Consider the following 860,366-nt stretch of genomic DNA (forward strand, 5'->3'; position numbering starts at 1 on the left):
AAAGAGCCGGCAGACAGGCTCTTAAGTCCAGTGGCTGCTCAAAGCATTCGCCCACAGCTGTGGTAGCTCCTGCACCTGCTTGTTCCCAGTCTTGCTCCCACCTTGTTCCACCCCTGATCTGGTCTTTCCCCAGTCTTGCTTTGCTTCAAGTAACAGGCTTTTGACACTCGGCTCCGATTCCTGTCTTTTTTTATTCTGGCATTTGGCTTTTGACTCTGGTTCTGACCCTGAGCTCCAATTCCTAGCCTCCGACTCCAGCTCTGACCCTGAGCTCCAATTCCTGACTACATACTCCTGCTCCAACCACTAGACATAATCACCATGTCCTGGTCTGTAACACAGATATAGGTGCCATGCGTGAAGATGTTGGCATTGCTTCAATTGTGTGATTTTTCACTTTTTAATTTTCATGTGTATAAGGTTTATTTGTTGTATGTATGACACTGAGAAAATGAAATTAAAATCCACAAAGAAAGGGAACAATTGGTAATGTTTTCCACTACCAACATTGTGACATCAGACTACATGCATGTCTGCTATAAAGCTGTACAGGAACACAAAGGGCCTCCTGCAGGTAAAAAAAAAAGGTGGGGGGCAGAGAGGTGATTAGAGGAAAGAAGTAAACAGGCCATGGTGGGTTACACAGCCTCTGCTGTCAACAAAGTGTACATCTGTGACTGCAGCCAGCATAATCCAGTTGATTTAAATACCTAACTGTAGTACTATGGGGTGGAAACGGGTATCTGAGTGCGAAGTAATTTTTAGATAAAATTGCTAAAAGAACACCAACCAAATTATTAAAATTGATAACTGGGAGAAACAACAATAAAACAGATGGAATTATTAACTGATTGTCAGGTGACTAGTTCAGGGAAACTAAAATCAAAATAACTGTTTTTGTAGAAGTGCAATGAATTTTATATACTTGAACTTCAGTAAAATATTTGATAAGGTGCCACATGGGAAATTAATAATTAAATTAGGGAAGATGGGGATCAGTACACGAATTGTAAGATAGGAACTGGCTAAAGGGGAGATCAGCCTTATTTAATATTTTTGTTAATGACATTGGCATAAAAAGCAGGAGCATGCTGATGAAACAAAGCTGGCAGCATAATAGAGAAGGAGATCGCAATATTATACAGGCAGATCTGGATGACCTTGAAGACTGTAGTGAAAGAAATGGGATGAAATTCAATAATACAAAGTGCAAGGTCACTTCGGGTCTAATAATAATAATTTCTGCTACAAGCTGGGGACTCATCAGTTGAAAGCAACAGAAGAGGAGAGAAACCTGGTTGTGTAGGTTGATCGCAGGATGACTGAGCTACCAGTGTGGTGCAACTGAAAAAGGCAAATGCTATCCTAAAATGTGTCAGACGAGGCATTTCCAGTAGAGATAGGGAAGTATTAATGCTATTGTACAAGGCACTGGTAAGACGTCATTTGGAATACTGTGTACATTTTGTGTCATTCATGTTAAAGAGTAACTGGAAAGAGCTTGGCTTGTTTAATCTAGCAAAAAGAAGTCTGAAGGGTATATGATGGCTCTCTATAAATACATCTGGCTGGGGGTGGGGGCAATACCAGGGAGGATGAAGAGCTATTTAAGCTAAAGGACAATGTTGGCACAAAACCAAATGGATATAAATTGGCCATGAACAAATTCAGGCTGGTAATTAGAATTTTTAACCTTGTTCTCTAAGTTCCTGCACATGGATCCCACTTAGTTTCCATGTGCCCCAGCACAGGAGTTTGAAGCATTTTCATTAGTAGTATCCAGTAGGAGTCTTGCATGCATCCTGCATGTGCTTGTGTTCGCATAAAGGTAATTCTTATAACTGACTCCCATGACAGATATCTGTACTGTCTGGGTGAGGAACATCTCACTACGTGTGAGATTTGCAAGTCCTTCAAGAAGTGCACACAAAAGGAGAGAGAGTCCAGATTGAAGCTTTTTCTGATGGAACGCTCCATGAAAGCTACTTCAGACTCAGAGGCTTCTGTTTTCACAAGTCTCTCTCCAATGCTCCTGTCACCAGAAATGTGACACCTAATTCTGGAGCAATTAAGTAGACAAAAAAGACTCAGGAAGGTTCTCCAGAGAGTCAGGGACCTTTGCTATCCAAGGACTGAGTGTCTCTGATTCTGTTTCCCAGCACTGAGCTCTGTCTCTGCTGCCAGGAGTCTTCAAAGGAGGAAGACTTCAAAGGAGCCACTAGTGCTGGGGATTGCAGAGCGGCTAGTGCAGACGAGCTCTTCCTGGTGTGGGAAAAAGAGGGACTAGGACCTGCCATGCTGCACTGCAGCACAGAGCTAATAGAGAAACTACCCCCTTCAGCTGAAATATCTCCAGGAAAGAAGAATCATCTGCGTTCCTCCTCTTCAGCACCATCTTCAGCAGCACTGCCTCTCTCAGAATCATAGTGCTCAGGACAGTCTTCTGCAGAGCTTCCCTTGTCAGCCTTGATCAAAGCCTGCTCGGCACCAGCAGCTTCAGCTGCAGAGGAAGCTTCAAAGCAAAGAGAGGCACCTACAGCATCCTCACTACAGGGACCTTTTACAACTACATTTTCAGCTCCAAAAGCTTCTTTTGTATCTTCACCAAACTTCAGGGTCACTCCAGAACCTCAGTCACCAGTCTGGGAGGTTTCCCCGATCTCAGTGCCAGACAGATCCTCTCTTCAAAAAGAAGTGAGGGTACCTCTAATGAAAATGTCTTTGAACCAGTATGTCAGTGCAATTAAGGATTTGAGTACCACTCAAATCATTCAATCTCTTGCCATGGCTTCTGCATTAGAGGTTTCTTCCTCCAAAGTCTCTGATTCCTCTGCAGACTCTGACAGAAGCCCTCCACAAAAAGGGAAATCACATGGATGGAAAGAAATTAAGTCTAGGGAGGCATATGGAAAAGAGCCTCCTAATAGTCCTGAGGATGCTAATTCTAACTCTGCTGCTTGGTTCCCTCCAAACTGGCCAAACATCCCTTTCTCCTATAGTCCACAACCTTGGCCTTCATGGCCTCAATAATCACAATTTCAAGGACAAGTTCTCCCACAATATACAGGATCTATTTGTGAGCCACCTGCTGTAAACTTTTTTAATTCTAATAACTCTACTGGTCAAGTTCAAGATGCAGAGGAACAACAGATTTCAAGTGATGATGAAATACCAGCCCATCAGGACAGTCCTTCTGATCCTGTACTTCATTTTTCTTCCTTGCCTTATAAAAAACATTTCACAGACTTCAGCTGATGATTTTACCACCTTTCAGAAAAGCATATGGCAAAAATACTAGAAGTTCCTTTGGAGACAGTTGAGGAACAAGCATATAAACTTTTTGATACTCTACAGCCAGCATCCTGAAGCTGGGCTGCATTTCCTATTAATGAAGGGATACTGGATCCAGACAAAGATCTTTGGGCTTCCCCAGCTTCCATTTCAGCTAATGCAAAATGCACAGATTGTAGATATCAGGTGCCATCTAAAGGATTTGTGTATTTTTATGCTCATCTGGCTCCATCATCACTGGTGGTTGCTGCATCCAATGAGTCATCAAAAGAGTCTGGGAAATCTACCCTTAAAGAGAAAACCCAAGACAATGCATTTGGTTGGGGGGGGATTTACTCTTCCTGGGTTTTACAGATCAGCATAGCAAAATATGATTATCTGCAATGGGATAGACTGAGAGTTTAAGCACAGGTTACCTTCGGAATGTAGAGGTGAGTTTAAAGCTACTTGTGAATAAGGGCAGCTTATTGCCAAAACCTCTCTTCTAGATGTATTATATGCTGTTGATTCGAGTGCTCATTCAGGGCAAGTCTAAACTACAAAATTAAGTTGACCTCCATTACATTGATGTACAGCCACCACAGAAATTAAACTGCTTTTGCATGTCCCCACTACGCTCCTTGTGTTGGCAATGCACATCCTCACCAGGAACGCTTGCACCAATTTAACTGTCAGTGTGGGGCATTGTGGGACGGCTTCTGAAAGGCAAGCAACAGTCAATGTAAGCAACAGTGTGTCTATACTGACACTGCATCGACCTAACTACATCGGCTTAAGTACTACGCCTATCACTGAGGTGGAGTTATTAACTCTGTGTTGTGGGCGAATTACATTGGTGTGAGCTGCATTTTAGTGTAGATGCTTACAGAGTTGGGTCTCTGTAGGCTGCCTTATGTCAACCTAACTCTGCAGTGTAGATCAGGGCTTAGTGCATCACAATACATGTAGTCAACACTCATGGTTATCTGTCAGTTTTACCAAAAGTAGTGCAAGCGATTATTGAATATTTGTCAGTCAGTGGTTCAAATCTATTCTGTACCAAGGCTGATGAATCTCTGTGTTCATTAAAAGATTTGAGAGCCACATTCAGATCATTGGATTTATACACTCCTCCTTTCAAAAAGAAATAGTTTTGTCCTCAAGCTTCACTCAGATATAGGAACACTCAGTATCCTCCTTATTCATATTCACAACAGCAGAGACCTTCTAAACAATCTGTAGAAGGAAGGCTAAATGTTGAAAGAAGTCAGCTCCACTATCCTCTTCTGTAAGTAATCAGTCGGATCAGACACAAAAACATCAAATTTGATGTGATGGTCGAGGATCTTGGACTAATTTATAAAAGTGTTGTATATCCTTTACTTCACCCTTTGGTTCCCATCTATCTTATTTCCTGGAGACTTGGATGGCAATCACCACAGAGCAATGGGTCCTTCAAGTGACTAGGGATGATTCTGCTGTTCAATTTCAATCCCTCCTCCTTGCCACTCTCCTTCCTGGTCTCTTTTCAGGGACCACTCTGAGAATGCCAAGCATCGGGAGATAAACTGGTCAAATTCAGAGGAATAGAATGAGTCCCTCAGGAGTATATTGGAAATGGTTTCTATTCTAACTATTTTTCATACCAAAAAAGAAAGGTGGCTTATGTCAGATTCTAGATTTCAGGAACCTCAACAAATTCATCTGATATGCCAAGTTCCACAGGGTAACTCTCGCTTCGGTCATCCCTACACTGGATCCCATGGATTAGTCCATTACACTCGACTTACAGGATGCTTACACACACACAATATTTGTTTTATGGCTCTGGGGAGTCAGTACCAATTCACAATTGTGCAGTTCGGAATTTCATAAGCACTGAGGGTGTATAGAAAGTGCCTATCAGTAATTGCAGCCCATCTGTGCATATACAAGGGTTGTATATTCCCCCACACAAGCCAATCATCTACGTAAGGGAGAAGTTGTGAACACAGATCGTAGTGGCAGTATAGAAAGTGATTAATTTATTTCCATCCCTAGATTTGAGGATTAACTTTAAAAAGTGAAATCTGATTCCGTCACAGTCCCGAGTTCATTGGTGCTCTCTTAGTCTCAATAGCAACGAGTGCATTCCTCCCACCATGTGGTTTTCAAATTTAAAAAAAAAACTGATTTTCCACTTCGCACTTACCCTCAAACAATAATAAAGAGGTGCCTCATACTTCTTGGTCATCTGGGTTTATGTACATTTGTAACTAGGGCCGGCTCTAGCTGTTTTGCCGCCCAAGCAAAAAAAAGGACGGCCAGAATGTGCCGCCCCTTAAAATGTGCCGCCCCAAGCACATGCTTCCTCTGCTGGTGCCTAGAGCCGGCCCTGTTTGTAACCCCATTTGCCAAGTTACATATCACTCCATTTCAAGTGTGGGTCAAGTCTGTTTACAGACCAGCAATCCCTGATATGCCAATGAAAGTGCTGATTCCAGATCAAATTCTATCCTCAATGGAATGGGATATGATAGAGGGAACTGTAGGTGTGGAAATTCCATATACCCTCTGATTTGTGTCTAAAACTTTGATAATAAATGTCTCCAAGATGGGCTGGGGCAGGGCCGACTCTACCATTTTTTGCCGCCCGAAGCCAAAAAAAAAAAAAAAAAAAAAGCCGCCCGGACTGTGCTGCCTCAAGAATGGAGGGAATTCCACCCCTTAGCATGTGCCGCCCCAGGCACGTGCTTCCTCCGCTGGTGCCTGGAGCTGGTCCTGGGCTGAGGAAAACATTTATATCATATTCAGGCTCATGGCCTCTGGTCTCATCTAGAATCCACAATTCACATAAATGTACCAGAACTAAGGGCAGTGACATTAGTTTGCAAAGCATTTCTACCTATCATAAAGAATTCTTCAAGTTCTCACAGACAATTCCACAGCTACCTATTACTTAGACGGGATGGCACAAGATGAGGCCTTCTTTGACAACAAGCCATAAAGCTTTGGGTATTGTGCATTCAGAATCACACCAATCTGACAGCTCTTTAACTCCCTAGAAAGAAAAATGGTCTAGCAGATTCACTAAGCAGGAAAATGCACATCCTATGAATGGGAATTAAAAAATTCAATACTAAACCAGATTTTTTAAAAGTGAGGGCTTCCCCAAATAGACTTAATTGTATCAGTTCAAAACAGGAAATGTCCTATATTTTGCTCTCAAGAAGGAAAGAGTCCAGGATTTCTAGCAAGCACATTCACAACACTCTCCCAGTTCTGGATTTTTCCCAAAACCATGTGTTCTCCAATGTCCAGCCCTAAGAGGAATAATAAAATTTGTTCCTCTAAAGACACAAAAACATATCACAAATCTTATTAACCTAACTGGGTGTAAATATATCCTTCCCTTTAAACACTGCACTGTTGTTTATGGTAAAAATGAAGTGAATTTATTAACAAAATATACATAGGATTAAGTGAGTTCAGGTATAAAGAACGAAGATAGTTACAAGTAAAACAGAATATGTTTCTGTCTAAAATTTAATATAGCCGGCTTTATTCAAGATGGTTTCTCTCACCAGTTTACCAGCAATGGCTGTCTTTCCCTCAGCCAGGACCTCCTAATTTCTCTTGTTGTCAAGGTACAACAAGATACTAATTTCTTCATCTTAGATGAAAGATCTTTACCTAAGCATGTGTCAAGGCTGCTTCCCCACTCTGAACTTTAGGGTACAAATGTGGGGGCCTGCATGAAACTTCTAAGCTTAACTACCAGCTAAGATTTGGTCCGCTGCCACCACTCCCAAAGTGCTAATTCCCTTCCCTGGGTAGCCTTGAGAGACTCTTCACCAATTTCCCTGGTGAATACAGATCCAAACCCCTTGGATCTTAAAACGAGGAGAAATTAACCATCCCCCCTCCTTTCTCCCACCAACTCCTGGTGGATCAAGATCCAGCCCCCTTGGATCTAAAACAAAGAAAAATCAATCAAGTTCTTAAAAAGAAGGCTTTTAATTAAAGAAAAAGGTAAAAATCATCTCTGTAAAATCAGGATGGAAACTAACTATACAGGGTAATCAAACTTAAAGAGTCCAGAGGAATCCCCTCTAGCTTTAGGTTCAAAGTTACAGCAAACAGAGATAAACACTCTAGCAAAAAGGTACATTTACAAGTTGAGAAAACAAAGATCAAAACTAACACGCCTTGCCTGGCTGTTTACTTACAAGTTTGAAATATGAGAGACTTGTTCAGAAAGATTTGGAGAGCCTGGATTGATGTCTGGTCCCTCTTAGTCCCAAGAGCGAACCACCCCCAAAACAAAGAGCACAAAAACAAAAGCCTTCCCCCCACCAAGATTTGAAAGTATCTTGTCCCCTTATTGGTCCTTTGGGTCAGGTGTCAGCCAGATTATCTGAGCTTCTTAACCCTTTACAGGTAAAAGGATTTTGGAGTCTCTGGCCAGGAGGGATTTTATAGTACTGTACACAGGAGGGCTGTTACCCTTCCCTTCATAGTTATAACAGCATGTTTCACACACATATTCGATTCCAGAGACTTTGATCTCCTGCTTGGTTGAGGAACTCATCTTACACAACTTGCAGCTTGTGTCTGTCTAGTGATAGATGCCAAAAATGGCTTTTGTCCTTGCTTATATCTCCCAAAGCTCAGTGACTTTGTTTCAAGAGGCAGGATGACCTCATGCTGTTCTTCCTTTCCTGTGGGCTTCCCATCCCCCTATATTGGGTGGGCAAACTTTTTGGCCTGAGGACCACATTCGGGTTGCAAAACAGTTTGGAGGACTGGGTAGGGAAGGCTGTGCCTCCCCAAACAGCCTGGCCCCCGCCCCCTATCTGACCCCTCCCACTTCCCACCCCCTGACTGTCCCCCTCAGAACTCTTGACCCATCCAACCCCTCCGCTCCTTGTCCCCTAACCATCTCCTCCCAGGACCTCCCGCCCATAACCGCCCCTGGGACTCCACCCCCTATCCAACCGCCCTGCTCCCAGTGCCCTGAGTGGTCTGACACCTATCCACACCCCCACCCCCTTGACAGGCCCCCCAGGACCCTATGCCTATCCAATCCCCCCTGTCTGAACATAAGAATGGCCATACTGGATCAGACCAAAGGTCCATCCAGCCCAGGATCCTGTCTAGCGACAGTGGCCAATGCCAGGTGCCCCAGAGGGAGGGAACCTAACAGGTAATGATCAAGTGATCTCTCTCCTGCCATCCATCACCACCCTCTGACAAAGAGGCTAGGGACATCATTCCTTACCCATCCTGGCAAATAGCCATTAATGGACTTAACCTCCATGAATTTATCCAGTTCTCTTTTAAACGCTGTTATAGTCCTAGCCTTCACAACCTCCTCAGGCAAGGAGTTCCACAAGTTGACTGTGTGCTGTGTGAAGAACTTCCTTTTATTTGTTTTAAACCTGCTGTCCATTAATTTCATTCGGTGGCCCCTAGTTCTTATATTATGGGAACAAGTAAATAACTTTTCCTTATTCACTTTCTCCACATCACTCATGATTTTATATACCTCTATCATATCCCCCCTTAGTCTCCTCTTTTCCAAGCTGAAAAGTCCTAGCCTCTTTAATCTCTCCTCATATGGGACCCGTTCCAAACCCCTAATCATTTTAGTTGCCCTTCTCTGAACCTTTTCTAGTGCCTGTATATCTTTTTTGAAATGAGGAGACTACATCTGTACACAGTATTCAAGATGTGGGCGTACCATGGATTTATATAAGGGCAATAAGATATTCTCCATCTTATTCTCTATCCCCTTTTTAATGATTCCTAACATCCTGTTTGCTTTTTTGACTGCCGCTGCACACTGCATGGACGTCTTCAGAGAACTATCCATGATGACGCCGAGATCTTTTTCCTAATTAGTTGTAGCTAAATTAACCCCCCTCATATTGTATGTACAGTTGGGGTTATTTTTCCAAATGTGCATTACTTGACATTTATCCACATTAAATTTCATTTGCCATTTTGTTGCCCAATCACTTAGTTTTGTGAGATCTTTTTGAAGTTCTTCACAGTCTGCTTTGGTCTTAACTATCTTGAGCAGTTTAGTATCATCTGCAAACTTTGCCACCTCACTTTTTACCCCTTTCTCCAGACTGCCCCGACCCCATCCATACTCCTGCCCCTAACCACCCCCTGGGATCCCACCTCCATCCAACCCCCCTGCTCCCATTCCCCTGACTGCTCTGACCCCTATCCACACCCCCACCCCCTGACAGGCCCCCCAGGACTCACGCTTATCCAACTCCCCCATCCCCTGTCCGCCCCCCCGAACCTCCACCCCATCCAACCGCCCCCTGCTCACTGTCCCCTGACTGCCCACTAGGACCCTCCACCCCTTATCCAACCCCCTGGTCCCCTTCCATGCCGCTCAGAATAGCATGTCTAGCAGCCACGTTGCTCGGCAGGAGTGTGCCACTCCGCTGCCCAGAGCGCTGCCTGCGCGGTGGCGTGGCTGTGGGAGAGGGGGGACAGCGGGAGAGGGGCTGGGGTTAGCCTCCCCGGCTGGGAGCTCACAGGCTGGGCAGGACGGTCTTGCGGTCCGGATGTGGCCTGTGGGTCGTAGTTTGCCCACCTCTGCCCTATATGATTACTATGTTAATGGGGCATCCATTGTTTCTGATTCCTCAATGCTTAATTTATGTATGAGACAGGTGGATAGGTGTGACATTCCCTACTGTCTGGATAAACTATACAATGACTCCATAATTCCTTACATAGTGTTAATCCATATACAGTATTTCACAATGATATTGATCACCAATATGTCATTAGCTTTCAGAAAAGACCTCACTCTATTCACTTTTATAACACAGTACTATTGTATACAGTCAGTTGGTTTAGTTGCTTATCACTTGAGGCTCTAGAAGGGCCGGAGCACTCAAACAGCTCAGGAGTTTTCAGAACCAGCTATGCAAATATTCCTGCCATATAGTCTTGTAGCCGGACCGTCTATGCCTAATTTGTATGTGGAAATGAGGCATCCACCTAAGATAATGAAGGAAAACCCAGCATGTAAGCAGGGTATTTTCAGAGAGTTACTCAGTCTCTCAGCAGAGGCAGGATGGTTGCTGTTGGCACAGAGTGCACAGGGCAGGGGTAAGGCCCGGTGTGATGGATGGGGTTGCTAGGAATGCATCCAGGGCAAAAAGTCCTATTTTCTAATGATGGAATTGATGCACTGAGCTTGGAGGCAACCCCTGCATTATGACCGGCTGCTTGGACTGTAGCTGTGGAACTCAATTTATTGTATAGTAAGTAACCTCTCATTCTCCTTCAAGTGTATGGTGTTATAAGTGCTCCACTGTAGGAGACTCTGAAGTAGTAACCCAGTGTGGAGTGGGGTGCTGAGGAGGTAAATCCAAGATAGTTTGGAGGACTCTGTTACCAAAGTTGTGTCAGCCCTGGAAGCAGGTAAGATTGAAGTAATGCTTGGTGAATGTTGAATGAAGGACCAAGTTGCAGTCCTGCAGATTTCTGCTGTGGGAACATCCTTCAGAAGGGCTAAAGATGTGGATTGAGCCTTAGTGGAATGGGCTGTCCTCTATGGGATGTGTGTATCCTAGTAACTTCATAGCAGGTCAAGATACAACCACAATCCCACTTGGACAGTCTTCAAGTGGAAATTTGCTGTTCATTTGGCAAAGGATATAAAGAGTCTGGAAAAGGACCTAAAAAACTTAGTATTGTTGAGCTAGAAGGCAAGAGTCCTCCTGAAGTCTAGTGTATATGGACTAGCTTCCTCCCTCGAGGATAAAATACCAGAAGACTAATCTTCTGATGGATATGAAATTCTGATGAGACTGGGAAAGAAGCAAGGGGAGGGAGGTAGCATGGCTCTGTCATGGTAGAAGATAGTGTGTGGCAGGTCTGCCATGTATGCCCTGAGTTCCCCATTCTTCTGGCCATTGTGATGGCTATCGGAAATAAAGTCTCGAGGGAGAGGTATAAGAGGAAGCACATAGCCATTGGCTCAAAAGGTATTGAGTACAAAATGAAGGTCCTATGGGGGAGCAAAGTTTCAGATAGGAGGAAATAAATTGTGTAAACCCTTAAGGAATCTAAACATGGTTGAGTGTGCAAAGACTGAAGCCCCTTCAGTAGGTGAATGGAAGGCCATGATAGCGACTACAAGTACTCTGAGATCATTGACAGATCTTGTGTCTTTTAGTCCGACAGGTAATTTAGGATCCTTGAAAGTGGGGCTTCTGAGGCTTGCAAAGAGTGGTGAAAGCACAAGGAATGGAAACATTTCCACTTTTGCAGTTAAGTCTTGCAAGTAGTGGGCTTTCTGCTAGACAAGAGAACCGACTGAATGTTAGGAACTGAGCCTTCAGAGTTGAGGGATTGGGATGGTTCAGGGAGCCTGAGGTCAGTGACAGGAGATTTTCCCCAAGGGGAAGATGGAGAGGGGATGTTATGGCAAGGTGAAGGAGGTTGGAGGACCACACTTGTCTTGGCCACAACGGTGCTATGAAGATAACATACCCCTCCTTGTCGTAATCTGAGCAAGTTTTGAGGAGTAGATGTATAAGCGTAGAGTAAGATGTGGAACCAGCATATTAGCAAGGCATCTCTCAGGGAGTGATGGCCATATCCTCCCTTGTAGCTGAAAGAGCGACATTTTTAATTGGTTGAGGTTGCAGAGGGGCCCCAGGTTTGGCAGATGCTGTGAAAGAAGGAGTTGTTTAACTCCTGCTTGTGGTCCTGCTCAGGGATTCTGCAAGTGTGTTCTGAAGGCTGGGTAGATTACCTGCTGAGAGTTCTATCTGATGGAAGATGCACGAGTCGTAGTCTTGTCCAGAATTACCCAGATAGAGGCCTTCTATGTTGTGAAGGAAGTGGTCACAAGCATAGTGGACTGCCCTTAGATTTAGGATATAGACGTGGAGCGCTATTTCTTGTAGGGACCACTTGCCCTATGCTGTGGCTCCTTGTGTACACACACACACACCCATTGTGAGGATTTTTCATGGTGGAGGACATAAGAATGGGTTTCCCACGCAGACCTTCAGTGGGTCTTCCCACCGCTGGAGAGAGTCTAGTACCTGCGTAGTCACCATGATTCGTTTGGAAAGACTGAGTCTGTTTAGGGTGTTCATAGACCTTAGTCAGGCCTGAAGACATCTGAGATTCAGTCTCACATGTGGCTTAATGATTGTGGAGGCCAACACATGTCTCAGAAGTTGTAGACAAGTCCTTGTAGTTGTTTGGGTGCTGTGCTGTAAAGATCAGTTTGGACATAGTGGAGAATCTTTCCTTGGAGAGTATCAGAGGGGTAGCCGTGTTAGTCTGGATCTGTAAAAAGCAACAGGGAGTCCTGTGGCACCTTTAAGACTAGCAGATGTATTGGAGCATAAGCTTTCATGGGTGACATGCATCCGACGAAGTGGGCATTCACCCACGAAAGCTTATGCTCCAATACATCTGTCAGTCTTAAAGGTGCCACAGGACTCTCTGTTGCTTTTTTTCTATGGAGAGTTAGGTCCCGATGGTTAGGGAGTTTAGCATGGCTTCAATTAAGTTTACCTGCTGGACTGGTATTAGTGTAGACTTCTTTAGATTGGTGCAAAGGCTCAGGAACTAAATAAGACTAGGACCTTGGTGGTTGCTGACTGGGCCTCTTGTGTGAAGTGGCCCCCTGAGAAGCCACTCATCCAGATATGGAAAGACTGTGTTGCCCCACTGATTCAAGTGAATTACTACTGCTGAGGGCGCCTTGGTAAAGACCCTCGGAGCTCTGGAGAGTCCAAAGGGGAGGATATAGTATTGGTAATGTTCCTAGCCTATGACCAAGCATAGAAAGTGATTGTGGGTGGGGTGAATAGCTATATGAAAGTAGGTGTCCTGGAGGTGAAGGGAAACAAACCAGTCACCCAGATCTAGGGATGGGAGTATGGTGGCTAGTATTACCGTCCCAGTGAACAGAAGCAGCAAATGCAAGTTTTTCAAGGGGGTTGTCCCGGTGAAGGAGGAGAGACTACATGACCTTTAGGGTGAATTTGTTAGTTTGTTTGTCGTGTGCCTGCTTGATTGAAGTTTAAAATGTAGTCTCTTGTGGGAGTTGTTTGTTGAGTCTTGAAATGGAGCCCTGCACAGATACAAAATTTCTGTCCGCTTCCTATGTGTGATCTGCAAACATGGTCCGTGTATATCCGCATCCATGGTTTGCATATATCCTCATCCACAGATATAAAGTGGATATCTGCAGATTTGCAAGGCTCTAGATGCAAAATTTGGATCTGCATCCATCTGCGATCTGCAAACATTATCCGTGAATATAAAGCAACTATCCACAGATTTGCAGGGCTCTACCTAGAAGCCTGGTAGGCAAGGCTGAGAGCTTCCTAACGAGGCTATAGCCTGCTATCCTTTGATCCCTAACCCCTTAAGAATTCCTTGATGAGGGGCAAGGGCTAACTCAGGGAGAACAGTGGTTTAAAAAGCCAGCTCAGAAGCGACCAGAGGAGCTAGTGAATAGGAGCATCAAATGGGAATTTTGTGGGGGAGTTTAGAGACGGCGCATGAGAGCCAGATACACCTCATAAGCATTCTCTAAACTTAGGCTAATAACCCCCTCCCCCAAAAAAACACTGGAAGAGTAAAAATAATTCAGGCAGAAGTCCTGGAGCAGAATGGAGGCTATCCAGTTTATTGCACTGAATGCAGCATGTACGATTCCCTGCCTTGTAGGGAGTTAGCATACATGTGCTTTTGGTGCAAGCGACTCTTGGCCTTCAGAGACCGTGAACAGGCTCTCGAGACCAGAGTGGCTGAACTGGAGGAGATAAGTGAGACAGAGAGGTACATAGAGGAGATTTTCTGGGGCACAGTAGAGTGGTCCCACCCCCAGTCTGACAGCCTCTGTGATGTTGAGGGGGGATGAAAGTCTTGGGGAAGGAGAACATTAAGCTAGAGTGGAGGGAAACGATCCCACAATTGAGGCTCTCCTTCCAGATAATGTCATGGTATCCTCTCACACTGAGGATACCCCTTCAGGGGAGGGGAACCTAGTTATTCGGAAGAGTCAGGTAATTGTCATAGGGCATTCAATTATTAGAAATACTCATAGTTGGGTTTGTGGTGACCAGAAGAACTGCAAGGTGAATTGCCTGCAAAATGCAAAGGTTGTGGACCTCTTGAGACATCTAGACAGACGTGCAGTGCCGGGGAGGAGTTGGTGTTCATGGTACATGTAGATACCAGTGACATAGGGAAGGATAGGAGAGAGGTCCTGGAGGCCAAATTTAGGCAGCTAGGTATGAAATTAAAGTCCACAATCTCCATGGTAGCATTCTTTGAAATGCTTCCAGTTCTACTCACAGAGCCAGTTAGACAGGCAGACTTTCAGGGACTTGGTGTGGGGATGAGACAATGCTGTTGGAAGGAGGGGGTTAGGAACTGCAAAACCTTTCGGGAAGGAAAGGCTCCACCTAAACCAAAACAGAACCAGATTGTTGGCATGTGAAATTAAAAAGGTCATAGAGGAGTTTTTACACTAATGACTTGGGGGAAGCCAACATATGGTTCAGAAAGACACATCCCTTAGGGGAGGATTTATTAAAGGGCATACTCGATATCTTAGTAAAGAGAAGAGGGTAGAAGTTGATGAAGTGCAGATAGGAACTAAGAGAAACAGTGAAATGGAAGAGTCCCATTCAGTTATATCACATGAAGGCAGACCAATAATAACAAATTTTAGAAGTGCTTGTGTACAGATGCTAGAAATCTAAATATTAAGATGGGCGAACTTGAATGCCTGGTGTTAAATAAGGATATTGATAAATAGGAATCACAGAAACTTAGTGGAATGAAGTTAATCAGTGGGACATGGTCATACCAGGGTACATAATGTATAGGAATGACAGAGTAGGTCATGCTGGTTGGGGAGTGTTACTACATGTGAAAGAAAGCATAGAGGCAAATATAGTAAAAATCTTAAATGAATCAAATAGTAAGAGAGAATCTCTATGGATAGAAATTCCATGCTTAAATAATACAATATAGCAGTAGAAATATACTGACGAGGATGGTGATGCTGACTGTGAAATGTACCAGGAGATTAGAGAGGCTACAAAAACAGAATACCCAATAATACTGGGGGATTACAACTATCCCCATATTGACAGACATGTCATCTCAGAACAGGATGCAGAGATAAAATTTCTATATACCATTAATGAGTATATAGAAGCAACTAGACCTGGAACCCACAAGGGGAGAGGCAATTCTTGATTTAAACCTAATTGGAACATAGGATGTGGTCCAAGAGGTGAATATAGCTGAACGACTTGGTAATGGCGACCATAATGTAATTACATTTAACATCTTTGTAGAGGGGAAATACCAAAGACACCCCCCCACACACAATAGCATTTAACTTCAAAAAGGGGAATGACATAAAAATTAGAAGGCTAGTTAAATGGAACAATCAGAAGAGAGAAATGCCTGCAAGCTGCATGGAAACTTTTTAAAAACACCATAATAGAGGTTTAAACTAAATGTATACCCCAAATAGAAAACAAAACAGTAAGAGGACCAAAAAAAAAATGCCACCATGGCTAAACCACAGAGTCAAAGAGGTAGTTACAGGCAAAAAGGCATCATTTAAAAATTGGGAGTCATATCCTACTGAGGAAATAGAAAGGAGCATATACCCTTGCAAGTCAAGTGCAAAAGTATAATTAGGCAGGCCAAAAAAGAATTTGAAGAGCAACTAGCAAAAGGTGCAAAAAACAACAGCAATTTTTTTAAGTATATTGGAAGCAGGAAGCCTGCCAAACCGATCAGTGGGGCCACTTATTGATTGAGGTGCTAAAGGAGCAATCAAGGCCATTGCAGAGAAGCTAAATGATTTCTTTGCATTGGTCTTCACTGCAAAGGATTCCCATACCCTAAGCCATTCTTTTTAGGTTACAAATCTGAGGAACTGTCCCAGACTGAGGCATCAATAGAGATGGTTTTGGAACAAATCAATACATAAAACAATAATAAGTCAGCCAGACCACATGGTATTCACCCAAGAATTCTGAAGGAACTCAAATATGAAATTGTGATGCAACCTATCACTCTCTGGTAATTAGCTAATGTGACAACTTTTAAAAAGGCTGCAGAGGTGATCCTGACAATTGCAGACTGGTAAGCCTAACTTCAGTACCATGAAAATTGGTTGAAACTATAGTAAAAACAGAATTATCAGACACACATATGAACAGTGTGTTGGTGAAGAGTGAACATGTTTTTTGTAAAGGGAAATCATGATTTTTATAGATCTGTCATATCTCCCCTCAGTCATCTCTTTTCTTAAACTGAACAGTTCCAGTTTCCTCATGCCTCACCGATCTATTAGAATTCTTTGAGGATGTCAACATGCAGTGTGGACAGCGGTGACCAAGTCTATGTAGTGTACTTGGACTTTCAGAAAGCCTTTGACCAAAAGTTCTTAAGTAAAGTAAGGAATCATGGGATAAGAATAAAGATCCTCTCATGGATCAGTAACTGGATAAAAGATAGGAAACAAAAGGTAGGAATAAATGGTCAGTTTTCACATTGGAGAAAGGTAAATAGTGGGGTCCCACAGGGATCTGTACTGGGACCAACATACATGATCTGGAAAAAAGGGATAAGCAGATGGCAACATTTTCAGATGATACTAAATTATATAAGAAAGTTAAGTCCAAAGTTTACTGCAAAGAGTTACAAAGGGACCTCACAAAGCTGGGTGACGGCAAGAAAATGGCAGATGACATTCAGTTGTTGATCATGCAAAGTAATTTATACTAGAAAACATAATCCCAACTATACATACAAATGATGGGGTCTCTAAACTAGCTGTTACCACTCAGGAAAGATCTTGGAGTCGTGGATAATTCTCTAAAAACATCTGTTCAGCGTGCAACCGCAGTCAAAAAAGCTAACAAAATGTTAGGAATCATTAGGAAATGGATAGATAAGAAATATCATAATGCCACTATAGAAATCCATTGTACACCTACACCTTGAATACTGCATGCAGTTCTGTTCACCCCATCTCAAAAAAGATATATTTGAATTGGGAAAGTTACAGAGAAGGGCCACAAAAATGATTAGGCATATGGAACAGCTTCCATATGAGGAGACTGGAACTGTTCAGTTTAAAAAAAGAGACGACCGAGGGGAGATATAATAGAGGTCTATAAATTATGAATGGTGTGGAGAAAGTGAACAAGAAAATATTCTTTACCCCTTTCTACTTTCACTGGGAGGTCAGTAATACAGCCAGCAGCCACTTGACAACATTGGTATGTTAGTGAATTTGCACAAAGCATGAAAAACACCAACACTTAACAGGCTCACCATGTGAAGGTTGTCTTGGTTTATTCCAGAAAGACGGGTTCAAATTGAATCACATCAGGACATCTCATGGGAGATGTGGACAACCCCTCTTTAAATGGAAAATGAGGCAAACACCTGTATGCGAGTGTGGTCACCAGGCACAAACAATGGAGCACATATCTGAGTGTCCCCTTCATTCTTTTGCTGGGGGCCTGAAGGACATTCACTAGCTCCTTGCTGCAGCAATGTGCTGGCTATCAGATCTAAATATAAATTTGTAGTCATTGCTGCCTACCCAAGCCATACAAAAGAAAATTATTTGCCCCTTCACATCAGACACAAACCATGGGTCACCCAATGAAATTGATAGGCAGTAGGTTTAAAACAACAAAAGGAAGTATTTTTTCATACAATGCAGTCAACCTGTGGAACTTGTTGCCAGGGGATGTTGCGAAGGCCAAAAGTATAACTGGGTTCAAAAAAAAAATTAGATACATTCATGGAGGATAGGTTCATCAATGGCTATTAGTCAAAATGGTCAGGTATGCAACCCCATCCCTGAGTGTGCCTAAACCTCTGACTGCCAGAAGCTGGGATTAGATGACGGGGGTGAATCACTCAATAATTAAAAAGAACAGGAGTACTTGTGGCACCTTAGAGACTAACAAATTTATTAGAGCATAAGCTTTCGTGGACTACAGCCCACTTCTTCGGATGCATATAGAGTGGAACATATATTGAGGAGATATATATACACACATACAGAGAGCATGAACAGGTGGGAGTTGTCTTACCAACTCTGAGAGGCCAATTAAGTAAGAGAAAAAAACTTTTGAAGTGATAATCAAGCTAGCCCAGTACAGACAGTTTGATAAGAAGTGTGAGAATACTTACAAGGGGAGATAGATTCAATGTTTGTAATAGCTCAGCCATTCCCAGTCCTTATTCAATCCTGAGTTGATTGTATCTAGTTTGCATATCAATTCCAGCTCAGCAGTCTCTTGTTGGAGTCTGTTTTTGAAGTTTTTCTGTTGTAAGATAGCCACCCGCAGGTCTGTCATTGAATGGCCAGACAGGTTAAAGTGTTCTCCCACTGGTTTTTGAGTATTATGATTCCTGATATCAGATTTGTGTCCATTAATTCTTTTGTGTAGAGACTGTCCGGTATGGCCAATGTACATAGCAGAGGGGCATTGCTGGCACATGATGGCATATATCACATTGGTAGATGTGTAGGTGAACGAACCCCTGATGGTATGGCTGATGTGATTAGGTCCTATGATGGCATCGGGCTTTGTTACAAGGATAGGTTCCTGGGTCAGTGTTTTTGTTCAGTGATGTGTGGTTGCTGGTGAGTATTTGCTTTAGGTTGGGGGGTTGTCTGTAAGCGAGGACAGGTCTGTCTCCCAAGATCTGTGAGAGTAAAGGATCATCTTTCAGGATAGGTTGTAGATCTCTGATGATGCGCTGGAGATCTACAACGTACAAAGTGTACTTGCTTTTCTTTTGAAATCCAGTCACTGATAAAACAATTGGTTTAAAAAGAAAATACTTTTACCATAACTCTTGTGTAGCACTTTCTATCTGGAGCTCTCAAAGTGCTTTACAAAGGAGGCATATATCATCATTGCAGTAGAACAGTTGTGAAAACTGAAGCAGGGGCCTAAACCCCAGACTTAGATTCTACAAGGGGACAACACACTGCCACACAACCTTATCTCCGTGGTAACATTGTTTGTTTGGGTTCTGTTTTTGTTTTTACCATTAAATTTCCTAGTTTTTTGAACAGGGAAAGATCTGTTGCTGGTGGGAGTTAGTAGAAATTTAGGCAGTTGTATATATCATTCCTGCAACTTGCACCCTGAGTCAGTCAGCCTTCCCCTCCCATCAGCTGGGTCCCACCAGCCCTGATTTGGCCCCACCTCACCAGCCATGTCCCTGAGCCATTCACTGTGTTCCCCTCTACAACCTGGCTCTCTCCCCAGTACTGTACCCAGGACCTCCACCGTCATCAGGAAACGTTTCCTTGGTGTCCTCATTTCCTGGTATACAAATATTTCGATTGCTGTTACTTCCCCCCCTTCCATAACCCGACTCACAAGCAGTGCCTGGAGCGAAGAGCAACTATGTTACAGTGGAGTGGTGGTCCTGGTCATGTTTCACAATGGTTGGCAGGTGAAGTTTGTCACAAAGCCAGCAAGAGAAATCACAAACAGGGTTTCTGTTCCAAAATACTGACAGTTTTATGGTTGAGACAAAGATCCTCTGACCCCTGTCCAATAGATGCACCCTAGTTCAGAGAAACAGTGAGGTGTTTTGAACCAAACTACCATAACCCTTTGTAACTTTGTAGGTGAGCCAAAGTCCCACTATGTTTTGTGTTTGTAATTCTTTGTCTTAAAGTTCATCTTAGGTTCAACCTAAACTGACCCTAGTCCTTTGTGTTAAACTAATCAGTTTGAACCTCTCTAGTTTGGCACCCTCAGGATCTGACCGGTGCCAAACCAGAGAATTTGCCAAACCACAGGAAGTCAATATTATAGCGAGCGGGTCTCTCTTTATTTTTATCTCACCAAGGCAAATAAATGGAACAATGCTTGCAACACCGCCTAGCCAAGGCTTACCGGCTCTCTTCAGAACAAAGTGTAAGTGTTGTTACACAATTTTACTGTACTGGCACAAGAAAATAAGTAGATAAATCATAAAATAATATGAAAAAGAAATAGATAATAATAATATAGGTAAATCTATAATTTACTCACCTAAAATTATGCCTGAATTTCACTTCCAAAGTAATATGACAAGAACTGCTAACTCAAATTACATTTGAGTTACATTGGGGTCTCTGCTGTAGGTATATTCGGGGTAGATGAAGTGGAGGCAACAGGATTTTTGACTGTAGAGTGCTGCTCACCACTCCTCTTCACTACCTTTAACCAATCTTCCAGCTTGGCTTGTCTCATGTATTTTGGTTTTTCTTTAATGAGTTTTTCTTGTATCATATAGAGAGACATGATCTCTTGCTCATAAATGAAATGTCTTTGCTCCAGTCCTTCTATTAAATTTGTTGCCATCTGAATGCATTTATCGATAGAATTTTTTTCTGTGACATCCTCATCATCTTCATCACCATCACTGGCTTCTTCGTTATCTTTGTTTTTTCCCTGCTGTACCATTTGCACAATTTCTTCATGCGTCATTTGACTAACAATTGGTACATCTTTGTTGACTTCCATCCAGTCTAGTAAATTTTCCTCTCCCAAATCCTTGGTTAGCTCAAGCACTACAGGGTGGGACATACCACTGGCATACTCCATTAACAATTTTTTGGTTTTCAAACACTTGAAATCCAGTGAACTCGGACTCGTCATTGACATCAGGACTGTCCTAAAACATTAGGACTGGACACAATTTGTGCCATCTATTCTTCAGAGTAGATGGAGTTACTCTTTCCCAGGCTCTAGCTAGTGTCCATATAATATTCTTGAGGTTAAAGTCTTTCCTAAATGTTGTCAAACTCTTCCCATCATTAAGCAATACTAGCAATTGGTGCATAAACTTGGGCCTGTACATATACTTCAGGGATCATAAGATACCCTGATCACAAGGCTGAATCAGTGAGGTACAGTTTGGCAGTAAATACAGTCCCACCACATTATCTTTGACAAGCAGCTCTACTTTAGGGTGGGCAGAGCAATTGTCAAGAATCAGCACAATTTGGCACTTCGGATCCAGACCTATCGAGGTGCAATGGGCTCTTGCCTCCAGTACAAAATATTTCTCAAACCACTCAAGACTAGATTAGTCGTTATCCATCCCTTTTTCTTGCCAAGGTATATCACTGGGAATATTTTCACCCCTTTGGATGCCCTTGGGTTCACACTTTTTCCAATAACCATGAGCTTGAATTTGTATGTGCCTGCTGCATTGCTACAACCAAGGACAGCTACCCTGTTTTTCGACTTCTTCGTACCAGATGATGGCCCCTCTGCATCAGAAGCCAACTTTTTTTTTTTAGGCATACAACGCCAGTAGAGAGCAGTTTCATTGGCATTCTATACCTGCTCTGGGGATAACTTCTAATTTACTGTGCAAATTCGTCAACGTACTTAGCAGCAGCTTCTGTATCTGCACTTTTTCTCACCGCACACATGATGTAGATGAATGCCATGCCTGTTTTTAAATTTCTGAAGCCATCCTTGCAAATAGTCACACTCATGCTGCAGGTTAAGTTCTTTGTGGAATATTTTTGTTTGTGCCATCATCATCTCACCTGAAATGCTAACACCTTTGTTCCTACGAAGATTGAGCCAATGTATAAGCTGCTTTTCCCCTCCTTCAATGTCTTATGAACAATCATACTTTTTTTTATTGTCACTTTTGGCAAAAAAAATTAAGCTGGTCTCTTAGAAGACATATTTAGGGGTAAATTAGAGCCAAATAACAGCACAGAACACTGAGAACCAGGACTGGTGGGACTTTGCCGGACCGTGGGAATCTTGGCCCCACCCACAATAAGTGGACACCCGGCTAACTAAAATCATGCTGGACCACGGATGTTTCCGGACCAGAGAGTGCCGGACTAGAGAGGTTCAACCTGTAATCAGGAAAAGGTATGTAACCAATCAGTAGGATTGTACTTAATCATCCACTTTGCTTTTACTTAGCTGACCTAGTCCAAATGCCCCAAAAGGGACCACTTCTAATTAATATGGGGGAAATGTTTTCTGTGATTAATAAAATGATAATCTATCAAAAGATGCTTTTAGATTATGAGTCATAAAAACCAGATACTGAAAACAGGTTCACAGTCAATAGGTCATTTTTCCTTGATCTCTTTTCTGTTAACACCCATAATACATTAAGGAATGCCTAGTCCTATAGATTTGTACTGTCATGGACAAAATAATGTGCTATACCAATTTTCTTTATCCATTTTATCAATTACTAATTTTATCTATTATAGTGCATTTATGAGTATCCCTTTTGACTGTGAATCTGTTTTCAGTATCTGGTTTCTATGATTGCATATAAAGCAGATATCCGCAGATTTACAAGGGCTTTAGATATCAAATTTGGATCTGCATCCATCCGTGATCTACAAAAATGGCCCACAGATATCTGCTTTATATGCGAGGATCATATCTGCAGATCATGGATTGGATGCGGATACAAATTTTGTATCCGCACGGGGCTGTACAGATGTGTTCTATAATCAATGTAACAACAAACCATTATGTGATGTGTTGATTAATGAATGTCTAAAATATTAGGAGCTAAATATGGTAACAGATGCCATTGGCTTATTGATTAGGTTGAGACTATTCAAAATAACCAAAATGACAGCAAAACCAATCCTGGGAAAAAAGCATAAGAGGATGTTCCCTGTTCTAAACTGGTATATAAAGGGTGAGTTTTTGGAAGATAGAAGTAAACTGAAGTACACTGCCCCATCACTTCTCCATTAACAGATATTGGTATGTATCTTTCCTTTCTGTATTCTGTAGAGTGCTGTATTAAGTATTGACTGACTGTCATACTTAAATAAAACTTCAGATGAGTTTATTATTTCACATCATGTCTTACTAAATCTGAGCATACAACAGGTGTCAGAGTTTGTAATGTTTCTATGCCATCCAGTACATTTTCTGGGCAGTCATGAGCCCTGCAATTTCCCAATTAATGTTCTTCCAATTCTTATTTATAGCTTTCAAATTTTCACTGTAGCAACTATTCAGACACTCAGCCAAACCAAAGAAAACTACTTCAAGTGTCTCCACTTAGGATTCTCCAGTGAGATAACTATCCTGCCATGAGAACTTATCCTTCAAAACTCTGCACCCTTTAGTAGAAGTCTTATGTACCCAAAGATTTAGGACCTTTCTGGCTAAGTGCATCAAGCTACAAATAGTCAAGGATGGTTACAAAAACTCTGAAATCACTTTGTTTTTAAATGTATTTCATGCGTGTGATCATCATGATATTGAAATGAATATGTAATATGGGTTTGTTTCTTGCAGCTTCTGCTGGATTACCGAAAACTTTTTTCCCCCAAAAAAGCTGTATTGGGGAAATAATTAACTGTAATAAACATCAACATGTTTATTGGTACATGTTGGCAGGTAAGGCGAGGGTTTCAGCATATATTCTGTTGTTTTCTTAATACATTAAGTATCTTCAACCACCCCACTTGTATTTTTTTTTAAGTCACATTATCTTTGTGCTGTTATATTTCCCGTCCCCAGTCATTGACTTCACTTGATTAAAAAGTTATAAGTGATCTAATTAATTCAAAGGAAATTTTATCTCCAACAATAAAAAACAAACAGATTTTTCTAAACCACAAAACATTGCAACTTAAGAAAATTTGAGCTACGTGCCTATGTAATTGTTGAGTTTGGCTTTCCATGCTTATAACATAGAATCAACCTCAAGAGTTCTTCTAGTCCAGCCCCCTGTACTCAAGGCAGGACTAAGGATTACCTAGACCATCCCTGACAGATGATTGTCTAACCTGCTCTTAAAAATATCCAATGACAGAGATTCCACAACCTCCTTTGGCAATTTATTCCAGTGCTTAACTAATTTCTGCAATTTACATGTCAGACCTACAAAATAATGTCCAGTTACTTTGCGGACAGATACTGCACATTTGCAATTACATAAATGTTTTCTTTTGTGAACAATACTTGGGAAAATCTTTTGAGGGAAAAAAATAGCACAAGTTTTGGAATACAAGAAGAGTAACACATTCTAAAGGAATGAATAAAACAGTCAGACTTAACCTGCATCAATTTTCTGCTAACTTTTCTTTGGAAGGCATGCAGTATTTTTTTCATGTAATAGAATAGAATCATAGAATATTAGGGTTGGAAGAGACCTCAGGAGGTTATCTAGTCTAATCCCCGGCTCAAAGCAGGACCAACACCAACTAAATCATCCCAGCCAGGGCTTTGTCAAACCGGGCCTTAAAAACCTCTAAGGATGGAGATTCCACCACTTCCTTAGGTAACCCATTCCAGTGCTTCACCACCCTCCTAGTGAAATAATGTTTCCTAATATTCAAGACCTCCCCCACTGCATTTTGACACGATTGCTTCTTGTTCTGTCATCTGCCACCACTGAGAACAGCCAAGCTCCATCCTCTTTGAAACCCCCCTTCAGGTAGTTGAAGGCTGCTATCAAATCCCGCTCACTCTTCTCTTCTGCAGACTAAATAACCCCAGTTCCCTCAGCCTCTCCTCGTAAGTCATGTGCCCCAGCCCCCTAATCATTTTTGTTGCCCTCTGCTGGACTCTCTCCAATTTATCCATATCCCTTCTGTAGTGGGGGGACCAAAACTGGACACAATACTCCAGATTTGGCCTCACCAGTGCCAAATAGAGGGGAATAATCACTTCCCTCAATCTGCTGGCAATGCTCCTGCTAAAACAGCCCAATATGGCGTTGGCCTTCTTGGCAACAAGGGCACACTGCTGACTCATATCCAGCTTCTTGTCCACTGTAATCCCCAGGTCCTTTTCTGCAGAACTGCTGCTTAGCCAGTCGGTCCCCAGCCTGTAGTGGTGCATGGGATTCTTCCTTCCTAAGTGCAGGACTCTGCACTTGTCCTTGTTGAACCTCATCAGATTTCTTTTGGCCCAATCCTCTAATTTGTCTAGGTCACTCTGGACCCTATCCCTATGGTCCAGTGTATCTACCTCTCTCCGCAGCTTAGTGTGATCTGCGAACTTGCTGAGGGTGCAATTCATCCCATCATCCAGATAATTAATAAAGATGTTGAACAAAATCAGCCCCAGGACCGATCCCTGGGGCACTCTGCTTGATACCGGCTGCCAACTAGATATTGAGCCATTGATCACTACCCGTTGAACCCGATAATCTAGCCAGTTTTCTATCCACCTTATAGTCTATTCATCCAATCCATACTTCTTTAACTTGCTGGGAAGAATACTGTGGGAGACTGTATCAAAAGCTTTGCTAAAGTCAAGATATATCACGTCCACCGCTTTCCCCATATCCACAGAGCCAGTTATCTAATCATAGAAGGCAATCAGGTTGGCCAGGCATGACTAGCCTTTGGTGAATCCATGTTGACTGTTCCTGATTACCTTCCTCTCCTCCAAGTGCTAGAATATAATAGAGGCATCGAATATAATGGAATCTTCATCTTATAAATGATGGGCCTGATCCCCCAGCACTGGGATTATTTGGAATATTAACATTAACTTCAGTGGGATCAGGATTGAGATCTTTTTTTATTTCAATTTCCCACAGAATCTCCTGTGCTGCATATTTAGCCACTGTAATAAATGTATTTGTCAGTTACATGACAAATGAGTATAAATTAAAAATATTACCAAAAAATGCTGTAAATTAACTTTAGTTCTCCGTTATGTTGTTGTGATATAATGTATCCCGTATTCACACACTATTGTAGTAATCTTTGTACAAAACATGCCTTGCAAGATATCATTTGAAAACTCATCACTTGATGATAAGTGATATCAGGGTAGAATGCATATCGCAATATGTGTAAAGTGATGAACATAAGATGAAATCATGACTAAAGTGTGTTTCCCAGATAAATCTGGGGAGAGGCTAAACCAGTTTCTCAAAGACAAAGGGCAAGCTGATGCCCCAGCCAGGTGTCAAGAACACTGATGGACTATCACCTATCAAATGGCCATTCTTTGGCAAGAAAGGGGGGCAGGGAGAAAGAGGTCTGCATCTTAGGCTATGTCTATTCTACTGCTTATGTTGAAATAACTTATGTCACTGCAGGTAGGGGTGTGTGTGAGAGAGAGTGACATAAGTTATACAGACATAAGCGCTGGTGTAGCCAGTGCTGTGTCAGCGAGAGAGCTTCTCCCACCGACATAGCTACTGCTGCTCACAGGGGCTGGAGTAGTTAAACTGAGGGGAGAGCTCTCCCATCAGGTTAGAGCGGCTACATTAGAGAGCTTGCAGTGGCACAGCTGCATCGGTGCAGTTGTGATGCTGTAAATTCTCTAGTGTAGCCATGCCCTTAGCAAAGAAACAGTATGAGGTCTCCTTCCTCCACCAGACCCCGTCTCTTGGTTCTCAGCTGGAAATGCTTTTCAAAGAGGGACCGAAATTATAAAAAGGAATGGCAAACATCCCCAGACATCCCTCTCTCTCTCCCTATCCATCTCACTCTCCGCACTTGAGAAGACAAAAGAAGCCGCCATTGGACTCTGGGGGGAGGGGACCTAACCTGAATAGTTTGGTCAGTAATACTGTTGAAAGTATGTGGTGAGAAACTTTGCTTTAAATCTAACATAGCTTGTTGAATTAGAGGAAGTGTTTTGTCTTTATTTTTCTTGTAACCATTTCTGACACTTATGTCTCTTCGCTTCTACTCACTTAAAATCTATCTCTTTGTAGTTAATAAATTTGTTTTATCTAACTCAGTGTGTTTAATTTAAGCTGTCTGGGTAACTCTAAGGTAACAAACTAGTGTATATTATTCCCTTAAAGGAATAACAGACAGTACAGTTGAACTGACCAAGGGACGGCTGGGCAGTACAGCACATACATTTCTGGGGGGAAATGTGTTGAAATAACTTTTGGACTGGGAATGTGTTGGGGTCACCCTGCAGAAGTAACCAAGGCTGGTAAAAGCCAGAGTATAACCCAAGTGTGACTGGCAGGTTGCAGTTACACATAGACCCTCTGGGTGTGGCTTGCATGCTGGAAGACTTTGTGAGGCAGCAAGACATTTTAAGGCACCCAAGTGTGACAGATTTCTGTTACCAATCTGCCTGAGGCATTAGGTGATCAAGCTGAGGCCACAGGATCGTTAGGGGAGGAGATGAAGGAGCACACCAAGTGACTAATTTTAAAGCTTTATTAATAAAATAACAGCGGTGAGTGCGGGGGATCCCCACATCACTCAAAGGAATGAAGAAAGCGTTAGTGCCCGTGTCCTAACCCACTTTCATACTCAGACATGCATAACTCAAGGCTGGCCAAGCCTGGGTGTAACGTAAGAAGAGGAGGAGGAAGGGTGGAGTTCTGTCCTGTGCACAGGCCATCCAGGGTCCTCTGTTGATCTCCGACTTGCTTTGGCTCTCAGGAGGGTTTTTAAGTCCTGGGTTCTTTTGGGGGCGTTTCATTCAGGGACCTCTGTCCCCCGTGCTCTTTGTCCCAGTCCAAACTGGCTTTCTGCGGCTTCCTCAGCTTTCCCAAAACACACCGGCTTCAGGGATGCGAGACTTTGTTTTCCCCCCTCGCTGGCCTTCACTGTCTCGCTAGTTTTTGCAGCCCCTGCAGTTCTGTTCAACTGAATCCTCCTTTCTACAGCTGGTCGGGGTTGGAATCCAGGCCTCCGTCTTTCTTGGCAGGCAGCTGAGAGTTGGTTGTGTGCTGTGACTTTGGGCTGGAGTCAGCGTCTTATCTTTGGTCCTAGCTGGAGCGTCAAGTTATCCCATTCCTTTCTCCCTTCCTTCCCCTTCGGCCTCTTGCAACCTGCAAAGGAATCTTTCACTCCACACTCACATCTTTAACCCTTCCCAAAATGCTTTCCGATGCCTGCAACAGCGTTAGCAACATATAATGTTGATCTGCCTCCCCAGGGGACCCCCTGAGGGAGGGGGCCATTGGGTTGTGACACAAGGTTGCACAGAGGCGAGACACAGTCCCTCACTGGTCTAGATTGCACCCGGTATATGAAAGTTATCTAATGTATCCACAAACAGCAACAACAAGCCATATATTTTCACTGAGCAATGATTTATATTTTTTTTAATTCAACAACTAATTACAACCCTATAGTAAAATTCCACCTTCTTTTGTATTCAAGCCATCACAGCTCATACTGTGTACAGATATCTTTTATATAGATACAATAACTCTTCACTTAAAGTCATCCCAGTTAACGTTGTTTCATTGTTACATTGCTGATCAATTAGGGAATATGCTCGTTTAAAGTTGTGCAATGCCTCCTTCTAAGGTCATTTGGCAGCTGCCTGCTTTGTCCACTGCTTGCAGGAAGAGCAGCCCATTGCAGCTAGCTGGTGGGGGCTTGGAACCAGCGTGGACCGGCAGCCCCCATATCAGCTCCCCGGTCCCCTAAGTTCCCTGTGCAGCAGCTGCCCAGCAGGCTATCAGTTGCCGACAGTTCAGCTGTCCCTTCCCCCACTGGCATGTGCTGCTCCTGCCCTCTGCCTTGGAGCTGCTCCCCAAGACTCCTGCTTGCTGTGTGGGGGGGAGGAGAGGAAGAGGGGGGCCCGTCAGGGTGTCCCTCTCCCCCCTGCTCTTGCACCCCACTTACCCCATCTTCCATAGAGCGGGGGGACACACGACAGAGCTCAGGACGGAGGGAGCTTGCTGGCAGCAGCTGTGGTCTCAGCAAGCTGATCTAATTAACAAGGCAGTGTACTTAAGAGTAGGGTCAGCGTACTTAAAGGGGAAATGGGCATCTCTCTCACACACGGTGTGTGTCTCTGTCTTTGTCTGCAATGCTGTCTCCCCTCCCTCCATTCCTGCTGCCTTGTAGAGTGTGAGAGTTAACCATTGAGGGCTCATCCAATTGCTAGTTCATCATTTAGCAGTAAGGCATTCCCTGGGAAATATCCCACCCTCTGACTCCTCCACCTCAACCAGGCTTCACAATCATCATCACTGTGTACCAGGATTACATTGATTGTTTAAAACTTATACTGTGTGTGTGTATATGTATGTGTATATATATATATTTTTTTTTTTCTTTTGTCTGGTGAAAAAAATTTCCCTGGAACCTAACCCCCACATTTAAAATAATTCTTATGGGGAAATTGGATTCCCTTAACATCGTTTTGCTTAAGTCGCATTTTTCAGGAACATAACTACAACGTTAAGTGAGGAGTTACTGTATGCCTTATAACAAATCTATGAGTTGTGAAAATATATGATAATCGCTTAACTGCAACACTTGACTCCATCATCACATATCCATTTTCTCTGATTAGCAGACCGGGCACTTCCATTCGGCAAAAGATAGAAAGGTTGAAGTTGTGCACACCAGGAAACAAGCCCTACAAATCTTTGAACAGTATCATGGCAGTCCAAGGGCTGGACATCAAGGAATAGTCAAAATGAGAATTGCACTGACCTCAAGATACTATTGGCCAGGAATGATAAAAAACATCCCAGACTGGGTATGTAAAGTAATTAAATAAAATGCTGAAATATTTAGTTTAAATGTAAATACAAATTTTAAATTTGCAAATAAAGATATTTATACTTTTTGTGTCCAAGTGTAAACTCAGTTCCCTTGCAATAATATTTTAATACATGAATGCTAATGTCATATTATTCACTCCAAACTAGGTTGAGAGATGTCTGCATTGCCAGAAAATGGGAAAGGAATTAAATTTGGATACCACCTTGAAAAGCATAAAGGTGGATTTTGGAGGGGTAGACATCTACTACCTATCTTTTGAAATTTTTTTTGCATCCTTTCCATTGTCGATGCATTAGGAATTGTCTCAGTGCAGACTACATTTATGTGGTACAAAGTCTTATTCCTTTCCATAGAAAGCAGTAAGGAATCTTTTAAAGAGTGATAATTGTTTATCATTATCCATGCTGCTTATTGCTACACAATGAGGCATGACGTAGTGCAACAATGACCTCTATTGCTCTTTGGCATGGTGTATTTCTGTAGGTTATTCTTGTGTCATTTTTCCTACCCCTATTCCTATAGTTCTTTTGTTTTGTTTGTTTTTGTTTTCAAAAACAGAAATTAGATTCTTATTAGGTGGTTGGGGAAACCACATTACAGTGTTTACTCGCAAAAAGAACAGGAGTACTTGTGTCACCTTAGAGACTAACAAATTTATTTGAGCATAAGCTTTCGTAGGCTACATCCCACAAAAGCTTATGCTCAAATAAATTTGTTAGTCTCTAAGGTGCCACAAGTACTCCTGTTCTTTTTGCGGATACAGACTAACACAGCTGCTACTCTGAAACCAGTGTTTACTCTGTTTACTCTATGTGGGCTTATTGCAGGGGTGGCCAAACTTTTTGGCCCAAGGGCCACATCCATATATAGAAATTGAATGCCAGGCCATGAATGCTCGCGAAATTGGGTTTGGGGTATGGGAGGGCAGGAGGGCTCTGGGGTGGGACTGAGGGGTTCGGAGGGCAGGAGGGGGATCAGGGCTGGGGCAGGGAGTTGGGGCATGGGACGGGGTTGGTAGGCAGGCTTCAGGCAGCGTTTACCTCAAGCAGATCTCAGAAACAGCGGCATGTTCCCCCTCCAGCTCCTACGCAGAGGCGCGGCCAGGCATCTCTGCGTGCTGCTCTGTCCGCAGGTGTTGCCCCTGCAGCTCCCATTGGCTGCAGTTCCCAGACAATGGGAGCTGCAGGGGTGGCGCTTGGGGTGGGGGCAGCATGCAGAGCCCCCTGGCTGCCCCTACGCGTAGGAGCCGGAGTGGGAGGGGACATGCCGCTGCTTCCGGGAGTCGTGTGGAGTGGGGCAAGACCCCAACCCTGCTCCCTGCTGGAGCGGGGCAAGCCCCAGACCCAACTTCCCGGTGGGAGCTCAAGGGACGGATTAAAATGTCTGCAGGGCCGTATGTGGCCCCCGGGCCGTAGTTTGCCCACCTCTGGCTTATTGAGAATATTTAATAAGAGAGATCCAAAGTAACCTGTACCTAGGACAATAGGCCTTGGGAATTGGTGGGAGTTGATGTAATTAGGGCCATTACCAGCAACAAACAAAGGATACCAGTATATCTTGACAGTCATGTATTATCTCCCAAAATGGGTGGCATAAATCAGCACATGAGGTGGGAAAGAAAATCTGTAAAATTATAAATTGATTTGGATGTCTACGGTGAATATTGACGGATCTTGGTTCTGAATTCAGTAATGAGGTAATGACTTATTTTTTAGATTTTTGTTCACTATTTCTTCAACCACACTATCGGGTCATAGATATTTGACACTGACTATGGGCTTCATTGTCTTCATGATTTTTTTTACTGTAAATTGTTGATGACACATTTTTCTGTCTCCTTACCAATTTTTTTTATAACAAACTGATTGCAAACTTATTTTTCCATGTAGTCATTCTAAAAGATAGAATAGGAAACCATAGTAATTACGTGTAAAATCAATTTAAAATAGGAGAAGGAACATACATGCAGACATTTCCAAAGGAAACTTTATGGCATAATTTTATTCTTTCACTTTAACCTGGCCCTTTGTGGGGAAAAATGGGGATATAACATAGCTTCATCAGCTCATACCACCCACAAACCAATGGACTGGATGAAAACAACAAATCCATCAAATTTTAGAGGGGGAAATTTCAATACTAAATACAAGTAGCATGCACCAGGCCATTAGCTACATATTGGTAATACCTCTTCAAGATCAATTTATTACATTGCAACTCTTTTTATTGTATCAAATGTGAAATTAAAAATAATCAAAGCTCTGCACTGTGATGTCCTCCTCCTCAGACCTTCTTGATTCCATATAACCTGTCTCAATCAAGACATCATGTTAACTATTTGTTTTCACAAACTAATCAATCACCATTTCTTACAGAGCACTGTGGAAGTTGGTTGATAACACTGGGAGTAATTGGGATGAATTTTTTTATAACATTTTCTTTTCTTTTAAATTTAAACTGCAAATGAGAACAAAAATGTCATCCTTTCAACTGTAGTATGGCTTTGAAGCAACATTTCCAGACAAGGGCTCAGAGAATTATACAGTAAGTGTATTTAAATACCATCAGTACTTAAGTACTAAGTAGTAGCAAACACAGTGCTATGTAGGGGAATGAGTAAATACGGTAAGCATGTACTGAAATTGGGAAATACAGTTGTAGCCAATTAGTTCATTTAATCATCTATTTATTATTATGTCATGTGGTCTGGTCAATTCATATGCTATTTCATACATAATCAAATAGATTTAAGTTACTAGGCCATAGTCTTAAGCATGCTTGACATGAGTGGGTGATTTAGGAATAACCCTACACCAGTAAGGTCATGAGATTACTGCAAAAGATGTGCCAATAGGTAATGTTATGAAAAAAACAGATTTAAATTAACTGCAAGCTGTTGTCCAAGATCATGAGACACCTGATTGTAACATCATGGAAAGTCCTGTCCTGACTGCAGGGTACATGTTATGCATAGATACTAATGAGAATAAGAGGAACTAAAAACAAACTATGTAAAATGAGGCACCCCAATATTCATGGGGTGTGGAAGTACAGATAAGGAAAAGAGGGTTTTCTGTAGAATATCTTTGAGGATGTGAGTATGACTAAATTCTTAGTCATTGCATGCATTTTTGTAGGATTTACATGTGCATGGGTAATTGTAACTTTACTTATTGCTTTAATAAAACTTGTAGTACCGATAAAACTTGTGAGTATATCTGTGGTCACTATCCTTGGACTTTGTGCGTTTCTAAAGTCTCCACATTTGAGAAGCGCACCAGAGGTAATGTTCACTTTGAGCTTGAAACTGTAGCAACAGGAGTTGAACCCATGATAGTGTAATACAAAATTACTAAATTCAATTTAAATAAAAAAAGGCTACACAGTGTAATCTAGATTGCATGGTTTGCCTAATTGACAAGTACAACTGCATTTTTCTTTTTTCAAAGAACACAGACTGGAATGCAAAATGATGTATTATTTCTTCCTTACAATGCACCAGGTCACTGGGTTATTGCAGTAAGATGTTTTCTATTGTTATACTTTGGGATTGTATCCACTAATGTAGTACTACATAATAGGATTCAAATACAGCTGTGATATAATTTCTTATATTTTGTGGGTTTTCAATAAATTTAATAGATACAAATGAAAATGGAACTTCAATGTAAGGCTTGAAATGCTGAGGACTGCAGTTTAAAAAATAAAATGCTAGTCTAAAGAATTTGTTGTTAGATTGGTAATGTATATTTAAAAAATACACAAAGAAATTCACAATATGATTTTCTCTTGTGTATTAGTGAGATATTACACAAGTATCTGCATGCAATGTTTTGGAAAATCATTATAAAATTGTTGAAATTATATTACCAATAACGTATATATTTTTAAATTATATATTTTAAACTTGCATATAACATTCATGGAATCAAAAGAATTGTTAATAATTGAGCTCTTGTGTGATGAGTCAAGAGATGTGAAAGAACGTTCTTGAGGAACTGGAGGTGATTTTTAGGTACTTATTTTCATACTTTACAGGTAGTGTTAGTGTGAAACTATTTTCAATAAAGATGATATAGCAACAATGAAGACAATATGATCCTGATAGCTACAAATAAAAATGGAAACAACACATTCTTGTACTCACTCTGTTTAGTACTGGACATTGACTGAACTTGTAGGTTTTGAGCATGGACTAACTACTTCATTGAATGTGGACCCAAAATACTAGCATTTAGCATGAGTGTGAAGGTGGTGTTAGCAACACATGCCATAGCAAATCAAATGATATATTGCATACGACTCTATACCATAATATGAAACAGTGTGTGTGTGATATATATACTATGAGCATGAAGTAATTGCAACCATTCATTAAATAGAAAAATAAAGGAGTACTAAACATCTAGAGTACCTGTAAGAAAAAATGAAACCCACTTATAAAGTTGGCTACTATATGCCTTATACATTTCAGATTGTTCGTCTACCGAGAAACTGGAAAATCCATATTGGGACTCTGGAAAATTAAAATTGTGGAACACAGGAGACAAGCAGATGGGCACAACTGTGGGCCACTCATTCTAAAATTATTCAGTGTAAAATTTTGATTATTTCTTAATGATGTGTAATTATGATGTGTTTTCTAATTAAAAGTGTTAGTTTGTAGAAATGTATTTAGAGCATAAAGATATCAGTACTATGGAAACCACACAAGAGACTCTAACTATATATAGAAGAAAAATCACAATTCTTTAATGAAAGTCAGGTAATAACTTTGTTACAAGTACCTAGTGAGACCAGAGTATATGGGAAGATAACAGGCAGAGTGGAATAATGTCATATCACAAAGTTATCTTAATACACATACAGTAGGATATGTTATAGGTTTGGTTCTCTAACGGTCTCTCTTTATGATTAGTGAAAAATGGGGAGTGGGTAGATGGTTGACATTGAAAGAGCAATGAAATCTAATTGGATATAGTTATATCCACCAGCAGTCAACTAGAAGTTTGAGATACATAGAACCAAATATAATTTAAAATATGACCCCCAAAAAGAAAAATATTTGCAAATCAGTAACCTAATACTTTAAATAATTGACATTCATGAATAAATCAAGATTTCTATTTAGAGTTTTGGTCATAAAGTAATCATCATTTGATTACATTATATTGATTTTGCAGAGCGCATGAAGGAGTACTGCATGTCCTGCGCCTTGTCATACACAAAAATTAAAATGAAGATTGCATGCTGGTAAGAAACACAAAATTGCATAGTTAACACCATGTTTGAACAGATAAGTAAACAGAATACTGTATGATTGTTTATAGCACAAGAATAAAAGTCATGGCCCAAGATCCATCCAGTTGCACATAGGCCTGATGGAATAGCTTCGCTAAGGATCAGGATTGTTGTAATAATTCCTCATTAGTAAATATTTCCACTGCTGCTGACTAAGTTTCACTAATGATTATATGTTCAAGGAATATTATTTTATAATTGTATGAATTAATTGAAATTATATTTAGCATAATTAGTTCTGTCATAATTTTCTCATCTATTACTTATCAAAGGTACAGTTTGACTCTTGTAAGAGGTAAGCATATGTGCCCTACCTTCCAGAGAGAACCAGTGAAGACATCCTAAGTGATAAGAAGAAAGCACGACTGCAGAAAACGTGTATAGTTGGGATGTTTACAAAAGATTTATATTGTATGATTATTTTCTTAAGGTCAATATTTTTATTTTCTTGTTGGAATACAAATGTGTAATAGAGAAGTTAAATTTTAATGTTCATTTGAGTAAAGGAACAATATATGTTAATCACTGTTTCTAAAAATGGGTTTAGATGCTTGATTTTGAAATAATGTTAAAATGTAAAGTAAGCTATTCTTGTTTATATACCTTGTTATAACAAGTTTTCAAAATTTGAAAAATACCTAGATAGTAGCAAATTGTGACAAGACAGCACAACCATCTATCACAATTTGCTACCTCTGGATTAGAGGATGGGAACGGTGGAAGGTGACAAATTGTGAGAGGGCAGCAAAACAAAACCTCCCATAGGTGTCAGTAACTACTACCAATAGCAAAATGTGATGACAGCAGTTTTAGATATTACAGCGGGCCAGGGTCCCTGCTGTGCTGTGCTGAGACAAGCCGAACCAGGCTTTTTGAGAGTCTGTGCCGGACTGAGCTGAGACGTGCTGGGGTGGGGTCTGTTCTAAGTTGTGCTGAGCTAGGCTAGATGGCGGGGCGGTCTAGTCTTTGCTGTGCTTAGCCAGGTTGGGCAGGGGTATGCGCTATGCTGAGCCAGGTGTGATGTGTGTGTGCTGAATTGTACTGAGCTGTGTTGGGTGGGGGGCTATGCTTGGCTGTGCTGAGCCATGCTGGGTTGGGGTCTAAGTTGGGCCGTGCTGAGCTAGGCTGTGGGCCTGTGCTCAGTTCTACTGGGCAAGCTGGGGCTGTACGGAGCCATGCTGGGTGGTACGAGGTTGTAATAAGCCGGGATGTGCATGGGATGCATTCTGGGCTGGACAGGGTTGGGGAGGGGGTCTGTGCTGAGGGGGGTCCATGCTGGACGATGCTGGGCAGGGGTTTGACATTGGCTGTGCTGGGGTCTGTCCTGACCCACACTGGGGGTGGGGTGCTGAACAAAGCTGGGCAGGGGCTGGGCTCCGGGGTGTGTGTGTGTGTGTGTGTGTGTGTGTCCCTCCAGGCTGGACTGTACTAAGACACGCCGGGTGGGAGCTGGGCTGAGACCAATAGTGGTCTGTGTTGAGCCATGTTGGGTGGGGGTTTGTGGTGGGCTGAGCTGTGAGAGCCGGGATGGGGGTGGGTGCATCCCGGTCTGGATAGAGTGCTGTCTGTGCTGGGCTGAGTCAGGTGGCAGGCTGCGCTGGGGGCCGAGCTGGAGGTCCATGCTGAGCTCAGCCAAGGCAAGCCAAGCAGGGGTAAGAGGGCGGGTCTGTCCCATGCTGTACCGAACCTGGCTGGATGGGGGTGAGATCTATGCTGGGCTATGCTGAGATGGGCTGCATGACAGTAGGGTCTGTGCTGGATTGTGCTAAGGGCTGGGCTGAACTGGGCAGGGGTCCGTGCTGCGCCAGGCTGAGCAAGTGTCCGTGCTGTACTGCGCCATGCCGCGTGGGGAGCTGGGCTGGGCGGGAGTCCGTGTTGTGACGGGCCGGGCGAGCTCCGAGCTGTCAGGGGCTGTCCCCGGCGCTCGCTCCTTGGGCACCGCCGGGTACCGCTAGGGGGCGCTGGCCACCCCCTCCACCCCCCGGGGCTGGGCCTCTGCTGCGGGGAGAGCCGCGGCCGGGCCGCGCATGCGCCGTGCGCGGAGCCAGGCGGCGGCGGCAGCGATGGCTCTGCAGTGACGGTTGGCTCTAACGGTTGCTATTGACATTGCGGCGCGCAGCGGCCAGCGGATTCTGCCGAGCGCCCAGCAGGGGAAACGATTGGCTCCGCGCAGGAGGCCGCGGTCGCGGCGCGGTGATGCGGCGGTGCTGAGGCCTGGTGCATCCGCCCCCTCTCCTGCTGTTGGATCGGGAGTCGCGGTCCGGGCCGCCGCCGCCCTGCGCTGGGCTCGCGGTTCCTTCCCGCCCTGCGCCCCCATGCGGGGCCCCTGCTAAGCCGCCGGCGGGACGGGTGAGGGCGTGTGGCCGACAGGAGCAGGCCCGGCGGGCGGGCGGCCCGGCATGGCCCGCAGCCTGGAGTAGCGCCGCCGCCGGGCCCGCTGCAGGCGGAGGAGGAGCCTCGCGGCCGCCGGACAAGCCAGGCCCCGGCCCCGTGACACTGCCGGAGAGGGCCGGGCGGGCCCTGCGGGGCGACGAGCGAGCCCGGCGCAGCGCGGCCCTTCGCCCCGCCCAGCCCGCGCCGGGCAGCGCCGCGGCCTCCGCGCCCGGCTTGGGCTGCCGGTCGGCTCCAGGGGCCCCGGACCCCCGCTGACTCTCGGCCGGCGCGGACTAGCCGCTGCCCTTTCTTCTCACCCCGGAGCCGTGGGCGTTGGAGCGGCTGCGATGAACCCGGTGAATGCCACTGCTCTCTACGTGTCAGCGAGCCGCCTGGTGCTCAACTACGACCCCGGCGACCCCCAGGCCTTCTCCGAGGTCACCAAGCTCCTGCCTTACTTCCGACAGTCCCTCTCCTGCTGTGTTTGCGGTGAGGAGCTTTCTATTGTTCGCTGCACAATGAATTCGGGGCCTTGTGTACCCTTGGGAACCAACAGCGCTGAAGCCCGATTATTTTTACACCCATTTAAATGGGAAATGATAACGCAAATCTTACCGTTGTTTAACCCCTTTCCAGGGGTATGGGGCACCTCTATAAGGTGTGACACCTGTTAGGAATCTGTATAGCTTCCAATGAAGTTAATTTTTTTTCCCCCACTCCTATTGCATATTTTCCAGCAACTCCAAAATTGCTCATCTTGTCCCTCAACAAATTGCAGAAATGTAGAAAACATTCCAAGAATGAGTGTGCTGGGAACAAAACCCCTCTAATTTTTGAGGTCTTATAAAATACCCAATAAAGGATTTACCATGAAAGTTTCCAACTCCACTGGAAAACATGCAGATATAAAAACAACAAGGAGTCCGGTGGCAACTTAAAGACTAACAGATTTATTTAGGCATAAGCTTTCATGGGTAAAAAACCTGCATCTGAAGAAGTGAGTTTTTTTTTTACCCATGAAAGCTTATGCCCAAATTAATCTGGTGCCACGGGACTCCTTGTTGTTTTTGTGGATACAAACTAACACGGCTACCCCCTGATACTTGACATGCAGATATAGAAACCTTGCTAATTGAGTCCAAATTTTTTAAGTATAGCTTTGTGCAAAAAGAAGCATTCAATACCTCAGATCATTGTATATAGTATCTTGTAACCGCTGTGTCCTGTTACAGAGAAGCTGAATTTGAACCAAAATGTTTTGGCAACAGGCATTGGAACCAAAACATTTACACGTGGGTGTACAGTATTTCCCTGTCTACTTGATTTGCAAAGCAATAGATGTGGCAGGGCAGTTCCAGCAGTGGCTGGGTGCACTGAGTGAGGGGATATGATGCTGTTGGTGGAAATGGAGCTGGTGGCATTCTTGTGTGGATAGATTGGGAGAATGTGCAAGTTGTGGTAGGTTTGTATTGTTAGCTGGGAATGGAGAGTACAATTCTCAGCTGCCTTAAAAATTAGTTGCTCTTGACTGTCTTAAAAGACTTCTGGAAAGTGTGCAGTACTGGGCAAAAAAAACCAACAACAACAACCGAACATTGGGATGCATAAAGACAATAATACAGAAAGCGTGCTATTATAAAATCAAAGGTATACTGTCTCCTGAAATACTGTGGGTCAGTTATGGTCAGTCTACCTCACAAAGGATATAGCTGAAAAAGAGAACACTTAGCGGTGGGTGATAACAGTGATTAGAAGTAGTGGGAAAACTTTCATTGACAGAACAGGAAAAAAAAATTGGGACAGTTTTTTAGAAAGGTGATGAACAAGGGGGGATGTGACAAAAGATACACAAAGTGCAATGGTATAAAGAAAGCAGACCAGGAACTCTTATTCTCCTTTTCTCATAATGGAAGAACAAAGGGACAGTCAGTTAAATTGAAAGGCAGCAAATTTAAAACTGACAAAAATTTTCACATACAGATGCTTCCCAGGTTATGCAAACCCAATTTACGGAAATCCGGACTTATGGAAAAAAGTTCCATAAGTTGCCTCTCCTTTTTTTTTTTTTTTTTTTTTTTTTTTTTTTTTTGCATATTTGTCGGAGACATGTTCCTGACTTGCGCAAAATTCGACGGAGTCAGGGAGCTTCTGTAACAAATAATTACCCATAGAGTTCATTGCCATAAGATACCATTGTGGCCAAGAGTGTAACAGGATTCAAAAAAGAATTGGACATTCATATGGATAACACAGACATATAGCATTACAGCAGTAAGGATTAAAATAGGCAAAAAATATTTGGAAGGGGTATAATCCCTCCTGCTTTTGGACAGAAATCTAACTCTCACAGGTGGGGTTTAGAATAAAATGCGGATAGGTTATTCCATAACTTCCTACTGTGTCGTTTCTTTAAAACATCTGATACTGGCTGTTATTGGAGACATGATACTGGTCTGATTCAGTATGTCAGTTCCTGTGTTCCATTTTATTTTGCTAATTCAGATCCTTATCCTGCAAAGGCTTATTATGCTTAACTTTATTACCAGGAGTAGTCCCATTGAGCTACTCCTGGTAGTGAAGGTAAGCACATAAATGGGTAATTCAGTTTGATTTCAATGAGGCTACTCAGGATCAGGGCCTTAGCTGATAAGTCTTCTCAGTTAGTCTCAGATGGTGCTTCTTATGTAGGAGCTGCTGGCTCTTCCTGTGAGGGTATGTCTGCAGTACAGCACAGCTACAGTGCCATGGTGTAGACGTTTTGTACATCAACGGCAGGGATTTTTTGGTCAATGTGTAGTTAGGCCATTTCACTGAGAGGTGGTAGTTAGGTTGACGGAAGAATTTTTCTATCCATCTAGCTGCATCTGTAGAGTGGGTTCGGTCAACCTAACTGCATTGCACATAGCTTGAAACATTTCACAGCCCTGAGCAGTATAGCCACGGCCGGTGCAACCACTAGGCAAACTAGGTGGCTCCCTAGGGTGCCAAGATTTGGGGGTGCCAAAAAGCGGTGCCCCAAATTTTTTTTCACATTCCCTTCACAGAGGTGGTCCAGGGCAGGGTTTGCCTTGAGGGGCTCGGAAGATGCTGTGCAGGGAGCGGGTTCCATTTGCGGCTCCAGTGGGGCGGCCAGGGGCGTGGGGGGAACCCGGTGGTGAAACTGGGCGCTCCCAGCTGTTACCTGCTTTCTGCTGTTTCCCGGGCTGCAGCTGGTAGGAGCCAGGCCCCACATACGCCACGGTGCCGCCCGCGGGCCGAGTCAGCACCCACAGAGCCCGGTTATACATGCCGGCTGGCCCCGCACCTCGAGACCCACCGTGTTGGGCCCCGCGGTGTCCAGGGCCGGCGGCTGCAGTCACCATGGACACCGTGGGGCCCAACACGCCAGCCCTGCCACCTCCACAGCCGTCGGGCACCCACCCTACAGGCAACACTCCCCTCTCCCCCCAGACCCTTTCCCCTGTAACCTGCCCCGCAGCACTCCTCTCTCCCCTCAGACCCTGCCCTCGGCACCTGCCCCGCAGCACTCCCCTCTCCACCCATAGAGCCTCCCCTTCCCCCCTCAAACCCGCCCCGCAGCGCTCCCCTCTCCCCCCAGACCCTTCCCCCTGCAACCCGCCCCACAGCGCTCCCCTCTCCACCCACAGAACCTGCCCCTTAGCACCTACCTCTGCGGGCGTCCTCTGCAACCACGGGCCCTGCTGGCTCCCTCCGCTGCGCCCCACATCACTGCGCCCCCCCTGCCAGCCCCGAGCCGCCTCCTCCCCAAGCCCCCGAGATCTGTGCTCTGATCCCCAAAACAGCCCTTTCCAGATCCATGGGGGGGAGAGGGGGGACAGGAGGGACTCTAGCCACGTGCAGGAGACCCAAGGCCATTTGTTTTCATTAAATATTTAGACTAAATAATGAAATTAATACATTTTCAAACTGAATGTGTATTAATTCTAATGAACAATGCCACATTATGCAGTATTCATTTTTGAAAGTTTATAATAAATGATGCTCTGGGGGGATGGGAGGGGGAAGGGAGGCTCAAGGTGGAAGTTTCGCCTAGGGCGCAAAATATCCTTGCAAAGGCCCTGAGTACAGCTAGGTCAAACTAATGTTTGTGCCTTAAAATCATACAAATAAGAGGTTAGGTCAGATTGACTACTATCCCTACCCCTGCCTTCAATACCGAGGTAGGATTGTTTATTATAGTACAAATACTGCACCCATCTGTCTCAATGTTCTATTTAACCCTAGTAACTAACATTATATGATTCTTCTCCAGCCCCTCTGCCTGATGGTTTGACTCTGTTCTCTACCTCATTGGTTCTCAACCAGGGGTCTGGGGCCCCCTGGGGAGCTGTGAGCAGGTTTCAGGTAGTCTGCCAAGCAGGGCTGACATTAGACTTGCTGAGGCCCAGGGCAGAAAGCCAACACCCCATCGCATGGGGCTGAAACCTGGGGCCCCGAGCCCCGCCACCCGAGGCTGAAGCCAAAGCCTAAGCAACTTAGCTTGTCGGGGCCCCCTGTGGGGTGGGGCCCGGGGCAGTTGCCCTGCTTGCTACCCCCCTAATGCCAGCCCTGGCTTTTATATGCAGAAAAACAGTTGTTGTGGCACAGGTGGGCTGTGGAGTTTTTATAGTATGTTGGGGGGTGGGGGGGCTCAGAAAGAAAAAGGTTGAGAATTCCTGCTCTACCCCTTGACCTCCCTTAAGCCTTCTATCATTTTTCTTGCTCATGCTTAATCTCTTTCATCAGGCCCCTTTACTTTTGTCTTCCCATATGCTATTTCTCTTCCCTTAATACCTCCTGTCTTTAACTACTGTCCCATCTCCCTCCTGCCCTTCTTAACCAAGCTGCTTCATTTATTTTCATTGCCTTGACTTTCTCTCTGCTAACTTTCTCCTTGACCCTCTGTAGTCTTGTTTTCATGCCCTCTGCTCCAGAGATTGCTCTTTCTTAGGTCATCAGTGGTGAAGTTCAAGAGCTGTCTTTTCTTTTCCATCTTCTTCCTCCTTGCCTCTTCTGTCTCTTTCACTGTGGTAGACCTCTGTTTACTTGTCTCCATGGTTATTTTATCTCATAGACTGCTCCTTCAGTGTTTCCCTTGGTGGTTCCACCTTGGTGGTTCATGGGTTTTCCACGAGCTCCCTGTTCTCCTTCCACATCTCTCCCTTGGATTAATTCATCTATTCTCTCGGCTTCATATACCTTATCTACAATTATAGCTTCTAAATCTCTCTACCCCTGACTTCTTCCACTTCTGTTCAGTCTCATTATTATTATTTGTACTACAATAGTGCATAGAGGCCCCAACATAGTTCAGACCTCACCCTCCATTTTGCTAAATGCTGTGTGTTTGTATAGTAAGAGGCCTCCTTGCCACAGAGAGAAGGCCCCCCTTGAATCTACAGACACTTAAGCATGTGAATAGTCCCGTTGAGTAGGAAAGCTTACAATGTGGCAATCACATTGTGTCAGTCATCAATTTAAACTCACTATGACCAAAAGACCTTGCCATCCCCTTTTCCCTACCTGCCATTCAAGTGTTCACTCCCTCTCCCACTTTTCTATCATGGCAGAAAATGTGTGATCTGTTTCTTTGGCCCCTCCAACTTTGGTTTCATTTTTCTCATTTACTCCCTGTATCCAGTTTGTTGCTAAAATCTATTACTCCTCAGTAGTTTGAGCAGTGGCCTGCTAAACCCAGGGTTGTGAGTTCAGTCCTTGAGGGGGCCATTTAGGGATATGGGGCAAAAATATGTTGGATGATTTAATTGGGGGTTGGTCCTGCTTTGAGCAGGGGGTTGGACTAGATGGTCTCCTGAGGTCCCTTCCAACCCTGATATTCTATGAATATATCCAAAATCTGTGTGTTCCTTTCCATCCCTACTGTCACGGCCCTTGTCAATGCCTTAAAGGGGACCTAAAAAAGATTAAACAAAACAAAACTGGATTTGTGCTGTTTTTGCTGCTTTATTAATGTGTAGTGATGGCCTGAATTCTCCCAACTACTTCCTGCCCTTCCCACCAAAAAAAAATTATGCTTTTTGGTTTTTGTTTTTTAATTTAGGAATGTCAAGTATGATTTTTCCCTGGGTTTTTTTTCTGGAAGACATCAGAGTGTTTCATGGATGTGTATTGTAATCTCATTTCCTTATTGAAGAAGTGGAGTTGGGCAGTTAATGAATCTTTAACAGAGATGTACTTTCTCCAAAATATTAGTCATTGAAGTTAAATAGGTATTAAAGATGACTTTAAAATAACTTTATAATTGGAGTTGTTTCCTTTTTAGGCAATTTTAATTATTTTTAACCTTTTTGTTGGCTTTTTAAATTAGAAATATCAGGAGAGTAAATCTGGGATGAGAAATAATGAGAAAATATGAGAGCTGTGTTTGAGCTCCTGACTCTAATTGAATGGGCAATGGATGTTGGATCTTTAACAAATGCTTCCTTTATCCAAAATGTTAGTAATTGGAGTTAAACAGGCATTAACAAAAAACAAAGAATTTTAAGCAGTCTATCTTGTCTACATGCAGAAATTTTAATGAAACTGGTTCAGCAACTCATTTTAAAACCCCATTTAATTTAGTTAAACCTGTGCAAACTCCTGTATGGGCTCTGATGTAGGTTTAAACTGGTTTATGTAGATTTAACTTATTCCTGATCTTGTGCTCCAGGCACACATTCTCCTTTTAAGCCTTCCTCTAAACCAGAGGTGGGCAAACTACGGGCCACATCTGGCCCGCAGGATCCTCCTGCCTGGCCCCTGAACTCCTGGCCTGGGAGGCTACCCCCAGCCCTCCCCCGCAGCCTCAACTCGCTCTGCAGCTGGCACAATGCTCTGGGGAGCGAGGCTGCGAGCTCCTGGGGCAGCGCAGCTGCAGAGCCTGGCCTGACCCAGTGCTCTGTGCTGCGCAGTGGTGACTGCAGTGTGGCTGTAATGCCGCCAGCCACTGGCGCTCTAGGCAGCGCAGTAAGGGGGCAGGGAGTGGGGGGGTTGGATAGCGGGCAGGGGAGTTTGGGGTGGTGGTCAGGGAGCGGGGGTGTGGATAGGGGTTTGGGGCGGTCAGAGGGCGGGGAACGGGGGTTGAATGGGGGCAGGAGTTCCAGGGGGGCAGTCAGGAATGAGAGGAGGGATTGGATGTGGCAGCGGGGGGCACTCAGGGGCAGGGGTTCCGGGGGCGGTCAGGGGACCAGGAGCGGGGTGTGTGTGTGGATGGGGCAGTGGTCCTGGGGGGGCCGTCAGGGAACAGGGGGCCCTCCATACAATTTCCGAAACCCGATGCGGACCTCAGGCCAAAGAGTTGGCCCGCCCCTGCTCTAAACCCACATTGTTCCACAATCCTTCATTCAACTGTAAAAACAAATTGATCATTTCATTTTAAAAAAACGTATCTACTAAAATAAGAAATTAGTATGATTCATACTTTACCTCCCAATCTGTTTTGTGGAGTCTGTGCTTTTTGTCTGCTTCCTTTTCTCCAGTCCCTCTTTTTGCCTGTGTGTTGTTGATTTTAGATTGTGATTCTGTGATGCGGTGGAGCTCTGTTCACTTAAGTGGGGCTTCAGGTAGATCTAATGTCCCCCTGTACAGAATGTGTTGCCAGATTAGGGCCTTGGTCATAAAGTCTTCAGCGTCAGAATTTATTTTACTGTGTCAGTAAAGTGGTGCGCACATTTTGGATGCAGCATACAAAATAAAGAACAGTATTGCAGGGGTCGGCAACCTTTCGGAAGTGGTGTGCCGAGTCTTCAATTATTCACTCTAATTTAAGGTTAAATTTTAATGTTTTTAGAAGGTCTCCTTCTATAAGTCTATAATATATAACTAAACTATTGTTGTATGTAAAGTAAATAAGCTTTTTAAAATGTTTAGGAAGCTTAATTTAAAATTAAATTAAAATGCAGAGTCCCCCGGAAAATCAGCTCGCGTGCCACCTTTGGCACATGTGCCATAGGGTTGCCTACCCCGGTATATTGTATAGTCTAGTAGTTTTAAAGGTCCCAAGTCTTTAAACCATGATTTGAGGACTTCAATGGCTCAGACATAGGTTTGATAGAGGAGTGGGTGGGTGAGATTCTGTGGCCTGCGTTGTGCAGGAGGTCAGATTAGATGATCATAATGGTCCCTCTGACCTTAAAGTCTATGATTCTAAGTGATAGGACTTCCCGCACTTCCCTTGGGAGATTATTCCACAGCTTAATATATCTCACTATCAGGAGACTTTTCTTGAAATTTAACGTAAATTTCACCTTTTAAAATTTTGTTCTGTTATGCTTGCTTAATTCTTCTGATACCACCCTAAAGATATCCCATTTAACATTCTAGGTTCTTCCAAAACAGAAATCTGTAAAAGGGCAAGCATATACAGTGGCTGAAATCAGTTTTGAGGTATAGTAATTCCTTAAAGCAGAAGAAATCTCACATTCTCTTGATAATACTTTTAAAACCGTCTTAGGGCTTGTCTGCAGACTGGTTTATGGAGGTGTGCATTGCAGAGAGCTCTGAACCACCCTGTGTATACCCTGCTGGCACAACTAAAAGGTATTTAGTGTGCACTAGGTACCTTTTAGTTTGTGCTAGCAGGTTCCACACAGGGCACAGTGCTATGTGTTAGAGTGCTGTGTACACCAGTCTTGGCAGAAGTTTTTGGAGCCACATAGTGGTGGCATGACAATTAAAACTCTAACACAGGCCTGGTTTGTTAGAAACATTTCCACTGGTGTAACTATATTGATGAACTTACACCAGTACAAAGCCCTAATGTAGATAGGTTGCACCAATGTAAGTTACAAGAGTAAACTGTATCAGTGCATGGCCTCTACACTGTGGGTTTGCTACAGTGTAATTGCATGTATGAAGTTACACTGATGCACATCTGGAGTGTAGACATGATCATACAGTGATAATTACTTTTACAGCGCTATAGGTGAGCATGATGCTTTTACAGACAAATGCAAGAAGACTCTTCTCTAAAGAGCGGGTAATGTAGAAACAAACCACTCCAGGCTTTCTGTGAGGCATTGGTGCATTCCTTAGATGTGTTTGGGGCATAAAAATTAAGCTTACTAATGCACACCCTCAGGTCTCTTGCTGTTAAAATATGGTTTGTTAATATTACAATTCATTCGAAAACAAAGTTTTGTAAACAGTTATGCAATATATTCTTCCACTATGGAAAAAGTAGTTCTTCGAGTGCTTGCTCATATCGATTCCAATTAGGTGTGCGCGCGACGTGTGCACGATCGTCGGAGAATTTTCTACCCTAGCAACACCCAGTGGGTCGGCTGTGGGTTCACCTTGCCGCTATTTCGGCCTTCCACCCAGGAGAACTCACTTCCTCGGTCTTCTCTAACTCGATAGTCGTTAGATTCCTCAAGGGCTTAGACCGGATATACCCACAGCAACGCCAGCCCGTTCCGACGTGGGATCTCAACCTGGTTCTCTCCAAGCTCACAGGGCCTCCGTTCAAGCCATTGGCTACCTGTTCACTCCTGTACCTATCCTGGAAGACAACCTTCCTTGTAGCCATCACCTCAGCAAGGCGCGTTTCTGAACTCAGGGCGCTTATGTCCGAGCCCCCATACACGGTTTTCCATAAGGACAAGGTGCAGCTTCGCCCACATCCTGCCTTTCTTCCCAAGGTGGTCTCACCGTTTCATGTGAACCGGGATATATTTCTCCCGGTCTTCCATCCTAAGCCACACGCTACTCGCCAAGACCAGCGTTTGCATTCTTTGGACGTACGCAGGGCCCTGGCTTTCTATATTGACCGCACAAAGCCGTTTAGAAAGACAACACAACTCTTCGCTGCAGTGGCCGACCGGATGAAAGGCTTACCGGTCTCCTCACAATGCCTGTCCTCTTGGATCATGTCCTGCATTCGTGCTTGCTATGACCTGGCCGGTGTCCCGACGCCGCGCCTCACCGCTCACTCCATGAGGGCCCAGGCTTCCTCGACTGCCTTCCTGGCTCAAGTCCCGGTCCAGGACATTTGTAGAGCTGCAGTTTGGTCGTCAGTCCACACATTCGCAGCTCACTATGCGCTGGTGCAGCAATCCAGAGACGTTGCTGCATTCGGGTCAGCGGTTTTGCACACAGCAATGTCTCACTCCGACCCCACCACCTAGGTAAGGCTTGGGAGTCACCTAATTGGAATCGATATGAGCAAGCACTCGAAGAAGAAAAGATGGTTACTCACCGTTGTAACTGTTGTTCTTCGAGATGTGTTGCTCATATCCATTCCAAACCCGCCCCCCTTCCCCACTGTCGGAGTAGCCGGCAAGAAGGAACTGAGGGGGCGCTGGGTCGGCTGGGGTATATATCCAGCGCCATGAAGGCGCCACTCCAGGGGGCTCCACAGCCGACCCACCGGGTGTTGCTAGGGTAGAAAATTCTCCGACGATTGTGCACGCGGCGCGCACACACCTAATTGGAATGGATATGAGCAACACATCTCAAAGAACAACAGTTACAACGGTGAGTAACCGTCTTTTCCTATTTGAAGGGAAAGGTTATAAGTGCTTTTTCTACTGCTTTAATATATTTTTTCTAACTTTTTTTCTAGATAAAGATAATTTGTACCACTTCAGGGCTCGTTCAGAAGTTTAGCTGACTTTTCAGCATCAGCTTACCACCAATTTATAACTCTTACTTTTACAAAAACTAAATTTGGAAAACTTTAACTTTCCCGGTTAAACTTTTATACTAGAAAGTGAGTTAGCTTAACGTGGCCACAAACTGCCACAGAAATACTATCTTAGCACTTTGCAGGGAGAGACAGTTCTAAAGGTGAACTGTAAAGGATTTTTTTAAAAGCTGGGCTTGTATCCTTTTTTTTACTTTCGGATGTATAAAGAATGCCCAAAATGTTGATTGTTTATTTTACGGATGTTTTCTGTTTTTGTTTTTTTTAAACCTTAAAAATAACAGGAATGACAGGTTTGGCTTTCCTTGGTTTTGCTTGAGGCCTCCGGGATGCCAGCCTTCCATTATTAGTGATATAAAATAGCTACATAATATCTGTTTTAGAATTACCCTGAAAAACTGTCACTGTGGTGCCCTAGAGTATTTGTTCTTGTGGCGATCATTATAGGGGGAAAAGTCATTTTCATGCAGTTTTTGTCTCTGTCAGTGGCTTTCAACCTTTCCAGACTACTGTACCCCTTTCAGGAGTCTGATTTGTCTTGCATACCTCAAGTTTCACCTCACTTAAAAACTACTTGCTTACAAAATCAGGCATAAAAATACAAACATGTCACAGTTCACTATTACTGAAAAATTACTTACTTATTTTTACCATATATTTATAAAATAAATAAGTTGGAATATAAATACTGTACTTACATTTCAGTGTATAGTATATAGAGCAATATAAACATGTCATTGTATGAAATTTTAGTTTGTACTGACTTTGGTGATTTTTGTGTGTCTGTTGTTGTAAAACTAGATAAATATCTAGATGAGGTGATGTACCCCCGGAAGACCTCTGTATACCCCCAGGTGTATGCATACCCCTGGTTGAGAACCACTGGTCTAAGTGGATTAGGCTGTGTGTTGAAACTTTTACAGGTTAGCTAGGATTCCAGATCATGTAGCGTTTAGGGTTCAGGCAGCATCTCCATGTTAGTCTGGTACATGGAATTGCTTTTTTCTGCATTTTTCTCTTGTTTCAGCATCCAGGGCTGAAGTTATCTTTGGGAGGGCAATTCTGCCATCCTTGTTTAGTTAGAACAGCTCAGTCCACCTTCCCAGGTGTACTGCTCACTAAACTCCCACATCTAAAAATATGCAAAGGATATCTTAGAGGAAAGGTTACGTATCACTAACTGGAGTTCTTCAAGAGTTGCCTGGAGTTCTACATTAATTCACTGAAGTCTAATTTTTAACTGAAAGGATGAAGGCAGTTGGGGCCATACAATCCTTATACGTGCTCACTTCGGCAGCACATATACTAATAACCTCTGCTCTGAACTTTCAGGGTCATGAAGATGTTTGTGTGGCTCCCATATGGTTCCAAGTTCCAAGGCTCTCAGGTGCCTGGAAATGGAAGGGGGAGGTGTCCCACAGGTGGGAATTGGCAGAAGCAACACATGCAAAGAACTCCAGTTACTCATACATAACTTCAGTTAAGTGAATGCAAATATTGGGCTCTCCCTTATGGTTGTGGATGATTCCTCACAGAATAAAGACTAACCCTATTAAATAGAGGTGGTTAAGTGGAGTCCTAGAACACTGCATTTATGAGCATTCTTCCAAGTGGAATGAAGGCTGAGTAGTCATTGAACTAGATCCTAGTGTTTCCTTTCACATTAGAAAAGCAGCCTGGATTGGTTCAGAGTTTGACAAATACTTTTCATTGACATACATTTTTCTTTTTTTCCCTTCCATCTTCACTGATGGAAAATAGCGTTGTCTGGTTTTCAAATACTGGCAGTTTTAAACACATTTTACCATTCCTGCCCTTGAAAATGTACACGAGGAAATACCAAAATACACCTCTTTCAAAGTTTGTGAATAATGTGACTTCTGTGGGCAGGTAGACAATCGCCAGTGGGATCAACAGGATACCTATATATGGCCCTCCATTGCAACTGCCCTTCCTCCATTTCCCTGATGATCACCAGCATAATTTATAAAAATCTCTCCACTGTAGCAAATAGGGGAATGTTTAAGTAGTTTTTTTTTAAAGGGAAAAAGTTGTGATATTTGGAAAATGTACATATAGTTGCTATATGGGAAAGAGGTGGCAGAGGGGAGATGGAAGAGTTAACTTTTGTAGGGTTTAGCCCCTTTTCAGAGGGACTCTTTTCCATAGAAGACCTTTTGCAGGAATTTTAGCTAAGATTAGCCCTAGTCATGAAGAATCAGCTCCTGGGCTTTACACTTGGGAAAACTCCTTGTTTAGGGTTGCTTGCTGTATATCGCATAGGTCTTGACTACACAAGAAGATTATACCAGTTCAGCTTAAATTCGTTCTAAACCAAAAAGTTCTTCCTTTGGCTCAGGATAAGAAGGTTATACCAGTTCAGCTTAAATTCGTTCTAAACCAAAAAGTTCTTCCTTTGGCTCAGGAAAAGTAATCTGGAGGGAGGATTGACCATGCTTTTTCCAGCTAATATAAAATAAGCGTTTCTGCTGAAAAACTGTCTGTACACTGGCTGAGGTCTGGTATGGAATTAAAATGAACCTAAAACTGAATTGTAGGTTGCCCTCTTGCACTCCAGAGATCCTTGCTGGGGTTCTCAGGTTCCTCCTTGAGGTGCTGGAGACACTGAGGCTGACCATGCCGACAGACATCCATACCCACACAGATGATTCTTCTTTTGGATTGACTCAGGAATTAATGCCTGCCATATGTGTAGCTGTTGTAGATGGTTGCTGCCTTAATCCATGGCTGGCCACATTTTGGTTCCTGTATCTGAGATGAGACCGATGTTTGATAATGCAGGATTATACCATTGTAATGGACTGACCATTACATTCTATAATTTGAGATTGAAGTATTTCTGTCCTGTTGTGGAGACGGGAGCTGAAGAATCTGTTTTTTGTGGAGACGGGAGCTGAAGAATCTGTTTTGAGGAAAGGATTCTTTTCCGTCTAAACAGCTAGAGCATAAAATAAACAATTATTTAAATAATACTTGGTCAGATTTAGCAAAAGACTATAGCCATCTAGTAGTCTCCTTATTTGGTTCATTAGTAAAACCAGAGTAAAGAGCAAAGCCCAAGAAGAGGGCATTTGGGGGTCACTGTATTGATTATCATGGACAGAAGATGAAGCCCCACCATTGTAAACCGTCAGCAACCATGAATCATATTACCCCTTTTAAGATCTATAAAATCTAACCAATTCCATCAGTCTTCTCTGGCAGGTCACCAAAACAGATCATAATCTTCCATCTCCTCTGACTTTGTCATAGGACACCATAACTTTTCTGGGTGGTGAACTGCCTGGCTAATCCAAGAAGCCAACACCTTACAAGTTTTTGGCAATGAATTCAATTTTAAACCCCTCAGCTCTAGATTTCATTCCGCACCATCATCTTGGTCTATGTTGAGTTCCTGGATATTTTAACCTTTTAGTAATACTGAACTCCATCTCTCTTCTCCCATGCATTTTAGGAGAGAAGTTTATTTATTGTTGTAATATTGTGGAGATAGCTATTTAATTTTGATGGAATGAGAACCCTTTTTGTTTTATGCGATTTCAGAGTACCCAGATAACATGACGCAAACCTTGAATGCCTTAGGAGTCATTTTAAAGTACCGGTATTTAAATCTCAAAAAGTATTTACTTCATTTAAAAGTTTCAGAACATGTTCTAGCTGTCAGTAGGACAGCCATAAACATTAATTGAATGCATTAACTACATATAGTGCTTTGAAATCCATAACAAAAATAAATTAACGTTGCTAATTACAACAAATGTATGAATTTTCAGAGATTTGATTATACATAAAGAATGAAGAGGTAAACTGCTTTTGAGCAAAAGGGTGACACAAGTCAACTTCAGATCAAGAATGTATTTAATGACTTAAGTCAAAAACAGTTTGAATTTTCAAAATAAATTTCTCTTGTTATCAGAGTAAATCTGGCAAATTTTAAACTAATTTTGCCAACCCAAAAATTAGATGTTAAATCAATATTGAATGGCTTTCTAAAACAGGGATTGGCAACCTTTGGCACGCGGCTTGCCAGGGTAAGCCACACCCCTCGGCCCACGCTGCTTCCCGCAGCCCCCATTGGCCTGGAGCGGCGAACCGCGGCCAGTGGGAGCCATGATCGGCCAAACCTGCGGATGCGGCAGGTAAACAGACCAGCCCGGCCCACCAGGGCGTTTACCCTGGTGAGCTGGGTGCCAAAGGTTGCCGATCCCTGTTCTAAAAGCTAGAGCATGTGAGCTTGATTGAGAAATCACTGGGTGAAATTCTGTGGTCTGTATTACGCAAGAGGGCAAGTTAGATGACCATAATGATCCCTTCTGGCTTTGAAATTATGAAAAAAGTTAAAGGAGTGCAAAATTAGGCTTTATAGTGACAACTGATTGCAGTCTTAACTGCAAGGATAGATTTACTTAGTTGGGAACAGAGAATATTTCTGCAAAGTATGAAGAAAATCAAATTGTATTTTTGTGGTTGTAGTTTGTGGCCCAATGCTGTTCCCACATGGGGTATGAAAACACCAGAATTTTTATACCCCTAAAAAGGAGACAAGCCAGACAGAGACTTCATGAAGTCCATTAGGAACTTTGGTATTGCTAATCAATTTTATTTTGAAGGTGCTCAGATATTGGGTTCTTTTATTATCAAATCTTGAGATAGTTTTTTTTTTTTGCCATTGACTTCAGTGGGAGCAGGCTAGGTATTATATTTTAATGGCCATATTGCCTGTTTGTTTGCAGCTTAGAAATAACATAGATCCTTCTATAGGTAATAGATATTTCTTTAGATCAGTGGGTCTCAAACTTTTTTACTGGTGACCCCTTTCACATAGCAAGCTTCTGAGTGCGACCCCCCCTAATAAATTAAACACTTTTAAATATATTTAACACCATTGTAAATGCTGGAGGCAAGCAGGGTTTGGGGTGGAGGTTGACAGCTCGCGACCCCCCATGTAATAACCTTGCGACCCCCTGAGGGGTCCTGACTCCCAGTTTGAGAACCCCTGCTTTAGATCAAGCTGCATATGTTTGTTATTTTGGAGCGTGGCATGTGTCCTGTCTCTCCAGGTTTGTGAGTAGTTGCTCCTCTATAGCTAATGCTTTGATAGGGTCACAGAGTCTGGTCTATGCCCCAGCCTATATCCAGTCTCCTGGGAGTGACTCCTTTAGTGTGCCAGGCCCCAAGGACCCACATGGTTCCACGGACAAGCATGTGGCCCCCAAGATTCCAAGACTGGACTGTCAGCATCAGCAATCCCTGTCTCTCTCCATGATTCCCTGCAGAGAATCCAGCCAAGCCAGACCTCTTGCAGGAGGTTTATACTGTACCCCTTCAGTGCATGTCTACACTTAAAATGCTGCATTGGTGCCATTGTAGCACTTTAATGAAGATGCTTTAAGCTGATGGGAGAGAGCTCTCCCATTGGCTTAGTTAATCCACCTCTCTGAGAGGTGGTAGCTATGTCGCTGGGAGAAGCGCCGACAGCGCTGTCTATGCTAAGTATTAGGTCAGTATATCTACGTCACTCAAGGGTGTGAATTTTTTCATATCCTTGAGCAACGTAGTTATACCAATATAGGTCTGTAGCCCAGATGTCAGTGAGGATTTACAGCACACAGGCAGCCTTTTCAAAACATTGTAACTGTTTATTAGTCCCTTGGCACACAGGGTCTGAAAGTCCTTAGGTCAGCACATAGAAATGAAGGTTAAAGCATAATCCATTCTGGTTAACCTAGAGCCCCAGCCAAGCTGTAGTGAACCACATATTCAGGCTCTGTCTCTCTGTTTGACCTTTTTAGTTACCAATGAGAGAGCTCCCAGCTTCCTCCAGAAACCAGCACTTTATTCCTCCACTTCACACCTTCCATTCCTTTCTTTTCAAGCTGGAACCTTTGCTCAGCTTCCCTGCTGAGAGGTAAAGGAAATTCATCTCCCTCTGGGTCATTGGTTGCTAGGTGTCCATGTCCTGGGGATTGGGTTTCCCATTGTCAGCTCAGATTTTCCATTTATATGGGGTTGGTATTGGCCAGTCCTTTTTAATGATGCATTCAGGCTCAGATGCATACACACACCTGCAACTCCAAGCTTGTCCTGAGAGCACACTAGACTGCTTTTCCCCCACTGGGTAGCCATGCAAAATATAGGGGAAACTGAGGCACACACAAGCCCCATTAGAAAACCACAGAAAATTCCCACTTACTCTCAGATGCATGCAAGTTTTTATGATTGTCTCTATTCAAAACTTGCACAGCATCTTCTCTCAGAAACTGGATAAGAGCTTTTCAAGAATAAAATTCTTAAAACAGCTCCTATTTGAACTTTTTAATAGTGTGATTATCTAGTCTGACTTCCTCTATAACACAGGCCATAGAACAGAGATCTCACACTCAATTTACCTTAGCGCCAGTGCCAGTCCTCAAATCCTCCCAGTGGGCCAATAATGTCACTGAAGATGGTGTTCAGAAAATAAAACATTTATATTGTATTTTTTATTTTTTATTTCTTAGAAATAAAAAAAGTCATATAACTATACAATTATTCCCCTGCCAGAGAGTTTTTAGTGTTTGCCAGACACCTGACAACGCTTCAGTTCTGTCAGTTTGTTGATGTTTGGCCTCAGTGACTGAGTAGTTGAAGACTTTGGATTGCAGCAAGGTGTGCATCAGATAGTTGTTTGGTATTTTGACTTGTTTATATTCATTGTGGAAAAAAGTGATGCTGCCTTCATGGCTGACTCTGGCTGGTGACTAGTGATGTCCGTTTCCCGCAGCCAATGGGAGCTGTGAGGGGCGCAGCGCCAGTAGCAGACATTGCCAGCAGCATGCCTGAATGCGTCTCTCCTCCGTGGGCCGTAGTGGGGAGGTTCTCAGGCCACAGATGGCCCGCAGGCCGGCTTTGAGACCCCTGCCATAGAACTTCCCCAGAATAAGTCCTAGAGCAGATCTTGTAGAAAAACATCCAATCTCAATTTTAAAAATTCTCAGTGATGGAGAATCCACCACAACCCTTGGTAAATTGTTCCTGTGGTTAATTATTCTCACTGTTAAAAGTTTACATCTTCTTTCCAGTCTGAATTTATCTAGCTTCAACTTCCAGCTATTGGATCATGTTATATTTCTCTGATAGATTGAGGAGCCCTTTATTAAATATTTGTTCCTGTGACAATTTGCCACTTACCTCTCCTCTCATGAATACCTCCTATCTGTTGCGTATGAACCTGTACTCTCTCTCTGCTCCCAGCACCCCCTGTCGGCTGTTAAGTTCGTCAGGCTGGTCTTCAGTGACTCAGCCCTCCGGTTAAGTCACGCATAGTTTAATGCATGAATGAACAAAACCCCTTCCGGGGTAAAAGGTCCAACAGGGCCTGTCCCTGTGCCCTTGTTACTGTCTTTGACTCTGTCTCTGGGCTCAGTTTTTAGCCTCTTCCTGTCTAGCTTTCAATCTGTCCCTGTCCTGTTATAGAGCAGTGCCCCCAGGGCCTTCTCACTGGAGACTGATTCCTGCCCTTCACTTGGGCCTCTAAACAACACTTCTCCCAGGGACCCTACAGATAGCAGTCACATGCTGCTTCCTTTAATTTTGTTGCTGCTACTATTCCTTGGGCCACTTCCCACATAGCCCCTTTCTTTTTACCTCTTGTGGCCATTCCTCCACCTAGGAACATGTCGTCACTTCCAGGATGCCATGTGGAGCCAGATAGGAAGCTTGCCAGCCCCACGCCAACCGGAATACAAAACCGAACTTTCTATGAAGATTAGAAATGCCAGTTTATAGTGCTTTCCAGTTGGTACAGGGTCAGATAACACAGCTTTTACTGGTTTTAGAGTGGTAGCCGTGTTAGTCTGTATCAGCAAAAACAACGAGGAGTCCTTGTGGCACCTTAGAGACTAACAAATGTATTTGGGCATAAGCTTTCGTGGGCTAAAACCCACTTCATCAGATGCATGGAGTGAAAAACACAGAAAGCAGTATAAATATTACAGCACATGAAAAGATGGGAGTTGCTTTACCAAGTGTGTGGGGGGGTCAGTGCTAATGAGGCTAATTCAATTAAGGTGGAAGTGGCCTATTCGCAACAGTTGACAAGAAGGGGTGAATATCAAAGGAGGAAAATTACTTTTGTAGTGCTAACGAGGCCAGTGCAATCAAGGTGGACTTGCCCATTTTGAACAGTTGACATGAAGGTGTGAGTATCAGCAGAGAGAAAATTACTTTTTGTAGTGACCCATCCACTCCCAATCTTTATTCAGGCCTAATTTGATGATGTCCAGTTTGCAAATTAATTCCAGTTCTGCAGTTTCTCGTTGGAATCTGTTTTTGAAGTTTTTTTGTTGAAGAATTGCTACTTTTAAATCTGTTATTGAGTGTCCAGGGAGATTGAAGAGCTCGCCTACTGGTTTTTGAATGTTACAATTCTTGATGTCTGATTTGTGTCCATTTATTCTTTTACATAGAGAGTGTCCGGTTTGGCCAATGTATATGGCAGAGGGGCATTGCTGGCACATGATGGCATATATCATATTGCTAGATGTGCAGGTGAACGAGCCCCTGATGGTGTGGCTGATGTGGTTTGGTCGTATGATGGTGTCCCTTGAATAGATATGCAGACAGAGTTGGCAACAGGGTTTGTTGCAGGGATTGGTACCTGGGTTAGTGTGTTTGTTGTGTGGTGTGTAGTTGCTGGTGAGTATTTGCTGCAGGTTGTGGGGCTATCTGTAAGCGAGGACTGGCCTGTCTCCCAAGGTCTGTGAGAGTGAGGGATCGTCCTTCAGGTAGGTTGTAGATCCTTGATAATGTGCTGGAGAGGTTTTAGTTGGGGGCTGTAGGTGACAGCTAGTGGCGTTCTGTTACTTTCTTTGTTGGGCCTATCCTGTAGTAGGTGACTTCTGGGTACCCTTCTGGCTCTGTCAATCTGTTTCTTCGCTTCACCAGGTGGGTATTGTAGTTTTAAGAATGCTTGATAGACATCCTGTAGGTGTTCGTCTCTGTGTGAGGGATTGGAGCAAATGCCGTTGTATCTTAGGGCTTGTCTGTAGACAATGGATTGTGTGATGTGGTCTGGATGAAAGCTAGAGGCATATAGGTAAGTATAGCGGTCAGTTGGTTTCCGGTATAAGGTGGTGGTTATGTGACCATCGCTTGTTTCCACTATAGTGTCCAGGAAGTGGATCTCTTGTGTGGACTGGTCCAGGCTGAGGTTGATGGTGGGGTGGAAATTGTTGAATTCCTGGTGGAATTCCTCAACGGCCTCCTTCCCATGGGTCCAGATGATGATGTCATCAACGTAGCACAAGTAGAGTAGGGGTGCTAGGGGACGAGAGCTGAGGAAGCGTCATTCTAAGTTAGCCATAAAAATGTTGGCGTACTATGGGGCCATGCGGGTACCCATAGCAGTCCCGCCGAATTGAAGGTATAAATTGTCTCCAATACAGCTTTTATTGTATATTGTTGGGTTATATTTAGGTTGTGATCTACTGTAACTCCCAGATCCTTTTCTGCAGTACTCCTTCCTAGGCAGTCTTTTCCCTTTTTGTATTGTGCAATTGATTATTCCTTTCTAAGTATAGTACTTTGCATTTGTCCGTAGTGAATTTCGGCCTATTTAATTGAGACCATTTCTCTAGTTTGTCAAGATCATGTAGAACTCTAATCCTGTCCTCCAAATTGCTTGCAGTCCCTCCAAGCTTGGTGGTATCTGCAAACTTTATAAGAATACTTGCTGTCATTATCCAAATCATTTATGAAGATATTGAATAGAACCAGACCCAGGACAGATCCTTGCAGGACCCCACTCAGTATGTCCTTCCAGCTTCATTATGAACTACTGATGATTGCTCTGAGTGTGGTGTTTGAGCCAACTGTGCACCCACCTAATACCAAAAGCCTTACTAAAGTTGAGATGTCTGACATCTACTACTTCATCCCCTATCCACAAGGCTTGTTATCTTGTTAAAGAAAGATAGTTGTTTTTTTGACATAATTTGTTCTTGACAAATCCATGTTGACTATTACTTATGTATGACCTTATCTTCTAGGTGCTTACAAATTGATTGTGTGATTATTTGCTCCATTATCTTTCTGGGTATTGAAGATAAGCTGACTGTTCTGCAATTCTCTGGGTTGTCTTTATTTCCCTTTTTTTTAGATAGGTATTATGTTTGCCCTTTTCTAGTTCTCTGGTGTCTCTCCTGTCCTCCACAAGTTCTCAAAGATAATTGCTAATAGCTCAGAGATCTCTTCTGCTAGTCCCTCAAATATTCTAGGATGTATTTCATCAGGCCCTGCTGATTTGAAGACATCTAACTTGTCTAAGTCATTCTTAACTTGTTCTTTTCCTACTTTAGCCTCAGATCCTACCACATTTACACTGATGTTTGCTATGTTAGTCGTCCAGTCGCTATTGACTTCTTTGGTGGAAATGGAAACACTTTTGCCAGTGTTGCATTTTATGTCATTGTCTTTCCCTCCTCATTTAGTAATGGGCCTATCCTGTCCCTGGTCTTCCTCTTGCTTTGCATGTATTTATAAAACGCTTTCTTTTTACCCTTTAAATATGACTAGTTTAACCTCGTTTTGTGTCTTGGCCTTTCTAATTTTGTTCCTATGTGCTTATGTTGGGGTTTTTTTTATATTCATCCTTTGTAAATTTACCTAATTTTTCTCTTCTTGTATGAATCTTTTTTTGAGTTTCACATCATTGAAGATCTGGTTAAGCCATGGTGACCTCGTCCCGTATTTCCTATCTTTCCTATGCACTGGTATAGTTTGCTCTTCTGCCCTTATTAATGTCTCTTTAAAAAAACTGCCAACTCTCCTGAACTTTTTTTTCCCCTTTAGACTTGCTTCCCAATTCTGAATTTGCTGAAGTTTGCCTTCTTGAAGTCCATTGCCTTTATTCTGCTGATTTCCCTCCTACCATTCGTTAGAATTATGCCATGCCAATAAATGAGGGCATCATTGAATGAATCATGGACCTGCAATTTCCTTCCCTCCAACATGGAAAGGGGAATATTGATACTATCAAGTGGTTTAAGTTGTGGAAGCTTTTTTCTGCAGGAAAAACTACTGCACCAATGTTCTGGAAATGAGCGTGGTCCTATTAGTACTAATACCTGGTATCCTAAAAAATGGACTTGACTCAAATGGGTGGTCAGGCCGCCATGTTTTACATAAATAAGTAAAGCGGTTTTGCATTGTGCCTTCAGTCAGTCAGCCGTGAAGGTTTGGCAGTGAGCTCCATCCCACAGTTTTTCCTGCTTTCATACCTGGCAGGGTAGGGGGTGGGAAATCAGTTGGTTTGTGCAAGATCCTCACAAGTGGATCTGTTATTGATGTATCAAATCTTTCTCCAGTGGGAGATGCCAGCAATTTATTTGCTACCAACCTGAGTAAGTATCTGCCAGCCATCAGCTTTTCATGCTGAAAAAATACCAAGTTAGGAAGGAATGCCTTCACCATTCACGTTGACAACTCCTTTACCATCTATCCACTGGTATTTCTAATTGCAAAGGTTCTGTTTTAACTCAGTAGCACAAACTCCCTTTCTCCTTAGAGCGTTTTCATCCCCTCTCCCCCCAGGTTGTCCCTTACTTGATTAGCTAAATTCTTGATATTTTGATTGGTTTAAGCCTCATATTTTAAGAGGTATTCTTATTCCTCCTGTGTGTGTCTTTTTAAATGTCTAGTATTGTCTGTTTAATACAGGGGTGGGCAACTATGCCTCGGGGGCTGCATCCAGCCTTCCAGAAGTTTTAATCCGGCCCTTGAGCTTCTGCTGGGGAGTGGGGTCCGGGGCTTGCCCTGCTCCAGCACTCCAGCTGGGGAGTGGGATCGGGGGCTTTCCCAACTCCCTGTGACTCCCGGAAGCAGTGGCATGTCCCTCCGCTGCTCCTACACATAGGGGCAACCAAGGGGCTCCACACGCTGCCCCTGCCCCAAATCCTGCCCCGCAGCTCCCATTGGCCTGGAACTGTGGCCAATGGGAGCTGCAGGGGTGGCACCTGCGGACGGGGCAGTGAGCAGAGCTGCCGTGTAGGAGCTGGAGGGGGGACATGCTGCTGTTTCTGGGAGCTGCTTGAGGTAAGCGTCACCCGAAGCCTGCACCCCGACCCTCTTCTGCACTCCAACCACCTGCCTAGCTCTGATTCCCCTCCGAACCCCTCGGTCCCAGCCCGAAGCATCCTCCCACACCTTGAACTCCTCATTTCTGGCCCCACCCCAGGACCTGCACCCCCAGTCGGAGCCCGCACCCCCTCCACACCCCAGCCCCCAATTTCGTGAGCATTCATGGCCCGCCATACAATTTCCATACCCAGATGTAGCCCTTGGGCCAGAAAGTTTGCCCACCCCTGGTTTAATATATTTAAAAAAACAACCTGTGTTGAGCATTGGCCTTATTTATTACTGCCTATACTAGTATTTTTGTCTTGCTTGTTTTATTTTGCAACCTCACGTGAGCTACTTATTCTCCAGGACTGACACAGAGGATAACATACTCTCATCCATAAAGTTAGTTTAACTCTGCTTCTCTGAAGAGGTAATGCAGGACTGGTAGTTGCCAGTGTCTATTCCCTAATTGTATGGAGAAAAGCGTGAGGTGTTGCAGGGTGGATTTGATTTAATTCACTAGTCAGGAAAACTTGATTTAATCATGGTTTTTACATAAAAGTGCATTCTTGGTTGTTATAACCTTATTACATATTCTTCACAACTCAGAGATAGATGTAGGTTTCATTTTTAGAAGGTACACATTATACATTTTTAAAGTGATTTATTTTGAAAACTTTTCAGCTTAGTTTTACAGCTATATCAGAAAATAAATGATTGTTTGGTTATTTCATTTACCAGAGGTAATTGAAGCAGATATTTATGAAGTCACTGGGAGGTGAACTATCTCCAATTCAACAGGTTAATCATTAATATTTGGAGGATTTTCTTGCCATGCTGTATTAGGAGGAGAACGTCACCATACAGACATTTAAATTGTTTTATTTAACTAGAACAATGTTATGTATTCTGGATTTTTTTTTCTTCAACAGCAAACATATAATATTTTAAAAAAACAAGCATATGAATTTTTGAGTTTAGTTAAATATTCAAGTTTTTTAAAATCAGGTTTGTTTTTGTTAAAATTGTTTTTAACTAATATAGTTAAATGAAAAAATATATATATATTTTAAATTAAATTGACTATGTCAACCAGGTCAACATGAGAAACTTAAAATATTGGCTTCTGCAGCTAACTCAGTCATCTTCACCTTCATTTTCCTGTTTGTTCATAATCTGGAAAAGAAAAACAAGCTTTCCTGCTTTTTCAGGTCCCAAACGATTTCTCAATTTGGAATGAATTAGTCCAAAGGAAGAAAATATTCTTTCCACCCCGGCAGAAGACTCTACTGCTGTTAAAAGTGAGATCATCATTTCAACAGTTTCTGAATCCAAGTGCTTAAGTGGCTTCCACTAGTTCACTGGTGTGACTTTCTTTAAAACATCTTCAGCTAACATATATTTCTTGAATGATTCATCCTTAGCTCTGAAGTTTATTATAGTTGTCGTTATGGAGGGATGATTGCTGGATGTCCACGTCATAGCCAACTTCTCTTCTTCAGCAGTTAAGGTTTGACCCTGGTACCGAGTATTGAGAATATTTGCAAGAAAATGAGCTTGAGATAGTGCTTGTCCCATTCGTTTTTTTAATGCTTGGAATTTAACTCCGTCATTGCATATTTCTCTTTTTAAGATCTCACACCGTTCCTTCCAAATTTCAACAGCATCAGCAATAAAACAGCTCTTTCCCCTGCATTTTGTTCAAGGCTACAGAAATAGGCTTCGGGTACTCAGCATGTGTTCAATATTTGTCTTAAGCCCAATGTTGAGATCTTTGGCTGTGACAGTGCCATCTATTTTTTCGTGATTTTGTTCACAAACTGTCATCAGATTAGGCCAATTCTTGATATAGTGCTCAAAACAGTCCACTACTGAGTTCCATCGCACTTCTTGTGGGAGAGTTAGCTTGGTTCCTCCCACTTTCTTCAGAGCAACTGCTGCAAAGTGGTTGTCACAGATGTATTTTGTAATTTCAACAGTATTAGCCTTTATTTCTGAAACACTGAAGTCTTTGGCTAGGAGGTGCATCAAGTGAGCACTGCAAACATATGTTATTAGCTTGGGACTCTCTTCTAAATAATTTCTTCTCATCGTGGATACATTTGCAGCATTGTCTATGACCAAGCTGCATAGTAGACATTTGAATTTTTTTTCACAGTTATAGTTTTTACTGCTACTTCTTGTAAGTATTCTTCTGTGTGTACATTTCCTGATATATCAATTGTTTCTGTAAGGAATTCATTCCCTTCTTCTGTTGTAACACAAGCACGTACAACAGGATCATTGTGGACATTGCTCCACCCATCAAGACTCAGGTTAACAATTTCACACTCTAGACCTTTTGCACACTGCTCAATTTCTCTTTCAGACACTTTATCCAGGAATTTGCCTGCGACATCTGCTCTGTTGGATGGACTGTATCCTGGTCTTAATGACTGAACCATGTTAATGAAGTGTGGGTTCTCAGTCATACGGAAAGCAGAGTTTGTTGCATAAAGAAACCGGGCAATTTTTTCATCAATTACCTCTTTTTGTAATCTGCTGGTTCGTATCACAAACTTGATTATGGTTGTTTCTGGATGATGGAGATTTTTTTTTTTCTTTTTGCTACAGGCGATATACTGTGGCTATGTGACTGACATTCATGATGTGACTGAAACACTATCATTGGCAGATAATTCTGAAACTATAGAAAATGGTGGTGATCTTGAAGGTGGACAGTCTTCAGAATCCTGTATGTTAAGGATGGATTCTCCTAAACAAAATAAGTCAGTGTAGTTATTTAATTATTATTACCATACTGCTCATTTAATATTATTCATTGCATTTACTGACACTCAGTACTATTTTAAAGGTGAAGTTGTAAAAGGAAGATCTGCCTATTTCAGCTATTTATTTTTTATCACAACTGCATCTAAAATGATAGTACCATAGAGTAACAATTATATTTTTTGCTCAAACATGAGAATTCAAGATTAGTCCAGAAAGAAGACAGGCAGTCCTTAAGAAAGAAGTATGAAATAAAAAAGTTTACCAACCTGAATATCCTGCATGTTCAGACATGTTCCTTTCACCATCTTCAACGCAGCTTCCTGCTGAGAAGGAACACTTCTCATGATGTTGTTTCATTTGGGCAACCAGGCCTTGCATTTCTTTGTTGCACTCTTTGCATTTTGCATGCATGCCTGTCTTACTCACAGGTAGAGGAACTTCAGTAAAATATTCCCAAACAGGGTCTCTTTTACAGCCTGCTGCCATTATAGGTTTTCCCTTCCAGTGAGAGAATGGTATGGTAGATCTCAAATCAGTGAAGGCTACACTCAGAAAGACCTCAAGACTTCTGGAATATGCTGCTCAAACAGTTTCACTTTTGTTTCTACTGCCTGTCCTTGCCTTCTCACATTTATCTCCAGACTTCTTCTTGTCCAGATCTATTCCGCCCCCAACAATCCTCTATTCGTTGAACTTTTTGAAACTGCACTTTTAGAGAGAGGTAAGGGATTGACTCTGTGTACACAAATTTGCAGAGGGACAATAGAGTTGAGGTCTGTTATTTCTCACCTCTACATATTTATTTATTTAACAGCTTGTTAACAGCAAAAATGTTTTTATCTCTGGAGACACAAATTCACAGTTTGAGAACTGCAAAACTAAGCATCTCTGATGGTATCTTCTAAACTGAGCACTGAGTCCCATTAGGTAAATAAAAAGATTAACCTAAATAATCTATACAGAAGCCCCTGGTACCCCATAAAATTGGGTCCCTAATCCATGAACTACTGGAACTCATTTACAAAAATGTTCTTAAACATTATCTGAATATATTGTCTCATACTATAGAATTAGAATTTATAATCCCTATTCTATGTAATGTATCTTAATTAAAACTCTCTTTAGATAGGTTTTTTCCTCAACAAGCATTTTATTAAAAAAAAATTTGATTAGTTTTTTAAAAATCATTGACTTTTGCCCACCCTGGATTTAGGTCAGATATTAAGAAAAACTTTCTAAATCTAAGGGTAGTTAAGTACTGAAATCGCTTACCAAGAGAGGTTGTGAAATTTCCATCACTGGAGGTTTTTAAGAACAGGTTATACAAACACTCCTCAGAGATGGTCTAGTATACTTGGTCCTTCCTCAGCGTGGGGGGGATGGACTAGAGACCCCTCGAGGTCCCTTCCAGCCCTACATTTCTATGATTCTGTGATTACAAAGTAAATGTATCATTTGACATTCCCATAATGCATTGCATAGTGCTGCTTGTTTCTTTAATTTATAACAAAATAAGGCTCCCATCCTGTTTTTTGTAGTAGGCAGACCAATGCTCTCATGCAGAGCCCCAGTGAAGTGTTTGGGGTTCCCCATGGGTGCAGCACTGTATCTGCATGCTGCCTGAAGGAGGATTGAGGCTACAAAATTGTACCTTTTTTATATAACCTGAAGGTTGCGCTCTGTAGAATGTGAATGTGCCATGTGGGCTGCAGATACATCAAGTAGGCAGGATGTTGGACAGTTCTGACTTAAGTAATTTACAGGTTTTTAAACTCATATACATGCTTTCTGAGATGTATTTAACTGAGGAAAGTCAAGTCATCATTTGGTAAAAGAAAATATATCTATGGCCTTGGCTACACTTACCAGCTAGTTCGACGGCTGGAAATCGAAGTTCTGGGTTCGACTTATCGCGTCTAGTCTGGACGCGATAAGTCGAACCCGGAAGTGCTTGCCGTCGACTGCGGTACTCCAGCTCGGCAAGAGGAGTACCGCGGAGTCGACGGGGGAGCCTGCCTGCCCAGTGTGGACCAAGGTAAGTTCGAACTAAGGTACTTCGACTTCAGCTACGTTATTCACGTAGCTGAAGTTGCGTACCTTAGTTCGAATTAGGGGGGTAGTGTAGACCAAGCCTATTAAAATTATTTTTTTCCTTTAAGTGAAACTGGTATGTAGACAAATTCTTCAGTTCTGCTTAACATTTCACAGTGCCTTACCTTTTGAAGTAGAAACTTCTAGTTTAGTTCAATATAGTTTTTAATTCAAATGGGGTACACGTGGTGTTTCAGTATTGTTGCGACTTTCCTTAAAGATTTAACAGAGTATTAATAATTGTCTTTGACAAGTCTGAAATGTTATCATTAGGAGGGTTTCATCAATGGCCTGCTGATGGTTCAGCTCTGTTTCCCATCCACCCATTGTCAGCTTATGGAAAGTGGAGTGGTGTTGGCTCAGAAAGCAAATTGTTAAAGCCATTCTAGGCTTTTATCTGGACTTTTATCCAGATTATCTCCTTTTGAGATGTGATCTCTAGTGAATTAGTGCCATGCTTATGAAATCAGCATTTGGAAAAGATGACATTTGTATGGTTATCTGGACCTTATTAATCTTTTCTTGTTAGCCATATATTCATCTTTCAGACAGACCTCTCGGCATCTGTAAATGACCTCTTCGTTTGCCTGTTCCTGTGTTGTTTATACTATTTTCTGAGTGTGTGTGTGTGTGTGTATCTATATCTATATCTCTCTCTCTATCTGTGGCTCAGTTTTGCTTTCAAAATGGCAGAAACTTGTTTTTGTTTATAATATTGATTTTGCTCTGTATAACAGAAATCCCAGGACTCTCATCTCTCTTCTTTAGAAGAAATGTTCTCTAAAGATACCACTTCCTCAGGATTCTCTCTTGAGTTTCATATTCCAGTGTAAATGAGGGAAACTCCCCTAAATCGTAGAAGTGTGGGCCACTGAAGCACCTGTACGGCTGCTCCGTGGCACTACCCCAGTGTTTCTCAAATGCAGTCACCAGGGGCTTTTCTTGAGACCGCAGGCTCCTGGGCGGTGATGGGAAGGGGGCAAAGCAGCGGCTCCTACCCTGGGGCTGTCAGCATGGGTTGGGCCCTGCCCCAATCTGGAGGCACAAATGCCAAAGGAGTAGGCAGCCAGTATGAGTTCCCCATCTTCCTGGGGGCAGTGAGGTTCAGGTTTCCAGCTTCAGCCCTTGGGCGGTAGGCTCCAGCCTCCAGCTGCGGGGTGGCGGGCTCCAGCTTCAGGTGCATTCCCCGGCCCCCAAACATCCTCCCCATTGCCCCTAGCCCCCACTGCCTCCCTACCCACCTCTCCATCCAGGGCATAATTTGTCCCCCGGCTTGCTGGGGTTGAGTAAGTCTGCTGTGAAAAGTGGTATTTGTATGTTTGTTGATATTACTTTTCAGTGCCTCCCAACTGGCTAACAGACTTACTAGCTTGCAAGTCTAAAAAATAGAAGCAACCAAAAAAGCAAAAGAAACAACCAGAAAACACAAGAACATGCAAAGCAATTTATTTGTTTCTTTTCTGTTTAGCTCCAGTAAAGAATACAGGTCTGTCTCATCTTATGCGGGGTTCCGTTCCGTGGTTAGCGCGTAAAGCGAAAACCGCTTATAGCCAAAACCCCATTGAGTTTTTAAAACCCAAAACCAATGGCGGGCGAAATCGCTCGCACTACAGGTATAGTATTAAAACTGTTGTTTTTCTCTTTTTTTTGTTTTTGTTTTGTTTTTGCCGACTGCGTAAAGTTGAAATTGCGCATGTTAAGTGCGCGTAAGATGCGACAGACCTTTAGAGACAACTACATTATTTTTATTATTGAGTCTGCAAACAAAACCCTAGATAAATAAATTACAATGATTTTGACATGTATGTGTGCATATTTATTTGTTTGTCCTAAAGCTAATTCAATATTTTAGGAAAAATTGTCAGAACGGCCAACAGCAAGATTGATGGCTGCATTCTGAGGCCACCAAAAAATTTACTGAGAGAACCCTAACTACAGGTATGTCAGGGGCCTTAGAATGCTATGTCCCTTTCCAGCCACAGTGCACAAAGGAACTCTTGGGAGCAGCTGCCTAACCGTTCTAACTATAGCTCTATAGCCCTTGATGCTTATTCTACTTCAATTAATTACATTTTCATTGATTTTGTTTGTCTGAGTCCTGTGCTTTGGATGATTTTGTTACTCTTTCCTGGTTAGGTAGTTTATAGCAGACCCCTACCATGACATCACTCTTTTTTTTACCTCTTTTGTCTTTACTCAGAGACTTTCAACAAGTTTGTTTCCTATATCCATCTCAGCCCCAAAGCAAGAGTATACATCTTTGTTATACACCTCTACCCTGATATAACGCTGTTCTCAGGAGCTAAAAAATCTTACCACGTTATAGGTGAAACCGCGTTATATCGAACTTGCTTTGAGCTACCGGAGTGCGCAGCCCCGCCCCCCCGGAGCACTGCTTTACCGCGTTATATCCGAATTCGTGTTATATCAGGTCACGTTATATCGGGGTAGAGGTGTACAAGGCAACACTGTGACACTGCACCCCATATTCTTCACAGTGATATTATGATAGGATTATGGCAAAATTATGATGCATTTTGTACAAGATAAGTCATGCAAGATGTCATTGGAAAAGTTATGATTTGCTGAATATGATTATCCTATTTGTATACATGTATCATTTTTGCATCTGAAGTTATAAGTACTGAATATGTATCTGTACTTCAAATGTAGTTACACTTAGGTAACGCCCACTAGACAAAATGCTTTCAGTCTCAATAGCTGGTGGTAAAGGGCCTATTCAGGTTAATGGGCCATTAGAAAGAACAATAGGCCTCAGGAGAAGCTTATCTCTAAGGCTGCCTGTCTGTCATGGACCTCCACTCGGTGTGGCTGGCTCCAGGCTACCTCTGGGCCAGCCGCACTGGCTGCTGCTGGGGCAGTCTCGGGCCACAGTGCCCCCCTCTTCCCCCAATAGCAGCAGTAGTTTGGGTGTGTGAGGGGGCTCAGGGCTGAGGCAGATGGTTGGGGTGCAGGGCAGTGCTTACCTTGGGGGCAGCCGGCATGTCCCTGAACCACCTAGGCAGAGGGGCTGGGAGCTCTGCACGCTGCCCCTGCCTGCAGGCACTGCCCCCGTAGCTCCCATTGGCTGTGGTTCTTGGCCAATGAGAGCTGCAGAGCTCCCCTGGCCTTCCCTCCCCCTAAGAGCTGCAGGGACATGCCAGCCACTTCTGGAGAGCCGCACGGAGCTGGGTAGGGAGCTTGCCAGCCCTGCCAACCCTCCCCACCCCCAAGTACCAGTGGGGGTCCTGGGCCACGTGCCACCGCCTGCCCCTCCCAGCACCTGCACCACCACCCCTGTTGCTCCCCTAGCACCGCGGTGCCCCACAGCACCCCAGCCCAAGTTTTAGTTAGGGGTATATAGTACAGGTCATGGACAGGTCACAGTCCATGAATTTTTGTTTACTGCCTGTGACCTGTCCAAAGGGTGACTAGATAGAAAGTGTGAAAAATCAGAATGGGGGTGGGGGGTAATAGGCAATTATATAAGAAAATGCCCTAAATATTCGGACTGTCCCTATAAAATTGGGATATCTGGTCACCCTACCTGTCCATGACTCTTACTAAAAATACCCATGACTAAAATGTTGCCTTACTTATCTCCCACCTGGTGGGCCTTCCTGAGATCGCTACAGACACCCTGTGAATGATGGCTGTTGCGTCTCTACAAGGACATGTGACCAGGCTACGTGATGCTGGACTCTATCTTAGGATGTCAGTATTTTTCCACAGACTGGTCTGGGAACCAAGCTTTGGAACAAAGGGTTCCTGCCATATGCAAAAGCTATATAAGGCAGTCATGACATCTGTGGTTCTTCACTCCCCGCATAAGAAGACTCCGGGAAACACTTGAGGAACAAATACTGAACTGGGGGAAGTGCTGGACCCAGGCTAAAGGAATTTCTAGCCTGTGTATGAAACACCTGGGGATTCCAAGCTGCAAAGCCAACTGTAGCTTGTGCCTTAAGAATCTACAAGTCTGCCTGTACCATCAGTTAGGGTGAGAGATTGGATATGAATAGCAGATTATCTAGTATATTAAGCTTAGGTCGCATTTTTGTTTATCTGCTAGGTAATCTGCTTTAATCTGTTTCCTATCACTTATGATCACTTAAAATCTATCTTTTGTAGTTAACGTGGTTTTGTTTTAATCTAAACCAGTGAGTTTTGACTGGAGGGGGAAGGGATAGCTCAGTGGTTTGAGCATTGGCCTGCTAAATCCAGGGTTGTGAGTTCAATCCTTGAGGGGGCCATTTAGGGAACTGGGGTAAAAATCTGTCTGGGGATTGGTCCTGCTTTGAGCAGGGGGTTGGACTAGATGACCTGCTGAGGTCCCTTCCAACCCTGATATTCTGTGATTCTGAGTGCTTGGGGAAAATCTCTGCTTGGTTACCACAAGTGTGCATTGCTCTCTTCACAGTGAGGGAGAGGCAAACCGGGCATTATACCCATATACTGGCCAGATTTGGCCACGGCAGGACACTACTGTTCTGGGGTCCCAGACTAGGAAGCTGGTGGTTAGAGAGCCTGTGTGTAACTGCAGCTGGGTGTATCCCTACCTGTATGAATGCTGGTGAAAGTGCAGGCTGGAGGGCTTTGCAGCTTGTCACAACAGTACAGTGTGAGAGGGAACCCAAGCTGGTGGGCTAGGGGGCTCAGTGGTACCCCAGTTCCAGGTGGCACCCCAGGGGGATCCCGTCACAGTGGCGTAGTTGTACAGGATCATATGCACAGCTGCTTGTTCTGAGTGAGATTTGCACTTCATACGCTGGTGGGGATTTTAAGTGAGATTTAAGTGGTGGTGGCTGGAGATCAGTCAGAAGTTACCAGTTTGTTATTTTCTGTTTTCTTATTTCGAGAGAGGGAAGTAGGGACAGAAAGGCAGGAAAATGAGTGAATGAAACTAGTAAGAAGCTGGAGCAGTGCAGATTGCAGGCAGAATAGACAGAAAAAGAACACATGAGACTTATGTAATTAAAAGAGCTGGAAATTGAGATAGACAAGAAGCTGCACACCGAAGAGCCATAGAAGCAGAGGATGCTAAGCAAAAAGCTGCACACCAGAGAGTTTTGGAACTGAAACAGATAGAGGCTGACAAAGAAATGGAGATCCAGAAATTAGGCCTGGAGGAAAAAGAAAAAGAAAGGAAGCACCAACTGGAGTTGATAGAGAACCAGAACCCCCCCCACACACACACCAATGAGTCCCACCTCTCCAAAAATCCACAAATGGGAATGGTTATGTCCTGCATACAGTGAAACGGGATATTGCTGAATATTGTATCACCTTCAAGAGGCTGTGTGTACTTCATGAGATTCCTGAGGACCAACATATGCCCACTTTGGTTGCAAAGTTGTCTGGGAGAGCTCTGGATATATTCAATAAGATGCCAATTAGAGATACTTCAGATTATGGTAAATTCAAGGAAATCTATTTAAAACTGTTTCAGATTACACCTGAAACATCTAGAGTAAAATGTAGAAGCCTTAAGAGGGGTGCTGGGATGAGTAATGTGGCATATGTAAACCAGATGAAAGATTTGATGGAAAAGTGGGTAAAGGGAAAAGGTGTTACAAGCTTTGAAGGAATGTGTGATCTTGTTGCTCAGGAACATTTTCTGAGTATATGTAGCGATGATGTGAAACAGTGTTTATGGGATTAAAAAGATGAAAACTTGATGAACTGGCTACTCTAGCTGATCAATTTGAGCAAACCCAAGCATCTATTGCAGGAGTAGGCAACCTATGGCACGCATGCCAAAGGCAGCACACAAGCTGATTTTCAGTGGCACTCACACTGCCTGGGTCCTGGCCACCGGTCCGGGGGGCTCTGCATTTTAATTTAATTTTAAATGAAGCTTCTTAAACATTTTAAAAACCTTATATACTTTACATACAACAATAGCTTAGTTATATATTATAGACTTATAGAAAGAGACCTTCTAAAAACGTTAAAATGTATTACTGGCACGCGAAACCTTAAATTAGAGTGCATAAATGAAGACTCGCACCCCACTTCTGAAAGGTTGCCAACCCTGATCTATTGCAAACAAACCACAGACAGAGGAGTTTAAACCTGGTGGGAAGCAGAGTTCCCGTTTTACTCTTGGGAAGAAGGAGAGTGGAGGGGAGTCTGGGTGCTCACCTCCCCAAATCCATTCCTCTAGTCCTCGTTCCAAATCTCCTGTAAAAATAGAGGAGCCCAGAAGGTGCTATCACTGTACTTCCACTGAGCACCTGAGGAATAAATGCCCCGTGCTGGGTGGGAACAAGCCGCAAGCAACTCATGGAAATGCTGCTACCCTGAGCACAGAGGCACTTCAGGCACAATTGCCACTTACCATACAGGGTTGTCCAGCCAGGCATCAAGCACATAAAGGCTGCCAGGATTAATGGCAGAGAACACCAGGGGTGGAAAGACACGGGGTTGTGCAGGAAAGTTACCGCCAGGGCAGATGGCAGAGCTTTTATTAGTGGGAGGTTACAAAATCCTTGTGCATATAGAAAATGAGGATTTGGAAGCTGTATTGGCTGTGGCTGTGGTAAATGATAACCCGACTGCTTTGAGAATGATTTCTTCCATGTAGCTTGGGATGTCAAGGAGAAATTTTATGCTGGAACCCCAGAGGTAAAGAGCAAAGTCTCAGGAACCGCTGGAGGAATGGGAGAGTGTCTCTTTAATTCCTCTGCAGCAGTGGAAAACTGTATGCTTCCAGGGGTGGGTGTGGTTGAGGCCAGCTCCTGCCACCTGGTAGCTAAAGGCAGGGTCTCTTTGGGGGGGGGGAACCCGTCACAAACACCTCTCCTTTTTTTCCCCCTGCCTGTCCTTCCTCAGCAAGATGTTCCCTTCTGTAGCAATATTCCAGTCATGTGTATTATCCCGCCAAGTCTCTGTGATGCCAGCTATGTCATAGTTGTGATTATTTACTAGTATTTATAGCTCTTCCTATTTATTCCTCATACTTCTTGCATTAGTATACACATCTAAGATACTTATTTAATTTCCACACTGTTCCCTCGTTTCTCCTTTGTCCTTGCTATAATTGCCTCATGCTTCCTTTAGATTCAGACCCTTCACCCATGTCTCCATGTTTTTGGCTTACCTGTGAGCTTTTGTCTCCTGACCCTGTTAAATCTAGCTTAAAGCCTTCTTCACTAGTTTAGACAGAGTGGAACAAGGAATTGGGAATAGAAGATTGTTAGAATACCAGTATCTCCTTTCTTTCACTGAGAGAAAAGGCAACAGGAACTATGTTAAGAATTTCCGTCTTCTGCTAAAGAGGTTTTCAGGAATCTCAGCATAACTGGATGGCACCATTGCCACAGTTCTCTCTTCCCTACTGGGAGGGTGAACTCTGGGTGAATAGAAGTTTTGTCATTTGATAAAAAGTTACTTTCAAGGACTATATTGCCTCCTTAAGAGGAGAGGAATGCTCAACTTTTTTGTCATTGTCTGAAGGTGTAGGAATTTTTAAATTCTGGTAATTTTGTGGAGGCATCCATGGGGACATTTAGGTCAGATTTGTATATTTTCAGTGAATATTGAGGCTATGTTTTCCAAAAGAACTTGTTGGGAGGCTTAGCTTGTATTTGCCCTATAGGGTAATTTGTCTGTCTGATTAGTAACAACACTTTTGAAGTCCAGACGCCAACGGAGATTGACTTTGTATTGATGCAGTACTTGGGGTTCATGAAGTATTATCTGTGATAGGCTGCAGACACCTCAAAGGGAAATCAGAAATTTAACACATTAAAAATGAGCAGTTGGTTTAACTGATTGTGTACTGTGTTGTATTATAAAACTATGTTGAGTAAGGTCTTTTTCTGCAAGCTTCTGATGTTCTGAACTTGATGGTCGTTATGAGATGTATACAGACTATGGTTATTAATTTATGTATTTGTGAATATAGAAAGCTATGCTCATAGTCTATGGGGCAGCTTCAGCTGTATCTCACAGTAGAGTGGTGAAGCAGTCAGATAGGGAGGGGCACCTTCCAAACCAGTTGTTTACACAACCCCAATTTAAAGGACCCATATATTGTCCAGCTCAGGAAAAGAAAATGATGGACCATTAGAGTTAATGGGGAGACATTGAGACATCCTGGCTAGAATTTACCCCACTCTGAATAATCATGAGTTATCATGCCAGGAGAGAGAGAGAGAGAGAGTTTTTTTAAAAAAAAAAAGGGGGGGGGAATCAGTTTCAAGCTTCCTTTTAAAAAGAAAGTTGTCATCCAGAAACTGAGGGACAGCCTCTATGAGGGAAGCTGTCCATGAACGTAGGGTCCCCCATATAGCTAAGGGTATGCTGAGAAACTGCTGAAAGGCAATAAATAACTTGTATTTTTATCTTCAAGTATCAACACAGGGAGAAGATATGTGATAGTAGGGGGCTCTATAATCTAGCAGACAGAAACATAACAAGATCCAGATGAAGCTGGATAAATTCAAACTGCAATATTTTCCAGTCTGAGTCCTTGTGGTTCTTCTCTGAACTCTTCCGGTTCTTCTTTGAGTGGTTGCAGACATGTATTCCATTCGTGTGTGAGCACCCAGCACACCAAAGCCAGGGAACTTTGCCTAGGAGTACCTGTAGAAGTGGCATTTAACATAAGAACGGCCATACTGGGTCAGATCAAAGGTCCATCTAGCCCAGTATCCTGTCTTCCAGCTTAGAGACTAACAAATTTATTAGCGCATAAGCTTTCGTGGGCTACAGCCCACTTCCTCAGATGCATATAGAATGGAACATATATTGAGGAGATATGTATACACACATACAGAGAGCATGAACAGGTGGGAGTCGACTTCCACCTGTTCATGCTCTCTGTATGTGTGTATACATATCTCCTCAATATATGTTCCATTCTATATGCATCCGAGGAAGTGGGCTGTAGCCCACGAAAGCTTATGCTATAATAAATTTGTTAGTCTCTAAGGCGCCACAAGTACTCCTGTTCTTTTTGCGGATACAGACTAACACGGCTGCTACTCTGAAACCTGTCTTCCAACAGTGGCCAATGTCATGTGCCCCAGAGGGAATGAACAGAACAGGTAATCATCGAGTGAGCCATCCCTGTTGCCCATCCCCAGCTTCTGACAAACAAAGGCTAGGGACACCATTCCTGCCCATCCTGGGTACTAGCCATTGATGGACCTATCTTCCATTAATTTATCTAGTTCTTTGTTGAACTCTGGTTTAGATTTGGCCTTCACAACATCCTCTGGCAAAGAGTTCCACAGGTTGACTGTGTGTTGTGTGAAGAAATACTTCCTTTTGTTTGTTTTAAACCTGCTGCCTATTAATTTTCATTTGGTGACCCCTAGTTTTCTTGAGTAGTTTTGTATCATCTGCAAATTTTGCCACCTTACAGTTTATCCCTTTTTTCAGATCATTTATGAATATGTTGAATTATAGTGGTCCCAGTACAGACCCTGGGGACACCACTATTTACATCTCTCCATTCTGAAAACTGACCATTTATTCCTACTCTTTGTTTCCTATCTTTTAACCAATTTCTGATCCATGAGAGGACCTCCCCTTTTATCCCATGACAACTTACTTTGCTTAAGAGCTTTTGGTGATGGAGCCTGTCAAAGGCTTTCTGAAAATCTAAGTACACTATATCGACTGGATCCCTCTTGTCCACATTCTAGTTGACCCCCTCAAAAAATTCTAGTAGATTGATGAGGCATGATTTCCCTTTACAAAAACCATGTTGACTCTTCCACAACAAATTATCTTCCTTATACCCCCTTCATGTTTTAATCTGTCTCTCAGTGCTACTTCCCTCTGAACTGTTTCCATTTTGACTTCCATAATTTTAATCTTTGATTTTCAGTTTCTGTTTTAACCCTTCCCACTTTGTACAGCTGTAGCTCTCTTGGTTAGTGCATTAGGGACATTGCATAGTGTGTCACCATATTGAGATGAATGTGGTGTTTATGGGGCAATGGTGATACTGTTTTCCTTGACACCGTGTTTTCTAAAGGCTGGGTTAATGGGCATAAACAGATCAGATTATGTTGAAATTTTGCTCTGCAATATGGAAAACTTCTAAACCCAACATTGTTTTAAAACTGTGGGTACAGCAATTGTAATGAGTCTAAAATCTCACAGTTCATACTGTTTGCACACCTTTGATTTTTCTCATGACCTTGTTCATCACTAAACACTATACAGGCAATTCATACTGCTGTAAATTAGGAAGTCCCTCTTATGTTACCCTGAAAGCCTATGCCAGTTGGTCTGCTGTAATAACCTTCTTTTCTTTTTCCTCTTAGGAAATTTGCTACAGGATCCTATTGCTCCCACCAACTCCACGTGTCAGCATTATGTCTGCAAAACTTGTAAAGGCAAAAAGATGATGATGAAACCATCATGTAGTTGGTGCAAAGACTATGAACAGTTTGAGGAAAATAAACAGTTGAGCATTCTAGTGAACTGCTACAAAAAACTGTGTGAATACATAACACAGACTCCATTGGCACGAGACATAATACAAGCAGTTGACTGTTCTGCAGATCTTTTGGCTTTGCTCAAAGATGGATCACCACTCCATGAAGACACAGAAAACATTTCTGATGCAGCCATGCCTTTGTGTTTGACACATTCTCCATTACCTTCAACCTCAGAACATATTAATGATCCTCAAGCTAGTTTTTCTTCAATACCTGAAAGTACACATAATATTGATATTAGAAGTTCTGTTATCAATGGATTGCCCAATTGTAATGGGCTTTCAGTGGATAAACTTGGAGTAAATATTCCTTCCCCTGAACATGCAAATACAATTGATGTGTGTAGTACTGGAGAGTACATAAAAACTGAGGATATCTCTAGCAGTCTTCAGCCTGTGTGTGACACAGTTTCTACTAGTGACTTGTGTACATCAGGCCTTGACATCTGCAGTTTCAACGAAGATATAAAACCTGGCTCGCTATTGCTTAGTGTTGAGGAAGTTCTCCGAAGCTTAGAAACTGTTTCAAGCACTGAAGTCTGTGGTTCTGATTTGCAGCCCAGCTTGGAAGCCACCATATCCAATGGTCCTTTCCTGCAGCTTTCTCCCCCACCTCTTAGCCATAATGTTTTCATGTCCACAGGTGCTTCTCCTCATGGGATCTCATGTACAGCAGCAACACCTAAGGTAGTTAAGTTAAACCGGAAGCGATCTCGATCAGAAAGTGACAGCGAAAAGGTTCAGCCACTACCCATTTCCAGCATCATCTGTGGCCCAACGTTGGGAGCATCAGCTCCAGTAACAGTAAAACAGGAAAATAAAATGTCTTTGCAGCCTGTAGCAACTGTACCCAATGGAGGCACTACTCCCAAAATAAGTAAAACTGTACTCCTGCCTAATAAAAGCATGAAAAAGAATCTAGAACATGCCCCCAAGAAATCTCACCCGAAAGCCAAACCAGGAATACTGAAAACAAAAGACAAAGCAAAGGAAAAGGTTGCTAGCAGTAATGTTATGCCAGGAAGTCCGACAAAAACTGCATATAAAAAGCCACAAGAAAAGAAAGGGTGTAAATGTGGTCGCGCCACCCAAAATCCAAGTGTTCTTACATGCCGTGGCCAACGCTGCCCTTGCTACTCTAACCGTAAAGCCTGCTTAGACTGTATATGCCGTGGCTGCCAAAACTCATATATGGCTAATGGGGAGAAGAAGCTGGAAGCATTTGCAGTGCCAGAAAAGGCCTTGGAACAGACTAGGCTTACTTTGGGCATTAATGTGACAAGCATTGTGCGCAGTGCCAGCACAAGCACCAGTGTAATTAATGTGACAGGGTCACCAGTAACTACATTTTTAGCTGCCAGTACACACGATGATAAAAGTTTGGATGAAGCTATAGACATGAGATATGACTGTTAAATCATATTTTTTTTTGTCTTTTCCCTGCCCTTAGTAGGGGAACTGCTACAGTTTTAAGGCAGCTATGGTTCTGTTTAACTTGCCGAAGCTCCTGCCTATAGATCACTTGTATCAAGTGTTTTTCATTGCTATGTTATGTGTGTTAGTGTCTGGGAAATAGTTTGCAGATAATGGAGGAGTTACCCTAAAACTATGTCTTTAGATCTCACAGCACCTCATAGTTTGAGATCAGATGCTGATGTAAATGGTTTTAATACAAGATGACCTTTGGAAAGGAACATATTAACCTCATTGTACCAGTTAATGCTTTGTGCTCAATTAAAACTTCCGATTAAATGTAAGGAAGTGGTATCTAGTCAGTCTATCAAAGTTGTGCTAATTTATGATGTGTGAAAGTAACTGCCAAATACACTGCCATAGGGAGTCAGTGTTGCTAGCAAATCACATCCCATTCCTGTTGAAAGTACAGTATTAACGGAGGACTGCAGTCTTTGAATGACACATCTTTTTTGATTATGAGCGTTGGTTATCTAGAGCATGGAACAGTACAAATCAGTAATTTCATGGAAAGAAAAGTTGTCCCTCATTGGAATTTGCCCAGTTACTTCTTAGCCATCAACTGGAGTCAGTTGTAAAGTGGCTGTCCCTCCAGATCCTGCTCAAGTTTCTGTGTAATCGCTTCATTCACTTTTTCTAAACAGCCTGCAGGTGGATGTGTGACTGGTATATTTTATGCCCTGTGGCACTAACTCCATTCATCTTTGGCATGTTGCTGTTCACTTCATCAGGAGAGGGGAAACAACTGATAAACAAAGAAGGGCCAAATACCACATATGTAAACCCATTGATTTCAGTGGGAGTTGCTGCAAGTGGTATCTGAGAAGAATTTGACCCTAGGTTACAAATATCAAAAATAAATCTGGGCTGGGTTAAAATCTTTGTCCATTGGTGCCCCCCAATACATCCTGGTTTATACAGCCTTTACCCACCATTGGTTTCTCTTTTCTTCACTTAAAGATATAAATGAGGTTAACACTGTATTGTGATACACTTGGGATCTATTTACTCTAGGAAAATAGCCCATTGTTACTTGCTTCCCCTCAGTCAGGAAAGAGAACTGATGGGTAAACAGGATCAAGTTATTTTCAGTACTCATTCGGTAAAGTATGCAATACAGCATCTTCCACCAAGTGTTCAGCTCACTCGTCTACATTCAGTATGCCCAACTGGTTGATTTCCTGTTAATCCCTGAAAATAAGGAAATCGTTCAAAGAAGGCTTTTTGCATTTTGCACAACATTACAGCAGTTTTAAGATTTTTTTTAATGCCATTCTAAAGAAGTCAGACTTCCTCATGATGCAGAGGTATCTCTTTAAATGGCACAGCACCAAAAAAAGATGGTCTGACTAGTATACAAAGCATTATCCTTGTAATTTAAAGGACAATTACTATTTATAACAGCATGTCTAAAGAGAAACAGTGCTTGAATTTTTCAAATTCCATTTTATGGCAGCCATATTTTTATTAATTAAATGAAATCTCCAATGAATTATGACATAATGGATATGTTTTGATTGTGCACAAAGCATGTACAATGATGGTTACCTGTCTAAGAAATAAGCAAAAACTTTTTGGACACAAATCAAATGACACCACCTTTTGTTTTTGTAGTGTACTATGGTGTCATTTTCTGTGAATGTGGTCAGATAATTTTTTTCGTTTTGTTTTGTATTGCCCCCCGTCTTTTTTTGTGGGGTCGGGTAGGGTGGGGTGTTAAAGCCATAGGAAGAAAAATGTGATGTATGTGTCCAGTCTGTACTATTTTGTTTTTGTTTTGCAAGAAGAGTTGAAAAATATTTTTGATAACGAGAGTAAATGGTGGAAAATGCTTCTTAGTATTCTTGTCTTTATTTGCCAATCCAAGTACCTGAATTCCCTGTTTTTAACCCTTATGAGGCTTAATGATGTCCTATTAAAACATATTTAGTTACATTTGTATGTGATTTTGTGTGTTGACCAAGAGACTCCTACCATTTTCTACTTTGGTGGTTTGACTTTAACCTACTCATGTAAATCTGTGTTTATTATTCCACTACATGTAAGTAAAGTAATCAAGTGACAAACAGATTTTAGTGGAGTTTGAGCAACATGGGTAGTAGCTTCTGAACACTTCCGCAAAGCTGTTAAGTTTTGCTGAGATTGTTGTTAGTACATTTATTTGTACTCTAAACTATATACTTCAGTACACATTCCTCAATGTAGGAGTAGTTTGGAATTATTTATTTTTTACTGTTGCATTAAGTGAGGTTCCAGTTGTTGGAGATTTAGGTGAAGTGTTTTTTGGAAGCATTGATAGGAGACCCCTGATCATTAATGTAACATTGCTAAATGGTAAATTCAGGTTGTTTTAAAAACAAGTTTCCTTTTATGCTACCACGTTCTTTAAATGTGTATTAAAATGTAAATTGATTAATAAATGTTAGTTTTCTAATTCTATTTTGTAACTGCTGGGGGCATCAGTGTGGCATGTCTGAATGCTTTTTAGTTTTCAGAAGAAAATTACTTGTTTCTTCATAATTTAAAATTAGCTTTTGTTTCTTTTCATTTTCTGCCTCCCCTGTATGTTGAGTAAATTAAGCAGTGGAAAAGGATTATGAGTTTGGAGGAGAGAACTGCAGTGAAATTGGTCCTATCTTTCTAGGATCATTTAAAGCAACCTAAATAGTAGCATAAATGATCTTTACCTTCACGCTGGCTGTTTTTTGCCTATCTACACTAGTGAGTACCACAGTTGCTATTACAAGTGGCGCTGCCCCCATGGAGTGGTGCAATAGTGGGAAACCTTGAAATCTTTGCTAATGTAAATAAGACCACTTGGGGCTACCCTGCATTTGGTACATGTGTGCTCTTTTTCTCTCTCTCCTCAGAGTTTTTGAAGTAATGCATTACTCTTGCAAACTTTCTTCAAATTCTCTATAATTTTAGAACTGCATCAGGAACAAAATGTAGCTGGTGAAGGACCACTATCCTCAAAGATATTTCTGATGTAAGTTGCTTTTTAGCTGGGAGTATGCTGCACAAATTGGAAGATCAAAAACTTGCTTTCAAAAATTGGATCAGTAACTTGTCTGTCCTTTTCTGGGATGTGTAATATTTCTCTTGGAAAGGTCCAGTTCATCTGGTACAAAATTAATGTGGTGTTCACATCCATACCATCTGAATACAAGAGTGAGAATCCTTTGTCAAGGAATAGACACATTAAAACGTTTTCCATGCACCAAACTACTATATATATATATATATAAAATATAGTCCAAGTTGCAAGCGCATCTAGTTTGGCTATACTTTCAATTTATTATTTTTACAGTAACAAAAGTATGCTTCATGTATGCTTCAAAAGTATGTTTAAAGAAACATAAAGAAAAAAGGTCCCTGCCCCAATGGTCTTACATTTATCTAATTGTAGACCGGCACTAAGAGGGAGAGAAACAAATAGGATAGATGAAGTAATAAGTAATTTGGGCACTTGCACGTCATGAAATTATGTTGTGTATAAACAACTTCGGAGTGTTTTTTCACCTTGTAGCTGATATGGCAAAAGTGAGTTTTAAGAGGGATTAAAATAAGGTAAGGATGGTGGCTTGATAAATGGATATTGGGAATATGTTCCACACTGGAGGGACAGTGTGGGGAAAAGAATGTGTGGGATTAGGAGAAAGAAACGAAGGGAGATGTTGAACAGAGATTGAATTGCAGGGGGAGGAGGGGGGCTGGGTCTCATTATTTTTAGGGTCTAACCAGCTTTTGATTTATTCAAAGGCTTGGGGCGGGAAGGGTGATTTGGCCCCCTTCTCCCTTTGTGGCCAGCAGTAGAGTCAGGAGCTACCAGGAGATCAGCAGCAGCAGGTGCTGCCACCCCATGGTAGGGGGAGCTGGAGTGTAGCAAGGAGAGAGTCCACAATCACAACTGGTCCTCCTGTTCAGACTTGGTACTTCACTGATGTATCCCAGGCTCTGACACCCCACTCTGGAGAAGCCCCTTCACCCCAGCAAGAAGTGATAGGTGCTGTCTGGTGCCTTGGCCAGCTGCTTGACAGAGATCAGTTCCCACCACTCGTCCAGCAACAAGGCTGAGGGAAAGGGGGTTAGAAATTAGGTGAGCTGGGGCCAGAGGGGAGGTTGTAGACCTGTTGAATTGGGAGGAGAGGGGACTTGGCATCTACATGGGGGAAACTGGATAGAGAACTGGTAGTCGAGGGTAGAAGGGGTGCTGTGGTAGGTGCAGAAGTGGGAGTTACGTGTGGGGAGCAGGCAGGGCAGAAGGTGGTGGGTAATGGGTAGAGGAGATGGGGTGTTAAAGGTAGGGGAGGCAGGGGCAGAAGGTGGGGGGTTATGCAGTAAGGACAGCCAGGGAGAAGAGGAGGGTCAGAAAGGGGCAGTTAACAGGTAAAGGAAAAGGGGGCAGTTTAGGAGTAGGGAAGGCATTGGGGCAGAAAGGGGAGTTAGGGGCAGAGAGGAGAAGGCAGTCTTGCTGCAGCTGAATTCAGCTTTGCAGCACCACGGTGCTAATACAGGAGTCTCCAGGGGATACTCTGGCACCTCAGTCCAGCTGCCTCCAGGGCCATCCACATTCATTAAGGGCTCCATTCATTATGGTCAACCCCTACTTTTCCCCCCCAGGATTCGATCATTGGTATTGAGGCTGATGACATTTTGACATTTGTAGATCAGTCAAAGGTGGGGGAATGCCCTGGCAGACTGAGTCACGGATACAGATCAAGTTGCAAATGAGCAAGGTCCCTGAACATGTGAATGAGAAGTTTTGACCTTGATGATCAGGGTAATGGGAATTGTTGCAGGCTTAAAAGATGTGGGCAATGTGATCTGAATGACATTGAATGAAAGGATTTTGGGGGAACATGAGGGGAACATGCAATCAATAATCCCCATGCTATGACACCTCAGTAGAATGAATTACTTTTAATTTGAAAAACAGACCAATGCAAAGTAAAACAGCAAAGGTAAAACCATGCAGCACAAGCGATCTCCATGCTACCTCTTTGAGTTTCAGAACCTTTGCTATTAAGTCTCTACTTCCTGCAAACATCACCTAATTATATATAAAAAGCAGGTTAAAATACATACAGATTAAATTGTAAGCATTGTTTAAATCTATAGTTCTTACAGTAGTTTGTGTTCTTTATTGGAGCTCACTTTTGATTGCGTGGATTTAAGATACTGTGATTTTTTAAAAAAAGCATATTTTTCAAGTTGCCTGTACAAGTGGTATCCTCGGTACCGTGCAAGCATCGAAGCCTGACATCCACAATGCTTGCAGTGTGCCCACCATCACTGGTACCATTGACCCCAGTTATGGCAATCTCAGCTATGACATTGGTACCAGTGTCCTTTCCGGCACTGTAGGAGTTCCAGTACTTGAGGGACATCTCATTGTTGGAAGAGCCAGAGTCCCCGTTATCAGGTACTAAGCATCTTTTGGTACTGAGACCTCATTCTCTGAGTAGCCATTCCATGTCACAGGACTCTCCTCCAACCTCATTGGATGCCCCCATGTGGAGGAAGAGGACTGCTAATCAGTCTTCTTGATTTCTGAGGTGTTCTCCTACATACCCCTTTGGGAATCTGCCTTTGTGCCAGGAGGACCTTGCAGGTCATCAAGGATGGTGGAACCAACCTTGTATGCCACCCCTGCTTCCTTATGAACCCCGCAGTGGCCATAGTGGGACCCGTGGGCTGCCTATTGACAGCACTTTAACAGACCACAAGTACCATCCCTCAAAGAGACCGGGATTTCACATTCTCCCTCTACCCATCCATGACAGAAGGAGACATTTCAAGAGCAGGAGGCTAGGACATATGAGGAAGTCATCTCTGAGACTCCCATTTCATCATCACCAGATGAAGCAGTTATTTTTCCACCACCTTCCATGTCCAATGACTTCAGGCAGTTTCAGGACCTCACTAGAAGGCTACCTGACATCCTACAGATCCCTCTGGAGGAGGTCAAAGATCTGCAGCACAAGTTGCTAGATATTTTGCAGTCGGCAACACCCTCCTGAGTAGTGCTACCTATTAATGAGGCTCTCCTGGATCCAGCTAAGACGGTATGGTAGATGCCAGCCACTGTTCCACCAATATGCAGTTGTGAATGCGCCGTAGTTGTGAATGAACAGAGTAGGCAGCACATTTTGAGAACTACCCCTATGACAAGGACCAAAAGCAACTGAATGTCTTTGGACCAAAATGTTACTAGTTCAGAACTGTGCAATTCCAGATCACAATCAGGCTGTCAGCCAAATATACATTATTGAGGCCAGGTCTACACTACCACTTACTTCCCCATATCTTATGTCTGTGAATAAGCCAAGCCACCCCACCCACCCATCCTGAGTGACATATGTTCCACTGACCTAAGCACTGGTATGGACAGTGCTATGCCCGCCGACATAGCTACTGGGGGGAGGGATAGCTCAGTGGTTTGAGCATTGGCCTGCTAAACCCAGGGTTGTGAGTTGGATCCTTGAGGGGGCCACTTAGGGATCTGGGGCAAAATCAGTACTTGGACCTGCTAGTGAAGGCAGGGGGCTGGACTCGATGACCTTTCAAGGTCCCTTCCAGTTCTAGGAGATAGGATATCTCCATTAATTTTTTTTATTGTTATTTTTTATTTTTTTGAATTACCACCTCTCATGGAGGTGGATTTATTGTGCTAACGGGAGAGCTTTCTCCCATCAGCATAGAACATCTTCACCAGACGCGCTACAGTGGCATGGCTGCACCGACATAGTGCTTCTAGTGTAGACTAGCCCTAATTAAAACAAGCTTGTGGCTTTTATGGAACAGCAGCTACACAACTGCAGGAAGCAGTTCCAGTCCGTAGTTGTGGAGGGCCAGCTATTGGCCAGAACATCTCTCCAGGCATCCCTAGCTGCTGTGGACACTGCTTCCAGATCCATGGTGTTAGCAGTGCTCTGGGCATCTTGGCTTCAACTTTCAGGGTTTCTGAGAGATTCAGAACACTGTGGAGGACCTCCTCTTTAGTCTAAGCTTTTCTCAGAAACCATGAATGACTCCAGGGCTACCTTGCGTTCCTTGGGCATTTACACATCTATGAACAAGAAACGTTTCAGCAGGTCACAGAGATCATACCATGCTCGGTTCTTGGAGTACCACAGACATGCAGAAACCCCTGGAAATAGAGACAAGTTTCAGAGGAAGAGAGCCACTCAACCGCCCTCCATGACCACTCAGGCACCATCTAAACAGCAGTTTTGATAAGTTGGTTGAGGCTTTGAATCCTCCCACTCCTCTGACTTTACAGTTGCAGGGATGGAGTTCTACTCAAAATACTTCCTAGTGCCAAAGAAGGATGGAAGTTGGAGGCTGATTTTTAGATCCAAGACAGCTGAACAAGTTTGTGAAGACTCAAAAGTTCAGGATGGTGACTCTAGCAACTATAATTGCTTCACTAGAGGAAAGGGATTGGTTTTCATCCCTCAATCTACGTGACTACTATTTCTATAATACTATACATGCATCGCACAGGAAATACCTAGTTCACCATAGGCCAAGATCATTTCCAGTACTGAGTGCTTTCCTTTGGCCTATATTGGCCCAAAGGGTGTTTTCAAAGGTTCTAGCAGTAGTGGCAGCTTACCTTCTGGAGGAATCAGAGTAGCAGCCGTGTTAGTCTGTATCCGCAAAAAGAACACGAGTACTTGTGGCACCTTAGAGACTAACAAATTTATTTGCGCATAAGCTTTCGTGGGCTACAGCCCACTTCTTCAGATGCATAGAATGGAACATATAGTAAGGAGATATATATACATACAGAACAGGAAAAGGTGGAAGTAGCCATACCAACTCTAAGAGGCTAATTAATTAAGATGAGCTATTATCAGCAGGAAAAAAAAACTTTTGTAGTGATAATCAAGATTGCCCATTTCAGACAGTTGACAAGAGGTGTGAGGATACTTACCTGGGGAAATAGATTCAATCTGTATAATGACTCAGCCATTCCCAGTCTCTATTCAAGCCTAAGTTAATGGTATCTAGTTTGAATATTAATTAAAGTTCAGCAGTTTCTCATTGGAGTCTGTTTTTGAAGCTTTTCTGTTGCAAAATTGCCACCTTTAAGTCTGTTACTGAGTGACCAGAGAGACTGAAGTGTTCTCCTACTGGTTTTTGAATGTTATGATTCCTGATATCAGATTTGTGTCCATTTATTCTTTTGTGTAGAATGTCCGGTATGGCCAATGTATATGGCAGAGGGGCATTGCTGGCACATGGTAGCATATATCACATTGGTAGATGTGCAGGTGAATGAGCCCCTGATGGTATGGCTGATGTGATTAGGTCCTATGATGGTGTCACTTGAATAGATATGTGGACAGAGTTGGCATCGGGCTTTGTTGCAAGGATAGGTTCCTGGGTTAGTGTTTTTGGTGTGTGGTTGCTGGTATTTGCTTCAGGATGGGGGGCTGTCTGTAAGTAAGGACTGGTCTGTCTCCCACGATCTGTGAGAGTGAGGGATCATCTTTCAGGATAGGTTGTAGATCTTTGATGATGCGTTGGAGAGGTTTTAATTGTGGGCTGTAGGTGACGGCTAGTGGCGTTCTGTTGTTTTCTTTGTTGAGCCTGTCCTGTAGTAGGTGACTTCTGGGTACTCTTCTGGCTCTGTCAATCTGTTTTTTTCACTTCAGCAGGTGGGTATTGTAGTTTTAAGAATGCTTCATAGAGATCTTGTAGGTGTTTGTCTCTGTCTGAGGGATTGGAGCAAATGCGGTTGTATCTTATAGCTTGGCTGTAGACAGTGGATTGTGTGGTGTGTTCTGGATGGAAGCTGGAGGCTTGTAGGTAAGTATAGCGGTCAGTAGGTTTCCGGTATAGGGTGGTTATGTGACCATCGCTTATTAGAACAGTAGTGTCCAGGAAATGGACCGCTTGTGTGGATTGGTCTAGGCTGAGGTTGATGGTGGGATGGAAATTGTTGAAATCATGGTGGAATTCCTCAAGGGCTTCTTTTCCATGGGTCCAGATGATGAAGATGTCATCAATGTAGCGCAAGTAGAGTAGGGGCGTTGGGGACGACAGCTGAGGAAGCATTGTTCTAAGTCTGCCATAAAAATGTTGGCATACTGTGGGGCCATGCGGGTACCTGTAGCAGTGCTGCTGACCTGAAGGTATATATTGTCCCCAAATGTGAAATAGTTGTGGATGAGGACAAAGTTCAGCCACCAGGTCTACTGTGACGTTATCGGGGATACTGTTTCTGATAGCTTGTAGTCCATCTTCGTGTGGAATATTGGTATAGAGGGCTTCTACACCCATAGTGGCCAGGATGGTGTTTTCTGGAAGATCACTGATGGAGTGTAGTTTCCTGAGGAAGTCAGTGGTGTCTCGAAGATAGCTGGGAGTGCTGGTAGCGTAGGGTCTGAGGAGAGAGTCCACATAGCCAGACAATCCTGCTGATAGGGTGCCAATGCCTGAGATGATGGGGCGTTCAGGATTTCCAAGTTTATGGATCTTGGGTAGCAAATAGAATACCCCTGGTCGGGGTTCTAGGCATGTGTCTGTACAGATCTGTTCCTGTGCTTTTTCAGGGAGTTTCTTGAGCAGATAGTGTAGTTTCTTTTGGTAATCCTCAGTGGGATCAGAGGATAATGGCCTACAGAAGGTGAAGTTAGAGAGCTGCCTAGCAGCCTCTTGTTCATATTTCAACTTATTCATGATGATGACAGCACCTCCTTTATCAGCGTTTTTGATTATGATGTCACAGTTGTTCCTGAGACTGTTGATGGTGTTGTGTTCAGCATGGCTGAGGTTATGGCTCATCTTAATTAATTAGCCTCTTAGAGTTAGTATGGCTTCTTCCACCTTTTCATGTTCTGTATGTATATATATCTCCTTACTATATGTTCCATTCTATGCATCTGAAGAAGTGGGCTGTAACCCATGAAAGCTTATGCGCAAATAAATTTGTTAGTCTCTTAAGGTGACACAAGTACTCCTGTTCTTCTGGAGGAAGTTATTCCTGTCTTCCCACAGTTCGGCTGTTCCTTTTGAGACAGTGTTATCAACCTAGAAGACCCTAGCTCTCTTCCAAGAGTTAGCCATACAGCTGAATGTAAAGAAATCCACGCTTGTAATGGTACAAAGGATACGGTTTATAACTGTGTATTTGGACACACTGACACCCAGAGCATATGTCCCTTTAGACATATTTGTGACCCTTTCAGGACTGGTAGGAACAATTCAGGGAAGCCCTTGGACCATAATAAGGAACTGTCTTCAACTTCTTGGCCATATGGCAGCTTGCACTTTTGTGACCAGTCATGCAAGGCTACACCTTTGCTGATCCAAGGTTGGTTGAAAACTGCTTATTCTCTGACCAGGGACACCTTGGACAGGTAGGTGGCAGTCCCCTTGAACATGAAGAACTCTCTAAACTGGTGGAAGGAGCAATTCCATGTCTGTGTGGGTGTCCCTTTCTGTCACCCAACCCCATCAGTGACTCTAACAACTGCCGCATCCCTGTTAGGGTGGAGAGCCCACTTCAACACCATGACAGTTCAGGTCAGATGGACAGCTCATGAAACCAGTCTCCACATCAACCTATTAGAGCTCAAGGCAATAAGGAATGCTTGCCTCTATTTCCTGCCTCTCATCAGGGACAAGATGATCAGATTCATGATGGATGACATCCTGCATGCTTTACATCAATAACCAGGGAGGAGCAAGATCCCCCTCCTTGTGCACCAAAGCAATAAAACTCTGGAACTGGTGTATAGCCCCCCCACATCCAGATTTCAGCAGTCTACTTCCCAGGCATCTGGAACACCACTGCCAATGCGCTCAGCAGACACTTTCTCCATGACTGACATTCAGGTCCTCCAAAACATATTGCAGAGATGGGGACTGCCAGAGATTGATCTTTTTGCCACCTCTGAGAACAGCAAGACCCCGCTCTTCTGTTCAATGGGAGCCTGGGTCACCGCTCCCTTGGAGATGCCTTCCTTCTACTATGGAAGAAGAGTCTGTTCTATACCTTTCCTCCAAAGCCCATAATTTGAAGAGCAGTGAACAAGATCAGGCAGGGGAAGGCCAGAATTATCCTTGTAGAACATACTTGGCCAAGGCAAGCTTGGTACCCTTATCTGCTTCACATCTGTGTCCACCTGCTGACCAAGATTCCTACCATCCTTCATCTATGGGGCTACTATTTCTGCTCAAAGGCTTTGAAATGGATATTGGGTTGCATCTCTACTAACTGTGGTATGTAACCTATCACTTAAATCAGCCTCTGTACTACCTGACTGGGGGGTCAGCTAATGTACACTGATTTTTTTTAAAAGGCTCCAGAGGGGATCCTGGCAATTACAGGCTGGTAAACTTCAGTACCAGGCAAATTGATTAAAACTATAGTAAAGAACAGAATTATCAGAGACATAGATTGGGGGTGAGGGATAGCTCAGTGGTTTGAGCATTGGCTTGCTAAGCCCAGGGTTGTAAATTCAATCCTTGAGGGGGCTATTTAAGGATCTGGGGCAAATATCTGTCTGGGGATTGGTCCTGCTTTGAGCAGGGGGTTGGACTAGATGACCTCCTGAGGTCCCTTTCAACCCTGACATTCTATGATTAACTTGATTTGTTGGGGAAGAGTCAACATGGTTTTTGTAAAGGGAAATCATGCCTCACAAGTCTATTAGAATTAATTTAAGGGGTCAACAAATATGTCAACAAGAGTGATCCAGTGGATATAGCATATTTGGACTTTCCAAAAGCCTTTGACTAGGTTCCTCAACCAAAGGCTCTTAAGCTAAGTAAGCAGTCATGGGATAAGAGGGAAGGTCCTCTCATGCATCAGTAACTGGTTAAAAGACAGGAAACAAAGAGTAGGAATAAATGGTCAGTTTTCGGAATGGAGAGAGGTAAATAGTGGGGTCTTCCAAGGATCTGTTCTGGGACCAGTGCTGTTGAACATATTCATAAATGATCTGAAAAAAGGGTTTAACAGTGAGGTGTTAAAGTTTACAAACAATACAAAATTACTCAAGATAAGTCCAAAGCTGACTGCAACGAGTTACAAAGGGATCTCACCAAACCAAGTGACTGGGCAGGAAAATGGCAGATGAAATTCAGTGTTGATAATTTGAAAGTAGTGCATGTTAGGAAACAATCCTAATGATACATACAAAATGATGGGGTCTAAATTAGCTGTTACCACTCAAGAAAGAGACCTTGGAGTCATTGTGGAGAGTTCAAAAAGCTAACAATGTTAGAAACCATTAGGAAAGGAATAGATAAGACAGAAAATACCATAATGCCACTGTATAAATCCATGGTATACCCACACTTTGAATATTGCAGGCAGTTCTGGTTGCCCCATCTCAAAAAAAGATATATTGGAATTGGAAAAATTAGAGAGAAGCCCAACAAAAATTATTAGGGGCATGGGATAGCTTCCATATGAGGAGAGATCAAGAAGATTAGGACTGTTCATTTTAGAAAAGAGATGAAGAATGCGGGATATGATATAGGTTTATAAAATCATGAATGGTGTAGAGAAAGTGAATAAGGAAGTGTTGTTTATCTCTTCACGTAACACAAAGAACCAGGGTCACCCAATGAAATTTAATAAGCATCATGTTTAAAACAAACATAAGAAAATACTTCTTTACCCAATGCATGGTAAAGCTGTGGCCCCACTGATTATTTAGTAGACTTCCTGCGTCTGATGTGATTAAAACAATTTTTGCTATTAGTTTTTGTGTTTTTTCTAGTTGTTCTTTGAATTCTTTTTTGGCCTGCCTAATTATGGTTTTATACTTTATTTGCCAGAGTTTATGCTCGTTTCTATTTTCCTCAGTAGGATTTGACTTCCAATTTTTAAAGAATGCCTCTTTGTCTCTAACCACCTCTTTTACTTTGCTGTTTAGCCATAGTGGCAATTTTTTGGTCCTCTTACTATTTTTTTTATTTTTTTTTTCAGCATACATATAGTTTGAGCCTCTTTTAGGGTGGTTTTTAATAGTTTTCATGAAGCTTACAGGCTTTTCACCCTTGTGACTGTTCCTTTAATTTCCATTTAACTAGCTTCCTCAGTTTTGTGTAGTTAACCCCACCACAGTATAATTTTTGTTTGGTATTTCCCCCTTATGAGGATGTTAAAAGTAATTACCTTATGGTCGCTATTACAGAGCAGTTCAGCTGTATTCACCTCTTGGACCAGATCCTGTGCCTAGATCCCTGCGTGGGTTTATTTTTAATCCTGCTCCTGCTATTATGGCAGCAGATCCTGTGGGATCCTGGTCCCGCTGCAGGGCTCTACTATGTGCCACTTAGGACGAAGTAAAAAATCTTGCTTCTCAGTCTCATCGGTGTCCTGTTCTTTGTTGGGTCATGCACTGCAACTCTGTTCCTTTCACCTATATGATAATGAGGGCAGATGTGTTGCCAGCACCATGGGCTTCTGGGGTTCTTCTTGGGGACAGCAGGTGGTTACTATACTCATACAAATAGAAGGGAAATTAGTGGCCAGCCTAGTGGATTTGGGATGTGCCTAGCCATGGCTGCAGGAAACTTGGTGGGATTTGAGTGCCTTTGCCTATGCAGAGAGGACTTCTGCGTGATAGCTCCCCTGTGAGTGGGAAATCAGGGGCTGACTCATTGTCCAGGCCCATTTTTGTGCAGTGAAACTGGGTTTCTCCTGAGGGCACCTAGGAGAATCAGGCAGGCTCATGGCTGCAGAAAAGGAGATTCTGGAAATGTCATGTGGGTCCTGGGGAGCTGAAAGGGTTGCACAGAGAGAAGACAACAAAGAGCATGACCTGGACATGGCTCTCTGCCAATCTGGTACATACCTCCCCAATGTGCACCTGAAAATCCCTTCATCCTTTTTGAAGGTTTTTGCTGGGAAATGCTTGCTGCCACATTGAGGAATGTGATGATGTCCCATCTGCTCATAAAGGCGGTGGGAATGGCTCTCTGAGCTCACAAAGGAACCCTGGGAAAAGCCACACCCAGGAAGATTGGAGGTGAAATTTGTTGTTGCTTAGTTGGTTATCTGTATTATAGTAGCACCCAAGGGACCCGCATTTAGGGATCAAGGCTCTACTGCACTAGGCTAAATCAAACCCCCAAGAATTGTGAAATTGTGGACTCTACATAGCATATGAACTGTGCTTTCAGAACAGCTTGTTTACTAAGGGTTGTCTGATTTCAGCTTCTTTGTTAAACTCCCATACTTGTGAACATGTTTTCACAAGTGCACTGGTAATACTTCAAAAGTTGATACTTCACTTTACCCTCTATGAAAGGCAGGCTGTTTCAGAGGGGATATTAGATTTTTTTTCTGTTGTTTGAGCCTCAATGTTGCAAGTCAAGTAAGCTTTGTAATTGTTTTCTTGCCTCAGTAAGTTGGAGAGAGAAACTCCAAAGACTGACTATGTGTTGTTGGGAAAGCCCATAGCACCTGTTGAAGGAATTCTGCATCTACTGACCTAGGTTTTCATGTAGCAATATTTCACATTAAATGAAATATTAAATGAAGCAGATGAAAGTTCAGCCAGTAGCTACTTTTAATTTTCTAGAAAAGACTGGTGCTTGACTGATGAAAAAGTTCTGCAACCGCTTCCCTGTTGGCACTTGATAAATGTTAATAACAGCCCATTGTTTTGTTTCATTAGTGTTTAAAAAGGTTATTTCAATTTAAAGTGTCTTCCCCTTCAGCCAGAGGAAGGGGAAAATATGATAGAAGCAGTAATCTGAAAATGAACTAGTGTATGTCTTCCCATCACTAAAGAGACATTGAATATAATGGTTGTAAACACAGGGCTGGGACCTGGGAATTTTACTCTAGGCCCTGATACTGATGTAAGCAGGGTCTGAATGAGTTCTCCCCTGACAGCTAGTTGAGGAGGGGAAAAGGCTTCAGGACCACACTGTATTTACCTGAACACACCCACTCTGCCTTGGTATCCAGCAGACAGAACTGTGTTGCCAAAGTGATCAACTTTGGCTGGTGTTGGGTTACAAATCACTATAGTGTTGAATGCAGGGGTAATGAAATGTTATCCATACTGTATGAGAAAAGGGCAGCTGAACTGTGCTTAGCTGGTCCTCGGGTGCCAGATCCCTGTGAAGGGTAAGAGGGGTTGGGGACAGATGTCCCTGCCGGGAAGTGGGGCTCTGTCTAAGAGTCCTAAGCATGGTTTAACCTACCCCTCCCCACTGTTCAAAGATAGAGCCAATTAAGGCCCTATTAGGAGTATTTTGTTTTGTTAAGTGATCACTAGACCTGAAACCACTTCTTGTGGGACAGCGTTTCTGGACAGCCTGCTTCAGCAATGAAGTTCCCCCACTAAGAGCTGGGTGGAACCTCAAGAGGTGACCTGCAGAGGTTACAGTAGAGAAGCAGGTGGTAGCAGAAGGTGACAGTGTGCAGCAGAGTGGCTGGCAGGGCAGCCAGCAGAGTGGAATGGTGGCCAGTGGGGCAGCCGGATGGTGGGTCAGGTTGGGCGGCTGGCAGGGCGGCTAGCGGAGCAACGGATGGTTGGCGAGACGGCAACACCAGAGCAAGTGCTTGGATGGTGTATCAAGCAAGGTACTTTCTCTCTCTTCCCTGGGTGGGAGGTGAACTCATACAGATGCACCTCTAAATTCTGGGTCTTCACTGACCAAGGACAAGCACTGTGAGTGGAATGTGATGAGGGAGCAGAGAGGAGCACAGTAAAGGAACTTTGAGTTGTAGAACTCAAGAACCTGAGGTGAAAGACACTGCCCAACGTACTCTGGGGTGGGTGTTTTGCTCATGGTTTTATGTTTATGAATCCTGCTAGCAGCGTTTTCCCTAATTAATGTCAGGTGACTTCCCTCCTTTCATTAACTTTATTTTCTACACTCAGAATCTGTGCTTGCGAGAGGGGAAGTATTTGCCTCTTACAGGCGCCCATGGGTCGTGTAATTTTCCCAGGTTATTAGGTGGGGGCTTGTCAAGGCTGAATCCCCACTCTGTCACTCCGAGTGCAGAAGTGGGGGCCTGCAAGGATTCTAAAAATGAATACTTGCCACTCCAGGCTTGTATTACACTCCCAAGGTTACAGCTTTTCTCTGACCTGGGCTTGGTAAATGCTGCCACCACCCAAATGCAAAAAAACCCAACAACCTTTGAACCCAGGAAGGAGCACTTGGGAATTCCTCCCTGTTGGGGGTACCCTCAAGCCCTCTCTCTCTCACTCACTCACTCACACACACACTCACTCACTCACTCACTCCCTCCCTCCCTCCCTCCCTCCGGGGAAGAGCTGAGAAAGAAAACAAAGGAAATTAGCTGTGGCTACCAGCTAATCAAATAACATGCACAAAGCTCTTAGGACACCAAAACTCCAATCCTGTTCTTAAAAAAGGTAAATTTTATTAAAAAGAAACAAACACAAAAAAGAAAATACATCTGGAACTTAGACTTTTGCTAGATTTTAAAAGAGCAATTCCAAAAATCAAGCACCCAAAATAGCTTTCTTGGGAGTTGAGTTTAAAGATTACAAGCAAACAAAAGCATCTGGGGTTAGCACAGAGGAGTCCACAAGCCAATAAGATATAAAAGAAATAACCCTAATCGTGTCTTTTTAGACATTCCCTAATTTTACTTATATATCTGAGGCTACAGATAAGTAGGTTCGAGGTATGAATTGATAATCTATAATCATACCTGGCTTAAAGCTGGTTACAGAATTACTGCCCATGTCCCTGCAGCCCAGAGAACAACAGACAAAAGGAAAGTTTATTTTCCCATTTTAAAAACTTCTAGCCCTCCCATTGGCTCTTTTGGTCAGGTGCCCACTTTTTTTTCTTTACCTGAGGGACTTTTTAACCCTTAATAGATAAAGCAAGTAAAGAACAGCTACCAAGAGGGATTTTATAGCTGGCTGGCTGGGTGTCCATTGAAGGGAGCTATCCCCCCCTTTATTTATCACAGGACTTGAGCTGGTTCTGTGTTGTATTGTTGAAAGGGAACCCCTCAATATTGAACCTGGCCTTGGTTGCTGCTGACTCCACCTGACAGAAGAGTTACATTAATTCCATTGAGGGCTTTGACCAAGTTATTTAACCTGTCTGCTGCTGTTTCCCTTCTGTAAAGTGGAGATAACTGCATAGAGATGTTCTGAGAATTAGCTGCTCTTTGTGAAGGAGTGTAAATGCAAAACATGCTGCAGAAAAGCCAAATATTACTATAATTATGTGTGATCGTGGCACTTGAAGAAAGAATAATCGCTACTGTTCGCCTACGTGAAATCTACCTGAAATAGATATTAAATGGAATCTTGTACTTAAAGCAAGGATTCAATTTTGTGTGTGTGAAAAGTGTGTAAGCAGAGTCTGAATCAGCTCTCCCCTGACATCTAGTGATGAGCTGTGGAAGAGGACTGCAGGAGCTGATCTCATTTGCATGGGCACACCCACCCTGCCTAGGTGCTCAGCATGATGGGATTGCTTGCCCAAATGGTCACTTTGGCTGGTGTTGGATTCCCAGTCTCCTTGTTATTGGGGCAGGAGTAATAAAGGGTTGTTGTTCTTGTTGTGTGCATCCAGAGCAACAGAACTTTACTTGGCATTTCCCGATTGAGGGACTCGCTCTCTACTTAACGGCACTCGCTAGGCAGGGGACATGGGTTCCAAAGTCCAGTGAGTTGAAAGAGGGTGGGGAAAATACAGGTAATTGGTGGTGTGGGCCTTGCCTAAGGACTCTAGACACCATTTGAACTTTCCTCTCTCCACTGTGTAATAAAAGAGCTAATTTAGACTCAGCTGAGAGTCTTGTTACATACTACAGAGCTGCAATCACTGATACCCAGGCCTAAGTATTAGCCCTGCTTTGGGACAGTGTCTGATGCAAGAGACTGCCCCGTGTGAATCAGCAGTGAGGCTCCCCCACTGAGAGCTGTGTTAAGTGTGGGGCCCTGGAGACATCTTGGTGAGCAACTGGCAGAGTGTGCCAGAGCAGAGCCCCACAGAGAGGGGCAGCAAGTGAGTGCCTGAGCAGCATAGCGAATAAGGTGCCTCCTTACCTTTCCCCCCCCCACAGGGTGGGAGGTGAACTCTGTAGATGCACCTCGGAACACTGGTCTGCACTGTCCAAGGACAGCAACTGTGAGTAGGGTGCAGAGGAGGGATGAGCACATTAAAGGGACTTTTGGGTTGCTGGACTTAAGAATCTAATGGGAAGAGGACACTGCCCAACTTACTTGGTGGTGGGTCTTTTGCTCATGGTTTATTTTTATAAACCCTGTTTGTGGTGTTTCCCCAAATTAATGCTGCGTTATTTCCCTCCTTTTATTAATTTTTTTTTGCTACACTCAGACTCTGTGCTTGCGAGAGGGGAAGCATTGCCTCTTAGAGGCACCCAGAGGGTGGTGTGTAATTGTCGTGAGCTGGTTTCATGTTGTATTATTGAAAAGGAACCCCTAGATACTGAACCCAGTCCTTGTTACTGCCAACTCTAACGGGCAGAAGGGTTACAATTGCAATGTGTATATCCTCCCCCAGAATTACAGGATTTACTTTTGTGGCATCAAATGAATTTTCAGAGAACTGACAAATAAGCCATTTATTAATATGATTTGAAAGACCCCTTTTTAATTAAGAAATTTAGCACCCTATGCCAGACCTCTCTTTTGTCCCTGGTGATCTCAGCATAGGCATAATCTGCATAGAAATTGGCAGAGGTGTAAATTCTGTGTAGCTCTTGTGCAAAGGGCTGTTTTTGAAAACAGATATTCAGGATCAACTGTACGTTTTTTCTGTTTTTCTTCACAGCTGAAAGTTTCTCCTTCAGCCATCTCCTTTGGTTAGTGTCTGTGATCCCAAATTATCGATTTTTAAGGACACTAGATTTTTTAAAATATTTCCCCCTTATGTTACAGGGCAGAGTTAAAATTGTTTGGGTGCCTTTATTATGTAGTTCCATTCCTTAATAGGTTTGGATTTATTTTAAATTTTATCCAAATTTCCATAGCTTACATCATCTATTTTTGGGCTAATTATAACATCCCTTTACAGGCTTTTACTTTAAATTAGCGGCGTATGTACTTAACCTGAACTTAATCTTAATGCATTTGTTTGGGAATTTCCTTAAAAAAAGTCTTACATAAATGGTAAAAAAAGAAACCGAAAGAGAATGGTTCCATTTATTATCATTAAGGCTGTGAGTTTGTCATGGAGGTCATGGATTACGTGACCCGTGTGACTTTTGCAGCGGCTGGGCAGCTCAGGCAGCCCCTGCACCAGTCGCACCAGCCGCTGCTGGGGCAGTCTCGGGCCACTGGCTCCCTCCCCCCCCACTCCTCCGTGCAGCAGAGTTTGGGTGTGGGTTGGGGCAGGGAGTTGGGGCACGGGCCGGGGTGAGGCAGGCTCTGAGCGGCGTTTACCTTGGGAGCTCCCCAGAAGCGGTGACATACCCCTCGCTCAGCTCCTAGGCATAGGCATGGCCTGGCATCTCTGTGTGCTGCCTCTGTCTGCAGGCACCGCTGCACAGCTCCCATTGGCCACAGTTCCTGGCCAATGGGAGCTGCGAAGTCAGCGCTCTGGGAGGAGGCAGCATGCAGAGCTGTCTGGCCATGCTAGGTAAGCTTCACCCAGAGCCTGCCTCACCCCATCCCGTGCTCCAACTCCCTGTCCCCTCCCATACCCAAACTGTGCTGCAGCTGGGGAGGGGGAGGTGCAGAGCCAGGTAGGGAGCCTGTCAACCGTCCCCCCCCCCCCAGCACTAGCGGGGGTCCTGGGCCACGTGCTGCCACCCCCCCCCCTAGGACCTGTGCTGTCCTCCCCCATGCAAGATTTAGTCAGGGGTATATAGTAAAAGTCATGGACAGGTCATGGGCCATGAATTTTTGTTTACTGCCCATGACCTGTCCGTGACTTTTATTAAAAATACCTATGACTAAAACATAGCCTTAATTATAATCAAATAGTTTCTAATGATTTGAAGATATGCAGTATCAACCTTCAGTCTTTTCTAAAATTTGAACGTACAGGGCTTCATTGGAACACCGTGGCTGCTTCATGCTGCTGTGGAGCAGTTCAAAGCACCCAGAGCATTCTGGCATTAGTTGGCAGCAGCTTTGTATCATCTCAGCAGCACAAAGCAGCCAGAGTGTACACCCCAGTATTCCCCTCCCATCTGTGCTTCACATGATCCCCCTACTCACACCTAGTGTTCCATCCTGTCCTATCCTTTTTTGCACAGTTTTTCCTTCTTCCTTAGCCCCCAACAGTCTTCTGTGTGTACACAGCCTCATTTCCCTCTCCCTCCTTTTGCCCTGTTGACTAGATCTAATAAAAGAGGCAATTTTTGAAAAGAACTATTCAGTATTAAGGGTAATTTTTTGTAACCATAATTCTGCATAACTGAGATTTTTCTTCAGCAGAGATTGGTGTATCAAATCTTCTTATCTGGAAAGCTTCTCAAGCAGTGCTTAATTTGTGCCAGGGCTAAGCCCGGCAGTTCATAGCTCTGGCACCTCTGGGCTTCCCATGTCAGTTTTGAAAATAAAAAAAATTGCTTGAGCCTTGGCATCTTTTTCATTACGAGTTAAGCACAGCTCTCAAGAAATTTCCCTCTTCTCATGGCCACCATCCCCCACTGCTCCCAATAGGACTAAGGCTACAGGCTGCCCTTAGCAGATATAGCTACTGTCTTCTGTTTGTCCCAGTAGGAATGAAGACAAATTGTCCACAGGAAATACGGTGGCCCTATGTTATCAGGACGTAGAGAGGAGCCAATGAATGAAGGTGATGGTAATCTTTGGTAAGGGAAGATGTGGCCTCAGCCCCATGAGAACATATGTTACTAATAAATTAATGATTGTTGCATAGTATCACTAGAGGGCAGAGTTAAGATTGTTTAGGTACTTTTACTGTACATTTCCATACCTTAACATTTTTGGATAGTTTGAGGATAACTTAACTCTGAATTTCTTCAGGATGTAATGCATGCTCTGGGGATCATTAGAAAGCCCTGCAATGTTTTAACCTAAATTACTCATATACACTCAATCTTCTGCTTATTGATTATTTATTTATGAATTATTGGTATTGCAGTAGTACCTAATGGCCTGGGCCTCATTAAGCTAGACACTTTAAGGGCAGTGACAGATTTTGCCAGATGTCTGTAGTTTACAATATATGTCTAAGATTATAGCTAACACGCGGATACAACAGATGGGAGGAGCATTAGGAAATGGAGATAATTTAGGTTAGCATGAGAAGCAGCACTCATAGCACGTCAGCTGCCCTAATTGTTGATATTTTTGTAGGCATCACAGCAGAGAAGAGTTTCAAGGAGGACAGTACGGTGGCATTGTCAGTATTTGCAGGGAGTTCCTTCTATCCATGTGAGAGAGTGCAAAGGTGCTAAACCTGAATTCTGTCTTAATGTGGTTTTTTTCGTCTGTAGTACTGTAGCTGTACATTGCCCTGTACAGTGAGTAAAATACGCTTAACAAATAAGCGTTTGAAGAGCTTACAGTGTAAAGCACAAGAGGGCACCTTAATTTGTGTGTTGTGTTTGGGGATATTTTCTGTTTCCAGAATGAGCAGGACATTTTTAGATGAGGCTTGATGGAACTCTTTAGATGTTCGTTTAAACTGAGTTAATTTGTCAGCCTGGTAAAGTTAAAGGGTACAGAATAAATAATACAGAAATGATGGCCTTGAATTAATTTGGTAATGACTACTGTGCAAGTTGCATGCAATTTTATTATGTTTAAGCATTAGATGTTAGACCATTATTGCACATGGAGACTTTATAGAATTTGTATGGCAAGACAAGAAGGAAACAAAGTGCAGTCACCATATTTAATGAGCATGCACAATAACAATTTGCAAAAAGACTTTTTATAGAAATTACCTTCTTGCAGTTACACATATGAAGAAAAAAAAGATCTTGAATTACAGTGTATAAAATAAAGCACTTTGCTTCAAGGAAGGATTTTTTAAAAAACTCCTAAGTGTCTACCGACCACTCGCCACTTAAATATTGACAGATACTAGTTCCATGTCTTCCATTTTTCTAGGATGAAAGGTCTGAGATAACTAATTTGTCGGACTTGTCTGCAGTTTCAGAGGGAGTTAAAAGTTCATCTGTTTCATAGTCCTCTTCAAATGATCTGCAATGAGAGAACAATGATACTGTCAAAACATGTAGAAACATGTTTTTTGGTTGTAAAAATCTAATGTTTTCAGATACAAAAGTATCTGAACGTTTATGCTGCATTTTAATTGCTATCTGCAGTTCTATTACTTTAACTTTTGATACTGTTGATTTTTGCAGTCCCACCCTCCAAGAGATCAACATTTTAAAATAAAGATGCAATAGCAGAGAGGGATGTTTGGGGAAGATTTAAATATGAACCTGTTTTTCTTGTTAAAATCTACAGATGTCCTTCAAATTGCAGCACAAGAAAATTGTGACTATGGTTCTCCTGTATTTATGTCTACACAGAGCACTGCTGTCAGTTATGTGCCTGTGGTCATAGAATCTTCTTTTTTAGTGGTAATAGTTGGGGACATGTGCCTGACATTCCAGTTCTTTTCACCCTGGAGCCAAGGTTAGGAATAATCTCACCCTCTCTAGCAGTCACCAGTTCCTCTCTCTGCTGAAGCAGTGAGGAACCCTCCTCCAGGTGAAGATTTCTGTTTTGTGAAATAGATTTAGTTTTAGGATTTTTATTCAATTAAAAACACTTCTGTTCTAATGTTGTCACTTTTTCAGTGCTGTCATTCTCATTTCAACAGGTGCTCCTCTTGGCGCTGATGGTGCTCATCAGACACCACTGCCTTCAACATATAGGGAAATTTATCTGGCCGTGAAAGATTGTAAAGCTGGGTTGTGGACCCTTCTTATGGAGGAGGCCTTGGCTTTGACTCGCTCAGAAACTCCCCTGTGCCTCTGGAGAGTCTTGGCTTAAGTGATGCTTTGAAGCCCACTAAAATGCTGAGATCTGAGACAATTCTCTCAAGCAATCACACCATCATGTCCCATTCTCAAACAGCTGGAAGTCTCAGCATCTAGCTCCTAGTATTAGAGCTCAGTGGCTCTGAAAAGTCCCTTAGTTCTAAAAGGAGGAGCTATGGTAGAGTTTACGGTCAGGCTGGTCAGTATCCTGGTTAGCAGGAGGAGCGCTATCAGAGCTTCCTAGTCCTACCCATAAGGAGACTCCTTTGGGTCCTTGGAGGCTCTGCCTGAAGTTTCTGCATCCTCTTTAAAAAGAGCCCAGGGTGCCATGCAATTTAAATTCTCCCTATGATCTTGGGTCCCTTCAGTACCAGAAGCAATCCCTGACACTGTTTATATGGAGAGATACCTATCTCATAGAGCTGGAAGGGACCCCGAAAGGTCATTGAGTCCAGCCCCCTGCCTTCACTAGCAGGATCAAATACTGATTTTTGCCCCAGATCCCTAAGTGGCCCCCTCAAGGACTGAACTCACAACCCTGGGTTTAGCAGGCCAATGCTCAAACCACTGAGCTATTGTACTGCCCCAAATCTTAGAACAGAGAGCTTTTGGCAGCAACCACATGGCTGCCTGCGTGATGTTCCGCACTGTGTATGGCACCACAGGATAGTGGCACATCTTGACCAGGCAGAAGCACAGGAAGTACCTCAGGTTCATACTGGACAGCAACCATCCCAGTACAAGATGCTGCCCCCAGGTGTTCAAGTTGTTATTATTTAGCATCTAGGAGCCCCAGCATGCAAGACGCTGTAAAAACATAGAGCACAAAGACAGTCCCTGCCCCAAAGAGCTTACAAGCCAACAGTGGTCATAGCTCACCTGCTTTATCCCTGCCTACACCTCTCACTGAGCCTCCTCTTCAGAGGGGGCAATACACACCCTCCAGCAGACATCTGACCTCTTCCAAACTCTGGCTGAGGATCAGCAAAGAGAAATCTACTCTAGTCTATGTACGTCTTAACACTGCTCGAATGGCCAGCACCTTTTGGGAGCTGGTTTCTGTCTCTCAAAAGACAAGGGGATAGTCCTTAGTCCAGGGGTAGGCAAACTATGGCCCGCATCTGGCCCACCAGCTGTTTTAATCCGGCCCTCAAGCTCCTGCTGGGAAGCGGGGTCTGGGGCTTGCCCTGCTCTGGTGCTCCAGCCAGGGAGCAAGATCGGGGGCTGCTCTGTGCAGCTCCCGGTTGCAGCAGCATGGTCCCCACTCAGGCTCCTACGCATAGGGGCAGCCAGGGGACTCTGCTCTGCATGCTGACCCGGCCCCAAGCGCTGCCCTTCAAGTTCCCCTTGGCCAGGAACCGCGGCCAATGAGAGCTGCAGGGGCGGTGCCTGTGGATGGGTCAGTGTGCAGAGATGCCTGGCTGCACCGCCGCATAAGTGCCAGGGTGGGGACTTGCTGCTGCTTCCGAGAATTGCCTGAAGTAAGTGCTGCCCAGAGCCTGAACCCTCAAGCCACCACCCCACGCCCCACCCTGCCTTCTGAACCCCTTGGTCCCAGTCTGGAGCACCCTCATGCGCCCCAAACCCCTCATCCCCAGAGCCTGCACCCACTGCCCTCACACACATCCCTGCCCCAGCCCAGAGCCTCCCTTGCACCCTGAACTCCTCATTTCTGGCCCGCCCCCCAGCCAGAGCCCTCACCCCAACCCAAATTTCGTGAGCATTCATGGGCCGGCATACAATTTCTATACCCAGATGTGACCCTCAGGCCAAAAAGTTTGCCCACCCCTGCCTTAGTCAGTGTTCCTTGCTATGTAGAAGGAACTGGCCAAGGAATGCCCTTTCTCAGGGTTCTGGGGTTAATAGCAACATGTTCCTTTGTCACACCTTAAACAAAGCTCAGGAGGAGACCCTGTCAGAGTTAATGGAATCATGTGTATAACCAGGCTGAGAGCCTCTGGACAGGCTAGTATGACCTCCACTAGACACCTGTGGAGTGTGACTTTACTTGAGGGTTGTAGGGCAACTACATGGAGCTAGGTCCCTACTTTTAGTCACTACTTTCTTAAGCCAGCTTCTAGAGTGAGCTGAGTTTGGGCAATTTGATGTTCTAAACATTTATATAACACACTTCCTCACCCATCCTGCTTTTGGAAGGCATTACTAACTAGTCTGCTACAATGAGGCTCCTTGGAGCCATTCTCATGAAGGAGGCAGGTTACTTTTCACCACTTCTATTCTCCAAATGTTGGCCATCTATAGAATTGGTTTGAGCTGAGATCACCTTAGTAAGGATGACCTTTCAGATCCTAGGAATGAAGGAGTAGGTGATATATGGTAGTATGCCTCACCCTGCCAATAACTGCATGAGTGGGTCTGTGTCCTGAGGATTCAGTGACAGTTAGCAATATTTCACCTCAAAGGTATTATTTCCAGTTGCAGGAGCTGTTAGGACAGATGGCTGGCTCTAGAAGTAACCACTCTACTAGAGAATTCAGTCTAAGGCCTGGTCTACACAACGTGTTTAGGTCGAATTTAGCAGCGTTAAATCGAATTAAGCCTGGACACATCCACATGATGAAGCCCTTTTTTTCGATTTAAAGGGCCCTTTAAACCCATTTCTTTATTCCACCTCCGACGAGGGGATTAGCGCTGAAATCGGCCTTCCTGGGTCGGATTTGGGGTAGTGTGGACGCAATTCGATGGAATTGACCTCCGGGAGCTATCCCACAGTGCTCCATTGTGACTGCTCTGGACAGCACTCTCAACTCAGATGCACTGACCAGGTAGACATGAAAAGCCCCATGAACTTTTGAATTTCATTTCCTGTTTGCCCTGCGTGGAGTGCACAGGTGACCACACAGAGCTCATCAGGACAGGTAACCATGATGGAGTCCCAGGATCGCAAAAGAGCTCCAGCATGGACCGAACGGGAGGTACGGGCTCTGCTCGCCATATGGGGAGACGAATCAGTGCTAGCTGAACTCCGTTGCAGTAAACGAAATGCCAAAACATTAGAAAAAATCTCAAAGGGCATGAAGGACAGAGGCCATAACAGGGACGCACAGCAGTGCCGCGTGAAACTTAAGGAGCTAAGGCAAGCCTACCACAAAGCCAGAGAGGCAAACGGATGGTCCGGGGCAGAGTCACAGACATGCCGCTTCTACGCGGAGCTGCATGCCATGCTAGGGGGGTGCAGCCACCACTACCCCAACCCTGTGCTTGGACTCCATCAATGGAGAATCACGCAACACGGAAGCGGGTTTGGGGAACGAGGAAGATGATGATGATGAAGACAATGACGATAGCTCACAGCAAGGAAGCGGAGAAACCAGTTTCCCCAACAGCCAGGATATGTTTGTCACCCTGGACCTGGAACCAGTAACCCTCGAACTCACCCAAGGCATGCTCCCAGACCCTGAGGGCACACAAGGGACCTCTGGTGAGTGTACCTTTGTAAATATCACACATGGTTTAAAAGCAAGCGTGTTTAATGATTAATTTGCCCTGGCAATCACGGCCAGTACAGCTACTGGAAAAGTCTGTTAACGTGTATGGGGATGGAGCGGAAATCCTCCAGGGACATCTCCAGAAAGCTCTCCTTCATGTACTCCCAAAGCCTTTGCAAATGGTTTCTGGGTTTCTGGGGAGGGCTGCCTTATCCCGTCCGCCATGGTAGGACACTTTACCATGCCAGGCCAGTAGCACGTAGTCTGGAATCATTGCATAACAAAGCATGGCAGCGTATGGTCCCGGTGTTTGCTGACATGCAGACAACATCCATTCCTTATCTCTCTTTGTTATCCTCAGGAGAGTGATATCATTCACGGTCACCTGGTTGAAATGGGGTGATTTTATTAAGGGGACATTCAGAGGTGCCCGTTCCTGCTCGGCTGAACAGAAATATTCCCTGCTGTTAGCCACGCGGTGGGGGGGAGAGGTGAAGTGATCATCCCAGAGAATTGGGTGTGGGGGTGAGGGGAGTTAGTTGGGTTTGTGCAGTCCCTCCTTTTACATTGCAAACCCATTTTAAATGGCCAACCCAACGGGTCCTTGGTATGGGAAATGAGGGCGCTGCTGTTTGAAACCATTCCCACATGTTATGAAGGTTAAAAAAGCGAAAAGACTATGGCTTACCATGGCTGCCTGCAACCCAAATTCTGTTGCCTGGCACTGCGTGAGTGATCTCTCACACCAAACCGACAGGCCCCTCAATATAAGAGGAAAAATGCGACCTTGTAACGAAAGCACATGTGCTGTGTAATATGAACAGCAAAATTTAACGTGAAAGAGTGTACCCATTGTTCTCTAAAATGGGTCTTTTTAACCACCTCTCCCTTTTCCTCCACCAGCTGCAAATGTTTCTCCTTTGCAGAGGCTAGTGAAGATTAGAAGGAGAAAACGGCGGACTCGGAATGATATGTTCTCGGAGCTCCAACTGTCCTCCCACGCTGACAGAGCACAGCAGAATGCGTGGAGGCAGACAATGTCAGAGTGCAGAAAAGCACAATATGAACAAGAGGAGAGGTGGCGGGCTGAATCGCGGGCTGAAGAGAGCAAGTGGCGGGCTGAAGAGGATAGGTGGCATCAGATTGCTGACAGAAGGCAAGAGTCAATGCGCTGGCTGCTGGAGCATCAAACTGATATGCTCCAGTGTATGGTTGAGCTTGCAGGAAAGGCAGCAGGAGCAGAGACCGCCGCTACAGCCCCTGTGTAACCAATAGCCCTCCTCCCCAAGTTCCTCAGCCTCCTCACCCAGATGCCCAAGAATGCGATGGGGAGGCCTCCGGCCACCCAGCCACTTCACCCCAGAGGATTGCCCAAGCATCAGAAGGCTGGCCTTCAATAAATTTTAAAGTTTTAAAGTGCAGTGTGTCCTTGTTCTTCCCTCCTCCCCAACCCCTCCCGGGCTACCTTGGCAATTATCCTATTTGTGTGATGAATTAATAAAGAATGCATGAATGTGAAGTAACAATGACTCTATTGCTTCTGCAAGTGGTGCTCGAAGGGGGGAGGGGAGGGTGGTTAGCTTACAGGGAAGTAGCGTGAACTGGGGGGGGGGGGGGAGGGGGGTTTCATCAAGGAGAAACAAACAGAAGTTTCACACCGTAGCCTAGGCAGTCACAAAACTGGTTTTCAAAGCTTCTCTGATGCGCACCGTGCCCTGCTGTACTGTTCTAACCGCCCTGGTGTCTGGCTGTGCGTAATCAGCAGCCAGGCAATTTACCTCAACCTCCCACCCCGTCATAAATGTCTCCCCCTTACTCTCACAGATATTGTGGAGCACACAGTAAACAGCAATAACAATGGGGATATTGGTTTCGCTGAGGTCTATCCGAGTCAGTAAACTGCGCCAGCGCACTTTTAAATGTCCAAATGCACATTCTACCACCATTCTGCACTTGCTCAGCCTATAGTTGAACAGGTCCTGACTACTGTCCAGGCTGCCTGTGTACAGCTTCATGAGCCATGACATTAAGGGGTAGGTTGGGTCCCCCAGGATAACTATCAGCAATTTCAACATCCCCAATGGTTATTTTCTGGTCCGGGAAGGAAGTCCCTTCCTCCAGCTTTTGAAACAGACCAGAGTTCCTGAAGACGCGAGCATCATGTGCCTTTCCCAGCCATCCCATGTTGATGTTAGTGAAACGTCCCTTGTGATCCACCAGGGCTTGCAACAGCATTGAAAAGTACCCTTTTCGGTTTATGTGCTCGCTGGCTTGGTGCTCTGGTGACAAGATGGGGATATGGATTCCGTCTATCGCCCCACCACAGTTAGGGAATCCCATTGCCGCAAAGCCATCCACTATGACCTGCACGTTTCCCAGAGTCACTACCCTTGATACCAGCAGGTCTTTGATTGCGTTGGCTACTTGGATCACAGCAGCTCCCACAGTAGATTTGCCCACTCCAAATTGATTCCCGACTGACCGGTAGCTGTCTGGTGTTGCAAGCTTCCACAGGGCTATCGCCACTCGCTTCTCAACTGTGAGGGCTGCTCTCATCCTGGTATTCTGGCGCCTCAGGGCAGGGCAAAGCAACTCACTAAGTTCCATGAAAGTGCCCTTATGCATGCAAAAGTTTCGCAGCCACTGGGAATCATCCCACACCTGCAACACAATGCGGTCCCACCAGTCTGTGCTTGTTTCCCAGGCCCAGAATCAGCGTTCCATGGCATGAACCTGCCCCATTAACACCATGATTTGCACATTGCTGGGGTCCGTACTTTCTGAGAGGTCTATGTCCATGTCAATTTCTTCATCAATCTCGTCGCCGCGCTGCTATCGCCTCCCCGCCTGGTTTCGCTTTGGCATGTTCTGGCTCTGCATATACTCCAGGACAATGCGCGTGGTGTTCATAGTGTTCATAATTGCCGCAGTGATCTGAGCGGGCTCCATGATCCTAGTGCTATGGCGTCTGGGCTGAAAAAAGGCACAAAACTATTGTCTGACGGAGGGAGGGAGGGGCGAGTGACGACATGGCTTACAGGGAATTAAAATCAACAAAGGTGGCTGTGCATCAGGGAGAAACGCAAACAACTGTCGCACAGAATGCCCCCCCCCCAAAGATTGAACTCAAAACCCTGGGTTTAGCAGGCCGTTGATTTCACGAAGGGAGGAGGAAGCAAATGAATACAGAACAAATCTGGTCCATCTATCTTTTACATCTTAGGCTGGCAGCAGACAGTGCAGCATGACTGATAGCCATCGGCATCTTCTGGGTGCTTGGCAGAAGATGCTGCATTATGACTGCTAGCCATCATCGTCAAGTGCAATAGGACTGCCGGCAGGACTGAGTCTCCAGGAGACAAAACATGTCTGCCCAGGCGCCTCTGACCGAACTCACTGAGGAGTCCGACAACGATGGATACCAGTCGTAATACAACATCTACTGCCAAAAGGCAAGGCGCTGCTGCTGTATAGCAATGCAGTCCCACGTCTGCCAGCACCCAGATAGCCGATGACGGCTACCAGTCATACTGCACTGTCTACTGCCAAAAGGCAATTAGCTGCTGCTGTGTAGCAATGCAGTACCACGTCTGCCGGCATCCAGATGACACATGGTGACGCTGAGCTGAATGGGCTCCATGCTTGCCGTGGTATGTCATCTGCACAGATAACCCAGGTAAAAAGGCATGAAACGACTGTCTGCCATTGCTCACATGGAGGGGGAGGGACCTGACGACATGTATCCAGAATCCCCCGCGACACTGTTTTTGCATCATCAGGCATTGGGATCTCAACCCAGAATTCCAATGGACCTCGGAGACTGCGGGAACTGTGGGATAGCTACCCACAGTGCAATGCTCCAGAAGTCGACGCTAGCCTCAGTACTGTGGACGCAGTCCGCCGACTTAATGCACTTAGAACATTTTATATGGGGACACACACAATCGACTGTATAAAAACAATTTCTATAAAACCGGCTTCTATAAATTCAACCTAATTTTGTAGTGTAGACATACCCTTAGACATCTATGAGTCAAAGCAGAAAGACAGAATTTCCCTCCAGTGAATGAAGAACTTGGATTGATTCCAGAGTCAAGCCAGCTCCTTTGTTCTGGTGTCAAGGGATGTGAAAGCAGCCATAAAACCAAACAAAAAATCACCTCACAACAGCCTTACACACACACAACAAATGGAAAAATGGGGAAACTGATAGCAGTGTATGTAAATCAGAAAGTAGGAATTGTAGAAAATTGATAAGGGAAGCAAAAGGACACTATGGACAAAAAAGTTTTTCAAGTACATAAGGAACAAAATTGGTCCATTACTAGATGAAAATGGTAGAATTGTCACTAATAATGTAGAAAAGGCTGAAGTGTTCAATAAATATTTCTGTTCTATATTTGGGAAAAAAAGGATGATGAAATACTTACCAAAAGAAACTCAGTAGGATGTTAAACAGTGCTTATTAAAGATAGATATTTTTAAATTAGCAGGGCCATATAACTTGCATATAAGAGTTTTAAAGAGCTGCCCAGTGCACACTCTGTGCTATTATATACTTTTTTCAATACATCTTGGAACACTGGAGAAGTTCCAAAGGACTAGAAGAAAGCTAATGTACCATAATTTAAAAAAGGTAAATGGGATGACCCAGATAATGATAGCCTGTCAGCAGGATTTGTTCCTGGGCAAGATGCTGACTTGGTACCACATGACATTTTGATTAAAAAATTAGACTGATATAAAATGAATAGGGCACACATTAAATGGATTAAAAACTGGGACAGGTCTCAAAATGTAATTGTAAAAGAGGAATCATCATCGAGCATGTGTGTCTCTAGTGGCGTCCCACAGGGATTGGTTCTTGGCCCCATACTATTTAATATTTTTTATCAATGACCTGGAAGAAAACAAAATAATCACTGATAAAGTTGGCAGATGAGACACAGATAGTGGGAGTGGTAAATAATGAAAAGGACAGGTCACTGATACAGAATGAGCCGTATTACTTGGAAAACTTCTTGGCTATAAGGTTCCATTGTTGAAGGTGATCGCAGTATCCAGGAAGTTGATGTGAGTGTGGGAGGGTTCCAGAGAGAGTTTAATGGATGGCTGGTGGTTGTTGAAGTTGTGGTGGGAGTAGTTGTATGAGAGAGTTTAAGCCACGTGTCAAGAGGATGAAAATATCATCAAAGTATCCCAGGTATATAACTGATTTTGTGGTGCATTTGTCCAGAAATACTTCCTCAAGGTGGTCCAGGAAGAGTTAGGCATTGGAGAGCCATCCTAGTACCAAGGCTATTCCTATGGTTTGGACAAAGTGTTTGTTATTGAGTGTTACATTGTATCCTCATCCATAACAATTTATTTCGGTGGATATCTGAGTGTTGTCCATTGTCTTGTAGATATTTGAGGCAGGCAGGTATGTCATCATGGTGAGGAATGTTGGAGTACAGGGAAATGACATCCATAGTGGGAAGGATGATGTTCTGAAAGAGTTGTTAATGTTGCGGAGTTTCTGGATGAAGTCAGTTGTCTTGGAGGAAGCTGGCCTTGTGTGTGGTGAGTGGTTTGAGGATGATTTCTTTAAGTCCTGATATTCTTTCAGTAAGCGTGCCATGGCCAGATATGATGAGTCTGCCTGGGTTCCCTTGTTTGTATATCTTGGGAAGCATGTAGCAGGTCCCTGGTGTGGGTTCTTTGGGGATAGGGGTGTAGTGTTTCCCTTGAAGTTGTTTGGGGAAGGATTTGATGATATCCTTACATTTCTGGGTGAATTGTGGTGTGAGGTCTTTTGAATTCTTTACAGTAAGTGGTGTTGGAGAGTTGTCAGTTGGCCTCATTAATGTAGTCGGCACAGCTAAGCACTACAATGGCACCTGCTTTGTTTGATCACTATCTGGTGATTAGGTATCAGGAACTATATAGCTGTCCTCTCAACAGTGGAGAGCTTGTGGTGGATGTGGTGATTAAGGATTTCACAGTAAATTTTTTCCTCCCAAGCAATCAATGCAATGATCAAGTGTGAGATTTCATCCACTGTTGGGGTCTCCAGTCATATGGTTCTTTTTTCTTATGACTGACGATGATAGTTGTGGGGGGTGATGTTATTATTGTGAAAGAATTCTTTGTCCTCATCGCCAAAGGAAAACTGCACAACACCTTCAAAAGATGAGCCTGGGATCTTAAATTCATAACTTTGCTAGACACTAAAAATCATGGTCTTAATAAAGAGACTGGATTTACGGTTTATTATAACAGTCTGTAACCCCCCTCCCCCCACTAACTCCCTTTTTGTCCTATGACTAAAGAGGTGTTAATTGGCTACTTCACCTTGAATGAGTCTCTTACAACAGTGGTTCTCAACCAGGGTTAAGTGGAGGTCTTCCTGGGGGAGGGGAGGGTGTACATCAACTCATCTAGATATTTGCCTAGTTTTACAACAGGCTACATCAAAAGTGAACGGTTTCAGAGTAGCAGCCGTGTAATAAATTTGTTAGTCTCTAAGGTGCCATAAGTACTCCTGTTCTTTTTATAAAAAGTGAAGTCAGTACAAACTAATATTTCATACAGTGACTTGTTTGTACTGCTCTATATACGATACACTGAAATGTAAGTACAATATTTATATTCCAATTGATTTATTTTATAATTATATAGTAAAAAGGAGAGAGTAAGCAATTTTTCAGTAACAGTGTGCTGTGACACTTTTGAATTTTTATGTCTGATTTTGCAAGCAAGTAGTTTATAAGTGAGGTAAAACTTGGGGGTACGCAAGACAAATCAGACTCCTGAAAGAGATACAGTAGCCTGGAAAGGTTGAGAGCCAATGTCTTATAATATATGTTAACTACTTATGCTAAACAATCCGTTCCACCTTGTATTTAGCTGTGACACTCGGGAGTACATTTCCCAGACCTGAAGAAGAACTCTGTGGAAGCTCAAAAGCTTGTCTCTTTCACCTACAGAAGTTGGTCCAATAAAATATATTCTCTCACCCACCCTGTCACTCATCTAGACTGACATTCCACTTTTGACAATCATCCAGCTGGTTTTGATTATGCCCTTTAGATCACAACTGCCATCTTCTAGTAATACTTCAAGGTCTCATTTTCTATCTGCCTGGCATTTCTATACTAGCACTGTAATACATATATACTCTTATTCTGAAACAAACAATGAAGATTATTTTTTACCTTCTAGCATTTGCTTTAAGTATCTGCCTGTTGATCTGAAGTAAGCAAATGCTCCCCTTCTCTCCCTCTGTGGCCTAGTTTAAGGCAGTTTTTCGATATACAAAATGTGTGGGATTACTGAATGTAAGATAGCTGCGCAAATGTCAACACCTACCCTTCTTGTAACTGCTCATTTCCAGATTCTTCAGCAACAAGAAGCTCATACTCCTCTGCAGCGTATCTGTCCCAGTCTGAGGGCTCCGGTCCATCATTTTCAACATCCTAAACACATCAGAAAAGCAAATTAAATAGGAATGTCCTTACTTATCTACAAACTTGTTTTGCAAAAGCTTCTCACCTATCTATAAACACTGCATTTCTGCAACACTTACTGTTGGGGTTTGAAAATTCCTTAAGGAAAACAACTCAATCAAAGTTTAGTCTCTTAATCAAAGAAAAACAGTTTAAATTATGGACTAGTCAAGTTCTTTAAACAAAGCCCAGAGTAAACAAATATGTTTTGTATTAGGCTTTAAATCTCGGACACAGGTGGAATACTTTGCCAACCATCTTGAACAATAACATTCCAAAAATGTCAAGTAAGAATAACTGCAAATCTGAACTGCTCTGACAGGACATACTGTAAGAGCAAGGGAACTCTGCCTAGTGACTGGTTCTCAGAGCATTCCAGGATTTAGAAAATGTTGACACTCCTTTGAATTGCACCCACAACCAAGCACGCAGCTTTTGCAGAGCTTGGTGCACAGGGGCAATATGCTCAGAGAACTCCTCTCCATGTATGAGTTGGGCCATGCCTTTCACCCTAGCTGAGCTTTTCAAGAAATATACAACGCTGGCCCCAAGTAGCAATGCAGCAGTGTGTCCTAGAAGTAACAACGTCCTGGGTCACTATGGCACAATTCCTCTCCCTCCTAGGTGTGCACTGCCTTCAGATGTGTGAGGTGCTGTGCAAACACACAAGAGACAATACAGATGGGAAGGAATTTAGACTGTCTTATTGATAAGGACGTGCCCAAAACAAACCCTTGCATTAGATTAGAAGGAGGACCAGTTCTATCATAGTTAAGATTAGGAAGCCCTTTCTGTTTAAAGGACATCTCTAAGTGAACTAAACTCTGCACAGCTACTTGGCTTGCCTTGATAATTGGTGCACACCTAGGGTGTGTGTGATGGGGTTATTACTAGGACTGTCAAACGATTAAAAAAAATAGTTGCGAATAATTAGTTTTAATCGCACTGTTACACGATAATAGAATACCAATTTAAATGTATTTATAAATATTTTTGGATGTTTTCTACATTACAACACAATACAACACGTACAGTGCTCACTTTTGTCAAGGCTCCTTCCCCACTCTGAACTTTAGGGTACAGATGTGGGGGCCTGCATGAAAACTTCTAAGCTTAACTACCAGCTTAGATCTGGTCCGCTGCCACCACTCCCAATGGGTAACTCCCTTCCCTGGGTAGCCTTGAGAGAGACTTCCACCAACTCCCTGGTGAACACAGATCCAACCCCTTGGATCTTAAAACAAGGAGAAATTAACCATCCCCCCTCTTTTCTCCCACCAACTCCTGGTGGATCCAGATCCAATCCCCTTGGATCTAAAAACAAGGAAAAATCAATCAGGTTATTAAAAAAGGCTTTTAATTAAAGAAAAAGGTCAAAATCATCTCTGTAAAATCAGGATGAAAAATAACTTTACAGGGTAATCAAACTTAAAGAGCCCAGAGGAACCCCCTTTAGCCTTAGGTTCAAAGTTACAGCAAACAGAGGTAAACACCCTAGCAAAAGGTACATTTACAAGTTGAGAAAACAAAGATAAAACTAACATGCCTTGCCTGGCTGTACTTACAAGTTTGAAATATGAGAGACTTGTTCAAAAAGATTTGGAGAGCATGGATTGATGTCTGGTCCCTCTTAGTCCCAAGAGCGAACAACCCCCAAAACAAAGAGCACAAACAAAAGCCTTCCCCCCACCAAGATTTGAAAGTATCTTGTCCCCTTATTGGTCCTTTGGGTCAGGTGTCAGCCAGGTTACCTGAGCTTCTTAACCCTTTACAGGTAAAAGGATTTTGGAGTCTCTGGCCAGGAGGGATTTTATAGTATTGTACACAGGAGGGCTGTTACCCTTCCCTTTATAGTTATGACAACTTTATATTTGTTATTACAAATATTTGCATTGTAAAAAAGCAAGCTAAAGAAATAGTATTTTTCAGTTCGCCTCATACAAGTACTGTAGTGCAATCTCTTTCTGGTGAAAGTGCAACTTACAAATGTAGAATTAATATTTTTGTTACATTGTTTTCTTTTTGAGTGTAGTTATGTAAAACTTTAGAGCCTACAAGTCCACTCAGTCCTACTTCTTGTTCAGCCAATTGCTAAGACAAACAAGTTTGTTTATATTTATGGGAGGTAATGCTGCCTGCTTCTTATTTACAATGTCACCTGAAAGTGAGAGTAGGTGTTCACATGGCACTGTTGTACTATAAAGTGAGTCCTGTACACTTAGTATTCTGTTGTTGTAATTTAAATCAGTATATTTGAAAATGTAGAAAAACATCTAAAAAATTTATAATTTAAAGTGGTATTCTATTATTGTTTAACAGTGCAATTAAAACTGACTAATCAGGATTATTTTTAAAATCTAGTTATTTAGTTTTACGTTATTCACTTGAGTTAATGGCGATTAATTGACAAACCTAGTTTTTATGGATCCTAATTTGGGGTTATTTGACCAATGAGTTACTGAGAGACAAGAGCCCTCCTATCTCTCCTCCAAAAATATTTTTTATTAAGGGTGACAATGTCTACTAATGGTCTACACCAAGACACTGTAAACTGAAACCCAACCCGTGGCAGAAATCTGAAAATGAACTGTGTAGGCTTGTTGCTACAATCTGCCTGTCAAAGGGTTGTTTGTTTTTTTTAAGTTAGGGGAAATGTAAGCTGAGTATAGCAGAAAATTCAGAAGGTGCTGATACTGAGCATTCAAGTGGACAGCGGAGACAATGAATGCAGTGAGGGGCAGGGCTACCTGCTTGCCTGTCAGTCCAGCAAACCAACTCTCTGCCAGCAATGGACAGGGCAAACACTTGGAACTTGGCCTTATACCCAAACCCTGTACATCAGTGGTCTCCAACCTTTTTATGCTCAAGATCACCTTTTGAATTTAAGGCCAGCCCAGGATCTACTCTGCCCCTTCCCCAAAGCCCTGCCCCACTCATTCCATTCTCTCCTCTCTCCGTTGCTCACTCTCCCCAACCCTCACTCACTTTCAGCGGGCTGGGGCAGGAAGTTGTGAGGGGTGCAAGCTCTGGGAGGGTGTTTGGGTGCAGGAGGGGGATCAGCTGGGGCCCAGGGGGTTAGGGTGCAGGGGGATGTATGGGGTGCTGGCTCTGGGAGGGGAGGTCAGGGCTGGGGCAGGGCCTTGGGGTGCTGGCTATGGAAGGGGGCTCAGGGCTGGGGGTGTGGCTTCCTGCTGGGCAGTACTTACCACAGGCGGTGCAGTGAGATTAAGGCAGGCCCCAGCCCCACGCCGCTCCTGGAAGGGGCCAACACACCTCTGTGGCCCTGGAAGGGGGGCACGTGGCTCTGCGTACTGCCCCTTTCTCAGGCACCACCTACAAAGCTCCCATTCACCACAGGTCCCCACCAATGGGAGCTGTGGGGGTGGTGTTTGCAGGCAGAAGCAGCATGCGGAGACCCCTGCCTGCCCCCCGGGGTTGTGCTGGCTGCTTCTGGGAGCAGTGTGGGGCTGTGGCAGGGAGCCTGCCTTAGCAGCAGCCCCACTACACCACCGGAGATCGCAATTGACTGGGAGCCCCAGGCTCAACAAGTTGATTGCAATCGACAGGATGGTGACCACTGCTGTACATGAATGAGCTACATTTTGTTTCTGTTGCCAGAGAATGGGTGTGGTGGATGGAGTGCCCATCAAAAATATGCATTGGACAAGACCAACAAGTCTGTCTTCAAGGCTGTAGAGAAGCAGTTCCCAGCCTACTGCTTAGGGGATACACTGCCAGATGGGAATGGGAATTGGTGTGGCCAGCCGCTGGACACTATCATGTTCATGCCCATACAGCACCTGTTTCCTAGAGCACGCTGTTTTAGTTCCAGCCTCTTTCCATATCTGCTGCTTTTCTCTACAACAAGCCAAACTTCACTGTCCCTAAAAACAGTTTTGGGGCAGCAATGTTTGGAGACCTTGCTTTATACCTTCTGTATTGCAAACGGATCCCGCTGTTCATTGTCCAGGTACTTTTCTAAGTTAAAGAAGGTGTTGTAGAATACATGAGCCATTCTGCATCTCTTCAGGTCTCGCAGCATCACCCTTCCTGCAGAAAGAGCACAAGTTATTTTAGTAGCACGTTCTTAATTAGTGAGTGATATGACCTGTCGGGGTCATCCCCCCCCCCGAACTCTGGGGTACAGATGTGGGGACCCACATGAACGATCGCCTTGTCTTATATTCTACCAGCTTAGGTTAAAACTTTCCCGAGGCACAAATTCCTTCCCTTGTCCTTTGACAGTATTGCTGCCACCATCAAGTGATTTACACAAAAATTCAGGGAAGGATCACTTGAAATCCCTTCACCCCCTTTCCTGGGGAGGCTTGTGAATAATATACCAACCAGTTGCCTCAGCAATGTGAGAACAGCCCAGACCCTTTGTCTTCAGGACACTGAAATTAATCAGGTTCTTAAAAGAAGAACTTTTAAGGAAAAAAAAATAAAAGAATCACACCTGCAAAATCAGGATGGAAGGTAACTTTACAGGGTAATAAAAAGATTTAAAACACAGAGGATTCCCATGTGGGCTCAGCTTCACAGTTACAAAAACAGGAATAAAACTACCTCTGTAGCACAGGAACATTCACAAGCCAAAACAAAAGATAACCTAATGCATTTCCTTGTCCTACTTACAATTCCTGTGGTTTTAGATGGCTTATTCCAGGTATATTTTCAGGACATATTGTACTTGCATGGCTTCTCCCGCCGGAGAGGGAACAACAAAAAATCCTCCCACCCCAATTTGAAAGTATCTTCTTTCGTCATTGGTCCTTCTGGTCAAGTGCCAACTAGATTATTTGAACTGCTTAACCCCTTACAGGTAAGGCAATCCAGTACAGCTGCCTAGGAGGGATTTTATGCTACTGCATACATAAAGGTTGCTACCCTTCCCCCTATAGTCATGACAGGACCCATTTAGCACAGGTCTTTTCTAATTTAGGATAATACCATTAGCGTGTGTTGTTTTTTCAGGCTGCCAATGCCCATTTATTAGACAAGCAAATCGATCTGTGTCTAGCGTGGACCAAGGACGAGGAAGCATCTCATATGACTTCCGTGGTTGTTTTGCATTCTGCTTCCTATATACAGATTTCACATAGCATTCATGCCTGTCTAAAAGAGCACATCTTGAACTGTGTTCTTACGTTACTCAAGACCCAGACAGGAACTATGTAATAAATAGTTAGCACTATAATCCCCATATTACATGACACGCTGGCCCTTGTAGAGCATGCCAGCATGTGCAGCAACTTCATTTCATTGGTCCTAATATGGTTTTATGATTAGAGGTATGTGGGTTCTTCCAGTAGAATTATTGACTCAGGCTGTAGTAAGATTGGGCTAGTTTTGTGTTTCCTGTGGGAGCTTATCAGATAGCGTCAGTAATGGGTAGTACTTGAGTCATATTTATTGACAGGCAATTGCTGTAAACAGCTCCTTACCAGACCTGTATTTCCCATTTACTGATTTTTTGCAATTCCAGGATAATTGGCTGAAGTCCAGATGGTGTTTTGCCGTCTGTTTTTTGTGCTAGGGCTTCCTACAGGTTCCACTTTGACCAATTTTTGCTCATACATATACTCATGAAACTCATCCCAACCAAAAACAATGGCCAGCATTGCTTTTTCAATCTGAGCACAGTTCTTTTGTGTTTTAGTCAGTGCTTTAGAAACATGTGTTGCTGGGCGATCATCTTGCAGAAGGACATTATCCAGTCCCCTCAGTGTATGTGGCTTCTGCCCTGCTGTTTGGTGTAAGGTTCTTTTCTTTGGCATGGTCCAGAACGTTACACATTGTTCCTCTCATTGTGTTGATTAAAATTAGGCGATCATCATGGTTACCTCAGCCAGATCGCTCCATTGCAGGACAAGCCGCTGAGGGAAATCTGAACAGAAGGTACTTCAACTGTAACGGTGATTTGAAGGTGCAGAGTTTTGCAGTGAACCTTCCACTACCAGCTATACTTTGATCCCCATCTTAACCTACAATGGACCTTTTAATTCACCCTCCCCCCTGTTAAGCAAGACTGAATCTAAATAATAATTGAAATATATATTACAACCACCAGGTAATCCATCATTTAATTGGATATGTGTGTGTGTGTGTGGGGGGGATTCGCCATCACTTGAAATCTTTAAATGAAGATTAAATGTCTCTTTCTAAAAGAGAGCACATCCAGCTGGGTTAGAGTCCAGGAGCCTGGTGACATGCCATGGCCCATGCAATGCAGGAGGTCAGATTTGATGGTCATAATGTTCCCTTCAAGCGGTAAAACCTATGAACGCAAGAATTTACACCAGGTCTTGGATTGTAGTGCTGTGCCTAAACTTTCTCTTGGGGGTGTGTGTTTGCTTGTCACCCAGGCCTACAGTAGCACAAGTCATCCATAAGGTCAGCAAAAGCAAGTTAACCCATTTGTTAATGGGTTAATAGAGACAAGTAGGGAGCTAGTGAAGGCCAGTTCACCGCCTACGGGGCTTACCAAATGGGTTAAACTGCTTCTGTTGATCTCATGGTTGACTTTTCCACCCCTCCCAGAGAGGTTTTGCACAAAGGCAATTTGTGAGACATTTTAGCTAGGCTAAGGAAAAGGAGAGGTTACTCACCTCGTACAGTAACTGGAATTGTTTGAGATGTTTTTGTCCTTATGGGTGCTCCATATTAGGTGGCTGCGCACCAGTTTCCCTTTGATTGGAAACTTTTCTTAAGCTGTGTCTGCAGGTCCAGACCAAAGGTCTATAGGGTGGGGCAGACCTGCTGCCAGTCAAGTTCCTTCTCAACAATGACATACAAAGTACTCTGAGGTGGAGGGGAAAGAAGGCGGGTAGTGGAGTACCCAGAGAAGGACAAATCTTGAAGAACTCCAGTTACTGTACAAAGTTAGTTACCTCACTTTCTTTGTGTTTTTGCCCCTGTGGGGACTCCACGTTAGGTGACTCCCAAGCAGTACCTTGATTACGGAGAAGGATGCTGCGGAGATGAGTTCAGAGAACAGCCTCACCTAAGGCTGTATTTTAGCTGGAGATATGAATAACATGAAAAAGTGTGCACAGATGACCAATTGGCAGCTTTGCAAATGTCTATAATGGGTATGTTTTTAAGCAGTGCTACTGAAATGGATTTAGCTCTGGTGGAATGGGCCAGTGCCCTAGGATGAGAGTGCATTCCAGAAGCCTTGTAACATGCTAAGATGCATTCTGAGACCCATTTTAGATAGTCTGTGTGTATGGAGAGAGAAAATCCCTTCATTCTCTTATCTGTCCCTCAGAGATGGGGGCTTGAAATTGGTCCTTCTGGTCCTGTGGCAGATGGTCAATAAATTGTGCAAATTTGGTGTAATTGGTGTAATAGTACTTTGCCAACAAGGCGTGATAGTTGGTGACACTGAACTGTACCTCAGCCAAGAAATAGCTCTTGCTTCCAAGAAGATCAATGCACTTGAGCTCTTTATCATGAGGAGCTGATCTTTCCTGGTGGTGTCTGCTCCTTTCATTGACCACACGTCGACCACAGGAAATGGGTGGTAGGGTGAGAGGAAAGGATATTCAGAGCCCTTGGCTGGAACATAGTATTTTTTATCAGCCCTCTTGCACCTGGGTGGGATGGTGACAGGTGTCGCCAAGCCATAAAATCTGGCAGACAAGAGGATGTCATGAATAGGCAGCGCTATTTTACCTTGAGATGTGGTGTGGAGGATATCTGCCAAAGTGTGTTAGGGCTCTTGTATCTCTTTCAGGCAATCTGTAGAGTCTTGGCCACCCTCTTCATCAGGTCCTGGAACAATCTAAAATAATCCACATGGGATGGTGGAGGGGGCATAACTGCTTCATACAGAAATGATGAGGATTATTTGTTGGAAGGAGGTGCTTCCTCCTCTGCTCTTAGCTACTGGTCCTCCTCAAAGTCTCCTTGAAGATGTTTGGGATGCTCCATAGTAAAGGGGCTCCCTGGGTACTGAAGGCTGCTCCTGCTGATGGGCCCTTGTATGTTAGGGTACGCTATAGAACCAGAGAGGGCCCCAGGATTCCAGAAAACCCATTGTGGTCAGGGTATGGAAAGGGAGCGGGACTCCAAGCATGCTCCTGCGAAGGTTGGCGGGGCTAGTGTCCAGACCATCATCACCAGGATACAGGGAGGGAGGCTGGAAAGAGAAGGTGGCTGAATCTTGGATGAAGATGTCATATTCTGAAGATGTAACAACCCCTGTGTCCAATAGACAGGCTAGGGATGTCAGTACCAGCATCCGAGTAGGTGCTGGTATCCGAGTCAGTACTAGTGGCTGAGCTTTTGTGGGAGGATGCACTGATACTGACTGGTAGGTTTTACAGGCGGATAGATCAATACTGACAGTGACATCCTCCCCATACCTCTTAGTAGAGGGGATTCATGCTCCTCTGTCACACAGAGGTCTTTGTGAGATGAAAGAGGATGGAACCGGTGATCCACGGCAGTAGTCCTTGAGGTAAGGTGAGTCAATTGGTACCAGAGACCACATGGATATGTGGTCCACATGCTCCTTATGGCTATTTCCCTCAGAGGATGCCAAAGTTGGGGCCAGTGCTTTCTTTGAGGAGTCCCCGTGTTTGGAGGGCTCTGAAGATACAGAAGCCAGAGCTGAGTGGGGTTGCATGCCAAGAGACTTCTTGGTATGTGGAGTGCTTGGTAGACCTGATGGAGCCAGAAGAAGCAGAAGCCTCAGTAGTACCTGGAGAGGGATGTGAGGTCTCCTTAGTCCCTGGTATCTGGGGTGAATTTCCCTGTGCTTAGACTGGTTATCGGGAAACTGAGATCTCTTCTGCTTAGAATGTTTGGAGGCTTCAGAAGTTGTCCCTTGGTCTTTGCTTGCTGGAACTGAAGTTGTCTCTGGAACACTGAGAGGCTGAGGCCTATGTATGGGGGAATCAGATCCCATGGTCTCAGGGAACACTCCATAAGGAGCAGCTTAAGTCTGTCCTCCTTCAGCTTCTTTGATCTGCTCTGTAATCTGGAGCAAACCGTACAGTTTGATGGGACATGGAACTCTCTGAGGCAGTAGAGGCAGCTGGAATGCTCTTTGCTGAGGGGGAAAGACCTGTGGAAGGTCTGGAAGGGTTTGAAGTCCAGAGTTTTGGGCACAACCTGCAGAAGGGAGACTATGGGGAAAAAGGCCGAGGGTAGCAATGGCCCTTCCACTGCCAATGAAGAAAAGGATGGGGTAGAGCCCCAGGCAGTGCCATGTCTGAGTGGTGACAGAGAGGGACTGTGCAGGCAGTGTGCACCACCTGCAGAGCTCATAGCTCAGCTCTGCACAGGCCCTTTGTGTGGGTGAGGATAGTGCCAGAAGAGCCTGTGGGGGAGGGGAGTGGTATTGGTGCTGCATAGTAGCCAAGAATGGCTCCACAGGTGCCCTCCAGCCTGGCTGGGGCGATCCCCCTCTCTGTAGAGCCAGGCGCACAGGCCCTGTCCAGAACCTGGCCTTTCGGAGCTTTAGACACTCAACCACCAGGCCTGACTCATTTGGTACAGAGCTTATGAAATGTCCGCATTGCCTTTCTGCCACTCTTACCTAATGGACTATTTCATTGCGGGGTTAATGGGCTGTCATACTTCTCTCAGCAGTGTCAGAGGAGAATTTCTGTGTTTTTTTTCTCTCTCTCTATTATGTGTTTGCCCTAATCTATGATACATGGAATGGCATGACATGAGCAGGCTGTAGCCCATCTCCTCCTTGTTATAAATCAGAAATTAAAAAGGTAGCCCTGTTAATCTAGCAAGAGTTAGTCACCATAAACCCCTTACTCCTTGGGGCTTGATTGTTACCGCTTGTGCAGGGATGTGCAAGCAACCTTCTCCTCCCCCATGTCCAACCACTGAGCACGGACATGGGCCACGTAGGCGTAGTGGGGAGCGAACCCAAATGAGCTCTTAAAATAAAAACAGAGTGAGCATAGGTGTGAACTTGGCCTCACTAAACACCTCCAACAGGCTGGGGTTTACAGCAGCTCTTACCATCACCGTCTGGCTTCACCAGGTCGAGCATTTGGCACAGTAAGTCATGGAATGGCAATGGCTCGATACCCATCGCTTCCATCCTCTCACACTGTTCCTCATAAAAATACTCCAGTTCATACATAGACAGCACGCCGTCTCCATCCAAATCCAGACAGCGGAACCAGTATTCGATACTAAGGAAGAAGAAGAGAATTAGTCTTTTCATGTTGGCAGCATTGCAGAAACCAGCAATATTATCTTAGCCACCAGAGATCGGAGCAGTGCAAGGTCCTCTGTCCTGTACCATATTCACCATGAATTGCAGAGTAAAAGCAGAGTCTGACAATACCCTCAATTACCCAGGGTCAGGCATTTCCCTATTCTTCAACTGGCCTTCAGTGCTAATGATGGGGAGGGGGCTGGAGCAGCTTCTAGGGGTTTGGCCAGCGCTAACCAAGCACCAGTTAAAGTAACCTCTCTGTATAAGTCAGCTAGAGGCAGATCCTGCTGCTTCTGCCCTAAGCACTACATGGATCAGTTTACTCAGTAGGTTTGGTGTCTGCACAATGGAGGGGAAGCACAGTGACTGGTATTAATGAATGTACTTGGGCCTATGTTTCCCAGCAAAGGCCCAGCATTCTGTGTTTGCTGTGTCCTGGGGTATGGGCACTGCTCCCTAGTCAAAGGTGGGGTTGTCCAAACAGGCTAATTGCCTGCGGTGATCTCTACACTTGGGCTATTGACTATCTCTGGGAAACCCCTGGCAGGAGCTAAAGCAGGCCTGGAATGTTTAAAATAGTTCCCTGTGCTCTTTTATGCAAAAGGCAAAGCTCTCAAATAACTGCTGTGGCTTTAGCTACGGACAGGCCAGGGGCAGGACTGATGGGACTCCAGTTTTTACTCCCCTTCGCCAGTCACTGTCCTAAACAACTCAGTGATTCTGTGTGAGTGGCAGGCCACTGGAGAGGGGAATGCAAGGATAGGCTGTGTAGTATTCTTCCACACCTGCTAGTTCACACATCTGCCAAGTGCATGGAATCAGTGGACCACTGGATTGCAATTTTTGTCATGTTCCCCCCAGCCATTCACCACAATATGTAATCCCAGTTCTGAAAGGCATGTCCCATATCCTCATTGTTTCTATAACTGAGTCAGTAGTAGGCAAGTATCTGGCAGGAGGGCAATGGAGTGGTGGCAGTCAGGGGAACTTTTCTGTTCTAGCAGCATCCTACTGAGTCTCCCTCTTTTTTCCCACCTCCTTCCCACTCACCCAAGTCAGTGACCTATACTAACAGTGTACAAATCACTGCAGGAAACACCTCTCTGATAAGCAGCATCCTTAAAAAATCAACACACATCAGAACCCCAAAAGTCAGGGTCCTCTGCTCAGGGAAAATCACTGAGACAGCAACACATGTTCCTTAGATTAGTGCAGCTCTTTAACACCACATTGACAACGTTTGCATAACACTCTGGGATGGAGCTAAGCCCCATTCTCGGTCTGTGCTTTCCTGCCACGTCCTCTTCCCAGGGTGTGGCAAGAACAGGAGTGGCACTAAATCCTGTGTAAGAGACAGATGCATTATTGGACAAGGGTGTCTGGAACGCACTGGTTGCCAAAGCCCTCAAGCTCACTCACTTCACAGCCAGAGGGATGGATTGTGGTTGGCAGCTCTCTGGGAGGGCAAAGTGGCCTCCTGCCAGGCACTGCTGCCACCAGCTGGATGCTGACCTGGCGGCAGAAGAAAGCTGACATCCACCACAAGCTGTGATCCTTATATGACATCAGGAGAGGGCTCAAGTGAGAGGAGCTTTTCTGGGGTGATGTAGGCATGTAGGGGCTGGACAGTCATGTGGGGAAGCAAAATGGTTTGCTGGTGCCCAGGTCCTCCACCCTGTCCTGCACAGCAGCCTCCATGCCAGAGAGAGCTCTGCCTGCCTCCCTGCAACTTGGGAGCTCCATGATGGCTGGAGGCCCCATGCCTGCTGGCAGCGTTTGCACATAGTCCTCCAGGCAGGCAAGGTGAGGAAGGGCCCTGCTGAGGAAGGTGAAACAGGAGGCACTGAATTTGGCAGCTGGGGGTGAAGACACAGCCACTTCAGCCTAAACCATGCGGGGGGGAGGGGGGAGAGAGGGGGCGGCGCCTTCAGTAGGCAGTTGGGAGCATCCACTGCTGTTATGGCTCAGGTAGTGGCCTTCCCTTACCCTTGGAGGGGTGCTGGGACATGGGGCAGCCAGGGGCCTTGTCCTCTGCCCAGGCATAAGTCGTGCTGAGGCCAGCAGCAGGGCCTGCCTGCCGGTGGTGATGATGGCATGGAGCAAACAAATGAAAGCTTCTCTCACCTCCTCAGCCCTGCTCCCTGCCTGTATCCTTAGGCAAACATGGGGCAAGGGACAGAGTGGAATGTTGTGGGAAGTTTTGTAACCACCGATAAAATCCAGGGGCAAGAGAAAAGGTCACTTTAAAAGTAAAAAGTCTGTTTTTAACCAGTTTTCCACTGGCAAAGGCAAGTTATCTGTGCAGGGTGATCCAGCAAGTCAATGCCTTACCTCCCACTGCAAGCCAGGCTCATCCTGGTTCACAGCCTTTGCACTAACGAGAAGGTCCCAGTCTCCTGTAATCCCATAACCTTTCTGCATGTGTCTCTCCACACCCTTCTAGAAGTCCTACCTTGTGGGGCTCCTTTTGTCTTCTTCAGCAATGAGGAGCCACACGAAATCTGCATAGCTCAGCTGTCCCTCTTTCTGCGCTTCATTGCCTCTGAAAGACCCAAAGCACCTTCTAAATTATAACATGAACACACAGCCAAAAGCACAGTCAAAACACCCTCTGGGGAGCGAGTTGAGAATTTTCATACACCTGGAAAACACCCATGCTTGTTCTTTTAGGCCAGTAGGAGTGTGTTAGTATTGGTCGGCCCCTCCTATACCTGAACTTGCTCAGGGGGGAGAAGTGCTCCTGAGAGCAGATACTGCATTTGCAGTCCTACTGTCACTGCAAAGACGAAGTTGATTTTGAAGTACTTCCCCCTAAAACAGTTAGGAGCTTTTATTTTAAAGGAGCTTTTGTAATTGTGCCCTCCAGCTGCCTGACACTGGCACTGCTGTAGGACTAGGAGACACACACATACATGAAGTGTACACACCTGTCCCCTCTCCTGTGGCCCACAGCAATGCGTTTGGGAACTGTGCTAATTTGACAGGGTTTTATTTATTTTTAAAATCACCCACCGGTCCCTCTCTTCCTTTTCAGACTGGCACTATCCTGTGACGGAAACGCTAGCACCTTGCCCTCTCAATGGGATGGGGAATGTATGAGAATACCTTGCATTTCTACCTAAGGCTGACAGGATTCCTGTTCTAGTTTTTGCTTCCTTCCATTTCTCCCTTTAATTCTCCAGCCAGGGTGCTATACCTTACCTCACCACTGCTCCACTGAATATCCTCTCAATAATCCTGGTTGATAAAGCTGGAAATGAAGAAAATGAAGCATCAATACATAGGCACTGTTAGCCTCATGGGCTATCAGAGCCCTGTGTGTGTGGTCAATCTGTATGAAGTCGTTATCACACAGCTAAAAGGACGGGCAACGAACACAGCCTGCGTGGCCATTTTAGTACAGCCCAAACTTTAATAGCCTTGCAAACAGTAGCAATTAACCATCCAAGTCTCTCTCACTCTCTGTTGCTTCCTGGCCTGGCAACAAAACTACTGTCCCCTTAGAATGTGGCAGCTCCAGATTATCCAGCTATAAGCCCTTGGACACTTGCCCTATTAGTGCTGTTAGCGCTACTGGGACTTGTGCCAGAGTGCGGTGAGCACTTGTGGCATGAGGGCATGAAGGCTAGCTCAGCATGTTTAGCTCAACAAAAGAAACTCAGCGTCTTTACCTCTATGGTGAAACATTGAAACCCTGCACCCCCATAACAAGAGCTGGGTGAATACTGGTGTTTTTGGTTTGCTGGCAATGCTGAATAATTGGAAAAATATTTCATTTTGGGTGGAAATTTTCAGTGAATCAAAAAATCTGAGCTGGGTCAAAACACACTATGCAGTTGAGCCATTTCTAAAAACACGTCTATTTTTGTCAGTTCAATGAACCAATTCAGTGAACTCGACATAAATTTGCAGAAGGGTTGGATCGCCCAAAACTACATTTTTTCTTTTAGCAGATTCATTATTTGCTGAAAAAAAGGTCACCGAGCTGCATGCACAGCCCTGCCAGGGACTATCTATCTCTCCCCACCGTCATCCCACAATTTAATGGTAGTGGCTGTCAGGATTTACCAGGTTACTGTGATTATTTTTTACAACACTCAGGCCTGGTCTACATTGGAGGGGGTGGAATTGATCTAAGTTATGCAACATCAGCTACGTGAATAATGTAGCTGAAGTCAATGTACTTAGATCTACTTCTACAGCTGACGCTCTCCTGCTCTCCCGTCTGTGCCTCTCACCTGGTGGAGTACCGGAGTTGACGGGAGAGCACGCGGCAGTCGATTTATTGCATCTAGACTAGACGCGATAAATCAACCCCCGCTGGATCAATTGCTGTCCGTCAATCCAGCGGGTAATGTAGACAAGCATTTACTGCAGAACACTTTCTAGCACATAGTGAAGTACTTGCCTAAATAACTGGCCCTCACCTACAGCTCTCACAGTATGCCAGCACAGTCCATTCGGGGCGGCAGTATCCTTTATTCATGCAGGGTGGCTTCACCCCATGCAGAAGACTGCTGAAGGACTAGCACTACTTAGGCAGCCTGAGTTCAACAGCTGCTCTTGGCTAGTGCCATAAGGTGGCAGGGCCTGAAAAGCAGGCCGGTTGCAGAGGGGAGTGCAGGCTACAGCCTATGGGCAGCCGGTATAAGTGCTTTGGGGAGGCTAAGAAATGCTGGATGTGGCGTACCTCCCTTTGGAGGCACGCTGGCCCACCGCCTTTGGCGCGTCACCCGCGCCCCCGCTCCATCTCTTCCCCTGAGGCCTCCTTGCCCGCCACTTGCTCCTATCTGCCCTCTCCCTCCCAGTCACTCACCTTTATGGCAGGAGGGGGCAGAAAGGAGTGAGAGGTGAGGGGAGCTTGGGAGAGGAGTGGAGAGATGGGAGTGGCAGGCAGGGGGGCCTCAGGGGAAGAAGCAAAGTGGGGACAGAAAGAGGCAGAGTGGGCGGGGAGCAAAGCCTCGGTAAGTGGAGAGGCTGAGCAGGAGCAGGGCCTCTGGGGAAGCGGGGGTGGAGTGTGGATGGGGCCTCGCGGGGCGGAGGCTGAGCTGGGGTGGGGTCTTGGGGTGGAGCAGGGGGCAGGGGCCATGGTCCAGGCACTGGGGCCCCCTGCCCCACAAATCTAGGAAGCTGCCAGCACTTGCGCCCAGCCTCCCCAAACACATATATATAGTATAATTAGATTTTCAGAAAGCCTTTGACAAGGTTCCTCACCAAAGGCTCTTAAGCAAAGTATGCTATCATGGGCTAAGAGGGAAGGTCCTCTCATGGATCAGTAACTGGTTAAAAGATAGGAAACAAAGGGTAGGAATAAATGGTTGGTTTTCAGAATGGAGAGAGGTAAATAGTGGTGTCCCCCAGGGTGTACTGGGATCAGTCCTAGTCAACATATTCATATATGATCTGGAAAAAGGGGTAAACAGTGAGGTGGCAAAATTTGCAGATGATACAAAACTACTCAAGATAGTTAAGTCCCAAGCAGACTGTGAAGACCTACAAAAGGATCTCACAAAACTGGGTGACTGGGCAACAAAATGGCAGATGAAATTCAATGTTGATAAATGCAAAATAATGCACATTGGAAAACAAAATCCCAACGATACCTATAAAATGATGTGGCCTAAATTAGCTGTTACCACTCAAGAAAGAGATCTTGGAGTCATTGTGGATTCTCTGAAAACATCCACTCAACATGCAGCTGCAGTCAAAAAAGCGAACAAAATGTTGGGAATCATTAAGAAAGGGATAGGTAATGAACAGAAAATATCATATTGCCTCTATATAAATCCATGGTATGCCCACATCTTGGATACTGTGTGTAGATGTGGTCACCCCATCTCAAAAAAGCTATATTGGAAAAGGTTCTGAAAAGGGCAACAAAAATGATTAGGTAAGACTGGGACTTTTCAGCTTGAAAAAGAGATGACTAAGGGGAGATATGATAGAGCTCTATAAAATAATGATTGGTGTGGAGAAAGTAAATAAGAAAGTGTTATTTACTCCTTCTCATAACACAAGAACTAGGGGTCACTAAATGAAATTAATAGGCAGCGGGTTTAAAACAAACAAAAGAAAGTATTTTTTCACGTGACACACAGTCAACTTGTGGAACTCCTTGCCAGAGGATGTTGTGAAGGCCAAGACTATAACAGGGTTCAAAAAAGAACTAGATAGGTTCATGGAGGATAAGTCCATCAATGGCTATTAACCAGGATGGGCAGGGATGGTGTCCCTAGACACTTGATGATTACTGTTCTGTTCATTCCCTCTGGGTCGCCTGGCATTGGCCACTGTCAGAAGACAGGATATTGGGCAAGACCCAGTATGGCCATTCTTATGTTCTTAATTAATGAGTCAGGGGAGGCAGGGAGTGCTCCCACCAGTCCTGGTTAAATCACAGGCTTCACAGCCTTATACACCGAGAAGCTGTAGTAGTGGAGAAAGGGAAGTGCAGGCCGGACAAGGTCCCTCTGTCACAAAACCAGATGGGATTCCCTTCTGGAGCCACAAGGCCCATAACAGCCTTTCCCCTCTTCCAGCCAAGAGAGAATGTGCATCAGTGCACCTTCCCAGAGTAGGCCTGGACCCCAGGCAGGCACCTGGGCTAGCACTGGAGAGAGCTCAGGGAGAGGATCCAAGGAGTGAGGCTAGAGGTCACTGGGTGAATGAATAAGGGAGGGGGGAGGCTAGTGCACTACTGGAAGGGGCAAAAGCTGAGGATTAAATGCACTTAAAATGTGAATGTGTGGCGAGGTAAAGAAAGGGTTGGGCAGGATTTGGAGGGGATGGGTTATGTACATAGATATTTAAATTGGCTCCTTCTGCTGGGGCCACAGGCTACACAGCCTCCCATTGGGAGATGCCTTCGGCATGGAAACTAAGGCCCATTCCTGGCTCCACATCGCTGGGGGAGAACACTCCTCCCACCCCTAGACTGAGTGCTTGGCTCCTGAAACTTGTGTCCAGCCTGAAGTTAAGTAATGCTGACGAGCTCTCTTACTGGTGCCTTTCCATTGGGTCTAATTGTAAGCTGGTGTTGTTTCCACAAGCTGAGAGGCAAGACTGAGCACCTGTTGCTTTGTCCAGAACACTACCCCCGTGATTTAGTGCTCCCGCTAGGTACATGGAAGATGCGTGGGTTGCAGTTGGTGCTGTTGTTGGGTTTATGGAGGACCACCAAGGAGACTGGGATCCTGAGCTTGCATAAGAAAATGTAGCAGCTCCCACACCAACCGCTCCCACCCCTGCAGCTGGGACATGTCTGAGTTGCCCTCACCTCAGGGCCCTCCATGTGTTCTTGGGATCCTGTTCCTAGGTACAAAGCTTCTGCAGGGCCATTTCCAACTCCCCACTCTCAACTATCACTTCAGTCTCTTGCCTCCCGCTCCACGGCAAAGTATAGAGCCAGCTGCTTGTCCCTCTTGCTGTTTTCCAAGCTGTACCTCCTCTGCTGAACCGTATTGTCCGCCTGTGGCCAGAGGCCAGGGGATTTAGCATCATTACAGACCCCACTATGTAGAAGCCCTTATCGTCTATTGCAGCTCCCCTTCCCCCAGCCCTAAAATGGCTCTGTCAATTAGCACCAAGTGAAGTCCAGCACGGCCCCAGTTACATCGCTGTGGCACCAAATTTGCCATTTAAAATATAACTTCCCAGCAAGGCAAGGCTTACCTTTTCCCACAACTTTTACAGGTTTCTGTTACCACCTTCCTCAGCACATGTCCCAGCCTGGGGGATCAACTCACCTTGATCATTGTATCTAGCCAGATCCTTCTGGCTGATGTAGAGGTCATGGTCAGTGTCCAGCTCCCAGAATTTACAGTAGATGACATAGAAGTGCTCATAGGAGAAGTAGTCTGTGATTTGGTTTATGTCATCCTCTTCCTCCAAGAGGGCAAGAGTCTGAAATGGCATGAGTTGGATGGGACGTTAATTCTACACTAGATAGGGAGATGCCAGCAATTGCCTGAGTACCAGGGCGCTGGCACAGAGGGCGAATTACACATTGTGAACTAATCCACCTCTGAAATGTAACCCTTTTCCATTTTCCAGCTGATATGCAATTACATTAATCATTTACCAGAGGAATGAGCAAGGAGGAACAATGAATGACAGACACCCTTGTTCAGAAACGGATCTCCTGGCATGTGAGTATGGATGTCTGCATACAAAATGCTCATCCCCAGAGAGTCCTGTAAACACCACCACTTTCATGTGAGTGTTCAGGAATAATGAACACAAGCAGGGCGGGGCGGAGGGGGCACCAAACAGCCATCTGTAATTGGCCCCAATGTCTGCATACGCTGCCTTCTATCAGCCTGAGACACTCAGTGACATTCGCCACCACGAGTCCTCAAATCTCAGTAGGAACTGGGGCACATCCCTTGCCAGAAAACAATGAGCCCTGGAGCAACATCATCCTGGTACAGTACTTTTGTTCCCCATCCCTTTCCTGTTTCTCTTCCTTCTCTTCCTTCCCTTCTCGTCAATCACCTTTCTCCCTCTCCTCTCAAGGCTTTGTGGTCTCAGCACCTCCCAACATTTTGCCTAGGGCGGCAAAAAAGCCAGAGCCGACCCTGGATTCCTCCCAGACTTCTGAGTCTTTTGAACAGTTACACTTTTGATTGTGCCTCACCTAAGTGTAATTCATCCTGCCCCTTCCCTGCTGCCCAGCACCATGGACACCATGTGCATGGAAGGAAAAGTTACTTACCTTGTACAGTCACTGGAGTTCTTCAGGATGTTTGTCCCTGTGGGGCTTCACTTCAGGTGTGCCTGTGCCCCATGTGTCTTCAACCAGACATTTGGAAGCAGTGCCTGTTTAGTCCACACATGTGTCCTAGCTAACCTGGTGCCTAAAACTGAGGGTACATAGGCCATGTCAGACAAACCACCTTCAGTTCCTTCTCTGCCGCAAAGGCAAAGACTCCAAGGCAGAGGAGAAGGAGGGTGGTTAATGGAGGAACTCTAGTTCCTGTACTGTATAGGGTAAGTAACCTCTCCTTCTTCTTTGAGTAGTGAGCCTATGGGTGCGCCATTTCAGGTGACTTCCTGCTACAGGAAGTGGGTGCTTCGGACCCCGGTCTCAGACTGTCGAAGAACTGCAGTACCAAAAGCAGTGCTTGCTCTACCTGTCTGCATTAGTGTGCAATGTTTCAAAAAGGTGTGAACTGAAACACACACAGCAGCTTTGAAGATTTCTGCATTGGGAACATTCTTCAACAGAGCTACATTCGTAGATTGGGCTATAACACAAAAAGGAGGCTGAATATTAGCGGCCTCACAGGAAGAGGGCATGCAACCAGAAAGCCACTTGGAGAGTCTTTGGGTTGGGATGGGGCCCCTTTAACTTTGTGTGCTAAAGAGACAAACAATTTGGGGGAGGGCTCTAGGGGGTTTAGTCCTCTCCAAGAAGAAAACCAACACTCTCTCGACAACCAAGGTGAGAAAGGAGGTGTCTTCTCAAGTCTGGTGAGGTTTAGAGTAAAAAATGGAAATTGAATGTCCTGATTGATTTGAAAGTCTGAGGTTACCTTGGGCAAAAAGCAAAGATGGGGTCAGAGAGATACTTTTTCCCTATAAAAATGGTATGGGGGGGGTTCAGTCATTAGACCCCCTAACTTGCCGATCCCTCTAGCTGAGGTGACAGCAACTAAAATGCAGACTGCATGGATAAGAGAAGCAGGAAACATTTAGCTTCTAAGGGTGATGGCTTCATCAGCTAATTGAGGATGAGATTCAGGTCCCATCCTGGGGCAGATTGCCTGATATGTGGGAAGAGATTCATTAAACATTTAATGAATTGAGATGTGGTGGGGTGAGCAAATACTGAAACTCCCTAAACAGGGATATGAATGCTGTGATAGCTGCTAAATGGACTTTAACAGAATTCAGAGACAGTTCTTCAGAACTAAAAGGTAAACCAGAATGTGAGCGGGGGAGAATCAATATGGGACAGACCCTGCTGGGTACACCAGTGGTGGAATCTCTTCCATTTCTGTTGGTATGTTTTCCTCATGGATGCTTTTCCACGTATAGTAACACCTCTTGTGCCTCTTTCAAACAGTCCATGTCTACCTGAGAGACAGCTAGCAGTCAAGCCTTGAGATGCAGTGCTCCAAAGTTGGGGTGAAGAACCTTCCTTGAGTCCTGGATCAATAGGTCTGGTACTAGTGGTAACCATAGTGCAGGACAAGAGGAGGGGCGAACCAAATACGAGAATCATATTTGTCATGGCCAAGCCTGTGCAATTAGAATGACTCTGGCTTTGGCCTGATTGATTTTGTTTAGGCCTCTGAGGAGTAATAGCATTGGGGATAGGCACAGAGGATGGATTTCTTCTCCATCAAAAAATGAGGAAGGCATGTCCCACAGAATGACAATCCAGACCTACTCTTAAGCAGAATTTCTGGCACTTTCTGTTGGTGGCAGTAGCAAAGACATCTATTTCCAGAGCCCTCCCGTGAAGGAATATCCCCTTGAGAATCGCTGAGCTCCCACTCACGATCCTGGCAGAAGTGCCTGCTCAGGTTGCCAGCTAAGGTGTTCTACGGACCTGGTAAGTATGTGGCTGAGATGAAGATCTGATGGAATAGGCACCAGTTCCACAGCTTCAGTGCTTCTGCACAAAGGGAGGGAGCCCTCACTCCTTCCTAGTTATATATGTAGGACATGCTGGCCCTGTTGTACATCCTGACTCTGATGGATTGGCCTTTGATCACAGGTAGGAAGCGTTTGCACTCATTCGGATCACTCTGAGCTCCAGCAGGCTGATGTGGAGAATCGATTCTTGAGTAGCCCATTTGCCTTAAATGGTCTGACTTTGAATATAAGCTTCCCATTCTACTGGAGATGCGTCTGTTTCAATGGTTGCAGAGTGAAGGGGATTCCTGTACACACCTTGTCAAGGTCTTTCCACCAATTGAGTAAGTTCAGAACCTCTCAAGAAGCTGACACTAACTTGCCCAGACTGTGTTTGTTGGGAGTGTAAATGGTTTTCAACCTAGCTTGGTAACAGCAAGGATATAACCTGGCATGTAGTGTAGAAAGGTGCAGGGAGCCATAACCCAAGCCTTGTAAACAAATCCTGGCCATTGTCTCCAGGTTCATTTGAGCCTGAGAAATGAGGCTTGTCAGTGTGATAAATCTGTCTACAGGTAGGTAATCTCTGGACATTGTGGTGTCCAAGGTGGCTCCAGTATATGCTGTTCATTAAATTGGTGTCAAGGTGTCTGAAGTCCCAGAACATCAAATGGGCTATGGTCTTTATGACTGCAGAGTGAACTTGGCTGTAAGAGTGGCTCTTGAGGAGCCACCTGCTGAGATGGGGGAAGACGACCATTATGACTGTGCTGCCACCACTGCCTGGAACCTTCATAAAAACCCTGGGGGCGGCAGAAAGTCCGAAGGGGAACACTCAATATTGAAAGTGATGCTGACCAATCATGAATTGCAGGAATTGCTTGTCACCCAGGTGTATCACAATAAGAAAGTACACATCCCGGAAGTTGAGGGCTGCAAATCAGTCCTCCAGATCTATAGATGGTTTTATTGCTGCCAGTGTCACCATCCTGAGTTTCTGTCCCTGGATGAAGTTCTTCAACACTCTGAGACCTAAGATTGGTCTCCACCCACCCTTCTTTTTGGGAACTAGAGAGTACTTGGAGTAGAACCCCTTTCCTCTGCTGGCTCGAATGGCTCCTATGTGAAGAAGGGATTGAACTTCTTGTCTCAGAAGACATTTATGAGATGGGTCCCTGAAAAGGGATAGGGAAAGGGAGTAGGAATGGAGATTAAATTGATGGGAGTAGCCCGAGGTTACGAACTCCAACACCATCTGTTCCCAAGAGCTTTGAAAATGGGAGAGACAGTTCCCGAAGGGTTGGGCTGAGGGATAGGTGGTTCCCAACCCATGACCAAGGCATTAAAATGGATGCTTGCCTGCTAAGCAGGGCTGTGATGTTGTCATGGCAGAGGTTAAGTTCTTCTCTTTTGAAACCTAGGTTTTTTCTTAGGTGATTCTGATGATCAATGGTAAACCAGGAACTGAATGGGGTGAGACCTCTGTACTCATAGATTCATAGACTTTAAGATCAGAAGAAACCATCATGATCATCTGGTCTGACCTTCTGCAAATTGCAGGCCACAGAACCTCACCCCCACTCCGTGATAGACCCCGAACCTCTGAGTGAGTTACTGAAGTCCTCAAATCATGATTTAAAGACTTCAAGTTACCGAGAATCCACCATTTACACTAGTTTAAACCTGCAAGTGGCACATTCCCCATGCTGCAGAGGAAGGTGATCCCCCCCACCCTCCCCAGGGTCTCTGCCAATCTGACCCAGGGGAAAATTCCTTCCCGATCCCAAATATTGCGATCAGTTAGACGCTGAGCATGTGGGCAAGACTCACCAGCCAGACACCTCAGAGTTCTCCCAATCTAGCGTCCCATCTCTGGCCATTGGTGATATTTGCTGCTAGCAATTGCAGATCAGCTACCTGCCATTGTAGGCAGTCTTATCATACCATCCCCTCCATAAATTTATCAGGCTGAGTTTTGAAGCCAGTTAGTTTTTTTTGCCCCTACTGCCCCCCTTGGAAGGCTGTTCCAGAACTTCACTCCTTTGATGGTTAGAAACATTCACCTAATTTCAAGCCTAAACTTTTTGATGGTCAGTTCATAACCATTTGTTCTTCTGTCCACATTAATGCTTAACTTAAATAGCTCCTCTCCCTCCCTGATATTTATCCCTCTGATGTATTTATAGAGAGCAATCATATCTCCCCTCAGCCTTCTTTTAGTTAGACTCTTCTTGTAAGGCAAGTTTTCCATTCCTCAGCTGATCCTAGTAACCCTTCTCTGCACCTGTTCCAGTTTGAATTAATCTTTCTTGAACATGGGAGATCAGAACTACACACAGCATTCCAGATGAGGTCTCACTAGTGCCCTGCATAATGGTACTTACACTTCCCTGTCTCTACTGGAAATACCTCGCCTGATGTATCCTAGGACTGCATTGGCTTTTTTCACAGCTGGATCATATTGGTGGCTCATAGTCATCATGTGATCAATCAATACACCCAGGTCTTTCTCCTCCTCTGTCACTTCCAACTGATAGGTCCCCAGATTATAGCAAAAATTATTTTTGTTAGTCCCTAAATGTATGACCTTGCACTTTGCACTATTAAATTTCATCCCATTTCTATTACTCCATTTTACAAGGTTGTCCAGATCTTCTTGTATGATACTCCAGTCCTGCTCCGTATTGGTAATACTTCCCAATTTTGTGGCATCCACAAATTTTATTAGCACACTCCCATTTTTTGTGCCAAGATCAGTAAAAAAAAAGTTAAATAAGATTGGTCCCAAGACCGATCCCTGAGGTACTCAACTAGTAACCTCCCTCCAGCCTGACAGTTCACCTTTCAGTATGACCCATTGTAGTCTCCCCTTTAACCAGTTCCTTATCCACCTTTCAAATCTCATATTAATCCCCATCTTCTCCAATTTAACTAATCATTTCCCATGTGGAAATGCCTTACTGAAATCCAGGTAGATTAGATCTACTGCATTTCCTTTGTCTAAACAATCTCAAAGAAGAAGATGAGTTGGTCTGGCATGATCTACCTTTTGTAAAACCATTTTGTATTTTATCCCAATTATCCTTAACCTTTATGTCCTTAACTACTTTCTCATTCAAAATTTGTTCCAAGACCTTGCATACAACTGAGGTCAAACTAACAGGCCTGTAGTTTCTCGGTTCACTTTTTTTCCTTTTCTTAAAAATAGGAACTTTATTAGCAATTCTCCAGTCATAAGATATGACCCCCGAATTTACAGATTCATTAAAAATCCTTGCTATTGGGCTTGCAATTTCATGTGCCAATTCCTTTAATATTCTTGGATGGAAATTATCTGGGCCCACTTATTTCATCCCATTAGGCTGTTTGAGTTTGACTTCTACCTCAGATGTGGTAATTTCTACCTCCATAGCCTCGTTCCCATTAGCCACCCTGCCACTACCTCTTCATTAGTCTTATTGAGAATTGAGGCAAAGTATTTCTTTAGATGTTGCGTCATCCCTAGCAGGGCCGGCTCCAGGCACCAACTTGGCAAGCTGGTGCTTGGGGTGGCCACTCCAGACAGGGGCGGCAGGTCCAGCTATTCGGCGGCAATTCAGCGGACGGTCCCTCACTCCCGCTAGGAGCGAAGGACCTTCCGCCGAATTGCCGCCGCAGATCGCGATCGCGGCTTTTTTTTTTTTTTGTGGCTGCTTGGGGTGGCCAAAACCCTGGAGCCGGCCCTGATCCCTAGATTATCTTTAATCTCCACCCCATCCTCAGTGTTTAGTGGTCCAACTTCTTCTTTCCTTGTTTTCTTTTTATTTATATAGCTATAGAACCTTTTACTATTGGTTTTAATTCCCTTTGCAAGGTCCAATTCTGTGTGGCTTTTGGCAGTTCTCACTTTATCCTTACACTTTCTGACCTCCAAGATGTAATTTTCCTTGCTGATGCCTCCCATCTTCCATTCCTTGTAGGCTTTCTGCTTTCTCTTAATCACCTGAGATGTTTGCCCATCCAGCTTGGTCTGCAACCCTTCTCTATGAATTTTCCCCCTTGCTTGGGATGCAGGCTTCAGATAGTTTCTGCAACTTTAACTTAAAGTAATTCCAAACCTCCAACACATTCACAGCCTTGAGTTCTTCAATCCAGTCCACTTTCCTAACTTATTCCCTTAATTTTTTATAGTTAGCCCTTTTGAAATCAAGGACCCGTCTCACAGATCTTTTTTTGTTTAGCCTTCCATTTAGTTTAAACTGAATTAGCTCACAATCACTTGAACCAAGGTTGTCCCTTACAATCAGTTCTTCTATGAGGTCCTCAATACTCATCAATACCAAATCTAAAATGACATCACCTCTTGTTGGTTCAGCAACTATTTGATCAAGAAATCTGTCCGCTATCACATGCAGGAAAATCTAGGCCCTACTATTATTAGCAGCACTTGTCCTCCAATCTATATCTGGGAAGTTAATCCTGTAATCACACAATCTCCAGTAGTATTTATTTCATTAAAAACATTAAAGAGGTTTCTATCCATATCCAAATCAGATCCTGGGGGTCTGTAGCACACCCCAAGCACTAGCTTTCTTCCCTAAAGTGATTTTGGCCCAAACAGACTCAGTCTCATCCATTCCATAACTTCTAATTTCTTTACAGTCTACCTCATCGTTAAAGCTGTGACCTGCTGAATTTTTTTTTATTTGCATGATGTACATACTGACAGAGCAGAGGGTAGCTCTTGAACCCTTCAAAGAATGTAAGCACTTGTCAGCTGACTTGGTGAACAGCTTCAAATAATATAATGGGAGATTTTTAGTGGTGCTCTGGACCTCTCTCAGGATCGCTGATGATTACAATCAAAATGCATGGTCCATAACAATAACTGTAGATATAGAGTGAGCCATCGTGTCAGCTGCACCAGGGAGGCTTGCAATTATGTCCTAGCTAGCAACTTTACCTCTGTGTTTGCTCTCACTGTTCTTAAGGTAGCTGGTCAATGAAGGCATTTCACTTCCCAAAATTGGTGTAATTATGTTTCATGAATTGGTAACTCTAAATTGTTGTAGATGAATAACTTTTGCTGCTAAACAAGTGTAATTGTCGCTGATCATTGTCATGTGAAATGGATCTAAAGGGGTGTTGCCTGTTCCCCTCATTCACAGAACCACTAGTGAGTTTGGGGCTGGCGCATGAACATGAACTCAGAACACTTAGCAGGAACTTAATACTTCTTATCTGGCCTGGTGGGGATATAATAGCAAATTGTTTTAGGCAATGGAGGAAGCAGTATGGAAAATGTCTATTAGTTTCTGCTAGGTGTCATGGATCTCTTCCAAAGGAATTTAGAGGGAATCAGCAATTCTTTTAATGAGTTCCTGGAATTGCTTGAAGTCATCTGCATACACAGAAGAAGAGGCATGATAGCCTCCTCAGGTGAGGAGAAAGAGCTGTTGGTCTGAGACCTAAGCTTCTTATTCAACCCTCTTCTCCCCTTCTCCTCAGAGGATTCCTCCTGAGGAGAGGACTGAAGTGGAGGGTCTGAAGGAATGGAAGATTTTCTTCTTGGATGCTCCTTGAGAGTGTAACTGGAGGCCGTAGAGAACTGCTCCCTATCGGCTGCCCACAGATAAACACGATCACTGGGGAGGGGACTCAGTGCTCTTCTTTTTCAAAGGTTTAGAGGTATCTTATGAGAAGACCTTCTGGACGAGCGAATGGCAGTAGCTGAAGTCGATGGCACACTCTGCATATCAGAGCCCCAGTGCACAGAGGGATGTCATAGCCTGGGTCTGACGAAGCCTGCAAGGAGCGCTCCATGAGGAGTAGTCTGACTTCAATTTCCCTGTTCTTTCTTGACCTACTCTCAAAGTCAACACAGACTGTACACCTGGAAAGGATGTGGGTGTCCTGAAGGCAGCAAAAGCAGCTAGGATGCCATCATTAATAGGGATAGCACTGGCAAGTTAGGCAGGGATTAAATCCAAGAGATCTTGGCATATCCTGAGAAAATAAACAAACAGAACTTCTACAGCGAGAAGTCCCCTCAGAAGCGGGGTGGGGAATGAGGCAGTCTCACAAACAGGGGCAGCAGGTTTGTATAAATTTTGGTGGTGCCCAGAACAGGTCCAAGTCCCACCCCTCACATGTCTGCCTTGTAAGCTGATACATATTTTTTAAAATAATGTAAAAATGTGAGGGCTCTGGGGTGGGGCTGGGGATGAGGGGTTTGGGGTATGGGAGGGGCTCAGGCAAAGGGTTGGGGTGCCGGGGTGAGGGCTGTGGGGTAGGGCCAAGGATGAGGGGTTCATGGTGCAGGAGGGGGCTCAGGGCTGGGGCAGAGGGTTGGGGTGTGGGGGAGTGAAGGTTCTGGCTGGGGGTGCAGGATGTGGGGTGGGGCCGGGGATGAGGAGTTTGAAGTGCAGGCAGGCTGCCCCCAGCTGGGGCCAGAGAGGACTCCCCCCAGCCCTCTCTCCCCCGGCAGCACACTCACCTTGCACCACTGTCACTGCACCTGCTCCTAAGGCCCCTCTCAGATCCAGGAAGCCCCCTCACCTCCCCTGTGGTGGGTGCGGGGAGGGGGCTGCCATCACATGTGCGCCTCCTCCCCTGCTGCTGCCCCTCATTGTAGCCTCACTGGGGGTGGGGGATGGGGCTGTTCCTTGCCCAGCGTGGGGCAGGAGCAGTGACTGTGGACAGGGGGGCCCTCTGTGCTGGTGGAGGGTCCCACCAGAAAAGGGAAGGGTCCATCCGTCTGAGGCAAAAGGGTAGGGTCAGGGTCAGCCTGCCCTTGCACTCGTGGTTGGGAGGCGCTAGGACCCTGTGGCGGTAATTGATGCCAGGAGCCAGAAGAGTGGAGTGCAGCTCAAAGCTGCAGGGGGCAGCCGCCCGCCACCCAGGGTGCAGGCAGGGACTCTCGGGGGAGGCGCGTGGGGGCAACAGGCAGGCCAGGGGAGAGACTCGGCCCCGAACATTGGTGGAACTGGGCCCCCGGGTCCTGAATATTGCTGGAGCACAGGCACCACGGGCCCATATAACTTGCTGCCCCTGCTCACAATAAAGAACCCCCAACTAAGTTATAGTATTTTGTAATTGATACAAACTGTTAAACTAACTATTAAACTGTAACAACGCTAAATATTTACAAAAGAGCTAAAATTAAACTAAGGCACTGCAAGTTGTGCTTGGGCTCAGGCCAAGGGGAGTTGAGAAGGAACTGAAAGGGGTTCATCTGACACTGCCTTATATACCCTTAGGACAGAAGTTTAGCTAGGGCACATATGTGAACTGAACAGGCACTGCTCCCAAAGGTGCATGGAGGCCATGCACACTGGAAGTAGAGCACTCAAAGGGACATTACTCGACAAACAAATAAATGGGTTCCCAGGAACAATTTATAACCTCTGAATACAGCCTCCCTCACTGAAGAAGGTGAAGGCAGAGTGGGGTTAGCATGGTTGTGTTGGTGATAGATTCACCTGAGCAGCCTTAACTAGTTTTCAACCTAGTATTTTGCTGTGTGGAATATAGAAAGAACTAGGCTCATCCTTTCAGAAAGAAGCCAGATCTAAATCTTTGTCCTCAATGCAGCGTTAGTGAATATGTGTTATAGGGATCCTACCCTGGGCTAGGCCCTCACTAACCTCCTGCAGTCTCTCTTCAGAACTGGAGTCTCTGGAGAGGCTATAGGAACACAAATATTTTAGAATATATACTCTTCTTATATTAAGCCAAGAAAATTACATACTTGCAAAAAGTTACTTTTCCTCATCTCTGTTAGGGTGATTTTCCCAGACCAGGATCTATTGACCATGTAGAATATTCTCTGTATAACCTACAAAAAGCAAACAAATGAATAGTTATCTTAAAGACATGCACTGCCTAAATTATACCAGTTTGTAAATCTGAAGTGAACTTATTCATTTGGTTTAAATGATTAAAAGAAATTTTTAATTTACAATTTTGATTTACACGACAATGGGCAACCCTCAGATATCCACCCCAAATGTATCACCAACTCATCCACTTCATCCTCACCCATAACAATTTTACATTCAACAACAAACACTTTGTCCAAACCATGGGAACAGCCTTGGATTCTAGGGATGGCTCCCCAAAATGCCATCTTCTTCATGGGCCACCTTGAAAAAGAATTTCTGGACAAATGCACCAAAAAAACAGTGATATACCTGAGATACATTGATGATATTTTCATCTTCTGGACAGGCGACTTAAACTTCCTCACAGATCTCCACCACAATTTCAACAATCACCCCTTGTCCATTCAACTCTCTCTGGAACACTCTGACACTAGCATCAATTTTATGGACACCACAATCAGCTTCAACAATGGAACCCTACAGACAACTATATACAAGAAACCCACAGATTATCGCACCTACCTTCATAGATCCAGTAACCACCCCAAACACACCAAGAAATCTGTTATCTACAGCCAAGCACTCAGATACCACAGAATATGCTCCAAGGAGAAAGTCTGGGATGTACACCTTAATATACTCAAAACAACCTTCAAACAAGGACACTTACTCAGAGAACCTGCTTTAATTCAGAAATAAATCCCCTCTGACCATGCACCCCTATTCGTCACCTACCACCCCACACCGGAACTCATAAGGGGTATCATCAAACAACTACAAAGCAACTGGATGGGAACCACATACTGAAATAATTTTTTCCTGAACCCCCGCTTCTGGCCTTCTAACAACCACCCAACCTCTCCAAGCTCCCAACAGACCTTTTGATAATAAACTGCTGATGCACAGCAAGCAGGGATGCCCAAATGAAAAGCATAATTCTGGGTACACATATCATACGTTAACAATGGACGTAGCAGAGACAGATTATCTGGCTGTATGTGGCATAGGCCATTGGTCATGTGTTTATGTCATTCAGTTCCCACTCTGACCTCTAGTAATCTGGAGGATGAATGACATGGAGGAGGACAGAAATATCTGTTAAGTGAGAGCAAACAAGAGGTAGTACTTAGTATGATGCTGAGGTCATGTAAACACCTATCCTAGTCTCACTCCCTTCAGCATGAAATAGCCATTTTCCTAAAACTTCACAGGGTGATGAGGATAAATGCCAAAATGTGATTAACAGGACAAGGCCAAGCTTAATAACAGTAGAAACAAGAGCAAAGAGAGACAACTAATAAGTCTGTTCCTAGAAGTTATAGAAGATTACTATTGTGTACAAACCTATTGAACAGGATGGACGAGCTGTTCCAAGTATTCTCTGGTCCTACCAAGACAAACAGATCAAACCAATAGTAGATGGGGGGGCTCTCTAACCCAGCCAAACACTGGGTCTTTACTGAACAAGAAAATGATGGCAGTGTCAATGGTGCTAGGTTCCCATGGCATAATAAAAAATCATGCCCTCCAGAAACGTATACACATCCTTCAGCAACGGCTACTCTATGGGTTTGGGATAGAACTAGAGATAAAATAAGATGTTTTACTTTGCAGATAATCCAAATTTTAACCCAAATTACAAACTGAACAGGTTTAAAGATTGGGGGAACCATGGAATACATATGGGTGGCCAGCTCCTCAGTAAAGAAACTTTTAAAACTTATTTGGAAATAAAAAACTAGCTTTAATTGGCCCATCCTCCTATGTACCAATACCTTCAAGTTAGGCGTTATGTTTCTTAACTTTTTGGAAAAGGTGTTTTAAGATAACTTTAGGAGGAGTGATGGAATCTGGGAAATCAGGAAACAAACAAAAAAAATAGTTAATTTATATCAATCTTTGCAAACAACTTTCCTAAAAATAAAAAAAAAAGGGTCCATATATGACACACTGGGAAAGGAGTTGGATACACAAATGACCTTAGAAAAATGGGATTTAATCTGGAAAAAAGGACCAGCAACCTCAATCTGTAGCATGATTAAAAAAAAGTTTATTTAAGATATTACTTCAATGGTATCTCACACCAGTGAAGTTAAGAGAGAGAGAAAGAGAGACTGAATAGGGAGAAATGTTGGAGAAATTGTAGTGAAAGAGGAGTGTGATGGGGTAAGAAAAGGGCAGGAAAGGGGTAAAGTCCACTTAGGCACATTCACTCCACCTAAATGATAATTATATAATTACTTGTCAGCTAGAGCGGGTGCGACTAAAGAAGGATCAGATGATAACACAACAGACATTTGGGCCTTATAAATAGACAGAGAGAGGTCATTCTGGGGCAAGAAGCTATAAGGACCAGACAGGCCCATTATCCTGTCTTCTGACAGCAGCAAGTGCCAGATGCTTCTGAGGGAATGAACAGAATAGGGTAATTTTGAGTGATCCATCCCCTGTCGTCCAGTTCCAGCTTCTGGCAATTGGAGGTTTAGGGACTCCTGGGACATTCGGTTGTGAACCTGAACATCTAATTGCCATTGATGGACCTATCTTTTAAGAATTTATCTCATTCTTTTTTGAACCCAGTTGTACTTTTGGCCTTCACATCATCCCCCGGCAATGAGTTCCATAGGTTGACTGCATTGTGTGAAGAAATACTTCCTTATATTTATTTTAAACCGGTTGCCTTTTAATTTCAGTAGGTGATCCCTAGTATTTGTGTTACATAAATGGTTAACACCAATCCTTGTTCACATTCTCCACATCATTCATGATTTTATAGACCTCTGCCATTTTGTTGCCAAATCACCCAATTTGGTGAGATTCCTTTGTATCTGTTCACAGTCAGCTTTGGCCTTTACTATTTTGAGTAATTTTGTATCATCTGCAAATTTTCTGTTAAAACTGTTGGTGAGGCATGATTTCTCTTTACAAAAGTTGTGTTGACTCTTCCCCAACATACTGGGTTTAGCTATGTGGCCGTGCCTATGCATCTATGTATTTATCTGTTATCCAGATCCTGTGCTCCATTTAGGACTAAATCAAGAATTGGCTCTCCCTTTGTAGGTTCCAGGACTAGCTGCTCCAAGCCACAGTCATTTATGATGTCTAGAAATTTTATCTCTTCATCCCTCCCTGAGTCATCCCACCCATTCAATATGAAGTCAGTAAACCCCACATTATTATTGCATTTTGTGCCTTTATAGCCTTTCTAATCTCTCTGAGTGTTTCACAATCACCATCTTGGCCAGGAGGTTGGTAGTACATTCCTACTGCTATACTCTATTATTCAAGCATGGAATTTCTATCCATAGAGATCTAGTGTACACCTTGATTCATATAAGATTTTGACTTCATTGTGCCTTTTTTCAGATAGAGTTCCACCCCCATCAGCAGGACCTACTCTGTCATTCCTTTTTGTATCCTGTATGACGGAATATACCCCTGTATTCACACCCTACAAACTACTGTAAAAATCTTTGTACAAAATACACCTTCTAAGATATCATTTGGAAACTGATAATTTGCTGGTCAATATTGTCCTGATAAAATATGTGTGGCAACATTGTATGTGAAGTTATAAGATTGCCCTGTATCATGTTATTAACACATGTTCCAAAACTCACAGCCTGCCTAGGCAGAAGTCTGCAAACAGGTCTGTTGTAAACAAAGGAATACGTGCTTGCCTTAATTTGCATTTAAGCAGTAAACAGAGTCATCAGCCAGGAAGGGAAGCTCAAATAGGTGAAAAAAACCCAGCAGAGAACACCCTTCCACATAGACACTTTGTCTCTCAGCTGGAAATATTTTTCAAGGGTGGGGGGGACGGGGGACTGAAACTATAAAAAGGATGGACAAACACCCCAAAGCACACACAACCCTCTCTCCCCCTTCCCATCGCATTCACTGCACCTGAAAAAACAAAGGAAACAGCCACTGGACTCTGGGAGCGGGGTCCTGACCTGAAGAGTTTGGTCAATAATTTTGCTGGAAGCACATGTTAAGAAACCTTGCTTGAATCTAATATAGTCTGTTAAGTGAAGCACTAGAAAGCATTTTATCTTTATTTTTCTTGCAACCATTTCTGACTTTTATACCTCATTACTTGTACTTACTTAAAATCTCTCTCTTTGTAGTTAATAAACTTATTTTATTATTTTATCTAATCCAGTGTTTTTAAGCTGAAGTATGTGGGTAACTCCATTTAAGGTAATAAAATGGTATATTATTCCCTCAAAGGAATAATGGATTTAATATATTTGGACTGGGGAGGGCTGGGATGTACAAGACATACATTTCTGGGGGAAAATCTGGGACTGGGAATGCATTGGGGTCACTCTGCAGTGTAACCAAGGTTGGTGACAGCCAGGATGTGACTAGCAGGCTGCAGTTACACAAACACACCTGGGGATGACCTGCATGCTGGTGGCTAGTTGTGAACAGTCCAGGTTGAAGGCTACAGCAACAAGGCATTGCAAGGTACCCCAGGTTACGGGGCAGGGGTGACACAGCCTCCGGCTGGTCTGGATTGTACGGGTCAGTATGTCACAGCCTGCTATTACCATGTCCCATTGATTATCCTCATTCCACTAAGTTTCTGCAATGCCTATTATATCAATATCCTCATTTACTGCCAGGCACTCTAGTTCACCCATCTTAGTATTTAGACTTCTAGTATTTGTATATAAGCAATTGTACTTTTTGTCAATATTCAGTTTCTTGCCTTCATGTGTTATGTTAATTGGGGCTCTTTTACATTTGACTGTTTCTCACTAGTGCAGAGCTGTACTTTACAAGCTTCTTTCCTTTCCTCTTTACTAGGATATAGAGTTCCCCCTTAATCCTTAAGGGTTGTGTCCACACAAACCATGTGCTCCGCCACACCTGTCGGCTTTCTCCTAGCCCTTAATTTAAAACATTCTCTACCTTTCTAATTTCACATGCAAGCAATCTGATTTCATTTTGGTTTAGGTGGAGCCCATCCTTCTTGTATAGGCTTCTCCTTTTCCAAAAGTTTCCCTAGTTCCTAATAAACCTAAAACCCCCCTCCCTACGCTATCATCTCATCCACACACGTAGCCTCTGCAGGTCTGCCTGCCCTTCTGGCCCTGGGCTTTCTATTCCTGGCTCTGCCACGTGTCTGCTGGATGACTTTGGGCATGAGGTACTAGGCCAAAGAGCGTGGGAATTACTCTGTGGTCCACAGGTTAGGGCACCGTATGGGAGACCCAGAGTCTAGGTCCCTTGCTCCAGTCACTCTAAGTATTTATATGAAGTGGAACAGCTTCAACAGGACAGACTGAAAGAGGCACCTGCCTCCACATTAGAATATCCCATAGCTCAGTGGTTAGAGGACTCCTCTGAGAGGTGAGAGACCCTTGTTCAAATCCTTTCACCCCTGTGGCAGAGGGGGGGAACTGAACCCAGGTCTCACCCATCTGACTGCTCTAACTACTGGGCTAAAAGTCCCCCCACCCACTCTTGTTGTGTAGAGTGATGCACAGTACAACCAGTGGCTGGAAGTTAAGGCTAGACAAATTCAAAATGGAAATAATGTGCACATTTTTAAGACTGATGGTGATCAGTCATTGGCCCAGCTCACCAAGAGATGCAATGGACTTTCCATCATTTGAAATATTTAAATCAAGAAGGGGATGTCTTTGTAAAGTTATGTTCCAGCTCAAATACAAGATGCTGTGTTTGATGCAGGAATTACTGGGTGCTCCCGACAGACACTGTTATCCTGGTCTACATTTTCACTAGTAACAGTGACACTGACCCTCGCTTCCAGTTTGCAAAGCAGCTCTAAACCTAAGGTTTTATTAACTACCATAGGGTTTCCCAGTCTGTCTTGCATGCTTGGATTGCACCAGTTCACCTTACAGAAAGGGCCATTATTAAACCTGCCAACTCTACAGGGTTTCAGACTATTATGTCGCACCAGCAATCTACAGTTATTGGCTGCCTTCTTCATTCCCTGACCTGTTGGGCAGCCAATGAAAGCCACTGAAATATGCCACCAATCAGCATATGTAGCAGCCAGCACTGCATTCCTCCCCACCCTCACCCCGGCTAAAGAGGAACATCTTCTTCATGCTCCCTCTCTTCCCCCACTGTAAAAGTGAGGGATATGGAGGGAAAGTATGAAAGACTGGGATTTCTCTCCATTTCCATTCTCTCTCCTTCCCTCAGTCACTCTAGATTTATTCAAATTTGTGCAGATCTGCAGTTTACCCATTTCTGCTTTGACGGATAGGGGTCCATGTGCGTTACACTGCAAACTTCCTCTCCTTCCTTTGGTCCAGATTATAAAACCAATCAGGAGAAGGGGTGCACATGAGTGGGGCCTGACCTGCAGTGCAGCTCGAAGCATTTGGGCCCTGGCCCCACTCCCCGTTCTTACTGTGCAGTCACTCCCAGGAGCATCCCTGCCATCATGTCCCTCAGAGAGGGCTTCAGTAACAAAACTGCCCTTGCACTCCCAGTTTAGGAATGCTGTGAACTGCTGCCAGGACTAATCCTGCTGTAAACACCTCTGAGGAGCTTTTGGTTTCTTGCTGATCCTGAAAGCCACACCTCTTCCTATTGTCTCCTGGGCTCAGTTTTCTGCAGCACTGCGGATTATCAGCTTTGAACTTTGTATGCAAATTCTGTAATGAGAGGCCATTGTCTGGGTCCCTCCCCATGCCCCAGGCTTCTGCATAAAACCCAGCTCTAGCTCTAGGACACTGGCAGGGCAGTTCCAGCCCCTCTCCCCACCTTTCCTTGGAACAACTCACACAACTCCACTTCTGGAAAAACAAAGTTTTATTAAGGCAGTTGGGCTTCCCTCCCTGCATTGTCCCCTTCACATCACTAGAACTGCTCAGTTTTTTCCATCCACGCCTGGCAGCACCTCATAACCCAACGCACTTTTCAACAGACAGTATATTTTGCCAGTAGGGTCTTTTACTGGTGCTTCCTTGGCTTAGATTTTTGCTATCACTAGCTCTGGGAGAATAAGCCACACTGTGGAATGGTTTTACTGGTAAGTGATTCCCCATATGATGTGCTACACCATCACTTCTGGACTTAGGGCTGGGGACCTGTTGAAAGAAATACAAAGAGTTTAGTATACCAACATCATACAATGGGTCAGAGATAATGATAGGTCAAATGCAGCCTACTGTATCTCTGATGGGGACAAAGGGAGGCAGGGGGCATTAAAAATGTGCATACACAGCTTAGTTATGCTAGACTGTTAACTTACTCTAGGGGCATCTTCTCCTCACTGGTACCATATTCAGCAATGAACACAGCAGCTGCTGTCAACTTAGAGTCTGCATCTGCAATGCAAAAATAATATGTGGGTTCATGCACATGCCGTATGCACAGCATATTGTGTCTTTGAAGTGTATGTAGGGCACTATACCTTGAAGGGATTGATGGGATCCAGGGTCTCAACAGCCAAGGACATGGCCATCTCCTTTGTTATTATCTCCTGATTGAAATAACGCGCTTCATTATACTCAAGGAAAAAATCCAACTCAACAGCACATAAAAGGAGATGTAAAAACTGCATCAGTCTGTGCAAAGTTAAAACCAGCCTTACGCTGCTGAGTGAGGAAATCAGAATGTCCACTGCCTGCCTGCAAGGTGATCACAGCCCCTGAGCTGACCTTCCACATGGCTGGCCCTGCACAAGAGTCATCTGCACTGCTGGAATCACTGATTAATGAGAGTCTCGGCTCTGTCCCACCCAGCACTCCAGCCATGCCAACCAGCCCTGAGAGAGGGGAGCAACATAGCCTGCTGCAGTCTCCCCCGGCAATCAGAAGTGCACTGCCCCACTAAGCTCTGCCTCTGCAGGGCTGGGGAAGCTGCAGATTCAACCTCCCCCACCTGCCTTGTGCAACATGAGGAGGATGAGGAAGATACAGCTGACTAGGGAGTCTCAGCTTCACCCCATTCAGCTTAGCCACCAATAAAACCAGCGACTGGCCTCCTGGGACAGCAGCAGCCTGAAGTGGACTCTACTTCCTGCAGAACTGTGAGCAAAGTGAGTCAAGTGGCTCAAGATGAAGTACAACAGAAGACAGAGGGGATATAGTGAAGGGGAGCAAAGAGCGGCACCCAGCACACACTAACAGTGTGCTCACTAGCTAGAATAGCAGATAGTGAGTTGCAAAAGGAAAAGGTCCCTCTCTTTGCAGTAACATCTGGAAGAACTGAAGTTACTACAAGGTGAGTAACCCTTTCTCCTCCTTTGAGTGACTGTCCCTATGTGCAGTGCACTTCAGGTGATTCACAAGCCGTGCTTATTTAAAGGAAGTGGGTGCCTGGAGTCCTATGACACAAAGAGACTGCAGAGCTGCCCTGCCTAGAGAGGCATCAGAAGCAGCTGTTTGCACCAGTGCATCGTGTCTAACACAGGTGTGAATGGAACTCCAAGTTGCTGCCCTGCTGGTGTCAGTAATGGGGATGTCACTCAGGGAAGTTTTCGAAGTGGCTTGAGCTCTAGTTGAGTGTGCTCTCACGCTGCCCTCAAGAGAGATGTTCATCTTGTAGCAAAGTAGGAAGTACCAAAAGATCCACTTCGGTGGTCTCTGGGAGGTGATGGCCTCTCCTTTCACAAGTTTTGTGAATAGTACAAAAAGTCTAGGAGACTTTCAAAACAGTTTTGCCCTCTGCAGGTAAAAGACAAGAACCCTACATACATCCAGTGAGTGCCATAGCACCTCTGCCCTGCTAGAGTGAGGTTAGGATAAAACACAGGTAATGTGAAAATCCAACACCACCTTAGGTATGAAATCTTTGTCCTTATGGAAAAGGGGGGAGGAGGGGCTCAGCCACAAGCAGGGCCGGCTCCAGGGTTTTGGCCGCCCCAAGCAGCAAAAAAGCCGTGATTGCGATCTGCGGCGGCAATTCGGCGGGAGGTCCTTTGCTCCGAGACGGAGTGAGGGACCATCCGCTGAATTGACGCCGAATACCTGGACGTGCCGCCCCTCTCTGGAGCAGCCGCCCCAAGCACCTACTTGACAAGCTGGTGCCTGGAGCCAGCCTTGGCCATAAGAGCCCCTAGCTTCCTGACTCTTCTGGACAATGTAGTAGAAACCAAAAATGCTACCTTCATAGAGATGTACTAGAGAGCAGGATGCCAGGGGCCTGAACAGTGATTTAGTAAGGGTTGATAAAGCAAGGTTTGAATCCCAGGAGGACACAGATTTTGCCATTGGATGGAAGATTTAAATCACACCCTTCATGAAACTTATAAAGCAAGGTTTGAATCCCAGGATGACACAGATTTTGCCATTGGATGGAAGATTTAAATCACACCCTTCATGAAACTCTTCGCTCTAATACATTGATGTGAAGCATAGACTCCCGAGAGGACCGTCTTCCTTGAGCAACCTGTCCTTTCACGTATGCTCCCCAACCTAAGAGAGATGAATGTATTGTTGTAGTCTTTGTTGGAAGTGGAGAATTTAACAGCACCCCCACACATATCTTTCCTCTGTCCTCCCCATCAAGTAACAGAGACTAAGACCCTTTGAGGAACCATGACTAGCAAGTTGAGACTGTGCTTGCACGGTATGTACACAGTCCACAACCAGACTTGTAGACATTGGAGATGAAGCCTTGTGAATGGGGTCATATCAAGTACTTGCGCAGGATCGTCTGGACGACCTGTGGCTCATAGGATTTTCTGTATGAGTCCGATGACGCAGAGGAAGCAGTCGTCTGGTAAGCATGTCCCGGTGGTAACAACATCCAGCCTTGCCCTGATAAATATCAAATGCAAGGGTTCTAGGGTGCACTTCTCCCAGTTCACCCTGAGACCCACACTTTCAAGTAGATGTAGAAGCACAGTGGTTGCTTTTTGTGTTTCCCGGTAAGATCATCCCAGTCGTCTAAGTAAGCATGTCTACACTAGCACTTATATCAGGAAAACTTTTGTTGCTCTCAGGGACGTGAAAAAAACACACCCCTAACCAAAAAAGACAGTTACCTTTTCTGTAACTGGTGTTCTTTGAGATGTGTTGCTCATGTCCATTCCACAACAGGTGTGCATGCTCGCCAGGTGCACCGGTGCCAGAAGCTTTTCCCCTAGCGATCCCTGGAGTGGTGCTGCTATGGGGCGCTGCACACTCCCCCCACCCTCAGTTCCTTCTTGCCACACAACTCCGACAGAGGGGAAGGAGGGCGGGATGTGGAATGGACACGAGCAACACATCTCGAAGAACACCAGTTACGGAAAAGGTAACTGTCTTTTCTTCTTCAGGTGATTGCTCATGTGCATTCCACAATAGGTGATTCCAATCTATATCTGTTGGAGGTGGGTAGGAGTTCACAGACACCTGGGACAGAGCACAGCCCTGCCGAACCCGGCGTCCTCCCTGGTTTGGGAGATGATTGCGTAATGCGAGGTGAATGTGTGAACCAATGACCATGTGGCAGCTCTACAAATGTCCTGGATGGGGACATGGGCCAGAAAGGCCGCCAACGAGACTTCCGCCCTAGTCGAGTGTGCCCTCACGAGTGTGCTGGGGGACTCCCGTCAAGTTGTAACAGGTACAGATACACGAGGTGATCCAGTTGGAGAGCCACTGAGTGGAGATTGGCCGGCCTCTCATGCGTTCGGCTGAGGCAATGAACAGCTGCGAGGACTTCCTGAAGAAAGCCAGAGTCCATCTTACATCCAGCATGTGGAGGCAGCGCTCCTCACTGGACGTGTGGGGTTTGGGACAGAGTACCAGGAGGAAATGTCCTGACCCTCATGGTAGGTGGAGACCACCTTAGGGAGGAATGAAGGATATGGTTGGAGTTGGACCTTATCCTTATGGAACACTGTGTACGGGGGTTCAGAGGTCAGGGCCCGGAGTTCCAAGACCTGTCTAGTGGATGTGATCGCCACCAGGAAGGCTACCTTCCATGAGAAGTGCAACCAGGAGCATGTAGCTAGCGGTTCAAATGGAGGACGAGTTAACCTTGCGAGCACCAGGTTCAGGTCCCACTGGGGAACTGGGGGCCTAACATAGGGGAAGAGGCGATCCAAACCTTTAAGGAATTGGCAAGTCATGGCATGGGAGAACACCGCATGGCCCTGCACTGCTGGGTGGAAAACCGATATGGCCACCAAGTGCACCTTGATGGACGAGGGTGCTAGGCCCTGGGCTCTAAGGTGAAGGAGGTAGTCTAATATAAGCTGAATTGGAGCAGCCAGAGGCGAAATGCCCTGATCAGCGGCCCACCAGGAAAAACGAGACCATTTCGCCAGGTAGGCCCGACATGTGGAGGGCCATCTGCTTTCCAGAAGGACATGCTGAACCCCTTCCGAGCAAGTCCTCTCCTCCCAGCCTAACCATTGAGCAGCCACGCCATGATTTGGAGCGCCGCTAGGTTGGGGTGGAGAAGGCGACCCTGGTCCTGGGATAGCAGGTCCAGGCAGGATGGCAACGGTCATGGCGGGGCGACTGCCAGGATCGTGAGATTCCTGTACCACTGCTGCCTGGGCTATGCCGGGGCGATCAGGAGGACCCAGTCCCTGTCCGTTTTTATCTTTTCCAAGACCTTGCCGATTAGCAGAATTGGGGGAAAGGCATAGAAAAGTTGGCCTGATCAGGACAGAAGGAAGGCGTCAGAGATAGCGTCCACGCCCAACCCCCTCAGAGCAGAAGTGGGGACACCGTTGATTCTGCCGTGTCACGAACAAACCGCCTGTGTCCCACGTTTGGAAAATCCTGTGCACTACCTCTGGGTGCAGTGACCACTCATGCTGAGAGAAGTCTCAGCTCAGGCAATCTGCCCAAGAATTCCAGGCGCCCGGTAAGTGTTGGGCTTCTAGGAAAATATTATTGGCTATGCAGAAGTCCCACAGCCTGAGGGCTTCTTGGCAGAGGGCCGAGAAACGGGCCCCACCTTGCCTGTTGACGTAAAACATCGAGGCCGTGTTGTCCGTGAGAACCCTGACTACTCTGCCTTCCAGAAGCGAGCGGAAGGCCACATATGCCAGACGGACTGCCCTGAGCTCCTTGACATTTATATGCAGGGCAAGGTCCTGCGTGGACCACAGACCTTGGGTCTGGATGTTTGCCACATGGGCTCCCCACCCCAGGTCCGATACGTCGGATACCAACTCCACAGATGGGGGTCGGTCCTTAAATGGGATCCCTTGGAGCATGTTCCCCGGGGAGGACCACCATCGCAGAGAGGCATTCACTGGTTCGGGCACAGTGAGGACTTTGTCCATCCTGTGTCTGGACTGGGAGAATACTGAATCCAACCAGAGCTGGAGGGGCCGCATCCTGAGTCTGGCGGGATGAACCGCATACGTGCACGCCGACATATGACCCAGGAGCTGGAGGCACGCTCTGGCTGTGGTCACAGGGAACCTTGTAACCGTGCTGATGAGCTCCTTTAGGGTTTTAAATCTGTCCGATGGGAGGAAGGCCCTGGCCGATGTTGTGTCTAGAATTGCCCCAATGAACTCTATGCGCTGCACCGGGACTAACATGGACTTGGTGTTGTTTACCAACATGCCCAGTGTGGTGCATGTGGACAGGAGGAGAGATACTGCATCTATGACCTGGAGCTGCCCTTGACCAGCCAGTCATCAAGGTTTGGAAATAACTGGACCCCTCCGACATCTGAGGTAGGCCGCTACCACAGACTTACACTTTGTGAATACCCTGGGAGAAGTGGACAGGCCAAACGGGAGGACGGTAAACTGGTAGTGCTCCTGCCTAACCATGAAACGGAGAAACCGCCTGTGTCCCTCAAATATATGAATGTGGAAGTACATGTCCTATACATAGAGGGAGGCGTACTAGTCCCTGGGATCCAGGGAAGAGATGATGGAGGCCAGAGAGACCATGTGAAACTTGAGCTTTACCATGTACTGGTTCAGGCCTCGCAGGTCCAGGGGGGGCCTGAGCCCCCCTTTAGCCTTTGGGATAAGGAAGTAGCGGGAGTAGAACCCTTTGAGTCTGAACTCTGCTGGCACCACTTCCACCGCTCCTAGGCCCAGGAGCCATCCCACCTCCTGCTCGAGCAGGGTCTTGTGAGAGGGGTCCCTGAGGAGGGATGGGGATGGAGGGTGGATAGGTGGGGTAGAGGTAAACTGGAGCGTGTAGCCCCAGGCGACGGTGTTCAAGACCCATCGGTCCGAGGTCAGCCGCGACCACTCTGGGAGAAAAGCACCAGTTGGAGAAGGGAAGCTTTATTGCAGGTGGATCCCTGGTATGAACTGGTAAGTCGCCCCCGGGTGTCCTGTCAAAGCTGGTGCTTTCCCGCCTGTTTACCTTTGGAGGGCTCAGGTTGGGGCGCAGGCTGGGATTGCTGTTGTGGCATTTTTTATAGTCCCTTGACCTTTTTATAAGAGGGCTCATATCTAGAGTGGGTGGCCTGGGTGGAATCCTGCTGCGGTTTGAACTTGATCCTGGCCCGGGCCAGGACAGAGAGGCCAAGAGTCTTTAATGTTGTGCGGGAATCCTTCAGACTGTGTAATTTCATGTCCGTCTGTTCCGCAAACAGGGCCTTGTCATCGAACAGAAGGTCCTGCAAGGAGTTCTGTGCCTTGCTGGACAGCCCAGACAGCAGGAGCCACAACGCCCTCCTCATGGACATCGCGGAGGTCATAGACCTTGCAGCTGTATCTGCTGCATCCAAGGCTGCCTGCAGGGCCACCCTGGCGGCAGCTGTACCCTGCTCCACCAGAGCCTTGAACTCTTTTTTGTCATGCTCCTGGAGGGAGTCCTCAAATTTGGGCAGGGAGCCCCACAAATTGAACTTGTATCTACCCAGCAGGGCTTGGTGATTCGCCACCCTCAGTTGGAAACTCGAGGACGAATAAACCTTTCTACTGAATAGATCTAGTCTCCTCGATTCCTTATTCTTAGGAGTAGGGGCGGGTTGGCCTTGCCTCTCCCTATGGTTGACCGACTCAACCACTAGAGAGTTGGGGGCAGGGTGGGTATACAGCTATTCATGCCCCTTGGTGGGCATGAAATATTTCCATTCTGCCCTTTTAGAGATGGGGAGCAAGGAAGCTGGGGTTTGCCACAAGGCGTTCAAGATCTTTGCCACCCCTTCATGGAGTGGGAGAGACACTCTGGCCGGTGCTGAAGCCGAGAGGACGTTGAAGAGGAAGTCCAAGGGTTCCTCCACCTCCTCAGCTTGTAGGTTGAGGCTTGATGCCACCCTTTTCAACAGCTCTTGGTGGGCTTTAGAGTCCTCCTGCGGAACAGGGGGAGGAGGGGCCATGATTGCCTCATCTCGAGAGGATGGGGGCGCGATACTCTGCGTCCCCACTGGTGCCGCAGGCCCCACCACTTGGTCCCCTTCTGGGCGCGGGACCGGGGATGAACGCTCCACCGACTCTCATCTGGGCGGTTGAGAAAGGGAGGCCTATGGTCTCTCCGAGGCTCCGGACACCGAGCGAGCCACCACCGGGGGCTGCGTTGGGGGCCACTGAGCCCATTGGTACCATGGCGCTGGCCAAGGGGCCCGTTGCCATTGTACTTACTGTGGCACCGGCGGAGCAGGCTGTCCAGCCTGACTAGCCTGGCCCATCGACTGACGACTGCGAAGGGAGGCCAGGCTGGCATACAATCTACCGCTATCCCGGGACTGGGACAAATGGCGGCATCAGGAATGGTGCCGACCACGAGACCATGACAGCATGGAGGAGCGGGAGTACCTCCGGTTGCTGCACCACGACTGGCTCCGACGGGCGGATCCGCAACGGCGGGGTGCCGGCGATCGATGCCTAGGGCTGCGGGAGTGGTGCTGCGGCGGGGACCTCGAGTGAGATGAAGAATGGGAATGGCATCGATGCTTGAACCACGAAGGGCTACGGTAGCTTCTGGAGATAATGACCTCTGGTGCTGTCTGTTCCAGTCTTGATGAGGCACACTCTCCTTGCGAGGTCTACAATCCCTCGAGGCAGAGCGGTGCCTGGAACCCCTGCTAGTCGGCACCCAGCCAGACAACCTGGTGGGGGTCGATGGGGACCGGCGCAGACTGCGCACAGAGCAGTCTCTGAACCGGGAACGGCGTCGGGAACCTTCCCTAGACCATGAATGGTACCGTCCAGGCGGTGACTGCGGGGATCTGAGCGGTGGCTTGCCTCTGGACCGGGGAGCAAATGGCGGAGGTGCCACCAGTACCGGCAGCGACATCATGTCTCGGGCCGCCTGCAGGGCCTCCAGCATGGAGGGCACCCGAATGTGGCCACTGGCATCCGGGGAGGTCAGCTCAGAGTGGGCCGGGCTACTCCACTCAACTTGAGTCGGAGGCCAGGAGGCCAATGAGGACCGAGAGCTGCCCAGCGCAGGTCCAGTCTCTCCACTGGTCTTGCTCCAGTGCCTTGGTGGAGAAGACCTCCTCTTCGCCTTTTTGGAGTGTCCCAAGGACGGGGAGCAGTGCCGGCTGGTGGAGGGCACCACAGGGTCAGCGCGCACTGATGCCGCGGTGCTTGGTTCCGACTCGGGAGTGGCGCAGCGGCGTCGGGGTTAAGGCCAATTCCATCAAAATGGCTCGGAGCTGAATGACCCGCTCCTTCTTGGTCTGAGGTTTGAAGGATCTGCAAATTTTGCAGCGATCGCTGAGATGGCTTCCCCCCAGACAGCGTAAACAGTCCACATGCAGATCACTCACGGGCATCGGCCGCTTGCAAGTGTCGCACGACTTAAAGCCCGGGCGCACTAAGCTAAATCTAACTAAACTACTTTTTTAACTACAGGTACCATTAACTATGAACTAACAAGAGTCCAAGAGGGAAGCTACAGCCGAGCTGGAACAGAGCAGTTCCAAAGCACCTTCACTGGCGGCAAGAAGGAACCGAGGGTGGGGGGAGCGCGCAGTGCCCCTTATACTGTGCCATAGTGGTGCCACTCCAGGGGTTGCTGGGGTGCTCCCCTACAGGTACTGCTAGGGGAAAAACTTCTGGCACCAGTGCATGTGGCGAGCACGCACACCTATTGTGGAATGCACATGAGCAATCACTCAAAGAAGTAGTTTTGCTGGCACAAGCGCTCATGTGCACAGTGCTATGTCGGCAGAAGACGCTCTCCCACTGACACAGCTACCGCCACTCACTGAGCTGGTTTTATTGTGTAGGTGGGAGAGCTCTCTCCCGTCGGCATAATGTGGCTACATGAGGGCTCTTACAGTAGCGCAGCTGTATCGGTACAGCTGTGCTGTTGTAAGCTTGTAAGTGTAGACATGGCTGCAGAGTGAACCATTGCCCCTTTCTAGATGAAAATGACCTGCCACCACCAACAGCACCTGTCGAGAGTCCAAAAGAGAGAACCCTGTAGTGGTAGTGTTGTTGGCTGGCCACAAATCTCAGGAATCTCCTGTGTGCTGGATTTACGTCCGCATGAAAGTAGGCATCTTTGAGATTGAGGGCCATGAACCAACTGTCTGGATCTAGAGACAGGATAACTGACAACAGGGTCATCATTCTGAATTTTTGGTGGTGGATGAACTTGTTCAGTTCACTGAGGTCCAGAAAGGGTGTCCAATCCTCTGTCTTATTGGGGATGAGGAAGTACCTTCAGTGGAACCTCTTTTCTTTTGCTGTAGGAGATACTGATTCTATTGGGTTGAGGAGGGAAGAGAACTGAATAGTGTATCCGGAAGAGACAACCTCTAGTATCCATCTGTCCATTGTGACTTCATTCTAGGCAGACAGGTAATCGGAAAGTTGGCCTCCAAAGGGATGGGAAAAACCAAAGGGGTTGGTTGTATAAATCTGGCGGGACAGTTGGTGGGGGGGCTCTTCAAGCTCCTGTCAAAACACTGGTTTTGGAGAGGGGTGAGTAATGAAAGCCAATTGTCTCTGGGCACCCTTTCTGTGCGTCCGCTTATGGTTGCAAGGCAGTTCATAATGCCACTAATGATAAAAGGCCTGTAGGTCTGCTAATGTGAACTGTGGCTTACTGGGTTTCCTCTTGACAGCAGGTGTGTAAAATACTCAGGGACTCCAGTGTGGCTTGGGAGTCTATCAATGAGCAGAGAGGCTCATCTGTCTTCACACTGAATACAGCATCACACTCGAACAGAAGGTCTTCTGCCATCATTTGAACCTCCTTTGGGATTCCTGAGGAGGAGAGACACGACAGCCTGGAATGCATTGTCCTAGGGAAGGGGGTTCCATGACCACCACTCTCAAGAGGAGGAGATGGGTGGTGGTGGTGGTGGTGGGGGACTCCCTCCTAAGGGGAACGGAGTCATCCATCTGCCATCCAGACTGGAAAAGGCGAGAAGTGTGCTGCTTGCATGGAGCTAGAATTCAGGATGTGATGGACTGTCTGCCGAGACTGATCAAACCCTCGTACTGCTACCCGTTCCTATTTCTCCACGGGGGCACCAATGATACTGCCAAGAATGACCTTGAGCGGGTCACTGCAGACTATGTGGCTCTGGGAAGAAGGATAAAGGAGTTTGAGGCGTAAGTTGTGTTCTCGTCCATCCTCCGTGTTGAAGGAAAAGGCCCAGGTAGGGACCATCAAATTGTAGAAGTTAATGTGTGGTTGCACAGGTGGTGTTGGAGAGAGGGCTTTGGATTCTTCAACCATGGGATGTTGTTCCAGGAAGAAGGATTGCTAGGAAGAGATGGGATCCACCTAATGAAGAGAGGGAAGAGCATCTTCGCAGCCAGGTTTGCTAACCTAGTGAGGAGGGCTTTAAACTAGGTTTGCCAGGGGACGGAGACCTAAGCCCTGAGGTAAGTGGAGAAGTGGCATACTGAGAGGAAAACCAAGGAGGAGGGTGCAACAGGGGAGGATTGATGGATTGCCTTACCAAGTGTATGGATGAATCTGGAGCATGGATGAAGGCTAGCTGCACGAGCCTCAATCCAGATAAGACTTGGGTGATACTGGTTGGGTGGGGGAAACAACCAGCTGAGATGGAATGGACATCTGCCCCTTTGATTGAGGCAGTGTATCCACCTTTTGTTGGACCCCAAATAAATAAAAATAAAGAAATAAAAAAAAGTATAATGCCAACAGTGCCCATTCTTCACCCTACTCACTATTAGCTTTTATGCTGTAGCCCACCCCCCACTTCATCTGTTTATGTCTTTAGACTGCCAGCCCTTCAGGGCAGGGCTTGTCTCTGTCTATAACCTGTGTAGTACCTAGCACAACAGTAATTGTGATCAGAGTGCTCATTCTGGAATTCTGGGATCAGGAATAGCCAGGGCAGTTTTCTTTCATTTACGTTAAGCTGGCAGGTTGCAACCACTGCTTTCAGACAGGGACCTTCCTATCCTCATCCATGGCTTTGACACCTAGAAATGAGACTGCTGCAGCACACTTTGCATGGGACAATAGCTTAGATCCATCCAGTACCTGACCCTGGGGCAGAACTCATCTGCCCAATTGTTCAGTGATATGTCTGTGACAGAGTGGTCCATAACAGAATGATTGCTCATAGGCTGCTAGACAGCATGCCCCAGCTTTGAAAGAAAGTCAGCCTACTCTGGTATGGTAGCTTGGCTTAGAGAGAGGACTGCTCCAGCTTTCAGAGACTTCATTCAGCCTGGGACTGAAGTTCATCTGGAATCCTGGTTTAGGCAGAGGCCTGTCTAGTTAGAAAGATTTGCTCTAGCTCTGAAAGGTTGTGTCAGGCTTCAGGGCTGCCAAGTATCTGGCATCCATAGGCGGCAAGTTATATTCCCACGTGGTGCTCGGGCACCAGCAATATTCAGAGCCCAGGAGCCCAGCTCCACCAATATTTGGGGCTGGGTGTTCCCCCCCCCCCCCGGCCCCATCTGCCGCTCCCCCCCCTTCCCGCGCCTCCCCCGAGTGTCCCCTGGACCCCTCTTGCCTTCTCGGCCCAGGAGCAGAGAGTCACTGTCTCTTCCATGCAGCTCCATGCTGCCTCCCTGCAACAACTGCTGTCGCAGGGTCCTAGTGCCCCCCATCTCGACTGCCAGGGCAGACTGACTCTGAGCCTGCCCTTCCACCTCAGATCCTTCCTTTTTCCAGCGGGACCCTCCACCAGCACAGGGGCCACCTCGCCCGCAGTCACCGCTCCTGCCCCATGCTGGGCAAGGAGGCAGCCCAATCCCTCATCCCCAGTGAGGCTACAGTCAGGGGCAACAGCAGGGGAGGAGGCACACGCAGCACCCCCGGGGGAGGCAAGGTAGATTCCTGGTCCTGAGAGAGGCCCTAGGAGCACATGCAGTGACAGTGGTGGGAGTGAGTGTGCTGCTGGGGTGGTGGGAAAGGGGGACTCCTCCCCCAGAGCTTGCTGCTGCCGACAGGGAAAGGGCTGGGAGGAGTCCTCCTCTCTGGCCCCTGTCCCGGAACAGCCTGCCTTCACCCCAAACTCATCCCCAGCCCTGCCCCACCCCAAAGCCCACACCCCCAGCCAGAGCTTTGACCCCCCCACACCCTCAACCCTCTACCCTAGCCCTGAGCCCCTCCAACACCCCAAACACCTCATCTCCAGTTCCAGCCAGAGCCTCACCCCCCACACCCGCAACCCTCTGCCCTAGCCCTGAGCCTCTCCCAAACACCTTATCCCCAGTCCCAGCCGGAGCCCTCATCCCCCTGCACTCCAACCCTCTGCCTCAGCCCTGAGCCTAACACCCCAAACCCCCCAGCCCCAGCCAGAGCCCTCACCCCCCCACTCCTACTCTCACCCTGAGCCCCTCCCACATCCCAAACTCCTCATTCCCAGCCCCAGACAGAGCCCTCACCCCCTACACCCTACTCTTGCTCTGAGCCCCTCCCACACCCCTGCACCCCTTATCTGCAGACACAGCCCTCACCCCTGTATTCCCTCCCTCTGCACCCCCTCCCGTCCCCAAACTCCCTCCCAGAGCCTGCACCCTGCACCCCAATCCCCTGCCCCAGCCTAGGGCCTGCACCTGAGACCTCCTCCCCAACCCAAACTCCCTCCTAGAGCCTTGGGCAGGTGGGTGGCGGAGTTTGGGCGGGGGTGGATCCTGGGCACCACCAAAATTTCTACAAACCTGCCACCCCTGCTGGCATCTCACTTGACATTCATGCACTTGGCAGCCCTGTGTGGTTTCCCACAGCCCAGCTGAGATGTCATGTGAACAGAGCAACTGCCATAGCAGATCAGACACAAAATCCATCTAGTCCAGGGGCATCCATCAGGGCTGCAAGAATGGCTACAACTGCTATTTCAGGCCACCAGAGGTCACTGTGGTGCCTGCCCTGCACACAGCCATGGGTCTCTGTCTCTCTTTGTTCTGCTCCCCCTGCTGGATCCCAGGGGGAGAGGGAGTGGCTGTCAGCAGCACCGGGCTGGGAAGAGGGCTGTGGCTAGGAGAATGAGTCAGACAACACAGACTCCAGGGCCAGATCTACCTGCTCATCACACATCACTGCCACCAGCATAGCCCTGGGCTGGATGAGATCAGCTCACGAAGGACAACACTTGGCTGAAGCTGAACCCGAGCACAGGGCCGCCCAGAGGATTCAGGGGGCCTGGGGCAGAGCGGGGGAGCGGACATAAAAAATGGCGCCACCCGCTGCAGCGCTTGAACTCACCGGGCAGCACTCCGAGTCTGCGGCAGCGGCAGGTCCTTCACTTGCTCCGCATCTTCGGCAGCACTGAAGGACCCGCCGCCGAAATGCTGTCGAAGACCCAGACCACCACCGGGTGAGTAGCCAGGGAAGGGATTCTCGGCCAGGGCTCGCGGGGCCCCTGCAGGGCCCGGGGCAAATTGCCCCACTTGCCCCCCCCCCCCCGGGCGGCCCTGCCCGAGCAAGGCAGAGTGATGCCGCTGGGCAGAGGAAAGTACTTGGAAGACTTTGCAGTTATAGGGCAGACTCCTTTGGCTGAAGGGTCACACCCACAACTGGTCAATACAGTCCACGGTCTAGAAGTGCTCCTGGTTCCCTTGCTGATGCTAAGCTCTCACATGGCAGCATCCACGAGTAACACTTTCTACTAGCTCCGGTTGGCTAGGAGACTCCATCCCATCCTGGCGGACAAAGACCTGGCCTCAGTTACTCATGCCTTCATCACCTCCCGTCTGGCGTATGGCAATGGGATATACCCGTGCATGAGGCCTTCAGCACTTAGGAAATTCCAACTAGTACAGTCCGTTACAGTGTGTCTCCTCAACAACACAGGCTGCCAGGAGCACATTAAACCTGTTCTCTGCTCCCCACATCGGCTTCCCAAAGAATAGAGTCAATTTCCAGGTCTCAGTCCTTATCTTCAAGGCGCTCCATAGCTTGGACCCAGGGTACCTAAAAGTGTCTAGTGATCTGGGATGTAGACTAATCAACAACTCCACTCCTCACTCTTTTGTGCCATATGGATAGAGCTCATCTGTGCCAGAGATAGACTTTCTCAGAGTCCAGTCCCATACTGTGGAACGAACTCCCCCATGGGAGTAAGGACCATCCCAGACCTCCCCGCCTGCCGCTCCAAGAGCAAGGAGCACTCCTTTGTCCTGCCTTCTTTAATACAAACCCAGCAGCATGGACATAAAACAAAACAAAAAAACCACCCTACCAATCCAAAACCCTCCTCCACACAACAGTTCTCCCCAAGGGAAGGATGAGAGAGAGAAAACAAACCACACATGACAGATGTTAAGACACTTTGCTTAATGCACGACTGGCACATATGCACATACTATGGTGAGGAGTGTGGTATAAGAACCCATATAGAACAGGTCCCCAGCTTCCCCCTCAGACTCCTAGCACCCACCTCATACAGCATCCCCAGACTCCCCTCAGCAATTCCAGCCTCCCTTCAGCACCCATGCCCCCCTACCTTCTAACACTCACCCCTCTGCCACCCCAGATACTCTCGTACCCCCAACACCCAGACATCTACACACCATGGACACCTAACGGCACCCCCACACTCATGCATCCTAGCAGCTCCCCAGACACTCTCTCACCTAACCCCAGTCACAGCTGCCATGTTTTGTGCAGTTCCACATCCTGCTGCCCATGGCATGGTGTGCTGCCCACAAGCTGGAGTTTATGGTCACATGCAAATGATTTGCAAATATCACCCATGGAACTTAAAACTTGGCAGCTATGTAACTTGGGAGCTGAGCTTAGGTAGAAGCCCACAGCAGCCTGGAAAAATTTCTGTTCAAACTAGACGTTTTCTCCTGACAAGGGGAGTTGCATTGTTAGGAAGTTGCTGTAACTTACATTTATTTCAATTTTACAAGGCTTAAAAGGATGTCTCTTTTTCCTATATTTTTAATGCTCCTGAATTTTTTCTGTCTCATTCCCCTTCACAGTACCCGAGTCTATGACCCACAGTTCACAAGTGACAACGTCCCACCATGAGCATAATACAGCAGTGCTCTGCACCAGCTCTCAAGTTGGCTTGTGAATGGAGTTGAAGGTGTTGGTTTTGACCTACCCTGCTCTCCTCATGCCATACTGCTACAGCTGCAGTCAGTGGAAATGCCGAACTGGAGCCCCTATGTAGTGTCCCCAAGGACAGAGGAAGCAACTGGCAAGGGCATTCTCTGTGAAGGCTCCTAGACTTTGGTTTTTGCTCCCCTAACCTTGGTCTGAAATTACCCAAACTAACTGACTGCAAAGCCCATCTACTTTCCCTGACTTTTGGGGAAGAGCAGAGAGGGTGGTGAGATTTAATGTTAGTTTTATTTTTCTCTTGCTTGTGGGAGTTGTTAATTATAATAACTGAATATTTAAAAGTTGTCAAGGGCATTCTTTCACATATTGCTATGATCTTGTAGTGAGATATTAAGGTTGCATTGTAAGTTTCTGGTTTACAGGGCCTGGACCTTAGCGTCACCTTTCTTCTGAACCCTTTTTGGTAAACATGCCATGGGGAATTGGAACCAAATTTCAGCTAGTAATTAATGTATGTGTGGAATGATCTCCAATGTGTATTTTGCGTTTATATGTTTTAGGGTTTTTTAGGAAAGTTGGGAAACCGGAAAAGCAGAGGAGTTTGAATTTTCCACACAACATGCATTTGCTGCTCCTGGTTGCTGCCTGAGCAGTAACACTATGATATCAGAGATAATCAGCCACTCAGCACACCTGCCCTCTAGTTCATTAGCATATGTGTGGGAGTGACTATTGCCTGTCACCCACTACAGGACAGGCCCAACAAAGAAAGTAACAGAACGCCACTAGCCGTCATCTACAGCCCCCAACTAAAACCTCTCCAGTGCATCATCAAGGATCTACAACCTATCCTGAAGGACGATCCCTCAGTCTCACAGACCTTGGGAGACAGGCCAGTCCTCGTTTACAGACAGCCCCCCAACCTGAAGCAAATACTCACCAGCAACTACACACCACACAACAAAAACACTAACCCTGGTACCAATTCCTGCAACAAACCCCGTTGCCAACTCTGTCCGCATATCTATTCAAGGGACACCATCATAGGACCTAACCACATCAGCCACACCATCAGGGGCTCATTCACTTGCAAATCTACCGATGTGATATATGCCATCATGTGACAGCAGTGCCACTCTGCCATGTACATTGGCCAAACCGGACAGTCTCTACGCAAAAGAATAAATGGACACAAATCAGACGTCAAGAATTATAACATTCAAAAACCAGTCGGAGAACACTTCAGTCTCCCTGGACACTCAATAACAGACTTAAAAGTGGCAATTCTTCAACAACAAAACTTCAAAAGCAGACTTCAACGAGAAACTCCAGAATTGGAATTAATTTGCAAACTGGACACCATCAAATTAGGCCTGAATAAAGATTGGAAGTGGATAGGTCACTACAAAAAGTAATTTTCCCTCTGCTGATACTCACACCTTCTTGTCAACTGTTGGAAATGGGCGACGTCCACCTTGATTGCATTGGCCTCGTTAGCACTACAAAAGTAATTTTCCCTCTGTTGATATTCACGCCTTCTTGTCAACTGTTGAGAATAGGCACTGACACCCCCCCCCACTTGGTAAGGCAACTCCCATCTTTTCATGTGCTGTAATATTTATACTGTTTACTTTATTTTTCACTCCATGCATCTGATGAAGTGGGTTTTAGCCCACGAAAGCTTATGCCCAAATAAATTTGTTAGTCTCTAAGGTGCCACAAGGACTCCTTGTTGTTTCTGCTGATACAGACTAACACAGCTACCACTCTGAAACCTATTGCCTGGTTGTCATGGCAACATATGCCTTTGATAATTGATTGACCTCAGACAACCATAACATTATTCCAGAGCAGGGTCCCAGGAGGAATGGCAAAGAGAGCAAACTGGGTTTGGACAAGTTCCTAGAGTAGTCCTTTGGGCTTCAGGTAAATTACACAGTTTCTTTTCACAGGAGAATTGTTTGTTCCTTTCCTCAGCAAGGGTTACATGAAAATAAGACACAAAATTACTGTAAAGATGTCGGAATTAGGACATGGGTCAGCCGAGCCTTGGGCAGCTGACATTCCCACGGTGACACCAGCAGCACTCTGGAGAACAGGTGCCGCAGGAAGTACCACCCAAAGGATCCAGAATGACAGTACCCTGCACCCCTCCTACTGGCAAGCCACCCTATTTAACCCTGGAGTGCACCCCAGGAAGTTGTCTGGGCAGCCACACAGACTTCAGGCATGCTGCAATTCCGGACCTCAATCTCCGGTCTCCAATCCCAGCCTGAGTCTGACCCTGACTCTTGCCCGCCTGCCTTCAGCCTGGTCATACCTCTGATCTCTGGCCTCCGATCCCAACTCTTGCTTATTGAACCTGGCTCTAGTGCAGGGGTCTCAAAGTCCCGGCCCACAGGCCATCTGCGGCCCAAGAACCTCCCAACTGCAGCCTGCGAAGGAGAGATGCATGCAGCCATGCTGCCGGCAATATCTGCTGCAGGTGCCACCCACCGCAGCTCCCAGTGGCAGGGGGAGAGGGACAGAGATATCATCACTAGTCGCTGGGCAGAGTCAGCCATGGCGACAGCATCATTAGTTGCCAGGCAGAATCAGCCATGGAGGCAGTGTCACTTTTTTCCACAATGAATATAAACAAGTCAAAATACCAAACACAACTATCTGATGCACACCTTGCTGCAATCCTGAAGGTTTCAATTGCTCAGTCACTGAGGCCAAACATCAACAAACTGACAGAACTGAAGCATTGCCAGGTGTCTGGCAAACACTAAAGACTCTCTGGCAGGCGAAGAATTGTAAAAAGTTGTATGACAGTTTTATTATTTCTAAGAAATTTGAAATAAAAAATACAATATAAACATTTTCTTTTCTGAACATCATCTTCAGTGACATTATTGGCCCGCTGGGAGGATTTGAGGACTGGCACTGACCCTAACGAATCCTTCGACCCCTGCTCACAAATATCAAACCTGACATGTGGGCCCCAGCCCCGTTGTAAGCAGCAGGCCAGAATGCCTATGACCCTGTCCCTTATATTACAGATCCTCTCCTGTAGATTATCTGCGTCTTACAAATTGGAAGCTAGGACTTTAAAAGGCAAATATTCACAATGAAAGTGGGAAATTATAGATTTGTTAGTCCCAGGTCAGTTTTCTGTTACACAATTTAAAAAAATGTCACATAGAATCATAAGTTGCAGTAAAACGGAAGTTACATTAAAAAAGAAATATGTTTTGTTTGCATAGTTTAATTTAATTACTTTCAGTATATTGGTCAACATGGCACTGAGTGGTGAAATATGGAGCTTCACAAAGATAACAATGGCCATAAAATATACACTGAACACAACAAATGCTTTATGTAGTAAGCATGTTATTATTTAAATAGAAAATCTTTTAAATATGTGCCATTAAAAACTAAGGAAATTCACACACACAAAAATCCTTTGTTTAACATTAGTTAATGTTGCTCACATCAGTAAACTAAACCACAAAAAAATATGAAATGCAAAGCTAAGGATTAAAACGTAGCAAAATTCAAGCACTCTCAAATTAGGAAACTCCAGAATGAACGTTGCCTATTCAGCACGTCTTCCGCCTATGCATTATGATATAGCTTTAAGTAGATGCTCAAGTGACCACCTGCAAAAAAGTTTGGTGTAAGTGCTTGCGCAGCATCACATAGGTCATAGGACCTCAGATTCTATCCCTGCCTCAGCCACTGAGTTTCTAAGAGATGCTGGCCAAGTCATTTACACCAAACTTTTCACAGGTGGTCACTTATGCGTGGAATTAAAGAATGTATCATAATGCATATCTACTAGAGGAGTGAAAAAAGACTGTATGGCCAATGTTCATTCTAGCATTTCTTAACTTGAGAGTGCTTGACTTTGCTACCTATTAATCCTTAATTTTGTATTTCCTATTTGTTATGGTTAAGTTTATTGATGAGAGCAATCTTAACTAATGTTAAATGAAGTTTTTTGTTTGTGAATATAAATCAATAGTACAGCCTCCGCACAGTTTTGGAAGCCACACAATGCAATGGCTGGAACGGGTATGGAAAGCAGACAAGCTGAACAGGGTTATATTAACAAGGATGGATATGATGTCAGATACTATAGGCATTTATCTGTGTTATTCATTTACCATTGAAATAGTGCAACCTCTAGCTCATGAGCCTTAAGAGAGATCAATAGGAGTCTTTCCAAAGATCATCCCTGCTGTATCTCAGCTGCCCAGCTGTATTATGAGAAATCTACTGGCTGCAGGATCACACACTTATTTCCATGGCTACCATGATGCCTATTGTCAGAAGAGAGGCCAAAAAATCCAACTTGCAGCAAAATTAAATGCAAAAATGGTACAATAAAATTGCTCACCATTATTAGCCTGGGTAAAACACACACTTTTCCAAATAACTCAAAACACTTGCTCATATGAATAGTGACAGATTGTGTAACAAGAGGGACTTGGAATGTCAAGATTATGTGAAGACTCCCGGAGTCAGCCTACCGTAGTAATGTAGCGGGAATGGAATTCTGGAGCATCCTTCAAGAATGTCAGGCCAGGATGCGTTTCAACCACATCCTGAAAGACAAAACCAAGTGAAATTGGAACAAGAGGTTTTTTTCCTTTTAATTAGAGTTTTAAAATGACTGAGTTTACAAAGTGATGCTCTGTGGCACTTTCCAAACTGCAACTGCAGCATTTAAAAAGTTAATTACAATATTTTAAAATGAACCTTGTAAAAGTACAGGCATTTTCTGGACAATACGCACCTGCTGGGCCATTTTGATTTACTTAAAGACAGAAAAACAAAGGAAGAATTAGTGAGCAGATGAAAACTCATTTTTACTGATAGAGAAAAAAATGTTAGTTACTTGGACCATATGACTCTTTCCTTCCCAAATCCCCTTTTAATTCCTCGCAGATATTAATATTTGTCATAGTGATACATCAGAAATAAGTGTTCTTCTGAAAGACTTTAAAAACAGCCCTTTGTGTCTTTCCAGAGCAATATCCAACAACAGGAGAAAAGCTGCTTTTTTAAATCTTCTTTCATAAAGATACAATCTTGTGTGATCGGTAGGATACGCATAGCTACAGTCCATACATTTTCCACACTACCTTGACTATTTTGGTATTTTTCTTTCTCTCAGAATAGTTATTTTTTACTGCCAAATCCTGGCCTAGTGGTATGGAATTCAGCCAGAGCTGCATGGTTGTGACATGTTCCTGGCTGTGGAAGACCTGCTCATATCATGAATGGAAGAAGCCTCCATCAGGATGGCTGCATAAGCACTACATGCCTGCACTACAAGCATCTCCAGTGGCAAGGGGGAAGCATCCATGACTGTGCACCATCTATAAGAAGATACTGTGGAGGCTTTGAGCATATGCATGGCCTCCTTGAGGGCCAGTGGTGGTGAATAGCTACTAACTGACTGACAGGCAGCCAAGGAAACATTAAAATATTTAATTATTTCAGGGATAATCTCTGGCCTGTGCTATACAGGAGGTCAGACTAGATGATCACAAGGTCCCATGCTGGTCTTAGAATCTATGAATCCACGAAAAGGATTATGCAGCTCTTAGATTGCACTGGCAGCTGCAAAATGGAGCTGCTGTCAGTCAGGAGAGGAAACATGCCCTGTGGGGGAAAATATGAAAAGTGCCACCAAGGAGCGTGAGAAAAATCCATCCCAAAACTCTTATCCACCACCCCATAATGGTACCAGTTTTTTTGCGGGAAGGCAAGCACCATCTCAGAGATCCAATCTTGCCCCTCAAGACATCTCCATGGTTATGTACAGTGGGCACCACAATATCAGAAATTTATTAACACTGGAAGGAGCTCAGAGAAGGGCATGAGCCAATGATCAGAAGAGCTGGAGGGACTAATTTATGGAAGGAAGATTAAAAGGGCTACGTACATATAGAGCTTAGCAACAAAGACTAAGGAGGGACATGAATAAATTGCCTAGGGAGGTTGTGGAATCTCCATCACTGGAGATTTTTAAGAGCAAGTTAGACAAACACCTGTCAGGGATGGTCTAGATAATACTTAGTCCTGCCATGAGAGCAGGGAACTGGACTAGATGACCCCTCAAGGTCCCTTCCAGACCTATGATTCTATGATATGCAGCCACAACTATCTGAAGGAACTAGACACCAAGAATGGAGAGGGATGTTTGTTTTTTATAGTGTATAAGGGTAAAAGAAAAAGCAATGGGATAAAATTAAAACAAGGATAATTTAGGTAGAATACAAAGAAAAGCTTTTTGTATTGTGGAATTTAAATATGTAATAGGCTATCTGACATTTACAATACTTTAGTTTCATAATTCCTTGCAAATATTTCAATGGTAGATTGCACTTGGTAGTCCGGAAGAAGTGTTATTAGGTAAATTAAATAACTGTTAACTGCACTCTTAACACGCAAAGGTTTTATACTTTAGTCTAATATCGATCTATTGATCTCACAGTGCCTTGTATGTTCTCCAGTCCTGAGGTTTGAGATTTGCAGATACAAGCACATGGAGGAGCTGGGTGGATTCAGTTTAGCTACCTGTTAATTCCAAATAGTTACCCCAACTGGAGACCATGGGTCAAGTTAAAGTTTTGCATAAAAGGGCACAATTTTCCATTACTTCAGCAGGAGCTGCCACTGCTCAGCTCTTTCGAAAATGAGTACCCCCTTACATTATCATTTAAATTTAAGTCTAAAAAGCTCGACCCCAACTAGAGCCCATACAAAGCTCTGCATGCCCTTTACATACACTGAAAAAGTTACAAACAAATATCCCAAATTAGCAACACCCTTCCCCCTGCTCACTCAACCAGGTACTGCTGAGCAAGGTTTATGTACCTGAAGAAGTGGGATGAAATCCTCCTGCTCTAGGTAGCTGCAGCTGGGTTTTGCTAGAAGGTAAAGAAATTTGGCTGCATCATCATGGCAGCTCTGTAGTAATCTATGAGAGAGAGAGATAAGGTTATAAATTACTCAAACTAATTCATACTCTCAGAGGACACAGCAATCAGAAGGCACAGTTTGATTGTTAGACTCCTTATTTAAAGTGACAAATTTCAGCCAGAAGTTATGCAATTTATGCAAAGTTGTGACCATGTAAGTTATGCATACCTGACATCAGAAGGGTAACACCTTATTCTCTTCCTTGATACCTTGAAACAATGCCCAAGTGTTTCTTGGAGGAGCTGAATACTGTTTCTCCCTAATATTACTGTGACAAATATGGGTGTGCTCTTTGGTGATTGCTAATACGGTTTCACCACCAAGGTGGATCTGTCACCACCGAGGTGTCACTGTCTCATAAAAGGGGATGGATATTTTACCCTAAGGGTCTGTCTGGGTAGCTGCGCCAGCCTGCCCATCTAGGGAAAGAGAGTGTAGGCCCTTTCCAATAGTCACCTAACAACTTAAATTGGAGAGTTGCTAAGAGACATTCCAAGAGCCGGTAACCTTAATAGGACTAGCCCATGCTCTGGGGGAGTGTCCAAGCCAGTTTGAAAAGATTGGGTCAGACAGAGTCACACAGACACACAGCAGGATCTGGGCTGGCTAGGAGAACATAAGTTGGTTGTGTTCTGTGTCTGCAGCTGAAGAGGAAAGTGCATCTAACTGGGCTTGTAGGGCAGCGTAATGTTAGATAAGACAATGCAAGTAGGCTGTTATTTTTAAAATCCTTTTTTTGTTTTATCTTTTGTTCCAACTGCTAAATAAAACACCTTTGTTTGAAGGAGGCTGTTGGTCAATATCACAGGACCCCGAAGGGAAGAAACGAAGGCATCTGAACCCAGTCGGCCCTGCAGGGTTACAAGTAATTGGTACATGAGGCCATGTTCTCAGGGTCTGGCCAAAGAGTATAAGAATCACGAGATTCCACCCTGAGACAGCTAAGGGGAAAGAGGTCACACACCTGAGGGGGGCACTGGCACAGCTCCATAACCGTGACAACTGTCAAATAGCAATGATTGCTTTGAAGAAAAAGCCTTCTGAAGGCAACAGTTATGGTACTTCTTATCACTGTGTTCTACTGTTCATTGTAGGGAATCATCATTACAGTTACTTGCCTACTTATGCAGTGCAGTATGTCAAATGTTTATATTAAGTGTTTATTTAAATTCTGAGACTTGAAGAAAGTAATCTCTGTGCTTATTTGCTAAAAATATATAGTTTTGTTCTCTTTACTCTTCCTACACTAAGGTATCTTAGAACAGCATTCCCATTTCATAGTGCCACAGTTGTTAAGGCCAGATGGTATCATTAGGATCGTCTCATCTGACCTCTTGCTTAACAGACCAGAGAATTTCACCCAGTGATTCCTGCATCAAGCCTATAATTTCTGGTTGAGCTAGAGCAGATCTCTTAGAAAGGGACATCCAGGCTTGCCTTAAAACACTTAAAGAGGTGGAAAACTCTAGGTCAGTTGTTCCAATGGTTAATTAATTATTATTATTATTTCTAATCTGAATTTGTCTGGCTTCAGCTACCAGCCATTGGATCTTATTATGCTTTTCTCTGCTAGGTTAGAGAACTCTATACTATCAGAATTCTTTTCTCCATGTAGGTACTTACAGACTATGATCAAGTGACTTCTTAATCTTCTCTAGGATAAACTAATCTAGAATCGAGTTTCCCTCATCTCTTTCTATACAAGGCAGGTTTTCCAGACTGCATATCATTCTTGCAGCTCTTTTCTAAACCTTCCAGTTTTTTGAAGTGTTGATATCAGATCTGGTCACAGCATTCAGTAATAGCCTCAGTAATTCCATATACAGTGGTAATAACACCTCTCTACTTCTACTTGATAATCTCCTGCTTGGCTAATTCTTTTAAAACTCTTGGTTGCAAGTTATCTGGTCCTGCAGTTTTAAAAAAATGTTTGGCTTTAGCAGTTTTCTGTTTAACATTCTGCCTAGTTACTGTTGGAATAGAAAGTATTTAATTAACTGTGTAAGATAAAAATAAGTCATCCAGCTGCTTTTCAAATGCAGAACAGAAATATTTATTGAAGAACCTTTTCTGCACCATGATTGATAATTTTGCTATACGCATCTAATACTGGACCTATACCAATGTTATGATGATTGCATTTGTTTCTGATTTATTTTAAAAATTCATTCTTATTGTCCTTAACTCCACTGGCCACAGATTTTTTTCATTGATACTTTTAGCTTCCCTTATCATTTGGAAAGATTCATGTCTTCTCACTGTCTGAAAACTACATTTTTAGTACATGATTATGTCTCTCTTACTCTGAATGGGAGAAATTCACCGTTCTGCAAAGCAAAAGCACAAGGCCTATATACCACTTGAATTCCATTTAGGCCCTAGCTTGGGGGTTTAAGAAGGAAGTACGTGGCACAATAGGGTTTTTGCTAGTCCTCTGCAAAAGGGAGAATTGCACCCTGTGTGTGGTAGAGGGGCAGAACTGGCCCTTAGAAATCAATATTCATAGAATCGTTGAAAGGTAGGGCTGGAAGAGACCTCGAGAAGTCATCAAGTTCAGCCCCCTGTGCTGAGGCAGGACTAAGTAAACCTAGACCTCCCTGAGAGGTGTTTGTCCAACATGTTTTTTAAAACCTCCAATGATGGGGATTTCACAACCTCCCTTGGAAGCCTATTCCAGAGCTTAACTACCCTTATGATTAGTATCATGTGCAAATTTTAGAAGCATACTCTCCACTCCATTATCTAAGTCATTAATGAAAATATTGAATGGTATCAGACCCAGATCTGACCCCTGTGGGACCCCATTAGATACACCTCCAACTTTGACAGTGAACCATTGATAACTACTCTGAGAGTACAGTCTTTCAACCAGCTTATAGTAATTTCATCTAGACCACATTTCCCTACTTATGAGAATGTCATGTGGGACTGTGTCAAAAGCCTTACTAAAATCAAGCCATATATTGCTAATATCCATTTCTTATGGAGTTCTGATCTATCTTTTAACATAGAAAAAAACATTTAACATTTAGCATCCATTAAAGATGGATCCAATGAGATGCCATAATAGAATCTCTCGCTTATAGTTTAATCTTTTTCCAAGACTTCAGTATTTGAAGATGCTGCCAAACTCTACTGACAAAATTCCCTAGCATACAAATCACCCCAAAGAGGCAAACAATGGCTTCTTTTGTCAAGTGTGTGTGTGGGAAGTGGAGAAAGTTGGGGAGGGAGGCTGTGGAGGGGAATCTGCTCCAACTATAAAAATTGCTAGCAGGGTGTGGTGCTTTACTGAATGGAAATATGCTCTATAGGATGATGTCTTCTGTCTGTGACCCAGAGGAGTGAGTACTTCAGAAGAGTGGAACGTTATTCCAATCTTCGCTATTTCCTACTACATAACATTGTTGGTCAAGATTAACACAGTTATCCAAATAACTGGTGTCTATAGAACCAAAACACACACACAAAAATGAGAAATTCCCAGGCTTTCACCAAGCCCTTACTGAAAAATAATCATAACAGGGACTGAGAAACAATGTAGAAAGCATCAGGCTCCAGAGCTTTCGCCAGTTATTGTGATGGAAACAATAAGTTACTCAAAGAAAAATTACTCAGTAATTTTCAAGAACTGCAAAAATTAAAACACATTATTTATTTGTTATTTACTAATGATTACTTACCATTAATAAGAATTAGTTATTAGACACTTGTACTCAGTCCTATGGGCATTTTCACCTGTGAGTAGCTTTATGCATGTGCATAGTCTCAGTCAACTCACCGGGAATACCCATGTGCATAAAGTTATGGACATGTTACGTACTTGCTGGACTGAGGCGTTAGAGGCTTGAAAACAGGAAATTGTAGAAAATAGTTAAATAAACAAATGCACAGCATTTAGCCATAGCGCTGCACTGGGAGTTCATGTTCAGTGGCTTTCCAGCGGGACCCACTCCTCAGCCAGTTCTGCTATAAATCTGAGGTGCACGTAATCTGGTCTTGCTGATTTAAATGTTTAACTTTAATAGATGCTCCTCCTTAGTTAATGCTGGAATATAAAGTATTTCATCATTCCATGTCACGAATACATCACCCATTACCAAATACAGAATATGCAATATACTTAATCAAAGTGGCTCCATCACACCAATCTGAAAATAGGGACAAATATAATGGTCCCTCTAGAGCAGTGGTTCCCAAACTTTAACATCCTGTGAACCCCTTTCATTAAAATGTCAAGTCTCATGAACCCTCTCCTAAAAATGAATATTTCCAGGGATTTTTTCCTTTATCTGAGTATAAATTATAAAAGCAGTGTTCTTGGAAATATAAAATTTGTTTTTATGACATACTTATTACACACATATATTATTAAATACTATTTATCATTACAGTATTTTTATTACATTATGAAAATGGCAACACTCTTCCAAGATCTCACTTTTTTAGCTTGTATCACTTTGAATAAGCCTGTTATAAGACAAGGCTATGTTTCATCAAGGAGTATCAGATGTGAAACAGCATGAAGGTATTTAAGAAGCCAACTCAAAGAGTTCCTCCTACTCAAGCATTCAGGTCTTGAGCAATCCAGGCAAACAATGCACATTACAACAAAGCTTAAACTTGTTCTTCATAATAATTTTAAAAACAATCCTAGTTACCTATTTAACTTTAAAAACAGCAAAAAATATCCACCTCCCTTTCCATTTCTTATAAGGAGTCTTGAATTTAAATCTCCTCAGTGTGATAGATATGCTTACTTTGATCTGCTTAGCTCTTGGAAGTCCAGGGGCTCCAGGCTGCTGGCCCCATGCTACCCAGGGTCCCTAGGGACAGCTGTCCACCATTAGGGAACTTTTTCCTGAGAACCCCCTGTAACATTTTGCGAACCCCCAGGGGTTCACGAACCTCAGTTTGGGAACCACTGCTCTAGAGGAATGCATTAACACTTACTAAGTAAATTTATGAGTGCAGAGATTTCTTATGGTGTCTCTTTAAGTGTAAACAGTGGGTCTAGCATGCATGCCTGTGGACAGTCACCATAGGCCCAGCCCATTAAGGGACAGATTAAAAAGTATGCTCAGTCACCATATTTTTCCTCCATCAGCTTGACGGATGGAGCATCATGCCCAGTTTTTAACTCTTTAAATTTTTGGTTATTTTTGCTCTTTAAATTGCCTGACAGTGAACAGCAAATTAGACATAAATGTGCAGTTTGATTGGTGCAGAAAGAGTAGGGAGGCTTTGGGCTGCATATGCAAACGCATCCGTCACCAAAAAGAGAGGCACTAGATTCTGGTTGAGCTATTTTAAAATGAGAGCAGACAGTTGGGCTCCCAAGGCCATACTAAAATAAGTGGACTGATTTTCAAAACTTCTGCACACTAAGTAGCTCCCACTGACCTTGAATGAGATTTGTGGGTGCTTAGCACTTTTGAAAAATAAGGCTACTTATTTAGGTGCCTAAAATGGACTTGGGTGTTTAAAGTTAGGCATCCATGTTTTAAAATGAAGGCCTGTTTCCATATGGCTATGGTTAAGGGTTGACTTGATGACAGTCTGTAAGTACCCACATGGGGAACAAATATTTAATAATGGCCTCTTAGCAGAGAAAGATGTAACATGATCCAATAACTGGAAGTTGAAGCTAGACAAATCCAGACTGGAAATAAGGTGCACATTTTTAATCGTGAGAGTAATTAACCATTAGAACAATTTACCAAGGATCATGGTGGATTCTCCACCAGTGACAATGTTTAAATCAAGATTGGGTGTTTTTCTACAAGATCTGCTTTAGGAATTATTGTGGGGAAGTTCTAGGAAATTCTGGGTTATACAGGGGGTCAGACTCGAGAATCACAATGGTCCCTTCTGGCCTTGGAATCTATGAATGTATGAAAACTGAAGGGTCTTCATAGAAGAGCAATAAAAATGATCAGGGGCCTGGAGAAACTGAGGAAAGATTAAAACATCAAAAAATAGTTTGGCAAGGAAAAGACAAAGTAGGGACATGATACCAGTCTACAAATATTTGAAAGCTGTGACAATGAAGAAGGGATAAGAACTATTTAGTATGCAAGAGAGATTAATTAGGACTAAGTGGAGGAACCTATGATACAACATGTGTGTCAACAAAAACAATCTGACTGTGACTATCCCTATACATTTTACAGTTTTACTTTGGTAACTAGATGCTGTTATCCCAACAGTTTTTATATTTAGATCAGGAAATACCTAGGGAGCACAGCTCCAAAGGCAGTTTGAAGGGTGCCCACTGAACTGGGCTGTGGAAGAGGTGGAAATCACACTGCTTGGGACTTTAAAAATTAAACTAAGTGATATTACAGACATGTCCTATGGGCACAAAGACTGGGTAAGATAACAGAGCTGTTCCATCTCACACCATCTGTGATTCCAAGCCTCCTAGCCAGAGCTCTCAATAGCCACAGGAGAGAATTCAGAAAGGAGCCTTGACAATGGCATGCTCCAGAGACACTGAAACTCCTCTTACAGGGCCACGTCCTTACTCAGGCATTTGGTAACAAATGAAAAACAAGTAAAGCCCTCAGGATCTGACCCACTGTGTCATGTCACTCCCACCCACATCTCGGCAACCTCCAGTTTACCCCCTACTTCCCCTCACACCTCCACAATGACAGCAGAGCCCCAGTCCGTTTCCCTCACAACAACATAATACCTTCTTTGCCCCCTGCACTTGGGATGCACATCCTCCATCACGCCCTTCAATCTCCTCATTTAAATACTTCCTTAGACTCCTCTCCTGACTGAGCTTCCATCCTGTGAGCAGGACTAATCCCAGCAACAATGTGACTGGTCACTGTAAGCCTCCTCCTCTCTTGCCCCATTTCCCTACTGCTTGTTTTACACACACACACACACACACACACACACACACACACACACACACACACACTCTGCACCAGCACTCGTGAGAGACTGTCAGCTCTCCAGAAACCATGTCTTTCCACCTGTGTGAGGTGTAGAGCTAACACCTGTGTGAGGTGTAGAGCTCAGGGGATGTAAAGTAACAAGCGAAACAAATACCCATGGCTGACAGGGCCCTGATTAAGGAAAGCATATAATGATGAAGTCTGCAGGACTTAAGTACTTTCCTGAATCAATGCCAGGGAGCAGAATGGTTGTGGGTTCACTGGAGCGAGGGAACAGGCTGCAGAGAGCCAGAGGGGTGCACTTCTACTGCATGCCACAGAGCTGTGCTCCACTTTGGCAGGGAGGGGTCTTTGGAGACAGGCCAGGGAGGTGCAAGGATACGTACACTTGAAGTGCCCAAGCAGGAAGGGTGCCAAAGAGAGGCTCTGCAGTTGGAAGAAGACTGCATAGTGCTCCCTCCCCCCACTCCTCCCAAATGGGCCAGATTCAAAAGCAATCCTGTGCCTCCAATAGGGATTGCCAAACAATTTACAGCATTAAAGGACTCTACCGTCCATCCCAGAGTAGGAGTCCTACTGTAGGACCCACTGTTCTAGGGAATGAGACTATCTCCAGACTCCCTCAGTGTCCATGTCACTGTACCTCATACACACAACATTTGCAGATATGGGCTATTCCTAATCAACGGTTGCAGACCCTATTAAAGCATTGGGAGAAACAAACATTCAGTAAATGATGGGGAAGATAACTGAAACCAATGTTGATTTTAAAATACGGATTTATTTGGACAGAAGGAGGAGGGGTTTGAAGAGCCTGGTGGGTGAGTAGGAAAGCAGGACTGAAGAAGTGTTAGGGCAGGCAGTTGGGTGGCTGGCCTTTTCCTTTTCTGAGGAAGAACGTTCTTATATGGTGTACTCACTGTCTCCACATAGCTACGAACGAATGAACAGATACAAATCCCGTCCTTTCTCCCCCTGCTGCATTGAACATGGGGGCTTTCCAGTACAGAGGGCAGCCACATTCCTGCAAATGAAACACACAGATACATGGTAGCTGAGAAGGCTGGGATGTTAATACAGTCACAGAAAGGGCTTATTTATTTATGAACTGTATATTCTGTCAACAAACAACCTAATTTGTAGGCTCTCACACCATGATACAGAACCCATTGGGCCTTACACCTCACCAGGCCAACACAAGAAGTCAACAGAGTCAAGCAGCCTCCACCAAGAACACCATGCTCCCTGGCCCTCCCTATGTTGTTACATATAGGCAAGAGCATCCCATTTGTTCTGATGGCGCATATAGAGAGAGGCAGTCTCCAGCATCTAGGAATAAATTTCCTATGGGATATGAGATCAGCATCTGCACTGGCTTTTACTTCTGGGTGCAATTCAAAGTGCTGGCCTAGGAAAACCAGTGCATTACGATCTCCATGGTGCTTCAGAGAAGCAAACCTGCCAAATTCCTTGAAAAATGCAGCAGTCAATCCAATTATCAAGAAGCCAAAGCTCAACCCTGCAGATCTCCCCAGCCACCAACGTGACTCCAACCTCCCACTCCTGGACAATATAACTGAGGAAGCAGTCACATACTGGAGCCTGCTGGTTACATCAGCCAAACTCCTAGACGCCTTGCAATCTATGTACAGACCAGAGCATAGCACAGAGACTGCTGTACTGGAACTAAAAAGATAAACTCCTCACAGCCATAGTCACAGAAAAGATCCCCCTGCTCCAGTGTTTAATTTGTAATGAAAGAAGTGATGGGGCTCAAGCAATTTTTTCACATCCAAAACTGATGCAGCAAGCCCAGAGGTGCTGGGGCTGTGACCTGCCAGGCCCAGAGATGCCGGGGCTGTAACCTGCCAGGCCCAGAGGTGCCAGGGCACTGACTAGGGTTGCCAACCCTCCCGGATTGGCCAGGAGTCTAGCGGAATCGGCGTCAATCTTCTGGTGGCTATTGAAAGCAATCCCGGAGATTTTAATAGGCCACTAAAAGTCCAGTTGGTGGTGCAGCAGGCTGAAGGCAGGCTCCCTACCCATCCTGGCTCTGCATGGTTTACGGAAGCAGCCAGCATGTCTGGCTCCTAGGTGCAGGGGCGGCTAGGGAGTCTCCACGCATTGCCCCTGTGCCCCACCCCGAGCACCAACTCCACAGCTCCCATCAGCCAGGAACCGTGGCCAATGGGAGCTGCAAGGGCAGTGCTTGCAGGCAGGGGCAGTGCACAGAGCTGCATGGCTGCCCCTGAGCTTAGGAGCTGGACATGCCGGCTGCTTCCAGGAGCAGCCAGAGGTAAGCGCCGCCCGGCTGAAGTCCGCACTCAGCAGCTCCTCCCATACCCCAATGCCTGAGCCCCTTCCTGCACCCAATCTCCCTCCCAGGGCCCACACCCCAAACCTCCTCCCGCACCCAACCCCTCTGCCTCAGCTCAGAGCCCCCTCCTGCACCCCAAACCTCTCAACCCCAGCCGGAGTCCTCACTCCCTCCCACACCGCAGCCCCCTGCCCCACCCCTGAGCTCTCTCACACACTCCGTACCCCTCGTCCCCAGCTCCCTCCTGCACCCCAAACCCCTCATCCTAGGCCCCACCCCAGAGCCCACACCCCCAGCTGGAGCCCTCACCACCTCTTGTACCCCAACCCTCTGCCCCAGCCCAGTGAAAGTGAGTGAGAGTGGGGAGAGCAAGCGATGGGGGGAGGGGGATGGAGTGAGTAGGGGCAGGACCTCAGAGAAGGGGCGGGGCAAGGGTGTTTGGTTTGTGTGATTAGAAAGTTGGCAACCCTGCTGTGACCTGCCAAACCCAGAAGTGCTGGGGCCATGACCTGCCAAGCCCAGAGTGCCGGGCTCAGCCCTGGCACAAATTAAGCATTACCCTGCTCATAGTTCTGACCTCCCTCCAGCCTTTGCAAGTGCACCACAAGGCGCTGCTAAGACGCCTATGTGACATAGCAGGAGTAGATAGCCCAGCTCTGTTGTAGCTCCAGCCCCTATCGTTCCTCTCCAGAGAGTGAGATGGGTAACTGCTCCTCCTCTCTGAAGGCCTTTGTCGAGTCACACTATCCCTGCTTCGTCTCAAAATCTCCATGAGACCACTGGGAAACCACGGGCTCCGCTGGCAACAGCATGCCAATAACACTCAACTCTCTACCTCATTCTCAACTGATGCAACCACCACCAAGAGGTCAGAATGCCTTAGGCTGACCAGATAGCAAGTGTGAGAAATCGGGACGGGGATGGGGGGTAATAGGAGCCTATATAAGAAAAAGCCCCAAATATCAGGACTGTCCCTATAAAATCGGGACATCTGGTCACCCTAGAATGCCTACAAGAGATCGTCTCTTGGATGAGGAGCAGCTGGCTCAAGCTGAATCCAGGCACAACCAAAGTGATTCTGGTTGGAAAGGGGAAATGCTAGGAAGCACTAATTGAGAAACAAGCCCCACCTTCCACTGAAAGCCTCTCTCACAGGCTTATCTTTTTTTATGTTGAACAAAGTTCTCTCCTTGGCGCCCTCCACTAACTTTTTCCTGTGGTTGTCCCTCTTCCTACCAGAGCACCAGCCAGCTGAATAACTACTTTTGGATGTGACCATCCTGATTTCAGTCCACTGTACATGAGCCAGGACTAGGTATGCAATGAGAAAGGACAGAGATTCACACTGTGCTGTTTTATTAATAAAGGCTGCTAGTTCTATTGCACTTCCTTCAGAACCCTGAATCTAGAGTCATATCAGTACTACTGTATTGCAGCAGTGGACCTTGTCACAGCTTGATGCCATCAGATAATGTGCTGACCCAGGGATGTCTCGATGTACCATTGATTGAAGCACTGGTCTCCTCTGCACAGCCATGCTGCTTTTTCTGTTTTGAGTCTGGCAAGGCCCCAACAGACACCTTTGCTGCCCTTGCATGACACATAACGTGAGTCATTAAACTTTTTTGTCCCACACTTGATGGTTTCCTGGGCATCTTTTCAGAGGGTGCATTCTGACAGCTGCTGTCATCTTTATTACAAAGCCAGTCTCAGTCTCCCCAAAATTTTTGCTCATGAATCTAGAATGCCCCTCCTGGATGAAGTGTCACTGTTCCAGCTACAGCATCAATGAACAATGTATATTGAATAAATGAGAATTTATGTTATGGTTGCTATTCCATTAACAGCGTGAGGAGAGTACATGCTTGAAACATGAAAGAATAGGGTGAACCAGGTGTTGTGTTCCCCAGATCCAGGCTCTTATTTGCCGACTGTTAGAACTCTAAAGCTGCTGAACTCCTATGTCTGCATTATACAAACTGAGCATCCAAGGATCAGTGCAACATGGGGTTTAGCTGGCCATATCCCTCTTCTGCTAATCATGCGCTAAAAGAGACTGTTGTGCTGGAGGTGGTGTTACTAAGCAGTGTCCCTACTAGAAACCTGCCTGAACCCCTAGGGTATGTACTCGGCATGACGAGTCTGTGCCGCTGCTCATCATTGTCCATGCTACCCTGGGTACACTACTATTTTTAGCATGCTATCTCAATGAGAGCTGGTGTAAGTACATCTACACACGCTGGGAATCACAGCCCTAGCTTCAAGTGTAATCATAGCCATAGTGTAGGCCTGCTTCATGCCACCTCAGGATCACAGTGGCAGAAAGCTGAGCTCAAATGAGGCAACTGGTAATGTCTGCAGTTGAAGTACACCAGCACTCCTCCCTAGTGGCACAGACTAGCACCAATGCATCTGGGGACCTGGATCTGTGACAGGTTTCCAATCAAAACTAACCAACAGCGTGAATTCCTAGTTTCAGATCCTGAATGCTCATAATGAAGCACTCATTAAAAATATAAAGGCTAAAAATTATAGAAGTTTGGTGATTAATTTCAAATTACAAATAAAGTTGAGAAAACCTGAACCTGTTATGGACAATTAGTGAACAGGAAAACAGACAAAGGATTAGTTCCTGATCTCACACCAGTCTAATCCTGGTATAAACCCATTTATTCCAACAGATAGTCTGGATTTGCACCAGCATAAGTGAGGTCAGAATTTAGCTCTATATGCCCTGGACAAATTATTTGCAACCATGCTGTATGTAACAGTTGTGAATGTGTTCTTTGCTAAACTCCTTTGCATTTCTAAGAGGTCTGCCTGTTGGCCAGGGAAGCTGCCATTTTGTGAGTCAGGTTTGACTCAGTGTATATCAGAGGTGACACACTTCATCCTTCCCCCCTGGAAACTTTAATTGTGTTCATTCTTGTTTTGTTGTTTCCTTAATCTAACGTAAGTCATTCAAACTGTAAGTACATTTGCTCATTGTGCACTGAAAAATATAAAACTGCAACTAGAATTGAGCAAATAGTTAATAAATGTAATTAATGTTTCACTGTCCCCCAAACTGTGAGTGACCCACTGAATGGCTACATTTACCTTGGCAATTTTCCCCATTTCATAAATGTTGGCTCTCTCATCTTCAAACTCAGTAAAGGATGCTTCGATCCTGGCAATGGTCTCCTCGTGATTGTTGCAGACACTTGGAAGCCCTTTGGGGAAGTAGAAACGTGGAATGTTTATGGACACAGGGGCACTGATAAGGACTTTATTCACAGTCACAAGAGATCGTGGACTGACTGCTGACTTCAAAGGGGCTGGGGATGGAGTCCCAAGCTTCTTCTCTTGTTTATTTTGAACCTGAAAAGATAATGCAAGAAATAAATACTTTTCCTACCATATGAAGTAAAAAAAGAAGGGGGGGGCGGGACCCTCCTGTTCCGAATGCACAAGACATTAACAAGCATCAAAAATACTTAGTAAGTCATGGGTGTGTCTAAAGTGATACAAAAGTCCCATATCAAAATTATTATTATTAATGTTGCAAAGTCAAACATCCAAAAGCTAGGAAATGCCAGATTAAAGCTGTCTGTACAACCTTAGCTCCGTCCCTCGGTACATGTGCATTATGATACAAATTTCAATCACATATTACTTTTTCCACAGGACCTCTGCCTCATTCAGTGCACAGGATGGCTGGTGTTCAGGGAGTGAAGCCCCTGTTCAATATTTCTTTTCATCCTCATCATTCAGTGTGTGGCCCCCATGGCTGGTTAACTGCCTGGCTTCAGTTCCATTGTGAGCAATGGGAAATAGCAGACAACTTTACTAGGGACAGTATCATTGCCACATGCAACAACTACATGAGAGGGAGTCTCATGGAGGCTAATTGGATAACCATATATTATTTAAAAAAAAATAAACTTTAAGCTTCCTGTCTGTTTTTTCAATGTCTTTATTTGAAACATTTTTAAAAGACAAGGAACTTCAAATAAAAAACACTCTGTGTAAATCAGTTAAGGTTGCCAAGAGACAACAATGCCAAATATAAAACCACAAAACCCAAGAAATACAGAATAAAGCCGTTTGCACACATCCATTACCTTCTCCCACATTCTCACCCAAAGATATGCTCACAGTCAAATCCTCTAGCAAATCAGCCCTACTGAACTATAGTCACCAAGATGACAACAAAACAACCTTAACTCTGCCCTCTGAGGAATGCATAAAAAACATAATGCAAGTCTGTCTCATGGATAAGATACATAGTAGCCCACAAATCAAAGATCACACATCCATACTGCTAAAAAATATGTAGCCAAAAGAACCCCAGTGACGGGAAAAAAATACTAGCATCATTATACTATTGTTTACAATTCTAGTATTACACAGACATTCGTTATAAGAGGTGTCAATGCTTCTAAGAAGAAACACCACCAGGCTCAGAACCCCAAACAGCAGAAAGTAAAGATACACCCCACAGGGACACTGCTCTCCTTGGCATAGGGCCTGTGGGCTCAATCCTTTCCTGACAGCAGGGTTCTAGAGTAGGGCAGGTGGCCCTGGGAAGATGGAACTCAATGAGAGGAGGAAGCAGAAGGCCTTTTTTGGGTGGTGGAGGGAGATGAAGGGACCTTCTGTGTTAGTATGCCTCCTCGCCCTCCAGCGACTATTGCTGCCCAGGGGCAGTCACCTCACTTGGAGTCTGGGAACCTTTTCCTTCTAGAAGCCATCGCAGTACCCTGAAGTGATGTAGGCAGGCTCTCTTCCTGTCCTGTCCATCTGCTGCCTTCCTATGGCTCTTCCTCCTCCTCCGCACCCAGGTGTCAGGAGGTATGATGAGGAAGTCATATTTATTTAATTTTTAGTGGTTTCACTTAAAATATTTGTTTAAAGGAGCTGGTAAGTAAATGTTAGAATAGTTTTCATTACTGTTTGCTAAAATTATTCCAAATACTTTTAGGAAGAAGGAATCTTGTTTAATTTAATTAAATAGAAGTAGAATTTATGGGTGGCTAATGAGGTAGTCACTCGTCTTTGCTGCTTTTGGTATTTTCTAGGAACATGGAGTCTTTTTCCTAACACATTTTAAAGACTTTAACTTGCCAGGGAATCATTTTTAAAAAGTGAAAGCAATGCAATTGCTGGAGCCTCTCTGATTGCAATTTGGATTTCTTATCTCCTAACTCTCTCTTCACTTTTCCCCCTGTAAGCAGAGAGGACTTCTTCCCTCCACAGGATTCCCTTTCATCGCAGAGTGGGCATTTGTGTGTACATGTACACTTGCAAACCACAACATAGTAACACACAGGTTCTATATGGAAGCTCCGAGAGCTCAAAGGACAGGTTTCTGAGCCTCTCCAATTCTCTTCTCCTCCTCACAACACAGAAGCAGGAGGAGACCTTCACCAGCCTTCAGTAACTTCCGATTCACTCAGTACGAGTTTTCAAAGCTGAGGCAGCGTGGTTAGTGAATCAGGCCTTAGATATGGACTCAGGACACCTGGACAGTGGTGCTGGAACAATTTGCACAGCAGGGGTGCTGAGAGCCATTTAGCCAAACTGTAAACCCTGTATATAATGGAAAACCCTTCAAGCCAGAGGGTGTGGCAGCAGCCCTATTTCTAGCACCCATGCACCTGGGTTCTACTCCCAGCTCTGCACTGACCTGCTGGGTGACCTCAGGCAAGTCATTCCCTTCCCTGAGTCTCTGGTTCCCCTGACTCCCTAGTTTGTCCTTCCTACAGGGCCGCCCAGAGGATTCAGGGGGCCTGGGGCAAAGCAATTTTGGGGACCCCTTCCATAAAAAAAGTTGCAATACTATAGAATACTATATTCTCGTGGGGGTCCCTGTGGAGTCCGGGGCCTGGGGCAAATTGCCCCAATTGCCCCCCCCTCTGGGCGGCCCTGCCTTCCTATCTGGGGTGAGTTTTTCTGGAAGCACCAGTCTCTTACTATATGTCCGTACAGTGCTCAGTGCAATGGGAAATCTCAGCAGGGGTCTCTAACATGTAACATTAGTGCAAATAATAATAACTGAAATAGAGGCTGTGACAATCCCAGCATTGCCAACTCTTGTGGTTTTACTGTGAGCCTCGCAATAACTGATATTTTACTTAAAGCATTTAGGCAAGTAGGAAAATAAGTAGGTATTTTACTTATTTATTTTAACATGACTCCAGTTCCTAGAGTCATGTTACTATGTGCAAATTTCAGCTTTCACTGAAAAAAATAAGTGACATTTCTAGCACTCATGCCTGTGCAGAAATATAGAAAAAACATGATCCACGTGAACAGAATGGCCCAGAAACCAGAAGGGTAAGAAAAAGAACCCAAAGCATATTACTTGTTTTAAAGGGGCCTGACTCTTCTTTTTAACGTTTGGGGTTTGTGATACTGCTTTCTATCCAGCCCCACCCCCCATAACCACAGGACCAAAGATATCACCTCCATCAGGAACAAGATTTCTCTAGGGAGCCGAAACATTCCTGACTCAACCCAGAACCCTCTGGTCCTGGACCATCACAACACAGGGTGGCCCCCTTCTCTTCTCTCCCCTCCTCTCCATTATAGGCATAGACTCACATCATTCATAAAATTCCTTTACACAGCATGGTGCACAAGACTTTATCAACTCTGCCCTCCCACACAAACGGCCCTGGCCTCTGGGCAATCTTCTCACTCCCCAGCTATCTGGTGCATCACAACCTCACTGGCACAGACAGCGAGACCTTGCACAACCTCCATATCGCCAGCCCCAAGTATTCAAAAGTGATGAATAAGAAAATTAGCTTAAAAGTAGAGCTGTCAATTAATTGCGGTTAACTCATACAATTAACTCAAAAATTAATTGTGATTAAAAAAATTAATGATTAATCGCAGTTTTAATCACACAGTTAAACACTAGAATACCAATTGAAATGTATTAAATATTTTGAATGTTTGTCTACATTTTCCAATATATTAATTTCAATTACAACGGAGAATACAAAGTAGAGAGTGCTCACTTTATAGCATTTTTATTACAAATATTTGCACTGTAAAAATGGTAAACAAAAGAAATAGTATTTTTCAATTCACCTCTTGTGTCAGAGACCTGAAGCCTGAACCAAAGTACTTCCAGGCATTGCTAAGCAAAAGCTGGGCTGTGAGCCAGAGGCAGGCCCTGCTCACAGAAGTTGGCGAGAAGAGGGTTGTTAGAAGCAGGTGCATTCACATATAAGTGTTAATAAGAGGAACTTATGCCAAGATGGCACCTGGACATCCTGATATGAGGACACTCCACAGACATAACAAGGAACAGGCAGGTGCATCTTAAAGACAGGGTCAAAAGGACAGCCTGATGGATAGATCTGTTTGTTTGAAACAACATGATCAAAGGGGAAGACAGCACCCTAATGAGCCAAGGGGCTGTACCTAAATACATCAGTAGGGATGAGTAATCTGTCCTGTAACTGTATAAAAGTAGGTCCCGGAGTGCGCATCTTTGTCTGGCCTAGGGGGCAGTGGAAAGTCCCGCCACTGACTGAGCCGGTCCATTGCCAGGGATCACAAATTCGTAGTATGTCTTGTAGAGTCTACGGGAAACTATTACTATGCTTCATTTGACAATAAACCTGGCTCGGGTTCCTTCGTACCTTACTAGAGTCTGTGGTCTTTGGGGGTTCTCTCAGGGTTTGCTGTGTCAGCTATCTGCGCAGAGCTGAGGCTGCACACAAAGGGAACACGCACGCAGCCGACTGTTATCATCATCGAACAAGAGCAGAGCATCACACCGGTAGCTACTGACAACAACAAATACTGTAGCGCAATCTCTTTATCATGAAAGTGCAACTTAAAAATGTAGATTTTTTTGTTACATAACTGCACTCACAAACAAAACAATGTTAAACTTTAGAGCCTACAAGTCCACTCAGTCCTACTTCTTGTTCAGCCAGTCGCTAAGACAAACACGTTTGTTTACATTTACGGGAGATAATGCTGCCCGCTTCTTATTTACAAATGTCACCTGAAAGTGAGAACAGGCGTTCACATGGCACTTTTGTAGCCGGCACTGCAAGGTATTTACATGCCAGATATGCTAAACATTTGTATGCCCCTTCATGCTTTGGCCACGATTCTAGAGGACATGCTTCCATGTTGATGATGCTCTTTAAAAAAATAATGCATTAATTAAATTTGTGGCTGAACTCCTTGGGGGGGAATTGTATGTCTCCTGCTCTGTTTTACCCGCATTCTGCCATATATTTCATGTTACAGCAGTCTTAGATGACAATCCAACACGTGTTGTTCGTTTTAGGAACATTTTCACTGCAGATTTGACAAAACACAAAGAAGGTACCAATGTGAGATTTCTAAAGATAGCTACATCACTCAACCCCAGGTTTAAGAATCTGAAGTGCCTTCCAAAATCTCAGAGAGATGAGGTGTGGAACATGCTTTCAGAAGTCTTAAAAGAGCAACACTCCGATGCAGAAACTACAGAACTCAAACCATCAAAAAAAGAAAATGCTGGTGGCATCTGACTCAGATGATGAAAATGAACATGTGTCGGTCTGCACTGCTTTGGATGGTTATTGAGCAGAACCTGTTATCATCCTCTGGAATGATGGTTGAAGCATGAAGGGACATATGAATCTTAAGTGCATCTGGCACATAAATATCTTGCAATGCTGGCTACAACAATGCCATGCAAACGCCTGTTCTCACTTTCAGGTGATATTGTAAACAAGAAGTGGGCAGCATTATCTCCTGCAAATGTAAACGAACTTGTTTGTCTGAGCGATTGGCTGGACAAGAAGTAGGACTGAGTGGACTTGTAGGCTCTAAAGTTTTACATTGTTTTATTTTTGAATGTAGTTCATTTTTGTACATAATTCTACGCTTGTAAGTTCAACTTTCACGATAAAGAAGATTGCACTACAGTACTTGTATTAGATGAATTGAAAAATACTATTTCTTTTGCTTTTTTACAGTGCACATATTTACTTTTAAGGAGGACTGTCAAGCGATTAAAAAAATTAATTGCTGTTAAACAATAATAGAATATCATTTATTTAAATAGTTTTTGATATTTTCTATATTTTCAAATATATAAAGTGAGCACTATACGCTTTGTATTCTGTGTTGTAATTGAAATCAATATATTTGAAAATATAGAAAATATCAAAAACTATTTAAATAAATGATATTCTATTATTGTTTAACAGCAATTAATTTTTTTAATCGCTTGACAGTCCTCCTTAAAAGTAATGAGATTTAAAAATTATACATGCTGGGTTCTCTTCTTTGCCTTCTGTTTTCTCAGCTTTCGTACACATTCACTTCACCTTTTCAAGCTTCTTCCACAATCATGAGGGCTAGAAACTGAATCTTTTTTTTTAAATGAAAGCTGAGATTTTCATGTAATCTACTGTAGTGAGCAGCTGAGACATGTCTCTCGGTGGTGCCTTAGAAATGGCTGAGAGACTCTGGACTTTGGAGTTTGATCAGTCCTGCAGTTTGAAGTCTCAGAGTGGTTAATGCAGGGAACAGCAACCTTTGGCACGCGGTTCACCAGGGTAAGCACCCTGGCGTCTGGGTCGGTTTGTTTACCTGCCGCATCCATAGGTTTGGCCAATCACGGCTCCCACTGGCTGCGATTCGCCGCTCCAGGCCAATGGGGGCGGCGGGAAGCGGCGGCGAGCACATCCCTTGGCCCACGCCACTTCCTGCAGCCCCCATTGGCCTGGGACTGCAAACTGCAGCCAGTGGGAGCCGCGATCGGCCGAACCTGCGGACATGGCAGGTAAACAAACCGGCCCGGTTCGCCAGGGTGCTTACCCTGGCGAGCCACGTGCCAAAGGTTGCCATCCCCTGGGTTAATGGCTCCCTGGTGGCGAGGGGTGGGGCTGAGCTGATCTAAGCAGGGAGACTTGGTGTAAAAAGTCACTTGCCAGGCAAGCTTGAGAGCCATGAACAGAGGCAGCTAACAGGGAAGTTTCAAAGGGGGTCTGGAGAGGAAGCAAGAGAGGCTTTCCTTTCAGGTTCAGGTCTATGTGCAATTTCAAGGTGGCCAGCAATGGAACAGTGGGGGTAACCTGCAATGGATGCACCATGTTTTCTTTCCTGCCTGAAGTGAGAAGGGACTTCTGTGCATAAAGTACAAGTTAAGTGGCTGTGCTGGAGGGAAAGATTCTTGGATTGGATGAGCAAGAAGAGACACTCCTGAGAATCAGAGATACTGAGGCGTTCTTAGACAGCCAGGCTCAGGAAATATTGGTCCCCCAGGTTCAAGAAAGAATGGAGCTGACCACCAAAAAGTCACAGAGAGAAGAAGTCAGAGAGGAAACCTGGCAGTTTATAATCAGAGGCAAGAGATCATGGCAACAGCCTACAAAGCTGGAGACAGAGGAGGATGGACAGGCTGTGACTGTCACAGAGAAGTAGTCCAGGAGGAATTTCACACAGCTAGAATTTTCCAATCAATATCAAGTCTTCAACATGGAAATTGTGGAAGCCACCTCTCAAGATCCAGCTGGTTCAAGGGAACAGAGAGATGTATGGGACATATGTGTAGCTCGCAGCTCGGCCCAACCTATAAGAAAAACAGGCTTGCCCATACGGAGTTCTCCAACAATCTAAGGAAGACAAACGATCCTTGTTTGGGATTCAGGACTCAGAAGAATCTAAAACATTCTGCAAAGGACCAGGGCCGGCTCCAGCTTTTTTGCCGCCCTAAGCAGCAAAGAGGGGAAAAAAAAAAAGATAAAGCCGCGATCGGCAGCACTTCGGCGGCTGCTCTACCACGCTGCTTCCCTCCGAGAGGGACTGAGGGACCCGCTGCCGAATTGCCGCCGAAGGCCAGGACATGCTGCCCCTTTCCATTGGCCGCCCCAAGCACCTGCTTCTTGCGCTGGTGCCTGGAGCCGGCCCTGCAAAGGACAAGCGGACAACAGGACAGTGTGCTGCCATCCCAATGCCAAGACACAAGTCGTCACTCCAAGATTAGATAGGCTTTGGAAATCAACAGGCAAGGATCAACTGGTGACGGTTCATATTGACACTAATGACACTGCCTTTCAGGATCTCTCACAGAGAATAGGGAATTTTAGAAGCGTGCTAAAGAAGAATGTCCAACCAATCTTCTCTGGGATACTTCCTGTCGTGCAAGCAAAGGAAGACAGAAGGCAGAAGATTCTGGAAGTGAACCTCTGGCTAGGTAAGTGGTTTAGGGTGGAAGGTTTGGGTTTTGTGGAACATTGCTCCATCTTCTATGGGAAGAGGAAGCAGTATAGTTTTGATGCTCTCCATGTGAGCAGAATCTCCTTGGGAACTAGCTGGCTAGAGTAGTCAGGAGGGTGTTAAACCAATTACAAAGGGGGAAGAATAAAGACAGAAGATGTGAGCATTAATTTAGCCCAGAATCAAGATGCTGAAAACAAAAATTAATCAAGGAACCAAAGGACATGAGGAGAAGAAATTATTTAATTACCTGTATATCAATGTTAGCTTCCTGGGTAACAATTGGAATTGGAATTGCTCATTTATGAGCATAAATTTGACCTCGCTGGTATTATTGAAACCTGGTGGGATGATTCACACAATTGGAATGTTAAAATCTATTGTCATAATCTAGGAAGGATCAAGAGGGCAAAGAGGGAGGGAGAGAGGCTCTCTACATCAAAACTGACATTGCCTGTTTCCAAGTGTCTGATAACTCAGAAGAAAATGACCCTGAATGCTTATGGATCAATGTCCTAACATAAAGCATAACATGTGGTATTAGTTGGTGTCTGCTACATACCACCAAACCACACTAGGAAACAGGATGAGTGGCTCCTAAACACCTATCTACAATGTGTAGGGGGAAAAAGCTGCATGATCATACGGGACTTCAATCTGAGTGACATGTGCTGAAGGTCTCCTGCTGCTAGTACTAAAACATCCTTGGAATTTCAAAAATTATAGATGATAATTTCCTAACTCAAAACCAGGGGGAATTTCTATATTAGACCTAGTCATAACAGATAAAGAGGAACTGATCACAGAACTAAAAATGACTGGTAGTTTCAGTACAAGTGATCATGACTTGATGACATTTATAATGTGCAAATAGAACAAAGTCCAGATCAGTAATACACACACACACACTTGTTGCTTGTAGTCTGGGAGCCACCTCCTGAGCACCCCCTCATGGCTGAAGGTCGCTCTGCACTGGCCTGCCTCAGTTTCCCTCTCAGTGAGATAACAATGAGTTCAATTTAAGAGGCCACAAAGAGGAGCCAAACACTCTATTCTACATCAACATAGCTCTCTTTAGTGGAGCCTTCTAGAAAAGTGTTTGAACAACAGTTTACAGGCTCTTACTTCGGAGCCCAGGCAAAACTTTAAAAGTCCCAAAACAAAAAGTCTCCAGCAGCAGCTCCTTCTGTAAGGCCTCAGGCTTGCTCAGAGTCTCTCCCAAATGGAGAGCTTTGTAATTCCTTCTTTCTAGCTCTTCAAAGTCTCTCTTAGGCCTCCCTGCCTAGAAAGCTCTGTAGTCCCTTCTTTCTCTCGTTGGAGCTCCCAGCTGATCTTTTATAGGGGAATCACCTGATCCTTCTCAGGTGTGTCTACTTAGTAACCAGGGTTGGCTGACTCCAGGCCTCTAGGCCGTAAAGGTGCAAGCCACATTGTCACAGTGCTTTGAAAAGGGCGATTTAAAAAAGCTGAAAACAACTATGAGCCAAATCAGCTAGCAGGAAGTGTTTAATCAGAAAAATATGAATGATAATTGGGAATTGTTTAAGAATACCTTACACTAGATACCCAAAAAGCCACAATCGAGGAAGGCAGCCGAACTGGCAGCTATAAAAAAATTAAATATAAAAAATGGAAGAAAGGGCAAGTTGATAGTAATGAATATAATTCAGAAGCTAGGAATTGTAGGACATTGATAAGGGAAGCCAAGGGACACAAGGAGAAATCTATGGCGAGCAGAGTTAAGGTCAATAAGGAGTTATTTAAAGATATTAGAAACAAAATGAATCCTGACAATGATATTGGTCCATTAAATGATAGAATTATTAATAATAATGCAGAAAAGGCAGAAGTGTTCAATAAATATTTCTGTTCTATAGTGTGTGTGTGTGTGTGTGTGTGTGTGTGTTTGTGTGTGTAGAATGACATACAGACGCTCCCCGACTTATGCAAGTGTTCCGTTACAGAACGCCTTGCGTAAGTCGAATTTTGCGTAAGTCGGGAATGTATACCCAACAATTACGCGCAAAAAAAATGCTTATGGAACTTTTTCCGTAAGTGTGGATTTGCATAAATCAGGTTTGCATAATCCGGGGAGCATCTGTAGTTATATCATATGATAACAAGCTTTCCATTCCACTAGTATCTCAAGAGGTTGTTAAACTGCAGTTACTAAAGTTAGACATTTTTTAACTTAGCAGGTCTGGATAATTTGCATCCAAGAGTTTTTAAAGGGCTGGCTAAGGAGCTTTCTGGACTATTAATGTTGTTTTTTAATAGATCTTGGAACACTGAGAAAGTTCCAGAAGACTGCTAGAAAACTAATGTGCCAATATTTGAAAAGCGTAACTGGGATGACATACATACACAGTTACAGACCTGTCAGTATTGCACAGACCCCTGGCAAGATAATGGAGAGGCTGATATGGGACTCTATTTATAAAGAATTAAAGAAGAGTAATATAATTAATGTCAATCAACACAGGTTTATGGAAAATAGATCCTGTAAAGCTAACTTGATATCTTTTTTTGATGAGATTACAAGTTTGGTTGATAAAGGTAACATTGTAGATGTAATATACTAAAGTCTTCTGTAAGGCATTTGAATTGGTACTGCACAACATTTTGATTAAAAAAACAAAGCAATATTAAATTAACACGGCGCATATTAAATAAATTAAAAGCTGTCTGATATGTTTTAAAAGGTAATTGTAAATGACGAATCATTATCAAGTGGATATGTTTCTAGTGTGAGCCCTCAGGGATTTGTTCTTGGCACTACACAAGGCTACGTCTTCACTGGGGGGGGGGTCGATTTAAGATACGCAGATGAATTCGATGTGTCCGAGCCGACTTACCCTGCTGTGAGGATGGCGGCAAATCGACCTCCGCGGCTCCTCCTTCGACGGTGCTTACTCCTACCTGCGCTGGTGGAGTACAAGCGTCGATTCAGGGATTGATTGTCGCGTCCTGATGAGACGCGATAATTCGATCCCCGAGAGATCGATTTCTACCCGCCGATTCAGGCTGGTAGTGAAGACGCAGCCAACACTACACTACTTACCATTTTAATCTATGACCTGGAAGAAAACAAAATCATCATTGATAACGACACAACAATGGGGGAGTGGTAAATATTGAAAAAGATAGGCCACTTACACAGAGCAATCTGGATCATTTGGTAAGCGGGGCACAAGCAAATAATATGCATTTCAATACAGCTAAATGTGTACATCTAAGAACAAGGAATATAGGCCATACTTACATGATGGAGGACTCTATCCTGGGAAGCAGTAATGCTGAGAAAGATTTGGAGGTCATAGTGAATAATCAGCTGAACATGAACTCCCAGATCAACGTTGTGCCCAAAAGGGCTAATGCAATCCTTGGATGTATAAACAGGGGAATCTCGAGTAGGAGTAGAGGGGTTAATTTTACCTCTGCATTTGGAACTGATGTGACCACTGTAATAGTGTGTCCACAATTCAAGGAGGAGGATAAAAATTGGAGAGGGTTCAGAAAAGAGTCAAGAGAATGACTAAAGGATTAGAAAACATGGCTTTTGGTGATAGACTCAATCTATTTATCTTAACAAAGAGAAGGGATTCAGTCTATAGAAGATTACAGTCTACAAGTACATACACAGGGCACAAATATTTGATAATTGGCTCTTCAATCTAGCAGAGAAAGGAATAACATGATCCAATTGCTGGAAGTTGAAGCTAGACATATTCACACTGGAAATAAGATGTAAATTTTGAATAGTGAGAGTAATTAACCATTGGAACAATTTACAAAGAATGGTGGGGGATTCTCCCCCATGGACAATTTTTAAATCAAGATTGGATGTTTTTCAAAAAGATATGCCATAGGAATTATTTCAGGGAAGTTCTCTGGCCTGACTTATACAGGAGGTCAGACTAGATGATCACAATGGTCCCTTCTGGCCTTGGAATATACGACTCTCAATCTTCCTTTATCCCACTGCTACTATGGTAGCATGGCATCCTGACTCACTGGTGAAGCCAAGGGCCAGTTCCCCAGGCCACAGCCTTAGAAATCAGATAATTAATGAAACAAGAGACATCAAGCTAAGTTACTTCACTTCTCACAAGTATCATGACACATACAAATGCCACATTTTGCATTTGCAACACAAAATTAAATGTGTAATCTGCTAATCAGCCCTCCACAAATAATTCTTTCTCCTGAAGTCAGGAAGGATCTTAAGACAGAAACAAATTACATATGGATCCTTAGATTTTGAGGCCAGAAGGGGTCTCACCTCCTGCATAGCACAGGCCATACAACTTCACCGAGATTTCTCTGCATCAAACCTATACATTCCAGTTGAGCAAGAGCATAGTCCTTAGAAAGAGACATATAATCTCAATTTAAATATTTCCTGTGACAGAGAATCCACCACCTCCCTAGGAAAGTTATTCCCAGTGGTTAATTACCCTGTTAAAAATATGAACCTTATTTCTAGGCTGAATTGGTCTAGTTTCAGCTTCCAGCCTTTGGAATCTTGGATTTTGTTCTGGCTTTGTCTGCAAAATTAAAGAGCTTTCTGCTATCAGAAATCTTCTTCCATGTAGGGACTTGTAGACCACGACCTAGTCACCTCTTAGCCATCTCTTGAATAAACTAAGTAGATTGACAGAGGGTCCTGTGGCACCTTTTAAGACTAACAGAAGTATTGGGAGCATAAGCTTTCGTGGGTAAGAATCTCACTTCTTCAGATGCAAGAGAAGTGAGGTTCTTACCCACGAAAGCTTATGCTCCCAATACTTCTGTTAGTCTTAAAAGGTGCCACAGGACCCTCTGTTACTTTTTACAGATTCAGACTAACACGGCTACCCCTCTGATAAGTAGATTGAGCGTCTTTAGTCTCTCACTGTCAGGCTGGTTTTCCAGACCTTGAATCATTTGTAGCTCTTCTCCAAACCCTCTACAATTTTTCAACATCTTTGAAGTGAGGACACCAGGAATGGACATAGTATCCCAGGAATGGTCTTATTAAGGCCATCTACAAGGGTAAAAACACCTCCCTGCTTCAACCGGATACTCTCCTGCTCATACATCCAAGGATTGCATTTACTCACTTAACCACCACATTACACTGGGAGCTGATGTCCAGTCAGTTACCCACCATAACTGCTAAGTCCATTTCAGAGTCATTGTTTTCCAAAATCCAGTCTTTCACTATATAAGCATGACCTAAATTCTGGCTTTCTAGACCTATAACCCTGCATTTAGCTGTTTGAAAATGAATGTTGTTCACGGCTTACCATGCAATCTAGATTGCTCTGTAGAACTGACTTGTCCTTATCATTTACCACTCCACCAATTTGTGCATCATCTACAAACTTTACCAGTAATGATTTGGTATTCTTACAGATCATTGATAAAGATATTGAATAGTACGGGGCCCAGAACAGATCCCTGCGCAGGACCCCCCCCAAAAAATCCCCATTAGAGGATGATTCCCCAGTTACCTATCAGGCTACGCCCACACTGCTCAGTAATTGACAGAAGAAGCAGCTACAATCTATAACAAATTATAAATGCAAATTCAAGTGTCATATACACAGCTTAGTGACAAATGGATCTACAAACATGCCAAATGTGAGGAAGATTTTGACACAAGGTGATAATGAAATAAATCTATAATTTGTTACATGTGGCTGGAGTGGTCACTTGATGCATCTTTTAGCTAAAGCCAGATTCTCCAGGAATAAAGGAAAATATTGTTGAAACTGTAAAATACTTCCATATTAACCATTTTTCATAAGTTGTGCTTAAGATAGCAAGCCAGATCATAGTTTATTCTACCTCAAGGTCCCTAATGGCATTCAGAAGCTAATTATTTTGAGTAGTTTGTTAAGAACTAGCACAACTGGATGAGAATTTGTGAAGATAATTGTGACAAAACAGATTGTGTTGTCACTGCCTATGTAGTAAACATAGGGATGAAGAGAAATTTAGAAGAACAGACTGAATATTTCCATTGGCTTGGACAAAGTGCAAATGGATGGCTGTAATATTGTTATGCTGTCAAGACATTTGGAAGGTACTTCAGGAAACACAGAGAAATATTTAAGGACAAGCTTACATTATAGGCAGTGAAGAAACAGATGAAGCAAGCACTTGCTCCACTTCATTTTCTTGTCCATGTTCTCAACCCAAAACTCCAGGGTAGATGTCTAAGTACAAATAAGGTGCATCCTGCTATGACATGGTCATTGGTTAATCAACCAACAGAACAGATTTCAGGGACGAAGAAGAATCAATCCAAACATGTGTTTGCTGCTGACCCTATCAATAAAGTTGAATCACTGAAGTCCCTGGCAATCCACATAGATGCACAGTTTATAAAAGTCACAAGCCAGCTTTGGAGGTGGCACAGAGGAGCACTCTCTGCTGGTGTGATCCTCCCAAGACCAGCTATGCTGGCTTCAGGGCAGATTTGTGTCAACAGAGCAGCACAAAGCCTACACAACAGAGCAGAGGTTTGGGTCACTGAGCATGGCATATAAAGCAAAATACTAACCATCCAGGCACTCAGAGCAGCCCGATGGGACACCCACCCACCAATGGTGCTTCTCTTAAAAACAGTGCAACAAAGTTTTCATCGTCTTTATCTATTTCTCCCTATACCCGTGAAGTTGTGGTCCTCATCCTAAAAAAAAAAAAAAATAATAAGCTGTTTCTCCTTGTTTACGAATAAGACATTTTAACTCTGCACTCTAAGCCTGGATGGTCTATTTATAAACCTGTTGGTATCTGGCTGCAAATAACTTTCTGCAAATAGGGAAGCCTAGAGGGAACACAGTTGCATTCCCTGATCCAATAAAAAGACACGAAGTAATACAAAAAGAAAAGAAACCCAAGACTTCAAACCTGGGCCTGCTGGAATGACTTCTGCCTCTTCTTGATCCGAGATGGAAGAACAAAATCACAGCCCCTTGCAAGGAAAGCAAGCTCGCCTCTTAAGTCTGGGTCTCTTCGCAGAGAGTTTTCCTTGATCATCATCTTGTTAAGTTCCTGAGCAACCTTTTTGCTTTCCAGCTGTGGTACAGAGTCTTTGCAGGAGATCACGTCAGCCCCAATGGGTCACTTTCTTATTTTTGCTTTTCACAGGCAAGGAGTTGCAACTGATTTCATGTAGAAACATACTAACTCTTCTCTTTCCTCACAGGGAAAGCATCCTAGCATAGTATCTGAATCCTAAAGCCAAAGCCCCCCCCCCCCCCCCCGTTTTTTTTTACTGACATTTAAACTATCCCTCAGCACTACCAGTATCTCCTGATGCCTTCTTGCAATACTTTATCGAGAAACATGATCTACAACAGAATCTATTCCCCTGCTGGCTACATGACAGACAATCTGTCCTTGGCTTGTAATAGGCCAGGGGTATTGTGGGAAAGGAGGTACCCACCATCACTACCACGAGTGCTAAAGTTAGACACACTGCAAAAGTAGCTAAATATATCACCTTCCCCAATAGTTCTTATTTTAAGAGCTTCAAAGCTGAAATGTGATGTGTAAACCTGCATCAGTCAGCCCCTGCTGGGCTAAAAACATATGCTCTAAGCACAGGCCAATATGGAAATGGTGTTAAGAGGTTTATGATGCCTCTGCCTTGTGAGCTGATGAAGCGGTGGAGCAAGACTAATTCTAATTCAAATTGTAGACTATTATTTTTAGAAAAGCTTAACTTTTATTCCTTATTTGGAAAAAGCAAATCACCTTGTTTCTCTCCTTCTAAAAGAAGTATCATAGGGTGACCTTAGGTAATAAACTCTGGCATTTTGGAGCAGCTATTACAAAAATGGTTTTATAAAGAGACCTTAATGAGTCATCCTTTTTATTTACTTTTTCCACAGCTCTCACTTTGCTGTCTCTGGCATGAGGAGCAGCCAATGTCTAACTACGTTACTTTGAAGAGACTCACACCGATGATTCTGGCTTATGACATCTGGGTGCTGGCTTGATGGATGCTCTGAACAGTATAATTTATAATAGTACTGAATCATGTGCCTGGAAATGGGAGCCTACGTCCAGTACCTGCTCCACAGGATGAGCAAACATCAGTTCTCTGTTTTTTCTTTCCTAGCTAATCCACTTCCACAGTTTACCATCCCCATTGGGTTTAGATGGTCCCAGCTACTTTGCCAGGAGCTTACTTTCTGTGTCTGGTAACACACAACAGGTGATACACCTGTTTTTATTCTAATCCTGGTTTTGAGAATAATTTTATAAGCAAATATCCCGACAATGTCCAGACATCCACCAAATTAAGGACATATTGGACCACATTCCCTGAGTTGGTCCCTTGCTCTCACTGGGACCCCTGTAGGGGCTCCAGAAGCTCATAGGGTTTTATTCCGTACAATAATTTAAAAGGAAAATCCTGTAGAGGGTTGTGGGACCTCTTGGACTGCAAACAACAAATCTGGGAGTAACTTGTCCCACTTACAGGCTTTTGTGGTCATGAATTTGTGCAGCATTCCCTTGGGAGTCTTATTCAAACAAATGGCTTAAATGAGCATTCGAGGATGACAGACTGATGTTGTACCAAATCCTTGGCTGGTGTACATTGGTGTTACTTCAATGATTTTACTGTAGTCTATGGAAATAGGGGAACTTACACCAGCTGAGGATCTGGACTTTAACATTCTGGAGGGAGCACATTGCTTGTAGCTGCTGGGACATAAAGCTAGTGCCATTATCTGTTAACATTATCTTGGGTATCCACTTAATAGAACACGAAGCAGCTGACTGGTGACAAATTGTGCTGCGAAGGAGTACAAAAAAATGGCCTCTGCATATTATGTGGCAGAGTCAACTCTGACCAACATATAACCACACCTGTTGGCGCTCCGGGTACATCTACACTGCAATTAAAAACCTACAGCTGACCCATGCCAGCTAACTCAGGATCGTGGGGCTCAGGTTAAGGGGCTGTTTAACAGAAATGTAGACATTTGGGCTCACGCTGGAGCCCAGGCTCTGGGACTTTGCATGGGAGGAGGGTCCCAGAGCTCAGGCTGCAGCCCGAGCCTGAACATCAACACTGCAATTAAACAGCCCCGTAGCCTTACCCCCGTGAGCTCGAGTCAGCTGGCATGGGTGAGTGTCTAATTGCATGTAGATGTACCATTATTTCTAAAGGTCCTATCACATCAAGCCCAATCCAGCTGAATGGAATATTCACTGAACGAAGAGGGAGAAGGGTATGTTTGGGAGCCACCAGCTGGCATACATGGCAGAAATTACAGTATTCTTTGATTTCTTTATAGATCTGTGGCCAGAAAATCCAAGACAATTTTCTCTCCTGGGTCTCCTATGCTCCCAGGCAGTCAGACCAGGGTACAGCATGGGCTATGGCCTATTTCTCTACAAAAGGATTTAGAATGAGAAAGTTGTATAAGTCCGATCCTTTTGTGTTCATTTAAATTCCTTTACTTCTGCTTATAATTCTAAGGATATGTGTACTGTTGCTGTAAGTCCATAGTAGGAATGGGGATGGGGAAAGTTCTAGGAAGGCACTCTCCAGAGAAGCACAAAGACAGACAAAAGTTTTAGGAAGAATTCTAATTTCTTTATTTTAATGAATTATAATTATTGTGGCAGCACCAAGATGCCCAGCCAGGGCTCCACTATGCTGTGATTCATTACCACTGTCACATGGCAGGGAACCAGATTTGATTTATTTTGAACCAGCAGTGACAGGGTGTATTTACCTCATCTTTCACTGAAATTTACTGAATGTCCAGAAAGATACCAAAAGACCTCTTGTATCCACAGTTTTAGCAACAGGTCTTTAAAAGAACTCCCCCATACCTGTGTGAAAAAAGGGACATAGCTATCTGGAAGCCACTGACTATTTTTTAGAATTGCAGAAATTTACTTTTCATGCCCAGGTGAACAGGTCATAGAAGAGCTAAGAGGTTTCTTTTCTTGCTTTGACATTCCAGAAAAATGTAACTGACAATGGGACCTAGTTTGCCAGATCTGAATTCCCAGCTTTGGAGATATAGTAGATGTCAAGCATATTATTTCCAGTACCCAGAAAGGAACTAATAGAACTGTGCATTACAATAGCATTCAACATCCCTGTGGTGGGAAGAACATCTCAACAGCCCAACACTGTGGCATTTAATTTCAAAAGGGGAGACTATGCAAAAATGAGGGGGTTAGTTAAACAGAAGTTAAAAAGTACAGTGACTAAAGTGAAATCCCTGCAAGCTGCATGGGCACTTTTTAAAGACACCATAATAGAGGCCCAACTTCAATGTATACCCCAAATTAAGAAACACAGTAAAAGAACTAAAAAAGAGCCACTGTGGCTTAACAACCATGTAAAAGAAGCAGTGAGAGATAAAAAGACTTCCTTTAAAAAGTGGAAGTCAAATCCTAGTGAGGCAAATAGAAAGGAGCATAAACGCTGCCAAATTAAGTTGAAGAATGTAATAAGAAAAGCCAAAGAGGAGTTTGAAGAACGGCTAGCCAAAAACTCAAAAGGTAATAACAAAATGTTTTTTAAGTATATCAGAAGCAGGAAGCCTGCTAAACAACCAGTGGGGCCACTTGATGATGGAGATACAAAGGGAGCGCTTAAAGATGATAAAGTCATTGCGGAGAAATTAAATGGATTTTTTGCTTCAGTCTTCACGGCTGAGGATGTTAGGGAGATTCCCAAACCTGAGCCGGCTTTTGTAGGTGACAAATCTGAGGAACTGTCACAGATTGAAGTGTCACTAGAGGAGGTTTTTGAATTAATTGATAAACTTAACATTAACAAGTCACCGGGACCAGATGGCATTCACCCAAGAGTTCTGAAAGAACTCAAATGTGAAGTTGCGGAACTATTAACTAAAGTTTGTAACCTGTCCTTTAAATCAGCTTCTGTACCCAATGACTGGAAGTTAGCTAATGTAATGCCAATATTTAAAAAGGGCTCTAGAGGTGATCCCAGCAATTACAGACCGGTAAGTCTAACGTCAGTACCGGGCAAATTAGTCGAAACAATAGTTAAGAATAAAATTGTCAGACACATAGAAAAACAAACTGTTGAGCAATAGTCAACATGGTTTCGGTAAAGGGAAATCGTGACTTACTAATCTATTAGAGTTCTTTGAACGGATCAACAAACATGTGGACAAGGGGGATCCAGTGGACATAGTGTACTTAGATTTCCAGAAAGCCTTTGACAAGGTCCCTCACCAAAGGCTCTTAAGTAAAGTAAGTTGTCATGGGATAAAAGGGAAGGTCCTTTCATGGATTGAGAACTGGTTAAAAGACCGGGAACAAAGGGTAGGAATTAATGGTAAAGTCTCAGAATGGAGAGGGGTAACTAGTGGTGTTCCCCAAGGGTCAGTCCTCGGACCAATCCTATTCAACTTGTGCAGAGGCGGTCAAAAAAGCAAACAGGATGTTAGGGATCATTAAAAAGGGGATAGAGAATAAGACTGAGAATATATTATTGCCCTTATATAAATCGATAGTACGCCCACATCTCGAATACTGCGTACAGATATGGTCTCCTCATCTAAAAAAAGATCTACTGGCACTAGAAAAGGTTCAGAAAAGGGCAACTAAAATGATTAGGGGTTTGGAACGGGTCCCATATGAGGAGAGATTAAAGAGGCTAGTACTCTTCAGCTTGGAAAAGAGGAGACTAAGGGGGGATATGATAGAGGTATATAAAATCATGAGTGATGTGGAGAAAGTGGATAAGGAAAAGTTATTTACTTATTCCCATAATACAAGAACTAGGGGTCACCAAATTAAATTAATAGGCAGCAGGTTTAAAACAAATACAAGGAAGTTCTTCTTCACGCAGCGCACAGTCAACTTGTGGAACTCCTTACCTGAGGAGGTTGTGAAGGCTAGGACTATAACAGCATTTAAAAGAGAATTGGATAAATTCATGGTGGTTAAGTCCATTAATGGCTATTAGCCAGGATGGGTAAGGAATGGTGTCCCTAGCCTCTGTTTGTCAGAGGATGGAGATGGATGGCAGGAGAGAGATCACTTGATCATTACCTGTTGGTCCACTCCCTCTGGGGCACCTGGCATTGGCCACTGTCGGTAGACAGGATACTGGGCTAGATGGACCTTTGGTCTGACCCGGTACGGACGTTCTTATGTTATGTTCTTATGCAGCAGAGAGATCCCCTATTAGCTCTGCTGAGCTACAGAGCAAAGCTCACATCAGTCACCAGAATAAACCCTGCTCATCAAATTTTCTGGGTAAACAGATCAGAATGCATTTCTAACCTTTGAGGCAACTCTTCACTGTAAGTGGCCCTGATTAAAGGATGAGTTGAGAGATGCCAAATGTAAGAGATCTCTTATTTACCCATCAAAATGCAGTCAAACATTCACTCACACCTAAACCTGGAGGCCCAATCCTGATGAAGGTGGATGAATGAAGCTGCTGTCGCTGGATATAGCTGCAACCCAATTCCTATGTGGCTGGGGCTGATCAAAGCATTTCATACAGATGAAATGGGCAGCGGCTTCCGCTGGTTCCAAATCCAAGTGAACTGCCACAACACCCTAATAGCACTGGTATTCCCATTAGCAGTCGCTGCCTTAGAGGTTTCAGGTGCCAGGTGTTTTGTCCCATTGAGCATGAGTGTTTTGGGCTATTTCTTCACAATGTATTACATTCTAATTTTCCAAAACTAATTGCATTTTATTTTTTTCTATCACCTATGGATTGCTGGGGAGATTTATACATTATTGTAATTACTTGACAGGAGGCTGTTAAAGAGTAGGAGGGTGTCGCCCTGGGAGTGGTGACCGAGTTCTCCCCTTTAGCAGTATGTCTTGCATTCACTGATCATCTTTGAAGTGAATAAGTCTCTGGACGGGGTCCCTCACTGGGTGAAGATGCCATGTACTGCCAAATAGTGAAGTTCCCGTTCATGATCGATTGCAAAATGTCTTCTGAGCGAGTCCATGAGTACATTCTATGTCCTGGGACGACAGGCTGCAGACAAGAGGATCTGCTGGTTGATGCACCAATTCCAGAGATTAACTGCCTCTGCGCACAGCACGTCCGATCTCATTCCTCCCTGTTTGTTAACATAGAAGACATGTTCGCCAAATGGGGGACCCTGACCAGAGACCTATTTGCTTCACAGGTGTCTGACATGATGGGAACATGATGGGACTGTACAAACAGAAGAAAGGATTGGCAAGCCTCTCTCACAACTCCAGTTGTTTCAAGTTCCAGGATGTTTATGTGCATAAACACATATTCCAGGATGTTTATGTGCATCCTGAATTCTCAGGGAGTCCATATTCCTTGAGTCATGAGGTCATCCAGGTGGGCTCCCCAGCCCACCAGGATCCATCAATGATGATTGTCTTTCTGGGAGGAGGGAAGAAAGGGAACCCCCACGCATACAGGATGTGGGTCTGTCCAACGCTGGAGGGATGACAGTACTTTGGTGGGGACTGTCAGCATGAAGTCTGTGAAGTGGCGGTTTGGCGAGTAAATGGACTGGAGCCACATCAGGAGGCAGTAAAGGCCACATAGATACATGAAGCTATGTGGCCAAGGGGGGACAGACAAGTTGTTCACTATTATGTTATAATGCCACTCATTGTGTGGAATCTGTCCATGGGCAAGTAAGCTCATGCTGTCACCAAGCTGGTCAAAGCCCTGATGAAGTCCAGAGACTGTGTGGGGTCAAGGATTGATTTCTTGACATTGACACTGACTCCGAGAGAGAAAAGGAGGTTGAGTAACATAGAGGTTGACATGTGGACTTCTTGTCTGGATCCCATGGCTAGGAGCCAATTGTCGAGATATGGAAATATAAGGATGTCGTAACTCCTGACATAGGCCGCTATGACAGAAAAGACTTTGGTGAAGACACAGGGAGCATTAGCTAACCAAAAGGGGAGGACTCCGTATTGGAAATGTTGGGAACTCACTGTAAATCTCAGGAAATGTCTGTGGGCAGGATGAATATCGATGTGAAAGTAAGCGCCCTTCATATGGAGAGCCATAAACTACATGCCTTTCTCTAAGGATGGAATTCTGGCTGCCAGTGTGACTGTACAAAACTTGCGTTTGGGGATGAAATGATTGAGGTGCCAGAGACTGAGAACTGATTTCCACCAACCTTTCTTCTTGGGATGAGGGTGATGGTTGAGTGGAATCCTGTTCCCTGATATTCCGGAGGAACACGTTCTATTGCTCCCTGTTATAAGAGGAAGTTCACCTTCTGGGTGAGAATACTGTCATGAGAGTGGTCCCTGAAGGGGGGTATGGAGGGGGTTTTGGAGGAGGTACTGTAACAAATTTGATCATATAGTCATGTTGGATGACGTTCGACACCCATCTGTCCATTGTTATTGCACTCCAAGGCCTGGTCTACACTATGACTTTAATTCGGATTTAGCAGCGTTAAATCAAATTAACCCTGCACCCATCCACACAACGAAGCCATTTATTTCGAAATAAAGGGCTCTTAAAATCGATTTCTGTACTCCACCCCGACGAGCGGAGTAGCGCCAAAATCGATCTTGTCATTTCGAATTAGGGTTAGTGTGGCCGCAATTCGATGGTATTGGCTTCCGGGAGCTATCCCACAGTGCACCATTGTGACCGCTCTGGACAGCAATCTGAACTCGGATGCACTGGCCAGGTAGACAGGAAAAGCCCCGTGAACATTTGAATTTTATTTCCTGTTTGCCCAGCGTGGAGAGCACAGGTGACCACAGATAGCTCATCAGCACAGGTAACCATGCAGGCCGATAATCGAAAAAGAGCACCAGCATGGACCGTATGGGAGGTACTGGATCTGATCGCTATATGGGGAGAGAATTCAGTGCTAGCAGAACTTCATTCGAAAAGACGAAATGCCGAAACTTTTGAAAAAATCTCCAAGGGCATGATGGAGAGAGGCCACAATAGGGACTCAGATCAGTGCCGCGTGAAAGTCAAGGAGCTCAGACAAGCCTATCAAAAAACAAAGGAGGCAAACGGTCGCTCCGGGTCAGAGCCGCGGACATGCCGCTTCTATGCCGAGCTGCATGCAGTTCTAGGGGGGGCCGCCACCACTACCCCACCCCTGACCATGGATTCCGAGGCGGGGGTAATCTCATCAGCTACACCTGAGGATTCTGTGGACAGAGAAAAGAAGGAGGAGGACGAGCTTGCGGAGAGCACACAGCACTCCGTTCTCCCCAACAGCCAGGATCTTTTTCTCAGCCTGACTGAAGTACCCTCCCAAGCCTCTCAAGCCAGTATCCAAGACCATGACCCAATGGAAGGGACCTCAGGTGAGTTTACCTTTTAAAATATAAAACTTGTTTTAAAAGCAAGCGTTTTTTAATGATTACTTTGCCCTGAGGACTTGGGATGCATTCGTGGCCAGTACAGCTACTGGAAAAGTCTGTTAACATGTCTGGGGATGGACCGGAAATCCTCCAGGGACATCTCCATGAAGCTCTCCTGGAGGTACTCCAAAAGCCTAGTCACAAGGTTTCTGGGCAGTGCAGCCTTATTCCGTCCTCCATGGTAGGACACTTGACCACACCATGCTAGTAGCAAGTAATCTGGTATCATTGCATGACAAAGCCTGGCAGCGTATGGTCCTGGTGTTTGCTGGCATTCAAGCAACATCCGTTCTTTATCTCACTGTGTAATCCTCAGGAGAGTGATATCGCTCATGGTAACCTGGTTGAAATATGGGACTTTAATTAAGGGGACAGAGGTGGCCGTTCCTACTGGGCTGTTTGCCTGTGGCTGAAAAGAAATCCTTCCCTGCAGTTAGCCAAGGGGGGGGAGGAGAGAAATTGGCCCTGAGCTTTTCACGTTTGGCTAGCAGGGATCTTCCCTGATACCAGCCACACGGTGGGGGGAGGGGTACAGCGATCATTCCAGAGAATTGGATTGGGGGGGGGGTTAGTTGTTTTCTGCTGCTGAAGGTTAACAGGAAAACCGCAGCAGTCAACGGGCTTTGCTTGGTATGTGGGAAACGAGGGCGCAGAAGCCGAAAGACAATGGCTTACCATGGCCGCATGCAAGCTGAATTCTGTTGCCCGGACCTGCGTCTGTGATCTCTAACACCAAAGCCACAGGCATTCAATATTAAGATGGAAAATGTGACTTTGAATTGAAATCACACGTGCTATGTAATGTGAATAGTGTTGTTCACCATGAAAGAGTATAAGCATTGTTCTGTAAAATGTATCATTTTAAAAACGTCTCTCCTTTTTTTCATCCCTCCCTCCAGCAGCTGCAAATTTTTCAAGCCTCCCTCCTCCGTCCCGAAGGCTATCTCAGATAAGGCGGCGGAGAAAGAGGACGCGAGACGAGATGTTCTCGGAAATAATGGAATGCACCCGCAATGAAAGAGCTCATTTGAATGAGTGGAAGGACACAGTATCTAAATACAGGAAAGATGCCAGTGAACGTGAGGTCATGAGGGACACTCGAGATGAGAGGTGGCAGGCTGCAATGCTGGGGCTGCTGCATGATCAAACGGACATGCTCCGGCATCTGGTGGAGCTTCAGGAATGGCAGCAGGATAACAGACTGCCGCTGCATAACCTCCCTCCCCCCTCACCATGTTCCATAGCCTCCTCACCCAGACGTGAAAGAACGCGGGGGGGGGGGGAGGGAGGCTCCATGCACCCTCCCACTCCACCCCACTCCCACTCCAACCAAAAGGCTGTCATTATATTGAATTTTTTCAGTGGCCTTTTACTTCCCTCCTATCTTCCTCCCAAACCTCACCCAGGTTACCTTGTCGGTTCTCTCCCTATGTTTATAATCAATTAATAAAGAATACATGATTTTTAAACGATAGTGACTTTATTTCCTTTGAAAGCAAGCTGTGATTTAAGGGGGGAGGGTAGTTTGCTTACAGGGAATGAGTCAATCAAGGGGCGGGTTTTCAACAAACAGAACTTTCACACGGTAGCCTGGCCAGTCATGAAACTGGTTTTCAAAGCTTCTCTGATGCGCAGCGCTTCCTGGTGTGATCTTCTAATTGCCCTGGTGTCTGGCTGCGCATAATCAGCAGCCAGGCAATTTGCCTCAGCCTCCCATCCCGCCATAAAGGTCTCCCCCTTACTCTGACAGAGATTGTGGAGCACACAGCAAGCAGCAATAACAATAGGGATACTGGTTTGGCTGAGGTCTGACCAAGTCAGTAACGAGCGCCAGCGACCTTTTAAATGGCCAAATGCACATTCTACCACCATTCTGCACTTGCTCAGCCTGTAGTTGAACAGCTGCTGACTCCTGTCCAGGCTGCCTGTGTATGGCTTCATGAGCCATGGCATTAAGGGGTAGGCTGGGTCCCCAAGGATAACTATAGGCATTTCAACATCCCCAACGGTTATTTTCTGGTCCGGGAAGTAAGTCCCTTGCTGCAGCCATTTAAACAGATTAGTGTTCCTGAAGACGCGAGCATCATGAACCCTTCCCGGCCAGCCCACATTGATGTTGGTGAAACGTCCCTTGTGATCCACAAGTGCTTGCAGCACCACTGAAAAGTACCCCTTGCGGTTTATGTACTGGGTACCCTGGTGCTCTGGTGCCAAGATAGGGATATGGGTTCCATCTATCACCCCACCACAGTTTGGGAATCCCATTGCAGCAAAGCCATCCACTATGACCTGCACATTTCCCAGAGTCACTACCTTTTGTAGCAGCAGCTCAGTGATTGCTTTGGCTACTTGCATCACAGTAGATTTGCCCACTCCAAATTGATTCCTGACTGACCGGTAGCTGTCTGGCATTGCAAGCTTCCACAGGGCTATCGCCACTCGCTTCTCAACTGTGAGGGCTGCTCTCATCTTGGTATTCTGGTGCTTCAGGGCAGGGGAAAGCAAGTCACAAAGTTTCAAGAAAGTGCCCTTACGCATGCGAAAGTTTCGCAGCCACTGGGAATCGTCCCACACCTGCAACACTATGCGGTCCCACCAGTCTGTGCTTGTTTCCCGGGCCCAGAATCGGCGTTCCACGGCTATAACCTGTCCCATTAACAGCATGATCTCCAAAGCACCAGGGCCCGCGTTTTGATAGAATTCCATGTCCATGTCCTCATCACTCTCGCCGCCGTGTTGCCGTAGTCTACTCCTCGCCACCTGATTTTGCAGGTTCTGGTTCAGCATAAATTGCACGATAACTCGCGAGATGTTTACAATGTTCATGACTGCTGTCTTGAGCTGAGCGGGCTCCATGCTTGCTGTGGTATGGCGTCTGCACTGTTCACCCAGGAAAAAGGCGTGAAACGGTTGTCTGCTGTTGCTTCCCTGGAGAGGGGGGAGGATGTACCCAGAACCACCCGTGACAATGTTTTTGGCCCTATCAGGCATTGGGATCTCAACCCAGAATTCCAATGGGCGGAGGAGACTGCGGGCGCTATGGGATAGCTACCCACAGTGCAACGCTCCGGAAATCGACGCTAGACCCAGTACATGGACGCACACCGCTGAATTAATGTGCTTAGTGTGGCCACACACATTCGACTTTATACAATCTGATTCCAAAATTCGAATTATATAAATTCGGATTAATCCCGTAGTGTAGACATACCCCAAGTGTGGGAAAAGAGTGCTAAATGATCCCCAAAGGGAGTAGGAGTCATGAGGTGGTAGGCATAGTGGTTGGCAGCTCTCAGGCTTGCATCAGGAATACCTCATGGCTGAAGGCTGTATCTTTGATGTTGAAGCCTGCAAGGGGGGCGCTGGACAGCGAGACCTCTGTGCCTTTTGACATTTCCTTGGATGCTCAAAAGGTCTCTGTGAATATACTTGATAAGACCTGTAGCATCTGGGGGATGACTGGCACTGTAATGTCCATTTCAGGGCAGGAGTGTAGATGCCCAACGAGCGAAGAGTGGCCCTAGAATCCTTTAGCGTATGGAGCAATTAATGTGTCTTCTGGTTAAAAAGATGCAATTTGTCGAAAGGGAGGTCTTCAATAGTGTTCTGTATCTCCCTAGGAAAACCAGAAGAATGGCACCAAGACTCCCTATGCGTGACTATGGCCGTAGCCATGGTCCTGGAGGAGGTATCTGCTGCACCTACTGCAGATTGGAGGGCAGTTCTTACCACAAACTTCCCTTCTTCAATAAGTGCCTGAAATTAGTACTATTGTCCTGTGGATGGCTATCCGTAAATTCCTTGAATTTGGCTAGTATGCCTGATAATTCACAATCCTGAATTGCAGCCTAGATGATGAAAATACTGTCACAGCCTGGACGATTAGGGAATTTGGAAGTGCATGGGAAAAAAGAAACTCAAAACCTTTGGCAGGAACATAATAGCATTTTTCTGCTCCCTTGGGGATAGCTGTGCATGTAGCAGGGGTGTCCCACACTGTCCTGGCAGGCTCCAGAATGGCTTCATTAATTGGTAACACAATTCTCACTGGCCCCAAGGTGTGGAAGATATCCAGCAGCTTGTGCTGGCAGTCTTGGATTTCTTCTGGAGAAATTTGGGGTTCCCGTGCAATTTTCCATAACAGCTCCTGAAATTGTCTGAAATCATCCGGTGGGGGAGGGGATGCTGTAGTCACCTCCTCATCTGGAGATGAGGAAGGGAATATTGCCAGTTCTAGTGGAACTGCTGGGACTAGGCTAAAAGGTTCTCCCTCCACCACTGGATCTGCTTGGTACCCTCGAGGGGGAGGCAGGTGATGGTTTCCTCATCACCTGGGCAGGTTCCAAGGGGTAATATTGTGTCCAGGGTCCCCAATATGGCCAATAAGCTGGATCCGATGGAGGTTGTGGGAGTCCCCACAGAATGGGGTACCAATGGCTCCATGGTGACTGAGGGGTTGATGTTTCCAGGGATGTGATGGTCTCCGTGATGGCGTTTATGAATGGTATGATAAAAGGTGGCTCTTCCAGTTCTGATTCATTGGAAGAGGAGAAGGTGAATTCCAGTTCCAATTGCAGTACCGTCCGAGCTGGTGGAAAAGTGTAGCTTATCTATGTAGGGGGAGAGGGATCCCATATCAGAGGCATGTCCCTTGGTGGAGATATGATCTCTCTAGAAGTGGAGGGACCCTATGGAGGGGGTGACTCTGGATCTGGAAGGCAAATACATCCTGAGGCTCAGCCACTGTTCTGGATCGATGTGAGAGGCACTCTCTCTCTCCCAAGTATTGGTACCGGCGCTGGAGTCCTTCCCGGTAAAGGAGGGTCCCGTGTTTTGTGGGGTGACGGAGATGGTGGTACCATTGTATCAGTGCCTGGAACCACTGGATCCCATTGCTTATGGGTCTTTTTCTCATGCCTATCAGACTTAGCACATACTCCATCCCCTTGGGCCAAGCAGGTGGAAGGAGCATCCATCTTCTTCGATTTGGAGGAAGGCTTAGTCCCGGTGCTTAATTTGTGCCAGTGCTGAGCCCGGCACCTCTAGGCTTGGCAGTTCATAGCCCTGGCACCTCTGGGGTCTGTGGAGATGGTTCTGCTGGCACTGGAGTCAGATGTGGTAGTGGGAGGTGCGCTCTTCACTGAATCAGGCTGATGAACGGGGGAATTCCCTGGCCTGGGTCCGAGTGCGGTCTCATGGCGAGCTCCATGAGATGCTTCCAGAGGTGAAGTGCCTGGTCTTCTCGGATGCGGCTGGGGAAGGACTGGCAAATACTAGACATGACCGCAATGTGAGCTTCCCCCAGGCAGAAGAGGCAGCATTGGTGGTTGTTGCTAATTGAGAAGAATCGCGGGAAGGAGGCTCAGACTTTGAAGCCTGGAGTCCTCCACATAGCCCGGTACCTGCATAGATATGGGGGAGGAGGGGTGAAAACCCCAACGTTTATCTAAAAACAAGCACTAAAACTATTAACTATCAGAACTAAGATAAAAATAAAACTGGTAAATCTACTATAAAACTCATAAAACTATGTACAACTATCTTTTTTAGAAGTGCATCAGAGATGAGGACACTGAAAGTTCTGACCTGGACCAGGTGGCGGTGAGAAGGAACTGGAGATGTGGTCAGTCCGCCCTGTCCTTTCTCACCTCAGATGGGAGCATGAGATGAGGCAGGGCACATGCGTGGGACAACAGACCAACAGAAGTTTCAAATTCTCCAACTCTGGGAGCCTGGTGCAAATGCATAATCCTCAGTGGAATACAATAGTGACCATCATTTGAAGAAAAATCTGGTATAACCTAATTGTTGAGTGCTTGACTTTGCAACCTTAATAATCTTTTAACATTCTGCAATTTTTCAGATTTTAAAAAAAGCAAACTGAACAAACAAATTCCATCATGTGACATCATATTAACACCCACGTGGGACATCAGCAGAGTTGCAACCATTAGATCCCCCACACAGAACTAATGGACTAACTGATAGCAATAGTAGGTTGTTACCTTCTATGTGGACCAGCACTAGAGAGGCCAAGGACACTTTGCCAGTGGGCTTCACAGATATTTGTAACAGCAGAGGAAAAATGAGACTCAGGGATCTTGGGTTTGATTTCATGCTCTGGAGGGGAGCGTTCTCTAGTGGGCAGAGACTCTTCTGCCCTATCACTTACAACCTCTCCCTGTCCCAGACCGATCTCTTCCCCATTCCTAGCTCCTCATCCCAGTCCTATTCTCCTCACCAAGCCAATCCCACTCTCTACTCCTTGGGTTTCTTATCCCAGTCCCAATTTCCTCGCCCAGCCATTCCCAGTCTATCCTTCACACCACAGTCTCTATCTCCTGCCCCATCCTCCAGTCAACCCCTGGCTTGACATTCCCCATTTCCACTGGCTCCCAGTTTCAATCTCCCTCTCCAGGCTTCTTATCCAATCTCAGTGCACCCCCCCTCTGCCACTGGCACTCTGTCCCAGTCTCTTTACCAAGACAATCCCAGTTCTCCTCCCCGACTCCAGCTCCTTGTCTGATATCTCCTTTCCCCCTCCCCATCTCCTTACCCTCACTTCATTGGCTCTGTCACCTTGCCTAGCTAGTCCTGTCTCCCTCACAGGTCCTCATCCAATTTCAGTATTCCCTGTATCCACACCTGATTTCCCTCTCTGGCTCTCTGTTCCAGGATCCCCATGAATTTCCAGTCCAGTGTCTCCCCCTCCCCCACCAGCCTCCAATCTCAGTCACCTCCACGCAGGCTCCTTTTCCCAATCTATTTCATGAACCCTCCAACTCAGCCTCCCCAGGTCTGGTTCCTGTCCCCTCTCCATTCAATTCAGGCAGCTGCTCCTCCACACTACCTGGGCCCAGCAGGGATGTCATTGAGAGCACAGGAGAAACAGCCTCCCTGCTCTAAGACCCAGTTCTGGTGTCTGGACCGATCCTGGCCTGGAGCAGCAATTACAGAGAAAGTCCTACTTTGCCCCTGTAGCCTGGGGTTGGAGCATATTCAATTGTTCTGTGGTGATGGCACATACACACTCTGATCACATGTAGAAGCTGTGCTCAATGAGGACGGAATTTTTGGAGATTTAACTACTAAAATCAAACAAGTCTCTAATGAGCATGTGCAAACTGAGATTTTTCAAAGTTGTATAACTTAGCCACATTTTGGTGAATTTTCACTGGGATAGCAAAAGGCACATCCCTGACACAAAGGCCATCCCTTGACAACTTTCATGGGCCTACTCCGGAGCATGGGGCACAAGAGCTTTGCAAAAAAAATGTCAGAATTTTTTTAACATTGCAAAATATGCATTTGTCTCTATCCTCATTCTCGGAAACAGCTGAATCATTTTAACTGAAAATTTCCAAAAACATTCAGCCTAAGGCAGACATCCCGCACAGAACATTTCAGCCAAAACAGTTAACATTTGGCAAAGTTATAAGTCAAATTGAAAACAGGGTTTTATAATGGGAAGTGTTGGGCAAACTTAATAAGACTGAGTGGTACCAGCCCTGCCTATAATAAGAATAATGTGCGTTTGTTACATACACAGTGTAAGATTGATGAAGCCCTTAACTGTTAATTTCCTTGTTTTTAAATATTGTAACCTTAACTGTTTTCTTAAACAAATGGCCATCTCTTCAACTGGCATAAACCAGCATAGAATTCAATGCAGCTACACTAGTTCATACCAGCCGAGGGTCTGGTACAAAGTGGTTGGAGTTCTTGGAATTTCTCAGCACTTGCGGGTTTTTGTTCATTGTTTACATCTTTCAGTTTTGAATTTGTGTAGGTAAGTGAAGGCAGTTTTTAAAGTCTTACTTAAGTGGGGTGGATTGGTTTCTAGATTATTCAATAAAAGGAGGGAGTAGAGCTAACCAAATTAATAAGGGTTCCCATGCAGTCCAAGCTTTGTTCAATGGATATCTGAAAAGATACATATGTTCCGGAGATACTGTTGCTAAACTGGCCACCAGCATGGGGGCACACTCTGTTTTAACTCAGATTATGGGTAAAAAGCGCTTGACTCCATAGCCAAAACCTAATAAAGTGCTTGGCTCCATAGCCACAGTCCCTCCCAGCCAATTCACTAAACCTTGCTGTGCCAGTCATCCCATCTGAAAGATGTGGTTCCTAGCTTTGCAGTTACCTAGTGCTTTTTCATCTGGAGATCTCAAAGCACTTTAGAGAAGTGAGTAAACATGGTTATCCCCATTTTACAGTTGCCTCACTTAGTACAACAAGGGCTTTCCTGAAACAGTTTCCTTTGTCTTCAGATGAAACCTGGCAATTGTCAGCTAAACAAAATGTTCCAAACCAAAGTCATGTGGGGGAGGAGGAGGAGCTAAAATATAGCTTTATTATGGAAACTGGTTGCAACATTTACTGCCTCCCCATAGTTAGTTAAAATATCACCATGTTATGACAGGACAACTGCAAAGCAACAGCCACAAAATTGTGTTGTTTACTGCTCTCTTCATGATGTACAAAAACAGCATCCATGTTTTAGCATTGTGCTTTCTGTTTCTGTAATACCAAGTCCTGACATCCCTTTTTTTCCTGAGGGACTTCAGAAATCTTTGGAAAATAGAAAGGTGACATCCCTGAAGGGTGAAACGAATTCTTTAGCTCTCCCAGGCTCAAATGAGGAGGTTGCATGTTCACCCTGACTGGGAGCTGAGAGAGCAGTGGCTCAGGTTTTAGACTCTGGCAACAGCCATGTTCCAGCTTTCCAAAGACTGCCACAGTCCCCCATGAAAAGAGGGACGTCCAGGACACACATTCCTCAGGCTGGAAAAAACAAAACAAACAAACAAAACGCCAGAAAATTTTCCTTCAAATGAAAAAAAAAAAGTTGTTGCTATCTTTATACATCAGTAAGGAGCAATAAAGATCAAACGTGGTTTTGTTTGAAATTCATAATTGAAGAGCAACTAGACTCTTTCCACTGGCCTTGCTTTGTAAATAAATAAATAAGGGTCAGACGAAGGTAAGACCAACATTTATTTCTGAGAGTTTGGGTCCTCTCTTGCAGGAAGGAGTCTTTCTCCCTTGCTAGTGATATCAGACAAGATTCTGTTTGTAGCCTGCTATTAGCAGAGCTGCCTGAAGAAATACTAAAAAACAGTCGGAGGGTCTGAGGTCTAAAAAAGATTTTGGCACTCACAGCCAGAGTCAGAAGAGCTCCCCTCCCCTGTCAGCACCACAGCAGGTAGCTACATGCTCAAAAAAAAAGAAAAAAGAAAAAAAGCACAGAGCCTTGGGGGACAATTTGGGTGCAGAGCTCTTCTAAAAAAAAAGCAAGCTGTCCATAAGCTCCCATTGGCACTACTGGGTACTGAGCACTGGCCCTTACTTAGGTGCCTAAATGGGAGGTGGGCTCTGGAAAGTCTGGCCCTGCCTGTGTATCCTGAGCACTTAGAAATCTGACCCCGAGCAGTTTTGAAAATTTAACCCCTAATGCAAATGCGAGGCCACAAAGCTTGTTCAAGCAACTGAGGCCCCTCCTTCCTTCCCAACAGGTTCCGAGCCATCACCATCTCCTGGGCAGATCCACCCTTGGCTTCACAGCACACCTGCAGTGAAACTGGCTGCCAGTGTGTTGGATTCCCTGCTCCCGAAGCCCCATTGCAAAAATGCCAGACTCCATGCTGGCTCCTCGTGCTTGGAAGACAGAGTAAAAGAAACTGCTTCTCACCAGCTTCTGCCCCCTTTTCCAGGGGTGGTGGTGGTGCTGGCTCTCCTGCTCCGGGGGAATGGAGAAAAGCAGGGTAAGGCCAGCCTGTGGGCTCTGCATTGAGGCAGGGGGCACACCAGCACTCAGGACTGGTAAGGGAGGCTCCTCTGGCTCATCCAGGCCCAGGGCAAGGTTTTGTAGGTGCTCATTTCTTGTTTCCATGGGTAATTTGTTTAGCCACCAAGTTTCCTTTCCCCTCCAAGTATAAATGGCCCACTTACAGGACACTGCAAGCAGAACCAACCCCAGAACTACCATCAAGGAGAAAGGCTCTTCTGCAATGAGGAAGAGATGATCTCAGATTAAAACTGCGATACATTTGGGTTTTTTTTAAAAGCCACTGTTCAATCCGTGTCCACATTGTATTCAGTAAATCAGATATGTCCTTTCTCATTAGTACACACATTCATTCAACATGTTGTTCATAGTTTCCAGTGTCCCTTTCACTCATTATCTAACCATAGGCTTTGATGTCTTACCTTGATCACCTCTGGGGGCTGCTGAATCAATGTGGGGACAGTGTCTTTGGTAGTAGCACCCATACAACTTCTCTGTACAGCTGGGAAGGACTGTGAGGGAGTGGTCAAGGTTTCCTGAAGAATTTGCATCATTTCCTTCTCTTTCGATAAATTTCCTTTGCCCATGTGGCATTCCACCAGTTCTTGGGCAAAATCCTCGATACTTTCCAGGATACGCAGTAGAAGGGCTTTGTCGTCTTCCTCCATTTTGTGGCCATTAGTTTCCACGGTCATTGACAAAGGGGAAGTAGAGTTTTTGTCAGGGAATAAACAGACTTTATTTTTGGTTTCAAGAGCTAGTGGTAGTACCTTCCCACCCTCTTGGCCAAAGCCCTTCAGAAATCCAGGATCATTCTCCTTCATGATGGGCTCCTTCAGCGCGCTCTCCATTTTCTGTGAAAAGTGCTCCAAGTCCAACAGCAGCTTATCTATCTCATCCTGGTTGTTTTTCCTTGATTCTCTTTGTTCTCCTGAAGAGGTGCTAGCCCTGGAATCATTCATAAGAGAATCTGAGACTGGTTCTATAAAGGTGATTTTCTCAGAGGTCTCGGCAACAGCTTCAGCATGAACTCTGGCAGGTGCCTCTTTAAGGACTACAGTAAGATCTGGGCTTCCAGTTTTCTGTTGGCTGCTCTCTAAACTCTCCCAGCTACCTTTATGTTCTGCCCTCTTTCCCTTGCCTAGTGCTATCTCCCCATCTGACTCCTCTTCAATGTATAGCGTTTCTGTGGAAGACACACAATTGGAAGGGCTTACAGTTAGTAACTGAGGTACAGTACAAGCATTTTTCACAGTTCTTGAGTTGTTCTGCTGGGTGCTGCTGTGCAAGGAGTCTGAGGTAAAGCCCCCAGTGTTAGTTTGGATAGGTTTTGGGGTGCTAGTTGTGCCACTCTCATGCTGGCCATCTTGCAGTTCTACAGTAAGAGAGGGTCTTGTTATGGCAGATGGCAAATGCACAATATCCTCATACCTAGGAGGTTGCTCATTGCCAAATATTGGGGAAAAGGGAGCCTGTTGCAACCCATGCAAACTAGTAACCAATTCTGCCAAATCACCGAGTTCCACGTAACTGGGCTGCTTTAGTTCAATGGGGAGCTTTTTCAGGTAGGAAGAAAACCTAGTCATCAAATTCCTATAGATCATCTCAGAGCTGGCCAAGGGGTCATTATCATTTCCCCCACTGATATCACCTGAAGATTTCTTTTTGATGCAGTGCTTGATGATATCTGTACATTTTTTCAGGTCCTCAGAGCATTTGAGCAGAATGTCCAAACACACTTTAATATCTCCACCAGAAGAGCTGTCCAGCTTGTGCTTTTCCAAAATCTGGGTGATAAAGCTCTCTTCGGAGAAGGCCTGGGTGGAGAGGGAAGTGGCAGTATTCACATTTCCCTCTGAGGAATTGCAGCTCTCCTGCCATTTCTCCCCAGCTGAGGGAGTCTGCAGCAAGCCAAAGGGAGGGCAGTTCTCATCATTGTTGAAGTGTCCATAAATCAGATCAAAATCAAATGACCGTCGGTTGAACGATTCTGACCTCACTTTCCTTCCCTTTCTGTAGGTCACATGGCTGGAAGAGGTTTTGAGCCTTTCAAAGGAGAATTCCTTTATTTTACCACTGGCAAGATTTATAGCTTCCCCGGTGATATCTTTTAGACTGCAGGTGGTTTGCACTGAAGATCCCTTTTTGAGCCTTGGATTACTTGGGAGGATCTGCTGATAGTCTTCATTCCCAGCCAAAGTTAGCCCATTTTCAGGAGTCGAAAGTCTCTGGTCTAGATCTGCACCTCTGACATTAGATGCAGGGACTCGAAGTAGCTCTGCACAAATACTGTGGTGGGCCACTATGCATGCAACTCCTTGCTTGAACACCTGACAGGTCCCAGTACAGTAATGCACAGTGTGCTGAAAGTGACAGTCTATCACGACACTGCTGTAACAGTTCACAGTAGTGACTACAAGCTGATAGGTTGCTGCCATAGCATGAATTCCCCTTTGTATCGAGGCTCTGAAATTCACCACAAACTCAGAAGGTCCAACCGCCTCTTCGAACCCAGGCTGGGTTTAATGAAAACATTCCTATTTCAGTCTCATCCCATTGATTAAGAAAATAATTTTTAATTACAGGGAAAACTCTGAACTGTAAAGTCTATAATCCTGGCGAGGTCTGGGGCAGTATCTGCAGTAAAGTTGCAACTGCAACTGCAGCACATATAAGGTTTGACTTAGGGTGATTTGATTATATAATATTGCTTAAAATTGTACTCCAAGCAGAGATTACTTTGCTGACCACAAAAACAGCATCCATTACTTCCCTTCTCATAGTCCAGGGAGGTTCAGTAAGAGACATTATAGAACACACACCAGCTCCCAGACTAAAGAAATGACAAAACAACTATTTTTTTCCTTGTATTTTTTTCTCCTTCTTCAGGCCTGGGGTGTTAGAGAGAGATGCTCTGTGCTGAAAAAGGCAGATACTAATTGGCTGCAACATAACAATGAGGAATCCACAGCAAACTGGAATAATCTGTTTCTGCCAACTGGTAAGAGAGACACCTGCAATAAAAACAAATACAAGAGTCAATATCGTTACTAGAGAGAATATGTAACCTTAACTAATACTGTACCAAACATAAGACACCAGATCTAATTTCCAGTACATGACCTTGTATGGGCAATGGCATCATGAGAATCAGTGGGCCAAACATGATAATGCAGTTGAAATGCCTGCCTATGTTTAAAATAAGGCTGCCCATGCATTTCCATTCTAAGGACTCTTTCTCAGCTCCTTGTAACATTCCCAAATTTATTTCTTTAGGGCTGCTCAAGGGGATTTTTTTTTCTTAAATTGAGCAAAAATGTTTTAACCATTTCTGGGAATGAGGACGGGGATTGGAGGGGTGAGGAAGACCAACACTGCATGCTGCCCAGATTGCATACTGTGATCACATAATTAAAGTCAAATGTATTATGAAGACCAGCAGGGGACTGCAATAACATGGCTGCCTGAGCTCTGAGGCAAAGTAATCTGCCTCCATTGACCCCTAAACATACTAAACTCCCCTCTACCCCCAAAATCAGAGCTGCAGAGAATGGATTCTTAAAAAAAAAAAAAAAAATCTGAAAAAGATCCCTTACTAAGAAGAGTGTTTGTGGTTCACAATCTGGAGAGCCCTCTCAGGCTCTAAGTGAACACACAACAGCCAAATTAGGCAGAAATACCATGGCTGGAAAAAACCAAATGGCCACCAAAGCAGACATTTTAGAATTGATCTCTGAGTTTAAGCTCATGACAACTGATCTGATGACCCAGCTTCTAGAAGTAAAAAAGGAAGTTACTGACTTGGAAGAGTGCATCTCTGTGCTAGAGACTAGCATCAGAGAAGCATGTGAGAGAGTGACAGAGTTGCAGAGCCACTTGGCACTGATGGACTAGAGCAGGGGTAGGCAAACTACAGCACGCGGGCTGGATCCAGCCTGCGAGCCATTTTAAGCCAGCCCAAGAGCTCCCGCTGGGGCACTGGGTCAGGGGCCACACCACACGACTCGGCCTCGCTCCGGCTGGGGCGCAGCGTTGGGGGCCACACCACCTAGCTCCTGGAAGCAGCGGCATGAGCCACGGCATGGCCCCGCTCCGGCTCCTAAGCACTCCAATGGGAGCTGCAGGGGTGGTGCCTGCGGACGGGGCGGCATGCAGAGCTGCCTGGCCGCGCCTCCACATAGGAGCCGGAGAAGGGACATGCCACTGCTTCCAGGAGCCGCTTGAGGTAAGCACCACTTGGAGCCAGCGCCCCCGAGCCTCTCCCCACGCTCTAACCCCCTGCCCCAGCCCTGATCCCCTTCCTGCTCTCCAAACCCCTTGATCACAACCCGGAGCACCAGGGCTGGTGCAAGGATATTTTGCACCCTAGGCAAAACTTCCACCTTGAGCCCTCCTTCCCCCTACCATCCCCCCAGAGCATCGTTTATTATAAACTTTCAAAAATGAATACTGCATAATGTGGCACTGTTCATTAGAATTAATACACATTCAGCTTGAAAATGTATTAATTTCATTATTTAGTCTACATAGTTAATGAAAATAAATGGCCTTGGGTCTCTTGCACGTGGCTAGAGTCCCTCCTGTCCCGTCCCCCCCATGGATCTGGAAAGGGCTGTTTTGGGGATCAGAGCACGGATCTTGGGGGCTTGGGGAGGAGGCGGCTCGGGGCTGGCAGGGGGGGCGCGGGTGGGCAGTGATGTGGGGCACAGCGGAGGGAGGCAGCAGGGCCTGCGGTTGCAGAGGATGCCCACAGAGGTAGGTGCTAAGGGGCAGGTTCTGTGGGTGGAGAAGGGAGCGCTGCGGGGCAGGTTGCAGGGGGAAGAAGAGGCTCTATGGGTGGAGAGGGGAGCGCTGCGGGGCGGGTTGCAGGGGGAAGGGGAGGCTCTATGGGTGGAGAGGGGAGTGCTGCGGGGCAGGTGTCCGAGGGCAGGGTCTGAGGGGAGAGAGGAGCGCTGCGGGGCGGGTTGCAGGGGGAAGGGGAGGCTCTATGGGTGGAGAGGGGAGTGCTGCGGGGCAGGTGTCCGAGGGCAGGGTCTGAGGGGAGAGAGGAGCGCTGCGGGGTGGGTTACAGGGGGAAGGGTCTGGGGGAAGAGGGGAGCGTTGCCTGCGGGGCGGGTGCCCGAGGGCGGGCAGGCTCTGGAGGGGGCGCGGCCGGCGTGTTGGGCCCCGCGGTGTCCATGGTGACTGCAGCCGCCAGCCAGTGCTGGGTCTTGAGGTGCGGGGCCAGCCGGCACCTACAACCAAGCTCCGCGGGCGCTGACTTGGCCCGCAGGCGGCACCGTGGCACATGTGGGGCCCAGCTCCTACCAGCTGCAGCCTGGGAAACAGCAGAAAGCAGGTAACAGCTGGGAGCACCCAGATTCACCCCCGGGATCCCCCTGCGCCCCTGGCCGCCCCACTGGAGCTGCAAGTGGAACCCGCTCCCTGCACAGCGTCCTCCGAGCCCCTCAAGGCAAACCCTGCCCTGGCCCGGCCATGGACCACCTCTGTGCAGGGAATGTAAAAAAAAAAAATTTGGGGCACCGCTTTTTGGCACCCCCAAATCTTGGCGCCCTAGGCAGCCGCCTAGTTTGCCTAGTGGTTGCACCGGCCCTGCGGAGCACCCTCCTGCACCCCAAACCTCTCATCCCCAGGCCCACCCAGGAGCCTGCACCCCCAGCTGGAACCTGAACCCCTTCCCCCACCCCTGCCCCAGACTTGATCCCCCTCCCACACTCTGAACCCCTTGTTCCCAGCCCACAGCACCCTCCTACACCCCAAACTCCTCATCCCCGCCCCACCCCAGAGCCCACACCCCCAACCAGAGCCCTCACTCCCTCCTGCACCCCAACCCCAATTTTGTGAGCCTGCCATACAAGTTCTATTCCCTGATGTGGCCCTCAGGCCAAAAAGTTTGCCCACCCCTGGACTAGAGAGTGAGAGATGAAGCTTAAATTGGATGATATAGAAAACAGAGCAAGACAGAACAATTTCAGAATTAAGAGGCTGCCTAAAAATGCTGAAGGAGGAAAAACTTCAGTTGTGGAGTTGTTAAATCTGAGCTCTCTGGGAGAGGTAAATGTGGAGAGAGCACACAGGGCGCTGTTCCTCTGCCTGGGCATTGTGATGGACCCAGAGATCTCATTCTGAAATTCCATGATTATCGGCAAAAAAATATCACTATGAAAAAAGCCAGAGAACATTCAGAGCTCATACTCAAAGGCCACAAGCCGTAATTTTTCCATGAACTCTCTGCCCTAACCTTAAAAAAGAGGAGAGAGTTGGGGGAAATTACAGCAGCCCTCAGGGAAGCAGATATTTGCTCCAGATGGGGATTGCCATTTAAACTCTAATTCGGCTTCCAAAATCAGTATTATGTAGTACGAGACTTAAACTGAGGAAAAAATACACTCCTGTCAGAAATCCAAACCTCAGCCATGCCAGAGGATATTACTCCAGAGGTAGTAACCAAGAATAAGATTCTGAAAAAGTCTTGGCAGACAGTGAAGGAAAAGAAAAAACAAACGACACTAGAGACTGCACTAGCAATGGCAGAATTGAAGCGGAAAAAGAGAACTCTGATACCTGAGGAGTAACCTAAAGATTAATCAGAAGGGACTTCTTGTGGGTCACCAAGAATTAACAGCTGAACAGTAACTATGTTAATATTATAAAGGATGGGGAGGAACCATTAGAGATTGTGTGTAAATCCTACCCATGTAACTCAAGTGATCAGATGGTACAATGTACCACCTCTGGATTACAAGAGAAGCAGTCAAAGTGTTCACAGGAAGAGTATGGGGGGTTGGAGTTCAGGAAATCATATTTGTCATTTGGGGACCAAAGGCTCTTAAGGAAACTAAGCAGTCATGTGCTAACACAGAAGGTCCTCTCATGGATCAGTAACTGGTTAAAAGATAGGAAACAAAGGGTAGGAATAAACGGCCAATTTGCCCAATGGAGAGAAGTAAACAACAGAGTCCCCCAAGACTCCATTCTGGGACATGTGCTGTTCAAAATGTTCATTAATGATCAGGAAAAGGAAATGAACAGTGAAGTGGCAAAGTATGCAGATAATGCAAAATTACTCAAGTTAGTCAAGTCCAAAGGTGACTGCAAAGAGTTACAGGGGAACCTCAAGAAACTACATGACTGGGGAACAAAATGGCAGATGAAATTCAACATAGAGGAGCGCAAAGTGATGCACATTGGAAAAAACAGACCCAACTACACATATCTAATGATGGGTTCTAAATTAACTGTTACCACACAAGAACAATCTTGGAGTCACTGTGGATAATTCTCTGAAAACTTCAACTCAATGCACAGCAGAGGTCAAAAAGGCTAACAGAATGTTACATAAGAATGGCCATGCTGAGACAGACCAATGGCCCATTATCCTGTCTTCCAACAGTGGCCAGTGCCAGCTTTTTCAGAAGAAATTAACAGAACAGGGCAATTAATGAGTGATCCATCACCTGTCGTCCAGGCCCAGCTTCATGCAGGCTGACTGCGTTATGTGAAGAAGTACTTCCTTATGTTCATTTAAAACCTGCTGCCTATTAAATTTCATTGCGTGACTCCTGATTCTTATATAACGTGAAAGGGTAAAAACACTTCCGTATTCACTTTCTCCACACCATTCATGATTTTATAATCTCTATCATATCCCTCCTTAATTATCTCTTTTCTACGTTGAACAGTCCCACTCTTTTTACTCTCTCCTCATATGAAGCTATCCCATACTCCTAATCATTTTTGTTGCCCTTCTCTGTACCTTTTCCAATTCTAATGTATCTTTTCAGGGCTAGCGTGACCAGAACTGTATGCAGTATTCAAGGTGTGGGTGTACCATGGATTTATATAGTAGCATTATGATGTTTTCTGTCTCATTAGCTATCCCTTTCCTATTAGTTCCCTAACATTGTTTGTTTTTTGACTGGTGCTGCACATTGAGTAGATGTTTTCAGAGAACTATCCACAATGACTCCAAGATCTCTCTCGAGTGGTAACAGCTAATTTAAATCCCATTGTTTTGTATGTATAGTTGGGATTATTTTTTCCAAATTGCATTACTTTACACTTATCAACACTGAATTTCATCTGCCATTTTGTTCCTCAGGCATCCAGTTTTGTGAGATCCTTTTGTAACTCTTCACAGTCAGCTTTGGATTTAACTATCTTCAGTAAATTTGTATCATCAGCAAACTTTGCCACCTCAACTGTTTACCGCCTTTTTAAAATAATTTATGAATATGTTAAACAGCATGCGATGTCCTGGGTCTTGAACCCAGGCCTGGCAGTTCCCAAAGAGCTGCCACATCCTGGCCTCTACCTAATGGCTCCTGAAACTGAGTGGGCTAAAAAGCTAGTAGGGCTATAGCCCCAGCCCAGGCACCACCCATGGGTGCTCTGACTGGAGGATCACCCAGCTCCACCCATTGGCCCAACTACACTATTTAAGCCAGGAGGAGGAATAGGAAGTTTGTCTGAGCAACAAGGTGGTTTCCTGTTATGGCTGCATTGGACCCTGCTTGTGCCTGCCTCCTACACCTGACCCTGTTCCTGCTCTGCTCCTGTCTTCCCCCCGCTTTCATTCCTGTTCCCACCGTGTTTGATCCTTGTCTCTGCTTCTGCCCTTACACCTCACCTCCAATCTTCAGTGACCGCTCCTGGCTCCGACCCCAGCTTCTGACCCTGACTCCAGCTTAACCCTTGGCTCTGGCATTTGGCATCTGACCTCGGCTCTGATCCTCAGCTTCAGTCCTGGTTCTGACTCTGGCTTGACCCCTGGCTCTGGTAATTGGCAGTTGACTCTGGTGTTGGTCCTTGGCTTCATTCCCCAACCTATAGGCCTGCTCTTCCCACTAGAACTGACCAACTACATCCCAGTTCTACCACAGCACAGGACCCATTACATATATCTTTGGGGGACTCTGCTATTTACCATTCTCCACTGTGAGAATTGACCATTTATTCCAAACCTTTGCTTCCTATCTTTTATGTAGTTACTGATCCATGAGACGACCCTCCTTCTTATCCCATGATTGCTTAGTTTGCTTAAGAGCCTTTGATGAGGGACCTTAACAAAGGCTTTCTGAAAGTCAAAGGATATTATATCAACTGGTTCACCCTTATCCATGTTTGTTGATCCCCTCAAAGAATTGTAATAGACTGGTGAGGCATGATTTCCCTTTATTGTAGTTTCAACCAGTTTGCCTGGTATTGAAGTTAGGCCTACTGGTCTGTAATTGCCAGGATCACCTTTGGAGCCTTTTAAAAAAATTGGGGTTACATTAGCTAATTACCAGTCATCAGGTACAGAGGCTGATTTAAGCGATAGGTTACATACCACAGTTGGTAAATTCTGCAATTTTATATTTGAGTTCCTTCAGAAATCTTGGGTTAATACCATCTTGTCCTGGTGACTTATTACTGTTTAATTTATCAGTTTGTTCCAAAACTTCCGCTACTGACACCTCAATCTGGGATAGTTCCTCAGATCTGTCACCTAAAAAGAATGGTTTGCATGTGGGGAAACTCCCTCACATCCTCTGCAGTGAAGACCAATGCAAGGAATTCATTTAGTTTCTGTGAAATACCCTTGTCTTTCTTGAGTGCTCCTTTAGCACCTTGATCATCCAGCATCCCCACTGATTGTTTGGCAGGCTTCCTCCTTTTCATGCACTTTTTAAAAAAATTACTGTTAGCTTTTGTATATTTTGCTAATTGCTCTTCAAATTCTTTTTTGGCCTGCCTAATCATACTTTTACACTTGACTTGCCAGAGTTTATGCTCCTTTCTATTTTCCCCTGCAGGATTTGACTTCCAATTTTTAAAGGATGCATTTTTGCCTCTAACCTCCTCTTTTATTCTGATGTTTGGCCATGGTGGCATTTTTTGGGTGCTCTTAATGTTTTGTTTTTTTTTAATTTGTGGTATACATTTAGTTTGAGCCTCTATTATTGTGTTTTTAAAATCGTTTCCATGCACTTGCAGACTTTTCACCCTTGTGACTGTTCTTTTTAATTTCCATTTAACTAGCTTCCTCATTTTTGTCTAATTCCCCTTTTTGAAGTTAAATGCTACTGGGGTGGGTTTCTTTGAACATTCTTGAGGAGGGAAAGCACCAATTTAATTACATTATGGTTGCTATTACCAAGCGGTTCAGCTGTATTCACCATTTGTAAACACATCCAGCGCTCCACTTAGGATTAAATCAAGAATTGCCTCTCCCCTTGTGGGTTCCAAGACTGGCTGCTCCAAGAAGCAGTCATTAATGGTGTCTAGAAATTTCATCTCTGCATCCTGTCCTGAGATGACCCGGTCAATAAGGGGATAGTTGAAATCCCCATTATTACTGGGTTTTCTGTTTTTGTAACCTCTCTAATCTCCCTGAGCATTTCACATTTACTGTCACCATCCTAGTCAGGTAGAGGGAGTATATGCCTGCTGCTATACTCTTATTATTGAAACATGGAATTTCTATCCATAGAGTCTGATTCATTTAAGATTTTTACCACATTTCACTCTATGCTTTCTTTCACATACAGTGCCACTCCCCCATCAGTGCAATCTATTTTGTCATTCCTATATATTTTGTACCCTGGTGTTACCATGTCCCATTGATTATCATTCAACCAAGTTTCTCTGATGCCTATTATATCAATATCCTCATTTAATATCAAGCACTCAAGTTAATCCATCATAGCATTTAGACTTCTAGCATTTGTATACAAACACTTATAATAATTTGTCAGTATTTGGTTGTCTGCTTCCATGTGATGTAATTGAATGGGATTCTTTTTCATTTGACAATTTCTCTTCAGTCTGTACTTGATCAACTTCTGTCCTCTCCTCTTTACTGGAATATAGAGAATCCCCTTTAATAAATCCTTCCATAAGGGATGTCTCTGTCTGAACTGGGATGCTTCTTTGCACTTGTCAGCTTTCCCCCAGCCCTTAGTTTAAAAACTCCTCAATAACCTTTTTAATTTTACATGCCAGCAATCTGCATCCGTTTTGGTTTAGGTGGAGCCCATCCTTCCTATATAGGCTCCTCCTTTTCCAAAAGGTTCCTGATAAACCTAAATCCCTCCTCCCAACATCATCATCTCATCCATGCATCGAGGCCCTGATGTTCCACTTGTCTAACAGGGCCCTGTGCGTGTAACTTGAAGCATTTCAGAGAATGCTACCATGAAGGTCATGGACTTTACTGTCTTACTTAGCAGCCTAAATTTGCCATTCAGGACCTCTCTCCTATATTTCCCTATGTCATTGATACGTAGATGTACCATGACCACTGGCTTCTCCCCAGCACTGCACATAAGTCTGTCTAGATGTCTTGAGAGATCCGCAACCTTTGCACCGAGAAGGCAAGTCACCATGCAGTTCTCCCGGTCAACGCAAACCCAGCTATCTATATTTCTAATAACCAAATCCCCCATTACTAGTACCTGTCTTTTCCTAAAAACTGGGGTCCCCTTCCCTGGAGGGGTATCCTCAGTGCAAGAGGATACCGTGCCATCATCAGAACAGAGGGTTCCAACTATGCAATCATTTCCCTTCACTCCAGATTCATGTTCTCCTTAACCCGAGACTTTCATCCTCTTCAAAAGCACAGTGGCTGTCAGACTGGGGGTGGGTCCCTCAAAGTTTCCTCTATGTATCTTTGTATGTATTCCTTAGCTCCTCCAGTTCAGCCACTCTGGTATCAAGAGCCTATACTCGGTCTCTGATGGCCATGTGTTGCTTACACCAAATTCTCACGTATGCCAACTGCCCACAAGGCAAGTAAACATACATGCTGCATTCAGCACAATGAAATTAAAATGGTACGAGCTGTTAGGAAAGGGACAGAAAATAAGAAAGAAAATATAATGCCACTATATAAATCCATGGTGTGCATACAAACATTGAATACTGTGTTCAGTTCTCGTCACCGCACCTCAAAAAGGATAGTGAAACTGGAAGAGGTTTAGAGAAAGTCAACAAAGATGATGAAGGGTATGGAATGGCTTCCATATGATGAGAGACTAAAAAGATTAGGGCTGTGAAGCTTAGAAAAGGGATGACTAAGGAGAAATAATAATAAAAGTCTTTACAATCATGAATGGCGTGGAAAAAGTGACTAGAGAAGTGTTATTTACCCTTTCCCACACTACAAAAACCAAGGGTCACCCAATGAAATAAATATGCAACATATTTAATACAAACAAGACAAACTACTTTTTCACAAAATGCGCAGTCAACCTGTGGAACTCGTTGCCATGGGATGTTGTTGTGGCCAAAAGTATAACTGGGTTCAAAAAAGAACTAGATAAATTCACAGAGGATAGGTCCGTCAGCGGCTATTAGCCAAGATGGTCAGGGATGCGATCTTAAACCTCTGACTGCCAGAAGCCAGGAGGTGAAGACAGGGATGGATCACTCCAATTGTCCTGTTCTGTATACTCCCCGGAAGCGCTTGTTCTGCCCACTGTTGGAGACAGGATATTGGGTTAGATGGACCATTGCTCTGACCCAGTATGGCAATTCTTATACTGTTATATCTGGTTTATATGTTATGTTGGTGTTTTAGTTTTTTTATTTAAACTAAGGGGAATGCAGAAGAGGGGACGGAACTGGTTAGGCAGAGGAGGAATTATTACAAGAAATACGTAGGGAAGTTCACAAACAGAAACCAAGCCATATTCAGGCACACAATTGTGAATATAACACAATTAGAAACAAGAGAGACATTGGCCACTCAAGTGTTCATGCCATCAAACAGCTAAAGAATCACAATAATTTCAAGTTTTTCAATAAGCTAAATAGTTATTCTGAATGGCTTTTCCTTTTAAAGTAATATATTTGAACATCAAAGGACTCAATAATGTCATTACAATGAACAAAGCTGTGACAGAACTTTAAAACCCTCACTCTCAGATTATTTATTTCAAGAAACTCATTTTCAGGAGGGGCAAATTATGGACATGAAAGGTAATTGGTTTCAAAAGACATTTTTTGCTTCAGCCAAAGAAAAGAAAAGAGGAGTGGTCATAATATTTGCTTAACACATACCTTTTCAGATTAAAGATCAATTTAAGGATAAGGAGGAATGGTTTATTTTACTGAAGCGCACAATTGCTGGATTATAATAACAATGGGCTCAATGAATCTTCCAACCAAAAGCAAAAAACTTTTTTAAGGACTTCTTTAAAATACAGCAAAGCTTTGAGGAAAGGTCAATTATACTTGGAGAAGACTTTAGTAATACACTAAGTCATTACTGGGACAGATCAGAATAAAAAAACCAAGGTGGACAGGGAAGCAGGTACAGTATTGACTTCTCTGTGCCAACAACTCACTTTCTCAGATTGCTGGACAGAAATGCACCCAGGGGAATCGGATTACACATTTTATTCACACCCTCATCAGTTAATATAATACAACAGATCTAATGGTAATCTCTAAATCCTCAATGAAGCAGACAAGATCAGCAGAAATTGGCACAATCATATGGTCAGATCATTCACCTTTGATAGTAATATTTGATAGCTGAGATGGGTCCCAGAGATCACTTGTTTGGAAAATGAACTGGTTGCTTGTTCAAGATAAAGCAATTACTCATAGACTCATAGACTTTAAGGTCAGAAGGGACCATCATGATCATCTGGTCTGACCCCCTGCATGCTGCAGGCCACAAAACCCTTCCCTGGACTCTGCCGTTGAAGTCCCCAATCCTGTGTTTTAGTGACTTCAATCGGCAGAGACCCTCCTGCTAGCGATCCCTGCCCCATGCTGCGGAGGAAGGCGAAAAACCTCCAGAGGCTCAGCCAATTTACCCTGGAGGAAAATTCCTTCCCGACCCCAAATATGGCGATCAGTAAGACCCCGAGCATGTAGGCAAGAGTCTCTAGTCTGACCCCTGTTGGCGATTATACTATTTACGTACCATTGCTTGGTTTTCCTTGGCTACTATGTTTTACCATTAAACCATTCCCTCCATAAACTTATCTAACTTAATCTTAAAACCAGACAGGTCCGTCGCCCCCACCGTTTCCCTCGGAAGGCCGTTCCAATATTTCACCCCTCTGACGGTCAGAAACCTTCGTCTAATTTCAAGCCTGAACTTCCCCACGGCCAGTTTATATCCATTCGTTCTCGTGTCCACATTAGTACTAAGCTGGAATAGTTCCTCTCCCTCCCTTGTATTTATCCCTCTGATGTATTTAAAGATAGCAATCATATCCCCCCTCAGCCTTCGCTTTGTCAGACTAAACAACCCAAGCTCCTCTAGTCTCCTTTCATACGACAGGTTTTCCATTCCTCTGATCATCCTAGTCGCCCTTCTCTGCACCCGTTCCAGTTTGAGTTCATCTTTTTTAAACATTGGAGACCAGAACTGCACACAGTACTCCAAATGAGGTCTCACCAGCGCCTTATACAACGGAAGCAGGACCTCCTTATCCCTACTAGATATCCCTCGCCTAATGCATCCCAAGACCGCATTGGCTTTTTTTACCGCCACGTCACATTGTCGACTCATAAAGAGGACATTCTTCAGTACTTTCAAATAAATGATACAGCCAATAAACAAAGAGGCAGGTAAAGTGGTATTGAGGGGACAGCTGATAAGTAGAGGCTCTCAGTTGAAAAAAGAGAGAGCTAAAGAAGACAAAATAGAACTACAACAGGAGATTAAAAGGTTACAAGACATTCATAAAAACACAGGTTCAAAAAAAGTATATCAACAATTAACTAATATTAGGGGAAAACTGAATATATTGATGACATATCCCAGTGGTTCTCAACCCTTCCAGACTACTGTTCTCCATTCCAAAGTCTGATTTGTCTTGCATACCCCAAGTTTCACCTCACTTAAAAACTACTTGCTTACAAAATCAGACATAAAAACACAAAAGTGTCACAGCACGCTGTTACTGAAAAACTGCTTACTTTCTCATTTTGTCTGTATGAAATTTTAGTTTCATAATTGGACTTCACTAGTGCTTTTTATGTAGCCTATTGTAAAACTACACAAATATCTAGATCAGTGGTTCTCAAACTAGGGCCGCCGCTTGTTCTGGGAAAGCCCCTGGCGGGCCGAGCCGGTTTGTTTACCTGCCGCGTCCGCAGGTTCGGCCGATCGCGGCTCCCACTGGCCGCGGTTCGCTGCTCCAGGCCAATGGGGGCTGCAGGAAGCGGCGGCCAATGAGAGCTGCAGGAAGGGCGGCTAGCACGTCTCTCGGCCCGTGCCACTTTCCCTGAACAAGCGGCGGCCCCAGTTTGAGAACCACTGATCTAGATGACTTGATGTACCTCCGGAAGACCTCTGTGTACCCCTGGTTGAGAACCATTGACATATGCCACTGAAAAGGCCCTTAGATATTCAAAGCAGATATTTTATGAAAAAGGAAATCAGTGTGATAAGATGGTGGCTGAAAAGTTTAAAGAGATTCAAGAGCAATGTACTATTCCACCAATTAAAAACAATCAGCAAAGGATAGTTATACAGTTTTGCTCCTTAGTCCTTATTATAAAAACCACTATACCTCAGCTACTCCAAGCTATGAAATTATTCAAAAATATCTGGCAGTAGCAGGCTTGTCAAATATAAGCAAAACTGAAAAAGAAACATTAGATAAAGAAATAACAGAAGAAGAAATCCTAGAGGCAATAGCAAATATGAAAAGTAGCAAAACTCCAGGACCCGATGACTTTCCAGCTACTGTGTCTGTTCTCCCTAAAGCGGGAAAAGATCTTACCATTGCAGCTCTTATAGACCCATGTCACTGCAGACTCATGACAAAAATTTTAACAAAAATACTAGTATGGATTGAAGTCCATATACTCAGTTTATATAAACTCAGATCAAACTGCATTCATTAAGACTAGACAAATGTCAGCCAACATTTGGAGAGTACTTGAAATCATCCATAATTCCATATTAAAAAAATGATCAATTTCTTTTTTTAATCACTTGATGCACAGAAAGCTTTTGATAGAATAGAGTGGAACTTTCTGTTTCAGGTCCTGTCCCCCAGTTCCTTAAATGGACAACTGCTCTCTATACCAGTCCAAAAGCAGCTGTGCCATTTAATGGGGTTACATCTCCCCTGTTTGAATTACATAGAGGGACTAGGTAGGGATGTCCATTGGCTCCTTTACTTTTTGCACTGGACCTGGAGCTTTTTGCACAGAAGATGAGGAACAATTAATCCAAAACAGCAATAAGACTTGCAGGAACACATCAGAAAATAGCTTTATATGCAGTTGATGTAATACTCTTTTTATCTAAACCAAATATTTCCCTAAAATTAGTATCTGAAAATATCCATGGCTTTGGGAAAGCATCTGTATTTAAAGTAAATTAAGCCAAATCCAAAATGCTAGCTATATATTTGCCAGCCTTTGAGAAGTCATTCCTTCAGAAAACATTTTGGTACAAATGGGCAACAAATCCTACAGCATACCTAGGAATTCCAATCTCAAACAAACTAGAAAAGCTGTATTATTTAATTGCCAAACCATTATTTCAGCAAGTGTCAAAAGATCTAGAGTGCCAGGGGGAGTATGCAATTTCTTGGTTGGGAAGAATAGCCACAGTCATAATGAACATTTTGCCAAAGATATCTCTCTTGTTTCAAAATCTTCCTGTAATTATCTCAGATAAAACCTTAGCAGGAATATAGATGATGTTGTTAGAATTTATATGGAATAAGAGAAGACCAAGAGTGAGTGCACATACTTTGTTAAGACTCACTAAACTAGCTGTTCCAAATATTTTATAGTTCTATCAAGCCAGCAAGCCCAAAGCAGTAGCAGACTGGGAGTGATCTAACCCTGCCCAACACTGGATCTTTAGTGAACCGAAAATTGTGGCACTGTAAACACTGCTAGGTTACCATGGATTAATAAAAAAAAAATTACACCCTCCAGAAATTTATATATATTCTTTAGCAAAGGCTACTCTATGGCTTTGGGATACTACTAAAAATAAAATAAGTTACTTTCCACACCAATGACAACTTTTGCAAACAATCCAGACTCAACCTAAATCACAAACCAGAGAGTTTAAAGAGTGGGAAGCCATGGAATATACATGGCTGGCCAGCTATTCAGCAAAGAAATTTTTCTAACTTATTTAGAGATCAAAACTGACTTTAACTGACCTACTCTCCCTGGTACCAATACATTCAAGTCTGAGATTATGTTTTTCAGCTGTCTAGAAAAGCTAACTTTAATGGAAGCAATCGTGTCTGGTTAATTAAGAAACCAAAAAATAACTAAATTTATATCAATCTTTACAGACAACTTTCCTTAAAAAAGAAAGAAAAGTCCCTGTTTGACACTGGAAAAAGAACCTGGATAGACAAGTTACCCCAGCACAGGGTTTGATCTGGACCAAGACCAGCAATTTCAGTCTGTAATACAATAAAAGAAAGTTTCTTTATGCTACTGCTTCAGTGGTATCTCACACCAATCAGGTTAAAATATATATCTAGATTGAATGGTGATAAATGTTGGAGAAATTGTGGTGAAAGGGGAAATGTTATGCATATATGAACATATCCAGTCATTAAAGAATACTGGGGTGTAATTAGTAGCCAAATATTACAAAATATTGGAGTAATTATTACCAAATGATCCTTTGGTAATAGTCCTAGGGCTTCCTAATGGAAAAGGTCACTCAATAGGAAATGTATCACTAATCTCTTGCAGCTACTAGCAGACAAGACTCCCAATAGCCTCTCATTGGAAAAAGAAACATAACCCAACTCTAGAAGGATGGTTCAAAAATATGGAAAGTGGTTGTTATGGAAAAATGAAAGCCCAATCAGCCAAACAGAGGACAAAGAGAGATTTAGATAGTGTTGCCATTTATTCAATACTTAGGCCTGGTCTACACTACGGGTTTAGGTCGACTTTAGCAGCGTTAAACCGAATTAAGCCTGGACACGTCCACACAACGAAGCCCTTTCTTTCGACTTAAAGGGCCCTTTAAACCGGTTTCTTTACACCACCTCTGACGAGGGGATTAGCGATAAAACCGGTCTTTGCGGGTCGGAATTGGGGTAGTGTGGACGGAATTCGACGTTATTGGCCTCCGGGAGCTATCCCACAGTGCTTCATTGTGACCGCTCTGGACAGCACTCTCAACTCAGATGCACTGACCAGGTAGACAGGAAAAGACCCGCGAAGGTTTGAATTTCATTTCCTGTTTGCCCAGCGTGGAGAGCACAGGTGACCCCGCAGAGCTCATCAGCACAGGTAACCGTGATGGAGTCCTCCCAGGATCGCAAAAGAGCTCCAGCATGGACCGAACGGGAGGTACGAGATCTGCTCGCCATATGGGGAGATGAAGCAGTGATAGCTGAACTCCGTAGCAGTAAAAGAAATGGAAAAGTATTAGAAAAGATCTCCAAGGCCATGAAGGACCGAGGCCATAACAGGGACACACAGCAGTGCCGCGTGAAAATTAAGGAGCTACGGCAAGCTTACCACAAAGCCAGAGAAGCAAACGGAAGGTCCGGGGCAGAGCCGCAAACTTGCCGCTACTACGCGGAGCTGCATGCGATCCTAGGGGGTGCAGCCACCACTACCCCAACCGTGTGCTATGACTCTCTCACTGGAGAAACACACAGGGAAGACGGTTCGGGGAACGAGGAAGATGACGATGGAGGTACTGTAGGTAGCTCACAGCAGCAAGGAAGCGGAGAAACCGGTTTCCCCAACAGCCAGGATACGTTTGTGACCCTGGACCTGGAACCAGTAACCCCCGAACTCACCCAAGACCCTCAGGGCACACAGGAGACCTCTGGTGAGTGTAACTTTGTAACTATTTGTAAACATTACAAAAAAAAAGCAAGCATGTTTAATGATTACTTTGCTCTTCTGACCAGAAATGTTCCCCACTGTTAACCACGCGGTGGGGGGAGGGGTGAAGTGATCATCCCAGAGAATCGTGTGTGTGTGGGGGGGGGGGGGGGGGTTTACTTGTGTTTGTGCCGCATGTTAACCGGGAAACCGCAGCCCCCTCCTTTTACATTGAAACCCCATTTTAAATGGACAACCCAATTCATCCTTGATATGGGAAATGCGCTGCTGTTTGCAACCTTTCCCGCATGTTAAGAAGGTTAAAAAAGCCAAAACACTGTGGCCTACGATGGCTGCCTGCAAGCCGAAATATGCGACCTTGTAATGAAAGAGTGTACCCATTGTTCTCTAAAATGTGTCTTTTTTAACCACCTCTCCCTTCTCCTCCGCCAGCTGCAAATGTTTCTCCTTCGCAGAGGCTCGTGAACATTAGAAAGAGAAAACGTAGGACGAGGGACGAGATGTTCACGGAGCTGCAGATGTCCGCCCAGGCTGATAGAGCACAGCAGAATGCGTGGAGGCAGTCAATGTCGGAGATGAGAAAAGCCCAATATGAACAAGAGGAGAGGTGGCGGGCTGAATCGCGGGAAGAACAGAGCAAGTGGCGGGCTGAAGACGATAGGTGGCGTCAGCTTGCAGACAGACGGCAAGAGGCAATGCTCCGTCTGCTGGACCATCAAACTGATATGCTCGAGCGTATGGTTGAGTTGCAGGAAAGGCAGCAGGAGCAGAGACCGCCGCTACAGCCCCTGTGTAACCAACAGCCCTCCTCCCCAAGTTCCATAGCCTCCTCACCCAGACGCCCAAGAACACGGTGGGGGGGCCTCCATCCACCCAGTCACTCCACCCCAGATGATCGCCCAAGCATCAGAAGGCTGGCCTTCAATAAGACTTAAAGTTTTAAAATGCAGTGTGTCCTTTTCCATCCCTCCTCCCCCACCCATCCCAGGCTACCTTGGCAATTATCCCCCTACCTCTGTAAGGAACTAATAAAGAATGCATGAATGTTAAAAAAAAATGACTTTATTGCCTCTGCAAGCGGGAGGGGAGGGTGGGGTGGGGTGGTTGGTTTACAGGGAAGTAGAGTGAACCGGGTCGGGGGGGGGGGTTTGGAGGGTTCATCAAGGAGAAACAAACAGAAGTTTCACACAGTAGCCTGGCCAGTCACAAAACTCGTTTTCAAAGCTTCTCTGATGCGCACCGCGCCCTGCTGTGCTCCTCTAACCGCCCTGGTGTCTGGCTGCGCGTAATCAGCGGCCAGGCGAGTTGCCTCAACCTCCCACCCCGCCATAAAGGTCTCCCCCTTACTCTCACAGATATTGTGGAGCGCACAGCAAGTAGCAATAACAATGGGGATATTCTTTTCGCTGAGGTCTGAGCGAGTCAGTAAGCTGCGCCAGCGCGCTTTTAAACGTCCAAATGCACATTCCACCACCATTCGGCACTTGCTCAGCATGTAGTTGAACAGGTCCTGACTCCTGTCCAGGCTGCCTGTGTACGGCTTCATGAGCCATGGCATTAAGGGGTAGGCTGGGTCCCCAAGGATCACGATAGGCATTTCAACATCCCCAATGGTCACTTTCTGGTCCGGGAAGAAAGTCCCTTCCTCCAGCTTTCGAAACAGAGCAGAGTGCCTGAAGACGCGAGCATCATGTACCTTTCCCGGCCATCCCACGTTGATGTTGGTGAAACATCCCTTGTGATCCACCAGGGCTTGCAGCAGCATTGAAAAGTACCCCTTGCGGTTTACGTAGTCGGTGGCTTGGTGCTCCGGTGACAAGATAGGGATATGGGTTCCGTCTATGGCCCCACCACAGTTTGGGAATCCCATTTCAGCAAAACCATCCACTATTGACTGCACGTTGCCCAGAGTCACTACCCTTGCTATCACCAGGTCTTTCATTGCCCTGGCAAATTGGATCACAGCAGCCCCCACCGTAGATTTGCCCACTCCAAATTGATTCCCGACTGACCGGTAGCTGTCTGGCGTTGCAACCTTCCACAGGGCTATCGCCACTCGCTTCTCAACTGTGAGGGCTGCTCTCATCTTGGTATCCTGGCGTTTCAGGGCAGGGGAAAGCAAGTCACAAAGTTCCATGAAAGTGCCCTTACGCATGCGAAAGTTTTGCAGCCACTGGGAATCGTCTCATACTTGCAGCACGATGCGGTCTCACCAGTCTGTGCTTGTTTCCCGGGCCCAGAATCGGCGTTCCACGGCATCAACCTGCCCCAGTGACACCATGATTTCCACATTGCTGGGGCCTGTGCCTTGTGAGAGGTCTATGTCCATGTCAATTTCCTCATCACTCTCGTCGCCGCGCTGCAATCGCCTCCTCGCCTGGTCCGGGTTTCGCCTTGGCATGTCCTGGCTCTGCATATACTCCAGGACAATGCGCGTGGTGTTCATAGTGCTCATAATTGCCGCGGTGATCTGAGCGGGCTCCATGATCCCAGTGCTAGCTATGGCGCCTGGTCAGAAAAAAGGCGCGAAAGTAGTATCTGATGGACCAGGAGAAGGAGGGAGGGCGGGAGGGAGGGAGGGCCGAGTGACGACATGGCATACAGGTACAGGAACAGGGAGAAACACAAACAACTGTCACACAGAATGGTCCCCCCAAAGATTAAACTGGAAACCCTGGGCTTAGCAGGCCATTGATTTCACGGAGGAAGGGGAAGCAAATGAATACAGAACAAATCTATTTTTTACATCTTAAGGTGGCAGCCGATGGTGCAGCATGAGTGATAGCCTCTCCAGTACGACGATGACGGATACCAGTCATAAAATACCATCATCTGCAAAAAGGCAAGGGGCTGCTGCTGTGTAGCAATGCAGCCCCACGTCTGCCAGCCCCACGTCCGCCAGCACCCAGCATCGCCCTCGGCCTCTTCTGGGTGCTTAGCAGACAATACTGGGCAATTGGCAGAAAATAGTATATTACGACTGGTAACCATCATCATCAAAACAGTAGCATGTCTGCCCAGGTGGCCATGATTGACAGCCATACCAGTATGACGACGATGGGTACCAATCATAATATACCATCGCCTGCAAGGGGCTGGTGCAATGCAGCCCTACGGCTGCCAGCCCCACGACTATCACTCATGCTACACCGTCTACCGCCAAAAGGCAGTTAGCAGCTGCTGCTGTGTAGCAATGCAGTCCCACGTCTGCCGGCACCCAGAGGACATATGGTGACGGTGAGCTCAGCTGAGCTGAGCGGGCTCCATGCTTGCCGTGGTATGTTGTCTGCACAGGTAACCCAGGTAAAAAGGCGCGAATCTATTGTCTGCCGTTGCTGTGACGAGGGGGGAGGGGCCTGACGACATGTACCCAGAACTGCCCGCGACACTGTTTTGCATCATCCGGGCATTGGGATCTCAACCCAGAATTCAAAGAAAAGGGGCGAACCGCTTCTCGGCTCTCTGAGCTGTGGCGCAAACGTAGTATCTGACGGACTAGGGGAAGGAGGGAGGGCGGGCCGAGTGACGACATGGCGTACAGGTACAGGGAATTAAAATCAAGAACGGTGGCTGTGCATCAGGGAGAGACACAAACAACTGTCACACAGAATGGTCCCCCCCAAAGATTAAACTGAAAACCCTGGGTTTAGCAGGCCGTTGATTTGACGGAGGGAGGGGGAAGCAAATGAATACAGAGCAAATCTATTTTTTACATCTTAAGACGACGGTGCAGCATGACTGATAGCCCTCGGCATCTTTCTGGGTGCTTGGCAGCAAATACGGGGCGGTGTATGACGATGGTCTTCAGGCCTATTGCACAATTGGCTGCTCAGGAAAGACTCTGCTAATGTGCGATGACCCGACTTGTAATAGGACGGCTAACAGTCGTGATACACCATTTACTGTCAAAAGGCAAGCCCCACGGCTGCCAGCACCCAGATCGCCGATGAAGGCTACCAGTCTACTGCACCGTCTACCGCCAAAAGGCAGTTAGCAGCTGCTGCTGTGTAGCAATGCAGTCCCACGTCTGCCGGCACCCAGAGGACATATGGTGACGGTGAGCTGAGCTGAGCGGGCTCCATGTTGTCTGCACAGGTAACCCAGGTAACCCAGGTAAAGAGGCGCGAATCTATTGTCTGCCGTTGCTGTGACGGGGGAGGGAGGGGCCTGACGACATGTACCCAGAACCGCCCGCGACACTGTTTTGCATCATCCGGGCATTGGGATCTCAACCCAGAATTCAAAGGGGCGGCGGAGACTGCGGGAACTGTGGGATAGCTGTGGGATAGCTACCCATAGTGCAATGCTCTGGAAGTCGACGCTAGCCTTGTACTGTGGACGCGGTCCGCCGACTAGAGCACCTAGAGCATTTTATTGTGTGGACACACACAATCGGCTGTATACAACCGATTTCAATAAAACCGGCTTCTATAAATTCGAACTAATTTCGTAGTGTAGACGTACCCTTAGAGAAAGTACATTCACCTGCCCCCCCCACCAAAAAACCAAACCCAGCATATCTGTCCAATTATTTTGAATATTAACATTTGATAGGTATGCCCAGTTTGTTAAATATGTGCAATCACAAAATTCACACCATTCAATAAAATTACTAGAAACAACATTGTTGTTTGCCATGGAAGCTTTTAAGGACAGTTTGGACAAACAGTTGTCAGGGATGATCTATGTATATTCTGTCCTGTTCAGTGTAGGGCGATGAACCAGATTACCTCTTGAGGTCCCAGGCCTACACTTCTATGAATGTGTAGTTGGGACACTGTTCATATTCATTATCAGGGCTGTGTAAAACATCACAATGATTACACACTTGAAATCCACATCTGCAAACCACCCACCTTGTAATGTCAGTGTCTGTAACATGTAAGCACCTGTCTGCTGAACATTCCATCCTGCACCTAGGAACTGCCAGGCACAGCTGGGCAAGGCTGCAAAGGACTCAGCTGCAGCTCCCCAGTTCTGGTGCCAATTCTATACCCGTCCTGGGCTGCTATACTCTATGCCAGCTGGCAGTGGCCCCCAAGCACCCTGGGGCTCGGGAGGGGCACTTAGGGGGATGATCATAGGTATGGGATGTGTCATCAGTCACAGCAATGATTCAGGATGCCCTGGGATAAAGAGCAGTCATTTTTTAAACCTTGGGGTGCTTTCCACACCAACAGAAACACTCCAAATTACATAGAATGCAATTCCCCAATTCAGCAAAGCTCTGAATGTTAAGCATGGGATTCAGTGCCATTGATGCGTGTGTTTCAGTGCTTTGCTGAAGCTAGGCCACAGTGAGCAAAGTCTCCAAAGTCATCTTTTTAAAAGAGTTACGACGTTGTTGTTGTTTTCCAAAGGAAAGCACATACTTGTATGTCTTCACCAGGTCTATGTATCCCCGGTCCTTGGGATTGCGGGTCCTCTCCAGCACTGACAGAGGTGGGACTGCCTGTGCTATATAGGGCCCAAAATTCTTTCCATTCCCAGTGCGTGCTGCAAAAAGGAAGTTAGTAGCCAGTTCTCCAATCCCTCTGGCTCTCCATGGGACAGACCTGCTTCATGCCTGGGTTTCTCTCTTGAATAGGGCATTGCAACACCTAACTTTTAGGCATCTAGAAAATCCCAGGAACAACACCGTGATCCACAAAGCCAGGGTTAGGTCCCTAGGCTCCCTATGCAATGAATGGGGAGACATAGGAGCCTTAGAATGAAATCCACAAAAGCCAGCACAATAATCAGAGAGCCACCTAAACTAATGAATGGGAGATGTGGACTAGAGGGGGGGTGTCCTAACCTCTGGCACTCTCACAGAGGTAAGCTCCAAAGTCTAGGCCCTGTAGGGAGGAGGTGCCTCTCTCTGCTTGCAACTCACAACTGGGAACCCTCTTGTAGAGTCGGCTGGCTTGGACGCCCAACACGTTTCTTGCAGGAATGAGTTAAGTGCCTGCCTCACACCACGCAAAACTGCTAGAGGAGGAGGAAGTGGCAGCACCCACCTTATACCTTTTAGCCGTGTGATTAGCGCACTGGCCTGGGATGTGGGAGACTCAGGTTCAATTCCTCAGGCAGAAGTGGGGGGAGAATTTTAACCGGGGTATCCTACACCTCTCGGAAGAGTGCTCTAACCACACAGCTATGGGATAGCTTGATGCGGGGGTGGGGCTCCCTTAGTCTCTCCTGCTGCTGTTGTTCCACTGTGGATAAATACTTAGTTATTGGGCCAGAACAGAGCGAGAGAGAATGGCTCGGCAGTCCGGTGTTTAGGGGACACACCTGGGATGTGGGAGACCCTGGGTCGAGTCCCCTTCCCAATAATTATTAATTATTTATCCACAGGGAACAGCTTCAACAGGAGAGACTGAGGGAGCCCCACCTAAGAATATCCCATAGCTCAGTGGTTAGAGCCTTGCCTGAGAAGTGGGAAACTCCTGTTCAAATCCTTCCTACCCCTCAGACAGGGAGGGGGAATTGAACCAGAGTCTTCCAGTCCCAGGTGAGTACTCTAATCACTGGCTAAACATTATAAGGTGGGCACTGGCACCACCACCAGCTCCTCTAGCAGCCAGATTCTGAAGGGGATCTGATCCAGTAGATGGCTTCTGAGCACCTGACCAACTTGGGCCCCGCCCACAAGTTAGGCAGACGAATGCCTATCTCCCCCAGCTTTGTGAATTGCCCTGGGGCTTAGGCAGAGATAGACACCTAGAGAAACACGTGCATGCCCCAAAGCAAAAACAAAGGCACCAAGGCATCTACCCTGTCAATCCAGGTGCTGAGTCAGTTCAGGTGCCTATAGGGTTTGGTGGAATTCTGTGGATCGCAGTGGAGCCAAAACTAGCACTTTGGAGCCCATCCTATGATAGTGACTAGTGTTCTCTTCTGATCTGGCTTCTGAGGGTTAACTCTCCTAATGTGTGTTCCCTCACTAGCAACACATTCAGTCCCATGCCCCTCCAATCTAATTTTAAATGTCCTAAGCAAAGGAGCTTCTAGCACTGCCCTAGAAATACTATTCCACACTAAGACAACTTACTGTCAACACATTTTTCCTGATATTCAGCCTAAATTTTATCTTTTCAATTTTACCCCTCTTCTCTCAAATTATGGCCTGGTACCAACCTAAATAGCTGTTCCCCATCCTCGCTGTTTACACCCATCCAATTTAAAAAATTTATTAAAGCTCATGTTAAAATTATATAACACACAGGTTGAGGAAATAATGTCTGTACATCTGGGTATAGTACTTGGATTATCAACAAATACAAAGTTTGTTTTTAAAAGTCATATGGTACATAATCAGCAATATCCCAAATATAGGTGAATAAATTTAGGAATACAGTTTACATATTAGCATCCAAGTATTTGGGTACATCATTCATGAAAAGTTGTACAGAGAGTTGGTTGTGGAAAGCAAAATATATCAATGACTGAAGACTGTCCCTCAGTAATTGAGAATTAGGGTAAATTGTCCATTTAGAAAATACAATCCATCAGGGAAGTATTTCAGTTACTTTCCTTACTGCACTTCTCATCAGTACTAAAGGATGATTACATCCATCCTGAGGGCTTGTCTACACTTACAACTCTGCAGCAAAGACACTACCTATGCCCAGGGGAGAGCTTCTCCCATCAGAGTAGAAACTCCACCACCCCGAGAGGGATTTTCCACACCCCTGAGTGACGTACTTATACCAACGCTCTTTTTGTTTCAATATAAGCCAATCCCCCTAGCCCTGTTTATTGCTTTTCTCTGAACTCTTTCCAAATTGTCAATATCTTTCTGGTACTAACATGTTCAGGAATCAACACAGTCCAGATACAGACTCATCAGAGCTGATAGAGGAGGATTACTACCTCCTGCTTCCATGATAGGACGTCTCTGCTCAGGAAGCCCAAAAGCACATTACGTCCTTTGCTGCCATATCAAAGAATTCCTGACATCTTTTAATTGTACTAACATGCTGCACCTTGCCAGTTACTAATTCTTACTATTTACTTATTTTACTGCATCTGAAAATGTGCTAGAACTGTCAGGTAAAAGAGTACTTGGGGCTTGCCACCAATGGCAGAAATAAATAACTTTTAAAGTTACTGCAGAAAGTCCTTTCCTCACTGCTGCCAAAGCCCACCTCCCCATGCCCGTTGGCTTTAACTTGGCTAGCTTAGTATGTGCTACACCAGTGGCTCTCAACCTTTCCAGACTACTGTACCTCTTTCAGGAATCTGATTTGTCTTGTGTACCCCCAAGTTTTACCTCACTTAAAAACTATGGTACTTGCTTACAAAATCAGACATAAAAATACAAAAGTGTCACAGCACACTTACTGAAAAATTGCTTACTTTCTCATTTTTACTATATAATTATAAAATAAACCAATTGGCATATAAATATTATACTTACATTTCAGTGTATAGTATATAGCACAGTATAAACATGTCATTGTTTGTATGAAATTTTAGTTTGTACTGACTTTGCTAGTACTTTTTATGTAGCCTGTTGTAAAACTAGACAAATATCAAGACAAGTTGATGTACCCCCCTGGAAGATCTCTGTATACCCGCAGGGGTATGTGTCCCCCTGGTTGAGAACCACTGTACTACACTACAGCTTGCTTTGTCGTGACTACGGTTTTAGAACGTGTTAGACTGAGCTAGCAAACATGATCTAACATCACACTTTAAATCCTAATCAAGATGAGGCCTAAAAAAGGAGTATTTCTATTATCAGATCTGGGAATCTGGTCTCAAACTTAGCTTGAACAGGCTTTTCTTGCGATTAGAGGCTGGTGACTAACAACCACTATATAAGAATAGTAACGCTGGAAAGATTGAGCACTCCCAGAAGAAACATACTTATTTCACTCTTTCAAGCCTGAAGTTTTGTTCTAATTGTGCCCCTAGCACAACCCACAGATCAGACGTACTAAGACAGACTTTGGATAACGGCAGCCATGAAATCAACTCTGACCCAGAAGATAAAGAGTTAGTTTCGCAGCATAAAATGTGAATGAATAGGGCTTCTTGTGTGATTACAGAATAATGCTTTATATCTTTTCTATCTGCAACAAGGCATGAATCACTTTTGAAGGGAAAAATAGTTGTGGATATTAACGATATAAAAGGTTATTCTATAAAACACACTGGCAGCTCTATTCACATAACGATTATGCTGGAGGGAAATAACTGAACAATGGCAATCTGTTAGCATAATGGCTGTTAGTTGAATATTCAATTTACTTGCATCCTGTGCTCCTAATAAGTGTAGGACAGAAGAAATCTCTAAAGACTTGTCTACACTAAAAAAAATTCTATGCATACTTCCAGCAAGGAGGCAACTGCACCAATGCTAGCAGCAGTGTATTTGCTACAAGGCAAAGGGAACTTTAAATCACTTGTGTCACATAGTGGTAAAAACACCTGAGCCCTGACTATGCTACAGTATTGTACACATTTCTAATGTAGCTGTGACTCACAAAACAGCGCTAAGTGTTAGGCGAGTATCAGATTTTGAAATACTAATAGCTGTATAAAACAATAGGTTTTACAGCAGCCTTGAGCTATCTACAAGGCAACTATCTGCAAGGCAATTCCTTCTAAACAAACTGCAGTCCAGAGAGGAGAGAATAATACATTTTTATGTGAGCATTCTTGCCTGAAAGTGTCTGTCTTCAAGACCGAGGAAACGGAGTTTAATGGATGTCAGGGAAGTTCAGAGCTTCTGTAATGTACATACAGAGGGTCGTCCATGTTGATGCTGGGAATAGCTCTAGGGAAGAGCAAAGGATATGAGAGAGTCTGATGGGTGAGTGGTGACATCTTCAGCAATTTGTGATTCTCTCAGGATATGTCGCAGGTTAGAGTCATTCTCCCAGCCCTGGTACACAGATTCATACTAGCAGGGCTTCAGCTGGCGCACTAGAAATAGCAATATGGATGCTCCAGCTCATGTTTCAAGCCCACCTGACCCCCTGGGCTACAGAGGTCAAACTCCAGCCCAAGCCGGAATGACCACACTGCTATTTTTCGAACAGTAGTTCAAGCTCCGCTAACATGAACATGTCTTCCCAACTACAGTGTAGACATACTCTAGGCTTTGGCACCTGGAACCTGGCTGGCTCACAGGATAATCTGTTTGAAATTTCATTTTGATTTAGTCTTTGAGTGAGCCATATAGTATGTTTTTTCATGGTGACATCTTTGCAGTAAGGTGACAAACTCTTCATTCCACTTAGACAAGGAAGGACAGAGGGAAGAGTCACATCTAGCATCCAGCTATTTGTAACACTGACCAGCAAAGTTCCGCTTTTCAGAATAAATAGACTGAATGGAGAAGAGGAGCCCAATCTTCAACATCTCCTGGGTAATTCTATAAAGAACGATTCCAATATCGATTTTTTTTTGGAAGTGGAGGTGGGAAAGGGAGTTTCTGTGTATAATGTTGGCATGCTGATAGGAGACTGTACTTAAGTGAGTGCTCTACGTCACATGAAATGGGACCAAGGTTACAGGATGCCATCACATTACAGGATTCTGTTTCCATTAATTCCAGTCCCTTTCTTTTTGGAAAATGACTACATATAAAACATTGTATCAATTAACAGTCAGGACACCACCATGTACCCTCCAGCAAGCCTGATCCACATCTGCAGCAAGACCCACTGTTTTGGTGTGTTGTGATGCAGCACACAAGAAATTCTAGCCCCAAATCCAGTTCATTAACCCCTAGCATTTTTTAATGAAGAACATATGAAAATATATAAACACAGTAAGCTATTGTATTCCTCCTGCTATTAATTTTGATAGTAAATGCATTGTATTTATACCAGCCCTACATTTTCACAGTGATACAAAATTTTGTACTTGGAACTGCATAGCTGCAGTGTACAAGTTGTCAGAAAGAAGTTGAAGATTTTGGCATCTGAGTAGTGAACAGCTGGGGTTTCTGGCACCAGGGAAGTCATGAGAGGTATTTGGGATGTAGAATAGGCACATTAGTTTGATATTTCTGCAAAAATAATCAGCAATGAAATCATGTTGACTGTCACCGTGAGGTTTCAGAGTTAATGCCCTCTCCATGTGAAGAGGGCAATTCACATCTCAGAGTTATTACTTAAAGTTGGCTGCAGACTCAGGAAAACAATGCAGCCTCTTTTTACACTCTCTCCTTCTTTGGAAATACTTGATTTTATGGCAAGGGTGGATTCAGAAACAAATTATATGGTAACAGAATGTACAGGGTCCTACCAACAGTGTCCATCTACATATGATAACACACACACACAACTGTTTCCCGCATAAAAAAAGATCTAGCCACTCTAAAACACAAAACTGCTCTCACTCTTTCTAATATAACCAATGTGGACCCTACTAGAATTCAGGGAAAACAGGGAGCCTTCAATAACATCTCGTGTTTCATCAGAGTAGGAGATTCTTAGAATGGAAAAGCTCATGTATGGTCTTAAGGAGAGAGGGTTTCTTATAGATTTTCTAGAATATAAAAAGACAAGACCTAGGAAAATGTCCTGTAAAACATTCACTGTCTTGAATCTCTGGTGTAATAATTTGTGGAATTAATGAAAACGATGGATATTCATCTTCTACTTTTATATCAGCTGTAGCTCCAAAAATCACCACAGTGCTGTAGTACAGTTTGAAATGTAACAAGGACTTTCCCTTTTATCTATCTGAAGCCTGCAAAATACGAAGAAACAAACAGGTAATGAAACCATGCACAACTAGAGACACTGAGGATGGAACTCAGGATAGGCTACCTGAGCCACCCAGTGAAATGAGAGGATTGTTAGCATCTTCTAGAATAGCTGCCAATAACCACTCTCTGTGTACCACCTCAAGGGGTTTCCGATCATGCAGCCACTTCTTCTCAAAGCACTCACTTCCTTAGGGGCCTGTTTAGTCACCTGGTACCTGCATTTTCTGCTCTGGGTGCTTTTTGCCATCAGTTACTGATGGGTGGGTTACTTTTATTCGAACAAGAGCACTGACAGGAGCAATCTGAATATCCTCAAACACACAGCCTCCAGAATGTCCTCTTTGGTTTTGCTAAGATGTCCTCTATTCCTCCTGTAGCGCTGATCTTTGGGAGTGGTTACACTGTATGACACATTGTGATGGTTATAGGTGTTATCTTGGCAGTTTTCCAGCCATTATTTTGACTCTAACATTCACTCCAACTTGCAAAGGTAGTAACTGTTAAGGTTTATCTTCTGTTCTGAGTTAGAAATGTTTTGTGGCTACTTCACGATTAATTGTCTTTACCACAAGAAGCTTTTTAGCTGTGGACAGTAAAGTTTTTCGATTCTGCTCACAAAATCTCTGAACAGGTGATCCTAATAAAGCCCTGTGAAGTGTATTCCTATATTTTAAGGATGCAGAATATAACTCGCTTAAATCCTACAGTGCTCTCTCACAATGCTTTTTATCTGTCCTGACTTTCCTGCTAGCCCCTTTGACTGTGCATAATAGTGAGAACTTGACATGCTGTGCTTGACCTTCTGCAGATAGAAAACTACATCACACAATTAATCTTCAGTCAGTGCTTTAAAAGCCTTTCTGCTAAGCATTTGTTCCTCTTCAGTCCCATTCAAAGCACATACTTCTCTGTACCTTAGCCTCTGCATCGACCATTACCACCTTAGGCTCTGCATCAGCCATTGCCACCATTAGAGGCTCTGCAAGACAACGTATGAAGTCCAATCGAGTCGCACAGTTTGCAGTAGTACAATCAGTATTTTTTTCTGTTGTTTTACCTTTTGATGCAATACATTACATGCATTCTTGTTGTAGCACTCTATGTACTACTCAACATTGTATGCATGGGCATCTCTTTGATCAATGCACTCACTTTATTTTCCATGCAACAGTCTCACTAACAGTGACTGATTCATACAGTTTCTCACCTGTCTCACATGTTGAAACTATGCTTACCTCAAAAGAAGTAGGTGTTCTAGAAATACATGCAATGGGACCTAGTATAATGTGAATCTCAACCACAGTTGGCACTTGTCCTGGCATCTTTTTTTCATGATGCTCAATGTACTTCCTCTCCCTCTGCCAAATTCAGTTTATGGATACACTTCTTATAGCATGTAAGGTGCCACAAAATATTGTGTTTAACCAGGTCCTCCGCAGTGGTATTCTCCAAAGATTCAGCTAGTTCAGGGGTGAGCAAACTATGGCCCAGGGCCGCATCTGGCCCTCCAGATGTTTTAATCCAGCCCTCGAGCTCTCACCGGGGAGCGGGGTCCGGGACTTGCCCCGCTCCGGCACTCCAGCCAGGGAGCGGGGTAAGGGGCTTGCCCCACTCTGTGCGGCTCCTGGAAGCAGAGGCATGCCCCCCCTCCAGCTCCTATGCATAGGGGCATCCAGGGGGCTCTGCACACTGCCCCTGCCCCAAACACTGCCCCCGCTACTCCCATTGGCCAGGAACTGCAGCCAATGGGACCTTTGGGGCAGTGCCTACAGATAGGGCAGTGTGCAGAGTCGCCTGGCCGCATCTTTGTGTAGGAGCCAAGAGGGGACATGCCACTGCTTCTGGGAGCTGCTTGAGGTAAGCGTTGCATGAAGCTTGCACCCCTCACTCCACCCTGCGCCCCAACCCCCCTACCCCAGGCCTTGATCCCCCTCTGGCCCTCCAAACCCCTCAGTCCCAGCCTGGCGCACCTTCCTGCACCCCCAACCCCTCATCCCTAGCCCCACCCCAGAGCCCGTAGCCAGAGCCCTCACCCCCCCCCCGGCACCCCAACCTCCCTGCCCCAGTCCAGAGCCCCCTCCCGCACCCTGAGCTCCTAATTTCTGGCCCCACCCCAGCCAGAGCCCCTCCCGCACCCCAACCCCCAATTTCGTGAGCATTCATGGCCCACCATACAATTTCCATACCCAGATGTGGCCCTCAGGCCAAAAAGTTTGCCCACCCCTGTACTAGTTGGTACTTTTCGTCTCCACATTGATGCCTAAAAATGATCAAGACCAAAGTAAATAAGAAATAAAAACAAAGATTTTGTAATATATTACTTTGGGATTGTAGCTATTTATATTGTGTAATGAATGTTATAAAACTATGTGCATAATGTTTGCAGATTGATTCTAGTAATTTCTGGCTGGATGCAGATGTCTTAGCAAGTGCCTCATTACAACTTTTTTGGCATAATAAACAAAGCTGATAATCAATACCACTGAACTGCTTCCTTTTCTGCCACTGGCAAATCAGCTTGAATCACTCCTTACATTTACAGTAATCTGTAACATTAAAAAAAGTAATCAAATACCATGTTCTGAGCATTAACTGATAACCCAGTTGAAGGCCACAATTTAACTTTGTGAGGGCTGCATGTTTGACATGTCTGTGCTACAGTATAATTTAAAAAACACTAATTTTTAAACTTGTTCTCAAATGTATATCTACATAATTGTTCTAGGTTTGTCATGTTTGATACCATTGTGTTTGTGGGAGAAGGGACTTTTGAATGATACCCAACTTGACTTGTTCCCAACGATACTGTATTATTAAAATTTAAGCCAACCAGAGGAGCTGGAACTAGGAGCCAGGGTCAGGACAGGAAGTCCCCCTGCCATGCAACACAAGGGGTCCCCACTGTAATTATGAGTCTGTAGATTTTTATGAATCAAATGACACCCCCATTACTTTTCTATCATTAACTTGCCCAGGGAATTACACATGCTCCCAGACTACAGAAGGGAGAGCAGGAAACCTTGTGCAGTTTCCGTGGCTCCTTTCCCTTCTGTTTCTTATACCTATTGCAGGTTTCATATTTTGATATCTTATTCTCAATGGCAGCATTTATGTCTAGTCCAAATAGGACATCTTGTTTCTTTTCTTGTACTTTCCCATATCCATATGGGCACTACAAATTATGCTTAACATGAGTCATATATTCCAAGGCCAGAAGGAAACATTTTGATCATCTAGTCTGACCTCCTGTATTACACGGGCCATAGAACTCCCCCCAAAAATTACATGAGCAAATCTTTTTTAGAAAAACATCCAGTCTTGATGTAAACATTGTCAGTGATGAAGAATCCACCACAACCCTTGATGAATTGTTCCAACAGTTCATTAACCTCACTGTTAAAAATGTGTGCCTTATTGTCTGAATTTGTCTAGCTTCAATTTCCAGGTAATGGAACACATTATATTTCTCAGCTAAAATGAAGAGTTCATTGTTAAATATTTGTTCCCCATGTAGATACTTACAGACTGTAATCAAGTCACCCCTTAACCTTCTCTTTGTTAAGCTAAATAGATTGAGCTCTTTGAGTCTAACCTATAAGGTAGGTTTGCTAATTCTTTAATCATTCTTGTGGCTGAACCCTCTCCAATGTATCAACATCCTTCTTTAATCAGAAGCACCACAACTAGACACACTATTCCAACAGTGCCAAATACAGAGGTAAAATAACCTCTCCGTTCCTCCTCAAGATTCTCCCGTATATGCATCCCAGAATTGCATTAGCTATTTTGGCCTCTGATGGGGTGGCCTTGCCACACTTGCCCTGAAGGGGTTAAGGTAGGCCAGAGAGGCCAATTAACCTATTAAGCAGCAAGCTGGGGGGAATTAAGGCTGAGAAAAAAACCTTAATTAGAAGAAGCTCGCCTGTGAAGGAACAGACAGGGCTTCCATAATGCCAGGGAGCAATCAGCAGAAGGAGGTTACAGGGAAGTAGATGCAGTCCCTTCCTCGGGGAGGGGTGGTGTGTTCGGGCTACAGAGGAAAGTGGCATACAGTTACTCTCTGGGAGGAGGGAGTTTTGAGGCTGGCAAACCCAGAGAAGGAGGGGAGAGCCAGAAGTTTAGGAAAGGGTTCAGGGAACACAGCAAGGACTGGAATGGAACAGACCTTGATTGCTGACTAGGGTCCCTGAGCCAGAACCGAGAATAGAGGGCAGGCCTGGGTTTCCCAACCATCCACTGGGAAAGTGGCACTGGCAGGACCGTGATAGGGACTGCCTGAGCCTGTTCGAGGGAAGCAACTTTCCAACCGCAGAAAGGCAAACCACCCACTCGGTGACCCGGCCAGAGGGCCAAGTCATGAAGAGGACGCTGAGGTTCCTGGAGTGAGAGAGGGGCTGCAGGCTGAGACTGGTGGAGGGTAACCCCTGGAAGGGGCACTGGCCTGGCAGAGCTAATCCCCAGAATAGGCAAGAGGAAGTGCCATCCTGCAGGGAGTAGAGGACCCTGTCATGTAGCACAGCATCACACTGGGAGCTCACATTCAGCCAATTCACCACCATTACCCCAACATCTTTTTCACTGTCACTGTTTTCCAGGATTGAGTCCCACATCTTGTAATTATGGCCTGCATTCTTTGTTCTTGGGTATATGTTTACATTTAGCCATATTAAAAACACATATTGTTTGCCTGTGCCCAGTTTTCCAAGTGATCCAGATCGCTCTGAGTCAGTGACCTGACCTCTTTATAATTTACTCCCTCAATTATCGTGTCATCTGCAAACTTCATCAGTGATGATTTTATCTTTTATTCTAGGTCATTGATAAAAATGTCATAGTGTAGGGAGAAGAACCAATCACTGCAGGACCCCACTGTAAATAGACCCACTTGATGATTACTCCCTGTTTACAATTACATTTTGATACCTCTGTTAGCCGTTTTAAATCCATTTAACGTGTGCCACGTTAATGTTGTATCATTCTCATTTTTTAATCAAAATGTCATGCAAGACCAAGTCAAATGCCTTACAGAAGTCTAAGTATATTATGTTAACACTATTATCTTTATCAATCAAACTTGTAATCTCATCAAAAACAGAGATCAAGTTAGTTTGACAGGATCAACTTTCAATAAACCCATGTTGATTTGCATTACTTATATTACGCTCCTTTAATTCTTTATTAATCAAGTCCTGTATCAATCGCTCCATTATCTTGCCACAGGATTGATGTCAGGCTGACAGGCCTTAATTTACCCTTTTTAAAAAACTGACACAACAGTACCTTTCTTCCAGTCTTCTAGAACGTCCCCTGTGCTCTAAGACTTATTCAGAATCAAAGGTCATGGTCCAGCTTGCTACGCAACCAGGTCTTTTAAAACAAACTCTTCAATGCAAGTTATCTGGACCTGCTGATTTTAAAATGTATAACTTTAATAGCTTCTGTTAAACATCGTCCAGAGACTATATCATCTGTTTTTCCCCAAATACAGAACAGAATGCTGCATTGATGTTGATAATTTTATCATTTCCATCTAGTAACGGACCATAGCCCTCCTCCTTATTGTCCTGAACTCTGTTGGCCATAGATGTGTCTGTGTGTCCCTTTGCTTCCCTTATCACTTTTCTACAATTCCTAACTTCTGATTTATATTCATTATTATTAACTTCTCCTTTCTTCCATTTGTTTTCTATATATTATTTTTATAGCTGCTTTCACTTCCCTGCTAAACCATGTCAGTTTTTTAACCGGTATGGCCTTCTTCTTCAATTGTGACTTTTTGGACAGCTAGTAAAGTGTTCTTGAATGATTCCCAACTATCATTCACATTTTTTTGATTACATTCTTACTACCAGCTGATTCTAGCTTTGTGAAACTGGCCCTATCGAAGGAAAGAAGGAAGGAAGGAAGGGTGTGTGTGTGAGAGAGAGATATCAAGTCCTGATCACTTGTACCTAAACTACCATTAATTTTTAGTTCTGAGATTAGTTCCTCTTTATCTGTTAGGACAAGGTCTAATGAAGAATTCTCCCGGGTTGGCTGCATCACCTTTTAGTTAGGAAAATATCATCTATAATATTTAAAAATTCCAAGGATGTTTTTAGTACTGGCAGCAGGAGACCTCCAGCACATGTCACTCATATTGAAATCCCCGATCATCATGCAGCTTTTTCCTATACATTATGGATAGGTGTATAAGGAGGCAGTCTTTCTGTTCCCTAGTGATGTGGTAGTTTGTAGCGGACACTAACTAACACTTGTTCTTGTGTTATATCTGATAGAATATTGATCCATAAACATTCAAGATCATTTTCCTTGTGTTATCAATGACCTGAAAACAAATAATGCCATTTTTGACAGAGAGCCACCCCCTCCATTTTTGCCTACTCTGTCCTTTCTAAATAGGTCAGAACCATTGATTTTAACGTTCCAATTGTGTGAATCAACCTAGCAAGTTTCAGTAATACCAAACGGATCAAATTTATGCTGATAAATGAGTAATTCCAATTCCTCTTGTTTGTGACCCAGGCTCCTAGCATGGGTATATAGGCAATTAAAGAATTTCTCTTCACGTCCTTTGGTTCTTTTGTTCTCAATGTCTCAATTTTGTGCTGAGTGCTCATAATTTCCAAGCTATACAGCCCCATTCCCTATAGAAGGTGGACCAATGTTCCACAAAACCAATGCCCTCTACTCTGCACTACTTACCTAGTTCACTTCCAGAATCTTCTGCCTTCTGTCTTCCTTTGCTCACGGGACAGGAAGGATCTCAGAGAAGAACACTTGTATTGAGTTCAACTTGCCAAAATATTTGGCTTGCATACAAGATGGGAAATATTCTTTCTACAGCTGGCCAAAACCTACAAATGGGTTTTTCGCTCCATGGAAAAATTCAACTTTTCGGCAAAAAAATCTAAAACCAATTTTTTTTTGGCTAAAACCCAAAACTTTCTATTGGAAATGCCACTACATTGCCTTATGAAAGTTGTAGTTCAGGCACCTCACACTCCATTCTCCTCTAAGGACTGGGATCCCTGGCTGAACTACATCTCCCAGGTGGCACCAGAGTTTCCTCAGTTGCTGAGCTCTTGCAGTGCATAACTGGAGACGTTCTCGGGCCTGTCCAGCCAATAGAGGAGATTGGGGGCACAAGGCACCTGAACTGCAACTCCCACGAGGTAGTGTGATGGCACTTCCAAATCAAAATTTTCAAATTTCAGCCAAAAGACTTTCAGTAGTTAGACAAAAATGTTCAGTTTTTGTGTGTTTGGGGGAGGGAGGGTCTTTGTTCTCTTTTGTTTTACAAAATGTTGACATTTTCCCTAGAAAGCTGTCTTTTTTCATGAAAAATTAATATTTGTCTAAAACAGTCTTCCATAAAAAATAGTTAATAGAAAATCTCCATAGTGTCCTTATTCTTTCATATCAAAGTCTAGATACGACCTCCTCAACTGTTTTCAGTGGCTTGTGCTTGTATTTGGTGATCTTCTTCAAATCTTTTGGACCTATATAAATCCTTAACTTACTAGTTTTATTACAGTGACCCAAGTGGTTGGTGTTTGTATTTGCTTACTACAACTATTTTACTCTAAAGCTAAATGTAACTCTGACATCTTTTCTCAGCGCAGACAAGACCTTGTGGGGAATGTACATTTGGTGGCACACTGAAATGAATATAATGTGATTTTATCATGTATCCCACTCCATTAAACTCTCAACATTTTTAAATCTTGTGTATTTTGTTCTGTAGACAAATTAAGTACCCATTTGTTCATCTGCACTTGCAGAATGCTCTACAGAGCTCATTTCTCCTGGCAGCCCACCCTAGCCCTTCTGGCTGTTGTACTCATTGTGGGGTGCTGTGGCTCCAACCAACGAGTTCCACAGGTTGACTATACATGATATGAAGAAGTACTTTCTTTTATTCGTTTTAAACCTGCTGCCTATTAATTGCATTGGGTGACCCCGGTTTCTGTGTTATGTGAAGGAATAAACAAAACTTCTCCCTTCACTTTTTCTACCCCATTAATGACTTTATAGACCTCTATCATGTTCCCCCTTAGTCAACTCTTTTCCAGACAGAAAAATCCCAGTCTTCTTAATCTCTCCTCCTACAGAAGATTTTCCATACCCCTAATTGTTTTTGTTGCCCTTCTCTAAACCTTTTCCAATTCTCATACATCCAATTCTCACTTTTTATAGATGGGGTGACCAGAACTGCATGCAGCATTCAAGGTGTGGGCATACCATGGATTTATATAATGGCATGATATTTTCTGCCTCATTATCTATCCTTTTCCTAATGGTTCCTTACATTGTTAGCTTTTTTGATTGCCGGTGCACGCTAACCAGATGTTTCCAGAGAACTATCCACAATGACTCCAAGATCTCTTTCTTAAGTGTTAAGAGCTAATTTAGATCCCATTATTTTGTATGTATAGTTGGGATTATGTTTTCCAATGTGCATTACTTTGCATTTATCAACATTGAATTTCATCTGCCATTTTGTTGCTCAGCCACACAGTTTTGTGATATCCCTTTGTAACTCTTCAGAGCCCCCTTTAGACGTAACTATCTTGAGTAATTTTGTATTGTCTGCAAATTTTCCCACCTGTTTACCCCTGTTTCCAGATCATTTATGAATAAGATTTTGTCATGCATCTTTTTAGTAAAAATCACAGACAAGTCATGGGCAATAAAGAAAAATTCATGATTTTTACTAAAAAGATATATGACAAAATGGGGAGCTGCAGGGTCTCCACACCACCCCGGAGGGCCTGCCTGGGAGTTGCAGGGCACCCCGGCAGGGGCCAGGAGCTCCAGGGCACCCCAGCCACCCGTAGTGGCTCCAAGCTCTCAGGGGCCCGACAGCTCATGGATTGCAGGGTCCCACAGCCAGGGATTGCAGGGTCCCACAGCGGCTCCAAGCTCTCGGGGGGCCATGGCCAGGCGCTCCTGGGGCACTCCCTCCCCCGCCCGCAGCAGGTAGGAGTTCGGAGCCCCGCATCTCCCAGCCACTACAGGTGATGGGGGGACCCTGCAGCTCCCACGCACGGTGAGCTCAAGTCACGGAGGTCTCTGAAAGTCACGGATTCCATAACTTCCGTGATCTCCAGGACAAAATCGTAGCCCTATTTATGAATATGTTAAATAGCACTGGTCACAGTACAGGACACCACTACCTCTCTCCACTGTGAAAACTGAACATTTATTCTTACCCTTTGTTTTCTGTCTTTTAACCAGTTACTCAGCAAAGGACCCTCCCTCTTATCCCAGGACTGCTTACTTTACTTAAGAGTTTTTGGTAAGGGACCTTGTCAAAGGCTTTTTGAAAGCCCAAGTACACTACAGTCACTGGACCACCGTTCTCCATGTTTGTTGACCCCCCTCAAAGAATTCTAATAGATTGGTGAGGAATGATTTCCCTTTACAAAAACCATGTTGACTCTTCAACAAATCACGGTCATCTTTGTGTCTGATAATTCTGTTCTTTACTATAGTTTCAACCAATTTGCCTGGTACTGAAGTTAGGCTTAGCTGCCTGTGATTGCCGGAATCACTTCTGGAGCCTTTTTGAAAAACTGGTCTCACATTAGCTACCCTGCCTGCCCCTGCTTTCCAACTCCCAGATGCTCTATATCTTAATTTCTGCTCCCAAGCCCTTTTTTGCCTCTCTCCTGACTTTAAGTCTGCAGAATATGCTAAATAACTTGGCGCCTGCAGTAGGCTCCTGGTTAATGATGTCCACATGGACTTCAGAACATCTACAAGGAGGCAAAGGAGAAGTGGGGAGCCTGGGAAAATAGAAAAGAGTGGCATGTAGAGGTTAGGTAGGTAGGAACCACGCTGAGTTTGTAAGCTCTGGAGAGTTCCCTCCTCCCTACCACCCAGTGTGATCTAGAATTCCCGGTTCCCTGGCTTCCCCAGCCCCCTAGAGTTTAAGAGTGCCATAGGGTATCTTTCCCTCTGCCTCCCAACACATACCAAAGATTTCAATTCCATAAAAAAAAAAAAAAAACTAATGAAATTACCAAGCAAAAATAAAGTTTTTTATTCTGAGTTAAGGCTGCAAGTACAGAACAGTAGGAGGTGAAAAAATTTACAAGAACTTTGTAGACAGAGAAACCATTATTAGAAACCCAGGAATTTCAGTAATAAGAAGAGAATTGTTTTAAAATTCTAATAGTTTAATACTTTTTGTTTGTTTGGGAATATGTTTATTATAAGATATTTAAAATAGTTTCTTTAAGTCTTGTTAAATTGATTTGTGCAACTGGGAACTTTACCTTCATCTTTTCCTGGGAATATATAAAATAATTAAGATTAGTCATTGATAATTGCACAAAAGCAACAAACTTAAGAGAACCCTGGGTGCCATGCAACAAACAAAGCTACAAACAACTGAAAAGAGGGCTGCTCCAAGTAAAATACACCTTCACTGGATACTCCCTTTCCTGCATTTAGTGTTAACTTCAACAACAACAAAACATAAAGCTCAATCTTAAGCAAAGAAAAGCTTTTTTCTTCTTTTGCTTGTTCCTAGTTCCTTCTACCTCAGAGAGAGGCTCCAATCCCCTTATTTCTTCAGGTAAATCCAACAGCTCTTATGGCACCTGGCAATAGAGTGACTCAGAAGAAAATAATACACCACCATATTGCAAAGGGTTATAATGATACGACTTGGGTGGTCTCAGCCTCAGCTATCTCAACGAGTATAATAAAACTAAACTCTCATTCTTAGAGATGATGGTTTGAGGCACATTGGAAAGCTTGTGTTGCCACTAGGCCTGCTCTATCTGTTGTATGGCTACATAGAAGGGGACAAATTCATTGTTTCACTATGCCCCCATGTGCTAATGAGGCTGACACAAAGGAGTCATAGGCCCAGAGTAAACTCTCCCTCACGGAATATCCCCAAGTGCAAAGGGCCCTTGAATAGCCTCTGCAAGACCGATAGGAGGCCATTGTAGCAGAAGCACAAGTTAAGGCAGCTCTCAGGTTAGGCATGACCTGGAGGAGTCATGTTAAATAACATTGTGTTAAAACATGGCTTTGCAGCCAGTGTAGATTGGGACAAGTAATGTTTAACAGCACATCAGCTGATCATGGGTAAACCCTGGTTCTAGTAGGTTTACTCACAATTATCTGACACAATGTTAAACACAACCAGTCTATGTCTACACTTACTGCAAAGACACATTTAGCACCATGTTAGTTAATGCAGCTCCTCGAGGTCATGTCCTAACACTTCCTAATTTCCTATTGAAGGCAAGCACCATGTGAACTCCAATACACAAAGTCTGTTAGTACCAGAATACCTGAAATGTGCTCTGTAGGGCCAGCTTTTGGGCCTCACTGATGTGGGATACTTAGCATGATAAAGGAGAATCTTAACCTTAGGGTTTTTTTTAAAAGTAGGTTTCTAGCAGATTGCCTTGTAGTACTAGCCTTGAAAATATAAACCAATTAAAAGCAACTGTAGGAATGTATGGAAGAAGCTGCTGGACTCCACTTCTGCAGTAGGAGGCTGAAGGGAACCCAAAAATCACACAAACTTTTTATGGAAAATGAGGACGTTAAGTTTAGAGAATATCCCAAAGAACTTTCTCACTAACCCTCCCCCAATAGTTTTGCTTTTTCATATGCATAGTGACAGGACAGTGGTGGAAATGTTAAGTGAAGACAGGTAGGAAAATGATCTTTAGGTCCACCCAAAGCTGCCAAAGCTAGATATGATGCTCCATATTTGATGAGTCATCTTCTCTGATACATAAATAAGTGACATGAGGATGAGAATTCATGCTTACTAGTCATGCCTTCCATGAGTTCATTCATCTTTTTGCTAGTTCTATCTTGTCCTCTGCAGAGTTGCAGCTGTTGAAATGTAATAAATCATTCCAAAAGGTGCAGCATGTTCTAGTGCTCAGAAAAGTTTGGCATTTTTATAACTTGTGATTTTGGCTGAATCACACTAGAATCACATAGGGCAAATATGATCCATGCAAAAGATTTTTCTAGTCCTCCTTTCAAAAGTCCCATGTATTTATCTTATGCTTTTTTTCTACTGAACATACTTGATCATAAACTACTGAGAACTAGAAATGATGAGGACCTGTGAGAGAAAACATGGACCTGAAAACTGAGGTGATCCTAATGTTTCATTGAACAGTGCTCACTGAATTAGCAGCTATTCAATATTTTGTTTTAGCCTCATTGTTAAAATTGGCTCCAGGCCTTACTTATTCAAACCCTGCCCTGAAGACAGAATTAATAATTTCCTCATGGGCCTTTCTATTGCACTCATCAGAGTACTTGACATTGTGTAGTACTTTATATGTTCAGAGCACAGCTCCCATTGACTGCAGTTGCAGTTGTGAGTGCTCAGCACTTCTGCAAATCAGACGTCAAGGTCTGTGAATCTGTGTAGCTCAAAAGCTTGTCTCTCTCCCACACAGAGGTTGGTCTAATAAAAGATATTACCTCACCCATCTTCTCTATTTAAGCACCCAAGGAACACACAGTTAGTGACCGCCTATGAAAAGTCTGGCTAAAGTGGCTTGACTAGCATCACATAGGAATCACAGAGGCAGGGATAGAATCTAGTTCTACAGAGCAGCATTCAACTGTTTTAACCCTGAGACCACCCCTTCTCTTCCGGCAATTCCCTGCCTCCTTCACTACATACCTTCCAACTTCCGCAACAAATGAGATATGGAGCCTACAGACAAAAGTCTCATTCATTATACAACCACAGTTCATCCCCAGAGCAAGTTCATCCTGTGCACTAAATCAGGGGTCCTGTGGAAATAGTATATGATCATGTAATTAAATACTGTATCATAATCCATACACATAAGAGGGCTGAATTAAAAGTTCATGAAAGCCTGTGACCTATCCATGATTTTTACTAAAAAGATGTATGACAAAATGGGGAGCTGCAGGATCTCCACACCACCCCGGAGGGCCTGCCTGGGAGTTGTGGGGCACCCCCGCAGGGGCCAGGAGCTCCAGGGCACCCCAACCACCCGTAGTGGCATTTCCTAATGTTGAGTGCTTGATTTGTAACCTTAATGTTCTTTTAATGCAGTTTTATGTGTGTAATTTCCTAGGTATTCCTAGGTATTTTTAAAAGCAAATTAAATAAACCAAAATTTCACCATGTGAAACCATACTGACACCCACATTATTCATCAGCAGGGTTGGAACATTTAGATCCACCACATAGACATCTGCCACTCGAGCTAATGGAGTAACTGATAGCAGTAGTAAGTTGTCCTCTAGGTCAGGGGTTCTCAACCTTTTTCTTTCTGAGCGCCCCCTGCTGGCCCCAACATGCTATAAAAACTCCACAGTCCAGCTGTGCCACAACAACTGTTTTTCTACATACAAAAGCCAGGGCCGGCGTTAGGGGGTAGCAAGGAGGGCAATTGCCTGGAACCCCACACCACAGAGGGCACCGCAAAGCTAAATTGCTCAGGCTTTGACTTCAACCCCAGGTAGTGGGGTTCAGGGCCCCGGGCTGCAATCCTGTGCAGCAGGGTTTCAGCTTTCTGCCTGGGCCCTAGTAAGTCTAATGCCAGCCATGCTTGGTGGACCCCCCTGGTACCTGCCTGTGGCCCCCAAGAGAGCACCAGGTTGAGACTCCTGGTTGAGAACCACTGCTCTAGGTGGACAAGAAGAAAAAGGGCATGAGACACCCACTTTGCAAATGGGTTTCATAAGTATTTGCTGACAGCAGAGAAATGTTGAAACTCAAGAATCTTGGATTCCATTTAGGCTCTGGAGGGGAGTGTTCTCCAGTGGGCAGACTCTTCTGCCTCAGTTTTCTTCAGCTTCTCCCTATCCTGTCTCTTACTACCACTTCCTGGGTTCCTCATCCCAGTCATCCCTGCAACCTAATGGCTCTTTGTCTCCATCTCAGGCTATTTCTACTCTGCACATTTACTTATAGCAGCATAATATATACATAAGAACATGAGAATGGACATACTAGGTCAGACCAATTATCCATCTAGCCCAGTAGCTTGTCTTGCAACAGTGGCCAGTGCCAGGTGCTTCAAAGGGAATGAATAGAACAGGGCAATTATTGAGTGATCCATCCCGTCATCTAGTTCCAGCTTCAGGAAGTCAAAAGTTTAGGGACACCCAGAGCACGGGCTAGCATCCTTGACCACCTTGGTTAATAGCCATTGATGGACCTATCCTCCATTAACTTATCTAGTTCTTTTTTGAACCAAGTTATTTCATGAGGAGGATGGTGAAGCACTGGAATGGGTTACCTAGGGAGATGGTGGAATCTCCATCCTTAGAGGTTTTTAAGGCCCGGCTTGACAAAGCCTTGGCTGGGATGATTTAGTTGGTGTTGGTCCTGCTTTGAGCAAGGGATTGGACCAGATGACCTCCTGAGGTCTCTTCCAACCCTAATAGTCTATGATTCTATGAGTTATACTTTTGGCCTTCACATCCCCTGGCAAAAAGTTCCACAGGTTGACTATGCGTCACGTGAAGAAATACTTTCTTATGTTTGTTTAAAACCTGCTGCCTATTAATTTCATCAGGTGACCCCTAGTTCTTGTGTTATGTGAAGGTGTAAATAATACTTCCCTATTCAGTTTCTCCACATCATTCATGATTTTATAGACCTCCATCTTGTCATCTCTTCTCTAAGTTGAACAGACACAGTCTTTTTACTCTCTCCTCATATGGAAGCTGTTCGATACTCCTAATCATTTTTGTTGTCCTTCTCTGTTCCTTTTTCCAATTCTAATATATCTTTTTTGAGATGGGTCAGCCAGAACTGCATGCATTATTCAAGGTGTTGGTGTACCATGGATGTATATAGTGGCATTATGATCTTTTCTGTCTTATCTATCCCCTTCCTAATTAGGGTGAGCAGATAGCAAGTGTGAAAAATTGGGACAGAGAATGGGGGTAATAGGCACCTATGTAAGAAAAAGCCCCAAATATCTGGACCGTCCCTATAAAATTGGGACATCTGGTCACCCTATTCCTAATGGTTCCTAACATTGTTAGCTATTTTTCAAAGCTGCTGTACATTGAACAGATGTTTTCAAAGAACTATCCACAATGATTCCAAGGTCTCTTTCTTGAATGGTAACAGCTAATTTAGACTCCATCCATTTTTATGTATAGTTGGGATGTTTTCCCATGTACATTATTCTGCACTTATCAACATTGAGTTTCATCTGCCATTTTGGTGCCCATTCACCCAATTTAGTGAGATCCCTTTGTAACTCTTCGCAGACAGCTTTGGACTTACCTACCCTGGGTAATTTTGTATCATCTGCAAATTTTGCTACCTCACTGTTTACCCCTTTTTCCAGATCATTTATGAATACAGTAACTCCCCGCTTAACATTGTAGTTATGTTCCTGAAAAATGTGACTTTAAACAAAATGAAGTTAAGCGAATCCAATTTCCCCATAAGAATTAATGTAAATGGAGGGGTTAGGTTTCAGAGAATTTTTTTCACCAGACAAAAGACTATTTTATATATATATATATATATATATATACACACACACACACACAGACACACACACAGAGCATAAGTTTTAAACAAACAATTTAATACTATGCACAGCAATGATGATTGTAAAGCTTGGCTGAGGTGGTGAAGTCAGAGGGTGGAAGAGGGTGGGATATTTCCCAGGGAATGCCTTGCTGCTAAATGATGAATTAGAACTCCACTGAGCCCTCAAGGGTTAACACATTGTTGTAAAATATGAGGCTACATTAACAAGGCAGCACGAATGGAGGGACGGGAGACAGCATGGCAGACAGAGAAATGCATTGTGTGTGTGTGAGAGAGAGAGAGATGTGCATTGCCCCTTTAAGTATGCTGACCCCACACTAAGTACATTGCCCTTTTAAGCAGATCAGAAAGTTGAGACAGCAGCTGCTGCCAACAAGCTCCCTCCATCCCGAGCCCTGTCGTGTCCCCCCCCCCCCATAGAAATGAGGTAAGCAGGGGGCAGGAGACACCCTGACATTAGCTCCCCTCTTCTCTCCCCCCCCCAGCACAGCAAGCAGGAGGCTCCCAGGAGCAGCTCCAAAGCAGAGGACAGAAGCAGCACCTGGCAGTGGGGGGAGAGACAGCTGAAATGCTGGCAACTGATAGCTTGCTGGGTAGCTGCCGCACTGGGAACTTAGGGGAGCATGGAACTGATAGGGGTTCTGCCAGGCTGCTGCCGGTCCACCCTGGTTCCAAGCCCCCACCAGCTAGCTGCAATGGGCTGCTCTTTCTGCAAGCAGTGGGACAAAGCGGGCAGCTGCCAAACAACATTATAAGGGAGTGTAACGAGGCGGTGGGACACCCCACAGCCCCGCTGAGGGCCAAACCTCCCCTAATCCCAACATGGACGGAGCCACCGGGTCCGGAGCCCGCCCCGCCGAGGTCACGGCCCCAACCCGGAAGTATAAAAGCTCGCCTGCAGAGCTCAGTGGAGCCCAGGCCGGCGGAGAGAGCAGACGTCTGTGGCCGAGCTCCTGCTGGGGAAACAGCCGCAGGCTGCGACCGGCCTGCCCCGTGCCAGCTACCCCGAGGAGGACTGGTCAAGCCTGCCCCGTGCCAGCTACCCCGAGGACAAGCCGAGCCTGCCCTTCGCTACCTACCCAGAGGAGTCAATGCTGGTGGAGAGCACCGACGACACCAAGACGGCCCAGGTACCATAGGAGGGGGAGTGTGGAAGTAGCCTGGGGGCAGCCAACCCCAGTCTGGCTGCTGCACTGCCAGAGCCGATGTCAGTGTGTTGCGGCCAGGATCCCCACTGACAGCAGCGAGTTTCTGTCGCTGCTAGGGCCCCGGGCTGGGACGCAGTAGAGTGGGAGGGCCTGCGTCCCCCCTGCCACCCACTCCTTGGGTGGCAGACTCCCCCCTTTTTCCCTGGCCTAGAGAGGCTGGGGGCTGCCACAAACTGACCCAGACCCTGCTTAAAGGCCTGGGTACCTGACTAACTAGTTGCTTGCTGCCCACCCTGACTTAGGGCCTGGGCTGCTATAGACTTTGCCTCAGCCCTTGCTTAAGGGCCTGGGTTTCGGACCTCTTGACTCAGCCCCTGCTTATGGGCCTGAGCCCCTAACTGTGTGCCTGTTGTCCCAGACTACCGCCGGACCAGAGCGAGGCGGTGGGACACCCCACAGCCCCGCTGAGGGCCGAACCTCGGCCCAAACCTACTACATGGAGCATTGTGCAACTTTAAACGAGCATGTTCTCTAATTGATCAGAAACATAACAAGGAAACAACATTAACCGGGACAACTTTAAGTGAGGCGTTACTGTATGTTGAACAACACAGGTCTCAGTACAGGTCACTGGGGGGGACCCCGCTATTTACCTCTCTCCATTGTTCCTATTTTTTAAACAGTCACTGATCCATGAGAGGACCTTCCCTCTTATCCCAGGACTGCTTATTTTGCTTAAGAGCCTTTGGTGGGGTCCACCTGAAAGACTTTCTGAAAGCCCAAGTATACTATATCCACTGGATCACCCTTGTCCACATGTTTGTTGACCCCTTCAAAGAATTCTAATAGATTGGTGAGGCATGATTTCCCTTTACAAAAAACATGTAGACTCTTCCTCAAGATATCATGTTTATCTGTGTCTGATAATTCTGTTCTTTACTATCGTTTCAACCAATTTACCTAGAACTAAAGTTAGGCTTACCAACCTGTAATTGGCAGGATCACCTCTAGAGCCCTTTTTTTTTTTTTTTAAATCAGTATTACATTAGCTACCCTCCAGTCATCTGGTACAGAGGCTGATATAAATGATAGGTTACATTACTAATTACCACAGTTAGTAATTCTGCAATTTTATATGAGTTCTTTCAGAACTCAAGTGAATACTATCTGGTCCTGGTGACTTACTACTATTGTGTTAACAATTTGTTCCAAAACCTCTTCTGCTGATGCCGCAGTTCCTCAGATTTGTCACCTAAAAGAATGGCTTGGGTGTGGGGATCTCCCTCACATCCTCTGCAATGAAGACCGATGCAAAGAATTCATGCTTCTCTGCAATGGCCTTGTCTTCCTTGAGTGATCCTTTAGCACCTCGATGGTCCACTGGACCCACTGACTGTTTAACAAAGGGGTGGGCAAACTTTTTGGCCCGAGGGCCACATTTGGGAATAGAAATTGTATGGTGTGCCATGAATGCTCTGAAAATTGGGGTTGGGGTGTGGGAGGGGGTGAGGGCTTTGGTTGGGGGTGGGGCTCTGGGTTGGGTTGGGGATGAGGAGTTTGGGTTGTAGGAGAGTGCTCCAGGCTGGGATCAAGGGGTTTGGAGGGGTTTGGGGGGAGGGGTGGATCAGGGCAGGGGGTTGGGTGTGGAGAAAGGCTCAGGGGTGCAGGCTGCGGACGACGCTTACTTCAAGCGGCTCCCAGAAGCAGCGGCATGTCCTTCTTTGGTTCCTACATAGAGGCATGGCCAGGCAGCTCTGCATGCTGCCCCGTCCACAGGCATCACCTCTGCAGCTCCTATTGGAGCACCGGAGGGGGGCCAGGCCGTGGCTTCTGGGAGCCACGTAGAGCAGCCCCCGACTCTGCTCCCCAGCTGCAGCGACGGATCACAGGAGCGGGGCAAGCTCTAGATCCCGCTCCCCAGCGGGACCTTGAGGGCCAGCTTAAAACGGCTGGCAGGCCAGATCTGGCCCATAGTTTGCCGCCCCTGGTTTAGCAGGTTTCCTACTTCTGACGTACTTAAAGGTTTTTTTGCTGTTAAGTTTTGTCTTTAGCTAGCTGCTTACCAAAGTCTTTGATGGCTTGTTTTATTATACATTTACACTTGACCTTAGCTCCTTTCTATTTTCCTCACTAGGATTTGACTTCCCATTTTTAAAGGATGTCTTTTTGCCTCTAACTGCCTCATTTACTTTGTTGGTTAGCCATGATGGCATTATTTTTGTTCCTCTTATTGTCTAATTCTTTTTTCTTCTTCTTTGGGATATTCATTTAGTTTGAGCCTCTATTATGGTGTTTTCAAATAATCTCCATGCCGCTTGCAGCCATTTCACTCTTGTCACTGTTCCTTTTAATTTTCAGGTAACTAGATTCCTCATTTGTGTGTAGTTCCCCTTTTTGAAGTTAAATGCTACTGTGGTGGGTTTCCTTGGTATTTTCCCTCCTACAATTATATTAAATTTAATCTATTATTGAGCAGTTCAGCTATATTGACCTCTTGGACCAGATCCTGTGCTCCACTTATGACTAAACCAAGAATTGCCTCTCCCTTTGTGGGTTCCAGAACTAGCTGCTCCAAGAAGCTGTCATTCATGGTGTCTAGAAATTTCATCTCTGCATCCCTTCCTGATGTGACAGATACCCAGTCAATATGGGGATAGTTGAAATTCCCCATTATTATTGCATTTTTCACCTTTGTAGCCTCTATAATTTCTCTGAACATTTCACAATCACCATCCTATTTAGGTGATCGGTAGTATATTCCTACTGCTATACTCTTATTTTTCAAGGATGACATTTCTATCCATAGAGATTCTAGGGTGCACTTTGATTAATTTAAGATTTGTTCTTTATTTAACTGTGCTTTCTTTTACATATTGTGCCACTCCCCCACCCACGCAACTTACTCTGTAATCCTATATATTTTGTATCCTGGTAACACTGTGTCCCATTGATTATCCTCATTCCACCATATTTCTGCGATGCCTAATTATATGGATATCCTCATTTAATGCCAGGCACTCTAGTTCACCCATCTTACTATTTAGACTTCTAGCATTTAAAAAAAATACACAAGACAAAACCAAACTAAAATGACCTAGAAAACTTAGAGCAGGCAACAGGGGAGATTCTGTAACACATGTAGAATCCCACAGGCACAGAAAGCAAATAAACAGCATGGATTTAAAAACAAAACAAGAGTACAGAAACAAACAGCTGCACCTATTGCATTAAGCCATTTTTTCTTCATATGTCCTATGGTTGCAATAGAGAAGCTGTGGAACGTGGAACCGGAGGCTGGAAGAGGAGATGCCCATAAGTAGGGTTTGATCTAAAGGATTAGCCTATAACATGGCCACAGCTAGGTGCCGAATATTCTCACAAGTTCAGCTGGATCAGTGGCAGCTGGGGGAGACCATAGATAGAGAAGACCCTTGTGGTTGACGTGTTTTAACCAACATTTTAAGTAGACTTGGTTCCAGATAGAGCCTGTCTACACTAGAACTCCCGCTCATGCCACCACTGATTCAGCTGAAAGACACACTTCCTCGGGACAGAGACTATCATTGGCAGGAAACTGGACAGTCATTCTTAGAGACATGAGGCAATACATGTATAAGTGTCCACATAAATTATATCAGAATATTCAATTGGGGGGGACAAAACACAACTTAGAAATATTGTGTATTGATCAAACATGTTTCAAGACACAAAACAACTTGGAGAAGAATACTGACAGTGTCAGGAATGAGTAAAAGCAATTAGAAAGAACCAAGCTCACCAAAATGCTGATCTACCTTGGCACAAGATAGCTGTAGATATTTATATTTGCTCCTAGTAGATTATTTATCAGTGTATTTATCCTATGTATGCCAGAGGCATATGGTTACTGCACCCATTTCCAAACTAAAAGCTGTGTTTGCAAGATATGGGATCCCTAAAGAACAACAAATGACAATATTCCATTTGTAAGAAGACAAATGTGCAGCTGCAGCATTGTAAGAACTGCAATTCACTCCAGTCTGACATCTACAATCTAACAAAATGGATGAGAGAACCAATCACACAACTAAGTCACTGTTTCATAAAATTTCTGCCACAGTCAAAATCCCACCTCTAACTTTGCCGGACCAGCCCAGTGTAGCCTGCAGCCCAGGAATGGGCATGGTCGTGCGAACAGTTCTAATCCATGGCGATGCCACAACCCAGCAAACGGTAATACCCACAACTGAGAGGGACACGAGCAACAGAAGACACCTCTTACCTCTTCATCTAGTGACCTAACGCAGACACACCAGCCAGCTGTAGGGTCAAGAATAGGTGACACCATCAGAAGACATATTGTTATCAGAATCCGAACCTGTCACTTTTGAAACACTGGTGAAATCCTAGTTTTTCTGAAATAGGAATTTTGCTTCCCAAGGGTATGTCAGGCACATCATATCCCACGCTGGGCAAATTTTTAACTGGGCACGTTTTAACATCAGTCATGCATGCCATCCAACGAGAGAATCGTTTGAAAACTAAACACTGAATCAGCAGTACAAGCTGATCTCTAATTAAGTCAGTGCTAGGAACCTGTGACTCATAAGACCATAATGCAGAAAGCAGTCACCACCACTCATAAGAGATTTTCATGTTTCAAGTCTAGTGACAAAGACATTCCTTGCTATTATGTTAATTGGATGTGGGATCTTAAAGTGCAGAAAGAGGTGAAATCTATTGTAAACTGACACTTTAACATGCAAGTGTGACCAGCATAGGAGCACTTCCCCCTCCTTCCACACTCCAGTTGCAGAGCCTGCACACAAAGAGCTATGTTCCATTTGAGCTGTAGAGTAGATGTATTGCTCCAGCTCTAACCAATAAAGTGTTTACAGTTTAATTTTCTCATCTGGGTGCTTAGGAAAGGAGTGTGCGGGGCAGCAGAGGCCCATGGCCAGGTTGTCCTTACAACTGTTCGGCCAGAGCAAAGCTGACCACTTGCAAAATGTCATTAACTCAATACCCCCACACACTGGGTATTCATGTGGGCAGGCAGATTCAGTTACAGAGGCGCACTAGGTGGGCATTTACTCTTCTATTTTTAAAAGACATAAATGTGCACCCTGCGTTTAGCCCTCAGGCTCCTGGGAACGGTGCCTTTGGTCAGCAAGGCTGGAAACCAATGACTTAAACCTAGGGTGACCAGACAGCAAATGTGAAAAATCGGGACGGGGGTGGGGGGTAATAGGAACCTATATAAGAAAAAGACCCAAAAATCGGGACTGTCCCTATAAAATCGGGACATCTGGTCACCCTACTTAAACCCCAGCACCTGGGCACGCTCCAGGGAGCCTGTAGCGAGGCCGTCTACAGCCAAAGTGAGCAGCGCCCGGTCGTAGGGCCGTGTCACATCGCGCGGGTGTCGTGCGGTTAGGGGTCAGGTAGCCCTGCGCGCTCCGCTGAGCCCGCCCGCAGACGCGGGGCTGCACACACCGGCCAGGAGCGGGGCCCCCTGCCCGGTCGGGCAGCGGTTCCCTCTTCCCCCACCAGCAGCCCGAGCCACGTCCCGCCCCGGCTGAGAGGAAGCACCGCTGGGCCCGGGGCGGGGCAGCGCGACACCTACCCGCCGGGCAGCGCCTCGGCTCCCGCTCGGCCCCTTCCCCGTCTCTTCCGCACGGCCGGGGGACGCCGCCCGCAGCCTGCGCGCCGAGCCCGGCAGAGGCGCGGCTCTGGGGAGCGGGCAGCGCCTGCGGGCCGTGGCGCCAGACGAAGCGGAGCAGTGGGAGGCCAGGGGGCCGCACGCCAAGGGGAAGCCGGGGGGTCAACGCGGCTGCCGCGAGCGGCCGGGACAGGCACAGCCCTGCGCGGGCCGCCCCTCCCCGCGTGTCACTTACCCCCGTGCGCCGCAGGGGTCCGCCTCTGCCCGAGCCCTGCCCCCGGCCGCGGCCCCCCAGTAGGGGGAGGAGGAGTCCGACGCTGCAGCTGGGCCTGACGTCGGCCCACACAGCTCAGCTAGACCGCGCTGCCGGCCCCATCGGATACCCTCCGCCGCTCCCCCTTTCCTTCGCCCCGTCTTGCTCGCGCTTCCCAGAACCGCTTGGGCACCCAGCCTCCCCGCCTCCTCCGCCGGGCACTCCCGCTGGCGCACACGCCTTGCCAGCTGTAGGGATTTTTCCACCAGCCGCAGAGTCTCCTCCAAACGTGTAAGAAGCGCCTAGCGGCCCCAAAGCTGCGGCTCTCCCAGAGCCCTCGGGGGACACCGCAAGCGGGTGGGCGAGAGACTTGCCACAAGCCCTGCACTTGCCTCCAGCTTCCCGCACCCCCGGGGTCAGTAGGGAGTGAGGACGGAGGCAGGCAGGCTCAGCCTGTCTGGCCTTCAAGAGACCAAACGCTTTGGAGCAACACCTGACTGGCCGCCAGGCAGGAAAGGATTTGGGAGAAAGGGAGCTGGTGGCAAGAAAGGGTGGAGTGAAAGAGGCGCAGGCCATAGAAACGGGCACAGGGGTGGCTTTGGAGCCTTGGGAAGGGCCTGTGGAGGCAGGGGAGCAGGGCGAGGCTGAGGGCTACCCTGGCATTTCACTGAGATTTTACACTATACAAATATTTTAAAACTCCCAAAGGCAGGACAAAGTGTTACAACAAGGCAGGGGCACAGCCAGGTGGGGGGAACAGGGGGAGTGGGGAAAAAAAGGCGCCACCCACTGCAGCGCTCTTACTGATGGGGCGGCACTCCGGGTCTTCGGTGGTACTTTGGCGGCAGGACCTTAACTCGCTCCGCGGGTCTTCGGCGGTATTTCGGCGATGAAGCTTCAGTGCCACCGAAGACACCCGGAGCTAGTGAAGGGCCCACCGCTGAAGACCCGGAGCGCCGCCCTCTTAGTAAGAGTGCCGCAGCGGGTGGCGTCTTTTTTTTTCGCTCCCAGGTGAGTAAAATTAAAAAGGCGCCACTTGTGCTCGGTGGGGAAGCAGCCGCTGCCTCACTCCTCCCTCCCAGCTACACTGCTGCAACAAGGAAGGGGTGAGCGTGAAAAGGAACAGCTACAAAAGGGGTAGTGAGTGCATGCTGCACAAAACATGAGTTCTTCTTTGAGTACTGTCCCTGTGGGTGCTCCACTGCAGGTAACGGTGCATCCCAGCACCGTTGATTGGAGATTTTTGGTAGCAGTGCCTGGTCGGGACACACCTGCTCAGCTGCTGTCTCGTGGCGTCATTAGGATCTGCCTGAGCATGCGTGTCCCGCACCCCTCTCACTTCCTTTTCAACTGTCCTCGGCTGAAGACGGTACTCGGGGCAGTGCTGAACCTCTTCCGTGGTCACTGAAGGAAATAAGTAAAAAGAAATAGAATTAGTTAGATAGAAATATCCTAGTGCTCTCCCTTCCTTTAGAGTAGTTAGTTTAAAACAAAACAAAACACTTTTCCCCTCATGTTCGTCTCCTGTTGAGACTGTCTCCCATTACGCCGGGGTACCCAGGCTTTAAGAAATGTGACTCCTGTAAGGAGCCTATACCGCGGTCTGATAGACACTCATGGTGTGTGAAGTGCCTCAGAGACACACACATCCCTGCCAAGTGTCTCCACTGTACGAGCCTGAAAACCAGGGCTCGTTGTGACAGGGACTTGCGGCTAAAAATGCCCCTGATGGAGAAATCTCTGCAGCCGCATATGGAGACTGGCACAAGTAAACCCTCTCCTTCACACACCCTTTCTAGGTTGGAACCTATCAGGAGCACGGCTTCACCCTCTCAAGTGAAGAGGCAGGAAGCCCCAATGTCTCCACACTGAGACTTTCAAAAGGGTAAAGAGTCTCCTGTGAGATCTTTACCCTCGGTGCTGCAACTGCTGTGAACAACTGATTCGACTTCCTGAACGGCTTAGTGCGCTTGATGTAGAAGGTTAGTGCTCGCAAAACGTCAGAGGAGTGCAGCCTCTGCTTGCGGCTACTGGCATGAGGCTTATGGTAAAAAACAGGCAGGAAAATTTCCTGACTAGTGTGGAAGTGTTACACCACCTTGGGAAGAAAGGCCAGGTGAGGCCTGAGTTGCACCTTATCCCTGTGGAAAACCATATAAGGTGGATCAGAGGTAAGGGCCTTTAACTCAGACACCCTCCTTGCAGAGGTAATAACGACCAGAAAGCTACCTTCCACGACAGATATAGAAGGGAGCAAGTCACCAGTGGTTCGAATTGGGGCCCCATTAGCCTGGAGAGGACCAGATTAAGGTTCCACAAGGGAACAGGCTGTCTGATCTGGGGATGTAGGCAGTCCAGATCCTTGAGGAAGCAACCAACCATAAGGTTGGCGAGACAGAGTGACCAGACACTCCTGGGTAGAAGGCTGAGATAGCAGCCAGGTGTTCCCTTATGGAGGACGTTGCCAGGCCTTGCTGCTTCAGGTGCAGAAGGTACTCTAGGATGAGAGGTACAGGTGCCTGGAGAGGGGGTGTACGATGTTGGTCACACCAACAAGTAAATCTCTTCCACTTCATCAGATATGTGGCTCTAGTGGAGGGCTTCCTGCTGCCGAGGAGGACCTCCCTTACTTGTTCTGAAGCTTCCAAGCCGTGAGATGCAGGGACTGCAGGTTAGGGTGATGAAGGCGACCATGGTCCTGAGTGATCAAGTCGGGGAGGAGAGGCAACGTGACCGGGGCGCCCACTGACAGTTCCAGGAGCGTGGTGTACCAATATTGTTGAGGCCAAACCATGCTGGAGCCACCAGAATTATCTCTGCCCCATCCCTGTGGACTTTTGAGTATGACCTGGTGCATGAGAGGGAACGGGGGGAAAGCGTAGAGCAGGCGACCTTCCAATGGTAGCAGGAATGCATCCGTGATTGATCCTGGGCTGTGTCCCTGGAAGGAGCAGAACATTAGGCACTTCCTGTTGCTGTGGGTGACAAGCAGGTCAACCTGGGGAAACCCCCACCTTTGGAAGACGAGGTGTATGACATCCAGCCAGATAGACTACTCGTGCATGTGGAAGGACCGGCTGAGGCCGTCCGCCAGCGCATTCTGAACTCCTGGTAGAAAGGATGCTTCCAGGTGAATGGAGTGGGCTATGCAGAACTCCCACAGCTGGAGGGCTTCCTGACATAGGGGAGAGGACCAGGCTCCACCCTGCTTGTTGATATAAAATATGGCTGTGGTGTTGTCCATTAGAACTGCCACGAGTTGGGCCTGAAAGGTCTGGCATGCTAGTTGCACCACCCTCAGCTCCTTGATGTTGATATGGAAAGAGAGCTCTTCCTGCAACCAAAGGCCCTGTGTTTGGAAGTCTTCCAAATGCGCACCCCACCCCAGAGCTGACATGTCCGTTACCAGCAAAAAGGAAGGCTGAGGGCTGTTGAAGGGGACTCCTTCGCACATTGCCCGAGGGTCAAGCCACCACTGAAGGGACTTGAGCACCTGCCTCGGCATCATGACCACTGAATTCAAGCTGTTGTGTCCCGGGTGACATGCCAAAGCGAGCCATGCCTGTAGAGGCCTGAGCCTCAGTCTGGTGTGCTGGGTCACGTAAGTGCAGGCAGCCATGTGGCCGAGGAGACTCAGGCATCCCCTTGCTGTAGTGGTCAGATATTGCCAGAGGCCTTGAATGATGCCTGTGATGGCTTTGAATCGGGCCTCTGGCAAAAGTGCTCTTGCCTTGAAACAAGTCTAATAGCATCCCGATGAATTCTATTCTTTGGGTTGGTTTCAAGGTTGACTTCCTCAAGTTGAGGAGGAGACCCAGTCGTTTGAATGTGTGGCTGACTAATCAGATTTGAGACTCCACCTGCCCCCTGGTGCGGCCTCTGAGCAGCCAGTTGTCGAGGTAGGGGTATACCTGCACCTGCCTCCAACGGAGGAAAGTGGCCACAACCGACATGCACTTGCTGAACACTCGAGGGGGCTGTTGAGAGGCCAAATGGTAGGACTGTGAATTGATAATGCTTGTGTTGATCACGAAACATAGGAATCGGCGGTGTGCAGGTCAAATTGCTATATGGAAGTATGTGTCCTTCATGTCAAGGGCAGTGTACCAGTCTCCCGGATCCAGGGAGGGGATAGTGGTGCCCAGGGATACCATGTGGAACTTCAACTTTACCATGTATTTGTTGAGTCCACGCAGATCTAGACTGGCTCTGAGACCCCCCTTGGCCTTGGAGGTTAGGAAGCATCAAGAGTATCATAGAAGATTAGGGTTGGAAGAGACCTCAGGAGGTTATCTAATCCAACCCCCTGCTCAAAGCAAGACCAACACCAACTAAATCATCCCAGCCAGGGCTTTGTCAAGCCGGGCCTTAAAAACCTCTAAGAATGGAGATTCCACCACCTCCCTAGGTAACCCATTCCATTGCTTCACCACCCTCCTAGTGAAATAGTGTTTCCTAATATCCAACCTAGACCTCCCTCACTGCAACTTGAGACCGTTGCTCCTTGTTCTGTCATCTGCTACCACAGAGAAGAGCCTAGCTCAATCCTCTTTGGAACCCGCCTTCAGGTAGTTGAAGGCTACTATCAAATCCCCCCTCACTCTTCTCTGCTGCAGACTAAACAAGCCCAGTTCCCTCAGCCTCTCCTTGTAAGTCATGTGCCCCAGCCCCCTGATCATTTTCGTTGCCCTCTGCTGGACTCTCTCCAATTTGTCCATATCCTTTCTGTAGTGGGGAGCCCAAAACTGGATGCTGTACTCCAGATGTGGCCTTAGCAGTGCTGAATAGAGGGGAATAATTATTTCCCTCAATCTGCTGGCAATGCTCCTACTAATGCAGCCCAATATGCCGTTAGCCTTCTTGGCAACAAGGGCACACTGCTGACTCATATCCATCTTCTCATCTACTGTAATCCCCAGGTCCTTTTCTGCAGAACTGTAGAATCCCTTGCACCTTAGCTCTTGAGGAACCTCCTCCACTGCTCCTATGGCGAGGAGTGCCTGCACCTCCTGGATAAGGAGTTGCTTAGGAGAGGGGTCCCCGAAGAGGGATGGGAAAGTGGGGGGTGGGAGGGAGGGCAGGAGCAGAACTGGAGAGAATATCCCACTTCCACCATATGGAGGACCCAGCGGTCTGAAGTTATTTGGGACCAAGCATGGTAGAAGTGGGACAGACAATTAAAAAAAAGACAGGGAAGGATCCAGAAGTGAGGCTGGTGCACTGTGCTTGGGCGCCCCTTCAAAAGGCCTGCTTGGAACCCGACAATGATTTAGTCGGCCCCTGGCCCTGCCGGTGGGTTGGAAGGCTTTCTTCTGCCATTCCTACCCCTTCTCCTGTAAAAGTCCTGGCTCAGCCAAGAAGGATAGGAGCACTGCTGCTGAGGCTTGAAATGTTTGCGATGGGTTGCCGGGGTGTGCATACCCAAGGATTTCATGGTAGCCCTTGAGTCCTTTAGGCTATGAAGCCTAGAGTCAGTCTGCTCCGCAAACAGACCTGTCCCATCAAAAGACAGGTCCTGCATGGTCTGTTGAACCTCAGGCGAGAGTCCTGAGGCCTGCAGCCATGAGCTATGGCTCATGGCAATACCAGAGGACAAAGTGCGCGCTGCCGAGTCCACAGCATCCAGTGAGGCTTTTAAAGAGGTCCGTGCCACTGCCTTGCCCTCCTCCATTATAGCTCCAAACTCTTCCTTGAACTCAGTTGGCATCATCTCCTTAAACTTGAGCATCGAGTTCTGGGAGTTGAAGCTGTACCTACTCAGAATTGCCTGCTGGTTGGCAATTTTGAGTTGCAACCCCCTATAGAGTATACTTTATGCCCAAATAAGTCCAGGTGCTTGGCATCCTTGGACTTAGGCACTGGGGCTTGTTGTCCCTGCCTTTCCCTCTCATTTACCGCAACCACCACCACCGAGCAAGGCTGCAGATGCATGAAGAGGTATTCATACCCCCTTAGATGGGGGTGCGGAGGTGCCAAAGACACTCCTCCCCGGGATGCCATTTGGTCTAGGGTCAGCCTTGCCAAAGACCATAGAGTAATCCAGTCTCACCATTGTAAACTTAAAAATGCAGTAGAGTATGGTCACAATTCTTAATATTGAAAGAGAAACTTTTATGTAATATTTGCAACTACAGTGGAATAAAGTGCTCAGCTCAGTGATTATAGGGTGAGTAGTAGCAAATTAAGGTTTAACAGTGTTGTTGCAGTTTTCCCCAACTCAAAAAAATCCACCACAGTTATAGAAAAAAAAAGTGGAAAAAGCTCAGAAAGTTTTATGAAGTGACATGCAAACCACATTCTGTGCAATCCACTTCATAAGCATAGTTACTCTATGCACATAGTCCAAAATGGAAGCTTGAAATTAAATAAAAGACACAGAAAATAAATAAGCTCCCATCCAGTGTAAAATAAGTTAGGCTTGCCTGCCACTCTTATCTTTATGTTCATTTTGATGGAATAAATTAGCCCAGAGAGTTAACATGATCCTGTCACTGTACAACACTACACAGTCAAACATGCTGTGGGGTTTTGAGTACAGCGACCTTGGCCTGCTTAGTCCCATGGCAACAAGCATTAGATTTTTAAAAAACTTTTTTGAAGATACAGAAAAAGAATTAAAAACAAAGCATCTGAAATATAAAGTATAGGTAAGGGTTTCATTTTAATATTCCTTATTCCCTTTAGCTATAGAGAGTATTTTATAGGGGAAGCCCCCTGTCCGACAGTCTTTTAGAAATGACTATTAAAAATGGTAATAATTGTCCATTTTTAGGGGGAAAGTTAGTTAAGTGGACTGTGATGCTCTGTACCTCAGTGGAACACCCTACACCCCCATGTTCATCCTTATAATATGATTGTGTGGTATCCAATGCAAAGTTTGTCATGTCGGGTGTATTCGGAAGGCTCATGATGCACTGAGCATTGTTATAGTAATGTTATAGGTTGTAATTTCATGTATATAGTTATGAGGCTGAAAATGTGTCCTCATGGCTTAAAACAAGCCCAAGCAAAACCCTCCAGGAGCAGAGGGGCAGTTCACACCTCATCAGAGCATGTATGGGACAAACCCAGCCCAGCCTCACAGGAACAAAAGATACTGGCCTAGGCAGCAACAAAGGATCTGTTGGACTCTTGAGTGAGTTACCCCCCCTTCCCTTGGTCAGTTTGGGACTATGATGAGATAATGCTCAACTGATTCTGAAAGGGGGAGCAAAGCAAAGAGGGAAGAAAGAGCATGATAAAAGGGAGAGACCCTTTCCATGTGCTCTCTCTTTCACCTCCATCTACAGACACTACCACCAAGCAACTGAAGCACTGATCAAAGGGGAGAGCCTGGCTGAAGGGCAACCAGCCAATCTGTGGTGAGAAGCATCTAAGTTTGTAAGGGCACTGAAAATGTTAAGATCAGCTTAGAATGTGTTTTGCTTTTATTTCATTTGACCAAATCTGACTTGCTGGGTTTTGACTTACAATCACTTAAAATCTTTATCTTTTGCAGGTAATAAATTTGTTTGTTTATTTTACCTGAAGCAGTGCATTTGTTTTGAAGTCTGTCAGAGACTCCCCTTGGGATAACAAACCTGGTACATATACATTTCTTTGTTAAATTGACGAACTTATATAAGCTTGCAGCATCCAGCGGGCATAATTGGACACTGCAAGAAGGAGGTTCCTAGTGTTGTGTCTGGGACTGGAGATATTGGCTAGTGTCATTCGGTTGGACAATCCAAGCAGCAGCTAGCCAAAAGGGCCCACTCATGTAGCTAGGATCAGCTTATATACTATAGGCTGTGCATGAACAACCTGGGAGTGGGGGTTCTCACAACAGAGCAGGGTAAGGCTGGCTCCCAGAGTCAAGGATTGGAGTGGCCTAGCAGATCACCAGTCCAGATAACACCAGGGGAATGTCACAGACTGGAACTGTTGTTAAAATCCAATCCTACGTCCTTGGTAAATAATGATGATGACAGGTCCCTACTACAGAGCAATCTCAATCGCTTGGTAAACTAGGCGCAAGCAACCAATATGCATTTTAACATGGGTAAATGTATTTATTTAGGAACAAAGAATGCAGACCACACTTACAAGATGAACTCTATTCTGGGAAGCTGTGACTCTGGGGGAAAAAAAAAAAAAAAAAAACTGGAGATCATGGTGGATAATCTACTAAACATGAGTTCCCAGTGTGGTGCTGTGGCCAAAAAAGTCTATTGCACTCCTTGAATACATAAACAAGTGAATCTGAAGTAGGAGTAGAGAGGTTATTTTACTTGGTACTGGTATGACCACTGCTGGAATACTGTGTCCAGTTGTGATGTCAACAGTTCAAGAAGTAGAGGGTTCAGAGAAGAGCTACAAGAATGACTGAAAGATTAGAAAACATGCTTTATCATTATAGACTCAAAAAGCTGAATTATGTAGGCTAATAAAGAGATGGTTAAGATGTGATGAAGTGGGAATTTGAGGCACATATAGGCTTCTGTAAGAGGGTCCGGACTCACCCCTGCGGCACCTCCTGATGGTCATCCAGGGAATTAGCTCTCCAGCCTCTGGAGCACCCTCTGCAGGCCAGTGATCCACCTTGTCCTCTGCACTGGCCCCCCATGTCCCTCCCAGGACCCCGGTGCCCCTTGCCCTGGGTGCTGCCCCACCCACCAACCCCACCTCACCTCACGATAAGGCCACTGCCAGTCACCAGCTAGCCCCCACTCTCTGGGGCAGACTGCAGTATAGGCCTCTCATCATCAGCAAGGTTGGGTTCAGACCTGCTGCCTTGGCCTAGCCCTGGGCTGCCCTCTGCAACCCCCAGTACCCCTCAGCCTATTACCAGGCCACAGCCTGGGGCTATCCAGGCTAGAGCTCCCCAGCTCCTCAGCCTTTCCCCAACCCTGCTCCACTCAGGTACCCTGTCTAGCTCCCTGCAGCCAGGCCCTTCTCTCTCTGAAGGCAGAGAGAGACTCCCTACTGAGTGCCTGGCTCCTAGCCTCTTATATAGGCCAGCTGACACCTGATTGGGGCATGGCCCCAGCTGCAGCCACTTCCCCCAATCAGCCAGGGTTTTACCTTGCCCTGCCCCAGCCCTCTGCAGGACTTTTCCAACCCCTCAGGGCAGGAGCGGGTGTCCACCCCGCTACAGCTTCATAAAAATACTACAGCAGTTTCCCCCATGCTGCATTGTTACCTAGTGGATGCAGAAGTACACTTTGCTATCAGAGCAGGCTAAAACACAGGTGTGAATGGTGCCTAGCTGTCTGGGGCCTTAGGTCCCGTATCAATGGAGCTCTTGAGAATATAATGGCAAATCCAATTGTCTGGATATGGACACCTAACAACCAATGAGATATGAGAGATGAACTTCCCTGCCTCTTGGCATGGCGGGGGAGGGGGAGTTGCATCTCTCCAGCTTAGGGAACAAAGGACTGGGGGATTTGAGGGGGAAGTTGACTGGGCAGCAGGAAGTGGTAAGGGGCACATGTGGGAGTTTGACAAAGGAGATCAGATGTTCAGGGAGACAGAGCCTGACCAATGGATTCACTACAGCTTGGTTGGGGTCTGGCCACCTGGAATGGACTATGCTTTAACCTTCATTTCTCAATGTTAACCAACGATCTCCTATGCTGTGTTCCAGTCAACTAATAAACCCCACACTGGCAGAGTGTCACTGCAGATGCTTGCGGAGGAGATTTGCTCCCTAAGATCATACATGTCTCCCTCGGGGTCTGTCTCAGTGGGATTCACTGAACAGAGCTCATGGTGTGAAGCAAGGGTGCTGAAAGCCCGGAGGTCCAGTCTAAGGAGGAGGTGAAGCTGTATGGCTTACCCTGGAGGAAGAGTGAGACCATTAGTGGGGTCTGGCACACTGAAAGGGTTCCTCCTGGAAACCGGTCCAAACCTGGGGTCGCAGCACATATCCAGTACATCCGTGACATAAGGGGTGACTTGATGACAGTCTATAAGTACCTATTTGAAGAACAAATATTTAATAATGGGCTCTTCAATCTAGCAGAGAAACATCTAACAGGATCCAATGGCTGGAAGTTGAAGCTAGACAAAATCAGATAGGAACTAAGGTTTTTAATGGTGAGAGTGCTTAACCACTGGAACAATTTGCCAAGGTAGGTGTTGGATTCTCCATCACTGACCATTTTTATATCAAGATTGGATGTTTTCCTAAAAAACATGGTCTAGGAATTATTTCGGTGAAGTTCTATGGCCTGTGCTACACCAGGGATTAGACTAGATGATCGCAATGGTCCCTTCTGGTCTTGGAATCTAGCACTATGAAATACAGAAGAATCGTGTATCTTGCATTTGCAATACTCATGAGAATTGTGCTGAGCTTTGCAAGCTTCATGCTTCTATCAGAGAGATGACAGAGACTGGAAAGTGTCATATGGGACTATGGGAGTTTTAAACAATGGCACAAAAATTATGGGAAGTGGAACATATGAGACAGAGAAAGTGGCATGTTGGGAACTTAACCCCTATCTCCCTAAAATCCATGGATGAATTGTTACTATCCCACACAGCACTGCAAAAATGTCCCAAAATGCAGTGTACTGTATGGCAGCATAGGGCCCATTGGGGATACCTATCTGTAGTGCATTGCACTTCATGTTAACACAAGCATTCCTGGTGAGTACATATAGCATCAACACAAGCAGCCAAGTATGCATGCACCTCAGCAATATACAACCTTTGGTGCCTGTAGGCTAACGTAACTTGTGCAAACATGGCTGAAATCTGGCCTTAGTGTCCAGGGCCACCAAGAGTGGGTTCGGGCCCTGGTGAAAAAATATTTTTGGGCCCCCCAGCAAGGGCGGATCGGCTAAATAGGGCCGATGAGAGGAGGGGAAGCCGGGCCCTGGTCCCCCTTCCGGACCACGGGGCCCTGGTAATTTGTACCGGCTTCCCCCCCTCTCATTGGCCTTGCTAGTGTCTGGGAAAAGGGCTCTGCATGCCAATCAGCAGTATAGAAGGTTCACAGAGGTGTGAAGTAACCCATTTATCTCAGTAGGATGCTCTCAACTGAAGGAGACTATCCCATGGCAATGAAGCCTGAAACAATAGCTCAGAGATGTGAACTGCTCTACTCATCTCACTGGATGTTCTTTGCACCCTTCCTGCAGCCTCAGCACTATGTATCTGTGCCATGCACCGAGCATGCCTGTTCTCAGATCTCCCCGCCCCCCCATCTCGGTACTGTGTATTTACTGCATGCACCAAGCATAGTTTGTTCCTAGTTCCCGGCCTAGAAATGGTCTATCCTGCCCAGTAGGAGTTCAGCAAGCCTCTCCTGGCTGGGAATCTTGCACGGGCCTCTCTAGTGGAATTTTCAACATGGCAACTAGTCAGGGCCGGTTCCAGGCACCCCAGCCCACGAAGCTTGTGCTTGGGGCGGCACCTGGAGGGGGGCGGCGCGGTGCTCCGGCTCCGGCTGCCGGGGAGAGCGGAGCCCCGGCGGGCACTCCGCCCTCCCCCCGGCGCTCTGGCCGCCGGGGAGAGCAGAGCCGCGGCGGGCACTCCGCCCTCCCCCCGGCGCTCTGGCCGCCGGGGAGAGCGGAGCCCCGGCCGGGCTCTCCGCCCTCCTCCCGGGGCGCCGGCCACTAGCAGAGCTGCGGCGGGCTCGCCGCCCTCCCCCCGGTGCTCCGGCCAGCTGGGGAGAGCGGCCCGTGGCCGGGCTCACCACCCTCCCCTGCCGCGCTGGGTGTGGGGGGGCGGACGATGGCGGGAGGCTTTTTTGCCTTGGGTGGCAAAAAAGCCAGAGCCGGCCCTGGAACTAGTGCAATAACTTGAAATATTTCTAAACTGGTCCTTTGCACAGTTCCCTAGCTGAATTGGGGGCAGTTCAGAGATAAAGATCTTGAGGTTCAGAGATTTATATTTTTCCCTAGCTCTCCATCAAAACAATTTGAAAGTTTTCAGAAGCTTGACACCACTCATTTTGGGGTGGGGGTGGGGCTGTACTTCAGACACCTCCATTTGCATCATAAACTCTATGCCTGGTGCAGCATGCCAGTTTTTAAGAACTTCTTATGCATGTAGATGTTAGAGCACTTTGAAAATTAAAAGCAGCTCATCTTTGGGGGGCTGAACACCAGGAACCCCTTGACCAATTGACAAAATCTGCATCTCTAGTTCTCCCCTCACCCCTGTTTTGGCAGTATTTTTTTAAACTCTCCCTATGCACATGGGATTTACAGCCCTTTAAAAATTAAAATCAGCGACTTATTGGGGGAGCTGTATCTGAGGAAACCAATGATCAAGGGACCAAAAACTCACATCACTAACTCTACCTTTGGGCCTGATGAGGCACAGCAATTTTTCAAAATTATCTAAGTCTATGTGTAGATTTTGGAGCAATTTCAAATTACCAGCTTTTAGCAGGGACCAGACCCACATCCACCTTTGTGATGAGGTGTGGCACTACAGTCACTCTGCCTCAGTTTTCCCCCATCTGCAATGGTTCTCTCAGCCTGTTGCTGTGGTAACTCATCCCTCCAGCTAAGTCACAAAAGTCCTCAGAGTAGCAGCCGTGTTAGTCTGTATCCGCAAAAAGAACAGGAGTACTTGTGGCACCTTAGAGACTAACAAATTTATTAGAGCATAAGCTTTCGTGGACTATAGCCCACTTCTTCGGATGCATAAAGTCCTCACTTTCACTGTAACTAAAGTCTAAAGGAAAACACCAACAACAATCTTCTGCCCCAGACCTGTGCCAAGCACAGTTCTTCCTCCAAAGAGCTGTCCTGGTTCACACAACAGCTTTCAGCCCTTCACTTCCTGAGCTCAACTTCCTGCCCCAGTCAGTCCCTTTCCCCTCCCATTAGTAATAGGGGTTGCCTCCCTCAGAGGTTGGCCGCATAGGGGCTTCCCAGGCCCACTTTTGTACAATAGGTTCCCTCAGACCCATAAACTACTGGTCCATTTGCTCCATAACTCAAACTCAGTCTTCCCCAACCTTCCAAGGTCTGGCCTCTCTAGAGGCTCTGAGACCACAAGTGGGCTAGAAAGATCTGAGAGCAAACACTTCTTCCCCCTTGGGACAGGATCTCCACATCCTTCTCCCTGGAGCTATTCTGTAATTCTTCCAGGCTTCCCCAGCCCACAAGGATTGAGGTTCAACCCCAAGGAGCCTCCCTGCAGGTCTCTCCTGATTCTAGGCTCCCTTGACTGACCCAGAGCAGGCCTTTCTAAGGTTCAGGAGGTAGTCACCTGGCCCTCATTCCCAACCTGCTCCTCTGATCCTTCCTGGAATGCCTATTTTTAAAAGGGGCCCTGCCATGGAACAAGGTTGTCTGACGTTGGGCCCACTACCCTTAAAGGGAACAAAACACCCCATTTCATACCCAAACAGTCAGCAATTCTATCTGCCATATCTCCAGCTCTCTTTCCAGCTGGAGAATATCTGAGAGCAGCTAATCTGTTTCCCAGAGCACTCCCTACATGCTCTGTACCTGTAGGCAAAATCCCTCTGACATCATCCAGTAGCTCTCTAGAATTCTAACCCTCTATTTTCCTCAGCTCATTCCTTTCTCTCAGGGTCTGCTGCCTAGCTTCTTGCAGATCAGCCAATTTCTCCTGGTACTTCTTAGCCAAGAAGACAAGGGATTTTATGCAGGTTTGGCAATTTCCCAGGAAAAGCTAGTTTAGGACAGGGTACTGGTAAATACAGATTTAAAGTGGGAGAAATAAAATTAGAATTTACTAATTAAAATAGCTGGAAAATATTTAGCAATTGGATAATACTTTTGCCATAATATGGACTGTTTAATTTTAATTAAAGGAAATAAAATAAAACAAAAAAGAGCCTCAACCTAAAGCTGTACGTCTTGGATACTTTACCTAGGGGACAATCTGGCAACGTGTTTCATCTCATGAAAAAAGGATCAGAGCCATGCCTGGCTGAAAAACATTGAAAGGACTTTGGTGTGAGCTTTGCTCTACAAGACAGGAGAGTATATAGTTAAGTCTAGATTCTAGAATGTGTGTTATAATTTTATATGTAACTATTTGTTTCCAATATTTCTGCTTGCTATCATTTGAATCTTGTCTCTTTGTTAAGCAAACTTTTGCATATTTTCACTATAAATATATCTAAATAAGTGTGTTAAATTGAGTGACGATCTGAGGTGTAACCGGTAAGCTGCACTGCACTGCTTCTTTGGGAGCAGCGAATCTGTGAATACTGTGAGTGTCCAGTGGAAGAGGGGCTGGACACTCCAGGGAGATGCTCAGGGATTGGAATGTGCCTAATGCTAACCTGCAGAGGGACAGCGCGGAACCTGCATAGACTGGGAAGCGAGTGCTTGTGTTGGCTGTGGCCAGTGGAGTCATGGTGCTGACCACAAGCCTTCATCACACTGCAGGAAGGTGCTATTGAGGTGTCTCATGGCCAGGGCCGCCCAGAGGATTCAGGGATCCTGGGACAAAGCAATTTTGGGGGCCCCTTCCATAAAAAAAAAGTTGCAATACTATAGAATACTATATTCTCGTGGGGGCCCCTGTGGGGCCCGGGGCCTGGGGCAAATTGCCACACTTGCACCCCCCCGGTCCTCCTCCAGGCGACCCTGGGAAAAATAAACATTTTAAAACCTTCCGCATCTCAGCACAAACCCAGTTTTGAGAAAACTTCTTTTCAAGTCACCTTTACAAGGTATCACTGGTTCTCAGCATCAGCTAGTGCTAAAAGGCACTAAAGCTCATTAAAAGGGTTGGACAAATATTTTCCGTCAAAACTTTTTTTGGATCAAAAACTAGGGGTTTTTAAAAAGCAGAACAAATCACGGAAATGTCTGCTTTCCTTCAAAATCTGTTGTGGTTTTTTTAATTGAAAAGCTGAAATTAGTCTGCCAAAACCTGAACATGGTTGGGGGGTTTCAGAAGTGTGTGGCCAAATATTTGCTGCTTGCTATGTTTGATTGTTTAAAGAAATAATAAAAAAATTCTGCTTAAAAAAAATCCAAAACTTTTGAACCACCTCAGCTTGTGACCAAATGCCTGAACCCATCCAGTCAGAGATTTTCCCAGGTTTCTGATACTCTGCTGGCTTCCTTGACTCATATCTGTCTCCATAACTTTGGGTTCATTTAGGTTAGAACATAAGAACATAAGAATGGCCATACTGGGTCAGACCAAAGGTCCATCCAGCCTAGTATCCTGTCTACCGACAGTGGCCAATGCCAAGTGCCCCAGAGGCAGTGAACCTAACAGGTAATGATCAAGTGATCTCTCTCCTGCCGTCCATCTCCACCCTCTGACAAACAGAGGCTAGGGACACCATTCCTTATCCATCCTGGCTAATAGCCATTAATGGACTTAACCTCCATGAATTTATCTGTTTCCTAGTCTAGGTCCACACTACCTGCCTGATTCGGCGGGTAGAGATCGATCTTCTGGAATCGATTTATCGCGTCTCATCTGGACGCGATAACTCGATCCCAGAAGCGCTCCCCCGTCAACTGTGGAACTCCTGCTCGCCGAGAGGAGGAAGCGCTGTCGACGGGGGAGCTTGCCTGCACCGCATGGACCCGCAGTAAGTAAACTTAGTTCGATCTAGGAAAAGTTGACTTCAGCTACGCTATTCTCGTAGCTGAAGTTGCGTTTCCTAGATCAATCCCCGGCCCGAGTGTGGACCAAGCCCTAGAGACTGGCTCCATGGGGTCACTCACAAACTGGAGACGGTTACTGTGAGTTTGTCTTTAGTATAGCTTATGTACATACTCCACGAACTGAGCATATGAGCTTGTTCCAGAATCTGGGATGAGCCTATGTTGTGAAAAATGAAATGCTCAAAATAGCATATGCATGTGAATGGACACAGGGTTCTAAAATTAAATTAACCCAGGGGTTCTCAAACTGGGGGTCGGGACCCCTCAGGGAGTCACAAGGTTATTACTGGGGGTCGCGAGCTGTCAGCCTCCACCTCAAACCTCGCTTTGCCTCCAGCATTTATAATAGCGTTAAATATATAAAAAAGTGTTTTTAATTTATAGGGGGGGGGTCGCACTCAGAGGTTTGCTATGTGAAAGGGGTCACCAGTACAAAAATTTGAGAACCGCTGAATTAACCCCTCTGGAGCCTCAGGGAATGCAGGGGAGGGAGGGTCTCCCTTGGTAGGGTTGGGAAGGAGATAGGTGGTGTATGATATTACTCTTCTCATGTGATCCCTCCCCCATGGCTGTCTTGGCTCTATCACTGTTAATCTAAAGTGGCTAATTTTAAATGAAGCTACCCTCCCCTGACATGAATCTCCCTATGGCACTGAAATGAAATGTAGACTATAATTTGGCATTTGAGAAGTGAAAGGGATGGTAGCCCTAAAGGAAAAGATAACAGCTTGGCTCATTGTGTTAAATAGCTGTCTGCAAGTCTCAAACTGCTGAATGAGCTTTAGGGTAGGGAAGGCTGTGCCTCCCCAAACAACCTGGCCCTGCCCCCTATCTGACCCCCACCCACTTCCTGCCCTCCGACTGCCCCCCTCAGAATCCCCGACCCATCCTGCTCCTTGTCCCCTCACCGCCCCACCCACCCCGGGGGCCCACCCCCCACCAGTCCCCCCTGTCGCCTGACTGCCCCAACCCCTATCCACCCCCCCCCACCGAGTCCTGACAGATCCCTGGAATACTCACGATCCAATCCCCCGTTTCCTGTCCCCTGACCGCCCCCCCCCCAGCAGTGCTGTCCAAGGCCACTCCTGGGTTACCGCCGCCTCTCCCCTCTCTCGGAGCCTCAGCGCGCTGCGTCCAGGAGCTGCCCTGGCCCCTGGACAGCACTGCAGCGGCGTGGTTCTGGCAGTACCGGAGGTCGTAGCCCCACCCCCTTACCACATGGCTCTGACTCAGTGGAAGGAGCTCAGGCCACACCGGAGCCACGCCGCTGCAGCGCTATCCAGGGCCGCTCCTGACACGGCACGCTGAGGCACCGGGGGATGGGGGAAGGCAGAGGCGGGGCCGGGGGCCCTGCGGGGCCCAGTGCAAATTGCCCCATTTGGCTCCCCCAACCCCCCCGGGCAGCCCTGCTCATGGCCATGGTTACTCCCAAGAAGCATCATACTGTGCTATCTCCCATTACTCTAACTCACTTTCTCTTCCTTCTTTCAGGGCCTCTTCCTGTGCACCAGCCTGGCTTCTTTGGAGAGTCTTGCCCTCAGGTCTTTCTAGACCCAATCCTGGGCTCCTACTTTCCCCCGCTTACACAGAGCTCTTCTTCAGATGTGTGTAATATCGACAGCTTGTCTCTCTCACCAACAGAAGTTGGTCCAATAAAACATATTGCCTCACCCACCTTGTATCTCTGATATCCTCGGACTGACACAGCTACAATACTGCATACGATAGGCAAATATGCCTTTACCACATCTCTACCCCCCACTCCATCTAAGCCCCCTCACAGTTTTGGGGTAGCACTCAGGCCAGTGTCAGAGCACTGAGATGCACTTAAACAGGTCTCTTTACAGACCCTTGGGGCCAGCTGACTGATCACATGCACTGAGGATCCACCATCTAACCCTGATTTCAGCCTTGTTTAGTCGCTGAGTAGTAAAGGCCTTACTAGAGTTCATTCAGCTCTGCTGCTTACTTCTGCAGCTTCAGAGAAGAACACTCTCAGTATTCCACTCTCTGGAGGCACAAAGTACTCCCTGTCACAAAGCAGGAACACTTGTCTTCTCTCTCAGTTCAATTCCATTACCTGACCAATTCTGAGTTTGTATACAGTTAAAGTGTATCACCACAGGAAGTCTGGGTAGAAAGATCAGTACAATTCCCCCTGTTTACCAACAAATGGAAACAGAGCGCTCCTTAGCCTCAGGAGTGCCAGGCCACACGGCTTACAAGTCCAATGGTTTGAGCTCCATGTGTGCATCATAAAAAGTTAGAAGAACTGGAAAAAAATTCTCTCTGGTTCTTTTTTTTTGAGGTACTTTATCGTGGGAAACCCTTGTTCAAATAACTCCAAAATTGCACCATTATACCTAGCTCAGATGCCCAGGTGACCCACCAATATTCAATGTAATCTGAATATATTGTGGATTTTAGAGAACATAAGAACATAAGAATGGCAGTAGTGGGTCAGACCAAAGGTCCATTGAGCCCAGTAACCTGTCTACCGACAGTGGCCAATGCCAGGTGCCCCAGAGGGAGTGTACCTAACAGGTAATAATCAAGTGATCTCTCTCCTGCCGTCCATCACCACACTCTGACAAACAGAGGCTAGGGACACCATTCCTTATCCATCCTGGCTAGTAGACATTAATGGACTTAACCTCCATGAATGTATCCAGTTCTCTTTTAAACCCTGTTAAACCCTTCAGAACCTCCACAGGCAAGGAGTTCCACAAGTTGACTGTGCGGTGTGTGAAGAAGAACTTCCTTTTATTTGTTTTAAACCCATTGCCCATTAATTTCATTTGATGGCCCCTAGTTCTTATATTATGGGAACAAGTAAATAACTTTTCCTTATTCACTTTCTCCACATCACTCATGATTTTATATACCTCTATCATATCCCCCCTTAGTCTCCTCTTTTCCGAGCTTTGAAAAGTCCTAGCCTCTTTAATCTCTCCTCATATGGGACCCATTCCAAACCCCTAATCATTTTAGTTGCCCTTCTCTGAACCTTTTCTAATGCCAGTATATCTTTTTTGAGATGAGGAGACTACATCTGTACACAGTATTCAAGATGTGGGCATACGATTGATTTATAGAAGGGCAATAAGATATTCTCCCTCTTATTCTTTATCCCCTTTTTAATGATTCCTAACATCCTGTTTGCTTTTTTGACTGCCGCTGCAGACTGCGTGGACGTCTTCAGAGAACTATCCACGATGACTCCAAGATCTCTTTCCTGATTAGTTGTAGCTAAATTAGCCCCCATCATATTGTATGTATAGTTGGGGTTATTTTTCCCAATGTGCATTACTTTACATTTATCCACATTAAATTTCATTTGCCATTTTGTTGCCCAATCACTTAGTTTTGTGAGATCTTTTTGAAGTTCTTCACAGTCTTCTTTGGTCACAACTATCTTGAGCAGTTTAGTATCATCTGCAAACTTTGCCACCTCACTTTTTACTCCTTTCTCCAGATCATTTATGAATAAATTGAATAGGATTGGTCCTCGGACTGACTCTTGGGGAACACCACTAGTTACCACTCTCCGTTCTGAAAATTTACCATTTATTCCTACCCTTTGTTCCCTGTCTTTTAACCAGTTCTCAATCCATGAAAGGATCTTCCCTCTTATTCCATGACAACTTAATTTACGTAAGAGCCTTTGGTGAGGGACCTTGTCAAAGTAAATCTAAATAAAGTATGTCCACTGGATCCCCCTTGTCCACATGTTTGTTGACCCCTTCAAAGAACTCTAATAGATTAGTAAGACAGAGCACTTAGAAAGCACTTAGAAAGGTTGACTGTTATACAGTAAGCTCATCCCAAAGTTAATTATAATGGTGCTACCACTACTCCTGGGGGAATTCTGCGCCACTACACAATCCATAATTTGCATAGAATTAATATTCTGTGCAGAATTTCCTTTTTTCTCTGCAGAATTGGCACTGCCAGGGTAAGTGGGAGGAGGAGCTTGAGGATTCCCTGCAGCTGCAGTTCCTGGCAAGCTTTGAGGGGAGAAGGCAGAGTGCAAGAAACTCCATATAAGCGCAGGACCCAGCAATGAACATTAGGCTGTTTCTCCCTCTGCATCCCTGGGCTCTGGGGTGGATGAGGTATGGGAGCCTGGCCTCGAGGGGATGGGGCAGAGAAACAGGAACTGGGTTTGTCATAAACATACAGCTAAGGGTAGCATAAAATCCCTCCTTTACCTGAAAAGGGTTAAGAAGCTCAGATAACCTGATTGGCACCTGGCCAAAAGGACCAATAAGGGGAGAAGATACTTTCAAATCTGTGGGGGAAGGTTTTTTCTTTGTGTTCTCTCCGGAGACAAAGAGAGAGACCAAGCAAGTAATCTAACTCCTACTAAATGATACATCTAAACTTACAAAAATAGTAGTAATAGCAAGGAAATGCATTAGAGTATCTTGTTCTAGCTTGTGAATTTTCCCTGTGCTGAGAGGGAGGTTTATCCCTGTTTTTGTAACTTTAAAGTTTTGCCTAGAGGGAATCCTCTGTGTTTTGAATCTGAACCTTCTATCCTGATTTTTACAGAGGTGCTTCTTTTATTTTTTTCTTTGTAATAAAGTTTTGTTTTTAAAGAATCTGATTGGGTTTTTAGTGTCCTAAAAACCCAAGGGTCTGGTCTGTGCTCACCTTGGTTACCTATTTGGCTGGTGTATTATTCTCAAGCCTCCTCAGGAAAGGGAGTGAAGGAGCTTGGGGGAATATTTTTGGGAAACAGGACCTCCAAGTGGTCCTTTTCCTAAATCTTTGTCTAACTCATTTGGTGGTGACAGCAATACCATCCAAGGACAAGGAAGGATTTGTGCCTTGGGGAAGTTTTTAACCTAAGCTGGTAGAAATAAGCTTAGGGGGTCTTCCATGAGGGTTCCCACATCTGAACTCCTGAGTTCAGAATGGGGAGGGAACCCTGACATGGTGGCAGCGCGGTGGGATCATTTTGAACCAGAAGCACAAAGGGTTTAAAAGGACTTTTTTTTCTTCTTTTGGCTGCTTGGAAAGCAGGGAGGTTTTTTTTTAAAGGGACATTTCTTTTTTTTTTAGCTGAGAGCTGCTGGAGGTTTTTTTCCTCTGTCTCAGGGCAGAGTAGTTAAGTCCTGCAAGGGAATTCACAAGCTGGGGTTTTTTTTTCTTTCTAGCTCTTGGGTTATGCTAGGTTAAGCGCAGAAAGGCTAGGATGACAGAAAGTAATGTCCAGAAAAAATGGAATTAGCCAGATTTGAATCTGAAGAGAGACAGAAAGAATATGAAAGACAGATGGCCTTAAAGCATTTCAAGACGGAAACGAAATGCTTGGAGATGGAAATGGAGACAAAATGCTTGGAGGCGGAGGAGGAGAAGAAACGCTTGGATACGGAGTTAGAGCTGAAGCGCTTAGATCTGGAAAGGGCTAAAATGAGTCTACCAGATAACCCTAATAATCCTTCTCCAAAAATCCACAAATGGGAGCAACTATGTCCACAGTATGATGAATCCAGTGATATTGCTGAATATTTCATCACCTTTGAGAGCCTGTGCACACTCCATGCAATTCCTGATGATCACAAAATGACTACATTGGTAGCAAAATTGACTGGAAGAGCTCTGGACATATTCAATAAGATGTCTATTGATGATGCTTCTGATGATGGTAAATTTAAGGATTTGGTTTTGAAACCATTTCAAATTATACCTGAAACCTACAGGGTAAAATTCGGGAGTCTTAAGAGGGGATCTGGACTAAGTAATGTGGCTTATGTAAACCAAATGAAGGATCTGTTAGATAAATGGGTCAAAGGAAGGGCTGTAACTAGCTTTGAAGGAATGTGTGATTTGGTTGTACAGGAGCAGTTCCTGACTGTGACCAATGATGATGTAAAACAGTGTTTATGGGATAAGAAAATGGACTCAGCAGAAAGTCTTGCTTCTTATGCTGATCAATACGAGCAGTCCCAGACCGTCAGAGAGGCAGGGCAAATTGGAACAAAACGGGTGGAGGTAGCAGAGAGGAACAACTCTGGTCACAGTTTGGGCGGATACCAGAAGGGACATCCCGAGACCGCACCCTACCACCAGGGCCAGCCCAAGGCCCCAACTACACCCCAAGGAAAACCCCAGACACCTTATCGTCCCACCACACCATTCTCCAGCAACCCACCTCACCCCACTGACCAGTCAGCTGGGCGATGTTTTAAATTTAATGAGCAGGGGCATGTAAAGGCCAACTGCCCCAAGAACCCCAACAGATTACAGTTCTTTGCACCGGGGTCACACCAAAGGTCCTCAGGCACATATGCCTCCCAGATACTCTCAGCGCGAAGGGGAACTGTGAGTGTGGACGGGAAGAAGGTTATTGCATGGAGGGACACTGGAGCACAGGTGTCAGCTATCCACCAATCCTTAGTGGACCCCAAATTCATCAACCCAGAGGCCCAAGTGATGATCCAATCCTTCAAGTCAAACTCTTTTGACTTACCTACAGCCAAGTTGCCTGTTCAGTACAAGGGCTGGTCAGGAATGTGGACTTTTGCAGTCTAGGATGATTATCCCATTCCCATGCTGCTGGGGGAAGACTTGGCCCACCATGTGAAGCTAGCCAAGAGAGTGGGAATGGTCACCCGCAGCCAGGCTAAGCAAACCTTCACAACTAGCTCTGTTCCTAAGTCTTCTATAAGGGCCCAGTCTGTGTTACCAGAGACCCAGACTGAGGTGGTGGAACTGGACCCCATGCCAACGTCTGCGACAGCAGTAGTGGATCCGGTTGCAGAGACCCAGCCAGAGCCTGTCCCTGAACCGGAACTGGCGGAGGAACCAGCACCAAACCCATTGCCAGTACTGAATCCAGTGCTTGCAACCCCGTCTGCAACTCCAACGCCAGAGGGCATCACCGAGCCTGCACTGGCAGCAGCAGCTAAACCTGCGGAAGAAGCTCATCCGGAGCCTGAAACACAACCTAGTGCACCAGCGGAGAGCAGTTCACAGTCAATGGAAACAGCCCCATCCCCTACAACACTTCCAGAGGGACCAAGCCCAAGTCCACAATCCAATGAGGAACTGATGTCTCCAGCATTAAGGGAACAGTTCCAGGCCGAGCAGGAAGCAGATAAAAGCCTCCAGGGAGCTTGGACGGTGGCACGGAGCAATCCACTGCCTCTCAGCTCTTCTAATCATTCCCGGTTTGTTGTAGAAAGAGGACTTTTATACAAGGAAACTCTTTCTGGTGGGCACCAGGAGGACTTCAGTCCTCGCTTACAGACAACCCCCCAACCTGAAGCAAATACTCACCAGCAACTACACACCACACCACAGAAACACCAACCCAGGAACCTATCCCTGTAGCAAACCTCGTTGCCTACTCTGTCCCCATATCTACTCTGGCAACAGCATCAGAGGACCCAACCACATCAGCCACACCATCAAAGGCTCATTCACCTGCACATCCACTAATGTCATATATGCCATCATGTGCCAGCAATGCCCCTCTGCCATGTACATTGGCCAAACCGGACAGTCCCTCCGCAAAAGAATAAATGGACACAAATCGGACATCAGGAATGGTAACATACATAAGCCAGTAAGTGAACACTTCAATCTCCCTGGTCATTCTATTATAGATTTAAAAGTCACTATCATTGAACAAAAAAACTTCAGAAACAGACTTCAAAGAGAAACAGCAGCACTAAAATTCATTTGCAAATTCAACACCATTAATCTGGGCTTGAATAGGGACTGGGAGTGGCTGGCTCATTACAGAAGCAGCTTTTCCTCTCCTGGAATTGAGACCTCCTCATCTACTATTGGGAGTGGACTACATCCACCCTGATTGAATTGGCCTGTCAGCACTGGTTCTCCACTTGCGAAGTAACTCCCTGCTCTCCATGTGTCAGTATATAATGCCTGCATCTGTAACTTTCACTCTATGCATCCGAAGAAGTGAGGTTTTTACTCACGAAAGCTTATGCCCAAATAAATCTGTTAGTCTTTAAGGTGCCACCAGACTCCTTGTTGTTTTTGTAGATACAGACTAACACGGCTACCCCCTGATACTTGACACCAGGAGGACTGGCATCCTCAAAGACAGTTGGTAGTTCCAACTAAGTACCGGGTAAAACTCTTGAGCTTAGCCCACGATCATCCTAGTGACCATGCTGGGGTGAACAGGACCAAAGACCGTTTGGGGAAGTCCTTCCACTGGGAGGGAATGGGCAAGGACGTTTCTACCTATATCCGCTGTGATAGACCCAGACCAGTTGGGAACAGCAGAGTAGCAGAAGGGAGATATAATGGCCACTGGATAAGTAGTTTTCTGTTCCCTGAGTGACCAGAGCAGGGGCTGCTCCAGGCTAATAGACCACCTGACTCCAATTAATCTGCTAAGAGTCAAGTGAGGCAGTTAAGCACCTGACTCTAATTAAGGCCCCTCTGATGCTATAAAAGGGCTCACTCCAGTCAAGCCAGGGGGAGCCAGGGATCCAGAGGAGAGGAAGTGTGTGTGAGGGGAACTGGGAATAAGAGGTGTGCAAGAAGCTGAGAGTGAGTAGGCGTACTGCTGGAGGACTGAGAAGTACAAGCATTATCAGACATCAGGAGGAAGGTCTGGTGGTGAGGACAAAGAAGGTGTTGGGAGGAGGCCATGGGGAAGTAGCCCAGGGAGTTGTAGGTGTCGTGCAACTGTACCCGGAGGCAATCTAAACAGCTGCAGTCCACAGGGCCCTGGGCTGGAACCTGGAGTAGAGGGCGGGCCCGGGTTCCCCCCATACCTCCCAAATCTTGATCAAACACAGGAGGAATTGACCTGGACTATAGCTTCTACCAGAGGGGAAGGTCTCTGGACTGTTTCCTGACCCACAGGGTGAATCTGTGAAGTGAGCAAATCTGCCAATAAGCGCAGGACCCACCAAGGTAGAGGAGGAACTTTGTCACAACTGGTGTCAGGAGTGGGATTTGGGGTGCACAGCGTGGTAGAAGAAGGAGGGTGATTTAAAAAAGGGGAGAGAGTTTATTCATTTTTTCATCACAATGGATGACATAGTGCAGGCACTGATACAAGCTACGGCAGCCCAGCAGGAGGCTACCCATGTCCAGGCAGCCGCCCAACAGGAGGCAGTGCAGCTGCAGCAAGAGACTAATCGCCTGCTGATGGACCAGGCTGCTCAAGACCGAGCTATGTTGCGAGAACTGGTAAGCCAGGTAAAGGCCCATACAGAGCTGAACCGTGGCCATGATGGGATGCATCTCATACAGGCCAGCCATTGGCTGCAGAAAATGACGCGGGAGGATGATGAAGAGGCATACCTTCTGGCCTTTGAGAGGACAGCCCTACGGGAGGCCTGGCCTCGAGTTCAGTGGTCTGACATCCTTGCCCCATTCCTGTGTGGGGAGGCCCAGAAGGCCTACTATGATATGCCTTAAGAGGCTGCAGCAGACTACCCCCAGCTGAAAGCAGAGATCCTGGCCAGATCTGGGGTAATGACTGCAGTGCGGGCCTAGTGGTATCACGAATGGAGGTACCAGGAAAACAAAACCACGCGGTCCCAATTGTATGACCTCATCCATCTCGCACGAAAGTGGTTGCGAACTGAGTCCCGGAATCTGGAAGAGATATTAGAGGTTCTGGTCATTGACCAATACATGAGGGGACTACCGCCAGACCTTCGCACCTGCGTAAGCCAGAACGAACCCTGCACCTACGACGAGGTCGTCGCATTGGTAGAGAGGTGAAGGACGGCGAGGGAGCTGACCTGACCAGTTAAGGAAGAGGCACCCCGGGTTAAATTAGCAGCACCAAGCCCCAAAGCTCGGGTGACTGGGCCACCAAGAGGGCCCAGGTGGAAAAGGAGAAGGGCTGAAGGCCCACTAGAGGCCACAAAGAGTTGGAGCACTGAGGGAGAAGAGGATCGTGATGTTAGACTGCCCAAACCAAGAGACCTGGGAATGCCTAGGGCTCCATACAGATGTTATGCCTGCGGGGAGTGGGGACACATAGCTGCACAGTGTCCCAATGCTGAGGAACCTATGCAGTGTAACCTGGGGAACTGGGCAGACCCATGGTCCCTAATCCACCTTGTGGGGGTCTCACTAACCCCACATATGTATACCAGACCAGTGAAACTAAATGGGGTAGAGACCACAGCACTGGTTCATTCAGGGAGTGCTATCACGCTTGTCTCGGGAAAGGTCATGAAGCATAGTCAGCTGCTGTGGGCTAAGCATACGGGGATAACTTTTGTCCACGGGACAGTTAGTTACTACCCCACCATCCCAGTAAATATCAAGATTCAGGGGAATACTACTGAGGTAGCAGCAGGTGTAGTCCTTAAACTCCCATACCCGGTGCTCATAGGGAGGGACTTCCCAGGGTTTGGAAACTTACTCCCGGTAAGGGGATTGGAGAAAGTGGGAAACCCTGAAGTTAGTGAGGCATCCACAGTAGACTGTCAACCTCCAGTCTTCTCTGAAATATTCCCAGATTTGTTCTCCACTCCCAGACAGGGTAGAAAGACAAAAAGGGAAAGGAGGGCAGCTAAGGCCTTGGGAACCCAAATACTGACCCAAAGCCAGAGGGTCGCTCTCGTAGGTAGGCGGACCCGAGCAGCTGAAAAGGAGGCCACCCAGGAGGGAGAAGCATCCGAGTCTGACCCCCACCCTAACACTTCTGAAGCAGTAGAGGCAACAGAGACTGGCCCCCTAGATCTCGGGCAGATTAGCCCCGGGAGAGGAAATTTTGGACGGGACCAGGCAGAAGACCCAAGATATGACAACATTAGGAAGGAGGTGACTGAAATGGATGGGGTCCCCGTGGAAGGGAAAACCCAGGGACCAGGACCCTACTTCATAATGAAGAAGGATCTCTTATACCGGGTTGCACCAGTACAGGGGCAGAAGGTACAACAGATCCTAGTACCTCAAAAACACCAGAATGCTATATTAAGTCTTGCCCATAGTCATCTTTTTGGGGGACATTTGGGGACTGTGACGGGTTGGATCACAGAAACCCCCTTGGGAGCTGCCACCCGATGTGCAAAGACTACCCCTGCTTCTGTTTTCCCTGCCAGCTCAGGACTCTAGCACCCTGTCTTGCTGAGCCAGACACTCCCGTTTGGCTCCAGACAAAGACCCAGGGTCTGAATCACTTGTCCCAAAGCTGCAAGTTTACCTGAAAACAGCTCGCAGTAGCGTGCTTGTCTTTAGCACTCAGATGCCCAACTCCCAATGGGGTCTAAACCCAGATAAATCCGTTTTACCCTGCATAAAGCTTATGCAGGGCAAACTCATAAATTGTTCGCCCTCTATAACACTGATAGAGAGATATGCACAGTTGTTTGCTCCCCCAGGTATTAATACATACTCTGAGTAAATCACTAAATAAAAAGTGATTTTATTAAATACAGACAGTAGGATTTAAATGGTTCAAAGTAGTAACAGACAGAACAAAGTAAGTCACCAAGCAAAATAAAATAAAATGCGCAAATTTATGTCTAATCAAACTAAATACAGATACTCTCACCCTCAGAGATGTTTCAGTAAGTTTTTCTCAGACTGGACACCTTCCAGGCCTGGGCACAATTCTTTCCCCTGGTACAGCTCTTGTTGCAGCTCAGGTGATAGCTAGGGGATTCTTTATGATGGCTCCTCCCTCTCTCTGTTCTCTTCCCCCCTTTATATATCTTTTGCATAAGGCGGGAACTCTTTGTCTCTCTGGGTTTCCACCCCCCCTCACTGGAAAAGCACCAGGTTAAAGATGGATTCCAGTTCAGGTGACATGATCACATGTCACTGCAAGACTTCATTACTCACTTGCCAGCACACACATATACAGGAAGACTCACAGGTAAATACAGCCATCTGCAGACAAGGGGAGTCATCAAGATTCCAAACCATCATTAATGGTCCACACTTTACACAATTACAATAGGCCCTCAGAGTTACATTTTATATTTCTAGTTTTAGATACAAGAGTGGTACATTTATACAAATCAGATGATCATACTCAGTAGATTATAAGCTTTGTAATGATACCTTACAAGAGACCTTTTGCATGAAGCATATCCCAGTTACGTTACATTCACTTATTACCGTATTTTCTCTAAAACCATCTCAGTTACATTATATTGACTTATTATCAAGTTTTTATAAAACCATATAGACTGCACAACGTCACAATTTGGGGGTAGAGAAGACCCTGGCCAGGGTCCTATGACGGTTCTTCTGGCCTGGAGTACATGAAGAAGTGCGGAGGTACTGTGCGTCCTGCCCGGAGTGTCAGCTGCACAGTCCCCACCCCCACTTGAGGGCACCTTTAGTACCCCTTCCCATCATAGAGGTCCCCTTCGAGCAAATAGCCATGGACCTGGTGGGACCCCAGGAGAAGACAGCCCGGGGCCACCAATATATACTTGTCATTCTGGATTATGCTACTCGCTACCCAGAAGCCGTCCCCCTGCGAAACACAGCCTCTAAAATGATAGCTAAGGAGTTGGTGGGGATCTTTGCCCGAGTGGGGCTACCAAAGGAGATATTAACAGACCAAGGAACTCCATTTATGTTGAAGCTAATGAAGGACCTCTGTATGCTGCTCCATATACATACCCTGAGAACTTCAGTCTATCATCCGCAGACTGATGGGTTGGTAGAAAGGTTTAACCGAACCCTCAAGGCTATGATAAGGAAGGTGGTAAGTCGGGACGGGAAGGACTGGGACACCCTACTACCTTACCTTATGTTCGCTATCCGGGAGGTACCTCAGGCCTCAACTGGATTCTCCCCCTTTGAGCTGTTATATGGGTGCAACCCCCGAGGCATCCTGGACATAGCCAAGGAAATTTGGGAGGAGGAACCCAGTGAGGGGAAGAACATACTAGAGCATGTGCTACAGATGAGGGACCGGATAGCCCGGGTCACTCCCATAGTGAGGGAGCACCTAGAAAAGGCCCAAGAGGCCCAGCAAACCTACTACAATGGTCAAGCCAAGGTTCGTCAGTTTCAGTCTGGTGACTGAGTAATGGTACTGGTACCCACGGCCGAAAGTAAGCTGTTGGCCCAGTGGCAAGGGCCCTACGAAATAGTTGAACCCGTAGGGGAAGTAAATTACAAGGTGCGACAACCGGGACGTCGAAAACTAGAACAGATATATCATGTCAACCTTCTGAAACCCTGGGATACCCGAGAGGCATGCACAGTGGTTCGGGAAGACCTAGACCCAGGGAACAAAAACCCTGGACAGGTGAGGGTGTCTCCCGATCTAACGACAGCCCAGAAGAAAGAGGTAACTGAGATGATCGCCCAATATCAAGATGTATTCTCAACAAAGCTGGGTTGCACAACTGGGACATATCATCACATCGTCACGAACCCTGGGGCCAGAGTAACAATGAGGCCCTATTGGGTGCCAGCAGCCAAAAGGGAGGAAATAAAAGCGGAAGTCAGGAAAATGCTGGAGATGGGGATCATTGAAGAATCTCAGAGTCAGTGGTCCAGCCCAATAGTGTTGATGCCCAAACCTGATGGCACCACGAGGTTCTGCAATGACTTCCAGCGACTAAATGAGATATCCCATTTTGATGCCTACCTTATACCCCGCATAGACGAATTAGTAGACCGTCTGGGGAATGCCCGGTACTTAACGACCCTAGACTTGACAAAGGGGTACTGGCAGATTCCCCTAGCTGAAGATGCAAAGGAGAAGATGGCGTTCTCTACACCAGAGGGTCTTTTCCAGTATACAGGCCTTCCTTTTGGACTACATGGGGCCCCAGCTACCTTTCAGCACCTCATGGACAAGTTATTACGCCCCCATGCCAGCTATGCTGTGGCCTACTTGGATGACGTGGTGATTCATACCCCAGACTGGGAAACCCACTTGAAGAAGGTGGGGGCGGTCCTTGATACCTTCAGGCGAGCTGGCCTTACAGCAAACCCTGTTAAGTGTGCTGTGGGGTTCACAGAGGCCAAATATCTTGGCTACGTGGTAGGAAAAGGTCTGGTGAAACCTCAACTGAACAAGTTAGAGGCCATCCAAAATTGGCCACGACCAAGTAGTAAGAAGCAGGTCCGAGCATTCCTAGGGGTGGTGGAGTATTGCCGGTGTTTCATTCCCCATTTTGCCACAAGGGCAAGTCCCCTAACGGACTTAGTGAAGGCCCGTGGTCCGGATCCAGTCAGATGGTCCGACGCAGCAAAGAGGGCATTTGCAGACCTACAGACTGCCCTCTGCAGTAACCCTGGATTGATAGCCCCGGATTTCACCAAGGAATTCATCCTTCAGACATGTAACCTTTCTGCCCATCTAAGTTGGCAGCAACAAGGGCCGCGTTCTGTATCTAGGGGTTCCGTTTCAATAACCCAATGCAAAACTGGCTCGAGCCCCCACCCAGTGACCTGGGACAATTACATACCACCCCCTGGGTGCCTCTAAGAGGCAATACTTCCCCTCTCACAAGCACGGAGTCTGAGTGTGACAGAAAATGTTTAATAACATGAGGTAAACGACATCAGCATTAAATTGGAAAACCACCACAAACAGGATTTATAACACAAACCATGAGCAAAAAACCCACCCCAGCAAATTGGGCTGTGTCCTTTCCCTTTGGTTTTTGAATCCAGCAACCCAAAAATCACCCAAAGTCCCAAAAGTCCAACACCCCCAAAGTCTCTGTCCCTGGTCAGTGCAGCCCCAGAGTAAAAGAGGGGGGGGACACGCCGGGTGTTAAGGGCACCTTACGTGATCTGAGGTCAGCTGGCCATCTCTCCGTGGGGTTCCGCCGCAGCCTTCACCACGAGCCAGTCCACTTCCTGCCATCCCACAAACTGCTCCGCTCCACTCCACTCTGCTCACCGACCTGTGAGCCGCTCCAGCCGTCCCCACAAACAGCTCCGCTCGTCGTTCCTTGGGCCGCTCCAACCGGCCCCACAAGGCTCCGCTCTGCTAGCTGCTCCTCCAGTCATCCCCACAAATTGCTCCGCCAGCTGCTTAGCAATATAGCTTCAGGCTCCCCCACTAGTTAACACAGCAGTCAGTGATCTCAGCTCTTAATAACTTTAGCTCTTTTGTGATTTCAGCTCTTAGCAATTTCAGCTCATAGTAGGGGAGCCCCAGTGCTAGTGCACCATTGGCCCAAAGTGAATTCAGCTCAGCAGCCTGTAACTAGACTCCTAATGGAATCAAAGTTAGCTCTGACATTCAACAATGGAGAGAGGAGGTAGTACAATTGGTGTGTCAAGCCCTCAGAGGGGGCCCATACCATCAGGTACAAATACCTGTCCCCATCCTCTCTCCATTCACTGGGTTTTGTAACCCATGCCCCTTGTCAAGCAAGTGCTACTTAGGTAATGGTGAAGGACTCACTCAGTCCTTCTGTCATACAACAGTTCCACTGGCCTTGATTCACAGAATCAGAGTAACAAAACTTTATTCTTCCTGCCCCAATAACAGAGAAAACTGGGGATCCCACACCAGCCAAAGTAACCACTTTGAGTTGCTGTTGTTTCATGCCAGGCGAGTGGGTGTGCCTATGCAAACAAGATCAGCCCCTGGAGTTTTTTTCCACACTCGCCATAATTCACCACCAGATGTCAGGGTAGAGCTCATCCTGACTCTGCTTACAGACAGATGCATCTGAGGTGGGGTTAGGGGCTGTCCTGTCGCAGATGGCTGGGGAAGAGGAACACCCAATTCTCTACCTCAGCAGGAAACTCCTTCCGAGGGAACAAAAATACGCAGTGGTAGAGAGAGAATGCTTCGCCGTAAAATGGGCCATGGAAATGCTGCGTTACTACCTGCTGGGGCGCAGATTTGTCCTCGTGACCGACCATGCCCCTCTTCAATGGATGCAACGGAACAAGGAAAAGAACACAAGGGTAACCAGGTGGTTCTTATCCCTCCAACCTTTCCAGTTCCGCATACAGCACAGAGCAGGGAGTCACCATGGCAACGCCAATGGCTTATCACGTGTACACTGTCTGGCGTCCCAAGCTGCCCAACCCCTTGGTGTTGAGCAGGGGGGAGGGATATGATATGTGATAGACCCAGACCAGTTGGGAACAGCAGAATAGCAGAAGGGAGATATACTGGCCACTGGATAAGTAGTTTTCTGTTCCCTGAGTGACCAGAGCAGGGGCTGCTCCAGGCTAATAGACCACCTGACTCCAATTAACCTGCTAAGAGTCAGGTGAGGCAGTTAAGCACCTGACTCTAATTAAGGCCCCTCTGATGCTATAAAAGGGCTCACTCCAGTCAAGCCAGGGGGATCTAGAGGAGAGGAAGTGTGTGTGTGAGAGGAACTGGGAGTAAGAGGTGTGCAAGAAGCTGAGAGTGAGTAGGCGTACTGCTGGAAGACTGAGAAGTACAAGCGTTATCAGACATCAGGAGGAAAGTCCGGTGGTGAGGACAAAGAAGGTGTTGGGAGGAGGCCATGGGGAAGTAGCCCAGGGAGTTGTAGGTGTCGTGCAACAGTACCAGGAGGCACTCTAAACAGCTGCAGTCCACAGGGCCCTGGGCTGGAACCCGGAGTAGAGGGCGGGCCCGGGTTCCCCCCATACCTCCCAACTCCTGATCAAACACAGGAGGAATTGACCTGGACTATAGCTTCTACCAGAGGGGAAGGTCTCTGGACTGTTTCCTGACGCACAGGGTGAATCTGTGAAGCGAGCAAATCCGCCAATAAGCACAGGACCCACCAAGGTAGAGGAGGAACTTTGTCACACTGGTCTTGTGAGGTGTTGCAAAGAGTGGGAAAACCCCAAGACCAGGTCAAGGCCCCTCTCCAACCACTCCCCATAATTGAGGTTTCATTTCAGCAAATAGCTGTGGATATTCTGGGTCCTTTTCCAAAAAAGACACCCAGAGGAAAACAGTACATACTGACTTTCATGGATTTTGCCACCTGATGGCCGGAAGCAGTAGCTCTAAGCAACACCAGGGCTAAAAGTGTGTGCCAGGCATTAACAGACATTTTTGCCAGGATAGGTTGGCCCTCCGACATCCTTACAGATTCGAGAACTTATTTCCTGGCGGGGACCATGAAAAGCCAGTGGGAAGCTCATGGGGTGAACCACTTTGTTGTCACCCCTTACCACCATCAAACAAATGGCCTGGTGGAGAAGTTTAATGGAACTTTGGGGGCCATGATACGTAAATGAGCACTCCAGTGATTGGGACCTAGGGTTGCAGCAGTTGCTCTTTGCCTACAGAGCTGTACCACGTCCCAGTTTAGGGTTTTCACCATTTGAACTTGTGTATGGCTGTGAGGTTAAGGGGCCATTGCAATTGGTGAAGCAGCAATGGGAGGGGTTTACTCCATCTCCAGGAACTAACATTCTGGACTTTGTAAACAACCTACAAAACACCCTTCGAGCCTCTTTAGCTCTTGCTAAAGAAAACCTAAAAGATGCTCAGGAAGAGCAAAAAGCCTGGTATGATAAACATGCCAGAAAGCGTTCCTTCAAAGTAGGGGACCAGGTCATGGTCTTAAAGGCGCTCCAGGCCCATAAGATGGAAATGTCATGGGAAGGGCCATTCACGGTCCAAGAGCGCCTGGAACCTGTTAACTATCTCATAGCATTCCCCACCTCAAACCTAATGCCTAAAGTGTACCATGTTAATTCTCTAAAGCCCTTTTATTCCAGAGAATTAAAGGTTTGTCAGTTTACAGCCCAGGGAGGAGATGACGCTGAGTGGCCTGAAGGTGTCTACTACGAAGGAAAAAGTGACCGTGGCGTGGAAGAGGTGAACCTCTCCATGACCCTTGGACATATGCAGCAAGAGCAGATCAAGGAGCTTCGTGCTGATGTTCTCAGCCACCCCTGGAAGGACCGAACGGGCATACTACTCCATTGACACAGGTAAATCTAGGACATGCTACAGATGGGTGTAATCCGCCCCTCTAACAGTGCATGGGCATCTCCAGTGGTTCTAGTTCCCAAACCAGATGGGGAGATACGCTTTTGCGTGGACTACCGTAAGCTAAATGCTGTAACTTGCCCAGACAACTATCCAATGCCATGCACAAATGAGCTATTGGAGAAACTGGGACGTGCTCAGTTCATCTCTACCTTAGACTTAACCAAGGGGTACTGGCAAGTACTGCTGGATAAATCCGCCAAGGAAAGGTCAGCCTTCATCACCCATGTAGGGCTGTATGAATTTAATGTGCTCCCTTTCGGGCTGCAAAATGCACCCGCCACTTTCCAGAAACTTGTAGATAGTCTCCTAGCGGGATTGGGGGAATCTGCAGTAGCCTACCTTGATGATGTGGCCATCTTTTCTGATTCATGGGCAGAACACCTGGAGCATCTGCAAAAAGTCTTTGAGCGCATAAGGGAGGCCGGACTAACTGTTAAGGCTAAAAAATGTCAAATAGGCCTAAACTGAGTGACTTACCTTGGACACCAGGTGGGTCAAGGAACTATCAACCCCCTACAGGCCAAAGTGAATGCTATTCAAAAGTGGCCTGTCCCAAAGTAAAAAAAAAACAGGTCCAATCCTTCTTAGGCTTGGCCGGATATTACCGGCGATTTGTACCGCACTACAGCCAAATTGCCACTCCACTGACAGACCTGACCAAAAAAAACCCAGCTAAATGCAGTGCAGTGGACTAAAGAGTGTCAGAAGGCCTTTAACCAGCTTAAAGCAACACTCATGTCTGACCCTGTGCTAAGGGCCCCAGACTTTGACAAACCTTTCCCAATCACCACAGATGCGTCCAAGTGTGGTGTGGGAGCAGTTTTAATGCAGGAAGGACCAGATCTAGAATTCCATCCTGTCATGTTTCTCAGCAAAAAAAATGTCTGTCTGAGAGGGAAAGCCACTGGTCCATCAGCGAAAAGGAATGTTACGCCATTGTATATGCTCTGAAAAAACTACGTCCATACATTTGGGGACAGTGTTTCCACCTGCAAACCGACCATGCTGCACTGAAGTGGCTTCAAACTGTCAAGGACAATAACAAAAACCTTCTTCGGTGGAGTTTAGCTCTCCAACATTTTGATTTTGAAATACAACACATTTCAGGAGCTTCTAACAAAGTGGCTGATGCACTCTCCTGTGAAAGTTTTCCAGAATCAGCTGGTTAAAATTGTCCTTGAAATGTGGAAAATACTGTTAGTTTTTATATAATCAGTAGTATATCTAGAGGTGCATGTGTCTTATTAATTTTGTTTTCTCCTAGAGCTCCAGGAAAAAATCACAGCCAGTGTGCAGCAGGCTGTCCAGCACTGTCTATGATTTGGGGGGCGTGTCATAAACATACAGCTAAGAGTAGCATAAAATCCCTCCTTTATCTGTAAAGGGTTAAGAGCTCAGATAACCTGATTGGCACCTGACCAAAAGGACCAATAAGGGGAGAAGATATTTTCAAATCTGTGGAGGAAGGTTTTTTTCTTTGTGTTCTCTCCGGAGACAAAGAGAGAGAGACCAAGAAAGTAATCTAACTCCTACTAAATGATACATCTAAACTTACAAAAATAGTAAGTAATAGCAAGGAAATGCATTCGAGTATCTTTTGTTTTAGCTTGTGAATTTTCCCTGTGTTAAGAGGGAGGTTTATCCCTGTTTTTGTAACTTTAAAGTTTTGCCTAGAGGGAATCCTCTGTGTTCTGAATCTGATTGCCCTGTAAAATTATCTTCCATCCTGATTTTTACAGAGGTGCTTCTTTTATTTTTTTCTTTGTAATAAAGTTTTGTTTTTAAAGAATCTGATTGGGTTTTTAGTGTCCTAAAAACCCAAGGGTCTGGTCTGTGCTCACCTTGGTTACCTATTTGGTTGGTGTATTATTCTCAAGCCTCCCCAGGAAAGGGGGTGATGGGGCTTGGGCGAATATTTTTGGGAAACAGGACCTCCAAGTGGTCCTTTCCTAAATCTTTGTCTAACTCACTTGGCAGCAATGAGTTACCATCCTTACCATCCAAGGACAAGGAAGGATTTGTGCCTTGGGGACGTTTTTAACCTAAGCTGGTAGAAATAAGCTTAGGGGGTCTTCCATGTGGGTCCCCACATCTGTACCCCAGAGTTCAGAGTGGGGAGGGAACCCTGACAGGGTTGTTGTATGGATTTCTTTAACTCTACTCCAGTGGAAATCTTTTTTGTTGTCTGTATTGTTACAGACATAGTTGCTGTCAGGGTATTTTGAAATAAATTACGAAAATAATTGAAACTGGATGATTATATAGTGTTATGTTGATGAATAAAATATGCATAATTTTAACATATTGTATGCAGAATTTTTTAATTTTTTGGCACAGAATTTTTAATATTTTGGCATAGAATTTCCAGGAGTATACCACCCAGGATAACAAAGCAAGTTACGCTTTGAAATACTGAGAAATATTTAAGCTATGTCTATGCTGCACTTTTGTCATTAAAACTTTTGTTGGTCGGGGTGTGAAAAAACACACCCCTGGCTGACAAAAGTTTTAATGACAAAAAGCGCTGATGTGGACAGCGCTTTGTCAGTGGGAGACACTCTCCCACCGACAAAACTACCGCACCTCATTGCGGGTAATTTTATTTTGCTGGCAGGAGAACTCTCTTCTGTCGAAAATGAGCAGCTACACTGCATACCTTACAGCAGCACGGCTGCCACTGTAAGATACACAGTGTAAACATAGCCCCAGATGGCACATCACTGACTTGTCTTCTAACAGGAAGATGATCTGCAATGCCCCAGAATTTTGCTATTGCTCAGCAAATGGGCAACTCTGGTGTCAGAAGAAGGGGCAATAGTATCAATACTCTGGGCAGCCTGGAGAATACAGGGTGTCACAGTTCAGGGCAATTGCACATGTATTTCCCACTCATGGTCCAGCAAGGACCCAGTCTACACTCCCAGCTCCTCAGCCCTCACCTCTCTTGGCTGGAAATTTGACTGGAGATTTTCCAGGCTGCACAGTTCCCTGCCTCCACTGTGATATCCCCAGTAGGACAGATTTCCAAAACAGTCCAGCATCTGCACTTTGACTTCTCAGAGGCTATGAACAGTTGTACTTGCCCACAGTTATAAGTTACCTATAAATTGCCTTTTCTAACCAAGCACATTTATTCTTAAGGTAAAAGCATTACAGAGAAAACATATTAAAAACAATAAATAACTTTCAGTCTTGCTAATATGCTTACCAGAGGTCACCACCAACTCCAGCAAGGGCTCTAGTAGGAGTCAGTTCTTCAAACCCCACAAAGGGATTTTTCTGTGGTTATAAGTTCATAATTGCGTGGGCTCAGAACAAGCACACCAATTAATCTATGATTCTTTCCCTTTGATAGGTTGATCCTTTGATCTTGGGACTCCAGCAACAGGTAATCAGCAGACAATTGTCCTCTTCTCAGGGTGTAGATTCAAAAGGCTGCGGTTTTGCATAGCCAGAGGTGGGGTGGGGAAAAGAAATGTATTCACCTCACACTAAATATTTCCCAGGAAATCCACTTCACACATTGCCTCCAAAAGTCCATTCTGTCTGGCACATTGTTCAATATAGTCCTTTGATCATCTAGGCCCACAATAATACATACATAATTAATTTAATTTAATACAATGGACCCCAAAGATATGTAAACTTATTCAATAAGAACAACAAGGAGTCTGGTGGCACCTTAAAGACTAACAGATTTATTTGGGCATAAGCTTTCGTGGGTAAAAACCTCACTTCTTCGGATGCATAGAGTGAAAGTTACAGATGCAGGCATTATATACTGACACATGGAGAGCAGGGAGTTACTTCGCAATTCAATAAGGTCTCTCTTGCCCCTTCCTGTGTCCAGCTGGTACATGCATTGCTCACAGCCCCACCACCTTCCTACTTTCCCATGACCCCCTCAATTTACCACTCTAGGGATACAGAGTGGCAAGGAGGAGGAAGGAACAGGCACAGAGGGGAAGGCACAGACCAGAGTATTTGTGTGCGTGAGCTCACAGCAGCGGGAGATATATGTGTGGTCAGAGCAATGGGTGTGATGGAGGGAATGTTGGAAGAGCTGGAGTGGTGTCGGAGCAGTGTGTGAGGCCTATGAGCAGCTGGAAGGAATATGTGGATTGCAGCAGCAAGGGGGAGTGCAGAGGGTGTTTGAAGCAGGCAGGGCCGGCTTTAGGCCGATTCAGCCGATTCGGCTGAATTGGGCCCCGCGCCAAGAGGGCCCCGCGCTGCAGCTGTCCACCCCGCCCCCAGCTCACTTCCCCCTCCTCCCCTCCCCTGAATGCTCCGCCCCCTCCCCTGCTTCCCGCGAATCTGATTCGCGGGAAGTCTGAAAAGAAGAGGGACGGGCCGGCAGCAGAAGGTAAGCTGGGGTGGTGGGGGCGGGAGAAGGGCTCCGGGGAGGTGCGGCCCATTCCGCAGGCCCCAGCGGCTCTGGCCTGGCTTGGCTCCAGCCCGGCCCCTGCAGCGCGGCCCGGCTCCGGCCCGGCCCCTGCGGCGTGGCTGGGGTCCCCCCGTTCCCGGCGCGGCTCGGGTCCCCCCGTCCCCCCCGCGGCGCGGCTCAGCTCGGGTCCCCCTCGTCCCCCCCGCCGCGCGGCGCGGCTCAGCTCGGGTCCCCCCCCCCGCGGCGCGATTCCGGGTGCGTTCCCCCCCCCCCCCGCAGCGCGGCTCCGGGTCGGACCCAAGCCCGGCAACCCCGGCGGGAGCGCGGCTCGATTCCTGGGGGCGGGGCTTGCAGCAAGCCCCGCCCCCAGGAATCGGGCCCCGCTCTTGCTAAAGCCGGCCCTGGAAGAATACATTGGGGAGTGGAGCGGAAAGGAGGGGATCAGAGCTGTGCAGTGAGGTATGTGTGGAAGCTTCATCTCTGTCCCAAACCCTCCTACATATTCATGTTCTCTCACTTTCCTTGGGATAGCATGTCCCTTAACTTTGTGTTTCTTGGTTTTCAAAGGTTTAAATTGAGCCAATCTAGTGCGCCATGGCAGCAGCCGCCTATATTCTGGAAGGGCACAAGGTGCCAGCCACGGAACAACTTTAACTCTGTGTTAATAAAACATTCTGGGCATTTAATAGAGGATAAGTTACCTCTGCTAACAGCTAGCAGAGTTTTTCTTTTAGCTCAATTGATGGAGGGTTCTGCAGGAGAACCTTAATTCTGGCATTTCCTAACTTTAGAAAAAAGAACAGGAGTACTTGTGGCACCTTAGAGACTAACAAATTTATTAGAGCATAAGCTTTCGTGGGCTACAGCCCACTTCTTCGGATGCATAGCATGGAACATATATTGAGGAGATATATATACACACATACAGAGAGCATGAACAGGTGGGAGTTGTCTTACCAACTCTGAGAGGCTAATTAAGTAAGAGAAAAAAACTTCTGAAGTGATAATCAAGATAGCCCAGTACAGACAATTTGATAAGAAGTGTGAGAATACTTACAAGGGGAGATAAATTCAATGTTTGTTTGTTTGTAATGGCTCAGCCATTCCCAGTCCTTATTCAAACCTAAGTTGATTCTAGCTAGTTTGCATATCGATTCCAGCTCAGCAGTCTCTCGTTGGAGTCTGTTTTTGAAGCTTTTCTGTTGTAAAATAGCCAACCGCAGGTCTGTCATTGAATGACCAAACAGATTAAAGTGTTCTCCCACTGGTTTTTGAGTATTATGATTCCTGATGTCAGATTTGTGTCCATTATTTCTTTTGCGTAGAGACTGTCCAGTTTGGCCAATGTACATGGCAAAGGGGCATTGCTGGCACATGATGGCATATATCACATTCTATGCATCCGAAGAAGTGGGCTGTAGCCAATGAAAGCTTATGCTCTAATAAATTTATTAGTCTCTAAGGTGCCACAAGTACTCCTGTTCTTTTTGCGGATATAGACTAACATGGCTGCTACTCTGAAACCTAACTTTAGAGTATTTGACCTTTCAACCATAATAGTCTTTTACTGTAATATTTTATATGGAATATATTGTTTGCAAACTACATGGAAAATGTAATGGATGAAAGATGCTATATAAATATCGTTTTTCTGGAAAAAGTTGATATCGCTAATGGTTATTCAGAACTCGCTGAGTCCTGTGTGCTAACTTGAAAAAAAAGTCTGACTGTCCGATGCACTGTCTGCATGTTAGCTGCAACCAACAGCTCCCACAGAGCTTAACGCCCTTTTAGGGCGCCATTACACACGTACACGCAATGGACACATACACACTCCCAAACCCAAAGGCACCTGCACGCTACAAGCCCACATGCACGCAGCTCGCGCACACAGCATGCACGTGGCCAGGCACGCACACAGCCCGGATGTTGCACGCGCACGCATATGCGCGCGTGCACACCCCGATTGTGGCCCGGGAGCGCGCAGGCCAAGTGCTGGCGCGGGCCGCAGCTCGGCCGCAGCCGGGCGGGGGCTGATGTGCAGGCGCGCGGGACGGTGTCCGGCGAGAGCTCGGGGGCTGGTGACGCATTAAGCACGCGCCGCGCGATGAAGGTGGCGGTGGCCGGCTGCTGCCATGGCGAGCTGGACAAGCTTTACGAGACGCTGGAGCTGCTGCAGCGGCGCAATAACGTGCGTATCGACCTGCTGCTGTGCTGCGGAGACTTCCAGGCTGTGCGCAACGAGGCGGACCTACGCTGCATGGCCGTGTCGGCCAAGTACCGCCACATGCAGACCTTCTACCGGTGAGCGTCGGGCCTGGCCGCTCGCCCTGGAGCCCCGCGGCGCCCGCTTTGTGCGCCTCTGTTGCCGTGGGGAGCAGAGCGCTGCCAGATGCGGTACCGGGAACTTCCTGTCCCCGACCGCCGGCGCGAAAGCGGGGAAAGGATGCGCCCTCTACCCAGAGTCGCTGGGTAACTGGAGCTCGGACCGCCCTCCCCGCCGCGAACGGCCGCTGCTTCCTGGCCCGGTCCTCCCCCCTCTCCTCAGGTCTCTACCCACTCCATGTCCCTGCGGGATTCTGCAGAGATCGGGACAAGGCGGGATCCCCCTGAACTGAAACGCAGCCTGAAACTGAGCATTGTCGTTTTTATATACAAATAAATAACAGTAGCTTTGTTTTCAGTAAAAAGAACGAGGAGTACTTGTGGCACCTAAGAGACTAACACAGGGGTCGGCAACCTTTCAGAAGTGGGGTGCCGAGTCTTCATTTATTCACTCTAATTTAAGGTTTTGCATGCTAGTAATACATTTTAATGTTTTTAGAAGGTCTCTTTCTATAAGTCTATTATGTATAAACTATTGTTGTATGTAAAGTAAATACATTTTTAAAATGTTTAAGAAGCTTCATTTAAAATTAAAATTAAAATGCAGAGGCGCCCCCGCTCTCGACCCCCGGACTGGTGGCCAGGACCCGGGCAGTGTGAGTGCCACTGAAAATCAGCTCGTGTGCCACCTTTGGCACGTGTACCATAGGTTGCCTACTGCTGGACTAATACATTTATTTGGGAATAAGCTTTCGTGGGCTAAAACCCACTTCATCGGATGCATGCAGTGGAAAATACAGTAGGAAGATATATATATATATATACACACACACACACACACAGAACATGGAAAAAATGGGTGGTGCCATACCAATTCTAACAAGACTAATCAATTAAGGTGGGCTGTTATCAGCAGGAGGAAAAAGACTTTTGTAGTGATGATCAGGATGGCCCATTTCAAACAGTTGACAAGAAGTTGTGAGCAAGAGTAGGGGAAAAATTAGCATGGGGAAATAGTTTTTACTGTTTGTAATGACTCATCCACTCACGGTCTTTATTCAAGCCTAATTTAATGGTGTCCAGTTTGCAAATTAATTCCAATTCTGCAGTTTTGGATAAATTAGATCTGTCTTTGAACGAAAAAATCTTAAAAATCCAACTTTTTTTGCATGTAGACTTGTGTAGGACCAATCTCTTCTGCTGCTTAAGCATGTAAGCATCTTGAAATATCACTTGTGTATTGTTAAGATGTTGTTTTTCTGTTTCTGAAATAGGTATTATTCGGGAGAGAAGAAGGCTCCTGTTCTCACAATCTTTATTGGGGGTAATCATGAAGCCTCAAATCACTTGCAGGAACTGCCATATGGAGGATGGGTGGCACCAAACATATATTACCTTGGTATGGAATGTCACTTAATTCTTTGATTTTACAGATTTAATGTATAAATATGGGCTTGAACTTCTAGGGGTTAAATATTGAGGTATCTTCTATAAACTCTTAAATTTCTAACTAGGTTGAGATACATATTACTGTTCTGGATTTTGTTTTTGGAGTACTGGCTATGTATTATTGGGAGAACCTCAGGAGGATTCAGTTTTGCTTCAGATGCTCAGTTGAAGTTTAGCAGAATATAGTAAGATGTCTTTGGCTAGGTGATCTGGTGAGCCCCAGTCTTCGTTTTTAGTGACTTCAGTACTTCTGGGTTCTGTTTTTGGTTTCTTTCTGTATTCTCCAAGGGCCAGTGTTTAAATTATGCTGAGGATTCGCCCGTTTTTCTCTTTACCCTCCACCTCACCCTTTCTATCCAATCTTTGATTTCAAATTGGCTCTGAAATTTCCTGTTGGATGACCTGCAAATGGATGGATTGCATCAAAGAAGATGGTAAGCAAGTGGACTTCAGTGCTGCCTTGTACAGACGAAGATGGTGATGCTTGCATGACGATCTGACAAGTTGATGGGATAAGGGGTAGATGACCAGCCATCATATCAAACTCTCTCTGCAACTGAATTTAATCTTTCTTCTTAATCTCTTTACTCATGATACATTCTCTCATCTCTGCTTATCTTTCCTATTTCCCAGGACCACAACCTGAGTATTATCTTTGACCTTTTTTCTTATTTGTTGGTGGTTTCGCTCTAATATTGCCCAAACTAGCTTCTTTATTATCCCTACTACTCCTAACACCCTTCCCTATGCCTTGGTCACTTTTTACAATTAATGTAACCCACCTTTGTCTGGTCCCCTCACTACTGTCCTGTTTCCGTTCCAGTCAATTGGACATGCCACTGCTAATGACCTTTCTCTCCTGCTCCTATCACTAAATTGGCCTTGCTGCTTTCTGGATTAAGTTTAGGTTCTTTGCTTTTTATCTACAAGACCTTATTCTGCATTAGAAAAGAGACGGCTAAGAGGGATGATACGATAAAGGTCTATAAAGTCATGAATGGTGTCTTTTTCCATGTGGCTTGTGCTTTCTCTGTTTCAAACACAAGCTGCCCAGCACAAGGCTTGGAAGCCTTTTCTGTCCATAAGTATGCCCCTGCATGCCTTGCTGAGTCATAAGGTGTATCCCTTGCCTTCTCTCAATGGGTCAGTTGTATGGCTGATGGTCCTTAATGGGCCATCAAGCAGGGTAGACAACGCTGATGCCAAACTGTCTGGGGGTGTTACGCAGAAGCACAGCACATGTTTTGTCATACATATCTATAACCCATAATACAAAGGTGATACAAACACATAAATGAGATTATCGTATTTGGCAAATTATAACATTTTGCAGATATCTTACATGGCATATCTGCCACAACTCATTGCAATTTTATAATATTAATATTAATAATATCTTCAAGTGTCCCCCAGATTCCATACAGAGTCACACACGCCCCATGCAAAATTGATACAGAAAGGGGTGTCCCTAGACACTGCTGAATGCATCATAAGAATTTTTCATTTTTGGTTATGTATCACTACAGCTTCTAACTCAGTGTCAAGTATCACTGTATAACAGAAATACACCTCTACCCCAATATAATGCTGTCCTCGGGAACCAAAAATTCTTACCGCGTTCTAGGTGAAACCGCGTTATATCAAACTTGCTTTGATCCGCAGTAGTGTGCAGCCCCCACCCCCTCAAGCACTGCTTTACCGTGTTGTATCCGAATTCGTGTTACATCGGGTCACGTTATATTGGGGTAGAGGTGTAGTTTATCAAAATTAGATTTGATTAGATCAGGCTTTTTTCTATAAAGCTTATTTCATTCTCTGAAAGACTTTCTCATCTGATGATACTCTAATATAGACCTTACTTCTTTCAAGGGTGTAATTACCTGGGCATTCAGCCATGACAGCAATGTGGTAGTGTACCTCAGTTTCCCTTTCTATACAGCAGACTAGATTTGTAAAGGTTTCTCTACTGTGCCAAGTTTCACAGTTGCTTACAGGTATCAGTTGTAACGTTTCACTATCAAAAAGCTGTCTAGCATACTGTGTGTTTTTAAGTATTCTTCCCAACATGTTTGCAGGCTTTTTATCAAAGTCATACACATTGTACCTTTTTAGCAGGGTTGACATAAAAATCAAATACATTAGAAGGCTAAACCTTAACAGTAACACGAAACTTGTTACCAGTCATTGTTTATAAGTATCTTGGTCATACCATGCCTCTTGTCTCACTAAGGGCTAGTCTACACTGGCAACCCTAAAGTGCTACCACAGCAGCGCTTTAACGTGGCTTGTGTGGTCAAGGCAGAGTACTGGGAGAGCTCTCCCAGTGCTCTAATAAAACCACCTCCACGAGGGGCGTAGCTACCAGCGCTGGGAATGCGGCTCCCAGCGCTGGTGCGCTATTTACGCTGGCGCTTTACAGTGCTGAAACTTGCTGCACTCGGGTGTTTTTTCACACCCCTGAGCAAGAAAGTTGCAGCGTTGTAAATTGCCAGTGTAGACAAGCCCTAAATATCTTGGCTGGCCAGGTGTGTACTCAGTGCTACCAGTTATGGGGCAAATCTTTCCCCTCCCTTATCTGCTAGGTAGATTGTATCAACCCAGACACTAGCTTTCAAATTCTTATCTGCTACCAATTTCAAGGCTGGACACTCATTCTTCCCCTCACAGGATTGGGTCCCTTCCCCCCCCACCCCCCTTCTCCTAGAAGGTTGAAAATTGAGCCTCCCTACTTACAGGAATCCCTTTACTGGCTAGGTGTGTTCACCAACTGCAGCCCCTCTGTTCTATGAACATCTATAGAGACGCTCTCCTGCATGTTTGCTTGTGGATCATCATTCATCACCACCAGCTTAGAGACTGGACTCTGTCTTAAAGAGATACCAAACAAATCCAAAGTGTCTCAAGCAGGGATCGGCAACCTTTGGCACACAGTGCGCCAGGATAAGCACCCTCGCGGGCCGGGTCGGTTTGTTTACCTGCTGTGTCCGCAGGTTCGGCTGATCGCAGCTCCCACTGGCTGCGGTTCGCCGCTCCAGGCCAATGGGGGCTGCGGGAAGCAGTGGGGGACGAGGGATTGGCCTGGAGTGGTGAACCACGGCCAGTGGGAGCTGCGATTGTCCAAACCTGTGGACGCAAACAAACCGGCCCGGCCCACCAGGGTGCTTACCCCGGCGAACCCCGTGCTAAAGGGTGAGAAGTATCGGGGGGTAGCAATGTTAGTCTGTATCCACAAAAGCAACAAGGAGTCCAGTGGCACCTTAAAGACTAACAGATTTATTTGGGCAGAAGCTTTCGTGGGTAAAAAAACCTCACTTCTTCAGATGGATGGAGTGAAAGTTACAGATGCAGGTATTATATAATGAAACATGAAGAGAAGAGAGTACCTCACAAGTGGAGAACCAGTGTTGACAGGGCCAGTTCAATCAGGGTGAATATATCAGAGGGGTAGCCGTGTTAGTCTGAATCTGTAAAAAGCAACAGAGGGTCCTGTGGCACCTTTAAGACTAATAGAAGTATTGGGAGCATAAGCTTTCGTGGGTAAGAACCTCAAGAAGTGAGGTTCTTACCCATGAAAGCTTATGCTCCCAATACTTCTGTTAGTTTTAAGGGTGAATATAGTCCACTCCCAATAATGGATGAGGAGGTGTCAATTCCAGGAGAGGCAAAGCTGCTTTTGTAATGAGCCAGCCACTCCCAGTCCCTATTCAAGCCCAAATTAATGGTGGTAAATTTGCAAATGAATTTTAGTTCTGCTGTTTCTCTTTGAAGTCTGTTTCTGAAGTTCTTTTGTTCAAGAATAGTTACTTTTAAATCCGTTATAGAATGTCCAGGAAGATTGAAGTGTTCACCTACTGGCTTTTCTATGTTACCATTCCTGATGTCCGATTTGTGACCATTTATTCTTTTACGTAGGGACTGTCTGGTTTGGCCAATGTACATGGCAGAGGGGCATTGCTGGCACATGATGGCATATATCACATTAGTAGACGTGCAGGTGTCGCTAGAGTAGATATGGGGACAGAGTAGGCAACTATAAGTACCCGCATGGCCCCACAGTATGCGAACATTTTTATGTCTGACTTAGAATAACGCTCCCTCAGCTCTCGTCCCCTTGCGGTACCCAGAAATCATCTACTACAGGACTGGCCCAACAAGGAAAATAACAGAACACCTCTGGCTATCACGTACAGCCCCCAGCTAAAACCTCTCCAGCGCATTATGAATGATCTACAACCTATCCTGGAAAACGATCCCTACTCTCTCAGACCTTGTGAGGCAGGCCAGTCCTCGCTTACAGACAACCCCCCAACCTGAAGCAAATACTCACCAGCAAGTACGCACCACACCACAGAAACACCAACCCAAGAACCAATCCCTGTAGCAAACCTCGTTGCCTACTCTGTCCTCATATCTACTCTAGCGACACCATCAGAGGACCCAACCACATCAGCCACACCAACAAGGGCTCATTCACCTGCACGTCTACTAATGTTATATATGCCATCATGTGCCAGCAATGCCCCTCCTCATCTATTATTGGGAGTGGACTATATTCACCCTGATTGAATTGGCCCTGTCAACACTAGTTCTCCACTTGTGAGGTACTCTCTTCTCTTCATGTGTCATTATATAATACCTGCATCTGTAACTTTCACTCCATGCATCTGAAGAAGTGAGGTTTTTACCCATGAAAGCTTATGCCCAAATAAGTTGGTTAATCTTTTAAGGTGCCACCGGACTCCTTGTTGTTTTTAAAGGGTGAGAATTTGCCTGCTCTCCCTGCATACTTGTGGGTTACTGGTTTTTCAGAGCAGAACAGCCTTCTGACTGAACCCAGTCTTTCCTCAGTACCTGAGTCACAGACTGTTTACTTAAAGAATCAGCCTGGAGATTCTTGACCAACATGCTGGTCAAGCCCAGCCATTTGGCTACAGGGCTGTTCAATTTCTCTAACAATTTTTGCCCCATCTGAAACCTTCTCTAGGCTATCCACATTGGATCTTTCTAAAGCAAGGTCAGTGGATCTATACACTTCAGAAAGACTCTGGCAGTCTCCCAAACAAACTGTTGCTTTCCCTATACAGTGATTCACCCTGAGTTAACTCAATCAGATCACTTCCACACCCATCAGTTGCAGCAAACTGCTTGCAAAAACTACCATGAAGATTTTTCTCTTCAGGAATCTTTCTAAGCAACAATCTCTCCCCCAAACCCCGCTCTACAGAAACATTGCTCTGTGGAGCCACAACAAACTCCCTCTGAGTTTATTCCAGAGGTGATTCTGGGTGTATTAAGAGGAATTTCACACAACCTCCTTTTAGGCAAGCTGCTAAACTCCATGGTTAAAGGGTTAGAGGCATTCTTTCCCTCTGCAGCTTTCCTCACTGGTAAAATGCAGGTTACCCCTCACAAGCTTAGGAACACTTCCTTCTTGGGTTTCAGTCAAGTCCAGAACCACTCTGGGACAAATGAAATATCCTCAACCATCATAGGCTGACAGGCACCTTCTGTCTGCTCCACAGACAGAGGACTGGAGGTACATTCTCCTTCATTAGGCACACTGTTATTTGCAACAGACAAAGAATTGGAAACTGTTTTTTCTTCAACAGATAAACTGTTGCTTTCTACAAACAGTGGCTCATCATACTGAGTTACTTTAAGTAAATCACTTTTACTTTGTTCAGTCTCACTTTTATAAACTTCAGTTGCCAGCAATCCATCACCCACCAGAAATCTATTCTTTCCTTCCTCAGTTAGGGCTTCACACTGACCATCAACTCTAATTTTCTCTAAAGAAATGTTTTCCTGAGCTTCTTTCTGTGCTTCATTTAACTCCAGATTCACTTCTGAGATATTAGATATTCAGAAATTTCTTCACCATATAAACTGCTTTTCTGACTGGACAAAGCTATTTTCCACAATCCCAAGGCTAGAGAGACTCTCTTCCTTGTTATAGCATACCTGGTTAAACACATGCAACTGCTTTACAAATCTGACTGTTACAGACAACATACAGAGGATTCACATTCATACTTTATCTTGGTTTGGGTTATGATATTACCCTGATTAACATAGTTACCACATCATTATTAAACAACATACCAACATTCTTATAAACTGAACAGTCTCTATTTCCATCATTGCTGTAGAGAGGAGCTGAGCTTCCAGGATAACACAGTACAGGTCTGTTGCATCTTATGCGCATTTAACATGTGCGATTTCAACTTTACGCAGTCGGCAAAAACAAAAACAAAAAAAAGAGAAAAACCGTTTTAATACTATACCTGTAGAGCGGGCGATTTTGCCCGCCATTGAACTCAATGGGGTTTTGGCTATACGTGGTTTTCACTTTACGCACTAACCGCGGAATGGAACCCCCGCGTAAGATGAGACAGACCCGTACCTGCTGTTCTTTAATTATTTTGATTTGGAATTTAAGTCTGGCAACATCGGTCTCAGCTTGCAGCAGATCCATTCGCCTCCTGTGAGATTTTCTCTCTCCAGCTTGCTTAGTTCTTTCCTCAGCTCGCCTGGCTCTCTCCTCAGCTTCTTTTCCAGCTGGGCCAAGGCTTGCTTCTCTTGCATTCAAAGTTCTCCCATTTCTCTCTCATGCTGAAGACACTGGCTCTCTCTCGGGGCTTGCAGTTTTGATTGTGGATCACTCGTTGTGACTAACCTTAACTTTTGACACTCTGTTTTAAATTTCAAATTTGGAATAGCATGGGGTTCTGATCCAAAACCCAAATGATCTGGTTCTGTGTTAACTACACCAAAGTGACCTGTGGTGCTTTGGGCAGCCCTCACTGGAAATGCTAAGGTCAGGGCAGGCTGCAAAAGGGAGAGCAGATACTCACAGACTGGTGAGTAACACTGAAGTTAAACTCCCCAACCAGTCACGAACTGTGCTTCTGATTCCCCACACTGGTTATCAAGAAGCAAAAAAGAAATCATAGCTCCCTTTATTGCATTTCAATTCTCTGGCTCCCAGTCAGCACCTAGGTCCAGTACTGTAGAACTTATTTAAAAAACAAAACACCAAACTGCTCACATATACAAAATGTTCTGACCCCAAAGGGTCAGCCACATTACCAGGTCAGTTTAGGTTTGAATCTTACCCAAAACACTACGCTGCCAGCCAATCCTTCAGTGTCTGAAAGTAAAGGTTTATAATAAAGGGAGGAAAAAAAACTACTTGGCTTCACAACATCCCTGGCAACAAAACTATAACGGGGTTCAAAAGAGAATTAGATAAGACCATGGAGGATAGGTCCACCAATGGCTATTAGCCAAAATGGTCACTGACACAACCCCATGCTCTGGATGTCCCTAAGCCTCTGACTGCCAGAAGCTGGGACTGGACAACAGGGGATAGATCACTTGATAATTGCTCTATTCTGTTAATTTCCTCTGAAGCAGTGGTCTCGAACCTTTTTACACACAAGATCACTTTTTGAATTTAAGATCAACCCAGGATCTACCCTTCCCCTTCCCCTTCCCCTTCCCCTTCCCCAAGGCCCTGCCCTACTGACTCCATTCCTCCCTTCCTCTGCCGCTTGCTCTCCCACACCCTCACTCACTTTCACTGGGATGGGGCAGGGGGTTGGGGTGCCGGAGGGGGTGCAGGCTGGGGCAAAGGGGTTCGGAGTGGGGGAGAGGGTTCCAGGCTGAGCCTGTGGCAGGGGATTGGCGCGCAGGAGGGGGTGTGGGGTGCAAGCTCTAGGAGGGAGTTTGGGTGCAGGAGGGGGCTCCAGGCTGGGACAGGGGTTGTGGTGCGGAAGGGGGTGAGGGGTGCAAGCTCTGGGACGGAGTTTGGATGCAGGCTCTGGGCTGGGATAGGGGGTTGCAGTGCAGGAGGGGGTGTGAGGTATAGGCTCCGGCTGGGAGGCACTTACCACAGGTGGCTCCCGGTTGGCGGTGCAGCAGGGCTAAGGCATGCTCCTGCCTGCCCTGGCCCCACGCCGCTCCCGGAAGCGGCTGGCATGTCTCTGTGGTCCGGGGGGGAAAGGCAGCTCCGTGCGCTGCTGCTGTCCCCACCCCCGGTGCCGACTCTGCAGCTCCCATTGGCCAGGAACTGCGGCCAATGGGAGCTGCAGGGATGGCACGTGTGGACACCTGCTGCTCTCCTTCTCCCTCTGCCCCCCCCCCCCCCCCGGGGCTGCAAGCACTGCCCCCGTAGCTCCCATTGGCCACAGTTCCCGGCCAATGGAAGCTGCGATGTTGGTGCTGGGAGAGGGGGCAGCACGTGGAGCCACCTGCTCCCCCCTCCTCGCCCCCCCCCGGTCCACAGAGATACGTCAGCCGCTTCCGGGAGCGGTTGGGGACCAGAGCAGGCAGGGAGTCTGCCTTAGATGTGCTGCGCCACCGGACTTCTAGTGGCTGGAGATCACCATTGACTGGCAGAGGCTCCAGGATCAACTAGTCAATCGCGATCGACGGGTTGGTGACCACTGCTCTGAAGCATCTGGCACTGGCCACTGTTGGAAGACAGGATGCTGGGCTTGATGGTCTAAGTATGGCCGTTCTTACAGTTCTCCCCCTCCTAAATCTCATCTCACTTCTGAAATATTTCCCTTTACTACTCCCTTCTTTTCATCTTACTATTTTTTTTGTCATCTTTCATGCTCTGTGTGACTGAAAGTCTCCATGTTTGCTTCTGTCAAGTATTTCTTATCCTTCGAATTTCTTTTTAAAATTCACATATTCAATCAATCCTTGCTTTTCACCTTCAGTTATCCCCAAATGACTGACTTGCCATGTGCTTTTATTCTTGTCAGTCTTAAATTGTAAGACTTACTTTTATTTTATTTGTAAAGAATCATGAAGATGTGTGGTGCTGCTATATGAATGACTTCAATTGTTTTGGGCAGGTTAGAAATACAAAAATTGCTTTCTACAATAATAGGTCTGGATCTGGAAGTAGTGCCAGAGGCAAGTGAACATTTTCTAAAATGTAACTCATTTGAACCGTAGTTCTGGATGAGTTATTTTATCTGAACCAATTCTTTTGTACCTAATGCACATTGTGTTAAAGTTGAACAGACTAGATTACAATTCCTGAAAGCTCCCTGTTTTCCTGATATGCAGAGAATTTTATTTTAATGTCTTGTCATTCTAGGTTATGCAGGAGTAGTAAAATATCGTGGTGTAAGAATTGGTGGAATTTCTGGCATTTTCAAATCTCATGATTATAGAAAAGGTAATATTTTATGTAACTTTGATTTTTTTTTATTAACATATGCATTCAGAAACATCTTGCAATTAAGATTCCATGCTCTTTTTATTAGGTGTTCTATTTATAGTGTGTGTGTTGGAGAATTTACAGGTTCTCCAAAGTTGCCTGTGAACAGATTCCCATGGTTGAGTCCACGTGTTTGTGCGCAGACATGGCACCAACTCTTCAAGCTGAAAACAGCCATTGACACCAGCAAAGGTGTCTTAAATCTGGAGCACCTATGCTTGCTCATAGTACTTTGGCAGTCAGTTGCCAAGCATGATCAGAAAAAGAGCTCCCCATGGATGTACAAGTTTTTGTAGCAATCATCCTAATGCTAATCATCCTAATGCTTCTTTGGCAGCATTCTTTACTTAATAGTTTTACCTATAAAACTGATTATGTAAGTTGGCGTTTATAATATAAATATCAAGGGACTGACTCAATTTGAATTTCAGAGCTGCGAAGTCTCAAGGCTTTATTCCCCCACTTATTCTCTGAACACCCCAAGCCAGGCTTACCCCTTGCAATTTAATTCCCCTTGCTCCCTCTAGGAACCCAATCTCTTGTGTGACCAGTTTTTCTTGGTATGTTTCAGGTCATTTTGAGTGTCCTCCATACAATCAGCAGACTGTAAGAAGTGCGTACCATGTGAGGAATATTGAAGTCTTCAAACTCAAACAGGTGGGGAGAAAAGCTCTCTCTCTTTTTTTTTTTTAAAAGAGGGTAGATAATATTGCATGAGATTAGGCTAATTTAGAGATGAGCATGTTGGTGATCTGAATTTACATTATCTGTTTCCATTGACACAATCAAAGTTTGCTTCTGCTATTCGCAATAGAAAGGTAATTCTACAGGCCTTGTCACTAGTCTCTGCAGTGTCGCAAGACTGCCTTCTTCAGTTGATAAAGAAACACATCACACAGGTCTCCCTCACAGCATGATGCAAATCCTTAATTACATCCTTAGCAGTATCAGGAAATATTCAAGGGGACTTACGTGCACAGGTTAAGTGTGCAAGCTGGAGGCTGTAGCTAAGATTTTATTTTAGCATCTGAGGGAGACTAGTGGGTTTCAGTTGGAAGCTGAAGGACATTTCCTGTAGTGATGCAGAGCCTAGCAGAGATGTACTCTGTTGGGATTGAGGTATAGTTAAAAGGTGTGGCATCAGCTGGCCCTTTGTATGGGAGGAGGGGAATGCTACTTAATCGGCCTTAATTCCTTCAAACAAAACTTTTAATGGAATTTCCTGAGTATTTAATTCAGGAAGTGTGTTTTGGGGAGAAGGCCTGGGAGCAGGGATACCTGCCTCAACTTCCCTGTGGTGTGTGAGGATATGGCAGGAGCAAAGATGTCTGTGGATGGGTGGAAGGAGGGCCTTCATGGGTCTCTTTAGTCTCCCTTACTCCAGCACAATGGTACCTGTATTCTTGGGCAGGGCGACCTCTCAAGTGCCATATCTGCTCTTCCAGGCTGCCATGGCTCCTCAAATGGGAGGAGCCTCTGTTAAAGCTACAGCGCTTCAGCAGATGCTAGTGAGCTCTCAGCGCTGGAGCTTGTAGCTTCTCTCCCCTGCAAACCCTGGAAGTTTCTTCCTGACTAAGACAAGGTTTCAGTTTCCTGTCCATAGAGTATAGGGAGCAGTCAGCTTCCCTGAAGGAAATGCAGAGTTAAGGTGACACTTCCCATGTAACTTTAACTCTGCTTCCTTTGATCCCTACCCTAAGGAGTGACTGAATAAGATTGCAGTACTGTCCCTCCCTCAGCCTTGTGAAGTGGGATCTCTGCAAACCAGCAGCGAATACTCCCCAGAATAGTCATGCTGCATGGAGCACAATGAGTTTGTTGGACTGTGTGAATAGGAGTGTTGCATTGGAGTTGTGCTGGGTACAGAGAACGGCATTCTTGGTTAGGGAAGGTAAGGTACTGTCGTTCTCAATTCCAACTGCCATCCCTTCAGAGACCGTTAAGGTGGTGTGGGAAGTGTCACTATAACTTTGCATTTTGTGATTTTTCCAGCACTGAGGGAGGTCCCCATCACTCCCCAAAAGACCCATCTCTGACTCCTGGAAGGTAAAAGGAATACTTTTCCTCTGTTCCCATTCAGAGACTGCTGGTGGCTCTGATGGGGAAGGATGGTCCCTCCTAACCTAGGAATCCGGTGGCACCTTAAAGACTAACAGATTTATTTGGGCACTTCACTCCATGCATATGAAGAAGTGAGTGTTTTTGTTTTTACCTACGAAAGTTTATGCCCAAATAAATGATGTGCCACCGGATTCCTCATTGTTTTTGTGGATACAGACTAACACAGCTACCCCTCTGATACTTGGCCTCCTAGCCTAATCCTCCTATAGCCACTTGGAGGTCTGGTCTACATTTAAAACTTATACCAGCATGGCTATGTTGATCAGAGGTATTAAAAAAAAAACAAAAAAAAAAACCCACAACCTTAGCTATATAGCTATGCTGACAAAAGCCCCAGTGTAGACAGTTATGCAGACAGAAGAGGGCTTCTGTCAGCATAGGACATTAACTAGGAGGTCATGTTACTATACTGACAGAACTCCTTCTTTCAGCACTAGGGGACTATACCAACGTAGTTGTGCCAACGTAGGCTCTGTAGCATATATGTAGCCAGAATGAATGAGTGACTGCTTCTGCTGCAGCTCAGAACTTTCCCAAGTTGCAAAAGAATGAAACTGACCTCCTTCAGTTTCACTGCTGCACTATGAAAATCTCTGAGCATGGTGCTAGAAAAATCACAGGCTTGGAGATGGAAAAATTATTATGCAGTTTTAAAAGAGCTATTGAAGTCCCAGTAGGCAGGGGATAGCTAAAATACTTCAAGAAAATTGCATAGATGGGGATTGAGAGTAACACAGGGAATCTCACCCATGCTTAAGTAGCTTGCCAGCTCAGAGAAGATAGTTGTATTCTATTGGCATACATTAACTTATGTTTGTAATAACTATAATTCAAGCATAGTGATACTTTCTTCCAACATTTTCTATTGTGTGAATTTGCTTTGTATATAGCACTTATTATATGGCTATAATTTTAGAAATTCTTACGGCCTTATAACTGCTTGACATTTGCCTCTGAGGGGAGATATCAAAATGATACTTTGCACTAAAGGCTGGCTTACCTATCCCAAGGAAAGCAAGAAAGTGGCGCACAAACCATAGAGTTTAGAGAATGCAAGATCAAACTCAATGGCAGTCTGAAAGATTGCATCCAGTGGTATAACGTCAGTGTTTAGAAAGTAAGACGGTCAGTCAAAATCCACTCTGGTCAGACAAAAAGAATCAAGTATGCTCTCCTTTCATTGGTATTCATTCAAGTGCAGTTCTTTTCCTATGTTTATTTTTTTGCTTTATAGCTAAAGCATCCTATGGATATATTTATGTCACATGATTGGCCAAGAAGTATATATCACTATGGAAACAAGAAACAGCTTCTTAAAATGAAGTCTTTTTTCCGCCAAGAAGTGGAAAACAATACATTGGGAAGCCCTGCTGCTTCAGAGCTTCTGCAGCACTTTCAACCCACGTATTGGTTCTCAGCACATCTTCATGTAAAATTTGCAGCTTTAATGCAACACCAGGTAACAAATAAACAAAAGCATGTCATGTGTATATCTCAGGTTTCTAATGCCAGTAGCCAGATCCACACAAGCATTTTTCTCTTTGTAAAAACTTATTTGCTTTTTTTTATAAATGTATTTTCATATAGCTTATGGAAAGTACTCCTACCTATATTAAGTAACTATTAATTCACCCTAATAATCAAAGGCTTAACATAATCTAAAGAGTCTTAACTCATGAAGACAGAGAATGTTATAACTTATTCTGTTTATAAGACATAAAATACTTTTGAAGCTATTTGTAGAACTATTACTTTTTCTTTTAAAAAGATTGGCTTTAAACTATAAATTACTCTGCCTTGTTGGTCACTAAACTAGTTGAGTAGCTGATGTTGCTGAACTAGAAAATTATATTTAACTTTAAAAATAGACAGCTGGATTTTTCACTTTGTTTAGGCGAGAGCCTGTAAATATAGTGAAAGAGGAGGGCAGAGAGCAATTCAAGGAAGATACTCATCTCAAATAACCAGGTATTCTTTTGAGTGCCTGAGATATGGCAAGGGTCCGAGCAGACAGGGAGAGAGTTCATGAGTAACCCTGACAAAGCCAGAAAACCTGCAAGGTTTAAACCTGTTGGTTTATTTACTAGTTTCTTGTCAACCAGAGTAATGCAAACTAGGAAAGTCCATTGGCAACATTCTCTTTGTGCTCCTTAACAGTTGGTAAACTCCAAACAGTATAAAACTCACAGTTGACAGCTCTTGTGTCTTTAGAGCTTCCTGTCTTGGCAAATCTCTTTCTCTCCCTTATGAGAATAGCCCCTTCTGAGGTTCTGAGTCTGTGGCCTAGTCTACACTAGCAATGTAAGTCAATCTAAGTTATGCTACGTAAGTTACGTAACTAAGTCGATGTAATTTACATACCTAGATGCTCTCCTGTTGACATAGCTTCTGTGTCTCATTAAAGTGGATTAATTAAGTAGACAGGAGAACGCTCTCCCGTCGACTTATTTCTTCTTCACTAGACCTGTTAAACCGATGCCTGCTGCTGCGATAGATGCAGTGGGCAATTTAGTCCGTAGCGTAGACAAGGTGTGTGTGCTTGATTAAACCTGATTGGTTCAGCTGAAGGCGACTTGTGTCTCTCCCCTCCCCCCCCCCCCCCCCCCCCCGTGTTGTTGCTGTCATCTACTTCAGTTTCCTCTGACTTCAGCTCAAGCTCTCCCTCTTTGTACCACAGTCCTCCCTTTTTATCTCTAGGACCTTTAGAATATTCTGTTTAATAGAAAATGTTTAAATTCTGCCCTGGAATCTCCATGCACAATTTGGTTATTAGAAAGGTCATATTTCAGGGAATCTTCAGCATTGCCAGTAATGGTTTCATTCCTGTTTCCTAGGCAAACATTGAAGGACAGCTGCCAAAAGCAACAAAATTTTTGGCTCTGGATAAATGTCTGCCACACAGAGACTTCCTGCAGGTAAGACCACCGTAAGTGGTCATCTACTACCATTTAGTACTTTATACATCTGGGCTAGGGAGTGCACAGTTCAGCAGGAAGCTGAAGAATGATTCTTCCATCCCCAGAGAATTAACTCTCACAGTTGCTGCTCATGTACGGGATGAGGACTTAATGGGGTAGTGGAAAATTAAGAGGATCCATTCTTGGTCTGCACAGAGGAATAGGGGGTCATAAGAATCCCTCCATATGCCCCTGTACAAACTGCCAGGACTTTGTAGCAGGATACAGGAATGAGGGGCACTGTGTATTTGCTTATTACTACTATAAAGCATGAGGGTGGGGGAATATGTGGAGCTTTTCGCTCTGCCCCCCAACGTGCTGACCAGTGGAGTGTGTGTAGTGGTAACTTGCTGCTGGAATAGATCAGAATTAAATTACTTTTCTCTCCCACCCCTCTTCTTGAAGCAAGTGGGGGTTGTGGAGGGAATTGTGATGTATTGTGACTGAATACCTCTTTCCTGGGAAGGTGCAACAATGGACCACACCTCACTATGGGTTGTGTCCTGGTGCCACTGTCTAGCCACATGTATTCTTCTGTCTTTGGAGGCAGTAGCTAAGTAACTGAAGGCCCCTGTAAAATGCCTGAAACATAAGCCTAAGGGAAATAAAAACACAAAAAGACAAGATCCCTCATTTGAGGAAAGTGAACTTCCTGAGTCTGTCCTGGTGAAGGAGAGCCCCTAAACAGGCTTTTTTTTCCTTCCTTATTTCATGATACTGTGATCAGGTGATTGTGGGATGAGAATCTGACCAGGGTAGGTTGGAAAAGTAGTTGGTGATCCAATGCACAACCCCTTAAGGACAATTATTTGGTATGAAATTCCAGAGAAATCCTAAAAGACAATCCAATCCAGACAGCTTATTGAATTCAATATCTTACAGTACCCAAAAGAGGACTTTTTCCTACTATTTGTAGTGGACTTTTTAGAATTTGTATTGCTCTAGGGCCTAAAGGCCCTACCTGGCATTGGGATTTCATTGCGCTGGGCACTGTATACATGGAAAAGAAAATGGTCCCTGCCCCCAAATACAAGACACACTGATAGACAATCAACAAAATTAAGCTTGCCAGAAGTACAGTACAATTTCTTCCCAGTTTCTCCTTCACATAAGAACCCCCTCTTCTGTGTACCACTGCCAGTCAAACTTCCTCAGTCCCTGCTCAGCCAGAGTATCCTCCTCCATCTCATCTTGCCCCATTGGGAAACTTAGCCCCATTCTGGGAAAGACACACAAACAAAAAACCGACTCAAGCTGCCAAATGTCTGAAAGTGGTGGATCTCAGCCACTTCCTGAACTTGCAGTGGGGGCTGAATCCCATGCTTGTTTCTAGGGGAGGTGGAAAGTGGCTTACTTGACCCAGGCCTGCTGCACCCACAGCCCCGAATCTGCCACTGGGTTCATGACCATGTCCCCTTCCTTCAGTGGGGTGAGATTCTTTAAGCAAGAGGATACAGTTATTCCATCTTTGGCAGAAGCTTCAGCAGTTGCTATGCAAATGCTGTCACATCAGCTTGTTTTACTGCGGTAATAGCAGCAAGAACCGGGCTAATGATTGAGGTATGTCAGGAACTGGAGAATTAAGTTGGTACTGAAGAAAGTGTTCCCTGGCAGATGCATCACGAGACACTCTGCATTAGAAGTAATAGATTCATTCTTCAAGACTTGGCTTCCTACAAACAGGGCCACGTGGGTTTTCAGCGGTCTACAAGAGTGCCTTTTTGTAGTCTGGAGTTTTGGATTTGACTAAAACCAGAGACACAGTCTGGTTCAGAGATGGGAGGTAGAACACTGGGGTTCCTGGTTGTTAGTCCACTAGATCATTCTGTCTCTCCAGCTAGTGAGCTTTACCTTTTGTGGCAAGAAGCCACACAGACTGCTCAGTACAGTAGCTGACTCAAATTAGGGCACGTACTAGGAGGAAACTTATGGTGGTCTTATTGCCATCAATGTCAATTAGGGTGTCACTGCTTTATAACCAAATATCAAGATCACTGCCTAAGGTCAATCCTACAGGTAACTGTAAGGAAGACTATTAATGACTAGTACTAGTATAGAGAAAAATCAGTGACTAATACAACACCAGTGATCAGTTCTGTGTTTTCAAGGCTATCTTCAAAAGACCCAGGATCTCTTTCAGAATCCTATAAAACGGGATGTTCCTTACCCTATGAATCCTCTTCTTGGGCTGAAAGAGAAAAGCAGCTCTGATCATATTTCACCAAACATTATAGGTTGGATAGTTCTATAAATGCAGTTCTTGGGAGATGCAGCTGTTCCTTCCCCGCTGCCTTCCTTTTTCTGAGGGAAGCGTTAAACAAACCAGTTTGGGATTGGTGGAAACGAATGGACTAGAAAGTAACTTCTGCTTGTTAGTCTGTATTTCAGATGCACCCACCTGGGCAGATTCTTGAATATATTGCCCACAAACTGTTTTCAACTTTTAACTTTAAAAATAAAGTCAAGCACTCAAAAGCTAGGAAATGCTAGAATTCATGTTGCCTGTGCAGCCTTAATTCAGCCTCCTTGTGCATATGTGTTATGATAGTCTCTAATTACATGATCACATACTACTTTATTCACAGAACCCCTGCCTTATTCAATGGGCAGGTATACTGAGCTTTTAATTAAGAACTGATTGCCTGAAGATAATGCTTAAAGATAGAACAATGTCTTCTTGTCAGGTTGAATTAAATGCCTCATTTGTCAATATTGTTTTTCTAAGGTAATAGATATAGACCATGACCCCAACGCATCTGAGTCTCTGGAATATGACATTGAATGGCTTGCTGTTCTCAAGGCTACTAACAATCTTATTAATGTGACTTCAAGCGCATGGAACATGCCTGAAAACAATGGCCTCCATGCAAAGTAAGTAAAATGAGTATTGGGTTTAAACTTTCTTTGTGTTGAAAATATGCATATACTTTTGAAAAGAGAGATTTGGGATATTAGAGATAGCATGGGTGAGGTAATATCTTTCAATTGGGGGCCTGGGGTGCACCGCTGCAGTGCAGACCCATAGTGTAGCATTCTCGTCCTGCAGCCAGGCCCCCATCTCTTGTAGCATCAGGTTATCTGTGGCATGCTATGCCAGATGGGCCCACAGAGCCACATTTTCATTATGGAGCTGGGTGGATTGCCTGTGCAGAGCTTGGTTCTCTGTTGTGAGCTGTGATGCTTGGGCTCGAAGCCTGGGGTGGTTTTCCTGGGAGTGGTCAACCCATTCTGCCATCTCAAATACCCTCTAGGGCAAGCCGGGCAGGAAGTGGCCCACTACCTTCATGTTCCCCCAAGGTAGGCCTCCACCATGGGGGAGAGTGGTCCAGACAAACTGTCAAAATCCCAACAAGGGTAGTTGGGACCATAGGTCAGAGAAGAGGGAAACCTGAGGTTGGGGGTCATAGAAGAGTTCATAGTCAGGTTCCAGGCCAGGGTCAATACCAAGGGTCAGAGTCTGTGTCAGGATTCAGGTTCTAAGTCAGGAGGCGAAGTCCAAATCAAGCCAAAGATGAAGCCTGGAGTTCAGGAGCAGGAATGATCACGGCAGCTACAGGAGATCGACACTGTTGCCTGGACACTTCCTGGAATACCCCTTAGGTTTTTATAGGACAGGGAGCCAATCAGGAGCCAGGAGTTGGCCTTCCCATGGTCTGTGTCCACAGCGGTTTGTGGACAGTAGAGTGCAAGCTGGTTACAGTTGCTGTTGTTTGGCACATGGAGATGCCAGCTACTTGGCAGCTCTACTGGCCTGGGTTCTAGATCCATTGGGCCGTATGGCATATTGGGGAGCTATCCTAATACCCATGATTGGTCCCCTGGTTTGGACAAAGTTATGTGTTGTTGAATGTAAAGTTGTGGGTGAGGATGAAATAGATGAATATGGTGATGTTTGGAGTGAATATCTGAGTGTTGGCCATTGTCTTGTAGGTATTTCAGACAGGCAGCAATTCTGTCATTGTGAGGGATGTTGGTGTATATAGGGAGGTGACATCCATGATTGCAAAGGTAGTGTTCTGAGGGAGGTTGTTAATGTTGCAGAGTTTCTAGAGAAACTACTTGTTCAGAGCCATAGCCTGGCTGGCTGATGTTCACTGTTGTTTTCAGTGGCTGCAAAAATTGTAAAAATGTGAGCTTTCATTAGTCCTGGTGGCAAAGAGCTAACCAGCTTTAGAGAATAAAATGCTGTTTGTCCACCTAAGCATTTAAATGGTCTCAGACTTTGAAAGTCATGCTGCTTTGAAGAAATGTGTAGAGCTGAGTCCCCACCTTTGCTGCTGCTAGACTGGAAACAGTCTTACACGAAACTGAAAAAATGGGGCAGCCCATCTATGTACATTGGTCTGGCTGTATCATCACAACAGAAAATCCAGCCAATTGTTATTTAAAGTACAAGTTCAGTTTTTTTCTCCAGTAGTTGTGACTTTTCTGTTCCTGATTATGCTGACTTGTTTCAGTGAAATTCTTTGATTGAAAAATCAGTTTCTCTTTGGTCTTCCATATTAGTCCAGATGTTTGGGCTATAGTCCCCCAATCAGCAGATGGAGACAACGCTAAAACTTTGGATAATCCCTCGATCCTTGCCTATGAGGGTCTGACCATCACTCAGCCTTCAGTTATTTGCTCTCTCTAGCAGCTGAAGAATGTTGTTCCTGGTAGGCTGCTGCTAGAGGAAAGCAGCAAGATGCTGGAGGCTTAAAGGAAGCCCTGTGACACTTAGTGTGCAGCTGTTCTTTGCAGCACATGTGCTATAGGGTCAGACTGTGGCCCTCAACTTCATGTACAATAGGGGACTCTTCCTTTAGCAAATGTTGATGTTAGCCCTTCTGAACAAGTCAAAGCGCCTGAGCCCCAGGCAGGGTTCAGGCTCCAACTCAGCCTAACATTGCCAGCTCCTTCTGTGTAGAGGTGAGTGGTAAGGGTCTGTACTCAGCGAGCCCTGACAAAGTAGGGAAACCCCATAAAGAACTCCACTCCACTGGGGACTCAGCCCTTGGGTACAAGGCTCTGGGTGCAGAGTCCTAGCAATAGGGGAAGGCTGAAGAACTTCCTCCAGACCTGGGCCCAAACAAGGTCCAACCACGGGGTCCTGGAAATGGTAGCAATCACATAGAATAAAGGCTGGTGTGAAACCTTGAGCAACTTAACACAATGCAATAGACTTGTTGGCCAAATGGTGCTTGAGACCCTAAGCCACTTTCTGAATAGACAGCCATCTCCTGGGTTCTGGAGATGAGAACAACATGGGGATCTGAGTCTATTTCACTGTCTCCAGAACAAGGAGTCTGTACCCAGTTCTGCACTGGAAAAATTTCAACTTTTCTTAGGATTCAAAGTATCAGAATGGAGCCACTTTAAAGTCAGTTCCTCAAGAAATTAACTTGGGTGGATTCTTATGCTTCCTGGTTATTCTGGGTACATCCCTACATGTGCCAATTCTGCAGTCTCAACAGAAGTTTTTGCAATTTATTATCCTGGACCAGCACTTCCACTGCCAAGCCTTACCTCCCTTGGGGCCCTAAGAAAGGGCATATATTCTGTAGTACCTGGATAACTGGCTGTGTCTGAGGTCTGTGTACTTGTAGAGGCATAGGTTGGTGATTAAATAAGAGACCTTGATCCTAAAGAGCAAATGTACTTGGAAAGTGGAGTTGATTACATCAGATGTTCAGTAATCCTGCAAGATGTCTAAGACTCACTGAGAGCAAAGTGTTTTCTTGACATTCTCTCAGCTGGATTTATTCTAGACTTGCCAGCCTGGGAAGCTTTGACAGTGGATGCTGGCATATATGTAACTGAAGAATTATGTATCTGGCACATTTCAGGTTTATACTACCTCCCCACTGAGCCAATTTTAGAGTAGCCTACAAATGAAAAATAGCATACCTTGTACTCAAACAAAGCCAGTCTACTTGTACTCAAGCTTTCAGAAAAAATCTGGTCTTGGACAAAGACCAAGCATGGATAATTTCAGCCCCAAAAGGTAGAAGTTGGATCAGTTTTAAGCAACTGAAAAGAGACCGTAATGTTGCAGAATCATATCCATTCTAAATGTTATCATTATGCGTTCAATTTTGTCTACACAACATTTTGATATGAATACAAATTTAATAAGATACATTAAATTGCTTTATAAAGTTAAGACGTGTATTGCCTAATGAATATAGTTTGTGCAGAGACAGTCTTCAAGGACTAAACCATGTTTGCAACCCGTGGAAGACCCTCTTAAATTACTATAAAAGAGAAGATGGCTAACGCACTCTGGGTTAAGTTCATCCCTATACCGAGGGGCCCAGAGCACAAAGCTATCCCATCTAATCATAGAATCATAGAATCATAGATTATAGGACTGGAAGGGACCTCGAGAGGTCATCGAGTCCAGTCCCCTGCCCGCATGGCAGGACCAAATACTATCTAGACCATCCCTGATAGACATTTATCTAACCTACTCTTAAATATCTCCAGAGACGGAGATTCCACAACCTCCCTAGGCAATTTATTCCAGTGTTTAACCACCCTGACAGTTAGGAACTTTTTCCTAATGTCCAACCTAGACCTCCCTTGCTGCAGTTTAAACCCATTGTTTCTGGTTCTATCCTTAGAGGCTAAGGTGAACAAGTTCTCTCCCTCCTCCTCATGACACCCTTTTAGATACCTGTAAACTGCTATCATGTCCCCTCTCAGTCTTCTCTTCTCCAAACTAAACAAACCCAGTTCTTTCAGCCTTCCTTCATAGGTCATGCTCTCAAGACCTTTAATCATTCTTGTTGCTCTTCTTTGGACCCTTTCCAATTTCTCCACATCTTTTTTAAAATGCGGCGCCCAGAACTGGACACAATACTCCAGCTGAGGCCTAACCAGAGCAGAGTAGAGCGGAAGAATGACTTCTCGTGTCTTGCTCACAACACACCTGTTAATGCATCCCAGAATCATGTTTGCTTTTTTTGCAACAGCATCACACTGTTGACTCATATTTAGCTTGTGGTCCACTATAACCCCTAGATCCCTTTCTGCCGTACTCCTTCCTAGACAGTCTTTTCCCATTCTGTATGTGTGAAATTGATTTTTCCTTCCTAAGTGGAGCACTTTGCATTTGTCTTTGTTAAACTTCATCCTGTTTAACTCAGACCATTTCTCCAATTTGTCCAGATCATTTTGAATTATGACCCTGTCCTCCAAAGTAGTTGCAATCCCTCCCAGTTTGGTATCATCCGCAAACTTAATAAGCGTACTTTCTATGCCAATATCTAAACCCTACTTAGATTTTAAATGACACATGCCTTGTGCTGACTTGATTCCCAAGAGCAAGTTTCATCCAGAGCTTTAGCCCCTTGTGCCCACTGTTCCCTCTAAGCTGTGTGCGCGCACAGATCCTAAACACCGCGCACACAAAAATTTGCCCAGAAGCACAACAATTTGCACAGAAGAAATTTTTTGCGCGCACGGCCTGTCAAAAATTAGAGGGAACATTGCTTGTGCCTATATGTTACAGTAGATGAGTAAATCAGAATCATATCCATCAGAACTGCTCAACTGTAGGAAATATTTCATATTACCTCTGGGGAAGGTGTTGCTGAAGTGTGTTTTCTGCTGTTCTAATAGACAGACAACTCCTTTCAGGAAGATTTGAGTGATTGAGGAACTTCTGCAATCAGGCAACTTTGTACAGTAGAACCTCACTATAACATGCTTCACAATAGCAAACCTTGGGCTATAGCAGTGTTTCTCAAACTGGGGTCTGTGGACCCTTGAGGGTTCATGAGGGAACTCTGGGGGGTCTGTGGGTCCTGCTGATTGACTCCTTCCCTTCCCTCCCAGTGCCTTCTGCATGCTGGGGAACAGCTGTTCCCTGAGGTGCAGGAGGTGCTGGGGGGGAGGGGGGGGAGAGCAGGGATGGGGCACTCTCGGGGAGGGAGTGAAAAGGGGTGGGGCAGGGCCTTGGGGGAAGGGGTGGAATGGGGCTTGGGGCTGAGTGGGGGGCTTTGGGTCTGTGGCAAAATCTTAAATCAAAATGGGGGTTCCTGGGTTACTAAAGTTTGAGAACCACTGGGCTATAGTGAACATGGTCCCTGAATCCTTATCCTGGCCCGGGGGCCACAAAGGCGGAGGGCCGAATGTGCTCCCCTGGGGCTGGAGGAGCTATTCCCTTCTCCTGATATAAGGACCTAACAAATATCTTGGATCCCCAGGGGTTCATTATAGCAAGGGTGTACTATATATGCAAGTATGGTCTCATTTCATGAAAACAGATGACATCTTTTATATATTTAGCCCTCTTTCTCCACTCTTTCAGACACCTCTTTAAAGCCCACCTCTTCAACCATTTCTTACCCTCTTACTGGAAGTCTTAGTCCTTCCTTTCTTGATCTGTTTAAATATCTTTGTTTGTGTCTTGTTTTAGATTGTAAGCTTCCTGTAGTTGGAAAGTTTTTAATCAGTTTGTAAAGCACCATGTAAATTTGATATGGAGAAATTTTGCTTGCTTGTAATAGCTTCCTCTTTCTTCACCAGTTCAGATGTTTGGGTTATAATTCCCCCCAAGGTGCAGATTGAGCCAGTATATTAAGGCTTTGGATTTCATATCACAGAAAGCACTAGTTTTCAGTTGAATACAATTAAAGCAGTACCAAGCAAAGACCGTCAACTGACAGTATTCAACAGCCATTAACTGATACATTTAGCAGTAGCAATTTGAACATACTGCAAAAAGCTTCAACTGATTTGCTGGTGCGATATGCATCCAGATCTTCAGGGAGCCTTAGAATGAAAAATGTTAAAAAGATGAAACTTTCTTTACTAAGTCCAGATGTTGAGACCACCGAAAGCAGTTATTTAGTATGGGAGGGATTATCATTTGACTACTGCCTTCACCACCCTTCTCCAGAGCCTGCAAACCGTGAACCTATTCCATAAACTTTGGCAAAAGTGCAACCAGAAGCCAGCCTTGCAAATATCCATTAAACAGAATTTTACTGCCCTGCCTGCCACACATGCGTGTCCCTTCCTCTCCCTCTCCCCGCCCCCCCACTGTAGAGTGAGAGTAAAAGTTAACTTTCCGCTGCAATAGTAAGTCTCTGATCAGTATCCTAATCCAGCTACAGACTATAGCTTTGGAGGCCACTTTATCTTTAAGCCTTGGTGAAGGATCAAATGTCTGAGACTTCCTAAACAATAGATCTTATTGTACTGTGGACATCCAGGTGCGTAGCCTTCCCTCCTTTAGGAATTTTGGGGTCAAATGAGGCAAGGGTGATTCTTCTGTTGGAAGACTGATTTGTTGGGCCTACATTCTGGCAGAGACCCAAGCATGACCTTTACCTTGCAAATGTCATACATTAGCTTGCAAATTTTCTACTCTTCTTACACAGCATGCTACTACTAGAAACTGGACTCAAAAATAGAAGTTGCAGGATCACAAATTGAGTAAGTCAATAATGTGATGCAGGTGCAAAAAAGGCAAAGGTCACTTTGGGATATAGTAACAGGAGTGTCATATGTAAGACATGTGAAGTAATTGTTCTGCTCTACTCTGCACTGCTGAGCCCTCAGCTGGAGTACTGTGTCCAGCTTTGGGCGTCACAATTTAGGAAAAATGTGGACAAATTGGAGAGAGTCCAGAGGAGAGAAACAAAAATTATAAAAGTTTTAGACAATATGACCTAAAGAAAGGTTTTTTTTTGTTTGTTTTTTAAATCTGGACATGTTTAGTCTTGAAAGAACACTGATAGGGGAACCTGGTAAGTTGTCATATGTGTTAAATGTCATGGTGTTAAAAGAGCATGGTGAGCAATTGTTCTCCATGTTTGCTGAAGATAGAAGAAGTAATTGGCTAATGCTGGATCAAGAGAGATCTAGGTTAGATATTGGGGGGGAAAAACTTTATAAGGATAGTTAAGCTCTGAATAGGGATGTTGTGGAATCCCCATCCTTGGAGGTTTTTAAGAACAGGTGGGACAAACACCTGTCAGGGAGGGTCTGGGTATATTTGATCCTATCTCAGTATGGGTGGCTGGATTAGATGATCTCTCAAGGTCCCTTCTGTGATGGGATCCCTGGGGTGCAGCCTGGGACTGTGGGACTGCTGTGCCCCCTTAATTCTCTCCAGCCTGGGCTTTCACTCACAATGCCTTGCTAGTGACAAGCAGCAAGCCTCTCCAGGTGTTATCACTCAGCACTACAGCATGTGGAGCCCCACACCCAGCTAGATTGCATGAATGCTCCCAGAGCCACTCATGAATCACACAGAGAAAGGCACTAGCCAAATCCTCCCAGCCTTGTACCTCAGGAATACACTGTCTTGCACTGCTCAAGCAGTGCAAATTTATTAATTGGTTCACCACTTCATCAATGGAAAGTGGATATACACCAGCCTTTGTAAACCTGAGCAAACACCCTTGCCAAACACTTCAGGCAAACTCACTGGTAACGAGAAACAGTTAAACAAATTTATTGACTACAAAAGATAGATTTTAAGTGATAGGCAAAAAGTCAGTTAGTTACCAAAATAAAATATAAGGGTTGAGAGTTTAGACTCTGTGCTATTAGACTGGGCAACATCTAGATTAAGCAGTTTTTCTCACCCCACTGGATATTGCAGTCCTAAATCTACAGGGCCAGTCCCTTCTGTTGGCATCTTCGGTCTTCTGGGTGTCTTTGTTGTTTGCAGCATAGGTGGTGGAAGGAGAAAAGGCCCAGCATGTGTCTACTGTGTTCTGTTTTATACCCTCAGTCCATGTGCTTGGAGAACACAAGTCCAGGCATGTTTAGTGGGCATTGCTGAGTCTTCAGGCAAGGTTGAGAAATTCCCCTCGCATGGCCTTGTGCAAGTGTGTCATTGAATTGTAACTCCTCTGCTGGACAATGGCAGGTGATGTCTGTTTAGTACCCACCCACCAGGCGTTGGTTACCTCCCTTGTCATTGTCTCTGGAGAGCTAGTATCTGGGTGCTTCCCAAACCCACATCATATTTTAGTGACAACCATACAACACATTCTTATAACTTCATATACATTAATGATATACACATTTAGATAGAAAAATGACTTTCAGCAGATCATAACCTTTCCTCTGATACCTCACGTGGCCTGCTTTATATGCAAGATCACAATTGTATATAAAGGAGGGATAGGGGAGTTATACGATGCTCCCCCAAAGTATAGAATGTCACACCTTCCAGCCCTACATTTCTGTGATTCGGTGAAATCCTTCCTAGAGATTCTAATAGGAGGTCACAAGACCATTCCCAGTACCAGGGGTACGGTACTACACTACAGCGGGGTGGCCAACCTGTGGCTCCGGAGCCACATGCGGCTCTTCAGAAGTTAATGCGGCTCCTTGTATAGGCACCGACTCAGGAGCTGGAGCTATAGGCGCCAACTTTCCAGTGGGCCAGGGGGTGCTCACTGCGCAACCCCTGGCTCTGCCACAAGCCCTGCCCCCCACTCCACCCCTTCCCCTGAGCCTGCCATGCCCTCGCTCCCCCCCCCTCCCCGCCTCCTACACGCCACAAAACAGCTAATCAGCAGGAGAGGTGAGGGAGGGGAAGGCACTGATCAGGTGGGAGGCGCTGGGAGTGGTGGGGGGGAAAGCTGATGGGGGGGTGGGGGCGGGCTGCTGACATATTACTGTGGCTCTTTGGCAATGTACATTGGTAAATTCTGGCTCCTTCTCAGGCTCAGGTTGGCCACCCCTGCACTACAGTATTGCTGCCTGAACTCCCATGAGACTGGTATTCATGCCCAAGATTTGATCAGCTTGCAGGAGCTTTAGGATGACTGCCGCTGTGGTTTGATTAATCTCTTTTCATTTGCTAGAGTGAGGGGTTAAGAACCATATTCTTAATGAGTGTGCCCTGCTTTGTGATAACACTGTTCGTTGATATGCCCACATTTCACTGGCACTACATGTGTGCATACATATGTTGAGTGGAAACTTCCATTCCTCACCCATTCTATCAGTATTTGTGTTCATTTTGCATATGCCTGCATAAGAAAGCTGAGCTTTTGTTTTAAAGAATAAATCCTCCATTCAGAATAACTGAAGAACGGGAGTCCTGTTTAAAATATCTATTTGGGTTAGTTTAGCATAAATTAATCTATCCATAGTAGTAATTATATTTTAGTCAGCCATAATATTTGGGTGGGCATTCTGGCTTTTCCAGTATAAAGCAATTGTGCCTCATTGTTAACAAGTTAGAAATAATTATCTTCCTATAATGGCATTCTCATATCAATTGGGGCTTGCAGTTAAAAAGGCGGCAGGGTTCCAGGGAAGCTGAATCTGTAGTCCTTATGTGGCTATTTCTAGCCTAAAATGTAGATAATAGTTCAGTCAAATGTAAAATTTCCAATATTCACATCAGTTTGAATGATTGTTCCAAATATTTTAGGTAATCTTAAATTCTTATGCATATCAAAGGAAGACTTTGCCTCTGTATATGGTATTTGTGAGATCATTACTGGACTCCATAATCTTAAAAGGATGATGATGATGAATTAGAGAAGAGACACAAAAATAGTTTGAGGGATGGAGAAAATGCCTTACAGTGATAGTCAAAGAGCTCAATCTGTTGAGTTTATCAAAAAGAAGATAGGTCTATAAAGAGAACCTCTTCAAACAAGAACAGGAAGAGAGATGTCTTGGCTAGCTGAGCTCAGCAGAATCTGACATTGTTTTTTATTCCTGTAGGTGGGATTACAGTGCAACAGAAGGAGCTCTCAAAGAGATATTGGAAGAGCTGAGCCATAACCTCAAAATTCCTTGTAACTTCAGTGTGACAGCTGCTTGTTATGACCCCTACAAACCGCAGAAAAATATGGAACCAGTTCATATAATCAATCCACAGACCACTGAGTTTTGTGCCCAGTTTGGCCTCACTGATATTAATGACAGGATTCAGCAAGTGAAAGAAGAGGGCTCAGTTCGGGGAGAATATGAGGAGGAGGAGGAAATGGACAGTACTGAGTCAGCAGAGGAGCCCAGTGAATATTATACAGATAATTCTGGGCTGTCTTTATCTATTAACCCAGATGAAATAATGCTAGATGAAGAGGGTGGTGATGAAGATCAAAGTACCTGTTCTGTGGATCCTTCATCTGATCACCCTCCTGACTTTTCAGCAAGTTTTTCTGACACCAGGATCATGCCAGATTCCATGATGATATCCTCTGATGATGCTATGGACTCCACCAATGAAGACCTGGAGAAATCTGGTGTGAGTGAGCAGACTGAAGAGAAGAGCTTAAATGAAAGAGCTTTAAAGCGGATTGGTAAAAATGAGAATGGAAACAGTGCCATGAAGAAAATTAAAAGACGGAATCAGGCTATCTATGCCACAGAGGATGAAGATAAAGTATAATGAAAATGCATTAAGGTCACAGGTTTTATTAACTGCTGTAACTAGCTACCTTTTTTGGTGTGTTGGGGGCAATGGTGAGAGCTTTTAAAATTCAGCATTTGAAATGATCAGTACCACTTTTATGCTACATACTACAGTATGCTAAACTTCTAATGGAGCAGAATACCTGTTTAGTATTCTTCTTCTTGCTCAGTCCTTTTCAACTAAGTGTATTGTAGAAAGATTTCAAGTTTGTGTATAATCAGTTTGTTCTGCTTCAGCTTTTGATAATTAACTAATTTTATTTACATTCTGCTTTGCCTCCATACAATAACTGTAATACTTAGTTAACCGAGGGAGAATTTCTTTAAATTGTAGTTAGGTTTGGAGGGAGAGGATCTTTGCATTGCCTTTAATGCTGTTTTTCAGCTAAAGGTAACACCTAGTACAGAATAGATAATGCAGTAATTGTCTGCAGTGTGGTTAAAAGCAGTACTCCCAAGATAAAAAGAGCAGTAAGAGAAGATGATCATGATTTTTATTTCTCTGGTGTTACTGTTTCTGCAGTGGAAAATCTTGGCAGTTGGTGTCTTTAAAAATATGAATATGTATTATATGCATTGTCTAATACTGGTTTTAAATTTTAATTCTGATATATACAGAAGAGAGAACTCACATTGCAAACAAATTATGACTGAGGTGGTTACGCTAATGCGTCGAAGGCGAGTGCATTTGTTTTCAATATAAACTCTCATGTGTTTCTCTCCCAAAAGTTCAGAACAGTATTTCAAAATTAAAATACTAATGGAAGCTAAAATTATCTAGCAATAACCTGAGAGACATTTGTATCTGAAATACTACCTCAATAACTCCGAATTTGAATCTTCTGACTTTATGGGTAAGCTGTTGTGTTTGGTGCTTTCAGGGGAGAGGGCTGAAAGTTTATACACTTACAATAGGTAGTGATGGATGTAGTAAATGTTACCTAACATGTTCCATTAAGATCCTGTTTGCAGTTGCTTATAACTTTGTCAAACTCTAACTATTTGGGCTAAAATTTTTCATGCCAGCTCCCTTACTTGGAAACTTTAAGCAAAAAACCTATTTCCTAATCTCAGAATGAGATAAGGAGATAGATGAAAGAACTAGGCACATTTCTTCTAGAGAAGGCTGAGGGACACAATCTTCAAATATGTAAGAGGTTATCAAAGAGGATAGTGATCTTTTGTTCTCTCATGTCCACACAGGGTGGGAGAAGAAATAATCAGCTTAGTTTGTAACAAGGGAGTTTCAGGTTAATTAGAATGTTTTTTCTAATATCTAAGGATAGTTAAGTACAGGAACAGGTTACTTAGGGAGGCTGTGGAATCGCCATCACTGGAGGCTTTTAAGAACAGTTTAGACAAACACCTATCAGGGATGACCTAGGTTTTACTTGATCGTGCCTCAGTGCAAGGGGGATGGGCTAGCTAGATGATGTCTCAAAATCCCTTCTAGCCCTATATTTGTGGGTGGGTTTTTTTGCACATTAAATTTAATTATTTTGTTGAAGCTCTAGTGCCTCCATCATTTGGTGCTAAAATTTGAGGGGGTTACCTTACTGTTAGTGACATGCCTTTCACTGTCCCTATGAAACTGTCAGAGTTATGAACCTCTGAAAATTGTTGTTTGCACAGACTCAAACTTCTTAGGCCTGATCTACATGGGGGGGGATTGATCTAAAATATGCAACTTCAGCTATGAGAATAGGATAGCCGAAGTCGACGTATCTTAGGTCGACTTACCTCGCATCCTCACGGTGTGGGGTCGACTGCTGCCGCTCCCCCATCGACTCCACTTCCGCCTCTCGCTGTGGTGGAGTAAAGGAGTCGAAGGCAGACTGATCGGGGATCGATTTATCGTGTCTACACTAGACACGATAAATCGATCCCTGACAGATTGATCACTACCCGCCAATCTGGCAGGTAGTGTAGATGTACCCTTAGTTTGGCAGCTAAGGAGAAAGTAGCCTGGTTAGAATGCGAACCGATGAGGAAGTGGGCCTGAGTAGCGTAGTGGGGAGCCTGGGCTGTGGAGCCAGTGGAAGGCATAGGACTGGGATGTGGCGTTGAGGAGGGAGGAGACTAGGAGTAGGACAAAGAGAGGTTCATGGGACATCCTGTAAAAGAGTCTTAACTACTGTACACGCCTGCTTCAGAATCGGAATGTTCAGGTTGCAAAGTCAAGGATTCTCAAAAGCTGGACCTGAAACCTAAGCTGGGCCCCTTTGTTCATATGCATTATGGTAAACTTGTTCCCCCCCCCCCCCCCCCCCCATAAAACCCCTGCTTCTTTCAGGGCACAGAATGGATGACACTTTGTGAGCAGCTATATCTTATACTCATTTTATTCTTATTTAATGTGTGTGGCTCTATTGTCTTATTTACTGCACACCATTCAACATTTACTCTCAATACAGTATTTCATATGGGCACTCGTTGCTGTAGCATTTGAGTGCTTCACAAATGACGGTAGTCTGTGTCACCGATGGTGGTGCAATCTCTGCAAAGCAGTAAAATGAGTAGGTGGGAGTCAGTTTCAAGGTTGCTGTGCTGATCTTATAGGATCAAATTCACTATCAATTTTGTGTGCATGGCTCCAATGTGACTTTACTGGTGCACACTACCCAGGGTGAGGCTAAGCAAAAATTCCATATATCAGGGAATGGTACAAGCCTTGAACACAAGGTAAATCCAATGTACCTTTGGGTTACATAGATCAACCATTGACATTCAAAGAACACCTCAAGAAGCTGCAAAAGAAAGTGAAGTTCTGGAATTGTGTACACTAGAAAATGGCCAACACAAAATGGGGAGCTGACCTCAAAACACTCTGAGCAACCAGTCTTGCTCTCCGCTAATCAACTATGGAGTATAATTATGTCTTAGAGTGTTGCTCTTTTACTAGATGCTCTGTGGACTGTAGTATTTCTACATAGTTTTTCTGGAACTGCATATTAGAGGTTTGCTGGGGTCCTTAGCTTATGTCCAACACAAGGAATGTCTAAACCAATAAGCTACTACCCTTTTATACTGCCTCCATTCCTAAGCACTAGCATATATGTTTAATATAAAGGGGGGTTGAATTGCAGGTAGGATGAGAGTAGATGGGTCACAAGTGTCATTACCACTAAAAACCAAATCACACTATGGTGATGGTTTCACTTTTCACCCAAGCTATGCAATGGTTTAAGCTCGATTGGCAAACCCATAAATGAACCTCCTGTACTATGAGCAGAGCCCTACCAAACTCTGCATATCTGCAAGTGTCTGGGGAGTCAGACTAATTTTCTTATGATCAGTGGAAATGCCCAACGTGTTCCCCAAGACAGGCTCCTACTTTTGAATTTGCTTGTATTTCTTTGGTTTCAATTTCAGATTGGCACACAAACTTATCACAGACCATTTGTAACTGCACCAGTGTTAGAACTCACCAAGATATCTTCTGGCTATTACAGATATGTAAAGAGCATTCCATGGAATGACACTCTCAGCCTAAGATTCCCAAAACTAGTAAGGGAACACGAGCCAAAAACCATTAATTTGCCACACCCGTTGTCCTGCAGTAAAAGTGGTCTTTTCCCTGTCATTTGAATTTATTTCTATTGCCAAGATTTAGTGTAGAAAACCAGAATGAACATGTTCCAGTGTCAAGGATATTTTCTATTTGTGTTAATAGATAAGAATCCTTTAACTTAATTTAGTTTTTTATAGTACACAGAATTGAATACATTTTTATTTTTTACTAGAACTATGCATGTGTCCTTGCCCTCACCATCTTGCGCTCCCTCCCTTTCCATCCCCACCTCCCTGTGCTCCCTCCTCCTCCAGCCTTATCTCACTGTGCTCCCTCACCTCCTTGCGCTCCCTCCCCTTCCATCGCCACCCCACGTCGTCCCTGCACTTCCATTCCCACCCAATCGCCCTGTGCTTCTTCCCTCCTCCCACTCACCTCCTTGTGCTCCTCCTCCTTCCATCCTCACCACATTGCTCACTCACCTCCGTAGGTTCCCTCCCTCCTCCCACTCACCTCCCTGTCTTCCCTCACCTCCCTGTTCTCCCTCCTCCCCACCTCACCTCTCTGCATTCCCACCTCACATATCAGAGGGGTAGCAGTGTTAGTCTAGCCACAAAAACAATAAGGAGTCCGGTGGAACCGTAAAGACCTCTGTAGTGCTGCTGGCATATGCGCACTGTAACTCTCTCCCCCCTCTCCAATCAGGAGGAAAAAATCCGTCCCCCCGCCCTTCAGGGCGCCAAAGGCCTAAGTGGGCGCATGCGCACTCGTTTGGGCCACAGACAGAGAGTTTGGATTTGGTGTTAGCCGATTCGATAGAGCAACTCCTGTGGCCCGGCCGGGCGCTAGTACCGCCCCCTCCCCCACCCACGGCGATGGGCCGGGCTCGGCGGCGGTAGCCCTGGTCGCCTCGCGTGGGGTTGGGTGCCGTCGTTGCCGCGCGCGCCCCCAAGATGGCGTGTGTGCTGGAGACGCCGCTCCGCATGAGCGTCCTCTCGGTGAGTGCCCGGCCCTTCCCCCGCGGGGCCCTGGAGCCCGCTCGGCGGCTTGTCCTGCGCGGTGTCATGTAGGAGGGGGAAACCCGACGGAGCCCCAGTAGGGGCGCGGGCCGCCGGGGGCTCTGGCCCCCCCTGCCCTTCCCCCCGGGTGCCGGGGGCCCTGGCTCCCTTACTGAGGTCAGCGTGGATCTGCCCCAGGCGAGCAGCGTTAGGTGCTGTCAGGCGCGGACGTTCCCCCAGACTTGCCCTGTTGGGCCCGCAGCCAGGGGCTTGGCTGTGCCTGCCATCATGGCCTGTGCCTGTCAGTGCAGAGATAGGAAGTTCCCCCCTAGTGTGAGTGTGACCGCCAGTGCCCGACGCCTGTGCGTCCCCAGGGAGGGGGAGAGAGACTCGGGAGAAACCACAGGGGCCCGGGGTGGGTAGAGAGAGCCATCTCAGTTCGCTTTCTCGTTCCTCCCAACTCTTCGTCTACTACCGAGGACGGCGGGCCCCAAGCAAGATAAGACACCCCCTTGTGGAGCTGGGGAGGATCTAGGAGGGACGCACTGAAGGGAAAAGAGCTGGGAAAGAGATGATAGTGTGGGTGGGGAAGCACATATGAGACATGGGGAAGAGGTGAAAAAGGATAGAGGAGAAAAGGGATATAGGAAATAGATAAAACTAGACAAATTGGAAAATAGCATGAAAGAGGGAGAGAATGTGTCTATTGGAAAAAAAGGAATAAAGAAACGAAAATGGTGCCTCTACGAAGACAGAAAACTTATAACTTAGTGATCTTTTGTGTATGTATCTGTATTTTATTGTGTAGCTAATAGATGCCCAATAGCAAGATGTGAGGAAAGATGTAAGAACCAAAACAGTATTTGTATACTAAAACTTTGTGTTGGATACTCTAATTTAAAAAAATCAATGTCTTGGATGTTAAATATTCAGGATTCTCTGGTTCTTTTTGTTGCGATATATTCAATTCTCAATGGTTCTTTTTTTTTTTTTTTTTTTTTTTTTTTTTTTTTTCCCTTTTTCAGAAAGTACTCATTTTACCTTCCTCTACCTGTATTGGTGTTGAGTCTACATACTCTCACTATAAACTTCGCACCATATATAGGGATACAGGGTCCTTGCTTATGAAAACTGCTGTCAGTTCAGGGCTTTTGAAGTTCCCTTGCCCATTCATCACTGGCAAGTGGTAATTTTGTCTTGGTCACTGAAGACTGCTCTTTGTAGTACTTCTGATGGCCATGTTGCTGCTGTCTTGTGAAGAGGCTCATCCACTGCTGCTGTGCTGACATGGTGTAGACAACATGTTGCCCGCGCTCTACAGCACTAGAGTTTTAGACTGGAAAAAACAGGAATCCTAGCATGAAAGCATTTCCTCTTCCTGTTGGCCTGAAGGGAGGAGATAACAGACAGAATACCCATGGTGGTTGCACTCTAGTGCCACCCACCATTGCACTGAGGAAAAAGTGGGAGATTGTGATTAGAAAAAAAGGAAAGTGTGTCGTTGTGTTTCTTTGATTTTGATATAATTGGCAGTGTTTTTATTTAAATGGCAAAATAAAGGAATACATTGCCCCTTCACCTCTGGGTAACAGTGTTTATTACTGAATGCAACTGTCCCATATCTTAAAATGAAAACATTGTGATCCAAAATCCTACTTGCCAGTCTGAAATGGGTACCTTAAAAGCTGAAGTATCTCTGTCTTTAATTTTTATTATTAAGCTTTTCAGTAGCGTGAAGATAAGTGCTACTTGTGTTTGAATAGAATAGTGCCAAGGTTATACCCCAGTTACTACTTGTTTTTTGTATTACAATTTCTTTTCGCTACTCCTTACAAGATAGAAGGATATATATTTGAAATTGTGAGCAAATAAATTCTGGTAACAATAACTATGAAAAATCTGTGGAGGTTTGACAGACTGCTTCTTATGGATATTGGTGATGAGATGTTCTTCCCAGCAGTGAGTGAACAAGTTAACTTTTGTGTGGCAGGGTTAGTGCTAGTCAATAGGCTAAAGGACAGTCAAGATTAGAATCAGCACTTATTGGGAGGTCTTCATTTTGCATCTATACACAATTAGGGTTTGCTTTGGATATATTTCTGGTGGCAGTGAAAGTCCACTACTGAGCCCGTTCTACTCTCAAAAGCTTCATCCTTGGGACAGATAGCCAAATGCTCCTGTAGAATGTAGGTGGCATAATGAATCAGGGGGCCTTTAGGTTCTTCTTGTTTCTCCCAGATAGTCATGAGACAGTAGGGAGGAAGATAGTGGACATTCTTGAAATCCAGCTGGATAAAGAGGAGTAAACTAAATCCAAGGGCAAATATTTCCCCACTCAAAAAGCATGATTGAACTTAGTTCCCTTTCATTCCTCAAGGAAGTCACTGGGGAGCAATGTGAGAAGCTCAATAAAGGGAATAGGCTCAGCTGGCAAACAATACCATTTTTCCAGGTTGGCATCCATTCTTCTAAACTGGATGCCTGTAGTTAGCTCTACATGTTAGTTTAAGAAAGCCTAAATAAGTCGTCAGAGTTTCAGGAGTGCTGAGTACCGGCAAATTCCATTAAAGTCAGCTGAATCTGTGGGTGCTCTTCACCTTTGAAAATTAGGCCACTTTTATTGTGGCCTGATGAATTCATTTTCTGGGAAGGTGAGAACAGTTTGCTGAGATCAAGGAAACACTTCGTTGTATGTCGTCGTGAGCTTGGAGTGGAAGCTTTCCCCCCCTTCTTCCCTTCTGCCACTGTTGATTTGGGATGCTAGTCACTTGCATGCACTACCAACCTTGGACATATTAAGGGAAAATAACTAATCACTGGTGCATAAATATTTAGCGGATACATATGTTGTTTCTGGGATCAGAGTTTTAAATTAGTCTTGTGAGGAATGCAGTGTGTATTGTTACTGTATGTGATGGAGTGTGTTGGACTTATTTATAGAAAGGCAGACTCTGTCAATGAAAGTGGTGAATGTGATGTGTGAGGGTAAGGTGTATTAAAGAAGGATACCTTAACTAAGCACTCCCTTGTTTTTAGGGCTTATGTAGGTGGGTATTCCTCTTGAGCAACCTTAACTGTTTTATTAATTTTTTTCCTGTGTGGGGTTATAATACACTTCCACAGAAAAAGTTAACCAAGCAGTAATGTTCTGCAAGTGTTGCCTTTCCATTCAACCACAAAAAAGTGGTTAAATTGCAAATTAAGACAACCCTGACATCTAGACCAAACATGACTCGTATGCCTCAAACACAAACATTAGAATGCCCAAATGCCAACACAATGCCTGTACAACTCCCTTTCATTCCCAATGTATGAATACCAAAATATGCACATCCCATTCAAAATTGCACTCTCTCACACAGTGTTAACTCCCAAATTAGAAGTTGTTTGGTTGTAAATATTATGCATTTGAATGTGATCGTGCAGTTCTATCACAATCTTGTCTGGTAGGTTTTATAGAGTTTTGTGTCTCATTAGGCATTGCTGTTGATTTGGAATTTGCCAATGCATGGATTGATAAAGTATAAATTGTCTTTTTCTCCATAGGAAGTAACTGCTAGCAGTCGCCATTATGTTGACAGATTATTTGATCCTGATCCCCAGAAAGTCCTGCAAGGTGTCATGTAAGTAATGTGAACTTGAGTTTGAAGTTCTATCATTAGTAGTCTAGGTTTGCTTGAAACCCAGCAGCTTTGCACTTGAAGGGAAAGAAAGAGGTACCCTGCAAATTTCTACATGAATTTATTTTGGAAAGTATTACATGGATTGAATACAAACACACAATCACGTTTTAGTATATTATCACTTTGTAGTGCATACTGTTGGTAGCAGAGCCTCACAATCACCAGAAGAGTAGCACGTGCCCTCCTTTCAGGTCTGATTGGAATTCTGTCCTTATTCCATCACGACAACAGATATGTCCAACCCCTGCTTCAACAGTCTTCCCTTTCTAGTACGTATAGAACATTGTATTGACCTTCTGACTCAGCCTCAACACAGGGAAGCCCTCTCTCAACTTGCTCAGGCAGAATCTATTTTTTCTCTTCCTCTAGCCTAGCATCAGTAGTAGTAGGGAGAAGGTGTTGATCGAAAGATTTTGAAGGAAAACTTTCAGGGTTTGTTGACTGGTGCTATAAGGTTGTTTCCTGTCTCTACTTGGGTCCACAAATTCTTCATCCCTCCACCTTTACACAGCAACACTGCGAAAAAGTCCTTGAGCTGCCCAGGACTGACTTCCTGTGACAGGCTGTCTCCTTGCGTTTCAACTGTCTCTTCCTGGATGATGTTAACTAGGTTTACTAGAAGATATGAAAGGACCAGGTATTCAGAGGGCCAGGAGACATATAAGGGATGGGGGGATGTCTCATACTGCCCGTGGACAGCTTGTTTTTCCATGTGTCCCAGAGTGTGTCTTGGCGCTAATGTCTGGCCCCTCTGTGGATTAATGGTTTGAAAGTCCACAAACACACTACAACACTGCCTCTTGAGTCAGTCTGCTCTTATAGAACTAGAAACACCTCAGGCTCCCATCTGGCTCTTAAGCCTCAAGTTGTTCTCTGTTTAAACAGCATCTCTGACTTGGATCAAGACACCCTTCCTTACCCCAAATCATGAAGTGTATATGTTACAGATTCTTTGTCCTCACTCAGTATAGAAAAATTAGACTCCATCTCCACTCTCCTTTTCCCCACGCTTGCTTTTTGAGCAGGCCAAGGTCCACAGTCTCACTGATGGTTCCTTCCCAAGCCCATCTCATTTTCTAGCCAAGTTTGGCCATAAGTCTCTAAGGAGAAATTGTCTAAAAAGAAGCAAAAATTGCAGTCAGCCTCTTCAGATAACTCAACTAATCATCGAAAGCATTTCCCTAGATCAGAGGGATCAGACTCATTCTGTGGTGAGGACTTCATTTCCTTTTCACTCAGGCTGTGGGCTGGGAATAAAATTCACCGGCAAGAAGTGAATCTTACAATCTAGTCTGACTGCAGAATGTGCTCTTCAGTTAGTGAAGTTAAATATTGCATTAAAGACAATTTAAATAAATGCATTTTGTTTCCTCCCTTTTTGTCAAATTAGCTCTTTGTTCCCACTGTAGACAGTTCTCCCCACACCCCTACCCCTTCTATCCACTTTTCTTGTCTCAATCCTATGTTCTGGACACTGCATCCTGCCTCTTTCTCACTGCACTCCTCCCCATGGTACTTATATGCACTCCTTTCTCACTCACCCTTCCCCTTTGGGGACCTGGAGTCTCACCTCTTGCTTTCGCCCACCTTTTGGGCACTAGTGCTGTGGGGTGCAGCAGGGGTCAGTTCTCCCCTGAACTGTTTGCTTCAAACAGCCAGTTCTTCTGAGCCTGTTGCTGTGGGCCTTGGCAGCAACATGTGAGGGAGAAGCTTCAAGGAAGAGACTGCCTTGAAATTAGAGCAGTAGCCTCCGGGTGGTGGAGGCAGCCAATACTTTTAAAATTTTTAAATCCGTAGGTCCAGGTAACTTGTATCCAAGAGGTTTTTAAAAGAGATGGTTGAAGATCTTGCTTGAGAATTGATGTTCATTTTCAAAAGGTCTTGGAATACTGGAAAAGTTCCAGAAGACTGGAAGAAAGCTAATTTGCCAATATTTTAAGAGTAAACGGGATGACCTGTGTAATTATAGGCCTGTCAGTCTGACATCAACCCCAAACAAGATAATGGAGCAGCTGATGTGGGATGAATAAAGACTAAAGGGAGGGTAATATAGTTAATGCCAATCAACGTGGGTTTATGGACAATAAATCCTGTTAAACTAACTTGATATCTCTTAAAAAGCAACAGAGGGTCCTGTGGCACCTTTGAGACTAACAGAAGTATTGGGAGCATAAGCTTTCGTGGGTAAGAACCTCACTGCTTGCATCTGAAGAAGTGAGGTTCTTACCCATGAAAGCTTATGCTCCCAATACTTCTGTTAGTCTCAAAGGTGCCACAGGACCCTCTGTTGCTTTTTACAGATTCAGACTAACACGGCTACCCCTCTGGTACTTGATATCTCTTGTTGATGAGATAAGTTTGATTGAGAAGGGTAACATGTTGATGTAATATACTTACCTCTGGAGCATAGACCAGCCCTAAGTCCATGTAAGGCAGCTTACATTGACCTAACTCTGTAGGTGTCTACACTACAATGGTGCTCCCGCTGATGTAAGTCGCCCACTACATCTACCTAGTAACTCCACTTCCCTCTCCCCCCCCAATCCCTTACCAGGAGGCTGTCAGTCAGGGTTCTTCTCTGCCCCCAGCCCCTCACTGGGAGGCTGTCGGGCTCTCCTTCCCCTCCCTCCTTCAAATCCCTCACTGGGAGGTGACAGTAGGGTTCCTGACTGGCAGCCCCAGAAGCGGGGCTAGTGCTCTGGGCTGTGAGGGTCTGTCAGCGCCCCACAATGCCTCTCTTCAGTTGGTGGAAGAGCTCCTGGTGAGGACCCGCACTGCCAACAGAAGGAGCCACTGTGGACATGGAAAGCTGCTGTAATTACTGTGATGGCTATATGTCGACTTGTCTTAATTTTGATGTGTAGACAGGGCCTTAGACTTCTGTGAGGCATTTGACTTGGTACCGCACAACATGTTAATTAAAAAAAGAACGATATCTAATTAACATGGCACATATTAAATGGATTAAAAACTGGCTAACTGATAGGTCTCTAAATATAATTTTAAACAGGGAATCATCATGGAGTGGGTGTTTTTACTAGGTTCCCACAGAGTTTTTGACCCTATACTATTAAACATTTTTATTAATGACCTGGAAGAAAACCTAAAATTATCATTGATAGTTTGCAGGCGACACAACAAATGGGGGAGTGGTAAATAATAAAGAGGATAGGTCATTGATACAGGGTGATCTGGATTGCTTGGTAAGCAGGCGCAAGCAAACATTATGCTTTTTAATATGGTTAAATGTAAACATATACATTTAGGAACAAAGAATGTAGGCTACTCTTACAGAATGGGAGACTTTATCCTGGGAAACAGCAACAGAGGGTCCTGTGGCACCTTTAAGACTAACAGAAGTATTGGAGCATAAGCTTTCGTGGGTGAATGCCCACTTCATCAGACGCAAGTAAGGGAAATTTCCAGAGGCAGGTATAAATCAATATGGAGATAACGAGGTTAGTTCAATCAGGGAGGGTGAGGTGCTCTGCTAGCAGTTGAGGTGTGAACACCAAGGGAGGAGAAACTGCTTCGAGGTTTGTTGCATGGGTTGGTTCCTGAGTTAGAGTTGTTATGGTGCGGTGCGTGGTTGCTGGTGAGAATATGCTTAAGGTTGGTGGGTTGTCCGTGGGCGAGGACTGGCCTGCCTCCCAAGGTCTGTTAAAGTGAGGGATCATTATCCAGGATGGGTTGTAGATCACTGATGATGCATTGAAGAGGTTTAAGCTGAGGACTGTAGGTGATGGCCAGTGGAGTTCTGTTGGTTTCTTTTTTGGGCCTGTCTTGTAGCAGGAGGCTTCTGGGTACACATCTGGCTCTGTAGATTTGTTTCTTTATTTCCTTGTGGGGGTATCGTAGTTTTGAGAATGCTTGGTGAAGATCTTGTAGGTGTTGGTCTCTGTCTGAGGGGTTGGAGCAGATGTGGTTGTATCTCAGCGCTTGGCTGTAGACGATGGATCGTGTGGTGTGTCCGGGGTGGAAGCTGGAGGCATGAAGGTAGGCGTAGCGGTCGGTGGGTTTTCGGTATAGGGTGGTGTTAACGTGGCCATCGCTTATTTGTACTGTAGTGTCTAGGAAGTGGACCTCCTGTGTAGATTGGTCCAGGCTGAGGTTGATGGTGTGGTGGAAGCTGTTGAAATCATGGTGGAATTCTTCCAGGGTCTCTTTCCCATGGGTCCAGATGATGAAGATGTCATCAATGTAGCATAGGTAGAGAAGGGGCGTGAGTGGACGAGAGCTGAGGAAGCATTGTTCCAGGTCAGCCATAAAAATGTTGGCATATTGTGGGGCCAGGCGGGTGCCCATGGCGGTGCCACTGGTCTGGAGGTATATATTGTCACCAAATTTGAAATAATTGTGCGTGAGGATAAAGTCACAGAGCTCAGCAACAAGTTGTGCTGTGTCATCATCAGGGATACTGTTCCTGACAGCTTGTATTCCATTGGTGTGTGGGATGTTTGTGTAGAGAGCCTCTACATCCATGGTGGCTAGGATGGTGTTTTCTGGGAGGTCACTACAATGCATTGGTGACCTCCCAGAAAACACCATCCTAGCCACCATGGATGTAGAGGCTCTCTACACAAACATCCCACACACCAGTGGAATACCCATGCAACAAACCTCAATGCCAACTCTGCCCACATATCTACACCAGCAACACCATCACAGGACCTAACCAGATCAGCTACAACATCACCGGCTCATTCACCTGCACGTCCACCAATGTTATATATGCCATCATGTGCCAGCAATGCCCCTCTGCTATGTACATTGGCCCAACTGGACAGTCACTATGCAAGAGGATAAATGGACACAAGTCAGATATCAGGAATGGCAATATACAAAAACCTATAGGAGAACACTTCAACCTCCTTGGCCACACAATAGCAGATGTAAAGGTAGCCATCTTACAGCAAAAAAAACTTCAGGACCAGACTCCAAAGAGAAACTGCTGAGCTCCAGTTCATTTGCAAATTTGACACAATCAGATCAGGATTAAACAAAGACTGTGAATGGCTATCCAACTACAGAAGCAGTTTCTCCTCCCTTGGTGTTCACACCTCAACTGCTAGCAGAGCACCTCACCCTCCCTGATTGAACTAACCTCGTTATCTCCATATTGATTTATACCTGCCTCTGGAAATTTCCCTTACTTGCATCTGATGAAGTGGGCATTCACCCACGAAAGCTTATGCTCCAATACTTCTGTTAGTCTTAAAGGTGCCACAGGACCCTCTGTTGCTTTTTACAGATTCAGACTAACACGGCTACCCCTCTGATCCTGGGAAACAGTGACTCTGAAAAGGATTGGGGATATTGATGGATAATCAAGCTGAACATGAGGAGCTCCCAGTAGGACACTGTGCCAAATGAGCCAATGCATAAACAGGGGAATCTCGAGTAGGAGTAGAGAGGTTATATTGCCTCTGTAGTTGGCACTGGTGTGACTGCTGCTTCAATACTGTGTCCAGTTCTGTTTTCCACAATTCTGGAAGGATGTTGATAAATTAGAGAGGTTCAGAGAAGAGCCTCAAGAATGATGAAAGGATTAGAAAACATGCCTCATAGTGACAGACTGAAGGAGCTCAATCTGTTTAGCTGAACAAAGAGCATAAGGGGTGACTTGATTACAGTCTATAATTATCTAGATTGGGAACAAATATTTGATAATAGGCTCTTCAGTCTAGCAGAGAAATGTATAACACAACCCAATGGCTGAAAGTTGAAGCCAGACAAATTCAGGCTTGAAATAAGGTGTAAATTAACAGTGAGTAGTTAATCAGTGGAGCAATTTATCAAGGGTTATGGTGGATTCTCCATAACTGGTAATTCTTAAATCAAGATTGGATGTTTTTCTAAAATATATGCTCTAAGAATTATTTTGGGGAAATTCTATGGTTTGTGTTACACAGGAGGTGAGACTACATGATCACAGTAGTCCCTTTTGGCTTTGGAATTTATGAAGAAGATATGCTGAGCACTTGCAGCAGCCACAGGCCTCAGTGAGATTTGTGTGTCCACTAGGGACATAGGAACTGTGTGTGGGTGGAGCATAGGGTGACCAGATGTCCCGATTTTATAGGGACAGTCCTGATATATGGGGCTTTGTCTTATATAAGTGCCTATTACCCTTCAGCCCCTGTCCTGATGTATCACACTTACTGTCTGGTCACCCTAGTGGAGCATGCTCATTGCAGGCAGGTTCTTTGGAGAACAGAGCTGCCAGCCTCTAACAAAGCTCTGAGCATCTGCATATAACTTGGTCAAATTTGGGTGGATTTTTCATAGGGAAAGCAAAAGTCAGGCACATCTGACACTAATGCAAACACCACCAAATTTCAAGTCCATGTTCCAAAGCCTGTAGGTGCTAATGCTTCTGAATTAAACTTGGGAAACTTTTTTTAGCACAGGTAAAATGTGTATTTCCCTTCATTCTTGGATATGACTGAACAACTTTTGCGTACGCTTTCCAAAATGTCAACTAGAGGCAGGCGCGCGCGCATATATATATATATATATACCGCTATTTAAGCAAGGTCAACAGAAAGATTAGTGTTTTCATCTCTTCCTGATTTCCGCCCCCCCAAAAGCCAGGAAAAAACAAAGTGTGTGTGTGTGTATATATATATATATACACACACACACACACACTTTGTTTTTTCCTGGCTTTTGGGGGGGCGGAAATCAGGAAGAGATGAAAACACTAATCTTTCTGTTGACCTTGCTTAAATAGCGGTATAGAGAAAAGCAAACACAAACTGACAAGCAAATCCAATTAAAATTGTGTCTGTAAATATATAATTCCATGGATTGCACTGTAACTCTAAGCTTGGTGGAAACTTTTTAGTGCACCTGTTGCGAATATTGTTTTCTTAACACTAACTCTTTCTTAGTTGGCATGGTGACTAGCCTTCAGTTAGGAACACACACACACACGCACACACACACACACACACACACACACTCTCTCTCTCTCTCTTAATCTTCTAAAGTTTATTTTAATGTGTGGGTTTTTTTTTTAAGGCACTTGAGTTGTTTTGCTCTTATCTAAATCCCCCAAAAGGTCCAACATGGGAACGCTTTGGCTGTAAAGAGAGAATTTATTGAAAAAACTGTGAGTGAGTGAAAATAGAGGGCCTTAATGGCAATCTGAACATTGCTTTGGATAGAGAACTCTCTAATAGTGAACACTGAAGATGAGAAACCATTTGAAAAACTTTGGGGTACAGTGTTACTTAATCTAACTACTGAAAGGTTAGAGTTGTGAAATGCATGAACTGAACTTAGAGGTCTTGTGTGTCTTGCCTTTCTGCTAGTTAGAAGGGTTTTGAATAGTCAGATGAATTTTTTTTGCTTTCTGCATTTGCAAAGTCTAAGCTCATTTAAATCTTGATACAGTTTTAGAGAAGCTAAGAAATTTGTTCTATTGAGTTGTCTGTAAGCTGGTAATGTAACAGACTGCTGGTCTTCCCTGAAACTCATTGAGAATCATGTGTATAATAAAAGCAACTAATGTAAAAAATCCAAGTGGGTGCTTTGTCGTTTTTAGTATACAAAATAACTTTCTGCACCATATTAGATTGCAAACTAAGCATTTCATCAGGAGCTTGGCTGGGATGTAGAACTGTTATATTAGACAGCTACCTCTTGTTTGGAGTAGTCCTGCCTTCTTATCCTAGGTACTATCTAACCCCCACTACCATACAATCTGAGCATCTTACAGTCTCTTAATATATTTATTCTCATAACATCCCTGTGAGGTAGGAAAGTGCTGTTGTCTCCACTCTACTGCTGGGGAACCTGAGGCATAGAGGCTATTGTTTGCAGTGTTGATCCCAGGATATGAGACACACAAGGTGGGTGAGATAATATCTTTTATTGGACCACCTTCCTTTGCTGGAAGACCTGAGGTCTTCAAGCTTCTTTTCCACCAATAGAAGTTGGTCCTACAAAAGATATTATCTCACCCACCTTGTCTCTTGCATACAGGTTGTAACCTTCACTAAGGTTATACAGGAAGCCTGTGGCCGACCACGGAGTTGAACCCTTGTCTCCAGGGTCCCAGGCTTGCACCCTAATCACTGGACTATCCTTCCTCTCCCCTTTGGTAAGAAGTGACTTTTCCTTGCTCCCATCAGAACAGTGATTATGATTTCACATTACTGAGGTTTAATGTTTTCCCCACAGCTGACTTATTTTAGATGCTGGATGAAGTGGGTGGGTATGATCAAGTGGTCCATCTGACTTCATCAGTAATGACTCACTTCCACATGTGATTCTAACACGAAGTGGTGTGGGTTTTTGCTCATTTGAATGAGTTGGGGCATAGTGGAAACCTGGAGATCTGGGTTTTGTGGCCAAAGATGTTGGAAAATACTGTGTCCTGAAGCAGTGTTCAGCCATGTAGGTGCAGCATGGAGATCTGAAAGATTTTGATAAAATCTGTGGAAACAGGGCTCAATTCTATAAAATTTACTTAGTACCTCAGCATAATTTACCAGGGTTTGTTTTTCTTTCTGGATTTACAGAGATATGAAAAATGCTGTAATTGGAAACAACAAACAAAAAGCGAACTTGATTGTTTTGGGAGCAGTTCCAAGGTATGTCCTCTGCTACTCTCCTTTTCACTGATTCACAATAGGTTGGGGATAAAGATCTCTACATCACAGGCACTGCTTTTGACCTGATTTTGAAAGCTGATTACTTTCCCTAATGTAACTTTGAGAGACTTGGAATATCTAACTTCATGTATTACAGAACAGGTGATTGAGTAAATATGCTTTTCATTTGGAATGTTAAGGAATTCATTAAAGCAGCCTTGGCATATTGTTATGAAAGCCTACCAGCCTAAGTACAAAATCTAATTTCCAACTTTTACAACATTGATGATAGATAAGTGATTATATTTTACTCCCATGCTGTAGCAAATCACTTGGTGAGATGGCTAGCAGAATTTTGCAATTTTACATTAAAGGTACCATTCTGAAGCAATAATGTAATAAACACAAATATAACCTTAGTTTCTGTCCCTTATCCAGTTCAAAGAATAACAAAAATAAAGAAGTAATTTCACAGTATCACCAGCTTATTGCTTCAGCAAGTGTTAATGCTTCCTGGTTCCACTGGTGCAAATTAATGGGATGCTTCTTTTGTGCTTCTCTGGTATCCAATGAGAAATTGTCATTTTGTGACTCTTCCCTTCCCCTCCACAAGCCTTGGCTGTCATTCAGCCTTTAGCTGCAGCAAGGTAACAGGAGAGGGAATATGTGGAAGAACAGAGTGCACCAATTGTACTGTCATTGTGCAGCCCACTCTTGGTCCCAACTCAGGTCCTGGTCCCCCCCTCCTGAGGCAGGTTCTGGTGGCTCATGAAAAAGTCGTTTGCATTAACAGGACCTATCTGCTCTTCCCTGGCAGGATGGTGAGCTTGTGGGGTGACGGTAGTCTTCCAGATTCCCCAGGAGTTTACACTGATGAAAAGGCTCTCCAAAACCTGGTGAACTTTCCCTCTTCCTTCCCTCCTTACCAAATGCAAATAGCATAAAGGAAGACCCCCCCAAAAAGATGCCCCCGGGGTTCTCCCTGTGGCAGAGCACTCTTCCTCTTGACCCTTCTAACAGGTGTATCTATTCTCCAGTTTTTGAATCTGGCTTTCCTTCAAACTGAGCAGAACTTACAAGCCTTTGTTTGCCCCGTATCTTCCCATCCTCTGCTATTGCTGTGGCTACAGAGGATGGGGAGATCCCCCTTCTTCTGAGCCTGATACTGAAATTCCAGAGTCTGCATCCCAAATTCCAGAGTCTGCCAAGATCCTCAATGTCATGAAAATACGTTGTGAGGATCCTAAAGATTCATCCTGTAACTAGAAAAAGATTCTCCATTTATCTTGATAAACCTGTAGGGAAAAGACCTTGCCTGTCTTCATTTTGTACTCCTGGGGGCATTCTGTGCTAAAAAAATAAAAATTCTGCACACTATATTTTAAAATTCTGCAGATTTTATTTGTCAAAATAATACTACATAATCATGCCAGTTTCAATTATTTTGGTAATTTATTTCAAAATACCTGTTAGCAAGTATGTCTGTAACAATATACACACACTCTCTCTCTTCCCCCCCCCATTCTCCCAGGAGTAGAGAGTTAAAGAAACCCCTATGACAACCTAGTTCCTCTTTCTCTGTCCCCTTCCACTCCACCAGGGCTCAGCCAGGGGGCCAGACACCCACAGCCCCTCCCCCTAAGAGCCCAGCCACGGAGCTCCCCCCCAGACAATATACCCAATCCCCCTCCCCCCAGAGCCCAGTCATGGGGGGCCCCCTTGCCCAGACACCTGCCCCCTCTTCCCCCCCCCCCGAGCCCAGCCGTGGCTCCACCAGCCCAGACACCTGCCCCCCTCTACCCCAGAGCCCAGGGATCCAGAGGGAGAAACAGCCTGATGCTTGGTCCCAGGCTTTCATGGAGTTTCCTGCGTGCTGCTGTCTCCTTCCCTCAGGGGAAGCTGGGAACTGCAGCTGCCGGGAACCCTCTAGTTCAGGGGATCTCAAACTGGGGGTCAGGACCCCTCAGGGGGTCGCGAGGTTATTACATGGGGTATTGCGAGTTGTCAGCCTCCACCCAAAACCCCACTTTGCCTCCAGCATTTATAATGGTGTTAAAATATATTAAAAAGTGTTTTTAATTTATAAGGAGGGTCGAACTCAGAAACTTGCTATGTGAAAGGGGTCACCAGTACAAAACTTTGAGAACCACAGCTTTAGTTCTCTCCCCCTCCCCCCAGCAGTGTCTTCTGTGTGTGAGCTGGGCTCTGCCGGGTCCAGTGGCCCCTAGTGGCGGCCAGCAGCGCTGCAGCTAATTTCTGTGGGGGAAAGCAAAAAGAACGAGGAGTACTTGTGGCACCTTAGAGACTAACAAATTTATTTGAGCATAAGCTTTCGTGGGCTAAAACTACTTCATACAGACTAACACGGCTTCCACTCTGAAACCTGTGGGAGAAAGGAAATTCTGTGCGCACAACATTCATTTCTGCAAAATTCTGCATTGCGCGGTGGTGCAGAATTCCCCAATGAGTAATTTTGGTAAAGATAATGCTGGGAAATATCATATATTAAGGATTTTAGGGCCATGTTTATTAATAAATATAAGTTGGACTGGGAGACCCCTGGGAAGACTTTTCTCCCTGGCTGGATCATTCAATGACAGTGTCCCCCAAATAATCCTCTGTCCCTTTAGAGGCTGATATAATCACCCCAGGGCCTCTTAGACAGGGATAAATCAGATCACAGAATACTACTTGGAAGACTCGTTTTGCTTCCTATAATGCGGTAGTGAAACTTAAGTAAAAAAAAAAAAAAAAAAAAAGAATGAATTCCATATCAAAGTCCCCAATGAACCTTTACAGTCCAGTTCCTTTAGGAAATCCAGCCAGCAGGCCAGGCCTTCCCAGAGTAGGGGTCAGAATAAGTATCCCCTTAATGTCAGTTCACTCTGTTCAGTAGGGTAAATTAAGGAGCTGATTTCAAACCTCCCCCTCTTCCCCCCCCCCCCCCCCCCAAAATTGGACTGCAGTTACTCAAGGCAAATTGATTCTCTCCATAGTGACATGGGGGGTATGTTATAGAATTCTTCTCTCCCTCCCACGCTGGATAGCCAGGTAGAAGAATTCTGTAACATACCCCTCATGTCACTATGGAGAGAATCAATTTGCCCATAGTATATATAAATAAAATCTCCCCAGCCTCTTCTTTCCTCAATGTAATTATTTTCTGTCCCTTTCCCTGTTCTTCCCTAAGCATTCTTTTGGCAAGTTTTCAATTTATCTTCTTGGCAAAGGAGCCACTTACTAATTCTCCCATCCTGATTATTTCTTAGGAGCATCCTTAATTTTTTTCCATTTCTCAAAAAACAAAGGGGACACTCATCTAAAACTACAAAACTAGTTAGTTCATTAGTCCATTGTCAAAAATTAAAATGGAATCTCATGGGTCCCCCCTGTCACCCCTCAGACCAAGGGTTTTTCTGGTGAATATAGAGGTGCAAAATACTTTTCTTCACATCTACTACCAAAAGTTCCAGCTGGAGTAGCTCATTAATTTTGTGCACATATAGGAAATGGTCAAGGTGAGATCACTTGCCTCTCTACTGGGCTTTGTTGTATCTTGTCAAGGTTCCTCCACTCCTCTCCTCCCCCAGTCCAGTTACACCGCAAATCTTTAGAGCAGATTTTACTGTGTTTTGGGATGCAGTTGGAGATGCTGGTGCATCCGTAGTCTCAGTGAAGAGATGCTACAAACAGTGGGTTGGCCAGATACGAATGGGACGCCCCTACAAATTCTTCTTGGGATGTATCTGACCATAGATGATAGTTTTATATGATGTGGGGAAAGTGCTTAGTTTGAAAACTACACAAGATGTCTGGTACCTAATGGAAAGAAATTTATATGTTGTTATTGTGGAACAGATCCACGTTGGCTTTCAGAAACAAATCCCAGTTGTCATCTTCTGAAGACAGACTGCACAGCAGTAGCAGCCTGTGTGAACTGCCCCTGCTTAAACCAAGCAGAAAAACCATGCTTCTTGGTGGAAAGAAACCTTAAAGTTCTTCTTTGAGTGATTGCTCATGTGCATTCCAATAGGGGTGTGTGTGTGCCGCATGCATAATTGTCTGAAGGTTTTTCCCCTAGTGGTACCCGGTTGGGTCAGTTGTGGAGACCCCTGGACTGGCGCCTTTATGGCAGTGTATATAGGTCCCTGCCGCCTGCTCAGTTCCTTCTTACCGCCAGTGACGGTCGTTGGAGCAGCTGAGTCTCTTGCATTCACAGGTGCCTACCTAGTGGTTCCCTTTTCTTAGTTGTTAGTTCATTATATAGTAGTTTGTAGTTAGTTGGACTTACTTCGGGGGGCTTCTTCCCACCTTAGTTTCCCCAGGCACCGGGGCATGCCTCGGTTGCACGGGTTTAAGGCGTGCAAGAGGTGTGCAAAACTTAAGCCCACAGGCGATCCGCACGCTGCCTGTCCCAAGTGTTTAGGAGAGGGCCATCAGACACATAACTGCCCAATTTGCAGGAGCTTTAGACCCGGGACGAAGAGAAAGCGGGACTATGCTCTCCTCCTGATGCAGTTGGCCTTCCACCCACAGCTGGCACTGGAAGCAGCACCGGCATCATCGGTGGGATGTCCCGGAACTGAGGAAGGACTCCTCTAAAGAGCACCAGCACCGCTCCCTGACTCATAAGGCCAGTGCTACCAGGCGGCACGGCTCACATTCCCCAGTGCCGCATAAGAAAAAGAAGGCGGACGGGTCATTCCCCCATTAAGAAGCTATGAGGGGACTCCAATAGGGTGCGTCCTCCGGTGGGACACCCATGGTCTGGACCCAATTGGAGGCCAGTTGAGTCTGGTGCTAGTGGACTCCCCAACTTGGAGGATTTGGAGGAAGAACTCGACCTTCCCTCCACTCCGGATACCTACGAGGCAGCGCGGGACCTCATTGCCACAACGACGCACGACCTTCGGTGGCACCGGCTGCAGTGTCTATCCCGGCGCCGCATGTGGCTCTGGCACTCTTTGCGGCGCCAATGGCAGCACTGCCTCTAGTTCATAATCGTGGCAAGCCTATGATGTTATGCCACCGCTCCCTGGCACCGTTGGGCTCTGCCTCCCCGTGGTCGGGCACAGACTACTCGTCCAAGTCAGACTCAGTGTCTTCTGTCTCTTGACACAGCCACTACCGCTCCTGGCACTGGCCCTGCACCACAGATCAGTGGAATCCTCTGCACCGGTGGTCGCCTAGCCGCCCCAGTGGCAGAGCCCAGTACAATAGCTGTTTTGGACCACTTGGGCCTACCATCAGGCTTGGGGTCAGGGCTCCAGGCCTGCATCGGTGGCATCTGCACCCCGTACCCCGCCCCCCCCCCCCAAGTAATGTCACTGGCTTGCCACACCCCCGGGCTCCTGAGGACCCCCGCACGTGACAGGGACTCTGGGCTGTCACGCTCAGATGCAGCACCCGAACCAGCGCTATCAGTGACACTAGCGCCATTTCTAGTCACGGGAGGCTCTGAGGTACCTGACCCAGCCTCCAGAAGGACAGGAAGACCCTATCCCATGGGGCTTCTCCTCTTCCTCACCAGATGAGGCGGTGGAAGGCACCACCACCACCCTGCCGGCGATGGACACCAAGGGATACCAGGACCTTCTTAGGAGGGTGGCCCTAAACCTCAATCTCCAAGCAGAGGGGGTCATGGAGGAGTCTGACCCAATGGTGGACATCCTTGCCCCGGAGGGTCCTTCTACGGTGGCCTTGCCCCTAATAAGAACAATCCAAAACACCACTAAGGTGCTCTGGCAGACTCCGGCCTCTCTACCATCCACTGCTAAAGGGGTGGAAAGACGCTGTTTTATGCTGCAGAAAGGGTACGCACACCTTTTCAGACAGCCGGGGACTCTGGTGGTCGATGCGGCAAATCACAAAGAGCGGCAAGGACAGCCAGGTCCTGCGCCTAAGTCATGGGACGCTAAGAAGATGGACCTTTTTGGCTGAAAAATCTACTAGACTGGGGCGTTCCAGCTTCGAGTGGCCAACCAGCAAGCAGTACTCAGCCACTATGCTTTCAACTCTTGGAGCTAGTTGACAAAGTTCCAGGAGTTGCTCCCGACTGACTTGCGCAAAGAGTTTAGCGCGCTCCTTGAGGAGGGCACCGTGGTCTCCAGAACCTCCCTCCAGGCTGCGTTAGAGGTGGCAGATTCGGCGGCTCGGACTATGGCCACCGCCATTACAATGAGGTGCAGTGTGTGGCTCCAGGTGTTGATACCACCTGAGGTCCAGAACACAATTCAGGACCTCCCCTTTGACACTGCAGGCCTGTTTGCCCAAAATACAGACTCTTGCCTGCACAGCCTTAAGGACTCGTGGGTGACTTTGAAGTCTTCGGGGATCCACACCCCTACACCTCAAAGAAAGCCTTTTAAGCCTCAGCTCCCATCCTGCTTCTACTCTGGGCCTCCTAGGCGAGACTTGTTAAGGAGATGGGGCAGAAATAATAGGAGGTGCCTGCCACAGTCCTCAGGCCAAGGCCAGGGTTCGACCAAATAGCCCCCTGGCCTGAAGCCAAGCTTTTGAAGATGCGCCCGAGGACGGAGCATCAGTTTCAGTCTTGGATCCTTAACAGCTCCCCCTCCCCCCTTTGTGAATTGACTCTCCCACTTCTGCCGGGCTTGGTCACAGATCACATCAGATCGCTGGGTCCTCAACATGGTAGGAGTGGGATATTCTATCCAATTCTGTTCCCTCCCACCACCCTTCCCCGTACCTCTTCAGGGACTCTTCTCACGAACAACTTCTCTTGCAGGAGGTGCAATCACTCCTCGCTCTAGGGGCAATAGAGGAGGTTCCTCAAGAGTTCGGGGGCAAGGGGGTTCTACTCCGTTATTTCCTCATCCCCAAGGCCAAGGGTGGGCTCCAGCCTATCCTGGATCAGTGAGACCTCAACATATTAATAAGGAAAGTGAAGTTTTGCATGCCGCCATCATTCCTTCCTTGGATCTGGGGGACTGGTACGCTGCCCTTGACTTGAAAGATGTGTACTTCCATATATCCATTATCCCAGCTCACAGACGATTCCTGAGATTCTGGTCAGTGGCCAGCACTACCATTTCAGGGTGCTCCCGTTTGGGCTCTCAGCAGCCCCCTGAGTATTCACGAAGTGTATGGCGGTCGTGGCAGCCTTCCTCCACAAACATTAGGTGCAAGTGTTCCTGTACCTGGACAACTGGCTCATCAAGGCCGGGTCGCAAGCACGGGCCACAGCGCATGTGTCTCTGGCCCAGGCCATATTCTGCAGGCTGGGCCTTATATTGAATGTGCCCAAATCCACACTGGCCCCGACGCAGAGAATAGAATTCATAGGAGCTCTTTTGAGCTCCATGCAGGTCAGGGCGTTCCTGCTCGAGCTGCGCATTCAAGCACTCAGTCATTATTGAAAACCTTCGCCGATTTCCCACAACCACGGCCAGAAATTGCATGAAACTATTGGGGCATATGGCAGCCTGCGCATATGTGGTCCAGCATTCCAGGTTATGCCTTTGGCCCCTCCAGGCATGGTTGGCGTGGATGCACAGGCCGGGCAGGGACCCACTGGATGCAATAGTTACCTTCTCCTCTTACATCCTCGAGTCTCTCCACTGGTGGCTGCAACCAGCTCCCTTGGTAGTAATAAAGGAAATCACTGAGGAAGACTAACTGAGTTAAATCAATCTAGGTGAATGGCTCTTAAGATGAACACCTTTCAGCTGTTCACCGCAAGGAACAAAAAAAAATGGATAAGTTTAATAATGTATATGGAGGCCATGAAATGATCACGTAGGATGCTGGCTTGATTCCTTGAAGTTAGGTTGCCATTTGTGTTCACTCCTTGACACTTAATCTGTGGAGAATGCTAAGAGAAATAAGCAACAGAGAGTCCTGTGGCACTTTTAAGACTAACAGATGTATTGGAGCATAAGCTTTCGTGGGTGAATGCCCACTTCGTCGGATGCATTCACCCACGAAAGCTTATGCTCCAATACATCTGTTAGTCTTAAAGGTGCCACAGGAGACTGTTGCTTTTTACCGATCCAGACTAACACGGCTACCCCTCTGATACTAAGAAAAATAAGATCAGTCATCTTAGTAGTAATTGAAAACCTTATCCAGGAGCTGGGCCCCATTGCACTAAGCACTGTACAGTCATTCTGCCCCAAGAATGTACAATAGAAAAAAAAATCCTTTTGGTATGTGGTGTCTGTGCAGGAATACCCTTTGCCAAACCCCAACCTACGCTATCCCTAGTCACGGATGGCTCGGCGCTCAGTTTGGGAGCGCACCTGGGCAATATCCGAACCCAAGGCCTATGGTCCCACACAGAACTATCACTGCATATCAATGTAAGTGAGCTGAGGATGCTTTGTCTGGCATGCCGAGCGTTCCAGGCCCTCCTGCAAGGCGCATGTGTGTCGGTGCTGACGGACGACACCATAGCGAAGTTCTATATAAACGAACAGGGTGGTGCTCGCTCCTCTTCCCTGTGCCAAGAAGCCCTCGGGCTGTGGGATTTTTGCATCGCCCACTCGATACACCTAGAGGCATCGCACCTTCCAGAAGCGCAAAACGAGCTAGCCAGTCGCCTCAGCAGCTTGTTTCATGGTCATGAATGGTCCCTCAGGTTAGACATCATGCAAACGATTTTCCAGAGGTGGGGCTCTCCCCACATAGACCTGTTCACAACGTGGAGCAACAGGAAGTGCCAGTGGTTCTGCTCTTTCTTGAACCACAGCCCAGGATCCATCGCGGATGCCTTTCACCTTTCGTTGACGAGTCACCTGCTGTACGCATTCCCGCCCTTCCCTCTCATACACAAAGTTCTCCTCAAGACTCACCAGTACAGGGCTTCCTTGATCCTCATAGCGCCAGCGTGTCCCCACCAGCACTGGTTCACCATGTTGTTGAACCTCTCAGTGGACAGACCACTATCCCCTCCCGTGTGCCCGACCCTAATCACACAGGACTGCGGCCATCTGCAACACCCCAATCTGGAGTCCCTCCACCTCACAGTATGGAAACTCCATGGCTGAACCCTCTTGAACTTCAGTGTTTGGACCCAGAGAGGGAGGTCCTGCTGGGAAGTAGGAAACCCTCCACTCGTGCCACGTTCCTGGCAAAGTGGAAGCATTTTTCCATCTGGTCTCTGTAGAGTTGAACTGAACTGCGGCTAGCACCAATTCCCCTTATTTTGGACTACCTGTTATATACCTCAAGCAGCAGGGGTTAGCAATATTATCTCTCAGGGTACACCTGGCTGCCATTTTGGCCTTTCACCCGGGGGGCAGTGGATAGGTCAGTCTTCGGTAATCCCATGGTGGGCTGGTTTCTCAAGGGCTTGGACAGACTTTATCTCCAGGTATGATGGCCAGTGGGACCTCAACCTGGTCCTGTCCGCACTCATGGGGCCCCCTTTTGAGCCCATGGCAACCTGCCCTCTGTCCTACATTTCCTGGAAGGTGGCCTTTCTGGTGGCCATAACCTCAGCCAGAAGGGTATCCGAGCTCAGAGCGCTGACTTCCGAGCCCCCCATACGGTCTTTTATAAAGACCAGGTCCAGGTATGCCCTCACCCTGTGTTTCTGCCAAAGGTAGTCTCCCAGTTTCATGAGAACCAAGACATATTTTTACCTGTGTTCTTCCCTAAGCCCCATGCCAGTAACAGAGAACGCATGTTCCATTCCCTGGACGTTAGGCATACCCTAGCATTCTACACTGACCGCACAAAGCCATTTCGTAAGTCACCACAGCTCTTCATTGCAATCGCAGAAAGGATGAGGGGGCTCCCAATCTCGTCCCAGTGCATTTCATCATGGATCATGTCCTGCATCAGGACTTGCTACGATCTGGCTAAAATTCCAGCCCCTCCGCTTACAGCACACTCCACAAGAGGGCAGGTGTTGTCCGCAGCATTCCTGGCACAGGTCCCTATCCAGGACATATGCAAGGCAGCAACGTGGTCTTCCATCCACACCTTCATGTCACACTATGCCATTATCCAACAGGCAAGGGACGATGCAGCCTTTGGCAGGGCAGTCCTGCACTTAGCAGCTACGTGATCTCCGGCCCCTCCCCCAGGGAATCTGCTTGGAAGTCACCTATTGGAATGCACATGAGCAATCACCCGAAGAAGAAAAAACGGTTACCTACCTCTCGTAACTGTTGTTCTTTGAAATGTGTTGCTCATGTCCATTCCAAATCCCGCTTGCCTCCCCTGTCGGAGTATTTCGGCAAGAAGGAACTGAGCAGGCGACGGGTCGGCAGGGACCTATATACACTGCCATAAAGGTGCCACTCCAGGGGTCTCCGCAGCCAACCTGATGGGTACCACTAGGGGAAAAACCTTCCAACGATCGTGCACGCAGCATGCATACACACTTATTGGAATGGACATGAGCAACACATCTCTAAGAGCAACAGTTATGGGAGGTAGGTAACCGTTTTTCCCTCCAGCTTCCCTCGTAGTAATAAAGGAAATCACTGAGGAAGACTAGCTGAGTTAAATCCATCTAGGTGAATGGGCTCTTAAGAGGAACACCTTTCAGCTGTTCACCGTAAGGAACAACAAAAAGGTGGATACGTTTAATAATGTATATGGAGGCCATGAAATGATCACATAGGATGCTGGCTTGATTCCTTGAAGTTATGTTGCCATTTGTGTTCACTCCTTGACATTTAATCTGTGGAGAATGCTAAGAAAAATAAGATCAGTCATCTTAGTAGTAATTGAAAACCTTATCCAGGAGCTGGGCCCCATTGCACTAAGCACTGTACAGTCATTCTGCCCCAAGAATGTACAATAGAAAAAAAAATCCTATTGGTATGTGGATTTTGTCCACCACAAACCGGGGGGTAATGATTTCCTCTCCTCTGCGGAAGGATGTGTTGACCTAAGGCCCTTCCCCATATCCTGACAAGGCTTCTTTTTCTATGGACCTGATTTGTGAGAGTAACGTGTTGAGACTTGATCTAGGAAAGTTATTAAAATGTTCTTGTTGCCTAGAAAGAGGGGCACTTCAGTATTATTGAATAGGGTTTGGATCATGTTCTCCCAATGGCATACTTATAGAAAAGCTTTGCCTAAAGGAGTTGTACTTTCCTACTGTCATTAGCTTTTCCTTTTTAAAATTTCTTTTTGCACCCAGATTAAATATCTAAAGAGATTAAGAAGGGTGTAGAGAGTCCTGGTGTGCTCTTGCACCTAGTGTTCCATCCATCTTTGAGGAAATATCACTTATTTAAGTGTACTTCTAGGTTCCATGTACCTCCCTGGAGCCTTAACGTAGTACTTACAGTTCTTTGTCACTCTCTTCTCTTCCTGCTCACCCTACTTTCTTGGAAGGTAGCATTTTTATGGTTGAGACCTTGGCCAGGAAGTTGAGGCAGCTGACCATGCATTCTTGTGTATCCTCTCATGATTTTTTTTTATTTGGTTAAAGTAGTGATGCGCACATGCTAGAACTTCCTTCCCAAAGTCTTCTCTCCCTTTCACCATAATTGTAATCAGAACTATCTGCCCTATGAGGTACATTAGACTGAAATCATGTGGCAGAGTCCACAGATTGAGGTGACGCTGCTTCTGAATCCATCACTATTTTAAGACACCTTAAGATTGGTAGGTTATGGAGGGACCAAAGAGTCCCTTAAGAAGCAAGCCGGAGGGATTGAGGGTAGCAGGATGACCATGGCTGTCAGGGGCCTTGGGTCATACAGTTTCATTGCCCACCTCTGTTCTGACCCTTTACACTTGATGAAATGTAAGGTGAAGAACTTACAGTTAAGATGCGAAGGAGTACATTGTTTCTCATTGGTCCCTCCATACCCCCCAGTCTGCTGCCCCGCAAGCTGCCTACCAGCCACATGTCGTCATGCTCCCAAATTTTTTGCCTCAGAACAGGAGACCCATATTGGAAGCACTGTAGCAAGGACCCTGGGTTCTGTGGCACATTGATCTTCTGCAGACTTCTGAACCTCATAACTGCATTGTAGAAGCTTTTGCGAGTATGTGTAGGGGGAAGCTTTTTTGACAGCTGGGTAGTGGACGAGTAGTACTCTTGGTACCCAGGAAAATGTGGGAGTTAGACTTATTTTTTGGAATCCAGGAGGCAGATGAGGCTTTCAGTGCTAGTGATGCATATCCCTTTACCTTCTTCTGTTGGGCAGGGATGGAGGGAACGTTACATTATGGGGTCAAGGTCGTCTGAATGCATTTTCCCCATTCCAGCAGTTTAGCAACATCTAGATGCCATGCTCTATGCCACTATCTCCAAGAATAGGTAAGCACAATAACTTGATTCTGCTAGTTTAATCAGCAGGGAAAGGTGTTTTTAAATATTTAAAAAAAAAAAAGTCACTAAGCTTCAGAGCCAATGCTTCATTGAATAGTTCACACTGTTGGAGAATAACAGAGTTCTCACTTTTTGTTTGGGTACAGCAAGTCAGATACTTTATTTTTTTTAACAATTGCGTAGAGGGAGAGAGCTAAACAGGTCTCTCTACAGGTAAACAATTACAGCAAACCTTTATACCTTTCATTACAGACAATAATAAGCAACAGCTGCGTTTTGTTTATACATAGACCATCTTGATATTTTATTTTTTTTTACTTGTTTTAACTTTAGTCTACATACAATATTTTTTACACATTATTTACACAAGGTCGCAACAACTTTTTACACAGTTCTTTTCCACTCGCCTTACACAATCCTCGCTTTTACAAATTTTGCGTTATTAGGGTTACAGTTAGCCTGACTTTTGCTAACAAACTGTCATGCATTGCATCCCCTTCCTGTCAGTTCTTTTTTTGCTTCCACAACACTCTAATCTGAGCTACTGCACACTGAGACAACTATCACTGCATCATCACAAACCTAAGGCAGAGAAGTTAGTTACAATCTCAAATTTATTCAGCCAGAACCTTTAACCAAACACTAAACATCTATTTTTATTCATTTGATGGACTTTTAGCCTTCAGCTGATTTGATTTTTAGGTGTCAGATGGATTTGCTCTTCTAGAGAAACTCATGTCATGGTGATCTGTGGTGTAAAGCGGAATCCTACAAAACTGCAGACTTAGCCCAGTCAAAAGTCGCTAGAAAATAATATTGAGTGTGATGTCTTATTTTTTGTTTTTTTAAAAACTTGGCTATTAACATAATTTCCAGAATTCATGGAAGATACTATGCTGCTCATGTGAAATGCGTGACAGTGGAAAATGTCTTTGTCCATAAAGAATTCCTATTGCTAGATTGCTCTGTAAAATGCAACATGAGGAGATACAAAACTTTGCTTCTTTGTCTAACAAGGAATGCTGATATTAAAGATGACTTGTTTTTTAATTACTTCTCAGCTTGCAGGTAACTGACCTGAATCTTGGCTGGGGCTATATTAACATCCCTGGAGTGAAATACTTTAGAGAGGCAATTGGAACATCTCTTTGGGAAATACCTTAGAAATACATAAAGAAAGCTAGTTTTATTACTCACTTGCTGGCAGAGCTATAGTTGATCAAGAGCTGGTGTATATCAGACCTTGATCATGGGAGTCCTTGTATTCTTTGACTGATAGACTTGAAATCTGGGATAGCTGATGACATCACACAGGAAATAAAGACTGCTTTAGGAGTTTTGGAAACCAAGACACTTCAAATAAGTGAGGAACCTCAGTTTTTAGATAGTTCAGCAGTGAATATAGGCTGTTCAAATGGCATGCAGTTTATTCTGGATCTCAAATGATCTCTCTCTTTAAAGGTTAGAATGTATTTGTAGACATTTTCAAATTTTACTGTTTAAGTCCCAAAAGCTGATGGCAACATCAAGCTCTTGCTGATGTCTTAGAGGCAATTTTGAACTATTTTTAGAGGGGTGTGTGTATATGTGTGTGTGTGTATGTGTATATCTATCTATCTATCTTGTATGCTGAGTTGCTAGTGAGACCAAAGCACTTAAGACAATTACGTCTGCCTGTCACTCATTTAAAGTATATTGCAGTATATCTTCAGGATGGTCACTTTGAAGAAGTAAATGTTTTTGGATCTTCAGAGACAAAGCTGCAGGAAAAGCAGAACTAATTTTTGAAGCTGACATAGAATCACTATTGTAATAAGATTCACTAAGGTTCACTAACCAACATTAATTTAATTTCAATGCTTTCACTCCACACAATGACCTAATAACTTTTGTTTAACGCACATTTTGGAAATTTACAAGTTGTCAATCGGTTAGACATCTTTGCATAGGTATTGAATGAGGAGGAAAAACTGTGTGCCCTACACCATTCATTCCCTCTGAAATTACATTTAAATACTACAAAATCCACAACACATGCTGAGGCACAAGTGTGCTCAACATAGCTTTTAACCATCAGGCCACCTGCTTTTCAGGATATATAGCTCATGGTAGAAAATTATTCTTATTCCTTTGTAGGCCTGTAGTGGTAGAATGTGTATTTCACAATGAATTTAATGAAAACAAACCTTCATGTAGCAAATCATACTTCGGCTTGATGCAGAAACAAGTATTTGGTTCAAGTGTAGCTTCTTTCCATTGGGCTGTTTGCTATCGACTTGCAATGAAACCAGGAACAAAATTTTTTTGTGAATGCAATCACAGTGAACTCTCAACAACTGGAAGTGCTTAGTGGATGGCTAGATTAGTGATCTAAAAATATCAAGTGGAAAAGTTGATAGCAATGTATATAAATTAGAAGTTAAATTCAGACAAATAAGGGAATCTGAAAGTAACCATGAAACAATGTAACAATAAAAAGGAATTTTTAAAATTTATCAGGAATCCAAACAGTGACTTAGATCAGTTATTAGATGAAGATGGTAAAATTGTCATCAATGATGTAGCCAAGGCAGCAATGTTGAACTGATACCTCTGTTTTATATGTGGAAAGAAGCAAGATGACATTTTCATATATAATGACGGTGAAGTACTTTAAATTTAAACAGTGACTGAGGAGGATGTAAAACTGCATCTGCTAAAGTTAAACATTTTTAAAATAAGCAGGTATGAATGACTTGCACCCAAGAGTTTTTAAAAGAGTTGGTCAAATAGCTCTGTGACCCACTGATAATTTTTAATAAATCTTGAAACACTAGGGAAGTTGTGCTAATATTTTTAAAAAAGGTAAATGGGATAACCTGGGTAATTAAATCTGTTTGCAAGACATTGTTCCTGGGCCACATAACTGAATGGCTGGTATAGGACTGAATAAAGAATAGTACGATAATGCCAGTCAGCTTGATGTTATGGAAAATAGGTCTTGTCAAATGAACTTGATATTATTTTATAAATTTGGTTGATAATGATAACTGACTTGGACTTCTGAAATGCATTTGACTTAGTGCTGCGTGGTACTCTAATTTAAAAATTAGCACTGTAAGAAATCAGTGTGAACTTTAAATGGATTAAAAGCGGACTGATTAAAAAATGTAGTTAATATAGAAGTACCAAATAATTGAGGTGTTTTTCTAGTGGGGTGCCCACAGCTATTTGTTCTTGGTACAATGTTATTGAATATTTGTATTGATGATTTGGAAGAAAATATATAATTGCGGATAGTCTGTAGAGGAATGAGATTGGTAGGGTGGTATCAGTGAGAATAGGTCATTGTGCCCAGTTTAAGAGTGATCTCCATCACTTGGTATCAATCAAACATGCATGTTAATACCACCAAATGTAAGGTCATGCAGCTAGGAAAAAAGTTAATCCTGGGGGAATTCTGTGCCACAAAATGCAGAATTTTGCAGAAATTAATGTGTGCGCAGAATTTCCTTTCCCCAACAGAAATGGGCTGGAGTGCTGCTAGCCACTAGTAGGGGCCACTGGACTCGGCAGAGCCCAGCTTTCACATAGAAGATGCTACTGGGAGAAGGAAGAGGGGGCTAGAGGGTTCCTGGCAGCTGCAGATCCCAGCATGCCCTGAGGGAAGGAGAGGGCGGCACGCAGGAAACTCCATGCAAGCATGAGGCCGAGCATCAGGCTGTTTCTCCCTCTGGATCCCTGGGCTCGGGGTGGGGGAGGGGGACGGATGTCTGGGCAAGGTGGGGCCATAGCTGGCCTGTACGGTGGGGGGTGGCACGGTTGGGCTCTGGGGAGGAGGGGTTTTGGGTGTATTGGCTGGATGGAGCCCCTGCAGGTGGGCTCTGGGGGGGGAGGGGTTGTGGGTGTCTGGCCCCCTGGCTGGGCTCTGGGGGGAGGGGAAGTGGGCAGGAAAACAAGAACTGGGTTGTCATAGGGGTTTCTTTAACTCTCTACTCTCTGGAGAATGTGTGTGTGTGTATTGTTACAGACATACTTGCAGACAGATATTTTGAAATAAATTAACAAAATAATTGAAACTGGCCTGATTATGTAGTGTTATCTTGACAAATAAAATTTGCAGAATTTTAAAATATTGCATGCAAAACTTTTAATTTTTTGGTGCAGAATTTTTAGGTTTTTTTGGGCACAGAATTCCCCCAGGAGTAAAAAGTTTAGTTCATACTTCCAGTATCCTGAACATGATCTTCCAATGTGATGCTGTGGTTAAAAAGGCTGATATGGTACTTGGGTATATAAGCAGGGGAATATCAAATTGGAGTAGGAAGATATTACCTTTGTAATATGGCTTTGGTGAGAGCATTAGAGGAATACTGTGTTCCATTGTGGTCATATTTCAGAAAGAATGAAGGAAAATTGGCGAGGTTTTAGAGAAGAACTATAAGAATAACTTTAAATCTGGAAAACATTCTACAATTAAATTAAGGGAGCTCAATCCATTTAGTTTATTGAAGAGATGAGAGTTGACTTGAACAGGGTCCATATTTTGCTGTCACAGAGCGAAGATATTTTAATTGTTTACTATCAGCTGACGGAATAACAAGGGCTAATGATTGGAGGTTAAAATCAGCTAAAATCAAACTGGAAATAAGATGCACACTTCTAAAAGTGATGGTAATTAACCACTGAACAGCTTACTGAGGAGTGTGGTGAATTCTCCATCACCGGAAGTCTTTAAATCAAGATTGGATGTGTTTCTAAAGATATGCTTTATGCCAAACTAGCTTTCTATTTGCTACAGTTTGCAGTTCAGGATGCTGATTATGATCTGTGTTGTCTGGGTCCTGACTGCCAAAGGGACTATCTTTTTCTCTGTTTACTATCCTGTTAACTAACATCAGCTAAGGTGCTTCATTTATCATCTAGATTTGAATTAATATAGTCAGGATGTTCTCAGTGGAATCTTAGATGCTGGAATTTGCCAGAGCTCAGCTTGCGGAAGGAGTTGTTTGGGGATGCTGTTATATTCAAGGATGGTTTGGAATGTTAGTATTTGTCCTTATTGGTGTATTATTGCTTCTTTTAGACATGGTTGTGGGATTTTTGTTGATGTAAATGTATGAGATATAGGCATGTGTTTTTCCTGATGAAATGTAATTTAGCTTTGGGGATAAGTGCTACAAATTGTATATGCTGATAACTCTGTATTTGTTACAGACGTAACTGATAAATCTAATTTTTCCTGCCAAAAATATTTTAGGTGCCCTGTGCAATTTAGATCTTAAATGTGGCAACAGAATTAATGCAATATTTTAGAATATTCAGATTTTAAAGGGGTAAACTAAAGTAAGCTTTTGTATATCAATAATATTCGGTCTTCTGTTAACTATTTCTTCAGAGAAGTGGGCATATTCTCTGATCCTCTTCACGTTATTTGATTTCTAGATACTTGATCGGAATATGGTATGTTTGTGTACTGTGTAAAAGGTGCAAGAAATTCTGATTTTATGTTACATATTTGATAATATAAAACATTTTATAAAGAGAGGCCATATTGTAAGGCCATCTGCAAGGGATGCAGTGTTGAAATTAGGTGTCCAACCTTCATGTTTCTAGACTTTGCATGCTTGATTTCTCAACCTATTAGTATTGTATGAATTTCCATTTTTTGGAAAAAATTAGCTGTACGGTTTTCTGAAACTATACCAACTTTGATCTCGTTTTTCAACTTGAGGGCACTGATTCTCCCTGCAAATGTTTCTAACTCCAGGCCATCTTGCATCTTCCCGAATGCAGCTAACAACAACCTTCCACTTCAAGGTGCTTTTGAATTTAAATGTTCCTAACCTAAACCTCATTGACTATTTTCTTTGGAGTTAAGTTTTTAGAGCTGTGTAAGACGTATAAACAATGGTAGAACCACCATTTATATTTAAATTTGGCTAATTTGTCCTAAACTGGGGAGGACCTTAAGATGGACCAAGGTCTCTTGGACTCTGCAGTAACCTGGTCCTAAATGTTGCTGCAAGGTTTCTGGATTCTGTGGCATCTTCTTTTAAACAAAATACAAAAAACCAACCAACCAAACAAACAAAAATTCAGCTAGTTAAATGTAAAAATAAATACAATAATATAACCTTCCTGTACCTTTGTTATATTAATTTCAGTTTATTTTACGCTCTCCTCATTTTGTTTAACTTGATTTGTCAAAGATGTTTCTACTGACAAAGTGGAGGTCTTGGTAACTGAACAGAAAAGAGCAATTGGGGTTTTAGTCCCTAGGAAGAAATGGGAGATTGTTTGATTGCTATGATAAACATAGGTGAATCTTTTAATAATAATAATTAATAAACCTCTAGGAGAGTGCTGAGAATATCTGTTTCTCACTAGCCCCTGCTCTAAACTTCCAGCTCTAAGGGGGGGGGGGGGAGAAACACAATGTCTTTACTATTCCAAATTGTTGCTGGGGATGGGAGGCTGCAGAAAGGGGAGTGGATGAGTATGTGGTGATGATTGGGCAATAGTACTCAGACTTCCTCCTGTAACTGCTATTGTTGATCAGTTGTTTCGCTGACTGGTGCTATAGGAAGCCACTGCTGGAACCTCCTGTCTCTAGAGGTTGTGCTGTCCTCTTCTCAGGGTAGGTCTACACTTACTTCCTGGTTCGGCGGCAGGCAATCGATCTTCTGGGATCGATTTATCACGTCTTGTCTAGACGCGATAAATCGATCCCGGATCGATCCCGGAAGTGCTCGCCGTCGACGCCGGTACTCCAGCTCGGCGAGAGGAGTACGCGGCATCGACGGGGGAGCCTGCCTGCCGCGTCTGGACCCGCGGTAAGTTCGGACTAAGGTATTTCGAATTCAGCTACGTTATTAACGTAGCTGAATTTGCGTACCTTACTCCGAAGTGGGGGGTTAGTGTAGACCAGGCCTCAGGTAAGAGGCTGCAGTTATGGTGTCTGCCCTCCAGCTGGCTCAGTTCCATCTCTGTCAGGCCCCTTCAACATGCCCAGACAGCTCTGAGAGTTTGCAGAATTGGAGAAACATGGGCCAGAGCAGCAGACTTTCCTTTTCCCCCACTTAGAGGAGAGGTACCGGGGGGAAGAATGGGAGGAACAGTTGGGGGGGGGGATAGGATGGAGGGGGTTAGGAGTGTGTGTTAAATGCAGTTAGTTGGGATCCCTTCATCTGGGGACTGAGCAAACTGCGCATTTTAAAGGGACACCATGAACTTGAAATCTGCTCAGTTTCAAAATACATTTAAAAGTAGCTTCAGATACTGCACCTGCTCCTGAGCTCCCCGCCAGTTCTTATGGCTTTACTGTTTTCATTAAAAACGAAACAATTGTAAAATTGTTATTATATGAAAGACCCCCACAAACTGAGGAAACTGACCATATAAGGGGTATATATGAAGGACAGTTGTCATAAGCGACTCCATATTAATAAACACAGAAAGAAATCAGGAAGAGACACAAGGATAGCTGAACAGTGTACTCTTTCTGGAGTGAAGGGATTCTGAAATTGGCTGGCAAGTCTCCACTGGTAATATACACTGGGACCAGTGATATGGCATCATGTGCAACTACACAGATTATTGAAAACTTCAAAAATCTCAGGAGGAAGTCGAAGAAGAGGCAAGTCCAGGTGATATTCTCAGAGATTCTTCTAGTCCCATGAGCGAGAAAAGGCGGAAAATCTTGTAGGTGTGCCATTGGCTATGCAATTGATATGAAATTGAATGCCTGTGTCTCAGAAATAGGGGCATAATCTTGGTGGGAGACTAGTTGGAGCAACCAGGTGGATGTTAAATGATCACAAGGAGGAGGTGCTGGGGGCAGATGTGATACACGTACATACAAACATATAAATTGTGAACATACAGAACCAAAGTGACAAAGAAGGTGGAAAGAATTTTTAATTTTGTTTACCAATGCAAGGATTATGGGTAATAAAAGAGGTACTGGAAATTCTCATTGATGCAACATGCATTTTCCAAATGCAAGACTCGTTTTTGACCATACTTTCTCTAATATAAATACATAGCAACATGTATATTAACACAAAAACACTCCTTCCCTTTATAACCTACCAAAGCAAGACACTCTACTGTACACTCTTGTGTCCCTGGGGAGGGAATGAGAGAACAAAGAACACATGACAGGTGTTAGTCACGTTGCTTAATGATTTACTGAAACACTCTGATGATGAGCGCGGTATAAGAACCTATGGGGAATAGAATGAGAAGAAACTTGATATAATTGCCATGACTGAAAGCTGGGGGATTGATGTGCCTGATTAGAATGTTAGAGTAGCTGGTTAAAACCTGTTTAGCAAGGATAGAGTGGATAAAAGAGGGTGGTGTTCTACATTAAAGATATTGTGTTTTCGCATTGTCGATAACTCAGAACAGCAGAAACTAACAAAGTCCAGGAGAGTATACTTGGAGGACCAGGGGTGTTACTGACCACTGAATGAAATTAGAGAACAGGATGAGTTGCCCCTTAAGTGTCTATCTGTAATATGTGGAGAGAAAAGCTATCATTGGGCACTTCAGTCTTGGGGAGACATGTTGGAGGTACCTCATGCAGCCAGTAGTAAAACATCAGCTTCTAAAAATTTATGATTTTCTCATACAAAAGGTCAGCACAAAGTAGAATTGATCACTGGACTGGAAGCTGGTGTTTGCCTAGGGACCGATGATTATGACCTGATTACATTCACTATGGGAAAACTGGACAGTCTCAACCAGTGTTTTTTTGTTTTTTTTTTAAAGTGATCCTAACTGTCCCTTTATGCCAACTGGAAAAGGCACGCTCAACACAATCACAATATTTAGTGAATCAGTGTCTTGTAAGGTATCCTGTAAAAGCTGGTATCATGCTGGTCATGAATATGGTGACCAGATAGCAAGTATGAAAAATTGAGACATGGGGTGGTGTGTAATAGGCGTTTATATAAGATAAAACCCTGAATATTGGGACTGTCCCTATAAAATCAGGACATCTGGTCAGCCGAGTCATGAATATCATGTGATGGATGTATGGTTGTGTAGGAGGCTTGCTTATATATATATATATATAAAAAATGTGCTGGAAGTATGTTTGTTTTGGAGGCACTGAATAAACAAGTCGACTAAGACAAGAATGTGGATTTATCTGTCTGCCTGGGTTGGTTACAGGCAGAGGATAATTAAAGTACATTTACATATAAAGTAAACAAAGAGATCAAGCTAACAATTGGCAGAGGAAACAGCATAGTGAACACACCACGGCACCCTCCGGTGTCTGAACCTCCCAGGAGGATGTCTTGGCTCTTAAGTCAGAATTAATGTATTTGGGAAATATAAGGGAAGCAAAAAGACATTCTTGTATCCATTACTTAAGGGGCAGAGGGGACAGCACTCTGATTCTGTGAACATTGGCTCCTCTTACTGAAAGGGCTGGAAACTCTGGTAGCTTGATGTAAGTGAGAAAGCTGTTCAGACAAAGATTGTAACGTACTAAATTTAAGTCTTAGACACTAGGAAGTGTTTCTTATTTGTAACATTTTCTGTTTTTATCTCTGCTTAGTGTCATTTAAATCTCTGCCCTTAATAAACTTACTCTTAATTTTACTATAAATTATCTCAGTGCTGTTTTAAGGTAGAGTGGGTCTTCAGCAAGCCAACAGGCTGGTGTGTACGCTGTCTCTCTAGAGGCAACAAATTTAATTTGTGTGTGTCCAGTGAGAGGGACTAGACACTGCAGAGAGATGTCTTTGGGGAACTCTGAACCTGTGGTTTACTGAATGTTATGTGCATGGCAAGGTTAAAACTGGCAGTGTCTTGTGGAGTTTGCTGGTGAGGTGGACAGACTGCTGTGGCAGGGAGCTGACACAGTTTAAGCTCCAGCAACACTCTCCCTTGCTGAAGTAGAGAGGTAACATGGTGGCTTATGGCTCTGCGTGCCCTGTGGACAGCATCACACATACACAAACACCACACAGAGCTGAAGAAAATTGAGTGAAATTTATTGGGAGGTAATTTTAGGCAGAAAAATGTGAATGAAAAGTGGGAGTTGTTTAAGAACAATTTATTGGATTATGGCTTTTTGGCAATCATGAAAGAGGACTACTTTGGTTAAAAGTCAATTGTGCTTAGGAGAAGTGAAGAGCAATTAGAAAATTATATAAAAACAAATGTTTAAGAAAAGGGGAGAGGTGGATAGGAATAAGTAGAAATCAGAAGTTCTGAAGTATAGAAAATTGATCAGGGAAGCTGCTAAAGACACGGGAAAAATCATGGCTGGTATGGTTAAGGACAAGAATTTTAAGTATATCATGAAAAGAAAACCTGGCAATGTTATAGGCCAGGGGTGAGCAAACTATGGCCCGGGGTCCGCATCTGGCCCTCCAGACATTTTAATCTGGCCCTTGAGCTCTTGCCGGGGAGCGGGGTCCAGGGCTTGCCCCGCTCCAGCCGCAGAGTGGGGTCAGGGGCTTGCCCCACTCTGCGCCGCTCTTGGAAGCAGCAGCATGTCCCTCCTCTGGCACCTAAGCATAGGGGCAGCCAGGGGGCACCACACACTGGCCCTGCCCCAAGCACTGCCCCCACAGCTCCCATTGGCCAGGAACCGCAGTCAACGAGAGCTGCAGGGCAGTGCTTGCAGGCAGGGCAGCGCACAGAGTCGCCTGACTGTGCCTCGGCTTAGGAGCCGGAGCGGGGACATGCCGCTGCTTCTGGGAGTTGCTTAAGGTTAAGCGCTGCCTGGAGCCTACACCCCTGACTCCCCACCCCCCGCACCCCAACTCCCTGCCTTAGCCCTGATTCCCCTCCCGCCCTCCAAACCCCTTAGTCCCAGCCCAGAGCACCCTCTTGCATCCTCAACCCCTCATCCCCAGCCAGTGCCCTCACCCCCACCCCCGGCACCCCAACTCTCTGCCGCAGTCCGGAGCCGCCTCCTGCACCCTGAACTCCTCATTTCTGGCCCCACCCTAGAGCTTGCACCCCCAGCTGGAGCCCGCACCCCAACCCCCAATTTCATGAGCATTCATGGCCCACCATACAATTTCCATACAAGATGTGGCCCTCGGGCCAAAAAGTTTGCTCACCCCTGATACAGGCCCCTTACAAGGTGGGGATAGTAAAATTGTTGTTGATGCAGAAAAGGTAAATTTAAAGAGATTTTTGTTTGTTTTGTTCTAATTTTGGAAAGAAGTAGTATGATGAACTCCTATCACATGAGGGTGACAAGTGCTTTCCAGGCCATCAGTAATTGAGGATGTTAAACAGTGTTGACTGGCATAAACTTATTTAAATCAGCAGATCTGGATAGTTTGTACCCCAGAGTCCTGAGAGTTAATTTTTGATAAATATTGGAATATTGGGAAAATTCCAGAAGAGTGGAAGAGTGCTAATTTTGTACCAGTATTCAAAAAGGACAACCAGGATGACCTGAATAATTATAAGCCAGTTAGCCTAACATCAATCCATTGCAAAATATGGAAAAATGAATCCCAGATCAGTAAAGAACTGAAAAATGGGAATATAATTACTGCTAATCTGCATAGTTTTATGGAAAATAGGCTTTAGGAGAAAAAAGTCATGTTTGTTTGACATTAAAAGTTTGGTTGATAAAGGTAGCTGAATAGATAGACTTTTGTAATACATTTGTCTTTATTTACATCAGAATGTCATGTGGTATTAAGTCATTACATGGATTAAGGAATGGCTAAATGGCCTCTTAAAAAGTAGTTGTCATTGGAGAATTATCAAATGGAGGTGTTGCTAGCGGAGTCCCTGCATGGATTTGGTTCTAGGCTATTCAACATTCTAATCAATGATCTCATCAGATTTGCAAATGACACAACATTGGCAGAGTGGTAAAGAAAGATGAAGACACAGCTGTCATACAGAACTATTTAGATAATTGAGTGGGCTGGGCCTATTTAAATAAAATAGAGCCAAATGCAAGATAAGGATTGTCGGCCATTCCTACATAATGGGGGACTATCCTAGAAAGCAGTGACTCAAAAGGATAAAGGGGTCATAGTGGACAATGTGAGCTCTCAGAGGGATGGTGTGGCAAAAAGGACTAATGCTATCCTTGGATGTACGAAGAATGGAGTGGAGAATAGTAGAAAGGTGATTTTTACCTTTTGTACATGGCACTGAGACCAGTACTGGAATATTGTCTAGTTCTGATGTCCTCATTTCAAAAAGGATGTTGATAAATTGGAGAGAGTTCAGAAAAGAGCTACAAAAATGATTTGAGTGCTGGAAAAAAATGTATTTTAGTAAAAGACTTAGCTTTTATTTTTTTAGTTTATCAAAAAGAAGATTGAGAAGTGACTTGATTAGTTTGTAAGAATATTCACAGTGAGAAAATACCAGGTACTAAAGGGCATTTTAATCTAGTGGAGAAAGGCATAATAAGAACAGATAGCTGGACGTTAAAACTGGACATTCAAATTAGAAATTAAGCACACGTTTTTAAGTGAGGGTGATTTAACCATCAGAACAAACTCCCTAGGGAAGTGGTGAATTCTCCATCCCTGGAGCTATCCGGATCAAGACTGGATGCCTTTCAGGCAGATACATTGTACTCAAACACAAGTTATTTGGCTTTCTACAGGAGTAACTGGGTATTTTTCTTTGAGTGGTTCTGAATATTCCCTTTTCTGGGTACTGCACCACGTTGTGGTGCCTTACGGCAGAAGCTTCTTCTAACAGTGTAAACTAGAGCATTCATGCTCTCCCCTCCACACCCCCGTCCTTCCCCCTAGTGTCACCAGCTTTCTGAGGGAGAGGCTATGTAGCGGGCAGAGTGCCCTCACTACTTCAGTTCTTTCCAGCCGTATGCCTGTGCAGATGTGGTTTGCTCTGGTGTCTTCAGAGTCAGTTTTTCTTTCTTCTTAGAAATAGTCAGTGCTAGCTCGTTCAGTGTACTTAGTGTTTTCCTGGTACTGGGTTATGTAGGAACCAAAGAAACAGAGGAAGCTAGGCTTCGAGAAGTGTACTTCCTGCCCAGCTGTCTTCCTGGCATCTAGTGACCATGTGCAGTGCATCAAGTGCCTGGGAGAGGGGGAAATGCCTACTGGATGTTCAATTTGCTGGACTTTTACTCAGGGATAAGATGTCTATTTTGCAGCTCTTCCTTCTGAAGGAAGCTGTTGAGGGTATGCCCTCTGGATCCAGTCAGGCCTTGCGTCTTAGGTCTAAGAGGCCAGTCTCTGCCCCGTAGCTACCAGCGCCACGTTACTGAAGGATTCCAAGAAGCTGAAACCTTTGTCAGGGCCAGAGTCAGTTCCTGCGGCTCCCTCAGTCAAGCCACTGAAGCTACAGATGTCTGAACTGAGGGCCAGGTGGCCGGATCTGACTGCCCTGGAGCTAGAAGAGAGGTTCAGAGACTGTTTGGCCAGCCACACTGGTGCTGTATCTACTAGCTGCAGGACCAGATTCAGGAAGATGGAATTGATCAGTGTGTCAGAATCTGGGCCCTCAGCACCTTCAGTTCCATCTGTTGCAGCTCCGAAGAAAGAGGCAAAGATAGAGACAAAGCAGCTGCTGTTAGTGCTGCTGGTTCCCATGCATCAGAACTATTGGATACGTCTGATTCTGACAAGGATGCTACATTTCTGAAGTGGAGATCCTTTCCACCCCCATCTCCAGTAACGAGAAATGATTCGTGTATAATTTTGGATCAAATGTTGTCCGCCTCTTTGGATCTGTTGGTGGTCCTGGTAACATCCTCTGTTCCTGAAAGCTCTGCCACTGTGGCTGCCCAAGTTCACCTTGCAGCTCTGGTTCATTCATCAGATCCAGGTGTAAACCACAGGGTTTCAAGGAGGCATGTTTCCACGGTTCCAAGACCATCTTTTTCATCCTGTTAAGAAGAGACCAGAAGCCATTGCTGGCTTTTCCCTGACCCCACATCCTTCCTCCTTCTAGGACCCCTACAGGGTCCCCTCAAAGAGCTGTATCTCCATACTTCCCTCTGGATCCACAATTATTCCTGGTGACAGGTTTCAGAAGGGTAGCCGTGTTAGTCTGTATCAGTAAAATAAATGGACACAAATCAGACATCAAGAATTGTAACATTTGAAAATCAGTAGGAGAGCACTTCAGTTTCCCTGGACACTCAATAACAGAATTAAGTGGCAATTCTTCAACAAAAAAACTTCAAAACCAGACTTCAACGAGAAACTGCAGAGCTGGAATTAATTTGCAAACTGGACACCATCAAATTAGGCCCGAATAAAGACTTGGAGTGGCTGGGTCACTGCAAAAAATTTTCCCTCTGATACTTGCACCTTTTTGTCAACTGCTGGGAATGGGCCACATACACTTTGATTGAATTGGCCTCGATAACACTAGAAAAAGTAATTTTCCCTCTCTTGATATTCACCCCTTCTTTTCAACTGTTGGGAATGGGCCACATCTACCCTAATTGAATTGGCCTTGTTAGCACTGACTCCCCACTTGGTAAGGCAACTCCCATCTTTTCATATGCTGTATAGTTATACCTGCTACTGTATTTTCCACTCCATGCATCTGATGAAGTGGGTTATATCCAACAAAAACTTATGCCCAAATAAATGTGTTAGTCTCTAAGGTGCCACAAGGACTCCTCGTTGTTCTTGTTGTTCTTGGTGCATTCTATCTGATCCAGACCCAGATTCTTACTAGGAGAAAGATAGAGGAAGAATGCAGAGACCTGTTGCTCTGTTTGTACCAGCCTATGCTTTGCCTCCTGTAGGCATGTTCCTAAACTGCAGTTACTGGGGAGACTGGCAATCCTGGAGTCTGTGGCCTTACTGGAGGCCACCTTAGGAATTTTTCAGTTACCCTCCTGTGTGGCTGGAGAGTTAATGTTTCCTGTATAAAGGATCTGACAATCCAGTGATCCCACAGATATAACTCCTATGGATCTTGATACAGATAACTATGCCTGAAATGCTGTCTGAGGAAGAAGATGAGGAGTTATCTCAAAAAGAGGAGCTGTTTGGAAATAGACCATGAATCCGATTTATCGGTGGATGAATAAGTGGGGCTGGCTCTAGCCTCCTCTCCTGTGGATGCTACTCAGTTCCACTGTTTGGTGGAATCATATTGTTGATAAATTGTATAGTCAATTGCTTGACCACACTTTGGTTTGTTATGAAATATATTCAAGAGTCCAAAAAATCAATGTCAGTCAGATTTATTGCTATAATCCAATAATAATACTGGAAAAAGGTTCTGTATGATACCAGTCTCTGTGAAGCTGTCTTGTGCAACATTGTAACATTCACCTTACACAGATGTGCTCCCAAAGTTACATCCCTAAAGCCATCTTTTATCCCCTACCTATTTACCAATAAAAGGTGGTATGTACATCATCTCATCGACTTTAGACTTTAAGGTCAGAAGGGACCATTATGATCATCTAATCTGACCTCCTGCACATCTGAAACTAGATGTAACCAATCAGCTTTCTACCTTGTTTTTCAGGTACCATGATATATCTTTGTTTTGAACACATGCATTCCAGGTAGCGAAGGGCATGACAGCACCCCTGAGATCAGTACTAGGGTAGAACAATCATGTCATGTCCTCTTTCTTTGGGACACTTCAGTACTGGCCTCAGAGAGTAACTCCCTTCCTGTTATGATAAAGCACTCATCTGTCTTGCTGGTCTTGACAGCTTCCCTGTTTGCTGAAGTCAAAACTTTCTTCAGTGAATGCAAGGGGATACTTAGCATAGGTGGGCAGGGTTATATAAAAAGCATAGGCCAATTTAAGCTATATTATTGCTATTATATTACTATTATGTGCTTAATCCATACTGATGTATGGTGTGCATAATATGTTTAGGTAATGTGATCTATATCGAGATATGCTAGCCTAGTGTATATTAGTCAGCAGTATGGTGTCCACTTTTAATCTTCTTGCAGTGCCTGTGAAAAATACTTTTCACGTGGTGTATGATATCCTTGGTGCTACTTGGAGTAGAATGTCCTAACTAGTTTTGGATAATTTTGCTACAGGCAGCTGAATTTGTGAGAGTGATGTCTGCCTCTTCTGAGAAAGATGACAAGTTGCATCAGATGCCCTCGGAGGGGTTTTCCTACTTTCATATCCACCCTATTCCTAATTCAGTTGTGGAGGCTACTGCCAGTAACGGGGAAAGCTCTGAACAATCATACTCCATCATAACTGATAAAAATGGGAAGATGCTTGATTCGTTGGAGAGGAAGGTGTTCTCTTCATCATCCCTCAGGGTTGTGTGGCAAATTATCAGACAAGTTACGCCTGCTACCAATTTCATTTATGGGAAAAGATTACATTATTTTTACAGGATTTACCTGACCGAAGATGATTGGTGAATCCCATATTAATGGAAGGCCAAAACATAGCCAAGTGTTCCCTTAGGGCCTCTTTTGAGACTTTGGACTCTGCTGCCAGAACCTTGGTATCTGCTCTGACCATCAGGAGGCATGCCTGGCTTGTTCTTCCTCCTTAGCCCTAGACACGAAAATTAAGTTGGAGGACCTTCCCTTTGAAGGGGAGGGTCTTTTCAGTGTGAAGACAGACAAGTTACTGGAAATATTAAAGGAAATGAAAGGGATAGCCACTGGTTGGGTTTGATTTCTTCTTGGAGACCCTCTACTTTCTGGTATCGGAGACAGCCCTACCCCCTAGTCTTGGACTTACTCTTAATCAGGTTAGAGACTTCAACAATACCAGCAGCCTGCACCCTTCCAGAGTCGTCATAATAAGAGGCTTTTCAGACTGATGTGTAAGTCTAAAGAGCCCACATCCTCAGCAGCATCTTAGCCATGGAACAACAAGCCTCAGTTTTGATAAGATAATTGGCTCATTCCCAGCTCTCAATGAGCTCCAACCTGCCCTTCTTTGCAGAGGGGCTAGCTCACTTTATCAATGCATGGAGACTAATTATGCCAGATCAATGGGTTCTAGAGATTGTAGAAAGGGGCTATGCCATACAATTTGAAAGATTATCTCCCACACAATCTCCTCTACCCTTCTGTCTCCAGCAACCCCTCTCATGATGGTATTCTTCTTGCAGAAGTAGAAAAATTGCTTCTAATAGGAGCAATTGATGGGATCCTTGAATACCCAAGAATCAGAGCTTTTATTCCCATTACTTTCTGGTGCAGGAGGAGGACAGGGGACTTCGTCTGATTCTAGACTTATCGGAATTGAACAAGTACATTTGGAAGTTCCATTTCCACATGTTGACTTTGACATCCATAATCCCTTTGTCATTGGTAATGGATTAATTTGTGACTCTCTATTTAAATTATACGTTTTTCATATATTGATTCATCACACCCATTGCAAGTATCTCTGTTTTTAGTGACCAGATGGCATTTCCGGTACAAGATGCTTCCATTTGCCTCTCCATTGTGCCCAGAGTTTTCACAAAATGCCTCTTTGTGGAAGCCTCTCATTTGAGAAATCAGGGTATTTTTTGTTTACCCTTATTTGGATGATTGGTTACTAATGCTTGCTGTCTGTGAGGAATTGTTAAATCATATTGTTTTTACAGCAAGTCTCTTTTCAGATCTCTGGCACCTTCTGAACTGCCCAAAGTCAATTCTCTGTCCTACTCAGAGGATTCCATTTATAGGATCCATACTGTACTCTGTGAAAGGGAGAGCTTTTCTATCAGAGGACAAATTTCTCAAAATAAGTTAGTTTCTTTTAAAAATTCAACAGTGCTGCTGCTGCTCAGAGTAAAACCCTTTTTGGGTCTTATGGAAGCCACTACTTAACATGACTCCATTTGCTCGACTAAGAATGAGAAATATGCAGCATTGGATAACTTGAAACAAGATATACATCATGTCAGGACAGCCTCCATACGTTGATCACCATACCTCAGATCATCATAGCCTCCCTAAAATGGTGGTCAGTCAGAATGAATTTGTTTAGAGGTTTGTGCAGTTCAGTCCCCCAGACCTATTGCCAATGGTGATGTCAGATGCATCAAGAAAGGGCTAGGGAGCCCTTCTGAATCAGTTGACAGTTCAAAGGCTGTGGCCTTAGCAGGAGACAGCCCTGCATATCAGTGTGTTGGAATGAGAGCAGTTTGGTTAGCTCTCAAGTCATTTCTTCCTCTCCTACAAGGGAGACTGGTGCAAGTGGTGACACACTGCCAATATATTGTCTATTACATCAACAGGCAGGGGTAGGGGGTGATCACTCCACTTTCCTGTGTGCACAGGCTATAAATCTATGGGATTGGTGTATCCTTCATGATGATTATCCTGTGGCCCTGCATCTGACAGGGAAAACAATGTAGGTGGAGATTGTCTCAGCAGAGACAGCTCTCAGATGCATGAATGGTCCCTAAAGGATTAATTGATTCAGACCATATTCTCCAGCTGGGGTTGACCAGAGGTGGACCTGTTTGCAGTGAGGTCCAACAAAAATTGTCCCAGTGTGGGGAGGGACTGTCTATCCGATACTTTCCTTCTACACTGGAGAAAGGGCTGGATGTATGCCTTTTCCCCCTTTCCATTCATCCAGGAGCTACACCAGGACAAGATGATTCTTGTTGTCCTGGCTTGGCCATGTCAACAGCAGTTTACCGGTCTCCTGCAACAATCCGGGAGAATCTTTATGCATCTTCCTCTGTCTCGAGACTTCTTGTTTCAGCAGGAGGGCAAGATCTTTCACCTGGACCCAAAGTCTCTTCACTTGATGGAGTGGATGATAGGACATTAGGTTTGTCTGCTCTTGAGTAGTCGTGTTCTTCCCCTGTGCAGGATGTACTAATTATCTCCAGAAAACAGTCCACTAGAAGCTGTTACCATTTAAAGTGGACCAGATTTCGAGCATGGATGAAGGGAAAACCTGATTCTCCTGTATCCAGCTGTTTGGCGGCGCTTAGGACTTGGGGGAGAAGGGATGTGGCATGCTCCGGAGAGGAGGTGGAGTGGGGGTGGGAAGAGGTGGGCCTGGAGTAAAGCGGGGACAGGAAGAGGCGGGCCTGGAGCATTCATGGCAAAATCCGAGCCTGTTCTCTGGGGAAGCTGCCGCTGTTGCAGCAAAGGTGCTTCCTAGCGTCCTTGCCTGAAGCGGGCTGTGCCTGTGTGGGGTAAGCCAGGGGCACTTCCCAACCATAGTACAGTACAGTACTGTACAGCATACAGTATAATGCCTTTTGTCTGCCCCCAAAAAATTTCCTTGGAATCTAACCCCCCGCATTTACATTAAATCTTACGGGACAATTGGATTCGTTTAACATTGTTTCACTTAAAGTTGCATTTTTCAGGAACATAACTACAACATTAAGTGAGGAGTTACTGTATATGGTTTCTTCCCAGACTGCATTTTGATGGATTAAACAACAAATTGCTGAATGTTATATGCTAGCAAAAGTTCCTGTACCAGCTTTGATTCAACCATATTCTAGTAGAGCTTGTGGCTACTTCCTTGTCTTGTCTTGCTGAAATTTGCAGAGCTACAACTTGGACTTCAGTGCACACTTGCTAAGGCACAGTGTTTTGGACCTGGCCTCTCAGACAGATGCTGGTTTTGGTAAAGTGGTGCTGCATCCCCTATTCAGTTAGGACTCTGTTCCTGCCTTCAGGTCAGTTTTCAGCATTGCTTAGCAAGCTATCCTGTAAGTGGAACTATGCAGAGCCACTCGAAGAAGTGAAGGTTTCTTTCTTGTAACTGAGGTTCTTCAAGATGGCTCTGCATACATACACTTTCCACCTGCCTTCCTTTGTCTGGGTCTTTGTTCGGTGTATCTGGTTTTGTGGTGGTAGGAACTGATGTGGTAAGGGTGCTCCACCCCCTCTATAGCCTTGCCCTCAGAACGGTAGTGAAACTTAGGGGAGGGGTGGAGGATGCAAGAGTGAGTTAACTTACATTGCTAGAAGACTGTTCTGCAGCAAGACACCACAAAGTGGCTCAGTAGCCATAGGTGTGACTAAGAGCCATCTTGAAGAACCTCAATCTACAACCTCATAAATTCTTTGGCCTATGATGGGAGGTCATACTAGCTCAGGGGTGGGCAAACTACAGCCCGCAGGCCAATCCAGCCCCTCAGGGCTTTGGATCCGGCCCGCGGGATTGCCCCCCGTGGCGCTGTGGGCCCCGTGCTGCTCTCAGAAGCGATCAGCACCATGTCCCTGCAGCCCCCGGGTGGGGGGGCAGAGGGCTCTGTGCGTTGCCCTTGCCTCCAGGCACCACCCCCTGCAGCTCCCATTGGCCGGGAATGGGGAACCGCGGCCAATGGGAGCTTTGGGGGAGGTACCTAGAGGCGCGTCAAGGCTAGTGCACACGGAGCCCTCTGTCCCCCCTTTCCCCCCAGGGGCCGCAGCGCTTCCTGGACAGCGCGGGGCCAGGGCCAGGGCAGGCATGCAGGGAGCCTGCCCTGGCCCCAGTGCGCGCTGCTGCCACCCTGGGAGCTGCTTTAGGTAAGTGGCGCCAGACTGGAGCCCGAACCCCTGCCTCCCAACTCCCTGCCCTAAGCACCCTACCTGCACCTCGCACCCCTCCTAGATCTTAACTCCCTGCCCTGAGCCCCCTCGTACACCCTGCACCCCAACCCCTTGCCCTGAGCCCCACTCTGCACACCACCTGCACCCCGACCCTGAGCCCCCTCAAACACCCCGCACCTCTCCTCTGCCCCAATTCCTTGTCCTGAACCCCTTCCTGCACCCCGCACTCCCTCCCACACCCCAACCCCCTGCCCCGGCCCTGCATACAATTTCCCCACCCAGATGTGGCCCTCAGCCCAAAACGTTTGCCCACCCCTGGGCTAGGTGATCTAATGGTCCCTTCTGGTCTTAAATGTTTTTTTAACTCGACAAAAATTTTGCAGAATTATAGCTTCCACTAATATACGGTTATGGGACTGCAATGATGGGAAGCTCTGCTAGCTAGAGAACATGGCCTTTGCTATTTAATTAGTCACATTATGTGCAGCTTTTCTTCTACGCAATAGATTTTGAATTTATATTTATTGCTTTAACAACTAGAAGACAAAACCAGAAAAAAGTCTAATCTACCTCATTATTGAGAAAAGCAAGACCAAAATCGAACAAACCCATATATAAATGGGAGAAAGCTATGATTTAGGAAATTTCTTTTTACTCTTATTACAAGAGGTAGGTTTTGGGGGCGGGGGTGCAGAACCCAGGAAATTAGTGTTGGTACCTATAAAGAACATTAGCATATGTCTGGCTATGTTCTGTTGGCTGCTCCTGGCCTTTCAACCATCCTGAGAACTTACTGAAGATGATTTCTGTATTGCATATCTTTGCAGGCAGGGTTTTTCTCTAAAAATACTTGATCACATTAGAAATCCCTTTTTCTTCACAGGCTTTTCTTCGGCGTGTGAAAGATTCAATTGTGCCACTCAGTTAATTCCCTGAGATTCAGTGAATTCTCTGACTACGTTATGCTTTTGGGTAATTGTCTGCAAAAACCCTATAAAACATGTAATTGGATTTGTTTGTATAACTCGTATGCCAAAGTATTGCTCCATGACCTTTTACCATTGAGAGAGAATATTTTTCCTCACCTTGGAAAAATCTGTGACTGCTGAAAGTTTTATGGCACCCTACATTCCTTATTTTCCTGTTTTAAAAAGTAGTACTGATTAGTAATACCTAAATATAGTAGAGGACGAGTTAAGTGCACAGGTTCCAACTCTTAATAGGGTTTATAGGGCATCAGGAAGTTCATATAATACTTTCAAAAATAACTACTGGGCCTTTCCCGCTCTTAAAATTGCATCCAGATGTGGCTCTCTAAACATGGCAGTGGCTTCACATGCTGATGTTTGAGGAGTGAAGAGGATGTGTTAAATCAGATGATGATGGTGATTTTGGCTGTTGTCTCATCCGTGAAGATCATGTCATTGAACTTCATGTTGCTTTCAAGTCATTCTAGGGCTTTGTTTGTTGCAACTGTTAGTACTTGCTGACCTCCTGAAGCAAAGGGCAATGTGTATTAAAAGAATATTCGATCTGTTATAGTTTTTACATTATTGTATTGTACATCATACTTTTTCATACATTTAATTTTAGTACTTATGCTTTATTTTATTACATTCAATGTCACTGTGTCTTTCTGTAGCACCACCTGTTCTTTTGATCAATTCAGTTCACATTTCTGGGGGTTATGCCCACCTCAAACTTTCTCCATGTATTCATTGATCTTAAGTGAAGCTCACAATCTTCTTTGAAATCACTTCTCTTTTTGAATATCACTTCAAGATAAAGAAAAAAACCAAAACTAGACCCAAACTGCCTTTTTATAGTACCATTTCTCTGTATTCACCATATGCATTTCCTTGGAGATCTCCTCTTATCCATTGCACGAAGGTCCAGTGACAAATATCTCAAAGGACTGTAACAAGAACTTTGGATACCCATCCCAGCAAGTAGTGTGTTCCTCTGTGTAGCATCTCCCAGAGAATAATGCTAAACTTTCAGCTAATCTTGACCAAGTTACAGCTGATAAAATTCCTCATATTTTCATGAAATTTGGTATACAGCTCTTTTTAAGTAATCTTTTAAACAGCTTGTGAGCCAAGATCCACCAATTAGTGGTCAAGCCTTGCTACTCCCAATCGTTCCAACAGAAGGCTGCTTGACTCACAAGTGGGGGACAAAGTCAGTTTCTTGGCAGTACCAGCTGGCATTCCATCGTGAACTAATTGCAGCATGTCAAGATGGAGCAGTCACAGATCATCCAATGAGACATGAAGGCTCTTCAGTTCCTTTGTGAAGACAGCGTAATCATGGAATTTATGGAAACAAGACATCGGAAGGGTGATGTTGAGGAAGGTGCCAAAGTAATACTTCACCAGAAATGTCCAAGAGATGACAGGCAGTGATTTGAAGTAAAAGTTCTCAAGATAGGAGGTACTGTAATTTGAACCACTATTCTCTGTGTTGTGTTCCACATGCTTGCTTCTGGGGCATGATGGAATACTACAAAAGTTCCACCATTTATTAACAACTAAGTTTCACCATTTCTCTTCCTAGATTTCCTCTTCTTTCAAGAGCATTGGAGATGTTGTGATGACTTTGAGATGGGACAAAAAGTCAAAAGAAAGCAAAGTAAAATGAAAATGTAGCTGAGAGAATAGAACAAAATCAGGGCTATTGTTGGAAACCCAGTCCAGGAAATCTTGGAGTGCTGGAAGAGGAGAAAATGTATCATGAACACAGGGATTGGAAGTCTGAGGGTAAGACCTGGATATTGGCCTTAGTTCAGTTACAATGTATATTTCCTCATGTAGTCTCATTGTTTTAGCTAATTTCTTGATGATGATCTATTTTGAGACCAGAACATTGTTGCAGTTTTAGTTGTATACAGATTAAAACTGCCTCATTCAAGTCTGTGCTGGTTGGGTGGGTTTAGTCAAGTCCAGGAACCCTCCTCACAAGTTGTAAAAGAGAAGGAAAACGTGAGCTATTTGTCTTCCTTGCTGAGTTGCCCTGTCCATCAATTAACCTGTACCTTGTACAGCAATTGTGTTGTCTTGTATTTTTGTGTCCTCATTCTGTAGCATATTGCGGAATTCTCCTTGCTGAATCTCTGTCAGTTGTCTATAAACTACTGTGTGTCAATAATTGTCCTTATTCACCTCTTTTTCAGGCATGGAAGTTCCTGGAATACATCAAGAATGCCATCCTCAACCTGGGCAGGCTTAAGCTACCATCCTATGTAGATGTGTTTGATTTCCTGAACACCATCACTGCCATATGAGGATGTGGTGCTCATCAGTATACTGACCACGGAGGTGCAGAGATAAACGTGAGAAAATCAGATTCTACATGCCCATTTGGGGAAAGAGCTCAAGAAACTAAGTAGGAAATTGAAACAATTGAGTCCAAAGCGCAGGCATGGACTCAGGAATGGTAGCCAGGGGAGATTACATTGCAAGAATTTGCTGTTGGGCTTCCTGTCTTTCTTATCTTGCAGTGATGGACTTACCAGGGATATTGCAGACTGAAGATTGAGTGAACAAGGACATCAGTGTCTTCAGTGGATTCTCCTAGATGTCTGCTCTATTAGTGCCTGCGCACAGCATTCTTCATCTGTGGCTGCTGAAACTTTTCTGCCCTACATGTATTCTCATCCCCAGTTTTTGATGATGAGCTGGAGTTCGCTAGTGTAGAGCTGAATGTTATTGTTTTGGAAGTCACAAAAAAACACACAAGATCTTCAGAAACAGCACGGCTGAAGCCTACTGCAAATAGCTGAGAAAAGCCAGTGTACAATTGGTCAATGGAAAATCTCTACTATTTGAGAACTTTGTGAGTTGAAGTGGAACAGAAGGAGAACTATGTTCAGCCTTAAACAATGACTAGTATTTTTAATCACAGTTAAAATCAGTGAGGGTGGAACATTTTCAGCATTCCATCATCAAATCTTAAAAAATACCCCCCAAAAAACAAAACAAAAAAACACTCCCCCCCCCCCCCCCCAAAAAAAACCACTGCAGCACATGGTAATTGCTTTCCTTTCGAATTGAATAAAGTTTTTTTTTGTTGATTGTGTTACTTTAATGGAACATTAAGATCTTATAATCTTTAAAGGGGTCTTTGAAAAGACAGGTTTGAGATAAACTTGAGTTTTAACTCTTTGATGATTCCACGTCAAGTGATTACTTTTCTGTGAGATGATAGAATGTTTGTTTAGTATCCTGTTGGTTCTTAAGGGAAAGGTGGAAGTTCTTGGAATAGGAGAGAGGAGGAAAGGTGCTATAAGATCTCAAAAGCATGAGATTCTGAAGCTGTTCAGTGGGAGGAAGTGCTCAGCACCTGATAATTTGTTAGAGGAGATATGGAAAAGCTTGCAATCCTCCTGCTGCCACCCACAGTTCTAGTGATCATAGTGCTACTTGAGTCAACTATTGTGTGTGAATCCTTGTGTTGTCAGTCAGACCTTGGCACAGATAAAATTGTATTCTTGAAATCCCTCTAAAGTTAAAGAAATACATAGCTACGTAAGTGAATGAATCAAATGCTTTTACCGAATGTAACCTTTTCAAGCAGTATTGTAACAAGTACACTCCAATATCTATAATCCGCTTCCAAGGAGAGTAGAGTTTCACGTTGTTTGAATTGGATCTCTTTATTGGCTTCATTCATTTCTATAAACCTATGCCCCCAAAACATGTTCACCTTTGCTCGAATGTTCTTGGACAGTCCCATGTTTTTGCCTCTTGATCCATCACAGTTCACTTCGCTAACCCAAGTTTTGTACTGTTGGTCTCCACAAAAACAAATTCTGCTAGTCTTATGGAGATACTGAGGGAGAGTTCGACAATTTCATTCTCTTTATTGGTCTGATAGATAAGAGCATTAAGACTATCTGTGGCCCATCAGCAGTAGGTCTCTTGCATACAAGGCTTATCCTCTGAATATTAATATCATATTGTCTGATCCTTCTCCACCTGAGTGTACTAAATTGTTCTTCTCTGAAAAATGATTATTTAAAAATGATATTATAGGATACCATGTTCATTATTTTTTTTCTCTACCATCTTAAACTCTAAATCTTACCTGAACAGCAAACTAACCCTGGACTTCTGCATTACAACTGAAGACAAATGGGGTTGTACCAGTGTAAATGAGGGCATAATCTAGCCACTGAAATATTTATTATTGATGATACATGAGAGAGAGAGAGAGAGAGAATCCAACTCCTCTTTCAGATGCCAGGTTTAATTTGCTGTGCTGGCTGTTTGAGAGGGATAAAAACTTGCAAAAAAAAAATAAAAATATGCATGGCTCATTAATTATGCGCACGCACAGTAGTGCAGAATTCCCACAGGAGTAGAGATTTTACTACTGAAAGGGAGAAATAGATAAAACTAGACTCGCTGATCAGGATATTCAGTAGAATAATATTGCTGTTAGTATTTGGCAATGAGATTCCCCTCTCCCCCAACTTCTTCTGAGAAATAAAAATGCTGCATGGCATTTCTGATTAGTGAGACATTTATATTTCAAAAGATACAGTAGGTGACTTGGGGAAATGTATGTGAAGTGTAGGGAAATTTGCTATAGAACACAGCACCCAGCATCACTAGGTAATTGAAATATAAAAATGTCTTGAGCTTAGAATTTAGTTTTAACCTTAATGCCAGTGAGTGAGCTGTGTGGGACGACAGCATATGTACGTATGTGTTCTTTCTAAATTCAGAACATCTCAGTGTCTCAAACAAGGAAGTTGGGGCATCTTGAGGAGCATGTGGTGGAATCTGCAGAGATTTTACCTGTCCCCACTTTATAGCAGAGTATTAAAAAAATTAACCAATAAAGAAGATAACTACTTGGACCAAACTTTAAATAAACTAATTGAATAGCTGTCAGGCCTTGGAGGCTTCTTAGATACAGGAGGTATGTGCCTTATTTTTGTGTGGTATGGTGTTTTAAGAGTTCCCACCTCTATTCAGACTGCAAGAAAGGCCCAAACTCTCAAGGAATTGGGCTATGCCCATGGGATGGTGGGTGGGTATCATTTTTAAAAATGTTTCAGTTTATAGGCAGTCTAGGACCCTGCTCCTGCAGATGTGTACTGTACTTTAAGCACATGCATAGTCCCATTGAAGTCACAATACAATATAATAGTCAATGGTTAAGTGTATTGTTCCATATAGTAAACAGGTAGGGGCTTAAAAATAAAAAGGTTTGAAATTAATAGATATCTAAAAAATTGAGTTAAATTGAAAATCAATAAGAAATAGACAGACGTAAAATTGACAAAGCAGGGGAACAATAGCAGCCTCTTTAGGAGAGATCTCTGTGGGTAGTTGTCTGATTGCAGCTCTTCCTGAATATCTGAAGTGTGGGGTGCTGCAGGGTACCATTTGATCACTCTTTTGTTCAACGTGTATATGGGGCTATTGGGAGGACTAGTAAAGAGCCATGAGGTGTGGTGTTTTCAACATGCTGATCATACCCAACTTGGCTGATGCAGTTCAGCCCCTCAGCCTGTGTCTAGCTGAGATTAGGGCATGCATGAGAGTGAACTGGCAGAGGCTCAACTCAAATGAGAGGGGAGAGGTGGTGGGTGAAGTAGCTGTGGGAGATGGTAGAAGTCATATCAGTCCCTTTGACTGAGGGAGTGCATCTGCCATTAGTCACTAGGGTTTGGAATTTAGGGGTGATTCTAGACCCTCTGCTACTGTCTGACCATCATATTACAGCAAAAGCCCAGTCAGCTTTGTACCAGCTGCATCCAGAGAGGAGGCAGTGACCTTTCCTTTTGCATGTGGGCATTGCCTCTGTTATCCATATCTTTGTCACCTCAAGATTAGACTGTTGCAATGTACTGTACATGGAGCTATTCTTTAAAACCATTCAGAGACTGAAGCTGGTGCAGATAGAGGTGGCTCACTTACTGAATGGGGCATCTCATTGGGAACGCATGACCCCAGCACTCTGGGTTTGACACTGGCTGCCAGTTGGTCTCTGAGTAGAGTTTAAAATGTTCGCTAAGATCTGTAAAATTCTAACTGGCCTGGGGTCACCTCTCTCCCTGTGCCAAGCTGCCACGGTTGTGGTCAGCAGAGGCGCTCGAGCTGAATCTCCCTTGTTATAAAAGAGAAGGGGCAGCTGGCAGGCTGTTCTCTGTGAGGGCTCTGAGATCCTGGAATATGCTTGCCGCCTTGTTCAAAAATAGCCTGAATTTGGTGACCTGGCATGCTGCAAAAGACATCTGGTTGGAAGGGTTTTGGGTAAAGGCTCAGAGTATGCTTCCCACAATGATAAAGTGATGGGAAGGAGTAACTGTAGGTGGCTGGCTAAACTGATCATTTGATGCTGCTGAGATGTAACTGTATAATTAATGGTGTGTTAGCACAGGGGTTCTCACAACTAATTTTTTTGTGGCCTCAGTGTGCGGCTACCAACTCTTGCTGGTGGCCGCGCTGACAATTTCCCCTAAAATACTTAATTAACTTTAGGAGAAACAAATAAATATGCACATATACACGTCCAAATCATTGTAATTTATTTATGTAGGTTTTTTTCAGACTCAGTAATAAAAATAATGTATAGTGTCTGTATTTTTTTACTGGACCTAAACGGAATAGAAACACAAATAAGGTGCTTTGCATGTTCTTCTGTTTCTGTTGTTGTTTCTTTTGCTTTTTTGATTTTTTTTTAATTTGCTAGCTAGTAAGTCTGCTGTTGTGAAAAGTGATATTTGTATGTTTGTTAATATCACTTTTCAGCAGACTTATTCAGCCTCAGCAAGTCCTGGGACAAATTAAATCCTGGATGAGGAGATGGACAGGGAGGCCACAGGGCCCAGGGACTATGGCGTGAATGGTGAGCCTGGGCCCAGAGTCTGAAGACCTGCGGCCGACTCCCCCCCGACCATCCACGGAAAGTGGGGAGTTCACCAATGTTTGTGTCTCTGGAGCAGGGCAGGGCCCAACCCCTGCTGGTGGCCCTGGGGGAGCGGCCACTGCTTCCCTTCCCCCCTCCCCCCCATCACAGCCCAGGAGGATGTGGCCGCAAGAAAAGCCCATGGTGACGGCATTTGAGAAACACTGTGTTAGCGTGCCTAGAGCCCTGGATAGGTATCTTTTTAGTTATGTAAATGAAAATAAATTAGGGGATCCTTGCTTGGGGCAGTGGTGTGGCCAAATAAAATAAAATGGCTAGGACTACCTTGTGGTGGTGATCCCAGGCTGCTGTTGGCAGCCAATGCAAATTAGAGCAGCCTAATGGCTGCTGTAACTCAAGCTGGAAGACTGGACTGGCACAGAGTGGCTTCCAGGGTTTTTCAGAGATTTGGGTGTGAGTGTCCGTATTTCAGAGGGGTATTTCAATTGGATTTCATAATGCATGGGGGAAATCCCTTGTCGAAAACTGAGGTGGGCTAATTGTATACACGTAATGCTAAAATTGTTTTTTCCATCTTATATTGAAGATTTATGCAGTCTTGGGAGTTTAAGATATTTTGTTGGTGTTCTAATATCTGAGCCCAAATTCCTGGAAGCTAAAGTGTCATTATTATTATTTGTTTTATCTCATACGGGGAAAACCCAGGAGAAGTGGTGAATGGTTAGGGTGGCTTTGATTTTTAACATAGATTTTAAGAGTTTATTTGCCTTTTTGTATTCTTTTCTGTAACCATAAATGGAAGTTTATAAAGTAAGCCCATTAAATTTTTAGATTTAGAATGATGTAAAAAAGCAGATACCAAACAGGAAGATCTGGAAAAAGTTTGGTGTATTTTATTTTTGTAGCTCACCAATACAGTTTAAATTCTAAGAGAATGTGCCATCCTCCGTGTAATGAGGGAACCAGAATCCCCCCCCCCCTTTTTTTTTCTTCTATTGACTGTGCTGCTATAGAAATGAAGTACTAATATAGTCTTTTTAAAGGAAAAAAGGCATGAATTGAACATGGGGCCATCTGAATAGAAATGTGAATTAGAATAACATGTTAATCTTAAGGCATGTCTACACTTGGAGCCAGGGGTGTGATTCCCAATTTAAATAGCAATATTTGCATTAGTGCTCATTGAGCTAGTGGGCTAAAAATAGTAGTGCAGCTGTGGTAGCATGGTCTAGCTACCTCGAATATGTACCTGCCCAGACTCTGTGGGCATGTACTTGGGAAGGCTAGCCAGTGCCGCTGCTTGCCACTGTCTATGCTACCCTGAGTATACTACCACTTTTAGCGCACTAATTCGAAAGCAAGCATGGGAATGTCTGCATGAGCTGGGAATCACACCCCCAGCTCCAAGTGTAGACATAGACTTACAGAATGGCTGGTGATCTAGAGCACCTCCCAGGCTGATCTAATTTATGTAGAGGAGCAGACTGGCACTGAGATGGCTCCCTCTTTCGGAGCTCTAAGCTACTTTTGCATAAACTGCAGCCTGCACAAGTTTCATTGGGCTTTGTCCAAAGTCATGTTCTGATTGGCTAGTTCTGCCTGTTGACGATACCTTAGTTGTGCACAACCGTGGCATGACCACTGAAATGAACACCCAGTCCCTGCCCTTATGTTACAGAGGTGGGATGAAATATTAATGGGAGGCAAAATTAATAAGCAGTCTGTGTGTGATGATGGGGGACAGGAGTTAAGAGTAATTATGGGGAGAATAGAGGAGCTGAAGGAGTTAAGTGTCATTTGTTTACTGTCCACTCTCTGGAAAGTGACAGACTCCTCTTTCATCAGCTGTTTATGGCCTATTTAGCTACTTTTAAACTTAATTTCTGGTCTAAAAACTAAATTGGCAGCTATACTATAATACTACATTTAGACTATTTATTTCCATTGAGGTAACACCTAGAGACCTCAGTTGAGGATCAGGACTGCATTGTGCTAAGCACTGTATATAACAAAAGAACAGTCTGTGCCCCAAAGAGCTTAGGGTCCAAGTACAACATAGAATCATAGAACTGGAAGGGATCTCAAGCGGGCAGGACTAAGCATTATCTAGACCATCCCTGACAGGTGTTTGTCCATCCTGCTCTTAAAAATCCCCAATGATGGAGATTCTACAACCTCCCTAGGCAATTTATTCCAGTGCTTAACTACTCTGACAGTTAGGAAGTTTTTCCTAATGTCCAACCTAAACCGACCTTGCTGCAATTTAAGCCCATTGTTTCTTGTCCTATCCTCAGAGTTTAAGAAAAACAAATTTTCTCCCTCCTCGTAACAACCTTTTATGTACTTGAAAACTGTTATCATGTTCCCTCTGTCTTCTCTTTTCCAGACTAAACAAACCCAGTGTTTTCAATCTTCCCTCATAGGTCATGTTTTCTAGGCCTTTAATCATTTTTTCCTCTTCTCTGGACTTTCTCCAATTTGTCCACATCTTGCCTGAAATGTGATGCCCAGAACTGGACACACTACTCCAGTTGAGGCCTGATCAGCACAGAGGAGAGCGGAAGAATTACTTCTTGTGTCTTGCTTACAATACTCCTGCTAATACATCCCAGAACGATGTTTGCTTTTTTTGCAACAGTGTTACACTGTTGACTCATATTTAGCTTGTGATCCACTATGACACCTAGATCCTTTTCCGCAGTATTCCTTCGTAGACAGTCATTTCCCATTTTGTATGTGTGCAACTGATTGTTCCTTCCTAAGTGGAGTACTTTTCATTTGTCCTTATTGAATTTCATCCTGTTTACTTCAGACCATTTCTCCAGTTTGTCTAGATCATTTTTAATTTTAATCCTATCCTTCAAAGCACTTGCAATCCCTCCCAGCTTGGTATCGTCTGCAATCTTTCTAAGTGTACTCTCTATGCCGTTATCTAAATCACTGATGAAGATATTGAACAGAACCAGACCCAGAACCGATCCTTGTGGCACCCCACCAGTAGTGCCCTTCCAGCCCAGCATGACTCTGAACCAGTAGTTGCATATCTAGTGTTCTTTATATATAAAAGAGTCTAAATAGTCTGCAGCTGAAAGTGCAGTTTGCTTTCTTGGGGCAGTGAGAAGAGTCCAAAAAAAAAAAAAAGGGTTCCCAAATGTATTTGAAGTGGGGTTGAAAATAAACACTTTTTTCCCTAGTGTGATGAATATATTTCTTAACTTTCCTCCTTCTCTTTTCTGTACTGTGTACCCTTTTTACCGGAACTACTTTTTATGCCGACAGGATACATTGCATAATTGGCCACAAACTCATAAAATGTATAATGAGCCACTCTGACAGTAATAAGCCAAGGCAGGGTATGCATTAAATGCTATAGGTGTACTTCCCTGGGGTACATTTGGCCTTTGACTCTGCTACAATAGATTGCTAATGCACACACTGATGCCTTGTTGGCATTCTGTGAAGAGTTAGATACAGCTCATCTCATTAAGTTTCTTTTTGTGTGAAGCTATAAAGAATAACAGTGGTAAAACTGGGATCAGTGAATTTTAAGTTTTACTTCTAAATAATGAATTGATATTAATGAAAATTAGGGGAAAATGGTATGAAGGGGGTGTGCTGGAGTTCACGGGGTGCAACCTGGATTGTGGGACCACTGACCCTTCTGTCCCACCAACCTGGGTTCCCTCTCACACTGGGATGCTGTTGGCAAGCTATAAACCTCTGGCAGATAGTGCACTTACACAGACATCCACAGGCAGGGACACAAGCAACTGAATTACATGAATGCTTCGCTCAGCCACTCATGAACCACCAATATAGAAGCTTCAGCTAATTCCCCCCAGCCTTGCACCGCAGAACTGTACCATGTTGCCCTGGTCAGAAGCCTAAACAGTCTTAAGTTCATTACCCAGTCCGCCCCCCACCCGAATGTGGAAAGGAGACAAACTAGCCTTTGTAAACTGTGCTGAGATTTCCGAAACACTTCAACCAAAACACACTGTTTTAGGTAAATTATAAAACAGATTTATTAAATACAGAAAGATCGATTTTAAGTGATTATAAATAGTAAGCGTAGAGATCAAAATTGGTTACCTAAGAAATAAAAGTAAATTGGCAATCTGAGTTTTATAAACTAAACAGGATTTGAATCAAGCAATGTCTCACCCTGATAGATGGTACAAACAGGTCACGTATCTTCAATACACAGGATGGGACTCATTTCCAGCCTGGGACCACCCTCCCTATTTCAAAGTCTTTGTCCTGTAGCAGGGCTTTTTCTCCACCTCAGTGGGTCCCGTGCTTCCTTCTAGTGGTGGGACAGGATACTGCCTCGTCTCTCAGAATTTATAGTGGGTGGGGAAATTCTGTCCCCAAGTGGTCTTCCTGTTTCTGGGCCTGCTAGGCCCTCACTGCTTCAGTGGGACTCCTGGCCTCGGTGGATATCCAGTGAGAGGAAAAGTGGCGGGGGGGCGGTCCCACCCTTTACTCCGGCCCCCACCCAGGGACCCTACAGGTAACAGTCTCATGCTGCCAGTTCCCAGGGTTATTTTCCCACGCCCCTTGGCTTATTGTCCCCACTTTGCTTGGGCGGGGTTCCTCCCGACCCTCCTGCTGTGGGAGGGAGAACCCCTAGTCTCTAGGGGGTCCTTTTCTTTAGGTCTTTGGACCTGGAAGGGTCCCTAGCTCCTGTTTAGGGTAGGGTTTCTCCCTAACTCTATACCTGTGGGGTTCTCCCCTGGTCCTTGTCAGCTTCTGCACTGCTCAGCTGTCCAACACCCTGCCTTCACTCTCACAATGCCTATCACCCCCCTGGACTGGTTGGGGAGAAGGCTTTTAACCCGTCCTGGCAGGTTCTTAATTGGCTCCAGGTTTCCTAATTAACCTGGAGTAACCCCTGCTCAGTTACCGGGGAAGAGGGACCTGCTTATCCTGAGGCTAATACCTTCCTTCCTGCACAGTCCTGTAGCAGTCTGGCCTGACCCTGTCACAGTCCTCTATATGTTTCTTCCAGGTGTTGAGTTGGGGGAATGAAGCCAAGTCATGATATCACTTACCCTCTTTTATAGTGTCTTCCAGCTTGCTGGAAAGATCTATGCTTGTGATATGGGGGTACATCCCCATTGGTCAGGCATTCTCCACTGTCTACGTGCTGTCTCTAAGATGGTCGTTGGGAGAGCGGATTCCCTTCAAAGGGCCATCAGCCTATCTGGCTACTCCATTGTTGTACCTGAAAGACTGGCTGTGGGTGTTCCGAACCTCACAGCATATTTCAGTAACACATATATAGCAAAACTTCATAACCTCACTTACAATGTTAACACATACACTCCAACAGGATATTAATGTTCAACAGATCAAGACTTTTAAAATGATACCTCACAAGGTATACTTTGTATGAAACATTTCATAATTATATGAGAGTGGTAAAAGTTCCAGGGTGCTGCTTTGAGGTACAGAGTGTCACAGGTGTTATTTTGGTCTGTGAGATCAGATCTTTGAGCATTAAAGGATTGCTATCAAGTTAAATCATAATATCGATTTTTTTTAATAATGTCCTTGCCTGTGTAGAAATAATAAGTTTGGATGTTTTTCTAAAAACCATGCTGTAGGAATTAGTGTGGGGAAGTTCTTTGGCTTGTGCTATATGGGAGTTCTGTCTAGATGATCACAATGGTTCTTTTGGTGTTAGAATTGATGAATCTATGGAAGTTTAAAATTGCATTCTATAATTTTTCCATGTGTATATATGGGCTTCAGCTGGATAGGATACAGGGGCTAAGAAAAATTAGCTTTTAGTGTTTGTTAAGACACAGATGGAGAAAAGGACAGAGAACTTCTTCCTTCACCCCTTCAAAAAAAATCTTGGTTGAATTCATAGAATCAGAAGATTAGGGTTGGAAGAGACCTCAGGAGGTCATCTAGTCCAACCCCCTGCTCAAAGTAGGACCAATCCCCAGACAGATTTTTGCCCTAGATCTCTAAATGGCCTCCTCAAGGATTGAATTCACAACCCTGGGTTTAGCAGGCCAATGCTCAAACCACTGAGCTATCCTTCCTCCCCCAAAAGCTGGCAGGGCCTACATGCCGTGATATCGCTGTCAAAGCGATGCCGTGACTCGGCTACAAACCGAGGTTGTTGCATTCTTTCTGTAGTGGGGGGCTCAAATCTGGACGCAATACTCCAGATGTGACCTCACCAGTGCTGAATAGAGGGGAATAATCACTTCCCTCGATCTGCTGGCAATGCTCCTACTAATGCAGCCCAATATGCCGTTAGCCTTCTCGGCACCAAGGGAACCCTGCTGACTCATATCCAGCTTCTCATCCACTGTAATCCCCAGGTATTTTCTGCAGAACTGCTGCTTAGCCAGTTGGTCCCCAGCCTGTAGCAGTGTGTGGGATTCTTCCGTCCTAAGTGCAGGACTCTGCACTTGTCCTTGTTGAACCTCATCAGATTTCTTTTGGCCCAATCCTCCTATTTGTCTAGGTCACTCTGGACCCTATTCCTACCCTCCAGTATATCTACCATTCCCCCCATCTTAGTATCATCTGTGAACTTGCTGAGGGTGCAGTCCATCCCATCATCCAGATTATTAATAAAGATGTTGAACAAAACCAGCCCCAGGATTGACCCCAGAGCACTCCGCTTGATACCAGCTGCCAACTAGACATCGAGCCGTTGATCACTACCCATTGAGACCGACAATCTAGCCAGCTTTCATCATTCATCCAATCCATACTTTTTAAACTTGCTGGCAAGAATACTGTGGGAGACCGTATCAAAAGCTTTGCTAAAGTCAAGATCTATCATGCCCACTGCTTTCCCCATATCCACAGAGCCAGTTATCTCATCATAGAAGACAATCAGGTTGGTCAGGCATGACTTGCCCTTGGTGAATACATGTTGACTGTTCCTGATCACCTTCCTCTCCTCTAAGTGGCTTCAGATGGTTTCCTCGAGGACCTGCTCCATGATTTTTCCAGGGACTGAGGTGAGGCTGACTGATCTGTAGTTTCCCGGGTTCTCCTTCCCCTTTTTAAAGATGGGCACTATATTTGCTTTTTTCCAATCGTCTGGGACCTCCCCCGATCGCCACGAGTTTTCAAAGATAAGGGCCAATGGCTCTGCAATCACATCAGCTAATTCCCTCAGCACCCTCGGATGCATTAGATCTGGACCCATGGACTTGTGCATGTCCAGCTTTTCTAAATAGTCCTTAACCTGTTCTTTCACCACTGAGGGCTGCTCACCTCCTCCCCATACTGTGTTGCCCAGGACAGCAGTCTGGGAGCTGACCTTGTCTGTGAAGACCGAGGCAAAAAAAGCATTAAGTATTTCAGCTTTTTCTACATCATCTGTCACTAGGTTGTATTGCTTCATGAAATAACAGTAAAACATACGTTAGCAGAACTTACAGCATAGTGCATGACTGTTTTTTCGAGTTGTCCCTGTAGGTTCACCACTTCAGGTACACCTGCATCTTTGATTGGAGATTTCTGGTATCAGTGCCCACTTGACCCACACACGTACCCCACTCATCCTCATAAATTCATAGATTCTTAGACTGGAAGGGACCTCGAGAGGTCATCGAGTCCAGTCCCCTGCCCTCATGGCAGGACCAAATACTGTCTAGACCATCCCTGATAGACATTTATCTAACCTACTCTTAAATATCTCCAGAGATGGAGATTCCACAACCTCCCTAGGCAATTTATTCCAGTGTTTAACCACCCTGACAGTTAGGAAGTTTTTCCTAATGTCCAACCTAAACCTCCCTTGCTGCAGTTTAAGCCCATTGCTTCTTGTTCTATCCTTAGAGGCTAAGGTGAACAAGTTTTCTCCCTCGTCCTTATGACACCCTTTTAGATACCTGAAAACTGCTATCATGTCTCCTCAGTCTTCTCTTTTCCAAACTAAACAAACCCAATTCTTTCAGCCTTCCTTCATAGGTCATGTTCTCAAGACCTTTAATCATTCTTGTTGCTCTTCTCTGGATCCTCTCCAATTTCTCCACATCTTTCTTGAAATGTGGTGCCCAGAACTGGACACAGTACTCCAGTTGAGGCCTAACCAGAGCTGAGTAGAGCGGAAGAATGACTTCTCGTGTCTTGGTCTCAAAACAGCAGTGTGGCAAGGATATGGGGGGCTGCTCAAGCATTCTTTTGTGGATATTCTTCACATCACCCCTCAAAGTAAAATAGTGCTGCCTATTAATGAAGCACTTTTGTCTCCAGCCCATAATTTGTGGCAGACCTCTGACACTCTTGTCCCTACATGTAAATGGACAGACAAAATATACATATCAGCCAAAAGGCTGGAATATTTCTTCTTACCCCACATCCAGCTCTCTTGTAGTGCTTGCAGTCAACAAGAGAAGCAGCGAGACATGCTCAAGATCCACGCTTTCGGATGGGGAGGCAAAACACTTAGACGTCTTTGGCAGGAAGAGCTATTCCTCTACTGCTCTTCAGTTTCAAGTAACAAATTTATCAGACTCTGATGACAAAACATTATTTCAATAATTGCAAAATTTACTCATTTTATTGATGATTTCCCACAGTACCAAACCCTCTTTTCTGAAGGCTAACTAATCACCAGAGCTTCCTTACAGGCTGTCCTCAATGATTCTGTGGCTGTGCAATGAGCATCTTGGCTCCGGGCTTTTGGCCTCCCTAGAGAAGTACAAACAGTAGAAGACCTCCCCTTTGAAAGGCTGCAGCTGTTCAATGATGACAGTGACAGCTCACTGTGCGCCCTCAAGGGCAACCCTTAGGTAGGTCAGGATTTATGGACCTGGAACAAAGTAGTTTCTTAGTAAATCCCAGACAGCATTCTGGCCATTCCAATAGCATCTGGATCACACCTATTCCAGCCCTGCAGAACCTCCCAAAAAGAGATCCAGGTCTCAAAAGAGAGATCATGCCCAACGGAAACCCCCAGCTGGCCTCCAAACGACCATTTTGACAGTCTACTTGAGGGCCTCAAAAAATTCCCTCTCATGAGTCTGCTGCATGTACTCCTTAACCCTTCCTTCTGGGATCGCCTATCTTGATTTCTACCTGTTTGTTAGCTTATTGCCACAGACAAGTAGATTTTAGAGGTGGTCACTACTGGATACTCTATATACTTTCAATCTATCACTCATCCTCCTTCCCTCTTCAGGGATCCCTCTCACAGGGATATTTTAAAGTAAATGGTTCAATTATTTCTGCATCTGCGGATGATAGAGCAAGTTCCCTCAGAATTTGCAGAAAGAGGGTTTTATTTCATATTATTTTTTGGTTCCCAAAAGAAACAGTGGTTGGCAGCTGATTCTAGACCTCAGGAACCTGAACACCATGCATAGCACTTTAGGATGGTGACACTGGCTACCCTAATCTCATCTCTAAATTGGGGAATTGGTTACCGAGCTCAACCTCTAAGATGTGTATTTTCATGTCACCATAGTTCCCTCCTACAAATAATTTCTGCGCTTTGTCATCTGCTCAGAACACAGACAATACTGTGTCCTCCTCTTTGGGCTTTCCACGGCCCCATGAGTTTTTACGAAGGTCTTCTCAGTAGTTGCAGCTTACCTGCATCGAGATAGTATTGCAGTCTTCCCGATTGAATGATTAGCTTCTCAAGGGGCGTTCTTTAACAGTGGTCCAATTGGCAACCATCCAGGCGCTAACCTTGTTCCAATCTTTGGGCCTTCATATGAACCTGAAAAAGTCCACTTTAACACCCATTCAGGGGATAGATTTCATTGGAGCTATGCTGGACTCCTGGACTGCCAGAGCCTACCTACCAGAGGACAGGTTTTCTGCCATTTCTGGTCTCATCACCATCCTGCAGCTGAGTCCCCTTACATCAATAATAACCTGCTTCCAAATTGTAGGTCATTTGTCAGCTTTGACATTTGTGACACCACACATGAGAGTACGTCTCCAGTGTCTTCTGGCTTGGCTCAAAATCCTATATACACTGAGCAAATAAAGCCTGGCCTAATGAGTTTCCATACCTCCATGGGTACTGGAGTACCTCAGGTGGTGGGAAGACCCTTGAAGATCTGTGTGGGAGCACCATTCTCATGCCTGCCAACAGTATGAATCATTACAATGGATGCCTCCCTCTTAGGCTGGGGAGCCCATTTACAAAGTTCCACAGCACATGGCAATGGTCTCCACAAGAAACGGTGCTTCACATCAACATTTTAGATCTAAGAGCAGTTTGTTTGCGTGCCAGCATTTTTTCTATGATATTCAGGGCCATCATGTCAGAATTAATGATATAAGGGTGGTAATGTACTATATAAATCGACAAGGGGAAGGCAGGATCTTAGTCCTTGTCCATAGAATTGCTCAAACTATAGAATTGGTGCGTGGCCCACCACATAGATTTCTGCGATTTACCTATCAGGCCTCCAAAACGTGACAACAGATGCTCTGAGCAGAAACTTCCATCAGGATTATGAGTGGGAGCTCAATAACCTGATCTTCCACAGGATCCTGAAAGCATGGGGCTTCCCCTTAACGGACCTCCCTGCAACCCCGACCAATAACAAATCTACTCCAAAGGGGATGTGGCCACAACTTTTTATGAAAGGGACAAAGAGTCCTGTGGTACCTTATAGACTAACAGACGTATTGGAGCATAAGCTTTCGTGGGTGAATACTCACTTCGTCAGATACAGTCACCCATGAAAGCTTAGGCTCCAATACGTCTGTTAGTCTGTTAGGTGCCACAGGACCCTTTGTCACTTTTTACAGATCCAGACTAACACGGCTACCCCTCTGATATTTAACTTCTTCGAGTGCTTGCTCATGTATATTCCACAGTAGGTGTGTGTGCTAGCCATGTGCACTGGTGCTGGAAGTTTTTCCCTTAGCAGTACCCATAGGGGGAGCGCTGCTGTGACCCCTGGAGTGGGGCCTCTATAGCGCGTTATAAGGGGAGCCACGCGCACCCCCCCCCCTCAGTTCCTTTTTGCTGCTAGCGAGGATGCATCGGAACAACTTGCTCCAAGTTTTGCTTCGCTGCAGCTCGTCCCAGAACTCGTCGTTGGTTGTTAGTGGTACCTGTGTTCATTAGTTCAACAAGTTCCAGTTCAGTTAGTTAGTGTTCGGGCCGGGGCATGCCCCATGCTCCAAGGTTTAAATCGTGCGACTCTTGCAGGCTTTTGATGCCCAGAAGTGACCCGCACGCCGACTGTCTTTGCTGCTTGGGTGAATCCCACAGTAGTGACTGCTGTAAGATCTGCAAAAAGAAAAGAGACATTAGACTTCGGGCCCTTCTCATGGAGTCTGCACTGGCCCCAACCCTGGTGCGCCGAGCAGATTCGGCACCAGGCACCTCGTCTTCGGTGCGCAGTGATCTGCCAGCACCACTCCCCATCTAAGAAACAGAGAAAGGCCCTGTCTTCTCAGCGGCATCGAGAGAAAGCAGGGGCAGAGGCTAGACCTGCTTCGGGCAGCTCCATCGCCGGCCCCCCCCACCGGCCCCGGAGCTGTGACTCATGTCGAGCGGAGCAGCCCGATTGTGTCGACTCAGGCCTCTCCGGATGCCTTCGACGCTGGAGGCCCTGCAGGCGGCCAGAGACATTATGACTCTGCAGGTACCTGGGGCACCACCGGCACCTGGGTCCTGCTCTAGAGGCAATCTGCTGCTGGGCTCTAGACAGTCAACCCCGACCCAACGCAGATCCCAGTATGGGGACTGCTCTCGGGCCTGCTCGCTGCTCAGCGTCCTGTCAGGGTACAGTCTCCGGCCTCCGCTTTCGTCACTCACTAGATTGTCTGGTCGGGTGCCGTCGGATTGGAGTTCCACACACCACTCCACGCTGAGCAGAGAGTATCGACAGGACAGGCACAGGCGCCGTAGTCTCTCCCCTTCTTGTCGGAGCTACCGTAGCCGCTCCCGATGCGGGCGCTGTCGCTGTTCGCGCTCCAGCTCTCTCTCCTCGAGGCACCGTGCCTATGACTCCCGGCGGGGATCGCCAGCTCCGCGTCGTCGCGGATCTAGGCGTTGCAGCCTCTTGAGAAGTAGTAGCTTGAGGTGGCACCGTTCCTCAACATCGGAGTCCCGGTCCCATGGCAGACGTCATTCTCGGCACCATCGATCGTACCGCTCCCATGGTACCGATAGGTCGTTGGTAACCCCGACCTCGACCCACATGCGGCCCCCTATGTCTCAGCCCGTCCAACCCGACCAGTGGGTGCCGCCAGCGCTGCAGCATAGTCAGTGGCAAGGGCCCCCATGGCAGGGCCAGTGGTGCCAGTGAACTCCTGGCCTCCCTGTGCATGCCCAGCCAGGGGCTCATTCGGTAGCGGCTCCCTCCGCCTCGCCATCCAGGTCTCCAAGGGATAGATCGATGGGTCACAGATCCTTGGCACTGCACGCAGAGTCTGACCAAGGGGTAGATCCCGCAGTGCCGGCTGACGTGCAGAGCTCCGTACTGGCCTCCTCGCCTGTGCCGGATGACAAGGTTGCAGCCCCATCCCCCTCTGCACCGCAGGAGGACTTCAGGGCTCACCAGGAGGTAGTGAAGCGAGTAGCATCGAGCCTCCAACTCCAAGCTGAGGAGATGGAGGGACCCTCAGACTCGCTCTTCAATGTGCTCTCGCCTTCGGCACCGGGCAGAGTGGCTCTGCTGCTGCACGAAGGGGTGGCTAACATTTCCAATGCCCTCTGGCAAACAGCGGCCTTCCTTGCGCCAATATTGAAGAAAGCAGAGCGCAAATATTTTGTTCCCATGAAAGAGCACAAGTATCTCTATACCCACCTGGCCCCCAACTCCCTAGTGGTGGAGTCTATAAATCATAGGGAGAGACAGGGTCAACCAGGACCCACACCTAAGAATAAGGACTCTAGAAGGCTGGACTCGTTTGGTAGGAAACTTTATTCGTCATCCAGTTTCCAGCTCCGGGTGGCCAACCACCAAGCCCTCCTCAGTCGTTATGAGTTTAACTTGTGGGGGTCACTGCCGAAATTCTAACCCTCCCTTCCGGAGCTTGAAAGGAAGGAATTTAAAGCGCTCGTGGAGGAGGGTACCGCTGCTGCAAAGGCTGCTCTGCAGGCAGCATCGGATGCAGCTGACATGGCTGCTTGGTCCATGGCCTCGGCGGTGTCCATGCGCAGGGTGTCGTGGCTACTGCTGTCCGGGCTCTTCACGGAAGCGCAGTCTGTGATGCAGGATCTTCCCTTTAATGGCAAGGACCTGTTCGCGGAACAAACAGATGTGAAACTTCATGGCATGAAGGACTCACGTACTACCCTACAAACCGTCGGGCTTTACGTCCCGCCCAAGGAAAAGCCTAAGCCGCAGGCTCCTGTCCCAGCTCCCCAGCCAAAATATGAGCCCGCCTATAAGAGGTCCAAGACCCAAAAGAGGTGACCTCAAAGGCAGTCTCGCTCTGCTCCGCAACCTGGGCCCTCGAGGGGCAAGCAGCAGGGCAAGAGGTGTTTTTGACTGGATGCAGGAGGGTACCTGGGTGCCCCCTGAGAGGATCCTCCTACCAATAAAGTTTGCTTTCAGCAACTGCTTGTGTACGTTCCTTGCGGAATGGTCCCGAATAACATCGGACCATTGGGTTCTCAACACCATTTCCCAGGACTACACGCTACAATTTGTCTCACCCACGCCCTCCCACCCTCCTCCCTCGGACGGCAGGGGAGACCCGTCACATTTACTCCTGCTAGAGCAGGAATTGGGTCGGCTCCTCAGCTTGGGAGCTGTGGAGAAAGTTCCAAGGGAGTTCCGGGGAAAAGGGTTTTACTCCCATTACTTCCTTATCCTGAAGGTGAAAGGGGGGCTCAGGCCTATCCTGGATTCACGAGACCTCAATCGGTTCATGGCCAAATGCCGGTTCTGCATGGTCTCTCTGGTATGCATCATACCCTCTCTGGACCCTGGTGATTGGTATTTGGCCCTGGACCTTCAGGATGCATACTTCCATATCCATATATTCTAGGGGCACAGACGCTTCCTTCGTTTCCTGGTGGGACAGGACCACTACCAGTTTACGGTCCTCCCATTTGGCATGTCCACCATGCCCAGGGTGTTCACAAAGTGTATGGCACTAATGGCGGCCTACCTCAGACGCTGAGGGGTCCAGATATTTCCCTATCTCGACAACTGGCTGCTCAAGGGCAGCTCGCGGTCTCAGGTACAGGACCATGCGGAGCTGCTCTTGGCTACGTGTGCCAACCTAGGCCTCCTAATAAATGAGGCCAAGTCGACAGTGGTTCCGGTGCAGCGCATATAATTCATGGAGGCATTCAGGAGAGCGCCTAAGGCCACAGCCTCCCTTCCCCTGGGCAGGTTCCAGACCCTGAAGGGGCTCATCTATGAGTTCTTTCAAGGTGCACCTGGCAGCTATCATGGCTTTCCATTTGCCTGTCAAGGGTTTCTCAATTTTTGTTCACCCTACCATGACCAGATTATTTAAGGGTCTATCTAACTTGTTTCCTCATGTGTGGAACCCTACACCCCATTGGGATCTTGACTTTGTCCTGAATGCCTTAAGAAACACTCCTTTCAAACCTATGATCCCCTGCTCATTCCTTCATTCCTCTCTCAAGATCTCATTCCTGATAGCCATCACCTTGGCCAGAAGGGTAGGAAAAATTGGACTGCTCATGGGTGACCCTCCTTACTCTACCTTCTGCAGTGACAAGGTCACGTTACATACTCATCCTCTCTTCCTGCCAAAAGTCTCTGTAGACTGTCATATCAATCAAAATATCCACCTATTGTAATAAGCCATAAATCCGGTATCTGTATTAGGACCATGATTTTTAGTGTCTAGCAATTTAAGCTCCCAGGCTCATCTGTTGAAAGGGTTGTGCATGAACCTACCCCAGGGATCTTCTACAGGCTTCCCAAGATACACAAACAGGGGAACCCAGGCAGACCCATCATATTTGGTCACGGCACTCTTACTGAACGACTCACCACACAAAGGGCTGCTTCCTCCACAACACAACTGACTTCCTCCACAATCTCCTTCTGAACATCATCCTAACCATCATGGTTGTCACTACCCTATATACCACAATGACTGCATAGCTGCCTACCTCAAATATATTTACAAGACAATGGACAACCCTCAGATATCCACCCCAAACACAAAGCCAAACTCATCCACTTCATCCTCACCCATAACAATTTTACATCCAATGACAAACACTTCGTCCAAACCATAGGACCAGCCATGTTTACTAAGGTGGCTTACCAATATGCCAACTTCTTCTTGGGCTACCTTGAAGAAGAAGAATTTCTGGACAAATGAACCACAAAATAAATGAAATGCCTGAGATGATATCAATGATATTTTCATCCTCTGGATATATGTCTTAAGCCCCCTCATAGATTTCTACCACAACTTCAACAACCACCACCTGTCCATTAAACTCTCTCTGGAACACTCCCCCATGAGCATCAACTTCCTGGACACCACAATCAGCTTCAATAATGTAACCCTACAACAATCATATACAAGAAACCCATGGGCCTCCACCTCTACCTTCAAGATTTTAGTAACCACCCAAAACACATCATGAAATCTGTTATCTACATCCAGGCACTCAGATACGACAGAATATGCTCTGAGGAAAAGTCCAGGATATACACCATAACACATTTAAAACCGCCTTCACCAAACAAGGACAGTCCACCAGAGAAGGAGATCACATCATGGAACAGGCAACCCAAATACCTGAGGAGAACCTCCTTCAATACAGAAATAAAACCCATGCTGACTGCACACCCCTAGTTGTCACTTACCAGCCCACGCTGGTTCCCATCCAGGGTATCCTCAAACAACTACAACCCAAACTCAATGGGGACCCTATCGTGAAAGAAATCTTTCCTGAACACCTCTTGTTCTGACCTTCAAACAACCCCCCCGAACCTCTCTAAACTCATCAGAAACAAGCTCCTCACAGACCAGGATGCACCACCTCAAAGTGGCACCAGAGCCTGCCAGAACAGATGCAAAATCTGCAAACATAGCTTCAGTGATAGAATAATCAACACCTCCCACAACACAACTTTTAAGAGCTGTGGATCCTACACATGCTTATTTCATGTGGTATATCTCATCCAGTGCACTTAAATACACCAATAACTATGTGGTGAAATCAGACAATCTCGTGAATGAACTCTCATAGGCAAATGATAAAAGATAAAAACACTATCACCTATGCATGAACATGTTTCACAGAGTGATCACTCTATATCTGACCTATCATTCCTCATCCTCAAAGGAAACCTGCATAACACTTTGAAAAGATGAGCCTTGGAGTCTAAATTCATTACTTTGCTAGACACCAAAAATTGTGGACTGAACCAGAGACACTGTATTTATGGCTTTATTTTTTTATTTATTAACAATAAATAATAAATATTGTATTTATACAACAATCTGTAAACCACTAAACCCTCCCCCCTTTTTTTCTATCTTATGACTGCAGAGCTGTTAATGGGCCACTCTACTTTGTATAGTTCCTTACAACATGTGCAAACTATTTATGTTAATCTGTTCCACCTTGCATTTTGCTGTGATGCTGGGAGTGCCTTTCCCAGACCTGAAGAAGAGCTCTGTGTAAGCTCGAAAGCTTGTCTCTGTCACCAACAAGTTGGTCCACCCACCTGGTCTCTCAAGACAAAAAAGAAATGTTAAGCTAGAGTTAAGATTGAGAGTATGTATTCAAGATCTAGCAGTAAAATTATTAAGAAATGGTGTAATTATTCCCAAAATAAGCATTACAAACCCAGGAATTTAGAGTTTAACCTTAATTTAGAAATCCAAACACACCGAGGTATGCAAACACACAGATAAGACACCCAAACACTGCTAACTGTACCCTGTAGTGACCACATGCATATATAAATGTGTATTAAGGCATTTATTACAGTATATTAATCATATGAAAAGTCTAAAATTGCTCTTTGAGAGCCTCCCTCCAAAACCTGTTGACTCTTACCCAAGACTCTGATCTCAGTTTACGTTGGTATTAATCAAAAGTAACTCCATTGGCTTCTGCATGAAGTTTTCTGCAGTAATGTAGTGAAGATGAGAATGTGTTTCTGCATTCTTGTACACTGGAACAAATTAAAGGGTTAGGTGCCCCACAGGCACTTGTGGAGGCAGCTCATTGGTTAGAAGTTTTGGGATCTCACTGCTCCCCTTTTATAAACTGTGAGCTGTTTCATAAGCACAGTGTGCTGTCTCTGAAGGAACAGGCTGTGCTCTCAGCCTGTTTGAGCAGGCTTGACAGCTAGTCTTTTCCACTGTACTCTCTCCTCCCACACTCCTCACCTAGTAGACTCTGGACCCTAACTCGTTAGTTGAGGAGTTGACTCATAGCAGGAAATGCAGCTAGTTCTTTGTAATAGTGCCTACTCCCTTGACTGCAAGGGATTGGGTTTTCCCCTGCCATGGACAAGTATTGGACCATGAGTCTATACTGACTCCTTGTAAAGGGTGACAGTGGGCACTGCTGTAGGCTGGAGGTGAGGCCTGGGCTGCCCTCTCTCTGAAGCATAATCCCTGCAGGATTAAGGAAATCTGAACACTTGTCTGTGGGGTTGGGTTTAGGGATGTTCTCTGTATTTGTGAGTCTTCTGAGGGAAGCCCATTGCTAGTGGCTAAAATACTCGCTATTTACCCTCCCAGCCTCCACAGTCTGATGTAGCACACTAAAGGACTTGTGAGGAGGAAGCTAGGCCTGGTCAGTGTGTGATCTAGTAAGGCTCAAGTCTTCACCCACCTGGCAGCTGATACCTGCAGATATCATTCCTCCCATTTCTTTTTCCCTTTTCCTGCCTCAGGTCCCCACACCAGGAAAAGGAGATTAAGCTAAAAGTCAGAATCCTTCAAGAAGGGTCTTTGTTATACTGAAGGAGAGAGCGTTGTCCTTTTTAGACTCCTCACAACAATCTGATTCATGATGCACATTACTGAATAGAGCACGTCCTCTTAATACAAGAGATCTAGAAAATCTACAGTAGAATCTCAAAGATACGAACACGAGAGTTATGGACTGACCAAGTGAAACTGGAAGTAATCAATCAGGCAGCAGCAGAGACACCCCCTTCCCCCCCAAAAAAAGGCAAATATTGTTCTGTGCCTGTATTGCATCTTAGAGATTGGCACATTTGGGCTGCCTGACCCATCCCCGCACACGAGCAGCCACTTACAGCAAGACTCCGGGGCTGCTGGCCCAAGGCAGCCAGAGCCAACAGAGCAGGAGCAGCGCTGGGGTCTGCACCATTTTCACCCCTCCCCTGGCTGGGAGGGGCATGTGCTGTTTTTTTAACACCCCTCCCCTCATAATGGGGACATGCTGTTTATGTTTATATATATATATATATATATATATATATATATATATATATACACACACGCGCGCGCGCAAGGAGGGGGACAAGCTTGCAAACTCATACTGGTGCTAAGTAGGGGGCTCAGCTACCGCTGAAACCTGGCCTAGAGAGTCAGTTGCTCTGAGGTTCTACTGTATGTATGCTCCATAGACCTCAGAGAACCATTTCTCCGTGTCCCAGTCCATTCTTCCTATTCTAGACACTTGAGGTTTGTAGTGGGGGAGGCTTAAATTCAGTAAGTGATCTCCTCCTTCAATCCCATGAGACATCTTCAAAATATTAGCAGGTGCTGATTTTCCTTTTGCTGAAGAGAGAGTATCCACATATTTCTCCAGCCAGTGGGCCTCTTCATTTGATTGCAGTGCAGATAAAAGGGGGTCCAGGTCTCTCTCTCTCTCTGGTAAATCAGCATAGATGTGTGATCATCTGGGAAAAGAGCTGCTTATCTCCATCACAAGAATCCATCTCAACAAAGTTATCCTGCTTGTGGACTACAGAGAAACAAAGTCTTGGTTTAGACCCAATACTTCATCTAGCAAGCCCTTCTTTCTTCAGGCTTGATAGTATCATGCTGAGATGCAATCCTGTGGCCTTTCCTCTCAGATCTTTTCTTTTATAGTGTGGGTTCTCCTCCCAGTATCTCTGCTCAATTAGATCACTCCCACCACTGCAAATTTGTCTCTAAAATAATGGAATAATTCCAGAAACCTGGCTTAGGGGAAACCTCTACTCAAGATCCCAATCCATCTGGATCACAGCAGACACCTGTCTGACCAGCTAGAGGGGCGTGCATGGATTTTTTTTTTCCCAATTAAGGAAAGCAATCACCTATACATGCAAAGGAACATCATTCTGCTGGAACAGTGGGCAGTTGGCTTTCTCATAAGATACCTAGTAATATTTTCATGTCCTCCTGCATAATACAGAATGACTGCCCTACTGCTCTGCCTTTTTATAAATCATCATGGTAGCATATACACCTTGTACCCGAGAATGGAAACTCTTCAATCTACCACCTTCTAGAGAATCAAAGCATTACAGTTTGTGCACTGTATTCAGGGGAAACTCAACATTCAAGCTGAGTTTCCACACGGATACTGGGAAGCAGTATTTTAACAGCACTGTATGGAACTCTGCAGAAGTGCTTTTTGCACCAAAATGCAACTAAAAGTAGCATCTCTTATGTCCAAACATTAGGAGAAAAACTTAAGGAAAATAGAAATCTTGTCACCTGATTGGATCTTCAGATATGCATTTCTCCTCTTTCCCCTTTCAACTCAGGTGGCCAGGAAAATGGGGAAAGACAGGGTCAGCATGTCCCTTACAGTCTGTATTGACAGGATATTTCTCCAATCTGAAGAAGTCAGTCTGTCTTCCCTGGCAGTTACTCCTCAAAGATTTCTTGAAGAAGGGTCCGATTGGTTCCAAAAGCCCTGGCAAGTTCAGACTTACTGCCTGGATTGTGACAAGATATGCCTATGGAACTGGAATGTCTGTGAAGAACTCGTGGAAGACCTACTTCAGTCTAGAAAGCCATTCAAAAAGCCACTGCCTTGTTAATATTATACAATAGTAAGGACAAAGGCCTTGGTGCCTGTAAGATAACTTTCACCTGGTGAATGTGAGTAGCAGTTAAGTCACTTAAGGAGAATGGTAAATCTTATCACCTTTCAGTTTAAGAGCTTTGTACAAAATTTATTTCCATTATATGGGAAGCGAAATAAAGCATTTTATGAGAGAATCTGCAAGGGAGCAACGTTTGTTTTGTTTTAAGGACTGTTTTAAAAACATTGATGCCTTTGATGCTAAAGTCTTGTAGTCTTCTGTCCTCCCTTCATATCTAGGTTCCCTAGCTCTTGCCTTTTTCCTAGGTTTTGGATTTGCTAATTCCCAGTAGTCTGTTTCAGACTGATGGATTGTCTAAGAATGAGACTAGGCAATGTTGTCCTCACTTGTTAGCAGGGTGTGAGCGTGTATGCGTGCCCGCATGCATGTTCTCTGGAGGACTCCACTGGGTTTTTGACTCAGTTCCTATGTTTATATAAGAGGAGCAGTTGGACCCCAAACTTCTCACTATTGACCTCCTTTCTTGATTGCTGATGGGTGTGGCTTACCCAATATTCCATTCCAAATTGATAGATTGTCTCTTAACAGGGAATCTATTTACAGGCATGGTCAAGTTTGTCTATTTGTCAGTGATTGTGTGCGTTCATGTAAAGATGGGGCATTAGGACACGGATTTAAACGAAATAAAATTATCAAAATTCTCTCTCTCTCTCTCTCTCTCTCAAATTTTGGATTGTACCAGTATCTAGTAGGAAGTTTTCTAGGATGTCAATCATTATTCTGCTGTTATCTTTCTAGAAGATTCAGAATACAGTATCTTTCTGTAATAATGGGAAGTCTACTCTAACAGATACAGTAATACTTATTGTAAAAATACCTGCATGACTATTGTAGGATGTTTGTTTTATCCTCTTGTTTTGATTCTGTCATTCCCTCCAGTAGGAACAGTATCCTTTTTATGTGACAGGCTGCACTTGAATTTGATGCTGTGATGCTATGGTTTTCTTCAGGCTGAATATTCCTCTGTAAATACAGTACACTTCCTTATTTATTCAGATGGCCTGGGGACATCTAGAAGATTAGATAACTAGGCATTTGGATAAACAGAAGTGCTGTTTTGAGCTGCAGTCTCACTAAGATAGAAATATGGGGAATGAAGGGAGTAATGTTGATATTTGCTTAATATTTTGCACTTTAAGTTTATTAAAACACCCAAATTGTATTAAAACTACTGTGTACGTAATTCTGCATTTTTCTGAGGTGCTATACAAATACTAAGCCACTGATTAGTGCCAGCAGGCTCTAGTAGGTTGATTGAGAATATATTAGCAGGTGATTGATTAATATAGGGCTACATGGGGGGCACACTGGGATTTGGATAACTAGGCTTTTTGGGTAAAGGGATTTGTATAACTGGAATTATTCTGTAATTCCATTTACAGGTTGCTATATTTGCTTCAGCAAGAAACCTCCAGCACGGAACTGAGAACTGAATGTGCGGTAGTGCTAGGAAGCCTTGCGATGGGTACAGAAAACAATGTCAAATCTCTACTAGACTGCCATATTATCCCAGCCTTATTGCAAGGTATCTTGGCTTTCATTTAATGCAATATACTTTGGTAACTATTTCTACAACACTTGTGTTTTAAATAAGCAAAAAGAATGAAACTATATGGATATTCACAGGATTGCTGTCACCAGAACTGAAGTTTATTGAAGCTTGCCTCCGATGTCTTCGTACCATTTTCACCAGCCCAGTAACTCCAGAGGAACTATTGTATACAGTAAGTTTTAGGCAATGTATCTTTGCTCTTGTATATAACTTCTGTTCATGCAATGCAACCTGTATTATGTGTGTGTGCTGATGGCATCTGTTTGTGATAATATTTGGGTATGGTGCTACTAACACTATTAATATTTCACTCATAGGCATCAGGAGTCTAGATAACCTGACCCTGTGAACATTATTTGTTTGGCAACGGGAGATCCTGACTACTGATGCCACTTGTACATGAATTAACTGAAAATTCTAGCTTTCTGGCCTATTGTGTATATAGAAGATGTGAGAATACAGATGGTTTGGTTTAATTCAAGTATCATTTAAGATGGGGGAAAAAACATGGTATCACAAAATCATAATAGTTAGAACTGGAAAAGACTAGGTCTAATAAATCATGCAGACAATACAGCATTTTCTTCTAACCTAAATTTTTAGTGCTTTATTCAGTTTTAAATATTTCAGGTAGCTTCCATCATTTAGCTTGGAAGATCCTCACTGTCAAGATCTTTTCTTCTTATAGTTAACCTACATTGTCTCTTCCTTAGTTTGTTAGAAAGGGCAGAATTTGTCTGGCATAATCTTTTTTTTCTGGCTCATGCATCATCACCAGCAATAATCTATCTTGAGTCTCACGTGCCAGGCTAAATTAGAAGGGCTTTCAGTTAAAGGGGGAAAAAACCCTCCTGTTTGTACACTGCGTGAATTCAATATAGCATTTGAGAGAAAATGAACATGGACCCCCTACAATGTCATTTTTACAGACACTTTTCAGTGCTGATCCACGCTGTAAGCTCGCAGTATACATGCAACACTCTGCATCTAAGCAATCAGGAGTCAGACTTGGGCTAAAAAGCATTAAGGCCAAAAATTTTAAATACTTGCACTACTAACATTGCAGGATGGGTGGCTAAAATGTGTTGTTTAGACACTTGGAGATCCGTTGCATTGTCATTATGGGCTGGGCTTCTGCAAGAGTGCTTGGAGTCTTCGGGTTTGAGCTGGGAATAAAGGAGTGCCGAAAGGCATGGCCCTTAATTGAATTTTCAGAAATACTGAGACCGCCTCCTATACATCCAAACAAGTATTATTGCTCTAATCTTGCCAGAAGCATTGAGATGCATCCATATGGAAGTGCTGTTTGGTTTAACATGACTTATGATGGGACTCAGGTCATGTCTACCCTTACCTCCGGAGCGATCGATACAGCAGGGGTCAATTTATCGTGTCTAGTGAAGACTCGATAAATCAACCGCTGAGCGCTCTCCTGTCGACTCCGGTACTCTACTGGCGCGAGAGGCGCAGGCGGAGTTGACGGGGGCATCAGCAGTCGACTTACCGCAGTGAAGACACCGCGGTAAGTAGATCTAAGTATGTCGACTTCAGCTACATTATTCACATAGCTGAAGTTGCGTAACTTAGATTGATCTCCCCCTCTAGTGTAGACCAGGCCTTACATATTTTCTCAGTTCATGCAGCACATTTTTATTTTTATTGCAGGCACATTCCAAACATTGTAGGAAATCATCACCGGTTAGGTTTCTTGTTCCTTCAGTATGATGGGTTTTCTGTACAGTGTACATACATTTCATGATGGTTTCGATAAACTTTACTCCCCATATGTGATGCCATGAAACACCTCCTGAAAGTAATAGGCAGACATAGCCAGTTAGTGACATCCGTGAAATCCTCGTTCCATTACTTAGAGGCCTGATCCATCTCTCATTAAGGTCAGTGGCAAGACTCCAATGGGAAGTGGATGGGTATTAGGTAAACCACACAGAAGTGTCCCTCACTGCTTTTCATTGCATACTTATCTTTAGCAGGCCAACACCTTGTTAATTCAATCAGCAGCTGACTAAAAATGTTGCCTGTGGCAGAAGAACAGTCTGTCCACTGTAGAGCCTTATGGCCCTGCAAAGAGTGCTGGAGATTCCACATGTGTGGATATCAGGCTTCTTAGTGGCAGTAACTTGGTATCTTTTATTAATGAAATTAGAAGTTTGGCTGATAAAGGTAATAGTGTTGATGTAATAGATTTCTGTAAAGCCTTTCAGTTGGTATAGCATGATATTTTGATTAAAAAACTAGGGCTGTTAAACAATTAAATTAACAATTAATTGTGATTAATCATGAGAGAAAAATATGATTAATCACAGTTTTAATTTCACTATTAAGCAGTAATAGAATACTATTTAAATATTTTTGGATATTTTCTACATTTTCAAATATATTGATTTCAATTACAACACAATACAAAGTGTACAGTGCTCACTTTATATTTTTGATTACTACTATTTGCACTGTAAAAAAGATAAACAAAAGAGAGTATTTTTCAGTTCACCTTATACAAGTACTGTAGTGCAATCTCTTTATTGTGAAAGTGCAATTTTCAAATGTAGAATTATTTCTTTTACATAACTGGGTTCAAAAACAAAACAATTTAAAACTTTAGAGCCTACAAGTCCACTCAGTCCTACTCCTTGTTCAGCCAATTGCTAAGATAAACAAATTTGTTTACATTTACGGGAGATAATGCTGCCTGCTTCTTATTTATAATGTCACCTGAAAGTGATGATAGGCATTCGATGGCACTGTTGTAGCTGGCGTTGTAAGGTATTTATATGTCAAATATGCTAAACACCATCAATTCAGTCACAACACAGGCTTACCTACCAAGGGGCAGGTTCCAGGCAATGAGAGAAAGCATAACTCACATTATCAACAATCTTAATGTACTGGCCAGGACTTGCCTATCTCTCCTTGGCCACATGGTTTTGCATACATACATGACCACCTTCACTCGACTCCATCTTTGCTGCCTCCAGATGTGACTCCAGACAGTTTACTTGCCCAAACATTACGTCATAGACCTCTTGCTGAGTGTCCCTGCTCTCATCCCTTCAGACAGACCCACATCATGTATGCATAGGGATTCCCCTTCCTCTTCTCCCCGGAAAAGACGATCATCATCGACACATGTCAGACAATATGGCCACTGTTTTCTGCACCAACAAATGGTGGGATGGGAGGGGGGGGCCACAAGATTGACTGCTCTATATACAGAAACAGTCAATCTCTGGAATTGGTGCATCGCGCATCAGACCCTCTTGTGCTTGCGGACTCGCTCAGCAGACATTTTATGATTGACCACAAGTGGAAACTTCATGATTTGGTAGTGACATCTTCATCCAGTGTGGGATTCCGATCAGAGACCTCTTTGCCTCGCATATAAACAGCAAATGCACCACGTACTGCTCCAAGGGAGGTCTCTGCCACCTCTCTCAGGACAATGATCCCCTAAGATCAAATCCTCCTTTACTGTTCCTCAGGTACTGTACAAGATCTAACGAGACGGAACAACGGTCATTCTGATCGTCCCCAGCTGGTCCAGACAGTTCTGGTTTCCCAATCTCCTTTTCATGTAAACCTGTCCCCCAATTTCTATCCCCACCTTCCCCAATCTGCTGACACAGTGCAACAGCAAGATCAGACATCCCAATCCACAGGCGCTGCTCCACCTGAGAGCATGGTTTTGAATGGGCATCTGCTTTAGAACGGACCTGTTCTTCATCTGCGCAAGACATTCTCTCCAGCAGCAGGGAGGAATCCACCAGGCGCTGTTACTGGAACAAGTGGAAGCACTTTGCCTCCTTGACCCAACAAAATGGAGTTTCACCGGAATCAGCAGGGATCATCCTCTTCCTGGATTGTGTTCTATCCCTGAAGGCATCAGGCCTTGCCATCAACTCTTTGAAAATCCATCTGGCACTAATTAGCACATTCCTGTGGAAGGTCACTCCGTCTTTACACACATGATAACTGCTATGTTTTGGAAGGGTCTCATCAGAACCTTCCCACCCCAACCCATCACAGCCCAATGGGACCTGAACCTAGTTCTATCTATGCTAATGAAACAAAACAACCATTTGAACTGTTAACATTGTGCTCTATGTCCCTTCTTTTCATGAAAGTCACCTTCCTTGTTGGTATCACTTTCGTGAGAATGGTCGGCAAACTCGGAGCTATGATGGCTGACCCACCTTTCACAATTTTCCACAAAAGATAGTCTCACTGAGCATGCATCCCAAATTCTTATCAAAGGTAATCTCCCAGTTTCACATCAATCAATCCATTCACTTACCTGTTTTCTTCCTGAAGCCCCACACACCTACAGAGGAACACAAACTCCATTCTCCGCACGACCATTTCATCCTCATCCTCGCTCATTGTTCCAATTTAGGTACAATAGGGACCATTATTTGAAGAAGAGGAGGTTGTTGTTCCCCATTATGTAGCTGTGCATTAGATTTTTTTCCCTTTCCTTAATGTAGTACTTTCCACCTGTCTATTGAATTTCATTTTGCTGATTTCAGATGAATTCTCCAGTTTAAGGTAATTTTAAATTCTAATCCTATCCTCCAAAGTGTTTGCAACCCCTCCCAGTGTGATGTCATCTGCATATTTTATAAGCATACTCTCAGTTCCATTATCTGTCATTAATGAAAATATTGAATAGTATTGGACCTGAGACAAATCCCTCTGGGACTCCACTTGATACATCTTCCCACTTTGACAGTGAACCATTGATAACTACCCTTTGAGTATAGTTTTTCAACCAGCTGTGCCCTCATCTTATAACAATTCCATCTAGACCACATTTCCCTAGTTTCATTATGACAGTTTCATGTGGAACTGTATCAAAAGCTATATTAAAATCAACATATATCATGTCTACTGCTTCCCCTTATCCACCAAGCCACTAACCTTGTCAAAGAAGGAAATTAGATTGGTTGGCATGATTTGTTCTTCACAAATCAGTGTTGGCTATTACCTATCAACCCTATAATCCCTTAGGTGCTTACAAGTTGATTGTTAAATAATTTGTCATGGTATCTTTCCAGGTATGGAAATTAGGTTGACTAGTCTGTAATTCTTCAGTTCCTGTTTGTTTCCCTTTTTAAAGATAAGTACTATGTTTCCCCTTCTCCAGACCTCTGGGACCTCACCCATCCTGCAGAAGTTTTCAAAAATAATAGCTAATGGTTCTGAGATTGCTTTCAGGTAGCCCTTTTAGTACCATAGGGTGCACCTTGTCAGGTCCTGCTGACTTAAATTCATCTAATTTACTTAAATATTCTTTAACCTGTGTTTTTTCCCTATTTTGTCTTACATTCCTTCCCCTTGTTAACATTAATTGTGTTAAGCATCTGGTTGCCATTAACCTTTGTAGTGAAGACTGAAGCAAAATAGGCACTAGCTACATCAGTCAACATCCTTCATGCCTCAGAATCAGGGTTGGGACCAGGGCGGAGCACAGAGATTGTACTAGAAGACAACCTCCTTGTGGTCTTGGATACAGGCAGAATCTGCACACTCACACTTCTGGACCTCTTTGCAGCCTTGTGACACAGTGCACCACAAAGTATTGGTATTGCTAACACATGACATAGCAGGAGTAGATGGCCCAGCGCTACAATCATTCCTCTCCAGCAGAACTCAAGTGGTGATGAGTAACTGCTCCTCCTCTCTGAAGGCCCTTACTTGCAGGGATCCATACCATCCCTGCTTCTCTACAATATTTGCATGAGACCAATGTCAGAGATAGTGAGATACCGTGATTTTGGCTGCAAACAGGATGCCAATGACAGTCAGTTCTATATCTCATTCTCAACTGATACAGCCACCGCCACTGCTAATGAATCTGAATGCCTACAGGACATCAGCTCTTGGTTGAAAACCAGTTGGCTCAAGCTGAACCCAGGCAAGTGGTACTGGTTGCAAAGGGGGAACTCTTTGAAGAGCTGGCCAAGACATTGTCCCTGCCTTCCATCGAATGCATACATCCCCCATTCAAGGTGGTATGACACCTCAGGACCCTTTCTAACTCCTTTCTAAGCTTGGATGACCAAGTAGCATTAGTCTCCAAAAATGCCTTTTTTCAACCCAACTTGTTAGGAAATGCCTTTGCTTCTTCTTGGAGGAGTATCTGCTCATAATGATCCATGCATTTGTCATCTCTAGGTGGGGTTGCTGTAACTCGTTGTATCCAAAGTTGAATGTGAAGATGATGCACCAGCTCCAGTTGGTATAGAATGCAGCTGCCCACTTTCTCCATGGCTCAGGCTGTTACAAGCACATCAGGTCTCTGCTTGTGTCCCTCCACTGGTTCCCAGTCAAGTTTGATCCTAATTTTCAAAGCAGTTAATGGATCAGTTCCCAGCTACATCAAAGACTGAATTTTGATCTATGAAACACTGTGACATCTGCACTCCTCTGGGAGGGGAGGAGCTGTACAGGGACCTGTGACAGCTGGATCTGATGGCCTAACAGTTTGTAGTTCTTGTATATGGAAGAGCCTCAGCAGACCATAAGGTCCCAGTGAAAGTAAACACCACAGGTACTCTCCGAGGCATAAACTGTTCTGTAATTAATCCTCCTGAAGGATCTCTGGAGCAGGGAGTGTTTAATCAGCGAGAGTCACCAGACTGGGTCTCTGCCAGGTAGGGACTGCAGGAACAGAAAGGAGGGAGGATCCCATGGCTATGGTAATGCCACCCTGGAGAACTGGGCCCTGTCCCTGCCTCTCCCACAGAATTTCTATGTGATCTTAGTCAAGTCACTGAAACCAGAAGTTTCTCAGATGTTAACTACTTGCATGTCCCTCACTTTCTGGGTTCCTAATGTGAGATACCTAAGGCCTGATTTTTGGAAGTGCTGAGCACTCTCATATGCATCTGAATTCAGTTGGAGTTGTGACTACTCAGCATCTCTGGTATAAGGCAGTGCTAGAGGAATGAGCACAGGGCCTGGAATTAGGAGGTCCTGAGTTCTAATCTGTTTAAACTTTCCTTCTGTAAAATGGAGTAATAATTCTCCAGTCACTTCACAGGATTGTTGCGGCAATTAATTGGTTAATTTATGTCCCGTTCTTTGAACATACAAAGTGCTATAAAAATATTCTTGTCTTCACTTTGGAGCTCTGTGCGAAGAACATCCAACCCACGATGAATCTCCTGTTGCTCCTTCTTATAGCTTCATAGATTCTAAGGCCATAAGGGACCATTGTGATCATCTAGTCTGACCTCTTGAATAACACAGGACATAGAACTTCCCAAAATAATTCCTAGAGCAGATCTTTTAGAAAAATATCCAGTCTTGATCTAAAACTTGCCAGTGATGGAGAATCCACCACACTCCTTGGTAAATTCTTCCGGTAATTAATTACTCTCACTGTTAAAAATGCATGCCTTATTTCCAGTCTGAATTTTTGTAGCTTCAAGTTCCAGGCATTAGATCATATTATTCCTATCTCTGATTTGATGGAAGAGCCCATTATTAAATATTTGTTCCCCATATAGGGATGTGTAGATTGTACTCAAGTCACTCCTTAACCTTCTCTTTCATAAGCTAAATAGATTGAGCTCCTTCAGTCTATCACTATAAGTCATGTTTCTAATCCTTTCGTCATTCTCTTGATTCCTCTCCAATTTATCAACAGCCTTCTTGAATTGTGGCCACCAGAACTGGACACAGTACTTCAGCAGCTATTGCACCAGTGCCAAATGCGGGAGTAAAATAACTTCTCTATTCCGGCTCAAGATGCCCATTTATGCAAACAAGGATCGCATTAGCTCTTTTGGCCACAGTATCTTAGGGGAGCTCATGTTCAGCTGATTATCCATCACAACCCCCAAACCTTTTTCAGTCATTGCTTCTAAGGATAGAGCCCCTATCCTGTAAATAGCAACAAAGAATGTAGGCTGTAAACATATACATTTACATTTACCTATATTAGAACATATACTGTTTGCTTGCATCCAGCTTACAGAGTGATCCAAGATCGCTGTGTATGAGTGATCTGTCCTCTTCATTATTTACCACTCCACCAATGTTTGTGATATCTACAAACTTTTATCAGTGATTTTATTTTCTTCCAGGTCATTGATAAAAATGTAAAAAAGTATAGGGCCAAGAACCAATCCCTGCAGAACCCCACTAGAAACACCCATTTGCATTTTGAGAGCTCTCAATTAGACAGCTCTTAACCCTTTTAATGTGTGCCATATTAATTTTATATCTTTCTAGTTTTTTAGCCAAAATGTCATGAGTTACCAAAACAAATGTTTTACAGAAGTCTATTACCTTTTTCCTGACACAACTGCAAGAACCTCAGCTGATGGTGGTTTCATAAGGTACCAGAAAAGTCAATTAATATGTGGTTCTGTTGTGTTGAACCTTAATGTGGCTTGAAATCTTAAATTGCCAAAGGTGGGTGAAAGGTGGCAGGATATGATTTTAACCTATATACATGTTATGTAAAGCTGTTGCAAGAAAACACAATGACGGCTAAGAAATTATGTAAATTGAGTTTTTTGAACTAAAAGAAGAGTCACTCGGGCTTTCAAGCCTGGTGAATTTGCAGAATTGTAGCCACAGGCAAAAGTGTTCTTAAGATGAGAGCAAGCATGCAGGTATGGACCATCTGGCACTTGTTTTGGTTGCTACTCCTTTTGGATGTTGCTTTTCTGGGCAGCACTTGTCGAGTTTGCTTATCCATGGCAGCAAGCTAATGTTTGGTAGAGAGAACTATACTGCATCTCACTCTTGGCTGAGACTTTCAACACTGTTGCAAACCTACTGGGCCTCAGGGATTTATGGTCATACCGTTGGGCCTTCTTTTCCTGGTGCTGAAAGATGTTCTGACTAAACAAAAATGTTGGATGGGGGGACAGTCAATAGTACCATCTCCATAGTTGTGTTCTGAGCAACTTCTAAGATGGGAAACTAAAGTTCCTGCTATTACTCCTGTCATAGTTAAAGGGTGAACTGCAACTCAGACCCCTCCTGGTCTCTTTGAGTGCACCCCTCTCATGCCTCTAGCCATTGCCTCTCTTTGGGTAGAATTACAGGATTCTCCCACTCTTAGGCAAGGCTCTGGGTTGCAGTCCCCTGTGATGAATTGTGAGTACCTCAGCAGGCCTGACTTACCTTCAATGCCTGTAGCTTTGTTCCCTCTGGGAGCAGTGGTAGTGGTAACCAGTGACCAAACAGCCTTTGCTTAAATACTTTTTTTTAAAGCAAAGTATTTACTAAGAACCAAAGCATTTAAGAGAAAACCGGTGTCTTCCTATTGCTTACATTGCCTGGATCTGGGGGAAGGCCCAACTTCTTCAGATTCCCTCTGCAGTTTTACTCTGTCAACCTGTCACTCTGGACAGCTCCTGATTGACCCTCTTTTCCTTTCATGACCAGGGCATTTAACTATTTATAGCCCTTTGATTTGTTAGTTCCCAGCATTGGCAGAAGAGTTGTCGCTTTGAGCATGGAAGTATGCCATTGGCCTGTAATTGCCTCCCAGTGTTTGCTGGGGGGTTGCTTATCTATAGCTATTGTGTTGTTTTCCACAGCCCCCTATTAAGTTATATTAATGGATTCATACAGGAAAGTTTTATAACTCAGTAAACAATAACTTCACCTCACTGACCAAGTCACATAGGGCATGTCTATGCTGCAATCAAAAACACATGGCTGGCCTGTGCCAGCTGACTCAGGCTTGCAGGGCTGAGTCTGAGGGGCTGCTTAATTGCTGTGTAAATGCTCTGTCTGAGCTCTGGGACCCTCCCTTCTTGCGGGGACCCAGAGCCTGGGCTCCAGCCCAAGCCTGAACATCCACACCACATTTAAACAGCCCCTTAGCCCAAGCCCCACAAGCCTGAGTCAGGTAGCATGAGCCAGCCATGGATGTATAATTGCAATATAGACATACCTATAAGGTACATCTAAGTGACAAGAAACAAAACAATAGTCCTGCAGCAGCGAGTCGCAGAGCCTGGATCAATTGAGTTGGTCTCATGCTGCAGGGCTAAAAATAGCAGTTTAGAAGTTCCTGATCAGGCTGGAGCCCAGGATCCAAAATTTGGGGAGGAGGGTGGGTCTCAGATCCTGTGCTCCAGTCCGAGCAGGAGCATCTACACTGCTATTTTTAGCCCAGCAGCATGAGCCTCAGTCAGTTGACTGGACAATGAGACTTGCTGCTGCAGGAAGTTTTTTGCATTGTAGGCATACCCATAGCGTTGATAAAATGATCACATCTCAGTGTTTGATGTGGAGATGCTATTTAATAATCTGTCGCAGCTCCTTCCGTCATGTTCTCCTCACCCTCTTAGAATCATAGAATATTAGGCTTGGAAGGGACTTCAGGACATCATCTAGTCCAACCCCTTGCTCAAAGCAGGACCAATCCCCAGATAGATTTTTGCCCCAAATCCCTAAATGGCCCCCTCAAGGATTGAACTCACAACCCTGGGTTTAGTAGGCCAATGCTCAAACCACTGAGCTATCCCTCCTCCCCTTCTTCTATTGTATTTTTCTTTTTTCCTTTTATTTAATGAGGGTCTGACTTAGCCAGCCAGACAAAACTAACCTTGCAATATTGCTGTGACCAGAGAGGCAAGCTGAAAGCAATAGCCTGAGTACGGTAGGTTCTGGAGTGCTTAATAAGGTCCTGTACTAAGTGCTGACACTTTCCAGCAATTAAACAGCAAGCAGAAGAGACAGAAGCTGTATTTATTCTTTTGCTGTTCTTTCCCCGATCCCCAAAATTTTGTATATGTGTCTCCTGTTTTCTGTTAAGAAGAGATAGGATTAGACCAGGGGTCAGCAACCTTTCAGAAGTGGTGTGCCGAGTCTTCATTTATTCACTCTATGTTAAGGTTTCGTGTGCCAGTAATACATTTTAATATTTTTAGAAGGTCTCTTTCTATAAGTCTATAATATATAACTAAATTGTTGTTGTATGTAAAGTAAATAAGGTTTTTAAAATGTTTAAGAAGCTTCATTTAAAATTAAATTAAAATGCAGAGCCCCCCCGGACCGGTGGCCAGGACCCGGGCAGTGTGAGTGCCACTGAAACTCCGCTCGCGTTCCGCCTTTGGCACACATGCCATAGGTTGCCTACCCCTGGATTAGACTTTTAACAGTGCCTAACAACCTAAAACTGAGTGTTTCATACCATCTGAGTGTCCGTTCATTAAACGTTTTTCTCATTAAAATATTCTGTGGAAATAGAGAGAGATAATAGGAGAGCTTTGTTAAGTTGTTTTAATTTTTTTCTTTTTTAATTGAATTTTTGTTTGCTAATGTACAGGTGACACTGAGGGCCTGGCAGCATAAACCTGTATCCAGTTACTGTTACTTTCTCTATTGCCATAACATAACAGATAGGGTAGTTGGAAAATAACATCCTAAAAAAACTATCTGATCATCACAACAGTTCTTACTGACTCCAGCTCTCCCCAGGTGAAGGGCTCAGTTTACCTGTCATAGTCAACATAGACGCAACCTATTAAAGGGGATTTTTGATATTTAGTCTCCTCTGCTTAAGTAACCAAACCTTTGTCTCAGAGATGATTCATTTGAGGCTGGCTTCCGGAGTTCACAAAAACTGCTAATCTTCCACTGCTTCTAGTGGCATCTCCACTTGTAGCTGGCTTCTGATAAAATATATGTTAGATATCTTAAAGCTTTAATTGATTTATAACACTATTTAGGTATTTCTCACTTACTATAATGATCTTAAGAAACAGGATTGGATTCTTAACAGAACCAAACAATGAGGAACAGGTAGCGAGGTGATCTCCCTTCTCTCTCTGATTTCTCTTCTGATTACTCTTTGTTTAGTTTTTCCCACTATGAGTGTGTGTGCATGTGCTATGTCAGTACTAAAGGAAACTCTTGAATTGGATTGTTCAGATGGAAGGCCAGTATCACTAAATTCTTTTGATGTCTTGTCTCCAACTGCTGGTGGGAGGATGAAAAAATCCATTGTCTATACTGGTACCTCACTTCCTATACTCCCTCCATTCCCACCCTCTCAGAATTAAGAGATAACCAATTAGAAGGTAAGTAAATTACGGTTCTGGGAGAAGAATGCCACTGAGGGATTTTTGTCTCCAAAATACAGAGCTTTTTATTCAGTTCTTGCTGTCTGTGACAGTTTGTTGTGAGCGGAATTCCTCTTTTCCTTTGTCCCAAGACTTCTCACTAAGTAGGTTACTTAATGCAGAGATTTTCAGTGACACATAGCTGGGAGTTAGGAACATTGAATTTTGATGGGAATGGGCACCAAGCTGCCATTTTCTTTAAAAATCACATCCATAGTACTTTTATGGCCTAGTCCTTTTTCCTCATGCATCTCAGCAGGTCCCCTGTTTTAGGCTTGGGTACTAACTATTGAAAAGCTTAGGATGCAGCTTGTTAGTTACAAATCGCTGACTAACGGTGCTGAAATTTCTAGTTTTAATATTGTTTTCTTTTCTGACTTTTTTCTAGGATGCTACAGTTATCCCCCACCTAATGGCACTGCTTAGTAGGTCTCGATATACACAAGAATACATATGTCAGATCTTCTCACATTGCTGCAAAGTAAGGAACGAGAATAAATATTCTCTATGAGGGTTCTTGTGTTTCTGCCATTTAGAAACTGAATAAGATAATATTGACTTTTATGGCTGGAACAGTAGGACAATAAAGACTCAATCTCTCTCCCTCCCGCCCCCATTTGCTGATAGTGTTTCTGGGATTATAGGTAGATACAGCTCTTGGATAAAGCAAAGTATGCAAATAATAAGAACTTTGGGTTTATTGGGAATAGAGTGTATTAACCAAAAAATAAAAACAAAATATGAATGAATCATAAAACTTCATTGTCAGCATGACTATATTTGAGGATTTCAGTTTTTCTTGTTGCTCTGCTTTGGGAATTTATTTAATCAACCTTTTAGCTCAGACTGCCTCTGTTGGCTCAAGGCAGCCATTTTGTACCCATGATACTTTGTATTTGGAGAGATTATAGACCAGTGAAAAGTGTTCTTGTATTAAAATTGTACTCTTCCTCATTAGTTCATATGCAGTGAGTGTGCATAATATATGTACTTATGGAATTGCAATTTTTTATTTAATTAAACTGAGAACTGAAACCAAAGTGACATTAATGATCTAATTAAAATCTCAGCTCTTAAAAGAGGCTTTCTTTTAGCAAAAGTATCAGATATCTAGAGGAAAACTCTTACAATACGGAGAACACTAGAGCGAAATATACAAATTAATGTAAAGTTTGTGGTTAACATGGTGAAAGAAAGACATTCCAGTTCCTATTATTTCTGCTTATTTATCTTTTATGTGGAATCTTATTCCAACATTACCTTAAATCTTGCTAATCTTGCATTAGTTTGATGAAATCAAGGATTATCCAGTTTAGTCAGTTACTCCGGGGTCACTTATAAGATGAAAACTAGAACCTTTAAAATATTAAATAGATGTCTCAAATATGTGTTTTTTAACCAGAAAAAAATTCCAAGAAAAAAGTCCAATTGAAAACTGAGTAAGAAGATATTGTTTGGAAATGTGTTCTTTACAATGAATGCTGTGTTACAACAATTGTTAGCACATTATTGTAGAAGTGTTAGCACAGGATTGATTGTATAAAACACAAGCTTGCATATAAATGTAAGTAGTAGTTCAGCAGCACTACACAACCAAATCAGGTATATGAAAACTGGATCTCTTACCCTTAAGTATCCAACTCTACTGTGAAAAGGATGACTTCTGCCTTGCTCTCCTTGCCCTGTTTTGTAACACAATGAACACCTTGCCCTGTTTTGTAACACTTGCCAACTTTTCTGTATCATAAATATTGAATTAACTAAACCAAACCCCATTCACTAATAAAGAAAAAAGTAAAAAAAGTCTTCTATAGCCACTATGCTATTTTCACTGAACTGAAAAAATTGGGACATTTAGTTTACCATGAATATTTTGAAAACTTCACATTTTACAGGAAAAATGTAAAAATCTTGAAAATTTTCACATGAAATTATAGAAATATATATATCATATAGAAATATATGAGCATGTAGGGCACACTGAATACATGAGTGTGAATGATTGAAAATACAAATGAGTAATGCTAAATGAAATAGTTGACATAAAATAAATCCCAGAATCATAACAAGAAAACACTACTGTTTTAGGATAGGTAAGAGGATCAAATAATATAAAGAGAAAGAGAGATCCAAATTTTTGATGCTTTGAGGTCTTCTGAAGCTGTTTCTTAAATTGGTCAAGAACTTGTTCTTTATTTTTCTAGATAAATAGAATCTTTCATGGAAAACTTGAAAATACCTCTTTTTTTCTTTTTAGCTGCTTTATTCCATGGGTACAAGATCTAGCGACCAAGACAAATGCTCTACTACTGTGCCTTCAGATATAATACCAGGCAGTTGATATGTCAGAGTGTAACATACTTGCAAGGGTTAAAGAGAACCTGTTTTTCTGTCTTGTACAGATAGGCAAGATATCAAACACCCATGAAAGTTTCAATATGCCTGTGGCAGTGGATAGTTCTGAGCTTATTTAATGAAAGCTACTATCTTCCCTTGAACAGATTGTGTGCTGGAGAGAATCTTTCTCATTGATTTCTCTGGGGAAAACACGTCACTATGAATACTGGTTTTAGGTAAGCTTCAACATGTATTTTAAAGGGATATTTGTGCTTCAATGTATTTTTTTTCTTTTGTTTACTTTCTAGGCAGGTGGTCTAGCATTTGTGAAGATAACTGACACCACACTCCCCTTAAGAACCAGTGTTCCTGTGAAGGGTTCCCCACTGCCTCCCTCTTCCTGGGCAGAAGGTCAGCTCAGGTCGCGGGAGGCTTCTTTGCCTATCAACTTTTTTCTCTCTTTTCCACCTCAAAATTTCACTGACGACAGCAGACATTTTCCTTAGATAGAAAATCCTTACTCAATGTTGTTAGTATGGTTTCACACTTCCTTTTGTTTGTGGAATATCTTTTACTATTTTCACTGAGAGTTTTGAGCTTAAAAAAAAATATGGAGTGGAAATGATTGACAGAATGACGACTCTGGAGAGATTTTGGATGGACATGAAGGGGAATGCTGGTTCTTGGGGCAGGAGGGAGGCCTGTTCTTTACATACAAATCTTGGACACCATCTGCCTATAAAATAAACAAAATCAAGTTACTGAAAACCAAGCTACAATAATGCACAAAGCATTGTAAAATGCATGTTGAAACTTACCTTGAAAGGGCATTCGGGGTTAAGGTTCTCTCTGTCACAGTTAATCTGTTTTCAGGGAAGATGGCATAAGTGAAGAAGCTTTATTACTACTTTAATTGTCAAAGTGAGCTTTTTATTTTTAAAAGGCCTATTCTTTTTGATGCATGATTGTATGGTACCAAAAATTGGAAAATTAGCACTTGAAATTTTATTTGAATGTAATTGCTATTGCTGTTTAAATAACACCTTCATCAGCTATGCAGAATACATGAAATTCACCCCAGGCAGCATTACAGCACTAGGCTTATGAACTAGCTAAATCCCTCGTAAGCCTTATTCTAAGGATGTAAGTGGGCCGTAGCTAGTTTGTAGGCCTTGTGCTGAACTTCTGCACAAGAGTCTCTTGCATCCAAAGATATTTTTGAGTCTTTTTGATGTTTGTCATCATAAATTTTGTTACATGGTTCTTTTGAACATCATCAGTAATAGGCCATGCTATTTTGTTGAAAATCAACTTTTTATGACAATCTGTAAGTAATGAATGAAAAGTAATCAAGAGCTGTTATTTCTGTTCCCCAAATGCTACATCCAAGGAAGATTTAAAACTGAAATACCTTGAATCTTTGGAGGACAGGCACAGTATCATTAAGATAGGTCCTAGAACTCCACCATTGTACTCAAAGAGTAAGAAAAGCAATTGCCCCTCATTATTGACTCAGTTTGAGATTTCTGAAATTAAAAATGAGTTATATAGTGTATAATCAAGTCTTCACATGTCTAGATTTAAAACAACTTTCTATTTATTGTTGAATAAGTCTGACAGTAGAGTTCTTAAATGTGGACTATTAATACATAGTCAGATTTTCAAAGATATGTATGCATATATTAAGCATACCTGATTTGTCCAAGGAAACACTTTAAGTGTATGTCCAAACTGAATATTTTTTGCATGCATGTCTAGTTGTGCAGCTAACTAGCCATGAATGCACACAGCTAACTCATTTGTGTATTCATGGTGATATTTACACACAACAGATTAGATGATTCTCTTTGAAAATCTGACACATGGGAACTAGATAAGTGATATATTTATCAGGTTACAAAAACAAGTTAAATCAAAGCAATTCTTGACTTCATTTTCATTCATTTCTCCCCCCGTCTTTTAATATCTTTTCTTCAGCTTCGACACTGGCATAGCTGCGGCTTTAAATCATCGCCTCAGCCACTTCTATGTGCCAATGTAAGTGTTTTTCTACAGCAAAAAAGGTATTTTAATCACATTTTTAATAGGAAGTTGTCAGTGGTAGCAGCTGAAGCATCTTAAAGCATCAGATATGTTACATCTAAAAGTAATTTTCATGGTTTTTCTGGAAAAGAATAATTATAAATGAAGTACACCTCTATCTTGATATAACGCTGTCCTCGGGAGCCAAAAAATCTTACCGCGTTATAGGTGAAACCGCGTTATATTGAACTTGCTTTAATCCACCGGAGTGCGCAGCCCCGCCCCCCGGAGCACTGCTTTACCGCGTTATATCCGAATTCGTGTTATATCGGGTCGCGTTATATCGAGGTAGCGGTGTACTAAAAATATTTTACATAATACCTTTAAAAAAAAATCACTGTTTTTAAATGACTCCTCAAAAGCTTAAAAATGAAATGTCTCTACCATTGTCAGATGCACAGAGGTGTGTAGGATTGTTCATGTATGCCAAGTTGGTTTAAGTATGAAACAGAATACTGAAATTTTCATTCTGGCAGGAAGACCATTAGCATTTAGGCTGCAAATCAATCAAGAAAATCAGGCAGTGTTTTGCAGTTCAAATTTGTTGTTTCCCACCTTTGTCTCTTTAAACCAATGAGATGGCTACAGAAGCTGTGCACAGAGCAGACATCACACCAATGTGGAAGCTCCAAAGCAGAAACTGGGGATATGTATTTTATTCTAGTGCAGGGGTTGGCAACCTTTCAGAAGTGGGGTGCCGAGTCTTCATTTATTCACTCTAATTTAAGGTTTCGCGTGCCACTAATACATTTTAACGTTTTTAGAAGGTCTCTTTCTATAAGTCTATAATATATAACTAAGCTATTGTTGTATGTAAAGTAAATAAGGTTTTTAAAATGTTTAAGAAGCTTCATTTAAAATTAAATTAAAATGCAGAGCCCCCCGGACCGGTGGCCAGGACCCGGGCAATGTGAGTGCCACTGAAACTCTGCTCGCGTGCTGCCTTCGGCACGCGTGCCATAGGTTGCCTACCCCTGTTCTAGTGTGTAGGGTACTGAACTTTATTGGTGGGAATTATGTAGTTTGTGGTGACACATGCTGTCCGGCTGCTGACAGCTGTCAGCCTGGACTGGTGGCCAGGACCCGGGCAGTGTGAGTGCCACTGAAAATCAGCTCGCGTGCTGCCTTCGACACGCGTGCCATAGGTTGCCTACCCCTGTTCTAGTGTGTAGGGTACTGAACTTTATTGGTAGGAATTATGTAGTTTGTGGTGACACATGCTGTCACGGCTGCTGACACTATTTAGAAATTTAACTCTGTAGGCCAAAACCTGACTCTTACACATTTGTAAGGGCAGTACAGTACTAGTCCTTTTACTCCCCCCTATAGGAATTGTACACCAGCCTGACCAGTGCAGAGGATGATCAGATTGGTGTGCAAGGGGCCATAGAGTTGTTCCACAGGAATGGATACATAGAGCTATTAAAAAGGGGCAGGGAGCCTGTGTGATGACTGGGGTCCTGCCCTTCTCTTCCCATGAAAAAGCTAAGAAGACACCACTATAGCCTTCAGGGCATGCAGCTCCTGTCAAGCAACCATGGGGTATAGGGTAAACCAGGAATGGGGAACAAAAGGATCCCCTGAAATGGGAGGAGGGAGGAGTCTGTCAGGGTTGTTCTTGTTCCTCCAGACGTCCTCAGTCTCGATGAGGCCCATCATCCCCATCTGACATCTCTGTTTTGAAGTTGCCAGCCAGTTCTGCAGGTTGGGGTGGTCCTGCCCTCAAAGGTGGGTTGTCATGGGAAGAGGCAGTGGGAGTAGAGTCGTGCACTCAACTTCCAGGGGAGGAAGGGCTCACTGATCACCTAGGATTCACTGAGATTGCTGAGGGTGGGAGGTCCTCTGAGGGTTCCATTTCTCCTCTGCTTCCATAGAGCCTGGCCAGATCACAGAGATCTTGAGACTTTTGTACTGTAGAGGAGACATGTGGTCAGTATTTGGACTTGAGTTTATTTCAAACTGAAATTTTGAAAACTGAAAAATGTTTAACACCTCAGACACTTATTTTTACTAGCTCTTTAAGTACTTAAGGTTGGTGTGCTGTCTTTACAGTTGATATATTTGAAATAGTATTATAAAAAAGTTTTTAAATCTAGATTTCATGTGTAGGAGTTACTAGTGTAGGAGTGAGACACTGCTCTCGCCACACTATCAGTTGATGCACATTCTGATATATGGGAACAGCTTTAGAATTGGTTTCTTGCTATCTTTTCTGGGGTTGTTATGCTGAAAATGCATGGGATTAGCAATGGGGAAGAGGTGTTGCAGATGATTGAGAATCTTATACAATATTGCAAAGATTGAAACAGTATTTTGCCAATAGCCCTACATCAGCTATGAAAAATAAAATCCCCATTGTCAATTATTGTAGAATTCATCCTTCATCTATTAAATTGAAATATCTTCACTCACTCTACTCCTAATCTCTCTAGTTTTGGTATTTCCTTCCAAGAATGAGAATGAAAATGACTATCCATAAGTAGGTCAAGCTCAATAGATGTAACAGAAAGTTAGCTTCAGATGGTAAAGAAACTAGCATATTTCCAATGTACAAAGCAAAGAATGGCAGGAAAACCTGCATTTTAGTACTTACTGAAGTTATAGTTAACAGGAAGCCTCTTCCACATTCGTTTTTTAAAAGAATAAATACTCCTTTTTTTTTCTTTATAGGGTCCAGATCATCAGACAATCTTGTTTAACCATGGAGCAGTTCAGAATATTGCTCACCTATTAAGTTCCACGTCCTACAAAGTAAGGCATTAAAATTGCTTGAGATTTTGATGTCACATCAGTTATAAAAGCAATCTGTATTAATGTAATTATAGAAATTATATGTTTGCACATATACATACACACACATTTAAAAGTATGCAATACACATTTCTTGGGTGCCCATCATCGTTGTTTTTGTGTGGTAAATAGAGATATACAGAAACCTGCCACAACATATCTGGGTGCTCTATAAAGTTAAAGTACCAGTAATTGAAATAGAGCTTGACTTAGAGTCAAGCAGCCGTTCAGCCAAACAAAAGAAAATGAGCAAATTAAGACTTCTTAAAAGAAAGAGCTGGTGAAAAGGGGAGCATAGATGAGCTGATCTGGATAGAAATAAGTCAAATATGTTTTGAAAACTTGATTATGTAGTTGAAAGAGCCTGTGAGTGGTTTTTATTCCACTGAATCCTTTGGAGTCTGGGCTCTACCATATGCTTTTGTTTCTGAAATCCATCCTGGATGGGTCAAGTTCCAAAGAAGAATGCTGACTTGATTTCACAGTGTTGTCGTGAAGTGGTATTTCTGAGATAACATCACACTGTATGAATTTGGATTTGGTGGCAGTGATAGAATTCCTACCTCTAATAGCTATTTGCTGGCAGTCTGAAACTAAATTTTCAAAGCCTAATTCAAGGAGAGAGGCTGAGCAAAATTCCACAGTTTTACTCAAAACTGCATGTCTGAGTGCATACACAGATGCATACACGTTTTGTGTAAGGCTTTGAGAATTTAGTCCCTTGGGGCTAACACATAAGTAAATACATAGTTTAAACTACATCTGTTGGTATATGCTTGTGGAAAACATGACTGTGGATTAAAGTCAGTGCTGTGACCTTGCGGAGGCTAAGCAAATATGAAAGATTTTTAGACAAGGAGCATCTTACACAAATAATTAAGTTTGAACAATGTCACCCTATATAAACTTTCAGAATGAAATCTTTGAACGTAAATAGTTACCTCACTGATTTTTTTCAGTTACTACATTTAAATATATCTAAGGCTATATTGTTATCTTTTGGGATGGGACTGTATCTTTCTGTTCACAGATCCATAGGTATAAAGGCCAGAAAATATCTTTATAATCATCCAGTTTGATCTCCAGTATAATGGGCCATACAGTCTCACCCAGTGACTTCCTGCATCTATCACAATAATTTGTGGCTGATCTAGCCTTTTAGAGAGAGATCCAGTCTTGATTTAAAGATTCCTAGTAATGTAGAATTTGCCACATCTCTTGGTAATCTGTTCCAATGATTAGTTACCGTAGTGTTTTAAAAATTAACGTCTTATTTCCAGTCTGAACTATGATGACTTCAGTTTCCAGCCACTGGATCTTTTTATACCTTTACTTTTAGCAGTCAGAGACCTCTATCAAGTATCTTCTTCCTGTGTAGGCAATTATGGACCATAGTCAAGTAGCCTCTTAATCTTCAATAAGCTAAGTAGTTGAGCTACTTTCATTTTTTATTGTAAGGCAGGCTTTCCAGACCATGAATCATTTTTTAGTTTTATTCTGAGCCCTTTAAAATTTTTCAACATCCTTTTTGAAGTGTGCACACCAGAACTGGACAAAGTATTCCAGTGGTGGTCTCACCAGTACTGTATACTCAAGGTAATATCACCTCCGTCTACGTATTCAATATTCTCCCCTATTTGTACATGCAAGAATCACATCAGCCCCTTTGCTCACAACATTGGGAAGCTCACATTCAGTTGGTAGTCAGCAATAACCCCTGAGTCCTTTTCGTTGTCACTGAAGCCTCCATCCCATTGTAATAGTAGTGGGGGATTCGATCATTAGAAATATAAATAACAGGGTTTGTGATGACCGAAAGAACTGCATGGTGAATTGCTTGCCGGGGCGAAGGTTGCAGATGTCTTGAGACGTCTAGACAGGCTTATGTATAGTGCTGGGGAGGAATCAGTGGTCGTAGTACATATAGGTACCAATGACATAGGGAAAGTAGGAGAGAGGTCCTGGAGGCCAAATTTAGGCTGCTAGGTAAGAGATTGAAATCCAGGATTTCCATGATAGCATTCTCTGAAATGCTTCCAGTTCTACAGACAGGGCCAGTTAGACGGGCAGAACTTGCAGGGTCTAAATGCATGGATGAGATAATGGTGTAGGGAGGAGGGGTTTAGATTTATTAGGAACTGGGGAACCTTTTGGAAAAGGAGGAACCTATACAGCAAGGGTCTCAAACTCAGTTTACCTTAGGGCAAGTGCCAGTCCTCAAATCCTCACAGCAGGCCAATAATGTCACTGAAGATGGTGTTCATGCCACCTCCCAGCCTGTTTCCCACCCTTTTCCCTCACTCCCTTGGCCTCATGCCGCCCCAGCTGACTTTGCCCAGCAACTAATGATGCTGCCTCCATGTGTGACTCTGCCCAGCAACTAGTGATGGTATATCTGTCCCTCTCCCCCAGCCAATGGGAGCTGGGGGGGGCAGTGCCGGCAGCGTGGCTGCATGGGTCTCTCCTCTGCAGCTCCGCCAGCAACAGCAGGGATAGAGAACCACTTGCAGGGAGCTGAGCTGCCCGAGGTGAGTGACAGGTTGCCGAGTTCAACCCCTGGAAGGGTCCCAGGAGGAGCAGGATGGAGCAACGTTGGGGGGGGAGGGGCATGTGACTCTCTCCTGCCCGCTCCCCTCCCTCTCCCTCCTTTGGCCGGCAGCCATAAGGGCCGGATGAAAGAACTTTTTAAAAAGATTCCGTGGGCCGCAGTGGGGAGGTTCTTGGGCTGCAGATGGCCCGCGGGCCGGGACTTTGAGACCCGTGCTATATAGGAAGGATGGGCTCTTCCTAAACCAAAACATAAGCAGATTGCTGACATGTAAAATTTAAAAGGTTATAAAGAAGTTTTTAAACTTAGGGCTGGAGGAAAGCCGACAGTTGTGAAGGAGCACGTGGTTCAGACAGAGACGTTCCGTAGGGGAGAAACAATGAAGTTAAAGAGTCCCATTCATTTACATCACGTAATGGCAGATAGCTGAAAAAGTGACAAATTTTATAAGTGCTTATATGAAAATGCTAGAAGTCTATATACTAAGATTGATGAATTTGAGTGCCTTGTATTAAATGAGGATATTGATAGAATAGGCATCACAGAAACTTGGTGGAATGATAATCAAGAGGACACGGTAATACCGGGGTAGAATGTATATAGGAATGACAGAATAGGTCGTGCTGGTGGAGGAGTAGAAACTGTATATGTGAAAGAAAGCAGAGAATCAAATATAGTAAACATCTTAAATGAACCAAACAGTACAATAGAATCTCTCTGGATAGAAATTCTATGCTTGAATAATAAGATTATAGCACTAGGGACATACTACCGACCACCTGATGAGGATGGTGAGGATGACTGTGAAATGCTCAGAGAGGTTAGAGAGGCTATAAAAAACTCAGTAATAATGAGGGATTTCAACTATCCTCATATTGACTGGATGGGATGCAGAGATAAAGTTTCTTGATACCTTAAAGACTGCTTCTTGGAGCAACTAGTCCTGGAACCCACAAAGGGAGAGGTAATTCTTGATTTAGTCCTAAGTGGAGTACAGGATCTGGTCCAAGAGGTGACTATAGCTGAACTACTTGGTAATAGTGACCATAATGTAATTAAATTTAACATCCCTGTGGGCCGTAAAACACCAAAGAACCCCACTACAGTAGCATTTAATTTCAGAAAGGGGAATTACACAAAAATGAGGAAGCTAGTTAAACAGAAATTAAAAGGTACAGTCCCCAAAGTGAAATATCCGTAAGCTGCACAGAACCTTTTAAAAAACACCATATTAGAGATTCACATTAATCGTATACAAATTGATTGTGACTGGGCAAGGAAATGGAAGATGAAATTCAGTGTTGATAAATACAAAGTTTAAATTAGCTGTTGCCACTCAGAGATCTTGGATTAATTGTGGATAGTTCTCTGAAAAATCCACTCAATGTGCAGCGGCAGTCAAAAAAGCTAACCAAATGTTAGGAACCATTAGGAAAGGGCTAGACAATAAGACAGAAAATATCATAATGCCTCTATATAAGTCCATGGTATGCCTACATCTTGAATACTGCTTGCAGATCTGGTTGCCCCCTCTCAAAAAAGATATTTTGGAATTGGAAAAGGTACACAGAAGGGCAACAAAAATCATTAGGGTTATGGAACAGCTTCCATATGAGGCAAGATTAATAAGACTGGGACTTTTCAATTTGGAAAAGAGATGACTAGGGGGGAATCTGATAGAGGTCTATAAAATCATGACTTGTATGGAGAAAGTAAATAAGGAAGTGTTATTCGCTCCTTCTCATAACACAAGAACTAGGGGTCACCAAATGAAATTAATAGGCAGCAGATTTAAAACAAACAAAAGGAAATAGTTCTTCACACAACACATAGTCAACTTGTGGAACCCATTGCCAGGGAATGTTGTGAAGGCCAAAACTATAACAGGGTTCAAAAAAGAACTAGATAAATTCATAGATAAGTCCATCAATGGCTATTAGCCAGGAGCAGCAGGGATGCAACAGCATGCTCTGAGTATCCTTAGCCTCTGTTTGCCAGAAGCTCGGAGTTAATGGGGGGAGGGATAGCTCAGTGGTTTGAGCATTGGCCTGCTAAACCCAGAGTTGTGAGTTCAATCCTTGAGGGGGCCATTTAGGGATCTGGGGCAAAAGTCTGGGGATTGGTCTTGCTTTGAGCAGAGGGTTGGACTAGATGATCTTCTGTGAGATCCCTTCCAATCCTGATATTCTATGATTCTATGACAGGATGGATCACTTGATTGCCTGTTCTATTCATTCCCTCTGAATCAGCTGACATTGGCCATTGTCAGAAGACAGCATACTGGGCTAGATGGACCATTGGTCTGACCCATTATAGAGTCATAGAATTGTGGGACTGCAGTAGACCTCAAGAGGTCCTCTAGTCTAGTCCCCTGCAGTCATGACAGAAGTATTCTTCTTTGAGTGCTTGCTCATGTTCATTCCATATTAGGTGAGGGCTCACCACAAGCACCGGTGCCAGAAGTTTTTCCCTTAGCAGTATCCGTAGGGGACTGGCTCTTGCGCCCTCTGGAGTTGCTCCCACATGGCATGGTGTAAGGGGCACTGCCGGCTTCCCCCACCCTCAGTTCCTTCTTGCCACCAGTGCTGGAACTTCTGTTGCTTCGGCTAGCTTTCGCTTAGTTCAGTGTGTCTCATGAACATTTCTTTGTAAAATAGTTGTTGTAGTTTAGTATTTACCCTTAGTATTCTAGTTACAGTAACTCCTCACTTAACGTCATCCCGGGTTAACGTTTTTTCATTGTTACATTGTTGATCAATTAGAGAACACGCTTGTTTAAAGTTGCGCAATGCTCCCTTATAACATTTTTTGGCAGCCACCTGCTTTGCCCCCTGCTTGCAGAAAGAGCAGGCCGTTGGAATGAGTGGGGAAACAGGGGGGGCGCTTGGAACCAGGGTGGACCAGCAGCCCCCTGTCAACTCCCCTAAGTTCCTTGTGCAGCAGCCGCCCAGCAGGCTATCAATTGCCGGGCAGTTCAGCTGTCCCTCCCCACAATACCATATGCTGCTCCTGCCCTCTGCCTTGGAGCTGCTCCCGGGAGCCTCCTGGTTGCTGTGCAGGGGGGAAAGAAGGGTGCTAATGTCAGGGTGTCCCCTCCCCCCCTCCTGTATCCCATCTCCGTAGAGTGGGGGGGACGGGATATGACAGGACTCAGGACAGAGGGAGCTTGCTGGCAGCAGCTGCTGTCTCAACTTGCTGATCTACTTAAAAAGGCAGTGTACTTAGTGGGGTCAGCGTACTTAAAGGGGCAATGCACGTCTCTCTCTCTCTCTCACACACGCACATGGTGTGTGTCTTTGTCTATCTCTGCCATGCTGTGTCTCCTCCCTCCATTCATGCTGTCTTGTAAAGTGTGAGGCTACAGTAACAACAATGTGTTAACCCTTGAGGGCTCAGCTGAGTGCTAGTTCATCATTTAGCAGTAAGGCATTCCCTGGGAAATATTCCACCCTCTGACTCCACCACCTCAGCCAAGCTTCACAATCATCATTTCTGTGTACAGTATTAAATTGTTTGTTTAAAACTTATACTGTGTGTGTGTGTGTGTGTGTGTGTGTGTGTGTGTGTGTGTGTGTGTGTGTGTATCTAATAGTCTTTTGTCTGGTGAAAAAAATTTCCCTGGAACCTAACCCCCCCCCCCCCTATTTACATTAATTCTTACGGGGAAGTGGATTCATTTAACATCATTTTGCTTAAAGTAGCATTTTTCAGGAACATAACTACAACGTTAAGCGAGGAATTATTGTAGTTGGTACAGGACGGGACTCAGCCTAGGGATGGGGTATGCTCCGATCCCCAGGCTTTAAACCATGCGATCGTTGTAAGTGGCCCATGCCCATCAGGGACCTGCAGGTTAGCTGTTTAAGGTGTCTAGGAAAAGGTTACATAAGCGACAAGTGTCGCATCTGTAAGTCGTTCAAACCCAGAATGAAAAAGGAGAGAGACCTCCGTCTCAGGGCACTTCTGATGGAGTCAACGCTGACCCCGGCACCGGAGCAGAGGTTGGACTCGGCCCCGAGTACCACAGCGTTGGTACGGAGCGCCCCGCTGGTGCCGTCTACTGGCTGGCACTGATCCCCGGCCCTGGCCAAGAAGCCCAAGATGTCCATGAGGGGGAGATCTTCCAATTCCAAGAAGGAATTCTGGGCAGTCCTTGAAGAGGGCGTGGCTGCAGTGAGAGTGGCCATCCAAGTAGCCTCGGACGCAGCAGACTCCGCGGCTCACGCCATGGCCTTGGCCATCTCCATGCGAAGGGTGTCCTAGCTGCTCCTCTCAGGTCTGTCAATGGAGGCTCAGCAATTGATGCAGGACCTCCCCTTCAATGGCCAGACCCTGTTTGCAGAGCAGACGGACAGTAAATGGCATGACCTTAAGGACTCCTGCAGTATCCTGAAAACTCTGGGGCTGTACGCTCCAGGGCCAGCTCCGTAAGTGGTTCAAACCACAGCAATCTCAGGGCCAAGGGAATCAACCCCGCCATCAGCCGCCCAACCCCCTCAATAAGAAGAGTAGGGGCTACAAGTGCCATCCGAGCCACCAACCTCCTCCTTCTGCCCAGTCGGGCTCAACCCGCAATAAGCAGGGGGGCAAGCGAGTGTTTTGAGGGTGCGCTCGAGGGCGACCTACCGGACTTTACCCAGACCCGTCTGTCCCGCTGTTCTCCAACTGCCTTTCTTTTTTCCTCCCCGCATAGGTGGCTATACCTTCAGACTGCTGGGCCCTCATTACTGTGGTAAACTGTAGGGTACAACCCTCCACTTCTAGGCCCCCACCCCTTCTCCGTCCCTCTTCAGAATGGACATGAGCAAGCACTCGAAGAAGAAAAGACAGTTACCTTTTCCATAACTGGTGTTCTTCGAGATGTGTTGCTCATGTCCATTCCACAACCCGCCCTCCTCCCCACTTTTGGATTTTCCAGCAAGAAGAAACTGAGAGGGGGGAGCCAGCAGCACCCCTTATACCGTGCCATGTGGGTGGTAATCCAGAGGACGCCAGAGCCGGTCCCCTACGGATACTGCTAAGAGAAAAAACTTCTAGCACTGGTGCATGTGGTGAGCACACACACCTAATATGGAATGGACATGAGCAACACATCTTGAAGAACACCAGTTACGGAAAAGCTTACTGTCCTTTATCTAGACCATCCCTGACAGGTGTTTGTCTAACCTGCTTTTTAAAACCTCCAGTGACTGAGATTCCATAACCTACCTAGGGAATTTATTCCAGTGCTTAACCACCCTGACAGTTAGAAAGTTTTTCCTAATGTCCAACCTAAACCTCCCTGGCTACAATTTAAGCCCATTGCTTCTCGTCCTATCGTCAGAGGTTAATGAGAACAATTTTTCTTTCATCTCCTTGTAACAACGTTTTATGTACTTGAAAACTATTATGTTCCCCATAAGACTTCTCTTTTCTAGAGTAAACAAACCCAATTTTTTCAATCTTCTCTCATAGGTCATGTTTTCTAGACCTTTAATCATTTTTGTTAATCTCCTTTGGATTTTCTCCACATCTCTCCTGAAATGTGGTACCCAGAACTGGACACAATACTCTGAGGCCTTATCAGCACTGAGTAGAGCAGAAGAATTACTTTTGTCTTACTTACAACACTCCTGCTAATACATTCCAGAATTATGTTTATGCTTTTTCTTTTTCTTTTTTTCTTTTTTTTTTTTTTTTTTTTTGCAATTCCATTACAAGTCAAGTCCATGTGACTTCTTTGGAAGTTCAAATTTAGAGCTTTATTTGTGGTGGGACATTTCATACCCCTTGTATGTTTTGCATGCTCTTCAAGACTTCCAAGGGCCTCCATTCAGTACACTATGGACCAGACTCCTGGGATCCTGTCACTTTGATTAACCGATAGACACACTAGCTATGATCATATAGCCATCGGCACTGTTTCCAAAAGCGATGTTGTTTTCCAGGTGCTGAACCTGCTTGCAGCTCTGAGTCCCATGAATGTGTCAATACCATTGATATTTGTGCCTTAAACAGTGGTTGTCATGATGCATTTGATGCTGGTGAATGCACCAATGAAGTCGGCATTCTTTGTGCCAGTTCTCCCAACTCAGTCTCAGTCAAGGCAGGCTCCTTGTGTGTCAAGGCATTCCTCTCGCATCCTTTCCCAAAGCTATGGTTTTGGCTGCATTTTTAAGAGAACTGTGAGGATGACTTGCCAGATTCTCCTCTTGGCTGACAGACATAAAGGAAGATTTCCACAGTTTCTACTCAACTCATCAAAGGAAGGTTACGAGAAATACCTTCCTCTGAAGAATAAGGCATCCTTTTGTGAAGAGGATGTCTGAGGTTGTCCCCTTTACTCTAGAAATGGCGAGTGACTCCAGGGCTGATGTTATGGAGTTTTTAGGCCCTTTTGGATTTGGGAGCAGTTCTCTCCATCCTCACCTGGAATGAGTGATGAAATAACTATGGAAACATCTTATTCTATCCTGGTTACTTACTGTATGGTGGGCCGCATATGTTTAATGCAACAAAATTCTGCTGCTCATTATTCCTCCCAGCCTGCCTCATGGATCGTCGGTAGTAATGGAAGCTGCTGTGGTCAAGGATAAGTTTGTTGCTCCAAGATGCTGACTTTAGGCATTGAGACCTGTCTGGCATTGCAAACAATTCAGCAAAATATGATTTGCACTATGGAAGAAGAATAAGATTCATATTCTCTCTTCATGATTATGGGCTGGAGCGTGGTATCAGGTGAGGGTGGCCTTTAGTGCCTGTGAAGTGACAATGAGAGAGTGGCTATTTCATGATGGGTCTTGTGGGCACACTTAGTGGAATTTCTCAAGACTTCACTATAAGTGGGAAATCTCAGACCTGTGTTATCAAAGTGGTAACTTTTCTTGGGAGAATGTGGTAGACATTTTGTTATTTTAGTACTGCCATACAGGCTTCTTCATCTTCAGCAAAATTAAAGAGAGGAAGAGGAAAAACAGCATTTAGAAAACAGACCTCCTCTTTTCTCTACTTCCAACAGCCAGCTGTTAGACCTCTCAGAATTAGAGGTATCTGGGTCCGTAGGTCCCCAATAGTAAGTACAAAAAACCTCATAGCGAGTTTTTTATTTATTTATGGTTCCAGTACAAATAGCCAGTCTGCCTGTATCTACTGTAGGGGCTCACGTGGGATCTGTGATTAGCCTAAATTCTTTCCAAGGCGGCGGTGAGATTATGCCTTAACTAGTTAATTGACTTGCCAATATTTTCCCCATATCCTATTGTAGTAGCAACTATTGCTTATTATTTATTGTATTTCACTGTACAAGGTGACAGTTTTCCTCACTGTTTCTACAGTGTCTAGTACAATCGGGGCGGTGGGCTCCAGGAATTACTGCAATACTGTACAAATAATCATCATGTTATCTGGGTGAATTTACACCCATGGTCCCCAAACTTTTGAGGGTCGTGCCCCCCCCTTCCCCTGTCTGTGCCCAGAGCCAGGGCCGGGAGTGGGGCCACAGCTCGGTGGGGGGGATGGATGTGGACAGGCGTAAGGGGGCCGAGGCTGGGGCCGCAGTCGGGGATGAGGCTCAGGACGGGAGTGGAGCTATAGTTGGTCAGCGGTGGGGGCTGGCAGCCGGGGCTGGCAGCCAGGGCTGCAGCCAGGTGCGACTCTGCTCCCAGCCTTGCCCCCAGCTTCGGCCCTGGGCAAGGAATGGAGCCACAGCTGGGGATGGGGCCAGGGCCAGACGCAGGGACGTAGCTGGGGTGGGACTGGGAGCCGGGGATGCGGCTGGGGGCAGGACTGGAGCAGAGCTGGGGCAGGGAGGGGCTGGGTTGCACTCCCTTCCCGCCCCTGTGGGGGTTGGCCTGGGTCCCACCGTACCTCCCTGGATGGTCCTCCACACCCCCTGAGGGGGGCATGCCCCACACTTTAGGGACCTCTGATTTACACAGATATGTTTTTCCAAAAATAGGGAGTTCTTCTTTGAGTAGTGTCCCCATTGTTGCTTCACTCTAGGTCCGCTAGCACCCCCTGTGCCTTTGATCGGAGATTTCTCATAGCAATGTCCGTTCAGCCCCTGCATGCGTGTCAGTCAGTGCCCCGTGCTATTGTACAGGTGAACCACCCTCAGTTCCTTCTCAATCGCCTCAGCCTGAGACGGAACTCTTGCAGTTGTCCCATTGAGATTTCCTCAGTGTAGTGAGTCGGTGTGGCTCCCCGCTGCCCCGGAAGGGGAAGAGCCCGTCCGGAGGCCGGAGTGGGCGGAGCTAGGGAGTTCTGAGCCCGCCCCTCAGAGGGTCAGGCGGCAACCCGGAAGTATAAAACCGGGCCCTCAGTCTGGCCCAACAGCCGGAGAGACCAGACGTCTCCAGCCTAGCTCGGGGCTGGGAAACCTCCATGGCCCGGAGTGACCGCCAGGAGTTGCCGGGCCTGCCCTGCGCCCGCTATACAGAGGAACCGCTGGGCCGGCCCTGAGCCCGCTACCCAGAGGAGCCACCGGGCCTGCCCTGCGCCCACTACCCCGAGGAGCCGCCGGGCCTGCCCTGCGCCTCCTATCCGGAGGAGCTCCCGGACTTGCCAAACGATCCCTGGCCGGATTAACCCATGATCCAGGATCCCCCCGAGGCCAACGCCAGCACCCAGGTAGGCCCAGAGGGGGAGTCTGGAAGTAGCCTGGGGGCAGCTGACCCCAGTCTGGCTGCAGGCACTGCTAGAGCCGATGTCAGTGTGTTGCGGCCAGGATCCCCACTGACGAAGCAGTGGGTCTTCTTCCGCTGCTAGGGCCCCGAGCTGGGATGCAGTGGAGTGGGAGGGCCTGCGTCCCCCCTGCCACCCAACTGGTGGGTGGCAGGCAGTCTCCCCGTCTCCCAGGGCTGTTGTGGCTCAGCCCTGCCTGAGGGCCTGAGCTCTGCCTCAGCGTTTGTTGCCCCGCCCTGACCTAGGGCCTGGGCTAAATACTTTGTTTACTGTTGCTCAACTCTGACTAAGGGTCTGAGCCCTGACCTAACGCTGGTGCCCGCCCTGAGCCGGGGTCGGGCTTCCTGTATCTTTCAGGGCGGCAAGGGCTGCCGGGCGAGACCCTGCAGCCAGACAAAGCACTCAAGCCCCAGCAGGTAGTGAGTCGGTGTGGCTCCCCGCCGCCCCGGAGCGGGTCGAGCCTCGGCCAACTCCTGTATACGTGGTACCAGAAGTGGGGACGTTCGATCCATTGGCCCTGTGAGAAGGGTCTGAGGGGAAGAGTCTCCCCAAGAGAGGCCATGGAGATGGAGCGACTGTTTCAACTGCTGGCCGAGAGTCAAGAGCGGGAGCAGGCCGCCCACGTGCAGCAGCAGCAGCAGGCCGCTGCCCAACTGCAACAGCAGCAGCAACGCATTCAGCAGCTGGGAGACCAGCTGCAGCAACTTGTGACTACAGTGCCACACCCCGTAGACCTGCAGCCAGGGGACGGGGCTGGATCGCCCCGCACTGCCGTCCCGGTGCGGCTAACCAAAATGGGCTCCGATGATGATCCTGAGGCATTCTTGGTAACATTCGAACAGGTGGCATTGGTCGCAGGGTGTCCCCAGGTCCAGTGGGCCACCCATCTGGCCCCCTACCTAACCGGGACTGCCCAGATGGCTTACCGGGGGCTGGCTACAGAAGATGCCAGGGATTACAGCCAGGTGAAGGCCGCAATCTTGGACACCTTAGACATCAGCCCAGAGACGTTTCGGCAGTGGTTCCGGAGCCAAACGTACCCTGTGGGCACCCGACCCAGGCTGGTGGCCTAAGCCCTAAAGGAGACATGTAGGCGGTGGCTACAGCCTGAACTGAGGACCGCAGAGGAGGTGACAGAGCAAGTTATTCTCGAGCAGTTTGTCCACATCCTCCCAACGCGAGGACAGGCCTGGGTGCTCCGCCACTGGCCGGCAACATTAGCTGCGGCCGTCGCACTAATGGAAGACTTCTTCGCTGCGAAATCCCCCGTGGGACCCGCCCTTCGACCTCAGAACCCTGGGCCGGAACACCCGCACACCGAACGGCGAGGGGATGCCCCGACCGGGCTGCGGAACCTGGGCCACGGGCAAGAGACCCGCCCGGGACCTCGACTCAGACGCTCGGAACCTCCCCCTCGACCTGGACCGGTCACCCCCGGGCCAAGTGGCATGAGAATTCCCCGGAGTCCCTCTAGGAGTCTGATGGGAGCCCCCTCCCGTGGAGGTCGTCCTGACCTCAGGCTCTGCTTCTGTTGTGGGAAATTGGGTCACTTGCAACAGGACTGCACCAACATGGACTGTAGCTTCGGTCAGGTCTGTGCAGGGGACGCCAGAGCCCGACTACCACAGGCTCCCAAGATAATGATCCCGGTCGTTGTCGGTGATCACTCAACCCAGGCCCTGATCGACTCAGGCTGCAGCCAGACACTGGTTCGCCAGGCGTTGGGACCCCAGGCGGACCCCCACTTGGGGACAATCCACCTGCAGTGTATCTATGGGGATGTCCGGCCATATCCTAGTGCCTTGGGTCAGGTTAACCGTGGCTGGCGTCACCCGCCGAATAGTTGTTGGCTTAGCCCCTCGACTGGCGTACCTGGTGATCCTGGGGCGGGATTGGCCTGCCTTTGAGGAAATCCTCTGGTCAACCCTGGCCTTGGAGGGAGAGTCCCAGGGGACCCTACCGGGGGAGGAGCCCGGGACCCCCGAACCCGAATCAGGAACCGAAGAAGCTGACAACTCCCGGTTTGAGCCCGAGGTGGAGCCCCGCCTCCAGACCGATTTCTGTCGTGACCAGAGAGCGGACCCAACCCTTAGCGAGGCCTATGAACAACTGGCGGCAGTTGATGGGACCATCATCAACCCCGAACGGGCGACCCAGTGGCCCCACTTCGAACTACACCGGCACCGTCTTTATTGGGTGGACCATGACCCCCGCACGAAGGAGCCCCAAATGCAGCTGCTGGTACCGCAGTGTCACCGGCGCACCATGATGAAGCTGGCACATGACATCCCGGCTGCTGGACATCTGGGCCAGGAGAAAACCCTTGCCAGGATTCTAACGCGGTTCTTCTGGCCCAGTGTTCACCAGGAGGTGAGGAACTATTGTAGCTCCTGTCCGGAGTGCCAGGTAGCTGCTCCGCAACGGGTACCCAGGGCACCCCTGGTCCCCATGCCTGTAATGGAAACCCCCTTTGAACGGGTGGCCATGGACCTGGTGGGCCCCCTCCCAAGAAGTGCGTCGGGGTTCCAATATGTCCTGGTCATCGTGGACTACGCCACCCGTTTCCCCGAGGCCATTCCATTACGGAGCACCACGGCCCGGACCATCGCCGGAGAATTGGTGAAAGTCTTCGCTCGGGTGTGTTTGCCCCGTGAAATCCTCACGGATCAAGGAACGAATTTCACCTCCCGCTTGTTGCAACAGGTCTGCAAGCTCCTGGGGGTCAAACAATTACGGACCTCCGTCTACCACCCGCAGACAGACAGGCTGGTAGAACGATTTAACCGGACCCTCAAAGAAATGTTGCGGAAGTTTCCCCCAGAGGAACTGCGCCGATGGTACCAGTTGCTCCCTCCCCTGCTGTTAGCCATTGGCGAGGTACCCCAGTCTTCCAGCAAGTTCTCCCTGTTTGAACTGCTGTACGGGCGCCGTCCATGAGGCCTGTTGGACTTAATGCGAGAAACCTGGGAGCAGTCCCCATCTCCAAGCCAGGGCCTCCTGCAATATGTCCTGCAGCTGCGGGAGCACTTTGCTCAGGCTGGGGCCCTGGCCCGTGAGGAACCTTCACGGCCCTACCCGGATACACGACCCTGGTCTATCACTCGGTCCAGACTGAACCAGGGAAGGTAATCCGAGAAACGACCAGGCCACTGCCGTACCGGATGCGCCAGGAAGTGGAGGAAGAAGTACAGGCCATGCTGGCCTTGGGGGTCATCGAGCCATCTCAGAGTGAGTGGCGTAGCCCGGTGGTCCTGGTACCCAAGCCTGACAGCACTCGACACTTTTGTATAGACTTCCGACGGGTGAATGCCATCTCACGCTTCAACGCCTATCCAATGCCCCGGGTGGACGAGTTGCTGGGCCGGCTAGGCGAGGCCCAGTTCATCACCACCCTTGACCTCAGTAAGGGGTATTGGCAGATCCCGCTCGACGACCCATCTAAGGAAAAAACCGCATTCGCTACGCCTACCGGACTGTACCAGTTCACCCGGATGCCCTTTGGCCTCCATGGGGCCCCGGCCACATTCCAGCGACTAATGGACCGCCTCCTCCAGCCCCACCAAGACTATGCGGCAGCCTACCTGGATGACGTCGTGATCTATAGCCAGCATTGGGAAGACCACCTAGAACGGGTGGTGGCGGTCCTGAGAACCCTGCGACAGGCGGGGCTGACAGCCAACCCGAAGAAGTGTCGGATCGGATGGCAGGAGACCACATACTTGGGGTACACTATAGGGGGAGGACGAGTGAAGCCCCTCGCCGGGAAAGTACAAGCCCTGGCCACTTGCCCGACCCCCACTATGAAACTCCAAGTTCGACAGTTCCTGGGACTCGTCGGGTACTATCGACGATTCATCCCCCAGTTTGCATCCATAGCAGCTCCCTTAACCAGGCTGTTGATAAAGAACAGCCCCCGGCAGGTGCAGAGGACCCCGGACTGTGAAAACGCCTTCCGGACACTTCAAACGTGTCTTTGCCAGGAGCCGGTCCTATACAGCCCAGACTTCCACCGAGGGTTCATCCTGCAGACAGATGCCTCAGAGGTAGGGCTGGGGGCCGTCCTATCCCAAGAGATTGACAGAGCAGACCACCCGGTTCTATACCTGAGCTGAAAATTGTTCCCCCGTGAAAGGAACTACGCCGTGGTCGAGAAAGAGGCACTCGCCATCAAATGGGCCTGTGACGCCCTACGATATTACCTCCTGGGTGCACCATTCACGCTAGTCACGGACCATGCCCCCTTCCGATGGCTGATGAGGATGAAGAACAACAATGACCGATTGTTGCAGTGGTATCTGGCCTTACAATCCTACGCTTTTACCGTCCAGCATAGGGCCAGTAAGGAACATGCCAATGCGGACTTCCTGTCCCGTGTAGGGGGGACGGATGGGTCTGGCCCCGAAGACCGGGAGCCAGACTTGAGGAGAGGGGGTGTGTAGTGAGTCGGTGTGGCTCCCCGCCGCCCCAGAAGGGGAAGAGCCCATCCGGAGGCCGGAGTGGGCGGAGCTAGGGAGTTCTGAGCCCGCCCCTCAGAGGGTCAGGCGGCAACCCGGAAGTATAAAACCGGGCCCTCAGAACTCAGTCTGGCCCCAACAGCCGGAGAGACCAGACGTCTCCAGCCTAGCTCGGGGCTGGGAAACCTCCATGGCCCGGAGTGACTGTCAGGAGTTGCCGGGCCTGCCCTGAGCCCGCTACCCAGAGGAACCACTGAGCCTGCCCGGCGCCTACTACCCAGAGGAGCTGCCAGGCCTGCCCTGCGCCTCCTATCTGGAGGAGCTACCGGACTTGCCAAACGATCCCTGGCCGGACGAACCCATGGTCCAGGATCCCCCCGAGGCCGATGCCAGCACCCAGGTAGACCCAGAGGGGGAGTCTGGAAGTAGCCCGGGGGCAGCCGACCCCAATCTGGCTGCAGCACTGCCAGAGCCGATGTCAGTGTGCTGCGGCCAGGATCCCCACTGATGAAGCAGCGGGTCTTCTGCCGTTGCTAGGGCCCCGAGCTGGGACGCAGTGGAGTGGGAGGGCCTGCGTCCCCCCACCACCCAACCGGTGGGTGGCAGTCTCCCCCTCTCCCAGGCCTGTTGAGGCTCAGGCCTATTACGGTGGCTCAGCCCTGCCTGAGGGCCTGATCTCTGCCTCAGCGTTTGTTGCCCCGCCCTGACCTAGGGCCTGGGCTAAATAATTGTTTACTGTTGCTCAACCCTGACTAAGGGTCTGAGCCCTGACCTAACGCTGGTGCCCGCCCTGAGCCGGGGTCGGGCTTCCTGTATCTTTCAGGGCGGCAAGGGCTGCCGGGCGAGACCCTGCAGCCAGACAAAGCACTCAAGCCCCAGCAGGTAGTGAGTTGGTGTGGCTCCCCGCCGCCCCAGAGCGGGTCAAGCCCCAGCCAACTCCTGTACACTCAGCTTTCCGCTTCTTTCATTAATAGTCACTAATAGTGTTAGTGTTTGTTTCTGTAGTTAGTAGTAATATAGCTTCTTATCTTTTCTTTATATTTAGGTAGATATAAGCTAGTTAATAATTTTTTCTTTTACTGGGAGGTTATGCCCAGTTGTCCCAGCTTCAACTGCTGTCTGTCATGTTGGGAGGCGATCCCGATCCGCTACTGGCACTCCTCCTGCATCCGTTGCCTTGGGGAATCACATGTTGCTCACAAGTGCAACTTTTTCTTTGGTACTGAAATCAAGAGCTAGAAAAAACAGATAAAGCTTAGTCTCCTCCTGATGGAGAGCTCTCTATTCCTGGCTTCTGACCCAGGCCAAGAGAAATTGTATGAATCTCACCAAAAGAGACAGAGGTTCTATAGAAAGAAGCTGTCCATGTCCAAGCAGCAATTTTGATGCTTTGGTCACGGGCTCAAATTGCCATCCTCATCCTCTTGAGCTGCACCAATTCACCACCCTTATTTCTTTTGGTGACCACCTTCGCTCCTTCAGGTGCTCCTGGGATTTGATCACTATGGACAAGTAGTTTTGGACGTCATCTCCAAAGGATACAACATCCACTTTACTACACTTCCACCAACAAACCCCCCCTTCCCCATCCCTCTTCAGGGACCTCCTCATGAAAGCTTGCTTTGTCAAGAAATAGACACTCTCTTACATTTGGGAGCCATAGTATCGGTCCTCATGCAGCACAAAGGGAAGGGATTTTATTCAAAGTAGCTTCTGGTACCAAAAAAGAGTGGCAATTGGAGACCATATTCAGTACCTATGTGAAGACACTGAAATTCAAAACTGCGACACTTGCAGCAATAACTCTGTCAGTAGAGCAGGGGGATTGGTTATCAGTCCTCAACCTTCAAGACGCATGTTTCCATATTGCTATCCACCCATACCACAAATGATTCCTATGTTTCACTGTCTGCCACGACCACTTTCAATACTGAGTGCTCCCCTTTGGTCTGCTCCACAGGAAAGGTATCTTGGTATTCCCTTACATGTCCAATTGTCTGCTGAAGGGCTGCTTCCTGGAACTGACATCTTGAGCAACCTCCACCGCCATAGGTCTCTTCCTTGAATTGGGCCTGCAATTGGACATTCAAAAATCCACTTTGACCTCTGTCCAAGGCTTAGAATTCATGGAGGGAAACCTTGATTCAATAACAGCAAGAGCCTACCTTCTTCTGCCCTTTCCAACATAGCCAGCACAATTCAGCTCAGCCCCCAAACTATGATCAAGAACTGTCTTTAGTTGCTGGAGCACATGGCAGCCACCACCTTTGTTACAGAATATGCAAGGTTTCGAAGGTGCTGCCTTCAGGGGTGGCTCAGAACGGTTTAGTCACCAAGCAGACACAGTTTAAATGTGCTGCTTTCCATTCCTACCTCTGTACAACAGTACCTCAACTGGTGGAAAGATTATCACAGCGTGTGCACAGGAGTTTCATTTGTGTGTCCCTCCCCAACAGTCGTCATAATGACAGACACCTCTCTGCTAGGGTCGGGAGTGCATCTAGACACTAAACAGGACTCTGTGTTTTGTTACCAATTGATGTTTAATTGCTTTCTTCCAAATTTTGGAGAGTATTATAGGTACTTTTTTTTTTTTAAAGGAAGTAGCTTTTTTAGGAACTATTAACATTCAGCAACAGTTTCCCTAGCCCCAATAAACCAGATGTTCAAATCAGACTTAGCAGTTTGTTTTTATTTTTATTTTGTTAATCATGTTTATTATGGTAGTGTCTAAGGGTATGTCTACACTACGAGAGTAGTTCGATTTCACTTAAATCGAATATGTGGAATCGATATTACAAAGTCGAACGTGTGTATCCACACTAAGGACAGTAATTCGACTGTGTGAGTCCACACTAATGGGGCAAGCATCGACATTGGAAGCGGTGCACTGTGGGTAGCTATCCCGCAGTTCCCGCAGTCCCCGCTGCCCATTGGAATTCTGGGTTGAGCCCCCAATGCCTGCTGGGGGAAAAAATGTGTCAAGGGTGGTTTTGGGTAACTGTCGTCATCCAACCGTCACTCCCGCCCTCCCTCCCTGAAAGCGCCAGCGGGCAATCAGTTCGCGCACTTTTCTGGTGAGTGACAGCGTGGACGCCACAGCACAGCGTGGACGCGACCATCGCTGCAGTTATGGCTGTTGTCAACACCTCGCACCTTATCAGCGACATGCAGATGCTGAGAAATCAGGCGAGGAGGCTACGGCAGCGCGATGAGGACATGAAGTCTGAGAGTGGCACAGACCTGTCACAAAGCGCGGGACCCCGCGCCGTGGACATCATGGTGGCACTGGGTCATGTTGATGCCGTGGAACGGCGATTCTGGGCACGTGAAACAAGCACGGACTGGTGGGACCGCATAGTGCTGCAGGTCTGGGATGAATCCCAGTGGCTGAGAAACTTTCGCATGCGGAAGGGAACTTTCCTTGAACTTTGTGAGTTGCTGTCCCCTGCCCTGAAGCGCAAGGACACCTGGATGCGAGCAGCCCTGACTGTCCAGAAGCGAGTGGCCATAGCCTCTGGAAGCTTGCAACGCCAGACAGCTACCAGTCAGTCGCGAACCACTTTGGCGTGGGCAAATCTACCGTGGGGGTTGTTGTGATGCAAGTAGCCAACGCAATCGTTGATGTACTGCTATCAAAGGTAGTGACCCTGGGAAACGTGGAGGTCATCATAGATGGCTTCGCCGCGATGGGATTCCCAAACTGCGGTGGGGCTATAGATGGAACTCACATCCCTATCCTGGGACCGGACCACCAGGCCAGCCAGTACATTAACCGAAAGGGCTACTTTTCAATGGTGCTGCAAGCACTGGTGGACCATAGGGGACGTTTTACCAACATCAACGTCGGATGGCCGGGCGAGGTTCATGACGCTTGTGTTTTCAGGAACTCTGGTCTGTTTAGATGGCTGCAGGAAGGTATTTACTTCCCGGACCACAAAATAACTGTTGGGGATGTGGAGATGCCTATAGTGATCCTCGGGGACCCAGCCTACCCGCTAATGCCCTGGCTCATGAAGCCCTATACAGGCACCCTGGACAGTGAAAAGGAACTCTTCAACTACCGTCTGAGCAAGTGCAGAATGGTGGTGGAGTGTGCTTTTGGACGTCTCAAGGGGAGATGGAGAAGCTTACTGACTCGCTCTGATCTCAGCGAAACCAATATCCCCATTGTTATTGCAGCTTGCTGTGTGCTCCACAATCTCTGTGAGAGCAAGGGGGATACCTTAATGGCAGGGTGGGAGGTTGAGGCAAGTCGCCTGGCTGCTGATTATGCCCAGCCAGACAGCCGTGCGATTAGAAGAGCCCAGCGGGACGCGCTGTGCATCCGGGAGGCTTTGAAAGCTAGGTTCCTGAGTGAGCAGGGTAACCTGTGACTATTTAGTTTGTTTACAGAGAAGCTGAACCTGCCCCCGTTTCTTTACCCAGTGAATGTTCACTATTCTCTCCAGTTTCATACCCCGTTCACCCCCTTCCAACCCACGTTTAAAAATAAAATCACGGAAAATTTGTTAATGAGCAACATTTTCTTTATTACTGTTTTTGCGGTAAAGTTTTGAAACTGGGACGCAGACTGTGGTGGGGAGCGGGTGTAGTGTAGTGATGCAAAGGACGCTTCTAAACTCGAGGAATGACAGGCTCCTGCTTCTACAGTGGTCCACACTGGTGGACTGATTGTTTCAACGGAGCCTGCCACCCCTCCTGTTCGGGACTCTGTGTGGGGGGGCGATGTGACTTTGTGGCAGGGGGAGGACGGTTACAGATCCGCTGCTGCGTGGCTCTGTGATCCAGGATAAGGACCGCTGCATAAGATCTCTAACCGCCCTCCCCCACCACAAAGTCACATAGCCCCTCCCCCCCACCCCCCTGCCCCACCACAGAAAATGAAAGCCACCTCCCAGACTGACCAGGGTGCCTAGGGACTGCACTGTGTGTGTGACCTGCTGCTGAACCTGCCCCCATGTCTGTACCAACCCCCTTCCCCCCCTTCAAACAGACTGTCCTCTAAAAAAAACATGATGGAAACAGTAATTAACAGAAACGTATTTTTTATTCGCAACTAGACATGGGATGAAACTGGGATGGGGGCTTGGGTGAGGCGGGAAGGAAAGGACTTATCAAATTTTGGAGAATGACAGCCTTCTGCCACTTGAGCAGTCTGCAGCGGTAGAATGACAGTTTTCATGGACTCTGCAGCCCCTCCTTCTTGGTACTTTGGGTGACGGGGGTATGGGACTTTGGCGGGGGACGGTGGTTACAGATAGACTGCAGCGGGGCTCTGTCCTCCTGCCTCCAGTCCTGCAGAACATCCACAAGGCGCCGGAGCCTGTCCGTTTGCTCCCTCATTAGTCCAAGCAGCATTTGAATCCCCTGCTGGTCTTCCTGCCGCCACCTCTCCTCCCGTTCGCTGTGTGCTCGCTGGTATTGGGACATGTTCTCCCTCCACTGAGTCTGCAGGGTTGCCTCGGCTCGGGAGCAGCCCATAAGTTCTGAGAACATGTCGTACCGTGTCCTTTTCTTTCTACGCCTAATCTGTGCCAGCCTCTGGGAGTCTGATGACCGGGTAGGTTGGGAGACAGTCACAGCTGTGGGATGGGAAAAAGGGAGTGAATTCCTCAGAAAGATACATTTTTTGGTGAACAAAGAAAATAGTCTTTCTCTGTGAACAAGACCATTCACAGCGCCTATCACATGCGCACTCAGGACAAGGTCGAATTTTTGGCCTTCGCATTCAGTCCCTGGGGTCTTGCAGTGCAGATCACAGAAGCGGAACAGGACAGTGGAATTTGGATAGCAGGCTGACATGGTAAGCCGTAGACTTGTGGCACCTTAAAACTTTAATAATAGCACTGCCCTACTTTGACGTTCAAAGCAATGCTCCTAGCGTTGGCCAGTTCCTGCTGCCAGGAATCCGGCAAGCATGAACTCTGCCCCTGTCCCACCCCCTCGTGGCTGTCCCCGAGAAAGATCCCTCTATGCTGCCCCTCTCCCGCCTCCACCGCATGGCTGTAAACCGCCGGTTACAGTTCTGTAAAGGAACAGGCAAGCAGTCCCAATACTAACATTCCCCTAATTCAAAGCAGGTCACCATGAGCGACATCACTCTGATGCGGATTTCAGACAGCGACAAAGAACGCATGCTTCGTGAAAGCCTGCAAAGACCAGGGCCGTATGCCGCCATGCTGTGCAAGGCAATGATACCGGAGTACTTGATGATAGCCTGGCGCGGAAACGTTTCATACTACGGAGGACACAACAAGGCTGCTCTCTCAAGGAACCTCATGCAAAGGCTTTCCAATTACCTCCAGGAGAGCTTCATGGAGATGTCCCATGAGGATTTCTGCTCTATCCCAGGACATATAGACCGAATTTTACTGTAGCTGCACTGGCAAGGACTAAACAGTAGAGCGCCTAGGGCAAACCAATCAAGATATACCGGACATTGTTAGATTTTTTTGCAGCAGTTGCATTGCCAAAGACTAAAACTTTAAGTGCCTAGGACAATCTAATCATGAAAAACCCACAGTTTAATATTAATGTTCTGTTCTAAATAAATGTTTACATGTTTAAAACACTTACCGGCTGATCCTTCCCCTGATTCTGGGTCCGGGTTAACGCCTGGGGACGGTTGGTAGGGGATCTCTGTGAGGGTGATAAAGAGATCCTGGCTGTCTGGGAAATCAGCATTGTAAGCGCTGTCGACTGCCTCGTCCTCCTCATCTCCTTCCTCATCTTGCCTGTCCACTACCATCTCCGAGGAAGCGGGCGTCGACAATATCCCATCCTCAGAGTCCACAGTCAGTGGTGGGGTAATGGTGGCGGCCGCACCTAGGATGGAATGCAATGCCTCGTAGAAACGGCATGTCTGGGGCTGGGATCCGGAGCATCCGTTTGCCTCTTTGGTCTTCTGGTACCCTTGTCTCAGCTCCTTGATTTTCACGCAGCACTGCGTTGCATCCCGGCTGTATCCTCTCTCTGTCATGGCTTTGGAGATCTTCTCGTAGATCTTTGCATTCCGTCTTTTCGATCGCAGCTCCGAAAGCACGGACTCATCGCCCCTCACAGCGATCAGATCCAAGACTTCCGATCAGTCCATGCTGGGGCCCTCTTTCTATTCTGAGATTGCATGGCCATCTCTGCTGGAGAGCTCTGCATCGTTGCCAGTGCTGCTGAGCTCGCCACGATGTCCAAACAGGAAATGAGATTCAAACTGCCCAGACAGGAAAAGGAATTCAAATTTTCCCGGGGCTTTTCCTGTGTGGCTGGTCAGAGCATCCGAGCTCGTACTGCTGTCCAGAGCGTCAACAGAGTGGTGCACTGTGGGATAGCTCCCGGAGCTATTAGCGTCGATTTCCATCCACACCTACCCTAATTCAACCTAGCCATGTCGAATTTAGCACTACTCCCCTCGTTGGGGAGGAGTGCAGAAGTCGAATTTAAGAGACCTCTATGTCGAACTAAATAGCTTTGTTGTGTGGACGGGTGCAGAGTTAATTCAATTTAACGCAGCTAAATTCGACATAAACTCCTAGTGTAGACCAGGCCTAAGAGTGGGCCCCATTGTACTGGTGCTGTATAATTGAGCCCTTTCCCAAACAGCTGACAATCTAAATAGACCTGACAGACACAGGATGGGTGACGGAGTAGAACATATAAGCAGAGTGAGCAAATGTGATGGCAGCAAATGTCATGTTAGTTCCATGATTTTTGGTGGGTTTACTTAGGAGTGGAATCAGCTAAATGGAAAGAGAAGTGAAGGGTTGAGGGCGAGGGGAATAAGGCAGGGGAGAAGAGTATAAGAAAGGCAGATGTGGAGTGAAATTGAGGGGAAGAGAGTGCTCCAACCTTCTCTCTCCTTCCTTCACAAACAGCCAATCAGGCCACGGCAGAGATAGTCCAGTCAAAACTGTAGAAAGTTCTCTGAATATCCAAAGGTCTGTGCTTTATCACTTAACTCAGAGTAGGCATACGTTTTCTTTTTAATATATATATATATTTAGCTATATTTTTATATAGAGAGAGTGAGGGTGTTTTTATAATTGTACAGGAACATTTTTATCGGTGTTTCATCATGTCTGGACAACTTCAAAGTATATTTCCAAAACTCCCAGAAATAGTATCAAGTCTGCAGCATTTATCTAATGAGTTTTTGCCTTCAACTGTTTTAATTACATCATCACATACTACGACTCCTTGCACACTGACCGCTGAGGTTTTTGGAAAATCTGACCCAAGTCATTCTGAAAATTCTGGCCTTAGGGCTTGGTTTTCAGAAGAGCCAAGTACTCACTACTCCATTTGAAGTTAATGGGAGCTGTGGGTGCTCAGCATACCTGAAATATGAGACTTTAGGTGTCCCTAGTTGGGCCTCCAAACACTGAAACATCATGATTAGTTGTCTCTTCTGCAAATTTTGGCTCTAATTACTCTGGCTCAGTTCCCATCTGTACAATGTGGCTAAAGTTTATCTAATTCACAGGGTTATTGTAAAGATAAATTAATATTTGAGGTGCAAATGCTATAATCATGAGTGCAATAGGAAAGCCCATAAAGATATTTATAATTAAGTATTCAGTGCAGGATGGTGTGCAGTAAATGAGGTATGGAGGCCCTATGCTAAATATTGAGGATTAAAAAAATACTGAACCGTTGCTTTATTTCACCATCCGTGCTGTAGAAAAATAACATATAATCATGTAATGAGACTATATGAGGATATATACCGACAAAAATTAAATTAAGTTTCCTTGGGCAATGTTGATTTTAGCATTCCCCTAAATTGAGTGTTTTGTTTTATTTTTAACATCCTTTTTTATATAGGTTAGTACATTCCATATGGGAAATATCTTTAACCAGGTAGTGATATGAAGTTTATCCTTTTTTGTTCTTTCTTAGTTCGCTCAATACCTGGATCATTTTTATTTTCTTGCAATGAAGTTTTCATGGTGGTTCAGTTAATTATTATACATTTTGCCTGGGTTTAGTTTTCAGATGTTCACTTCACATTGACTCTCCATTTTATAAATTAAATATTTAATCTTGGTTTTTTATTAGGGCTGTCAAGCGATTAAAAAAATTAATCACGATTAATCGTGTGATTAATCGCGCTGTTAAACAATAATAGAATACTATTTATATGAATATTTTTGGATGTTTTCCACATTTTCAAATATATTGATTTCAATTACAACTCAGACTACAAAGTGTACAGTGCTCACTTTATATTTATTTTGATTTCAAATACTTGCACTGTAAAAAAAAAAAAATAGTATTTTTCAGTTCACCTAATACAATTACTGTAGTGCAATCACTTTATCATGAAAGTTGAACTTACAAATGTAGAATTATGTACCAAAAAAACTGCATTCAAAAATAAATCAGTGTAAAACTTTAGACCCTACAAGTCCACTCAGTCCTCCTTCTTATTCAGCCAATCGCTCAGACAAACAAGTTTGTTTTCATTTGCAGGAGATAATGCTGCCCGCTTCTTGTTTACAATGTCACCTGAAAGTGAGAACAGGCATGGCACTGGTGCAGCCGGCATTGCAATATATTTACGTGCCAGATGCACTAAAAATTCATATATCCCTTCATGCTTCAACCACCATTCCACATGCTATGCGTCCATGCTAATGATGGGTTCTGCTTGATAACAGTCCAAAGCAATGCAGGCCAACGCATGTTCATTTTCATCATCTGAATCAGATGCTACCAGCAGAAGATTGATTTTCTTTTTTGGTGGTTTGTTTTCTGTAGTTACTGCATCGGTGTGTTGCTCTTTTGAGACTTCTGAAAGCATGCTCCACACCCCATGCTGATCAGATTTTGGAAGGCACTTCAGATTTTTAAATCTTGGGTCGAGTGCATACGAATGTTTAGTATATCTGGCACATAAATACCTTGCAGTGCTAACTACAAAAGTGCCATGCAAACGTCTGTTCTCACTTTCAGGAGAGTGGCGGTATTATCTCCTGTAAATTTAAACAAACTTGTTTGTCTTAGCAATTGGTTGAACAAGAAGTTGGACTGAGTGGACTTTAGGCTCTAAAGTTGTATATTGTTTTATTTTTGAATGCAGTTATGTAACAAAAAAAATCTACATTTGTAAGTTATGCTTTCATGATAGAGATTGCACTGCAGTACTTGTATGAGGTAAATTGAAAAATACTGTTCCTTTTGTTTATCATTTTTACAGTGCAAATATTTTCAATAAAAACAATATAAAGCAAGTACTGTACACTTTGTGTTCTGTGTTGTAACTGAAATCAATATATTTGAAAATGTAGAAAAACATCCAAAATATTTAATAAATTTCTATTGGTATTCTATTGTTTAACAGTGCGATTAAAATTGCAATTAATCGTAATTAATTTTTTTAATCACGATTAAGTTTTTTTGTTAATCGTGTGAGTTAACTGCAATTAATCGACAGCCTTATTTTTATATAAATGTTGTCGTGCTCAGCATTAATGAAAACTGAAGAAGTGACTGAATCAATATTTATTTCAGATAAGAGCATGTCCCTTTTATTGTGTTTGTGCATATATTTAACTCTATAGACAGTCCTGTGATTATGGTTACTTAGCAACAGGACTTTCCCTTTAAGTTCTGAGACTTTCACATAGAAGATGTTCAATGTCCAGAACACATTAAAATTGCCTCTGCTTTTAAATAGACCTAGATAGATCTACATGGTACAATTATACTTTTCTTAGTACTATTAATATGAAGCAGTTCTTTAAAACCACTAGTGTATTTGTATTTAATAAAATAACTTTAACAGAAATATGGAATAACTTCTCAACCAGGATAAAAACAACAAGTTTGCTGGTAACCTGAGATTTGGCAATTAATTTCTCAGGTTGGAATCTCCTCTTCCCGTAAAACATAGAAATAGCTTGTGTTTTCTGTGTCTAGGGTCAATAATGACCATTGATCTATAATGACCATTGATATAGAATATTTCTGTTAATAAAATCCATGCTTTATGGATGTTTCACATATTACAAATTCTACCTGCATGAGATATCTGAAAGAGTTGTTTCATCTACACACACAAAAGTAATTCTAGGGACTTGATCAGAAACAGTTCCATCAAGCCAGCAGAGAAAAAACATTGTAGCAGAAAGTTGTAGTGAGTTCAGTGCTTCATCTTCACTGGCACGGTTTTCCAGAAAACATTTTGATGGCGCTGTCAGGAACCACGAACCTTTCCTCATAGATACTTTACCCTTCCCTTTTCCCCCATAGTAACTGACTTGCTCCTTTTCGCTTGGTATTATTAAGGGCAATTGCTTCAAACAGATAGGTCCTAGAAGTCATCCAGAAAGGATATCCTACTCCAAGCTGCTTCCCCTAAACGCCTTGCCCAGCCCTTTTCAGGAAGCCTTCTCGTGAGAAAATGCAGAGAGCCTTTCTCCTTTATTTGGAAACAAAGTTTCTTTACCAGCTTCTGGATAAGGGGGGCTCTTCCCATTATATCCTTTTTGCCAAGAAAAAGGGAGTGTTTTGCATCATCCTTGTTTTAAGGTAGAATAATTATATCCAACAATTCTGATCCCATATGGTGGGTGTAAATCAGCAGGATTTTTTGTGGGCTGTCGACCTCAAAGGCACTTAATTTCATGTTTCACTCAGACTGTCTATGTATGCAGTGTAGTTGTAGCCATGTCGGTCCCAGGATATTAGAGACACAAGGTGGGTGATGTAATATCTTTTATTGGACCAAAGAAGTTAGTCCAATAAAAGCTATTACCTCACCCACCTTGGCTGTCTAACCATGCTGCAGTCCCCATTACTTGTACTTGGTTCTACTCTTTGGTCTTTTAGCAACCCCAAGACTCAAGGGTTTCATTGTAATGAAAATTTAATAGCCCTGACACACAAACCTATTTACTTATTTTTACCTTACCCTGATAAGGAAAATACAAATGATTCTTCTGTGTTTAAATTAAAAAAAAAAAAAAAAAAAAAAAACTGTCCCTGTTCATGTGATTTTTTGCAAGGCTGGCTTATCTATGTGATTAGCCAAAAGAGCTCTTTTCACAAGGGGTGAAGTATAATTTGGACAATGTGTATAAATGTTTTCGCTTCCTTGGGCTCAGGATCAACCACAAGAAAATCAACATTCATTGTCACTCAACCCCTTGAGTTCACAAGGAGCCATTGTGGGCTCCACTCTGCAACAACTTATTTATTGCAGACTGATTCCTACAGGTTTGAAAGTCAGTTGTCCTACGTGAGATGGGCAAAAATTATTTGACTGGCATGGAACACTTTCCTTCCTTGTTTCGAGGACAAGTCTGTGCGCTTCTTGGCAAACAACGCTGCCATCATCTATTCACTCCATGAGTAAGAGGAACTTGATTCCTCCACCAAAGTCAGGAAGTGTCCAACTTCTGGAAGTGGTCCATTTGACATCAGATAAGACCCTATTTGGGGATTGAGTCCCTGTGACTGTCAAGTATCAGAGGGGTAGCCGTGTTAGTCTGAATCTGTAAAAAGCAACAGAGGGTCCTGTGGCACCTTTAAGACTAACTGTGTCTATCATCACTCCACTCCTGATCCAGTGGCGGGTTTCAGCATACCATGATGCTATCTCTGACCTATCACCCATGCTTCTCTTCTTGTCCTCCTTGCTTTTGATACTCTCTGTCCAGTCCTGGCTGTCTACTGACCCCTCTAATTGTATTTTCAGTGGTCTGTTTGATTCACACACCCCCGCCCCAACTTCAACTCTCCCAAAGGCCTCTGTCTTTTCTTTCTCTGTTCTGTAGCATCAAATAATCTGATGAATGACTCATAAATCTCTCCCAACTCCAGACCCAGCTCCCTATGTCTAAACCAGCATCTTGGTCTCCTCATGATCTCCTATTTAAAATCACCATGGCCAAAACTGAGTTCTTGATCTTCCCCTCTCCACCCCACCAATGTCTTCCCTCGCAGGTTGGAAGGCCAAGGTTGACTGAATAGCAATAATCAATTTTATTTTGCTATATTCAAAAGACTATCTTATATCATGTGATATCTTTATAGGTAGAGTAACAAAAGCAAATACCAAAAGCAACATGAAAACCCACCCAGTATACACTTGCATAATATTGTGTTTAATGTCATTGTATAATAGCAATGGCAGAAGTGCAGATAACAGTGATGATATATAATCTAGGGCTATCAAGCAATTAAAAAATTAATTGCAATTAATTGTGCTGTTAATAATAAATACCATTTATTTAAATATTTTTGGGTGTTTTCTACATTTTCAAATATATTGATTTCAATTACAGTACAGAATACAAAGTGTACAGTGCTCACTTTATATTTATTTTGATTTCAAATACTTGCACTGTAAAAAAAAAAAAAAAGTATTTTTCAGTTCACCTAATACAAGTACTGTAGTGCAATCACTTTATCATGAAAGTTGAACTTACAAATGTAGAACTAACTCCATTCAGAAATAAAACAATGTAAAAATTTATAACCTAAAGTCTGTCCTACTTCTTTTTCAGCCGATTGCTCAGACATAAAAGTTGGGTTACAAATTGCAGGAGATAATGCTGCCCGCTTCTTGTTTACAATGGCACCTGAAAGTGAGAACAGACGTTTGCATGGCACCGTTGTAGCCTGCGTTGCAAGATATTATGTGCCAGATGCTCTAAAGATTCATATGTGCCTTCATGGTTCAACCATCATTCCAGAGGACATGCATCCATGCTTATGATGGGTTCTACTCGATAACGATCCAAAGCAGAGTGGACTGACATGTTCATTTTCATCAGCTGAGTTAGATGCCACCAGCAGAAGGCTGATTTTCTTTTTTGGTGGTTCGGGTTCTGTAGTTTCCACATTGGAGTGTTGATCTTCTAAGACTTCTGAAAGCATGCTCCACACCCCAGTTGATCAGATTTTGGAAGGCACTTCAGATTCTTAAATCTTGGGTCGAGTGCTGTAGCTATCTTTAGAAATCTCACATTGGTACCTTCTTTGCGTTTTGTCAAATCTGCAGTGAAAGTGTTCATAAAACGAATATGTGCTGGGTCATCATCCGAGACTGCTATAACATGAAATATATGGCAGAATGTGGGTAAAACAAAACAGGAGACATACAGTTCTCCCCCAACCAGTTCAGTCACAAATTTAATTAACGCATTATTTTTTTAATGAGCATCATCAGCATGAAAGTATGTCCTCTGGAATGGTGGCTGAAGCATGAAGGGGCATACAAATGTTTAGCATATCTGGCACGCAAATACCTTGCAACGCCTGCTAAAAAAGTGCCATGTGAATGCTTGGTCTCACTTCAGGTGATATTGTAAACAAGAAGCGGGCTGCATTATCTCCTGCAAATTGTAACCAAACTTGTTTGTCTGAGCGATTGGCTAAATAAGAAGTACAACTGAATGGACTTTAGGCTCTAAAGTTTTACATTTTTTTTTAAAGCAGTTATGTAACCAAAACAAATCTACATTTGTAAGTTATGCTTTCACGATAAAGAGATTGCACTACAGTACTTGTATAAAGTGAACTGAAAAATACTTTCTTTTGTTTATCATTTTTACAGTGCAAATATTTTTAATAAAAAATAATATAAAGTGAGCACTGTACAATTTGTATTTTGTGTTCTAATAGAAATCAATATATTTGAAAATGTAGAAAAACATCCAAAAATATTTAATAGATTTCAATTGGTATCCTATTGTTTAACAGTGCGATTAATCGTGATTAATTTTTTTAATCACGATTAATTTTTTTGAGTTAATCGCGTGAGTTACCTGCGATTAATCGACAGCCCTAATATAATCACAGCAGATTAGATAGTTTAAATTTATTTTAATCGTGTAGATAAATTCAGTATAGCTATGCATTGCTCTCAAAAATCCAGAAGGGATTTAGGAGTACAAATCCTATTAACTTTTAGTCAGATTTATGCTAACTCCTTTGGATGCTTCTGAAGCTCCCCTCAAAGTATGCAGAGAGTATCATTGACTCTGTCATGCATGCCATTGGCAACAAGTCTTGCCAAGATTTGCGCAGTGTTGGCAGATAGCTTCTGCTCCTCCTTTTCCCTCCCATTAGTAATCACTTCCCCCTGGATTTCACAAATGTGCAAACTACAACATGCAGAGATAATATCAGATCTTTCACAGAAGAATCGAGCCACGTCCCCAGACACTTCCACCAGCCTTTCAGCCACATCTAGATTTCTTCATCAGCCAGTATTTCCAAAAGCCCAGTTAGCTTAAAATAGTGTAACACAGTGTGACTTATTTTGGGTTAATATTTGTGAAACGTAAAGAAATGTAAATCCTATGTTTTTGTACAGGTTCGAATGCAAGCATTGAAATGCTTCTCAGTTCTAGCCTTTGAAAACCCCCAGGTATCAATGACTCTTGTAAATGGTAAGCTGAAAGCTTCAGTGGCTAATATGTTCATTTTACAAATTAACTGAATTTGAATTATTTCCTGAATCCTCTTTTTCATTGTTTGCAGTTTTGGTTGATGGAGAATTATTACCACAGATTTTTGTGAAGATGTTACAAAGGGACAAGCCTATTGAAATGCAGCTCACATCAGCCAAATGGTAATCCTCAACAGGAGCTAGAGGGAGAGGGGCTGCAATGTAACTAATGCTTAAAATTGCAACTCTTACAAATCTTCTTGTCATAAAATCCTAAGTGATAGAATTGGGTGAAATGTTAGTCTGTAGTCCATCTCCTTGCACTTATGCAAGATAAACTCTTGTACTCCTTTAAAGTGTTGTTGTAAAATAATATTCAGTATTTATATTATACTAGTACCCAAAGGTTCCCATTCAGGGTTAGGGACTTCATTGTGTTGGACATTGTACAGATCTAGATAAGAGCTAATCCCTGCCCTGAAGGGTTTGCAGTCTCTCTATGAGCTGAGGGGTGAAAACATTATTTACTTCTGAAGGCTTCTGGTGTTGCTATGGTTCATAGTTGGAAAATGTGTCTGATTGTGTTTGACAATGATTATTTTGGTGGGTGGGTTTTTTCACGGTGCTCTTCAGGCATCCAGGCTCCACTCCCTGGAACTGTCCTCCTGGGAGAACCTTCTTCCCTTTGTTGTGTTAATTTCTATGGAATAAGTGTGCCCAGAGAATCAGAAGTGTTAATGTGTCCCTGTTGCTGTACAACACTAAACAGTGTGGGATTTTGAGTACAGAGACCTCAGCCTGTGTAGTTCTGTGGTAAACACATTAGAAAATGTGTGCCAAAATTTGGAAATGTATTGATTAGGATAAACAAGAGAAAAAGAATCAAAACAAGATATAAAGCATTTTGATATTGAAATTGAACGGGTATGGAAAACAAATGTAATCAAAAACTTATCAAAGCCCCATTTTCAGAGAGGATGCTGGTTGGAGTCTTATTTTGTCAAGCAATCCTTCTCTTGGTGGGAAAGAAAAGGATTAGTTCTGTTGAATTCCAAGTTGTGAATGATAGGCACTCTTCCTGACTTTGACAGAGCAAACAGATGCAAATTGGGTAAGAGATAGGATAGTAAAGGTAGGGAAATACTATTATTGTTGACTTTCTCAGGATACAGAGTGGCTGGGCAGTCACTGACAGATGCTCTGGGCTGGCAGTCAGGCCATAACAGCTGTTGCTCTGGACCCTGGCTCACATTCCTGGCAGCAGAATATCATTCAGCTGGTCATCTCCCTCTCCTTCACCAATCCTTCTCAGGCCAACCACAGCTCGATGGGACAGCTCATCTCATTGTGCTGGTGCTGTGCAGTACAGTTGGTCTCAGGATCAGGTGAAAAGCTGAGAGAGAGAGATGGTGGGAGGTGAAAAGGAAGGGGAAGACAGAGCAGGATCTCGTGTGTATCAGGCTGGGGTCTTTGCAGCTGTCTCTGCTGGTGTGCCAAAGTCTGGGTGTCACAATCATCCTTGAAACTCACAAATGAAGGAAAATCTGTGGAATGAAGTGGAGACATGTTGGCCTCCACCAGGAGTTTTTCCCATTTATTCTCCCACCACCACCACGCTTTCCCTTCCACCCCTGGCCAAAGTTTTTTTTTTTTTTTTTTTTTTTAAAGATCCTAGAAGATGTGGTGGGCAGAACAGCACATTCCCTCATTACTTGTCTGCCAATGAAGCCTAGTTTCTTACATCAGTTTCGGTCCATTAACTTCTAATGCAATTTGCTTTTTGTTTACTAGGCACGATCTCAATGCATTCCTTGGGTTGCTTTAGTAGAGCTTTTTGTATGGACTAGTTCAGGCTTTTTCCCTTCCCTCTGTGCATCAACATATATTGTTATAGGTGATTGTAACATTTTACAAACTTTTACCCACTTACCAATAATTCAGCCCACAATTAGGATAGACCTGTTAGGCCACAATTATTACAACACATCATGTGTGTCCCAGCGGGTAGCCAGCTTCAGCAATTCATTTCCTTGACTCCCCTAGCCTCGGCCTCTGCACTGATCTGCAGGTATCTCAGCTTGTCATCCTACATGCTGGAAGCTAGACTCCAGGATTGGTTTCCTGAGCCCCAGATGCCTGGTTCCATGGAACAGTGCGGGGATCATGGACTGGAATCCAGTTAACTCCCCCTTTTGAGAAAAGCTGAAAAGCAAAGGGAGCGGCAGGCTGGTCCTGGCAGGGCAGAGGAGGAGAAAGCAAAACTCCAGGCACCTGGACACAGCAAATTCTATGACAAGAATGCTGAATTCTGTGGTATCTTGGAAAAATGCCAGATTCCAGAGTTGTGGAATTGTGGACTCAATGGGGTCTTTATTGAGATGCCACTATATTCTCAAAATTACTGTTTGAGGCTGGCTCTGTGTGTGTGTGTGTGTGTGTGTGTGTGTGTGTGTGTTTTCAAGTTAATCTCCATATCCACAAGGACTATAAACATATTTATTTTTTTTTAAACTGAGGTTTTGGAGTATAATTCCGTGGCAAGAACTGAATTTTGTTGTTGTGGAATGGTGTAATATATGGGGCCTTGCCTGTAACCATCTTAAGTAATTTGTTTCCTCCTGTTATGTTGTCGTGTTACTTTTTCTGGTACTGTATTTATTCTGGAGGTACCCAGTCTACTCTCCAGTAGTGAGGGTGAACAGCTATCAGGAATTATTTGTTCAGAATTGTAACAGTTTTGCCCACTTATTTCAGTATTTTGTCTTCATTAAAGGCATTTGAGAGAGGGAAATGGATATACTTCAAATCAGTTAAGAAAGCAGGCACCTCTGGAAAGGGGAGAAGCTCTGTCAAGCATAGCATATAAGAGCCTCTGGGGATGGGAGAGATCTGAGCACAGGGTGTGTCCATCTTTAGGCTGTGATATCTGTAGGGAGTAATGCTTGTGTTAAATGAACAGGCTGCTCTATCCCCTGCTTGCTGTCTCTGTCCTCCCCTATGTTAATCAGCAACGTTCTGCATCCCATGAGTGGTTCCACCATGACCTGCCCTCTCCTTGTGGTTTTATTTTTCCCTTGTTTCCTACTCCATCCTCTTCTTATCTGAGGACTCTGTGTGATTGTCAGAACTCTGCAGCTTGTACTACACTCCAGAATCATTCACCCTTAGAGATAGCACATTTACAGCATCTGGTTGAGTTATGTAGAAAACACCATGAAATGTGGGCACATTCTTGAAAAAAAGATTTTTTTAATTAAGTAATTAACCTCCAGACCTGTTCTATATCAGTAATTCTTAGTGAAAAATTATATTTTGAGATAATTTCAGGGGAAACCTTTCCTCCCCTGCAGCCTTTTGTAGACATCGGTGGAGTAAGCAAGAATCTGAAAACCACTGTCCTCTCATAAAGACAGATCAAATACTTTGAAGAACATTGTCATGCACTGACTGAATGTTTTTAAAAGCAGTCAGCACTCTCCTGCAAACCCAATAGCAATAAATGTTAACTTCTGCTGTTATTCTCAGGTGCCGCCAGTTTCCCATGCAAGGTTATATTTTCCTAAATTTAAACACCAGAGACACCTTTTGAATTTTCCAAGAAACAAGTGTACATAAAAAAAATACAGTATACCTCTTGTAGCAAGAAATTCAAACTTTTACAAACAATTGTCTTGTATATTCTATTAATATATATAAAATATGTATTAAATTCTACTAAAATTCCTATATTTCAATAAAACACTAAAACACAGTCTCCAGAAGTTGGTCCAATAAGAGATGTTACCACATCACCTTGTCTGTCCAAAGCTTGAGTAACTGAGTATTGACTAGATGTTTTTCAGTATCATAAGAGCATGAGAGATGAATTATCTAAAGACTGATTAAAAGAACTTTTCTTGAATAAATATAACTTTTAGTACAAGTATAAAACCAATATTAGAAGATGCTACTTTGTTTATTTGATTATGTATATTGGGACTACGCAGTCCTGCTCAGTATAAAATATACAGTTGTATAAGCAGAAGGACTCTTAGTTCTATGGAAACAACTATGCCCATTTGGCAAATTTCTATGATATCTTTGACTTTCACCAGTCCTGGAGATAAAATGTTTATAGGAACATAGGAATTGCCATATTGGATCAAACCTATGGTCGATCTAATCTACTATTCGCTCTTTGACATTGGTCTATACTACAAGCTTTAAAAGAAGGTGCAAAGTACTGATATGCCCATCTGGGAAGATACTTCATGATCTCTAAGCAGTTAGTAGTTGGCTTGTGTCCTGAAACATGAATTTGTACCCCTTATAAGTGTTTCTTGTTCATAATGTGACTACTCTTAATATTCATATCTAATCTTTTTATCTTAAAATCTTAAAGATATCTTCATCCATTGCTAAAACATCTTCAACCTCACAAGGAGCCTTGAAAACCTCGAGTCGGCAGTTTTTACTGCAGTCACTATTAGTTTACATAATTCTTTAGATAACATTCTTCTCTAGGTTACAATGAGGTCCTGCCACCTTTCATCCACTTTGAGCAATTTAAAACTTCAGCCCACGGCTAGTTTGACACCTTTGCCATTCATGGTTCTATGATCAACTGTCACCACCACTGTTCTATTACAGCACCCAGCTGATACAATTGGCATCTTCTTTCTTCTCCTTGGCACCCTGTTGTCATCGGCTGTTTCAACACACAGCTCTTGACTGTGTATCATGGGCTAAATGTCATTCTGGTGCCTCTAATGCCATTTAACTTATTGTGACTGAGCAGATGGTTCATCCTTTGCTGGACTTCCCAGCTATCATCTTGTGTTCAATGATACTGGACTTCTCTTACCTTGATTTTCTTACCACATAGGATTCTCAGATTTGGTGAATCTTAACTCTCTGCTGATACACCTACTGATTTAGTTTAGATGAGCTGAGATTAACCAGGGTGGTTTCTTTAATCTAGATCACTAGTAAGGTCTTTCAGTTTGGCATTAAGACTAGGTGCGCACTTGAACATTCTTGATTTTGGGGTAGGTAGCTGGTGAAAGAGGTCAGCAATCCAACAGACTGGGGATAGTGGGTTGTTTTGGTATAGCTAGCAACCTTAAATATTGGTCATTTTGATCTGGTCCACAACTTCCTAGTTGTGTAGTAAGCATTGCTGGTGTACAGAGAATAGAGTGCTGAGAATACTTAGTGCTTTCTGTAGCTGCTGGTGCAATGCACCTTTGGATGTTCTCCAGGTGAAGACCTGGGAAGTAATTGGACTGGTTTGCATGGTAACACAATCAGGGAATTTCTATGTATGCAGCAAAGGAAGAGTGACAGTTTAGTTGCAGTCTTTCATTGTACAGGGGCCATGTTTAAACCATATTGTGTGTAACCAGGAGCAAACTCTGCAATGAAACCGGGCTTCACATTCAGTAAACAATCTGTAGTGTAGACAGGCCCATAAAAACAAAAGCTTTCTATAAGGAAACCAGTTCAGCCTAAAATATATATTTGTTCTAGCTACAAAAGCTCTTGAGGAAGGTGGGGGGACACAAGCAGCCAAGAAAGCCCTGATATATGACACCAGCAGACTCTTAGCAGCAGCATATAACTAGCTCAATTTTATGGTAAAACTTTCGCCCAGATGCTGGATCCAGCACAGATAATGTACTTGTGGCCTATGTGGTATATTCAAGTTCTAAGCACTTTTTAAAAGTTTGTAGTCCTTATGTTTTCAGTTTTGCAGACATCTCTCCCAGTGTGAACTGAATGAAAACCATTCTACACAGGTATTATCTACACTAAGTAAATATTGCAAATGTATTGCATCACTGTTTAACACCAGTTCAGTAGTGTTGTCAACAGTGATAGCCCAAGTGATAACTGGACACCTGCTGATGACAATGTTGCTTAAACTGGCTCTGAGCAGATTAGATGACAAAGTGCTTAAAACACCAATGGCATCCAGCAGCTGGTTTGGGCTAAGGCTCCCAACATTGCTAATACTGATGGATGTGAATCAGTGATGATAATGGTGGGGAACTTCTGCAAAAACTTCCCTAGTGTAGACAGTGCTACAGGCACCTCCAGTATCCCTGCTGATGTTCCTCCTACTGTAGAGGTAAAAAGCAACAACATATTGACATTTAAAATGACTGTGGGCAGTTTCACTGTTGCTATTCAACAGCTTTTGTGCCACTGACTGTTGGATATTGCTGCAATGTGGGAAAGACAGGAGCAACAGCAGGGGTGGTCCTGATGATGTTTGTGGGAAGAGGAACTAAAACCATGCAGAGTTAGTAGAGGGGTGTAATCCTACTGCCAACTATCCTTGCAGGAGTCTAGGGGGTATGGGGCTAGGGTAGAGTAGCTGGCACACCCCACTCAGCAGTCAGTGGGATCTAGGGGGAGGGGTAGAGTAGCAAATATCCTCTGCCCTTTCAGCAGCCAGAAGGCTCAGGAAGGGAGAGAAGAGTCAGCAAGTGACTACTTCTTTCTCGTAGTTAAGGGGTATGGAGCTTCACATTTCTCAAACACTCACTAGCTAGTCCCCACAAACAGGATCAAAGCACAGCACCCCATTAGAAATTCCTGTACCACCTCCCACTTCCCAGAGGGGGGGGAGGGGGCTGGGCTTATCACCAAATACTATCTCTGGACCTTGCTAGTGGGGTCCCCCAACCCCTTCGAGCTTGTGGGTTTAATCCTTGAGCTAGTAGTGTTTGGTGGATTTTTCAATCCAAGATAGTCTGTTTGGTTCTTTGGATTGAGTGTCAGAGCAAGAGTCAGCTTCATGTATGGAGTTCCACATAGTTTTGCAAGTGTAAGTTCTCAGTGCACTGAGTGAAATGTGTTTAACTGTCTGGAAGAGGGACCTATGGTCTCACAACTGGTGAAAGCCCGTGTGGAGCATCTGCGTCCATTACTGATGACTGTTAATAGTTGTTAGCTGTCAATCCTTATATATGCTGTCATTTGGCTTTAAAAGTTTTCATGTTAACAACGTCACTAATTATGTTGTCTGTAACCTCCCATTTTGGGGGAAAATCATTGAGAAGGTAGTGCTGATTCATCTCCCATAGCATTTGTATTCCTCCACTTCTTGGGTCCCTATCCGACCATTTTATGCCTGTGCATGGCAAAAAAGCCTGTGCAAATCTCATTGGTTGACCTCCTTTAGGCAAGGGTCAGAGACTAAGTGTCCATGCTGATGTTAATCAGATATATCAGCTGCCTCCAGTATGGTTGTTTGTTTGTGTGCAATGGGCAATTTCTCTTAGGCTACATCTCCACTTGAAGCTGCGGGAGAGATTCCCAGTTCATGTAGACATACCCACACTAGTTCTCCATGGAACTAGCACGTTAAAAATAGTAGGATAGCTGGGGTAGCATGGGCAGTGGCGAGTGACAGCACGGGGAGGCTTCCCTGAACATGTACTCATGTGGGTTTGTACTTGGGGTGGCTAGCTTGTGCTGTCACTTGTCACTGCCTGTGCTACCCTGGTTATGCTGCTATTTATAGCATGCCAGCTTGAAGACAGCTAGCATGAGTGTGTCTGCGCGTGCTGGGAATCACACCCCTGGTTCCAATAGTAGATGTAACCTTTAGCAGGATCTTGCATGGAGAATCACACAGGAGTCCTTTCTATCTTCCCCTTCTGTTCATTGTTTAGAGGCGATAGTGAGCTGTTATGGCTTGCAATTTCCTCCATGTAAAAATGATACAGCTGCATCTTTTTAATCAAATCTGGATTGGCCCTTTTCTTATTTTCCAAATACCTGGCCATGATCAGGACCTGGACAAAAGTGGGCTGGTTGCCTTAGGTTCTAGCTGGGTGGGTCGGAGACACAAGGAAGCATCTTAAGAAAATGGCAGGAGCTTTGTCTGTATTCTCAGCTTAACATGTATAATTGCCTGTTGTCATAGTGGTTTTCAGTATACTTCTACAAGTCCAGCACAATGGGGGCCTGACTGGAACTTCTGGGCTCTGCTGTAATACAAATGACATCAGGGTATTTCTGGATCTAAAATGGTTAGTGGTTTCCCAGGTAGCAGCACTGACTGATTGTACCCCATGCCTGTTAACAGTCTGCAGTTTTTATAATTAGTCCTCCCATGCGTGCAGGGGACTGGACTAAATGACCTCTCAAGGTCCCTTCCAGTTCTACGATTCTATGATAATGTAACTTTCATAGGTTTATCCTTGGAAAATCTTTCTGTACCTTTGGTTACTCGGACTGACTGCTTTTCTTGCACTAAAGCATAGTAAGGCTAGTTGAAACTGAAATAAGTATGTCTGTACAGTATTTTGCACTAGTTTAACTAGATGTTTTAAAAATCACACAAAGTTAAACTGTTGCAACTCTCCCTGCAGACCATTAGGAATTACTTTAAGGCTAAACTGAAATAAGCCTTTCTTAAACCAAAATAAATATGTCCATACAGGAGTTTACATTAATTTAACTAAAACCGATTTAAGTTAAAACGGTGCAACTTTCTTGTGTAGACGAGTCCTAGCTGGGCCGAAGACGCAGCTATTTGAGAGACAGGCTGTCTCCTTCTAACCAATTGCAGAAGTAACAAGAGCGTGCAGTACTCCCCTGTTGGTTTTGTGAAGTTGGTAATGTCAATCTCAGTTAAATATCCCTGCCGTGAGTTTAACCCTGCTGACTGCAAGATCCCATCTGCTCACTTTTAAGGGAGAGTTGTAACGTCACCTCTTCAATTTAGCCTTTTCTTTATTGCAGGTTTTTAGCTGGGTTTATCATTTGTTGATGGGTGGCTTAGGGCAGGATCAAATTTGTTACCTTTGTAGAAGAACTTGTTTTTAATTATGTACATGTAAGTGGTGCCAGATATCATGACAGTAAGTGCTTGGATATCTATGACTTCCTAACTGCCATCCCTGCTTACTCCTGAGTAGTTAACACAGACTTCAATAGACTGAGGGTTTTCTCCCTTTTTAACTTTAACTTTGACATGTAAGTAATTTATTTTTGTTCTAATTTTGGCAAATTTCTTAAACTTATACATGATTTTTTAAAATTTAAATGGATAGCTGGACCAAGCAGAAACCTGACATTTCCTTAGAGCCCCCTCCAGTGTCATTAGAAATGTAGGGGAAGACATAATAGCTCCTATTGCACATTTCTTTTGAGACACCTGGGGATCCTCCAAGAAGCCTGAGACGACCTCCATCCCACCTAGGAAAATATCTTGGTGTGTCTTTCAGATCCCACTTTCTGCAATACTATAAACCCTATAAAATGACTTATTTACTTCGAGTACCTCTGATTCTTCTCCAACAAGCCTGTAACAACCTCACCCAATTTCCCTCAACTCACAATTCCATGATATCTTTCTTGTCACCCTCCATCTAGTTAGTGTTTCCTTAACCCTGCTACCAGTCTTTCCTGTACCCCTTCCCCAGTGCCACAGTCTCAGGGAGTACTTTTCAAAGAACATAGGGTGTTTAGTAAGCACCCTAGTATCTGGAAGGAGGGCACACTTTCCTCAGGGACCATGATGCTCAGTTGAGTGTGAGAACACAAGTTAATTTGCTTGCAGCTTTTTTTATTTTAAAGAAGGAGATTAACTACAAAATGCTACTTCATTACAATGTTAGGGATGAACACTTAAATGTGCAAAAGTTAGGAAATTCAAAATGTAAGGCTCCATAACAACATGTACTCTGCCATTTTATGTACATGTAACTCGAGTCAGGAAAGCACGTAGCACATGCTTACATGCTATCATTAATAGGAATGGATTTAAGTCCTATTTACTTCAATGGGATTTAAGCACATGCTTAAGTCATGGCCTAATAGAGGTACTTTCCTGAATCAGGGCAATAACCTGGTTCTCCAGTGCATTTTATACTTTGTTCTTTTAAACGTAGGTCCCAATTCTGTGTTCTCTGATTTTGATAAAATTATTCCAAACTTATGGTGGTGTCAGCAAGAGCAAAACCAAACCCATCTTACCATTGCTAGTCATTTCAGGGTTTGACAGCTAAGTTTTTAAAGCTGCATGTAGAAAAATAAATTGTCTTATTCAAGTATTATATGGAATGGTGTCTGAGCCCAGTAAAACTTCATGTGTTAAAATGGGTGTTATAACCAAGTCAAGTAGTTATTCCATTGGCACAGCCATTCTTTTTATAATAACTTTTTAATGTTTATAAAAGCTGGAAGTAAGTGCATTTATATTCTGCTGTCTTGTTACAGCCTTACTTACATGTGCAGAGCAGGAGCAATCCAGACAGATGATAACTGCATTGTTTTAAAGGTAAGCTGGTTACATGATTTGTTTGAAATTTAAGCAACCGTTAAACCAGAGTTTTATCACACTATGTGTTTGTCACAATTTTATTTGTGTATGTCTGTCATAGTGTTACAAAAGCACTATTGATTCTATGGGGGAGCATTTCAAAGGCTCAAAGTGCAGTTAGTTGTCCAGCTCCCTTTAAAAATTAGGTGCTTAACTCCCATTTATACCTTTGAAAATCTCCTTATGTAGCAATATTTAATATTTAATAGTGGTGACATTTTAATTCTGTTTATTAAGCTAGATACAGTAAGTCTGAATCCAGAAAAAAAGTTTGATACAAAATCCATTTTATATTTGTCAAGTTGCAGAAACTTAAAAATTAAAAGTTGCACTGCAGTATTGGACAATCATTTGGAAAGAACATTCAAAACGATTTCATCAGGCTGCTGTCTGAATGCAAGTGAAAACCTGTCATTCGTGTTTTTTTGTTTTAAGAGATAGTAGTCAACAGATGGTACTCTCAGTGCTTGCTTCAGTTTATATTTTTTAATCTGAAAAAGCATCTCTGCTAATAATAGTTTCATAAAATATTTTTCTTAAGGATCTGTGTGGACACTTTTGTGTTCATCATTGTTTCTTATATGGTGGCTGGCAAGTGAAATTTTTGAGACTTTTATCATGGTGTGTTAGGTATGATTTGCATATCCAGCCTTCTGTCAGAAAATTGCCGTTTTAGAGCACCCCTGTAGGAATTACACAACTTTCTGGTTAGTTATAGAACCATGGCTAACACTGAAATCTAGAACGATCATGTATCAACTAGAGATCTGAACATTCTAGAGCTGAGGGATACAAAGAATGTGCCCTCTTAAGCATTCCTCACTTCCTCATTGTATGCTTGACAATGCAGTTAAAGAACCAGGGCATTCCCTTGTTCAGTCTGTTAATTGTTTGAATAGTAGTAGAATTTGGTAGGTTTAAGAGCTGTCTGTCCAGTGAGACTTCTGTATCCATCATCCCAGATAATGGGAGACAGTTTAGGCTTAAGAAATACACAATCTAGATGTGTGGTTGAGCAGCGTTCACAGCATCTCTTTGACGTGTGTGACCTTTTTGCCCCTAGCTGGGAGTGGGAGAAAACTCCTGCTGTGGATAAGGCCTTAGCAAATAAAGAGTAGAACCCCAACTCCCATCAGAGTTGTCAGCAGCAACACAAGATCCTCTCCCAAACACTTCAGGTCTCAGATTTGAAGTCTTTTCATAGAAGACTTAACAGTGAAATCCTTGCTGATCTTAAACACAAAAAAGAAGCTTACAAGAAGTGGAAGATTGGTCAGGGAGGAGTATAAAAATAGTGCTCAAGCATGCAGGAGTGAAATCAGGAAGGCCAAATCACATTTGGAGTTGCAGCTAGCAAGAGATGTTAAGAGTAACAAGAAGGGTTTCTTCGGGTATGTTAGCAACAAGAAGAAAGTCAAGGAAAGTGGGTGGGTCCCTTATTGAATGAGGGAGGCAACCTGGTGACAGAGAATGTGGAAAAAGCTAATGTACTCAGTGCTTTTTTTGCCTCTGTCTTCACAAACAAGGTCAGCTCTCAGACTGCTGCACTGGGCAGCACAGCATGGGGAGGAGATGACCAGCTCTTTGTGGAGGAAGAAGTGATTCAGGACTATTTAGAAAAGCTGGATGAGCACAAGTCCATGGGGACGGATGCGCTGCATCCTAGAGTGCTAAAGGAGTTGACGGATGTGATTGCAGAGCCATTGGCCATTATCTTTGAAAACTCATGGCAATCGGGGGAGGTCCTGGATGACTGGAAAAAGGCTAATGTAGTGCCCATCTTTAAAAAAGGGAAGGAGGAGGATCCAGGGAACTACAGGCCAGTCAGCCTCACCTCAGTCCCTGGAACAATCATGGAGCAGGTCCTCAAGGAATCAATCCTGAAGCACTTAGAGGAGAGGAAAGTGATCAGGAACAGTCAGCATGGATTCACCACGGGCAAGTCATGCCTGACTAACCTAATTGCCTTCTATGACGAGATAACTGGGGTCCTGTGGATGAGGGGAAAGCAGTGGATGAAAGTATTCCTTGACTTTAGCAAAGCTTTTGATACCGTCTCCCACAGTATTCTTACCGGCAAGTTAAAGAAGTATGGGCTGGATGAATGGACTATAAGATGGATAGAAAGCTGGCTAGATCATCAGGTTCAAGGGGTAGTGATCAATGGCTCCATGTCTCCGGTATCACGCGGAGATATCAAGCCGGTATCAGGGATGGCCACCTGCTCTCTCTCGCCGGCTGAGTCTGAAGCCGCAGCCTCCCTGAGCCGTGCCCCTGGGCGTTCCCTCCCCACCAGATTAGGGTCCTGCACCTTCCCCTAGGCATAGGAAGGAGGGTCTCGGGAAGCCCTCATCAGCCGGCTGACCACTCCCAGATGGGACAGACACTGGTGCCTGCGCTGCATTTGCCAGGCTGCTTCCCTCAGAGACAAGGATCAGTTCATTCGAGCGATCTCCCTCCTCCTGCTGGGCAATGAGCTGTTCTTTGGTGAGCCTCCCACTGCACAGCCCCCTCTGCTTGCACAGCTCCACCAGATTGCTCTTAAACCGCTTGGCATACATCTTCCTGCTGGCCACTCACAGGCCTGGGTGCTCATTACTCCCCAGTTTCCAAGGAGAACCCCTAGTGTGCCAGCCCTTCTCAAGGTCACCACCTCCCTTGCGATCCCCCGGGGAACCCTGTTACTGCAAAAGTCCTTCTCGCTGGTCACACACTCCCAGGGGTGAATCGCCCCCTGAAACAGTCTCTCTCTGACTCTTCAGCACACCTGGTCCCCGTCAATCCCCCTTTGTTTTACTGCTGCCCAGTCACTTACTGCAGGAAGCGCCGTCCACAGGGTGCAGTAGATCCCGCCGCTGCCACCAGTTGTCACGGAGTGTGGGGGGACACCAGGCCCTGCACCCTCGGCTTCCTGCGATTCACCATGACTCTCAGCCAGCCAGTAAAGCAGAAGGTTTATTTAGACGACAGGAACACAGTCCAAGACAAGTCTTGCAGGCACAGACAACAGGATCCCCCACCAGTTAGGTGCATCTTGGGGTCCCAGGGCACCACAGCCCCCTTGGGAGGTCAGGGCCCTGTCTGTCTCCCAGACATTCCACCAGCCAGCTCCTGAAACTCTCTCCCCAGCGTCCCCTCCCACAGCCTTTGTTCAGTTTCCCGGGCAAAGGTATGACCTGGCCTCTAACCCCTTCTTGGGTTCTCATGTTACATGCTCAGGTATTCTCCCTCACGGCCAGTCTCCCATCCCCCAATGCAGACTTTCCTAGCCAACCTCCCCTGTCTTCCCAGCCAACACTCCCCACTCAGCATTCAAATACCACATTAAGAACAGTCCCAGTTCATCACACCTTGCTTCAGGTGGTCTCTGGTCTTCTTGCAGATTTTCTTTACTAGATCTTCTGACTTGTCTGAGGCAGCTTTGCTCCACAAGTTGACTGTGAAGCAGGCACTCATTTATCACTTGAATAGGAGCAGGATTTTCTGGAAAACCTCCATATTATTGGATTTGGAGGAAGGGTGCAAAGGCTGACCAAATAGATCCACCTTTGTATTCAGATCTGTTGTTTGCAGACAGGCTTTTAGTTCCAAGTGGCCTTTAGCGCCCTGTCCCACTACAGCTACAGCAGATCCTATGGCAAGAGTGAGCATAATAGATGGGATCCAGAGCTAAAGATTTCCAGAGTGACCATATGAAACTCATTGTACGTTTTTACCCAACATATTCTCAATAACAAGCCTAGATCAGATGCCCATATTGAGACAAGTATCTCACAATCCCTCTACTGTGGCGGATTGCTGCATGCCTGATCCCCAATGATTCTTTGGTGGCAATGTCACTAGTGGAAAACTAGATTACTTACTAGTAATTGGAGTTCTAATAATATATGGTCTCCACAGACTTATACTCCCTCACACTCCTTTCCTGCTACATCAGGCCCCCTGTGTTTCCAGTCAATGGGACATTAAATAAATGAGGAGAGGCCAAATGCCTCTTTCTAATCTTTGTCTCACTGCTCATCTTCATGAGGGATAACCCATGGACATCTCTTGAGGCTTTCTGCTTTCAGCCATTCTCAGGTCTCACAGCTTGATATGCAGATTCCAGGAGTTGGACTACATGAAGGCAATATTTTTCTAGCACTCCAGTTATTGCTAAGGAACTCAGCTTTTTTATTTACACCATGAGTATGAGACATGTTCTTGTTTGTATTTTTGTTTTGGAATCACTCTATTCCTACTTCCAGAAGCTGCTTCTTGTGGCAATACGGAATTGGGAATAGTAGAATCAAAGTGGGATACTTGATGTGCTCATTTTTACCTTGGTACCTAGAAGCCTCTTCCATATCAGTGCTGGTGAGTTCTGGGGACAAATAACAGGGTTCTTTTCTACAGCACAAGTAAAGCTTTGCAAGTAAAGACTATTAAGTGGACATTTGAACTTCCATACAGAACATTTTGATTGTGGGCCCTTTCGGGACATGACGTTTGCAAAGAGTATTATGACCAAAAAAGATGGCAGGAGAGAACCCTATAGTGCAGTGACGAGTGCTAAGAAGAGCCTATAATTAAATAAGTTGAACTTAATTTGTGTGTATATTCCCACAACCATTTGAACCTTTTTTTCTTTAAGAAACTTTGGTGAGAAAACTTGTTCTAGACATCAAACTGAAATGGAATCTATAAAGACTTACAAATTATCTTCTCTGAAACTAAAGTTGAATTCTGTACCCTCCAGACACTGCCAAGTTTGGTTCGGATGTGTAGTAAGGAAAGATTGTTGGAGGAACGAGTAGAAGGAGCCGAAACACTTGCCTATCTAATTGAAACAGATGTTGAGCTCCAGAGAATCGCCAGTATTACGGACCATCTTATTGCAATGCTTTCTGACTACTTCAAGTATCCCAGTTCAGTCAGTGCAATCACCGATATCAAAAGGGTATGTGTTTTTCTCTGTCAGTTCAGAACTTCTCAGAGTACATTAAAGAGATTTTGAAACTGCAAATGTGTGTCTTAAGTACTCAGAACTTTAATTAAAATTGTCTTTCAATTGTTGCACTGCTGTATTAATGCCTGATCCTACTCCTCTTGAAATCAGTGGGAGTTGGATCAGGCCCTCAATGTTTTTGGCTCTTTAGGCACAAGATCTTTCTTTTGTTGTATGACTCTCCCTCCTCCCACACTGAGGAGGAACATTCCAGGCAAATAACACTGTAGGAGCAATGAGCAGGCAAAGGCCTGTTAGTCAAGCACTCTGCACAAACACCTACTCCACCACCTTCTAGACAGCTCTTTAGCCTCCTTTGCAATGGGATCATGGAGTTGCAGACTCAGTCTCCCTCTCTTGCTTACTCTCTCTAACTCCCCTCCTCTCATTGGGGAAGGGAGAACATAAGAAAGGAATGGTGATCCCAGAGATGGAAAGTATTCTTGGCCTTCCCCCACCCCTTCTTCCACTGATTTGGAATGTACTCCAAAAAGACAAAGGTCCTCTAATCCCCTTTGGTTCTGGAATAGCCCAGGAAATCACAATTGGCAGATTTAGTTCTCAAACTCCTATAATATGGGGCTGCTCCTGCTTACCCATGTTTACAAAATGCTCTGAGAGCCACAGATGAAAAAATACCACATAAGTACAAAGAATTGTGAGCAAATTTTCAGTTGAATAAATAAGACAAAAAAGAGGTTCAGTAACTGGCTGGGAAGCATTAAACATTGACTAGAGAATCAAAAAACCAACATTCCAGACCTGAGTCTGACACTGTGTTTTAGCACTTTTTATGAATGTCCAGAGTAAATGTCAGCAGCATTGCACATGTATGTCCAACTCAGCCATGTGGTGAGTGTATCTTGTGAAATGGATAATATCTTGTAAATTGTAGGTGGAATGAGGCAGGGCTCTGCAGGATAAATTGTTCTATTTGAAAAATTGTATATAATCATGAAGTAATGTACTGTACTGTAATGTGGATGCACTGAGGCAGAGTTAAGCTTACTCAGACAAACTTACCTTTGGCATTTCCTGACTTTTGAATGTTTTACCCTGCAACCTCAAAATTCCCTTGACAGTGTTGTTCATGTTGAATTAAATAGATACCATTGCTTCATCTGTTGGAGCCTTTCGGCCAAAGTTCTAAGAGCAGTTTTGGTCCCTTGATACCATCCCTTTTTATTGGGGGATGTTTATCTAGATCCTAGGGCAGCTTAAAGACTAACAGATTTATTTGGGCATAAGCTTTCATGGGTAAAAACCCACTTCTTCAGATGCATGCAGTGAAAATTACAGAAATAGGCATAAATATATATTGGCACATGAAGAGAAGGGAGTTACCTTACAAGTGGAGAACCAATGTTGAAGGCCAATTCAATTGGGGTAGATGTGGTCCATTCCCAGTAATTGATGAGGAGGTGACTGTAAGGTAAGGTAACTCCCTTCTCTTCATGTGCCAATATATATTTATGCCTGTTTCTGTAATTTTCACTCCATGCATCTGAAAAAGTGGGTTTTTTACCCACAAAAGCTTATGCCCAAATAAATCTTAGTCTTTAAGGTGCCACCAGACTCCTCATTGTTTTTGTGGATACAGACTAACACAGCTATCCCTCTGATATCTAGATCCTAGTAAATCTAGTTGTTTTCCCCCAATCTGACCATGTAACTCTTTCTGTGCGATGGGCATGGCGAAAGGAGGACATTTTGTTCTGGCTTGTAGAGGAAGAAGAGAGTGGGACTCATTTTGTCTGGGAAAACGTAACTAATCTCATCCTGTATTTTGAGAGGTTGCATACATATGTTGCTTGGTTATTACTGTTTATCTGTATAGGCTACAATTCAGCAAAGCACTCACATGTGTGCTTAACTTTAATTATTAACTTCAATGTGACATAAACACATACTTAAAGTTAATCTGCAGGTTCAGTGGTGATCCTGCCTGTTTGTGTGTAATGCAATCAAAACCCAAGTAAACAGGCACTAATCTATAACAATTAAGAAAATACCATGTGCAAGTTTAAATGCTCTCTCATAAAGTATCTGACTTTGATTTACCTTTTTTCAATAGCTTGACCATGATTTAAAGCATGCTCACGAACTGCGCCAGGCTGCGTTCAAGCTGTATGCTTCACTTGGAGCAAATGATGAAGACATCCGGAAGAAGGTGAGTCTGGGAGAGGGTCCTTTGGTGTTGGCAGCCGTCATGCAGGGAGAGACATCAACCTGGAAGTCCTGGGTGGAGTGCATTATCACTGATTGAATGAGATAAAGCAGAGAGAATAAAAGCATAAGTGAAGAATGAATAGAATGCAAACTATCAAACCGTAATGGCTAAATATGACTACATAAATTAAGGGAAACTCAACATGTTTATTGACCACTTCTCGGAGACACAAAAGGGACAATTTCAGGCCATTGTCAAAGAGGGCCAGTTAGCAGCCAGAACAGTGCTGCAAACCACACTGGACACCGCAGACACAGCGGCCCACTTGGTCTTGACGGCAGTGGTAATGAGGCGGGCATCCTGGTTACACCTCTCCAGATTGCCCAAGGAAGTGCAGATGACACTCAAGGATCTCCAGTTCGAAGGGCCCAAACCCTTCACCAGTAAGACTGATGCATCACTCCACACCAGGGATAGGCAACCTACACTCATCAGTTTATATCATACCTTGCACAGCTGGCAGTATTTTCTCCAATTCCTCACCTTTGGCCCATTCCTCACCTCACCAAAATGACAGCGGACCCTTCATCCCAACGTAAGGATCCTCAGACTCCAGGCTTGGCTGTTACTTGGTTCCAAGACTTAGAGAGCAAATGCTCTGAGGCGATGAAAAAGATGTTACTACATAGCATGAAATCGACCATTCGTCGTACTTGCCTGCGAAAATGGAAATGATTCCAAATTTGGTGCGATTCCAAACAAGTGGACCCAACATTTTCCTCAGTCCCTTCGATTCTAGGCTGCATTGTAGGTCTGGACTCTCTCTTCTTAGTTCACTTAAAGTATATTTAGTGGCCATAACAGCCTTCCACCATCCAGTGGACCAGTGCTCGGTATTTGCCCATCCAATGACATATAGATTCTCACATGTCAGACCATCCACCCCAACCTAGGACCTCAATCTAGTTCTGAGAACATTGACTATGGCTTCTTGCTCTGTTATACCTGTCCATGAAGACAGCATTTCTAGTGGCCATTATCTCAGCACGAAGGATAGGGGAAATAGTGGGGTTGATGGCACATCTGCTGTTCACGGTTTTCTTTGAAGACCGTCACCTTGAGGCCACACCCCAAGTTCCTCTCCACCCCCGTAGCCTCCTCCTTTCATGTGAATCAGCTAATCCACCTTCCCATTTTTTCCCCAAAACTACATTCATAGAATCACAGAATATCAGGGTTGGAAGGGACCTCAGGAGGTCATCTAGCCCAACCCCCTGCTCAAAGCAGGAGCAATCCCCAACTAAATCATCCCAGCCAGGGCTTTGTCAAACCTGACCTTAAAAACCTCTAAGGAAGAAGATTCCACCACCTCCCAACCTAAGCCTCCCCCACTGCAACCATTACTCCTTTTCTGTCATCTGGTACCACTGAGAATAGTCTAGATCCATCCTCTTTTGAACCTCCTTTCAGGTAGTTGAAAGCAACTATCAAATCCCCCCTCATTCTTCTCTTCTGCAGACTAAATCCCAGTTCCCTCAGTCTCGCCTCATAAGTCATGTGCTCCAACCCCTAATAATTTTTGTTGCCCTCTGCTGGATTCTTTCCAATTTTTCCACATCCTTCTTGTAGTGTGGGGCCCAAAACTGGACACAATACTCCAGATGAGGCCTCACCAATGTCGAGTAGAGGGGAATGATCACGTCCTTCAATATGCTGGCAATGCCCCTACTTATACAGCCCAAAATGCCGTTAGCCTTCTTGGCAACAAGGGCACACTGTCAACTCATATCCAGCTTCTCGTCCACTGTAACCCCTAGGTCCTTTTCTGCAGAACTGCTGCCTAGCCATTCAGTCCCTAGTCTGTAGCAGTGCATGGGATTCTTCCGTCCTAAGTGCAGGACTCTGCATTTGTCCTTGTTGAACCTGATCAGATTTCTTTTGGCCCAATCCTCTAATTTGTCTAGGTCCCTCTGTATCCTATCCCTACCCTCCAGCATATCTACCACTCCTCCCAGTTTAGTGTCATCTGCAAACTTACTGAGGGTGCAATCCACGCTATCCTCCAGATCATTGATGAAGATATTGAACAAAACCAGCCCCAGGACCGACCCTTGGGGCACTCCGCTTCATACCGGCTGCCAACTAGACATGGAGCCATTGGTCACTACCCCTTGAACCCGACAATCTAGCCAGCTTTCTATCCATCTTATAGTCCATTCATCCAGCCCATACTTCTTTAACTTGCCGGCAAGAATACTGTGTGGGAGACGGTATCAAAAGCTTTGCTAAAGTTAAGGAATAACACGTCCACTGCTTTCCCCTCATCCGCAGGACCCCAGTTATCTCGTCATAGAAGGCAATTAGGTTAGTCAGGCATGACTTGCCCGTGGTGAATCCATGCTGACTGTTCCTGATCACTTTCCTCTCCTCTAAGTGCTTCAGGATTGATTCCTTGAGGTCCTGCTCCATGATTGTTCCAGGGACTGAGGTGAGGCTGACTGGTCTGTAGTTCCCTGGATCCTCCTCCTTCCCTTTTTTAAAGATGGGCACTACATTAGCCTTTTTCCAGTCATCCAGGACCTCCCCCGATCGCCATGAGTTTTCAAAGATAATGGCCAATGACTCTGCAATCACATCCGCCAACTCCTTTAGCACCCTCGGATGCAGCGCATCCGTCCCCATGGACTTGTGCACGTCCAGCTTTTCTAAATAGTCCCGAACCACTTCTTTCTCCACAGAGGGCTGGTCTTCTCCTTCCCATGCTATGCTGTCCAGTGCAGTAGTCTGGGAGCTGACCTTGTTTGTGAAGACAGAGGCAAAAAAAGCATTGAGTACATTAGCTTTTTCCACATCCTCTGTCACTAGGTTGCCTCCCTCATTCAGTAACGGGCCCACACTTTCCTTGACTTCCTTTTTGTTGCTAACATACCTGAAGAAACCCTTTTTGTTACTCTTAACATCTCTTGCTAGCTGCAACTCCAAGTGTGATTTGTCCTTCCTGATTTCACTCCTGCATGCCTGAGCACTATTTTTATACTCCTCCCTGGTCATTTGTCCAATCTTCCACTTCTTGTAAGTTTCTTTTTTTGTGTTTTAAGATCAGCAAGGATTTCACTGTTAACCCAAGCTGGTCACCTGCCATATTTACTGGTCTTTCTACACATCGGGATGGTTTGTTCCTGCAACCTCAATAACGATTCTTTAAAATATAGCCAGCTCTCCTGGACTCCTTTGCCCCCATGGGATCCTGCCCATCAGTTCCCTGAGGGAGTCAGTCTGCTTTTCTAAAGTCCAGGGTCCATATTCTGCTGCTCTCCTTTCTTCCTTGTGTCAGGATCCTGAAATCGACCATGTCATGGTCTCTGCCTCCCAGGTTCCCATCCACTTTTGCTTCCCCTACTAATTCTTCCCAGCTTGTGAGCAGCAGGTCAAGAAGAACTCTCCCCCTACACTTTACACTGGTTCCTCCAGCACTTGCACCAGGAAATTGTCCCCTACACTTTCCAAAAACTTGTCTGTGCACCGCTGTATTGCTCTCCCAGCAAATATCAGGGTGGTTGAAGTCTCCCATGAGAACCAGGGCCTGTGATCTAGTAACTTCTGTTAGTTGTCAGAAGAAAGCCTCGTCCACCTCTGGTGGTTTGTAGCAGACATCACCCTTATTGCTCACACTTCTAAACTTAATCCAGAGACTCTCAGGTTTTTCTGCAGTTTCATACTGGAGCTCTGAGCAGTCGTACTGGTCTCTTACATACAATGCAACTCCCCCACCTTTTCTGCCCTGCCTGTCCTTCCTGAACAGTTTATATCCAGGACAGTACTCCAGACATGTGAGTTATCCCACCAAGTCTCTGTTATTCCAATCACATTATAGTTCCGTGACTGTGCCAGGACTTCCAGTTCTCCCTGCTTGTTTCCCAGGCTTCTTGCATTTGTGTATTGACACTTAAGATAATTCGCTGATCGTCCCGCTTTCTTAGTATGAGACAGGAGTCCTCCCCTCTCGGGCTCTCCTGCTCTTGTTTCCTCCCGGTATCCCATTTCCCCACTTACCTCAGGGCTTTGGCCTCATTCCCCTGGTGAACCTAGTTTAAAGCCCTCTTCACTAGGTTAGCCAGCCTGCTTGCAAAGATGCTCCTTCCCTCTCTTCGTTAGGTTGAGCCCATCTCTGCCTAGCACTCCTCCTCCTTGGAACACCATCCCATGGTCAAAGAATCCAAAGCCTTCTCTCCGATACCACCTGTGTAGCCATTCGTTGACTTCCACAATTTGACGGTCTCTATCCGGGTCTTTTCCTTGCACAGGAAGGATGGACGAGCACACCACTTGCGCCTCACATTCCTTTATCCTTCTTCCCAGAGCCACGTAGTCTACAGTGATCTGCTCAAGGTCATTCTTGGCAGTATCATTGGTGCCAACGTAGAGAAGTAGGAAGGGGTAGCGATCCGAGGACTTGATGAGTCTCGGCAGTCTCTCCGTCACATCGTGAATCGTAGCTCCTGGCAAGCAGCAGACCTCTCGGTTTTCCCGGTCAGAGTGGCAGATAGATGACTCAGTCCCTCTGAGGAGGGAGTCCACAACCACCACCACCCGCCTCTTTGTCTTCGGAGTGGTGGTCATGGAATCCCCATCCCTAGGACAGTGCATCTCATGCTTTCCAATCGGAGGAGTCTCCTTCTGCTCCCTTCCCTCAGATGTATCATCTAGTCCACTCTCTGCATTAGTATCTGTGGAGAGAACATGAAAACGGTTTCTCACCTGTATCTGCATTGTTGGTACATGGATGCTCCTCTTTCTTCTTCTGGAGGTCACATGCTGCCAACAGGGAGGCGATACTACATATGCTGGATGTTAGGAGACCCCTAGCATTTTATTTAGCCAGGACTAAGGACTTTAGGAAGTCTCCTAAACTCTTCCTTTAATTTGCGGAAAGATTCAAGGGTTCTGCAATATCAACTCAAAGACTCTCCAAATGGGTCTCTAGTTGCATTAACCACTTTTACTATGCATATAACCTGTAGCACTCCACAAGATGTGTTTATACCTTGGCTGCGTGTTTTAAAGATGTCCCCATCTCAGAAATCTGCAGGGCAGCAACCTGGGCCTCTGGCCATGCTTTCGTGGAATATTATGCTATTACTCAAGACTTTGGCTCTGAAGAACTATCATCAATAACAGAAGCCCCAGCACTCAGGGCCGGCTTTAGCAAGTGCGGGGCCCGATTCCTGGGGCGGCACTTTGATTGCCGGCTGCGGGGGGAGGGGCGCGGGGCTTGCCGTGCTCCGGCCGGCGCTCTGGCCGGGAGAGCAGGCCCACGGGGCTTGCCGCACTCCAGCAAGGGCTGTGGGGCTGGCTGCGCTCAGGCCGGAGCTCCGGCCGGGGCCACGGGGCTTGCTGCGCTCCAGCCAGAGCTCCGGCCGGGAGAGCGGGGCTGCGGGGCTGGCCGCGCTCCGGCCAGGGCCGTGGGGCTGCTCTAGCCAGGGGAGCAGGGCCCCCGAAGACGACCTGCCAGCGCAGGGGGATACTGCTGTGAAGTCACCTACAATGGAGTACCCATAGGGACTCTACTCAAAGAAGAGGAAGTTACTCAACTTGTGGAGTAACGATGGTTCTTTGAGATGCGTCGCTCTATGGATACTCCACAACCCGCCCTTCTCCCCTTTACTTCTGTGTTCTCAAGAAGGGGCTCTTCTCTTTGAGTAGAGAAGGAATTGAGGGTGGTTCGCTGGCACAGTGCTACGTAGCCTTGAGGTGGGCCGACCAGACGTTGCTACCAAAATTCTCCGATTGGGGTGCAGATACACCAACAGTGGTGCACCCATAGGGTGACACATCCCAAAGTACCATCTTTTGTGCACAAGGTGAGTAATTTGCTCTTGTTTTGCAGTGTAGCATAATGCAGACTTTTTCTCAGAAGTAAACATAAGGAAGCAGTAATGTTTGAAAGGAGATTCATGGCTAGCTTCTACCAGGCAAACCACGCTGGAGATGGCAGTGCATATAAAACGATGAGTGGCAATTGTAAGATCAGTGTGATCACCAGTGATAATAACCAGAGTATTCTCTCCTACTTGGCTTGTCCTCATCTGTGCATATGAGGCATTTAAGTCCACTTGGAGCTTGTTAGTTCTGATAGATCTTGACAGATGTTTATGGTAACCTAAGAGTGAAATGTGGCGATAGAATTGCTATGAAAATAAATATTGGATTTTTATTATGAATAAAATAGGATAAGAAAGCAAGAATGACATATCACAATACACATTAATCCTGAACATGCTACAAAATAGCTCTAATATAACTAAAGGAATTTTCAGGACAGAAATGCCAATCACTTAAGGCAAGATTTAGCTTTGAAATCTCATCAGGCTGGAGATAGAATTGTCATTTCAAGGCTGAATTTACTAGTAATAATTTACTACATATAGTGTAAGGTGCTTTGTTTTTCATGGAGGCTACTGAAAATAAAGTCTGTCAATATTTTTTAAAGATGACAGTAAGATATGAATTTTTAGAGAAAAAAGAGGATCTTTTGTTTGCGGGATAATTTTATCTCCTTCACTGAACTAGTTTAAATCATTTGATTTGCATTGAACTCTTCTAAAAGGTGCATTCCCTCTTTGACTAAAACTAACGTGACTGCTGGAAAATGGAGCCCCATTAACCATACAACATCACTTCCCAAATATCTGTCACCTGACATGAATCCTTACACCTCATTCCTAACTGCTCTTACTTGTGCAAACAGTGTGTTATTTTATTTGAACATGCAATATCTTATTAACAGAAAGAAAGGGTTCATGTGAAAGCTGATATTAAATAAACCCACTGATTTATATTGATTTATTCTAGCAACTCCATGCTTCAAAAACTATTTTAAAAAATTGATGTGGTAAATAATTCCCTATTTAACTCTTATATTCTGCCACTTTCCATATATGGTGTGAAATTTTGCTCTCAGGCCAATGCACCCAGTTGACTTAAATGGAGTTTTACTGATGTAAATGAGTACAAAAGTTTGCCTAGTGAGATTTAAGTGGGTTTTTTTCCCCCACTGCTTCCAATATTTGTTTAATGTGAACTGATTCTGTACCATGGTGCTATTTTCCAGAATTTATATAGGCTTATGTCATGGTCTCCTAGAACCCGTACGAAGCAGGAGAAATGTTTCAGTTCAATAATGATTCAAAGGGACTCTACATATTGAAATCTTAACTCAGAAAAGTGCAGACTAACCATTAAAAAGTGACCATAAAAATACTGTCTTTTTATAACATTATTTCTGTGTAATTTTTATTTTTTAATAAAATATTTATTTTTAAATTGTTGATTCATATTTGTGGTATCATAGTTTGTAGTCTTATTTGCAATATAACACTGATCTACAAATCGTATGTTATTTAAAAATATTGTATATGTAACTTGTGTGTTTTCCTAACTTTTCTAAATAATTTTGTCATTAGCATCTCCACAGAATGATGAAAAGTAGATGTTTGTAGCTGCAAAATACTGAATAGATGTAATTATTTTGTGCTCTCCCAATAAAAAGTAGCTGTAGCAGAACAGAATGTATTTTGAAGAAGTTAGCTGTATTCAGAAATATTTTAGTACACAGCCCTGCTTTCATGTACTGCAATAGGTTGACAGGACTTACAAAACTTGGATCATGTTAGAAATATCTGTTCAGAATATTATGCCCTGTGGTATGTACTATGTTTAAAAAAAAAAGGGGGGTGGAATTTGGGAGTGCTTTCCAACTGTTTTTTGCAGGGTTTCATCCTTACTAAATCAAAAATATTCTTAAAGCATATCTCTTTTGTGAAAGGGATAAACTTCTAACAAATTCACAACTTTGGAGGATAGAAATAGTGAAATATACATAATCTCCACAGTGAATTTATTAAAGAAATTGTAATAGTTTTAAAACTGATTAAAAATTTGATGAGTGTGTATCTTTACATTCATTGCCCTCTGAGGGAGAAAGGTTGGTTTTGTGGTTAAAGCACTGGAGAGAGATTCAGGAGATCTCTGTTCGCTTCCCAGTTCTTGCACACATTCCTGTGCAACCTTGGGCAAATCAAATAATTCTCCACCTCCCAGGAGAGCTGATTATAAATTAATTGTGAGGTGCATACATACTACTGTGATGGGGGCTGTGTAAGTACCCAGATCATTTGCTACTCTTCAAATGATCTGTAAACAGGGACAGATTTCTGTTCTTAAGTATATGTAAGATACTTACCTTTTTATTCAGTGTATTTTCTTTGTAGCATCTAGAAAGCCAGTGACTAGTAGTTGGCTTATTAAAATGTCAAGGAACAGAAGAAACTCAGACGAGGAAACATAGTCTAGTGCAGCGGTTCTCAACCTATTTACCATTGTGGGCCACGTATGCAGCTCTCTGTGTTATATATATATACACCACCTGTATGGCCTTTAGGATGTCACGTGGGCTGCAGCTGTGTGCTGATTAGGCCGCAAGTGGCCTGCAGGTTGAGAACCACGGGTCTAGTGTTAAAAGCACAGGACTAGGATTCAGAAAAACTAACTTTGATTTCTGACTGTGCCACAGAATTGCTGGTCACCTTGGCCAAATCACTTAGCTATTCTGTGTCTTTCTCCATTGGTGAAATGGGGATGCTAATACTCACCTGTGGTGTCTCCCAAGGGTATTAGTGGTTGTTTTGTTTGTGAAATGTTCTGAGATGCTCTGATGAAAAACACTGCAGTATTGCAAAGTATTTGTGTATGTATGTATTCCATCTTGTCAGTTGATATGTCTAACATTGATGCCTTAAGACCTGTCCTTTTCTGTATTTATATGTTAGTTCTAAGTGGTATTCTACAGGACTGTAACCTACAGTTAGACTGTTGTACAGATTTGGTAGAAATGTCTTTACATTTCCTCTTTAGCTTCATACAGCATTGAGTCATGATAATGCCATATAATGTTATGAAATTATACCCAAATGAAATAGAAGCTTTACTACTTGGTTGTAAGCATGCACTGACCAAGGCTTTCCTCACAGGAAATTTCATTTGAGAACATTGTCTTGGTCCCAGATAAGAGGCTATCACTTCCCTACTTCTCCTGTTCAGTGGGTCAGGAAAGGATCAGGCAGGGAACAGATTTCACTTCTCCCCGTCTCATCTTCATGGGGGATAGGGGTGCTGAGGAGGGACAAAAGGGAGAACTGGGCGAACGTGTCATGTGGAAGCAGCAGAAGGTGATGTACCACTGAGGGATTGAACCTGCTTGTGGGGACAGGGTATCTCACATAGGAGAATGCATGCAAAAGGTTGTCTAACAGAGAGAATTGCACTGTGGGGTGGTGGTGGAGGCAGCATCCAATGGAAAAGAGTATATGGGATGGTGGCTGGATATCTCAGAAAAGAGAGCTAGGTGTCTCAGAGGGGTTGTATGGTGTCAGTGGGGTCTGAGTCACCTTCGAAGGAGCGGGAGAACAGAATAAGGAGACAGAAGAATGTGTCTTGGAGTAAGAGTGTTTGTCCGTTCGAGGGTGTGAAAAAGGTGCTTCTTGAAGTGAAAATGGGAATGTCATCTTAATGACTGCTCTCTCCCCGCCTTTCCTGTAGACCCTGTGCGCTCGCTCTCCGCGAATCCCGTGTGCTCATTACCTGCTGCTTCTTCGAGTGATAGTCCCTATTGTATTCCACTAAGGGTTTATGCATGCTCACCATGCATCTGGAGCCAGAGATTTTTCAAGTAGTAGTGTCCATTGGTCTGCACTTGCACCCTTGGCTTGCCTCATCCTTTTGTCTGAGGTGATAAAAGATGGGGCGGACTGATCACTTCTCCAGTTCCTTCTCACCGCTGCATGATCCGGGTCAGAACCATTAGGCCATGTCTACACTTACAAGCTTACAGTGGCACACCTGTACCAATACACCTGTCCTGCTATAAGAGCACTCGTGTAGCTGTGTTATGCCGACGGGAGAAAGCTCTCCCGTCGACATAATAAAAACAGCTCAACGAGCGGTGGTAGCTGTGTTGGCGGGAGAGCATCTCCCACTGACAGCACAATGCACCCGAGTGCTTATGCTAGCAAAACTTATGATGTTCAGAGGTGTGTTTTCTTTCACACTCCTGAGTGACAAAAGTTTTGCTGACATAAGTGCTAGTGTAGACTTGTCCTATGTGTCGTCTTCATGTGACACACTTAAAAAGTCTACAATTGCACATAGTTAGTTTTACAGTTTTTACCGTTTTTATTGTTTTTGTTGTAGTTTTTAATAGTTTGATAGTTTTAGGAGTAGGATTGGGGAAGTATCTGAGGCACTCCTCACCTCTCGCTCCAGCAGCATACACACTTCCACTAGCTCTGACAGTGCAGCCGATGGAACTGAGTTTTCGTCTTTGGAGGACTCGGATGAGGGTCAGGGACCGTCCATCCCTTCCCACCACTATGAGTACCAATTGAGGCCTTCCACATCATGGCAGTATCCTCAACTCCAGCAGCCACAGAGCCACTGGAGCCCTTCTCAGTACCTTCCGGAACCATCATGCTGGCCCTATGGGGATCCTGGCCCCTATACCCTCCATTGGAACCTGCCTGTTCCATTAGGGAGGCTTCACCTATTTCACTGTCTCGGGCCCCTTTGAGCTCGGAACCAGTAATGGGAGATGAGCCACTCAGTCCAGCTCGGACAGTATTGCTGGAACAGTTGAGATTCCGGTTGTCCTCGCCTGATGCAGCAGTGGCTTCAGCCCATCTTCTGATGACTACTGCCAGTTCCAGGATCTCTTGCATAGAGTGGCGGGTGAGCTTCACATTCCTCTGGAGGAGATCAAAGGCACTGAGCATAAGCTGCTGGATATATTTCACTCATCAGAGCCAATTAGAGTTGCTCTTCCAATCAACAATGCCATTCTCGAGCCATACACTGGCCATATGTACACTTACCCCAAAGGGGGCAGAAAAAAAGATATTATTTACTAGCCAAGGGGTCTAAATTTCTGTTCTCACGCCCACTTCCCAATTCGCTTGTGGTGCAGGCAGCGACAGAACAGGCAAGGCAACAGCATCCATGCTCCATCCATCTGACAGGAAGGGCAAGTGACTGGACCTTTTAGGCTGCAAAGTCTTCTCTTCAGCCAGCTTTCAATTCAGGATTTTGAATTATCAGGCATTACTTGCCAAATATGATTTTCTGAATTAGAGCAAATTGGAGTACTTTGTCAAGAAACTGCCACAACAGGACTGGGCCTGCTTTTAGGCAATAATTGAGGAGGGGATGCTGGTAGCAAAGACCTCACTCCAATCAGCAGCAGATGTGGCAGATACTTAATTATGCTCAGTGACCACTGGCATCATCATGAGGAGGGAGTCGTGGCTCCATTCCTCTGGTTTTCCCAGGGAGGTACAAAACATCATAGAAGACTTCCCTTTTGATGAATCCCATCTTTTCAAAAAGAAAATGGACAATTCCCTCCACACCCTTAAGGATTCGAGAACTACACTCTGTTCCTTGGGTATTGCACACCAGCGCCAAAACGTAAGTTCTACTACCCACAGTCTGCACAGCGTTACAGAACTTCTCAGTTTTTCCATCAACGGCCTTACGAATCACCAAGAAAGCATCAGAAGAAAACCACAGTCAGGCAAAGAGAGTAGATGCTATTGTCTAATTGATGAGTTCAGTGGTTCCATAAGGGGAAATAAGGGTTGTTGTTTCTAAGGTAAATTCCCTTTTCATATGCAAAATTTATAACGTTATAAACCACAGTAAAACAGTAGCATTTACAAGTAATACAAAAGTTATCCACCTTATGTTATTTACACACCATTAACCTTTTTTTCCAGATCATTGAGACTGAAAATATGATGGACCGAATTGTGAATGGCTTGTCTGAGTCTAGTATCAAGGTGCGGCTATCTGCAGTCAGGTATGAGCTTTCCTGGTCTAAATAAAATAATTTTCAGAGTGTGTAACTCTGCTTTCTTTTTCGTCCTTCATTTGCTAGAAATCGTGGTATCCGTCAAACACTAAAACTAACCTAAAGCAGTTTCTAGTCTCTGAAAATTCATTAAAGATAGTAGTAAAATATTTCTTGGTGTTGTATTAATCATCACCAAATTCCTAGCTATATCTGTATAGAAAGAAACAATGAAAGCATTTCACAGACCTCATTTCATTTTTCTTTGTAGATGTTTGCACAGTTTGTCCCGGTCTGTGCAGCAGCTACGGACAAGTTTCCAGGATCATGCCGTATGGAAACCCTTAATGAAGGTGAGTCGAAAAATAGCAAGAATCATACACTTGGAAGTGGATGTGATCTGTTCATCAGTTACAATGTCTTTTTGTAGAATCTTAATAGGTATCACCTTGACATCTGATATGTGTGATCTTCTCTGGAGGCTTACAAATCAGCAAAAGCCCAGTAACAGCAAACAGTGTCGTTGCCTGCACTTTCTCTTTTGAAATGTAACACAATCTATTACAAAATAAGACAGGCACTGAGAGCCAGATTGCCCCTAGCCCCCTTACTCAGGAACATAGGAAAGGGCTCCCCTCTGCTCCCCTGCTCAGCCTATAACCGGCAACTGAGGTTGAGGCTGCAGCCGTGGGGAGGGGATATTGATCCTACATTCCAGCTGCTTTACTTTCCCAGGGAGCAGGATGCTGGAAGAGGCAGGGCCATGATGTGGGTAGAGCATTCCTCTTCAGCCTAATGCAAAATCTCTTTGTGTTCCTCTTGGGACAGTGCAGTGCACTGCTGCCTGTGGCACAACCCCCAAGTCCAGCCCCAGAAGCACCAGCCCCATGGAGGAGAGGGGAAGCATGGCTTATGATTTTAAAATCAGGCTGCCTAAACGTAAACTAGAAGGAAAAATAGTGCGTATTGCATTGTCATATGCACTGCAGTTTATTGAACGACTTGAGTGGTTGTGAAGAATGGGTTGTAGTGAATTAGTGAAAAAGGATAGAGGAAGACTAATTGTACTGTATATACTGCTCTATCTATGGGAAAATGGCAGCTTCTGGAGGAGAGAATGTGCAAACCAACCAGAAACAGTGAGCAAGGCTAAGAGATTTCGTTCCTGTGATTTGCCTAGTTAATCATAGAACAAAAGAGCAGATTTGCTGGTACAGGTGAGAGAGAGAGAGAATGAGAAAGTTGTCAGGCACTCTGTGCAGAGTGCATCCTATTTCTGTAGTTCCGCATTTGCCCTCAAGTATGCAGGGTGACTAAGCTTATTGCATAGAATCTAATGTTGTTATACTGAATAGCTGACATCTGCATGAAAACCTGTTCAGTGCACAGCTTTGGTCAAAAAAGCAAATAAGGTATTATGTTACCTGAAGAAACGGATAGAGTACAGCACCTAGCACAATGGGGTCCTTGCCCATGACTAGCACTCGTAGGCGCTTCTGTAATACTACTAATAAATAATGTGACAAAGTTCCTCCTCTATCTTGGTGGGTCCTGCGCCTATTGGCGGATTTTGTTGCCTCAGAGATTCACCATGTGGGTTGGGGAACAGCCCAGAGACCTTCCCCTCTAGAAGAACCCACAGTCCAGGTCAATTGGGAGGTTTGGGGGGAACCCGAGCCCGCCCTCTACTCCAGGTTCCAGCCCAGGGCCCTGTGGACTGCAGCTGTCTATAGTGGAACTGGGATGGGCATGGTCGGTCACGAGGACAAATCTGCGCCCGAGCAGGTAGTAGCGCAATGTTTCCATGGCCCATTTTACAGCGAGGCATTCTCTCTCCATCACTGCATATTTTTGTTCCCTTGGAAGGAGTTTCTGACTGAGGTATAGAATTGGGTGTTCTTCCTCCCCAACCATCTGTGATAGAACGGCCCCCAACCCTACTTCCAATGCATCCGTCTGCAGGATAAACTCCTTGGTGAAATCAGGGGCTATCAGTACAGGGTTACTGCAGAGGGCAGTCCGTAGGTCTGAAATGCTTCCTCTGCTGCGTCAGACAATATCACCATATCAGGTCCACAGGCTTTCACTAGGTCTGTCAGGGGGCTTGTCCTTGTGGCAAAGTGGGGGATAAATCGTCGGTAATACCCCACCACACCTAGGAACGCCTGGACTTGATTCTTGCGACTTGGTCGGGGCCAATTTTGGATGGCCTCTAACTTGTTCAATTGGGGTTTTACCAGACCTTTTCCCACAATGTAGCCAAAATATTTGGCCTCTGTAAACCCTACAGCGCATTTGGCAGAGTTTGCTGTAAGGCCAGCTCGCCTGAAGGTATCGAGGACTGCCTCCACCTTCTCCAGGTGGGTTTCTCAGTCTGGGGTGTGAATGACCACATCGTCCAAGTAGGCAGCAGCATAACTGTTATGCGGGCGTAATAGCTTGTCCATGAGGCGCTGGAAGGTAGCTGGGGCCCCATGTAGTCCAAAAGGGAGGACAGTATATTGAAAAAGACCCTCTGGTGTAGAGAACGCAGTCTTTTCCTTTGCGTCTTCTGCAAGGGAAATCTGCCAGTACCCCTTTGTCAAGTCTAGGGTAATAAAGTACAGGGCATTACCCAGACGGTCCACTAGCTCATCTATGCGAGGTATGAGGTACGCGTCGAACTGGGATACTTCGTTTAGTCGTTGGAAGTAGTTGCAAAATCTTATGGTGCCATCAGGTTTGGGCACCAGCACGATTGGGCTGGACCACTGACTGTGGGATTCTTCGATGATCCCCAACTCCAGGATTTTTTTTACTTCTGCTTTTATTTCCTCCTTTTTGCTGCTGGCATCCGAAAGGGCCTCATTTTTACTCTGGCCCCAGGGTTTGTGATGATGTGGTGATATGTCTCGGTTGTTCGACCCGGTTTTGTCGAGATCACATCTTGGTTCTGGAAGATCATCTCAGACACCTCATTCTTCTGGTCTGGTGTTAAATCGGGAGACACTCTCACCTCTTTGTTTTCCTGGGTTAGGTCTTTTTGGACCGTTGTGCATGCCTCTTGTGCATGCCAGGGTTTCAGAAGGTTAACGTGATAAATCTGTTCTTGTTTTCTGCATCCTGGCTGCTGCACCTTGTAGGTTACTTCCCCCACGGGTTCAACCACCTCATAGGGCCCCTGCCATTGGGCCAGAAGCCTGCTTTCTGCCGTGGGTACCAACACCATAACCTGATCCCCTGGTTGGAACTGTCGCACTTTTGCCTGGAGATTGTAATGGGTTCGCTGGGCCTCCTGTGCCTTCTCCAAATGTTACTGTACAATAGGGGTAACCTGGGCTATCCGGTCTCGCATCTGCATTACATGCTCTATTATATTTCTCCCCTCATTGGGTTCCTCTTCCCAGATCTCTTTGGCGATATCTAGTATGCCACAGAGGTGACGCCCGTATAATAACTCGAAGGGGGAAAACCCAGTTGAGGCCTGTGGTACCTCCCGGATAGCGAACATAAGGTAGGGTAGTAGGGTGTCCCAATCCTTTCCGTCCCAACTTACCACCTTCCTTATCATAGCCTTGAGGGTTCAGTTAAATCTTTCTACTAACCCATCAGTCTGCGGATAGTAGACCGAAGTTCTCAGGGTATGTATATGGAGCAGCGTACAGAGGTCCTTCATTAGCTTCGACATAAATGGGATTCCTTGGTCGGTTAATATCTCCTTCAGTAGCCCCATTCGGGCAAAGATCCCCACCAGCTCTTTGGCTATAGTTTTAGAGGCCGTGTTCCGCAGGGGGACTGCTTCTGGGTAGCGAGTAGCATAGTCCAAAACAACGAGTATATATTGGTGGCCCCAAGCCGTCTTCTCCAGGGGTCCCACTAGGTCCATGGCTATTCGCTCGAAGGGGACCTCTATGATGGGAAGGGGTATTAAAGGTGCCCTCAAGTGGGGACGGGGAATGTGCAGCTGACACTCCGGGCAGGAGGCACAGTACCTCCGCACTTTTTCATGTACTCCGGGCCAGAAGAACCGTCATAGGACTCGTGCCAGGGTCTTCTCTACCCCCAAATGCCCCCCAAAAAGATGACTATGAGCAAGACTTAATACAGCGTTCTGGTGTTTTTGAGGTACTAGGATCTGCTGTACCTTCTTCCCCTATACTGGTGCAACCTGGTATAAGAGATCCTTCTTCATTATGAAGTAGGGTCCTGGTCCCTGGGTTTTCCCTTCCACAGGGACCCCATCTATTTCAGTCACCTTCCTAATGTTGTCATACCTTGAGTCTTCTGCCTGGTCCCGTCCAAAATTTCCTCTCTCGGGGCTAATCTGCCCAAGATCTAGGGGCTCAGTCTCTGTTGCCTCTACTGGTTCAGAAGCATTAGGGTGGGTGTCAGACTCAGGTGAAAAGCAACAGAGGGTCCTGTGGCACCTTTGAGACTAACAGAAGTATTGGGAGCATAAGCTTTCGTGGGTAAGAACCTCACTTCTTCAGATGCAAGTAATGGAAATCTCCAGAGGCAGGTATAAATCAGTGTGGAGATAACGAGGTTAGTTCAATCAGGGAGGGTGAGGTGCTCTGCTAGCAGTTGAGGTGTGAACACCAAGGGAGGAGAAACTGCTTCTGTAGTTGGATAGCCATTCACAGTCTTTGTTTAATCCTGATCTGATGGTGTCAAATTTGCAAATGAACTGGAGCTCAGCAGTTTCTCTTTGGAGTCTGGTCCTGAAGTTTTTTTGCTGTAAGATGGCTACCTTTACATCTGCTATTGTGTGGCCAGGGAGGTTGAAGTGTTCTCCTACAGGTTTTTGTATATTGCCATTCCTGATATCTGACTTGTGTCCATTTATCCTCTTGCGTAGTGACTGTCCGGTTTGGCCAATGTACATAGCAGAGGGGCATTGCTGGCATATGATGGCATATATAACGTTGGTGGACGTGCAGGTGAATGAGCCGGTGATGTTGTAGCTGATCTGGTTAGGTCCTGTGATGGTGTTGCTGGTGTAGATATGTGGGCAGAGTTGGCATCGAGGTTTGTTGCATGGGTTGGTTCCTGAGTTAGAGTTGTTACGGTGCGGTGTGTGGTTGCTGGTGAGAATATGCTTAAGGTTGGCAGGTTGTCTGTGGGCGAGGACTGGCCTGCCTCCCAAGGTCTGAGAAAGTGAGGGATCATTGTCCAGGATGGGTTGTAGATCACTGATGATGCGTTGGAGAGGTTTAAGCTGAGGACTGTAGGTGATGGCCAGTGGAGTTCTGTTGGTTTCTCTTCTGGGCCTGTCTTGTAGCAGGAGGCTTCTGGGTACACGTCTGGCTCTGTTGATTTGTTTCTTTATTTCCTTGTGTGGGTATCGTAGTCTTGAGAATGCCTGGTGAAGATCTTGTAGGTGTTGGTCTCTGTCTGAGGGGTTGGAGCAGATGCGATTGTACCTCAGTGCTTGGCTGTAGACGATGGATCGTGTGGTGTGACCGGGGTGGAAGCTGGAGGCATGAAGGTAGGCGTAGCGGTCGGTGGGTTTTCGGTATAGGGTGGTGTTACTGTGGCCATCGCTTATTTGTACGGTGGTGTCTAGGAAGTGGACCTCCCGTGTAGATTGGTCCAGGCTGAGGTTGATGGTGGGGTGGAAGCTGTTGAAATCATGGTGGAATTCTTCCAGGGTCTCCTTCCCATGGGTCCAGATGATGAAGATGTCATCAATATAGCGTAGGTAGAGAAGGGGCATGAGTGGACGAGAGCTGAGGAAGCGTTGTTCCAGGTCAGCCATAAAAATGTTGGCATATTGTGGGGCCATGCGGGTGCCCATAGCGGTGCCACTGGTCTGGAGGTATATATTGTCATCAAATTTGAAATAATTGTGCGTGAGGATAAAGTCACAGAGCTCAGCAATAAGTTGTGCTGTGTCATCATCAGGGATACTGTTCCTGACAGCTTGTATTCCATCTGTATGTGGGATGTTTGTGTAGAGAGCCTCTACATCCATGGTGGCTAGGATGGTGTTTTCTGGGAGGTCACCAATGCATTGTAGTTTTCTCAGGAAATCTGTGGTGTCACGGAGATAGCTGGGAGTGCTGGTGGCGTAGGGTCTGAGTAGGGAGTCCACATATCCAGACAGTCCTTCAGTGAGAGTGCCAATGCCTGAGATGATGGGGCGTCCAGGATTTCCAGGTTTGTGGATCTTAGGTAGTAGATAGAATAACCCCGGTCGGGGCTCTAAGGGTATGTTGATTTGTTCCTGTGTTAGTGTAGGGAGTGTCCTGAGTAGATGGTGCAGTTTCTTAGTGTATTCCTCAGTGGGATCTGAGGAAAGTGGCCTGTAGAATTTGGTATTGGAGAGTTGTCTGGCAGCTTCCTTCTGGTAGTCAGACCTGTTCATGATGACAACAGCACCTCCTTTATCAGCCTCTTTGATGATAATGTCAGGGTGGTTTCTGAGGCTGTGGATGGCATTGCGTTCTGCACGACTTAGGTTATGAGGCAAGCAATGTTGTTTTTCCACAATTTCTGCCTGTGCACGTCGGCGGAAGCATTCTATGTATAGGTCCAGACTGTCATTTCGACCCTCAGGAGGAGTCCATGTGGAGTTCTTCTTCCTGTGTTGTTGGTGGGAGGGTATCTGGGTATCAGTGCGCTGTTCAGTGTTATCTTGAAAGTATTCTTTAAGACTCAGGTGCTTCTCCCTCCTGCGTGGCCTCCTTTTCAGCTGTGCGGGTCCGCCTACCTACAAGAGCGACCCTCTGGCTTTGGGTCAGTATTCGGGTTCCCAAGGCCTTAGCTGCCCTTCTTTCCCTTTTTGTCTTTCTACCCGGTCTGGGAGTGGAGAACAAATCTGGGGATATTTCAGGGAAGATTGGGGGTTGACAGTCTGCTGTGGATACCTCACCAATTTTAGGGTCCCCATCTTTCTCCAGTCCCCCTACTGGGAGTAAGTTTCCAAACCCTGGGAAGTCCCTCCCTATGAGCACCGGATATGGGAGTTTAGGGACTACACCTGCTGCTACCTCAGTAGTGTTCCCTTGGATCTCAATTTTTACTGGGTTGGTGGGGTAGTAACTAACTGTCCCATGGACACATGTTATCCCCGTACGTTTAGCCTGCAGCAGCTGACTACGCTTCACGAGCCTCCCTGAGATAAGAGTGATAGCACTCCCCGAATCAACCAGTGCCGTGGTCCCTACCCCATTTAGTTTCACTGGTCTGGTATACATATGTGGGGTTAGTGAGACCCCCACAAGGTGGATTAGGGACCATGGGTCTGCCCAGTTCCCCAGGTTACACTGCCTAGGCTCCTCAGCATTGGGACACTGTGCAGCTGTGTGTCCCCACTCCCCGCAGGCATAACATCTGTATGGAGCCCTAGGCGTTCCCCGGTCTCTTGGTTTGGGCAGTCTAACATCATGATCCTCTTCTCCCTCAGTGCTCTGACTCTTTGTGGCCTCTGATGGGCCTTCAGCTTCTCTCTTTTTCCACCTGGGCCCTCCTGGTGGCCCAGTCACTCGAACTTTAGGGCTTGGTGCTGCTAGTTTAACCTGGGGTGCCTCTTCCTTAACTGGTCGGGTCAGCTCCCTCGCTGTCCTTCGCCTCTCTACCAGGGCGACAACCTCGTCATAGGTGGAGGGTTCGTTCTGGCTTACCCAGGCATGAAGGTCTGGTGGTAGTCCCCTCATGTATCGGTCGATGACCAGAACTGCTAGTATCTCTTCCGGACTCCGGGACTCTGTTTGCAACCACTTTCGTGCGAGATGGATGAAGTCATACAATTGGGACCGCGGGGTTTTGTCTTCCTGGTACCTCCAACCGTGATACTGCTGGGCCCACACTGCTGTCGTTACCCCAGATCTGGCCAGGATCTCTGCTTTCAGCTGGGGGTAGTCTGCTGCAGCCTCTTCAGGCAAATCATGGTAGGCCTTCTGGGCCTCCCCACACAGGAATGGGGCAAGGAGGCCAGACCACTGATCTCGAGGCCAGGCCTCCCATAGGCTGTCCTCTCAAAGGCCAGAAGGTATGCCTCTACATCATCCTCCCGTGTCATGTTCTGCAGCCAATGGCTGGCCCGTATGAACCGCGTCCCATCATGGCCGCGATTCAGCTCTGTAAGGGACTTTACCTGGTTTACCAGTTCCCGCAACATAGCTCGGTCTTGAGCAGCCTGGTCCATCAGCAGGTGATTAGTCTCTTGCTGCAGCCGTACTGCCTCCTGTTGGGCGGTTGCCTGGACACGGGTAGCCTCCTGCTGGACCGCCGTAGCTTGTATCAGTGCCCGCACTATGTCATCCATTGTGGTGAAAAAAAATAAACCCTCTCCCTTTTTTGTTGTTGTTGTGTTTTTTTTTCTTCACCCCCAAGATCCCACACCTGACAGCAGTGTGACAAAGTTCCTCCTCTATCTTGGTGGGTCCTGCGCTTATTGGAGGATTTTCTTGCCTCAGAGATTCACCATGTGGGTTGGGGAACAGCCCAGAGACCTTTCCCTCTGGGAGAACCCACAGTCCAGGTCAATTGGGAGGTCTGGGGGGAACCCAGGCCCGCCCTCTACTCCAAGTTCCAGCCCAGGGCCCTGTGGACTGCAGCTGTCTATAGTGCCTCCTGTAACAGCTGCATGACAGCTACAACTCCCTGGGCTACTTCCCTGTGGCCTCCTCCAAACAGCTTCCTTATTCTCACCACAGGACCTTCCTCCTGGTGTCTGATAACGCTTGTGCTCCTCAGTGCTCCAGCAGCACACCCTCTCACTCTCAGCTCCTTGCGCCTCTTGCTCCCAGTTCCTCACACTCGCACCACAAACTGAAGTGAGCTCCTTTTAAAACCCAGGTGCCCTGATTAGCATGCCTTAATTGATTCTAGCAGCTTCTTCTTAATTGGCTTCAGCTGTCCTAATTAGCCTGCCTGCCTTAACTGGTTTTAGCAGGTTCCTGATTACTCTAGTGCAGCCCCTGCTCTGGTCACTCAGGGAACAGAAAACTACTCATCCAGTGACCAGTATATTTGCCCTCTACCAGACTCCTGTACTCCACTGGTCTGGGTCTGTCACAATAATAATGAAAATATTATAATGTTGTTGTGTAAATCAGTGGTATAACCATACTTAGACAGTGTGTTCAGTTCTGGGCACTTGACCTCAAAAATCATTCAGCAGAAATAGGAAAGGTACAGAGAAGGGCAACAAAAATGAGTAGACAAATAGAAAGATTAGGGCCATATAGCTTAGAGAGTTGATGAATTAATGTTGACATGATATAAAAGGGAAATTATCCTGTGGAACTCATTGCAAATCCTGAGTTTAACAGGATCCACAGCTAAGTTAGACCGGATAAAAATATGTAAAGGATATAAACTCCCCTGTTTCGTGATATAAGCCAGGCAAGCATGTCAGCAACCTTAGCTTCAACACATCTTCAGAGATTGTGGAAGTGGCACAGAACCAAAAAGAGCCAGAAACTCTGACAACAAGGTACATAAGGGCTTGGAGAATGCAGGCCTTTGTAAAAGGCAGCAAGAGTACTGCCGTTTTGAGAACTACCCTGGCTTTCGTTCACAAGGGAAACAGCACAAGTGTATCAGATCCAAAGGGATTTCTGGACCAAGAGATGACTTTCAACCAGTCTGGTTGATGCTTCAGCAGTGAGTGCTGGTCCTTAGAATCTTTTCTCTTTCTGCTGAGTGTGCCCCCAAATCAGGGTGTGTTGGTTTAATTGTGGATGACATTTGACCCTGACTTGGGGTGGGTGACTTTTGTGGAGCAAAGTAGGACTTCTTTGCCCATTACTCCTCAGGTTTCATTAGTGCTGGATGCCTGGACAGTCTTGGGTCTTAGTTTTTGGGTTTGGCCTCACTGCCAACAGTGGAGTTTGCAAGGAGTCTCAGGGAGTCTCAGATTCAAGACTCTTCCTTTGTAGGTCCTTATCCTCCAAGCCTACAATCAGGATCTCTCTTGTACTCCACCCGTAGACACATTAAGGTTTCTTGCAGACAGGATTTATCTGCCTTGGGCATCTCTAGAACCTGGATACCTCCATAGGACAACCACCTTTTCTTTATGAATTCTGAACTCCTTGGCCATATTGACCTCTAGTTGCCACAATTTATGAGTCAGCCTTCTAACCTTCTACCTGTCACTGGAGAAGGATCTGTTCTGGGTCCGGTGTTGCTTGACATCTTTATTAATTACCTGGATGTAGGAATAGAGAGCATACTGATCAAATTTGCAGATGACACAAAGCTAGGGGGGCTTGTCAACACTTGGAGGATAGAGCTAAAATTCAAAGGGATCTTGATAAATTGAAGAACTGGGCTATCAACAACAAAATGAAATTCAATGAAGACAAATGTAAGGTGCTACATTTAGGGAACAAAAACCAAATGCGCAAATACAGAATGGGGGATAACTGGCTCTGCAGCAGCACTCCTGAGAAGGATCTGGGAGTTGTGGTGGATCACAACCTCAACATGAGTCAACAATGCAATGCTGTTGCAAACAAAAATAAAAGCAAATGCAATTGTGGGTTGCATAAACAGAGGCATACTATGCAAGTCATGGGCGATAATACCACTCTACTCAGCACTGGTTAGGCCTCAGCTGGAATACTGTGTCCAATTTTGGTCACTGCTGTATGAAAAGGATGTAGAGAAACTGGAAAGGATCCAGAGGCGAGCAACAAAAATTATCAAAGGGATGGAATGTAAGTGATATGAGCAAAGGCTGCAGGAATTGGGTATGTTTAGTTTGGAAAAGAGGAGATTAAAGGGGGACATGATAGCGGTCTTCAAATACTTGAAAGGCTGCCATAAGAAAGATAGAGAAAAATTGTTATCTTGCCACAGAGGGCAGGACAAGAGGCAATGGGGTCAAACTACAGCATAGCAGATTTAGATTAAATCTCAGGAAATACTTCATAACTGTAAGAACAGTAGGACAATGGAACAACCTGCCTAGGGAAGTCATGGAATCTCCTTCAATTGAGATTTTCCAAATGAGGCCAGATAGTCATCTGTCTTGGATGGTTTAGACACAACAAATCCTGCATCTTGGCAGAGGGTTAGACTAGATGACCTTTGTGGTCCCTTCCAACCTTATGGTTCTATGATTCTTTGTGACTATCAGCTCTTTTCCTCTTTGTAGGTGAAGACAGCAGATTGATATTTTGGAACAATGGCAGGAGAACCTGGCCATTCATTCCAAAAAAGCCGCCTTGAGACAGTCCATGATCTCTGGCTCAGCCTTGTACCCATCCCTGTTCAAAAGGGAATATAAAATATATCCACGTCTTCAAAATGGATCTGACTGTTTTACTAGCATCCTGCTCTTGGTTGCTTATTGTATTTGTGACCACAGAAAGAGCTTCCCAGTCCATTGATCGGCGAAAAATCTTAGGGATGGATTTGCTTGGTAGGAAGGAATGTCAGCAATATAGTAATTAGGAATTTCACGTTTTCAAGCATTTCTCCATTACCAAGCATTGGCTGTCCCTCTTGAACTGTGTCAAGGCAAATTCATTTCAGTAGCTTTAGAGGTACGTTGTCTTAAACCCTACTTTTGGTTGACTTTCCTGTAACAATTCTGCCTTTGTCCCTTCATTATATAAATTATACCCACTTACATCAGTAAGTTACACCACATTTTACATCACCTCTGACTTTGATCCTTGCCTTTCAGTTAGTGGCTCACTAGTTCCCCCAGAAAAGAGAAGCTGCTTACTTTTGAACAATTGAGTGTAGTTATTCAGTCAGCTTGAAAATCATGTTTTAAAAGGAAAATATTTCTGGCTAGTGGTAAATAAATGTACAGTCCTTCTGTCAAACGTAAGTGGGCATGCTCTCACCACGGCATGTGAGGGACTGAGGCCCACAGAACGATGCTATTGGATTTATATCAGTCCTTTTGGCCTTATTCTCCACTGCCCTATACTTTACTTACAATGTGTGTATAAATGACTATCCAAGGTGCCAGGCAATGGAGAATCAGGCGCTTTTTAAACATTTTGTTGGCTGCTAATGGGGAAAACTTACTAGATTTTTTTTTTTTTATCCTACATCTCCTTTCTACAATGCAGAGTGTGGAAATGTCCCCCGGTATATAACTGTTGTAATGAAGAGAAAACGAAGTTTAATCTCAAAATAGTTACAAAAATGAACAAAGACATGGACAAGCCTTCCTTAAGATGATCAGCTGAAGGTATTACGGCTGTATAGAGGGGAGAATAGGGGTCTACAAAGGGAACTTAATTTAAAGTTGTGTATAAAAAGGGATCACAAGTTCATTGGTGACAGCAGCAACAGGAGAGAAAACAAACTACTGTAACAATAATAATAATAAAGGTCAGGTTAAGAAAATGGAATAATTTTTTTCTTGGAGGCATACGGTTAGAAATTTCTTGGCAGAATCTAATTTACTGGGATTCAAGAACAAAAGATAGACAACAGACGTCGGCAGTATCTTGTGTGGAAATGGAATTTGAGGCTCATACTAATTTTTGCTCATGCATAGGGCTACACCACACACACAGTTAGGGCTTAGGAAGGAATTATTATTCACAAGGTAAAAAGGATAAAAAAAGGTTTTTTTTTGTTTGTTTTCCATTCTCTGATGCATTGAACAGGGATCTTTCAGTGGCAAGTGGTGTCTATTCCCTGCCACAGCAGAAGGGTGGGCATTGGACTGTACTGTCCCCATCTTCTTCTTAAATAAAGTATCCTGTTCTGCCAATATCTGTAAGCAGTAACAGATCACGAACAGAGAGATTGGTGCATCTTGATCCCTCCTCTTCTCTGCCTGTGGCACACAATAGTTTAGTTTCCTGGGGGCTTATAATATTTTGGTCTAATTTTGGTGGTTGGCTTGGTGTGGGCATGGATAGGGGGTGTTTAGTGGCCTGTGATATACAAGAGGTCAGAATAGATAACCTGGTGATTCCTTCTGGCCTTAAACTCTGACTTTGTAAATCCCAATTAAAACCACTCATTCTCCTTTGAGTATATATCCTTATAGAAGCTCCACTGTAGGATGTGCGTGTGTGTGCACTCTTGACTGGAGACTGTAATTCCAGCTACTTGGGAGGCTGACGCTGGCGGATCACTTTTGCTCAGGTGTCCTGGGCTGCAATGTGCTATGCCAGTCGGGTGTCTGGTGCCACTGACAGCCTGGCTAGCGGGTGGCCGAAGGAATGGCTAGAACAATAAGAAGGATATGTTGTGATCGGTGTTCTTTCTGTGAGGGCTGATGGACTGATCCGACAAGGTGACGGTAACTTGAGGTTTTTTAGATGTTTTGTCCCTATGGGTGCTCTATCCCCTACCCTTCTTTCCCTCTGCTGTGGAGTCTTTGGCTTTGTAGTCTCTGGCTTCCCGAGTGAGAAGGAAATGAGTGGCAGCAAGTTTATGCCCTCGTATCGAAGCACGAGGTGCTGCTCTGTGGAGGTGTGGACCTGCAGACACTGCTTTCACAGTCTCCGGTCAAGAATGCACAAGTGCGTCCTCATCCTATGGTGGAGCACCCATAGGGACAAAACATCTTGAAGAACTCAAATTACTGTATGGGTAAGTAACTTCTTTTCCTACGTCCAAGAAGGAAAAAGTGGTTTTGGTTTTTTTTACTTTTAAAACAATTAAATGTAAAAGCACAATGATTTAAGGAAACTCACTTAAGGATTGTTCAAGCAAGCTGATTCTGTAGCACTCTGTAATCACAGTAATCATACAGTGGTAAATAGTTGCAGTTTGCACAAAGTCCCCTGTAGTAGGCTGTTCAGAGTTGCCATTACCCCAAGGGAGAACATGCATCTCCAATGACTCATTCCCTCCTGGCCTGCTCAGTGCATTGAAGAGATGCATTTTGTGCACCATTCATAGTGTAGGATAGTGTAGATTGCTCCCCCTTGTTGTGCCAGCTCTGCAGTCCACTGAAAAGGAAGAATGTGACTCTTTCAAAATTATTTGCTCCACAAAGGAACAGCTATTATGGCCCATGTAAGAGCAGGACACACAAGTGGTGGGGAAGACTATCAGCTGCTCCACCCCACCTTCAAATAGACATCAGTGCCATGCAGATCACAATGCCTGAAGATCTTTTTGTTCAAAAACTGCTCTGCTTCAACAGGATGACTGTGGAGGTGAATTCCCAAATCTCAGCATAACCCTTCATTGCAGTACAAGGGCACTGTGGCTCATCTGGTGGCTCTTGCTAAGCAAAACGGTAGCTTTGTTTAAAAGTGATCTTAGTCTTGTTCATAACAATTAATGTAGCTCCCCACTCTCCTCCTTGGGCCCTTAGGTTTTACAGAATGCTCCAGATGAAGTCCTGGTGGTAGCATCTTCCACACTATGCAACCTTCTCCTTGAATTCTCCCCAAGCAAAGAGGTTGGTATTCACCTATGATTTCTTCTTACTCCTGTTCTTCTTCTTATTGCTTGTTTAATAGAACTGTGTGTTACAGCAATGACTTTTGACTAAGCAAAGAAGTTTTTTAATCATTATCAGGTGATTATACAGTAGTTGTAATGTTGGGATGATGGAATTTTATCATTGATAGGGTTTTTTTTAATTGACAGCCTGTTAATTATGCAGTGATATGACAGAATAGGTGGTCCCATCTAATGTAGTTAGACATGGGTATGCTGTATGAGATCTAACTTTACTGATAGACTCTTCCTTTAATAAGATTTTAAAACACTTTTCATTTATAAATCTGCCTTGTTGCCTGTGCTGTATCTGTTCGAGAGATAAATCAGATAATTTCAATCTTCAGGGCTGTCAAGCCAACAACTTTCACAAGCTCTAGAATCTCTTTAAAAAAAACAAACAAAAAAAACCCATTATCTAGTTAATTGCTGATAATTTTAGCAGATAAAATGCAGATGGGGGTGAAGAGTGGGGAAGTGGGAGTACCTGCAAGGAAGGAAATGCAGAGGGAAGAACGTAGAAGACATACAAAAAAAGGGAGAAAGTAGAGAAAAAGAGAAGGTTGGGGAAGAAATAGAAACAAAGGGCAGGCATAATGTTGTCCCAAAGAAGAGCAGATATCCCCACTAAGTGATGCTGGGTATGACAATGAGGGGCTGAATAAATAGTAAGTTATAATCATAACTAAAATCTGTTACTACATAAAGGCCAGAGGCTCTCCATGATCTCTGTGCAAATCTCTCTTCCACATCTGTGGCGTGAGGGGAGTACCTGGGGGTGGGTGTTTCAGGGGTCAGGGCAGAGGGTTGGGGGAGGGGGTGTAGGGCAGAAGGCTGGGTGTGTGTTGGGGTGTGGGGGGTTCAGGGCAGAGGGATGGGGGAATGGGGGGTGCAGGGCAGAAGACTGGGGGAGTTCAGGGCAGAGGAATGGGGCTGTGGGGGTGCAGAGCAGAAGGCTGGGTATGTGTTGGGGTTGGGGAGGTTCAGGGCAGAGGGGTGGGGGTGCAGGGCAGAAGGCTGGGGTGCTCAGCTCGTGGGGGTGCTCCCAGCCCCCTGCTCTGAGCTCTCATGGCAGGGGGCTGGAAGGGATATGCCCTGTTCCACCCCCTTCCCCCAGGCTCTGTCCCTACCTCTCTCTGCCTCCTCTACGGAGCTGTGTGCAGGCTGCCGCTCTTCCCCCTCCCCCTCGCTAGGGCCATCAGCTGACTGGCCAGGGACAGAGAGGAGGCGGGGCAGGAAAGCACCACGCTAGGGGAAGAAGCAGGGGGAGGGGGGGAAGCTTGGCTGCTGCAGAACCAAGCTTCTGCCTCCTGCCCCTGCAGGGGAGAGCAGTGGGCGGGGGGGCTGAGTGGGGCTGGGGGCCGGGACCGCGGCAGGGAGCTGCGTGCCACTCAAAATTGGCTCGCGTGCCGTAGGTTGCCAACCCCTGGTATAGACAATGACAAATAGTGCTCAGCATCATGTCAACAGGCTGTGCTTATAGCCTTGTCTACAGTGACCAGTCAGCCAAGGGTACTGTTGTGTCAGCTAACTCCAATCCTAATAACATCTAAATGTGATCAGATCTCCTGGTGAAGACAAGCCCTTTGATGGAGACTGACTCTCGATGAAAAAATGTGCAAGTTTATGCAAATGTGTCTTTACTTAGACATGATTTGCCAAAATAAAAGGAGAGGCTGCTTTGAAATTCCTTCAGATAGCTATGAAATGTTTTATTTTATTTAACATCCTCTATATTTTCTTTTTTATTTGCAGCACTTTAAGAATTGTACATTAAATACCAACTACAGTAGCAAAAATAATTTTGTTAGTGTATTTAGTTGAGCTGAGCTGGAGCAGGATTTTTTGGTGCATGAAAAATTCAGAGATTGTGAGGTTTTTGTTCTGTCCCAGAACAAAGAAATCCTGGAATTTTCTATGGAATATCTTCCCAGCTGGCAGCCTGCCCACCCTTTCTCCAGGGTGGAGGGCAGCCCAGGGAGGCGGCCAGATCAGGAACCAACTGCCAGGATCCCCAGCTCCACAGCAGGGACCCTGGGAGTCCCAGCTCCAGCTCTTGCCTGACTTCCATCAGCATTTTGCCAAACTTAACAGATTAGCAACTCTAGTATTTAGCATCTTAATTCAAATCCTTATTTCAGTTGCCAAGGAGTATCAGCATACTTTTCACACTCTATTATAATAGTAATTTTTCAATATTAAGAGAAGTATTAATACCACTGCAGAGACAGTGTTTATTAGAAAAAAGCTAATGGTACACATTTAATCTCAATCAGATGATAAAATTTACAGTTAAGTTTTTGCAAGAATAGATGACATTTTATTACTGTTTATTCCACATGATTTCAGAATAAACCATGTCACCCCAGATGTTTCATCTTTAAACTTGTAATGGTTAATCCATATTTGTAAATTAGCATTTGCCAAACCATGCCACAGCGGTGTTCTGCCAACCTGTAATGAAAGTCCCTAGTATAAAGCACATGTGCAAGCAAACAGAATTAAGGGGCAAATTCTGCTTACATGTATACTCATGTAAATTCAGTGAAATTCACCTCTGTTTAAGGGGCCCTCACCTATTTTGAGGCCTTATGTGAAACAAATGCTGCAGAGTGCTTTTGCAGACCTTGTGCACAGGGTGACTATCTCCTGGAGTAATTCCATTGATTTTGGTGATGTTGTTATAGATTTACATAACTGAGGGAAGAATTTGGCCTGTTGTTCCCATGACAACCTTAACCCTGAGTTTCCTGATTGTTGTGGATTCACAGTCTCAAGCTTTTATCATCCCATGACTGTAGTTTGTTTCATTTAATAATCTGGGGCTTTCAAAATCCATCTGTTGGTATTTGTCCTGTAACCTCATATCGCAAGTGGTTTGAGTTTTTCTCAGGTTGTCACCAGAAGTCTTAAGAGTTAGCCTTATTACACTTTGTTGTTGTTCTATTGTTTGTATACGTGTTGAACTCACTACATCTCAATGTATCTTCATTAGTGAATGTGAAAAGCAAATACAGCCTGTTTAAATGCAATTAAAGACAGTGAAACCTGTCTTCTGTGTCTGCTCAAGGGATCAAAAATCAGTTGCTTAATGAAGGTGGTCTTTTATTAAAGGTGCTTCACTGCTAGCAGTCTGTTGAGACAGAAGGTTGTCTGAAAAGGATGTGTGTGCATACACATTTCATTATAGTTATGTCTACAGTTCCTCAATAAATAACCAAAATCCACCTCGAGATAAACACAGTGTGCAGTACCACATTTGATAGTTCATTGATGTACATGTAAGTCCAGTAAATTCACGGTGTTCTAAAGCTGTGTGTTTTTTCCTGTTCGTTACAGCCTATTTTAGAATCAGGAGCCATAGAACTTCTATGTAGTTTAACCCAGAGTGAAAATCTTGCTTTGCGAGTGAATGGCATTTGGGCTTTAATGGTAAGTACTCACTCCAATGAAACATTGTTTATACAAACACCACACACAACCAGCCAACCACCAAAACATACATCAAGGAAGGGAGATTCAGAGCTTTACTTTTGACCATGAAGATCATACCAGTTACTAAAAATAATGTTGCAGATGTTCAGCCTGCGTGTGTGTGTGACTATACAAGAAAATAGTGATCTGTCCCTAAAAGTATATTAAGAACATAAGAACGGCCATACTGGGTCAGATCAATGGTCCATCTAGACCAGTGTCCTGTCTTCTGACAGTAGCCAGTGCCAGGTGCTTCAGAGGGAATGGACAGAACAGGGCAATTTGTAGTGATCCATCCCCTATCATCCAGTTCTAGTGTCTGACAGTTGGGTGAACTATTCATGATGACTTCAAGATTTCTTTCTTGTGTGGTAACAGCTAATTTAGATCCCATCATTTTGTATGTACAGTTGGGATTATTTGTTCCAATGTGCATTACTTGCACTTATCAACATAGTATTTCATGTGCCATTTTGTTGCCAGTCAACCAGTTTAGTGAAATCCTTTTGTAACTCTTTGCAGTCAGCTTTCCACTTTTTATAAGCCAGTAAACAAAAAATGATCTTGCTGATATGTCTTTATATATGTATTCTTGACAGTATAGTTATATCCATAACAAACTATTCATGTAAGCTTCACAGTGCAGTAATTTCCAGCAAATAATAAATTAAGTGTAAAATCCATGGAATTATGCAAAGAGTGTAAAATCAAGAGATCAAAGCAAGAATAAAATGCAAACCTTATATCAATTTCACTTGTGCATGTCAGTCATGAGCTAATTGAACAGCATAACTGATTAGTTCAAAGGTAAGGCTATAGTTGGGTACAGGTAAGAAGGAAGATTTAAAACAAGGGAAAATGGGTGAGCCTTTGGGACTTTGTCAGGGATGTGGAGATCCAAAAATGTCCTTCATAAGCTGTAGTTCTTCGAGTGCTTGTTCCTATGTGTGGTGTACTTCAGCTATTGCACATGCTTTCCATGGGCCCAGAACTGGAGAATTTTTCCTGAGTGTCTGTTTGGTCCACACATGCGCCCCCACTGTCCTCATGCTCTGCATCTTAGTTCCTTCTTACCTCTCATGGTCTGGCATGGAGCTTCAATGTACGTGCCGATTTCTTCAGCTTCTGTCTGTAAATAAATTGTCATTAGGATAAATATTTGGGGATCTATCCTTAAGTTTTGGGACAACTCCCCATACCCCTGGGGTGAGGAGTGGTTCGTGTACACCACTGCCTCTCTCCCTTTCCCCCGGTCTTCCAGTAGTGGGAGGAGGAGTATGACAAAAATCCCCATAAGCCCTTCCTGGTAACTATCACGGTACCTGTCTGTATTGCCTGTGGGAAACATGTCCTGCCCACGTGCAGTATCTGCTGGTTGTTCCCAAGTAAGACAAAGCAGTCAGGGGACTTCCGATTCCAAGCAGTCCTCATGGAGAGGTCCATGAGACTGGGGACAGCCTCTGACCAGGGAGACTCTCTACATCAGTCTGAAGAAGGTAGAAGCAGCCTCTTGAGTTCGGCTCAGGCCAGTTCCAGGGCCCCTGCCCCCCTTCCCTCATCAGTTTCAAGACAGGGCAGAAGGGAGATACAAACACTCCCATAAAGATAAGAGGGAAAGTTCCACATCCAAGCCCTCTAAAAGGAGACAGAAGTCCCCCGTCCTGTACCAAGTCAGGAGACACCTTGTGCTCTGGACCCGGGTGTCTGCTTCTGAGAAGGACCAGCCCAGGACTTCATCAAAGGGCAAGACAGCACCACTCTCCCATACCAAAAGGGGTACTTCAGTGCCAGCACCTGTGCTGCATTGGCACTGTCAGATCCAGCGCTTTCAGCGTCAGTGGTCCAAGTTACAGAAACTACTCCAGCCTGCTTCTTGGCATCAGGTGGTCTAATCATATTTATGGAACCGGAGTCATTGATACTCTGGACTCCTACACCCACTTCCACGATATTAGCCAGTACCAATATCGCTGTGGTCCCCCTCACCATCGCCATCTGATTCTGAACAAGATTTGATGAATAATCAGCTGAACATGAGCTCCCAGTGCAACTCTGGGGCCAAATGGGCTAATGTAATCCTTGGATGTGTAAACAGGAGAATCTTGAGTAGGAATAGAGAGGTTATTTTACCACCTATATTTGGCATTGGTGCAACTGCTGGTAGAAAATTGTGTCCAGTTCTGGTGTTCACAATTTGAAAAAAATGTTGATAAATCAGGGAGGGTTGAGAGAAAAGCCATGAGAATGATTAAAGAATTAGAAAACATGCCTTATAGTGGTAGACTCAAGGAACTCAATCTATTTAGCTTAACAAAGAGAAGATTAAGGGGTGACTTAATCAGTCTCTAAGTACCTACATAGGGAATAAATATTTGAAAATGAGCTTTTAAATCTAGCAGAAAACGATATAACACAATCCAATGGCTGGAAGCTGAAGCTAGACAAATTCAGACTGGAAGTAAAGCATAATTTTTTAACAGTGAAAGTAATTAACCATTGGAAAAAGTTACCGAGTGCCATCACTGGCAATGTTTTAAATCAAGATTGGATGTTTTCTAAAAGACATGCTCTATGAATTATTTTGGGGAAGTTCTGTGATGTGTGTTATACCGGAGGTCAGACTAGATGATCACAATGGTCCCTTCTGGTTTTGGAGTCTATGAATCTCCAAGCCTGGTTTGAGCAAGAGCAGTGGTTTTCAGACTTTTTTTCATTTGCACACTCCTAAAAAATTTCAAATGGAGGTGCAGACCCCTTTGGAAATCTTAGACATAGTCTGCAGAACCCAGGTTGAAAACCACAGTTCTATGGTGCTAGCAACCTTTTGTGGACCCTTTAGACATAGTCTGCAGACCCCCACGGGTCCACAGACCACAGGTGGAAAACCACTGAGCTAGACTATCACTGCCACCGTTGATGACTAGATACAGGTCATCACTGAATCCTCTGGTACCAAGAGCTCTCGTGTTGGATTAGGGGTTGGAGTTGGAAGAAGAATGAAGGACACCATGATTAAGCAGAAATCCAGTAAGCCACAGTTTCAACCATCAGCAGCATTTCTCAGCTGCCCTGTAAGCATCAGAGAACGCATAGAAAGGGTGCCCAAAGACACTTGTCCTTTGCCTCCCAATCAACATGAACTCTGAAACTGGCATTTCATCAGAATCTTTGAGAGTGTGCACCTACAACCCGTCCATCTAAATAATTCCCTTGGTTTTCCCCCCTCTCCCCTTTGGAAGGCAACTATCCAATACCTATTTGCCTGGAGAAAGATCACAATAGACTGATTGGTAACAGAGGTTGTCTCTTCAGGATGCACCATCCAGTTTTCTTCCCTCCGAAACCCCACCTCTGCTTGGCCACCTTAATTCTGGGATCCCTCTCAGGAGTGGGGGATAGAATCAGTGCCTCCAGCAGCAAAGGGAAAGAGGTTCTACTTGAGGTACTGAATCATCCCACAAAAGTCAGGGACATGGAGACCCATCGTGGACCTCAGGGAACTGACAAGTTTGCCCAGTGACTGAGGGTCATACAGGTGATTTTTGTCTTTAGTTATCCCTCACTAGATTTAGGAAATTTGTTCGTGGCCCTTGAGCTCAAAGATGTGTATTTTTCAAGTGAACATCCACCCAACACACAGGAGATTCCTGAGGTCCATAGCTAATCAGCAACACTACCGATGCAGTGCCGAGGGTTTTCACCCTGTCATGGTGCCAGCTCCCTTTCATCATTGGGGGTGGCAGTGTACACCTGCTTGAACGATTGACTCCTAAAGGGTTGATCTTACCAGGAAATGCAAGAAGCAACCAACATGTTTCTGGACTTGTTTGAAAGGCTGGGTCTGAGAGTGAACCCAGAGAAGTCCACTTTGGAACTGACACAAATGAGGAATTCATCAGAGAAAGGCTGGACATGGTTGGCCAGAGCATGCATACCAGATGACTGTTTCCTCGCCATCGATGGACTCATACAGCAGATTTGGATGATCTGTTGAGTCACATGGCTTCAAGCACTTAAGTGATCCCATTTGCAAGGCTTCATCTCAGATGCCTGCAAGCATGGCTATGGACTGCATACACCCTGGGCAAACAGTCTCCATTTGCTGGTCACAGTTCCACAAAGGATCTTAACATTCCTGGGCAGGTGGGAAGACAGAGGAAAGGAGTGTGTGTGGCCGTCTGTTCAGTTCCCTGCTCCCAAGAATGACTGTTACTGTGGACATATAGTTTGAGGAGCCCACTTGGAAGGGCAGGTAGTGCAAGAGAAGTGGTCTTCTCAGGAGTCTGTGCTGCACATCAGCGTGTTGGAGTTGAGAGCTGTCAGGCTGGCCTGCGAACAATTCCTACCTTGCATTTGCAGCCATTCAGTCCAGATGTTATCAGACAACATGGAAACAGTCTATTACATCAACAAGTAGGGAGGAGCAAGCTCTTCACAGCACTGTGTGGAGGCCATCGCCCTTTGGAATTGCACATTACCCTGACGGCTGTTCATTTGCCACGAGTCCGAAGTACCGTGCCAGATTCTGAGCAGACACTTCTCCACAGAGCATGAGTTAGAGCTGCATGACCCATCTCTCTGGGAGGTGTTTTGGATGTGGGGTCTCCCAGCCACAGATCTGTTTGTGTCAAATATGAACAAAAAGTGCAAGTTCTGCTTTAGAGATGGTGCAACTTGGGCTCTCTGGGCAGCACTTTCCAGGACGTTTAGGGGCCCTGAGGTGTGCATTTTTTGTTAACCAGGGTATTGAGGAAAATCAGACAGGACAAGGTGTGGTCACTGTCGTCATGCTGAGCTGGACCCATCAGTTCTAGTACCCCATTGTTATTGCAACTGTCAAGCCAGCCTTCTCCCCACCTCCTGCTGAGGCAAAATCTTTTGACTCAAGACAAGGGGAGGACTTACCACTCTAACGCAATCAGCACTTGAAGGCATTTTGTAGGGATGGATATCAGACCTAGGAAAACCTGGTTGGCAGATGTCCAGGTCGTATTGAGCAGTAATAGGAAGGACTCTACTGGGAAATGCTACACAGCAAAGTGGAAAAGATTTATATTCTGGTGTAATCGATAAGGAATTTCCCCTTCACGGTCAGGAATCCCAGATGTACTAGGCTAGCCAATTATCCTTAAAATACATGGGACACTGGTGGCCATTAGTGCATTTCACCCACCTGTACACACCTACTTTGTGTTTTCTCACCCAGTCCCGTTTCTGTTCCTGAAAGGCTTGGTTAGAGTCTTCCTTCCAGTGGCAAAGCTGGTACCAGCCTAGGACTTGAACCTGGTTTATCAACTCTGACTAAGGTGCTGTTTGAGCCTTTGGGATCTTGCTCTCTACTTCCTCTTTCCATGAAGGTAGAATTTATCGTCTCAATCACGTCAGCCAGAAGAGGTTGGGAGCTGGGGCACTCATGGCAGATCTCCCCATCCCGGTACAGTTTTCCACAAGGATAAGGCACCCATGAGACTCCATCAGAAGTTCTCCCCTAAGATGGTATCAGACTTTCACATCAGCCAACTTATCCATCTACCTGTGTTCTACCCTAAACCACACACCAGGCGGAAATAGGTGATGTGTCTCTCCTTGGATATGCATAGGGACCTTGCAGTCTGCCTACAGAGAATGAAATTTTGGAAATCTCCTAGACTTTGTATCATTTATGGAATGGATGAAAGGAGAGGCCATTTCCACACAGAGGCTGTCAAAAGGGATCCAGGGATGCATCATTTTCTGTTATGAGATGAACGATGTCCCTCTTATGGGCAGTGTGAGAGCACATTCTGTGACAGCCCAAGCAGCCTCAGTAGCCTGCCTCAAGGATGTCCCTCTCATTGACATCTGCTGAGCAATGACTTGGGGCTCTGTACACACCTTTGCGAGACATTCTGTCCTGGTGCAGGTGGCTGCCTCAGATGTTTCCCTGGACAGGGCGGTACTGCAGTCTGTTGTGGCATTGGACTCTGGGTACCCGCTTCCTTGAAAAGACGCTGCCTGTGAATCACCTGAAGTGCACTACACGTAGGGACAATGCATTTCAAAGAACTCCAGGTATTACAAGGTGAGTAACATTTCCTTGCATTGCTTGCAGGGTTACTTTATCAAGAATGTATGCACAGCAGATGGTAGTAATTCTTCTGTAGACAGAATGGTAAGCACACTCTGAGACAAAATTAAGTGAAGGAGAAATGCTAATATGAGGTGTATGGCTCAGTTTTTCTGTATGTATCTGTCCTTCAGAACATGGCATTTCAAGCAGAACAAAAGATCAAAGCAGACATCTTACAAGGTTTGAGTACAGAACAATTATTCCAGTTACTCTCTGATTCAGATGTAAACGTGCTAATGAAAACTTTGGGACTGCTCAGAAATCTTCTGTCTACTCGTCCAGTAAGTAAAACCACAAACAGATCCTCCAGAAAAGTTGTCTTCCTAACACTAACCCAGCATTCATAGATGATACATTGTAAATCCATAATGCATAATACTCTTTCCAGTGATCTAGTAGGCCTGAAAAGCAAATCACCTTTCTCTTTACGTTCATTTTTGAATATTATTGTTGAAACTGTGAGGCCTCCATTGTGCATTATTGAAGTATCTGAACCCAAAAACACTAATGGTCATAAAAGACCACAATGAAGTGAAAATCTTTAATAAAGAGAGAATTCTGCATATCTAGCTGGAGCTTTATCACTAGTTATGTCCGCAGATACATACCAATACTTTTTTTGTTGGGTGTTTGATTCTGTTCGTGTTTAGAAAGGCTTTTGACAGACAGACACATTTTTGTAAACTCTGTTAAAAATCTAGTTAACAGGAGGAGTGGTTTGTGTTTTGAAATGAACTTACAGTGCTTATGGGGATGCAGATATCTTAAGGATACCTATATTTCTCCTTACTTATGGCTTGTCTACACAGTGCCAGTAGTGCGCATTAGAGGCGTGTGATTTGGAGAGCACTCCAACATGCTGCGCTCTGACTGCCCCATGTAGACCCTGCTGGCACAAACTAAAAGATACGTTGGTACCAAGGTGAACTGGATACCTTGCGCCAGTATGGCCTACACAGGGCAGTTAGAGCACAGCACAATAGAGTGCTCTGTGGTGCACACAGCCAGTGCCGTATAGACAAGCCCCAAGTGTCTGAGCTATTTCATTTGTATCTTATCTGTCATTTTAAAACATTCTTCAGTCTTTGATTTTGATCTACTGGATTGTGCATTCACACAGTTCATATATCCTTTTTACAGAATAGAATAAGATACAAGATTTAAGCACGTGAACTGTTTTATGGCAAGAAGTAAAGTGCTTGAGATACGAATGGAGGACGAGCAAGAGGCCCGTCTAGTGAAGAATAGAGAAAAAGTGCAATAAATATTTGGCAAGGTGGACTTCTATGTAGGAACATAGCCACCTGTAAAGTGTGCTTCTGTCATGAAAAATGACACTGTAAAAAGTGCACATTTGGGTTCCATAATCATTGATTTTCAATTTTCATATCAAATTAGCTTAATCTACAAGTAAAAATATTTGTTTTCTAATTGCCCTGTAAATGTACACCCTGAGTTTACAGTCAAACTGGTGCCTGAACCATCAGTTAAAGTGGTTTTGCAGCAAATTATGGCCCCAGCTATTTCTGAGTAACTCTATATTCTTTCATAGATTTTTTTTTTTAAGATAAGAAAGGACCATTATCATTCTTTACTCTGAACTTCTGCCATACCATATTTCACAGAATTTTACTCTCGAACCCAATAACTTGTCACTGAACTGCAGTATTTTTGGGTGGGGGGGTTGTTTTTGTTTAAAAAAAAATCTAAACTTGACTTTGATTCCAAGTGATGGAGAATTTACCATATCTTTGGTAATCTGTTCCAGTGCTTAATTACCCTCACTTAAAAATTTGCATTTTACAGCGAGTTTGAACTTTGCTGACTTCAATTTCCAGCCACTGAATGTTGTTATGCCTTTTTCCGCTAGATGAGTCCTCCTGTATATCTCATCTCCTCCAAGCATGGGTGGTTATAGACCATGATAAAGTCACCTGTAAAACTTCGCTTCAGTGAGCAAAATAAATTGAGCTGCTTAAATCTCTCGCTGTGAGAGATTTTCAGGCCACAAATCTTTTTTTGTGGCTTTTCTCTGAACCCTCTCAGAATTTCAGTTTTGAAGTGCAGACCCCAGAACTTGACACAGTATTCCAGTACTGATGTCACCAGTACTGTATACAGAACATAAGAACGGCCATAGTGGGCCAGACCAAAGGTTCATCTAGCCCAGTATCCTGTCTTCCAACAGTGGCCAATGCCAGGTGCCCCAGAGGGAATGAACAGAATAGATAATCATCAAGTGATCCATCCCCTGTAGCCCATTCCCAACTTCTGGCAAACAGAAGCTAGACACACCATCCCTGCCCATCCTGGCTAATAGCAAAGTGATATCACTACACCTACCTGGTGTTCCCCCTTTTAAACATGGAAAGATTGTGTTGACTCATTTAGCCACAGCATCACACTGAGTTCTCATATTCATCAGGTTGTCAATTTATGACTCAAAGATCCTTCAGTCTTCAGATGATGCCCTCAGTGACAACTGTGTTGCTCTGGGGGAGTCAGTATTTAAATGTACAACAGGCTGCAGTGGAAGTAGGATCAAACATATAGTTCCTTATTCTGTTCCCTGTGACAAGGGTTGGCTAAAGTAATGAAAAGAAAAATAACTCCTGTTTTCTGCTGCAATGGGTTCTCACAGTTGTGATACCTTGCATAAAGGTACTGGCACCTAGAAATGCTGATGATAATTCCACTCACTTTCACAATAAATGTTTTTGTCCTTTTCTCTAGAAAATGTATACTAATTGTGTTTCTATAATTGCTTTGGCAGCATATAGACCAGATAATGAGCACCCATGGAAAGCAAATCATGCAAGCAGTGACTCTTATTTTGGAAGGGGAGCACAATATCGAGGTCAAGGAGCAGGTATCCTTCACCATTTTGTGTATTCTCTTAACTAGGTAAAAGTATGGAGAAAGGTTTAAGCTGTTGACATTCATCACGGATGTATTACTAACAGGTCTTCCCTTTTTGGGATTATAAATAACTTGCCTTGAATATTTTACCATGATATCTGTCAAATTAAGTCCTATGAAAGTAACATCTGTGCTAACGACCAGACTGTCCATTTTTCTTCACTGCAGGAAGTTTAAGCTTAGTATGGCTCTGAGTATTATGGTGGGTATTTGAAGTGAGTTCAGAATAGTTTTAAACTCCGGGATACTGAATTATATACATTTGGCAAAGATCAGGACTGTGTGCGGTAGAGCAGCAAGAATGTAAGAAATGGGGGGAGTCAGCACTTCCCACCAGATAGGGCCAGGAAAGAGGGAAGAAGGTATCAGTAGGACTGACGGAAGAGTGAAAACATAGGGGGTCTCTCTCACAATCTGCTGGTCTGTTGGGTGACCTGCCCACTAATGCCACGGGGCACCAAGTGCTCTACCAATGATGCTTCTGTGGAAGTAGTGGGCCAGGTCACCCCACCTGTCCATTCCTCAGACCAGGGGGATTCTTGTCTTCTGAGAAGACATTTGTGGAAACTTCAAATTGTCTGTTTCCAGTGGGAGGTGAGGAAAGAGGTAGCAGGTGATGGGGTATGCTCGGGTTACCAAGGGGAAGCAGTGAGGCATTGTTCTGCTAATTTAGATGGACTATATGGGCTGTTAACAAGGTGTTAACATGACCTAGTCACTGTCCAGTATTAAACCAGGTTTGAGGTTTGGTATACAGAGCCCTCAGCCCACTTAGTACTATGGCAAGCAGTCTAATAACAATCATTTTAACCTTTCATTAAAGATACAGAAAAGAATGAAAAACAGTTAAAGCATTTGAAATGTGAAGTATTAAATAAGGCTTTGATTTTAACAACATCCCTGGTTCCCTTTAGCTGCAGAGAGTCTTTAGAAGGAAAAAACTCCTGTTAGTCTCTTAGATGATGATAACTGACCTTTTGGGGGAAAAGAGAAGAAGTTAGTTGAGATGGGCTGAAGCTGTTGTTGAAGTCCAGTCCCATTTCCTAGTAGACAAAACAAGACACACACACAAAGTGGGGGAGAGAAAAGAACAGCAGAGAGAAAATACAGCTTCTCTCTCTGATGTTGACTCTCCCTTGCATCCTCACTGCTGGAGAAACACAGGCACAGCACAGTCTTATCAGCCACTCTAAAATCTGGCATATTTCTGCCAGCGTCAGACCATTCAGGACGTTGTGTGTAGTTGCCTCTTTCAGTTCACAGACTTACAGCAGTGTTGCAAAATATGTGCGGCCAGCTAAACCAGACTCTTATTAGACAGAAGGAAAAAGGAGGGTTAGGAAAAAGAAGAAATAAGGTGGGGGAGTAAAAGGACACAAGGCGGGGGAGAAAGGGGAGGAAGAGAGACTGTCTCACATACCAGGCTGTGTTTGGGATTTAACTGGAGCTGGTGGAGGTGGCAGTGTCTCTTTCTGGTCTGGTCTGATCACTATATCTCTCAGAATTAGGACAAGAAAGGTCCAGGGTCCCAGAAGATGGCAGGGTTGGGGGGATGCCATGATGGTGAAGCTTCCTCCAGTAGTCAATTTTTCTCCCAAAAGTTTCTTTAAGGACCCAAAAAGGGATTGATGGATGAAATAGCCCATCCCCTCATTATTTTGTCATCCAATTAGGCCTAGTTTCTGACACACCAATTTTGACTCATTGATTTTCGGACTCATGTTTTTCTTGGTTACCAGGCATGGTCCTAACACAGTCCTTGAATTATATCAATAGGCCTTTTTGTTTGGGCTAATTCAGAGTTTGTCTCCCTTTTGCAATTTTTCACATCAACATTTATTATTATAGGTTCTTGTTATGCTTTATATGAACTTCGATTCACTTTTTACAATTGAGCTCATAGAGTAAGTTTGTAGACCCATTTATCACAACAGAGAGTACAGTGTGTCCCTTAAAGGTGGTGGTTTTGGGGGGAATCAGCATGAGAAGAATGAGAAGGGAGGTGGGAGGGGGAATGCAAAAAGGCAGGAAGGAGGAAATGCAGGGGGAAGGTGGTGGAAGGTGGCACTAGCTGAGGGAGAGATTGAGGTACTGCAAAGTTAATGGGAGGGGTACGTGCTGGATGTGAGGTATGCAGCAGCAGGTAAGAGGGGAAAAGTGGCTTTTGCTTGGGGAGATAGGTGAGAGGGTGGCTGGGAGTTTGCCAGGGTAGTGTGGGAGGGAGAGGAGGGAACTTACCTGTGAAACAGTGCCTCTGCCAATGGCCATGCTGCAGGGATCACACAGAGCCTCCACGAGGAGGAGAGTTAGAGATTGAAGGAAGGAGAGAGGCAGCTTTGATGCTCCCCAGTGGCTGCCTTTATCTTTGGTGTGTTGGTGATGGTGGTGGCAACAAGGGTAATCATATATGCAGCCAAATTCGGACATTGCTAAATCCCCAGTAGGCCCAGAACAAGCCAAAGCCAGAAGGGCTTTTACTAATAACAGGAGCAAAAGAAACACTATAGAGAAAGTAGTTTCTTAATAAATAAGGCACGAGATTAAATTAATGATTCTAAAATAGCTGATGATGATCAACTCTTTTTTCAAATGTATATAATAAGATAGAGATCTTGATAATTAGGAAGCCATAAATAACTCGCAGACATAGCTTCTGATAAAGGCAGATAAGGGAACATATGCAGCTCAGTGGCTGGAATGGCCTGCATCTCAGGCGGTTCAGGGAATTGACTAATCAACTTATGAAACCTCTGAAATGTATTTGAAAAGTCATGGATAACTAGGAAAGTACTATACAGAAGAGTTGGAGAAGAGCACATAAACTATAATTTATAAGGGCCTTATCCTAAGAAGTGCTGAGCACCCTCAACTCCAAGAACTCTTTTCAGGAGATGCTCAGCATCTGGGGGCTTGTTTTCACTGCACAGTTAACTCAAGCTGTAACTTAAGTCCCATCCACACTCAAACCCTCAACGCGGGTGTGGTGGTGCTTTTAAGTCGAGTTGGCTGGATTGTCGGGATAGAGACTAAAGCTCAAGTCAGCTGCTAACACAATCGCTCTGTAGCGTGGGTCCAGGCTAGCTCCACTTGGGTGCTAGTCCTCCAGTGTTTTCCCACAGTTCCCCCAGGTGCCCAGAAAGGACAGACAAGTTCTTCCACAATTCACTGGGAAAGAACTCATGGAGTAGCTTAACTTAGTTCAATGCAAATAACCAAGGGATATGACCCCAGAAGTCTTTGCACCACACATGAGTGAGTCTGGACACAGCAGCTGGGGTGTTATTTTGCAGCCTGGCTGCTCTCACTTGAGCTAGGCTAACTCAAGAGTTGTTACTCAAGTGTAGATAATGCAAGATAAACGTGCAGTGAAGACAGACCCTTGCATGATTAGACTGGTGAAGAACTTCTCAAAATAGTTTTGGCAAACAATCCCCCAACCCCATCACTTGCATCATTTAAAATGAGTCTGGACAAAGCAATAGATTATGTATGACAGGGAACAGCCTCTGCCTCCCATGGGCATGAAGAAGGACCAGAGCTTGGTATTTTCCAGCTTCTCATGGCACAGAAAGAAAAATGTTGAGTCTTTATTTTCTAGTGTATTTCATCCTTTTTTATACACTGAGAACTGCATCTCCACACACAGACTTGTATGCATCCGAAGAAGTGGGCTGTAGTCCATGAAAGCTTATGCTCTAATAAATTTGTTAGTCTCTAAGGTGCCACAAGTACTCCTGTTCTTTTTGCGGATACAGACTAACACGGCTGCTACTCTGAAACACACAGACTTTTGATTCTTCGAGCGCTTGCTCATGTTGATTCCAATTAGGTGCATGCGCACTGCATGCACAGTAGCCAGAAGGTTTTTCTCCTAGCAGTAGCCATCAGGTTGGCTCAGGCGCCCCCTGGAGTCGTGCTTCCATGGTGCCGTATTAGGCCTCTACCGATCCGCTGCCGCTTCAGTTCCTTCCTACCACCTGTGACGGTTAGCTGGAATGCTCATTCTCTCTCGCTTCGGCAAGCCTTTCTCCCTAGTAGTCTTCAGACTTTTCTCCTGTAAATAGGTAAATCAATAGGTAGTAGGTAGGTAGGTAGGTAGTCAGTAATATCGTTAGAATTCCAGTAGGGAATTGTTCTGGGGGTATCCCCGTCATCCCCCTCCCCGGTACCGGGGTTTAAACCCTGTGCAGCTTGTAGCAAGCCTATGCCCGGGAGTGACCCCCACACTTCCTGCTTGAAGTGTCTGGGGGAATCGCATCAAAAAGATCATTGCAAGATATGTAGGGGATTTTGCCCCAGGACTCAGAAAGAGCGGGATCAATGTCTGAAGATACTTCTGAGGCTGCCCTCCATCCCCACTTGGAGCTGGGGTCAGCTGAGCCAACGCCAAGCCCCTCAGCATTGGCATGCAGTGCTCCGGTGTTGACACAGGAAACTTTGGTGCCAAGAAAGGACTCGGATAGAGATCCTCAGCACCGACAGGGCTCTGTACATGGCAGTGCGCGGCACCGTTCCCAGTCCTTGGTGCACCACGCATTCTCTGAGGGCCAGGAGCAAGGGGCAGTCCCGGTTAGAACCTCATCTTCATCCTCACCGTTGAGGCAGTGGCTGGAACCTCCATGGCTCCTGCACTCGAGGACAATAGGGTCCACCAGCAGCTCCTAGAGATCCAGGTTGAGCAGGTCTCTGAGACATTGGACCTCATGCTTGACATCCTAGCCCCCTCTGGTCCCTCCCGAGTTGCCCTACCGCTCATAAAAAAACATCACAACACACCACCAAAACGCTGTGGCAGACCCTCGCCTCCCTGCCATCAACGGCAAAAAGGACAGAAAGTATTTTGTTCCCTCTAAAGGATTTGAACATTTTTATTCACATCCACCGCCAGACTATCTAGTGGTGGCGGCAGCAAATGAATGGGAACGCTGAGTGCACCAGGGCCAATCGCCTAAAGCCCATGATGCGAAAAAACTGGACCTTTTTGGGAGGAAAATCTGTTCTACCAGTGGGCTGGTATTTGAATTTCAATCCACCAGGCGGTCCTTAGTAGATACAACTTTAATTCCTGTGGGGCTATGTCTAAATTCACAGGGCTTCTGCCAGAAGACTTGAGGGCAGAGTTTTCCACCTTGGTGGAGGAGGGAAAGCTTCAGGGTCAAACGAGCAGCTTCTAATGCAGGAGGTGCACACACTCCTAAGTGTGGGGGCTGTGGAAGAGGTTCCTCAGGAGCTGAAGGGCAAGGGCTTCTATTCCCGGTATTTCCTAATCCCAAAAGCCAAAGGCGGCCTCAGGCCCATCCTAGACCTGCAAGAGCTCAACAAGTTCATGAAGAAACTGAAGTTCCGCATGGTCTCCATTATCCCTTCCCTGGATCTGGGGGACTGGTATGCCGCCCTCGACTTGAAGGACACTTATTTTCATATTTCATTAACCGTCCCACAGAAGGTATCTCAGGTTCATGGTGAACCACAATCACTATCAGTTCACAGTCCTCCCCTTCGGCCTGTCGGCGGCACCTCAAGTGTTCACCAAGTGCATTGAAGTTGTGACTGATTTCTTGTGGAAGCACCAGGTGCAGGTGTTTCCATACCTCGACGACTGGCTGATCAAAGGCTGCTCCAAAGCGCAAGTGGACGCACATGTGAGCCTGATAAGAGCAACTTTCAACAACCTAGGCCTTCTATAGAACATGCAGAAGTCAACTCTGTCCCCCGGTCAGAGGATAGACTTCATAGGGGCAGTATTGGACTCAAAACAGACAAGAACGTTTCTATCAGGGTCTCATTTTCAGACCCTTTGAGACATCATACAAAGACTCATAGAACTCAGGAGTTGCCTAAAGCTCCTTGGCCACATGGTTGCCTGTACTTACATAGTACAGCATGCAAGACTGAGATTCCGACCTCTTCAGGCATGACTAGCCTGGGTTTATCGACCAAAACCGGACAGTCTAGACAAGCGTCACTCTTTCCCGGCCAGTTTTCAAGTCTCTCCTGTGGTGGCTCAGCCCGCATGCGGTGTGTGCAGATATTCCCTTCTCCAAACCGCAGCCATCCCTGTCACTGGTTATGGACATGTCAGCGATGGGTTGAGGAGCACATCTAGGGGAGCTCAGGACTCGGCCTCTGGTCCTAAGTGGAGCTGTCACTTCACATCAACGTCAGAGAGCTGAGGGCAGTCCGTCTGGCATGCCAGACCTTCCAAACTCACTTGGAGGGGAGATGTGTATCAGTCATGACAGACAATACAACAGCGGTGTTTTATATAAACAGACGGGGGAGCACACTCCTCTCCCCTGTGCCAGGAAGCCCTCAAACTTCTGCATAGCTTACTCAGTACACCTGGAGGCATTTTATCTCCCCGGAGTTCAGTATGAGTTGGTGGACTGTCTCAGCAGGTCCTTTCACAACCATGAGTGGTCCATCCTCCCAGATGTCGTGAACACTATCTTCTGACAGTGGGGAATTCCTCAGATAGACTTGTTCACCACAAGACACAACAGGAAGTGTCCTCAGTTCTGCTCCTTCCTGAATCACAACCTGGGCTTGATCGCAGACGCATTCCTTCTTCCCTGGAAGGACCACCTCCTTTATGCGTTTCCACCCATCCCACTCATCCACAAGGTGCTACTCAAGATTTGGAGGGACAAAGCCTCGGTGATATTGATAGCTCTAGCCTGGCCACCTCAGCACTGGATACATGTCTCTTCTGGAGAGGTCAGTGGAAACCCCAATTACCTTACCGCTGCTCCCAGACCTGATAACTTAGAACCACAGCCGCCTTCAACACCCCAACATCGAATCTTTTCACTTCACAGCTTGGAAGCTCCATGGCTAAACCCAACGGAGCTGGCTTGCTCTGATCCAGTTAGGGAAGTCATCCTTGTCAGTAGGAAACTGTCCACTAGGACCACCTACTTAGCCAAATAGAAGAGATTCACAATTCGGTCATTGCAAAATCGCATGTCTTCTACGCACTCGACAATATCCTTTATCTTGAACTACCTCCTGCACCTAAAGCAGCAAGGGCTTTCTATGTCATCAATAAAAGTCCATTTGGCTGCCATTTTCACCTTTCACCCAGGCGTGGCGGGCTGGTCAGTCTTCATCAACCCAATAGTTGGATGCTTTCTTAAAGGGCTTGACAGGTTATACTCTCAAGTACGGCAGCCGATCCCAGCCTGGGACCTTAACCTTGTTCTTTCCAAACTAATGGGACTTCCCTTTGAACCACTTGTGACATGTTCTCTGCTCTCTCTCTCCTGGAAGGTGGCAATAACCTCTGCCAGGAGGGTATCTGAACTTAAGGCCCTAACATCTGAGCCTCCTTACAATGTTGTATAAGGACAAGGTTCAGCTTTGGCCACACCCAGCCTTCCTCCCGAAAGTTGTCTCCCAGTTTCATGTTAATCAGGATATTTTTCTCCCAGTTTTCTACTCCAAGCCACACACAAAGAGCCCGGAACAAAAACTCCACTCCTTGGAGGTTCGTCGGAGCCTTCTATATCGAACGGACAAAGCTGTTTCAAAAATCTATTCAGCTATTCATCACAGTAGCAGACAGAATGAAAGGGCTCCCAATCTCTTCTCAAAGAATTTCATCATGGATTACATCATGCATCCAGATGTGCTATGACCTGGTGAAAGTACCTGCCCCCACTCTGACAGCGCACTCCACAAGGGCGCAGGCATCTTCAGCGGCATTCCTGGCCCAGGTTCCGACCCAGGAAATTAGCAGGGCTGTGACATGGTCCTCAATCCACACCTTTACTTGGAATGGAAGAGCAAACGGTCTCTGCACAGATCATCTCTAGATGAATAACATCCTGTATCAAGGCTGCATATGAGATGGCTTTGGCTATGCCTCCTCAGCAGATATGGGCTCACTCCACAAGAGCACAAGTGATATCGATAGTGTTCCTCGGTGACATTTCCACACTGGACATTTGGAGGGTGGCCACATGGTCTCCATAGGAAATTAGGTTTGTTAGTCATAATAGTCCATGCTGGCTATTCCTTATAATGCTATTATTCTCTAGGTGCTCACAAATTGATTGTTTAATAATTTGTTCCAGTATCTTCCCAGATCTCAAAGGCTGACTGGTCTTTAATTCCCTGGGTGCTTTTTGTTTCCCCTTTTTAAAGATAGGTACTAGGTTTGCCCTTCTCCAGTCCTCTGAGTCCTCACCTGTCCTCCATTAGTTCTCGAAGATCATCGCTAATGGTTCTGAGATTGCTTCAGCTAATTCATTAAGTACCCTAGGATAAATCATAGAAGAGTAGGGTTGGAAGAGACCTCAGGAGGTCATCTAGTCCAACTTCATCAGGCCCTTGATTTACATCTAAATTATCTAAAAAGTCTTTAACCTGGTCTTTCTCTATTTTGGCCTAGGTACCTTTCCCCTTGTGGTTAATATTAATTGTGTTGAGCATCTGGTCACTGTTACCCTTCTTAGTGAGGACTGAAGCAAAATAGGCATTAAACACCTCAGCCTTTTGATGTCATCAATTATTAGCTCCCCTTCCCAACTAAGTTAAGGATCTACACTTTCCTTCGTCTTTCTCTTGATCCTAATGTATTTAAAGTACCTCTTCTTGCTTTTTATGTCCCTGGGTAGGTGTAACTCATTTTGTGTTGTAGCCTTTCTTATTTTTGTCCCTACATGCTTCTGCTATTCTTTTGTACTCCTCCATAGCAATTCATCCACTTTTTGTAAGATTCCTTTTTGATTTTCAGGTCACTAAAAAGCTCCTTATGGAGTCATATTGGCCTCTTATTATTCTTCCTGTCTTTCCTTTGCATTGGGATAGTTTGTAGTTGTGCCTTTGCTATTGTCTGCTTAAGAAATTGCCAACACTCCTGAATTCTGTTTTTCCTTAACTTCCTTCCCATGGGACCTTACCTATCCGTTCTATGATTTTTAATCTGCTTTTTTGAAGTCTATTGTCCTTATTCTGTTGCTCTCACTCCTTCCTTTCCTTAGAATCATTAAATCTATCATTTCATTATCACTTTCACTTTCCACCTTCAGATTTGTTACAGGTTCCTCCCTCATGATCAGAATCAAGTCTAAAATGGCTATCCCCGATGACTATGATTGTTCTATTAGTGTGGTTTCGTCAAGAACTCAGGGCTAAATTCTCTGCTGGCATAACACCATTGGAGTCAGTGGCATTGAGCCAACAGAGTACTTGGTCCTCAGTGTAACAATCTGGAAACTCCAGATTCTGATAAAGAAGTGTTCACCATGAAAGGTTGGAACTGTCCGGAAAGCTGAGATTCACAGATGTACTGCAAATGACAACTTTCTCTCTTTTTCAGACATTATGTATACTCGCCAACATAGCAGATGGAACAACAGCAAAAGAACTCATTATGACCAATGATGACATCTTGCAGAAAATTAAGTATTACATGGTATGGGGAATTTCTTTGAAGGGTCTGCCCTCTCTTCTTTGCAGGAGTTGAAAGTGGGTACTCTAACATGGCTTAAAAGTTATACAAATGACTGGTATTCAGTATCAAACACTTAATTTCTGTATATCTATCTGTACAGAGAGCATGTGTTAGTTCAGTTCAAACACTACATGAAGGCAGTGTTAAGGCTGGTGACTCAGTCAAAAGGGAAATCCAAAAATTAAGGCTCCCACAGCAGCCTTACAGTGTATTAAGGTACACATGTAGCACCAGACAGTAATGGAAGGGAAGGTGTTTCCGCCTTAATTAGGTATATCTGATAGAGATTTTGATAAATGCTCCCCTTGGGGTAGGGGGAGCTTGGGGTCACAGACTCCAATCCTCCAGATCTCAGGCAGCTGCAAGAAAAGGAAGCTGCATCCTAGTAAAAGGCTAACCCATGCTTAGTGCTGTTTGGCTTCGCCCTTTCCCTAGGCAGCAAGATTTCTTCGGCTCCCAGGCCTTTCCAGCCTATTTAATGTAAATGTTTTATTGTACAAAACAAGAAGCCCCATCTTTGCATCCTGGGCACTTCTGACATTTACGTAAACAGGGTAAATCAAAAAAGAAACAGCAAACCCAAAACACAATAATACCAAATAACCAGCAGCACAAAGCAATAACCCAAATGCCCCATTTCCCCATGCAGGGTGGATAAAATCAATGATTAAAAAAAAATTGATTTTTTTTATTTAAATCAGATTTTTTTGATAAAATGCTTTTTGAGGAAAAAACCTATCTAAAGATAGTTTTAATTAAGATTCATTATAGCTCAAAGATATCTCATCATGGAATAGGGATTATAAATTCTAATTCTATAGTATGAGACAATATAGTCATGTAATGTTTAAGAAAAGTTTTGTAAATGAGTTCCAATAGTTCATGGATTAGGGACCCAATCTTATGGGGTTCCAGGGGCTTCTGTATAGATTATTTAGGTTAATCTTTCTATCTACCCAATGGAACTCAGTGCTCAGTCTAGAAGATACCATCAAAGATGCTTAGTTTTGCAGTTCTCAGACTGTGGATTTGTGTCTCCAGAGATAACATGCTTGTTAACAGCAAAAATGTTTTTAAATAAATGAATAATATATAGAGGTGAGAAATAACAGACCTCAACCCTATTGTCCCTCTGCAAATTTGTGTATACAGAGTCAATCCCTTACCTTTCTCTAAAAGTGCAAAGTTTCAAAAAATTCAACGAATAGAAGATTGTTGGGGGCCGAACAGATCTGGACAATGAGAAGACGTCTGGAGATAAATGTGAAAAGGGAGGGACAGGCAGTAGAAACAAAAGTGACACTGTTTGAGCCGCATATTCCAGAAGTCTTGAGGACTTTCTGAGTGTAGCCTTCATTGATTTGAGATCTACAATACCATTCTCTCACTAGAAGGGAAAACCTATAATGGCAGCAGGTCATAAAAGAGACCCAATTTGGGAATATTTTAATGAAGTTCCTCTACCTGTGGGTAAGAGAGGCATGCATGCAAAACGCAAACAGTGCAACAAAGAAATGCAAGACCTGGTTGCTCCAATGAAACAACATCATGAGAAGTGTTCCTTCTCACGAGGAAGCTGCATTGAAGATGATGAAAGGAACCTGTCTGAACATGCAGGATCTTCAGGTTGGTAAACTTTTTTTATTTCATACTTCTTTCTTAAGGCCTGCCTGTCTTCCTTCTGGACTAGTCTTGAATTCTCATGTTTGAGCAAAAAATATAGGAGTTACTCTATTTTAGATGCAGTTGAAATAAAAAATAAATAGCTGAAATAGGCAGATCTTCCTTTTATAATTTCACCTTTAAAGTAGTACTGAGTGTCAGTGAATGCAATGAGTAATACTAAATGAGCAGTATGGTAATAATAATTAAATAACTGCATTGACTTATTTTGTTTAGGAGAATCCATCCTCAACATACAGGATTCTGAAAACTATCCACCTTCAAGATCACCATCATTTTCTATAGTTTCAGAGTTATCTGCCAATGATAATGTTTCAGTCGCATCATGTATGTCACATAGCCACAGTAGCAAAAAGGAAAAAAAAAATCTCCATCATCCAGAAACAACCATAGATAAGTTCGTGCTAAGAACCAGCAGATTACAAAAAGAGGTAATTGATGAAAAAATTGCCCAGTTTGCTTATGCAACAAACTCTCCTTTTCGTATGACTGAGAACCCACACTTCATTAATATGATCCAGTCATTAAGACCAGGATACAGTCCACCCAACAGAGCAGATGTCGCAGGCAAATTCATGGATAAAGTGTATGAAAGAGAAATTGAGCAGTGTGCAAAAGGTCTAGAGGGTGAAATTGTTAACCTGAGTCTTGATGGGTGGAGCAATGTCCACAATGATCCTGTTGTACGTGCTTGTGTGACAACAGAAGAAGGGAACGAATTCCTTACAGAAACAACTGATACATCAGGAAATGCACACAACAGCAGAATACTTACAAGAAGTAGCAGTAAAAGCTATAACAAACTGAACAAAAATTCAAATGTCTAGTATGCAGCTTCGTCACAGACAATGCAAGCAGCAAATGTATCCAAGATGAGAAGAAATTTAGAAGAGGGTGCCAAGCCAATAACATACAGTTGCAGTCCTCATTTGATGCACCTCCTAGCCAAAGACTTCAGTGTTCCAGAAATAAAGGCTAATGTTGTTGAAATTGCAAAATACTTCTGTAACAACCACTTTGCAGCAGCTGCTCTGAAGAAAGTGGGAGGAACCAAGCTAACTCTCCCACAAGAAGTGCGATGGAACTCAGTAGTGGACTGTTTTGAGCACTATATCAAGAACTGGCCTAATCAAAACAGTGCAATCTATTTTTTCACAATCACAGCCAAAATTCTCAACATTGGGCTTAAGAGATGTTGAACACATGCTGAGTACCCTGAAGCCTATTTCTGTAGCCTTGAACAAAATGCAGGGAAATAGCTGTTTTATTGCTGACGCTGTTGAAATTTGGAAGGAACTGAGTGAGATCTTAAAAAGAGAAATATGCAATGGCAGAGTTAAATTACAAGCATTAAAAAAATGAATGGGACAAGCACTATCACCAGCTCATTTTCTTGCAAATATTCTCAATACTCGGTACCAAGGTCAAACCTTAACTGCTGAAGAAGAGGAGTTGGCTTATGACATGGACATCCAGCAATCATCCCTCCATAAAGCCAACTATAATAAACTTCAGAGCTAAGGATGAACCATTCAAGAAATACATGTTTGCTGATGATGTTTTAAAGAAAGTCACACCAGTGAACTGGTGGAAGTCACCTAAGCACTTGGATTCAGAGACTGTTGAAGTGATAATCTCGCTTTTAATAGCAGTAGGCTCTTCTGCTGGTGTAGAAAGAATATTTTCTTCCTTTGGACTAATTCATTCCAAATTGAGAAATCGTTTGGGACCTGAAAAAGCAGGAAAGCTTGGTTTTCTTTTCCAGATTATGAACAAACAGGAAAATGAAGGTGAAGACGACTGAGTTAGCTGCAGAAGCCAATATTTTAAGTTTCTCATGTTGACCTGGCTGACATAGTCGATTTAACTTTTTTTTTAATTTTCATTTAACTATTTTTGTTAAAAACAATTTTAACAAAAATAAACCTGATTTTAAAAAACTTGAATGTTTAACTAAATGCTTGTTTTGTTAAAATATGATATGTTTGCTGTCGAACAAAAAAATCCAGAATACATAACGTTGTTTTAGTTAAATAAAACAATGTAAATGTCTGTCTGGTGGTGTTCTCCTCCTAATACAGCATGGCAAGAAAATCCTCCAAATATTAATGATTAACCTGTTGAATTGGTGATAGTTCACCTCCCAATGACTTCATAAATATCTGCTTCAATTACCTTTGGTAAATAAAATAACCAATCATTCATTTTCTGATATAGCTGTAAAACTAATCTGAAAAGTTTTAAAAATAAATCACTGTTTAAAAATGTATAGTGTGTACCTTCTAAAAATTAAACCTACATTTCTCTCTGAGTTGTGAAGAATATGTATTAAGATTATAACAACCAACAAGAATGCATTTTTATGTAGAAATCCATGATTAAATAGAGTCTTCCTGACTAGTGATTTAAATCAAATCCACCCTGTCCCCACGTCACCCCTAGCGAGACTAGCCTTCAACAGCCCTGAAAAGAAGTGCCTTGCAGCATGGCCTGAAGAACAACAGATTCAGGCTTGTTCGGCCCCTCAAGTATTGGCTCCGTTGCATGTCCTTTAGCTGAGGCGAGCATGGACTCCAGTGTTGGTTTGTTAACCTGCCTGTGTGGCATTAACACTGATCTGTACCCCTCTAGTTAGCATCTCATTGGGATAGATAGAGATGAGTTCATCCCTTTGCTGCTTCTCTTGGGGTAGGTCAATGGTTTTCAGACTTTTTTTTGACTACTTTTAATATAGTCTGCCGCGTACCCCCATCTGAGATAGGCAGAGGCGACACATGGGGGGCATGTCCCTTCCCCCAGATTTCTGCCTTCCATTTAGCAATAGCTTCTAGAAGTTTTCAAACTGTGGGGAGTGAGAAATGTTCGGCGAGGGGGAGTAGCAACACCAGGTGGCTCGGGCCAGCCCCGCACAGCAGGGCTCAGGGAGGGAGCCCCACCTGCACCCCTGACTCACCTTAGTGGGCTTCCAAACCTGTTTGAGTTGGGGGGTACAACAAAAAATTGTAACTCAAATGGGGAGCGCAGCGCAAAAAGTTTGGTGTCTCCACCCTTCTCAGCCTGCTCAGTTTCACACATGGAAGGGCCCTCTTAACTTGCAGTCACATGACTCCATCATGTGCTCCATGAACTCATTATTAAAGGGGCAACTGAGCCTTGGAACAGAGTGAAGGGATGTGTGTCTGAGCACCAGAACCAACGCTTTGTTACACAACCAGTTCAGCAGAGAAATCTAAATAGACATGTTCCCCAAACACCTATTAAAGACCAGGCTAGTTGCTATAGGAATGAGGGAACACAGTCTGTGCATAGCTGTCCTTCCATTTGGTGCCTCTTGAACAACAGGCCAAGGCAGAATCAAAACAAATATTTTATAACTGTGTTGAAAACAACTTGCTGGTATCTCAAGACATAACAGAAACACAGCAGTCCTGAGGAAACCCCAGATATTAACAGGCTTATCCCAGCTGCCTGAGAGTGAGAGTCCCGAAATAGAAAGCAAGTCTGAGGAGAACACAGTTATGCTCAGGAGCAGTGTGGCTGGTACAATCTTCCTGATGACCTATAGGCTGGACTGGACTGAACCTGATGCCAGATGGGAGAGTGGCAGCAGCAAGAGCCTCTTGACTTCATGGTTAGTGTAGTGAGTGTAACAATGTCTGCAATATGGTGAAGGTAGAATCTGTTTTGAAATCAAGGACAAAATAACTCTCCATTCAAAGAACACTGTACCTGACTGCCCTAAATAGCAGTAATGTCTTTGGTGCAGATCGTGGATGAGGAATTGCTCATGCTTTTTTACCTCAGTCCTTAAGTGAATGTTAGAAAATGTACATCTACAAAGTTTTGTGATATTTAGCTTCTGAAACTCCAAAAATTCTGTTTCTATATTCAGAGTCATTCGAATGCTAAACTTCAGCTTGCTGCCATGTTTTGCATATCTAATCTCATATGGAATGAAGAAGAAGGTAAGAGACTCTCATACTTTTATGTATTGTCTTGGACAGAAAGTATTGTCAAAACAAAATCCTCTCAAGGAAGAGAATGGCAAATGTTAGGTAGTAGTACAATGGGACTCAGTCTTGACTACGTATGCCCTATACAAACACAGTGAAATACAGTCCATGCCCCAGTGGGCTTAAGGTCTAGATGCAAGATGCAGCAAGTGATTATTATAGACAATAGGGAGGCTGGGGGAGGGAGGGCAATGAGACTAAGATCCCAGCTGGTCGCTGTGACACAGCTTAATGGTTCCTGAAGGACAACACAAATCGGGGATGCTTTGTGCACCCACATTATGGACTTGCATGACCCCATGGAAGATGGAGAATATGCGTTTATGAATGTGACTGTACAGGGTTTGCAGTAAATGAGATATTGCCATTATCACTTAATGAAATGAGGTGGGGAGAGAATTGATTGCCATGCATTGTACTTGTGAATGACATAGCTGCTTATGCAGTGGAGGGTGGGGGCCAAGAACCTGTGAATTTATAGTATTGAGTAGATGAATGTATTGAGAAACAGTGTTTGGATACAATTTACAGGCTACACCTTATGTGTTCACCATTATTGTTTGAAATATACATTATATGATATATGGTGCAGTAATGGTAATAAAATCCACCATTAGTGGATACATGCTTCTTCCTGCAGTTTGTAATAAATTTTGCATTGGGTCATAAACCGGAAATCCCTCCCATCCCTATATTAACAACAACGAACATGGAGCCAGAAATTAACCAGGCTGAGGGGCTACTGCCTCTTGTTTCTGCTGCCAGTTGTGTGGCAGGCTGCTCCGCCAGGATGGCATCAAATAGCTCCTCTGAGTAGGGACCTAGAATGTGCTGCAAAGCTTCCTCAGGGACTGTCCCAGTTTGGTCACTTCAGCAGCCTCATCTGGTACATGATGGGTCCCCTCCAGTCCTATACTGGATTCGGGGGTGAGAAGGTCACCATCCAAGCTTAACAGACTGTCGTGAAGCATTTGTGGCTCAGTGCTTGGCACAGTATCCAGCACCCATTCAAGGTCTTTGTAAAAGGGGCAGGATGACAGCGAGTTTCCAGAGGTGCAGTTCTCATGCCTGGCTTACAGTGGTCATTTTGAGCCACTTAATCCGCTCTCTGCACTGGTTAACCAGTCAAGCGAATCCCCAGTGCTGCCAGCTTCTTTGCTATTTCCTGGTACTTGTGGTCATTCCTCGAATTCTTGCTGAAGTCAAACTGTTTGCTCACCTCGCACCACTGATTAACCAAAATCAGACTATGTTCCTGTGACCACGTAGCAGCACACTTGGCAAAGGACTTGTACATGTTGGTGGCCATTACAAACTCAGAAGAAGGTTCACTTTGCTTGCGGCTCAGCGGTCGGAATAAAATGGAAGGGTTAAATGCTGAGCAGCTGTACTTTACCTAGAGGACTGGCTTCCATTTCTTGGGATAAAAATCACAGAGAACACCATCCCATGGGAGTGTTGAATAGCATTGGTGGACTCTCAGGACTTGAGTCTGGGAGGCCCGGGCCCAAGCTGTTTCCACATTGCAGAATGATGGCATTTGGACCCAAGTCATTGCAGGGCCTGGGCTCAAACCCTTCACCCCTGTAGGGTCCTGGGCTTGGGCCCAGATCAGACAGAATTATGTGTTAGACAGGAAGGGTGTTTGGGCTTGAGCCTGAGTCTAAGCTCGGGCTTACATTGCAGTTCAGACATATCCTGTGAATCAGGAGTTGGAAGGCCACGGAGTTGCAGAGCAGGAGATGGGAGCAGTGCTAGGGAGGGGGTGGTGTGAGTGGAAATGGCGTTGGGGGAGAATGACTCTTAGATTGGTGGTTATATTCTCTAAATCTGCTGTGGTGTTCCTCAACAAGGAGACTTATTTTTGTAGTTTGATCTCCCACTCTCCTGCTGAGTAATTTGCGAATGTGGAGCATCAGGAACAAATCTCACTTCAGCATGTAAAACTTCACGCTGTATTTCCAGCATTCTGATTTCCTGTATTAGCTTGTGTTGTACTCTGAGTGCTAGAAGTTTCTCTGTAACAAGTTTTTAGCTAAATACACCCAGTGTCAGAGACAGAGTTGGAAAGGAAGAAGCCAGTCAGAATCAAACTCCTTACTTTATAATAAAATCTCTTAAGATTCTTGCCTGTTTAATTTTCTCTCATTTATTCATGTGAAAAAATTGAAGGGAAAAAAATTTAGTAGCTTCTTCCAAAAGGAAAAGACAGAGCAGCCATAGGTTAAGTAGACTTAAAGGGCTTCGTAGCACAGCATTTTATTTGCATGCACATATTATATCCCCTCATAGCACATGCCTGTCTCCAATTCTTTTTTATCATTTTTAATACATCACTTGTTTGATGTTATCCCCTATAATTGTGATTTATTTTTTTTAGGTTCACAAGAACGCCAAGATAAACTACGAGATATAGGAATAGTAGATATTCTACACAAACTGAGTCAGTCATCAGATCCAAATCTTTGTGACAAGTAAGTATAAAAGAACTCCCAAAATAGAGATCAGAGGGAATTCTGTGCTTTTTAAAAAAAACCATCTTGTTTTGAAAGCATTTGGATTACAGAAAAATCCATGAGACAGTGCTGCATGCAGAAGACAGGCCCTTTACATTGATGAGTCCTGCCACATATGAATAAAATATGATATTCATCTTATTTGAAGAATGCTTGCTAAGTAGGATTTATGACAAGTCCTAAGGCAGGACAGACACCGAGATGGTTATCCACTCATACATCATCTCCCTCCTCAAAAACAGCAGTACATGTTGACACAACATTAGCACTTTTCCAGGTCTCTGGAACTTTTCCAGTATTCCATGTTTTACTAAAAATTAAGGAGGTTTCAGGATCCTCAACTAATTTTTTTTTTTTTTTTTTAAATCTTGAATATAATTTATCCAGTCTTGCAGACTTAATGTGTAACTTTAGTAGTATGCAGTGTTGTAGCCATGTCAGTCCCAGGATATTAGAGAGACATGGTGGGTGAGGTAATATCTTTTATTGGATGAACTTCTGTTTGGTGAGACAAGCTTTAAACCTTACACAGAGCTCTTCTTCAGGTCTGGGAAAGGTACTTAGTGTCACAGCTAAACACAAGGTGGAACAGTTTGTTTAGCATAAGTAGTTACATATTTCAAGGGACCATTTAAATACAGCCAAGTTCAAAGTTATACATCTAGGAACAGGGCCGGCTCTAGGTTTTTTGCCACCCCAAACAAAAAAATTTTTGGCTGCCCCCCACCTGAGCCCTGGGCTCTCACCCCCCCACCACCACCACCAGTGCCCTCCCCCACCCGCATGCCCTGCTGCCCCAGCCCTGGGCTCCCCCCCACCAGTGCTGACTCTGCCTGCTCCCCCCTCGCCTCCAGCCGGTCCGGCACTGGCAGTGTCGGGGTAAGCAGCGGGGCTCCCAGGCCGCGCCTCAGCCCAGGGTCGCCTCCAGGACCAGCTGGGACCTAGGAGGGCAGAGCCGGGGGACCGCCCTGGCAGAGGGCTGAGGAACCGGGGCAGGGCAGCCCCAGAGGGAGCGGAGCCCCGGAAAGCAGGATGCTGGCCCCGCATGGAAGCGCCCCGCCCTCTATGGCCCCGCTGCTGCTGTTGCTTCTGGCCGCCCTGCTGCAGTCCCTGGGCGGCTCGGGCCGCTTCGCCCAGCCCCGGCTGCAGCGCTGGGGGGCGGCCGCCCTGCGGCACGTGCAGGTGGCTCCGTGTGCCCCGCGGGGCGGCCCCCAGCCCAAGTGTCCGCCCGCTTGGAGTCTGCCCGGCCCAGCCACAAGGTGCGAGCGCTGCTCCCCCACGGCATGAACTGCAGCGGCCCTAGGGCGCCCCCGGGCACAACGCGCTGCTGCTGCCAGGGCCGTCTCTAGGCTTTTGCCGCCCAAAGCGCAAAAAAAAAAAAAAAAGTTGCTGGAATGCTGCCCCTGAAAATGTGCCGCCCCAAGCACGTGCTTGGTTTGCTGGTGCCTAGAACCGGCCTTGTCTAGGAACAAGGAATGCAGCCCAAACCTACAGAATGGGGCATTGTTTCCTGGAAAGCAATGGCTCTGAAAAGGATCTATGAGTGAGAGTGGACAGACAGCTCAGTATGAGCTACTAGTGCAATCCTGGAGCAAAGAGGACTTATGCACTCCTTCCATGTTGTCATATTCTGGGGTGCAATCCAGACCAGTGGATTAGATCTGGTTTAATGACTGTTTGGCACTACTCATTGCTCATGTAGCATAAAAGAGTTTTCCTCCTAGCCGAAGAAAACAGCACAAATGGCATTAGGGTCTACTTTTGCTGAGAAACCTCAGGCTTTGCCATCTTAACGTATTAATAGTTTAGCCTTTTATTGCCACACTAACAGTTCCTCCCTCACACACTAGCCTTGTGCACAAAATGTCATCTGGGATAAATGTTAACCATGAATCTCCAGCGGGTGTTTGTTTTTTGAAGTCCAGATTCAATGGCTAATGGAATATTTGTGATTTCAGGGCGAAGACAGCACTCCAGCAGTATCTTGCATGATCAAAGACTAAGTGAATCTTTGGACACCCCTCGTGTGTTTAAGGACTAAAAGGAAATAGCCTCAACTGATTCCTTATATTTGCACAAGTCACCTTGGGCTGCATTTCTCTCAGGTGCAGGGAGCTGCTTTGCAGAAACAGTTTAGGTGATCAGGTCTCCAATGCACTTGAACTTTCTTGAGGTAGTTCTTTACTCAGAGGACTATTGTGGGGGGGTTTATTTTTGTGTTTTTTCCTGAGCTACCTGGACTCTCTAATAGAACAATCAATCATCATTTTCTTTTGGGCCTATAATTTTCTGCTTTTGCTGCAGCCTGCGTGTGTGTTTGGGTGTATGTGTGAGTGTGATACCTCAGAATTTTGTTTTCCTTTTTTGTGTGAAAATCTTTTTCTACACATTTTCAAGGGTTAACCATTGTTTGATGTATGAATACTTTAATGAATTATATACAGTTTGAATGAAATGTTATTTAAAAAAACACACTGTATCCCATAAAGTTTATTTTGAATTTTGAACAGGTGAATGTTTTTAAGTAAAACATATGCATTTCTGAACCTAAGCTTAACTTATATTCCTTTTTGAAGAGAAAAATTGAGGAATACAGTAGACTCAAATAACAGCCAGCACATTCTGTGCTATGAAAAAATCTAAGAGATAGCATTTTACTGCCCCACAGTCAACAGGTACTGATGTCATTTTCAGCTCAGTAGAATGGGTCAAAATGATTGTTTGGGGTTTTTTAATGTTTAGAAGACAAGGGTGGACTCTCACCAATTGTATAACTGTTCTGTTGATCTTCTGCCAAAAAGAAATATGTGGATGTAATATCAGCACTGGCTTGGGGGAATGAGCCTATTGCTGTGAAATCCAAGATCTTGCTGAGATTATTGCTGAAAGATTGGCTTGTCTCAGTGATAAGGAACACCAGCTGACTGTGACACCAAGATACATCAAACAGGTAGCACGTTGCAAGACTTGTACTTTCAAGATACCAAAAGGACCTGGCAAGTTATGGCTTAAGGGACTTGTTTGGTCATACAGATCAGTTCACTGCTATATAAATATTTCTCCATGATATTAGCTGAATAGGTTAGATTGCAGGAGAATGGACACGTTATTAGAAAATTATCTCCCAGTGACATTGCTATAGTAATAGCAATATATATACAGACATATCCAGGAATTCATATACATGGATAATAGCCCAGATTTTACTGCATTTAAAGGATCAGGTTATCAAAACCTGGCCTTTGTCTGTGTGCCTACAATTTGTGGGCACCTAAAATGGTGGCTTTAGTTATTTGTAGAAACAGCATTTACCTTCCTCATTGCAGTCAGATATTTGGACTACTAAATGACTGACATTATGCCTGTAATTAAATTGTGGTGAAATATTGTATCTGCAAGAATTCATATCCACTCAATTGTGGGCAGAAAAAGGGAAAACCATTTAAGATTATGCTGAAAATCAGACCCTACATTATTACTGAATTCAGCTTCAGGAGTTAAATGTGTGTAGAAAGAAGTGAGTGCAGCAAGAAGCTCTCCCAGACTGCAATTCAGGGTTTCTACTTTCCTCCTGCAGTACATTTACCATCTGCTTCCTGGTTTTCAGTTTAGGGAATGGCATTAATAGAGTCAAAATCCCCACACGCTATGTCTACTTAGCACTAAAGGGCAAACTGAAGAATTCAACTCTACCTTAAAAAACTCCTTTTGCAGTTTGAGCTTCAGGTCAAGAGGATAGGACTGTAACTTGACTAACCAGTTTTCACAAATGTAATCTCAAACCTTTATCCTTTATTTCTAAGCAGTGTCAGGTTATAATTGCCTTACTTTTCTAGTAGTCCTATTAATTTAAAGGAAACTATTTGTGTGAGCAAAAGGCGATCACAGTTTGGCCCAGAGTTTGAATGTTATGTATTGTAAAACTGTTACCATTTGGTTGCAAAGGAAAATACAATTTTATATAAGTTTAATGTAATTGTTTTCCCACTCTGAAAATCATATAAAAGTGAGCACTTAACACTTTTTTCCAATGAGGACATGGCAATAAGCGAGTGGCCATTTCTTATTATTGCTATAAGTCTTTGGTAATGGGTCTGCACAGAGAGGCAAGTATGAATATGTGAGAACCTGATAAATATCTAGTATCTCAGAAATAAAAGCCTTATTTAAAAAGTAAAATGAACCATAGTTTTGGTAGCACTGAGAAAACACTTCCTTGGTCAAACTTTATATACACGTGGGGGCTAAATTTTCAAAATAGCCTGAGCTTGAACTCTAAATTTACACTCCTGATATTTTGTGCGCACATTTTCATGTGCTCAATTTTTTGCATGCCCCTCTACTCACATCTGCAAATCAGAGTTTGTGTTAAAAAAATTGGATGACTAAAATTGTACACAAAAGTGTGCAAATTTAGGTGTGCATGTTTAGAGACTTTTTTTTTAAATGTGGCCCTAAATGTACCAGAAAACTTAAAAATAATGCTCAGACAATCTGGATACTGCATGGGGGAAAAAGTCAACCTTTTCCATAATATCAAGCTGATAGGTCAAATGTCCAATGAAATAACATTTTTACATTCAGTTAAGCTTTGTGAATAATTTTTGATGTTGCTGTAGGTATGTACAAATAGAAAACATAAATACTGTAAATAAATAAAAAGTACTTTACCAGAATACTTTGCTTCTACTGAACTTTATGAAGAAAATATGTATTTAAAATCTTGACTCAATGTTTTTTGCTCTACAAACTTTCAGATTTTAGTTGGAGATTTATACAACATAGAGAGGACAACAGAAAATAATCCTGTACAAATTAGTCAAACCCTACTGGCTTTACTCAGGTAAGGCGTCCCCATAAGACAAGGGATTCCTTGCAAGAGTAAGACCAGCAGGATTTGTTCCATCATGGTTTTTCTTCTGCCTTTAATACTGCATCACACTCTTTCTTCTGGGCCTCCCCCTTCACAGTCGTCCCTAATTCCAATCATGTATTTATACGATAATAATGAATTAAGCCAGGTGAACAACTCAGTCAATCATGGAAATTGTTTTATTTGATTTGTGGCCCTTTTCTGTTTTCCACAAATATTTTATGTCCTGATCTTTCAGCTCCATCCAGCTGGCTGGTCATTGCTCCTATGTAAAGTGCCACTGAAGTTAATGTGGCTGTGGGTGGAACAGGTGTCGAGACACATGGGTGGCGGTGTAGAAGTGGGGTCCTTGCAAACACATTCACAAGCAGGATTGTTCGTAAGTCACCATGAATTTTAAACATATATTAGAGAATATTTGCAGAAATCAAATTTTGAACTTTTAAGTTGAGTGTTTGTATCCAAATCTGATTGTTACACTTTACCTGTCAGGGAATAGAAACAGCATAGTGTGACACATCTGTCCAATCAAAGCTAACCAACATGCCATTTGTTATAAATACAGTATGCAGTGTTGTAGCCATGTCAGTCCCAGGATATTAGAGAGACAAGGTGGGTGAGCTACGTTCTCTCTAAGGTGCACAGCTGTGCAGAAAGCCACAAAGGGCCGTGCAGGCATGCACACTGCACTCAGGGGCATGGGGGGTGTTGATGGGGGAGCTTGGGGTGTGCAGGGCCACGGCAACTCCCACAGCCCCGGGCCTGTGGTGCAGCAGGGCCAGACACCTCTCCCCCTCCCAGCCCCAGGGCTGTGGTGCGGCGGGACCAGATGTCCCACACACACAGCCGCAGGGCCAGACACCTCCCCAGCCCCGGGGCTGATGCGGGGAGTCCTCTCTCCCTGCTGCAGCCCTGGGCAACCTGAATCCCAAACCCCACAGCCCTCACCCCCCGCACACCAACCCTAGCCCTGAGCCCCCTCCCGTACCCCAAACCCCTCATCCCCAGCCACACCCCAGAGCCCGCACTCCAGCCAGAGCCCTCACCCCCCCACACACACACACACCCTCTGCCCCAGCCCTGAGCCCCACCTCACACTTCAAACCTCTCGGCCCCACCCTCCCACATCACCTCCATATTGGTGCACATAACAAAATTCATTCTGCACATGAATGGGAAAAATTAGAGGGAACATTGTGGGTGAGGTAATATTTTTTATTGGACCAACTTCCGTTGCTGTGCTAGATAAGCTTTCCAACTACACAGAGCTCTTCAGGTCTGTGAAAAGTACTCGGTGTCACAGTTAAATACAAAATCAAACGGATAATTTAGCATAAGCAGTTAACCTTATATAGTCCCTTAGAATATGTGCTAAGTGGCCCATTAATACCCCTAGTCATGGACAAAAACAGGGGTTGGGGGTTACAGATTGTTGTAATAAGCTATAAATCCAGTGTCTAGTACAGAGGGGGGCAAACTATGGCCCGTGGGCCACATCCGACCTGCAGGACACTTCCCTCTGGTCCCCGAGCTCCTGCCAGGGAGCGGGGTCAGGACAGGCTTGTAGAGGAGCCAGCCCAATTCCCCTGCAGCGCAGTGAACAGGGTGGAGGCTAGCCCCTGGCCCCTCCCCTTCTGCCTCCCTGCCTCCCTTACAGTCACAGTTCCCCTAGCGCCTTGGCAGCGTGGCTGCAGCTCCAGCCAGGCGACACAGCTATAGCACCACCAGACCTGGTGCTCCAGGGCGGCGTGGGCAGGGAGCAGGGGGAGTTCTGGGGAGGCAGTCAAGGGGCCTGGGCCCTGCTGCCCGGGACAGGGGCAGAGCAAGCCACGGACCCCCTCCACCCCCAGCATGCTTGGCCCCTGTCCCCAGCAGCCAAGCCCAGACAGGGAGTGAGCCCTCCCCGATTGCCAGGGAGAGCAGCCAAACGAGCAGGGGAAACAGGGAAAGGACTGAGCCCCCGTTTCCCCCACCCCACAGGTAACATGGGGCGAGGAGAGCAGGGAGGGTTGGATAGGGGGCAGGGGTGGCAGTCGGGGTGGGGAGCAGGGGGGATTGGATAGGGGATGGGCATCTTGGGGGGATGGTCAGGGGACAGAGAGCAGGGGGGATTGAATAGGATGCAGGAGTCAGGGGTGGGGAGCAGGGGGGGGTTGAGGTTCCGGGGGGCTGGATAGGGAGCGGTGGCCAGGCCATGCCTTGCTGTTTGGGGAGGCATAGTCTCCCCCAGCCTTCCCTACCCGGCCCTCCATACAGTTTCTGTAGCCGATATGGCCATAGGGCCAAAAAGTTTGCCCACCCTGGTCTAATGTCTAGCAAAGACATTGTAAATATTGAATAGTCACAGTGAGTTGCTCCTGCAGTACCAATTCGCAGAAATACTATGAATAACAAATTCAGAGAAAACATAGGCACGCATGACTTGCCAGACTACATCAGACCCGGGGCCTCTGTAGTCCAGCACCCTACTTCTAACAGTGCAGGACTAACTCCTTCAGAGGAAAGTGCAAGAAACTGGGCATGAACTGGGCAATTATGGATAATCTGTTCATAGGGGAATTTCCTTCCTATCCCTCTACAGATGGAGGTGGTGGTTTAGCCCTTTTCCAAAACTCATGCCTGTTTTTTAATGCTTACAATTCTAAATCTGGATGGTTTCCTAAGATATGTAAATTTTAAATCCTTTTTTATTCTGCTAAGCTCTTGGTCACCTTGTGGCTATGAATTCCATTGGCATTCCATCATAAACTGCCTGTGGTCAATTTGCAAATATGCTGACTTCACCAAATAAATAACTCTGTGTCTGATTCAGTCTAGAAATGAGTTTGGGTATATCAGTTCAAATCGCAGTGGATAAGTGACACCATCACCCAAACTCCACTTCTAGTCTCATGGACTGCTGACAATGTAGGTGTTAGTGCCAACATTGAGCCCAAGAACATGAATATAACAGACTTCCTCTCTCTCTCTCTCTCTCTCTCTTTTAAGGTTGCTTGTTATGTTGGGAATAGATAGGTTTCTTATTGGGTTTTTCCCCCTCTCTTTTTAAAAATGGCCACTCTCCTCCCACTAGCATTAAACCCAGGTTGCCTTAGACAGCTTGGACTGGCTTACATGGTTACAGGAAAATTTCCTGACCCTTTTAGGCCCCAAAGTCTCCTCCAAGCAGTTCCCAACAGAATTCTTGGATTCCAAAGCCAAAAGGGACCACATCTGGCAGGCCCCAGCTGGACACGGTGGTGTGTGGGGGTGTATGGGGCAGGAGGCATGTGGGGTTGCGGGTATGTAGGGGAAGATGGGGGTATGTGGTGTGGGGCGAATAAGTGTATGTAGGAGAGATTGGGGGTGGGGTGTATAGCTGTTGGTGTATATGGGGCGTGGGGTGGGATGTGTATGGGTAGTTACGCGGGAGGGGATTATAGAGAAGGGGGTGGGGGTGGGACGTGGGGTGGGACGGGCTGTGGGACGGGGCGGGTCTCCCGAGTCACTTGTGCATTGGTTCGGTCACTGGGGAGACCGTTGCCGGGAAACGCGGTGTCAGAAGCCCCGCGGGTTGTGCTGCTGCAGGTATCGGCGGGGGAGGGGGCGGGATCTGGGTCCCTTGTTCGGCTCCGTGGACCTGGAGTCAGGAAGCCCCTAGAGCTCCCCTCCGGCTCACGCCTCCGAACCTCAGGTACTCCCCGCCCCCTAGAGCCCCCTTTCCCGGTATCCTCGGCTCGGCTCGCCCCCCCCCGTCCCCTAGAGCCTCCCCCCAGGTACCCCGGGCCCCCCGCCCCCTAGAGCCCTCTGTTAACCCGGTCCTCCCACACTTAGAGCCTCTCTTCCCCCCTCCCCCCCGAGTTCCCTGGTAACCCGGCCACCCTGCCCCCTGGAGCTCCCCCACCCCAGGTACCCCCGCCCCTGAGTCCCCTGGTAACTTGCTCCCTAGAGCTCCCAACCCCAAATATCCCCTGCCACCGAGAAGTTAGAAACCCCTGGTAACCTGCCCCCCCCATCCCCTAGAGGCCTCCTCCCAGGTATCCCTGGCTTAACCCCCTGCCCCCTAGTGTCCCCTGGTAACCCAGCCCCCCGCCCCTTAGAGCCCTCCTTCCTGGCTTGGCTCCCCACCCCTTACTGACCCAGCCCCCCCTGCCCTCTAGAGCCCCCCCCCAACACCAGGTACCCCTAGTCCCCTGCCTCCTAGAGCCCCCTTCCTGGTATTCCCAGCTGAGCCCCCCCCCACCCCAGGTCCCCCATTCCCTAGTAACCCACCCCCCACCTCCTAGAGCCCCCCAGACCCGGTCCCTCCACCCCCTAGAGTCCTCTGGTAACCCGGCCACCTGCTCACGAGAACCGCCCAGACCCAGCCTCTTGCCCCCTAGTACCTCCAGCCCTGGTACCCCATCCCCTAGACCCCACTGATAACCCACACCCCCTAGATCCCCCAACTCTCGTATCCCTGGCCTGGCCCCTGCCCCCTAGAGCCATCTTGGCCCTGGTACCTCAGCCCCTCTGCCCCTAGAGCCCTCAGTAACCTGGCCCCCCAGCCCTGGTATGCCCAGCTCCCTCCGCTCCCTAGAGTCCCCCCCCACAGCCCAGGTACCAGGCCCCCAGCCAGGTATCCCTGGACCCCCCTGGGCTCCCTCGAGCTCCCTCTGCCCCAGTACCCCAGCCCCTCCTGCTCCCTAGAGTCCCCCACCCCTGGAAGTCCTGGTCCTCTCTCCTCTCGTGGTCCACAGTCCTCGCTGCTACCCCTAGCCCCCTCTCCCCCTAGCCCTGATGCCCCCTGGCCTTCCCAAGGCCTGGTCACCCCTCCCCTCTCCACTGTGCTTGCTAGGATGTGGGCAGCCCTGCGCCCTTACTCCCCCCCACTGCATTAGATAGGATGGGGAGGCCTGTACCCTCGCTCCAACCCCCGCATTAGGATGGGGGGCCCTGTGACCTCGCCGTCGCCCGCACCACTTTGTTAAGAACTAACAGAAAGTGACAAGCGAGGAGCCTTTCCTTCCTTCCCACCCAGACAGTCACACCTACGGCCACTGCACACCCCTGCTGATTGCACTCTGTGCCAACACGAGCTCAGGTCGGTTCAATGAGACCTTAGTGGCTGGGTGAGTGGGACAAGTGCTGCCCCAATGTAAAACAAGTAAATTCGGGGTTCCATCATAGATGGGGCGATCCCTCAGGATGAGGACACACACTGCATGTGTAGTCTGAGCTGCGTCCTTTTGTCAGTGCTATCCAGTCTTGATCTGGGAGCAGGGTGCTCCGTCACTTGGTGCCATGCCATCTCTCTACTTTCTCCCAGGGCCAGGCACAGTTTTTCTCCTTACTCGCTGATGAGGTAGACTGGGTGGTTCCTGATGGTTTGAGGAAATATTTTTCATGCACTTGGTGGTATTTGGGACATTGGAGTAGAACATGTTTCTCTGTCTCAATCTCTGCTCTGTCCCCTTGACTGCAAAGTTGCTGCTCTCTGCTTTGGACTTCCCAGTCTCACCTCCAGCATGTGGTCACTGATTCTGTACCTAAGAGCGAAAGTTGGCTGTCATTTTGCACAAGGTCACCCGCGAGGTCTCTGCTCGTGAGAGTTCTGTACAGGGAGCTGTCCCAGTCCCCTTTGATGCTGATTTGATCTGTTCTTTCCCGTGCCTCATAGATTGGTGTTGCAGGGGCTGGGCTGACACCTTGAGCTCCTCTGCTGGTTGGAGGTGGGAGCTGTTGAGCACGGAGCAATGATGTGTGAGGATGGATATTTTCATTTGGATTTAGTTTTTGACTCTTTTACTTTGTGCAGATTGGAGCATTTGCTACTTTGATTGAGGTGGCACCAGAAGTTGAATGTGCTTGTCTTTATGTTGATGAGCAGGGGGAGCCTGCCCAGTGGGGCTCAGTAGCCACAGAGGACTTGCAGACCTACAGAGGCAGGGCTTCTGCTGGGGTTTTATTCCAGTGACCCTAGAGCAGGGGTTCTCAAACTTCATTGCACTGTGACCCCCTTCTGACAACAAAAATTACTTCACAACCCCAGGAGGGGAGACCAAAGTCTGAGTCCGCCTAAGCCCCACTTCCCTGGGTGGAGGGCCAAAGTCCGAGACCCACCGCTCCAGGCAGGAGGGCCAAAGCTGAAACTCATGGGTTTCAGCCCCAGGCAGGGGGCCTGAAACTTGAGTCCTGCCACCCAGGGCTGAAGCCCTCGGGCTTTGGCTTTGGCCCTGCGTAGTGGGGCTCAGGCTTCAGCCCCGGGCCCCAGCAAGTCTAAGCCAGCCCTGGTTACCCCATTCAAAGGGGGTCGGGACCCACAGTTTGAGAACCACTGCCATAGGGTGTGGTTGAAGTCAGGCCCTAGAGTTCACTCCCATGTAGTAGAATGGGTTGGATTCTGATGCCAGATATGTAATAAAATGTTACTCTGTTTTGGTTGCTTCTGGGCTGTTCCTGAAATGTCCTGATGTTTGTTCCAAGCAGCAGGTTTCTAGAAAGTGTCAGTTTCTCCATAGACCAGTGTAGGTGCCAGTGTGATCAGTCATCAGCACCCAGCAGGCACTTGATCTCTGAGTTATTTTGTAGGAGACTCAGATTCTGGGGACGGTTCCAGTGGGGCTGGTGAGCCAGATTGAAGAAGGCCATGCTGTTACATTCCTTTCTTACTCCCCATTCTTGCTTAAAGGTCTCCTTTCCTGTTTATTTTTATCCTGTATTTGATGGACTGGTACATGGATTTAATGAGGCCAAATGTTTTCCCTTCAATTTTAATGTTGCAGCAATTTAAATTTCAGTCCTGGGTGCCAAATTGTCACACTGTTTTGAAATCTATGAATCAGGCAAATATTGCTCTGCTTTTTGTTGTTCACATATTTGTAAATGAGAACCTGTTAGGTAAAGATGTGGTTGGCAATTCATTTATTGGGGAGAAAAACAATTTGGCTCTCACAGATTGTGTTATGGCTGTTAGGTACAAACACACCAAGTTCCTCAAACTCTCCCTCTGACACACAGCCTATTGCCAAGCACATAAGTGTGCACAAGGCCCCTCATTTCCCACAGCTGTGCATGTATCTCGGCTGGTCATATGTGGAAGGGCTGCTCACCAGAGATTCAAACATTCTAAAGCCATGTTTCCACTTACAAGCTTACAGCAGCACAACTGTACCGATACAGCTGGGCCACTGTAAGATCGCTCGTGTAGTCACGTTATCCCGACGGGAAAGAGCTCTCCCGTCGACATAATAAAACCAGCTCAATGAACTGTGGTAGCTGTGTCACCGGGAGAGCGTCTCTTGCCAACATAGTGCTGTGCAGGCGAGGGCTTATGCCGGCAAAACTTAAGTCACTCAGGGCAGGGCTGGCTCCGCCTTTTTGCCACCCCAAGCGGTGAAGCGGGGAAAAAAAAAAAAGATAAAGCCAATCGGTGGCACTTCGGAGGCAACTCAATCACGCTGCTTCATTCTTCGGTGGAAATTTGGCGGCGGGTCCTTCACTCCCTCTCTTTCTCTTCGGCGGCACTTCGGCGGCAGCTCAAAGAGGAAGAGAGGGACTGAGGGACCCACTGCCAAATTGCTGCCAAAGACCCGGACGTGCCACCCCTTTCCATTAGCTGCCCCAAGCACCTGCTTCCTTCGCTGGTGCCTGGAGCCGGCCCTGACTCAGAGGGTGTTTTTTCACACCCCTGAGCAACAAATGTTTTGCAGACATAAGTGCTAGTGTACACATGGCCTAAGGCCAGAAGGGACCATTGTGATCATCTAGATTGACCTCAAGTACAGCACAGACCAAAGAGCTTTCCTACACTAATTCCTAGAGCAGATCTTTTAGAAAAACACCCAATCTTGATGTAAACATTGCCAGTGATGGAGAATCCACCATCCTTGGTAAGTTGTTCCAATGGTTAATTGCTCTCACTATTAAAAATTTACACCTTATTTCCAACAGAGGGTCCTGTGGCACCTTTGAGACTAACAGAAGTATTGGGAGCATAAGCTTTCGTGGGTAAGAACCTCACTTCTTCAGATGCAAGTAATGGAAATCTTCAGAGGCAGGTATAAACCAGTATGGAGATAACGAGGTTAGTTCAATCAGGGAGGGTGAGGTGCTCTGCTAGCAGTTGAGGTGTGAACACCAAGGGAGGAGAAACTGCTTCTGTAGTTAGCCATTCACAGTCTTTGTTTAATCCTGATCTGGTGGTGTCAAATTTGCAAATGAACTGGAGCTCAGCAGTTTCTCTTTGGAGTCTGGTCCTGAAGTTTTTTTGCTGTAAGATGGCTACCTTTACATCTGCTATTGTGTGGCCAGGGAGGTTGAAGTGTTCTCCTACAGGTTTTTGTATATTGCCATTCCTGATATCTGACTTGTGTCCATTTATCCTCTTGCGTAGTGACTGTCCAGTTTGGCCAATGTACATAGCAGAGGGGCATTGCTGGCATATGATGGCATATATAACATTGGTGGACGTGCAGGTGAATGAGCCGGTGATGTTGTAGCTGATCTGGTTAGGTCCTGTGATGGTGTTGCTGGTGTAGATATGTGGGCAGAGTTGGCATCGAGGTTTGTTGCATGGGTTGGTTCCTGAGTTAGAGTTGTTATGGTGCGGTGCGTGGTTGCTGGTGAGAATATGCTTAAGGTTGGCAGATTGTCTGTGGGTGAGGACTGGCCTGCCTTCCAAGGTCTGTGAAAGTGAGGGATCATTGTCCAGGATGGGCTGTAGATCACTGATGATGCGTTGGAGAGGTTTAAGCTGAGGACAGTAGGTGATGGCCAGTGGAGTTCTGTTGGTTTCTCTTCTGGGCCTGTCTTGTAGCAGGAGGCTTCTGGGTACACGTCTGGCTCTGTTGATTTGTTTCTTTATTTCCTTGTGTGGGTATCGTAGTTTTTACAGGCAGCAGCCATTGCTTACTTGCTACCTTGAACATTCTCATGTAGACTTCTTATGTGGATTGGAGCCTCCCAAGATTCATTGTTCCTTAAGTGCTTCTTGATTGGGCACTTAATTTGCACATTTCTTTCTTAAGAAGCTGATCAAATGCTTTACAAAGGCTACTTAAAATTTAAGCCAGTACACAGCCAATATTATTAACTTCGAATACAAAAATGATACATGCATACAAATAGGATTAATAGATTTAGTAGATCATAACCTTTACTGAGATATGTTACATGGCATATGTAGCATAAAACATATCCTAGTTACGTTATATATACATTTATAAGCATATTTTTATAAAGACTTATGGGGTGCACCGTTACAACCACTACAGCTGAAATCACTGATAATCAGGTCTAAGGCCTGGTCCACACTAACCCCCCACTTCGGACTAAGGTACGCAAATTCAGCTACGTTAATAACATAGCTGAATTCGAAGTACCTTAGTCCGAACTTACCGCGGGTCCAGACGCGGCAGGGAGTCTCCCCCGTCGATGCCGCGTACTCCTCTCGCCGAGCTGGAGTACCGGCGTCGACGGCGAGCACTTCCGGGATCGATTTATCGCGTCTAGACCAGACGCGATAAATCGATCCCAGAACATCGATTGCCTGCCGCCGGACCCGGAGGTAAGTGTAGACGTACCCTTAGTGCTTAGACCTGCTGTGGGACAGTATTTCTGTAGAAGAGACGGCCCAGTCTGCACTAGCAGCAAGGTTCCCCCCACTGAGAGCTCAGTTGAAATCACTGAGAGCAGAGTGGAACCTCAAGAGACCAACTCGCAGAGGTCACAGTGGCAGGTGGCAGCAGAAGATGATGGCACAGGGCCATTGGCAACAGAGCGATGGAGTGAACGGTGGCACAACGAACAACAGTGACCAGACCAAACAGTGAGCAGCTGGAGGAACGAGCAAGGTGCCTTCTTGCCCCCACCTGGGAGGTGAACTCATGTGAAAGCACCTCTGAACTCTGAGTCTCCATTGACCAAGGACAACACCGGTGAGTGTTAATGAGGCTGTTAAGAATGCTGGAGACACAACACAGTTCATGCGAACAAACATGGCTGTGGCATCATACTTCCTATTTAAGCAAGAGATACCACATACTACAAACTGGAGGCCAATGTTAAGTGCATCGTCACTTGTTCATCCTGAAGTTGAACACTGGTTCCGAACAAGACCAGCAAATGCTCACTAGCTTTCTGCAAGTAACTCAACTGACTGGCTAGAAGCATGTGGTGCAACAGTGAAAGACTCAACAGTTGAAAAAGTGAAGAACTCTCTCACCACATTCAAAACATTTGCATACATGGTTGATGAATGCACTGATGCAAAGGGCATCAAGTATTAAGTCATTGTGTACGTTATCTTGATGTCAGTGGTAGGCCAGTAGATGCATTTCTAGATGTTCAAGTTATAGAAGACACATTGGCTGCATCTGTGACAACCCACATCTTAGAAGAGTTAAATGCTTGTCAACTGGACCCCAAACAGATGGCTGCTTGTGCATTTGATGGAGCTGCTCTGGAAGACATAGTGGAGTACAAATTTTGCTCAGAGAAAAGTGTAACCTTAATGTCTCCTATACACACTGCAGAGGCCATCTACTCCAACTAGTGCTAGTACAAGGTGCAGACTCTTCAAAAGACATTTAAAAAGCTATAAATTTAATGTCTTCATTATATTCTTTTTTCAGCAAGAGTCCAAAAAGACTGAATATCTTGGAAAATATAGAAGATACACTGGGACTGAAGTTCAAATTAGCCCAATCTGGGAAAACCCTCTGGCTTTCTCATGAGCAATCCTTGGCTGTTGTCTTAAAATTACTCCAGCCATTATTACTGGCTTTGGAAAGTATCTACCAAGATGGGATGGATCTAAGTAGTGAGGCTGGTGGATTACTTTTGCTACTACATTCAGAGAAGACCATTCTCTCTCTTGTAAGTCTGCTGTTGAAACCACTTGGGTCATTAAACAATGCCGTCCAGGCATCTGCTACAACAGTAGTAAATCTTTGTCCAGCAATAGAAGCTACATTTGAATCAATCAGAGAGCTATCCATTGAAAAAGTACTGAAAGAAGCAAAAACTTCAGTCCAGAAGTTGACTAATGAAGGCATTTATATTGAATCCTTAAGTGAAGAGGACAAGAAGTGTTTAAGACAACTGAAAAAGTACACAGACTTGATTCTTAAAAATCTACAACAGTGACTTCTAGATTCTACTCAGCCTCTACCTAGGTTTTACAGATACCTGTCCTATAAAACACTGACAGTTGAGTGGAGTGAGGCACTACCAGCAATGGGGCTTCCACATGCTCAGGACAGAATAGAGAATTTGAACACAGAGTGGAATATCATACGACAAATTAATGAAGATTTGACTTCAACTTCTTTTTTATCATCACTAGTGGCTCGACCCAATCTTTATGCTATGTTTCCTGGGATGAAAGAAGTAGGAATTCATCTCTTGCTACTCCCAGTCACAACAGTTACAGTTGAGTGTTCTTTTTCATCATTTAATAGAATTTTGTGTTATGAAAGAAGTCGCCTTCTGCCTGATCATGTGAATGAACTAATGAGCATATCAATTGAAGGAATGGAAATACCAGACACAGGAGAAGCCACCAAAGATGAACGCATTGCATTCAAGAAATTCATTAACAGAGTTGCACAAAATTATAACAAGAAACCAACAAGGATGTAGATGTAGTGCTTCACAGAAGGCTTGAGTAGCCAACTTTAATTTGTGTGATGATTTTAAAACATGAGTTAAATCTAATAAAATGGTCATGAAACATTTTTCAGTTTTTACTATGATGCCATACAGCCCACCTTCACCCTCACAGTCTCACCCCTCATTGGCCCCGAATCCCTACCTCCCTGTAAATTCAAACACCCCCCCAATTTCAATTCCTGAGGAAAACACGGCTCCTGCCTCTTTGCCAGTCAGCCCCTGACTGAACCAGGCTCCCTTCTTTTCTCCCCCCTCCAGGCCTAGCATTGGCTGCAGGTATAACAGGGCAGGGCTAGCTGAACCCACAGGTGTTCCTTAACCCCTGCTGTGCCTGGCTGCAGTCTCTCTGCTCCATCACACATCCCTCACCTCATGACTCCCTTTGGGATCTGTCCCCCCTCCAATTGCTCTCTACCATCCCATGAAAAGAAGTCTGCATTCAGATGGGCTCTCCTGGCCTGGTGCTGGATGCAGAAGGAGAAGGGCTGGAGGGAAAGGTACCACCTCATGACTCGGGGATTTGTGTCCTTCATGGCATGGAGCCAGCGGAGGGGGGCATGGTCGGTAACGAGAGTGAAGTGCGCATCCAGAAGATAATAATGGAGTGAATCCATGGCCCATTTTACCGCCAGGACTTCTTTCTCAATTACAGAATAGGTCTCCTCTCGCGGGAATAGCTTCCTGCTAATATATAAGATGGGGTGTTCATCGCCCCCGACTCCCTGCGATAGAACAGCTCCTAGGCCCACGTCTGTGGCGTCTCTTTGTAACAAAAACTCCTTGGCGAAGTCAGGGCTTTACAAGATGGGTGCCTGAGAGAGCCGGGCCTTCAGAGTTTGAAACGCCTCTTCACAGGCTCTGGTCCACTGGATCCTTTTAGGACTCTTGTTCTTGAGGAGGTTGGACAGGGGGGCCACAATGGAGGAGAATCCTGGGATAAAGTGGCGGTAATACCTGGCTAGTCCCAGGAATCAGCATACATGCTTCTTTGAGGACGGCATGGGGCACAGCTGGAGGGCCTGAACTTTGCTAATGAAGAGTCGGATCAAGCCTTTTTCCAATGTGTACCCGAGCTAGGTGGTCTCATTCTTCCCAAGGTGACATTTGACAGGGTTCGCTGTCAGGCCAGCCTCCTGGAGGGACTGGAGGTCCAAAGTCATATGTTTCAAATGGTGTTGCCAGTTGCAACTATAAATTACCACGTTGTCGAGGTATGCAGCTACATACCTGCTATGGGGGCAGAGAATTCGGTCCATTAGCCACTGAAATGTGGCCGGAACCCCATGCAAACCGAAGGGCATGGTCTGGAACTGAAAAAGCCCAGACGGTCAAGCAGTTCATCAACCTGTGGCATCGAACTTCGATACTGCATTGACCTTATGGAAGTCAATGCAAAAGCAGGTGCTTCCAACGGGCTTAGGGACCAGTACCACGGGGCTCTTCCAGTCACTAAGCGACTCCTCAATCACCCCCCAAAGCTAACATCGAGCGAAGTTCTTCTTTCATGGTCTCTCTAAGCTTCTGGGGAAGGGGATGCGGGTTTTCTCTGACCTTAACGCCCAGGTCCGTGTGAATATGATGAGTTATCAGGTGAGTTTGCCCTGGTCGGGTTGAGAAAACGGAAGAGAAGGCAGTGATCAGTTTTTGCGCCTGACCTCTCTGCTCTGGGGTTATATTGTTCCCAGTCTTGACCATCCCTGGAGTTGAGGCCTTCATGGCCTGTGGGCCCAGTTCAGGCTCTGGTGGGTAAGGCACTATTAGTAAGCCTTCCTGGGCTTTCCATGGTTTTAACAGGTTCACGTGGTAGATTTGTTGTACCTTACGTTTATCTGGTTGCTTGATTTCATAGTTCACCTGCCCTACACATCGGATCATCTCATACAGTGCTTGCCAACGGGCCAGGAGCTTCAATTCTGAACTGGGCAACAATAGCAGCACCTGGTCACCAGGGTGAAACTCCCGGAGACACGCCTGTTTATTGTAGGCCACTTCTTGGGTATCCTGGGTATGTAGGAGGTTCTCCATGGTGAACAAGCCTAGGGCCTCAAGCCTCTCCCTCAGGTTTAAAACATACAGTACCAAGTTGTTAGCTCGGGACGGTTGCTCTTCCCACATTTCTCGCACAAGGTCTAAAATCCCGCGGGTTTGCCTCACATATAAAAGCTCAAATGATGAGAAGCCAGTGGAAGACTGGGGTACTTCCCAGACTGCGAACAAGAGAGGTGAGAGCAGCTGGTCCCAATGCCGGACATCCATCAGGACGAACCTTCGGAGAATTGTTTCTAGGGTTTGGTTAAAGCGCTCTACCAGGCCATCTGTTTGGGGGTGGTATACAGATGTTCTTAAGGTCTTGATTTTGAGTAACTGGCAGAGATGCTTGATCATCTAGGACATTAAGTTTGTCCCTTGATCTGTCAAGATTTCCTGGGGCACCCCAACTCGGGTGAAGATGTTCAGAAGTTCCGTAGCCACCCCCTTGGCAGTCATGGAGTTTGAAGAGACAAAGAATTTGCGGATATTTGTCCCACCTTTGGCCTATATGCTTTTATTATGTCCAGTTGATTGCTGCATGCTGCCTTATGTCAGTTTTGCCACCATGCCCAATAGCGAATCCACACTGGCACAAAGTACAAAAGACTTTACCAGAATCACCGTTGGCAGGTTTTACCCAGTTGTATTTTTCTTCCCATTGACATTTGTATCTATACAGTCTCTTCGTTTTTTTCTGTTTAGGTCCAGACCCTCTCAAGTTCCCACTGTGTATAACAAGACAGACAGGCTGCTGCATCTGGACCCAATGGAGCTTTCTCCAGGCGGGTGGCTCCATCCCTAGATACAGAGTTGCAGAAACTGAGCCTGGAGATGATGAGTTGGGGTATTCACCCAATTCCAGTGTATAAAATTACATTTGGTCCCCACTAAATCCACCTCCCTCCCCGCAGTTCCTATTGGATAACAATGTTCCAGTTCACATCCCGTCCTAAATTGTTGTGTAACATTGCTGCCGAACAGTTGCTACTCCCACAGAGCTGGCTTCATTTTGGAGGGAAGCAAAGTACTTCCTGGGACAAGCCCCATTGTGGCCAATGAGAGTTTTGGCTGAGTGAGGGATGCAGAAGTCAGGCTGGAGTTTGAAGGAAGCTTGGGATCCTATGGAATAACAGGCACTGGGCATAAGTGGGATTTAGGAAAGGAAAAGGATGGGCAGAGACACTGAGGTGTGTGGTGAAGAGGCAGGGCTCGTCTGTCGTGAATATAAAGAGGATTCTGTTTTGGGGCTCCTGGACACAGACAGAGCCTGTGGTTCCACCTGGCTCTCTAGCTCCCAGCCATGTCACTTCACTGGGGCTCCCTGGCCTGGTCAGTCATGGAAGGGACTGCACTGGGCATGTGTGAGAGCCACCCACATGTGCCTGGTTGCTGTATTTAGCTGTAGTGAGAGGATGACCATTAGAAGCACTGCCCCAAGAGACTGGGAGGAGGAGGAGGAGGGCGGCTTTCTGTCCCTTACCTCTGCTGAAGATGATACTCTCATGGGGGGTCTTGTTCTTGGTTTCAAGGTTGAAACAGTTCCAGCACTAGTCCCGGAACTGGCGCTGGCACTCATGGATGGCAATCTGGATGGCGGAGACCATGACATCAGGTTGTGCACATATACTTCCAACTGCTGGGTCACACCACCACTCAAATGTGGTCCACCCGCTCCTCTGTCGTGCCAGAATGGAAACAGAGGCCAGCTGCCCTCAACTTGAGCAACAGGTCCCAGAATGTGCCACAGCCAGGCTGCTCTGATCCAGGGAGCAGCACAGGCTGGGACCTATCCATGCACCGCATGTCTAGGTGACGACAGAGCCTGCAGGCCACACTGGGCTCTGCAGGGCAGGTGCCATGCTTCAGAGATCCCACATTGGCCACATGCATTACTCAGTTCTCGTCCGCCACGGGGGTGGAATATGTGAGAGAGGATGGTGCACAATGTGCAGTGGAGTCCCACCAGACCAGGCATAGGGGGCCTCTGGATTCTCCTTAACTCTGCCACTGACTCACTAAAACTGGTCAAATCCATCTCCCTCCCTGCCTCAGTGAGATAATGTGCCTTTGGTGCAGTGATGCACTCTGCCTATAGCAGCTTCCTCCACGTGGAATATCATAATGTACATCACTGCTCTGGACAAACAACCTCCTGTGTTCAAACTGGGAAACAGAAACGCTCAGAATGGCTGGGAATGACTGACATCTGCAACAAACAGGAGGAGTTGCACTGGGAGAAACTATACAGCAAGAGAACGCTGTAGACATCAGGGCTTGGAGTGAGGAGAAAGTGTTGCGTGTGTGAGGGAGAAAGAGTTCCCCTCATTAGAAGGGGCAGGCCCCCCCAAATCCCTCTGCTCCCTGGTCACTATTGCAGCCCCGGTGAACACAGGAAAGGTTAAAGTGGCAGAGTCGTTTTAAAACGGGGAGAGGAAACCTGCTCCTCACAATTAACTTCTTGTTCCCCAACCCCTGCGAGGCTGGAAGATCCTGCTCCATCCCAAGGAGAAGGCAGCTGGTCCTGAAAGCAAATGACCTATGACTCCCCTTCTGATGCTCACCGCCAGGGGAGCCTGGCTGCTTCTTGAGGCGAGTAAAGGGGGCCAGTGACTGAGCCCTTCTGTACTTCTCCCACTCACAGGGGGAGGGGGAAGAGAGGAGCGAGGGCGGGGGCTCAGGGAGAAGGGGTGGCGCGAGGGCAGGGCCTCGTGCTCAGGGGAATCCCGCTTCCCATGGACCCCTGGCCCTGCATGCCCTTCAGCAGACCCCTCTGCCTGGCCTGGCCCCTCACCCATCTCTAAGAGCGACACTGTTGGCTCAGAGTCTCAAGCGCTGCATCCTGAGCCCAGTGCTGAGCCACTCCCAATGGAACCTGCAGCCTCAGCCAGGCAACCACTGAGGCATCACACAGGGCCTGGCCCAAAATTCATTAGAGCAGCCCCCAACCCAGCCAAGCAGAACATAGACTCCCAGCCCCTGCAGAGAGGCCCCCATTTCTCCACATGTCCCCCATCCTGCCATCTACCATCACGCATGAAGAGCTGCTGGTCTAACTCAGATTTCTATAGATGGTCAGGGAGTGCAAATTTGAGTGGTGATGTGACCTATCGCATGGGGTTGCAATGCCACTCAAATTTGGCCTGGCTACCCCTCTGAAGAAATTTGTCCTAGCTGCCCCTCTGGCAAATTTGAGTGGCATTGCACATTTTGAACCATGGGGTTGCAACTTGCAACCCCATGGTTAAAGTACAGGATAAAAGGTGTTTTGTACTGATTTAGTATGGGAGAGTCATTTCTTTTTAAACTAAGGAATGTCCATTACAATGGCCTATTGATAAACCTACCCACAAGGTTCCCTGTCACTGGCTCTGTTGTGAGTGTGGCTATAGTCTGCATACGGAATGATGGGATTTCATGTTTGTTGGCTTAGTGATTTATCTATGTATGTGTGGCTACACCTGGCCCCCTGCTCATGCTCCCCCAGTCAGTGCAGTGCTGATACTGTCCCCATGGATACTCCCTTGCCTGATTGTATAATAATAAAATAATAATTAATGGAGATATCCCATCTCCTAGAACTGGAAGGGACCTTGAAAGGTCATTGAGTCCCGCCCCCTGTCTTCACTAGCAGGACCAAGTACTGATTTTGCCCCAGATCCCTAAGTAGCCCCCTCAAGGATTGAACTCACAACACTGGGTTTAGCAGGCCAATACTCAAACCCCTGAGCTATCCCTCCCCGCAAACTGGTGTCCACAGTTCAAGAAGGATGTTGTAGTCCAAGCTAGTTTACTTGGTGCCCAGGCCTTTGATAGGCTGGCCCATGAAGCACAGTCCAGTGTGCCATTCGCCTTATTTCTGAACTGACTTCAAGCTCTTGCACTGGCATTCAACACCCCTGCTGTGTTCATCTGAGCTTAAGCAGGGGTTTCAAGTGATGCAAGTATCTCCTAGCACTCTGGCAATCATACCCCACAGGACAGGGCCGAGAAGCAAGGAGGTGTCCTTTGCATACAACACTCCTCTGAACAGCACTGCACTAAAAAATTTCTGCAGTTAGCAGGCTGTTTGGCCTTGCACCTGCATAGGGCTGTGGTGTATATGGGAGGCTTCGTGTAGGTTCTTTGCCAGAGGACTGGATTTTCTGCTTTAGTGGGTTCTTGAATATGACGCAGCACCTGTCTTGAAATATTGAAACTCCTGGGGAGTAGCAGTGTGTCAGTGCTCAGTGACATGTGACACAGACTTAACCATTCTGGCTGAGATGGCCTGAGATGTATTTTTTTAATGAGCTTACGGGTTTGGTTAGTGAAAGTGATAGTGTTGATGTAATCTACTTAGACTTCTGTAAGGTGATTCACTTGGTACCACACAACATTTTGGTTAAAAAACTAGAGTGATATAAAATTAACATGGCACACATCTAATGGATTAAAAACTTGCTAACTGGTAGGTCCCAAAATGCGATTATGAACAGGGAATCATGGAATGGGTGTGTTTCTAATGTGGTCCACTGGGATTGGTTCTTGGCCTTATGCTATTTAACATTTTTATCAATGTCCTGAAAAAAAACATAAAATCATCATTGATAAAGTTTTTAGACAACATAAAAATTGGAGGAGTGGTAAATAATTAAGAGGACAGGTCACTGATACAGAGCGATCTATAACACAATCCAGTGGCTGGAAGTTTAAGATAGACAAATTCAGGCTGGAAATAAGGCATACATTTTCAACAGTGGGAGTATTTAACCACTGGAACGATTTGGTGGATCTGCTTTAGGAATTATTTTTGGGAAGTTTTCTGACCTTTATTCTACAGAAGGCCAGACTAGATAATCACAATGGTCCCTTCTGGCCTTGGAATCTATGAATCTATGGATTGTTTCTTAACCTGGTCACAGGCAAACAATATGCATTTTAATATGGCTAAATGTAAATGTACACGTCTAGGAACAAAGAATGTAGGCCAAAATGACAGGATGAAGGCTCTCCTGAGAAGCAGTGACTCTGAAAAAGATTTGGGGGTCATGGTTGCTAATCAGCTGAACATGAGCTCCCAGTGTGACGCTGTGGCCAAAACAGCTAATGCAATACTTGGATGCATAAACAGGGGAATCTCAAGTAGGAGTTGCGAGAGGTTCTGGTGTCCACAGTTCAAGAAGGATGTTGATAAATTGGAGAGGGTTCTGAGATGAGCTATTAGAATAATTAAAGGATTAGTAAACACGTTGTGTGATCACAATGATCCCTTCTGGCCATATGAATCCTTCCAGAGGAGCCCACCAACACACTGTTGAACAGTGTAAAACCCCGCTGGCTGAGCATGGCATGGAAAAGCCTTTCCCTACAACAGCGGGCTGGCCAGCACGTGAATTTCCATTGTAGAAAGAGGACTCCCTCCTTTGTACTAGATCAGTGATTATGCTGCTGTGAGGTGGCTCTGAACTGTAAACACCAATTGCTCTGTACTGTTGTTTCAGTGACTTTTATTCTTCTTGCAGAATAATGGCCAGTAAGAAGAAGGAGATAATACTGCAGGTCAGTAATAGAGGTCCATGCTACAAATACATTTCAGAACTGATGGTATGGCACCTTTTATACTTGCTGTCAGTACTGTGGGGTAGATTTGGCCTGAGTTACTCCAGCTTCTGCTTGGAAAGCGATGGTGCAGGGTCTCAGCAGAGGCAAGTCTTCCTTGAGGGAGCAAAGGGTGGGAGAGATGGGGAGGTTGCAGCAAATCAGAGCAGCCCCCGAAGTAGGTGTTTTTAAAGGATGCAGCAGGGTCATTTACAATACGGGGTTGTGGTAATTCAGCCTCTGTCACCAAGACCTCTATGGAAGTCTGAACACCATTCACAGCTGCTCTTCCAAGAAGGTACTTTCAAGTCCTATTCTGTTACATTTTGATTTCCTCAGGATCGTCACATGTAAAAAGAATTCTGTAGGGAATCAGTCTAGAAAGTCTTCCTGTGCTGAGAGCCAAAGCAGTAGGAGAACTTGGAAAAAGAGCCATTCCTGTAAGAGGTGCAGAAAGGAGTAGGTGGGGTTCATTCCAGTGATGACATTCAGCTAGAGTTTGGCTTCCCTAAGAAAATTGAGAAACTTCTACCCCTTCCAACTTAGTCTTTCAAAGAATATTGAGTAGGAGTAGGGAGGTGGTATTACCTCTGCACATGGCATAAATGAGACTATTGCTGGAATATTGCATATAGTTTTGGTGTCCACACTTTAAAGAAGATATTGGAGAATTTGAGAGGGTTGAAAGAAGAGCTATGAGAAAGATTCTAGGTCTGGAAAATCTACAGGACACTGAGAGACTGAAGGAGCTCAGTCTACTGAACTGATGGAAGAAAAGGTTAAGAGTGAATTGCTCATAATCAATGAATACATATGTGGGGAGGAGATTTCTGATACCAGACAGGTCTTGACTCACACAGACAAAGGCATAAGAAGATCCAATAGGTGGAAGTTGAAGGTAAGAAAACTCAAATTGGAAATAAGGTGCAATTTTTTAACACTGTGGATACGTACCCACTGGAACATATTACCAAGAATGAGGTGGATTCTCCATCACCTGGAGACTTTAAATTGAGGTCTGCTGTCTTTCTAACTCTTCTGTATTACAACCACAAGTTACTGGGCTTGATGCAGGAATTGCTGGGTGAAATTCTGGCCTGTGTCATGCAGGAGTTTAGAGTAAATGGTTCCCTCTTGTGGTACGTATCCACAGAGACTCCCCTTGGGATAACAAGCCTGGTACATATCAATTTCTTTGTTAAATTGACGAACTCATATAAGCTTGCAGTGTCCAGTGGGCATAGCTGGATGCTGCAAGATGGAGGTTCCTAGGGTTCTGTCTGGGACCAGAGATATTGGCTAGTGTCATTCGGTTGCACAATCCAAAGAGCAGCTTACATGCTAGAGGATGTGTGTGAACAGCCCAGGAGTGGGGGCTCTCACAGCAGAGCAGGATAAGGCTGGCTCCAGCAGTCAAGGATTGGAGTGACCTAGCAGATCACCGGTCCAGATAACACCAGAGGGGAATGTCACAGATACCATTAGCCAGAAGGGACAAAGGTCTGTTCTGTAAACAGTGGCCTGGATATTTCTTAGTTTAGAGTATCTAGTGTTCCATTTGTGTCATGGGGCCAACCTCACAGAGGGGTAGCAGGCTGGCTAGCACTCTGTGCCGATTTGGTTCTTGTGTGGTATAGAGTTCCTTCTGTAGATGGCTTTTCTTTTCTGCAGCAGTCAGTGCTGAAACTTCACTTCTCTGCAAAGCCTCCCTGTGATAATTTGCCATATGTTATATATTAGGTACCTGGAGAGATATCATCCCATCTTTGTTCCACAGTGCCAAATGGACTTTAAAAAAAATGGAGTTGATATGATACCAATATGCATTCATCTGCATATGGCTCACTAGCCACAGTGAAGGCAGGCACTTCACTGAGCATCTCAAGAAACACAATGTTAAGAACTGCATTTAAAATTCAACCCATAAAGGCATAATCTTTACTGATGCAAGAAGGGTGACCCTAATATAAATCCTGCCATCCAGTGGCCAAAGTGAAAAGTCAAGTATTAAGTTCTAGTGGTATTACTGAGGCACTGATGGTGGCTCTAGGGCAGGGGTGGGCAAACTTTTTGGCCCGAGGGCCACATCGGGGTTGCACAACTGTATGGAGGGCCAGGTAGGGAAGGCTGTGCCTCCCCAAACAGCCTGGCCCCCGCCCCCATCCACCCCCTCCCACTTCCTGCCCCCTGACTGCCCCCCTCAGAACCCCCGACCCATCCAACTCCCCCTGCTCCTTGTCCCCTGACTGCCCCCTCCAGACCCCTATCCACATCCCCGCCCCCTGACAGGCCCCCCGGGACTCCCACTCCCAACCCTCCCTTTTCCCCATCCCCTGACCACCCCCCCAGAACCTCTGCCCATCCAACTGCCCCCTCCCCCTTGACGGCCTCCCAGGACCCCCCGCTCCCTTACCCAACCCCCCCTCGCAATACCAGCAATAGGAACTCACAGCCTCAACACCCGGCCAGAGCCAGCTGCGCTCCCCATGCTGCCTGCGCGGCGGCATGGCTGCGGGGGAGGGAGGACAGCGGGGGAGGGGCCGGGGACTAGGCTCCCCAGCCGGGAGCTCAGGGGCCAGGCAGGACGGTCCCGCAGGCCAGATGTGGCCTGCGGGCCGTAGTTTGCCCATGTCTGCTCTAGGGCAAAAGTGGAATAGGGCATTTGCTTTGACAGGACTTTGATGTTTCTGAAATGAAACAATTACTTGTTTTAAACAACTAAAAGCGGAAATTACTCTTAGAAAAGTATGTAAATTTTTAAAATCACATGCATAAATCTTGCATGGCATCTCACAAAACTTTGTGCCCCTTTTGCATGAAAACTATAATACCCACCAAGTTCAAAATTCATACACATCATATGCAGGATTCCTGGGATCCCACAGAGCTCAGTTTGTGGCCCTACGCTATTTAACATTATTATTAATGACCTGGAAGAAAATGTAAAATTATCACTGATAAAGTTTGCAGACACAAAAATTGGGAGAATGGTAAATAGTGACGAGGACAGGTCAGTGATACAGAGTGATCCGGATCGCGTAGTAAACTGGGCACAAGCAATACGCATTTTAATATGGCTACATGTAAATGTATACCCCAAGAATGTAGGTCATACTTACAGGATGGGAGACACTATGCTGGGAAGCAGTGACTCTGAAAAATATTTGGGGTTGATAGTGGATAATCAGCTGAATATGAGCTCCCAGCGTGACACTGTGGCCAAAAGAGCTAATGCAATCCTGGGATGCATAAACAGGGGAAACTTGAGTAGGAGTAGAAGGGTTATTTTAGCTCTGTATTTAGCATTGATGCGACTGCTGCTGGAATCCTGTGTCTAGTTCTGGTGTCCACATTTTAAGAAAGATATTGATAAATTGAAATGGGTACAGAGAAGAGCCACAAGAATGAGGAAAGGATTAGAAAACATGCCTTATGCTGATAGACTCAAGGAGCTCAATCTGTTTAGTTTAACAAAAAGAAGGTTGAAGGGGTGACTTGATTATAGTCTATAAGCACCTACATGGGGAACAGATATTTAATAATGGGCTCTTCAATCCAGCAGAAAAAGGTCTAACACAATCCAATGTCTGGAAGTTGAAAGTAGACAAATTCAAACTGGAAATAAGGCATCAATTTTTAATGGTGAGAGTAATTAACCACTAGAACAATTTACAAGGGTCATGGTAGTTTCTGCATCACTGGCAATTTTTTTATCAAGACTGGATGTTTTTCTGAATATATGCTCTAGGAATGATTGTGGGAAAGTTCTATGTCCTGTGTTGTATAGGAGGTCAGACTAGATGATCACAGCGATCCCTTCTGGCCTTAGAATCTATGAATATCCCCTGTCTTTGAAGTTCACACCCTGTTTTTTTCCTCAAGTCTTCTAGCCTTTCTCTTCAAAAATTGATAATTTCTACTTAACTTACAAGCAAACCACCCAAATAAAATGGAGGGAGGGATAGCTCAGTGGTTTGAGCATTGGCCTGCTAAACCCAGGGTTGTGAGCTCAATCCTTGAGGGGGCCACTTAGGGATCTGGGGCAAAATCAGTACTTGGTTCTGCTAGTGAAGCAGGAGGCTGGACTTGATGACCTTTCAAGGTCCCTTCCAGTTCTAGGGGATAGGATATCTCCATTAATTTGATCAGTGGTGATGTTTGGTTGGCTGGGAAGATGCCTGACAGTGGAAATAGCAGCCCCCAGTCCAGGAACAAGCTGCTTTCAGGGGCTTGGTAAAATAGGGTTTGCTTGGTTGTCAGCAAGGTTTGAAACCGTGACCTTCTGCTGCACAGCTCTGACTTCTACCACTCATACTGAAGAAGTAACATGCTATTTAATAACAGTATATTAGGCTTTTATTCTCTTACTTGAATCAGTCACGAAAGGAATGGTGAGATTCAAGAATTTTAGTTCTGGAGGGTAGTGTCCTCTGGAGGTCACAGTCCTTCTTTTATTCCACTCAAGCCTGACCACTTGTACCCCATCCCCTTCAGCTTTTCCCTGTCTTGTCTCTTCCTCCACAACTTCTCCCCCCCCACATTTCTTCAACCCAGTCTCAATCTTCTTGCCCAGCTCGCCTCAGTTTATTCTTGCAGTCTCTCCCCACTGCACCCCAGGTTCTTGTCCCACTCTCTGTCCCCAGCCAGTCCCAGTTTCTCCATCCTCCAGCTCATAATCCAGTCAATCTCCCCCATCTTTGTTCCCTCCCACTGGCTCCCAGTACTAGTCTTCCTCCTCCCAATCTCAGTTAGGGTGACCAGATGTCCTGATTGTATAGGGACAGTCCCGATTTTTGGGTCTTTTTCTTATATAGGCTCCTATTACCCCCCACCCCTATCCTGATTTTTCACACTTGCTGTCTGGTCACCCTAGTCCAAGTTCTACCCCACTTCAGGCTTCTTGTCCTAATCTACCTACTGCCCCAGGTCTGGTCCTTGTCCTACCAGCATTCAAATCAGGCAGTGTTCTTTTCCACAGGCCAGCAGGAGGAGCATTGAAAGCACTGGAGAGAATCTTCCTGTGTTCAGTTTCTGTGCCTGGTGCCACACTGGCCTGTAGCAATTGCAAGGAAAGGCCTGTTCAGCCCCAACAGCCTTAGACTGGAGCATGCTCTCTACAGATGGAATCTTCAGAGCATTCAGTTGTCACACTAACACGTCTTCAGTGAGCTTGTGCAAACTGAGATTTTTCAAACTGGCCAAATTTGGGCTTTTTTGTTTTTTAAACCAAGAAAGCAAAAGGCGCATCCCTTACACTAGCTAAAGGCACATCCCTGCTAAATTTCAAGCCCTTGCTGCAAAGCATGGATGCACTAGATCATCTCAACAAAACAACTATACAAATTTTGTAAAAGGGACAAAATATATTTTTTCTAATCTCATTTGTGGAAACTTAAAATAAATAAATAAATAAACAAGTAGAAAAGTATGAGAAAGACACCTGGCATGGAAAACTTCCAGCTCCACTTATAATTTCTAAGGGGAGGAAAGGTCTGTCATTTCTACTGAATTCCTACATGTAGCTTCAAAAAAACAAGGAAATTCTCACAAACCAAGAACAAGCAACACCCAGTTAGGGTTGCCTAAAAGGAACATCCACACAAACCCATAAAAGCCAAGAAGTGTCCAGATAGAGTATCCTCCTTCAACATATCTTACCACCACACATTACATTCACCACTTTCACTGACAGACTGCCTTTCTATAAATAAGTCCCATACAGCATGTACAGTAACATAATACACATTACATTCCTCACAATTACACTATAATACAGATCCTTAATGCTGACTTCATACTTCTCCATGGGGAAATTTGCACTGGTGCCTACTAGACACCCCCAAAAATACCCCCACCCTGGTACGTCTGCCAGCACCCACATATATCTGCTTGAAGGGAGGAGATGAAACAGCTGTGCTCTTTCCCTCTTACCACACACCCAGAGTCCTGCTGGGGGTTCGGGTACCCCAGAACAGTAGGTCTTGGTATTAACATCCCATTGGGTATTGGGTATTGTAAGAGACTCTTCAATACTGAGTATTGTAGTCAGAACCTTTCTTCCAGCTGTTCCTGTGTCATGGTTTGCTGTGACTTGTTTAAATATAAAAGTGAAACTGTTTTGTAGTAAAATAAACAGTTATTGCATATTGCTATCTATTACTCTTCATACTCACAATGTATATATTTTAATTTTAACTCAGGTTACTATCAATAACCAGGAGCTTTGGGAGGAAATGCTGGGTTTCAAAGGACTGATAGGTAAGGACTGAGCAAACATTTCAGATCACTTGTATTTAATTTCAAAACAAACATCCCCCTGCACTCAGGACCAGCAAAGTAAGGAAATGAAGGTGTGCCACTTTCCTTGTAAAGCAGGGGGTGGGAAACAAACAGAGTGATATAAAATGAACATGGTTGAGATATCTTTGGATCATCCTGGTCCCCTTGCCCATGGAGGACTGGTAGCTGCTGTAGATATTCAGTTGCTTTGTCCTGCCAGAAATGACTTTACGACTTTGCTTGAGATTCTGCTCCACAATCTACTAGACATAATTTTTGAGGCTCCTTCATGATACTCCACCTGAAATTTCTCTTGCTCAGGTTAATCTAACAACTCCTATCTATACCCCTTTCAATCTGTCAGGGAGAATCCTGCCCCAGGAATTGACTCTAGTTAGAGAGATGACTCTAGGCAGAGGTTACACTCTCCTGCTGTTTGCAACAGCTTTCCCCAAACTGGCAGTAATACAAACATTTCTGCAAAGATTCCTGTCATAACACTGTCATCAACTTAAGCCTGCAATGACTGAGACCATCAGTGCTTCAGCTTTGAACCAGTATCACTTGTAGGTGCCTAACCTCCTCAGAGTTAGCCTGAGTAGCGGCTAGCCCAAAGGATGCATATGTAGGAGAGTTCATTCCTTATCGGTAACTTGAGAAAGTGGCACCAGTTAACTTAACTTAAATAATTAAATAAAATAACTTAAATCATTTTTAAACCAATTTTAGTGAAATTGGTGCAAAAGGCTAGATAGACACTCGTATTTTGGTTTAAGAGGCTTGCTCGGATTAATTTAAATCTGTTACTAATTGGCATAAGCTGGTGGTCCTACCTTTTCAGTCCTGTGGGCTGGATGCTAGTTTGGGGGCACCTCTGTGGCCACATACAGAATTGTATGCTCTACAAAATGGAGTCCTCCATTTGGCATGACTTCACACATACATTGTATGTGAGGTCATGCTGCATAGAGGATGCCATTTTGCTCTACAAAGTGGCATCCTCCATGCAGAGTGGCCTTGCACGTAGGATGCTATTTTGTAGAGCAGGTCTGCTGGAGGACAGAGACACGTTTGGGGTCCAGATGGTATTGTTCTGCAAGCTGGATCCAGTCCATGGGTCACCACTTGGACCACCTCAGTGTGTGCATATGTAATCCACACACCTCCTGGGTGTGGTGTTCTGTCCCATCTAGTGGGGGGTAGGGGAGAGAAGAGAGAGAGAGAGAACACAAAAACAAAATAAAAAGAGTGCGCTCTACAGCCTTAGCTAACAGCCAATTGGCTTTTAGCTCATGCAGTAGAGGCTGGTGCACTAAGCTCCAGAGGTCCCAGGTTCAATTCTGCCCACCAACCCCCAGGGTCTATTAGCACTACACATACATACCCTTTTGCACTGGCTTAACTAAATTCATTTAAAATCGTACCTTTCATTAAACCAATGCAACTTGCTTTTCTAGAGCAGGCCTTAGTTTTACCAGCCTAGCTGATGTAGTTTCAGCATGGGAATTGTACCCCTTTCTCTGGAATGCAGTGCTGTGGCAGGACAGCACAGAGTCTGAATGTCAAAGGGGAGAAGACACTCAGCTTCCTCCACTGAGATTCAGTGAGCAGGTGTATATATTTGGGAATGTAAGAGTGACCTATAGAGTCTGGCTCCAGGCCCATCTGCTGCCTCAGGTTCCCCTCACCTGCAGCATGGATTGGTTGCTGAGATGATTTAACTCCTGGGCCATGCCCCCAAAAGTCTGCCCCTGCAGGGTACCAAAGTCCAGGCAAACACAATACAGAAGAGTCTTCCACCCCAGTCATTGGCTGGTCACATCCCTTCCTTCCTGAGGGTCTGTCTTCTCTTCCACCCCTGCCCTCCCCCTGGGCTCTGCGTCTCTCAATCTTCCCCTGGCCGGTAGGGGTCACTGCAGCACCTCATTAGATGGTAGTATAAACAGCCATTCAGTCCTCCCCTTACTAGCAGGAGTTGCTGCACCCCTTTACAGGGTGACAGCATAGGGGGAATCCAGATCCACTTTCTACTATAGGTTCTCATCCTGGGAACCCTAAACAACTGGGCTTTCTGCCCCTTTGTAGCCTCAACCACCCCATTGCTCCTTCCTAACCCCTCTTCCTGTACTCCCAGCCCTTCCGTATATCATCCTGCTCTTCTATAGACCTCTGACTCCCACAGCTGTTCTCCCTGGAGTCCCTCTCTGACTGAACCACAAGTGCTCTCATTTTCCCATCAGGGCTGCTCTTAACCACATGTTCACCTTGTTATATGACTTTGCCCATTTCCTTGACCTGGGGGATAGCTATGCCCCTAACAGGTGCAGCTGAGCCCCAGCCCCCTTAAAGGGTCAGAACACCCTGTAACAATGAGTAATGTCCAGAGTAGGTGCTGCCCTCTCTTATCAGAAGTGTTAATTATAGGGAAGGACACTGGTTTTCTCTTATTTAAATGGACAAATTATTTCTAGTGATGTTTTAACCTTCTTGGTCCCAGGATATTAGAGAGATAAGGCGGGTGAGGTAATTTCTTTTATTGAACCAGAAATTGGTCCAATACAAACTATTACCTCACCTACCTTGTCTTGCTAAATTATTTCTATTGATTTCAGCCAGACCCTGTTGTAAAAGATAAAAACAAGGTGGGAGAGTTAAGGTTGATTTCCTGCATTTCTGAGGGCTTGGTGTTTCAACTTTAATGTTGTCCAAGAGCTGTTTTTTCTTACAGAATCTGTATGTGTTGAGTCAACATGCACGTGTGTGTGTGAAGATTAATAATGTTCTGAAAGTGCTGCTGTCATACACAAGATTTTTCAGAGGCCAAATTGCACAGCATTAATAGAGCAAACAAACAGAGCTCTTTGGTGTACACATCCCTTTTGCAAAACCTTTTTAAGAAACAGGAACAAACCAAATAATTAAAGTTTGCCTGTCAGCTCAACTTTCATCAGTTTACCAACTCCTGGCCGTAATCTGACTTGTATCTTTTTAGGTACCAGGCTTGTTCTTCCCATGCCACCACTCCTTCCCTACTTTCCAGTGTTTCTGTTTTTGCCTTATGAAGAGACAATATTTGAGCCTACAACAAGCAGCCTTTTATAATAATTTATCTGGGTGTGGACCACCTAACCCACACGTCTAGACTGAAAGTGAATTGTGGGATTTTGCTTCCTGGCTATCTGCATTTGGAAATTTCCCCCTTTCACTGCATAAGTGACCCTGCATAATCTGAAATTAGTACAATCAAAATGGAGTGAAAAGCTGCACTGACCAAGTTATTTGTATGTGCTTGGCCTCAGTATTTCTGAACTGTCCCCATCCTGTCATTGCGTAACCCTACTGACACACCTTCTCCTCTGTGCAGTTGTTGATGTGTATCAAGGCTGGTGTGGTCCATGCAGAACAGTCGTGAACCTTTTCAGAAAAATAAGGAATGAGCTTGGTGATGACCTTCTGCATTTTGCCGTGGTAAGATGTAATCCAGAATAGTGTCTGCTTCAAATGTACCAAACCACCCACAGAATCAACAGACAAGGAAATGCTGAAGCCACTTGTCCTTGCACTAGGCAGCAAATGTGTGCACAATACAGGAGTTCTTATGCATACGTGTAGTCCCACTGACTTCCTGGGCCTAGTTATGAGAGGATGGGGAAGCTTACATGGATACAAATTGCAGGGATGTATCCCAGATTGAACAGTGGGAGAGACTACATTTTAATATAACTTAAGAAACAGTACTCAATAATATAACATTGTTGCCCTGTCTTCCCTCTCACAAACTGTATGCTGTAGGAATACTACATTTGCAAAGTGAAGCACTCATAAGTTGAGAAATGCTGAAGTTAATGATGTCTGGGCAACCTTAACTCAGCCTCTTGTGGGTATGCATTCCAATGACTCTCTAATTACATTCCAAATATAAAATCTTCCTTTTAGAAGTTAGTTAAGGTTGCTAAATGGCAACAAGGTATGTGCCTATCATATCACTTATAAACTCAGGCACTTAAGAACAAGGACATGAATAAGTCAGAACCTCAAACCTTACACTGCACAAACACTTTTTCTTATCACGCATAAAGAAATGGATAATTCATCTCAACACATCTTCAATTCTGACTAATAGGCTTTTGGTTTTATGTATTTTATCATATTTGGAAGTATAAGTAATGCTAATCAACATGGTCTTATTCATTCCTAATCAATCACATTTGGTATTGTTCTTTGATGACAAGTTTGACTCACCAAGGTAACTGTGGTGATATAATATACCTGTATTTAGACTTCTGTAAACATTTGACTTATTCTGATTAACAACCTAACACTATAAAGAATCAATATGGTGCATATTAAATAGCTCAGCTGGCTGAATAGCTCTCAAAACATGATTGCTATTAGGGAATCAGTAATGAGTGGGGGTGTTTCCAGTGGGGTCCCATAGAGAGTGGGATCAAAAATCAGATATGCCAATAATCCCTCATGTGCCTATGTGTGGCTGTGCCTTCCTTTCAGTCATTAAAACATTTAAAAGTTATTTAAAAATGCAAGTAAGCTAATTTGGAGGCTGGATGTACATCTTATAGGGGATAATTTAAAAAATGGTGCTTAGCACCTTTATTAAAGAAGGATGTTGTTTGCACAGTGAACAAATTGGTAGTGACATTTAAAATAAGATCTTAATACACCTCTACCTTGATATAACACTGTCCTCGGAAGCCAAAAAATCTTACCGCGTTATAGGTGAAACCGCGTTATAGTGAACTTGCTTTGATCCACTGGAGTGCACAGCCCCGTCCCCCTGGAGCACTGCTTTACCGCGTTATATCCAAATTCGTGTTATATCGGGTCACGTTATATTGAGGTAGCGGTGTATAAGCAATGTGTATATCTAAAAACATATTTTAAAAGCTTTTCCAAACCCTCACACTAATAGGGCAAAAATATTTCTCAACCCTTTTTGAAATGTTTACTTTTCTACAATGTAAAATTTTGATATAACCAATTTGATATTGTGTTTTATTTAGGCTGAAGTAGATTCCATTGATGCTCTAGAGAACTACAGGGGAAAATGTGAACCTACCTTTCTGTTTTATGCAGTAAGTTAGAATATTTTAAAATTGTAAACAATAATAAACCTTACCAGTTGAAATAATCATTTTCTTCCAAAGATGCCTTGTTTGCGTTTTTGATCTCCAGCTCCTGGATATATATTCCACCTCTTTCATTCACTTCGCTAATCAGTTTGGTGCCAAAATCCTGTCCTGAATGCAACCTGATTTATCTATCCCAAATGCTGCCATGCATGATAGTCGTTTTATTTTCTGTGTGTCTGTCTAGGTATTTATAATGTACCCACCATCTGGACACAATAGCATCATATCCAATCAGTTATTATCTTTTGAACACTCTGTCCTAAGTTGCTTTCCAGAGCAGCTGTAAATAATCCAATTACAACATTGTTATTTTATTAATAAATAACTGAACAAGAGAGACATTAAGATATACTGTATAGGTGAGGGGAAATAAATGTGTAATGGAATTTTGAAATGCGATGAAGAGCTGATGGGATCAGGACCAAGGTCCAGCTAAGCTGGTGTCATTTCTCCACCATTGTCCAGGATGAGCTGCATCAGAGGGAGGTGTTAGAATGCTCCTAATGGCAGTTATAGAATAACCTGCCCATAGGGCAAGTTTCTTCCTAGCCCCCATCAGTCAGGGTTGACTCTTGCCCTGAAGCATGAACGTGTGTATCCCTTCTTTAAAAGGACAAAATCACCCTCATTAATGTAACAGTGGATGGTCTCACTCTCCATCTGAATATCCTTTCTGAATCCTGGACTCCATGATATCCTGTGCAATGAGCCCCACAGGCCACTTATTAAAACCCCACATAGTTGAGAACCAGGGCTTTGTCTTTAAATCACTTCAGGTCTCCCCTTGTCTGTGCCCAGTGAGAGAGTAACTTGTCTAGTCACTCATGGCCTTCCATCCATTACTATGTGAAATGGTTCAAGCTGCTCCCATAGAACATGCTGCTTCCCTCCTCTTTAGTTCATTCACGGATGGCAAGAACCCTTCCGTAGAGCATCTTGCTGACCTGTACCTACAGCCGTGCTGAGGGGCCAGGGCAGCACTGTTTGTGCTCAGGCCATAACTGAAGATAGACAATGGGAGTGAGGAACCAGAGTTGCAGGAGCCCTTTGTCACCTGCCAATAGGCAATGCATGTCTCAATTATATCATGAGAGTGTGTGCTCACTGGCTATTGACGTGTATCTAAAAGGTGTCATTTGAGCAGTGTTAGCACCTCTCTTCTATCTCCCTAGTGCTGGACAGTCCGAGTAGCTGAGGTCAAATGAGTGGAGATGGGCACTTGGAAAGCTTGTGCAGATGATGGAGTATGGTGTTGTATACATAGCATGTATACAGAACAGAACTTTTCCCTATTTCCACAGGCTGAATGGCTCACCCTGAGGGAATACGGATGCTGCCCTCATTTCCTGGCACTGTAGGAAAGAGGGCTCTCTGGCAGAACACCTGCCTGGCCTGGAGCTGAGTAAGCTTTGTCCCTGGGGAGTGGGGGTGGTACTCAGGACCTCCCAATCATCCCCAACAGGAAGGCAGCTGACTGTGATCTGCCACAATGTAGATTAATTTAAAGCAAAATAATTTAAATCACTTATTTAAATAATGATTTGAATCCACAAGCAGGAAACTTTGATTTTAATAATCGATTTTAATTGTGGTTTACATTTGTACTTTTTAGTTATTTTCCTAGAGAAAGGTTGATTCTCTTTGATTGGTGACAATTCAAACATGTTGATTTGCAACAAAATATAGTCTTTACACTAAGTTTGGTACTTCTTTTTGCTAGCCAGGATGATACACAGTATCTATACACATTATTTAAACAATTATATAACTTAATTTACATTTATTCAGCCTCTTAATTTTCCCATTTTTATTATCTTAAACAATTGTGAATGATACATTTCTTATTTATTATATGATGATTAATTTTTTACTTGTGATTTGTGTCAAGCTCTATTTGGATGGAAATTCAGATTCAGTTATAAATGGACTCAGACAGCATTAAAGGTTTTGTTATTAAATAAAGCTACCTTAAAAGTGCTGAATACATAAGAAAAAGTTTATCAAAACACGTTCTTCCTGTAAAACTGAATTATTAAAGGAAGTATTATCTATACTTAACTGAACTGATTGTTTCTGGTCATCATGTCCTTAAAGATTTTAGAAATAATAGAACTCATCCTCACACCCTAGTTTATATTTATAGATTGGGGGGAAAAAACAAGCTTTAATGCTTTTTCAATTCCTGTTTGGTTTCTTAACTTTCAACTGAACTAGATGCATAAATTGAAAAGAAGAAAGCATACTCTCTTCACCTACAGAAGAGGATAATGCTGTCAAAAGTTAGTTTGGCACTTCATCAAACTCTGGTTCCAGGTGTCTAGTCAGTGTCTTCCAGTTTTGTGTTTTGATTTTCTTTAAAATTTGGCAGCAAACATGTACTGCTTACTATTATGTTTTGTATTTAATTTAAATGATTTTATTAGAATATAAGAAGTTTAGGCCTTAAGATTAGTTGTCATTTAAATTTTAATTTTAAATAGGTTTATTTAAAAAAAATTGTCTGCATTTAATTTAATGGAAAAGCCAATTTTTTAACTGATTTTTATCCACCCAGGTATGCTAGCAGTGTGCCCCATGGTCTTTTGGAAGAATCCAGGGTCAGAAAGCCCAGGGGAAATGTTACTTTTGCTCTTTACTCAACAAACCTAACATGATGGAACCCACTGGGCATGTTGTAGTCCAAATCAGCATGTTTACTTACTATATACAACATGTTATAATTAATGGAGATATCCCATCTCCTAGAAGTGGAAGGACCTTGAAAGGTCATTGAGTCCAGCCCCCTGCCTTCACTAGCAGGACCAAATACTGATTTTGCCCCAAATGGCCCCCTCAAGGATTAAACTCACAACCTTGGGTTTAACAGGCCAATGCTCAAACCACTGAGCTATCCCTCCCCCCAACATGTTGCTCGAGCAGGTTTCTAAACATAGAACACACAACACCACTAGAGGACTCACAAGCTATTTAAAGGGATACTACCTAATTCCTATACACTGTAGCAAGACTCCTTCATGCCACGTCTCAGCTCATGGCACAGATGTGTAATAGCTTCATGGTTGAGTCTGACCACTGGGTTACCTATGCTGTTGTGAGTTCAAGGAAAGTCTTGCAGGGCCCTTAAACTTATTAGGGTTGTTACATAATTTCCTCTTGTTCTGGCAGGGCCAGCTTGCACACCCTTCCCCCACATCTGCCTGAGCAAATAGAAATGGATCAGGCTGGAAGCAATGCATCCCCCACCAAGACAAGAAAACATGACTGTATCCCCTCCCCTTAGAGCAGTGTTTCCCAAACTTGGGATGCCACTTGTGTAGGGAAAACCCCTGGCGGGCTGGGCTGGTTTGTTTACCTGCTGCCAGGGCCGGGTTTTGGCTGCCCCAAGCAGCCAAACAAAACAAAACAAAACCAAAAAAAAAAAAGCCGTGATCGCGATCTGCGGCGGCAATTCAGCGGGAGATCCTTTGCTCCGAGTAGGAGTGAGGGACCGTCTGCCGAATTGCCGCCGAACAGCTGGACGTGCCGCCCCTCTCCAAAGTGGCCGGCCCAAGCACCTGCTTGGTAAGCTGGTGCCTGGAGCCGGCCCTACCTGCTGCATCTGCAGGTCCGGCCAATCGCAGCTCCCACTGGCCGCGGTTCGCCGCTCCAGGCCAATGGGAGCTGCTGGAAGTGGTGGCCAGTATGTCCCTCGGCCCCCGCCGCTTCCAGTAGCTCCCCATTGTCCTGAAGTGGCGAACCACGGCCAGTGGGAGCCGCGATCGGCTGGACCTGCGGACGCGGCAGGTAAATAAACCAGCCCAGCCCGCCAGGGGCTTTCCCTACACAAGCTGCGTCCCAAGTTTGGGAAACACTGCCTTACAGTAATACCTAGTCCCACTCCACGCAGCTGACAAGTTCTAGGTAGCTCCTCCATGGATGTCAGTGCATCAAGTAATGAGTGGCTTTTTCCTGATTCAGACTTTCTCCTCTAATATAAATAAATCAATGCTCATGCTTCTAAAAAACTAACTGCTTTCACCTACCACTTCCCATTCAGTTTTGGTGGAGGTATTCTTTGCCAGTAACTAAATTAAACCTGGATTCTGCCATAATTAATACTGTCCTCAAAATAAAAATTTAGTTTAGCATTTCAACTGCTTTAGTGGGACTAATAAAAATAAACATCTTTGTCACCAGTAAGCATATCATCTGATTGATTGCCTTGTAATACCTTTCAGGGAGGAGAATTAGTAGCTGCTGTAAGAGGAGCCAATGCACCACTGTTACAGAAAACGATCCTGGACCAGCTGGAGGCAGAAAGGAAGGTTTTAGAACAAGGAGCAGAACGCGTGGGGGTAATCAGGGGTCTCAATATATAAATCCATGGAGGCATGTTGTCACAAGAAAGGTTCCCTTCCTCCTCATAATGCTGTCTCTGGTAGAGAGCACACACAAGCATTATCTACCTTGGCTGAGGGTATAAAAAGCACACCCCCTCCAACATCCACCAGTTCTCTCACCCTCCAGAAGCTGCCTCTGGAGTTGGGCTCCAACACACAAAATGAGCCTGACGTTTCAAACATGGTCATGATGGGCTTTATTTACCTTTTTGCACATCTGTGATGGCATGTATAAACCCCACTCAGGCTAAGAAGGGGTTAACTAGCTCTGTTAGCCCCAGCTGATTATACCTGGAGGGTGTGTCAGGCCCAGGGAAGAGTTTAAAGGAAGGAGTTTAGAGGTTTGGGGAACAAGAGACTCAGGAGTAGTCTGGAGGTTAAACTCTGTGGGCAGGGCCTGGCAGAAGGAGAACTGTGCGAAAGCTACAGGAGTAGCGTTAACTCCTGTGGTGAACCTTGAAAAAGAAGAATAACTCTAGGGGGGAAGCTTGGGGAGATGCTGCTTTGGAAGAAGAGTGAGACTGGAGATGTGTTGAGTACCAGTATTGTGTTGGGACACTACTTGTTTGGGACATTGATAGCCCGAAAGGGGTGGAACTATCATTTGACCTGGCCATAGGGCCAAGTCACCACCATACCAGACCACTGAAGTCCTAAGAACCCAAGTAGAGTTGCCTAAATGCTGGGTCATGCCACAAGTGGGTGCTCTGGGATGGTGACTGCAGAGATGGGAAGAGGGTTTGCTGAGAGACTGTGAGCTTTAGAAAAAGTTGTACAAATCAGCAAAATTGCAGGAAGAGAGCCAAGAAACCATATATGCAGATGTCACATAGTGGAGGATTAAGGATGGACAGGAGAGGAAAACAAGATAAAATCAGTCAGTGTAAGAAAGGGCACCAAAACCTTGCCCAAAATAGCCCAGACAACTGTGTGGAAGGTGTGGACATGACTGTAAAAACAGATAATAGCCAGCATGTAGGGAAAAGTGCAGAATCTGCTGGAAGTACAAACAGTGCAGGCAGAAGAACATGGTAAATACAGTGAAGGAATCTAGAGTTGAGACCTTGTACGTTGATCCCATACAGGAGTTGTCATAGGAGATCCTCAAAGGAGAGGCCTGAGCCAATCCCCTTTGAGGGATTGTGCTGGTGTCACTGTAGATCTAGCTAGCTCCAGCACTAGCCCAGCTGCTCCACCACTTATTAATACTCCCTTTATTTTGGCACATCCCGAGCTGTTTATTTCCCAAGAGCAAGACTCCTGAATGGATGGTATCATTAATGAATGAGAAATAACTCTGCCTGTAACTCTGCTACTCAGAAGATGGCCTCACATGAGACATGCAGAGCAGGAGGTGTGTTTCTCAGGAGGCTACATTCCTCGGGTTTATTGTACTCTTGCCCAGGAAGTTGAGCTTGTGTGCTTGTCTGATCCAGATTTTGCTTCTTGTCTCCTACTGGTTTTTATTGGCAGCACTTCCTTCTCTCATTATTCCGGAACAAACCGATAGGTTTGGGCAGCTAGTTCCTTAGTTGCACGCTTTGCACCTATGGAGAACACTGCTGCACAGCCCAGTGACTAAGGCTGGTCATTGCTGAACAGCCTTACCTTGAAAACAGCAAGAAGCAAATGGATCCAGTCCAGCTTTCTGCTGTGGCACATTGAAGTGTTTATGATTGGCACATGTATGGAGTGTGATAGGTCACTAAGTGTGGTGTGAATCCTGCAATCACAGCTCATTCATGTGTTCTCACTGCTAGATTAAGGATGAAGTCCTCTCCAAGGAAGGAGAAGATGCCACCATCGTTCAGGAAGAAGAATAGGAAGACGAGCTGGGAAAGCAATCCTGCCACAATGAGGTAGCACAGTGCTTCCAGCCCCACTCCGCTCCCCAGCCCCGCCCCACCCCATTCAGCCCTCAGTCCTGGTCCGCCTTCAGGCCAGATCTTCCCCCAACCCCACCCCATCCCGCCCCCATCCTCAGTTCTGCCCCCACCTCCACCTTCAGCCCAGGCTCCACTGCTGAGGAAGCCTTGGCTGCACAGTAATGGAGAGGCAGGGGTGCAATTGGAAAAGTTTGCGTACCACTGCTCTTGTGGGCAGTTATGGACTAGTCTACTTCTAGAGGAAGTGTCTTCCTAACACACGGCCAGGTAGCGCATGCCCAGTTGCACAGCAGTTTAAGATCCCACTTTACATTTTAATAAATCATATCAAATGTAACTGTAGGTATTCCTATTAGCCCTATAAATCCTCTTTTGAATCCTACCCAGTTCCAGGCCACAAGAACATGCAGCATCAATGAGCTCCACATGCTAACTATGCACCATGTAAAGCCATATTTCCTTTTAGCAGTATTAAAATTTGCTGTCTCAGTTTCATTGAATATCCCCGTTCTTCTCTAACAAGAGAGGATGAACAAAGCCACCTTCTCTACTTTCTTCATCCTATTCATTACTCTGTAAACCTCTATTGTAGCCCCTCCTATTCGTCTCCTTTCTTAACCAAACAGCCTTTCCATTTTGCCCCCTGTTCCTGCTACATCCTTGTTCAAATGGGTGACCACAATGGCACACAGAATCCAAGTGAGGGTGTACCCGTGAGCTATATCATGACACTAAAATATTCTCTGTATTATTTTCCATTTTTTTAGCATTTAACATGTTTTGACTGCTGCTTGGCATTAAGCAGGGGTCTTCATCAAACTGTTCAGAGCGATGCCCAGGTCTTTTCCATAAGTGGGAACAGGTTATTTACTCTCCAGTGTGCATTACTTTGCATTTGTCAAGATTTAATTTCATCTGCACAGAGCAGTGAGAGCATAAGACACTTTCATTCTACTGCACCTTGTTCATTGATGCAAAGACCAAAATTAATCTTGCACTGTTCGGTTGTACAGATCTGTTTGAACTTGCTATAAGTTGTTTAAATGTTTTCTTCTGCACATTATTAATTTTTTTCTCCTTGGTAGATTAATGTACCCCTAATCTTCTGGGATTGCTTTTTCCATTGTCCTATTGAAGCAGAGGAATTTTAGAGACACCTTTTTGCCCTTTATACATGCTGCATCTACATACTGTGCTGCTTTTGCTCCTCCCTCTGAAGATATTTGCACACAATTAATGTGTTTATGAACTGGCATTAATGAAGAAATTCAGTGTCTGATATTTCTGGCTCTGTTTTTTCTTTGGCACACTACACGTTGGGTCAGATCCTACAGCCTGTGCAAGAGCTCTGGAAGGCCTCTGAGGCAGTGGAGCCAGCATGATTCCCTCTTGCCAGGGGAGTCCAGTGCAGGGAGACTATGCTGGTCTCTAAAGTTCCTCAGAGACTTTTCTAGTCTTGACTCCCTCTAAGCAGCATAGTGCTGCCCACCACAGCTCTCTCTCCACACAACTGCACTGTGTGGTTGGGTGGAGTCAACAGTTCTGTGACAAAGTGCACTCCCTGTTCAAAACACCAGTGGAGGTCCAGGAGATGTCACTTCCCTCACCTCCCATAGAAACACTATGCAAAGGATTGTTACGCAGCTCAGGATCTGGCCCTTTGTCTTTACTAACTGTAATAGGGCAACCCAAAGGGCCTCACCTAGAGAATTCTTTAAAAAACAAAACCAAAGCTTTTCACTCTGAGTGGCTTCCCTGCTTTGTCCAAGGCTGAGTCCAAGCATAAACCACTTGGGTTTATGATGATGCTATCTGTATTGCAATAGCACCAGGTGTCCCAGTCATGGACCAGGACCCCCCCGGTACAAACACACATTTGTGGAGTGTCTATACTAGCATTTACAATCCTGTTTGTTAACTCAGGTTAATTAGCAATCCAACTCCAGTCTAGACAAACCCTAAGGTCTCTCTCTACGCTCATTTGCATCAAAATAACTTTTTGGGTTTTAATTCACACCTTTAGTGATTTCTGTGTAAGTCTGTGTGCTTTTATTATGGAACAAAAGCACTGGGGAAAAAATCAAAATCAGGGCACCCTAGATGCTGCTGTTTGTGTCCTGGGCAAATGCAGCTCTGTGCTCTCTCATGGACTTTACTTCAGTTCTTGGTTTCCCTTCATCTTACAAATCTCTGGTTATTCTTTATGAATGGAAACACCTAGCATACACCATCAGTAAGTGGCACCATCGCAGGGGTCTAGCACAGGGAAGCAAATGAAGAGCAACAGTGACATTTGGTACAAGGAGGATGAGGATGTGATCTCTCTCTCTCCTAGATTTTGCATCAAAGAAACTTTCTGACATTACTTTGAATGGAGACAGGTGCCACTTTAGCAGGACCCAATGCAGCCCTGTCCCCTTTCTGCCTTGGAGCCAGGTTTTCAAGAGAGACCAGAACACTGGTTGCCCAAGGGGAGCAGAGGCCTTTTGAAAGTCAGGGACAATGAAAGTACATGTCTGAAATAAACAAAGTGATCAAACCAACAGAAAAAGCTAATTCACAAGAGGATAAGGACAGCATGGCATCTGCACACGAGCAAGGGAGAAAAACTCTGTCTGGGGTATAAACTTCAAAGAATATATTTCAAAGGTTCACTGCTCTTTAAAAAGAAGGGGAGAGAACCCCTTAGTTATTCATCATGTAGCGGACTTAGGGAACTCTGAGTCTGTGAATGTTGAGTCGCATGGCCAGAAGGGCTAGAGATACTGGTAGTTTTATGTGAGAAAAGGGATTGTAACTTGCTAGGATAAAGTTGTAGTAGCTAGAAAGTGGGTTTGGTTGGGTTTGGTTTGTAACCAGATGTGTCCCAGATCTCAGATGTATCACTTTAATTTCTGTTCTTTGTTAATAATCTTACTCTTAGTTTTACAATAAATAATTTTAGTGCTGTTTTGTTAAAGTGATATGTGCATCCAGGATGGTGTGTGCTCTGTTTTTCTGGAGGCAGCGAATTTAATAATTTCTGTAACTGTCCATTGAGAGGGACTGGACACTGAGACATCTCTGGGGAACTGGGGTTCACTGTTACCAGCAAGGCAAGATTTGGACTGGCAGTGTCTCAAGGGGTTTTCTGGTGAGGTGGACAGACTTGTGTGGCAGAGAACTGACACAGTCTACTCTCCAGTAAAGCTAACACTTGCTAAATCAGACGGATAACACAGTGGTTTACAGTTCTTGGTGTTCTGATCAGAATGACACAATTTGTGTGTCTGACCAATCCCTGCTTCAAGGTGTGGGCACCGCCCATTCCCACTGTGCCATGTGTCTGACTAGCCCAGTGTGCAGGGTGTGGGCACTGCCCATTCTGAGTGCACTGCGTGTCTGACCAAACACTGGCCTGGGGTGTGGGCACCTTCCATTCCTAGCGCACTGCGGCTGATCAACCACTATCCTGGGTTGTTGGTACTACCCATTCCCAGAGCAACGTGTGTCTGGCTGGCCGTTAAACTTGTCAGGCAGGGGACTCTTTGGTTTGTGGAAAGATAAGCCAAAGACACCATGGCCTGTTGTGCAGCATATTTTGGGCCTGCAGTGCAGCCAGCTACATCAGCTAGGTCTGTAAGGAACCCGCTATTTCCAGCAGGGAAATATTGGCCTGGGATGGATCCATACTAGCTGCCAGTCTGGACCCTCTGTCAGATTTTGTTTTCCTTTGGTCCGCTCAAACTGCCAGAAGACTGGGTCATTGGTGGTCTGACTTAGTGGGCAAAGCAGCAGCCAGGCCTAGTAGATGGAGCAGGGCCAAATTAACCTTTTGTGGGCCCGGCGCCAAACATATTTGTGGGCCCCCATGGAGGCAATGGAGCATAGAGGTCAGTCCCTGGAGCAAGGGGGCAGCCAAAGGCAATGGGGCATGGCATGGCAGGGGCAGCCCCGCTCCGCCCAATGCGAGGGCACTATTTACAAACTGGCAGTTGCCAGATGCACAGTGGTCTGCCCAGCCCTGTGCTGCCAGCATGCTCCTTCCCCTCAGGGGGGCCTATGCCACCCCCCCCCCCTCCCTATCATAGAATATCAATGTTGGAAGGAACCTCAGGAGGTCATCTAGTCCAACCCCCTGCTCAAAGCAGGACCCATCCCCAGACAGATTTTTACCCCAGTTCCCTAAATGGCCTCCTCAAGGGCTGAACTCACAACCCTGGGTTTAGCAGGCCAATGCTCAAACCACTGAACTATCCCTCCTCCCAGAGGCCCCCCCCCATCCACCCACAAATGTATAGCGCCCTGCACACCAGCATCCCTGCCCTCAGCCCTACCACAACTGCCCAGCACCCCCCCACAGAACCCTCACTACCTAGTGCCCCAACACACACAGATCCTCTTCGCCCCTTCACAGCCCAGCACCTCCCCGCACCATACTCCCCACAGACCTACTCCCCCAAGCCGTGCCTCCCGGCTGCACTCACCAGCCCTGCTGGGAGGCGACTGTGTCTGCCGGGCTGAGCCAGCAGCGCAGCCAGGCTTGGTCCCAGTGCCGGGAATCGCTCTGGCCCCTCAGGAGTGGCGCAATCAGCTAGGCCAGGGCCTGCCCCGACCGGGCTCCCTCAAGATCCACTTGCCTGGAAGGGCCCAGCCAAGCCCCCCCCACTGCCCCCCCACACACTCTCCCAGGCTGAGATTGGCCAGGCTTCTGCACCAGTCCCAGGCGGCTCAGATCCGGGGAGACAGGTGAGGTGCCACAGGTGGTGGGAAGCAGAGACTGCCCAGAGCTAGAGGTGCACTGGGGTCCAACCAGGGGGCTGAGAGGAGCAGGGATTGGGGCCAGGGAGTGGAGAGGAGCCCTCAGCCAGCTCACAGGCAGGCCGAGAGGAGCAAGAGGTGGGCCGGGGGAGCCAGTGGGGTCTCAAGGCACACTGCAAGCGGAGCAGGCCGGGGCCCCTTCTGAGCATGGGCCTGGCTTTATGGAGCCAACGTAAACCTGGCACTGAGGTGGAGCAAGGGTCAGAACCCGAGTTAAGAGTCTGAATGCTAGAACCAAGGCAGCATCTGAATCAGGAATTGAAGCCACGGGTCAGAACAAAAGTATCAGAGGGGTAGCTGTGTTAGTCTGAATCTGTAAAAAGCAACAGAGGGTCCTGTGGCACCTTTAAGACTAACAGAAGTATTGGAGCATAAGAACAAAAGTAGGGGTCCAAATACCAGATTCAAGGGCAAAACAGTCAGGAATTAGAAGCTCGGAACAGGGTTATCTGGGGCTGGGATAGGCCTGGAACAGGAGCAGGGCAGGGTCTAGGCTACAGCAGTCCAGAGGAGCATAGGGAGGTATGTATTATTATGCAGTTAGCAAGCTACTGCTGTGTTTAAGAACAGACCTGTTGGCTTCCTCAGCCAATCAGGACAAGTGGGACAATCTGTCAAGTGGCCTAGCTGGTGCAACCCAGCTCTGCTAGTTAGGCCAGCAGGAGAGCAAGGCATAGTTGTGCAGCGTCTTATTCCTGAGACGCTGGGTGCTGTGCAGGGTCCTGTGCCCCCACACTGAGCGCTTCACCGTGTCTTACCACCCCAAGCCTGTGCAGTGTCCTGCCCCTCCCATGCGCTCGGCGCTGTGTGGTGCTTTCCCCCACGCTGCTTTCTGCGCAGAGGGCTCACCTACTAAGTGCTGGGCAGTGTCCTGTCCCCAACCCCGCCGTGCACTGCACAGTGGGACCCCTCCGCCGCCGGGGGCAGGGCAGGAGAGGCGCGCGACTTGAGTCCCGCAGCGTGGTTAGATCGCAGGCGGCCAGCGAGTCGCAGCTATTGGTGCGGAGGACGGCCGCTGGCTGTGGGAATTGGGGGCGGAGCGTGACTGTAAGGGGCGCGGCTCGGGGGCGGGGAGAGGCGCACGAGCGCTGCGGCAGCAGCTGCCCTTTGCCCACAGAAGAGGCGGGGACGCGCATGCGCACTGTGTATCCACTCCGTAACCCGACTGTAGCTGCTGCCGGGGTCGGTGCTTCACCCGTCACAGCGGCTCGGGGCCTCTTTCCCCCCCCCCCCCCAGTCCTCTCGTGCTGCTGCCGGGGCCACAGGGGCAGCAGCCTACCCAGCGCAGGCGCTAGAGTCCGCCGGGCCCCGGGCTCTGCTCATCGCTGTGCTATCTGCGGGCGGGCGTTAGCCAGCGTCCCAGCGCGCCTCTTCGGAAGCGGCTCCTGCGGCCAGCCGGGGCGAGCCTGAGGGAACGAGCCCGGGCGCAGCCGCTGGTGCTTGGCTGGGCGAGGTGGAGGTGCCGGGTGAACTAGAGATGGAGCCTGAGAGCCTCGGCGCGGAGCAGGGCGCCTCTCTCCCCGGGCCCGCCGAGGAGCTGGGGACGCTGCTGGGCCAGGATGCCGCGCCGCAGAAGCTGAGCGGCGAGGAGCTGGACAGGGAGCTGGAGTCCAAAAGTGACCTGGTGAGACTGGGTTTGTGGCCCCCCTGGGGTAACGCTCTCCATGAGGCGAAGCTTGGGCTCTGGCTGCGGGGAGAGACCTGACTGGGTGGGGGCCCGTGTAGAAGGGAGAGGCAGGAATCTCCGCTCAGGCTGGATGTTTACTTCCACTTACATCTGCTGCTTTTCGTGTCACGTTCACGCCTGTAAAAGGTTTGGGTCTGGTCTAAGCCACACGACTCTTCACAGCTGTTTTAGTGACTTGTATGTGCTTCTAGGGTACTACTCTGTGCTTTGGGGTTGGTAATGCCACTGGCGTGTTATCCATAGTGGGCTCAGGATACTTGAGAGAGGTGGGTGGTGGGTGAGGTAATATCTTTGACTGGACATCTTCTGTTGGTGAAAGACCCAAGGTTTCAAACCCCACAGAGTGCTTCTTCAGGTCTGGGAAAGGAACTCGGAGTGTCACAGCTAGATACAAAGTGGAACAGAGTCTCAGTTTAGTGTAAGTGGCTAACACACGTTTCCAGGGACCGCTAAAGGTGAAGTAGTGATTTTACTGCCCAACACTACTATTGTGCACACTCAGCACTTCCTAGTATTGTGTCTTCACATGTCTTGTGTTACTGAAATGCAAATACACTGATCTGGTGGATTAATGGCTAGGGCACTGAACAGGAGGCCAGCGGTTCAAGTTGTCTTCCCAGCTGTGCTAATAACTAGTTTTGTGAACTTTTGAAGGACACTATGCCTTTCTGTGCCTCAGTTTTCTCATCTGAAAATGAGCTGGGGGAGGGTGGGACGGTTCTCTGCAGCTCCCCGGAAGTAGCCTGCAGCTCCTAGGGGGGAGGGAAGGCCAGGGAAGCTCAGTGCAGTGCCCCTGCCACGAGTGCTGGCTCTGCAGTCCCTATTGGCTGGGAAGCGCAGCCAATGGGAACTGTGGAGGCGGTGCCTGCAGGCAGGGGCAGTGCCCAGGGCCCCCGGTCCCTTGGCCTAAGAGCTGCAGGAACATGTCATCATCTTCTGGGGAGCCCCCCTGAAGTAAGCGCCACCCCACACCCCTGCCCCAGCCCAAAATGCCCTTCGCCTTCTTGGCAACAAGGGCACACTGTTGACTCATATCCAGCTTCTCGTCCACTGTAACCCCTAGATCCTTTTCTGCAGAACTACTGCCTAGCCATTCGGTCCCTAGTCTGTAGCAATGCATGGGATTCTTCCGTCCTAAGTGCAGGACTCTGCATTTGTCCTTGTTGAACCTCATCAAGTTTCTTTTGGCCCAATCCTCTAATTTGTCTAGGTCCCTCTGTATCCTGTTCCTACCCTCCAGCGTATCTACCACTCCTCCCAGTTTAGTGTCATCTGCAAACTTGCTGAGAGTGCAGTCCACGGCATCCTCCAGATCATTAATGAAGATATTGAACAAAACCGGCCCCAGGACCGACCCTTGGGGCACTCCGCTTGATACTGGCTGCCAACTAGACATGGAGCCATTTATCACTGCCAGTTGAGCCCGATGATCTAGCCAGCTTTCTATCCACCTTATAGTCCATTCATCCAGCCCATACTTCTTTAACTTGCTGGCAAGAATACTGTGGGAGTCTGTATCAACAGCTTTGCTAAAGTCAAGGAATAACACATCCACTGTTTTCCCCTCATCCACAGACCCAGTTATCTCCTCATAGAAGGCAATTAGGTTAGTCAGGCATGACTTGCCCTTGGTGAATCCATGGCTGATTGTTCCTGATCACTTTCCTCTCCTCTAAGTGCTTCAGGATTGATTCCTTGAGGACCTGCTCCATGATGTTTCCAGGGACTGAGGTGAGGCTGACTGGCCTGTAGTTCCCCGGATCCTCCTCCTTCCCTTTTTTTAAAGATGGGCACTACATTAGCCTTTTTCCAGTCATCCGGGACCTCCCCCGATCGCCATGAATTTTCAAAGATAATGGCCAATGGCTCTGCAATCACATCCGCCAACGCCTTTAGGACCCTCGGATGCAGTGCATCCAGCCCCATGGACTTGTGCTCGTCCAGCTTTTTTAAATAGTCCCTAATCACTTCTTTCTCCACAGAGGGCTGGTCATCTCCTCCCCATGCTGTGCTGCCCAGTGCAGCAGTCTGGGAGCTGACCTTGTTCGTGAAGACAGAGGCAAAAAAAAAAGCATTGAGTACATTAGCTTTTTCCACATCCTCTGTCACTAGGTTGCCTCCCTCATTCAGTAAGGGGCCCAGACTTTCCTTGACTTTCTTCTTGTTGCTAACATACCGTATTTTCCGGCGTATAAGACGACTGGGCGTATAAGACGACCCCCAACTTTTCCAGTTAAAATATAGAGTTTGGGATATACTTGCCGTATAAGACTACCCCTCTTCCAACGCACACCAAATAAAAATTAAAAAAACAGCAGATTTGATTTCAATATGGTAATTTTAATTCAACTGCTTATGACATGCAGGTACTTAGCAGGAAAACTGTCACTTATAAACATAAGGCTGTTTGTCATCAAACATGTAAACATAAAACAGTGCAAGTGGATTAAACTTTTCCTAATTCACTCTAAAGCTGAAAGGAAGGATAAGACAATAAACCCATGGGAGCTGCCATGCTGTTTGTTTTCTAAGCTGTCAACCAAACTGGAACTGATGATGATAGGAGGAAGATAACAAACAATAGAGAGAGAGCAAGTGCCGGGCAAGTCCCTGGCGAGTTAGCAACGCCCATCATAACTGCAAGCTACGGTATTTTTACAGGTTTTGCTGGCGTGACAGTTTCCCTTTAAAAGCCTTCAAAATCCTCCTGTTCGTCATCTGATATCATAAGTACATCAGTGACATCTTGTGATACATTTGTAAGGCAGTCATCGTATGGATCGAATTCCGTATCAGATGGTGTGGTCTCAGCTTCGGCTTCCTCTTCATCTTGCCACAAGTAGTCGTCCTCCATACCATCTAATGAATTTGATATGCCACACTTCTTGAAAGACTTGATTACTGTTTCTGCATCAATATCATTCCAGGCTTTTATGACAAACTTGCACAAAACATCCAACTGTGGAGCACGCATGTTTCCTCCTTTTGTGAATGACTTTTTGCCGCTAACCATCCATTCACTCCACTGTTCTCGAATGCGATCTTTAAATGGCTTGTTTAGGCACACATCCAGTGGCTGTACCAACGATGTCAATCCTGCAGGAATAACTGCCGCATCTGTGTTTAGTCTTGCAAGCCTTTGCTTGGTGCTGGGAGTTAAATGAGCCCTGAACATATCCCACACCAGTAGACTACATTTTTGAATAAGTCCACCTGGTCGCCTGCTCCATACATTATCAAGCCATAGCTTTACCCCTTCTTCATCCATCCAGCCTTTTTCATTCACATGTACAAAACAACCAACAGGGAACTTGAGTTTCGGCATTGTTTTTCTTTTAAAAATAATCATTGGTCTCAGTTTGGCGCCATCAGCTGTGCATCCTAGTACCACTGTAAAACTGGACTTCTCATGTCCTGTTGTTTTAATTAAAATTGTTTTTTCACCTTTTTGATGGACAGTTTTATTTCCAACCATATCAAAATTCATTGGAGTTTCATCCATATTTCCAATACTACTTAACGCATAGCCATGTTTAGTGCGCTGTTGTATTATGTATCGATGGAAACTATTTACTTTGCTATCAAGATCTGCAGGTAATTTTTGGGCAATTTTCGTCTTTTGCCTCAGTACCATATTATGCCTTTCCATGAATCTAGTACACCAGGATACAGTGACCTTAAATCTGTTGCTGTGATCTGGGTTAGATTTGGCCCACTGAAGTGCAAACAAACGTATTTTATTTCGTGTCACTACATAACCATTTTGGTGATGCTCATTCACCATGTCTGCTACATGTTTTTCGAGTTCTGGCCAATGTGGGGTGCCTCTTCTTAATGCACACTTACCCCTTGGCATACTCTTTAATGCTTTTTCATTTGCTTTCCAGTCCTGAACCATCTTTTCTGTTACTCCATATTGTCTTGCAGCAGCGCAGTTATTATGTTCCATGGCAAAGTTTACAACTTTAAGTTTGAAACTGGCTTCATATTTCTTTCTTCTTGCTGGTGGAGCCATGATGGGGTTTTGACTGTTGGACATTTGTATACTGTACAGTATGTACTGGTGCTATACTGTATGAACAGGTACAGATACTGGTGCTGTGCTGTACTGTATGTGGTACCCAGTATACAACAACCAGCCAATCACGGCAAGCGATGTACCTTACCGGCGATTGGCTGGTTGTTGTATACAAAGCCTGCTTGGATTGGTCAGCTCTCCCTGCCTGCCCAGCCCTCCCTGTCTCCAAGACTATCAGAGCGGTAGCGCAAACACGCCTCTTTCACCCGTCTGGCCCGCCCTTGTATCCTATTACCTCCTTCTCTGCCTCTCAGATCTTGCACATGCGCGCCTGCGCCGCTTCACTGCAGTCCTCAGGAGCGAGATCTGAGAGGCAGAGAAGGAGGTAATAGGATACAAGGGCGGGCCAGACGGGTGAAAGAGGTGTGTTTTTCTGGGCACAGCACCGCTCTCTCTCTTTTTGCCATACCCCGGGCGTCCCGGACGCCTGCAGCTTGCTCCGCCCTTGCTGCTTTCATGCGGCCGCGGCCGTTTTTGAGCTCCCCCCACCATATGCGGTGACCGCAGATTCTCCAGTCCGGCTCGGAAGTTTCAGCACCCGGCTTATAAGACGACCCCCGATTTTTGAGAAGATTTTCCTGGGTTACAAGGTCGTCTTATACGCCGGAAAATACGGTACCTGAAGAAACCCTTCTTGTTACTCTTCACACTTGGAGTTGCAGCTAGCAAGAGATGTTATTTGGCCTTCCTGATTTCACTCCTGCATGCCTGAGCACTATTTTTATACTCCTACCTGGTCATTTGTCCAATCTTCCACTTCTTGTAACTTCTTTTTTTGGCGTTTAAGATCAGCAAGGATTTCACTGTTAAGCCAAGCTGGTTGCCTGCCATATTTGCTAGTCTTTCTATACAACGGGATGGTTTGTTCCTGCAACCTCAATAAGGATTCTTTAAAATACAGCCAGCTCTCCTGGACTCCTTTGCCCCTCATGTTATTCTCCCAGGGGATCCTGCCCATCAGTTCCCTGAGGGAGTCAGTCTGCTTTTCTGAAGTCCAGGGTCCATATACTGCTGCTCTCCTTTCTTCCTTGTGTCAGGATCCTGAACTCGACCATGTCATGGTCACTGCCTCCCAGGTTCCAATCCATTTTTGCTTCCCCTACTAATTCTTCCTGGTTTGTGAGCAGCAGGTCAAGAAGAGCTCTGCCTCTAGTTGGTTTCTCCAGCACTTGCAGCAGGAAATTGTCCCCTACACTTTCCAAAAATTTCCTGGATTGTCTATGCACCGCTGTATTGCTCTCCCAGCAGATATCAGGGTGATTAAAGTCTCCCATGAGAACCCAGGCTTGTGATCTAGTAACTTCTGTTAGTTGCTGGAAGAAAGCCTCATCTATCTCATCCCTCTGGTCCGGTGGTCTATAGCAGACTCCCACCACGACATCACCCTTGTTGCTCACGCTTCTAAACTTAATCCAGAGACTCTTAGGTTTTTCTGCAGTTTCATACCGGAGCTCTGAGCAGTCATACTGCTCTCTTGCATACAATGCAACTCCCCCACCTTTTCTGCCCTGCCTGTCCTTCTTGAACAGTTTATATCCATCCATGACTGAACTCACATGACTGGAGTAATCCCACCAAGTCTGTGTTGTTCCAATCACATCATAGTTCCTTGACTATGCCAGGACTTCCAGTTCTCCCTGCTTGTTTCCTAGGCTTCTTGCATTTGTGTATAGGCACTTAAGATAACTTGCTGATCGTCCCACTTTCTCAGAGTGAGACAGGAGTCCTCCCCTCTTGTGCTGTCCTGCTCGTGCTTCCTCCCGGTATCCCATTTCCCCACTTACTTCTGGGCTTTGGTCTACTTCCCCCGGTGAACCTAGTTTAAAGCCCTCCTCATTAGATTAGCCTGCCTGCTTGCGAAGATGCTCTTCCCTCTCTTCATTAGGTGGAGCCTGTCTCTGCCTAGCACTCCTCCTTCTTGGAACATCGTCCCATGGTCAAAGAATCCAAAGCCTTGTCTCTGACACCACCTGCGTAGCCATTCATTGACTTCCACGATTCGACTCTCTCTACCCAGGCCTTTTCCTTGCACAGGGAGGATGGACGAGAACACCACTTTCACCTCAAACTCCTTTATCCTTCTTCTCAGAGCCACGTAGTCTGCAGTGATCCGCTCAAGGTCATTCTTGGCAGTATCATTGGTGCCCATGTGGAGAAGCAGGAAGGGGTAGCGATCCGAGGGCTTGATGAGTCTCGACAGTCTCTCCGTCACATCGTGAATCCTAGCTCCTGGCAAGCAGCAAACCTCTCAGTTTTCCCGGTTGGGTCGGCAGATAGATGACTGTCCCCCTGAGGAGGGAGTCACCGACCACCACCAACCGCCTCTTTCTCTTGGGAGCGGTGGTTGTGGAACCCCCCGCCAAAGCTGCCACTTGTACTGGATTGCCAAACTGTTCTTAAAAAATAAATGTAAGAAATGTTACAAATGATTCCATTTCAGTGTACAAACCAGTTATCTACAGAGCATAAGCAGTTTACTTTTGTTTAATTACATTAACAGTTGTTAACATTATATGGTCAAGGGGACAGTGTCAACTTGGAAATAACATTTGTCTTAAAACACCATAATTATCAGGAACACTTACAGTAATTAAAGTTTTGAGAGAAATCTCTCTTCAGTGTATTACTTTATCAAATACACAAAAAATATGTATACTCACATTCACTGTTCTGGTGGTAGGCAAAGGGAAAAATGACTAGCTGAAAAGCTCTTTTTAAACATCACCAAGGAAGCAGAAAAAAGTTAAGGATTTAAAATAAATATTAGACCATACTACTCAAAGTTACTGTAAGAAACTGGAATTTCTTGATGAAAAATTGCTGAGGGTAAAAGTTGATTCAAGAGTGTCTGCCATATTCCCACTCCTAGGATTTGCCCCAGACGCTGCTGCTCTTTAGATCCCTTCTAGAATAGCTATGCCCAATGTGTAAAATCAGGATAAGTCTTCCACCTGGTCTGTCTTGTCTATTTAGATTTAAACTCTTTGAAGTAGGAATGGTCTCTTAGGGCTTGTCTACATGGTGAAATTTGCTGGCATAACTATATGCCAGTATAACTCCCTATGTGGACATTAATTCTGCAGTGAGCATTCACATGAAGAGTTGTATAGCAATAGAAATATACTTGTATAACTATAGGGCAGAGGTTCCCAAACTTTTCATATTGCTTACCCCCTTCCAGATCTGCCAGCGTACCCCTGCCCTTCTCATCACTGACACTTTTTGTTCTTCTTAACACTACCTGTCTTTAGCCATCTGTCCATATTTCACTGTTACATACAGATAGAGTTATAGCCCAACATATACAACTGAAAAAAAACACCCTGAATAAGTTCTGAGCTCAGTTAGACCGGACAGTTGCTGGGCAACTGAATCCATGCTGTACGATGATTGGAGGTCAAGGCTCTGTATGTCAGCATCTCTGTGTTCTCCTTGGTACATATTGAAGTAAATTAACTACTGTATTTAATATAACAAATTCCCACAGAGTTTTAAAGCTTCGTCTGAGTAACCTATTATGAAAATACAATAAATAAAATCCGCCATTATACAATTTCTTCCATGTATTTCCCAGAGATGTCTCAGGTATCACAGTTTGTGAACACCTGCTTTAGTGTGTGAGCAATACCTAATACAACAGGGGCATGATCTAAGTTGGAGCCTCTAGATACAGTAGAATCCCTAGTTTACAAACTAATTAGTTTTCAAGGCGTTAATGAAATAAAAAAGCTAATAATTGAACATCTAAATTACAGTAAGTGTATGGCACACTGGATTGTTTTCCTGTCCTTCAAACCACTGCAAAGCAATTGCGAGTGAATTGAAGGCATCTGAATGTGAAGATACAGTAGAACCTCAAAGTTATGAACACCTCAGGAATGGAGGTTGTTCATAATACTGAACAAAATGTTTTGGTGATACTTTCAAAAGTTTACAACTGAACATTGACTTAATATAGCTTTGAAACTTTACTATGCAGAAGAAAAATGCTGCCTTCCCTTTATTTTTTTAGTAGTTTACATTTAACACAGTACTGTACTGTATTTGGTGTCTTTTTGGGTCTCTGCTGCTGCCTGATTGTGTGCTTCTGGTTCCAACTGAAGTGTGTGATTGACTGGTCAGTTCGTAACTCTGGTGTTTGTAACTCTGAGGTTCTACTGTACATCATACTCCAGTCTACCTTCAGAAAGTTGCTAAATGAAGTACATTCTGAGTTTGTGTAAAAATGTGTTTGGAAGGTGGAATAAAGAGGCTAAACTCCGATCTGTTTTTTTTTTTTTTTTTTTTGATTTAGATAGATGACAAAGAGTTTGATATTCCCCAGGTTGATACCCCTCCAACACTGGAAAGCATATTAAATGAGGTGAGTACCTGTTTAAGAGTTAAGAAATCCAGTCATATATGGTAGTGTTCCAAAATATGGGAACAGAATTGTTCATATTAATAAATTCTCTCTAAATGATGATGAAATGGAGTATTTTGGCTTTCTGTAGTTGGCAAAATACACACACTGTGTAGTAATTATTCTGAACAGTGTGATACATTTAGATTTTGTGTTTTCTACTCGGATGATGCCATCTTGTATTTCTAAGATCTATTTTTTTTAAATACTTGTATTTTTAGAAAATATTTACCGGTAGGTAGATACACAATTGGGCATACTTGTGAATAAATACATAGCCACAGTACACTAGGTATGTAGGTAAATGTTATAAATGGATACATACCGTTTGATACAATATTGTGTTGTCATTTGATACACATCAAAGACTACTCTTGTAGTAGTGTTATATCTAGGCACCAAAATATTGTTTGCCCTCTGTGTATATGCATAGTGTGTGTTCGTGGTGGCATGTATTATACATCAGTGCATGTTGCAGCAATTGGTGAGTAGGACAGGTTCATTTATATCTGAATCTTTTTTTGTATGTTTTTCAGTATATAGATTCCCACACACATAACTCTGGGAATAGTAAGGTTGTGACAACAATCTTTCTGCCTCTCCCTTACGAGAACAAGACTCTTTGCTTTTAAAAATTATTTCCCCCCTCTCCCCCACCTTCAAATATTTAAAAAATGGAGCCACATCATGTTTCCTGAAGATCTAGAGCCAAGGCATACTCTGACTTAGTTTTAGGTAATTTTGTTTTTACAGTGGATCTCTGTAGTGCCTCTGGCCTTACTTTGACATACAGCTTCCTAGATTTATCCTCAAGATCAGTGGCTCAGTTTGGTTTAGTGTTTCGTTTTTATGTACTTAGATTAATAGGTTTTAAGGCCAGAAGGGAGCATTATGATGATCTAATCTAATCTGCTACGTGACACAAGCCAGAGAATTTCACTCAGTGATCCATACATGAAACCCTATAGCTTTTGGTTGAACTAGTGCATGTCTTTTAGAAAGAAGTGCCCATTCTTGATATTCAAGACTACAAGTGGTTGAGAATTTACCACACCCCTTAATAATCTGTTCATCTTTAATTATTTACCTTTAAGAATTGGCTTCTTATTTTCACTTTGAACATTGACTGCACATTCTAGACTCTGGCCCCCACATCTTCTGCGGGTCAGTCCCTGTCAGACTCCAGCAGTGGGGATCTCTACTAGTAATACAGGTACTCCAAGAAAAACTGGTTACCCCTTGTAACTGGCATCCTTTTGGATGGTTGCTTATAAAGCACTGTGGCTCTCTATATGTTCTAAGGTCAGAATGTTCGGTGCAAGGAAGCATGACCTTAGCACCAACAGCCTGAGAATTCCTAGAGAGGAGTCATCTTCAATCTGTTTTGTCTGTCATGTTTACCGAATTGTTGCTTTTCTTTCAGACTGATGATGAAGAAGAGTCTTTCGTTCTTGAGGATCCCTCTCTTTTAAACATTGATAACATTGACACTCACTCTTATGACACATCTTCCTTGGCAAGCTCAGACAGTGGGGACAGGACGCACTTGAAAAGGTAACTGATAAGTTGGGCAGTTCTTTCTGACACCATCTTTCAGTTTTAGGTGTGTATCATGAGTATTGGAACTGATTTATCATATTTCACTGAGCACCACACAACTACATTTTCTGACTGACCCTCAAGTCTATTCAGTCCATGGGATTAGTATGAGATCCAGTGGGACTAGCTAGCAGGTATTGAATTGTAAATTAGAAATGTGGTCGTCTATTCAAAAGACATTTTAGAACAATCCCAAGCAAAGAACCACTCAAACTTCCGTGATGAAATATTTTTCATCGAAAAGAACCAGTTTTCTCAATGAAAACCTAATCTTTCTGTTTTCTTATTGGAAGAGAACCCACCATTAAGAGGAAAATCCCTCAGTATACTTCTGTGTAAACTCTGATAGGATCAAACCCCAGTGCAGGTGTTAAAAATGGATGATGTGGACAAAAAAAGTAATTCTGCCACAGGCTACTTTTCCTAAGGGATCCACTAGACAGAAAGATAGGCTTTTTGCACCATGGCTCTTTATATGCTGCAGTGGGCTGTGAAAACTTGCAGAACTGTGTACCAGAATCTAGACTTTCATGGCTTATTTTAAGTTTAAAAAACTATATATTGTGGTTGTAAAGAAAACCTTCCAAATGTGAACAGTGTAATTGATGAATTGGTGTGTAAACTTCCTGAAACAGTGTTTTTTGAGAGTGTGTGAACTGTTCCCTCTCTTCAGTAGAGTGTTAACTTAATCACAATTTAGAGGGCAACATTGATTGATTATTTAACCAATTTAACAGCTGATTATTTGTACCAGATGTTCTAGCCCCACAATCCCAAACCACTCCTGCTTCCTTCTCTGGGGCCAAAAGTTCCAGCTGCCCCCTGAAAATTTGCACAGTGCAGTGGTTATTAATATAAGATTTGATGAAAAAATGGTACGTTGGGGCAAAATAAAACGATTTGAATGTGAAGTCAAATAAGACACAATGACATACTGATGATTTTCATAGGTAAAAACAAGTTTTTATCAAATTCAGTTTACCTGAAGTGCTGACATATTATTTCCAGTTTGCTGTACAGTACTGTAGAAACAAGAAGGCCTTGCTGCAGGCTTTAGGCCAAACTAACTGCAGGGTACATAGATTTTGACAATAGCATAGGCCATACTAAAAAAAATTAAGATTTTCAAAAATAGCCTAACAAAGTCTAATCAAATAGCCTAATCAATAGGCTAACAAAGTGGAATCTCACTTGATATGCAAGTGCTTGTGGAAGATTCGACAAGCAAGGCAGGGCTCCAAACCTCACTCCATATCATTTGTGAAAATATGTTCCTGCCTCTCTCATTGCATGGTTTGGATAGTGTGTGGTAAATAAGGTGATTGCAACCATTAGTAACTTTTTCCTATAAACTTAGATGCTGGGATTTATTCTGGACTAACAACATTTTTACTCTTTTTAGAAAGAAAAAGCTCCCTGATTCTTTCTCTCTTCATGGATCAGTTGTCCGTCTTTCTCTTCTGAAAGGAATTTCTGCCCAAATAGTATCTGCTGCGGTAAGTGTTTTATTCCTTCAGCAAAATAATCAATCGAGTTACAATGAGCAGGAATGAGAATATAAATTAGTAAATAAAAACAGTACCTACTTTGGTAAGAACGTCATGTGGAGTTCTACTTCATCAGTTTCACACTGTGCGCTCTTAGCTTCAAGTAATATTCTGTACCTCTGAGCTTAATGATGAGGCAAAGGAGTGGTGCATTGAGTCAGGATAGTTCGTTTCTTGCAGGAAGGAAAGTGAGTCACAAAGGAAATGGCTATTAAAGAATGCATCTCAAAGAAAAAGTTCAATGAAATATAAACCTGTGTGGTCCAGTCCAGTTTAGTCACTCCATCTAGTTATAAAGAAAGGTAAATGGCTAAAGTGTTCTTAAATAAAGACAGATCAAAGAGGCAACTCCCTCATGACAGTATTAATGATACAAAGACCGAAAACATCACCTTTTCATTAAGAAAAAAGTTTATGAACCACTGAAGGGGAGGGGGTAACTTTCTTGAAATCTCTGATTAACTAAATAGTAGGAAAGCTAGCTGTTGTGCTTACCAAATAAGCTTGCCTTATTGTCCTGAAATTTATTTGCAGTGTTTTCTGCCAAAAAAGTAGATTTGATTTTTTTTTTTTTTTTTTAGCACTAGTTTGCTTCATTAAATGGATGATGATACTGAAACAGCTTATGGTCTGACTGATCCCTGCCCTTACAAGCCTCATTGGTTATAATGCATGCATCTACTTTTTTACAGTTGTAGTCAGTTGTATATTAATTCTGACCTCAGTCTTGCCAGGTAAAGAAAACACAGTATTGACTGTACTGTTACACTGACCCAGAGGAAATGTCTGTCTGAGATCAAGTTGAAGCTGCTGCTTTTTGTGGATTTGAATGTGTGCCAAGTGGGAGGCTGTATATTGGAAATAAAAGGGAGTTTTATTTTGGTCGTGACTGTGAGTGCCTGCCTCAGGGCAGACTGTAAAAAGCAAGGCAGACACCCCAAACTGGTAGTACACCTCTACCCCGATATAATGCGACCCAATATAACAGGAATTCGGATAGAACACGGTAAAGCAGTGCTCCCGGAGGGCGGGGCTGCGTACTCTGGCAGATCAAAGCAAGTTCGATATAACGCGGTTTCACCTATAATGCGGTAAGATTTTTTGGCTCCCGAGGACACGTTATATCGGGGCAGAGGTGTATGTTCTGTAATTGTATGTCACCAATCAAGTACCAAATGTGAACTCCCAAAGTACTTCAGTAGTTTTATAAGGGAATTGCAGCCAATCCCATTAGACGCTCCAGTCTATCTTGCCACTAAGGCAAGCTGCGCTATGTGATAAATGGTCACTTACACTAAAAATCACAAATATTCCAGGTTACTCTCAAGAGACCAGTCACCCAGGTAGATTTACATCCCAGGTCTCACACCAAAAGCAATGCTGGCAGCCAATTCTATAGTACGCTAACTAAAGGTTTATTAGTTAAGAAAAAGGAATGAGAGTTAGAGAGGCTAAAGTAGGTAAAAAAATATGTACAAGTGAGTCACAGTCTATAATTCCAAATGATAGCAGAGTTGTAGTAATCTGCAGAGAGAAAGGAGCATGTTTTGCATTTTTGATCATCACACGCTGACAGGTTGCCTTCAGTGCACAAGAATTAGTACTTTCCTGTTAGTTTTTCATTTGGATTACACAAGACTTCTTTCTTGTTTGATGGGTTATTTAGTTACAGGGATATATAAAATATAGGTTTCAGAGTAGCAGCCGTGTTAGTCTATATCCGCAAAAAGAACAGGAGTACTTGTGGCACCTTAGAGACTAACAAATTTATTAGAGCATAAGCTTTATAAAATATAAAAATATAAATGCTTGCTATTACATTATAACAGGATACAGATAAGTGAAAACAATGCATGTAATATCCAGTTAGTTTTCATGAAGTTTAAACACCAAATACAGAATGTAACTATCACTTCTGTAGTAGTATAAATACAAGTGAATTGGCTAGCTTCCAGCTGTGAGTTTGACAGTTCTCAGCTGATCCCTAGGCTTTTGCATGATCTGGCACCTGGTCTGCCAGTGTTAGTGAGGAGCCAGAGTGCATTGAGGTAGCAAGATTTAATTTTGTGGTAAAATATGTTAGTAATTATCCACACAGATTCTACTCCTGGGGCATGTATACCCCATGTGCATGAAATCAGATTTAAAAAAAAAAAAAGGGAATGTTGGCTGTGGCCCCTTGTGTCCTTCCGGCTACCGTAGCAGAGGACATAAGTGGTAGGGCAGACGTAATTGCCGCTCAGTTCCATCGTGCCATGGGTGGTAAGAAGGAATGCAAGTACTGTCTGTGTCTTCGAGCAACAGTTTCTCCTATCTCACTTTGTGAACTTGTTTAGCTTTCTTAAACTTTGTTTTTATGTTACTTTATTTTTGTTCATCGTGGTGACTTCCAAGTCTCCCATCTTTAATACCCGCCCCTCATGCAACTCCATTGTGCCCACTAATGAAGTGCACTGCAGATGTCTCACCTGCCTGGGAGAGGAACACAACAGAGCATTGCTTGATATGCTAAAAAGATTCTCAAGAACAGAGAGGCAAGGCTGCGCTGTTCTTGATGGAGATACCTATGCAACCCCATTCTTTCCCCCAAGAAACCTGGGAAAGCTCAACTGCTCCTGTTCTCAGCACTGGCTAGCTGTTGTACCACCTCTACCTCTCATGCGTTCTCCTCCCACAGATGGCATTCAGGCACCAGGGAGAGGGAGAAAGAAGCACCACTGCAGTCAGGACATCAGATGCAAATTTGCCTTCTTTCCCGGAGTATGAGACTCAGATCTACTCAGGTGCCCTCTGCTAGGAAGTGCAGCCTCAAGCCTTTTGCTGGTGCCTTGGCATCAACGACTCCTTCATTCCAAAAGGACTGTGGTGCTTCTGGCATGGTGTCTGCACTGTGTGTTCTAGCACCAAGACCCTTGGTGACTACCACCTACCATGTCACTGAGCACTTCCTTGGCACTGCTGTCTACTTGGTACCTGGTATCATCCTGGTACATCCTGGTACTGGTGGATCTGGTACCAGAGTCTCCTCTCTTGGACCATTTTGAGAGATGTCTTGTATCAGCCGTCTACTTTGGCTTTGTTCCATCTGGTACCGTGCAGACCTGATTGTCTGGACAGGATTGCCTCTCTTTTATGGAGGAGACCTATGTCTACTTGTCTTCACTTGAATGCACTGAGGGCTACCTCCAGATCTCGATCTCCGCCCTGGGTGAGCCAATGGGAATTTAGTGGACAGCCCAGAGAGTACTATAAAGGTGAACATAGGAGACCAGTAGATTCTAAAGAGCATCTGTCACAATATCCTCTACAGTTTAACAACCCTTGAGCATGAACTCCTACTCTGGAAGAGATCCACTTCTTTTGTTTCTCAACCAATACCCCCTTCTCTGAGGAAACAATGTCAGCCTCCTCTAACTGCTCCACTTCCCCAACCACAGCAGAGGAGTACTTCAGTTGGAAAGACCAACTTTCTCCTGACCAGGAACCACCAACCTCCTCAATAAGCTTCCTTGTCTCTGGGTGAAGCTGTTAACGTATCTTCAGTCTCAAGATGAGTTTAATTTTCCAGGATCTCCTCAAAGTTCTCAGCAATCCTTTTGGACATCCTATCTGAGATAATTCAGGAGGAAAAAAGGTAAATTGTTGGATGTTCTCCACATTGCAAGGTGGGCTGGATAGCAATACCCATAAACTAGGGTGATCTTTTGTGGTGAAGGAGATCTGGCATACTCCCACTTCCATCCCACTAACCTCAAAGCAGATAGGAAATGCTAGCCCCCTGTGAGGGGATTTGAGGGTTTCTTCCAAAACCTGACACCTGGCTACTGGTGGACCAGGAGAAATCTAAACAGCAAGGAGCACCGAAGAATATGCCACAAGAGAAGGACCGCCCCCAAAATTGTACCTGTTTGTCCACAATGTCTATTCTTGTCAGCCTCCAGTTGAGTGACTAATTATCAAGTTTTGCTTTCAAAGCTTGATTTTTTATTTTTTTTTTATTTCCCCTCTTTCCCCTCCCACACCCAAATCTTTGGGAGTGATTCTCAAACCTTCTGAACAACTTGCCACGGGAGAACACTAGGAGGAATGAAGACCTTGATGGTAGAGGTGCAGCTGGCCACCATGACCTGCTTGGATATGGTGGCAGGGACCATGGCATCTGGCATTACCATGAGACCTGCTTCCTGGATCCAGACACCTGAAATCCAATGGGAGGTCAAAACCACTATAGAGGACCTCCTATTTTGAGGTGATTAATCTTCTTCTCTCTCCCTTTGCGCCCCCCCTCCCCCCAAACACTACAGTCAAAACATCACAGTCCTTAAGGGTGCTAAGGCGACTCTTTGACCGTTGGGCCTTTGTATTCCCACATCGTGTTTTTACTTCACAGAGAAAGCACCCCTACTACAAGTGCAAATCCAAGTCACAGTCCTACACATAACAAAGGTTTTCTGAGCCTCCATGCAAGAGACAGAGGTTCCTCAGACCTTGCTCAGTCCTCCTCCATCCCACGTGCTGCACCTCCTTAAAGAACTGGTTTTGATGTGAGTGTTGAGAGCCTGGCAGAAGGTTTTATCGTTTGTCCTTTTCCCCATCCACCCCTTTGAGAACCTTCTTCCTGAGGAAGTGGATGAGAATAACCTCAGACCAGTGGGTCCTCAAGGTAGTAAGTCAAGGGTATTCCATTCAGTTCCTCCTTCCCCATCTCCTTTCAGGGACCACTCTTACAAGTGTCCTTTTTTGGAACAGTTTATATGAGCTCCAGTGGACTGCAAGTCTTCAAGAACTTATCAAATGACCAGTGCCTTCCAACCATGGTAGATTCTATCAGCCAGCTCTGCAAGAACCCCAGAACACCAGCGAAGTCATGTCTTAAACTCATGGGACATGTGGAAGTGTGTACTTGTGTTGCACAGCATGCCAGACTTCACCTCTAGCTGGTTGAAATCAGTATACCCACCCAGAAAGTGCAGCATGGACCAGCTTATCGCTGTCCCTGTAGAAGTCCCCATCTTTTTTAAACTGGTGTACAGATCTGTTCCAAGTGTGCAGTGGAGTTCCAGTCTCTCTGTTGCCACCAAGATAGTAATAACAGATGCTTCCATTTTGTAGCGGGGAGTTCATCTCGGCCATTTAAAAGCCCAAGGAAAAGTGTCACTGTTCGAGAGCTTGCTGCATATGAACATACTGGAGTTCAGGGCAATGTGATTCACCTGCAAGACTTTCTTTCCTCTTCTCTAGTGTCTCCCTGTCTACATAATCACTGATGACATCATTGTGAATTACTACATCAACATGCAGGGAGTGGCAAAGTCATCTTCACTCTGCCAGGAAGTGCTGTATCTGTTGGAATGGTGCTTTGTCCACCAAATCACATGAGTCTATCCACCTTCCTGGCCTGTGAAACACCTTGGCAGATTGTCTCAACAGGACTTCCTAAAGCGTTACTAATGGTTCCTCAGCAATTCTGTTCTACACAGCATCTTTCTGAAATGGGGATAGCTGTTGATGGGTCTATTTGTTATGTACAAGAATAGCAAGTGTCTGGCATTCTGCTCATGGGGGTTGGGGAGTAGGCCCAGGTTTGCAGATGGATGCATTTCTCCTCCTACGGACTACACTCTGTACTTTCGTGCATGTTCACATAATCCCCAGAGTCCTCAGGAAACTCAGGCAGGACTAGGGCTATGTCCTCTTGATAGCCCCAGCAAGACCCAGACAGTTCTGGTTCTCAGATCTGGTGAGCTATTGTGGACCCACCCATAACCCTACCTCTCCTTTCCAACATACTCTCTCAAAATCAGGGCCGGATACTGCACCTGAACCTGGCCTCACTGCATCTGACTTTGTGGATGCTGGTTGGATTAACCCCCTAGAGAGAGAGTTCATCTGATGTCCAGGAGATCTTCCTACAGAGCAGGAAGCCCTCTACCAGACTCACGTATGCTGCAAAGTGGAAACTATTTTCCATCTGGGCTTGGTTAGGGTACATGTGGTGGCCATCTCTGCAGATGACCCTGGGTGCAGGGTTACATTATGTTTGTTCACCCTACGGTATCAAAATTTCTCCAGGGTCTCCTACATTTTCACTCCAGTCAAGGAGCCTCCCCCTTCCTGGGATTGCAACTTGGTTCTAACTGGTCTGATGAACCCTTTGAACTCTTTGAACCCATGACAACCTACTCTCTGTACCTTATGTCCACACAGATGCCATGGCCTGCTCTACATCCCTGCTAATCAGCGTCCCACTTTCTGGGATTCTTATTGGCAAAGGAACTGAGTGGTGATTGAGGCTGCCCTGCCTCTTAAGCCCCATCTTTAAGGGGCACAGGTGCAGCCACAAAGGATATTGCTATTAAAAAATAATGCAATCTCACATGCATGGGGCACATGCGCGGCAAGAGTAGAATCGGTATGGACAATGCATCTCAAAGAATCATGGGGTAAGTAACTGTTCTTTTCATTTAGTTTGGCTTGAATCTTAATGCTGCTGCAACTGGTGATTTCTCAAGTTCTGTTAAATTACATTAAGTTAATATTGTTCAACTGCATTTCTTATTAAAGTGAATATTTTTTGTGTGGTAGGCTAAAGCTAATTGTGTATCTTGATGTTTTTTCTTTGGAGTGAGTGCAAATAACCTTCTTCACTTGGGGGAGGGGGGTTACATTTCCCGTGGAATCATGGGGTTCCATAGCTATTCCCACAGCTTCTCTCCTGCCTTTTGTGGGGCAGTTCCACAGGGAGGTTCACACTATGCTGCTGATGTAGTGTCCTCCTCATTGTAGTGTTGGTGCTGCTGTTAGAGCACAGTGTGAATGAGAGGCAGCACAGAGCGATCCTCCAGTCAGTACAGCTGCACTTTTTTTTGAACAGAAATGTACCCAGGGAAGGAGCCCTGCCTCCTTTTACTTTATTAATAATGACTTTTCTGTTACTGTAGGACAAAGTGGATGCTGGTTTACCTACTGCAATAGTAAGTACTGAAAGAACTGTAAAATACAGTATAGTAAATCTTCCTGTTACATTTGTGGTCCATCCCTTGTACTCCCTAGTGCAGTATTGAAATGTTGACATTTTCATCTTGGCCTTCTCCCAGGAGGTGGCATTGATTCACACCCAGAATCTTAAGCATGCATGGCAGAAGGAGTAGCCTGAGACACTTCATTTATAGCAGTGGAGTTCTACCCTCACCCCCACTATTGTCATATTGAGGGCAATATCATTTGGGAAGCTTCTGTTGATCACTTGTCCCACAAGCTTCTGCCTTTTTTCAGACCATGACCAAGGCTTATTACTTAGGCTATGGCTACACTACCGAGCTTACAGTGGCGCAGCTGCTAGTGCAGACACTCTAAGTCGATGGGAGAGAGCTCTCCTGCCAGCATAGCGCTATCCACACAAGTGGTTAGGTTTGTGTAACTTGTGTTGCTCGGGGGGGTGGCTTATTCACACCCTTGAGCGATATAACTTATACAGCTTAAGTTGTAGCGTATACATGAATTTAGGCACTAACATTTTCCCATTGAATGTGACATAAAAGCTTGGCAAATGTCAATGCCAAGTTTCCCGTGATATTTCCTCCCTACCAGTCATTACTTAGACTGAAATAAATAATTAGGGCTACGATTTTATCATGGATATTATTAGTAAAAGTTAGGGACGGGTCACGGATAATAATAATAATAATAATAAAAAAAATCACGAAGTCTTGACCTGTCCCTGACTCTTACTAAAAACATCCCTGACAAAATGAGGAGAGTCCAGCACCCTGCCCCTCTCCCACAGCTGCAGTGACTGGGAGCTCCAGGAACCCTATTGCCCAGTGGCTGGGAGCTGTGGGGAGGTCCCCCTGCAGGGCTGGAGCTGGGTGGGATCTCCCCATTGCCCTGCGGGGCTAGGAGCTGGAGGGGGGCCCTGCCAGGGTTGGTAGCTGGGGAGCTGCGGGATGGCTCCGCAGCCTCTGAGCAGGTCTGGGGTCCCTCTGCTGCCACCACAGATGTCTGGGATCTGCAGAGGGGCCCTGGCTGCTCGCAGCAGCTGGACAGCTTGGGGTCCCCCAATGTCATGGAGGTCGCTGGAAGTCATGGGGGCCCCAATGTCACAGAGATTGCTCTGCAACCTCTGTGCAATAATTGTAGCCTTAAAAATAATCATTCCTGGTATCTGTCCAAGGTCCTCCAACATCAACTAAGTGTCATACCATAAACTGCATACTATGTTGTTGTAACCATGTTGGTCCCAGGATATTAGAGAGACAAGGTGGGTCAGGTAACATCTTTTATTGGACTAACTTCTATTGGTGAGAGAGGGAAGCTTTCAACCTTACACAGAGCTTTTCTCGGCGTGAGCTCCAAAGCGTCCCTCTCTCACCAACAGAGGTTGGTTCAATAAAAGATACTACCTCACACATCATAAACTGTATAACATACTGGCTTCCAGTATGATCATAACCATCTTATAGCAACTCAATTTAAAAAAAAAAAAAAAAACCAAAAAACTCCCACCATGCCTTGGTTAAAAACACTATTAAAGTTGTGGAGTCAAGCACTCCAGCTAGGAAACATCAGAATTAAGGTTGCCCATGGCTGAAGAATAAGGGAAATCAGTTTTTAAGAGAAATGCCCTATTTAGGCTGCTTGTCTCCTTAGAGAACCTTTGGTGTAAGTGTAACAGTTCATAGAGGTAGGGTGAACCAAAGAAATAAATTCATGTGCAGTATTCTAACAATGTCTAAGGAACAAGGAGAATCACTGAAATCCAGGTCTACTATTTACAGAACAAATTGGAAATGTCTACTGTGTGTACGGGACATGCATGTATATAAAACCTGAACTTAGAAGCTCCTGGTTTTCAAGCATTTTTTTATCTACAATGTTTTCAAAGCTTTATAGCAGAAGACACAAATATATCTTTACAACGTTTAACTATATTCCTGACTTTGTGGCACTTAAAGCCGTATCCAACTCCTCATTGAAGTCATTGGGAATTTTTCTCTCTGTCAGTTGAACTGGGCCCTTTATGGGGGATCAGAGAATTGCTGAGGGTGCACTCAAACTGTAATCCTTGGATATGAAAAACAGGGAATGCACTCCTGTGCCAGACAACAGGAGTGATATTAACCTCACATAGAGGAAATCTACTGTCTGTGGTTTTTCATCACCATGGTAGATGAATGTATTGAACTTGAAACAGGGTGGGGAAAATACAGCACTGTGCTCAAATTAAGGAATGATGAGGTAAATGACAGTCATTGAGATATAAAATTATATTTTAATAGCAGTATTGTGATGGGTGGTTGATACAGATATTTTGGATTGTATGCATTTGATACTTGTCTGTGGGAAGCTTGCTGTAATGTACACTGCTGTCTGTAGTTTTCTAAAATGGTTTTCCCTTTGCTGATTAACTTTGACCAGCTGCAATAAAGATGCTGACTGGGCTTAAATCATGGACTTGTGGCAGTTTGACATTTCAAAATTTAACTTTTCTCCATGTTCTGTTCAGGCAGCGTCAAGTCTGATAGCAGTGGGGACTTCCCATGGTTTGGCATTAATTTTTGGTAAGTTAAAAATACCATTTTGGTTTCTTCAGCATTCAAATGCCATTCTGAATTTCATATTTTAATATTTAATTTACCTATTAAATATTAATTCATTTAAGTAAAGAACTATAAAAAATACAGGGTCATAAACATGACCAAAAAACTAGCATTTTTTTAAAGCAATTTAATTGTCCATTCTATCATTTGTCTATTTTTTCCTTCAACTTTATAACAAGTTGCGTCAGGCTGACTAGAGTTCACTCAACAGAAATCTCATAGGCCTTCTGGAATGTTTCCTATCTTCTAGGCAATTGTTATTATAGAAGTCTCTGATACTTAATGAAAATTCATCATTTTGGTTTAACAGAATATTGAGGCAATATAAACAAGATCAGCATAAATTTGTCTTACAATGTTTATCATCTTTTTGCTAGCATTTGTCCCAACTTTTCAAATAATAGATTCCTTGTTATCAGATCACATCCTGACTTAAATGTTGGCAGGACATGTTGAGTCTAACACTGTAATACATTTCTTAGCTATTACAGGGTGAGAGAAATCTGCTATTAAATATTATTCTGGGCTGAGGATAAAATCAAACTTGAACAAGAATTGGTCCTATTTGCTCACTTAAATGTAAACTGTAATCAAAAAGCCAAATTTGCATGCTTCACTTTGAGAGTGTGATACTTTTGAAGCTAGCAGAAGTGGTAGTGCACTATCCTCTCAATCCTATCCAACCATAGCAGTGGAAAGTGTAAGTGTGTGTGTGTGTGTGTGTGTGTGTGTGTGTGTGTTGGTCTGAGGTACTACTGGTGACTAGAGCACAGGACTGGAAGCCAGGGACTGCTGAGTTCTCATCCTGGCAGACCTTGGGAAGAACTGTTTGTGCGAGCCCCATATCATAGCTGGGAGATACTGCTAAGCATAATTCCCTGTCTTACAGGGATATTGTAAAGATCAGTTTACATCAGTAGGATACAGTGCTTTGGACATGTAAAGCACTATATACATGCAAACTACTTTGTTCCTCCTTTCTCTGTAAAGAAGAAAAGAGACAGTCAGTACAGAGAATGTTTCCATACACCCCCATCCAAAGCACAAAGGACAAGACCGAAGCAATATCTATAAAATCTCGGAACAATATATATGTAATACTGCTTCAAAAACATCCAATCATTTACAAACTCTTTAAGGCACATCAGAAACCTTGCTTTGATAAAGTGAGAGAAAGCTGTCTGTAAAACTACTGTATGGATTTTTAAAATGTAGAATTTGGTTACATTAGTCAGGGCTGGCTTTAGGCCGATTTCAGGCGATTCCCCTGAATCGGGCCCCGTGCCCTTGCCGCTGCCGGTACACCGTACAGGGGCAGCCGGCTTCCCCAGGGGGCAATTTAAAGGGCCTGGGGCTCCCAGCAGGGGCTGGAGCCCCAGGCCCTTTAAATTGCCACCAGAGCCCCACTTCTGGAGCCCTGGGGTAGGGCTGCGGGGCTCTGGGGGCTATTTAAAAAGTGCGGGGCTCCCCTTGCTTCTTCCGCCCCGGCCCTTTAAATAGCCGCTGGAGCCCTGCCGCTTCCCCAGGGCTCCGGCAGCTATTTAAAGGGCCGGGGCGGTAGAAGCAGGTGAGCCCCTCCCTGCCCGCAGCAGCAGCCAGCCCCTGCTGCACCCCCTGCCCTCACCAGCCCCACACCCCCTGCCCTGCCCGCAGCCAGCCCCTGCTGCACCCCCTGCCCGCACCCAGCCCCGCACTCCTGCCCTGCCTGCAGCCAGCTTCTGTCTCCAGCCAGCCCCGCACTCCCTGCCTGCACCCCCTGCCCTGCCTGCAGCCAGCCCCGCCTTCCCTGGCTGCGTGTGTGCTGCGGCACCCCGGAGCCGCTTTAGGTAAGCGGCGATGGGCCGGAGCCCGAACCCCTCCTGCACCCCTCTCCCCAACTCCCTGCCCTGAGCCTCTTCCTGCACACCACACCCCGTCCCACACTCCCTCACGCACCTCAAACCCCTGCCCTGGCCCTGCATACAATTGCCCCACCTAGATGTGGCCCTCGGCCCAAAAGGTTTGCCCACCCCTGTTCTATTCCCTAGTTTATATATGTGACATTCCCCAGGGTACAATCTAGACAGATGGACAAATGTATCCCCTCTATTCTCCAACCTGGGGTACCTTTTACACTGCTTCACTCTGAGAGCAACCACTCCTGGTCTGTCCACACATAGCCTCCGGCATGTAAATCATCATCATCATCTTCTTTTGTATGGCTTGGGTAGGTAGCAATAACTATAAATTTATTTCTAAGTTTGATAGCCAGCACATTTCTGCAGCAGTAAGCTGTTGAATGTCCTTCAGGCTCCCGGCAAAAGAGCGAAGGGGACATTCAGATATGATGTGCTCTATCATTTGTGCCCGGAGACCACAATCACATACAGGTGTTTGCCTCATTTTCCATTTAGAGGGTTTGTCCACATCTCCCATGAGATGTCCTGATGCGATTCAATCTGCACCAGTTTTTCTGACATAAATTTCAGAAAGCATGTAAATCACTCCGTTATACTGAGAGTGCTATAGCCGTGAATTACACTGTGGATACCACAAGTAAACTCCCAGTCCCAGACCATCCAAAGAAATGTGCAACTTTTACTGCCCAGTACTCTCCTGGACAATACAAACTCATATAAAGTCTGTCATTTCATTAATAGAAAATGACATGCACAAACCTTATCTAAAATGGAGTTCCCCAACCACTTCAATCCAAACACACACTGGTTTAGATAAAACAAGTTTATTAACTACAGAAAGATAGATTTTAAGTGATTTCACATGGAAGGCATAAAAGTCAGAATTGGTTACAAAGTAAATAAAAGGTAAAACACTCTAATAACTTAACAAGCTAAGTTAATTCAAAGCAAAGGTTTCTCTCACCATATGCTTTAGCAGGATTTCAGCCAGCAAGACTTTCAGTCAGGATCTCTTCCCCCAGTTCAGTGTTAATTTCCTTGTCCTTCAGGTGGCGTTGATGCCGTGAGTAGCGATGAAGGGAGAAAGATTTTTGGGGCCTCTGCTCTCCTGTTTTATAGCTCTCTTTTCCTTTGAAAATATCTCCAGCTGAGGTTCAGGAGATAGCCAGTCTGTGGAGAGGTAACCTCTAGCTATTCATTGCCAAGATGTAAATTTCTCACTCTCCCCGGTTTTCCTGTCAAATAATGACCACTTAACCAGGTAATAGTCTATTTGATTTCATTGACACCTGGCTGAGGCATCAGTGTGCCTTTTTGTTTCTGAGGAACTGGTTTCTGGCTGTTTCCCCAGCTTTAGAATATGTCCTAGTAACATCCTACAGTAGAATCTTATAATTTTACATACAGTGTTGCCACACACATTTTGCCAGGACAATAATGATCAGCAAATTGAGTTTTCTAATGATACCTCACAAAGCATACTTTTTACAAAATCCATTATAGTTTTGTAAAAAGGGTGAGCATAGGGGTTCAGACTGTCACAATATATCCACATATTTTGGCCCTTTTGGTCACATGATCACACTGGGAGTTCATATGCAGTTGTTAATGACCCCAAGTTCTTTTCAATACAGCTAAATGCAAAGTCATACATATAAGAGAATGTTGATCAGACTTCTAGCAAGTGGGATTGCACCCTAGAAAATAGTGACACTGAAAAGTATGTTTAACTGTGCCCAGCTTATCAAGTGTTCTGCATCAGTGATTATTCTTGAATCATGTATCGGCCTTTCCAGTATTTTGCCCATGATCGGGGTCTGGCTTACTGGCCTATAATTATAGGACTCATCCTGTTTACCCTTTATAAATATTGGCACAACCTTGACTTCTCTTAATTTAATTAAAATTAACGTTATTGGTCTGGAGCACTACTCAACCAACTCATTTAAAATTCTTGAGTACAGATTATTCACACTTACTGACTTTTTAAAAAATGTTTAGTAGATTCTATTTTCCAGTGGTAACTAAAGATCATATTAAAGAGGGCATTTCATCATATATATTATGGATATGTCATCAGCTTTGTTCTGAATAAGGAACAGAAATATTTACTATACACTTCTTTTAGATAAGAGCTTTCAAAACTACTTAGCAGAAAACAATAGCTCTTACCCTAGGACTGTCAAATCATCTTATAAAGGTAGGAGAAACTGAAGGAGACTATTGAGGAGGGATTTTTCAAGTCCACCTTTATAGAGATATGGGGATTGCCTTGCAAGATCCAGACCAGTGGTTTGTGTATAGTCAGGTGTCCAGTTTCCAACTGTATTCAGAGGCCAGTACAAGAAATGTCTCAGTAGAAAAATCTGTCCAGGGGAGGAAATTTCTTCCTAACTCCTGTCAGTGGTTGAGTTACACCCTGAGGCATGAGTGTGTGTTTGTTTATTTTTAATAGCCTTTATAAATGTTCATCCTTTGTAATGTAACTGTGGAAGTTCTAATTGTTATATATCCAATCTCTTTTGAAGGGTGCAAAGCTCTTGTCCTCTATCTTGTAGAAGTGAGTTCCACAGACTAATTTTGCATTGTGTTTAAAAGTAAAAATATTTTTAATCTGTTTTTAAATTTGTCCTTAATGTCATTGAGTGACTCCTTGTTCCATTATGTATCGGTAAATAAAGGCCAGTGTCTGTCTCTTCTCTATACTCTCTATAGAGTATTTTTCTTTATACTGTCAGTTCCCTCTTGTTTCCTCTAAAAAGTTCACATCTTCGTTTCTCTTCATATGACTGATTTTTTGTGTGCCTCTGATGGTTGTTGCTTTTCTTTAAACTCTATTTCTGCAACATCTCTTGAAAACTGAATATATTCAGACAATAGATTTATATGAATATTAGACTACATGTCTGAGGCTGAAGGGAGTTAATTTATCTAAGAAGCATGGTGAGTGGATTAGGCACTAGCAGACAGGAGAGCTGGGCCTAATGTCAGCTCTGCCACAGGCTTCTTGTGTGTGATCTTAGTCTAGTTACTTACTTACGTTTCATATGCCATCTGTAGATGGGTCATTGATTGATATATACCCATGTCAGAGAGGTGGTGAGAAGCCTAACTTAAATGTTTGTGAAGTTGTAAGATTAGTCAGAGAAAGAGTTCAGAATAGAACTTGTGAATCCTGACTCCCAGCCGTGTGCTCATTCCCTGTACTGTGTTTGTGCAGTGCCTAGCACAATGAGACCCTATTCTGGTCTGGCTAGTAGGCACTACCATAATAAATGTGATTTCAAGAAATAAATAATCCAAGGGGCTGCTTATGTAAATAAGAGGAAATTTCCTACTAGGCTCTTACTGAAGTCTTTGAGTAGCTTGGTGTAAAAAAACAAAACAAAAAACCACACCCCAGATAGATCAGCTAGTCTGGATTTAAAGCACCACCAAATTTGGGTGAGAAGGTTTTGTGTGTGGCATGGAGGGGGTTTAGGATGTCCCAAGTAGGAGCCCCAGTTATCTCTGCAGTGAATACATTACCATACAGAAAATACTGTGTGGGTATGTAGGGGGTTGAATTTATTATGAGCTCACTAGCAAAATTCAGTGACAGTATCTGTGTATTTTTACTCTTGCTTCTGTGTGGCTCCTTACCATGGGGGAAGGGAATGGGCTTTTCACAATTGCCTAAGAGACTTAGGAGCACAAGTCCCAGTGAAAGTCAATGGTGCTGATGCTCCTAAATCACGTGGGAAAATCCTACCTGGGGACTTTAAACAAACTTTCAAAAATTTGTGGATTAAAAAAAATCCCTCCTGTCATTTACTGTGTTCCATAATACATGGTCACAAGATGAAAATTACAAATGTTCTCTTAAATTACTGCTTTTTCCATTATACTTTCTCTCTGCTTATCATGAAATCAGGGTGAATAGAGCAAAGTCTGGCATACACACTTCTGTAGTAATTCTACATATTAATTTTTTTTCTGCTGTAATATAATTACCAACCACCCTTCTCCCTTCCTCTCGTCCCATTCTCCCATTTATTAAATAAACAAAACATTGAGAGTTAACAAAACAAGCTCTACCAGCAGAATTTGGAGGCTCTAGTCCCTTCTTTAGCTTATTTGATAGTATGTCTGTTACTGCTATCTTCACTTTCTTCTGTTGTATTGATTTCTCTCTGACTTTTCTCTTTCTTGACCCTTTCCCCATGGACTGAAAAGGAAAAGGTATAGTAATATTGCATTGTGTATGTACTTTGCATGAATGGCTTGTCTCCTGCTTTACAGTGCTGTTTTGAATGCTGAAAGGCCAGGTTACCATATATTGCAGTTCAGGGTCTGTGAGCTGGGCAGTGAAGGAGGCAGGGCTCTCTCTTGCTGGCTATTGCAGCTTACTACCTACTGTATTAGCAATCTTATTTTTGAGGTTCTGACTCTCTTATTTTCATGGCTCTGGCCTCCAAGAACAGTAGAAGAGAAGACAAGCATATGTGCTGTTTGTGGCTCTTCAGTGCAGGCTACCTTCGGCTACTTTTCTAGGAGCCAGGCAAAACAGAGTACTTCTACGAGGCCTAGGCTCCCCCTGCAAGCAGACAGTGATGGCATTTTATTGGTGAAGTCTGGTTCCTCCTTCTGTCATGGGATGAATAGCTCCATAAGCCCTTCACAGGGGAAGAAAACCTAACCCCCCCCCCCCCCCAAGCGAACAGTTCAAGTGCTTGCTCATGTCGATTCCATTCTAGGGGTGCGTGCGCCCACATGAGCTGGCAGTCGGAGATTTTTGCCTTAGCAGTATCAGTAGGGTCGGCTGTGGCGCCCTCTTGAGTGCCACGCTCATGCGTTGGTATATTAAGTGCTGCTGGCCCTATTCCCTCTGTTATTTTTACTGCCCATGATGGTTAGTTGGAGCGACTTTCCCTTATCTCGCAAGGGCTAGTGGTGGTTCTACTTTGGTCTTTGAGCCTTAAGGCCTTGTAAATAGTTTGTTTACAGTAGTTGGTTAGTAAGACACAATCTAGACTGGGTAGTCAGGGTGCTGGTTCACATCCGATCCACCTTGGATTGGTGGTTGAGCCCCAAATATGGGTTGGAGGGAGTTCCTTTCATGGCTCAATCCCTGACGCTGACCCTGGTTTCTGATGCCTTGGTCTGGGGAGCCCACCTGGGTGAGCTCAGCACGCAGGGCCGCTGGACAATCTGATCCTCCACATGAATGTCAGGGAGCTCAAAGCAGTTTGCCTGGCCTGCCAGGCTTTCCTGCTCCACGTGAAGAGCAAGATGGTGCAGGACCTGGCAGACAATACCACAGCGATATATTATATCAACAGGCAGGGTGGAGCCAGGTCGTCGGCCCTTTTCCAAGAAGCTCTCCACCTTTGGGACTTCTGTGTGCGGCATGCCATCCATCTGGCAGCTGCGCATCTGCCTGGGGCCAGGAAGGTATTAGCAGATTGCCTCAGCAGGACCTTCTTGATTCACTACGAGGGGTCGCTCCACCTGGAGACAGTCAGTGTGTTCTTCTAGAGGTGGGGGACTCCCCAAATGGACCTGTTCGCGTCCTGTCAGAACAGGAAATGCCACGTGTTCTGTTCATTCTGGGGATTGGGCAGGGGCTCCCTGTTGGGCAGCTTTCTGCTCCCATGGTCGGGGGCTCATATGTACACCTTCCAACTGTTGCTGCTAATCCACAAGGTCCTCATGAAGATCAAACAGGACAAGGCAAAGGTGATTCTGATAGGCCCTGCGTGGCTTCGGCACCACTGCTTTGGCACGCGGATGGACATTTCGGTAGCTGTCCTGCTGCAGTTAACTCTCTGGCCAGACCTGCTGTCCCAGAACCATGGCAGTCTTCTGCATCCAAACCTGGTGGCACCACACTTCACAGCGTGGCTTCTGTGTGGCTAAATGCGTAAGAACAGGAATGCTCAGCCTGGGTCCAACAAGTCTTGTTGGGTAACAGAAAGCCCTCCACCAGAGCAACCTACTTGGCCAAGTGGAAGAGGTTCACATGCTGGGCCTTGTTCTGGGGTATCCTGGCTGAGTCCAGGATGGCCTGCAGTGAGGCCTGCTATCTTCTGCATCTCAAGCTCCAAGGGTTGTCCTTGTCATTGATCAAAGTCCATTTGGCCACTATTTCGGTCTTCCACCCTCCACTCCAGGGCAGGTCGGTCTTCGCTCACCATGTGATGGTCCAGTTTTAGAAAGGTCTGGAGAATCTGTACACACACATTAGAGATCCCGTCCCTCCCTGGGACCTGAATCTCATGCTGTCGCAGCTCATGGGTCCTCTCTTCGAGCCTTTAGCTTCCTGCTCCCTTCTTCTTCTCTCCTGGAAAGTCTTTCCTGGTTTCAATAACATCCGCCCGCAGGGTCTCTGAGATCAGGGTGCTTACTTCAGAGCCACCCTATACAGTGCTCTACAAGGATGTGGTCCAGCTGTGGCTGTATCCAACTTTCCTGTCCAAGGTAGTTTCACAGTTTTATACTGACCAAGACACATACTTACTGGTCTTTTTGAAGCCTCATAAATCGGAAGAGGAGCGCAAATTGCACGCCCTGGACGTCAGGAGGGCGCTTGCACTGTGGGGCTAAAAATAATATTCAGATGTAATTCAGCATAGTTCTTCTAAATTAATGGTGTAAAGCTAGCTAATAAGACAAGACATTTTATAGCTAGATTGGTAAAGAACTACTTGTCGAAGACTTCAGTTGGTGATGCATTGTTGATTGTTACAGCTGAAAATATCATGCTAATATTCCTTACAAAATTGATTTTTGTTAAAGGGGCAATCCAGTGTGTGTAAAATTCAGAATGAACAGGATTGGTAATAAAAATAGGTTGTTCTTTTATAGACTCAGACTTTAACGTCAGAAGAGACTATCATGATCATCTAGTCTGACCTGCTGCATCAGTTTCTCTTGTTTTCTCGTTAACAGCAGCCTCCATGTAGTAAAGGGTTTTTTGTTAACTTTTTGGGAGGCTATAATATTAATGTCAAAAAAGACATGAGACAACTTACAAAACAACTTAAATAAAATTACGGAGGCTGCAATTTTCCTCCTAACTGGCAGGTTGTAAGTAAAATTAAAGTACAAAGGAACTGATTGTGTTGGGCTGATAGGAAGAGAACAACTTTAGTCTTTCAGACTTCAACTTCAGGAGGAATTGCGCTTCAGTTTGAACATGTGGCAAATGTTTTCAGATAAATGTTTCAGGTTGGGATTTATTAACTTCCTTGTTAAATGGTGTCCAGAAATTTCAGAAAGCTGTCTGACCTCCTCACTAGAATCCTCCTGTCTGGTAAGAGAGCAGTCTGTGCTGGGAAGGATGCCATTGCTAAAGGAGGCAGGACACAAGTTCATTTATTTTCACTCCCCCCTCCTCCCCCCCCCCCCCCCGTTAGTAAAAAATAAAAGCAGTTTATTTTAAAAAAAAATCAGCTCCAACAGCAACCACGAAAGAATAATTTAAAGGATATTAAATATTTGCCTGTATTTCAAAAAATCATGAAAATTGTTTTTCTTCTGCTGTAGTTTTCAACCCCCGCCCCCCCCCAAATACTGTGTTCTTATTAAAATAGTCTACTAAGTCAAGCAAATACAAAGTTTTTTTTTCCTTCTCTTTTCTGGCTTAGACCCTGCTTTTAAATTCTTGTATGTGTGCTTAACTTTAAGCATGTGAGCAGTACTCGTACTCAAAGTGAAGCATGTGCATAGGTATTTGCAGGACTGAGGCCTTAATTTTAATAGTTATACCTTTTATTTTATAATTCTTACTATATTACTTCTTGTTTAGATCCAAACCAGGCTCTTCGGCTCTGTCTGGGCAGCACTGCTGTTGGGGCCCAGTATGGGGCTATCTCGGCTCTCAGTATCAACAATGACTGTTCAAGACTACTGTGTGGCTTTGCAAAAGGACAGGTAATTGACATTTAATAGGAGTAAGAATGTTGGGGAATAGGAAAAAGACGGTTAGGAATGATTGTTGTTTGAAGGATAACAGTTTCTCTTAGTGCAGTGTGCTTGTCTACCAACATCTCTTCCTAGGGAGCTAGTTGATTTGGGTTGAAGCCTTTCCTGTTTGATCTGAGTGTTATCTAGGAATTATATACTCTACTTAATCCTGAATTATTTTGAGAGCTAGGATTGATTTGAGTAGCTCACATCTGAATCTTTCCCCAAAGTTTGGGGCTGCTCAGAGTTATGGTTTGATGCATTATAATGAAGCAGTAGGTCCAAAGTGTGTCGAACTTTGGGGAAAGATGGCTCTGATTTAGTGTTGCAGTTTGGATCCATCTCTAGTCCTAAAGAAAGGAATCCCTGGACAAATATTATGTATAGTTATAAAATCAAAATTCCAAGGAGGAGATGATGTTGTTGTATGCAATGTTGTTGTAGCCATGTTGTTCCCAGGATATTGCAGAGAGAAGATGGGTGAAGTAATGTCTCTCACCAGCAAAAGTTGGTCTAATAAAAGATGAGAGTTCATCTCTCTCACCAACAGAAGTTGGTCCTATAAAGAGATTGTCACGCACCTTGTCTCTCAAGGAGATCAAATATTATTCCAATATGAAACTTAAGATCAAGAATCTCTTCAACCTTTTCCATAACCTCCAGGTGCATGTCCTTCCTTTGTTTATCTTCTCCTTTTGCTCCTTCTTTTTCACCAGATACCTTTCACTCTTCTTTCATAGCGATGAAAAATTACTGCCTCCCGTAATAGTGTCCTTACTCTGTTGTAATCTTATCTTCTTCATTTCATTTCATCATTATTCTCTCCTTGCGTTGTGAGAGGGAGTGGAAGGGAGGAAGCCGGGTGATGGGTATTAACTGGGGATGTTGTAAAGTAAATACATTCCTTGTATATTTGTTCCTATACACCCCGTGATTAGCAGTGGCTGAGATGCCTACTTTTTAAGCCAATTTCAGTAAGTAAAAATTGGAGACGAGTTTCTTCCATGCTAGGAAGAGATGCTTGAACACTTTTTCCCCCACAAAAAAGTGAGTTTTTGTAAAATACCCTGAAGTGGGGAAACTTGAACATTGCCTCTATGTGCCCCTCTCATCTTTCTGATCTATAAGGCTTGTGCAAAACTGAGGGTAACAATATGGAATTAAGTCTTTTGTTTTGTTGATCTCAGCACACAAATCACCCAAGCTTTTAGTATTTTTAAACTCTTACTTGCAAATAAAAGTTGTTATATATAAATAAAGTGTAAAAGTACATAAGTTATGTTCAGAATTTTAGCCTTCTAGATGAGTTAGAACTCTTAGATGAAATTCTGTAGCAGCATTATAGCTAGAGTGACAGAGAAATCTAGTTAGTTGCATGAGCATTTCCTATTTCAGACCATGATTTCAGTTGCTCAGGCTCCATAACATTTTGATCTTTTCATGCTGAAATTTTCTCAGTCTGATCACTACTGGAAGGTTAGATTTTTTTTTTTTTTTTTTTTTTTTTTTTTTTAAAGTTTGAGTAAAAACTGTTCAATTAGAGAACAAGAGTCTCAATTTAAAAAAAAAAAAACCATTTAAAAAAAATTGCCATTGTCACAATAGCTAAAGATAGAAAATTAAAACCTAGTAGGGAGGTGGTTAGCAAAAGTATGCAATACCTTTTGAGAGTTTGATGGAAACTGGATTTAATTAGGCTGTTATGAATCTCTGAAAATAGCACTTTGCATCTCAGTTGGTGTTCAGTTTTAAATGTTTAACATTTTTTTTACGTACAGTCAGAGCCGGTAAGCTTATGGGACATGCACATTGGAGCATTGCTGCATCCTTGTGATATTCTAGGATATGCATGGGATTCCATAGGGTGCCTTTTTGTTTGTGCTGCTGAAAACTTTGTGCACCCAATGCATGAAGGTTTCAATGAATCAGTGAGACAAGTCTGAGGAGAACTCTCGCTTTAAGTGTGGAAAAGCCAATGCTCTGTTGATCCTGTAGCCAAATAGTTCCAGGTCATGGAATCTCTAAAATAACAACAATAAAATTTCCATTAAGACCATATGGTAAAGCACTCAGAAGTTGGGATACATGGAAATTTTATTGGAGTACACTCAACCTTAATTCTTCCCTCTTGTGTGCAGGCTTTACAAAGCAGTCTTTAATTACCAGTGGCCAGCCCAAGACTGCGGAACATGATCGCACAGAATCTAAACCTCACCACGCTTCTTTGACTTTACCTTCCAAATAAAATACATACAACGCACCTTGCAGAAATAAAATTTAAATTAACATGCAGTTTTCCTTGAGTGGACAGAGATGAGACTGGAAAAAAAAATTCAGATGCTAACATGTCCGTTGCAGTGCTGTAGCGTGATCGGATATCCTGGTGATGGGCATGGTATAAGAATCTGAAAAGAATAGAATGACTTATGGTCAACAGGTCTGACCTGTCCAGAGCAGGGATCAGTAGTAGATGTTACACATAGATCTCTAATGTTGTAGAAGAAATTGTATGAACTGTTGCACTATTTGAAAAATGGTATATTGTGGGTAATTAAAGAGTGTATTATAATTATCCAGTCATTCAATAGCATATAAGGTGGTGAGAGGTGGAAATTGAGAGCTTCTGTGGATTGTTGTGTGGTTTTTTTTTTTTTTTTTTTTTTTCTTCTCTCCAGGCTGCGCATGGACAAACAAGATAAAGTGTGCATCAAATCAAATTTAGAAACAAGTCATCAGATGAAAATCTAAGATTGGAAATTTCTCAGTTCCCAAGAAACTTGTTAATTTATTGATGCTCAGGGAGGCATGGAGAATATCTTATTTCAGTTTGCACACTTGATAACGAAAACTTGTACTGAAGAAAATTAACTTTGTTTGCAGATTACCATGTGGGATCTGGCTAGTGGGAAACTTTTAAGATCAATAACAGATGCTCATCCCCCAGGAACAGCAATTTTACACATCAAGGTAAGAAGCATTCAGTAGTCTTATTATATAGTTCCCTATTAATCCCAGTAGTAATAGACTATCTGAGATCTACCTGCATCAAGACAAAGTGGCTTTACAAAGGAGATTATCTTTTAAAGCATTTTGAGATCTACTGATGAAAAGCATTATATAAGAGCTAATACCATTTTATCTAGAGCGCTGTAAAATTGATGCAGATATTCTTTATTTTCTTTGAGTTTTTTTGAAGATGAAAAGCAGAAATTACAAAGTGACATCTACTCCATTGTTAAGATTGCAGCGGAGTTTCTCTTAAAACTTTGCCCCATTCCTTCCAAAATCTGCAGATGAGGGTCTAGTAGCCTCATAATTGATAAGTTAGATCTGAGACTGAGGTAGAATTTCCTCCCAAATTTGAAGTGATGCATCCTAATGAGACTCCAAAAGTTCTTTGGTTTGTTTTGCAACTGACAGAGAGAGAGAGAAACTTTGGTTTATCGGATTCATCTTGTAAGAACACCAGATTAGCTGACTAAATCTTAAAAATTAAAGCTTTAATTAGCAAAGCAAGGTAAGTATGTTACTGACGTGTCCTCACTTCAGCCTCCTTCTCCTTGGTGGTGCACATAAAGAGCAAGAACCAAAGCACAAGAAGTGCATGCAAGAAGCTAAAGGAGCCTTTTTGGAAGGCAGTGCTGATAGGGCTCTGTCCTAATTTGTTCCCTGCTGGCAAATGAAGGGTCTGAAGTTTAGCAAACAGCCTGGAGTCTGTTTCCACAGATAAGCCACCACCCTACCCCTCAGGTGCTTAAAAGTAGGAAACTCAGAATAGGGAGCAAGCCAGGAGGCAGCATCTTCAATGAGATCTGCATGGATAAGACCAGTGTTCCCTTCAGTCCCAGACTCGATGAAATCCGGAATTCCCATTCCCACTCTGCCTTTGGGAAAAGATCAGGTATTCTTCTTCAAGTAATAGCCCTATGGGTGCTCCATTTCAGGTATTGATGCTCCCACATGCCTTTGGAGATTTTTGGCAGCAGATCCTGTTTTGTTCTGCATGTGCGCTGTAGCTCTCCTCGTGCCCCAACTGGGGGTATATAGAGGTTGCAGGGAACAAACTACCCTCAGTTTCTTCAACCACCTATGTCCTGAGATGGAACATTTCAGTGGTGCCAAGTAATATAGCTAGTTACCTGTTTCTTCTTAGTTTCTTAATCTTTAGTTAAACTAGTCTATTAGGACTAGGTAATTAGTTTTTATTTGTGCTGTTTCTAGATGCTTTTAGGGTCCCTCCGCTTCCCTGAAGGAGCTTTTTTCCCTTTAGGGTATGCCCAAATCCCCAGGATTTTAAGTGTTGCCTTGCTTGCCGGGAGTCCACTTGAGTTATTGATGGCCATTTGCACCGCATTTGCTGCTTGGTGAATATTTGTGAAGCAGCCAAGTGCAAGGTTTGCTCAAGAATCAAAAGTTATTCCAGGAAAAACAGAGCTAAATTTTCACCTCCTTATGATGGAACTTTCCCTCCAACCTGCACCAGGCCTGGATAACATTCTTCAAGTGACCACAGCTCCCCGTCAGCATCCAAGCGAGAATCTAGCAGTATAATTTGTTCCCATGTGAAGGACAATCAGTGGATTCTTTCTGCTGCCATTAGGATCCTTTTCAGCCTTGGGTCCACATACTGTATCTTAGCTCCTGGCAGACAGCACACCCTTCTGTTCTCTGGATCAGCTCTAGTAACAGGCCTGTCTGCCCTTCTTAATAGGGTGTCACCAGTCACGTAGACCTACCTCTTCCTGGTGTTGGTGTGATTCTCTGGCCTTCCTCCTGTTCTTTCTAGCTGCAAGTCCCCTGGTCTTTTGTTTTCCCTTGCAATGTTTTGCAAGTCCTTCTGTATCCTCTTGGGGCTCTGAACTCTGGCTATCTCCATTGTCTCTTCCCCTCTTCTTGTAGGACTAGCCGCTCTTCTCTTCTTCCTTGTCCTCCTATCTTCTGTTACTGCCTGGTGTGCCCCTTCATTTTCCAACTCAGCAAACCCGTTCCTGAGCTCCTATTTCTCCTTCACTCTCTGATCTTTTCCTCTGCCTGGTTCTCATAGTCACATGCTTCCACTGGCCACTTTCCTCACCCAGCAGTCTATCCTCACAGTTCTCTAGTGCAGCTTGCATCTGAGAGTCTTGCCTTCCCTCCATCATTTGCTTGAATCCCCTTCGAAATTCAACTATAGTTTCCACCTGCATATCCAAACCTTGGATCTTCTCTTCCATGAGCTCTACCAGGGGGCACTTCATACAAACTAAGTTCTTGTCGGTACCCATTCCAGGATAATGTACATTGTGTAGCTTCCACATCTGGTCATCTTTATTGTCGCTTCCATCCCTTGTGTCACTACCACTGCTCCTTCTGTATCCGTCATAGCCTAAACTTCTGCCAAGAAAAAAACAAAATAACCAAACCAAAACGAAAACGCCACACTTCTCCTCTCCCAAACTCCACTCAGAAATTCCCACTAATATCCCCCGTTTTCATCTGTATGCCACTGGCTGGCTCCTTTACTGCCTTTATATGCCCCCTAATCAGGGAAGTCCTGCCCTCTAATCAGGGCTCCACTTCTCTCACAGCACACTGCCCCCTATCAGTCTCTGCAAACTGAAAAAAGAAAAAACACACACAAACTTACTCATTGCCCATAAGGAACAGGGGCTTGCCTACTTGCTTCTCCTCCAACAGAACTCCCACTCAAACTCCCCTGTCCCAAGAGCCTCAACTTTATCTCTGTGACAGAGCTCTTTCCTTCCATTCCTTAGTCACATTAAAATAATGACTACTAATATATTTGATGCTGACATGTAATCTTACCATGCTCAATCAGAGACAACAGAATCTAGCTGGTCTGCAACATTCACTGATATTCAGACCTCTCCCCAGAGACTGGTAACATAGGACTTAAAAAAAAAAAAAAAAAAAAAAAAACTACAAAGGATGTTTCCTCCATCTGGAACCTAGACATACTGAAACTTTAGTGTTTTCTCCCTCAATGTTTCTCTTGGGAGAAGGGAATCAAAGGGTAGGTGCTTAATCACCTTCCAATACCCGTATTGGGGTTTTTCAATCATCCTGGACTGGAATCAATTTTAGGTGGCGGGAAGAAGCACTGTCAGTTTCCCAGAACGCCCCTTCCGTTACCAGAATGGGACACCCTTGGGGAGTCCTTAATCTCCCCTATAGGTTGAATTTTAGGTAGATAATGAATCACTTTTCAGACACCAGGTTGGGGCAAAAGTGCTATCAACTACCCCCACATCTTTGGTACCGGAATAGGAGGCCGATGTGCTATCACTGGGTTTGGCAGCCCCAGAGGAAAATTACCACTCTGTCAGTGCCAACAGCCTATCTGGGTCTTTGAGCAGATGTAGTGCTTGAGCATAACTGTTTGTCGTTATTTGGTGAATGGTTTTCCTGGATGTCTTAGTCTCAGCTCATTAGCTAGTGATGTTTTAACACTACCGAGAATAAGTCATACATTTTAAATGAAATCCCCTTTGTCTCCTACGGAGACATTTCAGCTGAGCCCTGGTCTACACTACGAGTTTAGGTCAAATTTAGCAGCGTTGGATCGATTTAACCTTGCACCCGTCCACATATGAAACCCTTTTTGTCGACTTAAAGGGCTCTTAAAATCTATTTCTGTACTCCTCTCTGATGAGGGGATTAGTGCTGAAATCGACCCTGCTGGGTCGAATTTGGGGTAGTGTGGACGCAATTTGATGGTATTGGCCTCCGGGAGTTATCCCAGAGTGCTCCATTGTGACTGCTCTGGACAGCACTCTCAACTCAAATGCACTGGCCAGGTAGACGGGAAAAGCCCCGCCAACTTTTGAATTTCATTTCCTGTTTGGCCAGCGTAGCGAGCTGATCAGCACAGGTGACCATGCAGAGCTCATCCACACAGGTGACCATGGAGTCCCAGAATCGCAAAAGAGCTCCAGCATGGACCGAACAGGAGGTACTGCATCTGATCACTTTATGAGGAGACGAATCCGTGCTATCCGAACTCCGTTCCAAAAGACGAAAATGCCGGAATATTTGAAAAAATCTCCAAGGGCATGAAGGACAGAGGTTATAAGCAGTGCCGCGTGAAGCCTACCAAAGAACCAGAGAGGCCCAAGACGTGCCGCTTCTATGATGAGCTGCATGCCATTCTAGGGGGTGCCCCTACAACTACCCCACCCCTGTGCTTCCCTCCTGGGGTACCTTGGCAGTTTATCCCCCCCATTTGTGTGACGAATTAATAAAGAATGCATGAATTTGAAACAACAATGACTTTATTGCCTCTGCAAGTGGAGATCAAAGGGGGGAGGGGAGGGCGGTTGGCTTACAGGGAAGTAGAGTGAACCAAGGGGGCCGGTTTTGATCAAGGAGAAACAAAGAGAACTTTCACACTGTAGCCTGGCCAGTCATGAAACTGGTTTTCAAAGCTTCTCTGATGCACAGTGCACCCTGTTGTGCTCTTCTAACCGCCCTGGTGTCTGGCTGCGCGTAATCAGCGGCCAGGCGATTTGCCTCAACCTCCCACCCCGCCATAAACGTCTCCCCCTTACTCTCTCAGATATTGTGGAACACACAGAAAGCAGTAATAACGATGGGAATATTGGTTTCGCTGAGGTCTAACCGAGTCAGTAAACTGCACCAGCGAGCTTTTAAACATCCAAAGGCACATTCTACCACCATTATGCACTTGCTCAGCCTATAGTTGAACTGCTCCTTACTACTGTCCAGGCTCCATGAGCTATGGGAGCAAGGGGTAGGCTGGGGTAGGTGCGACTGCGCGGTGCTGCCGACTGGGAGAGCAGCCTGAGGCAGAAGCCTCCAGCTGGCATGATATTCCAGACAGGACTGAATTTCCATTAGACGAAACTTAAAGAAGAGAATGACCTGGAGTCATTCCCATTTTTGTCTAGGCGCCCCTGACCGACCTAAGCGAGGTTGGCCAGGAGCACCCACGAGACGACAATGATGGCTAGCAGTCGTATTGTACCATCTGCCATAGGCAAGGCAAAGGGATGCTGTCGTGTAGCACTGCAGTACCGCGTCTGCCAGCAGCACCCAGGAGACACGTGGTGACTGAGCTGAGTGGGCTCCATGCTTGCCGTGGTATGTCGTCTGCACGGGTAACCCAGGAAAAAAGGCGAGAAACGATTTTTTGCTGTTGCTTTCACAGAGGGAGGACGGGAGGGGGGCCTGTTAACATGTACCCAGAACCACCCGCGACAATGTTTTTGCCCCATCAGGCATTGGGAGCTCAACCCAGAATTACAATGGGCGGCGGAGACTGCGGGAACTGTGGGATAGCTACCACAGTGCAACGCTCCAAAAGTCAACGCTAGCCTTGGTACTGTGGACGCATACCTCTGACTTAATGCGCTTAGTGGGGACACACACAATCGACTGTATCAAATCAATTTCTAAAAAAATCAACTTCTATTAAATCGACCTAATTTCGTAGTGTAGACATACCCTAAAATTCTCTTTCTCACTGTGCCCAGCAGAGGAAAGTAAAGATGTGCAGGACTGATAAGAAAGCTGAGCTGTTTGCTAAACAAATCCAGTCTGTGCCAAATGATTGCAGCTGTATACTGAATTTTTGACAAGCTGTTTGATCGAAATGAAAAGTCAATTTGCTGTCTAAGAACTTCCTGCTTTATTAGTTCTCACCAAACAGATTTAAATAAATTTGGGGTTCTAATCACTCAAATATGCACCTCAGATGTTCTACCATGGTCATCACTGTAGCCTTTTGTAATTGTTACGTTGAAATGTTCCCAATTAATACTAAATTAAGGATAAGGGTGCAATAAAACCCAACTTAGTTTTCAGGTTCAAGTTTGGTTACAGAAAATTTATTTAGTAGAGGACCACTAGGTGACACGTTGAGCACCTGGCATTGGTCACTGCCAGAAGACAGGATACTGGGCTAGATGGACCATTGGTCTGACCCACTATGGCTGTTCTTATGAGTGATAAACCCAAACTTTATTCAAAAGAAAAATTAGTTAAACAAACAGTAGTTGATCAGTCCACTGACAACTGTAAGAGGTACTGTCTTATAGTCCTGAAACCTAATGGTACCCTTTTGATATTAATTGGAGCTCTTTCCAATTTTAACAAAACTACTCCTTTTTATAATCTATTAGAATACTAATTAACATTAAACCTTCTCATTACCGTATTCAGATTTCTGCCACTTCCACATTGGTTCTTTACATTACACATTATTTAAATGTATCCTTCCCATCAGATGAATGTAGATAGGATTATTAGAAAACATTCACAATTCTTAAAAACACTCATTTAAAAAAAACTTGCTAAAACAGTTATAACCAACATAGCTGCAACATAACCTTCCGTGTTTGCTCATCCTGCCACTTTGAGGTTCATTAAAGGGTTATTTAGCCTGTTGCTATGCATCAGGAAACTCTCCTGAACCTAGGATTTGAGCTTAGTCCTTACTCTCTGATGAAGCCTCCCTTTGAACTTGTGGCCACATCTTTGATTTTGCACCTAGCCATCAAGAAAGCCATCTTCATGGACATCGCCTATGCTCTAAGAGTTATCAAGTTATGGGCTTTAATGACTGGACCCTCCAGCCCCCATACATACACTCTCCTGTATTCTTTAAAGACAAAGTATCCTTCTGACCACAGCCCTGGTTCTTACCAAAGGTCATCTTGGATTTTCATGTTAATCAGACTATTCATATTCCAGTTTTTCCACCCTAACCCTCATCAGTGTAAAGAGGATACAGTACAGACCTGTTTATGCGCAAATCCGCTTAATGGGCAGTAGTGCCATGCCTCCCAGTGCTACCTATTTAACATGTGAGACTCATGAACACGCGGTACAGGAACTCGCTATGTAGCACTACAGATTTGCTCACTAACTCACTGACCTAGAAATCAACAGGAAGTGCGGAGCGGAAACGTGTTGTATGTCTTTACCGCTGACGGGGGTGAGGTGGGGGGAGGAGGGGCAGGAAGGATCCTCAAAGCGCTGTTGTGGCAGCGCTTTAACGTTGCTTTCCCCCGCCCCTCTCGTTGGCAGCCCTGCTGGTAGGGTCAAGGCTGCTGACGGGGGAGGCAAAGAGAGCAGCTGCCCCGGGGCTGGTGATTTAAAAGGGCCCAGGGCTCTGGATGCCACTACCGTAGCAGCGGCGTCCAAAGCCCCGGGCCCTTTAAATTGCCATGGGAACCCCAGGTGGTGCGGACCACGTGGCCTGGAAGGACTGGCCGGGAGATGCTGACCCTTAGCCCCGCCCCTTCCAGGGGCCAGATCTGCCCCCGCCCTGTACCAGTAAGTTTCCTGAGTTACTTTCACCCCTGTGTAGTAGTAGTAATGTTATTAGATTACACATTTGAATTTATATTCTTGTAAAGCGCCGTTAACAGATAGGCCTGCAGTATTTGGGATGCTGTGAATGTGTATGTAATCCTAGATAATTATGTGTGCGTGTGTGTGTGTGTGTGTAATATATATCTCAATATCTTAAGATATTTCAGCATGGCCCTCTTAACCCGCGGTCCATTAACATGCGGTTGTGACGGCATGACTCCCGACATCCGTGTGTAAACGGGTCTGTACTGTAATATCCTTCATGGCTGAGATGTTAGGAGGGCCAGGGCCTCCTATTTGGACAGGACTAAACCCTTTTGGGCTTCTCTTAAATTACTTGTTGCTGTTGCCAGAGCTATGGACAGAATTAAAGGTACACCTGTGTCCAAATGGGTTTCTGGTTGTATTCTCTCCTGCTGTGAACATTCTGTGCCCTCCTGAGGTTATTGCACTTTCTACTGGATTTCAGTTCACCTATTGACCTATTAAAGCACATTCTTACTGCAGAAATGTGCAAAGTTACCACATTGGTCTCCATTCACACGGTCTAAAGGGGCACTGTGGTTTGATACATGCATCACAAGCAGATGCTGCATTTGGGTTTGCTGTTCTTCAGTAATTTTAAGATCCCACTCCAAAGCACTCTGCTGAGGAGTACTGTTTGGGAGTCACTTGCAGTGGAGCACCCATAGGGACGTACTAGGCTGTCCCTTACCTTGTACAGTAATGAGTTTTTCAAGATGTCTCCCTATCGGTGCATCATCTGCTCTTCTTCCCCTCTGCTTTGGAGTCTTGTCTCCGTGGGACTTTGCAGTACAGAAGGAACTGTAGCCGGTGTAGCCCTTTATGCCTTTGGTATGGGGCATGAAGATAGCTAGAGGTGCATGTGTGAACTGAACAGGGACTGCTGCTGAAAATCTTCAGTTGAAGGTGCATGGAGGTGCATATGCACCTGAAATGCATTCATAGGGACAGACATCTCTAAGAATTCCATTTACTGTACAACATAAACAACCTCTCCTTCTGCCTGACTTTCCTTATCACAAAGCAAAGAGGAATGCCATCTTGGGGAATCCTCTCCTTCCATTCTTTGTCATGGCTCTGTCCACAAGAAAAGGCCACATTTCCTTCCTGAGGGATTTCTCCCTCCTGATAATCCTGAGCGAGGGGAGAGGGAGGCGAGGTGAGGTGAAAAGTTGCCAGTTTTGCTCAATTTGTGAAAGAATCTGCAATAAAACTATTATGGATTAAGCAGAGTGGGGCAGCTGCCATCTCATCCATTCAGAGATGAAGATTGTTTAATGTACATAGCAGTATTTGCAATGCAAGTTGTTGCACAGAGCCCCTATCCTTCTCCATTTCCACTCCTTTAGCCGTAGTGCAGCTTGCCTGAAAAGATTTGGGGCCCAATTCTCCAATCTAAGGCACAAGATAAAACCAGGACATGTTTTTCAGCAGATATTGCAAGCTATATCCCTTGTCCTCCACTGCTGGTTCCTCTCTGGGGAAGGCCCACAAAGGAGACCAGCTTGAAAACTGGGAAGAAGGGTTTCTTCAGACATGCTTGAAACAGTACCTGAAAGAGTGGTAGGGGCAATTGGAAAATCAGCTTGAAAAAGTACAGGATCAAACCGAAGAGAAAATAGTCTCTTTTCTCCCAGGCTAAAGCAGATTTCACCCTCCCCTTCACTTATTTAAGAAAATCAAGTGGGGAAGAATAGCAAGGCACCTGATAAAGGGAGGAGACTTCCTTAACTTTCTGACTCTCCAATGACTGAGACACAGTGGTGTTGAAAGATCCATTACGCCATCTGGCACTCTTTGCTCACACTTGAGAACAGTCTTCTGTCTAGGGCGAAAAGAAATATTACAATTTTGACTAAGACATGACACTTGAAACCAGGTTCTCTTGTGATTTACAGTCCTGGGAAATGGCCAACTTCGTATTTTCTCTGACTTAAAATATTTAAATTTACAATTTTGCCACCATGGGGATTAAATTAACCTGGGACCCCTCTATTGTTTATAATAAAATGGTGGTATACAGATTCACTTTGTGTATTTACTGATGGGATTTATTTTCCCCATTTCGTGCCAAAAGTAATATCAGCCATGCCATGCTAACTCACAGCTTTGGAGCATTTTATATTATTCCACTTACAACTTTAAAGACAATTAAACTGTATATAGGTAGTTCCAAAAGAAAAGACACATGTCCTGAAAGGTGTTTTGTGAAGGCAAAGCTCAGTTGGACTCTTCCATCACAGTGATATGTCTGGAGAATATTATGCCCTTATAAGCAGAGTGATGCAGGCATTTTAGAAAAATACAGTTCTCCTCATCAAGACTGCCTTGTGATAACAGAGCATAGGATAAAGCTAGAACACTTTAACCATATTTCCTTCTTTTTCCCCTCAGGTGTTCATATTACACTCTGAGTTGGTCCTATGAAATTGTCATCTTTTCTCCTTTAAATAAATCTTTGTTTGTGGTAATGTAGAAAGTTTGATTTCTGCAGTAAATGTGTGTGTAGGGGGAAATCTTGGTTACTCGCTTTGGACCTGTTTAAAGCAATATATGAATGAATAAATAATTCAATCTACATTCACCTACTTAACATTATAAAACTGTGTGATAAGCAAGAGAGCTTAGAGCTTGTGGTCTCCTTTTGATTACTAAATCTATTTAGGAAGAGTTAGCTTCACAATTAGTGCCATTACAGTAGTGACACTTGCAGTAGCACAAAAAGAAGAACAGGAGTACTTGTGGCACCTTAGAGACTAACAAATTTATTAGAGCATAAGCTTTCGTGGACTACAGCCCACTTCTTCGGATGCATATAGAATGGAACATATAATGAGGAGATATATATACACACATACAGAGAGCATAAACAGGTGGGAGTTGTCTTACCAACTCTGAGAGGCCAATTAATTAAGAGAAAAAAAAAAAAAAACTTTTGAAGTGATAATCAAGCTAGCCGAGTACAGACAGTGTGATAAGAAGTGTGAGAGTACTTACAAGGGGAGATAGAGTCAATGTTTGTAATGGCTCAGCCATTCCCAGTCCTTATTCAAACCGGAGTTGATTGTGTCTAGTTTGCATATCAATTCTAGCTCTGCAGTCTCTCTTTGGAGTCTGTTTTTGAAGTTTTTCTGTTGTAATATAGCCACCCGCAGGTCTGTCACTGAATGACCAGACAGGTTAAAGTGTTCTCCCACTGGTTTTTGAGTATTTTGATTCCTGATGTCAGATTTGTGTCCATTAATTCTTTTGCGTAGAGACTGTCCGGTTTGGCCAATGTACATGGCAGAGGGGCATTGCTGGCACATGATGGCATATATCACATTGGTAGATGTGCTGGTGAACGAGCCCCTGATGGTATGGCTGATGTGATTAGGTCCTATGATGATGTCACTTGAATAGATATGTGGACAAAGTTGGCATCGGGGTTTGTTACAAGGATAGGTTCCTGGGTTAGTGGTTTTGTTCAGTGATGTGTGGTTGCTGGTGAGTATTTGCTTTAGGTTGGGGGGTTGTCTGTAAGCGAGGACAGGTCTGTCTCCCAAGATCTGTGAGAGTAAAGGATCATCTTTCAGGATAGGTTGTAGATCTCTGATGATGCGCTGGAGAGGTTTTAGTTGGGGGCTGAAGGTGACAGCTAGTGGTGTTCTGTTATTTTCTTTGTTGGGCCTGTCTTGTAGGAGGTGACTTCTGGGTACTCGTCTGGCTCTGTCTATCTGTTTTTTCACTTCAGCAGGTGGGTATTGTAGTTTTAAGAATGCTTGATAGAGATCTTGTAGGTGCTTGTCTCTATCCGAGGGATTGGAGCAAATGCGGTTATATCTTAGAGCTTGGCTGTAGACAATGGATCGTGTGGTGTGTCCTGGATGGAAGCTGGAGGCATGTAGGTAAGTGTAGCGGTCAGTAGGTTTCCGGTATAGGGTGGTATTGATGTGACCATCGCTTATTAGCACAGTAGTGTCCAGGAAATGGACCGCTTGTGTGGATTGATCTAGTAATTAATTGGCCTCTCAGAGTTGGTAAGACAACTCCCACCTGTTTATGCTCTCTGTATGTGTGTGTATATATATCTCCTCATTATATGTTCCATTCTATATGCATCCGAAGAAGTGGGCTGTAGTCCACGAAAGCTTATGCTCTAATAAATTTGTTAGTCTCTAAGGTGCCACAAGTACTCCTGTTCTTCTTTTTGCGGATACAGACTAACACGGCTGTTACTCTGAAACTTGCAGTAGCACAGTATTTGATTTTACCATGGTATTTTTATACTTGAAATAAAAATACTGCAAATGCCATAATTTCTAATACTATAACGGCTAAATGTTTGTATTTTATGGCAAATAACTTTGTGTTCAGACTGCAAGTTAAAGATCTCACTGTAGGGTTTTTTCCAGTATGAATTTGTAAACACAAAGAATAATGTGCTAAATGTGGCTTTTCTGTTTCATGAACAGTATTAACATACTTGTCACCATTTAAAAAAAATCCTGGAAGTGGGGTTTTTCTGCTGAAACTTTGACTTTTTTAGATTTAAAATTGAGACTGAAAAGGTATAATCTAATTCTCTGTTCAGTTTACAGATGACCCAACGCTTGCAATTTGCAACGACAGTGGAGGTTCCGTGTTTGAGCTGTCATTTAAGTAAGAGAATAACTGTGTTTTGTGGGAAAGTGACAGTAGAGAGGAGTCTTAATTATGAATCAAAGTTTTTAGAGCTAAAAAAGCCTTTGAACGAATAGAGTATCTTCCAAATGGTGTGAAACTCCTGGATCAGGACCTTAATAAAATAAAATAGCACAAACTTTTATTTCAAATCCTACAACAGAAGTAGCATGGAATCTTTTCTGCCTAGATCATTAAGCAATGTATCTTTGACTAAAGACCTCCCCACCCACAGCATAGGGGTGTGTGTGTGTGTGTGTGTGTGTGTGTGTAAGACCACATTTGGGGATCACAGGAAGAGAGTATTTATCCTAATGTAGCACAGTTCAACAGATTCCTCCCTACCTTGGACAATACGTTGGATCTAAGATTTGGCCTTACAATTGCAGTAAAATACACATTTTGATTAAAGTTGGATATATTTGGACAGGCGTGATATGGGAACTAGAGCAGACAGGTGACTACAGCTGTGGGGGAAATACCATTCTCTTAGGAACTCCTGGCAGCTGCCCCAAAGTTTGCCCCCCATCTTCTTCCCTCCCCCCCCCCCCCCCCCCCCCCAACCAGCCTGCAGTGCAGCTCTTAATCTTCAGACCTAGTTCTCCTAACTCTCATTGGCAGTAGCTGCAAGGTAGTTCTCAGCAGCTTTCTTCCTTTGTGTATAACTTGTGTAGTAGTGGACTTCACAGCAGCTGTGGGCAGAGACAGGAGTATGGGATTAGGGCCTGACAAGTTACCATGGGTGGAGTGGTAGCTTCTGGTAACGGGCCAGGAGCTGCTAAAATGCTTTTTAAAGCAGAATCGCAATGACTCATCCTGTCTCTATCTCTGATACTCCTTGAAATGCCATAAAAGCAGTATCCCTAACTCTTACCAGGCATTGTAAAAAGATTATTATTATTATTATTATTTTTGTTAAGTACAGTAACTCCTCACTTAATGTTGTTGTTATGTTCCTGAAAAATGCGACTTTAAGTGAAATGATGTTAAGTGAATCCAATTTCCCCATAAGAATTAATGTAAATGAGGGGGTTAGGTTCCAGGGAAATTTTTTTCACCAGACAAAAGACTATATTTTTTTATCTATCTATCTATCTATCTATCTATCTATCTATATACACACACACACACACACACACACACACACACACACACACACACTACAAGTTTTAAACAAACAATTTAATACTGGTACACAGTGATGATGATTGTGAAGCTTGGTTGAGGTGGAGGAGTCAGAGGTGGGATATTTCCCTTACTGCTAAATGATGAACTAGCAATTGGCTGAACCCTCAAAGGTTAACTCTCTCTGCAAGGCAGCAGGAATGAAGGGAGATATGCGCATTTCCCTTAAGTACACTGCCTTGTTAATTAGATCAGCTTGCTGAGACGCAGTTGCTGCAAGCTCTCTCCGTCCTGAGCCCTGCTCTGTGGAAGATGGGGTAAGCGAGGTGCAGGAGCAGGGTGGAGGGGGACACCCTGACAGCCCCCCTCTTCCTTCCCTCCCCCCCCGGCACAGCAAGAAGGAGTCTCGGGGAGCAGCTCCAAGGTAGAGGGCAGGAGCAGCACATGGCAGTGGGGCGAGGGACACAGCTGAACTGCAGGCCGCTGCTGCACAGGGAATTTAGGGGAGCGGGGAGCTGATAGAGGGCTGCTGGTCCACCCTGGTTCGAAGCCCCCACCAGCTAGCTGCAAGGGGCTGCCAAACGACGTTAGAAGGGAGCACTATACAACTTTAAATGAGCATGTTCCCTAATTGAGCAGCAACGTAACAACGTTAACCGGGACAACTTTAAGTGAGGAGTTACTGTAATCCTCTAAATTCGACCTAATCTCGTAGTGTAGACCAGCCCGGAGACCATGTTTTGGATTTTATTTTTTTTTAAGTGTTGAGCAGGCCCATTCTTGGCACTGGCCAGGTATTCATCAAGTTGATTGCTTTCTTTTCAGAAGAGTTATGGGTGTGAGAACATGTGAGTCTCGATGTCTGTTCAGTGGTTCCAAGGGAGAAGTTTGCTGTATCGAGCCCTTGCATGCAAAGACTGAATTGAGAGATCATCCTATCACCCAGTACTCGCTACTGGCAATGGCTTCCCTAACTAAGGTATTCTGCCTCTCACATAATCTATCTGTGCTAAATTAAAATGAAAGATATTGAAAAATATTCTAAAATACAGACTTAAAATTATTTTTGTAACTTTTTTTTTTTTTTTTTTTTGGGCTAAAGATCCTAGTCATTGGCTTGAAACCATCTTTGAAGGTGTGGATGACTTTTCCGTATGGTCGTGTGAGTAAGAACAAATAGCTTCTTTTTGGATTAAAGTTACAGACCACTCTTATGGTGAAGTTCACTCTTAAATCTTTGTGCCATAAACTCTGTATGAGGGAGTTATGGCAGAGGAGACTATGGACTTGATTCATACCAGGACAGGGACTAAGAGGGGAGGCAGTGTTTCTGAGGGCTGCCCTAAATTCTGCCTCAGATGCAATAACTTCTATGGGCGGCTCCTGCAAGCAGGGATAGTGGAGGTATAGGAATTCCTCGGTCATGCCTCCCTGAGGTAGTGGCTCCCATGGCATGGTACATAAAGCTGATTATGACCTGTAGTTGACACCATAAGGGGGAAGAACTCTAATAAGTCTTCTTTAAAATCAGTTTAATGAGACCACAGGCAATGAAATATCTTAATCATAATCATATGGTTATTACAAGGTGTCACTATAGGGCAGAGATAGTGCCCTAACTGTGCATTTTCATACCTTAACAAGTTTGGATCTCAATCATGTAATTCTTAGTTTTGGAATAAATACAACTTGCCTGTAACATACTTTACCATAAATTACTATGTACTCTCCATCTTAACTTCTTTTTTAACATAAATTTTACTAGTAATTTGTACACAGTGCATGAGAATGCCGTGCTTCTCTGGACAATGTTGCAGAGAAATTCCGATCTTTTTGTTGCTAAAAGTTTGCTTTTCCTGACTTTCTAAATGGATTCTCAAGTGCTGCAACAGTCAGAGACCACTAGTATCAAGAGTTCCATCTGACATGTTCTTGTATCACAGTGAAGTCAGAGTGAGTGTCAGCCTAATTCTGTGTACACAGTATTATAAAGGGTCTGTTCTGTCTCTCTTTAGATGGATCCCTCTAGTGTGCCACTGCTGGCATGGTATTTTGTTGCTGTACAGAACTCTGTGAACCCCATGCTTGCCTTCTGTCGAGGAGATGTTGTTCATTTTCTTTTGGTAAGTCTGAATTGCTTGTTACCTATTGTTTTCTAGATAATCACCTCTAGAACACTGGAACGGAAGTTAATTTATTCTGGATCAATGACGATGTAATCCTATGATGTAAATCACTGCAGTTCGCTTTTGAATTGGGAAAGACGTGGTGTCTTTTTTTTTTTTGGCTTGTATAAATGTACCCCAAGTCTAAAATGGCTAGATCAAGTGTTTTTGTAGTTTAATATAACTAAGTTGAAAAATGTTCTCTCTGGATACATGCTGAACCTTCTTCCTCAGCTTAACAATTTTTATTGAGTTGTCCTGATTTGGGGGCTCCGTCCAATCTCAATGAAGTTAATAGGAGCTGGATTGGTTATTAAGGTATGACTACATTGCATTGTAAACCTGGGCTCAGACTCATGTTTGAGCCCAAACCCTCCTACCATCCACACACAAATATTTCTGAGTTGAGTCACTAAGCCCTCAGGATCTGAGTTGTAAGCCTGCCAGGGTGGTGGGACTTGGGCCAAGTCCTGTCTTTTCGCTGTGTGGACACAGCTCTAACCTGGGTTCCCAGACTCCTGTCTGGAGAGTCTGCCAGTGCTGTCCCACAATGTCCTGGGCCAGTGTTTATTGGTCCTCTATCACAAGTACCCACTGGATACCCAGAAACTGGAAGCACCCATTTGTTCCAGTGCTGACTGCTGAACTTGGAACACAGTTAAACAGTTCCTGTGTTAGTTATGGCTAGCAGCAAGAAGTAGTTCAGCACTAAGCCCTACACCAAGTGTGCTGCTAGCTGACCATGGGAATGCAGCCAGATTCTGGTTAATCTCTGGTGCAAGGAAAACAAGACATTCAACATCATCAAGAGTACCAGAAATGATCATGTCTTACCAGGAAATTGCAGAGAAGCTTGCGACGTTGGTGGTCCACCAGACAGCGATCAGTGCAGTGTGTGAATCAAGCAACTGAAGACTAATTACCGCCAAGTCAGGGATGACAGCCACATCTCTGGGAACTCCCTGTCTACCTGCCTCTTTGAGGAATTCAGCCAGGTGCCGGGAACTGTGCCAAGCACTGAGCACACAGTGGTACATTATACTCTAAGTGGAGATGGCACCTTTATGATCCCTGATCCACAGGTGCCACCAGATCAAGCTCAGGAAGTGACTTTTTTGCACACGCCTGTCCCCGAGGAGCCTTTGCAGCTGGAGCAGCTACACCATGTCCTGAGTCCATACTCTGAGGAAATGTTTGAGGATGCCCTGAGGGAGCAGCAGGCAGTGGAACCAGAAGCAGAAGAGGCAGAAGTGGCACTGGAACTTGGTAAGTTTCTGCCTCCAGGTTTGTTAGTATATGGATGGGATGGATTTCTGGTTTATGACCCAGTGAAATCAGTATTACAAGCCAGGTGTTGCAGCATGTATCCGCTAATGAGACAATGCACACCAATGCCATGGCCTAGCCCACAGTCACCTCCACAACATGGAATTCAGAATGGATACTGGGAAGTGAAAACAAAAGTTAAACAAGTAGTTATGAAATTTTTACTAGATACTCGTAGGTTACAAAGTTGTGTTGGGGCATTAAAATTAAGTGCCTTATATTGCCTTCCCTGAAAGTATGCCCCACTGGCCAACTTGGCCACACCAGACTATCCTGAACTGCCAGTTCAGGTGTAGGGGTGTGTGTGTGTGTGTGTGTGTGTGTGTGTGTGTGTGGTCAGTCCGTGGGTACCATATTAAACATCCAAAATGCAGAAGGGGATGATATTTAGGTGATGGATGCCCTATTATGAGTCCAGGATATTCCTGGGATAGGTATTTAATTTTTGGATGCTGTGTCATGAGTCCAAATTGTCCAGGGTGTGTTTGTAGTCCATGGCGGGCTGCAGTATTGTAAGCCCAAGCTGCACTGAGTTCACTGCATGTATTGCAGCCTCCCTGAAAGCTCCCTGCATTCATCTGGCCACTAGAACACTGTCTTGTTAATCCCTCCATGAATTTTCACCAAATCCTGTTTGCTGCTGATTGCTAGCTCTTCCTGGAGCAGGAATTATAGATGAATACAGTAACTCCTCACTTAAAGTCATCCCGGTTAACGTTGTTTCGTTGCTGATCAATTAGAGAACATGCTTGTTTAAAGTTGCCCAGTTCTTCCTTATAACGTCATTTGGCAGTCGCCTGGTTTGTCCACTGCTTGCAGGAAGAGTAGCCCGTTGGAGCTAGCTGGTGGGGGCTTGGAACCAGGGTGGACCAGCAGCCCTCTATCAGCTCTCTGTTCCCCTAAGTTCCCTGTGCGGCAGCCACCCAACAGGCTATCAATTGCTGGCAGTTCAGCTGTCCCTCCCCCCTCTACCTTAGAGCTGCTCCCCGGAGTCTCCTGCTTGCCGTGCAGGTTGTGGGGGGGAAGAAGGGGGCTGTCAGGGTGACCCCTTCCCCCCTGCTCCTGCACCCCACTTACCCCATCTTCCATAGCGAAGACACCATGATAGGGCTCAAGAGGGAGGTTCCTGGCAGCAGCTGCCATCTCAGCTTGCTGATCTACTTCAAAAGGCAGTGTACTTAGAGTGGGGTCAGAGTACTTAAAGGAGCAATGTGCATCTCTCTCTCTCTCTCTCTCTCTCTCTCTCACATTCGGTGTGTGTCTCGGTCTGCCATGCTGTCTCGCCTCCCTCCGATCGTGCTGCCTTGTAGAGTGTGAGGCTACATTAACAACGAGTTAACCCTTGAGGGCTCAGCCAATTGCTAGTTCATTATTTAGCAGTAAGGCATTCCCTGGGAAATATCCCACCCTCTTACCCCACCACCTCAACCAAGCTTCACAATCATCATCGCTGTGTACCAGAATTAAATTATTTGTTTAAAACTTTGTGTGCGTGTGTGTGTGTGTGTGTGTGTGTATATATATGTGTATATATATATATAATGTCTTTTTTGTCTGGTGAAAAAAATTTCCCTGGAACCTACTCCCTCCCTCCCTCCTCTTCTCTCCCCCCCCCCCCAATTTACATTAATTCTTATGGGGAAATTTGATTCACTTAACATCGTTTTGCTTAGTCGCATTTTTCAGGAACATAACTACAACGTTAAGCGAGGAGTTACTGTAGTCACATTTCAGAGCTGGGCATACTTCTTAGGGTCTCCTCTGTAGGCCAGTAGCCCCCTTCATTTATAGATTTGTATATGATACACATGAAAAGCTTTTTAGCAGACACGTCTGGCTTGCCCCTGGTAGCCTGGAACAAAAGATCCCTTTGCTATGTCTTCCAGAAAGTGGACTGCCTGAACAGATTCTAAAGCCATAGGTAGCAAACCACAGCAAGTGTCCCTCTGCCCGCAACCATAAGGGGCCAGTGGTATGGAAATTTTATAAATTGATTTTGTAAATCGGACTTTACAATAATGTCTGATGGCTTTCTGCTCTGCACAGCTCTCAAATATCTGAAGGGCATCTGAGAACATTTTTTCCCCCCAGAATGTAACAAAACTAATGATTCAGACAATCTCAAATTATATTTTTTAGATTCCACAACCACTTTTGCTATAGAGAAAGTAAAATTTTTTTGGACATGCTTAGATAATTTATTCTTTAATTTTGTCTTGGCAGGCCCTTCCGCCTCTGCAGGGCATCCACAGTCAATCAGGCATCTTGCATCGTGTACACTCATACAGCATCAAGGAGGAGGCTGATAATTAATGGCAACTCTGGAACCAATGGGAGAAGGAGGCAGGCCAGGTTGAAGGACAGAGAGGCTGCAAAGCATGAGGAAAGATTGGCAGCATAGTTCCTGGACCATGAGCTGTGCTTGAGCGCAGCAGTCAGAGCTGTTTGAGGAGGAGCTTGTGCTCAAGACAGTAGGAGTGCAGGCTCCAGTTCCACCTGCACCTCCCACTCCAGCTCCTTGCCCTGAGTCCTCACCATACTATGTTCTGCAACCCACTTTGGACAGTTCTGTAGTTGGGTGGTCCTTGTTGCAAGGAATGAACACTTGCTGGAATGGGCAAATGTTTCCCGTTCATTCCTCCACTCCAGTGCAGCAATGGCAAGTGTGTGCAAAACACATCAACAGGGTCAGAGAGAACAAATTCTGCCTTTGTTGGTGGCTGGCCTGGCTGTCATGTTTTATTAAATGCATGTGTAAAAACAGTGTCTTGTTTACACACAGGTGTGGTGTCATGAGGACTGTTTATTACCTTAACTAAAATTCAGGGGTTCTCAAACTGGGGGTTGGGACCCCTCAGGGGGTTGTGAGGTTATTACATGGGGGGTCACGAGCTGTCAATCTCCACCCCAACCCTGCTTTGCCACCAGCATTTATAATGGTGTTAAATCTATAAAAAGCGCTTTTAATTTATAAAGTGTGTGTGTGGGGGGGTCATACTCAGAGGCTTGCTATGTGAAAGGGGTCGTCAGTTTAAAAAAAAAAGTTTGAGAACCACTGCTAAAACTGAACTACATAAATAGCAATCCATAAGCGGTGGGTTGAAGCATATGCCCATTTTACAAAATAAAGATAGAATATATTATGTTTTATAAGCTTTTATCATACCCATGAGCTTAAATTCTTCATAAAAACCATCACCACTGGTAGAAAGTGTGAAGGGGGACCCTGCCAGTCCCTCGGGTAGTATTCAATCAGGGTATGCTTATATCAATAATATGAACATTCATACATCTGTTGGGGCCATGCAAAACATAATATGGGCACACAAGCATCCCTGATTTCCATTGCACATGTGGAGCTTGCTCCAATTATGACAGGTGCTCTTTCTGGCTGTGTACCGGATCAATAATACAGTAGTGCCATGAGTCCACTTCTGACAAAATGGCTCACCTTTTTCCTCGGAGACATTGTGCAGAGCACAGCAGGCCATGGTAATGTGAATGGCTTTAGTAACATTGGCATCCAAACGGTTCTATGAACAATGCCAACTGGATTTCAGTATGCCAAACATTCTGCAGCTGCTAAGAGTGTAATAAATTTGCTTTTGCTAGGACCTCTGCCATCAGGGTATGGTTTCATAAGCCATAGCAAAAAAAGGGTATATGGGGTCCCCTAGAACAACAGTGGGGACAGTGGCTCCATTTATAACCATGTCATTTGGTGGGATTAGTGTCACCACTTACCCCAAGACATTACCTTCATGGACATGTCTACACTACGGGATTAATCCGAATTTAGATAATTCGGATTTGAAAAACAGGTTGTATAAAGTCGAAATGGATGCGGCCACACTAAGCACATTACTTCGGTGGTGTGCGTCCAAGTACCGGGGCTAGCGTCGATTTCTGCACCGTTGCACTGTGGGTAGCAATTCCATAGCTATCCCATAGTTCCCGCAGTCTCCCGCGCCCATTGGGATTGTGGGTTAAGATCCCAGTGCCTGATGGGACAAAAAACATCGTCGCAGGTGGTTCTGGGTACAGCCTCACCTCCTCCCTCCCTCCCTCCCTGCATGAAAGCAACGGACGGCAGACAACCATTTTCGCGCCTTTTTTCCTGGGTGGGTGAACACTGCAGACTCCATACCACGGCAAGCATGGAGCCCGCTGAGCTCAAGACAGCGCTCATGAATATTGTAAACACCTCGCGCGTTCTCGTGGAGTTTATGCTCAGCCAGGACCAGAGAAACGAGGCGAGGAGGCAGCGGCGGCGGCAGCGCAGCGACAAGCATGATGAGGACATGGACACAGACACGGATACAGAATTCAGTGAAACCACAGGCCCCGGTGCTTTGGAGATCATGTTGTTAATGGGGCAGATTCTATCCATGGAACGCCGATTCTGGGCAAGGGAAACAAGCACAGACTGGTGGGACCACATAGTGTTGCAGGTCTGGGACGATTCCCAGTGGCTGCGGAACTTTCGCATGCGTAAGGGCACTTTCATGGAACTTTGTGACTTGCTGTCCCCTGCCCTGAAACGCCAGAATACCAAGATGAGAGCAGCCCTCACAGTTGAGAAGCGCGTGGCGATAGCCCTGTGGAAGCTTGCAACGCCAGACAGCTACCGGTCAGTCGGGAATCAATTTGGAATGGGCAAATCTACTGTGGGGGCTGCTGTGATGCAAGTAGCCAAAGCAATCACTCAGGTGCTGCTACGAAAGTTTGTGACTCTGGGAAATGTGCAGGCTATAGTGGATGGTTTTGCTGCAATGGGATTCCCTAACTGTGGTGGGGCAATAGACGGAACCCATATCCCTATCTTGGCACCGGAGCACCAAGCCACCGAGTACATAAACCGCAAGGGGTACTTTTCAATGGTGCTGCAAGCACTTGTGGATCACAAGGGACGTTTCACCAACATCAACGCAGGCTGGGCGGGAAGGGTTCATGACGCTCGCGTCTTCAGGAACACTACTCTGTTTAAAGGGCTGCAGCAAGGGACTTACTTTCCGGACCAGAAAATAACCGTTGGGGATGTTGAAATGCCCATAGTTATTCTTGGGGACCCAGCCTACCTCTTAATGCCATGGCTTATGAAGCCATACACAGGCAGCCTGGACAGGAGTCAGGAGCTGTTTAACTACAGGCTAAGCAAGTGCAGAATGGTGGTAGAATGTGCATTTGGCCGTTTAAAAGGTCGCTGGCGTTCATTATTGACTCGCTCTGACCTCAGCCAAAGAAATCTCCCCATTGTTATTTCTGCTTGCTGTGTGCTCCACAATCTCTGTGAAAGTAAGGGGGAGACCTTTATGGCGGGGTGGGAGGCTGAGGCAAATCGCCTGGCTGCTGATTACACGCAGCCAGACACCAGGGCGATTAGAAGATCACACCATGAAGCGCTGTGCATCAGAGAAGCTTTGAAAACCAGTTTCATGGCTGGCCAGGCTACCGTGTGAAATATCTGTTTGTTTCTCCTTCATGAAAACCCTCCCCCTTTATTGACTGATTTTCTGTAAGGAACCCACCCTGCCCCTTCCCCCAGCTTTCTTTCAAACCAAATAAAGTCACTATCATTTAAAAATCATTTATTCTTTATTAATAGATTAGAAAAAGTGGGAGGGAACCCGGGTGGTATTTGGGAGGAGGATTGCTGGGAAGGAAAAAGCCACAAAGAAAAGGTTAAAAAAATGACAGCGTTTTGCTTGGGCTGTCTACTGGGGTGGAATGGGAAGGTGTACGGAGCCTCCCCCCCCCGCGTTCTTACACGTCTGGGTGAGGAGGATACGGAACATGGGGAGGGGGGAGGGTGGAACAGGGGCTGAAGCGGCAGTCTGTTTTCCAGCAGCCGTTCCTGAACCTCCACCAGACGCCGGAGCAGCCCCAGCGTTGCATCCTTCATCCTCTGGTCTTCCTGCCGCCACCTCTCATCTCGAGCGTCCCTCCTCTCCTCACGTTGGTCCCTCCTCTCCTCACGTTCACTGACTTCTTTCCTATACTTTGAAACTGTTTCCTTCCACTCATTCACATGAGCTCTGTCACTGCGGCTGGATTCCATAATTTCCGAAAACATGTCCTCTCGCGTTCTCTTCTTACGACGCCTTATCTGTGATAACCTTCGGGATGGAGGAGGGAGGCTTGAGGAATTTGCAGCTGCTGTAGGGAGGGGAAAAAAGAGAGAATTGTTTTAAAAGCTACATTTTGCAGAACAATGCTTATACTCTTTCACGGTGACCAACACTGTTCACATTACATAGCACATGTGATTTCTGTGCAAGGTCGCATTTTGCCTCTTAATGCTGAGTGCCTGTGGCTTTGCTGCTAGAGATCACAGGTTTGGGCAACAGAATTCGGCTTGCATGCGGCCATGGTAAGCTTCTGCGCCCTCCTTTCCCACATACCAAGCATAGCTTGTAGAGTGCTGAAGAAGCCTGGCCAATCTCAGCCAGTTGGGGGGGGGGCAGTGTGGGGGGGCTTGTCTGGGCCCCTTCAGGCAAGTAGAGTGCTGCGGTTTTTCTGTTAACATTCAGCAGCACCAGAAAACAAACTAACCACCCCCCCCCCCTCGCCATGAATTCTCTGGGATGATCGCTGTACCCCTCCCCCCCACCGTGTGGCTGGTATCAGGGAAGATCCCTGCAGGCACCAAACTAACCCCCCCGCCTCCGCCCCCCTCCCGCCATGAATTCTCTGGGATGATCACGGTACCCCTCCCCCCACCGCGTGGCTGGTAACAGGGAAGATCCCTGCTAGCCAAACGCGAAAAACTCAGGGCCAATTTCCCATCTGCGCTTGGCTAACTGCAGGGAAGGATTTATTTTCCGCCACAGGCAAACATCCCAGTAGGAACGGCCACCTCTGTCCCCTTAATTAAGTTCCCGTATTTCAACCAGGTTACCAGGAGTGATATCACTCTCCTGAGGATTACACAACAAGATAAAGAACGGATGTTGCTTGAATGCCAGCAAACACCGGGACCATACGCTGCCAGGCTTTGTCAGGCAATGATACCAGATTACTTGCTGCAAGCATGGCGTGGTCAAGTGTCCTACCATGGAGGAGGGAATAAAGATGCACTGCCCAGAAACCTTCTGCCAAGGCTTTCGGAGTACCTCCAGGAGAGCTTCATGGAGATGTCCCTGGAGGATTTCCGCTCCATCCCCATACACATTAACAGACTTTTCCAGTAGCTACAGACTTTTCCAGTAGCTGAACTGACCGCGAATGCAAACTCAGGCAAAGTAATCATTAAAAACCGTTTGCTTTTAAAACAAGTTTTATATTTTAAAAGGTAAACTCACCTGAGGTCCCTTCCATGGGGTCAGAGTCTTGGGTACTGGCTTGGGAGGCTTGGGAGGGTGCTTCAGTCAGGGTGATAAAAAGATCCTGGCTGTTGGGGAGAACGGAGTGCTGTGTGCTCTCTGCAAGCTCATCCTCATCCTCCTCCTCCTCCTCTCCCCCATCGGCAGAATCCTCAGGCGTCGCTGATGAGACTATCCCCGACCCAGAATCCACGAACACAGGTGGGGTAGTGGTGGCAGCCCCCCCTAGAATTGCATGCAGCTCGGCGTAGAAGCGGCATGTCCGCGGCTCTGACCCGGAGCGACCGTTTGCCTCCTTTGTTTTTTGATAGGCTTGTCTGAGCTCCTTGACTTTCACGCGGCACTGCTCAGAGTCCCTATTGTGGCCTCTCTCCATCATGCCCTTGGAGATTTTTTCAAAAGTTTTTGCATTTAGTCTTTTAGAACGAAGTTCTGCAAGCACTGAATCCTCTCCCCATACAGCGATCAGATCCAGTACCTCCCTCACGGTCCATGCTGGTGCTCTTTTTCGATTATCAGCCTGCATGGTTACCTGTGCTGATGAGCTATCTGTGGTCACCTGTGCTCTCCACGCTGGGCAAACAGGAAATGGAATTCAAATGTTCGCGGGGCTTTTCCTGTCTACCTGGCCAGTGCATCCGAGTTTAGATTGCTGTCCAGAGCGGTCACAATGATGCACTGTGGGATAGCTCCCGGAGGCCAATACCATCGAATTGCGGCCACACTAACCCTAATTCGAATTGCTAAAATCGATTTTGGCACTACTCCGCTCGTCGGGGTGGAGTACAGAAATCGATTTAAAGGGCCCTTTACATCGAAATAAATAGCGTCGTTGTGTGGACGGTTGCAGGGTTAATTCGAATTAAAGCTGATAAATCCGAATTAAAGTCGTAGTGTAGACCAGGCCTTGGTCTGCAGGAAACACTGGCATGATGCACTTTACCAATACAGAGTAGCAGCCGTGTTAGTCTGTATCTGCAAAAAGAACAGGAGTCCTTGTGGCACCTTAGAGACTAACAAATTTATTTGAGCATAAGCTTTCATGGGCTACAGCCCACTTCTTCGGACTAAATTTGTTGGTCTCTAAGGTGCCACGAGTATTCCTGTTCCTTTTACCAGTACAATCCATGCTATTGTCTGAATCTGCCTCTGTGGTCAACCAGCAACTGCAGGATGATGGAGTAGTACTGTTTGCAGTTTATGCATTCATGTGCTCCTTGAGGAGTGCAAACTATGGGCACATGAGTCCCATTAATGACTTGGGATCAGTTTGAAAAGCCCTTTCTCTCAAAACTGGCAGTTATTTCAGAAAGATTGTGATGCACCTAAACAAACCTCTTCCCCCACAGTTGACTTGCCAACACCAAACTTGTTAGCCATAGCCCTGTAGCATTTGGGGTAACCAGCTTCCTGATGACTATTGCAACCCACTTCTGTTCTGAAGTGGCTTCTCTTCTGTGTTTGTCCTGAAGCTGGAAGGTCTAGCAAGTTGATCACAAACCTCCAGGAATGCCTGCTTCTCCATGTGAAAGTTCTGGTTTTCCCAGGTCCGCATGATGAGATCCCACCAGTCAGTGCTTGTGGCCCTGCTGTGTAGAAGCACCTGTCTATATATGAGGAATCTGGAGCCATAGCAAGAGTTATGAACATTGTCAGCAGGTTAGCGTCTGCCATGTCAGTCTCCTCCTTTTGAGAGGTGCTTTCGATAGGTCAAAAAACGCTGCCGAAATGTCCACCAGTGTCTCAGGAACGTTTTGCCTATTTCCTGAAATAGGAGTGAAAGCACAAGCTGGATAAGCTCTTCCAATGGCAGTTCATCCATGTTGCTGACTCCGGTTGCTGGGAGTATGAATATGGCTTAGCTGCATGTGTAGGCAAGTTGAGAATTTCCAGTCAAGTTGTTGCAGTATGTTGCTGTATCAGTCAGCCCACAAAGGAAAGTTGGATTGCCATGGCCAAATTTTGGCCAGAGCCCAGATTTGGATATTTCCTGTTAATATATTTTAATTACTTTTCAACAAAATTCCTTAAAAATACAAAGGACATAAACTAACACTTTGTGAAGTGAGACCCTGAAAAATCAGTGACTTCTAGTGAGAAAAGGAATTTGTGCCCCATTTTAAGGCCATTTTAGAAAGCCACCTCTGTGATGATGCTGTTAACACACGTAGCTAGAACACTGATACTGGAGAAAACTTGCAGACCCTGGAACCGGGCTTCCTTCCTCAGTGGAAGAAAACTTCTTTTCTCAAGGCATGTTTCGGGTTCCAGAAAGCACTAAGTTTGAGTGTTTGTCTTGTCTAATTCCATCAGGTGAAGAGAGATGACTCAGGTGCAATACATGTTACTAAGCAAAAGCAACTTCATCTGCACTATGACCTCATCAATTTTACTGTAAGTATTGAGTCAGTAATGTTTTTCTTTCTGCTCAGATGGAGATAATAGCCTGCTGTGTTTTTAAATGCATGTCAACATCCCTCAGCTTCAGGGTGCTGTAACTTCACTCTACAAACTTATTCTAACAAACATAGCTCTCTCTTTTTCGTGCCTACAAATTGGCTATTTGGACTTGGAATTTACGAACTGAAATTAATTTATTTTCTGTAGCTTTTTCATAGAATCCCATGTTTTAAAAATGGTTAAATAGTGGCTATGTGGTGAAGAAAATAGGCTGTCCAAATCTGTAAAGTGTGCAAACTAAAGAACTCATGTCCCTGGTGAATAAAGTGTATGAATGAAGCCCTTTTAAGCGTGGGGCCAAATTTTACTGGCCAGATTCTAAATCCTTATAAACAGATACTAAGTAATGGCTCCGAAGCAGCCGGGAAGCTCTAGCATATTGGTTTCTGTTATACATATATTTTGTTAACATACCATCTTCCTGTTTGATGTTTTTAACACAAAAATGTACATACAAACCCTAAAAACACTTTTTAAAGAGCACTAAGGATATAACAATGAAATACAGAAATGCCACAGTGAACCAGTTATGTATGTTGGCAGTTTTAAATCTCCAATCTAGCAAATGAAGTTTCTTGAAAAATAGATGCACTCTGAAAACAAACAGAAAAGCCTTTTCAGTTTGGGAGTATGGCCTAATGGATAAATTTTAATAGGAATTGGATGAAGGACTCAAATTCAATTCCCAGCTTTGAAGGGGTTTACTATGTTCCTTTTACTAATGTTGGTAAGACTTTTTGCCCCTTATCTTACTCAGGGGATTGAGAATAACTTTGTATTCTTCGACTGATTGCTCATATCAATTCCAATTAGGTGTGTGCATGCCGTGTGCACAGTCGATAGAAAGTTTTTTTTTTTCCCCCCTAGCAGCACTTGTCGGGTCGGCTGTGGAGCTCCCTGGAGTGGCGCCTCCATGGCGCTCAATATATGACCCTGCCGACCCGGCACCTCCGCAGTTCCTTCTTACCCCCAGTGATGGTCGTTGGAACTGTGGTGACTTGCTTAGCAAGCTCTCCCTGTTTTCCCTAGCTTTTCAGTTTAGTATAGTTTTAGAATTCTCTAGCCTAGTTGAGTTTAGTTTAAGTAGTTTACTGTAGTTACAACAGAGAGCTGTTGGGAGTGGGCGTTTCCCCTCCAACCTGACTGCGTTCTCCCCTTGGGGACTTGGGGTATGCCTAAGTCCCAGGGATTCAAACCCTGCAAGTCCTGCGACAAGTCCATGCCAACAGACGACCCCCATGACGCTTGTTTAAAATGTTTGGGGGAAGCACACCAGGCTGACAAGTGCAGGATTTGTAAACGGTTTCACCTCAGAACAAAAAAGGAGCAGGACTTTTGCCTCAAGCACCTCCTTATGTAGGCAGCACTCAGACCGCAACCTGCACTGGTGCGGCAAGACCCAGCACCAAGCTTATCGGTGCGCAATGCCCCGGCGGCAGCGGCAGAAGTGGCACCATGGAAGGATTCTGGAAGAGACCCGTGCACCACTGCTCCCCAGCACCAAAACCAGTCGGAATGGCCTAGCACCAGTCCCATTCCCCAGTGCAGAAGCGGCACCGGAAGCAGGGGAGGAGTGGATCTCCGACTCCGGGACCCACCCCTTTGGAGCTGGCAAATGGGGCGCGTCCCAGGAAGGAGCACCCAGTGCCAAAAACTTTGGAGCCCGGCACCGTCGACTTCGGCCCCGCAAGGGGGCAAGTCCAGTGACATTGGACTCCCTGAGGCAGGTGATTGAGGAGGTGGAACTGCCGTCCACCCCAGACACCTTTTGAGGCTGCGAGGGACTTGATTGCCATGACAGCGCCATGGAACCGATCCCCGTCCCCAAGCTAGATCCAGGGGTGGTTGGCCCTGAAATAGGCAGGGCGGGAGGCCCCTGGGGACCAAGAGGGTCAGGAGGACCCTGTTCCCCCATTAGCCTCCTCGGCGTCCCTGGACGAGGTGATTGCAGGCACTTCCGCCTTGGGGCTGCCACCCCATAGACAGCCGTGCCCATCAGGACCTCCTACACAGGATGGCACGGATTTATGTGTCTGCAGGCCAAGGAGGTGGTGGAATCAGAGGACCCTATGTTCAACATCTTGGCCATGGAAGGCCCATCGATGGTGGCTCTACCCCTTATCAAAACTATCTAGGCCAACACAAAGGCCATTTGGCAGACCCCAGTCTCCATCCCTCCCACTGTGAAGGGTGTGGAGAGAAAGTATTTCGTCCCCCTCTAAGGAGTACAAATACCTCTTCACACACCCACAGCCCTGTTCATTGGCACAGTAAACGAGAAGGGTGCTGGGCTTGCTGTAGCTGCCTCTCCAAGTCAAAGGGCACCAAGCCCCTTGATTTGTTCGGGTGCAATGTGTACTCCATGGGGGGCTTGCATTTCAGGATTGCCAACCAGCAGGCAATCCTGAGTAGATACAGCTTCAACTCCTGAAACTTGATGCTGAAATTTAAGGAGCTGGTGCCAGCAGAGTCCAGGGAGGAGTTTGAAGCTATCGTTGAGGAGGGCAAGGCAGTGGCATGGATCTCTTTACAGGCATCACTGGACGCTGCAGACTTGGCGGCACGTACCTTGTCCTCTGGAATCTCCATGAGGCGTAGCTCATGGCTGCAGTCCTTGTGGCTTCCGCCCGAGGTTCAACAGATCATGCAGGACCTGCCTTTTGATGGGGCAGGCCTGTATGTGGAGCAGATGGACTCCAGGTCGCATAGTCTAACAGACTCCCAGGCTACTATGAAATCCTTGGGTATGCACACCCCAGCAACCCAACATAAACATTTTAAGCCGCAGCAACGCTCCTATTCTTCTCAGCCAACGGAGGACTTCTATATGAGAAGGGGCAGGAATGGCAGACGCAAGCCATCCCACTCCCTGCCTAGGCAGGGCCAGGGCCTGACCAAACCATCGTCGGGCTCCAAGCAGGCCTTTTGAAGGTGCGCCCGAGGATGGTGCACCAGCCACGATTCCGTATCCTTCCCCTTCTTTCGTGAGTTGTCTGTCCCACTTCTACCATGCTTGGTCCCAAATAACTTCGGACCACTGGGTCCTTGGTATGGAGGAAATGGGATATTCTCTCCAGTTCTGTTCCTGCCCTCCCTCCCACCCGCCCTTTCCCATCCCTCTTCAGGGACCCTTCTCACGAGCAACTCCTTATCCAGGATTTGCAGGCGCTCCTCACTATAGGAGCAGTGGAGGAGGTTCCTCAGGGGCAAGGGATTCTATTCCCGACACTTCCTAATCCCCAAGGCCAAGGGGGTCTCATACCCATTCTAGACCTGCGAGGACTCAACAAGTTCATGGCAAAGTTCAAGTTCTGCATGGTCTCCCTGAGTACAATTTATCCCTTCTCTGGATCTGGGAGACTGGTATGCCCTCAACATGACAGACGTGTACTTTCACATAGCTATTTGGCCTGCACACAGATGATTCTTACGGTTTGTGGTCAACCACAAACATTATCAGTTCATGGTCCTCCCCTTCGGCCTGTCAACAGAACCCCCAAGTGTTCACCAACTGCATGTCGGTCGTAGCAGCCTTCCTTGATGACTTGCTGCTCAGGGGGCACACTCGGGAGCAGTTGGAGTCTCAATTCCAATTAGTCAGCTCCACTTTCGAGAGACTCTCCTTCTCAACATGAACAAGTCAATCTTGTCACCAACCCAAAGAATAGAGTTAATCGGGGCAGTGTTGGACTCTGTTCAGGCAAGAGCACTTTTGCTAGAGTCCCGATTCCAAGCCATGACAGACATTATTTAAGGCCTCAGACAGTACCTGACCCCTACAACAAGGGGATGTCTGAATCTCCTTGGCCACATGGCAGCCTGTACTTACGTGATCCGGCATGCCAGACTGAGACTCAGGCCACTCCAGGCATGGCTCGCTTTGGTGTATCACCCGGGGCGCTATAGCCTGAATTCAGTGGTCACAGTGCCAGAGAAAGTACTCGAGTCCCTCCAGTGGTAGCTTGACCCTTGGACAGTGTATGAAGAAGTCCCCTGCAACACCCCCCAGCCCTCCTTGTCCCTGGTAACGGACGTGTCACCTCTGGGATGGGGGCACATTTGGGAGACCTCCAAACGCAGGGCCTGTGGTCGCAGGATGAGCTATCTCCATGTCAAGGAGCTGAGGGTGGTGCGACTAGTCTGTCAAACCTTTCAGGCCCGACTACAAGGCCAGTGCGTGGCAGTTCTAATGGACAACACCACAACCATGTTTTATATCAACAAGCAGGGTGGAGCCCGTTCCTCTCCCCTATGTCGGGAAGCTCTCCGGCTATGGGAGTTCTGCATAACCCACTCCATTCACCTAGAAGCATCCTTTCTACCCGGAGTTCAGAACACACTGACGGACCACCTCAGCAGATCCTTCCCCAGTAACGAGTGGTCCATCCGTCCGGATGTCATACACTCCATCTTCCAAAGGTGGGGATTTCCCCAGGTCGACCTGTTTGCCACCTGGAGCAACAGAAAGTTCCCAGTGTTCTGCTCCTTCCAGAAACACAGTCCAGGCTCAATCACGGATGCATTCCTGCTACCCTGGGGAAGCTGCCTGCTCTACGCTTTTCCCCCGATCCCTCTTGTGCACAAGGTCCTATTCAAGGTCCGCAGGGACGGGGTGGAGATAATTCTGGTGACACCAGTGTGGCCTCGACAACACTGGTACACCACGCTCCTGGAGCTATTGGTGGATGCCCCGATCGTGTTGCCACTCCTCCCCAACCTGATCACTCAGGACCACGATTGTTGTCTTCACCCTGACCTCCAGTCCCTCCACCCCATGGCCTGGAAGCTTCATGGTTGAACCCCAAGGAGCTTCTGTTTGCGGAACAGGTAAGGGAAGTCTTACTCAGCACAGGAAGAACCCCACTAGGGCCATATCTGGCAAAGTGGAAAAGGTTTATTTGCTGGTGTGACCAGCTTCATACACCCCCACTTCAGGCATCTATACCTTTCATCCTAGAGTACCTTCTGCACCTGAAACAGCAAGGCCTGGCAGCATCATCTATAAAAGTACATCTCGCTGCTATCTCGGCTTTCCACCCAGGAGCATCTGAATGCTCCATTTTTACCAGCCCCATGGTTGGCCGGTTCCTCAAGGGTCTGGAACAGCTACATCCCCAGATTAGACAGCCTGTTCCTGTGTGGGACCTTTAACTTGTTCCTCTCCAAACTAATGGGGCTCCCATTTGAACCACTGGTGACTTGCTCCCTTCTCTATCTGTTGTGGAAGGCAGCCTTCCTGGTCACCATTACATCAGCAAGGAGAGTGTCTGAGTTTAAATGCCCTTACCTCTGACCTACCTTATATGGTTTTCCACAAGGATAAGGTGCAACTCAGACCTCACCTGGCCTTTCTTCCTAAGGTTGTGTCACATTTCCATACTAGCCAAGACAGATTCCTGCCTGTTTTTTATCCTAAGCCTCATGCCAGTAGCTGCGAGCAGAGGATGCACACTCTGCATGTTCGGCGAGCACTAGCCTTCTACATTGAGCGCATTACGCAGTTTAGGAAGTCGAATCAGTTGTTCGTAGCTGTGGCAGACCGTATGAAAGGGCTCCCGGTCTCATCTCAAAGAATATCTTCCTGGATCATGTCCTGCATCTGCACGTGCTATGAGCTGGCAAGATACCAGCCCCGGCACTTACAGCACACTCCACAAGGACACAGGCCTTTTCGGCAGTGTTCCTAGCCCAGGTCCCAATCCAAGAAATCTGCAGGGCAACAACTTGGTCCTCGGTGCATACGTTCACCTCTCATTATGCCAGCATGCCAGAGATGATGCAGCTTCTGGCAGAGCGGTACTCCAATCAGCAATTCAATAACTCCGACCCCACCGCCTAGGTAAGGCTTGGGAGTCACCTAATTGGATTCGATACGAGCAATCACTTGAAGAAAAACGGTTACTCACTTTCTCGTAACTGTTCTTCGAGATGTGGTGTTCATATCCATTCCAAACCCGCCCACCTTTCCCTCTGTCGGAGTTAACTGGCAAGAAGGAACTGAGGAAGTGCTGCGTCGGCAGGGTCGTATATTGATTACCATAGAGGCGCCACTCCAGGGGGCTTCACAGCTGAACAGATGGGTGCTGCTAGGGGAAAAACTTTGTCAACTTTACACGTGGCGCGCGCGCACACCTAATTGGAATGGATATGAGCAACACATCTTGAAGAAAAAGAGTTACGAGAAGGTGAGTAACCATCTTATACTTCAGTATCAGAGGGGTAGTCGTGTTAGTCTGAATCTGTAAAAAGCAACAGAGGGTCCTGTGGCACCTTTAAGACTAATAGACGTATTGGAGCATAAGCTTTCGTGGGTGAATGCCCACTTCATCAGACGCAAGTAATGGATGAATTTCCATTACTTGCGTCTGATGAAGTGGGCATTCACCCACGAAAGCTTATGCTCCAATACGTCTATTAGTCTTAAAGGTGCCACAGGACCCTCTGTTGCTTTTTACAGATTCAGACTAACACGGCTACCCCTCTGATACTGAAGTATAAAATGGTTACTCACCTTCTCGTAACTCTTTTTCTTCAAGATGTGTAAGAGCAAAAATTGTGGTGGATTTTCTTTTGACTAAATACATACAGTCTAAGAAATTAAACTCTCTGAGGAAGTTTGTCATAACTGGGTGCTTCAAAGAAAGTTTTCTGGTTGTCACCTTCCTTGTAGTTACACTTTTGCCCTGTAAAACAGTTGGATTCTAAACTTCAGCCTTACCCCAAATACCCAGAATAATAACTTCTGTATGCTGCCAGCTACCACTAGCTTAAGATATTAGTGCTCTAGGGTGTTCTTGTAGTATATTGTGCTATGTGTCCTGATAGTTATGTATTAAATGTTGCTGACGTTTGACATATGCCTTTTTTCCAGTGGATAAACTCACGCACAGTAGTGCTTCTGGACAGTGTGGAGAAGCTGCACGTGATAGATCGCCAGATGCAGGAGGAACTGGAGACTATAGAGATTTCAGAGGTGCAGCTAGTATATAACAGCAGTCACTTCAAATCACTGGCCACAGGAGGCAATGTCAGCCAAGCATTGGTAAAGACCTACGAACGTTGTAGCCTGCTAGTATTTTACTTGTCGATTTGATAAGTCTTTGAAATTTGCTTTTTTTAAACAGGGAAGTTTGGGACTGCCTAAATGTTGTCTTTAAAGAGCCTTTTTAAAAAGCTTGTTTGTTAGTTTAGCAAGAACTGATAATTCTTGAAGTGTTGCCTCGTCACATTCACACTTATAGGATGCACCATCATCCCACTGAGCTTCAGAACCCTCTTCAAAGAAAAAATCTAATGGTGACTGTAGCAGCTGGTTCTTTGAGATTGGGCAGGTAGAGTGATTATGCAAAGGCCACACTTTTCCCTTTTCCTCAGCGTTCCTCTCCTAAAACTGAGTGGAAGAAACTGAAGTTATTGGAGCCCCCTGGCCTCTTATAATGACAGGTCCCAATACACAGTGCTGCAAGAGGGTTCTTGTATGGTCTCATTGGATGCTATTTTCCAGAAAGCTGCTGAAGCTCAGAGGTGCTGGGGCGGGTCGCATCCCAGAAGTGGGAGTATAGACTCAGAAATATAGGGTTGGAAGAGACCTTGAGAAGGCATTAAGTTCAGCCCCCTGTGCTGAGGAAGGACCAACTAAATCTAGATCATCCTTGACAAGTGTTTCTGATCTGTTTTAAAAACCTTCAATGATGGGGATTCTGCAATCTCCCTTGAAGCCTGTTCCAGAGCTTAACTAACTTTAGTTAGATTTTTTTTTCTCCGACTATCTAATCTAAATCTCTTGCTGCTGATTAAGCCCATTACTTCTTGTCCTACATTCAGTGGACATGGATCACAGTCCTCTTTGTAATGGCCCTTAACATATTTGAAGACTATTATCAGGTCCTCCCTCAGTCATCTCTTCTGAAGACTAAACATGCCCAGTTTTTTAACCTTTCCTCATAGATAGTATTTTCTAAACCTTTTATCATTTTTGTTGCTCTCCTCTGGACTCTATCCAGTTTATACAAGTCTTCCCTAAAGTGTGGCAGCCAGAATTGAACACAGTGTTCCAATTGAGGCCTCACCAATGCCAAGTAGAGCAGAACAATTGTCTCCCATGTCTTACATACGACAGTCCTATTAATACACCCCTGAATACTAGCCTTTTTTGCAGCTGCATCACATTGTTGACTCGTGCTCAATTTGTGATCCACTAGAAACCCCAGATCCTTTTCAGCGGTATGATCACCTAACCAATTATTTCCCATTTTGTAGTTGTGCATTTGATTTTTTTTTTCCTTCCTAAGTGAAGTATTTTGCACTTGTCTTTATTGAATTTGATCTTGTTGAATTCAGACCAATTCTCGAGTTTGTCAAGGTCATTTTGAATTCTGGTTCTATCCTACAAATTGCTTGCAACCCCTCCCAGCTTGGTTTTATCTGCAGACTTTAAGCATATTTTCCATTCCATTATCCAAGTCATTAATGAAAATACTGAATAGGACTGACCCCTGTAGGACCTCGCTAGATAAGGCCCCTCCAGTTTGAAAGCAAACCATTGATAACTACTTTTGGAGTACTGTCTTTCAACCAGTTGTGCACCCACCCCATAGTAATTTAATCTAGACCACATTTCCCTAACTTGCTTATGAGAATGTCATGTGGGATTGATGTGAAATATCTTGATCTCTCTCACTACTGGTTCTGCCTTCTCCACTAGACCAGTAGGAGAAGGAAGGAAATTAGGTTGGTTTGTCATGATTTGTTCTTGACAAATCTATGCTGGCTATTCCTTATCTCTAGGTGCTTACAAATTGATTGTTTAATAATTTGTTCCAATATCTTTCTAAGTATCAAAGTTAGGCTGACTAGTCCTTAATTCCCCAGGTCCTCTTTGTTCTCCTTTTGAAAGAAAGGTACTATGTTTGCCCTTCTCCAGTCTTGTGGGACCTCACCCATCCTCCACGAGTTCTCAAAGATATTTGCTAACAGTTCCAAGATTACTTCAACTAGTTACTTAAGTACACTAGGATGAATTTCATCAAGCTCTGCTGACTTGAATACATCTAACTAAATTAAATATTCTTTAACCTGTTTTCCCTATTTTGGCTTGCATCCCTTCCCCCTTGTTAATGTTGTTTGTGTTGAGACGCTGATCACCATTAACCTTTGTAGAGGCAACACTCACCAGTTTTGCTATGGTAAATTACCAGTTTTTTTCCAGCTGCTGTTATGCAAAGACTGCAGTCATATCCTCTTTGGCTATAATCTCACCAGGTCTCATATGCTAAGCAGGGTTGTGCCAGGTGGGGATATGTCTAGAAAAACCCAGGGGATGGAGGAAGTGAGGATGATAATTTGGTAGGGGATATTCTTTCCTTGGAGTCCATATTTAACAAACATCCTGGCTGATGCTCAGGGCACTCTCCTATTGAAGATTTCATCCTTCTATGTTCTTTTTTTCCTTTCTCTCTCTGGCCTTAACTAGGTAAACCTGAGCAGAAATGCCTTGTATTGTGAAATAAGAAAACTGAATTACTCTGAATTGCCATTTCTCATGAGATATTTCTTTCTTTTAGCTTACTGGTGGTGTCTTGTGAACACAGTAATTGTCATCACTGACACGTGTGAGACAGTGTTCCCTGCACTGAATGACTTTTCCAGTGAAGTATGAGTTAGCATCTGTTAAAGGGGTTGGGTGGCTAGGTCTCCAGCTCCACTTCATGTGTACAGCATGACTGGGAAAACTGCTATCTCCTCCCCAAATCTTGTTTTATTTCTTCATTGCTAAATGTCTCCAGGGTTTAGTTACAACCACATGTCATTTATGTTCACTGAAAATAAAAATAAAAGCAGCTTGTGCTGGAGTAAATGTTATATTTTTCCCAGGCCCTGGTTGGAGAGAAAGCATGTTACCAGTCCATCAGCAGCTGTGGTGGTCAAATCTTCTATCTTGGCACAAAGGTAAATGCAGACAGCTCTCAGGAAATGTAATGCACTTTCAAGAGTAAGGTGGCTTTAGTGATCCAAATGAGTGTTTGTATCTAGTGAAAGAAATGTTCTGCAAGGGAGATTGCTGAAAGATTTCAGTGGAGCTGTGAGGTCCTAAGTGCTGCAGTCTTACCTCTGATGAAGCTTTAGGACATGGGGCTGTAAAAGGGGAAGTTTTGTAGGCAGTAACTCTAGTGTTGTTTGTTTTAAGTTTCCTGAATCCAATCTAGTCTTAACCCAGGCATGTGCTGAAGTAGCAGCTGGGATTACAGTCCCTGCTGAGTGCTACTTCAGAATAAATGTATAGTGGGTAAAATGTCAAATGAAATATACAGAAATTAACAAGTCCCTCCTTTACAAGAAGCACTAGAGTGAATGGAACTGGTGAAAAGTGAGAGAGGCCGAATCCCAACATATGGAACAATAAGATACATCCTTGTGCTTGGTGTCCTCCATTCTCTCAAATGTAGGTCAGTCTTAAGCAGAGTCTTGTAGGAACATTTTGGAAACTATAAACTTGCTATATAATAGCTGGTAGGAAATTCTCCTGTTTGGAGTGGTGTCCAGTCTCTGAAGAGTAATTGCAGCCTCTTTGTATCACTGGGACACTATAATGTATGTGTGGGTGTAGTGAGGTTGAGACTCACCATGCGGCACCTCCTGCTGGCCACCTTGGGAATTAGCTCTTCAGCCTCCGAAGCGCCCTCTGCTGGCCGATGACTCGCCTGCCTTAGGACCCCAGTGCCCTTTACCTAGGGGTTCTGCCCCTGCAATACCCCTGCTCTGGGTCTCCCCTCCCAGGGGAACTCCCAACCCTCTCACCCACCTTGCTGCAGTGGCTACGGCCAGTCATCATCTAGTCCCCACTCACTGGGGCAAACTGCAGTCTGTCATGGCCACTCATCATTGGCAAGGAGGTTGGACCAGCTGCCTCTGCTTATCTCTGGGCTGCACCTCCCAACCCCAGTACCTGCATAGGCCTTTATCAAGGCCTCAGCCTGGGGAGTTGCCAGGCTAGAGCTCCCCAGCTCCTCTTGCCTTTCCCCAGCCCTGCTCTACTCCTGGTACCCTGAGCTTCCAGGCAGTAAGGTCCTTCTCTCTCCACAGCTAGAGAGAGAATCCTCAGCTCCTGGCCCCCAGCCCTCTTATCAGGGCCAGCTGGGCCCTAATTGAGCTGGCCACAGCTGTGGCTGCTTTCACTCCTTTTCCCAGCCACAGCCCTTTCCAGGGCTGCTTTCAACCCCAGTTCTGCAGGAGTGACGCAGCCACCCCACTACAGGGACTGGTCAGTCCTCTTGGGCTGCCCTGCTGGCTGGAGCCCTCCCTCTCTGGCTGCTCTGGGCTGCTGCTGCTGGCTGGAGCTCTCCCTTCCTTCCTGGGCTGCTGCTGCCCTGCTGGCTGGAGCTCTCTCCTTCCCTTCCTGAGGTGCTGTTGCTTCTGCTGGCTGGAGTCTCCCTCCCTGGACTACCGCTGCTGTTGCTGCTGAATTGGGGGGGCTTGCTGGCCTGCACCTCCCCCCCCCCCCCCGCCTCTGGAGGGAGAAGCATGGGGCCCACCACCACCTAAGGGTCCCTCCTACCTGGCCGGCTGACTGCTGCTCGCCGTCGAGGAGACAGAAGAGGAGGATTCCTACCAAGGGACATTGTGGAGGGGGTTTGTTTACAAACTGGGTGACTCTTAACATCTCTGCTCCTGGGGTGGTGGTGACTCCTGTTGCTGTTGAGGGGAGTGTGGGGGAGAGGCGTGGAACCCTCCCCCTCGCCCATCTGCTACCCCCTGCCACCACCCCGCATACCACCTGGACCTGCTCTTCGCCCCTCGACGGGCTGTTTGTTCCCCCCCCTTTCACCACCTGGGACTGTTTGCAGCAGTGAGCATCAAGAATTGAGCTACACAAGTGCACGTGGGCGCACGTACCTCTCCATCTTGGACTTACCCTACCCCCCCAGCTGCGTTTGGCTGGTGAGGCCTCCTCCCTGCTGTGCCCCCCCCCGGCTCCCCTGTGGTTAGTTTGCCCCTCCCCACCTGCAGCCTGCCCTGCTTGCCACCTGCTTTGACCCTCTAGGGGTTTTCGTTTCTGTTGGTTTGCCTGCCCCGCCCTAGCCCTTCAGTATTTACCTGCTGCGCCCCAAACTTTGGGCTTTGGTTTGGTTGCCCACCCCGCGCTTCCCCTTGTAGTTCCTGCCTGTGATTTTTGCCTGGCCCCTTTCTTTTTCCTCTGCCCTCCCTTGTCCCCCCCAGTTCGGTTCCCCTTACCCATGCACCCATGCCCCCTCCATTAGCGCTTGTGCCCCCTTTCGGTTGCCCCACACACACACTGGTCACAGCCCCCCCACTGATATTGTAGTCCCTCCCCTTCCCAGTGCAGCCGGAGGAGCCGGTATCCCTACCCAGTACCTGTGCCCCCTTCTTTTGTCCCTGCGTACCCCACCGCTGGCACCCTCCTCCCCTGCCCGCAGCCTAGCAGAGAGGAGCGGTTGCTTCTTCTCTCTCCCTCGCTCCCCCCTACAGTTCCCCGCCCACTGGTGTCCTCCTTCCCTGAACACAGCTTAGCAGGGAGGAGTGGTTAGCCCCGTTCCCTCTCCCTCATCCCCTCTGTGTACCCCACTGCTGGACCCTCCTCCCCTGCCTGCAGCCTAGCAGGGAGGAGCGGCTGTTTCTTCCTCCTTTCCCCGCCCTCCTACCCCAGGGGCGCTCTCCTTCTCTATAGACGGCCTAGCAGGGAGGAATGGTTAGCCCCATTCCCTCTCCCTATCCTCCCTGTGTACCCTGGATCCTCACATGTGCCTGGTCCTGGGCGGGGACTTCAACACCACCCTCGAAGACTGGGACTGCTCAGGAGTCGAGAAATCCCAGGCGGCCGTGGGCGTCCTCAGGGAGATCGTGGACCATCACTCCCTGGTGGACGTCTGGCACGACCACTGCCCAGACGATGACACCATCTTCACCTATGTCCGGGTGGAGGACAATCGGTCGCGCCACTCCTGGTTGGACCGCATTTATTTCTCACATTTCTATGTGGCTTGGGCCCACGCCTCCGGCTGGCCCCGTTCTCGGATCACCACCTGGTGACCGTGACAGCCTCTCTCAGTTTGGAGAGGCTGGGGCCAGCATATTGACATTTTAACAACAGCTTGCTGGAGGACGTGGGCTTCGTGGCATCCTTCTGGGAGTTCTGGTGGGGGCAGCGGCCCGCCTTTCCCTTGGCAAGGCGGTGGTGGGATGTGGGGAAGGTGTGTGCATGGCTCTTCTGCCGCGACTACTCCTGGAGCGCCAGCCGGCAGAGAGATGCGGTGATAGGGCAGTTGGAGCGGGAGGTCTTAGAGCTAGAGAGGCGTCTAGCCTCCAGCCCCGAGGATCCACCCTCTATGCAGCATACCGGGAGGATCATCGGGCCCGGGGTGCCTTCGTTCAATCCCGCATCCATCTCCTTCGGAAGATGGATCACGGCTCCCGCTTCTTCTATGCCCTGGAGAAAAAGAGGGGGGGCTAAAAAGCATGTCACCACCTGCCTCCTGACGGAGGGCGGCGCCCCCCTCACGGATCCGGAGGAGATGCGTGGAAGGGCCAGGGCCTTTTACGCCAGCCTTTTCTCCCCGGACCCAACCGACGCCGAAGCCTGCAGGGTGCTCTGGACCGAACTCCCCACGGTCAGCGTGGGCAACCGAGACCAGCTGGAGCTGCCCCCTCTCTCTCTCTCTCTGGCCGAGCTCTTGGAAGCCCTCCATCTCACTCCCACCAACAAATCCCCGGGCATGGACGGGCTGACCGTGGAGTTCTACCGCGTGTTCTGGGACGTCCTCGGCCCGGACCTTGTCACCGTCTGGGCCGAGTCCTTGAAAAGCGGGGTCCTCCCTCTCTCGTGCAGGCGGGCCGTGCTCGCCTTATTGCCGAAGAAGGGGGACCTCCGCGACCTACAAAATTGACGTCCCATCTCGCTCCTCAGCACGGACTATAAGGTCGTAGCGAAGGCCATCTCACTGTGGCTGGGGTCCATGCTGGCTGACGTGGTCCATCCTGACCAGACCTACGCCGTCCCGGGCTGGACCATATTCAATAACCTGTATTTGGTCTGGGACCTCTTAGAGCTGGGGCGTAGGGATGGTTTGTTGTTCACCCTCCTGTCCCTAGGCCAGGAGAAGGCGTTCGACAGGATGGACCACGGGTATCTCCTGGGCACTCTGCGGGCGTTTGGCTTCGGGCCCCAGTTCGTGGGCTTTCTCCAGGTGCTGTACGCTGAGGCGGAGTGTCTGGTCAGGCTCAACTGGACCCTGACCAAGCCGGTCAGCTTCGGGCGGAGAGTACGGCAGGGGTGCCCCCTCTCGGGCCAGCTGTACGCTCTGGCGATTGAGCCCTTCCTCTGTCTCTTCCGCCGGAGGTTGATGGGGTTGGTGCTTCGGGAGCCGGAGCTGTGGCTGCTCCTGTTGGCGTACGCCGACAACGTGCTCCTCGCGGTCCAGGACCTGGGCGACCTGGTGTGGGTGGAGGCCTGCCAGACTGTTTACTCAGCAGCCGCCTCCACCCAGGTCAACTGGGTCAAGAGCTCTGGCCTGGTGGTTGGGGACGGGTGGCAGGCGAGCTCCTTCCCATCTGCGCTTCAAGCCATCCGGTTGAGCGCGGGTCCGCTGCTCTGTCTTGGCATTTATCTATCCAGCACGCATCCTTATCTGCCGGAGAACTGGCAGGATTTGGAGGCCAGGGTGGGTGAGCGGCTGCGGAAATGGACAGGACTGCTCGGTGTCTCTCCCCGGGAGAGGATGGCCCTGGGGTTCTTCTGGTCGGGGCTGCCCTGGGTCTCTGCAGGGGTTTTGGGTCTTCCCCTGGAGGAGGGAGGACAGGGCCTGGTCTGCCTTCGCAGCCAGGTCCATGTCTTCCACCTCCAGGCGCTGCAGAGACTCCTTTATGGTGCGGGTAGTCCGGTGTGGAGCACGTTGGCGCACGCCTTCCTCCGTCGCCTCCAAGGGCTCCAGTATGACGGGCAGCTCTTTTTTCTCCACCCGAGGGGTCTTCCGAGAGACCTTTCAGAGCTGCCGGTCTTCTACCAGGACCTCCTCCAGACCTGGAAGCTTTTTTTGGCAACCAGGTCCTTTGTGGCCACTGAGGGGGTGGACCTCCTCGTGGAGCCCCTGCTACACAACTCCGATCTACATGCGCAGGTGGCAGAGTCTCCCTCAGTGCACCAGAGGTTGGTCCTGGCAGAAACCACTAGGGTCAGAGACCTCCTGGACTATGACGGGGGGGACTGGGTGGATCCCCATGTGCTCAGTCGGCACATGGGGCTCTCCACCCTTCTGACCCCCCTGCGCATACTCCAGGGGGTGGAGGCCGCCTTGTCACTCGTTTCTCTCGTCTTCCTGCAGCGGGCCCTGCAAGAGGGCGCTCCCTGCCCACCCCTCACCCCGGGCCCTCCGGACATTTTTATTTGGCCCCTGTTCCATGAGCCCCCCCCACCTCCCCGGTCCCACACCCAGAGCCAGCTGCACACCCTACAGCCAGTCCAGTTCCAAACCACGCCTAGAGGCCAACTGTACACGCTCGTGCTCCACACACTGCATTTCCTCACCCTTGTGTCCCACCCCGACACCAAATGGCGGGACTATCTTCCACCTAAAGGGGGTGAGGAGCCCCGGTGGGCCAGCCTTTATTCCACCTTGGTCCCACGGCCTGCCGGGGACATCAGTTGGCGGCTCCTTCATGGAGCCGTGAGCACAGGCGTGTACCTGGCGTGGTTCACATCCGTACCCGAGGCCTGCCCCTTTTGCGGCATGAGGGAGAACTTGGTGCATGCCTATCTTGAATGTGCCAGGTTGCAGCCCCGATTCCAGTTCCTCCAGAACCTCTTGTCGAGGTTCTGGCTGCACTTTTCCCCGCTCCTGTTCCTTTTTGCACACCCCATCCTTGGCCCCATGAAGTCATGAGACCTCCTCTTCAACCTCCTCCTGGCCCTGGCCAAACTCTCCATCTACGCTACCAGGAGGAGGATGCTGGACAAGGGGGCGTTCTGCCACTGTGGGGCCTATTTCCGTTCTTCCCTAGTTTCATGTATCCGGGCAGAGTTCCACTGTGCAGTGTCCGCTGGCTCTCTCAACACCTTTGAGGAGCAGTGGACGCTGTCCGGGGTTCTCTGCTCGGTGTCCCCATCCGGTACCCTCGTTTTGAACCTATGACCTTCACCTCAGTCCCTGTTTTTCTCATTTGTCGTCCCCCGTAATCACTTGGTCCCTGAGTCCAGTGGTCTCTCCCGCTAGGCTGGGGGAGGGGCCTTTAGAAGTGGGCAGGCTTGCGCCCGCTCATCTTCCAGGTTTCCCAATAAGACTACAGTGCGAATCCATAGATTGTTACCAGGGCCGGCTCTAGGCACCAGCAAAACAAGCTGGTGCTTGGGGCGGCAAATTTTTAGGGGCGGCATGGCCGGCGCCAGAATGCCGCCCCTAAAAATGTGCCCCGGCCGCCCTAGCTCACCTCCGCTGCTGCTGCCACAGCGCGCGAATCAGCTGTTTCGCGCGCCACGGCGGCTCGGGGTCTCCCCCTCCCTCCCAGGCTCTCAAACCTGGGAGGGAGGGGGAGATCCCGAGCCGCCGTTTCGCGTGCTGCTGCTCCCTCTCTGTCCCAGGCTTGAGAGCCTGTGAGGGAGGGGGAGAAGCGACGCCCGTGCCGCGGCCACTCGGAGTCTCCCCATCCCTCCCAGGCTCTCAAACCTGGGGGGGGGGGAGACTCCGAGTGACCGCGGCGTGGCGCTGCTTCTCCGCCTCCCTCCCTCCTAGGCTTGAGAGCCTGGGGGGAGGAGGCAGGGCTGGGGATTTGAGGAAGGGGCGGAGTTGAGGCGGGGCCGGGGGTGGGGTAATTAAGTAAGGGGTGGGGGGCGGCCAAAATTGTTTTTGCTTTGGGCGGCAAAAATCCTAGAGCCGGCCCTGATTGTTACTCATGAACAACTGCCCGTAAAGGAATATCTCCCTTCCTGATGGTTTTTCTTTCTTTTTTTATAGTCTGTTCATGTGATGATGATAAGGAGCTGGAGAGAGGTAAGTCAAGAGAGGAGCCATGTATGTTTTTTAATAAACTGTGTGAATTGTTTAAAAGTAGCTTGATGGCGGAGAGGAACTTCAGGACTAATAGAATTTTTAAAGTATAATCTGATTAGAGTGTTCAGAATTTATAGAATAGCTACATATCCAGCTATGTCCCAAGAATAGCTTTTTACCACAATATGCTTTGGGGCAATTTCCAGCATATACTTGGGTACTGAATAGGAATTGTATTTTTTTCTCTCCCTTATCTTCTTTGCAAAAATATTTTAATGTCTTGAAATGTTTCCACCTTCACTGACTTGAAAGAGGTACAGTATATATTCAGTTTACAATTATACAGTCCTCTGTAGTATAAGTCAATTACCATTGAGGGTAATTAACCATTGAAACAATTTACCTAGGATCATGATGGATTCTCCATCACAGACCATTTTAAAATGAAGATTGGAAGTTTTTCTAAAAGATCTGCTCTAGGCATTATTTTGGGGAAGTTCTATGGTCTGTGTTGTACAGGAGTCAGGCTAGATGATCACAATGGTTCCTTCTGGCATTGGAATCTATGAACCAGCCAGTGATAAAAGCATAGGCTTGTTTTAGGTTAGAGAGACCAGGAGAACTTAGTGCACAGTAAAAGGAAAAGTAAGCGCCAGCCAATCATAGCAGCATGGGCTTCTTTTAAATCCCCACATCCCAGAGTGCTGAGGCCTCAGTACCTTTGAAGTTACTCCTGGGGCTCTACCCTAAGCATAAGGACAGGTTAGTGAATGGAACTATCTGCCAGGGAAGCCTGGGGAATTTTTTGCTGCACTGCAATGGTGGGCTATAGAGGACTTGTGAGACATCCCTTCAAACAAATCTCTGGAGCCAATTCTGACCCCCCTTCCTGGTCCTAATTACACTGCTCCAGGGGTGCACAGAAGGCATTTAAGGTACCACAACCAGCCTGTGGGGGAGAGGAGTTTCCCTGGTATAGATGCAGAGTAGGGCCAGGTTTACACTGCATTCTCACAGCCCCCAGTGTAAGGGCTGTGCCAGGGGAGTGCTATCCAAACTCTGGGTTGCGGCGCAGTCTGGGTAAGGCTGCTGTAAATTAGGGCTAGTCTATGCTACTGCTTAAATCGATTTAACTTAGGCCACTCGGGTGTGCAAAAGACACCCCCCTGATTGAGGCAAGTTAGATTGACCTAAGCCAGGGGTTCTCAAACTGGGGGTCAGGACCCCTCAGGGGGTCGCGAGGTGTCAGGTGAAACCCGGCTTCACCTCCAGCATTTATAATAGTGTTAAATATTTAAAAAGTATTTTTAATTTATAAGGGGGGTTGCCCTCAGAGGCTTGCTGTGTGAAAGGGGTCACCACCACAAAAGCTTGAGAACCACTGACCTAAGCACTGTCTACACTGGCGCTATGTCGGCGGGAGATGCTCTCCCGCCGACATAGCTTCCGCTTCTCACTGAGGTAGAATAATTATGTCAACAGGAGAGCTCTCTCCCGTCAACGTAGCCTGTCTTCACCAGATGCACTATAGTGGTGCAGCTGCGCTGATGTAGCTCTGTAGTGTATACTTACCCTTAGAGGAGCCCCTGGGAGCCCAGACACTGGGCAATGCATAGCCATCTTTGTGCCTTCCTCACAGGCTTCAGATTCTGCACTGCACCTCCTGTTCACCTGCATCTCAGAATCTCGGGGACAAATTATCTTGCTTGCTTTGGTCAAACTGAGGAGATGTGGTCCAAATGAGGAAGTGGAAACACAATGCATTCACTGCTTACGCGGGGTCTGAAAACCTCTAAGTCAGATACAGACTGACTAGTTGCTGGTTTAAACCTTTCCAGACTACTGTACCCCTTTCAGGATTCTGATTTGTCTTGTGTATTCCCAAGTTACACCACACTTAAAAACTACTTGCTTACAAAATCAGACTTAAAAATACAAAAGTATTACAGCATGCTATTACTGAAAAATTGCTTATTTTCTCATTTTTACCATATAATTGGAATATAAATATTGTACTTACATTTCAATGTATAGTATATAGAGCAGTATAAACAAGTCATCTGAGAAATTTTAGTTTGTACTGATTTGACTAGTGCTTTTTATGTAGCCTGTTATACAACTAGGCAAATATCTAGCTAAGTTGATGTACCCCCTGGAAGACCTCTGCGTAACCCATGGGTACCCATACCTCTGGTTGAGAACCACTGGTTTAAATGACAGTGGATAAAATCTTGGTCCTGTTGAAGTCCGGAGCAAAACTTTTTTTATTGTCTTAAATAGGGCCAGGATTTCACCCCAATTGTTTAAAATTCAAAATCTCTGAAATTATTTCTGTTAAAATGCTTGGCCTTATATGTCTAAATCTGTGTTTCTCAACCTCTTCCAGGTTGACAACCCCTTATTTGAAATAAAAAATTTCCCCTACCTCCTTACATTTACTACAAGAGTAAAAAATGTATCCATAATAAGCCTTTGTAATGTATTTGTAGTTTTGAGAGGCTGACAGAATACTTGACCTAGAAAGGTAAGTGGGGGAGCAAGATTTTCTTTGCTTGAGATTGTAATAGTTTTCAATGCCTTGAGATCCACACAATTGTCTTTCATCACTTGCCTGGGGGTCACGACCCACCGGTTGGGAAACACTGGCTTAAAGGATTGCTGTTCTGGAATTCTGAGGAGTCCCATATTGCTTGTACATCTAATTTTAGAGAGTGGATCACCTTTTGAAACAAGACTGTCTTACTGAGGCCCTGGCTCTAGCGTGGTCTTTTCATGAAGGTAAAGCAAAGGCTGTAGTAGGTAAGTTAATTTTAAAGCAATGGGGTAGCTTTTATACAAATACACACAGAAGCAAGCATTATTCAAAAGAAATTAAAGCGAGAATTGTATCAGTGAAGAATAAAAAGCTCTTGTAGTTTGAATGTGACTAGAATGATGCAAATGTGTTGACCATGGGCTGACTGGTTTTTGCAGAATTGGGCAGTTTCCTAGTAAAGTCTTCTCTCCTTCTAGTAATTAGCTGTTTTAAGGCAAAGCACCTCCCCCACCCCTACTGGCTTATGAGGTAATTACACCTTTACCTCGATATAACGCTGTTCTCTGGAGCCAAAAAATCTTACCGCGTTATAGGTGAAACCGCGTTATATCGAACTTGCTTTGATCCACCGGTGTGCGCAGCCCTGCCCCCCCGGAATGCTGCTTTACCGCGTTATATCCGAATTCGTGTTGTATCGGGTCGCGTTATATCTGGGTAGAGGTGTATTTCCATCTGCTTTCACTTTCCTGGAAAAGTACAATTGTAAAGAATGTGGCTCTTGGAAAATGAGGCTTGTAATAGGGGATTACTGAAAAGCAGTGTTTCATACCTTGCTAGAAGGTTCCCAGGGCTCCAAGGAAGTGTTTATATGAATTTTAAAAAATGTCAGAGGCCCCTGGTGATTAAAAATGCACAAGAGGGGCAAGGTGGCGCATCTTCACTTACGCGCAGGCATGACTAAGGAGCCAGCATAGATAGCTTCTATGCAGGGGATTGCTAGGACAGCTGGAAAGCACACTAGTTCAGTGCTTCCCTGCAGTTGTGCTAGTTGGTGGAGTTTTTTTGAGGTCCTATTGGGTACTAAAGTAACACCCTCTCCTCTAAGTGTCCTTCGCTGATGAAGTATGTTACATATGCCTGTGCCTGCTTTGCTGAATTTCACCAATGAACTATAATTTGTATGGTTCACCTTAGGTTTTCTCTAAATAATTTTTTGATGGATTTTGACAGGTTGCTCTTTTTTTAAGTTCCAGGACATAGTCAAATATCCTTTTGTGTATATATCCTTGTATATCTTTGTAATACAGTATAATCTCAGAATTACAAACACCTTGGGAATGGAGGTTGTTCGTAACTCTGAACAAAATGTTATAGTTGTTCTTTCAGAAGTTTACAACTGAACATTGACGTAATATAGTTTTGAAACTTTACTGTGCAGGAAAAAAGTGCTGTTTTGAACCATCTTAATTTTAATGAAATAATCATTAAAACTTTTACTTTATTTTTTTTGTTAGTAGTTTATGTTTAACAGTACTATACTGTACATTATTTGTTTTTTCATCTCTGCTGCTGCCTGATTGTATACTTCTGGTTCCAAATGAGGTGTCTGGTTGACCGGTCAGTTAATTACTCTGTTCATAACTCTGAGGTTCTACTGTACTTGAATAAATGAAAATCACAAATTTTAGTTTCTACACATCACAATTTTCAATGTACAGAGGAATTGCATATTTTTATTGGGATATATGTATTTTGCACTTGTAGTGCAGTAAATTAGCCCCTTTCATGCAAAGATCTCAAAGCATCTTATGAGTACGGTAATAATTATACCTCACAAAACTAATCTAAGGGATTATAAACATGCAGGTAATGACTTAGTTACCTAAAACTCAATCAGGAGGATTTGAATAGGGCAGTATCAGAACAGGGCCCTTTCAAAATCTTTTTTCTAAAACAATCAATGAAGAAATTAACTTAATCTTCATGTGAAGTGTAGGTTTCGTTTGGTAATGTGAAGGGCCTGTCTGTATGAGGTGTGTCTAGGTATGTTCAGGATATCCGGACACCTGCAGCTAAAGGGTTACAGCAGTTACGTATTCGATAATCTCTGAGTTTTGGGAGCTGAAATGAGTCCTCACTTCCATTTGCATATTGATTACGAAAAGGAACCTTTGTTTTTGTTTCTCTTTGTGTTCCTTTACAGGGTTGTCTGGGGATGGCAATAAGCGAAAGGCTGTCATTGCAGACCGAGTGAGTTCCAAATCCCAATTTCATATGTATTGATACCACTTTTCATTTACCCCACAACTATTTATGAAAGAATTGGCTTCTGTCCTCCAAAAATCTCTGTGGGTGTGCATATGTGGATTGTGATTGATTTTTTTTAAATCATGAGCTTTATTTTAAAAGAGAACTGATTAGAAACTAGTGATAGGGCACACTGACAGACCGTATACTTCAGGTAAAAGCTACTTGTAGGATGTGGTATCTAGCATGCCCCAAATTTCTGCCTCTTGGCACTTCACAGGTACCAGAGTCCCATTGCCCAGCCAGTATGTATCCTTCAAGAATTGGACTTCACTACTCCAATATTGGCAGCTATCCTGCATGTACCTAACCTGACTTCCAGTGGGTATCTTAAATGTGCCTGTACCTGCAAAATAATCCCTTCAGTTGACATTGCCCAGTTGCCCGAGTCTTGTTTTTTGCGGGCAAATATTTATTTGCAGCAAAGATCAGTTCAGAGGTAACTTAAATATTTAACCTGCCCTCAGACTCCTGAACATCCCTTTGTTCGCAGGCACAGAGGCTTTCCCAAACCAACTATCCCCAGTGTGTTTTTAAACAGTGAAAATCTATGGCAAGGATTGGCAACCTTTGGCACGTGGCCCGTCAGGGAAATCCGCTGGCGGGCCGGGCCGGTTTGGTTACTTGCAGCGTCTGCAGGTTCGGCCGATCGCAGCTCCCACTGGGGGTTGCGGGAAGCAGCGCCGGCCGAGGGATGTGCTGGCTGCCGCTTCCCGCAACCTCCATTGGCCTGGAGCAGTGAACCGTGGCCAGTGGGAGCTGTGATCGGCCAAACCTGCAGACACTGCAGATAAACAAACCGGCCTGGCCCACCCCACCAGCGGATTTCCCTGATGGGCCGCGTGCCAAAGGTTGCCGATCCCTAGGGTGACCAGCTGTCCCGATTTTATAGGTATGGTCCTGATTTTTGGGTCTCTTTCTCACATAGGCACCTATTACCCCCCCACCTCCTGTTCTGATTTTTGACACTTGCTATCTGGTCAGCCTACCAATCTCTGATCTATGGCAATAGTTTGATGTAAATAGTGGGAGTCTTTTATATTGGAGAAATGACTTTCATTTATCCTGAGCAAAACCAGGAAGCCGCTACATTTGGAACACATGCATCTTGTTAGTTGTGAAGAGTCTGTTTCAGCTTCCACCCGTTTCCCATTCTTACTTTTTGTACCAACAATCAAGAAAAAGCAAACAGAGGGACATGCAGAGTAGACATTCTGGCAGCCTCTATTTATATTATAGAAAGCATTTATACGCTCGGATGTCCTTGGTAGAACAAAACCAGGAATTTTTTGATAGGATGAGAATCCTTCAGCTGTCTGACCATCGAAAGGCTCAGTTCCAAGCTGAAATCTCAGTGGAGGAAGCAGAATGCTGTTGGCCCCAACTGCCATTAGAAGCATTTTCAGAGAAATTCTTGCTCAGGTCCTGCGGCCTTAGGCTGTGTTAGAGGGCTTTCCCTTCACTCCCTCCCCTGGTTTTTGTCACACACACAGACAGACAGAAAGCAGAAGACCAGAAGTTCCAAGTGCAGGCAATGCAATGTTTATTGGGGTTAGTTCCAAGCAATCATATCCATAGCTCTACACGCCAGCAGAGTCTGTTCCCCAGTGTTCCGTTCCCAGTTCTGACCAAACAGAGCATTGCCCTGTTTCCCCCTTCCCAGCTCTGACACCGCAGAGCCTTGCTTGTGTCCCTGTTCCCCATTCCCTCCTTCTTATCAGGCCCAAATATACCTGCAGTGCATGCCCCTAGTTGCACTCTTTACAGCTTATGATCATGTTCCATATTTGGAGGCTTGTGAGTGGAGTTTTCATCCCACTTCTTTTGTATCCCATGGGAGAATGGGATACAAAAGAATGAGGTTGTGCTCTGGCCAAGGCCAGGCTTTTCTTTGGCTTTGTGTTTCTTATGCCCTCCCCTTTGCCCCTCCTAACTGGTTGCTTGACCTTGACTTGAGAGAAGAGTCAGACAGCCTTCCAGTGTATGCTCGTATGTTCTACTCCCACCATACCCTGTAACATTTTAGCTGTGCTCTGTTTCTTATCTTCTCTTTCTCATTGTACTAACAAACCCATCTAGCTGGGCAGAAGCAAGGTCTTTATCCTTTGTTCACACGCATTAGTATAAGATACATGTGAATATATAGATTATAAGAGTATCAAAAATCAAATTGGGTTGGGGCACGGGAGGGGGTCAGGGGTGCAGTCTCTGGGGGGCGCTTACCTCAAGTAGCTCCCAGAAGCAGCGGCTCCTACATGGAGGTGCGGCCAGGTGGCTCTCTATGCTGCCCCGTTCACAGGTGCCACCCCTGCAGCTCCCATTGGCTGGGAACCACAGTTGCAGGGGCGGTGCTTGGGGGCTCCGGGGCTTCCCCCACCCCTGGCTGCCCCATGCGTAGGAGCCAGATGGGGGACATGCCACTGCTTCCAGGAGCCGCACGGAGCGGGGCAAGCCCCCGACCCTGCTCCCCGTCAGGAGCTTGAGGGACAGATTAAAACATCTGGAGGGCCGGATGTGGCCCCTGGGTCATAGTTTGCCCACCCCTCCATTAGAGCTTTTCAAATAACATGTTTTTTCAAATAACATTTTTCAACATGGCAAAGTATGTTTTTCCTTAACCTCATTATTGGAAATAACTGAACCATTTTGGGTGAAATTTTGCAAAAAAATTGTCTGAGGCACATACATGGCATGCAGAATTTCAGGTGGAACAGTTAATTTAGCAAAGTTTTATAACCAACTGAAAACAAGTTTTTATAATGGGAAACGTTGGGCAACATTAATACGGTGGTGCTACCAACCCTGCTCATAGTAGTATGTGAGGAAAATTTCCCACTGTTCTCTTTTTATCTAGATGGTTGAAATCCTCTTCCATTATGCTGATCGAACTTTGAAGAAATGTCCTGACCAGGGAAAAATCCAAGTTATGGAGCAACACTTTCAGGTACAGCACCTCAGATGCTCTCTTGGTCAACACTTTGCAATTTAGATTAAAATTGTAGCTTTTCTCTGAAAGTCATTGACTTTTTTATATAATAAGTTTTAAATGTTCTTGAAACATTCATGAAATGTGTGATTTCTTTGAGAAATTAGGTATTAGCTACTACTAGGTATTCTTAATTCAGGTATGACTGTTCTCATTTTCAATGCTTCTAATCTACACCAGTAGAAATAGACTGAATCCCCTGTGTGCTCTGTTAGGGTATGTAGCAATCCTCTACAGGCCAGCACCATAATTAGCTTGAGAGTTCTGGAGTATTCCAAAATCAGTCCAATAAACAGGAGTTTGTATATGGAATATTCCAGAACTGAAATGCTGTGGTGTTGAACAGCTCTTCCAGAAGGCAGTGAGCTCTTGGGACATGATGACCAGAAAATGACTCAACTTCCTAATTCTCTGGATGAAGAATAAGATGCTCCGCTCTGCATCTGGAGCACTGATGTGGCCTTCGGGAGGCTTCATTCAAATCTGCTTTCAAAGTTGTTACATTTTGTTATCTGTTCTTTAAAAGTTGAGCCTCTTTGAACAATGGCATAATTACACCTTAATTCGACCCTGGCTAGACAGGTGAAGATTGAGTACGTCAAGCTGAGCAGTGTCCAGAGATGAATTTGTGGAATTCTGGATACCCACAGCAGAGACTTGAGGGGTTCACAATGGAATGTGATCCCTTTGGGAAAAGTAAAAGCTTTGCCGAACAAGGTACCAGAGAGTGAGCTCTGCCACTGGACTTGGTTTTCTCAGGTGTTCCAGAGAAGGCTGTCCAGGCTAACAGGTACAGGTTTAAGGGTTCCTAGAACTCTCAGTAGAGGGGTAGCCTCACCCGCTGAATTAGGAGAAAATTTAGATATATTTTAATGTTCTAAAATGTTTAATCAGTCTGCCAACTCCTACTTCAGAAGATTTATGGAGAGGAAGAATAGCTGCCTTTTGTCTTCAATCATCTCTAATCCCCTCAGATGCCCCGGTTCTCAGTAATATTAAATGGGGCACCAGAATAATCTGGAACATACCTCAAAATTTTCCTCAAGAATTAACTCTTGTCCAGCTCAGTCAGAAACCTTTTCTGAAAATCCATTGCCACAAGAATCCAAATCAAACTCACTGGCCATTGTCTCCTTATTTTCCCTTTGTCCAGCTGAGCCCAAATCCCCTGTCACCCACTCATCAAGTATGGAAGATTTTTAAAAGGTCTTGAAACCTGCAAATTGAGATGCATATGTGTGTTGCTGTCATGTTTTGTCCTCGTACTCCTCCTCTGCAATTGATACCTCTTTGTCAATTTTGTCTGTATTGTGTCTGTAACAGCCTGCCTAACAGGGCCCAGATATGATTTGCAGTCTCTGCCAGCTGCTGTACTAAAATAATTTTTTTGTTACTGCTGGAATTTGGGAAGGCCTGTGATGTGGGTGTAGCTGTGGAGGAGTTACAGCTGTATAATTGTATCTTTTGTCCAGGAAAATCAGGCTAATTGGGCAACTGCCTAAATGTGAGAGCTACCTGCTATTTGACTGTCATTGATTCTTCACAATATTGATCATATTGATAATGTATGCCATTTGACAGTACCTTTCATTGAGTTACTCACACTTTCTTAATGGTCTTTCTACAGGATATGGTGCCTGTCATAGTCGATTACTGCCTTTTACTTCAGCGAACGTAAGAGAGTTTGCATGCTTGTCTGTCAGGTTAATGAAACCATAGGAATTGCAATCACAAATCAGGCCAGTGGCCCATCTAGTCCTGTATGTTCTGTCTCGTGGTGACCTGCACAGGTGTTGAAAAACCTGATAGCTGACAATTATGGAATAATATGCCAAAAGGGGAAGTTTGTTTTTAACCTCCTCCCTATTGCCAAGCCAGTTATGCAATAAAGTAGGAGGATTTATCACTTCTAATTTTTTTAACCCTACCTGATGTAACTGACTTTCCTGTATCCATGTAAATGTCCAAGACTTCTTTGAATTCCATCAATACACTTATATTTGATCGATCTATCCAATCTTTATAGCTTTTATGATGGAACTGGTCACCATACTATCTCAGCACCTCCATTCTAGATTTTTTTTTTCTTGCTAGCACTACTGTGAAATTAACTTGACAGATTTTTCCTTTTATGAATTTTCTACATTTCCCCCACCGAGTAATTTCTCGTCCTTCGAACAAATGGCTTAGAACCCTAGGCTATGAACATTCATCCCAGTTCAAAAGTAATGTTTTTGGTTCATTCACCTTACACCCTTCCGGTAAAATTATTAAACCACAGTTTCAGTCTATGTAAGAGCAGGAAAATGTCACGTCAAGAAAATGAAAAGTTGACACTGCTTTAATTTTTCATTAAAAAATTTCTCATTTCCACTTAATCACTTTATTTTTTAAAAAAATCTGTTTACAGAGAGTTCTGTTTAGTTTACGTGCACATTGCTTTCCCTCAATACTTCTCTTTATCTCCTCTAGTAAATCATCACTCACTTGCTTAGAAACCAAGTGTCACCCTTCCAACTCCAAGAATTAGATGAGATAGAATTGGAAAAGATTTTCTATGTCTACTAGTTCTTGTCCCTATTTTACTTCAGGATTTTTCCTGCATGTTAAATGCTTATTCGAGCTTGTCTACAAATTAGTTATGCCACCTAACTATGCCAGTCTAGTTAAAGCAATACAACTCCCCATTGTGGACACAGTTGAATTGATCTAGTGCTTATACTGATCTATTTTATCCTATAGGGAAGGGAAATAAAGTTTTTTATATTGGTATAGCTGCATCCACCCCAGGAGTTGTGCTGGTTATAACTATATGGTTAAAAATCAAGCTAACCAAAATAGTTGTGTACAGAAACTGTGTGGACCTAGCACCTCTCTGACTTTATTTGGAGGCACTTCATTGTCTAATTTTCACTGTTCTTTGAAAAAACGGTTTCACCAGCTTCCAGTGGTGGATGTAGCCTCTGTGTTTAATGAGTGCATCACACCATTGGTTCTCTGCCAGGGGTTCGGGACCCCTGGGAGGCCGTGTGCAGATTTCCAGGGGTTCGTCGTGCATGGCCAGTGTTAAGACTTGCTAGGGCCCAGGGCAGAAAGCCAAAGCCCTGCTATGCAGGACTGCAGCTTGGGGCCCCGAAGCCCACCACCTGTAGCTAAAGCTGAAGCCTGAGCAACTTAGCTTTGCGATGCCCCCTGTGGCAGTTGCCCTCTTTGCTACCCCTCAACACCAGCCCTGGCTTTTATATGCAGAAAAACAGTTGTTGGGGCACAGCTGAGCCATGGAGTTTCTATAGCATGTTTGAGGGCGGGGGGCTGAGGGGCTCAGGGGCTCAGAAAGAAAAAGGTTGAGAACCCTTGCACTATACTAAACTCTAGTGTAATCACATTATGAAACAAAACAAAAAAATAAATAAAAAGAGCATAATGTAATGAATGCTAGGGCAGGGGTGTGGTCCGGTGAGGGTCCAGGGCCCGCTGTCAGTGCTGGTCACCCCGGGGCCTTGCCAGTTACTCCCGTCAGGGAGGCATCTCTGCTCAGCATCTGGATCTTGCTGCACAGAGTGGGGAGAGGCCCCACAATGAGCCCAGTGCCGTGCTGCCTAGAGAATGGGACACATGGGGCACCCTCATGCCCCCCCATACCCACACATTCTCTGGCAGACTTTGCCCTTTGGGCTTCCCTGGCAGCATGTGACTCTGACATCATTGCACGATGATATGGCGGGGAGCAGTACCACCATGATACATATGTTGGGCTATAGCGCTGCATGTAATTTCTCATGCAAAGGAGTGAATACAGCTCTCTGCCTGCCCCCCCCAGGGTGTTTTTGTGGGTGCAATTGAACCCATGAACCACTCTGCTAAAGCTGCCTCTACTAGCTTCCCTCCTAGGCTACAATATGATGGATACATTTGTAAAAATGTTAAACTGTGTCTATATTGGTGTTAAGTGGGATTTCCAATTGTTAAGCTAAGAAATGCTGAATGCTGTAGTTCCCTCGATTTGTATAGAAAGCAGGTCATTATAACACTTAATAGATTTTAATTAATCTTCATTTTAACAAGTAATTGTCACTTTTTTCTCTTAGTGACCTTCTGTTCAGCCAGATGTATGACAAATTGAGTGAGAATTCAGTGGCAAAGGGTGTTTTTCTGGAGTGCCTGGAGCCTTACATTTTAAGTGATAAGTTGATGGGAATGACCGCTCAAGTGATGAAAGACTTGCTGCTTCACTACCAAGATAAGAACCTAATGGAGGACATGGAGGCCTGCATTGTGCATATGGATATCACCAGCCTAGACATACAGCAGGTGAACTGCCATGTTAACTTAGCCTATGTTATACAGGAGGTCAGACTAGATGATCACAACGGTTCTTTAAGAGATTGCGTATGTCCCTTCCACTTCAGATGTGTGTGCACCCAGTGCACCAGAGTCAGAAATTTTTTCCCCTTGGTGGTATCTTTTGGGGCAGTGCGTGCAACCTCCACTGCTTCATGATTCTGCACTTTGGTATAAAGGGCAGATTGACCCTGACTGCTCTCAGTTCATTTTTGCCTCCCATAATTGGTAGTTGGAGCACGTTAGCTTGTTCCTACTTTCTCTTTCAGGGAATTTTTTTTCTCTCTGGTATATAATTATTGGTACTCATTGCATAGTTAATTAGTGCTTTAGTGTAAGTTTCATTGGTCATTTTTCTTAGTTTTCTTAGCATGTCGGTTCCTGTTTGTTCTGGATGCTGATGCCAAGTACCAGAACATGCTCGGTCTCTGGGCTTTCAGCCTTGCATTGTCAGCAAGAAATCTGCCAGTCAGTGACCCTCATAGAATCATAGAATATCAGGGTTGGAAGGGACCTCAGGAGGTCATCTAGTCCAACCCCCTGCTCAAGGCAGGACCAGTTCCCAACTAAATCATCCCAGCCAGGGCTTTGTCAAGCCAGGCCTTAAAAACCTCCAAGGAAGGAGATTCCACCACCTCCCTAGGTAACGCATTCCAGTGCTTCACCACCCTCCTAGTGAAATAGTGTTTCCTAATATCCAACCTGGACCTCCCCCACTGCAATTTGAGACCATTGCTCCTTGTTCTGTCATCTGCCACCACTGAGAACAGCCGAGCTCCATCCTCTTTGGAACCCTCCTTCAGGTAGTTGAAAGCAGCTATCAAATCCCCCCTCATTCTTCTCTTCTGGAGACTAAACAATCCCAGTTCCCTGAGCCTCTCCTCGTAAGTCATGTGCTCCAGACCCCTAATAATTTTTGTTGCCCTCCGCTGGACTCTTTCCAATTTTTCCACATCCTCCTTGTAGTGTGGGGCCCAAAACTGGACACAGTACTCCAGATGAGGTCTCACCAATGTCGAATAAAGGGGAACGATCACTTTCCCCTACTTATACCCTCCATTCCAGGTCCCTTAAGTACCATGGTGAGGGTCACATCTGGGACACTGTCAAATCTGCAGAGACTTCCAGTCCTGGACCAAAATGGGCAGGGAGGTGAGACTGCATCACCTTCTCCTGGAGGCCATCCTGTGTTCACCTTCCTGCTTGACATGGTCACTGAGTGTCAGGATCCCAACAAAGGCAGTCAGGGCCAAGAGTCAGAGCAGGGACAGAATTGATGCTGGAAGTAGCAGAGATGTTCGTAGTTGGGTTACAGGCCAGGATTGATTCCAAAGGTCAGGGTCTGAATCAGGTTTCAGGGTCCGAGTCAGGAGGCAAAGTCCTAATCAAGCTGAGGTAAAAGCCAGGAATTCAGAAGCAAGGAGCAGGAACAGTTGTGGTAGCTACAGGAGATCGACATTGTTGCAAGGATACTTCCTGGAACACCCCTGTGGTTTATATCGGGCAGGGAGCCGATCAGGAGCCATGAGACTGCTGTCTGTCAAACCCTTCAGGTGGAACTTCCCATGGTCTGTGTCCACAGTGGGTCATGGGAAGTGAAGTTGCAAGCTGGTTACAGCTGCCACTGAGTGGTAGCCTGGAGATATCAGTTATCTAGTTGCTCTGCAGTCGTGGGTTCTAGACCCATAGGGCCTTACCTCTTCTCTTCTTCTTCCTCTGTTAGAAGTGTGCCTCAGACTCTGCACCTATCCCATTCCCTGGAGCCGATGAAGAAACACAGACAGCATGCCTTGAAGGGCCAGACTCCTCCAAAATATTGAGATCCCCAGTACTGTCTGCCAGCAAACAAGCTGGATGGCAGGACAGAGCGTTCTCTGGGAAGATGCATTTTGGGCACAGACTTCATCTTGCCCGGAGTCATTGACTCTGGCACTGGTGTTTGTGCTGCTGAGGTGGACTCCCACTGCAGTACCATCCCCTTCGATGCAGCAGCAGGGAAATCTCTTAGTACCAGCAATGCTGGAAGCTTATGCTGTGGCACGGGACCTACTGTCTCTTGGTGCTGGATTCTCCAGCAGTGCAGGAGACAAATCAACCGGTACCTATTGATCCCTCAGGCTGTGTTTTCAGACTTGCCTCCAAGACTCTCAGTATTGTGATGGACTTCAGACTTTCCGGCACTTCCTTGCACAGTGCAGCCCAGAGGCAAACTCAGCATGCTGTCTCTAGTACCAACCTCTCTGGATGTGTGCCACTCGACCTCAGCACCGCATGGTACAGCATGTCCATGGTCAGGTGACTCAGGATCTTTCATCAGAGACTGAGGTAGGCTTCTAAGCCCCTTGCTCCTCTCTCGCCTGTCTCATGATGATTCTGCTCCTAGTGCCTGGCAAACATCCTAAGGTGATCAGGGGATCTGGATCCTTGGGCTGTTAGGGCTTGGGTCCTATACCCTACCAATGGCCGTATTAGAACCCATGGGATTTTTCCACCACCACCACCAGATCCGACCAGCTTCATCTTCCTTCTAGATCACCAAGTGGATGACAGATTATTTTCCATGAGGAGGCTCAGGATGTTACTCCCAGTACCGAGCAGGAACAGCCTCACGTGCCAGAAGTCCCATCATTTCCATACAGGAGGTGTCAGGCGCGTCCTCGCCTTTTCAGGGTGACTCCAGGCCCTACCAGAAGTTGATAGAGGGTTGCTTCCTCTCTTGATGGTCTAGTCAAGGTAGTGCAATAGAGTTCTATGGGCAGGTGGAACTACTGGCATCAGTAGGACCTTTCCAAATGCTCTACCTATAAATGAAGCCATTCTGGAGCCCGCAAGATTGTTGTGGCAAATGCCATCATCTCTGCTGCTGACAGCCAAGAGAATCGAGCAAAGGTACTTTGTCCCTTCTCGGGGCTATCAACATTTCTACCTCCATCCCTTGGGTTCCTTGTGCTCTTGTTTACTGCCAAGACAAGCATCAGGAATAGCCTCCTCCCCGAAAGGATAAAGAAGCAAAGAGACTGAGCATTTTCCATAGAAAGCTTTATTCCACTACTGGCCTGCAGTTTGTTTCTCTAACTAGCATGCCTTTTTGGCCAGATAACATTTTTCCCTCTGGGGCCATGTACTGAAGTTTGCAAACAAATTACCAGACAGTGCCAGGCCACCTTGGCAAATGGGTAGCTAGGACCTTTCTCCAAGTTGCATTAGATGGGGTGGATTTGGCAGCTAGAGTGATGGCATCAGCAGAAACAATGCACAGATGTTCATCATGGTTTCAGTCATTGGGTGTTCTGCAGGAGGTCCAACAGACTATCCAGAATCTCTCCTTTGAGGGATCCTACCCTCTTCTCTTAGCAGACTGTGAGAAGATTCAGAGCTCAAAGACTTGAGGTCCACTCTGAAATCATTGGGCATTTACACTCCTTTCCCTGAAATGAACAGTTCTGTCTTCAGTCATACCAATGATACCCGCTTGTCACTCCTAGGGTACATCTACACTACAGGGGGGAGTCGATTTAAGATACGCAAATTCAGCTACGTGAATAGCGTAGCTGAATTCAACGTATCGCAGCCGACTTACCCCGTTGTGAGGACGGCGGCAAAATCGACTTCTGCGGCTTTCTGTCGGCGGCGCTTACTACCACCTCCGCTGGTGGAGTAAGAGCGCCGATTCGGGGATCGATTGTTGCGTCCCAACGGGACGCGATAAATCGATCCCCGAGAGGTCGATTTCTACCCGCCGATTCAGGCGGGTAGTATAGACCTAGCCCTAGATAGCCTGACTACTACAGGAAAAATCACAAGGGGAGACCTACACCTCCTCAGTTTTCTTTTGTGGTAGGGTCTTGTAGACAGCCAGGAATTTGTAAGCAGCCTGTTTGACTGCCTTTCAGGAACAGAATAACGGTTAGTTATAGGCCAGTTTCTCTCACCCCTGTTTTTTCCAACAGTTTATCCTATTTGCTATGCATTTAGGCCAGAATTACCATGGATTTACAATAACGTTTTGAGACCACTCAATTACCAAGTTTTTAATCTACTTAATGTGTGCCATGTCATTTTTATATCATTATAGTTTTTTAATCAGAATTTTGTATGGTACCAAGTCAAATGTCTTAGAAGTCTATTATCTTTATCAACCAAACTTGTAATCTTGATTTAAAAAAAAAATCAAGTTAGTTAGACAGGATCTATTGTCTATAAACCAGTGTTGATTTCCACTAATTACATTACCCTCCTTTAATTCTTTACTAATTGAGTCCCAATTGAGGAGCTCCATTATCTTGCCACGGATCGATATCAGGCAGACAGGCCTATAATTAGTTGGGTCACCCTTTTTTAAAAATGGCACACTAACTTTCTTCCACTCTTCTGGAACTTTGCTTGGCTAGAACTAGGTTGTTTGAGTCATCCTTCCAGGTGTTCATGTCAGACATAACATGACATAACAGACATTTGTAAAACTGCAACTTTGGTTGTTGGTGTACACAACTCATTACGCTATAAAGGTATTTCATCATTCTAGAGATGAGGCCAAGTTTGGTCGAGTAGTCCGTCAGTTATTGTTCAGGTACTGAAACCCAGGTTGAACTGCTTGTGAGTCACTTGAAGTGAAATGGACATATGCAGTCACTCAAAAGAAAAAATGGTTACTAACCAGTTATATAGCTGTTGTTCTTTGAGATGTTGCACATGTCCATTTCCTGACCCACTCTCCTTCCCCTCTATATGAGAGGCACTGGAGATTGTATGAAATGCCCCAACTAATATCAGTAGGGGGAAAATATCTCTAATTTTGGCACACTGAGTAGGCACACACCTGAATTAGAATGGCATGTGGAACTCATCTTGAAGAACAAGACTTACAGAACAGGTTAGTAACTGATTTTTTTTGTTTTGTTTTCTTTCTGGTCTTGGAATCTATGAATCTATGCATGGACTTCATCTGCACGAGAGGCAGCTCTGTTGTACAAGGCAGCATTGTACATATCCTAGGATACTCCTTGTAAACTTCTCTCTTTTTGTAACTGCTGGCCCAGCAAACTCCACCTGGATTTGGGAAGTTAAGCTGTGTTATTTCCTCCTTCCCCAACGTCACCAGTAATAAAAGCTATGCAGGCCAAACTCAGACCTTACTATACTTAAACAACCCCATTGTCTTCAGTCAGTAACTGAAGATAGACTTTAACCCAGAGAACAGCATTTTAGAGAAACTACACTCCACATTCTTTTAAACACACTAATTTAATAAAATATTTTAATATGTGTATTGTTTAGGGCATTGTGCCCAATTTGTGGCCTGGGGGATGACATAGTTGCCTTCAAGGGTGACTGAGTTAAGAAGAAAATATTCTCAATGCACTGTAGCCTCTATTTTTGTTTTATGCCAACGCATTTGAAGTGGGCCATCGCTACAAGGAGGTGGTAGGGCCCATGGTCACCCACGTGCCTTCCTTCTAGCCCCAGGGGCAGCTGTGTTGTGAGCTGGAAGCACTAATGGCTACTGTCTCCTCTGCATTTGCTCATCAGCTTGGCAGGGAGAAGGGTAGCTCTGGTTGCTCCATTGTCTGCTTCCCTGCTAGGCTGTGGAAGCCCCAGGGGGAGCAATGAAGGAGCTCAGCAGGCTTGATCTTGGCCTAGGGGAGCACATAGCAAAGGATGGTTCCTTTCATCTTCTCAGCCTCCAGGGCAACCCAGCAGAGGGGAAAAGCTGAGAAGCAGCCACCAATCACTGCCCCATCATTCTCTGCCCTGGCACAAGTTAGAGCAACCTGGACATTGCTCTAACTTGGTTTGGCATGCTGTAAAGCAGCTGGGACTAGCCAGAGTGCAGCATTCTTTAGCTGCATCCACTCCTGATATGCCCCCTGCACCAGGATATTGGAGTAAAATATACTGACTCACGGCTGCTGGGTGTTCCAAGCAAGGGGCTCCCTTTTTGACACCTGAGTTAGTGAAAAGGGAGTGTACCAGAGTAGAGAATCCTCAGGGTATGAACTGTGGCCCCGTAACTTTTTTGAAATAATATATTTAACCTGTAGGCTGGTGGGCACCCCTGGTTTGGGGCTGGCTGATGGCATGGTGACAGAACAACTTACTAACTCAACAAAAGCCATGACATTTGGAGAGCTGTTCTCTTGGGTCCCTTGCTCCAGAGGTCAAGGGTGTAAGGAATTGGGAAGACCTGGATTTCTCATTCTGGTACCTCAGACAGGCCCTGGATTTCAGGTGTACATCCTGGTAGCTTGGCAGAGTTCTGCATATGGCAAATTCTCACTTGTGTAACTTTGCACGCTGCCCTTGCCCCCTCAACAACACGCCCTCCCCCAAAATAACCCACCCATGCTGCTGTTTTCCTGTAGCTGGCTAGGATAAGTACTATGGTCAGAGCTGTCTTTGAGTGAATACAGGAAGGGAAATTAATGGGATAATGGAAGATGTTAGGCTGTTCTGTACAAGGATTCTCTACATCTGAGGAAATCTGCTTTGTTTCCATGCAGGTAGTTCTCCTGTGCTGGGAAAATCATCTGTATGATGCCATGATCTATGTGTACAACAGTGGAATGAATGACTTCATTAGTCCGATGGAGGTAGGAAGACTAGTCATGATCTATGCTTGTGGTACCTAATGTCACATTTTAATCCATCCATCCCCTTTTTTGTTTCTCCCTGCACCTTTCATAAGACATTGGGAAGGATTGTTTCCATCTACATATTTTAATTTTTCAAACTGCAGTGAGATATTGGTCTGTGCCATTCATCACTCATCTTTATCTGAGGGTCAGTTTGTAAAGCTCTGATCACTTACTGATCTGCTAATTTGGTGCGTGCTGCATGTTCTTCCCTGTGATTCTGAGCATGGGAGTTTTGCTGATAGCTAGTGTACAGTGTGTACAGATTCACCTCTTGCTCCTCTCTCCTACTGTATCTAGTGTGCATTTTTCATATTTCTCTGGGAATATTCGGTGAAACTTGATCAAATGCCTTTCTTAAATCTAAGTATACCATAAAATGTCTAAGGTATCAGTGCTCTACTGAGTGTCAGACCACAACACTGGCAGATCTAATGTCTATATCAATATAAAACTAAACAAGTACAAAAAAACCCAGATGCAACACAATAAGTAAGGGTTAAACAGAATGCATGTTACAATCTGAGCTGCTTTGTCTCCATGTTGCTGATGGCCATTCTGACAATGGGATGTAATGCACAACAATAGCATCCCATCTTCTGTCCAACTGGGAATCAGCAGGTGAGAGAATGAGTTTTTCTTTAGGCACCCCACTCTGTGCAGTGTCGTTTTGTCTGTTGGGAGTACCTAGTGTTTTAACGCCATCTAATGAGAATGTACCTGTGTGTGGTGGTGGTCAGAACTACAACAGGAGCAGCCTCTGCATAATGGCAGGTTTTTAATTCTAGTATTGGGGCACAGGCTATCAATACCAGGCATGTCTCCTGTGGAAGGACCCAGTAGAGTGATATGGCTGAAGGCTGCATGGCAGGGTGGATAAAAATCAATGATTTAAAAAAAAATAAAAATAAAAAAGCTATTTTTTTTTATTTAAATAGCATTTTTTTTATAAAATGCTTTTTGAGGAAAAAACCTATCTAAAGATAGTTTTAATTAAGATACATTATAGCTCAAAGATATCTCATCAAGGAATAGGGATTATAAATTCTAATTCTATAGTATGAGGCAATATATTAATGTAATGTTTAATAAAAGTTTTGTAAATGAATTCCAATAGTTCATGGATTAGGGACCCAATCTTATGGGGTTCCAGGGGCTTCTGTACAGATTATTTAGGTTAATATTTCTATCTACCCAATGGGACTCAGTGCTCAGTCTAGAAGATACCATCAGAGATGTCAAGTACCAGAGGGGTAGCCGTGTTAGTCTGAATCTGTAAAAAGCAACAGAGGGTCCTGTGGCACCTTTGAGACTAACAGAAGTACTGGGAGCATAAGCTTTCGTGGGTAAGAACCTCACTTCTTCAGATGCAAGGCAAGCTTATGCTCCCAGTACTTCTGTTAGTCTCAAAGGTGCATCAGAGATGCTTAGTTTTGCAATTCTCAGACTGAATTTGTGTCTCCAGAGATAACATGCTTGTTAACAGCACAAATGTTTTTAAATAAATAATATATAGAGGTGAGAAATAACAGACCTCAACCCTATTGTCCCTCTGCAAATTTGTGTACACAGAGTCAATCTCTTACCTCTCTATAAAAGTGCAAAGTTTCAAAAAGTTAATGAATAGAAGATTGTTGGAGGCAGAATAGATCTGGACAAGGAGAAGTCTGGAGATAAATGAGACGGGAGGGACAGGCGGTAGAAACAAAAGTGAGACTGTTTGAGCAGCATATTCCAGAAGTCTTGAGGTCTTTCTGAGTGTAGCCTTCATTGATTTGAGATCTACCATACCATTCTCTCACTAGAAGGGAAAACCTATAATGGCAGCAGGTCGTAAAAGAGACCCAGTTTGGGAATATTTTAATGAAGTTCCTCTACCGGTGGGTAAGATAGGCATGTGTGCAAAATGCAAACAGTGCAACAAAGAAATGCAAGGCCTTCGGAGACAGTGAAACCCTCTCCCTCACGCTCCCCAGCCAGATCTGAACCAATTGGGAGCATGGCTTCACCCTCTCAGGAGCAGAGGCAAGAAGTACAACGGTTTCCGAGGAGAGACTTTAACAAGGGTAAAGGGTCTCCCGCAAGTTCCTTACCCTCTGTATTGACAGCTCAGAAGGCAGGTGCCTCAGGCTGTCACAACGCCTGAGCCGCAGCTCCCGCGGAGCACAGAGGCAGGGACCCGATCTCCCGTACCGGGAAGGTCTCCTTGGCACCAGTCCACTCAGCACCAAAAACAGACGCAGTGCTGACAGCAGGATCTGCTCCGGTGCCGAAAAGAACATCAGCACCGAGCCTGCCTGCTGCTCCAGTACAGGCAGCGGACCCCCTGCAGGGCACCTCCAAGCGACCCGCGGCACCGGAAAAACTCAGACTCGGTAATTTGCCTGAGCACAGATCATGCTCAGTACAGTCCAGGCAGCAGGAGCAACAGTTTCTCAGTTAATGTGACCTCTCAGTGGCACCTGAGCCTAATTCCCCACTCCTGGATACACAAGGCTCACATTTTGAACAGCCACTCTCCCCACTTGACCTAGCTACCTTTACTGACAGCGAACCTGATATGCATCAGCAGGCGGAGTTCTCCCCACCTGCCTCTCCTCCTCCACTGGAACCTTTTCCACCTCAGGTCACAGCTCACAACCACCAGTCTCAATTTCCCTACTTCACCCCCCCGCCCCCATGGGCGGCACCTGAGTTCTCCTACCCTATGCCTTGGCCTCAGTGGTACCCTGGGCCACATCCTTCTGCCACTCACCCTCAAGCCCCTTCCACCAAACCTCTACCTCCTTCTGCACCTCGATCTCCAGCTCTGTCTACTTCTAGAGCACCTGAATTTCCCCCTTCCTCCCAAGAACGTGAGCTATGGACCATATCCTGACTCACCGACCCCTAACTCTCCATCCGCTCCAGACAGAGCTCTCTTCCCTCCACCTCCACAGAACGTGGACGATTGTAAACAATTTCAAGAACTTTTCAAGAGGGTGGCACTCAGCCAAGATATCCCCTTAGAAGAGGTTCAGGAGACACAACACAGACTCCTCAAAATCCTCCAACCCTCTGCGCCCTCAAGGATTGTGCTCCCCATAAATGATGCACTCCTGGAACCAGCTGACACTCTCTGGCAGACTCCAGCCTCTCTTACCAACTTCCAAAAAGGCTGAACATAAATACTATGTTCCTACTAAGGATACTGACTTTTTATTTTCTCATCCACAACCGAACTCTCTTGTTATGGATGCAGTTGCACAAAGGACGAAACAGCCACACTATCGACCCACCCCGCAAGACAAGGACCTTAAATGCCTTGATGTCTTGGGTCTCAAGGTTTATACGTCCTCCACTCTACAGTTCAGAATTGCAAACTATTCTGCCCTCCTTGAAAGCTACGACTTCGATAATTACAATAAACTTTTTGAATTTGCCTCCCTTATTCCAGAGGATAGGAGAGCAGACTTCAAGTCAGTCCTTGTTGAGGGCCAATTGATTTCAAGAATGGCCCTACAAGCATCTCTAGACACAGCAGCCCATACTACTGCAACTGCTGTGGTTATGTGCAGATCTTCATGGCTCTCTGCATCCGGCATCCCTAAAGACCGGCAGACCAAAGTGGAGGACCTCTCCTTTGATAAAGATAAGCTCTTTTCCACAAAAACCAATGAAGTCCTTCACACCATGAAAGATTCTAGAGCGACACTGTGTATCCTGGGCATTCACCCATCCCTTCCCAGGAGACAACGATACCAACCTTATCAAAGACCACGCACACAACAGTATTACCGGCCTCAACCCAGACCATATGATATAACCAGGAATCGCGCCAGAACTCCTAAGTGCAGACAAAATCAAGCACAAGCAACTACTTCCCACCCATCAGGAAATAAACAACAATTTTGAAGCATTGGTCGAGGGTCTGCACGACCACCCCTTGATTCCACCACCTACTTGCCCATTTGGCCACCGCTTCCAGGGTTTCCAACATGCCTGGCAGCAGATTACGCAGGACCGTTAGGTCCTCGAAATAGTTCAGTCCAGTTACTCCATCCCTTTTATATCCTACCCTCCTACCCTTCCCCATCCTTCTTCAGGGACCCTTCTCAGGAGCACTTACTTCGCACAGAAGTGGCTCACCTTCTACAACTAGGTGCAGTGGAACCTGTGCCAACACAACATTGAGGGAAAGGTTTCTATTCCCATTACTTTCTGACCCAGAAAAAGACCGGGGGATGGAGGCCTATACTAGCCCTACGCCAACTGAACAAATTCGTGAGGATATAAAGATTCAAGATGGTCACACTGGGCACAATAATACCTGCACTGGATCAAGGGGACTGGTTCACAGCCCTCGACCTACAGGATGCTTATTTTCATGTACAGGAACTCCTCACTTAACGTTGTAGTTATGTTCCTGAAAAATGGAACTTTACGCAAAACGATGTTAAGCGAATCCAATTTCCCCATAAGAATTAATGTAAATGATGGGGTTAGGTTCCAGGGAAATTTTTTCACCAGACAAAAGACTATATTTTACACTCTCTCTCTCTCTCTCTGTTTTAAACAAGCAATTTAATACTGGTACACAGTGATGATGATTGTGAAGCTTGGTTGAGGTGGAGGAGTCAGAGGGTGGGATATTTCCCAGGGAATGCCTTACTGCTAAATGAACTAGCAATTGATTGAGTCCTCAAGGGTTAACTCTCACAACACTCTACAAGGCAGCAGGAAAGGAGGGAGGGCAGACACACACACCCTGTGTGTGAGAGGAAAAAAATGCACATTTCCCCTTTAAGTAGCTGACCCCAGGCTTAAGTACACTGCCTTGTTAATTAAATCCGCTTGCTGAGACCTGAGACAGCAGCTACTGCCTAGAAGCTCCCTCCCTCCGTTGGGTGTCCCCCTCCCCCCCGCTCTATGGAAGATGGGGTAAGCAGGGTGTAGGAGCACGGGGGAAGGCGAGACACCCTGACATTAGCCCCCTTTTTTCCCCCTTTTGGCCTCCCCCCATACAGCAAGCAGGAGTCTCTGGGAGCAGCTCCAAGGGACAGGGCAGGAGCAGCACAAGGCAGCTGCTGCACAGGGAACTTAGGGGGGAATGGGGAGCTGATGGGGGGCTGCTGGTCCGCCCTGGTTCCAACCACCCACCAGCTAGCTGCAACGGGCTGCTCTTCCTGCAAGCAGTGGACAAAACAGGTGGCTGCCAAGCGACGTTAGAAGGGAGCATTTCACAACTTTAAACGAGCATGTTCCCTAATTGAGCAGCAACTTAACATCAAAACGATGTTAACTGGGACGACTTTAAGTGAGGAGTTCCTGTATCAGTTCATCCAGCCCACAGACGCTTCCTATGATTCACTATCAGACACGACCATTTTCAATACAGAGTTCTTCCTTTCGGACTTTCCACAGCACTGAGAGCTTTTTCCAAGACTCTAGCCGTTGTCGTGACTCACCTCCACAGACATGGGATCACGCTTTTCCCTTACCCGATCACTTTCCCTATGCATGGAAGCCATCTGGCTATGGAATTGGTGCATACATCACATACAAATCATTGCTTCATACCTACCTGGCTGCCACAACACTACTGCCGATGCACTCAGCAGGCACTTCTCGACAGAACACGGATGGGAACTGCACCCCGCAATACTTCAACAGCTCTTCTCCCTCTGGGGCACCCCATCAATAGATCTCTTTGCCACAACCCAGAATCACAAATGTCATCTATTTTGTTCCAGAGCGGGACTCAGGACTGCATCCCTAGGAGATGCATTCCTCATGGAACAATTCTCTCCTGTACGCCTTCCCACCAATCCCTCTGCTACACAGGTTATTCGCAAGATCAGAGACCAGGCCTGGGTCATATTTATTGCCCCGGCTTGGCCGAGACAGTCGTGGTATCCATACCTACTCCGCATGTCCTCCTGTGATTCCATGGACTCTCCCCAGCAGATCAGATCTGTTTTCCCAGGACAACAGATGGGTTCTTCACCCTCAGCTCCAGAAACTCCACCTGACAGCCCGGTTCCTTCATGGTTCCAAACCCACGAACTAGCTTGTTCCAAGCAAGTTTGATACGTCGTCCTGCATAGTAGAAAAGACTCCACTCGTAAAACTTACCTGCAGAAGTGGAAATGTTTCTCCCTCTGGTGCTCACATAATCACTTAACACCCCATGCGGTAACCCTCCCTAGCATCCTAGACTACCTTCTAAAATTGAAACAGGATGGACTCTTGCTCAGCTCCATCAAAGTACACCTGGCGGCACTTACCACCTTCCATGACTTGTTAGAAGGCTACTCACTCTTTACCCACCCCACCATAAAACTATTTCTCACGGGCCTACAAAATCCCTACCTGGAAATTTATCCAGCGGCAGCTACATGGAATCTTAACCTCGTTCTTTGCGGTATCCTAAAACCTCCATTTGAGCCCTTGGCTACCTCTTCTCTTCTTCATACGTCCATGAAGGTAGCTTTTTTAGTTGCAATAACATCAGCAAGGAGAGTAGGAGAAATAAGCGCCCTGATGGCCTATCCTCCCTACACAATCTTCTGCAAAGACAGTCACTATGAGACCACATCCTAAGTTTCTCCCTAAGGGGTGTCCACCATCCACCTTAACCAACCGATATACTTACCTACTTTCTATCCCAAACCTCACAAGACTCTGCACGAGGCAACTCTGCATGCTCTCGACATTAGGCGAGCAATTGCCTTTTATTTAGACAGGACTAAAACATCTCATAAGTCCCCGTGACTCTTTGTACCGAAAGATCGAAAGGTACAGCTTTTCTAGGCAACACCTGTCCATGTGGCTCTCTGACTGCATCAGATCCTGTTACCACATCCAAAATATTCAACCACCTGAAGGCATTAGAACTCATTCCACTCGAGCCATGTCGAAATCCGTTGCCTTCCTACATAACGTACCCATTCCTGTAAAGCAGCTACATGGTCATTTGAACACACGTTTGCCAAACGCAATGCTATCACGCAGGATACCATGGCAGACACCATAGTAGGTCATACAGTACTCACTGCTGCAGCTCCAAAGTCCCACCAACCATAGTGGGTACTGCTCCGCATTCACCTAGAATGGAGCACCCACAGGGACAGCACTCAAAGAAGAAGAGAAAGTTACTCACCTTGCAGTAACTGAGGTTCTTCGAGATTTGTGTCCCTGTGGGTGCTCCACTCCCTGCCCTCCTCCCCTCTACTTTGGAGTACTAGTATGATTTATCCACAGTAGAGAAGGAACTGAGGGGGGCACGTGCTTAGGCAGATTCTAATGAGACGGCGAGACAGCAGCTGAGCGCATGCATCCCAACCAGGCACTGCTACCAAAGATCTCCGATCAACAGCGCCGGGACGCACTGTTACCTAGAGTGGAGCACCCATAGGGACACACATCTCGAAGAACCTCAGTTACTGCAAGGTGAATAACTTTCTTTTTCTTCCTTTGGACTAATTCATTCCAAATTAAGAAATTGTTTGGGACCTGAAAAAGCAGGAAAGCTTGTTTTTCTTTTCCAGATTATGAACAAACAGGAAAATGAAGGTGAAGACGACTGAGTTAGCTGCAGAAGCCAATATTTTAAGTTTCTCATGTTGACCTGGCTGACATAGTCAATTTAATTTTTGTTTTTTTTAAAAACTATTTCATGTAACTATTTTAGTTAAAAACAATTTTAACAAAAATAAACCTGATTTTAAAAAACTTTAATGTTTAATTAAATTCAAAAATTCATATGCTTGTTTTGTTAAAATATTATATGTTTGCTCTTGAAGAAAAAAATCCAGAATACATAATGTTGTTGTATTAGTTAAATAAAACAATTTATATGTCTGTCTGGTGGTGATCTCCTCTTAATACAGCATAGCAAGAAAATCCTCCAAATATTAATGATTAACCTGTTGAATTGGAGATAGTTCACCTCCCAATGATTTCATAAATATCTGCTTCAATTAACTTTGGTAAATGAAATAACTAAACAATCATTCATTTTCTGATATAGCTGTAAAACTAATCTGAAAAGTTTTTTTCAAAATAAATCACTTTAAAAATGTATAGTGTGTACCTTCTAAAAATGAAACCTACATCTATCTCTGAGTTGTGAAGAATATGTATTAAGGTTATAACAACCAACAAGACTGCACTTTTATGTAGAAATCCATGAGTCTTCCTGACTCTGCTGCATGGTGGATTCCACTCTTCTTCAGGTGCTGCTCCCTATGTGTATTTCATTGTGGCTATGTATCTAAAGGGTATGTCTACACTACCCGCCGCGATCGATCCAGCAGGGATCGATTTTATCATGTGTAGGCTAGACGCAATAAACTGACCCCCGAACGATAATCGACCCCTGAGAGCTCTCCCATAAATCTACTTCTGTACTCCAGCTCAGCGAGAGGCACAGGTGGAGTCGACGGGAGAGCGGCAGCAGTCAACTCACTGCAGTGAAGACACCACAGTAAGTCAATCTAAGTATGTTGACTTCAGCTACGTTATTTATGTAGCTGAAGTTGCGTAACTTAGATCGATTTCCCTGTCCCCCACTGTAGACCAGGCCTTAGACTGGAAAATCTTTCAACTTGTGTCCATTGGCCTGGACCCTGGATCTTCTTGTGCTCAGCACCAAGGTCATAAGAGGATGTGTGGATTGATCCTCTTCAATTGCTTCTTACAGCCTCATGGCCTGAGTCAGAATCCTCTGTGTCCAGAGCTATTCTTGCATTGTCTTAGTCTTTGTGACGATAACAGTGTATAGTCTGTTAGCATTTGATAGTATTCTTATAGTTAATGTAGCTTAGTTTTTCCCACCCTGGGACACACTCCTTCTCCCTTTTGGCCTAGAGCTGTGCCCAGAAACCCGGGGCTTAAAAACTGCATCTCCTATCCTTGTTCCTCCATGGTCAATGAGGACCACCAGCACTGCCTTGGGTAGGCGCTTATTTCTGCCAAGTGCAGTGTCTGTCATTCCTTCCCACCTAGGACACCAGAGAGAAGGGAGTGCTGACTGAGGAAGTTCCTCATAAAGAAAGCCTTGAGGATCCAGTCAGATCCAGGCTGGAGAGACCCTCCTGCACATCGGCCACAGTCCTCAAGCAGCATGCTTCTGAGCACGAGCTGTGGAGCAGAGGCTAGATCAGATAAATCTAAAGACCTGTTGCCTCGGGCTTTTCATGAGAGTAAGGGGCATTCTCTCAGACACAAAAATAGATTTCTCCCTCTGTCTGCTTTCAGGCGAAGAGGTCTCTGACTCCTTCCAAGTTGGAAGGAGTCTTCATGTGCAAGTCCCCAGGACTTAGATCTGCCTAAGCCTCTTAACCTCAAAGGGAAAGCATCCAGGAAGATGGTCCAACAGAACCAGGCCTGGTATTGATACTGGTGCTGACTGTGACCTCTAGCAAGCCAAAGAACTGACATTCTCCAGTATTGACCAAGTGCTCCTGAATGGACTCTTTTGCCAATGGTACTGGTTTGGTCCTGTAAGGATCCGCCAACCCTGAAGTCTGTCGCAGCACCAGATCCAGCAGAACTGGTAACCTGGACCCTCATACTCCAGTACAGAGAGAGACATTTACTACCCTGGAACACCTCTACTTTTGGGCCTGGTTCTTCTGAGGGATATCTTAATCCCATAAAATTATACAACCCTAAAAAGGAGGTATTCCCATAATCCATCCATGAGCTGGAGCTTCCTTCTACCACTACTGACTGTACCAGTGGTGGAGACTGATCTGGCTTTCAGTATCCGATGTCCAGGATGAATCATCACTTCCCAGACAGGTTAGCTCGAACAGGGCTTTGAGAGTTATCTGGACCTATCCTCTGCACAAGCAAGATTACCCTCAAAGGGATTGCTGGTACCAATGCTTTGGGGCCCCCAAACCGGTCTTCAACACCTCAAACTGGCCCTTTTGGAGTCCATGGGATCATTATGCATGACACCCTGGATCTGTGTGCTCTGCTACACAGTCACATCATCCCTCTTCTCTTAAGCAACAGCATTCTGCTCTGCAAGGGTACTTGGAAGAAGACGACGTCAAGCTGGTAATGACAGGCTTATCTTCTCCTTAACCCAATGAGGCCGTTGCCCCATTTTCACCATCCCTAACTGAGGACTATAGGCAATGTCAAGAATAGTTGCAGAGGATGGTGGCAGAACTTCAGATCCCATTAGAAGTTCAAGATATGCAGCACGAGCTCTTGGATATCCTGAAGCCAATGGGTCCCAGTTGGATAGCTATCTCAGTGAAGAGGCCATTACAGAACCACTATGGTGGTATGGCAAATGCTGGCAATGTGTACTGCTACCCCTGGAAGGGCTGAGAAAAAGTTCTTTGTGCCTGCAAAAAGGGCAGAATTCTTGTTTACCCATCCTGCCCCCAACTCCCCAGTAGTACAAGCAGCCACGGAAAGATCCAGGCAACACCCTAAAACCACCTCTGCGGACATGGGAGCGAGACACCTGGACCTTTTGGGGAGGAAGGTATTTATGTCCACCAGCCTCTAGCTCAGAATCTCTAACTACCAGGCTCTGTTAGCGAAATATGACTTTATGAACTACTTGAAGTTTCTGGAGTTCAAAGGCAAACTCCCCCAAATGGACAAGGCCCAATTTTAAACCCTTGTTAAGGAAGGTAGACTCATGATAGCAAGCTTCAGTGAATGCAGCCAATACCACATCAAGGTGACCACCATAGTGATGTAGTGAGAGTAGTGGCTTCAATCTTTGGGGTTCTCCAGAGAGGTTCAGAATACCATTAACAACTTGCCCTTCAATTAAACCAATTTTTTCAATGAGAAAACAGGTGAGTCTTTGCACTCGCTAAAAGACTTCAGGGAAACCCTCCACTCCCTGGATCTTTATACCCTTGCCCCAAAGAGGAAGCATCATAAACAGGTGTATAAGTGAAGACCTCTTCCACAGCCTCTCTACCACCAACGACCATACAAACCACCATACAAGCATCAGAGTGCAGAAGCCAAGTAATACAGCTCCATCTACCTTAACAGCCACCCAACCTCATCTGCTCGCTAAAGGTTACTTTTAATAGGATGCTTGAGAGGTGTGACCAGTGTTCCCTCTAATTTTTTCCATCCAAGTCTGGAATGAATTTTGTTATGTGCACCACCAGTAGAAACAAAAAAACTAGAAATTTTATATATATATATATATATATATATATTTTGTAAAGTTACCATAGGGATAATTACTCCAGCCAGGTCAGGCTAGGCATTTTAGAACTCAGTACTCAAAGAATTAAATTTAAGCGTAAGAGAGAGAAAAATTATGAAATGCATAGCCCAGTCAAAAAACGAACACACACTTTGAAAGAAGTATCAAGTAACAACAATAATAATACAAATATGTGTTGGGAGGTGAGGGTGAAAGAGTGTGTGTGTGTGTGTGTGTGTGTGTGTGAGAGAGAGAGACACAAACAGACACGCGCTGCCCCTTTAAGTACGCTGCCTTTTTAAGTAGATTAGCACTCAACAGTCTGAAGCCTGCTTGTTCAGACACAGCAACAGCTGCCAACAAGCTCCCTCCATCCTGAGCCCTGTCAAATCTCTTCCCCCCTCCCCCCGCTCTGTGGAGAATGAGGTATAGGGTGGGGAGAGGAGGACACCCTGACAGTGCACCACCCCCCAGCTTCTCCTGCCTTGCACAGCAAGCAGGAGATGGCCAGGAGCAGCATGGCAGTGGGGGGAGGGACACCTGAAGTGCACGGCACTTGATAGCCTGCTGGGTGGCCGCGCGGCTTAGAGGGAACTTAAATTGTGACCTTACAATGATGCCATCCCCACTTGTTTCCAAAGTCCGCTATCCTACTTTGTCCACAATTGGGGAGCTATAACAGACAGGTGGGTAGTAGATGTCATCCACTTTGGCAACACCGTTGAGTTTTGTTTCCCAGATCCTCCAAAAACCCTTTCCTGGCTTATGTTCAGGGGGCCACTGTCATAAGGAGATCCTCCGATCCAGGAGGTGGGACTCTCTTCTCGAACAACGAGCTATAGAGTGAATGTCACCTCAGCATACAAGGGAGAGGTTTGACTCCCAATATTAAATCATGGTTGCCAAGAAAAAAGGGAAGAGTCCCATTCTCGACCTACGTCAGCAAAATATTTTTATTCACAAATTCATGGTTAGGCTGGGATCAGTAATTCCCTCCTTGGAGAAAGAAACATGGTTCTTAGCTCTCAACATGAAAGATGCTTGCTTTTTCTTGTGGACGTTCATCCATCCCACAGAGGGATCCTTAGGTTCTGGTAGGGCGGGAACAATTGCCAGTTCAGAGTACTCCAGTTGGGTCTGGCAACAGCACCCTGGAAGGTTGTTTTAGTAGTGGCAGCACAGCTGAGAGAAAGCAGCTACAACACCATCTTCCTATACTTGGAGAACTGGCTTCTAACAAGCAGCTCTTTGAGTGATGGTCCCTATGAGTATTCTACACGTGTGCTCTCAGTTTGGAGCAGAAGGAGAACTGTTCATGTACGGACCAATGGACACTGCTTACTAAAAATTTCCAAATTCAGGGACGTGGTGCATATGCATATCTGTGTGTGGTATACAGATAAGGACCACACATCTTGAAGAACCTCCAGTTACAAGTAAGTAACCTCTGTATCCTATCTGGAAGTTCAGTCAGCAATCATGTCCTTGCACCATCTCCTGACATCCTTGGGAATCTGCATAAACATGGAAAAGTCTGCTCTAACTCCCATGTAATGCATACACTTTATAGGGGAAACCCTGGACTCAGCCACAGTAAGGACCCACCTCCCTGCAGACAGATTGTATGTTATGAGGAGTCTTTGATTTAAAAAAAAAAAATCCCCCACAAACAATGAACAATAGTCCACATCCACCTTTCTTTGTGAGGCCACATGGCCTCCTGTGCTTGTCATACCATTCACCAGGCTACAAATCTGTTGTCTTTCAAGCCCGGCTCAGGTCTGTGTATACATTGGACAGATGCAGCATGACCACTGTAGTGACAATCTCCATCAGTGTCAGGGCTTCACTCATTTGGTAGATGAACCCGAAACACGTGAGTTGAAGTCTTTCCTACCTCCTACACCCAGCATGTTGGTAATCATGGACGCATCCCTCATAGATTGTGGAGCCCACATGGGCAATCATATGACACAAGGTAGGCCAGGATGCATAGCAGTCTCTTGGAACTTAAGGGCAGTCAGCCAGGTATAGTGCATCCCAACTACTCTTACCTATCCTGACATTCCCAGATAATGTCAGACAATATGACTGTCTTCTGTATAAACATACAAGGAGGGCAAGATACCTGTGCATGGAGGCGGTCAACTTATGGAACTGGTGTACCCAGAATCATGTCACAGTTTTGGAGTCCTATCTACCTGGTGCTAGACAGCCTTAGCGGGCACTTCTCCACTGAACATGAATGGGAGTTACACAGTTCAACCTCAGTAGCATCTCTTTGATGTGCCTATCGTGGACATTTGTAAGGTGGCAGTCTGGAGTTCCAGGCACACTTTCACAAGCATTATGCTTTGGTCCAAGCCTTTTCTGTTGACGCAGGCTTTGGAATTGCAGTGTTACAGACATCTCTACTTCCATCCTCGCACCCACTTCCTAGTTGGCTGCTGCTTGCCAGTCACCCACCTGTGGAATACACATAAGGATCAGCACTTAAAGAAGTTACTTACCTGTAACTGGAGGCTCTTCGAAATGTGTGGTCCCTGTTTCTATTCCACTACCTGCCTGCCTGCCTTCCCCTCTGCTTCGGACCATGACTGTGTTTGTGGTAGAGAAGACATTGGAGAGGTGGTCAGTCCGCATCTTCTCTTATCGCTTGGTGCTGAGCAGGAGGAGAAAGATCTAGAATGAGGGTGTGGCCCAACATATACTACTTGCAAGATATTCCGGTCTCTGGCACGGGGAGCTCATGCGTACCACATGTGAAGTACAGATAGGGACCACACATCTCCAGTTACAGGCCAGTAACCGCCATTGTTTACCTCTTGAATACAGTCCTGATGGCAAATGCTCTTGAGAGAGAATTCTGTAAATGTAAAAGTACTTATTATGAAGGCATCACTAGTGACTACATAGCTGTGTGGAAATGTGCAAGTACAGTGAGACTTTAGATTTTTCATACATAAAAAGATTTTTATCCAATTTACAACATTTACACAGTTAATTTTCTTAGAGATTGCAAGTGAATCTTCAGTAGTTTAGGGTAGTGATTTTCAACATGTGGTCAGCGGATCTCTGGGGGTCCACAGACTGAGATTTCCAAAGGGGTCTGCACCTCCATTCAAAAATTTTTAGGAGTTGGCAAATGAAACAAGGTTGAAAACTAGTGGTTTAGGAGAGAACCATTTTTAAGAAGGACACTTTTTGAAATGTAGACATGCAGTCTAAAGTGTCCTTTGTATCTGTTTAGCTAACTGGCTTGTTTGTAACAGCCTAAGGATCAGATCAGGCCTGCACAACTCGTAAAGTGGCAAGGGCCATATTACTCCAAAGAAAACAGCTGAGGGCTGAACCACACCCTCCAGCACTGCCGAAACACCCCCTCCCAACCCTCCTGAAACACAACACACACACACCCTAGCGCCGCCTGCCCGCCTGGTTCATCATCCCACCATGAAATAAGGGGAGGGGAAAAGGGGGACAGTTTGATGGGATTTTCTGGGGCTATGAACTAAGCTGGGGAGGGGAAAGGGGGGCAGTGTGAAGGGATTGGATGTGACTGTCCAACACACAAACATAGGGGCTGCAGGGAGCCCCGAGGGGGGACAGTGTGATAGGGGCCGAGGGAGGGGGAAGGGCCCTGGACCAGGAAAGGGGGCAGCAGTTGGGGCAGGGCAGGTGCAAAACACACCCACCCACCCTACCTCCCCTGGGGATTTCCTGGCTGCCCACAGACAGTTCAGCCCCCACCCCCCAATATCACTACGGAGGCTGCCCTGGGAGCAACCAGCACAGTAGCCCCCCGCCCCCAACCGAAGGGGAGGTTTGGGGGTGGGGGGGGGGTTGGCCCATTTCTCCTCTCCCCCCCCCCCCCCCCCCCAGAGCTGCGGCTCGAGCCCAGGCCGGGTGCCCCTCTCCTCGCTTGGCACTTACCAGCTCTGCTCCCTGTCCCCGACTGCTCCGATCCCCCTCCACATCCCTGCCCCCTAACAGCCCCCCTCCAGAACTCCCGACCCATCCAACCCTCCTCCTGCTCCCTGACTTCCCCCCAGGACTCTACTTCCCACCACGCCGCTCCAGGCGCTGGCTCCACGTGGAGCCAACCAAACAAGCTGCCGAGCACACAACCTCTCCCCGGCAGAGTGCTGCGACGTGACACTGAGGCGGGGGAGCGGAGGAGGGACTCTGCCTGCTGGAGGCCAATGGGAGCAGCTAAATCAGGCCCAGGCGCCCAATCAGCCGCGCCGTACTCTGCGTGAGGGGAAGGAGGAAAAATCCCGGACGGTTGCATCGGCCCTGGGCGAACCCGGCAGCCCCATCCCGTCGCTTGCCCATGCATGTTGTGCAGGCCTGGATTAGATCCATGTAGCTATAGATAACTCCTCAGGCAGAGCATGGTTTAATACTAACAGTGGTTCAGATTTTCAAAGCAGTGCAGGGATTTAGCCATTAATTTAGTGGAAGGCATGGATGGCTAAATTCCCTGCACTGCTTTGAAAATCTCAACTTAATTTGAGTATTATTCATGGTTTCTGTCTAAACTGTTGGGTAATGGCTATTTTGTACAACAAATGCAACTTACATCCTAGACAGTGAAATGTTGAAGCATAGCACTTGACTTCCTGTCCTGACTGCTCACTCTGCCTCCGCTGCCCATCTTCATACCCACAGCTCAGTTTATGCTCCCCTGGGGAGTCTGTCTGATGAACTTAGGGCTCCTTTCTGGCAAAACACAGCTGATTTGTCAGCCAAAGTAAGTCCCTCACTAGTGGAACTACAAACACCACTTCCCAAGGAAAGGAGTTTTCTTCCCTCTGTCCTGATAATGGGTGAGGAAGTGGATAGGTTCTTGGGGAGACTTGCAGAAAATGTTTGCTGGGAAGGTGGAGCCTGTTGCTGTCCTAGGGAAAACAATTCGGGTGGCTGAACCTGCTGTGCTCTCCAGAGAGAGCCTGGCTCTAACATAGCTCACTAGGTCCTTGGGTTTGAGGTTCCCTCGGGTGAACCTTAGTAGATGGTTAGGAAGCTTGTGGTGGTATGGGCTGTTGGGGAGGGTTAGGCAGCAGAGCTGGGGAGCCATGGAGGCAGGAATCAGAGGCTGGGGGAGCTGGGCTGATAGCAGTGCTCCCTGGTACTATTGCTTATCTTGTCTCTGTGGCTCCCCGAGCTCATTGCATGCTAGAGCTTGCCAGCTAGTCTCTCTTTTTTTTTTTTTAATGTGCACTCTAGATTCCTGGGAAGCAACTAAGCACCACTAGAGGGAAGCTTTGATCTAACAGATCTAGGAACGTTTATTTGACAAAGCCTGCTCTCTTGTAGATTATCGCAGGATCAGCAGATGGACAAATGCTTCCCTAGCACAAGTACATTTAGGGAACCTTTGCACAGGCCTTTCTTTCTGTGCCTTCTTTTGTTGTAAAACTTGGTGAGCTTGTCCTTTCTCGGGGAGGTACCTTCTTAAACAATATAGGTTATAAAACCAGGCATTGCGTTTGTCTTGTCATGGACTATTTCATATTCTCTGACACTCTCTTTAGCTTTGTGTTCCTTTTAGGCTCTAAGCTCTTTGGGGGCAGGGACTGACTCGACTTGTTTGCATATTGCTGACCGACTTGTTGGCACTTAAATTATGTGATGTATAACAATTATAAACAATATTGAAACTTCTCCTTTTTTTTCACTGTTGCAGAAATTGTTCAAAGTCATTGCTCCTCCACTTAATGCTGGGAAGTCTCTCACAGGTACAGAATACTTGCCTTTAAGATTTTACAGCTTTGATACTGTTTTGATATATCTAGTATATTTAATCATAAGTTTAACTGGTCTATGAGCACTTCTAATTTAGGGAGGTGGGGAGGAGATGGTGTTACTGTTTAGGACTCCAGACTTTGCACAGCCTATAAATAAGTCTTAAGTACTTTCTTCTTTAAACTGTCTTCAGATAGTTTTCAAGCTACTATCCTTTCTCACACAAACATGCTGCAAATATGTAAAGTTATGGAGAATGGAAAAATTCCATAAGACTGTACTGACACCACTTTTGTCATGAATAACAATGAATGCTCAAGTAAATGAGATTTTCCTTTCAGTAAATAAAGATTAGATCCTTATTCTGTTGTCTAGTTATTTGGATAAAAAGTGACAAAAAACTTTTTCTGTGTTCTTAGATGAGAAGGTGGTTATGGGAAACAAGCTCCTTGTGTACATAAGGTAAGATACTTCCAGAATGTTTATAGATAGCACTTAGAATGCATTTACATGTTGAAATTGCTGTACAGACACTACTGCTCCCAATAACCCTATGATGCATGGTAGGTGGAATTGTGTGTCATGAAGGAGGTCAGAATATATTATGATAAAATCTGTGAAAAGTAGTAATATCTACATTTTACATAGCATTTAACAGAAGCAGAGAAATGAAGTGACCCATGACCACACACCAAGTAGCACAGGTGGGATTAGAACTTGGGTGCTCCTGACTCGGGCTTCGGCATACTGTCTGTGACTTCATAATGGTGATAATGCCCCCTTCCATGCCAACTGCAGAGCGTTCCCCTACTCCAGGGCTTCATAGCCCAGAAATCCATTTTTAATCTTTCATGTTGGCAACCTTTGTGGATTCTGTAGGTGGTTTTGCTTGTTGTAATAAATTGTTTCCTCTATTGACCATCCAATGATGATACAAAGTTGGGAGCCATCATCAATACAGAGGAGGATTGGAATATTGAACATGAGGATGTGTGTGACCTTGAAGATTGAAGTAACTTAAATGAGATGAAATTCAGTTCAATAGTACAAGTGTAAAGTCATGCACTTAGGGTCAAATAATAATAGTCTAGTGTCTTGTGAGCTGTAATAGTTCAGTCTAATTTCAGTTATTGGTACAGGTGCTGGATGGTGGTGGTGGTGGTGGTCTGTGATATACAGGAGATCAGATTATATGATCTGGTGGTCCCTTCTGGTCTAAACTCTATGCCCCATGACCAATGCTGTTCTGAGATTATTGGCCAATAGTGGTGTCCCAGGGTGCACTCACCACTAGTGACACTGCCTCCTGGCTGTCCTGGGGATTAGCTCTGCCAGGTGTTGCACACAACCACCATCACGACCACCCTGGCAAAGTCTTTCCGTTGTCCTCTCGTCCTGCAGACCCCTCTCGTTCCAGGATCCACAGCCACCTCTTTCATGACTCAGCCCTCAGCTGGGTCACCATGTGTGTTCTCCCCTTCCTGGGTATCAAAGTCCCTCTTGACAAATGGGCTCAGGGAGTCTTCCTGCTCACTGCCCTGCCAGTGCCACTCCATCAGCAGCGAGTAAGAGGACCTGGGCCTGCCCTCTACTTCAGGTCCTGGCTCAGGGCCCTCTTATTGGCAGCCAAGGTTTGACCTACCCCACACTTCGCTGCTTTTCCCTTGAGCCTTGCCTACCTCTCTGGCTCTCTCCCTTCTCTGCGCTTGCCAAGCCACACTCCCTTCTCTCAGAGAGTAACTGTAGGCTACTTGACAATAGGATATGTGTAGGGAGCTTTCTCCCAGGGAGTGACTTCAGACTCCTTCCCTGCCACCTCTTCTGGCTTCCTGGCTTATATAGGCCTCTCCAGCTGAGTGTGCTTCTAATCAGTTCCCTTTTTCCTGGCTTCTGCAGGTGCAGCCTATGGAGTTAATTGGCCCACCTGGCCATTTTAAACTTCTGGGCCTTGTGTGGGATGAACACCCCATCACAAGTGGTTAATATCCAGTCTCCACTTCTTGAATCTGAGCACGCCACATCCAAGATTCTAATGAATCTGAAAAGAGGAGACTCGGTATTGCTCCAAATGCTGCCCAAAATATACTCACATGATTTTTCATATGTTTCCCCTCTCAAAGTCCCAGTGCCACCTCCTGTTTCCGGTGTGACAGTCCAGCACTAATTGGTTATGTTTATGCAGAAAAGTTGGATTCTTCTTTGAGTGATTGCTCATGTGCATTCCACAGTAGGTGTGCATGCTCGCCACGTGCACCGGTACCAGAAGTTTTTCCCTTAGCAGTACCCATAGGGGAGCGCGCCTAGCGACCCCTGGAATGGTACCACCATGGCACGGTGGCAGAGCTTCGCCCCCTCTGGACAGGTTCAAAACCTTGAGGGATCTCATCAGAATGATCATGAGGTTTCCCGTGACAACTGCCAGGCCTGCCTCCAGCTCCTGGGTCACATGGCAGCATGCATATATGTGGCACGCCATGCCAGACTCAGAGTGTGGCCTCTTCAGCTCTGGCTGGCCTCGATGTTCTCCCAGTCCAGAGACAGTTTGGACAAAGTCCTTACCGTGCCCGAGACTGTACTAGCCTCCCTCCTTTGGTGAACCACCTCGGAGAACGTGCTCCGAGGGATCCCGTTCAGGAGCTGCTCCCCAACCATAGAACTGTTGTCCGATGTGTCGGACTTGGGTTGGGGAGCCCATGTGGGAGACCTCCAGACCCAAGGCTTGTGGTCTGTGCAGGAACTAGGCCTGCACATAAACGTCAAGGAGCTTTGAGCAGTCTGTCTGGCCTGTGTGGCTTTTTGCGTGTGCCTTGCAGGCAGGGTCAGAGTTCTCACAGACAACACGGCCTCGATGTTCTACATCAACAGGCAAGGCGGCACCCACTCCACAGCCCTCTGCCAGGAAGCCCTCTGGCTGTGGGATTTCTGCATTGCCCACAATATCTACTTGGAAGCCCACCACTTACCGGGCATCCAGAACTCTTGATCCGGGACTTCTACTCCCAGCAAGAGTGGTCGCTGCACCAGGGGGTGACTCTCATGATCTTCCAAACGTGGGGTACTCCCCAAGTAAACCTCTTCGCAACCAGGCAGAACCACGGGTGCCTCCGGTTTTGCTCCAGAAGGGACCTGGGCAAGGGCACGATTTCCGATGCCTTCCTTCTGTCCTGGTCGGGCCAGCTGCTATATGCCTTTCCCCCAATTCTGTTGATTAGCAAGGTCCTGGAAAAAATCAAGACGGACAAGGCTTGCGTCCTCATGATTGCACTGGCATGGCCCAGACAACACTGGTATGGGACTCTGACGCCTTGTCTATTGCCCCTCCGTGGCTGTTGCTGACCCGTCCTGCCCTTCTCTCTCATGACCAAGGTTGCCTCCTCCACCCCAACGTTGCAGCCCTCCACCTCACGGCATGATTGCTCAATGGTTAGACCAAGAGGAAAGGACCTGCTCAGAGGGCATCCAGCGAGTCCTCCTGGAAACAGGAGGCCCTCCACGCGTCAGGCTTACCTGGCAAAGTGGTAAGGTTTTCTTGATGGGCCGCCGATAGCAGCGTCTCATCAGTGGCTGCTCCACTCCAGCTAATACTGGATTACCTCCTTCATCTCGGAGCCCAGGGTCTAGCACCCTTGTCTGTCAAAGTGCATCTGGCAGCCATATCGGCTTTCCACCCGCCTGTGCAAGGCCACACAGTATTTTCTCATGCCATGACTGGTCGATTGCTTAAGGGCTTGGAGCACCTCTTTCCTTGTGTTAGGCTCCCTGTTCCACAGTGGGACCTGAACTTGGTTCTGGCCAGGCTGACAGGGCCTCCGTTTGAGCCGCTTGCCACATGCTCTTGGTCCAACCTTTCATGGAAAGTAGCCTTTCTTGTGGCAATCACGTCTGCTTAGAGTGGCTCAGAGCTCCAGGCCCTAACCTCTGAACCCCCGTATACAGTGTTTCATAAAGATAAGGTCCAGCTCTGCCCACACCCTTCGTTCCTCCCCAAGGTGGTCTCAGCCTATCATATGAGCCAGGACATTTCCTTTCCGGTACTCTGTCCCAAGCCTCATGTGTCTAGTGACATGCTAGATGTGAGACGGGCCCTGGCTTTTTACCTGGAACAGACAAAACTGTTCAGGAAGTCTACACAGCTATTTATTGCCATGGCTGAACGAATGAAGGGTTGGCCGATCTCCACTCAGCGGCTCTCCAGCTGGATCGCTTCATGTATCCGTACTTGTTACGACCTGACCGGAGTTCCCTTGCCACCAGTTATGAGAGCACACTCAACAAGGGTGCAAGCCTTGTCAGCCACCTTTCTAGCTCATGTCCCTATTCAGGACTTTTGTAGAGCTGCAACATGGTCATTGGTGCACACGTTCACCTCGCATTACGCAATCATCTCCCAAACCAGCGAGGACGCTGGGTTTGGCAGGACAGTGGTCAGTCCCGAGTGCCTGTGAACTCCTACCCACCTCCAATAGTTATAGCTTGGGAATCACCTACTGTGGAATGCACATGAGGCAGTCACTCGAAGAAGAAAAGACAGTAACCTTTTCCGTAACTGGTGGTGTTCGAGATGTGTTGCTCATGTCCATTACACATCCCGCCCTCCTTCACCTCTGTTGGAGTTTTCCAGCAAGAAGGAACCGGGGGTGGGGGGGAGTGTGCAGCGCCCCTTATACCGTGCCATGGTGGCACCACTTCAGGGGTTGCTAGCGGCGCTCCCCTACGGGTACTGCTAAGGGAAAAACTTCTGGCACCGGTGCACATGGCGAGCACACACACCTACTGTGGAATGGACATGAGCAACACATCTCAAAGAACACCAATTACGGAAAACTGTCTTTTCCCTTCTGATAATACCGCTCTACAGCCAAAATGCTTCTGAAATAAATGTAGTCAAACTTTACTAATTCTGGGTCACTGAGAACGAAAATGATGCTTAAAATTGTTGATTGGCTCTAGTTTTCAAGATATGCTATTGGGTCAGTATATACGACCCTTGACTTGGGAATGGCGGAGGATAAGTGAGTTATAAAGGGAAGGGATCTCAATTTAAACCAGAAATGACTAAAATACATCTTTGACTGGATCTATGAATAAATCTATGACTGGGTTTGGACTGTACTTGCTTTTTAGGCAAAACAATGAATGATGCAATCTGAAGCTGGTATTGCGTCATACATGATATGAATTGCATCATGTTATTCCTAGAAGTCATGGATGATGCAATCATAACGAAGCTTACATCACAGTGCTGAACAAATTGGCCTATATCAGCTCTAGAAATCATAGTGTCGTGCTCTTATTTGTCAGTGTTTGATTTTGCAAAGGGAAACATTTCTGTTTAGCCAAAGTGAGCAGAGATGTCTCGAACATGTGTGAACAGTGCAGATAACTTCTGCTATGTTTGTGGTGAAGTGACTTTTGCATCACAAAAGCGCAGTATAACCACTATGGTTAAGAGAGCCTATCACCTTTATTTTGGCTGCAAAATTGGAGATCAGGACAAGAGATGGGCCCCACACATATGCTGCAACACTTGTGCAACAAATCTTCGCCAGTGGTTGAACAGGAAAAGGAAATCTATGCGTTTTGCAGTGCCAATGATTTGGAGAGAGCCAACAGATCATACCAGCAATTGTTACTTCTGCATGGTGCCTCCAGTTGGGAAAGGTGTGTCAAAGAAGAAAAAGTGGACTGTGTATTATCCAAACATTCCATCAGCTATACGCCCAGTACCCCACGGAGGAGGACTGCCGGTTCCTGATGCACCAGAATCTTTCTCACTTGAGTCAGACAAGGAAGAGGATGAAACTTCTGGTCCTGCACCATCAATGTCACAGGACCCACCTTTTCTCCCATCCTCCTCCTCTGAACCACACCTCATAACGCAAGGTGAACTGAATGACCTTGTCAGGGATTTGGAACTACCCAAGAGTAAGGCAGAGCTGTTGGGCTCCAGACTACAGCAGTAGAATCTCCTGGCAGGTGATGTTAGGGTTTCCACGTTCCGTGACCGTCAAAAGGATCTTGTCCCATTCTTCTTCATGGAAGGTGATCTTGTAGCCTGCAACGACATCGATGGTGTGATGGCAGCCCTCAACATCGTTTACGATCCAGATGAGTGGAGACTGTTCATTGATTCATCGAAGACGAGTCTTAAAGCTGTTTTACTGCATAATGGCAATGTTTTGCCATCAATTCCAGTTGGTCATGCAGTCCATATGAAGGAAACCTATGACAACATGAAACAACTTTTGAGGTGCATAAACTATGACCAACATCAGTGGCAGCTTTGTGGCAATTTGAAGGTTGTTGCTCTCTTGCTTGGTCTGTAGACTGGATACACACAGTACTGCTGTTTTCTCTGTGAATGGGATAGTCATGCAAGAGATTCCCACTACATCAAGAAAGATTGGCCACTCCGACAGTCATTGGCGCCTGGGAGGAAAAGTGTTCAGCATCCGCCACTTGTTGAATCAAGGAAGATTTTGTTACCACCCTTACACATCAAGCTGGGTCTGATGAAGCATTTTGTCAAGGCCACTGACGAAACACAAGCAGCTTTCAAGTACCTCCATGGAAAATTTCCAAGGTTAAGTGAAGCTAAGATAAAGGAAGGTGTCTTTGTTGGTCCTCAGATTAGTGAACTTCTTCGAGATGATGCATTTGACCGTGCACTGCGTGGCAAGGAAAAGACAGCATGGAAAGCCTTCCAGTTAGTGGCAATAAATTTTCTCGGAAACAAGGCAGACAACTACAGGTTGTTGGTGGAAAACCTCCTCAAGGCATACAAAAGCCTTGGTTGCAACATGTCACTAAAGATACATTTTTTGCACTGTCATCTAGATTTTTTTCCACCGAACTGCGGAGCAGTGAGCGGCGAGCGATTTCACCAGGACATTGCAACAATGGAGAAACGCTATCAGGGCAAATAGAGCCCATCAGTGCTTGCAGACTATTGCTGGACAGTGACAAGAGATGCTCCATTTAATGAATACAAGAGGCAAGCCAAGAAGCGCCGAGTAGACACTGAATAGGACTAAACTATGTACATAATAGTTTTTTGCCTTTTGTTTCATAATAAATTTTATTTATATAACCCTTTTGCTGATTTTTAAAGTGTTACATAAACAGGACAGGTGAAATATTATCATGTAAAGCAACCATAAACACATGAAAAGACCTAGGTTTACAATTTGATTAAAACTCTCTCTACACAATATACATAGACATAAAAGTAAAAACTAAAATATCTTAGAAACAGTAGCCAATCAGTTGTTTTAATTGTCATATTTGAATTCAGCACATCAAAATACATAATAAATAGCACATTTTATCTCTGAAGCAGACAACTTCTCAAAAATTGTAAACCAGTGTAATAGCACTGTTGTTAAGGATACATGCTTATCTAGTTTTGTGCTTTGATATGAAGAACTGATTTTTAAAAAATGCATATTGAAGACTAGGCAGCTCCGGGGGGAAAAAAAAAGCACTGTTCCAATCTGTTTAGGATTGGATGGTACTAGGTTAGTGCTTTGTAGTAACTGGTTTCTTTCCTTTTACCACAGTTGCTGTTTAGCAGGCCGTGCTTATCCATTGGGTGATATTCCTGAAGATCTGGTACCCTTGGTTAAAAACCAGGTGAGTATTAATTTGGCGTCTAATGAAGTGGGCATTCACCCACGAAAGCTTATGCTCCAATACTTCTGTTAGTCTTAAAGGTGCCACAGGACCCTCTGATGCTTTTTCCGTGTGGAGGCTCTTACTGCGCATTTATGGCAGTTTATCTTAGTACACTTCCAAAATGTATTAAGCTAATGAATGCAAAGGCACTCCTAGTGCTCGGTAAGATTGTCTGCAGGGGAAGTTAGCTGGTGCACAGTAGCTACTCAGGACTTCTATGGGCTTTTCACCCGTTTAGACAAAGTTTCAGCTACAGACATGAGTACATTAAAGGTCTTGGCAGTACAACCTTCAGCATCCCTTCCTCGGTATCTATGTGGCTAAAATCTTGGCTCATACCCAAGGCCTCTTTTGCCTTAACTGTTGCAGCTACCTCTTCTTGGTTCCCCCAATGCTCATATTTGCCTTTTAAACTCTGCTGTTTAGTGATCCCGCTGCTGCACCTTTCTCCTTCAGTACCTCCAATGGTTTTCCCTTCACCTTTAGCATCCCCTCCAGATGCTGTATCTTCAAGACCTTGCCCAGTCTAGTGTTTCTTTCCCCTTTGTCACCCAGCAATTTGTACACTGCATTACTCCTCTCTCCATAGCACTTGGAGGCAGGCCAGACCTTTGCTGAGCCGGGCAGAGGGACTGTTTTCTGTGTTTCTGGTCAGTTTTACTTCCGTAACTAACTTTGCAATTTGTTGTCTTCAGATTTTATCATTTTGGATCTAGAGTATGTGACCACATTGTATTTTCTGAGGGACTGTGCTTGCTGCTTCCCTTGTCATACCTATTTGTCAGAGCAGAAAACATGGAGCAGGTGTAGGAGCAAGCCGAATTGCTACAAAAATGAGCCAAACTGCTCTGGTGTGTTAAGGAAGGCTAGATCACTGACAGTGTTTCAGGATGCCAGGACCAACCTCCCAATGGATGTGCAAACCAGGTGTGCCCCAGTTGCTGTGGCAGGCAACAAACTACATAAGAACTATCTTGCTGGGTCAGAACCGTGTTCCATCTAGACCAGTGTCCTGTCTTCTGACAGTGGCTGGTGCCAAATGGTTTGAAAAGGAATGAACAGAACTGGACGTTTTTGAGTGATCGATCTTCACTTGTCCAGTCCCAGCTTCTAGCAGTCAGAGGCTTAGGAACACCCAGAACACGGGGTTGTCTCTGACCGTATTGGCTAATAGTCATTGATGGACTATCCTCCGTGAATTTACATAATTCTTTTTTTAATCCAGTTATACTCTTGGCCTTCACAACATCCCCTGGCAATGAGTTCCACAGGCTGACTGTGCATAATGTGAAGAAATACTTCCTTTTGTTTGTTTTAAACCTTCTGCCTATTAATTTCATTGGGTGACTCCTAGTTCTTGTGTTATATGAAGGGCTAAATAACACTTTTTCTCTATACCATTCATGACAGACTCAGGCACTCTTCCCCCACAATCCTCAGGAGTACCGTGTCCTAGCTCAACATCTATATTAGCACAGCAGCAAAGCCTCTGGTAGCATGGTCCAGCACAGCCAGTACCTCAGTCTCCAGGAACAGCAGCAATGAGGGTCAGTGTTCCCTAGCCATGCTCTTTCCAGAGTTCTTCTGATAGCTCTTGATTGGCCTCAATAACTGTGGTTCTTGGAACTTGATACATTGTGGATACTTCTAGTACAAGAGAGCTTTCTATTTCAGGGTCTGATATTTCACCCCAATCTGGGTCTTCATTTAGCAGCCTGGGATCTGAGAAACACCAATCATTACTCTAGGCTACTCAGCCAAGGTTGTGGACATCACCTTGAATCTAGGAAAGAGTCCACCTACTGAATATACAATAAAACCTCAGAGTTGCGAACATCAGAATTATGAACTGACCAGTCAACCACACACCTCATTTGGAACCGGAAGTACACAATCAGGCAACAGCAAAGACCCCTCTCCTCCCCCCTTCCCCCCCGAAAAAAAGGCAAATACAGTACAGTACTGTGTTAAACGTAAACTACTAAAAAAAGGGAAAGCAGCATTTTTCTTATGCTAAGTAAGGTTTCAAAACTGTATTAAGTCAATGTTCCGTTGTAAACTTTTGAAAGAACAACCGTAATGTTTTGTTCAGAGTTATGAACAACCTCCATTCCTGAGGTGTTCAAAACTGAGGTTCTACTGTATAACTCACTGGCTGAAGTTGTACCACTGTTGGATTGACAAGAAAATTTATACAAAAAGCAGGGAAAAATAAGGCATAACCTTTTCTTCAGAGTGGGATTTCTTTGGGTTTAGAAGCTCATCTCCTGAGACATGTTGCTGCAATTCATAGTACATTCTTGCATGAGCCCCAGCTGAGTATCTCATCATCTTCAGACATCTGCTTCACTTGTGAATCTTGTGCCTCTGCAGATTTCCTTCTTGGAGGCCAAACACTGTCATGTAGGCTCAGGTCAAAGCCCTCAGTGAGCCACTTGGTGCAGTGTCCATGCACCAGAAGGGTACTCTGAACTCTGGGCTCCCTTTACTGATCTATTAAATGTACATTTCAGCTGGAAGAGTTCTGTGGCTGACCCTTCCTCGAGCCTGAAAGTTAATACTCCATTCCCAGAAAGAGTTCTGCTGTCTTTCCACCCTAATGTTAAACACCCTAAGGAGTCTGACACAGTCCATGAGAATCCAAGTGAAGCCAAAAGCTGTAGAAACCATAATACCCAATTTTCCTTTATCAACTGGGGAAGGTAGCAAGATGAATCCAGGCTCGTATCTCTGACTAATAAGGTAGAGGAACTGATCCTTCCTCAAGGAGTCACTACACCCTCCACAAGCTGTATCTTGGGCAGAAAGGACTCAGGCAACTTATGAGATTTATAGAGCAGCTATCTGCTCTTCACCCCTCAACCTTTCAGATTTAAGATGGCCACCCAATGTCAGTCAACCTGACATTTGGTAGGATACTGCAGGAAGTAGTATCTTTGTAAACTCTCCATGTCTCAGACCACTAGTTGTAATTAAATGTACATAGTTGTTGTTCCTCCCTCCCTGCTTGGAATGGCTGTTACTGCCTTGAACTCCCCAGTATTTGGGCTGTTGGATGTGAACGGGAGAGTCGATTCTTAGGTACTTCTCCATTTTGGCTCCTTCATGTCCAACAGTCTGACACCTTGGCAGTGTCTGAGTATGTTTTTTTTATTAGACATTTGTTCTGGTTGAAAGATTCTGCTGCAAATGTGAATAGTTTTGTCCACTTAAAGATCTGACTTGCCTCCAACTGCTATGAAGGGATCCAGGACAGAAATTTCCAAATCCGATATTTTCTAACATTAAAATGCAGTTTGCTGAGTTTACTGTGCTCATTGGCCGGGTGTAGAGGCACACGACTGAAAGTGTCTCAGGTTTTTCTGCAGATTTGTTGTGTGAACTAGGCCAGGTCATTTCACTTGTCTGTTACCCAGACTTCATATCTATAAAGTGGGAAGAATACCAGCTTACCTATTGACAGGTGATTGTGAAGGTTAGTGTTTGTACATCTCTCTGAAGACGTAAATTGCTATGTAAGTGGGACTGTTTTTTCCTATAAGGTTCATTGTGTGTTTCAGCTTGTAACTTGTAGCTTTGTGGCTGGCCTAGGACCCACATCAGTGTTCACCATTGATTTTAGGCAGAATTATGTTGTATGTGGTGATACTTTGAACTTCAAAATGTTTCAGAAAAAAATTTCATATATAGGTGCTCTGAGGCACCTGAATAAGTGGCCTGAACTTTGAGGTGCTGAGCACCTTCAGCTACCATAGACTTCAGTGGGGATCTGCACCATGCCACTTATCTAGATGTCTAAATATGGGTTCAAGTGCCTAAAGTTAGATACTCAGGTCTGAAAATGTTGGCTGTAATTATTTTTGCTCCTGGCCTGAATTCATCAGTACGGGAGCATACAGAGAGGATCTCTGCTTATGCAACTGAGCCGCAGTAAAGTAATTGTCAGTTCTGTAAGAGCTTTTAAGAAATCATGTGATATTTTAAACCTAACTGCTTTATGTACAGTGATACTACTTGCTTGTTGAGTTTATGCTGCAAGGTAAACTTTCACAATGGTGTATGGAGCTCAATACCAGAATACTGTGCTGTACATTCATCCTATGCTACTTAAGACACTCAAGTAGAAATGGTTCTATTAACTTGTATTTTTGTGTTTTAGAAGAGTTTAGAACTCGGTCACTGGTTGAATACCTGAAGAAAATGGGAGTAATAGTGGGAAATTTTCAACATTTGTGTAAATATTCGTTGCAGGTGTTTGAATTTCTTATCCGTCTCCACTCAGCTGAAGCATCTGCAGATGAAGAAGTTTACCCGTATGTTCGTACGTTGCTGCACTTTGATACCAGAGAGTTCCTTAACGTTCTTGCACTGGTAAGAGCTATTCAAGTTCAGCAAAGAGTGGTAGGGGTGGGGAGCTAGCTCTTCTGTTCATCTATCATTGTTGCACAATCTCAAGTTGTCTTTCTAAAAGACGTACACTAGCTATACCAGAGGTTATTGGCTTGATGCAGGAACCATTTGGGGTACATCTACACTGGAATAAAAGACCCGCGGCACAGCCGGGGCTGTGCTGGGTCAGCTGACTGGGGCTGTCCTGGGTCAGCTGACTTGGGCTGTGAGGCTAAACATTACTGTGTAGATGTTTGGGCTTGGGCTGGAGTCTGGGTTCTAGGACCCTTCCCACTCCCGGGGTCCCAGAGCTCAGGCTCCAGGCCGAGCCCAAACATTCTACACAGCAGTTTTACAGCCCCGCAGCCTGAGCCCAACAAGTCTGAGTCAGCTGACCCAGGCCAGCTGCGGGTGTTTAATTTCTGAGTAGATGTATCCTTGGTGACATTCTCTGGCCTGTATTGTAAAGGAGGTTGGACTAGATGACGGTAATGGTCCCTTCTGGCTTTAAAATATGACTCTGGTGTGTGCACTGGGCTAACCATTCTCTTATCAAGCCATTGCTAAAATTGCAGGTGGGATAAAAATAACTAACTCTCAGGCTTGTGCCTCAACAGGAGAATGTTTTAATATTAACATTTTCTTTATTCATATTTTCTCTTGCCTTCACTTCTTCCCCTTCCCACTATACTTGTCTTCTCTAATCAGGCTGTCTGTTCTATCACCAAAGTATCAAGTGCCTTAGAGTCACTTAAGCAGGCCAACAAAAGAAAACAAGGGGACATTTGGCTCCTGAAAGATAGTGATAAAATAACATGCTTACAAGGAATGTGAAAGCACCTTTGACACCCTTTTAACAAAACCTTTTGCTCATACTTGCTTTTGTTTATGGGAATAACATTGAAAAGCTTCTTCCCAAGTTGCCAAAGAATATTGCGGAACAAATTCTCTTCTCTAATGCAGACTTTTGAAGACTTTAAGAATGACAAGCAAGCAGTGGAGTATCAACAAAGAATTGTGGACATCCTGCTAAAGGTTAGTGCATATAAAAAAAAATTAACCCTTTTGAGTTTCGTTTACACAGTACTATTTACAAAGTCACTTCAAAAGGCAGTGTACTGTAGAGTTAGGGTTAGAACAGAGGACTGATTATCAGGTCTTATGAGTTCCCTTTCCAGTTCTGTCACTACCTTATTGTGTAACCTTCAGGAGATCACTCGACCCATCTGATGCACAGTTTGCCCATCAATAAAGTGTGTGTAGTTCCTGCTGTGGTACCTGCTTCTCATGAGTGTTGTGAAGTTTTTGTGTTTGCACCTGAGACCCTTGGAGGAGAAGCACTGTTTTATATATCACTGCAAAGATTTGGGGTTTTGGCCAAAAAATGTTGTTTCCTGGGATTTTATTCCTTCTCAAAACCCTGCACCCAGCTAGCTTTCCCCCAACACTCTGTATAATAGGGCCTCTTGCCCAAAGATCTCATTGTTACAGATAAATTAGACTCCTTAAATAGTACCATATGGAATCTAAAATAAAGAAATTGGAGCTATTATGAATAAATATATAATCATGTGTACAATTTACAATATGTAGATTTTATTCTAAAATTTGCAAGCCATACAAATAAAACAAAAATGGTAGTTCAGTGAGAAGTTTTGTTTTAATATTTCGAAGCAGGAGTAAACTCCCATCCAGTCAGAACATAGTTTAGGCTCAGTTCAGCTCACGAGTCTGAGTTACAGGGAACAGCATGAATACAGTATTTATTTTTTTCCCTTTTTAAAAATATCCCTAGCCAGAGTTCTAGGCTTAGGTACTGTTCAGTTTTCTAAATACCTACATAGTTGTAGTAAATGCCTAAAATAGCATACAGCAGGGGCAGCTTTTGGAGAAGTACCATAGTTTGGGAGGAAAGCCCCTTGTAGCATCTGTCAGTAGGGGAAGGAGGTAGCACCCCGGGCTCTGAGCAGGACCTACTCTAGATGTGGTTTTATCAGTGCTGCTTTGTACATTGAATCGCAGCCACCGTCTGTATTTCCAACCTCACTGCAAGAAGGCAGTGTCCAACACTCTTCAGTAACTGCAAAATATGAGTGTCCTTTTAGCCCCCAAACTGGCTCCTTAAAAGAGAAGCAGAGAAAGGACCCTCTCCATTTTCCTACTGAGCCCCAAATTAGCAAATCAGACTCTAGGTGCCCATCTGTCTTTGCTAAGTTCCACAGTTCATCTTAGCAGCTAGCAGCAGTACATCCCCTTCCCCAAGCCCTTGGTCTCTAACTCAGTTTCACAAGCAGAGTTCTTAATTTGGGATTCCTGTTCTATCTTGATGTTTCTTGATACAGACATTGTCCTGAGCCCTGTCTCTTAAACAAGTAGTAAGGGCTGGGCCACCACAAATTTGACCTAAATTTCCCTCAGTTGGGTCTTGAAGACCTAATGTTTCTTCAGTATTGTTGGGATCAAAATAGGAGAGCAGCCCTTTTAAGAATGACTTAGAAATCTACCTCTGACTACAAGATGAGGAGGCACAGAAGTGTCAGCAAGAATACTTCTAGAAATTTCAAGAAAGACTGTATTATTTCAAAGGTGCCTCCAAGGTGAAACACTAAGGTCCTTTTTGTCCTGCATCAGGATTAAATAACCCTTTGCTGGGGTGGATTCAAGGGTTGGCAAAAGATGAGTGGATCCTTCCCAGCCCCTCAGCTGATAAGTTACTGAGGAATTATTAATTGGAGGTCCTTCCCATTGGAGTCCATAGCAAAACACTTCCTGATATTTCCTTTATCCTTCAACTTGCATCTGTTCATGGCACTATTCATTAGTGTTTTATAGATCTGTTAATATTTACATTAGTTTCTTGGGAGAGACCCCTTACCTCCATTCAGGTTCCAGGACTCCAGGCTTCAAATTGCACTTCCTGCCTTCAATCCTTCTCGGTCAGCGATGACCAGCAGCACTGCCTATACTGCCTTGGGGAAGCCCCCATTGAAGCAAGGTGCAGTATCTGATGATCATTCCCCAGCCATACCCAAGAAGGACAGGAACTTAGTATCCACAAATACCTCATGGAGAAGGCCAGACCCAGGCCTGGGAACACCCCCTGTATGCTGGCCTGATTCAACAAGGAGTGTGCCTCCTGCTGTGAAGTCTGACTCTGGTGCAGGATATACCCAATGGTGGAATCTTGTCAGGAAGTTAGGACACACACTCATAAGCATGAGACAACCTACTTCAAAGAAGTCCGATTCAGCTCTGAGCAAGTTAGGCCTTGGATGACTTGGAACATCCTAAATCTCAGAGGCATGACAAGAAAGCCCATAAGCATTGGGCTCCATCAGTACTGTACCATGTTCCGTCGGTACCGTCATCCTTGACACCTCCCAAATCCCAGGATCCATTGGCACCGATGAAGTCAGATTGCTGTCAGCTCCAGGTACTGTTGTCCTGGCTGGCTCCAGGGGCTCGAACAAATAGAACCCTTCTCACACCAAGGAGATCTGAATCCGTTGCTGCCCCACAAGACACTTTAACTTTCCTGGATGCAGAATCCTCTCCTCCATTGGGCCCCTCCATCTCCAGGGAGATAATATCACCTCTGAGGGAATCGACCGCTAGAAGGAGTTTATCACTCCTCTCATACGCAAAATACATCTCCCCTCCAATGGCACTAAAGGTACTGCCATGGGACCTGGGATCAGCCTTCTCATTGGGAGATTCCAAGCCACCCAATGAAACTTTCTTTCCCTACCCTACGCGTCCTCCACCACCCAAAAGACCTGCACTGGTTTGGGATCAGCCTCAGCCTCATCTAACATCTCTCATCTCATCTCTCCTACTGGCTATATTGGGCATGTGGACCAGAAACCCCTCCTACAGAGTTGACCCAATCTTCAAGGAAGTCACCCCTTGCCTCCTCTCTAAGGGAAAGTTCAGATCTGCCTCTGGATCCCTGGGAGGAGGAGGAACATGCTCCGGATTTGGTGGTTCAGCTGAAACCAGTAAGACTGCCATCTTCATCCCCAAATGAAGCGGTGAGTTCTACATCTCCTCCCCCTTAATCCCCCCTCCCCCCCGTGACTTCCGACAGTTCCAAGACCACCTTTGCAGAGTTTCTGGAGAGCTTCAGATTCCTCTTGAAGAGATCCACAACTCCCAGCACAAACTCTTAGATATCTTCCATGCATCCGGACCCAATAGACTAGCTCTCTTCATTAATGAAGCCATGAACCGTATTATAGTTCACATCACAAACAACTTTTGAGTACTGATAGAGTCATGTCTGTCTCTCCTAGGTCATATGACCTCATGCACCTACATCACCCTGTTTGCAAGACTCCACCTTTGTTGCCTTCAAATATGGCTGCAGTCAGTATACACTCCAAACCGCCATTCCATGAATCTCATGGTAACAGTTCTGGCCAGCATAGTGTCTTCCCTGCTGTGGTTGACAAATCCTCATCCGGTATGCGTGTGCATCCACTTTCTCTTTCCCTCTGTGGACCTGACCATTATTAGATGCATCCATATTCAGGTGGATAGCCCACATGAACAGCTGTGCAGCACAATGTACCTCAGCATCACGAGAGTCCAGGATGCACATCAATATCCTGGAGTTGCGAGAAGTCCAGAAGGCATGCAAGTCCTTGCTTCCGTTCATCCACACTCAACATGTCCTTATAATGTCAGACAACATTACGACTGTCTCCTACATCAGTAAGCAGGGAAGTGTGAGATCTGCCTCCCCATGTGCAGAAGCAGTCAGTTCGTGGAACTAGGGTGATTTGATTGCTGCTATACTATCAGCAGTCTAGCTTCTGGGGAAGCAAAAAATGTGCTTGCGGACTCCCTCAGCAGGCATTGCACAGTTGACAATGAGCAGGAGCTCCATGTCTTGATACTGCACAATATTTTCACTCTACGGGAGACCCTAACTAGGGATCTGCTTGCCTCTCAAGCAAATGGCAAATGCACCCCACATTGCTCCACCGAAGCCGTCGGTTGCCACGTCCACGATGGTGCTCTGCTTCTTCTTGGTCAGACCAGCTCAATTATGCCTTCCCCCTGCTACCCCGCCTGCTTCGAGTTCTATGCAAAATCTGGCATAATAGAGCATGAGTCATCTTGTTCATCCCTTACTGGCCCAGACAGTTCTGGTTTCTCAACCTTCTATGCGTGTCACCCTTACCACCAATCATCTTCCCAGTGTTTTCTGAGCTCCTGACCCAGTGAAATGGCCAGATCGGGCACCCGATCTGTGTCCATTCCACCTCAGGGCTTGGTATTTGGATGGGGGTCATCCTTAAAACATTCATGTTCCACAGCTATACGAGACATTGTCTCTGATAGTAGAAAGGACTCGACTAGAAAATATTTTCTAGTAAAATGGAAGCGCTTTTCTTGGACACATCAGAGGCAGTTTCCCAGAAACTATAGCTATTCCTCTCGTCTTGGTCTATACCCTATCTTTGAAGACCTCAGGTTTGCCCAACTGCTTCTTGTGAGTCCACTAGGTGGCAATCAGTGCATACCATCCACCTTACCGGGGCCACTTAGTCTTCGCACATCCATTGACCAATAGTTTCCGGAAAAGCCCTAGTAAGAACATTCCCATCTATTCAGATGCTTACTCCGCAGTGGGACCACTACCTAGTTTTTTCAATATTCACAAGACTCCCGTTTGCTCCATGTCTCTCCTTTACATGAAGGTCACTTTTCTTGTAGCCATCGCCTCAGCTAGAAGGGTTGGCAAACTTGGAGTGATGATGGCAGGTTCTCTGTACACTATATTCCATAAGGATATAAGGTTTCTCTGTATCTACGCACCAATTCACCCCTAAAGTAGTTTCTGAATTTCACTTTAGCCGATTGATTCACTTATACTCTTTCCTAAATCACACGCTTTCGCAGAGGAACAAAGACTCCGGTCCCTTGATGCACGGCGGGCCTTGGCCTTTTACCTTCACAGAACAAAACCAATTAGACTATAGCAGAAAGACTCAGAGGGCATGCCTTCTCCACCCAGAGAATCTCCAAATGGATTTCTGGCTGCATTCTACTCTATCAGCTATTGAACCTTCCTCCTCACAGCATAAGAGCTCCATTCAACCAGAACAGAGGTGACAGCTATGGCATCTCTTCAGGAGGTACGCTTCCTGGACATCAGTAAAGCAACCATGTGGAGTGCCATTCACACGTTTGCAAGACATTTTGCCCTGGTGCAGGGATTTTCTGCTGATGCTGCCTTTGGGATGGCGGTACTCCGCTCAGTCCTACCATCTATCTCCTCGTACTCTCCTACTTATGTACTGCTTGTCAATCACCCATAGTGGAATACAATAGGGACCATCACCCAAAGAAGCAGCGGAGGTAACTTACCTTTAACTGGAAGTTCTTTGAGATGTGTGATCCCTGTCTGTATTCCACTTTCCGCCCTCCTTCCTCTCTTATAGAATAGATTAATAGAATATCAGGGTTGGAAGGGACCTCAGGAGGGCATTTAGTATAACCCCCTGCTCAAAGCAGGACCAATCCTCAGACAGATTTTTGCCCCAGATCCCTAAAAGGGCCCTCTCAAGGACTGAACTCTCACAACGCTAGGTTTAGCAGGCCAGTGCTCAAACCACTGAGCTATCCCTCCCCCCTCTCTGCTTTGGATCTTATCTGATTCACGGTAGAGAAGGAATTGGACAGGCAGTCGGTCTGCTCTGCCCTTTTATTCCCTTGGATGGAGGCATGAGGTGAGCCAGGGCACAGGTGTGGACCAACGGACACTATCTTCAAATTTTCAGGCTCTGGACATATGGGTAATACAGATAAGGACCACACATCTCTAAGAATCTCCAGTTGCAGGTGTGTAACCTCTTTTTTCAGTGGTTCCTCAACTGAGGCACCATTTGATTGAGGTACTCTGGGTACATCTGCTGTTGTAAACATTAGCATCGTTAACATGTTTTGGATGGAAATCTGCCTTGCTAGTGAAAAACAGTAGTGAAGGAGATGAGCCATTTCATATAAATCATGTAAATAATTTGAGAGCTAGAGCCATGTCCGTGTTTGGGGAGGAGAGGAACAGTGGGTGGGAGGGACTGGAACTGGAGCAAAAGAAAATGCAATGGAGCAGGAACAGTGTCACGAAGAGACCCCCTGTGAGGCAAGTGGCTAGGCAGCATGTTAGCTGTTGCTGTGCCAGTCACTCAGGATGGCAGCTGCTTTTGTGCTGTTGGCAGGTATTGTGAGAAGGTAAATAGCTGCTCATCCAGGGAGAGAAGGAAAGGCAAATTAGGAGAGTAGTGGCCAATATCCAAAGGTTCCAGTGTTTCCACAGCTTTTAAATCCTTTGATCTTAAATTAGTTCTTTCACTAATCAAATGGTTCATTGAAATGAAAGGATTAGAACTGTTGACTCTCAAGCCTGAGTCACATCCACTAATCTTCACTAAAAGGCTTTGCCATGTGTCATGAGACAAGCGGAGGTAAAGTTTTGAAGGTCAGTCATAGTGACGGTGCCTCAGGCCTGCCTCCAGGGTCATGTTGGATTTCTCTGCCTCCACAGGACTGTATGGGTTAAGCTCCTTAGGCTTACTGGAGAACAGCAGCTTTAGGAGACTCTCAGAATACTTCATATAACAACAGATCTCCTTTCCTGTAACTTGATTGAATTTGAGAGAAAATATGCAGGGGGAGAATCCCTTCCTCGCACGTGGCGCAGCCTATAGTGCCACCTCGCTTGCCTGGCAGAACAGGAATAGCCAGAGCCCCCTCAACAAGCAACTACAAGACTTGCAAGTTCAACTTATTCTGTTCCATCTCTGTGACTCTGGCACTCTGTCATTCTTCCATTCAAAAAGCAACTTAATCCAGCACTGAGTATATAGAACCCACAGCACACACGGGTGTCTAGGACCTCCCGCAGTGTGAGGGAATTGCCTATTGCCCTAACTCAGACACAAGGACTCAATCAAGAATCAACTGACTTCTTCATGAGTCTTTGGGTGATAAGTCGCAAATTTCTTCACACGCAGGTTTTAACTGTCTGAAGAACTGCCAGATTTCGCTAGAGAATTGAAAATGTTCCCCTAAGTACAGATAAAGGGGATGGTGGTCTTGGTTATCACAGCTACTTTCAAAAGACATACCCTTTTAGCAAGCAGGACCAGCATTCCAAGTACCTCTTTCCCCTCCTCTCCTCTCCTTCCCCTTCCCCCTCCCCCACCCCGCGAGGAGCAGGTTCCTTAGTACTCCCCCACTGTCATTGGCTTCCAAAGGGGGTGAGAACTGTAATAAATCCGATGCCTCATTTATATGGTTCCCTTCAAAAAAATCTTCCTAATGCAATCACACATCAGCAAAAGAAAAAATCAAGAGAGCATATGTGGTGGCCATTCCTTCTCCAGCTCTTTCTCCTCCCCTCCCTCCCCCCTACTCCTGCCACAAGAGTGTGAGCTCTCTAAACATGATCCAGAACCTGCTATTGTGGGGGTTGTAAATGCTGGCTGTTTGAGATTGCTCAGGGGGTTGGGATGCAGACTAGAATCTCTGAAGATGAATGAGTGGATACACAATGAAGCCAAAGGTATGTGATAAATGTTTTTAGCACATGGCTATCACCTCCACATATTTTGTATGTATTCTAGTGACAGCAAAAAAGGCTCATCTATTTGAGAATGAAGACAATGAGAAAAGTACTCTCTTGATATTTAAAAAATAACCTTTTTGAACCACGCCAGTGCCTCAGCAAAATTGTGAATTTCTGCCCAAGCTTCTTTGAAAGGATATGGGGGGAGGGCTGGGAGTAAAAACTTTCTTTAAATCCTCCCTTCCAGCTAACTACAGAGGGCTGCTTCTGTGCTTTAGTGGGCACAGGCCAATGTTTGCACTGCCTTGCAAGCTGTCACTACTGTGCTTCATTGATGAGTTCAGAACAATGTTGCTGCCAGCTGTGGACAGGCAGACAATAGCAAATGTGTTTTTCGTTGTTTGGATTTTGATTGACCTCTTTCTTGTGAACGTATCTGCTGCCAGTGCATAAGTGATAACATTTTTAGAGACCATGATCACATCCTGTCTGTAGGTGGCAGAATTGGAGTGGAAAATCTGATGGGGAGGTGATACTGATAAGTATTTATTAATACTAGGACCATAAACCTTAATTCGGGTTCAGCAAACAAAAGTTTATTTATGCTTTATATAATGAGTCCTCAGCTTGAGAAACAACTAGCACAGATTCCTTGTGAATTTGTGAAAGAGGAAAGCTCCTTTTAGTGATCTAGTTTATTTGACTAGAGAAATATTTTAGTTATTAGGTAACATTTTATTTCATACAGTAACCTCCACAAATCCTTTTATAGAAAATGAAACATAAGGAAAAGTGAGATGATATTGATTTATCCTTGAAATATAACTTGGTGCTGTTCCATGATTAACATCGTTACTGGCCCCTATCTACCTTATACTGGTTAAGATGACCTTTATGGACTCATCCTTTATCCTGGGTTCTTCACTCATTTTAGCATTAAGATAGGCTCTCCTGCTTCATCCAATGTTTTCTCCCAGGCACCAAAGCTTGAGCACAGTTGAGTCCGGACACCCAAGCATAGGCATAGTCACCCCCCCACCGCCCCATTATTCATCTTTGCCTTCCTACCCAAGCAGGGGCAAGAATCCCTATTCAGGAGCATCAGGGTGGCTTGCTGTTATCTTTCGGGGCCAGAGAGAGATGTGAGTAGGCATAGGCTCCTTTTTGTCATTCAGAGCTCCCCCAAACAATCAAACATGCCCAGGCAACGCTTCCTTTAATATAGGGCAGTGGTGTTCAGCCTGAAAGCCAAATACATTTAATCAAGGTCAGGGGGCCGCAACCATTACTTTGACACATGTTCTCTTCCTTGTTCTGCTCCATTAGTGTTGTTCAGGTGACACACAGGGAACAAGTCCCCTTATCCCCAGTAAGCACGGAGCTGGCATAGCGCCCATGCTTCCCTCCTGTGCAGAGGTATGATGGGGCAGAGGGTGCTGTGTGCTGCCCTCTGGCTGTCCTTGGCTGGCATATGGTCCCTTGAGGACCATTGCCAACTGGCATATGTTAGCCCTAAGGCTTGTTGTTGTTTCTCAGCTTCTCCTCTTCCCCTTTTGCTGGGCTGCCCTTGGTGGCTGCGTAGGGTGGGGAGCCATCCTATGCTAAGTGCTCTCTTTGGGGCTCCCAAATTTCAGCACAGAAGCTGGCAATGGAGCAATCAGTGTTGCTTCCCCCTCCTCTGATTCAGCAAACAGACAGTATGGGAGCTGTTGAGCAGCTGCAACAAGGAAGGCAAAACAGATGTGCAGAATTTTCCTGGCTCACCGGAGCTGCTCGGGGGCTGCTAGAAAGAAGTGGGAGGCAGTTAGGGAGGTAACGCCTCCTTCCTCCTGTATTGGTGAGGCTGATTCAAACACCTCAGTTTAACAATCATATAGCACAGCTCAGGAAACTCTGTGATACTAAACACCCCTATGTTCACACCCTACACACTATTGCACAAAGATTGTCTTGAGCGAAGCCTGTATTTTGCTAGATTAAGTTCTAAACTTTTAGATGCAGGTTTCATTTTTACTTCCTTGTAACCCTGTCTAATTTTCTCCCTTTTACTTACCAGTAGGACAATAGGTTAAGTGATGCTAACAAATTTGTTTTATTTTACTATAAACTAACTCAGTGCTGTGCTTAAAGAGAAGAGTTTGTTTACCCCCGTTAAATTAATAAGCTGTGATGTGGGTTTTGTCTGTTTACAGGAGCAAAGAACCTGTCCAGGAGAGGGCTGGGCACTTGAGGGCACACAATTTGGGGGAAATTCAGGACTGGAGTGTGTTGGGGTCATCTCGCTGGTTGTAACCAAGGCTGGTGGAAGTCAGTGTGTGAGATATGTTATTGGCAGGCTGCTGGGATCACAGCTGCTGGACCAGGGTTGCAGCCATGCATGCAGACATATTCAGGGTGTGACCTGCATGCTGGTAAGCTGGTTGTGAGCAGCCCAGGTTGGGAGCTACAACCGCAAAGCATTGTGAGGCACCCAGGATTACCGGGCAGATAGCGAGACAACCCCTCACTGGTCTGGATTGCACCCCAGAATAGGTCTCTCAATTCATAATCAAATGATTTTTTTTTTCTCCTTAAGTTTCCTTAAACAGAAGGACTGTAGTTTAAAGGCTCTAGGTACTCAAGTTGGATATCTTTGGCCTGGGGGCTCCTTAGATACTGAGCATGGCTAAAAACATGCTCCTCTTAATGCAGCTGCTTCACAGGCATTCTCGCTTGGGAACAGCACCCCATTGTACACATACACAGGCAATGAGACCCTCCTGTTCATTCAGTAACTCATTTTCCAGAACATAGCCACGGATTCTCCTGTAGGAGTCCCCGCCCCAGACAGTGAAGTCTAGGCACAAATATCCCCTTTTTATTCCAGGGCTCCAGGCAGCCACGCTTGTTCAGACTCCCCTTCATTCAGAGTCCTTAAAGTACCAGAGCATGTGTGCAAATTCACAACCTCTGAAGCACGAGCACAACCCCGTCTCCCTTCAGTCAGGTGCCTCTACCATAGTAGTGAGTGTAGGCTGTCATCCATTTCATCTCTTCAGGTAACCATGTCTGAGTATGCCTTCCCTGTTAATTCAAGAATCCCCTTACCCAGCCATAGATAGATACCCAAGCAACTACATGTAAGTGCAGCCCCACCTGGCTTCCCCCGTACTCCCTCTGTTCCAGGCCCTTGTGCCTTTTTTCTAGCTTTCTCTTATGCTGCTATCACTTGCTTTCTAACTGGGTCATCGGGACATCTGACCTAATCTGAAATGGGAGCCAAAGCTACTTTTTAAAACCATGCAGGAAAGAATACCAAACAGTTTCATTCACTAACAGTCATCCTATCTCCAAGACAGAAGTACATTATGTTGAATGGGCATGTAAGGAAGTAGCAGGCTTGATCACTAAGCAGAGTTGTGTTGCCACAACTTTGAAAGCCTGTAAGATGCTGTGCTGCTCTCCACACACCTCACAGTTCACTCTGGTGCAGCTAGTGTTGCTTCTAGTGTGTCATGCTGTCGCGTCTTGTTTTGTGTGTTTCAAAGATGATTGCATAATGGATAAATCCTGTTTGTTTTTTCTCTGCTCACAAGGTTATGGTGGAAAATTCTGATTTCACCCCATCACAAATTGGCTGTCTTTTTACCTTTCTTGCCCGGCAGCTGGCTAAGCCCAACAATACACTGTTTGTAAACAGGACGCTTTTTGACCAGGTAAATGTTCCATTGTCACTGAGGGCACCTCAGCTAAATATGGAGGTTTCTGACATGCAGGTTCCACAAATAAATTGCAAATTGCACTGTAGGTTCAGGCTGTACTGAAGATCTGTTACCTGCCACATAGTGGATGGGATACTGGCTGGGGGCTCAGTGGTTGTGATTTCAGAAACAATATGGAGAAGGCAGCACAAAAGTGCTAAAGTTTTAAATACTTGTTCTTATCTCAGCCTGCTGTGATTTATGTAATTGTGTGAGATATGGGGGAAACCTCTGTTTCTGTCCCCTCCACATGTCTCCTGAGGTGAAGACCGTGTGCAGTAACAATGTTATAGTGTCTGTTTATCTTTTATTTTTCCTCAGACCCTGGAGTCTTTCCTTCCCATGGAAAGACAGACTTCCATCTGTTTCCTGTAGATTTTGTGTGTTTGGGGAAAGTGCAGGTGTTGGGAAGGAGAGAATCAAAATGTTTAATCTTTTGGCACTGGCTGCAACCCTCTCTGAGAACAGTAAAGGCATGCCACTAACTGTGGGATGCCAGAATAAAGGGCCCAACAGATTACCTGATTTAAGAATGTATCAACTAAGTATAATGTATATGGGTTTGTATAAGGAATAGTTTAATGTACAGCATGTTTCTGTACAGTCTGAAACCAGGATAAGCTGTACCTTACTTTGGGTTTGCACCAATGGAGCTGCATTGGTGTTGCTATACCAATTCACACAAACCCTAGAGCAGGCAAGTCTATAGCCTAATTTGGTGGGGCAACACCAATGCATAATAGTGTATTTCATGAAAGACCTCAGAGCCTTAGAGTAAGACTGCAGAAACATCTGAAAGTGGATGGGTCACTACAAAAAGTAATTTTCCCTCTGCTGATACACCTTCTTGTCAACTGTTGGAAATGGCCGACTTCCACCTTGATTGCATTGACCTTGTTAGCACTACAAAAGTAATTTTCCCTCTCTTGATGTTCACCCCTTCTTGTCAACTGTTGAGAATAGGCCACTTCCACCTTAATTGAATTGGCCTTGTTAGTACTGACCCCCCCACTTGGTTAGGCAACTCCCAGCTTTTCCTGTGTGTGTGTGTGTGTGTGTGTGTGTGTGTATGTGTGTGTATATATATATATATATATATATATATATATATATATATATATATGTGTGTATGTATATATATATATGTATGTATGTATACTGCTTACTGTATTTTTTACTCCATGCATCTGATGAAGTGGGTTTTAGCCCACGAAAACTTATGCCCAAATAAATTTGTTAGTCTCTAAGGTGCCACAAAGACTCCTAGTTGTTTTTTTAATATATAATGAAAATAGTCATCTTTCTCCTTGACCAGGTCCTTGAATTTCTGTGCAGCCCTGATGACGATTCCCGACACTCAGAGAGACAGCAGGTAGCAATCTTTAGAGGTGTATTTCATTATGTGTAAGAGACAAACTGATCAAAAAAGAAGTGCTAGGAATTACCAATCTCTAGAGGAGGATTAACCTGGTCAGAAGACAGAGTGACCACAGGCTGTATTGGAGCTAATGTACCAAAATGGAAACTTTCACTGGGGGGGTGGGAAGGGAGGACAGTAGCAGGGCAAAGCCAGGAGCAGTGGCAGAACAGGACCTGGAGATGGGTACTATAGATCCCATCTCCTGGGATCTGAAACAGCCCCCTAAAGAGAGAGAGAGAAATCTTTCCCCCGTCCCCAAATGAACCAGGGCCATCAGGACTCTTGTAATCTAGACTCCTGCAGAAAGTGTGACACACATGGAGTTAACATGGCATTTGTCTAGGTTTAACTGGGACAGTGCATTCCCTCCACACTACTACCACTGTGATATCTGAGCTCAAGTGTTTTACTTCAATTCCTATTTATGCCTCAGTCTCACTAGGCTTTACATATACCTAAATGTTGTCTTTTTCCTGACATGTATAGCCTGCCTATCTCTGTAGAAGAATAACGGATGCTATGGGAGAGATGGAGTTGGAGTAGAAAATGAAAATGTTCCCATTTAAAACCAGGACAAAATATGCAAATATTTAAAAGCCAGTTGAAGTTAAATCAGTGCAGCTGTCTCACTTAGACATGGCCTAAGTTCAGTTGGTTTTGTTTAATAATTAGTTTTAATTTGTAGCCTCTGAATTATTTTCTTTTATCATCCTTGCAGCAAGTTCTCCCTCTCCCCTGGTGGGTCATGTCTTATCGCCTTCTCTGGCGTTAAGTTAATTAATTGGGAAAATCTAGGCTACTTGGTTTTCTCTGTCATTGAATTTCCTACGCAACTCCTGTTCCCTGTTGCTAGGGTATCACTGGCAGAGAGGGTCACTCATTTTCCTGCACTTGTTTTGTGTTTGATAGCAATAGCACCATCAGGAAAATCCTAGGGAAATGTGACCTTCAAATTGATGGAGAACCAAAATTAAATACACCTGTAAACTAAAATCCAATAGTAATATTCAGTTTCTTAGGTTGTGAGCTCTTTCAGACAGGTACAGTCTTTGTTTGATCCAAGGCCGTAGATACTACCACAAAACAAATAATAATTATTCAATATCTCTTCAGGTCCTTTTAGAACTACTGCAAGCTGGAGGGATAGTACAGTTTGAAGAGAATCGTCTCATCCCTATGGCAGAAAAAGCTGAATTGTAAGCTTTTTTGTTGTTGTTTTTACAGTGTATAATACCTGGTTTTTAAAAGTCCTCCTGTAGCCCTCTCAGCCATTCTAATCATCACTGAAGTTATGTAGTCATTCCAAGTATCTCACTGCTGTTCTGCAGCTGTTCTTGGATTACTTTCCTCCAAACATATTCGCTTTTATTTCCTTATTGTCAGTTCGTATCTAAACTCTCGCAATCCATTTGTATTTAACGTTCTTAGTAGTACTGTCTGCAGAGCTGTGTGAACCTTCCAGAATGGAACCCAAAATCATGTGAAACTTGACTAGCTTTGAATTTAATTCTATCATGGAAAGTAAAATAGTCAAGTTTCACCTGGTCTCTGTAGGACATATTGTAATGACTATCATGTAATGATGGGTGACTATGGAGGGGGGGCGGGTCCACATCCTAAAGGCATTTAGAAGTATCTGGAGATTCAGATCAGTCCTTGGGTTGCCAACCCTAAAATCCAACAGCAGACATAAACCCATCTTTCAGAGGTGCTGAGAATTTCCGCCATCTCCTTTGGCAACTTTACGCCTCCTGAAAGTATTCTCAGTCTTGCTTGGGTTCAGCCAACAAATAGCCATCCAAGCCGCAACTTCAGACATGGTGAGTTCTTTTCTCCCATACTAGGAAGGACAGAAGCACTGGAATATAAAGTTGGGTGGCATGAGTCTAATGAAGACAAGCAAGTGCTCAGTTATGCCTTTCAGTAGCACCCAGAACAGGTCACTCAAGCAATGTTGTCAGTCCCTGATAAGGCCTGCAAAATGCATCAGCGACACCATGTGGTTAGTAGCATTGTGAAACAGTTCATAGCTCTGGGAATTAACATGGATTCCTGATCATCTTCCCTTGCCTGGAAGAGATCAGTCAGGAAGCTGTACCAGTGCAGTTCCTCTATCATAGCCCGCTGTGAAGGCATATTGGTTGGAGTCTATCAGCAGGTTTGAAGCCTGGCACACAGACCATGCTTGTTTCAGTTTGGACACTGTTTTTATGTAATTTCTTCCTGGCTTTGGAAACAAAACTCATTGTTAGATATGAAAGCTGGCCAACAGTAGCAGCACTTCATATGCCACACTCCACCATGCATTCCTCAGGCAACATGTTTAGCCTAGAGTTGGCCGTATTTTGGAAATAAAAACCAGCACGCTCCTTTGCTACCCATAACGGGGTTGCCCATTTATCCTACACTAAGACTTTCATGTTGTAGGGAGGCAGGCAGGACGAAGGTTGGACCATAGTCTTGTGACGGGAAGGACCAACTGAAGCATGGCAGTGCCTCATTCGGTGGAGCTTATCACGAGCCAAATGGGGAGGGAATGAATGAGAGTTGGAGAAGACTGACAGGCTCCACTCATTCTTGGGATCTATGTTGTTATTTATAGAGCTGGTTCCCCAAAATTACATTTTTCAGCTCTGTAAACAGGTGTGTCATTGTTTGGGAGTGCTTTTGGTGAAAAATAGTTTTTAAGCTGAAGCTACACAAATTCAGACTAGAAATATGATGCAAATTCTTAGAACCCTGTGACATTTTGTTGTTTTTTATAGTTTTTTCATTTTATTTTTTCAGGAATTTTGTGTTCAATTTTATCCATTTTGTCCACATGGGGGTGCTGGGTCCTGTCCCCAGGCGGGAGTTTGCTGAGTGAGCCTGCCTAGTACTCATCCTGCAGAGGTAGACCTGGCTTCCCGCATCGGACATTGCGACCTGATGCACAGGGTTGCAGTGCCGCTCAGGTTTGGAATGGCTGCCCCTCTGTCATGATGATGGAGGGGCAGCCAGTCCAAACATGAGTAATATTGTGACCCTGTGCAGCAGGTTGCAGCGCCTGGAGTGGGAAGCTGAGGCCCAGCCCATGGGGCAGGAGCTACTGCTGTGCTGAGAGTTTTTCATTGTATTTTGTTTTATGTTGTGTTTTTGTTTTGTGGTCTGATTTGTGAAAAACCTGGGGCTCTCAACAGTGTTAGTACTTAACCATTGGAACAACTTACCCAGGAATGATGAGGTGGATTCTCCATTACTTACAGTTTTTAATCAAGATTGGACTTCTCTTCCTAAAAGATCTGCACTAGCTCAGCTAGAAGGTGCAGGAATTATTGGGTGAGAGTCTCTGACTCTCATGGAGGTCAGATTAAATGTTCATAATACGTAGTCTCTTCTGGACTTAAAATCTATCTGTGAAAAATGGCAGAAGACAGTCCTGAAAGAATTCTTTATTCTCTGACCAATAAGAAACTTTTTGAGGGGGAAAAACTCAGATTGCTATAATTAGTTTACTTGAGGGGTGTCAAACCAGTCTGAAGTAGCAGAGCAGAAACAGAATACAGCTGATCATCCCTGTAATATAGCTGTTTTCCCTGCATCCTTAGTTCTTTCTGTCTTGGTTTCTAACCAACAGCCCAAGATAACTATTCAGTTCCATCACAAATGATTGGAGACACTGCTCTACAGCCAAAATGCTTCTGAAATAAATGTAGTTAAACTTTACTAATTCTGGGTCACGAAAATGATGCTTAAAATTGTTGATTGGCTCTAGTTTTCAAGATATGCTATTGGATCAGTATATACGACCCTTGACTTGGGAATGGCGGAGGATAAGTGAGTTATAAAGGGAAGGGATCTCAATTTAAACCAGAAATTACTAAAATACATCTTTGACTGGATCTATGAATAAATCTATGACTAGGTTTGGACTGTACTTGCTTTTTAGGCAAAACAATGAATGATGCAATCTGAAGCTGGTATTGCGTCATACATGATATGAATTGCATCATGTTATTCCTAGAAGTCATGGATGATGCAATGATAATGAAGCTTACATCACTTTGCTGAACAAATTGGCCTATATCAGCTCTAGAAATCATAGTGTCGTGCTCTTATTTGTCAGTGTTTGATTTTGCAAAGGGACACATTTCTGTTTAGCCAAAGTGAGCAGAGATGTCTCGTACTTGTGTGAACAGTGCAGATAACTTCTGCTATGTTTGTGGTGAAGTGACTTTGGCATCACAAAAGTGCAGTATAAGCACTATGATTAGATAAGAAAGCCTATCACCTTTATTTTGGCTGCAAAATTGGAGATCAGGACAAGAGGTGGGCCCCACACATATGCTGCAACACTTGTGCAACAAATCTTCGCCAGTGGTTGAACAGGAAAAGGAAAACTATGCCTTTTGCAGTGCCAATGATTTGGAGAGAGCCAACAGATCATACCAGCAATTGTTACTTCTGCATGGTGCCTCCAGTTAGGAAAGGTGTGTCAAAGAAGAAAAAGTGGACTGTGCATTATCCAAACATTCCATCAGCTATACGCCCAGTACCCCACGGAGGAGGACTGCCGGTTCCTGATGCACCAGAATCATTCTCACTTGAGTCAGACGAGGAAGAGGATGAAACTTCTGGTCCTGAACCATCAATGTCACTGGACCCATCCTCCCATCCTCCTCCTCTGAACAACACCTCATAACACAAGGTGAACTGAATGACCTTGTCAGGGATTTGGAACTACCCAAGAGTAAGGCAGAGCTGTTGGGCTCCAGACTAGAGCAGTGGAATCTCCTGGCAGGTGATGTTAGGATTTCCATGTTCCGTGACCGTCAAAAGGATCTTGTCCCATTCTTCTTTATGGAAGGTGATCTTGTAGCCTGCAACAACATCGATGGTGTGATGGCAGCCCTCAAGATGGTTCACGATCCAGATGAGTGGAGACTGTTCATTGATTCATCGAAGACGAGTTTTAAAGCTGTTTTACTGCATAATGGCAATGTTTTGCCATCAATTCCAGTTGGTCATGCAGTCCATATGAAGGAAACCTATGACAACATGAAACAACTTTTGAGGTGCATAAACTATGACCAACATCAGTGGCAGCTTTGTGGCGATTTGAAGGTTGTTGCTCTCTTGCTTGGTCTGCAGACTGGATACACAAAGTACTGCTGTTTTCTCTGCGAATAGGATAGTCGTGCAAGAGATTCCCACTACATCAAGAAAGATTGGCCACTCCGACAGTCATTGGAGCCTGGGAGGAAAAGTGTTCAGCATCCGCCACTTGTTGAATCAAGGAAGATTTTGTTACCACCCTTACACATCAAGCTGGGTCTGATGAAGAACTTTGTCAAGGCCATTGACAAAACACAAGCAGCTTTCAAGTACCTCCGTGGAAAATTTCCAAGGTTAAGTGAAGCTAAGATAAAGGAAGGTGTCTTTGTTGGTCCTCAGATTAGTGAACTTCTTCGAGATGATGCATTTGACCATGCACTGCGTGGCAAGGAAAAGATGGCATGGAAAGCCTTCCAGTTAGTGGCAATAAATTTTCTCAGAAACAACAAGGCAACTACAGGTTGTTGGTGGAAAACCTCCTCAAGGCATACAAAGCCTTGGTTGCAACATGTCACTAAAGATACATTTTTTTTGCACTCTCATCTAGAATTTTTTCCACCGAACTGCGGAGCAGTGAGCGACGAGCACAGCGAGCGATTTCACCAGGACATAGCAACAATGGAGAAACGCTATCAGGGCAAATGGAGCCCATCAATGCTTGCAGACTATTGCTGGACAGTGACAAGAGATGCTCCATTTAATGAATACAAGAGGCAAGTCAAGAAGCGCCGAGTAGACACTGAATAGGACTAAACTATGTACATAATAGTTTTTTGCCTTTTATTTCTTAATACATTTTATTTATATAACCCTTTTGCTGATTTTTAAAGTGTTACATAAACAGGACAGGTGAAATATCATGTAAAGCAACCATAAACACATGAAAAGACCTAGGTTTACAATTTATGATTAAAACTCTACTATCTACACAATATACATAGACATAAAATGTAAAAACTAAAATATCTTAGAAACAGTAGCCAATCAGTTGTTTTAATTGTCATATTTGAATTCAGCACATCAAAATACATAATAAATAGCACATTTTATCTCTGAAGCAGACGACTTCTCAAAAATTGTAGACCAGTGTAATAAGCAGGTTTCTAGGGGCAGCGTCTCTTCCACTCACAAGGGCAGCAGGGAAATATTCCTCCAGGAGTATTTAGACAGGAAACTTCATTAATAATGCTATTATTATTTGTAAATTACATATTTATTCCCTCACGTCTGGGCTGTGTAATTGTTTTCTGGTGCCTCAGAGCTGAGAATGAGATGGACATTCTATACTCCATTTCTTATCTGGTGTCGAAGAGCAGAGTCTTTCTAACATGGCAAACTTTCTTTATTTCAGCTACCAAATTTGTGAGTTTATGTATGAACAGGAGCATCTCTATGACAAAATCATTGATTGTTACTTACGTGATCCAGTGAGAAAGGTAGGTAAATATGTAGTGCTCTAAACTTTTCCTCAGCCAAGAAGAGAGTAGCTCCTCTTTCCCCGATTCCCCTCGGCAGGTAAAACAGTTCCTGTCATCGACCTTGTACGGTTAGAACCCCTTCCTTTTCCGTCAACCCTGGGCACATGCTGAGTCCTGGTCTACACTAGAGTGTTCAATGACCTTTGTATGTAGCAGTTAATTGTTTTATGCTGATTTTCAGTGTGTCCGCAATACCCATCCTGAATAACTGTAAGGTTTGCTCTTGCATCCATAGTAGGGCTCTTTTACACAAGTCCAGGTGAGGTGGCTGTCATTAGCTTTCTAACACCAGTGGGTCAAATTGCTTCTCAACCAACTCTTTTAAAACTCTTGAGTGCAAATTATCCAGTCCTGCTGACCCTAATTTTTTTTTAACTTTAGTAGATGCTGTTTAACATCCTCCTTGTGGTTATAGTTGGAATAGAAAGTATTTAATCATTCTATTATATGAATACGTCATCCAGCTTATTTCCAAATAGAGAACAGAAATATTTATTGAATGCTTCTGCCTTGTCTGTATCAAGCAACAGAGGGTCCTGTGGCACCTTTGAGACTAACAGAAGTATTGGGAGCATAAGTATTGGGAGCATTCTTCAGATGCAAGTGAGGTTCTTGCCCACGAAAGCTTATGCTCCCAATACTTCTGTTAGTCTCAAAGGTGCTACAGGACCCTCTGTTGCTTTTTACAGATTCAGACTAACACGGCTACCCCTCTGATACTTGTCTGTATCATTATTGATAATATACCCTCTTCATTTAGTTATAAACCATTATTACAGTTCCTTTTGTTCTTAATATATTTTTTTAAATCTTTTTATTATCCTTAATTTAGCTGGCCATAGATTTTTCTTCTGATACTTTCATAGATTCTATGGCCAGAAGAGGCCATTATGATCATTTAACCTGCCTTCCTGTAATGTCTGTTTAACTTCTGATTTATATTCATTGTTATCAATTTCCTATTTTTTCCATGTGTTATAGATTATCTTTTTTTATTTTTTATTGTTGCTTTCACTTCACTAAACCAGGATTTTTTTAAACTGATGCAGCATTGTTAAATATGGGATTTGTTTTTATTGACATTTAGTAAAATGTCCTTAAACTCTCAATTCTCATCTAGATTTTTTCCCCCTCCCAGTCAGTGTTACAATTGATTTCTCTAGTGTAGTTGAGGCTTAGGTTAGTGTTCAAAAGTCACCTCCTTCCTGGGATTCGTCTTTGTTAACTTAAACCACAAGATAACATACATCTGAGCTTAGGCTTGCTCCTAAGTTTGGCATGGTCCCAGTGTTTCTCCCAGCAGTTCACCTCTGTCCCTGCCTACGATTCCCTCTCCTGAGAGAGAGAGGCTTCAAACCCCTCTTATTTTTTGGCTGCAATTAAGTGATCTTCCATTAGGTCAATGAAAATTACTCTGCATTTTTCTGCCCAATTTTCACACCTTACAGCAGCATGACTCAGTAGAAGAGTCTTGCAGCTTATCTCTTTTTGGAATATTAGATCTGATATTGCGAACCTCTTACAGACTTGCAGGCTGAAATCTACTTTTCTCCTTCTCCCATATAGAAGTGAAAAGAAAAGTAGGTAATAGAGACAGGGAGAAGAAACAGAGGACTAGATAGAGTGATAGATGGAAGTGGGGAGGATAAAGGAGAATTGGTATGCTGCTGAGGATGACACAGGAGAATCTTGGAGAGAATGTGAGCGCTAGCAAGTAATACAGTGGGAAGGCGGGAGCAATGACCTTCACTCTGAAGGAATACGCTCCACCCTCCTCTCATCTGTTCTCTTGGCAAGGGGTCACAGTCCATCCTCCCCCGAAGGGAAAAAGATGACTACTTGGATCTCCTCAGTTATCAGAGCAAAGCTGCTCTTTGTCAACCATCTCAGCCACTTCTTTTCACATACAATTCTACTCCTCCTCATACTTTCCCTTTGCTCCCTTAGGAACTACTTAAGGTCAAACCATAACTGTTACCAGTAGCTGAGGTTGTCCAACTATTCAGTCATTGGAAGTGGCGCTTCCCAAGGTGGGCTAGCTCTAGTACTGCTTCTGAAGTGCACTCCTTCTGTGACTGTGTGTTTTAATTCTGTGAGCGGAGCTATTATGTAAAACCTCCCTAGCAGTTTATCTTCACCTCTAACAACCAAAGAAATCCTTAAATAACCAATTGTCCATGTTGCAAATACAATTTAGTGGTTAGTCTGAAAATGACTGTGTCCAAATAAGTGAGTTTGCAAGCTGTCACTGATGCACTTCCCAGATGAATTTTCAGATTGCTGGGACAGAACATACTATACCTTCTTACTTTTATGCCTTTCAGGAAGAAGTGTTCAACTACATCCACAATATCCTATCCATTCCTGGGTACAGTGCCGAGGAGAAGCAGTCAGTATGGCAGAAGGCTATGAAACACATTGAGGTACAGCATAGACTGAATTGCTCGTTTTTCTGAACTTAAACCAGTTTCTCCCTTATCCACCTTGTGCTTCTTTGTAGGCAGGAGAGTATTGCCTTTGAGGATGACATAGCTGGTTTTGGTAGGGTTTGTAGAAGAGGAGTTTCCTGAAGCACTCCAAAGGGGGAGTTGATAGCTGCCATACGTTTTGTCGTGTGTGTATGTGTATTTTCAGTGTGCATGTTTACTGTGCCTTCCATCTAAGCACTCGACAATGCACGATAGGTTGGTGTCTTGTAAAGAAGATAACATCCTTATTTTACAGAGGCAAACTGAGTCAAAGAGAGGTTAAGTTAAAATCACATAGCACATCAGTGGCAAAGTCAGGAATACCACATACACATCCTGTTTCCCAATCCCCTGCTCTAACCAATAAACAACTCTCCTTCCCCTTTTTCAAAGTTCAGTATAAACACAATTTAAAATAAAAAAACAAAAAAGTTTGAGACAAAAATTCTCAGCTATTTGTATAACACCGAAATGGTGAATATTATTTTATTCATTGGAGGCCAAGTTGCTGGTAAATAACTTGTTTTCAAGTTAACTTTCATCATTAAAACTATATTTCAATGACAATGTGATTATAGAGCTGAAACGCTGTTCATTCTTGGTACATTATTTTTCACAATTGTTATCTCTCCAAAGTAAGCTAAGCAATTATCTTCCATGAGGATTAATGATGTACCGAATTTCATTTGAAAATGATCATTTTCAGTTATTTAAACTTAAACTCAAAGCTTCTAATTGTTTAACTTTGGGTAACTGTAAATATGATTCATTTTATGTGAAGCTTGGCAAAAGAAATCACTCTGACTTAGTCAAGTTGTCCATTCCTCGTCTGAAAAGAATATTTATGCCAAAGTTCTGAGTAGTTGTAAGGTAGGCTTTGCTAGAAACACGTTTTATATTGCTTTAGTAGTGGCCCACTATAATTTATCTATTGTGCTAGTCCCTGAATAGTGCTGTATCACATTCTTTCAATACTTTTCAGGTTCCCTTGGTGCCATATTTATATGTGAATAACTTACTTTTACCAACGTAAGTGTATGAGTGAAAAATTAATCTTTGTATGATTTATGAGGACAGTATGGAATTGAGGGAAAAGTGCTTCTGATCAGAACAGAATGAATTACAATTTTCTTTGTGAATTTATCTTTTTCCCATCACCTGCCATCCTGTTTTTGTTGTAGTGATATTTCCCTGGTGAAAAACGTTTCCGTTTTAGGTTCTCTAATGCTGTCAGATATGATATAGAGCCTTTTTGTCACTGGTTTCAGTCCAACAGAGGCCTGTATTGATCTGAAGTTATTACTGTTTGTTTGCCAATGAATGGCCTGTGAAATTAGCTGATGGTCTTAGTCCACTTCCTGCACAACTGGAGCCACATCACCAAAACACCTGCACATCTGGCACTAACTGGAAGTCTTGTCAGAGCGACAGGGATGGAACGCAGGCAAAAAGAGCTGGTGAGATAACACCTGCAGCTCAGGATTGAGGCACATGCCTCACCAGTATGAGGATTTTTGTGCTCTGTCTCTGCCTGTTCTATACCTCTTAATCTTTTTTTAATTGTTGCTTCAAAAGCATTCTTCACCCAATGGTATTCACTGTTACTACACTTCTAGATATGGTCATGCAGATTTGTAGGTATATTACAGTATGAGTGGGATCAGCATTAGTGCATGATCCTATAGTTTGTAAGACTAAAGGTAGTGTATTTTTCTCCCTCTGTCTCCAGGAGCTGCTGTTACTGAGCCCGAATAAAGCAGCAGACCTGATAGCAACTCACTTCAATGACCAGATTGAGGGTATCATTAAAAATCTTCAGGTAAAAACTTGCAAACACATTTTGGATTGAACTGTGTTTTTATAATTGAATCTGGTATTTCTCAGCATTGGCTTTGGCCATATTCATAGGGATTTTCAGAGCGGATCAGACTAGAGGTCCATCTAGTCCAGTCTCTAACAGTGGCCAGAACCAGCTGCAACAGAGAAAAGTGTAGAAACCCCTGAATTGCGCATTTATGAAATAACTTGTTGCTGTGAGAGTTTCCATCCAACCCCCTGCCTGAGGTCGGTTGTGTAGCCTGAATCAGAAAGGTATATATCCCTTCCAAACACTTCTAAATCCCTACAAATGGAACCCTTGGTGCTCTCCTACATACAAATATACAGCAAAGGAGTCAGACTATTTCCACTAGTAAGAAGCTGCTACACCCTTCTGTGCTTGGCATCAATACATTCCATTGAAGCACTCTGAGTCCCTAAACAAGGTTTAAAAGAGCTGCTTTCCTAGCTGCCCCAAACGTAGTGCCTGCCAGGATCCATTCAAACATGCCCTCAGCCAGTTTTGTATAGATCATCTGTTCTTATCTGTCCTGGTGCTGGAGAGATACAGAACCAATCTTCATGTTTGTTGTGATAGTTATAATATTATAAATAGTTCTGCTCTTGGTTAGATTGTCCTGGTTTTTTATAAGTTTATTAGATGGTTTCAACAGCTTTTGGTTGTTTGGTACCTCAAGCTTTGCCAATTCTCGTAGATCCAGCAAATAACCTGCACTTAAGAGGTGCTCCCCATTTTTGATGACTATGATAAAGGGAAGAACACTGTTGGAGACTGTGTTGTCTATAAAACTTCCTAAAAGGGCTCAAAGGATTGACACTCCACGCAGCATTTGCTTCTGCATGAGGCCCTTAAAATGTGTGGGTTACAAGCCTGTTTCTTAGAGCTGCTTATTCTGTCCAGAGATCCTCCCAGAGTCCAGAGTTGTTGTCACAGTAGTGTGGCAGCAAGGTTTATCCACTCCTTGGTAAGACCACTGCTGAAATGCTATGTTCAAAACTGGTGTCTTGGTTTCTAAAAAGATGCTAAAAATTGAGAGCTGCAAGAGTGATTAAAAGTCTGGAAAACAGTCTTATGGTAAAAAACTTAAGGAGTCCAATCTATTTCTCTTATCTAAGAGAAGGTTCAGAATTGACGGGTCTGTAATTACCTACCCAGGAAAAAGATATCTAACAATGGAGAGCTCTTTAATCTAGCAGACAAAGGCATAGTGCAATCCAAAGAGGGGGAAGTTGAAGCTAGACAAATTCAAAACGGAAATAAGATAGAAATTTTTTTACAGTAAAGGCAGTTAACCATTTGAACAGATTGCCAAGAGACGTGGTAAATTCTCCATCGTGAGTTGTTAACTAAAGATGAATGACTTTCCAAGGATGCTCTAGTTCAGCCACAAGTTACGGTTCTAGATGTAGGAATCACTGGGTAAAATTCTGTAGCCTGTGAAGGTCAGACTAGAACAGGGGTTCTCAAACTGGGGGTCGGAACCCCTCGAGGTCACAAGGTTATTACATGGGGGGGTCGCGAGCTGTCCGCCTCCTTCCCAAACCCCGCTTTGCATCCAGCATTTATAATGGGGTTAAATATATAAAAGTGTTTTTAATGTATAAGGAGGGGTCACACTCAGAGGCTTGCTGTGTGAAAGGGGTCACCAGTACAAAAGTTTGAGAACTATTGAACTAGATCATAATCTCTTTTGGCCTTAAAAATGTATCTATCTATGAACCTCGGATTGCTTCACTTGACAGCACAGCTGCAGGGTTTCAAAGACTGGATGGGTAGCACTTGTTCATAACAATCATGTAGTCCTTTTACAATCCAAAAAACAACCGCTAGGCTAGGAGGAATTATACCAAGTGAAACTGGTTTAGGAGATTTGCTCAAGGCAGAGGCTCTGGCCAGACTGTTCATGAGCATCAGTCCCATAAGAATGAATAGTATTTCTTTCAATGGGTATAACTTCAGACAACTCTGAACCAGATTATTATGTTAAAATATTAATTTTTTTGTTTTTCCTACTATTCAGGACCAATTCTTGCTTTTCCAGTTTTTGAGAAGTCTTCTTGACCCAAGGTATGTAAGTAAATTGGATAGTTTATCACTTACTGCTCAAAATCATAACTTTTTAGTTAAAATACACGGCTGTGAACACATGTATAAATGCATACATTTACACATGACCATAAAACATTAGGGTATAATCCCGCTTTGACATGAGTTAACAAGGCTTTTCCATCCCAGGTCTTTAAGATTCTGTAGGGTTTGTTTTTGTTTGTTTGTTTGTTTTCACATTACACAAAAAATTGCAGACCCTTGCATTATGAAGGCAGAGAAGGAGCTAATACAGATCCAAAGAGAAGCAAGAAATTGATTAGCTGAGCTCAGCTGTAGCTGTTGCTATAAAAAGCTCTCTTCTGAAGACAAAGTTATTCTCTTTGAGATAGGAGCTAAAGTCTCTGCATACTACAGGAGACTGCGAGTGACTGGGCCAATCAAGATAGATACACTTGATAGATAAAAGGTACCTCTGCTCACTATGACTGGGTTTTTACATTGGGATTGCTATACGCTAACCTCATGCTGGTGAGCCTATCCCAGAAAGGCCTGAGTGTGGCTTCTTAAAGAGGTAGGGCCAGTCAGGGAATGACTATCAGTTGAGATGTCTGTGGTATGAGTCTCTCCCTGCATTAAACTGTATTGTGCAGTTACTATAGTGGTTCCATAGGAAAAGAGGTGAAATGAGCACAGGGACAAATTTTTCTGAAAACTTGCTTTGCCTGTTTTTCTCTTCTGATTACCAGTAGTCTAAGCTTCTGCTATTGTTCTCTAAGAATCCACAAATTTGTCAGTTACTTTGAGGTGCCCAGAACTGAACACACAATCCTGTACAGTGATAATTCTCAGTTCAGACATTTTCAGTATGAGCATCTGTGTGCTCTAGATGTTTGGCTTACATATTGATTACTGCCAGGTGTTACTGCCAGCTGGATTTTGAATTTGGCTGTGTTTATGCTACAGTATCACCATCAGATTATTGTGATAAATGAGCCCCAATGAAAGGAGAAATTGCACTGGACTTCAATATTTTTCTTGTCAACAGAAATAGGCTTCATAAATCTCCAGGTAATAAACTCATCCAATTTAGCCCTGAAATAGTTAGGAAGTGGGCACTTCCCTCTTAGTGTGATGTATGTGCTTATGATTAGACTATGTGTTCAAACCATCAACAGGAAGTCACTCTTAAAAGCATAATATAAACTTTTGAATCTGACTGTACAAAATATCTCTACTTCCTGTACAGGACTGACATTCAGCAAGCCACAGTCAGTCCACAGTCTGCCTCTTTGCACTACCTGAATTCCTGCAGCGTTCACATTAGTGCAACATGGCTGTGAATGTAAATAAAGTCCATTTGATTCTCTCAGGGCTTCAGCAATATTGCTGGGGGTCCAAAATAATAGAATTAAATGGATATAATGGATTGATTGCACATACCAAAATGATCAATAAGGAAAACATAAGTGGGACTCTGTGTGCAGAGGAATGATCCTTAATAGAATTTAAATGAGCCCAGTGAACTCATTTTTGCAACAATCACTACAGAGCAAAGGAGGTGGAAGCCCAAGAATTCAGTCACTTTATTGACAATATTCCCCTGACTTGTCCTATTCTTAAGAAATTCTCTCTGAAGAGACCTTAGATTATTGGAGTAGTTTATTATTCATAACACACAAGTTCCTATGACTATGTTGTGTTGCCAGTGCTGTGGGTTTGTGTGTAATGGGGACATACTTCAAAATGAGCTTTAGCAATATAATTTGTTTTGCACTTTATAAAATAGTGCAACTTTTTTCACAGTAGTTTGTAAATTGATTTGGTTTATTTACTTCAAAAGGCCTAATCTGCAAGGATATAACTTAATTTCACGGCTGCTGAACAGTCAAAGAATATCTACAACAGCTTATTTAAAAAAATTTTTTTTTTAAATGTCCAATCTTTGTAGCAGGTCAGAAGGAAGAACCATGATTCAAGCCCCTTCAAAAACATCTGTCTTTCTCCAATCCGTATGAATGTTTATATCCTCTTTCAGGCAGAGGTTTTATTAAAACAGAGATTCCTAGAGGAACAAATGAGTTTAATGTCTCAACTACAAATGTTTTTGTGGCAGCACATGAGACTAGATTTATCCCTCTGATGTAACTACACTGAAGTTAGGGGAAATACATCAGAGATTAATCTGGCCCATTTAATTTAGCTAGAGTTTTATTTTAAAGTAGGGGCCTGGGGGTTAATAGAAATTGCCATGGGAAATTTAAAACCCAGTGCCCTTGTGTCCATGACTGATAAGCAATGATGGAAAATAGAGCAAAGTGTATATTGCTACAGTTCTCTTATCAAAGCTTTTATTATATTTTCATTTTCATTTCCATTTCCTGATCACTTCCCAGGAGAGCGTGTTTCCATTGCAAACAAGTGTAATGAAATCCATTCATTTGTGATGTGTGTTTGGGTGATGTACCTGCAGTGCCTGTTGTTTTTACCAGAACAAAGGGCTGAGAAGCATGAACAAACTTATATCTAAATTTAGGACAGAATTATAAAATCATAGACATGTAGGGCTGGAAGGGACCTTGAGACCTCACCTAGTCCACCCCTCCCCCCCATGCTGAGGCAGAGGGGCTGGACTATATTTACATGCTGTATTAAGTAGTTTTACAGTCTTAACAGATTAATCAGCTCAACATGACTTGGTGTGTGCAGCAAGCCGCTGGCCCAGAGATCTGTGGGAAGGTTGTTGGGGGTAGCCGTTCCATTTAAAGAAGGCAGAATCATGCCAAGTAGGGTGATCTCTATCTTCTTCAGTATACTCTTCTCGCCATGGATACTCCATTGTGGTGACCCCCTGTGTGTACATCCCTTTTTGGATACATGCTTCTCCTATGTACAGGGGGTCTCCTATATACGTTGGGGTTGCATTCTTGAAAAGGGTGATGGATACCAAAACAACATATACCGGGGAATTTTTCCCCAAAGAAATAACGGAATAAGAGGAAGATGTGTTCACAACTTCACCACACTCGTCTACGACAATGCTCTTTTCACCTAAACACTGTACCTTTTTACAGTGACAGGTTCTACAGTACACATTTTACACATAAAACATTGAATAAAATAATGTAAAACCCTACTAACACCATTCAAACACAGAAAATTTTAATACAGTATAAAACAGCGTCAATTACACTAAATTTAGGTAGGGGTGGAGGCTGGGTTTTCTTTGGCTGGCTTTTCCATGGCTGACTTTTTGGTTGCAGAAGTCTTAAAAAAGGATTTTATCGACATCTGCTCTCCTTCATGAATCTTTGAACAATAGATCTCCCTGTAGCAAGCCACTGCATCACTGAGAGCTCTGGAGACTTTGGCAGATCGTTCACAAAAAGGATCACTGCTCTGTATGATTTCCGTCATCTCATCCAGCAATCCAAAGAAATGGGAGAGATTCTTTGTCGTCAGACTCCTGGCTTCCTGCCCTGTGTCATCATCATCATCGTCCTTGCTTTCTTCGGATATCTCTTGTTGGTCCAGCTCAATCAGTTCCTCATTTGTCAGTTGCTGAGCGTGAAACTCCAACAACTCCTGTACATCGTCCTCCACCTCCTCGAAGCCGACTTCCTTCGGCAACATGACAATTTCTTGCTCGAGAGCAGGAACGGCATCAAATAGCACAAAGCTGTGGCCAACATCTGGCCATGCACGGTGCCAAACGCCGTTCATACATTGCGAAGTGACCTCTTCCCACGACACGTCAATATTTTCCACGCCCTACAAGATGTTATAGGACTTCCAAAACTCCTTTACACTGGGCTTTCCTTCACCTGCCATCTCCTTAATCAGCATGGAGAACATCCTCCATAGGTAATAACCTTGAATGTGGCCATTACACCCTGGTCCATAGGCTGCAGCAATGATGTGGTGTTGGGTGGCCAAAATAGGACCTTGATGTTCGGGCAGAGGGCTTCGTAGTCCAGTTCATGGGTACTTACGTTATCCAGCAGAAGGAGAACCTTAAATGCCAAATTTTCCTTCTGACAGTAAACCTTAAATTTAGGAACAGCATGGAATACAAACCACTCACGGAAAATTTTGCATGTCCTCCAGGACTTTCTGTTCGACTTCCAAATTATAGGGAGACGAGACTTGACGTAGCCCCTCATTGCTCTTGGGTTTTCACTGTGGTAGACATGCATAGTTTTCTTCAAGACAAGGTTCAGCTGTGGCCATACCCGGCCTTCATGCCAAAGGTGATTTCACAATTCCATAGTAACCACGATATCTTCCTACCTGTCTTCTATCAGAAGCCCCAGGCTAACAGGGAAGAACAGAGACTTCGCTTGCTAGATGTTAGGTGTGCACTAGCCTTTTACAGAGAAAGGACTAAACCCTTTCTGAAATCTACTCAACTTTTCGTAGCTATTACAGACAGAATGAAAGGCCTGCCAATCTCGGCCCAAAGAATTTCGTTGTGGATCAGTGCCTGTATCTGCACATACTATGACCTATGGATGGTCCCAGCTCCTCCACTGACAGCCCATTCTACAGCAGCAGCGTTCGTGGCACAAGTCCCGATTCAGGACATATGTAGAGTGGCAACATAGTCGTCAGTCCACACTTTTGCATCCCACTACGCCAATGGTCCCCAAATGTTTTACCTCGCGCCTCTCCCATACCCTGTCTGTGCCCCTCCCCCCAGAGCTGAGACAGGTGAAGGGCCATAGCTCCGGGTGGGGGGGGGGACACGGACAGCCCCAGCCACACATCCCTGAGTGTTCCTCCAAGCCCCCCTGGGGGGGGTGCCCCACAGTTTGGGGACCTCTGCTCTACCCATCACCAAGAAGCTAGAGATGATGTGGGTTTCAGCCAAGTGGTGTTACAGTCCATCTGCCAATGAACTCCGAACCCTCCCTGCACAACTGCTTGAGAGTCACCTACATTGGAATGTACATGAGCAAGCACTCGAAGAAGAAAAAATCCTTACTAACCTTTCATAACTCTTGTTCTTCAAGATGTGTTCCTCATGTCCATTCCAAACCCTCCTCCCCCTTCTTGCTCCTCTGTCAGACTTTACTGGCAAGAAGGAACTGAGGGGGCAGCATGTCATCGGGGCCCTATGTATGGGCATTATGGGGGTGCAACTCCAGAGGGCACCAGAGTTGACCCAACATACCACTGAGGGAAAAGCTTTCCAGTGGCGGTGCTCAGGGCGAGCACACACTTACATTGGAATGGACATGAGCAACACATCTCAAAGAACATCAGTTACGGAAAGTCAGTAACCATTTTTTATGCCCCCTACACCATCTATGACAGACTATTTTAAGCTCTTCCAAGACCTTATGATGAGAATGGCAGATACCTTGCAAATACCTCTAGAGGAGGAAAGAGACATACACCATAAGCTGCTGGATATTTTACATACGTCCTATTCCTCGAGGATAGTCCTCCCTATCACTGAGGTGCTTTTGGATCCATGCTGCTAAGCTCATATGGCAAATGCCAGCATTGGCCACACCAACATGCAAAAGGGCCAATAAAAATACTATGTATTCCCCCCCCAGGGGTACGGAATTTTTTTTCTCCCACCCTCCACCTAATTCCATCGTGATTGACGCAGTGAATTCCCGTGGCCGCCAACATCCTTCCAAATCAACCCCTTATGTTAGGAATTGGAAGCAGCTTGACTTATCTGGGAGGAAGGCCTACTCTTCTGCTACTTTGCAATTCAGAATTTCAAACTCCAAGGCCTTAATGGCAAAGAACAACTATATGAACTATGCCAAATTTAACATTTTTATTGACCATCCATGGAGTCACAACGAGAACAATTCCAAACCATTATCAGTGAGGAGCAGTTAGTGGCCAAAACAACACTTCAGACAACACTTGATTCGGCTGATACAACAGCCCATTCCATCTCAATGGCAGTTGTGATGCGGCGAGCTTCATGGTTGCATCTTTCAGGTTTCCTGAAGGAGGTTCAGACAACGGTTGAAGACCTCTCCTTCGAAGGCTCTAAGTTCTTTGCTGAGAAGACCGATGCCTCACTTGACATGCTTAAGGACTTCAAAGCCTTACTTCGGTCCCTGGGGATTTATATGCCTGGACAAAAATGAAAATGTAGTCTTCTCACAAACAATGTACACCACAGTTTCTGCCACACCGCTATTATGAACTACAGAGAAAATTTTCAAATTTCCGAGATGCAAACAATCAGTCATATGTCAGTTGAGAACACAGAAGGGAAGCTCTGCGACAGTCACAGCCCACAGACACTTGCTCAGTCTGGAGGTCTCTGCATCTCCCCAGTCAGTGGAGACAACTCCAAATGTGGGTCACTCTTCAGTGCATAGGACAGGCAGATGACAGGATTGTCTTCTCTGATCAGAGAGCTGGGGGGGGGGGGGGGGAGTAAATCCAGGTAGTCCTCCAAACCCCTTAACTCCCTCCATCTCTATGGTAAAAAGGTTCTAGGTCCTGTCTCATGTTTTCAGAGGTCCTAACTTGGTTAACAATTCTGCTAAGAGAGACAGAAAAGAATCCAGCTCAGACTCCCCCACAGCTGCAATGGCTCTGCAATGCCAAAAGTAGTACTTTTGGTCAGAATCTAGGTAGGTATTACTCCGAGTACACATGGAAAGCAAACCGATAAATAAGTTGCCACTTCTACATCATAGTATTTCTCATCATAACCACACTATGAGAGATGTAGCCACATAAGGTCCTTTTACCTGTGCTGCGCAGTGCATACTCATCCTAGAGTGCACTGCTATGCTCTATCACCTGCCCCAATGACTTCCTGTCCTCTTTTCCACTTCCACTCCCTCCTGCTGGCTTGGACCACTTACTTCACAGTTCCGCTACATGTGTACATATTCACTATGAGGACAATAATCTGGAATTCAATAACTAGAGAACGAGCAGATCTTCATTGCCATTCATGTTCTTATCCTGCCCTCGCCACCCTAGTGACTGACCACCTTCTGGTTCTGCACTAAGTGATGTGGCTAACATCTGTCACCTGTGTTTTTTCTCTTTCCTTTCCAACTACTAATTTTTTATTTCTTTCATGGCTTGTGTGTGTGTGTGTGTGTGTGTTTACTGCAGGTCATAGATTCTAGGACTGGAAGGGACCTCGAGAGGTCATCGAGTCCAGTCCCCTGCCCGCATGGCAGGACCAAATACTGTCTAGACCATCCCTGATAGACATTTATCTAACCTACTCTTAAATATCTCCAGAGATGGAGATTCCACAGCCTCCCTAGGCAATTTATTCCGGTGTTTAACCACCCTGACAGTTAGGAACTTTTTCCTAACATCCAACCTAGACCTCCCTTGCCACAGTTTAAGCCCATTGCTTCTTGCTCTATCCTTAGAGGCTAAGGTGAACAAGTTTTCTCCCTCCTCCTTATGACACCCTTTTAGATACCTGAAAACTGCTATCATGTCCCCTCTGTCTTCTCTTTTCCAAACTAAACAAACCCAATTCTTTCAGCCTTCCTTCATAGGTCATGTTCTCAAGACCTTTAATCATTCTTATTGCTCTTCTCTGGACCCTCTCCAATTTCTCCACATCTTTCTTGAAATGCGGTGCCCAGAACTGGACACAATACTCCAGCTGAGGCCTAACCAGAGCAGAGTAGAGCGGAAGAATGACTTCTCGTGTATTGGTCACAACACACCTGTTAATACATCCCAGAATCATGTTTGCTTTTTTTGCAACAGCATCACACTGTTGACTCATATTTAGCTTGTGGTCCATTATAACCCCTAGATCCCTTTCTGCCGTACTCCTTCCTAGACAGTCTCTTCCCATTCTGTATGTGTGAAACTGACTTTTTCTTCCTAAGTGGAGCACTTTGCATTTGTCTTTGTTAAACTTCATCCTGTTTAACTCAGACCATTTCTCCAATTTGTCCAGATCATTTTGAATTATGACCCTGTCCTCCAAAGCAGTTGCAATCTCTCCTAGTTTGATATCATCCGCAAACTTAATAAGCATACTTTCTATGCCCATATCTAAGTCGTTAATGAAGATATTGAACAGAGCCGGTCCCAAAACAGACCCCTGTGGAACCCCACTTGTTATGCCTTTCCAGCAGGATTGGGAACCATTAATAACAACTCTGAGTACGGTTATCCAGCCAATTATGCACCCACCTTATAGTAGTCCCATCTAAATTGTATTTGCCTAGTTTATCGATAAGAATATCATGCAAGACCGTATCAAATGCCTTACTAAAGTCTAGGTATACCACATCCACAGCTTCTACCTTATCCACAAGACTCATTATCCTATCAAAGAAAGCTATCAGATTGGTTTGACACGATTTGTTCTTTACAAATCCATGCTGGCTATTCCCGATCACCTTACCACCTTCCAAGTGTTTGCAGAGGATTTCCTTAATTACTTGCTCCATTATCTTCCCTGGCACAGAAGTTAAACTAACTGGTCTGTAGTTTCCTGGGTTGTTTTTATTTTCCTTTTTATAGATGGGTCAAACAAGTGTGATGTGTAATTGGAACAGAAAGTAGAGGTAGCTCTTGTTTCCTGGGGAACTTGTTCCCCATGTGGGACCAGGCCCTGAGGAAATCTTCATCTCTGGCACAGATGAGCTTTACGTTTGGGATGGACAGTTTGTGTGCCTGAGGAGTGGAATTATTGACCCTGGTCTTCATCCTGGAGCTTCAGGTGACCTTTTAGATATTCTGGGCTCAAACCACAGAACTTCTTGGGAAGGAGAGAGCTCTTGAATTTGACGCTGTGCTGTAGGGGAGCCATTATAGAGGGCAGCTGTTCTTCAGGTTTAGTTCTGGGTTTGTAACCTGTATTTTGTCGGCTGTGTGCAGCCTTTTACTTTAATCTAACATGTCTACTGCTTGAATGAGATACAATAGCAATTAAAATTCCTGTCTGTGTTCCAGGGAAGGTATCAATCAGGACATGCTACAGATATCTCCCTGTGTCACTGAACAGTTCATTGAATTGTTGTGTCACTACAGTCCTGACCAGGTTTTAGAGACACTGCAGGTTCTGGAGTTCTACAGACTGGAAGAGACCATTCAGGTAAGGCTGGTACACTGTGAGTGCTCATCCACATTTGGTCAGATTTTAGTAAAGGTGTTTAAACTTAGTTAAATGCAGTTCCTGTCAAATGAATTTCTGTTATGGTTTAGGCAGTCAGCATGGACAGGACAAACAGAGCTATGCTCCAGTCTAAGGCTTGGTCTACACTACCCCCCTAATTCGAACTAAGGTACGCAACTTCAGCTACGTGAATAACGTAGCTGAAGTCGAAGTACCTTAGTTCGAACTTACCTTGGTCCACACTCGGCAGGCAGGCTCCCCCGTCGACTCCGCGGTACTCCTCTCGCCGAGCTGGAGTACCGCAGTCGACGGCAAGCACTTCCGGGTTCGACTTATCGCGTCCAGACTAGACGCGATAAGTCGAACCCAGAACTTCGATTTCCAGCCGTCGAACTAGCTGGTAAGTGTAGCCAAGGCCGAAGTCACAATTATATTAGCCCAGTTCTTAATTGTCATTCTCACATGGTTAGGAAATAAAGAAAAATTGGGAAACATTGTAAAATCTGATTCTAACATGCTTTGACCCTATTTATGATGTTGCCTGTGTGGTGTGAGAGAACAGTTTAGCTGCTGCTGTATTTAAAACTTAACTTACTAATTTCCAAATTCAGTTCTCAGCTCATTGAGGAGAGGATCTAAGTCTTCAGAATGGAATTTTTACCTCTGTCATTTGGTTAGATCAGGGGTGGGCAAACTTTTTGGCCCGAGGGCCACATCGGGGAATAGAAATTGTATGGCAGGCCATGAATGCTCACAAAATTGGGGTTGGGGTTCAGAAGGGGGTGTGGGTTCTGGGGTGGGGCTGGGGATGAGGAGTTTGGGGTGTAGGAGGGACTCTGGGCCAGAACCGAGGGGTTCTGAGGGTTGGAGGGGGATGAGGGCTCAGGCAGGGGTGTGGGAAGGGGTGCAGGTTCCAGCTGGGGGTGCGGACTCTGGGGTGGGGCTGGGGATGAGAGGTTTGGGGTGCAGGAGGGTGCTCTGGGTTGGGATTGAGGGGTTTAGAGAGCAGGAGGGGAATCAGGACTGGGCCAGGGGGTTGGGGCGTGGGGAGAGGCTCAGTGGGTGTAGGCTCTGAACGGCGCTTAACTCAAGCGGCTCCCGGAAGCAGTGGCATGTCCCTTCTCTGGCCTCCTATGCGGAGGCGCGGCCAGGTGCCTCTGCACGTTGCCTCATCTGCAGGCACTGCCCCTGCAGCTCCCATTGGAGTGCGTAGGAGCTGGAGCGGGACCATGCCGTGGCTTCCAGGAGCCACGTGGTGCAGTCCCGACCCTGCGCCCTGGCCGGAGCAGGGCCGAGCCGCCTGGTGCGGCCCCGACCCAGTGCTCCGGCCAGAGCAAGTCCTGGCTGGAGCACCAGAGCAGGATCGAGCCATGTTTTCCCATCCCTGGGTTAGATCCTGTGTAAAGCGGTTCTTTTAGGGAATGTCATTCAAGCCAGTACAGTCAGATTGCAGTCTGTTTCATATATAAACATACAAACATTCACATTCTAATGGCAGTATGTGGAGTTTCCTTTACATGTAACTAGGTTATGCGAATAGAGCTCTCTATTGTGACTGGTAAAAGCGTTGGAAGGTGCTTGAACCATAAGAGACTGGTACTTCCGTAGGCAGCACTTCCAGCACTTTACTGCTGGTAGAGATTCTTTTTGTCCTGTATTTGATTGATTATTATGGCTCATAATCTTTCCTTGATTTTGATTTTTGTTTGTTTCTGTTTAATCTTTGAATTCCCTTTTTAATAGTTATAGTGTGTGATTAGGAATGAAGACACTCCATCCAGTGTGAAAATGTCTGTGTGCCTCAGATGGGTAATATCCAGGATCATAAGCACATGGATGCACAGGAGATGTGAAGTCCACTCTGACTAATGCAATCACTCCATTCTATCTAACAGAAATAGTAGATTTTTTAAAATAGACTCTTTTTTTGCCCAGATTACCCAGAAACACCTGCTCCATGAAGCTTCCTCCTACCTGCTGGAGAAGAAAGGAGATGTTCATGGTGCCTTCCTAGTAATGCTTGAGGTATAGTAAACTGAGGTCCTGTATTCAAAAGCTGAACACTTCTGCTAAAATGATCAGCGGCGAAATAGGTTGTGTTGAAACTAAAATGTCGTCATTAGTTTTCAGTGTTGTTCTGCTGAGATGAATGAGGGCAGTATTGTATTAATTTTAGATGGCATGAAGAGCCCAAAGAGTCAGAGGTGGTAATGGGACCCTGAAACTGTCCAATATTAAACAGTTGTAAACAAAGTTCAGTGTTTGATTTACAGAGACCTCAGCCTGCTTAGTATCATGGCAAACACATTGAGTCCTTTTTAACCTTTTATTAAAGATACAGAAGAGAGAGAAACAGTTTAAGCATCTTAAATGTAAAGAGTTAAGTGAGGCTTTCATTTTAACGACTTCCCTTTCCCTTTAGAGAATCTCTTGGAGGAAAAAACTCCTTGTTTGGTAGTCTCTTATTTGGTAATAACTGTCCTTTTTGGGGAAAAGAGAAAAACTTAGTTGATGGCTGGAGCTGTTTTGTTGTTGTTTGTTAATGTCCAGTCCTGTTTCCTAGAAGACACAACAAGACAAAACACACCAAAGGGGAGGAAAAAAAAAACAGCAAAGTTAGCAAATGCAGCGTCTGTCTCTGGTGTCAACTCTCACTTGCAGCCTCATTGCTGGAGAAATACAGGCGCAGCATGTGATTTGATCAACCACTCTGAGACCTGGCAAACTTAGACTGTTTAGGGCATTTCACTTAGCTGCCTTTTTCTGGTCACAGGATGCAAAATATACAGCATTGGCTGGCTAAGCCAGACTCTTACTAGACAAGGAAAAAGAAGAGAGATGTAAGATTAGAAATAAATAGTGTAGGGAAGGAAAATTACAGATTGGGGGATGGAGGGAAGGCAGAGTCTCACATTTCCAGGTGGTGCTTGGGATTTAGCAGGATCAGGTAGAGGTGGAGGTGGTGATGTCATCTGAGTCTCTCTCTGTGGCCCAGTCTGGTCGGGACATCTTTCAGAATTAGGATGAAGAAGGTCCACGGTCCCAAGAGACAGGGGGGTGGCACCTATGATAAGAGAGCTCACTCCTTCCCCTGCTCTCAACTTTCAGTTAGCCAGTGGACTCTTTTTAGGACCCCAAAAGGGATTGATAGCTGGAATAGCCCATCCCCGTATTATTTTGTTCACCAGTTAGGCCGAATTCTGACACACCAGTTTGGGTTCATTGATTTCAGGCCCCACACGTCTCATGTTTACCAGGCATGATCTGAAAACAGTTCCTGAATTATGCAGAAGGCCTTTTTGTTCGAACTACCCTAGTCTTTTTGTCTCACTTTTGCCCCTTTACCCATCAACATTTATTGTTACAGCTTGTGACGTTTTATGAGCTTTCACTCACTCACTTCTGACAGTTGAATTCACAATTATGGTAAATCGGTAGGTCTAGTTATTACAACAGCAGTTAGCTTTTGTCAGAGCTATGTTCCAGGCTGTCTGCAGACTCAGCAGACATCTCTGCGTTGGTTTACATTTGCTTTACATTTTGAATGTTGTCTTTGTAGCAGATTGAGACTTGATTTTGATTATCTTAGTCAAAGTTTAACTTGCAGGTTGTTCCCCACATATGAGGGAGGGTCTGTGCACTGCAGTAGTCGTGCTCAGGCAGCAAAGTGCCCTTTGTATAAACCCTGTGACTTTAATGGTCTAAGATATATTTTGATTTGTTTTAGCAACTACGAAGCAAGTTGTTGATGCTTACATATGAAATTGAAGGTAAGCTGTTGGTTTTGATTTTAATTAAAAATTATTTTACCTTCAGTTTTTCCATGAGATGTGTGTTCTTTGAAATAGAAGTGCTAGAAGTTAAAATGCTAACTTAGCTATCATAGCAATTCAAGTGAACTTTCATCATCCAGCGATTCTCAGATTTTTAACTCACAAGAGCCTCAATGGATTGTTACAGTTCAGTTGCTGCTCTGTGATCCCTTGTGGTCATGATTGGCACTGTGGTGACCTGCCAGAAATTTGTCTCATGATTCTAATTTCACAACAGAAAGATCTGACAGCTCATTACGTTTGTCCTTGAAAATGAGAAACATCTGGCAGTAATTGATCCCATTTCAGGATTCCAGGGACAGAGAAATCTTCCACATAGTGATCCTTTCATCTTACAGATTGAGAGTCATCTTGGTTGAAGAAACAATGGGAAAAAAGACTACATTATATATTCTGGAGTTATGGACTACCAAAACGTCCCTCGATCCCTTATAAAGCAGTCACGCGGAGCTAAGTGTGTTCTTCTCTAGAGAGAGAATATGGCTGACGGGGGGAGGGGGGAAATCAAAGTAAAACTTTTATGAGAAACTACAATCATGTCACAACTTAGCAGTTTGATGCATTTGCACTTAGCAAGTGTGCATGGTGCATAAGCTAGCTAATACATTCAGCATTTTACTCATACTTATGTTTCCTTTTAAATTTAGTCTTTTTACACAAGCAGAATTAGCCTGTACAGCTCATTGCCACAGGATATAGTTGAAGCCAAGAGCTTACTAGGAATAAAAAGCCATCAGACATGTATATGGATGGCAACATCTGTACTTATATTAGATAGGACAAACATAATATATGATATAACCTCTCTCCTGTTTCAGGAATAAGCCAACCATTAACTTGTCAGGGTATAGAAAGAAACAACTTCTTCGAGTGCTGTCCCTGTGCGTGCTCCACTCCAGGTGACGGTGCGTCCTGGCGCCGTTGATAGATCTTCAGTAGCAGTGCCTGGTCGGGACGCACGTGCTCAACTGCTGTCTTGCGGCATCGTTAGGGTCTGCCTGAGCGCGCGTGTCCTGCACTCCTCTCAGTTCCTTCTCAACTGTCCTCAGGTGAAGACGGGACTTGGGGCAGTGCTCATCTCTTCCCTGGTTACTGTAGGAAATAAGTAGAGAAAAATAGAAATTGTTAGCTAGCCATTTCCCAGTTCTCCCTTTCCTTTAGTATAGTTCATTAGTTTAAAAAAAAAAAAAAAATCCTCAAGTTAGTCTCTTGTTGAGACTTCCCCGCCCGCTCATACTTTCATTATGCCGGGGTCGCCAGGCTTTAAGAAATGTGGCTCCTGCAAGGAGTCTATGCCACGGTCTGACGGGCACTTACTCTGCGTTAAATGCCTTGGCGAGACACACGTCCCTGCAAAGTGTCTCCACTGCACCAACTTAAAAACTAGAGCTTGCCGTGACAGCGACTTGCGGCTAAAAATGCTCCTCGTGGAGAAAGCTCTGCAGCTGCCTATGGAAAAGGGCAGTAAACCCTCTCCCTCAGGCTCCCCTGCCAAGTCAGAACAGACTGGGAGCACGGCTTCATCCTCTCCCAAGTCAGAACAGACTGGGAGCACGGCTTCATCCTCTCATGGGAAGAGGCAGGAAGCCCTAATGTCTCCTCTCCGAGACACTCAAAAGGGTAAAGGATCTCCTGCAGGCTCTTTACCCTTGACGCTGTCAGCACCGAGAGCAGGCAACTCTGACTGCCCCTGCACTTCAGAAGCAACTCACACGGGGCTCAAAAGCAGCGATGTGACTTACCACAGCAGGAAGCTCTCCTCGGCACTGGTCTCTCCGGCACCGACAATGGGCCCAGTGCTGGCAACGCTTTTCATCCCCGCACCGACCCTGCCTGCCACTCCCGAGCAGATTCAGACCCCCTGCGGGGCACTCACAAACGTCTCACAGCTCCTGCAAAAGTGAAACTAAAATCACTGGGCTGCTGCTCACTCTTCATGCTCTGCAGCATACCAGCCTAGGGTGCAGCAACAATTCCTGCATCAGCAGGATATCTCTGTGGCCCCTGAGCCTGACTCTCCTCTCCTCCACACGGAGCACTCACTGTTTGAACAGCAGCTCTCACCACCTGACCTGGCTACTTTCACTGATCATGAGAACGGCACACAGCAGCAGGCAGAGTTCTCCCTGCCTGCGTCTCCCCCTCCACCAGAGCCATACATACCCCAAGACATGGCGCATCATAAGAATCAGCCTCAGTTTCCCTACTTTGTCCCCCAGTGGCCGGGACCCAACTTTTCCTACCCGGTGCCCTGGCCTCAGTGGTACCTGTGGTCGGCTCCTCCTTGCGCCTCTTCTACCGGACCACAAGCTCGCCTATATCTCCAGCTCCATCAACATCTAGAGCTCCTGAACCCCCTCCTGAAGAGGTGGGCTATGAACCCTTCCCGGATTTACCGGCTTCTGCCTCGCCATCAGCCTCAGAAGACGCCCTCATGCCTCCACCTCCACAAAACATGGAGGACTTTAAGCAATTCCAGGAACTTTTCAAGAGAATGGCACTCAGCCAGGACATCCGTATGTCTGGATAACCGTACTCAGAGAGTTGTTATTAATGGTTCCCAATCCTGCTGGAAAGGCATAACGAGTGGGGTGCCGCAGGGTCTGTTTTGGGACTGGCTCTGTTCAATATCTTTATTTAATGACTTAGATATTGGCATAGAAAGCACGCTTATTAAGTTTGCGGATGATACCAAACTGGGAGGGATTGCAACTGCTTTGGAGGACAGGGTCATAATTCAAAATGATCTGGACAAATTGGAGAAATGGTCTGAGTTAAACAGGATGAAGTTTAACAAAGACAAATGCAAAGTGCTCCACTTAGGAAGAAAAAGTCAGTTTCACACATACAGAATGGGAAGAGACTGTCTAGGAAGGAGTACGGCAGAAAGGGATCTAGGGGTTATAATGGACCACAAGCTAAATATGAGTCAACAGTGTGATGCTGTTGCAAAAAAAGCAAACATGATTCTGGGATGTATTAACAGGTGTGTTGTGACCAATACATGAGAAGTCATTCTTCCGCTCTACTCTGCTCTGGTTAGGCCTCAGCTGGAGTATTGTGTCCAGAAAGATGTGGAGAAATTGGAAAGGGTCCAGAGAAGAGCAACAAGAATGATTAAAGGTCTTGAGAACATGACCTATGAAGGAAGGCTGAAAGAATTGAGTTTGTTTAGTTTGGAAAAGAGAAGACTGAGAGGGGACATGATAGCACTTTTCAGGTATCTAAAAGGGTGTCATGAGGAGGAGGGAGAAAACTTGTTCACCTTAGCCTCTAAGGATAGAACAAGAAGCAATGGGCTTAAACTGTGGCAAGGGAGGTCTAGGTTGGATGTTAGGAAAAAGTTCCTAACTGTCAGGGTGGTTAAACACTGGAATAAATTGCCTAGGGAGGTTGTGGAATCTCCATCTCTGGAGATATTTAAGAGTAGGTTAGATAAATGTCTATCAGGGATGGTCTAGACAGTATTTGGTCCTGCCATGCGGGCAGGGGACTGGACTCGATGACCTCTCGAGGTCCCTTCCAGTCGTAGAATTTATGAATCTATGAATCCCTTTGGAGGAAGTCCAGGAGACCCAACATAGACGCCTCAAAATCCTCCAACCCTCTGCACCCTCCAAGATTGCACTACCCATAAATGAAGCTCTCCTAGATACTTTCCGGCAGACCCCGGTCTCCATTCCACAAACATGCAAGAAAGCTGAACATAAATATGACATGCCTGAGAGGGCCGTCGATTTCTTTTCCCACCCACAACCCAATTCTCTTGTGGTGGATGCAACGACACAGAGAACAAAGCATAAGAATGGCCATACTGGTCAAGACCAAAGGTCCATCCAGCCCAGTATCCTGTTTACCAACAGTGGCCAATGCCAGGTGCCCCAGAGGGAGTGAACCTAACAGGTAATGATCAAGTGATCTCTCTCCTGCCATCTATCTCCACCATCTGACAAATAGAGGCTAGGGACACCATTCCTCACCCATCTTGACTAATAGCCATTAATGGACTTAACCTCCATGAATTTATCTAGTTCTCTTTTCCTACCCTTCACAACCTCCTCAGGCAAGAAGTTCCACAGGTTGACTATGCGCTGTGTGAAGAACTTTTTTGTTTGTTTTAAAGCTGCTGCCCATTAATTTCATTCGGTGGCCCCTAGTTCTTATATTATGGGAACAAGTAAATAACTTTTCCTTATTCACTTTCTCCACATCACTCATGATTTTATATACCTCTATCATATCCCCCCTTAGTCTCCTCTTTTCTGAGCTGAAAAGTCCTAGCCTCTTTAATCTCTCTTCATATGGGACCCATTCCAAACTCCTAATCATTTTAGTTGCCCTTTTCTGAACTTTTTCTAATGCCAGTATATCTCTTTTGAGATGAGGAGACCACATCTGTACGCAGTATTCAAGATGTGGGTGTACATGGATTTATAGAAGGGCAATAAGATATTCTCCATCTTATTCTCTATCCCTTTTTTAATGATTCCTAACATCCTGTTTGCTTTTTTGACTGCCGCTGCACACTGCCTGGACGTCTTCAGAGAGCTATCCACGATGACTCCAAGATCTTTCCTGATTAGTTGTAGCTAAATTAGCCCCCATCATATTGTATGTATAGTTGGGGTTATTTTTTCCAATGTGCATTACTTTGCATTTATCCACATTAAATTTCATTTGCCATTTTGTTGCCCAATCACTTAGTTTCGTGAGATCTTTTTGAAGTTCTTCACAGTCTGCTTTGGTCTTAACTATCTTGAGCAGTTTAGTATCATCTGCAAACTTTGCCACCTCACTGTTTACCCCTTTCTCCAGATCATTTATAAATAAATTGAATAGGATTAGCCCTAGGGCTGACCCTTGGGGAACACCACTGTTTACCCCTTCCATTCTGAAAATTTACCATTTATTCCTACCCTTTGTTCCCTGTCTTTTAACCAGTTCTCAATCCATGAAAGGCTCTTCCCTCTTATCCCATGACAACTTAATTTATGTAAGAGTCTTCGGTGTGGGATCTTGTCAAAGGCTTTCTGGAAATCTAAGTACACTATAAAAAAGAGTCCTTGTGGCACCTTAGAGACTAACACATTTATTTGGGCATAAGCTTTCATGGGCTAGAACCCACTTCATCAGATGTATGAAGTAAAAAATACAGGAGCAGGTATAAATACATGAAAGGATGGGGGTGCTTTACCAAGTGTTAGGTCAGTCTAACGAGATAAATATGTCCACTGGATCCCCCTTGTCCACATGTTTGTTGACCCCTTCAAAGAACTCTAATAGATTAGTAAAACACGATTTCCCTTTACAGAAACCATGTTGACTTTTGCCCAACAAGTTACGTTCTTCTATGTGTCTAACAATTTTATTCCTTACTATTGTTTCAACTAATTTGCCTAGTACTGAGGTTAGACTTACCGGTCTGTAATTGCCGGGATCACCTCTAGAGCCCTTTTTAAATATTAGCATTACATTAGCTATCCTCTAGTCATTGGGTACAGAAGCTGATTTAAAGGACAGGTTACAAACCATAGTTAATAGTTCTGCAATTTCACATTTTAGTTCTTTTGGAACTCTTGGGTGAATGCCATCTGATCCCGGTGACTTGTTACTGTTAAGTTTATCAATTAATTCCAAAACTCCTCTAGTGACACTTCAATCTGTGACACTTCCTCAGATCTGTCACCTACAAAGGACAGCTCAGGTTTGGGAATCTCCCTAACATCCTCAGCCATGAAGACTGAAGCAAAGAATTCATTTAGTTTCTCTGCAATGACTTTATCATCTTTAAGTGCTCCTTTTGTATCTCGATTGTCCAGGGCCCCACTGGTTGTTTAGCAGGCTTCCTGCTTCTGATGTACTTAAAAAACATTTTATTACCTTTTGAGTTTTTGACTAGCTGTTCTTCAAACTCCTTTTTGGCATTTCTTATTACATATTTACACTTAATTTGGCAGTGTTTATGCTCCTTTCTATTTACCTCACTAGGATTTGACTTCCACTTTTTAAAAGATGTCTTTTTATCTCTCACTGCTTCTTTTACATGGTCGTTAAGCCATAGTGGCTCTTTTTTAGTTCTTTTACTGTGTTTTTTAATTTGGGGCATACATTTAAGTTGGGCCTCTGTCGTGTCTATGAAAAGTGTCCATGCAGCTTGCAGGGATTTCACTCTAGTCAGGGATTTCACTCTAGTCACTTTTAATTTCTGTTGAACTAACCTCATTTTTGCATAGTTCCCCTTTCTGAAATTAAATGCCACAGTGTTGGGCTGTTGAGGTGTGCTTCCCACCACAGAAATGTTAAATGTTGTTATATTATCACTATTTCCAAGCCCTCCTGTTATATATAGTTACCTCTTGGACCAGATCCTGCGCTCCACTCAGGACTAAATCGAGAATTACCTCTCCCCTTGTGGGTTCCTGTACCAGCTGCTCCAAGAAGCAGTCATTTAAAGTATAGAGAAATTTTGTCTCTGCATTTCATCCTGAGGTGACATGTACCCAGTCAATATGGGGATAATTGAAATCCCCCACTATTATCGAGCTCTTTATTTTGATAGCCTCTCTAATCCCCCTTAGCGTTTCATCGTCACTATCACTGTCCTGGTCAGGTGGTCAGTAATAGATCCCTACTGTTCTATTCTTATTAGATCATGAAATTACGATCCATAGAGATTCTATGGAATGTGGTTTCATTTAAGATTTTTACTTCATTTGATTCTACATTTTCTTGCACACATAGTGCCACTCCCCCCTTCTCCCTCCCCCCCCCCCCCCAACCTGTTCTGTCCTTCCGATATATTTTGTACCCCGGAATGATTGTGTCCCATTGATTGTCCCCACTCCACCAGGTTTCTGTGATGCCTATTATATCAATATCCTCCTTTAACATGAAGTACTCTAGTTCACCCATCTTATTATTTAGACTTCTAGCATTTGTGTACAAGCACTTTAAAAATTTGTCACTGTTTGCCCTTTTCTGTTATGTCAGATTCTTTTTTATGTGAATGTTTCTGGTCTGATCTGGCCCATACTTTATCCTCTTCCATCCTCTCCTCCTGACTAGAACCTAGAGAATCTCCATCAATACACTCTCCTCTAAGAGAAGTCTCTGTCCGGTCCACGTGCTCCACTGCAGCAATCGGCTTTCCCCCATCTCTTAGTTTAAAAACTGCTCTGCAACCTTTTTAATGTTAAGTGCCAGCAGTCTGGATCCACTTTGGTTTAGGTGGAGCCCATCTTACCAGCCCACTCCACAGGACGAGGACCTCACATTCCTTGACCTCCTGGGCCCCAAGGTTTATACCTCTTCTACACTACAATTTAGAATTGCAAATTATTCCGCTCTCCTTGCAAGCTATGACTGACAATTACAACAAGCTCTTTGATTTTGCTTCCTATATACCGGAGGACAGGAGAGCAGACTTCAAGTCAGTCCTCGTTGAAGGTCAATTGGTGTCTAGGGCGGCACTACAAGCACCCATGGACGTGGCTGATCAGCAGCCCAAACCACTACTACTGCAGTGGTGATGCGCCGGTTTTCCTGGCTCTTGGCATCCAGTATCCCCAAAGATATGCAGACCTAAGTGGAGGATCCCTCCTTTGACAACGATAAACTCTTTTCCAAAAAAAAGATAAAGTCCTTCACACTATGAAAGACTCTAGAGCCACTTTGCGCACATTGAGTATATACCTATTCATTCCCAGGACACCACTGTATCAACCTTATCAGAGGCCCAGCACACAACAATATCGCCGACCCCAGTCTAGACAGTATGACACTGGGAGAAACCTCAACAAATCTCCTAGGCACAGGCAAAACCAGGCGCAACCAACTACTTCCCATCCATCGGGTAACAAACAACAATTTTGAAGTGCTGGTCGGGGGTCTGCTTGACCACCCCTTAATTCCACCGCCTATTTGCCCATTCGGCTACCGCCTCCAGGCTTTCCACCATGTCTGGCAACAGATCACGCAGGACCGCTGGGTCCTGGAAATAGTTCAGTCAGGTTACTCCATCCCTTTCCTATCTTCCCTGCCCACCCTTTCCCTTTCCCCGTCCCTCTTCAGGGACCCCTCTCACAAGCACCTTCTCTGCGTGGAGATGGCTCATTTTCTCCACTTAGGTGCAGTCGAAAATGTACTGACGCAACATCAGGAAAAGGATTCTACTCCTACTACTTTCTAACCCAAAAGAAGGGTGGGATTGGAGACCTATATTAGACCTACACCAACTGAACAACTTTGTACGTGTACAAAAATTCAAGATGGCCACATTGGGCACAATAATACCCGCGCTGGAACAAGGGGACTGGTTCACAGCCCTCGACCTACAAGACCCCTATTTCCATATATCCATTCATCCAGCACACAGACACTTCCTGCGATTCCTCACTATTGTGCATCTCATATGCATGATCGCTGTTCGCCCCAGAATACAGGTATGGACCTGCCTTCAGCTTCTTGGTCACATAGCAGCCACCACCTTCCTGGCCAAATACACCAGGCTGCACAGGAGATGCCTTCAGGGTTGGCTCAGCTCCAACCACAAACCCAGCAGACACGGTTTCTGCATAACACTGACTCCGCCACCGAACGTATTGGCCTCCCTACATTGGTGGACAAAACCAGAGAACCTGTGCATGGGTGTTCCCTTCCATCCACACTCCCCAGTACTCCTGTTGACCACGGACGCTTCCCAGATAGGTTGGGGAGCACATCTAGGCGAGCACAAGGCACAGGGCCGCTGGTCCCTATCAGAGATGCATCTGCACATCAATCTTCTAGAATTCAGAGCCGTCAGGTAGGGAGGAGCACAATCTCACTCCCTATGCACAGAAGCCATCCAGTTATGGAATTGGTGCATATAACATCACATAAAAATCACCATTTCCTACCTGCCGGGGTATCACAACACTACCGCCGACACACTCAGCAGACACTTCTCCGAGGAACACTAATGGGAATTACATCCCATGATACTCCGACAGCTCTTCTCCCACTGGGGCACTCTGTCGATAGACCTGTTTGCCACTCCTCAAAACCGCAAATACTATCTATTTTGCTCCAGAGTGGGACTTGGAAACGCATCTCTAGGGGATGCGTTCCTCATTCCTTGGAACAACTCCCTCATGTATGCTTTTCCACCGATTCCACTGATACACAGGGTTCTACGCAAGATCACAGAGGACAAGGCTCAGGTCATACTTATTGCCCCCGCTTGGCCCAGGCAGATATGGTATCCTTACCTGCTATGCATGTCCATCTGTCCTCCCCAGACTCTCCCCGACAGACCAGATCTCCTCTCCCAGAATTGCGGTCGGCTTCTTCATCCGCAGCTCTGCAAACTCCATCTGGCGCTGTGGTTCCTTCATGATTTCAATCCCACGAATTAGCCTGCTCGGAACAGGTCCAACACATCCTCCTGCACAGTAGAAGGGACTCCACTTGTAAGACTTACCTGCAAAAGTGGAAACGCTTCTCCATCTGGTGCTTCCACAGATGCCTGATGCACCCAGACTGCAACCTTCCCTGATTCCTTAGACTATCTTTTCTAACTGAAACAGGATGGGCTTTCGCGCAGTTCTATCAGAGTACACCTCGCGGCCCTTACCACCTTCCATGACACTCTGGACGGCTATTCACTTTTTGCCCACCCCACCAAGAAACACTTCCTCACAGGCCTGCAAAATCTCTACCCTGAGATTCGTTCACCAGTAGCCTCCTGAAGTCTCAACCTAGTTCTCCACGCTCTTATGAAACCCCCTTTCGAACCCCAGCCACCTCATCCCTGCTCCACATGTCCATGAAAGTGGCTTTCTTGGTTGCCATAACGTCATCAAGAAGGGTTGGTAAAATAAGTACCCTGATGGCCTACCCTCCCTACACCATTTTCTCTAAAGACAAGGTTACTATGCGAACCCACCCCAACTTCCTCCCCAAGGTGGTGTCTACCTTCCACCTTAACCAGCCAATACACTTACCTATATTCCATCCCAATCCTCATACGACTCCACAGGAAGCTGCATTACATACCCTCAATGTCCGACGGGCTCTTGCATTCTATCTTGACAGAACTAAACCATTTCGTAAATCCCCTAGGCTATTTGTTTCTACTACTGAGAGATCAAAGGGTGATGCTATCTCTAAGCAAAGCCTCTCCAAGTGGATCTTGGACTGCATCAGATCCTGCTATCAGATCCAGAATGTTCAACCACCAGAGAGTGTTAGAACTCATTCTACTAGAGCAATGTCAATATCTGTTGCCTTCCTCCACAACGTACCTATTACACACATATGCAAGGCGGCCATATGGATATCTGACCACACATTTGCCAAACATTATGCTATCACACGGGATACCACGGCAGACGCCATAGTTGGCCATATAGTACTGTCTACCGTTATTCCTCACGCAACTCCAAAATCCCACCAACCATAGTGGGTACTGCTTCACGTTCACCTGGAGTGGAGCACCTACAGGGACAGCACTCAAAGAAGAAGAAGAGAAAGTTACTCACTATCAAGGTTCCTTCCCAACTCTGAACTCTAGGGTACAGATGTGGGGACCTGCATGAAAACCTCTAAGCTTAACTACCAGCTTAGATCTGCTTTTGCTGCCACCACCCAAATGATTTATGAGTTATTTGGGAAACTCTGTCTCCCCCCCCCCCCCCCCCCCCCCCAGAATATCTCCCTCCCAAGTACTATAACCCTTCCTTGGGTAACCTTGAGAGACTTCTCCACCAATTTACTGGTGGACACCGATCCAAACCCTTGGATCTTAAAACAAGGAAAAATCAATCAGGTTCTTAAAAAGAAGGCTTTTAATTAAAGAAAGAAAGGTAAAAATCATCTCTGTAAAATCAGGATGGAAAATAACTTTACAGGGTAATCAGATTCAAAGAGCCCAGAGGAACCCCCTCTAGCCTTAGGTTCAAAGTTACAGCAAACAGAGGTAAACCCTCTAGCAAAAAGAACATTTACAAGTTGAGAAAACAAAGATAAAACTAATACGCCTTGCCTGGCTGTTACTTACAAGTTTAAAATATGAGAGACTTGTTCAGAAAGATTTGGAGAGCATGGATTGATGTCTGGTCCCTCTTAGTCCCAAGAGCGAACAACCCCCAAGACAAAGAGCACAAACAAAAGCCTTCCCCCCACCAAGATTTGAAAGTATCTTGTCCCCTTATTGGTCCTTTGGGTCAGGTGTCAGCCAGGTTACCTGAGCTTCTTAACCCTTTACAGGTAAAAGGATTTTGGTGTCTCTGGCCAGGAGGGATTTTATAGTATTGTACACAGGAGGGCTGTTACCCTTCCCTTTATAGTTATGACACTCACCTTGCAGTAACTGAGGTTCTTCGAGATGTGTGTCCCTGTGGGTGCTCCACTACCCACCCTCCTCCCCTCTACTTTGGAGTACTTATCAGACAACTCTACGGTTGAGAAGAAACTGAGGGGTGTGTGGAATGCGCAGCTCAGGCAGACCCTAACGACGCTGTGAGACAGCAGCTGAGCGTGTGTCTCGACCATGCACTGCTACCAGAGATCTCCGATCAACGGCACCGGGATGCACTGTCACCTGGAGTGGAGCTCCCACAGGGACGCACATCTTGAAGAACCTCAGTTACTGCAAGGTGAGTAACTTTCTCTTCCCTTTTGAACAAGTTATGTGATGATTTTCCAGGGTGAGGTTTATAACTTTTTTTTTCTGAAATAATTGGTATTGGCTACTCTTGGAAGTAGGACACAACTAGACTGAATCCATCCGTGGTCTGATGTAGCAGTTCCTGTTTTTTGAAACCCACTACTGTGTTTACTTCACTGTGGGCATGCTCTTCGTCAGGAAACATGCAGTAATGAAATAAAGAAATGTACCTGTTGCTTCTGCAGCAAATAAATATTACAGCCTCGCAGCACTTTGTATCATTTTTTACCATTACCGAAAACTAGGCAAATAACCCAAAGGAAACAACTCTGCTACATTGGCAGGAAACCTAGTGTGGTTCCTACTATGCTCTCTGTTCATGAGCTCCAGGACTCAATAGCAGCAAATAAAAATGTGATGTTTTTAATCAGTGTCAAGGTATATCTAAGCCAAAACTCAGATGTTACTAATATGGTTGAATAAAGCATTTTGCAAAGCACAGTTTATTCTGCTATAGAGCTGAATCCACAAAAAAAGGTCAGAGCCTGTCTTCATAACAGTTTTGTGATACAGGGAAGAGATTATTAGGTGAGCAGCATGGTTTTATTTTTTGGAATGATTTAGCAGTAATGGCACGGTAAATTATCTGAACCATGGTGTAATCTCTTTGTTTTTCATTAACCTAGAATCAACAGAACTCCACTTATTAAAGGATATTGAAGATACCTTGGTGAAAACAATTGCACTTTGCCAGAGGAATTCACATAGTTTAAACCAGCAGCAGCGAGAGGTAAGGGGATAAAAGGCACTGTTACTAGGGCTTGTAGTACTATGCAAATATGGAAGGAAGAGTTCCATTTTCAGTATCCATTAAGTTAGTCTTTTGTTCAATTGGACCTGCACACCTATGGTTTGGTAGATTCCTATAATTATACAGATTTGCTTCGCATCTATGCACCTACTTTTGCATGTGCCTGATTTGTCCATGCTCAATGCCCAGTGCACACCTACAAGTCAGAATTTGGGCATGCTTTGTGGGACCTATATGCACAAATCTCAACTTAAATGTAGGTGGAAGCATGGTTCTGCAAAGCTGGGCCATTGTGTGTACGGCGAGTTAGCCAGAAACTGGAACTCAAAAGGCCTTTGGCTTACCTCCTACAAGGAAGCGGGGCTGTTGCTCTGGTGGTTCTGTGATCAGAGAGTGGTGTTCATGAGATCTTCAGAGCCATATCCCTGGAGTCTGATGATTTTCCATGTACGTAAGAGTGTGTCTGTGGTGAAACGGGATATAATATTCTGATGAGAACACACCCTTTGAGAAAGTAGAAAAGGCTAGGTCCTGACAAATAGTCATCTTTGCTGTAGAGCATACTTCAGGGTAACTATTGGAGTAATGGTAAGGCCTGATATGTAGAGGGAGGTGAAGCATCTAAGAAGCCCCCCTTATAACACAGGAATTAAGAGGTCTGTGCTTTAAAAGTCTTGCTGTGATAATCAACAAATAATGTTTAAGTGATGATTTGGCTTCTAAACCGGGAATCTAGAATGTATGTGTCACTACAGCACTTCCTATCTTTCTCCATCCCAATATCTCCCACAGTTCTGAATATGTGGGCTGCTCTCCTCTCTCTGCAGTTCACAGCGGTGGATCAGTGTTTTGGCGCCACGTAGTCTGACCACTTCTGCTTGCTGCCAGACAGTGGAGGCTTTTTTCTCCTGCCCTTCCTCTTCCTATTTTAACTTTTTTGCCCAGTTCTTCTTCGAGTGATTGCTCCTGTGTATTCCACAGTAGGTGTGCGTGCTCGCCACGTGAACCGGTGCCGGAAGTTTTTCCCTTAGCAGCATCCGTAGTGGGGGAGCACCGCTGCGACCCCTGGTGTGGCGCCGACATATCGCGCCATAAAGGGGGCTGTGTGCTCCCCCACCCTCAGTTCCTTCTTGCTGCCAGTGAAGGTAGTTGGAACTTGTGCTCCAGTTTTGCTGCAGCATTTCTAGCCTTAGTGGTATCCAGCTGTCCCTGAAGTTACTTGTTGAACTTTTCTCCGTTAGTGCTGGGCTCGGGGCATGCCCCATGGCCCAGGCTTCAAGTGAGTGGAGGCTTTTTTCTCCTGCCCTTCCTCTTCCTATTTCAACTTTTCTGCCCAGTTTTTTGGGCACAGGGAGCTGGGTTCTCCCTCCTCAGCATTGCTCCTCCTCTCTGGGTTGGTTAACCCTTCGGGGTTTTAACCCTTCCTGAGCCTTCCGCTATGAGTCTGACAAGCAGGTGGAGCCCACAACCTGCCAGAGCTACTGTGACTCCAACGGGGGAAACATGGACTGAGAACTCCAGCAGGGAGAGGCTCCGAAAGGGTGGAGGACCCCGACCACTCAACTCAGGGGGAAAGTCCTTGAGACCCCTGCAGAACAGGCTTGCGTGTGGCCACAAGTCGTCCCCCTCCAAGTCTTAAGTGGGTCCCGTGCACCCTGGGAAAAGAGGCAGGGCTTCTCATCAGCCCCCTTTCCTCCCAAGCCAACCAGGAGGGCTCTGACAATGAGTTTCCCCCCTTCCCCTTGAATGGGACCCAATGGAGAGCATTCTGAGAGAGACTTGTCGAGACGACTCCAGATCCGAAGCAAGGCTAGTCATAAGAAAGTTCACCAAAGCTGCAACAGAGCCTAAAGTGCACAGAACAAGTTAAAAACTCAAAAAGGCTAAAAGGGGAAAGAAAAAGTATCAAAATATACAAGAGATACAAGTCCTCAGACCCCTATTCCTCCTCCTCCACTGAGGAAGGTGAGCTGTCTGGCTCTGAAACCTGAGATGAAGCCTCAGTAAATGTTTTTCCCTCCTTAGGCAGCAATACCCCTTTGCTCCTCCTCTGAGGAAGTGATTAGGGGTGAATGGAACAAGCCTAAAAAGGGGCAAATATATTGAGTGACCTCTGGCTCTATAATATTCAAGAACCAAAGGGCTCTATTGCTCAGAAACTGCTGCTACAGGGAGGAGGTGTTGCCTTATATATTAAAAAATATGTACACTTGGACTGAGGTTGAGCTAGAAATAAGAGAGAGACTTGTTGAAAGTCTCTGGGTAAGGATACAAGGGGTAAAAAACAAAGGTGATGTCATGGTAGGGGTCTACTACATACCACCAAACCAGGAAGAAGAGGCGAATGAGGCTTTTTTTAAACAACTAACAAAATCATCCAAAGCATAGGACTTAGTGGTGATGGGGGACTTCAACTACCCAGACATCTGTTGGGAAAATAACACAGCAGGGCACAGATTATCCAACAAGTTCTTGGAATGTATTGGAGACAGTTTTTTATTTCAGAAGGTGGAGAAAGCTACTGGGGGGAGGCTGCTCTAGATTTGATTTTGACAAATAAGGTTGAGAATTTGAAAGTGGAAGGCAACTTGGGTGAAAGTGATCATGAAATGGTAGAGTTCATGATTCTAAGGAATTGGTAGGAGGGAGAACAGCACAATAAAGACAAAGGATTTCAAGAAAGCAGACTTTAGCAAACTCAGGGAGTTGGTAGGTAAAAACCCATGGGAAGCAAGTCTAAGGGGAAAAACGAGTGAAAACAGTTGGCAGTTTTTCAAAGAGACATTATGAAGGGCACAAGAGCAAACTCTGCCACTGTGTAGGAAAGATAGAAAGTATGGCAAGAGACCACCCTGGCTTAACCAGGAGATCTTCAATGATCTAAACACTCAAAAAAGAGTCCTACAAAAAAGTAGAAACTCGGTCAAATTACAGAGGATGAGTATAAACAAATAACACAAGTATGTAGGGATAAAATTAGAAAAGCCAAGGCACTAAATGAGATCAAACTAGCAAGGGACATAAAGGAAACAAAAAAAATATTCTACAAATACATTAGAAGCAAGAGGAAGACCAAGGACAGAGTGGGCTCTGTGGGGGGGGAAAGACGATAACAAAATGTGGAAATGGCAGAGGTGCTTAATGACTTCTTTGTTTCGGTTTTTCACCAAGAAGGTGGGTGGCGATTGGACGTCTAACATAGTGAATGCCAGTGAAAATGAGGTAGGATTAGAGCCTAAAATAGGGAAAGAACAAGTCAAAAATTACTTAGATAAGTTAGATGTCTTCAAATCTCCAGGGCCTGATGAAATGCATCCTAGAATACTCAAGGAGCTGACTGAGGAGATATCCGAACCATTAGCAATTATCTTTGAAAAGTCATGGAAGACCGGAAACATTCCAGAAGACTGGAAAAGGGCAAATACAGTGCCCATCTATAAAAAGGGAAATAAGGACAACCCGGGGAATTACAAACCAGTCAGCTTAACTTCTGCACCCGGAAAGATAACGGAGCAAATAATTAAGCAATCAATTTGCAAACATCTAGAAGAAAATAAGATGATAAATAACAGTCAGCATGGATTTGTCAAGAACAAATCATGTCAAACCAACCTGATAGCTTTCTTTGACAGGGTAACAAGCCTTGTGGATGGGGGGCAGCTGTAGATGTGGTATATCTTGACTTTAGTAAGGCCTTTGATACTGTCTCGCATGACCTTCTCATGAACAAACTAGGGAAATACAACCTAGATGGAGCTACTATAAGGTGGGTGCATAACTGGTTGGAAAATCGTTCCCAGAGAGTAATCATCAGAGTTTCACACTCATTCTGGAAGGGCATAATGAGTGAGGTCCTGCAAGGATCGGTTCTGGGTCCGGTTCTGTTCAATATCTTTATCAATGATTTAGATAATGGCATAATAGAGAGTAGACTTAGAAAGTTTGTGGACGATAGCAAGCTGGGAGGGTTGCAAGTGCTTTGGAGGATAGGATTAAAATTCAAAATAATCTGAACAACTGCAGAAGTGGTCTGAAGTAAATAGGATGAAATTCAATAAGGACAAATGCAAAGTACTCCATTTAGGAAGGAACAATCAATTGCACAGATACAAAATGGGAAATGACTGCCTAGGAAGGAGTACTGCAGAAAGAGATCTGGAGGTCATAGTGGATCACAAGCTAAATATGAGTCAACAGTGTAACACTGTTGCAAAAAAAAAAAAAAAAAAAAAGGCAAACATCATTCTGGGATGTATTAACAGGAGTATTGTAAGCAAGACACTTAGAGTAATTCTTCCATTCCGTTCTGCACTGATTAGGCCTCAACTGGAGTATTGTGTCACATTTCAGGAAAGATGTGGACAAATAGGAGACAGTCCAGAGAAGAGCAACAAAAATGATTAAAGGTCTAGAAAACATGACCTATGAGGGAAGATTGAAATTATTGGTTTCAGAGTAGCAGCCATGTTAGTCTGTATCCGCAAAAAGAACAGGAGTACTTGTGGCACCTTAGAGACTAACAAATTTATTAGAGCATAAGTGGTGCATCCGAAGAAGTGGGCTGTAGCCCACGAAAGCTTATGCTCTAATAAATTTGTTAGTCTCTAAGGTGCCACAAGTACTCCTGTTTTTTTGAAAATTGGGTTTGTTTAATCTGGAGAAGAGAAGACTGAGAGGGGACGTAACGGTTTTCAAGTACATAAAAGTTTGTTATAATGAGGAGGGAGAAAAATTGTTGTTCTTAACCTCTGAGGATAGGACAAGAAGCAATGGGCTTAAATTGCAGCAAGGGAGGTTTAGGTTGGACGTTAGGAAAAACTTCCTAACTGTCAGAGTGGTTAAGCACTGGAATAAATTGCCTAAGGAGGTTGTGGAATCTCCATCATTGGAGATTTTTAAGAGCTGGTTGGACAAACACCTGTCAGGGATGGTCTAGATAATACTTAGTTCTGCCTTGAGTGCCAGGACTAGATGATCTCTCGAGGTCCCTTCCAGTTCTATGTTTTTATCCCTTACCAGGGATATGGCTATTCCCTTGGGGGCAGCAGGAGAGTTCTGTCCTAAGGAATCCACAGATAGAAGGATGGAAACCACTCCCCCAAAAAGCTTTGAAGCCTCCTCTGCCACCCTCCAAGTGTCCCTGGCAGCCACCTGCTTTGCAGGAGCATCTCTCTCCCATCTGGAAGATCTCAAAGCCATTGAGTACAGAGTTCAACCTGACTTTGGCTCTGCTTTCAGAAAGTCTCCCTAAATGATGCCTCAATGGATAAAATGATTTTCTCAGCCTGAGCCATAGCTTCCAGCTAAGTGGCCAGGTGCCATCTATGACTCTGACCCTGAAGGTGGATATTCACTCTAAGCAGGTCCTATGCGTGGCCAAGTTTACAGGCATCTTCATTTTTGGAGAAAAGCTGCAAAGGTGGTGGCTAACAATGCAGCAAAATACAAACAGTCTCTCCATTCTCCTCTAAGTGCCCTCAGGAGAGAATACAGTTCGGCCTTCAGACAGAGCCGCTTCTGTCTCTCTCCATCCTCACAAATGTCCCCCCCCAACAAAGGGACAACAGATTCTGGGATAGGAGCCTCTGATGGTTTGTAGACCTCTACGATACATAGTCTAATCCACCTAGTGATGGGGGGCTTTGGAATCTGAGTTCCTGGCATCCCAGGTGAAAGGACACTAATAAGAAGCCCAGTCTTCTTGTGAATTCTGTATGCTTGAAATAGTTTCTTGATGCTTTTTGACACAACTTATCAGTTGGATGTTGTGGTTTTGGACTGAACGAAGGAAGCGCACCACCTCTTCGGAAGTGTGGAAGGAGGGATTTACCTTAGGAAAAAAGGATTCTGGTGTCCCGAGCACCACCTTGTCTTTGTGGAACATGCAGTAAGGTTCCTGTATGAAAGTCTGTCAGCTCAGACACTTGCTTGGTGGCCATGACAACTACTAAGAAACACATCTCAATAGATAAAAGGCCGATATTAAAGTTGGTGGCTTGAAGGGATGGCTTATCAGGGCCCTCAAAACTAGCGGTAGGTCCCATAAGGGCACCGCTGATCAAGCTGCATTGGACCTTCTTGTTGGGGGAATCAGATATGCTGGAGAAACCATCATCACCTCCACCAAGGGAGATAAAACCTGACAGAAGACCAAGTGCTTCCTGGAACCAGCCTGCCTTATCCAAACCAGGACACCACCCTCATGACCAGGGTACCCCAGGCCTTGGCAACCTCCACAACCCACCTTCAACCCTTCCCACTGGCTCTGTTGGGGCCCAGGGACCATATGCACAATACCCAAGGTCTGTGCAATCTAACAGGGAGTCATACTGTAACGATGCTGGTTCTGGCGGGACCCAACTGAGAGTGCCAATTCAGGACAAATCGCTTAAAACAGGGCACCCCAAGGCTGGGGTTTTTCCACCTCTAAGGCAAACCAAACCAGCCAGACAGTGAAGACTTTGGTCTCACCCCACTGGCTAACCACATGTCACACAAGCAATTCCCTTAGACACTCCACTTTCCCAGTATCACCACCAGTGCCACTCGTTATGGGGACAAATGGTTATGAAAACTAATACCTCAATAAAAGAAGAACGGTTCTCCTGATCCCATAGGACCAAGCCCCAGACCCAGGTCAATATACAAATCAGATCTTACCCACAAATTACGCTGTTGCCAGTCCTTTAGAATCTAAAATCTAAAGATTTATTCATAAAAGGAAAACGATATAGATGAGAGCTAGAATTGGTTAAATGGAATCAATTATATACAGTAATGGCAAAGTTCTTGGTTCAGGCTTGTAGCAGTGATGAAATAAACTGCAGGTTCAAAATCAAGTCTCTGGAGTCCATCCCCAGCTGGGATGGGTCCTCCGTCCTTTGTTCAGAGCTTCAGTTTGTAGCAAAGTCCCTCCAGAGGTAAGAAGCAGGATTGAAGACAAGATGGAGAAGAGGCATCAGCCTTTTATAGTCCTTTCCAGGTGTAAGAACACCTTTGTCCTTACTGTGGAAAATTACAGCAAAATGGAGTTGAGTCACATGGGCCAGTCCCTGCATATTTTGCTGAGTTGCAAGGCATATCTGCCTTCTCTGAATGGGTCAGTTGAATAGCTGATGGTCCTTAATGGGCCATCAAGCAGGCTAGGCAGAGCTAACACCAGCTTGTCTGGGATGTCTCCCAGAAGCATAGCATAAGTTTGAAATACGGACAGTTTAGAGCCAATATTTATAACTTCTATTACAAAATTGATACACACATATAGACAGCATAATTATAACAAGTAAATCATAACCTTGTCTTAGACACCTCATTTGACCCCCTTTATACAAGATTTGGTGCCACTACAGGACTTTGGTTGCAACCATGTTCTATATGGTCCCAGATTATATCAATAACATCACACATACCACATCTCTTCTCTTCAAGAGAGCAACTACAGCTTCCTCTGATCCTATAGCAGGGAAAGACTATGAGATGGTTCCACCAATACCAAGGATATCTTCATCTCCTGAAGAATCAGTCACTCCAATTTCTCATTCCCTTCTGAATGATCACAAGTGGTTCCAGTAGTTGCTACAAAGGGTGGAGGTCAGTGCTTAATTTGTGCTTGGGCTTGCCAGGGATGAGCCCCTGCACCTCTAGTCTTGGCAGTTCATAGCCCTGGGACCTCTGGGCTTGCCACATCAGTTATGAAAGTAAAAAATTTGCTTGGGCCTGGCACCTAATTGCTTGAGCCCGGCACCTCTTTAATTACAAATTAAGCACTGATATTGATAGAGCTCCTTAGAGAAGGTCCAGGACTCGCAATGTAAGCTGTTGAGCATCTTGCAACCCACAGGATCTAGCTGGGGAGCACTCCTAGAGAATGAAGCCATACTGGAACTATCAAGAACCATATGGCACACACTGGCAACATGCACAACTACCTCCAAGAGGGCAGAGAAGCAATGCTTTGTCCTGGCTAAGGAAGTGGAGTTTCTATTTACTCACCCCTTGTTGTTCAGGCTGCCACAAAAGATCTAGACGGCAACACTCAGGAGCACCCCACGTATAAGCAGGCCAAATGCCTGGACCTTCTGGGGAAGAAGGTCTTTACGTCTGCTAGTCTCCAGTTTAGAATATCTAACTATCAAATTGGTCAAGTACAATTTTCTGAATTATTTAGAGTTCCTGGATTTTAAGGACAATTTACCCTAGCAGGACAGCGCTCACTTTCAGGCCCTCGCTGTTGCAGGCAAGCTGGTGGCCAGAACTTCATTGCAATCTGAAATTGATGCAGCTGATGCCGCATCAAGATCGATGCAACTGCCATTGTGATGCACCAGGAATCATGGCTACACTCTTCGGGGTTTCCCAGAGAGGTCAAGAACACTGTAGAGCTCCAGAGCCACATGCAGCTCTTCAGAAGTTAATATGCGGCTCCTTATATAGGCACTGACTCCAGAGCTGGAGCTACAGGCGCCAACTTTCCAGTGTGCTGGGAGGTGCTCACTGCTCAACCCCTGGCTCTGCCCCTACTCCACCCCTTCCCTTGAGCCTGCTATGCCTTCGCTCCCCCCGCCCCCCAGCCTCCTGCACGCTACAAAACAGCTGATCAGAAGGTGCGGGGAGGGATGGGGAGGCACTGATCGGCAGGGCTGATGGGGGGCTGCTGACATATTACTGAGGCTCTTTGGCAATGTACACTGGTAAATTCTGGCTCCTTCTCAGGCTCAGGTTGGCCACCCCTGCCGTAGAGTACTTGCACTTCAAGATCAATCTTTTCAATGAAAAGACACATGAGTCTTTGCACTCATTAAAGGATTCCAGGGCTCCCCTCTGCTCCCTTGGTATATACACACTAGGCCTGAAGTAACCATACAAACTGAGGCCTATGCCTCAACCATTTTACTATCAGCATAGGAACCACCTTATAAAAGACAGAGCAGAGGGTGCAAAAGCCACCATACCCAGCACCTTCCACATCAACCCAACTCCCCTCCCAGCCAAAAGATACTTTTGACAAGATATTCGGGAGTTGAAAACCACTGTTGAGGTCACCCCCACCCAATCCCGAGATCTCCTTTGGTGGCCAGCTAGCACTCTTTTTTCCCCCATAACAACAGACAAATGGGGGCTGGATATCATCTATTCGGTCTATAACATTAAGTTTCTCTTCCCCTTCCCTGTCCCTTTCCAGGGACCACTCTCACAGAGATCCTCCTCCAGGAGGAAAAATCTCTCATTCAGTGGGGAGCAACAGAGTGGGTACCTCTTCAACATCAGGGAAAAGATTTCTATTGAAAATATTTCCTAGTTCCCAAAAAGTAAAGAGGATGAAGACCCATTTTCAACCCACAACAACTCAACTTTTTTATTTGCAAACTAAAGTTCTGTATGGTTACGCTGGCATCAATAATACCATCCCTGGAAAAGGACACATGGTTCTTCAAGATGTGTCCCCCCCCCTCCCCCATTGGTGCTCTGCTACCCATCCTCCTTGCCTTCTGCTTGAGAGCTCTCTGCTATAGGGCTTCATGATAGAGAAGGAACTGAGGGCAGTTTGCCCATGCAATGCTATATAACAATGGCACAGTGTACCAGACTCAGTAACACCCGTGCGTGGGCTGATACTGCTATGAGAAATCTCCAATCAAAGGCACAGGGGGTCCAGGCCCATCTAGAGTGGAGCACCCATGGGGAGGGGGGGAGGGTGGACATCTCGAAGAACCATAGTTACTGCACAGGGTGAGTAACCATTTCTCCTTCAACATGTGTGGTCCTTATCTTTATTCTACTACCTGCCCTCCTTTCCCTCTGCTTTGGATTTTGGCCAAGATTCGCAGTAGAGGAGGAACTGAACAGGCAGGCAGTCTGCCCTGCCCCTTATGCCCTCCGTGTAAAGCACAAGGAGAAGAGGGGCACAGGTGCAGACCAATGGACACTGCTTGCAAAAATTCTCCACTCTCAGGCTTATGGAGCATGTGCATCCCACAGTGGAGTACACTTCAGGACCACACATCTCAAAGAACACCAGTTAAAAGGTAAGTAACCTTTTGTGTCTAAACTCAAAAACTCAGGTTCTGCAGAGGCAGACTGGTTCAGTGGATAAAGCATTGGGCTGGGAATCAAGAGTCCTGTGATCTTTTCCCAACTGTGCCACTAACTCTGTGACTTTTGACTTTTAGCAAATCCCTTAATCTCCCTGAGCCTCCGTTTCCCCATCTATAATATTGGGATGATGCGTGTTTTCCATTGACATTTGTGGATGAAAAAATACTGTATAAGAGCTTGACTGTTATCCCTCTTCCTTGCTAGACACATAGGCCTAGCTTTTTTTTGTTCAAGTATGAAAGTGTGTAAGAGGCTCCCAAATAATTCTTGTATCCATAGTGGGGGCAGGAAGGAATTCTGCAGGGAGCTCATTGAAGACTAGTGCTTTTCTGGCAGTTCAGGAAAGTTCCAACAGAACTATATATTTTGTGACCTGGACAAATTCCACTTAGAAAGCATGTAATTACATTCTGCCTACATACATTCCCCCAGTAGTGTTAATTTGACATAGTATTTTCTCTCTTTCTTGTTATTGTGGTGCTCTGGGTGCTAAACAGCTATCATGCGTCACCTCAGAGGAGACTGCACTTCAGTGCAGGGGTGAACTGGCCATTCTGTCTACAGTAGAGTCCATTTAAAAGTCAGCATTTGCCCACTGCTACTATTCAGTCACTACATATCTCTCCAAAGTCTGGAGAAAGACTGTGGTAACTGCTGGCAAATGCTGCTTTTATGTGCATTAGTCATCCCGCCAAATAACTGAAACTTCCGCTTGTTTGTTCTAATGGCCATTTCTTGGGCATTGCACTAAATTACTAACGCTTCCAGGCATATTGTGTCAAATGAATAAGAATGAGGATTAGTTATTTAATTAAATGCCTAAAATTGTACTCTCTAATAAATATACAAGAAAAGATACATGTTGTGTATTATTGTACACTGCCATGTGTTAGAGAACATCTGTCATGCAGTAACTGCAGATGCAATGCTTCTGTTGCTACATGCCTAACATTTGGAGCAAGTGAGAGTTGAGTAATACTGTCTCTTACACTCTTACTCAGTGGTTCTCAGACTTTTGTACTGGTGATCCCTTTCACATAGCAAGCCTCTGAGTGCGAACCCCCCCCCCCATATATATAAAAAGGTGTTTAATTTATAACACCATTATAAATGCTGGAAGCAAAGCATGCTTTTGGGTGGAGGCTGACAGCTCACGACCCCCCCATGTAAGAACCTCGTGACTCCCTGAGGGGTCCTGACCCCCAGTTTGAGAACCCCTGCTCTTCTTACTGGTTCACTTGTTGGCTTTGCACTTCCTTGGTTTCTGAGTAGTTACATTTAATGACCCTCCTGGGTCACCAGAGGCAGAGTTGGTTTATGATATACAGACAGGGTTTTCTGGATTTACGCAACTTTTTATCCAACAATTTCTGGGAGTGTGTATGGAACTGGTTACATGATTGGTCTGACGACTGGTTACATGGTTTCCTTATTATTAATTCTTATGTGTGTGTTTATATTACAGTGGAACCTAGGGCCCCATTGTGCTAACTTCTGTGTAAACATAAAATAAAACTGTCCGTGCTCTGAAGAGCTTACAATATCAATAAGGAGTAAATAGGGACAGTGCTCCCACCAGTTAGTGAAGTCAAAGCAACCTCGAGTCTCCTACATGGTCACTGCCCCAGGAAATGAACACACGAAGAGCTTAATCAGGGACTCTCCTGTCCTCAAATTCCAAGCAGATACCTTCCCCACTCTCTAAAAAGAGTAGGTCTGCCAGGCTGTCAAGCACTAGAGCAGGGATCCAGAGGCGTAGCGAGCGCCCTCTGTACTCTCTGACCGAAGGGGGCCCCTAAAAGTGACAAAATAAATACCGCATTCCAGTTTCTGCATTGTAAGGGACCCCACCCGGACGTATGTTCAGAGGGGGCCACCGTTCGGAGGGGGCCACATTCTTTGTTGCTACGGCCCTGCAGGGATCGGCAACCTTTGGCACGCAGCTCACCAGGGTAAGCCACCTGGTGGGCCGGGCCGGTTTGTTTACCTGCCACGTCCGCAGGTTCGGCTGATTGCGGCTCCCACTGGCCGCAGTTCGCCGCTCTAGACCAATGGGGGCAGCGGGAAGCGGTGGTCAGCACATCCCTTGGCCTGTGCCACTTCCCACAGCCCCCATTGGCCTGGGACAGCGAACCGCAGCCAGTGAGAGCCATGATCGGCCAAACCTACAGATGAGGCAGGTAAACAAAGCAGCCCGGCCTGCCAGGGGCTTACCCTGGCGAGCCGCGTGCCAAAGGTTGCCAATCCCTGCACTAGAGCAACTTTTCTCTGTGTTTAAAAAACAAATTAAACATCACAGCAGTCCTGTAACATATTGTAACACTGAGCCAACAATGGAAACAAAGTGTTTAATCCTCTTTTTCATAATATGTAATTAAACTGGTGGAGGTTAAAAATAAAGCTAAATTAATGTAATCACTAGGACTGTCAATCAGTTAATTAGAAAATAATTAGAAAATTCATCTAAATTAATCACACTTATAATAATAGATTATTAATTGAAATTTATTAATTATTTTTGCATGTTTTTCTACATTTTCAATATTGATTTCAATTACACAATACAAAGTATACAGTGCTCACTTTATATTTTTATTACAAATATATACTCTAAAAATGATAAGCAAAAGAAATATTGTTGTATTTTTCAGTTCACCTCATACAAGTACTGAAGTGCAATCTCTTTATCGTGAAAGTGTAACTTATAAATGCAGATTTTTTTTTTTTGGTCACATAACTGCACTCAAGAACACAACAGTGTAAAACTTTAGAGCCTACATGTCCACTCAGTCCTACTTCTTATTCTGCCAATCGTTAAGACAAACAAGTTAGTTTACATTGACGGGAGATACTGCTGCCTGCTTCTTATTTACAATGTCACCTGAAAGTGAGAACAGACATCCGCATGGCACTTTTGTAGCTGGCGTTGCAAGGTATTTACATGCCAGATATGCTAAACCTTCGTATGCCCCTTCCATGCTTCAGCCACCATTCCATAGGACATGATTCCATGCTGACGATGCTTGTTAAAAAAATAACGTGTCAATTAAATTTGTGACTGTACTCCTTGGGGGGGAAGAATTGTATGTATCCTGCTCTGTTTTACCCACATTCTGCATATATTTCATGTTATAGCAGTCTCAGATGATGACCCAGCACATGCTCATTTTAAGAACACTTTCACAGCAGATTTGACAAAACACAAAGGTACCGATGTGAGATTTGTAAAAATAGCTACAGCACTCGACCCAAGGTTTAAGAATCGGAAGTTCCATCCAAAATCTGAGAGGGACGAGGTGTTGCTTTTAGAAGTCTTAAAAGAGCAACACTCTGATGCAGAAATTATAGAACCTAAACCACCAAAAAAGAAAATGAACCTTCTGCTGGCGGCATCTGACTCAGATGATGAAAATGAACATGCGTCTGTCTGCACTGTTTTGGATCATGATCAGGCTGAACCCATCATCAGCATGGAAGCATGTCCTCTGGAATGCTGGTTGAATCATGAAGGGACATATGAATTTTTAGCGCACCTGGCACGTAAATACCTTGCAACGCTGGCTACAACAGTGCCATGCAAACGCCTGTTCTCACTTTCAGGTGACATTGTAAGCAAAAAGCAGGCAGCATTATCTCCTGCAAATTGTAACCAGTTTTGTTTGAGTGATTGGCTGACCAAGAAGTAGGACTGAGTGGACTTAAAGGCTCTAAAGATTTACATTGTTTTATTTTTGAATGCAGTTTTTTTATACGTAATTCTACTTTCATGATAAAGAGATTGCACTACAGTACTTGTATGAGGTGAATTGAAAAATACATTTTTTTTGTTTTTTACAGTGCAAACAGTTGTAATCAAAAATATAAAGTGAGCACTGAACACTTTGTATTCTGTGTTGTAATTGAAATTAATATATTTGAAAATGTAGTAAACGTCCAAAAATATTTAAAAATAAGTGGTATTGTATTGTTTAACAGTGCCATTAATTGCTATTCCTTTTTTCATCGCTTGATAGTGCTAGTAATTATTTTTGCCAGAGTTGTAGAATTTATTGTGCACTTAATTATTCTAGGCACTCTGGTTTCCTCTCCTGGAGGCTATGATGTCGCCACAGAAGCTATCCAGTTCGACAGTGTTGTGTCAGTATTCTGAACGTAAGTTTGTTGGCACCTTGTGGCGCCAGATACCACTGAAAATGTGACCTCAGTTTTTTTTCTCCTTTTCTCCTGACCAAACATGAGGAAGTAAGCATTGTGACTGAACTAGTATACAACTCCGAAACAAAGCTAGGGTGTGCACCTGTGTGGAAAGTGCTGTTACTCTCTTCCAGCTGTGAAGTAGCATTTTTTATCAGGAGCACATTACACCTGTGTTGCAGTGTCTGCACTGGTCCCTATTGCCTTTCAAGTACAATCTAAGTTATTTTGTTTGACCTGTAAAGTCCTAAATCATCTGGTCCTGGCTACTTACACTACTTGCCTCCTCGTGTGGCTCAGTGGCATTTGCAATTAGCTGTGGCATCTGAGTTAAGAACCCATTGCTTTAAATGACGCTGGAACTCTTTTCCTTGGACCAATATAGGTCAGTTTTGTTTCAAGGCCTGTATGTTTCTTAGGCTTTCCATTAGGGGGTAGATTTGGGGTCTTTTGGGTTCATTCTCTGGATACTGATCCACCATAGTTATTCTGTATGCGTGCAGGTGATGTGCATGCACTAGGAGTTCCTGTAGGTACTTTCAGATAAATTGAAGTGAATTTATACAGAAAACTTGGTTGTGCAACAGTTAGATGGCACACACAGCAAATCTGACACAGAAACGCAAGCAAGGAAGTGCATGCCCATTAGTTGTAGCTGGGTAGTTGTCATTTGTGTGTTAACAGTTGATATCATAGGTATTTTTTCTGCCCAATGCCAGAAGAAGAAGAAGAAGAAGAAATCAGATTAAACATTTCCATTTGTTGCCTTAAAAATTAACCCTATTCTGTCTGCCTCCAGCCCCTCTCTGTAGGTAGATAATACACTATTGCCTTCCCACACTTAAGAATTTTCTCATGCTATTGTCTTATTTCTATGATGGTAGCATCGTGATGCTCCTTTGTGTTGGGTGCTGTACAAACAATCACTGCCCTGAAGAGCTGACAGTCTAAATAGATAAAACAGACAAAGGTGGGAGGAGAAGTGATTTGTCCAGCGTCAGATTAGATAAGCGGCCAAGCTGAGACTGGAACCTAGGTCTCCTGGCTGCTAGTCCAGTTCTCACCTGCTAGACCATACTGCCTCCCTCCTATCTTCCTCGTACACATTCAGTCCACTAGTCTGGAACAAACCGCTGGGCTGACTCCAACCATCCATGACTATAAAGGGAGCGCATGGGTCAAAATTCTTAGTACCTGCACAGCTTCCCTGGTTAGGTTTGGTAACTGCATCACCGCTCCGGTCTCTTGCCTCTGTGTGCACAATAGCAACTCACTGTGCTAACTCTGCTCTGAGGCTTTTGGGAAAGTCATGGACCTCTGGGATCATCTGATAGTTCTTCCTTGCCTCCATTTTCTCCTTCCTTTTCCCCATCAGTCTCCACAACCCATTGGTGCAGTAAATACTGCAGTCCCAGTGCAATCCAGTGACTGTTTCCTCTAACAGCAGGTCACTGTCTCTGTGCAATGAGTGGATAGGGTTTTGCTGGTTCATCAGTGGAGGGTGACCATGCATTGACTAAGAACCTGGGGCTTTTAATCCATACAGTGATCTCTAGAGAGCGAGGATCATCTGTCATCAGAGCCACGGCCGAAGATAGGGTGCCCCATCGCATTTTGGCAAAGGGGAGCCATTGAGTCTAACTTATCCATTTAAGCAAGCTCATTATTAAAATTAATTCTGGAAATTGAAGGTGGTTCTCTGGGTTAATGCACCTAAAAAGGAAGGGAACACCCAACCCTTTTAGAGGAAAAAGGGTAAAGGAATTATTGCCCTCCCTTTTCACACTTGATCCCGAATTATAACCATTTTTTTTCCATTCTAAAGTGGGTTAGTGTTTAATATTTATATTGCCCTAGCGCCTAGATGTCCAATCAGGAAGCTGGGATCCATTCTGCTGAGAACTGTATACACATAATAAAAAGGCCATCCCAGTCCCAAAGAGTTGTATAGCTATTGCCCCTGAGAATCCAGTGAACAGGGGCCTGGAACGTGTGCTGAAATAGATTCTGAAAGGCACAACCTTGACAGGAGGCGTGTCCAGCCCATGGCACAGAGAACACTGTAGCCCTCATGGCTTTGAATTATTAAAGGCAACTTTTTGTTATGAGTTGAAGATATTTCCTGAATCACACCCAATGATTTTTAAACAGAAGGGTTTGAATCTGGCCACTACTGTGAGGGTGGTGGGGGAGTCGGCACCACCTGCCCAGTTGCTCCATATGCTTCCCCCTACAGCCCCAGGACCTGCTTTGATGTGATATGAATGTTCTGAGCAGCAGCCGTCCCTTCTCTTCTGCAGCAGCTCAGCAGCTCCCCCGCTAGCCACCTGCTGAATTCCAGCTGAGGGAGAAGAAAGCAGTTCTTTGAGTGCTCCACATCAGGGTGTGCACATGCCTGTGCACTCTTAATCAGATATTTTCATCAGCAAGATCTGTGGGTCTGTGCCTGCTCCCTAGATATACTCAAGCTGATTCTGCCTGCCCTGCACCTAGGTGAAAGTCTAGTACAGGGCAGTGCAGGAGAGTAGAAAGAGAAGCAGCTGAGGAAACAATCAGGTCTTTGATTCTCTGTCTCAGCATTGGTGCAGGTTACAGCAGCCTGGGGGCTGCTCTAGCACGAGTTGGCTGACATTGACCCCCCATGGGACCATATACCAGCCACTGCCCCACCAGTCCCCATGTGAGCCCTGGGGAGGAGAGCTGCTGGAGACTCTTCCACGTCATGGCAATTACAGGTGGCATCTCCTCCCTTTGTGCTGCCAGAAAGAGGGAACAGGCCTGAAGCATTGTGACAGCCTGAGATTTTTGTCATATGTTTGACCCTTAGGCATCACTGCTATACAGCTATAAGGGCATCCATGTCTTGTCACACTGCTTCCAGAGCTTCCTTACTCTTGGTCAGGGTCCTTCGTAATGTGAAGGGAAACCAAACTGAGCACGGTTACTGAGAAGAAGTTATAAAGTCATCACAGAGCCATTATTCACAAAGGATACACTTTGTATGATAACCAGAGTATCACCTAAGGCCTGTATTTTGTTCAGAGGTGCTGAGCTCCTGCAGGTCCTGACTTTTTTAGGTTGGGCACACAGATAACAGAATTGTTGGCCACCAGTGGAAAATGTTGAAGTTAATAAGACAATTCATGTGAATAAGTTTTGCAGGTTTATACTTGATGGCAATAGGGAAATTTGAATTGCAGTAGATAACCAGATTAGAAAAATAAATTCAGGAACGTCCCAGACTGTGAGGCAATTTGTGTGTGTGTGTTGGGGGGAGAATCATAGTGTAGTGTGAGAGTCCCAAAAACATACCTGAAAATTACATGTATTTTTAAATATAAAGAATTGTAATTTTATTGTATAATTCTCTGGTCATTATAACTATTTTTTTATTGTAAATGTTAATCATGTTTTTGAAAACAAAGGAGTATAAACATCCTTGTGAACTCTTAATATAACATGTTGTTGTTTTTATAAATCTCCAGTTCTGGCCAGTTGTGCATGACTTTTACATATTTATTATTTCAGCTCTGAAGAGTTTGACAATGCAAGTGCTAAACAACATGGCTGCATTTATTGCCCTTCCCTCAATCTTGCAGAGAATTCTCCAGGTGAGCAACAGGGGAGGAGAAAACATAGTGAGCATACAAGTGTTTACTAAATTGTTGTCTTTTATAAGGCCCTGGTTATACCACATTAGAATGTAGAGCCAAATCCATCCCTGATGTAACATTGTTGACTTCAGTGTAGTTACAGAAATTAATCTGGTTAATTATTAGTTAAGGTTACAAAGATGAAAAAATGCTCATGGGACTGGTGTGATGGGACACTAACTGAAATGATAATGTTTAGCCTTGAGAGAAGATGTAGTAACGTAAAATTTGTATGTTGTAAACCAAACAATATTTTACTTATTAGATCTTAATTAGTTTGGTCCAAAATTTAAATATTTTTAAAACCTAGGGCTGAGATTCCTAAGAAATGGGAGCCTAAGTTAGTCTACTAAATCCTTACTTAGGCCTGGTCTACACTACAAAGTTAAGTCAATGTAAGTCATCTTTGTGACATTATCCAGGGTACAATCTGGACTGGGGGACAGCTGTGTCCCCTCAATTTCCCAATCTGGGGTGCCTTTTACATTCTTCGCTGTGAGAGCAACCACTCCTGGTCTGCTCTCTCTCAGCCTCCAGCATGTAAATCGCTCCCAGCTATAGTGTATGAGTGCTATAGCCAGCCACTCATTAATTACACTGCGGGCAACACCAGCAAACTCCCAGCCTCAGACTTTCCCCCAGAAATGTGCATCTTGTACTGCCCAGCTCCCTCCTGCACAACACAAGCTCATATGAAGTCTGTCATTTATTAATAGAAAATGATATGCACAGGTCTTATTATCCCAAACAGAGTTTTCCAAACACACTAGTTTAAATAAAACAACAAAACAAATGTACTAACTACAGAAAGATAGATTTTAAGTGACTACAAGTAATGAGGCATATAAATCAGAATTGGTTACAAGGAAATAAAAGGTAAAACACAACTAACACCTAACTTAACAAGCTAAATGAATACAAAGCAAAGGTGTCTCTCACCACATGTTCCAGCAGTCTTACTGGCTGAACCTCTTTCAGTCAGGATTCCCCTCCTCCTTCCCCCCCCCCCCTCCCCCAGTCCAATGCCGCTTCCTTTATTCTTTAGGGGTTGATGGTGCTGTGGGCAGAGAGCAAGAGAGATGATTTGAGGCATCTGGCCTCTCCTCTTATAACCCTTTCTCTTGTACAAGACTCATCTCTAGCTGATGTTCAGGATACAAAGTCTGTGTAGCCTGGAACCTTAAGATGCTTCTTTGTCAAAATGTAGATTTTTTTTGCCCACACCCTCTCTCCTGCTGAAGATGGCCACTTAATCAAGTGATGGTCCAATTGATCTCATTGACACCTGGCTGAGGCATTGGCTAGCCTTTTGTCTCTGGGGAACTTGTTTGTGACTGCCCTTCAGAACATGTTGTTACATGTCTTGGTAATAGTATACAGTGGAATCTTATCTTTACATACAGTGTTGCCACACATTTTACCAGGACAATAATGATCAGCAAATCATGAGTGTTCAAATGATACCTTACACAGTATGCTTTGATGCAATATTTAACATAGTATTGCAAAAGGGGTGAACATAGGGCTATGGACTGTCCGTCTTGTGTCAACCAATTTGTGCATATCTGCTTTCAAATTTGTCTACCGCCATAAGCATCCTATTAGTGCAATGCAGTTAAAACCACCTCCCAAAAGTTGTGGAAACATAGTCGACCTTCTGATCTGTGAACTCTGGATACCCTAATAGTCCTCCAGCAGCTGTTCCGCAATGCTCCTGGCAGAGCCATGGACCAGCTGAGAAATATGGAAATCTACAAATGGATTACATGGGAGATACAGGCAAAAGGATATGACCAGAATCAGCAGCAGTCCCCTGTGAAAGTGAAGGAACTTTGCCAGGGCTACCACAAGGCCGGGGAGGCCAACAATTGATCTGGTGCTGAGCCGCAAACCTGGCACTTTTACAATAAGCTGCATGCCATATGTGGCGGAGACCTCGACAGCACCCCACAGACCACCATGGAGACCTCGGAGGAGCCTGAGAGAGACCTCTGCCATGAACAGCAAGGAGGGGGGACAAAAGGAGACACAGTGGGGGGCTCCAGCCATGCTGTTTGAGACCCCCCCCCCCCAGTCTAGCCAGTCCCACCAGGAGAGCACTGGATGAGCTTGAGGAAGGAGAAAGGTAGCTTGGGTAAACGTGCATACATTTTTCTTTACAATGTTTAAATTTAAAGATTGTTGCCCGGCCCGCTCCCAAGTTAGACACCGATATTAACTCTTCATGCTTTTACTTGTGAGAGAGCAAACAGAGGTAGAGTTGGCATCTGCTTGTCATCCCTCTGTTGGAGTAGGTGGGAAGACACGTTCAGTGAAATCCTGTGAACCAGTGCTGCATTGGATCAGGAACAAGGGGCTTAGAGAGCCAATATGACCCTCTGTATGAATAAGGAAAAAGAAGACAGGAAAAATTGTAATAATGTAATTTTTTTATACTGTTTTCCCCACTTAATAAAGTTCTATTTTTAACTTTATTGTTTTGTTTTGATATAAAATATAAACACAATGAAACAAAACATATAAATACATTCACAAGATGGAAAAAGTATATAAATAACAGACTTCAACGTTCATTATTTGCAAAACATGGAAAAAACAAAACCAATATAAAACAAACAAAAAAATCCTCCAAACCTGATCTCGTAGAGGTCGTGCAGGGCATTGATAATTAGTGACTAAATAGATAAATAAGAGTTACTTTGAGAAAATGGAAACCTGCAATTCCCTCGATACACAGACTGACTTAGTGAGCTCTACTACTGCATTAATTTAAAAAATGACTTTTTTCTAATAGAAACGCTTGGGAAAAAATACGAGGCTGTCGGGTCACTCATGAAACTATTACATATTTTTGCAATAAAGTTCTATTTTTAGTGAATAAAATTAACTTTATAAGCTCACAGCACATTGCCGAATCATACTGGTACTCACAGCACACTGTATTTGTAAATGTACAGCAAGCCCTGTGTAATTCATAGCATCAGTAAAACATAGTTATATGTATAAATGTACAGCAAGTGTTACACAATTCTTAGCATCCAAAGCTCCAGGCCCAAGAACACTCCAGCACAGAATACAACTATGGCTCTTTCAAAGCACCCCTCAACCAAAGGGGGAAAAGCTGCCGCCAGGATGGAGGTGGAGCAGCTGTTTGCTGACTTTGAGCAGCCAGACACAAGGGCCATTACAAGCTCATTGTGGAGCTATTTGAGTGCTTTGAAAGAACCATAGTAGCTTTATTGGACCAACTGCTGTTAGTGAGAGAGACCAGCTTTTGAGCTTACACAGAGCTCTTCTTCACATCTGGGACATGTACTCATGGGAACCCAGAGCCTGAGCTCCAGCCGGAGCCTAAACGTCTACACAGTAATTAAACACCCCATAGCCAGAGTCTGCTGACACAGGCCAGCCGCAGAGGTTTAATTGCAATGTACACATATCCTACGAGTCTGAGTCTATGCTGTGGGTGAAGATCTGTGGACTGGAAGTAATACATTTGCAATGGACTTACTAATCTTTGTAAGGGGACACCAAATTCCGTAAACTGAGCTAGATATCTGCCTCTTCTGTTGAGGGAAAAGGGTTACAATATTCCAAGTTTAAGCAGTTAAACCCAAAGAGGGGAAAACGGTCCATTAGAGATTTAACTTTATGCAAATGTTAATTTTTGTACTTCAGTGCTAAATGCTGTGGTAAGGGGCATCTTCTAAATTCCAGGAACAGATTCCACCTCTGTTGCTGCAAACACTCCATCCTAGATTCTGATTTTACACCATTTTGACTAAACCTTACACAATTGAGATTGTGTCAAATAATGATTAACATTAGATTGTACTTTTATCTCTCCTTAACCTATGATTTTTGTAAAGTTAGTTATTAAAAAGGAAATCCTAAAATAAGTACATTAGGAGAGATCTTAGATAAATCTCCTGGGGCATTAAGAGAAATTTTATTTGAAGTGGGTGAACCCTGTCTGGAGAGAGATGGAAGGTTGAGGGTTAATTCTTTTACAAGTCCATAATCCTTCATTAATGTTCTGAAAGCAGATATATTCAGATTCCCCTTGAGGTATAGGGAGCTGGAGGAAACCAGAAATGTAAATTGCACAGATTTTTTTTTTAATAAGTCTTGTCAAAACAGGAGGGGGAAGGGCAGAATTGTGTTTGAGACCATCCCAATGCTGTGGTACTTCCTTCCACAGGAGTCTGACAGACACACTTCTGTCATGTTTGCAGGGTAGGCAGGGGGGTGACTAGGCAGGAAGGAAGCTGAGGTCCCTTCTACATTTGTTTGAATTTCTGTGTTCTCTCTCCCATTCTCTGCTGAGGGACCTGGCAGCTCCAAAAGCCTTGAGAGAGCAGGGGTCACTTCATCACTTATTAGGTGTTCCTGTTCATGGCAAGGGGATGGAACTTTGATCACAGGCAATTCTGTGTAGCTCAGACAGAAGTTGGTCCAATAAAATATTACCTCACCCATCTTATTTCTCTAATATCTTGGGAGCAACAGAGCTACAACAGCTCTGCCTACTGCGTTCGTAAAAAGCTCAACATTTAGTTGCTGATGTGTAGTCTCAGCTTTAACTTTGCCTGAAAGTCCTTTGTCTCAGAATTTCCGTCATTTTAAAAACAGTCCTATCTTTGGACTGGGGAGCAAAAGGAGCCTGGGGGAGCATTTCCCTTTCCTCTTCTCTCCGCAAAGCCCGTGGAAGGGCTGAATCTTACTCATTCACTGCCTAAGAATTGCATTAGGGGAGTCCACCTAAGAGGCTCTTTGGGGCTTCCTTCAATCTCCTGTGGATGTTAAGAAGCTCAAAGAATTTTAAACAGCCTGTGAAGAGGCTCACAATTCCACTCCCTGGGAGTCTTACAATGCCCTTCTTCCCAAATAGAATTGGCCCAAGGCCCAGTTGGGGGCACACTCCAAATGGTAAAGCAGCAGCCTACACACCAGATTCCAGGCGCCTGAAGACTACACAGCAGGTGCTTGAAGCCCTGTTGCGGGAGACTAGGTACCTCCTGTGACTGCTTCCAGCTGCGCTTGGTCACAGATGAGGAAGCAATTACATATTACATAAATGGAGAAAACCATCTGATATGAGAGAACTGCTTCCTAAGCTTCTAAAGTTTTATAAGCAATTTACTGTAGGTTTTAAAAAAGGACAGAAAGGAATTAAACTTTGACTGTGTCCTTTTGCAGTATTGTATCTGTGAGATGAGAAGAAAAACAGTGTATAAAGGAATAGGCTGCAGGCTCAATAGGCTGCAGGCTCAGGAATTGTTTTAAGTAATTTTATCTGAGTTTACACCTTGTAATACAGATTTATTTCCTTTAATTGTGTAACTGATTTCACCAAAAAGGCAGAAAGAAATATTCGAGGCGGTTGGAAGCAATTTAGAGAGGAGAAAACAACAAGCACTTCGGAGAAGGTACAACAGAAATTAGGGAAGTGGAGAGAGGAGGAGGGTTGTGCTGGAGGGAGCTCTCAGGAGCCAATGTTAATACACAGGCACCAGATTGGAGGGAGCTCTGGGATGACATTCTGCCTCTAGCGGTGTTGGCCCTGTCTCTGGAGCTTATTAACTAACCCTTGCCTGAAGTGACTTATCCTCCAGAACTAGGAGAAATGATTTGCATGGAAGATCTCTTTACATACAGCTTTGTGGAAGACTAATTTACCATCTATAAAGTAGCCCTATTCATTCAGTCTGCCTTTTGACTGTTTTTTGGCTTTCCTCAGCCATGTATTTAATAGAATGCTCCAGGAACGAGTGAGTGGCTTTCTGACAGATATAAAAATAGCTTGCTGTATGTCATGGATCACGTACATGCTGTGCTGGAAGACCTGAGCTCCCCATTGTTCTCTATAATTTATATGGTATCTCAGTATGATGTACTTTCCATGCTGTTACTTTTAAATTATGCATGTTAAAATAAAATTTACTTATAATACAATATGACCTAAAATGACACTGGTCACTTCGTGCAATTGTTACCTCTGGAAGCTGTCTGTCCCTTCAGTATATTCCAAGCATACAGCTGGTTTTTGACTAAGAATTGGATGAATTTCCAAATCCTGTTTGATTCAGATGTGAATATTGGCAGCCTGTTGGCATTAGTGCTTATTGAGTAGGAACAACTCTATGTAGAGGCTGCTGTTGCTCTAAGCGTTCTGGATCATTTTAGCCATTGTGGAGCAATTTCCCAAGTATCTTGCAATCAAGTTTGCATTCCGCTTTCACCATTTCCTGCTAATTTGCTTCCTCTAGCCACCTCTTCTCCCTTCCCACTACCTCTGGGCAAGCTGTCCCTTGGTGCCTTAAGCAAACTACTACTCCCTCTTACAGATTGGTTTCCTCCTTCCTTCTCCCTTTCCTGGAGTCCATCTCTTAAGCTTCCTCCACTGACTGCCTCCTTCTCACCAACAGAAATCTCCAGCCAATCAAATCTCAATAGCTTGTCTTTCTCTCCAACAGAAGTTGGTCCAGTAAGATATTATCTCACCCACCTTGTCTCTCTAATCTCCTGGGACCCACACAGCTACAATTACACTGCACATCTGCTTCTCACCACCTCATCCATTAGGTATCGACACCTTCCTAGTCTTTGCCACTTGCTAGCTTCCTCCCTTCATCCTTACTCCAATGCCTGAGTGTCCAGCCTGTTGGCTACCACCAACTCTATACCCTAGTGTCCAGGTTAGCTTCCTGCTCACTTTTTTTCTCCTCAGTCCCCCTCTCTAAGGCCATATCTGGCCCTCCAAGTAAAATGATCGCCAGCTAAATTTCAAGGATCTAGTCCAAAGCATAGAGGTTCTAGAGCTTTTCAGTAAAATAGTTGTAAGGACATTTCAACATGGGAAAAACTTATTTTTCACTAACATGGTTTTCTGAGATGGCTGAATAGTTTTTGCTGAAATTTTCAAAAACAAATTCAGCTCGAGACAGATACCGGGCATGGGAAATGTCAGCCCAAGCAGTCTGACAAAGTTGTTTTAAAAAAAAAAAAAAATTGCAAATGTAAGAGCTTGCAAAACACTTATTGTGGGAGCTGCTGCCATCTCTTCCTAGAATATGGAGAAATATATATGCACTTAAGAATTCACAAATGGATATAATTCACATCATTTACAAGTGCATGCTTTGTATATACTGGTAGTTTTTAAAAAGTGTGTTGAAGTACTTATCGGTAAAATGTGCGTAAATGTGTGGGGTGCAAGTGGGGCTGGTCAGGAAAGACTGAAATAAGGAAAGTCACGTGTAGGGGGCGGGACTAGCCGAGGAGGCAAGAAGTTATCTGGAAAATAGTGAGGTCCATTTCTCTCCATCTTGCAAGGCCACTGAAGTTCTTGTACAATCCACAGGAATTACCATCACTGAACAATTCATAAATATTTTTGTAACCCAAGGAAATTCCCAAGCAAAAAAGCATCATTGATGTGGAATTATGGTTGAGAGAATTAATCACTTACTATGTTGTAGTTTTAAAATATGTATGTGTAAATGTTGGCTTAAAAATTCCAAGTTTCACTTCACAAACAAAAACCCCCCATAAAACATTCAAAATAGGGCTGTCAAGTGATTAAAAAAAGAATCTCGATTAATCGTGAGATTAAAAGAATTAATCATGAGTAATCGCAGTATTAATCTCACTCTTAATAGAATACCTACATATTTTTGGATGTTTTCTACATTTTCAAATATATTTATTTCATTTACAACACAGAATACAAAGTGTACAGTGCTCACTTTATACTATTTTTATTACAAACATTTGCGCTGTAAAACAAAGAAATAGTACTTTTCAATTCATCTAATATAAGTACTGTAGTGCAAGCTCTTTAATTCTACATTTGCAAGTTGCATTTTCCAATTTTTTTTTACATAACTGCACTCAAAAATAAAACAATGTAAAACTTTAGTGTCTACAAGTCCACTCAGTCCTACTTCTTGTTTAGCCAATCAGATTCCATTACTGGTAAGGGGTGGGAAGCGTGACTCACAGTATCATTGCAAAAGTTGATCAACTTGAAGTTGTGAATGTTTGTAAACCCCTTGATAAAACCTGGAACACTTCACTTTTACCAGCACTTCAACACCCATCTGTCCTATGTTGGGGACTTAAATAGCCACCACATCTTATGGGGCTGCAGAGAATCTGACAAAAATGGACTGGATCCATAAACTGGACTTCTCTAAGAGATCTATATCTCTTGCATGACCCTAAGCAGTCAGCCCCCTTTTTCTCTGCACAGTGGAAGCAGGGTTGCTCTCCTGACCTCAGTTGGGTGGCCTCAGCAGGGCCAACTGTTACCAGGCTCCCAAACAGTCAATACCATCCTCTTCTTGCTCAGATAGAAATGACAGTCCCCATAATAACCACTATCCCTTGATTACAGTGGAACTGTAGAAGAGCAGACTGGAAAAAAATACTCAGAGCTGACCAGTGAGTATGTAGTGTGCATACCATATAATGCCTCTGTAGAAAATGCTTACACTCGCTTCTCCAAAGCAATCTTTAAAGCAGCCATTAAATTTATTCCGCATGCCTACCAAGAGACTTGTATACCCTACTTAAATGAAGAATGAGCAGAACTTCTGAAGCAGTGTGGGAAATCGGGTGACTCAGAGAAGCAAACCGTCTTCTTGACAGCCTTAATGTCTGTCACAAGGAACGTTGGTGAGAAGTTACGTTAAATATGGACATACGGTCTAGCAGGAAATATGGTTACTTAAAGGAATCTTGGTGCAGCACCGAAACCACCATCCACATGTCAGGAAAGTGTCTCCAAACAGCATCACCACATGCCTAACTAACATAGCAAAAGCCAACAGAAACAAGCCCTTTGAGGAATCAGTAAAGAGGAAATGGAGCTGATACTCACAGGTGGGACCATTCTGTGAGGAAGACATCGTCCAGCCTTCCTCCACTGAAGAAGTGGAGAGAGCACTGAGCCTCAAGAAAGCAGGAAAAGCAGGTGGCCTTGATAAGACTGTACAAGAAATGCTGCTATATCTTGGTAAGAGTAGCACAAAATGGCTGTCAATTTTCATATACTATGTCATCCAAAAGAACAAGATGCCTAAGATATGGCAGAAAGAAACCAGGAAAGGGCAATTCCTTTCCAGCTAGCTGCTGTCCAGTATCACTTCTGAGATGTGCTTACAAACTTTGAGTGACTATCTCAGCAACAACTCATGCCCATGGTAGAACAAGCTCTGGGTGATGATCAGGCAGGCTTCAGACCTAATAGGAGCACTTGTGACCAAGTTCATGCTCTTTACCACTTACATAGAAAATGGTTTCCAACAGAAGAAGATGACAGGAGTGGTGTTTCTTGACTTGATAGCAGCATATGATACCATCTGGTACATTGGTCTGCTGGTCAAGATGTCAAAATCTCTGTGGGTTGTAACGGCTATGGAAATGATGCTTCAAAATAGACAATTTCAAGTGGTGCTAAGGCAATAAACTGAGCACATGGAGGACCCAGAAGAATGGACCCCCTCAGGGATCTGTTCTTGCCCCAATTTTTTTCAACATATTTACTAATCTGCCTCCAACAATCTGAAGGCCATTCAAGTATGCAAATAACATCTGCATAGCTTCAAGAGACTTCAGAAAGATTGAGCACAACCTGAATAAGACATGGCAGCCATCAGTGCCTATTGCAAGAAGTGGAGACTTAAGTCTAGACTGTTAATGATAGTGTCATCATGCTTCCATCTCAATCACACTAATGCTTCAAGAACTCAACATCTTCTTGAATGAAGAGCAACTGGCATGTGACCCAAGCCAGTATATCTAAGAGTAATTGGAGCTCACACACTAATCTACAAGGACTACTTCACAAAGGTAGCTCAGAAGATTAAGAGCAGAAATGGCTTTCTAAATAAGCTTGGAAGCTCAGTTTAGGGAGCTAATGTGCAAGTACTGCAGTTTGGTACTAGTTCTCCACTACTCAGTGGGAGAATACTGTACACCTGTATTAAACTCTTCACACACAAAGCTAGTTGATGTACAACTGAATCAAATAATAATAGACTATGAGACTAACAAACACCGAATGGCTACCAGTCCTCACTAATATCCCACTTCCTAACATCAGGCATTATATTGCTGCAAAGAACCTCCTTCACAAAATCCAAGCGATACCACAATTGCCACTTTTCAAAGATATATGGGTGGGTGGGTGCCTCGCCACTGACTCTTCAGCAGATGGCCTATGTGGACTCCTGATTCAGACTGAGAAAGTAGGGCAATCGGCTGGTTATCTTAGGTGCCTGTACACGAATGCAAGAAGCCTGGGAAACAAGCAGGAAGAATTGGAAGTCCTGGCACAGTCAAGGAATTATGTATGATGTGATCGGAATAACAGAGACTTGGTGGGATAACTCACGTGACTGGAGCACTGTCATGGATGGGTATAAACTGTTCAGGAAGGATAGGCAAGGGAGAAAAGGTGGAGGAGTTACACTGTATGTAAGAGAACAGTATGATTACTCAGAGCTCCAGTATTAAATATTAGTGCCCATCTGGAGAAAAGCATGTTGAGTCTTTGGGTTAAGTTTAGAGGCGAGAACAGCAAGGGTGATGTTGTGGTAGGCGTCTGCTATAGACCACCAGACCAGGAAGATGAGGTAAACGAGGCTTTCTTTGGACAACTAACAGAAGTTTCCAGATCACAGGCCCTGGTTCTCATGGGGACTTCAGTCACCCTGACATCTGCTGGGAGGGCGATACAGCTGTGCACAGACAATCCAGGAAGTTTTTGGAGAGTCTTGGGGACAACTTCCTGGTGCAAGTGCTGGAGGAACCAACTAGGGGCCCTGCTCCTCTTGACTTGCTGCTCACAAACAGGGAAGAATTGGTAGGGGAAGTAGAAGTTGGTGGCAACCTGGGAAGCAGTGACCATGAGATGGTCGAGTTCAGGATCCTGACTAAATGAAAAAAGGAGAGCAGCAGAATACGGACCCTGGACTTCAGAAAAGCAGACTTTGACTGCTTCAGGGAACTGGTGGACAGGATCCCCTGGGAGGCTAATATAAAAGAGAAAGGAGTCCAGGAGAGCTGGCTGTATTTTAAAGAAGCCTTATTGAGGGCACAAGAACAAACCATCCCGATGTGCAGAAAGAATAGTAAATATGGCAGGCAACCAGCTTGGCTTAACAGAGAAATCTTCGGTGGGCTTAAATGCAAAAAAGAAGTTTATAAGAATTGGAAACTTGGACAGATGGCTAGGGAGGAGTATAAAAATATTGCTCGAGCATGCAGAGATGTAATTAGGAAGGCCAAAGCACAATTGGAGTTGCATCTAGCAAGGGATGTGAAGGGTAACAAGAAGGGTTTCTACAGTTGTTAGCAGCAAGAAGGTCAGGGAAAGTGTGGGACCCTTACTGAATGGGGGAGGCAACCTAGTGACAGATGATGTGGAAAAAGCTGAAGTACTCAATGCCTCAGTCTTCACTGACAAGGTCAGCTCCCAGACTTCTGTATTGGGCAGTACAGTATGGGGAGGAGATGAGCAGCCCTCAGTGGTGAAAGAACAGGTTAAGGACTATTTAGAAAAGCTGGACATGCACAAGTCCATGGGTCCGGATCTAATGCATCAGAGGATGTTGAGGGAGTCGGCTGGTGTGATTGCAGAGCCATTGGCCGTTATCTTTGAAACCTCATGGTGATTAGGGGAGGTCCCGGATGATTGGAAAAATATGGACATGTGTCTGACGAAGTGGGTATTCACCCAGGAAAGCTGTTAGTCTATAAGGTGCCACAGGACTCTTTGTTGCTTTTTCCATTTCAAAGTATCTCATGAGGATGTTAAACAGTAGCTACTACAGTATGACATTTTTAAGTTATCTGAACTTGTTGCTTTATATACAAAAGTTATCAAAGAGCTGACTGAGGAGCTCACTGAACAGGGAAAGTTGATTTTCAGAGGACAGGAAGAAAGCTAATGTTATGCCAATATTTTAAAAGGATAAATGGGATGACCTGTGTAATTTTTGGCTTGTCAATTTTTGGCCTGACCTTGATCACAGGAAAAATAATGAAACAGCTGATCTGAGACAGATTAATAAAAAATTAAAGGAGGATAATATAATTAATGCCAATCAACATGGATTTATGAAAATAGATCCTGTCAAATGAACTAGATTTTTAAAAAATGAGATTACAGCTTGGTTGATAAAGAGAATAGTGTTGATTAACCGCAATTAAAAATATTAAACTTGATTAATCGCAGTTTTAATCGCACTGTTAAACAATAAAATACCAATTGAAATTTATTAAATTTTTTGGATGTTTTTCTACATTTTCAAATATATTGATTTCAGTTACAACGCAGAATACAAAGTGTACGGTGCTCACTTTATATTATTTTCTATTACACATATTTTCACTGTAAAAATGATAAACAAAAGAAATAGTATTTTTCAGTTCACCTCATACAAGTACTGTAGTGCAATCTCTATCATGAAAGTGCAATTTACAATGTAGATTTTTTTGTTACATAACTGCACTCAAAAACAAAACTATGTAAAACTTTAGAGCCTACAAGTCCACTCGGTCCTACTTCTTGTTCAGCCAATCGCTAAAACAAAAAAGTTTGTTTACATCAGTGTTTCTCAAACTGCGGCCACTGCTTGTATAGGGAAAGCCCCTGACGGACGGGCCAGTTTGTTTACCTGCCCCGTCCGCAGGTCCGGCCGATCGCGGCTCCCACTGGCCGTGGTTCGCTGCTTCAGGCCAATAGGAGCTGCTGGAAGTGGCAGCCAGTACGTCCCTCGGCCCATGCCGCTCCCATACATTTATGGGAGATAACACTGCCCGCTTCTTATTTACAATATCAGCTGAAAGTGAGAACAGGCGTTCACATGGCACTTTTGTAGCCGGCATTGCAAGGTATTTGTATGTCCCTTCATGCTTCGGCCAGCATTCCAGAGGCCATGCTTCTATACTGATGATGCTTGTTAAAAAAATAATGGGTCAACTAAATTTGTGACTGAACTCCTTGGGGGAGAATTGTAGGTCTCCTCCTGCTCTGTTTTACCCACATTCTGCCATATATTTCATGTTCTAGTAGTCTTGGATGACGACCCAACACGTTGTCATTTTAAGAATACTTTCACTGCAGATTTGACAAAACACAAAGAAGGTATCGACGTGAGATTTCTCACTCGACCCAAGTTTTAAGAATCTGAAGTGCCATCCAAAATCTGAGAGGGGTGAGGTGTAAACCATGCTTTCAGAAGTCTTAAGAAGTTCTGTAGTCTTCCGATGCAGAAACTACAGAACCCGAACCACCAAAAAAGAAAATCAACCGTCTGCTGGTGGCATCTGACTCATGATGAAAATGAACACATGTCAGTCTACATTGCTTTGGATCATTATCAAGCAGAACCCATCATCAGCATGGACGCATGTCCTCTAGAATGGAGGTTTGAAGCATGAAGGGACATATGACTCTTTAGTACATTTGGGATGTAAATATCTTGCAAGGCCAGCTACAACAGTGCAACGTGAACACCTGTTCTCACTTTCAGGTGACATTGTAAACAAGAAGCAGGCAGCATTATCTCCCCTAAATGTAAAGAACCTCGTTCATCTGAGTGATTGGCTGAATAAGAAGTAAGACTGAGTGGACTTGTAGGCTCTAAAGTTTTACATTGTTTTGGTTTTGAATGCAGATTTTTTGTACATAATTCTACATTTGTAAGTTCAACTTTCATGATAAAGAAATTACACTACAGTACTTGTAATGGGGGAATGGAAAAATACTATTTTTTTGGTTTTTTTACATTTCCAAGATTTGTAATAAAAATAAATATAAAGTGAGCACTGTACACTTTGCATTCTGTATTGTAATTGAAATCAATATATTTGATAATGTAGAAAACATCCACATTTATTTAAATAAATGGTATTCTATTGTTTAACAGTGCGATTAATTGCACTATTAATTTTTTTAATTGCACGATTAATCACAATTATTTTTTTAATCACTTGACAGCCCTAGTTGATATAATCTGTTAAAACTTCTGTAAGACATTTGACTTGGTACTGCACAACACTTTGATTAAGACACTAGAAAAATATAAAATCAATATGGCATACCTCAAATGGATTAAAAATTGGCTAATTGTCAAATCCCAACATAACAATTGAGCAGGTTTATTTCTATAGGGGTCCTGCAGATATTGGTTCTTGGCCCTACGCTATTTGACATTGTTTTCTTCCAGATCATTGATAAAAATCACTGAAAGTTTGCAATGACAAAAATTGAGGGACTAGTAAATAATGGAGGGGACAGATCACTGACAGAAAGCGAACTGGTCCACTTGGGAAGCTGAGCACAAACACTGTGTTTCAGTATGGCCAAATGTAAGGTCAAACATCTAGGAACAAAGCGTGCAGGCCATACTTACAGGATGGGGGAATAACCTGGGAAGCAGGGACATTGAAAAGGATTTGGGAGTCACGGTGAACTTGAGGATCCCAGTGTGGCCAAAAGAGCTAATCTAATGCTATACTTGGATGCATAAACAGGGGAATATTGATAAGGAGTAGAGAGGTTATTTTACCTCTGTATTTGGCACTGGTGCGACTCCTACTAGAATACTGTGTTCAGTTCTGGTGTCCACAATTCAAGAAAGACCTCAAAAAAAACAGAGAGGGTTCAGAGAAGAGGCACGAGAACGACTGAAGGAATGGAAAACACACCTTAGAGTGAGCTATGGAAGGAGCTCAATCTATTTAGTTTAACAAAGCTAAGGAGTGATCTGATTAGTCTATAAATACATACCTGGGGAACAAACATTTGCTAATGAGCAATTCAAGCTAGCCTATGAAGATATAACAATATCCGATGGCTGCAAGTTGAGGATAGACCATTTCAGACTGGAAAGAAAAAGGTATAAATATTTGGCAGTGACTAATTAACCATTTGTAAAAAATGTACCAAAGGTTGTATTGGATTCTCCATTACTGGCAATCTAGAAATCAAGATCGGAAGTTTTTCTAGAAGTTGCGCTATAGTTCAAACAGGATTTAATTCAGGCAAGAAGTCTGACTAGATGATCATAGTGGTCCCTTCAAATATTTCCTTTTAGTACTCCACTTTTTCAAGGAGGTCATAATTCAGATTGGCTAGGGATAGGGGAGTATCACTTCCAGGGTCTCTGCTAACCCATATACAATTCCTAAAGAAATGCTGGAAAAATGTCATTTTCCCCCTTCCCCCCCCCCCCCCCAGGTAAACTCCAAGTGCTCCTTGGTTGAAATTACCTCTTTCTCTCCCCCCCACCCCCCATGCTGTGCATGCAACTGCCTGGAGTGGACAAGTGAGCAGAAGCCTTTCACTTCAACAGGCTACTTGGATTTCCAGGGCCTGTAAGTTTTCTCTTGAAAGGAAATAAATATTTACGGCATTTTTCCTGTAACTATGGACCTGGTATCAGTTGCTGATGTCTCCTGGCAATCTCCTACTAATGGGATCAGGTAGCAGGCTTGCCAGAAAGGGCTCTAATCAGCTTAAACTCATTTCTCTCTGGTTCTGAGAGCATGCTTCCATAACTGGGCCTAGACCTTTAAGGATCATGTAAGAATCTTTTTCCGTTATTACTTCAGGTTAAAAAGGTCTTTTGGAAGATGCCTCCAGTGGCTCAAAAGCAAGCATCATTCCAGAAGTTAATGTGAACTGAGGCACATTTTAAATGAATGACACCATCTAAACTGGCATTAAATCAACATTAGACTATCATTGTCAGTCTCAGTTCTCCAAGACAGATTGCCATGCATTTTGATGGTCAGAAAATGGTCAGATTGCTATAAGCAAAATCGCTGAAGCAAAACCACCTAGGTGGCGAGATAGACTGGAATGCCCATGGGGACTGTCAGTGACTCCATCATAAGACTGTTGTTGTGCTTCAGGAGTTCACATTTGTTACTGGGTTGGTGAAATCTAATGATAGATGATACAACCAGTTTGGGGTCTCTACCCTGCTTTTTAACAGCCTGCCCTGAGGTTGGCACACTCAGTTGTGAACCACTCCAGACAGTGAGACAATGACTACATCCGTTTTTCCCAAATTCAGAGCAGAATGCCTTTTCTGCATTAGTGACAGTTCTACTATTTCTATCTAGTAATGGACCAGCATTGTTGCTAGAATTCTTTTTATTCCTAATATTCTTTTCTTTATTGTCCTTTACTCTGTGATGATAGAGTTCCCCATGTTTTTTTAGTTACCTTATCAATTTTCTACATTTCCTTACTTTTGCTATTAGTGAATATAAATCAGTTTCTCCTTTCTTCCATTTGTGTAGATTTTTTGTTTTTATATAGTTGCCTCTACTTCTATTCTAAGCCAGACTGGCTTTTTAACCAGTGTCCTCCTTTCTAAGTTGTGCCATTTGGGGCATCTAGTAAACTTTTCTTAAATAATTCCCAATTATCATTCACACTTTTCTTATTAAAATCTCTGGGGGCAGGGGATTCATAGTTTTTTCCATAATTTTTTTCAGCTTTGTGAAATTGTCCCTTTAAAGTACCAACTACTTTGGTTTGGACTTCATTTTGTTTGCATGTTATAAATGGGATCAAATTATGATCATTTGTATCTCCGCTGCCACTGATTTTGAGTTCTGTGATAAATTCCTCTTTATCTGTCAAGATGATGTCTAACACAGAATTTCCTTTTGCTGGTGGGAACGCTTTGAGTTAGGAAATTATCATCTGTAATAATTAGAAATTCTGAGGGTGTTGTTATAGTACTGGCTATCTGAGACCTCCTGTATATGTCACTCATATTGAAGTCCCCCATGATCTCTCAGCTTTTTTTCCTCCACATTATAGATATGTGTTTAAGGAGCTGGTCATCCTGTTCCATCCTTGTCCCATTTTATAACCTTGCCCCCCTCTTTGCAGTAAGAGCCTGTCTTCCTGATCAGGATGATTAAGGGTTGGTGTACGCCACTGCTTAAGTCGATCTAACTTACATTGCTCAGGGTGGAAAAAGCCATCCCCACACTCTTCTCTCCCCCACCCCCAAGAGCAATGCAAGTTTTGCACTATCCCCACTGGCACTATGTTGGTGGGAAAGCATCTCCCGCCGACATAGCTTCCGCTTCTCACAAGGTGGAGTAATTATGCTGACAGGAGAGCACTCTCCCATCAGCATAGTGCGTCTTCACCAGATGCACTACAGCGGCGCAGCTGCATTGGAGCAGCTATGCCGATGTAGCTCTGTAGTGTAGACTTGCCCTAAGTTACAAGGAGCTATGGCCACTTTACTTCTGAATGAGAGCATCCACAGGGCTTAATGTGCCTTAACTTATGTACATAGATTTCGCACCTTTACCTGATTCGCCTTAATATTCCTGAGTGTTCCCATGTAGACATGGCCTTAGTGAAGAAATGAGAAATCCCTGGCCATGATTTGTCAGGAAATCAAAAGATATTTCATGAAGGCTTTGGGAGGAAGCATCAATGAGCAGAGAAAAGAAAAAAAGTGTTTTCTATTCTCCCTAGTCTCTGGTTACTTTTCTGTCTGCCCTTAAGTTATGAGCAGCTTGTCCCAGTTGTCTCTCTGGAAAGTGCTGAGTGCATTATGGGTACTGCTTTAATATGAACTAAATGCCAGGAGAACCACCAATACTCACTACATCACAGTGTGTCTCTACTGTAACTCTTAACCTGTCCTGTCTCATCTCACCTGTACTCTATCTTTTGTATTAATCACCCCCTCCTGTAACTCATTTTCTTATGTAATTTGTACTGTCAACAATTCTGCTTTAATAAAAAGTGAATAAACTCCCTGTGACAGCATTTTAGGATGCACCAATATTTTACGCCTGGGGGAATTCTATGCCAAAAAATTAAAAATTCTGCACACTATTTTAAAATTCTGCATATTTTGACATAACACAATATAACCACTGCAGTTTCAATTATTTTGGTAATTTGTTGCAAAATACCTGTCAACAAGTATGTCAATACAGACAACAGCAAAAAAGATTCCCCCAGGAGAGTTAAAGAAGCCCCTACTACAACCCAGTTCCTGTTGGGGGGGAATGCTGGAGGGGGCTGTATGGAGCCCCCAGAGCCCAGACTCCTGCACTCCCATCCCCCCAGAGCCCAGCTGCAGGGCACCCCCTAGCCCAGACACCAGCGCCCACCGCTTCTTTACTATCCTGCCAGGGGACGTGTTGTGGTGCAGCCCTGTCCTTCATCACCTTTTGCCAGCTGGGCTCTGGGGGGATGGGAGTGCAGCATTCTGGGCATTCTGCTCACTGTGAGTTGGGCTCTGCAGAGCCCCAGCAGCCCCTAGGGCCGGCCAGCAGCTTTGTAGCCCCAATTCTGCAGGGGAAATGGGGAATTTTGCAAAATTGCAGTATTAGGGTTCTCCCTCCACACACACACTCTGAACTCTGGGGTGCAGATGTAGGGTCCCGCATGAAAGACCCCCTAAGCTTATATTCTACCAGCTTAGGTTAAAAACTTCCCCAAGCCACAAATTCCTTTCCTTGTCCTTGGATGGTATTGCTGCCACCACCAAGTGATTTACACTAAAATTCAGGGAAGGGTCACTTGGAATCCCTATCCCCCCCCCAAAATATCCCCCAAGCCCTTCAGCCCCTTTCCTGGGCAGGCTTGAGAATAATATACCAACTAGTTGCCTTAGCAATGTGAGTACAGACTAGACCCTTTATCTTCAGGACACTCAAATGAATCTGGTTCTTAAAAGAACTTTATTATAAAGAAAAAAGGAAAAGAATCAGAATCACACCTACAAAATCAGGATGGAAGGTAACTTTACAGGGTAATAAAAAGATTAAAAACACAGAGGACTCCCCTCTGGACTCAGCTTCACAGTTACAAAAACAGGAATAAAATGACCTTTGTAGCATAGGAAAGTTCACAAGCTAAAACGAAGTATAACCTAATGCATTTCATTGCCTTACTTACAATTTCTGTGATTTTTAGATGGAACATTCCAGGTATATTTTCAGGAGATGATGTACCTGCTTGGCTTCTCTCTCTGTCCGGAGAGGGAACAACAAAGAGAGAGCCCAAACAAAACCTTCTCTCCTCCCCCACCCCCCACTCCAGATTTGAAAGCATCTTCTTTCCTCATTAGTCTTCTGGTCAGGTACCAACTAGGTTATTTGAGCTTCTTAACCCCTGACAGGAAAAACGATTTACTACAGCTGCCAAGGAGGGATTTTATGCTACCCTTCTCTCTATATTTATGACATGCAGTGGTGCAGAATTCCCCCAGGAGTAAATATTTGGACTGTTTGTAGGCTGGCAGATTTATCTTATGATGTTCCTGTATTCTGTGTAATTGGGTGACTTTAGTATTGACTAACTAGTGCAAAATTAGCAAATCTACCATTATAAATAAATTATTTTGACTTCATCTAACAATCTTACTTCTGCTGTGCAACTAATCCACTCTTAAGTGCTTTTTCTAAAGTTTTTTTTAATTAGAATAGATTTTGGACTAGCCAGCAAATGTTTTGGAAGCTTGTCTAACTACTTCCTGTTAGTCTGCTAGGCAAAGTATTTGGAACTTGCCTTTTATACAGATCATTACATGTGATGAGTTGTATCTTGAAATTATCAACAAATCATTTAAGTATTCTTCTTTGTATTTAACCTTTTAGCATTAATATTATGAGTTTTCTCTTATTACTACTATTTTATGATTTTATCTGTGTAATGTGTTTATCTATGATCTAGTTTTATCACAAAATGTAAAATGAGTTTTTTATCTTAAACACAAAACCATCCATCCTTAGCACTCAGCTATACTTTTTCATTCTTTCAAAGAAAAAAGGTAGCAACAGTCCTAACCTACCAGCAGGCATAAGAGAACACAGATGCATTTTAGTGGGATGCAGAGGAGATTTTGTTTGTCTCTGCAGAGTTTATCTCCTCTCTCGTGAGAACTTTTATCCTAACCGTGTTGTAACATTTTTTGCCATTTCCAGACAGCTGTGTGCGCCATAGGCTGAACTTCTCCAACATTATATTAAGGCCAATGGGCCCAATTCTGAGCTAGGCTTTGTTCTGGCTAGACTATCTTCAATAGGAGTTTGCCTGAATATTGGCCATGCTCGTTCTCTTCTTAAGCTTTATTTGGGAGACACTGTGATACAAGTTAGTGAGAGGACAAATTGAGTTCATGCTGTTGAGCACATTTTTAATTTGTAGCTACAGGCAAAGTGGTCCTGCAAAATGAAGGAGTGAAGATTGAGAGTCAAAGGGATGGGGTTTGACCCTAGCATGATGGTTGCCAGTAAGCTGTCAGGCTTTGCTTTTTTACTATATGTATATGGGAAAACTGGTATTTCTGATTATCTTGTATGGTAAATATTTCTAACCTTGACTCCTTTGTCTTTCATAGAAAATGGGAGTAAACAGAGAGCAATACAATGTAAAAATGTTATGATCTGTATTTTTGTTAATCACAGCTTTTAATTTTTTAACACAGGATCCAGTTTATGGTAGAGGGAAACTTGGAGAAATTCAGGGACTTGTACTGGGGATGCTGGACACATTTAACTATGAGCAAGTAAGTTGTGTGTGCCTCTTCATTCTGCCCATAGCTAAATAAAAGGCCTAGCTAGTATTGCCTAGAAGAGGAGTTATTCTTTCTTTTCAGTTCACTAATTGTCAGGAATTAACACATTAACATCAGTTTAAAAAAAAAAATCAGGCAAATGGAAACCCAGCTTTTGTCACCATCAAAAGATGTGTGCATTCATATAGTGCTATGAGGCATTGAAAAACAAAGCAATGCAGGGAAATAGATTGCCAACTACACAGTTAAACATGTGTCAAGGCTGATTTCCCACTCTGGCACTTCAAGTGCAGAAGGTTGGGGCCCACAAGGATTCTAAAAATTAATACTGGCCACTCCAGGCTGGTATTAAACTCCCAAGGTCACAGCTTTTCTCTGACCTTGGATGGGTTAGATGTGGCCACCAACCAAGTGCAAAAAAAAAAAAACGTTTGAGAACCCAGGAAGGAACACTTGGGAATTCTTTCCTGTGAGGTATCCTCAAGCCCTTTCACCCCCCCCCCCACCCCCGGGGAAGAGCTGAGAGAAAAAAACAAAGGAAATCAGCTATTGCCACCAGCTAATTAAACAACATACACAAACCTCTTTGGGACACAAAAATCCAATCCTGTTTTTTAAAAAAGTAACATTTATTAAAAACAAAAAGAAAGGAAATACATTTGGAACTTAGCTTTTTGCTAGATCTTAAAAGAAACAATTACAAAAATAAGCATCAAGATAGCTCTCTTTAGGTTCAGCTTAAAGGTTACAAGCAAAACAAAAGCATCTGGGGTTAGACAGCCCAAGAAATAAACAGAAATAAACCTAATCACATCTTTCTAAACATTCCTAATCTACTTACACATTTGGGAGTTCCAGATAAGTAATTCTAGGTATGATCTGATGATTTTTGATCGTACTTAGCTTAAAGCTTCTTATAGCATAAATGCTCCTTGTTCCCCTCTTTCCTGGAGAACACAACAGAGAGACAAAGGGAAGTTTTTTTCCCAGTTTTAAAAAATTCTAGCCCTCCCATTGGCTCTTTTGGTCATGTGCCCACTCCTTTCCTTTTACCTGTGGGCTTGTTAACCCTTTACAGGTAAAGCAAGTAGAGAACAGCTACTAAGAGGAATTTTATAGCTAACTGGCTGGTTGGGTGTCCATAAAAGGGAGCTACCTCCTACCCCCTTCATTTATCACATCTTAACCACACTTTAGCATATTATTGTGGAGGCAGCCATAGTTCAGACTGTGTTCTAAAATTTACTTAAAATGAGTGTTTGTTTGTTTTTATGCCCTTTGAATTTCTATGTAGCTTTTGTATGATTTCTTTTAATACTTTAAATACGTGTTTTGAAATTGGCTCATGTTGAAATTGTCTGTGGGAGTCTGATTCTTCTTTGTCAACTAATACCTTTACCTTTATTCCATACCTTTCTTCTGTCATCCAGACAAAAATCTCATCCTGTCTTTGACATCTCCTTGTGGATATTCCAGCTGTCAATTGAAATTTAGCATACCCAAATGGGGCTTCTGATCTTCCCTAAAGCCCATCCTTCTCCCCCTTTCATTAGTATGTTGGCCTGCACCACCACTCTACAGATCTTTCAAGCCCCTAACCTTGGATTCATTTTAAGAAAATAGAGAAATTACTTGTTTAAAGATGGTTAAAAAGTCTTGCTTCCATGTAAGCCATTGCTGCAGTTGCCACAGCATGCTGTGCATTCCCACACTCGGAGAATCCTGTAGTCAGAGAATTCTCTAGTCTTCAGCCATGTCCCCAAAAGCCACATGAATAGCTAATAGGACAAAAAGTTTTGGTGTGTTCCAGTCTCTTCCTGTATTGACAAACCAAAGGGTTAAAAAATCGATTGACTCAAGATCCTAAAACTCATGAGATTGGCTTAAGTTTAACAGAGGTAAATTGAGTTTTCTGTATTTGCCTTTTGAATTCACTTGGGTCATATTTTCACAATCTGAAACTGAGGCCCAAAATCTTGCTTTTTTACTTTACTTTTTACATTTACCAAAAAAAAAAAAAGCTTCTCACATAATCACTTGACTCTGAGAGCTGGGGTTTAAGAAAAACACCGAATATTGAAACGCTGTCAGTAAATTCAATAGTCTTGCTGCTTCTGTGCCATAGCAAACAGCTCTTCATAGCAGCTCTGCTTTGAGCTCAAGGATTTAGGCCCCAGGTCCCTGGGGTTGGTTGGCAGTCTTGCTCCGTTGCACTCTTCCCATCCGCACCAGCTTTCTGTACATGGACCACAGGGTTAGTGGTGCAACTGGAACCGTGCAACCTGGGTGGAAACAAGGTCAATTACCCCAAAATGGTGGTATGCTCCCTCTTCCCCCACTCTTCATTGAAGGTCACTGCATGTGCCTTGTATCAGAGGGGTAGCCGTGTTAGTCTGAATCTTGTTATCTGAGGTGCATAACGAGTCAGATGCCTGCAGAGAATGGAATGGTGTGCAGAATAGACGTGATAAGGACTGTGGGGTATGTGGCCAGAGGAGAACCACCCTGCACCTGTAAATGGTTGGTTCCTCAAACTCATCCCCCATACCAGTTACTCAGATTCACTACACTGATCTTAGAGCCAGTAACCCCCGCCCCAGAGACTGTCCCCTTGGATGCTCATCTTCCTGGAGATACCCAGGTTCCTCAGTGAGATGCTGATCTTATTACAGTCCACAGGCTTCTCCTGACTTTCTGTGGGGGCTTTCTATGTCTGGGAAGAGCCCTCACAGATGACTCAAATTCCCTTCTTGCTTCCTCCCTCCTGCTGTGATTCCACTGGCTCTGGGGAAAAGCAGTGGACTCAAGTGATACTTCCTATACTTCTGTATAGGATACTTCTGTACCCATCATCTGGCCTCTCCTCCCAGGGGAAAAAGGGCACTTCCTCCTCCGGGGAAGGAGAGCCCCAGTTACCTTTTGTGCTCCTCTGTGGGCAGTTCAGGCAGTGGAGCCAAGTGTGTTTGCTACAGACAGGCATAGCTAGTGATCAGTGACTTCATCAGATGTTGATAATCAAGCAGGTTTACTGTCTTATCGGAATATTGAATGCTGATAACTGGGTAGATTGCCTGCCCTATGCAGACCTGTCCAGGAAGGATCCTTTTGAAAAGAGAAGAATCTTATCTCTTTCTTTCCCTTCCCTTTTCATGATTCCTGGGAAACAGAGTTGATTCTCAGTGGCAGATGCCTTCTGATATAACTTAGCAACATCTGCCACAGGCCGTACATAGTGTCTGGAACAGACTGTCCCCTTTGGTTCTGTCCCTTTAAGGGAACACCAGCGCAACGTCTGCTGCTTTTTATGAGCTGCCCTGTGCCTCTCCCAGTGTATCCTGTCAGGAGCTAATGTCCTTGGAATAATCCTGAAGGGGGAAATGAGGAATGATAAGATCGTGCAGAGGTGATATACATTTGCACAAGGCCTTCTCTTTTCTTAGTAGGGTGCTTATCTTTGATACTTGTCAAGCTGTGCCAGATGAAGGAGGAGTAACCAACTGATGGTCCAGTTCTATCATCCAGGTGCTATCAGTTTGGGAAGTAAATTCCTAGATCCATTTTAGGCTTTTTTGCCCAATTTCAGGGAGGGAGGCTCATATTTAGGTCTCCTTTCTAAATCAACTCTATGGCAAATGGAGGAAAGACCTCACTTGTAATGTTTCATTACAAGTCCGATTAGGGAAGATGACCCATACATGTTACCTGGAACACCTTTTTACAACAGTTGAGTTCCTCTTTCAGATGCTCACACATCCTTTTCACTCTGCAAGATCTCCACATGGTGTTTGGGCTAGTTTTGGCTAGAGCACTTTATAGAGTGAATGCGCTAGGATGTCTCAGCCTTTTCCTGAGTCCATTCTGTTTTGACTTGGCAGAAATGTGTTTGTCTTTGATCCCTTCTGGGTGTGTGACAAATGTTCCATGGTGCTCAGGGCAGTCTGTGACAGCACAGATACTGGATGTTTCCTTCTCACTCACTGATGGGCAGGACAACCATCAGTCATAATCCAGGATTTTCCCTCTTTGATTCCTGGAAGTGACTCTGCAGCTGTGTCTGGCTGCCATTTTGTGTCTCAGCCAGAGAATGTGAAAGCAAAAAAGAGCAATTCCTCAAATGTTCCTCTTCCTGTAATGCTTCCCCTGGGATCCTTCCATGTGTGATCTGCTCACAGAGAAAAAGCTCCGCTATCTCACTGGAGCAAGGCTGGAGCTGACAGACAAAGGAGAGAATATTGCCTGACCTATTGGAGAGTCTAGCTAAGGCAGCAGCTGAGTCATTCTGGGGCTGTGAAAGACAGGCAGATTACCTAGCTCCCTCTAAGGGTGCAGAAGCTCACCTGTGGGGGACAGAGGCTCTTTCCAGAGCAGATTTACAGGAAAGGATGCTTCTGGAGAAACACTGAAAAGACATTGATGGGACAGGTCTCAGACTTCAATCATTTTGATGTTGCCTCATCAAACCTAGATTTACGATAACTTTTCCGTTCCTTTTAACATAGGGATCAACATCAACAATCAGCCACAGGAAATGACAGGAAAGACTATTTTCATAGTCTTTTTTTTCTTATTTGGAGGAACTGCCTCACTGAGGCAAGCAGCATGCGACCTGCCATCCATATGCTGGCCTTGGAAATGTTTCATTCCTGCAGCATACTCTCAGGCTAGGCTGAGCCTTTCCCTTTAAGGACAGTTCATTCAGTTTGCTCACCCATTGCATTTTGAATTATGCTAATCAGATTTGGCAGACTGTTTTACTGTGCAGGTCTTCCTTGTGCATTTAAGTATGCATTTATGTAGCCAGTATTTAGCTATCCAGTCCTTGAGAGGCATGCATGTGCAAGCATGCCTGGTCTCAAGGGGGAATGGTCACAGCACTCGAAGAGTTGCATAGGTCTTGTTCCATTTTCAGAGTGTTCGGTGTATGTCACCATGCCTCAGTGTCACAACTGAGGATGCCAAATTCAGAACACACTGCTGAGAAATAGGGCAGACTCATCCAAACTGGTGGTTATTCTATCATTAGGTTATACCAAGACAGTAAATGAAGAAAACTTCTGTTTCACACTGGTTAACAAGAAGCCAAAAATTCAGTCTCCATAGGCATTCCAGCCCTTGTCTCACCACCTAGACACTGGACTCTATGATGAGTGGTTACTGAAAACCAATTAAATCAATTATAGGGTCTTTCTAATCCCAAGAGATCGGCCACTTAGCCACGTAAATATATAACTCAGATCTTACCTAATAATCATGCTGATGACAATCCTTTAGTAACTAAAAACTAAATGTTTAATAAAAGAAAAGAATAAGAGAGTTGTTAATGGTTAATAGATCATATACATACAAATAATTGCAAGGCCCTTATATCTGGTTTGTAGCAGTGATGGAATAGACTGCTGTCTTGTAAAGTCTCTCTGGTAACTTCCAAAAGATTGGAAGGTCCTCAGTCCATAGTTCAAAATGCTCCTTTTAGTTGTAAATCCACCATCCAGAGAATCAGGGCAGGAAAGAGGCAAAATGGAGGTATCTTGGGGGTCTTTTTTATATCCTTTGCTGTGTGCCTGGAAATTTACTATCTCAAACAAAGCTCACAGCCTCTGTGCAATATTACTGGCCCAAGATGGACTCCAGGGTCACATGAGCATATCACATGTCCTTACATGGCTTGACGACTCACAAAGGCAGTCCTTGCCCATATACTTGCTCTGCATATTCTTGTGGTATCCAAATGAAGGCTTACTGGGTGGAATGAGTTTCTTCTATGGCCCATTGTTAGAGTTAAGTGTCCTTAATGGGCCATCAACACACAACTGTCTGGCCTTGATGTAAGTCTTATCTGGTGGGTGTTACTCAGGAATACAACACATGTATAAGATACAAGTCCATGGCCAATATTCATAACTTTAGATACAAAGATGATACATGGATTCAACCAGGATATTCATATTTAGCAAAACCTAACTTCCATTGACATCTTACATGACATACTTTGTACCAGATTTGTACACTGATACTAACTTGAACTCCTTATTCATTCCATGGTTGGCATACCCGAGCCCACCTATCCACTGACATTTTAAAAACCCTTGCCCCCCAATCTGGGTCTATGCAGGTTATGCGATATGTATGTATCTTCTCATCCTTGCAAACGATACCTGTAACCCCCCATAACCCAAGCCTGACCCCAGATGTACAGTACCTTGCCTCTTAACTCGTGTATATTTCATTTTAAACATTAACTTTAATAAAAAAATTAAATCTGTTCAATTATATAAATGGTCATATTCAATCCTACAGGATCACAGTGTAATAATAAAACTCCCCTATGGATAATGGACATGATAAAGCTCCTATGCCAGTGATGGGTGCTTTGAACTTGTATTAGAGAAAAATACTATTGATTTCCTCCTTACAGTGCTGTGAGATCTAAAAAACTACCCAGAATGTTTGTAGGTGTTTAGGTCTTTAACAGTTTCATTTCTTTTTTAGTGGGCTTCTATATATATATTCTATGGGAACACAAACAGCAGAGCACAGTGTGCAACAACCAAGGAAACAAATTCCTAACAGTGAAATGCATCTGATTTTTAATTCAATTTTAAAAGTATACAAATCAGCAAGACAGAATTGTCAGTATTATGGCAGACTGGAATTCTCAGCATTTTTTACACTTAAAGTGTATAGCATATTTGAGTTTACTCCTCCCACCTCACCCTTATGCTCCCTATAATTCTCATAAAATGGTGGATGTTAAGAATTCCCTCTGAAAAAATGTACTGCATAAAGATAGAGAACAAGAAAGGAAGCCTGGAGTATGCAAAATCACAGAATGTGTCAGTTCATCAGGACTTGAACAAAACTACTGAAAGACAGAGATTGTAAATGAATGACTTGAATAGATAAAAGCAAAAATTTGTCTCTGTTAACGTATGTGGGGAGATAAAGGGGTACTGTATTTTCTGGGTAGCAGATATAGTGTGTATAAGGAGAGGCTACACTTTTACTTTTAGTAATTTCATAAGCTTTTTGCTACGATAAATTACTACATATAGAATTTCTGCAGAGGGTGACAAAATGACATAATTGTCTTCCTGCACAGACCCTTCTAGAGACAACTACCAATCTCCTGAACCATGATCTCCACTGGTCCTTGTGTAACTTGAGAGCCTCCATCACTAGAGGACTTAACCCAAAGCAGGATTACTGCTGTATCTGTCTGCAGCAATACAAGAGAAGGCAAGAGATGGCTGATGAAATCATTGTTTTCAGGTAAAGCTAGAGAGATGTGCATGTTCATATTTTAAACATAAGGATGGTGAAATAGGAACTGCTGTAAGCCTTTATCCAACTTTCAAACCAAACCTTTGTTTTAGAAGTTCAAAAGATTCAAGTAACTGTACAGATCCCCTGAGTATTACTGTTTGAGTGTTGAGGCTTGCTACAAAGGTACCCATGCTAGGTCTTCCTTCTTGCTGTAGTGGAGCTGTTGTCATCACTGTATCTCTCTGCCTTAAGTATGTAAGGAGATCATAGGGTGCTTAGGGAACATATTTTGCCAGCATTATATTACTTGGCTAGCACCATGCATTTTGGCAATTTTTTTAAAGGAAAAAAAACTAGTCATTTCCCGTAACTGGAGTTCACATCTTTATTTTATTTAGATCTTACATTGTACCTGTCACCAATTCCTCTTGATGCATACAAAATCCCAAAATAAGTGAAACCTGTCTAACGGGTCATTTAAGAAGTTTCCTGTGTGGGCCAGCAGACTGGGAGAGAGCTGGAGGTGCCAGTAAAGGGTCTCCACAGTGGGCTATGGAGAGGCTTAGTAGAATTGGGAAGCACTTACCCCAGGAGGGACCATAGGGAAGAGCCACCTTACGGTAACTGGAGACTAAGGGCTTGACTACACAAACATTTAGTTCACGGCAAGTTGGGGTTCAGTCTGCCCCATACTAGCCTGCTGTGGTCTAAGGGCACATCTACACTACAGGAACTGCAGCATGACCACATTGACAGAAGGGGTTTTTCCTTTGACGTAGGTAATCCAGCTCCGCAAGCAGTAGGTCGACAAAGAATTTTTCTGTTGACCTAGACACGTCTAGAAGTGGTGGTTAGGTCAGCTTAATTGCAGTGATCAGGGGTGTGAATTTGTCACACCCAGGAGTGATCTACATTTTAAGTGTAGACCAGGGATAACTGTCTGTGTGGACCCCACAGTAACAGTTCATTATTGTCAGTGGGGCCATAGAATAATACCTAGCTCTTATATATTGTGCTTTTCATCAGTAGATCTCAAAGTGCTTCACAAAGGAGGTCGGTATCATTATCCCCACTGTACAGATGGATAAAATGAGGCACAGATGGAGTGACGCACCCAAGGTCCCCAGCAGGCCAGTGGCAGAACTGAGAATTGAACCTAGGTCTCCTGAGTCCCAGTCCAGTGCCTGGCTACCAAGCCACACTGCCTCTGTGAGCAGTTCTGTCCACTAAGGGGTTCTTCCACCTTTCTTTGAAGCAGCTGGTTCTTTCTGCTGTCAGACAGGGATATTTGTTAGTGGACACTGGATTCACTCTGGGATATCTGTTCCTGTGGAATGTGTCCCAAGTGCACAAGGGAAGGAAACCCCACTTTAAGGACTATTATAGAGTAATTGTCAAAGAAAGGAAATTACCAGGTAAGTAAATCTGTCCACTTCTTCCCTGGATTGAATCTCAGCTAGCTAGCCCTCCTCTACATCCCAGTCTTCAGTGGGTGAGTTGTTCTACTGCACCAGCAGGGTTGGAAGAGATGCAAATATAGACCTGGATGTCTTCCTGCTGAGAAAACTGCGAACTAGAATACCTCACCCCTGTTCCCAGCAGCAGATTGAACAAGATGGGTAATGACTATAGAGGATAGCATTGGGCTGTTGCACATTTCTGCCCCAAGAACTCTCTTACAGAAAGGAACTGAGCTATTTGAGTGACACTATCAGCCCCTGCTTGGTTCCTCCCTGAGGTCAACAATGGCTCAGGATCAGGGTATGAGGGTAGCTGAACTTCAGCAGACACCAGGAGGCAATTGTTCAGCATATGAAGGCTATTTACCTGTAACTGTCGTTCTCAGAATATATTGCCACCACAGTTTCACACTCATTATCTCCTATCTTTGAAATTCTTGCTTCTGAACAGGCCGTCATGAAATGAAGGGGCATGGTCTGTATGTGCAAAGCATTATGGATGCGATCTCTGTCAAAAGATGTGATTCTTTTGTGGCTCTCTTTGCTTTTAGTGACTCTGGGTTTGTACAACTCTTGATCCAAGGGTGTGAAAATGTGGAGGCATTTTATATACTGGGAACTATTGTTGTAGGTAAGCAGCCCTGTTCTTCTTAATTGAAAATCAATGGGGAAATCTCCCTTTTCAGTAGCATGACATTATTGTACTTAGCCTTAATAAGACTTTTTAGTTTTAATATTATTTAGTATTATCACATTTTAGAAGTTTATAGTGAAGTTTCTACTCTTGTTTTTACAGTTGTGGCCATTTGTACCACTCACTCTGTCTGCTGAGTAAAGAGTGTGGCATAGAAACCAAGGGACAGATGAGATGGACTTGCTATAAATGCAACTCGAGTAACAAAGGGGGAAAACTGAGTGAGAATTTCTCAGAACTGAAAAAGGGAAATGGTGCATCTCTGGCACAGGTAAGATTCATGGGAGGGTTTGAACCTGAGTGCTAACAGGCTGAACTGTCTTTGTTGTCTCTAGATTATTAGTGAATTTCATCTCATTTTTGTAGCCTAGCTTGATTTACAGAGATGAACCCTATAAGAAAGGAGGCTGAGCTCCCACAGAGTGACATCTGGTGGATACATTTCCCGTTTCATCTGCTATGTGGGGGCCTGGAACAGGCCTGGGGGCAGTTTCTTTTAGATTAATGTTAACAGTGTTTTGTATAGGCTCACTAGCAGACCTGCTATTGACCTGGTAGATATTGGAGAGTCTTTGATCCTCCTTCCCAGGAGACAGGATCTTCTGTCCACCTCCTGCACCCTACTCCAAACTGAGCCTGACCATTTTTCTGTGGTGGGAAATTTTAAGAAAATCTAGATGATGGTAGTGGCACCAAATGCAGAATAGTAGGAAATTACTGATGATTGGCTATAATACATCACTGCTGTCAGTTTGCATCGAGCCAATAAGAAAAATCTACATCTGGTGCAAGTCTTTCAACCTAATGCAGCCAGAAATAAACTGTGTGACCGTGCAAACTCCTACTTTCTCCTGGGCTTGATACCACAAATTGCAAGTAAAAATAAATAATGGATGCCTTACCAAGATGTCTCCTCTGAATTATGCATCTCAGGGAGCAGAGTTTTGCCTTTGAATGTTACAGAGAGGGTGGAGATACGGACTTTTCCCTAAATACATCTAGATATTTTGTGCATTTGCTTTGTTTTGAAAATAAAACATCCTACCACATACACAAACCATTAGTGCATTTCCACTTCTGAAAGCAAAGTAAATCAGTGACTGAGTACATTGTGATGGTGTTTTGCTCAAATTCTTTTCTAGCAAATTACTTCATTTTCTGCCAAATCAATTCTGATCAAGGGATAGCTAACAGCATTCATCATCTTCCATCAGCTTTTGGGGAGGGAGGTTTCCTGCTAGAAGGCAAACTTTTAAGAAGTAATCTCTGAGGAATACATAGAGCACAGTGCAGCTTCAGCAGTCATACTGTATTAGCCCTTTAAATGGGAACAGAAAATCTTCCCTAACCTTGAGAGTAGATTAATTTTGTGGCCCAAACATCTTATTTACAAATTTTATCAAATGAAAAGTATGCAGCTTCTATGTAGTATGTATTGTGGAAGAGCAGTAGACAATACATAATTAAGGCTTTCTTCTTTCTATTGTAAGCCATATGTTATAGCTCTCTAATTTTTTATTGAAGTCAAGGTATTAATTTGAAAATTTGAGTGGTTAAGAGAGCTATATTACTTTTTTCTGTTATTTCGAAAATTAGAAGATTTAAAAATGTACTTAGATTAATTGCCATAACTCAAGTTACTGAGGTTACATTTTAAATCAATATCTCATGAATTTTTGACCACCAATTTCTCAGAAAACGATTAGTTTAAAAAAAAGCTCAGTGTCACCCATCTATCCTGGTCTGCCGGCACCCAAGCAAAGGCTAATCTTTTGTGGGGTGTGTGTGGAGAAACTGCTATTTAATATCTTCACCGTTATGGAATGGATCTGTTAGTGAAAAAGAAACAAACCCCGACAGAGCAGCTGGCAGAGGGATGGGACAGGGCTGAGCTGGAAAAAGGGGCAAAGCTCAGTGAGTCAGGTGGGGGGGTGTGAAGAGCTGTTTAACACTTCAGGAGCAGCAGGTAGGAAAACGCTTCACATTTCCCTGCTTTCTGGAGCCAGTGGTCTTTGAGTAAGTGCCCTTTAGCTCTGCTCTCCTCCTACCAGGGCTAGCTCTGGCTTATCAGAGCCCTGGGAGCCCCTCTTGTTCTCACCCCCTGACTGCTCTTCATGTCCCCAGTCTCTTCACTCAAGTTTGTAATGTTTATCATTTAAATGCATAACAAATGTTTAAGTTGTGGCACTTCAATATTTTAACCATATACAATTTTAATATTTGTATTTACAAAATATATTAAAACTGTATTTACATCTAAACAATAAAATTGCCAATATAAATGCTCTGTCCCCTAAAGAAACTTAGAATCCTATAACAATGACCACTCAGCAGCATTAAATTATGTAACAAATTAACTCAGCTGGCTGTCAGTCAAAGCAACAGAAAAGCCCCTTTCACTCCCTATTTAAAACACTGCTAAACTTCAGTGGGGCATGGGAGGGGTGGCTTGAAGAGTGTCCAAGGGATGGGAGAAGGGAGGGTTCTTCTTCGAGTGGTGTCCCTGTGGGTGCTCCACTCTAGGTGGTGTCCCTGTGGGTGCTCCACTCTAGGTTTCGGTGCATCCCTGCACCAGAGATCGGAGATTTCTCGCAGCAGCACTTGGTTGGGGGAAGGGCACGCACAGGTGTCGTCTCGTGCAGCCATTGGCACCTCCTGTAGCGCGCGTGCTCCCGCGACTATCCCCTCAGTTCCTTCTCAACCGTCCTTGGCTGCAGATGGAGCTCCGCGGCAGTGCTCTCTTTTTGATACTTTCTGAAGGAAAAAAAAAAAAGTTACAAGTTACATAGGAACTTCTTTTTAGTCTATACATAATAGTTTCGTTAGTTCCTCTTAGAGGTTTTTCTTACCCACACCCACACCAAAAGGGAAGAAAGAAGATGACTTTTTCTCTCCTTAACTCACTGTTTGGGAACACTTTCTACAGTTTATCATTACAATTAACTCCCATCCTTATCTCTCGAGAGGCGGGAGAGGCTTAACTGCAGTCAGGCCGGGCTCAACAGGATTTTAAAAGTGTGACTCCTGCTGATGCCGGTCTCTGACAGCCACACATGCTGCATTCGCTGTCCGGGAGAAACTCATCTCTTCCAGAAATGCATACATTGCACCAACTTAACAACAAGGGCAAGACATGACCAGGATCTCCGCTTGAAAATGCTTCTGCTGGAGAAATCCCTCCAACCTCCGCGAGAGACATCCTCCGGGGAGTCTCATAAACCGAGATCCCTGAGCTCGGATAAGGCTCCGACTTCCAAAGCTGTCAGGAAGCGAGCCTCGATCTCTCCAGCAAGGGTCTCTCAGAAAAAGAGAGCTTCCCCAGCGAGGTCTTTACCCTCAGTGCTCCACTCATCCAGAGTGAGCACTTACGAGGCACCGGGCTCCTCCGGCACCGTCCCTCAGTGGACCCCTGCTGAGTCCCAATGCACGGCACCGGAGTTGAGACGTCAAGTCTCCTCCACAGCACTGACTACCCCGGTTAAGAGCATGGCACAGGCAGTGGCACCGCAATCAATGTTGCCGCCACTGGCACTGACCCAAGACTTGCTGCCGCCTAACAAGCCGAATCCAGCACCGATCAGCACTCCAGCGGTCGACCCCAAGGCAGGACCAGCGCAACTCCTGCGTCCTGCTGACATAGCAGTTTCTTCGGCACAGCAGTCACCACTGCTCGCCACCGAACACTCCCCGAGCTACATAGCACTGTACCATCTTTCATCTCCTGCACACTCTCCATGCATAGTGGCGAGGAAGGAGACGTGCAGTACAACCGCTTCTCCTCTTAACGTTCATCGCAGATGAGACCTACATGGAACGCTGTGAAGCCTAAGCCTCATCCCTCCGAGCATTCACAGCCCTGGTATGCACAGCACTGGCCTTACCCATTACCACCTTACCCCATGCAATGGCCACAATGGGGTCCTTGGCCCACATACCAGAGCCCCTATTCTGGTCCCCTTCCCCAGCAACAAGAGGTTCCAGAGTACACCCATCGTTACCACACAGAGAAACCTCTGACCTCCCTGATGCAGAGACAGAAGAGGAAGAGCTACTATCTCAGGCAGACCTGGATGATTCACCACCTGCCCCACACTCATCTTCCACATCAGACGAAGCTGTGACGCCATCTACCCCTGCGACACCGGGTGACCTGAAACAGTTCTAAGAACTCTTCAAAAGAGTAGCAAACAGCCAAGAAATTGCCTTACATGAGATGCAGGAGAAACAACATAAGTTGTTAAAAATCTTACAATCGGCATCATCGACCAAGATTGCCCTCCCCATGGATGAGGCTATAATGGAGCCTGCAGAGGTAATATGGCAAACACCAGCATCAGCACCACCCACCAACAAAAGGGCTGACAGAATATACTTCGTTCCGGCTAAAGGTACGGAATTTTTGTTTTCACACCCTCAAGCCTGTTCTCTGGTAGTAGAGGCTGCTAATCAGGGCAGTAAACAGCCTCATTTCCGCTCCTCGCTGCAAGATAAAGAACACAAGAGACTGCACCTCTTCGGGTGGAAAGTTTACAATTTGGCCACGCTTCTGCTCTACTACTCAACAATTCTGCTCAACTAGCAAATTACGACTACTCTAACTATAGTAAAATACAAGAGCTCGTGGAGGACCTCCCCGAGTATAAACGTCCTCAACTCAACGCCATTATCAACGAGAGTCAGTTAATAGCCCGCACAGTGCTTCAAGCTTCAATGGATGTAGCAGACACAGCTGCTTGAACAACCGCAACAGCTGTGGTTATGAGAAGAACATCATAGTCCCAGAACAAGGGCCTGATGCTCCATCCAGACCCAGTAAAACTCCATCTCAAAGCGTGGCTCCTCTCTGGTTCCAACATGGGGAATTGAACTGTTCGGAGAAAGTAAAACAGGTATTACTAAATAGCCGTCACCTCACCACTAGAAATACTTACTAGAAATACAAGTGGAGAAGATTCTCCGTTTGGTGTCAGCAAAAACAGCTGGACACGACCACGGCGCCTCTATCTATGATCCTAGACTACCTACTAGAACTGAAGGAAACGGGGTTAGCCATAAGTTCTATTAAAGTACACCTTGCTGCCATTACGGCCCTCCGCAAACAGATAGAAGGGGCTTCAATATTCGCTCACCCGATTCCACGGCGCTTTCTAGCAGGTATACAGAACATGTACCCAGAAGTACGCCAACCTGCACCACCATGGGATCTCAATCTTGTGCTCAAATGTCTCACAAGACCACCCTTCGAACCTCTAGCAACCTGCTCGCTCCTTCATATGTCAATGAAGGTCGCATTCCTAGTGGCAATCACGTCTGCCAGACGTGTCAGCAAAATAGGAGCATTGATGGCTGAACCACTGTATACTGTATTTACCAAAGACAAAACCATGTTACGTCCTCACCCAAAATTCTTGCCCAAAGTGGCTACAAATTTTCAATTTTCTTATCAAACTGTCTGTACTGGGCTATCTTGATTATCACTTCAAAAGTTTTTTTTCTCCTAATTAATTGGCCTCTCAGAGTTGGTAAGACAACTCCCACCTGTTTATGCTCTCTGTATGTGTGTATATATATCTCCTCAATATATGTTCCATTCTATATGCATCCGAAGAAGTGGGCTGTAGTCCACGAAAGCTTATGCTCTAATAAATTTGTTAGTCTCTAAGGCGCCACAAGTACTCCTGTTCTTTTTACAAATTTTCATATTAACCAAACCATACACTTACCTGCATTCTATCCCAAGCCACATAACGACTCTCGAGAAGCAACGTTGCACATGCTAGATGTCAGACGGGCTGTAGCCTTTTACTTGGACAGAACTAAAACATTTCACAAGTCACCAAGACTACTCCTCTCTACAGCAGAGCGCTTCAAGGGCTCTACAATATCGACCCAGAGACTCTCCACAGAGGGAAGAGGTTTTTATTCCAGGTATTACTTGGTTCCAAAAGAGAGCAGCAGTTAGAGACCCATCCTAGATTTAAGACTACTCAACACCTTTGTGAAGGCAGAATGGTGACACTTGCAGTGACAATCCCGTCACTGGACCAAGGGGATTGATTCTCAGCCCTCAACATATGAAATATGTATATCCACAGCTTGGACTTCTATGCATACGTTTGCTATATGCTATGCAATAATTCATGACTCTGCTTCCAATACTCTTTGGCTCAGCTGCACTTTCTACCATACTGGACTAGACTCTGAAGCCCCCTCCTCATTTAAAGGGGAACTGGTAGTCACCTAGAGTGGAACACCGTTAGGGACACTATTCAAAGAAGAAATGGTTACTCACCCTGTGCAGAACAAATGCTCAAATGCTCTTTAAGATGTCTCTCTGAGTGTGCCACTTACCTGCCCTACTTCTCCTCTGCTTCATTGTCATGAGGCTTCATGGTAGAGAAGGAACTGAGGACAGTTAGCCCACGCAGTGCTATATTGCAATGGCATCGGGCACGAGACCGAATAACATGCATGTGCAGGCCAAACGGACACTACTATGAGAAATCTCCAATTGAAGGTGCAGGGGGCACAAGCGTTCGTAGGGTGGAGCATCCCCGGGGGGGGGGGGGGGGGGGGGACACATCTCGAAGAACCAGAGTTACTGCACAGGGTGAGTAACCATTTCTTTTAAAGAATTCAATATGAAATGAAGTAACCAAGCACTGCGGTAACCCCTATGTGTGTTCTGAGATTAAACTGCTTTTCAGTATAAATCTGGTAGACTAGTAAAGGTATGATTTTCCTTTAGGGAAGCTGCTGGTTTGTCCCCATTGTTTCATGTTCATAGTTCTTTCTCAACCAGCTTGCCTGGTACAGCAGTGACACTCACTGGGCTTAATTCCCAAATACAGTTACAGAATTTACAGTCCCTGAGTAGCTGATTTTAATCCGTGCCTGCTTCTCTTGAGTTCCTTCAGAACTCCTGTTCTTGTTTGTTTATTCCAGCTCCTTTTGTCACTTCAGCCTCAACTTTACTAGCTAAAAAGTGTAGGGCTGGGGTAGGCATCTGCCCAACATTCTCCATAGTAAAGACTGAAGCAAACATTTTGGATTCTCTGCAATGCCCTTCTCCTCAGTTGCTCCCTTTTTCCTAGTGTACTTTCCAGTTGTCTCATAGGCTTCCTATTTCTTATATGCTTTGAAGAAATTCTTCTTTGTAATTCTTGGCTTTCTGTTCTTGAAATGCCCTCTTACTCCTAACATCTGCTAAATTTTATCTGCCACAGTTTAGGTTCCTTTCAGTTGGCTTCACTTGACTTGATTTCTGTTCTGGAACAATCTTTGTACCTTGCAAAGTAATCATTCTAATGTGACATTTGATCATTTTTCTGGTTGAATAGTTTTCTAGTGTCTTAAGCTGACTCTTTGATCTTCATTAGCATTGTGTACTCAATATCCTTTTCCCGATGGGGAGAATAGTGAAAGTTGTGCTTTTATCATGTTTGACTTGTAGCTGTAGACTCAGGTGTATGGTTCATGCCTCTCAAATGACATATGTTTGGAATCTTTTAGTGTTCTTATTAAAAATCAAGTTGAGAGCATGAATAAAAAGCATCCTTCATGTTCCCTCACATGAGTATTCTAGGCCAATACATTCTAGGCCAATACATTTGGGCCTATGGTATTCATACTCAAATACAAAGCACGGCCCCTAATGTGTCATGTTTCCCTATATTAGACGTTTACATTTTATCCATATCAGGATTCTGTATCAGAGAAGGAAGATGTTGATGAATAATTTTGTGGCTTTAAAAGATTATTCCAGTAAAATAATACTGTCTCTTTAAGGTTTAGAGATAGTAGAAAACTGGAGATTAGTGACTAAAAAGAAAACAAACCCCAAACACTTCTGGAAAGATTCTTGTTGTGCAAAATCTCACTCAGCTTCTGAACACAAGTCAGTTGTTGAACTCATATCATGTCTCCTTCCTCCCTGTGGCAAAAATCCAGACCACGGAGCCTGGCCTGCCTTGCAAGGCACTGGAGAGAGTGGGAGTGGGAGCAGGTCAGGGAAAGGGCTGAAGAAAGTGGGGCTAGAAAGTGGCCCTCAGCCCTTCAACATGCCATTTACACACATGCTCTCCCCACAGTTACAGACCACTTCGTCCTGCTTAGGGTCCAAGTTGGTGAAACTATCTGTATCCTGGTGTGATCCTAAACATAAGGGAGAATGACATTTTTTGTTTGTCTCAGACTTTGTTTTGGACTCACTCTTACTCACTTCATGTGCTTGGCTCACTGAAATGCTCCTGTAAAGTCCTTACAGTTCACCTGAGACCAGCCAGGACAGCTCTGGTAGAACGCAAGTGGTTTTTCAATGGTTCTCACGTTCTTGTTCACATTTGAGAGTTATCTGAAGAAACCTCCGTGGAAATGACACTTTTCAAGAGGGAAGATAAGCTGTTACTATTGCTATTTCAAACGCTGCTGCCTTCAACCCAAGGAGAACCAGCTCCCTCAAATTTCTGATAGGTTTTGTATGGCATCCCATGAACATATATCCAGCATATTCTTTTGCAGCTATCTTGAAGCCCTGAGTGTTTAATCTTCATTCATCTCTTGGTCTAATACAGTGCTCTTCTGCACATTCCCTTGTGAAATCTTGAGTTCAAATATTTTTTCTTTAGCAGGCTGAGAGTTAGAAATGGATGGGTACTGGAAAATGCCACTGAGCAGCTAGAGTGCATTTCATGGTACCAATTCTATCCTACTGAAACAAAAACTGGCAGTTTGAATTTTGCAGTGCTACTGAGATTTTTGTGAAATTACAACCCAACAGATAATGTTCTTTGTCTCTGCTTTGTGTGTGAAATTTTTATAGCAATTGCCTTGAATGCCATACTGGAGGAATTGCAGAAAAGAAACTAGCATTGACCATCACTAAATCTGAAGAATCTCTAGTGGTAGTGGTATTGTTGGGGGTAAAAAGTTTGGAAGCTGAGTCACAAATCCACTCAATTTAGGCGTAATCAATTTTCCCCATTTTTATACAATTTGTGACACAATTATTTTTACTTATAGTATCTGGACATACATTTATATCTGACAAATAACAGACAAGATAGAATTCCTAAATGGGCCCAAGTTACCACATTCTGGGGCATCGGGAAATTCTTCTACCTTCCATGATAGTCGTCACCTTCTCCAATCCCTTGGTCTGGTCCTTGGGCCTAAACTGGAGAAACACTGGGCCAGAAACTCATGTTCACTTAGGTCTTCTATACATTTCTACATTACAGATTACTTAACCTTTATCCAACTGTGTTTTAGCACATCAACCCTTTGGAGTTTAGGTAACCCCCACATTACGCATGTGCAAGCTTCAGTTACCAAACTTCTGTATTTTTCCTGCTTAGTTTACAGTTTCTGGATCATGTTGTTTGTGTCACTCTGCCCTGAGTCTTCCCAAAAAAGGTGGTTGTTTTTTTTATCGTTTTGGTGTATCTTTTACTTACCTCTTCCAAAACAACATATTATCTTTGTTCTATCAGCGATAGATTGGCAATTCAATGTAAAAAGAATTGGCAAAACCACATTTATGCCAGCAAGGACTTGGCCTAAATATTACCTCGTCTGTACTTATTCACTATACATAATTACAAATAATTAAAAATATATAATTATTAAAGCTTCTAATTAACCATAAACAATTCTTCATTTTATATTTCAATGTTGTACATCAGTGTATGTTATTCTGTGCAACCCTTAATCTATTAGAAAGGGGAGGAGGAGTTATGGAAAACATGTTTCTTTCATGTCAACATTTCTTACCGTCTTTGAACGTTTTTTTTAATTTAAAGTCCAGTTTTGTTTATGAATCATTACAAAGAAACTTCATTAGAAATTTTCCTGTGAATGTATTTTGAAGGGGTATCTCAATTTTAGGGCCTTGATATTTGGTTGCTTTTAATGGTACCCCAGCAGTCTGGATTTTTTTTTAAATCTATTCTTATTGTGATGTGGGCTCTTCATCCCAGATTAGAGACTTTGTCAATGAGTACTGGAAATAGGGGGGAAATTTTGGCAGAATCTGAGGGGAAAAAATTCCTCAGTCTCTTTAGAAATGTTTGGATAACTTGCAGGATTTTTTTAAAGCACTCTTCCTCAAAATAAACATGAAGAAAATGCCAATAAGTTATCTAATACATTACTTGTATCTTTGAGTAGTTTTAAAATTAAATTTGTCTTAAATTTCCTTATCGCTATTAAATGTTTTATTCCTTCCTCAAGGTTTTCCTCTAAACTCCAATCCTCCAAGATCTTCCAACCTTCCTAGAATGATCTTTCTTTCCCTCATGTTTAAATTCATATGTTGAGGACAGAAACAGAAATTAATTTTAGAATGTGGAATTACTTTCATATTTAAAATTTTCCACCTTTTTCGTTGTGAGTGACTCGAACTACATTGGTTAAGCATATTAGCTAGATCTCATACTTAAAAGCTTACCAGTGAAACAGTTACTTTTGACGTGTTAAATACTTTAGTCTTGAAAGCTAATACGCCATAGGATGAGTCTGATCATTCATGTCTCATTCTGTCAATCAGTCTACAGATTGAGAAAAATATAGAATTTGTTCATGGTTGGAAGGTTATTTTCTCTTCCAGGAATGGTTAGAAATGTACCATTTTGTGACAGGAAGCTTAAATTCCTACAGGAAACACTGAAACACTCAGGCTCTAAATGCATGGAGTTACCAGAGCATGATTTTCAGGGACCTCACTCTCAGAACTCTCTATATGCCAAGGTATTTTATTGGGAGTTCAGTTCTGTCAGGTCACCCCATTGATGGATGAAATGTGATTACGTTAATCCATTTGCAAGATATAATGCTGATGAGGTATCCACAGCTAGCCTTACATTCTTTGTGGAACTCAACCTGTACCGGGTATCCATTTCTGTGCAATACGTTCTTCATTCCAAACTAAAGGTTCCTGTATTGCATTCACCTGACGAAACATTGTTGCCAAGCTGCACTGGTTAACTTTGAAACGTACCTGTTTCTCTTCAGGCAGGTTTGTGCTCTCTACATTGTAATAAGGATCTAAGTTATAAAATGTTTGCTCCCCTACTTCTCTACAAGGAGATGAACTCTAAGCAAATTGTTTTTTTTTAATGAAACCCATTAGAATCTGCTAATTATTAATACAAATTAAATTGAAAATTAAAATTAGAAACAATTAGCAACTATCAATTATTAACTTTAAAAAAATCCACCAAGGAGTCGAGATAGACAGAAGGAGGGGGAAAGGCTTCCTAGTGCTGCATAGTTTGAAAAGACCCTGGCACTGATCTTCTAAGTGTCACAAAGCTGAAGGTTACCGTTCTATGGCCTTCCAGTCTCTTACACAGAGAATTACCCCATAGGCAAGATTGCATGAGAGAGCCCCCAGGATTGATTTTCTTTTTTTTTTTAAGACATGGAACTATTCTCAGCAAGAGATGCAAAGGAAGCTGAAGATAGCATCCACACTAATTCAGTCCCTTTGCTGTGGGAAACAGGAAGTCCACATGATGTAATGAATGTAAATCAGAAAATAAGAAATGCAGGCAATTGGTACCATTAACTTTATCAGTGAGATATCTATGGCCAATAAAGATAAGGAATTTTTAAAATATTTCTGGAACAAAAAAGGTCTTGGCAAAAATGGCACAAGTCTGTTGCTAGGTAGAGATACTAATATCAATAATGACCTTTCCAATTCTGGTAACTTTGAAAAGGATATTGAGAAAACTAGAGGGGTGTCAGAGAACATCTACAAGATGATTTGAAGTTTGGAAAATATCCTTACAATGGTAATGAAAGGATCTCAGTCTGTTGTGTGTATTGAAGTGAAGTTAAGTTACTTGATCACGCACTATAATTGCCTGTCCAGGGAGAAGATATCTGACATAGGTCAGGTATAGTAACTCCTCACTTTAACGTTGTAGTTGTGTTCCTGAAAAATGCAACTTTATGCGAGACGACTTCAAGCGAATCCAATTTCCCCACAAGAATTAATGTAAATAGGAGGGGTTAGGTTCCAGGGAAATTTTTTTTGCCAGACAAAAGACATTATATGCATATACGGTATAAGTTTTAAACAATTTTAAACAAACAGTTTAAAATTATACACAGCAATGAATGATTGTGAAGCTTGGTTGAGGTGGTAGAGTAAGAGGGTGGGATATTTCCCAGGGAATGCCTTGCTGCAAAATGATGGACTAGCCCTTGGCTGAGCCCTCAAGGGCTTTTAATATAGCAGCATTTTTTTCCCTAGCAGCATCCATTGGGTCAGCCTGGGCGCTCCCTGTCGACCCCTCACCCCTTCATTTCCTTCTTACCACCAGTGACGGAGGCTGGAACTTCCCTTAGCTCTTGCTAAGCAAATTCGTTCTTTATCTGGTTGTATATAGTTAGTTCATTAGTGTCTTACTATAGAGTTTGTTGTGGGTTTCCCCCTCCACTCCGGTTCCCAGAACCGTGGTATGCTGCGGTCCCTGGGTTTCAAAAACTTTGTGGCCTGCGCCAAACGCATGCCAAAGAGTGACCCACACTCATCGTGTCTACGGTGCCTGGGGGAGACCCATCGGAGAGATCATTGTCAGATCTGCTGCGAGTTCCGTCTGAGAACTCTTAAGGAAAGGGTGATCCTCATGGAGGCAGCTCTATGCCCCCACTCCGACCCAGGCTCAGGAGACCCGACCCCTAATGCATCGTCCTCGGTGCTCGGCGACGAGAAAGAACTCTTCCCAAGATGCTCGGCACCATCATGGCTCCACACAGGGCCCGCCTGATAGTAGGCACCGTTCCACTCCCCCGTGCCTCAAAAGAAGACGACGATGGACGATCACTCTCCTCCAGCTAAGCCACAAGATGTGCAACTCCAGGTGGGCCACTCCTTCGGATCACCTGCCGGAGCTGTGTCGACTCCTGCCCAAGTGTGGTAGTCAAGTCCGGCCCCAGCTCAATCACCAGTGCCTACACAGCAGCTGCAGCTCCCGTCGATGCTGGAAGCGTACCAGGCTGCTCAGGACCTCCTCCATCTTACGGCACCATTCTCACCGGCCAGGGAGGAACCCTCAGCACCAGCAGACCCGTCCCATCCTCTGGTGTGTTCAAAGGGGAAGCCGGCTATGATGTCAAGGCGCTCCCCCTCACCATGTCCCTCGGTGCCTACCTGCTCGGACAGAGAGCCTACCCACTCCTCGAGCTCTCAACGTTGAAGACATCAAGGATCAGCTCCTCCATGGTCTTCAGTGTCAGAGGCCTCGGAGTCAGAGTCTGACTCCTATCGCTCTGGGAGGAGCTGAAGTCACAGATTGAGATCGAGGAGAGAACCTCAGGCGTGGCCTCCACTGTGGCAGAATCCACCTCAGTCGCCCTTCTAGGCCCCCTGAGCTTTTCACCAAGGCCAGGGAGGAACCTAGGGTCCCCGTTCTGCGACGTCTTCCATGGCCTCTGCCACCTTTGTGCCACCTTCCGCTGCACATCTGCCCTCAGCATCTACGGTCCCGACGCCTCTGCCTCCAGCTCCGTCATCGACTCTGGCACAGTGCTCGGCTCCGACCTAGGCACCGCCCTTGATGCATCAATGCACCTGTCTCCTATGCCTGCACCATTGTCAACCTCGATGCAGGCACCAGTACCGGGCTCTCCCGCTTCCCGTGGCTCCTTTGAGCGTGCCGATGCAGCTCCCTCCCATAGTGCTGATGCCGGCACTGACATGTGCTTTGACGTCCACAGTCCCGGCACCATCAATGGCAGCACTACCTCCAACGCTGCCCCGAGAGTCACATGACCCCTCAGGGGCAGATGGTAGGGAACTTCCACTCCCAGTACATGCTTCCTCCTCTTCGTCACCAGACGAAGCATTGGTGGGGATGGCCATAGCCCCTGCATTAGAGAACAACAGAGTGCTACAGCAGTTGCTGCGTAGGGCTGCCCACGGTCTGGGCATCAAGCCGAGAAGGTGGTAGAGGAGGCTGATTCCATGATGGACATCCTAGCACCCTCCGGACCGTCACGTGTCGCCCTGCCACTTATAAAGACTATTGTGGACACCACGAAGACCCTGTGGCAGACACCAGCTTCCTTGCCACCCACTGCCAAGTGCGAGCGGTGGTATTTTGTGCCCTCCAGAGGATTCTAACATTTATACTCCCACCCAATGCACTGGTGGTCAGTGCAGCTAACCAGCATGAGAGACAGGGCTTCCAAGGACCCTCCCCAAAGAATAGGGATGCTAAACGCTTAGACCTTGTGAGGAGAAAGGTCTACTCGACAGGTGGTTTGCAGCTCCGTATCGGTAGCCAACAGACCATTATAAGCAGGTACTTGTACAACACCTGTGCAGCAATGGCAAAGTTCACGGAGCTCATCCCTTCGGATTCCCGGACTGAGTTCACAGCCTTGGTGGAGGAAGGGAAGCTAGTCTCCCGGGCTTCCCTGCAGGCTGCGTTAGACGCTGCAGATGCCGCCACTAGAGTGATGGCGACAGGGGTAGCTATGAGGCGGGGTGCTTGGCTCCAAGTTTCAGGGTTACCCTACAAGGTCCAGCAAACCTTACTTGACCCTCAAATGGGAGGTCCTGAATCAGGGGGTAGCCGTGTTAGTCTGTATCTACAAAAACAACAAGGAGTCTGGTGGCACCTTAAAGACTAACAGATTTATTTTATTTCGGATGCATCCGAAGAAGTGAGGTTTTTACTCACGAAAGCTTATGCCCAAATAAATCTGTTAGTCTTTAAAGTGCCATTTGAGGGTGAGACTCTGTTTTCAGAAAAGACAGACAAGCAGCTGTATAGCCTGAAAGACTCCCGAGCCATCCTCAAATACTTGGGCCTGCACACCCCCATCACGCAGCAGAGACATTTCCGCCCACAACCTCCTTAAAGGTTCCAGCAGCAGAGCCGCCAGGATAGCTCTCGGAGGAGGAACAGGAGTGGCAGGAGGAGGCAACACCCTCGAGTCAAGGCTCTGGCCAGCCCAAACCGCCCTGCGGCCCTAAACCAGCCTTTTGAAGGTGCGGTCAAGAACGGCGCACCAGATCATGGATCTAACCCGCCTTACCTTTTCCTCCCGACTATCCCTTTTTTACTGTGCATGGTCCCGTATAACCTCGGACTGCTGGGTGCTTCGCACAGTAGAGAGGGGATACTCCATCCAATTCTGTGCCCTCCCGCCCCTCTTCAGGGACCCTTCTCATGAGCAGCTTCTCATTCAGGGGGCGCAGTCACTCCTATAACTAGGGGTGGTGGAAGAGGTTCCTCTGGAACACAGGCGAGGGCTTTTATTCCCAGTATTTCCTAATACCGAATGCCAAAGGCGACCTCAGGCCTATCCTGGACCTGCGTGAGCTCAACAAGTTCATGAAAAAACTCAGGTTCTGCATGGTCTCCTTGGCCTCCATTATCCCTTCACTAGATCCAGCAGACTGGTATGCTGCCCTCGACTTGAAGGACGCGTATTTTCACATCGCAATCACTCAGAACCACAGGAAGTTCCTCAGGTTTGTGGTCAATAGTTTCCACTACCAATTTACTGTCCTCCCATTCGGGCTGTCAGCAGCACCTCAGGTATTTACCAAGTGCATGGCAGTCGTCGCCGCCTTTCTGCGGAGACATCAGGTACAGGTGTTTCTGTACCTCGACGACGGGCTGATCAAAGGCCGCTCCAGGACACAAGTGGAAACTTAGGTCGTGTTTATCAGAGCCACCTTTGAGAACCTGGGTTTGCTCCTAAACAAAGCAAAATCGACTCTGTCCCCCATCCAGAGGATAGAATTCATAGGGGGCAGTACTGGACTCGACCCAAGCCCAGGCATTCCTCCCACAGGCGAGGTTTCAAGCCCTCAACGACATGATCCAGGGAGTCATGCAGTTTCCCACCACTACCGTGAGAAACTGCCTAAAGCTTCTCGGGCACATGGCGGCCTGTATGTACGTGGCATGACATGCCAGACTCAGGCTTCAGCTGCTCCAGTCTTGGCTAGCATCAGTCTATCGACCAGCCCTGGACAACTTGGACAGGATCATGACTCTGCCTCGCCCCAATCCTCAATTCGCTCCGATGGTGGACCAATGCCCAGCAGGTGTGCTCAGGGATCCCCTTTGCTGCCACATAGCCATCCCTGTCGTTGGTGACTGACGCGTTGGACTTGGCCTGGGGACCACAGGACTCAAGGCCTCTAGTCGCAAGCAGATCTGCTCCTCCACATCAATGTCATAGAGCTAAATGGCAGGTTTCTGTGTGAAAAGTAGTGTGGCTAAAAATGTGGTCGCTTTCTTTGCCTCTTCCTTGGTATCCCCTAAAACGTCTAAAAGGACAAAAGAAAAGAATAAAGGACACAATCAAGCAGAGCTTTGCGGTTTTTGTTCCGGGAAGTGGAGTAGTTCTACACAAAAGATTTTTCCGTCTTTGCAAATGTCAAGGAAAAACCCTAACTCGTGCGAGCCCAAATAAGTTACTACTTCTCTGTTCACTTACAAACACCAACACTCTTCTACTCACTTTACCTTGTAAGAAAAGAGCAGAGTGACAGTTTGTCATGGGATTCAAGTTGTCAGCAGTAATATAATTAAAGTAGGCTTGTTTCTGGGGGTCCCAGAGATCAAGAGGGTTACCTCATAGGTCTTCGTTAGGTTGAGGATAAAGATCTCATCGCTCCATATCTCACTGTGACCATAGGGCTTGTCAGGTAGTGGTATGCTTGAGGCATGCATATGTATTGTGACATCCTAACATCTTTTTATTGTGTTGTGACACCCATAATTCAGTGCATATTGCACATTCTCCCCAGTGGCTGATCCACAGAACTTGAGTCTCCAGCTTAGTTTCTCTTCTGAATTTCCAGCTAGAATCTTTAGCCTTTCGATCAAGTGGTGGTGGCTCATGCTTGTATCACTGAAAGCCCCAGATTAAAAACCCAAGTGGCAGCCCAGTGGCATTGGTTACGGTCACACCCAATGTGTCTCACTAAGTCTCCACACCCTGTCATCTGGTGTTGCAGCTGGAGCATGTGCCTGTCCCATGACAATCACACTCGAACAGGGCAGTTCTAAACATTAAGTTCTTCAGGTTTCATTGGCACATTAGCATCTCTGACTGAAATGATGCTTTCCATGCCATCCCAATGATCATGGGCAAACCAGTAGCCTACCCTGTCCAGCTTTGGGCTTTCAGTTTGTTCCTCATCTCCTGGGAGCACTGTGGAAGCAGCATGCCCAGCTTCTGGAGGAGAGTTCATTGACTTAATTTCGGTCACCAACATTCTCATCCCTTCCTTTACTCCTCTCCTTAACCTCTCACTCCTCTGGCTCTTCCCCTTACAATACAAGCATGCTTTAGACCAGCATTTCTCAAATTCGGCCACCAGGGGCTTTTCTTGTGGCCACAGTCTCCTGGACAGTGATGGAGGATGGGGGCAAAGCAGTGGCCCCTCCCCCAAGGCTGCCAGCAGGGGTTGGGTCCTGCTCCCCTCTGGAGCGACAGTTGCTGGAGGAGCAGGCTGCTAGTGAGTTCCCCACCTTCCTTGATGTCCCATCCATTCATCCCCGGCCCTCACTGCCTCCCCTGCCCCCCCCCCATTCTCCCCATTGCCTCTGGCCCCCACTGCCTCCCTACCCACCTCTCCATCCAGGGCTTGCTTAGCCCTGAAAAGCCCAGGGACAAATTAAGTCTGCTGCTGTGAAAAGTGATATTTTTATGTGTTGTTAATATCACTTTTCACACCAGCAGACTTACTAGCCAGCAAGTCTTTAAAAAAAAAAAAAAAAAAGGCAACCATAAACAACAATTAAAAAAAGACAATCACCTTATTTTTGTTTCTATTCTGTTTATGTCCAGTAAAGAATAGAGAAAAATGTATATTTTTATTATTGAGTCTGCAAAAAATCCTAACATAAATAAATTGGAATGATTTGGGCAGGTATATGTGCATATTTATTTTTGTCTTTCCTAAACTTAATTAGGAATTTTAGTTAAAATTGTAACAGCAGCCACCAGCAAAAGTTGGTGACTGCACACTGAGGTCACCAAAAAATTTGTCCTGAGAACCCCTACTTTAGACTCCCATCTCAAGGGAAAAAAAAACCCACCACCATTGGCCCTATTTGCCTCTCCAACTATTGCCTCCCTCCCTTTTCCCTTTCATCTCTAGGCTCATTGAACATGCTGTTCACAATCGCTGTCTGGAGTTCCTCTCTTCCAATTCCATCCTAGATTCTCTTTACTCCAACTTCTGCCTCTTGCACTCCATTGAAACTGCTCTTGTCAATGTCTTGACCTCTTCCTAGCCAAAGCGCAGACTCAGTACTCCATCCTCATCCTCCTTGGCCTGTCAGCTGCCTCTGATACCATTGATCATGATTTTCTTGAAGTCTTGTCCTTCCTTGGCTTCACCCTCTGTCGTCACCTAGTTATCCTCCTACCTTTCTAATTACCCCTTCAGCATGTCCCTCAGAGGATCCTCCTTATCCACCAATCAGCTTTCTGTAGGGTTTGCTGAGGGCTCCTGCCTGGATCCCTTCTCTTTTTCCTATGCACCTTATCTCTGGGTAATCTCATCCACAAACATACATTCAACTACCATCTCTGTGCTGATTATTCACAGATCTACCTCTCTATTCCATACCTGTTTCCTTCTGTCCAAACTAAAATCTCAGCTTCTCGTGTCTCTGACATCTCGTGGATGTCTTGCCATCAGTGCAAGGTCAATGGCTAAAACAAAGCTCCTAATCTTTTTCCCCAAGTCCTCCATGCTACCTCCTTTTTCGATCACTGGGGACACAACCACCATCCTGCCTGTCACTCAATCCTGTAACTTGGGTGTTATCTTTGACTCAGACTGCTCTCTACATCCTCACATCCAGGCTGTCTAATTTTTTCTAATTTCTGCATAACATGTCTAAGATAGGGCCTTTTCTATCCATCCACATTGCTAAAGCTTTCATAATCTTGCATCTCTATTACTGCAACATTCTTACCAATAGAAGATATTACCTCACCCACCTTGTCTCTCTAATATCCTGGGACCAACACGGCTATAGCAACACTGCAAACTGCTCAGATCCATGCAGAATGTTGCTGTAAAGATCATTTTCCTAAGCAGTCACTATGATCATGTCACCATTTTTGCATCCCTTCACTGGCTCCCCCTTCTCTCTACTGCATCAAATACTGCTTGTATTAACTTTCAAGGTCCTTCCTGTTCTGCCCCACCCTATCAAGATATTGACGCTTGCCTCCGACTGGCCAGTGAAGTCAGCCTCCACTGCCCACTTGTTAATTTTCAAACAGGGACCTGTGTGCTTTCTCCCATGCTGCCCCTTACGCTTGGGAGGTGCTCCATGTAAACATCCACAAAGCTAGCTTGTTATCCTTCTTCAAATCTCTCCTCAGAACTCAAGTCCTTTACCGCAGAGTCTACAGAAAACTTGTCAGTGGTTAAGCCACTGATGTGAAGAAACCAATGCCAATCATGCTGACTCCTTGTGCTCCTTATCTGTATTTCGCCCAGTAGGTCTCTTTTGTCTGCAGTTTCTAGTTGAAGAGGCTGTAACTATGTGGTTGTACTTGGAGTCACCAAGCCCCTCTACTAGTTCGAAGGGGATGGAGACAGACTAGATCTCTCCAGCTGGGGATTCCCTCTCCACAGGTGGGCAGAGAGCGCTTCATCTCTGGCTCCATGCTGCCCACATTTTGCAGCCCCGGGCATAGAAGTGCACTGCACTACAGCAACTCCTAGCTGGGGCATGGTCCCTTGGGAGCCATCACCAGCCAACTGCTGTAATCTATATCAAGGCCATTCCAGAATCAGGGATTCTCAACCAGCTCCATTGCAGCCTCCTGCCTCCCAGTCCAGCAGAGGCAGGATACAGACTTGAAAGTGTAAGGATTCCAGGCTAGGGTGTGGTGGAATTGTAAACCAAGGATTTAATCAGGCCTCGCCTCACCTCCCGCTTCTGATTATCATACACCCATTGTTCCTGAATGGACTGACTGACTGTCTCTGCAGGTGGCACTTTGGAATAGCATGATACCCTTTGAAACACTGGTTAGTTGATATAGTGACAATCTTGTGGAAGGTATGGCTCCTGGAAGCAGTACCTCTGTGGGTTAATAATCACACCACAAGATCTAAGTACCCCTACTCATATCTACTGTATGTTGCTGCTCTACTCTGGCTCTAGCTGGTGATGAGTTGTGCAGCTGTGGAATCAAGGATAATTGCAGGTTTAGCATAGCAGTGCTAGAGGAAAAACATACAAAAAACATACTACAGAAAATAGCCTCGCCTTGATGGTGACCTCGCCTTGATGGGCACCATCCCCAGAGCAGGAAATGGGAAGCCTGGAATTGAAAATATGGAACAGAGAATTTGTTTTTCCTCCTTTTTGCAAAATCAGCCAGACCTTTTAAACCCACCACTGACTCAACTAGGACTCTGTTCTGGATCATTTCTAGGCTGCAAAACCCTTTCTAAATAGGAACGTCTATGTTGTTGAGTTCACATGGAGGTGCTAAGTGGGCAGTAATTGGCTGCCCAGCCAGCCCGTGGCATTTGAGGCAGAAATTACATTTCAGTGAGAGACTAGATGTTTAACCTCTGTGCACCAACACAGGTCTCAGACTTGCTAAGAGAGACTCCCTATCACAATGAAAAACATTCCTTTAGTTATATGGTTAAAAAAGGAAAAAGCCCCACATCACTTGTTTCCAAGACAACAGGAAAAGTTGCCTGCAATATTTCAACTCATCAACCCTGAGAACAATCTGATAGTTACATACAGACAAGTGAAGAAATGGCAAAACGGATGCAATTATGTTACATTTTCTTGTCTTTGAATGACTGAGAGGAGTGTATGATCAGATTTCCTTATTATCCTTTCTTTTCCTCTACAAGTGGCATAGGTAATTAGTAGGCTTGGCAGAATTATTTTTTTTATAATTTTGAAGATATTATTTTTAAGCATTTTTTCAGTTCTTATCAAATAAAATTTTCACAACTTGTGCACAATTATGGGTTTTAAGTATTTTTTTCTACTTTTATTGATTTAAATTTTCACAGTCCTGGGAAATTATGGGGGAGGGGTCAGATAATGGGATACGGTCAGACAGTAATTTATTTAATGACCGTAGATGTTGAAATTCAAAAAGCTAAAGCTTTATAATTGTTAAACAGAAATTATCAACATCCCATCAAAATATACAAAGTAAATATCCTTAAATCAAATTCTGCTAAGTTCTTAACTGAAATTTACAAAGAAAAATGCTCCTTAAGGATGGAAATTGTGGTGAAATTGACATTTACTAATTAAAAATCTAATTTTTCCAAGGCTAGCCATTACTGAAGAGAAACACCACTACATAACGTGTCTATCTAGAGTAGATGTGTAAACCCTACTTTTTTAGAGTCTCTTTATTTCTAAATTTACCTTGATCAAAAAATAGTCTGTAATGTGTGCAGCAAATTAAATCTATTGGTTCCTTGACCAACAGTTATTGACAGTAACATTTTACAGTGTAAATAGTTACATTTTGAACATGAAGGACAAAGGAAATGAGTCAGGAATATTATATCATCAATTTCAGTTTGTCACCAAATTATAAAACAACACTTTGGCGTGAGTGATCTATTATAGGTCTTAATCTGCAGTGTTAGGGTATGTCTACACTGGAAACTTCAAAGTGCTGCCATGAGAACTCTCCCGCGGCAGCGCTTTGAAGTGCAAGTGTGGTCACGCGCGAGCGCTGCAGAGAGCTCTCTCAGTGCTCCTGGTAATCCACCTCCACGAGGGGATTAGCGCCGAGTGCTGGGAGCACGGCTCTGAGTGCTCGGAGCCTGTCTACACTAGCGCTTTAAAGTGCTCAGACTTGCTGCGCTCAGAAGGGTGATTTTTCATCCCCCTGAGCCAGCAAGTTAGAGCGCTATAAAATGTAAGTGTAGACAAGCCCTTAGAATTCATCAAGGAACCGAATCATCTTGAGGGCAGGTTTGTTCAAAATTCAGACCTCTTCACCACCTTAATGTGGTTCTTCAGACAGCAATACTATACATATAGGATTTCACACCTCTTTCAACCAGCGATTGCATTGTGCTTGTAGGCGGCAATTCATCCCCAGCTGTTCATCATGGAGCAAGTTGAAATGAATAAGCTGTCTGAGTGTGATAGTGGCAGCTGTTACGTGCATACAGACATCCTGCCCTGTCCTCTGCTTTTCCCAGAGCAGGTGTGGAGCAAAGTAAATATAAAAGCACACAATAACAAAACATAATGGGAGACAGGAGAACAGATGAAAGAGAAAAGGAAAATAAATCTTATAAAGGGTTCAGGAAAAACAGTAAGAGGAGAAGATAGGAAAAGATTGTAAAAGAGACAAAAGGACACAGGGTAAAAGAAACTTAGAATTTATGATTGTGATGGAGGCAGGTATAATGTAGTGTTCAGGAGTCTGCCATGTTGGCACAAGTTATACAGTGGGTAATAGAATACAGTCAACAGTAGAGGGCATTGTATTAACATAATACAACATTGCATTCCATCTCCTTGAAATGCCACAGCAGCTAGAGGCATCAGTCTGCCTGCCCTATTAGCATCAGGAATAGTTCTCCAGTGTTGGGTAGTGCTGTGCGCATGAGTGATACCTGCCCTCCAGCTGCTCCTCAGTAGTTAGTGCCCCAGCCTCTGACCAAATGGAATTCTTTCTTCCCAAGGTAGTTTTTGGGCCTTTTCCAGGCTTAATTGCTAGAGGGTGTTGAAGCCTTCTCTCCTCCCCTCATTGGGTAGTAGTTCAAAACCAAGTTAGAGGCCAAGGAGACATGTCCTCAGGAAAAATGGCAACTCTGTCCTGCAGCACACTTTCTCCAGCAGGCACCTGGCCTTCATGCTACTTGGGAGAAAGGGAAGGGTTGGCCTCCAAGAGGATGTTACAGGAGTAGCTAGGTATCTGGGCAGGTGAGGTTCCTACACTTTGAGGTGATGAGAGTTATGGGGTCTTCCCTGTATTGCTGCCCGTGGCAAGCCTAGACATCCAACAACGGCTAGCCTGAGCCAAACCTAATCTGTTCTAATATAACACAAACTAATAGGCTATTCATTAAAATCAGATTGTGTGTCCTAGTTGGTGCCCAGCTTTTTGTGAATATTGGCTTTAATAAAGTAGTTACTGACTTGCTGCTTTAACATAAAGAATTCTTTAAATTTTTTCATTTTGGAACGATTGTAGTCCTGTGGTTAGAACAGGAGACTGGGAGCCCCCAGGTTCTTTTCCCAGCACAGCCACTGACCTGCTATATGACTGTGGGCAGGTTACAACCTCTATGCCCTGGGTTACATGCATGTGAAGTGTCAGTGTGTCCCATGCTTACACTCAGTGGTGTTTTGAAATTTAAGGTTTGCAAAGCATTTGAAGGTGCCGTCTAAGCATAAAATAACTTTGGTAATAATCACTTAAGTATATTTAACATCCTAACTTATTTTGTATTTAACATATTGTGATGTGGAGTGCGTAAGGCTCTGATTCAGGAAGATGTACTCACAACTTCTGCAGTATACCTTTGTATAACCGTCACTAAAAATGCCCAACCACAAAGAGTCAAGTGTCGGTGCTTGGTATTGTCAGGGTAATACACTAGGACTGAAATTCTAGCTCCATTGAAGTCAATAGCAAAACTCCCATCAACTTCATTCCTTCAGAGGTAATATTAGTTCTCTTTTTGTAATTTGTTTTGAGCCACTACTGTGACTCCTGTTTTCCTACCCAAAGAGATTCAAGGTAAGTTCATATTAAGGTGACTCAGTAAATAAACAAATGACTCTATATAAACAAAATCATGCATAAAAATATTTTTGCACATTTGAGAACATAGTGAAATATTTTAGCATGAATATTTTATATATTGTTATGTAAAAGTAAATTCCAGAAACTAGCAGCTAACTGGAATCCTCATTAATGCTGATCTGGCATCATTAGCTCTCAATAGATCATATTGTTAATCTGATTGTTTTGGAATACAAAATAGAAACATTGTAATATTCTAACCAAGCAAGGGTACAATAATTCTGGACCAGCTATGCCCCTGCCTTTTACCAGATTATTAATTTAATTAATATCTGTAAAGCACTTTAGAAATAAGAATTAAGCACAGTGTAGTGCTAAGTACATATTAATTACAATGGTTTATGATGGCTCCATAACCCCTTAGTATATTTAGAGCTTTGTGTTGTGTGGTTCAGTCTTTATTACTCTTTTTACATCGAAAAGTGACGTAAAGCAAAACAAGCATGTTCCCTTTTTTTAACAAGGTACCAAACTGTAGCCTGGGTGCTCAGATCCCATGATAGTGAGCCAGTGTAAATACCTAGCTAAATAGATTTAAATTTTGGTTATTTAATTTTATGTCTCTAACTTTTTGTAACCTTGTAACTTTGTTTCTTAGTCAAGTTCAGAGTCCCTGTTGGATTCCCAGCAAATCCAGGCTTTTGACCAACTCTGTCGACTCTATCGAGGAACCTCCAGGGTAAAGTATCTTCATCTCTTCTTTTCAATTGGTGAATCGAATTGTACACAACTCTGTGCCATCAGTTGGAGACAGCAGTCTGGATGCTGACTCTTCCCAAGAGCTTCTTTCAATGTTGCTGCAATATGGAAAGATAAGGTTTATTAAATCAAATTCTGATCTTTTGGAGCTTATATAGGCAGGGTCTTCCACTCTTGAGAGAGAGGCAAAATTTCCCACACACTGCTATCACCTTCAAATCCATTCTGCATTTAAGTGCCCTCACCCTGTTTTCAAACTTACCAAAATTCAAATACACAAATTACCACAACAAAAAATATTAACATCCAAACTCACTTCAAAACAGTGTTTTGCCATATAAAATCCTTCTGACAGTTGCAATTATTCCAGGTCCTTGCACTAATTTAAGAGGGTGTCGTGTGTGTGTGTACACGCACAAAATAATATAGGCACAGCTCACCCAGCTAGATGGCGTTCTGTCTTTCACATACTTCTTGGGGGGAAGGGCTATCCATCTAAAATCAGGTACATTGCAGAGAGGATGAAGGTGAGACACCCTCTCCCCCTCTCCTCCCCTCCCCCCCCACTTGATCAGTGCTTAGGAACATAGGATTACCATACAGCAATAGTCCTGTTCTAGATCCTGTTCTGGACAATGGCCAATGTCACATGGATCAGAGGAAAGGTATAAAATCTTCAAAACAAGTGTCAGTGAGCAATACTACCCAACAGAGAGACTCCTTTCTGCCTCCAGCTAGTGATCAGCTCATACTGTGAATCAGGAGGGTGAAAATCCCTTGTAGCTTTGTCCTTGCTGTCATAGCTGCCATTGCTATTCTCATTGTGGCATTGTGAGCACTTTCTCTGTAGTTAAGGGTTCAGCCAGGGTTTCATACTAATCAGTAATATCCTGCTGCAATGAGTTTCACAGCTAACCTTACAGTGGGTGAGAATGTATCCCCTTTGTCTTAAACTTGTATCATTGTTACTTGAATATCTTGTAAAAGGAAGGGGAGAGGTGGAGAGATCCCATACTGTCCATGCACGCACACACACACTTTAAAAATAAATGCTTCCCTAAAGATTGCTCAGGCCTTTATGTATTTAGAGGTGTATTTCTTTTGTCTTGCAGTTAGCTCTCCTGACAGAATTGTCTCGAACTCGTGGTGGTGAAAAACATGGGCTCCTCAATGTCTCTCAGGGTGACCCTGCACTGAACAGTGTCTTCCAGAACGAGAATTTCCAGCTGCATCTCGCTCCCCCTCCACTGACAGAAGAGTAGCCCTTCCCTTGCCAGACCATGGGTGCAGTCCTTCCATGGTTGCATAAGAACATTCTGGGGAGGCTCCTACCATTGATCCCGGGAGGTGAGTTTGTTGGCTATGGGACCTGCCCTACTAGGCTGGATTTGCTGCCCATTGCCATCATATCCTTCCCAGAATCCTTTGTAACATGTCACGTTGTGTCAGATAGTTTTGCTGGGTTTGTAACCAGGTGGAATCTGTAGTAGTTTCTCTGCTGGCTTATTTTCCCCTGTTTCTTCTAACAAAACAGAAGGAACATCACAGAGATCACTGTCAGAGTTCTTGTCCAGTGGGATGCACTGAAAGCTATAAACTATGATGTCAACTCCATGTACTTCACTCGAGCCAAACACAGGAAGTTGAGGCAGCTGTACTAACCCCAGGGTGACTGTGTCTGCAGCCAAAGCTTATCCAAATAATTGGAACCTATAATATGTTCCTTTTTATTCCTTAGATAGATTGACCAAGGGAATACAGAACATGTCAAATATCCAAACTCAGCATTTCTCAAAATGCCTCCTCAACATTATAAGGGAAATAGCTAATTTATTTGAGTTTAAATTTAGTATCAGTAAAAATAATCTTTTAGACAAATCCCTAACCCCATCAGGATCTCCTGGATTATAAGCAAAGTGGGTGGTATGACTGCATGAAACACACTCAGCCCTTGAAAGGAGCTGAAACTGCAAAAGAGCGTATATTTGTGAGTAAATGAACTTGTGTGCAATGCTTCTGTGAAACTACATTCTCTAATAAAAATGCCCTGCCTTTAAACCCTGCAGTCCTGGTAAATGTCTGTATTTAAACTGTGCTCTAGGAGCTGGTGGAGGGGTTACTGTGATAGATGCAGCTCTGTGAGAGAGTTCCTCTTCTCCTAAGTACCATTAATCAGGAATTCTAGTGGCAAGAGAAACATAGCAATTTACCATTCAGCAAACTTGGCAGCCACGAACCACTAAGTCAAGCTTATGCGTATGAGCTAGTGGCTGTTCTAGTGGGTTCCACAAACATTTTTCTGTTTCCAATTGGGTGGAAGGAAATATAAAGTAAATGCATATGGCCATTCTGATGGGATCCCTGGGTTGCAGCCTGGGACTGTGGGACCACTGTGCCCCCCTAACTCTCCTGCCTGGTCTGGCTCTCTCAGTGCTTTGCTAGTGAGAAGCAGCAAACCCCTCCAGGCACTGTTACCACTCAGCACAACTGCATGTGGAGCCCCACACCCAGCTATATTGCATGAATGCTCCCAGAGCCACTCATAAATCACACAGCGAAAGGCACCAGCCGAATCCCCCCAGTTCACAGCCTTGTACCTCAGGAATATACCATCCTGCACTGCTCAAGACAAGCAGTGCAAATTTATTAATTGGTTCACCACTTCATCGATGGAAAGTGGATATATACCAGCCTTTGTAAACCTGAGCAGATTTACCAAACACTTCAAGCAAACTCACTGGTAAAGATAAACAGTTAAATAAACGTATTGACTACAAAAGATAGATTTTAAGTGATAAGTCATAAGCAAAAAGTCAGAGTTAGTTACCAAAAGAAAAGAAAATATAAGCATGCAGTCTAAACTCTCAACCCTATTAAACTGGGCAACATCTAGATTAAGCAGTTTTTCTCACCCCACTGGATATTACAGTTCATAGTACACAGGTTTCACTCTTGAAACCTGGGCCGGTTTCCTCTGTTGGAGTCTTCAGTCTTCTGAGTGTCCTTGTTGCTTGCAGCGTAGGTGTGCGAAGGAGAAAGGCCAAGCATGGGGGCACTGTGTTCTGTTTTATACCCTTTGCCCATGTGCTTGAGGAGCAAAGGTCCAGGCATGTCTGGTGGCATTGCTGAGTCCCCAGGCCAGATTGAGCAATTCCCCTGGTGTGGCCCTAGGCAGGTGAATCTTTGAATTGTAACTCCCTTGCTGGACAGTGGCTGTTGATGGTGGTTTGACACCCCACCTGGGTGTTCGTTACGTTCTTTGCTGTTCTCTGGGAGCTAGTATCTGGCTGATTCCCTAACTTACAGCATGTGTTACTGACTACCATAAAAAACACAATCTCATCACTTCAGATGTACTAATGATATACATATTTAGATAGAACAGTGACTTTCAGCGGATCATAACCTTTCCCCTGATACCTTTATATGGCCTGCTTTATATGCAAGATCACAATTATATATAAATGAGGAATATGGTGGTTACAGGGTGCTCCGCTGAGGTATAGAGTGTCACAGCCATTATGGTGGTTGCTCCTAAGGCAATGGTCTATGTGTTTATTTCCTTCTCCCTTTTTACTCAAAGTGGCCTGGACATGAGTTAGTCGGAATCTGAGTTTTCAATGTTTTCTTCCTTTCCCACATAAGGGTCTAGAACAGCCATTCCTCCCAAGTCCTCTGTGAAAGAGGGTTGTAGTGCAGATGGAGTTGATGACTTGACAGTGTTGAGGATTGACCTCCTACGTATCCACAAGAAAAGTAATTCTCAGGTGGCAACACTGCAGGCACCTGAACATCACTCCTGTGGCACTGGATTCCTCTCCTGGAGAGTGCACACTAGAAGCAGGTGGTCAGTTCATGCTCCATGCAGATCTCTCTGCTAAAGCTGTCCATTTCCATGGGTAGCAAGGGTGGATTTTGTTTTTGCGAACCCCTGTCATCATTTGTAATGCCTCCCCTGGTTTTGTTCAACTTTACAGTATTTTTAGAATCCCAGCAAATGTTTCATTCTACACGGAACTCCCAGCCATTAAACAAACCCTCCAACAGCGTTCTACAGCATGGGCCCCAACCCTGCACTTGGAACAGGGTGTGTGGTGTGAACTATTATGGAGGTCCCCAGATGAATGGCTGGAGTTTTTACGTGAATCACACTAACTGCTGCACTGACTGGGCCAGCACTGAAGGATACTGCAGGATATAAAGCCCCAGCTCAATGTACATAGGACACTAACCAGCCCAGAGGGCTGGACCTGAACTGGTAGTTTGATAGAATTGTATTTATAAAGTGCTTCACTTCCCCAGCTGAGGGACATAGGGTACTACACAGTGACCATATAAACTCTGCCACTTAGACAATACCAGTCCTAGTAAAACCCCTGGGCCACCTATGCACTGCCTCTACCTCCATACTATTACTATTATTGGAAGAGCCTTTTACCCAAACCATCACGTTGTGCTGGCTGCCTGTAGTGATGCCAGGTGGGTGCACTGTGATCAGGCTGCATTTAGTGCATATGCTGCTGTATTCTGCACATGTTGCATGTGGCAGTGAAGCCCTGTGGAAAGGGAGTTCAAGTGATTGCTCATATCGATTCCAAATAGGTGTGCGCGCGTTGCGTGCACGGCCGCCAGGAAGTTTTCCCCTAGCAGCATCCGTCGGGTCGGCTGTGAAGCCCCCTGGAGTGGTGCCTTCATAGCATTCAATATATGACCCTGCCAACCCAGCATCTCTTCAGTTCCTTCATACAGCCGTGATGGTCGTTGGAACTGTGGTGTCTTCCTTAGTGAGTTCTCCACCTTTCCCTAGCTTGTTTTATAGTCGTTCTTATAGTAGTTATTTTTTCTTTAATTCTTGTAGTTTATTTTTATTGTAGTTAGTAGCAGTTGGGCTGGGGGCGTTTACTGTCTGTCCCAACCACTTTTCCTTGGGAGGGCTTTCATGCCCAAGTCTCCAGGATTCAAGCCCTGCAAGTCCTGCTCCAGGCCCATGCCAAGGGGCGACCGATAGGTGCAAGATTTGCAAGGGGTTTTGTCCTAGAACCAAGACTTTCACCTTAAGCCGCTCCTTAAGGAGGCGGCACTTAGACCCCAGCCTCCTTCAGCGTGGCAGGACCTGGCACCGAGTTCTTCGGTGCACAGTGCCCCAGCAGCAGTGGTGGAGGCGGCATCGTGGATGGACACTGGCCGAGACCCGCAGCACCGCTGCTCCCCGGCACCAAAACCGGCGGCATCGACCCAGCACCACTCCCACTCCTTGGCGCCAAAGTGGCACCAGAAGCAAGAGAAGAGTAGCTCTCCATCCCAGAGACCCATCCCCCTGGAGCTGGCCAATGTGATGCATCCCAGAGAAGAGTGCCCAGGGCCAAAGCCTGTGGACATGGCACCATCGATTTCAGCCCCACAAGGGGCGCCGTCAAGTCTGGTGCCATTGGACTCCCCGACCCACAGCATCAAGGAAGTTCAGCTGCCATCCACCCCGGACACCTTTGCGGCCATGAGGGACCTCATTGCCATCACGGCACTGAGGTCTCCTCTGATCCATGCCAAGCCTCCAGTACCACAGCATATGGCACCGTCTTGAGACAAGCCGGAGATGATCCGGCCGTCAGCACTATTGGTCAAGTCCCAGCATCGCGCCCCGTCATGGCGCCAGCCGTACTCACGGTGCCGGTCAGACTCACAGCATCACTCCAGATTGCACCAGCACTCCTGATCACGGCACTGATCCGCATGCCAGTCACCTTCGAGGAGCTGGTCCCGGACCCAGCACCAGTCCCAGCGCCGCTCGACATCCCAGCATAGCTCCAGGTCAGGTACTGTTCTAGGTCACGTCATTGCTCCCCAGCCTCACGCCACTGCTCGCCGGCTCAGCTCTGGGATGCATCACCCTGGCCCTCGCAGTCCCGATCCCATTCCTAGGTATTTGGAGTGGGACTGGCACTGATCAGGCCGTAGACGCCTGGCCATGGCCAGTGCAGTGGCAGGGGCCAACTCCGTGGCCATTCTGGACTCCATGGGCATACCACCAGGCCCAGGGTGCGCAGTCTATAGGTTCCCAGTCGGCTGCCTCTGAACCAAGGATGCCAAAGGCCTCCGCCAGTCAGCCCATCCCTAGGGGTGCGGAGGAGGCGCCGTGTCCCCACCTCCCCTCCCTCCCCCCCCCCCCCCCAGCCGAACTCCAGTTCCTGAGGCAGAGGCAATCAGTGAAGCAGTGCATAGGGCTCCCGATGAGCAGGAAAGTCAGAAGGACCCTCTCCCCACCCTTGGCCTCTTCATTGTCCTCCCGTGACGAGGCCGTTGCAGGCACCTCTGTATTCGGGCCACCCCACCATAGACAGCCATGCCCACCAGGACCTTCTGTGTAGGGTGGCGCGCAACATGGGCCTGCAGGCCGAGGAGGTGGTGGAATCAGAGGGAATCGGAGGACCCAGTGGTAGACATTTTGGTCCCAGAAGGTCTGTCGAGGGTTGCCCTGCCCCTCATTAAAACTATTCAGGCCAATGCCAAGACCATTCCCACTACAGCCAAGGGTCTTGAGCACAAGTACTTCCTGCCCTCGAAGGGGTACAAATATCTCTCTACGCACCTGCAGCACTGCTCTCTGGTGGTTGCAGCTGTGAACGAGAAAGAGAGGCAGGGGCAACAGGACCTAGCACCCAAATCAAAAGAGGCCAAGCGACTGGATTCGTTTGGCTGCAAGATATACTCCATGAGGGTGGGGGTGAGCTCCAGCTCAGGATTGCCAATCCTGAGCCGGTATAACTTCAACTCCTGGAACTCGATGCTCAAGTTCAAGGAGCTTGTGCCACGTGAGTCCAGGGAGGAGTTTGGGTAATTGTAGAAGAGGGCAAGGCAATGGCACGGACCTCTTTACAGGCCTCACTGGACACTGCAGACTCGGCGGTGCGCACCTTGTCCTCAGGAGTTGCCATGAGGCACACCTCCTGGCTACAAGCCTCGGGCCTACTGCCGGAGGTTCAACAGACGATGCAGGACCTGCCTTTTGATGGGGCGGGCTTGTTCGTGGAACAGCCTGACTCTAGGCTACATAGCCTAAAGGACTCGAGGGCGACCGTGAAGTCCTTGGGTATGCACGCCCCGTCAACTCAAAGGAAGCACTTTAAGCCCCAGCAGCTGCAACAGAGCTCCTACCCTCCTTGACCGAGGCAGGACAATTACAGGCGGAGGGAACGGAACGGCAGAAGAAAGCCTTCCAACCCTCCGTCTGGACAAGGCCAGGGCCTGACCAAACCATTGTCGGCTTCCAAGCTGGCCTTTTGAAGGGACAGTCGAGGATGGCGTACCAAACTTATCCCCGGATCCTTCCCCGCCCTTTTTGAATCGTTTATCCCACTTCCACCATGCATGGTCCCAAATAACCTCGGACCGCTGGGTCCTTCGCATGGTGGAAGCAGGATACTCTCTCCAATTCTGCTCCTACCCGCCCTTCCACCCCCGCTTCCCCGTCCCTCTTCAGGGACCCCTCTCACGAGCAACTCCTCATCTAGGAGGTGCAGGCACTCCTTGCCATGGGAGCGGTGGAGGAGGTTCCGCAGGAGCTAAGGAGCAAGGGATTCTACTCCTGATACTTCCTAATCCCCAAGGCCAAAGGGAGCCTCGGACCCATCCTGGACCTGCGTGGGCTCAACAAGTTCATGGTAAAGTTGAAGTTCCGCATGGTCTCCCTAGGCACTATTATCCCCTCCCTGGATCTGGGAGACTGGTATGCTACCCTCGATATGAAGGATGCGTACTTCCACATAGTGATTCATCCGGTGCACAGGTGCTTCATGGTCAACCATGAACATTACCAGTTCACGGCCCTTCCATTCAGCCTCTCAACAGCCCCCCGAGAGTTCACCTCTGTCGACAGCAGGTGCAAGTATACCCCTACCTCGACAATTGACTGGTCAGGAGCTGCGCCTGGTCAGGTGTATGTTCAAATGGCTGGGTCTCTTCCTCAACATGGAGAAGTCGACCCTAGAACCGACCCAGAGGATAGAATTCATTGGGGCGGTGCTAGACTCTGTTCAGGCTCGGGCCCTCCTACCAGAGTCCCGTTTCCAAGCTATCATGGATATCATTCAAGGACTTCAGTGATTCCCAACCTCAAAAGCAAGAGGGTGCATGAGTCTCCTCAGCCACATGGCATCCTGCACCTACGTGACCCGGCACGCCAGACTCCAGCTCAGGCCGTTGCAGGCATGGCTCGCCTTGGTCTACCGCCTGGGGCACGACAACTTGAATTCGGTGGTCACAGTGCCAGGACAGGTCCTCACCTCCCTTCGCTGGTGGCTCAACCACCGAGGGGTGTGCGGAGGAGTCCCTTTCCACAGCCCCTTGCCTTCCTTGTCCCTGGTTACAGACACCTCAGCTGTGGGATGGGGGGCACATCTGGGGAACCTTCAGACACAGGGCCTGTGGTCACAGAATGAGCTCTCCCTTCATATCAATGTCAGGGAGCTAATGGCGGTGCGCCTTGCTTGCCAAGCCTTCCAGGCCCAACTGCAAGGTTGCTGCATAGTGGTTCTAATGGACAACACCACAGCCATGTTTTACATCAACAAGCAAGGGGAAGCCCGTTCCTCTGCCCTATGCCAGGAGGCCCTTCAGCTGTGGGAGTTCTGCATAGCCCACTCCATTCACCTGGAAGCATCCTTTCTACCTGGAGTTCAGACACGCTGGCGGACGGCCTCAGCAGGTCCTTCCACACGCACGAGTGGTCTCTCCGACCAGATGTCATACACCCCATCTTCCAAAGGTGGGGTTTTCCCCAGGTCGACCTGTTCACCACCCAATGCAACAGGAAGTGCACATCGTTCTGCTCCTTCCAGGGTCGCAGCCCGGGCTCCCTCATGGACGCATTCCTGCTACCCTGGAGAGGTCGCCTGCTCTATGCTTTTCATCTGTTCCCTCTCGTGCACAAAGTCCTGCCCAAAATCCACAGGGAGGGGGCAAAGGTAATTCTGATAGCTCCAGCATGGCCTCGCCAGCACTGGTACACCACGCTACTGGAGCTGTCGGTGGATGTACTGGTCATGTTGCCTCTCCTCCCTGACCTACTCACTCAGGACCACGATCGCCTCTGTCATCCCGACCTACAGTCCCTCCACCTCATGGCTTGGAAGCTTCATGGCTGAACCCCACGGAGCTTCCGTGCTCAGACCAAGTCACAGGTCCTGGTGGGAAGCAGGAAGCCCTCCACTAGAGCCACGTATCTGGTGAAGTGGAAAAGATTTTCATGTTGGTGTGACCAGCGCCACGTCCCTCCCCCCCGGGCACTGGTATCGCTCATCTTAGAGTACCCCCTGCACCTGAAACAGCAAGGCCTGGCGGTGTCCTCCGTAAGGGTTCACCTCGCTACTATCTCTGCCTTCCACCCGGACGCATCTGGCTGCTCGGTCGTCACCAACCCTATGGTTGGTCACTTTCTCAAAGGCTTGGACTGTTTATATCCTCAGATCCATCAGCCTGTCCCTGTGTGGGACCTTAACCTGGTCCTTTCGAGGCTCATGGGGCCCCTGTTCGAACTGTTGGCCACGTGCTCCCTCTTGTATCTCCTGGAAGACAGCTTTCCTGGTCACCATTACGTCGGCAAGACGCGTCTGAGCTAAAGGCCCTCACCTCGGAACCGCCTTACACGGCTTTCCACAAGGATAAGGTGCAACTCAGACCGCACCTGGCCTTCCTCCCCAAGGTGGTGTCGAGCTTCCACACCAGCCAGGACATTTTCCTACCTGTCTTTTACCCGAAACCTCATGCTAGTCCCCAGGAGCAGTGGCTACATTCCCTCCATGTCCGAAGAGCCCTAGCTTTCTACATCGAGCGCACTCAGCCATTCAGTAAATCAACCCAGCTATTCGTAGCGGTGGCGGGCCAGATGAAAGGTCTCCTCTCAAAGAATATTCTCCTGGATCACGTCCTGCATCTGCACTTGCTATGAGCTGGCTGGGGTGCTGACCCCAGCTCTTAGCGCACACTCCACTAGTGCCCAGGCCTCGTCAGCAGCGTTCCTGGCCCAGGTACCAATCCAAGAAATCTGCAGGGCAGCGACTTGGTTCTTGTTACATACCTTCACCTCACACTACGCCATCATCCAGCACGCCAGGAACAACGCGGATTTCGGCAGAGCAGTGCTACGATCCGCATTCCTTAACTCCGACCTCACCGCCTAGGTAAGGCTTGGGAGTCACCTACTTGGAATCAATATGAGCAATCACTCAAAGAAGAAAAACCGGTTACTCACCTCTCGTAACTCTTCTTCGAGATGGGCAGGTTTGGAATGAATATGAACAACACATCTTCCACTCTATCGGAGTAGCCGGCAAGAAGGAACTGAGGGAGCGCCGGGTCAGCAGGATCATATATTGAGCGTCATAAAGGTACCCCACAGCCGACCCAACAGATGCTGCTAGGGGAAAACTTTCCAGCAGCCGTGCCCACGACGTGCACACACCTACTTGGAATGAACATGAGCAACACATCTCAAAGAACAACAGTTATGACAGGTGAGTAACCGTTTTTCACAATCCTGCTGCCTGGTTATAGAGGTATGTTACTGGCTTGAGGACAGTCCCTGTTCTGGGGAATATCCCACCCCCCAGCCTCCCTTGGCGAATCCCTTTGCTCTTTCAAGGAGCTGTTCCCCACAGCCTAGTGTCTTGGGGCTTAGCAGCAGCGAGAGCCAGGAGCCCAGCCCTGGGGCATGGAAAGTAGCCCCAGTTGCAGCAGTGGCTGCTCCAAGAACTGCTGCTCAGCACTACATGAGGAGTAGGAGCGGCGCAGAGGTCTAGGGCCAATCGGGCAGTAATGCACTCAGCCCTGCCCATTCCAGCTCTGCCAGCCAGAGCATATGAAATGTGCAGGGTCAGCTGTAGACAGAGATGGGAGTCCTGGGTTCCAGATCCAGCCTGCACACTGTGTGTTTGACACCCTATCCCTGGGCTAGAGAGTTAGAGATGTGGGAAATGGAGGGAGAGAGAGTGAGGAACAGTGCATTACAGACAAGGGAGTGTTTGGAAACACTCACAATCCCAAGAGCTCCAGTGAACGGGAAAGAGAGAGACACTGATGCCTTGATTATTTCAGAACGAAGCAAAAATGCTACTAACAGGTTTGTGAGTGTCACCTCCCTTAAAGATCAATGACCCATCCTTATCAGCTGTGGCTATCTGTGTTTTCTACAGACACTGACACCACCAACGTCCACGTTTGTTGGCTACAATCTGATTGGCCTTAATTCCCCCAAAATGGAGCCCTCCTACCCAACAAGATTGTCTCATGGAAAAAATAAATAGCTTTTTGTCCTCTGTTAGCTCCCCCAGGGGACCCTGGTCTCTGATATAAATGTCTCTGTGCCTGTAATCAGCAGTTCCCAATGAGTGGTCAGATTTCAGCCGGCTCCCAAGGACACCTGGGTAGCTGGGAGCCTGTAACTGAGGATGCACGTGCGGGGTATGGGAGGAACATTTCCACTGTGGGATTCTTCCTCTATGCAAATTGACATGCATGATTTCAAGCTGAATAGGAAAATGGACACAAACTCAGTCACCCTGTTCCAAGGCATCTGAACTACAGGAAGGCTGTCTTCTCAGACACAAGACATTTGATGTGTATGTTGTATAGTATTTTAGCACACATTCTATCTGCAGGTAGGCCGGTTGTGACATTTGGCACTGGATGGGCACAGAGTAGGCCAAAGTGTCATCCAAAGGAAAGCATTACAAGCCACGTGGAAAAGGCTCTGAGTTCACAAGGCTACCCTAGAAGCAATTAGAAAAGAGCAAAACTGCTCCCCTCCCTGGTACTTCTCAGAGCTGTGCATACTGATGGGAGAAGAGCCATTGCTGGGGAATTGTCTGGAGCCAGTGCTGCCAGCCCAAAGGGGAGATAAGAATGGTGACCTTTCCCTCTGCTGAAAGGCTGACATTTGATACAAAGAAACAATAAGTGGGAAATGACTTTTTTTTTTTTTTTTTTTTACTGCAATGAATTACAGAGGAAAGGGGGAAGGCAGCTCTGATAAAATTTTAACGAAGGCTGTATTTTTCCCCTGCATTAGGCTGAATAATAAGTCTCCTGCTAATTGTCAGGCAGGGCAGCCCTTTCATGTTCAGGGAGTGGAGTGTTGTAGGCTAATTTGCCTACAGATATGCCTGGAAATCAAAGAGGGAAAAAAAAAGACTTCCTGCTATTTCTAGATTAAAGGGCTCTCAGTGCTGCGCTGCCCTTTTAGGCCCCATGTCCCTGTGTTAAAGGGCCAGCTCTTCCAATCATGTAGATTTCAGTGGAGGCATTTCAAAGATGTTTCTATTCAAATCCTTTAAATGTCTTCAGACCATAATGCCTTTGTCATTGTGTGGCTGCTCCCTGTGGGGGAAGGGGTCTTTGGTAACACGTATTCCTTCTCTTCCAGCTCCCTCAAAACCCACAGTGAATTCTTTTCTGACTAACGAGCACTGGAGGCCTCCTGGCAGACAATGACCTTTTGCTGATAGCAGTTCCCTCAGGAAGGTTGTGTGGCCTAGGATCGACCACAGGATGCGGGGGCAGGAGAGCCGGGGTCTGTTCCCAGCTCTGTCATTGACCTGTTAAGTGCCAAGTCATGTCCCTTCCTGGTGCCTCACTTTCCCCCTTTTGTCTTGTCTGTTCAAACTCTGAGCTTCTTGGGCCAGAGACTGTCTCGGTGTAGCCTCTAGCAGGGCTACTATGATACCAGTTTGGTGAGATTTGCCAAAGGGCCATTCTATGAGGACATCTGACCTAGCATATATCTGCCCCCTGCCAGGCAGCTGGGCTGGGCCTGACATGCCCCAGTAGGAAGTCAGAGCAGTGGCGAAGCTTAATGAATGGAGATTCTCAGCACCTCACACCAGAGTAGTGCCAAACTCATCTTACCCTTCCTCCTGCTGGGAGGAGCAGGAGTCACTCATTTATTTAACAGTGGTGCAGTGCTGACTGCCTGATGTTTCAAGAAGAAAGGACCCATAGCGTAAACCTTCTAGATCAAAGTGCTGTCAAGCTGGTGCTGCAATGGTTCCAGTCCAGCCTAGCAGGCAACCACATCTTGATTCAGTCAGACAACACTGACTGACATGGTTGTATTTGTGAATAACTGAGGGGAAATAAGGAGCAGAAGCAATGGAAGCCATATGATGAGTGGAACACTTTCTCTTATCTCCTTTTATGAGAATCACTCTGAGGTATATGAACTAAAAGGCAGACAGGTTCAGCAGGTGCAAGGTCAACTCCCTCAAGTCGGTCCTGAATCAGGAGGTCTTCAAGTTAATTGTCCAACTGTTCAGCCTTTCTTCAGAGTGATAGTCACAGGAGCTGCGGTTTCCTTGGCAGAGAACCACCAGGTAGCCAGGTTCTTATATCAGTCCAATTAGCCATGCTGGCAGTCAGGCCGCTCTTTCCACAATGGACCTTACTGCTCAGGTTGAGAGCCCTGACAAGCCATCTCTTCGATCCCCTCATGGCAGTGTCAACATTCTTTGTCCATCCACACTTGATTTGTGATAGCCACCTCTGTGATCTTCTATGGGGCTCCCTTCAGGCCTCCAGCTATCACCACTCTGTGGGCCAGAACCCATTGTCCTCTCCCTCGCACTGTAAGTTTAGGGATACAAGCCCCCTGCAATTCACTGTGACTATCCCAGCATGTCTGACCTTAGTGCTGCACCTGTAGGTCACTCTCAGGGACAGTGACAGGGTCACCAGTAACAAGCTGGCTTTCAGAGAGCCAGGGCATTTATTTTAGAACAAAAGCATTTCAGAAATAACATGGCACCTGTGTAGACTAGTTATGTTTAAGAGGTGTAACCTAGTGTCCACGTGGAGCTCTGACAGTTTCTAGGTCTCCACACCCTTCCAGCAGGGTTAACCCTCTTGGATACAGTCTCACATCAGTTTTGGATCTCTGACTGAGTTCAGGCTTCCCCCATTGTACAAGCTCTTGCTTTGGTTCCTGGGTTTCTTGAACCTGGTCTGAACTAGCATATACACTTTCCCAAGGGCCTGGTACTTCTCTGGTGTTGGTTGCCTGGCCTGGGATCTGCAGTAATTCCCCACCATGATTTTAGTTGCTTAGGGAAGCTCAGTAGCCCTCTACTGTGGAACTAGAATCCAATAGCTCGATCACAAAGACACACAACATTGAAAGCTACCAAAGTTTATGACTAAACCTGGTCCCTAAGCTGTCTGGCATATCTCAGTATAGTTGCCTTTTGGAAGTTTCCACATTTCCAGGGTCTCACCTCTATCACATACTCTGCCACCCTCTCCCCCGAGATGTGGCCATAGCAATGGTACCTGACCAGAAGCCTAGGGGAGCCCACTGACACAACTCTCACGTGGTGCCTCTGCCCTTCTCTTATAATTTCCCATTTCATCTCCACCTATAACCCTGGTGCCTAACAAGCCAGCATACGCTAGTCATATGCTAGTCCAGCTCTTCTTGGCTGGATCAGTAGGTGGCATTCTCGGGCTCCTGGTTACCCTGTAAGCCTAAACCTTTGGGCATGAACTTGAGCTCTGGTGCTCCCACTCCCACATCTTGCTCACAGTGTCAGATACCCTGGTGGTGGTTGCAGGTTTCTGCCATTTAAGGTTTTGCGTAAGCCTCACTTTAGACAGAATGGGACAGCATGTAGGTCTGGCTCTCCGGGACGGGGCTGTCACTACACAATGCTTTTAACAGCACTAGGATCCCAAAACGCTGCCAGGGGAGAATCCTCAGTCTTCCCTCAGACCGAAATGCCTTTCGCCTGATGCCAGGTGCCATTGGGGTCTGGCACCTGTCTTCTGAGGTTTCCATGCTTCCTAGGGCACACCTCTGTCACCAAGTGCATGATGCTTATGCCTTCCCCAGGCTCCCTTGTCCCAATACTGGCTGTAGGGGAAAGTTTGGAAAACACCAAGGAGCACAAGGCTGTGATTTTTTTTTTTTTCTTCACAGGCTCGCCCTCAGTGCCTTTCCCTAGCCCAAGGTGGAAGGGGAACGTATTCTAGTGCCTGGGTCAGTTTTTCCCCGTCCCAGTTAGTGAGTCTGGTGCTGGGGGCACAGGACTACTGTGCCTGGCCATGGTGCTACTGGCTGACAGCTTGCAGGTTCTGCTGCCCTTGGAGCATGTATAAGGGAAGGCTTTCTTCCTAGGCCAATGGTACCCAGGGCCATGCCATCTATATATACACCCAAACTATGACTTCGGGCCTGGCTGTACCCACAGGACCATGCCATCTGGCACCAGAACATGCATGGAGGATGGCATTTTTTTTGGTAGACCAGGTGCCTACAACAATGGCATCTTCCTCACAGCATTACCATGCATGCAACACAGACACAAGGCCACACTTTGCATGCAAGCGTAGCAGTCTCTCTCTGTTCAGGTGGCTTTCTTAACCTGGCCCTACAGTTTGCTGACCTCTGGGAGGTCTATTTTGGGACACTTGCTAACAGATAACACCATGCTGTGACACTGCTGTTCGGCCTGACAAACTCAGACTACAGGCGAGTCGCATCATACACGCATTTAACTTATGCAAATTCAACTATACGCGCTTGGCAAAAAAAAGAAAAACAACAAGATACCTGTAAATAGTGTGGGCGATTCCACCCAATGAGTGTATGCCCTGGAGTGAGCGTGCGATGGGAGGCGTGAATCTGCTGTTCCCTCAGTTGGTCTCAGTTCCCGCGTGCCTCTCATAGTGTGAGCATCTCACCACACTGAGTGTGATTCTAGTGTTTAAAGATACGTATTTTTCGTATAACATGGCCCCTAAACGTAAGCCAACTACTTCAGCTGGTGCTCAACTGAAGAAACAGCGATCTGTTCCAACGGTGGAGGAAAAATTGGCTGTGTTGGACTTGTTGAGAGATGGTATATCGATCTCCAATGTGGCACATAAATATGGCCGCAACGAATCTAGCATCCGTGCCTTCAAGAGAGAGAAATTCGTCAAGCCATGGCATCAAGTGCTCCAATAACTGCTAAGGTGACGAGCCAGGTGCGTGATAAGACTTTAGTGAAGACTGAAAAGGCATAAAACTTATGGCTGGAAGACATGAATCGTAAATGTGTGCCTATCGATGGCAACACGTTGCGAGAAAAGGCTCTTAGCCTCTACGCGCTGTTCAAACCTCCTGCCGAAGAAGGACAGCCTTCTGATGAGAAGGAATTCAAAGCCAGCCAAGGTTGGCTTAACAGTTTTAGGAACCACTTCAACCTCAAAAACATGCAGACTACTGGTGAAGCTGCATCTGCCAATGAAGAGGCAGCAAAAGCCTACCCCGGACAATTAAAGAAAATCATAGAAGAAAAGGGCTATCTTCCAGAACAAGTTTTTAATGCTGACGAGACTGGGCTCTTCTGGAAAAAAGATGCCCAACCGCACCTACATTTTGAAATCAGAAATACAAGCCCCTGGCTTCAAAGCCGCTAAAGACTGTGTGACTGTGTTGTTTGTGGCAATGCGGCTGGGCATTTAATAAAGCTGGGCTTGCTCTACAGGGCTGCAAATCCCCGTGCCCTAAAAGGCAAGAACAAAAATCTCCTGCCTGTGTTCTGGTAATCAAATAAAAAGGCTTGGGTGATGGCAGCATTATTTCTGGATTGGTTCCACAAGTGTTTCATTCCAGAGGTCAAGTGGTACCTCGAAGAGAAAGAACTTGACTTTAAAGTGTTGCTGATTGTAGACAATGCTCCTGGCCACCCTGCGGCACTCCGGTTTGCACATAATGACGTTGAAGTCATCTTTCTCCCCACTAGTACCACCTCCAACTTCTCGACCAAGGCGTGATTCCCTGTTTCAAGGCCACATACACGAGGCTTACGTTCTCACGGATACGTAGCACTATGGAGGCTGATCCCAATCTTAATGTGATGTAGTATTGGAAGTCCTTCAACACTGTCAATTGCATCACTTATATTAAACAAGCAATGGATGTAATCAAGCCTGAAATAGTCAATGCATATTGGCAAAACCTATGGAAAGAATGTGTGAATGATTTTAAGGGTTTCCCAACCACTGACAAAGAAGTGAAACACATTGTTCAGGTGACCAGGCAAGTGCGTGGTGATGGCTTCGTCGACATCCTTGAGGAAGAAATTGAAGAATTAATTGAGAGCTATAGAGAAACATTGACTAACGAAGGGTTAGAGGAACTGATAAAATCGTCTACAGAAGACTAAGATGACGACGACGAACAGGAAGAGCCAGCAAGTTGGAATCTTCATAAATTTGCAGAAGTGTTCCAAGCAGCGAAACACTTGAATGATTTAATTTCTCAATACGATCCCTCTATGGAACGAAGCCTCAAAAATCACACGTAGTATTACGGACGATTTGAGACCATATCAAGAAATGTTTGAGCAGCTCAAGAGACAACAACGACAGTTGCCGATCACCATGTTTTTCAAGGAAAAACAGCCAGCAGATGAGCCTACGCAATTAACTTCTCGAGCTGAATCAGAGCCAACCACTTTATCTACGACTCGCTCTCCGTCACCTCCATTTCCTGGATCGACATCAAGCCCTGACGACCCCCTGTAATTAAAAATACAGTACTGTAAATTATATTTTGCATATGTACTCTTTATTATATACTGTACAAATTCTACATTTATACATATTACTGTGCAGGGTTGTATACACAACCCTGTACAGTATACAGTACTGTACTTTATGGGCGATTTAAGGGATTTTTCAAGGGTAATTTTGACTATATGCGATTTTCGCCTTACGCACTGACTTTAGAACCTAATCCCCGCATAAGATGCGACTCCACCGTACTTGTTTTAAAATAGGTTTGACCCCAATCTTTTCCTAACTGCCGGTCTAATTGTTTTTATTTTTAATGCTGCAGTCGTTCATGTCTCAAGCGTCTCTGACGTTGTGCTCATCTCATTCCAGTGACCAAAATGCATGTCACTGTGGCTGAAACGGCCTTGTCCAGTGCAACCCTGAGCACAGTTATGTTGCCCTGCGGGGAACAGACGTGTACTGCCTGTGATGCTGGCAGACCAGGTGCCGGCTCATGCCAAAGGCCCCCTAGCTTAATTGAACACTGACAACTCCATAGCTGGAATCAGTTGGATCAACTGAGTGTTAGTATTGTTAAAATAGGTATTAGAATTATAAGAATGTGTTTAGCCTTTAGGGAATATTTTTAAATTCCTGCATGCAGTCATCTCACTTATGCCTGCTGTCGCCCTTACTGTAAGGTAATATTTGAGCAGATGTACTGTGAAGTTCTGTGACCATGTGAACAGACAGCAGAGAGCTATTAAGCAGTGTGAAATGCTGATCAACAGAAATGGTTACATCCGGCCCAACACGAATGGTCCATTGACCCCGCAGGGACATAAGACAGTGTTGTTCTGCTTCCTCCCATCAGCTGAGTATAGCACAGGAGGGGGCATTAAAAATCACAAAGAAAAGGAACACATCATCTCGATGCTGCTTGGACGCCAGAGGGCAGGGGTTTTTAGGCATAAGCAAGAGATTTCCCCTAGTGGTTAGCTGGGTTAGCCTGAAAGGATGTGACTTAGGGTACGGCTCTACTCCAATTAAGCACCCAGGGTGGGCCCATATAATCTGACTGAGGCTCAGGCTGTACTAACACTGCAGCTCTAGGTGCATGCACATTAACCCCCACACACACCCCTGTGGAATATAATGGGGACTATCCCTCTCCCTGCTCAGCTCACCTCAACCAAAAGGCACTGCTGAGCAGTGAATGGGGGCAGTGCTCACCCACACCCTAAGGCTGCTTCTGCTGACATTTCATTCACAGCAATGAGGGCAGGACTGGACCCTCCCCGCTTTATAGACAACACTAATCACTGTGCTCCATTGCATCTGACTGTCTTCAGCTACAGGTGGTGCAGGAAGCTCCGGGTGGAGAGGTTCATTGACAAGTCAGTTTTGAGAAAGAGGGAGGCAAAAATCATGGGACAATAGTTAAAATTGACTCTGATTAGTCAAAATTTCAAATATTCCCCAAACTTCACTGAACAAAACCACTGACCCAGGAACCGATCCTTGTAACAAACCCCGATGCCAACTCTGTCCACATATCTATTCAAGTGACACCATCATAGGACCTAATCACATCAGCCATACCATCAGGGGCTCGTTCACCTGCACATCTACCAATGTGATATATGCCATCATGTGCCAGCAATGCCCCTCTGCCACGTACATTGGCCAAACCGGACAGTCTCTATGCAAAAGAATTAATGGACACAAATCTGACATCAGGAATCAAAATACTGAAAAACCAGTGGGAGAACACTTTAACCTGTCTGGTCATTCAGTGACAGACCTGTGGGTGGCTATATTACAACAGAAAAACTTCAAAAACAGACTCCAACGAGAGACTGCTGAGCTGGAATTGATATGCAAACTAGACACAATCAACTCCGGTTTGAATAAGGACTGGGAATGGCTGAGCCATTACAAACATTGAATCTATCTCCCCTTGTAAGTACTCTCACACTTCTTATCAAACTGTCTGTACTGGGCTAGCTTGATTATCACTTCAAAAGTTTTTTCTCTCTTAATTAATTGGCCTCTCAGAGTTGGTAAGACAACTCCCACTTGTTCATGCTCTCTGTATGTGTGTGTATATATATATATCTCCTCAATATATGTTCCATTCTATATGCATCCGAAGAAGTGGGCTGTAGTCCACGAAAGCTTATGCTCTAATAAATTTGTTAGTCTCTAAGGTGCCACAAGTACTCCTGTTCTTCTTTTTGCGGATACAGACTAACACGGCTGCTACTCTGAAACCAAAAATTAACTCTTAACTCACCATCTTGACCCAAACAAGGTACAGCTATTCAGTTATTCCAGTCATGAGAGAGATCTTCACATGAAGCTCATGTTTTAAAGCACAGGTGACAGCAGCAGATGGGAAAGCAACCCTGAAGGCAAGGAGGAACAGCAAGGGGCTGACAGAACCCCTCTGCAATGCTGGATGCCCTCTACTCCCCCCATCTCACACAGGAGCGCGCAGAAACAGACAGGTTCACAAATGAGTGAGAATGATTAGAAGCTAGGCGCTGAGTCCATATGACAAGTGATGGAATGGCTCTGCCAGCTGAGGCCTGATTCCCCAATGGCTGTGTCCCCATGTGCTGCCAGAGGGCCACAGGAAGCCACCTGGCCCACCTCCAGCCCCAAATGCCAAGTTTCTGATTTTCAAACACAGGTTTTTAAAGGTTATTTTAACTACAACTCTAGTCATGCAATATTTATGCTGAAGCTTCACATCTGTCCTCTGCTGTTTCTGCAAGTCTAGATAGGAAGCACCCAAGAGCATCATAACTAACAGAGGAAATAATTCTTAGCAAGTCATTTCATTATAAACTTTTCCTCTGGGCTAAAAGCAAGGTGGATAGAGTAATATTTACTCTTTGGCACTAATGTACCTTTTAAGCTACATGCCTCTGAACCCCACTTCTAAAAGTAATCTGGTCCTTTTGATCGCCCTCACTGGCTGATTGCTGTACTTTGCATCTTTCCTGCCAATCCTAAATAGCTGACTGGCAAAATCAATGGCTGAAATAGAAAGCAATCTGCCAGTCACAAATGCCTCTCCATCATTTACTGCATTCAGAGTTTTTAAGTCCAGAAGGGGCCATATGATAGTCTAGTCCAGGCGTTCTCTCAAGCAATTTTTTCATGGCCTCAGAGTGCAGCCACCAACTCTTGCTGGTGGCCGCTCTGGCAATTCTTCCTAAAACACTTAATTAACTTTAGGAAAAACAAATAAATATGCACATACACACACCAAAATCATTGTAATTTATTTATGTAGGGCTTTTTTCAGACTCAGTAATAAAAATAATGTACAGTTGTCTTTATTCTTTACTGGACCTAAACAAAATAGCTTTGCACATTCTTGTAGTTTTTTTTGGCATTTATTTATTAAGGTTTGCTAGCTAGGAAGGCTGTTGCTGTGAAAAGTGATACATACACAATAGTTTTCACAGCAGACTTACTAGCTAGCTGGGAGGCAGTGAAACGTGATAACCAAACATACAAATATCGCTTTTCATAGCAGACTTACACAGTGCTGGCAAGCCAGAATTAAGCTGTGGATGGAGATGTGGGTAGGGAGGCAGTAGGGGCCAGGAGTGATTGGGGGGGGGGGGGGCGGGGTGAGCCCAGGGCTGGAGCCTGAAGCCCCCCAGCTGGGGGATGGAGCCTGGTGCCCACCACCCAAGGGCTGAAGCCCGAGCCCCACCACCCCGGGAAGGTGGGGAACACACGCCTGCTCCTCTGGCATTTGTGGCTCCAGCAGAGGGCAGGGCCCAACTCCTGTTGGCAGCCTCAGGGGAGGAGCCACTTCTTTCCCCTCCCCCCCATCACTATCCAAGAGGCTGTGGCTACAAGAAAAACCTCTGAGGGCCACATGTAGCCATGTTTGAGAAACACTGGTATAGTCTGACCACTTGCACAACACAGGCCATAGAATGCCACCCACTGATTCCTGATTCAAGCCTGTAATTTATTTGACTTCTTGTGCATAATTTAAAGAGGCATCCAGTCTCAATTTAAAAACAGTGATGGAGAATCCACCACATCACTACATAAATTGTTCCAATAGTTAATTACAGTCACTGCTAAAAAGATGTACCTACCTTTTGTCTGAGTCTGTCTAGCTGTAGCTTCCAACCATGGGACCTTATTATGCCATGTTCTGCTAGATTAGAAAGATCTCTACTATTAGAAATCTCTTCCCCATATAGGAACTTGTAGACTGATCAAGTTACTGCAACCTTCTCTTAGGGCTTGTCTACATTACCCGCTGGCACGACGGGCAGTGATTGATCCAGCCGGGGTTGATTCATCGTGTCTAGTCTAGACAGGATAAATTGACTGCCGAGTGCTCTCCTGTCAACGCTGGTACTCCACCAGGGCAAGAGGTGCAGGCGGAGTCAACGCGGGAGCGCCAGCCGTCGACTTACCATGGTGTCGTCACTGCGGTAAGTAGATCTAAGTATGTCGACTTCAGCTACGGTATTCATGTAGCTGAAGTTGCGTAACTTAGATCGATTCCGCCCCAGTGTAGACCAGGCCTTAGATAAACTAAATAGACTGAGCTTCTTTACTCTCTTACTATATGGCATGATTTCCAGACCTCAAATTATCTTGTAGCTCTTTTCTGAATCCTTTCCAATTTGTTAACAT

General features: G+C 45.0%; 7 protein-coding genes and 3 long non-coding RNA genes across 52 annotated transcripts; 6 read left to right on the forward strand and 4 right to left on the reverse strand.

The window, feature by feature from the left end:
• Positions 1 to 30,893: 30,893 nt before the first annotated feature.
• Positions 30,894 to 78,957, forward strand: MSL2 (MSL complex subunit 2). 5 transcript variants are annotated; one of them, XM_005308673.4, is made up of 4 exons: positions 30,894 to 32,335; positions 34,266 to 34,386; positions 34,975 to 35,044; positions 75,374 to 78,957. In XM_005308673.4, exon 4 carries the CDS (start codon positions 75,454 to 75,456, stop codon positions 76,963 to 76,965), a length of 1,512 nt encoding a protein of 503 aa, XP_005308730.1. In that variant the 5' UTR covers positions 30,894 to 32,335; positions 34,266 to 34,386; positions 34,975 to 35,044; positions 75,374 to 75,453; the 3' UTR covers positions 76,966 to 78,957. The 5 variants fall into 5 exon arrangements, with proteins under 5 accessions (XP_005308730.1, XP_065413107.1, XP_005308731.1 ...); XM_065557035.1 differs by having other exon boundaries at positions 34,266 to 35,044; XM_005308675.4 differs by lacking the exons at positions 30,894 to 32,335; positions 34,266 to 34,386; positions 34,975 to 35,044 and adding exons at positions 37,817 to 37,954; positions 66,943 to 67,028.
• A 19,764-nt stretch (positions 78,958 to 98,721) lies between these two features.
• Positions 98,722 to 268,000, reverse strand: PPP2R3A (protein phosphatase 2 regulatory subunit B''alpha). Of its 8 annotated transcripts, none has more exons than XM_065557032.1 (15): positions 267,236 to 267,500; positions 265,892 to 265,929; positions 214,835 to 217,426; positions 181,133 to 181,393; positions 176,637 to 176,740; positions 168,701 to 168,803; positions 166,345 to 166,419; positions 139,379 to 139,465; positions 128,814 to 128,970; positions 124,270 to 124,318; positions 123,521 to 123,610; positions 120,867 to 121,042; positions 114,805 to 114,923; positions 110,737 to 110,843; positions 98,722 to 99,149 (listed from the first exon to the last, which is right to left on the reverse strand). In XM_065557032.1, exons 3-15 carry the CDS (start codon positions 216,848 to 216,850, stop codon positions 99,053 to 99,055), a joined length of 3,441 nt encoding a protein of 1,146 aa, XP_065413104.1. In that variant the 5' UTR covers positions 216,851 to 217,426; positions 265,892 to 265,929; positions 267,236 to 267,500; the 3' UTR covers positions 98,722 to 99,052. The 8 variants fall into 8 exon arrangements, with proteins under 8 accessions (XP_065413104.1, XP_005308725.2, XP_005308724.2 ...); XM_065557030.1 differs by lacking the exons at positions 98,722 to 99,149; positions 265,892 to 265,929; positions 267,236 to 267,500 and adding exons at positions 101,642 to 103,771; positions 104,075 to 104,147; positions 267,507 to 268,000; XM_065557029.1 differs by lacking the exons at positions 98,722 to 99,149; positions 265,892 to 265,929 and adding exons at positions 101,642 to 103,771; positions 104,075 to 104,147.
• On the forward strand, positions 232,273 to 234,290 carry LOC135973504 (uncharacterized). Its single transcript, XM_065557036.1, has 2 exons — positions 232,273 to 233,199; positions 233,649 to 234,290. Exons 1-2 carry the CDS (start codon positions 232,659 to 232,661, stop codon positions 234,149 to 234,151), a joined length of 1,044 nt encoding a protein of 347 aa, XP_065413108.1. The 5' UTR covers positions 232,273 to 232,658; the 3' UTR covers positions 234,152 to 234,290.
• A 39,376-nt stretch (positions 268,001 to 307,376) lies between the features above and the next one.
• On the forward strand, positions 307,377 to 338,398 carry DBR1 (debranching RNA lariats 1). 2 transcript variants are annotated; one of them, XM_042853469.2, is made up of 8 exons: positions 307,377 to 307,969; positions 309,021 to 309,145; positions 318,311 to 318,391; positions 319,005 to 319,090; positions 321,789 to 322,013; positions 323,389 to 323,469; positions 326,237 to 326,382; positions 336,199 to 338,398. In XM_042853469.2, the coding sequence occupies exons 1-8, from the start codon at positions 307,557 to 307,559 to the stop codon at positions 336,866 to 336,868; spliced, it is 1,827 nt and encodes a 608-aa protein (XP_042709403.2). In that variant the 5' UTR covers positions 307,377 to 307,556; the 3' UTR covers positions 336,869 to 338,398. The 2 variants fall into 2 exon arrangements, with proteins under 2 accessions (XP_042709403.2, XP_023966357.2); XM_024110589.3 differs by having other exon boundaries at positions 307,380 to 307,725.
• A 140-nt stretch (positions 338,399 to 338,538) lies between these two features.
• Positions 338,539 to 544,759, forward strand: ARMC8 (armadillo repeat containing 8). 27 transcript variants are annotated; one of them, XM_065556163.1, is made up of 25 exons: positions 338,539 to 341,400; positions 344,947 to 345,023; positions 353,612 to 353,683; positions 388,925 to 389,127; positions 389,541 to 389,699; positions 415,626 to 415,768; positions 415,870 to 415,967; positions 428,294 to 428,386; positions 432,220 to 432,279; positions 434,995 to 435,075; positions 466,100 to 466,175; positions 466,267 to 466,357; positions 476,390 to 476,450; positions 481,231 to 481,431; positions 483,554 to 483,649; positions 495,475 to 495,557; positions 495,820 to 495,901; positions 509,785 to 509,871; positions 513,252 to 513,344; positions 519,627 to 519,776; positions 522,269 to 522,364; positions 531,737 to 531,832; positions 537,447 to 537,519; positions 539,948 to 540,041; positions 542,042 to 544,759. In XM_065556163.1, exons 6-25 carry the CDS (start codon positions 415,705 to 415,707, stop codon positions 542,073 to 542,075), a joined length of 1,809 nt encoding a protein of 602 aa, XP_065412235.1. In that variant the 5' UTR covers positions 338,539 to 341,400; positions 344,947 to 345,023; positions 353,612 to 353,683; positions 388,925 to 389,127; positions 389,541 to 389,699; positions 415,626 to 415,704; the 3' UTR covers positions 542,076 to 544,759. The 27 variants fall into 27 exon arrangements, 26 of the variants coding, with proteins under 26 accessions (XP_065412235.1, XP_065412231.1, XP_065412230.1 ...); XM_065556159.1 differs by lacking the exons at positions 388,925 to 389,127; positions 389,541 to 389,699 and adding an exon at positions 354,501 to 354,579; XM_065556158.1 differs by lacking the exons at positions 388,925 to 389,127; positions 389,541 to 389,699 and adding an exon at positions 365,821 to 365,933.
• On the reverse strand, positions 407,031 to 411,582 carry LOC135973335 (uncharacterized). Its single transcript, XR_010590142.1, has 3 exons — positions 411,219 to 411,582; positions 410,820 to 410,883; positions 407,031 to 407,448 (listed from the first exon to the last, which is right to left on the reverse strand). It is a non-coding gene; the product is annotated as an uncharacterized LOC135973335 (long non-coding RNA).
• A 3,811-nt stretch (positions 544,760 to 548,570) lies between the features above and the next one.
• On the forward strand, positions 548,571 to 584,824 carry NME9 (NME/NM23 family member 9). Its single transcript, XM_065556170.1, has 8 exons — positions 548,571 to 548,629; positions 564,099 to 564,156; positions 570,396 to 570,453; positions 573,839 to 573,942; positions 575,496 to 575,567; positions 579,842 to 579,958; positions 581,764 to 581,862; positions 582,975 to 584,824. Exons 2-7 carry the CDS (start codon positions 564,124 to 564,126, stop codon positions 581,824 to 581,826), a joined length of 447 nt encoding a protein of 148 aa, XP_065412242.1. The 5' UTR covers positions 548,571 to 548,629; positions 564,099 to 564,123; the 3' UTR covers positions 581,827 to 581,862; positions 582,975 to 584,824.
• Positions 584,825 to 587,832: 3,008 nt separating this feature from the next.
• Positions 587,833 to 840,221, forward strand: VPS8 (VPS8 subunit of CORVET complex). Of its 4 annotated transcripts, XM_042853465.2 has the most exons (46): positions 587,833 to 588,313; positions 596,749 to 596,817; positions 598,280 to 598,410; positions 599,858 to 599,951; positions 606,944 to 606,976; positions 609,508 to 609,562; positions 619,289 to 619,413; positions 622,327 to 622,413; positions 634,379 to 634,446; positions 636,418 to 636,571; positions 636,695 to 636,754; positions 637,608 to 637,715; positions 648,719 to 648,799; positions 655,737 to 655,907; positions 658,739 to 658,813; positions 665,827 to 665,862; positions 668,571 to 668,661; positions 670,602 to 670,648; positions 673,560 to 673,649; positions 675,319 to 675,365; positions 677,780 to 678,002; positions 684,533 to 684,622; positions 701,533 to 701,584; positions 702,011 to 702,053; positions 709,151 to 709,223; positions 713,517 to 713,636; positions 714,618 to 714,689; positions 725,805 to 725,924; positions 727,285 to 727,341; positions 728,503 to 728,585; positions 733,835 to 733,919; positions 736,286 to 736,384; positions 738,159 to 738,248; positions 740,290 to 740,336; positions 749,244 to 749,385; positions 751,342 to 751,431; positions 753,134 to 753,176; positions 765,573 to 765,676; positions 779,863 to 779,944; positions 783,515 to 783,597; positions 789,000 to 789,068; positions 804,135 to 804,215; positions 811,324 to 811,493; positions 813,744 to 813,912; positions 838,063 to 838,143; positions 839,276 to 840,221. In XM_042853465.2, the coding sequence occupies exons 1-46, from the start codon at positions 588,167 to 588,169 to the stop codon at positions 839,423 to 839,425; spliced, it is 4,287 nt and encodes a 1,428-aa protein (XP_042709399.2). In that variant the 5' UTR covers positions 587,833 to 588,166; the 3' UTR covers positions 839,426 to 840,221. The 4 variants fall into 4 exon arrangements, with proteins under 4 accessions (XP_042709399.2, XP_065412243.1, XP_005308715.2 ...); XM_065556171.1 differs by lacking the exon at positions 789,000 to 789,068 and having other exon boundaries at positions 783,515 to 783,624; XM_005308658.4 differs by lacking the exon at positions 789,000 to 789,068.
• On the reverse strand, positions 751,719 to 762,663 carry LOC122174004 (uncharacterized). The gene is made up of 3 exons (XR_006175202.2): positions 762,488 to 762,663; positions 754,982 to 755,131; positions 751,719 to 754,331 (listed from the first exon to the last, which is right to left on the reverse strand). It is a non-coding gene; the product is annotated as an uncharacterized LOC122174004 (long non-coding RNA).
• On the reverse strand, positions 784,333 to 802,745 carry LOC135973336 (uncharacterized). Of its 2 annotated transcripts, XR_010590144.1 has the most exons (3): positions 802,604 to 802,686; positions 798,222 to 798,295; positions 784,333 to 786,017 (listed from the first exon to the last, which is right to left on the reverse strand). It is a non-coding gene; the product is annotated as an uncharacterized LOC135973336 (long non-coding RNA). The 2 variants fall into 2 exon arrangements; XR_010590143.1 differs by lacking the exon at positions 798,222 to 798,295 and having other exon boundaries at positions 802,604 to 802,745.
• Positions 840,222 to 860,366: the final 20,145 nt, after the last annotated feature.

Source organism: Chrysemys picta, chromosome 9 (genome assembly GCF_011386835.1).
Source record: "Chrysemys picta bellii isolate R12L10 chromosome 9, ASM1138683v2, whole genome shotgun sequence".
Lineage (NCBI taxonomy): Eukaryota > Metazoa > Chordata > Testudines > Emydidae > Chrysemys > Chrysemys picta.

Coding starts and splice junctions, on each gene's coding strand:
- DBR1 (XM_042853469.2), top strand. CDS start 307,557: ATGGCGAGCTGGACAAGCTTTACGAGACGCTGGAGCTGCTGCAGCGGC. Junction 307,970..309,020: donor GTCCTCCCCCCTCTCCTCAG/GTCTCTACCCAC, acceptor TTTCTGAAATAG/GTATTATTCGGGAGAGAAGA. Junction 318,392..319,004: donor ATCTCATGATTATAGAAAAG/GTAATATTTTAT, acceptor GGTATGTTTCAG/GTCATTTTGAGTGTCCTCCA.
- ARMC8 (XM_065556144.1), top strand. CDS start 342,135: ATGGTGCCTCTACGAAGACAGAAAACTTATAACTTAGTGATCTTTTGT. Junction 513,345..519,626: donor ATGGCATTTGGGCTTTAATG/GTAAGTACTCAC, acceptor TCTGTCCTTCAG/AACATGGCATTTCAAGCAGA. Junction 531,833..537,446: donor AGAAAATTAAGTATTACATG/GTATGGGGAATT, acceptor TTCTATATTCAG/AGTCATTCGAATGCTAAACT.
- MSL2 (XM_005308676.4), top strand. CDS start 37,813: ATGAACCCGGTGAATGCCACTGCTCTCTACGTGTCAGCGAGCCGCCTG. Junction 37,955..75,373: donor CCTCTCCTGCTGTGTTTGCG/GTGAGGAGCTTT, acceptor TTTTCCTCTTAG/GAAATTTGCTACAGGATCCT.
- LOC135973504 (XM_065557036.1), top strand. CDS start 232,659: ATGGAGTCCTCCCAGGATCGCAAAAGAGCTCCAGCATGGACCGAACGG. Junction 233,200..233,648: donor GGGCACACAGGAGACCTCTG/GTGAGTGTAACT, acceptor CTCCTCCGCCAG/CTGCAAATGTTTCTCCTTCG.
- NME9 (XM_065556170.1), top strand. CDS start 564,124: ATGGCCAGTAAGAAGAAGGAGATAATACTGCAG. Junction 564,157..570,395: donor AGAAGGAGATAATACTGCAG/GTCAGTAATAGA, acceptor ATTTTAACTCAG/GTTACTATCAATAACCAGGA. Junction 573,943..575,495: donor ACCTTCTGCATTTTGCCGTG/GTAAGATGTAAT, acceptor TGTTTTATTTAG/GCTGAAGTAGATTCCATTGA.
- PPP2R3A (XM_065557030.1), bottom strand. CDS start 216,850: ATGGCAGCAACCTATCAGCTTGTAGTCACTACTGTGAACTGTTACAGC. Junction 121,043..123,520: donor GACAAAAGGAGCCCCACAAG/GTAGGACTTCTA, acceptor CTTCTTCCTTAG/TATCGAATACTGGTTCCGCT. Junction 110,844..114,804: donor ATCCGTTTGCAATACAGAAG/GTATAAAGCAAG, acceptor TGATGTGTTTAG/GATGTTGAAAATGATGGACC.
- VPS8 (XM_042853465.2), top strand. CDS start 588,167: ATGGAGCCTGAGAGCCTCGGCGCGGAGCAGGGCGCCTCTCTCCCCGGG. Junction 622,414..634,378: donor CAGCAATTTTACACATCAAG/GTAAGAAGCATT, acceptor TTCTCTGTTCAG/TTTACAGATGACCCAACGCT. Junction 725,925..727,284: donor ACAGGACGCTTTTTGACCAG/GTAAATGTTCCA, acceptor CTCCTTGACCAG/GTCCTTGAATTTCTGTGCAG.